At 41.8% G+C, this 1,047,683-nt stretch overlaps 9 protein-coding genes, 1 long non-coding RNA gene and 1 pseudogene across 46 annotated transcripts; 7 read left to right on the plus strand and 4 right to left on the minus strand.

Annotated features, from left to right (window-relative positions):
• Positions 1-18,029: 18,029 nt before the first annotated feature.
• Positions 18,030-22,217, minus strand: LOC118908237 (uncharacterized). Of its 2 annotated transcripts, none has more exons than XR_005023109.2 (3): positions 22,121-22,217; positions 21,139-21,406; positions 18,030-18,449 (listed from the first exon to the last, which is right to left on the minus strand). It is a non-coding gene; the product is annotated as an uncharacterized LOC118908237 (long non-coding RNA). The 2 variants fall into 2 exon arrangements; XR_008999151.1 differs by having other exon boundaries at positions 21,139-21,471.
• Positions 22,218-249,307: 227,090 nt separating this feature from the next.
• Positions 249,308-250,641, plus strand: LOC118908229 (proline-rich protein 23C-like). The gene has a single exon (XM_036877346.2). It carries the CDS (start codon positions 249,323-249,325, stop codon positions 250,268-250,270), a length of 948 nt encoding a protein of 315 aa, XP_036733241.2. The 5' UTR covers positions 249,308-249,322; the 3' UTR covers positions 250,271-250,641.
• A 27,299-nt stretch (positions 250,642-277,940) lies between these two features.
• On the plus strand, positions 277,941-280,420 carry LOC118908145 (proline-rich protein 23C-like). Of its 2 annotated transcripts, XM_057498789.1 has the most exons (3): positions 277,941-278,027; positions 278,104-278,144; positions 278,228-280,420. In XM_057498789.1, exon 3 carries the CDS (start codon positions 278,878-278,880, stop codon positions 279,655-279,657), a length of 780 nt encoding a protein of 259 aa, XP_057354772.1. In that variant the 5' UTR covers positions 277,941-278,027; positions 278,104-278,144; positions 278,228-278,877; the 3' UTR covers positions 279,658-280,420. The 2 variants fall into 2 exon arrangements, with proteins under 2 accessions (XP_057354772.1, XP_057354776.1); XM_057498793.1 differs by having other exon boundaries at positions 278,104-280,420.
• A 52,378-nt stretch (positions 280,421-332,798) lies between these two features.
• On the plus strand, positions 332,799-336,583 carry FOXL2 (forkhead box L2). Its single transcript, XM_036877357.2, has one exon. It carries the CDS (start codon positions 334,674-334,676, stop codon positions 335,805-335,807), a length of 1,134 nt encoding a protein of 377 aa, XP_036733252.1. The 5' UTR covers positions 332,799-334,673; the 3' UTR covers positions 335,808-336,583.
• Positions 336,584-377,937: 41,354 nt separating this feature from the next.
• LOC118908259 (U1 spliceosomal RNA) lies at positions 377,938-378,087 on the plus strand (annotated as a pseudogene).
• Positions 378,088-423,945: 45,858 nt separating this feature from the next.
• PIK3CB (phosphatidylinositol-4,5-bisphosphate 3-kinase catalytic subunit beta) lies at positions 423,946-689,244 on the plus strand. Of its 11 annotated transcripts, XM_057498696.1 has the most exons (25): positions 424,096-424,116; positions 474,767-474,870; positions 503,085-503,199; positions 507,400-507,586; positions 510,345-510,570; positions 521,408-521,631; positions 539,499-539,678; positions 542,011-542,181; positions 543,067-543,144; positions 579,052-579,303; positions 580,689-580,785; positions 582,132-582,262; positions 584,590-584,640; positions 610,246-610,434; positions 619,417-619,538; positions 622,295-622,438; positions 623,699-623,798; positions 635,574-635,752; positions 636,457-636,563; positions 637,634-637,712; positions 674,524-674,691; positions 675,714-675,837; positions 679,704-679,849; positions 680,969-681,101; positions 681,486-689,244. In XM_057498696.1, exons 4-25 carry the CDS (start codon positions 507,416-507,418, stop codon positions 681,621-681,623), a joined length of 3,210 nt encoding a protein of 1,069 aa, XP_057354679.1. In that variant the 5' UTR covers positions 424,096-424,116; positions 474,767-474,870; positions 503,085-503,199; positions 507,400-507,415; the 3' UTR covers positions 681,624-689,244. The 11 variants fall into 11 exon arrangements, with proteins under 11 accessions (XP_036733178.1, XP_036733176.1, XP_057354670.1 ...); XM_057498687.1 differs by lacking the exon at positions 503,085-503,199 and having other exon boundaries at positions 424,084-424,116; XM_036877278.2 differs by lacking the exons at positions 424,096-424,116; positions 503,085-503,199 and adding an exon at positions 424,285-424,318.
• Positions 689,245-700,192: 10,948 nt separating this feature from the next.
• FAIM (Fas apoptotic inhibitory molecule) lies at positions 700,193-713,406 on the minus strand. 3 transcript variants are annotated; one of them, XM_036877331.2, is made up of 5 exons: positions 713,230-713,406; positions 707,425-707,557; positions 706,848-707,076; positions 703,642-703,691; positions 700,193-700,659 (listed from the first exon to the last, which is right to left on the minus strand). In XM_036877331.2, exons 2-5 carry the CDS (start codon positions 707,533-707,535, stop codon positions 700,510-700,512), a joined length of 540 nt encoding a protein of 179 aa, XP_036733226.1. In that variant the 5' UTR covers positions 707,536-707,557; positions 713,230-713,406; the 3' UTR covers positions 700,193-700,509. The 3 variants fall into 3 exon arrangements, with proteins under 3 accessions (XP_036733226.1, XP_036733224.1, XP_036733222.1); XM_036877329.2 differs by lacking the exon at positions 713,230-713,406 and adding an exon at positions 712,720-712,869; XM_036877327.2 differs by lacking the exon at positions 713,230-713,406 and adding an exon at positions 708,922-708,980.
• On the plus strand, positions 712,433-716,813 carry LOC118908215 (uncharacterized). Its single transcript, XM_036877325.2, has 3 exons — positions 712,433-713,010; positions 713,356-713,414; positions 716,612-716,813. Exons 1-3 carry the CDS (start codon positions 712,433-712,435, stop codon positions 716,653-716,655), a joined length of 681 nt encoding a protein of 226 aa, XP_036733220.2. The 3' UTR covers positions 716,656-716,813.
• Positions 716,814-719,608: 2,795 nt separating this feature from the next.
• On the plus strand, positions 719,609-879,464 carry CEP70 (centrosomal protein 70). 7 transcript variants are annotated; one of them, XM_057498768.1, is made up of 17 exons: positions 719,609-719,815; positions 756,071-756,197; positions 757,902-757,992; positions 758,097-758,220; positions 758,539-758,719; positions 789,563-789,732; positions 794,296-794,352; positions 825,451-825,535; positions 825,623-825,711; positions 826,621-826,692; positions 834,767-834,869; positions 840,257-840,427; positions 844,808-844,954; positions 845,132-845,300; positions 845,481-845,595; positions 846,641-846,720; positions 878,829-879,464. In XM_057498768.1, exons 2-17 carry the CDS (start codon positions 756,183-756,185, stop codon positions 878,900-878,902), a joined length of 1,743 nt encoding a protein of 580 aa, XP_057354751.1. In that variant the 5' UTR covers positions 719,609-719,815; positions 756,071-756,182; the 3' UTR covers positions 878,903-879,464. The 7 variants fall into 7 exon arrangements, 6 of the variants coding, with proteins under 6 accessions (XP_057354751.1, XP_057354762.1, XP_057354758.1 ...); XR_008996551.1 differs by lacking the exon at positions 878,829-879,464 and adding an exon at positions 849,319-849,395 and having other exon boundaries at positions 719,610-719,815; positions 846,587-846,720; XM_057498775.1 differs by lacking the exon at positions 878,829-879,464 and adding an exon at positions 876,801-877,670 and having other exon boundaries at positions 719,610-719,815.
• Positions 864,351-922,399, minus strand: ESYT3 (extended synaptotagmin 3). Of its 16 annotated transcripts, none has more exons than XM_036904258.2 (23): positions 921,898-922,392; positions 899,802-899,843; positions 897,738-897,872; positions 894,565-894,641; positions 893,154-893,193; positions 892,415-892,504; positions 891,885-891,940; positions 890,346-890,466; positions 888,610-888,780; positions 887,853-887,935; positions 886,207-886,255; positions 885,886-885,975; positions 885,378-885,440; positions 885,216-885,278; positions 884,529-884,597; positions 883,888-883,974; positions 882,986-883,135; positions 880,864-881,360; positions 880,100-880,198; positions 879,471-879,602; positions 866,353-866,458; positions 865,194-865,243; positions 864,351-864,849 (listed from the first exon to the last, which is right to left on the minus strand). In XM_036904258.2, the coding sequence occupies exons 1-23, from the start codon at positions 922,213-922,215 to the stop codon at positions 864,813-864,815; spliced, it is 2,625 nt and encodes an 874-aa protein (XP_036760153.2). In that variant the 5' UTR covers positions 922,216-922,392; the 3' UTR covers positions 864,351-864,812. The 16 variants fall into 16 exon arrangements, 14 of the variants coding, with proteins under 14 accessions (XP_036760153.2, XP_057354723.1, XP_036760151.2 ...); XM_057498740.1 differs by having other exon boundaries at positions 884,529-884,561; positions 893,127-893,193; XM_036904256.2 differs by having other exon boundaries at positions 893,127-893,193.
• Positions 922,400-962,828: 40,429 nt separating this feature from the next.
• On the minus strand, positions 962,829-1,024,481 carry MRAS (muscle RAS oncogene homolog). Of its 2 annotated transcripts, XM_057498796.1 has the most exons (6): positions 1,024,327-1,024,481; positions 1,002,480-1,002,690; positions 972,274-972,427; positions 970,853-970,952; positions 966,988-967,067; positions 962,829-963,442 (listed from the first exon to the last, which is right to left on the minus strand). In XM_057498796.1, the coding sequence occupies exons 2-6, from the start codon at positions 1,002,670-1,002,672 to the stop codon at positions 963,343-963,345; spliced, it is 627 nt and encodes a 208-aa protein (XP_057354779.1). In that variant the 5' UTR covers positions 1,002,673-1,002,690; positions 1,024,327-1,024,481; the 3' UTR covers positions 962,829-963,342. The 2 variants fall into 2 exon arrangements, with proteins under 2 accessions (XP_057354779.1, XP_036760169.1); XM_036904274.2 differs by lacking the exons at positions 1,002,480-1,002,690; positions 1,024,327-1,024,481 and adding an exon at positions 972,934-973,044.
• Positions 1,024,482-1,047,683: the final 23,202 nt, after the last annotated feature.

Here is a 1,047,683-nt window from a genome sequence, read left to right on the forward strand (position 1 = left end):
AGAAATGGAGACAGGTGCTATCTTGCCTAGAGACCTTCCCACTTTCCTTTCATTAACCTCCTTTACTTGGGCTACTCTAAGTATTACTACATCATAACCAACTAACCAAGATTCCTAGTTTCAACTGTAACCTCAGGCAAATGCCCACATCTTTCAGAGCCTCAGTTCTTCACCTGAAAAATGGGTAGCAATAATACTCATCTTCAAGATTTTGAGGTTAAAGTTTGTCTTGCCAATGGATTTCAGCCCCAGGCAAGTTGACTATGGATTCAATGAGACTGAAAAATGACAGTGGAACGTTCTTGAGGTGGAAGTGTTCATATCCAACTTTATTCCCATGGTGGCAGGTCAAGCACTAGAATCCCCTCCATTCAGAGCAAGTCTGTATGTAGCAAACTGATCTCTGCCTCGGGGCCTCTCTGCCCCCACAGCATCTCAGTCTCTGTCCTCAGGGTTGCCACGACTCCAGTCTCTGCTCTCCTGCAGCCTTTCAACCCTGTAGCTGTGCAGAAGCCCAGAGCATTGGGCAGAGCTCTTTATATAGGGTCAAGAACAACGTATTGCCCACACGTGTGTAAGTGAGCAAGCCAACCAGGGCCAGGTGAGAAACCTGGCCATAGGAACCTTCATTTTCTTCACACTCCACCCCTCTAGGATTCCTGCCTCTCAGTCTATGTGCCTTCATCTTCTGCAATGGTCCCTGTGCAAGGAACGTGAAACATTGTAACCAAATTCCAAAATAACAACAGAAGCTATGGCAATATACAAATAACAAAAATTATGATAAATTATAATAACTCCCAAGCCTGAGAAGGTCATGGAGTGGTCATCCTGGCTGTATTCAAACCAGTTCTTCTTAAATGAGTTAGCCAAAAGGACCATGGGTGGGCCTTACAATACCCACCTTCTCCAGCCTCTCCAGCAGAAAGTCTTGCAGACACACAGGCCGATCTTGTTGCTTTGTCTCTGGCTTCTGCTTTGTCCTCAGTGGCTGGACCCGCTGCTCCAGTTTCAATTGTTGCCACAGCTCCAGTAAGAGTCTATTTGACTTTCCATCCAATTTCTGTCTGTCTGCTCCTGCCTTTATCAAATCAACCCACACCTGGGTCCTTGTGACCTTCACAGGGCCCTTTAAATTCTTCCTTTGAGAAGCAGACTATATTTCCTTTTGTGCTTTCATTGCCTGAGCCTGAGGATAGGAGCAGAGCATAGAGTGCTCCAGAACCTGGGGAGGGGGGCTGCACCCCTACTACTAGAGGAATCTGTGGTTGCTGGGTCTGTGTTTCCTTTTGGGCTTTTCACCAACTTTCAGCCAGGTGGGGTTTCAACCAAGGAGGAGCAGCTGCCTGCGGCACTGGCAGGGCCTCCACCCCCACCTGTTTGTCAAACCTCCGCTCCTCCATTTCTGGGGCTGAAGGCTCCACTGCACCCTTCACCTGCCCCAGGGCACCTGGCAGTCTGCACTCTTGGGCTGCTGCTTCTTCGGCTACTTCTTCTCCAGCGGCCATTTCTCAGGCTACCATGACATCCTTTACCATTTCCACAGCACCTCGTAGTGATGCCATTTTAGTCACCAACAAATTGTTTACCTCCTCAGTGCTGCCTCTTCTAGTGCTTCCTGCAGGAGGGCGCATTTCTCCCTTACAGCCTTTCTCAATATTATGAGAAGAAAACTTCCTACTGTTCCCACCACCTTACACTCTGTTTCTCTAAGGAATTCCCTGTTTTGCTGAGGGCCAACTTTACTGCCTCAGGTGTTGCCTCCACCCCTTCCCAGTCCTGGGGTGGGGCCCAGTCCTCTAGGAGGCAAGCCTCCTCAGACCACACATCCACTGGGGGACACTCAAATGTCTCCCCATCCACAGGTGCAGCCCGCTGAAGCACGCCTCCCATGAGGGCAACTGTTCTGGTCCTTGGCCAACAATGAATCCTGCCAACATCACCAACTGTCTTGCCAATGGGTTTCAGCCCCGGGCAAGTTCACAATGGATTCAGTGAGACCAAAAAATGACAATGCAACATTCTTGGGGTGAAACTGTTTATACCCGACTTTATTCCCACAGTGGCAGGTCAATCACTGCTATTCCATCCACTCAGAACAAGCCTGCATGTAGCAAGCTAATTTCTGCCTCAGGGCCTCTCTGCCCCCGCAGCTGCCTCAGTCCCTGTCCTCAGCGCTGCCGCCACTCCAGTCTCTGCTCTCCGGCAGCCTTTATATAGAGTCAATAACAACATATTGCCTACACATGTGTAATGAGCAAGCCGACCAGGGCCAGGTGAGAATCCTGGCCATAGGAACCTTCACTTTCCCCACAAAGTTCTTTTAGGAATTGACACCTGGTATTTCGTAAAGGGGGTGCAAGAAGGTCATGTGGTAGCAAGTCAGTGGCTTTCTTAAGATCTTCAGAAGGACTTAGAAACTTATATGTTTATCAGTTAAGATTCTCTTGATTGCATGCTGCAGAAATATTTCCTGACTAAAAACAGTTGGAAGTAATGGCAAGGATGTTGAGTATCTCAGAGTTAAAGGGAAAGCTGAATAGACAAGCCTCAGAAAAGGCTTGAAAGACTGAAACTCTGGAATCCCCAAAGGCAGGAACTCAAGAAAAATCTCTCCAGGGAGATGCTATCAGAATGGCTTGGTTCAACTATATGATTTCCATCAAATTCAAGTTCCTGGTGAGAGAAGCTGATCAGCCTGGTTGGGGTCCTGTTCACCCCTGGGTAATGGGGAGAGCTGGCCTTCTGACTGACAGTCCCAAGACACCCTTTCTACTTGTAGTGGTAGGATTCATTGGTCAAATCTGGGAGAGAAATCACCAGCTCTAAGGAGAAAGAATGAGTCTTATTATTTGTACAACAAAAGTATAGTGACATTTCAGTATAGCTGAAATGTCAGTGATTTTACAGGGTCTTAACTTTTCATTGTTTTCCTAAAGGGACTGGGATTTTGCCCTGGGCTTTTAGAATTCTTCAAGATGAGGATGTGGGAGTAGAAGTCAAGGAGAGGGATGGAGAGGGAAGGAAGGACCTAAGGCAGAAGAGTGACAATCAGAGCAATCCAAAACTCCTTGCAACTCTAGCAACACCCTTGCAAATTCTATATAGTCTTCAAAACTCTATCTTTGAAGCCTTCCCCAGAGACCACATCTACCTCTGTTAGGCAGGAAAATAGATATGAGCAGGGTGGAAAGAGAAAAAGGCCAGAAAGTCCACTAAAAAGACCTACAATTAATCAATTAAAGCTCAAAAAGCCAGGAGCAACTTGGTCTGGAACGTTTGAATATGCCCCAGATAAAGGAGGGTACCTCAGCACAGCCCATCTCCTTATTGTTGTGTTAATCATGCAGGCCCAGCTTATTTTTTTACCTTTACCTATATGCTGTTATTTTCCTCCTTCCGGCCCTAATTAAGTAGTTTGTAACCTACGCAGCTAATTTAGGATGCAGGCCCAGGCATAAAAGACAGTGAAAGGTAGGAAGGATTCCATCTTAAAGATTGTATTTTAATACCCAGGAAGTTAAAAATGTAAGATTCTTAACTTACTCTTTAGCAAACACAGTAACTCAGCCCACCTTGGGGGTTGGGCAGGCAGCCTGTTTGATACGCTTCCAGACCAGGACGCCAGCATCCCTGGGAGAAATCAGAGCAGGAAGTTCCTTGTGTTAATTCTAAGTATTCAAAGACCATTTAACAAGTCTGCACCCCTCGCCCTTAGTCACATTCCTAAAGAATCCTTAAAAAGGGGAACCCCCAGCTTTTCAGGGCACTCCTCTCTCTGAGGTCGCCTGTACTTTCTAAGTATGTAACCTTTTAACTTTAAACTCTTACTTTTCACCCTTTCAGGGGGCGCTCCTCTCTCTGAGGTTGCCCACATTTTCTAAGTGTGTAACCTTTTAATCTTAAACTTTCTCTCTCCAACCTTTCCGGGCGCCTCTCCTTGCTGAGGTTGCCTGCTGCACTTCTCTCTTTAAGTAACTTTAAATAAAACTTTTACTCTGCTTCACTACTGTGTCTGCCCTTCAATTCTTTGTTGCGGCGGGGACAAGGACAGAGGAAATACACAACGCTCCCCCAACGCCTCCACTTTTGTCCTCACTCAGAGTGCCCAGTTCAGAATCCAAATGCCCAACGTGGTCCTACAGACAAATTCCATGGCCAAAGCCCCTTTGTGTGCTGGAAGGGACTGGTAGCAAGGGAAAGAGTAAAGTGAGAAGGAGTAAGTGATGATAGGATGTTCCTAAGAAGGCTTCAGGGGATGGCGCCCTAAGTGAGGACACTGGCTGTTAATGGGAAGAGGTCATTGTAAAGTGTAGACAGGTTTTGAGGAAGGAAAAAGAGGGCCTTTCTGCCTCTCTGCCACTTTTCCCTAAGTAATGGAAAGCATAGTCATTGGCTGAGAAAAGGCATGGCTGTGTTGGGAGCTGCCAGAGCAAGAAGTCTGCAGTAGCTGCTGTGGGCTGTGCACTTGGCTGTGATGCTAGAACTTGAAGCAACACCAGCCCACTGAGCGGTGGGACAGCCTGCAGAAATGCAGAGGAGAAAGCAGGAGCTGGAAGCTGGGAAACTATTTCTGATAGTTCTAGAGGAAGACAGAAAACATTTGAAGATGTGCCTGGAAGACTGTGCAGGCTCTATCTTGAGCAATGGTGAAGATGTTGAAAGACGTGACAAAGCAGAGCCACCTTCCCTCTCACGTGGAGCATACTGTCTTCTCATTAGTTCTGTTGCTCTTCATGGCAAATCACTGAGGTAGACGGGGCAGGCACTGACATTCTCATCTTCTGTTACATGTAAGCTGACCCTCTGAAGTTACAGGTCTTGCCCAAGGCCATCCAGTTTCTTCAATGCAAAGTCAAAGCAAAACTCTGGGGTCCCTAACCCCCAATCTGGTGGAAAAGCTGTTTCACATGCACTTCGTGGGGTAAGGGAAAACACTGAGACTCCCAGAAATGTCTTCTGAGCCCAGAATGTGGCCCCAAAGAGAGCAAGCAGGGAGAGTGTCCTTCACTACAAGACAGTGGGGGTGAATGAGTCAGTTCCTCCAACCCTGGAGTTATCAGTTTACCTCCAATTTTCGACATGTCACCCTTTTGTCTTCTGACAGCATCCACTGAACTTTAATTCTAACCCAACTGAACACTTGAAACAGAAAATGCCTGCTGGAGGCCAAGGCTACATATGCCTGTGATGACAGGAAGACTCCTTCTCCTATAGCGCAGGGACATAAATGTCAAAGGCACATAGGCTGGCTCCTTCCTGACAGTCCAGATGCCCCTACAATGACAGAGGCTCAGAGCAATCACCCCATGTCACAGCCACTGCAGATATGATCTATAATAGCTGACACTTGGCTCCCCTGCTCCTGAGAGCTGGCTGCTGTCAGGTTTGGTATGTGGAACATTTTGTCTGAGGGACGTGCTGGCTTGGGTTGAAAGTTAATTCCCATCAGCTCAGAACTGGGTGGTCTGTCCCAAAATTACTTTTCAATTCAATCTGGACTCGGGAAGTCCTTTGGACAGAGAGCTGGTATTTTCAAAGTTTAATAAGCCTGTCAGAAATTTCTTTCATGAGAAAATATGATGCATCTGATTGCCCTGAGTTGCATGCAGTCCCAGATCGGGGCCTAAGCATTTCACTTTAGATTCAGGACTGCAGTGTTTGAAGATTCCTGGGACCTGGACTGGGAGAGGCTGGCAGGGGGATGCATTGGTTGCTGCTGATAGGAAGCCAGAACTGAAAAGGCAGAATGTATGTTCTTAGGGTGCCCTAAGTATGTGTGCCTGTGTTATGCACATGAAAATGTGTGTGTGCATATGTGTGTGTCTTTGCATGTGGGTATGTATGAGTGAACAGCCACTTTTGTGCATGTGAATGTGCATGCATGTTCACATGTATATTGGTGTGTGTCCACGTGTGCATGCATACATGTTTGTGTGGTGAGCAGAGGTGTGCATGCATGTGTGTTTTATGTAGTCTTGTTTGTGTACTGGTAGACATGCATTTGTTCACATGTGGATAACTGGCCAGGAATGGAGGCAGTTTAATGGTAAAAGTTTTGGGATCAGACTGATGTGGTTTCAAATTCTAGCTCCACAATTTATTAGCTCTATGAACCCCTGCTGCTCACCACCTTTACTTCCTCCTTACTAAGACAGGATGATAACAGCTTCCATATAGGACCGTGAGGGTTAACAGACATGAGCAGAAAGCATTCTGGTGCACAGTCAGTACCCATAAGTGGTAGACAGTAGTATTACCATTACTATCATCATCATCATCATCATCATCATCATCATCATCCTTGTCTCCTCTCATATTGTTCCCTGGCTGTGCAGCAATCCTTCTGCCTCCTTTAAAACCCATCCAGGACTGCAAACATTTCAGATGGAAGTGAACTGAGTTGAACTGGTAGTCCAGAAAAATGAGTGAGCAGAAAGATTCCTCTCACCACCTGTGATTTTAGCTATATCAGTAAATAACAATTTCCCCATCAGCAAAATGGCACCAGGAAACACCCTTGCTCAATGAGTTTTCTTTCTGTGCTGGTATGTATTGTACAGATGAAAGTAATCAAATGATTGTTGGCCACCTTCTGCATCCCCAGAACTGGGATAGGCTGTATGGAAAATGAGAAGAGAATAATATGCATGACCTCAATGATTTCCCAATGGAGTTGACTTGTTGTTTTTTTTTTAGATAAATAAGTAAACAAATAGGCTAATTCAGGTATAATTGGCACACAATAGATGGCACATATTTAAAGCATATAGCTTAAAAAGTTCTAACCTATGTACACACCATATAACCATCACCACAATCAAGGTAACAAACATGTCCATCACCCCAAAAGTATCCGTGTGCCCCTTGGTAATCCCTTTCTCCCACTCTTCCCACACAACATCCTTCACCCAGGCAACCACTGCTTCCTTTCCCTACAAATTAGTTTGTATTTTCTAGAGTTAAAAAAAAAGGCATTTTAAGTATGCATTCTTTTTTTTTTTTGTCTGGTTCCTTTTGCCAGCACAAGTATTTTAATATTGACCCACATTGTCATGTGTATTGATAGTTTCTTCTTGTTGCTGATTCCATTATATGGAATTCGTTATCCATTCACCTGTTGAGGGACTTAGGGCTGTTTCCAGTCTTTGGTAATCACAAATAAAACTCCTATGAACATCTGTGTGCAAGTTTTTGGACATACTTTTTTATGACTCTTGACAAAGTATCTAGGAATGGGATGGTTGAATCATAGGATAGTTGTATATTCAACTTTTTTTTAGAAACTTCCAAACTGTTTTCTAAAGTAATTGTATTTTACATCTCCACCAGCTGTGTATGAGAATTTTGTTTCCCCAACATACTCACCAACATTATATATGGTCAGTCTTTTTAATTTTAACCATTCTAATATTTGTGTTGTATCTCATTGTGGTTTTTAATTTGCATTCGCCCAACGACTGATGATGTTGAACATCTTTTCATGCAGTTATTTGCCGTTCATATATGTTCTTCAGTGAGTTGTCTGTTCAAATCTTTTGCCTATTCTTAAAGTTGGGTTGTTTAATTTATAACTGAATTTAAGGAATTCTTGTAAATTCTGGATGCAAGTCCTATATTGAAAATATGTTTGCAAATATTTGCTCCCAGTCTGTGACTTGTCTTTGCATTCTCTTAATATCTCTTAGAGAGTTTTTAATTTTGATGAGGTTCAATTCATATATGTGTCTTTTTCCTGTTTTCTTTTGGAAGGTTCAGTTACACATTTCACATTAGGTCTATGGTCCATTTTGAGTGAATTTTTTATTATATAGTGTGAAGTATGGATTGAAATTTATTCACTTGTAATTCTTCACTTTGCTTCTTTATTGGTAAGATGATTTCCCTCTGACTTCTTTCAATATTTTTTATCTTTTGTCTTCTGCAGTTTGAATATGACATGCCTACGTGTTTCTGAACGCTGGGTTTCGGAACACTGATCCTGCCTAGTGTTCTATGAGCTTCCTGGATCTGTGATTTGGTGTCTGGCATTAATTTGGGGAAATTCTCAGTCATTACTGAATCAAATATTTCCTGTGTTCCTCTTTTCCTTCCCCTTCTAGTATTCCCATTACATGCATGTTACACAATCTTGTGTAGGCATCCACAGTTCTTGGATGTTCTGTTTTGTTTTCAGTGTTTCTTTTCTCTTCAACTTTCAGTTCTGGAAGTTTCTATTGATATATCCTCATGCTCAGATATTCTTTCCTCAGCCATCTCCAGTCTGATAATGATCCCATAAAAAGAATTCTTATTTCTGCTGATGTCAAAATTTTTCATCCTGTCTCAAAAACGATTTCACATTCATTTTTTAAAACCTGTTTTTGCTAAATATAAAATCCAAGATTGTCAGTTTTTTCTTTCAGTATTTTGAATATGTGGGCCCAATGAATTCTTCTTTTTATTGGAATAAAGTTGATATACAGTATATTGGTTTCAGATATACAACATAATGACTCAATAATTATATACATTCCTAGATGCTTGCCACAATAAGTGTAGTTACCCCATTATCACACCAAGATATTACAATATTAAAGGTTATATACTCTATGTTGTACTTCTATTTTTATGTCTAATTTGTTTAATAATTTGCAGTTTGTACATCTTTATCCCCTTCACCTATTTCACTCATCCCCAAACCATTTTCCCTATGGTAACCAACAGTCTGTTGTCTATATTTGTGGGACTATTTCTTTTTTGTTTTATTTTTAGACTCCACATATAAGTGAGAGCTTATGGTATTTGTCTTTCTCTTCCTGGCTTATTCACTTAGCATGATACCCTCTAGGTCCATCCATGTTGTCACAAATGGTGAGATTTCCTTCTTTCTTATGGCTGAGTAGTATTTCATTGTGCATATGTACCATATCTTCTTCATTAATCTATCAATGGGCACTTGGGTGACTTCCATATCTTGGCTATTATAAATATTGCTGCAGTGAACATAATGTGGCATATATATTTTCATATTAGTGATTTTGTTTTCTTCAGGTAAATCCCCAGAAATGGAATTGCTGAGTTGTATAGTATTTCTATTTTTAGTTTTTTGAGGAACATCCATATTGTTTTCCACAGTGGCTGGACCAATTTACATTACTACCAACAGTGTAGGAAGGTTCCCTTTTCTCTACATCCTCACTAAACTTGTTATTTCTTGTCTTTTGGATAGTGGACATTCTGACTGGTGTGAAGTGATACCTCATTGTGGTTTTGATTTGCATTTCCCTAATGATTAGTGATGTTGAATATCTTTTCATGTATCTGTTGGCCATCTGGATGTCTTCTTTGGAAAAATATCTGTTTAGGTCCTCTACCCATTTTTTAACTGGATTGTTTGGTTTTTTGGTGTTAGGTTGTATGAGTTCTTTATATATTTTGGATGTTAGCCTCTCATTGGATCTCTCATTTGTAAAATATATTCTCCCATATGGTAGGTTGCCTTTTGTTTTGTTGAAGGCTTACTTCACTGTGCAGAAGGTTTTAGTTTGATATAGTCCCACTTGCTCACTTTCATTTTTGTTACCCTTCCCTGGGGAGACATATCCAAAAAGAAACTTCTTATGCTGATGTTCATGAGATTCTTGCCTATGTTTTCATATAAGAGTTTTATGTTTCATGTCTTACATTTAGGTATTTAATTCATTTATAATTTACTTTTGTGTATGATGTAAGACAGTAGTCTAGTTTCATTCTCTTACATGTAGCTGTCCAGTTTTCCCAACAGCATTTATTGAAGAGACTGTCTTTTCCTCATTGTATATTCACGGTTCCTTTGTCATATGTTAACTGACCATATATGCAGGGGTTTATTTTAGTCTCTGTACTGTTCCATTGATCTATGGGTCTGTACTTGTGCCAGGACTACATTGTTTTAATCACTGTAGTTTGTAGTATAGCTTGAAATCAGGGAGCATGATACCCCCAGGTTTGTTCTTCTTTCCCAAGATTGCTTTGACTCTTCAGAGTCTTTTATAGGTTATAAATTTTAGGATTTTTTGCTCTGCTTCATTGAAAAATGCCATTGGTGTTTTGATTGGGATTTCACCAAATATGTAAATTTCTTTGAGCAAGATGGCCGTTTTGACAGTATCAATTCTTCCTACATGAACATGGAATAGATTTCCATTGGTTTATGTCTTCTTCAATTCTTTCATCAGTGTCTTACAGTTTTTAGAGCATGGATAGCTCTTCGACCACTTTGGGTAGGTTTACTCCTAGGCATTTTATTCTTTTTGATGCAATTGTAAATGGAATTGTCTTGATTTCTCTCTCTGCTAGTTCATTGTTAGTATATAGGAATGCAGCAGATTTTATATATTAATTATTGTACCCTGCAATGTTGCTGAATCCATTTTATTACTTCTGATAGTTTTTTGGTGGAGTCTTTAGGGTTTTCTATATATAGTATTACATCATCTGCAAATCATAACAATTTTACTTCTTCCTTACCAATTTGGATGCCTTTTATTGCTTTTCCTAATCTGATTGCCATGGCTAGGACTTCAAGGATGATTTTGAATAAACGTGTTGAGAGGTGGCATCCTTGTCTTGTTCCTGATTATAGAGGAAAAGCTTTAAGCTTTTCACCAGTGAGTATGATGATGGCTGTGGGTTTGTGACATATAGCCTTTATTATGTTGAGGTATGTTCTCTCTATACTCACTTTGGTGAGAGTTCTTATCATGAATGGATTTTGTATTCTGTCAAATGCTTTTTCAGCATCTATTAAGATGATTATATGGTTCCTTTTTTTTAATGTGGTATATCACATTGATTGATTTACAAATATTGTACCATCCTTGCATCCCTGGAATAAATCGCACTTGGTCATGATGAGTGATCCTCTTGATATATATTTGAATTCAGTTTGTTAATATTTTGTTGAGGAATTTTGCATCTATATTCATCAGGGCTATTGGTCTGTAATTTTCGCTGTTGGTAGTGTCTTTGTCTGGTTTTGGTATTAAGAGTACAACTGGACTATTAGAATGAGTTTGGAAGTATTCCCTCCTCTTCTATTTTTTGGGATATTTTAAGGATTGGTATTAGCTCATCTTTAAATGTTTGGTAGAATTCGTCCATGAAGCCATCTGGTCCTGGATTTTTGTTTGTTGGAGCTTTTAGGCTACCAGATCAATTTCATTATTAGTAACTGTCTGTCGAGACTTTCTCTTTCTTCCTTGGGTCAATCCTGGAAAACTGCATGTTTCTAGGAATTTACCCATTTCTTCTTCAATTTATTGGCATATATTTTTTTATACAGTTCATTTTTAATTCTTTGAATTTCTTTGGTGTCAGTTGTAACTTTTCCTCTTTCATTTCATGTTTTTGTTTGTGTCCTTTTTTTTCTTGGTAGGTCAGGTTAAGGGTTTGTCTATTTTGCTTATCTTCTCAAAGAACTAGCTCTCGGTTTCATTGATTTTTTCTACTGTTTTCCTAGTCCCTATTTTATTTATCTCCACTCTGATCTTTATTATGTTCCTCCTTCTACTAAGTTTGATCTTGGTTCTTTTTCTAGTTCTTTTAGGTGTAGGTGTAGACTGTTTGAAATTGTTCTTGTTTCTTGAGGTAGACCTATATTGCTATACATTTCCCTTAGAACTGCTTTTGCTGCATCACACATTTTGAATCATTGTGTTTGTTTACATTTGTCTCCATGTATTGATTTCCTCTTTGATCTGTTCCTTGATCCATTATTTAGAAGCATTTTGTTTAGCCTCCAAGTGTTTGTTTTTTCCACTTTTTTTTCCTGTAATTGATTTCTAGTTTTATACCATTGTGGTCTGAGAAGATGCTTGATACAATTCAATCTTAAATTTGTTGAGACTTGCTTTGTGTCCTAATATATGATCTATTTTGGAGAATGTTCCATGTGTACTTGAGGAAAATGTTTATTATGTTGCTTTTGGGTAGAATGTTCAGTAAATATCTGTTCAGTCCACCTGGTCTAATGTGTCATTCGATGTCTGTTTCTTTATTTTCTGTCTGGATGATCTATCCATTGATGTAAGTGGGGTATTAAAGTCCCCTACTATTATTCTGTTGCTGTTAAGTCTCCCTTTAGGTCTGTTTGTATTTGGTTTATATATTAGGTATTCCTATATGGGTGTATAAATGTTTATGATTGTTATATTCTCTTTTTGAACTGATCCCTTTATCATCATGTAATGTCCTTCTTTGTCTCTTGTTACTTTGTTTTGAAGTCTATTTTGTCTGATCTAAGTATGGCAACTCTAGCTTTTTTCATCTCTATTTGCATTGTATCTTTTCCATCACTTCAGTTTCAGTCTGTATATGTCTTTATGTCTGAAGTGAGTCCCCATTAGGCAGCAAATAGATGGGCTTGTGTTTTTATCCATTCAGTCACCCTATGTCTTTTGATGGGAGCATTTAGGCCATTTACATATAAAGTAATTTTCAATATGTAGTACTTATTGCCATGTTGTTAAATGTTTCCTGTTTTTATTATTCTTCTCTGATCCTTTCTTCCTCTTCTGCTCTCTTCTCTTGTTGTTTATGACTCTCTTTAACATTATGGTTGGGTTCCCCCTCTTTCTTTTTTCTGTATCTATAATACGTTTTTGGTCTGTGGTTACCATAGGGTCTTATATGGCATCCTATGAATATAACAATCTATAATAAGCTGATGGTCACTTAAGTTCAAACACATTCTAATAGCATTACATTTCTTACTCCCCCTCCTTCCCCTTTAACATTTCTTATAAGGCTGGTTTAGAAGTGGTGAACTGTGAAGTTTATCTGTGAAGCTCTTTCTCTCTCCTTCAATTCTTAATTATAATCTTGCCAGGTAGAATATTCCTGGTTGGAGGTTTTTTTTTCCATTCAGTGCTTTGAATATGCCATGAGGACATGCCATTCCCTTCTGGCTTATAGAGTTTCTGCAGAAAATTCAGCAGATAACTTACAGGGTTTCCCTTATACATAATTCATTGCTTTTCTCTTGATGCTTTCAAGATTCTCTCTTTGTCTTTGATTTTTGACATTTTGATTGAGCTGTGTGTTGGTGTGGACCTCCTCGGGCCCATCTTGTTTGGAGCTCTCTGTGTGCTTCCTGGACCTGGTAGACTGTTTCCTTCCCCAGGTTAGAGAAGTTTTCAGCTATTCTCTTTTCAAGTAAATTTTCTATTCCTTTCTCTCTCTCTCTCTTTTCTTCTGGGACTCCTATAATGTGGATGTTAGGATGTTTGACATCATCCCAGAGCTCTCTTACCCTGTTCTCATTTGTTTTAATCCTTTCTTCCTTCTGCTGTTCAGCTAGAGTGCTTTCCATTACTCTCCCTTCCAAGTCAATGATACAATTTCTGCATCCTCTAGTCTGCTATTCATTCCCTCTGTAGTATTTTTTATTTCATCTCTTGAATTCTTTGTTTCTGATTGGTTCTTTTTTAGACTTTCTCTTTGTTGAGGTCTGCCTTGAGTTGTGCTATTGTTTTCTTAAATCCAATGTGTATCTTTATAACCATTGCTTTAAACTCTTTATCAGATAAATTAGCTAACTCTTGTTTCATTTACTTTTCCTTCTGGGTTTTTTTTCTTGTTCTGTCATTTGGAGTGTATTCTTCTGTCTCCTCATTTTGTATCACTTTCTGTGCTCGGTTCTATGAATTAGTTGAAAGGGCTCACTCTCCAAGTCTTGAAAGATTGGCCTTGTGTAGGAGAGTCCCCTATGTAGATTGCATGCACCTCATGTTTTTGGCAAGCTGGCCAAGTAAGTGTGAGATGCAGTTTTCCTGGTGCTGGGGTTCTCAGTGTGTGGTCCTGGGTTGCAGCCTTGGGGACTCTTTGGAGGGGCTCCTTGTTGGACCCCCATGGCTTCTCTGCTGGCAGGTGGAGAGTGGTGGGCCAGCAGTAGTTCAGGGGCACACTCCAGGTAACTCCCAGATTGGCAACATCTGAGCCCACTTTGCCTCCTCACCTGTATGCCTGTGCATACTCTGGCTGCTGAGGACTGCTCCGGGGGATCCACTCATGACCTGGGGTCAGGCCCGGCTCAGGCATTCCCCGCTGTGCTCTGGGAAGTTTCCTTGGTGGTACCAGCCCGCAGATTTGTGCACCCTCCTTGTGAGCCAGAGAACATTCCAGTCCTGCTGATGGGGGCTGGGTCATGGACAACAGCAGGCAACAAGGCAGGACTGCTAGATGGAGCCTGGATACTGCTCTGTTGCACTAAGACGTGTGGAAGAAGTTCAAACAATGGCACTGGCTGGCTCCTCCAATCCTGAATTGCCTCCAGTGGTTTCCTTGCCATGTGGCAGGCGTTTACTTCTGAAACTTAGGTTCTTTCACATATGGTCTAGTTGCACTGTAAACCACAAGTCTTTCTCCTGCACCTCAGGGAAGAGAGCCCACACCTGGCTCTCTCAGAGATACCCTGCTCTCTTCCATCTGGAGGTCACTGTGCTGGGGATGGCATTCCTGCTTTACTGTGTCTCTGTCTCTCCCATCATTTGGGGACTTTTTTGTATGATCATTCTGTCTCTCATTGTATAGAAGGTGTTTGCTTCAGTCTCCATTCTTCAAGATGAAATATTTTGTGTGTAGGTGTAGGTTCACCATGTGAGAGAAGGTAGATTCAAACGTGCTCTACTCTGACATCTTCCCAGAATCCTCCAGTGTATTTTTGCTTACATTTTTCTGATGGGAAACCTGCTGTACTTATTTTTGTTCCTCTACGTGTTTCTTTTTTCTCTGGCAGCTAAATGTCTCTCAATATCTTAGGTTTTGAGTAATTTGATTATGATATGCCTTGGTGTCATTTTCTTCATGTTTCTTTTGCTTTGGATTTGTTGAGCTTCTTGGATCAGTAGTTGTATAGTTTTCAATGAATGTGGAAAATTTTTTTCTATTACTTTTACAAATATTTTTCTGTCCACTCCTCCTTCCCTGCTCTCTTACAGGGACTCCAATATATATATATATATATATATATATATATATATATATATATATATATATATAAGGCTACTTGAAGTTGTCCCTCAGTTTACTGATCCTTTTTTCTTAAAAACTTATTTTTCCTATGTATGCTTCATTCTGAATAGTTCTATTGCTGTGGGTTCACATTCACTAATCTTTTTTTCTGCTGTGTCTAATCTGATGTTAATCCCAGTGTTTTTTCAGTCTTAGACACTGTAGTCTCCATCTCATCTCTATGTTTGACTTAAGCTTTTCCTATCTTTTGTCTCTATTTAACTTTACAGTAGATGGAATATGAGTATAATCACTATTAATGTCCTTTTATGCTAATTCTAACATTTGTTTCAGTTCTCAGTGACTTTAGATTGACTATTTGTATCAGTTATGTTTTCCTGCTTCTTTGTGTATCTGTTAATTTTTGTTTGGTTGCAACACTTTATGCATTTTTCTTTGTTGGGTGCTAGATATTTTGGCATTCCTATACATAGTCTTGTGCCTTGGTCTGAGATGCAGGTGGATTGGAAACATCTTTTGGGGTATTCTTTTATGATTTGTTAGCTGAGTCTGGAGCACATGCTCTATCTAGGGCTAATATATCATGTTACTCAACAAGACCTTTCCAAATACTCTCCCCATTGCCCAATAATTTATGAGGTTTTTGTTCTTAATGTGGGAACAGTCACTATTTCCAGGCCTTTGTGTGTGCTGTCCACTGTTCTCTAATCCTTTCAGATGTTCCTCCCACCCTCGGCTCAGGTATATTCTTCATACACATACTCTGATCAGTGTTCTGCTGATTACTTGAAGGGGACCCTCTGTGGATCTTCAGAGTTCTATCTGCAGCTCTCTGCTTCTTCAGAATGATTTGGTGAACTCTAGCCACCTTGGTTTCCATGAACTCTCAGCTCCATCTCCTGAACCCAGGGAATTTTCTGGGATCTGCCTGGGTTCCCATCTGCGTTGTAGCCTGAAAAAACTCTTGAAGCAGCGAGCTGTGAAAATTGTAGGACTCACCTCATTTGTTTCCTGTCTCTCGGGGATCACTGTCCTTCATTGCCTGGTGTCCACTGTTTTAAAGAACATCGTTTCATATATTTTGTCTGTTTTTTGTTTATTTCTTTCAGGTAAATCTAGTCCCTGTTCCTATCTTGGGTGGAACTAGAGGTACTCCTCAATGGAGTTTGAAGGATGTAACACCTATGTGATACCATTAGGGCATAAATCAAGATTGTAGAAAATGAACTTTCTAAATCCAGACTGTTAAAGGATATTTTTCTTTTGATTTAAAATTATAATTCGTGAAGATTCACAAAGTAATGCAAACTATGAGGCAACTGTAAGAAAGGAATGAAATTCCAGGAATTGGGATTGTCACTGAGTATCTAGGCTGGTGGGCCCTGTGGCTGGAGGATCTCCGAGAATGTGCACCAAAGGCTGTGATGTAGGCTGTGGAGGGGGGAGCTCCCACCCCGAGGCAGGGTCCTGTTACATTCTGTCCTAGTACCCCAGCCCTGTCTTCACAGCATTTATGAAGACTGTGGTTAAAAAATTGTTAGTTTACTTGTCTATTACCTATTTTGCTTTCCAGACTGTAGGCTTTATGAGGGTAGAGCCCTTCGGTGCTCTGTCTTCAATACTCACACAGTGGCACATACATAATAAGACCTCAATAAATATCCATTAAATATATGAATGAACGAACACATGAATAAGGATAAGCAGAATTAGAAGAGAAGGATCCAGGCCTCCAGGCAAGGATGAGAAGAGCCCGACCTTTTAGGAAGCCAAAGTGGCAGTGACGGCGACCTTCAGGGCAGACAGGCGGTACGAGTGACCCTCACCTCCTACGGTGACAGGAGGGGCTTCATTACATGTCTGTGGGATACATGATGTTGATGATGACGGTGACAATAATGATGTCCATTTTTACTTAAGCCATGAAGAGAGAAGGGATCTGAATGTGGTCAGAAAGCTTAACACCACTGTTTTCTTATTTTTCCCCTTGTTATAAAAAAAAAAAAGTGTTAGCTTAGCTTCTGGCATATATGGTCTGCCTTAACAAATGTTTGTAGGATTGGATTTTTAATTAGTTTTTTGTCAAAAATATCTCTATTAGTAAGAACTGCTTATACGAGTTAACAAAGTACCTACCTAAGTAGGTTCGTAACAGAGACAACACATGGTTGGTTATCATAGTGGAGGGGGTAAACAGTTAGATGAAATAGATTAAGGGGATAAGGAGGTACAAACTTCAAATTATAAAATAAATTAGTCACAGGGATGGAAGAACAGCATAGGGAATATAGCCAATAATATTGCAATATCCTTGTATGTTAACATATGGTAACTATATTTATTGTGAGCATTTAGTAATATATATAATTGTTGAATCACTATGTTGCACATCTGAAATGAATATAATATTGTATATCAACTGTATTTCAGTTAAAAAAACAAAGTACCTACCTAAGGTCTGTCAAAGATTTGCCTGAGTCTTTCATGTCCTCAGGAAGGTAGCAGAGGGGAGTTAGTGGCAAGACAAAGGGTTGGGATATTACACAAATGTGGGGTCAAATCTCAGCCATGTATCTACTGGAAAATTTAATTCAGCTTCCTAGGAAATGGAGGTGATATTGCCTGCTGTGTGGGGGTATGAGGACTGAGATGATGGTTCATAACAGACATCCAATAAATGGTAGGTGTTATTTTCATTACTTGATGGGAAATGACCACTTTGAGAGAGACTGATCTGGGGGTCTGCAAATGGGTGAGCTGGGAGCTGTCAATCTAAGGATCCTGCAGGAGCAGATGACTTGCAACCAGGTACCTGGACCAGCAAATGCTGCTCACTCAGCAAAGCAGTATTCTCTGTTGAGAATGGATAAAATGATGATGTCACTCACACATACCACCCCCCCACACACACACAAACACACACACCTGAAGAGATGAAGGGAAGTCAGTGAACACAGTCCTGAAATGTCAGGTCCAAGTCCAGAATGTCAGTGATACATGAGATCAATACAACTCTCCAATGGCATTTAAAAAATTTCCGTCCCTCCATGTCTGTCTGTCTTTGGTTGCATGGGCTCACTGGTAAAACAGTCTGATGTCTCTATAGCCCTTTTACCCTTTGGAGTACTCAATATTGGGTGTTTAACGTTTTTCATGCAAGTTGATAGAATGCTCTTGTTATCTACTGCAATGTCACCAACTCCCAAATCTCAGTTACACCGTTTATTTTGCTCATGCATCTGCAATTTGGGCAGGGTTTTGGCGGGAACAACTCCTCTCTGCTGTACCTTGCACCAGCTGGGGTGGCTCAAAGGCTGTGGGCTGGGATCAACTGAAGGCTCATTCTTCACATGTCTGCCAGTTGATGCCACGTGCTGACTGGGACTGCAGCAGATGTCAACCGAAACACCTCCACATAAGCTCTCCAGGTGGCCTGACTTTCAAGGGTGAGCATCCTGAGAGAGAGAGTCAGGTCAAAGCTGTATTACCTTTTACAACCTAGACTTGGCAATCACACAGGCATCACTTGCATCTATTTTAAAATTAGAAGCAAATTGCTAAGCCCAGCCCATACTCAAGAAGTCAATTAGCCTACCTTTTGAAGGGAGAGTGTCAAAGAATGTGTGGACATGTTTACCATCCACCACGCACAGTCCTTGTGTGGTGCTGTGTGCTGGCAGAGCCTCTAGCCTGGCTGAGTGGAGATGCCGACACAGCAGTGGGGTAGGGTGAGGACAGCATGGTTTGAGGCCCTGCGCCTGGCTGGAGGGCATCAGGGGAGGCCCTTGCTAGAGGGACTTGAGCTGAGGCAGGAGGGGATGGCACACTGGGGAGGGCTATGAGGGAAGGATGTGGCATCCAGACCCAAACAGCTGCTGGAAGGCAGGGCTGGCATTGAGCTCATGCCCACCTGACGGGAGGGCCTGCATTCTCACACCACAGCAGAGGCTGCTCCAAGACAGTGGTGATGACAACAAGAATTCCTCCCAGGGAGCCAGGGACGCAAGGGCTCTGGGGTCAGGGTGCATCTCAACTCTGTCTTAGGCCAGCAAGGTGAATCTGTATGTTACTCTCCAAGACTCACTCTCTTTTCTGAGAAACAGAGCTGATAACCCCTGCCTTTCAATGGTGCTGTGGGGCTTAGTGACAATACTCAGGAAATCATGAGCAGCCTCAGGCCAAGAGCAGATTCTCCGGGAGTGGCAGTTTACATTGTGGCCTTTTCACTGGTCTCCCGAAATGACTGATGGAGAGGAATGGGAGAGGAAGGGCAGAGATGGTCATCCAGGGTGCTAGTGAGGGGCAGGGGCAGGGCACGCAGGCGGGTGCGGGCCAAGGGCACTGGGGGATCAGCAGTCCGACTTGTCCCAGCAAGGAACCAAGCCCTTGCACAGCGGCTTACTCTCTGAGCCCTGACCCGCTGTGCCGCCAGGCACAGTTGGTGGGAGGATTAACAAGGTGATTCAGCCACTTAATGTGCAAAAGCCCTGGCCCAGGTCCTGGCCTTTAGGAGGTACTCGGGGTTCCTGTCCAGAGCCCTGCTCTGCACGTTCTCCTGAGGCGGCGCTAGGTGACGCTGTGGGACCACTGTTGGGACCCAGACGCACACATTTGGTCCTCCCAGAAGGCTCGGGCCTAGGGAAGCCCTTCCCACCTCCCTCCTCTGTTTGGCAACTCTCCAAAAAACAGTGTGTCCTCCCCCTTCAGTCAGTCTTTTGCTTCCTTCCCTACTGGCCTTGTGGACAAGAGAGAAGTTCCCCACTCTCACTTCCCCGTCACAGAGGCATGGGCTCTCCCAGCCTGCAGGGGGCGGTGTGGAGCAGACAGCAGCACCCATTCCTGGAGAGAAAGCGACCTTGCTGCAAAGACCTCATCCACCTCCTAAAAGCCAAAAGCCCAATCCAGGCAGGCAAACCCCTCTTTTCAGCTCTCCCCTCCGCTATCTGGCACTTAGGAACCCCACTTGTGCCTGCAGGTCTTTGCTATGGATTATTTAATGTGGGGTAGAGTCCAAAAATATCAGACGGGAAAGAAAGGCAAGCTCAGCCTCCTCAAACTTAGTGATTTAGACTCTCAGTGGGCACAGCAACGTCTCCGAGGCTCACCTGCAAAGTGGAGAGAGTCATCCCTGCTTTGACGGGTTGCAGTAAGGCATAAACAAGTGTGTCGTGTGGAGGTGCTTTGTCTGTTGGAAAGCTCTAGGCACCTGTGAGAAGTAACTATCACAGAAGATAACAAACTTGGACAGCCTTGGGACATGTACAAAATGGCTGGTGCAGGCAGCGAGGGCCAGGAAGGCCAGAGTTCGGTGGGAGAGATGGACCTTGAGCCAGGCCGTTGGGTTTAAGGGTGGAGGGGGCACAGATTCACAGGAGCACAGGGATTGTGGAGGGAGTGGTCCACAGGCTGGAAGGAAAGGATAGAGCCAGACGGGGGACCTGAGTGCCTGGCTGCTGAATCTGAACCAGGTACCCCAGCCTTCAGGGTAGGTCTACCAAAGAGGGGCGGCCCTTAGAAAGATCCCTCTGGCAGCAGCAAGAAGGGAAAGGTAGGAAGCCAGTCTAGAGGCTATCGTATTCAGTGTGCATTTCACCCTGCCTTTCTTTTTTAGAAGTTAAAACAGCAACTACTTTATTATTTCCCACAATTTTGTAGGTTAGGGATTCAAGTAGGACCCTTCTATTCTACATGGCATCCACGGAGCTCCCTTGTGGTATTTAGCTGGTGCCGCGCTGGGTGTGGTGGACCCAACATGACAGCTCTCACATACCGGCCCCTGGAGGGCTGGCTGGGCAGCTGGGCTGGGCTGTTCATTGCTTCACCTACACACAGCCTTGCCATCGTGGTCATCCACCCTGTTCTTAATCGTGATTCTGAAAGAGCTGCTCCTCCTCTAACTTTTCCTGACCATAGAAATGGGCTTGAGAGTGGAGGCTCACTCGTCCTTTCCATCTCAGGACAGGACTGGCCAGGCTGCAGCAGCCAGCCCTTAATTGATGATGCAGTGCGGTTTATACATGCCCCCATCTGCAGTGCCACCACAAAGAGTGTCACCTGCCACTACCCAGCTGAGGCCTGTCCCAGCTCTCAGGGAGAGAATCTGGTTATGCACCATGGCACCACCCGACCCACGCCCAGACACACCTGGGGAATGAAATGATCGGAAGGCGGGGCCATCTCTGCTCTGAAGGAAAGCCACGCAAACTGCAAGGGGCACATAGAGCTCTGACGCAATGGGCTTTATCTCCTCAGCCACACACCAGGAGAGAAGGCGCCGCAGCCGGCCCAGCCCTCCTGCAGCGTGGCGGGACCTGCTTCCTTAGCATCTTGCTCCACAACAACCATGCCACCAAACCTCAGCTTTGTCAGCCAGGAGACCTTGGCTGGCCAGCGGGCTGGGCAGTGGGCTCTTCTGCAGGGAAGCAAAGAAAGTACCAGAAGTCATTTTCCCTTTGCTGCCTGTGGTTGATCATCTTTCTGAAATACCAGAGTTCACAGTTCCCATCACTGTTGGTGGCTTTGGACAAAAGTCCCTGGAATGTTAACCCTGACCCTCAGCAACAGGCCACAGAAGGAGAAGGGCGAGGCATTGGGGGTGTTGGGTTGGCCTAAATGTGTGTGGGGACTACTACCTCTTTGGAGGAAAGTTAAACTCTCAGTTCACCTCCGTGCCCCCGGAGCCTGCCCCAGTGCCAGGGGAGGCAGAGGAGGATGGCAGGCTCTGGGATGACGGGACCTTGGGTTGATGGGTTTTAGCTTAATGTGATGTATGTTTGGAGGGCAGGAGCAGCTCGCCATGCCATGGACGGTCCTCTCCCCATGGCAGCCTGGAAGACTTTTAAGCCAGAAAACAGGCTGAGAAGCCAGTCCCCTTCTGTGTGTCCTGTCAGCCTTCAAAGTGTGTGGTGTCCAACTTGTCCATCTACAATATGGGGACAACAGTACAGGAAGGCATGTCACAGGGCTGCCATGAGGATAAATAGACGTAAAGGAATTTGGAAAAGAACCTGCACCATTTAGTGAAGGTGGGATTTTCCGCCCAGCAATACCATCTTACTACATACATACATGGAAAACCTCAGTCCCCAGAGCCAAGCAAGTCCAAGAAATGAAGCCAAATGCAAACCTGGAAGGCTGTGGCTGGAATTCTCAGCGATGAGGCCTTTGAAGTGAGGGCTCTCCCTCCCTCCAAGGGCTCCAGCAGCTCCCCCAGGCCGAGTCTGATGAAAGGAAAGACAGGCTCTGTTGTGGTTTGACACATGCCCCAGATGTCAGGTTGCAACTCCATTTGGCAATTAACTCTCAGAGGTGGCAGTTGTGCCAAGGGGAAAGGGCTTGGGCTTGGAATCAGGATGAGTGGTGCCAGTGCCAGCCATGCCATACAACTTATCTGTGCCTCCATTCCTTTGTGGCTAAGTGGGGGTGAGGCCAGGACAGACCTTCCCAGGGTTGCCAAATTTAGCAAACTGAAAATATGAGATACCCAGATCAATTTGCATTTCAGATAATCAACAAATAATCTTTTCCTAAAGTGTATCCTAGGCAATACTCAGAACATACTTAAACACTAAAAATTATTTTATCTGAAATTCAAATTTAACTAGGAGTCTTATATTCTATCTGGCAACCCTACTCCCCCAGGAGACTTTATGAGGGGTCATCTAGGTGAAAGGGCTTCAAAGCTGTAAATGCTTTGAAAGTGGGACAGGTTCTGGAGGGATGGTGGACAGTCATCATAACAGCCAAAACGGTCTTTCATTTTGAATCTCCAAATCCCCCCTCCACTCCAGTGGAATCTTTTCATCTCTAAAGGGCTTCCCTGCTCTTCCAACCCCAGCTCCCCTCTGGTTCTCACACCGCACCCCCCTTCCCCAGGGCCCTGGAGAGGCGCAGTTAGGCTTTTGCAGGCTGCTCAAGTGACTCGGCTCTGGGCCTTGCCCACCATGCTGGATTGTGGCTTTTGCCTTCACAGAACATGTGATGCCATGGGAGGCTCCCAGGTCCATTCAATAGCCCTGGCTGGACTGTGTGCTCTGCCACAGAAGCAGAGACTTAAGACAAGTTCCTTCTCATCTCTGAGCCTCAGAGTCCTCAGCTGGACAATGGGAACGATGCTAACCCCAGCTCATCTTTAAGACAGCCAAGTAAGATGATGTCCGTAAAACACCTAATACGGTGCCAGGCACAGTGGGCACTGAGTCAGTGCGCCTGTTAGCTCCCACGGCCATCTGGTCACCCCCATCCACTGTGCCTGGCTGGCCTGCTGGGAGTCACCCATGTGCTCTGAGGGGAAAGTTTTCCTTCACCATTGACTCACCCCATATATTTCTGTGCTTTCAGGATTCCAGGCTACTGGCCTTGCCTGCTTCTGCTTCCCCAATGCCCATCTCCATCTGCCCCTCCCCAAACCAAGATATCCTCTATGATGGGAAATGATGATCACTACCATTGCTCCCCAAACGCAGCACAGAAACACACTCAGCTTGCACCACCTCAGTCCCACCACCAGCCCTCCCCAGCCAAGGCCTTCCAGAAATCTAGCTACCTCAGGGAAGGAGGGCTGGTGCTGAGGTGGGGCTCTCTGCTGCCTCTCTCCTGGCACCCCATGTGGCTTTCAGGGTAAAGTGTACCAGGGAATGGGGAAGGATAGAGAACAATGAGAAGGAGGAGAACTTGGGGGTGTCTTTTGCTTTTATTCTTTAAGCCCGAGGAGCAGCTGCGGCTGAGTATCCCACCGGGAAGGACAGGGCTGAGTCAGGAGCCTCTGCCTGCCTCCCCACAAAGCCCTGGGCTCGTGCCATCCCCACTGGGCTGCAATTTCTCCTCTTGACAGAAGGAGAGCCTGACACATGCCAGGGACTATCCCCCAGAATTATTCATTCATTCATCCAACACAGTCTTCTGGTGGGATTACAGAACACAGGCACACCTGTGCTATTGTGGGGACCCAAGGCCCAAAAGAGAGGGACAGAAATGAGGCAGAAACAATGCAGGTAGATAGAGCAAAGACAACAGGGTCACTTAGGACAGTGTGGCGGGCAGGCTTCCAAGGGTGTGCAGACAAACGGGGTGTGAGAATAGAATAAAGTACACATGTGTATCGGTTGACAAAAGTTTAGGTATCACCCATCTCAAATGTTGGCAAAGATGTGGAACAGCAGGAATGTTCACACCATGCTAGTGGGAGGCTCATTTAGTACAACAACTCAAAAAGCAATGCCTGTTCCATGTGACCCTTTAGAGAAGTTCCACTCCCAGGTCCATGCCCTGGACAGAACCCATGCACGGCGCACAGGAGAGCCGCCTGAGAACTCTGCCAGCAGCAGGCTCACGGACTGCAACAGCCCCCAGGCTGTCAGGGCAGCTCAGAGCCAGTGAAGAGAGGCAGGCACAGCTCCCCGACAGAATGCCGCACAGCGAAGCAAATGCCCAGGAGGCCACTGCATGCAGGAGGTGGGACGGGCCTCACACAGACACAAAGGAGGACGCACTGTGTGATTCCATTTTTACCAAGTTTTAGAACAGGCAAAACAAAACTATGTTGCTTTAAGGGCACACAGATGGGTGTTACAACTCTAAAAATCAAAGCCAGGACCGTCACCAAGTCAGAATGTGGTTTCCTCCCCAGTACAGTTTCTCCCCTGGAGTGACTTTCCTCCCCACTCCCCAGGGGATATTTGATCCTCACAACCGTGGGGGTATGAGTGTGCTACTGGCCAGGTGTGCTCAACAACCTACAGTGTACAGGACAGCCCCGACACAGGCCCCAGGGCTTATCCTGCCCCCGGTGCCACGGTGCTGCTCTCTGGACGGCCCGTCCAAGGCACAAGGGCCAGCCCACATGGGGCCTCTCAGATCCTGGCCATGTGTAAGGGTGGTCATTTTATAGACGTCCTGTAAACTCTGCATAAATACTTTATACGCCTCACGTATAACTAGAGGGTGCGGCTGGGCGTTTGGGGGATCAGCTGCGAGGTCAGCCTTGGCCTCCCGCTGCAAGGGGAGCAATAGCTGGGACACCTCACAAGGCGTTTGAGACCTGGGCAGCCTGGCATCTGCCCTCAACACCCCTCCATGACTCTGGAACATGGAGGGGTTCCCCACGCCAAGGACAAGTGCCCTGCCCAGGGAGGTGGGTTCTCTGGGCTCTGTTCTGCTGTAGGCATGGTGGGGTCCCAAGGGGCCAGGCAGAGAGTGAGCCTGGCAGCTGCCTTCCCTCCTCTCTGCCCAGGAGGGCCTGGGAGTCCAGGAGTTCATGGCAGCATTTTGGAGTGTGCCTGGAAATAGGTCCTTTTGGCCCTTGGGCTCCAGTGGGGGCACCCCCGAGACAGGCTCTGAGCTTTACGTCCCCCAAGGAGTAAGGAAGGGCAGCAGCGAGGTGCACTGGGACCCAGCTGCAGGCCTGGGCTCAAACTTGAGCTTTCCAGTTAGAAGAAAGTTACCTGACCTTGCTGAGCCTCAGCTTCACTGTATGTAAGGAATGGAAATAGTGGTGTCTCACGGTGCCAGAGACCATGTTGGTAAGATGGCCAGCAGCACGGTCAGCGGCTCTTCGGTGGCAGCCCCCGTGGCATCAAGCAGTGCAGAAATGAGGGCTCCCACGGGCACACCAACCTGCCCTGTGTCACCGGCGGTGGGTCAGGCCTCAAGTCCTGTTTCCCTGCTAATGTCATTTGGCACTGACTCATTTGAAAACCTTTTAGCCCCTTTAGGGAACCAAGGAAAGGCATTTGGGTGCAGGCCTGGGCCGAGGCATTGGAACAGGACTGACGGCCCTGGGCCCAGCTCCATGGCATGAAAGCTCAACCTTCAGCCCCTCCACCACCTCACCTGCACCCTGATTCTCTTGCCAGGGCCGGAGCCTCTGTTTCACCAAAGTGATGGTGTGTTTCATCAGTTGGGACGCCAGCAGACAAGAGACGGCACACTGAGGAGGCTTAGCCAGTGGACTAGTCTGTGTGGATGGGTGTGGGGCCCCCCAGGGGCAGCGCAGACTGGAAGGGTGGATGACAGAAGGGTTACCAGAACCTGGGAGAGTGCTCCACACGGGGCTGCCCTGAGGGGGCTGTGACCTTCAGTTCAGGGTCATGCAGGGCCTGTGAGGGCCTGCGAGGAAGGCATCCTCCCATGGATCTCCCGCTGGGCCTGGCCTTGGCTGCATCCAGCAAGACAGTGGGCAAGGGGCTGTCCATGCAGTCCCTCTGGTCAGCCTCCTGGACACAGGACAGCTTTGAGAGGGGAGGGGTGCAGGGATGCCCAGCATGGGGTACGTGATGGGGGCTAACCTGTAAGGGGCTCCATCTGGGTGCTCTCTCTGGGGATGGGTCTCTGTCTCACATGTCAGTCTTCATGTCTGAGTGTTACCTTTAAAATCAACTTTACTGAGGTGTAACTGTCACTCGGTAGAATGCTTCTGTGTTAAGTGTACATTTTAGTGTACACACCTGTGTAACCATTGCTACAATCAACACACAGAACACGCTCATCTGGAAAGAACTCGCTGCCACCTCCCAGCCAGGATCCCTTCCGGCTTTGGCTCTCAGCCACCACTGGTCTGCTCTCTATCATTATAAATTCCATTTGTCTTTTCTAGAGCTCCATGTAGGTGGAAAAATATAGTATATACTCTTTTGTGTCTGATTTCTTTCCCTCTGCGTGATTTTGAGATTTATCCCTGCTACTGTGTATGCCGGTTGTTCAGTGAGCTCGTTGCTAAGCTAGTGTTCCACTGCACGAATATGTCACAATTTATTTATTCCTTTACTTGTTGATGTACATTTGGGTCACTTTTAGGTTTTGCTATTATGAACAAAGCTTCTGTGAACATATGTATACAAGACTTTGTACAGACATGTTTCCATTTCACTCAAGTAAATACCTGTGGGTAGGGTAGGCTCGATGGGTCATTTTGTAAGTGTTACTTACAAGAAACTGCCAAACTGTTTTCTAAAGTGGCTGTATCTTTGTGAAACCCACCAGCAAAGTAAGAGGACTCCAGTTGCTCCACATATTCATCAACACTTGGTACCATCAGTCTTTTTAACTTGATACCCTCAGCCATTCTGTGGGGTGTAGTGACACTCGGTGTGGTTTAATTTGACTTTCTGTATGCCTAATGACATTTGGCATCTCTTCATGTGCTGCTGGCCAATCAGATACCTTCTTCTGTGAAGTATCTATTCAAATCTTTTGCCCATTTTTTTTTTGAGTTGCATGTATGCTTATTGAATTAGTGTCTGCCAGTCTATAGTTTGCCTTCTTGTTTCCTAACTGTGCGCTTTGAAGGTCTGAGGTTTTTGACTTCTCATGAAAGTTCTTCCTAAACTCAACCAGGAGGCTGTGTAAGGGCAAATAACGCTCACCACTTCCCACTCCAAGGCAGAGAGATGCACAGGTCCAGGGCCTGCTGTCATCCCATGCATTCTCGCAGGACAGCCTGGCTGGAAAAACTGCCCAAGTCAGATGAGAGGAGCCCAGGAGGGCACTTTGTTTCTTCCCTCAGCTTAAAACAGACACAAGGGGCAGCATAGGGGCTCACAGCCAGGGCCCTGTTGAAGCTGCTCAATCTTCAGCCACCCTGTTCAAATCCTCCCTGGACACCAGGCCTCAGGCCACAGCGCCCCTCACAGCATCTCCTCACTGAGTCCTATGACCACCTGCACAACATCACTGTTCCCATGGGACGGATGAGAGTCAGAGGTGGGACGGTGTGTCCACCAGGAGACGGAAGGCGTCTGTTTGGCAGAGCTCACTTCAGGCAAGCACTGTTGACTGGGAACTGCAGAACTGAGAAGGCAGAAGGGAGCGCGCCAAGGCACCACGGAGGCGGTAATGGCAGGAGCACTGAAAGAACAACTCGATAAGAAGGCCAACCAATTTTGTAAAAGGGCACATGACTTCAACAGCTACTCTAAAGGCAACACAGGAACAGCAGACAGCACATGAAAACTGCATCAGTAACAACCCTTGGGGCTCAGAGAACAAAGCCAAGGCACTGGGAGGCGGCCTGTGGGGCTGGGACCCAGACCTCCAAGGGGGTGGGCGTCCCTGAGGGGACAGACAACTGGAACCAGCACACGCGCAGGGCCAGCACTGGAGCATCACGGGTGGGGACAGGGCACGTGGAGCCGCGAAGGAGTGGGTCCCTTCTCCCTCCTGTCAGGGCTCCTCTGGAGCCCCCCTTGGCCAGCCTGCCAAGGAACTCCTGGCAAGGCATACACCTGATAGGTAGAGGCCCAGAGCACCACAGAACAGTACACGAGAGCCGGTTGGGAGCCTAGAGGCAACAGCTTAATGAGCAGAAAACCAGAGTCAAGTCACTTACGCAGTGATACAGCTGGTAAGTGATGGAGTTCCGATGCAGGGGCATCTGGCTCTGAGGTCAGTGCCCAGCTGGGGGTTGAGAGGAAACACCTGGTGAGTCCCGGCCCCGGATGTCAGACCAGAGCCTGAAAAGTGTGATGTGCTGGGCACTGGGGCAGGGGCAGAACTCTGGGCAGGCAGCACCACGGAGCTCCCAGGAGGTACCAGGCACCTGCTGAGGGTTCTGAGACCCAGAGCCAGGGCTACTGGTGAAGCCAAGCTGGAGCTCAGCTGTGGGGCTGGGGCATCTGGGGGCCATGGTACGTGCTCCCAAGCTGGGCCCTCATTCCAGTCCAAGTAAGATGCAAAGGCAGCCAGAGAGACCTAATGTCCTGGCCCTGGGCTCTGCATCTGTGAGCCCTAAACAGCTGTGCCTGAGATGTCATGGCTGCCTAAGCCAGGAAACCAGAAAAGCAGAGTCCAGGGAGCTGGACAAGCATGCCTTCTCCTCAACACAGCATCCTCTGCGTCAGCCCAAGTCCTCCTGAGGCAAGGCCATCAGGGTGCCAGACGGAATGTCACCCAGATTCATCTGCAGGTTTCTTCTGAAACTAGCCTCTTTGTGCTCATGGCCATGACCCAGCCCCTACTCACTCCACCTCTGTGCACCCCATTTGCTCAGAGATTCCCAGAGAATGGAGCCACTGCAGCTCAAGGGGGCTGGGAAGAGCTATAATATGGGGACTGGGGGCTGCCCCCTTCTGGCCCTGCCAAGCCCCCAGTTATCCCTCAGCAGATCTGGCTGGGTGGGCACCGGTAGAAGCCCCCACACATACGTTTGCTCTGCCCCTCGCCTTTCAAACTCTCCTGGGCATGCAGCTGTTGGGCCAGGGTTTCCATGTGTGGAATTCCTCTGGCCAGCCTACTGCCCGGGAGTCCTGTATCCCGAGCTCTCAGGCCCTGTGACCACCACCTCCCCTTTCTGTGATAGCCACATCCAGTCTCATCTCTGAGAAGCGGTATACCCAGGGATTAGGGGCCCCAACTTTGGACTCATACAGCCATGGGTTCAAATCCTAGCTCTGCCATAGCTAGCTGGCTGAACTCTGCCTCTCTGAGCCTCACTGTGTTATTTGTCAAACAGGGAGACACTAGTCTGCCCACCCCTGAGGCCTGTTAAGACAGCACGAGGCTAGGCGTGACAGCTCCAGCACCTTGCCAGGCATATGGCTGGTGAGCAAGCACGGTAGCCTCTGTGATCAGAGTCAGCTTCCGATTGGGGGCTTCTGGTGTCTCCTTTGGTCCTCCGCCCTCCTCCCAGGCATAAGCACCACCTGTGCCTCCCAATATCCCACCCAGCCCCTGCAGGGCTGCCCCCTCCCCATCCAGCCCTGCCCATCAGGGCACCAGACTGATCCCCGGCCTGGCCCAGGTGGCTGTGAGCTGACTGTAGACAAGAGTAGTCGCTGACCATCTCGGACACTTTGGGCACAGGGCCTGTCTAACTGGCCAGCAGCTCTGGGGCAGCAGCCCCCCACCCCCTAACCCATAGCTAGCAGGGCCGCTGGCCTGGAGTCCCAGCTGACTCTCCCCACGTTCCCCCCCAGCATCCATGGGCAGTGAGATGGCTGCCTCCACTTTGATCAGGACAGGGGGGTGCTCAGCGGGCCATTTGGGACCATTTCTGTGAGGCATTTTGACAGCCTTGGCCAAGCATATGCTTTAAATCCTTGCAAAAAAGGGTCTTTTTAAGTGGAGATGAAGCCCACAGCAGCCTTCAAAGGCCTCTCTGGACAAATTAGGGTGCGTGAAGAAGACCCCTGGCTCTGTATCACCTGCTTCGCTGTGTACCACGTTCAATGCAGCTTGAGAGAGAAGACTCCTGGCATGTCCTCCAGTCCAGGTGGTGACAGCAGAGTTCAGGCTCCCCTCCACAAGGTCCGACCTCCTGAACCCTGTTTCCAGGTTGCCCGAGCCCCACCTCCCAACAGGCCCTCTGACCTGGTCCTTCTGGGCTCTCCACATAAACTGCCTTAAGCAGAACCCACATTCCTTCTAATGGCTTCAACAAGAGTTAAATAATCTATCACTGATGCACCTAGAAAAACTTAATGAGATTTCAACTCAGTACTTCTGAAAAATCAGTGATATCCAGCTACAAAGGCTTAGCAGTCGATGAAACACTCCAAACAGATTTTACCCTTTTATTCCTCCTTGGTTATTAGACCCCCATTGCAGTCGATCTGAACATCTTGTCTAGATGCAATTGCCACCCTGGGGTCACAGCTCTCTGGCTGATGGCAGGGTCAGCCCTTCTCCCTGAAGGTGCTCCGAGCCAGACTGGGCCTCCAGGAAGGCAGAGGAGGAGCCTTCCCTCAAGCTGGCCTGTCCTTCTGTGTTTAATTTTCCCATAAGTCAGCTCTGATTACGGGGGACGGCCTCATGTTTTGTGTATTCAGAGCTGAGTTCTAAGAGCACCTTCAGGGGTGGGGGGAAGCTCCCTGGCCAGCGGGTGGGGTCAGAGGGGAAGCTGCTCACCAGGTCACCCCCAGCACACAGGTCTGCTGCCTATCAGATCTCATTGGAGGAATGATCTGCCAGATGCTGAGATCATCTGACAGCCTCCTCCTAATGAGACCCAGGGCCGCGCCCAAGCTTGTGTGAGAGGCTGGACGGAAAGGAACCCCCACCATCCTAGAGAAACATCTCCAAGGAAAAAAGATGTTCTCCTTCAAGCCTGCTTTGCTGTGTGAAATGTGGACCCCAGCTCTTCCGAGAAGCAGATGCCTTCACGCTCCACTTGCCACCTGGGACAGCTGCTTCTCAGGTGCCTCCAGGTAAAGACAGGAACTTTCAACATCTATGCATGACATTTGGCTTCTGTGTCACTGGTTCACTGCTGATGGCTTCAGAGAGGTGCAAGAGAAGGTGCGCTCAGGTCTCCCCTCCAAGAATTTGCAGCCCTCCTTGGGGGGTCATGATGGATACCCACGAACAAGGAGTGTCAGTGTGCCCGGTGCAAAAGGGGGAGCTCTGTGCATGGAAGTCCATGTCTAAAAGCGTGAATCAGATTATGCATCCCCCTGCTAAAGATCATCTCCCCTGTCCCATATCCTTTGAAAAAATGTCCACTCTTCTCATCAAGACACTCTAGTCTCTGCCCAGCCAGGCTCCAACCAGGGTGGCTTTCTATTTTTCTTCAAATGCTTCCAAAGCTCCCCAAGCCTGAGTCCTTGCTGCTCTTTTGCCTGGAATTCCCCTCCCCCACCCCACATGGTCACACGGCTGCACCATCTCAACCACTGAAGTTTTAGCCCAAATGCCACCTCCTCAGACAGGCCTTATTTGTCACAATGTCCTGCTTAGCCCTGACCATGGTCTCTTTCCTGCTGACTGACTGACAATCTGCCTTGCTTCCCACGAGAATGTAGCTCCATGAGAGCAGGGACCTGGTCAGCCATGTTCTCTGCTGCAACCCAGAGCTTGAGGATGTTTGATGCCTCTAACAGAGGAGACTCATTATGGGTTTTTGAATATGTGATGGAATTGGGAAGAAGGAATCTACACAGCAGCTGCTTTGAAATGCTCCCAGAAGCCCACACCAGCAGCCAGGGTAGAACGACAATGACCTCAGCTCCACCACCTACTGGCACATGAGAATAAGCCTTAGTTCCTTTGTAAGTAAAATAATAGGATTTCTGTGCAGAAAAAGTGGAGACTGCATGGGGAGTACCAAGTACAACACACAGTAAGTGCTCCATTACTTGTGGCTTCATCCCTCCCTTTACCACTACCATTATCATCATTATCTACACTACAGTTGGGCAATGAACCACTTTTAAATCCTCTTTTTTGTCTCCTTTTAGCTTCCTGCCCTGGGTCCCTCCCCTTGCCTGGCCTCACTTGAAGCAAACACTGTTGGCTTCCTGGCCCAAAGTCATCCCAACCTCTCTTCCTGCTAATAGAACCCTGCTTGTTTAAGAATAGATGTCTTTATCTTAGGGAAGATAGGTGCAGAACTTGGTCTGGGGAGTGGGCACATGAGCCCTCTCTGGTCAAGCTTCTGGGAGAAGTTTTCCTACCAGAAAAGAGAGGCACATGAGCCAAACTTGAATACTGTCGTATGAGAATGTGATGTCTGGAGTTGTGGCAACCATACTGTGACTGTGAGGCAACATGCATGGAAACAAAAATGCTAACATGCTAAGGATAGGAACATAGCTGGAAAAAAGCCTTGGTACATTATGACATCCTTAAGCCACTGAATTACCTTTGGCACCACCTTTCTTCAGTCTTCCTTTATTTTCTAAGTCACTCTTATTAAGTTGTTACTTGCAGCCAAAAGCTAAGATAGCAAATGTGGTTTCAGGCTGTCCACAAACTGTGATCTAGTACTCCTTGCAGTGGTCTGTTCTCCAGATGTCCTCCCTATGGAACACCTGGGGCTGCTGGAGAGCCCATCCCTGCCCTCCCACAGAAGGAAGCACACTAGAGAAAACACAGGAGTTGGAATGCAAGAGTAATGGAGCACAATGAGAATTTTCCTTGAACGTGAAAGGAGGCAGGAGTGGGATATTCTGTTTCTGGGTACTTAAGATAATAAATGGTAAAATTATTTAAAATGATAAATGGTAAATTATCTGAGAGAAGATCTCACATGCCAGATACTGTGTCCTCAGCATAAATTAATGGCCAAACCTGAGATTAATCTTGTTACATGGTCAATAATTCAGTACGTTACACACTGGACTAGGCCCCAAGGTGAGGCTTTAGTTTCTGTACTGTATCTCCTCTATCAGCACAGTAGAGGGAAGCAGGGGGCCATTGAGTTTAACAAGGAAAGGAATCCCAGTGTCTTTCAGGTCAATACTTGATCTTATTCCCTCTTTCCTCTTGTACTTCCCAAACAGCTTTGAAGAGTAGGAAGAAGCTCCATGTCCTTCTGTGCTGGAGGGAGAGGCTTCAGGAAATTGAGATATAAAGCCCTGGAGCTGTTCTCTTGCCCCACTCCTGGGCATCTCTGCTGGAGCTCGGGGCTGAGAACACATGGTCTTGCCTTCAGCACGTCAGTGCCTGCTGGGCCCCACCTCAGCCCTGGTCCCGTGCTGCAGTGACCCTGCAGTGACGCTGGGGCGCAGCCATGTGCACCACCCAGCCCTGGTTGGTCTCCCCCGACCCTGGGCTCTACTCCGAAGTCACTATGCCTCCTCCCATCACCGCAGCCCCCTGGCTCTTGCGCTCCCTGCTTCCCACATCTCTAAGTGGGAGCCTAGACAACTCAAGAGTCCACTAGAGGAGCCACAGGAGACCATCCACCATCTGTGTAGCTCCCGTCGTGCCCCTGATGACCATCTTCCGGGCAGTGGCACCATGCTGGATGCAGCTCTTCATGAAGAGAGGTCAAAATTTCCCCAGTCTACCTCCATGGAAACTATAAATAAGCCCTGAAATCAGAAATACCCTCAAATTTATCTGTGTCTTCTTACACATCCTTCTTGGGTTTCAAGGGGCAGGGCTTGTGGAGAAGCTGGATGACACCTTTCCTGCCTTCCTCCTCCCAGTAGTGGAAAAGGTTTTCCTCACCAGTCACCCCCTACCTGCCCCCCGACACACACACACACTGCCCGATGCCTCCTTCCCTGCCCTAGGGATCACCATCTTCTAGGCTACCCCTGCCCTCCTCCCTGGAGCACAAACCCCATGCTGCATGCCCTGGGGCACAGCTTCGTGCACCACCAGCCCCCTCCTGGTCTCCCCTGCCTGGTCTCTACTCCAAGGTCACTATGCCTCAGTGGGTAGGTAGGATTTCAGAGAAAAAGCCAACTTACCCATTTTAGAATTTATGTTAAGAGTCATTTTTAAAATAGTATCCTGTTCATACTCACATCTGCACACTTTTCAAGGATCTGCTTAGTTGCAGCTCTTTGACTAGAATGTATTTCCAAATAAAAAGCCGTCCATAGCTCCCTCCTGCTTGAGTTTGTTCAGCAGATGACAACAGCTCTTTCCCTCCCTTCCATCCCTTCTCTCTCCGTTTCAGCCAACCCCCAGGCTGTGGTGTTTCTACCACATGGAGCACCCAGGTTTGGGTCACAGTCATGCTGCACACTGGCTGGGGCTGGCCATGCTGAGGGTATGGTCAACAAGGCTGGACTAAACAAGAAAGGCTTCCTGGAGGAGGTCGGCCTAGAACTCAGCCTGCATGGGTGGTTAAGAATCAGACTGAGGAGATTATGGGGATGGCTGGTCAATGACTTGGGCAGGATGAGCTTGGTGAGAACATGTCTTGTCCTGGAGTCTCCCTGGTGAAGCCCTACTTGACCTTCAGGACTCAGATCCAAAGTTCTTCAAAGTTTCATAAAGACTGCTGACGAGCACTCTGCTCCAACAGTGGGAAAACATGGACCCTCCTTGCTCAGAGGCACTGAGCACCTCTTTCAGCTTAGACCTGGTAGCCTCCAGGTCCACTCAACAGTTGCCCTAATGCCCTAGAGTGTCCCTTAGTCCTGAGGGAGGAAGACCTCTCTGTGGCCCTCTAACCCTGTCTCCTGGGCCTCAGACTGGTTGGCCTTGCACCCCCCAGGAGGGCTCTCAGTGCCAGTCACCGGAAGGCAGACCCATCCTTGTCCTGATTCATGTTTCCACGTTCATCAGTCTGCTGTGTGGTCTTGAAAAGCCTCCTAACCTCTCTGAGCCAGTTTCTTCATTCCTAATGTGTCCTCACAAGGGCCTGAGGAGTATATATGTCCATGCATGTAACATAATTAGCATGCAGTAAGACAACTGGACCCACTTCTGAGTCCCCCCTGGGAGCATTAATCCCAACAACATACATAAAATGCTGAGCACAGAGCGAGCACGTGGCAAGCACAGAATAAACAAAACAGCTTATTGTTATTATTATTATTCTTATCAGGCACTTAGAGGCTAGGAAATAAATAAGTGCCTCGTGGAAGGGGGTGGACACTGAACTGGCCTTGTCAAGGAGTCAGGGATTTGAAGGAAACAATGTGGGCACAAGAAATGGAGTTTATATATGCAGAGTCCTGGTTGGCAAAGAGTTTGCAGGGCATTCAGAGGACACTCCAAGCTGGAGTGAATCCTATTTAAAATCCTCTTACCCAAACTTCTTTGAAATTAGTCTAAGGGCCTCGCTATCAGTGAGCAACCTTGGATATGTTACGAGCAGCAATCAGCATGGTGAGGCAGCTCAGGCCCAGGTCCAAGGTCACAGCCCTATTGAGAGACCCAGTACTGCCCAAAACACAGTGGAATCCAGAAGAACAGCTCTCTGGAACCAACAAACCCAGCTTTGACCCCAGCGCCCCATGACTGGTCACATGACCTCAGACAAGGCAATCCACCTCCTTTACATGATGGCAAACAGCAGGTGCTCAATGATAGCTGTCAGCAACCACAACTCTGGTACCAGTCCGCCTTCCAGCTCTTCTTCCTGCCCGAGCCTTTAACCCCTCTCGGAGGATCCGGGCCCACGTGGTCACTGTCCCTGAGGTTCCTCCCCAACATGTGAATATGAACGCTCCTCTCCTCTCCGGAAGGATTCAAAGAGCCCTGGAAACTTGTTTATTAGGAAAATCTGTGGGAGTCTGTCCTGCTTGGTGGAGGTGCTGACCTCTCCCATCCTTCTCTGCATATTTCCCCCCAGCGACATCTTTTCATGTTCCCTGGCTCACTTGGGTGAGTCACAGATCTGTAAATCCCAACCACAGAAAGCTTGGCAAAGTATGTTAGGTGTTTATTGGAAGAGGAAGGAGGCAAATGATCAAAACATTGGCTGTGGCTCTAGTCTCTGAAATTTGCAAGAGCAAGTTTTAAAATCTATGTTTGAAGCATCCAAAGAGATTCATGGAACACATTTTTTTTCTTTTTAAACTACAAGGAGAATAAGATTGTATATACTCCTCAGTTATAGTCAGTTATTTGGGCAGTCTGTGTAGGGTGCCAGATATTTACATGAAAACTGAGAAATGCAATTCAGTTTTTAGTTTACCTATTGATACAGAAACTTGCTTAGATGCATCCCCACTGAAACAAACACAGACTGTAGTCCTCTGTACCCCCCGTACTGATTCATGCCTGCCTCTTTGCCTTCGCACATGCTGCTCCCACTGTCTGCAACTCCATTCCGCTCACTTAAGAGAGCATTTTTTTGTGACTCTATGCCAACCCCTGGGCTGGACACTGGGACACAGAGATGAATTAGACACAGTTTCTCACCTCAAGAATTGGTGAGGAAAAGGAGCAAATGGAGGAGGAAGCCCCAGCTGGGTCTGGAAGAACTGGTAGAGGTTCTCCAAACTGCCAAAGAAAGGAAGGCCCTTCTTATGTGAGCATGTCTACTCATCCTTGAGGAAGCTTAGGTTTCCTCTTCTGGGGAGAATCCCCCCTTGTTGAGTTGGTGACTCCTCTCTGTGTCCACACTGCACCTAGTACATTCCCTCCCTTGCCCACACCGATGGCAAAAGTTATTTCCCAGGTTATTTATCCACCCAGTGGTCTAGGCTGGGTGTCCTGGAGAGTAGACATCATTTCCTCTCTGCCTCTCTGGTGCCAGCTCTGGACCTGCTGCATGTCAGGTTCTGAAGGTGTTTGCTGTTGTGTTTAAGCTGAGCTTCACCATTATCAGCAGTTGGGAACTGAAGTGCCACAGGGCACAACAGCATCTGCACCTGAACCCCACCTGCTGAGGCCCCGCTGCTTCAAGCATCTAAGCCCTGGAGGGGTCTGGGTGGGATTAACCCCTGGATCCTAGCCCCATTCCGGCATCCGTGGTTTGGTGGTGGTCATGGGGGGGCCCTATTCAATCAAGGAAGAAAAATGCTTTGAAATGAAAACGCTTCTCTGTCTGATCTGCCTGGCTCTCTGCTCTTCTGCCTTCTTAGTATGCATGAATTCAGCCCCCATTTCAAGACTTACCCTCAGCATCTTTTCCAAGCTGATGGGGCTGCAGCACACTCCCTCCCCTGGCCCCCCTCCAGTCCTCTCCAAAGACAAATTGCTTACATCTGCCAAGGCTTTTCTGATTAATAAAGGAATATGCCTTGGGATGTCCCCAGGGCTTCAGGAGCTTTTGAGCAAAGGGGGAGGGGAGCCAGACCGCACATCCCTGTTGGCTCATTTATCAGGCCAGTCGGCCACCTCTTCTGAGTGCCCCTGGCAAGGGCGCACCCACCCCTCCCCACCCTCAGCCCCTGCCCCCCAAGGAGGAGCCAGTGTGGAGCCAGAGGCAGGCGGAGAGGAAAGGGGTCAGGTTTGGGAGCCCAGCCTAGGCACTGGTCCTTTTGGGCAACTGGCCCCAAGGCTTTTCATTTCCAGGCAGCCACTGGGATGAGCAGCCACTGGGTGATTCCCCAAAGCATGGGATGGAAGGAAGGGAGGGAGAGAGGGACTAGGAAGGGGCCGTGAGTGAAGGAGTAAGTCAGACAGCAGGGGAGCATCAAGGGCCTGAGAACAGAATGAACAAAGGAGGGGAGGCATGGTTGGATTAAAAAGTCACCAAGCGTCTGAACGGTGAAGGAATGATTCATGGCTGTCCTGACAAAACTCTATAGTACACACTCACCTCTCATTTTTTCTTCCATTCACTCATTACTTGGTATCAAAACACTAAGGTAACTTTGGAGGAATTGAGGCCTCACCACCACCCAGCTTCTCCCAGTCAATGTTTCTGAAAGACCCTGTGAGCTGGGTGAGGGCAGATGAGGCCTGGGGTGGCTGGGCGACTTAGGAGGAGACAGAGGCCCTAGGAGAACTGGGCCTGCCTCTCAGCTCAGGCTTCCTCCTGCACAGCCAGGTCCCTGGGGAGCAGCCGGGGTCTGTCACAGGCCACTGTGCCCCCAAAGCTCACCTCTGCTGGGGACTTTTCAGTGGGAGCTCCAGGGAGCCGTGTACGGTAAGGCTTCAGTTGGCCTTGGAGGCTGCTAAATTAGGCTCTGAGGATTTAGATTAGCTTAATTTAATGACACGGATGGCTGGCTGGATTGAAGTTCCTTGCTACAATTTTTTTCTTTCAACTCACTCAACAATTATTTCCCTCAAGTTGGTTGCAGATGCAGCCTGCCCAGGAATTATAATCCATTCCTTACTGAGCAGAGAGATGCTGGCCATGTCTACTCGCACACCACCCAGGGAGGGAGGGGGCCAGGGGGCGGGAGGGGGCTGCGCCTGTGCCACAAATAGGAACTTGGAAGCGAGGATAGAGTGTCGTGCTGGGCCGGGCTGGCTGTCCTGGGAGGCTGGCAGGCAAGAGACTCCATGAAGACATAGCGGGGTGGCTCCTGGATGGGTGAGGACTGCCTCTCCCCTCCCCCGCTCTCGCTTGGCCCAGAAGGAGCCTTCCCACACAGACATGCAACACACGCAGGCACGCAGTCACAGACATTCACAGACACACACAGCACACGTCATACCAAGATACGACACATGCACACAAACCACATAGTATATGCAGATGTACACCGGCACAGACGCACAAAGCCACCTACCCTAACACCCCCCATCCTAAGCCTAGTCAGAGTGGCACACAGGTAAACAGGCCAGAGCATCACCACACCTCAGGGAGGTCTGCCTGGAGGAGGGATGCCAGAGGGGAGGGATTGGGTGAAAATGGCAGAAAGGACATTCCTGGCGTAAGGAAGAGCCCAGGCCCAGACCAGGAGAAGGGCGGTCCAGGCAGTGTGGCTGGGAGCAATTGAAGGAAGTCGGGGCCTGGCCACAGCAAGTCCGCCTCAGTCCACACATACGCTGCTGGGACTCACACTACGTACAGACCCTTTCCCTTCTCAGTGGGCACCACTTGGGGAACCCCCTAATGCCGGCCAGTGGCCCTGGCCAGAGCTGCTAAACCCCCCCACCCCCACTGCTCCCAGTCCCTTCAGAGGCTGCCCCAAAGAGCAAGGGGGCACTCTGGGAGGGGTGCTCACAGCCTGGCTGGGTGCTGGGCCGTGGAGCTTCAGTCTTGATTTCGTTTGCCCTGGGCAGATGCAAGCAGCTCAGCCAGCTGTGAGCCCTGGACAAAGGTCAGTCCTCAGAGAGACCTCTCACGTGATGGGCAAGGAAAGCCGGATGACTCTCTGACAGCCATTTCCCGGGAATTTGGCCCCTAGTCCTGATCTTCCCTGGAGTGCCCCCGCCCCAAGCTCGTCCCCATTTTCCATCCCCCCTAACTCTTACTTGCCCTTCCAGACCAAAGTGAAGTGTCTCCTCTTCCAGAGAACCCTTTCTGACCCCTCACCCCGCACCACCCCAGAGGAGTTAGACATACATCCTCAGTGCTTCCCTGTATCCTGGCCTAATCAACAGAAGAATGGTTGCCTGTTTACTTAGTGATCTCCCCAGAGACCCTGAGAGCTCTTCCCCTCTGTGGGCTCAGCTTCCCCATAGGGCCAATGTATCAGCTAGCTATTGCTACATAACAAACTATCCCATATCTTAGTGACTTAAAACATAATTTATTACCTTCATTTCCAGAGGACAGGAATTTAGCAAAGCAGGGAAATCTTGCCCACAGCTTCTGGGGCCTCAGCTCAGAAGCAGAACCTCTGAAAGATGATTCACAGTGGCCGGCAGTTGATTCTGCCTGTTGCCTGGGAACTAGCTGGGACTCTCCATGTGGCCCGGGCTCTCCCTCAGCATGGTGGCCAGGTGCCAAGGGCAAGCATCCCAGGAGAGAGAGACAGAGACAGACAGATGAAAGCAATCTGTATCATTTTTATGACCTAAACCAAAAGTCATACAACATCACTTCTGTCATACTCCACTGATCAATGTAGCCACACACACCTGTCTAGATTGAAGGGGAATAAATGTAGGTCCCCACTTCTCAGTGGAAGGAGTGACAGTCATACTGTAAGAAAAACATGTTGGAGGGGGGACAGATAAAGTGTAGTTTTGGGAAATACAATCTGCCATAATCAGTTACCAGCCGGCACTTAATGAAGGGCTGGTGAGTGAGCGAGTAAATGAATGAATTGAATGAATGCTCTTGCTCTGTACTGTCCATGTCTCCTCTGTCCTCACACAATTCTTCTCAGTTAAGACCCAACCAAGTCCAACAACCCAAGTGGCAGGTCGCAACCCCTCCTCCTATTCTGGAGACAAAGGGGCCATGAACCCCCTTCCAGCTTCAGAGCTCTCAGAACTGTCCCTGGTTTTCCGTGGTGCTCCCTATGGTTTTGGGGAGCAGGAGAGCGGTGAAGGGAATGAGAGGCTGCCAGAGCAGACCAGGGGAGGCAATGGCCTTTGCTAATCCACAGACACTGTTTCAGGAGCAGCTCTGTGGAACTAAAACATTAAAAGAAAGTCTAGATTTTCTAGAGAAGGTTTTCTAGTAAGAGAAGCTTTTCAAGGTTTAAATAACTTTTCATTTACTTAATATCTTTAGGAGAGAAAGTGCTATTTGTACTAGCTGGTCACATTTTGAGCTCCATTTTTGAATAATTACTATGTGCTTTCACAGTGTTTCTTATTAATAACAATGTGCCTTGAGATCTTAAAGGGCCAGGCTCTGTGCTGAGTGCTTTATAAGCACTATTTCTTTAACAGGGAAAAAATGATTAATAAATGAGAATTCAGAGATCCCCTCCACTTGCCATATTATGATGCAATTAAGCTACTCAATGGGGAGGGAACAGAAAAACCCCTTGGTGAGTGAGGATGTCTGGAGCAGGGACAGATTATAGGGGAACTGAGGGGGAAGGGAGAGTGCCCTTGAGATCACTCTGGTAAGTCACAGATCTCCTGCCACCTTCAAGAGATGCAGTGGAGACTGAAATACTTTTTCAGCTACTATTGGCTCTTGGACTGAGGTTCCTTAAATGTGACTGCACAGAACCTCAGCCACAAGGACACAGGAACTTATAAGGGTCTCACTTGATCCTCACAGCAATTAGATGAAATAGATATTCTCATCCTTTAAATAGCTGATAAAAATAAGATGCAGAGAGTCTAAACAACATGCCTAAGGTCACAGTGCTGAGAAATGGCTGAGACAAGACTAGAACCCAAGTCTCTCTGATCTGGAGGCAGATCTCTTAGCTACTATGTCATACTACCTCTTAATCTTTGTAGCTAATTGGAAGAAAACAGGCATCTCAGCAGAAAGGGATGGCAGGTATGATTTCCCAGGTGGGAGTGGGCCGGCAAGAAATCCGAAGGTAGTTTCCACTCTCCAGACAGGGCCTGGGACTCTGCCTTTCCTTCTCAGCAGGAGCCTCTTAGATTAGTTAAAACTTTCAAAGAATATGCACCCCAAATAACCTAATTTAAAAATGAGCAAAGGACTTGAATAGACATTTTTCCAAAGACTATATAGGAATGGCCAGTGGGCACATGAAAAGGAACATCACTGGTAGTTAGGGAAACATCACTAATTGTTAGGGAAATGCAAATCAAAACCACAGTGAGCTATCACCTCACACCTGTTAGAATGGCCATCCTCAAAAAGACAAGAGATAAATGCTGGCACGGAAGTAGAGAAAAGGGAATGTGCACTGTTGGTGGAATGTAAATTGATGCCAGTCACTATGAAAAGCAGTATGCAAGTTCTTTAAAAAACTATAAATAGAACCACCATACAATCCAGCAATTCCACTTCTGGGAATTTATCCAAATGTAATGAGATCACTATGTCAAAGAGATATTTGCATCCCCATGTTTATGGCAGACTTATTTACAATAGCCAAGACATGGAAACAACCCATGTGTCCATCAGCAGATGAATGGATAATGAAACTGTGGTGTACATGTGTATACACACACACATGTACATACATACATCCAATGGAATACTATTTTACCATAAAAAAGAAGGAAATTCTGCTATTTGTGACAACATGGATGGACCTTGAGGACATTATGCTAAGTGAAATAAGTCAGAGGAAGACAAATACTGTGTGATTTTACTTATATGTCGAATCTAAAAAAGAAGAAGAAGAAAAAACAAACTCATTAAAAAAAGAGATCAGATTTGTGGTTATTAGAGGCCAATGGTGAGGGGAGAGGGAATTGGATGAAGGTGGTCAAAAGGTACAGACGTCCAGTTGTAAGAAAGAAGTACTAGGGAAATAAGGTACCTGATGACTGTAGTTAACACTGCTGTATGGTATACATGAAGGTTAAGAGTAGATCTTAAAAGGGTTCTCATTACAAGGAAAAAAACATATTTTCCTTTTACTTTTTTTTGCATCAGTATGAGAGCATGGATGTTAACTAAATTTATCATGATAATCACTTCACAATATATGTAATTCAAGTCATTATGCTGGGGGCCTTAAACTTATACCATGCTGTATGTCAATTATATCTAATAGAATTAGAACCAAGGAAAAGAACAGCAGCCTCCTCCACTCCACTCATCCAGGCCCTGGCCAGTAACAACCAAGCTCATCACTGTCTTCTCCATTGGTCACGCTGTGCCTCTGCCCAGATGTCCTTTGCTTTGTCTCATCACCATCCCAGTTCCTACCTACTTTTAAGGCCCAACCCGGGTGCCCCGGCCATGAAGCCATCTGTGAGCTCTCCAGCCCAAAGCCCATGGAAACGTGTGGTTGGCCTTGTCGCCTCTTTCTGGGCTGTGACCCTGCGTGCAGACACCTCAGCTGCTCACTTGCTCTCTTTCTCTCCTACTCCCTCCAGCAGCTGGTCTAGGCCCAAGCACGTGGTAAGTGTCCACAGAGAACTTTGGACTGAAATATGGAGATGGGAGGGGTGTAATCTGAGCCTTACTGGGAGTTTTTAGAAAGTCCAATCTAATCAAACAAATGTCATGATTCCAAATTCTGTCTCAGTTGCTCCTATGTTCTCAGCTCTTCTTTTCATTCCATTGAATCAAAGTCTGGGGAATCTGAAATGAACTGGGGTCATCTCTGGCAGATCCTGAGCTCATCACTCAGTGGTCCTGCTTTCTTCCGGCCTCAGATCCCCTCTCAACAAACCATCTCACATACACACACATACCACTTGTTCTAAGTCATGTTCCTCAGGGTCAAAAGGTACAGAAGTCCTTTGACCACCTTCATCCAATTCCCCCTCCCCTCACCATCTGCCTGTTCTCCCAGTCTCAGTAGTAATCCCCAGACTCACTAGCCTGACACACACAGCCTCCCTAGGTCTGGACCCACAGCCACCAGCCCTCCCTCTCCTCGCCTCATACCCGGCTTTGAGTCCTTAAGCAAGTGACTTAACCTTTCTGAGTCTAGGTCACCACAACTTAGAACAGGAGTGATAAGAATGCCTCATGAACAAGTAACCACTTGTTCAAGAGTTGTAGAATGAATGAATGATTAAAAATACCTACTTCATAGGGCTGTTTTGAAATACAATGAGGAAGGGGCGGAGTACACAGTGAGCACTCAGTGAATAGCAGCTACTATTATAAAATAGGTGCAAGGAACAAAACATTGCACTGAGAGTGTCTTGCCACTCATAGCCAAATTCCTTAGATTTTTTGCATAATGACATCTCTGTCTGATGTAAGCATTATTAAGAAACAGTAACAAAACACAAAACCAAAATAACCAGCACCAAGTACCTATATAACCATCCCCTGTGACCACACACATGCCGAGCATAACTTAGCAGGCCAGTCCAGCCACCATGGAGGGAGAGAAGTCCTGATGAGATTCAGCAAAGGAAACCTGAAACCACTCCTGGGGGTAAGTTAGACTCCAGCATGGAGACCAAGGCAGCAGGGTGAGCGGGCGGCCAGAGCGGGGCCCACATGCACATCTGTCCAGCTCTGGTGCTGGGGACACCACGCTGGCCCACGAGTCTGTGGTGGGGGTGGCGAGGCACCTCAGGTGTGAGCACAACAGGGGATCACAGCACCAGAGGGGGGCCGCAGGGCACTCAGGTTTCCCCCCATGGAACCTCACTGTCAATCAGCCCTACCACGTGGAGGCAGTCACTCTGCTGGCTCCCCGGGGCCTTCCTCGCATCCCGGGGCTTTCCCTGGGGCCAGCTCCTCCTCCCCGCTGCCCCACTCTTCATGCTGACAATCCCAGGCAGCAGGGCAAGGGCTGGGCTGGACAGGGTCCCAGGCTGCTCCAGCTGTTCATGCTATTGGTCTCTGTGTACACAGTGGTCTGCCTGGGGTACAAGCCATTAGGACCCTCAATTCCATACAAGATGGACATGCAGAGGGAGTTGTGGTCTGGATTTGGTGGGCCCACCAAAGTCCAGCACGCTGGACCTGCCAGGCATCCTGGACCATACAAGAGATTTCTTCCAACCCTCCAGCCATCCCTCTAGACCTCAAAACAGAGCTGAATTCACACCATTTCCAGCCTAGAGGCTCTGTTTCTTCCTACCACTCACAGGACAGCACCTTCCACAGCAACACAGATTTGCTTGGCTTTGCAGAGGGGATGAAAGGAAGCCTGACTACGTATTGACTCTTGGCCAGCTGGGTCACCCTCTCAGTGAGCCTGCTCTTTCCTCCTGGCTCAGCTATGAGGCTTGGAGGGGCTGGGCCCTCCCCAGGCAATGGGCGGAGTCAGCCTAGCAGGCTATGTGAGGAAGTAGCACGAGTCCCCAGCCCATGCACCCTGCCTACCTCCAGTGAGGTGAGCTGGAGCACCACCAGGACAGTGGGTTTTCCAGGTCAGTTCAGCACTGGGATGCCCCTGACAGTCCCTGAGCCCTCCCTTCCCCTGGGCCCTGAGGGAGCAGAGGAGGCCAGGCCTGCCCCTTCTTCTCGAATGTCCACTTCTATTTACTGTTATGGCTACCTGGTTGTTTGTTTTTTCTCAACTACAAAAGTAGAGCTGAATCTATAGAAAATTGGACAGAGAGAAAATTGCAGAGAGGGGCAATCAACATTACAGAATTTTCCCTTCCAGTCTTTTCCCCTCCATTCATCATTTTTAAAAAATAACTGACACACCAAAGTACTTATCCTTCTGTCTTCTATGCCCAAATCCTCCACCACCTTTGGCTTAACCTTTTATCAGCAGGATCTCCCTTATTTCATCAAATTCTTTTGGTGCACACCATTTTTAAGGCCGCCGAGTCTTCCTTCACTGGGCTGAGCCAAGGTTTATAGGAGCATTCCCCTCGTGAAAGCCTTGCTTGCTTTGTGGTATTGCAAAAGCAATGACATGAAAAGCTTTGCCTGCCTTTCAAAATATTTCTTTGGGAGAGATTCCTGGAAGTGGCACTGTTAGGTAAAGTGTAGAAACACTTCTTGGGTTCTTGGTCTCTGTTACCCAATGGTCCCTGGGAGGCCTGAACCAGTTTATACGTGGTAAACAGAGAATTCCATTCACTGTGCTCAGTGATAGTGACAGAGGATCCCTCAGCCACAGACCTTGCTGCTCTGAATCCAGTTATCTTGTTACCACTATCAGTTCTGGAGTTTCCAGGCATATAAGAGTCCCCCTTGTCCTCTATCCCCAAAGGCCAGCTTGCCCACAAAATTGAAAAGTTTTAACACTTTGAAAAAGAGTTCTGAGCCCAGGAAATTAGAGGAACAGGTTCCAGAATCTGTCACCAGAGAGCTAGATAGACTCAGGCCTGAGGGTCTTCACTAAGCAGGGCTTGAACTGGGTGGTCCCCAAGGACCCCCAGCCTGTGGCACAGGCTGGCAGTGTGGAGGGTAGGGGTCTGGACTTAGCTCAGACCCAGCTTTGCCACTCCAGCAGCATGATCTTGAGCAATTAACTTAACTGGCCTAATTAATGGGAATTAAGGAAATTAAATTACCTATCATGTTATCATGAGGACTGAATATAATTATATATTGAAAATTTTTTTAATGGTGCCTGGCACAAAGTAAATGCTACATAAGAGGGCTGATGCAATCACGTGTGCTTGCTGTGGACAGCAAACATCAATATGACGGAAGGGGGTCCTCCAAGGTTGATACAGTCAGGAGACAGAAAACACTCAGGCCCGCAGTGGCACGAGTTACCTGGCAGCTGCCTTCCCCCATCACCGTCTGGCCCAGGCGGCGGCCAGCACTTCTCATGTGACCAGAGGTCTGGCCGTGCAGTGGCGCACTGGCAGGGTGCTCTGAAATGGGATGCTTCCCGGGAGCGGAGTTGAAGGCCACTACACCAGGTGGTTATCAAAGCCCCAGGCTGCCACGGAGGCTTGGGAACATAATCTCCAGAAAGAGATTGTGTGAACTCACTCGCTGGGGAACAAGGACACTGCGCCGTGATAAGCTTGTGCAGCAGCCAACAGAAACGGTACCCCAGGGCTCCGGGAGGGCCTCGCTGACTCAGCCTCCAGACACCTCCTCGGGACTTCCGTGAGCCCGACGCCAGATCCAAGCTCTAGGCGGAGGAGGTGACAGGGAGGCCAGGGCAGAACCCTCTCTCTGGGCCGAGGATGAGAGAAAAGCCGTGACCAGAAACGCACCTTGCGGGAGGAGCGGGGGGCCTGGCTCAGGAGCCGCAAGGCTCTCGTGAGGAAGGGGTCACAGCTCCGCTCAATGCATGTCCTTAGCACCCCAGTGAGTGTGCCCAGCAGCGGCAGGAACCTCTGATTCCAGAACAGAATGACCCCATGGGGAAGTCTGGGTGAGAGCCTACTGGCACTTTACAGATGGCAACCAGGAACCAGAGTTGAGAGCAGTGAGAAAATGTGCCCAGTGAGTGAGCGGCCCAGCAGCATGGGAACGGAAGCCTCCTACGTCTCATTTTTCTGAGAAGGGCTCAGAGGCTTCACCAGCCTGTTCGTTATAAGGAAGTTAACCCCTAACCAGTGACTGAGGTGTTGAACAGAGTCAACTACAGAAACCTAGTGAAATGATCCTTTGTGATAGGAATTCAGTGTCTGCAGCAGACTCTGTGCCTCCTAGTGGGGAGCATCAGAAAGTAGCTGCTAGAAGGTTTTCTCCTCTCTTGAAGGCTTGAAACCCAACATTCAGGCCAACAGTCACGAAGGTGCACTTCGGTGGATCCTGTCGCCTCACCGACATCCACTCCACCCTTCCCTTTCCAAACAGAACCTAATTTTGTGCAATTGTTTCTCTCCTTCGTGCCCAGCTCCACAGAGGCACAATGATCATCCTAAGGCCATGGTTCCCAAACCACACACCACGGCACACTAAGAAGCTGCAGTGAATTCAAGGCAGCACCAAGTGATGTTTTAATTTTCTGAGAGAAACACAGTGATGTATGTCAGAATCATGAGAACTACAAACTCAAAGTCCTTCACAGTGTTAACACTAACAGCCCCATATGTTTGTAAAGCCAGGTTCTCGGTGGCTGCTATCATAAAACTCAAGTGCTGCACCAAAATCAAATGTTAGCAGAAAAAAGGATGGTGGCATCCAGTCTAACTCCAAGGTTTGAGAAGCTGTTCTGTCCCCAGCAGACCCACACATCCCATTAGTAAATAACTGCAGTTAAGCATGACATAAAAAGGGTACTTTTTCAATTTATGTGTGTCATTTTTCTCAAATGGCTACTAAGTTATTAGGCCATAAATACTTATTAAATTGTTTGTATCTAACTAATTAATAAGGAGAACTGTTAGTTATTTATTTTGGTCTAAGATACCTTGAAAAATTACTGAGGCACCAAGCTTGCCATGTCCAAGAAAGTCTGGAAACCCCTGCCCTAAGCTAATAGGAATGAGGCATCTCCCTGGCACCACCCCTGGTCCAGAGTGGGCCACTGTCCCTATCAGATTGAGGATAGGGACACACGTGCCATGGTTGGGTGAGAGTGGTACACAGACCCAGATGCCACTGGTGGCTGTCTTGTGACCTCAGGGGACCGCCTTTACATGGCACACATGCTGGGGACAGCAGAGCGGAGGGGCAGGGAGGCCCAGTCCCCAGCACCATCGCTGAGCTGCTAGATCTGTCCAGCCTGCCTCCAGCCTTACTTGCAGTGTGAAACAAGACATTTCCTTATTGACTAAAGTAGTTTGACGCAAGGATTCTGCTAGTGGCAGCCCAAAGCCTTCTAGGTTATAAACGAACTTGCTGTGATTCAGGGTTAGAAATTGTTGGGGAGCTGGAGAGGAGCCAGCAGGGGAGGAAACACGGGGCAGGGAAGCACGTGGACGCCCTGTGGCCGCGCTCTGTACAAAGCCCTCTCAGACCATGGACAGGAAAACTGACTCTCCCGCAGGTGAGTATGAGTTGGTCGGGGCAGGAGTCTTCTGGGGGGGCACTCTCCCCACCACAAGCCACCCAGGCCATCATCATGCACTTGGCACACTGCACAGAGCTACTGTTCCCATGTGTCTCCTCCACTCTTGGGTGCATCTCCAGGGTAAGAACCGAGCTCCTGAGAACCCATTGGGTCCAGCTCAATATACTGAGGCAACCCAGCCACAGGACAGTAAAGACAGGGGAGAATGGGGTGAGGGGCCAGAGGGTCTCCCAGAGAAGGGCTACCACCAATAAAAGTGAGGAGCAGACCTACCAGTGCTGTGGGCCTGGCCACTGCTGCCCCTGGACATTGGCCCCTTCCCTGGGGAGCTCAGGCTTAAAGAAGGCTATGCACACATTTCCAAATCACAGGGAAAAGAAGAGGATGGCCTGAGGCGGGACAACACCGAGCCTGCTTTAAAACTGATGATCAGGAAAGGCCTCCCTTAGGAGGTGACATCTAAGTCAAGACATGAAGGAGGAGGAAGAGGAGGAGAGGCCAGGAAGAGTGGGGAGACCGCTGCAGGAAGAGGGAAAGGCACAGCAAAGGCCCCAAGGGCACAGGCACTCCGCAGCTGGAGGAACAGAGAGAGGCCAAGCTAGAGCTCCAGATTTAGTGGCCCGGGCGCGCACGCGCACACACACATACACACACACACACACACACACACACACACACACGCACGCACACAATCTGAATTTCAGAGAACAGATACTCTAGTATAAGTATGTCCCCAACATCGCATGGGATATACTTATATCAAGAAAGTACTCGTGGCTTCTCTGAAGTCCAAATTTAATTGGGCAGTCCGTATTTTATCCAGCACCCTAGTCCTGACTGACTAGAGCAGAGTATGCAAAAGGAAAGAGGCCTGAGAGAGCACAGAGGTGGGCCCCCGGGCAGACCCTGCAGGGCCTGGCAAGCTCTGGATGCTACCCTAAGCAAATGAGGAGCCAGAGATCTGCTGTAAGCAGAACTCTGGCATCAACAGAGCCAGTAGGTCGGCGTGCCCAACTGCATGGATGCGGGACCCAGAGGAGCTGGGTTCTGGACCTGCCTCTGCCACTGGTAGCTATGTAGTCTCCAGTAAGCTATTAAATATTCTGTGCCTCCTCTATAAAATGAGTTTCCTCATCTATAAAATGGGCATGAAAATAATAAGGCCACCTCCTCTGGGTTGTTGTGTGCAAAATGCCTAGAAGGGCATCCAAATCAGTCTCCACTATCACTAGTATTGCCCTTTAAAGAGACGCCCTGGTTGCTGCATAGAACGAGGGAGGTGAGGAGGGGGCCAAGGAAGGAGGCTGCTGAGGTCCTCCTGGAGGAGACCTCAGTGAGGAGGCAGAGGCATGGCTGGAGTATGGCTGGAGGCAGGTACCAGGGAGGAGTGAAACGGGGTGTTCGCACTCCCCAGACTGCTTGTGCCTTCTCTAGGTAGGCAGAATGAAGCTGCCCTTCCCTTCTGAAGGGGCCAGGTGTGGTGGAGCTCTGGCCAGCTGAAGGATGGCCTCGGCTCTCCACTGGCCTCCACACTTCTGCCTTTTCTGCAGAGGCAGGACTCGGCTCTGATTGCTGCCATCTCTGTGGATCAAAATTGGCTCTACATGCAAATCAAGAAGGAAATCACAACAATGTGAAACAGACTTGCCTTCTATTTCTGGCACCTCAGTCACTTTAGAAAGTCCTGAAAGATTTAAATGGTTTGTCATTTTGGGAAATTTCCACCCCCTGGTCCCCCACCCCAGCTTCCCGAGTGAGGCCAACCCTCCCAAGCTCTTGCCCAAACAGTCAGACATTTCAGATGTGCATTGTTGCCAAAGAGGGAGCAGATGGGAAACCACAACTCATTGCTTACTGCTGAACCTCAGACGCGGGGTTCCTTGGGCCGGCCTGCCAGCCCAGGCCTCTCCCTGCAGGGCTCGGGGCTGGACCGCAGCTGCAGTTGTCAGACTCTGCTCTGGAATCCAACAGGGGGCACCAGAGACTGCTCAGGATGACAAACAGAGCAGCCAGGAAATGAATGAGAAGGTTCCAGTTCCAGAATCTGGTCACAGGAGCAGCAAACATGAAGGTCACTGTACATTCACAGTGAGTCTTTTACCCCACCTTCCTTGGAATAAAAAAATAGTGATACATGCTTTCAAAAAACTGAACAAACCCACCTAGAGTATACTTTCATCCCCTGAACAGAATATTGTAACAGCTTCCAAATTGTCTCCTGGCTTCCAGGCTGAGATTGATTAGCAATGTCTGCTATGGGCACAGGAAAGGAAGGAAATGCCAGTTTTTCCCATTCATGGATTCAATAGATCTTTTTGGAATACAAATGTTATTAGTGTGCATTAGTTCAAAGAGCTAAGGGGTGCCTGCTACCTGCAGAAAAAGCAAAGCTTGGGATTGAAGGCCCTTCACAATCTTTACCCCCTTCCTAGTAACCTTAATTCCCACCATTACCCACTGAGCCCTACACTTCAGGCAAACTGGCCACCTCACTCATTCCCAAAGTACCTTTACTCGGTTCTGCCTGATGGAAATGCCCTCTCTTCCCCTCTCCAAAGGCTACTGGCCCCAACACAAGGCCTGTGCCTCCATGGACCCATCCCTGATCACCTAGTCCAAGTGGCCTGCCTTCTGCTTAACTTCTTTAACATCTAAGTGTTTGTAGCTTTCATTAGCCACTACTTGTGTAAGGCCTGGAAGAATCACTTGTCTGTTGTGCCCATGAAGAAAGGGACACTGCATTGTTCTTCCTTGGGAAGGGTAGCGGAACACCTACTCTGTTCCAGGAACCATACTGGAATTTTCATCCATTCTTTCACTCAAACCTGATAACCATCTTGTGATGTGAGTATGACCGCTTCCATGTTATAAATGGGGAAATGAAGGCTCAGAGAGGTTAAGTGACTTGTCCAAGGTCAAACAACTGATAAATGCCAAGGTTACGATTCAGACTCGGATCTGAATTCAAATCCAGTCCTCTTTGGCCCTGCTCCAAAATCCCCCCAAAGGAACAACCACACGTCCACAGAGAACCCTGAGGAGGGACATGCTGAACCCCAGTGGAAGTGCCTGCTGCTTAGCAGACACTCACAAAATGTTTATGGCCTGACTGGTAAAGCCCTGTCCGGCAAGTGAAGGCAGATGGTGGAGGAGCGTATCAGGCAGCGGGATTTGCCTGGCTCCCCACCAGTCTCACCTCCCGAGTGGCTGTGGACTCCACCTGTGGAAGGTTCACACGGCCAGTAAGCCACACAGCCCATGAAATTTCTGCCTTATTTTATGCCTGCCCCTTCCCTCAACCCCCAAGCTCAGTCTCTGACCATCCTGGGTTATTCAGCCTTGCACGGTTGAGGCTGCCACATCGACTGCTTTTTTAACCACATGGAGAAGCCAAAAATGTCCATCACTTGTACCCTCGGTTTATCTTTAGAAGAAGAATGACTGAAAGGACCTCCACTGCCCAGGATGATTGTTTTGACAGATTTTTATTGTGCATAAAATTGCGTCATTGTTTTGTTTAACGTTGAAAGGAGTTAAACTGCTATGAACTTAATGCGCCACCCCCAGTAAACCATTAGGTCCCTTCTGTGTTCCTGACTTTATAAGTCTGTTTCCCTCAGAGGAACATCTGTTGTATACTTAAATGACCTTAGTTCAAAGGCACGATCAACAAAAAATTCTTAACTCCACTAGGAAGCATTCGAGGGTATCCGTTACTCTGCGCTGGTTGCTGTGTGAGGGGCTTCTCCATTAACAGCTGTGCACATCTGCCCATGTGGGCAGAGGCCCCGCTCTTTCTGCACATCATTAAAGATGTTCAGGCCTGCTTTTCGGCCTCTTTCCCACTCTGACCCATGCAAGTGAGTCTCGCCAAAGTCTCCATTTTATGGGCATCAATAGCTAGGGTTCTATTCACATATAATTTTTACCCTGCATGCGGAGGGAGTGTGATGAAAGACGAGCAAGGGGTGTTCTGCTAATCCTTGGAAAGAACATGAATGAGCATTAGGAATTTCAAGCAACTTGACAAATGTAGGAAAAACAGATTGTTCTTAGCCAAACACAGAGGAATTTAAGGAGAAAAATGAGCCTGTTACAGAGAGAGATTACAAGGAGACACCATCTTGGAGGCCATAAAAATTATATTGGAAACAGAGATGGGCAAGGCCGCAGGCTTTCTGGCTTTTGCATCGATTAGCTCATCCCTGACATTGTCCCCATTTTCCAGATGAGTCGACAGGTGCTGGGAGCTCCTGACTTGACTAAAGGAGAGCTCAGGCATCTGCCTCCGACCATCCTGCTTGTAGGTGGCTCCTGCTCAGGTTAAAGTGAATCAGGGCAGTTTGTAGAGTCGGAGACACAATGACAGCATGGACAGTTAATGGTGAGGCACTTTAAATGTCTCTTTCTCCAGCTCCGGAGCTCTGGGCTCGGCTCTCAATGGGTCTCCAGGAAGTTAGCTAGCAGTCTGTTTTCTTGGTGTTCAGTCAGATTTCCCAGGGAATGTGACTTTTCAAGACTGCCCTGACGTCAGGTCCACCAAACATCAGGGAAATGCAAAAGTAAATTTCTCCAGGAGGTTGAGGAGAGGTAAACTGACCCAGCGCAGTGAAGCTAGGCTTGCTCAGGAGGCCTCACTGTCCCCAGCCTAGGGACAGGGCAACTGGGCCTAACTCAGGTTTCAAGGTCTGTCTAGGGCCATTTCCCTCAAAGGGGTCATGCACGCACAAATTGGGTTTTCACGCACACACAAATCTATATAAGTTGTTGAGACTTTTCTGGAAGTTGGTGGATTTCTGCAAGGCTGGTTCATGGAATTGTGCCTTCTGAAAGCTGGGAAATCAATGCTAAAAATACAGGAAAGTAGGGTTTTGCCTTATTTGGAGAGAACTGGCCTGCACGTCTCCCTCTTCCTGTGTTATCTTTTAGAGAAAGTTAAAGAGCTTTATTCATGAAAATAAAGAGTATTTCTTAAAAGTATAGGTCAAATTCCATTCCTAAGAGTTTCAGAAACTGCTAGAATCTCTTTGTTCGGCCAGAATGTTGCAGCGTTTATGCTCTGGTGCTGTAGCGTGTGGACCCAGCTGGGTCCAGGGACTCTCAAGGATTTTGTTTGGTTTGGGCTATTAAAGTTTTAATTGACACGGGATGTGACCCACAGGCCTGTCCCTCTTCCATTTGCCCATTCACTCATCAGTCAAAGGTGACCAAAGCCCAGCCCACACCAGGCCCACAACAGGCTTTAAGGGTGCGGAGGAGAAGGCGTCACCTTCTGCTCTGAAGGAGCACAGACCCTGCCACATGCAGGACTAAGCAGAGCTCCCACCCTGGCCAGGGGAGAAGGGCGGGGCCACCAGAGCTGAGTTCAGAGGCACTTCAGAGGGGATGGACCACACGGCCTGAGGTGCGGGGGGATTCTGAGCCTTAGCGGGGCCCCGCTGGATGGAGAGTGTGCTGGGTGCACCCAGAGGCAGGGCCAGCTCTAGGGTGAGTGAGGCCTGAATAAATAAGCATCTGACCCTGTCTCACATGGCTCACCCCACTTCCCTCACTCTAAACCTGTTCCTGTCAGTCCATGTCTTCATTCAAAATTTTCATATTTTGTTTATCATGGAATTTTTGCATTTGAGTCTAAAACAGATTGCATTAAGACATTATCTTGATTACTGAGTTTGGGGGCACCCCTTTAATTGCACTGACTCTCCCCACCCTAGTCCCTGCTCGTTCACGAGAGGAGGCTTAGGAAGTGGGCAGACGGAGCCCAGGAGTGGCCCTACTAGCTCAGGAGGCTGCTTCTCCCGCAAGGGCAGTGTGGAGCCTCTGAAGACGGTAAAGCAGGGAAGTAATGCCATCAGATGTGTTCTTGAAGATCTCTCAGCAGCAGCAGGGTAGAGGTGGGGCCAGGAGGCAGATGGACTGGAAGCAGGAAGAGCCACAAGGAATGAATCCAAGAATCCCAGGTGAGAGTCCATAAGCACCCTAATCAAGGCTGGGGAAATGCAGTTCGACACAAGGACCTGGACAGGAACAACGTGCATTGCAGAATTTCTCCAGCAGTCCCAGCACCCAGTCTCCCCTTTGGCAAAGAGTGGGAAAGAGTTCCTGGACCCTCCGGTGGGTAGAGGAAGGCATGGGGGTTGAAGTGGGCAGAGCTGAGAGCTGCCATGCCCATCCCACAAACTGGAGCTGCCCTGCTCCCTGCAGAGTAGGGGCCACCTGCAGGTCTCTAACCCCTCCCCTCACCCAGCCTGGCCCAGCAGGGGCAACGCTCAGCTCAGCACACAGCATGCGGACACTCAGGCAGGCAGGTGGGAGGGCAGAGGAGGTCTGGTCCCCATTAGGGGCCATTTGTTTGTGGTATCAGGCCAGTGGAGCTGAGGGCTGGTTAACAGGCATGGCCGCAGGCTGCTGGGGAGGAGCTGCGGCCTTGAAATTGCCTTGATTGGCTCTAATTTCCCCTGCTCCACATAGGGCGCCCGAGGGCAACCTAATGCAGGGTGGCAGCCGTGGCAGCCCGACACAAGACATCTCTCCTAAGGAAATGCAGGGGGTTCTTCTCTCCAACTGGTTCTTAAAGATAATGCAATTTACTGTCACAGAAGTCTTGGCTGATCAAATTCCACCTCCTCCAAGAAACTTTCATGCCCTTTTCTGACTCCTGGGCTCTTGCATCAGGCGCATCTGGGTCCCTTCCTTCCCCATCTCTGCCCTCTCTCCAAGCCTTTAGCCTCTCCAAGACTCAGTTTCTTTAGCTGCAGAATTGACAGACAGGACGTCCATAGCAGACATGTGCTGACAATGATGAGGTGACATAATGATGGGACACCTTGCTCAGTATAGCATGTCCCTTCCAGGAGCAAGCATGGCCTGCACCAGGTGGCCACCAGGCTCCATGCAACACCCCACCCTCACCCTAGCAGGTCTGATACACTTCTCTGAAGCTGCCCAGGGGGTACCCGCACCTGCAGATCTCCAGAGCAGACCAGCCTCATCGTTCCCACAATCCATTCTCAAGCTACCCACTGCCCAGGGAAAGCAGAGATACAGCCCACTGGCCAGGATGACCAGGCTAGTGCTCCCGCTTCGGGGGCAGGGAATGCTGGCTTTCCAAGCATTTGTAGCTGGGAACTTGGGAGCAGGTGTCCCCCCTGCACCCCTTCCTTGCTCTCTGCCAGCTGCCTCCTGTCTCCTCTCCCTTCTCTCCCTCTTTCCCTCCCCACTGCTGACCTCCTGGGTAGCCATCAGAGCTGGCTGGGCTCCTCACTTCTCCCTCTGGCATTTCTCTGGCCGCTGCTGCTTCATCATCTGCTTTTTGTGCACCAGCCCTCACCCCCAAGCTTCTAGCTCTTTTCCTCTTCATTCAACACACTTTTAAATTGTCAAAAAAAGCATTTTTTAAAGTGTCTGCTATGAGTCAAGGGCTATGCTAGGCCCAGGGCACGGAAGGGTAGACTGAAAAGGGGGGTCTCAGGGGACACCCTCCTGCTCTCTGCCCTTTTCTGTCTTCCCCACAGGGCTTTCTTGGGCTAAGAGGGAGATTAGGGCTTCCCTGGAACCACACAGGGGGACCCGTGGAAGACCGTGCTTTCATCTCTCCCAGGCCAGTCCTGGGATGCAGAGGCCCTCCCTATCCCCTCCATCCCCCAGGGACTGTTCCTGCCTCCATAAGGTTGGGGAGTGAATGAGGAGGAGGGAACCTCCTTTCTCAGGCAACTGCACCACTGGGATAGGATGCTGAATGGCCAGAGAGGAACATGAGGAGTGAGAGGCCAGGTCACCACAGAATCAGGCCCAGAAAGCACTGCTTCCCCCACTGGCCTGGCTGGCAGCCCCCAACCATTTCAAAGGGCCTGATAAACAGCTTGACGGCCTTGTCTCCTCCACATGCGGTTGGTGCACAGGCTGGGAGAGGGTCCCTTCCAGCCAGCAGCAGCACCAGGGCTGAGGTGCTCCTCTGCTAGGTCAAGGTGCTCCGGGCTCCCTTCTGGCCCAGAACTGGCCGCCTTCTGGCAGCCAAACAGCCGTGATCCCTGCCTGTCCCTGCAAGGCACGTGTGCCCAGACAGGAACACGGCAAGGCAGTGTGTGCTCGGCCCACACGTGCACACCCAGGCACGTGCATGACCGCACACTCATCCATGGGTTTCTGTGCACACACACTTATACACGCTCACATCATTGGGAACATGCTCAGTCCAGGAATTACACAGCCAAGTAGACTGGAGAAGGAGGTGGGAGGAGCACTTGCAACTGAAAAATAAAATATAGACTAAGGAGGTTCAGAAACAGCTTTAACAGAAAAAAAAATGGAAGGAGCTAAGCCAACATCTTGGCTTTCCTGATGCTATCAGACAGGATTGAGCTAACCCAGGGGGCTCAGCCCTATTCCTCAGAGAGTTGTTCCCTCCAGGGACACACCCAGCCCTCTACTCTGGCAGGAGCCCGCATGCAGGATGTAGGGGGCATTCTGTCACAGTCAGGGCCTGGCCTTGGTCCCCACTTCCTTCTAGGGCATGTGGCCCCTGGGCACGGGTGGAGTGGACCTGGCCACAGAAGGAGACTCATGGGAATCCTGAACCCGCCCCGGGCCCAAGGTGGCTACACTCTGTGCCCTTTTAGGTATCATGGGCCTAGTCCAGGCCTCTCAGTTCACAAATGCAGAGGCTGGCCCAGAGACAGGCAGGCTCAGTCAGGGTAGCCCAGCAGCAGCTAAAATGGTGCCCCGGGCCTCCTCACTCCTTGTTCTCTCCTCCCACTCACTCGTTGTCTATCCCATAATTCAGGCCAGTTCAGCTGGGCCAGTGGCATTCAGGGCAGAGGCAGCCCCACCCAGGGCATGGCCAGGCTCTCCCTGACCCTTCCACAAGCAGGGGTTTCTCTATGCTCTCAACTGATCCCGTGCTCGGTAGCTGTTTCCAAGCCTGTCCTGAAAGGTCAGGGAGTATCGTCACCTAGTACATGGCCTCTGGGGCCAGAATGCCTGCATTCAAATCCTATTTCTGCTACTGGCCAGCAGGTAGCTTGGATGACTTAACTCTGTTTATCCTTCTCTAAAATGGGAGTGATCATCCCAGCTGGCAAAGTCCTTATAAGGATTCAATAACAATGTACGTAAGGTGACTGCAATCCCATAAAAGCCCAACAAATGTTATTACTCCCATAGTTAACCCATGGATAAAATGAATTTTGAGGCCCCCTTCACTTCTTTTAGTGTATGGAGCCTGGATCTTCCTGTTCCCCAGAGAGTAGGGGAAAAGGACTTCAAGCAGTGGTTTCAGAGGGTGGTCCCCAGACTAGCAGCATCACCAGGGAACTGGTTAGAAATGCACATTCTTAGTCCCACCCAGACCCACTGAATCAGATACTCTGGGGTGGGGCCAAGTGTAGTATTTTAACAAGCCTTCCTGGTGATTCTGATGCAAGCTCAAGTTTGCGAACCCCCTAACGAAGGTCAGCACCTGCCACTTAGGCGGTAGCTCCAACACCTGCCTTGTTAGTCTTTAATGACTGCTGCCCAGAAAGAGCCACCACCAGGTTCTAGGGTTAGGCCCTGAGTATCAGCCCCTGTCCCCACACCCTGCAGCTGTCTGATCACCCCACCTGACTCCATCCTGCCTGCACCACCCTGCTCCCCTCTCTCCCAGCCCTGCCCTTCCTCACCCACCTCCATAGCCCACAGGCTCCTACCTCCAGCCACGTGCAGCCCAACCTCTGCCCTGCACTCAGCCGGTGTCCAGCTGGGCCCAGCCCAGCCCTAGAGGGGGAGACTCAGGCACTTGACTTCAAAGCTTTGTCAGAGCGAGCCTGGTTTGCAGTGGAGGTCACAGATAAACCAAGGAACAATTTGGCCAGAAAATGTGTGTGGGTGGAGGCTGCCCAGAGCACCAGGGGAGGAAAGGGGCCTGGGGCTTGTTTCTGCAGAGGTTTTGTGGAGAAGCCCTTCGTCCACCCGAGGCGGGAGTCTGGCCCCAGCTGATTCCCTCCACCCCACCCCTGAATGAATCTGAACTGCATTTGTCCTGCCCGATCCCTTGCAGTCCCTCTCAGTAGTAACATGTGAGCAGAGCTTGGCCCAACATGTGCCCCATGAGCACCTTGGTGGAGGTAACACAGTCCAGGCGGGACCCAGGTGCTCAGTACAGGTGCTGCTGTCTATACTTCACGGAGCGCCTGTGTCGCTGCCTGCCCACTGGGCTTCAGGGGCGTCTGTGTGTGCCCTTCCCCAAGCACTCCACAGTTCCTGTGTTGTCATGACCACACCTATAACCCAGATGCCCCCTCCCACTTATGCTAGAGGGGTGCCCCTCAAGAGCACATTAGCGGGGTGGAGGCCTGTGAGCTCCATTCTACACCAGAATGGAGGGGGAGAGGGGAACAACATGCTAGGGGTAATCCCCAAACCATCACATGTGATTATGGCTGGTGGGCATCCTGGGGGCTACCTTCACTCTGGGCCTGCTGGAGCCACCATGAGAAATAGGGTTTTCCCCAGGTGTCAGTGGGGAGGGAGTTGGGGCACAGCCATGTACTGCCACCGTGGTGTACTAAGCCCACCTACATGGATTACCTTGTTTGACCCTCAGAGTCCCCTGTCAAAGCTGGGGTGCTTTCCCCCTTGCACAGAGGAAAATGAGGCTGTGTGGGGCCCAGCGTGTCATGCTTAGAAAGTGACAGTGTTAGGAATGGATGCCAGGTCTGACCCTAAGGCCTCTGTGTCCCCATGTGATGGAGCGGCAACAGAGCAGCCTCTGCAGGCAGCGTCTGTTCTGGCTCCTGGGGGCCACCTACTCTGCCTGTGTCCTCAGCCTGGGAGGACCCTCGTGCCTGCACTGTCCTTGGCGGCCACCTGGGAGCACTTCCATTTTGGTCATGCACAAAGCCCACACATGACCACCACAGCCAGGATGAGTGGTAAGGGGTCACTGCTATCATCTTCATTCCCATTCCCAGATGGAAAGTAGGTGCCAGGAGCTGCCCAGCCCAGTCTGCCCCGCTGGCAAGTGGGGAAGCTGGAACGGGAGGCTGGCTTAGACAGACGGACACCCTGGGCTCAGTCGTGCTGAGAAGTGAGAAGGGGCTGGGGTCCAGAGGTGGGAGTGAGGAGCACCTTTTGTCCTAAGGGTGTTAACCAACATTGTTTTAAATAAATTGTAAACTTCACAGTGCAGCATTCAACATAAGACACAGAGCCCAGCCAGCCCCATTCCCATCCCAGAGGTAGCCACTGACCTAAGAAAACTGTGGCTCCTTCCAGAGCTTTCTATGCACTTATGTTTACAAGCACTGCTACCCTAGGTTTTTTAAATAGAAACGTTCCATACTACAGATGTTGTTCTTTTATGACTTGCTTTTTCCACCTAACATTTCTTGGAAAGGATTCCATGTCAGTACATAAAGCTCCCACCTCATCTTTCTCGGGATTGCAGATGCTATCCAGGAATAGAAGTCCTGTGGTTGGTGTACTCAGAGGCCAGTCCCGGGCCATAGCCAGGTCCCATCCATCCACAGACTGATGGAGTGACAGGTGGTCCGGATGTCTGTCAGGGTGTCCCATAGCTCAGACAAGACCGGAGGCCCAGGCTTCCCTTGGGGCCAAATAGCGCTGCTGTCCTCCCACCGGGCCCACCCGACGCTGTCTCCAGTCTCCTCGGACCCTGGATCTGCCCTGGGTCTCTCCAGTCCAGCTCCACTGACCCATGCTGAGGTATTGGGGCCTCATGTGCTATCCTTTTTGGCATCCTGAGGGGAGGCAGCACCTTAACCCAAATGACCAGTGCCAGAGTTGAGACTCAAGGTAATCATGACAGGTGGGCAGTAGAGATCTATGGGTGCACAGAAGCCTTCCAGACTTAAGTAGCATTGCAGAGGGAACCCAAACCTGCTGCCTTTGTGCTTGTCCAGCCTGGACTTCTGCTCTGTGTGAAGCTTCCCACTCACTTCCCACTGTGTGAGGCCTAACCATGTTGGTTGGGGACCCCAAAAGCCCCTCCTCTGGCCCAGGCTCCCGGCAGGTGTGTCGGCCTCTCCAGCCATGTTCTCCTCCACAGAGGAGGGCTTATGTGCAAGGGACCCTCCAGTCCTGACAGCTACAGACACCAGGCTCACATCTTCACCTCCTCCCGCTCTTTGCTCGGGGCTCCCACACAACTTTCCTGACCCTGAAGTGCTTGGAGTCTCCTGCCCCACTGCCTTGGTCCGTGCTATTCCCTCCACTTGGAATGCCCTTCATCCAGCCTGCTGAACCTCTCCTCGTGCCCCCTCCTCTGGGCACAGGCCCAACAGCTGCCCCCAGCTCTTCCGACTCAGGCTGCCATGGTGTTTAGAGTCATCTGTGGTGGTCACCACCCACTACCCAGTGGACGTGGCACAGAGCAGGTTTCCTGTGGTTCCTCGACTGCAGGGACTCCCCCACTCGCTTACCAGCAAGCAGACCCCCTTGAATCACGGGGGGTCCTTGTATTACAGTTCAAGACTATCCTGATCACAGTGAGAAAGAGGAAGTGTAGGTACTCACTGTTGATTCCCTCTTTGACTCCAAGATATTCATACAACAAACACTTACTGAGTATATCTACTGTCACAGACATCATGCTTATCAAATGATCACTCACTTTAAGGGGCTCACAGGAAGGCAGAGAGTATGACCTGATAGAGGGAGGCTGGTGTGCATGCACACACGTGTTGAAAGGAGCTCTGAAGACACAGCAGAAATATAGGTAAGGAAGGCTTCTTGGAGGAGGTGAAACTGGAGCTGAGTACAGCAGGCTGAGTAGTTCACCGGGACAGAAAGCAATGGAGGTAAGGGACCAACTTGTGCAACATCACGGAGACGACACGGAAATGTGTAGGGGCCTCCTTGCCACAGCACTGACCTCTCTGCTATGACTCTACTGCCAGAGCACAGCCCCTGGGGACAGGACCACCTGTGACCTGCAACAGGCCTGGTCCGAGCATGTCCATCAGGCGCACTCGCTGAACTAAGCTGCGCTGAGGGGTCCTGGCTGCCTCACAGCTGCCGGCTCTTCTCAGCAGGGCACCAGGCCACATCTCCAGGCCAGGGTTCCCACAGCTGGGCTCCTTCTGGGGGCTTAGGCCTTCGGGGCAGAGGAAGGGACAGCAGTCGGAGGGAGGGGCGAGAGCAGCCCAGGGCTGATGTCTCCAGCCCTTTGGTCTATGTTCAGCTCCTCCACTAGTTTTCTGGGTGGCAGCATGTATGTCACCTGCCCTCCCTGAACTCTAGCTCCCCGAAATTTCAATAAGTCCTTTCTGATCAAAGACTCACAGATATAATTGGTACAGCCACCTGGTACCTTGAAAGACTCTTTCTGGTTCTGACATTCTATTCAGCAGCCCATACCATCTGCTTCCCTGGAAGACATTCTGCCCCTCCGGGCAAGGCGGAGCTGTGTGCAGGCTCCACATGGGAGCACCAGCCCACAGGACAGAGCTCTGTGTCCACCCTTCTCTCCCACACTGCTCAGAGTCACTGACCCGCACCTTACCCCTTCTGGACATGTCCGCCCAAGCCTGCACTTGCCCTCCTAGTCCTTCATTATGCGCCAGGTGACATCTGAGGACTTTGCCATCTCTCCTTCCTCAGAAATGACCAGTGGATGGAGCAGGGAGACCAGCTAATTGGCAAGAGGCTGAGGTGGGGAGAGGGCCCGTTGACAATCCCAGGCCAGCTGGGTCCAAGTAACCAGCCTAGTGCCCGTCCCAGACCTGCCTGCCTTGGATACTGCCCTTAAGATGCCCACAAGAGTGGGGAGAGAGGGGCCCACACACACACCTCCTGTCTTGGGTGCCAGAGGTGCTGTCAGGAAAGCCATCCAGAGTGGATGCCGCGCAATCAGCAGCAGCATCTGCCAGTGGTGTGACCTGACCCGCATTTCCTCCGAAGTGAAGAAAAGAGAAAGCAGCCCCCATCCTGACCAGCTCTAATCGCCTTCCTGCAGCCCAGGAGAGGGAAATTGCCTTGTTCTGCCAGAATCTTGCCTCCCGGAGGCTCCCAGGATCTTCCTTCATGGGGAATGGCCTCCTCTGGCAGGGCCCGTGGGCTGAGGGTGTGAGGTGCATGTTGGAGGCAGAGCGGGTGCCGGCAGCAGAGGGGGTGAGTGGAGACAGCTGTCGCCCCTCTGTTGTGGGGCCAGCGTTGAAGAGCCATTGCACAGATAATTTGGGTGACGTCCTGGTACACTGATGAGACCCATTTCCAGATGGCACTAAGGGACCACTTAGAACAATTAGCCAGGGGAGATGATTCCACCTGCTATTTTTAGAGGGTACCACATCTGGAGGTGGTATCTTTCAGCTGGAGATGTCTGCACCAAAGGCCAGGGGATTTGCATCATCTTCCGTGATTGACTCATCAAAATGTCTCCACCATGTTTTCAGGCCCTCACATGACAAATTATTCTAGAGTTTTTGGGCATGAGGCCTGGCCCTCGGGCAGCCTCCAGAAATACCTTCCAATCAGTGCTCAGCACTGTACTGGAAGGGGTGGAAAGGGCCCAGGCAGTTTTGCTTCCTGTAGCCGTGCTTTCCAGCTCTGTCCCCAGGGCATGGTGCTGAGCAGCTGGGGAGCCAGGCTTTAGGCATGGCCAGGGGTGCTTCTCTGGGTTTGTGAGTCTGTTTTCTGAGGGATGCTACTGAATCACTGTCCCAGAATCCCCAGGGAGTTGGCCACAGACAATGAGACCAAGGGAGCAGACTTTGGAGTCTCACAGATGTTAGCTCAGCACACCCACTTTCGCACTGGGTAAGCAACTCCCTGTCCTGCACCTCAGCAATCCTCCTGTAGTAGGAGAGAAGACCTACCCTTGGAGGAATAAAGCTAAACACACTACAGAGAAAAGTATAATTTATACACCCAGACCCCAGTGGACAATGTTGCGCCTCTCTTTATTTTCCAACTTAGCTTAGCTCTTGAGCCCTGTGTCCATGGCTGGCAGGCAACCATCCCAGGAGACCCAGTCTCTAGCAGGCTTTCCCAGTCAATTCCCAATCAGTCTGCATGCCTCTCCTCTCGCTCCCTTCTTTGTTGGGGAGATGGAAGCTGCAGACATTAGAGGGAAGGACCCCTGCCTCTCCCACCAGGGGCCTCTGTCCAGTGTTGGCATTTGTCCTCAATGTCCACTGTCCTCAATGTCTGCTGTCCTCTGGCCACACTGTGGCTGCTGTTGTCAAGTCTATGTGCTCCTCATCCTCTGCTCACCAGTGCACATGGTCACTCAGTGTCCTTGCTGCTCTGATGCCAGGTCTACCTGCCCTGCTCTCAGCCACTCCCTTACCACTGTGGGGTCCAGCAAATTCATAGACATTACCCTGCATGACCCCAAGAGGTTTTTGGTGTCCCCTACCCAACATATCTGCCCTTTTCCCACATCACCTTAACAATCCTCACCCTGGAAGCCTTCCCTGACTACCAGTTTACTCCAACCAAAGCCCCTTCTTTGCTGCAGCTGAGACAGCCAGCTCCCTCCAACCAGCACAGGACTCTGGGCCACCTGTGGTGTGGTCTCATGTCTCACAATGGTGGGTCCCTTTCCCTCCTGGGAAGTCTCCAAAAGCGACCACAATCCTCTCCTACAACCTGCCAAAACTAGGCCCCCAGCCAGGCCTCCCCATGCCAGGCTGTGCTCCCCTGCGGAGGAGCAGGGGTTGTTTCTATAAACTGTATATGCTCTGGTATTCTCTGACACTTATACAAAAAACACAGATAACTAGTTTCTCAATTTTTAAAAAAGTCATTCTGATTTTCCTTAAAGAAAAATAAATCAGTCTTTGATGAATAGCTATACCCCCACCACCAGGCTGGAAAGGTAGGATTGAGGAGTGGTTAAAAGTGGGTTTTTTTTTTTCCAGAGTTAGAAGGAAGTAACAGAGATCAGACAAAAATGAATGAATTACATTAAACAAGGGAAAAGATCAATGAAACTAAGAGATGGTTTTTTGAAGAAGATAAATATATATATATCTTTGGCTAAACTCACAAAGAAAAAAGAGAGAAGACATAGATAAAATCAGAAATGAAAGAGGAGTCATTATACCTGATACCACAGAGATGCAGAGGCTCATGAGACTACTGTGAACAGTCACATGCCAACAAAGTGTACAGCCTGGAAGAAATGGATACATTCTTAGAAGCATACAACCCACTTAGAGTAAATTAATAAGAAATAGAAAATCTGAACAGACTGATTACTAGTAAGGAAATTGAATCAGTAATCAAAAATCTTCCAACAAACCAAAGTCCAGGACCAGATGGTTTCACTGGTGATTTTTACCAAACATTTAAAGAACTACTACCATCTTTCTCAAACTATTTCAAAAAAGCAGAAAAGGAGGGACTATTTCCCAAACTCATCTTACAAGGCCAACATTACACTGATACCAAAACTGGACAAGGACCCAATATTCCTGAAGAACATCAATGCAAAAATCCTAAAGAAAATATTAGCAAACCAAATTCAACAATACCTTAAAAGGACCATATACCATGATCAAATGGATATAAGAATAGTCCTCATTTATATGTGGAATCTATAAAAAACCCAAACTCATAGAAAAAGAGAACAGAGGCAGTTAGTTGGCAGAGACACAGGGGAGGGATGGGGGAAATGGGTGAAAGTGGTTGAAAGGTACAAACTTCCACCTGTAAGATAAATAAGTTATGGGAATAATGTACAGCATGGTGACTATAATTAACAATAACTGTATTGTATATTTGAAAGTGAGTAAATCTTAAAAGTTCTCATCACAAGAAAAAAATTGTAATTATGTGAGATGATGGATTTAATTAAACTTATCATTTTGCTGTATACATACACATGTATAGAATCATTCTGTTGTACACCTTAATTTCATACACTGTAATATGTCAATTATATCTCAATAAAACTGGGGAAAAAGACAAGTTATACAATAATCCCACTTTTATGAAAGGAAACATATATATTAATTGCACTGAATTTAAGATGTCATTGATGATTAAATGCACAATTGCTATTTTCCATGAAAAAAACAACAAACGTTATCCCAATAAAACAATAATGTGATGTAAATTGTAGGGTACACCATAATTTCAGAGATGTTAAAATGAAATATGTATCAGGGATTAATACCCAAAATATATAAAGAACTCATTTAACTCATTAACTCAAAAAGAAATCTGATTAAAAATTGGACAGAGGTCCTGAATAGATATTTTTTTCAAATAAGACATCTAAGATGGCCAACAGACACATGAAAAGATGCTCAAGATCACTAATCATCAGGGAAATGCAAATCAAAACCACAATGACATATTACCTCATACCAGACAGAATGGCAATTATCAAAAAGACAAGAATAACCAGTGTTGGCAAGGATGTGGAGAAAAGGGAACCCTCATACACTATTGCTGGGAATGTAAATTGGTGCAGTCACTGTGGAAAACAGTATAGAGATTCCTCAAAAAACTAAAAATAGAAATACCATACAATCCAGCAATACTACTTTTGTGAATTTACCCAAAGAAAACCATTAATTCAAAAGATATATACACTCTTGTGTTTACTGCACATTATAGCCAAGATATGGAAGCAACCTAAGTGTCCACTGATGAATGAATGGATAAAGAAAATGCGGTACATATAAACAATGGAATATTACTCAGCCATAAAAATGAATGAAATCTTGCCATTTGCAACAACATAGATGGACCTAGAGGGTATTATGCTAAGTGAAATAAGGCAGACAAAGACAAATACCATACAATTTTATTTATATGTGTAATCTAAAAAATAACTGAACAAACAAAAAAAATAGAAACAGACTCATAAACAGAAAACTAGTGGTTGTTATACGGGACAGCGGTAGGGAGATGGGAGAAATAGGTGAAGGGGATTAAATGGTACAAACTTTCAATTATAAAATAAATAAGTCATGGGGATGAAAAGCACAGCATAGGGAATATAGTCAATAATATTGTAATATCTCTCTATGGTGACAGATGTTACCTACACTTACCCTGGTGAGCATTTCATAATGTAAGTAACTGTTAAATCACTATGTTGTACACCTAAAACTAATATATTGTTTATCAACTATACCTTCAAAAATATCAAGAGTAAAAAGAAATATGTATTTCTAGAACTGATAAAACAGTTTTCTCTTTGTCATACTCCTGTCATTTTAAAATAAACTCCCACCACCACCACCCCTAAAAAAGTTTGGGCTTTTAGTTCAGATCCCAACTTAGCCCCTTACCTGAACTGGGTGGGTTCTTACCCCCTTTAGCTTCAGTGTCCTCAACTCTACAAGGGAATAATAACCACACCTCCCCCCCAGGAGGGTCGGGAGGGTTAACTGCCCTCAGTCTAGCACTCTGCACAAAGTGCTCAGTAGAGGACATACATCGCTGTCACTATTATTGTTGTTGTCTTGGTCCCACTCAAAAAGAGCTGATTTGGATGGACTTATTCCCAGGAAGACGTGGCCTCTTCCACTCCCCCAGGCTGAGCCCTTGGGCCCTCTCCATCAGCAGGGCCACCCAATGGGAGTGGCACCACTTTGGTGAGAGGTTGACCCCAAACTTTAGTAAATCGAAGATTCCAGGGGCTCCTGGGAGAAGTAAGATCCACCCACATCACCAGGCTCACCACTGTGAAGCTACCATAGAGGGGAACTTGCTCTGGCAGCTCTACCACCCCACACTCATCTCTCAAATTCCCTTCCAGCCCCAAGTCTCCTTCCACACCTCCTTCTACCTCCAAATTCCCTTCCACACCCATACCTTCTACCTACCCAAGTGCCACCTACCCCCAAATCCCTCTCACCTCCAAACCTCCTTCTACCTCTTGCACAGACAAACCCACTGGCCTAAAGTAGTCCATTTTACATCCCCCAGAAATACACCTTTTTAGTATAGACAATAAAATAGCTGCAAACAAGAGAAAAGGCCATAAAAGAATCCACCGCTTACCAAGGGGTGTTTTGGGTAAGGCTCACTACAAGTGAGAACAACCAGGGCTTTTGACACTAGTGCCAGCCCGTCTGCGGGGTATGAGTCCAGGAGCACCTGCTTCCCAAGCTGCCAAGGCAGGAGCCATTCAGGGGGCTTATTTCCAGGTTGGTCAGAAGCAGCTTCCTGAGGCCTTGGGACCAGAGGCCGTGGGCCTCCAGGGTGTCAAGAGGGGGTGCCAAGCAGGTGGCACTGGGATGTGTGTCCCACCAGGCTGCTATCCATGGGAGTGCACAGCTGAGCCATCTCTGGGAGCCCAGTGTCACTCAAGCCAAGACCTGGCCCAGAACATGTGGAAAGGAGGACCTGGATTCTCATCCAAACCCAGTGGAACTGTCAAACTTGGAAAAAAGAAACCCAGAAGTGGGCAGCACAGAGCAGAGCTTCAGACATTTAGACAGCAACACTAACGTCCATACCAGCCAATCACACTTGACCTTATATCCACTCTGGCGTGTGAGTAGGGGCTTGTGAGCCCTTTTATCAGATGAAAAATCTGGAACTCAGAGTCTCAGTGATTTACCCATCACACCACAAGTAGCAGGAGAGAACACTGGAGCCCACTGGCCTTCAGGCCTGGAATTTTCCCGCTGAAAATCCAGTCAGTAAATGTGTCAAGCTGAATCACATGAGATTGACATTTTTGCCAGTCAAAAACTGTAAATATCCAGCAATTTCTTATGTTTCAGCCACTATTTAAGGTGATATACACTGGGGAAATCCCCTGACTTCCCCCCAAATCTCCTTGCCCCAATACCTGATGTTCTACTTTAGCAGTTCGCTTCTTTGGCATGTCATCTTTTATAAAGTACATGCCCCTATGAGCAGTAAACAGAATGGGAAGATGGGTCGTTCACACCCTAGTGTAAATTAGCTCATCAGGCAGTTCAGGAGGGACAGCTCTGAGAACACAACACTGAGGGAATGGAAATTGCTTGGGGAAGAGTCAAAATAGTGATATGGAAGGGAAGAAGGCAGGAGTGACCTTAAAGAGAGGGCCCCAGAAGGCTGTTGATTTTAGCTATTCCACTGTGATCCTCACATTGTGATAAAAACTTGCTGAGTGCCTTTGAAAGCCATCTAGCCTCTCTGAGTTCCTCCTCCATTGGTGGGGACCAACTATCCTGCTGACTTAGATTATACAGGACAGTGCACAGGTTGTCCTTGGGAAACCTGAATCCCAAGAGTCCTCCCTGCTTGGACCCTGTCCTTGTGAAAGTTGGGATCTTCTGCCTCAAGGGGAGACAGGAGGTAGTCCAGGCCTCTGAAGTTTACATAAGTGTCTCTCTGCTCACCCCCAGAGGCCTTCCAAACCATTAGTCATAGCTCCACTAGCTGTGCACTTACTATGTGCCAGGTCTAGCACAAAGATCCTTCCCCTGGTTTACAGATGAGGCTCTAGGGCTCAGAGAGGGGAAGCAGCCTGCCTGTGGTCACACAGCCTGAGAAGAGTCAGAGTCAATTTGAAGCCTCATATAGTGGATTCCAAAGCTCCCACCTCTACTCTTTGGCTCCTGACAAGCCAGTGGCTGTGTCTAGTGATTCTGGAGTTGAGAAGGGGGCTGGGGACACCTTCAGGCCTCTGGGTATGCCAGGCTCTGCCCCACGAGGTGAGACTCCCTGAGCACCCATAGGAGGGAGAATAGGCTTTGAATTCTCAGAGTGCTGGAGACATGAACAGTTGGGCCATGTGACAGAGGGGGAAGGGCCCTGACACACACCTTCAGGCCTACAGTTCTGGGAAGGGGCTTACTTACAAGTAATGTGTTTTGATGTTCCACAGTTTCACCAAAATTTATGTGGTTGTGAATTTCTATTTATTGTGCTTGAAACCTGTTGTGCTTCTTAAATCAGAGTTTTGGTGTATTTTTTCCCCAGTATTTCTACAATCATTTCCTTCTGGAACTCCAAGTGAATATTTGTTAGACGTTCACACCCTATCCTTCATGTCTCTTAACTGTACTTTCTTGTTGTCCATATCTTTGCCTGGACTCCATGATGGACAGTTTCTTAAGAATTATTTGATCAGTTCATTAATTTTCTCTTTAGCTATGTCTAGTCTGTTGAATTCATCCACTGAATTTTCCATTTCAATCATTATGTATTTTTTCCTTGAAGTACTTTCTGGTTCTTTTACAAATCTACATTTAAGAAACTAGTGTCCTGTGCTGTGCTCATATTTTCAAACCTTTCTTTTATTTCTTACAACACATTAGGCATAGTTCTTTTCCATGTCTGATACTTCTAATAGCTGAAGTCTTTGTAGGTCAGATGCTGCAGTCTATTGTTTCTGCTGATTCTCATTCATGGTGTATTGTTTCCTGGTATCATTTTATGATTTTAGGCTTGAAGGGAAATGTTCCCTGGAACTTTATATCTATGAGAAATCCTTGAGCCTGGGCTAAACTTGGGCTCCTGCCAAGAATAATTTGTCTGTTTCTGCCAGTCACCTGCGGGAAGTACCATCTTGGGACTATATTTTAGATTCCCTGCTTAAGGATTTCAGACTACACGGGAATTTGAAACACATATCCAAGTGAGAATCGGCTTTTGGTTGTGTTCTCAGAAGAAGTATTTTTTTTCCTTATCCACACAGGGCCAAGTTGTCCTTGCTCTCTTTTCTATAGAGCAGAGTTCATTTCTTGATTACTCTTACATTAAAGGTGTAGCTCTTCGGAACCTAGCTTTATTCAGGGTTCTTTTATTAAACTGTCCTCTGTGTAGGCCTCAGGATTTACCTATTTTCTCCCATTCCCAGTCTAGCATGGTCACCAGAATTTGACAGATCCTGGAACAAAGGTCAGCATTGTGCTCCATCCCCATTTCCACACTCTCTGTTCAATTTAGTCTCTAGGATTCCCTACTTCCTTGTCAACTAGGTAGTATATTATCATTTTTAAAGTGCTTTATCTGACACTGTGTTCACTTGGAAAGTTGTTCAGGGTATTTAAGGCATCACTGCTCCTGAAATGGAAGTCCTCTCACAGACATTTCAGACAAAATTATAAAGCACTTCTTCTCTTAAAGCTAGACTTATGCAAATTTGAGCTGCTGGTAAATGTTTTCTAAAATACCACTCCTCCTTCTTCTTTTCCTTAGTTCTCCCCCCACATCCTTAAATTACCTAATTCTCATTGTTGCTCTCTCCCTCCCCTTGATAGAAATAAAGGAATAAACTAATTCATGCTAAAGTAACAATGACTAAAAACAGCTTACCCCATCCCCCAGTATACATTACATATTATACTTGGTACGTTACATACCATACTTACTATGTTACATATCAGGAAGCTTCTTAAATTTTTCTCCCTTAAAGGTTTACATTTTGAAAGGGTCTGGGGGAGGACAGAGTTTGACCTCAGGAGTCACTCTACAATTTTAAATTCTAGGATATCTGTCAGTTAGGGACTCCCCTCCCATTGACCACAGGCCAGAGTGCATAGGGACCATTCTCTTGTGAGAGCCCTCTCTGTATTCTAGAGATCATAATATGTATATAGAAGTGATGTATAAGGTGGAACAAGGAATTAATATATTCAGTTGTGAGCTGGCCAACCACACCCACATAGTTCCTGGGAGCATCCAGACCCCTGACCTAGCAGACCCAACCTAGAGCTGTACACTCTAGATATGGCCAAACCTGCCAGCACGGTGGATGCTGAGCTCACATCAGATGGCCCTTTACATGTCCACACAGCTTACTCTCCTTCCCCAACTCTCACCAGCATTTCTCATCCTTTACCCGTGGAAGAGAGAGGGCCTTTGGGGATGTTGGGACACTGATGGATGCAGGAAGAAAAATGGATTCTAGTGTTCTTAGTACAGAGAGATTTTAACTCTAGCTTCTGAGTAATGCTTAAAGTGCATGTGTATATGTGAGATCCTGGGAAAGTGAAAAGGCCCTCCCATAGCCTCTGGCCCACACAGTGATGACAGCCTCACACACTCTCTGCCCATCCTGTGGAGTGCTGCTTTCTCTTCCATCCTTACTACCTATACCAAATGAACTCAGGGTCCTGAGCAGCTACCCTATCTGCTCCTTCCCCTGAGAGCACCAGCACTTGCAGATGCCATTTTTGTACCCTCTAACTTGCTAGCACTGGTGGGCATGCCTTGCTCCAGTGAATCCCTCCCTGTATAACCTCCAAAGGGGGCTGATACATGTAGCCACACAGGGGATGTCCCTTGAGCACTCTGGTGGACAAGAGGGCCTGTGTTGCTGGGCCCTACAGGCCTGAAACAATTGGAGAGACTGTTTTGGCAGGGTACCACATCCAGGGCACTGTATAGACAGCAGAATGAAAAACAACCCCTATCTTCCTGTGAAAAGGCCTATCTACTTGACCTGAAGCTTCAGCCTGAGGGGCAGGCTTCAGATTTACCACCCATCTAGAAGCCATGGAAGTGTTCTCAGGGAATGTAGGCTGAAGGACACCATTTCTGAGTGCTCACTTGGCCTTGATAAAGCTCACCAATACCTCCCAGAAAGGAGCTCATACACTTGTCTGAAGTCCCAAATTTTTGTGACTGTCACTAAGGGGACACTTCTAGATCACTTGGTCTGGAGGCCATCAGGGTCTATGCTGTGGTCCCACAGGACTATATATATTTGCATGCCTTGAACGCTGCTGCCTGACGGTCTAGCTTCCAATCAGTCTGAAACTAGATGCTCACTGAGATGCCTCCCTCTGGAAAATTCATAGGTCTTGGCATACTCTCAAAAACTGAGAACTACCAAGAAAAAATCAGGCTTCTTAGACAATAACAAAGGTTTGAGAGACAACAAAGTTAAACGATAGCAAATTTAAATGATAAGGTTCATAGTCTACACAAGGCCACTCCTGCAACACTGGGAGAGAGGGCCCTTTTGCCTAATAAGTAGAAACAAACACAGGCAAGAAAAGTGAGGAGACAGAGGCATATGTTCCAAACAAAAGAACAAGATAAAACCCTAGCAAAAATGTTAGTGAGACAGAGATAAGTAATTTACCTGGTAAAGAGTTCAAAGTAATAGTCATAAATATGCTCACTGAACTCAGGAGAAGAATGAATGAACATGGTAAAAATTTCAACAAAGAGGCAAAAAATGTAAGGGAGTATCAAACTGAAGTCCACAGAGCTGAACACAATAACCAAACTGAAAAATTCACTTAGAAGTGCTCAACATCAGACTAACTGAAGTAGGAGATAAAATCAGTGAGCTGAAAGACAGGGCAGGGCAACAAAAAGGGAGAAGAATTTTAAAAAGTAAAGTCAACTTAAGGAACCTCTAGGACAACATCAAGTGTACAGACATTCACATTATAGGCATCCCAGAGGGAGAAGACACAGAGAAAGGGACAGAAAACTTACTTGAAGAAATAGTGCCTGAAAACTTCCCTAACGTGGTAAAGGAAACAAACGTCCAGGTCCAGGAAGCCTAAAAAGATGAAAATAAGATGAATCCGAAGAGATCCACACCAAGACACATTGTAATTAAAATATCGAAAGTTAAGGAGGAGAGAGTCTTAAAACAACTTGTTATGCACAAAGGAACCCCCATAAGGCTATCGGCAGATTTCTCAGCAGAAATTTTGCCCCCAGAAGGGAGTGGCGTGATATATCAGAGTGCTGAAAAGGAAAAACTTCCCACCAAGAATATGCAAGATTATCATTCAGAATTGAAGGAGAGATATAGAGCTTTCCAAACAAAGAAAAGCTAAAGGAGTTCATCAACACCAAACCCTACTTATAAGAAACGTTAAAGGGACTTATTTAAGCTGAAGAGGGCACTAATGAGTAACAAGAAAAAATAAGAAATTAAAAATCTCACTGGTATAAGTGGATTAATCACTTGTAAAACAAGTATGACTCTTAAGAGGCACAAGTAGTAAAACTATGACTACAATAATTAATGAAGGGATATACAAAATAAAAAGATGTAAAATGTGACATTGAAAGATAAAATGGAGAGGTAAAAATGTAGAGTTTTAGAATGAGTTCAAACTTAACTTGCTATGAACTTAAAATAGATTATTATACATAGGCTGTTACAAGTGAGCCCCATGGTAACCACAAAGCAAAACCTGATGGTACATACACAAAAGATAATGCAAATGGAATCTAAGCATAACACTGCAGAAAGTCATTGAACCACAAGGGAAGAAACCAAGAGCAGAAGAAATGAAAAATGCAGTAAGTACATAGCTATCAGTAATTACTTATAAATACACATAGATGATACTCTCAATTAGAACAGTAAGAAAGAAGATATGGCCATCTTTAATTTACTACACAAATCTGGGCAAATAGGAAGGCTTCCAAATTTTAGAGTGTGTGCGTGCGTGTGTGTGTGTGTGTGTGTGTGTGTGTGTGTGTGTGTGTGTGTGTGTGTGTATGCACTGGGACTAAGCAGTCATTTATCCACTCATTCAGCAAGCACTTTTGAGCACCTCCACAGGGTTGTTCATGACAAGCCCCCATTCTCAAGAAGCTCCAAATAATGTAGGGGAAGGAGACATCAATAGATGACTGTGTATATTTATTTATCCATTCGTCACACATTGTTTGAGCATCTGTAAGTGCCAGGCCCGATGCTGGGGCAAAGGGTGGCCAAGCTGGACTGGACCTGTCCTTATGAAGGTCACAGTTTGTCAGAGAAGACAGACATCAAAGCAGTCTGAGCTGGGCTGAGGGCTCACAGTGGATTACGTGGGGCTGGGAGGACCTCTGGCAGGCATATGTGACACCTCTGGAAAAGAGGTGTTTGTAAACAGTAACCTGCATTAGGAGTTTGTGCAGCTGGAGGGGAGGGAAGAGGTGCACTACTGGTAGACGGAACAGCCCATGTGAAAGCTCAGTGGCAAGAAAATGTAAGGAGCTCTTGAGGGTATCAAAGATGTTCAGTGTGGTGTGTGCTTGCATGTGTGCATGAGTGTATGTGCCTGGGTGTGTACACCCATGAGTGCACCCCGAAGGAATGTGCGAGTCCCTGTCCCCATGAACATATGAGTACATGTGTGCATGCACCTATGCAGGTCTGTGTGTACCTCACCTACGCTGATGAAGTGTCCCTACTCTGCAATCCTCCAAAGGTCTGAGGAATAGTAACCCTCCCCTGCTGCCATACATGTCAAGGGCACACATAACCTACCCTTTTTGCACTCTGGCCTGGAGCATACACATGCTACTGATTTCCCACATAGCTACGTTGACATGGCCAATGACTGGCTTGCAGCACTGAAAAGAGGAGACAAGCTCTGGGCCCAACCTCAAGGTAGTCAGTCCACCTCCTCCTCAGGCTTGCTGGAGTATCCTTGGCAGCCCGCACCTTCCCTGTTGAAGCTGTATATGACACGAGCTCAGGGTGGCATAGGGGGAAAGGTGCTGCAAGAGGCCCTGCCACTGACTGGACTGCTGACTGCAGTCTGGACCAGCCCTTGCCCATCTCTGGGCTACGGACTTCTCAGCTGTAAGAAGGGGGCTTATCCTCTGAGGAACAGTCTCCCTCCTCATGTAAGGCAGGCAACCCCACACCAAAGATATGTGCATAAAAGTTCTCCAAGATCCACTCTCTAGTTTCAGGTCCACTCCCTCCTTTTAATGGTGTCAGGAGCTGCAAGAAGCAGGCAGAGGAGGCAGGGAGGTGAGCAACAAGGCTGGGCCTTCCCTGGGCTCAGTCTGTCCGAGGGTCCCAAGGAAAATCTGTCCCGGTCTCGAGTCTCCACCTCACCTGCTATCTGTTCCTCAGCAGCACACCAGACAGAGAAACAAGGGTGGGGGACAAATAAGCAGAGTAGCAGTAACAGTCTCAGGACTATATTAATCATTCCCTTTTGGCCCTCCTGTTGCCCTGGGCATTTTCCTTCTGTCAGGACTTGGTTCAACTGCACAAAGTCAACAGCAAAAGTTAACAGTGTCTTTAACAAGATAAACATTTGTCTCTTGAATGAAAGAAGTCCATAGGCAGGCAGTTTAGGCCTGGTTTGGTGACTCCATGGTCTATACCGACCCAGGCTCCCTCCAGTTCACTGCTCTGCAATTGTTGGGGCCTAGTCTGCATCTCCATGTCCTAAGATGGCCCCAGAGGGCATCCAGTAGCTCTAAGGGGGCTACTAGAGCCAGCCATCACATCTGTGGACATGGCAATTCTTTGTCATTTTTTAAAAAGTTTATTGAGGTATAATTTACCTAAAATAAAATGCACAGATTTTAAGTATAGAATTTGATGAGTTTTGACAAATTTAAACACACGTGTAACCAGGATTAAGATATAGAACATTTTCATCTCCCTAGAACATTCTCTCATGCTCGTTTATAGTCAATGCCTCCCTTTGACATTATTATAGATGTTTTCCTATTCTAGAACTCCTCATAAATAAATGTATTTACCCTTTTTTGTCTGGATTCTTTCACTCAGAATAATGCCTTTGAGACATATCCATGCTTTTGTGCATATCAGCAACTTGTTTCTCTTTATTGCTGAATAATATTCCATAGTATGGATAGGCTAATGTTTATTCACATACTGATAGACGTTCATTTATCGTCTCTCCTCTTTTAGGAGACTTTCTAGAAGTTTTATTAACATTTCCTCTTGGATTTCATTGGCCTATAAAAATAGTCATGGCTACACCTAGCTGTTAGGAAGTTGAGAAGCGTGGCTCTTTAGTTGGGTGGCAGTTAGGATTTTTTTCTAGGAGGATGGAGAGAGTGAACACAGGGAACAACTAGCAGTCTCACCTGGCAAACCAAGACCCAAAGAAGCAGTGATTTCCCTAAAGTCACCCAGCTCCTCATAACAGAGGCGGGTCAAGGTTCCAGATTTAGAGCTTTTTCAATCTTCCCTCATTTCACTGCAGACCATTTCACATCCAATGGGAATCACCATTGGCCAATATCCACAGAGTCTGGGGTACTAGGAGAGAGCACCAGGAAGGAGCCGGCTGGCATCAGGAAGGAAGGACAACACTGACACCAGGAGCATTTGACTGAGCATTCACTGAGTACCAGGCCCTTTATCCCACAAGCCAGCTAATCTGTAAAGCCATCCAATGGGCCTTCCTGTTAGCTTCATTTCTCAGACAAGAAAATCAACATTTAGAGGGGTTAAGAACCTTATCTGAACTCACCCAGCTAGCAATTGGTGACTATGGGGTTCCAGACCTTCAGTTCTGCTGAAGGCAAACCACAGAAACAGGCTTCAGAGTTTCTCAACATCCTTTCCAACAGGTAGCGGAGGTTCTATCGTGAGACTCATAAATAAACAGTTCTTTAAGAGCCCTGCCTGTTGGCCTGGGGGCTGCCACAGACTCCTTCTCTCTTAATTCACTCAGGGCTTCTTCTCGTAACCCTACTTTCCTCCATTTCATGCCTATAACATATTAACATAAACAACGGTGCTGACAGCAGCTCAGCTCTAACTGACTCATGCTGGAATCTGACTGATGATTTTCATCAGGGAAAAAGACTAAACAGGTTAAGATGATTAAATTTTCTTAAACCTACAGCTAAGCCTAATCAAAGCCATTTGTGCAGAGGTGTGTGTGTGTGTTTTCCTTTGCTGGAAGGTTGATTGGCAGTTTCAAATTGATGAGTATACCTTCTTGGGGAACAGAGTTAAAATAAAGCATTTTCCACAACTTCCAGACATTAGTATAGTCCATTTCCACATCCCTGTCTAGGCTGGAACTGTCATTTTCCCTGAGAAACATCTGATGAGAAAAATGAAATTCAGAGCATCTACATTTCATCTTTTCCATTTTTTCCCCCTTTTATAATTAGAGTTGTCTGTACTGAATGAAAAGAGAAGTGTCATAGCTTCCTAATTTCCAGGAGTTTGAGGGCTTGGGAGCCTCACGCGGCCTGCCCATATTACCTTGAGCAAAGCCTTTCCCCCGTCTGGGCCCTAGCTGTCCTGTCTGTACAATGGAAACTGGCCTCAAGGATTACCTATGTATCACTCCCAGTCAGTGGAACAGAGGCAAGTAAATGGGGTGCAGTGGGCATCAACTTCCATGTGCGTGATGTTCTTTGTCACACAGACCTCATAAGAGGACTTGCTGATTATGTCATATAACCTACCTGGATAATGAGGGGCTGAATGTGATGGAGGGCTCACACAGGTGACTAGAGAAAGGAAGAGGAAACTCCTGTCCAGTAAGACATTGCTGGCTGACTGCTTTGCCCTTTATAACAGCACATATCAAAATGCTGACCACCCAATCCTCCCATTAGGTGGTGGCATTTGTAGGTGCTTACAGACACCTGCTCACTGCACAGCCCAGCTAATGGCTACATGCACCCCACTTGCTGATCTCTTTGCCACCTTCTCAACATAACCTCTAAGTGGTCCTCCTCATAGCCTCTTACTGCTGAGGTTCCCTCTTCCCAACAGGCAGATCTTACCAAGACAGCTTAAGCCTCAGAACCTCCTATGGTGCCCACAGGACCTACAGGAAACACCGGTGTGAGGCTGCTCTCCTGCCACAGCCTCGCCCCTCCCTTCTGCCACCATGGCCACTCCAGTCAACCCTTCAAGCCCTTGGAAAGAAGCAGGTGGCAGCCTTCATGTTCACAATCATCCCCAAACTCCAAGTAATACACTCCATAATCACTCTCACTGCCCTTCTCTCTACTTCATGCAGCAGGACAGCACCTGGGTTTCTGAAGCTCAACAAATACCCTGTGAGGGGCTAGTGCCAGACTTCCCTTCTGACAGCCCAAGTCTGCAAGTACTTTTGAAGTCCTATTAATCTGTTTGGCAGGAGCACCCTCTCTCTTTCCTATGGAGCAGCCAATATGGGAAGACACAACAAATCCCTATTTTACACAGGCTGGAGATAGATGATGGGGGTGAGTAGTCACTGAACCATTTCTGCTGCCTTTTAGTAATCTGCAGAGATGTGGCTGGCATCTTGTTTTATAGTGCATTTTTTTCAGCTTTGGGGTTTCAAGCGATCTCCTAAATCATCATATTGTGTTACATAATTTTTAGGGTCTTTCCCAGTACTATCTCCTAGAAAAAGAAGAGCAAACTAAGCCCAAAGCAAGCAGAAGGAAGGAAAAAAGACGAGAGTGCAAATACATGAAACAGAATAGAAAAAACAAAGAAAAATTTTTTAAAGTCATTCTTTGAGATGTTCCACTTCACTAATTATCAGGGAAATGCAAATTAAAACCACAATGAGATATCACCTCACACCAGATAGGATGGCCAACATCAAAAAGACTTGGAACAACAAATGCTGGTGAGGATGTGGAGAAAGGGGAACCCTCCTACACTGCTGGTGAGAATGTAAGCTAGTTCAACCATTGTGGAAAGCAGTATGGAGGTTCCTCAAAAACTAAAAATAGAAATCCATTTGATTCAGGAATTCTACTCCTAGGAATTTACCCAAAGAAAACAAGATACCAGATTCAAAAAGATATATGCACTCTTATGTTTATCGCAGCACTATTTACAATAGTCAAGATATGGAAGCAACCTAAATGTCCATCAGTAGATGAATGGATACATATACACAATGGAATATTATTCAGCCATAAGAAGAAAACAAATCCTACCATTTGCAACAACATGGATGGAGCTAGAGGGTATTATGTTCAGTGAAATAAGTCAGGCAGAAAAAGACAAGTACCAAAAGATTTCACTTATTTGTGGAGTGTAACTACAAAACAAAACTGAAGGAACAAAACAGCAGCAGTCCACAGACTTCAAGAAGGGACTGGCAGTTATCAAAGAGGAGGAGTTGGTGAGGGTGGGTGGGGAGGGAGGGAGAAGGGGATTGAGGGGCATTATGATTGGCACACATGGTGTGTGTGTGAGGGTCATGGGGAAGATATGTAACACAGAGAACATAAGTAGTGACTCTGTGGCTTCTTGCTACACTGATGGACAGTGACTGTGATGGGGTGGCGGGGACTCAATAATATGGGTGAACATAGTGAACATAATGTTGCTTATGTGAAATCTTCATAAGATTGTATATCAATAATAGCTTAATAAAAAAATTAATAAAATTAAAAAAAAGTCACTCTTTGAAAAGATCAACAAAACTGATAAACTTTTAGTTATACTGGCCAAGAAAAAAGAGAAGCCTCAATAACTAAAATCAGAAATGAGAGAAGAGACATTACAAATCTTACAGAAACAAAAAGGATTGTAAGAGAATACTACAAGCAACCATGTCAACAAATTAGGTAACTTAGTTGAAATGGACAAATTCTGAGAAAGACACAAACTATCCAAACTCTCAGAACTGACTCAAGAAGGAATAGAAAATCTGAACAGACCTATAGCAAGAGAAGTAGTCATTTTAAAACTTCCCTCAAAGAAAATTCCAGTCTCAGATGACCTCACTGGTGAATTCTACCAAACACTTAAGAATAATTAACAGCAGTCTTTCACAAGTTCTTCCAAAAAAAAAAAAAAAAAGAAAAGTAGGGAATACTACTTCCCAACTCGTTATGTGAGACCAGAATTACCTTCATACCAAAACCAGAAAAGCATCACAAGAAAACTTCAGATCACTGTGTCTTATGAATATAGATACAAAACTCCTCAAAAAAATAGTAGCAAACTGAATCCAGCAACTAAGAAAAGGATTATACACCATGATCAAGTGGGATTTATCCCAGGAATTCAAGGTTGGGTTAACATCTGAATATCAATTAATGTAATAAACCATATTAATATAATTTTAAAAAAATAATCATGTCAACAGACACGGAAGTATCTAGCCAAATCCAAAGTGGAGGCAGGGGGACACAATAAAAAGGGTGCTGTGGGCAGAGGAAACAACCTAAACAAAGTCAGACAGGGAAAAGTTTTATTTGGGGGATGTACAGGGAAGAAAGAAGGTACTTTCAGAAAAGAGTTGTGGGGGGAGGGGTCAATCTATGGACAGCTTTGGATGCCAGTTTAAAGGATCCAGGGGGAACCATGAGGGTTTTGAGCAAAGCTGTGGCATAATGAAAGAGGCATTCTAGAAAACTAATCTGGACCAAATTATCCAGTGATGAATTTACATACACCAATGTAACTCCAAGGTACAGAGTTAACAATCACCAAAATTTTCTGGAGGACAAGTTCCAATCTAATTTATTCTCAGGGTAGATCTATGCTTTGCATCTGGAAGTATAATAGGTTTTGAGTCCCTCTTTAAGAAAATAAAATTACAAATCAAAGTTAGGTACTAAAATGAATATATATTTAGAATGAGTCAAGAAATCACAACAAATTACAACATGCCCATGGTTACCCCAAGGCATTCAATATAAATCACTGTGGAAAGAGACAAGAATCTTATTATTATATAAAAGCAGTTACTGTATCTGACTTGCAAACTGTATAGAAACATATGATTGTGTGAACACATTGCTTGAGCCCTGGAAGGATCCCTACAAATGAGGCTGGCAGTTTGGGCCTCTTCTGTCTCGTGGTGAATCGGCCCCCAAGTGTGCTGGAGCCAGTTTGTGTGGACTCATGAGAGCCTACCGCTAACAGCTCTTGCCTGTTTAACCTTCAGAGATGTTGAGCTGGTAGCTTGAGATCAGCCATGGTGGGAGTATTTATACTACAGAATTGCCAAATGCTACAAATCAGAGCTTGCTCCCACCCCAAGAAAGCTGTTTGTTAAGCGTTTTCCAGCACACCACCGAATGGCCAAGTGTAAATCCCGTTCCAGCCCTTGCCAAAATTCCTGTCAGTAGCCATCACAGCTGGACTCTTCAGAGGTCAGTCATTAGACTCAGTATCAAATCAGAAGAGCTCTCCATAGGGCCGTAGTCTCAGAGCCTTCCATCTGGGCACCAACCACTCTCTCCACTGTACCCCCTTCATGATCTCATTTCACCATTTCACCCACCAAAAGACCCCAAAGCAGCCCTGTCACCATGTAGGTGAGATGAGAACATTTCAGATCAGAACTGAATGTGAGCTTTTTTTCTAGGCCTCATAGGGGCAAGGAGACAGGATCACAGAGGAGGGAGACTCTCTACTGGCCTTGGAGTCCTCCAGAATAATAACCCTAAACATGAAGCTACGCCCTGAACCAGCCCAATGGCTAGCTGGCCCTATGCCTGAGATGAATTGTGTCTCCTAGATTAGGTGCCATTTCCAGCCTTCAGGACTCTCAGAGCAGTAAGGCCCTAAGTCTCCTCCCTGGAGCCCATTTCTCCTCTCATTTTCCCTAAATATGTTCACCTCCACAGTTCTAAGGAGCCCCTGATACCAACATGACAGCTAGGGGAGGAATCTGTACTCCTCTCCCTGTGTTCTCCAGAGTTCACAGGCTTTGGTCCTCTCCTTACTCTCCCTTCCTTTTCCAGAGGGAGGCTGCCTCAGGTTTTAGAGGGCTTACACAGAGCCAGCCTTCTCCACCCTCTTTCTGGACCTGTAGGCCCATTTCAGAGAAAAGCAAACTGAGACTCAGAAATCAGGTGTCACACTGAAGCCTAACTCCAATATCCATGCCTTTCTCATTCCACTGTTGCCTCTTGGGTAGGTGTGGATTCTGGCTCCCACCAGCAGGTCCCCATACAGAATGTATCTCAATCCTCCACACAGTGTCCAGAATGTACAGAATTCCTGGCTTTAGGTCTATGGATGAAGAGGTGGGAAACAGGCAGGATAAAGACAAGGAAGAGATTGGGTGCTATAGGGCAGTGTCCTGGAGTTATGTCCTGAGGACATAAGTGAAGAGTACTCAGTGGGCCATAGCTGGTTCCTGCCTATCTCTGGGGATGCTCACATCTAGGTGTGTAGAGCATCCATCAGCTAGTGTCCTGACTAGAAGGACACCTGCGCAGGCTCTACATGAGGACCCTTTGAGATTAAGTACTGGATACCAGCAGTGTTTTAGGGACTGTGTTTTGAGCCAAAACATGTAGGTCTGGATCCTGGCTCTTCTCCTAACTAGCCAGATGATCAAGGGAAGTCACCTAGCCTGGGGCTCAGTTTCCCTCCTGTAAAATGTAGTCAGTAAAAGTACCCACATTATGGATTTTTAGGAGCATTAAGGGAGATCATGCATGTTAAGTGTTTAGCCCTGGCATGTAGGAAACATACACAGATTATTACTATTATTGGTAAGATTGCACAGTAAATGACAAATGTTTGATGACTGAATAAATGGCAGTTCTTGCCCAAAGCTTTCCAGCAAGTCAGGGACGAAAGGCCAGCTCACTCAAGGATGACAGTGTGGTCTCGTGGACAGGCACATGTGATTTAGGTCATAGCACACAGGCTCAAAATCCCAAGCTCAGCCTGGGAAAATTATTTAACCTCTCTGTGCTTCAGTTTCCTCATCTGTGAAATGGGAAAATAATACTACCTGACTAATTAGACAGACAGACAGGTACTGAAGGTATAAAGGATTTTTTAGGATTAAATTACTTAATATTTGTAAAGAACTGGATACAGTGCCTGGCACATTTCAAATGCTATTCAGTGTGAGCTTTTGCCACTATCCAGGTGTCAGCCTGTGGCTGTCAGCCAAGTGGAGGATGCTGGGCCCTCCTCAGCCAAGTGGAGGGACTGAATTCCTCCCTTCAGGAGCCTTTGTCCCAGCCACGCTGCCCCATACAGAAGGTCTTCCACAGCTGCTGGACCTCTGTCATCTGTACCACCAGCCCCACTACTCACCCTGCTCAGATTTCCAATTATTTGCCCTGTTTTGAATTCAAGTGGGATATTAGCAGTGAGTCTGGCTTTATTAATGGTGGTGTCTTTAGTTATCAACTTTCTCACTCACTCCTCGCTCTCACTCCAAGAAGCTGTTTCCTTTCATTAAACCCTGTGCTAAGTGCCAAGCAGGTGATGTGAGTCTGGAAAGGCCTTTGTTCTGGGTCTTGGGCACTTTCTCATGGGCTGGAGATGGGTGAGACAGTGCGCTGTTGCCTTTGAAGTCTGACATCCATCCCCACAATCAGAGACGTGGGACAGTGTGGACAGCCAGGCCCGAGAGGCAAGAGGCCAGCTCTCTCCCCAGTCTGCCTCCCCTACACATCTATGAAGTGGTGGGGAGGTACATGGGAGTCTCTCCGCCACCACTCTCAGCACTGTGACACTTGGCATCTACTGAGGATTGGGAGGTGTCAGCCCAGCAGTCAGAAGCTTGCATTCTGCAGACTCAATGGGGTGACAAAAGCCACAGATACCCAAAAGGAAGCAAGACACAGAGAAAGCAGCCCAAACTTTATGTGCTGTTACCCAGCCTGGCTTTTAATTCTGGCCCTGCTGTGCCTTGGCAACTTACTGAAGTATACTGAGCCTCAACTGACTCATCTGTAAAATGGAGTGATGGAATCTACCTCTGGAAGATGAAATGGGGCCATCTTCAACAGCAGACCTGCAGTCAGGCTCTCACTGTGTGTCTTGCCAATGGGTTTCAGCCCTGGGCAAGTTCACTATGGATTCAATGTGACCAAAGAAACTGACAGCAAAACGTTCTTTGGGGTGAAAGGGTTTATTACCTGGCTTGTTCTCCAGTGGTAGGTTGAGCACTAGCATCTCTGCCTCTGCCCAGAGCACTGGGCCGAGCTCTCTATATAGCGCAATAATAGCTTATTGCCTACAGGTATGGAAGCGGCAGCCCAGCAACAGGCCAGTTACATCATCAGGTGGTTTAAGTTCAGTGAAGATCCTGCCTATAGAAACCCCAACTTCCCCACACTGTGCAACAAGCTTGCTACTTGAAGGACAATTCTTATTCCCATAACTTTATTATGGATGGACATGCGCACACATCACATTTCAGGAAATGAAATGATGGTGGATGTGTCTGTATTTCCAGAAATGGTCTACTTCTTATTCTGTCTTTGGCAGCTGAGTGGAAAGGGAGGCAGGCAGGCTCAGTGAACAGTAGGCACTTGGTCACAGAACCAATTGAGTTCAGCTCACTTTACAGTAAATCATCACCATAATTGCCATGCAGACCCCCTCACCTGGCTAAGGCAGACCTGCACTTGGTTCAGGGCATTAAGCCTCTTTAAGCACTATCAGAAAAGTAAGAGCCAAGGCAGGTGATTCACTGTTAAACGGGGCTACAAAAGGTTGAGTGTATAGCCCCAGCCCAGTGCCTGCCACACGGAAATACCCAGAAAATGTTATAAAGTCATTGTTGATATGACAAAGGCCTTGGATGATGAGCTCCATGGTGAATGAACGTGATTGGCTCATGCAGGTAAGTATTGGCACCCGGGTCCCTGCCTCACTGTGGGACTGGAAATCCCCATCACCTTTAGCTGGTCCCAAATCCCACAGTATTCCCAACCACTGCACTGCACCGCTCTGCTCCGTCTCCCAGCTGAGGGAGCCCCTGTGGGGGCAAGGGAGGAAGAAAGGCAGGGGACTTCTGTCACGTGCTGCTTGGGGGCCCATTTCCCAGAGGTCTGGGCCAGGGGCCTCAGTGCTCCTCACTCCACAGCCCTGGCACTGCCACCAATTTCCCCCATTCACCTTCTCACCCTTCCCTGGGGCCCTTTCTCGTCTCCCCCGTGAAGGTTCACCCGCCCTCCTGATCTCCTGCCTGCTCCTCCATCAGAGGCTCCCGGAGCCCTGTGGTTGGAGCGATTCTCCCTAGCACATGGCACCACTTCCTCCTGTAGCAACTCTGGGCCGTGGCAGTTAGCCACTGTGTCTCTTACCTTAGCTCCTCGGGGCGGTCTCTGCTCTGATTCTTCTCTGTGTCCCCAGCACCCAGATGAAGAGCCAACATAGAGCAGGCAGTCAGGAAAAATCTGCCAAACTGGCTTCAGTCACAGAATTATGTCCAGGACTTTTTTTTTTTTAATCTCTAAATTTCATTCAGTTTATAAGTACCTACTCATCACACCTATACACCAGTCCTGTGTCAGCTGTGTGAGTCAGAACTACTGGTCTGTGTTAAAGGCCAAACTCCCAACTCAAACAGGCTGAAACAAATGAAAGCGGGTAAAGTACTGGATTAAAGTGTGCGTGAATCTCCCACAACTTGGTTCCAGTGCTTGATCACGGACCTAGGGCTCTCTCTACATTCCTCAGATATGTTTCCCATGTATTGGCTTCACCATCAGCAGAACTGCCACCAGAACCTCTAGCCTTTGACTCTCCCAGTGTAGCAAAGTCAGAACACACAGCCAGCCTCTCCCCAGGTAGCTCCAGCAGCCATCCCAAGGAGGGCACTCATTGGCCTGGAGTGGGTCACGTGCCCATATCTGAACAAATCACAGTGGCCAAGAGGAGTGGGGTTCTGATTGGCCAGGTCTGGGTCACATGCCCACTATAGGTCTGGGAGAAGTCTAGTCCTCCTGGTCCAGACCTTGAAGACTGAGGCTCGTGGGTGGGTAGTTTTCCCCCCTAGGGAAACTGGGGTGCTCTTTCCAAAGAAGGGAATGGACACCGGGCAGGCAAAAGCAATTAGTACTCACCAGGGCACCTTCATTAGATAAAGCAAGAAAAGTAATAAGTCCAGATTGCAAAGGAACGTCTAAGAGCCTTCAGAACTATAGCACACCAAGCAAAATCTATCTAACTAATGAATGTCTAAACAAGAGCCAACTCTATCTCATCAAAGCCCGACTCTGTGTCACAGATTCTCAGAGCTGTTGGAGATGAAAGGAGAGCAAACGGAGCATCGGGGAACGCCTCCTGGAGGCACGTTTATCGGGGAGCATAAAGGGCTGGCGGGCCCAAGAGAAAGGTGGAGTGGGTTTCCTGGCTGCTCTGTCCAGGCATCAGGGGTACGATGCTGGCCTCAGACATCATACCAGGGCACGGAGCTGTCACAGGACGGTGCTAGGGAACTAAGGGGTGGGAGAGGAGGTGGAGGGAAGAGCCTCGCCCCTCCAGAGGACTAGGCTCCACCCACAGGACCCGAGCCTGCAAGATCAAAATCTAATTTACTCATTAGACATGTTTCTTCTGTACAAATCAAATCATGGGCTATTTTTCCACATCGTAAATATTGTTTTAAACTCTTGCTCATAGGCAATTAGATTACAAGCATCGCCTGGTGAGCTATTTGCCAGCGTGTTTGGCGGACCGCTGGCTGCTTTGCGAGTGGTTTCTTTTTGAAATGTTTCCCAATGATTTTTAAGGGTCTTTGAAATCCTTTCCCTAGTGATGCGTGAGGGCCCTTGTCTGCAGCCATTAATCTCCATAACAGCCCCAGAGAGACTCAGTCTCATCTGTGTTCATTTCCAAATGGCCTAGCCAAGCTCCACACCTCCTCCTTATTTCTCCAAGTGTCCAGTCACTCTGCACCAGTCAGCCCCCACCCACCCACTCATTGCCTCTGTCTTTGCGTTACTTGCAGACCCAGGAAAGTACATCCCCTGAGCAGGAAGAGTCCTGTGTTCCAGTGCCAAGTTCTTCATTTTGAGCAAGTTACTCCATCTGCTTTCCCTGGATCCCAGTTTGGACATCTGCACAATGGGGTTAATTCTTTACCCAGCAGAGGGATCCCCTATTCTCCTCTGCTGGACTTTCTGAGCCCTCCTGAGCTTCCACAGCTGACTAGAAAGATTTTTTGTTCTTGCTTCTCTCCCAGAATGTTGCCATCCGTTCCACATCAGCCACTAGCCTCTTTATAGTAGGTTCACAGTAGGTTCAGCCCTGAGGTTATAGCTTTCTCCTTGAGACCCGCATAACCCCAACCTGATCTGGCTGAGCACCAGGGCCACTTCCTCCAGGAAGTGTTTCATGACTGCCTAGTCATGCTCAAGGAGAAGGGTCTAGAGAGCATGACAAAACGTAAAATCTTTTCCAACAGTCATTTCTTCTTTCCTTCCACAACTATTTATGGAGCAACTCTCTGTACAAGGGAGTACCTGGCTCTGTGTCTCTCCATGCTTTGGAAGGACAAAATTACTCCCAGTGTCCTAGCCAATGGCTTTCTGGGGAAGCATTCCCAGGGCTCTTGGTTCTGGGGAAGGTGTGCCCAAGAAACTGCAGTGCACCCCATCCTGGAGGCTGCACACCAGTGGGCAGGGCTGGGAACAGAGTCCTGATCTGGGGCTCTTCAGCCCATGCACTGAGTGGAGGGACACAGACCAGGGCTTGCACAGTAATATCTGTCCCCAGGGAATGATGTCAGCCCTGACCAGAAAGGGAGGGTGTACTGGCCTATGGGGGGCCTCAGGGAGTTGTGAAGACAATAAAAGGTCTCCCCCACTTACCAATACCAGCAGTACTCAGGTCCCCAGCGACCTGGAAGGTGGGGACCAGGGAGCAGGGAGGGGGTTGAGACCCCTCTATGTGCCCAGGGTTATAACGTGGCCTCTGCAGGCAGCCTCTTCCCAGGCATCTGACTCCAGCACTCTCCTTATTCCGCCACACATTGCTTTTACTGAACAGGTTGTGACCTCCACCAAAGGGCATATTGAGCAGCCTCCTCATGAAACATTTTTTGTCACTGTTGAGGGACGTTATGCTAAGGGCACCATTTGCCACTTCACATCTCATCCTCCTGACACTGAGCAGTTCCAACAACAGAAACACTCAAGTTTTTAATATTGTGGATATTATGAATTCTATAGCTCATCAAATTTCCCTCTTTGCCTTGGTTGCTAGGAAACTCAGTTAATATTCATCTCACTCTCAGCAATTGTGTAGGACCTTGTGTTATAGGACCTTATTTTCTGTCCTTTTCTTGATTTTCCCCTTAGCCCCAATTTCCTGATGCATTTTTATTAAGTTCTTTTGGATTGAATCAATTTCTATATGAACCTCATATCTAACACTTTCCTGCTGTGTGATCTGCAGAAAGTTAAGTAACCTCTCTGAGCCTTGCATCCTGGATACTAAAGTGAGGAGAAGGATACATACCCCCATAGCTGTGGTGTAAGTGTTGAATAAAAAAATGTGGACCAAACACTTGACATAATACCTAGAGCACAGTTACCACTTCTAACCATTAGCTGTTACTACTTTTATTACGGGAACGAATAAGCAAAATTAAAGATACAGTCGTTGGTTTGGGAAGAATTCTCTTTTTATGTTCTCTTCATTTTCAAGCAAAGATCAGGAGCTAAGAGTGGTTAGAATTGAAGGTGGGGTGTAGCCCACACTAAATCACTCCACTACACAGCAGGCCTCTCCTCACCCACCTGCCGTCACTGTGTGGCCCCCATATTGTCTTTCTGAAGGAGCCTAGAGTGGCTAGAGTCAGGCTGGATACAGCCTGGGAGGAACTATGAGCCTTCCCTACAACATTTTCCACAATTTGAACCTCAGGACTTAGTTTCTGGGCAATCTGTTCAGGGAGATGATCTTGAGAAGAAATCATCTGGGAAAGGGAGACAGGTCTGCGGAGGAGAGGCGGGCATCCTAGAGCTCCTGGCTCCATTTCTTTCCATTTAGAATAAAAAGACACCAGTGCTTGAAGATATGGCTTTGAGAGCATGTAATCCAGCCACATTACTTTGCCCTTTGGAAAACTGAGTCCCACAGAGGAAAAGACATTGGACAATGTTCACACAGCAATGTAAGGGGCCTCTTTGCCTGCTCCATGACCCCAGCCAAGACCAATCTCCTGACCTCCAGACCAATCTCCAACTTCCCACCTGACACCTCCAGTTGTAGGTCTGATGGTTGCCTCAAATATAGCATATCCAAAATCAAACTTCTGATCTTTCCCCAAAGCCATGCCTGCCACTGTCTTTCTACCTACCTCTGGGTAATGTCAACTCTACTTTTCCAATTACTAAAACTGAAAATGTGGGCATCATCTTTATTTCTCTCTCCCCACATCACTACCACCACCACACCTGGTGTATCATCAAACCTATCATCCATATCTTCACCACTTGTCGTCCCCTGGCCAGGCCATCATCTTCTCCTGCCTGCATGGTCTCCTCACTGGTCCTCCCGGTTCTGTCCCAGGCCCCTAAGTCTCTGGGAGACAAAGCGGAAACATACGTAGCTCTCCAATGGCTTCAAATTTTGCACAGAGTTAAAGCAAAGTCTTCTCTGTGACCCACAGGCCCTCCAATGACTTGCTCCTCCTATCCCCTACCTCTCTGACTTCAACTTGTGCCCTTCTCCCCCTCACTAACTCCACTTTAGCTGTGTCCTTTGCACTGGCTGTTCCCTCTAACAGATGCTCTTCCCCCAACACCCACATGGCTATTTCCTCACTTCCTCTAGGTCTTTACTCAAAATTTACCTTCTCCCTCATATATATGGTCATATGATTTTCAACAAGGGTCCCAAGACCATTCAATGAGGAAAGGACAGTCTTTTCAACAAATGCTACTGAGAAAGCTGGACATCCACATGCAAAAGAATGAAGTTGGACCCTTACATAATATCATATAAAAAATTTAACTCAAAAAATAGATCAAGACCTAAGTATAAGAGATAAAAATTATAAATCTCTTAGAAGAAAACATAAGGAAAAAGCATCATATTGGATTTGGCAGTGATCTCTTGGATATGATACAAGAAGCACAGGCAACAAAAGAAAAAATAGGTAAACTGGACTTCATCAAAATTAAAAACGTTGTGTGCCAGAGGACACTATCAACAGAGTGAAAAGGCAACCCACATAATGGGGGAAAATATTTGTATCTGATAAGAGATTAATAGGCCAGAATATCTATCCCCAAAACTCAGCAACAAAAAAGCAAACACTACAACTCAAGAATTGGCAAAGGATTTGAATAGGCATTCCTGCAAAAAGATGAATAGTCAATAAGCATATGAAAAGATGCTCAATATTACAAATCATTAGGGAAATGCAAATCAAAACCACAAAATGTACTTCACACCCATTAGGATGGCTATTTTATACTCACATACACACATGTAATATATATTGTATAATATATATGTATATATTACATAAAGGGTATATGTATAAATATAGTACATATTATATGCATATATACATTATGTAATATATGCACTACATATATATATATGTTATATATATATAAACAGAAAACAAGTGGTGACAAAGATATGGAGAACCTTTGTGCATTGTTGGTGGGAATGTAAAATGTTGTAGCTGCTGTGGAAAACAGTATGGCAGTTCCTCAAAAAACATTAATTACCATATGATCCAGCAATTCCCCTTCTGGGTATATACTCAAGAATTAAAAGCAGGGACTCAAATAGATATTTATATACCCATGTTCACAGCATTATTCTCAATAACCAAAGGTGGAAACAATCCAAATGTCCATCATCAGAGGAATGGACAAAGAAAATGTGGCATATGCAAACAATGGAATATGGGGAGTTAGTATTTAAAGGGTACAGAGTTTCATTATGAGATTATAAATTTGTGGAGATGTATAGTGGTGATGGTTGCACAACAATGTAAGTGTACTGAATGCCACTGAATTATACACTTGAAAATTATTAAAAGAGTAAATTTTATGTTAGGTGTCTTTTACCTCAATAAAAACAAATTTTTAAAAAAATGACCTTCTCACTCACAGGAGGCCCCTCCCTGGCCACTCCCTCTAAAATTCCTACTCTCCCCCAAGATATTTCATCTCTCTTTGTTTTACTTTTTCTTCTTAGTGCTTATGACTACCTAATACATTATTACACTTTACTTTTTGTGTTGTTTCTGCTGCTTCCTCCCCATCAAAAAAAAAAATACTAGAACATAAGCTCAGTATGGGCACAAATATTTGCCCATTTACCAAAGCATCCCCCATAGCTAGAGGATGTTTGACACATATATAAACTTTAGTTGAATGACTGTAAGGCGCCAAGGTTATTGGAGGCCAAAAAGAAGACCCCTCTGGACATCTGTAGCAAATTCACAGTTCCTGGGAGGGGATCTGACCCTTAAAAGGGGCCAGGACCCTGGAGGCACTTCCAGGATCCATTCCACTCAGCTACTCCCTGCCACCCATGGAGGAGGCTCTAGCAGGCTATTGGTGAGCCTGCCAGAGGGCAGGGAGTTCACGGGAAAGGAACTCACCAGATCCGCAAGAAAAACCAGGAAGGGTACCCCCTCCGGCTGCAAACACTTCCCAGTCCCCCGGTGCAGGTGGCTGCAGGGGGTGTGTCCCAGCAGGGGCACCTGACAAGCCAAGCTCTGGACCAACAAGACAGCTACAAGCATTTATTGGACAGCCACTGTGTGTCCAGCTCCTTGATGAGGTTATGGGACCAACAAGAGAATTGTCCAGCTTCCAAGAGTTGTACTAGATCTCCTTTGTACATAGCCAGAGAATTCCTGCTCCTGGCCCTGTCCCACCTGTCTATACCTGTTCCCAGGTAAGTGTATTAAGGTATAAGGCCATTTACACCTTAGTGTGAAGTTAACCTAATGTTCTTTCTTTCCAAGAGATTTCACATCTAATATTTATTTTTAACTTTCTGGTGAAAAAATCTTATGGCTGAAGAAATAAATTTGAGGTCTCAGGTGTGATGTGGAGAAGAAATGTATGTGGAGAGTTCTCCCAGGCCTTGAAATGGGATCCTGGGGATCTCTGATTGCTAGTGTAGTCCTGGAGGGCCTCAGGGAAGAGGTGATTACTGTGCAGTTGAGGGGGCAGATGTACCCAAGGAGGGGGTTTCTGTCCCAGAACAAGCTGGAAGAGACAGCAGTGTTTGGGAGTTGGGGTAGGACATGCAGATTGTGAACGCAACTGGCTAAAGCCAAGATGTAAAAGGAAGAGACCATGTTTTCCTTCCAGTGACCCAGGATTCATGCCTGATTGATAGACATTCATGGAACCTCCCTGTGCCAGGCCCTAGGCTAAGTGCTGGGGCCAACACCAATCCACCAGACATCAGTGCCACCCTGGCAGAGCCCGCAACCCATGCATAGAGGCCATTACAAAAGAGGGAGGCCAGAGGGCTAAGGGAGCCCACAGAAGAAGCCCCTTGCTCAGCCTTTAAGATCAGGAATGACTTCTAGGAAGGGACAACATCCAGGCTGAGTCCTGAAGGCTCAATTACCATTCAGCAGGTACAGAAGTCAAGGAAAAGAATCCCAGCCTGGGGAATGGCATGTCCAAAGGCCTCATGACCATTTCAGGAGTGGACAGTGCTCAGTGGCTGAGCACCAGCAGGTTGTGGTAGGAAGGATGCTGAGCTTAGGGAGGTCAGCCCGGGCTAAATCCTGGGGCATCTTGGGCCTCACGTTTAGGATTTGGGCTCTCTCCTTCAATCCAGAGTTTTAGGCAGGGGTGTGCCATGGTCAGACTTTCACCTTAGAAGGTTTTTCCTACCACTGTGGAGATTGGGTGGAATGGAGTAGGAGAAGAGACTGGAGCTTCTAGAATCAGTTGGGGACTTACTGAGTAAATCTAGAGAATAAATGAAGGTGGCACCAGACCTTGGAGATTAGCCAAGGAGAAATTAGATGTGGGAGAGTGAGACTGAGGGACTGTCAAGGAGGAGGCTGAGTGAGGTGGGGGCAGCCAGGCAGGTGATGGTCCCAGTCCCTGTGATGGAGAAGAAATGCACAGATGCTTTTGAAGTGTTCAGGCAAGATGTCTGTTGGACATTCAGGTGGAAACCTGTCAAGTTCTGTTGCTCCAAGAGGAGGTCTGAGCTAGAAATATGGGTTTGGGAGTCACCCGCACACAGAGAGTAACTGCAACCAGGATCAGGAATGCAATCCCCTGGAGAAGATGCAGCAGTGAGAAGAGAGAATTGAGAAAGCACCCCAAGGAATCCTAGCACCCAAGGCTGGGCAGATGACAGGCCCCAAAGCTGGTGAAGTAGCAGCCAGGAAGGCCAGTTTTTGTACTGAAGAGGTTGAACAGCCATCTGCAAGGCTGATCATTTAGTCATTCAACAAATGTGGGTGTGAGCTTGTGACTGGAAACAATGCAGAGAAGGACTTAGAATGGTATCCCCACTTAGGGAGCTTCGTCACCTGCTGCAGCCTCCCTTGGTCAGAAACCACTGCAAACCAGCAGGAAGGGGGACCCCACTTCCTTCTGCCCGCTGTCCTTCCTCTCCAGACCATTTATCCCATGTGTGCAGGGAGACAGCATGGGTTCCAGAGTTAGATCACACAGGCCTGAATTTCACCTCAGCCGCTTACAAGCTCTGTGACCTTTGGCAATTTCCTTAACTTCTCTAAGCCCTAATGGTCTATGAAACGGGGACAACAGCTACCTCTAAGGCTTGTTTACAAGATCAAGGATTACGTGTATAAAAAAGCACCCAGTAGAGTGCCTGGCCTCATATCCATTATTCATCCTTCAAACACCCACTGAATGTCTTCTATGTTTCCGGACACTGAGCCAAGCCTGGGACTACAAAGGTGAATATTGCAAGACCCCTTCTCTCAAGGAATTAACAGTCCAGCGAAGGAAACAGCAAACAGAAAGCGGCTGTCCAGTGGGATAGCGCCCACAGCTGGAGCCTAAAGTGGAGGCAGGAGACCCTGAGCTCTACTCTGGCTCTTCTCTCACTTACTGTGTGACCATGAGCAATAACAGCCTCTCTGAGCTCCAGGTTCATCTATAAAATGGAGATAATCACACCTCCTAGGTATTGCCCACTGTGAGGAGATTCACAGGAAGGAGAAGTGGTAAAGTGCTCAAAATTCAGGACATTTATTTTCACACTTTCTGGGGACTCCAAGGAGAAGCTGAAACGGAGGTGGGAGGTAACAGGAGCAATTGGAAAGGGAGAGACCAAGCCAGCAAGAGAACAAGCCAGGGATCATTGCTCCCTGGCTCCCACGGCCAGCGTTCCCATCTCTGTCGACATGAAGGGGAGCTGCTGAAGACATCCTAAACCAAAAGGGAAAACAAGTACATTCCTGAGATTAGCTGAGGCAAACAAGGTCCAGGAGAGCCCCGTGTTCCCATGGGCCCTGCCTGGGCTGGCCCCGGGAGAAGCGCTGGGGCAGCAGCGGGAGGAAGGAGGCCGCACCTGTGAGAGGGTGCCCTCTAGCACCCATTCCGGCCCCAGAGGCCACACTCTGGGCTTCTGCTCTGTTTCCCACGGCCCAGGACTCCATGCTCAGCTGGGCTCAGCAAACAATTGCAGAGAGCTGGACTCCCTCAGCCCCCCAACACCTGTTAAGGCCTATAGGGGACCAGAGCCCGCATCAGACTTGGGGGACAGAGCAATGGTAACCAGAGAGCATGGCCTTTGAGTCCCCTGAGGAGGCCCCGTGTGTCTGGAATGCAGGGCGGGAATGACCAAGAATGGCCTCTGCTGAGATGGGCCAAGGACTTGGGGTCAGGAGGAGCCTGCTTCCCAGCAGGGGTGGCCACAGAGCAAAGCCCGAGGGCCCAGATAGTCAGCTGACCGCTTGTGGAGATAGACAGCCAAGGCCCACCGCTGACCCGCAGGTCCAGCCACCGCAGGGCTCTGAAGACCTGGCCTGCACAGTCCTAGTGATTGTCATCTCTGCCATCGCTGGGTGGAGCACCCGACCCAGGTGGCGGGAAAAGGGCCTAAGTGGGAGGTTTTGCCCTGGCTCCTCCCACCTGTGCAGACCCCATCAGGGCCCTGAATCAGTGGAAGTGTCAAAACCATGATATTTCTTCCCCATAAACAAGGTTAAAGACTCCTTCTGCTCTCATCTCAGGATGCTACATCTGAGAAGAGGGCAGGCCCTTCTCCAAGAACTCCCAGAAGGAAAGACCAGAAGGTCCCAAGGTCCCTCAGGCTGGCCCCGCTGTCCTTCTCTTCCCTTTCCCCCACCCCAGGTCCCCAGCTGCTTGTTCTCTGGAGCAGGATGGACCCCCTCAAAATGCCAAGACAGAGACAAAGGGGGCCTATCCTTGAGTGACTAGACGGGACGGGCAACAACACGCCAAGGGGCAGGCTGGGGTCCCACCGGCCGCCCTGCTGCATCCGCCAGGAACAGCCCTGTGACCGCGGGGAAGCTAGCGGGGCAGCGGGAGGTGCACCCACGCAACAATAACAGTAACAGCCCTGTAGCAGCTGAGCAAAGGGAAACGGAGGCCGCGGATCTCCACGGATGGTGGGCCACCCGCAAATGAACTATGGGAACCTATCTCTGCCTCTCTGTGCAGGCAGCCAGGCCTTAGGCTTCTGAATGCTGGGCTGCCTCTCCCATGGGGATGTCAGAATTGTGCGGTAGGAAAAATAAAGAGAGAGAAGTTAACGGAGTCAACATCAAATGAGCTTTGTTTTTAAAAGTCTACCATTATGGAGACAGTCAAGGGATAAGGAGGAGGAGAGGGAAGAAGGGGAGGGAGTGGAGGAGAAGGGAGACGAGGAGAGGAGGACAGCCCTGAGACTGGGAGTTCCGTGGGCGGGAGATTCAGGTCCACCGTGCACAGAGCCCTGGAGGGGGCAGGCCACAGGGTGGTCCCAGGCCTGCCAGACCCAGCTCCAAGTCCTGTGCCCTTGTCAGCCACGGAGAAGGTCCCTGTGACTCACTTACTGGAGTCAGTGATACAGTCAGCATAGCTGCTGCCTTTGAACAGAGGTGTCTGGGCAGTTGCCACGGGGCCTGCCAAGCAGAGGCCTTGCCACCACAAGCTTCCACGGTTCCCAGAGCCCTGGGGTCCTGCCCCTCTCAGGGGAGGGGCACGGAGAGTCAGCCCATGAAAAGTGACCTTTCTTGGTCCTCAAGTTCACAGCTGTTTGATACTTCATGATTACTGGGTTGCTGTCCTGTGCGATTTCTACCTACTTAATATTTAATAAATATATATTTAAACACTAACTTTTGAAATAGTACAGTAAATGGTCTATAGAGATAGTATCAAGATGTTACACTGAGCACATGACTCAATGTGTCTTCCTGTCCTTCCACAAATCCTTAAAAATGATCAACAGATACACACACACACACACACACACACACACACACACACACACACACAAGCGGTGGGGAACAAGAAGTGGTTCTAGTGATGACCAGAAATTAAGAAGAATTCTTGAAAGGTAGAACACAGATGGGACTGGACCAATGTCAGTAACACCAAAGACACTCAACTGGGACCAAATAAGGCTGCTCCAAACTCAAAGGTAGCTGGGACAGATAGCAGAAAAAAAGGACCATCAGAATGATTGTTTGGGGTGTGACACTGGAGCAGCCAGGCAAGTGGATCCCCTTCCCCAGCCCGTGGGCCAATCACCAGGCAAGAGAAGCATCAGCCTCCAAGCTGAAGCCAGGAGCTTAGACAAGATAAGAAGATGAGTCTTGATATTCCTGTCTACAGTGCATACCTTTTTTACACATCTCTCTTCCCCCTTACTCACCCTTATCCCTCCCTCCAAAAAGAAATTCCTAGAAGCAGGCAATGGGCATATGGTAAGCACAAACATCATCTCTAGATCAGTAGATAGGAAATCTCAAAAACAAAGAAAAGTACACACCAAAGAATCACCAATATATGAAAGAAAGGTACCAGACTGAACAAATAGTAAAACATCTAAGGAAAGAGAGGTAATAGGCAATCTGAAAGTAGCTTTAAAAGCATATTAATGTCATCAGAGGGTAAGAAAGGACTCTACATCCATGAAACAGATAAAGTACCATTAAAAAAAAACTACCATTAAAAAAAAATCAAAGGTTTTAGAAATGAAAAATAGGCTTACCAATATTTAAAAATTCAATTAAATACACTAAATCCAGAAAGGGTAAAGCTGAGGAGTAAATAAGCAGGCTAAAAGACTTTTCTAATTTCATAATTTAGGACAGAAGTATAAATGACCAGAAAGCACAAAAAGAATAATTAATAGTTAATTATTAGAGTTAATAAACCACATTGCATATTTGAAACTTGCTAAGACAATAGATCTTAAAAATTCTCATCACTAGAAAAAAATTTTGTAACTATATAAAATGACAGCTGTTACCTAGATATATTGTGGTGATCATTGCACAATGTATACAAATACCAAATCATTATATTATATACTTGAAACTAATATAATGTTATATATTAATTGTACCACAACTAAAAAACAATTTAAGAGGCATGTATAAATTCCAGTATTTAATAGGAGTTCTAGGAAAAGTGAATAGAGAGAAAAGAGGGTGGGGAAGAAAAATAGAGGAAGTACAAGACAGAGCATCCTTCTAAGGAGCAAACCAACACAGATGCAGACTCATTCTCTGGGACCTACCCCTGGAGACACTCCCAGAAGTCAAATGGAGGGTGGTAAGACTTCCAAACCAATATATAAACTCCAGGGCAACACAAGGCAGTTCTGTCATGATATTTGTGTTGATAGGAGAACAGGAGATGGCAGCTCAGAGCATAAAAGGACCAAGCACCATGGATTGCAGGAAGACAAGGGAAGGGAGAGATTTTTGTACTGCCCTCTTCTGTCCACCACACCACTCTGGGAACAACATGGCTTTTCCTTGACTTCTGTGAGGCAGAAAGACATCAGCTGGGTAATATCAAGATGGCTTTCGAGTCCCACTGGAATGTAAGAGCAGGTGAAGAAATACTGGCTGACTTCTGCATTCTCTCCTTCCCCCACTACTCTCCCCAGCCCAGTGGCCAGCTGCAGTAGAGGGAGTCAGGTCTTGATCAAGCACTATAGCCAGGGTACAGATGGATACTGTAACTCCAGATGCCCCTCACTCTGAGACACATCCACCCTATTTCCCCCTTATCCAAATACATTAGGAGGGGCAATAGAAGCCTTTCTCATCAGTTAGTATCTCCCCACCTCACCAGTGAAGGTAACTAATACCCCCAGGGATCCACAAGGACAAGTATAGAGGCATCTTAAGAGTATGACAGCTATAAGGAAAAGACAGACTGAACAAGCTCTACCAGGTGAAACAAAACCAGTGGACAAATAAAACAACTTAAAACAGGCAAATTAAATCTCCTCAAAGACATGTGGTGGATATTGGAAGAAAAAAGCAGGAACCAGATATCACAAAGGAGAGCCACCTGAAAATCCTGGGTTTGAGACACTAATTGGAATAAAGAATTCAATAGACAGATGGAATAGCAGAATGGCTACAGCTGGTGAAAGAATCTGCACATTCAATCATCAAGTTGAGGAGCTCTCCTAGATGGCATCATGAAGCGACTGGCAATATGAAAGAAAAGTTCAGAGATAAACAGGGTCAGAAGAACAAATGTCAACTCACAGAAAAAGGACCCCCAGAAATAGAAATAACAATAAACAGAGGAAGAAATATTGAAGAAATAATAGTTTTTAAATTTTGCCAAATTAGAGAAAGAAAAGACCTAAGAAGGAAAGAACCTGTAGAATGAAAACAATATAAATTTAAAAATTGTCTTCACATACAATGATAATGAAGAACATCAAAGACAAAAAGGGAAATTTTAAAGCAGCCAGAGAGAAAAAAGACAAATCACCTACAAAGAAACAAGAACCAAATTGTTATCAGTCTTCTCAACAACACTGCAAACAAGAATATAATAAGACTGTTATTTTCAAAGGGCTGAAATAAAAGAACTTGAACCCAGAATACTATATCCAGCGAAACTATCATTTAAATGCAAGGGTGAAACAAAGACATTTTCAGTCATATGAGACCTTGTTTGTCTTACCATACACAAACCCTCACAGAAAAAACTCCTGAAGGACACACTCAGAAATAGAGAAACAGATACTGGAGGGTTCTATGAGATATGGGTAGGGTTGTCAGATATGGGGAAAAAAACCTCAACAACAATACATCTTGTTAAGTGTGAATTGCAGATAAACAATGGATACTTTTAAGTATAAGTATGTCCCATGCAATGTTCAAATTTATCTGGACATCCTATATTTTATCTGACAACCCAGGTATGGGATATAAGAATAAGTAAATAAATTAATAAGGTTAATTAAGTCTAAGAAAAATTCTAACAAAACAAACAAGGATATCCATGAAACTCCAAAATTGAAATTCTAAATGAAATATATGATGGGAGGTAGAGGAAGAAAACCAGAAGGAAGTAAGAGAGGGCTAAGGAGAAAGATGTAGAAGGTATTAATAAGCATAGGTTGATAAGTTAAAGGCAACCAAATTAAGAATAAATATAGGATGCACAACTTTTGCACCAACAGAAGAAAATTAGACCTATCCAATGTAATTTAGGAAAGCAGAAAATAAAAGCAATACAAAAGGATAGTAAATAAAAAAACAGGAAATTAAAAAGCTTAAGTAAGTCCCAGCATAATAGTAATTACAGTAAGCTTGATACTCAGGTTAAATTCACTAATCAAAAGATAGACTGTCAGAATGAAACTGAAAAACCAAATAATATATTGCCCAGAGGAAAACATTTCAAAGACATAGAATGTTTGAAAATAAAGCGATTGAAGAAGAAGCTATTACAGCCAAATATGAACCAAGAAAAAATCAGAGTATCCTTTATAATATCAGCAATATGATCATGTCATTGCTTTAACCAGGTCCAACCGAGAACTAGCAGCCCCAGCATGCAGACTAAAACAAGTAAAAGAAATAAGAGGTAAAAGATAGGAAGGGAAGAAATAAAACCCTCAATCGTTTTGCATAATTTGATTATCTACATAGAAAATGTAACAAAATTGGAAAAACAGTGAAAATAGGTTTTATTAGGTTGGCAAATGATCAATTTCAAAAAATTAATATATTCTCTAGAGCAGCACAACAACCCAGTAACTATAATAGAGAACAAGATCCTGTTCAGAGTAGCTGCAGAGAGAGCAAAGAATACAGGAATTATCGTGGCAAGAAATACACAACATAAAATAGCCTGGACAAAGTAAATAGGCCAGTGGCAGTTTGGAAGGAGGTATCTACAAGAATTATCAGAATTTTAAAGCAACTCTTGCAAGTCAAGGAGGGCAGTTCAAACAAAAATGACTAACAATTTATGAAAAGATGCTTGACTTCATTAGTAATTAGAAAAAGATCAATCAAATAAAATACAAGAGAGCCATTAGAGTGGCAAAAATTATAAAACTGAATACTAACTGATGGTGATGGTGTATACAAAGGAAGAAACCCTGCTTCAACACCAGTGGGTATGTAAAGTGGTACAGACTGCTGGAGAACAATCTGGAAGCAATTACTGAAATTCAGTATGCATATTCTCTATGACCTATCACTTCCATTCCTGATACTGCTCCGGAGAAACAGGTGCCCAGATCCATAAAAAAACATATATAGAGATACTTACCATGGCATTGTTTCTCATAACAGAGAGTAGAGGCACCTAGGATTTACCACTAAAAAAATTGGTAAATAAATGTGGTAGTATGCTATGCAAATAGCAAAAGGAATAACGTTGAGACACATATAGTAACATAGATATTATTTGGAAACATTGTGTTGAGTGACAAAAAAGGAAAGGACCCGAAAGAGGTCTGCACCATATTTATGTAAATTTGAAACACACACAACAACTTCAAATATTTCAAGGACCTATCCTTCAAAAGCCCCAGGCAAGAAGAACCAACAGAATCAATAGACAAATATTGAAACTAAGAGAGTTGAGTAAGTTGTGAGTTATAATATCAAGTTACAAAACTCAGTAGCATTCTCTAAACCTGAAAGAACTAGAAAATATAACCAAAAAAAAAAAAAAAAGATGTCACACAGGATTGCAACAAAACTACCATCTAAGAATTATCTTAACAAAGAATGTCTAATACTGCTACGGAAGTATGTGAAAGTGGATAAGAAGAAACAGACATCCCACCCTCTCAGATGGGAATGTCTAATTTATAAAGATGTTGAAGCTACTTCAAATAATCTGAAGTGCTATGTATCACAATTAAAATTCCAAGCGGTTTTTTTAAAAAAGGCTTAACAAATCTATTTAGAAATATGTAGGGAATAATAAAAGACCATAAATAGTCAAACTATTTTGAGGTTGCCCAACTAGCTAAGACATAATACAAAGCCATAACAATACAACAATCTCTTGCTCGTATGAGGACAAATGGGCAATGGTGCAGGTGAAAGAGCTCAGAGACCTGCCCTTGTGTATATGATAATTTGATACAGATAAAGATGGCATCCCAAATGAATATGAGAAAGATGGCCCCTTTAGAAGACAAAATTGGGGAAAATGGCTCACTTTGGAGAAAATTTTAAACTGGATCCTATTAGGTATACTATGCATGGCGATAGAATTCAGATGGATTAAAGGCTTAAGAATAAAATGTAAAACTATAAAGTTCATAGTAGATAATAAACCTCTGTACTCTAGAGATAAGAAATATTTATTCATAAATAAAACTCCAAAATTACAAATCATGAACAATAAAAAGAGAGAGGGAATGAAAGTGTAGATTAGTGTTAAGAGAGAAAAAACTGGTAAGGTTAAAATAAACAGAGAAGTAATGCACAAACTACTGTGTGAATGGGCTGTGAATTGAGGAGAATGATAAACTCAATTCTGTACCAGAAATTCAAAGAAAAGTAAAAAGTAAAGAGATAGTAGAAGACAATTTCCTGAAGTTGAAGACCCCAAAATTAACAAGATAAACCATGTACTAAGTTAGTTCAAAATGAAATCAATGAACTCAATAATAAATAAGTGGTAAATAGTTGATACCACATAGTCTTAAGAATTCTTTTTATTTCTAGATACTTCCAGAGAGGAGAAAAATAAGTAAATATATAGAAGAATAAAAATTATGTTAACAAGGAACTCCTTATGAGCAACATTAAATGAAAGAAAATAGTGGAGAAATAACTAACATGTTGCAGGTTAAAAATAAATCAAAGATTGGAACCTAAAGTTCTATACCCAGCCAACCAATCATTGCAGGTTTGAAAGCAGACTAAAGGCACTTTCAGACCATCAAGGATTCAGAAGGCGTTCCATCTATAGCTCTCTCTCTAAATAATGGCCTGAGGATGGACTCTAGATCAGAAGAAAGATGTTACTAAGTCCAGACATGAATGGAAAAATAGCTTTGCATATTGACAATAAAAATTGACCATCAACTGCAAAACAGAAGTAGAACTAAGTTAGCTTTATCAATACAATAAAGAATGGGAAAGAGAAACACAAAAAAAAGATAATAGGAAAATACAGTAAGTGAAAACAAAGTAAGATGCCAGGAATATGATAAAATATTTCAGATATTAAAACCTGCTCTCCAAAGCAAGAAGCCACAAATTGGGTTGAAAAATAGAAAGTATCTAAAAAATGGAAAAATGATACTTTCCCAATATACCTTACCCAAAGGAGGAGAGTTTCAAGGCCAAAAAACATGCTAACTCCTTGGACATGCAAATCAAAGCAACAAGCAATATTTTGTTTTTCACCTGACAGTGCAATATTTATTTATTTGTTTGTTTGTTTTATTTTGGTATCATTAATATACAATCACATGAGCAACACTGTGGTTACTAGATTCCCCTCATTATCAATTTCCCACCACATACCCCATTACAGTCACTGTCCATCAGCGTAATAAGATGCTATAAAGTCACCACTTGTCTTCTCTGTGCTATACTGCCTTCCCCGTGCACCCCCAACATTATGTGTGCTAATTGTAATGCCCCTTATTCCCCTTATACCTCCCTTCCCACCCACACTCCCCAGTTCCTTTCCCCTTGGCAACTATTAGTTCCTTCTTGGGTTCTGTGAGTCTGCTGCTGTTTTATTCCTTCAGTTTTTGCTTTGTTCTTATACTCCACAGACAAGTGAAATCATTTGGTACTTGTCTTTCTTCACCTGGCTTATTTTACTGAGCATAATACCCTCTAGCTCCATCCATGTTGTTGCAAATGGTAGGATTTGTTTTCTTCTTATGGCTGAATAATATGCCATTGTGTATATGTACCACATCTTCTTTATCCATTCATCTGCTGATGGACACTTAGGTTGCTTCCATTTCTTGGCTATTATAAATAGTGCTACGATAAACATAGGGACGCATATGTCTTTTTGAAACTGGGATCCTGCATTCTTAGGGTAAATTCCTAGGAGTGGAATTCCTGGGTCAAATGGTATTTCTACTTTTAGTTTTTTGAGGAACCTTCATACTGCTTTCCACAATGGTTGAACTAGTTTACATTCCCACCAACAGTGTAGGAGGGTTCCCCTTTCTCTGCACCCTCACCAGCATTTGTTGTTCCTAGTCTTTTCTATGTTGGCCATCCTAACTGATGAGAAATGATATCTCATTGTGGTTTTAATTTGCATTTCCCTGATAATTAGTGATGTGGAGCATCTTTTCATGTGCCTGTTGGCCATATGAATTTCTTCTTTGGAGAAGTGTCTGCTCATATCCTCCATCCATTTTTTAATACAGTTATTTGCTTTTTGGGTGTTGAGACATGTGAGTTCTTTATATATTTTGGATGTGAACCCCTTGTTGGATATGTCATTTACAAATATATTCTCCCATACTGTAAGATGCCTTTTTGTTCTGCTGATAGTGTCCTTTGCTGTACAGAAACTTTTTGGCGTGATGTAGTCCCATTTGTTCATTGTTGTTTTTGTTTCCCTTGCCCGAGGAGATGCGTTCAGGAAAAAGTTGCTCATGTTTATATTTAAGAGATTTTTGCCTATGTTTTCTTCTAATAGTTTTATGGTTTCATGGCTTACATTCAAGTTTTTGATCCATTTTGAGTTTACTTTCATGTATGGGGTTAGACAATAATCCAGTTTCATTCTCTTGCTTGTAGCTGTCCAGTTTTGCCAACACCACTTGTTGAAGAGGTTGTCATTTCCCCCATTGTATATCCATGGCTCCTTTATTGTATATTAATTGACCATATATGCTTGGGTTTATATCTGGGCTCTGTAGTCTGTTCCACTGGTCTATGGGTCTGTTCTTGACAGGCAAATATTTTTAAGTATTGATGAGGAAATGCAAAGAGGTGTCCTCTCATATATTGCTGGAGGGCAGTTATCAATGGTACAGCCAAATGAAAGAGCCACTGGCAGAACCTAGTAAGAGTACAAACACACATATTCCACAGTTCAGAGATTCCATTTACTGGTATACACCTGAGTGTCACTAGGGAAGCAGAATGGTGCAGTCAGTCTGAAGAAAGTGCTAGCAATATTCGGTCATGTGCAGCACTTGTACTGGGATGTACTTGGCAGCACTGTTTCTAATAGAGGAAAATGGGAAACTACATAATATGTAAGTCCATCAATCCATAAGTATATAAATAAGATGTGGTGAATTATTATATGATAGAATTCTATATAGCAGCTAAGAAAAGAATAAAGATCTATATACACTAACAAATGGGATTTTTAAGAAACACATTATGAGCTTTAGGTAGAATGTGCAGGAAGCTACATGAAGTATGACACCTTGACACCTTTTATTTAGATTTAAAGCCACAAACAACTGATTGTATACTGTTTAGGAATGACAAGCATGTATGTAAAAGCACAAATAATACATGGGAACAACACCTACCAACCAAATTCATGAGGATGGGTGCTTCAGTGAAGTCTGAGGGAGACAAAGAGGTTGGTTAAGAGACCTTCAGCTCTAACTGCAATGTTTGATTTCTTAACAGAAGAGGAAGAGGAAGAAAGTGTTAATGGTTATGTGAATATGTGTGCTCTTTATATCTGGGTACTCTTCTATTTTTAAAAAATTCAAAAGAAAAATGCATGTAAGGCAAATTATTTTTAAAAAGTAACATCATTATCAGAAAACATAGAATACCTGACCAAAAGGAAAAATATATATATTTAAAGGGACAAAGAAGGATGTTTTGTATTGATAAACACCTCGAAGATAGAAATCATGAAACTTTATACTCTTAACTCAAAGTTTAAAAACACATAAAGCAAAAACAGAGGCCAAGAGGGGAAACTGACAAATCTACAATCAAAATGGAGACTTAATACATCTTGCTCAGAAACCAACAAATCAAGGAGAAAAATATAAAAACATAAGTAGGGGTATAAATGAACAACAAGCTTGCTCTAAAAGCTATAAATAGAACTTAACATTCAACAAACTAACAATACCCATTTTTCCAAAACATGCGTGAATGATTAGGAAAAATTAATCATGCTACAGAAAAAATTTTCAAAATTCCAAAAAGTAAAAACCACATCTCTCTCAGCCTTAGGGCCATCTTCTTAGAAACCTCTGCGCCATGAGAGCCAAGTGGAGGAAGAAGCAAATGCACAGGCTGAATCGAAAAAAAAGAAAAATGAGGGAGAGGTCCAAGCAAACTGATGGCTTGTGCACCGTGGGAGCCCCAGGAGCTACATACAGAAATACAGAAAGCCAGAGGCCTGTGCTGATGTGCAAATTGTAGGACAGACTGCCTACTGTCTAGAACTTGTCTCAGTGGATCTAGAACACTCATCATCACCTGACTACAGTGTCCACCTTTGAGAGACCCTCATTGCTCACACCAAAACAGTCCCTTCTGGTCCTTTTACCTAGACCTGTGATGTTCTGGACTAGTTCTGTTCTCCATTGTGGCCAAATGCAACATGTACAAGAAATATCTCTTCTGCCATCTTAGCTGAAGGAAAAAAACCACATGAATCTCATCCAATGGTTTACTAGTTACTAGAAAAGCAAAGTGAAGAAAAACAGAAAATAGAGGAGGAGAGAAAAGACGTAGGAAATGAAGTTGTACCATAATCTAATCGGGGTGCCTAGAGTCCCAAAGTGGAGGGCTGATGCTGTGCAAATTTATCCTTCCTCCTGATGAGCCCTCTCTGAGCACCTGCTTGATGCTGGGTTCTGGGAGCACAGGTATTATCACCATGACACAGTCCCTGCCCTCAACAAGTCCAGAGCCTAGAGCAGGAGAAGGAAATGCCCCACATGGTGTCCTAAAGGCAGCCCCTCCTCATTCCCTGGAACCAAGATGCTCTATTTTTGTCCCCACACAAGGGCTCCAACACAAATACCCCTGCCTCCTCAGGTCTTATCTAAAATCCAAATGCTTCTAAGAGGAAGGCAAAAAAGTTCCTAAACTCTTGATGAAAGTTAGATATTCTAAGGGAAGGGTTTCAGAGGTAGAAGGAATCTGGAGGAAGAGAAGGAAATGAAGACAGAGGGAAGATCCAGAAAGGATTGGGGAGGATGCTGACGGCCAAAATCCAAGATGCCACAGTTACCCTGGGCTGATCCTGTTTGGGGTACAAGCTTAAAATCATTCTGGAAAAAAAAGCTTCAGTGTATCTCTTCAGAGGTGATTGTTCTATTCCTGGCACACAAAAAGAAAAGAAAGGAAGAGGGGAAGGGAGGAAGAAAAGAGCAGAAACAGATCTATTGATACTCCTAATGCAAAAGAAATGAAGATCTGGATTGGGCTCCATCTCACCCACCTCCCACTACATCTCTTCCTATTAGGGAGAATTTTCTGAGAAAATGTACCTGTACTTGGCTAACAGTTTTGGTTCTGCTCTCAATTCTGTTCTAAATATCCAAATGTCTAAAATATTGTCTCATTACTTCTGGACTTCTTGGTTCAAGAATCTTAAACATCTCACTGTGTTCTAAGATTCTGAGGAAAGAGCACATGTGATGGGAAGAGCATCGCTTCATAGAAAGAACGTGGGGCAATTTCTGGACATAAAAAAGTCCCTCAATTCTGTGACATCTATTCCATATTTGAGTGTGCTAACAAACTATGAGGGCCATGGCTTCGTGCCCAGTTCCTGGCATGAATCAGACCCAGGGTAGATACTCGTAAGTGTTTGACAGAACAAATGGAGGAAGGACGGAAGCACAGATTCCAGAAGCCACAGCCTCTGACATGGCATAATGACCTGGCTGCTCTCTAGACTGACTTTGATTCCCAGGAAGTCTGTGACACTAAGACCTGTGCCCCCTCTGGCTTGAACCTGAATCAGAGACACTCACATCACTGGCAGGACCCAGGGGCCAGGCTGATCTTAGGGCAGGAGTTGTCATGGTGATAATACCTGTGCTCCCAGAACCCAGCATCAAGCAGGTGCTCAGAGAGGGCTCATCGGGAGGAAGGATAAATTTGCACAGCATCAGTCCTCCACTTTGGGACTCTAGGCACCCAGATTAGATTATGGTACAACTTCATTTCTTACTTCTTTTCTCTCCTCCTCTATCTTCTGTTTTTCTTCACTTTGCTTTTCTAGCAACTAGTGCACCCAGGGGCCAGGCTGATCATTAGGCTAGCAGGGGCAGAGTGACTCTGGGAAGATTTCCCTTGGGGACAGACCCAGGCTCTAGGTCTTTTTAAAGAATTATATTGGACATTGAGATCCTAGTAAAAAGCAATGAGGAAAACTAGAGAAGATTCTAATGGAGTTGTGGGTCTTTAAGTGTTTTTCCATGGTCATGTTTTTTTGATATGGAATCACATGCTTTGATAAGGAACAGCCCCAGGAGGCACTGGGGCAATGAACTCATCCTGTTCCCCAGGAAACTTTTATTTCCTTCTACTAAGGCAATGTTACATACGTAAAGCTAAAATATTTCTCTGCTGATGGAGCTAAATGTCCTATCATAGACAAGGGCTACCCGTATGATTTCAGAGGAGGTCAGTACATAGAGAACAGTTTAAATGTCAATAAAGTTATGGGAGAAACTGATTAAAGTCACACACACATGTGCAGTTACAGACCAAAGTTTAAAAAGAAAAAAACTCCCCTTGGAATGAAACCAAATGATTGCCTGGATCCTCAAGTGAAGTGATATTGTTCCAATTTTTCCTTTATCAGACAAAAGAAATGGGCTTTCAATGTAGCCTTTTGACATAGAGCTAATTTAAAGAAGATTTGGGAGTATGATGCAGGATCAGATGCCTTTGCAGAATTCCTTGCTGTTTTCATTTGAAATCTCTCATTTATGCTCAAATTTCCAGTTGGAAATTTAAAGACTTTTTCTTTAAGGGAAGTTGGCGCACTGAATTAGTTTAAATACAAATCTCCCAAAGGTAAAAGATCAGACATCATTATAAAAATAGAAAAGAGTCCCATTTTCTTTTCGAGATGTTTCTCCTAAAAGACATGAGGATGTTTCTGAACAGCAGATGCGTTTTGGTAAAACAAAGTTGAAAAATATGTGAAACTCTTGCCATTGGAATTACTTCCTGAACTGTGTCAAGCTATGTGGCTGCCAGGAGTAACTGACACCATTCTATTTGTGGCAATAAACTCAGTGGAGAATGCCCTAGCAACAGGAACACTCGTAAGCGCTGCCTGATGACTTGCACTGCAACTCCGGGCAAGTCCTTTACGCCTCTAGGACTCGAGGCAGTTACCCTCTAGAAATCAGGAGGCTGGTCCATAACATTTAGGGGCTCTTCAAGTATGGACATTCTCTGAATTTATGGCATATTAACATAGCAAGTAAGTTTTACGTTCAACTGTTATGGAACTTTCTTTAGCAGAAAAAATATCAAATTTCTGAGTAATTTCTCAATTCAGACATGGCTCATCCAGGGCAATTGAGCAACAACCAGTTTTCCACAAGCCGTCCAAACTACCCTGACAGTAAGTGTTTCTCTGTTTCTGTACCACCCAGCCTGAGAGAAGCCCACTTCACAGTCCTGTTTATGCTGAAGAATAAAGAGATGTTCGTCTGTGAAGAAAAGAGTCTAAGAATTGTTTTCTCATGATAGCTCAGCACACGGCATGCCTACGTTACAAAAAAATACAAAGGCAGGGAACACCTTAACCACTTTTTCAACCCAAAGGCAGGCCTGAGCACTTAACCTCCCTTGAAAGCCTGTGGGGTCCAGGACGCACCTTATTCAGGTCTGTGCACCCAGCTCCTAAATCGGGCCTGCCGAAATGCAGAGTAACTGTAATGAATAAGTGAGATAAGCCGAAATGGCCAATCTAGACACTTGTTAGCACAGGCTGTCTCAACACTTACACAGAAGAGGATCAGGGGCAGAAATTTGTTAAGAACACAGGGAGATGGCTAGGAGATTTGTCTTAGAAAGAAAGTTGCTTAACAAGGAGATTGAATTGGCTTCAACTGTAATGCATTTCTTTGTTGTTTAATTCTTTACCTACTTAGATGGTTCTTCCAGTGGTTGGGAAGGAGGTGCTGATGTGAATCAGCAAGTCCTATTCCCAAGCTCTCCTTTGATGTTCCCAGGACGAAGATGCAGTGGTTTCTCAGGACTTCCTCCCAGGCTGCCCCACCAACGGGTCCCCAGGACAGGCGGAAAGTATACTTTCTCTTCTGTCTGCACAGCTGCAGACCGTGCAGTCTGTGAAGCCATACAGGGCACCACATGAGTGTGACCGTGCATGCATGTATGTTCCTTGCAGGATGCCACTGCCCCTGCCTCCTTAGCGGGCAGGGTGGGGTAATGGACAGAACAAGGGCTTTGCAGGCCGGTAGGGCTGAGTTTTATCTGGGGCAGGAGAGGGGTTGGGAAGGGCAAGAGTTGCTAAAGGACGACATTGACAGGCCACTTAATCCCTCATCTATAAAGCAGGGAAACCCCTCCCGCCCTCACAGGCCGTACCGTACCCAGACCTCCACAAATGGCTGAAACTTGTACCATTCATTCATCTCTTTGTTATGTGGGCCTATTTTACACTGGTCTCTCCAGGCCCTCACGGCAGGCTCTGTTCTCCCCCACAAACACAAGGAACACATTTTCTTTGTCCTCCCAATACAGTCAGGCAAGTCCATGCAGGTGACCCCTGACCTTCCCCCCGAGTGGAGTCAGGGGCAATCACACTCACCCTGTACCCCCGTCAAGAGAAACCAGGGCGCCATGCACAGAAGCAGCAGAGAGTCAATGCCGGGTGGAGGAGGCTGGGGCAAATGTTAGGGCGGAACAGACAGGACCTCAAATCGGTTTTGCCACTCAGACACCAAAGGAACCTGGAGTCCTGACAAATCTGGCCTTTTCAGCCCCTGCCGATGATGACTGAAGTTGGGAGAGTCAGGTTAAATTTCCTGACCTGCTTGTCTCTGCCTGACTGGGGCCTTTTCTCATTGAAACCACAAGTCCCAGCAAGGCATCATTGGCGTGTCCGCATGGGAATGTGTGTGTGCGAGCACATGTGTGCATCCAGATGCACACATCTACCAATGGGTACCACGCACATGACAAATTTGCAGGCCAAAGCTAGTTGCAACCTGTTAACAAAAGGGGCAAAAATGCAGCAAAGATTACCTAAAACACATTTGCACTTAGTGATTATTTGAAATGGAATAAAAAAATCTGCTTCAAATATGAGAAATACTTTTGTGCAGTAAGAGCTAAAAACACCTAAATTTTCAAAAAAATAATTTCCTGATAAACTGACCAAGCAAAAATATTAAAAGCCATAAAACACAGCAATATACTGAAACGTTAGATAGATGATATGTTTAGAATAGATCCCTATCATAGACTGATATCAATCACATCATGTTTTTAATTACCTTTATTAAATACAATAGCTAACATTAAAATCAATAATCATATAATCCCTTTCTCATGCTGCACTTTCACTTTGTGAGGCACCTTCTCATCAGGCATCTGGCAAACCTCTTTCACAGGCTCCAAAATGTTAGCAGATCGAATTAATATGCATGCAAAATGGATGCAATAGCCTCATAAACATTCATATGTAAGGTCTGAACTTGGAGGCCAGAATAATGTTACTCAACTCTGAAAAACCACTGGGTTTGGATATTCACAGCCTCTTCCAGTCTCCTCACTTCTTGAGGCATCAATGTGTATTCCCAGAAAAGCCAACTAATTTTAGAGAAGATTCGTCTTTTTTTTACCTGGCTCGTGAGAGATATTAGTACACCCAGATTTTAACATCTGTGGTGAGGAAGATTAAAATCCTAATTTCTGGTGCTCTCTTGATGTTGGAAAAGTATCAGCCAGCAAGCATTATTAGCTATCTTTGACTTGACAAGAATGCAGGATTAAGTTTCTTTAAGGCAATTACACTTTTGATGACCCCTCTGCATATAAAACATGTTAGCTAATGGGGGTGCAGAGGGACAGGCTTAAGTGTTTGATCAGGAAATCCTGCGTGAGCACATTGGATGGAAATCTGATTAGTAGCCTCAGTGCCGGGCGATCAGATCCTCCGGGTCCGCACAATCAGATCTGGCAGCACTTGCCTTCTTGCTGCTTTGAAGGAGGTAAACATTTGTACAGAATCAAGACAGTGCTGGGTCCTTGATTTTTTTTTCTGGGTGCTTTTCTTTAAGTTATTGCAGACTAAAGCCCAAAAAGTACCTTTTATTTTCTTTCAACAGTATGTTTGCCGTTACCTTAATGTTGAAAATTAAAATAGAAATTGGCTTTTCCCTGAAAATGTGAGGGCAGAGGAAGCAGAAATCCAAAATGGACAGAGCCAGAAGAGACTTGAGAGAACGTCATTGTAGGAATAAAGGCAAAACTCACACTGCACAACACTCATCACACGTGAAACATTGGTGCAAGGGCTTCCTTATTTACACATGGATCCTCACAGATCCATTTCACAGCAGAAGCGAGTCACACAGCACAGTGAAATGACCCAAGGTTGCTTGGCCAGGATTTGAACCTGGGCAACTGGGGCTCCTAAACCAGGCTCTTGGCCACTCCACACCTTCTGCATTTCTGCCTCCCCACTGTTATACGTGGGAAAACTCAGTCCCAGAGAGAAGACTGGACTCTCCCAAAGTGAATCAGCTGCAACTAGAATTATGCTCTCTTTTCCAGCTCATCCAGAACTCTTCTCTTACAGCACAAAGTCTCTGCTTCTAAACTTCAACTTCCTTCAAAACCAGGACAAAACAGAGTTTGAGTGAGGTGCTTTACATCTATCATGTTGTGAGGCTTTTAAATGACCCTCAGAATGGAGGTACTTCCCATTTTAGAGATGACAGAAGCCACAGTCTTGAAGAGGTTAGAGGACCTGCTCCTGGTCACACACAGCACAAAACACAGAGGGGATTCGATTTCATGTCTGTCTCATCCCAGAGTCTATTCTCCTTTCCACTTTCTCTCCAAGAAAAAATAAAGCTGGGAAGGAAAGAAGCAAAGCAGCATTTTAGGGTCAAACAGGAGTTGAAGCAGTGAGTTTACATTGTACAAATTTAATGCATTTGATTAGCATGGGGAATAGGGTCCAGTTTTCATATTAGGTGTGTTTAGCTAAACCAACAGGTATTTTCCATGTGCCTGATTTCCATTCAGAGAGGTAAGGCCAGGCAGGCATTAGCAAGCAGATGTGGGCAGATTCAGACTTTAAAAGGTGCATTATTAAAACAAACAAACAACAACAAAAAAAATACCATCACACACACATAGGCACACATGCCTGCATGGCACACATACATATCATACAGTCTATGTTTCACTCTTATTTTTTGCATGGATTCTAAGTTCCCCAGATCCCCCTTCCAGTGTGAACCATAAAACTATGGATATACTTACAAAGGAAATGAAACAAAACAATTCTGAAATCTCTCACAAGAAAAAGTGATCAAGGTAGGCTCTGGCATCATACTGACCCTGAGTCACAGAAAAGTCAATTAATTCTGATGGCCATAATGGATCGATTATTCTGGGAGTCTGACATGACTTCAGCCCGGCAGGCTGGCTGACAGGAAGACGCACGTCAAATGCACCAGCCCTTTGAGGGAGCAACAACAGAGGGTGCAGGCACCCACCAGCACCCCAACTCACCTCGGATGGCGTGGTGGCCCTGACACGCGGGCAGACGGGCATGCATCCCTTCTTCAGCTGGAAAGCTGGATTCTGCCGTTTAAAAATATCTTGCTTCTTGTAAGTTCATAATTATGCCAGAGAAATATATTTTTTAAATATAATATACTAAAACAGCAACTTGTATTTTTTACAGAGGGAGGGGTAATACATATATTTTAATCTATGTCCAAATGAATCAAATTTGTTTTCTTCAGGTTTCAGGGTTTCACTTTCCTCTAAAATTCTGTATCTACTATAAAAATAACTCACAGTAGAGTAGACAACAAAAGGCTCTCCTAGTCCTGCCACCCAGAGAGAACCACCAAACGCATTAATAGTGCATTTTATTCCAGACATTTTCAATCTCATACATAATTATATTGGATAATCAAAATTGCTATACTACTTTTTGAAAAAGCATAGTTGACTTTTTTCTTAGTATAAAACCAATACAAGTCCTTAGAAAAAGTTCAGGATAAGTAAACAGAATTGTATACAGAAGAAAATGAAAATTCCCTAGATAGAGCCTACCCCCTCAGCAAGAAGCCCTCCCAGTGAGAATCCCTGGGCTCTGAACTGCTCCCCTCTCCAGCCCCTGGGTTTTCAGCTCCAGGACCACGCTGTCCTGTCTCTGTGTCCTGGGACAAGGGACAAGGTTACGCTAACCCTCCAAGTACCTCCACCCGCCCGAGTCCAGGCTGGAAGCCCCTCAGCCCTGAGCTGCACACCCACCCACAGTCATTCATCTTCTTGGCTACTTTATGTCAAAATATTCATACTTGGTTTTGACTTAGTAGCTAATGTCCTTTGCTGGCCACCATGCCCCCCTGCCCACAGCACCCCATTTAAAAAATTATGGTCCTAATTACAGCGGATAACTGTTGAATGAACAAACAGACGGACAGCCCGTGATCACACTCTGGAGGCCCAGACTCTCTCTTACAAAATGGTACTCTTTTTTTTTTTTTAACACCATCCAATGATGTCACCCGTTTGAGGTTTCTCTGGGACTTTATTAAAATGTTTGTGACGGAGCCAATGTAAACCATCCTAAATCCAACACAGAGCTGAAAGGACTGATTTTAGGGAATGCAAAGATATGGATCATTGGGCCTGTCGAAGCCCCATCTTGAGCCAATTATTGGTGTCATCTTGAGCCAATTTAATCAATCCAAGAGGGATTGGGGGGTAGAAGGGGCTCGGGCAGGGGTTGTGAGTGTTGGTCAAACGTGCTGGCTCAAATGTGTATGTCATGAAAGCAACGGAGCCCCAGCTTTGCGGAGTTCAGTCACTCACTGCTCTAACCTGCACTTTCATCCGGGGGTGCCCTCTCTTGCCCGGCTCCAGCCCCATCATTGGGTTTGCTTGAAGTCACTGAGTAGTGCTGGCCCACATTTGAGAGGACAAACCCCAGAAAGTCTTCAAGGCCACTTCTCACTGGGGAGATGATATCAGGGATGCAGAACCCACAGACACTATTGACACCCAAGCCATCTAGGACACCAGAGGGTACTTCCAGCTCTCACCCCCGACAGGCTAAGCCACGGAAAGGGCCAGGCGCAGAGTGGGACTCCGAGAAACAGAACCCAGCCCCCAGGAAGCCTTGAGTACTTATCTATTGTTGAGTTGTTCTGTTATTTTTTTCCTTAATTGGGCATCAGCATTACAAATCATAAACTGGATGTCTTCTTCTTAAAAACCATTGACTAGAAGGAAAAGACCCAGAGTCACCAGCACCAGAAATAGAGATCATGTCAAGAATTGATGTGACATCACTCTGTGCCCTGAACAGGTAACACAAATACAAGACACCCACAGAAAACTGTATTTTTTCTTTACAAGCCCACAGAAAATGGTCAATGTGGGTAGTAATGATTTATACTATTACCATGATTATTATTATCTATCTACGTATTTATTTATATTTCCACATGCCCCAAAAAGGACATATGGGGGTGGTGCCAGACTATGTATGACTGTTTAATAAGATGCCCCATCCTCTCGCCTAGGTTCTCCTCCCCACCAAGGTTTCAAAGGGCTGTTTCTCCTCCCTCCCTCAGGGGGTAGTCCTTCATATCTTTATGACATAAAACGAGTCTAAGCTGTCTAATGTGTATACTTCAAGTGTTTTGATGGATAACATCCATGAGTGTGCTCAATGACTTCTCCAGAACCGGCCATTCATCTTGGATATTGTGCTCTACAAGCCCAGCACGGCTTGGAATGGTTACCGTGGCAGTGAGCCTTGTCACAGTGCATCTCGGTTCGAGCTGGAGCCCGAGGGAGCGGAATGTGGGCCGATAACACAATTGTTTTCAAGCCCACGGAATTGATGAGAAAGGCCCTCGTGAGTTTCGGAATGCAGGCTTGCCGTCAGTTCACAAAGGAGGTATCCAAAATCTTTGGCCAGGAACAAAAGAATACAAGTCAGACAACTGCCGTGATGTTCCCAAATTTAATCACTTGAAAGAACCCTGCCTCCCCATCACTGAATTACTTTCAGAAAACAATGGGTGTTGAGTTCATCTCTTCCCATAATATGCAATCTGAAAGCTGTTTCGATTAAAACTGACTTTCCTTCTATTTTTACTTGTTTCCAAAGACTCTGACTGCTAAACTTGTAATTTCTGTAAACCTAACAGGCTCCTAGAACAGGAGCCTTATTACTCTGAATATGTTCAAAACAAATCCAGAGTGAATGAACTTTAATCATTGCAAAGGAATGACTGAAAGAGTTAAGAGAAGGAAATACAGCTCTCGGATGGGCTGGCTCAGTCTCCAAGTCAGGATCTCCACTTGAGAATGTGTTAGTCTGTTTAGAAACCAGGCTAATCCTACCTTTCAGTTATGGAAGGAAATGGATTTTAGATTCAAGACTCAAGGTGGGTTCTGTGAGTGCGAGGATCAAACGCTCTGGGGCTTTCAACAAGCAAATGCTACTGCCTGTTTCAAGGCGGAGGCCAGCGGGACTGCAGGGTTTATAAACAACACTCTTGCTATTTATTGGAGCTGCCCACCCGAATCCAAATCTTCCTCTCTTTAATAGCGTCCTATTTACCACAGTTTAAATAGGGTTCTGCAGCCCTGCCTAGGTCTGCAATTTATTACTTGCTTCGAGAGCTCAGCCCCAGAGTTTAAATGTCCCTAGTTGAAAGTTTATACCAGTCAGGACAGAAAATTATTCTCTCTGCCTAGGTTGAAGCACATTACTCCTTTATTGAATTAATTATGATAAGAATCATAACTTTAAACGAGGGGTGAGGTGCTGGCTTTCCGCTGGGATTGCTTGGAGCAATTTTCATCCAAGCATTTTTGTGGAGTTATTGAGTCTGGCAGGTTTGAACTTTGGAGAGGAGTAACTTTCTCCAGAACTTGAAAGGAGTTGGACATTGATCCAGGCAAAGCTGTACCAGATTCCATGTTTTGAGACGGGGAAATTTGCACTGCATGCTGAACAAATAACGGCGGGACAGGATGAAAGACAGCTCGGGAACGCCGCATGTGGCCTCGAGCTTGGCCTTTCCCTGGCAGAGCCGTCCTGGGAAGGCCAGGGACAGGCAGGGACAGAAAGTTCCCCAGCAAGTCCACCTTCCCCTGCCTCCTAAGTTTACAAGCCTAGCCTGGGCTGCGGGGTTGTGCAAGCAGCATGCTACATCCTCACACACAGAGGATGGCTTAGCATAGGGTTACTATATACACACACTTTTTAACAGTGGAAAAAGGTGTGGATAATAATTACTGTGGGACAACACCCATAACCAGGACAGACCAGCAAAGGATGCTGGCCTGGAGGTCAAATGGAGCCGGCCTGAACCCCACTTCTGCCACCTACTGGTGGTGTAAGATGAAGAGCGTCCCTCCTTTGTCTCGCCCTGCATCACTGGACTATTTAAAGGCATATATGTACAGTATATATGTAGTTACATACATATATCTTGTGTGCATACATACATTAGTACACCATATAGACTATATATAATATATAAACATTTTATAAACAGGCACACACACTCATGTTCACACACACACATATACACCTAGAACTTAGTTGGAGCTTATTTAAAGGAAGTCATGATTACTACTGTCATTGTTATGCGGAAAATGGAAATGTTAAACCAGACCAGTATCTCATATCTCTTCCAGCTAAAATCTGCCCAAGTCCTACTCAGATGACAATGTAGTGTGGGACTCTGGCTGCCAGCTGGATTGAACTCAAGGCCGGCCTCTGTGCCCCCCCACTCTCCAGGTTCAGGCGGCATGCTGCCCGTGCTTGCAGTGCTGTGACCGGGAGTTGGTCTCCCAGAGCAGCCCCACCAAGCCTAAGTCTCAGTAGTATCTCAAGAGCAGGCCTTGCCAGGGAAGGAGGAGCCTTCCATAAAATACCTTCACACTCAGCGGGTACCCAGCTCCTGTGGATAAGGTCTGGCCTGTGGCTTAGCATAGGGTGACTATATACACACACTTTTTAACAGTGGAAAAGGGCGCGGATAATAATTACTGTGGGACAACACCCATAACAGGACTGTATTGGCCCCCAGAGGGTATGGGACCTCTCTCAGTCTGAGACCCCACAGAATGTACAAGAGCATTACTTTAATATAAATGACACTAAGTCCACTCTTCAAAGCAGCCTTCCCTGTTGACCAGTGACCTCGTAAGGCCAGGTGGTCTGGCAGGCCCCTGAACAGACACACCTAGCTTCCAGTCAGGCATCAGTTACTCTGTGTTTTCAGTTTCCCTTCATTGTTCCTGTGAGTGAGTGACTCTGCAGAAGTGGCTGCTGGAGCCCAGTGTCCAAGTTGTCTCTTGGGATGTAAACAATGGGGGGCTCTCGGGGGGCCCAGGAGCCCAGGCTCATCACGCGCTTCAGTCCACAGCCTTAGGCGCCCAGCTTGCATCTGCCAGGTGCTCTTCTGCCACCACTGCTCAGGGTCTCACATTTGTTACTCGTTGGAGCCTCACTGGGGTCCTACAGGTAAGTGCTATAATTAACACCAGGGATGAGGAACTGAGGCACAGATAAGTTATTGCCCAAATCCATTCAGAATAAGCTTGGCCCAGACAGACTGCAGAAGCAGAGACTCACAATACATGGGGTGAGAAAGGGTTAAGGCTAGATTCAAAACCTGCCTTTACCAGTTCCTAGCTATGATCCTGGGCAAGTTCCCTTTCATGATTTAATTTGGCTGAGGCTGGCTCTAGAGTCAACAGGGACAATGTATGCACAGTATCCTATAAGGTAAGGGGCCCAAATCAGTGTCTTAAGGCTCTGTTTACAACAGTCCCACCTGACCGTGAATCCTCTACTGCATGCCCAGCAAACGGCTGCCCTGCAAGATGCTGTCCACCGTCCTTAACCTCAGGGCCTGGCATCAGTGGCTCAGAGCCTGGACTTAGCGCCAACCCCCTGGGAAGGCCGGCTCCTGCTTTGAAAGAGGGTCTTGCCATCCCAGGAACTCAAATCACTAGGAACTGACAGAGGCAGCCCCATTCTGGAGAGGTTGTATTTCTGCTACTTCTAAGGTACTGTACACCTCCAGGACCCACCCTAGAGTTGTGCCTGCAGTGGGTCCATAGCTCAGTCTACCAGGCAGTTGGCCAGTTAGCCAATCAAGTGGCTGGTGGGCAAACAGGCCCAGGGCTCCCATCGCTCAGCTGGCAATCCCACTGAACGTCCACCCTGAGGCCCACTGCAGGCAGGACACACACTACCAAGACAATGGCTCTTCCATGTCCTTCCTTTTCCCCCGAAGTGTGCTTTCCATCCCACACACATTCCCTCCATGGAGCCCACATGGATTGTGTATTGGAGCTCCTCTGAATGGGGCCATCTATTATTTTAATCTGTCAAAGGGAGGGGACCACAGCTAGGAGTCTGGCAGGGCCTGGGCACAGGGACAGTGAGCAGGAGCTGGGCCCAGGTGGTCTCACCAACAGTCTGCCCAGCCCTCCCCTCACTCCCTCAGAGCCAGGCCTGGGGCCCCTGGGGCCTGCCCAAGCCAGGCCTCATTATGAGGAGGGTCCCTCCTCCCTCAGGGGTGGCCAGAGTTGAGCGTGGACAAATATCAGGTTTCTCAGCTTCCTGCAGTGCGGGGCAGATGACAAGATTATTACACCTCAGAGGGGATACAGGCTGCAATATCAACAGGGTCCAGGAGGATTTTGAGAGTTGCATGAAATGTGACAGAGTAGGGAGCCTGATTGTAAACAGGGTGGCCTGCCCTGTCTTTTAGCACCCATTCTCATTCAAGAAAGAAACACACAAACTTGGTCACACTAAAATATGAATGATAAAATGTCCTTCATGCTATATAAGTTGTTCACAGAAAGCTAAATAGAAATTTTCAATACAGCTTCTCATTCACTACCCTATCCAGTATACATAAGCACACACACACACACTGACATACACAAATACACACACATGAACACACATATGCACACACACAGGCACACATGACTTCCCATTCAAGCCAAACTACTTAGTATTTCCTGCACACCCCTCTCCCCACCAGGCATTTATACTACCTATAACCCATTAAAGCATTCCCCTACTTTGCTTTCCTAATTGTCTTAAATGCATCTTTCAAAACCCAACTAGAGGTCCACCTCCTCCAGGAAGCTTTCCATAGCCTGTCTCACCAGGCTGCACTGGGAGTTGCCCCGTGGTGTGTCCTCTGTGTGTCCCTCCGCAGAGCCCTCCCCATCCTGGGCTGTCATCATCTGTTTCCCAGTCTGACTTTCCCACTAAGCTGTCAGCTCCTGGGAGCAGGACCTGAGTTTCATTCTCATTTCATCCCTAAAGCCCTAATGACCAGTGACAATCTGCATTAAGGAAGCTTCTTTCCTCCTGAATAACCAAGGGCATGTAGGGCCAGGAGCATGCAGAGGGCCTCCTGAGTGTTGACCCAGACGTACACCCAAACAGAGGCACCCACTAAGTCACACGGACTCCTCTCCTCTGACCAAAAGGCACTCACAAATTTCCTAAGAATTAATCATTTTGACCATCACTGGGAAAAAAGAAACAAACAGAATCAAAAGCTCCCAGCATGTCAGTTGGCTCCCCTGAGATACAGACCTGAAAAATGTAAAAATTAGCCAGTAAATAAATATGTCATGCCAAGCCATGACCTCTCAGACCTGCAACAGGCCCCGCCCCTCTGGGTGTGAGGGCTCCCAGCCCACCTGACAAGGTCCTCCCAGGGGCAGATGGATGGCTCCTCAGACCAGGCCGGTGATCATGTAAGGTTTTTATGAGGGCACATATTTTTAGCCTACTTTTTCTGTCACGTGAACTGAGAGCAACAGCTCTTTCCTTTGCCACTTTCAGCAACAAGGCCTGCTGGCAGCCAGAGCACACCCTGGGTGACAGGAGCTGCCCAGGACACACCAGCCACAAACCATGCATGGCCACACACCCCACACAGGCCTGGATGTCATAGGGTGAGGGGCCGAGAGCACCGGCCTTGGAGGTGCTCCGTTTGGGTTCAAAACCTGACTGCACCCACATTTACTAGCTGGGTGACCTTGAGCAAGCTATTTAACCACTCTGGGCCTCCATGTCCTCATCTGCAAAATAGGAAAAATAAAACTTCTTATCTCTTAGGAGTGGGCTGAAGAGAAAATCTAACAAGTTCTTAGCAGTGTTCAGCTATGGTAAGCACTCACGGGATGTTAGTGATCATTATCACAGACCCACACATACAGAGACCTGCCCTGTCACCTGTGGATTCCCCATAAGTGATCCTCAGTTATGGGCTAAGAAGTTCCCTTCCCAGACCCCGAGGGGCAGCCCGAGGTGGCTGAGAGTCAGCGGCACAGCTAGCACTCACAAGTATGCATTCACTGCACAAACAGCCAATAAGCATCTACAGTGTGCCAGGTCCCAGGAGCCACCGATGGGACAAGGCGCAGGCAGCCCTGCCTTGAGGAGCACATAGCCAGGGGGGGACACACAGTGGAGGACTGATGGTGACAGCAGTCTGTGGTAAGGGCCACATGAAGCATGGGAAGTAGGGAGAGTGGGGGATCATCCAGCCTCATTAATCAAGGGAGGCTTTGTAGGAAGGAAGAGCTAAGTACCGGCGGCTGAATATGAGTTACCCCATGAAGGGTGAGAAGGATGGGAGGTGGACCCAGGCTGCACTGGCTCGAATTAACAAATTAATGATGACAAACACTGCAACCAATCACTACATCTACTGAGCATTTTCTCTGTGCCAGGGCTGGTGTCAAGCATTTTAGCCACATTACCTCATTGAAGCCTCACTCTCAGCTCTGGGAAGTGGGACAATTTCTGCTTTGTGTTTTGTTCATGGCTGTATCCTCATTGCCTAGAATGGTGCCTGGAACTTAGGTGGTGCATGTAAATATTTGTAGAAAAAAATATCTGTGGGTTGGTTCTAACATGAAACCTGTTTTACAGATAAGGAAACTGAGGTGTAGAGAAATGGAGTGCCTTGCTGAAGGACGCCCCACAGCCAGTTGTGAAATGGAACTAGAGTTGGACGGAGTGCTGTCTGGTGTTGGGCCAGGACTCTACCCACTCAGCTCAGTGATGGCAAGATTGGCCCATAGGGACCCTGGCAGTCAAAACATCCACTCCCTCACATGCCTATGAAGGACCAGGTCATGGAAAATCAACCCAAGTTCCCCTCAAAGTGGACTCTAAGAGAAGGACTAGCCAGCAAGGTGCCCACTGCCCACCCCCCATCCCACCCCACCCCCATGTCTGCTGGCTCAGAAGCCTGTGTTTACATTTCTTCCTCAGTCTGGAGGCTGAAGATTGAAATTATCTCCTCTCAGCTGTGTCAGCCCGTCCTGAGCCTTGCTCCCAGCCGCAGTACCTCCCAACAAGCCCAGGGCAGCCACAGCTGGGGTTTGATAAAAGCGGCTCTGTCCCATGGATTTCTGATGGGGTGGGAGGGAAAGGACCCCCTTGCCCCACGCTGCAACAGAGCTGCCTCAGCCAGGAGCACTCCCCACCTGAAGACTGAGGCAAAGTGGAGGGGAGGGATCCCCGACCAGCTGCCAGTCCCAGCAGCCTCTGGGAGCAGCAGAGATGCCTACCACGGGAACCTGGGCAACAGAGTCTGTGGCTGGCCCCAGGCCTCCACACTGCAGCCTAGATCACCTGGTGGGCAGGGGACTTATAGGAAGATGGAGAGATGCAGGGCCCTCCTCACTTCACACTCTCTTTCTTCAAGGCCATCCTATCTCTGTGACGAAGTAAGTACTGTGCAACCCTGAGCCTCCCTTTTCTGGGCCTCAGTTACTTCATATGTAGAGTGAGGGACTAGGGTAGATGTTCTTGAGTGACATGAAGGGATTTGCCTTGTGGCAGGCTCTTCTACACTCCCTGAGGCACCCAGCGTAAGCCCGGCACTCAGCAGGGGCTCAAGGACTGTTTGTTGACTGAATGAATGATGAATGTCTATTTGTCGCCCTCCCCTGCCAATCCTCCCAGGGGCCCTGCCATGTCCTCAGGGCCCATGAAGCCCATCACACTGTGGCACCCATGACTGCAGACCATATCTTCATCTATGGAGTGATCTTCCCCATCCCTGCTCTCAGTGTGGGGTCTCCATAAAAATCATTTAGTGCTCTGTAGGAACACAATGAATGCTGGCTATTACCATTATTAAAGTGTCAGATGAGCTCATTCACACTAAAACTTTAATAGTCAACAGGAATTAATCAGTTCTCTTCTCTAGAAGGGTTCAGGAAAGGAGAGAGAACCTAGAGGTAAACTCCAAGCTGACATCCTGAGCACTTCAGCAGGCTCCAGCCTGGCTCACGGAAGCGGGAAGGAAGCAGTCAGGCATTCCAGCAGGGACTCAGGATCCCGAGGCTATAGCCCACTTCTCTGGAAGAGAGAGGAGGCAGAGCAAGGGCAGGACTCGCCAGCCAGCCAAGCTACGAGGACATGTCCCTGTGCTGGGGGGCCCATGCCTACCATGACCTGCAAGCAATGACGATAATAGTGCCAATAGTGGAAATGCAGGCAGAGACTGGAACAGAGTCAGCACAGGATACACCACACAAACACTCTGTAGCAGGAAGCCATGCTTGGCCTAGAAAGAGGCACCAAATCTGAGGAATTTGCAAAGAGCTATAAGAGGCTGAGTAATGTGTCTGTAATGTGAAACCATGACAGATACAGTAGTGAGTGCTAGGCCCTGGCATAGTCAGTGTGGAACTCCTACTCATACCTCAAAATCTTGATAAGGATTTCTGCTCCTGGTAGTGGAGCAGAATATTGTGGAGTCAATATTCTAAGAAACAAACAAATAAATTTCTGGTTTAAAAAAATAAGTACTGGATTAACTATATCAATATTTTTTAAATGTAAAGTTGAACTTGGAGTAAAATAAGAACTCCCCAAATGTCAGAGGTGAAGAGGAGATAAGCCCTCAGCCTGTAGAGCCAGTACTATACCAGGGCAGCTATTGGGCATCTGCTGATACCACGTCACTGGAATCTCAGGATTTATTGGCAAGGAGACAAAGCCTAGGACATGTGTGTGACTTGATCCCCACCCCACTCCTCTCCCATACACAGAACTTAGGGCCTTTGAACTGTACCTTCAATGAGTGGCTAACTAGGAAAAGAAATCTGCCCGTCATCAAAAGGAGAGAAGATAACTCAATCATCTTAGATCCAATATTTGATCTTAGGCTAAGATCCAAGTGGGGAGAAGGAAAATAAAAGAATAAAGACACCACTGACAGTTCATAACCATAGCCCACATTCTGCAGGTCTGGGTTCAAATCTGCACTCCCTGCTTGGTCCAGGAAACCCCAAGTCAGAAATTAAAGCAGTCTCAGGCCACCAGTGTTTTGCAACAACCTGGCAGAGATGAATGAGAATTCTCTCTGGAGGAACATACTATGAATCCAGGCCCCTTAGTTTCCCCACAGGGTCATAGTAGTCAAATAGAGCTTATAATCCAAAAGGTATAAGACACATGAGGGACAGTAAGTAGGAATTATCAGAAACAACACATAGTAAAATTAAAACCAGGAGGACTTGAGACACTGGAATGATTAGGTACGGCATATTAAATAAGTAAGTTTAAAATGTTTAACATAGGAAAACAAGGAACTGAAAACTCAAGCAAGGAACAGAGGCCAGTAAAAATGACCAACAAACAAACAAACCTCTTGGAATGGAAATTCAAGTGATTGAAATTTAAAGCCTAATGGAATTGGTTTAACAGTTGAATAGAGAATTTGTGAGCTGGAAGACAGATCTAAAGGAATGACTAACAATGCAGCACAGAGATATAAAGAGATAATAAAAGAGACACTAAGAGATGTGGAGGAAAGAATGAAAAGGTCTGAATTGTGTCTAAGTGGAGTTCTTGAAGACAATTTAGGGACAGGCAATCTTTGAAGAAATAATGGCTAAGAGTTTTCAAAACAGATAAGAAAAAAAAGCATGAATCATCAGTTTAGGAACCACAAGAAATCCAAGCAGGATAAGTAAATGAATGCACATATAGACACATTATAGTGAAATTATAGCAAAAGACATGAAAAAGATCTTTTTTAAATGTCACAGGGAAAAGAGAGACTATTTACAAAACAACAAAAGCAGACTAACAACCACAATGATGGAAGCCAGAAGGCAGTGGAACGACATCTTCCACATGCTGAGGGAAACTCACTATCTACCTAGAATTCTAGACACAGCCTAACTCTCTCTCAAGAACAAGAGCATAATACTGTTGATGGATAAATGGATAAAGAAGTCATGGTGTGTGTGTCTTCAGCCTTAAAGAAGAAGGAAATCCTGCCATTTGCAACAATGTGGACAAACCCAGAGGACATTATGCTACATGAAATAACCATATGCAGAGAGACAAATAGCGCACGGGCTCACCTTCATGTGGAATCTAAAATAATTAAACTCATAGAAACAAAGAGTAGAACTGTGTTTACCAAGACCTGGGAGGGAGGAGAAAATGGGGAGATGTTAGTCAAAGGGTACAAGATTTCATTATGCAAGGTAAGTTCTGGAGATTTAGTGTATAAGAATGTGACTACAGTTAACAATATTGTATTGTATCCTTGAAATTTGCTAAGAGGGTAGATCTTAGGTGTTGTCGTAAGTACACACACACAAATAGTAACTATGTGAGGTGACAGGTGTATTAATTAGTTTCACTGTGCTGAATATTTTATAATGTATACATAATCAAATCATCAAGTTGTACATCTTAAATATACACCATTTTTAATTGTCAATTATACCTCAATAAAGTTGTGGAGGAATAAGAATAAAAGAACAATGGCCTTTCAGACAAAGAACTGAGCTTACTAACACATGCCTTCACTAAAAGACTAAAAGAAGAAGGAAAATGGTTCCAGAAAGAAAATCTTATATCTGAAGGACTTGAGAACAAAGAAAGTAGTAAACATGCAGGCAAAGTTAAACAAGCATCAGATCTATTAAATGATAATAATGGTTGATATTGTGATAAAAATATCACTTGAAACTGAATTAGTGAAGGGTAATAATGAGTAAGGCATGGAAGATGGGAGGAGGGCAGCTACCTTTAATCATTAAAAGTACCTGTAAAAAATTTTTTTTACCTTTTTTTATTAAGGTATCTTTGATATACACTCTTATGAAGGTTTCACATGAAAAAACAATATGGTTACTACATTCACCTATATATCAAGTGTCCCCCATACCCCACTGAAGTCACTGTCCATTAGTGTGGTAAGATGCCACAGAGTCACTACTTGTCTTCTCTGTGTTACCCCGTCTTCCCCGTGACCCACACACACACCATGTGTACCAATCATAATACCCCTCAATCCCCTTCTCCCTCCCTTCCACCTGCCCTCCCCAACCCTTCCCCTTTGGTAATCACTAGTCCCTTCTTATCTGTTAAAATTTTAAGAGTAACCACTAAAATGAGAGTTAAACTTCCTAAATCAGTTGAGGAAGAAAATGGAATTTTTAAAAATATTCATCAAAGTTAAGTAAGACATGATTAGTCCCTAAACATGAGGAGCTCACAGTCTCCTCAAGGGGACTCTGAGTGCAGGGGAAAAAACAAATAAGGACATATGCTACTGACATTTTAAATGAATGATAAGGTCAAGTGAAGAGAATATGGGGAAGTGGGTTGTGAGAGTCTGGCTCAGGTGAGCACGGTTGGTGCGGTTGCTCCAGAGGGTGACTTGCCATTGACTTCCCTGGTAGCGCCCTTCACTGCCAGGCCCTGAAGGCAACCACAAATGTGCGGGTGTATGAACAGGGGGTGCACACAGGCATGCAAATGCAGCATCAAATGAATATCAAGCCCCAGAAACAACCTAAGTACTCAGCAATCAAAGAATGGCCCAAACTTCATTTAAACATAACATAGATGCTATTTCTCCACAGAAGAAAGGAAGACAAGGTAGATCTATCATATTCTAATGTCACATACCCAATACCAACTACTCACCCTAGGCACACACACACACACACATGCACACGCATGTGTCCTAGGCAGAGCTCTTCCAGGCCTCACACAGGGCCCCGGCATCTCACAGGTGCATAATAAATATGAACTGAACTGAACTGAGTGGAGGCCTGAAGGACATGAGAAACAAAGAGATTGTGAACCAAAAGGAGCTTCTAGCAGAAAGAGAGTAAGCTAGGGGGAGAAAGTCCCTGGCTGTCACTGTGAGGATGCTTTGCCCACAATCGAAGGGACAGAGGCAGAGGGGAACCCATCTGGTACATATGTGCTTACATTCCTCCGAAGCCCACACCCAAGGGGATCTGGGTGTCAGGACCAGACCCAGGCTGGCATGGGGGTGGGAAGAGAGGACTGAGAGAGGCCCAGGCAGCAAGCCCCCACCCCTGCCTCCTTTCCACGCTATCAGCTCTTATCTTTCTGTTTGGCCAGATTAATCAAGTGTGTTTTTGAAAAAGCCCCTATCTTTGGAAAGAGTTATAGGAGATGGGGGTACAGATCTCTCAGGCGGCCACCCAGCCCACAGCTCTGCCCTGAACTCCCAGAATGGGGAGGGCTGCAGTGCTTGGGCCACAGGCTTCGCTTCCTTCCAGGCTTCTCTCCCACAGGAGGCCTGCAGGGCTAGGTCACTCCCAGGAGTGTGTGTGTGTGTGTGTGTGTGTGTGTACCTGGGAGTTGACAGCTACCCAAACCCATATACAATTGTCTACCACTGTGTGCTGGGCACTTTTTTGGACACTAGAGATGAACCAGCTCCTTTCCGTATCCTAATCATGACAACCTCTCAGGCCTCCTCACTCTCCATTCTGTCCTTTCTGTGTAACACTAGTACATCCCTCCACACGACAGGCTATTTCAGTGCTGTTCTGCCTACCCAAACCCCTTTCCTCTCTCACCCATTAATGTTTAACTGTCTTTCAGATTTGTCTCAGGTGTCACTGCCTCCAGGAAGTCTTCCCTGTCACCCCTCCATGCCTGTTGGACTGGTTGTCTCTCTTTGGGATTTCCATCATGTCCTGGGCTTATTCTATTGCAAAACTTAGAGCAATACTAAAGCCAACATTTATGGAGCATCTATATTCTGGGAGTGGTACTAAGCAGTAACATGTATTAACATTTTTTATTTTCATGGTATCTCTATGAAATGGGAGAGCTTCTAGCTGCACTCTTGAGTGCCATTTTTCTCCTTTCTTACTAACTTAACTCTAATTCTGCTGGGAACAGCAATGTGCTCCAGCTTAATGATTACATTTCATTCATAATCTTGCAATTAAATTCTGACCAATGGAGTATAGGTGGAAGTTGTTAGGGGAGAATTATGGGAAAACATGGGAAAACTCTTTAAAGGGTGGCTGATGCAGCTGGAAAGCACATTGCACTTCTTTTTTTAGTCCTCTTCCAGCCTGGAATGTTAATGTGATGGCTTGAGCTGCAATAGTCATCCTGCAACCATGAGGCAATCTTGAAAAAGAAGGCCATGCTCTAAAACTGGTGAAACAGAAAACTAGGAGTCCCACTTTGGATAGGGCCAAATAAACTCCTATTGGACCAGACGTCCCAGTGCTAATAGTGAATAACTCTGAACAAAATTAAAAATGCAACTATCTAAAGGCACTGGAGAGTGAATAAAAGCAGGCAGATTCTGGAGATGAGTTGACATTTCAAAGAAAGAATCAGACACAGGCTGTTTCCCATTTCTATGGCTTTTAGCTTGAAGATAATTGAAAGTCAGCTTCAGTAGACACTGAGCAGTGAGCACCATATGGGGTGACTGAAGCTCTTATGGAAATCCCATAGTTTTTCTGGCTTTAAGAAAGGGATAAAGTTCAGGGAAACCTTAGCTCTTGGAAAGTGAAAGAGTCTTAGGAAGGAGAAAATCAAAGATGAGGAGCCCTGAATTCTATGCAGAAACTCTGTCTAACCTCTGGTGGCTGCTGACCCACACATTCCCAGAGCAGGCTCAAAGCTGCCTAACAAGGCATAAAAGAACTCAGTGGGATTTGTGTTGCTACCCTCAAGACAGTTTGCAGTTTGAGTCCAGTCAAGCTAATTACCAGCAAAAATGAGTATCCACACTCTCCATACACATACAACACAGTACAGTTCCTCCACGATATTACACTCATGATGTCCAGGATACAATAAAATATATATATATATATATATATATATATATATATATATATATATATATATATATATATGAACAGGAAAATGTGACCAAACCACGAGAGAAAAGACAATTAACGGAGACCCATATGTTGGAATTAGCAGACAAGGATTTTAAAGCAGATCTTATCATGGATGTAAAGAAAATCTGCTCATAGTGAGTGAAGATGAGAGCAGAGGTTTATGCTGCTGCCTCTGGGCTAGGTGTGCCTCAGATGGGATGCTTGTGAAGAGCTGGGATTGAGGGGACACAGAGAGAGAGAAAGAGAGGGGAACAGAGGAAAACAGAGGGGGAAGGGGAAGGAAAAGAGGAGGGGCGAGGAGAAGAGAGAGAAGAGTGGAGAGAAAAGCACAGGACAGTAAGCACATGGCTCCAATGCCTGGAGAACAATGAACCTGTGACCTGAGAGTGACCCCCTCATTAGGACGCCTCAGTCCTCATCCTGTCACCTGCAACACCCTCAAGAGTTGCTTACCCTGTGGCACTTGACCTCCAGCTCCCTCTAACACTGCTGCATCCAGGTAGGGACACTCTAGTCCTCATCCAAGGGGCAGAGAGAGCAAAAGGGAGGCAATCGCAGGCTCTCCTATGAATTAGGGGAATTACAGGATAGGACTCATTCTGTGTAACTGCAAAGTCCCTTCTCATCCCTGCTCCACTTTCTATCCATGAAGGGCACAGTCAAGCCGGAACCCCTGCAGACTTGACTCAGTTGACCCAGGAGGGCTCCATCTGCACAGCTGTGCCACCAGCCGGCATTGCCCAACTACACTTTCACCTTGAAGTACAGTGGGGCTGTGTTAGTGTTGGTCTTGGGGGCCTGAGAGAGGACTCTTAGTGTACTCCGAGAAACAAGCAAATTCAAGGTACAGTCTGCAGGTGCAACACCAAAGTCATAGCTCTTTGCCAGCTGGCAGCAGCGCACACAATAAGCATAACCACTAGCACCTAAGCCACCTTTGTAACCCTTGCCCCAGGGGCCCTCACAGCTGATTTCTGCCCCTCCTAATGGTTCAGTGGGATTCCAGGACAGATTGTCTTCTCTCCCACTTTACACTGGTGAAAACTGAGGGCTTTACAAATAAAGAGATTGGTTTCAGTTTGCATTAATGATGTACAGAATGTAGCAGATGTAGGTCTACAACCCAGGAGTCCCATGCTTCAGCCAGAGCTCTGTCCCATTCACAGAGAAGCAGGTGCCTTCCCCTACTTCACCTCATCAGCACCCCTACTGCTGTTTGTGACATACATATGCTCATCTCCACTCAGCTATGAACTCTTGGAGGGTAAGGACTGTGTCCCGTCACTGCTCTCCAGCGGCCAGCATGTGGCAGACAGATACTTGGCGGGAGGCGGGGGGAAAGGATATGACTTTACAGCTTAAATCATCTTTGAAAAGCAAAGACAGAACTGCAGTGCAGCGGATATCCACTAGTAGTCACTCTTCTCTCCCAACTGGCATGTGACCGTAGCCACCCCAGCACTGGAGACCACCAGCATAAACACAACACGTGACATCTTGAGGCAGAGGAAATTGAAACCAACTAACTCGGTTGCCCACCCTTTTTTTTTTTAAACATCCCTCTGAAAACAGGCAGGCAAAGCAATTGGCTTAGAACCTGGGGAGCTGGAATGCATTTAGGGACTCTGAGATTGTCCAGCCGGAACCTGCACACCCAGAGACCTCAACTCATTTCCCGGGCCCGACAAGCTGATTGAGCTGGGACAGGAAGAGTAACTGGCGGGTGATTGCGGACTATCCAGTGTCAGCTCATTGTTCGGGGAGGAAGCTGTCAGGACCAGACCTCCCGGGAGTGCCTGGGGCCTCTGGTTCTTATTTTTCTCTTTGTAAGTGGGAGGATGGTGGGGGTGGTGGCAGGGAACTGCCACCCTTCGCCTACCCAACCAGACACTCCCAATCAGATGCTGTCAGCCCAGAGTTCCCACATTCCCATCTCCCAGAGGCCTCAGATGAGGGGAACAGGGGCCACCTGATGCTGCTTTCCCCCCGGAGTTCCCTTAAAAACCAAAGCTGTGTGTGTTTCTTACTGAGGTAAGAACACTTAACATGAGATCTACCCTCTTAACAAAATTTCAAGTATATAATGCAGTACAGTTGACTATAGGTACAACGTTGTACAGCAGATCCCCAGAACTTACTCATCTTACTGAACTGAAACTTTATGCCCTTTGATTAGTAATTCCTCATTTCCCCTCCCCTCAGCCCCTGGCAACCACCATTCCACTCTTTGATTCTATGAATTTTATTATTTTAGATACTTCATGTAAGTGGAATCATGAAGTATTTGTATTTCTGTGACTGGCTTATTTCACTCAGCATAACGTCCTCAACATAAGGCTACATGTTGCAGAATTTCCTTCTTTTATAAGGCTGAATGATATTCCATTGTATATATATACCCTGTTTTCTTTACTTATTTACCTGTCATTGAGCATTTAAATTATTTCCACATCTTGGCTATTGTGAAAAGTGCTGCAGTGAACATGAAAGTGCTAATATCTCATCAAAACATGGTTTCAATTCTTTTGGGTAAATATTCAGAAGTGGGATTACTTACTCTATTTTTTAAATGTTGAGGAACTTCCATACTGTTTTCCATAGTGGCTGCACCATTGTGCATTTCCACCAACAGTGTGCAAGCATTCCAATTTCTCTATATCCTCACCAATACCTGTTGTCTCTTGGTCTTCTGATAATAGCCATCTTGACTAGCGTGAGTTGATACTTCACTGTGGTTTTGGTTTGCATTTCCCTGAGGATTAGTGACATTGAGCATCTTTTCATATACCTGTTGGCCATTTATATGTCTTCTTTGGTGAAATGTCTGTTCAAGTCCTTAACCCATTTTTTAATCAGGTTGTTAGTATTGCTGCTTTTGAGTTGTAGGAGTTCCTTATGTATTTTAGAGATTAACCCCTTATCAAATATATATTATGTAAATATCTTCTCCTATTCTGTAGGTTGCCTTTTCAATCTGCTGATTATTTCCTTTGCTGTGTAGAAGCTTTCTAGTTTGATGCAGCCCACTTCATTTTGTTTTTGTTACCTTGGCTTTTGGTGTCATATCCAAAAAATCACTGCCAAGATCAATTTCGTCAAGATTTTCCCCTATGTTTTCTTCTAGGAGTTTTAATTTCAGGTCTAACATTTAAGACTTAATCCATGTTGAGTTGATTTTTATGTATGCATAAGATAGGAGTCCAGTTTCATTCTTGTACATAATGGAGATCCAGTCTTCCCAACACCACTTGTTGAAGAGACTATCCCTTCCATATTGTGTATTCTTGGAACCCTTGTCAAAGATCAGTTGACCATAAATGTGTGGATTTATTTCTGAGTTCTATATTCCATTCCATTGGTCTACATGTCTGTCTATATGTCAGTACCATACTATCTTGATTACTATAGCTTTATAATATATTTTGAAAATATCTCAATATAATAAAGGCTATAAATGAAAATCCCACAGTTAACATCATACTCAACAGTGAAAAATGGAAAGTTTTCCCTCTAAGATCAGGATGAAGGCAAGAATGCCCACTCTTGTCACCTCTATTTAACATAGTACTGGCAGTCCTAGCCAGAATAATTATAAGTCAAGAAAAATAAATAAAATGTTCCAAATAGGAAAAGAGGAAGTAAAATTGTTCCTGTTTGCAGATGACATGGTTTTATAGAGAGAAAACCCTAAAAATGCCACCAAAAACTATTAGAACTAATACACAATTTAAGTAAAATTGCAGGAGACAAAATCAACACACTAAGTTTTCTACACACTGACAGAAAGTATCTGAAAAGGAAATTTGGAAAATCATTTCATTTACAATAGCACCAAAAAGAATAAAAGACTTACAGATAACTCTAACTAGGAGGTAAAAGACTTACATACTGAAAACTTGCTTTGTTTCAACAAAACACTGATGAAAGACAGTAAGACACAAATGGAAAGACACTATATATTCATAGTGTGTGAGTGAGAAAGCAAGTTGCTGAGAAATACTAGAGAATGTTCCCAAATGTGCAAACTATATATACTGTAACTATATATAGCATACCAAATTCTCCAATTTTCCAATTGCTCTCTCACTCACAAGAAGTCATGGACATTTTTCCAATTGCTCTCTCACTCACAAGAAGTCATGGACAAGAAGTCATGAAATATGCATTAACATTATTTTTTTATAGTTTGATAGTATTGCAATTTATGGGTGTATTGAAATTTATTCATTCCCCTATGACAGATATTTAGGGTTTTTCCACCTTTTCACTTTTCCAACAAACACTCTACATACTTGTTCATATATTTTACCATCCCTGAGTGAGTGGTTTTAGAAATGGAAGTCCTGAGTTGAAGGACAAAGCAGTTTTCAATTTTACAGATCTTGTCAAATTGCTGAGGGTCTCTCTGAAAAGATAGCAAGTAAATCTTTAAACATATAAACAAAACTCTTTATTTGCTTAAGTCTGTATCAGTCCCAAATGTGGCCCCTCTTTCTTCATTTTTCCCCTTTTAGAAAATGCCTTTCTTTCCCAAGAGACCTTTTGCTCAGAGACCCAACCCTCACTTTCTTATGAAAGGCTGTGTAGGTTTCAGGTATCTGAAACTGATGTGATGTATTTCCAGGCCATGGAGTCTGATTCCTGTCCTGCCTTCCTCGTCCCACTCAGCGGCTGCTCATGAGATGACGCCATCAGGAATGCTGTGAAGAGCCCTGTGGGCAGTTCACCCAAAGGACCAGCATCATCAGTTCTAATCGGAGCCGCTCACTCTCACACAGGAGGTGGAGGCACCAATTGGTACAACTTTGGGGGGCTGTGATTAGATATTATCTATTAACACTTTAGAAATACACTTCTGTGAGTCAGGAAAATTAACCTCTGTAATACTTAGGAACAATCTAACTTCTCAGTGGAGTATGGGATCATCTACTTGGAATAATGATCAGGCATGAGGACTACCCCACACATACACCCAAAAATACTGTCTTGGAGTTTTGTCATTAGAAATGCAAGTCTTGAAATTCGTCCATTATTCTTGAATTTTTACTTTTATCTCCACACTGGAACCATCATCCAAATTAAACTAAACATTTCCAGCATCCCAGAAAGTTCTCTCGTGCCCCACCTCAGTTAGTATGCCCCATCCCACTGGAACTACCTTTTATTTCTATCACCATATAGCAGTTTTTCCCATTCTTTGACTTTCATATAATTCATGCTGCATGTATTCTTGTATGTCTGGCTTCTTTGCCTCAAGATAATCTCTGTGAGATACATTCATGTTGCTGTGTGTATCGATAGTTCATTCCGTTGCATGAATCCATTCTGATTATTTGTCCGTCATCTTTGCAGATCGGTATTTAGGATTTTTTTTAGTTTTGCACTATTATGAATAAAACTGTCATGAACATTGTTATGCTTGTCTTTATCTTGGGTATATAACTTGGAATAAAATTGTTGGCCATATACATGCATATGTTTAGGTATTGCACATAATGGAAAATTGAGTTTCCAAAGTCAGTGTACCAATTCACATTCCTACCAAGCAGTATAGCATCTCCTACCAGTTGCTTCACAATCTTGCTCATGCTTGGAATTATCAAGTTGTTATTGCTTGTTTGTTTGGGTTGGTTGGTTTGCTTATTTTTAGCCATGTTAGGGGTGTATAGAGCTTTTTCATTCTGGTTTTAATTTACGTTTCCCTCATGAGTAATGATGTTGAGAATTTTTCATATGTTTATGGCCATTCGGAGATCTTTCAAGAAATATTGCTCTCAAGTCTTGCTCATTTTTTAATTGGATTTTTGTCTTTTTATTATTAATTTAAGAGTCCAGATACAATTCCTTTACTATATATGTATTGTGAATATCTTCTCCCAATCTAAAGTTTGTTTATTTGCTTTTCAAATTTCTTTCCACAAATATGTTTTGTGTGTGTGTTTATGTCCTCTTTAAGAAATCTTTTCCTATCCTAGGTCATGAAAATCTTCTCCTCTGTTTTCTTCTAGAAGCTTTATTGATTAGACTTTCACATTTAGGTCTATGCGGTATCTTAAATTAAGTTTGTATGGTGTGAGGTGAGATCAAGCAAGGGTTTTTTAAATATGTATTGTTTTAATTTTTTAATATTTTTACATATATAAAGTGTATATATATAAAATATACATACACGCACACAGATATCCATTATTTTTGGCAAACACAATCCTTTCCCCCATTAAATTGCAGTAGCACCTCTATTGTAAACCAAGGAACCACATATTTGGTCTTCCTGTCCTGTTCCATCAGTGCTACTACTACACTGTCGTAATTACTGAATCTTTATAAGTAAGTCTTGAAACCTTGAAACTACCCCAACTTTGTTCTCATTCTTGAAGATTGCCTGGCTATTCCAGGTCTTTTGCTTTGCCATATAAAGTTTAGAATCAACTTGTCAATATTCACCCAAAAAAATAGTTGGAAAATTGATTAGGGTTGAATCGAATCTACAAATCAATTTGGAAAGAACTGACATCTAAACAATACTGAATTTTCTAACCCATGAACATGAACTGTCTCTCTATTTATTTGGGTCTTCTTTCAGTCTTCCCAACACTGTTCTTTAGCTTTCAGTGTAGAGGTTTTATACACTTTATATCTTAAGTTACACTTAATGTATATACTTAATTTTTGATGCAATTACAAATAGTATCACTTTTTAAATTTCATCTTCCAATTGCTGGTTACTAGTTAGAGAAATACAAATGATTTTTATATACTTCCTTTATATCCAGTGATATTACTAAATTTACTTATTAATCATAGTAATGATTATTAATAGTTGTAGATTCTTTTGTATCTTCCATTATACAATCATTTCATCTACAAATAAAGACCTGCCTACCCCTTGTTTTCTAATCCTTATATCTTCTTTCACTGGCTAGGCCCCTCAGTGAAATGTTAAAAGAAGTGGTGATGGCAGACACCCTGTCTTGCTTCCCACCTCTGGAGAAAAGTGTCCAATATTTCACCACTAAGTGTGATGTCATAGTTTTTTAATGTTAGCTATAGTTTTTTTTCTGTGGATATTATTTATCAGATTGAGGAAATTTCTTTCTATTCCTAGTTTGCTGAGGGTTTTTAATCATGAATGATGCTGAATTTCATCAAATAGTTTCTCTACATCTATTGCGCACAAGTAGTACCACACTTCACATCACGATACTCTTTGGAAAGCCTTAAAATGAAAGATACTAGAGATTGTTATCATCACCCTTTGGAACGTCTGTATGGAAATGGAAAAACTGAATGATGGAGCTGGTGGAGAGTCAGCGAAAGTCTCTTACTGAGAGGTCTTTGCCTACCAGAGATTGCAAGGACGTGTCCTTTTTAAAGTCCAAAGTTTTCAAATATTATTATTGGTGTCAGTTGTTTGAGTCATTTTATGCTAATGTTGGTGTTACCCAGGTATTATATCCATACTTGTGTTCCTTAGTCTTCCTGCCCTTAGAGGAATGGGACTTCTGGGCTCTTCGGCGGCCTAGCTCTCCCCCATCACAGGCCTCAGAGCCAGGTGGTTGAAATGTGCCTGGAGAAGAACCAGGAAATGCCTCCCCTTCCTCTTCCTTTCCCCCAAGCAGGTCCCTGGGACTGCCAAGTGCCACCTCAGCATTCAGAATAGATTCTTCAAGCCCTGCCCACCTACTCCCCTCCCTCCCTCCCACCCAGAATAGGATATAGGATCTGGGCATCACCCACGTGGGGCAGGGCAGGAGTGCGGTGGAATGAGGGGTGCTGCTGAGTGATATGGAGGTCCAGGAAAACCCACCACACAGTGTGTTCCTCCCAGCCCAGACCCAGGAAACTGAGCACTGTCTTCCCTGCGATTATGCCATGCTTGAGAGAACTTCAGCCAACCTCATCAGCAGGGCTTAAGAATTATCTGAAAAAAAAACTAATAAACATCGTAACACCTTCAGATGCTGCAATCTGGGCAAAAATCACCACAGGACAAACCAGAGAGGGTCAGCAGAACTTGGAGGACGAGGCTGCCTGCCCAGACAGATCCTTTCTAGGTCTTGCTAGTTCAAGACTACCATGAGTGAGGAAGGTCTGGGTGTTGGCATGTAGTCACCTTGAACCATTGAGAGTTGACCCCATAGCACACTGTGGTATGTTCAGTGACTCCCAACTATGCGATCTTCATCAAGCCGTGACCTGAAGAGCTTCTCCCTCCAGACAATGACCAGGTGGATCCTACCTGGATGTTAAAGTCTGGTGTCCAAAATGAACCAAATCAGACAAGCAGCTCCTCTTGGAGTGGACAGTCTTGCTGAATGTGTTCTATATTTCCACCCTGACAGCCTTTGGCTGAGAATCCTCCTCTCTTATTATCACCATCCCTTCTCCCAGATCCCAGCTTCATGCCCACATTGGCACAAGGGTCCCAACTGGTTGCTGCCCATCCTCAGTAACTGGTCCCTACCCCTCCACCTTGTCATTGAAAAGTGATCCATCCTTCAAATGTCCTTCTCTCTGCAAATCTTTAATAATTTCGGCGGGAGCAGGCAGCAACCCACTCCTTGAATCCAGGAACCATGCCATTCTCTTCCCATGCCATACATTGTCCTGTAACCCATCTCTCTGTTTGTTCTGTCCTTTATTTTCCCAACTGGCATGAGTGCTCCTTGAGGCCAGAGACCATGTTTTACTGGTCTTGGTAGCAACTTCTGCTCCTTGAGTATTTCTGGGAACATTATGGAAAGATTTTTGGACTAAGTGCTGCTTCCTGGACCATTCTAGGCTCTTCACCATCCCTGAGATGCCCTGTGGGCCAGCACCCAGGATACCCACCAACATTGGGTAGCAAGGCCCTTTGACTATCAGCCCATCAATCAAGCAGTGGGAAGCCGTTGGTCCTACTCTGAATGAGGAACAATTTTTCCCTGAGAGCAAATTCCAAGTGTCTGTTTGGATAAGCCTTTGCCTAGGTGTGGCAACTCCAAGGAGCTGGGCCAGCAGCTTCAGGAAAACCCACAGGGGTGTGTGGCGTGGACATTGCATTTGGCACACAGCATGCTGAAGGAATCCAGCCAGCAAGACAGCCTGCCTGCCCGCCTGCCTGATCGTTGGCCGCGCTCTCCTAAGTCCAGAACATTTGCAAAGCCAGGAGCTTTGGCACAAGTCTGCTCCCATCTTTGCCGGCATGGGTTTATGGATATTAAAAATGTGCTGATGTGAATGGCCATGCAAACACGCTTGACTGGAAGTGCTGCGTGCAGGAACACTGCTCCTTTTATCGCCTCCTCCACCCCCGGTGGGAACACCCGCCCGCAGATGATGCGGGGATTAGTGGGGCGTCAGGCTGCTGCGTGCTTTCAGGCTGCCTGTCAGCTCCCATCAGCTAAGGCCAGGGCTGCAGGCGGGCTGGGACACACCTCAGTGACCCTACCCAGGGTGCATGGGCAGAGTCTGGGGCAGGAGAGTAGCTTGGGAGTAAGGGAAGACATTCCCTCGTCAGACATTTCCTCCAGTATGCAAGCCATAGCCATTGGTCTGCAGGAACATGGTGGCCAGCACCTCTAGAGTACACTCTCCCACAATGACAAATGGCAGCAGTTAATGTCCAAACCTTGCCTGCTCTGAGACAGCCAGTCTCACCCTCCCCTTCCTGTGGGGTTGCCAGATAAAATACAGTCCCATGGGAAGGGTGGAAGATGGGCTAGATAGCCCCTGACCTCCAAGAGGTCTCCACACATGTGGGAGGACATCAGATCTAGATGTAGACATTCTGAGCATGTCTGTGCAAACCGTCTGGGATGCTTGGGAGCCTGGAGGTCCCCTCTGCTGGAGATCAGGAAATGCAACATGGGAGAGGAAGTGCTGAAACTGAGCTTTGAACCACGGCTGGGCTTTAAACAAGCAGAGAGGGGAGTTGGTGTTCCACATGGCAAGAGAGTTCTGAGCAAACACAGGGAATTGGGAAAACACAACCAAGGACCAGGTGCCCTTCCCACTATGCTCACCCATTCTTGGTATCACCTGGTCCCCAGGTCACCTTGAAAAACGTCTGCCATCATCCCAGGCATCATATCCAAAGCCTACCAGATCTTCTCTTCCTGTGTGTACAGGAGGTACCTCAGAAGGGCCTAGAGCAACTTGCCAATGCTGAGAAAGGAAGCCAGTTCGGAGGAGGCACTGGCAGAGAGGGGACTGCTGGGCCTATCTCTGACCAGGGTACTCCTGTGCCAACAGTGAGAATCTGGCCCACTGTCATCATGCCTGATCTAATGCCTTCAAGGTTCACAGCGTGGTCTGGGCTCTCCAGGTGCACTGCTGAGGGCAGAAGCTGTGTCCCATCATATCTGCCCACAATCTAGCATGCTTTTTGGCTCATAGCAGACTCCAAGGACCTCATCTGGAAAACAAGGAATCATGATGTCCATCCTCATTGGGGTACTGTTAGCACCTACTGGGGCCACTGCACTACACAGCTGGGAGGCTGCCGCCACCCGGCAGACAACGGAGCCTGGAGTGCTGCGATCCTGGGCCTCTCTTTGCAGCTCACAGTGCTAAAGCTAGGGGCCAACGTTTATGGGACTCTCACCATATCATATTCTGGCTGAATTATCTCAATTGATCCTTACAGTGAGGCAGGGTACTATTTTATCCCCAGATGGGGAAACGGAGGCATGGAGCCTTAAATAACTTATTCAATGTCACACTTGTAGCAAGTGGCAGTGTGGCAGTAGGCCTCAGAGCCTGTGTTCTAACCCACTGTGCCCATCTGCCCCTGAGAAGACCCCACACTTTCCACCTTTAAGAAGTAGCTTAGAATACGAACCCTCAAAAGAGACCCTAGATGGCAGACATACAGCAGAGCAGAGCCAGGGATGGCTCTGGCAGCCTCCCAGTCTGTCTGGCCTGTCCGCCCTGCCACTCTCTTTCTCAGAGAAGAGCCTGGGGCCTAGGCAGGGACGAAGGCCCCCGTGAGTCCTGCCCAAGCTCTCTGGAGCAGGTCCAGTGCCCTTTCCCCGTCTCCCCCTGCCTGCCCCCGTGAGGGACAGAGGGGTGGTTGGTAACTACATCAGGGAGGTGCCTGCAGGGCTGATGCAACCCTGGGCGTGAACCCAGACAACTCTTTTGACCTTATGCTGATGACTGAGCACAGCCTTAGCTCCTTCTGGGGGCCCCTTGTAGGGAGCATTAACCACACCACAAAGCCCCTTTAGGGAAATCCATCACCCTCTCACCACCCAAAGGGAGGGAAGGCGGGGGCTGAGCCTCAGAGCCCAGGGGTTCATCAGACACATAGAACTTCCCCCAGGGCCTGCCCTAAACCCAGGGACCCCCATGGGCAGACAGGGGCATCAAGCCTCCTCCCCACCCAGAGGTAATCACACAACCCCTGGTCTGCAGAGAGGAGGGGATGGGATTCTTTCCATTGGGTTAAATCCGATGTGAATTAACTAGATCCTTTCTCTAGGGTTTGAAGGGGTTTGGGAAAAGGTGAAGGGCCAATGTATTTAAAGGGATGACAAGGGTTTCAAACATTTCAAGGTATAACTTGGGTTAAGTTTTAATAGAAAAATCACACTTTTAATTACCTACAAGTTAATTAACTTTAAACCACATGTGTCCAGGTATGTATGATACCTGAGGCGGGGGAGTCACGCATGTCTGTGTAGGACCCTCAGGTTGAGCAGCCAGAACTCAGAGCCAAGTTTAGTGCTGGAATCTCAGAAACAGAATCTCAGGGATCACTCAATCTGGAGTCATCACCTTGTCACCATAAGGAGTCCCTCTTATCAAGCCTCCCAATAACCTGGGAGTTCTGGTGATGACATCAGCGCCAGTCAGCACTGGTGACTCGGATGAGCTTGTCACTGGGACCTTGCAGAGTTGGCACAGTTCCAGCCAAACACCAAACTGCTTTAGACAACCTGGTTTTCCTCATTTGGGCTAAACGCTGGCTTTCTCATCATCTTTTCAAAATGCTAAGAACAGTTTCATGCCACATTCATTTCCATCCATCAACCCAAGAGCACCTTGGGCCTGGCTACCAACCTCAGGGACCAATCAGCAAGCCTGGAGCAGGTGAAGGCTGCAAGTGGCAGCCCAAAAACCCCCCCACCATGTGCCCGTGTGTCCCACAAGAGAAAACTGGTCTTGTGGCCTCCAGTCCTAGGTGAGGACAGGCACTGGCGCTTAGAGCCGGGGGCAGGTCCCTGCTTCCCCAGAGCTGTCTGGCTCAACATCACTTTAGTGCCTTTGATGCCTATGGCTGCTGAATTTCACTTGCCACCTGGCTTCCTGGCCAGGCCACTAAGACAGGCCAGGTGGTGGGTCTGCCATCTGAGCAGATGCCCGATGGCCAGAGCTGAGCCCAAGAGAACAGGATGTGGAGAACAGAAGTCAGAGACTACTCAGGGGACCTGAGTGTGGCAAGAAGCATACCTTTCATTCCAGGAGAGCCCAGGTCCAGGACAGCTCAGAAGCACGTGGTCTGTCCCCAGGGAAGGGCCACCTGCAGCTAAGGGGGCAGAGGGTAGAGACCTCATCAAATGGAGGATTCATGTGGCAAGTGCCTTCTCAGCCTTTCCTGAGGCCTATTTCACACCCGGGAAGTGGTATAAGGTCCCTGCCCCCAGCTGCTTTGCCAAGTTCCCCTTATACCTTCTTTAAGTTTTCTGAGGAGGTGTGCCATGCATATCCAAGGCCTTTGGTAGAAGCCAGAAAACCTGCAGTAAGGTCCTCAATTTGCCCTACTCTCACTGTGTGACCTTTGGAAATTTCTTTTTCACTCTCCAGGCCTACTTCCTCATGTATCAAACACAGGAGGGAATGAAGCAGGTTATTACACATATCAAAGCAGGGACATTTATTGGATGCATTCAGTGTACCCGTTTTGCGTACATTATTTCTTTTGATCTGTACAAAAACTTTCTATTAAATAGAGCTTGACATTCCAAGCCTGTGTGGAGCTCTTTACATTAATTCACTCAATCCTGACAACACTAGCACAATGCAGATCCTACTATTATGTCCATTTCATAGAGAGGAAACAGGCACTGAGCCTCTCAGCAACTTTCCAAGTCACATGGCTCATGGTTGGGGAACCTCAACACAGGGACACGACTCCAGAGCACACGGAGACACTTCTCTGCCACCTCACACAGTTTATATAAGACAGGGGAATAAGAGGAGCGCCCTCATTGGGGAGTGGCTGCCAGCAGAAGGTGAGTGGTAGAGAACTTCATGCAACATACAGGCACCCTCAGTGAGTGTGACTGCATCTGTTATTATTATTTTCTCCTTTCTCCTAAGGCTCCCCGAGGTGAGGTGGCAGACCCAGGTCTCCACCTTGACAGCAGTGCCCACCCCACCCCTCCTGCCTGCTACTCCTTACAACCACTCAGCTCCAGGTCGTCCCAGCTCAGGCCAGAAGAAAGACCCATTACCTGCCTACTCTCCTCACTCCCAGTCTTCAAGTTTCTCCGCTTCTGCTGTGGAGATTCCTCCTGGGCTCACTCCCTCTCCCCAGGGGCAAAGGCCCTGACCTCCCAGAGAGACGCAGGAATCCCCCACTCTCTGGCAGAGTGACTGATCACAGCTTAGTGTGAGATCTTTCCATGGGAGCATCAGCCCTGTGGGCAGGATACAGGGGTGGTAGAGAGGTCCTCTGGCATCCCCCAGACCAGTCCCAGCTTCTGGCCACCACCTCAAAGCCATGAATTACTGGCCTAACCCATAACCTGCTCATGGAATAGCTCAAATGCAAAAAGAGAAGATTCTGGCTCAGTTCAGAATTGGGTAGGTTGCATGAATAGAGGCAGAAAGGGCTATAAGCAGTGAGAATGTTGTCTGTCAGGCTGGCATCAGAGAAAGATGGAGCATTTGCTGACACTCACAGTAAGTGTGCCTGTGATGAAGGGACCCTGTAAAGCACACACATGTAGCAACGGAAGGAATCAAGAGCCATCTGCTCTGGGTGACTCACAGACACTACACCACGTGGTGACTGATGTGGTTACTACTGGCTTGTTTAGCATTGCTTTGAATCTTTTAACACCTCCACTGTGTTGCCAAAAATGCTTGCATTTGAAAGTGTACCAGTTTGAAAACCACAATTCCAGCTTGAGCCCTGCAAACCCACGCTGCATGATGAGGGGCTATTTTGCTCAAGGAATGAACAAACACTCATAGAGAGCAAGCCCCAAAGCAAGCGCTGAACTGGGCAGCAGGGCTACAGCACATGTGACAGGGGCTTTGCCCTCCCACAGCCCACAGTCAGGTGAGGAAGTTAGACTATTAAACTAGAGATTTTGAGAGCAACACGGGTAATCTGGGCTTTGGTTTGATCATCATCTGTCAAGTGGCAAGAATGGTCCACAGCCGTCCAACCTTACAGGACTGCTGGGTGATTCTGAGCAATTTGTGGACATGCCCTGAGACCTTAGTCAGGGATACGATGCCCTGAAGAAAAGGCAAATGGAGATGGGGGCACCCTCAGGGGATGTGTGCACCACTAGGAAGGAAGCAGACACCACTTAAAGACAACCTCCCTGTCTGTCTTTAGTGGCTCCAGGTGAGTTAAATTTCATAAGGTTATTCGTGTGTGGTGGAGACCCTAAAATAGCAATGACTTAAAAAGGGAAGTGCTTGTTTTGATCTCATGGAAATTCCTGAACCAGAATGGCCTCTCTGCTCCCCAAAGTCACTGGCACCCAAGTTCTTCTTCTCTTATCGGTCTGCCATCCCTGGAGTATTGCCCTCATTTTCTTGGTGCAAGATGGCTGTCTACTATGTCTGCATTCCAGCCAGGAGGGAGGAAGAAGTCGGAGGGAGGGTGTGCCTGTATCCTTGAAGGGTATGAGCCAGAAGTTGCTCCGGTGACCTGCCAGAGCTGGACCCCCTGGGTTCCAACAGATAGCTGTGCATATCTCTTCCCAACTTGTATTCATAGCTCAAAATCAGCCATGGTGGGAGTATTTACACCATGGAAACTGGCAAATGCCATAGTCAGGCCTTTATTTTCCCTAAGATGTGGATGTTAAACAATTATCAGCACAGCCCTCACACATCATTTCTGCTCACAATCCACTGGTGAGAACTTAGTGAAAAGATCACCTCTTAGCTGCAAGGGAAGCTAAGAAATACAGGCATGTACCAACCTACAAATCTTATGGCCATGGAATAAGCATAGACTAGATACTGGGGCAACTAGCAGCCTCTGCCCTCAGGCTTGTTGAGGGGATTATGCCCAGATGAGGTCAGGATTCCACATGTGAGGGAGCTGGTTTCAGACCCCGTCCAGGCAGGCCTCTCGGGCAGCAGTCCACATGGCTGCAGGCAGGTTCCACACACACGGCCCAACCTGGTCCATGGGAAGTACTTACGAATCCTGACCTGACACTTCCCAGACACACTCATGCCACTCTCGCCACCACAGCCACATGACCCTCTGGGCTCTCCGAGTGAGCCCTGAAGCCCTTCCCACCAGCCTGAGATGAAGGCAGGCAGCCCCCACCATCCTGCTCAGAGCTCGCCTACTCCAGCAGCTTTCTTCAAAAGCCTCCTCCCCAAAATCTCCCTTTTCCAACTCCCTTCAGAATAAAGAGTTTTTTAAGTCATGAAACCAGTTCTCCAGATTCTTTTGAAAAACATATATGTATCCTGGACGGCCTCACCACTCACTTTGGTATTGATTTCTGTTTTGTCTTGGCACCTCAACTGAAGCTGCCAATCCACCATCCTGTTCCTCTGTTGTTATTAGCAGCTCACTGAGACCCAGATACTGTGGACAATTCTAAGTACACAATCCAAGCCCTGGACCTAATGTAACATTAGATGGTAACAGTGATGACCATTTCAAGGTCAATTCCACAGAACTGACAGTTATCACAACTCCTGGGTGTCCATCTCAAAGGGTCAGCTTTCTGAGGGGCTAGGCTCTGTCCCCTCAAATCCACCCACCCGAGCAGACTGCTGCTAGGCCCAGGTAAGCAGGGCTCCTGGCCTGGACCCCCTACTTTATGTGGCACAGCCCTGGTACTTCTCAGGTTATATCTCTGCTCTAAGAGTGGGAGTCCACAGGTCCCACAGGGCATGACCACCCACACTGGACCCCCTACTAGAACATGTTCTAGGTTCCTCAGTCTTTGGAATTCCCTAAGCCTCCTTCAGGGCCTGAATAAGCTTCTTTCCCAGTTCTGCCCCCAATGGCAAAACGCGCCCCTGGTGTGGGTACCTGTAGGAATGTGAGATGACCAAAGGTAGTTTTTGCTGCAGGTGTCTACAGAGCCTGGACAGGGACTGCAGTGTCCATACGCCTATATGCAAGACTCCTTATAGAGCAGGGCCAAGCCAGAGTGGAAAGAGAACAGGCGTGGGCCATAGGTTGGGGTCAGGCTCCCCCTAAACTGCTGCATTCCCATGGAGAATTCTAAGTAGTCTGAAAATTCTAAACTTAAATCCACCTTCTGGATCATTACAAAGGGGTATTTGTCAAGGTAGAAGAAAGTGACATATTTAAAACTTGACTTTGTTAGCTTGATTTTATAACTTATAGATATAAAAACATGTAGTATGAGGACCTCCATTTGAACTTCTAAATGTTAGGAATGGCCCACCTCTGAGAGCTCCTTTCTTTTGATACCATGTTATTCAGACCAGAAAATGGTACTCATGAAGTACCTTTATCTCCAAGTAATTTAACTGATGAAGGCAAGAGCCAGCACCTGGGTTGTATTGGCACTAAAAATGTTTTCCTTTTGCATCTGCAAAAATATTTGCAAAGTATGCAGCAGGTGGTCCTTGGGGGTAAGGGAGGGCAGGCTTGCCACACCTTGAGAGAGATACTGAAGCCAGCAGGGTCATTTGGGAAAGAAGGGACAAGGCAGAATCAAGAAAGAGGGCAAAGCAGGGCCAAAGGTTCACTATTTAAATGTGTCCCTCATTGAAGTAAAGTATTCACTTTGGCATGTAATCCACTAGAACATTCTAAATGGAAACCTTAGACATAATCTAGTCCGTTCATTACAGGATTTTTTTATCAGCAAAACAAAAAATATTTATCAAAATGAAAATATAAGCGAAATGCCCATATTAAAGCAGCCAAAAGTGATAAACAGATTCCTCCAATCCTTTAAATCCTTATCAACTTTAGGAAAATACTGTACTTTTCATGGCTATCCCTGAAGTTCCTCCTCAGAGGCCTGGGCTTCCCAGAGCAGGATGGAAAAACCATTAATCTAGCCATGGTGGGTGGCAGTGGTTGGGGCCTGCCCGACATCCATTCTCCCCTCTGCAGCTAACAGCACTCCCTCTCCTCAGGCTATGCAGTTTGGACGGAGCAGGCCTCCCTAAGCCCCACTCCCCAGCTAACAGGGGGCACGCGAACCAGACCTAGCCAGTCAGCATGGTCCACCCCAGCCACAGTGACTGGTTCAGAGGTAGAAGGTAACCACAGCAGAGTCAATGAGAGCTACTCCCAAGACTTTTGCTGGAGTGACAGGGGGAGAGTATGGCTCTTTGCTGTTAGGTCTTCTGGGAGGATAGGTAGTCAGAGGGAAGCAGAGACAGAGAGAGACTGAGACTGATCACATGTTGCAGCCCCTAGATCCATCCATGCATGAAGCTGGAGCTACCCTGGATTGTCACTTATATGAGCCAGTACCTTCTCTGCCCAGCCAGTTTGGCTAGACTTTTGTCATTTGACAAGAGAGTCCTGCCTAATCCAAGCCACACACTTTGCATGTGAAGATACTAAAGCCAGAGAGGGGACAAGCACTGCCCAAGGCCACCAACATCCCAGCTGCAAGCCAACACTAGGCTCCTGCATAACTTGTTCATATTTTAACTCCTCTAGGTCATTTTTTATTTGCTGAGACTGACCATGCTTTTGTCTATGAATGAGAATTGTAGCAGGGTAGAAATAATAGAAAGAAGTTTAACCCAGCCAAAGGCCAGCCCACACTTGGAAAGACACTAACTTTCCATGGAAGTGGAGTACTTTGGTAACCTGGGAAGGTCACATTGTCCAAATCAATCTCTCCTACTTTTTCTGCTGCCTGAAATTCCACTGAAAAAGTATCTTTTCTCCTAGATTAAGCATTGCTGTCTTCTTCAGACTTTTCTTTTAAAATGCTACCCCTGCAGGAAGAAGCTGACCAACCCTTCTCCCAGACCATAGAAGGGAAGCCTGAGATCGGAAGTGTTGGGGGAGAAGAGGTGCTGTAATGGGTGCTCATAAAGCCCGGACAGAGAAGGCAAAGACACCGTGTGAAGACAGAATTTCCTTCTCTCTTCTCAACCGACAGCTGGGCAGGGTATCAGATAGTCCTAAAGAAACAATGGAGACAAAGTGAGACAGACCTAGGTTCAAATCCTATTGCAGCCAATGACTTCTGGGATACTGCCAGGCAAATTATTTGGCCTCTCTGAGCCTCAATTTCCTCACCTGTGAATTGAAAGATTCAATACCTGTTTGGTGGTGAGGATGAAAGGAGCGTGTAAAGCCCCAGTGGATGGCAAGTGTTTGAAAAATGAGTTCCCTTTGCTCAGAAGAAGAAAGCAACCATCTCCACGGTAGTGAGTCACCTCCAGAATTCTGGGCTGCTTATTATACAACAAATGAAGGGAAGGAAAGGAGCTGTGTCCCAGCCAGCCTCAGCTCTGCACCTCCCATGAATGCAGCGCTCACGGCTGGGGCTGGTGATCACCACAACTCTCACATTAGCACATTTGCACACTCATCAGGCAGCCCACCTTTCCTGCAGCCCAGCAGGCAGAAGGGTTCCCTATCACAGGCAAGGGTGCCCTGTGCCCATGAGTGCAAATAGATGGTGTACAGGGGCCCCAAGGCACAGACGGGAGGGGGTCTTGGTAATGGTGATGTGGTAGCTTAAAGGACTGGGGCTCAGAGAGCTTAAGTATCAAGACAATTGTCACCCAGCAAATAATAGCCAGGCAGGGCTAAAAAACACTTTTCTATCCTTACCCAGGACCCTTTTCCCTGGCTACCCTATCTGGGATGTCATTTTCAATACTTCAAAATAAATCATATGGAAACAACTTTTTATAGATAGGCCTGTTGGAATCAAAAGTACAGATGGGGATGGACCAAGGAAAAATAAAAATAAAGATCACAGAGAGGGCCAGTACTAGTTTCTTGCTTTCCAGGGCTCTCTCACTCCCCTGCTGTGGGAGGAAGCTACAGATATGTCTCTCATGCTCAGGTATTAAAAATCTCATCTGTGACTCTCACGTTGTCCCAGGGAATTTGCAATTGCAGAGAAGAGCAGAGGGCAGCACTTAGGCCAAATGAGGGTGCTAGGGGGCTTCCTGGGACAGTGCCCCTGGGTTAATGCCCCCCAGTTCTGCCTTGGAACTAGTGTAGGGTTGCGCACTGCTCCAACACTCTAGTCCCTAGACAGCTCTGCGACTGGGACTGGTGCCTGCGCTGGGAGTGCAGGAATTGCAGCATGTTTAAAGATATGTCACTGGAATAATGGAATGCCCCAGCTGCAGGCCAGGCTGACCTCCCAAAGTATGTGTTTGGGAGTTTACAGCTGGAGCCCAACTGCTAGAAGATAGCCAGGCCCACCGGATGCAGGCAGGCGGCAGCCCTTCCCACTCCCACCTCTGGGCCGGTGTGTGGAGCTCCCCTCAACAGGGTGGCCAGGGAGGGGACCTGACCTGGGCTGGGGGCTCAGGTGAACACAGGACCACTCCATGTGAGACAACCCAGGCCAGCCAGAGCAGCTGCAGATCTTGAGTGAGGCCAGCCAAGGTAGGACGCAGGACGTGTGGGGCCCAGCACCGTGACAGTGGGGACTACAGATGGAACAAGAAAGAACAAGACAACCAAGGGCGCTTGGTGGAGTCAAAGGCAGGCCTGCCCAGGATCACAAGTGGAAGCCCCATGTCCCTGCTCCCAGTGCCTCCTCTTCCCTACCATCTGTTTCTCCACAAGTTGAACCCTCATGACATTTTAGGCACTCTGCTTAAAAAAAAGGGGTCATTGTCCTAGGAAATGTTTGGATGGTTGGGCATTACAGGAAGGGATGTTCTGAGGAAGCAGGAGTTGGCTGTGTGGGTTTCTGGCCCAGCTGACCTCTGCACGGGCGGAGATCTGCTAACAGAGGTGACCTGAGGAGCCACGGACCTTTGTCCAGCTGTGGTGAACTGAGGTGGGCTGTGAAGGACATCACCCAATGCGCTGTTCTGTGGCTGCCCTCCCTGCCCAGCGGCCCTGGCACCAAGACCTCACAGGTCTCGTGACACCAGCACCACACAGATCCTCTCTGTCACAAAGGCTATAAGGTTCTCACTCCACACGAGGCCAGGAGGGGGCAGTCTCGGAGCTACTGGGAGCCAGCAGGGAGGGAGCTTCAGTAACAGCCCAAAGATGGTGACTGTGAGCTCCTGGGCTGGCTAATCTTCTAGCCCTGGGGTCCCTCAGGGTGTCCACCAGTCACCTAAAAGGCCAAGGCTGCAGAGGTTCCCAGGTCACGGGCAGAAGACGGGGCTCCCCTGAAGGCCCTCCCTGTCTGAGTTGCCCTGCCAAGGCTTCAGGTCCAGGCAGCACCTCAGCTACATGCCTGGAAGGGCAGGGTCCCTCAGAGCCCTCCGTGCTCCTCTCTGCCCGCCCACAGCTCTACCCGTCCCTTCTGCCACTACACACAAGCACTTAACACTGCCCACAGACCCACAGCACGCCACAAACACACTGTCACACAAGAACAAAGACGGACAGACACGCTAACACAGCCGTATGTACTCTCCCACACAATCAGAGCTCTAACACTCTCACTGTAAGACTTATTTTCACACACTCATATCAATGCACACTCATGCAAACACACACAAATGTTTGCACATTCTCACAGCACATAAAATATTCCCACCCACAATTATTCAAATGTTTGCATAGAATCTCACATATAAGCACATGCTCTCACACTTACACACGCTCACATACATAAACATTCATATTCATTCATGTACACCCACACAAACACATGCACATCCTCACATGTTAGCATTTGACCACTCAATATATCTGCTGCTGGCTTTATGAGGGTCAGAGAGAGGTCAGGAAGGGGAGGAGCCACCGGCTCCTAGGCCCCAGCTTGGTGATGTTCCCTCCTCCCATCCTTCCATGGCTGCCATCCCCAGGCCTCTCTTCCTCCCACTGTGGCAGTCAGTCTGGGTTCTTCTTTGCTATCCCATCATTTCTGCCCTTTCTCACCTTCAGCAAGCTGCTTCCCTTGCCTGAACACCCTCCCCATAGGGTCCAGTCTATCCAATCTTACCCAAGCTGGAGACCTGAGACATCCCTGTCCCTGTGCAGCACTGGCACCCACACTGACCTCCTGGGAGCCAGCTTGCTCCCTGGGAAAAGTGGTCACCTGTGCATCGGTGCCACGTGTCCCTACCTGTTTCCTGGGTATGAATCTTGGGATAGCAAAAGCCTCAAGGCCCAAGGAAGGAACTGGGCTCCATCTGTGACCCCAGAACACAGAGCGTAGAGCTGGGCCCTTAGCACAGCTCTGCCCAGGGGTGCTGCTCCACACTCATTCTGCTCTCATTTAGACCGTCCCAGTTGAAGAGCATCCACTCCGGAGTAGACATACCCAGGTTCAAATCCCAGCTCCACTTCTTAACAGTATAACTTGAACCACCTCTCCAACATCTCTTGGCCTCAGTTTCCTCATCTGAAGAAATAAGAGTAGGAACTCTTCCTTTGTAGGTCTGGAAGGGGGTGTAGATATAAAGTACACTCCATGATGACTGGCACACAGTAGGTGCTCAAGCCAATGTGGTGCCCCTTCTCCATTGCCCATCTCAGCTTAAGCCCCAGGATGGACGGGTCCAGAGAGGATCAAGGAAGTGAGGGGCACCTGGCTCCAGCCACACCCCCTCCCCAAGGCTGTGTCTGGATCTGCTTCCCTCATGTGGAGCCCCAGAGCTCCAGGACATCTTTGATTAATAAGAAGCAGAAAGATAAGCCTCATGATAATTAATAAATCATTAGCAACATTACTTTTCATCAGATAAGCCCATTAATTGTTCCCATTTCCTTGCAAAAAGCCCAGGCCCGGGGGGGCCCTTGCAGAAAATTGATTTCATGAGAAATCCAAGCTCATAAAGAAAAGCAGGTCCTTGGTGGGGTGAGCAGCCTCCACCCGCAGTGGCTCTGGGGACAGTGCGCGCCCAGCCCACACCTCTGCCTTTGGGAGAGCAGGAACCAGAACACACAAAACAACGGTCCCCTTCCCAGCCCCTTCTTCCCTCAAAAGGCAGCAAAGGGATGCCAACTTCCCATCCCCAGGACACACAGACACAGATGTTCTGCCAGCCTCTCTTGCCCCCCACTCCCACCTCCCGAGACTCTGAGAACAGCTGCACATCCTCATTTGCTGGGAGAAATGGTTTTGAGCACCTGTCATTACAGGAGCACTGAACTGGGACACACAGGAAGTGTCCGCAGAAAATGGCTGGCTGGTTAAATGAAAAAGTTTTCCTTAAAAAATAATAATAACAAAGCAAAACTATTAAGCAGAACAGGAGGCATGCTTTAATAAGGTGGGCTAAGAAATTAAAGGCAAAAAGCATCCTTGTAGGCTGGGGAACCTGGGAAGCCTCTCCGAAGAAGGCAGCGGGTTAGGAAGGACTTGGAAAGAAGATCTAGAGACAGATCTTGGAGGGCTTACAAGACACAGTTTGGGAGATTAAATTTGTCTCTTGGCTCTTTACTTGTCCCCATTCTCAGAGGGTATCATTGGGTAAACCTGGTTTATCTTCCTATAGCATGAGCCTTACCTACAGATTTGAAAGGGAGAGTTTAAATTACAGAATTCTTAAAAGTTTTGCATACCTACACAAAAATAAATTCCAGGTAGACTGATGAACTAAATATTGAAATAAATAAAACTAGGAACATACTAGAATAAAATATATGAGTGTATTTATATACACTTAGGATAAGAAAACTTCCCAAGCATGGCACAAAATTAAGATGACCTAAAGAAAAACAACAAGCAGATATCCTACATAAAAATTTTAAATTCTCTAAGTGCGAAAGACATCAAAAACAGAATTAAATACAAATATCAGATGAAGAAAAACATTTGTAAAATATACAATAAACAAAGGATTAAGATCTCCAAAATATAAAGAGTTCCCAACAAAAAGACAATCAGTAAGCAATTCACAGAAGAAAAACAAATAGCTAATAAACCAGAATTTCTGAACCTCAGTGCTATTAACATTTGGGGCCAGTAATTCTTTCTACACACTAGATGTCAATAGTATCCCCACCCCAGGTTGTAGCAATAAAAAATGTCTCCAGACATTGCCAAATGTCCGGTTGAGAGCCACTGCTAACAAACATGAAAATAAGCTCAGCCTTCTGAATGAACAGATAATTGCACATTGAAATAATAATAAAATGTCATTTTCTCTTATCAGATTGGGAAGATTTAAAAATTGATAATAACTACAGATGGTAAGGGTTTGGGAAGAATGATGTTCTCATTTTTTGTTGGTGGGAACATAAATATGTTGATATAATGATTTTAGAGGACATCCTGGCAGCATATATCAGTTTTTTTTAATCTGCAAGCCAGATCCAGCAATTACACTTTGGGCTCAACCTCACAGAACTATGCACAAAAATGCACGAGGACAGTCAAACAAAGGCTGTTCACTGAGGGCCTTTTTGTAATAGTGAAAACTTGGAAACAAGTGTAAATGAGTAAAGAAATGGTACACTGATATAGATCAGACAATAAAAAGAGTTGCCAAGACAGATAGTTGAGTAAAAAAAGCAAGTTGCAAAATAATAAGATCCTATATTTATTTTTTAAGTTAAAGTGACATACTTGCATGTGTTTGCATGTGCTGTTAAAAAGAGAGATTGAAAGAAAGATCTGGCAAAATAAATAGCAGATTATTGATAGTGGTTAATCCTAAGGAATGAGATGGGAGGCTGAGAGTAGTAAGTGTAGAAAGAGAAAATAATTTCCTTTTATTTATTTTTTTTGCTTTATAGATTTCAGTATTGTTACTAGTGAGCATGCTTTTTTTAAATCTGTTTTAAGCAAATTCTAAAATAAGGATTTGTGTTATATATGTACAAGTAAAATCAGCAAAACCCCATTCTGTTGATCTGTATCATTTTTCCCAAAAGCTAGAAAACATCAAAGTGGTATGTGCAGTGAAAGATGGAACAATTCAGTTCTTCTGGATTGAAGAAAGCCAATGCCTTCTAGTAAAGTGAACCAAGTTCACTACTGAAGCAAAAACAGATTTGGCCAATGCCTCAGCCACAGGCTTGGGTTGGGCAGGGCTTGTGTTTTCTTAGCAGTTTTCTGAACTGTTCTGAAAGAGTAGTTTGCCAACTTAGAAACCAGTTTTATTTTCACTTTGGCTACATAAAAGAAAACCCACAGACCTTCCAAATCTGTTCAGCTGCCTGCTATTGTTCCTCTTGATCACATATTCTGTTTACAAATATCACTGGGCATCTTTCCACTTCTCACCACAGTGAATTTTTCCCAAGCACAAAGAAACCAGAAGTTCTAGGGTTTTGGTTATTTTTAATTTCTATTTTTTAAATATAGTAATTTTTAAATTATGTTTTCAACTTAGAACATGGATCAGTGGTTACAAATAGGAGATGTGAAGCATACGCTTGGGACCAGTAAAAATATGAAGCTCCTAAAGCAAATTCAGAATGGCAATGAGTCACACTATCAAGACAGATGTGCTACTGACCTTGAGGCCCACCACGTGGCCAGGCGAGCTACCAGGGCCAGAGCTCCACCCCAACCACATCTAAAGAACTGTCAGTGACAACTCCTTAAAACACCAAGTAGTGAGCTGAGGCAGGTTTTATTTTAGTGGAGTCACAGATGAGCACACGAAATAACCGTATGGAAGCCATCTCTACTGCATTGACACTGAGAGAGTCAAGTATGCAATTTCAAAGAAGAAAATCACAAAATGATTTAAAAACATAAAAAATGAAGGCTTGACTAAGTACTATAATAATGAAAAACAAAAATCAAAAAAGCAAATTATAGGGTCTCTTAGAGATTTCTTCAGTCTGTTTCAGAAATGCCTCAAGAAGCTGTAGCTCCAGTACTAGGAGTGAGGCTGGTGAAGTGCTTCCCCACAGACAGGACCACATCTCTATCTGCATTGAAAAGAGGCAGCTGTTTTGGGAAAGGTGTCCTTACAGAGCTCATTGTCTTACCCCTGCACATTAGTGTGTTCAACAAGACAAACTTGCATGACAGAGGGGAGACAGCAGTCACGAAAACACAGATCCACCTAACTGTGAGTGTCTGTGAAGATGTGTCAGTTTCTGAAGTGGTTGATGGTAAAATACCAAGAGAAGATATCTTCAACAAGATGTGTAAGTCTGAAAAGATCTATAGCAACTGGAAATAAGCAGCTCTGCCCCCTGCACAGGTGGGCCAAATCTCTGATGAGCAAAATGGCAAAAAAAAAAAAAAATGTGGTCCCATCATCTACCATGAGTGTTCCTGGACCTGAGTCACAAATGAAGCGTACTTTTAAAAGATCTTCTCTTGAGTAAAAAAATAGCGGTAAGCCTTAATTAGAGCTTAGTATAGAAAACTAAGCTGTTTGCATACTTGTTTCTTTGGGCCACTTTATTATAAAGTGAAAAGTTATTTTGAAAGCTTGTTTTGCCACACAAACATGTACCGGCTTAAGAGAAAGAGGAGGCTGGTGGAGGTTTTCAAACTTGAGGTTGATGTTTTTCTTACAGGAAAATACCAACCGGACCGTGACTAAGGACAAAACACTCATTAAGGTGAATAAAGTCTTTGTTCACTGAAATGTCAGCTAGTGGCTCCCAGAGATGTTTGATTCAGAATGTTTTTAAGGTTCAATAACCTTAATCAACAACTGCAAGGTAGAGCTGCAAACTGCTTTCACTGCTATGAGCACTGCGATCAAGGTGCAGTCATGGAGGTGGATGAGAAAGTTGATCAGCGGAACTAAGCATCATTGCATCTCCTGGTTCATCTGCATGTATCAGCTCTCTGCGACTCAGCTGACATTTTCAAAACTGTAGACTTCTTGCAACAGCATCCTAGCCATTAGCCAGTGGGGTATACAGAAACTTTTTTCTTTTCTGATGGCAATAATGTAAACCTTATGCTTTAATTACAATTTTATTATAATTTATACTTTGACACAACCCCATTCATCTCTGATGCCTTCTCTCTCTCTGATATGGTGAGGTGATTCTGGATCATCTTGTGCAAGGCCAGCCCCAGACCCGGAATCAGCCATTATCCAAGAGAACATGGCTCCTCTACAGGAGATTCCTAAGGAGGTTCTATGCCTCTATGCCCTTCATTTGTGCTGGGGGCAGCCCTGGATCTTGGATGTGAAACAGACTACTGCGATGGAAATGGCATTTCCCCTAGGAACGCCATTAAAATTAGGCTGGGTTCCTGAGCTACAACCAGGAATGAAAGACCAGAAACCATGACCAATAATGAGCTGGCAAAGGCAGGACAGAACAACGATTGGCCAGTAAAGTACTGGAAACAACATTCTACTCAGTAACCCGTCAACACATGCGGAAAGCCACTAAGCAGTGGGTGGGCCCAACAGCAGCACTGTAAAAGGGGGAGCTGTCCACAATGTGGGAGGAAAAGCAGAGGACAGGGAAATTTAGGACAAAGGATAGGAAAGCCGGCTTCCCACAAAAAAGAACAAACATGGCGGCCAGTGAACAAACAAGGCCCTTGACATGAAGCAGGCCTAAACCTTCCCCCAACACCTCCCAGCTGTGTGACCTCCAGGAAGCAGCTACTCCTAGAATGCTGAGTCCTTGTTGGTAAAATGGGGATAATTGTGCCTGGAGGAAGTTACAAGGATTTGATGAGATGACTGGCATCTCAGATTTAACATGTCCAAAGTAGTCACCACACCCACTATTTTCACAATCATTTTTCATCTTCCTTAATGACCTCTTCATTCCTTCACTTGCTCAGGCCAAAAACTTTGAAATCATTAAATCCTATTTATTGGCTCTGTCTTCTAAATATTATACCCAGACTCTAAGCCCTTTCGTCCCACCTCCATCACCACCACCCTGGCCCAAGTCATAGAGCTCTTGCACCTGGGTCATTGCGATTGTCCCTCCCCGGTCTCCCTCCTTCCACCCTTGACCCCTACAGTGTGAATGCTCACAGCAACACATAAACCCCAGCAGATCACTTCTCTCCTCCCGAAGCCCCTCCAGTGTTTCTATCCCAGAGTAAAGCCCTACCCTTGATCTACAAGGTCCCACTACACCTGGCTGCGGCTATCCCTCCCACACCAGGAAGCAAACAATGTCTGCTGGCCCCAGGATCAGAGAACAAGAACACAGGTGGGTAGCCCAGCCAGGAAAGGAAGGGCTCTGAGCATCCATCTTCCCCCCCCCCTCCTACCTACATCAGAGCCTCTCCTGGAAGCCCTCCCTGACCTCTTCAGTCCTCTCAAAACCATGGTGCTATCTTCTGTCCAAGGAAACCTCTGAATTTTCTGTCATCTGGTGTTCAAACAAGCTGACAATCTCCAATCCCTCTGCAATTAGGTTCCACCTGTCCTATCCTCCAAATCTCTGCCAACATTAAAATTATATTCTCAAAGAGACAGACTCGTTTATCCTCTCCAGTTCAATTTTTTTGAGCACCTACTATATGCCAGATTGCACCTAGTGATTGCCACCTCAGTGCAGGAAATGCTTCAAAAGTGAAGAGGATAAGCTGCTTGAACATGGGAAAACTAAGGTTTCTGTGCCTTAGTTGTCTTATCTGTAAAATGGACATGCTCCCCCCAAGGAGATCACAGGCCACTACAGCCCCTAGTGAAACAAGGTGCCATAATTAATCACTGATTAACTGATTAACAGATTAACTGATTAATGGATTACTGATTAATCCATGTAAATCCATATGGATAAGGTGGTCATTCCTTCTAAGGTACTCAGGAAAATCTGTCGGTTGTTTAATTTAATTGTGCAATTATCAGTATCCAGTATTACCACAAAGTACCTGCACTTTGGGAAACCCATGGAGAGTACAGAGATGAGTTAGACTCTGTCTTACCCTCAAGAATCTGACAGTTTAGTGGGGAAGACAGAGGAACGTCAAGTCTATGTAATGTCTGTAGAAATGGGCTACACATCCATGGATGGATCAACCTCACTGGTACTCAGAGAAGGGGGTCACTGAACTCTGCTTAGAGAGGTCAAAAGGGCTTCCTCAGGGGCCAGGACGTGTGGGCTGGGCCTGGAAAAATGAACCCACTCACCTCTCACTCTCTTCGGAGAAGAGCGGACATGAAAGAGAGCAGAGTGCAATAGTGGTGGGCAGGGGCGACCACAAGAGGGGAGGCGCGGGCTGAGGGTGAGGAGGAGCAGAGTGAGGCTGCGCTCTCAGATACACCTGGACCGTGGAGGGCTTGGGGAGCGCAGGCTGAGGAATTTGTGTATCGGTTGAAGCTGTTGGGGAATCCTGGGGAGGTTTAAGTATGGGTGGTTTCCAAGGAAACGGTTGTATTGCACAGTAGTTAAGACCACAGGTATGGTAACACAGATTTGGGTTCAAATTTCGGCTCTTGCCATTTACCAGTTGTGTGAACATGAGACAATTACTCTGTGCCTTGGTTATCTCATCTGTAAAGTGGGCATAATAACAGCACTTCCCTCTGAGGATTAGCATAAGGATTAAATGAGTTCTCATTAAATGTTTAGAACTGCACCTGGGACATAGTACACACTTAATACATTTTAGTATTAACATTATTACTCTTTTAATTATCTATATTTCCTACTAGCTTGCTAATCCATAAGGTAGGAAGCTATTCATCTTGTTTATCTCATGGCCACAGTGTCTTGTAAAGGGACTGGCACATAGTGGGTGCTCATTAATGTCTGCTGGATGACTGGCCTCCCGGTGGCATGGGGCTTCGCAAGGCCCTAGAAGCCCAAAGGGAGGCAGTGGCCGGGGAGGAGGTCTCGTTAAGGCTCTCTCAGTGGTCCAGGCTCATCCACTCATCCCCCACAGACCTTCTCAGTGGCAGACACGTTCTCGCCAGGGCGTGCTACCCTGGGACACAGCCTTCATTGGGGCCTCAGAAGTCTACCCCTCAGAGCCTTCACAGACTACCCTATTGCCACCCACTCCCTTACCCCAGGATCTAAAAACATGTCATTCCTGGGAATCTTCTGCCTTCAAACAATTCTCACTCCCTTTGCAATCAGACCCCAACCCCAGCCTCCCCACCTCAGCCCAAGTGACCCTTCCACATCCAAGTCTACTCAGGTCAAATCTGTGCTTAAAATCCAGCCCTGCTTTCACTTGTCCTCAAGATAAAATCCAAACACCTAAGCCCAGCTACTTAGCAAACCCAGCATGGTCAGCCCTAGGCCCACGTTCCTAGCCTCTTCCAACTATGTCATTTCCCCCAGTCCTTCCCCACCTTAACCACCAGCCTGCAGCTCCCCCAAATGCTCCAGTCTGTACACCTCTGCCTCCAGCTCCCTTCTCCCCTGTGTGCCTGGGAAGCTCTTCACTCTGCAAAACCAGTTTCACTTATGGTCTACTCTATGGAACCTCTCCCTGACCCTGTTATCACTTGAGAAATCTGTTTTAAAGCCCCTTACAATTATCCATTTAGAGTTCTGTCTCTGCCATAGGCCTGAGAGGCCTTGGGGGCTGGAACTGTCTTTTCCTTTTTGTATCCCCGGTACCCAGCCCAGTATCTTGGACATAGCTGTCTCTCAGGAAATGTTGGCTAGATGGTTGCTCCATGGGCAAAATGAATGAATGAATGAATGGCAGGATCTCTGTACCCATGATCTTGGCATATAGTAGGGGCACAGTGAATGTTTCTTGTGGGAATGCATGAATAAGGAACCTCTCCACTGCCCTTCTACCTTTGAATTTTTTTAACACTAGCCCCTCCCAACACACACACACACACACACACACAGCTCTTCCATCCCTCTCCTCCCATTTTTTTCTAAAAGAACCACTTGATAAGTATTGATTCATTAGACTAAAAATAATACATTCAAACTTGTAAAGTTTTCAGAAGCTCTTGTCAAAAACACTGACCAAGAACTAGCAAGTGCTTCTGTGAAATGCCACCCAGGTACAGCCTGTGAGCAGATGTCTTTCTGGGGAGATGCAGGTGCCCCTGATTCTGCCCCACCCTGATTTATGTGTGGGATCCCCAGCCCAGGCTCTCTTCTTTGGCATAGAGTGGACACCTGTGATTGGGCTGTAATCCCAGGTAAGCCACCAGCACACCACCCAGCACCACCCCCCATTCTGGTCACAGGGACTTGAATAGCCAGGCGCACCTGTGGGCCAGCCAGCCGCTAATCCATGGGTGGAGCCCAGCACTACTGAGGCCTCAGCGTTTGAAGCACTGACAGGGCTGCCCTGCTGAGCCTGACCCCTCACCTCCAGGTGGGCACAGCCATTGTCCCCACAGGTCTCAACTGCTGTCCGTCTTGCTGCAGGGACCCATAAAGGTATCCATTTCAGGTCAGCTCAAAGTAAAACAAACAGAAGGGCCAAGGGGCAGGGGTCTGTGCAGAGGGCCATGCTGGGCAGGGAAGCTGTTGCTGCAAGTGCAGGTGTGATCTGTGCCGGGCAGGCCCACCAGCCAGCAGGTCTCCACCTGCCGCCAGGTTGTTCATAAACCTGTAGCTGGGGCAGATCTCAGAGGCAAGAGGCTCTAGAAACTAGGGGGCTCCATGGGGATTGGAAGATATGTCAGTATCAGAAAGCAGCACCTTCCTCTCCCTGAGCCTGTGGAGTAGAAGGAATGAGGCAGAGAGGCACATTGCTCCCTGCCACAGACGAGAAGTGGGGCCAGGCCCAGGCCAGGCAGGGGAGAGCTGGCAGAGCCTGCACAGCACCCAGAAGCTGCAGACAATGATGGACTGTCAGACCACCTGCCAGGAGCGGAGGCTGAGTCAACTGCAGTCATAATGTGTCTGGCAATTGTCAGTGTGCTCCTGACAAACAGGAGAGTATTTGTGAATGGTGGCTCCAGGGGAGTTTGTGTTATCTAGCGGAAGAGACACAGACTTCGATCTAGATTTTAATTTTGGCTCAGCTACAAACTTGCTGTGTGAACTCAGACAAGGGACTTAACCTCTCTGAGTCTCTGTTAATTCACCTGTAAAACAGGCATGTCAATGCTTGGCTTGTAGGGATGTTGCGAGGACCAACTTTGTGCAATATCCCCTGGCCCCCACCTCTAGCCTCTCACTTCTCACAATTCACCTGGCTCAGTCAACTAAATATGTGTTTCTAAATACTGAGACTTTTAAAACTCTTTTATTTTTAAATACAGCTCACATTCAGAAAATGCTTAAAGTCCCAATATATGACTTAACAAATTACTATAAAATGAATATCTATGTGCTCATCATACAAGTCACAAACTAAACATTGCCTGGGCTACAGAAGCCACAATAGCCCTCCCTCTCACCCCAACAGTATAAATACATGCAATCATATTGTACCAGGTAACGTCTAAAGATTGCCTTATATGTTTTTAATTGATTCTGGTTGTGTGTAGCTTAATTCGTCTTTATTGTTGCATAATGTTCCAGTATATGAATATACCATAATTTGTATAGTGTTAATAAGTATCCTTGTATCTATCCTACAGTACAGTGAAAGGAAAAACTCTTTTACCCTCACAAGCTCACAGAACATTTCTGGCCACACCATGTTCAGGTGTTTTTCCCACCCCAACCAATTCTCCAACACCAGCTAGTGTCATGCAATTCAATTCAATCCTGACACTATCTACTTGGAGTCAGTATCAGATCCCACAGGTAGGGCTCAGTCCTACAAGACTTCAGATTACAACTGCAAACAGTGGGTCCCCAGGTTACACACTGATAACTAACTTGGTTGTAAATCAAAAGTTCCCAAGACCCCCTTCTCCTTCTCAGGTTCAGTAACTTGCCCACAGAACTCAGGGAAACACTTTTGCTTACCAGTTTTACATACAATAAAGGATATGATAAAGGCTGCAGAAGAACAGCCAGATGAAGAGGTAGATAGGGTGGGATCTAGAAAGGTTCCATGCAGGAGCTTCTGTCCCCTGGGCATTGGAGTATGCCACCTTCCCAGCATGTGGTTATGTTCTCCAAGCCTGTAGTTATGGGATTTTTATGGAGGCTTCATCATGTAAGCATGATTTATTATTAATACAGTCTCCAGCCCCACTTCCCTTCCCAGAGGATGGGGGTGGTGGTGGAACTGAAAGTCCCAAGCCTCTAACCATGGCTTGGTCTTTCTGGTGACAAGCCTCCATCCAGGAGCCCACTGAGAGTCACCTCATCAAAATAAAAGATGCTCTTATCACCAAGAAAACCCCAAGGGATTTCAGAGCTCTGTATCAGGAACTAGGGTCAAAGACCAAATATGAGAACAAAAGATGCTCCTAGCACTTTTATCGCTTAGGAAATTACAAAGTTTAGGAGCTCTGGCCAGGAACTGGGACAAGGACCAAAACATGTATTTGTTTCACAATATCACACATTGGTATACATTTATTTGCAGTACATCTCTGCAAAAGGAATTGCTGGGTCATAGGCTGAGTATCCTGAGTCTTGCCAGGTAATTCCTCACTCTCTTCCGTAGTGACTGTACCAGTACAGCACTCCTCCAGCAAGGACGAAGGGTTCCCATTGTTCACATCCTCATCAAGCCTTGACGTTGCCAGACATTATCACTTCAGCCGTTCTGATGGCTATCTTATTGTGGTTCAAATTTCCATTTTCATTATTACTAGTGAGATTGCTTTTAATATGTTTATTAGACATTTGGATGTCATCATTTGTGAAGTGTCTGTTCAGTCCTTTGCTCGGTGTTCTATTGGGTTGCTTTAAGTTCTTACTAATTTGCAGGAGCCCTTATCAGTTTTGGACATGGACTCCGTGTCTGTTACATGTGCGTTGGGTATCTTCCTTCTCCCATTCTGTCACTTCACTTTTCCCTCTCTCTCTATGGTATCTTTTGGTGAACTGAAGTTCAGGATTTTAATGTAGAAGTCTTTTTCCTTTATGTTTAGTGATTTTTAAGAGCTATAGAAATTTTCCCTATGCCCAAAGTCATGAAAATGTTGTCCCATCTTATCTTTCCAAAGCTTCATTGTTTTGTATTTCTCATTTAGATGCATAGCACATCTGGATTTGATTTTTGTATATGATGTGAGGTAAAGGTAAGTGTCCTGCTTTTTCATATAGACACCCAATTTTCCAGCACCATTTATTGAAGAGACCTTTTGTCATGCTCTGCAGTACCACTTTTGTCATAAATAAATGTCCACATATGCATGATCTGTTTAAGGATTCTCAAATCTCCTCCATCATTATATATATATGTTTGTCTATCCTTGTGCCAGTACCACATTGTCTTAATATCCGAAGCCTTATAATAAAGTCTCAAGCGCACATTACATACATGTTTGTTTCTCCAAGATTGTCTTTCCTGCTCTTGTCCCTTTGTATTTCCAGATGTATTTTAGAGTCACCTTGTAAATGCCACAAAAATGAAAAGTTGGGACTTTCATTGGGATTGCATTGAATCAATAGATCACTTTGAGAACTGATATCATTACAATATTGAGTCTTCCAATCTATGAATATTTTATGTCTCTATTTTATACTGCTTTATTTTCTTTCAATAATATTTTATAGTTTTCTTCATAGAGGTTTCACACATGTTTTATTAGATTTACTCAGGTATTTGATATTTATGATACATTTACCTTTTTATTTTCTGTATGTTGCTGGCATATAGAATAGGACTAGTTTTTGTACACTGTCTTTGTGGCCCACTAAACTCTCTTATTAAGTCTAATATTTTATCTGTAGATTCTTTTGGATATTCTACATATACAATCCTATCCTCTTTAAATATTGAGTTTTATTTATTCCTTTCATACACTCTATTTCTTACCCTACTGTTTGCCTAGGACTTCCAGGTAATGTTGAATAGAAGTCAGGACTCTGGACATCCTTGCCTCATTCCTGATCTTTGCAGAGAGGTGGTGAAAGGCTTCCGTCTTTCACCGTTAAGTATGGTGTTGATTGTAGAGTTTGTGTAGATGCCTCGCATCAGATTGAGCTCCTTTTTACTTCCATTTTGTTGATTTTTTTTCAAATCATAAGTGGAATTTTATCAAATGTCTTTTCTGTATCTCTTGAGATGATCATATGGTTTTTCTCCTTTCTGTTAATTTGGTGAAATACATTGGTTTTTGAATTTTTAACCAACCAAACATTTTTGGAATAAAAGCAACACCATTAAGATTTCTCAATGCTTGCTATATATTACTGGATTCAGTTTGCTAGTACTATGTTTATATTTTTAAATTTATGTTCATTAGTGGAATCAACCTATAATTTTCATTTTTCATGATGTCCATGTCAGATTTTACAATCAAGGTTATGGTAGCCTCATTAAAGCAAGTTGGGAATTCCCCTCTTTTTCTATTTTCTAGAAGAGCGTGTGTAAGATTGGTGCAATTTCTTGCTTAAGTGTTTGGTAGAAGTTGCCTGTGATGTTTTCTTTGTAAAAATAAGCTTTATTTTTGGCTTCAATTTCTAAAATAGTCCTAAAATTATTAGAATTTCTATTACTTATATCCATTTTGGAAAGCTGTTTTTTTAATAAGAATTTGTCCATTCAACTTAAGCTTTCAAATATTTTATCAAAAAGTTGTTCAGGATATCCTCTCTCTTTTTATCCCTCCAGTGCCTGCGGCTCTGAAGTTGATTCATTTCTAACATTGCTTATTTTCATCTCCTTAAAAACTAGGGCATTGTTAAATTTATTAATTTTTTCAATAAACCAAATTTGGCTTTGCTGATCCCTTATTTTATGTTAGTTTCTCTTTCATCAATTTCTACTCTTACCTGTACAAGTTTTTCCTTCTATTTTCTTGGTTTTATTTTGTTTCTATTGATGATGATGTTTTCCTAATTTCTTGAGATAGAGGCTAAGTGCATTACTTCAGCCTTTATATGTTTCTAAGAATATAAATTTCTCTATAATTACATGCTTAACTGTCTTCCACAAGTTTTGAATGAAATGTTTCTATCATTCATTTCAAAATATTTTAATTTTTACTTTTTGTTTAATTTTTACATTGCAGATTTTACTTTGTGTAGTACTTAATTTCCAAATACAGTTATCCTTTTTTAATGATTTCTAAATGAATTGCAATGTGGTCAAAAAATATTCAAGCCTTTAAAATTTTTCAGACTTGCTTTAAGCTATGCTATTTTTACATATTTCTTATATGTACTTGAAAATAATGTGAATTCTGCAAATATTGGACCCAGTATTTTATGAAACACAGTTTTCAATCATAACTTCATTTTACTTCTGAGAGTTGCCATTACCTCTTGTTTATATTCATGTTCAAAGGTACTCAACCAGCTTACCCAGGTCACATAACTACTCAGTGTGAGTCAGACCCAGGTCTTTTAGTCCTAATTCATATCCTTGTTCTTTTCTCCTTATTCTACCTTTCCCAAGACTCTGTTTGTGGTAAACTTTTTTAGAGATGAAATAAGAGTTCCATAACCAAAGGATGTAGCCAACTTAATTTTGGAAATGCTACAAGAAACCAGTAAGTTTTTTCACTGTAGGACTTAAAGAGACTTTAATATCTATTGTGCTTAGTGGATCTCCAAGAGGGAGACATAGTACAGTTTTCCAAAGTTATTTGATACCGGAGCACTCTTTCTTTTATATGCCCTATTAGGACCTAACAGTGTGAGACATGCTCTATGATACTCCCTCTAGAGGCATGTATGAATATGTATATGTTTGCACATTGCATTGCTGTGCATGGCAGTAACATCCCCACTAATTTCAACTTAAACGTTCTGACAATCAGATTAACACATAATCCAATTAATCAGTTTAATACATAATCTGATGATGTTGTATATTTGTGTAATTTTAAAACATTGAGGGGACCAAAGAAAGGCAAGTGTTGCTGTAAGAGGGTAACATGGAGGATCCCTGTGATGCTGGAATTGCTGAGGTGGAAATGTAAACCAACTCAGGGGATAAACTGTATAGAACTTAATACATACACATATATGAATACGGATAAAATTGGGGAAATCTGAATAATATTGATGGACTGTATAAACATCAATATCTTGGTTGTTATACTATGCTATAGTTTTGCAAAATGTTACCAACTGGGGAAAATCAGACAAAGTATACAAAGGAACAACCCATAATATTTCTTGTAATTGCATGTAAATCTACAGCCATCTCAATAAAGTTTTGATTTAAAAAAATGGACAAGACTAAATTGTATTCTCAACTTCAAAGGGAAAACGAGGAGTTACACAAAACATTTTCAAAACTTTCCACTGAGAATGGCTAAATGTTTTGGTGTTTCAGGAGTAAGCTTCATTTCTCTAGGAAATAACCCCTTCCAAAGAATAACTTTTGCCTTAACAGTGGCAGAAACATGAAGTGCCTGTGAAATATTGCAGCTGGCACCGGCCCAAGCAGCTCCTGCCCAAGAAACAGGCTAAAGAAGGTGATGCAAACACATCCAGAGCCTGAGCTTGCTCAAGAGCGATTTCCTAAAGCTGCAGGATGAGCACGCTGTGGCATGGGATTCTGTTTATGTGCCCACTTGCCCATAGTTTTTTCAAGAGTATAGCCTAGTGGCTTAGAACACAGGCTCAGAATCAAACAAACATAGGCTTGAAGCCCAGCTCTTACATGCATGATCTTGAACAATTACTGTCCCCCGCTTTTCCATCTGCAAAGCAGGGCTGATAAAGAGTTCTTACACCACCGGACTGAGGAGAAATTGAGAACATGAATTTAAACCACTTAGCATGGTGTCTGATACACAGTGTGTGCTTATTAAAAATAGATACTTTTATTACTAGAATTTAAGATCATATTTTCTGACAATGAATACAAGTTACGATAGGAGAACATACAGAATAATATAAATGTAAAATGAAATTAAGGTAAAGAATGTTATGTTTTTCTAGTAAAATGTAACTAGTAAAATTTAGCTGGCTCAAGAAAATGTAAAAGACACTAAGAGACCAATACCTATAGAAGATACAGAAAAAATAATCAGTGATCCATCCTAAAAAAAATGCCTAGGCTAAGAGGGTGTAAATAGGCAAACTGTACCGAGTCTTCAGCAAACAGATTATCCAATCAGAGCATAGCAAAGAAAGCTTCTCAGCTCCTTTATCAAGGGTAGCTTTAAACCTTATACCGAATCTACCCATACTCACACACAAAATGGGTCAAACATTTTGAATATAGAAGCAGAAATCTTCAATAATATGTTATCAAATTAAATTTGGTGGAGTATTAAGCAAATAATTAACAATGAACTCTTAGTAAGCATGCAGCTGAGTGGGGGAAGCAGAAATGCTGACTTACCACTATCTTTCCCAGTGCCCTGGGCATCAGCTGTTTTGTTTACAGAAAAAATAGACACGGTTAGTTAATCTAACTTGTTAGTTGAACTGAGTGGTCAGTTAAGTGAAGGTCTATTAGACAGATTTATTGTGGGTGCAGGTGGTAGAGGGGAGGTATGGGTATATTTGAGAGACAGTGTTGAAAGAACCCATAGTATATAAAGCACTGTGTACCCTTTTTAACTTATATATTTTCACATAAGTTTATCTTTCATAAAGATCATTTGAAACAACTGACTGCCATTTATTCTAATGAATGTATCATTTTTTATGTAATTCCTTATTGTTAGGCCTTTAAGTTTCTCTTTTTTAATGCTAGAAATTGCAATGAACACATTCCTGCCTAATTCTCTGTCCACATTTCTGCTATCTCCGTAGGACTACTTTGAGAAGTAGAATTATTATACCAACTATTGTAACACATTTTGAATTCTTCATTCATATTAAAAATCTTGATGTATTTGGCCTGAGTGCTCACCAAAGACTTGACTTCATTTTATAATTCCACCAGAAATGCACAAGCAATGCCCCTTTTACTATGTCCTCAATAGCATCTAACTCTTCTCTTTTCTTAACCTGTCAATCCAGTTAAAACAGCATGCCATTGCTCACTTGGCTTAGTACTGTCTGATGAACAGCGATGGTAAACCTTCTTCCCCATGTTTGTCAGCCAGTTCCCGTGCTGTGCATCGGCTTAAGTGAGTAAAGACAAACTCTGAACTCTGCTGCCTTATAGAAATTGCTCTACAGGGTGATTTGTTTTTCAATACAAAGTCTCCAGCACATTTGCTGTGAGACACATAGTCTTGGGCCGGCCATGGGACCTGGCTGACCTCATGACAGAGACGTGGAAACCCGAGCACCTCTTTGCAAAACCACTTTCATAATAACCAACCCTCTGAATAAGCCAAGAGAAGGATAAAGTGAAAAGGCCATATGTGAGGTCTCTAATTGCCATAGGACTGAAACACTATTACACTTGTTTTTAATCTCCCCACTCTCCGTTCATCTTTCTCCTTTTAATTTTCCCAAATGGCCCAGCTGCTGCTGTTAAGGAGAAGGTATTTAATATGGGTGAGGATTTAGCTGTTCCTCCAGGAACAGGCTGGGCCACTGCTTTTGAAATGTCATCTTGATATGCTGCTTCCCCAGTAAGTAAGAGACTTAATAGGGTTTAGGGGATGAATCTGGAAACAAACCTCCCTAATGAAATGGCCTGGGTCCTCGCCCACTATTGTATACAGCTCTGGGGACAGCTGCCCTGCATGCAGGAGCCACTGACAGGAAAGGAGACTGGAACCAAAGGACTGTCCTCACAACCCCTTCTGTAGTCCCCACCCTGGCTCCTGCCACTAAGACCACATCAAGTTCCACAAGTCTAATCCGTTCCATTCTCTCTCCACCGCCGGCCCCACCACTCCCAAGTTCACCTGGCACCCTATACTTACACCTCTGCTAACATTTATTCCACAGTTTTGGAATTACCAGTTGATGGCCACTTTCCCTTTCTCCTACACCTGCTCCAAACTGAGTTCTGTCATTGGCTGCCCAACTGCTAGATCTGGAAGATCTATCAGGTCAAATGTTCCAACTGGGAGACTATGTTTATCACAGCCTGAACCTGCTGCGAAGCCCTTCCATGTTCTGAGCCCCACTAAAAGCTGTCAACTCTCCTTAGCCTCCATAAATGTATCAGGCTAGTATTCACAAATGTAGTGCGTATTACCTCCAGAACCCACAGAAGCTTACCAAGCACTGTGCTACTTTTTCTGGATAGGGTAGGATACAATAACTGTCTTTTGCAAGGGATATCCATCATGCCTCTTACCACTGAACCCCTAAAATCTTCACATAGAAGTCCCTGTGTCTTCATAGGCTTTATCTCCAACCAAGTGGAGCATATATGTCATACCAATGCCTCCAATATACATGCTACTTCTTGCTCACCCAGTTCAATTAACATGTTGTCATCAATCTAGTGAATCAATGTGACATTCTTCAGAATGTCCAGGAAGTCCAGATCCATTTACATTACACTTTAACATGAAGTAAGAGAAATAACATCATCCTGGGCAAGAGTATAAATGCATACAATTGTCTGTCCCATGTGAATCCAAACTGATTCTGCTCCTGCTTCATTATGGGCATGGAAAATAACACAACTGCCAGATTGATGTGTTCATGAATCACCAGCTGGATGGACACTGTGTTGATCTCCAACAAATAGAGCTCATCTGGCTCGGCAGCTGCAATGGAGCTAATTCTTGCTGTAAAAGACTATTCAAAACCAAAATTTGATGGCTGAGTGAAAAGGTTTTACTGCCAAACAGGGAACCTGATCCAGCACAAATTCTAGGTAAGCTCTTAGGATCATGGTGAGAGGAGAGAGAAATAGGGATGGTTTATCCAAGAAAACAACACAGAATTGTTTCTGTCCCATGTTAAGAAAGCCTGAGTGAAGCTGACTGACTGGGGATACCCATGTTTTTTTCTGTTGTGTAAGCACTGGGCATGCTCTGCTGTATACATGTAGTGCATGGTTCAGGATTACATCATCCAGTTGCCTCTGCAAGTATCTGTAGTCCCTGCCTCAGTATTACAGTGTCCAGCTGCATTGTGATGTGCCTGAGTCAGGGTTAGGACACCCAGACATGTCTGACCAGTATCAACAGGCTAGGTTGATAGGCTAACTGGCCATGTCAGAAGGAACTATTCATTAAGTATGAGGGTGGTCCACTGTTGTCCATCAGAATCCAACAAGGTGCTGTAGGTACCAGGCTGCTAAGTTAAATAGGGATATGACATCCTTCAGGTCTTTGAGGGTAGCATGAACCTCTGCCCCTCCAAGGATAAAGTGTTGTGGTTCCGTGCACTGTCTTGGCCAGAGAGGAGGGTAGTTTCAGCACTCTCCACTTAGCTTTTCTCATTGCAGTCATTCTTATTCCACAGGTCAAGTAACAGATGAGGGTTCTGCAAACTACCAAGCAAGTCCATTCCAACTGTACATTTGGGGCCTGGGAAATGACCATCAGGTGGATCTATGGGTCCAGTGGACCCCCTGTGAGCTAGATCTGGGCCAGGACCCATTTTTTACGTGGACCTCACATGCCCCCATTCCAGGGGAACCATGATGGCACTTTGAGTCTCTAGGTATCAATCTGACTTCAGACTCTGTAATAAGCCTAAAATTCTTTTCAGATTTTGGAAAAATCTGAGTATTCTCTCCAGTGCATAGTTACCTGAATAAATGACCATAAGCAATACTGGGAAAGGTCTATTACCAACTTGTAGGATCCTTCCTCACTGGGACCCAGCCTCCCTTTGTCGGTTTCCCATCTGTTTTTAAGGAACACAGTGGTCCCTTAACCATCTCTCTACAGATATACCCTGGAGATATTGCTGGTTCAGTTCCAGACCACCACAACAAAGTATATCTTACAACAAAGCAAGTCAAATGAATTTTTCTTTCCCAGTGCATATAAAAGTTATATGAACACTATACTGTAGTCTATTAAGTATGTAATAGCATTATGTCTTTTAAAAAGCCAATAAACATACCTTAATTAAAAAGACTTTATTGCTTAAAAAATGCTAATTATCATCTGAGCTTTCAGCAAGTCATAATTTTTTACTGGTAAGGGGTCTCTCCTCAGTGTTAAAGGCTGCTGACAGCTCAGCGTGGTAGTTTCTGAAAGTTAGGGTGGCCATAGCAATTTCGTATAAGAAGACAATGCAGTTAGCCACATCAACTGACTTCCTTTCATGAATTTCTCTGCAGCATGGGATGCTGTTTGATACCATTATACTTTCAGTAAAATTTCTTTCAAAATGGGAATCAATCCTCTCAAAACCTGCTCTTCTTTGTCAACTAAGTTTATGTAATACTCTTAAATCCTTTGTTGTCATTTCAACAATTTCACAGCATCTTCACAAGGAGTAGAATCCACCTCAAGAAACCACTTTCTTTGTTCATCCATCAGAAGCAACTCCTCACCCATTCATGTTTTATTATGAACTTGCAGTAATTCAGTCGCATCTTCAGGCTCCACTTCTCATTCTGGTTCTCTTCCTATTTCTACCACATCTGCAGTTACTTCCTCCCCTGAAGTCTTGAACTCCTCAAAGTCATCCTTGTGGGTTGGAATCAACTTCTTCCACACTCCTATTGAGATTTTGACCTCTTCCATCAATCATAAATGTTCTTAGTGGCATCTAGAATGGTGAATCCTTTCCAGAAGGTTTTCAATTTACTATGCCCAGTTCCATCTGGGGAATCACTATCTATGGCAGTTATAACACTACAAAATGTATTTGTTAAATAAGAAAATATAAACATCAAAATTACTTCTTTAGGTTGCAGAATGGATGTTGTGTGAGCAGGCATGAAAACAACATTTACCTTGTTGACCAGCTCTTGGGTGACCAGATGCATTATCAATGAGCAGTAATATTTTTAAATAAATCTTTTTTGTGAGCAGTAAGTCTCAACAGTGGGCTTAAAATAGTCAGTAAAACATGTTATAGACATATGTGCTGTCATCCTGGCTTTGTTGTTCCATTTATAAAGCACAAACAGAATTGATTTAACATAATACTTAATGGCCCTAGGAATCTCAGAGTGATAAATGAGCCCCGGCTTCAACTTCAAGGCACCACTGCATTAGCCCCTAACAAGAGAGCAAGCCTGTCCTTTGAAGCTTTGAAGCCAGGCATTGACTTCTCCTCTCTGGCTGTGAAGTCCTAGATGACATCTTCTTCCAATAGAAGGCTGTTTTATCTACAATGAAAATCTGTTGTTTGGTGCAGCCACCTTCATTAATTATCTTAACTAGATCTTCTGAATAACTTGCATCTTCTTTATCAGCACTTGCTGCTTCACATTGCACTTAGATGTTATGAAGATGGCTTCTTTCCTTAAACCTCATGAACCAACCTCTGCTACCTTCAAACTTTTCCTCTGCAGCTTCCTCACTTCTGTCATCTTCATAGAATTGAAGAGAGTTAGGCCTACTCTGGAGTAGGCTTTGGCTTAAAAGAATGTTATGGCTGGTTTGACATTCTATCCAGACCACTCAAACTTTCTGCATATCACCAATAAGGCTGTCTTGCTTTCTTATCATTTTTGGGTTCACTGAAATAGCACTTTTCATTTCTTTCAAGAACTTTTCCTTTACATACACAACTTGGCTAACTGTATTGTGCAAGGGGCCTTGCTTTCAGGCTAACTCAGCTTTTGACATGCCTTCCTCACTAAGCTTAATCATTTCTAGCTTTTGATTTAAAGTGAGAGTTGTGCAAAAACAGAAACAGACTCATAGACAGTGAGCAGTAACTGATGGTTACCACGGGGGAGGGAGGGGTTAGGGTGGATAGAACGAATAGGTGAAGGGGATAAAGAGGCACAAAATCTCAATCATTATATAAATTAGTACAGGAATGAAAGTACAGCATAGAGAATACAGTCAGTAATTCTGTAACATCACCCTATGTTGACAGATAGAAACTACAATAGTTGGGTTGGGGTCAGCATTTAATAATGTAGGTAACTGTCAAATCACTGTGTAGAATACTTGAAACCAATTTAATATTGTATATCAACTACATTTCAATTAAAAATGTGAGAGACATGCTACCTCTCACTTGAAAACTTAGAGACCATTGTAGGATTATTAATTGGCCTAATTTTAATATTATTGTGTCTCAGGGAATAGGGATGCCTGAGGAGAGATGGGGGATTGGCCAGTGGGTGGAGCAATCAGAACACACATATTTATCAATTAAGTTCACCTTAATATGGGCACATTCATGGCACCCCAAAACAATTACATTAGTAATATCAGAGATCACAGGTCACAGATCGCCATAACAAATATAATATAATGAAAAGGCTTGAACCATACTCAATGGTAAAAAGTTGAAAGCTTTTCCCCTAAGATCAGAAACAAGACAAGGATGCCCACTCTCACCACTTTTATCCAACACAGTACTGCAAGTCCTAGCCACAGCAATCAGGCAAAGAATAAAAAAGGAATAAAAGGCATCCAAATTGGTAAGGAAGAGGTAAAATTGTCACTATTTGAAGATGATATGATACCATGTATAGAAAACATAATACCACCAAAAAACTATTCAAACTAATAAATGAATTCAGTAAAGCTTCAGGATATAAAATCAATACACAAAAATCTGTTGCATTCCTACATACTAACAATGAACTAGCAGAAAAAGAAATCAAGAAAACAATTCCATTTACAATTGCATCAAAAAGAATAAAGATACTTAAGAATAAACCTAACCAAAGAAGTGAGAGACCTGTACTCTGAAAACTGTAAGATAGTGATGAAAGAAATCAATAAAGACACAAATAAATGGAAATCTACCCCATGCTCATGGATAGGAAGAATTAATATTGTCAAAACAGTCATCCTGCCCAAAGCAATTTACAGATTCAATGCAGACCTTATCAAAATGCCAATGACATTTTTCAGTGAACTAGAGCAAACAATCCTAAAATCTATAAGGAAATACAAAAGACTCCAAACAGCCAAAGCAATCTTAAGACGAACAACACTGTAGCTATCACTCTGCCTGGTGTCGAGCTATATTACAAAGCTACAGTGAGTAAAACTATATGGTATTGGCACATAGATCAGTGGAACAGAATAGTGAGCCCAGAAATAAACTCATGCATATATGGTCAATTAATATATGACAAAGGAAGCAAGACTATACAATGGAGAAAACACAGTCTTTTCAATAACTGGTAATGGGAAAACTGGACAGCTAGCTACATGTAAGAGAATGAAAACAGATCACTCACTGTTGTACACCACACACAAAAGTAAACTCTAAATGGATTAATGACCTAAATGTAAGACATGAGACCATAAAACTGTTAGAGGAAAACATGGCAGTAAACTCTTTCACACCAGTGTTAGGAATATTTTTCTAGATATGTCTCCCCAGACAAGGGAAACAAAAGCAAAAATAAACAAGTGAGACTACATCAAACTTAAAAGCTTCTTCATAGCAAAGAAAACCCTCAACAAAACAAAAAACCCTCAATAAACAAAACCCTCTCTACTGTATGGGAGAGTATATTTGCAAATGATATATCCAATAAGTGGTTAATATCCAAAATACATAAAGAGTCATACAACTCATTACCAAGAAAAACAATTAAAAAATGAGGAGAGAACCTTTTTTGGAAAAATAGACATTTTTCCAAAGACATACAGATGGCCAACAGGCACATGAAAAGATGCTCCTCCACATCAATAATCATCAGGGAAATGCAAATTAAAACCACAATGAGATATCACCTTCCACAAGTCAGAATGGCCACTATCCAAAAGACAAGAAATAACAAGTGTTGGCAAGAATGTGAAGAAAAGGAAAGCCTCCTACACTGTTGGTGGGAATGTAAATCAATCCAGCCATTGTGGAAAATAATATGGAGGTTCCTCAAAAAAACTAAAATAGAAATGCCATACAACCCAGCAATTCCACCTTTGGGGATTTACCCAAAGAAAACAAAATCATTAATACAAAAGATACATGCACAACTATGTTCATTGCCACATTATTTAAAAAGCCAACATATGGAATCAACCCAAATGTTTATCAACAGATGAATGGATAAAGATGTAGTACATATACACATTGGAATATTATTCAGCCATAAGAAAGAAGGAAAGCCTACCATTTGCAACAAGTGGATGGACCTAGACAGAATCATGCTAAGCAAAATAAATCAGATAGAGAAGAAAAATACCACATGATTTCACCTATGTGTGGAATCTAAAAAAACAGAAACAAACAAAAAAGAAATACACCCATAAAAACTGACAACAAATCATTGGTTACCAAGGGAAGGGGAGAGGGAAGGGGGCAAAGGTGAAATAGGTGAACAGATAAAGAGGTACAAACTTCAGATTACAAAATAAATTAGTCATAGGAATGGAAGGATAACACAGAGAATATAACCAATATTATTATAAATCTTGGTATGGTACAGGGGTAACTACACTTACCGTGGCAAACACTTCATGTATATAATTATCAAGTCACTATGTTGTACATCTAAAACCAATATACTATGCTAACTATGTTCCAATTAAAAAATACAATTAAAAAGAAAAAAAGATTTGAAATATTTTGAGAAAAACAAAAATGTGATACAGAGACATGAAGTGAGCAAATGCTGTTGGAAAAATGGTGCTAAGACACAGTGTGGGGGTGGTCACAGGGAAGACAGTGTAGCACAGAGAAGACAAATAGGGACTCTGTGGCATCTTACTACACTGATGGACAGTGACTGCAATGGGGCATGGGGGGAGTCTTGATAATATGGGTGACTGTAGTAACCACATTGTTTTTCTTGTGAAACCTTCATAAGGTTGTATATCAATGATACAGTGGATGTGTGATCTACCACGGCTTGCCTCCTAGAGGACTGGGCCCCACCCCAAGACTGGGAACAGGTAGAGGCAACACCTGAGGCAGTAAAGTTGGCCCTCAGCAAAATAGGGAATTCCTTAGAGAAACAGAGTGTCCGTGAGGCCATGGGAATGGTGGGGAGTTTTCTTCTCACAATACTGAGAAAGACCATAAGGGAGAAATGCGCCCTCCTGCAGGAAGCATGAGAAGAGGCAGCACGAGAACATGAGCTGTGAGGCGCCACTGAGGAGGTAAAAAATTTGTTGATGATTAAAATGGTATCACTACAAGGTGCTGCAGAAATGGTAAAGGATGCCATGGTAGCCCTATAAGAAGTGACACAAGAGTGCAGGCTGCCAGGTGCCCTGGGGCAGGTGAAGGGTACAGTGGAGCCGTCAGCCCCAGAAATGGTGGAGCAGAGGTTTGACAAACAGGTGGGGGTGGAGGCCCTGCCAGTGGCGGAGGCATCAGCCCCTCCTCGGTTGAAACCCCACCTGGTTGAAAGCTGTTGGAAAGCCCAGGTCTCTATAAATAAAGACTCAGCAGCCATGGATTCCTCCAGAAGAGGTGCAGCCCCTTCCCCAGGTTGTGGAGCACTCTATGCTCTGCTCCTATCCTCAAGCTCAAGCAATGAAAGCACGAAAGGAAATATGGTCTGTTTCTTGAAGAAAAAATTTAAAGGGCCCTATGAGGGTCACCAGGACCCAGGTGTGGGTTGATGTGATAAAGGCAGGAGCAGACAGACAGCGATTGGATGGAAAGTCAAGTAGAATCTTACTGGAGCTGTGGCAACAACTGAGACCGGAGCAGTGGTTCCAGCCACTGAGCACAAAGCAGAAGCCAGAGACAAAGCAACAAGATCGGCCTGTGTGTCTGCAAGACTTTCTGCTGGAGAGGCTGGAGAAGGGGGGTATTGTAAGGCCCACCCATGGTCCTTTTGGTTAACTCATGTGAGTAGAACTGGTTTGAATACAGCTGGGGTGACCACTTGGTTTGGTGGCAATGGATATCCTCAGGCTTGAGGGTTATAATTTGTCATAATTTGTTATTTGTATGGACTTTGGTTACAATGTTCCAGCTTCCTCTCACAGGGACCATTGCAGAAGATTGAGGTCACATAGATTGAGAGGCAGGAATCCTGGAGGGGTAGAGCGTGGATAGAGTAAAGATTCCTATGGCCAGGATTCTCACCTGGACCTGGTCGGCTAGCTCATTACACACGTGTGGGCAATACATTGTTATTGGTTCTTTATAAAGAGCTCTGCCCAATGCTCTGGGTGACACTGTGACACAGCTGAAGGGCTGCAAGGCTGCAGGAGAACAGAGACTGGAGTGGTGGCAGTGCCAAGGACAGAGAGGCCCAGAGGCAGAGACCAGGTTGCTGCATGCAAACTCGCTCTGAGTGGACAGGATTCTAGTGATCTGTGGAAATCTGTTGGTGACTGAAATGGAAATAAAATTGGGTATAAACCCTTTCACCCCATGAACATTCCACTGTCATTTCTTTGGTCTCATTGAATCCATAGTGAACTTGTCGGGGGCTGAAACCCATTGGCAAGACACCATCCCAGCAGCATACTAGCACAGCCTCCTGGGGTTCTTGCCAGGATGTTCAATCCCATATGCTCTACTAGAGTAATAAATGCTGGTCTATTGAGCTCTGTATTCTGCCTCCCTGATAGAGCACCTTGATCCAATCCCAAACCCTTTCAACTCCTTTCACTCATACAACAAATTAGCCAGATCCTGCTGCCCTCAGCAGGCCCAGCACCTCCCCGGTCAGATCTCTGGGATTTGATCCTTGCCACTTGTCTGGTTGCCAGGAAGAGAAATGGGGATATATCCCGAGAGAGTTAAGTATTATTTTATAAAGCACCTGCCTTGTTTTATCTGAGGCCTTCACATGATCTCCAAACAGGTGGTAGAGATTGTGGGGAGAAGACAACTCCCTGCTAACAACGGGCAGCAGGCCACTTCTGTCCAATAGGTTCAAGGGAATCTGAGAGTTCAAGGATCTCAATTTTATCTACCCAGATATCCCCATGCCAAGTACCATAGACTGCTGTGCAAGGTTTGCTGGAGCTGAGAATTCACGTCTACTACTCTTAAAATCAAGTCTAGTTTTTGCACTGTGTGCCCTCTGACTGCATAAGATTACTTTTTCTTTAAATAATACCAACAAGCTTCTCTTGTCTTCCCAGTTTTCCTTAAAATGGTTATTAATTACCAAGAGTCTGCCATTATCTCTTCAACAAATCAATGACACTCAGCGACAGCCACCTAATTCTATAACCCTCAGAGTTACCATTTCCTTATTTTCCTTAAGTGCTAGAGATAATACATCAGCCCACGTTGCCTCACGTCAGCATCCCAGCCCAGCTCCCCGAGGTCTGCATTTTAGGCAGTGCACCACTGCAGCACACCAGGGGACCTCTGCTCACCCCCCACCCCAGTAACGGCGTCACTGCCAGCCAGCTGGCAAGTGATCATAATTTAGAGCCTGATACCCAGGACCACTCTGGGTACCAGCTGTCATAGATTGGACTCCCCAAAAACAGACGCTGAGACAGCAAGCTGTGTGCAGAAGTTCTGGTGGGGGTGCTCCTGAGAGAGACAGGACTTCCAGGAAGTGAGGGAGGCCAGGCTACGCAGAGGGAGAAGCTGGCCTGCAGTACAATTTACAACTGAGACCTCAGCTCATCTTGCTGCCCGGGCCTTGGTGTCCCCATACCAGCCAGTCACAGACCCACGGGCTGTCCCGTGGAGTATGACCTTAGGTAGGGCAGTTTTCTGCTATAGAGGGCAGAGCCCAGAGAGGAACGCCACTGTGAAGTCACAGGCAGCGATATTCCCAGCAGCTGGGGGAGAGAGTGTCTGCCCCTGAAGAGATCTGAGCGGAGCACATGGTACCCGCACTGATGCCGCTGGGCACTGGCGGTGCCAGGGGCTGTTATCAAGGCTCCAGGGCTCATCCGGCTGAGCTTCCCTCACCCCATTCCCTAAAAGCCCACTCTGGCCCAGTCCATGCACTCCTGGCATCAGAGGCCTTAGCCCACCTACCCCAGGGTAACTGCGGGCTTGGCTCTGGGGACAGGTGGGACACGGGCGCCCACTGCTCTGGGTGGGATCACAAGCCACGGGTAGAGCAGGAATGAGGGCCAGGACTGCGAGTCTGGCTCCCTGATGCCCCACACCAAATGCCGCCGGGCAGAGGCTGCGGCTGCCGCGAGGAGATGCAGGAGAAGAGCAGCCACCAGCTGCCTACCCCAACACCACAGGGGCTCCCTCCCCTCCCGCGGCCCACAGCCCCTGTCCTTCATGCAGCGCACAGATTCTGCTATTCACCAGGCACACCCCCTGGACTAAGCGTACTACACAAACAACCTCATTCAACTCTTATAACAACCTTTGTAGAGAACCCTGAAAACAGTTTTTTCTGTTTCCATTTTAGAGATAGAGAAAACTGAGATCAGAGAAGGAAGGCAGCTCGCCTACTGCTCCCAAGGTCGTGAGCAGCAGAGCCAGCATGTAACCCTGCTCTTTTCTCCCCCCTTCCCCACTCTGGAACCCACGCGGTCGGAGGGCACGCTCCCAGGGGCCAAGGCCCCGTCCCTCCCATCTCTGCTGTGTCTTGCCTGGCTGCCTACACAGCACAGGCAGAGCTCACTAACACCCTAAAGCTGGCTTAGGAGCAGCCCAGGGGTCCTGGCCATGGTGACAACTGTCAGTCTGCCCAAGAGCAAGCTCTTTCCAGGACTCTGGGCTTTCACCCTACTCTCGTCCCTGTTCTCAAGAGAGAGAGGGTGGTAGGTCAGTGACCATGGATGTGGTGGGCTCAGCAAGGGAGACCGCTGTTCCCTGCCCCCACTACTGCTCCCCCTCCAGCACCTTCCCTCTCTGTAGCCTACCTCCAGTCCTGCTCTGCCTTTAAGGTTTGACTCAAGTGTCACCACCCCCAGAGGCCGTATCACCTGTGCCTGCAAAGCATCTGTGCTTCTGTTTCCTCCAGCACAGATAAGACCCCCGGCCCCCAAACCAGACTGAGCTCCAAGAAGGCAGAGCCACGCCAGCATGGGCCTGGGGGAGGGGCTCCAAGACATGTGCTCCATGAATGAATCGATGAATAAGCAAATGGTATGTACTCCCTTCTTTGTTCCCTATCTAGTGACTCATGCCTCCTTGCTAATGCCCAGCCAGACCACCAGCTCATGGAAAACTGAGGCTGGGCCCTTCTTCAGGTCTTCCCCAGAGCACTGGGCACATGTCCATAGTAGCACACAGAGTAAGTGCTCAGGACAGCCTTTGAATAAATACTCAGGGACACCTCCTGCCCTCAGTAGACTTGCTCAGGCACCCAGGGCAGAGCAGAGACGGCTGCTGCTTAGTGAAATGCCTCAAATTTGATCTTTTCGTCAACAGCTGCCTTTTAGCACAGGTACCCAGCTTGGCTGCCTCTCTGCAGATCAAAGCCGTACCTGATGGAAGAGGTGGTAGGGTAAGTGCAGTGTCCAGACCTGGAGAAATTCATGTGGCATTTGCTCTGACTAGAAGTGGCACTTCGGTCTGGAGATGCCAACTCCTGCCATTTGCACTGCTCCTCTTTAAATGACCCTGAGGTCTTGGATTCCGAACCTGACATATCTGTTTGCCTGTCTGTCTGTGTCTTGGCGCATCTCTAGCCCTTACACCTGTTCTCCTCCTCACCCACTTTGCTTGCCCTATAAGCACTAGGTCTCATCCATATTTGCAATGACAACATCTGTTGAGCTCTGTCCCAGAGCCTGTGGTTCTGAAGGGAGACAGTGACCGTTCATGTCTGTGTTTAACTGAGCTGAGAGCTACTCACAGCCTGGCAGACTTACTGATCCTTGCAGTTTTCACTAACCTCAGTGAGTATCCACAGGACAAAACTCCACCCTCTGGCATCTCCCTGGTTTCAGGCTGGGATTTGAAGAGAGAGTTGGCAGGCTAGTTCAAGGAGGACTGTGGGAAACATCCAAAGTTACAGCAACCCTTGACTCTACCTGTCCGGATGGTTTGTTTCACAGGGACCACACACGCACAACAACCCCTGCCCTCAGACTCCTGACCTTCACCCAATCAGCCTTTGGCATACCTCCCATGTACCCGCCTGCTCAGCCCCAGCTGAGGTGCTGCTCAGGGTGTTCACAGGTGACCACATGGCTATGACCATCATTCCCAATAGTAAGCCCTATCTCCCCAAATTGCTCCTCCCTTGACTGCCTGCCTCAGTTGACTCAAGCCCCTGAAATGGGCCAGACACTATACCAGGTGCTTTAAACCCACCACATAATTTGCCACCCAAAAGGGTTCTCTGTATTTTAACTCCATTCTACAGTAAGGAAATTGAGCCTCACAGAGGTTAAGTGACTTGCTCAAAGGCACTCAGTAGTGAAACTAGGATTCAAACCCAGGTCCCCCTGACTCCAACCCCAACTCTTTCTGGTACACTGCCTTAATCACATTAGATGTCACACATAACCAACAACTGCCACCTTCTTGTGCATGAGCCCTCCTCCATACGTTTCTCTTTACTTGCCCTCAGTTGTCCAAAGCCAGGTAACAACCTCTTCTTCACTTCTGTCAACCCAAGTCCTTTCCCACCACTTCTCCAGTTCATCTCCCATCAGTCCCCTTCTCTCCATTCCCAAGACCTCTGCCTGAGATAGTCCTACCATCTCTCCCTGGATTCCCATCCCAACTGGCCCTCTTCCTTGTCACCTCTCTTTCACCTCCCCAGAAAATCCCAAACCTTCTGCTTCCCTGTCACAGTCCTGCCCCTTCCTGAGTGAGCCTTTCTTTCTCACAGTTCTGCTAGCAGTGCTGCCTCCACTCTGCCTATTAATTTCTCAGCCTTCGATACCCGGTTCAAATGTCACCTCTGCTGAGAAGCCTTCCCAGGCCCTGTCAGGCAGGGACAGGTGCCCTCCTTTGACCCCTTAAAGTACATTTTACTTCACCCTCTCTCATGGCCTTTGTCACTCACTAGTATAATAGTTTAGTATGTCTGCCTGTGGGACCCTTGCCCAACTACTCTCTGAGCCCCTTGGAAGCAAAGACTATCTCTTCTCTGTCCTCAGCATTTTGTTCTGTATGTGTGCATACATAGGTATGTGTGTTTAACCTCAGGGGCAGAGGGCTGCATTAAATGTGCTTCTCATGGAACTTCCTCATCACTGGCCCATGAAGGCCTCTCTGCCTTTTATCTCCACTTCTACTCCACCTCCCCTCCCCATCCTGTGTGTCTTTGTATGCCCAGAGCCTTTGTATGCACAGAGCGTAAAGGATGCTCAGCAAATGTAGCTGGGTGACAAATTCATCATGCATCCTATTAACTCCCCTCCTTGCAGGCTCCATTGGCCAGCCAAAGTGGAAAAGGAGACGGTGTGGCTGCGGCAGTCTAGAAACCTCAAATCGCCAAGGAAATGAGAGTTCTTGAAAGATTAAGTCTTCACTGTTGAGGATCTGGTTATTGCAGAGAGAGATAAAAAGCAGTTTATCATTTAGAGACTGCAAGGTAAGATTTTTCAATGCAAATTCAATTCAACCCAACAAGCCCAAGGTGAAATTCTCAGCCCTTCATCCGAAAGGGCACACCCTTCTTTCTAAAGATGCCACTGGTGTCACAGATTATTTGGACTTGTCCCTTCAGACAACTGTCTGGAATGCTAGTCTGGAGTAGTTCACTGACAACCCACAAGATCACTGTCAGGATTTTGAGGCCACAACTTCCCTTGGAACAAAAACATGTTATAATTTAACACCAAGATACATGGCAGATTTAACTTAATTACTGTGCTAGGTGGCAAAAATTTTTGAATCACATTTCTTCACTCCTTGTATCCACATCTTTTGCCATATGACTTGCTTTGGCCAATGAACATTGGCAGAAATGATGCACAGGCTTGAAATGCTTGCACACTAAGGTTTATTTCTCTTTATGCCTCTGTGATCACCATAAGAAAATGCCCCAACTAGCCTGCTGGAGAATGAAAGACAAGTCAAAGAGAGCTGAGTACCCCAGATATTCCAGATAAGGCTATTCTAGACCAGTCTTCATCCAGCTGCTCCTACACATCTGAGCAAGCTCAGCCAAGATCACAGACACATGAGCAAGCCCTGCCACGATCAGCCAAACCCAGCCCAGATCAGCTGAACCCTTGCAGGGTCATGACCTAAATAATATTCATTGTTGTGGGTCCCTGAGGTTTTTGTAGCTGTTTCTTTGGCAGCATACTGTAGCAATTGATAACTGATATAATTACCCACAGACACATTTCATTCATCTGAGCTTGGATTGTCTTTGGGGTTTTCTAAAGGCCAGATCTGCCCCTAAGAACAAAGAATTGCCTTAAAGACACTGAAATGAACACATAAAGGGGGTCACTTATGAGAAACCATCCAAACGCACAGAGCCATAATAGCACCTTTGGAATAAGTGTGGAGTCCTCAGGGGAATAACTTTTTAAAAGGCAAAACACTTTTGGACATATAAATGCTGGCAAATTTACCCCTTTATCTGTGGTTCTTTCTCATATTTGCTGAGTAACTCCTAGTGTGACTGCCAGAAGCAACAATATTGTTTTCTGGACAGGAGATGGACACATTTAAAAGTCATGTGAATTCGATTCATGGACATTACCCCTCTCCATCATGGGCTACTGTTTTTCTCCTTGGAAATGCTACACACCTATGAATATCTACACAGAACTGCTGGGTGAGTGGGAACTTGTTTGAAAAATCTGTTGACAGACTCTCATGAAGTTCAAATAACCATTCTCTTTGGGATTCTGGACCCAAGTGGCAGAAACCAGGGCATATGTGTATCCTCCCTACTCTCCAGCACACAAAAAAAAGGCAAGGTCCTTGTGACCCGAAAATACAGTTTGCAAATGTTCAAAGCCTGCTTGTCATTAATTCTCCTCTGCGAATATGCAGAGCCTGCACTTTTATATACAAATGTCTAAAAGATCTCCAGACTGGGGAGAGCTGCATATCCACCGGGCTGCGGCCACACTCAGCCTGGCACCCTCGCCACCAAGCAGCTGTGTCCACAAACTGACTGGCTGAGGACCTCCTGTCACACCAGGACTGGAACCATACACTGGGAGCAGGATGTGCAGGTCCAGAGGAGCTAAGGGGCTCTTCAGAAGTATACAGGGCCCCTTGGATAGCCACGTGGCCAAGCACACAGGCCCTAGAATTGCACCTGGTCCTCTCCTGGCCATGCTGCTGGCTTGCTGTGGGGCCCTCAGGAAGTCACTGCATCATTTAATCCTCAGCTTCCCCAGTTGTAATGTGGGGACAGTGATATGTCTCTTGGAGGGCTGTGAGGGCAGTTAAATCAGAAAATGAATGTGGAGAGCTTAGCATGGTCCCAGGCACACAGTAAACACTCAATAAAAACTGTTATTAGTGAATTATGGACAACAAACTTGGGCTTGACTGGAGTAACAGCTGTTTCAAGCACCAAGCACCAATTATTAAGCTACCAATAGTGTTATAGAAACAAACCGAGGAGGAGCCACAAGGAAAGACCTGTGGCTAATGACGTGTTGATGGTGTCAATCGACAGGTCCCCCTTCTGTCTGCTCAACACCTGTCTCCTGTCTGTTTCTCAGGAGCCACCGACTAGCAAAACAGCAGAATGAACAAAAAGCACACTCATTAAGATTGTGTCTCAAGTAGGAGTAAAACTGTTTGGAATGAAGGTCTGAACCTGTCAGGACCCTGCCCAGACCTCAGACATGGGCCGGAGCACATGCCCACCTTGACTCTTCTACTTCTTTCTCGAGTGCACCACCAGTTATTAAGCACCTGTCACATGCCAGGCACTTTGCTGAATGCACCACAGGCATCATCTCATTTAATTCTCAAAAGGACATCTTAAGATATATAGTAACATCGCAGTTTTGCAGATGAAGAAACAAGGCCCAGAGCCAGAAAGTCATTTGCCCAGTGTCACACAGCGATTATGTGGCAGAGTCAGGAATTGAAACAAGGTCTGTGCTATCTCCAAAGCCCAAGTCTTACTCCTGCCTCTTGCTGCTCTGACCCCCACACTGAACCTTCTAGATAAATGTCCCCATAAGGCCAGAGAAGTGTGCACTTGGAGTAATGAACCTGAGCCCTTTCTCATCAGAACTTTAATGACGTTTCCAAAACCTCAGCAATTCAATTTCTACCTCCATCGTGTTTGCCATAGCCACATATCTCTTCCACTCACAGTATCTTTTTCATTCCTTTCATCAAATCAACTCAATCTTTCTATTAACTTTATTTTAAAAGGAAACATTTTGTACTATCATAGCCCATATTACTTGTTACAGTTAATTAAATTTTAAGTACATAATTATTAAAATGGAAAAATTCCCTGGCATCTCACTTAAGATCAGCTTGCACACTGCATGCTACATACCATATCTAGAGAAGCTCTGCTATCAACACCATTCTCTGATAAAAAAATATACACTACACACATGCATACAACTTTTTATTATGAAAATTCTTTCTTACTTTTTTTTATGGCAAATTTCAAAAACAAAAGTAGAAACGAAGTTCTGAGTACCTATCACCCAGCCTCAACAACACAGACCTTGTTTTAATTCCTGACTCTGCCACATAGGGGCTGTGTGACACTGGGCAAAAAACAAATGGCAACTCAGTGATTCTGTAACATCTTCCTGTGTTAACAGATAATAACAGCACTAGTGAGGGTGAGGATTTAATAATATGGGTAACTGTTGAACCACCATGTTGTATTTTGAAACCAATATAAGATTGTATATCGATGATACTTCAATTTTAAAAAAAGGTTTGTCCTGTTTTATCTGTACTCCAACCTTCTTCCCAACAACTGTATCATTTTAGAGCAAATTCAAGACCTCATATCATTTCATTCACATATGTGACATTCTTGATAAGAGCAAACATTTAAAGAGCATTGGCTAGATACCAGGCAGGTACAGCATGACAAACACACTCATATATCTTCAGTCACCACGATCTCAGGAGGCTCGTTGTCATACTCATCTTACAGATGGTGGAGTTGAGGCACAGAAACAAAAGCAACTTGCCCCACAGGTGGTGAGTGGCAGAGCTGGGACTTGAACTCAAGCAGTCCATACATAACCCCTGCACTGCACCACCTTTCAGGAGCACAGCCATTTCTTGGCCTTTGTGAATGCAACATGCTCTTCTCCTATTCCCCACAGAACTGGCCCAGAATGAGTTTCCTGAAGTTCATGTGCAAGCCTGTCATCTCTGCTGTCCTTTTTCATCACCCTGCCATGTCACCAATGCCATAAAGTTATCTAAGGGAAGCTGCTATCCTCTAGACACAAAGCAAGAAGGGGACACCTTGAGGCCCCCTGGAGCCTCTGCTAAGGGCAGAATGTAGGGCCAGCATGCAGGACATGAGCCTCCAGTCCTCAGGGCTGAGGAGAGAGAAGATGATGCTTTGCAGCTGAAGGATGAAATACACAAGTCAATCCTTGACGATCATTTATAACTTGACACCTCATTGCTCTTCTTTTCAGTCTTCAGTGTCTTCACACAAGGTGCTGATTTTTCCAAGGCCTTGCTTCCTGGGAATGTGGCTGCTGCTTAGATTGGCCTTGACAGCACTGAGATCAGGCAGGGAGGAATGCCTTTTTCTTGATTGAAACCCTCCACATCCATTTGCTTTTAGCAGCATGCAGGATCCTAGTTTTATGAAGGGGTGAGAGGGCTTACATGTCTCCAAAGGTTTCTAAGACACAGGATTCCTCAAGGGAGAAAGGGTGATGGTTTCAGGGTAAAGCAATCAAAAGCACATGTCTGCCCTTCTCTGTGCATACAGAGTGACTTAAAAATGAAGGGAGGAAAGTGTTAGGAAAAACAGTTTTGAGTTTCATTGAACCAACATTGGAAAAAAACAGCAAGACCCTTTCCAAATCCAAAGCAGAACCGTATCCTTCCACCTCTATGGGAAACTCTTCTGGTCTAGAAACTAGGTCTCCTGGGGTTACTAAGGGTCCCCATCCTCAGCACAGCATCCCCTACCCACTTCCTTCTGACCAGGAAGCAGAGGGTCAAGCAGACACCCCCTACCCAAAAGCCCAAAGAAGGGTGGGATGGAGACCATGCCCAGAGTGGCAATTGCCGTGTGCTGGATCTTCTCTTTTTGCTCCTCTGTGGTGCCCAACAGAACTACCTCCACAGGCAAAAACATGGGTGAGCCTTGTTTGGCCAGGTTCTATTAGGGAGCAGAAGCTAAATGGGCTCAAAGGACTTCCAGGGATGTATGTTCATTATAAGGCTATATGGAGACCTAGGTGCTCAGCCATGAGGAATAGGAATTACATTCAGGAGGCTGCTGTGGTCCAGGGCTCTGACATTCTCATGACCCACTCTTCTCTCTCTTCCTGTGGTCACCAACTGTCCTTTCAATAGTCTCTGCTATCCTGCTGTCCCAGGGCTTCTAGGAATCTCTTGTCTCCCACCTTCTTTCCATCTGCCTGCTGGCATCTATCCCTCCTCCCTAGCACAGAAGGAAAGGTTCTGACTGGCCACACTAGCCACAATACCAAACCTTGAGTCTCTATTGACCAGCATTCTGCAGTAGACCTTCCCACAGGCCACCTGCTAGCCTGTTAGAGACTGCCTTTGGCTAAACCTCAATCCCTGGTCCAATCACATGGCCAGAGAGCAAGGACACACAGTTCAGCTTTATGCAACCAATGCAGAAGAAGCTCCCTTTAGCTACTCTGTTTAGGCCAGGAACTCCCTTGTGTTGCCCCAGGCCTTGAGACAAAGGCTTGGGGTTCTGGGCACAGCATCAGAAGCTAACAACAAAGCCTGCAGCCTGAAACAGGCATGTGTGTGTGTGTGTGCGTGTGTGTGTTAGTGTCTGTGTCTGTGTATGTGTGCATGCAAAGAGCAGTGCTAAGCTTCAGTTAGGTAAGCCTGTCTGTAATGTGGTCTGGCCTGTTAAATCCCAACTCTCCTGGAGCTTCTGCTTTCCAGGAAGCTATTCCCAACAGCAATTTTTTCTGCAATGTGGTTGTTAGGAAACCTTTATTTTGAAAACAAATTTCAAAGCAAGGTTTGTATACTCAGCTTTCCCTCGTACTATAGGAGCAAAATGGTGCAGATGTTTTGCTGTGGCCCATACACTCATGTGTTATCCCCGTGGGCCATTCGAGTCACCAAATCCATCCTGTAGTCACCATGGAAAAATGCAGAGGCACGCTATGGGGGGACGCACATCAACCCATCTCAAACACTCCCCTTCAGCCGGCTCCCTGCCCCACCCTTGGATGAGCTATGACACAATGGCCTGCTCCTCAGAGAGTAATTCATTATGTAATTAAATTTTTGTCATCAAAGTCAATTTCTAAAGCAACTGCTGAGATAATACCAATTAGGAAACACTAACAGAGGAGGAGCTGGCCCTGACGTCAGGGCTCACAGCCGTAAGAGTTTACACGACTTGTCAGATGCTCGTGCCAGGGACCCTAAAATACCGGGTAAGAAACAAACAGCACATGCTCTTCAAGGTCCAGTGGACCTTTCTGGAGTGGGCTTGTTTCCACAGGCTAGACTTACAAAGGGCCAAGGTGGAGTCATGGAGAGAAATGGCCTCAGATGAGACAAAGGAGAATTCTAATCCCTGCTCCAGCTGTTACCAGCTGTGGGACTCAGCACGTCACTTAACCTCTCTGAACCTGTTTCTTCATCAGAAGGACATTGTTCATACTACTTAGTTCACAGGTAATGTAACCTGTGAGGGTTAGGGATAAGATGTGTAAAGACTGGAAAAGAGTGCTATTTTCCACATAGTAGGTGCTCTGTGTGGAAGCTTCATAGTATTACCATCTGCCTTCCTGCTCTGCTGTGAGTTTTCAGTCTGCTGGCCCTCAGTGGCATGGTCTGCCAGTGATCTCAGGAGAGGCGAAAGGCTTGAGATGTAGGACATTCCTCTCCTCAGCCAACTCTGCTATCACCAGCTGCAGAGGGAGGGCTTCCCTTACCTCTCCATGGTCCCATTCATGACAGGTTTGATTCATAAAATTCCTCCTAAGTCCCTGCTCTCTAGGTGCTCACTCTGAAGGTAGGCAACAGACACCACATGATCTGGGCAACAAGAGGCATGTGTACTGACGATTTGGGGAGCACAGAGAAGACACCAGGAACAGTGTACTAGTCTGGGAGGTAGGAGCATTAAGGAGTTCATGCTTCAGGTGTGTTTAAGAAGATGAGTCTAGCCAGAATGAGGAAAAGGGACTGCACATGTGAGACTCAGGACTCTGGTGGCCAGGGGAAAGGTGAGGAAACCAATCAAAGCAGAAGGACAGCCTGGTGGCCCACTGAGAGCTGGGCCAGGTTTATCTTCACTCTGGAACCAGAAGGGAAAATCAATTTGACAAATGGAAAAAGTCTCACGTCCAGGAGTCAAGTTACCAATGAGGCAAGTTGGATATGCTGCAGCCCTTACGTTAGCCTCCCTCCTGAGGCACTGTGAGCCCAGCCCAGGATAGGCCCAGCTACACAAGCCCATGATACAGACCATCACACTGGGTGGGAGCCGAAGATGGGCCTTGGGAAATAGGTAGGAAACAGCACAGGGTGGGCTGCATCTGAACTGACACAACCTCTCAGCCATCCACCCTCATAGAGACAGACCAGAGCTTCTCCTATCTCAGAAATGACCCAGAACTCTTCTTGCTCTCCCTCTACCTGCCACTACTATGAGCTGAGTGAGCTACCAGCCTCTCACCCAGGTGTCAGTCCTGCTCCTGCCCAGTGACAGAACTGCTGTCCAAAAAAATGGCCAGGATGGAGAGAGTTAGAGAGTCATTTAGTCCCTGTGATGCCAAGTCAACTTGGCTGGGCTACAGTACTCAGATATTTGGTCAAAGGTGTATGAATATTGCTGTGAAAACATTTATTAGGTGAGATTAACATTTAAATCAATAGACTTTGAGTAAAGCAGATTACCTTCTATAGGGTGGATGGTCCTCATCCATCAGTTGAAGATCTTAAGAAAAGGCCATACACATACCTCCCCTAAGGAAAAGGGAATTCTGCCAGCAGACTGCTTTCAGACTTGAACTGAAACACAATCTCTTCCCTACATCTCCACCCTGCCAGCCTACCCTATCCTTCTTGCCAGCCTGAACAATTACATAAGCCAATTCCTTAAAATATATGTGTATGCAAATACACACACATACGCGCACTAACACACATGCACATACACACAAAATATCCATCCCCTGTTGGCTTCTGGAGAACCCTGACTAATACAATCAATCCACCAAGGGTGATGGAGGTCCCTAGGTGGGGTACGATGTGGGGACAGTACTGCTTTTATGGATGGGCCACCACCTTTTGGAGTCCACCTTGAGCATCATTTACTAAAATGCATGTACACCTTCACACACACACACACACACACACACACACACACACACACACACACACACACACAAGATACCCCTATCCTACCTAGGTAAATCTTAAGCCCTTATTCACACCAAGACACCTGCAATAAGTCCAGACAATATACACAGTTGGAAATGGGTGCACCAAACCAGTCCTCCCTCTGACTAATTTTCAGATGGCACCTCCCTGAGGGCAGGTAGGTGGTTGATTAAGCACTCGGCCACTTAGTGAGTGTATGTTCTTGCACAGTGATTTGACCTCTCTGGTCTCAGTTTTTTCTCTTGGAAAATGGGGATAATAATAGTACCACTCCCATAGGATTATTGGGAGAGTTAAACAAGATAAAGCACTTTGCAGAGCTCCTGGCTACTCCCAATAAAGCATTCTTAATAATGAATATTATTCTCACTTACAATATGCATGCATGTTCATCACACTTAAACATGTAAGACTATAAAGTGGGGCTTGTGGTTCTTTTCATGGAGGCATCAGGAGAAGACTTCACCATTGCTTTTAAATCAACTCCTTATACCACAGAGGCTGGTAGCCATTATCTCCTTGGATTCTCTCTACATCACAGGGTACGGAGTAGCTAACCCCATATGCAGGTGGGAAAGTGAAGCAAGAGGACAGACAGCATGTGGTACACTTAATTTGGAGATGGAGCTGGACCTAGAACCTGCAGCTCCTGTGCACCTGCCCACTTTACTCCACAGAGCTCTGCTGGTTCCTATTGGTTCTGCTTGAGCAGATGAGCCTATGAAGCAGCCCAAGCAGACCCAGCTCTGAGGCAGTGACCTAGAAGCTCCATCTACCATCAGGAAATCCTTCATGTCTTGCCTGAAACCCTCTTGCTCTCTTTCAGCCTGCCTCTTTGGGTTTAACAGAAGTCACTACCCTTGGCCAAAGCCATATCTAATTTGCAGCCCTGTATTCTCCTTCAAATATACAGAAGCCCAATTTCTTTCCTTTCTGCTCTCTTAAGATTTACTTTCCAAGAGTCAATCTTACAACCTGCCCTAGCCAGACTCTACCTGGAATACTACAAAGACATGAAGAGGAGCTTTAACACAGAGTTTTCCCTTGGCAGCCTTGTCTAAAGACCTCAAGCATCAGAAAAAAGAAATTAGTGTGGTATTGGGCCCTTGTTTAAACACAGAGCTACATCAACTGGAAAGTCCAGAAAGACACTGGCACTGAGGGTCAGACTCGCCTACTAGTCCTCTCTGCCATGTGTCTGTGAGCAACTCACTTTGTCTATGTGTGCCTCAGTTTCTCCATCTATGAACTAAATGAGTGAGTTGGTTAATTTCTAAAGTCCTAAATATCTAGGATTCTCTGATATACAGCTGCAGCCTCATAGAGAACTAACCACTAACATCAAGAAAAACTATGTCATTAGTGTGGCACATGGATAAAGAAACAAGACCCAGTTTTATGCTGTCTACAAGAGACTCCTTTTAGACCCAAATACATACATGGACTAAAAGTGAAGGGATGGAAAAAAATATTTCATGCAATTAATAGGGATAAAAAAAGTGGAATTAGCAGTAATTATACCAGACAAAATAGAATTCAAAACAAAGCAATGAGAGACAGAAAGGGATATTGCATAATGATAAAGTGATCAGTCCAACAAAAGGATATGACTATTATGACTATCTGTGCACCCAACACAGGAGCACCTAAATATGTAAAACAAATACAAACAAAGAAGAAAATGGATTGCAACTCATTCATTTTAGGAGACTTTAACACACCATTTACATTAATAGATAGATCAACCAGACAGAAAATAAATAAGGAGATAGAGGCACTGAACAATACATTAGATCAGATGGACTTAACAAATATATACAGAACATTCCACCCAAAAGCAAGAGGATAAACATTTTTCTCAAGTGTACATGGAACATTATCCAGAATAGATCACATATTAGGCTACAAAAGAGCCTCAGTAAATTTAAAAAGATTGAAATTGTATCAAGCAACTTCTCAGAAGACAATGGTATGGAACTAGAAATAACTCACACACAGACAAAAAAAAAGCCTACAAACACATGGAGGCTAAACAAAATGCTTTAAGTAATCAATGGATCAATGACAAATTCAAACAAAAATCAAGCAATACATGGAGACAAGTGAAAACAAAAACACGGCAATCCAAAATTTGTGGGATGCTGCAAAAGCAGTTCTAAGAGGGAAATACAGAGCAATACAGGCCTAACTCAAGAAACAAGAACAATCCTAAATAAACAGCCTAACCTCACAATTGAAGAAACTAGAAAAAGGAAAAGAAATGAAACCCAAAGTGAGTAGAAGGGACATAATAAAGATCAGAACACAGCAGAAATAAATACTACAGAGAAAAATAAAACAACAGAAAAAATCAACAAAAACAAGAGCTGGTTCTTTGAGAAAATAAACAAAATAGAAAAACCCCTAAGCAGATTTATGAAGAGAAAAAAAAGTGAACAAATAAAATCAGAAATGAAAAATAAATAATGGGTACCACAGAAATACAAATAATTATTAGAGAATTCTATGAATGAAAAATTATATGCCAATAAATTGGACAACCTTGAATAAATGGACAAATTCATAGAAAAATACAATCTTCCAAGACTGATGTAGCAAGAAACAGAAAATCTGAGCAGACCAATTACCAAAAATGAAATTGAATTGGTAATCAAAAAAGTTCCAACAAAAAAAATCTATTAGCAGATGGCTTCACAGCTGAATTCTACCAAACATTTAAAGAAAAGCTAATACCCATCCTTCTTAAAGTATTCCAAAAAATAGAAGAGGAGGGAATAATTCCAAACTCATTCTATGAGGCCAAGATCACTCTAATACCAAATCCAGACAGACACCACAAAAAAAGAAAAATTTAGACCAATATCTCTGGTAAACATAGATGCAAAATTCCTCAACAAAATATTAGCAAACCAAATTCAAAAGTATATCAGAAGGCTCATCCATCATGATCAAGGGGGATTTATTCTAAGGATGCAAGTATAGTGCAATATTCATAAATCACACAACATCCTATACAACATTAACAAAAAGAAAGATAAAAACAGATGATCAAGGGAGGGATAAGGGGGAAAAAGGGGCATTATGATTAGCACACACAATGTAGTGGTGGGGGACATGGGAAAGGCAATGTATGCAGAGAAGACAGGTAATGATTCTATAGCATCTTGCTGCGCTGATGGACAGTGGCTGTAATGGGGTATGTGTGGGGCACTCAATGTTAGGGGGATTCTAGTGACCATAATGTTGTGCAAGTAATTGTACATTAATGATACAAAAAAACACAGATGATTGTCTGAATAGATGCTAAAAAAGATTTTGACAATATTCCACATCTGCTCATGAAAAAAACTCTCAACAAAATGGGTATAGAATCAAGATAATTTGTTACTGGCACAAGAACAGACCCATAGACCAATGGAACAGACTAGAGAGCTCAGATTAAACACAAACATATATGGTCAATTAATATACAATAAAGGAGCCATGGACACACAATGGGGAAAGGACAGCCTCTTCAACAATTGGCATTGGCAAAACTGGACAGCTACAAGCAAGAGAATGAAACTGCATTATTATCTAACCCAATACACAAAAGTAAACTCAAAATGGATCAAAGACCTGAGTGTAAGTCATGAAACCATAAAACTCTTAGAAGAAAATATAGGCAAAAATCTCTTGAATATAACCATGTGCAACTTTTCCTGAACGCATCTCCTTGGGCAAGGGAAACAAAATAAAAATGAACAACTGGGACTTCATCATGCTAAAAAGCTTCTGTACAGCAAAGGACACTATCAGCAGAACAAAAAGGCATCCTATAGTATGGGAGAATATATTTGTAAATGACATATCCAACAAGGGTTCACATCCAAAATTTATAAAGAACTCACATGCCTCAACACCCAAAAAGCAAATAACCCCATTAAAAAATGGGCAGAGAATATGAGCAGACAGTTCTACAAAGAAGAAATTCAGATGGCCAACAGACACATGAAAAGATGTTCCACATTACTAATTATCAGGAAATGCAAATTAAAACCACAGTGAGATATCACCTCACACCAGTTAGGATGGCCAGCATCAGAAAGACTAAGAACAACAAATGCTGGCAAGGATGTGGAGAAAGGGGAACCCTCCTACGATGCTGGTGGGAATGTAAACTAGTTCAACCGTTATGGAAAGCAGTATGGAGGTTCCTCAAAAACCTAAAAATACCATTTGACCCATGAATTCCACTCCTAGGAATTTACCCAAAGAATGCAACAGCCCAGTTCGAAAAAGACATATGCACCCCTATGTTTATCGCAGCACTATTTACAATAGCCAAGAAATGGAAGCAACCTAAGTGTCCATCAGTAGATGAATGGATAAAGAAGATTGGTACATATACACAATGGAATATTATTCAGCCATAAGAAGAAAACAAATCATACCATTTGCAACAAATGGATGGAGCTAGAGGATATTATGCTCAGTGAAATAAGCCAGGCGGAGAAAGACAAGTACCAAATGATTTCACTCATCTGTGGAATATAAGAACAAAGCAAAAACTGAAGGAACAAAACAGCAGTAGACTCACAAAACGCAAGAATGGACTAACAGTTTCCAAAGGGAAAGGGACTGGGGAGGGTGAGTGGGAAGGGAGGGAGAAGGGGAATAAGAGGCATTACGATTAGCACACATAACCAGGGGGGGCATGGGGAAGGCAGTATAGCACAGAGAAGACAAGTAGTGACTCTATAGCATCTTACTATGCTGATGGACAGTGACTGTAATGGGGTATGTGGTGGGGACTTGATAATGGGGGGAATCTAGTAACCACAATGTTGCTCATGTGATTGTATATTAATGATACCAAAATAAAAATAATAAATTAATTATTTTTTAAAAATGGGTATCGAGAGTACATACCTCAACATAATGGAGGCCTTCTATAACAAACCCACAGGTAACATAATACTTAATGGTGAAAAGCTGAAAGCTTTTCCTGTAAGATCAGAAACAAGACAAGGATGTCCACTCTCACCACTATTATTCAACATGGTACTGGAGATCCTAGCCACTGCTGTCAGACAAGACAAAGAGGTAAAAGGCATCCAAATTTGCAAGGAAGAAGTTAAACTGTTACTATGTGCAGACAACATGATATTATACATAAAAAAACCCTAAAGACTCCACCAAAAAACTATTAGAACTAATAACTGGATTCAGCAAAATTTCAGGATACAAAATTAATACACAGAAATCTGTTGTGTTCCTATATACTAACAATGTACTAGAAGAAAGAGAAATCAGGAAAACAGTTCCATTTACAATTGTATCAAAAAGAATTAAATACCTAGGAATAAAATTAACCAAGGAGGTGAAAGACCTATACTCTGAAAACTATAAGACACTTGTAAGAGAAATTTAAAAAGACAAAAATAAATGGAAATCTATCCCGTGCTCATAGATAGGAAGAATATTGTCAAATGGCCTCCTACCTAAAGCAATTTACAGATTCAATGCAATCCCTATCAAAATACCAACAGCATTCTTCAACGAACTAGAGAAAATAATCTTAAAATTCACATGGAACCACAAGAGACCCTAAATAGCCAAAGTAATCCTGAGAAAGAAGAACAAACATGAGTTATTAACCTCCTGACTTCAAGGTATACTACAAAGCTGCGATAATCAAAACAGTATGGTACTGGCACAAGAACAGATCCATAGATCAAGGGAACAGAATAGAGAGCCCAGATATAAACACACATATATATGGTCAACTAATGTAAGTAAAGGATCCATGAATATACAACAAAAAATGACAGCCTCTTCAACAACTGGTGTTGGCAAAACTGGACAGCTACATGTAAGAGAATGAAATGGGAGTACAGCCTAACTCCATACACAAAAGTAAACTTGACTTGGATCAAAGACCTGAATGTAAGACATGAAACCATAAAACTCTTAGAATAACACATAGGCAAAAATCTCTTGAACATAAGAATGAGTAATTTTTTCCTGGACACATCTCCTTGGACAAGGGAAACAAAAATGAACAAGTGGTACTACATCAAACCAAAAGCTTCTATAGAGCAAAGGATGCCATCACCAAAACAAAAAGGCATCCTACAATATGGTAGAATATATTCATAAATTATTTATATGATAAGGGGTTAACATCCAAAATATATAAAGAATTGACATGCCTCAACACACAAAAAACATAAAAATGGGTAGAGGACCTGAACAGACATTTCTCCAGAGAAGAATTACCGATGGCCAACAGGCACATGAAAAGATGCTCCACAGCACTAACCATCAGGGAAATGCAAATCAAAACCACAGTGAGATATCACCTCACACCAGTTAGAATGGCCACTATCCAAAAAACAAGAAATAACAAGTGTTGGTGAGAATGTGGAGAAATGGGAATGCTCCTACACTGTTGGTGGGAATGTAAACTGGTGCAGCCAGGGTACAAAGCAGTATAGAAGTTCCTAAAAATACTAAAAATTGAAATACCATATGACCCAGTAATTTCACTTTGAGGAATTTAACCAATGAAAACAAAATCCTTGATTCAAAAAGGAAAGGGCATTCTTATGCTTATCATCCCATTATTTACAATAGCCAAGATATGGAAGCAACCAAAGTGTCCATCAATAGATGAATGGATAAAGAAGATGTGATACATATACACGATGGAATATTATTCAGCCATAAAAAGAAAAGAAATCCTGCCATTTGCAACAATGTGGATGGACCTAGATGGTATTATGCTCAGTGGAATAAGCCAGGCAGAGAAGGACAAATACCATGTGATATCACTTATTTGTGGAAATATAAAAACAAAGCAAAACAAAATGAACAGAACAGCAGTAGACTCATAGACACTGAGAAGTGACTGGTAGTTACCATGAGGGGGTGGTTAGGGTGAGTGGTTGGAGAGAGTAAGGGTGATAAAGAAGCACAAAAATTCTCAATTATAAAATAAGTTGGTCACAGGGGTGGTATAACAGCATAGAGAATATAGCCAATGATTATGTAACACCTACTTATGTTGACAGATAGTAACTGCAGTAGTGGGGGTGAGGATTTAATAGTATGGGCAACTGTTGAACCACTGCGTTGCATACTTGAAACCAATATAAGATTGTGTATCAATTCTCCAATTTAAAAGAAAAAGAAAAAAATATGTCATGAATGCTCCTCTTACCCCAAGTCTCTGGGATAAATCATTGATTGGCCACAGCTGTTCCTTCCTCCTGAGCCACGCCCAGCCTAGAAGCCTCCTCCACATAGCACTCCAGTAGCTACTACTAATAATCTAGAGTTAACACACGAAATATGTTTGCATCAGAAACTTCAAGCCCCTGAAAGTTTGCCCCCAGTCTAAATTCCCCAGTACTGCCCAACCAGGCTGTGGGAACCACGAGGGCTCTGCATTCTCTGGGCATGGATTTCGGAAGCACTCACCAGCATCCCACAGACGGGTGCACCTTAAGCTGAACTGGACCTGTCCTCATCACTCTTAACTCCCTGGGGTCTGATGCCCACATCCCAGGGCCCACAGGAGCTCTGGAAGATGTCTCAGGAGCAGTTACTCCAGAGAAGCAGAAAGAACAACTCCAAAGAAAGGGCGAGCTCTGGCATTGCAAGACCCAAGCCAGGTATGCCCAAAACACACACGCACACATGCACACGCACATGCTCCCTAACCAGCTCAGGTGTTCTTGCATGCACACTCACACACGCACTCTCAGAAGGGCTCCTGGGTGGAAATGACCTGCAACAGTGCCATCTAGTGGGGGCCTGGGGCTGTCCTGCCCTCAGAGGATTCCTGGCTGAGCCCCAGAGATGGTCTTGAGGGCCAGAGCCCTGGAGGTCGTGATTGTGTCTTAGGGGGAAGGAAACGAAAGAAGTGATGATGTGATATTCTGTCTACCTTGGCACCCCTCACCACCCCACTAGATTCACACCTCTGCACAGTACTGACCCCTACCCCACCCCCATGACCCACAACCCAAATGCCCCGCTCTTGTCAAGTCTGATCCCCTGGGGCCCTGCTACAGCCCTTCTACCCCAGCACACTGTCTCCAGCTCAGACACACATTTCCAGCAAATGTCAGCAATGCTCCAGACAGATTCTGTTTCAATTATTCCCCAGTTTTGTAGTTTTCTGCCTTTCAATCTCAGTTTACTCTTCTGTATAGTGGAAGAATAACGATGCCTTCCTGACTGGGCTGCTGTGTCCACAATGATTCCAAGAGCCCAGCAGCACCCAGGAAGACCATGGTTCAGGGTGGTCGGGAAGGCCATCTGCTAGAGGCCAAGGCAGGACTCCCTCCTGTAGGGGCGGGGAACCCCTGGACAGCCCCTCCCCACCCCTGGGGACTCTGCCCCATCCCCCTTCAGGATGGGTAGAACACCATCATTTTAAATCACTAAAGATGACAGGGCTCCATGCCAGGAAGAGCACTCCTTGCCTTTTTGGAATCTGCAGAAAGATCTGTTGTAACTTAATGAACTCTGGTTCAGATGCTCCAGCCAGTGTAACCCAACAGAAATATCGCCACTGATCACATCAGGGGACTCTGCAACGAGCAGGAGCATCACTAATCCCCCCTCAGCAAAGGCAGCTCTCTCACGGGCTGGAGGCCACCACGAATGGAGGGCTTTTGTAAGGACACTGACGGAGCGAGGCCCTGGAGCCCAGGATGCTGCCAAGGCTGAGCAGGAGACAGAAGAGTGCCCCAGAGGCCCCAGCCTGGGGACGCTGCCAAGCGGGCCCCAGCTAGAACACCCAGCCCCTCAGTCTGTTGCAGGGGAAATGAAACCTGGGCCATTCTTTATGCCTGTGGGAAGGAGGAAGAAGCCTCAGATGGTGGTATGAAATGGCTGTGTGACCTGGGGGTGGGAGGGATTTCCCTTCTTTCCTCAGAGCCCCAGAGCACATGGGCTGAGGAAGGCTTGGACGTGGGGTCTGATGGAACCTGAGACCCACCACCTTGCCCTGAGACCCCACTCTCGAATGGTTTCCAAGCCCTGCCCCTCTTCCTGCCCACCCTGATCCTGCCCCTGGGCCTGCAGCTACTCTGTCAGCTGAGCCTCTGCCCCAGCCACCCAGCTTCACTCAAATCCTTCACTCTCCCGTTCCCTGCACTTCGCTAAAACGTGGAGGCCCCTTCTGTGCGTCCTCCCATTATCGCAGATGGGCAGCGGTGGTTCCGCTGAGGCCTCCTGCCTCTAGTTCCTGTCCACCTGCCTCCCCACATTCCCACCTTTCTTAGGCCCAGACACCAGCCAGGGGAGGCCAAGACCAAACCAGAAGCCCAGGTGAGAGATCATCAGACCAGCACTGACCAGGATGGGGAAAGTGGAGTGGGCAGAAGGAGCCACTGAAAGGAAGAGAATGGCATTGTCTCAGGAGGGTCCCTCAGAATGCAGAGGGGGCAGGGCGGCGGCAGGGCCTGCGAGGTGCTGGCCACTTCACCTACACGCTGTCTCTTTTAAATGGCACAAGAGGCTGTGAGGTTCTGGGATGCATTCCCCACAGGCAGAGCCCTCATGATTAGGGGACTCACCTCTCCTGAGGCCACCAAGGTGGGTGGAGGAACCTGGCCTGAGACCCATGTCTATGACCCAAGGCTGCTTCAACCATGAGGCCGGTTCTGTGGGTGTGGTCTTCTGGAGAGGTCTGGGCTGGAGGCCATGGCCATGGCAGTGAGGCACCGTCACTGACAAATTCTGGCCAGGGACTGGGCACATAGACTGGAAATCTTCCCCAGTCCCAGAGACAATCAGAGAGAAATGGACAATGATGCCCTCGTTGCTCTCTTAGGTCGGGTGGGGGGGTGCTGAGGCAGGGATTGGGTGAAGAGGGGGGGTTACGTTCAAATCTCCCATAATTTCCCCCTTGCCACTAGCTCGCACTAGACTACCTCTGACCCTGTGAGAAGGTCAGAACCCCCAGCATCACACAGCCCACTGGGAAGTGCACGCTGGAAGGAGAAAGCCCACAGAATAGTCAGGAAGTGGCACAAAAAGGAAGGATTTTGTTGTTGTTCTTTGGAAGGATTCAAGGATATCTCACAGCATCTGAGGACAGAAAGCGTAGGCAGGCCTCACAGGAACTAAACTCACATCTGCCGCATCACAGGAGCCGTGGGGGTCTATCTGTGTCTGTCTGTCTCTCTTGAGTTTTTAACCAGAATCTAGCCTCAGCTCTTAAGCTGAGCATCCTGCCAGATACTCACATGCCCACAACCTTTCTCTGTTTCTGAGTTCAAATCTCAAGAGAGAATCTGATTGGCTTAATCTACCCCATGATTTGGGTCCTCGAGTCAGGTGACCTCCCTTATCCCATGAGCTGTAGGGGGCCCCAGGGAGCCTGGAGGGGGACTGTGGTTAGGGTTGGGTCAGCTGACACAAACAGAGCAACATGAGGGTGTGATGTGAGAAGGTGGGGACAGGAGGAATATTATAGATGGAAGGATGGATGAATGAATAGATAGATGATAGAGAGAGAGATGTAAAGATGTTTCATGCAGCACTGTTTAATCATGTTAATCATAAAAAAAAGTCAGTGTTTCTCACTGGTTCACTTAAATGCCTTAATTCACTATGTATTTACTGAGCATGTGCTGCTTTCCAGATCTGAATGGAGCACTGAACAGTGAGACAAGGAAATCGAGACTCAATTCAGAAGACGTGCAATCACCGTATGGGTAGAGGACCAAGCCACAGGCAGCCTCTCAAAGGGAGGTACGAGGTGAAGGCTGGCAGTCACCTCCAGAGAAGAAAAAAATAATAACAAATAACCGACAAATCAAATAAACTAAGCCCCAGTGAGAAACCTGCAAAGCAACCAAGGTGCCATGAAGAGTAACGGGTAAGCGCTTCCCTGGCAGGGAGCAGATAACTGCATCCGAGCCCTGCAGGACAGCAGCCAAGAGCGCAGAAGGGACGGCTCCTCTCCGGACCCGGCAGGTCTGGGCTCCAGGTCTGAACCTGCCTTTTGGCCTGAGCGCCAGCAGTCCCAGCCAACAGATACGGGATCCCTGCCTCTACCTGAGCTTAATTCAAACCATTCTGTCCGGCCCTAATTTGGAGCTTTTATTGGGTTTTAGGTTACTCTATATATGGCACAATAGAAATATTTTTTTCAATCTTAAATTAGAAACATACCACAGGAGGATTTTTTGAAGCTTTTTTAACAACACTGTAGAGTGAAATGTCTTCAACTCTGCCACTGAAACCTAACCAAAGTAACCTTCCACTAGAGAAACTTTGATACCAAGAGTGGCATGTGTCCTCTGGAATGTGCTTTTCTCCCTCTTTTCCAAAAGTAGTCGGCACTGGTCCTCTAATTGGTCTGGGATGTGTGAGTGTTGAGCGTAAGAATACTCTGGGGCCTTTCCAGAAGACCAGCAGCAGAGAGGGACAGAACAAAATCACCAGTCTGGCTGGCTTTTCAAATGGGTATGTCCCTCGCCACCCTTTCCTGCTGTAAAGTGAGGCGTGGAGAGAAGGCTGTGCTGCAGGGGGATCAGGCCAGGGCTCCTAGCTTGCCTGGCGTATTTAGACACTTGAAGCAAGTTGTAAAGGGGACTGTTTTCATGACAGGAGAGGGTGCTAGAGACCAGGGCACACATAGTCAGGTGGCCCAAAAGTACTTAAGCCAGAAAATGCTTCTGGTGGTCCTGCTAGAAACAGAGCCTCCACTGAGCACTCCTCCAAGGAACACATTTCACACTCAGAGGAGGGGCTCCAGGAGCTGCTTTGCATTCTGGCTGTACCCCTGCTGGTCATCATAAGGATGGCCTCCTGAATGACCGCGGACTCAGGCGTATGGCTCGGCATATGGCAGAACCAAATCCTTTGGCATTTGGGGCCCAACTTAGAATTTTGGAATGAATGTAGTTATCTTTTGGAAGGAAATCAAGGCAATGAATAAGAGGCAGCTGATAAAACACCTGGGGGGGGAAAAGGACAATAATGAGAATATACACATATTTGTCCTATATGGGGTAATCTAATTTCCTTGAATTGTGCAAAGAAACCCTGAAATCTAAAAACCAGAGCATCAGTCTCCAAGGCTACAATTTGTCCCTGTGATCTGACCACCACCTCGAGGGCAGAACAGCTGGCCAGCTTGATGCCACTGTCACCACAGTGGGGGTAATGCAAGCACAGGGCCAGGAGGACAAATTGCCCCTCTGGAGAGCCAGGAAAGGGTGGTTCATTCCTCAGTGCACTGGGTAGGGATGGGATTGTGTTTACCATCTACTCCCATGAGCCAACTGGTTGAACAACAAATGCCAAGTAGAATGAAAACAATCTGGTACCGCCAGCCTTTGGCACCTGAGGTTGCATGGGGCACCTTGCCCTCTCTTGAGCACAACTCCAACCCACAGCTCTACCTGTGGCCCCTTTGATGCTGGGGCTTCCTGCATGTCTGCACCCAGTGCTGGCTCTGGTTCCCGCTCACCACTGTGGGCTGGTAGGGAGGAAGTGACCTTGGATGTTGAGTCGGGAGCTTGGTGGCGAATGGTGAGGGAGCTACATGGGCCACGGGCATGGCCCTTGGGCATGCGTTACAGAAAGAACTCTGAGAGGAAAATGGTCTCAGTGAGCTGGAAAAGGCAAAAAGGCTTTCCTGAGACAGGCCTGGAGTTGGGCCTTTAAGGACAGGCAGAAAAGGAAGGTATGTAAGGCAGGTGGTACAGCCCGTGCTAAGACACGGGGGGAAGGAAGACGGTGTGTCAGGGATGGCCAAGGCAGGACATGTGGCTTGCCTGGCCCAAGAGCTGGAATAAGCAGATTCATCCTCCCAAGTTTATTCCCTGGTGGGCCTCACCTTCCAGAGTTCTCTGAGGTGGCTCCTCAGATCTGAAATGCCACCTGACACAGAGAGACCAGACAGGGCTGCCTGGAAGGGAATCTAGCCTTCCCAGCTCCCACCGCCAGGCTGAAGTTTCCATGGTGACTAGGAATAGGAGAAGCCAGCTGGTCCTGTTGCCCTCTCCCCCATTTCCAGCCCCCACAATCGTGGGTAGCGGCTTCTACCATTGATAACTCTCCAAATACAGGCTCCGTCTGCCCTGCCTTGGGACACAGGGGTCAGGGCGATCTCTGGGCCTTGGGCACAGCCACCTAGATGCTGGGCAGGTTGAAAAGACTGGGGTCCGGCCCCCCACTCACCTTGGCCTTGGGAAGATCCCTCAGTAGCACTGGGAACCCAGGGAGCCACACCACACTGTCGAGAGAGGGAAAGGGGGAGGTGGGCACCTTCAGACCCCTCCCCCCAGAGTCAGGGACCGGTGCGGCCTGGCTTTCCACTGATCTCTGAAATGGAAAAGGTCACAGGCTCTTCTTATCTGAAGTGGCCTACTGTGGGGACAGCAACCATCCAGCTTCTCAGCCACTGCCAGGCCTCGAGGTTTCCCTAAGCATCACAGTCTCCCTTAATCAGCCTCAACTGACATCTCTGTTAACTTAGCTATGTCCTTCTGATGTCTCTTCCCTCCTTCCTTTTCAGCAGAAAGAGGCACTCGGGGAGGTCATCCAGATGCCACCTCACATGCTGCGTTCCCCAGTGGAGGCTGCGCAGGCCAGCAACTCCGCCTTCCCCCTCGGCCCCAGGCAGGCACTGTCAGATCCCACTGCATGGAGTGAAGGCAAAGAGAGCCAGGGCCCAGTATCAGCACAGGGCCCTAGTGACCAGCACAGGGAAGTGAAAGCTCAGACCAGCTCCTGCCCCTGACAAAATCTGTCTCAGGAGGCTACTGCCCCTTTGTGTGTATAATAAAGGATGACCCAACTCCCATGCCCCCCACAGTCCTGGTCTTTACCTGTTGTCCCTGCTCAATTCACTCTAAGAAGTATTCCATTTGAGACAATAAATCACACAGTCACCTTTGTTTTGCCACCCCCAAGGCTAGTGAGTGGTTAAGACAGGATTTGAACCCAGACCTGGCATCAAATACCAAGCTTACCCACCCAGACACAGGATCAACAAAGGCTCTAGGAGGGCAGATGGTGAATGAAGGGGGTGGTGCTCTTGTAGAGCAGCCTGTAGGCAGCACAAACAGGAAAAGGGAGGATCCTGGAATGTCTGCTGGAGGAGGCTACACGGTCACAGGTGGAATCCAGGTTCTGCCTCGCTTAGCTGTGTGTCCTTTGGCAGGTTTCTTGGCCCCTCCGCCCCCAGCTGCCTCCTCTGTAAAATGGGACCACACAGGAAGCAGAAGGATGAGTGTGCACAAAGGTGGCAGGAGGCCTGACCCTCACGACTGAGAGAGACATCTCTGCCTCAGAGACTCTGACAGTGATCCCTGGCTGAACGTTAAGATGGCTGTGAAGAAGACATGTACTTGTAAGTAATGGTCTGCTGTCTAAAATCTCCATTTTGGCTTGAACCAAGGGGTTTAACCTCTGAATGGAATCTGGTTATCTGGGACAGAAATCAAGGCCAGGCATCCAATGTCAGGCAGACAAGTGCTTAAAAAGCCCCTGGGTGGGTGGAGGACAACTCGTTCTTCCGTTGAAGCATTAGGGACATCTGCTGGGCCAGGTCACGGGCAGGCCAGCACCCAGGGTGCAGCCCAGAGGCTTGGGGAGGTCTGCTGCACCGTATCTGGGTGAGAGTCATCAGCGGCACCAGGAGCGGGGTGGGGGTGGGGGTTAACCCCTGGAGTCTTGCAGACTTGAAGAAAGGTATAAACTGTGAGGGCTTCCTGAGGCAGGGGATCGTGCAGGCAGGGCCAGGGGCGCAGGCTGGAGGCCCTGGTCTACAAGGGAGTGTCAGAAAGCCCACGAAGAGCTGAAAGCCAGGACATCTTTCCACATCTTTCCTGTCTGGCCCTGATTCCTTCTCATCTTAAAGTTCTCTCCTCTGAAAGGTCTTCCCAAACCCCACCGCTAAGTGGGATTAGAATCCCCTCAGTTTAATTAGGGTCCCCTGTTACACCATATCACAGAATCTGCAATATTTGTTCAGTCAAGGAATTTATCATAATTTCTAAATAGAAATGTGTTTGCTTATTATCTGATTATCCCCACTACCCCAAAAGCTCCATAGGGGTAGGACTGTGCCAGTTTTATCTAGCACACAAAATAAACGCTGCACAGCTCGCTGCTGAATGCATGCATAATATGACTGGAATCCCACCAGTAGAACACTGTTTAAGTCCTTTCACCTAATCAAACAACTTTTACTGAGTCTCTACTCTATGCCAGAACCAAAGCTGAGAAAAAAAGTGGGGTTTAAAAAAAAAATCTTTTGGCACTTCCGCGAACAGGAAGCTGCGCGGGGCTGTGAGCCTGCGAGCTTCGGTCTGCATCCCGCGCGCCGCCTGGGGGCCCGCCGAGCTCTGCCTGCCGTGGCCCTGGGCGCCGGGGGGCGGCTGCCGACCAGACGCCGCACACGGGCGCCGCTCTACTCTCCTTGCTTAAATTCACAAACATGAATGGGTAACAATACAAAATGGTATCGGAACAGTGGCAATCAAGAAGTTCGCATAGAAAGCTTTGGGAGCTGTTGTTTACTGTAGTCTGCCTGAAGTTGGGGCAGAACTGAACAAACAGCTTGAGTCTAGAGCTCTGGAAAGTATGAAGCTGCTAGTGAACTCCATTCTCCATCAGGAGTAGGAACCGAAATTCATGAAGCCCTTGCAGAAAATCCAGGGCTTGTCAACACATCTTGATACGCAAATGTTCGCTGATCAAGATGACACTAAGTAATCCTTCAGAACTAGATGAATGAATGAAGAGGCATATGCGAAATACATAAAATCTATTGAGGAGTGGAAATGGAAACTAGTATGAAACAACTTAATCTAGCATAGTTGCCTTAAATTAGTGGTGGATAGAAAATATTAAATGGCAGCTCTTAGCAGTACCAATGGAAAAAGAAACTGCTTGCTACAATGCTACTAGAAGAAAATGCCCCTGAACCTCCTAATGATGGCAGATGAACACAATATGCATCTTTTCCACAATACCCTATGATGTTTAGGCTAGGCTACAGTTAGAGTATTCAGAGTTGCTAAAATTATCTGTGTAAAAAGTAGGTATAAAAGTTATGTAATTCAAGGATAACATTGTTATCTTAAGCCTTATATAATATAACTTGCTTGGGAGGGCGGGTGGGGAGGGAGGGAGAAAGGGATTGTGGGTACCATGATTGGTGCACACGGGGTGTGTGGGGTCACAGGGAATACAGTGTAGCTCAGAGAAGACAAATAGGGACTCTGTGGCATCTTACTACACTGATGGACAGTGACTGCAGTAGGGTGTGGGGGGACTTGATAATAAGGGTAAATGTAATAACCACATTGTTTTTCTTATGAAACCTTCATAAGAGTGTATATCAATGATACATTAATAAAAAATAATAATAATAATATAACTTGCTTATATCCATCCCTGGATTTGGACAAAATACTTAATGATCTGACCCTTCCATTGGGAATACCTGGCCGTGGAGAAAGTTTTTGTTGTTTATTGCCAGATGAAGAACAATACTATCTCAATTTTACAATATACTGTATTTGCTGGTACCATTTTTATACAGTGAGGCAAAAGTCTCGGAGGAAAATAAGAATAGTTTAATAATAAAAAATTAAACATATTCAAAAAAAAGTCTTAAAATTCAAATACCCCTGGGAGAGTTGAACTATAGGATACTATGTTACGCACATTCTGGAGGGAGTGTGTTTGGCCAGTTGGTTTCCAGAGTGATAGCTAGTTCAGAGAAGGGCTTGGAGGAGGGCACTGACGTAAGGAAGAAAGAGAATTGTGGATCTGGGGGATGGAAGTAGACAAGCTCCGATGAGGCTCTAGGAGGAGGAGAGGATCTGGGTGCTGGGAGAGTGAGTAGGAGAGTGCCAAGAGGCTGGGCAGCACACTAAGGACAATCATGCCCAGAAGATCCACTTCATCCTGCCATCACACTGCCCAGGACAGGCCCTGTGTTATGTATTTTATACAAATCAGCACATTTAACCTTCATAGCAAACCAAGAGATAAGCAGTGTCCCATTTTACAGAGAAGGCAGCTGGGGCCAGAGGGGCCAAGTAACCTGCCAAAGGACACACAGCTCATTCAGAGACAGAACTGGATTCAAACACCAGCTTGCTGCTCCCAATCCTTCCTCAGCCAGGGCTACTTCCATGGCAGGCCCCATCCGGACTCCTCCATGTGGGGATTTTTGCATCAGTGAGCATAGGCTATGGCACAGCTCCTAAGGAAAGAGTGCTTGGCTTTAACCACAGAGAACCGGAGGGAGCCACCACCTCCCACTCTAATCTTGCCAGTCAAGGCCCCAGGCCTGGCTTCACAACCAAAGGGCCTTGAAAATAAAGAGGCAGGGCCGAAGATAGTACAGAGTTCACACACTTTCCACCAAATGTTCTTTCCAATTTGGGACAGTGGGCACCACTGACCATCAGCCATGTCAAAACCAAAGGACCTGGAGCATGGGGAAACCCTAAAGTAGAGGGCAAGGCCTGGGGCCCCCACTGGTCAGAGCAGAGAGGCAGCCACAGGAGACTCTGGGTGGCAAATAATAGCCCCTTGCCCTCCACTCCCACCACAGACCACTTGCCTACCCTCAGCCCCACCAGCCATGTGGAGGGATCTCCGGCGGGCTGGGCAGCAGCAGGATAGGGTCACTCTGTCCGGCCCCTATCTCCAGACAGGACTATTTAACAGGGAATGGGGAGAAAGGCCAGGCTGGGGCTCCCAGTGGGCTGTCAGGATCAGAGACAGCAGGCAGGATGCTCAGAGAAGAAGCTGGAGCCCAGTGAGGCCAACCCAGGAACTAGGCGATGTTTACTGCTGGGGAAACTGAGGGCAGACAGCGAGGGGCTTTGCTTTAGGCCACAGAGTGAGGGAGTGCTACTCTGGGGCTGGTTCCCAGGCCTGGATTCCTCCACATAGCTCTGAAAATTGTGTTTCTCTCTGGCTGATGATATTCTAAGCCCCCTGAGGATTGAGTATACTCTACTGAGCAGAACCAGGCTAAGGAAGGGGCTCAAGAGATCGGGGGGCTTAAGCACCCCCCGGTGTATTCCCTCACACCTGTGAGCTTGTGGTTGGACCTCCTCCCACTCCTCGTGGATGTGGCCATGGACCTGAGGCCGAGCTCCCTGAGTCCCTCAGGGAGGAGCCACCCCTCATTTCTCAGGCATTGAGAGAGAACAAGTGGGAGGCCACAGGAGATGTGGAGAAAGCCCAGGCTCTGACAGTGGGCAGAACTGCATTTAAATGCTCACTCCACACCTGCTGGCTCTTTGCTTTTAAGTCACCTCAGCTCTGTTTTCTCATCTGTAAATGGGGCCAGTAACAGTGCCTACCTCAAAGGACTGATGGGAGGCTTAAACAGCCCATATGCAACTAGCACGCAGCAAGGCTTCCTGCAGGATGTGTCTCCCCTCCTCCTCCTTATGAAGAATCTCCCCTTCCACCACCCACGCAACCCCCGGCCTTCTAGCATGCACCTCCATGGAATCTTCCTTCCATCACAATTTGACTCCAGCACATGGGATCAAGATCTAACATCTGGTAAATCTTTGTTGAACCCTTCTGTGTGTCAAGTCAGCGAGGACACTGTGGGCAGAGGGTGCTCATAACCAAGTGGTGCTCATAATCAGGTTGGGGAGACTACAGCTGCAGTAGGCACATAGTAGGCACTCAATAAACATCTGCCCAGAGAACTGATGAACAGCTATACAGTCAGTCAACAAACACTGTTATTCTCATTCCCGTTTTCACGGTGGACTGTCACACCCAGAGGATGTGACAAGGGCACAGAGACTTCAGGGACTTGCTTTAGGTCAGCACAACAGGCTGGTGCCAGAGACAGCCAGGCTACGAGCAGAGCAGATTTATTAACAGAATATAGTCCCTGAATTGGAAATCAAATTGGCTTGAATCCCATTTCAAGCTCTGGCTTTACACTTAAGGGCTGTGTGACCTTGGGCAGGATACTTAACCTCTCCAAACATCAGGGGTTTTTTTTGCAAAATAAGGTGACACTTTTCTCCCACAGTAGAAGTGAGGTTGGTAAGAGATTTTGGGGTGTAAAGTCGAGTGTGGCATGAGGCACTTAGAGGGGCTCAGCACCTGTCCACCCCAGGCCCCCTTAAAGTAGCCAGAGTGCAGTGACACAATGAAAAGGCATTAAATACCAAAGAGTGAGGCTCAGTTCTAGAATGTCTTTAGAAGAGCAGCAAGAAAATAGTAAACCACACAGAAGCTTGTTTTTAAAGACAAAGAAAATATGATTAAGTAGCCTGAGAATGCTGTAATAAAACAATGAAAATATTTTCCTTACCAGGGCATTTGTATGTCAATAGCTGATAGGAGGTAGGAGCGGCTGCCACAAGGCCACCAGGCTCTGGCAGCAGCTCCACATGAGGATCCACAAGCAGGGACTCGGCAGCAGGGTAGCAAAGCCTTTCTGGGACTCAGTTATCCAGCCTAGGAAAAGGGAGTGCTCAATTCGGCTCAGTCTGGCCATGGTTCCTTTCTTTTACTTTTTAAATAAAAATTGTATATATTTAAGGTATACAACATGATTTGATATACATATACATAGTGAAATGATTAGAGTCAGTCGAATTAACATCATTTCACAGTTATCTGTGTGTGTGTATGTATGTGTGTGGTTAGAGCACCTGAAATCTACTCCCTTAGCAAATTTCCAGTATTTAATACTGTATCATTAACTATAGTCTTCATTCTGTACATTAGATCTCTACATTTATTCATCCCATCTAACTGCAAATTTGTACCCTGTGACCAGCACCTCCCCATTTCCTCCTCCCCACAACCCCAGGCAACCACTTTTCCTCTCTGCTTCTGTGATTTTGACTTTTCTTAAATTCCACATATAAATGACATCATGCAGTATCTGTCTTTCCAGGTCGGGCTTATTTTGCTGAGCATAATGTCCTCCAATTTCATCCATCTTGCTGCAGATGGCAAGATCTCCTTTCCTTAGGTTGAGTAATATTCCATTGTATATATGCCATAATTTCTCTATCCATTCATCCACGGCTCCTTTCCATCTGCCCTCTTTTGGTAAACTGGACAGCCACAGCTATAATCACCACTTCAAGGCCAAGGGGAAGGAGTTGATATGTTAGAGTCAGGCTTAGAAAGTGTAGGGATTGCTCCTGAGGTCACACAGCTAAGAGTGGCGGCTAAGTGGTGTGGTGAGGCCGGACCAAAGCCCTGCAGGCCCCACTCTACCACACTGCCCCATCCTGGGGGGCTCTGTGTTCATTTATTCAGGTCCTGAGTGGCAGTAATGCAAACCAGATACTCTCTGGCCAATGAGAAAGCACTCTCACTACTTCCTGTCCCACTGTGTCACTTAAGGGCCGGCCCACCTGCTCCTGTGGCTCTGCACCTCTCCCCACACCCAGACACATGTGGGAATCTTCTTTCAGGCTGTCCCCACCCTTGCTCCTCTCTGCTCAAGTGACCATGACCGCTGTCCTATTCTCAGATTCCATGCCCCTCTCTGACCTTCCCTTCTCACTGCTGGCAGCCTAGTCCCCCTTTCCTCACCTGATCCTTAGGTCATGGCAAGCACCCTCCTGACCTTGCACATTCTAGCTTCCCACCCTTCCCCAATGCCCCCATGGAAATCAGCCTCTCAGGTATCCCATCTTATCCCCTCCCCTTCCATCCCCACCCCCACCCAGGCTTTGGATCCTTTTGAGCCCCTATCCCCATCTTCCTAATACAGTTCATAGCTTTTCATATGTGCCTGTTTCTGCAGCTTACACTTTCCTGGCTACACACAGAAAGTGGTCAATAGATGCACGCTGATGATACATACTTTTGCATATTTGTCTGATTTGCATCACTAGGATCCCCTTTTGTTTCCATATTTCACCCAGAGCTCTTACAGTCTGATCCCAGCAGGGGCCAGGCCCACAGTGGGTGCTCCCAGAGCACCTGCTGATCTGCCCAGGATCCAGCCACTCTTGCACCTTCCAGGCAGGACTCTCACAGGAGCCATGCCCACCCTGAGGACAGTAAGCAGTCTGGTTGAAGGGACTCAGAAAAGAGCCCTTTCTTCACCCCAGGGCCCCTCCCCACCTTTCCCCAGCCTTATGCTCTGATGTCTGAGCCCAGACAGAATAGGGCAGTCCACCTCGGGACAGAGACTTGCAGGACTTAAAATATCTCCATGTCCTCAGGATGGAAAACCTTACATAAAGAAACTGAGGGTCCAGGAGAAATGTGCTTCCGTCACCCAGAGCCCATGGTTCAAACCCATGTTCTGACCCTTTCCACTGCACCATGCCATCCATCTCCACCCAAATCTAGGGGGATGAATAAGCCCTCATTCCCAGGAGGACCACCATTTTCAGACCCTCTTCCTCTGGGTCTGAGGATGAAATGGCCAGGTCCACCCAGGTCCACCTCAGAGGGACCCTCTCATGAGAGGACTGCCTAGGCGCAGCTGCCAGGGCTGGGAAGGTCTCCCAGAAAACTTCCCATGTGCCAGGATTCCAAGCCGGGGTGGGGGTGCCGGTAGGAGGGGAGGGGATAAACATACCTGAAAAGCTGATTTCCATGGGGGCATTTGGGAGGCGTGGAAGGCTAGACTATGCAAGGTCAGGAGGGTGCCTGTGGCAGCTTAAGGATCAAGTGAGGAAAGGGGGACTAGGGTGGCAACAGTCGAGCAGAGAGGGTGCGGGAGAGGGGCAATGAGGCAGGAGAGAGCGCATCAGCTGGAAGCAGCCCATCCAGTTGCAGGACAGACACACCCCTCTTCTTCCAGCAGGTGGCGGCAAAAATTAGGAGCCCCAGGGCCACATGGTCAGGGGAAAAGGGGCAGTGTCTGAGGGAGCAGCTGGCTGGCATCTCGCAGGCTGTGATGGTGAGCCGGGGCTGGGGCAAGCCCTGCAGGCACCTCCAACCCTCATCCTCTCTCACGCTCCCCAATAGCACCGACAGGGAGGGACTGGGAGCTGCAATGAGTGCTGTGCAGGTTGGCAACTGGGGCAAGGTACAGGCAATGAAATCTTCCTGAACAATGGCTGCCACTTATAAAACCTTCCTGCAGATCAGAACTTGGCCTCTGACTGCTTACTGTCAGGTGGACGCAATCAAAAGTGGGCTTCTCCACACAGCAACCTGGGTCTTCAGGGAGCCAGCCGGAGAGCCTGCAGCCCACCCTGCAGGGAACCAATACCACTGCCTTGGTTCTCTGGCATCTGACTTCCACTGTGGGCCAGACAGTGTGCTAAGCACTGAAGGTTCAGATGTAAATGGGATACAGGCCCCACTAACCCAAAGCTCGGCTGGTGAGGGAGACAGTCAGGTGAACAGCCCTGAGTCCATGTGCTGAGGCTGTCAGTGGGTTAGAGGTGCAGATCGCTGAGCCTGCCTGCCTCCAGCTCCCTTCTGTAGGACTCTGCCAGCACAGACCCTCTGCTGCCTGGGCCACATGACACCACCAGCCCAGTCCCAGCTGATCAGGTCAGGATGGGCACTGGCCCAAGAGTGGCCAATCTATAAGCTGGTAAGTGAAAAGATGACGATGGCCATGAAGAGTCTGGCTTTAGAGAACTGGAGTTCAAAAGCAAGTGAGCTAGACTTGGAAAGGCCGTAAGGCATGGCTGGGGCCAGAGAGCTCTTGACAGCCACGCACAAGCTTAGACAGCAGAAACTGCAAAAAGTCCGGGCTTAGAAACACAGAGAGCCAGGTAGTGCTGGGATCAGGGGGCCACAATGGCCAAGGAAGGCAGCCCAGAAGGCTGTTAAAACCTCAACAAGTGTGAGTCCAGCCTTAAGGAGCTTAAGGGATCTACAGGACACAGGAACTGGGTTCAAATGTCACTCAGACCATCCAAGAAATATTTACCTGCCTGCCTCCAGGTCCCATACCAGGATGACTGACTTGGTCTGTGTCCCTTCTGACTTATGGACCCCCATGCTGTGGGTCCACAGCATAAAGGAAGACATAAAGGTTGGTCTGATGGAAACCAACATGGGAGAATCGGTGCTATGAGAGGAGAATGGTGTTAGCATATAGACAAATAGGCCAACAGAACATAATAGGAAGTCTAGAGATAGATGCACATATACATATGGTCTACTGTATACATATGGTCTACTGAGTTTTGACAAAGACGCCAAGGTAACTGGATAAAGAAAGAAAATCTTTTCAATGGAAGAGATCATAAAGCCAACAAGACACAGGGCACAGATCAGAATGTGAGTCTGTCCAGCTCCAGATCCCACAATCTGGACACTGCCAAACATGAAAGGAAACTAGAGAAGAGGAGAGAGAAAAGCATGGCAGGAGGCCGGGCTCCAAACGGGAAGGAGTACCACCTCACCCCAGGGAAGGGAGTCTCTGCACAGACACGTGAAAGTCATGCCGTAAGACGGGATCAGGACCAGCCGGGAAAGTGTGCTTGTCCAGATGCTGTTTCAGACCAACAGACCACACTACCCCCTGAGGGTAGAAGAAGAGGAGAACCGGGCCCTTTGGAGCGGGTGGGAACATAAGGGCGGAGGGGAAGGGTAGGAGAGGGGAAAGGCCGGAGGTGGAAGACGGGCTGTGAGCCGAGCTCTGTAGAATGAAATACCGTTCAGTGATCAGGTCTAGGTCCATCTCCTCGTACTCTGGGTGTGAAAAGTGGGGCCCAGAAAGGGACTTAACGGAGGCTGCACAGCCAAGTGGCACATCTAGGATTCAAACTCAACACATTTCTCTCTGCAAACGCAGAGAACTATGGTTAGTAGGAGCCTTCCTGGACAATGGGGACAGATAGCCGCTGTCTCCGCCATGACGGAGGGTGGCAATTCTAACATTCCGGCGCAAGTTCCTATCCCCTTTCCCCAGGGCCCCAGGTGAACCAGACTTCCACCTGCCACCCACCTAGAGACCCACCTCATTTTGGAGCTTGCTCCAGAGCTCAGGGCAATCCCTAGGGCTCTGTGGGCCCAGGTCATGTCCCTCAGGCTAAGGACACTACTGTCCCTTCCTCTACTCTGACCGAGCAGATTCTAACAAAGAAGGTCCGGCCTGAGGATTCAGATGGCTTAGGATCCAGCCAGCAAGTCTTTGGTCATCCCTTCAGCCTCCAACAATAGAGGGAGCCTATTGTTTTCAACGGAAGGGAACAATAGATGGTTCCCTCTTTGCTAGCCACACAAGGGAGTCCCGCCAGCCCAGAATAACTGGGAGGGTAAACTTACAGCTGGCACGGGCTGGCTGACCAAGACTCAAATGAGGCTTCCATTACCCACAGTGTCAGCCTTTTCACATCAGTCTGACCAGCACCTCCACTGCAGGCCAGGGACACCAGGGCATGGGTCGTGTCAAACAGGACAGGAAGACCTCCCTCAACACCCACCCCAGCAGGGCTCCCCCACAATCCAACCCCTAAGAAAGCCTGACCGCAACTGACCCTTCTCTTCAGTCTTCCCCACCAGCCTGGAGGCTTCCAAGGGCAGGAACCTCCTGGGATTCATCCCTGATTCCTAGCCACCAGCCCAGCTATAGGGCTTCAGTAGATGTCTGCCAAATTATAACTATATAAAAGAGTCTACATTCTGAAAACACTCCTGTTGCCAAAGTTTTGTAATTTTTTTGTGGATATTGGTAAAGTAATTTATCTGCCATTCTCCCTAGTTTCATGACACACACTTCCTAAAAAAGGGAAACACAAACCTTGCCTCAGCCAAGCTGAATGGAAAGCAGGTTGTCACGCTTTGGCCAAGCCAGGATCAGTAGCTGCAGGACCTGAAATTCCCTAAGATGGGGCAGTGGAGGGGCCTGTCCACCAGCAGTGAGAAGGAGGGAGGAATTCATGCAGCTGGGAGAGCTGGGGCGGGGTACAGGAGAGCATAGAACACAGGAAGGGAGGGAAAGCCAGAAGCAGGGGAATATGGAGCAGGAAGGGCTGCCCAGGACGTGTTGCCTGCTCTCCTCTGCCCACTCACCTCCCATCCTCTTTCCCATACCCCACGCAAATCTCCTCGTAGTTCCCAAACACACCGAGCTCTTTGTGTCTTCAGGACCTTTGTACCACTCCTACCCAAGGTACCCCCACCATGCCCTGTGCATGCACCTCACCTCGGCTACAAGATCTGTCCCCAACCACTTAATCTAAAGCATAGTTCCCTAAGTCATTTCATTCCTAACTCCCATCAAAATGTGTAACAATGCTATTTGTTCCCTTGTTGGTTAGTGGTGTCCCACAGAGGAAGTCAGCTCCCTGACAGCAGGAGCTGTGCTTTCACCACACATCCCAGCACGGACCCAGCACCCCGCACACAGCAGACACACCAGGACCAAGGATTCAGTGCTGAGGAAACAGTGGCAGAGACCCTCCTCCTACTGCCCTGCCAGCCCAGCACAGGGCCCCAGAGCTCCAGGGAAGCCAGACGGCAGGCAGACACTGCAGGCCGCAAGGCCGGCCAGCAGGGATAGGAAGCAAGGGCTAGAGGAGAAACATTCCAGGAGGGTGCAGAGAGGCGCTAGACGTCAGCTCCAGAAGGGCACCCCAACCCGGCCAAACTTTCCCTGTATTAGCAAGTCCACATTCACAACAGCGCCTCAGGGCAGGGGCATGTGAGGCGAAGATGGGAGCATTTCTAAAGTCCTCCTGCTCTCAGATGGAGCAACTAGGGGTCAAAGTGAGTAGAATCTGGGTACCAAAAGAGCCTGCTGTATAAATGGGTATAATATCTACCTCACTAGACTGTTGTGAGAATTAAATGCTGCAATATACAGAAAGCAGCTAGCACCTTATGGGCATATAGGTGCTCGTAATTCCCTCCTCCCATTCGCCACCTCCCAAGAAGAAAGACTAGGGATGTGTGCTCTGTGATCCCTCTCCCTGCCTCCTCCATGTCTACCCTGAACTGTGATATCTGGGTGGGAAAAAGCTTCAGGCTGCAGATGCTATGACAGCGTTGCTTAAATTGAATTACACTGAAATCAGAGAAGCCCTCGGCTCTCCCAGGGAGTTCAGAAGTGTTCACCCCGAGAGTAACTGCATACTGCACAGGAAAAGGCATTCGTGTTGATAAGGAGTCATTCGGATGGCCATCTAAGGCAGCTTTAGCCTTTCAAATAAACTCATTCCTTATTAGCATACACTTGGGATTTCCAGGACTGCATATTATTTCTATTACACAAAGCCCATTTTGGAGACATTTTTTCATGCTGTCGAGGTCCTGTGTAATCACCTCTCCACAATGTTACTCTCTTTCAAATATAGAAAGCCACAGACCATGAGAAAGGAAACAAGAAAGAGAGAAAACGAACAACAATCACTGATCTAACAAGGGCTAAACGCCGGGCACCAGTATGTCCGACAGATAAGTCCACATCAGTGAGAGCCTCCCAGCCATGAAACAGTATTTGGACTTTTACTGAAAGCAATAGGAAGCCACTGAAGGCCAATTTAGGATTTAAAATAGGAAGCAACTGATAAATTTCCTTTTTAGAATGCTCACTTTGGTTATAATGGAAAAGACAAATGTGGAGGTGGGGGTAGGGAAGAATAGCTAAGAAACTACTCAAGAGTCAATAATATTGTACTATAAGTATGCAGTGTAATAAATAGTATTACAACAGCAACTGTGTTATTATATATAAATGTTTCAAAGTAACACACTGTACATCTTAAATTTGGGTAATGTTATATGTCAAATTTATCCCAAAACAATTGGAAAATGTTCTAGTTAAAAATAAAGTTCTTGGATAACTGAAGTGTTTCAAATCATGTTTTCAAAATGTTTTCTAACATTTTATACATTTTTAAACATAAAGAGAAACTATTCAAATATTTAATTTGGATATGACACCAAAGAAATACAAGCAACAGAAGAACAAAACAGGGAAACTGAACTTCACCAAAATTTAAAAATTTGTGCTTCACAGGATACGAAGCACAGAAGTTCATCACATTTCACAGAATGGAAGAAAATACTTGCAAATCACATGTGTGATAAGAGACTTCCTTAAGAATATAAAAAGAACTCTTACAACTCAGCAACAAAAAGACAAATAATCCAATTAAAAACTGGGAAAAGGATTTAGATAGACAGTTCTTTAAAGAAGACACACAAATGACCAAGAAGCATATGAAAAGTACTGAACATCATTCATCATTAAGGACGTGCAAATCAAAACCACAATGAGATTCCATTTCACACCCTCAGATGGCTATAATCAAAAAGATGGGACAATAACAAGTGTTGGTGAGGATGTGGAGTAATTGAAACCCTCATGCACTGCCGGTGGGAATGTTAAATGGTGCAGCCACTTTGAAAAACAGTTTGGCAAGACCTTAAAAAGTTAAAGAAAGTTACCATATAATCTAGTAATTCTACTCCATTCCACCCAAAAGAACTGGAAACATATTTCCATACAAAAACGTACACAGAAATGTTCACAGCAGCACTATTCATAATAGTCAAAAACTGGAAACAATCCAAATATGATCAGCTGATGAATAGCAAACAAAATACTATTCAGCCATAAAAAGAATGAAATACTGCTAAGTGCTACAACATGGATGAAAGTTGAAAACACTATGCTAAGTGAAAGAAGCAAGCCATAAAAGACCACATATTCTATGATCCCACTTTTATTTATGTCCAGAATAGACAAATCCATAGAAACAGAAAGTAGATTAGAGGTTGCCAAGGGCTAGGAGAGAAGGGAGTGTGGAGGGTGCCAACAGAGATGGGTTTCTTTGGGGTGGGGTAGGAGAGGGAACACAAGGCGGGTATAAAAATGTTCTGGAATTAGATAGTGGTAATAGATGTGCTCTGCTGTAAATATGCTAAAAACCACTGAGTTGTAGACTCTAAGAAGGAGAACTTTATGGCATGTGAATTATATCTCAACAAATCTGTTATTAAAAAATAAAAAATATATACTCAATAAATAAATCTCCAGGCACTAGTCTAGGCAGTGAGGAAACAGTGAACAAAATTAACACAAATTGCTGTCTTGATGGAGCTAACTAACATTCCAGTGAAAGAACCCTAGTTAAAGATCACAAGTCTCAATCAATTAATGGCACTAGACAAGTGGATGGGTTTAAGAGAGTCTATGAAGCAACAGTCAACATGGCTAGCTGAACAATTGGAACAGGAGGGATGTCTCAGATCACCCTCTCATGGGGCCACACAATAATTCTTATTGTCACTTCCTCTGGCTTCCAGAGTCACTGTTCCCCACTTTGAAGGTACTGGAAAAAATGGGCAAAGTACTCTTTATAAACCAAAATTTCCAGGAATATCTGAAAGATGAATGAAAGAGAGGATTTGACTTGAAAGAGAAAATTACAGCCAAAACTCAAGCTCAAAAGGGCCTGGTGCATAAAAGCTGTCAGGATCCCAAGTTTACTCAAACCTCAGGGGTGGTAGATCCTAAGAGCAGGAGAGTGTTGGAAGAGAGTTCTCCATGGGTCCCCCACATTTCTGTACATCTTATAAACACAGACAATGACAGCTTTTGTTTCAAGCTACCATTTCAAGCATGTTTCTATAGAGAATAGCCTTAGAAGACAGTGTCTCCCTCCAGGAGTAGAGAGCAAGTTTGATTGCTGTCCAGTACAGCAAAAATGTCTTCCTCAGGGGCAAAGAAAAAATAATTGCTTGTGGTGTTAACCACTGGGATTTCCTAAGCACAGGATCCTTTAGCTGTGACACCAACTCACTGCACAGGCAGCATCCAGCTGAACCAGCTATGTCACCCCCATTGGCCCTGGCAGGGAAAGCAAGGGGGACTGACATGACAACAAAGCTAATGGTGTTTGGTGAGCCCTGAGTGATAAAGTCATTTGTCTCAGATCCAGAAGTCCTTGGTCTTCTGCTGGCATCCATAGGCTACATACAGCAGGCTTAACTGTGAACTTACAAGTCAGGTAAAACCTCAGACCTCCCCAGTTCTTGGCATAGAGGCATTGAGACAATTAGCTGGGTACCTGGTCAGGGAGACCACAGGAAGGGCAGCCAGATGGGTCATCTTCTCCATCATCCCTTACCTGCTAGTACCAGGCAGTGACATCTGGCCCAGGAGGGGTCAGTGAAGAAGACCAAAGAGGGTGGACAGCACAGAGGGTCTGGAGAACCCCAGTAAGAACAGGGAGCTCCTATAGCCAAAGACTAAAGAGGGACACATACCCTGAACAGCACCTCCACTCCACATAACCACAGAGTGCAGTTATAAAACTCAGCATCTTAGCCTTAGATAAGGGAAAGGATGGGAGAAGGGAATGCAAGGGACCCTCCTTTACACCTGCAGTGATTAGAAAATGCAAATGGAAAAGAAAATCTCCTATTCATAAGGGCAATAAAACTCATACATAAGAATGAATCCAAAAAGAAACTCACAAGACTTATATGGACAAAGCTTTAATCCTTTTAGGTTTTTTTAAAAACTGAGTAAGTCATTGGATGTACTGCTTTTAGACAGGAAGATCTGAGATTATAAGAATGTCAGTACCCTCAAATAAACCTATAATAACTCAATGCAATCCCACTCCAAGGAGGTTAGTAAACTGACTGGAAGAAATTCATCTGGAAGAAAGTATGCAGAATTGCCAAGAAAATTTTGAAACAGAAGACTAATGAGCAAACTTGCCCTACCAGACATCAAAAGGTTAATAATAAAAACAGTCAGTAATTAGGAAAAAAATATATCACAGACAAATGAACATATTAAGGAGTACAGAAATAAACCAACAAATATAGGGAAAATTTTATATAAAATAAGATAGCAATTCAAAATGAACAGAGAAATATTTCACTAGCCAACAATGGAGTAGAGACAATTGGCTATCCATTTGAAAAAATAAAGACAAAATATTCATGCACAGTATTCATTTAAATTTTTTTTCAGAAAATCAGAGACAAAGGTAAAAGGGGAAAGTTTTACAAAGTTATTAGAATAAAGTAATTAAATATATATCCATAAAATTAGTATTGGAAAAATCCTGTCAAATAAAGTGACATCAAAATGTAAAACTTCTGCATGACAAAAGATACCAAAATCTAAAGGAAAAGTAAAACAACAGATTTGAGAAAACATTAGCAAAAATTAATGTCCATAATAAATAAAAACTTCTACAAATCCCTGGAAGAAACACATAATAGATAACTATACACAGGAAAGAACTGGGGCAGTAAGGTAGATGGGCTTAGGACATCTTGTGCCAGAAATAAGGAAGTGCTTAAACAAAAAAAAAGATGGAGACATATAAAAAAGACATAAGGGCTAACTTAGAGAAGTTCCCACTGACCAAATCAGGAACAATTTTAACATCAAAATAAAAAGCAGAGTAATTAACTATAACCATAATGAATAAAATAAGAATGTATGTGTCCACACTGATAACATATATGATGTATATACTAACAATAGATGGATATATGGATGGACGGAGAAGGAGAGAAAGGAAACTTTCCTCACAGTACAATGCCAAGTAGAAAAAGTCACTGTTTTGCTACCATGACAGTAAAATTGTGTCAGTTAGGAAATATCAATGAATGTTCAATATAGGAGGAGGGATTTGATAAGGAATAGAACTTTATATATTCTCAAAGTATCTCTGCACAAATTACTTAATTGCAAAAGAAAAAAATGGCAATTGCACAGTAAAGAAACACATTGGTTAAAGACAACGCCTTAATCAGGCAATCAAAACTAATTTCAGTGACCTCTATGTCTGAGTGAGAATGGCAGATCCTCTCCTCTCCTCAAAAAGCAACTTTAAAGTTGGATGGAAATGACAGAGCAATCATTACACTCTAAAAATTGACAAAAGGCATTCAACAATTTGTATGTTTAAAATTTATCATTTTAAAATTGCTGAAATCTGGGCAACAACAATGGGTATGTATGGCATTCTGGTCTAGAGCTTCTCCCTTCCAGTTCATCTGACATAGAGGTTCAGCCACAATGGCATAGGCTAGAATGACCAGCAGCTTTTCTATTACAATCAAAGGGGGCTCACTAGACCTGGAGTGGTAAGTGACACCACTTCCCAACAGCATTACTCATAGAAGTGACAATCTCTGAGGGAGGCTATTCTATTAGAATGAGCCTGCAGTCATATTAGAATAAACATTTGCTTAACTTGAGTCTCCGTATGTGCACAATAGATACAAGAGATGGTCCACTTTTGCCACATACTCCTGGCCAACCCTGATGTATGCACATGCTCAGAAGAAATATGAAATAGTCCGTTGAAATTAAAACCCAAGCACTTAAAAATAGCCTGAACATTGAATGTGCTCCCCTACTCACACACAGATCCAAAAACAGAGGATGGAAGTTTCACTGACTAGAAGTGTTTGAAAATAATATGTCTAAGCAGGTATCAAAGCTGTTCAGAACTTGGGCAATACTTAGGAAGCAAAGCTTTAAAATAACAAATAAATAAAATAAAAAAGAATATTAATTTTTTAGCAAAGAGCAGACCCATCAGTAGCCACACTTCAAGGGAGAGAAATTTCACAGATGAAGCCTAGTCAAGTTACTAAACAATAAACAAACACCCAAAATAGCAATAACAAGGACCTTCTGGAGGAAGAAGTCAGAATCCAAAGTTACTTCAATATATTATCTAAAATGTTCATTTTTCAATAAAAAATTATGAAACATTCAGAGAAACATGAAAGTGTGACCTGTATTGGGGGGTTGAGGGAGTGGTTGATAGAAACTGCCTCTGTGTAACTCTAGATTTTGGGTTTAGCAGACAAATATTTCATAGCAGCAATTATAGATATGTTCAAAGAACAAAAGGAAATCATGCTTAAATAATAAACTAAAATGTGACAGCAGTTAATCAATACAAAGAGATTCTCAACAAGAGACAGGACCCAAATGGAAATCGTGGAGCTGGATAATGCAATAACTGAAATGAAAAATTCAGTACAGGGGCTCAATAGCAGAGACAAGAGAGCAGAAGAATTACTGAGTGTGAAAACAGATCAGTAGAAATTATCCTAGAATATCCTGGAAAAAAATGAATAATGATTTGACAAAACATGAAGAGCATCTCAGTGACCTGTGAGAAAATAGCAAATGTACCAAAATTCATGTAATGGAAGTCTCAAAAGAGAGGATAAAGAGAAAGGGTGGGGAGCAAAACAACCTCAAATTTGATGAAAAACAATCAATACATCCTATAAGTTTAAAGAACTCTACAGAAGTCCACACCTAGACACATCATAGCCACACTCTTGAAAACCAAACCAAAAAGAGAAAATTTTGAAAGCAGCAAGGGAAAAACTTGAGGAATAGAGTACATATACAATTAACAGTGAATTATTTCTATTAATCAATGGAGGCCAGAAGGCAGTGGAATGACATATTTAAAACATTGAATGAAAAGGTCAACCAAGAATTCTATATCCAGTAAAATCACTCTACAAAAATGGAAGTAAAACAAAGATATTCATCCATGAACTAAGACTGAGAGAATTTCCTGCTGGCAGACCTGTCTTACAAGAAATACTAATGTCCTTCAAGTAAAAGGAAATGACAATAGAAAAAAATCCAAATCCACAGGAAGAAACAAAGAGCACTGAAATTGTAAATATGCAGGTTAATATTAAAATGCTATGACAGATCGATTCAAAATGGCAGCATGAGAGGTAAGACTCCTGCCAAAATCACATATAGTAAGAAAATACAGTTAATACAACTAATCCTAAAACAGCAACAGGAAAGAAGGCTGCACCTGACTGCATACACCTGGAGTACAGAGCAGACCTCAAGAAACAGAGTAACGCAGCAAAGCCTTGATCCGGCGGGACCCAGACCCTTCCCCAACCCCAGCTCACCAGCGGGAGGAACAGAAATGGAGCGGGGAGGGGATGGAAGCCTAGGACTGCTGAACACCCAGCCCTGGAGATCTGCTTTGAAGCACAGACCTACATTGTGTGGTGCTCTGGAGATTGGTGGGGTTTGGGAGCTGGGACAGGCAGAATGCTTGAGAGACTGAGATTCTGGCCATTTGTGGAGGATGGGGATCCACATCCAGCCGCTCTGGGACAAAGGAAAGGCAGGCAGTCTGAGAGGCTCCCTAGCAGCAAGAGGGCTGCCGAAAGGGCGGGGTTTCCATGGTGCTTGCTGCGCAGGATAAGGGATAGATGGACAAGGTGGTCTGGGCGCACTCTGCCCATCAGGTTGGGAACTTTGAGGACCTTCAGGCGTGCCATCCCCCTGGCTAGCTACTCAGCTCCGAGGCCCCACACTGTGACACACAGCCTGCTGCACCTTCCTCCTGGCCTGCTGGTATCTGTTCGCAAACCAGCAGTCACTGCGCTAGTGTCAAGCCAGCCAGAGGGAGTCCCAGCCTACAACAGCTAGGGACACAAAGCACAGAGGCTTACACCTGTGTGCTCAGCCCACTGGCTCTGACACTGGAGACAGGCACTGCAGCAGGGAAGCAGGAAACAGCTCTTTCCTCCCACCAGGCACCAGTGCCACTCCCCAGCAACCCCCAACCTCACTCCAGGGACTGAGCAGCTCCAGAGACTAGAGCTTCTGGGCACTCAAGGGTGACACATACAAATATGAAACATCAAAGGAAGCTGGTTCAGACCAAAATCTCACAAACCCCAGAAAAAGGGCCAAATGAAACTCAACTCACCAATCTTCCTGAAAGTGAGTTCAAAATAAAAATCATAAACATGCTCATGGAGGTACAGAAAAGTATTCAAGAACTCAGGAATGAATTTAAGATGTATATTCAATCATTAAGAAATTTCATATCTGAAATGAAACCTACAATGGAGGGATTTAAAAGCAGATTCGATGTAGTAGAAGAGACAGTAAGTGGAATAGAAATGAGAGAAGAGGAATACAGAGAAGCTGAGGCCCAGAGAGAAAAAAGGATCTCCATCTCTAAAAATGAAATAATATTGAGAGAACTGTGACTAATCCAAATGGAACAATATTCGCATTATAGGGGTACCAGAAGAAGAAGAGAGAAAAAGGGAAAGAAAGTGTCATTGAGGAGGTAATTGCTGAAAACTTCCCCAATCTGGCCATGGAGGTGCACAGATCTCCCAACACAAGGGACCTGAGGAAGACAACATCAAGAAATATAATAATTAAAATGGCAAAGATCAAGAATAAAGACAGACTTTTAAAAGCAGCTAGAGAGAGAAAAAAGATCACATACAAAGGAAAACACATCAGGCTATCATCAGATTTCTCAACAGAAATCTTACAGGCCAGAAAGGACAGCATGATATATTTAATGCAATGAAGCAGAAGGGCCTCCAGCCAAGAATACTCTGCCCAGCAAGGTTATCATTTAAATCTGAAGGAGGAATTAAATGATTTCAGATAAGCAAAAGCTGAGAGAATTTACCTCCCACAAACCACTGTAGGGACTGCTATAGATAGAAATATTCCTAAGGCTAAGTAGCTGTCACCAGGGGAAATAAAACCACAGCAAAGTAGAACAATTAATTACTAAGCAGATGCAAAGTCAAATCAACTACCCCCAAAGTCAATCAAGGGATAGACAAAGAGTACAGAATGTGATTCATAACATACAAAGAATGGAGGATGAAGAAAAAGGAGGAAATAAAAAATAATCTTTAGGTTGTGTTTGTAATAGCATACAAAGTGAGTTAAATTAGACTGTTAGATAGTAAGGGAATTACCCTTGAACTCTGGTAACCATGAATCTAAAGCCTGCAACGGCAATAAGTACATACCTATTGATAATCACCCTAAATGTAAATGGTCTAAATACACTCATCTGTGGAGCATAAGAACAAAGCAAAAACTGAAGGAACAAAACAGCAGCAGACTCATAGAACCCAATAATGGACTAACAGTCACCAAAGGGAAAGGGACTGGGGAGGATGGGTGGGAAGGGAGGGATAAGGGTGGGGAAAAAGAAAGGGGGCATTATGATTAGCATGTATAGTGGGGGGGGCACAGGGAGGGCAGTGCAACACAGAGAAGACAAGTAGCGATTTTACAGCATCTTACTATGCTGATGGACAGTGACTGTGAAAGGGTATGTAGGGGGGTGCTTGGTGAAGGGGGGAGCCTAGTAAACATAATGTTCTTCATGTAATTGTAGATTAATGATACCAATATATATAGCAAGGGGGCACAGGGAAGGCAGTATAGCACAGAGTAGATAAGGAGTGACTCTATAGCATCTTACTATGCTGATGGACAGTGACTGTAATGGGGTATGTGGTAGGGACTTGATAATGGGGGGAATCTAGTAACCACAATGTTGCCCATGTAATTGTATATTAATGACATCAAAAATTTTTAATGGAAAAAATTAAAAATAAAATAAAATAAAATTCCATGGAAAAACTTCCAGCTTCCTAAGGAGCTTAGAAGTTGTCCCTTGTTTTTACTATCCTAGAAATAAGTAAAAATCTGAATAAACTGGAAATCAACAACTCTTCTTAGATTCATCAGAGAAGTTTAGGACACAGGACTGCTGCCCCCAGAATTGGAGGGAAATACAGACACAAAGAATCACAAGTTAGGGAAGTGAAACCACATTTTTGTGAGTTTTACCTCCAGGAGCTCTACCAGTGAAGACTGGAGAAAATTCCCCTCCCGCTTCCAGCACAGGGAGGAGAAAGTAGCCATTTTGAAATATGCTGGAGCATTCTATTCTTAACAAGGCCTGATCTCAGAAGAAACTATTTCACCTGAGCCTAACCTATTAGGATTTTATCAGAGTTTGACTAACCTGAGGAAAGAAAAATGCCCAATTCAGCCCCCTCTAGCCATCCTGTCCCACCCTCAAGGAGACTGAGAAACATGTGTGGAGTTCACAGCTCAGGAATATGGCTCGCTAAAAGAATAAGACCTGAATCGTGGGATGATAGAATGCTTCCCCTCTCCCCATACCTTACCACTGAAGGCCTATTTATTATAGTTCCTTTTACCTCATACACATCACACCTGGTTTTCAACAAAAAAAATTGTGATGTGTACTAAAAGGCAAAAGTACAGTTTGAAGAGACAAAGTAAGCATGATAACCAGACTCAGATATGATAGTGATGTTGGCATTATTACACTAGAATTTAAAACAGCTATGGCTAACACACTAAGGACTTTAATAGAAAAGGTAGACAACATGCAAGAACAAATGGGTAATGTTAAGCAGAGGGATGGGAAGTCTAAGAATCAAAAAGAAATGGTAGAGATGAAAAACACTGTAACAGACATGAAGAATGACTTTGATGTGGTCATTAATAGACTGGACATGGCTGAGGACAGATTCTTTGAGCTTAAGGATATATCAGTAGAAACTGATGAAAACAGTTTCCAAAAATGAAACAGAAAGGGATTGGGGGAAAAAAACAGAATATCCAAAAACTGTAAAATAACTGCAATATGCATAAAATATACCTAACAGGAATACCAGAAGAAAAAAAGAAAGGAATGGAATTAATATTTGATGTAACAGTGACTGAGAACTTCCCCCAAAATTAATTTAAGACCTGAAACCATACATCCAGGAAGCTCAGAGAACATCAAGCAAGATAAATGCAAAAAAGAAAAAAGAAAACAAAAAAAGAAAAACCTACTCCTAGACATACCATATTCAAATTGCAGAATGTCAAAGAGAAAGAAAAGATCTTGAAAGCAACCAGAGGAAAAAAGTTCTTATCTCTAGAGAAGTAAAAATAGGGACTACATTTGACTTCTCTGAAACCATGCAAAACAGGGAGAGAGTGAAGTGGAATATTTAGTGTTAAGAGAAAAATTATCAACCTAAAATTCTGTATGCTATGAAATTATACTTCAAAAATATAGAAATAAATAATTTCTCAGACTAACAAAAATTAAAGGAATTTGTTGCCAGGAGACCTGCCTTACGTGAAATGTTAAAAGTTCTTCAGAGAAAAGGAGAGTGATGTAGGTCAGAAACTTGGATACATATAAAGAAAATATTAATATTAGAGAAGGAATAAGTGAAAGTAAAATAGAAACTTTCAATTTTCTTATTGTTAATTTATTTAACAGATAACAGTTTGTTCAAAATAATACCAATAATGTATTCAATGATTATAGCTTAAATAAAAGTGGAATGAATGATAGTAATGATACAGAGGGCAGGAGAGAGGAATTATGAATAATTTGCTATTATAAGATATTTACGCAACCTATGAAGTATTATGATGTTATTTGAAACTGGGCCTGGAATAGTTATAAAGGTATATTGCAAACTCTAGGGTAATCATTTTAAAAGCAAGAATAAAGAAGAAATATAATTGGTATGTTATGAAAGGAGAGAAAATGTAATGGTGTAAAATACTCAATTAAAATTACAAAAGACAAAAAAAGTGGAAGAAAAAAACATGAACAATAAGAAAGGGCAATAAATAGAAAACAGTAACAAATGTGGTAGATAATGAGACCACCATACCAATAACCACTTTAAAAAACAATGGTGTAAATACAACAATTAAAAAACAGAGATTCTCAGAATTAATCAAAACACAAGACCCACTTCTATTTTGTCTACAAGAAACCCACCTTAAATATAAAGATACATATAGAGCAGAAGTAAAGAAATGGAGAAAGATATACCATACTAAAACTAATCAAAATAGAGCTGAAGTAGCTATATTAATTTCAGATAGAGCAAACTTCAGAAAGGTAAGGAAAATTATAACTGAAAAAGAAGGATATTACACAGAGTTGTGGGGAGAGAGGTATAAGAAGATATTAGTCAAAGGGTACAAAGTTTCAGTTATGCAAGATGACTGAATTCTGGAGATCTAATGTATAGCAATGTGAATGCTGTCAATGATACTGTATTGTATACTTGAAATTTGCTAAGAGGGTAGATCTCAAGTGCTCTTACCACACATACATCAAAAAAAATTATGTGACATGATAGATATGTTAATTAGCTTGATTGTGCTGATTATTTCACAAGATACAGGTTGATCAAAACATCAAGCCATACACCTTTTAAAAAACCTATTAACATATTGATTAAAAATAAAGAGGGTCAAACATAGTAGAAGGAGGGACATAATAAAGATGAGAGTAGAAATAAATGAAATAGAAGAGAGTAAAAAACTAGAAAACAATCAATAAAACCAAGAGCTGGTTCTTTGAGAAAATTTTAAAAATAGACAAAGCCCTAGCCAGACTTATCAAAGAAAAAAGAGAGAGTACACAAATACTCAAAATCAGAAACAAAAAGGATTAGTCACAACTGATACCACAGAAATACAAAGAATTATTAGAGAATTCTATGAAGGAAAAATAATATGCCAATAAACTGGACAACCTAAAGAAATGGACAAACTAGAAAAATACAACCTTCTAAGACTGATTCAGGAAGAAACAGAAAATGTGAACAGACCAATTACTGATAATGAAATTGAACTGGTAATCAAAAAACTCCCAACAGATAAAAGTACAGAACTAGATGGCTTCACAGCTGAATTGTACCAAACATTTAAAGAAAGCTAATACCCATCCTTCTTAAAGTATTCCAAAAGGTAGAAAGGTAGAAGAGGATATACTTCCAAACTTATTCTATGAGGTCAGCATCACTCTAATGCCAAAAACAGACAAGTACACTACAAAAAAAAGAATATTTTCAACCAATATCCCTGATGAACATAGATGCAAAAATCCTCAACAAAATATTAGCACACTGAGTTCAAAAATACATCAAAAGGATCATCCACCATGACCAAGTGAGATTTATTCCAGGAAATCAAGGATGGTAGAATAGTCATAAATCAATCAACATCATACACCACATTAACAAAAAGGATAAAAACCACATAATCATCTCAATAGATGCTGAAAAAGCATTTGACAAACTTCAACACCCATTCATGATAAAAACTCATAACAAAATGGGAATAGAGGGTACATATCTCAACATAATAAAAGCCATATACAACAAAACCACAGCTAACATAATACTTAATGGCTAAAAGCTGAAAACTCTCCCTGTAAGATCAGACATGAGATAAAGATGTCCACTCTTACCACTATTATGCAACATAGTACTAGAAGTCCTGGCCATGGCAATCAGACTCTAACAAAAAGAGATAAAAGGTATCCAAATTAGTAACGAAGAAGTTAAACTGTCGCTATTTGCAGATGATATATTATACATAGAAAACCCTAAACACTCCACCAAAAAACTATTCAGCAAAGTTGCGGATACAAAATTAGTACACATAAATCTGTTGCATTCCTATATACTAACAACAAACTAGCAGAAAGAGAAATCAGAAAAACAGTTCCATTTACAATTGCATCAAAAAGAATAAAATACCTAGGAATAAGCATAACCAAGGAGGTGAAAAACTTGTATTCTGAAAACTGTAAGACACCCCATGAGATAAATTTATTTCACAAATAAATGGAAATCTGTCCATTGATCATGGATAGGAAGAGTTAATATTGTCAGAATGGCCATCCTGCCCAAAGCAATTTAAAGGTTCAATGCAATCCCTCTCAAACATCAACAGCATTTTTCAAAGAACTAAAACAAATAATTCCAAAATGTATATGGAACCACAAAAGACCCAAAATAGCCAAAACAATTCTGAGAAAGAAGAACAAACCTGGGGTGACACTCCCTGACTTCAAGCTATACTACAAAGCTACAGTAATCAAAATGACATGGTACTGGCACAAGAATAGACCCATAGACCAATGGAAGAGAATTGACAGCCCAGATATAAACCCACACATATGTGATCAATTAATATACAGTAAAGTAGCTATGAATACACAGTAGGGAAAAGACAACCTGTTCAATAACTGGTGTTGGGTAAACTGGGCAGCTACATGTAAGAGAATGAAACTGGATTACAGTCTAACTCCACACACAAAAGTAAATTCAAATTGGATCAAAGATCTAAATGTAAAATATGAAACCATAAAATTCTCAGAAGAAAACATAGGCAAAAAACTCTTGAACATAACCATGAGCAATTTTACCTGGGCACATCTCCTTGGGCAAGGGAAACAAAATAAAAAGTGAACAAATGGGACTACATCAAACTAAAAAGCTTCTATACAGCAAAGGATACCATCAGTAGAACAAAAAGGCAACCTACAGTATGTGAGAATATGTTCACAAGTGGTTTACCCGATAAGGAATTAACATCCAAAATATATAAAGAACTCACACACCTCAACACCTAAATAAATAAATAAATAAACAGCTGATTAGAAAATGGGCCGAGAACCTGCACAGACATTTTTCCAGAGAAGAAATACAGATGGCCAACAGGCACATGAAAAGATGCTCCACGTCACTAATCATCACAGAAATGCAAATCAAAACCACAAAGAGATATCACCTCACACTAGTTAGAATTGCCACTATCCAAAAGACAAGAAATATCAAGTGTTGGCAAGGATGGAGAGAAAAGCAAAGTCTCCTCCACTGTGGGAATGTAAATTGGTGTAGCCACTGTGGAAAAGCAGTATGGAGGTTCCTCAAAAACCTAAAAACAGGAATACCATATGTGACCCAGTAATCCCACTTCTAAGAATTTACCTGAAGAAAACAAAGTCCCTGACTTGAAAAGGTACATGCACACCTTGTTTATCACTGCATTATTTACAAAAGCCAAGGCATGAAAGCATCCAAAGTGTAGTATCATCAATCAGCAGATGAATGGATAAAGAATATGTGGTACATATACACAATGGAATATTATTCAGCCATAAAAAATGAAATTCTGCTATTTGCAACAACATGGATGCATCTAGAGCGCATTATTCTCAGTGAAATAAGCCAAGTAGAGAAAGACAAATACCATATGATTTCACTGATTTGTGGAATATAAAAACAAAACAAAACAAAACAAATAAAACAGTCGTAGACTCACAGACACTGAGAAAAGACTAGTGGTTACCATGGGGATGGTTACCATGTGGGTGGGGAGGGTATAGGGATAAAGGACCACAAAAATTCTCCATCATGATATAAGTTCATCACAGGGATAGTAGTACAGCATGGAGAATATAGCCAATGATTCCGTAACATCTTCCTATGTTGACAATAACCACACTAGTGGGAGTGAGGATTTAATAATATGGGTAATTGTTGAACCACTGTGTTGTATACTTGTAACAAATATAAGATTATATTATTGACAACACTGCAATTTTTAAAAACTGAAAAAAATTAACAAAGAGGGTCATTTCACAATCATTCACTATCATTATATTGTATACCTAACACAAATACAATGTTACATGTCAGTTGTATCTCAATTTTTATAAAGCTAAGCCAGTTTAATTTTGAGACCAAACCAGAGATTATAAGAGAGTTGAGAAAAACTTTTTCCTCCCCTACACTGGCTTCTGTCACTTAGCATAATGTTTCCAAGGTACAGGAACTCTTTGTTCTACCTTTGCAACTTTTCTGTAAATCTAAAATTATTTCAAAATAAAAAACTGTTTATTTAAAACTAAAGTAAGTTCAGGCATGACCTTATTTTAACCTCTCTTGGTAAAGGTGTCAATTCTCCAAGAAGTCATAAGAATCTTTAATGTGTATATGCCTATCAACAGAGCATCAAAATAATTTAATGAAAACACAAATAGAACTGCAAGGAGAAATAGATAACTTCAACACCTCTCTGTCAGAAATGGACAGATGTAGCAGGCAGAGAATCACTAAGGACATAGCTGAATTCAACAGCACCATCAATCAATTGGATATAATTGGCATCCAGAGACTGCTTCACCCAAAAACAGCAGAACACACATTCTTCTCAAGCTCACTTGGAACATTCACTAAATTAGACTATGTTCTGGGCCATAAAATAACAGTAATAAATTTAAAAGAATAAGAAACATACAATGTCTGCTTTAGGACAAAGAAGGAATCAGCAACAGAAAGATAACTGGAAAATTCCAAATAGCTGGAAATTAAATAACACACTTCTAAATAACATATAGTCAAAATCAAAAATCCAAAAAAAAGTTAATGATTTTGAACTAAGTGAAAATGAAAATAAAACTTATCAAACCTTGCAGGATGCAGTGAAAGCAATAATTACGGGAAAATTTAGAGCATTTAATTTATATGTCAGAAAAGAAGAAAGACCTAAAATCAATAATCTAATTTTCCACTTGAGGAAACTAGAAAAAAAGAGGGAATTACATCCAAAGTAAGCAAAAGAGAAATAATAAAAATTAGAGCAGAAAGCAATGATATTGAAAATGGGAAATCAATAGAAAAAAACTCAAAAATCCCAAAAGATGGTTCTTTGAAAAGATAAGAAAACTGATAAGCCACCAACCAGGCTAAGAAAAAATGAGAGAGGATACTAATTAGTAATATTAAAAATGAAAGAAAGAACATCGCTACAGAGCTCATGAACATTAAAAGGATAATAAAGGACTACTATAAACAACTCTATGCTCACAAATTTGATAACCTAGATGAAATGAACCAATACCTTGAAAGACACAATCTGCCAAAATTCACACAAGAAACAGACTTTCTGAATAGGCCTGTATCTATTAAACAAATCAATCTATAATTAATAATCTAACCAAAAAGAAACTACCCATTCCAGATGGGTTCACTGATGAATTCTACCAAACATTTAAGAAAGAAATTATACCAATTCTCTACAATATCTTCCAAAAGATAGAAGCCAAAGGAATACTTCTTAACTCATCCAATTAGGCCAGAATTACCATAGTACCAATGCAGACAAAGACACTACAAGAAAACTATAGACTGATATCTCTCATGAATATAAATGCAAAAACCCTCAACAAACAAAAAATTAACAAGTAAAATCCAACAATGTATAAAAAGAATTATACACCACAACCAAATGAGGTTTATCCAGGTGTGCAAGGCTAGTTCAACATTTGAAAATCAATTAATGCAATCCACCACATCAAAGGTGAAAAAAATCACATGATCTTATCAATAAATGGAGAAAACGCATTTGGCAAAATCCAACACTCATTCGTGATTTTTTAAAAACCACAGCAACTTAGGAATAGAGGGAAACTTCCTCAACTAATGAAAAGTATCTACAAAAGCTACAGCTAACGTCATATTTGTGGGTGAGAAGCTAGAAGCTTTCCTGCTAATGTCAGGAATAAGGCAAGGCTATTACCTCTCACCACTCCAATTCAACATCATACTGGAAATCCCAGATAATGCAATCAGGCCCCAAAAAGGTGAAATCAAATGCATACAGACTGGAAAAGAAGAAATAAAAGTGTCTTTGTTCTCAGATGACATGACTGCCTATGCAGAAAATCCCAAAGAACAGACAAAAACACTCTGGAAACTGATGAGCCATTATAGCAAGGTTAGTGTGCAAAAGTCAACCACTTTCCTATATACCAGCAATTTTGAAATTTAAAACACAATACTATCCACATTAGCACCAAAAAAAAAAATACTTAGGTAAAAATCTAACAAAATGTACGCAAGCTCTATATGAGGAATACTATAAAGCTCTGATGAGGGAAATGAAAGAAAAATTAAATAAAGGAAAAATATTCCATATTCACATAGGAAAATTCAATATTGTTAGGATGTCCATTCATCCCAATTTGATCTATAGATTCAACACAATCCCAATCTAAATCCCAACAAGTTATTTTGTGAATTTAAACAAACTGATGCTAAAGTTTATGTAGAGAGGCAAAAGACCCAGAATAGCCAATACAATATTCAAAAACAAACTAAGAGGACTGACACTACATGACTTTAATACTTGTTACAAAGATATGGTAATCAAGACAGTGTGATATTGGCAAAAAGAATAGACAAACCAATTAATGGAAGAGAGTAAAGAGTCCAAAAAATAGACTTACATAAATATAATCAACTGATCTTTGCCAAAGGAACAAAAGTAAAAGATGGAGACAAAACAATCTTTCAATAAATGGTGCTGGGACAACTAAACATGCACCTGCAAAAAAAAAACTATGCTCTTCACAAAAATTGACTCAAAATAGCTTATATACCTAAACATAAAATTCAAAAACCATAAAACTCCTAAGAAGATAACATAGGAGAAAATCTAGATGACCATGTGTTTGGCAATGACATTTTAGATACAGCAGTAAAGGCATAAACCATGATAGAAATAATTGATGTTAGACTTCATTAAGATTAAAGACTTCTGTTCTGAAAAGACACTGTCAAGAGAATGAGAAGACAAATCAAAAACTAAGAGAAAGTATTTGCAAAAGACGTCTCTGATAAAGGACTATTTGTCAAAATATACAAAGAACTCTTAAAATTAAACAGTAAGAAAACAAACAACCTGATTTAAAAATGGGCAAAAGGCCTGAACAAATACCTTGTCAAAGAAAACACACATCTGGCAAATAAGCATATGAAAAGGTGCTTCCACATACATCATCAAATAAATGAAAATTAAAACAATAATGAGATATTCACTACATATCTATTAAAACGGCAAAAATCTGAAACACCAAATGCTAACAAAGAAGTGAAGTATCATTCATAATGGTGAGAAAACAAAGTGGTGCAGCTACTCTGGAAAAGTTCAGTAGTTTCCTAAAAAACTAAATATACCCTTATCATATTATCCAGCAATTGCACTCCAAAGGAGTTTAAAACATCTGAACACAAAAACCTGCCCTTAGATGTTTATAGAAGCCTTATTCATAATTGCTAAAACTTGGAAGCAAACAAAATGTCCTTCCATTGGGGAATGGAAAAATAAATCAGTACATCCAGATAGTGGAGTACTGTTCAGTACTGTTCAATACTAAAAATAAATGAGTTACCCAAAACAGCAGCAGAAGCACAGAACCTGAGAATGGACTAACAGTTACCAAAGGGAAAGGGACTGGGGAGGACGGGTGGGAAGGGAGGGATAAGGGTGGGAAAAAAGAAAGGGGGCATTATGATTAACATGTATAGTGTTGGGGGACATGGGGAGGGCTGTGCAACACAGAGAAGACAAGTAGTGATTTACAGCATCATACTATGTTGACGGACAGTGACTGTGAACGGGTATGTGGGGGGGACTTGGTGAAGGGGGGAACCTAGTAAACATAATGTCCTTCATGTAACTGTAGATTAATGATACCAAAATAAAATTAATATAAATAAATAAATAAATCGAGTTACTAAGCCATGAAAAGACCTTAAATGCATATTACTAAGTGAAAGAAGTCAGTCCAAAAAGGCTGCAGATAAACAATTCCAACTATATGACATACCAAAAAAAGGAAAATTTTGGACACAGTAAAAAGAATTGGTGATTACCAGGGATTAGCATAAGATTGGTAGGACAATGAAACTATTCTGTAAGACACCATATTGATTGGGGTGCAAGTCATTGTGCATTTGTCAAAACCCACAGAACTGTACATTATTACTAAGACTGAACCTTAATATATACTGTGAACATCAGGTAATGATATATCAGTGTAGGTTCATCAAATGCAACATATGTAACACTCTGGTGCAGGATGTTGACAGCTGGGGAAGCTACACACCTGTTGGAGTAGAGGGACTGTGCAAACTTTCCCTGCTTTCTACTCAATTTTACCATTAACCTAAAACCGCCCTAAAAAAATCTAGAGGGAGGAGCCAAGATGGTGGCATGAGTAGGGCAGTGGAAATCTCCTCCCAAAACCATATATACTTTTGAAAATATAAATACAACTATTCCTAAAAGAGAGACCAGAAGATACAGTACAACAGCTAGGCTACGTCTATATCTGAGAGAACTCAGCGCCTCATGAAGGGGGTAAGATACAAGCTGTGGCCCGACAGGACCCGAGCACGCCCCCCACCCCAGCTCCCCAGCAGGAGAAAAGGAGTCCAAGCGGGGAGGGAGTGGAAGCCCAGGACTGCTAAATACCAAGCCCTACTCATCCACACCAGGAGTGCAGGCACACAGTGCATGGTGTGCTGGATATTAGTGAAACGGAACAGTAAAACCTGTGAGCCAGTCCCCGCAGCCAGCACCCCTGGGACAAAAGAAAAGCAAGCACTTTTTGGAAAGTCTTACAGGGACAGGGACCTAACAGCTAGATGGAGGCATCCCAGCACACTCAGCCTAGCAGCTGGGAATCCCGGGGAAATTCAGCCACTCCAGCCCCCTGGGAGGCAGCACAGCTCTGAAGCCCCTCATGGCAATAAAGAGCCTCCCATCCATTCCCCCTCTGGCACGGCCACGCCATAGCAGGGGAGCAGCCTGAGAGCAGCCCTGCCCACAGCGTCTTCCCAGAGCCTCCACCTCAGCCGCCCGGACCAGACTCAGAGGCCCCACCGGCGAGCACAGAGGAAGCTGGGACAGGGCGCCAATGGTCACCATTCCCACAGGAGAGCACACCCAGCGTGCCTGCCCCTCCCCGCAGGGCTCTGGGCTGCCCCGAAGGCTGCCCCGCCCGCAGCAGCTCAGGAAATAAAACCGGAAGCTGCTCCGAGGAGGGCAAGGTGATGAGAAAGGAGGAAGGGACTTTGTTTTCCCAGCTAACACATGTGTCAACTGCCCACGACTACCTCTATAGCCATGAAAAGGCAGAAGAATCTGATTCAGTCCAGAATCATCCAGACAACCCCTGAGAGGGAGCATGGAGAGATAGATTTAACCAATTTTCCTGAAAAAGAATTCAAAATAAAGGTCACAACCATGCTGATGGACCTGCAAAGAAATATGCAAGAGCTAAAAGGATCAAGTTAGGAGGGAGAATACAGAAATAAAACAATCTCTGGAAGGACTTAAGAGCAGACTGGATGAGGTGCAAGAGGCCATTAATGGAATAGAAATCAGAGAACAGGAATACAGAGAAGCTGAGGCAGAGAGAGAAAAAAGGATCTCCAGGAATGAAAGAATATTAAGAGAACTGTGTGACCAATCCAAATGGAGCAATATTCGCTTTATAGGGGTAACAGAAAAAGAGAGAGAAAAAGGGATACAAAGTGTATTTGAAGAAATAATTCTGAAAACTTCTCCAAACTGGGGAAGGAAACAGTCTCTCAGACCATGGAAGCCCACAGAACTCCCAACACAAGGGACCCAAGGAGGACAACACCAAGACACATAATAATTAAAATGGCAAAGATCAAGGACAAGGACAGAGTATTAAAGGCAGCCAGAGAGAGAAAAAAGGTCACCTACAAAGGAAAACCCATCAGGCTATCATCAGACTTCTTAACAGAAACCCTACAGGCCAGAAGAGAATGGCATGATATATTTAATGCAATGAAACAGAAGGGTCTTGAACCAAGAATACTGTATTCAGCACTATTATCATTTAAATGTGAAGGAGGGATTAAACAATTCCCAGACAAGCAAAAGTTGAGGGAATTTGCCTCCCACAAACCACCTCGACAGGATATTTTAAAGGGACTGCTCTAGATGGGAGCACTCCTAAGGCTAAATAGATGTCACCAGAGAAAATAAAATCACAACAAAGAAAGCAGACCAACCAAATACTAACTAAAGGAAAAAATAAAATCAACGACTCACAAAAGCAGTCAAGGAAACACAAAAGAGCACAGAATAAAACACCTAACATATAAAGAATGGAGGAGGAAGAATTAGAAGGGAGAGAAATAAAGAATCATCAGACTGTGTTTATAATAGCGTAATAAGAGAGTTAAGTTAGATGGTTAGATAGTAAAGAAACTACCCTTGAACATTTGGTAACCATGAATCTAAAGCTGCAATGGCAATAAGTACATCTCTTTCAATAATCACCCTAAATGTAAATGGACTGAATGCACCAATCAAAAGACACAGAAGATTGGAATGGATAAAAAAAGCAAGACCCATCTATATGCTGCTTACAAGAGACTCACCTCAAACCCAAAGACATACACAGACTAAAAGTCAAGGGATGGAAAAAGATATTTCATGCAAACAACAGGGAGAAAAAAGCAGGTGTTGCAGTATTAGTATCAGACAAAATAGACTTCAAAACAAAGAAAGTAACAAGAGATAAAGAAGGACACTACATAATGATAAAGGGGTCAGTCCAACAAGAGGACATAACCATTATAAATATATATGCACCCAATACAGGAGCACCAACATATGTGAAACAAATACTAACAGAATTAAAGGAGGAAATAGAATGTAATGCATTTATTTTAGGAGACTTCAGCACACCACTCACTCCAAAGGACAGATCCACCAGACAGAAAATAAGTAAGGATACAGAGGCACTGAACAACACACTAGAACAGATGGACTTAACAGACATCTACAGAACTCTACACCCCAAAGAAGCAGGATACACATTCTTCTCAAGTGCATGTGGAACATTTTCCAGAATACACCACATACTAGGCCATAAAAAGAGCCTCAGTAAATTAAAAAAGATTGAAATTCTACCAACCAACTTCTCAGACCACAAAGGGATAGAACTAGAAATAAATTGTACAAAGAAAGCAAAAAAGGCTCACAAACACATGGAGGCTTAACAACATGCTCCTAAAAAAATCAATGGATCAACAACCAAATTAAAATAGAGATCAAGCAATATATGGAGACAAATGACAAAAACAACACAAAGCCCCAACTTCTGTGGGACGCAGCAAAAGCAGTTCTAAGAGGAAAGTATATAGCAATACAGGCATATTTAAAGAAGGAAGAACAATCCCAAATGAATAGTCTAAAGTCACAATTATTTTAATTGAAAAAAAAAGAACAAATGAGGCCCAAAGTCAGCAGAAGGAGGGGCATAATAAAGATCAGAGAAGAAATAAATAAAATTGAGAAGTATAAAACAATAGAAAAAAATCAATGAAACCAAGAGTTGGTTCTTTGAGAAAATAAACGAAATAGATAAACCCCTAGCCAGACTTATTAAGAGAAAAAGAGAATCAACACACATCAACAGAATCAGAAACAAGAAAGGAAAAATCATGACATAGAAATAAAAAAATTCTTTAGAGAATACTATGAAAATCTATATGCTAACAAGCTGGAAAACCTAGAAGAAATGGACAACTTCCTAGAAAAATACAACCTTCCAAGACTGACCAAGGAAGAAACAGAAAATCTAAACAGACCAATTACCAGCAATGAAATTGAAGCAGTAATCAAAAAACTACCCAAGAGCAAACCCCCCGACCAGATGGATTCACCGCAGAATTCTATCAGACACACAGAGAAGACCTAATACCCATTCTCCTTAAAGTCTTCCAAAAAATAGAAGAGGAGGGAATACTTCCAGACTCATTCTATGAAACCAGCAACACCCTAATACCAAAACCAGGCAAAGACCCCACCAAAAATGAAAACTAGAGACCAATATCCCTGATGAAGATAGATGCAAAAATACTCAACAAAATATTAGCATCTCAGGGATGCAAGGATGGTACAACATCAAATATCCATCAACATCATCCACCACATAAACCAAAAAAAGGACAAAAACCACATGATCATTTCCATAGATGCTGAAAAAGCATTCAACAAAATTCAACATCCATTCATGATAAAAACTCTCAACAAAATGGGTATAGAGGGCAAGTACCTCAACATAATAAATGCCATATATGATAAACCCACAGCCAACATCTTACTGAACAGCGAGAAGCTGAAAGCTTTTCCTCTGAGATTGGGAACAAGACAGGGATGCCCACTCTCCCCACTGTTATTCAACATAGTACTGGAGGTCCTAGCCACGGCAATTAGACAAAACAAAGAAATACAAGGAATCCAGATTGGTAAAGAAGAAGTCAAACAGTCACTATGTGCAGATGAAATGGTATTGTACATGAAAAACCCTAAAGAGCCATGTCCATGGCTCCTTTATCATATATTAATTGACCATATATGTTTGGGTTAATACCAGGAGTATTAACTAATACTCCAAAACTACTAGAAATAATATTGGAATTCAGCAAAGTTGCAGGATACAAAATTAATACACAGAAATCTGTGGCTTTACTATACACTAACAATAAACTTGCAGAAAGAGAAATCAGGAAAACAATTCCATTCACAATTGCATCAAAAAGAATAAAATGCCTAGGAATAAACCTAACCAAGTAAGTGAAAGAACTATACCCTGAAAACTACAAGACACTCTTAAGAGAAATTAAAGAGGGCACTAACAAATGGAAACTCATCCCATGCTCTTGGCTAGGAAGAATTAATATTGCCAAAATGGCCATCCTACCTAAAGCAATCTACAGATTCAATACAATCCCTATCAAAATACCAACAGCATTCTTCAAAGAACTGGAACAAATAGTTCTAACATTCATATGGAACCACCAAAGACCCTGAATAGCCAAAGCAATCCTGAGAAGAATAAAGTGGGGGGCATCTCACTCCCCAACTTCAAGCTCTACTACAAAGCCACAGTAATCAAGACAATTTGGTACTGGCACAAGAACAGAGCCACAGACCAGTGGAACAGGATAGAGACTCCAGGTATTAACCCAAACATATATGGTCAATTAATATATGATAAAGGAGCCATGGACATACAATGGGGAAATGACAGCCTCTTCAACAGCTGGTGTTGGCAAAACTGGACAGCTACATGTAAGAGAATGAAACTGGATCATTGTCTAACCCCATACACAAAAGTAAACTCGAAATGGATCAAAAACCTGAATGTAAGTCATGAAACCATAAAACTCTTAGAAAAAAACATAGGCAAAAATCTCTTGGACATAAACATGAGCGACTTCTTCATGAATGTATCTCCCTGGGCAAGGGAAACAAAAGCAAAAATGAATAAGTGAGACTATATTAAGCTGAAAACCTTCTGTACAGCAAAGGACACCACCAATAGAACAAAAAGGCATCCTACAGTATAGGAAAATATATTTATAAATGACAGATCCGATAAAGGGTTGACATCCAAAATATATAAAGAGCTCACGCACCTCAACAAACAAAAAGCAAATAATCCAATTAAAAAATGGGCAGAGGAGCTGAACAGACACTTCTCCAAAGACGAAATTCAGATGGCCAACAGGCACATGAAAAGATGCTCCACATTGCTAATCATCAGAGAAATGCAAATTAAAACCACAATGAGGTATCACCTCACACCAGTAAGGATCGCCACCATCCAAAAGACAAACAACAACAAATGTTGGCGAGGTTGTGAAGAAAGGGGAATCCTCCTACACTGCTGGTGGGAATGTAAATCAGTTCAAACATTGTGGAAAGCAGTATGGAGGTTCCTCAAAAAGCTCAAAATAGAATTACCATTTGACCCAGGAATTCCACTTCCAGGAATTTACCCTAAGAATGCAGCAGCCCAGTTTGAAAAAGACAGATGCATCCCTATGTTTATCACAGCACTATTTACAATAGCCAAGAAATGGAAGCAACCTAAGTGTCCATCAGTAGATAAATGGATAAAGAAGAAGTGGTACATATACACATTGGAGTTTATTCAGCCATAAGAAGTAAACAAATCCTACCATTTGCAACAACATGGATGGAGCTGGAGGGTATTATGCTCAGTGAAATAAGCCAGGCAGAAAAAGACAAGTACCAAATGATTTCACTCATATGTGGACTATAAGAACAAAGAAAAAACTGAAGGAACAAAACATCATCAGAAACACAGAACCCAACAATGGACTAACAGTTACCAAAGGGAAAGGGACTGGGGAAGATGGGTGGGAAGGGAAGGATAAGTGGGGGGGAGGAAAGGGGGCATTACGGTTAACATGTATAATGTGGGGGAGCACAGGGAGGGCTGTGCAACACAAAGAAGACAAGTAGGGATTCTACAGCATCTTACTATGCTGATGGACAGTGATTGTAATGGGGTTTGTTGGGGGGACTTGGTGATGGGGGAGTCTAGTAAACATAATGTTCCTCATGTATTTGTAGATTAATGATAACAAAATTTTTTTAAAAGGTTGTTCTATGCAAAAAAATAAATAAATAAAATCTACTATTTTTAAATGTTATACATATTCTCTCATTTCTCAACTTCCTTAAAAAACATAAGACTGTAGAATGCAATAATTATAGCACTATGTTATTGGATTCATAACAGACATAAATACAATGCAGTTGAGAGGGAATGGAGTTATATTGGAAAAGTTTCTATATATTATTGAAATTAAGTTCGTATAATCTTATATAGATTGTGATAAGTTAAGATACATACGGTGATCTCTAGATCCCAACCACAAAGAAAATAGCTCAAAATAACATGGTTAAAAAATCAAGAGAAATTAAGTGATATACAAGAAGCATATTTATTTAACACATTTAACACAAAAAGAGGTCAAAGAGCAACAGAGGACAAAAAAGAGGGCAATCAGAAAACAAATATCAAAATGGCAACCACAAATTCAATCTATCAATAATTATCATATATATTAATGGTCTAAACATCCCAAGCAAAAGGTAGAAATGTTAGACTGGATTAAAAAAGCAAGATCCAACTATGTGTTGTCTGTAAGAGACACACCTAACATTCAAAAAAACAAATAAAATGAAATATTAAGATATCTATCATTCAAACAGTAACCATAAGAGAGCTGGAGTGGCTATATTAATAATGGAGAAAAGTATACTTTAGGATAACTATCATCACTATAGAAAAGAGGGATAACAACAAAGCAAAACTGAAGGAACAAAACAGCAGCAGACTCACAGACTCCAAGGGACTAGAGGTTACCAATGGGAAAGGGTGTGGGGAGGGGGAGGGGAGAGGGAGGAAGAAGGGGACTAAAGGGTATTATGACCAGCACACATAATGTAGGGGGGCACAGGGAAGGCAATATAGCAAAGAGAAGACAAGTAGTGACTCTATACCATCTTACTACACTGATAGACAGTGACTGCAATGGGGTTTTGGTGGGACTTGATAATATGGGTGAATGTAGGAACCACAATGTTGCTCATGTGAAACCTTCATAAGAGTGTAGATCAATGATACCTTAATAAAAAAAAATTCCAGGCGATAACCTCACTAATGAATCTCATCAAATACTTAAAGAAGAAGTAACACCAATTCTTCACAAACTTTCATAAGATAGAGGAGGATAAAACAGGTTCCAACTCATTTCATGAAGACTGTGTTATCCTAATATAAAGCCACACATTACAAATATCTCTCTTAAACACAGATGCAAAAATCCCTAATGAAATATTTAAAACTAAATAAAACAACAAATAATAATTATTTTTATACCATGAGCAAGTGGTACTTATCTAAGGAACACAGCATGCTTTAACATCCAAAAACTAATTAATGTAACACAACATGTTAATAAGACAAAAAACAAAATATAAACTCAATAAAGAAAAAGTGTTTGAATAAGTATTAAGCATAAATAAGAAAATTCAACACTCATTCATGATATAAAGTCTCAGTAGTGTAAGACTAGAAGGCAATTTTACCAACCTGACATAGGTATAAGAAAAATCCATGGCTAACATCATACTTGCTGGTGAATGGGGGACTAGTATTTTCTGCCCTAAGATCAGAAATAAGGCTGGGGATATAATGCACAGCATGAAAAAGAAAAGAAACAAGGCAGGAATTATTCTATCACCACTTCTGTTCAACATTTTACTCCAAGTTCTAGCCAGTGCAATAAGAAAAAAAAAAAAGAAATTAAGGCATACAGACTGGGAAGTGGGAAGTAAAACTATGTTTGCTCACAAATAATATCTTATATGTAGAATATCCCAAGGACTCCACCAAAAAAGCTCCAGAGCTAATAACAAGTTTAACAGGGTTGCAGAACACAAGACCAATATAGAAAAATAAACTATATTTTTATACACCAATGATAAACAATTCCATTTATAATACCACCAAAAAGAATAAAACATTTAGGAGTAAATTTAACAAAAAAAGTGTAAGGCTCATACACTACCAACAAAAAAACTGATATAAAATAAAGAAGACATAAATAAATGGAGAGACCTTTACAATTCATAATTGAAATCATGTTCATGATTGAAAGATTCAGTATTGTCAAGATATCAATTCTTCCCAAATTGGTCTATACATTCAGTATAATCCATATGAAAATTCAGCAGGCATTTACTAGAAATTGATAAGCTAATCCTAAAATTCATATGGAAATGCAAAGGACCTAGAATTGCTGTAACAATTTCTTTTTAAAGGTGAAAGACTTATACTACTCAATTTCAAATCCTACTTAAGAGATACAGTACTCAAGGCTATGTGGTACTGGCAAAAAATAGTCATACAACAGAATTGTGAGCCCAGAGTAAGTCTTTATATTTATGGTCAATTTATTTTTGAAAAATATGCCAAGATAATTCAATGTAAAAAGGATAAGTTCTTTTAATAATTTAATATACACATTCAAAAAATAAACTTAAATTATTACTTCACACCATAGACAAAAATTAACTCAAAATGAATCACAGACCTAGACATTAAAGCTAAAACCATTAATTTCTCACATAAAAAAGGGAGAAAATTCTGATGACCTTGATTGGACAATGACTTTTTAAATACTCTTTGTATCTAAGAAAAAGCACAACATTAAAAGCAAAATCCATTTTTAAAAATGATATTTTGAAATTCATCAAAATTTAAAATGTATGCGTTTCAAAAGTTACCAATAAAAATTTTGTTTTTCAGAAACACAGGGCTGAGGATCTTATACCACTCCTGCCTAGGCCAATGTAGGCCTGGACAGGATCATGGAACTTGCCAGGGTTTCCTCCCATTCAAATGGAAAAGAATATTTTTAATACACCTAAAATTAATACATTGTTATATGTCAATTATATCTCAACAAAAGAAGGGGAAAAAACAATCCATATATTGAAAGAAAAAATATGCAAATCACATATCTGGGAAGGGACTTGTATTCAAATAAATAAAGAACACTTGCAACTCAATAGTTAAGGCAAACAAGCAAATTTTTAAATGGACACAAGATTTGAATAGATATTAACCATAAGTAACACACTTAGCTAATAAACTCATGAGAAGATGTTCAACATTATTAGTCATTAAAGAAATGCAAGTTAAAACCACCATGACATACCACAACACACCCACTAGAATGGCTATAATAAAAAAAGACAGACAATACCAAGTGTTGGTGAGAAAGCGGAGAGACTGAAACTCTCATGAATTGCTGGTGGGAATGTAAATGGTATACCCACACTGAAAAACCATTTGGTGGGTTTTTTTTAATGAAACATAAACTTGCCATTTGACCCAAAAATTCTACTCCTTGGAATCTAAAAAAGAGACATGAAAATATGTCCACACAAAGACATGTATATGAATGTTCACAGCAGAATTATTCACAATAGTCAAAAACTAGAAATAATCCAAGTGTCTAACAATGAGTGAACAGATTTTTTTAAATATGGTATATCCATGAATAGCATCCAAGATGCTATTCATAAAGTAAAACTAATGAAATACTGATATAATGTGCTACAACATGGATACAACATAGATAATAACCTCAACAGGAATAAACCCCAAAAACTGTACACTAACTGAAAGAAGCCAGATGCAAAAGACTACATATTCTATGATTCATTTACGTGAAATGTCTAGCAAAAAGGTAAATTTATAGAGATGGCAATCAGAAATTGTCTTGGTCCAGGGCTTTGACCAAGGATTAAATGCAAAGAGGTGTGAAGGAACTTCGTAAGGTGATGAAAATGTTCAAAAACTGGACTGTGGTGATGGTTGCCCAACTCCATACATCTGCTAATAACCATTAAGTTGAAAAAAATTAAAATTAACATTACCCATAAGGGACAAATGGATATGATGTGCCATGGAGGAAATATACAAGATCACTTATTAGTATTCAAGCCAAAGATGTGTAACTCTAATCTTATCTGAGGAAAGATCAAAGAATCCCAAAATGAGGAACACTCTTTGAAATATCGACTTACAATTTTCAAAAGTATTAATGGCTTGAAAAACAACTAAAGTCTAAGGAACTGTCCCAGATACAAGATAACTAAAGAGATATGACACTTCAAAGCAATATATGATCCTGACATGCATCTTATAGGCAAAATAAAATTGATATTGAGGTAGATAAATAGGAATATAAATGATACTAGTACAATTAACAAAATTAGAAAATGGACTGTGGATTAAAGTATGACATCAATGCTAAATTTTTCTGAATTTGATAACTGTACTAAAGGTAGTTAAGAAAATATTCTTAAGGAAATATATACTGAAATATGGGGTAAAGAGGTCTAATATATATACAACTTACTCGCAAATGATTTTGAGAGACAGACAGAAGAATGATAAAGCAACTGTGGTAAAAATGTTAAACACTGATAAAAGATAAATGGGAATTCTTTGAACTATTTTCACAATGTTTCTGTAAGTTTAGTAATATTTCAAAATAAAGCTTTAAAAATCCAATAAAACAGAAAGAGATTGATAATTCTTTGACATGACATTTATTTCTGAGCCACAGCCAATGTCATGCTTAATGGACAAACAGTAGCAGTGCTCCCACCAAAATCTCAAACAAGAAAAAGTTGCCACTTTACCACTAGTATTTAACATTGTACTGGAGGTACTAGCCAACAAAATTAGACAAGAAAAAGAAATTAGATGCATAAAATTTCAAAAGGAGGAAAAACAAGACCATTTGCAGACCATATAATTACAAACCTAGAAAATAACTGAAAAAAATAAGAATTCCATAAGAAAGCTGAATACAAAATAATGTACAGAAACAACTGACTTTCACATATAAGAGGGAAGTCTAAGTATTTGGTTAAAAAGAAACTTGATATTTAGCTTCAGCCTCAGACTGTCTTTAAAAGGCCAAACAGCCAAATAACTAATGTTAGTTTTAACATTCTCAAAATACTAAGCAATTAATGATTTTGTGATCACACAGGCCATCCTCATATCTAATCATTTGAATAGTTCCTGTAATACAATTTCATTCACCCTCCAATAATGTGTTCAGGAAATAAAGATAGCTCAGCGGATCAACAGAAAGTGAATGTGTTACTAATATCATTCTTCTCCAGGCAAACAAAGAAGTTGCTGTACAAGAGATATTGATAATTGAAGTTGCCTTTTCTTGTACTTATACAAAATTTTCAAACAAGACATAGAAGCCAGTACTGCATGTTTAAAAGGTCTCTTGCATAAAAGACAGAAGAGATAATGTCCTTTGCAGATAACAACAATAAATTGAAGTAAACACTGATATATTGCAAAAAATACCCACAATACTTTACCATTCCAAGAAGAAAGCAAACCTCCTATGTTATGTTTGTAAATACACAAAAAAGGGTCTAATCATATCAACCCCAGATTGGAGATCGGTGGAGAGTTAAAGGGAAACTATAGCTTCAGCTATATTAAACCATATAGTTTTCGGGGTTTTTTTTTTTTTTTGGTGGGGGAGAATCGTACTCAGATATTATTACTTTTGTGAATAAAAATAAATAGGAATTTATTAAAGCCAGTTATGCCTACTAGTGGATAACAGAATGGCCCTTATTAGAGGCAATGCCAAGAGAACTATCAGTGACCTTAGTCCCAGGACTGGGCCATGAAGCCATGAAGGATTCACAGTGCCCTAAAGCTGGATGCTGAAGAAACTGGAGTCTCACTCATCCTTATCCACCAAGCCTAGCTTCCTATATCCAGTTCCCTTTGTTCTCCCCTTAGGAACAGTCTGTGGCAAACCTGTACCTACCCAGGATCTGAAGACTGATTTGCTAATTTAACCCTACAGTGCTTCAAGCAAGTCATGGTGATTGGTTGGGCAGAACTGACTGATACTAAGGAAGTCCAATGAATGGGACTGATAATCCACCATGACAGTCTTTGGGCATCTTAGAAGAAATAAAATCAAGAAGGTTGAAAAATATCTGATCTGATGTCCAGCAAGTCATTCCTAAACCATATAGATATTATGCCATGAAACAACTTTCTAACAGATCAGGCCTCATTTAAAAATCATTATCATAATGATGATGATGGTATTTTTTACCATTCACTGAACACCTTCCACATGCCAGACACTGTTCAAGACACTGGGGGAACAGGGCTGATGCTGTCAAGTAGGGAGACAGATCATAAACATAATAAATAGTAAATAGCTACTATTTACTAAGCACTATGTACCAAGAACGTTTAACATACATTACCTCAGCTGCTCTGTACAGTAGATGGCAGTTCTCTCCATTTTACATTTAAGGGAACTGAGGATCAAAGAAGGTGAAATGACTTGCCTGTGATCACCCAGTTAGAAAGTGGCCGACCAGAAGAGGACATGGAGTGCGTCTACTCCAGGACTCAGTCTAACTGCTTCTGTCTCTAGGCAGGACTACATTCCTTTGGAAGAGGAGCTCACAGTGAGGATTCACGGGATCCAGGACAATGATGAGCTCTCAGATGACACTGCTAAGGTCAGGCAAGCAGCAGACACAAGGCAGCATAAGCTAAGGACAGGTGCCACCAGTTCAGAGCCCCACTACTGGCCAGGCCAGGAGCCCCAAGTCCCTCCCTGTGGCATGGCCAGCTTAGGACTTCTCCATCTGTCCCTTACACCATGGCACGTCCATTGTCACTCTCCTAAATGGAGCTCCCATTATTTCCCGAGCATAGAATGTTCAAGGGTTAGCAGACAGAATTCTCCAGGGCAAAAGCAAATGTTTACTTCAAGCTTTCCCCACCCGGACACCAGGAGCACCGCAGCTGCTGCCATCAGCTGGGAGCCATGTCGTATGTTCCAGCATTGTCCACATTTGCCCTGCGAGGCCCCACGCGTTCCCAGCAGGGCCTCCCCAACCAGGCCACGGAGCCCGCGCAGGTTCGCCCAGCCGATGCTCCGCCCCTGGTGGCGTCACCGCGGGAGAATTTCCTGTGGGATAACCAGAAACAACAAAAATCCAGCGGTAGGGTGGATGCCAGTCAGTTATGCAAGGAAAAACCCTGAACTCAACCCAGGAAGTTTGAGTTCCCTTCATCACTTTGTCACCAACAAGCAAGGCCCTGACTGCAAGTATAAACTGCCCGCATACCTGAATCCCTCAACTGCTAGATGAAAGCAGGTTCAATGGTCTTTAACTTTAGTGTAAAACAATTTTTTGGAGGTGTTTGCAGAGAATTCCTAGGCCCCACATTCCAAGAATTCAGATTCAGTGACTGTGGGATCTGTCAAAGAATCTGCATTTTCCACAAATTTTCAAGGAATGATGATGCCTCTAAGTCATGGACAACTAGCTTAAATATCCATCAACAGAGTCCTAATTTAAATGTAATTCCATACAAAGGAATGCTATGCAACCCTTAAATTAAGAGTATACAAAATGAGCAATGGCATGGTTAAGGCACAGGGGTGGAAGGAAATGTTTTGTTGTCCTCTGTAATCATATGAAAGTATTGCCTATTTCAAAATCACTGTTGGGTGGTTTCTCCTATTAACAATACATAATGAGTTAAATCACACCTTCCTTTTTGCAGCCACAATATACCATGCAGACGCACCTTCAAACTGGCACTCAGACAAGACACTGATGTTACATCATCTCAAGTCCAGCTTGACATGTCAGATTCAGCTTCGCTAGTTCACGGCTCCTCCAAAAACTGATTAATCCTTCTGCAAAACATTTTCATTATCTGTAAATTGGGCTAAAACCTCATATACTTCAAGGTTTTAGTTTAGATCATATTGGATAAAGCAAACTCTTACTTCAGTTGATGGTGGTATAATAATTACTATAGTACTAAACTGATATATATATATAGTAATAAAAGGATAAAATGCAGGGGTCACTTTAAACACCCTCAGTTCTAACATTCTTTCCGTTTCAAAACCACTGAAAATATCTGACACTCATTTACAACTTGGGCACAGGAGTAAGGATGATATCCTTACTCCTCACTACCTCCTTACAACTCACTCATTACTGGAACAAAAGAGGAGCGAGTCACCTCCGGAGCAGGGATGCAAGATACCAGGGGCTTACATTTCAGCTACCAATGCAGTATTCCACATGTGGGTATGAAACTTGATCAGTTTTCCAACTAAGGTCCGCAGCGTCTGAGGTCAAATGGAAAGAAACCCAGAACTTGACACCGGAAGCCAAGCCCTAGAGAAGCACGATTGTTCTGCCCCCTACAGGCCTATAAGAGTACTTCCTTACGGCGACCTACCAACCACAGGCACTGCTATTGGGCTGAACCGATACCGCGGTCTACGGGGCGGAGCCTCGCGGGGGGCGGAGCTTAACGTGACAATTTTGAGGCTTTCATTCCGCTGACGTCATTTCCAACGCCGATAGCCGTCGCGAGCGCAAACAGAACGTGGTGAGAAGCCTGAGGTTCAAACCCGTGAGGCTGGGATCTATGCCGGACGCAGCTCCGCGGAACCAGGACTCAGCGCTCCCGGAGGCACCCCCGGAACTCCAGGACTCGCCCCGCTCCCCACCCGGCCCGCCTCACCTGTCATCGAGACTGGTCACTGCCGGCAGGACCCCGCCCTCTCACGCCCTCTCCGCCTGCAGCGCCGTCGAGGTGATGATGGGCAGCTGGCCCCGCAGCCCCAGCGCCTGCGCTGCGCCCTGCTGGGGGCCGCAGCCCGCGGAACCAAGCCCTGCCAAGCGCCGCCGAACCGAGGAGCCTGAGGGCCCCGCGTCCACGACAGCGCCCAGCCTGCAAGTTCCCGCGGGGCCCCCGTTCGCGGGTGCGCTCATCTCCGTGTTGGTTCTGGCCCCGGGCAGTGCCCTGAAAGTGCGGCTGGACGATGTCGACCTGGTGCTGGAGCCCGCGCCAGCAGCGGTCCTCCAAGTGTCTCTCGAGGGTTACACCCTCGTGCTGGTCCCCGAGGCCCTCCTGGAGGGAGGGCAGGGCCCCTCGCCTGTCGGCCTGGAACCCGGCGCTTTACTGAGCACTCCCGAGAAGGATGTCGCGGTCGAGCAGGGACTCCTTTCTGGATCTGTCCCAGAGATCGCCGCCCAAGAAGAGGCCTATGAGGAGGACGCCGACCCCGAGTTCTCGCCGCCTTGGGTGGACCTTGCAGCGGGCTCAGTAGCTGGGCTCTGCCCCTTTGTTGCAACGCCGCCCAGACCCGACCTGCAGGGCTACATGCCAGAGCCCTCGCCTTGGACCCCTGTCCCTAGTGCAGAGAGACGCTCTCCTGGTCCCTACTTCAACCTGGACTTGCACCTTCTGGAGCCCTTCCCCAGCTCACCGCTCCAACCTCTACCTCCCTCTCCAAGTCCAGGTCCGCAGGTGCGCCCTCAGCGCCCGCCTGGTCCTCCGCCCAAGGCCCGGAGACGCCTGTTCCAGGACTGAACTGCCTCTCACAGATCCTCGCTACCCCACTGGCGACCATGTGAACCATGAGAGGGTCTTCTGTTAACTGCTGGGTGTACATTGCAAAACATACAGGAATCAGCGAGTACGGATGATGGACAGATACTGTTTTGACAGAGGCTGCATTGCAGAAATTTGCATCAGTGACAGACTGAAACACCTGGAAAGAAGATCACCTAGCAAGAAATGCTACCTGAAATACAGTGTACTTTCAGACATCAGATTTCTGCTTAGGTTGTTTTCTTAGGGAGGTCATCATTAAGCAGCTCCATTCCCCCTAGTTTTGCTTCCAACCTCAGCTCCAGCACTTTTCTTTAAAAATCCATTCTTTCCCCAGCATCCCACCACTGCACTCCTTTTCTCCCAGATTGGAGTAATTATTAATTTTGCTTGTTTGTTTAATGGGTTTTGGTCTTAGTGTCTGTGCTAGTTTATGACAACCTCACCATTTTGACCATTTCATTATGGTGGCTTTAGCCCCTCCTCGAGGATCTAACAAATACTTGTATATAAACAAATGATTTTGGAGTGGGAAAAAGTGATCATGTGCCCTCCTCTTTTTTAATGACTAGGTTAGTAAATGGTTTAACTATATTGCTGGGTTTGTTTTGTTTCTCCCCCCTTCAAAAAACCAACTCTTTTCCATTCTTTTCCTCTTATATATTTTTAATATAATTCTCCTGTCCTGGAAAAGTTTATAATTTTTAAGACTCTGTGTTGTTTTACTTCTAAAATCCTGAATATACTTTGTACATTGTTAGTGGTGTATAGAAATAATTTGTGCTTATGTTGATCTGCTATCCAGCAAAATTATTTAATTACTTTAACTGCTTATCTGTAGATTCTCTTGCTTGACTGATAAGGGCAAAAATATCTCCAAATAAGGAAAATATTATCTTTTTTGACAAGCCTCGTACATCTTATTTTTCCATAATCTTTTTTATTGAATATTACTTCAAGTTCATGTTAAACAGTATGGTCGATAGGGACATCCGAGTTTTATTCCTTGTGTTAATGCAAATGTTTCTAAATTTTACCATAAAGTATGTATGACTTTTTTTCTCTACACGGTTGGTAGATAATCCTTATCCAACTGAAGAGATTAGTTTTCAGTCTTTCTCGTCATGAAAAGTTTTGGATTTTTGGTTTGTTTTTGGTTGACTACAAAGACTTTCTCACATTATTCTAAATGTTGCTATTTATTTGTATGTACATAAAATAGCTACATAGAACCTTTGGCTCATTGGGGTATATACAGAAACCTGGCAAAGGAGCAAAGGAGAGCAGGCCTAGGGCTTCAGGGATTTAAAAATTGGATGTCCTTCTAAGGACTGAGAAGAGAAGGTGGAAGGGGAAAGGCGGTAACTGCAGGGTCACCTTAAGGGTTTTAAATGTTACATTTTTGTATATTATGTATCTGTATACATAAGATGACTTTTTGAAGTTTCCTTTTTATTCCTGTCTGATTTGCACTGTTAGACCTTCTAATGATGAAGTATATTTGCATTTCTGCTATTCCACATTATTTTATACAATTCTAATTCCACCCTGGGTTCTTTTTTGTTTGTTTGGTTGATTTTTTTACAAACAACCATATACACACCACTCCTAGTTTTAAAATGTCATTATTTTGCCATGTTTGCCTCATATTTTATAATGAAATAAGTTATTAGTGATAAAGCTAACTTCAAGATGCTAATTTTTTCTGTTGAACATCAATAATGATTTTTTAGATTTACCAACATATTTTGCCAGTGTCTGTTTTCACTTTCTATCCTTTTTTTCCCCTCACCTTCTTTCTTGCAGTCCATTCCTTCATTCTGTCCTCTTTTTTCTTCTTACCAAGGTAACTTCTTCAAATTTTTTCATCTGTGGCCTATGTCTGAATCCCAGTTTTGTGTGTCTGCAAATATTTTCATTTACGCCTTCAAAGTTATGTAATATTCTAGCTGGGTTTGGAATTCCAAAATAATGCCTAGACTGTCTTGCTCCTTTAAAGATATTGCTCTATTATTTTCCCTGCCATTTATTATTGCAGATGAGAAGTTTTCTGTTATTTGCATTGCTTCCCTTGTAGGGTATTAGGCTGTTTACTTTAGTATCTTTCTTGTCTTTAATGTTCTATAGTTTCAACCTGATGTATTTAGAGGTAGAAAATTTGTCTGGTGCAACTCATTAAGGTTTCTAAATCTGAAAGATTATCTCTCTCTTAATATTTCAGAAAGAATAAGTCAGTGGCTCCTGGACTATTGAACCCCTCTCCAATCTCTGGAACTTCTAATAGGGAAATGGTGCTGCTGTTTAATCAATGCCTCTACCCCCTTGTTTCTTCACATATATATATGTTGCTCTGTTGCCAGGCTTCTGTATATACCACAGTGACCCAAAGGTTCTATGTAGCTGTTTTATGTACCCACAAATAAATGGCAACATTTAGAATAATGTAAGAAAGTCTTTGTAGTCAACTAAAACCAAACCAAAAGTCTATGTGGTCAACTAAAAACAAAACAAAATATTGTTTTTCTACCCTTTATAATAACCCACTTTCTCTCTTCCAATTCACTGAATCTATTATTTTCTACTTTTCAAAATTCTGTTTATGTTCTTTATAAGACAATATTCATTTCCACTCCAATGACTGTTCAGTTGGGGGTTATACAGGCCCAGCTCACTTGATTCAAAACACCTCTGTAGGACCATCTCAATTCTAGAGCTTTCAGTGGGTTGGCTGAAGCCTGTGTTGCAACTGCATCCCAGTTCAACTTTTCCATCTGCCCAGTCACATTTTCTTTGTGCCCCCAAATTCCTGCATGCAAATCTCCATCTCAGAGTCTTCCAAACTGATTTAACACAGCTAGTGCAGGAGTCATCATAGGAAACAGCCACTAAAATGGATTTCAGAGCTGAATCATGGAGCATGAATAAATAGCCCACGGCATGCTACAGCAAAGCAGATAAGACCTTAATCAAGGGTGACCTTATTGGGATACTAGTAGAATGGGTCACACTAGTACTGGCAATATCCCAGGCATCTGAGAAATTTGGGAGACAGGTAATTATAAGAAGCAATATTTATAAGTAACATGGAATTGAATTGCTGTTGCTGGGAGAATTGATACATTTGAAAAAAAGAATGAAAAGCTGAGGGTGATTACCAATAATATCTAAACATGAGATCCAGACAGTCTCCTTGGCATTATACAAATAGCCTTTGGTCTCCTGGAGCTAAAAGGGGAGAAAAAAAATCCCAAGGATCTGGCCTAGGTTTTACTGTAGAGATAGTGTAGTACCATAAAAGATCGAATTCTCAAACTAGGCAAGTCTGTAATGGTGAGATCGCACTCTGATTGGGCCCTGAAGCATTGGATGGAGGCCAACAGGTAGATACACATGATTATCTTGAATCCCCAGATCCCTGTCAATCCTCTTGGCCCACAGAAGGAGCCCACTCCTCTCTGTAAAAAGTTGGCATTCCTCCCTTGCTTTAAGATAATGCAGGATTCTCTGCCTGACCAGACAACATGCAACAACACCAAAATCCACCTTCATCTCTTCTCTCTGCCACCTGACCAGTAACTAAAGTAAAGCACATTATAATCCACCCAGGGAGATGCAAGGCCTGTGCTTAAGGAAGGGGACTACATACGCCCTGGAAGAGCTGCAGACTCAATGTATACCAGCAGGAACCAAGTGCAGGACTGAGAACTGGATGTCAGCCTACAGATGCGAGACTTTATCAGTTTACAAGCACTCTGTCACAAGGGGATTGAATACCTGGCAAAGGCCTTGTAAGACAGGGAGGTAGGACCGGAGGAAAGGAGGCTCTTGGGAGCTTTGAGAAAAGGTTGTTCCACACAGGGTTAAGTAGAAATGCCATAACTGCCAAGGCAGTAGAATAGAGGGTCAAAAAATTTCAGAGAAGTGGGCATGGTATAGTGGATAGACTACCTAAGGCTGATGATGTGTCAGCTACTGTGAAGTGTGGGAGGGCCTGGAGGGACATTGTGTAACAAAGCAGTAAGGAATGCACCAGAGAGGCACCAGTGTCACTGAGAACCTCAGTAGACCAAGGTTGGCCAGTGACAACAGGAGATGTCATTAGAGAGGAGGACTCCTTGGTAGCCATGGGAGAGTAGGACCAAAGAGACTGAATATACTAATGCACAGTGGCCAGACCACATATGACAATAGAATTCTGACCCACAATCCAGGCAGCAAGCTGCCCAGAAACAAAACTACAACCCTGCAGTAACTGGCCCCAAATGATTAAGACTTGGTCAATAATTGCCAGCCTCCTTAATTTTCACTCCCACTTTCAACTCAAGATGAACTAGAGAACACCAAATATGCTATGCCTATGACACAAGACACACACACCAAACCAGGTACATAGGATTCCCTGCTTCTAGTTAGCTCGACTTCAGCTTCCGCGTGCCAACAACCTCCAGCCAAACTGTGAAGCCCTCCCTTTTTCTACTATAAAGCCTTCCCACTCCTTTGCCTGTCTATAAATCTGTCAAGTGCAAGTGATGGGGCTTACTCCCTTGCTCTGGCAAGCTTGGAATAAATAGCCTCTGCTTGTTTTCATTTGAGCAGCCTCTGCTTATTTTCAGGTCTCCTCAAGGTCCCAGTGAGATCTAGTCTGCTCATTGCCATAGACCTCAGCCATCGATCGGGTGCAGTACCCATGGAAACACTCTGTGCCTTGCTACTCTCACCTTATGGAGTCCATACCAATGTGGTCAATCAACACCTGCTCTGAACTCTCACATTGCATGGATCCCTTGGCTATTTATTCTCAGTTTGGTACCAGGTTTTGTTACCAGTTCCATTTATCTGGCATCCTTGGTAGAGGCAGGCATTCGTTTTCATCCCCTTTTGCTCTCTTTCATGTTTCCACTTTGTGTTGTGCTGACTGAAAGTGCTGTGTGTCACAAGAAAGAGAATCACAGGGTAGAGCACAGTAATAGCTCCTATAAGCCTGTTGTTCAAGCCAACCTCAGAGTCTGGTGAGTTTGCAGTTCTCACCAGACTGGCATCTATTTGGACAAGCTTTGCTGTGGATCATCAATAAAACTAGATGAGGTTCTCCTGTCCTGATTTTGTTTTCTCTCTGGCTTCCCCTGGCCAAGGGGAACAGACTGTTGGGTCTATATTCAGAGGTAGCCAAAGAACATGTTGGGGGCCTAAGACACAAGGTGCACAAACATCACATTTTACCCACTGTTGCCTGCAATTATGGGATCATCAAAGTGTGAGTCCTCTCCTCCTCCAGGAAAAAGATCTGCTTCTTATGTGTAATCTGATTACAGTCCTAACTCTTATGCCTATATCTCTAAATGACATAATATCACCAAGAATGATTTGGCTTGAACAGAACTGTTCATTTTAGAGATGCCTGAGAAAAGAAGGGGAATGAGATTTCTCAGGTTCAATAGGCAACATTTTTTATTGCGTATAAAGGAGGCTCCAAACAAAACTCTGAATCGAAAGTTGCTTCATTAAAAGAATATTTGGCCAAAGTCAATGAGCAATTTGACAAACTAGACTCATTTCTCTAGTAAGTCCTCTGTTCTTGTCCTCCAGTTGTCTCCATGTTTCAGATCTCCCTCTTCCCCTTATCCTGCTGATCTCTCTCCTTCTGCACTTCCCCTCCAGTTCCCCTGTCCAGGTCCTCTACCTTTTCCCAAAACAACCAAAAAATGCCGGTTGCCTCTAAAGACGCATTCCCCATTCACCAGGTATTCAGTCAACTGGAGAGTTTAAACCTTGGACCCAAGCTGAATTAAGAGTTATTAGTAAAGATTTCCCTAAATTCAGACAAGATCAGCCAATATTCATAAAGGAGTTTATATTTATTTGGGATGCATATGACCCAAAATAACCTGACTTATATCACTATACACATATTGGTCAGAACTGCAGATGCTAACTCCTGGATGGCAAAGCAGAGTGAACCAACCCAGAAAAGGACTTACATGATCTTTCTTACCACAGTCAATCTGGGGATCCAAATACAAACCTGAAAATTTGGGCAATGTCTCCTAAAAAACACACCTGAAACATTTCCAATTAAAAAATCTTTACAAATGCTACTGTTTCTATATTAACCCTGCACACCTTTGCTCAGGTTGTTCCTTGGGGTAAACATACCACCAAGGTGGTCAGTATTTCAAATGACTCATAGATTTTTCCCTATCTCTCAGCCTTTAACTATAACCCTTGAGCCATTCATTGGAAACGTTCCTTCCTGGTCTGTGATAACACACCTGCTAATTTAATAGGCAGAGACTTTATACATAAAACTGTTATATTAAAAGCATACCAGAGGGACTATTTCTTGACATTTCAGAGGACTTAACTATACATAACCAATTGTGTCTATTCTGAATATGCCTTTACATTCTCCATTATATATGGTACATATCCCAAATAAAAATCTGACTCTATGGGCTAGAAATTCCATTGACACAGGAAAAATAATGGGAGCAGAATCCATAAAATTTAGATGCATCCTATGAAACCACTACCCACATTTCCCAAATATCCCTTGAAGCTAATGAAAGAGTTAAACCTATAGCTGAAGACCTTATATACACAGTTCTTCTCACACCCTGCCCTTGTAACACTCTAATCCCTCTAGAAAATGATATCACTTTGTTTAAGACTTCAAGGTTATCAACATATTAAGTTTACCTCACTTCCCAGTAAAAATTAACCCAAATACCATCCTATCATCAATTCCACCTGAAGCTACTTGCTTTGCTGTAGTGGATCTTTGCTCTACCTTTTTTCAGTGTGCTTTTAGACCAAGACAGTCAATACTATTTTGTCTTCACCTGGAGAGGACAACAGTATACCTGACAGGACCCAGGAGTTCATTGAAGCCCCCTCTTATTTTTCTTCAGTCCTCCACCAAGACTTAAAAGATCAAAATTTCCCTTGTGATTCAAATCAAACACAATGTGTAGATTATCTCCTACTTTGTTCAGAGAACAGGAAGCCTGTAAAAGGATTCCGTTTGCTTGCCCCCAACCTTAGCAAAACAGCAACATAAAATTTCAGAACATGAGTTATAATTTTGCCAAAAGTTCACTATTTAAAGCATGATCTCAGGCAGGAGGGAAAAACATAATCTCTTGATAAAGACTATCTTCATATCCTAGACCCCTCACCAAACACAAGTGAGAGCATTTCTGGTTTTAACTGGATATTGCAGACAGTGGGTACCAAATTTTTCTGAGATTGAAGCACCTCTTTATGAATTGACTAAGCCCTCAGTAGAAGACCATACAGGGCTTTCATAACCTGAAGAAGGCTGTTCAACACCCTCTTTCTCCAGGCATCTATAACTACAAAAAGCTCATATGTATTTGTGCATAAGCAATCTAGATGAGCTCTTGAGATTTTAACATAATTTGATGAGAATCATCAAAAATCCACTTGCTCCAAAAGCTGAAAGCAACTAATATGTCCTTCAATAGGCAGATAAATAAACAAAATATGGTATATGCATCAATGGAATACTATTCAGTGATAAAAAAAAAAAAGAAAAAAGAAATGAGCTACCAAGCCATGAAAAGAAATGAAGGAACCTTAAATGCATAGCGCTAATGGAAAAAGGTAGTCTGAAAAGACTACATACTGTGTGAATCCAATGACAAAACATCCTGAAAAAGGCAAAACTGTAGACACCAAAAAGATCAGTGGTTACCAGGGATTCAAAGGGAGCAGCATAAATAGGGGAAACAGCAGGGATTGGTAGGGAGTGAAACTACTCTGTATGCACGGATGCATGATGTTATGCATTTGTCAAAACTCACAGAATTACACAACACAAATAGTGAGCCTTAATGTAAACTATGGACTTTAATTATAATGTGTCAATACTGGTTTATTAATTGTAACAAGTGTATCATAGTAATGCAAGATGTTAATAATAGAGGGAACTATGTATGGGAGAGAGGTGATATATGGGAACTCTGTGCTATCTGCTCAATTTTCTATAAACATAAAACTGTTCTAAAAATAAGCATATTAATTTTTTAAAGGGAATTAAGAAAATATCCATAAGAGAATTAACATCAGGGATAAGATTTTTTAATGACTATACAGTTAAAAACAGGTTGATATTGTTAACACATAAAGGAAAGGGGAACTTGCTTCATGTGCAAAAAATGAGGATTTTGTTAAAAGAAGGCTGTTAGAGGCAAGTTCTATTCATCACTAACATGGCTAGCTCATTGTTTATCTTCTGCCCCAACCTCTACAAATAAACAACTAAAAGCATCGCTTACTGTAACCTCACCCTTGACCCAGCTGGAAAGTGGAAGGTTTATCCCCTTTGTCTTAGGGTGATAGCTGTCATTGCAAAACTTGCTGAAGCTTCTGCTTAACTAGTTCTAGCCCCTGCCCCACTTGATTTCATGTTTCCTCTTTCCATTCAGATATTACTACTAGGAGAACACACCCTTTTCAACCAGCTGATTAATACCTTACAAGATTCTATTACTCTTACCCTCACATTGCCACTCACCACTGCAATACCCTGAATCCTGCCACTCTTCTGCCTTTAACAAAAGAAGGGGAACATCATGATTGCCTTACCTCATTTAGGGAACACTTTGTACCTCACTCAGATCTACTAGAGACTCCTATTGAGAACCCTAACCTAATATTATTTGTTGATGGATCATACCTCAAAACTGAAGCTTGAGGTTACCAAGCAGGATATATCATCACTAATCTAAACTCTCCTTTAGCATATAGTCCTCTACTTGTAAAATCAGCACAGATGGTAGAACTTATTACACTTATGACAGTTTTTCAAACAGCCAAAGACAAGAAAGCAAACATATACAGATAACAGATATGCTTTTGGAGTAGTGCATGACTTTGGGATGCTTTGGAAACAAAGGGAGTTTCTCACCTCTCCTGGTATCCCCTCAAAACTGGACAAGTTTAAGGAACTTTTAGATGTACTCCTACTCCCTAGAGATGGCTACTGGAAAGGTTGAAGCAATGTAAAAATAAATGTAACAGAAACTAAAGGAAATGCTCTAGGGGATCATTATGCCAAGTAAGCAGCCTTAACCAAAGTTATGATCCTATAAATCTCTGGTGGGATTTGAAGAGACCATTTTTTAAAATAATTTTTTATTAAGGTATTATTGATATACACTCTTATGAAGGTTTCACATGAAAAACATTGTGTTTACTACATTCACCCATATTACCAAGTCCCCACACACACCCCAATGCAGTCAGTGTCCATCAGTGTAGTAAGATGCCACAAAGTCCCTATTTGTCTTCTCTGAGCTGCACTGTTTTCCCCATGATCCCTCCCCGCACCATGTGTACTAATCATAATACCCCTTAATCCCCTTCTCCCTCCCTCCCCATCTGCCCTCCCCCACCCATCCCCTTTGGTAACCACTAGACCCTTCTTCAAGTTTGTGAGTCTGCTACTGTTTTGTTCCTTCAGTTTTGCTTCATTATTATACTCCACAAATGAGGCAAATCATTTGGTACCTGTCTTTCTCCACCTGGCTTTATTTCACTGAGCATAATACCCTCCAGCTGCATCCATGTTGTTGCAAATGGTAGGATTTGTTCTCTTCTTATGGCTGAATAATATTCCATTGTGTACATGTACCACATCCTCTTTATCCATTCATCTACTGATGGACACTTAGGTTGTTTCCATTTCTTGGCTATTGTAAATAGTGTTGCAATAAACATAGGGGTGCACATGTATTTTTGCTTTTTTTATTAAGGTATCATTGATATACACTCTTATGAAAGTTTCACAAGAAAAACAATGTGGTTATTACATTCACCCTCCTTATTATCAAGTTGCCCCCCATGCCCCATTGCAGTCACTGTCCATCAGTGTGGTAAGATGCCACAGAATCCCTATTTGTCTTCTCTGAGCTACACTACCTTCCCCATGACCCAACACACATCATAGGGGTGCACATGTCTTTTTGAATCTGAGAACTTGTCTTCTTTAGGTTAAATTCCTAGGAATAGAATTCGTGGGTCAAATGGTATTCCTATTTTTAGTTTTTTGAGGAACCTCCTTACTGCTTTCCACAATGGTTGAACTACCTTACATAACTACCAGCAGTGTAGGAGGGTTCCCCTTTCTGCACATCCTCGCCAGCATTTGTTGTTCCTAGTCTTTTTGATGCTGGCCATCCTAACTGGTGTGAGGTGATGTCTCGTTGTGGTTTTAATTTGCATTTCTCTGATAATTAGTGATGTGGATCATCTTTTCATATGCTTGCTGTCAATCTGAATTTCTTCTTTGGAGAATTGTCTGTTCATATCCTCTGCCAATTTTTTAATAGGATTATTTGCTTTTTGGGTGTTGAGGTGCATGAGTTCTTTACATATTTTGGATGTTAATCCTTTGTCGGATATGTCATTTACAAATATACTCTCCCGTACTGTAAGATACCTTTTTGTTCTGCTGATGGCATCCTTTGCTGTACAGAAGCTTTTTAGGTTGATGTATTCCCATGTGCTCATTTTTGCTTTTGTTTCCCTTGCCCGAGGAGATGCATTCAGGAAAAAGTTGCTCATGTTTATATTCAGGAGATTTTTGCCTATGTTGTCTTCTAAGAGTTTTATGGTTTCATGACTTACATTCAGGTCTTTTATCCATTTCTAGTTTACTTTTGTCTATGGGGTTAGACAATGATCCAGTTTCATTCTCTTGCATGTAGCTGTCCACTTTGGCCAACACCAGCTGTTGAAGAGGCTGTCATTTCCCCACTGCATGTCCATGGCTCCTTTATTGTATATTAATTGACCATATATGCTTGGGTTTATATCTGGGCTCTCTAGTCTGTTCCATTGGTCTATGGGTCTGTTCTTGTGCCAGTACCAAATTGTCTTGATTACTGTAGCTTTGTAGTAGAGCTTGAAGTTGGGGAGCTAGATGCCCCCCACTTTATTCTTCTCAGGATTGCTTTGCCTACTCGGGGTCTTTGGTGGTTCCATATGAATTTTAGAACTATTTGTTTCAGTTCGTTGAAGAATGCTGTTGGTATTTTGATAGGGATTGCATTGAATCTGTAGATTGCTTTGGGCAGGATGGCCATTTTGACAATATTATTTCTTCCTGTCCATGAGCACAGGATGTGTTTCCATGTATTGGTATCTTAAAGAGACCATTTATAATATCAACAATTAACCCCTCAAAAGGATGAATGAAAATAATTTGGTTGCACCTTTCACTCAAAAAAGCTTTGGAGCTCTCAAGACAGCTGCTTGGTGGCACCAGATGATTTCAAATGGAAGCTAAGTTTTTCCATGAAACTACTCTTCATAATATAGACAATTGGTTACCATCTCAAATAAACATTAATGGGAGAACCTTTAAAAAAAACAACTGATTACAGATAAGAAAAAAGATGGCAGAGTAAGAAGGCAAGACTGGAACCTCCTCCCCAAAAACACATAAAACACACAAATACAGCAAATACACCTAAACCTGAAAATGACCTGAAGGCTTCAGAACTGACCACTTACATCTGGGGAAGAAGAGAAGACCTCACAGAAAAGGGTAAAGTGGCAAAGCTGAGTTATGGCAGTATCCAAACCCTCCCCAAACCCCAGCCCATAGGTGGGAGGAAGAGGAACAGAGTAGGGAGAGAACAGGAGCCAAATATCACTAAACACCTGGCCTTGGAGTTCTGCTCCAGGAGCACAAGCCCACATTACATGGTGCTCTGGTGATTAGCTGGACAACAAAGACAGATGGAACACATGGAGAGGCTGAGATTCCAGCTGCCTGGGGAGACTAGGCATGCTCTGCCAGCCCCCCTGAGACAAAAATAAAGTGGGCAGTTTGAAAGACTTCCCAACAGCGAAGGCACCTCAGTGAGGTGAGGGTTAGATGGAGCTTGCTGGGCAGGAGAAAGGGCAGGTGCATGATACCTCCCCAGCCCACCCTCAGCCCAAAAGGCTGGGAGACCTCAGGAGCCCCACACATTCCATCCCCCTCACTGGCAATGTAGCCAAGAGGCTCCTCCCTGCAGAGCAGGGCCTATGGACATCCCACTTGGCCCTACAGTGGTGTCAGACTTTGCTGCCAGGTGGGCAGAGGAACCCTCCCAGCTTTCCTGGCCATGTTCCTGCCCAGCCAGTGAACTGCCTGTGGGAGCCAGCCCTGGGAGCTCGCTTCCCAGCAGTCACCAGTCTCACCCACCTGCATCCCCCACCATTGCTGAAGGCCAGGCAAAGGATGGCTCCACCCACAGCAACTTCAACAATGCAGCACCAAGGCTTCTCCCTGTGTGTGTGACCAGCTGACAGCCCACTTGGCATGGAAGTGGCATCAGACACTGCTGCTGGGTAGACAAAGGGAGACACTCTCAGCTTTCTCACCCCATTTTGGTCCAGTCAGGAAACTGCCTGCAGGAGCCACCCCTGGGAGCTCCTTCCTCCCTGGAGGGCACTGGATCCCAGTCAGAGGGCCTGGGCAGACACACAGCAGCCTGCACACACCATTAACCCTGTAGCACTTGCCACTGCCTCAGGCCTGGCAGAGGGTGGCCCCACCCACAGCAACTCCAACAAAGACTTCTGCATCAATCACAAAGGTACAGTGAAACAAAAAGCCTACCTGAAATCAGATCACTACAAGCCAGACAGAAAGGCACCCTGCACACTGCAGGCTAACAGCTGGGGCTTCCACATTGGAAAGTAAAGTGTCTTGAGATTCAGGGCACTAGACGGTGCCTCCATCATAAATATATTACTCCATAGGAAACATGAAAAGATGAAGAGGCAGACAAATATGTTCCAAATAAAACTACAAGACAAAACACCAGAAAGAGAGCTGAATGAAGTTGAAATCACTAGTAGTCATAAACATGCTCACTGATGTACAGAGAAATATTCAAAATCTCAGGAGGACTTAAACAGAAAGATAGAAGACCTGCAAAAGAGCCACTCAGAGCCAAAGAATACTACAGTATCTGAAATGAAACAGTCAATGGAGGGATTTAATAGCAGACTTTCACAGGTTGAAGAAGTTGTAAATGATATGGAAATTAGGGAACAAGAAAACAATGAAGCCAAAACACAGAGAAAAAAGGATCTCTAGGAAAGGAAGAATAATAGGAGAGCTGTGTGTGGCCAATTCAAATGGAACAATATTCCCATAATAGGGGTACAAGAAGGAGAAGAGGGAGACAAAGGGAATAGAAAGTCTCTTTGAGGAAATAATTGTTGAAAACTCCCCAAATCTGGGGAAGGAAATAGACACTCAGGGCACGGAAGCACAGAGAGACCCAAACAAAAGGAACCCCAGGAAGACAACACCTAGACATATAATAACTAAAATGGCAAAGATCAAGGAGAGTGTATTGAAAGCAGCCAGAGAAAGAAAAAAGATTACTTATGAAGGAAATCCCAACAGCCTATCAGCAGACTTCTCAACAGAAACCTTACAGACCAGAAAGGAGTGGCATAATATATTTAATGTAATGAAACAGAAAGACTTTCAACAAAGAATACTCTACTCAGCAAGATTATCATTTAACTTTGAAGCATGGATTAAACAATTTTCAGATAAACAAAATTTGAAGGAATTCACCACCACTAAGCCAGCCCTACAGGATATGCTAAAGGGACTGCTGAATATGGAAATGTTTCTAAGGCTAAGTAGCTGTCACCAGTGAAAATAAACCCACAGTAAAGGTGGCAGACCAATTAATTATCAAGCAAGTACAAAATCAACTACTCACAAAAGAAGTCAAGGGATACACAAAAAGTGCAGAATAAAATACCTAATACATGAAGTGTGGAGGAGGAGAGGAAGAAGGGGGAAGGGGGGAATACCTCCAGATTGTGTTTCAAATAGAGTAATGAGCAATTTAAGATAGACTGTTATGTAGTAAGGAAGCAGTCCTTGAACATCAGTGATCACAAATCTAAAGGCTGCAATAGATACACAAACAGAAAGAAAGAAAGAAAATCTAATCACAACACTAAAGGAATCCATCCAATATCCAGAGAAGAGTATAAGAGAGGAAAAATTGAAAAGAGAGGATGTATAAAAACAACCAGAAAACAATTAATGAAATGGCAATAAGTACATATCTATCAATAATCACCTTAAATGTAAATGGACTGAATGCAACAATCAAAATACATAGAATGGCACAAGGATAAAATAGCAAGACCCATCTACATGCTGCCTTCAAGAGACTCATTTCAGACACAAAGATATACACTGACTAAAAGTCAAGTGATGGAAAAAAATATTTCATGCAAATAATAAGGAGAAAAAAGCAGTAGTAGCAGTACTTTTTTCAGACAAAATATATTTCAAGACAAAGAAAGTAATAAGAGACAAAGAAGGATATTACTTCATGATAAAGGGGCCAGTCCAACAAGAGGATATAGTCATTATAAATATCTATAGACACAATATAGGAACACCTAAATATGTAAAAAAAAAATTGAAGGGGGAAATAGATTGCAACACATTCAATTTAGGAGACTTTAACACACCAATGACATCAACAGACAGATCAACCATATGGAAAATAAGTAAGGAAAGAGAAGCACTGAACAATACATTACATCAGATGGACTTAACAAATATCTACAGGGCATTCCACCAAAAGCAGCATGATCACATTCTTCTCAAGTGTACAGGCAACATTTTCCAGAATAAATCACATACAAGGCCAAAAAAGAGCCTCAATAAACTCAAAGACATTAAATTATATCAAGGAACTCCCAGAATACAATGGTATGAAAATAGAAATAAATTACAAAAAGTAAATTTAAAAAGCCTAAAACTCATGGAGGCTAAACACCATGTTTTAAATAATCGGTGGATCAATGACCAAACTAAAATAGAGATCAGACAATACATGGAAACATTTGAAACAACAACTCAACACCCAATACCTATGGGTTGCAGCAAAGGCAATTCTAAGAGGTAAGGGCATAGCTATACAGGCTTACCTCAAGAAACAAGAACAATCCCAAATAAACAGTCAAAACTCACAATTAAAGAAACTAAAAAAGAAGAATGGATGAAGCCCAAAGTCAGTAAAAGGAGGGACATAATAAAGACCAGAGCAGAAATAAATAAAACAGGAAATAATAAAACAGTAGAAAGAATCAATGAAAGCAGGAGCTGGTTCTTTGAGAAAATTAACAAAATAGATAAACCCCTAGTCAGACTTATCAAGAAAAAAAGAGAGTGTACACACATAAACAGAATCAGAAACAAAAAAGGAATAATAACAATGGACACCACAGAAATACAAAGAATTATTAGAGAATATTATGAAAAATTATACAACAATAAATTGGACAACCTAGAGGAAATGGACAACTTTCTAGAAAAATACAACCTTCTAAGACTTACCCAGGAAGAAACAGAAAATCTGAACAGAGCAATTACCAGCAATGAAAACGAATTGGTAACAAAAACCTACCTAAGAACAAAACTCCTGGTCCTTCACAGCTGAATTTTATCAAACATTTAAAGAGCTAACACCCATCCTTTCAAAGTGTTCCAAAAAGTAGAAGAGGAGGGAATACTTCCAAATTCATTCTAGGAGGCCAGCATCACTCTACTACCAAAACAAGACAAAGACACCACAAAAAAGGAAAATTACAGACCAATATCCTTGATGAAGACAGATGCAAAAATCCTCAACACAACACAAAGCAATAAAAGGCATCCAGGTTGGTAAGGAAGAAGTTAAACTGTCATTGTTTGCAGATGACATGATATTGTACATAAAAAACCCTAAAGAATCCACTCCAAAACTGCTAGAACTAATATCTGAATTCAGAAAAGTTGCAGGATACAAAATTAATACACATAAATCTGTTGCTTTCCTATATACTAACAATGAACTAGCAGAAAGAGAAATCAGGAAAACAATTCCATTCACAATTTCTTCAAAAAGAATAAAATACCTAGGAATAAACCTAACCAAGGAAGTGAAAGACCTATACCCTGAAAACTACAAGCCACTCTTAAGAGAAATTAAAGAGGGCACTAACAAATGGAAACTCATCCCATGCTCTTGGCTAGGAAGAATTAGTACTGTCAAAATGGCCATCCTGCCTAAAGCAATCTACAGATTCAATGCAATTCCTATCAAAATACCAACAGCATTCTTCAATGAACTGGAACAAATAGTTCTAACATTCATATGGAACCACCAAAGACCCTGAATAGCCAAAGCAATCCTGAGAAGGAAAAATAAAGTGGGGGGATCTCGCTTCCCAACTTCAAGCTCTACTACAAAGCCACAGTAATCAAAACAATCTGGTACTGGCACAAGAACAGAATCACAGACCAGTGGAACAGAATAGAGACTCCATATATTAACCCAAACATATATGGTCAATTAATACACGATAAAGGAGCCATGGACATACAATGGGGAAATGACAGCCTCTTCAACAGCTGGTGTTGGCAAAACTGGACAGCTACATGTAAGAGAATGAAACTGGATTATTTTCTAACTGTGTACACAAAAGTAAACTCAGAATGGATCAAAGACCTGAATGTAAGTCATGCAACCATAAAACTCTTAGAAAAAAACATAGGCAAAAATCTCTTGGACATAAACATGAGCGACTTCTTCATGAACATATCTCCCTGGGCAAGGGAAACAAAAGCAAAAATGAACAAGTGGGACTATATCAAGCTGAAAAGTTTCTGTACAGCAAAGGACACCATCAATAGAACAAAAAGGCATCCTACAGTATTTGAGAATATATTCATAAATGACAGATCCGATAAAGGGCTGACATCCAAAATATATAAAGAGCTCACACACCTCAACGAACAAAAAGCAAATGATCCAATTATAAAACGGGCAGAGGAGCTGAACAGACAATTCTCCAAAGAAGAAATTCAGATGGCCAACAGACACATGAAAAGATGCTCCACATCACTAGTCATCAGAGAAATGCAAATTAAAACCACCATGAGATATCACCTCACACCAGTAAGGATCACCACCATCCAAAAGACAAACAACAACAAATGTTGGCAAGGTTGTGGAGAAAGGGGAACCCTCCTACACTGCTGGTGGGAATGTAAATTAGTTCAACCATTGTGGAAAGCAATATGGAGGTTCCTCAAAAAGCTCAAAATACAAATACCATTTGACCCATGAATTCCACTTCTAGGAATTTACCCTAAGAATACAGCAGCCCAGTTTGAAAAAGACATGCACCCCTATGTTTATCGCAGCACTATTTACAATAGCTAAGAATTGGAAGCAACCTAAGTGTCCATCAGTAGATGAATGGATAAAGAAGATGTGGTACATATACCCAATGGAGTATTATTCAGCCATAAGAAGAAAACAAATCCTACCATTTGCAATGACATGGGTGGAGCTAGAGGGTATTATGCTCAGTGAAATAAGCCAGGTGGAGAAAGACAACTACCAAATGATTTCACTCATCTGTGGAGTATAAGAACAAAAGAAAAAACTGAAGGAACAAAACAGCAGCAGAAACACAGAACCCAAAAGTGGACTAACAGTTACCAAAGGAAAAGGGACTGGGGAGGATGGGTGGGAAGGGAGGGGGAAGGATGGGGGGGAAAGAAAGGGGGCATTATGATTAGCATGTATAATGGTGGGAGGGCACGGGGAGGGCTGTGCAACACAGAGAAGACAAGTAGTGATTCTACAGCATCTTACTACGTTGATGGACAGTGACTGTAATGGGGTTTGTGGGGGGGACTTGGTGATGAGGGTAGTCTAGTAAACATAATGTTGCTCATGTAATTGTAAATTAATGATACCAAAATAAATATATATAGAGAGAGAGAGAAGGAAATTACTTTATCACAAAAAAAAAGATCATATATGACAGTCTGACAGCTAACATCATAGTCAATGAGGAAAAAAGAAAGTTTTTCTTCTAAGATTCAGTATAAGACAAGGATGCCCACTCACACCACTTCTACTCAACATAGTACTGGAAATCCCAGCCAGAGTAATTAAACTAGAAAAAGAAATAAAAGACATCCAAATCAGAAAGGAAGAAATAAAACTATCTCTGTTGCAGATGGCATACTCATATGTGATAAACCCTAAAGACACAACAAAACTGTTAGCACTAATAAACAAATTCAGTAAAGCAGCAGGATACAAAATCAACATAAAAAATCAGTGACATTGCTATAGACAAATAAAGAACTCTCCAAAAAGGGAATTAAGAAAATAATACAACTTAATACTAGAAACAAAAATAATAAAATATCTATGGATAAACTTAGCCAAAGAAGTAAAAGACTTGTACACTGAAAATTATAAAACATTGATGAAGGAAATTAAAGAAGACAGACACTAGAAAGACATCCCATGTTTGTGGGTTGGAAGAAAATTAATATTATTAAAATGTCCATACTACCCAAAGTGATCCACAGATTCAATCCCTATCAAAACTTAATGACATTCTTTACAAAAATAGAAAATACTATCCTAAAACTCATATGAAATCACAAAAGACTCCAAATAGCCAAAGCAATCTTCAGCAAAAACAAACCCGAAGGTATCACACTTCCTGATTTCAAAATATACTGTAAATCTATAGAAATCAAAACAGTATGAGTATTGGCATAAAAACAGGTATATAGACCAATGGAACAGAATAGAGAACACAGAAATAAATCCATGCATTTACAGCCAACTGATTTTGACAAGGGTGCCAAGAATACACAATAGGGAAAGGATAGTCTCTTCAACAAAGGGTGCTGGGAAAACTGGATATCTACATGTAGAAGAATGGAATTGGACCCTTATCTCACACCATATACAAAAATAAACTCAAAATGGATCAATAGCTTAAACATAAACCTGAAACAATAAAACTACTAAGAAAACATAGGGGAAAATTTTCTTGACATTGGTCTGAGCAATGATTTTTTGGATATGACATCAAAAGCACAGACATCAGAAGCAAAAATAGTCAAGTAAGTTTTCATCAAACTAAAAAGTTTCTGCACAGCAAAGGAAACAATCAATAGAGTGTAAGGGCAACTTGCAAAATGGGAGAAAATATTTGCAAACCATATTATCTGATAAAGTGGTTAATATTCAAAATATTATGACAGTCTCAAAGCTAACATTATAGTTAATGGGGAACTTAACAATTCAATAGCAAAACAAATAGCCCAGTTAAAAATGGACAAAAGATCTTAATACACATTCCTCAAAAGAAGACATATCAAAGGCTAAAGGTATACAAAAAGGTACTCAATATCACTAATCATTGAGGAAATTTTAATAAAAACCACATGAGATATCACCTCACATCTTTTAGAATGGCAAGTTCAAAAAGTTAAAAAGAGTTGGCAATGATGTAGAGAAAAGTGAAGCCTTGTTCGCTGTTGGTGGGAATGTAAATTGGTACAGCCATTATGAAAACAGTATGGAGGTTTCTCAAAAAATTAAAAATAGAACTACCATATGACCCAGCAAACCCACTTGAGGACATGAAATCAGTATCTCAACATGATAGCTGTATTCTATTGTTCATTGCAACATTATTCACAATGGCCAAGGTATGGAAACAAGCTAAATGCCCATCGATGAATAATGGATTTTAATGTGATATACATTAATATGAATATATTGTATTAATACATATTAATGGTGTGTGTGTATATACACACACACATACACACACACACAATGGAATATAAGTGTCTTTAAAAAGAAAAATCCTGCCATTTGAGACAATATGAATGAACCTGGAGGACATTATCCTAGGTGGAATAAGTCAGACACAGAAAGGCAAATACTGCACTATCTCACTTACATGTAGAATCTGAAGAAGTGGAACTCATAGAAGCAGAGTAGAATGGTGATTGTCAGGGGTTGAAGAATGGGGAACCTGGAGAGATGTTGGTCAAAGGTTTCAGTTATGCAAGATGAGTAAGTTCTGGAGATCTAATGCATAGTATGGTTACTACAGCTTACAATACTGTATTATACATGTGAAACTTGCTAAGAGGGTGGATCTTAAGTGTTCTCACCATTTAAAAAAAGTGATTATGTGAGGTAATTGTTATGTTAGTTAACTTGATTGTGGTGATCATTTCACTCTGTACATGTATATTAAAACATCAAATTGTACACCTTCAATATATACAGCTTTTGCCAACTGTACCTGAATACATCTTTAAAAAGCAGAAACACACAGCTGACCTAAGACTTTCAGAACAAGCAGATAACCTCATATATTCCATAGCTTCTGCCAAAGGCATCAGAGCAACACTTCTTTCTTATTCTTGTTTTGTTTTGTATCTGTCTGCTTGCTTATAATCATTCTTCTTCTCATTTTCTATAGACTGCTAGTGTCATCCACCCATAATGGCTCTTTTTCTCTTTGTTTCCCTCCTTACTGTAATTGTTAGGTCAAAACATACTCATTCAAACATCACTCTTAGATTATCCCAAACAGTAGCTGCTGCCCTTAATCTCATTGATCGCTGGATATGTCATCCATCACCAGACCCCCATGTAAAAATCTCTAGGTAACTTCAGTCTCATCAAATGAGAACACAGGAAATCACAGCCAGTGGCATTTCTACTTGCACCCACATGAACAAATTACCATAAACAAATCTCTGACTTTGTTAGTATTCTTGTCTCCAGAAAAAAAAAAATTGTATAATCTATTGATCTGACCCTACATTGTTCTAAATTTGGATTCAACCATGTTGGTAGGAAATTGGGCCAAATACTTGGTAACTGGAAGAAACTAATAGAGATCCAAATATATAACCCAGGCTAATGTAAGGACTTGGTTCTGTCCTGGTGCTGTGAGCAACTCCTTTTTCTTAGGTCTCCATGTGACCCTACTGGACACCACTTCCTTTGTGACCAGAATGCCTGATCCTGTTTGTCTCAAGCTAATATACCATACACTTGAGGAACAGGATTCTGAGACTTATTTGTACACTGAGACTCTAATTCTATAAATCACCATGACTGCAAATTCTGACTCAGATATCAGCTCCAAAATAAGGCCACCTTTGATTACTCAGGCATTTGGCTTGGGAGAATTACTGACTCATAGTTTATGCACACAGTTAGAGCAGTGTTCCCATTGGTGAGAACTGTACAAACAGAAAATCCTATAAGATACTTGTCATTAACACTGGCAAAATTATTAATGATACTGTCTTCTTTCTAGATGGAATACAAATCAGTCCCAACTTATGGCACAGTAGTGATGGACAACCAAATTACTCTAGATTTTTTATTAGTGGGTCATTATGGTATTTGTTACCATTTCTAACAATTCTTGCTGTACTTGGATCAATGAAACAGGCAAGGTGGAATACGCTATATATCACCTTAAAGAAAAAGCTGCTTGGCTCTCTTAAGGTTGCTGTTTGTAGCCTTGGGATTTGTTCTCTTGGTCTGAATTGGGAAATTGGTTCAGAAGCAGCTTAAAAGGACTGTTCATTGTTCTTGTCTTTGTCACAGTGATCACGATGCTGGTCTGTTGCACTCTTTCCACAGTTTTCAATGCTTCTCACTGCTTTCTCATCAAATGATAGCCATGATGATACAAAAAGATCAGGAAGATCTTGCAAAACAACTGATGACAGAGCTGAAGAAACAATCCCTAAGCAGTGAAGAACTGAATATCTACCCTTCCCTGAATGGCTCCACCTCTTGCAAATAAGAGAATGACCAAAAAGAGGTTGGGGGTGAGAGGGCGGGGGAGTGGGCTGTGAGATTGAACATACAAACAACTGATGAACAGATCGTCTATGCCAGTAGAACCCTGACCCTTAACCTCTGCAACAACTGACCCTAAAAGCCAAACCACAGCTTTCATAGCAACTGGCCCCCCAAATGTGCAAAGTTTGGTCAATGGCTGTCAGGTGGGGGGCAGAATTTTAGCCCTCCCAAAGAAACAGAAACCCCATCTGCCACTACATATTTTCAGATTCAGTTCCTTGAGTGAACCCTGGTGTTACCTGTGCACTTAAAATTTAGACTTCCACTCCATTTCTGGACCCTGTAAAGATGTTTAATTGTTTTGAGACCTGACATCCACATTCAATCTTTTTTTCTTGTGTGTATTCACTGTCCACAGCAGAGAGAATACTTTCTCCCCATGCTTACCACCATCTTGACCAGCATTCACACACACACACACACACTTACACTGTACCACGTACCCTCCCACGTCTCACACAGAATAAAAAGTCAGCCATTAATCATCCTCAAGTCCTAGCCTAGGATGATGATTTTATTTCTGCAAATAGTGATTTCTATTTCCCCAGAGCATCACATTCTACAAATTCAAAAAAAAGGGAAGACATCCACTTTGGACTACAATGGCCAAAAAAATCCTCATGAACAAAACATGTAAAAATACTGAACACATTTTTTAAACATCCTTTAAAAGTCACCAAATACCTGGCAAATAAAGGAAATACTGAGAGATCAAGTGGTAAGTCCACAGTTTTCATGAATCAAATATGGGGATCAGAAGAAAACCTAAGTGGACACACAGGAGGGGAAATTGCATTGGAGAACCCCTGAACAGACCCCTAAATATGATTCCATCAGTAGGTGAATTAAAAATATCCAATCTTCAAAGGTAGGAAAGTCTGCCTATCCCAACCTTCTCTCTGAAAGAAGGGGGAAATGAAGGATCCTCTGAAAACTTCACAGTGAGGGCTGGAAAATATGTGTCTGACACCCAGATGATCCACTGGTTACCAGGGGCTTCTACCTCCCAGGGATGAGGGTTCTGGTTCCTTTGCCAGGCAAGCCACTTAGACCAACAGAGGTGCAATCCAAGGGTCACCTTCATATGACTGTGGTCTAGAACTCATACTGTCCTTATGAGAAACTAAGTGAGGAAGGAGAAAGGAAAAAAGGAAATGGGGAGGGAAGGAAAGGAGAGGTAAAAGACAGGAGAGACAAAAGAAAGGCAGAGAGACACTAAGAATTTAGTTAAAAGGGTTCCCTGACTGATAATGCTTCTGGAAACTTCCAAAGCAACTGAAGTCCTCTCTGAGAGAACAACCACCTATTCCAGGACTCAAAGTCCTCTCAAAAATATGGTTCCAGTGAGTATGATGTCATAATCCAAAGCAGAGACTTAGGAAACAACCCAACATAAATGAGATAAAACTGAAAGAAGAAATAACAAAATCAACACTCAAACAAACAAGGAAAAAGTGAGGCTAAAGAACAAAACCAAAAATGACATGATTGGGTTTTTTAATTGATTAAAATGAACATCCAGATCTGTAAGTATTAAAGCTGTGTAAGTATTTAAACAAAAATATAATTTATGTATTTAAACAGATTAGAAACAGCTGAAGAGTCAGAGAAGCTACTTATAATTTATCACAGAATGGCCCAGACCTAAAAATAATAAAAAGGATATGAGTTATTAGAGGAAAGGATGATCTAACATATGACTAGTGAAGTTCCAGAAGGAGAAAACAGAGAAAATTGAATGGAGAGTAGTAGTCAGAGATTCATAATGAAGGAGGATGTTCTTAGTTAATGAAAGAAAAAAATCCCTCATTTACTCAATATATATTTTTGAGTGCCCACTACACAGCTGAGAGTACTCCAAAACTGGGGATATTGAAAGAGCAGAGCAGTTAAAAATCACTGCCATTCTGAGCATATACTCTGGCTGCAAGAATAGAAGATAAATAAAGAAAATTCACAACATGCTAAGTACTGGTAAATGCTAAAGATTGAGAGCAGGTAGAAGGGTCAGAGATTTCCATTTTACATGGTATGCTTAGGGAAAGACTCTGAGATGGAACCCTTTGAGTAATGGTTTGAAAGAACTGAGGAAGCATGCAAATAAATGGGTAGAAGAGCAACTGCCAAATCTGTTTAAGTATGCCTGTCAATTCCTAGGAAGAGCATAGAGGCCAGAGAGCTTCAATAGAAAGAGCAAAGGGGAGAGTGACAGGAGGTGCAGTCTGACATAATGTGGTGGGAAGTCCAGATCACCTAGAGCCCCATAGGCCCCTGCAAAAATAATGGCTTTGAGCCTGAGTGAAACCAGAGGTATTTGAGCAGAGGGGTGACATGATCTGACTTAGGTTTAATAGAACCACTATAGCTATTGTGGGGAGACTAGCCTGAAAAGAAACAAAGATGAGATGCAAGGAGTCCACTTAAGAGGATTCTACAGCAATTCACTACATGGATGAAGGTGGCAGCAGGGTGGGAACAGGAGGGATGGTAAAAAGTGCTATGGTACAGGATATCCAGGTGGAATGGATGTGAAATGTGAAAGAAAGACTCTCAAGGATAATTCCAAGTTTTTGTCTGGAGCAACAGGAAGGAATTACCAATTACTGTGATGGGGAACATTTTGAAAGAATGTGGTTTAGGGAAACATGAGGAGCTCAAATTTAGATTTCCTATTATTAGATTGACATACATAAAATGGGTATTATTTAACTATTCTGACCTACAAGAACAAAAATTGTGTATGGTTCAACTTAATAGATAGCCAGGAGAAAATGCTGACAATGCAATTGGATATTCATGAGAAAGGTACAGAGGGAGAGTCATATTGGGAGTCACCTATATGTAGGTGGAACTTAAGGGAAGACAGTAAGGTTTGCTAGAAAAAAATATATAAGGCCAAGAATAGGATCCTGGAATAGTCCGACCTTTAGAATGCGAAGCAAACAGCTGAAGAAACTGAGAGGGAGAAGCCAGAAACAGATTGGGAGAGTGTGAGATCTTGGATGCCAAGGGGGGAGATGTTTAAAGGAGAAAGTGATAGACTGTGTCAATTGTTGACCATAACTCAAGAGGTGGACTGAGAATCAACCACTGAATTTCATAATGTGGTTCATCACTGATGACTTTACTGAGTGGGATGGCATGGATAGAACTGTGATTGGAGTGGGTTCAAGAAAGAGTGGAAGGAGGGAAATACAGTTGACTAATTCAAGAGTTTGGGTGTATAAGGAAGGAGAAAATTGATTCAAAACTGGAAGAGAAGTCAACAAGAGAGTTTTTGTTTGTTTTAAGAACAAAGAGTTTACTTCTCAATTATATATATAAATATTGATTCAGTAGAGGTAACTAAAATTTGATGATGCTGGACAGAGATGGCAAACTTGAAAGAGTGATGCTCTCGAGGAGGCAAAATGAGATGAGGTCAATTTCAAAAATGAAGGGAGTAGCCTTTGCTAGGAGAGCAGACATTTCCTGAGGTGCTAACAGGAGAGAAGGCAGAATATATAGTCCCAGTGCAGCTTGGTGAGATGTGATTATGGAAATTTTAGAAAATGTTTTCTGATTGCTTCTATTGTCTCTGAAAAAGCAGCAAGATGACCATCTTGGAGGAAAAAAATTAAGTTTGAGGTATTGGAGGTTTGCAGAGAAAGGAGAAAGCAGGCAGTGTTCATCTAGGAGAGTGAGTGAATGGAATAGAGCAACTTAGTAAGTCCACACTGGGCAGCATTAGAAGCCCACTTGAGGATGGTGATCATAAATATACAATGAGATCAGTCAATGGAGTTGAGTGTTGTTTTTTTTCTTTTCAGCCCCATTCAGCTGCATAAGTGCAGGCACAGAGTAGCAGATACACTAACCAGCAAAGCAGAGGGCAGGAAAGGGAGATGAAGACATTAACATTGCAATGATTATAATGACTGTCCATCAAATTTAAGTTTTAGATAAGAAGGGAAGTGAGAAGTGAAGGTGTCAGTTTCAGTGAAAAGGTGGTAGGATGGATGGATTTTTCCAGAGGTGTGAAGAACTGATAGAGTTTGGATATTTAAAAGACAAAGCTAGAAATTTAGGAGGTGGTGCTCTAAGACTAAAATGTTTGAAATTATTACTACAGAGGAGTTACAATTTGTAGTAATGACAGGGTCAAGAGTATGAGTCAATAAGGTAGGAGGGAAGACAAAAATGCTGAAGAGAAAGAGAACTAAAAGGCCTAGATTAGAGGGTAGGATGCGGAGGGATCCATGAGAATGTGAAATCACCACAGTTACACCAGAAGGTAGAATGGTGAGAATTATAGTGAAACAAAGGGTAAAGTCCTCAGAGACTGTGACAGAGACATCTGCTGCACCTGCATGTGATAAATGACTGGTATACAGTATATCTGAAGCCCAATTTTTAAAAAACAATATGTTGGTTATTTATAGATTGTGATACTATAATGAAGGCCATAAAGAGAGTGATGAGATAAAGAGTAAGTGCAGAAAGCCATTTCAAATAAAATAGTCAGCAAGGGCCTTTTGGAGAAGGGAAATGCTGAATTGGTTCTTGAAAAAAAAGGTACCAACACTGCATAAAGCTGGAGGAAAAGCTGAAATCCAATTTATTAAAAGTAAAAAAATAGATAGAACACAGGAACATTTCAAAGAAGACATAAGAATGGCTAATACACGTATTACAAATGATCCACCTTAACTGGCAATCAGAAATGCAAAATGAAAACACAATGAAATAGCATTTTACTAAACCAGGTTGAAAAAGACCTATGAGTCTGACAATAAGAGTAAGTACACTTATTGTGGTGAGCATTTCATAATGTATATAATTGTTGAATCACTATGTTGTACACCTGAAACTAATATAATATTGTATGTCAACTTTACTTCAACTTTTAAAATTAAAAACAATCAAAGCTTTCATTTAAAGTTCATAGAGAAAAAAAAAGTCTGGCAATAAGAAATGTTGGCAAGGATGAAATGGAAACATACTCTGTTCACAGGAGTGTAAACTGTGATAAACATTTTGGGAAAGAGCGGGAGTCGTTACCTATTTGAAAAGTGACACATAATACCAATTAAGCAATCCACTCCTAGGTGTATATACAATAAATATATAAGGAAAAAGTCCATGATTTAACACCAGATAAGTCTGCCTTTGATTCCAACATCTAACACAAACTAGGTATTTAACTTTGATAACTTACTTTACCTCTTTGAGTTTCAGTGATTTTGAAAAATGAAAAACTTTACTTTTTTCAGAGAGCAGGAGGAAACTTTTGGAGGTGATGGTCATGTTTATGACATTGATTATGGTGATGGTTTCACGAATGTATATTTATCTCCAAACTCAAGTTGTATACATTAAATAGGTACCATTTTTTAAATGTCTCTCATACTTCAATGAAGTGTTGGGGTTTTGTTTTTAAAGAAAAAGATCATTTTTTGAACACTCACTAGAATAGTGGACACATTATAAGGGGTTAATAAAATGATTTAATTATGTTGATGGTTCTAATTATTATTGCTATTACTAATAATTTTGTAATAGCCTTAACCTTCTGGGAGAAACTGCCACAAATATTTGATTCAGTTTCAAAACAGAACTTTTCCTAAAGAGAATTCAGTATTTTCCATTTACTCCTCAAACAAAAGACCAAGTGTTAAAGAAATTTCACGGAGCATTTGGATGAGTCCATTTTATAGTGGGGCGGGAGGGGTCTGTGTGTTTTTTTCTCTAGAATGCCTGAAATCACAGAAAAACAGTCCTAAAGCCAAAAAACATGAGACTATTACTCATACATCTTTTCTTTCCTAATAATGAGTTACGCAGTATATTGAGCTACTGCTCCTTGTTCACACCTGCCTTCTGGTCTCGTGACAGGATTTCTGGGCCCCCGGAGACACAGGCGTGGTGTTTGTGGGCTGGTGGCATGAGCCCTTCCGGCTGGGCATCCGTTTCTGCACCAATCGCAGGTGAGGAGGCCGGGCAGGGCAGGGGCCTTGCTGCTCAGACTGGCTTTGAGACTGAGCGTCTCTCTGGCGGTTGCAGGTCAGCCCTGTTCTACGTGGACCTCACCGGGGGGAAGTGTGGTAAGTGCTGGCACTCTCCTGTGCTCTGCCAACATGTGCCGGCCTGCCAGCCTGCGTGACGCGCACATTTCTGTCTGGGCCAGAGCGCCTCTCGGACGACTCTGCGGCGGTGTCTTCCCCCCGGCTCAGCCCAGACCAGTGTCGCATTGTCTACCTGCGGTACCCATCTCTTGTCCCTCATCATCAGTGTAGTCAGTTGTGTCTGGTGAGCTGGGGGCGGTGGGGGAGGCCGGCAGGAGGAGGGCGTGGCGGATGAGAGCTGAAGGGCCAGCCCCGTCTCCCTGTGGGCCCCAGTGGGCCCCTGTTTCTGCCCCCTACAGGCCTATAAGAGTACTTCCCTACGGCGACCTACCAACCACAGGCACTGTTGTTGGGCCGCACGATACCGCAATCTACGGGGCGGAGCCTCGCAGGGGGTGGAGCCTAAGTTGACATTTTGAGGCTCTTGTTCAGTCCGCGTCATTTGCAAAACCAATAGCCGTCGGGAGCGCGAACAGATCTTCGTCAGGAGCCTGAGATTCAAACCCGCGAGGCCGGGCTCTACGCTGGACGCAGCTCCGCGGAACCAGGACTCAGCCCTCCCGGAGGCGCCCCCCGAACTCCAGGACTCGCCCCGCTCCCCACCCGGCCCGCCTCACCTGTCATCGAGACTGGTCACTGCGGGCAGGGCCCGGCCCTCTCACGCCCTCGCCCTCCCAGGTCCCGGAGCGCCGCCCGCAGCGCCGTCGAGGTGATGATGGGCAGCCGGCTCCGCAGCCCCAGCGCCTGCGCTGCGCCCTGCTGGGGGCTGCAGCCCGCGGAACCAGGCCCTGCCAAGCGCCGCCGAACCGAAGAGCCTGAGGGCCCTGCGTCCACGACAGCGCCCAGCCTGCAAGTTCCCGCGGGGCCCCCGTTCGCGGGTGCGCTCATCTCCATGGTGGTCCTGGCCGCGGGCAGTGCCCTGAAAGTGCGGCTGGACGATGTCGACCTGGTGGTGCTGGAGCCCGCGCCAGCAGCGGTCCTCCAAGTGTCTCTCGAGGATTACACCCTCATGCTGGTCCCCGAGGCCCTCCTGGAGGGAGGGCAGGGCCCCTCGCCTGTCGGCCTGGAACCCGGCGCTTTACTGAGCACTCCCGAGAAGGATGTCGCGGTCGAGCAGGGACTCCTTTCTGGATCTGTCCCAGAGATCGCCGCCCAAGAAGAGGCCTATGAGGAGGACGCCGACCCCGAGTTCTCGCCGCCTTGGGTGGACCTTGCAGTGGGCTCAGTAGCTTGGCTCTGCCCCTTTGTTGCAACGCCGCCCAGACCCGACCTGCAGGGCTGCATGCCAGAGCCCTCGCCTTGGACCCCTGTCCCTAGTGCAGAGAGACGCTCTCCTGGCCCCTACTTCAACCTGGACTTGCACCTTCTGGAGCCCTTCCCCAGCTCACCGCTCCAACCTCTACCTCCCTCTCCGAGTCGAGGTCCGCAGGTGCGCCCCCAGCCCCCGCCTGGTCCTCCGCCCAAGACCCGGAGACGCCTGTTCCAGGACTGAACTGCCCCCACCACCACCACACACATGCCACCACCACCCCACCACCTCCCCGCCACACACACACACAGGCTTGTGGAATTGCCAACAGCCTTTACGGTGAATATCCTACAACTTGGAAATTGAGCACTTCATGTGTAAACTCCTTTTCTGTGCAGACTGGCTACAGTAGAAGATGAAGACATCTGGAAGAGAAAGTAGATTCTAGATCTCATCTTTGAAATCGAGCATCTGCCCAGAAATACCAATGTGTTTTCAGACATTGGCGCTTTTCTACAAGAAAGGTCCCTCCATTCCCCTCCATTCCTCTCTGTCCCCCTCATTTTGCGTCAGTTATTTTCACTTAAACTCTACCCTTTCTGCAGCACTATACGGCTGCCCCCATCTCCAAACCTTGAAATCACTGGATTTCTCATGTTGTGAGTTTCCTCGTATGTTTTCCTGTGAATTTATCAAGACTCTTAGCCATGGTTTTCTCCTTGGTGTTTCCAACTGCTCTTCTGGAAAACTGCAAAAAAGCCTAATAGTTACTTTACTATATATAATAGTATGATGTTTGCTCATTGCTCTTAACCTGCTGAAGTTCTCTTCCAGTCAGTTCACTTTTCATTATAAATAAATGTTGAATTTTATCAGATGTTTTCCACATGCACTGGGATATGTATTTCTTTTTTAAATGTGTTCATCTGGTAATTTCCACCGATAAACTGATGTAAAATGTTTGCTATTCCTGCAATCCCACATTACTTTGAACTTTTTAAATTCTGCCCTGAGTTTTTTCTTAGGTAAATCAAACTTTTAGAAATTAATATACTTCCATATTTACCTTACATTTTTGTAAAAGAAATAAAATACTACTGATACAGCTGAAGTCTACAAGATTATTCCATTTTTTAAAAACATCAATACTATTTGGATTTACCAATTATTCTCTACCTTTTTATTCTTACATTCCACACTCAAAGTCTAGCTGCAATTTTCTTCTTGCTGAAGAATATCCTTTAATATTTTTTTCCACTATATCCTATGTATGGTAAACTATCTTACTTCTGTAAGTCTGAACATGTTTTTGTGTGGTAAAATCTCTTAGCTTTGTACATCTGAAAATGCTTTGTTACATATTCATTCTTAATTCTAAAATGATGTTTAATTACTTTAAATATATTAGCCCATTATTCTGCCATTTTTTGAGGTCACTGCAGGTAAGAAGTCTTCTGCCAATCAAATTGTTATCCCTTTTATATTTGATTCAGCTGTTCATTTTAGCATATTTTAAATTATTTCTCTTAGCTGTCCTACAATTTTACTCTAATAATGCCTCTAGGGGTATATTATATTTTGGTTTGGCTTAATGGAATTTGATTACCTATCAATATGGGAAATTTCTCTTCTGTGAAATCCCACAAAATCTTATGCTCTATCTCTTGGAATATCCCACATCCCCATATCTGAAAATCCAATCAGATATATAAAGGCACTGCTCAATCAATCTCCCATAACTCTTGAATTTCTAATATCACATGTGTTGTATGCCTTATCAGTTCCAGCATTCTTCATTCCTTAATCCAATTAGCTAATCTTTTCAGCAACTGTGTTCAGTATTCTATTTATAGTTAGAAAAGAAAGTTTTCGTTTCAAAGATTATATTTTTTTCTTTGCAAGATTTTTACTTCCTTCTTGTTTCAAAATGTTGCCACTTAGTATCATAAACTCCTATTTTTGCTTCATGGATGGCATTTCATCCTTTATATTTTGAAATTTTTAAAATATTATTTAATCATCCCACAGTTATAATTTTTATATCTGTTTCCCAGCAAACCACAACTCAGAACACGGGTTTCTGGAACTCTTAGAACTCATGCCTCTGGAACGTCACAAGTCTAATCCCCAAGAAATCACAAGTGGCCATTCTACGCTTCAGTCTTTCTTTGATCAATCAAAAGCACAACCATGAAATAGTGATCAGTGCCTCTTCAGCCTCTGATGACTGGCAGTGGGTGGATTTTTAGCCCCCTCAAAAGAGCAGAAATCCCAGTTGCTACTATATATTTTAGTCTCAGTACCACAAATACATCAAAATATCTGCTGTCCATTCAGAGATTTGATTCTCTACTCTGTTTCTGGTCCCTGTGGGGTCTTGCCTTTCTTTTGAAAGTGGATGTCTATATTTAATATGATTTAATATTTTCTATCAATGCTCTATGCTTCCATTAGAAGGAATCCCCCTACACTACCATCTTATTCACAATTCCCACCGCAACTCAACCATCCCTTCTCCTTTCCTCCTTATATAAGACAGCATTTAATCAGTCACAAGTCACAACGTAATTATTGGATTTTTCTGAAGAGGGAAGATAGCCCCGTTTGCAAAACTGTCTTCTATTGCAAAAGCCTCGTAATCTACACTAGAAATAACTGAGGACATCCACTTCAGCAGTATGTGAACCAAATAGTCCAAAATATCCTTAAGAACAGCATTCTAGAAATTGGATTAGAATTGTTTTAATATTTTTAAAGACATACAATAGTTTGTAAAAATGTAAGAGAAATATAACAAGGCCAAAAAAGATGACATATCACAAATCCAGAGATGAAAGTGGTGTTGAAACAAGAGGGTACCTAGGAGTACCTAACATTCTTTGGTGACCAAAACCTTTGTTTTAATGGCCCATTTATGGGGGAGAGAAAATAAAATTCGGTGGTCACATAGCCCTGAAAAAAATTCCAGGCATCCAAAATGTGATGCCTCCAATAGGTAATCTAACAAGCAAAAGAAAAAGAAACTCATGATACAAAAGGAGATGGGACTTAATTATATCTGTTTCAGCCTTAGCTCCAGGTAGAATGAAACACAATCTGTTGGGGAGTCTTGGAGGCTGAGACTTTGGTTTAAGATATTCTCACAGGTTGCTACGCTGATGGACAGTGACTGTAAAGGAGTATATAGGGGGGACCTGGTATAGGGGAGAGCCTAGTAAACAAAGTATTCGTAAGTATTCGTCATGTAAGTGTAGATTAATGATTAAAAAAAAAAAAAATGCAGTTCCTATGTGGTGACCTCTAATGAGTTCTACACAATAATATAAAGGACATATAAAAGTGTAGGCAAAGGGTCTGTTTGTGTTTATACAGAGGATCAAAGCCTAATTTGGCTACCCCGAAAATGAACTAAGAAACGATATGAAAGAGAACTTCCAACATCAGCACTCTCGGGAAGACTCATGCCAGAAGATGATCATCAAAAAACCCCAACAAAGATCCACGCACTGCTACAGCTGTAGATGCACTCATCCCACCAGCTCCTGGACTTGCCATGGGAATGAAGGAGATATCTAAGCTGGCCTGTGCATACAGTAAAACAACAAATTTGACTGGATCTATACTGTTGGAACTCAACCAAGAATTAGGAGAAGTGCAAATTGTAGCGCTCCAAAATCTTACAACTACAGACTATTTACTGTTAAAAGAACATATGGGATGTGAACAGTGCCCAGGAATGGGTTGTTTTAATTTGTCTGATTTTTCTCAAACTATTCAAATTCAGTTAGATAATAACCATCATATCATTGATAAGTTTTCACAAATGCCTAGGGTGCCTAACTGGTTTTCTTGGTTTCACTGGAGATGGCTGGTAATTACAGGTATGCTTTGGTTATGTAACTATACTCCTATTATGTTAATGTGTGTGCGCAATTTAAGTAGTAGCTTAAAATATATACATGCTGAAGTTACTCTACAAGAAGATATGTCAAAGAAATAATCAATCTTCCCATGTTTTCTCCCGCCTGCTACTTCTATAGCTTTTCTTCTTCCTTCCTAATTACAACGAATTCTTAAATAGAATTCGTGCCTCATATCAAATTTACCGAGTATCATAACTCCTCCAAGTGGTAAAGATACCTCAAGACAAATGCTGGGCATAGAAGCCACAGGGCATAAATATGCAAAGAAATAAAAAGCTAACCATTTCAAACAATAAGGCTTCTCTCTCACTTACCAACTTAACATTTCCCTGTGTGGCCCCGGAAGATGACTGGTTAGCCAGAGACGGGTAAGATTCCTCAAGGGAGGAACAACCTAAGACAGGCACAGTCGCTGGGGGGTCATCAGGTGAGAAATTGGGGATCAACAGAGGTGAGGCTTAGAACCTCACCCCCCCTGTTCTGAGAGAAATCTTCTGCATATGTGGATGTTTTATTGCCCTTGTCTAGCTTGGATTAACACATAGTCTACAGGCACACACCTGATCATCTACATTTGCTCTCTTACAACACTAAACTATGTTTTCTATCTTTATGTTGTATCTACCTACCACTTCAGCATCTTATTAAAAATAATAAAGAGAGAAATGTGGTATCCACATATAAATCAAGTATAAAAATCAAATGTGTATTCATATTTGAACTGACTGTTTATAGTTCATAATGCATGAGCAAAACCAAAAGTTTCTGTGATGACTGCCCTTGTACTGTTCACCATGTAACTTATTCACTATGTAAGAATTTGTTCTCCATGTAAGAACTTGTTCGTTATGCTTCAGAAGATTGGAGACTGACGAAAATTAGGCTTGGGGTGGATTAATGATTGTGCATTGAGCATTGACTCCCCTATACAGAATTTTATTGTTGTTAACAACCATTTGATCAATAAAAATGAGAGATGCCCTAACAACAACAACCAAGAAAAAGTACACACTTCCAATTGTAAAATAAATAAGCAACCGGGATGTAATGTATAGCATAAGGAATATAGTCAAAATATGGTAACAACTTGGTATGGTGATAGCTGGTACTTAGAATTATCATGTATATAAATGTTGAATCACTGTGTTGTACACCTGAAACTAATGTAATGTAATACTGTGTGTCAACTACCCTTCAATAAAAAATAATTATCTAAAAATAAAAAAAAAAAAAAAAAAAAAAAAGATATTCTCTGGTAGATGGTGAACCTGGCGAAAGTAAAACAAATTTTCTCCAAGGAGAATACGTTTTATATCCACAACTAGTATCTTCTCTAAATTCATAATCCAAAGCCACCATAAGAGAGACTAAATGAGAGACATCCAAAACCAGAAAAAGAAGATTCAGCCCCTTGGATGATAGAGATTGATGTATTATTGAATATAAAATGTTTTTCAATAAATTTAATTTAATCGAGGACATAAAGAGGGCAACCTAAGTGTAGCTAAGAAAAAAATGTCAAAAGAAATGTCAGCTTTAAAAGGGAACTAAAGAATACTTCTAGGGATTAAATAAGCAACATGGAAGTGAGAAATACAATGAGTAAGTGAAAACAGTTTAGACAGAATTGAAAATGGAAAATACTGAAATTGAGAAATCATAAAGCTAAAGAGAGTAAAAACATAAAATATGAAAGGGAGACAAAGAGACATTGTCAGAGAAGGAGCAGCTCCACTCCGCGACTGCTGGAGAGAGAGAGAAAACACCAGAGAACAGGGAAGTAGCACTATTTACAGAGATAATCAATGAGAATTCTCCACACATAATGATAGAAAAAATCACTTATTCATTCAACAAATATGTATTAAATGCCCACTAAGAACAGTCATACCTCATTTCATTGTGCTTTGCTTTACTGCACTTCACAGATAAAGTGTTTTTTTTACAAATTGAAGGTTTGTGGCAAACCTGCATCAAGCAAGTCTATCCACAACATTTTTCCAACAGCATTTGCTCACTTTGTGTCTTTGTGTCACATTTTGGTGATTCTCACAATATTTCAAACTTTTTCATTTCTAATAATATGTGTTACAGTGATCTGTGATCAGTGATCATTGATATCACCATTGTGATTGTTTTGGGGTGCCATAAACATGCACATGGAAGACAACAAAATCAATAGATAAATGCGTGTGTTTTCACGGCTCCATTGACTAGCCATTCCCCCATCTCTCTTCAAGCTTCCCTATTTCCGGAGGCACAACAATATTGAATTAGGCCAATTAATAATGCTGCAATGACCTCTAAGTATTCAAGTGAAAGGAAGAGTTTCACACCTTTCACTTTAAAACAAAAGCTAGAAATGATTCCACTTAGTGAGGAAGGCATGTTGAAAGCCAAGATAGGCTGAAAGTAGGCCTCCTGCACCACTCAGCCAAGCTGTGAATGCAAAGGCTCTTACAGGAAATTAAAATGCTACTCCAGTGAGCAAAACAGCCTTACTGCTGATATGGAATAAGTCTTAGTGGTCTGGATAGAAGATCAAACCAGTTACAACATTCCCGTAAGCCAAAGCCTACTCCAGAGCATGGCCCTAATTTTCCTTAATTTCGTAAGTGTTGAAAGAGGTGAGGAAGCTACAGAAGAAAAGTTGGAAGCTAGCAGAGGTTGGTTCATGAGGCTTAAGGAAAGAAACTGTCTCCATAACATAAAGGTACAAGCGAAGCAACAAGTGTTGATGTAGAAGCTGCAAGTTATCAAGAAGATCTAGCTAAGAGAATTAGTGAAGGCGGTTACACTAAACAACAGATTTTCAATGTAGATGAAAGATTTCTGTTGGAAGAAGATGTCATCTAGGACTTTCATAAGTAAAGAGTAGAAGTCAGTGCCTAGCTTCAAAGCTTCGAAAGATAGGCTGACTCTTGTTAGGGGCTAATGTAGCTGGTGACTTTAAGTTGAAGCCAATGCTCATTTACCACTCTGAGAATCCTAGAGTCTTTAAGAGTTGTATCAAATCAATTCTGCTTGTTCTCTATAAATGGAACAACAAAGCCTGGATGACAACATATCTGTCTGCAACACGGTTTACTGTTTTAAGCCTGCTATTGAGACTTAATGCTCAAAAAAAAAAAAAAAAGATCCCTTTCAAAATATTACTGCTCATTGACAATGCACCTGGTCACCCAAGAGCTCTAATAGAGAGAGATGTACAATGAGATAAATGTTGTTTCCATGCTTACTCACACAATATCCATTCTGCAGCCCATGGATCAAGAAGGCATTTTAACATTCAAGTCTTCATTTTAACAAATGCATTTTGAAAGGATATAGCTGCCATATATATTGATTCCTCTGATAGATCTGGACATAGTAAATTGAAAACCTTCTGGAAAGGATTTATTATTCTAGATGCCATTAAGGAGATTTGTGATTCATGGGAAGAGGTCAAAATCTCAAATATTCACAGGAGAGTGGAAGAAGTTGATTCCAGTCCTCATTAATGACTTTCAGGGGTTCAAGACTTCAGTGGAGGAAGTAACAGCAGATGTGGTAGAAATAGCAAAAGAACTAGAAACAGAAGTGGAACCTGGAGATGTGACTGACTTGATGCAAGCTCATGGTAAAACTTGAATAGGTGAGGAGTTACTTATTATGGATGAGCAAAGAAAGTGGTTTCTTGGGATGGAATCTACTCCTCATGAAGGAAGATGCTGTGAAGATTGTTGAAATGACAACAAAGGATTTAGAATATTATATAAACTTAGTTGATAAAGCAGAAGCAGGTTTTGAGAGGATCAACCCCCATTTGAAAAAAGTTGGTAAAATGCTATCATTAGCATCACAGACTACAAAGAAATCCATCTGAAAGGAGTCAATCAATGCAGCAGTCCTCACTGTCTTAGTTTAAGAAATTGCCACATCCACCCCAATCTTCAGCAACCTGATCAGACCCTGATAAGTCAACAGCCATCAACACCAAAACAAGACCTCCACCAGCAAAAGGATTATATGACTCACTAAAAGCTCAGGTGATGTTAGCATTTTTTAACAATAAAGTATTATAAATTAAGGTATGTACATTTTTTAGACATAATGCTATTGCATACTTGATAGACTGTAGTAGAAACATAATTTTATATACACCAGGAAACCAAAAAATTCATTTGACTCACCTAATTGCAATATTTGCTTTATTGCACTGGTCTGGAATTGAAACCACTGTATCTCTGAAGTATGCTTGTACCAGGCACTTTTCCAAACTCCAGGAATACAACCATGAACAAAACAGTTGAAAATGACTGACTTCATAAGTGCTGTAACTCACATAAGAAATAATGCTGCCTTTCATTAAGGTAGCAAGATGATTGATATGAAGCAGCATGTAGTTGGATATATTTTGAAGATAAAGAAACCAGAATTTCTTGATGAAAAAAGTGAGAGAAACTCAAGGATAATTCAAAGGGTAACTTGAGAGTTTGGAGCCTGAGCACAAAAAAGATGGAACTATTATTTTCTGAGATTAGAATAGCTTGTGGGGAGCAGATACAGAAAAAAATGATATATTCAACTTTGGATATGTGTTATTTGAAGTGCCTGCTACATATCCAAGTGGAGATGTTAACTAGGAAATGAGACCTGAGTCTGGATTACATGGGAGAAGTATAGGATAGAGATACAAGTGTTCTGGAAGAACCACTAAGTGTGTTTTGAAATCACCAAAAATTATGACAGCATCAATATGGGATAGAGTGACAGAAAGCCAAGAGTAAAAAAACATTTAAGGAGTGAGGGAGAGAAGCCCTGGAGTTGGAAAGAGGGCAGAAGACTAAGCCAAGACAGATTGTAAGGCGGTTATACTCTGATGATATGAAATTCAGGAAGGACGGAAGATGGTTGGGAAGCATCAGTGAAGAGCAAGAAGAACTTACATCTCACCCCCAGCTTTAGAAAGCAAAGTACTCAGAAGAAGATGGTTTCAATTATACTTGAAATTTCAAGGAAATATCAGGGAAGTTGAAGGTTTTTGAGTTTTGTGATTGATCATGAGCTCCAAAAGGTGAAATGAACAGTTGTAGGAGGGAGTGAGAAAATACCACATACTGAGTGTTTGAAAATTTTAATCTGGTATATGAGGGATGAACAGATTCCCACCATGGACAAGAGTAAAAGGCATGATAAGATTCATGATCCTACTGCACATAGAGGTGGCAAGACTTCCAGCACTGAAGAGAGGGAAAAGAAGCATATTTTCAAGAATATACATAGTTCTGGGACATAGGATAATGTCCTCATTCAGGAAGCACAACAACTTTCAAGAGTAATCAGAGAAATATAACATAAATACAAGGCAAGATACCATTTTACAAAATCAGATTTCGGTAAGGACCTTTAGCAAGGAGAGTAGGCCACATATAGCCAACCACGGATTTTTACCTTCCTTGCCTCTGCTTCATGAGCTGTTTCTTCCACCTTCAGTCAGCTCCTTTCCTCTAGTTTCACCCCTACTCTTGACTCAAGCTCATCTCAATTTTTCTCCAATTTATCCCTTTTTTTCAATCACCTCCCCATGCATCTCTCCATTCCAGGTGTTTTTTTTTCTTCATTTTGTAATTTTGAATTGGTTTGTATGACTATTTTTAGCATGAACAATATTCATTAAGAAGAGCCTTGTGTGAAAGAGAAGCAAAGTAAATCAGTGATCAGAAGGAGAAATTGAGATACTTCAGGTCCAATGATAGCCTCAGACAACCTCTTTGGGAGCTCTGGATTTAGAATTACTAGTCAGAGTTGTCCCAAGTCAGGGTGAAATAGCCCGAAGTCCCTTATCAATCACTCATGGGTGTGAGAGACCGGGAAAGAGCCATGGCCCTGGGCAAGGAAGCTTTTTCCAGCTGAGACAGTTTCTAGAATGAATGACAGCTAAAGACTGTCTGTAAATGGCTCTCCTGGTGATTATGGGAACAACTCTCATTAAAGAAGATTCTACCATCCTGCCCAGAGCAATTTACAGATTCAGTGCAGAGTCTATCAAAATATGAACATTTTTCAATGAATTAGAGCAAATAATCCTAAAATTCATATGGAACTACAAAAGACCTCTACATAGCCAAAGCAATCTTGAGAAAGAAGAACAAAACTAGGGGTATTGACCCCTGACTTCAAGTCATACTACAAAGCTATAGTAATCAAAATAGTATGGTACTGGTACAAGAACAGACCTGTAGATCAATGGTACAGAATAAAGAATCCAGAAATAAACCCATGCATATATGGTCAATTAATATACAATAAAGGAGCCATGAATATACAATGGGGGAAGGGCAGTCTCTTCAATATATGGTGTTGGGGAAACTGGATAGCTACATGCAAGAGACTGAAACTGGATTACTGTCTAACTCCATACACAATAGTAAACTTGAAATGCATTAAAGACCTAAATAAAAGACATGAAACCACAAAACTCTTAGAATAACACATAGGCAAAAATCTCTTCAACATAGTAAGCATGAGCAATTTTTTTCTCAATTCCTCTCCCCAGGCAAGGAAAACAAAAGCAAAAATGAACAAGTAGAACTACATCAAACTAAAAATCTTCTAAAAAGTAAAGGACATCATCAACAAAACAAAAAGGCAATCGACAGTATGGGAAAATATATTAATCAATGATTTACCTGATAAGAGGTTAACATCTAAAATATATAAAGACTCATACACCTCAACACCAAAAACAGTTTAAAAAATGGGCAGAGGACCTGAACAAATTTTCTTCCAAAGAAGAAACATCGATGGCCAACAAGCATGAAACCATGCTCAGCATCACTAATCATTGGGGAAATAAAAATTAAAACCACAATGAGATATCACCTCATACCAGTTAAGTGGCCACTATCCAAAAGACAAGAAATAACAACTGTTGGCAAGGATGTGGAGAAATGGGAACTCTCCTATGCTGTTGGTAGAAATGTCAATTGGTAAAGGCACTGTGAAAAGCAGTATGGAGGTTCCTCAAAAAAATAGAAATATCATACAACTCAGTAACTCCATTTCTAGGAATTTACCCACAGAAAATAAAAATCTCTGATTTGGAAAAATATATGCACCTCTATGTTTATTGACACATTTTTTACAATAGCCAAGACATGGAAGCAACCTAAGTGTCCATCAATAGATGAATGGATAAAGGAGATGTGGTATATATACATGATGGAATATTATTCAGCAATAAAAAAGAAAGAAATTCTGTCACTTACAGCAACATGGATGGAAGGAAAACAAAAGCAAAAGTGAACAAGTAGAACTACATCAAACTAAAAATATTCTAAAAAGTAAAGGACATCATCAACAAAACAAAAAGGCAATCAACAGTATGGGAAAATATATTAATCAATGATTTACCTGATAAGGGGTTAACATCTAAAATATATAAAGACTCATACACCTCAACACCAAAAACAGTTTAAAAAATGGGCAGAGGACCTGAACAAATTTCTTCCAAAGAAGAAACAGGTGGCCAATTATTATGCTAAATGACATAAGTCAGGTGGAGAAAGACAAATACCATACGATTCACTTCCTTGTGGAATCTAAAAACAAAACAAAACAAAATGAAAGAAGAATCTAGGTGGTGTATCACAATGATCACAACTTCATGATATTGGTTAGGGTTAGTCAGAGCCAGTGTTACCCTGATAACAAAACTAGACAAAGATGCCACAAGAAAAATGATTTATAGACCAATATCCCTGATGAACACAGATGTAATATTAGCAAACCAAATTCAACAATACATTAACAGGAGCTTATAGCATGATCAAGTAGAATTTATTCAAGGGATACAAGGATGATTCAATATCCACAAATCAGGGTGACAAAACACATAAAGAAGATGAAGGGGAAAAAAACATGATCATCTCAATAGAGGCAGAAAAAGCATTTGACAAAATTCAGTATCTACTTATGATTTAAAAACCTCAATACAGTGGTGATAGAGGAACTGTATCTCAACATCATAAAGGCCATATACCTACTCTCACCACTTTTATTTAACATAGCATTGGAAGTTCCAGCCAGAACAATCAGGCAAGAAAAAGAAATAAACAGCATCCAAATTAGAAAGAAAGAAGTAAAATTGTCACATTTGCAGATGACATAATATTATATATGGAAAACTCTGAACTCCGCCAAAAACACTATTAGACCTAGTCAACAAGTTAAATAGAGTTTCAGGATACAAATACAAAAATGAGTTGTTTCTATACATTAATTAAAAAGAGAAATTAAAAAACAATCCCTTACAATTGCATCAAAAAGAATAGAATACCCAAGAATAATTTAACCAAGGAGGTGAAAGAACTGTACTCTGAAAACTGTAAGACACTGATGAAAGAAACTGAAGAAGACACAAGTAAGTGGGAAGATATTCATGCTTGTGGGCTGGAAGAATTATCATTGTTAAATGTCTATGTTACCTGAAGCAGTCAACAGATTCAATGTAACCTTTATCAAAATATTAATGGCATTTTTCACAAAACAGAACAAAAAAATCCTAAATTTGTATGGAACCACAAAAAATCCGAAATAGCCAAAGCAATGCTGAGTAAGAAGAATGAAGCTGGAGGCATCACACTCCCTGGTTTCAAACTATACTACAAAGCTATAGTAACCAAAGCAGCATGATATTGGTCTAAAAACAGGCACATACACCACTGAACAGAATAGAGATCAGAAATAAGCCCACACATATATGGCCAATTAATTTATGACAGAAGAACCAAGAATACACAATGGGAAAGGACAGTCTCTTCAATAAGTTATGTTGAGAAAACTGAACAGCTACATGCAAAAGAATGAAACTAGAGACTACCTTACATCATACACAAAAATTAACTCAAAATAGATTAAAGACTTGAACATAAGACCTGAAACCATAAAACTGCTAGGAGAAAACATAAATTGTAAGCTCCTCGACATTGATCTTGGTGATGATTTTTTTCAATTTGATAACAAAAGCAAAAATAAATAAAGGGACTACATCAAACTTTTATGCTTCTGCACAGCAAAGGAAACCATCAACAAAATGAAAATGCAACCTACTGAATGGGAGAAAATATCTGCAGACCATGTATCTAATATACAGTTAGTATCCAAATATATAAGTAACTCATACAACTCAATAACAAACAATTCAAAAATGGGCAAAAGATGTGAATAGACATTTTTCCAAAGAATACACACAGATGACCGATGGGTACATGAAAAGGTACTCAACATTGCTCATCACTAGGGAAATGCAAATCAAACCACAATGAGAATGACGTCATGCTATTAGAATGGCTATTATCAAAAAGACAGCCCTGACAGGTGAGGATGTGGAGGAAAGGGGACCCTTGTGCACCATTGGTGGGAATGTAAATGGTGCGGCCACAATAGAAAAGAGTATGGAGGTACCTCAAAAAGTTAAAAATAGAACTATCATATGACCCAGCAATTCCATTTCTGGGTATTTACCCAAGGAAACAAAAAACACTAACTCAAAGAGATAACTGCACTCCTCTGTTCATAGCAACATTATTTACAGCAGCCAAGACATGGAAACAACCAAAGTGTCCATCAGCAGAAGAATGGATAAAGAAAACGTGGTGGAATATACACAACAGAATGTCATTCAGCCAAAAAAAAGAAGGAAATCCTGCCATTTGCAATAACATGGATGGACTTTGAGGCATTATGCTCAGTGAAATAAGTCAGACAGAGAAAGGCAAATACCATATGATCTTCTTTATATGTGGAATCTAAAAACAAAACAAACAAAAATTAACTCATACATACAGAGGAGGGATTGGTGGTTGCAAGAGCCAGTGGGGAGGGGGCTAGTGGGAATTGGCAAAGGGAGTCACAAGGTACAAAATTCCAGTTAGATAATTAATAAGGCCTGGGGGTGTGGTGTGTAGCACGGTGACTATAGTTAGTGATACTGTGTTGTATATTTGAAACTTGCTAATAGAGGAGGTTTTAAAAGTCTTCATCACAAAAAAAAATTTGTAACTGTGGTGATAGAAGTTAACTAGACTTACTGTGGTGATCATTTTGCCATGTATACATATATTGAATCATTATGTTGTACACACACAAAAAAAGGAAAAGGGTAGGAAAATGAACAATAGAAAGTGTTTTTAACGTTTAATTCAACATTTTCCTTTATTCATTGCTGAAGTGGGATTTTCTGTTTGTTTCTCTCCATGTTAAATCGGAATCTAAAAATAGTTCTTTGAGAACATTAGATTGTGATTTAGTTTCTTCATTCTATTCATGAATGTATAATGTTTTAGTTTGAAGGCACTGCATCCAATTGTACTTGATGCTAAGAAAGAAAAACAGACTCTTCAAATTCGCTCTTCTGAGAAGTGATTGCTTTCTAACTGGGTTTCCCTAAGGTCAGGTGAGGGAGCAGCAAGGATGGGGGGATTGGGCAGGGACAAGAAATGAAGATACTGTGGACAGGATAACGACGCTGTACAGCAGCTGAGAGCCCGGGCTCCAGTAGCACACTGGTCAATGCTAACAAGGAAGGAAAGAAACGGTGCCCGATGGACAATCCTGTTGGGGCTTTCACTCCTGACATCACTCATATGCACTTTGTCTCCACAACTCTTTGTACCACGAACCTAAAGTACTTTGTTTTGGCAAAGAGTGTTTTCTGAGCATGATGATTACACACACACACATAAAACTGTTACAATGCAATGTTTTTATAAGGACTCAAGAAACAACTTTCAAATTCGTTTAATTTTTTAAATCTCGTTTCCAAATACGTGACAATAAAGCACACAATAAAGCTGAAAGAAATATGACTTTTAAATATGTGTTCCCTTCACCTTACTTTCTTTCATTTTTCTTTAAAGATAATTTGCTTGAAGGAGGAGGAACAATAGATTCATTTAACCTGATGAAATGTAACCAAATGGGAATAGGGATGCATAGCATGGTTTCTATCTAAAAATTGTTTTTAATGAAAAAGTACACCAAGTGGTAGTCTTTTCTATGCCCATCCCTCACCCCTAAATGATATTCATATCAGGCAAATAGTCTTAGACAAATGTGGTAAATATAAGCTTTACAAAAAGTGCATTGTTTTGGTGAGGAGTACAGGAAGTAAACTCTGTTTTGAAGGAAAGATGTGAAAAAATAAGGTGGCTTTAGAGAATTACAATTCAATAAAGGAAAAAAATAAAATAAAAGGAAGGGTGAGTTTTATGGCATATGAATTAAATTTCAATACAGCAATTATTTTAATGTAAATTGGACCATCTCACTGTCCAGCTTACAGTTAATTGTTTATCAGTGTTTTTAGAATAAAAATCAAATTCTTTACTGAAAACAAAAAGAAAGGAAGAAAAGTTGAGTTCACAGACTCAGATTCTAGTCCAAGCTGTTCTTCTAACAAATTGTCACTCAAGTTCTCTGTGCCTCAGTTTCCCCTGCTTTGATGGAACGTTATGTGGGAGTGTGCTTCTCTGGATGGGCTCATCAGCTAGGTGTGTGGGCCCAGATAAATCATCTGAGGAAGCACCTGTCCACCTGCTTCCCCTGGACCTGGTTCTAACATGATTTCTGTTCTGAGCTGGGCTCCTTTTAAATCCACTGTCAATCTGAGGCTGCCACAGGCTCTAATCCCTTCTTGGAAAATCCTAAAAACAGGCAGAACTGAATGACTGAGCAGTCCTTGTCACACTCATTAGAAGGGGCCTTTGGGCATTTCCTGGAGTTTTCTTCCTTTTCCTGTCAAATCGGTAAAGACTCCAGGAAATGACTGCACATGAACATGCTGCCCCCTGGTCCCACTCCCAACCTCCTGTCTGTGCAACTTAGGTAGGAGGGAGGAGACGCACTTTCCCTAAGGCCATGTCAGAGGCCTTACCCACCAGCCTCTCTCGCCCCTCCTCCAGGCCTCCAGACACAGCATTCCAGAAACTTTCCTGCCTTCCCTGACCACTGCCCATTACTACCTGGGCCAGGGCTGAACAGGGAATGCAATAATAGCAATTGGTAATGGGCACCTGCTATGTACCAGGCACTTCTCAAACATGATTTTATCAAACTGCCACTAGTCCTATTGTTATCCTCATTTTGCAGATGAGAAAACTGGGGTTCACAGGATGTTTAAATGGGATGCCCAAAGTCTCACAGCTCTTAACAGTGAAGCTTTACTGTCTCAGGTGAGGCCTAGAAGGATAGCAGCCCAGAGGAGCCCTCCCTGGAGGCAGTCCCATGAGGTTCCTGGAGGCATCCTCCCCAGGTTCCTCTGCCCAAAAGCAGAAAGGCACTGAGACTCCCACAGTCCGTCCTGGAGAGCAGCAGGCAACGATGAAGGGGCGGGGCAGGGAAGCACTCAGAAGAAAACTGGTACAGCCTTGATGAAAGCCTTTATGGCGGGCAGGACTGAGTGGCAGGCACACAGGCTCTGGAACAACACCAGTAACTAACTAACCATCATGCTTCCTTGAGCTGCATAGAGTGTCAATCCCTCCTGCTCACAGGGCCTCACCATTGCATCCGGCACATGGGCAGGTGTCAGACTAGCAGATCTCCAAGGGCCCTCTCAGCTGCACACTAGGAGGCTGAAGCAGGGAAACATTCATGACAGGCTAGAGGCTGAAAAACACACAGGGAAGAGCAGAAGAATTAGAAGGGGAAAGAAGAGCAACATCACCTGGAAAACTCCTACTCAGCCTGACTCCCCGAGGTGTCACCTTGTCCCAGGAAGCCTTCCCTGAGCCCACCCCGTGGCTGTTTTCCAGGCTGCCCTCTAGCACTTAGCCAGGGCCCAGAGCAAGGCCTGGCCCAGGCCCAGGGACTGCTGGTGAAGGGAGGAAGCAAATTTCTGAGGGGGAGAAGACGTGAGCATAGTAGATGGCTCCCATGGGGGGCCCGCGGGTGCGGGGAGAGCCCCAGGGAGTCTGGCTGACATGGAGTGGGAGTCAGTGATGTGTGAGTACACAGGAGAAGGAGCTGGTGAACGAAGGACCAACACTGGGCAGTGCCTCCCCAGAAGGGAGCTGGGAGAGAAGACCAGCCAGCTGATTCTGAGGGTGACACCAGGGCTGGAGCCAGAGCCCGGTTCCAGAAAGGGGGCTGTGAGGCCTGCTAAGTGTCCTGAGGCCTGAGTCAGCAGCTACGGTTTGGAAGGAGTCATGAGGAAGTAGAAAAGCCAGGGAGAACAGAGGAGTTGGTGAAGACACTCTTGCCCCCCAGCCCTGCTCATTTCTGCTCATCCTCCATCAGTCAGTCAGCTCACTAGCCTGGGACGGCCAACACTAACTTCCTTCTCCCAGTGTGAACCCCTAACCCCCGAATGGCCCCTCCCACTCCTCCCATCCCAAGTTCAGTTCAGTGCCTATTCCACATCTGACTGTTTTTCCACCAAGTCTGTTAGCTCTGAGGGCAGGGACACACCTATGAATAACCAGCCCCAGCCCTGAGCCTGGCGCACGGCAGGCACTCAGGAAATGCTTGTTAAATACAAGAATGAGTGAAAGAGAGCAGAGGTGGTGGTCTGGGAGACCTCCAGGGACAAGGTCTTCTCGGGCAGGATTAGTGGGGAGGGGCTTGCAGGTGGGCCCCCTGCCACACTGTGCATGTTTGGCCCCCAATGCACCGAGGGGAATGCACAGCTCTCTCCAAGCAGCCTGTCAGTGATTGAGGGTCGAGCTGGCAGCACTAAAGGAAGCTTGGGAGATTGTCCCAGCCAGCTTGCCCTGCTGGGGCCCGACATCATGCCGGCCGTTTTCCCGCCCTCTACTGTGGTTTGGTGATTAGGGAGCTTGCCTGTGGCACATTCTCCCTCACACAAGCCCGAATGAGCCGTGCTCTTTCTCCAGTTCGCACATGGAACCAAAACATCCTGGCCCTGGTTTTGCTTTCCCTGGTAAGTTAAGCCCTCAAGCTTCCCTGACTGAGGGTCCTTCTGAAATCCTAGAGGTTTGTTCCCAAGCGGTATATTCTATACACAGCTTGAAGTGGGATTACAGGAGAGATAAATAAAAGATTAGTTTCCGAGTTTTGGGACTAAATAAAGGATCAGATTTTGGGTGATTGGGAGATAAAAGGAATTTTTGGGTTTGTTCACGGTTAAACTGATTCAGAAGCAGTTTGGGGAGGTGGGTGGGACCAGGAGCTCGGTTTTCCCTGGGGTCTCCTTGTGGGTCTCCCTCACTGCCCTCCCTGGCCATCTGGTTTCACTTCTGAGAGGCTGAGCAAGCTGGGGGCAGCATGAGCCCAGGTGGGAGGCTGGTTAGAGGCTGACCAAGCTGGGTGCTGAATCAGCGATGGCTGGATGTAACTGGCCCTCGGCTGGAGTGTGATACCCAGGAAACACTTTGCTTTCCTGGAAGATACTGGCTCAGCAGTCTAGCTCTCCCCATCATCACTAACAACTCTGGCTCTGAATACACTTACACTTAGTTTTCATGCAGGTTTAACAGCATTATCTGTCTTGCTTGTCTCCAGAGCCCAACAGATTTGGTGCAACAATCTAGAAGAGAGACAAGAGAAGATTCTCTGAAGCAGAGACAGTTAACTGAATATCTGAATGGGGAGGGGGCCCGTAAAAAAGGAGAAAAAGAACTCAAGAAACAGTGGCCTTGGGCCATATAGTGGACTGACAATCACCGGCTGGGGTTCTGAATTCTGAGCTCAGGAGACCAGGGAAAAATTAGACTGTGCCCATTGAGCTTTATTTATAAAGTCCAGCATGGCCTCCCTGTCCCAGGTAGCTGAAGGGGCAGAAATCTCATTTCTCAAAGTATAAGAGGTTCGTTGGCTGAGAATTTAATGTCTGTAGCACAGATAATTCCCCACTGGTTTGAGATAATAAGGGGTTGGCCTGGTGGATTGATGTTAACAGGAGTGCAGTTTCTGTAGTAGTACTAAAAAAAGATTGCATCTCATTAAATCAGAATTCACTAGGCATATTTCACATGTTAACTTGTTTAATCCTCATGAGAAGCCCATGAAGTAGTCAGAACTTATTAGTTGCAGGGAAAAGATCCTGGGAGATAAAGGAAAATATAATTTTTAATTGGATTTATTTTTAATTTTTAACAAGAGCTCAAAAATCCAACTGTCTCTTAATAATTCAAGCATTCAGCATGAATGACGATGACGACCACAATGATGAGTATGACGATGAAGTAAAATAATATCCAGAAATACATTTTAATCAGTCATCCACTTGCAAGCTGCATTATCACACCCTGAAACGTAAGGATGAAGTATTTCAATGTCCATCTAATACATGGGTATTTATGAAGGTCTCTATGTTTAGCAACATGCAGAAAAGAATTCCCAAATATTTGACAGTTTTTCTCCTTCCATACAGTTGCTTCAGGACCAACTCCCTCTCTACTAACACACACACACACACACACACACACACACACACAACCTCCACCAGAGCACCCTGGCTGGGCCCCAGCCAACCCGCTCCTGGCTGCCCCTCCTCAAGGATGCTTGTGGACGGAGTTGGCAGAGCAACACACGGTCCTCACAGGATGATTGGTGGTGAGCAGTATGGGCAATCTAGACCCCCAACACTCCCATTTTACTTGAAATAAAAGGGGAAATGCCCCTAACCTGATTGCTTTCTATGTGGACTTCACAGGTCTGAGCACAGAAACCTAAGAGCACAGTCAGCTGAGGATCAGGCCTCCTGTGGAGGCAGCCAGTGAGGGGTGGTGGGAGCTGTCCTCCAGGTGATGCCCTCACAGATGCAGTGACTCTGGGAACTGTGAAGTGGGACCTCATCTCCTGGAGAACAACTCCAGCAAACTGAGGCATCCTTTTTTTTTATTTTAACTTCCACTCTGAGCCTCCCAACTCTGGAGCTCTATTTTCCATAGAGTGGGCACCAGACCAGCCACAGCAGAATTCCCAGGAAAGCTTGTTGAACCTGTAGATTCCTGGTCCCACCCCAGGCATCCTGGATCACCTACCTGTGGTAGGGTCCAAGAATCTGCTTGTGGAAAGGACTCATTGATCAGCTTTATGCCCCCCAAAACACTGAGAATCACTTCTCTAGAGATTAATTTCACTGAGTTGTAGTTCCTGCCATTTCTACAGGTTCCACATTTTACTGTGCTTCAGTTCAACAAAAATTCATGGAGAGCCTGCTTTAGACCAGTCCCTGTTCTAGACTCAGGGACAACACTGACAGAGGCCCAGGCCATGCCTTCAGGAAGCTACAGTGATTTCAGTCTCACAACAATGCTGACAGCCAGAGCATATGTTAGGACTCAAGTTTTACAATTAGAACACAGGGCTCAGAGAGTGTAAGCAACTTCCCCAAGGTCACACAGCTGCTAGGCAATGGAGCTAGAGCTAGAATCCACTCCCTTCATTTCACACCCCTGCTCTTTGCACAGCCCCTCAGAGCACTAAAGACGCAGGTGGTAGAGTCAGAGCTGGAAGGATGCTTAGCAGACAACAGTTGTAGGAATATCTAAGAGGGTTTGTCATTTCAACTCCAACCAGTTGGCAGTGACTAGTTCATGTGTGGGGGAGGGCTCTGCAGCCACAGCCAGGATCCCCGACAAAGGAACTCTATTGATGCATCATGTCTATAATAGATACAGAACCAGGGGGCAGCTGCACATGGACTACATATGGACATTGGTCCTGGATGTGGATAAATCCTCCATTTTATTGATGGGAAAACTAAGGCCCAGAGACAGCAGTTGTCCAAGTCTCAGACCTAAGACTGGGTTAGAACCAAGATCCCCCAAAATTCTATCCAAATCCTCTTTACTCTCTCCAGTGCTGCGTTTCTCAGGCAGCCAAGATAATTAAACTGAGAAATGGCTCAAACTCTCAGAAATCAAAGGCCTTGTGGTGTTAGTACAAAGGGTCCTGTGGAGCCCAGGGGAGGGAGAAGAGGCCCAGATGGCAGGAGGGCCGACTAGGGAAGTGCCCCTCCCATTTCTCCCTTCCCAAGCAGGGAAGGAAGAAACCCATATTACTGAGCCCTCACCTGTGCCAGACACTGTGCTAACTACATCGATTATCCTATTTAATCCTTGCAGTTACCCTGTGAGGAAGCTCCATTTTGCAGAGGAGGAAACAGAGTAGGAGGGGTTAGGTGACTGAGCCAAGCTCAGTGACTGAAGTAGCTGAGCCAGGACAGGCTCCAGGTCTTTGTGGCTCTGCAGCCCACTCAGGAATGCACATGCTTTAGAGTTAGAAAGACTTTGTCTGGAGTCCCAACTCCACCACACACTAGCTCTGTCACTTTTGCCAACTGCCTTAAGCTCTCCATGCCTTAATTTCTTCGTCTAGAAAATGGAGAGATTGCAGGGTTTACCTCAGAGGGTTGTTGTTAGTATTGAACGGATTAATATATGGGAGATGTAAGCTATACCAGATACATAGCAAATGCTTAATAAATGGTAGCTCTTACTGCTGCCTCTGCACTGTACTCCCTGAGCATGTCACCTGGAAATGTGCCACTCAGTGCCGGCCTGGATGCCCCAGTTGGAGAAGGTCACATTCTGAGATCATCTTGTTCATTTCACTTTTCCTACAGCTGGAATCAGGACCCCAGTAACCTATATGCAAATACTATATAACTTACAGGGGAGGTATTTGGAGAAGTTAGGGAGCCGGTTACCCACAGGCAGACTCACCTCAGAGCAACTGCCACAAGATGGCAGGCTAAGAAGGAGCCATAAATCTGCAGAGCTCTTCGAAGGCAGGCCACACCTTGGGCTTCTCAGTCTGATGGGACCACTGCCTGCTGCATTCACACCTATGACCAAGGGCCTGGTTGTGCACAAGAACCTCTTTAGAGTCCTTAGGCAATCACTGCTTTCTTGACCTCATTAGGGATTGTTAGCCCATTAAAACCGGGTGTTTGGAGTTTAAACTAACAAAATGAAGCATTGTGCTTTTATTTACTCTTCAGGTCCCAAGAACAATTGATGGATTTCTTTTTTTTTTTTAAGTTTTTTGTTTTTCTGTCAATATTTTAATTTCTTCTTCATTTTTTTTTAGTATCATTAATCTACAATTACATGAGCAACATTACAGTTATTAGACTCCCCCCATCATCAAGTCCCCACCTCATACCCCATTGCAGTCACTGTCCATCAGCATAGTAAGATGCCATAGAATCACTACTTGTCTTCTCTGTGTTATACTGCCTTCCCCGTATCCCCCCCTACATTATGACTGCTAATCGTAATACCCCTTTTTCCCCCTTATCCCTCCCTTCCCACCCATCCTCCCCAGTCCCTTTCCCTTTGGTAACTGTTAGTCCATTCTTGGGTTCTGTGAGTCTGCTGCTGTTTTGTTCCTTCAGTTTTTTTTCTTTGTTCTTATACTCCACAGATAAGTGAAATCATTTGATATATGTCTTTGTCCACCTGGCTTATTTCACTGACATAATACCCTCCAGCTCCATCCATGTTGTTGCAAATGGTAGGATTTGTTTTCTTCTTATGGCTGAATAATATTCCATTGTGTTTATGTATCACATCTTCTTTATCCATTCATCTATTGATGGACACTTAGGTTGCTTCCATTTCTTGGCTATTGTAAACAGTGCTGCAATAGACATAGGTGTGCATATGTCTTTTTCAGACTAGGCTGCTGCATTCTTAGGGTAAATTCCTAGGAGTGGAATTCCTGGGTCAAATGGTATTTCTATTTGGAGTTTTTTGAGGAACCTCCATACTGCTTTCCACAATGATTGAACTAGTTTACATTCCCACCAGCAGAGTAGGAGGGTTCCCCTTTCTCCACATCCTCACCAACATTTGTTGTTGTTTGTCTTTTGGATGGTGGCGATCCTTACTGGTGTGAGGTGATATCTCATTGTGGTTTTAATTTACATTTCTCTGATGATTAGCGATGTGGAGCATCTTTTCATGTGTCTGTTGGCCATCTGAATTTGTTCTTTGGAGAAGTGTCTGTTCAGATCCTCTGCCCATATTTTAATTGGATTATTTGCTTTTTGTTTGTTGAGGTGCATGAGCTCTTTATATATTTTGGATGTCAACCCTTTATTGGATCTGTCATTTATTAATATATTCTCCCATAGTGTAAGATGCCTTTTTGTTCTATTGATGGTGTCCTTTGCTGTACAGAAGCTTTTCAGCTTGATATAGTCCCACTTGTTCATTGGATGGATTTCTTTTAAATACCTCTGTGATGGATTAAGAGCCTCAAAGAATATACTTAAATAAAAAGGTTTAGTTAAAGAACAAATAAAATTAACTACTTACATCTCTGATACATATGCAATAAGAAAGCTGTTGGCTAAGGATACTGCAATCTGTGTTATGTCTTCTGATGACATTTAATCTTCAAAATATGCAGGTTCTAAATCCAGGCCTTGGCAGTAAAAGGCAGTAGTCTCTATTGTCTATTTTTGGAAATCAGATCCAAAGGACTGGTAGACTTAGAAGGTCTGAGACACCACCACAGGGCTCCAGTGTGTGTCAACCTCTCCTCTGACCCCCGAGCCAAGAAGAAGGGGCACCCCCACACTCATTTATCCCACACACTGGCATTTGTTGTGTTTTATATGCATTATCTCTCTGAATCCTCCTCACAAAACCTTATGTGAAAAAAACAACTACTATTGTGGTCCCCATCTTACAGGTGAGAAAACTGAGGCTCAGTGATACTAAATAACTTGCCCAAAGCTCTCAGTCAGGAAGGGCCAGGTTCAGGAGGCAGACTCAGTCTCTCTGACTCCAGCACTAAATTTCTAACAACTTCATTAATTTCACACCTCTCCTCTGCATGAGGTACATTCAGTTCCTCCTAAGCATCCACAAAGGCCTAGACAGTAAAAGGTCGGCAGTCTGCTCTCAAGGGCTTTTCCATCTACTTGGGGTAAGAGCAACAGTCAGAGTAGCCACCGTGAGGCTGAGATAGTTTTCTTGGAGAAGAATCTTAGGAGAGGAGGTTCTGAAAGAGGAGCTTGCACCAAGATCTCAGGGCCTGGGGCTTCCTCCCATGGCCTGCTTCTCTCAGAATCCCAGAGACCCACTATTTTGACTGGCATTTCACTGGAACAGGTGACGGAGCAAGGGTTGGTCTGTGTTCTGATGACAGAGCCTGCATGATGCAACCTTGACCTGACCTTGCTATCTACCCACAGATGCCCTGGTCCAGAGGTAACACAATCTGTCACCTCAGACAGGAGCCAATATCAGGAATGGGATTGGAATCTTCAGGTTTCCCCTGTGAACTGCTGTGACAGAGAGAAGCACTTTGAAAGGGCAGCTGATAAAATTGCCGTTTTGACCCTCCTTTTAGCAGAAAACCAAACATCATCAAAATAGCTTTTCTTTTTATTAGTTACGTTATTGGAGACACAGTGAGGGAATTGACTTCATAATTGATTCTCCAAATAAAAATGTCTATGGACTAAGCAAGATCTGGCGAAGGATGAATACAAGCATGTGTGTGTACATTCACCTGCCCTGTTGTGCGGCTGTGTCTCACCTCAAAGCACATGGTCTCCTCAGAACCTCTGTTCAGTCTCCGTAGACAAGACCTCTTTGCCCCAGACTTTGTGGAATGCAGAGTCATCTGAGCACATCATCCCTGATTTCAGCCTGAAAAGCAGCAAGCTGTGATGGAACAGCCATTATATCAACAACCCCCAGAATGAATTAAAAGTTCGAAATAAAGGGATTCACTCACTTATGTACCCAACAAATGTTGATTAAGGCCAATGTAAGGTGTTAGGTGCTGGGGATTCAGTAGTCATCAAAAAAGCTAGTCCCTGTCCTTACCCAGTATATAAGCTAGTAGAAGAAGCAGGCATAAATCAAATAATCACATAAGCAAGAATAAATTAGAAAAAAATAAAAAGAGAGTAAATTGCCAAAGATTATGGTAGTTTGGCTAAAGGAATGGGAATGGAGATGGAGAGGAGAGGACAGGATGGAGGGGTACCTAGGTTAGCTTGAGAGCATGGGCGATGCACACGGGCAGTGAGCAAGGGTGGGGTCAAGTATGACTCCAGGAGCCTTTCTCCGGGCTTGGGACTCTGCAGAAGGGCCACACTGGGAGGACATGGTTACGAGTTTAGTCTTGGGCATGTGAAACCCTGGGCGGCTTGAAGTCATCCAACAGAGATGTCAGATGAGTCGCTGAAGGTTTGAGGTTTCAAGAAACAGTCTGGTTTGAAAAAAGAAATTTGGGAGTCAAGTGATGATGGAAGCCCTGGGTGCAGATGAGGCTGACTGCATAAAAGAGGAATTGGGAAGAAATCGGATGCACATCTAGGTCTTCAGAAAGCTCTACCACCGAACTACCCTCTGGGTCTCCCCATAACAAGAGATTCCAGTCATTTTGCCACCACTTCAATTGTCTAATTTCCTGCTCTGCCACTTACCCTGTGGGCACCCTGAATCCAGTTACTTAACCTGTCTGAGCCTCAGTGCCGTACACTCCACACATTCCTCAGCAGCCTTTGATCTCTCCCCTCTCACTGACCCCCTACCCAAGCCCAATCCATGCCTCAAACCTCCTCCACCCCCAGCCCCCGGCCCCGCCCCTCAGTGGAAGAGAACAGAGCTCCCAAACCAGCTTTTTCCCTTCTGAAAGGTTCTCAGGCCTGCATGTTCTTTGGAATCACCAGGGAGCTTAACAGAATACCTGGCCCCACCCAGAGACACTGATGTCATTGGTCTGGGTGCCTTGTGTGGCGTGGATTTTTCAAAGCTCCCCAGGTGATGCTAACGTGCAGCCAGGGTTGAGAATCACAAATTTAGAACCAAGAAAGCTGGGATTTCCAAAACTGGCAATATCATTCCCTGGCCTTGTACACATCACCACGGCAGGAAGAGTTTCTCAAACACTGCAATTGGCAGTTTGGTTGGGCTCCTGTGTTACGACCACGACCATTTTGACTTAAAAGAAGGGCACTCCTTGCCCCAAAACTGGGGAGCTGCGGCCCTTTGGGGCTGAGAGCCCCGACTTTGGTATCCGTCCCAGCTCCTTCTCTTACAGGACGCCTTAGTTTTAGGGCTACTATAACAAAACACTGTAAATTGGGTAGGTTATAAACAACAGTCATATATTTCTCACAGTTATGAAGTCTGCGAAGCCCAAGATCAAGGACTTGGTGTCTGGTGAATGGTCACTTCCTGGTTTACAGCTTGTGCCTTTTCACTGCATCCTCACAAGGTGGAAGGGGCAAGGGAGCTTTCTGGGGCCTCTTTTATCAGGGCACTAGCGCCATTCATGATGGCTCTGCCCTCATGACCTCATCACCTTCCAAAGGCCCCACCTCCTAATGCCATCACATGGGTATTAGGGTTTCAACATATGAATTCTGAGGGGACACAAGCTTCCGATCTATTGCACAGGCCTTGGGATTTGGGCAGTCACTGAATCTCTCCAGGCTTCAGTTTCCTCCCCTGTAAGAAAAGGAGCATGGTAACCTGCAGCGTGAGATTGTTTCACAGGAGACTTACTGTCTCTCCATACCCAGTACCCACGCACAGAAAGCTCTCGGTAAATCATTACAGGTGTATTTTGGGAGGACGGGAGGCCTCTACTTCAAACTAACTGGACATTTCCTCATCTGTATCTCCAGCCTATCGTGGGCTCTCTCTCTCTTCTTCCTCCCCTTTGGGAGATAGCTCCCTGTCTCCCAAAAATGTTGAACAATGCTAGAGCCCTAGTACATGCCCATTAATAAAAATAACAATAGCTAGCAGTTATTAAGTACCACCTATGTGTCAGACTCTTTGCTAATGGTTTAGACTTGAGCACAGGGGCTCACATCAATGGTATGGGACAACCCCTCTTCATGAGTTTCTGGGAGTTTAGGCAATGGAGTTGCCCATAGTGACACAGGTTGGTGGCAGCAATACAAGCCTGTCTGACTCTAGAGAGAGTTCTCTGTCCCTTGTACTAGTGTTGCTATATGCTGTGGTTCACGACTTGCTTACGGATTCACTTGTATATTCAGATTTCTTGTAAGTCATAAAATCTTCATTTAAAAACCAGAATTGGTTTATAGTTCATAATGCATGAGCAAAACCAAAAGTTTCTGTGATGACTGCCCTTGTACTGTTCACCATGTAACTTATTCACTATGTAAGAATTTGTTCTCCATGTAAGAACTTGTTCGTTATGCTTCAGAAGATTGGAGACTGATGAAAATTAGGCTTGGGGTGGATTAATGATTGTGCATTGAGCATTGACTCCCCTATACAGAATTTTATTGTTGTTAACAACCATTTGATCAATAAAAATGAGAGATGCCCTAACAACAACAACCAAGAAAAAGTACACACTTCCAATTGTAAAATAAATAAGCAACCGGGATGTAATGTATAGCATAAGGAATATAGTCAAAATATTGTAACAACTTGGTATGGTGATAGCTGGTACTTAGAATTACCATGTATATAAATGTTGAATCACTGTGTTGTACACCTGAAACTAATGTAATGTAATACTGTGTGTCAACTACCCTTCAATAAAAAATAAAAAATAAAAAAAAAAAAAAAAACCAGAATTGGATGTTAAACAGTGCTCCACAGGGCACTAGTATCCCATGGAGTACCCTGAAATGCTGTGGGAACATGTGGACCAGCTCTGAGACCTCCTGCCCCTACTTAAACAAGAGCAACCCTACTCCCATGTATTGGAAAAATCACCAGTTTTACGGATGAGGAAACGTCCAGTCAGTTTGAAGTAGAGGCCTCCCCTCCTCCCACAATGCAAAAAACACATGAGTTTCCTGGTCCAGAGCTCACTCCACTGTACCAAGCTGCCATTTTTGCAACCACAGGGGCCCTTCCTCTGCCTGGTGGGCTGCCATTAGGAGCATGGGGGTTTGGGGCGCCCACCTCCAGCCCAAGAGGCCTCACTGCCCTGTTTGTATTCAATTCCTGGGTCATTCCTATCAACCCTGCCAGGTATGGTGTCAGAAAGTGCAGGCCTGCACTGAGTGTCGGGCTGCCCACTGGAGCCCCCTGTTTATTTTCCTTCCTCAGCACATTGGTGACTCGGTCTTTGAAAAGCTCCGGTAAAGCTGGAATAAGAGTCCACAGGAGAACGGACAGTCACCTCGCAGAGGCCTGCTGGTGATTTGGAATGTCCTTCAGAAAGCTTTTTAATAAACTTTGTTTGTATCTTCCTTGATGAGGAACACATTTGCCTGGGCCCGCGCAGGGATGTTTGGTTTTGAGGCTTCCCTTTCTTGGCCTTAGAAGTTCTTGGTGGCAGTGGCTGCCTGCAGGCCCTGGGGACTCTCCTGTGGAGGGCTGACCCACCTCCAGCTTCATCCCAGTAACTTTGTTCATGCTATACTCCCGGCCCCCGGTGTCCCTGATAAACTCCAGAGCACAAAGTGCAGGGTCAGAAAGGTTTGAAAGTTCAACAGGAAAAAAGTCCCATTACCTTTAAGAAACTTCCAGGCCCAGCCCTGGAATTTGTTTTTTTAATCAACAAGTCATGTCTCTGACTCCTGCCTCTCCCAGTCCTCTGCTTTTCCAGACGACATCAATTGAGAATGAGTTTCAGTATCTTACACACACAGCAGGTCCTGGCCAAGAGCTCCTGTTATAAAGAGGAAAACAGTTAGGAGACCGTTCCTCCTACTGCGGTTACCTCGTAATCAGGAGTAGGTAACCACTAGCTGCTTTCCCAGACCCCGTGTGCGATAAGTGCCCTGAAACAGACAGTGCTGGACTGCTGCTGGTCATAGCAATATTCTATTCGACCAAAAAGGCATGAACACCGAGTCCCAAGTCCTCTGGGGTCTGGGGTATGTGCATGTCAATCAACTGTGATCTAGGGAAAGCATGGCAGTGGCACCCTTGCTGGCCCTTTTCTTCTGTCTGGCTCTGGTATGCACAAAGCAGAAAGGGGTCCAGCTAAAACAGTGTGGTTGCCTGTAAATCCAGGTCAGGGGATGGAAAAGGGGCAGCAGAACAGAGCTCCTGCCCTGTGTATTCAGGGTCACTTCCATGTGGCCCAGTGTATCAAATGCCCACCTTGACTGACTGACTTAGCAAAATGAATAACAGTATGGAGAAGGGGCAGTGAGGAGGCCAGGTAAGAAGCACACTACCATCCCCTAAGCCTGGGGGTTAAAGGTGGTCTCTGAAGTCACACAGGCCTGGATTTAAAACCCAGCTCTGCTCCTTCCTAGTTGAATGACCTTGGGCAAGTTGCTTAGCCCCTCTTCACTTCAGTTTTTCTCATCTGTGAAGTGGGGATGACACTACTTTCCTTGAAGGGTTTTTATGGTTAGAAGTAATAAATGATGTATATGTACACAAACACATACAAAAGCATCTGGAAGACATACACTAAACTGGAGGTGGGGGAAGAGAGTGGGGAGGGGTGTGAAGGTAGGAGAGAGGGAGGGGGCTTCTATTTTCACCAGACAGATAAGGGATAACAATGTGATGGAAGAGCAAGGGGTAAGTGTGTGTGTGATTTATTTTATAATATGCTTAGCACACTGCACAGAGTAAATGCTTAATAAATACTAACTACTGTTACTCATTTTTCCTCAGAAAGTTCTGGGTACTTACAGATGTGATAGAGGGCTTGTCACCATCAAAAGCCTCTTGAACAAGTCCCTTTTGATTCTGACCAGGGACAGCGGAAGGAGTTTTGGTCAAAGGGCCCCTAATCCCTTCTTTATTTTGCTTCAGAAACACCAACAGGAGAGGAAGCTGGATATGGGGACACTCCATGGGTCACTTTCTTGTTATGAAACCCGAGAGTGAGCAGTTCCAGCCTGGCTAACAAACCTGCAGCCTCCCTTTCCGGCTTGGTTGGAACCCCTCGCTGGCTGGGCTCTCACCCCAGCCAGGAGGCCCGCAGCGCCTCCCTCCTGGTGCCATCCTGGAGGGGCAGCCCAGATATGCAGTCCGAAAACACACCAGCAGCAGCCCATTTCATAACATCATGTGTCCAAATAAATGGAGCTGTTGACTCAGGCTAATTAGATGAGGGGCCTTTCCTTAAGAGCAATCTGTGTGAGGCTAAGAAAAACAGGATTCTCAGTGGAATTAGGCTCCTAATCCCTGGCTTCCCAGCAAAGCAGTGGCCTAGGAGAGCTGGGGGGCCTCCCAGAGATGCCCTGTCAGAAGCCGGCTTTCCTGTTCTGCTGCCTGTGTCCAGGCTGGTTCATCCTGCCTGGGCAGGAGGATGGGGGCCTCAGGGCCTCAGTGAGGCCAGAGCCCAGGCTGAGGGCTTCTCTGGGGCTGCATACCTGAGCTGTAGGCAGCTGGGGTTGGTGAGGGTCCCCACAACCCGTTATCAGCACCCCAGATCAGTTAATTTGACCCCAAGAGATGGGTACCATCTCAAACCAGAGCCACCCAGGCTCACTTTTCAAGTGGAAATTGATTAAAGGCAGAGATGGGTTTACAGGGAATCACACACACACACCCCACTACCAGCATACAAAAGAAAAAGCAGAAAAATAAGAAGGAATGTGCTATAAGGCATCTGCAAAGGGGCCAGCCACCTTGCCAGGCCCATGCTATCTTGCATTCACATCTCTTACTGTGGGTTTCTGTGAGAAGGGACCTTGTTCAAGTCACCTCTGCACTTGGAGCTCTTCAGGATCCAGGGCATTCTATGAGGACCAAATCAGGAAATTTGTGTGAAGGGCTTGGCCCCTTGCCCAGCCTATGGCAAATGCTTTATCAACGGTCTACCATGGCCCATGAGGCCAGTGGGGTGTGCAGAGAGTGGGTTGGAATTGTGGCCCTGACAGAATATGGGGGATTTATCAACTGGGGAGATGAGGCAGACTTTGGAAAGGGGCCCAGGCACCTCAGCTAAGAACCAGGACAACTAGAGTTCAGACGACAGAAAGAGGTTACAGTAAAGGACGGGGCTTCCTGGAGGAGCTGAACTTCCCAATGGACCATGAAGGGACAGGATTTGGAGAGGTAGAGAGGACAGGGGATGACATCCAGGTGGGGGGAACAGCAGATGCAAAGGTGAAAAACCAGAAAAGGGCCTAGCAGTAGCAGGCAGTCTATAATGGGAACCAGCTGGAGAGGAGGTCAGCGGGTGGAACAAGCGGCTGAGCCCTGGAAGGGGCCAAACAAGGCCCTTGATGGAGGTGTGGGAGCCCGAACAGGAAGCTCTGCGTCGATCAATCCTTTTGCCTCACTGCCGTGCACAGCCAACCTGGACCTGCCTCCTCACCTTTCTTCATGCAGCTCCTGCCACCTCCAGTGCCTTCTAAGGCTTATCCTCTCATCTGCCCATGAATGTACCCAGAACTCACTTTCCCCCAGAAGACTTCTGTACAAGAAAAGCATGGGTTTGGGAGTCTGGAAGGCTGGGCTTGAGCAAGTCATTTAACTTCACTATACCTCATCTGTACACTCATACTTGCTTATCTGTGAAATGGGAAAAATATCTACCTCCATGGCTATACTGAGGATGAAAGCAGTTAGGGTATATAGAGTGCCTACTAGGTATCTGACACATAGTAGGTCCTCAGTAATATCTGTAGAATGAATGGATTCAAAGCCATGTAACCTCTGAAATTCCCCCCACTGTACACAGAGAGGCCTTCTCTCCATCCTGTGAAACACATCCCTTCTTTCCTCCCCACCCTTGCTGGTGTCGGCTCCCCATTACTTTACCCTCCCTTCTCGCAGCCTAACCATCCCCCATGGAGGCTCAGCTCAAAGCCCAGCTCAGTGTCCCCAGGCTTGATGTCACATAGCCTCCTAATAGTTTTACTCAACCTGACGTGCTACTCTCTCAGAGGGCATGTCTTGGGAACAGAGAACACCCTGCCTTCCCCTGTATCCTCCATAGTCCCCAGGATAAAACTGCAGCGGCTGCTGCTCAGATATCTTTACAGACCAGGCAGGAAAATGAGGGTTCAAGCCTGGTGGCACAATAGGGCATGGTGGGGCCTGTGGCATGTTTGAGAGCCTAACTGTACATTGATTGGTGGATCAAGTGGCATAGGGAAGAGGCCCCACAGACGCAGTAGTCCTGGATCACTTGCTCACTAGATGTCTGTAGCCAACTGGTTTCCCCTCTCTCTGGACCACAGGGATACTCTCTGTCCAGGAGGCCAACAACCCTTCCAAACAGCTCCTAAGCTATGGAGATCAAATAATTGGTATTTAAGAGAACATTTGAAAGCCTGAAACTCCATGGAGACCTGAGGGACCACGTTCAGAAGTCCTACCATTTTCCTCAAACCAGGCCCCAAATCTCAGATGATCAGGAACAGGTGTATGGTTATGGGAGCTTAACAGGCCCCTGCTGCCCTGCTGGGAGCCGCCTCCTATCTCCCTGGGATCTCTGGCAGTGCTGGCTCCACAAGGGGGTGGTAATTGGGTCCCTCTGGAAAACAGCAGAGGCAGCTTAGGGCAGCTGGAGGCAGCAGAAACCCTATCCCCTCCAGAGCCCTGACATTCTCCTCAGTTCCTTTCCTGCCTGCCAGCCTGGCCTCCAGCTTCCTGGGACCACCTGGCTTCCCCGCCTTCCCTGTTCCCATGGCTCCCTGCCACTCCCCTCCACTGCCCTAGCAGAGGCCAGTGACTGGAGCCAGGGCTGTCTTCCCTCCAAGGTCTTGCAGGCAGCTGCCAAATGGCACAGTGACCTCCTCAACCCCCAGCTCCAGCATCACTCTCACCTCCTGGGGCAGGGGCACAGAGCCCCCACCTGTGGCCCAGCCTGACCCCAGACACTGAGGCCAGCTGTCAGCAGTCACCGGGATCACAAGCTGCCCATGAGCAAGTGTGCTTACTGGCTTCACCTCAGCAATGCTACTATGATAGTTACCAGCGTTCAAGAGCCTGCTGTGCACCCAGCACTTTCCAAGTAGTCCCAGCAGCTCCAAGGCACAGTGTTATTATACTCATTTTTCAGATGGGGATACTGTAGCTCAGAGAGGTTAGGTAACTTGCCAAGATGCAGAAACAGAATTCACCCCCAGTTCTGACTACAGGCTATAAGCTTGTGCTAACAAAATTCCTCATGTGTTCACTTCACAAACATTTACCAAGCACCTACCACATGCTAATCTGTTAGAACATAGAGAATATAACAGTGCACAAGATCGATACAATACCTGCCTGCATGACACTTACAGGGTAAGAGGAGAAATAGACACTAAGGGTCAAATTGGAGAAATATATAAGCACAAAGGTGGCAAATGCTCTAGGAGAAGTGCGCCAGGAGGCTCTGCCCTGTCAGTCCTGAAGGATGAATCGATGTTAACTAGGAGGAGCCAGGGTGCTGAGGGGCAGGTGGGCATAAGGGAGTGCTTCTAAATGCAGAGAACAGCACAAGCCTGGGAAGGGTGAAGACATGAAGACAGGAACTGAGACACCAGAGTGGCTGGAGTGCAAGTAGCCCAAGTTGAGTGCTTCAAAGGAGGCTGGGGGCCCAGCAGGGCCAAACCACTCTGTGGGCCAAACTGATCCCCTTCAGACCCAATCCAGGCTGGGGCCCTTGCCTGTCCATCTCAGGTCCGGAACCCAGCAAGCCACTCTGAACAGAAACAGCTTAAACTCCGAGTCCCACCTAGTGACCTGAAGCCTATCCCCTCATAAGAAGTGAGAGCAGCAGGTCCCAAAGACTGTGGCTGAAAGCAGATTCACTCAATGCTCACAAAGTGTGAAACTGAAGCCCACGCTGTATGCAAAGTAGCAGTGTTGCTGGTTTGCCTTTTCTGCATCTATCTTCAAAACAATCCACTTCCATCACCATCAAAAGTCTGTAATAACCAAGTGTGTATTATCCAATTTTTTCATTTTTCTGTTTCAATCTTGCAAAAAAAAAAAAAAAAACATTGGCGGGAATCCCTATTACCTCTATAGAGGGCAATTTGGCAATATCTGTCAAAATTACATGTGCATGACCCTTTAATCTGGCAATTCCACTTCTAAGATTATACTCACACATACGCAAAATTAGATTTATTGTCTAAAGGACAGGAGGAAGATCACACTTCCAAATGCATAAAACAGCTCAAAAGGATACACAAGAAACTGGCAAGACTGGAAGCCTGTGAAAAGGAACTGACTGTTTAGGCAATGGGGTGGAAAAGAATTGTGTACTTTAAAATTTTTTAATCATGTGTTCATATTACCTATTCAGTAAATTAGGATTAAAATGCACAATGGAATACTACTCAGAAACAAACAGGAATGCACTATGGATACACTCAACAACATGGATGAATCTACAAAATATTATGCTGTGCGACAGAGGCCAGATACAAAAGATAACATACCATATAATTCCACTTACATGAAACTCCAGAAAGACAAATCTAATTTATGGTGACAAAAGGCAAAACTGTGGTTTTCTGGGGCTGGGGAGTCAGGCAAGGAACAGGGGATTGATTAGAAAGGGGTGATGGAAGTGTTCTATATTTTGACTCAAGTGCTCATTACATGGGTGTTTAAATGTATTAAAACTCCTCAAAGTATACACTTAAAATAGTGTACTTTATTATATACAAATTATGCCTCAGAAAACTGATTTTTTTAAAGGGAAAAATATGTGAGTGTGTGATCTAAGTCAATAAACAAAGAGTTTTAAAGCAAAAAAAAAAAAAAAAAAAAACAATATTGAGAGCCTAAAGGGAAAGGTGCTTCATAACAAGCCTGACTTCATCCAGAAGGGATGGTTAGAAGAATAATCACAATAATCATATATCTTTTGGAGTCAGTGATTTTGTTTCCTTCAGGTAGATTCCTAGAAGTGGAATTGCTGGGTCATATGGCATTTCTATTTTTAGTTTTTTGAGAAACCTCCATAATGTTTTCCATAGTGGATGCACCAGTTTATATTTCCACAAGAATGCAAAGAGTTCCCTTTTCTTCACAACATTGCCAACACTTGTTATTTCTTGTCTTGTTGAAATTAACCATCCTGACTGATGTGAAGTGAGATCTCATCACAGTTTTGATTTGCATTTCCCTGATGACTAGTAATGTGGAGCATCTTTTCATGAGTCTTTGGCCATCTGTATGTCTTCTTTGATAAAATGTCTACTCAGGTCCTCTAGCCAACAGATTATTTGTTTTTCTGGTGTTGAATTGCGTAAGTTCTTTATATATTATGGATACTAGCCCCTTATTAGATACATCATTTGCAAATATATCTCCCATACAGTAGGTGCCCTTTCCTTTGTTGATGGTTTCTTTGCTGTATGAAAACTTTTTAGTTTGATGTAGTCACACTTGTTTATTTCTGCTTTTGTTTCCCTTGCCTGGGGAGATATAGTCAGAAAAATATTCCTAATGTTGATGTTCAAGAGCATACTGCTTAAGTTTTCTTTCAGGAGTCTTATGGTTTCAGGTCTTATATTTAGGTCTTTAATCCATTTTGAGTTTATCTTTGTTTATGATATAAGACAATGATGCAGTTCATTTTCATAACAATAGCCTAGATAGGGAAGCAATTCAGTGTCCATCAATAGATGAATGGATAAAGAAGATGTGGTACAAGTATAGGGGATGGAGGCTGGGAGGATAGGTTAAATACGTGAAGGGGATAAAGAGTTACAAACTTCAAATTATAAAATAAATTAGTCACAGGAAGGGAAATACAGCATAGAAAATTTAACCAATAATATTGTAATATTTTGGCATAGTAACAGGGGATAACTATACTTACTGTGATGAACATTTAGTAATGTAGATAATTATCAAGTCACTATGTTGTACATCTGAAACTAATGTAATATTGTATATCAACTATATTCCAATAAATTTAAGAAAAGAATCACAAAAATTCCCTGGTCCAATCTGCCTGCCTGCAACCAAGGAAGCCCAGGTCATTGTAAAAAGACTTCCTCTTACCAATCCAACAAACAATCTTGAGAACAAAACCTGAAAAAAAGCAGATTCATGCGTTGGCCTCTGCTCCTGACTGCTGTATGTTTGTCAGCAGGTGATCTCTGGCCCAGCATCTCAAACCAGGACCAGTCCTTCCCCAAGTCACAGTTTCTTAGACCTGAAAGGAATCTTAGTGGTTTTCCCATGGCAAGGCCTGTCATCATTACCATAAGAGGTGGTCCAGTTATTCTCAGCAGGTTCTTCCCCCACTGCCCAGCCAAAGCCACTATCCCATCTCTCACTGCCACTTGCTGTCTCCCTCAGAGCATCAACAGCCTAAGCTGACAACCAGGACAGAGTTCTGCTGTCCCTTCGATTTTCAAAACAACTGATGCCCATCAAAATGGCAGGGGAAAAGGTGCAGGGACCCAGACTTTGCCAATAGAAGCCAGGGCGCAGCCTCAGAGACCATGAGCTCTGCCCAGAATCTGAGACCCAGGGCCAAGAAGTAGGCAGCCAAGGGCTGTCCTGGGAAACCAGCATTCCCAATCCCTTTCTCCTCTCCTTTCCCTCTCCCCCCATAAAAATATGTTTATATTATTCCCAATAAATATAAATATATATTTATACATACATATTTACTTTATAATGATATTTTGTTTATAAAACAGCAGCAAACTCACAGACTCCAAGAAGAGATTAGTGGTTACCAAAGGGAAGGGGTTGGGGTGGGTGGTTGGGGATGGAGGGAGAAAGGGATTAAGGGGCACTATAATTACCAATCACAATAAAGGTAGGTCACAGGTAGGTCACAGGGAAGGCAGTATAGCACAGAGAAGACCAGTAATGACTCTGTAGTATCTTACTACACTGACGTCAATGACTGCAATGGGGGCACTGAGGACTTAATAATAAGGGTGAATGCTGAAACCACAATGTTGTTCATGTGAAACCTTCAAAAGATTGTATATCAATGATACTTTAATAATAAAAAAAGATCATCTTTCCACCTGTTAAAAAAAATGTGTTGTTTATATCATATCACATATAATATTAAATATGTATTTGTGATATTATTTATATTATATATAGTATATAACTACATGCTGCCCGTGACCCCTGAACATTCCTCACTACTACTCTTTCTCTTCCTACTTTTCATCTACTTGTTCTAAGAAAACTGTCAATGTTCATTCTCTGCACTTCCTCATCTCCCTCAACTAACTGCAATCTGGCTGCTATTCCACTCTCCTCACCCCCATGTCATAGAAACTGTTAAAATAACAGTATTTATAAACATGTTCTAGCAGCTCCATCACCATATCCAAAAGTTGAATATAGTGTCTAACAAGTGGAGAATGGATAAAGTGTGTTACAGCAAACAATAAAATACTTCTAAGAAATAAAAATGAACCAACTACTGATATGCACACACAAAGCATAAGTTAATCTCAAGATCACTATGCTGAATAAATGAATACTCACCCAAAAGAGTATACCTAGTAAAAATTCATTTACATGGATTTCTAGAACAGGCAACACTAGTCTATTGGGGCATCAAAAGAATGGTTGCCTCTGAGTGAGTGCAGAGTTCAGCTGAGAAGGGCCAGGAGGGAACTTCCTGCAGAGATGATAATGTTCTATAGCTCAATATGGATTTGCATGAAATGCAAACTAATGCACAGGTGTGTGCATTAGTTAAAACTTATGAATGGTAGAGTTAATATTGGCTCATTTGAACCTAGAGGAAAAGAAGAACCATGAACAAATATTTAACTCTAGTTAATTATTTTCATGCTAAACTGCTGAGAGATGAATAATACTAATGTCTGCAACTTAATTTTTGAAAATATATATCAAAGCATAGGTGGATAGATGGATGAATAGAAGGATGGGTACCTGCATAAATATATAATAAATTAAATACAGCAAAATGATAATTGTAAATCTTGGTGGACAGTATATGAATCATGTTTGAAGATTTTTATAATTAAATGATGGGGGGAGGGAATCATTATCAATAACTTCCCAAATGCTATATTAAATGGAATCAGAGAAACATGGGTTCAGATCTTGACAAGGCCATTTCTTACCTGTCTGATCTGGGACAAGACATAAAATTGCCAAGTCTCAATATCATAATACATGAAAGAACATGTGTCACAGAGTTCTTCTGACAATGATATGAGAGACCATATGCCAAGGGCTTGGAAAGGTTCACTGTGACCTGAAGCTATAAAGAAGAAAAAGAGTCTTCCATTACAAACTCACAGAAATTCTAGATTTAAAAATAACCAATAAAAAGTATCAATTTTTCCCAACTTTTGGCTCTCAAGAAAGAGAAATCCCTAGATACCAGAAACAAAGGGAACTGAAAGCCAAGTTAGTAGCACATAAGCTGACACTGAAAAAACCCTAGATGGGGGCAGAGGCTTATAGACTGGAAAACATCTCCAAAGGTAAGAAGCTTCAGTTCTAACCTTCTTACAAGAGCAACAGACAGGGCTTTAGGATCACTCAAGTTGAATTAGAAGTGCCAAACTTGCATGAGTCAAGACTTTTGAAGAGCTGCACCACTAGTGAAAAGAAGGTTAAGAAAACTCCCCCACCATCCTGGAAACATAGCAGTAAAGCTTGTCTCTTCCTGGTCTCCCATAAGAAATCAAAACACCAAGCTTGCACCAGGAGATGGTTTAGAGTTGGACCTACCCCACCCACATAGTACAGGAATTCTAAATTTAAAAATTAACAAATAAACAAAAAATACATCCCAAGCTGGTGATATCTCCAGGGCACCTGGCAAAACCAAAATACCTCTCTGGTGGGTCATTCCTGCAACTCAGGCAATCTAGAATTCCTACAGGGAAAGAAATCACCAATGAAATTGGCAAACCATACAAAGAAAAAGTTACCACGAGCAAGTTTTCAGATACAACAAATGGGAGAAATGGCATTCCAAGAGCTTCTGATAACTGAACACACTGAAAGACTATAAAATAAATATATTTAAAATAATAGAAGAGAAAAAGAGAAGAAACAGAAACCATAATGAAATATTATGCATGTTTTTTTAAAGAACAATGAAAGTTCTGGAAATGAAAAAATAGAGTCACCAAAATTAAAATTTTAATGGATGGGCAAAATTGTAGGTTAGATGGAGCTGAAAAGAGAATTACTGAAATAAAAAACAACTATGAGGAAATCACCCATAAGACTGCAGAGAGATAAAGCAATGGAAAGTATGAAAGATAATTAAAGAGATGACCCAACAAATGTTTAACAGGAAAGAATAAAAAGAATGGGGAAGAGGTAATATTAAAAGATATTCTCAATACTATTAAAAGAGTTTGCAACAATGATGAAAAATATGACTCTTCATAAGGAAGAATTACGCCAATCCCCAGATTATATAAAAATAATTCCATGCCTATACATATCATATTAAAATTGCAGAACACCAAATTAAAATCTTAAAAACAACTAGAAAGAATAGATACATTACCTACAAAGGAACAACTGCGCTTACCACAGATGTCTCAACAGAAACTACAGATGCCAGAAAATAGTAGAACATTCCAAGTGTCTTCTCTTCCATGTGCTAAGGAAAAATAGCTGTTAACTTCAGTGTTCTATATCCACCTATATTAACATTTAAGAGGGAGAATGAAAAAAATGTTTAATTTCAGCAAAGACTATTCACATACTTTTGGTGTACGCACTATAAAACTATATACTTAAAGAAGAAGGAAGCTGAACTAAGAAGGAAAGAATGGGTGAGAAAAGAAAAGGCAAACATGTAGGTAATTCTAAATAAGCATTGATTGTAAAAATACACAGTAGTGACAAAGGCTTAGCACATACTAACTGCTTGGCAAATATTTAGTAGATGGTAATTCTTGATTATGTGCATCTCTATTGAGATATAATTCTGCATATGTTTTGGGCATGAACTCAGGAGCACTTCAGCTTATGATTGTCACATTCCATTTACTTCTTTATTCCAGGAATTTTTCATCATTTTGGGTCTACCAAGAGCACCCCTTCATAATTTAAGTGCATTTATTATTTTACCTTTTCAATTCTTGCCATCTACTGTTGGTGAAGGAGGACATTCCAATTTGAGTTCTGCCTACCATTTTGAAACTCCATTTAATAGATTTTACTGGACTGGAAAAAATTATTCCCACCCCTCTTCTGGCATCATCCAAGAACAATCCTCACTGCCTGCGAGACTCCGGAGTGGTTAGTCTTACATGGTGACTCAGAGCTCCAAGTATAAGTGTTTCAGGAACCAAAACAAAGCCTGGGAAGTCACACAGTGTCATTTCCACTGTACCATATTCGTCAAGATAGTCACAAGCCTTACCCAGATTCAAGGGGCGGGGACACAGACCCTACCTCTCAATGGGAGGAGTGTCACGGAATTTGGAGGCCATATTTTAAAACTATCACCTGCAACTGGAACACAGCTGAAATTTGGTGCAACTAAAAGTGGAAGGTTAAGAACAAGTAACAACAACGAGATCTATAATTTATTGAGCAATATACTATGTTTCAGGCACTTTACTTTGTATTTTATTTATCCTTGCATCAAATCTGTGAAATAGGTAAAAATAATATTCCTATCTTGTAGAGGAGGAACCTGCACTCATAGAGTTGGTACAAATGCCCGAGGTCATACAGCTAATGGGTGACCAGATTCAAATCCAGGGCAGCCATACAGAAAGACTGTGCTTTTACCCACTCTGCTGTATTAATTCTTAAAGTCACTGAGCAGTGATCACTTACTGTAGTCCTCACTCACCGAGGCTGACTGTGAGGAATTAAAGCTTGTAGCCAGCCGTCAGGAGAGGGAGGTGGCATCCCAGAGCAGGGGCTTCCTGTATAAACAGGAGGCGCATGGGAAGTGGCACTGTGGTGCTGGGACAATGAGCAGTGAGCAGGCAGGGCCTCCTGTCTCCGGTGGGCGCTCAGGACTGCCGGTGGCTGAGCAGAAACAGCTGGGGCCCTGACTCCCTGCTGCCTGGCCCAGGAGAGGAACTGCCCCTCTCATGGCTTTCCCAGGAGGAAGTTCCCCACTGATTCTCGGGAAGCCCTTCCCATCACAGGACTCGGCTGGGCCTAGACCTCCTCTTTCTTCTTCAGGCACATGTTGTCTTTAGGACTAATCTGGGATACAAGCCTCCTCTGAAGTCCCTGTGGTCTGGGGGCCTGGAGGGTGTAGGCAAGCCAGACCACACTCAGAAGCCAATCCAGGAGGCAGCCACCACTGAATGTGTGCTAAGAAAAAAAACACAGAGCAGTAAAAGAAATGAGAAAAAAAAACCTTGGGCTATGTGAAGCAAAAGGACCTGACACCACATCCCAGCTCCAGTTCTAACTAGGTGTGTAACCCTGGACAAGACAATCTTTCTGGGCCACAGTTTCCTCATTTGTAAAGTGGAGAAAATAATATCTATCTGAAAAGAGTTGCTTGAAGATTAAATGAAATAAAGCATGTAAAGTAGCCAACACCTAGTAAGAGTGGCATAAATAGTAACAATGAATATTTAAAGCACATAACAAACCCTCACCTGTGTCCCACAAGAGTCTAGTCCAACATCTGAATTTTCACCACCAGAGACACTTCATCACCACTAAAATACCAATCACTCCCCAAGGGGCAAAGCACCCCAGGCCTGGAAAGACAGGTGTGAGGGGATGTCCTGAGTAGGCCCTGACTGCTGTCTTCCCAAGGCTTCCAAACACAGCCCACTCTTGGTTACCACCCGCTTCTTTGGCTGCTCCTACTCAGTCATTTTACAGGGCCCCCAACTCTACCCATCTCTCTCCTTTAATGTTCTCCTGTCTCTCTCTGCACATCCTGCCTGGGTGACTTCATCCTGTCCCATCTAGAGGCTAACGACTCCTGATCCTGTCTCCTGAGTCCAGGTATGCATGCCCAGACATCTCCACCTGGATGCCCCTCGAGCACCTCAAACACATGTTTTGTACAGATAATCCTCTTACCCAAGAAACATGCACCTCCAGCATTCCCCGTCTAATGTCATAAGGAATAGCCAAATCCTATATGCCTTACTGACCAAGTCAGAAACCTGGGAGCTGTTCACTCCTATCCTCGTCAGGCATCAAGTCTCACAGATGTCACATCTTACATGTCTCTCAAAGTGTGTGCTTTTCTCCTCGCCCCGCCCATGCAGGCCCATCATGTCTCGCCTGGACTCTGTGCACCGCGGGCATGGCGCTCTCCACCCAACTACCACACTGCGACCAGAATCACCTTCCTAACACACAAACCCTGCATTCCACTCCCATCTGACACCTGAATTGGCCTCAGAATAAAGTTCAAGTCCCTCAGAGAAGCATCCTAGGCCCTCAGTGGCTGTGCCTTGTCAGCTGGTCCAGCCTCACTGCCCACCACTGCCACCCCTCACCCATACCAGGCTATGCTAACCCCCAGCCATTGGTGGTCCCCTAAGAGCACCACTCCTTCCGTCAGCTCTAGGCCTTTACACACATGCTGCCTCTTACTGAAATGCCTTCCCCACACCTCCCCTGGCTCTTTCTCATCCCTCAAAACTTAGCCCCAGCATCACCTCCTTCAGGAAGACCTCCCCCACACTTCCACAGTCTCAACCTTCCCCCATCACCATACTTACCATCCATAAGTGAATTTCTCTGTTTACCACTAAACTGTACTCCCCCACTGGCAAGAACAAAGCCTTCTTCTCCAGATTCCCAGGCCAGTATACAGAGGTGGTGCCCAGATATGTTCACTTGAATGCAAGAATAAATGAATGGCAAATTCTACCAACCATAGAGTGGTACCTAAAGGAAGTCCTTGGGGGCAGCGGTCTCAAGAAAACTCACATAGTAGAAGCTGCCTCCTCCCAGATGGCTCATATAAAGTTTGCAAAAAAATTTTCCCCAAAACCCCAGGAACCAAAGAAAATCTGGTGGGATCTTAAAATTATCCCCTTCCCAAACCTAAAAAAATGGAGACATGTCAAAAAGTGTTTAGTGAGCATAACCTGCCATATAGAGGCAATCTATATGGGCAAATTTCCTAACACCCGACCTCGAGAGAAAAGGTTTTGTGTGTGTGTGTGTGTGTGTGAGAACACATCCTGCACACAAATGAAGGCACACACACACATGTGTGGGCAGAATGTATGTACAATTGTGTACATCGTGTACACCCAAGCCTCCGTGATTGTGTTCTCTACTCATATACAATTCCGATAAAGGAAAGACCATCCCTTGACATATAAATAATGTCCCAGAAGCCTCTGCCCACCCCCAGAACCCCCAGGAACCCATTTCTCATAAAAAATTAGGGCCGTGCAGTCCCGCCTGTCCTTAATGAAGTGCCAGCCATCCCCAAGCAAGGAGTTCCTCCATCTGGACTTCGTCTCCAGTGTCGCCACTACCTAAGAACACCTTGGCTACTCCTTCTTTGGGCCTTAAAAGCCCGTTAAAAAGTCTCCGGAAGCGGCCACAGCGAAGCTGCAGTCTCAGGACGATCCTTTACTCTTTGCTGGGAAGGGCATCCGACGCAAGGCTCCGCAGACAGAACAGTGGGAGACTAAGGGTCTTACTGCGCGGGAAAGCCAGCGGCCGTGGGGCTAGCTGAGAGCATCAAGAGGATGGAAATGGCGAGGCACGATTTGCAGGACCCCGCAGCCCGCTGGGGCCGCTCTGGGTGCGCGCGTCTGCGCCCACGCGCCAAGCCTGGGCGGGGAGGCAAAGCGTGCTGGGTTCCGTCTCCCTGCGGGCTTCCTGCGCGGGGCACGGAAAGATAACACCCGTCGGGCCTCTGCCGCTTCCCAAGGGCCTCGGCGGGGGGGTGGCGCGGTACAAAGCGAGGGAGCGCCCCACGCTGGAATGAGCCGTGTTTCCGGCAGAGGGACTCACGGTGGGACAGCGCCCTGCCCCCTGGGCACCAGTCGGGCCTGAAACACCCGGAAGCTGTGTCTGCCTTCCTCTCCCCTAAAAAGTCTGAAGAGACTGCCCCAGGCTTTGCCTCAGAGATTTTTCTGGACCCTCTCCCATCCTGAATTCCCCTCTTCTTCATGCATTCACTACCCACGAACCTATACATGTGGATCCCTAACACTTGTCCTAGATTCCCTCCCACTCCCGTTATCTACCTCTCACAGGACTGTAATGCAATCCCAGACCGGTTCATACTCAAGTGTCAATGACTAATGCCATCTGAATGTCTAGTCTTTTCTCAGACTAAATCTTCACCTAAAAGCAGCACTAAATATGGAACCTAGACATTCATTCAACAAACATTTTCTGCCAAAAACAGATACATGAGCACTAAGAATACAAAGATGGTAAGAACACAGCCACTTCCCTCATGGAGTTCACAGCCTAGTAGAAGGAGATAGACAAATCAATAATAAATTACAGCAGAGGGTAATAATTGCTGAGATAGAAGGAAGCACAGACAAGGTGTCACAGGAACTCGAACACCCATTCCAGCCAGCTGATGTAGAGGATTAAGCCAGGCAAGACCTCTAAGAGGAGATGACTCTTGAACTGACTTGAAGGATGAACAGCAAGCAGCTGAGAAGATGCAGATAGGTGGGTTGCCTTTCCATGCCCATGTAGGGCAGACTGAAAGTCCACACGACCAAGGATGTACCTCTAGTTTGGGGAGGAAGGAGGGAAGTACAGGAACACTGAACACCCAGAACACGGACATGTCAAGTTGGCCAAATGGCCTGTAGAAGGTAGGGACATGTCCAACTCGCCTTCATAGCCCTGCTTCTGGTATGCAGGGTAAACACTTATGGAAAGTCTGTTGAATTACACCCAGTGCTTACTGATCTATTGTGGTCAAGTGTATGTTGTGTTTCTTCCTAATCAGACTGAAGAAAATTCTTCAGGGCAGAAACTAGGTCTTTACTTATGCCCACTAGAGCATTTGGCATGTACCTGGACACCTAATAGATACCCAGCTGAAAGTGCCTTTTGATGAAAGCAACGACCTGCAGCTGTCTGGTCCCCAGCACCTGCAGTGGCCTTGGTGAGCAGCTCAGCTCTACTGTGGCCTCTCCTAGGGGACCGGACCTTTACTGCCCTGCTTTCCCAGATTACCTAGCCAGGAACCCCTCCTTTCTTCCTCTTGCCTCCTATGGTACCGGTGTCTTGGGCCGAGGGAACTGTGTTCAGATTGCGTACTTGTCACCTGGAGCTTTCTGTGGCCAGAAATCATTCACTGCTCCCCTCCACACCCCCACACCCAGAATAGCCATTGCACAGAAGAGGGGTCCAACAAATAGGTGTGAAGAACTGAAGGATGTGATTGGGGTATTGGTGCCATTGTTCATTTGTTCTTTCTTTTCTTCTTTTCTCTGGGTGGGAGATACTGCCTAATATCAGGACCCACAAAATCATCCATTTCCTAAATGATCACCTGGAGTTCTGCTGTCATTGTCACTCAATATAAGGAGAATCCATCATTCGTCCTCTCTGTCCTTTGAGGACTCTACCTCAGTGTAGTCAAATGGTTGATAAGGAGAAGTTTCTCTTTATGGAAGAGTCCAGTTAATCAATAAAGAAGAAATGACAAAATAGAATATTACCATTTTGCTAATGAACCCTAACAAATAATGGCTCTAGACAGCGATCATCAATAGCTGTTAAAATACAAAGAGTAAAAACCAGAATCAGTGTCTGCTGATGGAATTATGCAGCACTGCTTGAGAAGTATCCTTGCCAAAATACCAGACCTAATCTAAACAAGCCTCTAGATCTGCTAGTGCAAGGAAATATATTAAATGTTAAATGATGCCACAGAGATGCAATCAGCAAAATCTAGGCTGTGAGGAACTCTGTAGGACAAATGGGCCACTGTTTTTAACAGATATATTACAAGAAGAGAAAAGAGAGAGAGAGGAGAGAGATCTACAGGTTAGAAGGGACTAAAGAGATATATAAGCCAAATGTAATGTGTGGATCTTGTTTGGATCCTGACTCAAACAAACCAACTGTAAAATGTTTTGGGGCTATTGAGAAAACCTGAACATTAACTGTGTATTTGATATACTAAAAAATCTCTCTCAGTTTTTAGGTATGATGAGAGCATGTTGGCTATGCTTTTTTAAGTACTTATATTTTAAGAATATAAGTTCATATTTATAAGTGAAGTAATAGATACGATGTCTGAAATTGGTTTCAGAAGAATCTCACTGGGAAAGAGTGAATTTCATTGGTAAAGAATCAGTGGCATATAGAGGAACCCAGATGAGGATCCATTGTTCTATTCTCTCTCCTATTTTATAGGTTTGAAATGTGCCAAAATAACAGGTTAAGAGAAAAAGAGATAAAAGACATAATAATAATATTAATAATAAAAATTGCTGGGGTTTTTTAGTGCTTATTCTCTGCCAAAACTCCATGCTACTTTTCACACAGAATCTTAATCTCAGGAACCTCCTAGACACTACCATTAGTGTTTTGCATATGAGGGAACTGAAGCACAGAGAGGCTAGATAACAGGCCCAAGGTCACACAGCAAGTAAGTTGCAAAGCCAGGATTTCAATCTAGATCTGCTGAAATCCCAGCCCACATTGTCTCCCACTCCACCATCCACCTCACTCACTGACACTGACTTCCCAGAGTACAGGCATCATTCTCTCTGCTTTACAGATGAAGAAGCAGGGGTCTATTCAGCATTAACTAGTAAAGTTCAAGATGTCTCTACCCGTTGATCCAGTGTCCCACCTCCTACTAAACTGGAGCACATGAGCATTAGCATATATAAGAAGGTACATAACAAGACTATTGGTAACAGTAAAGAATAGGAAACAATCCCAGTGTCCCTCAATAGGAACGTGGATAAATAAACTGCGGTGTGTTCATACAATAGAATGGTGCAACACAGTGAAAATGAACGGAGCTTGTCTTTGTGTATCAACCAGGAACTTTTCACAAACATAAGGTTGAATGAAAAAGCTAGCACGTGTCTTTCTGCAACAGCAGGATACCATTTATGTAGTTAGGAAACATTAAACAGTACTAAGTATTGCCTGGCATGGATATACATGTAGTACAAGTATAAAAACAGCTATAGGACTAGTAAGCACCAAATTTACCTCCTCAAGAGGGACAAGAAAAGAGAGGAGTCAAGGAAGGGTACAAAGGGGTCTCTAATTATATCTCTAAGATACGTTTCTTTTTTTAAAAGGTGTGTTAGTGAGGCTGCAGAGAAACAGGAATCCTTCACACATCTGGTGGAGTGTGGGCTGATTCATTCTATAAGAAGGGCAACCTGGTAACATCTATCAAAGTTACAAATGCATATACCCTTTGACCCACCTCTTCACTTCTAGAATTTCTTTTTTATGGATATATGCACACACTACAAAATTAGATGTATACAAGACTATACACAACAGTATTGTTTACAAAAGCAAAAGATTGGAAAGAACCTAATACCATGCAGCTCTAATATGGAAAATTTTCTAGGGTACAGAACACTGTGCATTAGATGTTGCCATGTGCAGAAAGTGAGAGAGGGCAGGAGAATATATATACATATGTTTGTATAGTCCTAAAATATGTCTGGAAGGATATGCATGAAACCAGGTCACTGGATTCCTGTGAGAAAGGTGATCTGGGAGAAGACTTTTCACGGCAAGCTTTCTATATTTTAAATTTTGGCATATGTGAATACATTACGTATTCAGAAAATGATAAAGTTCTACAAACTTTGATGCACAGCATGGTTCCATAATTTCCCAGGCTGATATTTGCAAGAATTAGGACAGAGGTCTGTGCTAACCACTCCACCATAGTGCCTCCCAGCCTGTAGGGAGTGTGCATCAATGACAGTACCAGGACCTCTGTGCCATCTGTGACCCAGAGGTGACCTCGTAGATTTCTGGACCTGAGTTCCCATCCCCCTCAGGAGCTGTTCCTTTCCTGTTGAGACATCCTGCCAGTCCCCATTCCTCAGAAGTGCTGTCTTCTAGCAAAAGGCTAGGGCCAAGAAGTACCTGGAACAGAACACACCAGAATCCTGGACTGTTCCCACCCAAAGCCCCAAAATCCTGACCACTATTTCCCCAACAAAAGCCTGCTTGTGCCACCACAGCAGCCTGTCAGCAATTATTCCCAATTGCAAACCCAGAGCCCAGCAAGGCCTCAATTAGTCTAAAAGGAGGCCTGAGGCCAGCTGCACAGAGAGAGGAGGCCGCATATCACCGCCACCCACAGGGGCAGCACACTCCCCTCAGTCAAGCCCAGGGGCTTGGACACCTTGGCAATGATGCCCTCAGGACACAGTCCTGAGAGGGCTGTTCACTCTCCTTCTCAGACTGACCATTCCCTGCAGGGCTGGTCCAGCACTTTGGCCAGAAGCACAGATCTCCAGACTTGGTGCTTTCTTCCTGCTTGCACCACATAAACCCTCCCCACTAACCACTTTCCCAAGCAAGGTGCAGTATCTCCAGGCAACCATCTCCTTCTAGGAGAAGGTGAATATCCCCAGATGAACCCTGAGGATGAAGGGGTGCCCCAGGACGATGCCCCGAAAGCAGCATGGTTAGGCACTTGTTGGGAGGAGGACCAAATGCCCTTCTCTTCCCTGGGAGAATGGCCTCTGAAGTCTTCTCTGCAGCATCCAGAAACAGATTTGTCCCTAATCCTATTCTTCTGAATGTTTCCTGAGAGGAAGACCATCATCTGGTTGCTGAGACCAGAGCTTGGAAAGCTTTGAGGTTTTCACCGAATTGGCCCCCATCCCCTTCTTCACAGTGAACGTGCCTGGCTGTGAGAAAGCTTGGGTGCACATGCGTGTGGACACAGATCTCAGCCTGTGTGATAGTGTATGTGGGGAGGACCAGAGGTTGTAGGAAATGGTCTCATAAATAACAGCTAGCTTTGGTCAAATGGAAGGAAGGACTTCCTGAGCTTTCAGGGACAAATAGGCACACATATGCAGAGGTGAAACTCAGGCCTCCAAAGTCAAACTGTCACTTATGGACTAGAGGCCTTCAGCAAGGTATTTCACTTCTCTAAGCCTCAGCTTCTTCATCTATAAAATGGGAATAGTACCAACTCCTTAGGTTTGTCATAAAAATGAAATGCGAGAAATGCATGTAAAGTCCATGGCTCAAAAACAAGTGCTTAATGGAGAAGAGAAGTAGTGACTCTATAGCGTCTTAGTGCACTGATAGTTAGTGACTGCGATGGGGTGGGGGTGGGGGGCTTGATAATATGAGTGAATGTTGAAACCACAATGTTGCCCATGTGAAACCTTCATAAGATTATATATCAATAATACCTTACTTAAAAATAAAAATAAAAAATAAGTGCTTAATAAAGGATAGCTCTTTTATTCCTTTATACTGATAATGATAATAACTGAAGGTACACAGCAGTCTTTAGAGAATACCACCTGGGAGGAAAAGCCCTGTCATAGCAGGTCTGTAGTTTGTTCTTCTATTTTGGAAAACTGTTTGGCAGTATCTTCTAAAGCTAAACATATGCCTACCCTCCTAGGTATTCACTCATGAGTAATGAAATGCCCATCACAAAAAGACATGCACAAAAATGTTGACAGAGCTTTATTTATGATATCTCAAAACCAGAAACAACATAAATGTCCAACAATAAGTGAAAGGATAAGCAAGTTGTGGATATTACATGGCAATAAAGAGAAATGAATATCTGATAAATGTAGCAAGATGAATTATTATCAAAAACATGTCCTGCAGAAGAAACCAGACACAAAAGAATACATATTATATACCCCACTCATGTGAAGCTCAAAGCAGGCAAAGTTAATCTATGGTGAGAGAAATCATAATACAGGTTACCTCCAAGAGTAGAAATTGAGAAGGAAAAGAAATGAGAACTTCTAAGGCAACAGAAATGTTAACATTGCATACCATGATCAGGTTGGTGGATACATAGGATATTATATGTAAAAATACATCAAGCTGTACTACACTGATGGACAGTGACTGCAATGAGGGGGACTCGATAATATCAGTGAATGTAGCAACCCTATTGTTTTTCTTGTGAAACCTTCATAGGAATGTATATCAATGATAACTTAATAAAAAAAATACATCAAGCTGTGCACTTAAGATCTATATTGTTTACCATATGTAAGTTATACAGCATACACACACACACACACACACACACACACACACACACATCTTCTTCAGAAGGCCAGTAATGCAAAACACAAAAGTCAGCCCTACTCCCTGGACTTCATCAAAGCTAGGCACCTAAAACTGCCCTCCTCCATGGAGGCTGTTCAGCTGGTGCCCATTTGTGGAGAAAAACTTGAGCTAAGAATGAGGACAAAGGGGAAGGACTCTCAGATATCCCCTCATAGACCTGCTTGGGGCTCCAGACAGCAGGCCTTCCCTTGCAAGACAGCTGCCATAGATGCAGAGGCCTATTTCTAGTAAACTTCAGTTTAAATGTTTCAGACAGAGCCTCACCATGATCAGGGAACCAGAAAAGTGTCCTGTATCCTTGCCTAAGGTTCACAGCATGGCTGGCTGTGCAGCCTTAATAAACAGAGAGCCCCAAATGGCAGATAATTTTGGATCCTGGGCTGGCCCTCTATGGCCCAGCCACTTTTTCCCACCTGCAGTATCTTTCTTGCAAATTCTAGCTTACAAGGAAAGCAGCATCTCTCAATTCTCTCTGTGTACTGGAGCCATTTCCCAATTCCAATAGAATGCATTTAACCCATCCGAGTGGGAAGCACTGAATGAGAAGCAGAGTCCAGAGTGTCTGCCCATCAAGGCTTATAGTCTCCAGGTGTGGAGAAAGGCAACAGGGCAACTTTAAACAGTAACACATCACATTTGCAAGCATGCACTGGGGCATAGTGGCTGGATACTTATTATCCAGGGCTGAACAAAGTGTCTTTGGGCCATGGAAGTCATGGCCATGGGATACCAGAGGAAGCTGGTCAGCAGTTCCTGCCACCCCAGAATTCTCTTTCTGGGCACATCTCAGAGATCTTCGGAGGGGGAGGTCCTCACTTGACCCAGGAACCAGCACCCTCTGCCTTCCTGAGTTTGGCTCAACCAGGGGAAAGGCCTCCAACTGTCTGGTAGATAGTAGGGCACACACTCCTTGAGGCAAAGAAGTACTAGGGGACTGGATGCCCCACATTAGTGATGTAAGGAGGAGATGAGAACTCTGGCCTGCTGCCTCCCAGCCCAGCCACTCATGGAGACATTCAATAAAATATTTACAACTGGAAACAGCTCTCATCTGTGAGTTCTTCCCCAGAATGGGTAGATGGGTAGGCTTCTCCTCCCCTCCCTCTCCCCCTCTTCCTCTCCTTCCTCTTTCCTACTCTCTCACTCTCTCTCCCAAGCACATACTTGGGTAAGTAACTCTGCTAATCCCAAAGAGGCAGAATAATACTGGCTGGCCTGGGGCCTGACACTGTGTGGGTGTGTGCACAAGAACCACGCAACCTCTCAGGCTGCAGCCTGTCAGTGCAGACAGAAGCCCAGCTGCAAAACTGAGACGAAGCCTGTGAGAGCGGCCTGTGTGTGTTAAAGTGCATCAAGGGTATGCTCTGCACCTGAGCTTCTCAAAGAACTCTGAGCAGCCACCTCCCCATGGGAACATCCAGGTGGCAGCCCAGTCACACTAACCACAGGCCAAGGACATCAGAATCAACAGGCTTCTGGGAGTCAGATTTGCAAAACATGGAGCCAAGAAGTCACTCTGTGTCATAAGACAGCTGGGTGTGTGAGTGTGTGAAGAGGCTTAGAGCCGTGGCATCAGATTGACAAGTTTTCCAGCAAAATGTGCAGGATCTGAATTATGCATGTAACAGGTGAATGTGAGAGAGTAGTGGGGAAATGAAGAACTGGCGGAATCCGGAGTTGACTGAGAGAGAAGTGCATGGAGGACTGTGACCTGAGTGGAGGGACCTGGAGTCCATGGGCTGGGGGGAGCCAGCGGTAGTGCTGACAGTGGTTGAGGTGCGGAGCCATGTGGGGGATGGACTAATAAACACATTCCAGCTTCCCTTGACCGCCGTGCGCGCCCGAGGCCCTACCCACAAGGAGCAGCGGGCTTGGCTGGTCTTTCCCGCGGGAAGCGGAAAGCGGGTATTTCAGGTCCCCGCCAGGAACGGGGACCAGGGTCCTGGATGAACCGAGCGGTGCCAGGGAAGCCTGCGTGCCTCAGGGCCCTCACCCAGCAGGGCCTGGCCGCCCGGATGCCGAGGCGCTGGCCCCCTCAGCGGCTGTCGCCGGATTCCCGGAGGGGAGGAGAGGCGTCTCCGTGCATCAGTTCACCGAGCGAATTGCTCGCGCCGGCGTCGGGGCCTGGCAGGCGCGGGAGCCGAGGCCGCGCTCCGTCGGCGGGTCTCTGACACCGCGTCGCGGGCAGCGCTCGGGAGGGAAGACCCGCGGGAGGCGCCGGAGGCGCCGGAGCTGCCGCCGCGGGCCCCTGGGAAACCAGGGCCGGAGAGTCTGGGAGCTGCGCCCGGCCCTACGAGGTGGGCACCGCCCCAAGGTCACCGAGCTGGGGCCCTGCGTCGCCGCAATGCCGCGGGGAAGGGCACGGCCCTGGGGCCCCAAGCTCGGTAAAGTCGGCCGTGCCGGACGGGATCCTGACCTCGCCAGGAAGCGGAGCCCCGCGCAGCCTGCCCAGGAGAGTTGAGACGTAAACCAAGGGGTACCCCACCGTTTTCTGGAGAGATCAATACCAGGAGAGACACACACACACACACACACACACACACACACACACACACACACACACACACACACACACACACACACACACACACACACACACACACACACACACACACACACACACACACACACACACACTCCTTAAAGGCTGAAAAGGGAGCTGTGTTTGGAATTCGGGGAAGTGATGACACACACAACAATGCTGTTACACCTGGCTGCTGCAGGCCAGCAGCGGAAATGCCTGCGAGGAGGAGAGAGAGACAGAGAGCCAGCCTGGGTGGTCAGAAGAAAGAAGCGAGCTCACCCCCCAGCCCTGGCCTGGGTGGAGCCAGCCCCAGCTGCTCTCCCCGCTGCCTAGGGCCTGGGGGATGATGGGCCCTGGGGTCAATCTGCAGAAATCCCAAGCCCAACTCATGCCACTCCTACCCATAGCCTGGGCATGGATGGGGGTGAGGAAGAAGTCCTGCACTCCTGCTCTGGAAGCAGTCACTGAGGTCCTGAAGAAGTGCTGATTGCTCCAGTGTTTGTTGGGAGCAGTGGGAAAAAATAACCAAGCTCCTCAGAGGTATTTTCAGTGGTGAGTGGAGGAGGGTATTTACCGAGTTGAGTTTAGAAAAGCCCTGTTCCCTTACCAATGGTGGCCAGGCCAGGCTGCCCTGCTGACCTCTCTGGAGTCATCTTCAAAATGCCGAATTCCAGAGAGCCCCGCTACCCCGTCCTCCTTTCCTTTCATCTCAGAATGCAAATCAGAGGCCTGAGTAGGAAACAGGCAGCACACACAGATGGCCTGTGGATGCTTCTCTTTCACAGGCTTCTAAGGGTTCCCCAGACCTCCTCAGAGACTGGGCAGCCCTGAGAAGGTGGTAGTGACAGGCACTGGGCCAGCCGTGCCAGACATGCCAATCACACACCTGCAAGACGTCCATTTAGCCCACCTTCCTCCACAAAGTATCCCGCCCTCTCAGCGCCTGGGAGTTTGGGACATGAGGACTCAAAACACAGGCCTTCTCTTTCACGCTTTGTGATTGCAGACTTCTGTTAAGGCTAAGTTGACTGTGAAAAGGCAGACCTGACCTTTTTGCCACCACTGATTTCCCCTGAGACAGTCTCTGTGCTTGGAGATGTAACTGGGTTCCAATTAGACTTCTGCTGAAGGTAGATGAGAAGTCACCCCTCAGCCCTGGAGAAAGATCACAGCAAATGTCTTGTCAGGAGAGAGATCTGGAGAAGTGCCCCCCTTACAGTTTGTTGTTTTTCCTCCTAGTCTGCAGTAGAACACACACACTGGCAGGGGGTGCAGGAGGAATTTTGAAAGAAAGAAAAGTAAGAGGGGCAAGGGAAGGAAAGAAGGAAAAAAGCAGAAAGAGGAAGGGAGAGAAGAGAGGAAAAGAAAGGATGCAATACCCATGAACCACGTTTACTCTGACACCTGATACACATAGACCATTACATAAGCATAAACCGTGTTTTGCCCCATAAATACAAATGTCATACCTTGTACGTGTGCATACCTGTGTTTATGTACCAGCACATGTGTACCTGGGCAGCTGGTATCTCAAGGACAGGCCGTCTCCGTAACTTCTATACGCGATACCAGAGCACGTAACATAACACAGTCCTCCAACGTCCCACGGCAACATTGACGCCTATGTCGGCTCAGGAGCAGAGTGGGGTCTACTTGGTGGCGTTAAAGCACGCATGCAACCCGTAGGTCACAACGCCGATGCATGCTGAGGAGCGGTCTGGTTTCTAGGTCCAGGGGCAGCGCAAGGAAATGCCAATGGGCTTCAGGCGGAGGCCCTGGGCGCCTCTTCCCCGAGATCCTCTCCCCAGCCCCAGCCCCGCCCAGCACTCAGAGCGCGAGTGCTAGACCAGGCCGAGGTTTCTTCACTCAATGACACGCATTTCTAGGCTGATTTTCCCAAAGCCGCCGCGCAGCTCTCTCCACCCCACCGTCGTTCAGCCCTCTCGCCGACCCGCCCCTCCCCCCAGCCCTGAGCTGGAAGTTTAGCCCCAAGACAGCCGCAGAGCGCAGAGCAAAGGACTCGTTTTCTTTCACCTGAAAGCTGCGAGGAGGCGGGCGCGCCTTTCCTCGCTAGGGCCCGGGCTCCCCGTGCACCGTCCCAGTGCGGACGGACCCCGCCGGGACCCTTGGCATCCGCCTGCCCAGTTCGCGGAGCGAGCACCGGCAGATTTCAAGGGCTTGTGAGAGCCTGAGGCCGGCTGTCCGCCGGGCCGCCAAAGCTCTCTGGGCTGGGGCAGGCCGGTCCGGGCTGTGCGGGGCGTTTACAAAAAGTGACTTGGAGATGAACTCGCCCGTGCGCGACTGGCAGCCCCGCTATAGGGGCGAAGGCGCCTGACGCAAGCGGAACTCGGCGGAGCCCATACGAATCAGAACAGAGCGAGGCTCCTGGCGCACTAGGGACTCCAGGAGGCAGCTCCGCCAGAGTCGCGGGTCGTGCCTCGGGAAACCGGAGGGTGGGGGGAGGGGGAAAGCGCAGAAAAGAAAACCCACCGAGGCGGGGACTGGCCTGGGCGGGGAGGGGCGGCGGGGCCAGAGCCCCTCTCGGTTGGGCGGACTTTCCATGGCCAGAGGCTGAGCTCCACTCCCGCCGGCCGCTCCCCAGGGGAAGGGAAAGAAGAGAGGAGAGAAACGAGAGGCCGCCTGCGAGCGAGCGAGCGCAGGCGGCATCCGCAGTCTCCTGAAGTTTGGGTCCCGGCGGTGAGCGGACTTGTGCGCCCGGACTCTGCAGCGCCAGCGCCAGGGGAAAGGAGCAGGGGCTGCCCGGCCGCGCGCGCAGGCTTTGTCATGATGGCCAGCTACCCCGAGCCCGAGGACGCCGCGGGGGCCCTGCTGGCCCCGGAGGGCGGCCGCGCAGCCAAGGAGCCAGAGGCGCCGCCGCCACCGAGCCCGGGCAAGGGCGGCGGCAGCGCGGGGACTGCTCCGGAGAAGCCCGACCCGGCCCAGAAGCCCCCATACTCGTACGTGGCGCTCATCGCCATGGCGATCCGCGAGAGCGCCGAGAAGAGGCTCACGCTGTCCGGCATCTACCAGTACATTATCGCCAAGTTCCCTTTCTACGAGAAGAACAAGAAGGGCTGGCAGAATAGCATCCGCCACAACCTCAGCCTCAACGAGTGCTTCATCAAGGTGCCGCGCGAGGGCGGCGGCGAGCGCAAGGGCAATTACTGGACCCTGGACCCAGCCTGCGAGGACATGTTCGAGAAGGGCAACTACAGGCGCCGCCGCCGCATGAAGCGGCCTTTCCGGCCGCCACCCGCACATTTCCAGCCTGGCAAGGGGCTCTTTGGGGCCGGAGGGGCCGCGGGCGGCTGCGGGGTGGCGGGCGCGGGGGCCGACGGCTACGGCTACCTGGCGCCGCCCAAGTACCTGCAGTCCGGCTTCCTCAACAACTCGTGGCCGCTGCCGCAGCCACCCTCACCCATGCCCTACGCCTCCTGCCAGATGGCGGCGGCCGCAGCGGCGGCGGCGGCGGCGGCTGCAGCCGCGGGCCCGGGTAGCCCAGGTGCGGCAGCAGTGGTCAAGGGGCTAGCGGGCCCGACTGCCTCGTACGGGCCGTATTCACGCGTGCAGAGCATGGCGCTGCCTCCCGGAGTAGTGAACTCTTACAACGGCCTGGGAGGCCCGCCGGCCGCGCCCCCGCCGCCGCCGCCGCACCCCCACTCACACCCGCACGCGCACCATCTGCACGCGGCCGCCGCACCTCCGCCAGCACCGCCGCACCACGGGGCCGCCCCACCGCCCCCGGGTCAGCTTAGTCCTGCTAGCCCGGCAACCGCCGCACCCCCGGCGCCCGCGCCCACCAACGCACCGGGTCTGCAGTTCGCCTGCGCCCGGCAGCCCGAGCTCGCCATGATGCATTGCTCTTACTGGGACCACGAAAGCAAAACCAGCGCCCTGCACTCGCGCCTGGATCTGTGAAAGTCCAACGCACGCTGGATGCGAGGTTGCAGGGACGCGCGACGCCGGCCTTGGCCTCAGCCACCGCCGCCAGCCGGACCGCGTGCCCAGTGCGGCCGCCTCCTGAGCCAGCGCCCACGGAACCTCTGCGCCTTTTCGCTCCCCTGGTTCCTCTCTCTCCTCTTTGTCTTCTCCGCTTCTCCCTCTGTGCTTGCCTCCCTGCCCTCTCTGCCCTTACGCTCCTCGGGCCTGCAGGCCACCTCTCCACGCGCTTTTTGCAGGCCTAGTCTCCTCCCGGCGTCCCAGCGTTCTGGCTGGACACCCAATGTCAAAATTCACGGTGGAGAGGAAGCGCTCAGGGCCGAGTTTCAGCCGGGCGTCGGCAGACCTCTAGGCCTCCTTTCACAGGTCGGTGCGCTCGCGCTGTGCTTTTTCTGCCCGGCTGCGGCGCAATCCTTGGTTAGAAGCGCGGATCTGGGCCAGCAAAGAGACCCGCGCCGCCCGAGAAAGGCACGAAAGTGTGTCTGCTCCGTGTACCTTCGTGGAGCTGTTGGGAAGCCGCTTGGGTAGGGCACGGGTTTGCCGGAGCTGGGAGCCAGGGCCGCCTAGTTTGGTGGCCTACGCCCGCGTTTACACTGTGTACCGCTTCGGAGAGGAGCTTTTTTTCCTCCGCTCTCCATCCTGGCGCTTTGGGCACCTCCAGGCCCAGGCAGCTGGCTAATCTTTATTTTTAAAAAAAGATCGGGAGGGCTATTTTAGATAACATTTTAAAAATAGCGTTTTTAAAGGAAAAAAAATCACTAAGAAAACCAGCGAAGTATTGTGGTCTTGGAGTTTGCTAAAGCCAAACGTGAAAATCTTCTCTTCCAAGAGGTTTGAAGTAGAATTCCTGTCCAGCCCTCAAAAAGCTATGTTCAGAGAGATAGGAGAATATGTTCAGTAAAAGATTATTTCCTCTATGAATTGTAGGATTGCCTCCCCCCTACCTACCAAAAAACAAATCAAAAACAAATATCCCCGGATCTTCCGATGCAAGCCCCGAATGCCCGGAGATCCCTGTCTGCCTGGCGGACGCTGCAGGGACGTCTCGTCCTCTCCCTGATTTTTTGTTTTTCAAACGTTTCTCCTACCTTGGGCAGGAGAAATGTGAAACCTGGCAGCAGCCGGACCAGGCGGGCTTGTGGCCCGGAGCCTGCCAGCCTGCAAACCCTAGACCTGGTTGTTCTGTAGTGTGTCGTTGGGAGGACCAAATTTCTAGAGAGAACTAGAGCACTTTTGTTGTTTTGATGTTCGTTGTTGTTTGTCCTGTCAATTCCCCGAATAAATTTTTTTTGTTCTTTCTTTTAACACAGACTTACATTATTTCCGTCGCGGCTTGGTTTGTTCAGAACCTAGTTAAAAGAGGGAGATTTTCAGCAAAATTTCATCCTTTTTCAGATAAACAAGGGTTGCGGGTAGCCGCGGTGGAGGACGTTTGTGGTTGTCGCTGCCGCTTTGTTTTCCCAAGGATTGTTTGTTTTCTGTCACATCTCATCTGTTGCGGCTGTTTAATGTCATCAGAGACTTTATCTGCCGTGGTTCGTTCAGAACATGCTCTACTGTAGGTAGGATTTGTTCTATTTTTGCTCCCATGCAAGTTTGTATTTTATTTCTTACACAATCGTACTAGGTGTATGGGCCATGTTTTCATTATATTGTACTCATACTTTAAAAGGTTTCCAGTCAAATATAACAGCTAAAAGACTTTGTTCCAAGTAGATAAAATGTTGGTTGCGGAAATTCTCTGTAAGCTGCCAACCTCTACACAAATGTAAGGAGGGGGCCGATTGCCTTATTATTTACAATAATCAGAGGTCATTTACCTTGCCATATATGTAAGAGATTTGGAAGTATCAGAGAGGACTGAACATACTGAGTGGCTGGAGAAATCTAATTTTTCTTATTTCTTTTATTTTACTGAGACTCTTCAAATAACGAATTAAGATCGGTGCTTCCACGCAGGCACAGGGGTGTTTGACCGGTTTGTACCCGGTAGCTCAGAGTCAGATTAGGGTTGGTTGGCCTTTGGTCCTCCCACCGGATGTCAAGTATCAGCCGGCTCTTGCTGCTTTGGCAGCGCAGCTTGGGCTGGACCCCGCTCACATCCGCGTTTCACTTACCGATGCCTGCCCACTCTGGGACTGAACGGCAGTGGCTGACCAGTGGGGCCGGGAGAGACTGGGCCGAGGCAGGGAAGGAGCCTGCAGGCCTCCCATCCACTTCAAACTATAGTGGTGGTCACTGACTGTGGGAATAGTCAGGGTGTGATCTCTGTTATGTGTGGTTGGGCCCAAGGGGAAGTGGCTACAGCTCAAGATGCCATCTCCTCCCTGGGGCATCCCTGGAGAGGCTGGAAGGTAACGATGATGCCCTGGGCATTTTGTGGAACATCACCCTGAGAAAGGAACTGGAGCTTGGCAAGGCCAGTGGAGCTAGGAAGAGTAGGCTGGAGAAGCTGGTCAGGCCTGGTATATGGGTGCTTCTGGCAACCTGCTGCACCTTTGTTCAGCTAAGAGGAGTTGCAGAAAAGAAAGTGGACTGCTGCGTGTTTGTCTGTGCTTTCTGTGGTGTGAACATGTATCCCATGGGCAATTGTGTAGTCTAATCCTGCTGCAAATGTGTACATATATGGCAAGTTGTGTCCTGGTAACAGGACAGGAGGTCTGTCTTTTGCCTTTGGAGAGGACATGTATTCGGGGCATTGTAATAATCATATGGCTAACCCTCAGGGGAGTACTTATAAGGACCACAGTGTGTGATACATTCATAAATCACTGGTAATGTGTGCGGTTCTGCTCTGGGCATAAATCCTGGCTTGCTGAATGATTACAGAGAATACATAAGAGCCTTTGCTCCAGCTGGTTGAGGCTCTCTGTTCCAAGGCTGGCTCTCAGCAATCCCCAACTGCTATCCCAAGAAGAGAAAGCAGAAGAGGGAAGAAGACAGAGCTTCCAGTGAGGATGGCTTCACTAGGCCATCACTGGAGGGCAGATCCCCTTTCTGTCCCCAAGAACTGAAAGGCAAGGGGTACCCAAGGCTGGGGAGAGAACAGCAGTCTCATCAGGTACGAACTGGTGAAGGATTTCTGGCCTTCGCAGGGACCGGTGGAGGTGAGAGTAGGAAATAAAATCATAACCGGCTTCCCTGTGGATGCCAACAGGAACCCATCTGTCTCTAATTCCAGCCCTAACGGGTTCTCCAAAACTCTATAGTTTGGTCATTTTGCCCTACTGCCAAAAGTTCAGGGCAACGGCTGACTTTCTTCATATCTTAACTCCTTTCTCTCTTCTTCCTCTTGCATTCTTAGGTTCTGTTAGGGAAGATAAATTAAGGAATTCCATAAATGAGGGCAAAAGTATTTAAAAGAGTTCCTGATATGTAGCAATTATGCCTTGGCATATACAGTCTAGTCTAGATGCCTAGACCATGTAGGTGTATGTATATATATTTTCCAGGATGTAAATACAATGTAAATAGAGTTGATAAAAAATATTCTGAGCGCTTGTCTGCATGTCCTGGAAAACAAGTTGCTACACATGGTATTGAATAAGTATGTGCGTGTTTGTAGGCATGTAAACATCCTCACAGTCACCACTGACAAGGTGAGCCCCCTTCCTCACATTTACACACAAATTCTTGCTCACCTCCAATGCCTGGCCAGAATAATTGAGCTCTTGAAGGGAGGGTATCCTGTTCTCAGGAGGACCCAAAGGAAATCTTTGCCTGCACAGTACATGCACCAAGAACTGTGAGATGGGGACCTAGTGGGTTCTCTGGGATGGCCCTTTACCCTACTCCAGAGGGTGTTCTAGGCCTGTTTCCCTCTTGTATGAGTAAGGAGTCCACTGCCGAGCATTCCCCAGCGGGGTGGGCATGAGGCCCAGGACCTTTTTACCTGAAGCTAGGTATCCTCTGGCCCCTGCTTGCACCTCCCACTCACAGAGGCTGGAGCTCTGGGCTGCAAGGACCCCCCCTAGCGGTGGGTGGAAATCAGGGGTACACCAATGCTTCCTGTAGCCAGATGGGCAGGAGTGTATTGGCCAGGAAACTGTGTCAGATGCAAGACAGACTGCCTGTGAATGAGCTCTTCCTTTAAGGGAGGATTGGATCACTAGGCTCCTGGCCTCTGGGATGAGGTAGGGGCTAGGAAGTGGCTCAGGAGCCCTGCAGTGTCCCTGCTCTATGGAGGTAAGCTGGTGGTGACAGTGCCTTGCTGTCTTGCTGCCTCCACAGGGAAGCTCCTGATTCTTGAAGTAGCTCTTGGGACTTGTAGGATGGGATGGGACCAAAAGTCCCCACCTGTCCTCTGTGGTGGGAACCAGAGCAAGGAGCAACCTTCATAACCCCAGTTCTGACCTAGGGAAACAAAAAAATTAAGGCATCTTAAAGCCAAGCAGTCTTATTGGCTTTCTGCTTTCTGGAGAGAAGACTCCATTCTGTTAGGAAACACTGTCTGGATGTTCAGAAGCTCAGTGGGTGAAGAGGCAGCCAGCCAGAAGAGAAGGAAGCACAGAACTGGGTCTGAGCTGCAAGCAGATTGTACCCTGGGAACTTCTGCTGTGCCTGCCGTTTGCAGCACAGGCTCCAGCTTAGTGACAGACTTGTTCTGGGATGATGTCACCCCAGGGAGGTGGCCTTGCAGGACAAGGATAGGGGCCTCTTCAGCCCAGAACTAGTTTGGAGCCTGGCCACCTCTTTTAACAATTGTGTGACTCTGGGCAAAGCACCCATTCTGAATTTCATTTATCTCATCTATAAAATAGAAGCAATTATGCATACCTCACAGGATTATTAAAATAATTAAATGTTCTAATGTCAAAGTGCCCCATTTATAGTAGATGGTCAGTATGGTTTTCCTTCCCCTATTGAAATAAGAAGGAAGAAGGGAAGGAAGGAAGGGAGGGAGGGAGGGAGGGATGGAGGGAGGAAGGGAAGGAGGGAAACCTTTTGTAGTAACCCTGCAGGGTCTTGCATCCTAACCTAGCAGCCACAGCCAGGCCTGCCTGCGTTGGCCAGGAGCACAGACCACCAAGCATCTTCCCAGGTCGGGGCTCGGCGGGCAATTGCATCCACCCCGCCCCAGCCCCTTGACCCGAGGGATGAGGCACATCCTGTTGTCGTTGAGGTGAATATTCGTGGGCACAGTGGGCCTGGCCGTTGACTCCTCCAACAGCCTTCTTGCGTCTCCTGAAGCAGCGTTCACCGATGTAAGAGGTTTTCTCTGAGAAAGGCCCAGCTGACCTTCGAAGTGACACGGACCCAGGCGCTTGCATCCACCATTCTCAGGCTCTTGGGCAGGCACCTGCCGCTCTCAGGGGTCTCTCTCTGGAACGCAGGCCTCTTCGAACCAGTTTGCCCGCTTTTTCAGAAAAGCAGTGGGTAGCCACCGGGCGGGAGGTTACTGAGGTCCGCTTGTAGGAGAGGCTTCCCTCGGTCTTCGTGGAGAAACGGGAAACCTGGGGGGCAAACGCAGGAAGCGGGTTGGGCAGAGCTGCCTCTGGCAGAGGTGCCGTCCGCGGGTGGGGACCGGGCGGTGTGCGACAAGCGACTCGGAAGACCCGACCCGGGCCGCCGAGCCTCCAGTCGGCAGACCTGTTGACTACGCTGCAAGCGCAGATCACCGGGTGCGGACTGGGCCCTTGCCCGCAGCTCTAAAAATATTCGGGGAGAATGATTGGGCCGTCTGGCCACAGAGTGCTCCCGATGGCGGGGCGTGCAGAGAAAGCGCAGCCCTGATCGTCCCCAGAGGTGAGGAATTCAGAGGCCACCGGAGCCCCGCCATGCCGGCCGGCCAGCTCCGATTCTCCAAGTTGGGAGCTCAGCCTGACCCGTTGTCCTTAGTAATAATACCATCAAACCGAATAAAACAAAAATTTCCTCTACGTACAAAGGAAAATTTCTTTTCTAGGAAGGTAAAGGAAAGGGAAAAAAAAGGGCAAAATCCCAGGAAACTTTAACTCTACGGACGAGGAGGGAAGGGGAATGTGCTTTTTGCTTTTTCTGTTTGTTTCTAGGGGGTAAAAAAGGAAATTCGACACATATTTTTAAAAATCTTCCCCCAACAACCGCTTAAAGGCTGGGAGTGTGAGCAGAGTCAGGAAACCGAGCCCCCGCCCGCAGTGACACTGCGCCTTTGTCTTCTTTCCTGAAGCCCCCAAGACTGCTGACCGCGCCGAGATAAAGGCCGGGTCAGAGCCCTGTGGAATCCCGAGGGAGGGGGCAGCGGGGCGGCCGCACTGGCCGATTCCAACAGGCGGGCCTGGCCCGAAAGAGGGCTACAAGGCCAGGAGCTGCTCTCCGCTCCCAGGCCCCCAGGCCCAACTGAGGCACCGATTCGCAAGTCTCGACTTCCCCTGAAAGTCTTCTGCCACGACATTCCTTTGACCCAGTTCCCACCAGCATTACGTTTTCCTACGGAAAGCCTCCCGGAGAGGTGAGGGGACGTGGCCCCCGGTCTGATCTCGCCTGACTTGGTTCTCAGAAGTGGAATCATGCGCCACTTTTGCTGTGCCACGCGTTCGCGGCGGCTGGGCTCGGTTGGCCAACAGGATCCGAACCCGTGCGGTGTCTATCGCAGCTGCGCCTCCTGTGCCTTCTCCCGGCCCCGGCGATTCCTCCCGCCCCCGGCTTCAGATTTTAGGCTTGACGCTCTTCTGACACCGAACAGATCTGCAGAGATGGCGGGAGAGAATCTGTGACCCTGCCCTAGCGCTCTCTGTGATTTAGAAACGCGGGTCGCGGCGGAACTCAAGCCTCTGAGGAAATGCCTTTGCGTGGCCGCAGCCTTGGGCTTCCCTGGGCCCTTTTCTCCGCAAACATACCCAATAGACGTGAGTTTGACTCTGCTCAGAAACTGCCCGAAGAAAGAGTGGGAAGACGAGCCCGGCGACCTGCGGGTGAGATAGACGGACCTCCAGCAGCCACACGGCGCGCCTCCCACGCAAGCCACACGGAGCCCTGGGGCGCGTGCTCCGCACTGCAGCCGCGTATTTTCCCAAGCCAACGGCGAACTCTCGGTTAGCCTCCCTTCAAGGTGGATTGTGAGGGTAAAGGGCCCGGGCCACCTTCCCTGAGCCTAAAGGAGGATTCGATCTCTTTTATCGTCCTTGGGGGCGCGACCTGGAGAGGCAAAGAAAAGGGGAGTGAGGCCCAGCAGCCTCGCATGCCCGGAGAGCCCTCCGCCTCTTCCTTCTCCTGCCCCTAGTCCCTATCCGCTGACTCGGGGATCTCGGTCTCCATTGAAACTGGAGCTGCCAAGGGCCGGTAGATGAGAGATACAGGAGGAGCCTGGCGGCGTCTAGTCGCTCACCGGATCCGGGCTTTCCCTACACCCTGGAGCGGCACAGGAGACTGCTTCCTCGGGTGGCATTGACCCAGTACAAGAGAAAAGGGTCGGCTAAACAGTGTGCATATGCTGCCTCCAGGCACAAACAGTCGGGTTCACGTGCAGAGTGTGAATGCATACGCCTGCACGAGGGTGTCGCATATCTGTGCTCAAGTACATGCATATACGTGTGTACATTTGTCATGCATCCAGGGAAGCAGGCATACACATTTACACACGCATGATGTGCATGTTCACACGTTTGTACACTGTTCTTCCGTCTGTCCTGTTTGCATGCTTTGCAGCCGCGGATGAAGCAAACTACTTGTAAGTAGTAATCGTGCCTCACATTTACACAAGCCTTTACAGTTTTCCATCACGATTTTCACAACTACCCCGGAAAGTGCTCTCCTTTCAAATTGTAGATGGGAACAAGCTGAGAAGTGAATGGGGGCCCCTTTGCACACAGTCTGCGCAAGAGCGAGGCCCGCCAAAGCCCCACCCGCTGTTAAATGTGAATGTGTTTGCTGAATGTGCTCCGAGGTTGGCTTGTTTAGCGCCCCAAGTGACCCCAGGCCCAACGGGTCTTGGCACTTCACCAGACTTCCCGGGAGACCCAACGTGCCGGGTGCCGGGTCCCGGGTTTCAATTCGTTGGCTGATAAAAGGCTCTTCCGGAGCTCGGTGACCCGGGTACCCCAGGGCAGGGGAGCTCGGGGCTTGCCAGAATGCCCGAAAAGAGCTCCCGAAGATACCAGGGCCTTGGCCAGACACGTTCAGCCCGGTCCAACAGCCTGACAGGCCTGCATCTCCAAGGCAGCCACGCCAGGTAAACGCGGGGTGACAGGGTCATTTTGCTCCGGCAGCAAACCCAGGAGCCAGAGTGGTGATGGAACTTGAATTCACTGAGCTCCAATCCCTAACGGCCCTGTAAGACCTGGAGCCCACCATGCCCATTTTACAGAAATGATTAGTCAGAGGCTTGGTTGTCCCAAATTCAACAGCCAGGAAGTGGCCGGGGTCGGGCTCAAATCCCCAATTAGCTGTGTCTGGATCCCTAGACCATGGTCCCTCAGCCCCAGCACGGATCATCCACGCCTGCTGTGCCACATCTCCTGCGGGTGCCTCAGAACCACCTGGTTCCTAGCATCTGACTTCCCTGGCCAGGGACGCAAAGGCTATCCTAGCTCTCACCAGCATCACTTAAATAATTCCTTCACGCAACAGAACAGAAGCAGACTCACAGAACCCAAGAATGGACTAACAGTTACCAAAGGGGAAAGGGACTGGTGAGGGTGGGGGGAAGGGAGGGATAAGGGGATTAAGGGGCATTATGATTAGCACACATAATGTAGGGGCAGGGGCACCGGGAAGGCAGTACAGCACAGAGAAGACAAATAGTGACTATAGCATCTTACTACGCTGATGGACAGTGACTGCAATGGGGTATGTGGTGGGGACTTGATAATGGGGGGAATCTAGTAACCACAATGTTGCTCATGTGATTGTATATTAATGATACCATAAAAGGAAAAAAAAAGTTCCTTCACACTTGGAATCTGTTGCTTATATATATATATATATATATATAATTCCCGGTATGTGTTGGGTTTTGCTTCTTACTTCTACTGTTGAGGTATTTGGTCACCCCCAGCCCCAAGCCCTAGCTCTCCGGAGACTGAGATTGCCCGAGGGCTGTGGGTTGACCACATCTCGCTGGATGCCCTTGGGCCTCGGTGCCCGGCTCCTGCAGACTGAGGTCGCTGGTCTCCCGCCTCCAAGGCCAACCTGACCCTACAAGAGCCTGGGCACAAGAAGGAAGCCTGCAGCACGGCGAGGTCGCCTGCGGCCACACAGCCTTGAGGCTGCCCTCTGCTGGCACCAAGCGACAACATCGTTGTCTCCCACAGCAGCCCCGAGAGGGGATCGCGCGAGGCAAGGCTACTCCATAGCTCAGAGTGAGCGACCCCACTCTAGCTGGATAGTAGGAGAGACCGCTGCACCTTCAACCACTGCCGAGACCGCTCTGTATTTCTCACTCTCTGGCCCCGGTCCCCCGCCAGCACCGGAAACTCCGGGTACTCCGACCAGAGGGCTGCTAAGAGAGCCCAAACCCTGCGCTGGCAATCCAGCTGCTCTGCGGCCTCCGCCGGGATCCCCTACCAACTGGCCCTAGCGGAGGAGAGGGGCGGGGGGCGGGGGGAGAGTGGAAAGCTCCAACCCGCAGGCGTCCGCCTGGCGGATCTCCGCCGGCCACCGGCGGACACTGGAGACCCCAGAGAGAGCCCCAGGCTGTGCTCGGGCCCCTTTCAGCACCACAGCATTGATCGGCAACCCAGGGGCCACGGCCTACGCCCAGAAAAGCCTGCCCTCCCACTCCGATTGACTTCCAATGCCCGTATATCACCTTGGCGTTTGGCAGCCTCTACTTGTTGCATAACACTTGATCTCCTCAACCAAATTCAGAGCGCCTCAAGAACCGAAAGGACCCCCAAACGCGCACTGCACAGGGCCTAGTACAGGGTCTGCCTAGTGGTGACCGAAATGGTTGGAGACCCCTCCAGACTCGTTCTTGAAATACCCCTTAAGCAGTATGCAGCAAAACGCTTCCACCTGCTGAACTCCAAGGAGGACTGAAAATTAGTAATGACACCTATACACTTCCAGTGCTATATATTTGGACTTCTCTCATTTTCACTTTTCCCCCACTTACAAAGAGTACTCAAATTGAAGAAAATTGGGGAAATCAAACACTAAGATGTGCAAAGAAAACAAAATATTAATATGCACAAAGAAAAAAATTACAGGTAACCCCACCTCTCCCCCACAGCTAACATATTGGTGACTTTCCTTTGTTCTTTTATGTGTATATTTTAATAAAAGCAAATCTAATTTCCATAATTTAAAAAATACTTTATGTGGAATTTGCAATTTGGTATCCTGCTTCTTTTATTCATTCCCCATGAATTTTTATATCTTATTCTTTGAAACATGATTTGAAATGAATGCTTAGTAATCCATCATAGGGGTGAACCATAGATTTTTTTTATATAAACAGCATAATTCTTTTTGTTTCAGGTCCAGGAAAGTCTCCTTAGCCTTACTCTCTGGGTCACTAAATATGTCATCAGTAGTTGATCAATAAATCTTGAGTCCTTTGCTAGCCCAAAAAGGAGAGCCATGATACCAGTCTCAGGGCATAAAGGATCCACTGAGAAACTTGGGATTGTCTTGAACTGGGAGAGGGCCTTTCAGATCCTGCTTACAGCTATCTCCCTTTGCTAGAGACCAGTGGATCTGGGGTGCTGGGAGAAACATCTTGAAAGAAAGCAGGGACCAGCAATGCATCTGAAAAGCTGCCCTGGGCTGCCTCTAGGACCAAAGTCCTGTATCTCCAGCTAACACACAAGATGTGCCCTGGGTTTCTGTGTTCAGTACCTGGTAATAGGAGTCAAACTTGCCTTCATTTGAATCCTAGATTTTTCCCCTTAAAAGCTGTGTGACCTCAGGAAAGCTGCTCAGCCTTTCTGAACCTCATTCTAAAAACCACAATAATGATACCACCACTTTGAGCTTTTTTAAGTATTCAAATAAATAATTACATTACATAGTCTGGTGCTTCTACAAAAAAATCCTCCATACAGGGCAGCTACTCCTGCTGCTTCTACAGCCCCTACTGCTGTTGCTCCTGGCATTAGCTTTGGTCTTGGGGATCACTGCAGTTGCCCTCTCCCTCAACTCCTGACCCCACTGCTACTGCTAAACACAAGCCTGAATCCTGGCACCAAGCCGGGCCCAGGTTCTCAGGGTTAAAGGAGTCACTTCCAGCACTTCGGTTGGGCTGCTCAGGACCTACTGACAATCAGGCCTGGGCTTGGACTGTTTATACTAGAACCGTTAAAACAGGAAAATATGCAAACCCTTCATTCACAGGGATCCGGCTATTGTTGGGTCCGAAATGATATTTTTGTTTCTAAAATAAAAGTTACATTTGTTGCTTCACTCACACACACATATACTATTTTTTTTTCTTTTTGGTTGGGTCTGCAGAGCTAAGAAGGCAAAGCAAATTGATCTGGGTCATTTGACCAGCTAAAGCGGCAGACATGGAAAGGTCCCTTTGGCCTGACTGCATGTTTACATGTATTCCTATAAACCCAAATTTCACTGTGCTCTGTTTTGTGTGTCCACAGACTAGGCTCTTTCCATTTCCTGGACAAAAATGCCTTCAAATCCATCTCCAAGACTTGAGAGAGACCCTACCTACATCTGAAAAAGAGGCTACTAAAACAGAATGAACAAAACAGCAGTAGACTTATAGATACTGAGAAGGAACTGGTGGTTACCATGGGGGAGGGGTTGGGATGGGTGGGGAGGGTGAAGGGGATAAAGGGGCATAAAAATTCTCAATCATGGTGTAAGTTGATCACAGGGATAGTAATACTATCACAGGGATAGCATGGAGAATATAGCCAATGATTTCATAACATCTTCCCATGTTGACAGATAGTAGCTGTACTGTAGGGTGAGGACTTAATAATGTGCTTACCATTGAACCACTGTTGTATACTTGAAGCTAATATAAGATTGTATATCGATGATACCTCAATTTTTAAAAAGTAAAATAAAATAAAAAAAGAAGCTAAAGGGGAATTTCATAAGTTACATTAATTCAGTCTGTGTCTGATTCCAGTAGACTCAATAGCACATTGAAATCTCATGGAGAAAGTTTTTAAAGCACAGATTTCAGGATCCTTCAACCTGTCCAGCTTCTGTCTCTCTGGAGCTGGTGCTCGGCAATGTATGTATGTGTGTTTACCACCAGTTCCTCCAGGTGATTCTGATGAAGTCCATGAACCCACATTAGGGAACCATTGCTGTTCCCAATTGAATTGAAAGCTGAGGTTTCTCCAAATGGACAAGAGAAAAAACAGATTCCAAAGATTCTTCCATTGGGACCACATGGAGTTACAAAGAACCTGGTTCAAATACTGGATGTTTGTATAAGTGTGTGTGTATGTGGGGGGAGAGGGTGAATAAATGTTTGTTTTTGTATGCTTTTGTTGTGTGGTTTTTTGTGAGTGTCAGGCCCCTTTGGTCACAAGAAACATAAATCCACTAGAGCTGGCTTAAACCAAACAGTGTGGGGGAGGGGTTATTATAAGGATTTGGAGGTAACACCTGGAGCCTCCAGCAGGGTGGCAGCCAGACTTCCCAAAGGTCTGGAACAGAGGCTGAGGTGGTGACAGAGGTAGCTTCCCTCTGCAGACCAAATTTTTTTTGCTGCTCTGACCAGGCCTCTCCTCTGCTTTGTTCAAGGGAGGGGTCCAATTATAGCTATAATTCCCTGAGTCCCTATTCCATTTTCCTAAGAGAGAGAAACTGGTGCACCTGGGTCACATCCTGTCCTGGAGTTCCACCCTGTTCCTGTCACCTGGAGTTGTTGGAAAGAGGGTAGCTGTTGGTGTAGTAGTTTCTGATGGCCTCTTTCTGTGGGGAGTAAGCTGTCATGGCACTCAGGCAAGGCTAAGCAGGCACCTCCTGTGGGACATTCCTATGGCCAGGAGCCTCACCTGACCCTAAACTACTTGATGATGTAATTGGCCTACTGCTAGACTACTGCTTTCACACCTGTAGGCAATAAGTATTATTGACTGAGTCACTATATAAAGAGCTCTGCCCAGTGCTCTGGGAAGAGGCAGGGACAGAGGTGGACTGCAGACCTGCAGACCACTGGATGCAGATGTGATTCCTGCTCAACCTACTATGGGGAGAATAAAGCTGGGTATAAACTCTTTTACCCCAAGAATGTTCCATTGTCATTCCTCAGTCTCATTGACTCCATAGTGAACTTGCCAAGGACTGAAACCCTCACACAAGATACCCCCAAAAGTGTAATTTGCACCAGTTTAGCCCTTTCAACTATGCAATCAGTAGCTCAGGGGTTCTTGATGCTAGCTCACTCCAAAAATCACCTGGGGAGTCAGAACCAAGTAGCACAGACTGCAAGTAGCCCAAGGTCCACATCTAGGGTACAGAAAGGGCATCAGAATTTTTCATAACAGCTCTGGGGATTCCAACACAGTTATGGTTGAGAATCACAGCAATAACCAAATAGGAAACTGTCTTGTCAATGGGTTTCAGCCCCAGGCAAGTTCACTATGGATTCAGTGTGACCAAAGAAATGACAGAATGTTCTTGGGGTGAAAGAGTTATCCCCAACTTTATTTCCACAGTAGCAGGTCAGTCACTAAAATCCTGTTCACTCAGAGTCTGCATGCAGCAAGCCAGTCTCTGCCTCTGGGCCCCTCTGCCCACACGGCCATCCTCTGGGCCTCTCTACCTGCACAGCTGTCCTCTGGGCACAGCCATCCCAGTCTCTGTCCTTGGCGCTGCCACCACTCCAGCCTCTGCTCTGCTCTCCTGCAGCCTTGCAGCCATGCCACCATATCGCCCAGACCACTGGGCAGAGTTCTTTATATAGAGTCAATAATGACATATTGCCCATACCTGTGTAGTCAGCTAGCTAACCAGGGCCAGGTGAGAATACTGGCCACAGGCACTTTCATTTTTAGCCACAGAACCCTACAGCCAAATCAGCCATTTCCTAAATAGTCTCAAAGTACAACCAGTTAAGTGGAAAATTATTAAAACCTAATGGTTTGCACATGGCTTGTTTTCATCTAAATTGGAGACTGACATCCTAATCCAAATTGCAAATGCCATGATTATTCACATCTGAGATTTTCTAGACCTCTTAGTGTAAATGTTCAGTTAAATTCCTAAAGAAATTTGCCTCTTCTGGAGACCCTAAGACACTAGTACACAGGCTGCTTCCCCATGGCCTTGGTTGACCCCAACCCCCTGTAGACTAGCTTCCCCTTCTTTTCCAAGGTCTCCAGCTTGCTGGGGCAGTCTCAAAGCTCCCAACACTGAATCACACTGACCTTGCTTGCTCATGCCCACCAGCCTATGCTTCAGGATTCCCACCAAGGAACCTCTGACACCAAAGACCAAGGAGGAAAGATCCCACCTTCTTAGCCAAGCTGGCTATTCTGCTCAAAACTTTGTCTTAGTCCCTGGCAGACTTGAGGAGTAGCTTTGTTTTGCTTTATTCCCCCTCCTGGTAGGCTCCCCCAAACAGCCAACCAGCAAATATTTAATAAACACTAGTTATGATGTTCCAGGCACATAGTAGAAAGAGATGTGTCTCACCAGAGGGTTTCAGCCCCCCACAAGTTCACTCTGGATTCAGTGAGACCAAGTGACAATGGGATGTTGGAGGTAAAAGGTTTATACCAAGCTTTATTCTCACAGTGGCAGGTCGAGAGCCAGAATTACATCTGCCTCTAGCAACTGCAATCTGTCCCCTTCTCTGCTTCCAGGAGCCAGGCCGAGCACCGGATAGAGCTCTTTATATAGCAACACAGACAATAATGGCTCATTGCCAACAGGCGTGTAAGCAAGCGCCTACACAGTAGGCCAATTACATCACTGCACTTGCGTGGTAGGCAAGTACATTAGGGTCAAGTGAGGATCCTGGTCTTGGGAACTTCCATTTTTCCTACAGAAGCTATCACTCCAGAGGAATCTTGTCACTGGGAAAAGTGACAGTCCTTTAGGACTGACTGGCCCTGCATGGATACAAAGGAGCATATTAAAGGGATCTTTTCCTCAGCTTCCTATTCTTTCCAGCCCAGCCCAGTGCTGGGACTCAAGCAAACTAATGATAAAGAATGGCAGGAAGAAGGGGACAGTCATGCCTGGTTGCATGCAGGAATGGGGTTGAGGGTAGGGGGTGCTGCTCTTCCCAAGCCTGCACCCCTCTGAGAGCTACTCTCTGCCCCCAGAACCAAGTAGCACAGACTGCAAGACCAAATTGCCTTCTGAAAGCTGGGAAAGGCTGTCAACACAAAGGCCAGTGACTGATGGAGGATGGATAAAACAGAGGGTGGGGCTGGGCACACAAACCAAGGCCACTTTGAGGCTACAGAAAGGGCTCAGACATGCCAAATACAGCCTAGGGTAGTAGTTTTCCAAGTGTGGAACCCAGACCATTAGCATCACCTGGGACCTTGTTAGGAATGTAAATTCTCAGCCCCACTGAATCAGCAACTCTAGGGCTGAAGAGAGCAATCCAAGCCCCCCCCCCACCAGGTGATTCTGATGCACACTCAAGTTTGAGAACCAGTGGTCTACTCTAGGGAATGCAGGGAATGAAGGCACTTGTCCCAGACATCCCACACCTAAAACACAGAGTAAATCTAATTTTTCCAGGTTCTTAGATTCCCTAAGTGGCTTCCATGGAGTCAGGTAGGAGCTCCAATGTCACTCCAGCAAGAATTACTATCACTATCCCCACCACCACCCACTCCCCACATACACACTCTTCCTGCCAGGAATCACTTCTGGCCCAGACAGGGTGACACAGAGCTCAGGGCGTCTCTGGAGGCCAGGGAGCTAGAACAGAAGCAACACCCAATAGGGCTGCCTGGAGTGCTAGAGCAGTTACTGGTGTTTCTTGCCTTGGCCAGGTGCCCACTTACCTGCACAGGCTGCTGGAATATTCCAGTGCCTGGACATTAGATTGGGATTTGGTTGGTTCGCTATTGGACAGAGGTGATCAATCAAAAAAGCTCCAAAGGGAAGTGAAGCTAGACATATTCATCAGTTGGTGGGTCCTGTGAGCAGTTACTGGATTATTTACCCACTGCAGACCTCTGTGGGACTCAGCCATCTAAATGTTAGGACAGAGAGGCCAAACTTTCTCCTAACCCCCTATTTGCCAGGTGGTTCTCACAGTGGTGTGCCTGAACCAGCAGCATAAGTATGACTCGGGGAATGTAAATTATCAGAATCTGAAATTTTTGGGGTGTGGCTCAGCAATTTGTGTTTCAACAAGCCCTCCAGGAGATTCTGAGGCTCCCTCACCCAAGTTTCCGGACCACTGGCATGGAGTTGATTTCGGTTCAACCAGGAGCCAGCCCAGCAGCTGGGAGCCCAACTGATTTAAAGGATTAGGACCCCGGCAGGCGGTTGGCCCAGAGGCTGGGGAGTGGGCGAGCAGCCGTCCAATGCACTATCCCTGCCAAGCGTCGTGGAGTCTGCAAGCCCGGGGCCTCCGGCAGTGGCCTTACAGGAAGGAATGATGGCCGTGAGACTCCGATCTGACTTATTTTGTTCCATTCCGGGAAGAATAATTTGTTTCGTATTGGAATCAAAGCGCCTCTCGCGGCGCTTCCGTTTTATCTCCGCTGCCGTGAGGCGGGGTGGCAGGAGGATGCTGGGCCGGGCCGGCGGCTGCTTCCCATTAGCTCCGGCATGGTCCCCATTACACGGCCCGCTCAGCGCAGAGCGCGTCCGCGCTAACGGGACGCAGCTGACCCGCCTCCGCGCCGTCACCGAGACCCAGGCCTGCCCGACTTTCACGGACGGCTCCAGAGAAAAGCGGGACCGGATAACTGGAGCCGGCCCTGGCCGTCCGAGGAGCTGGTCGCTGCTGGCTGTCCCGGTGCCTATACTGTGGCGCTCCTGGGGGTCAGGCATTGCCCCTCAAAGCGCGCTTATACCTGCCCTATCTCTTCGGTGGAAATAAGTGCCCAGGGCCCTCAGCTTTAGGACGTGAGCCTACCAAAAGGGGCACGGAAGGAGAAGAGCTTCACAGGGATTTCCCAGAAACGGAGAGGTAAATGTTACCACTTTACCTATTTTCCTCCTAGCTTGGTATTCATTTCACAAATAGTATAAAACATCAATGAAGAGAATTTTTTTTTAAAGCCACACCCAGCCCCCCTGCCTTAGTATCTTTTACCGAAAAGGGGATGCTGAAAGCAGAGCGCCGCCCGCTGGGGAAGGGAGTGGTCCCCGCCCTCTGGCCAAATCAAGGAGCAGTACCTTCCACCTCCTGGCTTCCCCGGATGGCACAGGGTCTGTGCTGGGACGGCACCTGCCAGGGCTTGGAGAAACAGCCAGACACCCCTACAACCAACCTCCAAAGCAAAGAATGTAACACAAAAGGTCCTAATGTTCCCATCAAACTTACGTTTTAGTTCAAACTTTTATTTCACTCATTTTTTTAATTGCATAAACAATATTTTCACAATTATGACAACTCAAAAACTAGGAAGGAAAGCCAACAATCATTCAAAGCCTGACCACCAGGAAAGCAATTATTTTTGGTTTTCCATGTTGCTATACAGTTCACAATTATTACACTGCATGCTATTCAGCCATGTGGATGTGGCCTGATTTGTGTAATGCCCCCACTTAGGAGGTTCCTAAGTGTTTTGTTATTGTACAAAGAAAACATTGTAATGGGCATCTGTGACATTTCACTATTTCTTTGCTTTATTTGTTGAGAGGTATATACTACATTTTAATAACTTTGAATATATATTATAGGCAATAGATATTTTTGCACAGAATTTGAAAATTTTAGACTACCATAAAAATTAATATCAACTATAATCCAAACTCCTCTTTTTCCCACCAAGCTTCTCTCACTTCTGAGCCCCTTTGGCATGTGTCCCTATATACCTACAACTTCTCTCTCTCTCAGCTGTCAGGTCTTGCTTTGTATTTAATGGCTGTCTGTCTTCACCATACTCCTTGATTATAATATTATTGAAGCAAAGACCATACTTTTTTGGCTGGGTAATAACCATAACAGCTAGTTCTTATTGAGTGTTACTCTGTACCAGACATAATATAACATTATCTCACTGACTTCCCACAAACTATTTTACTTACTGTTACTATATGGAGAAAGTGAGGCTGAGCAAGATTAAATAACTTGGGCAGGGCCACCCAGCTGCAAATGGCAGCCCTAGGACAGAAGCTGATTTTACACTCATGCACTTTGCCTATATGAACTTTGAGCAGAATTGCATTGATAGATAACCTATAAGATCTCTTCTGACTCAGGATTTATTAATCTACTTGTGATTAATAACCTGTTGTATTTTTGCATCAGGTACAATACTTTGGGATTTAAAACAATCATTTGAAACAGTGAGGGCTTTATTATTTTGCAAAAGAGAGGACTTAGAGATTAGTGGCTCCAGGCTACGGGTACAGTCATTTGAGCATAAGCCCAGCTACTTGTCATCTTTCACTTCTATGAACTGCAAGCAGATCCAAGCACCACATTGAGGTTTTAAATGTTCAATGGCAAAAAGAACCATTTCTTCCGAGTTCTTTCTTAAGAGTCTGGACCACTTTTCCAGAAGTCTCAGCAGACCTACCCACTCATCTCATGGGCCAAGGACTGAGTCATCTGCTCGTTCCTATTTGCTGGCAAAAAGATGAGACCACCGTGACTGCCTCAGACTAACTGGGGTCTGCCCAGGAGCCTAGAGTTTCTGCAGTATATAAGTTATCTACATTCTTGACCAAATTCAGGTTCTCTGAAAAAGGAAGAGAAGGGAAAATGGCTGAGAGGCAAGTAATACCATAATCTTAAAGGGAAATGAACCAAAAAAAATCAATGCATGTGAGCTAAAGTGAAAGCAATTTGAAAATTTCCTCCCCCATGTGGAATTTGATCCTGTAGGCAGTCCAGTCTCAGAGTCATACAATTAAGCCCATCCCCTGCACATCCCCTCATCTCTACTTCATCAACCACTCCCTCAGCCCATTGGCTCCCTCCTATATCTGGTGGCCACCAAGGACCCTCTGACCCCCACTCTCTCTGCAAATTAGCAGTCTCTGCCCCCATCAACTACTTATTCCTTCCTTCCTCAGTACCTGTGTTTGGGCAGTTCCTCTGCTTGGAATATCCTCCCTTAGTTCCATGCTCTGCAGACTACCGCAGCACTACTGACATTTTGGACTGGAGAATTTTCTGCTGTGAAGGGCTGTCCCATGTGCTGGAGGATGTTTACCAGGTCTCTCTACCTATTAGTTGCCAGTAGCCGTCTTCCTCAACTATGACAACCAAAAGTGTCTCCAGATATTACCAAATGTCTCTGGAAGGTGGGGGCCTGGGGTAAAATCACCCCTGATTGAGAACCACTGCTCTAAGACTTGAATCAGATTTATACTTGAACAAGATCCCAGGCAATTCCCATGCATATTAAATTTGAGAAGCATTGTTACAGCTCCTACCCAAACATGCATGCTCTCACCTGAACTCTCATAGCCTTTCTCTCTGTGCCTCTCATCTGACAGGTCCTCACACCTCTGTACTGACATTTAGCTGGAGCTGGAATCCCAGCTTGAGCCTCGCTTGTTCTCAGCACAGGGATGCCGAGGTGCCTGGATGTAGAACATACCTAAAGTTTTGTTCCTACCTGGCGTATATGCTCCTTTCTTCTTCTAAGAGAACCTTGTTTTCTTTAGGGGGACTACCTCACCCTCTCCTTCCAGTATGCCAAATGGAGCCATACACACCCTCACCTCCACTCCGGTGGGAGGGGATGTGTATTTCAACCCCATCTTCCACTGGATTGCTTTAGGGGCAGGCAAGTGAATTAAGCCAAGGAGACCCAATTCCAGAAATTAAATTTTGTAGACACTAAAGGCAAAGAGAAGCTCTCTTTCCACTAGGACTGATAACTATAGGGAAGACATAAGCCTGGAACTTTTGGGGTCACCCATGTGGTAAAAGTCAGACTGAGAGTGATACGAACACAAAGGAAAGTAAAACAGACCAGAGAAAAACGAAGTTCTGACTATGCTGTTAGAGCTCCTGGTTCCAGCCATACCTGAATACATGCCATTAGTTTTCAGTGATGCAAACGAATAAATTTCCTTTAAAAAGAAAAATCATAAGCAGCTTGAGTTTCCAGCATCTGCAAATAACAGACTCCTGACTAATATGTGGGGACTGTCTGAGGAGTTAGGTCATCACAGAGGTATGTCAGGGTTCTATGGAGCCACAGACTAAGGCAGAAGAGTCCTAGCCAGGATGGTCCTAAGAGCCACAGTACCACAGGCAGCACTACGTCCATGCTCAGGGTCACCAGGTACAATCCTGAGCAAGGGAGGGAGCATCTTCTCACCTCCTCCACAGTCACAGCCTGGCTGCAGGGAGACCACAGCTGAGTGGACCCCCCTCTGGGACCTAAAGGGCTGCCAATGCCCCCCAGGACAGGACAATAGCCTCACAGCCATCACAGGCCTGGGTGGCAATTTGAGCCCTGGAGTCTCTCCCCTCACGTGGCTTCACAGGCAGCCAAATTCCACCAGGGGGCAGGGCAGTCCAGGGTCGAAGATGAGAGCCAGGCTTGTGAGCTCTGGTGAAACATTCCCTGGCACCTCCGGAGGCACTCGAGGGCGGGGGAGTTTTACAGCAAGTTGAGGTCTTGCATTCCCCAGATGGACACTAAAGCCACTTAAGTCAGGGTTACAGCTGGGTACCCTTAGCACCCACAGACAGGAAAGGCTCAGTGGATCTTAGTTTCAGTAAGTTTTCCTGGGTGTGCCCTGGGGAGGTGGTAGATGCTTAGAGGGAATGCACACAGGCTGTACTCATGACCTGGACACTGGGGCTCCCAGCTCCACCGGCCTGGCACCGAAACAGCAGAGATGCAAGGCCCAAAGGGACCATGCAGCCTGGAACAGCAAACAACTTGGTAGCAATGTCTGACGACTGATGTCCCAAGGCCCCTCACATCAGGCAGGATGGGGGATTCATCAGAATCAGGATCGTTTAAGAGGACCACAGCTCACACTGTTTCTTTCACACCTGAGTTTGTAGAACAGCACTAAATCTTCCATGTGTGGTCTCTGCCCTCCTAGGGCAAGCTGCCAGGGAAGGGAAAGTCCCAGTGTGCCTGAGTATGAGGCAGGGCAGGGAAATGGGACAAAGGTGATGCCACTGTAAAATCTACTTAGCCTGAAAAAAGGCCCAGCTTATTCTTTAACTTAATCTATACCCTGTTGTTCCTCTTCTCCTAGCCCCTTAATCAATTAAGTAACTTTGTAACCAGGGCAAGAGATAGACCTCATAAGTGTAAATGAACCTATGTGGATAAAGAATGCTAAGTTCCAGATCCACACAGTCACCTAATAGCCCTATTCTTAAGACAAGACTTCCAAGAAATTATGAATCACCTGTACACATCATGCTTTATGCTGACCCCTACCCAAAAGGCCCTAAAGAACCCCAAACCCTAAACCCTGAAGCGCACCTCCTCTCTGAGGTCACCTGCACTCCCATCTGAGTGTGTACTGTCTTATATGAAATAAACTTTCTTGTTGCATAAGCCTATTGAACTTTGTCTCTGAATTCATTTTCATGATAAAGGCAAGAACTTGCCAACCTCCACCTCCAGTGGTAAATGTTTTTGTTACTTTGCCATTTCATTCAGCTTCTTAGTCTTAACCCAGTCCTTTTCTCTCTCCCTGTTTTAGTTCAGACCAGTAGGGAAGCAGAAGTTCTCAGAATATAAACTCACTCTATCCAGGGTTCTGCAGCTCCCCCAAAGTCCAGGGTGGTAGGGGCTTAGTTCCCACACCTTGCAGATTCAGGCAGACACTGGATGCCAGGTTACCCTAGCTTTAGGGGCTGGCAGGGATTTGCTCCATGCCAAGCAGTTCAATGAGCTTCCCTTTCCTCCCTCTGTTCTCTCTTGCTCTTTGCTGCCTGCAAAGCAGCTGTCATTTGCTTCTACTCTAGCTTTAATGAATTTTTTCCTGATCTACCCTCATCCAACCTGGTCAAGAATTCTTTCATGATCAGAGTCAAGAATGCTCCCTGTCTGGGTTGAGGTTTCACTTAGTGCACAGGGAGAGACCTCCCCAGATGCAGCTGCCTGACAACAGGTAGGCTTTGGAAGGGGATCCCAGCAGCAGAGACTATAGGAGCCCTGCTTTTCTGTGTCCAAGAGCCTCTGTCCCTAGAAGCCTTGGCTACAGCTGGGGTTGAGGTCTGAGGCCGAGATGGGTCAGTCATGATTCAGCCATATGACCTCTCTCCTGACCATGAATACAAGCACCCCAACCTGCAAATACTTAGGAAGCAGAAACCAAACTCCAGCAAGTAAACAAATAGCTGGGAAGGAAATCTGCTTTGCAAGTGGAAGCCCCAGAGGCTCTGAGATGGAAAGCTCCTCATAGATCACCCAGTCCAACCCCCTCAGGAAGCCAAAAACCAGAGAAGGCAGGGGACTTGCGCAAGGTGAGTAGCACAGCCAGGAGCCAAAGCCAGGCCTTCCAACTCCAGGTCTGGGGCTCTGTGCCCAGGACCTCTTTCCTGAGGGAAACCTCCAACTTTCACATGAAGAAAGGGACAAAGATTTCTGTGTAATGCTTTTATCTTTGCACGTGAACTTCACACTCTGGAATGCTATAGTAGTAGCTCATCACTTCCTCAGGATAATGCCCATTGCCCTGACCTTTATAGCTACAGTCTTCATGAGTGCCCCAAACCAGCCCCAGGCACTGTGGAATTAGATGGTAAAAACAGTAGCCAACATTTATGGGGCATGGGTCAAAGTTCTTCAGAGAAAAAGAACTTTTTTCTTTTGGCACATCAGGACATTAGGAAAACCAAATTCTATGATCAGTTCAGAAAAGGAGAGACATTTTTATTGTATTGAGAGAGAGAGGTTTTAAGGAATTGACTCATACAGTTGGGAGCTGACAAGTCCAAAGTCCTGAAATTTGCAAGACATGCCAGCAGGCTGGAAACTCCAGTGCAGTCCAGGTTGCACTCTTGAGTCCAAAGGCAGTCTAGAGGCAGAATTCCTTCCTCCCTGGGGGACCTGTGTTTTTTCTTCTAAGGCCTTCAACTATTTTGAGGCTCACTCACCTTACTGGATGGAAATATGCTTTACTCGAAGTCTACTGACTTAAATGTTAATCACATATGTTGATTTAATAACATATACAAAATAACTTCACATCAACATCTAGTGTTTGTCAAAAAAACTGGGTATCATACTCTAAGCAAGTAACACATAAAACTAACCATCACATAAGAGGCACAAACTTCCAGTTATAAAATAAACAAGTCATGGGGGTGAAAGGTACAGCATAAGGAATATAGTCAATAACAACAGAATAACTTTTTATGATGACTGATGGAAACTACAGTTACCGTGGTAAGCATTTCATAATGTATATAAGTGTCAAATCATTGTGTTATACACTTAAAACTAATATAATATTGCATGTCAACTATACTTCAATTGAAATTTTTTTAATTTTCAAAAATAAAGCAGGTTTAAAAAAAAGAAAGAAACTAACCATTACAAGCCCTTTGCACAGGCACTCAGATAATCTCAACAACAACCCTGTTAGTCAGCCGTCATCATCCCCATTTTACAGAAGACAAAACCAAAGGTTTAAGCCCACAGGAAGTTGTGGACCAGGCCTGGAATCCATCTTCACATTTTGTCCACAAATTCCCCCACCTCACCATTTCCTCTCATTCGGTTGCTAGAGCACAAAAAGATGCTTCTAGGTTACAGGTTCTCAGTCACTGGACTCACACTAGACTCATTGAAAGAACTGATTTAAAGAACAAACAAAACCAATGTTCAGACCCTTCCCCTTAGAGATCATGATTCCATTGGTCAGAGGTGGGTCCCTGAGCATCAGTAGTTAAACCTCTCCCAACAGATTCTAATGTGAGGGAGGCTGAGAACCCCTCTTCTGGAAGATGGGTGGTGAAAGGCATGTGTACCTCTCTCTTCCGGGGTACAGACTACCCAACAGGAAATACACAGCCTAAAGGAAATCAAGTAGCTATAAAATAGCCTATTGGAAAACTAGCAAATATTTTTCCTCTCAGCATGAAATTAGCGATTTTCTCTTTCATTCTGAAGTAGCTTACAGTAAGTACTTCCTTAATTACTTAATTGGAAATACAAAGGAGAGAAATTGAGTAAAGTTCATTCAGGCAATAAGCACTTGGTGAACACCGCCTGAGTGTTGGGCCCTGTGCTGGGCAGCCAGCAGCCAAATCTAAAACCGTCCTGTCTTCAGCCACCCAGCCACTGAGTGGGCAGACAGCACCACAAAACAATGTGGGTAGTGCAGTGACAGAGACCTGTCTCCAGAGTCCAGAGATGGCAACCAGCCACAGGCCAGGCAGGTAAAACACTGGGTGTGAGATAATGAAATCTGTGTTTCTAGAGACTTTGTCCCTAAGTGGATGTTCCCCCTGGGTCACTGAGGTCCCAGGGTGCCCATGGCAGCCATTCCCCTGCGAAGGAAATCAGCCAGGGCTCCCAGATGCCCACTGGGACCCATGCTGTCCTTTCCTGTTCCATCAGTCCTTGGTGAAATGAGAATGACTTGTATTTAGAGACTCTGAGTGTTAAAATATCTCTTCTTTTCTGAACTGATCATAGAATTTGGTTTTGTTAATGTCCTGATGTGCCAAAGCAATGACTGATATATTTGTGTTGTTTCCCCAATAACTGTAGGGGATGCATCATAGGTTCATGAATTCCAAAAACCTGGGAACCACCATGTTATACCAGTGCAAATCTCCGGAACCTCAGCTTCTGCCCCCAGACTTGTCACCCCTCAGTCTGCCCATGGGCTACCTGGATAAATCACATGACAAACACAGGTTGTCAGTTCTTTGAAAGTGGAAAACTGTAATTTGGAGCAAGATATCAGCAGAATTGTTGAACTAGTTATTTTGAGGCATTTATTAGGAACAAAAAAATATAACTTTGAACTACGTAACGTAGAAAATGAGGACAGCATAACTTTGCTACTACTAGAACCTACCTGGACTCCTGGGACTAAACACAGAGAACAGACGACAAGCTTTGGCTTCTGCCACCCAGACCCGGAATACAAGCTCATCATTGATGAGGCCTTTTATAAGCAACTCGGATCAACTGAGAAAGGGGCTCCACATGGTAAGAGTGACTACTAATACATATATCAAGGTAAAGCTACTACAATGAAATAAAACTGTCTTTGGGTGCACAAGGACCTGACAAAGTCAAAAAGGACAAAAAATGTAGTTAAGTTATGCAAAAAGAGAACAGTGAGAAACCTTGGGGCAGACCCTTGCCTCCCCAGTGGCTGCCCCCAGACTCCAGCAGCTCTAGAACTGCCTCCAGCCTCATTCCAGCCCTGGAGGTAGTAAGCACAGTCCTGCCAATCCCAGGAAACGGGTGAACTTGACTTTTGGCCAATAGTCCTGCCAGGACAGAGGCAAGAGAACCAGCAAACCTGCACTCCCAGGGAGCAGGGACCTGTGTTCCAGCGAACGGGAAGCCTTCCAAGAGAAACCGTAGGGTATTTTCTTTTTTTAAACAATGACTATGCACTCCTTTTATAATCACTCTCATGTTTTATCAAAACCAGTACAAAAATAACAATATAGACGGGGACAGGGGAAACGGTAGAGAGGAGGGAGGGCCACTACGAGCCCTCACACCGCCCATGAAGGCAGGAAACTTGAGTGCCAACACCAACAGGAATTACCCTGTTTTTGTCATTCCTCAGCGCTTCAGAACCTGATCCCACCTTATCGTGCATATTTTCAGTGATCCAGGCCTCCATTCACGAAGTGAAATGGACCGGGGATCCTGCGTTAGCGGCCAGACCTGGGAGGGGGCGCCCAACACCGGGATTCCGTGGTCCAAGTGGAGCATCTGGGCAGCGGGACGCTGGCTAAGACCGCCAGGTGGCGCCCTGACCCCCGGCCACACACACTACGAGGGGACCTTCGGAGCGCGCGGACCGTAGTTAGACCCCGAACACGGAAGCGCCGCCTTTGACCCCGCTAGTGCAGGTCCAGGAAGGGCACTGGCACGGCCCTCGCCTCCACCTTCTGACCTCTCAGACCCTAGCCTCCCAGCGACAGAAGGGGCGGAAGATGGGACCGGAGCTGAGCCGGGGGAAAATCAAGGTCGTCCAAACAGGAGGGACGCTCGCACTTGAAAAAGCACGTCTTGCGGATGACGCCACGGGAGAAGGCGCCAGAACCCCGACCTTCCTTCCCCTCCCCGCCGGCCTCGCCCTGCGCTCCGCCCTCCCCCAGCCCTCCTTCCTCTTCCCGCCCGGGGCAAAAGCAGAAGTGTCCGAAAGTCCGCAGGAAACCGGCCCGGGAGCCCCCGGGGTTTCCAGTGAGCCCGCAGGAGGGAGGTCCCTGGCGCAGCCCAGAGGGCCCGCCAGAGGGCGCGCTCGCCGAGGCCGAGGCCGCCGCCGCCCGAGTTGGACTTCCTTTAAAAGGAGCCAAGTGACCTTGAGCCCCTCGGCGGGGGAGCCTCTCCCGGCGCCCACCCCCGGCAGGTTCCCTGTCCCGCTGGCTGCTTCACCCTCAGTTCCTGAAACAGTGCATATAGGCGCCCTATTCACCAAATAATTGACTGGACGCCTGCTGGTGCCAGGAAATGTCCGTGGCGCTCGCAAAAACAGTGAACAACACAAAGACCCTGCCCTTGCGATGTTTATATAGAGAAAGGAAGCAGGGAAGATAGGCAATAAATAAAATAGATATAGTAAAAAGTAGTAAATAGATGTCAGAAGGCGATTTAATGTTATGGAGAAAAAGCAGAATAAGGGAGATAAGCAGTAGTAGACTGCAGGGAGACAAACAGGGTGGTCAGGAAGGCCTCTAGTCGGAGGGAGAGGCTCAGCAGATACCTAAAGGAAGGGGGTGGGGCCAGCCAAGCAGCTCTCTGAGGTAAGGGCAGAAAAAGATCCCTTCACACGTGAGTTAACTGAATGAGTTCTCACGGCTGGACATCACCGTGGGCAACAGTCCCTCTCATGCAGCCTGGATGCGCTCTCTCCACACCGGTCTGCCCGCTTCACCCATCCATCCAACCATCCCTTCAGTGAGCAGTCCTCAGGAACCTACCTGCTCCACACTGGACTTTCTGCTGAGTATATTTCATTCCCGTGCACCCTGCACCCAGGATATGGAAATGAAAAAGACATACTCCTCACAGGGAAATTGGGCCTTCATGCTCACACCGGTGAGATCAGAGCACGGCACAACTTTCTTGAAGTGTAATTTGACAGCATTTCACTTTCAAATGCGCTCACCTCTGTCCGGGACTCCAGATCAGGTATTTCAACACAGTGGTCAGGACCACTGACAGCTAAACTGACTGGGTTTTAGCTCCAATCCCATTGCTTATCAGCTCTAGGGCCCTGGAAATATTACTTACCTGTGTGCCTGTGCTTTCACATCTGTAAAATTGAGCTAATAATAATAATAACCTGTTAAAAACAAAAATTCAACTGCAACTGAATAAATCTGAAGATATCACTGGCTTTATTACGTGATTCTTGAGTGAGGCTGGCCTAGGCCCTGTGGGCTCCTGAGGCTTCTCGGAGGGGGCATCCAGGGACCTGGTGGCAGGGCTTAGGGGCAACCTGAGGAGGCAAAACTAATTCAAGTGGGAGACCAAGTTAAGAGGCAAGGCAGGAGAGCTACGAAGTGACACCAGGGTACAGACTGCCAAGGGACAATAGGTCAGCTAAGACAGAGAATAAGGTGATCTGCAGTGGGTAAGGAAGCCCTCCTGGGTTTAGGAACCAAAGGGTAGAAGCAAGAGTGGCCCATTTACTACCACTCCATGACCCACTTTTGTGCTTCCTCTGCCTGCAACTCTGGGCTTTGCAAGGTTGGAGGTTCTGGTCCCTGAGGGGCTGCACTGTTGCCAGGGGACCAGACAAGGGTCCCATTGAACTACAAGCCACAGATCCTCACCAGGATCCTGCCAATGAGAGGAGGAGCTACAATCCAGGCAAGGGTAATTGACCCTATTAGCAGAAGGAGGCAGATCCACTTCTACACATGGATAAGGGGAGCACATGTGAAACCCAGGGGATCCACCTCAATGCCCCTGGATCTCCCTTGCCCCATTGCTATGAATGGATATGTGTAGCAACCCCAGCCTGAGATGGGTATGATTACCAAGTGTCACAGCACCAGGTGAGCTATAACCCACAGAGATGATCAATGAGGGCAAAGGGAATTTAGAGTAATAGTGGAGGAGGGCAAGGACAGTACCAGTCTCAGCCAGAGATTAGCTACAGCAACAGGGGCTGTAGTTGTCCAATAACCTCCCTTTCCTGCTTGCCCTCAGGGAGGGAGAGGCCTTCAGGAACCATGAAGTAGCTCTTCCTGGACCCGTGGAAAAGCATATTGCATGTATTTTGTAGCAAGGGGGTAGACTGAAGCAGCCATGAGAATATGTCTCTCGTATCTCCATCTGCGAGAGTGTTTAACCATCATGAATTCCCACTGGCTGCTCACGATCATCAAGTGAACACAGCAGGGATACTAAGGCAGGCCTGTACCCAGGAGACGTGGGGACTCCTCTGACAGGTGGCTTTGGCTCAAGGACTTCTCACTGGCATAGCCAGGACTTCCTTAGAACTGCACTGCACTCTGAGTCTTCCTGTCTAACCTTCCTTGTTGACCTCTCCTCCACAGAGGGTAGACCTGCATCACAGCCTGACCTTCTCCCCACCTCCTCCAGCTTCCACACCATTTTCCCCTTCAGATCTTTTCCCTGTAAGTCTCTTGGGGTCTAAACCCATCTTCGCATCTACTACTTGGAAGACTTGAACTAACACAAAAGCTATTGCTATTGTGTATAAAACTTAGTTTTGAGCTTTCTGGCAATCAAAGGATAAATATTGTCTAATTGTGTGGTAGTCATTAGTGCTCTTTATCAAATACTTCCAGGTCCCCCACTTCCGGGTGCATTGGTAAGATTATTGAAGTGTAACAATAAAGCAAAACAGAAGGAACAAAACAGCAGCAAACACACGGACTCCAAGAACAGACTAGCGGTTACCAAAGGGAAGGGGTTGGAGAGGGTAGGTGGGGAGGGAGGGAGAAGGAGATTAAGGGACATTATGATTAGCACACATAATGTAAGGTGGTCTTGGGGAAGGCAGTATAGCACAGAGAAGAAAAGTAGTGACTCTATAGTATCTTACAATGCTGATGGACAGTGACTGCAATGAGGTTTGGGGGGGCAGTTTATAATATATGTGAATGTTGTAACCACAATGTTCCTTATGAAAAACCTTCATAAGATTTTATTTCAATGATACCTTAATAATAATAATAATAATAATAATAATAATAAAAGATTGCTTCCTTGAATTGAGTTTCTCTGATTTAATAACATTTAAGGGATACTTTTTATACCTCTAACCCAGCCTCTCTTGACTGATATATATTGGTTCTTTTTATCTAATTGAGTGTTTGCCAGTAGTGGTGCTTTTGACATTTTGGATCAGTTAATTCTTTGCTTTGGGAGACAGCACTTCACATTGCAGGTGGTTCAGAGGTACCGCTGGACCCTACCTACTAGATGCCAATAACACTCCCACAGTTACGACAAAAAGTGTCTCCCAATATTGCCATATATCACCTAGGAAGCAAAATCACTGCCTGGCAAGAACCACTCATTTAACTACTAGCAGCAAAAATTTTCTTCAAAAAGAGAGCAAGTCTAGGGGGCGGAGCCAAGATGGCAGCATGAGTAGAGCAGCAGAAATCTCCTCCCAAAACCACATATATTTTTGAAAATACAACAAAGACAACTCTTCCTAAAAGAGAGACCAGAAGACACAGGACAACATCCAGACCACATCCACACCTGTGAGAACCCAGCGCATCGTGAAGGGGGTAAGATAAAAGCCATGGCCAGGTGGGACCCGAGCGCCCCACACCCAAGCTCTGGGTGGGAGGAGAGGAGTCGGAGCCAGGAGGGAGAGGGAGCCCAGGACTGGTAAATAGCCAGCCCTAACCATCTGCACCAGAGCGCAGACACAGTGCATGCGTGGGGTCCTGGATAATAGGGAAACAGGACAGTAAGACCTGTGAGTGGGTCCCTGCAGCTGGCACCCCAGGGACAAAGAAAAGTGAGTGCTTTCTGGAAGTCTTAAAGGGACAGGGACACACAGACAGACGGAAGCGTCCTGGGACACTTAGTCCAGCGGCAGGGAACTCTGAGCACCCTAAACCCCTGGATAGCAGGGCAGCTCAGAGTCCCCTCACAGAGACAAACAGCCTCCCCGCCGTTCCCCCTCCAACGCGGCTCCACCATATCGGAGCAGCAGCCCGAGGCAGGCCACGCCCACAGCAACAGTGGAGATAAACTCCATAGCAGCCGGGCAGGAATCAGAAGCCCTGTCTGCGTGCAGCTGCCCAGCACAAGCCACTAGAGGTCGCTGTTCTCCCAGGAGAGGAGGGCCACAAACCAACAAGAGGGGAAGTTCTTCCAGCCGTCAAACACCCCAGCTCTGCAAACTATCTCTATCACCATGAAAAGGCAAAATTTGAGGCAGACAACGATTACAGAGACAAGGAGACACCAGAGATACACCAGAGATTAGAGATTACACAAGGATTACACCAGAGAAGGAGACAGACCTAACCAGTCTTCCTGAAAAAGAATTCAAAATAAAAATCATAAACATGCTGACAAAGATGCAGAGAAATATACAAGAGCTAAGGGACAAAGTCCGGAGAGAGATTACAGATGTCCAGAGGGAAATAACAGACATCCGGAAGGAGATTACAGAAGTGAAACAAACTCTGGAAGAATTTATAAGCAGAATGGATAAGATGCAAGAGGCCATTGGTGGAATTGAAACCAGAGAACAGGAATGCATAGAAGCTGACACAGAGAGAGACAAGAGGATCTCCAGGAATGAAAAAATATTAAGAGAACTGTGTGACCAATCCAAAAGGAACAATATCCTTATTATAGGGGTCCCAGAAGAAGAAGAGGGAGAAAAAGGGATAGAAAGTGCCTTTGAAGAAATAATTGCTGAAAACTTCCCCAAACTGGGGGAGGAAATAATTGAACAGACCACAGAGATACACAGAACTCCCAATAGAAAGGACCCAAGGAGGACAACACCAATACACATAATAATTAAAATGGCAAAGATCAAGGACAAGGACAGACTTTTAAAGGCAGCTAGAGAGAAAAAGGTCACCTATAAAGGAAAACCCATCAGGGTATCATCAGACTTCTCAACAGAAACCTTACAGGCCAGAAGAGAATGGCATGATATATTTAATGCAATGAAACAGGGCCTAGAACCAAGGATACTGTATCCAGCACGACTATCATTTAAATATGAAGGAGGGATTAAACAATTCCCAGACAAGCAAAAGTTGAGGGAATTTGCCTCCCACAAACCACCTCTACAGGGTATTCTAGAGGGACTATTCTAGACGGGAGCACTCCTAAGACTAAACAGATGTCACCAGAGAAAATAAAATCACAGCAAAGAAAGCAGACCAACCAAATACTAACTAAAGGCAAAAAATAAAATCAACTACCCACTAAAAGCAGTTAAAGGAAACACAAAAGAGCACAGAATAAAACAAACAACATATAAAGAATGGAGGAGGAGCAATAAGAAGGGAGAGAAGAAAAGAATCTCCAGACAGTGTTTAAAACAGCTCAATAAGTGAGTTAAGTTAGACAGTAAGATACTAAAGAAGCTAACCTTGAACCTTTTGTAATCACAAATCTAAAGCCTGCAATGGCAGTAAGTACTTGTCATTCAATAGTCACCCTAAATGTAAATGGACTGAATGCACCAATCAAAAGACACAGAGTAATAGAATGGATAAAAAAGCAAGACCCATCTATATGCTGCTTACAAGAAACTCACCTCAAACCCAAAGACATGTACAGACTAAAAGTCAAGGGATGGAAAAACATATTTCAGGCAAATGACAGAGAGAAGAAAGCAGGGGTTGCAGTGCTAGTATCAGATAAAATAGAATTCAAAACAAAGAAAGTAACAAGAGATAAAGAAGGACATTACATAATGATAAAGGGCTCAGTCCAACAAGAGTATATAACCATTCTAAATATATATGCACCCAACACAGGAGCACCAACATATGTGAAACAAATACTAACAGAACTAAAGGGGGAAATAGAATGCAATGCATTCATTTTAGGAGACTTCAACATGCCACTCACCCCAAAGGACAGATCCACTGGACAGAAAATAAGTAAGGACATGGAGGCACTGAACAACACACTAGAACAGATGGACCTAACAGACATCTATAGAACTCTACATCCAAAAGGAACAGGATGTACATTCTTCTCAAGTGCACATGGAATATTCTCCAGAATAGACCACATACTAGGTCACAAAAAGAGCCTCAGTAAATTCCAAATGATTGAAATTCTACCAACCAACTTTTCAGACCACAAAGGTATAAAACTAGAAATAAATTCTACAAAGAAAAAAAAAGGCTCACAAACACATGGAGGCTTAACAACATCCTCCTAAATAATCAATGGATCAACGAACAAATTAAAATAGAGATCAAGGAATATGTGGAAACAAATGACAACAACAACACAAAGCCCAAACTTCTGTGGGACGCAGTGAAAGCAGTCTTAAGAGGAAAGTATATAACAGTCCATGCACACTTAAAGAACGAAGAACAATCCCAAATGAATAGTCTAATATCACAATTATTGAAACTGGAAAAAGAAGAACAAATGAGGCCTAAAGTCAGCAGAAGGAGGGACATAATAAAGATCAGAGAAGAAATAAACAAAATTGAGAAGAATAAAACAATAGAAAAAAAATCAATGAAACCAAGAGCTGGTTCTTTGACAAAATAAACAAAATAGATAAGCCTCTAGCCAAACTTATTAAGACAAAAAGACAATCAACACACATCAACAGAATCAGAAATGAGAATGGATAAATCACTACAGACTCCACAGAAATACAAAGAATTATTAAAGACTACTATGAAAACCTATATGCTAACAAGCTGAAAAACCTAGAAGAAATGGACAACTTCCTAGAAAAATACAACCTTCCAAGACTGCCCAAGGAAGAAACACAAAAGTTAAACAAACCAATTACGAGCAAAGAAATTGAAATGGTAATCAAAAAACTACCCAAGAACAAAACCCCTGGGCCAGATGGATTTACCTCGGAATTTCATTAGACATACAGAGAAGACATAATACCCATTATCCTTAAGGTTTTCCAAAAAATAGAAGAGGAGGGAATACTCCCAAACTCATTCTACGAAGCCAACATCACCCTAATACCAAAACCAGGCAAAGACCCCACCAAAAAAGAAAATTACAGACCAATATCCCTGATGAATGTAGATGCAAAAATACTCAATAAAATATTAGCAAACCAAATTCAAAAATATATCAAAAGGACCATACACCATGACCAAGTGGGATTCATCCCATGGATGCAAGGATGGTACAACATTCGAAAATCCATCAACATCATCCACCACATCAACAAAAAGAAAGACAAAAACCACATGATCATCTCCATAGATGCTGAAAAAACATTTGACAAAATTCAACATCCATTCATGATAAAAACTCTCAGCAAAATGGCTATAGAGGGCAAGTATCTCAACGTAATAAAGGCCATATATGATAAACCCACAGCCAACATCATACTGAACAGCGAGAAGCTGAAAGCTTTTCCTCTGAGATCGGGAACAAAACAGGGATGCCCACTCTCCCCACTGTTATTTAACATAGCACTGGAGGTCCTAGCCACGGCAATTAGACAAAACAAAGAAATACAAGGAATCCAACTGGTAAAGAAGTTAAACTGTCACTACTTGCAGATGACATGATATTGTACATAAAAAACCCTAAAGACTCCACTCTAAAACTACTAGAACTAATACTGGAATCCAGCAAAGTTGCAGGATACAAAATTAACACACAGAAATCTGTGGCTTTCCTATACACTAACAATGAACTAATAGAAAGAGAAATCAGGAAAACAACTCCATTCACAATTGCATCAAAAAGAATAAAATACCTAGGAATAAACCTAACCAAAGAAGTGAAAGACCTATACTCTGAAAACTACAAGATACTCTTAAGAGAAATTCAAGGGGACACTAACAAATGGAAACTCATCCCATGCTCTTGGCTAGGAAGAATTAATATTGTCAAAATGGCCTTCTGCCCAAAGCAATATAGAGATTTGATGCAATCCCTATCAAATTACCAGCAACATTCTTCAACGAACTGGAACAAATAGTTCAAAAATTCATATGGAAACACCAAAGACCCTGAATAGCCAATGCAATCCAGAGAAAGAGGAATAAAGTGGGGGGGATCTCACTCCCCAACTTCAAGCTCTATTACAAAGCCATAGTATTCAAGACAATTTGGTACTGGCACAAGAACAGAGCCACAGACCAGTAGAACAAATTAGAGACTCCAGATATTAACCCAAATATATATGGCCAATTAATATATGATAAAGGAGCCATGGACATACAATGGGGAAATGACAGTCTCTTCAACAGATGGTGCTGGCAAAACTGGACAGCTACATATTACAGAATGAAATTGGATCACTGTCTAACCCCATACACAAAAGTAAATTCGAAATGGATCAAAGACCTGAATGTAAGTCATGAAACCATAAAACTCTTAGAAAAAAACATAGGCAAAAATCTCTTAGACATAAACATGAGTGACCTCTTCTTGAACATATCTCCCCAGGCAAGGAAAACAAAAGCAAAAATGAACAAGTGGGACTACATTAAGAAAAGCTTCTGTACAGCAAGAGACACCATCAATAGAACAAAAAGGAACCCTACAGTATGGGAGAATATATTTGTAAATGACAGATCTGATAAAGGCTTGACATCCAAAATATATAAAGAGCTCACCCACCTCAACAAACAAAAAACAAATAATCCAATTAAAAAATGGGCAGAGGAACTGAACAGACAGTTCTCCAAAAAAGAAATTCAGATGGCCAACAGACACATGAAAAGATGCTCCACATCGCTAGTTATCAGAGAAATGCAAATTAAAACCACAATGAGATATCACCTCACACCAGTAAAGATGGCTACCACCCAAAAGACAAACAACAGCAAATGTTGGCGAGGTTGTGGAGAAAGGGGAACCCTCCTACACTGCTGGTGGGAATGTAGATTAGTTCAACCATTGTGGAAAGCAGTATGGAGGTTCCTCAAAATGCTCAAAATAGACTTAACATTTGACCCAGGAATTCCACTTCTAGGAATTTACCCTAAGAATGCAGCACTCCAGTTTGAAAAAGATAGATGCACCCCTATGTTTATCGCAGCACTATTTACAATAGCCAAGAATTGGAAGCAACCTAAGTATCCATCAGTAAATGAATGGATAAAGAAGATGTGGTACATATACACAATGGAATATTATTCAGCCATAAGAAGAAAACAAATCCTACCATTTGCAACAACATGGATGGAGCTAGAGGGTATTATGCTCAGTGAAATAAGCCAAGCGGAGAAAGAGAAATAACAAATGATTTCACTCATCTGTGGAGTATAAGAACAAAGGAAAAACTGAAGGAACAAAACAGCAGCAGAATCCCAGAACCTAAGAATGGACTAACAGGTACCAAAGGGAAAGGGACTAGGGAGGATGGGTGGGAAGGGAGGGATAAGGGGGAGGAAGACGAAAGGGGGTATTATGATTAGCATGCATAATGTGGGGGGGTGGGAGAAAGGGGAGGGTTGTGCAACACAGAGAAGACAAGTAGTGATTCTACAACATTTTGCTATGCTGATGGACAGTGACTGTAATGGGGTTTGTGGGGGGGACTTGGTATAGGGGAGAGCCTAGTAAACATAATATTCTTCATGTAATTGTAGATTAATGATAACAAAAAAAAGAGAGAGAGAAAGAAAAGGGGGATTACTCCCTGATTGTATAAAACTAACTGCAAATCAACGATTAATGCATGCTTTACATATCCTTAATTTTGATCTTTTAAAGGGTGTCAGATGATCATCTATGGAAGTACATTTTTCTGATAATATTCCTTTCTTTTTAAAAAAAAAAAAAGCAGTTCCTGTGTGGTGATCTCCAATAGGTTCTTCACAATGGTATAAAGGTCATATCAAAGTGTGGGCAAAGGGTTTGTTTGTGTTTATACAGAGGATCAAAGCCTGATTTGGCTACCCAGAAAACGAACTAAGATACGATGTGAAGAAGAACTTCCAACATCAACATCCTCTGGAAGAGTCATTCCAGAAGATGAACATCAAAAAACTTCAACAAAGATCCTGGCGCTGTTGCAGTTGTAGCTGCATTCATCCCACCGGTTCCTGGACTTGCCATTGGAATGAAGAAGGAGATATCTAAGCTGGCCCGTGCATACAGTAAAACAACAAATTTGACTGGATCTATACTGTCAGAACTCAAGCAAGAATTAGGAGAAGTGCAAGTTGCAGTGCTCCAAAATCATGCAACTATAGACTATCTACTCTTAAAAGAACATATGGGATGTGAACAGTTCGCAGGAATGTGTTGTTTTAATTTGTCTGATTTTTCTCAAACTATTCAAATTCAGTTAGACAATATCCATCATATCATTGAAAAGTTTTCACAAATGCCTAGGGTACCTAACTGGTTTTCTTGGTTTCACTGGATATGGCTGGTAGTTGTAGGTCTGCTTTTGTTATGTAGCTGTATTCCTATTATGTTAATGTGCGTACACAATTTAATTAGTAGTTTGTTAAAACCTATATATGCTTATGTTACTCTACAAGAAGATATGTCAAAGAAATAATCAATCTTCCCATGTTTTCTTCCATCTGCTACTTCTATAGCTTTTCTTCTTCCTTCCTAATTACAACCCTTCAGTAGAATTCTTGCCTCATATCGAAAATTACCAAGTATCATAATTCTTCCAAGTGGTAAAGATACCTCAAGACAAATGCTGGGCATAGAAGCCAAAGGGCATAAATCTGCAAAAAGTAAAAAGCTAACCTTTTCAAAGAATATTGCTTCTCTCTCACTTACCAATTTTACATTTCCCTGTATGGCCCCAGAAGATGACTGGTTAGCCAGAGACAGGTAAGATTCCTCGAGGGAGGAACAACCTAAGACAGGCACAGTCACAGGGGGGCCATCAGGTGAGAAATTGGGGATCAACAGAGGTGAGGCTTAGAACCTCACCCCCCCCCCCGTTTTGAGAGAAATCTTCTGCATCCGTGGATGTTTTGTTGCCCTTGTCTAGCTTGGATTAATACTTAGTCTATAGGCACACACCTGATCATCTACATTTGCCCTCTTACAGCACTAAATTATGTTTTCTACCTTTATATTGCATCTACCTACCACTTCAGCATTTTATTTAAAATAATAATAATAATAATAATAAGGTCGTCATGTAAGTGTAGATTAGTGATACCAAAAACAAAGCAAAAAAAAAAAAAAAAGGCAATTCCTGTGTGGTAACCTCCAACGAGTTCTACACAAGGGTATAAAGGGCATATAAAAGTGTAGGCAAAGGGTCTGTTTGTGTTTATACAGAGGATCAAAGCCTAATTGGGCTACCCCGAAAATGAACTAAGATACGATATGAAAAAGAACTTCCAACATCTGCACTCTCTGGAAGACTCATGCCAGAAGATGATCATCAAAAAACCCCAACAAAGATCCACGCACTGCTACAGCTGTAGATGCACTCATCCCACCGGTTCCTGGACTTGCCATGGGAATGAGGAAGGAGATATCTAAGCTGGCCTCTGCATACAGTAAAACAACAAATTTGACTGGATCTATACTGTTGGAACTCAACCAAGAATTTGGAGAAGTGCAAATTGTAGCGCTCCAAACTCTTACAACTACAGACTATTTACTGTTAAAAGAACATATGGCATGTGAACAGTCCCCAGGAATGGGTTGTTTTAATTTGTCTGATTTCTCTCAGACTGTTCAAGTTCAGTTGGACAATATCCACCATATCATAGATAAGTTTTCACAAATGCCTAAGGTGCCTTAATGGTTTTCTTGGTTTCACTGGAGATGGCTGGTAATTACAGATATGCTTTGGTTATGTAACTATACTCCTATTATGTTAATGTGTGTGCACAATTTAAGTAGTAGCTTAAAACCTATATACGCTGAAGTTACTCTACGAGAAGATATGTCAAAGAAATAATCAATCTTCCCATGTTTTCTTCCGCCTGCTACTTCTATAGCTTTTCTTCTTCCTTTCTAATTACAACCCTTAAATAGAATTCATGCCTCATATCAAATTTACCGAGTATCATAACTCCTCCAAGTGGTAAAGATACCTCAAGACAAATGCTGGGCATAGAAGCCACAGGGCATAAATATGCAAAGAAGTAAAAAGCTAACCTTTTCAAACAATAAGGCTTCTCTCTCACTTACCAACTCTACATTTCCCTGTATGGCCCCGGAAGATGACTGGTTAGCCAGAGACGGGTAAGATTCCTCAAGGGAGGAACAACCTAAGACAGGCACAGTCGCAGGGGGGCCATCAGGTGAGAAATTGGGGATCAACAGAGGTGAGGCTTAGAACCTCACCCCCCCTGTTCTGAGAGAAATCTTCTGCATACGTGGATGTTTTATTGCCCTGGTCTAGCTTGGATTAACACATAGTCTACAGGCACACACCTGATCATCTACATTTGCTCTCTTACAACACTAAACTATGTTTTCTACCTTTATCTTGTATCTACCTACCACTTCAGCATTTTATTAAAAATAATAATAATAAAGAGAGAAATGTGGTATCCACATATAAATCAAGTATAAAAACCAAATGAGTATTCATATTTGAACTGACTGTTTAGAGTTCATAATGCATGAGCAAAACCAAAAGTTTCTGTGATGACTGCCCCTGTACGGTTCACCATGTAACTTATTCACTATGTAAGAATTTGTTCTCCATGTAAGAATTTGTTCGTTATGCCTCAGAAGATTGGAGACTGACGAAAATTAGGCTTGGGGTGGATTAATGATTGTGCATTGAGCATTGACTCCCCTATACAGAATTTTATTGTCGTTAACAACCATTTGATCAATAAATATGAGAGATACCCTCACAAAAAAAAAAAAAAAAAAAAAAAAAAAAAAGGACAGACTTCCAATGGTAAAATAAATAAGTAACCGGGATGTAATGTATAGCATAAGGAATATAGTCAAGATATTGTAACAGCTTGGTAGGGTGATAGCTGGAACCTAGAATTATGTATATAAATGTTTTATCACTGTGTTGTACACTTGAAACTAATGTAATGTAATACTGTGCATCAACTACCCTTCAATAAAAAATAATTATTTAAAAAAAAATAATAATAATAATAATAATAATAATAAGGGAGAAATGTGGGATTCACATATAAATCAAGTATAAAAATCAAACGAATAATCATATCTGACTTGATTGTTTATAGTTCATGATGTGTGATCAAAACTGAAAGTTTCTGTGATATGACTGCCCTTGCACTGTTCACCATGTAAGAACTTATTCACTATGTAAGAACTTGTTCACCATGTAAGAACTTGTTCGATATGCTTCAGAAGATTGGAGACTGTTGAGAATTAGGCTTGGGGTTGATTAATGATTGTGCATTGAGTCCCCTATACAGAATTTTATTGTTGTTAACAACCATTTGATCAATAAATATGAGAGATGCCCTCTCAAAAAAAAAAAAAAAGAGAGCAAGTCTAACATGGAATCAAAATACTCAATTAAAACCACAGAAGGTAGAAAAAAGAAGGAAGAAAATAAATAACAAGTGCACTAGAAAACAGTTACAAGCATGGTGGATATTAATCCAATGATCTCAATAATCACTTTAAATGTGAATTGTCTCAAAAGAATGAGAGAACAAACCACAGACTGGGAGAAAATATCTGGTATACATATTTTCTGCTGAGTTCTGCTGTAGGCCTAAAAAATAAAATTTTTAAATAGTTTAAGAACATGAATGGTCTAAATACACAATTTAAAAGACAGAGATGGTCTGGATGGGCAAAAAAAAAAAGCCCTTAGCTAACATCCTACATAATAGTGAAAAGCTGAATGCTTTTCTCCTAAAATTGGTAACGAGGCAAGGATGTCTTCTCTCACTACCCTTATTCAACACTTTAAGAATCCTAAGTACTACAATAAGACAAGAAAAGGAAGTAAAAGGTATGCAGATTGGGAAGGAGTTACAGATGACATGATTGCCTACATAGAAAGTCCCAGAACAATATGGAGCTAATAAACAAGTATATTAAAGTGGCAGTTCATACTGAGATAAATAAATGATTGAATAAATAAATAAGGGAGAAGTGGTAAATCTCCTACACAGAATTCCAAAGGATTTATGTTAAAGCCCTAAATCCTGGTACTTGTGACTGTGATCTATTTGGAAATGAGGTCTTTGCAGATGGAGTCCAGTTAAGACACAGTCATTAGGGTGGGCCCCAATCCAATATAACTGGTATTTTTATAAGAACAGGAGAAGGACGCAAATAAAGACAACAGCGGGAGAATATTTTGTGCCAGTGGAGGCATTGGAGTGATGCCCCTGCAGCAAACAAACGCCAAGGACTGCTGGCTGCACCAGAAGCCAGGAGAGCACAGACCAGATTCTCCCTAGAACCATCAGAGAGAACATGGCCCTGCAGACACCTTGGCTTCAGACTCAAGCCTCCAGAACTGTGAGAGAATAAATCTCTGTCATTTTAAGCTACCATTTGTAGTACTTTGTTACATAACCCAAGGAGACTAGTACACTTGAGGAGCGGGCACATAGCTCCCCATTTCTTAAGTGTGTATTGGGCACAGTGACTTCCTCCCAAAGAGTAGAATATGGAAAGCAGAAAAAGAGTAACTTTTCAGGAAAGAAAGCTGACTGCTCCAGCTGGTGGTTAAAGTTGGTATCAACAGTGATAAGTCGTGTTGATGGTGTGTGCCTTGACATGATGTCATGAATATGGGACTCTGTCTCTGCAGTCTTCCTCCTAAAAACCTGTAGCCCCAGTCTAGTCGTGCAGAAAACATCACAAAAATTCCAATAGAAGAGCATTGTACAAAAGGGACTAGTACTCTTTTTGAAATTGTCAACATCATCAGAACCAAGGAAAGTCAGAGAAACGCTCAAAGCCAAGAGCTGCCTGAGGAGACATGACAATGTGATGTGGTGTCCTGATGGGGTCCTGGGTCAGAAACAGCACATGAGATAAGAATTATGGAAATCTGGATAAAGCATGGACTTTAGTTAATGATTATTTATCAATATTGCTTCATTAACTGGAACATATGTATCATATTAACATATAATATTGATGATAAAGGAAACTGGGAGTGGAGTGTATGGGGACTCTCTGTACTATTGCCTCAATTTTTATATAAGTCTAAAACTGTCCTACAAAATAAAATCTATTTAGAATGTTTTAAAAGATGACAAAACACCAATGCAGCAAAGATGTCAATATTCTCCCCAAAATGCTACAAAACCCAACAGAGTTTTTTTAAAAAGAGATCAAGTTTGTTCTGGTGCTTACTCTAAGAAAATCTGCCACAGGATCTCTGCACTAGCACTGGCTGTCTCTGTGAAAGACCTTTTGTCTCCTATTGAAGTTTTGTGCTCTCCGTGGTGGGGTTATTCCTTGCATGAATGCTTCACTTGGTGACCACAGATGAAAGATCGGAACCAGCTAGACAGTCTGGCCAGGTGATCCCTCAGGGTTACGCAGGGATAGTAATAATCCTGGCTAGCACATAGCACTATGTAAGCATTTTAATTACAAAAAATATCCTTAATTCAATAAATATGAGAGATGCCCTCACAAAAAATATATATATATATACACACTTCCAATTGTAAAATAAATAAGTAACCGGGATGTAATGTATAGCATAAGGAATATAGTCAAAATATTGTAACAACTTGGTATGGTGATAGCTGGTACCTAGAATTATCATGTATATAAATGTTGAATCACTGTGTTGTACACCTGAAACTAATGTAATACTGTGTGTCAACTACCCTTCAATAAAAAATAATGATCTAAAAAAAATATATATATATATCCTTATTATTATACTTCCATGGGCAGGGGAGATACGATGATCATGAGGGTTGTTTTCCTAGAGCAAGTCTTATCCATTGCACTCTGGATGAATTTCTCCAAATGTGGGAAACTTGACCACATAATTCATGGTAGTGGGGAACTGCATTTGCAATTTTCCCCTGGCCAAAAAAAAAAACACACTCCTTATTGGGTAAAGACTATGATTTCTCCACATTACATTATGGAAACTAAGGCACAAAGAAATTTAATAACTTGTGCAAATCATATGACTATTAAATAGCCTAGGTGGTATTTGAGCCCAAGTCAGGTAGCTCCAGACTCTAAATCTAGACACTATAGCATACTGTGGAAAGCCAGATTGTCATAGAGTAGTTCATGAAGCTTTATGAAATGAAGGGAAGAGGGAAGCTGGAGGGATGTTTTATGCAAGTCAAGGCAAGGATGTAATAAACTGATAAACTATCCCAACCCCATGACTTAGTGCCTTTGTAAAGGAAGCACAGCATAGAGATTAAAAATGAGGGCTCTATAGGAGGGTAGATAGCAAAGGAGAATTAAGGTTGCTGATGGAATTAAGGCAACTATTTACCTGACCTTCAGATCGGTAGATTGTGCTGAGTTGTACAGGAGGCCCATTGGAATCACAAGGATCTTTAAAAGTAGATGAGTGAGGCAGAGGAGAGACGCAGTCAGAATCAGAGGAGATGTGACAATAGAAGCCAGATGAGAGTGCTGCTACAGAGAACTCTACCCACCATTGCTGGCTTTGAAGCTGGAAGGTGACCACAAGCCAAGGAATGCAGGCAGCTTCTACACGCTGGAAAAGGCAAGGAAACCGATTTTTCCCTAGAGACTCTGGCCTAATCCACACCTTGATTTCAGTCCAGTAACATCTGATTTGAACTTCTGACCTCCAAAGCTCTAAGATAATAAATTTATGTTGTCATAAGCCACTAGGTTTACATTGTTATAGCAACAATAGAAACTAATACACCTTCTCTATGCCTTTCCTCACTTTTAAAATGAGGAAAATAAAACTCTCATAGGGCTATTATGATGATTAAAGGAGAAAATATAGGTAGAACCTTAAAGGAGTGCCCAGGACACAGTAAGTTACTGAATAAATGCTAGAAAAATAACAATAAACAAATACAACTGAGGGAAGGCATCACACGGATGCTAAAAACATTAAGCGAACTGTTGTTCAAGAACAGGATGTTAAAATGGTGACCAAGCGTTGCCATGTAGTTTACATACTTACTGCAGAAGGGGGAAGCACCTTCACAATGGGGAAATCTGGCGACCATCACCTGAACTCAGTCTTTAAACATAACATCCCCAAAGGTGGAGCAACCTGATGCTGATGGCCCTTCTGATAGCATGTAACATAAAGTACAACGTCCCCTTTGAAATATACCTTACCAGAAATGTTAACCTGAATCTAATCAAGCTCTAGAACTGATTTTCAGTTTGCAGGAAATGCAAGGAATAAAGGCAGTTAAATAACAACATGAAGAAACCCTGAGACAAATCCTGAATGTAGGGATGTTCTCTATCTTTCCTTGTCTCTTAAAAATTCCTCATCGTGAAATAAAGCCTGTTGTGAAGGAGTGATTCTCTACTCCACACAGTCGTTTAGGAACCCAGGACTCTTCTGTCTGTGATGCTGCCATCGTCAACACAGCTCTTATGAGGAAGGGGAAGGAGCACGCAGGATCTTGCAGGACAACTTTGGGTAGGCGTCACTGAAAGTGGTGTACATCGGCTTCCACTTGCATTTCTTTTGGCCATGACTTCACCTGCCCCCTCCCTAATTGCAAGAGGGCTGAAAAATGTAACTGGAAGCTTGGGAAGGAAAGGGAAGGGGTTTGGTGAGCACCTAGCCCATCTCACCACACACATATCACCCCTTACCCCTCCAGTAGTGCCAGTCTCAGCATGGCCCCTGCCAGGCATTTCTGAGCCATGCACACCCTCAGTCCCATAGCATTCCTCCATCTCAGATGATCCCGCACTCCAATGTCCTCCTTTCTCCCTTCATCCCCCACAGCCAGTGAATCACCAATACCAATGTCTCCACACTTACGTATCTCTAAATAGCCATCACTTCTCAATGGCAATGCCAAAGCTTAGCGCAGCAGCCTCCCATCCGGCCTCCCTTCATGCAAGCCTCCTGCTCCCAGGGAGTTTATAATCTGGTATAAGGCTGCAAGTGAGCAAATAAATAAACAGACAACCTAAGATTGATGACAGGTCCTATTGAAGAACCAGAGGCTTAAAGGGTAAGGAATGACTTATTTGGGGTAGGGAGGAGGAGCTAATTTTTACAGAGCAGTCAGTGAAGATCACAGGGAGGAGGAAGCTGTGGCAGACAGCATAACCCAGAGTTCTCCAGAAAATCATTAGTCCCATTTCTGTGTGCTGTGGCAGAACCCTGTCACTCCCCCTTCCAGTGGTAGAGTCTGTGTCTCCTCCACTTGATCTTGGACAGATCTTTTGACTTGCTGAACTAATAATGAAGTAAACAGAACTGCTGCTCTCTGACTTCTGAGGCTAGGTCGTGAAAGACAGCACAGCTTCCACCCGTGAGTTTTTTGAGACGTTTTCCTAAGAACCCAGTTACATGCACAACCGGGGTCCCCAGTCTTCAGCCATGGCTTAGCTCACAGATGACTCCAGCACCAGCTTGCCAACCATGTGAGGAAATTTTCTTGGAAGCAGGTCCTTAGCTCTCAGATGATTTACTCCAGCTGATGCCACATGGAGCAAAAGTGCTTCTTTCCCTTCCAGGCCTGCCCATATGAGAGGCACACAGGCAAAACAGAGGAGTGCTGGCATGAAGCCCTGAGTTTCAGAAGGTTTTGTTATGGAGCAATAGCACTGAGCTGAGTCCTAAATGCTAAGGAGCTAGCCACGAGGAAATCTTCACAGAGCATTTTATGCATTGCCAGCAACAAAACCCATGACAGGAAAAAGCTTGGCTCACTGGAGGAACAGACAAGGCCATGTGGCTGAGGGCAGTAAGTCAGTGAGACAAGTGACTGGGGAAGAAGGCTGGAGCCGCATTATACTGAGCCTTGGCAGATTTTGAGCTTGTCCTTGAAAGATGGCTCCGGCTTCTGTCGGGAGAGTGATCTGTAACAGGACAGGCGTGGAAGCCTGGAGGCAGGTTCGCAGACCACACAGCAGACGGCAGAGATGAACACAACTGTCACTGAGTGGTGCAGAGGAGATAGATTCAGGGCAATAGGCCTTGCTGAGAGCTACAATGAGGAGTGAGAGAAAAGGAAGAACAAAGGCGAACTTCTCGGTTTTTCTCTCCGAGCTGGTTAATGACGGTGCTTCTGGCCCGGTGTGGAAGGTGGGGAAGAACAGGGCCCTGCTGGGGCAAACTTCCCTTTTACTCAGGATGTCCGGTTTCAGTGTGGTTATAGAAATAATTGAAGCTGGCTAAATAATTTTCACTAGGCAGTTGTGGGCAGGAGGCTTGTAGGTCTGGTGGAAGTGGGGATTCTGATAACACCTGGCCTTCCTGAAGAATTCCTTTCTGTGTATTTGTTTGCCTGTACAACTTTAAGAGCCTCCATGGAGTGTGGTTGTTATAATTACTATGGCAAAGATCCCAGCTGGAAGCTAAAACACACCCAACGGAGGAAATTGAACTCAACGTGGAGGGGACCCAACCAAACACTTTCCCCAAACAGTACTCCTTTAGCCAGGCTGGAGAAGAACCCCTGGGTGACCAGGACGAGGGAACCAGGTCAGTGGTGCTTCCTAAAAGAATGGCTAAAAAGACTTTGGGGAAAGAACTGTGAGCTTCTGGAAGAATTCTCAAAGCAGGCAGAATACCTAGGCTGTTGGAAGACGCTGCTGGATCTCTTACAGGGAGAGGGAGGAGGGGGCGTGAGGTGGCCCAGGGTCCGAGACCAGACCACACTTAGATGCCTTCCTTAACTTCCGTACCTTCAGCCCTAGTTCAGTCCACTCAGTTCCCTCCCTCCATAGGATGTCCTGCTCCCAAAGTGCAGAAGGAAGCTGCTTTCCTTACCTGTTCTTCAGCAAGGGTCATTCACCTGTTCGGGCTTCTTGAAGATCACCTCACAGGATCCTAGGGTGGACTGGTCAGCAGAAGGAAGCTAGCATCCAGCCATGTTCTGTATGGGCAAAGGATGGGCAACCACCACAGCAGGGCCAGGGCGCTCCGTGGCCTGGAGTGCCTTTGCTAATTTCCACTCTGAGTCCCAGTGCTACCGACTCTTCTCTCCTGCATTTTTCATATTTGCTCCAACTGTTTCTCCTCCATGGGCTCACAGTACTTGTTGCCCAAATACTACCTTTTCCCACTGTCTCCCTAAAATATGGCAAGGAGGCCTCAAGTTCAGCCATGAGCCACCAAAGAGCCAAATGAGAACCCATACCTGGGCAATGCTTCATTTATTCATTCAGTAATTATTTATTGAGCTCCTACCATGTGTGATCATTAAGGAGGCTACTGCAGTAACCCAAGTGAGGTGATGGAGACTTGGACTGGTGTGGTAGCGGTGGAGATAATGAGAATTGGTTAGATTGAGGATATAGTTTGCAATGTACAGCCAACAGGATTCCCTGATGGGTTGGACTTGAAGCATAAGAGAAGGAAAAAAGGGTGCTTCCAAGTTTGTGGCCTAAGCATTTAAAAGGGTGGTGTTGCCATTTTCTGAGATAGGAAAGACTGCAAGACCACTAAGTTGAAAGAACTAAATCAAGAGCTTGATTTTGGAACATAGTAAATTTGAGATGCTTTTTTAGACATTCCAGTGGCGAATATTTAGTTAGCAGTCTGTTGTTCCTGGGAAAGGTCCAGGCTGGAGATGAAAATTTTCAAAACCTTAGCCTGCCTTTCTCTGTTCATAAGCAAAAAAGAAACACTGAAATCAGAGAGAGCCTGCAGAATTTCAGCCAATGGATATTATAAAGGATAAGACTAAGCAAGATTCTAGAAATGGCATGGCCTAACAGAGTTGGAGACCAACCTCTCTCAGAAACTAAATGAGATAAAGTATCTAGTACATTGCAGAACTTCTAAGCTCCTCTACAGATGGGCACCATCGCTGAAAGTGTCTGCAGTGGTCCTGTGCCCCACAGAGACTGATGTGGGAACGATCTTACCCACCTAAAATAGAATGGACCAATGGCATTTCTAGCTCCCTTCCCTCCCAAGGTCAATATCACTATTAAAAACCAAATACCCTTTCCTCCTCCAATAAACTTCCTTTCTCCTCCCTTCCTTTACCTTGGCCTATCCCTTCTCCTACTTAAAAAATAAAAGTTGACAGTCACCATTAATGAAAATAAACAGACAGAGGGTAGGAGGAAAGGAGTAGGGAATAGGGTATGACCATACCTAGCAATAACGAACCTTAAATTTCTTGTTACATGTATTTTTTTAATTGAAAAAAATTATTGGTTTGTCTTAAGATTTTTGCTATCATTGTAATTATTACTGCTTTGTTGTTTTTTTCTCTCTAAATTCTTGAGTTCTACTACACACACTTTTTTTTAATAGACTTTATTTTTTAGAATAGTTTTATATTCACAGCAAAACTGAGTGGAAAGCATAGAATTCCTATTTACTCTCTGACCCCTACACACACACAGAATCTCCCACTATCAACATACACAGACTGGTACATTTATTACAATCAAGAAGAATGCACATTAGCACAGCATTATCACTTATCTCGGTTAAAGTCCATTATCAAATTATCACTTAAAGTCCATAAATTACATGAACAGGGTTCACTCTTGTTGTACATTCTATGGGTTTGGGCAAATACATAATGCTGTGCATCCATCAGAATAGCTTCACTGCCCTAAAAATCCTGTGCTCGACCTATTCATGCCTCCCTCCCAAATGACCCCTGCCAACCACTGATCTTTTTACCACCTCCATAGTTTTACAGAATTTTTTGGTATTTTTCCAGAATGTCATATACTTAGAATCATACAGTATGTATGTAGCTTTTTCAAATTGGCTTCTTTCACTTAGTAATATGCATTTAAGTTTTCTCCATATCTTTTCATGACTTCATAGCTCATTTCTTTTTAGTGCTGAATATTCCATGTATTGATGTATAATTTACATATTGTATTAATGTACCACTATTTATTTACCCATTCACCTAATGCAGTCAGTAGTTGATTGTTTATGAGTCAATCTCTGGATGTTTTTAATATAGGCTCCCTCTCTTTAATGTTCTGCAATTTCTCTAAAAAGAGCATAGGTGTAGATTTATTTTTATTTCTTCTATTTTTATTTATTTTTATTGTTGAGATTGACTCAGATTTCTGAATTAGAGAATTAATATTTTTTTATCAATTCTGGAAAATTTCCCAGGCATTTTGTCTTTTAACAATATCTTTTTTCCATTTTCTCTATTCTTTTCTCCTGGAACCTAGTTTCTATATGTCAGAACTTCTCTTTACAGCATCATGTTTCCTAACATCTTTGTTTCTCTCTTTTGCATCCTGAATAATTTCTGCAAATGTATCTTCTAGTTTGTTAATTCCCTCTTCTATTATATCTAATTTGCTTTTTGATCAGCTCATTTAGTGTTTTGTACTTTTAATTGTAAAGCACATGACATAAAATTTACCATTTTATCCATTTTTAAGGTTGCATTTCAGTAGTGTTAAGTATATTCACATTATTGCACAACTAATCTCCAGAACTTTCTCATATTGCAAAACTGACACTCTATACCAATTAAACAATAATTTCCCATTTCCCTCTCCCTTTGGAAACCACCATTCAACTATCTGTTTTCTGAATTTAACTACTTTAGATACTGCACATAAATGGAATCATACAGTATTTATCATTTTGTCATTGGCTTTTTTCACATATCATAATGTCTTCAAAGTTCATACATGTTGTAGAATGTAAGATTTCTTTCTTCTTAAACCTGACTAATATTCTATTGTGTGTATATATATATATATACCACATTTTGTTTATCCATTCATTCTTCAATGAGTACTTGGGTTACTTCCATGTTTTAGATATTGTGAATAATGTTGCTATAAATATGGCTGTGAAAATATCTTTTTGAAACCCTGCTTTCAGTTATTTTGTATATATACCCAGAAGTGGGAATGTTGGATCAAATGATAATTCTCTACTTAAATTTTGAGTAACTTCCATATTGCTTTCCACAGTGGCTGTTACAGTTTACATTCCCACCAGCGATGTACAGAACTTCTAATTTCTCCAATCCGCATCAATACTTTTTATATTCTGCATTTAGGGTTGCATGTAGTTTGTTTGGAGCAGCATAAAGCACAGTTGTCCTGGATCAACAAACATAGACTCCTCAATTTTTAAGTTCCGCATTTTTGAGGGAAGTTTCAAACCACTCCACTTGTGGTTACTTGCTCACTGACCAACCTAAGATCCTGACTCCTGAATGGGGAGTTTTATGATGTGTGAGAATATAATAACTGGAACAGTGCTTCCCACTTGTTTCCACAGCTTCTGGAGATCAGCCCCAGAACTCTGGAGAAAAGTTGGGGGAGGAAGGGACTCATAAGCATCTGAGGACCACAGCTACTTCCCACAGACCCATCAGATCTTTTAAACAGGCTTCCCTATTTCCTTCTCCTCCAAGGACAAGAATTCCTCTGCCCATCTGGAGGAGGATCCTAATCTGAGAATACATTCAGCCTTTAGAAAATAGCAACTCTCTTTGGTGGAAAGAACGCTGCACTGGGAAAACCTGAGGCTCAGAACCATGGGTTTCTGTTTGGGGCTTTGGCTCAGAGGCTGTGATGTTAAACAAACGTCTTCTAGAAATTTCCTTTGAGGGCATATAACTAACTCAACTGCTCCAGACCCAAGGCTGAGACAACAGCTCTGAGTTCTCTGAAAGCCCATTCTGGTTCAACTGTGCTTTGCTTTTTTATCATCTTTACAGAGCAGTGAAAAATCCATCTTTATGAGAAATCTTTGCATTACTATGTGGTTCTTTCCACCACAGAAAGCCAGACAAAAACATGATTATGTGTGATCCCTATTCAGGGAAGTATATAGAAATTAAATAACTTGAGGTACAATAGTGAGACTACTGGGTAGGAAGGGAGAAGTTATGCAAGCAGAAGAGTCCCTTTTTTAAAAATAAGCCCAACATTGTTGTTTTATTTTCTAATTAATGGCAATATTTAAACACAAATTAGAAATTATACAATATATATCAACTATACTTCAATTAAAAAATATCAAAAAATTATACAATAGATTCTTATAAATAAATTATTTCAATTTACATAAGAGCAAAATGGGAAAAACCCACCCTATCCTTCACCAGCCAATAATTTATCACCCATAGTTGTAAGGCAGGTATCCCAGGAAAGAGACTCCAAGACATATTTGTGTACAAGCAGTTTATTGAGAAGTACCCTCTTGTCTTGACAATGGGTTTCAGCCCCAGACAAGTTCACAATGGATTCAATGTGATGAAAGAAATCACAACAGTAGAATGTTCTAGGGGTTAAAGGGTTTATGCCCAAATTTATTCCCATAGTGGCAGGTCAATCACTGGAATCCTGTCCACTCAGAGCTAGTCTGCATGCAGCAAGCCGGTCTCTGCCTCTGGGCCTCTCTGTCCATGCAGCTGTCTCAGTCTCTATCCTCAGTGCTGCCACCACTCCAGTCTCATATCTGCTCTCCTGCAGCCTTGCAGTTGTGCCACTGTGTCACCCAGAGCACTGGGCTTAGGTGACTTTATCCACAATGAAGCTTTAACAGGTATTGCTCTTCTGTAGAGTCAATCAGAATGTATTGCCCACACATGTGTAATGAGCTAGCCAACCAGGGCCAGGTGACAATCCTGGCCACAGGAACCTTCACTTTATCTACACCTCAGAAACAACAACTACAGGGAGTGAGATTAGGCATAGACAGAAGTTAGGTTGCAAAGCCGTTGTAGTTGGAACAAAGGCTGCAGCAATCCCTTGGGGAGCTCTGAGACTAGTATGGCCCTTCAGAACTGTCCAAAATTGAGTCAAATGGGACATGCATTTGTGCTGCAAAATAACCAGTCATTGAATGCAGTCTGACCCCAGGAAGGGGCTTAAACTTGGCAAGGCAGCTAACATGCACCTGAAGGCAATGCCTTGAGAGGCACTCTGCATAAGCTGTCAGTGAGCAACATTCCTGGCAACTGGGTGAAGTGTTTTGGTCCTAAAAAGAGGCATCTGGATAACTCTCCGCAGTATCCCATACACCCTTACACTCCCATTCCACTCCAAAGGAAAAAACAGAATAAATGTGTATCCTCCAGACATAAGTGTTCTTAAATTCATATATATGTATATTAAATTCATATACATATCCAGACTAAAGTGTTTTGAAATTCATATTCATTTCATACACAGATTTATAGATATACCTTTTCTTTTCTTAAGAGATTTATAATATGTATGTGAATATGCATTGTTCTTCTGCTTTGTCCACTTGCTATGGAGATCTTTCCATTAGGGTATGAATAGCTCTTTTTTTTAAATGACTATATCATATTCCATATTGTGGATGTTCAATTTCATCAAGTGCTTTTTTGACATCTATTGCAATGATCATATGGTAATCCTCAAGGTATCTGATTCTCAAGATTGATTGGAAAATGCATGAGCACAACAAAGAACATTTTTTTAAATGATCAATAATAAGGAGGGTTGCTTTATCAGATAGCAAATCATAGTACAAGGCAATAGTAATTGCTACAATATGATGTTATTGCAGTAACAGACAAATAGTTGAATGGAATGAACAGAAAATCCCAAAGCAGACATGGTGTATATATGAATGTCTTGCCAATGGGTTTCAGCCCCAGGCAAGTTCATTATGGATTCAATGAGACCAAAAAATGACAATGGAACATTCTTGGGGTGAAAGGGTTTACACCCAACTTTATTCCCATGGTGGCAGATCAATTACTAGAATCCCATCCACTCAGATCGAGTCTCCATACAGCAAGCTGGTCTCTGCCTCTGGGCCTCTCTGCCCCCACAGCTGTCTCAGTCTCTGTCCTTGGCACTGCCACCACTCCAGCCTCCACTGTCCTGCAGCCTTGCAGCCATGCAGCAGTCACGTCTCTCTGTCACCAAGAGCACTGGGTGGAACTCTTTATATAGAGTCAATAGCAACATATTGCCCACACTTGTGTAGTGAGCTAGCTAACCAGGGCCAGGTGAGAATTCTGGCCATAAAAACCTTCACTTTATCCACAGTAAAGCTATGTTTAGTTTATGATAAAGATGATATGGATAAAACAGATACTCTGTTTTATTCTTGAGCAGAAAACAAATCAGTAAAGCCTTTTAGAAGCACAGTGTAGAGAAAATGGGAGTTCCTGTGGCCAGGGATCCTCACCTAACCCTAATCTACTTGATGATGTAACTGGTCTTCTGCTAGGCTAATGTTTCCATACCCGTTGGACATAAGCCAATATTGCCTGTGTTGCTATATAAAGAGCTCTGCCCAGTGTTTGGGGCAGAGCAGATCCTGGAGCAAAGGCAAAGGCAGAGACAGAGACAGAGACAGAGTTGGCTTGCTGCATATAGACTTGCCAGAGGTGGATGTTGTTCTAGCACTCAACCTGCCACCATAAGAATAAAACTTGATATATACCTTTTTACCCCGCAATGTTCCTTTCTCATTATTTGGTCTCACCAAATCCATAGTGAACTTGTCCAGAACTGGAAACCCCCTCTGGCCCAAGCTACAGGCAGTTTAGCAAGTTCTATCCAGAATTTGTATCTTTGGCCCATAAATTCTACTTCTTTAAATTGCTCCTAAAGAAATATACATGTTGTCTTGACAATGGGTTTCAGCCCAGGCAAGTTCACTATGGATTCAATGAGACCTAAGAATGACAATGGAACATTCTTGGGGTGAAAGGGTTTATACCCAACTTCATTTCCATGGTGGCAGGTCTATCACTAGAATCCCATCCACTAAGAACTAGTCTGCATGCAGCAAACCGGTCTCTGCCTCTGGGCCTCTCTACCCGCAAAGCCATCTCAGTCTCTGTCCTCGGCACTGCCACCACTCCAATCTCTTCTCTGCTCTCCTGCAGCCTTGCAGCCATGCCACCGTGTCACCCAGAGCACTGGGCGGAGCTCTTTATATAGAGTCAGTATCAACATATTGCCCACACATGTGTAGTGAGCTAGCCAACCAGGGCCAGGTGAGAATTCCAGTCATAGGAACCTTCACACTTTATCCACACATGTATACAAGGAACTGTATGCAATAATACTGAACACAGTATAGTTTGTAATTCCAAAAGATTTGAAATGACCTAAATATCCATTGAGAACATTCAAAATACATTCATGCTGTATAATACCAAGCAGCAATGAAAAAGAATAAAAAAGTAGACATTGAAAAGTCCTCAATACATAGTGTTAAAAGAAAAAACCCTAATCATATGTTTAAGTACATGTATCCTTACTTAAATATATGCATGCATGCTTGTATAAATGTACAATAAACTTGTATCAGCAGTTATAAACTTGGGAGGGGACTGGTATTGGCCCTTGGGTGAAATGGCACTTTCACTTTTCATGTCTTTTTCTGTGTGATTTGAAGATTTTACAACAAGCCTACTTGATTTTTGTGATTTAAAACACAATTTCAAAAAGAAAAGGTAGGATAGAACAAAAGAATATATAGAAGAACAATCAGCAGTAATCCCATCATTAAGAGAACCCCTCTGTCCACATGGTAATGTAAATCTTTCCAGCTCTTTTTCTTTGGATAAAGATTTTTCAACCAAGTTGAGATTCAGACTGAACAGTACTCAAATTCTGTTTATCCATCCTTTTTTACTAGAAGTTCTCTAGAGAATTCTAGTCTGGAATTCTCCCTCTGCCACTGAAGTCACTATCTTCATTCAAGCTCTGCCACTGGGTGAAAGTCAATGCCACTTGCTCTGGAGGGACTCTTGCCTGCTGACAGCTAGGCAGAAACTCAGATTGTAGCCCCAGGGCACAGGAATCTCCCAGAAGGAAACACTGCCACCTGGTGCTGTAAGCTTCTGACTATTTGGACCATCTGCCTGGGCAGGTGGGAAGCTAAGAGCACACCAAGGGTTGACTTGGTTTGAGGATGAAAATAGGGGGCTGAGCAGTCCCTGGGTATGGCTGGTCATGGTTGTTGAAAAGAACTACTCAAATACAATTAGTAAAAGAAGTATCCTCAGTGTGAGGCTCAGCACAGTCTCTGCCAGAATCAGGACCCCACACAGATTGAACTTTGCTCTAAGGCAGTGCTAACTAGAATGAGGGAGTTTTCTGTGTAGTGTGCCTTCTGCAATAGGATCACCTTGTACTTGAGCCTCATTCAGTGTGGAGAGTGTTTACTTGGACAACAAGAGCAAATCCACATTCTGGTTTACAAAGGACCCTTGAACTTACTGTAGACCTAGACAATGTCCAGTAGGAGCAAGCCAAGCTTAGATGTGGGTCTTAGCCAGAAAACTACTCACAGCATCCTACATCCCAGCCATACCTTCAAAGAATTGCATCAGTACAGGGTGAGCAGACCCTGCACATGCGTGAATGGGCCCCAGCATGAGGTAAGGAACCGCCAGTTAGATTAACATCTGAATTTAATCTAATTGTGAAACTGCACAGTATGAGTTAAGAATCTGTGGATAAATTTGTAATCAGAGGAAAGAAACATTTAGCAAACAAGAGTCAAGAAGGAGACAGAGAAACCAATTACAGAACAAAAAAGGTTACCAAGATTATGAAGTATTTCAAAATCTCTTTACAGTAATCATTTTGCAATATATACACATTTCAAATAATTATGTTGTACACCTTAGAGTAATACAATGTTATGTGTCAATTATGTCTCAATAAAACTAGGGAAAAATAAAAAATAAAATCCCTTTTCATAAAGTAAAATGGTCTTCTGCCCTCCCAATCTAAACCTGGAAAGGTTCTAGAACTTCCTTGAGCAAACATACATGTTGACTTATAAATGGCACTATGGTAGTACAGTTGTCTTTGGAATGGCCAAGATCTTCATGCCACCTCTTTACATCCCCAGCTTTTCTACCATAGTGAGGAGCTTCATAAATGTTGTGGTTGATGGCAAAGCTGTTGAGTTTCTGTAATCAGATCTGATTATTCTCCCTAAGGAGTGGGGAAAAGCATAATAATCCAAAATAAGTGACTCCATGAGTCTATCTGATCTTGAAGCATCTTGTGCTAATTCTATAGTAAATTATTTTGTATTCACAGTTCCTCATCGTGAATGAGTTAGTTAATCCAGGAATCTACCCTCTCACTAAGGAAGCTACAAGTGTCCCTAGATGATCTTCCAACATAAATTTCCTCTCACTATCCCTGTGGGGCATGTGACAGAAATTTCCCCAGTCAAGTGCTTTCTCCTAGGGCTTTGGCACTTGAACAGACTGAGAGGATGGGTATGACCTCTGGTCTCAGTGGACTACAAATGGTGTAAAGCTCTATAGACCAAAAGGAACTTATTGTCCATGCAGTTGACTCAAAAAGGGACACAGGGCTTCAGTTCCTCATTTAAATTATTCATTTAACAAACATTTACAGAGCATGTGGTGTGCCCAGTGTGTCCCACTATACTAGATGCTTGCACGTATTCATTCATTTAACAGATGAGGACAAATTCATAAACTTTAAGAAACTTGCTCAAGGTCACAGAACCCGTCCAAAGGAACTGGATTCAAGCACCTGTGTCCTGACTCCAACTCTAGTGCTTTATTCACTATTCCACAGTTGACTCCAAAGCTTTCCCTCATCCAGTTTTAGGGATAATTGACAGAACAAAATAAAACAAACATTATTTTTAAATAGATGAGGCTGGCACAAAAATAACTAACTAGTTCAACAAAGTGAGTATTAAAATTTATTTACAGTCCCTAAAAACTTATTGTTAGTAGGGGTGGAGCCTGAAAAGGAGGAAGACTCCTCTGGAAAGAATGGGTGGGGACACATAAACATACCAACACACACAGAACAGAGTTCTTTCTAGATTAGAAGGGATGAACCTCAGACAACCAATAACAGAAAGCTAATGGTTGAGGTGTTTGGAATGAATAAAATAAGCTCAGACTCTTGGCTGCAAGTGAAAGAAACTCAATTCTACTAGCTTAGACAAACACAGAAGAGCCTCAAACGGGCAACTACAGCTCAGACGGGCTCGCTCTCTCCCCTTCCTTCTCTTGTTCTCTCTCTATATGTCAGCTCTACCCTCTCAGACAAGTTCCTACAAGTGAATGGAAGAATAGCTGTTGGCACTTTCCAGACCACATCTCCCAAAGACCCCACCCATGAAGAACTTCACTCCTTCCCAAACTGCCAATTCAAACATCCTGGTGCAGGACTGGATGGTTAGGGAGGGGGAGAGGGAAGCAGCCAGTGGCTTTGATTATCCAGAAGAAATGGGAAGATATAAGCCTGCAATAAACACATTAAATGTTCTCCACATGGAGTTCTAATCCTAATTGACCTCTGTTCTTTCTGGCTTTAATTGCATCATTGTTTCCACAAATTCAGGAAAGATGTTGATGAAACAGGAGGTTAATGAGCTCAACTGTATTCCTCGTCTACATTAACAACATCATTATTTTCATTTATGGGTATTTTCTGCTGATTAGCTTTTATGCCTGTGAGCTCTTGATGGACTGTGACATGTGCAAATTTGGGCATGCTGATCATCTCATAACCATCCTAGATGTTTATGTAATTTTTTGCCTTCTACATTGATCCAACCTTCTATTTCTGTGGCCCATTAACAAGAATAATTCTAAAGACTTAAATATAACATTTTAGAATTGATTAAGCATTGCATATCCCACTAGATAGATTCAAACCAATGCTTGCTTGTAAAAGAATTCATTAGAGTCCTAGCTTTACATTGTTTTGCCCTCATTTAGCATAGAAAAAGGCCCAAATTCGGGTGAGGGTAGGGGCTGGACTATCTTTTTCTTTTTAACTAAGGTATCATTAATATACAATCTTATGACGGTTTCACATGAACAACATTGTGGTTACTACATTCTCCCCTATTATCAAGACCCCCCAACACATACCGCATTACAGTCACTGTCCATCAGCATAGTAAGATGCTATAGAGTGCACTGACTATCTTATCAGATATTCTGTGATCTTGGGTAGGTACAGGGTATGGAAGGCTTAATAAATGGTCCTTCAAATTTAGCCTAAGCAATTCTTCTGCAGATTCCCTGGGAGATCCTTATCCCAGGCTGGGTAAACTCAGCAGTTCTCCACACACATGTGCTCAAATTTCACAGAAAGCCATATGTCAACAGTTTACAAGGATCTTCCCTCTCTGAGCCCAAATCGCCCTACATGGCTCACAGTCCATTTGATCCTCCTATTGCACTGCCCTAGGATATGTCTTGCATTGTTAACTCAGACTATTGACTCCCACATTGTTCAATGTTTTACCCTCAGTTGCGAAACTGACCTCATTTCCTGCCAAGCTAACTTCATTTCTGTTTTTGATAGGGTTGCTAAACTGGATGGGTTCCTAGAATACTACAGACACAGTATATCTGGATTCTGCAAGGGGGATGATAATATTCTGTGGTCTTTCTGTGGTCAGGATGGCCAAAAAAAAGTGGAAGACAGGGTAGATAGGAGTTGCAATTGGCTGAACAATTTGTCCCAAAGCCCTTTGATCAGACCAAGAAAGAGAAGTTGTTTGTGGGAAGTAGGTGCAGAAAAGGTAACCTGGGAATGAGAAGAACTGATATGATCGTGAGAAGTATTCTCTATGATCTAGAGGAAGAAGCCCATGCATTCATGCAGCAAATAGTTACTGAGTGTCTGTGCAGGGCACTGTATAAAGTCTGGGGATAAAAGAGAACAAAACAGACAAGATTCCTGCTTTTCTGGAGCTTGCATTTTAGTGGTGGTGGGAAGAGAGACAATTGACACACAAGTCATCTGGAAATTTCTAAAAACTGTGTTACCATGCAAATAGCATGACTTGGGGCAGGAGAAGGGTGCTCCTTTAGTATGGTAGTCCAGTGACCTAAAGAATGAGTAGCCAGCTGTGTGAACTTCTGGGGCCATACAATCTAGGCAGAGGGAACAGCAAAAGCAATGGTTCTATAATGAGAATGTGCTTAGTATATTAAAGGTCTACAAAGAAAAGCAGTTTCTGATAGCTCAAACGAAGTGAGAAATGAAGAGCCTCCCAGATGATGTTCCCCCGGGGGTTCACATGGCCCCAGCTGTTGATTACCCTCAACCATCATGTCAACAGAAGTAGGGCCTGGGGCAGCCTAATTCTCTCCCTACCACCATCGCTGTGGACTGCAAAAAGTCCTATCTACTTACTCAAGTGTTCCATACACGTTATAGTTTCCTTTGTGTTCCATGATGTGGAAGGTGGGGAAGCATATGTGTAGGTTTTTATAGATCATGTAAAACACTTTAAATTTTAATTCCTATATAGTTTCAAGGGACAAAATAAGAACTATTGCCCATAAAAGACAAAGAAAGACATGTACTTCAAAACTAGGGGAACTTCAAAAACAAGGCAAGACATCTAATGATGGAATGGGTTGCCTAAAAAAAAAATAGCCTAGAAGGAAAAGGAAAATATACATAGTGGATAGGAAGACTCAATATTATACAGAAGTCAATTCACAATATATTCACCTATACATTTTACATAACTAGGATTAAAAAAAACATCAAGTATTTTTAACTAGATGATTTAAAAATTATATTCCAAGAATATCTGAGAAAGTTCTGAAAAAATAGGGAAACCGCCTCTTCCAGGTATTAAACATATTAAACAGAATAGTTAAAACAGTATGGTATAGGGACATGACTAGGAAATAGATCAATAAAATAAAATTAAAAGCTCAGATGTATATACATATAATACATATAATCTATACACACAAATTCAGCTTATTATGAAGATGGTATTCTAAATCAGTTGGAAAAGATGGATTACTCAATAAAAGGTGTTGGGAAAACTGGAGAGTGACCTGGAAAAAATAAAATTGGATCACTACTTCACACCTTATAGCAAAATTAATTCTGGATGGAGGAAAGGTTGAAATGTGAAAGTGAAGGTAGAAAAGTACTAAAAAAAACATGGAAGATTTTTTGTGTACATACAATCCTGCTCTAGACAACCCTTCCATGGTATGATAAAACAAACACACAAATAAATAAATAAAACAAGAAAACAAGAAGCCAATAAAAGAAAATATTAACAAATTTCAACTTTTTTCTCCAGCTTTATTGAAGTATGATTGAAAATTGAAATTGTATATACTTAAGGTCTACAACATGTTTTGATATACATATACATTGTGAAATGACCACCACAGTCAAGCAATTAACATACTCATCATCACATCTAGTTTTGTTTTTTTTTTAATCGTGGTGAGAAACTTTGAGATCTACTCTCTTAGCAAATCAATTAGCAATACATTACTATTGTCTAATACCATGTTACACATTAAGTCTCCAGAACTTTTTCATCTCATAACTGAAAATTTGTGTGCTCTGACCAACATGTCCCCATTTCCTCCACCCCCAGCCTCTAGTAACCACCATTCTACTCTCTACTACTGTGTTCCATTTCCCAAGATTCCACATAAAGTGAGATCACGCAGTACTTGTTTTCCGTGTCTGGCTTATCGCACTTAAATTTACTAAATTCAATTATTAAATTTTTTAAAAATTCCTGTGTGGGAAAAAAGTGATAGGAAAAATAACATACTGGAAAAATTTTCAACTTAAATTGAGCTCATTTAAAAAAAAAAATGTTAGAAGTCAAGATACTGACAAGAAAAGCAACAAATAAGTAAAGGACATGAACAGACCACACAGAAAAATAAACACAAATGGTCCTCATATATACGAAAAGATACTCAACTACATCATAAGAGAAGTGCATATGAAAACAGCTAGGGTAACTATTTCTGACTTACCAAATTGGGAAAAGTTAAAAAAAAAGACATTAATTTCCTGATAAAAGCATGAGGAAAAATTACACTCATAATTCAAGCAAGTAATGCAAATGATACAACCTCTATTGAGAGCAACTGACAATATCTAACCAAATAATAAATCCATCTAACCTTTCATCCAGAATTTCTGCTTTTAGATTATTTATCCTACAAATTTGTCTAAATACATGAAAAAAGATGAATAGTCAAAGTTATTCATTGCAGCTTTGTTTGTAATAACAAATGGTTGAAAACACTGAAATATTCATGAACTGATTTAATAAATTATGACATATCTGTGCAATGAAATGTTATGTATCTGTTAAAAGGAATAAAATGAATAAAACACCTCTGAGTGTTTAATATATATTATTAAGGGGAAATATGGTATATAGTATGCTAACACTTGTTTTTAAAAAAAGAATATTAATATATATGCTTGTCAAATGCATAGACTACTTTGGGAAAGATACATAGGAAAGTAGTTAATAGTGGTTCCTGTGTGGCAGGGAGACAACTTGAGGGGCTAGGGGGAGAGGATGGGGATAGAAAAGACATTCTCCTTGCTGTAAATTCTTTTATAATAATTAATTTTTGTATTGTACAAATGTTATCTAATTTAAAAAATAGATTACAATTGAAACTATGGGGTGAAAATGTTCATACATCTGTTTGTAGAAGTAAAGAAATTAGCCATTCCTAGCCACAGCAATCAGACAACACAAAGAGATAAAAGGCATCCAAATTGGTAAGGAAGAAGTTTAACTCTTTTCCCCATGCTGTTACCAGGAAATGAATGTTTTTTTTTAACTTGTCCCAGTTTGGTAGGTCAGAAATAGTTACTGTAGCTGTTTAACTTTTATGCTATTATACATAGAAAACCCTAAAGAATCCACCAAAAAACTACTATAACTAATAACTGAATTCAGCAAAGTGGAGGATACAAAATTAATATACAGAAATCTGTTGCATTCCTACATACTAACATCGAACTAGCAGAAAGAGAAATCAGGAAAACAACTCCATTTAAAATTAAGTAAAAAAGAATAAACTACCTAGGAATAAACCTAACTAAGGATGTGAAAGACCTATACTCTGAAAACTACATGACACTCAAGAGAGAAATTAAAGAAGGGACAAATGAGTGGAAATACATCCTATGTTCATGGCTGGAAGAATTAATATTGTCAAAATGACCATCCTGCACAAAGCTATTTATAGATTCATGGAAATCTCTATCAAAATACCAATAGCATTTTTCAATGAAGTAAAACAAATCATTCTAAAATTCACATGGAACCATAAAAGACCCCAAATAGCTAAAGCAATTGTGAGAAAGAAAAACAAAGCTGCGGGTATCGTACTCCCTGACTTCAAGCTCTACTACAAGCTACAGTAATCAAAACAACTTGGTATGGAAACTCATCCCACACTCTTAGCAACGAAGAATTAATATTGTCAAAATGGCCATCCAGCCTAAAGCAATCTACAGATTCAATGCAATCCCTATGAAAATACCAACAGCATTCTTCAACAAACTGGAACAACTAGTTCTAAAATTCATATGGGAACACAAAAGACCCCGAATAGCCAAAGTAATCCTGAGAAGGAAGAATAAAGCAGGGGGGATCTCGTTTCCCAACTTCAAGTTCTACTACAAAGCCACAGTAATCAAGATAATTTGGTACTGGCACAAGAACAGATCCACAGACAAGTGGAACAGAATAGAGAGTCCAGATATTAACCCAAACATATACAGTAAATTAATATATGATAAAGGAGCCATAGATATACAATGGGGAAATGACAGTCTCTTCAACAGCTGGTGTTGGCAAAACTGGACAGCTACATGTAAGAGAATGAAACTGGATCATTGTCTAATTCTGTACACAAAAGTAAATTCAAAATGGATCAAAGACCTGAGTGTAAGTCATGAAACCATAAAACTCTTATAAAAAAACATAGGGAAAAATCTCATGAGCATAAACATGAGCAACTTCTTCATGAACACATCCCCCTGGGAAAGGGAAACAAAAGCAAAGATGAACAAGTGGGACTACATCAAGCTGAAAAGCTTCTGTACAGCAAAGGACACCATCAATAGAACAAAAAGGCATCCTACAGTATGGGAGAATATATTCACAAATGACATATCTGATAAAGGATTGACATCCAAAATACATAAAGAGCTCATGCACCTCAACAAACAAAAAGCAAATAATCCAATTAAAAAATGGGCACAGGATCTGAACAGACACTTCTTCAAAGAACAAATTCAGATGGCCAACAGGCACATGAAAAGATGCTCCACATCACTAATCATCAGAGAAATGCAAATTAAAACCACAATGAGATATCACCTCACACCAGTAAGGATGGCCAACATCCAAAAGACAAACAACAAATGTTGGCGAGGTTGTGGAGAAAGGGGAACTCTCCTACACTGCTGGTGGGAATGTAAACTAGTTCAACCATTGTTGGAAGCAGTATGGAGGTTCTTCAAAAAACTCAAAATAGAAATACTATTTGACCCAGGAATTCCACTCCTAGGAATTTACTCTAAGAATGCAGCAGCCCAGTTTGAAAAAGACATATGCACCCCTATGTTTATCACAGCACTATTTACAGTAGCCAAAAAATGGAAGCAACCTAAGTGTCCATCAGTAGATGAATGGATAAAGAAGAGGTGATACATATACACAATGGAATACTCTTCAGCTGTAAGAAAGAAACAATTCTTACCATTTGCAACAACATGGATGGAGCTGGAGAATATTATGCTCAGTGAAATAAGCCAGACAGAGACAGAGAAAGACAAGTATCAAATGATCTCACTCATCTGTGGAGTATAAGAACAAAGAAAAAACTGAAGGAACAAAACAGCAGCAGAATCACAGAACCCAAGAATGGACTAACAGTTACCAAAGGGAAAGGGACTGGGGAGGATGGTTTGGAAGGGAGGGATAAGGGGAAAAGAAGGAGCATTATGATTAGCAGACATAATGTGGGGGGTGCATGGGAAGGGCTGTACAACACAGAGAAGGCAAGTAGTGATTCTATAGCATCTTATGAACAGTGACTGTAATGTGGGGGGGACTTGATGATGGGGGGAGTCTAGTAAACATAATGTTGTTCATGTAATTGTAGATTAATATACCAAAATTTTAAAAAATTAAAAAAAAACAACAGCAACTTGGTACTGGCACAAGAGACCCATATATTAATGGAACAGAATAAAGAGCCCAGATACAAACCCATGCACCCATGGTCAATTAATATATAATAAAGGAGCCATAGATATACAATGGGAAATGACAGCCTCTTCAACAACTGGTGTTGGCAAAACTGGACAGCTACATGTAACAGAATGAAACTGGATTATTGTCTAACTCCATACACAAAAGTAAACTCAAAATGTATCAAAGATCTGAATGTGAGTCATGAAATCATAAAACTCTTAGAAGAAAACATAGACAAAAATCTCTTGAATATAAACATGAGCAACTTTTTCCTGAACACATCTCCTCAGGCAAGGAAAGAAAATAAAAAATGAACAAGTGCGGCTATACCAAACTAAAAACCTTCTCTACAGCAAAGTACACCAGCAGAACAAAAAGGCATCCTAAAATACAGGAGAATATATTCATAAACAGCTCATCTGATAAGGGTTTAACATCCAAAATAAGCATTTAACATCTAAAACTTATAAGCCTCAACACCCAAAAAATGAAGAACCCAATAAAAAAGGGTTGGAGGACCTGAACAGTTCTCCAAAGAAGAAATATAAATGGCCGAAGATGCTCCACATGCTTAATCATCAGGGGAATGCAAATCAAAACCACAGTGAGGTACCACCATAAACCCATTAGAAGGACCACCATTCCAAAGACAAGAAATAACAAATGCTGGCAAGGATGCAGAGAAAGGGGAAGCCTCCTACACTGTTGGTGGAACAGAAAATTGGTGCAACCACTGTGGAAAGCAGTATGGAGTTGCCCCAAAGAACTAAAAATAGAAATGCCATTTGACCCAGTAATTCCACTTCTAGGAATTTACCCAAAGAAAACAAAATCCCTGATTTGAAAAGATGTATGCACCCCTATGTTTATCACTGCACTGTTTGCAATAGCCAAGATATGGAAGCAACCTAAATGTCCATCAATAGATGACTGGATAAAGAAGATGTGGTACATATACAGAATGGAATATCATTCAGCCATAAAAAGAAAAGAAATCTTACCATTTGCAACAACATGGATGGATCAAGAGGGTATTATGCTCAGTAGAATAAGCCAGGCAGAAAAGACAAATACCATATGATTTCACTTACTTATGGAGTATAAAAACAAAGCAAAACAGAGGAAACAAAATAAAATTAGAGTCATAGACACTGAGAAGTGACTAGTAGTTACCAAGGTGGTAGGAGGGGAAGGGGGACTGTTGAACCATTGTGATGTACATTTGATCAAGTTTAAAAAGGAAGGAAGGAGGGAGGAAGAAGGAAGGGACAAAGGGAGAAAGGAAATAGCCATTTTCACCATCCTCTAACAGTCCTTACCAGATGATGGGGAGATGGGAGATTTGAAGTGAGGTTTGACTTTTTACTTTTATACTCTGCCATATTGTTTCTATGTGTACATTAGCATATATTGCTTTTCTAATTAAAAACAATTAATAGTGTTTTTCTTCACTACAGAAGTGTGGTTACAAAGCTGAAAAGCCTATTTGCAGAGTACTTAATAGGGGCAGTTCCACCTTGGGAGGGTATATTAGACCTGAGGGCAGCCTTGAAAATAAAACATTCCTTTGTTCTATGATCTATCATTGTAAATAGACTGGCCTTATTACTCCAACTGTATTATAAGCTCCTTAAGGACAGGGAGTCTGAATTTTGCTTTTTAAAAAAGTACCACTCATCCTTTAGTATAAAGGTACATAAAATTGCCAAGTAAAGGCTGTCACTTGGATGCATGGACATCTGTTTTATCACAGCTGACACAGTACAGAGTCCGGACCCAGACTGTAAGGTCACATATTGTTGTTCTAACCTCTTCTATGACAAAGAGAAATGTAATACAATTTTCCTGGTAAAGGAGGCTCAGTCAGCACATTTTGCTTTTGCTTTGGTAAAAAAAAAGAGTTTATTTGTTCAAAGTCAGTGGACCAAGGAAGGGTTGGCCAGCACATTGCCACGATCTCAATTTACACAACAGCAACAAGGCTATGGGGCTAGAGCATGGGACCTTTCCCTGGACAGCCACTTGGGTCTCTGATTAATTATCATCAATCCCTCTGGCATATATCTTGTACTTAATAAATGTATACTGAATGAATGGGCTAACTAATGTATAAACACATATCCAAATGAATAGATGGATAAATTATTGGATAAATGCGTAAGTAAATGTATTAATGAAAGAATGAAACACTTTCTCATGGGGAAGAGAGACATACTATAGGTCATGGACTGCTGACCCTGCCCATACTGACTGATCTAGAAAGTAGAAATAGACACAAAGAGCCCAAGACTCTGTTAGGCACTGTTAAGACAGAAAGTGGCCTACCTCCTAGTCAGTGCCCAGAGTGTGCCCAGCCAAGCAGAGCACATAGCACAGGGTCAGAACAACTCATGCCCACTGGGTGCTTGCTTGCCAAAGAACATGTTATCCCTTTCAAAGGTCAAGACAGGTGGCTAGTCAAAGGCATACTTACCTAACACCCCTGATTAAAAATACTTGGTTTCCTCTGCATTTGGACCTCTGTGATTCCAAATATTTTACTGCCAATTTTTTTTTTTTACATTAGTGGTCTGCTACCTATAGCCTGTGAACCACATCTGCCTTACTGCCTGTTCCTTTTTTTTTTTTTGGTATCATTAATATACAGTCACATGAGCAACACTGTGGTTACTAGATTCCCCCTATTATCAAGTCCACACCACATACCCCATTAGAGTCACTGTCCATCAGCATAGTAAGATGCTATACAGTCCCTACTTGTCTTCTCTGTGCTATACTGCCTTCCTTGTACACCCCCTACATTATGTGTGCTAATCATAATGTCATTTTTCCCCTTCTCCCTCCCTTCCCACCCACCCTCCCCAGTCAATTTCCCTTAAGACAACAGTTAGTCCATTCTTGGGTTCTGTGAATCTCTGCTGCTGTTTTGTTCCTTCAGTTTTTGCTTTGTTATTATGCTCCACAGATAAGTGAAATTATTTGCTACCTATCTTCTCCACCTGGCTTATTTAACTGAGCATAATACCCTCTAGCTCCATCCATGTTATTGCAAATGGTAGGATATGTTTTCTTCTTATGGCTGAATAACATCCATTCTGTATATGTACCACATTTTCTTTATCCATTCATCTACTGATGGACACTTAGGTTGCTTCCATATCTTGGCTATTGTAAATAGTGCTGCAATAAACATAGGGGTACATATGTCTTTTTCAAACTGGGCTGCTGCATTCTTAGGGTAAATTCCTAGGAGTGGAATTCCTGGGTCAAACAGTATTTCTATTTTTAGTTTTTAGAGGAACCTCCATATTGCTTTCCACAATGGTTGAACTAATGTACATTACCACCAGCAGTGTAGGAGAGTTCCCCTTTCTCTGCATCCTCACCAGCATTTGTTGTTCCTATTTTTTTCTATGTTGGCTATCCTTACTGGTGTGAGGTGATACCTCATAATGCTTTCAATTTGTATTTCCCTAATAATTAGCAATGTGGAGCATCTTTTCAGCCTCTTGGCAAATCTGAATTTCTTCTTTGGAGGACTGCCTGTTCATATGCTCCACCCATCTTTTAATAGGATTATTTGCTTTTTGGGTGTTGAGGCTTGTGAGTTCTTTATATATTTTGGATGTTAACCCCTTGTCAGATATGTCATTTGTGAATATATTCTCCCATGCTGTAGGATGCCCTTTGTTCTGCTGATAGTGTCCTTTGCTATACAGAAGCTTTTTAGCATGATGTAGTCCCATTTTTTCATTTTTTATTTTGTTTCCCTTGACCAAGGAGATGTATTCAGGAAAAAGTTACTCATGTTTATACTCAAGAGATTTTTGCCCATGTTTTCTTCTAGGAGTTTTATGGTTTCATGTCTTACATTCAGGTATTTGATCCATTTTGAGTTTACTTTTGTGTATGGGGTGAAACGATAACCAATTTCATTCTCTTGCACATAGCTGTCCAGTTTTGCCAACACCAGCTGTTGAAGAGGCTGTCATTCCCCATTGTATACCCATGGCTCCTTTATCATACATTAATTGACCATATATGTGTGGGTTTATATCTGGGCTCTCTATTCTATTCCATTGGTCTGTGGGTCTGTTCTTGTGCCAGTACCAAATTGTCTTGATTACTGTGGTTTTGTAATAGAGCTTGAAGTAGGGGAGCGTAATCACCCCTGCTTTATTCTTCCTTCTCAGGATTTCTTTGGCTATTCTGGGTTTTTGGTGGTTCTGTATGAATTTTAGAACTATTTGCTCTAGTTCATTGAAGAATGCTGTTGTTATTTTGATAGATTTTGCATTGAATCTGTAGATTGCTTTAGGCAGGATAGCCATTTTGACAATATTAATTCTTCCTATCCAGGAGCACAGGATGTGTTTCCATTTAGTGGTATCTTTAATTACTCTCATGAGTGTCTTGTAGTTTTCAGAGTATAGGTCTTTCACTTCCTTGGTTAGGTTTATTCTTAGATATTTTATTCTTTTTGATGCAATTGTGAATGGAATTGTTTACGTGATTTCTCTGTCTGCTAGTACACTGTTAGTATATAGGAGTGCAACAGATTTCTGTGTATTAATTCTGTATCCTGCAACTTTGCTGAATTCAGATATTAGATCTAGTAGTTTGGGAGTGGATTCTTTAGGGTTTTTTTTATATACAATATCATGTCATCTGCAAACAGGGCCAGTTTAACATCTTCCTTACCAATTTGATTGTCTTTAATTTCTTTGTGCTATCTGATTGCCATGGCTATGACCTCCAGAACTATGCTGAATAACAGTGGAGAGAGTGGGCGTCCTTGTCTTCCTCGCGATCTTAAAGAAAAGGTTTTCAGATTCTTGCTGTTAGGTATGATGTTGGCTGTGGGTTTGTCATATATGGCCTTTAGTATGTTTAGGTACTTGCCTTCAATACCCATTTTGTTGAAAGTTTTTATCATGAATGGATGTTGAATTTTGTTGAATGCTTTTTCAGCATCTGTGGAGATGATCCTGTGGTGTTTGTCCTTCTTTTTGTTGATGTGGTGGATGTTGTTGGATTTTCTAATATTGTACAATCCTTGCATCCCTGGAATAAATCTTACTTGATCATAATGTGTGATCTTTTTGATGTATTTTTGAATTCAGTTTGCTAATATTCTATTGAATATTTTTGCCTCTATGTTCATCAGGGATATTAGTCTGCAATTTTTTTTTTTATGGTGTCTTTGCCTGGTTTTGGTATTAGAGTGATGCTGGCCTCATAGAATGAGTTTGGGAGTATTCCCTCCTCTTCTACTTTTTGGGAAACTTTAAGGAGGACAGCTATTATGTCTTCACTAAATGTTTAATAAAATTCAGCAGTGAAATTATATTGTCTAGGAGTTTTGTTTTTAGGTAGTTTTCTGATTACCAATTCAATTTCCTTGTTGGTAATTAGTCTATTCAGATTTTCTGTTTCTTTCTGGGTCAGCCTTGAAATGTTTATTTTTCTAGAAAGTTGTCCATTTTTCCAGGTTATCCAGTTTTCTAGCATATAGTTTTCCATAGTATTCTCATAATTCTTTGTATTTCTGTGGTGTCCATAGTGATTTTTCCTTTCTCATTTCTGATTCTGTTTATGTGTGTAGACACTCTTTTTTTCTTGAGCAGTCTAGCTAGGGGTTTGTCCATTTCCTTCATTTTCCCAAAGAACGTGCTCCTGTTTTCATTGATTCTTTCTATTATTTTATTCTTCTCAATTTTATTTATTTATGCTCTAATATTTACTATGTCCCTCCTTCTACTGCTTTTGGGCCTCATTTGTTCTTCTTTTTCTAATTTTGTTAATTCTGAGTGTAGACTGTTCATATGGGATTGTTATTCTTTCCTGAGGTAGTCTCCTATTGCAATATTCTTCCCTCTTAGCACGGCCTTCACTACATCCCACAGATTCTGCAGTGTTGAATTATTGTTGTCATTTGTCTTCATATATTGCTTGATCTCTGTTTTAATTTGGTCATTGATCCATTGATTATTTAGGAGCATGTTATTGAGCCTCCATGTGTTTGAGGGATTTTTCATTTTCTTTGTGTAATTTATTTCTAGTTTCATACCTTTGTGACCTGAGAAACTGGCTGATACAACTTCAATCATTTTGAATTTACTGAGGCTCTTTTTGTGCCCTAGTATATGATCTATTCTGGAAAATCTTCCATGCACACTTGAGAAGAATGTGTATCTTGTTGCTTTTGGATGTAGTGTTCTGTAGATGTTTGTTAGGTCCATCTGTGCTAATGTGTTGTTCAATGCCTCTTTCTCCTTACTTATTTTCTGTCTGGTTGATCTACCCTTTGGTGTGAGTGTTGTGTTGAAGTCTCCTAAAATAAATGCATTGCATTCTACTTCCCCCTTTAATTCTGTTAGTATTTGTTTCACATATGTAGGTGATCCTGTGTTGGGTGCATAGATATTTATAATAGTTATTTCCTCTGTTGGACTGACCCCTTTATCATTATGTAATGTTCTTCTTTGTCACTTGTGACTTTATTTATTTTAAAGTCTATTTTGTCTGATACAAGTACTTCAGCTCCTGCTTTTTTCTCCCTATTAGTTGCATGAAATATCTTTTTCCATCCCTTTACTTTCAGTCTGTATATGTCTTTGGATTTGAAGTGAGTCTCTTATAGGCAGCATATAGGTGGGTCTTGTTTTTTTATCCATTCAGTGACTATGTCTTTTGATTGGTAAATCAGACCATTTACATTTAGGGTGTTTACCAATAGGTACATACTTATTGCCATTGCAGGCTTTAGATTTGTGGTTACCAAAGGTTCAAGGGTAATTCCCTTACTATCTAACAGTCTAATTAACTCAGTATGCTATTACAAACACAACCTAAAGGTTCTTTTTTTTCCCTCCTTTTTCTTCCTCCTCCATTCTTTATATATTATGTGTTATATTCTGTACTCTTTGTCTATCTCTTGGTTGACTTTGGGGGTAGTTGACTTAATTTTGCATCTGCTTAGTAATTAATTGTTTTACTTTGCTGTGGTTTTATTTTCCCTGGTGACATCTATTTAGCCTTAGGAATACTTCCTTCTATAGCAGTCCCTCCAAAATGCACTGTAGAGGTGGTTTGTGGGAGGTAAATTCTCTCAGCTTTTGCTTATCTGAAAATTGTTTAATCCTTCCTTCAAATTCAAATGATTACCTTGCCGGGTAGAGTATTCTTGGTTCGAGGCCCTTCTGTTTCATTGCATTAAATATATCATGCCACTCTCTTCTGGCCTGTAAGGTTCCTGTTGAGAAGTCTGATGATAGCCTGATGGGTTTTCCTTTGTATGTGATCTTTTTTCTCTCTCTAGCTGCTTTTAAAAGTCTGTCCTTATCTTTGATCTTTGCCATTTTAATTATTATATGTCTTTGTGTTGTCTTCCTTGGGTCCCTTATATTGGGAGATCTGTGCACCTCAATGGCCTGACAGACTATCTCATTCCCTAGATTGGGGAAATTTTCAGCAATTACCTTCTCAAAGACCCTTTCTATTCCTTTTTCTCTCTCTTCTTCCTTTGGTACTTTTATAATGCAAATATTGTTCCATTTGGATTGGTCACAAAGTTCTCTCAATACTCTTTCATTCCTAGAGATCCTTTTTTCTCTCTGTGCCTCAGCTTTTTTGTATTATTCTCTGATTTCTATTCCATTTACCATCTCTTCTATTACATCTTATCTGCTTTTAAATCCCTCCATTGTATGTTTCATTTCAGATATGGAATTTCTTAATGATTGAATATCCATCCTAAATTCATCCTTTAGTTCTTGAATATTTTTCTGTACCTGCATGAGCATGTTTATGATTTTTATTTTGAACTCTCAGGATGATTGGTGAGTTCAGTTGCATTTGGCTCTTTTTCTTGTGTTTGCAAGTTTTTTGTTTGAACCAGTTTCCTTTTATGTTTCATATTTGTATGTGGCACTGTCTATTGCCCAGAAACTAGTCTCTGGACCTGCTCAGCCCCTGGAGTGATGTCAGGGTCTCAGGGGAACAGTGCTGGTGCCTGGGGGGAGGAAAGAGTTGTTTCCTGCTTCCTGGCTGCAGTGCCTTTCTCCACTTTCAGAACTAGTATGCCAAGCACACAGGTGTAAGCCTCTGTGCTTTGCATCTGTAGCTGCCGTAGGTGGGCCCTCCCTCTGATGGGCCTGACACTAGGACAGTTTGCAAGCTGGTGCCCGCAAGCCAGGAAGGCGGCGCAGCAGGCTGCCTATCACAGTGGGGGGCCTCAGAGCAGAGCAGCCAGTCAGGTGGTTGGAGCGTTTGAAGCTCCTGAAAGTTCCCAACCTACTGGGCAGAGCGTGCCCAAACAACTTTGTCCATCTCTCCCTTCTCCCCCGCAGCAAGCTCCGTGCAAACCCCACCCCTTCAGCAGCTCCTTCACTGCTAGGAAGCGTCTCTGACCTCCTGTCTTTCCTTTGTCCTAGAGCGGCCACATGTGGATCCCTGTCCTCCACAAACTGCTGGAATCTCAGTTTCTCCAAATATTCTGCTTGTCTTAGCTTTCCAACCCCACTAATCTCCAGAGCCCATGCAATGTAGGTTTGTGCTCCCATAGCATCTCCAGGGCCAGGTGTTCTGCAGTCCTAGGCTTTCGCAGTCTCCCTGCTCCATTTCTCTTCCTCCCACCTGTGAGCTGGGGTCAGGGAAGGGCTTGGATCCCTCTGGATCAAGGCTTTGGCACGTTACCCTGTTTCGTGAGGTCTGCTCTGTTCTCCAGGTGTATGCAGTCTGGTGCAGCCTTCTTTGCTGTTGCTCTTTTAGGCTTAGTTGTATTATCTATATTTTCATAACATATGTGGTTTGGGGGAGTTCTCTGTCTCACCTCTCACGCCGCCATCTTGAATCCAGTCGGCTTTACTCCCAATTGTTTTTCCCCACCAGGGAACATGTATATGTCAAAGTGTGATCTACTCAGATTTTTTTTTGCCACTTAACCTTTCTCTCCCTTCCCCTCTCTCTCTCTCTCACACACACACTAGAGCAACAGAAAATAGCAATTACAGCTCAAAAGCTAAAGTCCAAAAGCTTGAAGTGGTCAAGACTGAAGATTATACAAAATGCTGTCTTGACAAAAGGATATCTAGGCTCACCTATTAAACTGACAAAGCTTTCTTTTTTAATGAGAATGCTCAGTGTTACTATGGTGAAAGCTAAGCTAGCAAATTCCTGCTGGTGGCGGTATAAACCAGTAAAGCCGTTGGGAGACGAACTGAGCAATACATTTTTGAAAGCTTTAATATTCCTACCCTGTATCCCAATGATCTCACTTCTTACAACAAGGGTGTGATGCAAAAGAAATGATCTTTTATTCTTAGAACATAAACCAAAAACATTTTTTTTTAAACAGACCTTAAATAACCACTTAACCTTTCCCTCCTTAACCCTGGCCAGCCTCTAATCTTTCTTCCCTGCTTTCTTTCCATAGTGCATATTATAGATTCATGTGTTTATCTGCATTTCCCTAGAATCTAAGCAAACAGTGTTCCTAATGACCCAGAGTGGTTCCTTACACACAGTAGGTACTCAATAAATATCTGTTTTATTAATTATTTATAATACCGAAAATTAAAACAAGAAGCAAAAAATGGAGCACTAATGTATTGTTAAGGGGGAGAGGAAGCAAAATGCAAAGCATTATGTAGGTGTAGTAGATTGTTACAATAATGGCCCCAATGAACTACACCTGCCTGTATCTGGACTTTCTTGAGGTCCCCTCTCACAAGATTCTGGGTTGGGTATATTACTTGCTTTGAACAATGGGACAGCAGCAAAGATGATTCAGGCAGTAGCTTGAAAACTGCACAGTGGGTCTTAACCTCTCTCTCTTGCTACTTTGGAACCCAGCTGCCCAGGTAGCATGCTGGAAATATACCAACCAGCCCAGAGTCAGCACTGGAAATGTGAATGAGGCCATATTATACCATCCAGCCTCAGTTGAGCCACCAGGAGACTTCAGCAGCATGAATGACCCTAGTTGATTATAGCAGAAGAAATGTCCAATTGAGTCCTGACCAAATTGATGGCTCACAGAATTGTGGGCAAGTAAAAGGGTTGTAGTTTTAAACACCGAATTTTGGAGTTATTTTGTATACTTTCCACTTTGTTAAAATAAGTGTGCATATGCAGAAGAAAAATAGAATTCTGTTTGTGCAGGAAAGAATGCACAGCAATCCTTTCATTCTGTTTCACTATTGTGTCTCTGCCTTCAGTTCTTTGTTGATGCCAGAACAAGGACGGAGGAGAACGAACTCAAGCTGCAACAATTTCACTCACGTGTGGAATATAATCCTGTAATAAAAAAACTCTGGTGAAGAAATTTCTTGACTAGGCAGGACATGATATGGCCCCACCTACCAGCAAAGAACAACATATTCTAGAGAAAAAGTTATTTAAACAAGAACAAAAATAAGCATACAATGAGTACAGTGATTCTGTTTAGAGTAATAAAAAAAAGTTTTGGAAATAGGGGTGATGATGAAGCAACCAAAGTGTCCATCGATAGATGAATAGACAAAGAGGAAGTGGTACATATACACAATTAAATATTATTCAGCCATTAAAAAAATATCCTGACATTTGCAACAACATCGATGGATGGACCTAGAGTGTATTATGCTCAGTGGAATAAGCCAGGTAGAGAAAGACAAATACCGTATGATTCTGTTAGGTATAAAGATAGACATGAGCAGCCTGGGAATGAGAAGATAAGGTTCAAGGAAAAAATTGCCCAGGTGGGGGTCCCACGTGAGAACAACAAAGGCTTTGCAACGTGATCATTTCTTGCCTATCGGGACCAGGCCAAATTGGTCCCAGGCCAAATCGGTCCCAACGCGGGTGCAACCAAACAAAACTAAGACCTGCCCAAACCACACCTCCTCATAATCTCATTAAAATAAAATTGCGGTTTTGCTCCTTTTGGGAAAAGACGTGCACCAAGAGGAATAGGTATATAATCACAGCTGTCAATCAAATGACCTCACCCTGTCAATCGAAAGAAGTGCCTCCCAGCGAGGTAGTGACAAATAGACCCTCCCCTCCAAGTTCTGGGGACCTTTTTCTACTTTGACTTTGGCCCTGGCCTGCTCCTCCTTAGAGTATGTTCAAATAAAACTTTCACTCTGCTTCACTATTTTGTCTCTGCCTTCAGTTCTTTGTTGATGCCGGGACAAGGACAGAGGAGAAGGAATTCAACTTGTAACAATTTCACTTACATGTGGAATATAAAAACAATATGAACAAAATAGCAGTAGACTCATAGACACTGAAAAGTGACTGGTGGTTACCATGGGGGGAGGGTTAGAGGGATAAAGGGGCAGAAAAGTTCTCAATCATAATATAAGTTGGTCACGGGGATGGTATTACAGCATGGGGAATATGGCCAATGATTCTGTAACATCTTCCTATGCTGACAGATAATAACTGGCACTAGTGGGAGTGAGGATTTAATAATATGGGTAACTGTTGAACCATTGTGCTGTATACTTGAAACCAATGTAAGATTGTATACGAATGATGCTAACAAAAAAAAATAGTGGTGATGGTGGTACAATATTGTGAGTGTAATTAAAGTCATTGAATTGTATATTTAAAATGGCTAAAATGTCAAATTTTATGACATATATGTCTTATCACAATTAAAAACACAAAACTATATAATCAAAGTCACCTACCACAAACATCCTCCCAAAGATGGAAATCTTTAACAAGCTGTGTTGGTGAAAAATTCATTAAGATCACCTTGAAATAAAGACAGAGTTTTATTTGTGCTCAACTAAGGACTTAAGCCCAGAAACATGAACTCCCACGGGCAGGAAAATGTTTCAAAAAGCGCAAGTCAGACAATGATTTTTATATCCTGGGGAGACAGACAAAAAAGACAGAATCCCAAAGGGGGACACCATTAACATAAACTATGCAATGCTAAAAAAAGGGTTGATGTCTTTATACAACTCGGCCCCAAAAGGTGTTAAGGGGTAAGGCAAACATTCTTGCTTATCTTATCTTGTATCCTTGAGTAGGAATCCGAAGGACAAAGGAGAACAGATCTGGTGATACATACTTTGATTAGCTTTTCACTTGGGTTTAATTAACAGATGGTATTATAGAGTTAGAAAGTTTAAGGTTTCAAGGGTGGCCACTCTGAGACTGCCAGAGTTAATGAAACTTTCAATACGTAGGCCTTAGAAATCTTTTTGGTGGTCTGCTCATCTTTATTTCACACTGCCTAAATGTCTGCTTAGCCACCATGAACTAACAGCCTTTATACTGGGCCAATACCTGCTCTGGGTCATTTTCTCTGTTTCCGTGCAGACTTAGGCTGAGTGATGCAACCCGATTCTGCCATCCTTTCAACAACTGCCAGGAGCGTCAGGATGGGGTGGTACAGGCTTACCTTCCTCAAAGGCACCAGCCGCCAGCTGGCCAGATCCCCACACAGTTTCTGCTTCTCCAGGAGGCACCAAGGCACACCCTCAACCAAGAATATATTTTAGTTTCAAAGCACCTTTTCCTGCCTCCAGCAGCAAGATGTACCATTCCCAACTATAATCTGGCATTTGCCCCTTTGCCTTCTGCTCTAAACCAACCTGGGCTTTAGACAACCCTATGAAATTGAACAAAGGGTGGCATATCTACCAGAAACCTCCCAACAGAGGAAGGCAGGGGAATTTAATACAGTAACTCTCAATCTCCACTTGAATGAGCCCTTCCAGGAGGGTCGGGAGGATCAGGCAGAATTCCCACTTTAGAAAGGTCACTAACTCTCCCACAGGGAGAGTGTTTGCTTGTCCCTTCCAAGTGGCTCTTTTATCCTAAACTTGGATCTGCTGGGATTGACTCATCCCTCCCTTGCGGCACCGATACTATTAGGCCTGGCTGGTAGCTTTCTCCTCTTCTCCTGACTCCACCCCAGCCAGCTCCCCGCAGCCTACCCCAGGTTTCCCCAGTGCCCGTCCAATTCAGCACTGGGTTTTCACCTTTTTACTTCCCCACACAAGCGAATATTTGTTACTAATTTTCCCACTCACCCTCCTTTCTAGGAGCTACTTTCCCTCCACTGCTGGGTCTGGTAATTACCCCTTCTAATTCAATTATGTAACCTTTTTTTCCCCACTTCCTCTTTCCTTCCATTGTTATGCAGAGTGAGGGAGGCTGCTGAAAGTGCAAGGAGAATTGGATTCAATAGCAGGATATCTCCGCAGCTCTCTTCCTGGTTCTGCCTCTGCCCTTGAGGTCTTGCTTCCAACAAGCCCCACACCCGCTCCAGACTGTCCTCCCGACTGCAAAGCCAGGAGCAAGCCTGCAGTCAGTAAGGGTGATGGCTCTGTAGGGGAGGAAAAAGTTCCCCTTGACGCTTTTAGGGTCCTTGGCCGGGTCTGAAAATTAAACTGACAAAGACCCGAGTAACAGGAAAGAAGCATAAACATTTAATTACATTTTTTACATGTATTTGAGAGGCTTTATAAGAGAAGAGCTGGAGACGTGACCAGAGCAGGCAGCTTTTATACCTTCTAGACAATACATTTGTGAAGAATTGACAATACGAGGGGGTTTGGGCTAGGGGTGGTAAATGGGGAAGAAGTAACTAGGAAGATGAGGGTTAGTGTAACAAGGCCTGTCTACACAAGGTTCTCAGACCCATTCCCAGTTCCTGGTGACAGGAATGTCCCACTTCCTGGTACAGGGAGGGTAACTTTCAGATGGGGGTTTCATGACCTGTTTCAAGGAAGAAGAAGGGGAGGTCAGAGTGACCCTCCTGCTTCTGTCACTTTTCAAAATTCCTTTAGCTTAAGACACTTAATATGTCAAGCTGACATATTTAGTGATAACATGTCCTGAAGCCCATCAGCACCTCCTTACCATTTATTCAGGTGAACGGATTCTGACATTGCAACATAACAAATAACCAACTCAGGAGATTATATACAGAAAGAAAATAGTAGTGTTGGGAAGAAAAGATTTGATTCAGATAAATCGATGCTGAGAACATTTATATAAAAATCTCCATCCTGGGACTGTTTTCTCAAATGAGGACTCTTATCCTTCTTGGGGGACAGACACTCTGAAAATGTGATATAGAATCTCATCCCCAGGAAAAGGCATATAAACAGAAACCAAACAGTAGGGGCTGGCTCGCTCCTTGAATCCTGGAGGCGTGGGCACGCCTGGTGAGTGGTCTAAGTGTGGTAAGGAATCCAGAGCAGCAATCAGGGCTTTCCTTCTTTGTAAATCACATCAAGAGCTCAGCGTAGTTGGAGAAAGCATTCATTTGTTCATTCATTCAACAAGTAACTCTTTGAGAAACTTCCAAGTGTCAGGCCCCACGCTGGGCCACATTGTGAGGCAGAAAGAGGTGAATCGGACACAGTGCCTGCTCCGGGGATGCTCACGGGCTGGCGGGGGAGACCTACAGAGCACACACAATGGGTGCACAGTGACGGAGGAGGCAGCCGGGGGCGGAGGGAGCCTGCAGGGGAGGGGGCAGCCCTGGTTCCCACAGTTTCCACTTCCCACAGCACTCAGTTCCTATACCTTTGACTACAAAGCAAAGTGATTTAAAAAAAGCCCAAGTATTCCCTGAGGGGCTAGCTGAGCAGTCTGGGCCAGGGCTTTCACCCCTACCCCCAGCGCGGCCTCATCCAGCCTTCACACCTCCATTGAGATGGAGCCGGGTTCCCTGTCTCACCCCACACGCTCCGAGGGTGCTGCCAAGCCTTCACAGCCACACCCCCACCACCTACCCAATGGAGTGGGGTGCTTTTAAATAGTGACCCATCCCCCTTGCACCTGCCCTTTCTTTGCTTAAACTCTATTCATTTTACTAGTTGAGTTGCAGGGAAACAAGGAGTAACAAAAATTACTGATTTTAAGTGTAGAGGAATGCAGGAAACACCCTAGAGCGAGAGCCACCCAGTTTCCATACCCTAAGGGGGATGAAACTCGTGGGGACGAAACTTGTGACAAGACGTTAAGGGATGCTCGTGCAAAGGTCAGGCAAGCGGCGGTCCCCGTTTCAACTTTATTGGTTAAAGCATGGGGTGTGTTTTAACTTCATTGGTTGTGGTGATGTATGGGCGTTGGTGTAATGGCTGTGGAAATCCTATATAATCTATACCTAAAGTTGCTTGGGGGTCGACAGCTCGGACTTGACCTGCGTGTCAGGGGAGGTGCTGTCGGCCCCAGCTAGCTGGCTGAATAAAGACTTTGCTTGGATTTACATCTCCGTGCCTGCGTGGCTTGTTCTCTGGAGAAGCCCCAGAGTCCCGAACCCTAACATAAGGAAGTTACGGATTTGCAAAAAACCTGGGGAGTCCTGGTGTGAACTGGTCTTTATTCAGACCACCAAAGGCTAGGCTGGGCTGGGCTGAGCCTAATGGGGCTTCCTCTCATCCCTTCCCTGAATTTCCTTTCTTAGGGAAAAGTCCCTAGGTCCATGTTTGGGGGTTGGCAATCCTGCCTGTCTGGGTTGGAGGCCAAACTGCCTCACAGCTGCTTCCCTAACACATCTTTGGCCACTGGCCCTGAGCACCGTTTAAAGGCTCTAGCTGTCCCTCTTCCCTTCCTGGGTTCAGCTCTGGCTCCCAAGGGAGAAAGTCCCTTTCCCCTTGGGTCTTTGAAGAGTCTTCCCCTGGGCTTAGGGTCCTCTTGGCCTGACCAGCTTTCACCACTCCCAGAGTTTTCTCTGACTTAGGTACCTGCAAGTCCTACTGTAATGGGCATTTACTTTGTGGACTATTTGATTCTATTTTAGAAAATGAGTAAGCTTATAGTTTGCAAAATAAAGGCAAAACTTTCATAAATGTCATTATTATAAGATGTGGGTGTTAAACATAGAGAGGATAGGAGGACAAAGAGGATATATAATATTTTTGAGGTACTAAGTATACATGAGACTCTGGAACTCTAAATATTCATAAACCCTAAATATATATGAGACACTAAATGTTCATGCATGAAGTCTTAATGGAGAAGATGGTAACCATCCTGGCCTCCTTCTCTGACCAGAATATATAAATCAAACCTACAGCTGCTCAACTAGCTAATTGGTGAGCTACATTGGTGGCCATGTGCACAGGTCTGTGCATTCCTTTGATGATAGTATATGTCATGCTACAGGGAAAATTCCATGTGGGCATGCCTTTGCTCAGATCTCAGCTCTGATCCTTGTAACTGCACCATGAGCGGGGAGGACTAATGTAGCCAAGAGACAGAGCATAGAAACATTGTGTCCCCCCAGGATTCATGGCCGTCACGCTTCCACCCCATTGCATCCTAACCTAAATATGTCAGTCTACCCAAAACCTTTTCTCTTGCTTCTCCCTTGATGTTTTCCCTGGCTTTAATAAAGCATGTGATCTGAGCATAGTTTGAAAGCCTTTCTGTCTTGTGAAAGCCTTTGAGACAGGCTGCCATTCTATCACCATATAACACCTACTCTCACACCCTTTGTTTTTCCAAATCCTATTGGGCTGCTATGGCAATGAAACTTGTAAGTCTGGGGAGAGGAAATTCCAGGGCACATACCTCTAAAAACAGAAATCAGTCAAAGGGAGAAATAAAGTTTAAAATCCATTTATTGTTTACAAAAGTGCAGTCTGGCCCATCTCTCTCTTTTGCTCAAGCCGCAGCAAAACCGGTGCTCCCCCTCACCTCAGGTACAGTTAAGCCCACCTTGCCCAGGTAATTACCTATTGATATGGAGAGGAACTTCTCTCCACCCCTGAGGAATGATGCAATATACTAAAGCCGTACTTCTTTCTACCACTGAACGCCTGTTGATATGCAGATGTACCAAAGCCAGGCGAGATATTCTGGAAATGTTACAATTTTAGCCCCAAACTCCATGAGGACTCCCATCCTGCATACATTTTGCCCCCATCTTTTTTTCCTTCCCTTCACCCACCACCCTCCCAATACCAGTCCTTCCCCTGAGCCTCCTGAAAGCTAGGTTACCAAAGCTAATAACACAAGTCCTGTCTTACAAAGGCAAGACTCAGGCCTCCCAGGTCTAGAAGAAATACAAAGGTCATTCTCTGAAAGCTAGTGAGCTCTTTGCTATTCCTGAGGTTTTTTTGTTTCTTGTTTTCTTTTCTGAATGTTAGAAGCTTCTGTGCTGTGAACTCCTTATAGGTAGAGACTATTCTCTGCTTTCCTAGTCCCCACCACAGGGTCCAAGACATGCTAGCTGCTCTGTGGCTGTTGAACTCAGTATGAATTAATTTATCCATTTTATTCATTCATCTTGACAGGTCAGCTCCTTACATCTAGTCCATGACCAAACCCTAGCCACTCTACCAAAATTGTTCTGAAATTTGCTTCTCTTTATTGCTTTTGCCACTACCACATCCTGGTATAAGTCATTCTACCTATGTATTTTTTTAGTTAGGAATGTATCATAGCTTCCCTGCTCTCTTTATAAACTGCCCTCACCTTTCTCCACACAGCGGTATAGTGACCTGAGAGAGAGAAGAGACAGGCAGAGAGAGAGAGAGACAGGCAGAGAGAGAGAGAGAGAAAGAGACAGAGGAAGGAAGGATGAATCTCATAAATCTGAAACCCTTAAAACCTGGCATATTCCAGGCAAATTTCCCATTCAGGGAAGAAATACATCTGTGACTCCATAAGTATTTTTCTGTTCTTTCAAAAAAAGAAATTAATTGGCTTTCTACCCTTCCTTTCACAATTGTAGTCAATTGCAAATAACAGAAAACCAACTAAAACCAGTAGTAGGGAAGAGTGAAGTTACTAACTCAAATAATTGTGAGTGTTGCTGATCTGCTGACTTTAGGCCTATGAACCCAGTTTCAAAAGATATTCTTTCTTCCTCTCTTGCTCCTGCTCTTAACTCTTGACTCTGGGTTTTGGCTTCATTTTCTAATCTGCTTTCTTCACAAAATGGAAGAGAGTTCTAGCTTTATTTAATCTTACCTCTATAGCTCCTAAGAGATCTTTATGTTACCAATTATAAAGATGACTTTGATTAGTCCAGTTGAGGTCCCTTGCTCCTCACTGAAGCTCAGTCTTCCACCGTCTGCACTCACCCCCATGCTTGTGGGGTAGGAGCAGAGCTCCCACATAAGCAGCCTCACCACACCCATGTGGATTAGGGATTGGGGCTTCCAAAGAAAAAGTGGGGACACAAAAAACAGGCACTTTTTTGCAGAGTAGGAGTGGGGAGGGATTTTACATGTGCCAGACTCCATCTGGCCTCTGTTCATTGGTGGTGGCTGCTCCTTGCTCTTCTTGCAATGCTCTCTTCACCCCTTTGCTTCTCAAATCCTTTATGGCTAACTCCTACCTGGACTTTGGGTCTCAGTTTAAATGTCATTTATACTGAGAGATGTCTGTCCTGACCCCACACATTGTTACATTTACCTGACCAATATTCTTATAGCAATTTTGTAATTTAAAAATAGTTCTTAATTTAATCTAACATAAATAGAAAGTCCATTTCTGTCAATAAGGTGGTAAGCTCCACCAGAGCAAGGATCCCCACAGCTTTAGACTTCAATTTTGGTCATCCTTGCACTCCTTGCTTCTAGTTCCCTTGTGCATGGTAGGTATTCACTTCCTAATTTATTCAGAAAAAAAAAAAGGTGATAGGTGCTAAGGACACAGGAAGAGAAGATATGTGTCCCAGCACTCAAGGAGTAGCAACTTAACACATATGCATTGGGCTAGTAGTGTTTTTCAAATTGAAAGACTCAATAGGGGGTGAAATTAACTTGGTGGATTGCAACTAAAACATGAAACAGAATAGAATAGAAATAGAAATGGACTAGACAACATCAGAGTGCTTCACACATAATAAGGGTATTGTCCCATCACATTTTTATTTCAGTGTAACTATTCCAAATACACACACACTACTCTACGAACTGGGTTACAAGTGTAACATGCATTTCTTACTGGGAGTTGGTCAAAAACTTCCAGAAACCCTGTATTAAGCTGCCTGGACTGAAGTATGATAAGATATCATCCTTCCAGTTGGAGCAACCCAGAGCTCCAGATATTAAGTCATGTAATCACTGGGAAATAACACCTGGGAAGCTCATCCAAAAAACTAGAGTGGAAATGGAGACACAATTTCAGGATGCTGTTGCAGGGTGAACTCTGGATATCTGTGCTTTCGTTGGCTTGTGTTACATCCTCAAGCCCTTTTAATCATATGTACAGTCAGGTGTGTTTTCGCTATTTCTTTTTTCCCAAATAATAGATGACTTAATGGTTTTCAAAGTTGAATACAAAATTAATTTTTTTTTTTTTGGCCACTATGTATGGCGGGGCCATAAATTGTGTATTCTCAGGCAACAACAAATTATCTAAAATCCTGGAGGAATGGACCTCAGGGAGGTTAGAGGACAGGAATTAATATAGTATGGAAGGAGCAGGGGCTACTACTCTGAAGGGATGGAGTTTAAATCCCTGTTTCAGCATTTGCTGGTTATGTGGATTCAGTGGAAGGGACCTAATACACATTTGAAGAAAACTGACTCAGAGCAAGGCCTGTGTCAATTGTGGGAGGTATAACAATAAATAGTGTAGCCATACCCTGTCCCCAAGGAGTTTACAATTTGGTAGTGTTAGGCAGGAAAATAGATATGAGCAGGGTGGAAAGAGATAAGGCCAGTAAGCCCACTAGAAGGGACTCAAAGAGTTAACCAGTTAAAAACAAAAAGCTGGAAGGCCAGGAGCAACTTGGCCTAGAAGTTTGAATACTCTCCAGATAAGGAAAAGTATCTCAGCATAGCCTATGTCTTCACTGTGTCAATTAGAACATACCATTGTAAGATTTACTTTACCTGCTAAAAGGCCCAGCTTATTCAGAAAGAATTCTATCTTAAAAGCTAAGATTGCATTTTAATCAAACACACAGTGGCTCAGCCCATATTGGAGGCAAGGCAGACAGTCTTGATTGATAGGCTTCCAGACAGAGCTGATATCCTGGAAAGGAACCAAAGCAGTATATTTCCTGTGTTGAATTAAAAAAAAGAAACTTAATGTCTTACCAAAGATGAACATTCTGGAACAATTTGGCCATCTGCACCTGGCTCTTTGTCGCTTTTCTGAAAATCCTCAACTGCCTATAAAACCCCAGACCCTAAACCTTTCAGCGCGCTCCCTCTCTGAGGCTGCCCGCACTTTCTAAGCGCGTAGACTTTCTTTCAACAAAACTTGAACCTTTCAAGGTGCCTCTCCTCCCTGAGGTTGCCTGCACTTTTGCTCTAAGTAACTTTAAATAAAACTTTTACTCTGCTTCACTATTGTGTTTCTGCCCTTCAATTCTTTGTTGCGATGGCAACAAGAACCAAGGAAAATACACAACACTTCCTCAAAACAGCAGGAGACAAAAGTACATAAATAAATAGCCAAAATATAATCCCTAGGGGCTAATGTAGCTTATCTAGGATAAATTCATTCATGTTTCTCAGTCATTCATTACTTCCAAAAATATGCTTTGAGGATAATCTAGGTGGCGGACTCTGTGCTAGGGATGCAAAGACAAATAAGACATCATCCTTGCCTTGAAGGAGTTCGGTCCAGTAGGGTTTTTAGTCTCAGGATATGCACAAAATTCCAATATTCCAAGAGTTAGACCCATTTATTAAGAAGCCAGGCAGATCTGGGTTTCAATTTAAGGTACATCACTTCCCAGCTGTTGTTGAATCTTTCTGATCCTCAGTTTCCTCATCTGGAAAATGTATATAATAATAGACCTACTTCATATGGCTATTAGGAAGATTAAATGAATGAATTCAGATACTTAGCCATCAGCTAATAGATAGTAGGGAAGCAATGATATTTTCTATTCAACTTTATAAAATTAAAAAAAACACTCTTCTTCACTGTTTAAGACTTCATATAGAAAATCAGATGCAGTTTTGAAAAACTAGGTGTCGAAATTCATGAATGAATGTTAATGACGATGAGATGTAGATATGGCTGTAGATGATAGAATTTCTTTCTGTTTAAATTCTGAATTATCTTAGTTTTTTTCCTTTAGGCTATGTGTTTCCTCTATGGAGTATCTCAAATTTGGGTCTATATCAGTAGGATAGGCTAGGCTTGCTGCAATTACAGATAACTTCCAAATCGCAGTGGTTTAACATGGCAAAGGTTTCTTTCTAGTTTATGCATAGTCTACTCCAGCTCCTTCCATCTCTCCAGGTTAGCCATCCTTCACATGCTGGCAGAGAGATCCAGAGTACTGGTCCTTTCTTATGGTACCTTTCCATCAGCATGTGGGAAAGAAAGGATCTGGAGAAAAACACACTCTACCTCTTAAATGCTTCCGCTGAGAGGTAACAGATGCCACTTCTGCTCATATTTACTGGCTAAAGCAAGTCTCATGTCTTCACCCAACTTTAAGGATTTCATCTAACTTCCAGATAGTAGGAGGGAATAATCCTCCTAAGTGTGCTGGAGGAGAAGAGAACTGGGAATATTATTTAGGGGTGGTAATACCTACCCTGAGTTTCATACCATGCTTTCTGCACACCAGATGGTCTTCTTTGGTTTTCACACAGCCACGTTCTGTTCTGCCACAGGACCTTTGGCTTGGTTGAATGGGGCAACTTTGCTTCCAGTTGCCTGGTCTAACTTCAGACTTCCTTTGGGAAACTTTTGCTTTCGCCTCTCAGTCAGTTCCCCCATTATTCTTTAGTTTCACAGCGTTATTAAATTTACAGCACTTAGCTGTAATTTGCAGTTAATCATGTGATGACTTCATTAATGACTGTTTCTTCCCTCTGCAGCATTTGCTGTAGGAATCATGTTGTTTTGTTCAGTTCTGTATCTCCGCCACTTACCCCAATGCTTGGGACTGTTGCAGAGTGAATGAAGAGGTGAATATTATCAAGATTCTGAGGATATATATTTTTAAGCCTCCAAAGAGTCTGTGTATTACTGATTTGAGGACTTGGGGAACACTGTCTTATATGAGTTCTCTTGGTAGCAATTAAGGAGAGAACTTGACAAATACTTGCTAACATCATTCTGAAAGTTTAGTATGGATGGAATATCTCTGAACCCTATTAATGTGTAAATCTTGGTCTTGTAAGAGGAACAACATTTATTCACCCCTTGACCAGCCAGGGGAATTGAAGACTAAGGAAGTCATTTCACACTTCACTCTGGTCCCCACCCATTCTGATTGAGCAATCCAGGTTTTTGTTTTTGAGACTCATCCTGTGCGTGCAAGCTTCCCCCTTCATTTGCATAGGTATTTCAAGACTGCTCTAAACCTGTGAGCTTGGCTAGATTATAGTATCAAAAGTTTTTCAGTAAAAAGCCAAATTGCTTTATCTACACTTTGAAATAAAAACTTGATTAAGAAGCAACAGAGGTGGAAGAAAGTCAGCCTTTCAGTCTCATGTTTTCTTAAAGAAAAAGGCTGTGATGGAGCCCATTTTTTAGCTAAAGGAATTTTCTTTGAAGTTACGGCTTTGTTGTGCAAATCTAAGGCCTTGTGAGCTGCCCAAGGAGCTGAAGACAGGCTCTACAATAAAGATTCAGTAACGGATGGCTCAGGAGAATCTGGAAATGGGCCAGTGACCTGACAGACTGAGATATTTCTGCTTCTCACTTTTAACTAATGGGCCAGAAAATTCTTGATTCAAAGCTGTTTGAGATAGCAGATTATTTTACATGCTAATTTAATTACATGACGTTATCTTCCTTATTTGTAAGAGCAGGTTAAATTGGAGCCTGGGGTGGTTTGTCCACAACAACAAAGAGGGCAGAGCCTTTGTTGACAAAGAGCTCACATTCCACCAGGCAGCCACACCCAGGCCCCTTGGAAGCCGGGGCTCCAATCTCTGATCTTGCTCCCTCTGCATACAAGCCCTCACTGGTTTCAAAAGTGCCTGGTTTATTATTTCTCCACATTCAATTTATATTCTTTGGCAAATGACACTCATTCCTGAGTTGCAAGTTACTGGGATTGAAGGCTAATTTTACTTAAAATACAATGTGATCACCCTTCTCAATCTGCAAGGCTAGTCCCTGAGCCTACTTCCTGTCCTTCTAGGGCCCTCATTGCCACACACGCACTCCACCTCTAGGCTCCGCCCCTTCCTCTCATGCTTTCTGTCTCTTCTCACTAAATTACGGCCCTTTTATATACTGTCTTTATATATATATATATATACACTAGGTAATATGTGAGCATGGTAAAAATCTCAAAAATCATAAGAGAATGTACTTTTGGGTCCATGGTTATGTATGTGTATTTTAAATTTTAATATATATTCCCAGATTATTCCTAAAAACTTTGTGGCAATTTATACTCCCTTCATAGATACACCAAGTGCTTGTTTCCCCATGTATCATTGTTCTTGTTAACTGACCTAATGAGTGAAAAATGGATTTTGGTTTTTGTTTTCCCAGTCCATTAATAAAGTAAGTCATATTTTTAATGGACTATTTGGCTTTTCTCTTCCATTAATTCCTGCTTGTATACTTTGCCAGTATTTTTAAAACATTGAACTATTTGGCTTTAAAAAAAGTCTGTTTATAGAACCTATTTTATGTTAGAGATACAATGTGTTTGCCATATGTTTTGTGCAGTTCTAATCCGTCTTTTTTTTAAACTTGTCATTGTGATGTCATGCAAAACTTCCAAATATTTAGACACGTTTTTATTTTTTAATAACTGGCTTCCTGCCTTGCTTAAAATTTCCCCTTCACCTAAGTTATATTTATCTATTCTTTAAAAATTTTCCTGTGAGTTGTTGTCTTGTGTATTTTTTGTTATCTTTTAATTCTTCTGGAACTTATTTTTGAATATGGTAGGTTTTACCTTTATAATGAATATTCATTTAAACCATGACCATTTAACAAATTGTTTTTTCATGGACTTGTCTCCTCTGCCTTGGATTAAGTTTTACTCCTAGATTCCAGACTACTCAACCATTTGCCTGAGCTATTATGGCAGCAATAACTTGCAGTGAATTTATAAAATCCACTTTACAGTAAGTTAAATTTTTGGTTTTCATTAAATGAAATTCAAGTGTTTCACTGAGAAAGAGGGCCATGAAATTTCCTAATTTGAGTTTATGGTTTATAAAGATAAAAGGAGGTACAGTATGCTAAGAGTTGAGTAAATCTTACCTGTTATCACAAAAATGAACACACACAGTTAAAGAATTCTGGGGTTGGAAGGCTGGACTTCTGCTTTTATGACCATAAAGAGTGCAGGGAGAAGGTCAGCTGTGAGGCAGCTGATACAGGCTCCACGCCGTCAGAACTGAAGCGACAGAGAGGAAGGCTGAAAAGCAAAGCGCTGCGCCCAGGAACCAAGAAGTCTGTTTAAAGTCGCACAGAGAAACTGGTGAGTGGGACTAGGAAGAGAAGGCCAGTAAGGAAACCTAGGAAAAGAGAGCCCTCTCGGGAGCGGGATACGATTCCCGGGGCAGAACTTCTGGGGGCCTGCTGGCTGGAGCTTCCAGATGCCGCAGTCCTCTGGGAGCCGCAGAAAAGAGAGAACCCGTTCCGTAGCATCGCTGTCCCGCAGGCAACCGGAGAGAACTGGGCGGCGGTGCAACCTCTCTCCCCGCCCCGCCCGTTTCGGGGGTCCGGCGGCGACCGCGGCGGGGACGGGGATTGGCCCGTAAGGAGCGGGGGCGGGGCAAGGGCTGCCGGGAGGTTGGCCGGGGGGAGTGGGGAAGGGCGGTGGCGTGCGCGCGCGCGCGCGGGCACGGCAGCGGTGGCGCGCGCGCGTGCTCCGTCGGTGGGTGAGGCGGCGGCGGAGCGGGCCATGGCAGTGGTCGGAGGGCTGGTGTAGCGCCCTGCAGGGCAGGCGGGAGGTGATTGAGGGAGGCAGGGATGGGGGCGCCCCTGGAAGGTCGCGGCGCCCTGGGCTGTTGACCACACACACGGAGCCGGGAGGTGGCGGCCGCGGAGTCCCGGGCAGGTGAGTGCGGCGGTGCGGGACCCGGATGCGGCGCGGCTGAGGGGCGGTGTGGTGGCTGCGGCCCGCTGAGGTTCCCTCGCGCGGGTCGGCGGTGCGCTCTTGCTCGCCACAGTCTGCGGCGCCGGCAACTTCGGGACCTACTCGGTGCTTCCTGCCGCCGTGGAGAACACCCGCTCGACTGAGGCCCTCCCGGGACTCCAAGGTGAGTGGCGCTGCCCGGCCTCCGGGCGGCCGAGGCGTGCCGCCGGTTGCGTCGGGCAGCCGTTGCATTTGGTCGTGTTTCTATGGGGCACCTCCGTGGAGAGGCAGTGTCCTTGCCCCTGCGTCTCTGGGGACACCCCCGGAGCCTCCCCACCCTCAGGTACCTTTTTCTACCGATATGCATTTTAGGGGCGGGGTTGGTCGTGTTTTCAAATCGTAGCACCGCCACTGACCAGCCGTGAGGCCTTGGGCCACAAGACTGATTTGTTAATGGGAGTAATAATACACACTTCATAGGGGTTGTTTAGAGGATCGGACGGGATGATGGGCATGACCGCGAGTGCTGGGTGAATGGTAGACTGGTAAGAGCAACCTTGCTGCCGCATCTTGTGTTAGCTGTTGCTAATTCCTGGCTGCGGGTGTACGTTTGGGGGCACATTTATTTCCGAGCTGCACAGTGTTGTAATAAACCTCCACTGGAGTTGCTTACTGTTGGAGCCTGTTATCTTAACAGTGGCCAAAACAGAATTCTACAGTCATCCGAGAATACTGTAATCTTTTTCTTGCTAAGGCTGACTTGTAAAATAATCTGACTCAGGTACTGAGTGGGAATTGCTGCTGAAATAACCGAGCGAATTTAGGATTCGTTTGGGGTGGAAGATGGTGGGACTTGAAGTGTTTTTCTGTTTAAATAATCTTAATGTGACATGTAAACTCTGTCGCTTGTTACAGAGTATAAAAACACGGAGAATATGGTAACAGACTTATTTTTCTGCATTGCTACACCCGAAGGGAGTGACAAGTGCTTTTGTAAACATTATTGTGGGGAGTATTACTGTCTGGTGAAGTCATCATAATTAAATTATATGAGTACGTATTTTGAAGCAAAGAATGAGTGTTTGGAAATATGATTCCTCATAAAATCATCTCCAACGAGTCACAGTTCTCAGCAGTTCATTAATCATTGGGGATTTTTATGATTTGCTGTAAGATTTTTATGGTAAAAGCAGAACTGTTTTTAAGTCATGATAATGTAGCATAGGAGAGAATGGTTAGGATAGAGATCGTAACCTAGTTTCAGAAGGCAAGAGTGGGACAAAGTAAGAATCTTAAGCTTTAGAAACTGAAATTGTATTTACAAAGCAAAATTACTAAAAACAATAAACTTTGTTTTACACCCCATAATTTACACTTTGATGAGGGTCTTCCACCTTATGGGCGTTTTTTAGAAGTGGAGAAAATTGAGTTGGGTTTTGATTTATTGCATTTTGCATCTCATGCCTATAGTTCCTGCTTTTCTAAAAGACTCAACCATAGACTTTTGATTCAACTTGCTTTGTGATTGTGAACAAAGTGTGTAGAAAAAAATTGAAAGTGAACCTTGTAATCTAAATTATGTTCTTCCTTGTAGTTTAATTATGTTCTTCCTCAATTATGACCTTCCCTGTTGTCTAACTTTAGACTGATGAACCTAACAGTAGGAGCAGCACTAATAGTCACTGTGAAAAGGCGAGGAAGAGGCCAGAAGTTACATCTTGATTCTAGTCCTGGATCTAAGTCCCAAACAGCCGGGCCTTTGGGGAGTGTCACCCAGTCTTTCTGTGCCTCATTTTTTTAATTTATGGAATTTGAGTATGTGTGTGGGTTGGGAAGGTGGTGTTGGACTAGAGAATCATATAAAGGAACCTTCCTCAGGATACTGAACTTTTAGTTTTCCTCCTCCTTACTCTTCTTTTGCACCTTTCCCCCTCTCTTCCTGAATTCAAAACATCCTAATGCCTCAGGGCTTCCAAGCCTGTCCCTCTACTTTTTTTCTACCTGTACTCTGCTTGGGTGATCTCATCATATCCTCTGGTTTAAGTACTATCAATGTGCTCTTGATGCTCAGATTCTTATCTCCAGTACTGAACTTAAGATTTTTCTACCTGCTTGCACGATATCTTCATTTAATTTGTCTGTAGGCATCTTAAACTTAACATGTTCAGAGTGGAGCTCTTGATTACCATTCTTCAACCTATTCCTTTCCAACAGTCTCTACTTCATAAGAGGTGCCACTCTGTCCCCTGCTCTCACCCTGCTTCAGTGAAAAATCTAGTGATCATCCTTAAGACATCCCTTTGCCTCATTGCTCCCCACCCACCATCAATCCTCAGCAAACCCTGTCACTTTTACCTCCAAAATGTATAAACTTTACTTTGTTTTTATTGCCTGCACCCCAGTTCTTCCTGGGTAGTGGCTTCCTTACTGGTGTCTCCTTGCCTCTGGTCTTGCTCTTCCATTTCAAACAGTAAAGAGTTAATCTTTACCTTCCTGTTTCAGTGGCTTCTCATTACACTAAGAAGTAAATTCAGACCCTTTACTTGCATTATCAGCTAATAATCTTGCTTATTTTCTTGATCGTTTGTTTATGGTCTTTTTCCTCCAACATACTATGCTTTCTCTGACTACAGGGACTTTATCTTCCCTGCCATATTCACAGTAACCAGAACAATGTATGGAACATTTACCTAATGTTCAGTGAATGAATATGTAAATGAAATAAGTTAGAAAATCTTCTGATTCCAAATATAACCTGTACTGAACCTACTTTACCCTTTTTTTGGTCCCAGATTTGTGCAAATGAGGAAGTAATCAGAGGGGCTATAGTTATTCTGTTAAGCATCATTATTCCCTCAGTCTTCATTAAGGTGCTCTACCTCCTGAAAAGGCTAGGTATTTAAACATTAAGCTATTGATAACAAAAGCAAATGTGAATTTGTTCACTGTGTACTGACAATTAGTATGTTTGTGAACGAGGAACCAAAGAAGCCTTCCAGCCTTGTTTTATTTTGAGCATTGAATGTTTGTCTTGACAGGAGGGGATTGGTTGTAGAATGTGGTAGCTTGATCCATACATAGGAAATCCTGTAGAGTAGCAGTTGGAATTTTTATGGAGAGCAGGTGTTTTATTTCAGTTACACTTAAAAAAGAGAGAGAGAGATCCCTCCCACCCATCCTGCTACATGTGTGGTACCCTCTTGAGTCATTTGGTTTGCTTTGTGTGTGTTGTATGCTTGTGTATGTATCCTCTGAACTATTTGATTTGTTGGAGTTATCATATCTTGGGGATAAATCCCTATCATTTGGTTTCTCTTAACTGCCTGTTTCTGAGCTTTGTCATACTATAGAAAGAGGCAAATAATTTAGAATTTTTCCCTCTGTCTAAGACTGAGTCTGTAGCCCTGAAGACTACCTAGCAGGTATGTGAACAAATAAGGGTATGGAAAAATCAGAAGTATACTATTACATTATCAAAGTAGAGATAGAGGAAAAAAATACTTTGGAGGAGAAACTCTTAGACTAGAAGAATAACACTGACTGAACATTTAGTTGAAGAAAAGAAGAAAGGAAGACTGGGAGACTCACTGATTTTCAGGCTTGCGTGGGACAACTTCCTCCTTACTCTGCTTACCTCTCACCCTCTCACCAAATTTGACACTTGGATTTTTCCCCTCTACTCTCTCTCCATTTCCTGATTTGTATGGTCTGTTTTTCTAAGCATGGCATTTCAGTAGTCCAGTGTCTGGTAGAACACCTTGTGTGACAGGAAACTGTTCTTTCTTGAAAAGGCCATTCTATTTTCTCATAATCAGGGCCTGGATTTTCCAGGTATTGGGTCCAGCTTTACCTTTTAGAGTGGTGACATACTGGTGCACTTCTTTTTAAGTTATTGTTCTCCCATATATTCTGTGGTAGCCTTTATGTTATTTCTAGGTTAAATAATTGAGTCACACAAGTTTCTAGTTGAGAGAGGGAAAATAAAAGGGATTAGATGTGTAGTTTGGGTGTATATAGTCTGTTAGTTAAGAGTTGCTCTGTTAATGTGGATTGAGTGTCTCTAATTTAGACTTCTTTTTCTGAGTCAATAGGCTTATTTATTTTCTTACATGACTAGAGACTTTAATAAGACATTTCCAAAAGGGGAGTGATTAAACAATTTTATGTACAGTATATTTTTTCATGAGTTTTAATACATGCATAGATTTAAAAAATTTTTTATTAAGGTATTATTGATATACACTCTTATGAAGGTTTCACATGAAAAAACAATGTGGTTACTACATTTACCCATATTATCAAGTCACCACCCCATACCCCAATGCAGTCACTGTCCATCAGTATAATAAGAATGCATAGATTCTTGAAACTACTACCAACACTAACAAAACAAGTACACCGCCCCACTTAAATCACTCTAATTACTCCTTTTGTAGTCAACTCCCCACTTTGACCTAACGGCTTTTTAAAGAAAAAATTACTTATGGATCGAGTGTATCAGAACTGGAATGAATGGGTAATTGATCAACCTAATTGTTGTTTTCCTTTTAGAAGTATGAGAGAATCCCAGTCATAATAATGGGTTTATGTGCAATAAATCAGTTAACCTTGTAGATGAAGGAATGTTTATAAAGGCTTTAAATTCTTAAAAAATTATGTATAACTTTTGGAACCTGCCAAGTGATGCAGATTCCATAATCTCAGGTTAAAACAGGGACCATTTTAAAAAAGAAATTTTGGGGTCAAGTCTATGACAAAAATCATAATGGATGGCAACACATATCCTCTAATCTCTTTTTGGTTAACCCAGAATTCCCATTTACTGCTATGTCAGGGTAAATCCGAGATTAATTTTGCCAGGGACTATGAAGTTTCAGCTTGTCTCTCTCTAGCTTTGTCACTTTCTGCTAGCCTGTCACTAACTGCAGCACTTACAGTTGTTTTAGTTATTCAACTTTCCTAGGGATTGAGGGGAGGATATACTATGTGTATAGCTAAAGTATATTGAAAATGTAGCTTTCCATTATCTTATTAAGTTGGTTCCAGCCTAAAGCAGTTAGTAATCTAGAAATTCTGCCATTTCTTCAGAAAATTCACAACTCCTTCCCCCGAGTCCTGACTCCTGGACTTATCTTTCCCCTACTTCTTCACCAAGGATGTAATACTGTGTGGTATTGCTGGAGCCAGGTCTGCTCCTCAGAATCCCCCCCTCACCTCCCTGTGCAAACCTAAGAGGGATTGCCTCATCCCTAACCTTGTCGCTTATTGTCCTCTGGTGCTCCCCTGGTGTTCTGGCCACACAGGAGACCACCAAGGCAAAGGCTCGTTTGCCTTCAAGGGAAATGTGATCCTGATTATCCATGCCTTCAGGAGGAGAGGATTATGCAGATTTAAAGAAATCCATCGGTAATCCAGAAGCTTTATTTAAACTGCAGTTTAACCACATTACTGACCGTAGTTTTTCCTTGCCTTTCTGGTAACTAATTTATTATATTTACTAATTTATTACCCATTTCCTACCATTTAGAAGTATTGGCAGTTGTGTAGTAGAGAAAGGATGGGGTTGAAGGAGTTAATCAACAAGCACCCCCATAATTTGATGTTGACCGGGTGGTTTAACCATAGTGCTTACTGGACCTTGAAGATCTGAATTCCTTGAATTCCTTACCTGCTGAGCCACTAGAATAAATTTGAGGTGACTTGTCAACAAGAGGTCAAACTCCATTTTGAGACTTTTGCACTTTATGTCTTAAGTGATTGAGCTTTCGTGACTTAAGTAATGCGTATTTCAGATTGTCAGACTTACAAGTTTAATACACTTTGTAGTTTTAATGTTATTTAGTAATACAACCTGTTGACATTTCGTAGAAAGTAAACTGAGGCTCTGCTTTTTGAATGGATGCTTAATGTTTGTAGCCAGGCCACTAACTACCACTTCTGACAAGTTAACATGTAGTTACACAGTAATTAATTTCTACTAAGTACTTGCAATATGGTCATTTAAGATAGTTTATTCTTGAAATACTGATTTACTGTATCTTTTTATTTAGATAACATTAAAATCAGTGTTTCCTCTAGCCTTATAAATTATTAGAAATTGCTGCTGTTATGTTATCTGAACAAAAATGATAATTTGTTTCCTAAAACTTATCTCTGCAGTTGTATATTTTCCAAATTTAGGTTCCATATTTATCAGCTATATAGCTGTTATTCCCTTTAAGATTCATTATAGTTATTTTTTTGAAGGGGGGGTACTGGGGCAAAGCAGCTGCAGTTCTGTTAACATGCTTTTTTTTGCACTGTGAACCTAAGGAAACAGCGATAGGTGGTTGTTGGTTTTGGACAACGTTGTGATCAATTGAAATTATTTTATTTCTGTTCTTTGGATGACTGGATATTCACGTTTTCATTAGAAACAATTCATTGTCTTAACTCTTCATATATCTCACCTACTATTCCATTATTGTTATTTTTCTTAACAAGTTGTGGGGTATTAAGTCATTTGTCTGCTGTGTGTGTGTGTGTCTGTGTATATGCATTAGAGAGTCATCCATGTATACCATCCCAAACAGCAATAATTATTTTACCTTTAACTTATGAAGAATTCACTGTCTTCTCCTTCAGCCCCAGATGACTATTTTAATCAGTGATTTCCTTAATTCTGTGTATTATTACTTGTTTCCTTTTATGTTCTTTTGTCATTTAGAGCTGTGGCTGTCAGTATAGTGTATTAGAAAACTTCCTCTGTGTGGCTCACTAGATGGAATTAGACTGTAACAGTAGTTAACATTTATTGGATGCTTACTTATGCATCAGGTTATTCTAAGTGCTTTACATGTATTTCATTTTATCTTCATATCAAACTTGTAATGCAGGTACTAATGATATCCTCCGCATTTAAGAGACAGGAAGCTGAAGCTTTGGAAAGTTAACATGCCAAGTGGCACCCAGCCTTTAAGTGGGGAAGTTTCAAACTTGGGTCTGACTCTAGAATTTAGGCTTTTAATTGATTGCCTCATACAGTTCTTTATTTTTTAGATCTTTCAGAGGAAGATTGAAAGGGACCATAGCAGTGTAAAGTTTTTTAGTATAGTAAAAAACTTTATTTTACAGACTACACATTTTACCTGTGTATTCAGAAACAGGAAGCAATTTTCTAGTCATATAACCATTAACTTTCTGTCACAATTTTTTTTATTAAGGTACCATTGATAAACAATCTTATGAAGGTTTCACATGAGCAACATTGTGGTTACTACATTCACCCATATTATCAAGTTCCCCCAACACCCCATTGCAGTTATTTTCCATCAGCATAGTAAGATGCCAAAGAATCACTACTTGTCTTCTCTGTGCTACACTGTGTTCCTGATGATTCCTCCCCACACCATGTGTACTAATCATAATACCTCTCAATCCCCTTCCCCCTTCTTCCCACCCCCTTTCCCTTTGGTAACCACTAGTCCCTTCTTGGAGTCTGAATCTGCTGCTGTTTTGTTCCTTCAGTTTTGCTTCATTGTTATATTCCACAAATGAGTGAAATCATTTGGTACTTGTCTTTCTCCACCTGGCTTATTTCACTGAGCATAATATCCTCTAGCTCCATCCATGTTGTTGCAAATGGTAAGATTCGTTTTCTTCTTATGGCTGAATAATATTCCATATGGACCATTATGGACCATCTCTTCTTTGGTATATGGACCACCTCTTCTTTGTCCATTCATTTATGGATGGACACTTAGGTTGCTTCCGTTTCTTGGCTATTGTAAAATAGTGCTGTGATAAACATAGGGGTGCATATGTCTTTTTCAAACGGGGCTCCCACATTCTTAGGGGAAATTCCTAGGAATGGAATTCCTGGGTCAAATGGTATTTCTTTTTTTAGTTTTTTGAGGGACCTCCATATTGCTTTTTACAGTGTAGAAGGCTTCCCCTTTCTGCACATCCTCACCAGCATTTGTTGTTCTTTGTCTTTTGGATGTTGGCCATCCCAGCTGGTGTGAGGTGATACCTCATTGTGGTTTAATTTGTGTTTCCCTGATGATTAGTGATGTGGAGCTTTTCATGTGCCTGTTGGCCATCTGAATTTTTCTTTGGAGAAGTGTCTGTTCAGATACTCTGCCCATTTTTTAATCAGGTTATTTTCTTTTTGGTTGTTGAGGCATGTGAGTCCTTTATATATTTTAGGTGTTAACCCATTATTGGATATGGCGTTTATGAATATATTCTCCCATACTATAGGGTGCCTTTTTGTTTTACTGATGGTGTCCTTTGCCGTACAGAAGCTTTTCAGTTTGAAGTAGTCTCATTTGTTCATTTTTGCTTCTATTTACCTTGCCCAAGAAGATGTGTCCAGGAAAAAATTGCTCATGTTTATATTCAAGATATATATATATATTTTTGCCTATGTTTTCTTCTGAGTGTTTTATGGTTTCATGACTTACATTCAGGTCTTTGATCAATTTTGAGTCTACTTTTGTTTATGGAGTTAGACAATAATCCAGTTTCATTCTGTAACATGTAGCTGTCCAGTTTTGCCAACACCAGTTGTTGAAGAGGCTGTCATTTCCCCATTATGGCTCCCTTATCGTATGTTAATTGTCCATATGTGTGTGAGTTTATACTTGGGCTCTCTATTCTATTCTGTTGATCACTGGGTTTCTTTTTGTGCCAGTACCAAATTGTCTCGATTACTGTAGCTTTGTCATAGAGCTTGAAATGGGGAGCGTAATCTCCACAGCTTTATTCTTCCTTCTCAGAATTGCTTTGGCTATTCAGGGTCTTTTGTCATTCCATATGAATTTAAACTACTTGTTCTAGTTCGTTGAAGAATGCTGTTGGTGTTTTGACAGGGATTTCATTGAATCTGTAGATTGCTTTAGGCAGGGTGGCCATTTTGACAATATTAATTCTTCCTGTCCATGAGCATGGGATGTACTTTCATTTATTGGTGTCTTCTCTAATTTCTCTCATGAGTGTCTTGTAGTTTTAAGAATATGGGTCTTCCACCTCCTTGGTTAGGTTTATTCCTAGGTATTTTATTCTTCTTCATGCAATTGTAAATGGAATTGTTTCCCTGATCTCTCTTTCTGTTAGTTCATCACTAGTGTATAGGAGTGCAATATATTTCTTTGTATTAATTTTGTATCCTGTAACGTTGCTGAATTCAGATATTAGATCTAGTAGTTTTGGAGTGGATTCTTTAGGTAGTTTTTTCTGTGCAATATCATGTCATCTGCAAACAGTGACAATTTAACTTCTTTACCAATTGGGATGACTTTTATTTCTCTGTGTTGTCTGAATGCTGTGGCTAGGACCTCCAGAACTATGATGGATAAAAGTGGGGAGAGTGGGCATCCTTGTCTTGTTCCTGATCTTAAAGGGAAGGCTTTCAGCTTCTCGCTGTTAAGTATAATGTTGGCTGTGGGTTTGTCATATATGACCATTATTATGTTGAGGTACTTGCCCTCTGTACCCATTTTGTTGAGAGTCTTTATTATGAATGGATGTTGAGTTTTGTTGAATGCTTTTTCGGCATCTATGGAGATGATCATGTGATTTTTTTCATTCTTTTTGTTGATATAGTGGATGATGTTGATGGATTTTCGAATATTGTACCATCCTTACATCCCTGGGATGAATCCTACTTGATCATGATGAATGATCCTCTTGATGTATATTTGAATTCGGTTTGCTAATATTTTGTTGAGTGTTTTTGCATCTATGTTCATCAGGGATATTGGTCTGTATATATATTTTTTTGGGTGTCTTAGCCTCGTTTTGGCAATAGACTGATGCTAGCTTCATAGAATGAGTTTGGAAGTATTCCCTCCCCGTCTGTATTTTGGAAAACTTTAAGGTGAGTGGGTATTATGTCTTCTCTAAATGTCTGAGAAAATTCAGGGGTAAATCCATTTGGTTTGGGGTTTTGTTCTTGGGTAGTTTTTTGATCATCGATTCAGTTTCATTGCTGGCAATTGGTCTATTCAGGTTTTCTGTTTCTTTGTGGGTCAGTCTTGGAAGGTTGTATTTCTCTAGAAAGTTGTCCATTTTTTCTTGGTTATCCAGTTTGTTAGCATGTAGATTTTCATAGTATTCTCTAATAATTCTTTGTTTTTCTGTTGTGTCCATAGTGATCTTTCCTTTCTCATTTCTGATTCTGTATATATGTGTAGATTCTCTTTTTTTTTCTTTAATAATCTGGCTAGGGGTTTATCTATTTTGTTTATTTTCTCAAAGAACCAGCTCTTGGTTTCATTAATTTTTTCTATTTTATTCTTCTCAATTTTATTTATTTCTTCTCTGATCTTTATTATATGTCTGTCCATCTACTAACTTTGGACCTCATTTGTTCTTCTTTTTCCAGTTTCAATAATTGTGAATTTACTGTTCATTTGGGATTGATATTCCTTCTTTAAATAGGCCTGGATTGCTATCTACTTTACTCTTAGAACTGCCTTTGTGTGTCCCACGGAAGTTGGGGTGTTGTGCTGTTGTTTTTATTTGTCTCCGTATATTGCTTGATTTCTGTTTTTATTTGGTCATTGATCCATTGATTATTTAGGACCCTGTTGTTAAGCTTCCATGTGTTTGTGAGCCTTTTTGTTTTCTTTGTACAATTTATTTCATACCTTTGTGATCTGAGAACTTGGTTGGTAGAATTTCAATCTTTTAAAATTTACTGAGGTTCTTTTTGTGGCCTAGTATGTGGTCTCTTCTGGAAAATGTCCCGTGTGCTCTTGAAAAGAATGTGTATCCTGCTGCTTTTGGGTGTAGCATTCTGTAGATGTCTGTTAGATACATCTGTTCTAATGTGTTCAATACCTCTGTGTCCTTACTTATTTTCTGTCTGGTTGATCTGTCCTGTGTAGTGAGTGGTGTGTTGAAGTCTCCTAGAATGAATGCATTGCATTCTTTTTCCCCCTTTAATTCTGTTAGTATTGTTTCACATATGTAGGTGCTCGTGTGTTGGGTTCATAGATATTTACAATGGTTATATGCTCTTGTTGGATTGACCCCTTCATCATTATGTAATGTCTGTTTTTGTCTCTTGTGACTTTGTTTTGAAATCTGTGTTGTCTGATACAAATACTGCAACACCTGCTTTTCTCTCCCTATTAGTTGCATGAAGTATCTTTTTCCATCCCTTCACTTTTATCTGTGTTTGTCTTTGGGTTTGATGTGAGTCTCTTGTAGGCAGCATATAGTTAGGTCTTGTTTTTTAATCCAGTTAGTGACTCTATGTCTTTTGATTGGTGAATTCAGACTATTTACATTTAGGGTGATTATTGATAGGTATGTTACATTTTGCCATTGCAGGCTTTAGATACGTGGTTACCAAAGGTTCAAGGGTAACTTCCTTTCTAAGAGTCTAACTTAACTCACTTAGTATGCTATTACAAACACAATGTAAATGTTCTTTTTTTTTCCCCTCCTTTTTCTTCCTCCTTCATTCTTTATATATTAGGTGGCATATTCTGTACTCTTTGTCCATTTTTATTACCTCTGGTGACAGCTATTTAACCTTAGGAGCACTTCTGTCTGCAGTCCCTCCAAAATATACTGTAGAGATGGTTGTGGGAGCTAAATTCTCTCAGCTTTTGCTCATCTGAAAATTGTTTTATCCCTCCTTCAAATTTAAATGATAATCTTGGCCAGATAAAGTATTCTTGGTTCCAGGCCCTTCTGCTTCATTGCGTTAAATACATCATGCCACTCCCTTGTAGCCTGTAAGGTTTTTGCTGAGAAGTCTCATGATAGTTTGATGGGCTCTCCTTTATATGTGATCTTATTTCTCTCTCTGGCTGCTTTTAATAGTCTGTCCTTATCCTTGATCTTTGCCATTTTAATTACTATATGTCTTGGTGTTGTCCTCCTTGGGTCCTTTGTGTTGGGAGATCTGTTTACCTCCATGATCTGAGACACTATTTCCTTCCCCAAATTGGGGAAGTTTTCAGCAATACTTCCCCAAAGACACTTTCTTTCTGTTCCTCTCTCTTCTAATTCTAGTAGCCCTATAATTTGAATATTGTTCCTTTTGGATTGGTCACACAGTTCTCAGTATTCTTTCTGAGAGATCCTTTTTTCTCTCTGCCTCAGCTTTTTTGTATTCCTGTTTCTATTATCTATTTCATTATTGTTCCCTCCACTGTATCTAATCTTCTTTTAATACTCTCCATTGTGTTCTTCAACGATTGGATCTCCGTCCTAAATTGGTTCCTGAGTTCTTGAATATTTTTCTGTACCTCCATGAGCATGTTAATGATTTTTATTTTCAAATACTTTCATGAAGATTCATGAGTTCGATTTCATTTGAATCTTTCTCTGGTGTATTCATAATTTTGCTTTGAACCAGATCCCTTTGACATTTCATAATTTGTCTGTGGTGCCCTCTAATGCGCAGAAGCTCTACTCTCTGGAGCTGCTCAGACCCTGGAGCAATGTCAGGGGTTGCAGGGGTGCAGTGTTGGTTCTTTTGGGGAGGAAAGAGCTGTTTCCTGCTTCCTGGCTGCTATGTCTGTCTCCACTGCCAGAACCAGTGAGCCAAACACACAGGTGTAAGCCTCTATGCATTGTGTTTGTAGCTGCTGTAGGTGGGGCTTCCCTCTGGCTGGCCTGATGCCATGTCAGGGGTTGTCGGTTTGTGAGCCTGAGCCAGGTGCAGGCTAGCCTGGAGGAAGACACAGCAAGCTGTGTATCATGGTGCTGGCCTTGGAGCTGTGTAGCCAGCCAGGGGGATGGCGCATCTGAAGATTGTGTAACCTCCCAACCTGCTGGGCAGTGTACACCTGGACAATTTTGTTTACTTGTCCTTTCACCTGAGCAGTCAACTCTGTGCAGTCCTTGCCCTTTAGCAGCCCTCTTGCTGTTAGGTATTCTCTCAGACTGCCCACCTATCTTTTGTCCCAGAACAGCCCGATATGGATCCCTGTTTTCCACAGGTGGCTGGAGTCTCAGTCTCTCCAGGTATTCTGCCTGTCCTAGCTTTCCAGTCCTTCTAATCACAAGAGCACCATGTAATGTAGGTTTGTGCTGACAGAGTAGGTCTCTAGAGCTTGGTGTTCAGCAGTCCCAGGCCTCCACTTCCTCCTGCCTGTGAGCTGGGGTGGGGGAATGCCTTGGGTCCTGCCGGGCCACAGCTTTGGAACGTTACCCTGTTCCGTGAGGTTTATTCTTTTCTCCAGGTGGATGCAGTCTGGTGCAGCCCTCTTTCCAATTGCTTTTTTAGGATTTGTTGTATTAATTGTATTTTTGTATCATGTGCAGTTTTAGTAGGAAGCATCTGTCTCACCTCTCATGCTGCCATCTTTAATCCTCCATAAGTGTATTTTTAAAAAACACAATTGGAATCATATTACCCACATTTCTAGCACCAGTTCTTATTCCTTAATATAAAAACATATTGAAGGCATTAAGTATTCTTAACATTTTTAACATCTATATAGTATTCCATCAGGTGGACATAACCCAATTAGTCTTATGTTGGATACTTTTCTTATTTAATTCTGTTATTATGAGTAACCTTATAGTGATCATCTTTGAACTGAACTTTTATATACAACTGTTATTTCTTTTTTATTTTATTTTATTTTATTTTTTTTATTATTGAAGGGTAGTTGACAACAGTATTGCATTACATTAGTTTCAGGTGTACAACACAGTGATTCAACATTTATATACATGATAATTCTAGGTACCAGGTATCACCATACCAGGTTGTTACAATATTTTGACTATATTCCTTATGCTATACATTACATCCTGGTTACTTATTTATTTTACAATTGGAAGTGTGTTTATATATATATATATATATGTATATATATATTTTGTGAGGGCTTCTCTCATATTTATTGATCAAATAGTTGTTAACCACAATAAATTTCTGTATAGGGGGGTCAATACTCAATGCACAATCATTAATCCACCCCAAGCCTAATTTTCGTCAGTCTCCAATCTTCTGATGCATAATGAACAAATTCTTACATGGAGCACAAATTCTTACATAGTGAATAAGTTACATGGTGAACAGTGCAAGGGCAGTCATCACAGAAGCTTTCGGTTTTGTTCATGCATTATGAACTATACACAGTCAGTTCAAATATGAATACTCATTTGATTTTTAAACTTGATTTATATGTGGATACCACATTTCTCTATTATTATTTTTAATAAAATACTGAAGTAGGTAGATACGAGATAAAGGTAGAAAACATAGTTTAGTGTTGTAAGAGAGCAAATGTAGATGATCAGGTGTGTGCCTGTAGACTATGTGTTAATCCGAGCTAGACAGGGGCAATAAACATCCATGTATGCAGAAGATTTCTCTCAGAACATGAGGGGGGAGGTTCTAAGCCTCACCTCTGCTGCTCCCCATTTTCTCACCACATGGCCCCCTGCGACTGTGCCTGTCTTAGGTTGTTCCTCCCTTGAGGAATCTTACCCGTCTCTGGCTAACCAGTCATCTTCCGGGGCCATACAGGGAAATGTGAAGTTGGTAAGTGAGAGAGAAGCCTTATTGTTTGAAAAGGTTAGCTTTTTACTTCTTTGCATATTTATGCCCTGTGGCTTCTATGCCCAGCATTTGTCTTGAGGTGTCTTTACCACTTGGAAGAATTATGATACTCGGTAAATTCAACATGTGGCACGAGTTCTATTTAAAGGTTGTGATTAGGTAGGAAGAAGAAAAGCTATAGAAGTAGCAGGCAGAGGAAAACCTGGGAAGATTGATTATTTCTTTGACATATCTTCTTGTAGAGTAACTTCAGCATGGATAGGTTTTAAACTACTAATTAAATTGTGCACACACATTAACATAATAGGAGTATAGTTACATAACCAAAGCATATCTGTAATTACCAGCCATCTCCAGTGAAACCAAGAAAACCAGTTAGGCACCTTAGGCATTTGTGAAAACTTATCTATGACATGGTGGATATTGTCCGACTGAACTTAAACAGTCTGAGAGATTTCAGATAAACTAGAACAACCCATTCCTGGGGACTGTTCATATCCCATATGTTCTTTTAACGATAAATAGTCTGTGGTTGTAAGATTTTGGAGTGCTACAATTTGCACTTCTCCTAATTCTTGGTTGAGTTCCAACAGTGTAGATCCAGTCCAATTTTTGTTTTACTGTATGCACAGGCCAGCTTAGATATCTCCTTCATCATTCCCATGGCAAGTCCAGGAACTGGTGGGATGAGTGCATCTACACCTGTGGCAGTGCGTGGATCTTTGTTGGAGTTTTTTTTTTTTTTTTGCTGATCATCTTCTGTCATGAGTCTTCCCGAGAGTGCTGATGTTGGAAGTTCTTTTTCATATCGTATCTTAGTTCATTTTCGGGGTAGCCAAATTAGGCTTTGATCCTCTGTATAAACACAAACAGACCCTTTGCCTACACTTTTATATGTCCTTTGTATCATTGTGTAGAACTCATTAGAGGTCACCACATAGGAACTGCATTTTTTCTTTTTTAATCATTAATCTACACTTACATGACGAATACTTTGTTTACTAGGCTCTCCCCTATACCAGGTCCCCCCTATATACTCCTTTACAGTCACTGTCCATCAGCGTAGCAAACTGTTGTAGAATCACTACTTGTCTTCTCTGTGTTGTACAGCCCTCCCCTTTCTCCCACCCCGCTATGGATGCTAATCTTAATACCCCTCTTTTTCTGCCCCCCCTTATCCCTCCCTACCCACCCATCCTCCCCAGTCCCTTTCCCTTTGGTACCTGTTAGTCCATTCTTGAGTTCTGTGATTCTGTTGCTGTTTTGTTCCTTCAGTTTTTCCTATGTTCTTATATTCCACAGATGAGTGAAATCATTTGGTATTTCTCTTTCTCTGCTTGGCTTGTTTCACTGAGCATAATACCCTCCAGCTCCATCCATGTTGCTGCAAATGGTTGGATTTGCCCTTTTCTTATGGCTGAGTAGTATTCCATTGTGTATATGTACCACATCTTCTTTATCCATTCATCTATCGATGGACATTTAGGTTGCTTCCAATTCTTGGCTATTGTAAATAGTGCTGCGATAAACATAGGGGTACACTGGTCTTTCTCATACTTGATTGCTGCATTCTTAGGGTAAATTCCTAAGAGTGCAATTCCTGGGTCAAATGGTATGTCTGTTTTGAGCATTTTGATGTACCTCCATACTGCTTTCCACAATGGTTGAACAAGTTTACATTCCCACCAGCAGTGTAGGAGGGTTCCCCTTTCTCCACAGCCTCGCCAACATTTGTTGTTGTTTGTCTTTTGGATGGCAGCCATCCTTACTGGTGTGAGGTGATACCTCATTGTAGTTTTAATTTGCATTTCTCTGATAATTAGCGATGTGGAGCATCTTTTCATGTGTCTGTTGGCCATCTGTATTTCTTTTTTGGAGAACCGTCTGTTCAGTTCCTTTGCCCATTTTTTAATTGGGTTATTTGTTTTTTGTTTGTTGAGGTGTGTGAGCTCTTTATATATTCTAGACGTCAAGCCTTTATCGGATGTGTCATTTTCAAATATATTCTCCCATACTGTAGGGTTCCTTTTTGTTCTATTGATGGTGTCTTTTGCTGTACAGAAGCTTTTCAGCTTAATATAGTCCCACTTGTTCATTTTTGCTGTTGTTTTCCTTGCCCGGGGAGATATGTTCAAGAAGAGGTCATTCATGTTTATGTCTAAGAGGTTTGTGCCTATGTTTTCTTCCAAGAGTTTAATGGTTTCGTGACTTACATTCAGGTCTTTGATCCATTTTGAGTTTACTTTTGTATATGGGGTTAGACAATGGTACAGTTTCATTCTCCTACATGTAGCTGTCCAGTTTTGCCAGCACCATCTGTTGAAGAGACTGTCATTTCGCCATTGTATGTCCATGGCTCCTTTATCAAATATTAATTGGCCATATATGTCTGGGTTAATGTCTGGATTGTCTAGTCTGTTCCATTGGTCTGTGGCTCTGTTCTTGTGCCAGTACCAAATTGTCTTGATTACTATGGCTTTATAATAGAGCTTGAAGTTGGGGAGTGAGATCCCCCCTACTTTATTCTTCTTTCTCAGGATTGCTTTGGCTATTCGGGGTCTTTGGTGGTTCCATATGAATTTTTGAATTATTTGTTCCAGTTCATTGAAGAATGTTGCTGGTAGTTTCATAGGGATTGCATCAAATCTGTATATTGCTTTGGGCAGGATGGCCATTTTGACGATATTAATTCTTCCTAGCCATGAGCATGGGATGCGTTTCCATCTGTTAGTGTCCCCTTTAATTTCTTTTAAGAGTGACTTGTAGTTTTCAGAATATAAGTCTTTCACTTCTTTGGTTAGGTTTATTCCTAGGTATTTTATTTTTTTTGATGCAATTGTGAATGGAGTTGTTTTCCTGATTTCTCTTTCTGTTGGTTCATTGTTGGTATATAGGAAAGCCACAGATTTCTGTGTGTTGATTTTGTATCCTGCAACTTTGCTGTATTCCGATATCAGTTCTAGTAGTTCTGGGGTGGAGTCTTTAGGGTTTTTTATGTACAGTATCATGTCATCTGCAAATAGTGACAGTTTGACTTCTTCTTTGCCAATCTGGATTCCTTGTATTTTTTTGTTTTGTCTGATTGCCGTGGCTAGGACCTCTAGTACAATGTTAAATAACAGTGGGGAGAGTGGGCATCCCTGTCTAGTTCCCGATCTCAGCGGAAATGCTTTCAGCTTCTCGCTATTCAATATAATGTTGGCTGTGGGTTTATCATAGATGGCCTTTATTATGTTGAGGTACTTGCCCTCTATTCCCATTTTGCTGAGAGTTTTTTTTTTTTTTTTTTTAATTATTATTTTTTATTGAAGGGTAGTTGACACACAGTATTACATTACATGAGTTTCAAGTGTACAACACAGTGGTAGAACATTTATATACATAATTCTAGGTTCCAGCTATCACCCTACCAGGTTGTTACAATATCTTGACTATATTCCTTATGCTATACCTTACATCCCGGTTACTAATTTATTTTACCATTGGAAGTCTGTCCTTTTTTTTTTTTTTTTTTTTTTTGTTTTGTGAGGGCATCTCTCATATTTATTGATCAAATGGTTGTTAACGACAATAAAATTCTGTGTAGGGGAGTCAATGCTCAATGCACATTCATTAATCCACCCCAAGCCTAATTTTCGTCAGTCTCCAATCTTCTGAGGCATAACAAACAAGTTTTTACATGTAGAACAAATTCTTACATAATGAATAAGTTACATAGTGAACAGTACAAGGGCAGTCATCACAGAAACTTTCGGTTTTGCTCATGCATTATGAACTATAAACAGTCAGTTCAAATATGAATACTCATTTGGTTTTTATACTTGATTTATATGTGGATACCACATTTCTCTCTTTATTATTACTATTTTTAATAAAATGCTGAAGTGGTAGGTAGATACAAGATAAAGGTAGAAAACATAGTTTAGTGTTGTAAGAGAGCACATGTAGATGATCAGGTGTGTGCCTGTAGACTATGTGTTAATCCAAGCTAGACCAGGGCAATAAAACATCCACGTATGCAGAAGATTTCTCTCAGAACAGGGGGGGTGAGGTTCTAAGCCTCACCTCTGTTGATCCCCAATTTCTCACCTGATGGCCCCCCTGCGACTGTGCCTGTCTTAGGTTGTTCCTCCCTTGAGGAATCTTACCCGTCTCTGGCTAACCAGTCATCTTCCGGGGCCATACAGGGAAATGTGAAGTTGGTAAGTGAGAGAGAAGCCTTATTGTTTGAAAAACTTAGCTTTTTACTTCTTTGCATATTTATGCCCTGTGGCTTCTATGCCCAGCATTTGTCTTGAGGTATCTTTACCACTTGGAAGAATTATGATACTCGGTAAATTTGATATGAGGCACGAATTCTATTTAAGGGTTGTAATTAGGAAGGAAGAAGAAAAGCTATAGAAGTAGCAGGCGGAAGAAAACATGGGAAGATTGATTATTTTTTTGATATATCTTCTTGTAGAGTAACTTCAGCATGTATAGGTTTTAAGCTACTACTTAAATTGTGCACACACATTAACATAATAGGAGTATAGTTACATAACCAAAGCATATCTGTAATTACCAGCCATCTCCAGTGAAACCAAGAAAACCAGTTAGGCACCTTAGGCATTTGTGAAAACTTATCTATGATATGGTGGATATTGTCCAACTGAACTTGAACAGTCTGAGAGAAATCAGACAAATTAAAACAACCCATTCCTGGGGACTGTTCACATGCCATATGTTCTTTTAACAGTAAATAGTCTGTAGTTGTAAGACTTTGGAGCGCTACAATTTGCACTTCTCCAAATTCTTGGTTGAGTTCCAACAGTATAGATCCAGTCCAATTTTGTTGTTTTACTGTATGCACAGGCCAGCTTAGATATCTCCTTCCTCATTCCCATGGCAAGTCCAGGAACTGGTGGGATGAGTGCATCTACAGCTGTAGCAGTGCGTGGATCTTTGTTGGGGTTTTTTGATGATCATCTTCTGGCATGAGTCTTCCAGAGAGTGCAGATGTTGGAAGTTCTTTTTCATATCGTATCTTAGTTCATTTTCGGGGTAGCCCAATTAGGCTTTGATCCTCTGTATAAACACAAACAGACCCTTTGCCTACACTTTTATATGCCCTTTATACCCTTGTGTAGAACTCGTTGGAGGTTACCACACAGGAACTGCCCTTTTTTTTTTGCTATCACTAATCTACACTTACATGACGAATATTATGTTTACTAGGCTCTCCCCTATACCAGGTCTCCCCTATAAACCCCTTTACAGTCACTGTCCATCAGCATAGCAAAATGTTGTAGAATCACTACTTGCCTTCTCTGTGTTGTACAGCCCTCCCTTTTCTCCTACCCCCCCATGCATGTTAATCTTAATACCCCCCTACTTCTCCCCCCCTTATCCCTCCCTACCCACCCATCCTCCCCAGTCCCTTTCCCTTTGGTACCTGTTAGTCCATTCTTGAGTTCTGTGATTCTGCTGCTGTTTTGTTCCTTCAGTTTTTCCTTTGTTCTTATATTCCACAGATAAGTGAAATCATTTGGTATTTCTCTTTCTCCGCTTGGCTTGTTTCACTGAGCATAATACCCTCCAGCTCCATCCATGTTGCTGCAAATGGTTGGATTTGCCCTTTTCTTATGGCTGAGTAGTATTCCATTGTGTATATGTACCACATCTTCTTTATCCATTCATCTATTGATGGGCATTTAGGTTGCTTCCAATTCTTGGCTATTGTAAATAGTGCTGCAATAAACATAGGGGTGCATCTGTCTTTCTCAAACTTGATTGCTGCATTCTTAGGGTAAATTCCTAGGAGTGGAATTCCTGGGTCAAATGGTAAGTCTGTTTTGAGCATTTTGATGTACCTCCATACTGCTTTCCACAATGGTTGAACAAGTTTACATTCCCACCAGCAGTGTAGGAGGGTTCCCCTTTCTCCACAGCCTCGCCAACATTTGTTGTTGTTTGTCTTTTGGATGGCAGCCATCCTTACTGGTGTGAGGTGATACCTCATTGTAGTTTTAATTTGCATTTCTCTGATAATTAGCGATGTGGAGCATCTTTTCATGTGTCTGTTGGCCATCTGTATTTCTTTTTTGGAGAACTGTCTGTTCAGTTCCTCTGCCCATTTTTTAATTGGGTTATTTGTTTTTTGTTTGTTGAGGCGTGAGAGCTCCTTATATATTCTGGACGTCAAGCCTTTATCGGATGTGTCATTTTCAAATATATTCTCCCATACTGTAGGGATCCTTCTTGTTCTATTGATGGTGTCTTTTGCTGTACAGAAGCTTTTCAGCTTAATATAGTCCCACTTACTCATTTTTGCTGTTGTTTTCCTTGCCCGGGGAGATATGTTCAAGAAGAGGTCACTCATGTTTATGTCTAAGAGGTTTTCGCCTATGTTTTCTTCCAAGAGTTTAATGGTTTCATGGCTTCCATTCAGGTCTTTGATCCATTTTGAGTTTACTTTTGTATATGGGGTTAGACAATGGTCCAGTTTCATTCTCCTACATGTAGCTGTCCAGTTTTGCCAGCACCACCTGTTGAAGAGACTGTCATTTCGCCATTGTATGTCCATGGCTCCTTTATCAAATATTAATTGACCATATATGTCTGGGTTAATGTCTGGATTCTCTAGTCTGTTCCATTGGTCTGTGGCTCTGCTCTTGTGCCAGTACCAAATTGTCTTGATTACTATGGCTTTATAATAGAGCTTGAAGTTGGGGAGTGAGATCCCCCCTACTTTATTCTTCTTTCTCAGGATTGCTTTGGCTATTCGGGGTCTTTGGTGGTTCCATATGAATTTTTGAATTATTTGTTCCAGTTCATTGAAGAATGTTGCTGGTAGTTTCATAGGGATTGCATCAAATCTGTATATTGCTTTGGGCAGGATGGCCATTTTGACGATATTAATTCTTCCTAGCCATGAGCATGGGATGAGTTTCCATCTGTTAGTGTCCCCTTTAATTTCTCTTAAGAGTGACTTGTAGTTTTCAGAGTATAAGTCTTTCACTTCTTTGGTTAGGTTTATTCCTAGGTATTTTATTTTTTTTGATGCAATTGTGAATGGAGTTGTTTTCCTGATTTCTCTCTCTGTTGGTTCATTGTTAGTATATAGGAAAGCCACAGATTTCTGTGTGTTGATTTTGTATCCTGCAACTTTGCTGTATTCCGATATCAGTTCTAGTAGTTTTGGGGTGGAGTCTTTAGGGTTTTTTATGTACAGTATCATGTCATCTGCAAATAGTGACAGTTTAACTTCTTCTTTACCAATCTGGATTCCTTGTATTTCTTTATTTTGTCTGATTGCCGTGGCTAGGACCTCCAGTACTATGTTAAATAACAGTGGAGAGAGTGGGCATCCCTGTCTAGTTCCCGATCTCAGAGGAAATGCTTTCAGCTTCTCGCTTTTCAATATAATGTTGGCTGTGGGTTTATCATAGATGGCCTTTATTATGTTGAGGTACTTGCCCTCTATTCCCATTTTGCTGAGAGTTTTTAACATGAATGGATGTTGAACTTTGTCAAATGCTTTTTCAGCATCTATGGAGATGATCATGTGGTTTTTGTCTTTCTTTTTGTTGATGTGGTGGATGATGTTGATGGACTTTCGAATGTTGTACCATCCTTGCATCCCTGGAATGAATCCCACTTGGTCATGGTGTATGATCCTTTTGATGTATTTTTGAATTCGTTTTGCTAATATTTTATTGAGTATTTTTGCATCTACGTTCATCAGGGATATTGGTCTGTAGTTTTCTTTTTTGGTGGGGTCTTTGCCTGGTTTTGGTATTAGGGTGATGTTAGCTTCATAGAATGAGTTTGGGAGTATCCCCTCCTCTTCTATTTCTTGGAAACCTTTAAGGAGAATGGGTATTATGTCTTCTCTGTATGTCTGATAAAATTCCGAGGTAAATCCATCTGGCCCGGGGGTTTTGTTCTTTGGTAGTTTTTTGATTACCGCTTCAATTTCGTTGCTGGTAATTGGTCTGTTTAGAATTTCTGTTTCTTTTTGGGTCAGTCTTGGAAGTTTGTATTTTTCTAGGAAGTTGTCCATTTCTCCTAGGTTTCCCAGCTTGTTAGCATATAGGTTTTCATAGTAGTCTCTAATAATTCTTTGTATTTCTGCGGGGTCCGTCGTGATTTTTCCTTTCTCATTTTTGATACTGTTGATTTGTGTTGACTCTCTTTTCCTCTTAATAAGTCTGGCTAGAGGCTTATCTATTTTGTTTATTTTCTCGAAGAACCAGCTCTTGGTTTTATTGATTTTTGCTATTGTTTTGTTCTTCTCAATTTTATTTATTTCTTCTCTGATCTTTATTATGTCCCTCCTTCTGCTGACCTTAGGCCTCATTTGTTCTTCTTTTTCCAATTTCGATAGTTGTGACATTAGACCGTTCATTTGGGATTGCTCTTCCTTTTTTAAATATGCTTGGATAACTGTTATTTCTTAGGGAAGACATATTAAGACTTGGAGTTATTGGTTTAGTGTTTGAATATTTTATTCCCTTTTAAATTATGTAAATTTACAGGGGCTGGAATTACGTAAGGAAAGGGAAACTAATGTATGTTGTGCTAGGAATGATAGCTAATTCTAACTTATACATACAATGTAATATACATAGCTTTTTGGTTGATCTGCTTAGAAGTATTTTAAGACAATCATTCCTTCATCAAGTTCTGTACTTAGTAGACTGGGTCAGATTTCCTTACGCATCTCAGCCACTAGGTATATGTGAAAAAATTATGTTCTTTTTTCTTTTTCTATATAAGCATTTTGTCTGTTTTTGATTTTTTATTATATATTTAGTAAGCATGTATTGTCTGCTATCTTGTGTATACTGCTGTTTCCTTTTTTTGTTAATTTTTTTGGGCAGCATCTTATTGATACATTATTCACTTGTCATGCAGTTCATCTATTTAAAGTGTACAATTAAATGTGTTTTAATATATTCAAAGTTGTGCAGCAATATGAAAATCCATTTTAGAAAAATTTTATTGCCTCATCAAGCCATATGGGGAGACACATGACAACAATGATTCAACACCACAAAGTCCGTGGGACACAGCGAAGGTTTTGCTAAGAGGGAAGTATATTGCAATACACTTTTAACTCAGGGAAGAACAACAAACCCATGTGAACACTCTAAACTCACAATTAATGAAACTAGAAAAAGAAGAACAAATGAGGCCCAAAGTCAGGAGGAGGGACATAATAAAGATTGAAGCAGAAGTAAATCAAGTCAAGAGGAATAAAACAATAGAAAGAATCAAAGAAGGAACTGATTCTATGAAAAAAATAAACAAAATATTGAAACCACTAGCCAGGCTTATCAAGGAAAAAAGAGTCTACATACATAAGCACAATCAGAAATGAGAAAGGAAAACTCATGATGGACACCACAGAAATACAAAGAATTACCAGATAGAATACTATTAAAGAGTATATGCTAACAAACTGGATAACCTAGAAGAAATGGACAACTTTCTAAGAAAATACAACCTTCTAAGGCTGACCCAGGAAGAAACAGAAAATCTGAATAGACTAATTATCAGCAAGGAAATTGAATTGGTAATCAAAAAAACTATGTAAGAACAAAACCCTTGGAACAGATGGTTTCACTGCTGAATTTTATCAGACATTTAGTGAAGACCTAATACCCATCCTCCTAAATGTTTTCCAAAAAGTAGAAGAGGAGGGAATATTCCCAAACTCATTCCACGAGGCCCACATCCCTCTAATACCAAAATCAGGCAATGACACCACAAAAAAAAGAAAACTGCAGACCAATATCCCTGATGAACATAGATGCAAAAATACTGAACAAAATATTAGCAAACCAAATTCAAAAATACATCTAGAGGATCATACACCATGATCAAGTGGAATTCATCCCACGGACGCAAGGATGGTACAACATTAGAAAATCCATCAACATCATCCACTACGTCAACAAAAAGAAGGACAGAAACCACATAAACATCTCCATAGATGCTGAAAAAGCATTTGACAAATTTCAACATCCTTTCATGATAAAAACTCTCAACAAAATGGGTATAGACCCACAGCCAACATTATACTTAACAGCGAGAAGCTGAAAGCCTTCCCTTTAAGATCAGGAACAAGACAAGGATGCCCACTCTCCCCACTTTTATCCATCATAGTTCTGGAGGTCCTAGCCACAGCAGTCAGACAACACAATGAAGTAAAATGTATCCAGATTGGGAAGGAAGAAGTTAAACTGCCCCTGTTTATAGATGACATGATATTGTACATAAAGCACCCTAAAGAATCCACTCCAAAAGTACTAGATTTAATGTCTGAGTTCAGCAAAGTTGCAGGATACAAAATTAATACAATCTGTTGCATTCCTATAAACTAACTGTGAGCTAGCAGAAAGTGAAATCAGGAAAACAATTCCATCCACAATTGCATCAAAAAGAATAAAATATTGACGGTGCGTCACCTTCCCGACCCGAGCGCGGGCGCGGCCGCCGGGAGCTGTTGTAAGAAGGATAAAAGGTCACATCTTGAGGATCACGGGAAGATGGCAGCATCACATCTCAGAAAGACCCTCCTCCATAAATTCATGTGGCAAAGGTGTTTTCTAAAATATATGTGTGAAGTGGATTAAACATGATCTCTTTCTTTCTAAGGTTTATTTTTTCTTTGCTTTTACAGCCTGTACATGAGCAGTTTTTCTTTATAAAGATACTAGTTTTTAAGAAATAAATCTCAACACATGAATCTTTTCATATGAAACAGAGCTCTTTTATTTTTAAGTAAATTGGGGACAGGATGAGGAACAAAGAGAAGCAAAAATGTATTTTTATTTGCTTGTTTTATGGGTGGTTTACAATAGGCTCTGCTTATTTCCTTTTAGAAGAAATACTAAAGGAGCTTGAATGCCCCATGTTAAAGGAATATGCTTGAATAAATAGTGAGTTTGGCATTTGGCTGCCATCTCTTATACCAGCTTCTCACAGGCTGAAGTTCAGGGAAAGGAGGACCTCAAGGATGTGCAAATGACAAGGTTTTGCTGCCAGGAATTTCAACTTCATGAAAGGACACATTCCCCAGTATTATCTATAGATGAATTTTTGTTGTGTTTGCAGTTTTAACTGGGGAGTAGGAAGACTTGCACAGATAGAACCCTTTAAACCTTAAAAATCAAAACGTCTTAGCAAGCGTATTAGTTGATTGAATTCTGCTTCAGTTAAGATAAACTAATGTAGAAGGAATTGTTAAAGTACTATCACAGAACATTGTAAGCTTCAAAATCAATTTCATTGGGATCAAGAGTATTAAATATGTTATTGCAAGAAAAAAAAAGAGAATAGAATATCTAGGAATAAATGCAACCAAGGAAGTGAAAGACCTATACTCTGAAAACTACAAGACACTCATGAGAGAAATTAAAGAAGATACCAGTAAATGGAAACACATCCCGTGCTCATGGATACTGAGAATTAATGTTGTCAAAATGGCCATTCCACCTATAGCAATCTACAGATTCAATGCAATCCCTATGAAAATATCAACAGCTTTCTTCAAGGAACTAGAGCAAATCGTTCTAAAATTCATATGGAACCAGAAAAGACCCCAAATAGCCAAAGCAATCATAAGAAGGAAAAAAAAGTGGGGAAGATTATGCTTCCTGACTTCAAGCTCCACTACAAAGCCACAGTAATCAAGACAATTTGGTACTGGCACAAGAACGGACCTATATACCAATGTAACAGACTGGAGAGCCTATATGTAAATCCAAGCATAATTTGTCAATTAGTATATGATTAAGGAGCCATGGATATACAATAGGGAAATGACAGCCTCTTCAAGAACTGGTGTTGGCAAAACTGGACAGCGACATGCAAGAGAATGGATTATTGCCTAAGCCTGTACACAAAAGTAAACTCAAAATCGATCAAATACCTGAATGTAAGTCATGAAACCATAAAATTCTTAGAAGGTAACATAGGCAAAAATCTCTTCAATATAAACATGCGCAACTTTTTCTTAAATGCTTCTCCTCATGGAAGGGGAACAGAAGCAAAAATGAACAAATGGCCCTACATCATTGTAAAAAGCTTCTGTACAGCAAAGAACACTACCAGCAGAACAAAAATGCATCCTACAGTATGGGAGAATATATTTGTAAATGACATATCCGACAAGGGGTTAACATCCAGAATATATAAACAACTCACATGCCTCAACATCCAAAAAGCAAATAACCCTATTAAAAAATGGTGGGGGATATGAACAGACAATTCTCCAAATAAGGAATTCAGATGAAAAATGGTGGGGGATATGAACAGACAATTCTCCAAATAAGAAATTCAGATGGCTAACAGGCAACATGAAAAGATGCTCTACATAGCTAAGTAGCAGGGAAATACAAATTAAAACCACAATGAGATGTCACCTCACACCAGTTAGGATGGCCAACATTTAAAAGACTAGGAACAACAAATGCCGGCGAGGATGCAGAGAAAGGGGAACCCTCCTACACTGCTGTTGGGAATGTATACTAGTTCAGGCATTGTGGAGAGCAGTATGGAGGTTCCTCAAAAAACTAAAAGTAGAAGTACCATTTTACCCATGAATTCCACTCCTATAAATTTTCCCTAAGAATGCAGGAGCCCTAGTTTCAAAAAGACATATGCAACCCTGTGTTTATCACAGCACTATTTATAATAGCCAAGAAATGGAAGGAGCCTAAGTGTCCATCAGTAGATGATTGGATAAAGAAGATGTGGTACATATGCACAATGGAATATTATTCAGCCATAAGAAGAAAACAAATCCTACCATTTGCAACATCATGGATGGAGCTAGAGGGTATTATGCTCAGTGAAATAAGCCAAGTGGAGAAAGACAATTACCAAATGATTTCATTCATCTGTGGATCATAGCAAAGCAGAAACTGAAGACACATAACAGCAGCAGACTCACAGAACCCAGGAATGGACTAACTGTTGCCAAAGGGAAAGGGACTTGGGGTGGTGTTGTGTAGGAAGGGAGGGACAAGGGGAATAAGGGGCATTACTATTAGCACACATAATGTAGGGTCGAGCATGGGGAAGATAGTATAGCACAGAGAAGACAAGTAGTGACTCTATAGCATCTTACTATTGCTGATGGACAGTGAGTGTAATGGTGTATGTGGTGGGGACTGGATAATGAGGGGAATCTAGTAACCACAATGTTGCTCATGTAATTGTACATTAGTGAAAGGAAAATAAAAAAAAATAATTGCCTCAAAATAAACCTTTTAGGTGTCTTCGTCCAATCCCATCCCTGCTGTCATCCCAAAGCAATGATTAATCTACTCTAAGTCTCTAAAGATTGGCCTATTCTGGACATTCCATATAGAGTGAATCACATAATATGCAGTCTTGTTACTGGCTTCTTAGCATAACGTTTTCAAAGTTCATCTATGGTATAGCATGTGTCAGTCGTTTTTATTGCAAATTGTTTCCTTTCTCAGTTCAATTAATAAATGTATTTTGCTAAGTATTAGGGCAGTTAATAAGGAGAGTGTCCATGCTGTAGGTTTACCTTCTGAATATCCCCTAGTTGTTAACATTTTGCTGTGTATTTATTAATCTCTAAGTGTATTGGCATAGAGAGGTAATAGATGTAAATCTCAAAGCAATCAGCTTAGCTGTTAAGGTATCATTGTCAAGAATTTATTTTTATTTTCAAAAAATTTTTCATTATGGTATTATTGATACACTAATAAAGGTTCACATGAAAAAACAATGTGGTTACTACATTTACCCGTATTATCAAGTCCCCACCTATACCCCAATGCAGTCACTGTCCATCAGTGTAGTAAGATACCCAGGAATGGACTAACTGTTGCCAAAGGGAAAGGGACTTGGGGTGGTGTTGTGTAGGAAGGGAGGGACAAGGGGAATAAGGGGCATTACTATTAGCACACATAATGTAGGGTCGAGCATCCTCCCCAGTCCCTTTCCCTTTGGTAACTGTTAGTCCATTCTTGGGTTCTGTGATTCTGCTGCTGTTTTGTTCCTTCAGTTTTTCTTTGTTCTTATACACCACATATGAGTGAAATCATTTGGTACTTTTCTCTCTCCGCCTGGCTTATTTCACTGAGCATAATACCCTCTACCTCCATCCATGTTGTTGCAAATGGTAGGATTTGTTTCCTTCTTATGGCTGAATAGTATTCCATTGTGTATATGTACCACATCTTCTTTATCCATTCATCTACTGATGGACACATAGGTTGCTTCCATTTCTTGGCTATTGTAAATAGTGCTGTGATAAACATAGGGGTGCATCTGTCGTTTTCAGACTGGGCTGCTGCATTCTTAGGGTAAATTCCTAGAAGTGGAATTCCTGGGTCAAATGGTATGTCTCTTTTGAGCATTTTGAGGGATCTCCATACTGCTTCCTACAATGGTTAAACTAATTTACATTCCCACCAGCAGTGTAGGATGCCCATTGTTTTTTGTTTCTGTTTTTTCCACTTAATGTGTCTTGGAGATATTTCCAATTTCTTTTTAAAAGCTTTTTTTAAAAAAAAATAGCTACAGGGCATTCCGTTACATGGGTATACCTTAATGTAGCAATCCAGTTGCCTATTGATGGCTTTGAGGTTTATAATTTTTTTACTATTATAAGCAGTCCTATAATGAATGAAATGATTAGATTTTACTTTGAAACATGTGATTCATATATCCAAAGTATGAGTTATAACCATTGAAAGAAACAAGGCAAGTTGACATACTGCAATGAATGGCTCAAATTCAGAATAGTGGTTAACACATCTCTCTGTATGCATATAATTTATCTATTTGAGTGCACCACCACAAAAAGCTGTAGGAGCTGTGGAATGCTTGTACATACTATAAAGTTTAAATGCACAAACGTTTCTTATGAAGAGTAAGCCTCTCTTCCTTTGTCTAGGGATCCCCTGCAATGTCCCAGTTTCTTGTGTTTTGCTAATGGTGTTTTTCAGTGTTAAGCTATGTGCAGCATCACCACTGGCCAGTTGACTTGTTTTCCTGGTGACCCCAGAATTCTCTCATCTTCTATTTCTCTAATGTGAGCTTATTTTTCTGCTGGCCATTCCATTTTTTACTTCCTGGTGGTCTCTTTTTCAAGCCTAACTTACTCTAGAGTAATTCTGAATAAATAAATAGATAGGCTCTAGGTTCTTGGAGTTCAGAGCCTCCTCTCTTCAGTCCTAGCCTTGACCAGATAAGGTGTCAGCTGAGTCATTGGTATCCTTGCTTCTGAGCATGTTTGTTTATCATGTGGCTGAATGAATATAACAGAGATGGTCCTCTGTAATGTTTCTTTTCAAGTCTGAAAAACCATGAATGATTTTATAAACAAACCACTGATGTGTTTACTATTGTGTTAACATACTTTTCTCTTAATCTGTGTAAAAACTGTTGCTTTGCTTATCTAATTAAGGAAGACCATCTCTTAACACCTATTTTAAGGGGAAGACCACCTCTTTTAAGGGGAATTGTCCTTTTAAAATTAGAAGTGGATTTCCTATTACTGATTAATTAGTACTTAGTTTTCTAAAGGCTGCTCACAGTATACTTAGGAGAAAAATTGCAGAAATTAAGAGTTCTTAGGGAAATTGTGTGTCTTGCGTTTAATGAGCAGACTTTAGCTTATTTTGTAGAGGTGTTCTTAATGGTTGGTGAGAATATCAAGTAAGAGTAATAAGCGTTGTTATGTCCATTTAGTTTTAAGGTAATGGAGGCTTCTTGAATGGGCAACATAAAAAATACAATTGAGAATATAGTGAAATTTTAGTTAACATAATGTGTAAGTTTCTCTTCTCTTCACAAGAAAGGACTTTTTAAATTAACATATCACTGATCACTGATATATAATCTTATGAAGGCTTCACATGAGCAGCATTTTTTTTCAACATTCACCCATATCAAGTCCTCACCCCACATACATCTCTGTATGCATATAATTTATCAATCCCCATTGCAGTCCCATGGCAATCACTATCCATCAGGGTGTAAAATGCTATAGGGTCATTACCTGTCAAAAGAAGCCTGTTTTTAAAACCATGGCATTATCATTTTGTGAACCTTGTTCTAAGGTATGGCAAAGTGAATGTCTTCAGTGTCATACTTACAAAGTTGTGGTGCCAATGAAAAATACGTTGTGATTGTAACTACTGAAAGCTTAAGTGATACGCTTTTGTAAAACATAGTAGGAGCTGGGAAATTCTTTTAATGACTATTATTTTCTAAAATAGTTACATGGTGTTTTCTCTGTAAGATGTCAAGTAATCTGTCAGGTTACTCCTTTTATTTCCTTGCCTAGAAAATGTGGTAACAGTATTACCCTGTTTACTGTAAGAAATCTAACAGTAAATGAATGTTTTGCCAATATGATGTGGAATACTAGTGAGCTGACTTGGGTCCATATTCAGACCTTTGGAATGTCAGATTTGTTCTGCCAAGGGATTGGGGCTTTTCTGGTCAACAGAACTACAGAGACTTCTTGTAAATTGTGGCAGAGAGCCTCTGCTTTAGAGCTTCATTTTCCTATTGAGATTAGAGAACTAGAAAAGGCCATCAGCTCTAGGGGTGTGCAGGCTGCAGTGGCTCCCCTAGAGTCACAGGTTCCTTTAACTCTACATTGAATGTCCCTTCATTCCTGAAAATTGTTCCAATTGTTTTTCACCTTGTCTTGGTTTGTGTGACATCCCACCCTAACCCTATTCCAAGCCTTACTGCAAAAGAATTTCTTTTTCCTTGGTGCAGGTGCTTTTCAGATACCCAACTAATGAACAAACGTAGACATATGGTTGAGCGTAAAGGTACTGGGCTACCAATAAGTGGGAGAGACGAATATGTGTCCTGTCTTTATTAATGCTATGATACTGATACTTAGTTTGATTGGGAGGGTGATGGTCACAGAAATGTAAGGAAGCATTGATTTGTAAAGCAATGTAAATGAAGACTGGAAAATACATGTTTTCATATCCTAATTTGATAAAATTTCAAGAAATTCATAACCTGAGACTAGTAGTGTTTGATTCTTAGTCATCAGTTGCTTGCAGTCTCCCTACCTTGACACCAACACTATTTCCTCCCTTTTTCCCATTTTTAAAAACAGTGGTTTTGTCCAGTTGCAGAGGTGGATCTTTTCATTTAGTCAGAAAACCAGAGTAGTGGGTGTTTGTTTACAGTCTATGATGCTTTTTAGATTCTTCCTTGTTCCCTCAGGGCTGAAAAGGTTTAATCTGTGTAGTGATGCCAGGTTGGAGTATATCCTTTATTTTACTTCTGGCATTGCTCACCTTATTACTCAACCATAAAAAAGAATGAAACTGTAGGCTGGGATTCAAGATGGCAGCATGAGAGGTGAGACGGAGAACTCTTCCCAAAACCACAAATAGTATGAAAATATAGGTAGTTAATATAACTAACCCTGAAACAGCAACAAGATAGAAGGCTGAACCAGACAGCATACAGACCTCACGAACAGAGCAGACCTCACAAAATAGGGTAATGTATGAAAGCCTTGATCCGGTGGGACCCAAACCCTTTCCTCACCCCAGTTCACCAGTGGGAGGAAGAGAAACAGAGTGGGGAGGGGATGGAAACTTAGGACTCCTGAACACCTAGCCCTGGAGATCTGCTTTGTGAGCAGAAACCTATATTGTGTGGTGCTCTGGATGTTGGGGAGCTTGGAAAGGCGGAGTGCTTGAGATTGAGATTCTGGCCGTTTGTGAAGGAGGGGATCCATATCCGACCACTCTGTGTCAGAGGAAAGGCAGGCAGTCTGAGAGGCTTTCTAGCAGCGAGAGCGCTGCTAAAGGGGCAGGGTTTGCACTGAGCTTGCTACACGGGAGAAGGGAGAGCTGGACAAGGTTATCTGGGTGTGCTTGCCCAGCTGGTTGGGAATTTAGAGGTGCTTCAGGTGCTCCATCCCCCTGGCTGCCTACTTAACTCTGAGGCCCCCCACTGTGATATGCAGCATGCTGCGCCTTCCTCCTAGCCTGCTGGCACCAGTTCACAAACTGGGAGTCACTGTGCTGGCGTCAGGCCAGCCAGACGGAGGCCGTGCCTACAACAGCTAGAGATGCAAAGCACAGAGGCTTACACTTGTGTGCTTGGCCCACTGGCTCTGACACGGGAGACAGGCACTGCAGACAGGAATCAGGAAACAGATCTTTCCTCCCACCAGGCACCATCTCCGCCCGCCTACGACCCCCAAACTCACTCCGGGGTCTGAGCAGTTCCAGAGACTGCAGCGTCTAGGCACTAGTGGACATCACACAAAAATATGAAACAACAAAAGAACATGGTTCAGACCAAAATCTCACAGACTGCAGAAAAAGGGCCAAATGAAACTGAACTGACCAATCTTCCTGAAAGAGAGTTCAAAATAAAAATTATAAACATGCTTATGGAGGTACAGAAAAATATTCACGAACTCAGGAATGAAATTAAGTCGCAGATTCAATTGTTAAGAAATTCCACATCTGAAGTGAAACATACAATGGAGGGATTTAAAAGCAGATTAGATGTAGTAGAAGAGACGGTAAATGGAATAGAAATTAGAGAAGAGGAATAGAAAGAAGCTGAGGCACAGAGAAATAAAAGAATCTCTAAGATTGAAAGAATACTGAGAGAACTGTGTGACGAATCCAAACGGAACAATATTCTTATTATAGGAGTACCAGGAAAAGAAGAGAGAGAAAAAGGGATAGAAAGCGTCATTGAGGAGGTAATTGCTGAAAGATCTTCCAACACAAGGGAGCCAAGGAAGACAACATCAAGAAATATAATAATTAAAATGGCAAAGATCAAGGATAAGGACAGACTTTTAAAAGCAGCCAGAGAGAGAAAATATCACATACAAAGGAAAACCCATCAGGCTATCATCAGACTTCTCAGCAGAAACCTTACAGGCCAGAAGGGAGTGGCATGATATATTTAATGCAATGAAACAGAAGGGCCTTGAACCAAGAATACTCTGCCCAGAAAGTTTATCATTTAAATTTGAAGGAGGGATGAAGCGATTTTCACATAAGCAAAGCTGAGAGAATTTACCTCCCAAAAACCACTGGAGGGACTTCTATAGATGGAAGTATTCCTAAGGATAAATAGATGTCACTGAAGGGATAGAAAAAGAGTACAGAATATGATTCATAATATACAAAGAATAGAGGAGGAAGAAAAAGGAGGGGAAAAAAAAGAACCTTTAGGTTGTGTTTGTTATAGCATACGAAGTGAGTTAAATTAGACTGTTAGATAGGAAGGGAATTACCCTCAAACCTTTGGAAACCATGAATCTACAGCCTGCAATGGCAATAAGTACATACCTATTGATAATCACCCTAAATGTAAATGGTCTGATTGCACCAATCAAAAGATATACAGTTACTGAATGGATAAAAACCCAAGACCCAATTATATGCTGACTGCAGGAGACTCACTTCAAACCCAAAGACACAAACAGACTGAAAGTAAAGGGATGGAAAAAGATATTCATGTAACTAATAGTGAGAAAAAAGCAGGAGTTGCAGTACTTGTATCAAACAAAGTAGACTTCAAAACACAGAAAGAAACAGGAGAGAAAGAAGGATGTTACATAATGATAAAAGGGTCAGTCCAACAAGAGGATATAACTATTACAAATATCTATGCACCCAACACAGGATCACCTACATATGTGAAACCAATACTAACAGAATTAAAAGGTGAAATAGAATGCAATGCATTCATTTTAGGAGACTTCAACATACCACTCACTCCAAAGGACAGATCAACCAGACAGAAAATAAGTAAGGAAACAGAGGCACTGAACAACACATTAGAAAAGATGAACCTAATGGACATCTACAGAACACTGCATCCAAAAGCAACAGGATACACAGTCTTCACAAGTGCACATGGAACAATTTTCAGAAAAGATCATATACTAGGCCACTCAAAGAGCCTCAGTAAATTCAAAAAGATTGAAATTGTACCAACTAGCTTGTCAGATCACAAAGGTATGAAACTAGAAATAAATTACACACAAAAAATGAAAAAGCCCACAAACACATGGAGGCTTAATAACATGCTCCTAAATAATCAATGGGTCAATGACCAAATAAAAACAGTTATCAAGCAATATATGGAGACAAAAGACAACGATAATTCAACAAAACAATCTGTGGGATGAAGAGAAGGCCATGCTAAGAGGGAAATATATTGCAATACAGGCCTACCTCAGGAAAGAAGAACAATCCCAAATGAACAGTCTAAACTCACAATTAATGAAACTAGGAAAGGAAGAACGAATTAGTCCCAAAGTCAGTAGAAGGAGGGACATAATAAAGATTAAAGCAGAAATAAATAAAATTGAGAAGAACAAAACAATAAAATCAATGAAAGCAAGAGCTGGTAAGCTGGTACTTCGAGAATATAAACAAAATAGATAAACCCCTAGCCAACTTACCAAGAAAAAAAGAGAATCTAAACACATAAACAGAATCAGATATGAAAAAGGAAAAGTCACGACAGACACCACATAAATAAAAAGATTTATGAGAGAATACCATGAAAAATTATATGCTAATAAACTGGATAACCTAGAAGAAATGGACCACTTTCTAGAAAAATATAACCTTCCAAAGCTGACCTTAGAAGAAACAGAAGCTCAGAATAAACCAATTACCAGCAAAGAAATTGAATTGGTAATCAAAAAACTACCTAAGAACAAAAGAGGTGAACCAGATGGTTTCACTGCTGAATTTTTTTTTTTACAATTGTTTTTTATTTTTCTGTTTCTCAAGTGTTAACTTGCTGCTCTACAGATTACAGATGTTGACCAATATTACAGCAATCATCTCTACTTTCATAAGTTTTCATTTCTTTAAAATATTTGCTATTTCACATAACATAATTTACATTATCTTTAACTAATTAAAAACTTTTAAAATTCATTTTATTATCATTAATCTACAATTACATGAAGAACATTATGGTTACTAGACTCCCCCCTTCACCAAATCCCCCCCACAAACCCCATTACAGCCACTGTCCATCAGCGTAGTAAGATGTTGTAGACTCACTACTTGTCTTCTCTGTGTTGCGCATCCCTATGACCCCCCCCCCACATTATACATGCTAATCGTAAGGCCCCCTTTCTTTTTCCCTGCCCTTATCCCTCCCTTCCCACCCCTCCTGCCCAGTCCCTTTCCCTTTGGTAACCATTAGTCCATTCTTGGGTTCTGTGATTTTGCTGCTGTTTTGTTCCTTCAGTTTTTCTTTGTTCTTATACTCCACATATGAGTGAAATCATTTGGTACTTGTCTTTCTCCGCCTGGCTTATTTCACTGAGCGTAATACCCTCTAGCTCCGTCCATGTTGTTGCAAATGGTAGGACCTGTTTTTTCCTTATTCCATTGTGTGTATGTACCATATCTTCATGTGGAGTTGAACCCTCATTCAGTGGTGGTTGGATTGTAAAATAGTGCAACCACTTCGGAAAAAGAAGCTGTGCAGTTCCTCTCAAAGTTAAGCACAGAGTTATGTGTCCCAGCAATTCTGCTTTTTAGTATATGCCTAAGAGATTTGAAAGAGAATTGCATATACAAAAAATCTGTATGTAAATATTCAAAGCAGCAGCATTCATAGCAGCCAAAAAGTGAAAACAACCCAAGTGTCCATCAACTGATGAATGAATAAACAAAATGCAGCTTAGACATACGATGGAATTGCATTCACCTTTTAAAAGGAATGCAATTCAGTGTGGATGAACCCTGAAAATAATATGCTAAAATGAAAGAGGTCATTCACAAAATACATGTATGGTTCCATTTATATAAAATGTCCAGAACAGGCAATTCCATGGGGAATTATTTGAAATAATTTTAGACTTACAGAAAAGTTTAAAAAGTAATAAAGTTTTATGGATTTAGAGCTTTCTTTCCCTATATTTCTAGTGGATGAAACAAACATGTAAATAACAAATGAGAATTCTAAGTACTACTAAGTATTATGAAGGTGATAAAGTGGTAGAGAACGACCAAGATTACTATCTTAAGTGTGGTGGTATACAGAAAACCTCTTAGAAGAGGTAACTTTTAAGTTGAGACATGAATGCCCGAAGATGGCAGATGATCTGGGACAGAACGTTCTAGCTGAAAGAACAGCAACTTAAAGACACTAAGTTAGGAACAAAGTGTGTGAACAGAAAACATAATCTTGTGTGGGTGAGTAGTGAATGAGCAAGAGAGTGGAAGACGAGGTCAGAGGTAGACAGATAGCAGATCATGTAGGGTCTTTGGAGGTCATAGTTGCAACTCAGGTAGTGTTACAGTGGAATGCTTTTAAAAGGTTTTAAGCAAGAAACTGGAGTGATCTGATTTATAATTTACACATTCTGAATCTATACAGTTCCTTGGAGTGATCTGATTTTTAATTATACATTCTGATTGCTTCTTCAGGCACCGATGAATTGTAGAGAGGCTAGAGTGGAGGCAAAAAGACTGATTTGGAGGATATTGGAGCACAGTAGCCAAGAGATACTGATGATGGCTTAGACTAAGGCTGTATTACAAACAGTGGGAGTATTGGGTGAGTTTGGTATGCTTTGGAGGTAGTTAGATTTTTGTTTGCTTTTGTCTGAGATGGTGTTTCAGGGGGAGCACACCAGTAGTTTACAGTGTAGCATTGTGAAATATTGGGAACAATCTAAATACGTGTAAACAGTGGTACATTCACACAATGGAGTATAGTTAAAAAGATGTAGAAAAGCATGAGGAATCTAAAATTCATATGGAACGACAAAAGACCTCAAACAACCAAAGCAAACCTGAGAAGGAAGAATAAAGCAGGGGGAATTACGCTCCCTGACTTCAAGCTCTACTAAAAAGCCACAGTAACCAAGACAATTTGGTACTGGCACAAGAACAGACCCATAGACCAGTGGAATAGACTAGAGAGCCCAGATATAAACCCAAACATATATCCTCAATTAATATATGATAAAGGAGCCATGGACATACAATGGGGAAATGACAGCCTCTGCAATAGCTGCTTTTGAAAAAACTGGACAGCTACATGTAAGAGAATGAAACTGGATTATTGTCTAACCCCATACAGAAAAGTAAACTCAAAATGGATCAAAAACCTGAATGTAAGTCATGAAACCATAAAACTCTTAGAAAAAAATATAGGCAAAAATCTCTTGAACATAAATATGAGTGACTTCTTTGTGAACATACCTCCCTGGGCAAGGGAAACAAAAGCAAAAATGAACAAGTGGGACTATATCAAACTGAAAAGCTTCTGTACAGCAAAGGATACCATCAGGAGAACAAAAGGACATCCTACAGTATAGGAGAATATATTCATAAATGACATATCTGATAAGGGGTTGACATCCAAATTACATAAAGAGCTCATACACCTCAACAAAGAAAAAGCAAACAATCCAATTAAAAATAGGCAGAGGAGCTGAACAGACACTTCTCCAACAAAGAAATTCAGATGGCCAACAGACACATGAAAAGATGCTCCACATCTCTAATCATCAGAGAAATGCAAATTAAAACCACAATGAGATATCACCTCACACCAGTAAGGATTGCCACCATCCAAAAGACAAACAACAACAAATGTTGGCGAGGATGTGGAGAAAGGGGAACCCTCCTACACTGCTGGTGGGAATGTAAACTAGTTCAATCATTGTGGAAAGCAGTATGGAGGTTCCTCAAAAAACTCCAAATAGAAATACCATTTGACCCAGGAATTCCACTCCTAGGAATTTACCCTAAGGATGCAGCAGCCCAGTCTGAAATAGACAGATGCACCCCTATGTTTATTGCAGCACTATTTACAATAGCCAAGAAATGGAAGCAACCTAAGTGTCCATCAGTAGATGAATGGATAAAGAAGAAGTGGTACATATACACAATGCAGTTTATTCAGCTATAAGAAGTAAACAAATCCTATCATTTGCTACAACATTTGAATGGTGCTAGAGGATATTATGCTCAGTGAAATAAGCCAGGCAGAGAAAGACAAATATCAAGTGATTTCACTCATCTGTGGAGTATAAGAACAAAGCAAAAACTGAAGGAACAAAACGGCAGCAGACTCAGAGAACCCAAGAATGGACTAAGAGTTACCAAAGGGAAAGGGACTGGGGAGGATGGGTGGGAAGGGAGGGATAAGGGGGAAAACGGGGCATTACGATTGGCCAACATAATGTAGCACGGTGGTGGGGACATGGGAAAGGCAGTATACACAGAGAAGACAAGTAATGATTCTGTAGCATCTTACTACGCTGATGGACAGTGTCTCTAATGGGTTATGTTGGGGGGACCTAATAATAGGGGGTGTCTAGTAATCATAATTTTTAAGTAATTGTACATTAATAATATCAAAATAAAAAGATAAAAGTAAAAAAAATGAAGATCTCTATGAACTTAGACAATGTAATTTCTATGGCATAAGGTTAATGAAAAAAGAGCAAAAGAATAATTACAATATGCTACCTTTATAAGTAAGAAAGTGTGTGTGTATATGCATATACACACATATATATACATATATATATATAGTGAGAGAGAGGAAGAGAGAGAGGGATGAGAGGGATATTGGTATGTATTTGCATATTTGTTCAAAACAAACAGCTGAAGGAAAATCTGAAACCAGTGAGATTGGTTTCCTAAACGATTTGCGTGGGAACAGTGTGGAAATATGAAGGGGATGGTAATGGAGTAATATGGATTGAGAGAGGGATGCTTTTCTTAGATAACTTTTAGAACCATAGTGATGTTTCACACAGTCAAACATAAGTAAAGAAAATTTATCAGGATAGAAGAAAAAACCCTAAGTGAAATAAAGAATGAACCTTACTGGATTTGGGAAATCCCACATAGAAATGAACCGAAATGGGTTCCTAATGAATAACAGCCACATTGAAAACGAGAATAAAAAATGAAACCAATTATATAGAATTTTGAGTATAAACTCCACCTTAAAAAAATAGTCTGTAAACAAATACTAAACTGTATAGTTAATTGAAATTGTCCATTTCTCCAAGGTTATGCTGTTTGTTAGCGTGTAATTTTTCATAGTATTTTCTAATAGAATTGTTTTTCGTACTGGTTTGAGTTAGGAATTCCTAAACTACTCTTGTGTGATTTTTTTTTAGGATTGAGCAAGTTTGTCAATATATTGGAGACAGCGAGGGGTTTATCACAGTGATAAAGAGAGTTATAAATATGGCTTGATTGAACATTGTGGTGTTGGATTAGCATCTGAGGTAGCAGTATGAATTCTTGGTCTTCCTGGTAAGCAGACACAGAAGTATAGATGTGTATATGCATGTGTCAGTATACATGCATGTATTTCCTATTTCTGTCTACTGTAGAAAGCTACAAATTCCTAGATTTGGAGGACATGTTCACAATTAACTAGGATGCATTTAAAAGACATTCTTAAAGTTTGTTTTCTCCTTTGCTACTAGTTTTTACCAGTATTCTATAAAATTTGAAAATGTATCCTGATTTGTAAACACCTGCTATACAGCTCTTGGGTATATGTGAATATTTGTTTATTCTGCTCTCTGCTTCCTCTTCCTCTGGCCACTTGGGACAGCGAACATGGGAAAGCCTGTATAAGTTAGTATTTGAGACACTATATGGAAAAATGCCTGACCTCTATAATCCTGACTACCTTCTTAGAAAATGTTAAATATCCTTACTTATTGTTATCAATATCTCTGATTTCTTCAAAACAAAAAATGAACAAAAGGTTGAAAGGTTAGCACTGTTGAGTACAGTGTAATGATTTGATACATGTATATATTGCAAAATACCATAATAAGGTTAAACACATAATTCACGGAATTTTTTGTTGTGATAATGTTTTGGTGTATAGTGTGTATTTTTTCACAGCTTTGTCAATAAACTACCTTGGCAAACATGAATTTTTTTCAAATTGATATATGGAAATGGTGTCTCAGTGTAGTATAATTGGCATTTTTCTCACAAGTGAGGTTAAGAATCTTCATATATTTAAAAAAATTTTTTTATTAAGGTATTATCGATATATACTCTCACAAAAGTTTCACATGAAAAAACAACATGGTTACTACATTTATCCATATTATCAAGTCCCCAACCATACCCCAATGCAGTCACTGTCCATCAGCGTAGCAAGATGCCACAGATTCACTATTTGCATTTTCTCTGCCTTAAGTAGGTTTTTGATTACCAGTTCAGTTTCGTTGCTGGTAATTGGTCTGTTCAGATTTCTGTTTCTTTCTGGGTAAGCATTGGAAGATTGTATTTTTCTAGAAAGTTGCCCATTTCTCCTAGGTTATCCAGTTTGTTAACGTGTAATTTTTCATAGTATTCTGTAATAATTCTCTGTATTTCTGTGGTGTCCATAGTGATTTTTCCTTTCTCATTTCTGATTCTGTTTATGTGTGTAGACTCTCTTCTTGATAAGTCTGGCTAGGGGTTTATCTATTTTGTTTATTTTCTTGAAGAACCAGCTTTTGCTTTCATTGATTCTTTCTATTGTTTTATTCTTGATTTTATTTATTTCTGCTCTAATCTTTATTATGTCCCTCCTTCTACTAACTTTGGGCCTCATTTATTCTTCTTTTTCTAGTTTTGTTAATTGTGAGTTTAGACTGCTCCTGGAATTGTTCTTCTTTCCTGAGGTAGGCCTGTATTGCAATAATATACTTTCCTCTTAGCACGGCTTTCACTGCGTCCCACAGGTTTTGTGGTGTTGAATTATTGTTGTCATTTGTCTCCATAAATTGGTTGATCTCTGTTTTTATTTGGTCATTGATCCATTGGTTGTTTAGGAGCACCTTGTAAATCTTCCATGTCTTTGTGGGATTTTTCATTTTCTTTGCATAATTTATTTCTAGTTTGGTCTGAGAAACTGGTTGGTACAATTTCAGTCTCTTTGAATTTACTGAGGCTCTTTTTGTGGCCTAATGTATGATCTATTCTTGAAAATGTACCATGTGCACTTGAGAAGACTGTGTACTCTGCTGCTTTTGGGTGTAGAGTTCTGTAGATGTCTATTAGGTCCATCAGTTCTAATGTGTTGTTCAATGCCTCTGTCTCCTTACTTATTTTCTGTCTGGTTGATCTGTCCTTCAGAGTGAGTGGAGTGTTGAAGTCTCCTAGAATGAATGCATTGCATTGTATTTCCCCTTTTAATTCTGTTAGTATTTGTTTCACATATGTAGGTGATCCTGTGTTGGGCGCATAGATATTTATAACGGTTATATCTTCTTTTTGGATTGACCCTTTTATCATTATGTAATGTCCTTTTTTGTCTCTTGTGACTTTCTTTGTATTAAAGTCTATTTTGTCTGATACAAGTACTGTAACTCCTGCTTTTTTCTCGCTATTAATTGCATGAAGTATCTTTTTCCATCCCTTCACTTTTAGTCTGTGTATCTCTTTGGGTTTAAAGTGAGTCGATTGTGGGCAGCATATCATATAGATGGATCTTGTTTTTTTTATCCATTCAGTGAATCTGTGTCTTTTGATTGGGGCATTTAGTCCATTTACATTTAGGGTGATTATCGATAGGTATGTATTTATTGCCATTGCAGGCTTTAGATTCAGGGTTACCAAATGTTCAAGGTTAACTTCCTTTCTATTTAAGAGTCTAACTTAACGCACGTAGTATGCTATTACAAACACAGTCTAAAGGTTCTTTTTGTTTCCCCCTCCTTTTTTTCCTCCTTCTTTATATATTAGGTATCATATTCTGTACTCTTTGTCTATCCCTTGATTGACTTCGGGGAAAGTTGATTTAATTTTGCATTTGCTTAGTAATTAACTGTCCTACTTTCTTTACTGTGCTTTTATTTCCCCTACTAACAGCTGTTAAAACTTAGGAACACTTCCATCTATAGCAGTCCCTCCAAAATACACTGTGGAGATGGTTTGTGTGAGCTAAATTCTCTCAGCTTTTCCTTATCTGGAAATTGTTTAATCCCTCCTTCAAAAAAACTTTTTATTTTTTGGTATCATTAATCTACAATTACATGAAGGACATTATGTTTACTAGGCTCCCCCTTTCACCAAGTCCCCCCCACATAACCCTTTCACAGTCACTGTCCATCTGCATAGTAAGATGCTGGAAAATCACTACTTGTCTTCTCTGTGTTGCACAGTCCTCCCCATGGCCCCCCCCCACACTATACATGCTAATCGTAATGCCCCCTTGCTTTTCCCCCACCCTTATCCCTCCCTTCCCACCCATCCTTCCCAGTCCCTTTCCCTTTTGGTAACTGTTAGTCCATTCTTGGGTTCTGTAATTCTGCTGTTTTGTTCCTTCAGTTTTCCTTTGTTCTTATACTCCACATATGAGTGAAATCATTTGGTACTTCTCTCTCTCCGCCTGGCTTATTTCACTGAGCGTAATAAAACTCTTTAGCTCCATCCATGTTGTTGCAAATGGTAGGATCTGTTTTTTTCTTATGGCTGAGTAATATTCCATTGTGTATATGTACCACATCTTCTTTATCCATTCATCTACTGATGGACATTTAGGTTGCTTCCATATCTTGGCTATTGTAAATAGTGCAGCGATAAACATAGGGGTGCATCTGTCTTTCTCAAACTGGAGTGCTGCATTCTTAGAGTAAATTCCTAGAAGTGGAATTCCTGGGTCAAATGGTGTTTCTATTTTGAGCATTTTGAGGAACCTCCATACTGCTTTCCACAATGGTTGAAGTAATTTACATTCCCACCAGCAGTGTAGGAGGGTTCCCCTTTATCCACAACCTCGCCACTGTTTGTGGTTGTTTGTCTTTTCAATGATGGCGATCCTTACTGGTGTGAGGTGATCTCTCATTGTGGTTTTAATTTGCATTTCTCTGGTGACAAGCGATGTGGAGCATCTTTTTGTGTGTCTGTTGGCCATCTGAATTTCTTCTTTGGAGAACTGTCTGTTCAGCTCCTCTGCCCATTTTTTGTTTGGATTATTTGCTTTTTGTTTGTTGAGGTGCATGAGCTCTTTATATATTTTGGATGTCAACCCTTTATCAGATCTGTCATTTACGAATATATTCTCCCTTACTGTAGGGTACCTTTTTGTTCTATTGATGGTGTCCTTTGCTGTACAGAAGCTTTTCAGGTTGATATAGTCCCACTTTTTTAGTTTTGCTTTTTGTTTCTCTTGCCCGGGGAGATATGTTCATGAAGAAGTTGCTTATGTTTATGCCCAAGAGATTTTTGCCTATGTTTTTTACTAAGAGTTTTATGGTTTCATGACTTACATTCAGGTCTTTGATCCATTTCGAATTTACTTTTGTGTATGGGGTTAGACAGTGATCCCGTTTCATTCTCTTACATGTAGCTGTCCAGTTCTGCCAGCACCATCTGTTGAAGAGACTGTCATTTCCCCATTGTATGTCCATGGCTCCTTTATCATATATTAATTGACCGTATATGTTTGGGTTAATGTCTGGAGTCTCTAATCTGTTCCACTGGTCTGTGGTTCTGTTCTTGTGCCAGTACCAAATTGTCTTGATTGCGATGGCTTTGTAGTAGAGCTTGAAGTTGGGGAGTGAGATTCCCGCACTTTATTCCTCTTTCTCAGGATTGCTTTGGCTGTTCGGGGTCTTTGGTGTTTCCATATGAATTTTTGAACTATTTGTTCCAGTTCGTTGAAGAATGTTGCTGGTAATTTGATAGGGATTGCATCAAATCTGTATATTGCTTTGGGCAGGATGGCCATTTTGACAATAGTAATTCTTCCTAGGCAAGAGCATGGGATGAGTTTCCATTTGTTAGTGTCCTCTTTAACTTCTCTTAAGAGTGTCTTATAGTTTTCAGGGTATAGGTCTTTCACTTCTTTGGTTAGGTTTATTCCTAGGTATTTTATTCTTTTTGATGCAATTGTGAATGGAATTGTTTTCCTGATTTCCTCTTTCTATTGGCTCATTGTTAGTGTATAGGAAAGCCACAGATTTCTGTGTGTTAATTTTGTATCCTGCAACTTTGCTGTATTCTGATATCAGTTCTAGTAGTTTTGGAGTGGAGTCTTTAGGGTTTTTTATGTACAATATCATGTCATCTGCAAATAGTGACAACTTGACTTCTTTACCAATCTGGATGCCTTGTATTTCTTTGTTTTGTCTGATTGCCGTGGCTAGGACCTCCAGTACTATGTTAAATAACAGTGGGGAGAGTGGGCATCCCTGTCTTGTTCCCGATCTCAGAGGAAAAGCTTTCAGCTTCTCATTGTTCAGTATGATGTTGGCTGTGGGTTTATCATATACGGCCTTTATTATGTTGAGATACTTGCCCTCTATAGCCATTTTGCTGAGAGTTTTTATCATGAATGGATGTTGAATTTTGTCTAATGCTTTTTCAGCATCTATGGAGATGATCATGTGGTTTTTGTCTTTCTTTTTGTTGATGTGGTGGATGATGTTGATGGATTTTCTAATATTGTACCATCCTTGCATCCCTGGGATGAATCCCACTTGGTCGTGGTGTATGATCCTTTTGATGTATTTTTGAATTTGGTTTGCTAATATTTTATTGAGCATTTTTGCATCTACGTTCATCAGGGATATTGGTGTGTAGTTTTCTTTTTTGGTGGGGTCTTTGCCTGGTTTTGGTATTAGGGTGATGTTGGTTTCATAGAATGAGTTTGGGAGTATTACCTCCTCTTCTATTTTTTGGAAAACGTTAAGGAGAATGGGTATTATGTCTTCTCTGTGTGTCTGATAAAATTCCAAGGTAAATCCGTCCGGCCCGGCTGTTTTATTCTTGGGTAGTTTTTTGATTACCATTTCAATTTCTTTGCTCGTAATTGGTTTGCTTAGATTTTGTGTTTCTTCCTTGGTCAGTCTTGGAAGGTTGTATTTTTCTAGGAAATTGTCCATTTCTTCTAGGTTTTCCAGCTTGTTAGCATATAGGTTTTCATAGTAGTCTCTAATAATTCTTTGTATTTCTGTTGGGTCCGTCGTGATGTTTCCTTTCTCATTTCTGATTCTATTGATGTGTGTTGATTCTCTTTTTCTCTAAATAAGTTTGGCTAGAGGCTTATCTGTTTTGCTTATTTTCTCAAAGAACCATCTCTTGGCTTCATTGATTTTTTTCTATTGTTTTATTCTTCTCAATTTTGTTTATTTCTTCTCTGATCTGTATTATGTCCCTCCTTCTGCTGACTTTAGGCCTCATTTGTTCTTCTTTTTCCAATTTTGATAACTGTGACATTAGACTATTCATTTGGGTTTGTTCTTCCTTCTTTAAATATGCCTGGATTGCTATATACTTTCCTCTTGATACTGCTTTCGCTGCGTCCCACAGAAGTTGGGGCTTTGTGTTGTTGTTGTCTTTTATTTCCATATATTGCTGGATCTCCATTTTAATTTGGTCATTGATCCACTGACTATTTAGAAGTGTGTTGTTAAGCCTCCATGTGTTTGTGAGCCTTTTTGCTTTCTTGGTACAATTTATTTCTAGTTTTATACCTTTGTGGTCTAAAAAGTTGGTTGGTAGGATTTCAATCTTTTTGAATTTACTGAGGCTCTTTTTGTGGCCTAGTATGTGGTCTATTCTGGAGAATGTTCCATGTGTACTTGAGAAGAATGTGTGTCCTGTTACTTTTGGATGTAGGGTTCTATAGATGTCTGTTAGGTCCATCTGTTCTATTGTGTTGTTCAGTGCCTCTGTGTCCTTACTTATTTTCTGTCCGGTGGATCTCTCCTTTGGAGTGAGGGTCGTGTTGAAGTCTCCTAAAATGAATGCATTGCATTCTGTTTCCTTCTTTAGTTCTGTTAGTATTTTTTCATATATATTGGTACTCCTGTATTGAGCGCATATATGTTTATAATGGTTATATCCTTTTGTTTGACTGAGCCCTTTATCATTATGGAATGTCCATCTTTATCTCTTGTTACTTTCTTTGTTTTGAAGTCTGTTTTGTCTGATACTAGTACTGCAATACCTGCTTTTTTCCTCCCTGTCGTTTGCATGAAGTATCTTTTTCCATTCCTTGAATTTTAGTCTCTGCATGTCTTTCGGTTTGAGGTGAGTCTCTTGTAAGGAGCATATAGATGGGTCTTACTTTTTCATCCATTCTGTTACTCTGTGTCTTTTGATTGGTGCATTCAGTCCATTTACATTTAGGGTGATTATTGAAAGCTATTTACTTATTGCCATTACAGGCTTTAGATTCATGGTTACCAAAGGTTCAAGGTTATCTTTTTTAATACCTTCCTGTCTAACTTAACTTGCTTATTGAGCTATTATAAACACAGTCTGATGATTCTTTATTTCTCTCCCTTCTTATTCCTCCTCCTCCATTCTTTATATGTTGGGTGTTTTATTCTTTGCTCTGTTATGTTTCCTTTGACTGCTTTTATGGGTAGTTGATTTTATTTTTTGCGTTTTTTGGTATTTGGTTGGTCTGCTTTCTTTCATGTGATTTTATTTTCTCTGTTGACATCCATTTAGCCTTAGGAGTGCTCCCATCTAGAGTAGTCCCTCTAACATAACCTGTAGAGGTGGTTTGCGGCAGGCTAATTTCCCTCAACTTTTGCTTGTGTGGGATTTATTTAATCCCTCCTTCATATTTAAATGATAATCATGCTGGATATAGTATTCTTGTTTGAAGGCCCTTCTGTTTCATTGCGTTAAATATGTCATGCCATTCTCTTCTGGCCTGTAAGGTTTCTGTTGAGAAGTCTGATGATAGCCTGATGGGTTTTCCTGTGTAGGTGATCTTTTTCCTTTCTCTAGCTGCCTTTAAAACTCTGTCCTTGTCCTTGATCTTTGCCATTTTAATTATTGTGTGTGTTGGTGTTTTCGTCCTTGGGTCCATTCTGTTGGGAGTTCTGTGGACTTCTTGGTCTGATTATTTACTCCCCCAGTTTAGTAAGTTTTCAGCAATTATTTCTTCAAATGCACTTTCTATCCCTTTCTCTCTCTCTTCTTCTTCTTCTGGTACCCTTGTAATGCGGATATTGTTCATTTTGGATTGGTCACACCGTTCTCTTAATATTATTTCATTCCTGGAGATCGTTTTATCTCTCTCTATGTGATCCTGTTCTCTGGTTTCTATTCCGTCAATAGACTCTTGCATCTCATCCATTCTGCTCAGAAATCCTTCCAGAGATTGTTTCATTTCTGTAATCTCCTTCCGGGCTTCATCCCTTACCTCTTGAATATTTCTCTGCAGCTTCATCAGCATGGTTATGACCTTTATTTTGAATTCTTTCTCAGGGAGATTGTTTAGGTCTGTCTCCCCAGATTCCTTCTCAGGGGAGGTTGTCTGAGTTAATCTTGTCTGTATCAAATTCTTTTGCCTTTTCATGGTGACAGAGGTAGTTGTGGGGAGCTGGCGCGTTTATCAGCTGGCAGAATGTCCCTTCTTGCTGGTTTGTGGCCTTCCTCTCCTGTGAGAATGGGGACCCCTAGCAGCTTTTGCTGGGCAACTGCGCGCAGCCTAGGTCTTATTCTTTCCCTGCCGCTGTGGAGTTAAGCTCCACTGTTGGTGTGGGTGTTGCCAGCCTCAGGCTGCTGCTCCACTGTGGCGGTGTGGCGTCGGAGGGGAAATGAGTGGGAGGCTGTTTATCTCTGTGAGGTGCTTCTGAGCTGCGCTGCTGCCCAGGGTGTTAGAGTGCACGGAGTTCCCCGGAATTCCCAGATGCTGGGGTAAGTGTCCCAGGACGATTCCATCCAGCTGTGGGGGCCCTGTCCCTTTAAGACTTTCAAAGGGCACTCACTTTTCTTTGTCTCAGTGGCGCCAGCTGTAGGGACCCGCTCGCAGATTTTACTGTTCCATTTCCCTAATATCCAGCATACCACGCACAGTGTGTCTGTGCTCCTGGTGAGGATGACTAGGACTGGGTATTTAGCTGGCCTGGGCTCCCTCTCCCTCCCCGCTCCAACTCCTTTCCTCCTGTAAGGGAGCTGGGGTGGGGGGTGTTGCTCTGGTCCCGCTGGGCCACAGCTTGTATCTTACCCCCTTAGTGGGGTGCTGAGTTCTCATAGATGTAGATGTACTTATAGATGTTGTACTGTATCTTCTGGTCTCTCTTTTTGGAATAGTTGTATTTGTTGTATTTTTAAAAATATATATTGTTTTGGGAGGAGCTTTCCGCTGCCCTAATCACACTACCATCTTGGCTCCTCAAGTTACCAATATTTTTGACTGTATGAAAATGAATATTCTTTTTTTTTGGGGGGGGGGGGAGAAACCTGTTTATTGCCTACAAACAGTCCACTTCTGCTTGCCTGTGTTTCTCGTGACCCAGCTGTAAAAAGGAGGCCTGACCAAACCCACCTCTCCTTCTCACCACTTCTTATGAACATCTGTTGATAAGTAGAGGCACTAAGGCCAGGCTAGAGATTCTGGAAATACTGTGATTTCACCCACAGAGAGGGGTCTTAAAAATCATCCAGTCCTGGGATGGGCAAACTTTTCTTGTGAACGGCCAGGAGGTCAATACTCTCAGCTCTGTGGGACAGACAGTCTCTGTTGTGATGCCTTTAAGTCTGTTGTAGCTTGAGAGACTCCGTAGACAATATGTAAACAAATGAATGTGGCTGTGTGCCAATAAAACTTCACAAACGCAGAGAATGGGCCAGATTTGGCCCATGGGCCATAAAACTTTCCTACTCTTGACCTATTCCAACAGAAAATGAATATTCTTAAGCTATCATAAAGAAAATAGATAACCCAAATTTGGAAAAAATTATTGCGAGGTTGGAAAAAATAATTGTATTATATATATATACATATATATATATATATATATGTATATATATAAAATAGAGAAGTGGTGTCCTGAACAGGGCTTCCTTCATGGATTTATAACCTGTGCAGTCATACAGGGCCCTACACTTAATTTAAATGCTTAGCCTTAGCTGTCTTGAATTTCTTAATTTTTGAATAAGTGGCACTGCCTTTTGATTTTGTACTGTGCATTGCAAATTATTGTTGCTGGTCTTGGTCCTGAATATATAAAACCTACTAATTAATGAGAAAAAAATCCAATAAAATGCCGAAATCTGTGAACAAAAGAATATAGGAAGGAGCACAGATAATCAAGAATGCAAAAAGGTCTTCATTTTCATAGATCTTCAATGTAATAAAACAAATACAAACTGAAATCACAGGGAGATAACATTTTATTGCTATAAATTAAGATACCTGACTTTCCCACGTATTGGAAAGGATGTGTCATCAATTCATATACTGGTGGCGAATCTGTAAATTGATGCAATTGGAAGACAATTTGACATTTTTGGTAAAGTTGGCAGTTTACATGTACTATGACTTCCAAATCCACTTCTAGATTTAAAGCGTACCCTAAAGAAATTCTTGTTTCAGTGCATACTGGTGTCGTATAATAGTATAGCTAAAAGCAAAAAAAAGGAACTGTAAGCCATCCAAAAGTCTATCAATAGAATAGATGAATACATTGTGCCATATTTATATGATGAGATGGTACAAGCCATAAAAATATAATGGTAAAGTTAAAAAAAAAAGATGTGAGTGAAAAAAGTTTAAGTCCTGAAGTTTTAGAGTATACAAATTCATCAAGCTGAAAATGGGGGTCACAAACCTCAAATAAAATACTTTTTTGGGATATGTACATATGTGACAAAGTCATTTTTTAATAGTAATGGGATAGGAAGTGTTCAGGGTAAAGGTTGGGATGAGAGGAGCACATAGCTGGGTGTAATGTTTTTGCTGTTCTGTGGGATAGTGATATATAGTGTTTACCTTATGCTCACATACATCTTTACATATGTTTTGTGTGTGTTAAATGCTACATTTAAAGAAGAAATAACTCATAGTTAGCACCTTATGATTAGATAGAGGACTGGATTGAGAAGTAGAAAGGAAGTTAGCATATTATAGAAAAGAGGTTTCAAGAAGAGGTGATCTAAGAGAGAACTTAGTTGTAAAGACATCCACTTAAGTTCTTCCAGCTCTGTTTGTAATTTTCATATTGTCATTTGTGTTCTTATATTTTTCCCATATTTAAAAATAAGAGTTATAAGTAATTAAATGTCATTTATGTACTATATTTTAGTTATTTTCTGAAATTTAGCTTATTTAGATGTTAATACCTTTTATCTATACCCTTCTTTGTAGTGTATCTTCTAATCTGAAAAAGTCTCCCATGAAAACTTCGGTTTTAAAAATAAATAATGCCATCTGTTTTCCTAAAAGACTGAAATGGGGGCTATCATTTCAAGGTAAGTGTCCAATTTTGTATCTTTAATTATTTAGATTATTTTCCAAGAAGTTTAAACCAACAGAAAATGTGAATATTGGTTAGATTCTAAATCTTTTAGTTAATTTGTGTGGGTATGGGGGAAAAGGAAATCCTAGGTTTTTGTTTAAAGGTAGTAATACATTAAGGATTATTTACCATTGTGTCAACAGAGCATCATAAAGGAGAAAGGGGAGGGATCAGTAGTGTTGAAAGCCTTTTATTTTTAAAAGGTTAAGTGAAAACTGAACAAGTTTGTTTGGATTTGGGAGTTTGGAGGTTATGCTGGTCACAATAGAGGCCTTTCAGGACAAAGTCTGTGGCTAAAGATAAGCTTGCAATAGAGCAAAGAGTGTAGAGGCCTTAATAAAGTGAGTCTTTCAGCTATTAATTAATTTATTAAACCATTATACTTTGTATGTACTTAAGGATGTAGCATTTATTTCTCTAAGCACTGGAGTTACACTTAGCATGATCATATATCCTGATTTAAGCTTTTTGTCTATCAGTTAATGCCCAACTATTTTTTCCCTCCAGTTTTATTGAGATATAATTGACATGTGACTTGTGTAATTGCCCAGCTGCTTTTAATGCCCTCTTTTACACTCAGGTCTGGTAGTCTGGATAATAAAGTACATGGTCTGTCCTAGTTATACTGATAACAAGGACAGACAGACATTCCTTGCTTGGGGTTATCTTGCCTGCTAGACCAGGCTTATAGTCTAGCAGACAAATGAGGAGGTGCTTAACAAGTAGTCATGGAAGTAATTGTGATATGTGTCGCAGAAGTGAAAGTTGGAGTGAAAGTTGGTTCCTCTGGCAGGGTACATTTGTCTGGGAATGCAGAAGAAAGAAGTCATATACATGAATTCAAGATTTTGAGTTCCAGTAGCTGGAAGTATGATGATACTATGAACAGAAATAAGGAAATCATGAGGAAAGGGGATGAGAGGGTGGAACTCTAACATGGTGAGTTCTGTTAAAAGCATTTTGATTTTTGAGGTATAGGAAGAATTTTCAGAATATCTCCTTATTTGTGGGAATTTGGGACTGAAAATAAAAAGGACATTTTATGGCCAGAAAATACAGATTTTGGAATAATTCACATAGAGTTTAAGCTGTGGAAGTAGGTAACATTTCCAGTGTTCTAGCAGAGAACAAAAGAGAGCCAAAGGTAAAGCACAGAACTGTAGGAAATGGCTGTGGAGCAGAATGGCTGCTCTTAAAAAGAATCACTAAAGGAAATGTTAAAAGTGTATGAAGGAGACCGGAATCATGTGGTGTCTTTCTTTGAAGCACAGTAAAGAATTTTAAGGAGGGGCTCTTGAGACAGACAAGATGCTGTAGAAAGATTAAGGATTTTAATACCCTAGAAGGAGTCATTGAATTTAATTATTAAAAGGTTAGTGATAACTGAGAGAACAGATTATGTAGACCAGGATGAATTGTAGGAGGTCAAGTAAATGGTTTTACAAGGTACACAGCATAAAGAATAAAAGAATGTTTTTCAAGAAGTTTATACAGGAAATGACACAGTGATTGTTTCAAGGTAAGACAGTGATCATTTTGAGGAGTTAGCCACAAAGAAGAAGAAATTTTAGCTTTAGCAACTGGTATATTTTATGTAAAAGGGAATGATCTATTAGAGTAGTTTACATATATAGAGTAGTTTAGAGTGATGAATTAACCTAACTGAGGAGGTAAAAAAATTTTGATATCGAGGACCTGAGCAGAGGGGCTTAACTCTTCCAAAAGAGTATTGGCCTTTCTGCTTAGCAACCAGAGGAGTGGAAGAGAAGGTGAATCAATGCTTACTTAGGCAAAGAGGAAGAAAATCATAGAATTCTTTATCCTACTTTTTTAATAAGTAAGGGATTAGGTTATCTGCTAGGCATATAGTTAATCAGTGACGGGGTGGGATCCTCCTGGGAGAAGAAAACATTTAGGGAAAACATTGTAGAATAATTACCAAACATCCTCAAATATTTATTGAACACCTGCTTTGTGCCAGGCATTTTTACAGACAAGATCTGTTCTCATAGAGCCAGTCATTGAAATGAACAAGAAAAATACTAAATTGGAATGTGAAAAAATAGGGCAGTTGATAGAGTGACTGAATGAAAACTTGTGAAGAGGTAACATTAAGGTAGTGTGTGAAAGACAAGAATTTAGTCATTTTAAAATCAAGCTACTGTGAAAAACCCTGGAAATTAGCTTGAGGAATGTAAAGAAGTCCAGTGCTCTGGAGTAGAGTGATTGAGGACCATAGTGTAATGCCATGAAGTTGAAGAAGTCAGTTTGGCCAGGCTGTGTTGGTCCCTATGGTCATGATAAGGGGTTTAGTCTCAAAGACATTTTAAAAGGAAGGTTTTAAGCTGTAAAATGTTAATATACAGTATATCTTTTGAAAGGTTCCTCTGGCTGCTTTATTGAAGATGGAATATAGGCATATAGGAGAACTAGTAAGGTTAGTTACGAGGCTCTTGGAATTGACCAGGCTGGACATGATGGTGGAAAAGTGTAATAGTGATTACCAGGATAGAATAGAAAGTATTGTCAAGCAATGGTAAAGGCTTACTTTACGATAAGTTAGCATGATATGGCAGGCAGTGTGAATTTAGCTAGCATAACCTTTTATGTATCACATGTATCATAATGACCTTTTTAAAGGTCAATTAATATTCCATTGTATGTATATACCATGTTTTGTTTATCCATCCACTTATCTACTGATGGACATTTGGATTTCTTCCACCTTTTGCTTATTGTTAATAATACTACTGTAAACATGGTTGTACAGATATCTGTTTGAGTCGTTGCTTTTAATTATTTTGGGTATATACCCAGAAGTGGAATTGCTGTATCATAACGGTAATTACACATTTAAATTTGTGAGGAACTGCCATACTCTTTTCCACTGCAGATGTACTATTTTACATTCCCACTAGTAATATACAAGGGTTACAATTTCTCTACATCTTTGCCTGGATTTTGTTTATAGTATACCTTTGGATTTGAGCAGTAGAATGTTTTAAGTATATTATTTCTTTAAAAGAATGTTTATCATAGATAACATTTTTTCTATGTACTTTTAAAAGTGACACAAATTGTCATGCTTTGCTTTAAGGTCAGAACTCATAAAGGAAGTTGTCCTCCAGTTAAATTTTAGTGAGAGATACTAACAGGAATTAGAATTCTAGGGCCTTAGGAAGAATGCATTGCCAAAAACTTATGGTTACTGACTGTGTCTATGTAACTTGGCTGTGATGTCTCATGTACTAAGTACCTTCATTTGACTCAGGAGAAAGCGATGCATTTTGATTACTAGGCAGGAATAAATAAGACCTTCTAGAATTGGACAAGATGATCAAATATGAGCTGAAATGATTTTTTTCTTCCCCAAGGAGTACACTTGTTTAACCTCGGAGACTAGAATTTCATCTGGTTGTTGATTTACACATTGTAACAGTTGGAAAAAGACATTCTCTATTCAGATGGATAATAAACCAATGACATTATTAAGGGGGAAAATGTTAATGGGGTTACAACCCCTGGCAGTGATGTTTTTGAAAACGTGGCAACTCATTTGCAATTGTCATTAGATTTGGAAACTTTGAAGTAGATCATATTCATTGTCTCAGTATTGTTATGCTTTTCCTTGACAAATGATGTTTTAATTTGAAAAAGTTTATTTTCGAAGCTTCTTACCATGTTATATGAACACTGAATAAGCTGATTGGTGTAAAATTGCTGTCCAGTTTTTACTAGTTCCTCTTATTCCAGTTCTTTGTTTTTGCCTCAGGGTTCTTTTTCTTTAATATGCATTGGTTGTTTACACAGAGGAAAAAAATGTTCCTTAAGATTATTTTGTTCAGTGCCTGCTGTTTCTGGTCCTTTGGTAATATGCTTTTGCTTTTACTCAGAAAAAAACTGGTCACATTGTCATATAGTCTGCCATAGACAGTAAGGATATTGTGAAAGAAATTCTGGCTCTCTGTGTAGCATGACCTTTCAAAACTGTTTTCTTTGCTGCAGGCATCTCACTTCGCCTTTTGACTGTCATATGACAGAGGAAGTAGTATATAAAGGGCAATAGAAATGACTGCCTTGTTATTCTCAATTCAGTTTTTCAGTATAAGAACATGCTAAATAGTTACATTCATTATTAAGTATCATTGTTTTGTTTATGTGGAGGATTAGTTTTATGTGTAATACACAGTACGTTTTAAATGTAATTTTATAAAATTTATAGTAAGTTAAGGGGAAAAATGTTGATGGGATTACAACTCCTGCAGTGAAGTTTTTGAAAGTTTGCACCTTATTTGCAATTGTCATTAGTAATAATAAAAAAATAATAAAAATCATGTTAATTTTGAAAAAGGATCTAAATTTTTTAAAGTTGTAAAAATTATTAATAAATAAAGATTGTTATATACAGTGCTTGACTACAAATCCACCAATCTTGTGGGCAGAGATTTTAAAGCAACTTTGAAGCCATCTTTCTGCTGTTCATTAGCAGCTAAGAGAGGCTTCCTTCAACTGTGAAGGGGTCTGGGGAACATGAGTAAGCACCATCCTCACTTTAATCTTACTTCCACTAGTAGTTAGCTCTATACTGTATGTATTATTCATTCATCTTTCAACGTATAGTTACTGAGGTCCTGTATCAGGCACTGTGTGAAGCGCCAACGATGAAAGAGCCCGTCCTGGTCTTTCAGAAACTCACTGTTCAGATATTAGTAGGGGTGGCAGGAATAAAGTTTAGCAGGAATACAGCTCCTTGCTCTAGCTGCTAATGCACTTACCTCCTAGAACCTAGAGGTAGAGGCAAAGGGTTAAGGAGAGGCAGTAGGGGAATGAGATGGGCAAGAATCTTAGGTTGGAACAGTGCTGGAAGAGAAGCAACTGCCGGTGACAGGTAAAATCTGGAGCTTGGGTTTGATTTTCACTAACACTGAAGTCATAGGCAGAGCAAAGTGGGGAATGGTTTCACATCAAATGGATTCTTCATGCCAGGTGCTGCCTAGGAGCCTTACATATGTTATCACTGTTAATCCATTAGAAAGTGTGGAATTTAACATACATACATACATACATGCAGAGGAGCATATGAAAATGTAAATTTGTGATTTGAAGAATAATAAAAAACACCTTTGTGTAACAGCCAGGCCTTTTGCTGTCATACTTCCCTCTCTCTCCCAAAGCTGTATTTTGCTGAATTTTATTTTCTTGCTTTTCTTTTTAACTTTACCATCCATGTTTAAACTGTAGATAACTGTATTTATACTTAAGTAATAGATTTATACTTAAGTAAATGGAATCATATGGTATATATTTGTTGACTTGTTTCTCGTTTATAGTGTTCATTTATTGTGATGTGTGTAGCTTCTTTTTATTAATTATCCATACTGTAAAATACTCAGTACTATTTATTGGTCCATTCTGTTAATATACATTAGGCTGTGTCTAGCTTATGGATATTATGAAAAGTTCCACAGTGAACTTTTGTGTACATGTTGCATCCTTGGATAAGAGTTTTCTAGGAAATATACCTAGAGTGGAATTTTGATGCCAGACTTTTCAGAAGAGGTTGATTCAGATTATTCTCCACCAGCAGTCATCAGTGAAATGTTATCTCATTGTGATTTTTATTTACATTTCCTTGGTGACTAATGAAGTTGAACTCTCCTGTCCTCCCTCACCCCCATATGTTAATGCTTCTTCACTCCTGCGAAATTTGCTTAATTATTTTGTCAATTTTTCTGTTGTGTTTGTATTCTTTACCTATTCGTTTTCTCACTATAAGTTATAAAAATTGTTTAATTGATCAATTTTATTCACCTGTTTAACATTCTTTGTTGAGTCTCTTGTTTTTTTATATTAAGAGCAACACTTTACTATGGTCTACCAGAATCTGGATCTAGCCAGCCTGTCTAGTACCATTCTGTCTCTGTTTTCTGCCTCTCTGTGTTCCTAATGGTTGTCTTTGCATTCCTCAAATACTTAAGGTTTCTTATGTCTTTGCATATATGTTCTTTCACCCAAATTACTCTGTTCTTCAAGTATGTGTTAAAATACCTTCTTAACTTTGAAACCACCTGTGGCTCTATGTGCCTCAAATTCACATACTTTGTGCCTCTACACAAAGCAGTCTACAGATTTTTTGCAGTCCCTATCAACATTCCAGTGGCATTTTTCACTTCACAGAACTAGAAAAAACAAAACTAATGTTTGTATGGAACCATGGAAGACCCCAAATAGCCACAGTAATCTTGAGAAATAAGAAAGCCGGAGGCATCACATGTTCTAATTTCTAACTATATTACAAAGTTATAGTAAGCAAAACATGGTATTGGCATAAAAACAGACACACAGATTAATGGAACAGAATAGGGAGCCCAGAAATAAACCTACACATATACAGTCAATTAATTTATGTTGAAGGAGTCAAGAATATACAATGGGGAAAGGACAGTCTCTTCAATAAATGGTATTGGAAAAACAGGATAGCTACATGCAAAAGAATGAAACTGGATGTTTATCTTCTGCTATACACAAAGTTAACTCAAAATGGGTTAAAGATTGAAGATTAAAGATTGATAAGAACCAAAACCACGAACTCCTAGAAGAAACATAGCTGGTAAGCTCTCTGAAATCAGTCTTGGTGGTGATTTATTTGGATTTGACACCAAAAGCAAAGTAACAAAAGCAAAAATAAATAAATGGGACTATATCAAACTAAGAAGTTTCTGTGCAGCAAAGGAAACTATCAACAGACTGAAAAGGCAACCTATTGAATGGGAGAAAATACCTGCAAATCTTATATCTGATTTGTATATTTTGGTCAATATCCAAAATATACAAAAAGCCCAAACAACTTAATAGTAAAAAAAAAAAACATTAAAAAAATGGGCCAAGATCTGAATAGACATTCAAAAAGAAGACATACAGATGGCCAACAGGTACATGGACAATAGATGCTTGGAAAGGTGCTCAACACCACTAATCAACAGGGAAATGCAAATCAAAATCAGAGAGAGAGAGAGTGGCTGCTCTGAAAAAGCTATGAAAATAACAAGTGTTGGCGAAGATGTGGAGAAACGGGAACTCTTGTATACTGTTGGTGGGAAGGTAAATTGGTGCATCCACTATGGAAATAGTACGGAGGTTCCTCAGAAAATTAAAAATAGAACTACCATATGATCCAGCAGTTCCACTTGTGGATGTTTATCTGAAGGAAGCAAAAACACTAACTTGAAAAGGTATCTGCACCCCATGTTCATTGAAGCATTGTTTACAGCAGCCAAGATAGGGAAATAATGAGTGTACATCAATGAATAATTGGATAAAATAATTGTGATACAGTATATACAATGGAGTACTATTCATTATTCAGCTATAAAAAAGCAAAATTGTTCTTCAAGGGAAAGCTCTCAAACAAATACTTGCATATATGAAACTTAAACCAGTGTGCAAAGGAGTAATCCTGAATTGGCTTGGGAAAAATGACAGTTTTTTAGGATGCTCTTTTAATTTTTAAGTATTACGGCTTAGTTTCAGAATGACAGCAGACATAATTAAAAAGGTTCAGAGCCTGGAATAGTGCTTTTTCTTCAGCTATAAAGCTATTTAAAATTCTTCTTGTGTTGCTGTTTGCCATCCAGATGGCTTTCTGGCACTGTCTCAGTTCCTAGATGGGCTGTTGGTTAGTTACAAACCAGCATCACCACATGTGTACAATTTGGCTCATGGCACACCCCCACAGCACTTATATTTGGGTGCCCTCTGCTATATAGTCATTTGTGATTGTCATCATGTCACTTGTTGTAAACAAGAACTAGAATTGATTGGATACCATATATGGGATGAAGATTTGTTGACATTAAAAAAAACACCCAACTTGATCTGTTGGATTCCTTGTCACTGCACTGAGAAACAAAAGCAGTTGTTCAGACAGTGAAATTTTTGTCTAAAATATGTATGTGCATGATAAGTGCAAAGGTTATCCAATAAGACATATGGTTTGCCTCACTCCTGTACTTTTACTTAAAATGATTAAAATTAAGAAGGGCTAACCACAGGAGTCAGTGTGGTGAGAGGTTAGGGAGAAGGAGGTTGCGATCTCGAAAGGAAAACCCTAGGAGTCTGAGATGCTGGCAGTGTCTGTTTCTTGACCTGCATGGCTTTGCTTTACAATAAATGTTTTCTTTACAATAATTAATTGGGTGCTTTTTTGTGTATACATTATTATTATTATTATTTGAATGTACAATATTTTATTATGAATATACTCATTTTTTTAAAATAACAAGTTTTCTCATTGCTATTTTTAGTTCTGTACATGAGGATAGTAACGTTATGTCAGCCAAGTTTGCTATGAATATTAATCACCTTATAGTAAATCTTTCAGTATATACAACAAATCATTAAATCTCATTATTTATTTATTTAATTTATTTATTAAGGTATTATTGATATACAGTCTTGTTAAGGTTTCACATGAAAAAACAATGTGGTTATTACATTAACTTTTGTTATCGTGTCCCCACCATACCCCATTGCAGTCACTGCTCATCAGAGTAGTAAGATGCCGCAGAGTCACTATTTGCCTTCTCTGTGCTACACTGTCTTCACCATGACCCCCCCACACCATGTGTGCCAGTCATAATACTCCTGAATTCCCTCCCCTTTGGTAACTACTAGTCCCTTCTTGGAGTCTGTGAGTCTGTTGCTCTTCAGTTCCTTCAGTTTTGCTTCCTTGTTATACTCCACAAATGAGTGAAATCATTTGGTATTTGTCTTTCTCTGCCTGGTTTATTTCAATGAGCATAATATCCTCCAGCTCCATCCATGTTGTTGCAAATTGCAGAATTTGTTTCTTATGGCTGAATAATATTCCACTGTGTATATTAACCACATCTTTAGGTTACTTCCATATCTAAGCTATTGTAAATAGTGTTGCAGTAAACATAGGGGTGCATATGTCTTTTTGAATCTGAGAAATTATATTCTTTGGGTAAATTTCTAGGAATGGAATTCCCGGGTCAAATGGTATTTCTATTTTTAGTTTTTTGAGGAACCTCCATATTGCTTTCCACAATGGTTGAATTAGCTTACATTCCCACCAGCAGTGTAGGCGGGTTCCCCTTTCTCCACATCCTCGCCAGCCTTTGTTGTTCTTAGTCTTTTCAATACTGGCCATACTAACTGGTGTGAGATGTATCTCACTGTGGTTTTTATTTATATTTCCCCGATAGTTAGTGATGTGGAGCATCTTTTCATGTGCCTGTTGGCCATCTGAATTTCTTCTTTGGAGAAGTGTCTGTTGATATCCTCTGCCCATTCTTTTATCGGGTTATTTGCTTTTTGGGTGTTGAGGTGTAGGAGTTCTTTATATATTTTAGATGTTAACCCCTTGTCGGATATGTCATTTACAAATATATTCTCCCATACTGTAGAATGCCTTTTTGTTCTGTTGATGGTGTCCTTTGCTGTACAGAAGCTTTTAAGGTTGATGCAGTCCCATATGTTCATTTATGCTTTTGTTTCTCTTACTCGAGAAGATGCATTCAGAGAAAAATAGCTCATGTTTATATTCAGGAGATTTTTGCCTATGTTGTCTTCTAAGAGTTTTATGATTTCATGATTTACATTCAGGTCTTTGATCCATTTTGAATTTACTTTTGTGTATGGGGTTAGACAATAAACCAGTTTGATTCTCTTGCACGTAGCTGTCCAGTTTTGCCAACAGCAGCTATTGAAGAGGCTGTCATTTCCCCATTGTATGTCCATGGCTCCTATATCATATATTAATTGACCATATATGGTTGGGTTTATAGCCGGGCTCTCTAGTCTGTTCCATTGGTCTATGGGTCTGTTCTTGTGCCAGTACCAAATTGTTTTGATTACTGTGACTTTGTAGTACAGCTTGAAGTTGGGGAGCATAATCGCCCCCGCTTTATTCTATCTTCTCAGGATTGCTTTGGCTATTCAGAGTCTTTTGTGGTTCCATATGAAATTTTAGAATTATTTTCTTAGTTTGTTGTAGAATGCTGTTGGTATTTTGATAGGGATTGCATTGAATCTGTAGATTGCTCTAGGCAGGATGGCCATTTTGACAATATTAATTCTTCCTATCCATGAACGTGGGATGTGTTTCCATTCATTGGTATCTTCTTTCATTTCTCTCATTAGTGTCTTGTAGTTTTCAGTGTATAGGTCTTTCACTTCCTTGGTTAGGTTTTCTCCTAAGTATTTTATTCTTTTGATGCCATTATGAATGGAATTGTTTTACTGATTTCTTTTTCTATTCATCACTAGTGTATAGGAGTGCAATAGATTTCTGTGTATTAATTTTGTATCCTGTAACGTTGCTGAATTCAGATATTAGATCTAGTAGTTTTGGAGTGGATTCTTTAGGGTTTTTTATGTACTATATCATGTCATCTGTAAATAGTGACAGTTTAACTTCTTTAACGATCTGGATAGCTTTTATTTCTTTGTGTTGTCTGATAGCCGAGGCAAGGACCTCCAGAACTATGTTGAATAAAAGTGAAGACAATGGGTATCCTTGTCTTGTTCCCAATCCTAAAGGAAAAGCTTTCAGCTTCTCGCTGTTAAGTATGATGTTGGCTGTGGGTTTGTCATATATGGCCTTTATTATGTTGAGGTACTTGCTCTCTATACCCATTTTGTTGAGAGTTTTTATCATGAATGGATGTTGAATTTTGTCAAATGGTTTTTCTGCATCTATGGAGATGATCATGTGTTTTTGTCCTTTTTGTTGGTGTGGTGGAGATATTGATGGATTTTCTAATATTGTACCATCCTTGCATCCCTTGAATATATCCTACTTGATCATGATGGATGATCTTTTTAATGTATTTTTGAATTCGGTTTGCTAATATTTTGTTGAGTATTTTTGCATCTATGTTCATTAGGGATATTTTTCTGTTCTTTTATTTTTTTGTGGTGTGTTTGCCTGGTTTTGGTATTAGGGTGATGCTGGCCTCATGGAATATGTTTGGAAGTATTCCTTCCTCTTCTACTTTTTGGAAAACGTTAAGGAGGATGGGTATTAGATCTTCAGTAAATGTCTGATAAAATTCATCGGTGAAGTCATCTGGTCCATGTGGTTTGTTCTTTCGTAGTTTTTTTATTACCAGTTCTATTTCCTTACTGGTAATTGGCCTGCTCAGATTTTCTATTTCTTCCTGCATCAGCCTTGGAAGGGTGTATTTTTCTAGAAAGTTGTCCATTTCTTCTAGGTTATCCAGTTTGTTAAAATATCATTTTTCATGGTATTCTCTCATAATTCTTTGTATTTCTGTGATGTCCATAGTAATTTTTCCTTTCTCATATCTGATTCTGTTTATGTGTGTAGACTCTCTTTTTTTCTTGATAAGTCTGGCTAGGGGTTTATCTATTTTGTTTATTTTCTTGAAGAACCAGCACTTGCTTTCATTGATTCTTTCTATTGTTTTATTCTTCTCGATTTTATTTATTTCTACTCTAATCTTTATTATGTCCATCCTTTACTGTCTTTGGGCATCATTTATTCTTCTTTTTCTAGCTTCATTAATTGTGAATTTAGACTGTTCATATGGGATTGTTCTTCTTTCCTGAGGTAGGTCTGTATTGCAGTATACTTCCCTCTTAACACGGCCTTTGCTGTGTCCCACAGATTTTGTGGTATTGAATTATTGTTGCCATTTGACTCCATATATTGCTTGATCTCTGTTTTTATTTGGTCATTGATCCATTTGTTATTTAGGAGCATGTTGTTAAGCCTCCATGTGTTTGTAGCCTTTTTTGTTTTCTTTGTGCAATTTATTTCTAGTTTCATACCCTTGTGGTCTGAGAACCTGGTTGGTCCAATTTCAGTCTTTGTGATTTTTCTGAGGCTCTTTTTGTGGCCTAGTATATGATCTATTCTTGAAAATCTTCCATGTGCACTTGAGAAGAATGTGTATTCCGCTGCTTTTGGGTGTAGAGTTCTGTAGATGTCTGTTAGGTCCATGTATTCTAATGTGTTGTTCAATGCCTCTGTTTCCTTACTAGTTTTCTGTCTGATTGATCTGTCCTTTGGAGTTAGTGGAGTGTTGAAGTCTTGTAGAATGAATGCCTTGCATTCTAGTTCCCCTTTTAATTCTGTTAGTATTTGTTTCACATATATAGAGGTACTCCTGTGTTGGGCGCATAGATATTTATGATGGTTATATGCTCTTGTTGGATTGACCCCTTTATTATTTAGTAATGTCCATCTGTGTCTCTTGTGACTTTCTTTGTTTTAAAGTCTATTTTGTCTGATACAAGTACAGCAACATCTGCTTTTTTCTCCCTATTGGTTGCATGAAATATCTTTGTCCATCCGTTCCCTTTTAGTCTATGTATGTTTTTGGGTTTGAAGTGAGTCTCTTGTAGTAGGCAGCATATAGTTGGGTCTTGATTTTTTTATCCATTCAGTGACTCTGTGTCTTTTGATTGGGGCTTTCAGTCCATTTACATTTAGGGTGATTATCGATAGGTATGTACTTTTTTGCCATTCCAGGCTTTAGATTCGTGGTTACCAAAAGTTCAAGGTAACTTCCTAACTAAGAGTCTTAACTTTATGCTATTACAAACACAGTCTAAAGGTTCTTTTTGTTTCCCCCTCCTTTTTTTCCTCCTTCATTCTTTATATATTAGGTATCATATTCATTGTCCCTTCTTATTACTCATTGTCCCTTCTTATTACCTCTGGTGACAGCTATTTAACCTTAGGAACACTTCCATCTATAACAGTCCTAAAAAAAATACACTGTTTAGGTGGTTTGTTTGAGCTAAATTCTCTCAGCTTTTGCTTATCTGGAAATTGTTTAATTGTTTCTTCAAATTTAAATGATAATCTTGCTAGATAAAGTATTCTTGGTTCGAGGTCCTTTAGCTTCATTGCATTCAATATATCATGCCATTCCCTTCTGGCCTGTAAGGTTTCTGATGAGAAGTCTGATGATAGCCTGATGGGTTTTCCTTTGTATGTGATCTCATTTCTCTGTCTGGCTGCTTTTAATCGTTTGTCTTTATCCTTGATTTTTGCCGTTTTAATTATTATATGTCTTGGTGTTGTCCTCCTTGGGTCCCTTGTGTTGGGATATCTGTGCACCTCCATGACCTGAGAGACTATCTCAGTCCCCATATTGGGGAAGTTTTCAGCAATTACTTCCTCAAAGACACTTTCTATCCCTTTTTTGCTGTCTTCTTCTTCTGGTACCCCTATAATATGAATATTGTTATGTTTGGAGTGGTCACAGAGTTCTCTCAGTATTCTTTCATTCCTAGAGATCCTTTTTTCTCTCTGTGCCTCAGCTTCTTTGTATTCTTCTTCTCTAGTTTCTGTTTGATTTATTCGCTCCCCCTCCATATCTAATCTGCTTTTAATCTCCTCCATTGTGCTCTTCAATGATTGGAACTCTGTCCTAAATTCGTTCCTGAGTTCTTGAATATTCTTCTGTACCTTCATGAGCATGTTCATGATTTTTATTTTGAAACCTCTTTCAAGAGGATTTATTAAATCCAGTCTCATTTGGTCCTTTCTCTGGTGCTTATTTTTTGCTTTGAACCAGATTCTTTCGTATGTGGCGCCCTGTAGTGCCCAGAAGCCCTACTTTCTGGAACTGGTTAGCCCCTGGGGTGATGTTGGGGGTTGGAGGGGAATGGTGCAAGTGCCTTATGGGAGGAAAGAGCTGTTTCCTGCTTCCTGGCTGCTATGCCTGTTTCCACTGCCAGAACTAGTGGGCCGAATGGACAGATGTAAGCCTCTATGCTTTGTGTTGGTAGTTGCTGTATGCGGGGCTTCCTCTGTCTGACCTGATGTGAGGGCAGGAGCTGCCAGTTCACGAGCCAGGTGCAGGCTAGCCAGGAGGAAGACACAGCAGGCTGGGTTATCCCGGTGGGGAGCCTTGGAGCTTCATAGCCAGCCAGGGATGGATTGCCTGAAGATCCTGAAAGTTCACAACCTGCTGGGCAGAGTGCACCTGGACAGTTTTGTCTATCTGTCCTTTCTCCTGAGCAGTAAGCTCTGTGTAATCCTTGCCCCTTTAGCATCCCTCTTGCTGTTAGAAAGTCTCTCAGACTGCCCGCCCAGATCAGCCGGATATGAATTCCTGTTTTCCACCAGCAGCTGGAATCACTGTCTCTGCAGGTATTCCACCTGTCTTAGCTTTCCAACCACACTAAATCACCAGAGCACCATGCAGTGTAGGTTCATGCTCCCAGAGCAGATCTCCAGGGCTAGGTGGACAGTAGTCCCAGGACTCCACTACCTCCCCACTCTACTTCTCTTTCTCCAGCCGATGGGCTGGGGTGGTTGAAGGGCTTGGGTCCCGCTGGGTCACAGCTTTGGTGCATTCCCCTATTCTGTGAGGTCTGCTCTTTTCTCCAAGTGTATGCAATCTGGTGCAGCCTTCTTTCCTGTTGGTCTTTCAGGATTAGTTGTAGTAATTATATTTTCGTATTATATGTGGTTTTAGGAGGAGGTCTCTGTCTCACTTCTCATGCTGCCATCTTTTATCCCTTCCATATTATTTTCAACAGTAAAAATGTTAAAAATAGAAAGTACTTGCTTATTATGTAGGAGAATTATCTCAGCTGTGTCTTCAAATGCTGGAGAAGGCCATCATATTTTGTACCATATATTTATTGGTGATAAGCCTGTCCTATTTTATCTATTTAGGAAAATAATCACTTTTACCTTAAAAGATATTTATGGCTAATCAGTGATTGAAATAGGCTGAATAATTAGTTCCCATGCCTAAAATACTATTCATTTAGAATGAAAAATTAGATATTTGAATCAAGACCATTTAAATAATTTTCAGTGCAGCACTTTAAAGCTGTTAGCAGTCTATTTTGGAATAAGGGGTGGTATGACATATATTTTTTAATTATGTTTCTAGGAAGGTTATTAACATTCTTGGCAATCTGCTGAATTAAGATTTTTTTATCAGCCCATTTTTTCTGAAGATATAATGTCAATAATGTCCCCTCTCCCCATTTGAGTATCATCCTTATGGATTATATATCTAAATTTGTATTTATACTTTTACCTGAGAATAGTTTTTAAAAAGTTGTTGGGACTGTGGGAGTTATTTGAAAATGCCTTTAAGTAAACATTGCTAATTTATATGTCTTGTTTCAGAACCTTATTATTTGTTCAGTGATTATCAGTGGAAGAAGGAAGAAAAAGGGTAAAAGGTGTGACTTGTAGAGCACCCTATAGTTCAGTGTTCTCTGTGCATTTGAGATTCATTGGATATCAAAACCTTTCTAAACCTGGAAAGCATAAAGTACTGCTGAGATAGTGCTGCTGTAGGTGATCTTCAAGATTTAATCTGGAATGAAAATCATCTAGAAATCTCCATGTAGAAAATGTGAATTGCAATTCTCATACCATGGAGAGACCCTGGGCCCGTGGAATTAGCCTTGACTGTAACTGATTTTGGAGAGTTCTAAATCCTCACCACATAAAAATTCTCAACAGAAAAAGAGCTTAGCAACTGGAAATAGATAATAGTGACACTCCACCATGGAGAATGGATAACAATGTTTATTTTATTTAATTTAAATTTTAAAAAGGCTTGTATTTGAATACTGAATACATTCGTTAAGAATGGAATTTTTAAAAAGGAAATAATGGCAACAATACAATTAAAATGGAAAAAATATAATTTCTAATAATTTCCAATATAACACAAATGACAGATTTCTTAGCCTTCTGTGAAGTCCACTTAGGGCATTCCATTATTTGATAAGGTGTAGTTTAAACTTAATGAGTATTGGAATTGGAATGTATTTGGCTATCTTTTTACTTCAAAACAGAATTTTACTCAGGGCTATCTTTTAGAGATGTAAGCGCTCTTTTTAATCACAGTAAGACTTATTCTCACAGCAAATGTTTCCTAGGATACAAGTGTTCCATTTATTCTGATAATATACTTTAATGTATTTAAAGTTAAAAACTTTAAACAAGCAACAAGTCAGAAAATTACAATTCAGAATTTTAGTATTTTCATGGTATCATTCATTCACTGTGAAATGTGAAAAGACTGTTAATGTTTAAGTGAAAAAATATCATGTATAAACAACATCAGTTTGACCAAACACATAGAGAAATAAATATTCAAGAAAGTTTGATTTTGTAAGTAATAAAAAATGCAAATTAAGCATCACAAGAATATTTTTGCCTTTGGATAATTGACTAAGATTAAAGTTCTGTTAATGGATACTATGTACAGCCATTAATGTGGTGGGAATACAAGCTGGTAAAACCTTCCCAGGAAGTTTAGCAATATGTATAAAGAACCTTAAGGACATTTATACCAGTGACTCTAAACCCTCTTAGGCCTTAGGCTCAACCCTTCCTGGTTTTTAAAATTTGTTTATTAAAATGTCATTGATACATAATTTTGTGATTGTTTCAGATATACAACACAGTGGTTCAACTTTCACCCATATTATCAAGTCCTCACTCCCTCTAGTGCAGTCACTATCTGTCACATAGTAATATGCCCAAACCCCTTTTTTGTACTATATTTGCCAATACTTGTTATATTATATTGCAATGAAGTTTATAAGTTGTATAATCTATGTGCAAATGTAATTATAAAAATTAAATGCTTTATAACATTACAAAAGGTCATTTTTTATAAATGATGTACATTTTAATATGTGATACTCCGATAAACCAGTCAGATGCTTATATGTATACTTAGATCACTGTGAAATCATTGATTAGAAGTACAGACTGACACATGGATGTTGTGTTGGCGACTTAAATTTCATGATTAGTACATATTACTGCCACTTATGCTTCTGTATCCTGACTTACAAAATAGACTAAATGAAAAATCCTTACTCTAGCTTTTCATTCATAAATAGAACAAAAAGTCATTAAGCGTTTCTCTCTTAGGAACCATGATACACACTTCAGAGGTTTTAGCCTTAATAAAGCAAAATTTCTACTAATACACACATGTGGTAGGACTTGCTCTGTTATATTGTATGCCATTGATATATTCAATTCTGTAATTTGATAAAAGAATTTTGCAACAGCTCATTCTACTTTCTATCTGAGTATTGTCACTTTATTATGGACTTGGAACCTCTTTAGTAGTTGTGTACATTGTATTTGTTTTGCTACAAGGAGTATAACTGAATTTTGCCCTTCCAATTTTGGTTTCTTTGAACTGTTCTTGAGCTATTGATCCTAAAGTGAATGATGGAACATAGTAAAAACAAATTTTAATACAGACAAATGCTATAACAAAAATGAAGTGAAAATATATTTACTAAGACTAAGACTGAAAGCGTCACATTAAGTGTTACCCAATGCAGAACTATTTTATGGGACTTTTGTAGAAATTACAATTAATTTTGGGAAATGCACATGAGGAAACCACCTAGTAGGTCTTTGGAGACCACCTTTTGATGAAGCATTGTTCTAACTCCTTTCATACTAAGTAATCAGGGCTGATGATTTTATGCTGAGAATAGGAGCTATAGCTATTCCTTTTTTTTAAAATTAAGATATCATTGATATACAATCTTACAAAGATTTCACAAGAAAAACAATGTGGTTATTACATTCACCCTTATTATTGAGTCCCCCCCCAGTACCCCATTGCAGTCATTGTTCATCAGTGTAGTAAGATGCCACAGAGCCCTCTTTGTCGTCTCTCAGCTACACTGTCTTCCCTGTGACCCCACACATAACATATATACCAGTCATGGATACCCCACAATCCCTTTCTCCATCCCTCCCGATCTGCCCTCCCTTTGGTAACCACTAGTCCTTTTTTGGAGTCTGTGAGTCTGCTGCTATTTTGTTCCTTCAGTTTTGCTTCACTGTTATACTCCACATATGGAGTATTTGGTATTTGTCTTTCACTGCCTGATTATTTCACTGAACATTACCCTCTAGCTCCATCCATGTTGTTGCAAACAGTAGGATTTGTTTGTTTCTTATGGCTGAATAGTATTCCATTAAGTATATATACCACATCTTTATTCATGCATCTGCTGATGGACACTTAGGTTGCTTCCGTATCTCGACTATTGTAAATAGTGCTGTGATAAACATAGGGGTGCCTATGTCTTTTTGACTCTGAGAAGTTGTTTTCTTTGGGTCTGTTCCTAGGAGTGTAGCTGTTTCTTTAGTTGCAAAGAAACAGGTTTTATAAATTACTATTGGTCAAAAATTACTGAGTGCTTTTTATATGTGAAGTGCTGTGCAAGATACTTTTCTGTATTTGCTATTTTATTTAATTCTTAGACTAACGGCATGGTGAATATTACTGTTGTTCACAAATCAGGAACTGAAGGTCAGAGAGGAAGTTATCCAAGGTTGTACAGTTGAAGTTCTACTACAAAATGTAGGCGAAACCTTATTATGAAAAGGAACTCTTAGTATTTCAATAATAAAATCTGTGGATCTGGTCAAATATTAATGAATCTTGTAATACTAGATTAAAGAGAACGGTAGAATGAAAGTGAAATACTTGGTGACTATTTTGTAAAATTAGACCTTATTTAACCATTCAGAGTTAGAAAAAGTAACATTTATATACTGGATAATTTTATCTGAGATGACTGCTTTACTGAATTTGCAGTTTATATTTTGGAGCTTGTATTTTTAGGTCCAAATACAGTAATCTGTTTTTTTTGGAGAGGGAATGTTAGTAACAATGTACATTTTATTGAAATTACACACTTTTAATTTTAGGTACATTTTTTTCTTCAGAATGTTTTCTGTGATGATTACCAGCTATTTGTGAAATATATTGACGGCTTGTTGGGAAATGTTTTAAAAGAGACGAATTCCTTGAGCAAGACTGGAATCAGTTTTTTCTGTGGTTGTGTTAGCCACACAAGTCATTTTTCTATATTAAGTATGTATTGTGATTTTTAAAAATTGCCCTGCATTAGTGGACATGTAAATAAATCTGGCCTATCATAAATAAACTTGTTTCGTAGAAGCATACTAAGCATTTACAAATGTATTCTGTTTGTAGTTAGATGAAGTATTAAGAATGTAAATTTGTGGTTAAATACTAATGAATGTAGACATATTAAGAAGACATACTAAAAAAAAATAGAACAGATAGCTTAGCTCTAACCTGACTCCTTCCTTCTTTGGACTATACAAAGTGTCCTGAATGATAGAACTTTTTTAGTTTATTAAGGTATCATTGATATACAATCTTATAAAGGTTTCACATGAACAACCTTGTGGTTATTACTTTCACCTATTTTGTCAAGTTCCCCCACCACCCCATTGCAGTCACTGTCCATCAGCATAGTAAGATGCTATAGAGTCACTACTTGTCTTCTCTGTGCTATACTGTCTTTCCCATGTCCCCGCTACATTATGTGTGCTAATCATAATGCCCATTAATCCCCTTCTCTCTCCCTCCCCACCTCACCAAATCCCCGAACCCCATCCCTGTGGAAAAAGTTAGTCCCTTCTTGGAGTCTGTATGTCTGCCATTTTGTTTCTTCAGGTTTGCTTGATTGTAATACTCCACAAGTGAGTGAAACCATTTGGTACTTATTTTCTCCACCTGGCTTATTTAAATGAGTGTAATACCCTCCAGCTCCATCCATGTTGTTGCAAATGGTAGGATTTATTTCCTTCTTAGGGCTGAATAATATTCCATTGTGTATATGTGCCACCTCTTCTTGATCCATTCATCTACTGATGGACACTAAGCTAGCTTCCATATCTTGGCTATTGTAAATAGTGCTGTGATAAACATAGGGGTGCCTATGTCTTTATGAATCTGGGCTCTTGTTTTCCTTCGGTGAATTCCTGGGTGTGGAATTCCTGGGTCAAATGACTTTTCTATTTGCTTTTTACAGTGGTTGAACTAATTTACATTCCCATCAGTAGTATAGGAGGGTTTCCCTTTCTCAACATCCTTGCTAACATTTGTTGTTCCTTGTCTTTTAGATGTTGGCCATTCTGGTGTGAGGTGATATCTCATTGTGATTTAAATTTGCATTTTCCTTATAATTAGGGATGTGGAGCCTCTTTTCATGTACCTGTTGGCCATGTGAATTTCTTCTTTGTGGAACTGTCTGTTCAGATCCTCTGCCCATTTTTAAATTGGATTATTTGCTTTTTGTTTGTTGAGGTGCGTGAGCTCTTTATATATTTTGGATGTCAATCCCTTATCAGATATGTCATTTATGAATGTGTTCTCCCATACTGTAGGGTGTCTTTTTTGTTCTACTGATGGTGTCCTCTGCTGTACAGAAGGTTTTTAGTTTGATATAGTCTTAGTTGTTTATTTTTGCTTTTGTTCCCTTGCCCGGGGAGATATGTTCATGAAGAAGTTGCTCATGTTTATGTCCAAGATATTTTTGCCTGTGTTTCTTTCTAAGAGTTTTATGGTTTCATGACTTTCATTCAGGTCTTTGATACATTTTGAATTTACTTTTGTGTATGGGGTTAGACAGTGATCCAATTTCATTCTGTTACATGTAGCTGTCCAGTTTTGCCAACAGCAGCTATTGAAGAGGCTGTCATTTCCCCACTGTATATCCATAGCCCCTTTATCATATATTAATTGACCATATATGTTTGGTTTAATATCTGGTCTCTCTATTCTGTGCCACTGGTCTGTGGGCCTGTTCTTGTGCCAGTACCAAGTTCTCTTGATTACTGTGGCTTTGTAGTAGAGCTTGAAGTTGAGAAGCCAGATGCCCCCTGCTTTATTCTTCCTTCTCAGGATTGCTTGGCTGTTTGGGGTGTTTTGTGGTTCCAAATGAATTTTAGAACTATTTGTACAGTTTGTTGAAGAATGGTGTTGGTAATTTGATAGGGATTGCATTGAATCTGTAGATTGCTTTAGGCAGGAAGGTCATTTTGACAATATTAATACTTCCTAGCCAAGAGCATGGGATGAGTTTCCATTTTTTAATTTCCTCTTTAATTTCTCTTAAGAGTATCTTGTAGTTTTCAGGGTATAGGTCTTTCACTTCCTTGGTTAGGTTTATTCCTAGGTAATTTACTCTTTTTTGATGCAATTGTGAATGGAATTGTTTTTCTGATTTCTCTTTCTGGTAGTTCATCGTTAGTGTATAGGAAAGCAACAGATTTCTGTATATTTATTTTGTATCCTGCAACTTTTCTGAATTCAGATATTAGTCCTAGTAGTTTTGGAGTGGATTCTTTAGGGTTTGTTATGTACAATATCATGTAATCTGCAAACAGTGACAGTTTGACTTCTTCCTTACCAATCTGGATGCCTTTTATTTCTTTGTGTTGTCTGATTGTTGTGGCTAGGATCTCCAGTACTATGTTGAATAAATGCAGGGAGAGTGGGCATCCTCGTTTTGTTTCTGATGTTAGGGTAAAAGCTTTCAGCTTCTCGCTGTTCAGTGTAATGTTGGCTGTTGGTTTGTCATATGTGGCCTTTATTATGTTGAGGTACTTGCCCTCTATATCCATTTTGTTGAGAGTTTTTATCATGAATAGATGTTGAATTTTGTTGAATGCTTTTTCAGCATCTATGGAGATGATCATGTGCTTTCTGTCCTTCTTTTTGTTGATGTGGTGGATGATGTTGATGGATTTTTGAATGTTGTTCCATCCTTGCATCCCTGGGATGAATCCCACTTGATCATGGTGTATGATTTTCTTGATGTATCTTTGAGTTCTGTTTGCTAATATTTTGTTCAGTGTTTTTGCATCTATGTTCATCAGGAATATTGGTCTGTAATTTTCTTTTTTTGTGGTGCCTTTGCCTGGTTTTGGTGTTAGGGTGATGATGCTAGCTTCATAGAATGAGTTTGGAAGTATTCCCTCCTCTTCTATTTTTTGGAAAATTTTAAGGAGAATGGATATTATGTCTTCTCTAAATGTCTGATAAAATTCAGCAGTGAATCTGTCAGGGCCAGAATTTTGTTCTTGGGTAGTTTTTTGATTACCAATTCAATTTCATTGCTGGTAATTGGTATGTTCAATTTTCTATTTTTTTCCTTTGTCAGTCTTTGAAGGTTGTATTTTTCTAGAAAGTTGTCTATTTCTTCTAGGTTATCCAGTTTGTTAGCATATAGATTTTCATAGTATTCTCTAATAAGTCTTCGTGTTTCTGTTGTGATTTTTCCTATCTCATTTCTGATTCTGTTTATGTGTGTAGATTCTCTTTTTCTCTTAATGAGTCTGGCTAGGGGTTTATCTATTTTCTTTATTTTCTCAACCAGCTGTTGGTTTCATTGATTTTTTTCTATTGTTTTATTCTTCTCAATTTTATTTATTTCTTCTCTGATATTTATTTAATGTCCCTCCTTCTGCTGTCTTTGGGCCTCATTTGTTTTTCTTTTTCCATTTTCAATAATTGTGATTTTAGACTATTCATTTGGGATTGTTCTTCCTTCTTCAAATAGGCCTGTATTGCTATATACTTTCCTATTAGAACTGCCTTCGCTGCATCCCACAGATTTTGCAGTGTTGAGTTGTTGTTTTCATTTGTCTCCATTTATTGCTTGATTTCTATTTTTTAATTGGTCATTGATCCATTGGTTATTTAGGAGCATGTTGTTAAGCCTCCATGTGTTCGTGGGCTTGTTTTCTTTGCATAATTTATTTCTAGTTTCATACCCTTGTGGTCTGAGAAGCTTGTTGGTACAATTTCAATTCTTCTGAATTTACTGAGGTTATTTTTGTGTCCTAGAATGTGATCTATTCTAAAAAATGTTCCATGTTCCCTTGAGAATGTGTATCCTGGCACTTTGAGGTGGAGTGTTCTCTAGATGTCTTAGGTCCATCTGTTCTAATGTGTTGTTTAAGACCTCTGTCTCTTTACTTATTTTCTGTCTGGTTGATCTGTCCTTTGGAGTGAATGGTGTGTTGAAGTCTCCTAAAATGTATGCATTGCATTCTATTTCCCCCTTTATTCTCTTAGTATTTGTTTCACATTTGCAGGTGCTCCTATGTTGGTTGCATAGATATTTGTATTGGTTATATCCTCTTGTTGGACCCCTCTATCATTATGTAGTGTCCGTGTCTCTTGTTACTTTGTTGTGAAGTCTATTTAGGGTGATACATGTACTGCAACTGCTGCTTTTTTCTCCCTGTTATTTGCATCAAGTATCTTTTTCAATCCCTTCTCTTTTAGTCTGTGTGTATGTCTTTGGGTTTGAAGTGAGTCTCTTGTAGGCAGCTTATAATGGGTCTTGTTTTTTATCCATTCTGTAGCTGTATGTAGTTTGATTGGTGCATTCAGTCCATTTACATTTAGGGTGATTATTGATAGATATGTACTTACTGCCATTACATGCTTTAGATTCATTCTTGCCAGAGGTCCAAGGGCAGTTTCTTTATTGTGTAACAGTGTAACTTAACTTTCTTTTTATGCTCTTTCAAACCGAATATAAAGGTACTTTTGTGTTTTCCTCCTCCAGTCTTTATGTATTAGGTGTCATTATGTACTGTTTATCCCTTGACTGACTTCTTGGGTACTTGATTTAATTTTGCATGTGATTAGCAATTATTTTGTCTACTTCCTTTAATGTGTTTTTTTTCCCCTCTGGTGCCTTATATTTAGTCATAGGAGCACTTCCATCTATAGCAGTCTCTTGAAAATACACTATAGAGATGGTTTGTGAGAGGTAAATTCTCTCAACTTTTGCTTATCTGGAAATTGTTTAATCCCTGCTTGAAATTTAAATGATAATCTTTCCAAGTAGAGTATTCTTTGATCAAGGCACTTCTGTTTTATTGGAATAACTATATCATGCCAACGCCCTCTCTCTTGTAATGTTTCTGTTGAGAAGTCTAATGATAGCCTGAGGGGTTTTCCTTTGTATGTGATGTTTTTTCTCTGTCTGGCTGCTTTCAGTACTCTGTCCTTGTCCTTGATCTTTGCTATTTTAATTATATATATGTTGGTGTTGTCTTCCTTGGGTCCCTTGTGTTGAGAAATGTGTGCACTTCCATGACCTGAGAGACTATTTCCTCCTCCAGATTGGGGAAATTTTCAGCAATTATGTCCTCAAAGAGAGTTTCTATCCCCTTTACTCTCTCTTCTTCTTCTGGTTCCCCTATAATGCAAATATTAATTCTGTTTTGATTGGTCACCCTGTTTTCTTAATATTATTTCATTCCTAGAGATCCTTTTTTCTCTCTGTGCCTCAGCTTCTTTGTATTCCTGTTCTCTAATTTCTATTCCATTTACTGTCTCTCTTGCCTCATCTAATGTGCTGTTATATGCCTCCATTGTATGTTTCATTTCAGATACTGTATTTTTCAAAGTTTTATCTCTTTCTTAAAATTCTGACTGAATTCTTGAATATTTTTCTGTAGCCCTGTGAGCATGTTTATGATATTTATTTTGAAATCTTAATCAGGAAGATTGTTGATTTCAGTTTCACTTATCCCCCTTTCTGGTGTTTGAGGGATTTTCATTTGTGCCACATTCTTTTGCCTTTTCATATTACTAATGATTCCTATGGAATAATAACTTTGTATAGGTCACGCCCTCTGGTGCCCACAAGCTGTACTCTCTGGACCTGTACAGCCCCTGGAGTGATGGCGGAGTTCACAGGCACGTGGTTGCATTGCCTGCTGGAAGGAAAGAGCTCTTTCCTGCTTCCCGGCTGCTGTGCCTGCCTGCACTGCCAGGGCCAGTGGTTCTGGGGCTCAGGGTGGAGCCTCTATGCTATGCCCTTGTAGGTGCTGTAGGTGGGGCTGCCTTCTGTCTGGCTTTGGGTGATGGCAGGGATAGCAGGTTTGTAGACCTGTGTCAGCTGGGAGGAACAAGCAGCAGGTTGCGTATTGCAGTGGGGCCCTCTTGGTGCTGCGCTGCTAGCTAGTGTAATGGAGTGTGTGAAGCTGCTGAAAGTTCTCAACCTGCTGCTGGGCTGAGTATGCTGGGACCATGTTGTCCACTTGTCCTTTCTCTTGAGCAGCAAGCTCTGTTTAATCCTTGCCCATTTAGTAGCCCTCTTGCTGTTGAACTGTCTTTCATAGTGCCCGCCTTTCTTTTGTCCTAGAGTGCCTGGTTGTGGGTCCCTGTTCTCCACAAGCAGCTGGTATCTCAGTCTCTCTTGAGTATTCTGATTGTCTTTGCTTTTGAACCCCAGTAGTTGCCAGAGCACCATGTATTGTGGGTTCTTGCTACCGGAGCAGATCTCCAGGATTGGGTATTTAGTAGTCCTAGGCTTCTACCCTTTCCCTGCTCCATTTCTTTTCCTCCTGGCTGTTACCTGGGTTGGAGGGAGGACTTGGGTTCCACTGGATCATGGCTTTGCTGTTTTTCTCTTTTTCCGTGAGATCTCTTTTCCCCAGATGGAAACCGTCTGTTGTATTCTTCTTTCTGGGCACTCTTTCAGAATTAGTTTGTATTTGTTGTATTTTCGTGTTATATATGTGCTTTTGGGAGGACATTTATGCCTCACTTCTCATGCCTCTATCTTGGCATACAATTTTTCATAGTATTGTTTAATAATTCTTTGTATTTCTGTGGGTGTCTATTGTGATGTTTTCATTATTTCTTCATTTCTGATTTTGTTTATGTGTGTACACTCTCTTTTTTGAAAAGTCTGGCTAGAGATTTATTTTATTTTCTCAAAGAACCAGCTACTGTTTCATTGATTTTTTTTTCCCTATTGTTTTATTCTTTATTTCATTTATTTCTGGTGCTGCCTTTATTATGTCCCTACTTGTAATAACTTTGGGCTTCAGTTGTTCTTCTCTTTCTAGTTTCATTAATTATGACTGTAGACTGTTTATTTGGGATTGTTCTTGCTTTTTGAAGTAGTTCTGTATTGTTATGTACTTCCCTTGTAGAACTGCTTTTGTGCATCCCAGAGGTTTTTTGCTGTTGTGTTTTGGTTTCATTTGTCTCTGTGGATTGCCTGATTTGTGTTTTAATTTGGGGATTGTTCCATTTATTATTTAGAAGGATGTTGTTTAGCTTCCATTTGTTTGTAGGCTTTTTTGTTTTCTTTTGTGATTAGTTTCATCCTATTTTGTTCTGAGAAGCTGCCTAATAACATTTAAGTCTTTTTTTGAATTTTTTGAGGTTCTTTTTGTTGCCTAGTATGTGACCTATTCTGGAAAACATTCTATGTACACTTGAGAAGAATGTGTATCCTGCTGCTTTTGGGTGGAATGTTCTGTAGATATTTGTTAGGTCCATTTGTTGTATGTTTTTCAGCGTCTCTGTCTTCTTCTTTTGTGTCTGGTGGATCTACCCACATTTATTGATGTGAGTGGTGTTTTAAAGTCTCCTAAGATGAGTGCGTTGCATTCTATTATCCCCTTTAATTCTGTTATTATTCGTTTTATATATTTAGGTACTCCTATATTGGGTGCATAGATATTTATAATAGTTATATCCCCTTGCTGGACTGACCCCTTTATCTTTATGTTACGTCCTTTTCTCTTGTCACTTTTTGTGTTTTGAAATCAATTTTGTCTGATGTAAGTATTGCTAGTCTTGCTTTTTTCTTCTAATGTTTGCTTGAAATATGTTTTTCCATCCCTTCACTTTTAGTCTGTGTATGTCTTTGGGTCTGAAATGAGTTTCTTGTAGGTACATATGGATGGGTCTTGTTTTATCCCTTCTGCCACTCTATGTCTTTTGAGTGGTGCATTCAGTCCATTTACCTTTTAGTTGATTATTGAAGGATACATACTTATTGCCATTTTATTGTTTTCTGTTTGTATAGCTCCTCTCCGTTCCTTTTTTCTTCTCTTGTTTGATGGATTTCTTCAGTGTTGTAATTGGATTTCTCTTTCCTTTTTCCTTTCTTTCTTTTGCATGTATTTACTATAGGCTTTAGTGTTGTGGTTACCAAAGGTTCAAGGATAGCTTCCTTAGTATATAACAGTCAGTTTAAAATTTCTGATTACTCTTATTTCAAACACAATCTAAATGTACTTTTTTCCCATCTTTTTTCATCCACAATATATGTACTAGATGTTGTATTATTCACTTTTTGTGTATCCCTTGGCTGATATTCTGTATAGCTGATTTTCCTTCTTTTGTTTTGTTTAAATTTTGTACTTGCTTAGTAATTAATTGGTCTACTACCTTTAGTATGGGTTTATTTTCACTGGTGCAAGCTATTTAGCCTTAGGAACCTTGTCATCTACAGTAATCTATTTAACATATCTTGTAAGCCTGGATTGGTAGTATTGAATTCCTTCGACTTTTGTGTATCTGGAGATTGTTTAATCACTGCTTCAAATTTAAATAATTTTGCCAGGTAGAGGATTCTTGTTTGGAGGTCCTTCTGTTTCATTACATTAAATATATAATAACACTGCCTTTTGGCCTGTGATGTTTCTGTTGAGAAGTCAGCTGATAGCCTGATGGGATTTCCTTTACAAATAATCTTTTTCCTCTCTCTGGCTGCTTTCAACATACCCTCCTTATCCTTGATGTTTGCCATTTTAATTATTAAATCTCTTGGTGTTGTCTTCCCAGGGTTCCTTTTGTTAGCAGCCCTCTGTGCTTCCATTACCTGAGGGTCCATTTCATTGCTCAGTTGGGGAAGTTTTCAAGAATTATTTCCTCAAAGAGCTTTTCTGTTCCTTTGGCAGACTGTTTATTTCTTGGAGTAGGTACTGAAAGACTACAATGAAGTCTATATAGATTTTTCCTGACAGATATGACTTAAATTACATTTTTAATTAGCCAGTACTGTAATTCTTCTACTAGTGACTTCCATAGAATTTTGTTCATTTAGCCAAAAGAAGTATTTATTGAGAGCTTAGTGTGTGTCAGAAGCTACAGATAAAGGGCTGGAAATAATAGGATGTTGAGGAATTACTGGTAAGCAACAAGCTTCAAGATATTGAGCTCTTGCTTTGACCTGGGTATGCCCTGGTGGTTGAGTGCAAAGAGGAGTATTAGGGAAGGATTCCAAGACTCTAGAAGAGTAACAATTTTGCAGGAGATGTGTAGGTGAGGCCCTCCTAGGGGTGGTGGAATGATATGTTTAAGGTAAGAGGCAGGAGGGAGTATAGGGATATGCTGGCAGGTGTCAGTGGTTCATCATGGCTCTTGTAAGCTTAGCATATGTGAGAGTGTTAACAGTAGATCTGGAGAGTAAGGATGGTAGGGGCCCATGAATTCGTGCTTATATTTCATTTAGTTATAATTGCTTCATCAGGTCTTAAATCTGCTGTCATGTTTTTTCCTTTAGTACCCCAGAAGTTTAGAATTTTGTATATGGGGAGGTGATGCTGTAATCAGTCTCTTTGAGAAGATTTCTACTCTTTGAGAAGGGTCCAGGAAACCTCACCATTTCCAGTTGTCTGGTAAGAGTGAGATCTCAGTTTTTGTTTTTGTTGTTTTGGTTTCATGCTGCCTTTTTACTGTTGTTATTCATTAGGTAATATAATTTTAGTTCCGGGAGTCTTGCCAAAACTTATGCTGAAGAAATGGGCGTGTACAGGTTTATCATGATTGTAATTCTGTGGCAGATTGCTAATACTTCTCAATTTTAAATGCTATCTTTTGTTTTCCTTCTCTTAACATTTTTGACAACATCTGATTCACATGTAGTACTTGCTCTGATGTGTTTAGAAGCTGGCTTTCCCCTCTGTCTTTGCATGTGTTATTTGAATATAAGTAAAACAACATTCTTAACAATTTGATGTAGCATGTTTCCATTCAGGAAATACTTCTTGAATGCCTAATAGTTGGAAGATTGAGAAGCTTCATCACCGAAGACAGTCTACAAAAGTTGTTTTGAAGTGATTTGCTGAAAGCAATCCCAGGACCAGTGACTATTAATGATGTCTGTAGTAACTTCGTGTGGTTTTGTTCATGTCTATGAAAGTTTATCAGTTGAGGGTTCCTAAGTATAGTGACTTCTCCATACATTGTGGTGAGAGATAGTACTTTAAAAAGCTTGGTGCAAGCTGTCAAATTGCTTACAGTCGACATAATTATTGTTTATTATGGCGTTAAATGTCTCAGATTTTTTTCTGTAGTTTTTACATAGAGTGTGGCGTAGAGCTTTAATAGCTCATCCTTTGGAGCTAGACCCAGGTTCAAATCCCAGGACTGCCACTTGTTAGCCATGAGATCTCAACCTCTCTAAGCCTCAAGTACTTCCTCAAAGAGTAGTAATATTATGACAGGGTGGTAGTAAGGAATAACATGTAGTAATGAATGTAAGGAACTTAATAGAATACTGACATGTAGTAAGTACTCACCTTTAGCTATTATTAATTCTATTATTCTATGATTAAAAAAATTCTAAGAATAGGAATAATGTTTTGTCTTGAATTCATTAAACAGTTGCTTAATAGGTACGATGTTAATCATTTTGGGGTAACAAATGTAATTGAAAATACATAACTCACAGATGAAAAGAACTTAATGATTTTTAAATAAAAATCCAGTCATCCATTCGTCAGTCAATTTTTGTCACTGTGCTCTAAGGTAGTTACTGTTTTCAGCATTTCACAGATAAGGGAACTTACACAGGGAGAAGATAAATGATTTGCCCAATATCTCTCAGCTAATAAGGGATGGATCCCAGTCTTACAGCCAAGCTATTAGGCTCTGAGACCAGCAATCTTTAATCACTGCAGTGTTCTGCCTACAGAAACAAGGCTGGCATATCCAAAAGGTTCAGGAGCTGTAGTGTCAGTGTGATGGATCCAGATTATAATAGATTTAAGAGTTAGGGGGAGGTGTCAGTAAAGTCTAGACTGTTTAGGGAAGGAGGATAGCTGTCATATACTAGAACCTACAATGTGTCAGGCTCTCACACATTAGCTGCTTCAATCTTCACAGTGATCTCAAGAGGTACATTTTATTATTATTCCCCTTTTAAGTTAATGAACTCTCAGGAAATTAACTGAATTACAGAAATTCACACAGCTGGTAAATGGTGTAAATGGGATTTAACAAAACCTTTTTATTATGGAAAATTGCAAACATGCATAAAAGCAGATGAGTAATACAGTGTACTTATCACCCAGCTTTAGCAAGTACCAACATTTTGCTTCTCTTTCTTCCATTTAAACAAAGATACTTGTTTATTCATTTAAGAAAAGTATTTCTCTTTTAAAAACAGCTTTATTGAAGTATAATTGAGATAAACTGCACATACTTAAAATATACAATTTGATACATTTTGACATGTACGGACCCTTGAAACCATCACCACAGTCAACATAAGGAGAACATATCTGTTACTCCCAAGAGTATCCTTGTGTCCCTCTCCAATCACTCTTCCATCTCTGTCCTTGCTCCCTTCCTCACACCAGGTAACCACTGATCTGTCACTGTAGACTAGTTTACATTTTCTAGAATTTTATACAAATGGAACCATACAGTATGTACTCTTTTTCTTAGGCTGTTTTCCCTCAGCACAACTATCTTGAGATTCATCTGTATTGCTGGGTGTGTCAGTAGTGCTTTTTTTTTTTTTTCCCTTTGCAGTATTCCATTATATGAATATACCACAATTTAAAAAAAATCCATTCACCTATTGATGGACATTTGAATTGTTTCCAAAATTTGGCTAGTGTAAAAATGGTTTGGTACAGTTGTGTACAAGGTTTGTGTGCATACATGCCTCCATTTCTTTTTGATATATAGTAGTAAGGAGTGAGATAACTGGATATGGTAGTATACATGTTAAACTGCCAAACTGTTTCCCAAAGTTAGTTGTACTATTTAAGGTTCCCATTAACAGTGTATGAGAGTTTACTTCCTCTGCATCCTTGGCAATATGTGGTATAATTGATCTTTTTAATTTTAGCCCTTGTAGTAGGAGACAGGACTGGTATCTCATTGTGGTTTTAAATTGTATTGACTAATGATATTGGGCCCTTTGCTCTCCATATATATATATTTTTATTTTGATATCATTAATGTACAATTACTTGAACAACATTATGGTTAGTAGACTCCCCCAATTATCAAGTCCCCCCCACATACACCATTACAGTCACTGTCCATCAGCATAGTAAGATGCTATAGAATCATTACTTGTCTTCTCTGTATATACTGCCTTTCCCGTGGCACCCCACCCCCACGTTATGTGTACTAATCATAGTGCCCCATTTTGCCCCTTATCCCTCCCTTCCCACCCATCCTCCTCAGTCCCTTTCCCCTTGGTAACTGTTAGTCCATTCTTGGGTTCTGTGAGTCTGCTGCTGCTTTGTTCCTTCAGTTTTTGCTTTGTTCTTATACTCCACAGGTAAGTGAAATAAATCATTTGATACTTGTCTTTCTCTGCCTGGCTTATTTCACTGAACATAATACCCTCTAGCTCCATCCATGTTGTTGCAAATGGTAGGATTTGTTTTCTTCTTATGGCTGAATAATATTCCCTTGTGTATATGTACCACTTCTTCTTTATCCATTCATCTGCTAATGGACACGTAGGTTGCCGCCATTTCTTGGCTGTTGTAAATGGTGCTGCGATAAACATAGGGGTGCATATGTCTCTTTCAAACTGGGCTGCTGCATTCTTAGGGTAAATTCCTAGGAGTGGAATTCCTGGGTTAATTGGTATTTCTATTTTGAGTTTTTTGAGAAACCTCCATACTGCTTTCCACAATGATTGAACTAGTTTACATTCCCACCAGCAGTGTAGGAGGGTTCCCCTTTCTCCGCATCCTCGCCAGCATTTGTTGTTGTTTGTCTTTTGGGTGTTGGGCATCCTAACTGGTGTGAGGTGATATCTCATTGTGGTTTTAATTTACATTTCTCTGATGATTAGAGATGTGGAGCATCTGTTCATGTGCCTGTTGGCCATCTCAATTTCTTCTTTGGAGAAGTGTCTGTTCGCTCCTCCACCCATTTTTTAATTGGATTATTTGCTTTCTGTTTGTTGAGGTGCATGCTCTCCATATATTTTTGATGAAGTGTCTGTTCAAATCTTTTGCCAGTTATTAAAAATGGAGTATTTTTCTTATTATTTTATGTTGAATTCTTTATGCATTCTGGATACAAGTCCTTATATGATATTCAAACATTTTCTCCCTGTCTGTTGTCTGTCAGTGTCTTCCTAAGAGCAGTTTTCAGTTTTAATGATGTTCAGTTTATCAATTTTTATTTTATTAATTGTGTTTATTGCATTACATCTAAGAAGTCTTTGCCTAATCCAAGATTGCAAGATTTTCTCCAGTATTTTCTTCTAGAGTTTTATAGTTTGGGGGTTTACATGTAAGTCTGTGACTCATTTTGAATTTTCATTTTTGGTGTGAGATACTGATTGAGTTTAATTTTTTTTAGTAGATAGTTGTCCAGTTATTTCAGCACCACACACACACACACACACACACACAATTTTTCCAATGATAACCAAAGTATTTTTTAAATAATTTACTTCTGCTGGCTTACGCTTGCTTAATTCAATTGTCTGTTGGTTACAAGATTGGGTATAGTGAAATCCAAGGACTAATTAAGGATTGGTAGGCTTTATCATATTTTAGTATAAAATTTGAGTAATTAATTACCTATCTCACTAAGTTTTACTTACTGATTTCTAGGGCCCCATGGTTATAAATGTGCTTCAGTTTCATAATGCCTCCTGCTATGGCAGACATCCTTGACATCTGGGCAGTGGATTCACAGATAGCATCTGATGGCTCCATACCTGTGGATTTCCTTTTGCCCACTGGGATTTATATCCAGCTGGAGGTACCTCGGGAAGCTACCATTTCTTATATTAAACAGGTAGGTTAATAGGTAGAATTCAAGTAAGGTTACTTACTACCTCACTTAGGGAAAATGTTCTATTATAGAAAATGTTATTAATGTAAATCATATTGTAAATTTGAGAGAAGTTTAACCTTTAGGTTAAATATTTTAGATAGCAATCAAATTAATGTTTATATTTTAAATATTTTAATGTTTTGATATATGTATTATCTTGTGGACATATCAAGCATACTCATTTCCATTTAAATTTTTTAATCTGCATGTGATACCTGAATTAAGAAAAATTGGCTCATGTTGGCTGCTTTGAAATGTTTTGCTCAGGTTATTAAAAGGCATTTGACATTGTCAAAGTTTTATTTGAGTAAAAAATCTTTGTAATTACTATCTTTGAGTCTGTCACACTTTTTTTTTCCATGTGATTTTGGTTTGTTATTCTCCCTTTTCCTTCCCTTTCTCTCCCCCTTCCCCACTCCCCATCTCTACTACTTTTAATGGTCATCTCTAGGGAAAGATAAAAATTTTCTATTGTTCACTAGATTTTTTTTCCTCATAGTAGCGAATGGTATGTACTTATTTGGAAGTAAATTCTTTTGCATATTAAGGCTGTTTGTTTTGTGGGATTCTTTTTTTAAGTCAGTTGGTGATTGCCATTGATTTGTGAAGAATGCAACATTTAAAGTGAAGTTATTTTTCTAAACTTTGTCTTTAATATTTTTCTTATAGCTGAACCCAGTAAAGACATCAGTGGTTACAATGTTTTTAGGAAGTATTTATGACAAACCTTTTTAAAGTTCTTGACTTTGGATACCTTCATAACTCTTTTCCAACCTTCTTTGATCAGGGAGATAGGAGAATTTGAAAACTGCATGATCTCTGAAGTAAAAAAAGAGAATTGTCTAGGCATTCCACAGATGCAGAGAATACATGTTTTTATAGTCACCAGTAACTGGTATGGGCCACTGTGGCTATACCTGAAGCTTAATTAACCATTCATATCCTCCTCCTCCTCTTAAAAAAAAGTTGTTGTTAAATACGCGAAATATAAAATACACCGTTAGAGTCATTTTTAGGTGCACAATTCCAGGTATTAAATACATTCACAGTGTTGTCCAGACAGCAGACTATCATTTCCATTACTTTTCATTATCCCCAATACATACTCTGTACTCATTAAATAATAAACTTCTCCCAGTCCCTGGTAATCTCTCTTCTAGATTCTGTCTCTGTAAATGTCTATTATAGCTACCTCATGTAAGTGGAATCATACAGTAGTTCTCCTTTTCTGTTTGGCTTATTTCACTTAGCACAATATTTTCAGAGTTCATCATGTTGTAACATGTATCCAAATTTCATTATTTACTTTTTGAGATTGAATAATATTTGGACATACCACATTTTGTTTTATTTGCTCATCTTTTGATCAACACTTTGGTTGTATCTGTCTTTTGGCTGTTGTGAATAATGCTGCTATGAACATGGGTGTACAAATACCTGGTTGAATTGCTACATTCCATTTTTGGGGTATATACCTGGAAGTGGGATTGTTGGATCATGTTATAACTCTATTCTAATTTTTTAAGGAGCTGCCAAACCATTTTCTGCAATGGCTGCACCATTTTATATATCTACCAGCAATGCACAAAGGTTCTAGTTTCTTCCTATCATGGCTAACACTTGTTATTTTCCTGTTTTTTGGGAAAATGACCAATCTTATGGCTGTGAAGCAGTATCTCATTGTAGTTTTTATTTGTATTTCCCTAATGACTAACGATGTCAAGCATCTTTTCATGTTTTTATTGGCCATTTGTAGAATTGTTTATTGACCATTTCCCATTTTTGAATTTTTTTGTTGGTATTGTTGAGTTATAGGAGTTCTTTTTATATTTTGGATGTTTATCTCTTATCAAATACATAATTTACGAATATTTTCTCTCATTATGTGGGTTGCCTTTTCACTCTTATGATAGTGTCCTTTGATATACAAAACTTTTAATTTTGAAGAAATCCAACTTTGCCCGTTTTTCTTCTGTTGTATGGCACTGCATTTTCCTGTATATAACTTAATCTAAAGGTTAGTCATGATTTTTACCTCTGGTCTGTTATCATTACCTCCTGGCTTTTGTACTGGCTGCAGTTAGAATTTATAATCCCACTTTGCATTTGTATGGTGACCTTCTTTTCTTTGATCTCATCCAGAAGAAGGTGGAGGGGGGGTGATGATGATAATGATGATGACAGATTGACTCTCATTATCTTGACACAGCAATGTTAGTTAATGAAATACTTCTGGCAAATAGAAAAGAATGCAGAACAAAAATAAGGGGTGTTGATACATACTTTACATTTTCTATTTTTTTCTGATTAGAAGTTAATTCATTTCTCAAGAAGGTTAAATAGGGAAGTTTTTATTGAGTCTCACTCTTCATAGATGTTCACTTTAATTTTGTTTTATATAGATGCATTTTTGTTGCTGTTACATTACTTACAAAAGGGTTAATACCATACATATTCTTTTGCAATTGCTATTTAAAAAGAAAAAACTTTAATAGATCTTGGATAGCTTTCCTTGTTGTAACCATGTGTTTGTATTTTATTTTCACAGTCCTGTAATAGTCTATACTTGATTTAACTGATCCCTTACTGCTAAACATTGGCTTGTCCTCAGTTTTAGAGTTTTACAAACACTGCTGTAGTAAGCATCCTTGTAGATATATCTTTGTACCCTTGATTAGATGTTTCCATTCCAGAAAATGTCTCGTATTTTTCCCTGCAGATGTTATGGAAGGAAGTTCACAATTACCCAATGTTTAACCTCCTTATGGAAATTGACTCCTATATGTTTGCATGTGTGAATCAAACTGCTGTATATGAGGAGCTTGAAGATGAAACAAGGAGGCTCTGTGATGTCAGACCTTTTCTTCCAGTTCTCAAATTAGTGACAAGAAGTTGTGACCCAGGGGAAAAATTAGACTCAAAAATTGGAGTCCTTATAGGAAAAGGTAATTTAAAAAATCTTAGTGTTAATTCTTAATGTGTTTATTGCTGTATGTAGAAACATGTAGTAAGGATGACCTAAGGTACTGCTTTAAAAAATGTGGTCCATGGACCAGTGCTGGTCTGTAAATAGTTATCAGTCTGAGATAAGGTAAGTATAGGAATTGAGAGTAAATGTTTAGAAGTTCCTCTAGCAATGTGATACTGCAGAATACCTGAGGGCTTATGTTTTGCATATCTTTTTTTCTTTCCAGTGATTTACTTTACAAAAGTATTGTTTTTTGGCAGTTTGAGAAGAAAAAAGTTGAACCTTTGCCTCGGATAGTTTGAGAACTCCTTTTCTAAGAGATATTTCTTTAGTTTCTTTTGAACTGCCCCTATAGTGTGCACATAATTTATACAGAACTCTCTATATGAACCAAGACTTTAAGCTGATTGATATGTTGCTATAAGTAACCCATATTATTGACAAATTTTACTCTATAATTCAAGTTATCTTTAAGTAGAAATTATTTTTGCAGTGAGATACTGCCTCTACATTGTTTTTTCCAAATTAATGCCAGGGAGAATTGTGAATAACAAGAGAACCATGGAGGAATCTATTTTGCTGAGTAATCTTAGGTGTCTCAGGGCTAATGGTTTATCAATATACCACCTTAGACAAGACATTAACTTGAATTAGGTCTTACAAGGGGTTACTGAGGAGGAGACTTTTCAAAAACCAAAAAATGCATGGGAGGATGTTGGATCTGGATTGGCTACCTATATTGATCAAATTCATTATTAAAGGATAATATACTAGCATTCCCTTTAAGATAGTGTTCTTTTTACTTGACCAATAGTAGTAATTCAAACTAGCTGATGATTACATTGTGGGACTGAGCTCTTTGTCCTGACTACTTAGAACCCTTGTTGATTTACTAAATGACACCCTGGTATTTAAAAATGTTTATTTACTTCAGAGGATATTTAGTTTGCTTTTGGCAATAATTTTTTACCCATTAAATAGGTTTATAATTATATACTACCATACAGTTTTTTCTTCTGTATCAGTGTCCTTAGTAGAAAACATTTCTATTGTATTTTTAAGAGCTTCAGAGATTTTTTAAAAATAGATTTTTAATTCTCTTAGAAATTTTTCCTTTGTTTGAATTGAAGAATATATATATGGAAAAATAGAAAGAATAAACAATCACCATAGTTTTATCCAGGACAAAAATACCCCATTAATATTTTGATACAGTTCTTTTGAAGAGGGTGTGCATGTGTGTCTGAAAATATATAGCTTTTGCGTATTTTTATGCTGGTGCTAGGAAGCTGACAGAAACCATGCTGACTGTTAGGGCTGCTAAAGTATTTAATAATTCAAAAGGATAGCACCGCAGAGAAAGCTTTTGTTAGGATATAGGTATCTTTTTCAGATTTACCATTTTTTCAAAACTTAGATCCCTGAACTCTCTTTCTGGTCTTGATCTCCAGAACATAGATTCATTAGCCACTGTTTTGTTTTTTTTGGGGGTGTTAATTTTTAAAAATTAATTAATTAATTTTGCGGTCATTAATCTACAATTACATGAAGAATATTATGTTTACTAGGGTCCCCCCCTTCACCAAATCCCCCCCACAAACCCCATTACAGTACTGTCCATCAGCATAGTAAGATGCTGTAGAATCACTACTTGTCTTCTCTGTGTTGCACAGCCCTCCCCATGCTCCCCCCCATTATACATGCTAATCGTAATGTCCCCTTTCTTTTTCCCCACCCTTATCCCTCCTTTCCCTCCCTTTCTCCCCAGTCCCTTTCACTTTGGTAGCTGTTAGTCCATTCTTGAGTTCTGTGATTCTGCTGCTGTTTTGTTCTTTCAGTCTTTCTTTGTTCCTATAGTCTGGGATTGAGGTCAGTCTCTTGTGAGCAGCATAGAGATGGGTCTTGCTTTTTTATCCATTCTGTTATTCTGTGTGTTTTGATTGGTGCATTCAGTCCATTTACATTTAGGGTGATTATTGAAAGATATGTACTTATTGCCACTGCAGGCTTTAGATTCGTGGTTGCCAAAGGTTCAAGGTTAGCTTCTTTAGTATCTTACTGTCTAACTTAACTCACTTATTGAGCTATTTTAGACACTGTCTGGTCATTCTTTATTTTTCTCCCTTCTTATTCCTCCTCCTCCATTCTTTATATGTTGGTTGTTTTATTCTGTGCTCTTTTGTGCTTCCTTTAACTGCTTTTGTGGGTAGTTGATTTTATTTTTTGCCTTTAGTTAGTATTTGGTTGGTCTGCTTTCTTTGCTGTGATTTTATTTTCTCTGGTGACATCTGTTTAGTTTTAGAAGTGCTCCCATCTAGAGCAGTCCCTCTAAAATACCCTGTAGAGGTGGTTTGTGGGAGGCAAATTCCCTCAACTTTTGTTTGTCTGGGAATTGTTTAATCCCTCTTTCATATTTAAACGATAGTCGTGCTGGATACAGTACTCTTGGTTCAAGGCGCTTCTCTTTCATTGCATTAAATATATCGTGCCATTCTCTTCTGGCCTGTAAGGTTTCTGTTGAGAAGTCTGATGATAGCCTGTTGGGTTTTCCTTTGTAGGTGACCTTTTTCCTCTGTCTAGCTGCCTTTAAAACTCTGTCCTTGTTCTTGATCTTTGCCATTTTAATTATTATGTGTCTTGGTGTTGTCCTCCTTGGGTCCTTTCTTTTGGGAGTTCTGTACACTTCCGTGGTCTGATCAATTATTTCCTCCCCCAGTTTGAGGAAGTTTTCAGCAATTATATCTTCAAATACTCTTTCTATTCCTTTTTCTCTCTCTTCTTCTTCTGGTACCCCTATAATGCAGATATTGTTCCTTTTGGATTGGTCACACAGTTCTCTTAATATTGTTTCATTCCTGAAGATCCTTTTATCTCTCTCTCTGCATCAGCTTCTATGTGTTCCTGTTCTTTAGTTTCTATTCCATCAATGGCCTCTTGCATCTTATCCATTCTGCTTATAAATCCTTCCAGAGTTTTTTTCACTTCTGTAATCTCATTCCGGACGTCTGTAATCTCCCTCCGGACTTCATCCCTTAGCTCTTGCATATTTCTCTGCATCTCCATCAGCGTGGTTATGAGCTTTATTTTTAATTCGTTTTCAGGAAGACTGGTTAGGTCTGTCTCCTTCTCAGGGTTTGCCTCTGTGATCTTGGTCTGTATCAATTTCTTCTGCCTTTTCATGGTGATTGATATATTTGTGGGGAGCTGTCACGTGTGTTGGGTAAGAGAAAGTCCCTTCTTGCCAGTTTATGGCCTTCCTCTCCTGGGAGACCAGCGGCCTCTAGTGGCTTGTGCTGGGCAGCTGCATGCAGACAGGGCTTCTGATCTTGCCGGGCTGCTATGGAGTTTATTTAGTTCTGCTGTTGCTGTGGGCGTGGCCTGCCTCAGGCTGCTGCTCCAATATGGCAGAGCCACGTCAGAGGGGGAACTGGCGGGAGGCTGTTTATTGCAGTGAGGGGCCTCCAAGCTGTGCTGCGGGGGTTCAGGCACCCAGAGCTCCCTGAGGTTCGCAGCTGCTGGGCTAAGTGTCCCAGGGCGCTTCCGTCCAGCTGTGGGGTCTCTGTCCCTTTAAGACTTTCAAAAAGCACTCGCTTTTCTTTGTCCCGGTTGCGCCAGCTGTGGAGACCCGCTCACACGTCTTACTGTCCTGTTTCCCTAGTTTCCAGCACCCCACGCATGCACTGTGTCTGCGCTCTGGTGTGGATGGCTAGGGCTGGGTGATTAGCAGTCCTGGGCTCCCTCTCCCTTCCCACTCCGACTCCTCTGCTCCCGCCCGAAGCTGGGGTGTGGGGTGCTTGGGTCCCGCCGGGCCGGGGCTTGTATCTTACCCCCTTCACAAGGCACTGGGTTCTCGCAGGTGTGGATGTGGTCTGGATGTTGTCCTATGTCTTCTGGTCTCTCTTTTAGGATTAGTTGTATTTGTTGTATTTTCAAAAATGTATTTGGTTTTGGGAGATTTCCGCTGCTCTACTCACGCCACCATCTTGGTTCTCTCCCCTTGCCACTGTTATCTTTACCTAAGTTTGCCAGATTTAGCAAATAAAAAAAAGGGAGATCCAAGTATTGTATGGGATATACTTATCCTAAAAATCATTGATTATTTATCTAAAATTTAAATAGAAACTGGGCATGCTGTTTTATTTGGTAATGCTAACGTTACTCTACCATAGCAGAAGGACCAAACATATATGTTAGAATTGAATTTCTCTCTCTGTAAACAATGCACCATATTTCATTCAGTGTCATAAAGCTTGTTGTACAAAATTCTTATTCATGCAGTGTGCCCTGTAGTTTGAATGATCAGGATATAAGGAGTATTTTATTACATTAAATTAAGCAGTTTATGAGCTTTTTAGTATTTATAAATTGTACTTCAGATCTTCAGCATGTCTGGAAAAGCTGGTGTTTTGATCATATACACAAATTCAAATATTAGTATTCTGTCAGGAAGTTTAGTAAGTCGTTTAATATTTTAGGATGAATTTTCACTTTCAATACCTAACAGATCAATTTTTACAGTTGCTAATTTGTATGTAATGACTATAACTGGTGCTTGGTGAGGTCATGCCTCCTGGGAAAACAATAAACAATTATTTCAATTTAACGTCAGGAACAAATTTGCTGCCTCCTCCTCCCCAAAGAAAACAATAGAACCTTTACAAGACATAACTGCCTTGCTGGTTCTAAAAATATCTTTTCCTGAAAGATAATGTGCTAATCACTTTTTTCCATGTTTATTTTAAATAATTATTCACAGAGCTGCTGGTTGGGTTCTGACTAATCTGTAGTGAAGGTACTTGTCATCTCTGCATTAATTTCTACAAACACCCTGTAATTAGTAAATCTGGATCAGATAATTTTGTCAGCAACCTGAAAAAGTATTTGATAACTCCTTGTTTTCTGACCTATGTAAAGCTGTGGTGTGTCTTAAAGTGAAGGAAATACATAATTTAGTGTGAAGAAAATCTTCACCCAGTACTTTTTTAATATCAGAAAATTAATATTTGTAAGTAAATAGTGGTCTTACCTTAAAATTAAAGACTTGCTATCAAATTTTCTTACTAGAAGATATACAGGAAACTAGGCTTAAAATTAAATTATTTAGCCTAACTTCTTATTTTTGGCAAAGTTTCTGTTTTTAAGAGCTGTTGTAGTGGTACCTAAATTCAGACTTCATCATTTTCTTAAAAAGCAGATTCTCAGAAGATTGGGATTCAGTAAATCTTGGATGAATTAAAGAACTCTCTACTTTCCAATTGATTCTAACAGTTACATTAACAGAGTCCCTTATTTATATTTTTAAAAATTACCTAAAGAGTAGCAATTGCAGTTCAGTAGTATCTGTTGAATGTTTATACTTGGAGTATTTATAACAGCAAACTTGGTGATGTGGTTTTTGTCTACTTGGAGATAGTAAACACACATTGTAATACAATGTTTAAACTGCTGTAAATCAAGGAGCGTCACTTGACTCACTTGGGTGAATCAAGGATGGCCATTTAGAGGAACCACAGCTACACTGAGCTTTCAGTGCGGATTAGGAGTTGAGCAGGTAAAAGGAATTGAAAATAACATGTGAAGGATGGGATAAAAGGAATAAAAGATTGATTATGGTTTGTTTATGGTAGTAGCAAGGGCAAGCAAAAAGACTAGAAAGGGAACCAGCTTCAGAGCATGCAGAGCAATCCAGGCCTTATAAAAAGTATGGGCTTATTCCTAAAAACAGTTGGGAAGCTATTGAAGGGATTTAAATAGGGGAGTAACATGATCTGATTGGCATTTTAGAAAGACTATTTAAATGGAAGAATGGAGAATGATTGAAGGGATTAAGACAGAATAGAGAAATTAGTGAACATCTCAAGTGGCAATCCAAGTGAGGGATGATGATTGCCAAGATTAAGTTAATGGCTACAGGAACTAGCAGTAGAGTTGAGAGACATTTACAAAGTGGATTAGATGTGACTTTCAGTGCATAAGATAGTTTGATTTTGTTAGATGTATATATAATTAGGTATGTATTTTCCTTTCCTTACCTGTAATATCTATTAGCTGTGACTAGAAAGAGTTTGAACAGTGCTGGGGAAGAAACTGTAAAGATGCTTTAGCTAGTCTTAAATTATAGTTCATTCATACATATTTCAAGTAATGTATTTTTAGTCCAGATCTAAAATTTCAAAAACATCCTACTGTACCCTCAAGATTACTTTTGCTACATTATGCAACTTAAATATTTAAATTTTTCTGTATTTAACGGCACAAATTAATTGTAATTTTTGAAGTAATAACTAATTGTTTTAATATATAAAAGGACAGTACAGATGAATCCTCTGTCTAGATAACCCTTTCTGAGATGCATATATTCGGATAATGTAGATTTAAATGATACAGTATTGATTGGCTTTGTGGAATAAAAACAGCTTGCATCACTGTGGTCTCCTCTCCAACACTATGAAATGCTATTAATATTGTCATCTCAAGTATCTTTCTAAAACAAAAAATCACACATATTCTATAGTCTTCCTTTCTAATTTGCTTAAAAGGAGTCCTGGCAGACCCGTCTGTTCCTGCTTTTTAAATTTAATATACTTGAGGCTTTTAATATAACATGGATTTTTTTTTAATGTTTCTTTAGACTTTTTTTCTGGTATCATTAATCTACAATTACATGAGCGACATTATGGTTACTAGACTCCCACCATCAAGTACCCACCACATACTCCATTACAGTCACTGTCCATCAGCATAGTTAGACTTTATTTTTTAACATCAAATTAATCATTTTTTTACTAAGGTGTCATTGATATACAGTCTTATGAAGGTTTCACAAGAAAAACAATGTGGTTATTACATTCACCCTTATTATCGAGTCTCCCCCATACCCCATTGCAGCCACTGTCCATCAGTGTAGTAAGATGCCACAGAGTCTCTATTTGTCTTCTCTGAGCTACACTGTCTTCCCTGTGACCCCACACGCACCATGTGTACCAATCATGATACCCCACAATCCCCTTCTCCCTCCCTTCCCACTCGCTTTTCCCCACTCCTCCACTTCGGTAACCACTAGTCCATTCTTGGAATTTGTACGTCTGCCGCTGTTTTATTCCTTCAGTTTTGCTTCATTGTTAATACATAATGAAGGAAAATATTAGGTATTTGTCTTTCTCTGTCTGACTTATTTCACTGAGCATAATACCCTCCAGCTCCATCCATGTTGTTGCAAATGGTAGGATTTGTTTCTTATGGCTGAATAGTATTCCATTGTATATATGTAGCACATCTTCTTTATCCATGCATCTACTGATGGATACAGGTTGCTTCCATATCTCGGCTATTGTAAAAAATGCTGATATAAACATGGGGTCCATGTGTCTTTTTGAATCTGAGAAGTTGTATTCTTTGGGTAAATTCCAAGGAGTGGGATTACCGGGTCAAATGGTATTTCTATTTATCGTTTTTTGAGGAACCTCCATACTGCTTTCCACAATGTATGAACTAGTTTACATTCCCACCAGCAGTGTAGGAGGGTTCCCCTTTCTCTGCATCCTTGCCAGCGTTTGTTGTTTCTTGTCTTTTGGATCTTGGCCGTCCTAACTGGTGTGAGGTGATATCTCATTGTGGTTTTAATTTGCATTTCCCTAATAATTAGTGATGTGGAGCTTCTTTTCATGTGCCTGTTGGCCATCTGAATTTCTTCTCTGGAGAAGTGTTCATATCCTCCACCCATTTTTTAATTGGGTTATCTGCTTTTTGGTGTTGAGGCGTGAGTTCTTTATATATTTTGGATGTTAACCTCTTGTCAGATGTCATTTACAAATATATTCTCCCATACTGTAGGATACATTTTTGTTCTGCTGATGGTGTCCTTTGCTGTACAGAGGCTTTTTAGCATGATGTAGTCACATTTGTTCACTTTTTGCTTTTGTTTCCCTTGCCTGAGGAGATGTGTTCAGGAAAATGTTGCTCATGTTATATTCAAGAGATTTTTGCCTGTGTTTTCTTCTAAGAGTTTTATGGTTTCATGACTTTCATTCAGGTCTTTGTTCCATTTTGAGTTTACTAAGGTGTATGGGGTTAGACAGTAATCCAGTTTCATTCTCTTGCATGTAGCTGTCCAGTTTTACCAACACCAGTTGTTGAAGAAGCTGTCATTTCCCCGCTGTTTATCCATGGCTCTTTTACTGTATGTTAATTGACCATATTTACTTGGATTTATACCTGGGCTCTCTAATCTGTTCCATTGGTCTGTGGGTCTGTTCTTGTGCCAGTATCAAATTATCTTGATTACTGTAGCTTTGTAGTAGAGCTTGAAGTAGGGGAGCGTAATCCCCCCTGCCTTATTCTTCCTTCTCAGGATTGCTTTTGCTATTCGAGGTCTTTTGTGGTTCTATATGAATTTTAGAACTATTCGCTCTAGTACGTTGAATAATGCTGTTGGTATTTTGATAGGGATTGCATTGAATCTGTGGATTGCTCTGGGCAGGATGGCCATTTTGACAATATTAATTCTTCCTATCCACGAGCATGGGATGTGTTTCTATTTATTGATGTCTTCTTTAATTTCTCTAATGAGTGTCTTGTAGTTTTAAGAGTATAGGCCTCTCACTTCCTTGGTTAGGTTTATTCCTAGGTATTTTATTCTTTTGATGCAGTCATGAATGGAATTGTTTTCCTGATTTCTCTTCTTGCTAGTTCATCGTTGTGTATAGGAATGCAACAGATTTCTGTGTATTAATTTTATATCCTCCACTTTTGCTGAATTTTAGACATTAGATCTAGTAGTTTTGGAGTAGATTCTTTAGGGTCTTTTTGTAAAATGTCATGTCATCTGCAAACAGTGACAGTTTAACATCTTCTTTTCCAATCTGGATACATTTCGTTTTTTTGTGTTGTCTGATTGTCGTGTCTAGGACCTCCAGAACTATGTTTATGTTCAATAAAAGTGGTGAGAGTGGACTTCCTTGTCTTGTTCCTGATCTTAAAGGAAAAGCTTTCAGCTTCTCACTGTTAAGTATGATGTTGGCTGTGGTTTTGTCATATATGGCCTTTGTTATGTTGAGGTACTTGCTCTCTGTTCCCATTTTGTTGAGAGTTTTTATCATGAATGGATGTTGAATTTTGTTGAATTCTTTTTAAGCTTCTATGGAGATGATCATATGCTTTTTGTTCTTTTTGTTTATGTGCTGGATGATGTTGATAGATTTTTGAATGTTGATTTTTGAATGTTTGCATCCCTGGAATAAATTCTACTTGATGATGATGGATGATCTTTTTGATGTAATTTTGTATTCGGTTGCTAATATTTTGTCGAGTATTTTTGCATCTATGTTCATCAGGGATATTGGTCTGTAATTTTGTTTTTTTTTTGTGGTGTCTTTGCCTGGTTTTGGTATCAGTAGACTGTTTTTTTAATTGAAGTATCTTTAATACACAATCTTATGATGGTTTCAAATACAAAACACAGTGGTTCAAGAGTCACCCATATTATTAAGTACTCACCCCCTCCATTGCAATCAGTCTATCAACATATTAAGAACTTGGACCTATTTTTTTCATTTTATCATTTATACTACTTTATAATGGAATGTAGATGTATCTTAAAATTTTAAAACTAGTTTTAATGATGAAGTATAAGTTGTTTCCATTTTTAATTATTATAAATAAAACTATAGTGAACACTCTTGTACTGGTGTCATACTTTTTGCACAGTTAAAAGTTCCTCAGCTTTGTGGAAATACAGACCACCCAGATGAGAATAGATTTTTTTTACTCAGAACTTGCTTATGGTTACTGAACTGTCTGTTTGCCATTGACTTAAAGGCCAGCAGGGGAGTGAAGAAATTAAATAGTAAAAAAAAATGAGAAGCATCAGGGGTGCCTGATTGGAATTTGTTGGCAGGCGAATCATAGACACAGACTCACTGGAAGCTGGATATCTAAGTGATTAGTTTTGGGAACATAATTGATTTTCTCATGTTGGTCCTGAATTTGTCAGGTTGAAACTCCTGTTGGTGAAATTTAAAGATCAAAAGTTGTATATGTATATGTTTATGTCATTTCTAATAAATATTACATAAAAACTCCTATTTCTCTCCATCTTTTGTAGCACAGGGTATTGTCAAGCTTTAAATATTTGCCAACCTGATAGGTAAAAATTGAACACACATAAAAATTTATACATGTTCATTAAGATTTCTAGAATTATTTACTAGAATAATCATAACTTTATGAACAGGTTATCATATGTAGTTGTCTTCATGGTACTACTGGTTATGTACTTAAGTACAACAGTGAATAATTTTATGTTCAAAATTTTTGGCCAATATACGATAACCGTTGTTTAAAAATCATGGTAAACTGAAAATTTAATCTATTAAAATGGAAATTTACTGAGTTTTAAGTTAGTAATCACTTGAGTTTTAGGACTGTATTTGGACAGTTATCAGATTTTTAGCCTTTCTCAGACATTTTAAATGTGATTTACTTGGTTTGCAAAGAAAAATTGTGGATCTTTAATATGTGGTTTTAAAATGTGTACTGTGAGGTTTGGTGATCATCTTTGTAAAACTGCTAAGGAAGTGCATTTATTTAAGAGATTTCAAGTTTGTATTACTTAGAGATCTAATTGTATGTTTGTCTTGTATACATGCAATTTGTTATTTTATCTTCATATTTTTATGATCTTTCATGATATTTTCCTGCCCAGTTTTGTTTGCTTTTTAAAAACCAAACATCCAAACTAATTTTTATTGAATGTATTTTGTATTCTCTATTGTTATTATTAACTACTAAAATGATAACTTTAAAAATATGTTTAGGTCTGCATGAATTTGATGCCTTGAAGGATCCTGAGGTGAATGAATTTCGAATAAAAATGCGCAAATTCAGTGAAGAAAAGATTCAGTCTCTTGTGGGATTGTCTTGGATGGATTGGCTAAAGCAGACATATCCTCCAGAACATGACCCGTCAGTTCTTGAAAACTTAGAAGACAAACTTTATGGAGGAAAACTCATTGTGGCTGTTCATTTTGAAAATCGTCAGGTAATATATTATTTTAAGAAATCATTGTAATAAACATGTTATTTTTATGTGAATGCATCACCAATTGTAGAGGATGCTGCTGCTCACTGAGTAAAAACACTATTACAAAGAGTACTTTTAGGTTTAAGATGTAAATAAATACAGAATTATGTATAACAATCAAAAGTGACACATCCTTTGCATATGTGATTTTTTGATGCAGTGGTTTATTAGTCTAGATTGTAGTCTGTTGGCTGTAGATTGTGGCCTAAACTTTTGGCTGAGAGTAGTTTAGAGATCATGTAATCAGACTGTATGTATAATAATAAATCTTTTCACCATCCCTTATATTCTGTGTCTCTGACCAAATATATCCAGGGCTAGGCGTAGTTCTCTGCCTACTTTTTTTCCTTTCCTTTCCTTTTTTAAAAAAAGTTTTTTATTATTGATATACACTCTTATGAACGTTGCACATGAAAAAAACAATGTGGTTACTACATTTACCCATATTATCAAGTTCCCACCCATACCCCAATGCAGTCACTGTCCATCAGTGTAGTAAGATACCACAGATTCACTATTTGCCTTCTCTGTGTTACACTGTTTTCCCCATAATCCCCCATACCATGTGTACTAAACATAATACCCCTCTAAACCCCTTCTCCCTCCCCACCCGCTGTCCCCCACCCCACCCCTTTGATAACCATTAGTCCCTTCTTGGAGTCTCTTGAGTCTGCTGCTGTTTTGATCCTTCAGTTTTGCTTTGTTGTTATACTCCACAAATGTGGGAAATCATTTGGCACTTGTCTTTCTCTGCCTGGCTTATTTCACTGAGCATAATATCCTCCAGCTCCATCCATGTTGTTGCAAATGGTAGGATTTGTTTCTTTCTTATGGCTGAATACTATTCCATTCTGTATATGTACGACATCTTTATCCATTCATATACTGATGGCTTCCATATCTTGGCTATTGTAAATAGTGCTGCGATAAACATAGGGGTGTGTATGTCTTTTTGAATCTATAAGTTGTATTCTTTGGGTAAATTCCAAGGAGTGGGCTTCCCAGATCAAATGGTATTTCTAATTATAGTTTTTTGAGAAACTTCCATATTGCTTTTCACATGGTTGAACTAGCTTACATTCCCACCAGCAGTGTAGAAGGGTTCCCCTTTCTCCGCATCCTCGCCAGCATTTGTTGTTCTTAGTCTTTTCGATGCTGGCCATCCTAACTGGTGTGAGGTGATACCTCATTGTAGTTTTAATTTGCATTTCCCTGATGATTAGTGATGTGGAGCATCTTTTCATGTGTCTGTTAGCTATTTGAATTTCTTATTTGGGGAATTGTCTGTTCATATCCTCCGCCCATTTTTTAATCAGGTTATTTGCTTTTTGGGTTTTGAGATGTATTAGTTCTTTATATATTTTGGATGTTAACCCCTTTTCAGATATGTCATTTACAAATATATTCTCCCTTACTGTAGGATGCCTGTTTGTTCTGTTGATGGTGTCTTTTGCCATACAGAAACTTTTTAGTTTGATGTAGTCCCTTGTGTTCATTTTTGCTTTTGTTTCCCTTGCTCGAGGAGATGCATTCAGGAAGAAGTTGCTCACGCTTACATTCAGGAGATATTTGCCTTTGTTGCTTTCTAAGATTTTTATGGTTTCATGACTTATATTCAGGTCTTTGATCCATTTCGAGTTTACTTTTGTGTATGGGATTAAACAGTAATTAGGTTTCATTCCTTTGTATGTAGCTGTCCAGTTTTGCCAACACTATTTTTTGAAGAGGCTGTCATTTCCCCATTGTATGTTCATGGCTCCTTTATCATATATTAATTGACCATATATGGTTAGGTTTATATCAGAGCTCTCTAGTTTGTTCCATTGGTCTATGGGTATGTTTTTGTGCTAGTACCAAATTGTCTTGATTACTGTGGCTTTGTAGTAGAGCTTGAAGTAGGGGAGTATAATTCCCCGTGCTTTATTCTTCCTTCTCAAGATTGCTTTGGCTATTCGAGGTCTTTTGTGGTTCCATATGAATTTTAGAACTATTTGCTCTAGTTCATTGCAGAATGCTGTTAGTATTTTCATAGGAATTGCATTGCATCTGTATATTGCTTTAGGCAGGATGGCCATTTTGACAATATTAATTCTTCTTATCCATTAGCACGGGATGTGTTTCTATTTATTGGTATCTTTTTAAATTTCTCTCATGAGTGTCTTGTAGTTTTCAGGGTATAGGTCTTTCACTTCCTTTGTTAGGTTTATTCCTAGGTATTTTATTCTTTTTGATGCAATTGTGAGTGAAATTGTATTCCTGATTTCTCTTTCTGCTAGTTCATCGTTAGTGTATAGGAATGCCACAGGTTTCTGCGTATTAATTTTGTATCCTGCAACTTTGCTGAATTAATATATTAGATCTTGTAGTTTTGGAATGGATTCTTTAAGGTTTTTTATGTACAATATCGTGTCATCTGCAAACAGGGACAGTTTAGCTTCTTCCTTGCGAATCTGGATGGCATTTATTTCTTTGTGTTGTCTGATTGCCGTGCCTAGGACCTCCTGTAGTATGTTGAATTGAAGTGGGGAGAGTGGGCATCCTTTTGTTCACGATCTTAAAGGAAAAGCTTTCAGCTTCTCACTGTTAAGTATAATGTTGGGTGTGGGTTCATCATACATGGCCTTCATTATGTTGAGGTACTTGTTGGGTGTGGGTTCATCATATATGGCCTTTATTCTGTTGAGGTACTTGCTTGCTATACCCATTTCGTTGAGAGTTTTTATCATGAATGGATGTGGAATTTTGTCGAATGCTTTTTTCAGCCTCTATGGAGATGATCATGTGGTTTCTGTCCTTCTTTTTGTTGATGTGGTGGAAGATGTTGATGGATTCTGAATGTTGTAGCATCCTTGCATCCCTGGAATAAATCCTGCTGTATCATTATGGGTGAAATTTTTGATGTATTTTTGAATTCAGTTTGCTAATACTTCGTTGGGTATTTTTGCATCTATGCTCATCAGGGATACTGGTCTGTAATTTTCTTTTTTTGTGATATCTTTCCCTGGTTTTGGTATTAGAGTGAATCTGGCCGCATAGAATAAGTTTGGAAGTATTCCCTATTCTACTCCCTGGAAAACTTTAAGGAGGTTGGGTAGTAGGTCTTCACTAAATGTTTGATAAAATTCAACAGTGAAGCCATTTTGGCCAGGTACTTTGTTCTTAGGTAGTTTTTTGATTACCAATTCAATTTCCTTGCTGGTAATTGGTTTGTTCAGATTTTCTGTTTCTTTCTGGGTCAGCGTTAGGAGGTTTTATTTTTCTAGAAAGTTGTCCATTTTCTCTCTAGGTTATCCATGTTGTTGGCATGTAAGTTTTCATAGTATTCTTTAATAATTCTCTGTATTTCTGTGGTGTCTGTATTGATTTTTCTTTCTCTTTTCTGATTCTGTTTATGTCTGTAGACTGTCTTTTTTTCTTGATAAGTCTGCCTAGGGGTTTATCTTTTTTCTTTATTTTCTCGAAGAACCTGCTCTTGCTTTCATTGATTCTTTCTATTGTCTTATTCTTCTCGATTTTATTTCTGCTCTAATCTTTATTATGTCCCTCCTTCTACTGACTTTGGGCCTCATTTGTTCTTCTTTATCTAGTTTTGTTCATTGTGAGTTTAGTGTGTTCATATGGGATTGTTGTTTCTTGAGGTAGTCCTATATTGCAATATACTTTCCTCTTAGCCTGGCCTTTGCTGTGTCCCACAGATTTTGTGGTGATGAATCATTGTCATTTGACTCCATATATTGCTTGATCTCTGTTTTTATTTGGTCATTGATCCATTAATTATTTAGGAGCATGTTATTGAGCCTCCATGTGTTTGTGGGCCTTTTTGCTTTCTTTGTACTATTTAGTTCTAGTTTTATACCTTTGTGATCTGAAAAGTTGGTTGGTAGAATTTCAATGTTTTTGAATTTACTGAGGCTCTTTTTGTGGCCTAGTATGTGGTCTCTTCTGGAGAATGTTCCATGTGCAGTTGAGAAGAATGCGTATTCTGCTGATCTTGGGTGTAGAGTTCTGTAGATTTCTGTCAGGTCCATCTGTTCTAATGTGGTGTTCAGTGTCTCTGTCTCCTTACTTATTTTCTTTCTGGTTGATCTGTTCTTCAGAGTGAGTGGAGTGTTGAAGTCTCCTAGAATGAATGCATTGTATTCTATTTCTCCTTTTAATTTTCTTAGTATTTGTTTCACATATGTAGGTGTCCCTGTGTTGGGCGCATAGACATTCATAATGGTTATAACTTTTTGTTGGATTGACCCCTTAATCATTATGTAATGTCCTTCTTTGTCTCTTGTGACTTTCTTTGTTTTAAAGTGTATTTTGTCTGATACAAGTAGTACAATTCCTGCTGTTTTCTCCCTGTTACTTGCATGAAATATCTTTTTCCATCCCTCCACTCTTAGTGTGTATATGTCTTTGGTTTGAAGTGAGTCTCTTGTAGGCAGCATATAGAGAGATCTTGTTTTTTTATCCATTCAGTGACTCTGTGTCTTTTGATTGGTTCATTCAGTCCAATTACATTTAATGTGATTATCAATAGGTATGTGTTTATTGCCATTGCAGGCTTTAGATTTGTTGTTACCAAAGGTTCAAGGTTACCTTCCTTACTATCTAAGAGTCTAACTTAACTCACTTAGTATGCTACTACAAACAAAATCTAAAGGTTTTTTTTTTCTCCTCCTTTTTCTTCCTCCTCTATTCGTTCTGTATTAGGTATCATATTTTGTCTCTTTGTCTATCCCTTGATTGACTTTGGGTATAGTTGATTTAATTTGGCAGTTGCTTAGTGATTAACTGTTCTACTTTCTTTACTGTGGTTTTATTACCTCTGGTGACAGCTATTAAACCTTAGGAACACTTCCATTTATAGCAGTCCCTCCAAAATACACTGTAGAGATGGTTTGTAGGAGGTAAATTCTGTCAGCTTTTGTTTGTCTGGAAATTGTTTAATGTCTCCTTCAGATTTTAATCATAATCTTGCCAGATAAAGTATTCTTGGTTCGAGGCCCTCTGCTTCATTGCAGTAAATATGTCATGCCACTCTCTTCTGGCCTGTAAGGTTTCTGTTGAGAAGTCTGATGATAGCCTGATGGGCTTTCCTTTATATGTGATATTAATTCTTTGTCTGGCTTCTTTTAATAGTCTGTCCTTATCCCTGATGTTTGTCATTTTAATTGCTATATGTCTTGGTGTTGTTTTTGTTGGGTCCCTTGTGTTGGGAGATCTGTGCACCTCCATGGCCTGAGAGACTATCTCCTTACCCAGATCAGGAAGTTTTCAGCAATTTCCTCCTCAAAGGCACTTTTTATCCCTTCTTCTTTCTCTTCTTCTTCTGGTACCCCTATTATGCAAATATTGTTCCATTTGGATTGGTCACACAGTTCTCTCAATTGTCTTTCATTCTTGGAGATTAATTTTTCTCTCTGTGCCTCATCTTGTTTGTATTCCTCTTCTCTAATTTCTATTTTATATATCATCTCCTTCACCAAATCTAATCTGCTTTTAATACCCTCCATTGTGGTCTTCAACAATTGGATCACTGACCAGAATTCATTCCTTAGTTCTTGAATATCTTTCCATACCTCCATGGCCATGTTAATCATTTTTATTTTGTACTCCCTTTCAGGAAGAGTCATCCGGTCAATGTCATTTAATTCTTTCTCAGGAGTTGTAGTAATAATTTTACTCTGAACCAGGTTCCTTTGGCATTTCATATTTATATCTGGGGCTGCTCAACCCCAGAAGCAATGTCGGGTGTAGCAGGGGATTAGTATTGGTGCCTGGGGGGAGGAAAGTGCTGTTTCCTGCTTCCCAGCTGCTATACCTGCTCCCCCTGCCTCCGGATATGGATCCGTTCTTTCTACAAGTGGCTGGAATCTTACACTCTCCAGGTATTCTACCTGTCTTAGCTTTCCAACACCCTACTCATGAAATTATCATGAAAGCTCTATGAAATGTAGGTTTGTGCTCCCAGAGGAGATCTCCGGAATTAGGTATTCTGCATTCCCTGGCCTCCACTCCCTCCCGGCTCCATTTCTCTTCCTCCCGCCGGTGAGCTGCAGTGGGGGAAGTTCTTGGGTCCCGCCAGGCCACGGCTTCGGTATGTTACCCAGTTACATAAGGTTTATTCTTTTCTCCAAGTGTATTGCAGTTTGGCAAAGCCCTCGTTCTTGTTGCTCTTTCAGGATTTGTCATCTTAATTATATTTTCTTATTATATGTGCCTTTAGGAGGAAGCCTTTCTCTGTCTGACTCTCATGCCGCCATCATTAATCCCCCTCTCTGCCTCCTTAAGCAGCACATTTTCACTCTGGGCAAGCACATATTGAAATTTTGAATTAAAAATATTTAGAAAATTCAAACTAGTTCAATTTGATTTCTGCCTGTTTGGTAATACTTTCCTTTCTTGGGTAAGTATCCACTCAATCTTCCCTTCATTCTACATGCCTAATAGTCATATAGTTCAAATGTAACCAAAACAGTTCTCTTTGGTTTCCTTTCCTTCTGGTATTATTCTAAAAGTTCTTTGACTCTTGGATTATATAGTCAAGTGAGATTACTAAATTATTAAAGAATTTTGGGAAGTAACATAGAGTTTATAGCTTTTTATTTAGGAAAATAAGATCACTTTAAAAAATTCAAAACAATTGTTTATTACCAACACCATTTCATAAGTGGATAAACATTTTACAACCAAAAAAAAGGAATGATACGATCTCAAAATAAAGGACTGTTGGTAACCTACTCCATCATACATGCATTTTCTCTTGTGCTTCTCCCACTTCTATAATTTTCTCATTTGGCCATTTTCACTATCACTGCTGATGACCAACACTGGGAAGCAGCATGTGGGAACACTAAAAATGAAATGAAATGTAAGAAAGTTTTCATGTAGATTAAAAAATGACTTTCCAGGATTGGTAAGGGGACAGACAACATTTTCTTGGAAAAACAAGTGAAATTTTATATGACCTTATAGTTAATATCAACCAGCTGTAAAACATGCCTCTTAAAAGCAACATAAATGTGATCTTAGAACTGTTGTGTCTCAATTTTACAGAACAGTAGTCCCAGCCATAGATCACAGATGAATTATTTTTAATTCCAAGAACCATAGTTTTAAAGGATACCAGTAAATCTGAGCAGCTATTTTAAACTTGTTTTTTACTATAGCCAGCATATATGGAATGGTTATATCAATAAAAGGATGGGCAAATATAATTTTCAATAGTCTCCTCTGTTTTGGGTAATTGAAGTGGTAGTGGAGGAGGTAAAAGGGGGTAGAGAAAATTGGGGGAAATTGAAGAGAATACGTCAGAGGCATGGGTAGAAATTTCAGAAACAGTGAAGCAGCATAGAGTAAAATTGTCAAGAATAAGTATTTCCTCATCTGTGTATCACTATTGGAATAACTGCAGTTGAAATCATAATACAAATAGTCACTAATGAACTGTGTATTCTTCCATGTTGAACTGGAGTATCTGTCTTCATTCATATGTGTAGTGCTTGTTGGATAGTCTCTATAGCTATTTGTGAGCTTTGAGCAATACAATACAAACTTGATTGCCCAGGAAAATTACAAGTCTCATGAAAGATGCAGTGTTTTGTGAAGTATTTGATAGTGATGTTGGAAAACTGCTTGAAATACAGGAGAAACTAATCAAGTTGAGTTCTGCCCCAGTCACTCCCATTAAAAGTTTATGCAAAAAAAATTAACAAGGTGGTGACACACCAGTGGTTCTTCAGAAGGCACAAATTTTAATTATCAAGGGATTAAGATAGGTCTTTGAAGCCCTTGATACTGTATACAGTTCCCTCATATAAATGTACATTTATTGTCATCTTGATTGCATCTCCCTCATAACTGGTGAGGATGAATCTCTTTTCACATATTTAAGAAAGATTTGGAGGGTGGAGAGAAAGATGGTAGAGTTGGAAGGCAAGGCAGAAACCTCCTCCCAAAAAGAAAAGAAAGTACAACATGTACAGTTAAGCCTGAAAGCAACCTGGGACTGTAGAGTAGACCACACCTATACATGGGGAAGAAGAGAAGACCACGTAGAAAAGGGTAAAGTTGCAAAGCCTCTATCAAGCAGAACCTAAACCCTCCCCCTACTCCAGCCCACAGGCTAGAGAAAGGGGAATGGAGTGGGGAGGCAATTGGAGCTCAGGCACCTGCGCACCTGGCCCTGGAGATCTATTCCCAGAGCATGAGTCCACTTTACATTGGTTTCTGGTGATTAGTGGGGTTTGACACCAGGGACAGGTGAACACTGGGAGGCTGAAACTCCAGCCACTTTTGGAGGTTAGGTATGCTCCACTCGTCCTGAGACCCAACGCAGAGGTGGCAGTTTGAAAGACTTGTCAGCAGTGGGAGGGGTACTAGAGGGCAAGTGTTGGACGGAGTTCTCTCTGCAGGAGAAAAGTTAGGTGGACATATCAGTCCAGCCTTCCCTTGGCCCAACATGTTGGAAACTCTTGGGAGCCCCAGATGCTCCATCCCCCTTGCTGGCAACTCAACTGTGAGTCCCCTCTCTGTGTGCACTGCAGGTGAGCCAGCCTACTCAGCCGAGCGGAAACATCAGACTTTACTGGCAGAGGGAAGAGTCTCCCAGCTTTCTTGGCTCAATTTCAGCCCAGCCAGGGAGGTGCCTGAAGGAGCCAGCCCTGAAAGCCTCTTCCTTCCTGTGGGTGTCCAAGCCCGCTGCTGTACGTCATGTCCTGCCTCAGTGCAGCACAATGGCCCCTCCCACCCATTAACCCTGCAGCTCTGCCATCGCTGCAGGGTAGGCAAAGGGCTGCCCTCTTCACAGTATCCGAGCAGAGGCCTCTGCTTGAATCACAAAGGTGGCTGAAGCAAACTTCCTGGCGCTGCAGCCTACTAGCAGCAGACAGATAGAAAGGCAGTCCTTCCCACTACACACCAACAACAATGGTCCTCTCCTGCCAAGCAGAACCCAGGCACTGGAGAATAAAGTCTTGAGCTTCTGGGCACCATAGGATGATGCCTTCTTCATGAAGCTATCACTTGGGTGGCCAGGAAGCATATCAGATCCATCTAATACAAAGGAAGAAACACAGAAACCCTGACAAAATGAGGAGGCAGAAGAGTATGTTCCAAACAAATTAAAGGAAAAGACACCAGAAAGAGGGCCGAGTGAACAGAGATCACCTGTTGTCTTGATAAAAGGTTTCAAAGTGAAAGTCATAAACACTGTCAATGACTTACAGAAAAATATTCAGGATCTCAGGGAGGACTTCAACAAAGAAGAGCTGAAAAAGATCCACTAGGAGCTGAAGAATACAGTAACTGAAATGAAACATACAATGGAGGCATTTAAGAGTAGATTACTGCAAGTAGAGGGGACAGTCAGCAAAATGAAAATTAGAGGAACACAATAAAGCTGAGGAACAGAACAAATGATCTTTAGGAATGAAAGAATGGCAAGGGAGCTGTGTGACCAATCCAGATAAAGCAATACTTGCATAATAGGAGTACCAGAAGGAGAAGAGAGAGACAAAGGGATAGAACATCTCTTTGAGGAAATGACCATTGAAAACATCCCCAATCTTGGAAAGGAAATAGACACTGAAGTCATGGAGGTTCAGAGTCCCCTAAAAAAATGAACCCCCAGGAAGACAACACCAAGGCATAATAATTGGAATGGCAAAGATCAAGGATAAGGAGAGAGTACTGAAAGCAGGCAGAGAGAGAAAAAAGATTACTTATAGAGGAAACACCATCAGGCTATCAGCAGACTTCTCAACAGAAACTTTCCAGGCTAGAAGTGAACAGCATGAAATATTTATTGTACTGAAATGAAAGGACCTCCAGTCAGGAAACCTCTACCTGGCAAAATTATTATTTAAGTTTGAAGCAGGGATTAAACAATTTCTATATACACAAAAGTTGAAGGAATTCACCACCATTAAACCAGTCCTACAGGATATGTTAAAGGGACAGTTATCGATGGGAATGTTCCTAACGCTAAATAACTTTCACCAGAGAAAACAAACTCACACTAAAGGTGGTAGACCAATTAATTACCAAGCAACTATGAAGTTAAGCAAAATCAAATATATACAATATCAGTCAAGGGATACACATAAAAAGTGCAAATTATGCATCTAATTAACTGTGGAGGAGAAGGAGGAAAAAAATATCATTAGGTTGTGTTGGAAATATAGTAAGCAGCAACTTAATATAAACTGTTACATAGAAAGGAAACTATCCTCGAACCTTTGGTAACCACAAAACTAAAGCCTACAATAGACACACACAAAAATTTTAAAAAGAAATCTAATCACAACAGTAAAAACCATCAAATAACAGAGAATAGGAGAGGAAGAAAGGAACAGACAGGAGCTATAAAAACAACTGGAAAACAATAAAATGGCAATAAGTACATATCAACCAATAATTACCTTAAATGTAAATGGACTGAATGCACCACTCAAAAGATGTAGAGTGGCAGAATGGATAAAGAAACAAGGCTTCCTAAAACAGACTCATTTCGGACACAAAGACAAACACAGACTGAAGTGAAGGGATGGAAGAAGATAAACAAGTAATAGGGAGGAAAAAGCAGGTGTGGCAGTACTTGTATCAGACAAAATAGATTTCAAAACAAAGTAAGAAGGACAAAGGAAGGCCATTACTTAGTGATAAAGGAGTCAATCCAGGAAGAGGATATAACCACTATGAATATCTAAGTACCCAACATAGGAGCACCTAAATACATAAAACAACTACAGAATTAAAGGGGGAAATAGATTATTTTGTTTGATTATGAGAGGATTCAGGTATTGCTAAAAAATGTTTAATATAACTCTAGAACTTACGATGAAGATTTAATAATTTCTATCCCAACTGTATTTTTGCTTTTCATTAGATAAAATTTATTTCTTTTTATATGTTTGTTAAATTGGACAGTATTGTTAATTTGTGGTTCAGTTGGTATAAAGTATAGATCTCTTCTTACTAGTGATAATATATAATTATTTTCTGAGTATGGACTACATTAGAACAACAACATGAGTAACTTTAAAAAATTTATTTTATTTTTTTCCATTTTGGCATAATTAACCTACAATTACATGAGGAACATTATGTTTACTAGACTCCCCTCATCACCAAGTACCCCCCACAAACCCCTGTCCATAAGCATAGTAAGATGCTGTAGAATCACTGTCTTCTCTGTGTTGCACAGCCCTCCCTGTGCCCCCCCCACATTATACATGCTATAATGCCGCCTTTCTCCCCCCCACCCCCACCCCCACTCTTATCCCTCCCTTCCCACCCATCCTCCCCATTCCCTTTCCCTTTGCTAACTGTTAGTCCATTCTTGGGTTCGGTGTTTCTGCTGTTGTTTTGTTCCTTCAGTTTTTTCTTTGTTCGTATACTCCACATATGAGTGAAATCGTTTGATACTTGTCTCTCTCTGCCTGACTTATTTCACTGACCATAATACCCTCTAGCTCCATCCATGTTGTTGCAAATGGTAGGACTTGTTTTCTTCTTATGGCTGAATAATATTCCATTGTGTATATGTACCACATCTTCTTTATCCATTCATCTACTGATGGACACTTAGGTTGCTTCCATTTCTTGGCTATTGTAAATAGTGGTGTGATAAACATAGGGGTGCATATGTCTTTTTCAAACTGGGCTGCTGCATTCTTAGGGTAAATTCCTAGGAGTGAAATTCCTGGGTCAAATGGTATTTCTATTTTGTGCTTTTTGAGGAACCTCCATACTGCTTCCCACAATGGTTGAACTAGTTTACATTCCCACCAGCAGTGTAGGAAGGTTCCCATTTCTCCACAACCTCACCAACATTTGTTGTTGTCTGTCTTTTGGATGGTGGCAATCCATACTCGTGTGAGGTGATACCTCATTGTGGTTTTAATTTGCATTTCTCTGATGACTAGCGATGTGGAGCATCTTTTATTGTGTCTCTTGGCCATCTGAATTTCGTCTTTGGAGAACTATCTGTTCAGGCTCCTCTGCCCATTTTTTAATTGAAGTTTTTGCTTTTTGTTTGTTGAGGTGTGCAAGCTCTTTATATATTTTGGATCTCAACCCTTTATCGGATCTGTCATTTATGAATATATTCTCCCATACTGTAGGATGTCTTTTTTGTTCTATTGATGGTATCCTTTGCTGTACAGAAGCTTTGATATAGTCCCACTTGTTCATTTTTGCTTTTGTTTCCCTTGCCCGGGGAGATATGTTCATGAACAAGTCGCTCATGTTTATGTCCAAGAGATTTTTGCCAATGTTTTTTTCCAACAGTTTTTTGCTTTCATGACTTACATTCAGGTCTTTGATCCATTTCAAATTTACTTTTGTGTATGGGGTTAGACAGTGATCCAGTTTCATTCTCTCACATGTAGCTGTCTAGTTTTGCCAGCACCATCTGTTGAAGAGGCTGTCATTTCCCCATTGTATGTCCATGGCTCCTTTATCATATATTAATTGACTGTATATGTTTGGATTAATATCTGGACTCTATTCTGTTCCACTGGTCTGTGGCTCTGTTCTTTGACAGTACCAAACTGTCTTGATTACCGTGGCTTTGTAGTAGAGCTTGAAGTTGGGAAGCGAGATGCCCCCTGCTTTATTCCTCCTTCTCAGGATTGCTTTGGCTATTCTGGATCTTTGGTTTTTCCATATGAATTTTAGAACTATTTGTTCCAGTTTGTTGAAGAATGCTGTTGGTACTTTGATAGGGATTGCATTGAATCTGTAGATTACTTTGGGCAGGATGGCCTTTTGACGATATTAATTCTTCCTAGCCAGGAACATGGGATGAGTTTCCATTTGGTAGTGTCCTCTTTAATTTCTCTTAAGAGTGGCTTGTAGTTTTCAGGGTATAGGTCTTTCACTTCCTTGGTTAGGTTTATTACTAGATATTTTATTCTTTTTGATGCAATTGTGAATGGAATTGTTTTCCTGATTTCTCTTTCTGTTAGTTCCTCATTAGTATATAGGAGAGCAACAAATTTCTGTGTATTAATTTTGAATCCCGCAACTTTTCTGAATTCAGATATTAGTTCTAGTAGTTTTGGAATGGAGTCTTTAGGGTTTTTTATGTACAATATCATGTCATCTGCAAATAGTGATAGTTTGACTTCTTCTTTACCAATCTGGATGCCTTGTATTTCTTTGTTTTGTCTAATTGCCGTGGCTAGGACCTCTAGTAGTATATTGAATAATAGTGGGGAGAGTGGACATCCCTGTCTTGTTCCAGATCTTAGAGGAAAAGCTTTTAGGTTCTCGCTGTTAAGTATGATGTTGGCTGTGGGTTTGTCATATATGGCCTTTATTATGTTGAGGTACTTGCCTTCTATACCCATTTTGTTGAGAGTTTTTTTCATGAATGGGTTTTGATTTTTGTCGAATGCTTTTTCAGCATCTATGGAAATGATGATATGGTTTCTGTTCTTCTTTTTGTTGATGTGATGGATGATGTTGATGGATTTCCTGACTTTGTACTGTCCTTGCATCCCTGAGATGAATCCCATTTGATCATGGTGTATGATCTTAATGTGTTTTTGAATTCAGTTTACTAATATTTTGTTGAGTATTTTTGCATGTATATTCATCAGGGATATTGGTCTGTAATTTTCTTTTTCAGTGGTGTCTTTGCCTGGTTTTGGTATTAGAGTGATGCTGGCTTCATAGGATGAGTTTGGAAGTATTCCCTCCTCTTCTACTTTTTGGAAAACTCTAAGGAGAATGGGTATTATGTCTTCTGTATATGTCTGATAAAATTTCACGGTGAATCCATCTGGCCCAGGGGTTTTGTTCTTTGATTACTGATTCAATTTCTTTGCTGGTAATTGGTTTGTTTAGATTTTCTGTTTCTTTCTTGGTCAGTCTTGGGAGGTTGTATTTTTCTAGAAAGTTACCTGTTTCTTCTAGGTTTTGCATCTTGTTAGCATATAGATTTTTGTAGTATTCTCTTATAATTTTTTTTTTTCTGTGGGTCCTTCATGATTTTTCCTTTCGCATTTCTGATTTTGTTGATGTGTGTAGATTTCCTTTTTCTCTAACAAGTCTGACTAGGGGCTTATCTATTTTGTTTATTTTTTCAAAGAACCAGCTTTTGGTTACATTGATTTTTTTTTGTATTATTTTATCATTCTCAGTTTTATTTATTTCTTCTTTGATCTTTATTATGTCCCTCATTCTACTCTCTTTGGGAGTCATTTGTTCTTCTTTTTCCAGTTTCAATAATTGTGACTTTAAACTATTCATTTGGGAATGTTCTTCCTTCGTTAGATAGGCCTGGATTGCTATATACTTGCCTCTTTGAACTGCCTTCACTGTGTCCCACAGAAGTTGGGGCTTTATGCTGTCATTGTCAGTTGTCTCCATATATTGCTTGATCTCTGTTTTAATTTGGTCATTGATCCATTGATTATTTAGAAGCATGTTGTGAAGCCTCTAAGTGTTTGTGAGCCCTTTTGTTTTCTTTGTACAATTTATTTCTAGTTTTATGCCTCTGTGGTTTCAGAACTTGGTTGGTACAATTTAAGTCTTTTTAAATTTACTGAGGCTCATTTTGTGGACTAGTATGTGGTCTATTCTGGAGAATGTTCTTTGTGCACTTTAGAAAAATGTGTATCCTGCTGCTTTTGTGTGTAGAGTTCTGTAGATGTCTGTTAAGTCCATCTGTTCTAGTGTTTTCTTCAATGCCTCTGTGTCCTTACTTATTTTCTGTCTGGTGGATCTGTCCTTTGGAGTCAGTGGTGTGTTGAAGTCTCCTAGAACGAATGCATTGCAGTCTATTTCCCCCTTTAATTCTGTTCGTATTTGTTTCACATATGTTGGTGCACCTGTATTGGGTGCATATATATTTATAATCCTTGTATCCTCTTGTTGGGCTGACCCCCTTGTCATTATGTAATGTCCTTCTTTATCTCTTGGTACTTTCTTTGTTTTGAAGTCTATTTTGTCTGATACTAGTACTGCAACACCTGCCTTTTTCTCCCTATTGTTTGCATGAAATATTTTTCCATCCCTTTACTTTTAGTCTGTGTCTGTCTTCGGATTTGAGGTGAGTTTCTTGTAAGTAGTATATAGATGGGTCTTGCTTTTTTTATCCATTCTGTTACTCTGTGTCTTTTGATTGGAGCATTCAGTGCATTTACTTTTAGTGTAATTATTGAAAGACATGTACATACTGCCATTGCATGCTTTAGATTTGTCGTTACCAAAGGTTCAAGGTTAGCTTCTTTACTATCTGTCTAACTTAACATGCTTATTAAGCTATTGTAAGCATAGTATGATGATTTTTTGTTTCTCTCCCTTCTTATTCCTCCTCCTCTGCTATTTATATGTTAGGTGTTTTATTCTGTGTTATTTTCTGTTTCCTTTGACTGCTTTTGTGAGTAGTTGATTTTATTTTTTGCCTTTAGTTCGTGTTTGTTGGTGTGCTTTCTTTGCTGTGCTTTTATTTTCTCTGTTGACATCCATTTAGCCTTAGGAGTGCTTCCGTCTAAAGCAGTCCTTCTACAATTCCCTGTAGAGGTGTTTTGTGGGATGCAAATTCCCTCAGCTTTTGCTTGTCTGGGAATTGTTTAATCTCTCCTTCATATTTTAATGATAGTCATGCTGGATACAGTATTCTTGGTTTAAGGCTGTTCTGTTTCTTTAAATTAAATATATCATGCCATTCTCTTCTGGCCTGTAAGGTTTCTGTTGAGAAGTCTGATGATAGCTTAATGCTTTTTCTTTTATAGCTGGCCTTTTATCTCTCTCTGGCTGCCTTTAATACTCTGTCCTTCTCCTTGATGTTTGCCATTTTAATTATTATATGTGTTGGTGTTGTCCTCTTTTGGTCCCTTGTTTTGAGAATTCTGTGGGCTTCCATGGTCTGTGAGACTTATTTCTTCCCCCAGGTTGGGGAAGTTTTCAGCAAATATTTCTTCAAATACACTTTCTATCCCTTTTTCCCTCTCTTCTTCTTCTGGTACCCCTATAATGCGGATATTTTTCCGTTTGATTTGTTCGCACAGTTCTCTTAATATTCTTTCATTCCTGGACATCCTTTATCTCTCTCTGCCTCAGCTTCTCTGTATTCCTGTTCTCTGATTTCTATTCCATTAACGGCCTCTTACACCTCATCCAGTCTCCTCTTAAGTCCTTCCAGAGATTTTTTTATTTCTGTATTTTCCGTCCCAACGTTATCCTTTAACTCTTGCATATTTCTCTGCAGATCCCTCAGCATGGTTATGACCTTTCTTTTGAATACTTTTTCGGGGAGTTTGGTTAAGTCTATCTCCTCAGGCTGTCTCTTGGGGGTTGTCTGGATAATTCTGGCCTGGACCAAATTCTTTTGCCTTTTCATGGTGATAGTGGTAATTGTAGGCAGGTAGCGTGTGTGTCAGCTGGGAGAAGAAAGTCCTTTCCTGCTTGTTGGTCGCCTTGCCCTTCTCTGCTGCCTGTATCGGTTACCCACACTCCTGGAACAGCCTCCAGGGTAATCCCCTAAGCTGCTGTGTGCAGGGTCTCCATCAGGCTAGTGCAGAGCCCTGCAGGCAGTGGCAGGTGTGCCAGTTGTGCTCTCCTTTGAGAGCAGTGCCCCTGCTGGGCAGCTTTGCTCTGGTAGCGTCCTTTGGGTCTGACCCGGGCGGCTTTGCGCCGGGAGGAGATTGTGGCTGGTTACTGGGGGCGCAGCTGCACCTGGGCCACTCCGCCGCTGCCACCTCTGGCTCACCCCGGCCGCTTGCCTGCCGCTGCTGCAGCCTTTGGCTCATCTGTGTCATTCTGGGCCGCTCTGGCACCACCATCGTGTGCGGGCCTCTCCAGAGCTCCTTTGATGTTGCTGCTGCTGCTGCATGTGGCCGCTCTGTTGCTACTGGGCCAGTGTGTGGGAGTTTGTGCCAGTCGTGGGAACAACTGGCAGGGTGTTTATCTCCGTGAGGGGCTTCAGAGTTGTGCTGCCGCCCAGGGGGTTAGGTTGCCTAGAGTTCCTCGGGATTCACTGCTGCTGGGCTGAGTGTACCTGGACGATTGCATACAGCTGTGAGGTCCCTGTCCTTTTAAGACTTTCAAAAAGCACTGACTTTTCTTTTGTCCCAGGGGGGCCGGTTGTGGGAACCTGCTCCCAGGTTTTTCTTTTCCTTTTCTCCAATATCCAGCACACTGTGCTCCATGTGTCTGCACTCCCAGTGCGGATTACTAAAGCTGGTTGTTTAACAGTCCTGGGCTTTCAGTCCCTCTCTGCTCCAAATCCTTTCCTCCAAATCTTTTTTTCAGTGTTGGTGGTGGGGGTGCTCGCGTCCCATCGTGCCGGGGCTTGTATCTTACCCCCTTCGCGTGGTGCTGAGTTCTCGCAGATGTAGATGTAGCCTGGCTGTTTTACTGTGTTCAATGGTCTCTCTTTTAGGGGAAGGAATAGTTGTATTTGTTGTATTTTCAAAAATATGTGTGTTTTTGGGAGGAGATTTCCACTGAACAACTCACTCTGCCATCTTGGCTCCTTCCCATGAGTAACTTTTTGAAAAGATACCGGGAAATGTGTGTAGTAAACTGTTGATAAGCGTAAGTAAGACATTTGTAAACTAGTTAAATCTGTATAAATCTGACCTATGGGAGCTGTGGTACTCTCTAAAGTGACTTGCAAATTAGTAGAATGTGAACAAATTTGATATGGCCACATTATATTTAGAAAACAGAAAAATTGACTGAAATATCAAGTGTAAATGATGTACATTTGTGGATATTATGTATGGCTGTATATAATGAAGTAATAAGTACAAATATAAAAGCTGATTTTTTGAAGTAAAAATATAAAATTCCTTTTTTTTCCCTACCCCCTTTTTTAGGATGTGTTTAGCTTTCACATATCTCCTAACATGAATCCTATCAAAATAAATGAATTGGCAATCCAAAGATGTTTGACTTTTCATGGGAAAGAAGATGAAGTTAGCCCCTATGACTATGTGTTGCAAGTCAGTGGGAGAGTAGAGTATGTGTTTGGTGATCACCCACTAATCCAGTTCCAGGTAATGTGTATTAACTATAAATTGACCAGAGCAACATGTACATATATTTAATAATTTAAATTTTTGATTGAAAAAACATGGTGGCATAGTAACATTTGAAACCTACAAAAAATTATACAGAATTAAATGATAAATACCTTTAATTTTACCTACCTGTGAGGTAACCATTGTTAACATATTGGCATGTTTCCATCATTTTACTTGCAGTTATAGTTATTTTAGCATAATGATTATATATGTTCATGTATATATCTATTTATGTGTTTTCATTTTGCTCTTGGTTAAGTGTTATAATTTTCTATAGTATTATGAATTCTTAATAAAATTTGTTACAGCTGCCCACTATTTCACCATGTAAGCAATGGTTTAGACACGAAATTTTCTGGGGGAAGTAAAAAAATATTTTGATTAAATAGTTACTAATTGTATAAAAATTTATTTGTGATTATCAGTTAACTAGGGAAAGTAATAGTATAAATTTTCATTTTGAATTAGAAAATATCTAATTTTCAGTGTATGTGTATAATCTCTGATACCCCCCTTTTTTTTATTTCTGCCGTACATAATAGGAATTTTGTAAGCATTAGGCCTAACCATCCTCAAAACCATCCTTTATCTTTGAGATGTTTATTTCCAGTTAATCATGAATTCTTTGAGTTTGTGCTTTATGGAAGGCACTGAAGTGCCTCAGATCATATCTGGAGTAAAGGGGTTTAAATAAGATATGTGAAATGTAAACACCCTTCCCCTTCCATAAGGTATGCTATTTAATGAACAGGATCCCGGCTTTAACTTTCAAGGATGCTAGGCTAAGTGACAAGTTACAAGTAAATACTAAAAGGATTTTAGAAGAATATGTGTTTACTGTTATTTTTATTTTTGTTGTTTTAAGCAAGAGGTATATATAGTCATGCCACATATTAAGTGATGTCTGTTTGAAAATAAGGAGCTGTGATTTATTAGCAGGTAACATAGGACTTCACACCTCTCTTTTCACATTTTTAGCCCCTTAATTTTTATAGTTTAGTAGGTAGGAAGTCGAGCAGCACTTACAGCTTATGTGCATAGCTTTGGGAGCTGTAATATTCTGACAGTAAGTGCTGGAACTCTAGCCCATGAGAGGAAGAAGACAAACAGAGTTTGGTGTTAGCATAGAAATACTGACTTTATTCCCTTTGTGCTCTGCCATCCTTTAAGTAGCCCCCTGCCTTTTCACACTTTTTTTTTAACCTTAATAAGTGGAGGGTATAGTGTTTTGTCAGAACTAGAATTTGTTATTATAAAGAAAAATAAAGGTGTGTGCATTTTTGTACAAGGTCACGAGATAAAATATAATGTAGGCAAAGGAATGTGAAGGAAATGGAATGATACATCTCTTAATAGTGAAAAGTTTTTGAATAAATGTATTTGTAGTAAATATGTCCCTTCTACAAATTTGTTTTCAAAAAATTTTTAGTGGCTCTGAATTGAATATATTGCATTGAATTTGTATCTGTATAGGAAGTTCTTCTGAGGAATACACTGGATTTCTGTTCAGTTTGTTAGGACTCTTTGCTTATGTGAATAACTACCACTTTTATTACATGCCTCTGTAGACTCATCCTGGTCTCATGGAAGTAAAACAGAGCATCAAACTGGGATGGCCAGTAGGTTTTTTGTTGGGGAGACAGTAATGATTGCCTGCAGCTGTGTACTGGAAAGGAACCAGGTCTACCTCGAATACCTATTGAAAGTGAAGTTGGCTAGCTCAGGACTAACAGAAATGACCACATGTGTACTCTACTTGTTCACTTTTCCTGACTGACTCGTCAAAACTAGCACGTGATATCACAGTCTGTGACAATCATGTCCTATCCCTAGAAAGGTACACTGATTGGTCAAATTGTCAAGTATTAGGTGCAGAGAAGAGAAGACAACGTAGATTTATGCATATATTTCTTCAAGGTTTAGCAAACAACAAAAAATTTGGGTAGATTTAAATCCAGGTCTTAAATATACTAGGTGTATAACTTACCCTTCTGCTTTTCAGCTCTTTAATCTTATATTAAGGGAGAAAATCTTTCTTACAGAGTTGTTATAAAGATTAGCTGTAATGTTGTAAGACGTGTCTAGTTCAGTTATTAGGCACTTAGGTGTTCAATTAATGATAGCTATTTTATATTACAATTTTAATTTCTCATATTGTTGACATCAAGTTCTTGTTCAAGGTAAATTTTCACCATGTATTTGATACAGTATTGTTCATCTTAATTTTATTCTTCTATTTATTCCTTATTCTTGATTTAAGTATTTACTTGAAAATCTTTACCTTGTTCTTTTCTTGCTGCTGTAGTATATCCGGAACTGTTTAATGAATAGGTCCTTGCCCCATTTTATACTTGTGGAATGTTGCAAGATCAAGAAGATGTATGAACAGGAAATGATTGCCATAGAGGCTGCCATAAATCGAAATTCATCTAACCTTCCTCTTCCTTTACCACCAAAGAAAATGAGAATTATTTCTGTAAGTTTCATGTGTGAACCTTTGGTAACCCCAAAAGGCATGTGATTTTGTTAGGTTGCATGCTTAAGCCTCACACATATTTTCTGTGTTCACTTCTGCTTCTCTGAAAACCAGTGCATATTTGCCAAATGATCCATTACCATTTATTAAAAACTATCTTTCCAGCTACTATTCATTTTCTTACTCCACCTACATATAAATATATATATGCCACTTGTGTTTTTGGTGTTCTTCTGGTGCCAAAAGAAAATACCATTAAATTAGAGATGTTAAAATTAGAGCTAAACATAGTAAGTACTTCAACGAGCAATTTGAGACATTCTAGTAGAAAAGCTAGATGTGCAGAAATAGTAGATTTATTAGTATATTTCATTTTTTTCAACTTAGCTATATAATGTTATTGGCATAATTTGCCTGTCTTTTCATTGAATACTTTGAGATTTTAAATGTATCAAAGGCACCATTTTTTATATAATGTAATTTTTTTTTTATAAACCAATTCTCCAGTGTGTATTCATTGGAACAGTTAGCAATTTTTAAATAGTTATTCAGTCTTAAGAAATTGTATGTTTAATCACTTCTTGATGATTAAGGTATCTGTATATTTAAGTGGTCAGTTGTTAGTTCATCCAATGCTTTTAATACTATTTTTTTGTTGTTTAATTTAGCAAATCTCTTAGCAGTACTGAAATGCTGCCTGTGTTTTGTCATGAGACTACATGCTAGTGGTTGTAATGCCTGATTGAATGTACGTAATTTTCAGTTGTTAGTTCAGAGGTCTATTTTCATTATTTTGCTTGGACATGAGAACTGATTAGATGATTTAATTGCAAGCATAGATATTAATTTCTTTCATTAAAATACTCTATTTCATTTTGTTTACAGCATATTTGGGAAAATAACAACCCTTTCCAAATTGTCTTAGTTAAGGGGAATAAACTTAACACAGAAGAAACTGTAAAAGTAAGTACTTGTTAGGATTTGAATTTGTCATCTGCTCCATTGTTTGAATAACTTCTGATAGGTTCAAAGTATGTCACATTGGAGATAAAGTTATAGAATATGGCAGTTTAAGAGAATTAAGAACTTTTGTTTTAAAATATGCTTTCAATAGTTCAGATGTACTGGAGAGATTCACATTTTTGCAGTATATATTATGTAAAAGAAATTGCTTTAGATCAGAAAATCAGCAAGTCAAATTTAAACCAGAATTATAGGTCACATGTTTCTATGCTAGCTTACTTCTTTCTCAGCCTTACTTAGAGCTGTACACAGCCTCCTCTCCCAGGCTTTTTTTATCCTTTTAAATTTGCTGAACACAGAGAAAATGTAATAATATTTCCTGGAAGAAATTCAGATGACTACATTATAGACCACAAGTTACTAACACATGGGGATTTATTGTACAACCCCATACAATTTAGTAAAGACCTAGCAAGGCATTTTGTCTCTAATTGTAAAGCATGCATTTTCCCCTGTTTTGCTTGGAAGGAAATTAAGTGAATAACTTTGTGATCCAAGAAGGAGATTCAGTTAGTTTGAGATGTTTGCTGGCATGGGGATGTATACTCAGGATCACCTTGCTTCTAAATACACTTTAAAGATTCTTTGGTTATCTGTCATTAAAACAGGGGCTTTTTTCTTCTCATGTTTTCAGCTAGATTTTAATTTTTAATGAGTGTGCTTATGGCCAATTAGTTTTTGATTTCTATTTTAGTGGTAATCCTACTTTTCTTGTTAATTTAAATTTTCTTTATTAATAGTTTTCAAATTGCAGAAATATAATATGATTGTTGCAACAGTTAAAAAAGTCCAAACCCGATTATAAAAAGTTACTTATCTCTCCTCCTATCTCTTTACTATTGTGTTAGGATTCAAGGTCAACAAGCCTTGGGACTGATCTGTGTGTTCATACAAATATATGCCATATAGTTTTGAGACTGAAGATGTTTTGGTTGTGTTTATTTTGTTGATAGGTTGGTTTGGTAAACAAAAAGGGAGATGATATACTATATTTTAGTCTACAACTTGATTTATTCACTATTTATAATGCATCTTGGGCAGTCTTCTGGATTAGTATAAATTCAGGAGAATTCGTTGTGTATCATGTCCCTAAAGGCAGAAATCACATATAGGCAAATCTACTCTCAAGAGACAGGGAATAATATATACATACAGTTTTGTCCAGTGTGTAATTTACATTGTAAAAATGGGAATTCTTACTTGTTCTTGCCATCTGTAGGATAGTGTATATGTCTTCCGTAGATAATGTATCAGTTTAATTCTTTCGTAGTTATTATTTCTCTATAGCCTTTTATTATTAACCAGTTTCTTCCTGGAGAAGACTTAAAGAAGCTTTCACTACATGCTTTAGTTTCCTAGAGAATTATGCTTTATTTCTTTGTCAGTAACATTTTATTTCCATAGGTTTTACCACTTTCCAGTAGTTGTTTCAAACTGGATTGACTTCTGTTGTGTATGGCCAAATGTTCTTATGAGTAATAGAATTAATGACATGTACTGTTTAAAGTATTTCCCCTTCCACTCCATCTAGATCTCTACTCCTGTCTCCTTCCAGTGGGTTTATATAGTTGAATTTAAGTAAGTTAATGCAATTATGACATCACTTTCTTGTGGATGCACTTCATCCTTTGTTCTTTTTTTCTGTGGTGGGGTGCTTTTTTTTTTTTAATTTAAGTATCATAGATACACAATCTTATACTGGTTTCAAATATACAACAGTGATTCAACAGTTGCCCATATTATTAAATCCTTACCCCCCTAGTGCAGTTACTGTCAACATAGAAAGATACACAGAATCAGTGACTGTATTCTCCATGCTGTACTGCTATCCCCATGACCAACTTATTATTTTGAATTTAATTTAATTTTTTATTGATACACAACTTTGTATTAGTTTCAGGTATATAACACAGTGGTTCAACAGTTAACCTGTATTATTAAATCCTCACCCCCACTAGTATAGCTACTATCTGTCAACATGGGAGGATATTGCAGAATCACTGACTATATTCTCCATGCTATACTACTATCCCCATGACAAGCTTACATTATGACTTGAGAATTTTTATGCCCCTTTGTGCCCCTTACCCTCTCTTCCCACATACCCAAACCCCTCCCCCATAGTAACCACCAGTCGCTTCTCAGTGTCTATGAGTCTACTGCTGTTTCTGTTCTGTTTTGCTTTGTATTTATATTCCACAAATAAGTGAAATCATATGGTATTTGTCTTTCTCTGCCTGGCTTATTTCACTGAACATAATACCCTTTAGATTCATCATGTTCTTACCAATGGCAGGATTTCTTTTTTATGCCTGAATAATATTTCATTGTATATATGTACCACATGTTCTTTATCCATTCATCTATTGATGGACACTTTGGTTGCTTCCACATCATGGCTATTGTAAATAGTGCAGTGATAGAAATAGGGGTGCGTGTATCTTTTCAAATCAGGAATTTTGTTTTCTTCGGATAAATTCCTAGGAGTGGAATTACTAGGTTGAATGGTATTTCTATTTTTAGTTTTTTGAGCAACCTCCATATTGCTTTCCACAGTGGTTGTACCAATTTACATTCCCACCAAGAGTGTAGGAGAGTTTCCTTTCCTCCATATCCTTACCAACACTTGTTATCTCATGTCTTTTGGCTAGTGGCCATTCTAACTGGTGGGAGGTGATATCTCATTGTGGTTTTGATTTGCATTTCCCTGATGACTTAGCCATGTGGAGCATTTTTTTGTGTGCTTGTTGGCGATTTATAATTTTTATTTGGAGAAATGTCTGTTTAGGTCCTCCATCCATTTTTAAATTGGTTATTTGTTTTTTTGGTGTTTAGGCATATGAGCTCATTTTATATTTTAGATGTTAACCCCTTATCAGATAAATTATTTATGAATATATTCTGCCATACTGTAAGTTGCCTTTTTGTTCTGCTGATGGTATCCTTTGCTGTACAGAAGCTTTTTAGTTTGATGTAGTCCCACTTGTTCAATTTTTTGTTTCCCTTGCTTGAGGAGATGTGTCCAGGAAAAAATTGCTCATACAAGAGATTTTTGCCCATGTATTCTTCTAAGAGTTTTATGGTTTTATGTCATACATTCAGGTCTTTGATCCAGTTCTAGTTTACTTTAGTGTATGGAGGTAGACAGGAATACAGTGTCATTCTCTTACATGTTGCTGTCCAGTTTTGCCAAACCGATTGTTGAAGAGGCTGTTTTTCCTCCATTGTATATTTATCATATATTAACTGGCCATATGTAGGTTTATATCTGGACTCTCTATTCTGTACCATTGATCTATGGATCTCTTTTTATATCAGTATCAAGTGGTTTCGATTACTGTGGCTTTGTAATAGAGCTTGAAGTTAGGGAGTATAATCCCCGAGCTTTGTTCTTCCTTCTCAGGATTACTGTGGCTATTCGGGGTCCTTTGTGGTTCCATGTGAATTTTAGAATTATTTGTTCTAGATTATTGAAAAATGCTGTTGGTATTTTGATAAGGTTTGCACTGAATCTGTAAACAGCTTTGGGCATGATGGTTATTTTGACAATATTAATTCTTCCATCCATTAGTGTGGGATGTATTTCCATTTATTGGTGTCTTCTTTAATTTCTCTCATGAATATCACGTAGTTTTTAGAGTAAAGGTCTTTCACCTCCTTGTTTAGGTTTATTCCTAGGTATTTCATTCTTTTTGATGCAATTGTAAATGGAGTTGTTTTCTAGATTTCTCTTTCTGCTAGTTTAATGTTCGTGTATAGGAATGCAACAGATTTCTGCGTAATAATTTTGTATTCTTCAGCTTTGCTGAATCTGGTTATTAGTTCTAGTAGTTTTTTGGGAGTCTTAGGGTTTTCTGTGTATGATATTATGTCATCTGCAAATGATGGCAGTTTTACTTCTTCCTTACCAATTTGGAAAAAATCTCTTTTTGTCTTGTCTGATAACTGTGGCTAAGACCTCCAGTACTATGTTAAATAAGAGTGGTGACTGGGCATCCTTGTTTTTATCCTGATCTTAGAGGAAGAGCTTTTCACTTTTTGCCATTAAGTATGATGTTAGCTGTGGCTTTGTCATATATGGCCTTTATTATGTTGAGATGTGTACCCTCTGTACCCATTTTGTTGAGAGTTTTTATCGTGAGTGGATGTTGAATTTTCTCAAATGCTTTTTCGGCACCTACTGAGATGATTGTGTAATTTTTATATTTCTTCTTGTTAATTTCTTGTATTACATTGATTAATTTATGAATATTACACCATCCTTGCATTGGTTGAATAAATGTCACTTGGTCATAATGCGTGATTTTGATGTATTTTTGAATTCGGTTTGCTAATATTTTGTTGAGGATTTTTCCATGCATATTCATCAGGTATATTGGTCTATAATTTTCTTCTTTGTACTTGCTTGCTTTTGGTACTAGAGTGTTGCTGGCTTCATTGAATGAGTTTGGAAGTATTCCCTCCTCTTTTATGTTTGGAATACTTTAAGAGGGATGGCTAATAGCTCTTCTTTAAATTTTTAGTAGAATTCAGCTGTAAAGCTCTGTTCCTGAGGTTTTTTTTTGTTGAGAGTTCTTCGATTACCAGTTTAATTTCATTGCTGGTAATTGATGTACTCTGATTTTTGTTTCTTCCTGGGTCAGTCTTGGAAGGTTGTATTTTTCTAGGAATTTGTCCATTCCTTCTAGGTTGTCAAATTTACCAGCATACAATTTTTTTATACCACTGTCTAATAATTCTTTGTACTTTTGTGGTATCTTTTATGAGTTCTTTTTCAGTTCTAATTTTACTTATTTGTATACTCCCTTTTTTCCTTGATTATCTGGGTTGGGGGTTATTTGGTTTTATTTTTAAATGTTCTTGAAGAACCAGCTCTTGATCTCAGTGATTTTTCTCTACTGTTTTATTCTTTTCTATTTTATTTATTTCTTCTCTAATCTTTACTCTGTTCCTCCTTCTACTAACTTTGGGTTTCATTTGTTATTCTTTTTCTAGTTTCTTTAATTGTGATTTTAGACTGTTTATTTGGGATTCTTGTTTCTTGAGGTAGGCATGTATTGCTGTGTACTTTCCTCTTAGATCTGCTTTTGTGGCATCTCACAAATTTTGTACTGTTGAGTTTTTTTTTTCTTATTTGTCTCCATATACTGCTTGATTTCTGTTTTAATTTGTTCATTGATCCATTAATTATTTATAAGCATGTTGTTTAGCCTCCATGTGTTTATAGGCTTTTTTGTTTTCATTGTGTATTTTATTTCTGGTTTCATACCATTGTGTACTGAGAAGCTGCTTGATATAACTTGAGTCTTTTTTAATTTATTGAGGTTCTTTTTGTGGCCTAGTGTATATGATCTATTTTGGAGAATGTTTCATGTACACTTGTACTTTATCATTTTAGATTGCTACATATTTTATGAGCTCCACTAAAATGGTGAAGAGAAATTTGGAAAAAAGGGTAGGGGAACAGCTTAATTTCTTTCTTTCCTTACTATTCTGGCTTTAGGACTTTCAGTATAATTTTGAATAGAAGTGATGACATTAGACTTACTAATCAGGATTCACCAAAGAAGCAGAACCAATAGGATGTGAATGTGTGTCTGTGTCTAGACACATATGCACAAACACACAGACTCATTTAAAGAACTGGCCCACATAATTATGGAGTTGTTTAAGTTGTATGCTCTGTAGGATTAATCGACAAACTAGAGATCCAGGAGATCTGATGGTTTATTTCTAGTCTTAATCTTATGGTGTGAAAACCAGGAGAACCTATTACATAGTTCTTTGGAAAGCTGGTAGGCTCCAGGTCCAGGAAGAGCTGATGTTTTTCAGTTTGAGTTCAAAGGCAGGAGAAAAGCTGATTTAAATGTACCTTAAATTCACTTAATTTAAGTGAATTATCCAGGAAAGAAGAATTCTTTCACTCTAGGGAGGATCAGCATTTTTGTTCTAATCATTTCTTCAACTGATTGGCCTAAGGCTGTCCATATTATTAGGAAGGGCAGTATGGTTTAGTCAGTTTACTATTTAAATGTTAATATTATCAAAAAACACCCTCATTGAAACACCCAGAATACCCGGATGCCCCCAGGCCCAGTCAAGTGAATATATGAAATGAATCACAGTAGACTCGTTATTTTTTCTTAATCTTAAAAGAGAAGCATTCACTCTTTCAACTGTGTATGATGTTAGCTGTAGGTTTTTCACAGATGCCTCCTATTCACGGAATTCCCTTCTCTTTCTACTTTGCTGAAAGTTTTTATCTTGAAAGGGATAGAAAAATGTTGCACTTTGTCTGATGTTTTTAATGTATTTATCAAGGTGATCATATTTTTAAATATTCTGTTAATTTTATTGATTAAAAAAGTTGAAGCCAACCTTGCATATTTTAAGTAGCCCCACTCAGTGCAGATGTAGTAGTATTTATATATATATATAGCTGGATTTCATATATTAATGGTTTGTTAGGGATTTTTATGTCTGTGCTCATGGGTAATATTGGGCTACATTTTTTTTTATGTATAGTACCTTCCTCTAATTTTGGTGTCTGGATAATATTGGCATTATAAGTAGAGCTGAGAAACCTTCCTCTCTGCAATTTTCTGAAGGAGTATATGTAGGATTGATATTATTTCTTATTTAAGTGTTTGGTAGGATTTACACCAAACCATCTGAGCCTGGAGTTTTCTCTGTGGGAAGGTTTTAAATTAGAAGTTTAATTTCTTTAATGGTTATATAATCAGACTTTCTGTTTCTTGTGTGCTAGTTTTGATAATTTTTGTCTTTTGAAGAATTTGTTTTATGTTGTTAAAAATATATCATCTTTAAGTTTATAATAGCCACTTAAATTAGTTTTTTATTGCTGTGTGTCAACAAAGTAGCACAAATATAACAGCTTAAAACTACCTTTTGTTAACTCTTACTTCTGTAAGAAGTCTGGGCATGCTGTCACTGCGTTTTCTGCCTATGATTTTACAAGGTTGAAGTCCAGGTGTTAGGTGGGCTGCATTCCTTCTTGCAGGCTCTGGGGAAGAATCTACTTCCAAGATGATACAAGTTGTTGGCCAAATTCAGTTCCTTGAATTTCTCATTTCCTTGCTGCCTGTTGACTGGGAATTGTTCTGAGTTATCAGAGGCATCTTTCAGGTCTGGGCTATGTGGTTTAACTCTAGAAATGGAGAATTTCTGAAACACAATTCCTTCTCATGCTTTAAATCTTTTGCCATGAAGAGCTTGGTTCCTTTTAAGGGCCCACCAATGAGTCAGGACCATGAAACACCATCTCCTTTTCTTAAAGTCAGCTCTGGTATATAGTATAACCCAGTCATGGCAGTGAAATCCTTTACATTCACAGTCCCAGAAATGTTATAGGCCACTCGATTCTCTGGAGTCTGTAATGAAAATCCTGGATATTCTGTGAAGATCTGTTACTTTGGTGAGGTAGCCCTTGAATGTCTTTCAACCCTGTGAGAGTGCTTAGAAAGCTATAGCATATAGCTTCCTGGTATGTTTTCTCCCAGCCTCATGATATTTCACTTTTCAGATTTGCATGTAAATATTCAGCAGAAGTCTGACTGAGTGCTGCCCAAAATCTAGAAGATGGCACTAGTGCAGACAGGTCTCAAGAAGCCCTCTGGTTATAACTCTAGTGGGAAAAGGAACTTCTAACTCTTAAAATAGGGATCTTCCTATTTTTTCCCTCTTTTTTGTTTCCTGTTCTTCTCTCTGTTCCCATTTGCCCTAATCTCTCAGAAGTCCTGTGGCAGCAGCTGCAGCAGCAATGGGGAAAGGTCTGAAATGCAAGGAGTTGAACCTTCCTCACTGATTAGAGGAGTGGTAGTCCCAAGAGAATGGGGCAAATCCTCACTGAGTACTCTCCTCTCCCTTGTGTCCTTCTGCTATTTGGCATAGTTATAGGAGGTGCTGGTAAATAAAGCCTCAGCTTTCTTGGCTGGGTGATTAAAAAAGGGGGACCTTAAGGCAAAATAAAAAATACTTGGATGATTGCAGAGTGAGAAGTGTTCAGGAAAGCAACAGCTTAAGGTTGTTTATGCTTATAGGTTTATTCCTGAGCTGTACATATATGGATTTGAGTCTTAACTGCCTACATACTTTGAGAACTGTACTGAGGCATAAATCACCACCAGAACAGACTGGTTGCTGTATGGTAGACACACAAGACAGATCCAAATAGTTCTGTAAAGGATTTGAAAAATGAACTAGTATTACAAACTACAGCTCACAGAAGGCTTGTTGGAACTTGTAGCCTAAAACTAACAATTGTCTCATAAAACAAATATGTTAATGTTGTCTGCAGGATGTAAACAAAAGGCAGAGTCTTACAATGTAATGGTAAAAATGTCTAGGGTACAATTCAAAATTAAATGGCATATCCAAAACCAGGAAAATCATAAGTTGTGTGGACAGTGACAATCAACAGATGTCAATGCTGAGATGACATAAATGTTGGCATTATCTCAGAAAGATGTTAGAGCAGTTATTATGAAATTGCTCATAAAAAATTCAATATCCATTCATGATAAAAACTCAAAAAATGGGTATAGAGGGCAAATACCTTAACATAATAAAGGCCATATATGACGAACCCACAGCCAACATCATACTTAACAGTGAGAAGCTGAAAGCTTTTCCTTTAAGATCAGGAACAAGACAAGGATGCCCACTCTCCCCACTTATATTCAACATAGTACTGGAGGTCCTAGCCACGGTAGTCAGACAACACAAATAAATAAAAGGCATCCAGATTGGCAAGGAAGAAGTTAAACTGTCCCTGTGTGCAGATGACATGATATAGTACGTAAAAAACCCTAAAGAATCCACTCCAAAACCACTAGATGTAATATGTGATTTCAGCAAAAGTTGGAGGATGCAAAATTAATACACAGAAATCTATTGCATTCCTGTACACTAATGATGAACTAGAAGAAAGAGAAATCAGGAAAACAATTCCATTTACAATTGCATCAAAAAGAAAAAAATGCCTAGAAATAAACCTAACAAAGTAAGTGAAAGACCTATACTCTGAAAACTACAAGACACTCATGAGAGAAATTAAAGAAGATATCAATGAATGGAAACACATCCCATGCTCATGGGTAGGAAGAATTAATATTGTCAAAATGGCCATCCTACCTAAAGCAATCTACAGGTTCAATGCAGTGCCTATCAAAATACCAACAACATTCTTCAACAGACTGTAACAAATAGTTCTAAAATTCATATGGAACCACAAAAGACCCTGAATAGCCAAAGCAATCTTAAGAAGGAAGAATAAAGCTGGGAAGATTAGGCTCCCCAACTTCAAGCTCTACTACAAAGCCACAGTAATCAAGACAATTTGGTGCTGGCACAAGAACAGAGCCACAGACCAGTGGAACAGAATAGAGAGCCTAGATATTAACCCAAGCATCTATGGTCAATTAATAATGTGATAAAGGAGCCATGAATATACAATGGGGAAATGACAGCCTCTTCAACAACTGGTGTTGGCAAAACTGGTCAGCTACATGCAGGAGAATGAAACTGGATTACTGTCTAACCCCATACACAAAAGTAAACTCAAAATGGATGAAGGACCTGAATGTAAGTCATGAAACCATAAAACTCTTAGAAGGAATCATAGGCAAAAATCTCTTGAATATAAACATGAACAACTTTTTCCTGAACGGATCTCCTTGGGAAAGGGAAACAAAATAAAAAATGAACAAATGGGACTACATCATGCTAAAAATCTTATGCAAAGGACACTATCAGCAGAACAAAAAAGGCATCCTACAGTATGGGAGAATATATTTGTAAGTGACATATCTGACAAGGGGTAACATCCAAAATATATGAAGAACTCACGTGCCTCAACACCCAAAAGCAAATAACCCGATTAAAAAATGGGTGGAGGACATGAACAGACACTTTTCCAAAAAAGAAATTCAGATGGCCAACAGGCACATGAAAAGATGCTCTACATTGCAAAGTATCAGGGAAATGCAAATTAAAACCACAATGAGATGTCACCTCACACCAGTTAGGATGGCCAACATCCAAAAGACAAGGAACAACTAATGCTGGCGAGGATGTGGAGAAAGGGGAACCCTCCTACACTGCTGGTGGGAATGTAAACTAGTTCAACCATTGTGGAAAGCAGTATGGAGGTTCCTCAAAAAGCACAAAATAGAAATACCATTTGACCCAGGAATTCCCTTCCTAGGAATTTACCTTAAGAATACAGGATCCCAGTTTCAAAAAGTCATATGCACCCCTATGTTTATCGCAGCACTATTTACAATAGTCAATAAATGGAGGCAACCTAAGTGTCCATCAGTAGATGAATGGATAAAGAAGATGTGGTACATATACACAATGGAATATTATTCAGCCATAAGAAGAAAACAAATCCTACCATTTGCAACAACATGGATGGAGCTGGAGGGTATTATGCTCAGTGAAATAAGCCAGGCGGAGAAAGACAAGTCCCAAATGATTTCACTCATCCATGGAGTGTAAGAACAAAGAAAAAACTGAAGGAACAAAACAGCAGCATACTCACAAAACCCAAGAATGGACTAACAGTTACCAAAGGGAAAGGGACTGGGGAGGGTGGGTGGGAAGGGAGTTGAAGAGGAATAAGGGGCATTATGATTAGCACACATCTTCTGGGGAGGGCACATGGAAGGTAGTATAGCACAGAGAAGACAAGTAGTGACTCTGTAGCATCTTGCTACACTGATGGACAGTGACTGTAAGGCAGTATGTGGTGGGGACTTGATAATGGGGGGAATCTAGTAACCAAAGTGTTGCTCATGTGATTGTATATTAATGATACCAATAAAAAAAGGAAAGGAAAAAAATGCTTATACAATTTAGGGCAAACAATTGAAAAGAATGGAAAAACAGAAATTTTCAGCTAAGAAACAGAAGACAGAAGGAGGAACCATGTGGAAAATTTAGAACTAAAAAGTATACTTAAGTGAAATTTAAAAATTCACTGATGAGACTTAATAATAGAATGGTAATGAGGAAGGAAAGAGTCAGTGAACTTGAATACTGATCAATAAAAATATTCTTATTGAGCAACAGAGAGATAAATTAGGAGAAAAAAACTCTACAAATCTCTTATCTGTGCAAAAATATTAGAGGGTCTAACATTTGTATAGTGGAATCCCAAAAGGAAACAGAACGTTTGCTGTTGAGAACAACTATTTAGGAAGTTATCACTGGGAGTTTTCCATAGTTGCTGGAAAGACTGTGGGATTAATGAGGTTAATACATAAATCAAGTAATACAGAAATCAACTGTACAAATACGCATGACTTGATTGTTTTCCCTACAACTCTTGATGCATGATCAAAAAGAGAATGATTAGAGCCAAAACTGTTCCTACAGCTCGTGACCGCCCTCACATGGTTTTGGTACCCTTGAGGAGCGTCAGACTCTAGGGCTAGACTCAGGGTCAGATAATGATTGTGTGTTGATCGTGTGTTGAACCCCCTACTCAGAATTCTTTAGATGTTTAAGTTCATTTGCTCAATAAATATGAGGAGGGCCTTTTCTACATTGCTCTTGTGCTGTGACACCTTGAGTCCCCTTGCTGGCCTTTCAGATCTTCAGCATTCCATCGCATTCCCTGCAAATCTGTGGGTCAGAGGCAGGGGGGAGCCAACAAGTGGCGCCCAAACCGGGACCTCAGAGCGGGAAACCTGAAGGTCCGTTGATCCGGTAAGACTCCCGGTAACATGTACATAGGGACAGGATTGAGACATCAGGGACACTATAATGGGCCAAGATAAACTAAAGGAGATAAACTGGAGGATTCCTTAAAATTACTCTGTTCTGTCTTGAAAAAACATCAGGAGTGAAAATTTCTAAAAGAGATTTTGCGCAACTTCATAAATAAATTAAAAATCATTGTTACTGGTTGCCCCCACAAGGAACCCTCAGACAAACTGATTGGACTTACATATTAAGAGATTTCAAAAAGGCTCACAGACAGGGAAACATTATCCCTTAGCTGTTTGGGTGGATCAGTGACCCCTCAATAAAGAAAAACTGGCAGCTTTACACATGTTAGTTCAAGAACAGCTTCAGTTGAATAGATTAGAATTCTCCATGAGCCCGTGGAATTCCCCTGTATTTGGTATAAAGAAGTCAGGAAAATGGAGACTCTTACATGACTTAAGAAGACAAATTAATGCAACCCTTAAACCTATGGCACCTTTACAACAAGGCCTCCCTTCTCTAGCTGTGAATCTGGAAGACTGGGACATGGCTATCATAGGTCTTAAAGATTGTTTTTTTAGAATTCCTTTAGCTGTGGCAGATAGGGAAAAGTTTGCTTTTACAGTACCCTCCTTACATTTACAAGCTCCTTCAGAAAGATTCCAATGGAAAGCACTTCCTCAAGGAATGTTAAATAGCCCTACAATTTGTCAAAATTATGTGCACAGGGCTCTCTCTTTTTTTTTTTTTTTTGTGGTCCATATGAAAGGTCTTTATTTTCTTTTGAACAATATTAAAACAAATTATTATACCGTTCAGTAACATAACAAGCTTATAATAGAGTTAATCTTTTAAAAGTCAGTTCTGGCACAATCACAGTAAAGTGGTATAGACAATTAGTTACCTATCTTGCCACCTTATAAAATTGCCTGCTCATTTCACATTGTCCTCTTGATGTTCTTCAGTGAATTATTCCATTTTATAAAAATTTCAAAGCCTCATCATAAAATGTACCTACAATGACAATTTATTTTAGTTCAATTTACAGTCAATCATGTCAGGAATGAATTATATTTAAAAGACATTTTTAAATGTCATCCTTTCTTCCTATGCTAAACTAATCATTCCTTTACAGTGTCATAAAAAAGTGTTTTAAGTACCCAAATGCAAATGAAGTAGAACTTTCTGCTGTAAATCTCTTTATAGGAATAAAGTTTGAGTAAGCCAAAGAGAAAAAGAAAAGATAAAAGAAAATATGCAATTCAACATGGCAGCTATCACCTGGGTAATAGTGACGGCGGACTTAATCATGACCCCTGAACTCTTGTGCTTCAGACTATGTTTGCTCTCACGTCCTAACATCTCCACTTGGATTACCTGCAGGAATCTCAACTCAACCCACAGCAACCAAACTCATTATCACCACCATCCTGCCCCCAAGTCTCCACTCCCAAACTCCAATGAATACCACAACATTTTACTTCCTCATTCTTAGTTTCAAAGGCACAGTACTTCACTTACAAGCTTATGCCAGAAATTCTGACTCATCACCTTTCTTCACCTTGCCTATTCAATTTGTCACTAAATCCCATGAATGCTTTTTCATTCTCATCACTAGTATCTACCTCCTGCTTTAGTCAGGATTTCCATGAGTTACCATGTAGATGAGCCACATGACCCCCTGGTCAAAAATTATTTTACACTGTGTCCCAGGATACAGATATATTTATGTGTATGTGTGTCCTATTTTATTTAATTTTTCAGAAAGAATAGGCATGACAAAATAAACTGATTTCACAATCTACCCAGGGGTTACAACCTGCAGTTTAAAAAACCCTAGTGTAGAATGATGGCACTTTACTTCCCCTTGTCCATAACAGTGGCTCTTTACATAACAATTCAGGTGTGTATATCAGAACCTGTCAGGACAGAGTTTGTAAGTGGAAAAAAGAAAATATCCCTCTCCCCTCACTGGAGATTCTGATATCTCCTATATATTCTACTCAGCTATCAAAACAATAATGAATATTTAGTAAGTATCTATTAAGCTGTATACATAAAACATACAGCAGTGGCCAAATAAGCATGATTTACTTATTTGGCTTTTATATTTACATGTACTCAGAGTCCTCACAGGCTCTTAACACTTCAAACATTTTCACACCGTCATGCCTTTGCACAAAATTTTCCCCTTGCTTGAAATGCCCTCCATACTCCCTTTCAGCAGGTGAATGTCTACCGTTAGCAATCTATACAAAAATCTATTCTTTACAAAAGACAATTCAGTTAATGGGGTACTGAGCCCAGTTTCTGTGCCTCTCCAGTTACTGTTTCCTTGTGAAAGTGGTCCCAGCAACAGCTCCTTCCATTCCTGTCAGCTTATCCCATAATCCTTGGGCACAGTACCTACACCTCATTTTTCTCTGATCTGTTAGGGCTCAGAGGTGCTGAAAGTCAGGTTCAAAGTTTGTTGGTGACCACAGAGAAAGAGCAGTGTGAGCAGTGGGGCCTGCAGGTCCTACAACCACACGGCCTTCTGATTAGGAGAGTTTCCATCCTAGAAAGCTCAGGGGTTCTTCCTCATCCCCCTCCTACCTGGAAATACCATACGTGGTAGGTACTGTTATGATCCCCACTTTCAGGATAAGGGATCTGGGGCACAGAAAGATTGAATCATTTCTGCAAGGTGTATAACCAATAAGTGGCAGAACCTATAATCTGAAAATATCACTGGAGGTGAAAATGTGCTATATTTGTCTCCACTATTGTATGAAGGGGCAAAAACTAAGAATCCAGCTTGTACTTATCCACTCAATCCTCCAATTTCTCCTGTCTTCTAGCAGAGTGGTCTCTAAACTCTTTTTGTTCATGTTCCCAATCAGCACTCTAAAATATATGTGTATGTGTGCATGTTTTATAGATACAGGCTACTGTATCAATGTACCATGTACCTTATAAAGCAAGCATACAATGCCAGAAATTCAGAGTATGACTTTTTTTTTTTTTAACATTTGATGATAGGCCAAAAAAAAATTTTTTTTTTTTTGAGAGGGCATATCTTATATTTATTGATCAAATGGTTGTTAACAACAATAAAATTCTGTATAGGGAACTCAATGCACAATCATTAATCAACCCCAAGAAGGGCTTTCTCTTTTTTAAAAAAATTATTTATTAATGTATTACTGATGTACACTCTTATGCAGGTTTCACATGAAAAACAATGTGGTTACTACATTAACCCATGTTATCAAGTCCCCACCCATACCCCAATGCAGTGTCCATCAGTGTAGTAAGATGTACAGGGCTCTCTTGACCCTCCTGTCATAAGCCAGGAGCTCTGTCTGTCCTTTCACTTTATCTAAATAAAAGCCTCCCCTTAGCTCTCCTACCTTGACTGTTTGCTAAGTTCATTCTTCCACTCTGTGAACAAGAATCCCAGCATCATTTTTGGAGGCCCCGCTGGGATAACTTCAAAGGTGAGTATCGGCATACAAGCCTGCCTTTTCTTTCACTGTCCTTATAGCAGGAAGTCGTCTATGGCACATAACATCGGGCACTCATCAGCCACTTAAATGAGACTAGCTCAGCTGCCATTCTCAAAGTCTCAACCAACAGGTTCCCCTGCGTCTCCCTCAGAGGATCCCCCGTCTCCCTTGGGAGCTGGGAAAGCCACCTGAGTGGAGGCCAGGATTCCCTTTTAGAGGCATCTCATTGGATGCGAGGGACTGAGGAAGGCCGTGGGCAACTGTGAGAGTCTAGGCTGAGGCTACACTTCAGTGGCTTCTCAAAGGGCCATGTGTCTGGAATCAGACCCCGACAGCCCAACTGGGTAACCGTGAGCAGCGTCTCTCTTTCTCTGTCTCTGACTTCCAGCCTGCTTCTTCAGGCCGCCCTGGCCTCTGTGAGTGAGGCAGGGGGCGTTCCTAACTCTCTTCTAACTTCAGCAGTTTCACAGACCTGATGCCCACCACTGCAAGGTAGGAGATCCATGCTTTGCTCTTATTCCTGACTAAATGCTGTACTCCTTATCTTATAAAATGTGTCTGAGCACCCATTAGCGACTTAAAAAAGACGATTAGTGTTGGTTACCAGTCTTAAGTCTCTGATTAGAAAGGCTTGGCCCCTGAGAGAAGTATACAATATAAGGTTATGCAGCTAAATTTACTTTAGTGCAAGGAAAGAAAATAGTAAGAAGTCCCGTGAACTACTACAGTATGGAACTAGTTTTCTGGATTATTTTGGTGGAAATCTATTCACTTTTTGGGTTCATCATTATCCTCAAAAACTGGGAGCTTTTTAAACTAGACTCCCTGAAATGGAAGAAATTTATGTTTTGCAATACATCCTGGCTTTAAATAACTGGTGCTAGAATTGTACTTGCATTTCATTTCCAGCCCCCTAGACACACACAGTCCCTATCAGTACAGAGCCTTCATCGGCCCCGTTCATCTGGGGCCGTCTAAACCTTAACCCAGTTATATAAACTGCTCACCCTTAGAATGTATTCTTGAAAACTGAGACACTTTTAATCAAATAAGCTAAAAAGAAAGAAGGCAAGTGAATATTAGTAACTCAAAACTTTGTATCAGTTTATCTGTGTATATGTTCTTTTATGAAAAGTGTTAATCAGTCTTTTTACATTTTTCTTCTGTTTGCTACTTCTATAACTTTTCTTCTCCCTTCCTGAATACAATCCTTTTTCTAGAGTTTGTGTCTCATACATAGGACTATAGTGCATCAAAGCCTTTCCAGCTAATGAGGATACCTCAAGACAAGTGCTGGGCATAGTAGCCACAAAGCATAAATTTTCAAAAAGGCAGAAAGCTAACCTTTTCAAAGAATACTACCTTTCTCTCACTTACCAACTTTACATCCTGTATAGCCCCAGAAGATGGCTGGTTAGCCAGAGACGAGTAAGATTCCTCAAGGGAGGAACAACCTAAGACAGGCACAGTCGCAGAGGGGCCATCAGGTGAGAAATTGGGGGTCAACAGAGGTAAGGCTTAGAACCTCATCCCCCCAGTTTTGAGAGAAAGCTTCTGCACCCATGGCTGTTTTGTTGCCCCTGCCCAGCTCAGATCAAAACTCAGTCTATAGGCATAGACCTGATCACCTGCAGTTACCTTCTACTTGCACTAAATCTACTTTCTATCTTTATTTTACATCACATAAATTTAAGGAGTAGACTTTTATACTACAGAATGTGGAGAAGTAAGTTATGTTAATAAGCCTTCTGTTAGAAACTACTTGCTATATTCTTTATTATATCTATCTACTACTTAAAAGAAAAGGGGGAAATATGGGATTAATGGGGTTAATATGTAAATCAAGTAATACAGAAATCAACTGACAAATACATATGACTTGATTGTTTTTCCTACAACTCTTGATGCGTGATCAAAAACAGAATGATTAGAGCCAAAATAGTTCCTACAACTCGTGACCGCCCTCACATGGTTTCGGTATCCTTGAGGAGCATCACGCCCTAGGGCTGGACTCAAGGTCAGATAATGATTGTGTGTTGACCATGTGTTGAACCCCCTACTCAGAATTCTTTAGATGTTTAAATTCATTTTCTCAATAAATATGAGGAGTGCCTTTTCTGCATTACTCTTGTGCTGTAACACCTTGAGTCCCCTGTCTGGCCTTTAATATCTTCAGCATTCCGTCGTGTTCCCTCCAAATATGTGGGTCAGAGGCCGGGGGGGAACAGACAAAAGACATAACTATATATCTTTTAAAAGGTGGCTAAGTCACCTCAAAATAAAGAGTTTTATTTGAGCTGAACTGATGATTCAAGTCTGGCATACACAAGTTCTGCAGGTAGGAGTGTTCTGAGGGGCTATAGTCATACAAAGTTTTATGTCCTCGATGAGGCAGGCAAGAAATACAGAACGATACTAGGTCACATTTCAATTTATGTAAAGTATACAATGCCAAAGAAGGGGTCTGGATTGATGTACATCCTGGTGCCAAAGAGAATTAAGGGAAAGATAAATATTCTTACTTATTTTTCGATGGTGACCAGGAAATTCCTGGCTGACTATATTTCTTGGGGAGGTTTAAACTGGAATTAGATTAGGTAGTAAGCCCTGGTTTGGTGACTTGGCCTAGCAGAAGTGACCCCATGTTGGGCTTGTGTTTTTTATCTTTTGTTTTATAAATATGTAACAGTTTCAAGGAGCTCAATGAACTATAAACAGGATAAACCCGGAGAATTACAAGCCCAAGTACATATTACTAATTTATTAATCCATAATCATAACATCTCATACCCTAGTTATAAGGGTCTCAGTCCTTCTAACTCTAAAATATATATATAACCTGAGGAAAAAAGGAATTACCTTAATCTTTTAATCTTTTTTCAGTGCCTGGAACACTAAATAAATATTTGTGCAATGAATTAATACATTTTAATAAAACTATTGCCAACATCTTTATGCCTTAGTTAAAGGTAACATACGATTCCTTCCATAAGCCAGAGCAAATCTGCCTCTTTACAAATTGATATACTTCATGAAACCGTGGGAATTTCAGCCTATTCATGCTACTGATCTTTGTGTGTGTTTAGTATTGAAAGGCAAAATGTACTGATTTTTGCTGTATTGTTGAACAAGAAGGAAATAAAGTGTTAATGTTGTGAAAAGTTTCATATCTTGCCCAACGCTGAACATTATTGGTTGAGTTTAGGTATTCTGGCTATGTGTTGGCTTGGAACATTCTTGTTGTAGCACAATGACAAGTCCTTTGCATGATAAAGACTGCCTTCTCTTGCTCTCCAAGTGTACTGGGCTTGTGAAAAAATGTCACTTTGGAAGTTCACTGAAGTTGGACATGTATTAATACATGACTGTAATAAGCATTATATTGCCTTAAAATTCTTCACTTTTTAGAGCCCAAAGATGAAGCAGACCAAGCTTCAGGAAGTGAATCAATTTTGACAAAATTTCAAGTGAAACAAGTTCAGAGAATGGATTTTATTCCTGATTTAAAACAAAAATTCCTTTTTTATGTCTGTAACCATGGAAGATTCTAAGACCAGGAAATATGGTTTTTCTCTATTTATTTTAAATATAGATGACTTTTTACAGCCTAGCTTTAAACCATGTATCGATTTTAACCATTTTAGTGAATTACTGAATTTCTTAAGCAGATATAATGACTTAGTCTTAAATAAATCACACTTCGACTAATAGATAGTAAATGGTATTTCAGTAAATTTCTTCAGAATGTACAAGGCCTCTTTTTTGTATTGTTACCAAGCCCAAGTTACACTCACTCTTTATTGTTATTTTTCAGATCACACTCTTTGCTATTGCTGCTTACAGCTAGTATAGGACATTTGTAGTTCATAATATTTGAGGCTTTTTTTTTCTTTCTTTCAAGGTAGGAGAGCAAGTGAGAGGCTTTTCTTTAGAGATAAAGTGAGAGGACAGAGCTCCTGGCTCAGGCCAGGAGGGGACAAGAGAGCCCCCTACTTGAGGCTTTTTTAGCCTTATAGCCAGCTGATTCATAATTTTACTTCATTCCTTATATGTGAATTTTTCCAGAAGTTAGTTGATGGCATTATAATTAGCATTTTTCAAAAATATTAACTAATATTTATTGAATTCTTATTATGGAGTAGATTCTTATTTTTTATTTCTCAAAAATTGTCAAAAGCCAAGAGATGCTAACTAACATTTTTAAGCTTAGGAGTTTATTGTGAGCAGTTTGTCTTACTACAAAAACACTGAGAAATACTCATTTTTAAACTTGTATTTTTCTGAATAAATTATATTTACATTATGTGTACAAAATGTGATAAATTCATAAGCCTCTAAGGTAACTAAGAGTAAGAATTGAATACTGTTTTATCTTGAAATTCCTACCTTCTATCCTGATGCAAAATGTGTTTCATGTATATTTTATTTTATTTATGATTTACTTTAATTTCACAAATGATTTGAGGTAGTGCTGTCTCTCATACATACACACAGGCTCTGTCTCACATTGCATACACACAAAATACAAATTTTTGACTTAATAAAAAATAGTAAAGGATATTTAACAGCCAAAAATTTCAGGAGCAAGTTTGGCAGTAGGTATGTATATAAAACCCTGCATAACTGCTTGATGTGGACTACAGAATTTGCTCTCTGCTTTCAATATAAATAACATTCAAAGTGAAGAAAACTTCCATTATAATATTCAGGATCTCTTAAGATTAGTTACTCTCGTATTTGTAGCTTATCCTAATAAATAAATTGAAGGATTATGCAGCAGTTCCTTAGTAGGAAAAAGAGAGTGCATGATAAAATGGGCACCAGCACCCCTGCTAGCATCATTACAGTAGGTAAAATAATGTATCTCATATCCATCTCTTAAATATCTTTCACTTGGTAGACTTATAGTCAGTGCAATTCAGAAAAAATCATTCAGTGAGAGACCAAAGTAATTCGGCCCAAGTGCTATGCTCATTTATGTGAATGGTTTATCTTTAATGATGGACTTTGCAAATAAAATTCATTTTTTCCTAAGAAATTAAATATTTCTGTGTGCTTTTCAGGAAACTCTGTATGCATGTTTTGCTCTAAACTGGGTTTTGGGTAAATACTAAGTGGCAGAGACTTTGTTGAAATCATTTAAGGTTGTGTGCGTGTGTGTGTGTGGATGGATGGACAAAGCATGGAATGGAGGCTTTAATGAGGCTAAGGAAGTTTTCCTGTGGAAGTGTTGGAGTGAGCTGGATGGGAAGGTGGTTGGAGAGTGAGATTTAGGAATTAGTGATTTGGAGGTGCTAGGCTGTGGTGAAGTCAAATTCAGGGTGTGATGAGATTGTGTGGTTGAGGGGAGTAGAGGAAGTACTATGGAGATTTTGAGGTCAGGGAACTCAGGTCAGATGGTTTGTTTGCTTTAGGCACTAGGGCCTTGCCTCAGTACCTCTTAGTGTTTTTCTGTCGTATTTGATAGACAGATCTGGGGAAAAAATTACTGATACCTTCTTTATAAGAAAATTGAGAGAACAGTAACACCTTTGCTTATGATTTTCAAGCCTTTGTCTCTAGCCCAGGTATCTCTTCAGTTCCAGACTTATGTTTTCATATGCTACATATACATTTCTAAAGCCAACTTTTATGTCCCCAACTAATTTCTTCCCCATTTGACACCCTTGTATTTGGTAAAGAAGCTAGAGTTGCCCCTTTCCCCTACCTACTGGTAGTATCTATAATCAGTTGATCATATACTGCTGATCCTACCTCATTAATATCCTTTATATTCATTTCTTCCTCTTTGTCTTTCTGACCCTTTCGTAGTTCACCCTTTTCTCTTTCCCTGAATTGCATCAGCCTCCCCAGAGCCCAGCATGCCTTTATTTTCATACCTTATCTTATACGCAGCCATTTCTCCCTGCCTGAAGACAAAGTGCTCTCTCAACTGTTTAAGTTACATTCCTCCTCAGTAGTCTTAAGTGGCATTGACTTTGCTACTAATCAGTCCACCTGCTGTGACCCTCATGTACCTCTACCTGTACGACACTGTTTCCCTTTCTTAAGGCCTGGTGGGGGATTTTTGTCTTTGCACAGGTAGTAGATACTTTCTTTCCTTCTCTGATGGTTGAACTCCTTTTAAGATGATGTTTGGTACAACAGTGGTGGTACTACTGTTCCTAACCTACTGATGAATTTAGGCTTCCATTCATTGTGTGCTCTTTTTAACTGATGTTTGGTTTTCCTGAGGCATATCAGGAAGAAAAAGAAAACGTAGAAATCAGAGTTTTGTGTTCTTCCTTCCTGCCTTCCATCTAATTTACTAAAGATTAAGTGCCATTTATTTGAGCATTCCATGATGGGGCTATTTCTTAATTGCTTAGGAAAAAATAATTGTTTTATGGTTCTTATAGGCAACGAAAGTTTTTGTTACAGAATAAAGTAATTATGAAAATGAGAACTTGTGTGTCAGTATGCTTTCTTTTATTCCTATTCTGTCTTGGCTGTTAAAAATACTAGTATTGTCAGTTTCTCGTAGTTTGGATACTTTGAGTATACCATAGAAGTAAATAAAAAAAATTTCTTAAAAGTGCTGTTTTATAAATACTTCTTTGCTATTATCCTAATCATACTCCATATAAACTAAAAATGAAAGTCCCCAGACTTTTTGCCTAATTTCAGGGAACACAGGAAAATACCATTCAAAGTAGTATAGAGACATAGACTTAAAGGTTCCTTAAGGTCATGGCTACTCAATCTTGAAACTGTTTAAAAGGGAGTGCAACCTGAATGGTTGTTTTTGAAAAGTAAGACCCCAAAAATCATTTCAATTTTCATTCATGCTATCATTAAATTTAATGAGTTTTGGATTGATTGTGCATTTTTAGTCTTAAGTCTGTGTTTAGGATCTTTTAAGTTTAGATTATCAAGCTATTTTATGTGATACTTCCAGAATACTTTAAAATATTTTAAAGATAACATCATCAAATATAATCCAAGATCACTTATGAGAATGACAAATCACCACTGTTCATCCTGGAATAAACTACCTTTATTCACACTCTTTTCTGCACACTGTCAAAATGTGAGTTTGCTTTTAATGACTATACATAGTATTTTGTTAAGATTACATCAGAAATCATTTTCCCCTTGTATACAGTTTAGGCTTCATCATGATGGATTGAAAACAAGACATGAAGTGTCTGAGTAGATGCTTATACCATTCTCGGTTATGTTCTAAGGAAGATTTTTGAGTTTGATACGGGTGAGAATTGCATAGGTTTGTATGCTCGGAGGAGGGTAAGGAGGAGGGGGAGAATTTTTCCAGTGCAGAGGAGCAAAACAGCAAAGTCTAACGATGTACTTAGGAAGTTTGAGCAAGATAGAACCAAGAGCCTTAAGTGGAAGGAACATCTCTTTTCTTTTGAAGTTCGAAGGTGTTGAGAAAAAAATTCCTGGTTGCCTTAGAGTTCACTGCAAGTATTTTTAGTAATCCTTGTAACCTCTATTGCTTTGATCTTTACTGTGTTAAAATAATCCATCTGTATTTGTAGGAAATGATTTTCTTTTTTTACCTTAGAATTTTTTAAAGGAAAATTTCAAACATAGAAGTAGAGAGAATATAGTATAATCAACTTCCTTGAATCCATCACCCAGCTTCAGTACTCTGATAACTTTTTAGTAATTTTTCTTCTTCAACTAGCTTTTCAGTGCTTTTTAAAATATTTAACCCTTTAATCCATCTGTATTTATTTTGCAGTAGTTAGGTAAATACTATTTATTAGAGTAAGCCACTCTTTCTGTTAACATTACAAAGTGTGTAGTCTACTAACCTATAGTTTTTTCTTTTTTCTTCTTTTGATATCATTAATATAAAATCACATGGGCAACATTGTGGTTACTAGATTCCCCCCGTTATTAAGTCCCCACCACATACTCCATTACAGTCACTGTCCATCAGCGTAGTAAGATGCTATAGAGTCACTACTTGTCTTCTCTGTGCTATACTGCCTTCCCCGTGCCCCCCCCAATAACCTATAGTTTTACTTATGTAAGTATAACATTTTAATTATTTTAATAGGTTATTAAATATAATTGTGTTCATTTATTCAGTAAATATTTGCTAAGTGCTACCGTGTACTGTCACATTTGACAAATTTATATAAAAGAATTTTGACCTTAAAGAAGTATTTCATGGACTCAGTCTGTTTTAATACTGTTTTTTTTTTTTTTTTTTTTTTTAGATAATTATTTTTTATTGAAGGGTAGTTGACACACAATATTACATTACCTTAGTTTCAGGTGTACAACACAGTGATTCAACATTTATATACATGATAATTCTAGGTACCAGCTTTCACCATACCAAGTTGTTACAATATTTTGACTATATTCCTTATGCTATACATTACATCCCGGTTACTTATTTATTTTACAATTGGAAGTCTGTACTTTTTTTTGGTTGTTGTTGTTAGGGCATCTCTCATATTTATTGATCAAATGGTTGTTAACAACAATAAAATTCTGTATAGGGGAGTCAATGCTCAATGCACAATCATTAATCCACCCCAAGCCTAATTTTCGTCAGTCTCCAATCTTCTGAAGCATAACGAACAAGTTCTTACATGGAGAACAAATTCTTACATAGTGAATAAGTTACATGGTGAACAGTACAAGGGCAGTCATCACAGAAACTTTTGGTTTTGCTCATGCATTATGAACTATAAACAGTCAGTTCAAATATGAATACACATTTGATTTTTATACTTGATTTATATGTGGATACCACATTTCTCTCTTTATTATTTTTAATAAAATGCTGAAGTGGTAGGTAGATAGAACATAAAGGTAGAAAACATAGTTTAGTGTTGTAAGAGAGCAAATGTAGATGATCAGGTGTGTGCCTGTAGACTATGTGTTAATCCAAGCTAGACAAGGGCAATAAAACATCCACATATGCAGAAGATTTCTCTCAGAACAGGGAGGGTGAGGTTCTAAGCCTCACCTCTGTTGATCCCCAATTTCTCACCTGATGACCCCCCTGCGACTGTGCCTGTCTTAGGTTGTTCCTCCCTTGAGGAATCTTACCCGTCTCTGGCTAACCAGTCATCTTCCGGGGCCATACAGGGAAATGTTAAGTTGGTAAGTGAGAGAGAAGCCTTATTGTTTGAAATGGTTAGCTTTTTATTTCTTTGCATATTTATGCCCTGTGGCTTCTATGCCCAGCATTTGTCTTGAGGTATCTTTACCACTTGGAGGAGTTATGATACTCGGTAAATTTGATATGAGGCACGAATTCTATTTAAGAATTCGTTGTAATTAGGAAGGAAGAAGAAAAGCTATAGAAGTAGCAGGCGGGAGAAAACATGGGAAGATTGATTATTTCTTTGACATAACTTCTTGTAGAGTAACTTCAGCATGTATAGATTTTAAGCTACTACTTAAATTGCGCACACACATTAACATAATAGGAGTATAGTTACATAACCAAAGCATACCTGTAATTACCAGCCATCTCCAGTGAAACCAAGAAAACCAGTTAGGCACCCTAGGCATTTGTGAAAACTTATCAATGATATGATGGTTATTATCTAACTGAATTTGAATAGTTTGAGAAAAATCAGACAAATTAAAACAACGCATTCCTGGGCACTGTTCACATCCCATATGTTCTTTTAACAGTAAATAGTCTGTAGTTGTAAGATTTTGGAGCGCTACAATTTGCACTTCTCCTAATTCTTGGTTGAGTTCCAACAGTATAGATCCAGTCAAATTTGTTGTTTTACTGTATGCACAGGCCAGCTTAGATATCTCCTTCATTCCCATGGCAAGTCCAGGAGCTGGTGGGATGAGTGCATCTACAGCTGTAGCAGTGCGTGGATATTTGTTGGGGTTTTTTGATGATCATCTTCTGGCATGAGACTTCCCGAGAGTGCTGATGTTGGAAGTTCTCTTTCATATCGTATCTTAGTTCATTTTCGGGGTAGCCAAATTAGGCTTTGATCCTCTGTATAAACACAAACAGACCCTTTGCCTACACTTTTATATGTCCTTTATATCATTGTGTAGAACTCATTAGAGGTCACCACATAGGAACTGCATTTTTTTTTTTTAATCATTAATCTACACTTACATGACGAATACTTTGTTTACTAGGCTCTCCCCTATACCAGGTCCCCCCTATATACTCCTTTACAGTCACTGTCCATCAGCGTAGCAACCTGTTGTAGAATCACTACTTGTCTTCTCTGTGTTGTACAGCCCTCCCCTTTTTCCCACCCCGCTATGGATGCTAATCTTAATACCCCCCTACTTCTCCCCTCTTATCCCTCCCTACCCACCCATCCTCCCCAGTCCCTTTCCCTTTGGTACCTGTTAGTCCATTCTTGAGTTCTGTGATTCTGCTGCTGTTTTGTTCCTTCAGTTTTTCCTTTGTTCTTATATTCCACAGATGAGTGAAATCATTTCGTATTTCTCTTTCTCTGCTTGGCTTGTTTCACTGAGCAAAATACCCTCCAGCTCCATCCATGTTGCTGCAAATGGTTGGATTTGCCCTTTTCTTATGGCTGAGTAGTATTCCATTGTGTATATGTACCACATCTTCTTTATCCATTCATCTATCGATGGACATTTAGGTTGCTTCCAATTCTTGGCTATTGTAAATAGTGCTGCGATAAACATAGGCTTGCATTGGTCTTTCTCAAACTTGATTGCTGCATTCTTAGGGTAAATTCCTAGGAGTGCAATTCCTGGGTCAAATGGTAAGTCTGTTTTGAGCATTTTGATGTACCTCCATACTGCTTTCCACAATGGTTGAACAAGTTTACATTCCCACCAGCAGTGTAGGAGGGTTCCCCTTTCTCCACAGCCTCGCCAACATTTGTTGTTGTTTGTCTTTTGGATGGCAGCCATCGTTCCTGGTGTGAGGTGATACCTCATTGTAGTTTTAATTTGCATTTCTCTGATAATTAGCGATGTGGAGCATCTTTTCATGTGTCTGTTGGCCATCTGTATTTCTTTTTTGGAGAACCGTCTGTTCAGTTCCTTTGCCCATTTTTTAATTGGGTTATTTGTTTTTTGTTTGTTGAGGCGTGTGAGCTCTTTATATATTCTGGACGTCAAGCCTTTATCGGATGTGTCATTTTCAAAGATATTCTCCCATACTGTAGGGTTCCTTTTTGTTCTATTGATGGTGTCTTTTGCTGTACAGAAGCTTTTCAGCTTAATATAGTCCCACTTGTTCATTTTTGCTGTTGTTTTCCTTGCCCGGGGAGATACGTTCAAGAAGAGGTCACTCATGTTTATGTCTAAGAGGTTTGTGCCTATGTTTTCTTCCGAGAGTTTAATGGTTTCATGACTTACATTCAGGTCTTTGATCCATTTTGAGTTTACTTTTGTATATGGGGTTAGACAATGGTCCAGTTTCATTCTCCTACATGTAGCTGTCCAGTTTTGCCAGCCCCACCTGTTGAAGAGACTGTCATTTCGCCATTGTATGTCCATGGCTCCTTTATCAAAATATTAATAGACCATATATGTCTGAGTTAATGTCTGGATTGTCTAGTCGGTTCCATTGGTCTGTGGCTCTGTTCTTGTGCCAGTACCAAATTGTCTTGATTACTATGGCTTTATAATAGAGCTTGAAGTTGGGGAGTGAGATCCCCCCTACTTTATTCTTCTTTCTCAGGATTGCTTTGGCTATTCGGGGTCTTTGGTGGTTCCATATGAATTTTTGAATTATTTGTTCCAGTTCATTGAAGAATGTTGCTGGTAGTTTCATAGGGATTGCATCAAATCTGTATATTGCTTTGGGCAGGATGGCCATTTTGACGATATTAATTCTTCCTAGCCATGAGCATGGGATGCGTTTCCATCTGTTAGTGTCCCCTTTAATTTCTTTTAAGAGTGACTTGTAGTTTTCAGAGTATAAGTCTTTCACTTCTTTGGTTAGGTTTATTCCTAGGTATTTTATTTTTTTTGATGCAATTGTGAATGGAGTTGTTTTCCTGATTTCTCTTTCTGTTGGTTCATTGTTGGTATATAGGAAAGCCACAGATTTCTGTGTGTTGATTTTGTATCCTGCAACTTTGCTGTATTCCGATATCAGTTCTAGTAGTTCTGGGGTGGAGTCTTTAGGGTTTTTAATGTACAGTATCATGTCATCTGCAAATAGTGACAGTTTGACTTCTTCTTTGCCAATCTGGATTCCTTGTATTTTTTTGTTTTGTCTGATTGCCGTGGCTAGGACCTCTATTACAATGTTAAATAACAGTGGGGAGAGTGGGCATCCCTGTCTAGTTCCCGATCTCAGCGGAAATGCTTTCAGCTTCTCGCTATTCAATATAATGTTGGCTGTGGGTTTTTCATAGATGGCCTTTATTATGTTGAGGTACTTGCCCTCTATTCCCATTTTGCTGAGAATTTTTATCATGAATGGATGTTGAACTTTGTCAAATGCTTTTTCAGCATCTATGGAGATGATCATGTGGTTTTTGTCTTTCTTTTTGTTGATGTGGTGGATGATATTGATGGACTTTCGAATGTTGTGCCATCCTTGCATCCCTGGGATGAATCCCACTTGGTCATGGTGTACGATGGTTTTGATGTATTTTTGAATTCGGTTTGCTAAAATTTTGTTGAGTATTTTTGCGTCTACGTTCATCAGGGATATTGGTCTGTAGTTTTCTTTTTTGGTGGTGTCTTTGCCTGGTTTTGGTATTAGGGTGATGTTAGCTTCATAGAATGAGTTTGGGAGTATCCCCTCCTCTTCTATTTCTTGGAAAACTTTAAGGAGAATGGGTATTATGTCTTCCCTGTATGTCTGATAAAATTCCGAGGTAAATCCATCTGGCCCGGGGGTTTTGTTCTTTGGTAGTTTTTTGATTACCGCTTCAATTTCGTTGCTGGTAATTGGTCTGTTTAGATTTTCTGTTTCTTTTTGGGTCAGTCTTGGAAGGTTGTATTTTTCTAGGAAGTTGTCCATTTCTCCTAGGTTTCCCAGCTTGTTAGCATATAGGTTTTCATAGTAGTCTCTAATAATTCTTTGTATTTCTGCGGGATCTGTTGTGATTTTTCCTTTCTCATTTCTGATACTGTTGATTTGTGTTGACTCTCTTTTCCTCTTAATAAGTCTGGCTAGAGGCTTATCTATTTTGTTTATTTTCTCGAAGAACCAGCTCTTGGTTTCATTGATTTTTGCTATTGTTTTATTCTTCTCAATTTTATTTATTTCTTCTCTGATCTTTATTATGTCCCTCCTTCTGCTGACCTTAGGCCTCATTTGTTCTTCTTTTTCCAATTTTGATAGTTGTGACAATAGACCGTTCATTTGGGATTGCTCTTCCTTTTTTAAATATGCTTGGAGTGCTATATACTTTCCTCTTAAGACTGCTTTTGCTGCGTCCCACAGAAGTTGGGGCTTAGTGTTGTTGTTGTCATTTGTTTCCATATATTGCTGGATCTCCATTTTGATTTGGTCATTGATCCATTGATTATTTAGGAGTGTGTTGTTTAGCCTCCATGTGTTTGTGAGCCTTTTTGCTTTCTTTGAACAGTTTATTTCTAGTTTAATGCCTTTGTGGTCTGAAAAGTTGGTTGGTAGGATTTCAATCTTTTTGAATTTACTGAGGCTCTTTTTGTGGACTATTATGTGGTCTATTCTGGAGAATGTTCCATGTGCACTTGAGAAGAACGTGTATCCTGTTGCTTTTGGATGTAGAGTTCTGTAGATGTCTATTAGGTCCATCTGTTCTAGTGTGTTGTTCAGTGCCTCTGTGTCCTTACTTATTTTCTGTCTGGTGGATCTGTCCTTTGGAGTGAGTGGTGTGTTGAAGTCTCCTAGAATGAATGCATTGCATTCTATTTCCTCCTTTAGTTCTGTTAATATTTGTTTCAGGTATGTTGGTGCTCCTGTATTGGGTGCATATATATTTATAATGGTTATATCCTCTTGATGGACTGAGCCCTTTATCATTATGTAATGTCCTTTTTTGTCTTTTGTTACTTTCTTTATTTTGAAGTCTGTTTTGTCTGATACCAGAATTGCAACACCTGCTTTCTTCTCTCTGTTGTTTGTTTGAAATATCTTTTTCCATCCCTTGACTTTAAGTCTGTGCGCGTCTTTGGGTTTGAGGTGAGTCTCTTGTAAGCAGCATATGGATGGATCTTGCTTTTTTATCCATTCTATTACTCTGTGTCTTTTGATTGGTGCATTCAGTCCATTTACATTTAGGGTGATTATTGAAAGGTATGAATTTATTGCCATTGCAGGCTTTAAGTTTGTGGTTACCAAAGGTTTAGGGTTAGCTTCTTTACTGTCTTACTGTCTAACTTAACTCGCTTGTTGAGCTATTATAAACACAATCTGATGATTCTTTATTTCTCTCCCTTCTTATTCCTCCTCCTCCCTTCTTCATATGTTGGGTGTTTTGTTGTGTGCTCTTTTTAGGAGTGCTCCCATCTAGAGCAGTCCCTGTAGGATGCCCTGTAGAGGTGGTTTGTGGGAGGCAAATTCCCTCAACTTTTGCTTGTCTGGGAATTGTTTAATCCCTCCTTCATATTTAAATGATATTCGTGCTGGATACAGTAGTCTTGGTTCGAGGCCCTTCTGTTTCATTGCATTAAGTATATCATGCCATTCTCTTCTGGCCTGTAGGGTTTCTGTTGAGAAGTCTGATGATAGCCTGATGGGTTTTCCTTTGTAGGTAACCTTTTTTTTCTCTCTGGCTGCTTGTAATACTTTGTCCTTGTCTTTGATCTTTGCCATTTTAATTATTATGTGTCTTGGTGTTGCCCTCCTTGGATCCCTTGTCATGGGAGTTCTGTGTACCTCTGTGGTCTGAGAGGCCATTTCTTCCCCTAGTTTGGGGAAATTTTCAGCAATTATTTCTTCAAAGACATTTTCTATCCCCTTTTCTCTCTCTACTTCTTCTGGAATGCCTATGATTCTTATATTATTCCTTTTATATTGATCACTCAGCTCTCTTAAAATTCTTTCATTCCTGGAGATCCTTTTATCTCGCTCTGCATCAGCTTCTCTGCGTTCCTGTTCTCTGTTTTCTAGTCCATTAATGGTCTCTTGCATCTCGTCCATTCTGTTTTGAAGTCCTTCCAGAGCTTGTTTTATTTCTGAATTCTCCTTCCTTAGTTCTTGCATATTTCTCTGCAAGTCCATCAGCATGGTTATGACTTTTGTTTTGAATTCTTTTTCAGGTAGACTGGCTAAATCTATCTCCCCAGATTCCTTCTCAGGGGAAGATGTAGCAGATGCTGAAGCTGTCTGGGTTAGTCTTGTCTGGATCATATTTTTTTGCCTTTTCATGTTGACAGGTGCTATTGACTGTCAGCTGGGAGGGCCAAACTTTTCACTTGCTACTGGCCTTTCTTTACTGGGGCAACTGCGACCCCTAGTGGCTTGTGTTGGGTAATTGCGTGTAGAGTGGGTCTTTGTGTCTTGCCTGGCCGGAAGGGATAAATTTCCCTTTCTGTGGGCGGAATTTGTCTCAGGCTGCTTCTCTGCTTTCGCAGCGCCCGGTGGGGTGATGAATGGGGGGGCTGCTTGACTGTTTGCCTCCGTGAGGGGTCTCAGAGCTGTTGCCCAGGGGGTTAGTGCACCCGGTTTTCCCTGTAATTTCCAGCTGCTGTACTGTGACCTGGGTTGTTTCCGTCAAGCTGTTAAGTCCCTGTCCCTTTAAGACTTTCAAAAAGCCCCCGCTTTTCTTTGTCACAGGGGCATCAGCTTCAGCACCCGCTCAGAGGTCTTACTCCCTGTTCCCCCAGTATCCAGGGCCCCCTGGGCATGTACTGTGTCTGCGCTCTGGCCCGGATGGCTGGGGCTGGGTGTTCGACAGTCCTGGGCTCTGTCTCCCTCCCGCTCTGCCTATTGTTCTCCCGCCGGGAGCTGGGGGGAGGGGCGCTCGGGTCCCGCCCGGCCGGGGCTTGTATCTTACCCCTTTCACCAGTCGCTGGGTTCTCGCTGGTGTAGCTGCAGTCTGGCCACTGTCCTGCGTCTTCTGGTCTCTCTTTTAGGGCTAGTTGTGTTTGTTGTATTTTCAAAAGTATATATGTTTTTGGGAGGAGATTCCCACTGTCCTACTCACGCCGCCATGTTGGCTCCGCCTCCTAATACTGTTTTTAGTCCTACTTTTGCCACTCACTTTTAAATTACAGATAATTAGATCATGTCTAAAAAATTAAAAAACTACATAAACAAATAAATATAATTTTCTGGGACATTTTACATTACTCTGTAACTGAGTCTTTAGGAAAATAAGAAAGACAGTGATACATAGGGTACTCATAAATACAGATAGAATATCTTTAGTTGCTGCTTATAATGACCTGTTCATAAATCACTTAGAAGTAGAGTGAAACTCTAAAGATGTCTTTTTTTTTAATTGAAGTATGGTTGATAAACAATCTTGTATTGCTTTCAAGTATACTACACTGTGGTTCAGCAGTTACCCATGTTATAAAATCTTCACCCCCACTAGTGCAATTACTGTATGTCAACATAGGAAGATGTTCCAGAATCATTTGCTATATTCTCCATACTGTACTACCATCCCCATGACCAACTTACATTGTGATTGAGAATTTTTACACCTGTTATCCCCATGATCCATCCCGTGCAGCCACTTCAACCTTTCCCCATGGTCCACCAGTCACTTCTCAGTGTCTGTGAGTTCTGCTATTCTGTTCATTTTGTTTTGTTTATTATATTCCACAAATAAGTTAAATCATACAGTATTTGTCTTTCTCCACTTGGCTTATTTCACTTAGCATAATACCGTCTAGGTCCATCCATGTTGTCACAAATTGCATGGAGACATCTTATTTATCACTTTCTTCCCAGTTCCACAGAAGAGTGAGATAAGGCCCCAAGTAAATAAAGTCAGTGGCAGTAAGCATACTTCTTCACTTATGGTCTTGGTTTCTTTAATCCCATTTATATCATTGAGACCCCTGACATTAATTTTTAATGAAGGTATAATTGATATACATCTTACGAAGGTTTCACATGAGCAACATTGTGATTTCAACGTTTATCCATATTATCAAATCCTTACCACCCTCATTGCAGTCACTGCCCATCAGCATAATAAGATACTGTAAAATCACTACTTCTCAGTGCTATACTGCCTTCCCCATGACCCCACTGCATTATATGTGGTAATCATAATCCCCCTTAATCCCCTTCTTCCTCCCTCCCCACCCACTTAGGTTTGGTAATGACTAGTCCTTTCTTAGAGTCTGTGGGTCTGCTGCTGTTTTGTTCCTTCCGTTTTGCTTTAATGTTATACCCCACAAATGAGTGAAATCATTTGGTACTCGTCTATCACCACCTGGTTTATTTCACTGAGCATAATACCTTCTAGCTCCATCCATGTTGTTGCAAATAGTAGGATTTGTTTTCTTATGGCTGGGTAGTGTGCCATTGTGTATATGTAACACATCTTTATCCATTCATCTACTGATAGACATATAGGTTGCTTTCATATCTTGGCTGTTGCAAGTAGTGCTTAGATAAACATAGGGGTGCATACATCTCTTTTTTTTTTTAAATTAAGGTATCATTGATATACCGTCTTATGCTCAGGGTTCACATGAGCAACATTGTGGTTACCACAGTCCCTGTATCATCAAGTCCCTGCCACATAACCCATTACAGTCACTGTCCATCAGCGTAGTAAGATGCTAAAGAGTCACTGCTTCTCTTCTCTGTGCTATACTTCCTTCCCCATTTCCCCCCAAAACCCCGACATTATGTGTGCTAATCATAATGCCCCCTTTTTCCCCATATCCCTCCCTTTCCACCATCCTCTCCAGTCCCTTTCCCTTTGGTAACTCTTAGTCCATTCTTGGGTTCTGTGAGTCTGCTGCTGTTTTGTTCCTTCAGTTTTTGCTTTGTTCTTATACTTCATAATGAGTGAAATCATTTGGTACTTGTCTTTCTCTGCCTGGCTTATTTCAGTGAGCATAATACCCTTCCATGTTGTTGCAAATGGTGGGATTGGTTTTCTTCTTATGGCTGAATAATATTCATAGGGCGATCCTTACTGGTGTGAGGTGATATCACATTGTGGTTTTAATTTGCATTTCTCTGATGATTAGTGATGAGAATCTTTTCATGTGTCTGTTGACCATCTAAATTTCTTCCTTGGCAAGTGTTCAGCTCCTCTGCCCACTTTTTAATTGGATTATTTGCTTTTTCTTTGTTGAGGTTCATGGGCTCTTTATATATTTTGAATGTTAACACCTTATTGGATATGTCATTTATGAATATATTCCCCCATATTGTAGGATGCCTTTTTGTTCTATTGATGGTGTCCTTTGCTGTACAGAAGCTTTTCAGCTTGATATAGTCCCACTTGTTCATTTTTGCTTTGGTTTTCCTTGCCTGGGGAGATATGTTCATGAAGAAGTTGCTCATGTTTATGTCCAAGAGATTTTTGCCTATGTTTTTTTCTAAGAGTTTATGGTTTCATAACTCACATTCTGGTCTTCAATCCATTTCAAGTTTACTTTTGTGTATGGGGTTAGACAATGATCCAGTTTCATTCTCTTACATGTAGCTGTCCAGTTTTGCCAACACCAGCTGTTGAAGAGGCTGTCATTTCCCCATTGTATATCCATTGGCTCCTTTATCGTATATTAATTGACCTTATATGTTTGGGTTAATATCTGGACTCTCTATTGTATTCCATTGGTCTGTGGTTCTTTTCTTGTGCCAGTACCAAATTGTCTTGATTACTGTGGCTTTGTAGTACAGCTTAAAGTTGGGAAATGAGATACCTCCAGCTTTATTCTTCCTTGTTAGGATTGCTTTGGCTCTTTGGGGTCTTTTGTGGTTCCATATGAATTTTAGAACTGTTTGTTCCAGTTTGATGAAGAATGCTGTTGGCATTTTGATAGGGATTGCATTGAATCTGCTTATTGCTTTAGTCAGGATGTCCATTTTGATAATATTAATTCTTCTCACCCAAGAGCATGGGATGAATTTCCGTTTGTTAGTGTCCTCTTTAATTTCTCATAAGAGTGTCTTGTAGTTCTCGGTATAGGTCTTTTACTTCCTTGGTTAGGTTTATTCCTAGGTATTTTATTCTTTTTGATGCAATTATGAATGGAATTGTTTTCCTGATTTCTCTTTCTGCTAGTTCATTGTTACTGTATAGGAATGCAACAGATTTCTGTGTATTAATTTTGTATCCTGTAACTTTGCTGAATTCAGATATTAGTTCTAGTAGTTTTAGAGTGGATTCTTTACGGTTTTTCATGTACAACATCCTGTCATCTTCAAATAATGACAGTTTGACTTCTTCCTTACCAATCAGGATGCCTTTTATTTCTTTGTTTTGTCTGATTGCCGTGGCTAGGACCTCCAGTAGTATTGTGAATAAAAGTGGGGAGACTGGGTATTCTTGTCTTGTTTCTGATCTTAGAGGAAAAGCTTTCTGCTGCTTGCTGTTAAGTATGATGTTGGCTGTGGGTTTGTCATATATGGCCTTTATTATGTTGATGAACTTGCCCTCTATACCCATTTTGTTGATAGTTTTTATCATGAATGGGTGTTAATTTTGTCGAATGCTTTTTCAGCATTTATGGAGATGATCATGTGGTTTTTGTCCTTTTTGTTGATGTGGTGTTTGATGTTGATGGATTTTTCTAATGTTGTACCATCCTTGCATCCCTAAGATGAATTCCCACTTGATAATTGTGTATGTTCCTCGATGTATTTTTGAATTCGGTTTGTAAATATTTTGTTGAATATTTTTACATCTATGTTCTTCAGGGATATTGGTCTGTAATTTTCTTTTTTTGTGGTGTTTTTGCCTGGTTTTGGTATTAGAGTGATGCTGCCTTCATAGAATGAGTTCGGAAGTATTTCCTCCTCTTCTATTGTTTGGAAAACTTTAAGGAGAATGGGTATTATGTCTCCTCCAAATGTCTGATAAAATTCAGCGATGAATCCATCTGTACCGGGTGTTTTGGTCTTGGGTATTTTTTTTTTTTTTTTTAAGGTGTGATTGATACACACTCTCAGGAAGGTTTCACATGAAAAAACGATGTGGTTACTACATTTACCCATATTATCAAGTCCCCACCCATACCCTAATGCAGTCATTGTCCATCAGTGCAGCAAGATGCCAGAGATCCACCATGTCCCTTGTCTGTGATACGCTGTTCTCCCCTTGAACCCCCACACCGTGTGTACTAAACATAATAATGGGTAGTTTTTTTATTACCGATTCAATTTAGTTGCTGGTGATTGGTCTGTTTAGATTTTCTGTTTGGTCCTTGGTCAGTCTTAGAAGGTTGTCTTTTTCTAGAAAGTTGTCCGTTTCTTCTAGGTTATCCAGTTTGTTAGCATATAGTTTTTCATCTTTGGTAGTTTTTTTATTGCCAGTTTAATTTCATAGCCATGGAATTTTTTAACTGGCCTACTTCCTAAGGAAATAATATGTTAAAATAATAGTTTAGTAAATCATATATTGGTTATTTACAGTCTCTGGGTTCTGTGAACAAATTGATTTTCCTAGAGTTGGTGTGCTGCTTGTCCCATTATGTTTCTTTACTTTCCAAAATATAGGTGTTACAGTGGAGCAATATTCACGATGCTGTATTTTTTGTCTCCCTCTTACAGGTTCATGTCAGGGCTGGCCTTTTTCATGGTACCGAACTCCTATGTAAAACCATTGTAAGCTCAGAGATATCAGGGAAAAGTGATCACATTTGGAATGAACTACTGGAATTTGATATTAGTACCTGTGACCTTCCACGAATGACTCGATTATGTTTTGCTGTGTATGCAGTTTTGGATAAAGTGAAAACAAAGAAATCAACTAAAACTATTAATCCCTCTAAATATCAGACCATCAGGAAGTCTGGAAAAGTGGTAATTACGTACTAACTTTGAACACATTTTTATAATGGAATAATTCAATGGAATAATAGTATTAGAATAATTTTAGAACTCTGAAATAATTGAGTAATACAAGTGAAATTACATTGTATGACTTTGGTCCCTATGATCTGATTTTGAAAAGACAGTAAGTCTCCATTTTTATGTCCTATTCATTTCTCTTTTGGTATAAGTTTATTTTAGGAAATATTTTAGGTGTTGTATTATAAATGTAATACTGTATCGAAGATCTGTATAAAAAATTATAAAGAAATTTAAAAAATTACAGGATTACAGTCCCTTAACATTCACCATGTGTCTTGTAGAATTCAGAATTTTGTACATTTTAGGAAGATAATCGATTGTACTTCTTTCAACACAAACTTGTGGAGTCTGGGGCACAAATCTGTAATCAAACACATAATCAGTATCTAGCAGTGAAATATGTAAATATCCACTAAATGAGACAGATGAAAGCTTTCAGTTAACTTCATGACATTTGTGACCATTTTTTACTGTCAAAAATATGTTTTGAACAAATGTTTAGTTTTTGAGTTTCTTGGATTTTAAATTTTGTATAAAGGATGGCACATCTGTTCTCGTATTCTCATCTTTCACTTCATATTTTCAGTCAAGTCTTTTCCCTTATGAAATTTTTTTGGAAGGATGGGGACGTTAATTTTATGTGTGCCTGTGCTTTTAAAAAAATAGGTTATATGAATGAGTATCCTTTTATTCTTAACATGAGAAAGTAAGCATTTCTTCTGGTTACTATCATATAGTTTATTTAAAAATAAATTTTCTTGTCTAAAATGTCACTGGATAATTACTTAGTATTTTTTTATCCACTGGTAAATACAGAATTTTACCGACAGCATTTGATTATTCGATCAAGTTTTTTCAGACACTGTAACCAAGTTAATTGTCTACATAAAACTGTTTTCACTGGTTGGTGCTTCCTTTTTGAAATATAAATTAATTCTGTAATACCTAAAGAAACTACGTTCTCCTATATTAAGATTTATAATGACTGAAAAGTCTTACCATATACGTGACATTATGTCACACATTTTCTTGAATCATTAAAGATTTCTCAACATTTGCAGTGCTGCACAGTAAATGTTCCATTTTTTGTATACACTATTTTATTGTATAAAATAGCATATAATTAAATGGCTTTTAGAGTCTTCTTAAGCCAGTATAGAAATTTTGGACATTTTTCCGTGTACATTTTGTTTTTACTTTAGATGATTTCTTGGAAAATCATTTAAAACTCCAGAAAGTTCTAGAAGTAGCATTATTGAAACAAGGGGCATGTACAAGTTCACATGTTAAAGTTCATTGTTAGTATATTTATGCAATGGTGTCCTTTTCCACAGCATTATCCCGTAGCATGGGTAAATACCATGGTTTTTGACTTTAAAGGTCAGCTGAGATCTGGAGATACAATATTGCACAGCTGGTCTTCATTTCCTGGTAAGATTTACATTCTAATCCTGCTTGTTGAAGAGTAACTTTTGGCATGTGGACTAGTTAGTGTTCTTAATGAGTCACTATTCCTTCAGTTCAGTAAAGAAACCAGCATTTTGTATTCAAAAACATATTTCCACAGACTATTTTAATGTTTTCATTACTTTGATGAATGTATTCTCCCTTTAAATGTTTTGTTTTTATAGGTTTTTGAGAAATTCTTAAGAAATAGTGTCATCTTTATAACAACTTTTGTTGCTCCTAGTTGTACTACATTTCTATGCTAATAGAAGGAACATCACTAATGTAGAAAGGGATAGTAAAAACACTCACTCTGTAATTGGCTTTAGCCTGAAAATTGAGCTAAGAGGAAAACTTTTCATGTGCCTGTATTTCTCAAATACTACTCAGAGTACCCTTATGAGGTAGATGGTTTTATCTGCATTTTACAGATAAAAAAAGTGATGCTCAGAGATTAGTAAATTGATGTGCATACTAATTAGACATTAGGCCTGGACAGAATGTACATTTTTATTTCCTTAGGAAGTCCAGAGAGTAACTGTGCTAAAAATCAGTATAAGAACAGAGAAATTAGTTTGGAAAGGCAAAACTTAAGGTTGTATTGCTAGCTCTGTTCTTGAGTTTAATGTCTCTTTAACAGTTGTTTATCTGTAAAATGAAGAAGTTATATTATTAGAACTCCAGGGATTTATGACAGCCTTGAAATCTAAGACTTCTATACATAGTTTTATGAATGGTTCATGCCTAGGATGTGGGCGGAAAAGGAGTGTCTTGAAGAATGAAGTAGCTGGTGAGGTTGAAGGACTACCACTTGAACGGAGTGGTACAGAAATTACCCATGAAGGTGTTTAACTGTATCAGCAGTTATGTGATTATAGAACATACAATTAACAATATTGGTTTTTTGAAAGGAATGTCACTGATGACTAGTAAAATACCATGGTACTATGATGTCCATGGAAATCAGATTACATGTGATTAAGAAATCCATATATAATGATGAAATAATAAAAATTCCTATGGACCATCCAAGATGGAGGGAGAGCAGTACCATTTAAGTTTTTTTCCAAGATTGGGAGTATCAACAAATTTGAAAAGAGTGGTGAGGGTAGCTATAAACTTTTTCATTTTTAATATGTATATAAACTCAACATCCAAATTCTGTGCTAAATATTAACAGCAATTTAGAGTCTTACTGATACAATTGTCTGCTAAACTTCCTGTGGTGAAAGTTATTAAAGTAATTTTCATGATTGAAATCCATTAAGGCTTTGTTGTCAGTTTCAAAAACATTTTCTTAAGAATCAAAACTATTTGCATGCATGTTTTAGATGAACTTGAAGAAATGTTGAATCCAATGGGAACTGTTCAAACAAATCCATATACTGAAAATGCAACAGCTTTGCATATCAAATTCCCAGATAATAAAAAGCAACCTTATTATTACCCTCCCTTCGATAAGGTAAGCTAGTTATTTTAAGGGCCCCTATTGATGAAGTAATTGAATTAAGAGTTTTTGGCTCTCTATGTTTACAGTTTAAGCTCTGTATGTCTGTTTCTCTTTCAAAATGTCACATACATTGACAGCATGGTTCAGTTGAGGGAGGCAACTCTATTTAGTCCTGCCTTTATCACCCACCAAGTGAGACGTGACATCTCTGGAATTCAGGTTACTCATTTATAAAGGAAGGAAATCATAATTGTTCTCTGAGGTCCTTTTCAATATAAAAGGGCATAAATGCATTCACATATAACTCTTACCATGTGAAATGTACAGTGGAACATCCCCAACATGAGCAGAGATTAAGGACATAATCACTGCTGTGTTAGAATTGATATTCAAAGAACAGAAGTCCTATTAGTAGGACTTACTAAGGTACTATTACTTTTGCAGAATCCATGGCAAGGACTTCCATTTCTTCGCCCATTTACAAGCTGCATGTCCTATGGATAAAGAGGGTATCTAGTGGGTCTAAAAACAGGGCTCTGACCATTCATATGCTAAAAGAACTAAGCTGTTATATGTTTCATCTTCATATTTGTTATCTTTGTTTTGGGTGTGATTGATCCTGATTTTTTGAGGAAATCTTTGAGCAAATTCTCAGATATTTTCCTTAATCCATTTGAGAACACGGTGCCTTTAAAATCTGATTTTAATACTAAATATTTAAATTAATCCATTTACAAACTTAATTGTATGTATTGTTCAGCTCTCCCAGACTGTATAGAGTAGATTTGAAATAGTATGTAAATTTAATTTATATAACTTAATATTTCCCTTTTCGAGTTTCATCTAAGAAGTAACTTTCATTTCAAATTATTTTAAAATGTTTTTCTGATAGTAATGTACAACCAAATTAAATTTTGTGATTATTACAGTAGAAATCCCAAGATTTCTATCAATAACCATATACCTTAGTGTACATTGAGTAGAAAAAGGTAAGTTCTGACTCACCCATTACATTTATGCCAATTGTGCCCTGGCTTTGTTCCTCAGAATAGAATTTATCCATAAGCCATAGCTTCTTGTGATACATATAGTAGTCTGAGGTATGCCCATTTTGGATTAATATGTTAGGTGTTTAGTCATCAGTTATAGTTTCTTTTGAATCAAATTGAGATGCTTTATGATGAATTTTTACAAATATAACATCTGTGCAAACTTAAGTATTTTAAATGTAATATTTCAAGAGCAGTCCAGCTTCTTTAAAATGTTTTATTTGGGCAGTGCTTAAATCATGTACAACTGGTCACTAAACTTTCCCTTTGCCTTTCTAATCCCATGGGGAGTGTTTATTTTTTTAAATAATTGGAGTATAGTTCACATAATATTATATTGGTTTCAGGTATACAACATAGTGATTTGACATTTATATACAATACAAAATGCTCACCATGATAAGTATATTACCATTTGTTGCCATACAAAGTTAATAAAATATTGACTATATTCCCTATATTGTACTTTTCATCCCTGTGACCTTTATAATTGAAAGATTTTAGTCTTTAAATATCTATAAATAGGTTTATATTTACTGATTTTCCTTTAGTTTTACAACTTCCATATCTCATTTAAAAAACAACATAAAAAGTGAAAATTTTTTGCTGTGATCAGCTTTTCTTACAAAGTCAATTTTATGGTTATTGTTTAATTTCATAAGTATAATACTTTAACAAACGTATGAAATAGGTTGGGAATTATCAGTATGTTTTATACATGGGGATGCAGTAAAATTATTCACTTAGGATTATGTAACTCAGGACCAGTTATGGATCTTCAGATTGTTTACCAACTGATCTTCCCATTGGACCTGAGGGTCCCTATCTTTTTAAGAATCAGGGCCCCTTTTGTACTTAATGTGTTAAAAAATACTTGTAGGCTCACGCAACATTAGTTTTACTTTTGGTATCTGTTAAGAAAAAAAGATAAAAACAAGTGACAAAACTTGTTCTATATTTAGTAACTCTGACATACCTTTCCATTTTCTTAACCAGAAAACATTTAGCTATATTTAAATTTTTTTCACATACATATTTAAGATACATATTTTATCTACAGATAATCCTAGGAGTTACAGTCCCTTATAGTGATGCCATTGTTTCCTGGTTGTCAAGAGTTTGAAGATTGTGCATCACTGCATAATACCATTTCACATCTGAAATTTATGTTTGCATTCTAAAACCAGACCATGTGTAGTTCCTTGTAGTCTAAGTCCAAGTGTAGTCATTTACATTTAATATTTTATAAATGCAAGAGACACAATTTAATTAAAAATTTCTCTTAAACAGATTATTGAAAAAGCAGCTGAGATTGCAAGCAGTGATAGTGCTAATGTATCTGTAAGTATCAAGGTTTTAAAATGGCCTTTAAAAAGTTGTGCTCATTACTAGTTTCATCATCTCATTTGTGCTAATGAACTTACAGAAGACCAAGAACAGTAATTGAGTGTACATGATTATATACATATTGTTTTGTTAAATGGCAGTTACTTGCATGTGGTCTGTTCAGTGGTAAGCACTTCTCTGATACAAGCTCAGGTTCGGCAGCTTGTCTGTCAAGGATGCTATGACATCTCGTAGATGAGCAACACTGTTTTTGTGCATATTATTCAGTTGAAATGGTAGGCTGTGCATTTCTTTTTTTCCCTTTTTTTCTTTTTTTTTTTTAAATTTCTTTTTCCTTTTATTTATTTTGGTATCATTAATCTACAATTACATGAACAACATTATGATTACTAGGCTCCCCCCCTGCACCAAGTCCCCCCCCACATACCCCTTCACGGTCACTGTCCGTCAGCGCAGTAAGATGCTGTAAAATCACTACTTGTCTTCTCTGTGTTGCACAGCCCACCCCTTGCCTTCCCCCCCACTATACATGCTAATCGTAGTGCCCCCTTTCTTTTTCCCCGCCCTTGTCCCTCCCTTCCCACCGATCCTCCCCAGTCCCTTTCCCTTTGATAACTATTAGTCCATTCTTGGGTTCTGTGATTCTGCTGCTATTTTGTTCCTTCAGTATTCCTTTGTTCTTATACTCCACATATGAGTGAAATCATTTGATACTTGTCTTTCTCCACCTGGCTTATTTCACTGAGCATAATACCCTCTAGCTCCATCCAAGTTGTTGCAAATGGTAAGATCTGTTTTTTTCCTATGGCAGAGTAATATTCCATTGTGTATATGTACCACATCTTCTTTATCCATTCATCTACTGATGGACATTTAGGTTGCTTCCATATCTTGGCTATTGTAAATAGTGCAGCGATAAACATAGGGGTGCATCTGTCTTTTTCAAGCACTGGAGTGCTGCATTCTTAGGGTAAATTCCTAGGAGTGGAATTCCTGGGTCAAATGGTAAGTCTATTTTGAGCATTTTGAGGAACCTCCATACTGCTTTCCACAATGGTTGAAGTAATTTACATTCCCACCAGCAGTGTAGGAATGTTCCCCTTTCTCCACAACCTCGCCAACATTTGTTGTTGTTTGTCTTTTCGATGATGGCGTTCCTTACTGGTGTGAGGTGATGTCTCATTTTGGTTTTAATTTGGGTTTCTCTGATGACAAGCGATGTGCAGCATCTTTTCATGTGTCTGTTGGCCATCTGAATTTCTTCTTTAGAGAACTGTCTATTCAGCTCCTCTGCCCATTTTTTAATTGGATTATTTGCTTTTTGCTTGTTCAGGTGTATGAGCCCTTTATATATTTTGGATGTCAACCCTTTATCGGATCTGTCATTTATGAATATATTCTCCCATACTGTAGGATACCTTTTTGTTCTATTGATGGTGTCCTTTGCTGTACAGAAGCTTTTCAGCTTGATGTAGTCCCACTTGTTCATTTTTGCTTTTGTTTCCCTTGCCCAGGGAGATATGTTCATGAAGAAGTCACTCATGTTTATGTCCATGAGATTTTGCCTATGTTTTTTTCTAAGATTTTTATGGTTTCATGATTTACATTCAGGTCTTTGATCCATTTCAAATTTACTTTTGTGTATAGGGTTAGACAGTGATCCAGTTTCATTCTCTTACATGTAGCTGTCCAGTTTTGCCAGCACCATCTGTTGAACAGACTGTCATTTCCCCATTGTATGTCCATGGCTCCTTTATCATATATTAATTGGCCATATATGTTTGGGTTAATGTTTGGAGTCTATTCTGTTCCACTGGTCTGTGGGTCTGTTCTTGTGCCAGTACCAAATTGTCTTGATTACTGTGGCTTTGTAGTAGAGCTTGAAGTTGGGGAGTGAGATCCCCCCCACTTTATTCTTACTTCTCAGGATTGCTTTGGCTATTCGGGGTCTTTGGTTGTTCCATATGAATTTTTGAACTATTTGTTCCAGTTCATTGAAGAATGCTGTTGGTTATTTGATAGGGATTGCTTCAAATCTGTATATTGCTTTGGGCAGGATGGCCATTTTGACGATATTAATTCTTCCTAGCCAGGAGCATGGGATGAGTTTCCATTTGTTAGTGTCCTCTTTAACTTCTCTTAAGAGTGTCTTGTAGTTTTCAGGGTATTGCTCTTTCACTTCCTTGGTAAGGTTTTTTCCTAGGTATTTTATTCTTTTTGATGCTATTGTGAATGCAATTGTTTTCCTGATTTTTATTTCTATTAGTTCATTGTTAGTGTATAGGAAAACCACAGACTTCTGTGTGTTAATTTTGTATTGTGCAACTTTGCTGAATTCCAATATTAGTTCTAGTAGTTTTGAAGTGGAGTCTTTAGGGTTTTTTATGTACAATATCATGTCATCTGCAGATAGTGACAGCTTGACTTCTTCTTTACCAATCTGGATTCCTTGTATTTCTTTGTTTTGTCTAATTGCCGTGGCTAGGACCTCCAGTACTATGTTGAATAACAGTGGGGAGAGTGGGCATCCCTGTCTTGTTCCCGATCTCAGAGGAAAAATTTTCAGCCTCTCCCTGTTCAGTATAATGTTGGCTGTGGGTTTATCATGTATGGCCTTTATTATGTTGAGGTACTTGCCCTCTATGCCCATTAATGGATGTTGAATTTTGTCGAATGCTTCCTCAGCATCTATGGAGATGATCATGTGGTTTTTGTCCTTTTTGTTGATGTGGTGGATGATTGATGTTGATGGATTTTCGAATGTTGTACCATCCTTGCATCCCTTGGATGAATCCCACTTTGTCATGGTTTATGATCCTTTTGATGTATTTTTGAATTTGGTTTTGCTAATATTTTGTTGAGTATTTTTGCATCTACGTTCATCAGGGATATTGGTCTGTAGTTTTCTTTTTTGGTGGGGTCTTTGCCTGGTTTTGGTATTAGGGTGATGTTGGCTTCATAGAATGAGTTTGGAAGTATTTCCTCCTCTTATATTTTGTGGAAAACTTTAAGGAGAATGGGTATTATGTCTTCTCTGTATGTCTGATAAAATTCCGAGGTAAATCCATCTGGCCTGGGGGTTTTGTTCTTGGGTAGTTTTTTTGATTACCATTTCAATTTTGTTGCTGGTATTTGGTCTGTTTAGATTTTCTCTTTCTTTCTGGGTCAGTCTCAGAAGGTTGTATTTTTCTAGGAAGGTGCCCATTTCTCCCAGGTTTTCCAGCTTGTTAGCATATAGGTTTTCATAGTATTCTCTAATAATTCTTTGTATTTTTGTGGGGTCCGTCGTGATTTTTCCTTTCTCGTTTCTGATTCTGTTGATGTGTGTTGACTCTCTTTTTCTCTTAATAAGTCTGGCTAGAGGCTTATCTATTTTGTTTATTTTCTCGAAGAACCAGCTCTTGGTTTCATTGATTTTTTTTCTATTGTTTTATTCTTCTCAATTTTATTTATTTCTTCTCTGATCTTTATTATGTCCCTCCGTCTCATAACCTTAGGCCTCATTTGTTCTTCTTTTTGCAATTTTGATAATTGTGACATTAGACTATTCATTTGGGTTTGTTCTTCTTTAAACATGCCTGGATTGCTATATACTTTCCTCTTCAGACTGCTTTTGCTGCGTCCCACAGAAGTTGGGGCTTCGTGTTGTTGTTATTTGTTTCCATGTATTGCTGGATCTCCATTTTAGTTTGGTCACTGATCCATTGATTATTTAGGAGCATGTTGTTAAGCCTCCATGTGTTTGTGAGCCTTTTTGCTTTCTTCATACAATTTATTTCTAGTTTTATACCTTTGAGGACTGAAAAGTTGGTTGGTAGGATTTCAATCTTTTTGAATTTACTGAGGCTCTTTTTGTGGACTAGTATGTGGTCTATTCTGGAGAATGTTCCATGTGCACTTGAGAAGAATGTATATCCTGTTGCTTTTGGATGTAGAGTTCTATAGATGTCTATTAGGTCCATCTGTTGTAGTGTGTTGTTCAGTGACTTGGTGTCCTTTCTTATTTTCTGTGCGGTGGATGTGTCCTTTGGAGTGAGTGGTGTGTTAAAGTCTCCCATAATGAATGCATTGCATTCTATTTCCTCCTTTATTTCTTTTAGTATTTGTTTCACATATATTGGTGCTCCTGTATTGGGTGCATATATGTTTATAATGGTTATATCCTCTTGTTGGACTGAGCCCTTTATCATTATATAATGTCCTTTTTTATCTCTTGTTCCTTTCTTTGTTTTGAAGTCTATTTTGTCTGATATCAGTATTGCAACACCTGCTTTTCTCTCCCTGTTGTTTGCATGAGATATCTTTTTCCATCCCTTGAGTTTTAGTCTGTGTATGTCTTTAGACTTGAGGTGAGTCTCTTGTAAGCAGCATATAGATGGGTCTTGCTTTTTTATCCATTCTATTACTCTGTGTCTTTTAATTGGTGCATTCAGTCCATTTACATTTAGGTTGATTATTGATAGATATGTACTTATTGCCATTGCATGCTTTAGATTTGTGGTTACCAAAGGTTCAAGGCTAGCTTCTTTACTACCTGACTGTCTAACTTAACGCGCTTATTGAAGTTTTTTTTTTAGATAATTATTTTTTATTGAAGGGTAGTTGACACACAGTATTACATTAGTTTCAGGTGTACAACACAGTGATTCAACATTTATATACATGATAATTCTAGCTACCAGGTATCACCATACAAAGTTGTTACAATATTTTGACTATATTCCTTATGTTATATATTACATCCTGGTTACTTATTTATTTTACAATTGGAAGTGTGTACTTTTTTTTTTTTTTTCAGAGGGCATCTCTCATATTTATTCATCAAATGGTTGTTAACAACAATAAGATTCTGTATAGGGGAGTTAATGCTCAATGCACAATCATTAATCCACCCCAAGCCTAATTTTCATCAGTCTCCAATCTTCTGAAGCATAACGAACAAGTTCTTACATGGAGAAGAAATTCTTACATATTGAATAAGTTACATGGTGAACAGTACAAGGGAAGTCATCACAGAAACTTTCGGTTTTGATCATGCATTATGAACTATAAACAATCAGGTCAAATATGAATATTCGTTTGATTTTTATACTTGATTTATATGTGGATACCACATTTCTCTCTTTATTATTATTATTTTTAATAAAATGCTGAAGTGGTAGGTAGATGCAAGATAAAGGTAGAAAACATAGTTTAGTGTTGTAAGAGAGCAAATGTAGATGATCAGGTGTGTGTCTGTAGACTAAGTGTTAATCCAAGCTAGACAAGGGCAATAAAACATCCACGGATGCAGAAGATTTCTCTCAAAACAGGGGGGGAGAGGTTCTAAGCCTCACCTCTGTTGATCCCCAATTTCTCACCTGTTGGGCCCTCTGCGACTGTGCCTGTCTTAGGTTGTTCCTCCCTTGAGGAATCTTACCCATCTCTGGCTAACCAGTCATCTTCCGGGGCCATACAGGGTGATGTAAAGTTGGTAAGCGAGAGAGAAGACATATTGTTTGAAAAGGTTAGCTTTTTACTTCTATGCATATTTATGCCCTGTGGCTTTTATGCCGAGCATTTGTCTTGAGGTATCTTTAGCACTTGGAGTAATTATGATACTCGGTAAATTCAATATGAGGCATGAATTCTATTTAAGGGTTGTAATTAGGAAGGAAGAAGAAAAGCTATAGAGGTAGCAGATGGAAGAAAACTTGGGGAGATTGATTATTTCTTTGACATATCTTCTTGTAGAGTAATTTAAGCATTTATAGGTTTTAAACTACTGATTAAATTGCACACACACATTAACATAACAGGAATACAGTTACATAATGAAACCAGATCTATAATTAACAGCTATCTCCGGTGAGGCCAAGAAAACCAGTTAGGCATCCTAGGCATTTGTGAAAATTTGTCTATGATATGATGGGTATTGTCCAACTGTAGTTGAACAGTCTGAGAGAAATCAGACAAATTAAACCAGCCCATTCCTCGGAATTGATCACATCCCATATGTTCTTTTAACAGTAGATAGTCTGTAGTCCCAAGATTTTGGAGTGCTGCAACTTGCACTTCTCTTAATTCTCGGTTGTGTTCCGACGGTGTAGATCCAGTCAAATTTGTTGTTTACTGTATGCAAAAGCCAGTTTAGATATCTCCTTCTTCATTCCAATGGCAAGTCCAGGAACCGATGGGATGAATGCAGCTACAACTGCAGCATCGCCTGGATCTTTGTTGAGGTTTTTTGATGATCATCTTCTGGTATGAATCTTCCAGAGAGTGCTGATGTTGGAAGTTCTTTTTCATATAGTATCTTAGTTCATTTTCTGGGTAGCCAAATTAGGCTTTGATCCTCTGTATAAATACAAAGAGACCCTTTGCCCACACTTTGATCTGCCCTTTATGCCATTGTGTAGAACTCACTGGACTTCACCACACAGGAACTGCTTTTTTTTTTAAGAGAAAAGTATATTATCAGAAAAGTGTACCTCCATAGCCGATCATCTGACACCCTTTAAGTGATCAAAGTTAAGGATATTTAAAGCATGCATTAATCATTGATTTACAGTTAGTTTTATCCTATCATGGAGTAATCCCCCCCCCCTTTTTTTTTTTGTTATCTTTAATCTACACTTACATGAAGAATATTATCTTTACTAGGCTCTCCCCTATACCAGGTCCCTGCTATAAACTCCTTTACAGTCACTGTCCATCAGCATAGCTAAATGCTGTATAATCTCTACTTGTCTTCTCTGTGTTGTACAGCCCTCCCCTTTCTCCCACCCCCACTATGCATGCTGATCTTAATACTCCCCTTGTTCCTCCCCCCACTTATCCCTCCCTACCCACTCATCCTCCCCAGTCCCTTTCCCATTGGTACCTGTTAGTCCATTCTTGAGTTCTGTGATTCTGCTGCTGTCTTGTTACTTCAGTTTTTTCTTTGTTCTTATACTCCACAGATGAGTGAAATCATTTGGTATTTCTCTTTCTCTGCTTGGCTTATTTCACTTAGCATAATACCCTTCAGCTCCATCCATGTTGTTGCAAATGGTAGGATTTGCCCTTTTCTTATGGCTGAGTAGTATTCCATTGTGTATATGTACTACATCTTCTTTATCCATTCATCTATCGATGGACATTTAGGTTGCTTCCAATTCTTGGCTATTGTAAATAGTGCTGCGATAAACATAGGGGTGCACTGATCTTTCTCATACTTGATTGCTGCATTCTTAGGGTAAATTCCTAGGAGTGCAATTCCTGGGTCAAATGGTAAGTCTGTTTTGAGCATTTTGATGTACCTCCATACTGCTTTCCACAATGGTTGGACTAATTTACATTCACCCCAGCAGTATAGGAGGTTTTCCCTTTCTCCACATCCTCACCAACATTCGTTGTTGTTTGTCTTTTGGATGTTGGCAATCCTAACTGGTGTGAGGTGATATCTCATTGTGGTTTTAATTTGCATTTCTCTGATGATTAAAGATGTGGAGCATCTTTTCATGTGCCTGTTGGCCATCTGAATTTCTTCTTTGGAGAAGTGTCTGTTCAGCTCGTCTTCCCATTTTTTAATTGGCTTATTTGCTTTTTGTTTGTTGAGACATGAACTCTTTATATAATTTGGATGTCAACCCCTTATTGGATATATCATTTATGAATACATTCTCCCATACTGTAGCATGTCTTTCTGTTCTACTGATTGTGTCCTTTGCTGTACAGAAGCTTTTTAATTTGATATAGCCCCACTTGTTCATTTTTGCTTTTTTTTCCCTTGCCTGGGGAGATATGTTCATGTAGAAGGTGCTCATGTTTATGTTCAAGAGATTTTTGCCTGTGTGTTTTTCTGATAGTTTTATGGTTTCATGACTTACTTTCTGGTCTTTGATCCATTTTGTGTTTACTTTTGTGGATGGAGTTAGACAGTAATCCAGCTTCATTCTCTTACATGTAGCTGTCCAGTTTTGCCAATACCAGCCTTTGAAGAGGATGTCATTTCCCCACTGTATATCCATGGCTCCTTTATCGTATATTAATTGACCATATATGTTTGGGTTAATATCTGGAGTCTCTATCCTGTTATACTTGTGTTTGGTTCTGTTCTTGTGCCCGTACCAAATTGTCTTGATTACTGTGGCTTTGTAGTAGAATTTGAAGTCAGGGAACATAATTACCCCCGCATTGTTCTTCCATCTCAGGATTGCTTTGATGATTCAGGGTCTTTTGTGGTTCCATATGAATTTTAGGGCTATTTGTTCCAGTGCATTGAAGAATGCGGTTGGTATTTTGATCGGGATTGCAGTGATTCTGTAGATTGCTTTAGGCCGGATGGCCATTTTGACAGTGTTAATTCTTCCTATCCATGAGCACGGGATGTGTTTCCATTTAATGGTATCTTCTTTAATTTCTCTCATGAGTGTCTTCCAGTTTTCAGAGTATAGGTCTTTCACTCCCTTGGTTAGGTTTATTCCTAGGTATTTTATGCTTTTTGTTGCAATTGTGAACGGAATTGTTTTCCTGATTTCTCTTCCTGCTAGTTCATCGTTAGTGTATAGGAATGCAACAGATTTCCTGTATATTAATTTTGTTTCCTGCAACTTTGCTGTATTCAGATATTAGATCTAGTAGTTTTGTAGTGGATTCTTTTGGGTTTGTTATGTACAATATCATGTCATCTGCAAACAGGGACTGTTTGACTTCTTTGTTACCAGTCGGGATGCCTTTTATTTCTTTGTGTTGTCTGATTGCTGTGGTTGGAACCTGCAGAACTATGCTGAATAAAAGTTGGTCGAGTGAGCATCCTTGTGTTGTTCCCGATCTTAAAGGAAAAGCTTTCAGCTTCTTGCTGTTAATTCTAATGTTGGCTGTGGGTTTGTCATATATGGCCTTTAGTATGTTGAGATACTTGCCGTCTATACCCATTTTTTTGAGAGTTTTTATCATGAATGTATCTTGCATTTTGTCAAATGCTTTTTCAGTATCTATGGAGAAGATCATGTGATTTTTGTCCTTTTTGTTGATGTGGTGGATGATGTTGATGGATTTTCGAATGTTGTACTATCCTTGCATCCCTGGGGTGAATCCCACCTGATCGTGATGGATGATCCTTTTGATGTATTTTTGAATTTAGTTGCCTTATATTTTGTCGAGTATTTTTGCGTCTATGCTCATCAGGGATATTGGTCTGTAATTTTCTTTTTTGGTGGTGTCTTTTCCTATTTTTCGTGTTAGAATGATTCTGGCCTCGTAGAATGTGTTTGGGAGTATTCCCTCCTCTTCTAGTTTTTAGAAAACTTTAAGAAGAATGGGTATTAGGTCTTTACTATGTGTTTGATAAAATTCAGCAGTGAAATAATCTGGCCCAAGTATTTTGTTCTTCTCTCATTTTTTGATTACCAATTGAATTTCCTTGCTGGTAATTGGTCTGTTCAGATTTTCTGTTTCTCCTTGGGTCAGCCTTGGAAGGCTGTATTTTTCTAGAAAGTTGTCCATTTCTTCTAGGTTATCACCATCTATACTTTTTAATTTGATTCTCTCTACTAAAAGATTGCTGAGTTCAAATATGATACTTCATTTTCATGTCATCTATTTAAAGCTTTAGGTGTTTTCAGTAAAGCAGTTCTACATAGAATGGTAATTATATTGAGAACAGGAGGCAAAATGTTAATAGTATGTGTTTTTCTCTGTTGCACAGAACCAAAGCACTGTTAATGTTGGCTAGGTTGAAAAATGTCCAGCCTAGGCTGTCTTCTGCTTTTCCATGTGAAGTCTTAAAAGTTTCCATAACCATGCAGCACAAATAATCTACTGGAAATGCTTTACAAGTAGCTCTGTTTACTAAAGCAAAAGAAGTTTATTACAAGTATATACTTATCAGTTGTCCGGGAATTACTGAAACATAATTAGAGCTTAAGAGATAACCATTATATGCCGGTATCTTCATTCTAATGCCTCTTTTTAGTTTTCCTTTATTCGTCTTAATACTGTTCCGTGAAATCAGAAACATAAGTTAATTTGATTATTTCTATCATGATGTACTTTACCTAAACCAAAGGGTTCCTTTTGCCCAGGTTTGATGTACCTCTTTTTTTTTTTAGTATTTAGTTTTTATAACAGTATCATTAATATACAGTCTTAATGTTGGTTTCAAATATATATCACAGTGGTTCAGCAGTCCCCCTGATCAGCTTATATTGTGATTGCAAATTATTGTGCCCTTATACCCCTGCCCCCTCCTCTCAATAACTACAATTCACTTCTTAGTGTCTGTAAGTATAATGCTGTTTTCATTTGTTTTTATGTTTGAGAAATAAGTGAAATCATCCAGGATTTGCCTTTCTTTGCTTGTAATGTACCTTTTTCTAAAAATTGGACACATAATACAATTAATAAATTGTGAAACAAAAAATGAAAGTTTTTTTCTATAATCCCCACCTGCTTTCTATCTCAGAGATAACTGTGTAAACAGTTTAGCTTGTAGCTACCAATCCTAGTGCTGCATATGCATTTGCATATCTTTATGCATAAATACTTATTTCCTTTTTTAAGAATAAATGAGATCTTTATTTTCTCTTTCATTTAATGCATTTTGTGGATCTTAATGTGTCTGTATGAAGAGTCTCACTTCTCTCTTTTTAAAGCCTTCTTAATATTCCATGTCATTAATTATTAGTCATTAGTTATTAAACATATGTATCCCTACTGATTCATGTTTTGTTTATTTGCAGTTATTCTCCACTAAAAGTGCTGAAATGAATATTTTGTACGTATTTCTTTATACACGTACATACTTCTATATGCATTTTACAGGATGAATTCTTAGAAATGAAATTATTAGATCAAAGACAATCCCATTGTAATAAGAATTCTACCAAATTGCAAACCCTAAAAGGCTTAAAATTTACAAACCCCTCACACTGTGGAAGAGTTCCTATCTTTTCACATTTCTGCCAACGCTTTTAATATGTCAGTCCAGTGGACAAAAAATTGGTGTCACATTATTTTAACTTGAATTCATTATTAATAGTCAGGTTGGGTTTTGTTTCTTTTTTTCTTTTTAAAATGTCAGTAATCTTTTAAAAGATAGCTGATTATTTTTCATGGCTCTAATGTCACCGTAGTTGTATTTGAGGAATTAAATAATCTTGGTTTTTTAAAATGGTCTTGCTTCTTTTGGCATCTTTTCTTTTTTCACACTGGTTTTTCTCAAATGTTTGGTGATTCTTTAGCTCTTATGTATACTTTGACTTCCTGGTGGTCTGCCTATTCACTGTAACCTGTTGTCAATAACTGTAAGTTAGGGTAGACTATGCTGATAGTGGGGTCTCTTCTGTGTGAAGATTTCCATACCTTTGGAATCAGGTGTCTCCCTAGGGTCGGTCCAACCTTCAGTGTGAGGCCAGTGTCATTGCTGTTGGTAGCTTAGTATTGAGGAAAGGGCATGCTTAACCAAAGCTGCTGCCCACCAGCAGATCTCTTGATAAATCTCCCTGATGATTCCCTCTGGCCTTGTGATATTTCTGTTATCTTTTGATTCTGAGCTGGAGGTCCCCCAGAACTGTTTTGTCACTACTGCAAGGGTCCTAGCAGATATGATTCCTAGTCCCATCTGCTTTCTTTCATTAAAGGATTCATATGTTAGGCACTCTTGCTTGTTTCCCAGAGCTGTTATTGATTGATGTTACCAAAAAGATGATATCTTCTGGATACTTCATGGTCTTTTGAATGAGGGGAATGAAAAGAACTGTGTTCTCATTCCACTGTTTTAATCCACTGTTCATATTTGTGCCAAGACCAGGTTACCTCCCTTAATAAGATCTGTTGTACATTGGTCTGTTGAATTTTGTGTGTGTGTGCATTTATAGGTATATACATGTTGTATATATATATATATGTATATGTATAATATATATACACAGTTTTTCAAGAGAATTTACCTTCACTTTACTAAGAGACTTAACCTGTTCTTGGAATTAAAATTTTTTTTTATTGTCATAGAATACATAATAAAATCTACCATCTCAATAATTTTTAAATGTACAGTTAAGAAATGTTGAGGATATTCATAATATGCTTAACATATTAAGTGCAACCAGTTTCCAGAACTTTGCATCTTGTAAGACAGAAACTCTATATCCATTTAATTCCTCATTTCCCATCCTGTCATCCCTTGACATCCATTACTTTACTTTCCATCTATACGAATCTTGACGATTCCAGGTTCTGCATATAAATTGAATCATGCAGTATTTTATCTTTTTGTGACTGGCTTATTTCATTTAGCATAATGTTTTTGAGGTTCATCCATCTTGTAGCAGGTGTTAAAATTTTCTTCCCTTTAAGGCTGAATAATATATTGCATATATGTACCACATGCAGTGGAATATTATATATCCATTCATTTGTCAATGGTCTGAACATGGGTGTACAAATATCTTTTCTAGACCCTGGTTTCAATTCTCTTGGGTAGAGTACTTCTTCTCCAGTGGTTATGAACTTGAGGCTATTTCATCCTCTATGGGGCATTTGGCATTGTGTAGACATTTTCTTACCAAGATCCTGTAATCTAAAACATCTATTTCATAAATGAAGTTTGTCTTATTTTATTACTGAAAAAACTCAGGTACAGAATCTTACTGGCTGGCTTTGGATAATGCAGATAATGACTCAGCTTTTAGTTCAGAGGTTGGGGGATCTTCCTATAATGTTTTCTTAGTGGAATGATTTGGAATGTTTACAGCCTTCGATTTCAGGGAGAGAAATATTAACCATTAAGAAAAAAATTTCAAACATACGGAAAAGTTGTGAGAAGAGTACAAAGGGTTCCCATATAGTTCAGCTTCCCCAGCTGTTAACATTTTACATTCGTTCTATCAATCTATGTGTGTGTGTGCATATTTTGTGAATCATTTGAGATTAAGTGGCATACACCATGCCCTTTTGCCCTTTAATTCAGTGTATTTCCTAAAAACTAGAACATTCTCATACTTAACCAGAATCTATTCATAAAATCAGGAAAATAATATTTGATAGAGTTCCATTTTCTAATGTACATATTCCATTCAAATTTAGCCAATTATCTCAATAATGTCCTTTATTGGGCTAGGATCCAGCCGAGGATTACTTGTATTTGATTGTCATGTCATTTTAGTTTCCCTCATTCTAAAACAGTTTCCTCAGTCTTTCCTTATCTTTAATGATGGTGACATTTTAAAAAATACAGACCAGTTATTTTGTAGAATGTCTCTCAATTTGGATTTGCCTTATAATTTTGTGTTGTGCTGATTTCAGCTCTGCATTTTTAGCGTGGATACATTTAAGTAGTGGAGGTGTACTGCATTTTAGCTGGAGGCAAACAATGACAATTTATTCCATTACTATTGATATTAATTGTTATCACTCAATCATGAGAATGTCTACTAGATTTTTCTGCTATGAAGTTAACAATTATTTTGTGGGCATATTTTGAGATAGAGTACACATCTTGTTTCACATCAAAATTTCACCTGTTTTATTATTTATTAATACATTTTGCCTGAATCAGTATTACTACAGTAGTTTGCCAAGTGCTGATTTTCAAATTTATTTTTCTTTTTGGATTTGTTAGTAGCATCATGGGGTAGAGGTTTTTCTTATACCCCATTTACTTGCTCTTTTTTTTTAACTGATAGTAAGTGGTATGGATTTGTGATTCTTATTTATTAATGACTTCGTTACTGTCATTTATTTTGATGCTCAAAATGACCAGATTTGGCCAGTGACAGCCCATTCAAGCTGTCTCCCAATATCTTTTTGATATTTCTCTATCATTCTTTGAATATTTTGTTCTTTCTGGTACAACAAAGTGTTCCCAGCTCATCTAGTGTTTACTCTAACTTTGGAGTCAGTCATTTCTCCAGGGTTGCCTGATTCCTTTTACTTGTGAAAAGTATTTAGAATACAAGATCTGAGCATTGGTGTGCTCACTGCTGTTTGTGTGCAAGTGCATCTAGGACTTTCATGAAACAAGAGCTAGATAATACAGATGTATATATGTTTTTATATTAATTTGGCCTAATATAAGGATAGAGATGTATTTCTTTATATACCTATTAAAAACTATGTGTTCTTATTAGTGCCTCTGATTTGGATATACCACCACAGAATTTTTTTCTCTAGTTTTGCCTTTCTATGTTCTGTTTTAGTTTGGTTAATAATCACTATTATAACATAATGTGTTTATGAATTTTGAAAAACCTGAACATAAAAATAGCATATGAGTGTTAATTTTTATTACGTTTCACCATTATTTTAGTTCAAGCATTTGAACATGTATGTAAGTTCACCAGTTGTGCTGTGCAGTATAATTTTTCATTACTGATTACTGTGGGTTTTATAAAATAATTTAAGATTCTGTATTTTGTTCGATTTCCTGCCACATTTCTGGTACTTATTTTTACCTTGGCATTTTATTCAGCGCTCTGCTTTTCATGAAAGCTCAGTAAACAAATGGAAGACCTTAGTTTACTCCTGGGTCTTCATAATTTACTTAAAGTAGGTCTGTGGATTCTAATTTTGATCCATGAAATTACAGTAGGTTTGTAGCTTTTTGCAGTATTTAACTTAGTCTTTTTTTCTAACGTGAACAATTTATACTTTTTGTTGTTTGCAATAATAGGTTTCACTTTAAGATGTGAGTATAAGTTTCAGTTTTAAATCCTCATGACATCTTATGATCACTTTTTAGAGAAACCTAGGCAAGCCTGTAAAATAGAGCATACCCTTTTTATTTTTTAGGTTGAGGATCTTAATATAAAACCACTTTAATAATACATAGAATCTGTGTGTGTCTGTGTTTGTGTGTGTTCAAATAAGACTTTTTTTTTCTCAGAGCATTTTAGGTTCACAACAAAATCAGGAGGAAGGTAATAGAGATTTTCCACAAATCAGTTGCTCCTACAAATGCATAGCCTCCCCCATTATCAACATCATTCTCTGGAATGGTGCATATGTTACCAAGAGCAAACCTACATTGACACATCATAATCACCAGAGTCCATTGTTTACCTTAGGTTTCACTCTTGGTGGTATGCATGAATACCGTGGGTTTGGACAAATGTATAATGCATACACCCATCATCATAATATCATACAGTATTTCACTGCCCTGCAAGTCCTTTGTACTCTGCCTATTAATTCTCCCACCCTAGCCCCTCCCTGTCTCTAGCAACCACTGATCTTTTTTTTTTTTTTTTTTTTTTTTTTTTTTTTTTTTTTAATAATTATTTTTTATTGAAGGGTAGTTGACACACAGTATTACATTACATGAGTTTCAAGTGTACAACACAGTGGTAGAACATTTATATACATAATTCTAGGTTCCGGCTATCACCCTACCAGGCTGTTACAATATCTTGACTATATTCCTTATGCTATACATTACATCCCGGTTACTAATTTATTTTACCATTGGAAGTCTGTCCTTTTTTTTTTTTTTTTTTTTTGTGAGGGCATCTCTCATATTTATTGATCAAATGGTTGTTAACGACAATAAAATTCTGTATAGGGGAGTCAATGCTCAATGCACAATCATTATTCCACCCCAAGCCTAATTTTTGTCAGTCTCCAATCTTCTGAGGCATAACAAACAAGTTTTTACATGTAGAACAAATTCTTACATAATGAATAAGTTACATAGTGAACAGTACAAGGGCAGTCATCACAGAAACTTTCGGTTTTGCTCATGCATTATGAACTATAAACAGTCAGTTCAAATATGAATACTCATTTGGTTTTTATACTTGATTTATATGTGGATCCCACATTTCTCTCTTTATTATTATTATTTTTAATAAAATGCTGAAGTGGTAGGTAGATACAAGATAAAGGTAGAAAACATAGTTTAGTGTTGTAAGAGAGCACATGTAGATGATCAGGTGTGTGCCTGTAGACTATGTGTTAATCCAAGCTAGACAAGGGCAATAAAACATCCACGTATGCAGAAGATTTCTCTCAGAATAGGGGGGGTGAGGTTCTAAGCCTCACCTCTGTTGATCCCCAATTTCTCACCTGATGGCCCCCCTGCGACTGTGCCTGTCTTAGGTTGTTCCTCCCTTGAGGAATCTTACCCGTCTCTGGCTAACCAGTCATCTTCCGGGGCCATACAGGGAAATGTGAAGTTGGTAAGTGAGAGAGAAGCCTTATTGTTTGAAAAAGTTAGCTTTTTACTTCTTTGCATATTTATGCCCTGTGGCTTCTATGCCCAGCATTTGTCTTGAGGTATCTTTACCACTTGGAAGAATTATGATACTCGGTAAATTTGATATGAGGCACGAATTCTATTTAAGGGTTGTAATTAGGAAGGAAGAAGAAAAGCTATAGAAGTAGCAGGCGGAAGAAAACATGGGAAGATTGATTATTTCTTTGATATATCTTCTTGTAGAGTAACTTCAGCATGTATAGGTTTTAAGCTACTACTTAAATTGCACACACACATTAACATAATAGGAGTATAGTTACATAACCAAAGCATATCTGTAATTACCAGCCATCTGCAGTGAAACCAAGAAAACCAGTTAGGCACCTTAGGCATTTGTGAAAACTTATCTATGATATGGTGGATATTGTCCAAATGAACTTGAACAGTCTGAGAGAAATCAGACAAATTAAAACAACCCATTCCTGGGGACTGTTCACATGCCATATGTTCTTTTAACAATAAATAGTTTGTAGTTGTAAGACTTTGGAGCGCTACAATTTGCACTTCTCCAAATTCTTGGTTGAGTTCCAACAGTATAGATCCAGTCCAATTTTGTTGTTTTCCTGTATGCACAGGCCAGCTTAGATATCTCCTTCCTCATTCCTATGGCAGGTCCAGGAACTGGTGGGATGAGTGCATCTACAGCTGTAGCAGTGCGTGGATCTTTGTTGGGGTTTTTTGATGATCATCTTCTGGCATGAGTCTTCCAGAGGGTACAGATGTTGGAAGTTCTTTTTCATATCGTATCTTAGTTCATTTTCGGGGTAGCCCAATTAGGCTTTGATCCTCTGTATAAACACAAACAGACCCTTTGCCTACACTTTTATATGCCCTTTATACCCTTGTGTAGAACTCGTTGGAGGTTACCACACAGGAACTGCCCTTTTTTTTTTTTTTTTTTTTGCTATCACTAATCTACACTTACATGACGAATATTATGTTTACTAGGCTCTCCCCTATACCAGGTCTCCCCTATAAACCCCTTTACAGTCACTGTCCATCAGCATAGCAAAATGTTGTAGAATCACTACTTGCCTTCTCTGTGTTGTACAGCCCTCCCTTTTCTCCTACCCCCCCATGCATGTTAATCTTAATACCCCCCTACTTCTCCCCCCCTTATCCCTCCCTACCCACCCATCCTCCCCAGTCCCTTTCCCTTTGGTACCTGTTAGTCCATTCTTGAGTTCTGTGATTCTGCTGCTGTTTTGTTCCTTCAGTTTTTCCTTTGTTCTTATATTCCACAGATAAGTGAAATCATTTGGTATTTCTCTTTCTCCGCTTGGCTTGTTTCACTGAGCATAATACCCTCCAGCTCCATCCATGTTGCTGCAAATGATTGGATTTGCCCTTTTCTTATAGCTGAGTAGTATTCCATTGTGTATATGTACCACATCTTCTTTATCCATTCATCTATTGATGGACATTTAGGTTGCTTCCAATTCTTGGCTATTGTAAATAGTGCTGCAATAAACATAGGGGTGCATCTGTCTTTCTCAAACTTGATTGCTGCATTCTTAGGGTAAATTCCTAGGAGTGGAATTCCTGGGTCAAATGGTAAGTCTGTTTTGAGCATTTTGATGTACCTCCATACTGCTTTCCACAATGGTTGAACTAACTTACATTCCCACCAGCAGTGTAGGAGGGTTCCCCTTTCTCCACAGCCTCGCCAACATTTGTTGTTGTTTGTCTTTTGAATGGCAGCCATCCTTACTGGTGTGAGGTGATACCTCATTGTAGTTTTAATTTGCATTTCTCTGATAATTAGCGATGTGGAGCATCTTTTCATGTGTCTGTTGGCCATCTGTATTTCTTTTTTGGAGAACTGTCTGTTCAGTTCCTCTGCCCATTTTTTAATTGGGTTATTTGTTTTTTGTTTGCTGAGGCGTGAGAGCTCCTTATATATTCTGGACGTCAAGCCTTTATCGGATGTGTCATTTTCAAATATATTCTCCCATACTGTAGGGATCCTTCTTGTTCTATTGATGGTGTCTTTTGCTGTACAGAAGCTTTTCAGCTTAATATAGTCCCACTTACTCATTTTTGCTGTTGTTTTCCTTGCCCGGGGAGATATGTTCAAGAAGAGGTCACTCATGTTTATGTCTAAGAGGTTTTCGCCTATGTTTTCTTCCAGGAGTTTAATGGTTTCATGGCTTACATTCAGGTCTTTGATCCATTTTGAGTTTACTTTTGTATATGGGGTTAGACAATGGTCCAGTTTCATTCTCCTACATGTAGCTGTCCAGTTTTGCCAGCACCACCTGTTGAAGAGACTGTCATTTCGCCATTGTATGTCCATGGCTCCTTTATCAAATATTAATTGACCATATATGTCTGGGTTAATGTCTGGATTCTCTAGTCTGTTCCATTGGTCTGTGGCTCTGCTCTTGTGCCAGTACCAAATTGTCTTGATTACTATGGCTTTATAGTAGAGCTTGAAGTTGGGGAGTGAGATCCCCCCTACTTTATTCTTCTTTCTCAGGATTGCTTTGGCTATTCGGGGTCTTTGGTGTTTCCATATGAATTTTTGAATTATTTGTTCCAGTTCATTGAAGAATGTTGCTGGTAGTTTCATAGGGATTGCATCAAATCTGTATATTGCTTTGGGCAGGATGGCCATTTTAACGATATTAATTCTTCCTAGCCACGAGCATGGGATGAGTTTCCATCTGTTAGTGTCCCCGTTAATTTCTCTTAAGAGTGACTTGTAGTTTTCAGAGTATAAGTCTTTCACTTCTTTGGTTAGGTTTATTCCTAGGTATTTTATTTTTTTTGATGCAATTGTGAATGGAGTTGTTTTCCTGATTTCTCTCTCTGTTGGTTCATTGTTAGTATATAGGAAAGCCACAGATTTCTGTGTGTTGATTTTGTATCCTGCAACTTTGCTGTATTCCGATATCAGTTCTAGTAGTTTTGGGGTGGAGTCTTTAGGGTTTTTTATGTACAGTATCATGTCATCTGCAAATAGTGACAGTTTAACTTCTTCTTTACCAATCTGGATTCCTTGTATTTCTTTATTTTGTCTGATTGCCGTGGCTAGGACCTCCAGTACTATGTTAAATAACAGTGGGGAGAGTGGGCATCCCTGTCTAGTTCCCGATCTCAGAGGAAATGCTTTCAGCTTCTCGCTGTTCAATATAATGTTGGCTGTGGGTTTATCATAGATGGCCTTTATTATGTTGAGGTACTTGCCCTCTATTCCCATTTTGCTGAGAGTTTTTAACATGAATGGATGTTGAACTTTGTCAAATGCTTTTTCAGCATCTATGGAGATGATCATGTGGTTTTTGTCTTTCTTTTTGTTGATGTGGTGGATGATGTTGATGGACTTTCGAATGTTGTACCATCCTTGCATCCCTGGAATGAATCCCACTTGGTCATGGTGTATGATTCTTTTGATGTATTTTTGAATTCGGTTTGCTAATATTTTGTTGAGTATTTTTGCATCTACGTTCATCAGGGATATTGGTCTGTAGTTTTCTTTTTTGGTGGGGTCTTTGCCTGGTTTTGGTATTAGGGTGATGTTAGCTTCATAGAATGAGTTTGGGAGTATCCCCTCCTCCTCTATTTTTTGGAAGACTTTAAGGAGAATGGGTATTATGTCTTCCCTGTATGTCTGATAAAATTCCGAGGTAAATCCATCTGGCCCGGGGGTTTTGTTCTTTGGTAGTTTTTTGATTACCTCTTCAATTTCGTTGCTGGTAATTGGTCTGTTTAGATTTTCTGTTTCTTCCTGGGTCAATCTTGGAAGGTTATATTTTTCTAGGAAGTTGTCCATTTCTCCTAGGTTTCCCAGCTTGTTAGCATATAGGTTTTCATAGTATTCTCCAATAATTCTTTGCATTTCTGTGGGGTCCGTCGTGATTTTTCCTTTCTCGTTTCTGATACTGTTGATTTGTGTTGACTCTCTTTTCTTCTTAATAAGTCTGGCTAGAGGCTTATCTATTTTGTTTATTTTCTCGAAGAACCAGCTCTTGGTTTCATTGATTTTTGCTATTGTTTTATTCTTCTCAATTTTATTTATTTCTTCTCTGATCTTTATTATGTCCCTCCTTCTGCTGACCTTAGGCCTCATCTGTTCTTCTTTTTCCAATTTCGATAATTGTGACATTAGACCATTCATTTGGGATTGCTCTTCCTTTTTTAAATATGCTTGGATTGCTATATACTTTCCTCTTAAGACTGCTTTTGCTGTGTCCCACAGAAGTTGGGGCTTAGTGTTGTTGTTGTCATTTGTTTCCATATATTGCTGGATCTCCATTTTGATTTGGTCATTGATCCATTGATTATTTAGGAGCGTGTTGTTAAGCCTCCATGTGTTCATGAGCCTCTTTGCTTTCTTTGTACAGTTTATTTCTAGTTTTATGCCTTTGTGGTCTGAAAAGTTGGTTGGTAGGATTTCAATCTTTTGGAATTTTCTGAGGCTCTTTTTGTGGCCTAGTATGTGGTCTATTCTGGAGAATGTTCCATGTGCACTTGAGAAGAATGTATATCCCGCTGCTTTTGTATGTAGAGTTCTATAGATGTCTATTAGGTCCATCTGCTCTACTGTGTTGTTCAGTGCTTCCGTGTCCTTACTTATTTTCTGCCCAGTGGATCTATCCTTTGGGGTGAGTGGTGTGTTGAAGTCTCCTAGAATGAATGCATTGCAGTCTATATCCCCCTTTAGTTCTGTTAGTATTTGTTTCACATATGCTGGTGCTCCTGTGTTGGGTGCATATATATTTAGAATGGTTATATCCTCTTGTTGGACTGAGCCCTTTATCATTATGTAGTGTCCTTCTTTATCTCTTGTTACTTTCTTTGTTTTGAAGTCTATTTTGTCTGATATTAGTACTGCAACCCCTGCTTTCTTCTCACTGTTGTTTGCTTGAAATATGTTTTTCCATCCCTTGACTTTTAGTCTGTACATGTCTTTGGGTTTGAGGTGAGTTTCTTGTAAGCAGCATATAGATGGGTCTTGCTTTTTTATCCATTCTGTTACTCTGTGTCTTTTGATTGGTGCATTCAACCCATTAACATTTAGGGTGACTATTGAAAGATATGTACTTATTGCCATTGCAGGCTTTAAATTCGTGGTTACCAAAGGTTCAAGGTTAGCCTCTTTAGTATCTTACTGCCTAACTTAGCTCGCTTATTGAGCTGTTATATACACTGTCTGGAGATTCTTTTCTTCTCTCCCTTCTTGTTCCTCCTCCTCGATTCTTCATATGTTGGGTGTTTTGTGCTGTGCTCTTTCTAGGAGTGCTCCCATCTAGAGCAGTCCCTGTAAGATGTTCTGTAGAGGTGGTTTGTGGGAAGCAAATTCCCTCAGCTTTTGTTTGTCTGGGAATTGTTTAATCCCACCGTCATATTTGAATGATAGTCGTGCTGGATACAGTATCCTTGGTTCAAGGCCCTTCTGTTTCATTGTATTAAATATATCATGCCATTCTCTTCTGGCCTGTAGGGTTTCTGTTGAGAAGTCTGATGTTAGCCTGATGGGTTTCCCTTTATAGGTGACCTTTTTCTCTCTAGCTGCCTTTAACACTCTTTCCTTGTCCTTGATCTTTGCCATTTTAATTATTATGTGTCTTGGTGTTGCCCTTCTTGGATCCTTTCTGTTGGGGGTTCTGTGTATTTCCGTGGTCTGTTTGATTACTTCCTCCCCCAGTGTGGGGAAGTTTTCAGCAATTATTTCTTCTAAGATACTTTCCATCTCTTTGCCTCTCTCTTCTTCTTCTGGGACCCCTATAATACGGATATTGCTCCTTTTAGATTGGTCACACAGTTCTCTTAATATTGTTTCATTCCTGGAGATCCTTTTGTCTCTCTCTATGTCAGCTTCCATGCGTTCCTGTTCTCTGATTTCAATTCCATCAATGGCCTCTTGCATTCTATCCATTCTGCTTATAAACCCTTCCAGAGTTTGTTTCATTTCTGCGATCTCCTTTCTGGCATCTGTGATCTCTTTCCGGACTTCATCCCATTTTTCTTGCGTATTTCTCTGGATCTCTGTCAGCATGTTTATGATTCTTATTTTGAATTCTTTGTCAGGAAGACTGGTTAGGTCTGTCTCCTTCTCTGGTGTTGTCTCTGTGATCTTTGTCTGCCTGTAGCTTTGCCTTTTCATGGTGATAGGAATAGTCTGCAGAACTGGGACGAGTGACGGCTGGAAGGACTTCCTTTCTTGTTGGTTTGTGGCCCTCCTCTCCTGGGAGAACAGCGGCCTCTAGTGGCTTGTGCTGCGCAGCTGCGCGCAGACAGGGTTTCTGCTTCCTGCCCGGCTGCTATGGAGTTTATCTCCGCTGTTGCTGTGGGCGTGGCCTGGCTCGGGCAGCTACTCCAAAATGGTGGAGTCGCGTTGGAGCAGGAGCTGCTGGGAGGCTATTTATCTCCGTAAGGGGCCTCCCTGCTCCCTGCAGCCCAGGGGTTAGGGTGCCCAGAGGTCCCGGATTCCCTACCTCTGGATTAAGTGGCCCGCCCTGCCCCTTTAAGACTTCCAAAAAGCACCCGCCAAAACAAAACAACGACCACAAAAAAAAACAAGAAAAAAAATTTTTTTAATTAAAAAAAAAAGGTGGTCGTTCGTTTTTCTTTATTCTCCGGTGCCAGCCTCAGGCCTCTGCTCACCGGTCTTTCTGCCCTGTTTCCCTAATATTGGGGTCCCTGTCCCTTTAAGACTTCCAAACAGCGCTCGCCAAAACAAAGCAGCAAAAAAGCAAAAAAAAAAAATGGTCGCGCGCTTTTCTTATGTCCTCTGTCGCCCAGCCTCCAGTGCCTGCTCACTGTTCTTGCTGCCCTGTTTTCCCAGTATCGAGGGCCCTGCACTCTGGCCCGGATGGCTGGGGCTGGGTGTTCGGCAGCCCTGGGCTCCGTCTCCCTCCCGCTCCGCCTGCTCTTCTCCCGCCGGGAGCTGGGGGGAGGGGCGCTCGGCTCCCGCGGGGCCGGGGCTTGTATCTTACCCCCTTCGCGAGGCGCTGGGTTCTCTCAGGTGTGGATGTGGTCTGGATATTGTCCTGTGTCCTCTGGTCTTTATTCTAGGAAGGGTTGTCTTTGTTATATTTTCATAGATCTATGTTGTTTTGGGAGGAGATTTCCGCTGCTCTACTCACGCCGCCATCTTCCGCCCCCTTCTCCCAACCACTGATCTTTTTAAATGTCTCCATAGTTTTGCCTTTTCCAGATGTCATATAGTTGTAATCATACAGTATGGAGCCTTTTCATATAGGCTTCTTTGACTTAGTAATACACATTTAATGTTTCCCCCCTTTTTATGGAAGCATGATGGTTGTTTTTCTTTTATTGCTAAATAATATTCCACTGTCTGTGTGTATTATAGTTTATCCACTTATCTTCTGAAGGACATCTTGGTTGCTTCCAAGTTCTGGCAATGTTGAATAAAGGTACTATAAACATTAGTGTACAGGTTTTTGTATGGGTATTAGTTAAAAACCTTGCTAAATACCAATGATCGTGATTACTGGATTGTATGGCAAGAGTATGTTTAGTTTTGTAAGAAACTGCCAAACTGTTTTCTTAAGTGGTACAACCACTTAAGAAAGTGTAGTATTTTTAATTTCTACTAGGAATGAGTAAGAGTTTCTCCACAGCATTTGATGTCTGTGTTCTGGACTTCAACCATTCTAATAGGTATGTAGTTGTATCTCATTTTTGTTTCAATCTCCATTTCTCTGATGACATACGATGTTAAGCATCTTTTCATGTGCTTATTTGCTATCTGTATATCTTACTTGGTGAGGTGTCTGTTCATGTCTTTGGTCCATATTTTAGTTTAATAGTTTATTTTCTTATTGTTTTAAGAGTGTGTATGTTTTGGAAAATAAAAAGTCCATTATCAGTATGTCTTTTTGCAATATTTTTCTCCCAGTCTATGGATTATCTTCATTCTCTTGACAGTGTCTTTTACAGAGATGATAATTTTAAATTTAATGAAGTCCAGCTTATGAATTATTTTATTGATGAACTGTGCATTTGGCATAATATGTAAAATGTCATCATCAAACCCAAGGTCATGTAGATTTTCAATAGTAGTGTAATAGGAATTTTATAGTTAATGTTTCACATTTTTATGTATTGGGTGGTGTCCGTCTTTCAACTTTGTTCCTTTTTATTCAATATTGTTATTATGGGTATTGCCTGTCCATATTAGCTCTAGAATCAGATGATACCATACCCTACTAGGATTTTGATTGTTTTTTTATTGAATTTGTTGATTAAGTTCTAGAAAGCTGACATTTTGACAACACTGAGTCTTTCTATCCATGAATATAGAATATCTCTCCATTTATTTGGTTCTAATTTGATTTCTTTCCTCAGATTCGGTAGTTTTTCTCATATAGATCTTGGACATATTTTGTTAGTTTTACGCTTAAGGTTTATATTTTTGGGTGCTAATGTAAATGGTATCGCTTCTAACTTCAAATTCTACTTATTTATTTGTTGAATATATAGGAAAGCAGTTTACTTTTAATAATTGAATACTTCTGTAAATTGACCTTGTATCCTACAACTTGCTTTAATTGCTTATCAGTTCTAATACTGTTTTTTGTTGGTTCTTTCAGGTTTTCTGCATAAACAATCCTATTTCCTCATTTTTACAGATGAATATACTATTTTGAATAATACTACTTTAGAAAATTAGTAATATGACTTTATATAGACATTGGTAAAATGTTCATATGAAATCCCAGTTATAATAATGTTAGGTATGAAATAATATAATAATGAATTTCCTTATAGAATCTTGTCAGATGACTCTCTAGAAGTATGGGAAATGAATGTCTTTCTTTTAATGTTAGTCTAGATCCAGTTGTTAGTCTAACAGTTCAGAGTCTAGATCCAAAAAATAGTACATACCATGTTTTAATAGTTCATATAAGGAGTAGAAAGGAATATGGGATGACTTTTTTTCATGTTCATTTTAGCTAAGATTATATCTTAATTTAAATGGTTTTATTTCTCTGAGTCAAGAAACCTATTACTTTTTAAATTTCATATGTTTTGTTCATCTTTGTTGTGTTTTTGTTATTTATAGAAACTGAAAATTAAAGAAGGAAAGACAAATTCAGTTCAGATAATACATTACTTCTTTTTAATCCAAATTGTAATTCTGCCACCTAGTGATCACAATGGATTTTTAAAACAGTATTGTTTTTCCTTTTTTAGAACTCTTAGAATTCTTTCCTTCATTTTTAACTTACAGATTTATGATAAGAACTTTAAAAAGGATATTCTTAATATTTTTAAGGGAATATAGCTTTAACATTTCATCTTCTAAAGTTCATGAACTGCTTATAAATTCATTGTATATAAATTTCCTAAGGGTTTGCCAGTGATGTTTGTTTTGCATAATTCAGTGTTGTAATGAGTAACTTCATTTTTGTTAGAGTCGAGGTGGAAAAAAGTTTCTTGCTGTTCTGAAAGAAATCTTGGACAGGGATCCCTTGTCTCAACTGTGTGAAAATGAAATGGATCTTATTTGGACTTTGCGACAAGACTGCAGAGAGAATTTCCCACAGTCACTGCCAAAATTATTGCTGTCAATCAAGTGGAATAAACTTGAGGATGTTGCTCAGGTAATAAAAGATTATTTCTGTTAACTCCTTTTGGGAATATGTCTCACTTTGTTGATTTCATGTAAATTGTTCTTTCTGACATAGGTGTTTTTCCATAGGTTGGCTAATTTTCTGTGGGAGAAATTTTAAGATCATAAACTCTTAAATGTACTCTAAAGTTTTAAGAATTAAAAATTCTAGATTCTGAATAGGCTTTCTCTATCTTTCATTAAAGACAGTTGAAATGTTCATCGTGGTGTAATCATCCATAATTACTACTAGCATGTTGTAGGTCCTGGATCACTTCTAAGAGTTTCATCAGTGAACTCCACAAAGTTTTGATCTTAAGACTCTGCAATGAGTAATCTAAATTGAATATGTATTGTTTGAAAATTACCTCTGTAGAAGTTAGTATTTTAGAACTGAACCATTCAGATCAATTTTAACATTATTTCATTTAGATTGTGTTGATGAATATTCGCCTTTATGGCAAACAGAAAAGTAAAAATTTTGCAGCAAAAAAGCTAACCAAATTTTACCTTCTTGACTTAAATTTGAAGACCCTGTCAAAAAGCATGGACGTTCATTAAATTCAGTTGGTTTTCATTGTTCTTTAGAAAGATCCTTGAAATGGTTTTTAATGACAATGAATACATTTGTCATATTAAAATAACCAGATATATTCATCTTACTCAAATTTAATGATCTTTTTACAAGTTTTCAGTTAAAAAAAGTCTTAGATCTAGAACTTAAAAATTTAATCAAAAAATACATTTATTTTTAATCATGAATATGTTTACGTTTGATTTTATTGTTTTCCTTTTGAAATTAATGTTAGAAAAGGATTTCTTTGAGTTTGTTTCTTTTTTTGAATCATGTCATCTAATTATGACATATGAATCAATTTTTTGAATCATGTCATATAATTATGTTATGTTCTCCATTTAAACTTTACACATTTAGACCACATGAACATAACTTGCTGTGAAAAGGAACTGTATTTGTCATTTAGATAGGTTTTAATTGTTTTGACATAGTTATCTTCTAACCACTTATTTATCTAAATTCAAGTTTTGTTTTCTATGAATTTCCAAAATGGTATGGAATGTAAAATATAAGCATTTTTTATTTGGCACATATGCCTAATTCTCAAAATGCATCATATTATTTTGTATAGAATTAGAATGGAAAAATTTTCATGATATATTCTTAAAAAGATCTGAGAGAGGTTTCTTATGTCAACTGTAAGAAAATGGAATGAGTCAGTTTACACTTAGTATTTCTTTATTTGAACCCTGGGGACAGAAACTTTCATAATCGATAATTTAGTATACCTGTCTCATTTCCATGGGGGAATCTATAGCGTAGTTTTCAGATGTAACTTAATGTCCTCCATTTTGGCAGAAGAAAGCTAATAGTGTAATGAATACTCAGGAAGAAACACTTAAATGTATGTAAGCAAGTGAAGGAAAGCATGAATTTCACAATATTAATCTAGTATTGCAGAAAAAAAATGTTACCAATAAAAAATAATGTTTGGCTGCTCCCCCTACCCTGTGCCATTGCCTGTTACAGTGAATTGATACAAAAGAAAGTAAACTGTGTTTTCAGTAAATTGAATACCTTTCAGAAGTTTGGTGCAAAGTTTATTCTCTGGTTCTAGAGGCATATTATGTGGGTGAAAATTCTGTAGAAACATAGCCTCCCATTAATCCACAGGAAAGCGTTCTATTGGCATATTGCAAAAGGGGTTCCATAGTCTTTGTGGGCAGGTACTTAGCACTCCTTTCACTGTTTATATGACTGAGTCAGATTTCCCTTTCCTATAGCTTTCCCCAAACTAAAGGGGTGAATTTTGATAATTTATTTAACTTTATATAATTGATTTTTTAATAATTGTAAATAATCTTACCAAAGATACTTAATTATTTTCTAATAGTAGGCCTATTTTTAACCCATTAACATAGTCAAACCTCTATTATTACAGAACAGTATCTGTCCTTTAGAGTAATGTTTTTTGTGGAGCAGTGTGTGTATTTCAAGTGTTAATGGGAATGCTGGGAGTTTTTGTTTGTTTACTGTTGTTTCAGACCCTCAGTAAATGGTCCCCCCTAACTCTATCTATAATGAGAACTGGTCTGTTATGGCCTTGGGCAAAGTGAGGAGAGGGCCCATTTTTTGATAGAAAGTTGGGTGAGGTAGGTGTTTTATGTTTTTAAGCCAGTATTTGTAAAATATTTTTAGTTATTATACTCCTTAAGAGCTTTTTTAGATGTTTCTCCTTGTAATAGCCACATCTTCATGAGATTTTGATACCATAGTTTCCATATGTCTGTTTTGTACTATGTATTTGTACTATGTTTTTATATATGTATTTTATATGTAAGAAGGAACTATAAAATTTAGTCTTTTTATTCAATGTAAGTTTGAGAATAAACAAAAGTTAAAATTAAAACATTTTACTGTATTTGTTGAATAATTTATGTAATGTAAATTATGTCTACTTTAGCAGTTTATATTAATGTATACTAATAGTAACATCAATTTTTTTAAAATTCATGTGTTTTTGGCAAATGTAAAATAATTAAAAATTAAGTTAATTTCTTTAAAAGTATCTTTAATGAACTTAACCTATAAATTTGCTTGATATGAGAAAGTACCTTTTAAGTTAGCTGCTGAATATTCATTCCGATATTATTGACTTTTTTGGGGATACTTGATGTAATCAACAAGGGGTTGACTTTTTAGATTTAAAAATAACAAATTAGAAACTATTTAAAATTTTTTTCATTAATTAATTTTGTTGTCATTAATCTACAATTACATGAAGAATATTATGTTTACTAGGGTCCCCCCTTCACCAAATTCCCCCCACAAACCCCATTACAGTCACTGTCCATCTGCGTAGTAAGATGCTGTAGAATCACTACTTGTCTTCTCTGTGTTGTACAGCCCTCCCCATGCTCCCCCCGCCCATCATACATGCTAATCATAATGTCCCCTTTCTTTTTCCCCACCCTTATCCCTCCTTTCCCTCCCTTTCTCCCCAGTCCCTTTCACTTTGGTAACTGTTAGTCCATTCTTAGGTTCTATGATTCTGCTGCTGTTTTGTTCCTTCAGTCTTTCTTTGTTCCTATAGTCTTTGGGTTTGAGGTCAGTCTCTTGTGAGCAGCATAGAGATGGGTCTTGCTTTTTTATCCATTCTATTATTCTGTGTGTTTTGATTGGTGCATTCAGTCCATTTACATTTAGGGTGATTATTGAAAGATATGTACTTATTGCCACTGCAGGCTTTAGATTCGTGGTTGCCAAAGGTTCAAGGTTAGCTTCTTTAGTATCTTACTGTCTAACTTAACTCATTTATTGAGCTATTTTAAACACTGTCTGGTCATTCTTTATTTTACTCCCTTCTTATTCCTCCTCCTCCATTCTTTATATGTTGGTTGTTTTATTCTGTGCTCTTTTGTGCTTCCTTTAACTGCTTTTGTGGGTAGTTGATTTTATTTTTTGCCTTTAGTTAGTATTTGGTTGGTCTGCTTTCTTTGCTGTGATTTTATTTTCTCTGGTGACATTTATTTAGTCTTAGGAGTGCTCCCATCTAGAGCAGTCCCTCTAAAATACCCTCCTGTAGAGGTGGTTTGTGGGAGGCAAATTCCCTCAACTTTTGTTTGTCTGGGAATTGTTTAATCCCTCCTTCATATTTAAATGATAGTCGTGCTGGATACAGTATCCTTGGTTCAAGGCCCTTCTGTTTCATTGCATTAAATATATCGTGCCATTCTCTTCTGGCCTTTAAGGTTTCTGTTGAGAAGTCTGATGATAGCCTGATGGGTTTTCCTTCGTAGGTGACCTTTTTCCTCTGTCTAGCTGCCTTTAATACTCTGTCCTTGTCCTTGATCTTTGCCATTTTAATTATTACGTGTCTTGGTGTTGTCCTCCTTGGGCCCTTTCTTTTGGGAGTTCTGTACACTTCCATGGTCTGATCAATTATTTCCTCCCCCAGTTTGAGGAAGTTTTCAGCAATTATATCTTCAAATACTCTTTCTATTCCTTTTTCTCTCTCTTCTTCTTCTGGTACCCCTATAATGCAGATATTGTTCCTTTTGGATTGGTCACACAGTTCTCTTAATATTGTTTCATTCCTGAAGATCCTTTTATCTCTCTCTGCATCAGCTTCTATGTGTTCCTGTTCTTTAGTTTCTATTCCATCAATGGCCTCTTGCATCTTATCCATTCTGTTTATAAATCCTTCCAGAGATTGTTTCATTTCTGTAATGTCCTTCTGGACATCATCCCTTACCTCTTGCATATTTCTCTGCAGCTCCATCCACATGGTTATGAGCTTTATTTTTAATTCTTTTTCAGGAAGACTGGTTAGGTCTATCTCCTCAGGGTTTGCCTCTGTGATCTTGGACTGTATCAATTTCTTCTGCCTTTTCATGGCGATAGATATATTTGTGGGGAGCTGGCGCGTGTGTTGGTTAAGAGAAAGTCCCTTCTTGCCAGTTTGTGGCCTTCCTCTCCTGGGAGACCAGCGGCCTCTAGTGGCTTGTGCTGGGCAACTGCATGCAGACAGGGCTTCTGATCTTGCTCGGCTGCTATGGAGTTTAGCTCTGCAGTTGCTGTGGGCGTGGCCTGCCTCAGGCTGCTTTTCCAATATGGCGGAGCTGCATAGGAGGGGGAACAGGTGGGAGGCTGTTTATCACAGTGAGGGGCCTCCGAGCTGTGCTGTGGGGGTTCGGGCGGCCAGAGTTCCCTGGGATTTCCAGCTGCTAGGCTAAGTGTCCTGGGGCATTTCTGTCCAGCTGTGGGGTCCCTGTCCCTTTAAGACTTTAAAAAAAGCACTCGCTTTTCTTTGTCCCAGGTGCGCCGGCTTCAGGGACCCACTCACAGGTCTTACTGTCCTGTTCCCCTATTTTCCAGCACCCCACGCACGCACTGTGTGCGCTCTGGTGGGGATGGCTAGGGCTGGGTGTTCAGCAGTCCTGGGCTCCCTCTTCCTCCCGGCTCCGACTCCTTTTCTCCCGCCAGGAGCTGGGGTGAGGGGCGCTCAGGTCCTGCCGGGCCACGGCTTGTATCTTACCCCCTTCACAAGGTGCTGGGTTCTCGCTAGTGTGGATGTAGTCTGGCTGTTGTCCTGTGTCTTCTGCTAGAAACTATTTAATTTAATTCTCAAAATCTAAATCTCACAAAAGCTCAAATGACAAGGTAGCCAGCAGGTACTCACAGGCCACCTCTGAAAACATGACTCTGAGATCGAGTAGTCAATTGAGAGACAGTCTTCTAGTCTTTACTGTTTGCCATATTGTTGTAGCTCTGATCTTGCATACATTTTGTGTATCTTCCTTTACTCAGTGTCAGTGTTCCTAATGTGAATACTCAACAAACCCAATGAGATACATCAAATATTAAGCAATAAAATTTTTTCAGAAAGGGTTGAACTCCAGAGTGCCACAAGTCATAATTATTGAAAGTTTTTTTGTTTTCCTTTAGAACCACTTATCTTTCCACTTGCCACCTCTGATAAGAATGTGTAGTGTAAACATAAGAAAACTGCCAGGAGGGGATTAACACTGATGAGTGACTGTGCTGTGATGGCAGGTAGAGCCCAAATCTCTAGAAAGGACTTTTACCTCTGAAACTAGTGTTTCCAAAGATGTGGCCATTTGTCCCTGAATCCAACCTCCATCTGCAGTCTAGTTTGTCTTCCCTGAAGGGATTCTTTTATATCCTATGTCTGGATCATTTCTAGGTGGCATCTGTAAATAGACTGGCTGTGTTTATCTTGTTTATCAAAAATAAACTAGGTACTGTTTATTTATTTGTTTATTTATTTTGTTATCATTAATCTACAATTACATGAAGAACATTATGGTTACTAGACTCCCCCCTTCACCAAATCCCCCCCCACAAACCCCATTACAGTCACTGTCCATCAGCATAGTAAGATGCTGTAGACTCACTACTTGTCTTCTCTGTGTTGCACATCCCTCCCTATCCCCCCCCACATTATACATGCTAATTGTAAAGCCCCCTTTCTTTTTCTCTGCCCTTATCGCTCCCTTCCCACCCCTCCTGCCCAGTCCTTTTCCCTTTGGTGACCGTTACTCCATTCTTGGGTTCTGTGATTCTGCTGCTGTTTTGTTCCTTCAGTTTTTCTTTGTTATACTCCACATATGAGTGAAATCATTTGGTACTTGTCTTTCTCCGCCTGGCTTATTTCACTGAGCATAATACCCTCTAGCTCAATCCATGTTGTTGCAAATGGTAGGATTTGTTTTCTTCTTATGGCTGAATAATATTCCATTGTGTATATGTACCACATCTTCTTTATCCATTCATCTATTGATGGACACTTAGGTTGCTTCCATTTCTTAGCTATTGTAAATAGTGCTGCGATAAACATAGGGGTGCATCTGTCTTTTTCAAGCACTGGAGTGCTGCATTCTTAGGGTAAATTCCTAGAAGTGGAATTCCTGGGTCAAATGGTGTTTCTATTTTGAGCTTTTTGAGGACCCTCCATACTGCTTTCCACAATGCTTGAACTAATTTGCATTCCCACCAGCAGTGTAGGAGGGTTCCCCTTTCTCCACAACCTGGCCAACATTTGTTGTTGTTTGTCTTTTGGATGGTGCTCTGCCCATTTTTTAATTGGATTATTTGCTTTTTGTTTGTTGAGGTGCACGAGCTCTTTATATATTTTGGATATATTATATATATATCTTTTTGTTCTATTGATGGTGTCCTTTTCTGTACAGAAGCTTTTCAGCCTGATATAGTCCCACTTGTTCATTTTTGCTTTTGTTTCCCTTGCCTGGGGAGATATGTTCATGAAGAAGTCCCTCATGTTCATATCCAAGAGATTTTTGCCTATGTTTTTTTCTAAGAGTTTTATGATTTCATGGCTTACATTCAGGTCTTTGATCCATTTCAAATTTACTTTTGTGTATGGGGTTAGACAGTGATCCTGTTTCATTCTCTTAAATGTAGCTGTCCAGTTTTGCCAACACCATCTGTTGAAGAGACTGTCATTTCCCTATTGTATGTCCATGGCTCCTTTATCAAATATTAATTGACCATATATGTTTGGGTTAATGTCTGGAGTCTCTATTCTGTTTCACTGGTCTGTGGGTCTGTTCTTGTGCCAGTACCAAATTGTCTTGATGACTGTGGCTTTGTAGTAGAGCTTGAAGTTGGGGAGTGACATTCCCCCCCACACTTTATTCTTCCTTCTCAGGATTGCTTTGGCTATTTGGGGTCTTTGGTATTTCCATATGAATTTTTGAACTATTTGTTCCAGTTCATTGAAGAGTGTTGTTGGTAATTTGATAGGGATTGCATCAAATCTGTATATAGGATGGCCATTTTGACGATATTAATTCTTCCTAGCTAAGAGCATGGGATGAGTTTCCATTTGTTAGTGTCCCCTTTAATTTCTCTTAAGAGTGTCTTGTAGTTTTCAGGGTATAGGTCTTTCACTTCCTTGGTTAGGTTTATTCCTAGGTATTTTATTCTTTTTGATGCTATTGTGAATGGAATTGTTTTCCTGATTTCTCTTGCTATTAGTTTGTTGTTAGTGTATAGGATAGCCACAGATTTCTGTGTATTAATTTTGTATCCTGCAATTTTGCTGTATTCCAGTATCAGTTCTGGTAGTTTTGAAGTGGAGTCTTTAGGGTTTTTTATGTACAATATCATGTCATCTGCAGATAGTGACAGTTTAACTCCTTCTTTACCGATTTCGATTTCTTGTATTTCTCTGTTTTGTCTAATTGCCGTGGCTAGGACCTCCAGTACTATGTTGAATAACAGTGGGGAGAGTGGGCATCCCTGTTTTGTTCCCGATCTCAGAGGAAAAGCTTTCAGCTTCTCGCTGTTCAGTATGATGTTGGCTGTGGGCTTATCATATATGGTCTTTATTATGTTGAGGTATTTCCCCTGTATACCCATTTTGCTGAGTTTTTATCATGAATGGATGTTGAATTTTGTCAGATGCTTTTTCAGCATCTACAGAGATGATCATGTGGTGTTTGTCTTTTTATTTATGTGGTGGATGATGTTGATGGATTTTCGAATGTTTTACCATACTTCATGCATCCTTGGGATGAATCCCAGTTGGTCATGGTGTATGATCCTTCTGATATATTTTTGAATTCGCTTTGCTGATATTTTGTTGAGTATTTTTGCATCTACGTTCATCAGGAATATTGGTCTGTAATTTTCTTTTTTGGTGGGGTCTTTGCCTGGTTTTGGTATTAGGGTAATGTTGGCTTCATAGAATGAGTTTGGGAGTATTCCCTCCTCTTCGATTTTTTGGAAAACTTTGAGAAATGGTTATTATGTCTTCTCTGTATGTCTGATAAAATTCTGTGGTAAATCCATCTGGCCCAGGGGTTTTGTTCTTGGGTAGTGTTTTGATTACCACTTCAATTTCTTTGCTGGTAATTGGTTTGTTTAGATTTTGTGTTTCTTCCTTGGTCAGTCTTGGAAGGTTGTATTTTTCTAACAAGTCCATTTCTTCTAGGTTTTCCGGTTACTGTTTATTTTTTATAGGTTATTTATTATGATTTAATGGGTTTAAACATGTTATGGTCAATAAAAAGTTCTGTTACGTGATAGTCTTAAAATATTAACAGCTAAAAATAAACTCCCTCAAGTTATAATAACTATTGAGTTATTAATTAACTTTTTATATGTAAATTGCTTGTCATTGGCTTGAGCCTTGCAGCTTATATTTGCACTTTGAATTTTACCTTTAAGTATAATTCTCTTTTAAAAATTATTTAATGATTAATGATTGTAGAATCCATCTGTTCATTGTATCATTCTATTTTAGGTAAGTACTTAATAGTTCATATTAATAGTGATGGATTTTTTAGGTCTCAGAAGTAGTTTCAAGTATGCTTCTCCCTTCTTTTGACCCATTTCTGCTCCTGTGAACCAAAGGAAAATAGATTACTGTTCTCCCCTATAATTTCTGAACCAGTTTTGATTTTTAAACAGCTTCAGGCACTACTTCAGATTTGGCCTAAACTGCCACCCCGGGAGGCCCTGGAGCTTTTGGATTTCAACTATCCAGATCAGTACGTGCGAGAATATGCTGTGAGCTGCCTGCGACAGATGAGGTATCTCCAGCCTTTTGCTGTCTTTGGGCATGAAATAACTTGGGGATGGGTAGAGAAGTTGTTATTTGTTTAAATATCTCATAAGAAAGGAAAAGGATGAGAATTTTTCAGAGTTGAAAGCATTGTTCCCGTCCTCTGTCTCATACATATCATTCTTTCATAGTGACTCTAAAATAAAAACCAAAACATTGGGTCAGGAGATCTCTCAGATGACCCTCAGATTCTGTGATCCACTAGGAGGACTCACGGGACTCAGCATATAGTCATGCTCTTGGCCCTGATTTATTGTAGCAAAAGAATACAGAGGAAAATTGGCAAAGGAATAAGATTCATTGAGTGAAGTTTGGAGGAAGTTAGGAAGAAGCTTCTAAGGGTTCTTGCCCAGTGAGGGGACTTAATTCCCCCAGCAGCAAGTTGTGGCAACATGTCTGAAACATTGTCTACTAGGGAGTTTGTTGGACATTTGGTGGCCAGGGTTTTTCTTGGGGGCTAGTCACATAAACATCTTGTGCCTAGCTTATACCAATATTCTAGACTTCTAAAAGAAAAACGGGTAGTGAGCGTAAACCATACTGTTTGTAAAAACAGTTTATGTGTGGTGAGCCATTCTTACCTGTTATGGTGGTGGGAACCCTCCTTAACATTCCTGGATGCCAGCTAAGAGCCAGCTTTGTAAGCAGGCTTTTTCAAAGGGTAGCAGTCAGCCCTGCTACTGTGTTAACTCTTTTCTGTCTACTACCCAAAATTAAGAAATGTTAATATTTTTTGTCATTTTTAAGCAAATAACATTATATGTAAAAGTGAAGTTCCCAGTTCCCAGTTTCCTTACCCAGTCCTGACTTTTTTCATTTTCCAGAGGGAGCTGTTACCATGAATTTGGTGTGTATCCTTCTATACCACATTTTTATGTCTATAAAAACACACAGATACAGACTAATATTGTACATTTAAAAATTATGCAGCTGTATCTTGTCATATATATTGCTTTGCCTCTTGGTATTTTTTTATTTTTTATGAAGGTATGATTGATATACACTCTTACGAAGGTTTCACATGAAAAAACAATGTGGTTACAACATTTACCCATATTATAAAGTCCCTACCCATACCCCAATGCAGTCACTGTCCATCAGTGCAGCAAGTTGCCAGAGATACACTATGTGCCTTTTCTGTGCTACACGGTTCTCCCCGTGATCCCCCACACCATGGCATCTTGCTATTTTTTAAATTCAATATTTGGTTTCTGAGGTCAGTTTCTCCCATTACATATTAATGTTATTATATTCCTTTCACTGCTGTGTTAATATCCTGTCATATGAATGTATCTTATTTACTTCATTTTCCCATTGAGAAATATTTTACATTTTCTTCAGATTTCCTTACTATAAATGCAGTGAACACGCTTGTACAGTAAACTTTGGGGAGTATACATATGAGAATCTGATAATTTATTTGAAGAAATGACATTGAAGTACCTCAAACTTTTCAAGTGTCTCCATTTCTAGCCTCAAAAGTGAGGTTTTATACACTATAATTATGTGAAAAATAAAAAGTTCTCAGAAGACTATGTATACCTCTTTTTTAAATAGTATATGTTTTAAACCATATGATATCCAAAAGAAACTACACAAACTCTTCAATAGTGGTTATTTTGGGGGAGTGAAATTAGGAGTGTAAGGAAAGAGGATTCCTCCTCCTATTTCTGTACTACCTTTCTTTTACACAATTTGTAGGTTTTATAATGGGCATGGATTTCACAATAAACTTAAGATTGTTGTATAGGTCGTTTTAAAAAATGCAACTCCCAGTTGCTCATTAGTCTCCCTAAGTTTGCATTGGAGACCTGAGCAGGAAGAACTACCTAACTCCCCTTGGGTTGAGCCAAGTGTTTTTCTTAAATGTATTGATCCTCAGGAGGAGATTGTTCCATATAGGTAATTCTGATATGTTTTCCTATGTTAAAATTTCTGGTTATGAGAGTTTTTTCTTCATATATAGTATCCTGGGCTTCAGTCCAAGATCTACTTGAGATTACTTTCTAAACCATTTGTTGTCTGAGAATATCGTCAGTAAGTACGACTTGGGATTCATATCTTACCTGACTACTGGAATTGTCTCTGATTGGAGTATGTACACATGTGAATGGTTTGGAGATGAACACAAAATAGAAAACCACTAACCTTAAGTAATCCAGCTCGTGTAATTACAGTATTACATTATATTAATTCAGAGTACCAGTTTCCATTTACATATACACTCATTTCTTTATCCTTTAGAGTATTTGAAGTTAGTATTTTAATTGTTCATTGATTATCTAGAAGGAATTAATCCTAATGATAGGAAAGGAAAACAAATTGCTGAAGTACTAATGGAATTTTTATTTTAAAAACTAATCAGTTGCCTGACTATATATCATATTCAACATAATGGGAAATCAGTATTAAAATACCTAATTTTACTGTAACTCTGGGCTGATTGTAAATAAAATCATCAGTCATATCAACCTAATTAATTTAATGAAAGTGCCCCATAATATCTGTTCTTTACTCCTTTCAACTCCCCCTCCTACCCATATGAAATCTTCAGCTTTCCTTGTGTTACTGTTATGGTAGAACAGTGAACGGAAGCATGTAACAAGCCTGATCCAAAAAGGACCATTGTGTTGCAGTAAGTTAGTATTTGGTAGTTTGATAGGAAGGGATCTTTTTCTGGCACAAGTTGTTGAGTGGCTTACTCTTGTCTTTTCTTTCTTGCAGTGATGAAGAACTCTCTCAGTATCTTTTACAACTGGTGCAAGTTTTAAAATACGAGCCTTTTCTTGATTGTGCCCTCTCTAGATTCCTGTTAGAAAGAGCACTTGCTAATCGGAGGATAGGGCAGTTTCTGTTTTGGCACCTTAGGTAAGTTTTATATTTCAGTTTGAGTCCACCTTGTGCTTTTGTAAATATAAATTAGTATAATACAGGACACTTAGCAAAAACAATCAGCTGCTTTCATTGTTTCGGAGCCATCTATAACATTTGTATTCTCTTACTGTCTTCTATTTCTTGACACACAAAATCTCAATTTTCATGATTTGGCAAAGTAATTTAGATGTGTTTCTCCTTGCTGCCTTGATGTGAAAATACTTCAGATTTCTTAGAATAAAGAATTAATTATAAAATCTTGAAGTGTGATATTTAAAGAATTGAAAGTTGACCATCCCACTAATAATTATGCACAAAATGGTGTGTTCCTCAACTGAAACTAATAATTAACATATTGCTATTTTCTAGTAATGTGTACTTAATTGTGTTAATATATTTGGATTAAAAACAGATATAATTATTCCTTCCAAAAGGTTATAGACAGTAATATTGGTACTACTGGGAAAGGTTTTTAAGTTTTCCTATAACAACAGCAACTTTTTTTTTTTTAGTTTTCTTATTAACTAGGACATTTTCAGAAATACATGAAACATTTCACTGATTTTATATAAGAGTAAAATCAAGAAAAGAGAACTAAAATTATTTTGTTGCCTAGGAAAATTGTTGATTCCTCATTTCTGATACTATACTCAGACATTTTTGTTTTTATCAGAGTATTGAAACTAATGATTACCAGAAAAAACATTTCCTTCTCTTTAGCCAAGCTTAAGGAAAATAAGCTCTAATATTTTTATTTAATTTTAGGGATTATATTTCTGAATCTTGATTTCCTTTTTATTCAGAATTTTTCCTTTCTTAGTTTTAACTTGTCTTTTCTCATACAGTTAAATCTTATTTTTAAACCCCTTAGGGCATAACAAAATAAGGTATTCTATATAAAAATTTTTTTAAAATGTGTACAGCATTCCTTAAGTGAAAAAAAAATTGAGTCAGATATCTGTGTTTCACTTAATTGTCTCTCAGTTTGTAATATTACCATTTTACTTCCAAAGCAAAGGAGGTGACATGTGAAAATTGTTCAGATTTCTTAGAATAAAGAATTATAAAATCTTCTTGAAGTGTGATGTTTAAAGAATTGAAAGTTGACCGTCCCACTAATAATTATGCACAAAATGGTGTGTTCCTCATTGACATCATAAGTTAATTTTGTAATAGAAGAAAGAAGTATATTTTTATTTGGTGTTCTGAAGTGTTTGATAAATAAACTATCTTCATATTACTAACTTTCTGCAGGTCAGAAGTACACATTCCTGCTATCTCAGTACAGTTTGGTGTCATACTTGAAGCATACTGCCGGGGAAGTGTAGGGCACATGAAAGTGCTTTCCAAGCAGGTATTAGCTTGTTTTAATCTTCATGTTCAATTTGTGATGTGGTATTTGATAAATTTTATTATATGCAATTTCTCTCATCACTTGGTTTCATAGCGATTTCAGTAACTGAACCTGATTAATATATTGTTTACTAAAATCTTTAAATCAAGAAATGAAGTTTCAAAAACTCAGGAGAATGCTAATTGAATGCTCCTTGAAAAATGAGTCAGGATTCCTCATAGTAGAGTACCTACACTAATACTGTGCCTTAGATTTTAGTAGAAAATACCTATTTAGACATGCTTAACATTGGGTTTCATGGTGATGGTGACAAAGGTCATAAAATCTTCATACCTTGTTTTTTCATATTCCTGAATTACTCTTTCCAGTTAGTATAGTATTTATGATTCATATGCTCTGTTATTTGTTTTAGACTCAGATATTTTGACACCTAAGTCCACAGTCATTATAGCTTAAAGAATTCAGAATCCTCAAGCTGCTTTTTCAAACAATATGTACATGCTTGTAATTGCAATATTCATCTGTTGTCCCACTTCTTCCCAGGCCCTCATTTTCTAGTCACTGCATATGATGAGATATTATGATATTAATAGGTCAGATATTAAATGCTTAATATATGCCAGCAACCATGCAAGTGTTTTAAATATGTTTTTTTACTCTACTAATAATGTGCCACAGTAGTTACCAATGCTTCTGGATTTAACAAGGGGAAAAACTGAGGCTCTAAGAGATTAAGTAACTTGCCTACAAATCCACAGCTACTAACTAATAGGAATAAGTTTCAGATTTAGGTCTGTCCACCTATAAAACTAGAGTTCTTTTTACTCTACTGGGAGTTTTCAAACCTTTTATCAACAACTCTCTTTTTAAAATCGAAACTTCAATATAGATCCAATATATAAAATAGACAGCAGTGTTGTTTTTATCAGTATAAATGTATTTTTGAAGCTACAGCAAAACATAAGCTGTTAAACAGAACTATTAAGCTGTTCTATTAAACATGGGACTTCAAAATTACAGGTTATTGTAGCTTCGGCATCCAATTATTCATATATATATATATATATATATATATATATATATATATATATATATATATATTTGGAGATTATCCTGATTTATACAGTTAAGTAGTTGAAAAACCAATGGCTTTTTAATAGCTTGCTTGCAAATGAGAAGCCTAACCATGGCCCATGCTTGATTTGTTGGCAGGTTCTTAGACCTCTGAAGGGTGAAATGAAAGCATTTCTGCCATCAAAATAAAGCAACTCTGTACTCTAGCTTCATGCTGGAGTCCATCATTGGCAAATAGCAATAATATGCTCTTGTTCTCTAGCAGTAATTTTTCCTGATTTGAGTAGTATCTAACCTAACACAAAGGATTTTCTTAATGGCTTAATAAACATTTACTCATAGCCTACTATATGCTAGGTTTGTGATAGATGTTGTGATTTGAAGTCAAATTAGTTATGTAGCTGTCATCAAAGAGTTTATATTATTCCATAAAGTAGGTATATAAAGCAGTGCTTAAGTATTATGATAGAAGTGTTATAATGGTAGTATAAGGAAGCACAAAAGAGAGACACATAACATGCTTTAGAGCAATAGGGAAGAGTTCACAGTGGAGGTGACACTTGTGGTGGATTTTGATAGTGTAGTTGTTGTTAGCTAGATGAAGAGTTAGTGTCCTGCAGAGAAGGAGGTCCAGTAAGATGTATGTGTGTGTATATTAGAGGGAGAACAAGCTCTCTCATTCTCTTATGTAAAGGGAGAGGTAAGATTGATACTTATTAATCAATAACAATAGGTTCATGTGATTATGGGGACTGAGAAGTCCCAAGATCTACAGTCAAACAATCTGGAAACCCAGGAGAGAAAATGGTGTAGTTCCAGTTGGAATGCAAAGGCCTGAGAACCTGGGGAGCCAATATTATGTAAGCTTAGTGCAAAGGCAGACAAGCTTGACACCTAAGAAAAAGGCCTGTTGTTATAGTTCAAGTCTCAAGGCAGGAAAAGACTGATGTCCCAGCCCAGGGCAGTCAAGCAGGAAGAGTTCATTCTTCCTGTCAGGAAGGCCTGCCTTTTTATTTTATTCAGGACTTCTCATGTTTAGATGAGGCCCACCCACAGTTAGGAGGGCAATCTGCTTTACTCAGTATACAGATTGAATGTTAACCTTGTGTAAAAACATCCTCACAGACACACCTGGAGTAATGTTGGACCAAATATTTGGGTACCCATTGGACCAGTAAAGTTGATGCATAAAATTAACCGTCACAGGTTAAATTGGTATCCCTATGCACCACCTTAAACTATACTTAATCTCCAAATGAAGACACCAGCAAGGTCAAAATTCTGCCTAACATGGTACCACTTCCTTAAGTACAGTAAAAAATGTTCTAATTTCTTTCTTATAAGAGGAATGTCTTTGAGTGGTGTTTATTCTTCTCTTTTATATTCTACAAATCACTTACTGTGATGTAAAATTAACAACATTTAAGTATTATGATATAAAGTCAGTACATCTTAAATTAAATGATAACGGAATAAGAATGGGAGGAAAACAAAGGCATTTATTATACAAAAGCATACCTTGGAGGTATGGTGGGTTGCGTTCCAGAGCACTTTAGTAAAGCTAGTATGGCAGTAAAACAAGTCAAATGAGTTTTTTGGCATCCTAGTGCATATAAAGTTATGTTTATACTGTGCTGAAGTCTCTTTTAAGTGTGCAGTAGCATTATGTCTAAAAAAATGCACACATCTTAATTTAAAAATACTTTATTGCTAACAGAAGGAACAAAATAGTAGTAGACTCATAGATTACGAGAAGGGACTAGTGGTTGCCAAAGAGCACGAGTTGGGGAGGGTGGCAGGGGAGAGGGAGGGGGATAAGGGGCACAATAAATTGCAATCACAATATAGGGTGGTCATGGGGATGGTAGTACAGCACAGAGAATACAGCTAATGATTCTGTAACATCTTACTGTGTTGATGGAGAGTGACTGCACTGGAGGGGGTGATGACTTGATAATATGGGTAAATATTGAGCCACTGTGTTGTATATTTGAAACCAACATAAGATTGTATGTCAAAGATACTTCAATTTAAAAAGAGTACTTCATTGCTAAAAAATGCTAATCATCATCTGAACTCTCAGTAGTAGTCATTGATCACAGATCACCATAACAAGAATAATAATAAAATGTTATTTATTGCAAGAATATTAAAGTATTGCAAGAATTACTAAAATGGGACACACAGACGCAAAGTGAGAAATACTTCAGAAAAATGGTGCTGATAGACTTGCTTAACACAGGGTTGCCACAAGCATTCACTTTGTAAAAATTGCAGTACCTCAGCCATATATGGCAAAACCACAGTCAACATCATACTTAATAACGAAAAGCTAAAAGCTTTTCCTCTAAGATTGGTAACAAGACAAGGATGCCCACTCTCACCACTTTCATTCAACATAGTACTGGAGGTCCTAACTCCAGCAGTGAGACAATACAAAGAGATAGAAGGCATTCAAATCTGTAAGGAAGAAGTTACTATTTGCAGATGACATATTATACATAGAAAATCCTAAAGAATCCACCAAAAAAGCTAGTAGAACTAATAAACTGAATTCAGCAAAGTTGTAGGATACATAATTAATACACAGAAATCTGTCTCATTCCTATATATTAACAATGAACTAGCAGAAAGAGAAATCAGGAAAACAATTCCATTCACAATTGCATCAAAAAGAACAAAATACCTAGGATAAGCCTAACCAAGGAGGTGAAAGACCTATACTCTGAAAACTACAAGAGACTCACAAGAGAAACTAAAGAAGACACCAACAAATGGAAATCTGTCCCAGGCTCATGGATAGGAAGAATTAATATTGTCAAAATGGCCATCCTTCCCAAAGGAGATTGATCAGATTCAGTGCAATCCCTATCAAAATTCCAACAGCATTCTCCAATGAACTAGAACAAATGGCTCTAAAATTCATATGGAACCAAAAAGACCCCAAATAGCCAAAGCAATTCTGAGAAAGAACAACAAAGCTGGGGGGATTATACTCCCTGACTTCAAGCTCCACTACAAAGCCACAGTAATCAAAACAATTTGGTACTGGCACAAGAACAGACCCATAGACCAATGGGACAGAATAGAGAGCCCAGATATAAACCCATGCATATATGGTCAATTAATATATGGTAAACGAACCATCAATATATACAGTGGGGAAAAGATAGCCTCTGAACAACTGGTGTTGGCAAAACTGGATAGCTACATTTAACAGAAAGAAACTGGATTATTATCTAACTCCATACCCAAAACTAAACTGGAAATGGATCAAAGACCTGAACGTAAGTCATGAAACCATAAAACTCTTAGAAGAAAGCATAGGCAAAATTCTTTGGAATATGAACATGAGCAGTTTTTTCCTGGACACATCACCTCGGGCAAAGGAAACAAAATAAAAAATGAATAAGTGGGACTACATCAAACTAAAATACTTCTTTATAGCAAAGCACACCATCAGCAGAACAAAAGCATCTGCAGTATGGGAGAAAATATTCATAAACAACTCATCTGATAAAGGGTTAACATCCAAAATGTATAAAGAACTCATACACTTCAACACCCAAAACACAAATAACATGATCAAAAAATGGGTGGAGGACCTGAAGAGACACTTCTCGAAAGAAGAAATACAAATGGCCAAGAGGCACATGAGAAGATGCTCCACATGGCTAATCACCAGGAAAATGCAAATTAAAACCACAATGAGACATCACCTCACACCAGTTAGAATGGCCACTATCCAAAAGACAAGAAATAACAAATGCTAGCTAGGGTGTGGAGAGATAGGAACCCTCCTACACTGTTGGTGGGACTGCAAATTGGTGCAGTGGCTGTGGAAAGCAGTATGGAGTTCTTAAAAAACTAAAAATAGAAATACCATTTGACCCAATAATTCCACTCCTAGGAATTTTCCCTAAGAAAACAAAATCCCTGATTTGAGAAGACATATGCACCCCTATGTTTATCGCTGCACTGTTTGCAGTAGCCAAGATATGGAAGCAACTTAAGTGTCTATTAGTAGACCAATGGATAAAGAAGAGGTGGTACATACACATAGTGGTATATTATTCAGCCATAAAAAGAAAAATCCTGCCATTTGCAACAACATGGATAGATCCAGATGGTTATTATGCTCAGTAAAATAAGCCAGGCAGAGAGAGACAAATACCATATGATTTCACCTATTTGTGGGATATGAAAATAAAGCAAAACAGAAGGAACAAAACAGCATTATACTCATAGACGCTGAGAAGTGACTAGTGGTTACTAAGGGGGAGAGGAGTGGATGGGGTGGGAGGAGAGGGACTGTTGAACCACTGTGATGTACATTTGATATATATCTGCAAAGCACAATAAAGCAAAGCCCAACAAAATGAGTTACCTGCATATATCTACATTTTCATCTATATCTGTATAGATATAGCATATACTCACAACACACCAACAACATATTCCTAAGAAAATAAGGAGGAGTTGCTCATGATAGTCATCATTTTATAACTGGTCACATGGTCATAGCTGGTATTTATCAGTACTTCTTCTAACCCGTTCTGTATTCCCTTTGCCTTAGCAAGCACCTCAGTTCGCTGTGGTTCTTTACCTCCTGTGTTAACCCAAATTTTCATTCTTGAAGGATCTGGGCTATTAGTAGTCCTACCTGGATTGGCTTGTAATTTTACATTGCTCTTTATCACAGGACATGGTAATTCTAATAGATTATATTCAAGATAAACTCTTATCTCTGCTTTGAAGTAGTAAGCCAATATTCCTTTGGTAGTGAGAGTTAGCCATTCTAGCCAGTGCCATAATATCCTTCTTTGCCTGTTGATCCAAAGGCACATGGAGCCCAAAGTGGCTGGGCAGGAGTCTTAACATCAGTTCAATGTAATTGTTGTGTTCTTTGTGGAGTCATTCTTCCCTCTGTTAACTAAGACCTCTATGCCAGCAGAATGCAAGTTTGCAGGAACAGGAAGCAAAAATTTTGATAGTGGGTTCCTAGGTGTAGTAGTGTGTGATACCACTTCTATTTCCATACCTTGATTCCCAGACCTGTGAATCCTAGCTATGGGGAAAATGGCATGATATATTGGACAGTGATTCATAACATACACAGCCTTCTGGAGAACTATATCTCAGCCCTGTAAGGTATTGTCACCTAGCTAGCACTGTAACTCATTCTTCAAATGGCCATTCTACTGTTCTGTCAAGCCAGCTACTTCAGTATGGTGAAAGCATGATAAGACTAGTGAACTCCATTAGTTAGAGCCCGTTGCCATACTTCATTTCCTTTGAAATTAATTCCTTTGTCAAAAACAGTGCTATATGGAATATCATGACTGTGGATAAGGTGTTCTTTAAATCCATGGATGGTAGTTTTGGAAGAAACATTGTGTGCAGGGAAGGCAAATCTGTATCCAGAGTAAGCATCTATTCCAGCAAGAACAAAACACTAACGCTTCTATAATGGGAGCAGTCCATTGTAATCAACCTGTCACCAGGTAGCTGGCTGACTACTCCAGGGGATGATATCATATTGGGGACCCAGTGTTGGTTACTGCTACTGGCACATGGGCACTCATTTGGTGGCCACAGCTAGGTGGGCTTTGGTGAGTAGAGATCCCTGTTGCTGAGCCCATATATAGCCTCCATCCCTGCCACTTCATGAGCCCCATTGGGTGGTGATAGAGGTGGTCTCTTCCCCAAATTTCCTTGTCACTTTATTTTCCAATCATGTTCCTCTTAAGTCCCTGATCATCAACCAAACTTTGGTCACAGCTCTTGTACTGGTATATAATCATACTTAGGGTCATTTCTTCTTCCAAGCAGAGTGAGCAACCAGGTAGGTGTACTTCCCAGAGTTCTGCCCACTGGAAGGATTTCCCTTCGCTCACCACTCTCCTTCAGGAATGTTCCAAAAAGGTGCTGTAGTACCACAATTGTCCACTTTTTATGATGCTTACCTATTTTGTAGAATCATCTGTAAATAATGCTTGTGTTCTCTTCCTATGTCATCTGATTGTAGGAAACTCTCCATAAGGCCATAGGTGCAATCTGGAAGAGAGCGAGGACAGTATAGCAAGAATGGGAAACCATGGGCATTTGGGTCACATCATACAACTCATTTTGCCTTCAGGGCCTTCTTGGGTCCAGTCTTGTATGTACCACTATTCATTTGATGATGGAGCGCCACTCTGCTCACTGTTTTACAGCCTGATGGGTCAGATCACACCCAGTTCATGACAGTGGTGCAGTTTGAGAGGTTACCTGGTGGCCAGTTGTTAAATATTCCATCTCTCAAAAGAGATTTTTGTTAGTTTCTCAAAAGGTGAATAGTTATCTGGAAGGGGTGGCAGGCATTTTTTGTTGGGTATTTTTTTTCAGAAACCTGAGGACCTATGCTATGATGCTACTTATAGGGGCCTGCCACAGGCTACAAACAGCATCTCTATTTGCCTCGGACAGTTCAAGCCCCGTTGGGTCTGCTGGATCGTACAACCCAAGGGGGCAAAGCAGCTTGCCTGGTAGTCTGAACCTGTGGCAGAACATTCTCTTGTCCTGGACCCCATTCAAACACTTAACAGCTTTTTGGATCACACAGTAAAGAGGAATACATACCCACCTGAGGAATATGTTGCCTTTATAATCCAAGGAGGCCTCATAGGTGTTGTGCTTCATTTTTGCTTGTAGCAGGGGCAGAGCAACAAATTATTCTTCACCTTAGAAAGGACATCTTAGCATGCCCTACCCCACTTCAGCCCTTGAAGTTTCACTGAGATAGACTCTAGATTTTTGATGGATTCATTTCCTACCTGCTGACATAAAAATTTTTTTAAGTCTAGAGTAGTTGATAGTTCTTACTGGTTTCAGTCAGCATAATGTTATCAGTGTAATGGACCAGAGTGTTATCTTGCAGAAGGGAAAGGCTTCTAGATCCCTATAGATTAAATTATGACATAGGGACAGAGTGTTGATATATTCCCTGAGGTAGAACAGTGAAAGTATGTCATTGGCTATGCCAACTTAAGCAAACTGCTTTTGGTGGTCTTTACAGGAATGGAGAAAAAAAGCATTTTTCAAATCAGTAGTTGCATACCAGCTACCTCATCTGGTACACTACCTGGTTAATAGGATAATCTTCTGTAATTCTCCAATACCCATCTGTCTGTCGCATAGGCTGAATAGGCAAGATGAATGAGGATGTAATGGGAATCACCACCCCTGTGTTTTTCAAGTTGATGAGGGCACTAAACAGTATAGTCACTTCAGGAATGCAATCCCATTTTGGTGTATTTTTTTAAATTAAAGTATCATTGATATGAAATCTTACGAAGTTTTCAAATGAACAACATTGTCATTTCAGCATTCACCCATATTATCAAGTCCTCACTGCTCCCCCACCACCTTCCATTGCAATCACCATCTGTCAGTCTAGTAAGATGCTATGGACTCATTGGTGTATTGTTTTCTTACGTAGAGGCAGGTGTAATAATGTCCCCTTGGCCTTTCTCACCAGAGTAGCCTTCCACAGATAGGGAACCAGAATAGGGAGTTGCTGAGTATATCTATTCCAATTACTCATTCCAGAACTGGAGAGGTAACCACAGGACAGGTTTGGTACCCACTGGGCCCACTATGAACTGATCTGAGCTAAAACTCCATTGTAAACTTTACGTCCCTAAGTCCCCAGCTCTGTCTGGTGTACCTAAAGTGGTATTTTGGGTCTCCTCAAATTAGTGTCAGCTCAGAGCCAGTGTTCAGAAAGCCTCTGAAAGTTGTGCTCTTTCCTTTTCCCCAATGTGTAGTTACCATAGGAAAAGGCCATAGGTACCTTTGTGTAAGCCAGGGAGAAATCAGTTTCAGTCTGGTATAGAATTCAGGTGTCATTTGGCACTGATGAAAGTACTACAGGGATTTTCACTTTAAGTATGTCTAGGTCAGTGGGTGCATGTTAGAGAAATGTGTCCTGAGGGTTTACTTCTGGGGTGTTTATTATTGTCATGGTGTGAACATCAGACCATAAGCTGTATATGACTAGTGAGTATTACCAAGGTAGTTTCATCTAGTAGGTACAATCTAAAAGTAGTATATTCAGTCCACTTAGTTAAAATTTTCTTCAGCATTAAAAATTGTCTCCCAGGCTTTATTTTTTTTGGTACATAGTTTTTTCCTCATGGCAAAGGTCCCCCTCTTGGGACCTTTGTTTTTTAAAGACTGACTCTCCAAGCTGGGCAGAATCTCTAAAAATCAATAAGCCCTTTCCCTGGCCTCAGACAGGCCTTCCTCACACATGGCATCTTACTTTTTTTTTTTTTTTTTAATTTTTTTATTTTGGTGTCATTAATCTACAATTACATGAAGAACATTATGTTTACTAGGCTCCCCCCTTCACCAAGTCCCCCCCCCATAACCCCTTTACAGTCACTGTCCATCAGCATAGTAAGATGCTGTAAAATCACTACTTGTCTTCTCTGTGTTGCACAGCCCTCCCTGTGCCCCCCACCACCACACTATACTTGCTAATCATAACCTGTCTCATTCTTAGGCCGTGTGTTAACTTGCTCTTAACCTTCTGATCATTCCTTTACCTCTCTGGTGCCCCACCTTATTTGGCTATCAGATCGCTATAGTAATTTCAGTTCTATTACATTTTTTAACTTCATTGCCAGAGTAACTCCCATTGTTTTCCATAGATGATTCTTGTATATTTTTCAATGCTTGTTAAAATAACTGTATCTGACCCTCTTTCCTTTTGGAAAGCCATTAACTAAGGTAATAGTAGCTAATACTTATTCACCACTTACTATGAGCTATTTATTCTTCAAAACAATATGGGATAGATACTGTTAGTACCCTTAATTTTATAATCCTTTTAAGTATATCCTATCAGTGTCTTTTGTGTTCATGGCTACCAGCCTAGTCCAACCCATTATCTTCTCATCTGGATGTCTTCATTAACCTGCTAAACTGTGCCCTTTGTTTCTATTCTTGGCTTTGCCCTCTACACTCCATTCTCTCTACCCAGCAGATAAAGTAATTTTTTTTTTAATGTAGATGTGTTATGTCATTTCTCTTTTGAAAATCCCTGCAGTGATTTTCATTGCATGGAGAATAAAATCCAAGCTCTATCGAAGTCTGTAAGGCTAGATGAGGCCCCTATGTCTTTGACCTCACTTGTATAATCACACCACACTGAACATTTTCTTGGTTCTCTGGAAAACTCAGCTTGACTTTTATAAGAGCAAACATGTGACATATGTATGATCACCTTATTCTTTTTTTCTCTACTAGTGAGCAGCAAGGGGAAGACTGTACCCTTTACATGGCAGTTCTTACTATTACTGTAAGCCTCTAAAAAAGACAAGGTGTTGAAACACTCAATAGTATTTGTCTTATGGCCATGTGGGCATTTAGGACCCTGTTCCAGGAATTGGGTATCAGTGATGGGGCCTGAAAATTTGCAACTGTACAAATACGAAAGCAATTCACATTTGAAATAACTCCAAAAAGTTCCTGTTTGCATAGCCTAGTTTTCAGCTGATTCCCTTTTCACCAGTTTTCACCAGTTTGTACAGCTCCTGAAATTGTTGACAAGTGGAGTGTCTGTGGTTTTCATAAATGGCCAACTTACTTGGCAAACTTCAACCATCTCTGTTTTATCACCAAGCTACATAGAACTTTCCCAGTTTCTTGTGAGCAAGCCTTTAGTCTGTAGAAACTGCATGCCTGAATTCATATCCTTACAGCGTTTTAGTGGTATAGAAGATGTAAAATAAATCATTTGTTCATGGAAATTTAAGCCATGGTTTTCGTGTTTCAGTGGACAATACTTTCTATGCTTGTTATATACTGTTTATATGTTGATGTATTCTGTTTTTATCATTTTATTTTCAGTTTTAATGACATGAAGATAAATACTCTTTTTTATGATTTATGGTTGGCCAGGACTGTGTCTTTTGAAATATTACATGATATGACAGGGAAAGACACTTAGTTGTTAAACAATAAAATTGTCTTTTAAACATAGTGGTTTGATTCTCACTATTGATGGTTCACCTTGTACTACTTACCTTTTTTTTTATTTGCGTAAGTTCTGAAAGAGTTACCTCATTATAAAATGTAATTTAGACTTGGACAGCAAATATTGCTGTCCTTGTTCATATTTGTTTTATTATACATTTCAGCTGTAGTATTCATGGAAAGTGAATATGCTGAGAAGATGTCATATAAGAGTGCAACAAGTAGATACTAAGGTTCAGTGTGAGGGGACCCCAGGGTTATTTGTACATAGATTTTCTTGTTACACTATGGAGTTGGCCAGTTGGAGTGAGCAGTTCAGATAAATTGTGATGCAAATTCTATTATTTGTTGAGCTGCAGAGTTCTGAATAGATTAAGTTTCAGACTTTTTACCTACAGACTGTGTCCCTTCAGTTTTCTCTATAAGATTTCATTAAGAAAAGGCATAAAGGACATTGGAAAAAATGTATTTAACAAGTGATAAAAATAAGTTTTTTTATTCTCTTTTATCTTTGTCACAAGCCAAACACAGTTTTTACTGTAGCTGGTTGTCATGTATTTGTGGGTCAGGGTGAGGATGGGAGTGGTTATTGATGAATATGTTCACTTAATATTATAATACTTTGTATTAGTTTTGACAATAAATGAATTTTCATGATGGGGAAACTTACTTTTTCAGGTTGAAGCACTTAATAAGTTAAAAACTTTAAATAGTTTAATCAAACTGAATGCAATGAAGCTAAACAGAGCCAAAGGGAAAGAAGCCATGCACACTTGTTTAAAACAGAATGCTTACCGGGAAGCACTCTCTGATCTACAGTCACCTCTGAACCCATGTGTCATCCTCTCAGAACTCTAGTAAGTTGACTGTCTGTGCTGTACTCAGTGAATCTCCCTGAAAACAGCAATGTAGGAAGGATTTCTGGATGACTTCCTTGGGGGAGAGTAGGGCCAGCTGTTAGCCCTAGGAAGTGGAATATAAGTAAAGAAGGAAAATCTTAAAGTCTTCAAAGGTTATTCTTGTGTTCTGTAGGATGTATGCCTATTATCTAAATTTACCTGTGGTGTTACTGAAGGTATTACAGGTTAATCTTTTAATTGTATATAATGAAATTTGTGTTCAATATTATTCTATATAGGAAAATTTCTCTATTTCTGTTTTCTAAAAGTTGAAAATCCTATGTAAACAAAATGTTAGTAACCATCACAGGTTATTTACTAATTAACTTTCCTATTTGGAAATGAGATCTTGAATGAATTTGGAAAACTGTCACTTTTTCATTCCCTACAAAAATAATAATGGATGTTTAGTATATTGGTATTCAAAATTGATCCCTCTTTAAGAAATGAGCTCCTAATATTCCTAATTTCAATCCAGCCCATCTGGCATTACTGCATGCCAATTAAGGCTATCACCTGATTATTTTTCTACTAAGAGAAAATAGTCTGGTACTGACTTCTGCAGATCTAAAAAGAATAGGTAAGGGGTTTTTCCAAGCCTTATCTTCCCTTGCCGTATCTTTACTTTAAAGTGGGCTAATTTTCCCCTTGTTTGATTTCAGTGTTGAAAAGTGTAAATACATGGATTCCAAAATGAAACCTTTGTGGCTTGTGTACAACAACAAGTTTGGTGAGGATTCAGTTGGAGTGATTTTCAAAAATGGTGATGGTATGTATGTTTTTACAGTGCCAGTTTCCTTAGCATTCTTAATTTCTTTTCAGTTTGCTTTATTTGAAAGGTGATGTGTAAATATGTAATATGGTAGCCAAAAGGTAGTCATCAATGGTAATTATGTTGAATGTGGCATGTCATTAAGTCCCTTTTTTGTCCTCTTAGGAAAAGTATATCGTTCTCATAAACCTTCCTCTTTTTCTTACAAAATGTGTCTACTTGTTTGTCAAAAAGTTTGTGAAAAAAAGCAAGAGAATATTTTCAGTTATATATACATCATTCCATGTCAGTAATAACAATTTTGATACTGCTGCCATAATTTTGTATTTTAATTAAAATATGTTACTGACTTGTACTTTAATAAAGCAAATGCCTCTGAAGTAATCACACCAACCAGAAGGCAGTCATTGTTGGCACCACTTGTTAGTTACGTGATTACAGGGAAGTCACAAGATATTCATGGAGTTTAAAGATCTTAATGTCCATGAGGATTACAGCATCTATATGTTGAGTTTATTAAAGGAGTTAAACATAATATATGCTTACAACTGTTTTAAAAAGAAATTATAGTTTTTTGGAAGACATGCAACCCCATTTGACCATATGAATATCATTACGTGGAAGTAAGCAGTTTCACAGCCTACTGTTACCTGAAAATTGAACCCGTCGTGCAATTTCTTAGGTGTTCCTTAAGAACTTCCTGTGCATCCCTTAAAGCAAACAAGAAGGAAAAAACTTAGCAGTGTGAGTTGTGTCAATGCTGTAATACAGCATTACTGTGTTATAACAGTATTATAGCCCTTATACAGTCAAGGCAGCTTACACAAGGTAAACAATAAAAAAATACTTTGAAGTTAACTTCTGAAATAGTGTTACAGGGACATGCTAACCAACAAACATAATATTTAGCACAATGAAATTTGTTCAACTTCAAATTTTTAGGAAAAAAATTAACACAGCATTTGTCAATGGTTTTAGTTAATTCTGGCTGTGTTAGCTAATCTCAAAGTTACTAGCTATAAAATGGAAAGAACTTATAATAAAGCAGGGCATTTTTTTCTTCTTAGATTTACGGCAGGATATGTTGACACTCCAAATGCTGCGCTTGATGGATTTACTCTGGAAAGAAGCTGGTCTGGATCTTCGGTGAGATTTCTAGTGAATTTATTTTTGTTCCATATTATGTTACTCCCACAGCAAAATTTTAAAGGCTTCTTATTAATTCTTTCCCTCCTGTTATTATTAATAGTCATTAAAATATTTATATAGCACTTTACAATTCATAGTGTAATCTCAAATACATTATCTTAGTGAAACCTCAGCAGGTGTAGAACTCATATGTGATGGAGAGTCCACAAAGAAAGAGTAAGTTTGATCTTCCAGTAAATCCTGGACACAAAGCAAGCAAGCATCATATTCTAACCTGTGGTTTTGAAGGTGCTCTCAGAGAGAATGCAGTAGTGGTTGTGGGAGTGGCAAGGCCATGGAAGGGCCTGCCCCTTTTCCTACATAGCCTAGTAACATTGATTCCTCTACCTTCCCAAAAGCCAGTTGTATAGGTGGGTTCAGGGTTTTTAGCTTGCCACTGCTGTTACGTCTAGAGAGTGAACATGGCAGGTTTCATGGCAAAAGACAAAGGAAACACTGAATTTTAAAATACTAACAATTGTCAGATCTTCTAAGATGAAGTGCAGTTGATGATATAATGGCAAACAATGTTGATATATTTATCTACATAAAAATATAAGATTTGAATGTCAACCAACCAAATTAAAAGTCGACTCACACATTCATAATGAACAGGACAGGGGGATAATAATCCTAACTAGTTAAAGAGCTCATAGAAATAAATATTTGGGGAAGAAATGTATATAGGCTATTTGTGCAAGATAAAAATAATGATTACATGAACACTGTCAGTTCTAAAGTAGAAGTACAAATTATAAAAACAATCGGATATCATCAATTTCCTAGCACAGGTTTTAAAATCAAAGTATAGTTATATATCATATTGCTTCTAGGTGTACAACATAGTGATTAGACGATTATATACATTACATGCACCACAGTAAATGTAGTTACCATCTGTCACCATACCAAAATTAGAGTATTATTGACTATATTATTCCCTGTACTGTAATTTTCATCCTCATGACTATGGAAGTTTGTATTGCTTAAACTCCTTCACCTATTTTGCCTCTCCTCTCACTTCTTCCCCTCTAGCAACCAACAGTTTGTTCTCTGTATTTATGATTCTTTGTTTTTATATGTTTGTTTCCTTATTCATTTGTTTTGATTTTTAGGTTCCACATAGAGTGAGTCATATTGTATTTGTCTTTCTTTGTCTCACTTCACTTAGCATAATACCCTTTAAGTCCATTTATATTGTCATGAATGGCAAGATTTCCTTTTTATGGCTGAGTATATTCGTGTGTGTCTGTGTGTGTGCTTACACATGACACTTTATCCATTCATTTGTTGATAGACACCTGGGTTGCTTGCCTATCTTGAGTATCGTAAGTAATGCTGCAGTACACTTAGGGGTACTTTTCAAATTACTGTTTTCATTTTCATTTTCATTTTCTTCAGGTAAATACTCAGAAGTGGAATTTCCAGGTTGTATGGTCTTTCCATTTTTAATTTTTTGAGGAACCTCCATATTGTTTTCCACACTAGCTGCACCAATTTACATTCCCACCAACAGTGCAGGAGGGTTCCCTTTACTCCATGTCCTCGCCAATACTTGCTATTCTTGTCTTTTTGATATTAGCTATTGTGACTGGTATGAGGTGATAACTCATTGTGATTTTGATTTACATTTCCCTGATGATTAGTGATACATAAGCATCTTTTCCTGTGACCATTGGCCATCTGTATGTCTTCGCAGAAATGTCTCTTCAGGTCATCACATTTTCTAATTGGAATATTTGTGGTTTTTTGGTTTCGAGTTGTATGAGTTCTTTATATATTTTGGATATTAATCCTTCATAATTTACAGATATCTTCTCTCATCCAGTAGGTTGCCTTTTCATTTTGATGATGGTTTCCTTCACTGACCAGAAGCTTTTTAGTTTGATGTAGTTCCACTTGTTTATTTTTGCTTTTGTTTCCCTTGCCTGAGGGAATAGGTCCAGAAAAATACTGTTCAAGCTAGTGTCCAAAAGATTACTGTCTATGTTTTTTTAGGAGCTTTGTGGTTTTGGGTCTTATATTTAGGCCTTGAATCCATTAAAAAAATATGTTTGTGTATGGTCTAAGATTGTGGCCAGTATCATTCTCTTGCATGTAGTTGTCCAGTTTTCCCAGTCACCATTTACTGGTGAGACTGTGTTTCCCCCATCATATATTCTAGCCTCCTTTGTTACAGATTATTGACCATATAAATGTGAGTTCATTTCTGGACTCTCTTTTCTCTTCCATTAATCTGTGTTTTTATTTTTCAGGCTAGTACCAGACTGTTTTGATTACTATAACTTTGTATAGTTTGAAATCATGGAGTATGATTCCCCCAGCTTTCTTCTTTCCTAATGTGCTTCACCTATTTGGGGTGTTTTGTGGTTCCATACAAATTTTAGGATTATTTGTTCTGTGAAAAGTGCCACTGGTATTTTGATAGGGATTGCATTGAATTTGTAGATTGCTTTATTGTAGACATTTTAACAATACTAAGTTTTTCAGTTCTTGAGTATGGTACATCTTTCCATTCATTTGTGTTTTCTTCCGTTTCTTTCATCTATGTCAATAGTTTTCAGAGTAGAAGACTTTCACTTCCTTGGTCAAATTTATTCCATGGTATTTTATTCTTTTTGATGGAGTTATAAATGGGATAGTTTCTAGAAGAGAACTAACTTCTCTACTAGTTCATTTTTACTATATAGAAATGCAGCAGATTTCTGTATATTGATTTTGTATACTGTAATTTTACTGAATTTGTTTTCTAGTTCTGTTTTTTGCTGGAGCCTTTAGGGTTTTCTATATTTAATATCACATCTGTAAATAATGATGGTTTTACTTCTTTCTTATCAATTTGTATGCTATTTATTTCCTTTTCTTGTTTAATTGCTGTGGCTAGGGCCTCAAGTACTATGTTGAATAAAAGTGGTGAGTGTGGAATTCCTTGTCTTACTACTGATCTTAGAGGAAAAACTTTCAGTTTTTCACTATTGAGTATGATATTAACATGGGTTTATCTTATATGGCCTTTATTATATTGAGGTATGTTCCTTCTATACCCACTTTGTTGAGAGTTTTTATCATGAATGGATTTTGAGTTTTTTGCAATGCTTCTTCTGAATCTACTGAGATTACTGTACAATTTTTATTTGTCCTTTCATTGATGCAGGTGTTGATTTGCAGGTGTTGAGACATCCTTGAATCCCTGAAATAAATTCCAATTAATCCTGGTGTATGAGCCTTCTAATATATTGTTGAATTAGGTTTACTGATATTTTGTTGAGGAATTTTGCATCTATATTCACCAGGGTTATTGGTCTATATATATGTTTTTGTAGTGTCTGTTGGTTTTAATATCAGGGTGATGCTACCTTGTAGGATGAATTTGGAAGCATTTTGTCCTCTTCTAGTTTGAGAAGGATAGTATTAACTCTTCTTTAAATGCTTGGTAGAATTTAACTGTGAAGCTATCTGGACCCTGGAATTCTGTTTGTCTCGTCCAGTAGTTTTTAACTTACTCGTTCAATTTTGTTATATTAAGTCTGTTCAAGGATTTTCTTTCTTCCTGATTCAGTCTTGGAAGATTGTTTCTAGGAATTTATCCATTTGTTTTAGGTTGTCTAATTGTTGGCATATACTTTTTCATATTAATTTTCCTTTCTATTTCAGGGTGTCAGTTTCAACTTACATTTAATTTCTGATTTATTTGGGTCCTTTCTCTTTTTTTCTTGATGAATCTATCTTTTCACAGAATCAGTTCTTAGTTTCATTGATTTTTGATTTTTTTTTTTTTTTTTTTGTATTGTCTTTTTAGGTCCCAGTTCACTTATTTCCACTCTAAGTATTTCCTTCCTTTTGGTAACTTTGGGCTTTGTCCTTCTTCTCTAGTTCCTTCAGGTGTAAGGTTATATTGTGTTTTTGAGATTGTTTTTGTTTCTTTAGTTTGGCCTGTATTACTATAAACTTCCTTCTTAGTTCTGGTTTTATTTGTCTCCGGGTGTTTTATTTCCTCTTGACCATTGATTGTTTTGTATAGCATGTTGTTTAGTCTCCATATTTTTGTGGTTTTTTTTCAGTTTCTTAACCTTTGTGGTTGGAAAATATGCTTAATATGATTTACAGTCTTCTTAAAAATTGAGACTTTTGTGGGCTAACGTGATCTATCCTGGGGAATGTTCCAGGTGCACTTTAAAAGCGCATACTCTGCTTTTTTTTGGGGGGTGGAATGTTCTCTATATTTAGTCCATCTGGTCTAACGTGTCATTCCACTGTTTGCTTATTGGTTTTCTGTCTAGGTGATCTATCCACTGATGTAAATGTGGTGTTAGAGTCTCCTACTATTATTGTATTGCTGTCAGTTTCTCCCTTTATGTCTATTAATATTTGCTTTCTATATTTAGGTGATCCTCTGTTGGATACATAAATATTTACAATTGCATATATCCTCTTGTTAGATTGATCGCTTAATCATTATGTAATGTCCTTTGACTCTTGTTATAGTTTTTGTTTTGCATGGTGTTTTTGTATGATACAAGCATTCCTACCCCATCATTTTCTTGTATTCCATTTGCATAGAATATCTTTTTCAGTCCCTTCACTTTCAGACTGTATGTGTCTTTTGGTGCAGTGAGTCTCTTTTAGGCAGCATTTTGATGGCTCTTGTTTTTTATCCATTCTGTTAAGTTATGTCTTGGTTGGAGCATTTGTTCTGTTTACATTTAAAGTAATTATTAAGGGTATGTATTTATTGCCATTTTGTCAGTTGTTTTCTGATTTTCTTCTTCTCTGTTCCTTTCTTATTCTCTTGTTCTCTTCCCTTATGATTTGATGGCTCTCTTTAGTGTTATGCTTGTTTTCCTTCCTCTTCATTTTTTTATCAGAGGTTTCTGATTACTGGTTACCACGAAGTTCATATATAATACCATATATATATAGTAGAATATTGATGGTTGTTGAAGTTTGAACACATTCTAAAAGCACTACATTTTTATTCCTCCCTCTACTTTTCAGGTATATTATATCATTTTACATCATTTTATTTTTTGTAAATTTAAGTTGACGTTACTGCTTTTATTTTCTAACCTTCATAATAGCTTTTTAAGTGATTAATCTACTACCCTTACTGTATATGTGCTTTTGCCAGTTAATTTTTTTCCTTTCATAATTTTCTTTCTTCAAGTTTTGGCCTTTTGTTTTCCACTTAAAGAAGTTCCTTTTACATTTCTTGTAAAGCCAGTTAGTTAATGATGGTTTAACTTCTTTAGCTTTTGTGCTTTTGGAAAACTGAACGATACCTTTGCCAGGTAGAGTATTCTTGTAGGTTTTTTACTTTCAGCCCTCTTAATATGTCATATCACCCCCTTCTGGCGTGCAAAGTTTTTCTGCTAAAAAGTTAGATGATAGCCTATGCGATTTCCCTTACATATAACTTTTGCTTTTCTCTTGCTGCTTTTAAGGTCCTTTATCTTTAATTTTTGCCATTTTATTTATATTGATGTGGACTTTCTTGGGTTCATCTTATTTTGAACTCTTTGGTCCTTCATGGATCAAATGTGTGTTTCCTTTCTCAGGTTAGGGAAGTTTTCATCTGTTATTTCTTCACATTAGCTTTCTGCTCATTTCTCTCTTCTTCTTTTGAGACCTCTATGATTTCAGTGTTGTTATACATATTGTTGTCATAGCGGTCCCTTTTTGTCTTCTCATGTGTTTAAATAGTTTTTTTTCCTTTTTGCTCTTTAGCTTGGTTGCTTTCCACTGCCTGGTCTTCCAGATCATTGATCTGTTCTCCTGCATGCTGTAATCTATTGCTGATTCCCTTTTGTGTATTTTTCATTTTAGTTATTGTATTCTTCAGCTTTGGCTAATTTTTGTCTGTTTTCTCTCTCCTTGTTGACATTCCTACCGAGTTGACCCATTTGCCTCTCAAGTCCAATGCTATGTTTATGACCATTATTTTGAACTCCTTATCAGGTAGGTAGATTGCTAATCTCCATTTCATTTAGCTCTTTTTCTGAGGTTTTGAAACCTATTTCTCTGTTTTCTTCTTTTGTCTGAATCTCTGTGTTTGTTTCTGTGTATTAGGTAGGTCAGCTATGTCTTCTGGTCTGGAAAGTATTGGCCTTTCGTAGAAGACATCCTGTGGTGCCCAGTAGCCAGTTCTCCCCCGGTCTCTTCTCTGGGCTGTATGTGCCCTCCTATTGCTGCTTTTGTTGCAGTGGGCAGGGAGTGCCTCAGGCATGGCTGGCTGAAAGGCCTGACTGACTATAGCTGCTTGGGGTGGACTGGTGGTTAGGGTCTGCCCTCAGCTTGCTGTTTGCAGTGACCTGCTACAACTGCCGTGGGTACCTTGGTAGGGCTGAGAGTTCCCTGCTGTACTTGATGTGGGCTGATAGGTGGATGGGGCTATCTGGAGAAGTTGCTTTGAAGGGTTGTCAGTCCACTTGAGACTGCTTACAAGTATGGCGGTGTAGGGGTTGCTTTGGAGAGGCTCCTGTCTGGGTGGGTCCCCAGAGAAATACCAGGTATGGTAAGGCATACTAGCCTTTTAGATGGAGAGTGTCAAAAATGGCTCCAGCAAGCATCTGGTCAGCCAGGCTGAAGGAGGACAAGAAAAATCGTGCCTGCCAATGCTTATGTTCCTGGAGAAAACTCTACAGATCCCTATCTAACAGCATACATCCTAAAATTAGCTAAGACCTTTCCAGCATATATCCTAAAATTAGCCAAGAAATCTCCTCGTATAACTCAGACCCTTTCCAAACTTCTGCTTCTGTGCTGTGTCTCAGATTGTGTGATATAATGCAGTGGCTCTTAAGAATAGTCTCAGTTAACTGTAGTTCTTCTGGCTTTCCCAGAGTTAAACCTTGCTAATGTTTAAAGCCAGACTTTATGGAGGCTCATTTTCCTGGTGCAAGCCACCATGACTGGGGGTACTAGGTGTAGGGCTTGATCCCCTTTCTCCTCTTGTCTATACCTGTGATAACCCTCCTCCTGCTTGTATGTCTCAATATGTTTGTATTGGGGATTTTGTCTGTAAAATCTCTGCATCTCTGATCCTCCTGCCCTCCTTGGTGTGGCCTTCTCTTTATCTTTGCCTGTTAAGGATCTGTTTTGTCCGTCTTCAGGTTGTTTTAAGAGTGAGTAGCATTACATGTAGTTGCCTTGATGTGTCCATGGGAGGTGAGCTCAGAATCTTCCTACTCTTGCCATTTTTCTCTTCTCTTCCCTAGCAAAGATTTTGTTAAATGATAATGATAGTCTATTACAGACACCGTTGATGCAGAAAATTACAAGTATTTTCATATACCATTATAAATTAATATAAATCTGTCCTTACCAAATTTACTTGTACTGTATTCAGTATTTTCAAAATGTACTTTAAAATTAGAAATGTGGACTGAGATTTATGACACAGATGTTCATCTTTGCTTTATTTACAAGAAAAATAATTGAACTACTCTTTTGAACATTTGCTCAGTAGTAGAATAATAATTTTAAAAATTACTAGCTTTCCCATATAACCAAAATCTCAGGTATTTTAAAATAGTGTTTACAGAGGATGGCTACAGTTTAGAGAAAGTGCTTATCTTAAGTTTTGAATGATATAACTGAGATTCAGAAGTATTTTTATACAATTATTTCAATTATACTAAAAAGTCACTGAAAAATGACACACTAAAATGTTAGTGGAAACTGTAAAGTGGTAATAGACATTATTTCTGAGTATTGATTAAAGGCTCTTCCGCCCACCCCTTGTACCCACCATGTCATGTAACTTTTCTCTAGTTGATTCCAGAGGGCAGGTTCCCAGGTGGTGATGGTGGTAGTGGTGGTGTTTTCTGTGCCCCTTCCCACATACTTGGCCTCTTTTGCATCCCTTCCATCTGGCTGTTTCTTAGTTGCAATAAATAGTAATTATTCATTACTATTGTAATAGAATGATTAATAATTATTACTATTATTTATAATAATTATTAATAATACAAATTGGTATTAATAATAAACTTTATAGTATTATTAGTAATTATTGAATAGAATTACAGTTATTACTATGGTAATAAATCAATAATAGTAAGTAAAAAGTTTCCCTGAGCTCTGTGAGTTATTCTAGGAAATTATCAAACCTGAGGACCAGGTTCTGTGAACCCCTGATTTATAGCTGGTTGGTCAGATGCATGTACCCCCTTTTTTTTGTTTAATTAAGGAGAAAAAGAACATTAAGCATGTTTCATGATATAATATGGGTCCATACAGTTTCATACTTTTTTTTCTATGCTAGGTAATAATGATTAATGTCATGTTTTACCTAGTTCTTTGTATTTTATTTTTTTAAATTGTGGACTACCTGAAACATGAGAGTATAAAAGATAATTTACAACAATTTTTATCTTCTTACATCCAGATCTAATAAATGCATTTTGCAATTAAATGACAAATGTTAACATGTTTCTGTATTTCTTTTTTAAAAGAAGGAATTAAATATGCAGATAAAGTGATCCTATTAATTTATAGGAATTTCATCCTATTTGTCTTTGTTGCATCTCAGAATTAACCACTATTCTGAAGCTGAAATGTATATATATATAAAGAGCTCTGGCCATTTTTTAATCAGATTATGTGCTTTTTGTTTGTTGAGATAAGTGAGCTCTTTATATATTTTGGATATCAACCCTTTATCAGATCTTTCATTTATGAATATATTCTCCCATACTGTAGGATGCCTTTTTGTTCTATTGATGGTGTCCTCTGGTGTACAGAAGCTTTTCTGCTTCATACACTCCCACTTGTTCATTTTTGCTTTTCTTTCCCTTGTCTGGGGACATATTTTCATGAAGAAGTTTATCATGTTTATGTCTAAGATATTTTTGCCTATGTTTTTTTCTAAGAGTTTTATGGTTTCATGACTTACATTCAGGTCTTTGATTCACTTTGAATTTACTTTTGTGTATGGGGTTAGACAATGATCCAGTTTCATTCTCTTAGATGTAGCTGTCCAGTATTGCCAACACCAGCTGTTGAAGAGGCTGTCATTTCCCCATTGTATGTCCATGGCTCCTTTATCATATTTAATTGACCATATATGTTTGGGTTAATGTCTGGAGTCTCTATGCTGTTCCACTGGTCTGTGGGCCTGTTCTTGTGCCAGTACCAAATTGTCTTGATTACTGTGGCTTTGTAGTAGAGCTTGAAGTTGGGGAGCAAGATCCCCCCCCCCCACACACACACACTTTATTCTTCCTTCTCAGGATTGCTTTGGCTATGCAGGGTCTTTGGTGTTTCCATATGAATTTTTGAACTATTTGTTCCAGTTTGTTGAAGAATGCTGTTGGTAATTTGATAGGAATTGCATTTAATCTGTATATTGCTTTGGGCAGGATGGCCATTTTGACAATATTAATTCTTCTTAGCCAAGAGCATGGAATGAGTTTCTATTTGTTAGTGACCTCTTTAATTTCTCTTAAGAGTGTTTTGTAGTTTTCAGGGTATAGGTCTTTCGCTTCTTTGGTTAGGTTTATTCCTAGGTATTTTATTCTTTTTGATGCTATTGTGAATGGAATTGTTTTCCTGATTTCTCTTTCTCTTAGTTCATTGTTAGTGTATAGAAAAGCAACAGATTTCTGTGTATTAATTTTGTATCCTGCAACTTTGCTGAATTCTGATATTGGTTCTGATCGTTTTGGAGTGGAGTCTTTAGGTTTTTTTATGTACAATATCATGTCATCTGCAAATAGTGACAGCTTGACTTCTTTACCAATCTGGATTCCTTGTATTTCTTTGTTTTGTCTAATTGCCATGGCTAGGACCTCCAGTACTATGTTGAATAACATTGGGGAGAGTGGGCATTCCTGTCTTGTTCCCGATCTTAGAGGAAAAGCTTTCAGCTTCTCGCTGTTAAGTATGATGTTCGCTGTGGGTTTATCATTTATGGCCTTTATTATGTTGAGATACTTGCCTTCTGTACCCATTTTGTTGAGAGTTTTTATTATGAATGGATGTTGAATTTTGTCTAATGCTTTTTCAGCATCTGTGGAGGTGATCGTGTGGTTTTTGTCCTTTTTGTTTATGTGGTGGATGATGTTGATGGATTATCGAATGTACCATCCTTGCATCCTGAGATGAGTCCCACTTGGTCATTGTGTATGATCCTCTTAATGTATTTTTGAATTTGGTTTGCTAATATTTTGTTGAGTATTTTTGCGTCTATGTTCATCAGGGAAATTGGTCTCTAATTTTCTTTTTTGGTGGGGTCTTTGCCTGCTTTTGGTATTAGGGTGATGCTAGCTTCATAGGATGAGTTTGGGTGTATTCCTTCCTATTCTATTTTTTGGAAAACTTTAAGGAGACTGGGTATTATGTCTTTTCTGTATGTGTGTGATAAAATTCCGCTGTAAATCCATATGGCCCAGGGGTTTTGCTCTTGGGTAGTTTTTTTTATTACCACTTCAGTTTCTTTGCTGGTAGTTGATCTGTTTAGATTTTCTGTTCTTCCTTGGTCAGTCTTGGAAGGTTGTGTTTTTCTAGGAAGTTGTCCATTTCTTCTAGGTTTTCCAGTTTTTTTGCATATGGGTTTTCGTAGTATTCTCCAATAATTTTTTGTATTTTTGTTCAGTCTGTCGTGATTTTTCCTTTCTTGTTTCTGATTCTGTTGATGTGTGTAGATTCTCTTTTTCTCTTAAGAAGTCTGGCTAGGGGCTTATCTATTTTGTTTATTTTCTCAAAGAACCAGCTCTTGGTTTCATTGATTTTTTTTTTTTTTGTATTGTTTTATTCTTCTCAATTTTATTAATTTCTTCTCTGATCTTTATTTTGTCCCTCCTTCTGCTAACTTTAGGCCTCATTTATTCTTCTTTTTTCCAATTTCAAGAATTGTCACTTTAGACTATTCATTTGAGATTGTTCTTTCTTCTTTAAATATGCCTGGATTGCTATATACTTTCCTCTTAGAACTGCTTTTGCTGAGTCCCATAGAAGTTGGGGATTTGTGTTGTTGTCATTTGTCTCCATATATTGCTTGATCTCTATTTTTTTTTTTTTTTAGATAATTATTTTTTATTGAAGGGTAGTTGAAAAACAGTATTACATTAGTTTCAGGTGTACAACACAGTGATTCAACATTTATGTACATGATAATTCTAGGTACCAGCTATCACCATACCAAGTTGTTACAATATTTTGACTATATTCCTTATGCTATACATTACATCCCGGTTACTTATTTATTTTACAATTGGAAGTGTGTATATATATATATATTTTTTGTGTGTGTGTGAGGGTATCCCTCATATTTATTGATCAAATGGTTGTTGACAACAATAAAATTCTGTATATGGGGGTCAATGCTCAATGCACAATCATTAATCCACCCCAAGCCTAATTTTCGTCAGTCTCCAATCTTCTGAAGCATAACGAACAAGTTCTTACATGGAGAACAAATTCTTACATAGTGAATAAGTTACATGGTGAACAGTACAAGGGCAGTCATCACAGAAGCTTTCGGTTTTGCTTATGCATTATGAACTACAAACAGTCAGTTCAAATATGAATACTCATTTGATTTTTATACTTGATTTATATGTGGATACCACATTTCTCTCTTTATTATTATTATTTTTAATAAAATGCTGAAGTGGTAGGTAGATACAAGATAAAAGTAGAAAACATAGTTTAGTGTTGTAAGAGAGCAAATGTAGATGATCAGGTGTGTGCCTGTAGACTATGTGTTAATCCAAGCTAGACAAGGGCCATAAAACATCCACATATGCAGAAGATTTCTCTCAGAATAGGGGGGGAGGTTCTAAGCCTCACCTCTGTTGATCCCCAATTTCTCACCTGATGACTCCCCTGCGACTGTGCCTGTCTTAGGTTGTTCCTCCCTTGAGGAATCTTACCCATCTCTGGCTAACCAGTCATCTTCCGGGGCCATACAGGGAAATGTAAAGTTGGTAAGTGAGAGAGAAGCCTTATTGTTTGAAAAGGTTAGCTTTTTACTTCTTTGCATATTAATGCCCTGTGGCTTCTACGCCCAGCATTTGTCTTGAGGTGTCTTTACCAGTTGGAAGAATTATGATACTCGGTAAATTCAATATGAGGCACGAATTCTATTTAAGGGTTGTAGTTAGGAAGGAAGAAGAAAAGCTATAGAGGTAGCAGGCGGAAGAAAACATGGGAAGATTGATTATTTCTTTGACATATCTTCTTGTAGAGTAACTTCAGCATGTATAGGTTTTAAACTACTAATTAAATTGTATACACACATTAACATAATAGGAGTACAGTTACATAACCAAAGCAGACCTATAATTACCAGCCATCTCCAGTGAAATCAAGAAAACCAGTTAGGCACCTTAGGCATTTGTGAAAACTTACCTATGATATGGTGGACATTGTCCAACTGAACTTGAACAGTCTGAGAGAAATCAGACAAATTAAAACAACCCATTCCTGGGGACTGTTCACATCCCATATGTTCTTTTAACAGTACATAGTCTGTAGTTGTAAGATTTTGGAGCGCTACAATTTGCACTTCTCCTAATTCTTGGTTGAGTTCCAACAGTATAGATCCAGTCAAATTTGTTGTTTTACTGTATGCACAGGCCAGCTTAGATATCTCCTTCCTCATTCCCATGGCTAGTCCAGGAACTGGTGGGATGAGTGCATCTACAGCTGTAGCAGTGCGTGGATCTTTGTTGGGGTTTTTTTGATGATCATCTTCTGGCATGAGTCTTCCAGAGAGTGCTGATGTTGGAAGTTCTCTTTCATATTGTATCTTAGTTGATTTTCGGGGTAGCCAAATTAGGCTTTGATCCTCTGTATATACACAAACAGGCCCTTTGCCTACACTTTTATATGCCCTTTATACCCTTGTGTAGAACTCATTGGAGGTCACCACACAGGAACTGCTTTTTTTTTTTTTTATCATTAATCTACACTTACATGACAAATATTTTGTTTACTAAGCTCTCCCCTATACCAAGTTCCCCCTTAAACCCCTTTACAGTGACTGTCCATCCGTATAGCAAAATGTTGTAGAATCACTACTTGTCAGCTTGATCTCTATTTTAATTTGGTCATTGATCCATTGATTTTTTTAGGAGCATGTTGTTAAGCCTCCATGTGTTTGTGAGCCTTTTTGCTTTCTTTGTACAATTTATTTCTAGTTTTATCCCTTTTTGGTCCGAGAAGTTGGTTGGTAGAATTTCAATCTTTTTGAATTTACTGAGGCTCTTTTTGTGGCCTAGTATGTGGTTTATTCTGAAAAATGTTCCACGTGCACTTGAGAAGAATGTGTATCCTGCTTCTTTGGGGTATAGAGTTCTGTAGATGTCTGTTAAGTCCATCTGTTCTAGTGTGTTGTTCAGTGCCTCTGTGTCCTTACTTATTTCTGTCTGGTGGATCTGTCCTTTGGAGTGAGTGGTGTGCTGATGTCTCTTAAAACTAATGCATTGCATTCTATTTCCTCCTTTAATTCTTTTAGTATTTGTTTCACATATGTTGGTGCTCCTGTATTGGGTGCATATATATTTATAATGGTTATATATACTTGTTGGACTGACCCCTTTATCGTTATGTAGTGTCCTTCTTTATCTGTTAATTTCTTTGTTTTGAAGTCTATTATGCCTGATACTAGTACTGCAACACCTGCTTTTTTCTCCTTATTATTTGCATGAAATATCTTTTTCCATCCCTTGACTTTTAGTCTGTGCATGTCTTTGGGTTTGAGGTGAGTCTCTTGTAAGCAGCATATAGATGGGTCTTGCTTTTTTATCCATTCTGTTACTCTGTGTCTTTTGATTGGTGCATTCAGTCCATTTACATTTAGCGTGATTATTGAAAGATATGTACTTATTGCCATTGCAGGTGTTTGATTTGTGGTTACCAAAGGTTCAAGGGTAGCTTCTTTACTATCTAGACGTCTAACTTAACCCTCTTATTAAGCTATTATAAACACAATCTGATGATTCTTTTTTTCTCTCCCTTTTTATTCCTCCTCCATTCTTTATATGATAATTGTTTTATTCTGTACTCTTTTGTGTTTCCTTTGACTGCTTTTGTGAGTAGTTGATTTTATTTTTTGCCTTTAGTTAATATTTGGTTTCTCTGCTTTCTTCGCTGTGATCTTATTTTCTCTGTTGACATCTATTTAGCGTTAGCAGTGCTTCCATCTTGAGCAGTCCCATTAAAATATCCTGTAGAGGTGGTTTGTGGGAGGCAAATTCCGCAAACTTTTGTTTGTGTGGGAATTTTTTAATGCCTCCTTCATATTTAAATGATATTCATGCTGGATACTGTATTCTTGGTTTAAGGCCCTTCTGTTTCATTGTGTTTAATATATCATGCCATTCTCTTCTGGCCTGTAAGTTTTCTGTTGAGAAGTCTGATGATAGCTTGATGGGTTTTCCTTTGTAGGTGACCTTTTTTCTCTGTCTGGCTGCCTTTAATACTCTATCCTTGTCTTTGATCTTTGCCATTTTAATTATTATATGTCTCGGAGTTGTCCTCCATGGGTCCCTTGTTTTGGGAGTTCTTTGGGCCTCCATGGTCTGAGAGACTATTTCCTCCCCCAATTTAGGGAAGTTTTCAGCAATTATTTCTTCAAAGACACTTTCTATCCCTTTTTCTCTCTTCTTCTTCTGTTACTCCTATAATGCGAATATTGTTCCTTTTGGATTGGTCACACTGTTCTCTTAATATTCTTTCATTCCTGGCGATCCTTTTATCTCTCTCTTCCTCAGCTACTCTGTATTCCTGTTCTTTGATTTCTATTCCATTAATTCCCTACTGCACCTCATCCAGTCTGTTCTTAGGTCGTTCCAGAGGTTGTTTTATTTCCATATTCTCCGTCTCTACTTGCTCCTTTAGCTCTTGCATATTTCTCTGCAGGTCCATCAGCATAGTTATGACCTTTATTTTGAATTCTTTTTCAGGCAGATTGGTTAAATCTATCTCCTCAGGCCCTCTCTCAGGGGTTGTCTTGGTAATTCTGGACTGGACCAGATTCTTCTGCCTTTTCTTGGCAATAGAGGTAGCTGTATGCAGGTAGCAAGTGTGTCAGCTGGGAGAACAAAGTCCTTTTCTGTTTGCTGGTCGCCTTGCCCTTTTCCACTGCCTGTGTCAGTTACCTGCACTCCTGGAGCAGCCTCCAGGTTGATCCCCTATTCTGCTGTGGGTGTGATTGCCGTCAGGGTAACCCAGAGCCCTGCGGGGAGTGGCAGGCGCACCGGGTGTGCTGTCCTTCGAAAGAGGCGCTCTTAGGTGCCTTGTTTTGGTTTCTTCTCCCAGAACCGTGCAGCTGCGTGCTGGCAGCAGCATTTGGGTCTGTCCCCGCGGCTGCGTGCCGGGAGGAGATTCTGGGTGGCTGCTCGGGGTGCGTCTGCTCCCGGGCCACTCCACCGCTGTCACAGGCATGCTTGGCCACTGCCAACACCAGTGCGCGCTCTCATTCCCGGGCCACTCCGCTGACGCCGCTCTTAGGCTACTGGGCTGCTGTGTCCAGGGCCACACCAGCCAGGGAAACAACTGGAAGGCTACTTACTGCCGTGAGGGGCTTCAGAGCTGCGCTGCCGCCCTGGGGGTTAGGGCGCCTGACGTTCCCCCAGATTCCCAGCTGCTGTACTGAGTGTGCTGGGATGCTTCCGTCCAGCTGTGAGGTCCCTGTCCCATTAAGACCTTCAATAAGCACTCACTTTTCTTTTGTCCCAGGTGAGCCAGTTGCGGGAACCCGCTTCCAGATTTTGCTTTTCCGTTTCTCTCATATCCAGCACACCTTGCACTGTCTGTCTGTGCTCCCGGTGTGGATGACTAGGGCTGGTTACTTAGCAGTCCTGGGCTTTCACTCCCTCCCTGCTTTGACTCCTTTCCTCCCGCCAGGGAGCTGGGGTTGGGGGAGGGCTTGGGTCTCCCCAGGCCGCGGCTTGTGTCTTACCCCCTTTGTGAGGTGCTGAGTTCTTGCAGATGTAGATGTAGCCTGGCTGTTGTACTGTATCCACTGGTCTCTCTTTTAGGAATAGTTGTATTTGTTGTATTTTCAAAAATATATATCGTTTTGGGAGGAGATTTCTGCTGCCCTACTCATGCTGCCATCTTGGCTCCTCCCCTTCCCTGTAATCTTATCTTAAAGATACTCTCTTTTATTTTATATTGCAAATTTTAAATTTGGTGTACTTTTCCATTCTGTTTCTACAAAGGGTGGGTCCTCGTGTTGATTTTTTGTTGTTTAGGTTTTACTTACTACTGTTTATCCTCAATGGTTATTTGACTCTAAGAGATATTTTTTCTCATTTTGAGTCAATTATGAGGTTGAGAATTGTTTAGTTCATCAGTGTTTTCAAATTTATTGCTATACATTTTTTAATGACATTCTCTTATAATTTTATAACTTCTATGTTTAATTGTTTTCTCCTTTTTCATGGGTAAAATGGAATACACTGTTTTCTTCTTTTTAGTCATTTAGAAGTTTGCTTTTTAGTATTTTAGAAGAATAAGCTTCTGATTTTGTTGATTTTTTTTTTTGTATTTTATCATTGATTACCTCTTCATGGTTTCCTTCCTTTTACTTATGTTTATTCTGTTCTGAATTTTTGAAATGAACACTTAGAACATTAATATGTAATCTTTTTTCATACATAAAATTAAAACTGTAAGTTTCCTCTTCCTACTGCCTTAGCTGCAACCCACAAGTTTTACAATATACTTATTTAAATTCTCTTTAATAATACACTAAATTATATAAAATTCCATTCTAAATGTTTCATAATTTCCATTTTTATTTCTTCAACTCTTGGACTAGTTTAAATTATTTTAAACATCCAAACACATTGTATTTATTTTTGTCTCTGATTTCTAATTTTATTTCATATTGTCAGATTATGTGGTCTGTATCACATCAGTGTTATATTTCTTACAAACTTTCTTATGCCTTAAATAAACGTTCAGTTTCTCTAAAAATATCGCTTGTGATTGAAAATATTCCAGATGCTGTAATTATTGGCTGCAAGGTTATATTTCCTTTATCAGTCTTGTTGATTGTGTCTACATCTATACTCTCAGTAAATTTTTACCTCTTTGTCACTTCAGAGGTATGTTGAAATTTCCCATTGTATTGACGTTTGTCTATTTCTGCCTATAGTAAAAACCTTTTTCTCATTGGGTTTTAATTTGCATTTTCTTCATGATTAATGACTTTGGTCAGCTTTTCGTGTTTGTTGGTCATTTATGTATTTTCTTTGGAGAAATATCTGTGTAAGTTTTTGCTCATTTTTGAATTGGGTTGTCTTTTAATTTTTGAATTATATGAGTTATTTGTATATTTTGGATATTAAATTCATTATTTTCAAATATTTTCTCCCATTCTGTGGCTTTTCTCTTCACCTTCTCTATAATGTCCTTTGATGCACAAATTTTTTAATTTTGATGATGTCCAGTTTATCTTTTTTTTGTTTGTATATTTTGTGCCAGGTCTAAGAAAACATTGCCTAATCCAGTGTCATCAGAATTTACACCTCTGTTTTCTTCCAAGAATTTTTAGTTTCAGCCCTTATATTGGAGGTCATCAGTACAATTTTGGTTAAATAATTTTATATGTTGTGTGATAGGAGTCCAGTTTTATTCTTTTGTATTTGAATATCTGGATCATCTTTGAAAAGATTATTTCTTCATTGAATTGCCTTGGCATTCTTGGGGAACATCAAATGACTATAAATGTGAGGGGGTTGTCCTGGATTCTAAGTTCTATTTTATTGATCTATATATTTGCTTTTTGCACATTCCTATTTACTGTAGCATTGTAGCAAGTTTTGAAATGAGGAGTCCCCCATCTTTTATTCTCCCATCTTTTATTTGTCTGGGAATGTCTTAATTTCTCCTTTGTTTTTGAAGAACAGTTTTACTGGATATTGAACTCTTGTTTGACAGTCTTCTAGTACTTTGAATATGTCATCCTTCTGTCCTCCCATGTTTTCTATTGAAGATCCCCAATAAGTGATATTGTACCTCCTCTTGCTGCTTTAAAGATTCTCTTTTTTTTCCATCTTGACAATTTGATTATAATGTTTGATTAAACTCCTCCTTGGAGTTTATCCAACTTTAAATTCATTGAGCTTCTTAGGTGTGTATGTTAATGTTTTTCATCAAATTTCAGAAGTTTTCAGCTATACTTAAAAAATATACTCTTCTGCCCTATTCTCATCTCCTTCTGAGACTACCAGTGTGCTTGTTGGTATGCTTGATGGTATTCCACAGTTCCCTGAGGCTCTGTTCATTTTATTTCATTCTTTTCCTTTTGTGCCTGTGATTGGATACTTGTCCTGTCTTCCCATTGTTTTGCCGATTCTTATGATTTCTCAGATCTGCTTGTTTTTCTAGTGAATGTTGTATTTTAGTGTTAAACTTTTTAACTCCACAATTTCCATTTGGTTCATTTTAGTAATTTGCTTTTGATAGTCTGTTTGGTGATTGATCATTCTCAACTTTCCTTTAGTTTTTGGACTTGGTTCCTTTTAAATATTTAAACATACTTAAAATAGGCGTTTTAAAATTTTTGCCTCACATTCAACATTTGAGTTTCCTCAGGGACACTTTTTATAGAGTGCTTTTTTTCTTATGTATAGGCCATATTTTCTTGTTTCTTTGTGTCTCATACTTTTTTGTTTTTGAAACTGAACACTTTAATTTGACAACTCTGAAGGTTTCATTCTCCCCCTTCCTCAGGATTTTTTGCTGTTGTTCTTTGTTGTTTATTTAGTGACTTTTCTGAACTAATTATGTAAAGTTTACATTGTTTGTCATGTGCAGTCACTAATTTCTCTTCTTGTTCCACTAAGGACTGAGGTAGATTTCTTTAAGTGCCTGTAATCTGTAGGTTTTCCAGTCTATAGCAAGAGGCTATGTGCATGTTGCAACATGCCTTCAGCTGTCATCCAGGTAGTTCAGAGCTTTGCTTTAAACCTAACTTGTGTAAAGCCTCCAAGTTAGGCAGAGGTGAGAACTAGGGCCTTCTAAGTTCTTGTAAGTTCTCTTCTGTGCATGTGCCCAGCGCTAGGCATGCCTATGGCCCTCCCTCCTTATTCATGAACATGGCCTTGTAGATTCCTAGAAATATGATGGAGATTTTCACTGTTTCCTGTGGATAACACATTACCTGGCTTTTCCTTTTAAGCTTTTTGGTTAGTCTTTTGTTTGCTCCGACTATTATTTACCTATTATAAATTTTAAACTATTATTTAAACAACTGCTGTTTAACAATTGTTTTGATTATTTTTTAGAAACATCCCCAGGTAATGGGCAGTTCACACTAGGTGAGGTCTGAGGTCAAGGAGACACAGAATTGAAAGTGGGATCTTCCTGCAAACCACTAGAGTTCAAAGAGTGATAATTCTGCAGAAATGGGGCTTTGAAAGAGCTCTGTCCCCATTTTTGTCCCCTCTAGTGGCTGACAGGTTCCTGTATTCACAGTGATTGTGAGCTGTTCATTGTCAAGTCGGCTGCAGAACCAGGAAGTGGGGGAGGGAGAGAGGATTGGAATAGGTCATCTGTTTCTTCCGTAAACATTCCCAGATTTCTGCAACTGTTTCTTGTATTTATATGTTACTGAAATAGTTGACTTTGACTATGTTTTTTGCCAGTGGTGTTGTTGCTTTAATGGAAAAGTGGAATGTTAGAGGTTTCTAACTCATTTTTGTTGACATTACCTGGTTAAGGGATTTTTAAAGTCTAAATTGATTGCTTTCCTTAGAAACCTTGAAGACCTATTCCATGGTATTCTGATTTGTTTTGTTTTGTTTTAACTCTGCTCTCAGTGTAAAAAAACCTGTCATTTTTTTACCCCACTGTGGAAAATAGTTTCTCTTTGTGAAAGGAAAGGAGTGACACACAGCAGCAATTCACCGGAGAATTCCGCTTTATTAGGGAAAGGTGCTGGGTTATATAGGAAGGGGCATGGGGTGATTGTGGTGTTACTTCTACGGGGCTGGTGGCTATTGGCTAGGTGCTGGGATTGGGAGGGGGGCGAGGGGTGATTGGGCTTCAGGTGGCACCGGCGGGAACTGAGGACCCGGAAGAGAAGCAGGAGGTTCGCCATCTTATGGGTGGGGGCCCTTCATTCCTCCCTTTCTCCTCTATGGGGTTGTGGACGTTGCTTTCTCTCTGACTGCTTCCTGCTGAATGGGGGTGGAGAAGGGAGTGAGGGCTTGAGGACTGGGAGGAAAGGGTTGATAGGACTCCCCACAGTAAGGACGAGTAGATGTGGACTTCTTCAGGTTGGAAATCAATGAAGGTTCCCTGTAACCATAAGTCGAGGACTTGTTGATTCCAATGGTGCCAAGAGGATACGGGTGCCAAAAGCCAGGCGTCTGCGGCCATTGTTTCCAGGAACAGTTTCCAGCAGAGAGAGGGGTCTATCTCAGCGTATGGTGAGGAGGTTACATGAGGGTGAGGGATCTTCTGTGGCTAAAAGCTGGTAGTTCCTGAGTAATAGCTGGTTGAAAGTTTGATTAGAGATTTTACCGACTTGGGATTTGATAAACTTTACTATACAAGGTAAGAAGAGACAGCCAAGAAGAATGATTATTATAGGGCCTGCAATGGGCCACAGCCAGGTGAGGAAGGGGTTTGTTAGTATTGAAGAGAATGGGTTGGAATTGGAAGCAGAGTGGAGGCTGGAGGCAAGGTCGGTGAGTTTGGTAATGTCAGTTTCTACAATGCCGGATTCATTGATGTAATAGCAGCACTCCTCTCGAAGGAAGACGCAGGTGCCGCCCTTCTCAGCTGTAAGCAGATCTGACGCCCGCCGGTTTTGAAGGGTGACCTTAGCTAGCGAAGTGACCTGTCTTTGGAGAGGCCAGGGAATCGGCAGTGGATATCAGGGCTCCCTCAAGTTTGGCGTTGAGATCTTTAATTGCCCATAGAGAGTGACCCAAGGCTCCTCCCGAAAACCCTGCCCCAATGGCTGAGGTGGTCAAAGAGATACCGACCATGATGGGAAGGAAAGCAGCCCTTTTTGTGTGTGAGGGCAAGGGAGGTTGGAGCTCAAGAAATTCTGCCATGCTGTAAAGTGAAAGCTGTGGGATTAGGGTGACAAGAATGCAGGGTATATTGGAGTTGGGAGGCAGTGAGTTAAAAAGACTGCCATTGCACCAAAAGAAGTGACCTGGTTGCGTAAAAGTCTTAGAGCCGGAGGTAGGGATGTAGATAGAGAGACAGTGAAGTGCGCTGGAGGGGGGAGGGGTTGGGCCTACACAGTAGTGAATGGTGAGATTATCTGCGTATTCTGCATGATGGGTGCCCTCATGTTTAAAGGAGGACCCATCAGTAAACCAGATGAGACCGGAGTATGAGAGGGCTCCTTCGGAGATCGTGGAGTGGCACGGAAGGAAGTTGTGAAGGGCTTCCAGGCAATCATGCGAGGGAGTATGAGGAGAGTAGGGTAGAGGAAGAAGAGTGGCCGGATTCAGGGGCGGGCAGGGGAGGAAAGAAATGTCTGGATTTTGAAGGAAAGAGGACAGTAAGGTCAGGAGTCTGGAGGGAGGGAGAGTCTGTAAACTTTTGTAGGTTAAGAGATCCTTTAGGTGATGTGGGGACAGAATGGTAAGGGGCGCCCCGAATGTCAGTTTATGAGCTTCCTTCTGTAAGAGCTGTCCCATGGCTAATGCCCGTAGGCAGGGGGCCCATCCCCGAACTGTGGGGTCTAATTGCTTGGAAAGATAAGCTACTGGGGCAAAGGATGGGCTATAATATTGGCCTAGGACTCCTAGAGCTTGACTGGACCGCTCATGAATGTATCATGAGAAGGGCTTCGACAAATCAGGAAGATGGAGAGCTGGGGCTTCTACAAGGGCTTGACGGAGCTTAATGAAGGAGTGTCGGGGTGAGGAGGATAATGGTTCTTCAGGGGTCCCCTTGCTGAGGTCGTATAGGGGTCTTGCCAACAAGGAGAAGTTAGGGATCCATGCTCTAATACCCAGCCAGGCCTAGAAAGGAAAGGATTTCTGTCTTGGTTTTGGGAACGGGCAGGTCAGAGAGGAGGCGTTTTCTGTCCAAGGTAATGGGCTCTCTTTGTTGAGATAGAAGGAATCTGAGGTAAGTGACAGAAGGGGAAGAGATTTGAGCCTTGACGGGGGATACCCGGTAACCTGTGGAAGCTAGGAGGTTAAGTAGGGAGGCAGTGTCAAGTTGAGACTGTTCCCACGAGGGACTGCAGAGTAGAAGATCGTCCACCTATAGTAATAAGGAGGACTCGGAGTGATCATGATGAAACTGTTTGAGGTCCTGAGCTAGGACCTGTCCAAAAATATGGGGACTATCTAAGAAGCCTTGTGTCAAAATTGTCCAAGTGAGTTGTTCAGAATGTCTTGTATATGGGTCCGTCCAGGTAAAGGCGAAAAAATCTTGGGAGGAGGGGTCCAGAGGGATAGAAAAAAATGCGTCCTTGAGATCTAGGACTGAGAAGTGGGAGACCGAGGCAGGGATCTGCGATAAAAGGGTGTATGGATTTGGGACTAAGGGATGGATAGGGACGATGGCCATGTTAATGAGGCGAAGGTCTTGGACAAGGCGGAAAGATCCGTTGGTTTTTTTAACAGCTAATATGGGGGTATTAAACGGGGAGTGAGTGGGTCTGAGGTACTTTTTGTTTAAAAGATCTTGAATGATGGGTTGGAGGCCTATGAGGGCCGAAGTGGTTAGGGGGTATTGGGCCTGACAGATATACTGAAAGGGGTCATGTAATTTGATAGAGGCAGGAGGACATAGAGCCACGGAGGGGCTTGTAATGTCCCAAACTTTGGGATTTACAGGGTGTATGAGGGCGGAACTGGAACTTTCATTGGGTAGAGGGGGGTCATCAGCTATGAGGGCCATTAGAAAGGGAGTACTGGGGGCTGTGGGAGTGGATATAGTTATGGAAACATGGAGGAGAGAAAGGATGTCCCGTCCTAGTAAGGGGATGGGACACTGGGGCATAACCAGGAAGGAGTGGGAGAAAGGTATGGGATTGTCTTGGATTGTGCAAAAAAGGGTGGGGGGGTGTTTAATGGGAAAATCTGTTTACCTCCTACCCCGACTATAGGAGTAATGGCAGGTGTGGTAGGGCCCTGGTATTCCCACAAGACTGAGAAGGTGGCTCCTGTGTCTAGGAGGAAGGAGATGGGGCGACTGTCTACTATTAAAGTAACCCTGGGCTCCTGTTTGGTGATGGAAATGGTCAGGCGAGAAGCCCCCGGGCCCCGTCAATCTTCTTCTGCCAGCCCCACTACGGAGGGCTTAGGATGGGGGTTGTTTGTCCAGTCTCCCCTTCGGGTGGCTGGGCAATCAGACCCCCAGTGGCCCTGTTTGTGGCATCTGGGGCATGGGGTGGTAGGAGTTCTGGGGGAGGGGCACGCCCTTGACCAATGTCCTTCTTGTCCGCACTTGAAACAAGCTCCTGGGGGGGGCTTGTTTGTAGAGGGGTGCCCAGGTTGTGGTTTTATCAGCTGGGCCAACATTTGGAAATTGGCCTGATCAGCCTTTTGTTTACGGCGTTCTTTCTCCTCCTCCTGGTTATGGAAGACTTTAAAGGCCACTGTTAGGATCTCAGTCTGTGGGGTAGCGTGGCCCTGTTCTAACTTTTTGAGTTTAGCTTTAATGTCGGGGTAGCTTTGAGCCAGGAAGTATGTCATAAGGACATGTCTCCCGTCAGGCGTTTCTGGGTCCAGGCTGGTAACTGTAACAGGGCTTTAGTGAGTCTGTCTAAGAACTCGGAGGGAGCTTTTGAAAATTGACTGCTTTACGAGCTGCCTTTTTCAGTCCTGTTATTAAGCAGGAGGCAAAAATATCTCGAGAGCGGAGACCCACAGCAGTGTTATAATCCCAGTGTGGGTCTTGTTCGGGGACAGCGGTGGGGTCAGGGTGATAGGTGGGGTCAGTCCTGTAGGTTTTGGTGGCGTGCGTTTCGGCGAAGTCCCAAACTCGTCTGCGCTCTTCAGGAAGGAGGGTATTGGCCAGGAGCATGAAAATGTCATGATGTGTGAGGCTGTATGACTGGAGGGTCCATTGAAACTCCTTGATATATGTCGTGGGATCAGTGGAAAAGAAACCTAGGCGTTTCTCCAGTTGGGCTAAATCTCCTAAGGAGAGAGGGACGTGAACGCGCACGATGCCTTCGGATCCTGCTACTTCTTGAAGGGGGCAATAATTTTGGGAGGCCCTCGGGACCGAGTCTGAGGAGGACTGAAGGGTTCAGGCTCAGTGTGTGGGGGAGAAACAGGTGATGGGGGCAAAGACAGAGGAGGCTTCTGGAAATTAGTTGGAGGGGTGCTGAAAGGCTCAGGCTTGAACTGCAAGGGGGGTGAGGTGGGGGAGGAGATGGTGGGGGAGGAAGGGGGAGGGGCTGTTGTAGGAGAGGAGGGGGAGGCGGCGGCAGCGGTGGAAGAGGGCGGAGGGGTTGTAGGAGGGGGAAGGGAGTGAAAGGCTTTTGCGGGGGAGACGGCTTGCAGGCTAGGAGAACTTGGGGGGAGGCGGGGGGAGGAGGCGGAAAGCTTCGGTATAGGGAATCTCCTTCCATTTTTTCAGGCACTGGCAGTAGTTAAAGAGATCGCGAGTGATGTTAGGATCAAGAGCTCCCCCTGCGGGCCATTGGTTGTTATAGTCTAGGGGGTATGTCAGCCAATCTTGGGAGCAGTATTTGCGGAGAAGTTTTGGTTTTATATCAGGCGTCAGGGAGAGGGTGACTAGATACTTGAGCAGGCATTCAAGAGGTGAGCTTCCAGGGAGGGATGAGGAGGCTCCCATGGCTAAAGGGCAGAGAAGGAGACAAACAGGGGAAGACGAACGGAGATCCTTGGACTGGGAGCAGACGGCAAGGAGACAAAGGGCGTCCCCGATGATCCTTGGTGGTCTGCGGAAACTCGTATACGAGTCGGTTTCTTAGGAAGTGTGGGTCGTCACCCAGACTCCTCTAAGAAGGCAGATGCCGGAGTCCGAGGAACCTAGTACTAGGAGTTTTCGGCGGAAGGAACGGTAGGAGGAGGGGGGGGAAGGGAGCGTTCTCATCCGCAAAGGAGTCACCTTGTTTATGGCTGTTGGAGGAGGGGCCTGGGGGTCCGCCACAGCCGTGAAGGCCTGAGGCGGGGAGAGTTCCCCCCTTGTCCCCAAGCGTCAGGGCCTTGCCGGACGATCACGGTCAATGGCGCTGCGATAGCTCGGGGAAGAGCGGCCCACTCTGGGGGAAAACTTACCCAAAGGCCAGAGAGGAGTGGTGAGTGTGATGAGCCAGCGCTGGAAAAAGAGGACGAGGGCAAGCTGCTGCTGGTGTCGGGGGAAGACGGGGCCCAGTTGGGGTGTCCCGTCTCCCGGGTTTCGGCACCAATGAAAGGAAAGGAGCGACACACAGCAGCAATTCACCAGAGAATTCCGCTTTATTAGGGAAAGGTGCTGGGTTATATAGGAAGGGGCATGGGGTGATTGTGTTGTTACTTCTTCGGGGCTGGTGGCTATTGGCTAGGTGCTGGGATTGGGAGGGGGGCGAGGGGTGATTGGGCTTCAGGTGGCGCCAGCGGGAACCAAGGACCCCGAAGAGAAGCAGGAGGTTCGCCATCTTATGGGTGGGGGCCCTTCACTTTGCCTTTGGTTTCTGCACTTTTTCTGTAGTTTATGTATAGATTTCTTTTTATTTACATTTCCTTTTCCATTCTCACTGTAGCTTTTCAAATAAAATCACATCTTTTAGTTTCTAGAAAATGTGTCATTTTCTTCATGGTGCAGTTCTCCCACTCTCACAGTCTTGTTCTGCAAATTTAACAGTTTTATGTTGGACTTACCTGTTCTATCTTGCAAGTCCTACTTCCATACCACCTTTTAATTTTATGCCACTATTTGTTGTAGTTTTTCTTTATTCTGTCTTCCTAATTATCTCTTCAAACATTTTCTAATCTCTTGTGTATTCAATATAATGTGTTCATTTCAGTGAGTGTTCTCACATCAGAGTTGTTTTTTATTTTGTTTTTGTATGCTCGTTTTTTGTTTTTTTTTTTAGATAATTACTTTTTATTGAAGTGTAGTTGATGCACAGTATTACATTACATTAGTTTCAAGTGTACAACACAGTGATAAAACATTTATATACATAATTCTAGGTTCCAGCTATCACCCTACCAAGCTGTTACAATATCTTGGCTATATTCCTTATGCTATACATCACATCCCGGTTACTTACTTATTTTACCATTGGAAGTCTGTCCTTTTTTTTTTTTTTTTTTTTTTTTTTTTTTGAGGGAATCTCTCATATTTATTGATCAAATGGTTGTTAACGACAATGAAATTCTGTGTAGGAGAGTCAATGCTCAATGCACAATCATTAATCCACCCCAAGCCTAATTTTTCGTCAGTCTCCAATCTTCTGAGGCATAACAAAGAAGTTCTAACATGGAGAACAAATTCTTACATAATGAATAAGTTACATAGTGAACAGTACAAGGGGAGTCATCACAGAAACTTTCGGTTTTGCTCATGCATTATGAACTATAAACAGTCAGTTCAAATATGAATACTCATTTGGTTTTTATACTTGATTTATATGTGGATAACACATTTCTCTCTTTATTATTATTATTTTTAATAAAATGCTGAAGTGGTAGGTAGATACAAGATAAAGGTAGAAAACATAGTTTAGTGTTGTAAGAGAGCAAATGTAGATGATCAGGTGTGTGCCTGTAGACTATGTGTTAATCCAAGCTAGACAAGGGCAATAAAACATCCACGTATGCAGAAGATTTCTCTCAGAACGGGGGGGTGAGGTTCTAAGCCTCACCTCTGTTGATCCCCAATTTCTCACCTGATGACCCCCCTGCGACTGTGCCTGTCTTAGGTTGTTCCTCCCTTGAGGAATCTTACCCGTCTCTGGCTAACCAGTCATCTTCCGGGGCCATACAGGGAAATGTAAAGTTGGTAAGTAAGAGAGAAGCCTTATTGTTTGAAATGGTTAGCTTTTTATTTCTTTGCATATTTATGCCCTGTGGCTTCTATGCCCAGCATTTGTCTTGAGGTATCTTTACCACTTGGAAGAATTATGATACTCGGTAAATTCGATATGAGGCACGAATTCTATTGAAGGGTTGTAATTAGGAAGGAAGAAGAAAAGCTATAGAAGTAGCAGGCGGAAGAAAACATGGGAAGATTGATTATTTCTTTGACAAATCTTCTTGTAGAGTAACTTCAGCATATATAGGTTTTAAGCTACTACTTAAATTGCGCACACACATTAACATAATAGGAGTATAGTTACATAACCAAAGCATATCTGTAATTACCAGCCATCTGCAGTGAAACCAAGAAAACCAGTTAGGCACCTTAGGCATTTGTGAAAACTTATCTATGATATGGTGGATATTGTCCAACTGAACTTGAACAGTCTGAGAGAAATCAGACAAATTAAAACAACCCATTCCTGGGGACTGTTCACATGCCATATGTTCTTTTAACAGTAAATAGTCTGTAGTTGTAAGAGTTTGGAGCGCTACAATTTGCACTTCTCCAAATTCTTGGTTGAGTTCCAACAGTATAGATCCAGTCCAATTTGTTGTTTTACTGTATGCACAGGCCAGCTTAGATATCTCCTTCTTCATTCCCATGGCAAGTCCAGAAACTGGTGTGATGAGTGCATCTACAGCTGTAGCAGTGCGTGGATCTTTGTTGGGGTTTTTTGATGATCATCTTCTGGCATGAGTCTTCCAGAGAGTGCAGATGTTGGAAGTTCTTTTTCATATCGTATCTTAGTTCATTTTCGGGGTAGCCCAATTAGGCTTTGATCCTCTATATAAACACAAACAGACCCTTTGCCTACACTTTTATATGCCCTTTATACCCTTGTGTAGAACTCGTTGGAGGTTACCACACAGGAACTACCCTTTTTTTTTTTTTTTTTTTGCTTTGTTTTTGGAATCACTAATCTACACTTACATGACGAATATTATGTTTACTAGGCTCTCCCGTATACCAGGTCCCCCCTATAAACCCCTTTACAGTCACTGTCCATCAGCATAGCAAAATGTTGTAGAATCACTACTTGCCTTCTCTGTATTGTACAGCCCTCCCTTTTCTCCTACCCCCCCATGCATGTTAATCTTAATACCCCCCTACTTCTCCCCCCCTTATCCCTCCCTACCCACCCATCCTCCCCAGTCCCTTTCCCTTTGGTACCTGTTAGTCCATTGTTGAGTTCTGTGATTCTGGTGCTGTTTTGTTCCTTCAGTTTTTCGTTTGTTCTTATATTCCACAGATAAGTGAAATCATTTGGTATTTCTCTTTCTCCGCTTGGCTTGTTTCAATGAGCATAATACCCTCCAGCTCCATCCATGTTGCTGCAAATGATTGGATTTTCCCTTTTCTTATGGCTGAGTAGTATTCCATTGTGTATATGTACCACATCTTCTTTATCCATTCATCTATTGATGGACATTTAGGTTGCTTCCAATTCTTGGCTATTGTAAATAGTGCTGCAATAAACATAGGGGTGCATCTGTCTTTCTCAAACTTGATTGCTGCGTTCTTAGGGTAAATTCCTAGGAGTGGAATTCCTGGGTGAAATGGTAAGTCTGTTTTGAGCATTTTGATGTACCTCCATACTGCTTTCCACAAGGGTTGAACTAACTTACATTCCCACCAGCAGTGTAGGAGGGTTCCCCTTTCTCCACAGCCTCGCCAACATTTGTTGTTGTTTGTCTTTTGGATGGCAGCCATCCTTACTGTTGTGATGTGATACCTCATTGTAGTTTTAATTTGCATCTCTCTGATAATTAGCGATGTGGAGCATCTTTTCATGTCTCTGTTGGCCATTTGTATTTCTTTTTTGGAGAACTGTCTGTTCAGTTCCTCTGCCCATTTTTTAATTGGGTTATTTGTTTTTTGTTTGTTGAGGCGTGTAAGCTCCTTATATATTCTGGACGTCAAGCCTTTATCGGATGTGTCATTTTCAAATATATTCTCCCATACTGTAGGGATCCTTCTTGTACTATTGATGGTGTCTTTTGCTGTACAGAAGCTTTTCAGCTTAATATAGTCCCACTTACTCATATTTGCTGTTGTTTTCCTTGCCCGGGGAGATATGTTCAAGAAGAGGTCACTCATGTTTATGTCTAAGAGGTTTTCGCCTATGTTTTCTTCCAAGAGTTTAATGGTTTCATGGCTCACATTCAGGTCTTTGATCCATTTTGAGTTTACTTTTGTATATGGGGGTAGACAATGGTCCAGTTTCATTCTCCTACATGTAGCTGTCCAGTTTTGCCAGCACCACCTGTTGAAGAGACTGTCATTTCGCCATTGTATGTCCATGGCTCCTTTATCAAATATTAATTGACCATATATGTCTGGGTTAATGTCTGGATTCTCTAGTCTGTTCCATTGGTCTGTGGCTCTGTTCTTGTGCCAGTACCAAATTGTCTTGATTACTATGGCTTTATAGTAGAGCTTGAAGTTGGGGAGTGAGATCCCCCCTACTTTATTCTTCTTTCTCAGGATTGCTTTGGCTATTCGGGGTCTTTGGTGTTTCCATATGAATTTTTGAATTATTTGTTCCAGTTCATTGAAGAATGTTGCTGGTAGTTTCATAGGGATTGCATCAAATCTGTATATTGCTTTGGGCAGGATGGCCATTTTAACGATATTAATTCTTCCTAGCCACGAGAATGGGATGAGTTTCCATCTGTTAGTGTCCCCTTTAATTTCTCTTAAGAGTAACTTGTAGTTTTCAGAGTATAAGTCTTTCACTTCTTTGGTTAGGTTTATTCCTAGGTATTTTATTTTTTTGGATGCAATTGTGAATGGAGTTGTTTTCCTGATTTCTCTTTCTGTTGGTTCATTGTTAGTATATAGGAAAGCCACAGATTTCTGTGTGTTGATTTTGTATCCTGCAACTTTGCTGTATTCCGATATCAGTTCTAGTAGTTTTGGGGTGGGGTCTTTAGGGTTTTTAATGTACAGTATCATGTCATCTGCAAATAGTGACAGTTAAACTTCTTCTTTACCAATCTGGATTCCTTGTATTTCTTTATTTTGTCTGATTGCCGTGGCTAGGACCTCCAGTACTATGTTAAATAACAGTGGAGAGAGTGGGCATCCCTGTCTAGTTCCCGATCTCAGCGGAAATGCTTTCAGCTTCTCGCTGTTCATTATAATGTTGGCTGTGGGTTTATCATAGATGGCCTTTATTATGTTGAGGTACTTGCCCTCTATTCCCATTTTGCTGAGAGTTTTTAACATGAATGGATGTTGAACTTTGTCAAATGCTTTTTCAGCATCTATGGAGATGATCATGTGGTTTTTGTCTTTCTTTTTGTTGATGTGGTGGATGATGTTGATGGACTTTCGAATGTTGTACCATCCTTGCATCCCTGGGATGAATCCCACTTGGTCATGGTGTATGATCCTTTTGATGTATTTTTGAATTCGGTTTGCTAATATTTTATTGAGTATTTTTGCATCTACGTTCATCAGGGATATTGGTCTGTAGTTTTCTTTTTTGGTGGGGTCTTTGCCTGGTTTTGGTATTAGGGTGATGTTAGCTTCATAGAATGAGTTTGGGAGTATCCCCTCCTCCTCTATTTTTTGGAAAACTTTAAGGAGAATGGGTATTATGTCTTCCCTGTATGTCTGATAAAATTCCGAGGTAAATCCATCTGGCCCGGGGGTTTTGTTCTTTGGTAGTTTTTGGATTACCGCTTCAATTTCGTTGCTGGTAATTGGTCTGTTTAGATTTTCTGTTTCTTCCTGGGTCAATCTTGGAAGGTTATATTTTTCTAGGAAGTTGTCCATTTCTCCTAGGTTTCCCAGCTTGTTAGCATATAGGTTTTCATAGTATTCTCCAATAATTCTTTGCATTTCCGTGGGGTCCGTCGTGATTTCTCCTTTCTCGTTTCTGATACTGTTGATTTGTGTTGACTCTCTTTTCTTCTTAATAAGTCTGGCTAGAGGCTTATCTATTTTGTTTATTTTCTCGAAGAACCAGCTCTTGGTTTCATTGATTTTTGCTATTGTTTTATTCTTCTCAATTTTATTTATTTCTTCTCTGATCTTTATTATGTCCCTCCTTCTGCTGACCTTAGGCCCCATCTGTTCTTCTTTTTCCAATTTCGATAATTGTGACATTAGACCATTCATTTGGGATTGCTCTTCCTTTTTAAAATATGCTTGGATTGCTATATACTTTCCTCTTAAGACTGCTTTTGCTGTGTCCCACAGAAGTTGGGGCTTAGTGTTGTTGTTGTCATTTGTTTCCATATATTGCTGGATCTCCATTTTGATTTGGTCATTGATCCATTGATTATTTAGGAGCGTGTTGTTAAGCCTCCATGTGTTTGTGAGCCTCTTTGCTTTCTTTGTACAGTTTATTTCTAGTTTTATGCCTTTGTGGTCTAAGTTGGTTGGTAGGATTTCAATCTTTTGGAATTTTCCGAGGCTCTTTTTGTGGCCTAGTATGTGGTCTATTTTGGAGAATGTTCCATGTGCACTTGAGAAGAATGTATATCCCGCTGCTTTTGGATGTAGAGTTCTATAGATGTCTATTAGGTCCATCTGCTCTACTGTGTTGTTCAGTGCTTCCGTGTCCTTACTTATTTTCTGCCCAGTGGATCTATCCTTTGGGGTGAGTGGTGTGTTGAAGTCTCCTAGAATGAATGCATAGCAGTCTATATCCCCCTTTAGTTCTGTTAGTATTTGTTTCACATATGCTGGTGCTCCTGTGTTGGGTGCATATATATTTAGAATGGTTATATCCTCTTGTTTGACTGAGCCCTTTATCATTATGTAGTGTCCTTCTTTATCTCTTGTTACTTTCTTTGTTTTGAAGTCTATTTTGTCTGATATTAGTACTGCAACCCCTGCTTTCTTCTCACTGTTGTTTGCTTGAAATATGTTTTTCCATCCCTTGACTTTTAGTCTGTACATGTCTTTGGGTTTGAGGTGAGTTTCTTGTAAGCAGCATATAGATGTGTCTTGCTTTTTTATCCATTCTGTTACTCTGTGTCTTTTGATTGGTGCATTCAATCCATTAACATTTAGGGTGACTATTGAAAGATATGTACTTATTGACATTGCAGGCTTTAAATTCGTGGTTACCAAAGGTTCAAGGTTAGCCTCTTTAGTATCTTACTGCCTAACTTAGCTCGCTTATTGAGCTGTTATATACACTATCTGGAGATTCTTTTCTTCTCTCCCTTCTTGTTCCTCCTCCTCGATTCTTCATATGTTGGGTGTTTTGTGCTGTGCTCTTTCTAGGAGTGCTCCCATCTAGAGCAGTCCCTGTAAGATGTTCTGTAGAGGTGGTTTGTGGGAAGCAAATTCCCTCAGCTTTTGTTTGTCTGGGAATTGTTTAATCCCACCGTCATATTTGAATGATAGTCGTGCTGGATACAGTATCCTTGGTTCAAGGCCCTTCTGTTTCATTGTATTAAATATATCATGCCATTCTCTTCTGGCCTGTAGGGTTTCTGTTGAGAAATCTGACGTTAGCCTGATGGGTTTCCCTTTATAGGTGACCTTTTTCTCTCTAGCTGCCTTTAACACTCTTTCCTTGTCCTTGATCTTTGCCATTTTAATTATTATGTGTCTTGGTGTTGCCCTTCTTGGATCCTTTCTGTTGGGGGTTCTGTGTATTTCCGTGGTCTGTTCGATTACTTCCTCCCCCAGTGTGGGGAAGTTTTCAGCAATTATTTCTTCTAAGATACTTTCCATCTCTTTTCCTCTCTCTTCTTCTTCTGGGACCCCTATAATATGGATATTGTTCCTTTTGGATTGGTCACACAGTTCTCTTAATATTGTTTCATTCCTGGAGATCCTTTTGTCTCTCTCTATGTCAGCTTCTATGCGTTCCTGTTCTCTGATTTCAGTTCCATCAATGGCCTCTTGCATTCTATCCATTCTGCTTATAAACCCTTCCAGAGTTTGTTTCATTTCTGCGATCTCCTTCCTGGCATCTGTGATCTCTTTCCGGACTTCATCCCATTTTTCTTGCGTATTTCTCTGCATCTCTGTCAGCATGTTTATGATTCTTATTTTGAATTCTTTGTCAGGAAGACTGGTTAGGTCTGTCTCCTTCTCTGGTGTTGTCTCTGTGATCTTTGTCTGCCTGTAGCTTTGCCTTTTCATGATGATAGGAATAGACTGCAGAACTGGGACGAGTGACGGCTGGAAAGACTTCTTGTTGGTTTGTGGCCCTCCTCTCCTGGGAGAACAGCGACCTCTAGTGGCTTGTGCTGCGCAGCTGCACGCAGACAGGGCTTCTGCTTCCTGCCCGGCTGCTATGGAGTTAATCTCCGCCCTTGCTGTGGGCGTGGCCTGGCTCGGGCAGCTACTCCAAAGTGGTGGAGTCGCGTTGGAGCAGGAGCTGCTGGGAGGCTATTTATCTCCGCAAGGGGCCTCCCTGCTCCCTGCAGCCCAGGGGTTAGGGTGCCCAGAGATCCCGGATTCCGTAACTCTGGATTAAGTGACCCGCCCTGCCCCTTTAAGACTTCCAAAAAGCACCCGCCAAAACAAAACAACACCCACCAAAAAAAAAGAAAAAAAAATTTTTTTAATTAAAAAAAAAAAAAAAGTTTTTAATTAAAAAAAAGGTGGTCGTTCGTTTTTCTTTATTCTCCGGTGCCAGCCTCAGGCCTCTGCTCACCGGTCTTTCTGCCCTGTTTCCCTAGTATTGGGGTCCCTATCCCTTTAAGACTTCCAAAAAGCGCTCGCCAAAACAAAACAGCAAAAAAGCAAAAAAAAATGGTCGCGCGCTTTTCTTATGTCCTCTGTGGCCCAGCCTCCAGTGCCTGCTCACTGTTCTTGCTGCCCTGTTTTCCTAGTATCGAGCGCCCTGCACTCTGGCCCGGATGGCTGGGGCTGGGTGCTCGGCAGTCCTGGGCTCCGTCTCCCTCCCGCTCTGCCTGCTCTTCTCCCGCCGGGAGCTGGGGGGAGGGGCGCTCGGCTCCCGCGGGGCTGGGGCTTGTATCTTACCCCCTTCGCGAGGCGCTGAGTTCTCTCAGGTGCGGATGTGGTCTGGATATTGTCCTGTGTCCTCTGGTCTTTATTCTAGGAAGGGTTGTCTTTGTTATATTTTCATAGATATATGTTGTTTTGGGAGGAGATTTCCACTGCTCTACTCACGCCGCCATCTTCCGCCCCTCTCCTGTTGGCATGGCTTTTATAAGAAGTGTAGAAGTTAAGTGCAAAGAGGTTCCATGTAAGATTTCAGCACTCAAGAGTTTGTACCCAGCTTGACTTCTTGTCAGACTGTCCCTGACAAGGATGTTTTTTCCTTCCCATTTTGAGTGTTCCATCCTTAAGACACTGGACACTTTCATCAGTGTCTGCTTTTAAACAGGAAGTCACTGGATTTTTGTCCAATTTAGCTGCAAGTGGGATGGGAAGAGATACATGAAAGTGAGCCAAAGTGCACTTTTACTGGGTTGTGTTTACTTCATTTGTGTTGTGTCATGATAAGGATGGGAGTGTTGGGAAAAACTTTCATGCTCCATTAGCTTCCTTATTGAGGGGAACATTTTTAAAAGGAAAAGTAAATTAATAATGTAGATGGAAAGCAGTGTATTGGTGTATCAGGCTGCCAACATGTAGTTTGGCAGTTCTCCCAACTTTATTTTGCTAGAACTAAGAAAGTGTTTTAAGAGGCATAAAATAATTGAATTTTTGGTTGGAAGGAAATTCAGAAACTATTTAATAAAACTGCCCCCCCTTTTATCTGGTTTTTATACATACTAACACTCCTATGTCCCCCAACACACACACTCACTCACTCTCTCTTTCTCTTTCATAAAGTCCTTTACGGTTTTTCTCAGTACATTTAGGAGAAAGAAGTCCTTACATGACCTTGAGGGCCCCCTGCATAGTCTTTCAAACACTGTTTCTTCTCCTAATCTTGCTTTTGTGCTTCCCCTTCTCCTTCCTTCTCACAAATCTTTCTTGACTCTTGACATGTGCTCATGGCACTTCTCATTCATACAAAGATATCATGCACGTTGTGCATTTGTGCTTTGTCTGTTCTCTGAAAGCAGGGATTACTTGTTTTGCTCATATCTATAGCAGCAGCAGATAACGCGGTTCTTGGCTTTTAGGTGCACCTCTTATTTATTGAATCCATGCATTCTATCCATTGCATTTTCTAGAGTCACCTGACTTTTATTTGTACTTTCCAAGCTAACTCATTCCATTTTGCAGTTGCTCTAATGGTAATACAGTTTTTAGAAAATGTTTATAACGAGCATGAGAAAAGTGTATAAAAAACTGATGTAAGTCCACTAAGGAAGATGTTTAAAACCCTAATAGGCAAAGGATGTGAATAACTAATTGACAAAATAAATTCTTCTTAAGTGGTTAAAAAAAGACCTGAGAAAATATTTTTATTTTCATTAGGTATCATGTAAATGAAGATCAAAGCAAAATGCTCTCTCGCCATTTAGCAAAAAATTATTTTGCACAAGAAGCAGCTTGAGAGGCCTATTTTATAGGCAGTGACTGGTGACTGTGTTAGGTTAAAAAGATGGGTTTAGAGCCACACAGACCTAGTTTTAAGTCTTGGATCTTCTTCTTAATTGAATGTGTATGACTTTTTGAAAATTACTTGTGTTTCTCATTTGTAAGATTGGAACTTCCAGGGACTTTGTTATTAAATTTGTTTATTCATTCAAAAATATTTATTGAGTACCTGCTTTGTGCTAGGTACAATCTCAGGCACTTGGATATAGCAGTGAACAAAACATCCCTGCCTAATGGAACATACATCCTAATGGTGGAGACAGACAATAAACAAATAAAATATTTAGGGTATTGGATAGTGTTGAATAGCATTCCTATGGAGGAAAATAAAACAGGGAAGAGACAGAAAGTGTTGTGTTGTAGAGTGTTGTGATTTTAAATAGGGTGATTCAGGAATTTCTTACTGAGATGGTGAGGAAGTAAGCCATGTAGATGTCTTGGGGAGGAACATTTCATGCAGAGAAAATAACACAAATAAAGGAATGAAGGAGTATTGTGCTTGATGTGTATAAGGGACAGAAAGTAAGTCAGGATAGTATGAACAAAGTAAGCAAGGGGAGGAATCGAGAAGGTGGCGAGCAGGGAGCTAGATTGAAGGGCTTGTGAGCTAAGGCAAGTATATTGGCTTTCACTCTCAGGTGGGAAGTCAGTACAGAAATTATGATCAGGGTACTGATATAATATATTTTAAATGGATTATGTTGCTGTTATGTTTAGAACAGACTGATGTGGAAGCAGGGAGACTAATTAAGAAACTTGAATAATAAACTGAGGTTGAAGGTGATTGGACTAGGGTAGTAGCAGAAGGAAGGGTGGAGGAAGAGAGTACTTAGACTTTATACATTTTCAGGATTGGTAAATGGATGAAATGAGAGAAAGAGTAAGATGACCTTGAGGTTGTAGTCTTGAACAACTGAAAGGGTGGAGTTGCCACTAAGGTGATGTGTAAAGTGCTTATTTGACCTATGTGGCACTTACTAGGTACTCCATAAAGAGTCCTTCCCTTACTCACAATTTAGAGTAAAATTGAAAGACTTTTTATCTGATGTACTTATGTCCATCTACATAAGCAAAAATAATATTTCACTGGAATAACTAGATAAGAAAAACATACATTTAGCTGGCACATTAGAGATTAGTAAATTACTCTTAAACAGAAGGCATTTGATAATTCAATAATGGCAAAGGTATCAATAGTAATATAACTTCTTAAAAATCAAAGAAAAAACTTAACTGTTAATGTTTTACTTTACAGATAACACACCCATGTGACTGTATGCCATTTTTATCATTTCAGGATGCTGCCTTATGGCTGTTTAGCAACAGGAGATCGCTCTGGCCTCATTGAAGTTGTGAGCACCTCTGAAACAATTGCTGACATTCAGCTGAACAGTAGCAATGTGGCTGCTGCAGCAGCCTTCAACAAAGATGCCCTTCTGAACTGGCTTAAAGAATATAATTCTGGGTTAGTTTATTATTTCATTCATCATCCTTGTGAACAAACAGCCAAACAAATAACTATTCTAATTTGAATCATCAGTGCCCTAGAGGAAATATTAGTATTATTTTATTGCTTCATTTCAGGTTAGACTAAAATGACAAATGGGCCTTCCTAAAGGCTGATAGGTGGTTAGCATTGAATTCTACTTTATCTGGATCAAATTTCAGAGCCCCCTAGTCGTTACAATCCAAGAATTCACTTACTTTTAAAATAGTATATAAGTTTTTAAGTGCATCAACTTCTATAATTATGTGAATATATGAACTTAAGTTTTAAATTGATTTTTACAATAGAAGTAAATGTGTTTGTAGAAAATCTCTCCAAACTAAAAAGCACAGTGCCGGGAATTGTATTATTTATGTTTATTGTGCTGGAAAATACATAGGCAATTACAGAATTTCACAGTGAGGGGAAAACATCTCAAATATTTTTGGCTAAAGACTTCAAAGTTAGACTTAAGTTTTATCATTGACAAAAATCTAAGAACTCATATGTGATAATCAGCTTCCTAACTTTGATCATAGAGCCTTGTCTCTAAAGGGTGTTTTACTTTTGATTAAAACATTGATTTAAATGGTTGGAACTGCAATACTTAACTCTTAAATAGGGATTCTACTCTTAGGTCAGAACCGACAAGGATATTCCAAAGCCTAGCATCATCTAGCAATGATAGTTTCCTTTCATTACTATGCAAATGAACCTACTCCCATCCCTACTGAAACATGACCCCTAGGACACAGCAATCTGAATGACTGACTTCCAGTTAATATGTCTCTGAGCCAGTCTGCTGATTCCTTTCTGCCCTGCTCCCTCAGTGGTCATCCTCACTGTCTTGGCTGAGCCAACATCTTCTACTCAGATGGTTTTGGCAGCTCTGTGGTGCACTTTTCCTTGGGATTAAAAAGTAAACAAGTGTAGATTGGATCTCATCTCTTACGTTTTAGAGGCCGAAAACCTTTGTTGCTTTTGTTTTTCCTCTTGTTCAGGGAAGACCTGGACCGAGCCATTGAGGAGTTTACCCTGTCCTGTGCTGGCTACTGTGTAGCTTCTTATGTCCTTGGGATTGGTGACAGACATAGTGACAACATCATGGTAAAAAAAACTGGCCAGGTGAGCTGCTCCCGAGAGTCTCCCAAAGGCCTCAATGTTGCTATTACATCTGTACATACAACATAAGTTTCTTGTGAAACTTGGCCAGATTCTTCTTATTCTTGGAGTCATGTCTTTGTCTTTTATTTCCTACCCCCTCATTTCACATAGCTGCTTCATATATGCATTGGTTTGTTGCTTAAAGTTAGGCAATAAGCATTTATTTAAATGTTTAAAAGGTTATTGTGGTTACTTAAAAGTGACTTTTCAGCATAAGAAATTGTATTTGGTGGACAGTGACTGTAATGGAGTGGGGACTTGATAATGGGGTGAATCTAGTAACCACAGTGTTGTTCGTGTAATTGTATATTAATGATACCAAAAGAAAATGTTTCAATGAGAAAAAAAAAATTATATTTGGGACACATGTGTCCTGAGCTAGAAGCAGCAGATGATGTTCAGGATGTATTTTAAAGAGGATAACGAACCAGCTCTTAAAAAGTTGAGATGAACCCCACTTGGAACCCCACTTGAGCCATTTTCTCTTTTAGTACATCATTTCTAATCATATATCAGAGTAGGAAGAAATGAAGCATGAGTAATACTGATTTGTGGTAACTAAGGAACTAGACTAGGTTATTTATGAAAAAGCTCTTTGTTTTCAATCAAAAATTTTCTTTTTTCAGAGTGACTTTTGTTTATAAACCTTTCGGATTAATTTAAGCAAACACATATGAGATATTTAGGATAATTTTTCAGTTAGGCACACTTAGAATTCCCTGCCACTGGAGGCATTCCAGAATGAAAATCCCTGGGTCCACTATGTGAACCCTGGCTGTAAATGGAACTCAGAGTTTTACACTTCCTGGGAGACCTGGGTGGTTCTGGCTTGAGCTTTGGAAGTTGAACTTTGTGTTCACACTTAAAAGGCTTGCCTTGGACTTGTGGTTAATCAGCTTGAAAATACAGATTTTTCTCCATTCTTTCCTGACACCCTTCTAATACTAATAATGATATTAAGGAATAATAAATATGTAAATCCAACAAGTCAAAGATAACAGGAAAAGAGGCCACCCTGGGTGAAGGACATCAATAAATTGGGGATGAGGGAAAGCAAATGGAAATAGTTGAGAAAATGGAAGTCTGCTTACTTGTAGAGGGACATGTCATTCTGAAAAAAGCCTAGAGTCAGAGGCACTAGGATTACTGAAGGTGGGGATGTAGGAAGAGGCCAAATATAAGAATTGGTTGGCAGATTATATATGGAGAAATTAGGTGCTCAAGTCTCCTTCCTAACTTCAAGAAGGAGGTAGATTTATTCTCTGAAGAAACCGATTCTTCTGACTCAAGGACACCAGGTTCCACAGAAGCTAAGAGAAAGGCACCATTTTAAACATGGGGAGGAATTGGAAGTTGGCATCCTAAATGGTATGATTCCCAGCCACTTCTGCTTGCTTTGCTCTAAGAACCTAGCAACCAGTGTATCTCCCACTTTCAGCAAGAGACTAGGTGATTTTTTCTCAAGAGAATCTTGTTCCAATGAAAAGACTGACAGATTCTGACAGTTTAGGTCTCTGACCAGTCACTCTTAAAGAAAGCCCATTGGATCAACGATCCTACCATGTACATAGATAGGTTATTCAGCTTCTTAGTGAATTTCTCTTAAATGTAGTCAACCACAGATTGGCAGACATTCATGGAAATCCTCACCATGAAAGAGAGAATAAAACAAGCAAAATGGGGAAAAAAGAACTCCAGGCAAACAGAGTCTAACAGCAGTAAACAGAGGAGGGTCAAAAAATAAAAATAAAAACAAAAAAAGACACTGCATTTATGTAGTAATAAGATACTGTTTTTTAAAAATTAGAAAATAGAATTCATGGAAATAGAAAAGAAGAACAAATAAAAAGTTAAAATAAAAATAGTCTGAACTAAAGATCAGCTAATATTTATTGAACTTTTAACTCACGGAAGGCACAGTTCTAAGTTAACTATGTTAACTTCTTCAAATCCTCACGACAGCCTTACAGAGTAAGAGGTAATATTCCCATATATAGGTGAGAAAATTGAGGCAACAGAGAGAGGACATCTTAGGATTTAAATCCTAGTACTTTGGCTTAGATTCTGGTTTTGAGCTACCATGCTATATATTGCCCCTTAATATTCCAAAAACAACCAAAATATTTGACAATTAGAAGAAAGAATATCCAGAAGTCATAGAAAATCAATTCAGGGAGGTCCACCATCGAGCTTAAAGGGAGTTCTAGAAAGAAGTGGCAGAGAAGGGAAAGGGAAGTAACTCTTCGAGCAAATAATATAAAAGTGTTTCCTGAAGCTGATGTTAATGAATATGCAGTCAAAAGAGTACAAAAGTTCCCTTATTGTGGGTGAATAGACCCCCACTAAGGCCCTTCACCACGTATTTCAGTGCATCAGGCATAAAGAGGTCTTATACTCCCCAGAGACACAGCAGGACACATAACCAAGGTTCCAGAGTCATAAAGAACTTGGCTTCTCAGTAGCAACATTAGTAACTATAAGACAATTGAACTTAGCTTTCATAATTTTGAGAGAAAAGTTCTAACCCAGAAATCTGTAACCAAACTATCAATCAGTTATAAAGGTGGAATGAAGGTGTTTTCAGACATACAGGGTCTCAAAGCTGTATCTCCTCTATCTTTTTTCAGGAAATAGTCAGAAAAAGGCATCTACCAAAACAAGGGTTTAAACCAGTAGTTCTCACCTGGGGTGGTTTTACCCTCGGGACATTGTCAATACCTGAAGACATTTCTAGTTGTTGTAAGAGAGGAGGAAGGTGTTCTGCTGGCATCTAGTGGGTGGAAGCTAGAGATACTGCTAAACATGTTACTGTACACAGGACAGAATTTCATAACAGTTACTGGGCCCAAAATGTCAGTAGTGTCAGTATTGAGAGGCCCTGGTCTAAATCAAAAGAGTGTGATATGGGAGTCAGAAAGCAGGGACTCCAGATGGAAGAAGAAGAATGAAGGCAGAGCCCAGAGAACGATGGTTCTGTGGCAGGCCTTGAGAACAGTCAGCCCGGACAGGAACTAATAGATTACCTGACCATGTGGAAAACTGTTTTGAAATGTGTTAAAGACTTTTAAGAAGATTTAGGGAAGAATCAATAGCATCATTGAACAATTACAAAAAAAATTTTGTCAAGGAAAGAGACTATAGAGTGTGTTAATACAAACACTGAAAAGTGATGTAACCAGAAATTGTGGTGCAATTTGTGTTGCATTACAAAGCACAAGAATACTAAAATTTTAACTAACATAATAAGAATAGTAATCCAAATTAAGGAAGTAAAAAATAAGCTTTTGGGGAATTTGCTTGTCAGATCCATGTTTTGGTTCAATTTGGTTCAAATAAACATGCTATTTAGGAAAATGGAGGCTGATACCAGAAAAACACAGTAAAGAGTAAGGAGAAGTTACCTCTGAATAGTAGCACTCAGGATAGAAAGGGAGCTGGTGAGGCAAGGATGTTCTCTTATTTTGTTATGTTTCTGTATATGGAACTGTTCACATTGGAATAGTTCCATATATAGAACTATTTGACTTCTTAAAATTAAGTTTTAAAATTAATAATATGTGTTTAATTTTTTTAGTATTATTTGGATGTATTTGTCTTTTGAAAGACTCATCTTTTCCACCACATATTTATAGTTAAACATAAGAGTTATTATTGAGTATAAAAGAACTATGGATGTTAGAAACATTTATTCAAATGGCCTACTAGCCTGTCCAAAGAAGGAAGGGCTCAGATGTAGTGCTAGGGGGTCTAGGACCGCTGAGATCTTGCCTTTCTATTTGGAATCTAACCAGAAAAACAAGGGAAGTTAAATCTCACTTGTTTTTCAGCTCTTCCACATTGACTTTGGACACATTCTTGGAAATTTCAAGTCTAAATTTGGCATTAAAAGGGAGCGAGTGCCTTTTATTCTTACCTATGATTTCATTCATGTGATTCAACAAGGAAAAACAGGGAACACAGAAAAGTTTGGCCGGTGAGTATTGCCCTTGTAAACACATCTAACATCAAGGTTAAATACTTCTAATGTTTTCTCATCTGAGCACCTGGACTAGCATTTCTTAGCTGAAAGGTATTTGGATCTGGAAGATACTCCAGTCTGCTAACAGGAAACTTTTGGGGAATTTGCTTGTCAAATCCATGTTTTGGTTCAGAGAGAGAAACAGAATGCTAGAAATTTGAAATAAGTTACTGTGTTTTCATTCCAGTAGTATACTACCTTTTACCTGTCTTAGAAAATTCTCTGAAACTGTTAAGAGATTTGATAGTGAGAGGCTGAAATGGATAGGCATTTTGCTGTCGTTCTATGTGGAAACTAGTAAGGGAGCCAAGCTTCAGGGACAGGTCTTATAATCTCTGATCTGTTCCTCGCTACTTGTATGTTTCCATTACTTCTCTTCTTGTCTTTGGTTCTTCATCTTAAAATAGGGACAAAGATAATTAAATTTCAGGGCTCTTAAGATAATTAGAGATATGCTGTATGATGTGACCAACTCATGCTCTATGCTTACCAGCTGATTGCTATTGTCATTTCTAGTTCTGCCTGGGATCCTGCAGAGTATACCTCTGGGTCTGTTTTTCTCTTTGGCAGTATTAGGAAGACAGAATTGGTTGGTCCTCTTGAATGACCACTTGAAAAGGAGAGATTGGGAAGGCAAGATGACAGGGAGGTACAATGTAAAAGCATTGACATTAAAGAGATTAGTTTCTGGAATCAGACCACAAATCTAGAATTACATTCAGAAATCCTCATGGATAATGATTGCCACTTGTTTTATGATTAGTTTTTGTGTTTCACAGAATTTAATAAGAACCTAGAGTGTTATATTGCCTTTTATCTTAGAGTTTAAAATTAGTTTTATTTTTGAAAAAGATACTATGTTTTAGAGAGCTTTATCTATTTTATGTAAATTTTAGTCCTGGGATAGTTTTCAAAGAAGAAAAAAATCACAAATGAACCTTTAGTTCAGTAGAAACTTTCCAGCTCTTGTGGGATTTTCTGCAAAGTGTAGATATGTCTCTTTTGTTTTCCTTAATGAAATTTGCTACCTCTCCTCTCACATCACATTCTTATGATTTGCTGCATCAACTCAAGGTTCCGCCAGTGTTGTGAGGATGCGTATCTGATTTTACGACGGCACGGGAATCTGTTCATCACTCTCTTTGCACTGATGTTGACTGCAGGACTTCCTGAGCTCACATCAGTCAAGGATATACAGTATCTTAAGGTACAAATTCCTTTGCTTTTTTATTGGACTTTGTGGGTGTGGAGCTCAGCTATACCTGCCTGTTTCATTCAAATGTTCAAAAGGAATGGAACAAAGTCATTTCCTGTGAGGTGGATCTCACCCAGGAGTGGTAGGGGCAAGCAGCTGAGTAGTTGCCTTGTAATCATAAATTAATTTCATCTTGAAAAATGCTTCAGCAGTGGTCATATTATTAATGACCTACCCTGGTATTAATTCTCCTGCAAATGGCCTTTAAATAAGAACATAAGGTACACTGCTTGACCGTAGTTAGGGAGGTGGGGCTGAGCCAGCCTCTTGCAGACTTTGACATTTGCACATTGCCATGGAGGATGTATAAATCAGGTTTTTTCCCTTCGTTTTTAGGATTCTCTTGCCTTAGGGAAAAGTGAAGAAGAAGCACTAAAGCAATTTAAGCAAAAATTTGATGAGGCACTCAGGGAAAGCTGGACTACTAAAGTGAACTGGATGGCCCACACAGTTCGGAAAGACTACAGATCCTAGCGACCAGCCTTTGCTCCTGTATCTGTTGGTTTCATTTTAGTTTTCATTTTGCACTTGCACTAAATTGAACACAACCCTGCCACAGATGTTATAAAGGGAATGAAATCTGGAAGTAAGAGTTAAATTAAGAACAAGGTACCCTGCAGAAGCTAATCTGAGCAATCACTGATGGCCACTCTCTGCTTTTTGATGCTTCCAAGATTCTTCATGAAAACTGTCAACATTAAGGATAATCATTTCCTGCTGACTTTGCACGCCACGGAATGCTACTAGGGATTGTTTTTGTTTTGTTTTTTTTAAAGTATTTGGTACTTTTCTGGAAAGGTGTAAATACTTCTTTTTCATATTGTGACCAAGTGTTATCATCACCCAGCCAACTTATCCACACCTGGGGACTGGTAGCTGTTCTTTCCAAATGAGGCTTAAAAGAGAGATATCTTTTTTCCCTTTTTAAATTGTGTAAACTACAAATTATAATATAATTTGAAATTATGAATTTTTTCCCCAAAAGTAATCTTTTAAACCTATGGAAATATTAATTTTTTGTTGATATTTATCTATTGTCATAAGATCTTCCCAACCAGACTTGCTGAAAATCTACTGTTGAGGAAAATATGTATTGATGCTGCACATATATTTATAAAATTTCTAGTGGGAATTCTATATAAAAAGATGTTTCTTTGGTTTTCTTCAGCCTATGTTTTAAAGTTCTACAGAAAGCAGAACTTTTTCCTAAGTTTTTGATCCAGTTCTTCCAGCTGCTTCTGGAATGAGGCACACACAGTTTTTACATGCTATCTATGAAAGATTTCACTTCATAGAGCATAATACTTGAGCAAATGTATCCAAGGCAGAAAGCAAATGAAAAGGAAACTATATATGGGATAAACTCCAGAACTAAAATTCAGGATTTTAGTAAAATGTCAGCTGTTCTTACTGTATTTATTGAAACTTGTAAAAATGTGATTTTTCAAGGATACTAGCTCAAATTGAAATGGTTTCATGCCACATGGAATTCTTTAATTTATTTGTTGAGGTACCATATATTTAGGGTGCTAGGTGGCAAATAATGTTACATGTGCAATAGGAACCACTGGTTTGAATGTGTAAGTGGGTGCTCTTCTGTGTACTGGCAGCATCAGCACAACTACTGCATATTCCCCAAAGACTGTTGGGAGCTCTCAGTCCTCAGTGACATTGGAAAGAGAGTTGAGTATTTGCTCTGAGACTGAGTTTTCTATAGGAATTTTATTAAACATCGTTTAATTTTGTTGTCCTCCTTAATGTTCTCAGTCAAATAAATGGGTGAGTTGGTGTCAGCTGCTCTTGGGATGTGTGGGCCTCTTCTTTACGGGCAGCACAGGCCCTTGGACCATGGCACTGGGACTCTTAAGAAATGGCCAATAGACAGACAAACCTCAGAGGAAGGCGGAGGCTCACAGTCCCTTTCCTGACTCCTCCTTGATTGGTATACCGCAGGCAGTGGGTGAGGCCTCTTGGACTTTGGTGGGAGCCTGAAGTGAAAGGGTGCCCTTGTAAGTTTAAGTACGTTTGGGAGGACCCTCAGGTCTAGGAGAATGCCCCTTCAGTTACTAGGTATTCAAGGCCGGACTGTGACCACCTTGAAGCTCTCTTCCATAGGGCAGATACTCAGAGCAAGTCACAGTTCCTTGGAAATAACTTAGCTGAAGATGGAAGCTGACCTCTGAACTGACCATCCCCAGAGCTGGTCTAGACTCAGAGTTCCAGGAATAGGACTGTAGAAGGACAGGTTTGTTCAGGTATATTTGTCCAGCAGCATCCCACCATTACATGCACCAGGTCACAGGTCAGGGGTTTGGAAAGTGGTGAACATTGCCAGGCAGAAGTGGGCTCACTGTTTCTGGAGGGGTGTCCTCAGCCTATAGGGGGCCTTTGTAAATATGTTAAAACAGTGAATACGAATGTCTTCAAGAGTAAGAAAGGGAAATAAACCTCTTCAGATGGTGCTGGATCTCAGTACAAGATGGCTTTTGACACCACCATCCTCACCCCTCCCCGTACCATCAGCCCCCTGAAGGTAGGGCACTGGCACAAAAGCCCTCCGAAGTTGCTGAGCACTCCTGGATGCTTGATGGGTTGCACATCTATGATTCCCAGGGGCTCTGCCTGAGGCAGAGAGGAGGAGATGGAAGGCAGAGGTTAGTCAACCTCCAGGGTGGGCTGTGGGAACAGCTGCTTCTGTGGGGTCTGGCTACCCAGTCAGTGCCTTAGCTGTTAAGTGCTTTGTCAGTAATGAATCTTACCTCAAAACACTTGGCTCCCTGTCTTTTGGTCCTTTCCCAAGTTTCCCAAAAACAAGTTGTAGAAACCCTTTCCATTTCCATACTTGAGGACAGCAGCTGTGTCTACCTGGATTTTGGAAGACAAAGGATGATTTTTCTTGAATAAGTAATTCCTGAGTATCCACCTTATGTCTAAAGGCAGACCCTGGGCTGCAGAGGCCAGTATTTTTTGCAATCCAGCTCTGCCTCTGTGACCCTTTGAAAGTATTTATTTCTCAGGATCTGAGCTTCCTAGTTTGTAAAATGGGACTCAATAACTGCCCCACTCACTTCAGTGGGGTGGGGAGAGGTGGGTTCATACTGAATGGGAACATATGCATAACCCCAACACAGAGGCAAATATTTCTTTGCTCCCCTCCTGAAAGCCCCTGAAGAGAAGAATCTCAGAAGGAAAGCCCCTTCCAGAGCTATTCCCTGTCTCTTGTCTGGGGAGGCCTCTCTGCATTCTTCTTTCTTCTTGTCTAGCCCATAGCATCTAACTCAGCACAAGACCTCAGGCAGGCAGCCTGCAATGCAGGGGTCACTTATCCATAGAGGGTGAAAGATGGGTCTGTGGGGTGGAGAGCAGAGAGGTACTGTGCCATGTGACCCTTACAACTGGGGATGAGCAGCTCTTAGAAAGGAGGGGCAGAGGCTAGGATTCTTGGAGAAGAGGGCCTCTGAGCTGAGTCTTTACTCAGGTGAGACACAAGCTAGGTGAAAGGGTATTGGGAAGAGCAGATGGCAGTTACAGTCCTGGAGCTGAGAAAAGGCAGGATCCATGGACATTAACAGGCTCAATTGTTTCTTCCCACCTGCCTCCTCCCCTTCCTCCACTCCACACTACATCTAAACACCAGTCAGGTCATCCTGGAGCCTCTTCCTCTTTCAGTATCTGTGGCACTTTTACCCCCTTTTCCAGTGGTGGAGAAGTTGTCTGATATCACCTTCTGTGTTATTATTCCTATAAAATGAACTGTTAGATATTTGGAACTCCTGGTCGCTTTTCACTTTTAACAAAATCCAGGTTCAACACAGAAAAAAATCTGTCCTTTCAGACCTTCCCTACCTTCCTACTACCTTTTTTTATTGTGAAAAACAGCACATACTGAAAATTGCATTAAACAATAACATACAAATAGCAGCATATTATAAAGCAAACAGGTAACCACCACACAAGAGGGAACATAGCCAAGCCAACACCTCAGAAGCCCTACAAGTTTCCTTTCCTGGGCAGGACTCCCTCTCTGCCAAGGTAATCACTCTTAGGGCATCGTCAATTTCCTTACTTTAGTTATACCAGCCTACTTCCTGGGTCAGGCTTCTTTCACTCATCACTGCATTTTTAAGTTTCAAGTTTCAGCATGTAGTTGCAAGTTTATCTAGTTACTTATCATCACTGTATAGTATTCCTTGTTTTGGATATCCTGTAGTTTACATGTCCTTTTCTACTGTTGAGACCCATAGATGGTTTCTAGCTTAAGGCTATTACAAATAATGCTGCTATGATAATTATAATTTATCTCCTGGTTCACATGTGTACATATATCTTTGGATGTATATACTTGAGATTCAAGTTGATGGAGTCATGGATTATGCATATCTTTATTTTGAGTAAATAATGCTAAAATAAGTGATTGTACCAATTTACTCTTCATCCAATACTTAATTCTTGTTGCTCTACATTCTCACCAATACCCAGTTAACCAGCAGTTAACAAATTTTCACTATACTGGTGTGAAGTAATTTGCATTTCCTTAATTAGTAATGAGATTAAATTGCTTCTTCATATTTGTTTTTCTCCTTTGTGAAATTTCTGCATAAGCCTTTTGTCCATTCATTTGGTTAGCTTTCATTTTGGTTTTTTGGTTGGTTGGTTTTTTTGTGTTGAGGAAGGGTTCTTCTACTTGCTTTTGGTTGTTTTTTTTTTATGTGAAACTTTTGTGTACATGCCTTCTGTCAGTCATATGTGTTGAAAATATCTTTTCCATTCAGCATATGTCTTTCTCATTCTCTTAGTGGTTTCTTCTAATAACACAAGATCTTAATTTTATTGTCAGGTTTATCATTATTTTCCTTTATGGTTAATATCCCTTGTGTAGTATTTAAGAAATCTTTCCCTACTCCAAGGACATGAAGATACTCTCCTACTTTCTCCTCTAAAAGCTTTTTTTTTAATAACCTATTCCACTTAGATCTGTAATCTATCTGGAGTTGCTTTTTCTATATAAAGTGAAGTTTTTTTTCCCGAAGTTGTCCACCAAGTGGTGCTTATATGAGCACCAAGTTGTCCCAGTGTCTTTTATTAGAAAGATAACCCTTTCCCCAACTGTTCTGTAGATCCACCTTTGTCACAAAAATCCTCACCTGACCCTAAACTACTTGAATAAAGCTAGGCTAATGCTTACACACTGTAGGCAATGAGCTATTACTGACTGAGCCACTTTATCTAAAGCGCTCTGCCCAGTGCTCAGGCTGGAGGCAGAGACTGAGGTGGATTACAGACCTGCAGACTGCTGGATGCAGACATGATTTTAGTGCTGGACCTACCACTGGGAGAATAAAGCCAGGTATAAACCCTTTTACCCCAAGAGTGTTCCCTTGTCATTTCTTGGTCTCACTGAGTCCATAACTTGCCTGGGGCTGAAACCCTCAGGCAAGACAGATAGGTAGATTTGGTCTTCCCCACTTTACAGATGAGAAAACTGAGTCAGGTTAAGTAGTTTGGCCACAGTCACAAAGAAGGGTAGGGGTCAGTATTCAAACTCAGGGACTCTGTCTTAAGTGTCCATGCTCTTTACTCAGAATTATCAATGATGCCTCAATATATATTTCAGAATCTGCTTGTTGAGAACTGCAAAAAGGAACCTGTGAACATTTTGAATGGAATTGCATTAAATTATAGATTATATTGAGGCAGATTGGCACATGAGTATCCTTTATTTAAATCTTCTTTATACACACAATGATTTATAGGTTTTCTATGGATAGTTCTGTATATCTTTTGTTAGATTCTTGGTAAATTATTTTAATCTAAATCTGTAGCAGAGATTTCAGTTTGTTTTCCCCTAACTGGAAGTATTTGCATTATCTGAGAACTGATTAGAAATGCAAATTATTGAGCCCCACTCCAGACCTGCTGAATCTGAAACTCTGGAGATGGAATCCAGCAACCTGTGTTTTAATATGGTTTTAAGTGAAGTTTCAGAGCAATCAACAAATAAATTGATGTCTGTATTTAGCAAATACACTAAGCACTAATCCTAACAATGTGTTTATAGAAATAATTTTGATTTTGCATGTATTGTCTACTAATAATTATAGCTTTGTTTCTTCCTTTCCATTCCCTTCAAGATTTTATTTCTTTTACTTGCCCTTTTGCACTGGTTAGGAATTCCAATGAAAGGTTAAATATTCAACCTTTTGCTGATCTGGAAGGCAAAGTTTTCAATTCATGTGTGGTATTTGCTCTGTATCTAGATCTTTACCAAATTCAGAAAGCATTCTACAATTCCCAAGGACTTTTTTTTTAATCACAAAAGATACTGGATTTTTTCAAAATTTAAAGCATTTTACTAAGATCATATGGTTGTTTTCATTTGGTGTGAGATACATTGATTAATGTTCAAATATTAAACCAAGTTTACATTCTTGGAATGAGACCAACTTGATGTGTTTTCTTTCTTATGTATTGCTGGATTTGATTTGTTAATATTTTACTTTGGATTTTTACGTCTATCTACATCAGTGTAATTGGCTCATGAATTTCTTTTCATGTCTGTTTCAGGTTTTGTTACTAAGATGTTTCTGACCTTAAGACACAAGTAAGATGGGCATTATTTCTTAAAATTTTGGTAGAATTTTGCAAGTGACTTTATGTCTGATGTTTTCTTTGAGGTATGGATATAATTTCTTTAATAACTGGAGGAATACTCAGATTTTTATATCTTACCATGTCTGTTTTAAAGAATTATAATTTTCTAGGAATGTGTCAGTAGGGAAAATGGAAGTTCCTATGGCCAGGATCCTTACCTGACCCTAAACTACTTGATGATGTAATTGGCCTCCTGCTAAGCTAATTCTCCCACACCCATTGGCAGTGAGCTATTACTGATGGAGTCACTATGTAAAGATCTCCTCCCAGTGCTCTTCCCAGAGACAGAGACGGATTGTGGACTTGCCAGAGGCACCTGCCACTGTGAGAATAAGGCTTGGTATAAATCCTTTTACCCCCAGTGTTCTGTTGTTAGGTCTCACTGAATCCAGAGTGAACTTGTTGGGAGGGGTGAAGGGGCAATCCCCCTCAGGAGAGACTGTGTCCATCTGTATTTTTAAATTTATTTTTATAAAGTAATTCATGTGTTAAGAGTTTATTAATGTTGCAGGATTGATAGTGGTATCCTCTTTTCATTCTTGATATTGTTTACTGCCTTGTCTATATTCTTAATTAGTCTCACTAGCAGTTTTTTTTATTGTAATTGTCCTTACAAAAAATCAACTTTTGACTTGTTTTATCTTCCGCTGTATGTTTGTTTTCTACTCTCCTTCTATCCTTAGTATTTCCTTCCTTCTGCCTTCTTTGGATTTGTTTTATTGTTATCCTTCTTCCCACCCACCAAATTTATATGGTGGTTACTAACCTGATCATTTTTAGCCTTTATAATAAAGTCTTTATCTGCATCCCATAAATTTTGATTTGAAGTCTTTTTATCACCATTCAGGACAAAATATTTTCTAATTTCCATTTTGGCCCCTTTGTGACCTGCTGGTTATTTAGAAATATATTAGTTTCCAAATCCACTTGGATTTTCTCATTACCATTTGCTGTTGATTTCTAGATTACTTGCTTGAGACATACATAGAATAATCTGTATGATTTCAGTTCTTCCAAATTGATGGGACTTGTTTTTATGACTCACAGTATAGTCAAGTATTATAAATGTTCAGTGTACACATGAAAAAAATCCATATTCTGTAGTTATTAGATTAAGTGTTCTGCCTATGTTCATTAGATCAATTCTGCTAATTGTGTTGTTTAAATTTATATGTCTTTACTGAGGTTTTTCCCTAGTATTTATGAGAGATACATTAAAATATTCCACTATGATTTGGGATTTGCCTATTCTATATATGTCAATTTTTTTATGGAGTTTGAGGCAATATTAGGTATGTACAAATTTAGAGTTGATTTATATCCCCAGTAGATTGAGTCATTTAAAAAATTATTTTAAAGTGTTCTTTGTGTTTCTGATAATGCTTTTTGCCTTAATATTTGCTTTAACTGATATTAATATAATTATACCAGCTTTCATTTGGTTCATGTTTGTATGGTGTGTGTTTTTCTTTCAACATTTTGGAATCCTTATAAGTGTTTGTCTTGTAAATAACATGTAGTTGGTTTGGGGTTTTATTTGTTGTTTTAATCCATTCTGATGCTCTTTACCTGTTAATTGAAATATTTCATTAATTTACATTTAGTATAATTGCCAATATATTTGGGGTTAAGCGAACCATCTCACTATGCAGTTTTTTTTCCCCTAGCTTCTTTTGTGTTCCTTTTCCATTTTTTATCCAGTTGAAAATTCTAAAATAATTTTTCCTATTGATTTGGAAATTATATACTTTTGCCATTATTTTATTGATTACACTAGATTACAAATTGCATGCTAAACTTACTCAGGTCTAATGTTAACTGGTACTTTTATTATCTTCCCAGACAATGCAAGAGCCTTAGAACTCTTTAAATCTATTTACGTCTCTTCCAACCTATATGCTATTGTTGTTGGATTTTAATTATATATCAGTGTTAAATCCCACAAGAAAGTATTGTTTTATAGAGCCATTGTTCATTTATATATACATACATTTTCATCATTGTTGCTTTTCATCTTTTTCCTGCATGTATCACCTGAGGGGGGCTGCCCCTGAGCAAGTTCATTCTGGATTCAATGAGACCAAATAACAATAACAGAACATCAGGGATAAAAGGTTTTATACCAAGCTTTACTCTCACGGTGGTGGGTTGAGTGCTGGAATTACAGCTGCCTCTGGGGCATTCTCAATCCATCTCTGTCTGCCTCTGTGCAGAGCACCAGGAGGAGCTCTTTATATAGTAATTGACAATACTGGCTCATTGCCATGGGTGTTGCAAGTAATAGCCTAGCAGCAGGCCAATTACATCATGAAGACATTTAGGGTCAGGTGAGGATCCTGGCCACAGGAACTTCTATTTTCCCCACACTGGATTTTCAAGTTTTCATCTGGGATCATTTTTTTCTTAGACTAAGGAACACTCTTTCATATTTCTTTTAATTCTACTCTCCATTAAGTCCCTCAACTTTTTGATGATAAATGGGTAGTTTTGCTGGTTATAGAAATTTAGGTTGGTAGTTACTTATTTCAACACTTTTGAAGGGATTTTTTCCATTGTCTTTCTTTTGTTATTTCTCTTGAAAAGTTAACATTATTTTAGTGTGTGCTTTTTCTACTAGCTGCTTTTAAAGATTTTCTGTTTTCCTTTGGTTTTTAGCAGTCTTGCTATGATATGCCTAGGGGTGGTTTTCTTTGTGTTTTTCCTGTGTGGTGTCTGCAGAGTTTCTTTAATCTGTAGTCTGCTACCTTCCATAATTTGGAAAATTTGCTTCACATCTGCATAATACTCTCCTTCTAGAACTCCATTTACATATATTTGATCTTTAGCTATGTAGTCTATATTCATTACTCTATAATCTCTTTTATTTTTCTTCTATTTTCTTCTCTTTCATTATCCAGTTTATCATTTCTCTGATTTTGAGTTACTAATTTCATTATTGTATTTTTCAATTCTACAGTTTGAATTTGGCTTTTTAAAAATTCTTCTGTGTCTTATTTTCCTGCTCCCTCTGAAATATTCAGAGTTGTCTTTTATTATGTGAAACATTTTAGCATCGTTAAGCATTATATCTAATGAACTCTTAATCTGCAGCCTCTGTGGATCTGTTTCTATTATTTGTTATTTCAGCTGATGCCCGTTTATGTGGTCCTGTCTCATTTGCTTGCATATTTACTTACGTGGGATACTTATATTCAAGGTAACTCTAATTTCAAGAACAGATCAGCTCTTTATTTATTTTTATTTTTCAAGTTATCCTCCTATGGAGTCCTAATCTAAAATGCGTGAGTTTTGTTAGAGTCCCCCCAAACTGGCATTCCAGTACCCCAAGTTTTGTTTCTCTAGCCTTGTAAGGCTGTCAAAAGTGCTGTTTAGACTCTTGGCCTCCTGTTGTGGAATCAGTAAACATTTCCAGGGTTAAATGGTTTCAAGTACTGGACTAACCACTCTGGGTTTCTCTTTTCTCCTACACCTTAAGTAATTAAGTGTGGGAGGTTTCAAAATGTTTGACAGCAAAGGTAGTAAGAAATTCTTAACTGCCTTTTTAGTTTTCTGGTTGTCTTGCCAATGGGTTTCAGCCCCAGGCAAGTTTGCTATGGATTCACTGTGACCAAAGAAATTGACAGCAAAATGTTCTTTGGGAGGAAAGGGTTATACCCAACTTTATTTCCAAGTGGCAGGTCAGTCACTAGAATCCCATTCACTCAGGGCAAGTCTGTATGCAACAAGCCAGTCTCTGCTTCTGGGCCCCTCTGTCTGCACAGCTGTCCTCTGGGCTTCTCTGCACAGCCGTCCCACACAGCCGTCCTCTGGGTCTCTGTCCTCGGCGCTGCCACCACTCCGGCCTCTGCTCTGCTTTCCTGCAGCCTTGCAGCCCTGCCACCATGTCGTGCCCAGAGCACTGGGCAGAGCTCTTTTTATAGTCAACAGTCATGTATTGCCCACAAGTGTGCAGTGAGCTAGTCACCCATGGCCAGGTGAGAATCCTGGCCACAGGAACTCTCATTTTATCCACACTGGTGTCTTCAGAAGAAAAGATATTTTATATTTTGACCCATTTCTTCAAGTTAACAAGAGTTGTCAGCATTACCTTTTCCACTTTTTCCCTCCCCTACTAACTTTTCATCCACTTTAATATGGCTACTGCATCATTTTATATGGACTGATTTTGTTAATTCTGTCACCAACATCCTCAGTTTTGTCATTTCTAATGGATATTTTTCAGTTAACATGTTTCCCATCTTTTCAGCAGTAATTTGATGGGTGACTACTCCTCTTCGTAATACTTTTTACATCTTAGGATTTTCTACCATCTGAAAACACTTTGGTCTATTTCATTAATACTTCCTCCTCCATTCAATCTCTTTATTTTGTACATTTCTTATAAAAATGTGTTACATAAGTGCATAAATGTGATAATAAATGCTTAGTTTTTAAAAGTGAAATCTTTTTTTTGTTGAAGTTTGATTGCCCCCATCCCATCATCAACCTCATTCCCCATCTCCACTAGGTAATTCATGTTACTTGTTTGTATTGTGTCCATACTTGTATAACTTTATCCATAAAATAAAACAGACATACATACATACATACATACATACATTATGTAGGGTGTCATTGTTTTCTGTTTTACAAATTGGGACTATATTAGACCAATTTTTCTGCAACTTTTCTTTTACTCAAAAACACCATGTGGAAATCTCTCCAGTTCATTCTTCTGAATGGCTAAATTTTAGTTCATAATAATTTAGTTTACGATAATTTATTCAATTATTTCTCTCTAGATGGACATTCAAAATTTCTAATTTATTTTTTTCCAATATGAACAATGCTGCGATAAATGTTGTGGATGAAGTGAAGGTTGCTGTGGCCATAATCCTCCCCTGAACCTAAACTACTTGATGATGTACCTGACCTGCTGCTAGGCTACAGCTTCCACAACCTAGGCAATGAGCTATTATTGACTGAGTCACTATATAAAGAGCTCTGCCCAGTGCTCTGGGCAGTGCTCTGGGCAGAGGCAGAGATGAAAGAGGATTACTGAAGACTGTTGAATGCAGATGTAATGCCAATGCTTGACCTATTGCCAGGAGAACAAGCCAGGTAATGAACCCTTTAACCCCAAGAACATTCCATTGTCATATTTTTCATATCATTGAATCCATAGAGAACTTGCCTGGAGCTGAAATCCATTGGCAAGACAGACATCATTGTATATATATGTCCTTATATACTGATACTGATGGCTTTGTTTTTACAGGGTAGATCCCCAAGGAAGGGATCTGTGGTGTGTGTGGGTGTGTGTAGTGATGTAAAAAACTTTTCTGTGAGTATACTTTAAAATCTTTATTGAAATTTATAATTCATACAGAACTGAACATACATTTTTTTGGAAAACTTTAAGGAAGTTATCCCTGAACCTTTGGTAACCACGCATCTAAAGCCTGCAATGGCAATAAGTACATACCTATCGATAATTACACTAAATGTAAATGGTCTGAATGCACCAATCAAAAGACACAGAGTCACATGGATAAAAAAACAAGATCCGTTTATATGCTGCCTACAAAAAACTCACATCAAACCCAAAGACATACATAGACTAAAAGTGAAAGGATGGAAAAAGATATTTCATGCAACTAACAGGGAGAAAATAGCAGGAGTTGCAGTACTTGTATAAGACAAAAAAAAACTTCAAAGAAAGTCACAAGAGACAAAGAAGGACAATACATATAAGGGGTCAATCCAACGAGAGGATATAACCATTATAAATAAATATGCACCCAACACAGGAGAACGTACATATGTGAAACAAATACTAACAGAATTAAAAGGGGAAATAGAATGCAATGCATTCATTCTAGGAGACTTCAACATTCCAGTCACTCCAAAGGATAGATCAACGAGACAGAAAATAAGTAAGGAGACAGAGGCATTGAACAACACATTAGAACAGATGGACCAACAGATATCTACAGAACTTTCCACACAAAAGCAGCAGGATACACATTCTTCTCAAGTGCACATGGAACATTTTCAAGAATAGATCATATACTGAGCCACAAAAAGAGCCTCAGTAAATTCAAAAAGATTGAAATTCTACCAACCAACTTCTCAGATCACAAAGGTATAAAACTAGAAATAAACTGTACAAAGAAAACAAAAAGGTTCACAAACACATGGAGGCTTAACAACATGCTCCTTAAATAATCAATGGATCAATGACCAAATTAAAACAGAGATCAAACAATATATGGAAACAAATGAAAACAGCACAACACCCCAACTTCTGTGGGATGCAGCAAAAGCAGTTCTAAGAGGAAAGTATATAGCAATGCAGGCCTATTTAAAGAAGGAAGAACAATCCCAAATGAATAGTCTAAAGTCATAATTATTGAAACTGGAAAAAGAACAAATGAAGCCCAAAGTCAGCAGAAGGAGGGACATGATAAAGATCAGAGAAGAAATAAATAAAATTGTGAAGAATAAAACAATGTAAAAAATTAATGAAACCAAGAGTTGGTTCTTTGAGAAAATAAAATAGATAAGCCCCTAGCCAGACTTCTTAAGAGAAAAAGAGAATCTACACACATCATCAGAATCAGAAATGAGAAAGGAAAAATCACGAAGGACACCACAAAAATACAAAGAATTACTAGAGAATACTATGAAAATCTATATGCTAACAAACTGGGTAACCTAGAAGAAATGGACAACTTTCTAGAAAAATACAACCTTCCAAGGCTGACCAAGGAAGAAACAGAAAATCTAAACAGACCAATTACCAGCAACGAAATTGAATCAGTAATCAAAAAGCTACTCAAGAACAAAAGCCCTGGACCAGATGGATTCACTGGTGAATTTGATCAAACATTTAGAGAAGACATAATACCCATTCTCCTTAACGTTGTCCAAAAAATAGAAGAGGAGGGAATACTTCCAAACTCATTCTATGAAGCCAGCATCACTCTAATACCAAAACCAGGCAAAGACCCCACCGAAAAAGAAAATTACAGACCAATATCCCTGATGAACATAGATGCAAAATTACTCAACAAACTATTATCAAACCAAATTAACCAATACATCAAAAAGATCATCCATCATGATGAAGTAGGATTTATACGAGGGATGCAAGGATGGTACAATATTAGAAAATCCGTCAACATCATCCACCACATCAACAGAAAGGACAAAAACCACATGATCATATCCATAGATGCTGAAAAAGCACTTGACAAAATTCAACATCCACTCCTAAGAATGCAGTAGCCAAGTTTGAAAAAGACAGATGCACCCCTATGTTTATCGCAGCACTATTTACAATAGCCAAGAAATGGAAGCAACCTAAGTGTCCATCAGTAGATGAATGGATAAAGAAGATGTGGTACATATACACAATGGAATAGTCTTCAGCTGTAAGAAAGAAACAATTCCTACCATTTGCAACAACATGGATGGAGCTAGAGGATATTATGCTCAGTGAAATAAGCCAGGTGGAGAAAGACAAGTACCAAAGGCAAATGATTTCCCTCATTGTGGAGCGTAACAACGAAGCAAAACTGAAGGAACAATACAGCAACAGACTCAGAGTCCAGGAAGGGACTGGCTGTTACCAAAGGGTAGTGGTGGGGGAAGGCGGGTGAGAAGGAGCAGGAGAAGGGGATTGAGGTGTATTATGATTGGTACTGATGATGTGGGGGGATCATGGGGAAGGCATAGCACAGAGAAGGCAAATAGTGACTGTGGCATCTTACTACAGTGATGGGCAGTGACTGCAATGGGGCATGGGGGGGACACGATGATGTGTGTGAAAGTAGTAACCACATTGTTTTTTCATGTGAAACCTTCATAAGAGTGCATATCAATAATGCCTTATTCAAAAAAATGAAAAAAAGTCTTTAAGAGCTCTTTTATAAATGTTGACCCTTGTCATCTACATTACAAATACTTCCTTAAGTCTATTGTTTGTACATTAGTTTTGTTTATGGTATCTTTTACTATACAACTTTTAAATTTCTCGATAGTCAAATATGTCTGTCTTTTGTTTCATAGCTTCAGGATTTTCGTAGTGAAGATCCCCCTTGTCCTTAGCCAGGGTCAAGAGCTGTAGCTCTTCAGGGTTTAATCTTAGGCTCCTTCTTCTTTTTCTCTTTAAGTTCCTGTTGCTTTACATCTCCTCTATATGCTGATGATGCTCACATGTGTATCTCCAGTCTAGACCTCTCTCTGAGCTGCAGTAATATGAATTTCACTGCCTATCACCTGTGAAGGGCATGGTAAGTCCTGGGGATACAGCAGCCTGTGGTCCCTGCCCTCAGAGCTTCCCTGGAGGGATTAGATACTGTGAAACTGAAGGGATAACTGGAAGGCTTTTTGGCCTACTGCACACTCTGTACTGCTGCAGTCAATGGACTGGTTCTGGATATGTGAAGAACTACAAATCTATTAGAAAATATCAAAAATCTCAATAGAAAAATAGGCAAAAGAAGTGAAAAGGTAATCCTTGGAAAAGGAAATATCTGGCCAAAAAAACATGTAAGACACTCTACTAGCAATCAGAGAAAATCAAATTAAAATGAGATACCAACTGCTAAAATACATTGGATTGGCAAAACTTTAAAATCCCAGCTATACCAAATGTTGAGGATTTGAGGAAAAGAACTCTACTGCAGGTCAAACTGTATAATGGTACAGCCACTTTGAGAGAAAGTTGGCAAATATCTAACACTGAAGATGCACCTCCCCTTCAATCTAGCAACCTCATTTCTGCATTTACCTAGTGGAGTGCTTCTTTCATGTACAAACATATCCCCATGGGGTCTTCCTAAAACACATTCTGGCCTGAGATTCTTAATTTCTAACAAGCTCCCAAGTGATTTCATTGCTGCTGGTCCAGGGACATATATTAAATAGGCCCACAAGAAGCTCTTGAGTATATATCCTCAAGGGTCAAACACAAAGCTGTTAGGGTACCGATATTATTAATGATCATCTGAATACTGAGGCAAGTGATGGCTACATTCGGATGGTTGAAGGCGAGAGTTTAAAGGAACTGGAGTTACCTAGGAATTTACCCAAAGAATGTAAGTTCTAAGATTCAAAGAGACATATGTACCCCTATGTTTATTGTAGCACTATTTACAATAGCCAAGATATGGAAGCAACCGAAGTGTCCATCAATAGATGAATGGATAAAGAAGTGGTATATATATACAACAGAATACTCTTCAGCCATAAGAGAGAAACAAATCCTACCATTTGCAGCAACATGGATGGAGCTGGAGGGTATTATGTTCAGTGGAATAAGCCAGGCAGAGAAAGACAAGTACCAAATGATTTCCCTCATTTGTGGAGTGTAACAACAAAGGAAGCTGAAGGAACAAAACAACAGCAGACTCACAGGCTCCAAGAAGGGACTAGTGGTTACTTAAAGGGGAGGGGTGGGAGAGGGTGGATGGGGAGGGAGGGAGAAGGGGATTGAGGGTTATTATGTTTAGTATGCATGGTGTTGGGGGGATCATGTGGAAGACAGTGTAGCACAGAGAAGACAAATAGGGACTCTGTGGCATCTTAATACCCTGATGGACAGTGACTACAATGGGGTATGGGAGGACTCCATAATATGGGTGAATGTAGTAACCACATTGTTTTTCATGTGAAACCTTCATAGGAGTGTATAGCAAAAATAAAATAAATAATAAATAAATAAATAAAAACAAAACAGACTTCACACCTATTACAATGGCCATTATAAAAAAACAAGAACAGAAAATAACAAGTGTTCGCCAGGATGTGGAGAAATTGGAACCCTGGTGCATTGCTAGGGGGAATGTAAAACAGTGTAGCCTCTGTTGAAAAATGGTTTGGCGGTTCTTTGAAAAATTAAAAACAATGCCCTCTGATGTAGCAATTCCACTGCTCGGTATATACCCAAAAAGAGTGAAAGCAGGGACTCAAACAGATATTTGTATATCCATGTTCACAGCAGCTTTATTCACATTCACAACAGCCAAAAGGTAGAAGAAACTCAAGTGTCTAGATGAACAGATAAGTGAAATGTGATACATACAAAGTGGAATATTATTCAGCCTTAAAAAGGAAGGAAATTCTGATACATGTTACTACATGGATGGACCTTAAAGACATTATGCCAAGTGAAATAAGGCAGTCACAAAGGGACAAGTATTATATGATTCCACTTGTGTGATTATTAGTCAAACTTACAGAGACACAAAGAATGGTGGGTGCCAAGGGTTGGGGGGAGAGAGAATGGGAGTTATTATTTAATGGGTATGGAGTCTCAGTTTGAGATGATAATAACAGATCTGGAGATTAATGGTGGTGATAGTTGCACAATGATGTGAATGTACTTAATGTGACAGAACTGTGCTCTTAAAAATGGTTGAAATGGTAAATTTTACATTGTGTATATTTTATTACAATTTTAAAAAACCGTGATTAAAAAATTAAATAAATAAATAAAGGACCTGGAGTTAACACATACCCACCTACATACATCTCAAAAACAACACTCAAGGGAAAAAAGCAAGTTGCAGGAAGGATATATAGAATGTAATAGCATTTAAAAATTAAAATAATACTATATATTGTTTAGGGCTATCTACCTGTATAGTATCAACTTGCATGGGAATGATCAACATGTGATTCATGATGGTGGTTATCTGGCATGGGAGGAGAATGGGTATAGGGTGAGTGCATGGCAGTTCAGCTGTACTGTAATGCTTTAGTTATTAAACTGGGTGATGGGCACTACTTATTATTCTATTATTTTCTATTATTTTCCTTTTTTTTGTACATGTGAAGTATCTCATTCAACAAACTAAATAGCCTCATTTTTTAAGATGGGGAAACTGAGGCTCAAGGTCTTAACCTGTGCTGAACTCCAAACCCAGGCTATACCCCTTCCAAAATACTACAATGCTTTGAATTAATAAAACAAAACACGGGCCCACCAAGTCAAAGGCAAAAACTACATTCCCGAGGTTTGGTCGTCCATGAAGACTAAATCACTGTGCAAGTGTTTGCTGAGTAGCTGATACACACTGAAAAAGCACAGGTTTTGGCCTGTAATCACTAGAGTTCAAAACAAAGTGCCTAGAAATAATTGCTTTGCTTTTGGACATGGCACCTTTTTTTGTACAAGAAAAAATAGGGCCAGTAAAAGAAGCCCTTTATTCAAGAGAAATGAAAACAAACCACAACACCCAAATACTTTAAAGCAAACCCACTAAATGTGAGTTTATTAAGAGTCCCTTTTCCAGTGGCATTGAAACAAAGTTGGGGGGTGGAGTGGGGGAAGCAGGAGCATAATTTTTGTATAGGTAGTAAGCTGACCTGCGAGTTGTGAAGACTTCAAAAAAAAATAAATGTTAGAAGAAGCAAGTAGTCAAAGGCTCATATTAATATGCTCACTTTGCCACCAAGCGTGTTGCCTGCCTGAGCCACCTGCCCCTCACCTTCCTCTCTCCCGTCTTAGAGTCTCGTTGTGCCTCTGTTCTGCCCCAAATCTCTTAGAAATACGTTAGTGGCAGGGAGACAGTAGTAAAGGACATGTTTTTAGTGTCAGAAAATCTGGATGTAAATCCTGCCTATGGCATTAGAGCAACCCACTAACTGAGAGGCCGTCACCGGCCACAGCTGTAGGACAGAACTTGGTATGATGACGGAAATGCTTGGTCCCTGCACTGCCCAATATGGTTGCCACCAGCCTCATGCTTACTGAGTATTTGAAATGGGGCTAGCGTGATAGACTAATTGAATTTTTATAGCATTTAATTTTAATTAATTTAACTTGAATAGCCACATGACTAATGGCTACCACATTGGATACAGCAGATCTAGAAAATGGAGAATTCCACCTCTCGTGTTGGACTGCTCTAGTAATGGCCATGAAATACCCCAATAAAAGACTCTATTATTAAACTACTATAATAGGCTCCTGCAGGAGAGTACTGACACAATCCCAAGCATTTAGTCTGCTGACCTGGGGTCTCTCTTGAGTCTGCCCGCTCAATCACGGAAGTGCTAACTCAGGGGCTACCTCCAGACGTGGGTATGGAACTCTTTTGAGTTTTTAAATACTGCCCAAGGATGCAACTGACACCATATGGTGTAAAGAAGTTTGCTTCTCCCTTATTTTTGTTTTTGTTTTTCCTCACCATAGTGAGTGAACAAAACAACTACATTTTCAGAAACCCGTTAAATTCATACATGGCATTACTTGATATTTCCTTTACATTAAATTTCCAGATAGAAAATTTTATTTTCTAGTTAAATTAATCATATCATTATGTACCAACAGCTTTAAATCAAGGAGACAGTCTATCTGCACAGGTTAAAAATATATGAAGACATTCATTCAGAAGCACAGATCAAGCAGCACCATGTTTATTTTATAGTGTTTATTAGAGTAGAAGCTCCTCTTGTAAAACACTGGTGATTTTGATCCATATCTTATTTTCCACTTGGCTTTAAAATATTTTGCATTATTCACAAAATAAATTGCAATTGTTATGATTGTACATAATTCTTTTCTTTCCTGATGCTTCATACACTAGTTTCAAGTAAGTAAGAAATGAAAACATGGCAGACTAAATGTACTGAAAGTACATACTGAACATATTTGATTACCACAGTACTTTAAAAGTCCTGACCTTACTTCTTAAGATGAAAATTCATTAACATGAAGTCATTCAAGAATCTCCGGGATCTCTCTATTATCCACAATGAGAGTATGAATGATCCCTTCTTTCCGCTTGCCGCTGCTGACAGCCTTTATGTAACAGTCATGGCTCCCAATACTGAAGTGAGTTTCAGTCCCGTCGTCTACAAACTCACCCTAGGCCAACAAACGGAGGAGGAATTAGTGTTCCAGAAACATTTATCTTTGTCTACAACAATGTAAAATACCATTTAAAAAGGATAGTATAAGGAAGTACATACTAGTTAGATGTTAAGCTTTGCAAAATTAGAGTTAGACGTTTGTATTTAGATGCTGTTACATTTCTGCCATGAATTGAAAGTTTCTTATTTGTACGCCCTACAGGTTTTAAGAATCCTAAATTTCAGAGAAAAAACAAATGTACACTGCATGGCTATGTGTCAGTAACATATACTATGTAGACAATATGAACTGTTTTCAAAAGTAAAAATGATAAACATGATAGCAAACATTTACTAGTGACTTATTCTATACCCAGAACAGTTCACATGCATTATTTCATTGTGCCCTCATAATAACCCTGACAGAAATACTATGATTATCCTCATTTTACAGATGAGGAAATTGAAGCACAGAGTGGTTACATAGGTTGATGAAAGCCCCAGTCAGTAAGGGATGGAGTGTTCCTAACCACTCGGAAAATCTGATTCCTCAGAGGGTAAGGTGGCTTACAATAAAATACACAGATAACATAAAACCAAACACTACTAACTCTAGACCTGCTCTGGCTAATATGGTAGCCACCAGCCATATGTGGCAACTGGACACTTGAAATTGTGGACAGTTTGAAATGAGATATGCTGTTTAAGTGTAAAATATACATGGGATTTGGAAGACTAAGTATGAAACAAAGAATGTAAAATAACTCAGTAAAAACTTCTCTATCACATGTTAATCAATACAAAAATGATATTTTTGATGTATTGATTTAAATATATTAGTAAAATGAACTTCAGCTTAAAACTTTTTACATGTGGCTACTCGAAAAGTTACATATGAAGCTCATACCTGTGGCTAATATTCTATTTCTTTGAATAGTACTGACCTAGAGTAAAAAGGGCCCAAGTAGTACAGAGAAGAAGGGAGGAACAGGAGGCTTAAAGGATAAAAGTGAATTGTGCTAATAAGCAGAGAAACCACAATCAGACTTAAAAGTTGGCAGCCAGCACAGACAGAGCAAGTTCCCGCAGCTAACATTATCTGTGCAAAGAAAGCACCTGGTGCCTTGGGGACAGAAGGTCCTCCTAGCTCTGAGAATGTGGCCAATGGCTCTTCCTGGGAGGTGCACTAACCACCGCCAGCACTGGGAGTACAGTTTGACAGATACATGACAATCTTGGTCATGATGCTTTGAGATGAGAAGAAAAAGGAAAGAATAAGCTAATTCACAGGCAGCAAGAGCAGGTGTGCACAGTCCTGGGGAAGGCTGCCCAGGTACAGAACTGCCAAAATTGTCCTGCAGACTAGGTTGTAGTTATAATGAGGAGGCAACTGGGTCCTAAAGAGCTATTGTCCGAACACTGCGGTTTCCTATCAATTACTGAAGGACAAAGACATTTCAACTTCTTACTTATTTACAACTACATTGTTAATACCATGAAACAACATTCTCTTTACATTTGTACTGGAGAATTTCTTGAGGGTGGGAGGGAATGTGATTCAAAACTGCTCATTCTCCATCTAGAGAATTTCAGGGTGGAAAGAAAGAACAGGAAGGGCCATCAAGGGTGATACTGGGCCATCCATGTAACAGAAGCTGTTCCAAAAGGGGCCATAAAACACTGAAGACCTCTCCAGGCCTCTCCACATAAAAGAAGTTTCTAGCAGTAGATCTAACCCAAAGTGGGCTCAAGTTCTGAGGATCAATTTGGGATAAGCCCTGGTTAAATTTCCCATCAAGAATTAATACCAGGATCAGACAACACAAAAGCATTCATCTTTTGTGACTTGAGTTCTGGCTTGCACATTTCCTCAGGAGCAGACAGCCCGTAAGACCCAGCAAGCTCTAGGGAGTCTGCTAAACAAATGCATCCCAGACCTCCTTGCCTCCAAGCACCTCCCCTCACTTTCCTATACCTGTAACAGGTGAAGGAGAGGATGGCAGCAACTACTGAGTGCAACTAGCACGTGAGGACAGTGTCTCAGTATCTCTAGCCCTCGTGTTCATGTCTACAGCCAGCATGGAAGGTGGATACCAGGGAGAGCAATCCCTGCTTGACAGGAGACCCCATAACACGTGGGAGTTTCCATCCAGTGATTTTAGCTCCCAGTGCCACACTACCTGCCTCCATGATAGTTTCCCTGGCTTCTACACTCCCCCTGTGCTGGGCACACCATTATTATTTCATTCCCACTTGAAATTCACTCCTATATTCGACCCCATCCACAACCATAACAATACAAGTAGCTGACAGCAAAAGCTGGGCACGCCGGGGTTCAGACAGGGACTCCCCCGGGCTTGGCCCCACGGGAGGGAGTTTCCTGGTTCTGTTCGTCTACAGACTCCACTAGTCTTCCACTAGGGTTTCTGTCAGGGCCCTTTCCTTTCTGCCTCTGTGTCATCTGACATTGTGTGCATCACTTTGCTTTTCAAAAACTTCACTTTTAGAAATGCCCCATCTGCTTTGAGTGATGGTGTAAAGCCTTCCTATTCAAAGTGTGACCTGCGGACCGGCAGCTTCGGCACCACTGGGGAAGCGTTAGAATTTGCGTTTTAATAATATCCCCAGTGATTTCTATGCAGGCAAGTTTGAGAAGCAATGGTATGTAGAATCATTTAAACACTGGTAAGCACAGGAGGATGCCAACCTTAGGGGGAGCAATTTCTTAATGTGGGAATTCTTTTTAGGATAGAGCCCAGTCCAGGAGAGGAAGGTAGAGTGTGACACTGGTGCCAGTTCACAACATGAGTTGTTTCCAAACTCTCACTGCCCCAGGCACTGTCTCAGAATCTGGAATCAGGAGTACATCATCTCCTTTTTGTTTTTAGCCAAGTGGACCTTGGTTAATTACCAAATCTCCATACTTAGGAAATACAGCAACATTGCAATCAATGGTAACTTGTTCATGGGTGCTAAGAGGAATCTGAAGTCAACTTACTGCCGTCTCCTTTTTATTGCCATTGCACCATATGTCCATAGTGTCTTTTTCTGTAAAAGTAACACATTAAAAAAATGTATAATCTATGATTTAAAGATGAAGTTAAATCTTCATTATTTTATGAAAAGTTTGATACACAGCATTTCTAAAACTCCATTAACTTTTCATGGCTTTGAAATTCTCCTAAACTTGAAGAGAAACTATTTATTCTTTGTTTTCTTTCATTTTGATTTTGTGAGCAATCTTTTAAGAGGAAATCATGGTCCTAATAATCCAAATTGATGAAGCCATGTTAAACAAAATAAATACTGAAGCACAGTCTGTAAAGCAGGTTATATACAGATAAGTATGAGGAGGGACCTTCCCACCCACACAAATTATCTTTTACTATTTATGACTGATTCTCTCTGCCTTTCACACTGACCCAACTGGAAGACAGCACAGAGACTGCAAGAAAGGCCACCATAAGGTTCATCAGGATGGACAATAAGTCAGGCTTAGAAAGTTAGCTTTAAATTTTTTACTGGACAACACAACAACCTCTACTCACTTCTATAATAGTTTTGCTTTGGGGAAAAGTTATTGGAAATGGGTGGAAGCAAGATTTCTCAATGTGTCTTTTTATATCATTCTGATTTCTGAATAATATATCACAATTCAAAAATATGTTAATAAAAGAACATTATCTATCTGATAAAGCACCAAATCAATTATAGCGTAGATGCACTGAATCTGAGGCGGCACTGGGGCGTGTATTCTGGGGGCCTCTCCTCCTGCCCGCCTGCAGAGTCCCTCGGCCACATGGTCAACAGCCAGGCGCCTGCTGAGGGGCCCCAGGCAGGTGCGGTCTGTCAGCGCTCTCACAGGTGCGAGGCTTCAAAACCGAGAATTTCCTCCCCACATGGAGTGTCACTGTACTAGTACTTTCCTCCTGCCATCTATATTTCCCGCCCAATGTCCGGTGGTGTGGCAACTACCAGACCTAACAAGGCTGACCAGTGCCAACCAAGTCCCCTGTGTGCCTCCCATCTTTTAGGTGTGAAAAGGAGGTACCTGATCTTTGAGGTCAGAGAGATATTTTATCTTTATTTTTTATTAAGGTATTGATATACAATCTTATGCTCAGGTTTCACATGAGCAACATTGTGGTTACTAGATTCCCCTATTATCAAGTCCCCACCACATACCCCATTGCAGTCACCGTCCATCAGCATAGTCAGATGCTATAGAGTCACTCCTTGTCCTCTCTGTGCTATACTGCCTTCCCCGTGCCCCCTCCCCCTACGTTATGTGTGCTGACCATAATGCCCCTTATTCCCCTTCTCCCTCCCTCCCCACCCACCCTCTCCCACCCCTTCCCCTTTGGTATCCATTAGTCCCTTCCTGGAGCCTGTGAGTCTACTGCTGTTTTATTCCTTCAGTTTTGCCTCATTGTTATACTCCACAGATGAGTGAAATCATTTGGTACTTGTCTTTCTCTGCCTAGCTTATTTCACTGAGCATAATACCCTCTAGCTCTATCCGTGTTGTTGCAAATGGTAGGATTTGTTTTCTTCTTATGGCTGAATAATACTCCATTGTGTATATGTACCACATCTTCTTTATCCATTCAGATATTTTATCTTTAAAAAAGTCAGTCTTTCTTCCTTCCTCCCTCCCCTTCCCTCCCTCCCCTTCCCTCCCTTCCTTCCTTTCTCTCTTTCTTTCCTTCCTTCTTCCCTCCCTCCTTTTCTCTCTCTCTCTGTCTATGCATGAATGTAGTTTCCTTACTCTATCCCCTGACAACCTAAAAATAATGACGAGCATCCTTAACATATGCCCAGATTATGCTCTTGAAATACCATTTCCTTCTAATAGAAACCAAGGCTTCTTAGAGAAATAGGTGATTCCAGGTCTGGGAAGAAAATGTGCCATACCAGACAGCAAGGAAGCTATCAAAGTGTACCAAGGAGGGGTCAAAAGGAATCAGGCGCCAATCTAAAGAGCACACTATTGGCCAAAAATGGGACAATTTGAGCATCAATGAGGTTAATAATTGCAGTGTACTGAAACACATCAAATTGTTTAAATCCATGGACCAATAACGATAAAAACAAACAAACCTTAAGTGATCACCCTAGGAGAGACTAAGGAGCCGATTCAGTATTTGGATGTAGGCACTAGGTGTTAATGGTTGATAACATCAAAAAAATTAACAAACATCATTTGTCGCTTGATATAACAAACTATAAAGTAGTCTTGCCAGAAAAAGAAAAATTCAAACCTAAATTAAATTTGACCAATTCTTCAAAGTCAACTAGCAATTTACAGACAACAGTAAAGACAGAGGAACATCACAGGAAAGGAATCAACAAAATCCAGACCATAGGAACTCTTCAAGACAAAATGACCCAGTTTTTTCAATAAATAAGCTACAGGAGTTTGGTTTCTCTTTTTCAGCTACATCCATTTATGACTTGATAAACATTTTTCATTCTTACGAAGTTTTTTTTTAAGTCATCTGCTAGCATTTGACTATAGACTCTTTAAAGGCACGGACAAGGTCTCTTCACCCAGGTCGCCTCAGTGCCTGCTACACTACCTCGCATTTAGTAGGTACTTGATATTATATAAATAAATGAATCAATGAATTAATGTGATGATCCAAACATGCTAGCTTAGGGATATAAGAGCAGGAAGTACAAGGAGTAAGCAGAAGAGAAAAAAAGGTGGTGGCTGGTAAATGTTTGTCTTGCAAGTGTTTAGGCCCCGTGGGATGTGAGAACCCAGGTGGCAGCCTGCAGCAACAGAGTTTGGCGTGAAGATCAACAGCTTCTTACTTTTCTAAGATTCTGATCTGCTGCAGTCCTAAACCCACAACCACCCACAGACAAATCCCCTTCTTACTGATGAATCTCAAATGTCCAACTGCTTTTAAGACATGCTTTTAAAGAGAGATCTCAGATAATAACAAATGTCTACATTAGTGTTTCTTTTTTTTTAACCCGAGTGTATTATCTCCAAGTCCGTCACTGTAAAATCTGGCTCTCATACACTTTATATATAAATAAGTTGATTAAATGAATACTTCGTTCACACAGGACACATTAGAAACACACCTGCACTCTCCAATTCAAAGTTCTCATAAAAAGTCTGGACAGTAGGAGGAACTATTCAACAGTCATCATAAAAAGCCAGTAAATTCTGCAGAAACAATACTCACTTACCCAACACAACTCTAAAATCCTCACCATCCAAGTGTAATACCCAAGTGTTGGTGGTTTTTGATCTGTTCTCCATATACTTCTTGAGACTTTTTCCATTAATTTCCAGAGTATATTCATAAGCAAAACCACTGATGGCATCTATATTTATGGTTGCTTTTGTCTTTGCAGCTCCAATGCAGAAGGTTTCTTTGCCCACTAATTTGAACATCCAATCTTTTCTTATCTCTTCCTAAGTAATAATATATAAAAGTTGAAAACACACAAATGGAAGAAAATTAAATATTTAATTTCAGAAGCAAATAAGGTGAGCAAATGGCAATGCTCTTGAGGGTGTGAATGTATTAATTCATGATGCAAAGGTGTTAGAATACAAAGGCATTTTAAGTTTAAATTTAAGATGACATAGTCTATGAATTCTGTAACTATTATTACTTTTATACAGCAAAATGATACAGTCCAAAATACAACTTGTCACTGTAAGAGACGAACCTTGAAATTCACACATGAAGAATCTACATTAACAAAAATCAAGCTTTTCTGTATGCCACATTTTACAAAATAACCTATTTTTTCCTACCTTCCCATCTACGTATACCACTCGTTTGCCTGACGTCGTCCCATGTTCAAATTCAATCTTATGGACTCCATCACTTAAAGCAACATCCCAAACGGCTACAAGATCTGTCATCTTTTCCAGGCTACAAGGAGGGCTAAGGGAATAAAATAAAGTAATTACAACAGGCCAAAAACAGTAATAGAATAATCAATTAATCCTTCCAGGATGAAAGTATCAGACTTTTGGGTCCCTAAAATTGCAAAGTATTAAAATGATATTACCTAAGAAATCCTACTCACGCAGTACATGAAGCTCTCTTCTCCTTCTTATGCAATGTTCCTTTAAGATGACAGTACTATTTATGGATATATAGTCAGGTAATTCCAAACAAAGTCACCTTAATATTAATAGGATTAAGAATCTGTCAGTTTATCCATGATAACATGCTAATATAGGCTACAGAATAATGCTTGGAAAGGTTCATAAAAAGTCTCTACTTCTCCTTCCCCCCATTTAAAAGGCCAGTGTTTGGTTTGGCTTTATCTTTTTCAGATCCAACCACTCCAAAACAAGAACTCCCCAGGCCTTTCACACTTAAACCAATGACCAGGGATTCATTTTAACAAACAAGGTTTTAATTAATTATGCTAAGAGAAAAAGAGAAGACATGGAAGAAAAGTCTTATAACAGATAAAAATGTTATAGAAAACAGTAATTCTTGCCACTACTATAGGAAATCTTATTTAAAAAAAACAAAGTATTTTGGTTTTTTTAGAAGTTTCTGGCACAATTTAAACACATTCTTTGACATTAATTTTTAATATAAAATATGTCCTATGTGAATGACATATATCATGCTATATAATAATATGTAACTAGTACTTTGACATTGATAAAGATTTTTAGCTTTGAGAGGAAAAACATTCATTAAAGCAATAAAGATCATAACTAACAGTTATTAAGTGCTTACCGTATGCCAGTCACTGTTCTAAGAGCTTTATGTATATTCACCCACAGAATCCTTGCCATGAGATGGGTACTATTATGACCCCCATCTTACTGATGAGGGAACTGAGGCTCAGAGAGGCTAAGGGCTTGTCTAAGATCACAATGATAGTAAGTAGCAGATGGGATTTAAACCTAAGACTCTGGCTGCAGAGCCTGTTCCCTTAACTACATCCTATTCTTCATTTCTCTAATCTCCTTTGTATGCTCTAAATCAGAGATGGTAAATGGATTTTGTATCATTTTGAAGTGACTGCAAACAACTTTGTGCTGAGAAGGTTCTGGAGACCTTACAACCAGGTCCTATGGGAAAGGATGCCACATTAGTGGTGGCCACCTCCATGTCAGGGGTATACCACCCTTGCTCTCAATTACAGAAAAGCAAAACCATGCACTCTGCAATTTAAAAAAATGTGTCCTTAAAAAAGTAGCCTGGATAAATAGTTTTTCTGAATGATCATAACAACCTGGAAAGTTTCAAAAGCTAGTCTTATTGCAATGCAAGACATTTACCTTTCGTCATCTTCAAAGATAGGACTGTCCCCTCCAGATGCCATGGTTGGCAAAACAGTCTTTAATCCCATTAGCAGCCAGGAAAGAAAAAAGCAGAATTGCAGCAAAGAAAGATTGAGAGCAAAGAAGATGACATCTGCAAAGGGTTTTTTTTCTAACTTTGCAACCCATTTCTTAAACAGCTTTTTAAGAAACAACTTTTACATACAATAGAATTGCAATCTCTAATTTTTAGGGAAAGAAGTTGTACAAATTGGCCAATTATATTTTTCCTTGTTATGGGTTTATAATTTCTTAAAACTATAGATAAGCTCTTGTTGATTTCAAGTATTGTACCATTTAAAGCAGCAGGAGACATAGAGGTCCTCTGGGGCCCATGCTTCGCTTCTCAAATCAAGCTATGAGAAGCCTCAAGGGTATGAGGCAGTCAGTCAGGGAATACATAAAACTCCAGGATAAACAGAATGTATCTTCTGGAAGCATCAAGGTTACAGGGTGGTAACAAATTTAAAATGCAATCTTTATATTAAATTTTAGAAAGCTATACTATGGTGGAATATATAATTTCAAAAAAACTTTTTAAAGATAACTTTAAAGAAATGTTGAGTTTGAAGGAAGCAGCCAGAGATAACCTAGTTTGCCTTCAGAGTACAAACTTAATTTACCTATTTATTCAAGCTCACTTAATTCACTAGTGCCAATAATGAATCCAGGAAGTTGTGTGGTTTGCTCAGGTCACTAGCAGGGCCCAGGCCAAAACTAGAGCCCAGTACTCCTGTGCAATTAACTAGTACTTGGGCTGTCATACTAATTAAATTTTACTAAAATCAGAAGCACACATATACTCACATGCATAGGAAACCCTCCACATTGAAGATTTGGGATCATCAGCTGTACCCATGCCACACCTACTGAAAAACAGGTAACTGTTTTTTTTGGTCCCAAGATCTACTCTAGTCTTTTCCCTATAGATGCCTGAGGGTGCTCTCTCCTAGTCAAAAATGGGAGATTGCCAACCTTCCTTGACTGAAAACAGCCACAAACTGGTTTTAAGAAGATGTTAAAGAAGAGATTAGTACCAATAAAAAGTTCAAAAAGCTAAGAATTTTAGAATGAAAAAGAGGTAAAGATTCAAAACATTTTGTACCTAAAATAAATCCTTTTTTTTTATTACACACTTGTGGAGTTTTCCAGTCTTAAGAAGCCCTAGAATATCTCCTAGGAAAGTGGAGGGCATCCTACTACAAAGCAAAGAGAGAATACATGGCAACAGAATAAGCCAAACAGCATGGTGCAAACTTGGCTAAAGCATTCTTTACAAATCAAAGTGAAGCTAGAGATCTCACTCAAAGACTCTATAAAAGTTCAGTATTCAGCCTTCAAACTTGATAGAATTGCCCAGTTTTCCATTATAAGGAACTTCAAATATTATCACACTAAAGTAAGACATGATACCATCTTAATTAGCATGACTTTTCATACAGAAGTACAAAAGACAAAGCGACAAATTAGAAGGGAGGTTAGAATCAAGGTCACATTTATTTTTTAAAGATTTTCTCTAAACTATCACCTTCATCCATACATTCAACATTTATTTATGGAGTATCTGTTTAAGGCTTTGAAAACATTTGGAGATAGTAGTGATGGTTGCACAACAGCATGAATGTACCTAATGCTACTGAATTGTACACTTAAAAATGGCAAAAATGGCAAATTTTTATGTCATATCTTTTTTACCATGACTTAAAAAAATTAATACTGCAATATTAAAAAACTGAATTGTATACTTCAGTGGGTGAATTGTATGTTATACGAATTATACCTCAACAAAGTTGCTAATAAAAAAAGATCTAGGTGCCAAGTCAGCAGTGTTTCTTGAAATGTGATTATACCTAGAACCAAGAGAAGGTCATGGCTGTCCAATTTCTACCTTACTCATTTGAATGATGAGAAATAACTGTCACAGACAGATCTGTCCCTTACAGCTTGGACTTAATAAACACATGTTATATGCTAAATTCATCCACCATGCTAATAGTTATCAGCCACTTATGTGCCAAGCACTGAGTGGGGCACTGATCTAAGTCTGAGGGACTCAGGAGAGACAGAAAGGTAATTACGACACAACCATGGGAGTGTCCCAGCAAAAGGGAAGCAGTAAAGGACAGAAAGGTCCCACAGAGAAAGGCTCCAAGCCTTGCAAAATGGGTGGGAAGGCCACAGAAGGCGTTGGTTTAAAATCCAGTCATTTTTAATCTCTTATACACATATTTAATTTTCAGGATCATGTGACCAAACTGGAAAATGATCAGTACAAAGAAAAATTCCCTCTATTTTAAGCACAAAGCTTTTAAAATGAAAAGGATGGGAAATAGCAGCAGACTCAGACTCAGAAGGAAAACTGCGGTTACCAAAGGGGAGGGGTATGGAAGGGTGGTTGGGGAGGAAGGGAAAAGGGGATTGAGGGGTATTATGTTTAGTACACATGGTGTGGGGGGTCACGGGGAAAACAGTGTAGCACAGAAAAGGCAAATAGTGAATCTGTGGCATCTTACTACACTGATGGACAGTGACTGCATTGGGGTATGGGTGGGGACTTGATAATATGGGTAAAAGTAGTAACCACATTGTTTTTTCATGTGAAACCTTCGTAAGAGTGTATATCAATAATATTTTAATAAAAGATTTTTTAAAAAAGGATGGGAAAACAGATTCCATTTACTTTCACTGAAGCCTATGTCAATCACTTGAAACTTTTTACATTTCAAAGACATTTGTTTTCCAAGAAAACTTTTTGAATATCTAGTAATGTACCCATGAGCTTAGTCTTTTAAAACCCTTTCCCTAGCAACCCAACACCCACGTTTCAAAATATTACTTAAACATTAAATGTCTCCACTGTTCATCCAACCCCAGCTTGAATTTTACCCTTGTTTAGGTTTAACCGTACTGGAGATTGCAGTGGTTTGTCCAAGCTAAACCTCAGTCCATGTTAAAAATTACTAAGCTACTCATAGTTCCCTTTTCAACAAAAGTTCTAGGCAAGGCCCGCCCCAAGGCAGGTCACTCAACATTACCAGGTGTTGCCGCTGTGCACCCGGTCCCTGGTGAAGCACTGGGACCTTGAGCAAAGTCAACCAGATCAGTACGCTCTAGAATCAGGTATTCCCAAATGCTACCGGAGGTACAAAAACGAGAATAACTTTTCTGAGGAGTATTTTGAAATGTACACCACAAGCTTTGTGAGGGATTCACTTGAAACAAATCATGCCCCCCAAATTAGACCGAACGGTGCTCAACGAATTGCTTTTGTAATAACGAAAAACTGAGCACCACCTGTATGTTCCCCACTCCGAGAAGGGAATCTCTTATACCGCGGCGGTCACCCCGGCACCCGGGACGCAGCCTCGTGCGGCCAACACAAAGGGCGCAGAGCACGAACGCCACGGGCAGCGGCGAGACGCCAAGTTACAGCACTTTATGATCCAGCTTCTGCAAAACTAGTCTGCTCATGCTTACAGGGCACAAGGAATGGAAGGAAAGGCACCTTAATGTTAACCCGGTTGTCTCCGGGGATCAAGGGTTCGGCCCAAGAGCTTCCTTCCTTGTGCTTTTCTGTTCTACTTTGTCGACAGTGAAAAGCATTAATTTAATAATCGGGGAGGAGGCGCAAGGCCGGGGCTGCAGGTCGCGGGGCCTGGCAGGGCAGGGGCGCCTGGGAGCCTGCCCCGCCCCCGCCGCTGCCCGCAGCCCTGCTGCAGACAGCTGGCAGGGCCGCCCACTGGGCCGCGGTCTCACCTGGCCGCGGGAGGCCCTGGGCCACGCGGGGTGGGCTCCGACTCGGCCGCTGGGAGGGGGGCCTGGCTCCGGTCCCCGAGAACCCGGCGCGGCCTCCGCGGAGGCCGAAAGCTCACCAGCGCAACGCCTCCCCGTTGTTCTCAGGCCGCCTCGCAACTCCCCGCCTCCCCGCCTCCCCGCCTCCCGCCGCCCCGCACGGCGCCTCCGCGGACGGCTTCGCGCTCTCGGCAGGCCCGGGCCCCTCCCTCAACCCGCCCTGGAAATGTCACAAACGTCGTCCTGCCAGCCAAGGTTGGTAAGAAGCAGCCGGTAGCGGGCGCTGGGCTGCATCCTGGGGAGGCCTGGTGGGCGAAAGCAGACCCCCCTGTGCCTGCTCTGCCGTGGGGCAGGTAGATCTGATGGTGGCGTTCCCCCATGGAAACCTCTTAGTTCTGGTTACTTATTCAGTTTAAAGCCCCAAACCCCTTAAGGTGGGCATGAGGCGCCATGTCTGCCTTAGCCCCTGCTTACCTGGCTTCATTTAGCTCAAACGAAGCAAGCGTCGCAAATGCTGTTCCAGCTGCTGGACACTCCTCCCCCTCTGCCTTTGGTTAACCTGTTCTGTTGAGTCTTTTTTTTCAAATATCATTTCCTAAGGACAGCTATTCTGCCCCTAAAACTTGGAGCACCTGGAATTCTCCGTGGTCGCTTTCAGGGTATGTGCAATTATTTATGTAATTTTCGATTACTGTGTAACTTAATAGTAGACTGAGATCCATGAAGTGAGGGACCACGGCTGCCTGGCTCTTGCCCTCCTGTCTCCTGTGTCTGCACAGCGCGGGCCCATAGGAGGTTCTGATAAGTATTTGTTGCGTGAATAAATCAAGAACAGGCCTGGGTCATGTTTTAAGTGGCCTCTTTCTGTTTAAGGAGGAGCCAGTGTCACCTGCAGAAAGTTCAGAAGGTTGTCGAGTGGGACATCTGAGAACAGGGAGTGGGCCCAGTAACAAAATAGAGTCATGTAAAGGGATTCCTGGCAGATCTGGGGGCACAGGAGCATTCATTGTCTAATGTTTGACTGAAGTTTGAAGTTAATGTAAAGAGGGTTTGTTTCACCTTTGGGATTGGTACAGTGGTTGTGGTTTCTAGATGCTGAGCAAGTATGTAAGAGAAACAGTAGGGTACAGTTTAGTGATTAGGTTAACCAGTCTACAAAGTGATGATGACTGAGTTGTTAAGCAAATTATATTGCAGTGATTCTGCTTAGTGCATGCTGATTTCTTGTTCTTGTTCGCTGCTCTGTATGGAAAGCTCCTGGAAGACAAAGACTTCTCATATTTGCACTTTCTTCTGCACCAGTATATTGAACAGAGAGTTTTCAATAAATGATTGTTGAACAAATGAATTAGGAGGAAAAGGTAAAAGGTCCCAGCATAGAAATTCCCAGAGATGAGACAAGGCTAGCTGAAGATGCCTCCCTAATTCCTTTTTCCTAGCTCCTTAATTCTTCCAAGTAGCAAACCTGAATTGTTGGGCTGAGATGAGGAAATCTGGTTGGGGAGCAATTCAAAGATAATTGTTTAATAAGGGTCATATTTCTTGTAAAACTTTAGGAATCTGGATATCTTTTACAAGACAATAAGGTGTTATTTATTGAATGCTTGCTATTTGCTTTATGTATCATTGCCTATAGTTCTCACAACAGCCCAGTGATTATATTTATACCCATTTCATAGAGAGACCCAAAGCCTTTCAGAAGTTGCAGGGTAGCATGTGGAGCCGGCCTGTGGGATTTGTTCTTGTTCATAGGGCCTGTTATTAGAGAAGCATTTATTATACTTGAAGAAAAATCTGGGCTCTGTCTTAGAGGCCTGGGGAGCTCCTCTGCCCAGGCCTGGGGAGGGCATTCATGGGGTGCACCCAAGTTAGTACCCAGAACAGCTGGGATTCCTCAGCTGGCTTGTTCTGTGCCACTATTTTCTCTTTGGGGACAATTTATAGGACACCTGGAACTAAGGAACGTACTACTTGGGCTACATTTCCCACCTGCTCTCTCTGGGCCTAGGACACTGGAAGTAGGAACCATCACTTGCTACCAGACAGGATCGTTATGAAAAGAAATAAAGTCCAAATGAAACACAGTGAAAAGTATTGAACTGGAGTACAAAACATATTCATTCATGCTGACGCTGCTTTTGACTTTATTCTCACTCTCAGATTACTTCCTTGTTTCCCAGGAATTCCCCAGATGCTGTTCTGACTTCTTTAATTGCCTCTCACCAATTTTCCTATAGACATTAGTGGTTTATTTTAAGAGGGCAGCTAAAAATGCATTCACAATAGTCCATGTTTTCATTGGACCTCCTTTTGAAAAGGGAATTGTTCATGGATTGATTTTTCCAAACTTACTTTTAAACAGCACAAACACAGATCAAAATAAAAGGAAAGAGTTACACAATCTGATACCTACAAGATTTAAGATTTTCTATGTGCCCTTCTGTTACTGCTTCAGAGTGAGTTCTGGCTTTGAGTTCAAGGAAGAGGCACCAGTGTGTTAGAAACGAGTGCAGGGTGCAGCATTCCGGCCAGAGGATTATGTGTTGGAACCAGAGCCAGTGAGCACAGCCTCCTGCTGCTGGCCAGACTGCTGCTGCTTGGGCCCCTCTCCCTTGGCCCACAAAGGCTAAGGCTCTGTCCATGCAAATACAGAAAGTGTAGAAGCAGTGAAACCACATGATTCTGTAGAACTTCAAACCAGAAAAGCATGACAGTTTCAGGAGGAAAATAGGCTTTGGCCTGGTCATCTGGAGAGTGGCATTTGTAGATAGAACCTTAATCAGAGCAAAGAGCTGAGGGAATGCGGTATAGACACATGTTCCAATGCTTAAGATATTTTAAATTTGTATCTTGATTATTTTGAGAAATTTTAAAAGTATAGAGAATAATGCTCATTCTTGCCCTCCAGACTTGACTGACCATCATTAAATTCCAGCTCCATAAAAATTTCGATAGAAGAAAACATTTCAGATAAAGCCCTCTTTGACATTCAGCCCCAACACCATTACTTTCTTTTCCCCAAAAGCCAATGTTCTCTTAAATGTGGTGTTTCCTTCCGAGTCCACTTTCTATAGTTACATAAAAATTATATACATGAGTACCTCATGCTTGTTAGAGTAGCTGTTACCAATAAGACAGGTAATAATAAGTGTTGGTGAGGATGTGAAGAAAAGGGAAGCCTTGTGCACCGTTGGTTGGAATGGGAATTAACTGGTGCAGCCACTATGGAAAAAAGAACAGAGGTTCCTCAAAAAATTAAAAATATACCTACCATATGATGGAGCAATACCACTTCCCAGTATTTATCTGATGAAAAGGAAAACACTAACTCAAAAAGATATATGTAACGCCAGCATTATTTATAATAGCCAAGTTACAGAAGTGACTTACTGTTCACTGATGAATGAATGGATAAAGAACTTATGATATACACAGGTATACTTTTGAGTCATAAAAACATGAAATCTTGCCATTTGCAACAACGTGGATGGACTTCTAAGTTATTATGCTAATTGAAATAAGACAGAGGGAAACGTACCATGTGATCTCTCATTTGGGTAGACTCTAAAAACAACAGCCCCAAAACCAAAACCAAGCTCATAGATACAGAGAACAGATTGGTGGTTGCTGGGGGTGGGGTTGGGGGTGGGGGTGGGAGAATTGGGTGAAAGGGCTATAAATTTATTTCAAAAAAGATTAACGAAGAGAGATATTTTGAACTACCTCACTTCAAACTATGTATTGCTGATTTATTATTATTACTGATGTATTTTTCTTCTCTCTACCATTTTACCTTTTGCTTTCTATTTGTCTCACCTTTGTTCTTTGTTCTCTTTTCTTATCTTCTCAAAAGTAGACTGTGTTTTGGGGAAAGCAGCACAGCATGGAGAAGACAAGTAATGACTCTATAGCATCTTACTACGCTGATAGACAGTGGCTGCCATGGGTGGAGGACTTGATAATATGGGTGAATGTTGAAACCACAATGTTGTTCATGTGAAAACTTCCCAAGATTGTATATCAATGATACTTGAATAATAAAAAAGTAGACAACTTTTGTTTTCTTATTCCTCTTTTTCTTTCTACTGGTTTGGAAGTATTGATTCTATTCCTATTCTTAGAGTGGCTCCCCTTAGAACTTTACATCGCACACATAACAAAACCTCACAGCCCGCTCTCCAAACAATACAGGGCCCTTGAAACACTAATTCCAACGGTCGCCCTCTGCCACCATGCAGTCGGGTTTCATTTTAGTCTGTCCTTTTCCTAGCCCACAAATTTGCCTTCATGACAATAACATTCAGTGTTTTTTAGATTTATGTACATGTGTATCGTTTTCTTTTCTCAACAGCCTTTGCATTTCAGACTTGTCTTTTTGATAATTTTCTTTACATACTTGGAATTTCTTTTAATATAGGCCTGCTGGTAGTGATTTTAAAGTTTTTTAATTTTGAGAAAATTGTATCTGGGAGCTAGGGAGAGCCACTCACCTGGAACCAATTTAACACACCTCTGGGGTCCTGTTCAATGCAGGAACCCCAGGCTTAGGCTCTCCAACTTGCTCTTGGCTCTGGCAGCACTCCTGTTGTACTGAGCAAACGTTTACATATAGGTAACAGCCCTCTCTAACATCTCTAACAAGGGTTTTTGTGTCTTGAGGGCTGAAAATGAATGTCGGCCAACCATTGCTAGCATGAATAGCCAGGCATGGAAAGGGCCCTTGTTGTGGGTGGTGGTGGTGGTGAGGACATGTTTTCATGGAACAGACACAGATATCAAACTCACAGTGGCCTCAGTTACCTGAAAGAAGACAGTATGGGCCTGAAAGTATTGTACCCTAAGAGCTGCGACCCTGAGACCTCCTTGTGAGAGATACGATGGCCGAATGCGTTTAGTGGGAGATTCTTGTTGGCCATTGTGGAATCTGTGGCTCCATGGACCTGCATCATTTCATCAGTTGGAAAAATACACGTCAACAGCGACGCCATGTGGCTATAAGATGCAAAGATAATGGTGGGCAGGTGAGACGCCAGGACCTTCCGCTTCAGTGTGTGGAAGTTGGGTCTTTCCCCTTAGAATTTTTGGATCACTTAACCTCCCAAGAGTTTTTGAAAAGGGTGGATGAGGACCCCAGTTGTAGATTCTGAATTTATTAAACTGAAAGAGGATGCGGTTGATTTCCTTTTGTGGAAGAAAAAGCAGTGATCATATTTGTACACTGAGGAGCCATTTTTTTTTTTTTTTTACATGGTGAACAAGTTCTTACATAGTGAATAAATTCTTACATGGTGAACAGTGCAAGGGCAGTCATATCACAGAAACTTTCGGTTTTGATCACGCATCATGAACTATAAACAGGTCAAATATGATTATTCGTTTGATTTTTATACTTGATTTATATGTGAATCCCACATTTCTCCCTTATTATTATTATTTTTAATAAAATGCTGAAGTGGTAGGTAGATGCAAGATAAAGGTAAAAAACATAATTTAGTGCTGTCAGAGGGCAAATGTAGATGATCAGGTGTGTGCCTATACACTAAGTATTAATCCAAGCTAGACAAGGGCAACAAAACATCCACGGATGCAGAAGATTTCTCTCGAAACAGGGGGTGTGAGGTTCTAAGCCTCACCTCTGTTGATCCCCAATTTCCACTGAGGAGCCATTTTTACCTATATTATCAGGACACAAGAAAATTAGGCTTGAAGACACCCAAACAAAAAAACCTGTCCGTTTTATTATACCACTTTTGGGAACTCGTCTGTTGTTCCCCATCACCTCCTGGATAAAGTCCCAGCTCCTTAGCATACCTCCTAAGGCCTTCTCTGCCCCTCCAATGATGGCAACACACTCAGTTTCCTCAGGAAGCCTTCAGTACGTTCCATTATATTTGTACATGCTTTGGGAGTTTGGTTTTTGGGGAGGGCAGATATGAGCTGTACCAAAGGAGCCCAGGTTTAATTACCAAATATATATTTATATATATAAGGTTTCCTGAGCACTTGTGAAGGACGCAATATAATGTGCTTTGAGATTTTCTTACTTTGCACATGAAGTTTTCTCTAAATCTCTTTCCTCCCTGTATTGCTGGTGAACTCTTGGTATTTAGAATCATTCTTAAGTATTCCTCTAGGTTTGCAGTTCTCGAGCTTGGCTACACACTGGAATCACCCAGGGAGCTTTACAGACTATTGATACCTGGGTCCCACCCTGGAGATTCTTAGTCAATTGGTCGGGGTCCTGAACATCAAGAGTTCTCAAGAATCTCCAGGTCATTCTAAACGTGCAACCAGGTTTGAGACCCTCTGGTCTAGGAAGACTTAGGTAATCCTTCTCTTTCCCTTTTACACCCAACACACCCTTCTTTGATCTTGCCTACCACACTGTTTCTTAATTTCAGAGTGTATACGCACCTCCCTAATTAGACTTTGAGCATTTCCGGTCAGCCACATCTGCAGTTCTGGAGCCCGACGTCGGGTCTGACACTTTGTAGCGATTTGGAAAATACGGACTGGAAAGGTAAATGTCACCAACACACACATACTGGGGTCCTCCAAATGTAGGATTCTGCAGCTCTCAGCCGGGTCTGGGACACTGAGAACAAGCTAGCTGGTCCCGCATCAAGACCTCGCAGTCACGGTCTGCGGTGGCGACATGGCCCCGGCCTCACGTTCCCTGACAGCTTCAAACATGTTTCTGAAGTCTTCCCGGCAAACGAGACTCCAGTTCGGTGATAGAGCGCCTGCCAGGGCGGAGCATGCAGAAAGCTCACGGGAAATGCGCAGGCGCAGACGGCAAGCACGGCGTACTGAGTAGTTTTTAGTAGAGCCCCGCCCCCAACGGCGGAGCCAATCAGGCTCCGGGCCAACCCAGTCTCTCAGTGCGACCCGAAAATATAGCTCCGGCGGTCAGAGGCGGAGCCGGGGCACGTCTCTCAACGCGCTCCGGCTCGATTGGTAGGCCTCCCGCGGCGGGATACCCGTCGCGCTCCTGGGGCCCGCGGCGGCTGAGCCGGGTGGGACCGGGCGCAGTGCTGGTGGGAGGCCGCGACTGAGGACGGTGAGTGACCCTGGTGTTTCACACAGGCGTCGGCTGGAGCCCCTCCGACGCACGCCCGGAATTGGCCTCAGTTGGTCCCTGCTAGTGGCCAAACTGACTCTCTTTGGGGCCTCCAGAGAGGAGCAGTTTGGGGCTAGTTCACGCCAGTTAAAAATCCCAGTATAAGATTGGGGGACCTGACAAACTTGGTTCGAGTCCGGGCTCCCCTTTGTGATCTTTGGCTTCTCATTTAACGTCTCAGCGCCTCAATGTCTTTGTTTGTAGAAGACAGCTGGTAACTTGCGTTCCGTCGTGATTGAGAAGGTTAAATGAGACAGTAAGTGTAAGGCCGAGAATGCTACCTGGCGCAGATTGGATTCTGAGGAGACTCCATCCATAGGAGTCGGCCAGGGCTGACCCGTTCCACTCTTCAGTGCCAAGTGCCGATAGGGTTGTTGGGCTAGTGAAGACTTGGAGCAAAGGGGCGGGGAAGAGAGGGGTAAGTGAAAAGTTAGGTGGGTATTCCTATCTCCGGTTTATTAGACTTATTCCAGATTCGGGGGTTCTCTCACTTTGTGCAGAATCTAATTTAATTATGTTAAAATCAGTGAGCTGGAAATGTCAGAAGGCTGGGAGACTTTTAACATAGAGACCAGACAGAGTTTCTACTAACCACAGTAATATTAAACATGATTGTAGACATTACCCATATTGACTTCAATTCTCCGCGTAATTAAAAAAAATTTTTTTTTAGCTTTGTGTATTGCCTGCTAAACCCGGGCCTCCCCCATCATACCTTGGGGAAGAGGTGGCTCACTAAGGTTTGTCTGCAGCTTGTGCTTGAAAGGAGGGAGGCGTTCTGGCCCTTTTCTAACCTCTCCTGGGGCGGAATGATTTGGTCTAATTGATAACCAATTCTAATTGCCTTTTCCTTATTTGTGGTAGATTCAGTTCTTCGTAGGAAAGTTAAACAGCATGTTGCCATATTTTTGGAATAGAGCTTTTGCATTTAGTGGACAATAGAGACTGTGGAAGCATTGTATGTTCCATTTATGGTAGTAATGTGAAATACCTGCTTGTGAGAAAACCGATTACAGATTTTGCTGTGACTCATTTGAGAAAGAACAGTTACTGGCCATATTATTTCCAGCTTTTCTCCAAATAAGTGGTGAAAAATAATTACATTTCAATGTATGTTGCATGTTACAGGGGCTTCAGACCTATAAAGGATAAATTATCAAAGAACTGTTGGAACCCTGGACAGTGCCAGAAGATGTAACTGTGTTTTGCGTCTCTGCACTTTGTTTTCTATGCCATGTACAATCCAGCTCCTACCCTGCAACCTCTATTCCCACAGTCTTACTTTAGGTTTGTTATGGCACTGATTACAACTATATCTTCTCTCCCTTGGCCTGGGGAAGCATTTGGTCCCTTACTGTGACTCAAAGTTTAAGACCTGTGTCTAGTCTCAGCGGAAGTGGGGTAAACGCAGTGTAAACTGTTGGCACAATAATTTCACATCAAGGACCTCTGAAAAGGAGGGCTTGGGCACAGGTGGAATCGAGGTGTTAGTTTTTCTTCCTGCCTTTGCCTTTCGTGTTGAGTGGTATTTGAGAGTGCTTCATTTTAGTATCCTTGCAAAATGAGAATATTCTACCTTTGAAGCCAAAAGTCATAATTGGAGATAGATGATGGTTGATTTGGACTCTCAGCCAAGTCAATAAAGGCATGGTGGAGAACGATGGAGTCCACTGGCAGTTACTTACTTTACTTGTTCTAGCTCGAGTTCAGTGGTTACCAGTAACGCAGATGCCTGCTCTGGAATGACACAAAATCATTCATACTTAGGAGGTTGAACATTTTAAGATTTTGATATGTTTTATCTTTTTGAAACCTAGATGAAGGTCCAGTTTCAGATGTAAGGCTCACTGGGTGGTCATTTCATTTAGATCATCTTGAATGACCAGGTGTAAAGTGCCAGAGGAATGTGCTATGACTGAGGTATGTTTAATGTGACAAGTGCCTCTCTCTAGATGTTGAGAGGCCATGAAAAGGGCCTATTATTTATTGAATACTGTAATTAGCACATTATGTATATTTTCTTTCAATTTCCTGATAATCCTTTCAGGAGGTATTTTAAACTCACTTAAGGAAACTGAAGCCCAGAGAGGTTAAGTAACTAAGGTAACAAATAGCTGGTCATCAACTCTAATCACCATCACTGTCCTGCTGTGTGCCCAGCACTGTTCTGTTTCCTTTTTTAAAATTGAAATATAGTTGATATACAATCTTATATTAGTTTCAAGTGTGCAACACACTGGTTCAACAGTTACCCATATTATTAAATCCTCCCCCCGACTAGTACAGCTCCTATCTGTCAACATAGGAAGATGTTACAGAATCATTGGCTATGTTCTCCATGCTATGACTTTATCCCCCACACTTTCCCCAGTCACCCACCCCAACCCCTCCCCCATCGGAAACAGCAGTCCCTTATCAGCATCTATGAGTCTACTGCTGTTTTGTTCATGCTGTTTTGCTTTTTTTTTTTATTTGGGTATCGTTAATGTACAATTACATGAGCAACATGGTTACTAGACTCCCCCCATCATCAAGTCCCCACCACATACCCCAGTACAGTCACTGTCCATCACGTGGTAAGATGCTATAGAATCACTAGTTGTCTTCTCTCTGTTATACTGCCTTCCCCGTACCCCTCCACTACATTGTGTATACTAATTGTAATGTCCCTTTTTCCCCCTTGTCCCTCCCTTCCCACCCATCCTCCCCAGCCCCTTTCCCTTTGGTAACTGTTAGTCCATTCTTGGGTTCTGTGAGTCTGCTGCTGTTTTGTTCCTTCAGTTTTTTCTTTGTCCTTATACTCCACAGATGAGTGAAATTATTTGATAATGGTCTTCCTCCGCCTGGCTTATTTCACTGAGCTTAATACTCTCTAGATCCATCCACGTTGTTGCAAATAATGGCAGTATTTCTTTCTTTTTTATGGCTGAATAATATTCCATTGTGCATATTTACCACATCTTCTTTACCCATTCATCTATTGATGGACACTTTCGTTGCTTCCGTATCTTGGCTGTTGTAAATCATGCAGCAATAAACATAGGGTGCATATATCTTTTTGAATCGGATTTTGTTGTCTTTGGATAAATTCCTAGAAGTAGAATTACTGGGTCAAATGGTATTTCTATTTTTAGTTTTTTGAGGAACTTCCATATTGCTTTCCACCGTGGCTGCACCAACTGACATTCCCACCAACAGCGTAGGAGGATTCCCTTTTTTCCACATTCTCACCAACACTTGTTATTTCTTGTCTTTTGGATAGTGGCCATTCTGACTGCTGTGAGGTAGTATATCATGTGTTTTTGATTTGTTTTTCCCTGATGATTTCTGATGTGGAGCATCTTTTCCTTTGCCTATTGGCCATCTGTATTTCTTCTGTACATGACTGGTAGGTCCATCTGTTCTAATGTGCTGTTCAGTGCCTCTGTCTCCTTACTTATTTTCTGTCTGTTTGATCTGTCCTTTGGAGTGAGTGGTGGTTTGAAGTCTCCTAAAATGAATGTATTACATTCTATTTCCCCCTTTAATTCTGTTAGTATTTGTTTCTCATATGTAGGTGCTCCTGTGTTGGGTGCATAGATACTTATAATAGTTATATCCTCTTGTTGAACTGACCCCTTTATCATTATGTAATGTCCTTCTTTGTCTCTTGTGACTTTCTTTGTTTTGAAGTCTGTTTTGTCTGGTACAAGTACTGCAGCTCCTGCTTTTTTCTCCCTATTAGTTGCATGAAATATCTTTTTCCATACCTTCACTTTTAGTCTGTGTATATCTTTGGGTTTGAAGTGACTCTCTTGTAGGCAGCATATAGATGGGTCTTTTATTTAATCCATTCAGTGACTCTGTGTCTTTTGATTCGTGTGTTCAGACCATTTACATTTAGGGTGATTATTCATAGGTATGTACTTACTGCCATTACAGGCTTTAGATTTGTGGTTACCAAATGTTCAAGAGCTGAAGTAGGTGTAGACCTGGGGTTCTCAAGTCATCCCATGTAGGGGTCTCCCTGGTGGGATGGCTGGAGCTGAAGTGGACATAGGCTAGGTAGTCCTGGGGTGCTCTGCACAGGGGATGCCTTGGCAGGAAGGCAGGAGTCAAAGTGCACATCCTTATTATCTAAGATTCTAATTTAACTCACTTAGTATGCTATTACAAACACAATCTAAAGGTTTTTTTTTTCACTTCTTTTTTCTTCCTCCTCCATTCTTTATCTATTAGGTATTATATTTCTGTACTCTTTGTCTATCCCTTGACTACCTTTGGGGGTAGTTGATTTGATTGTGCATCTGCTTAGTAATTAATTGTTCTACTTTCTTTACTATAGTTTTATTTCCTCTGAAGACAGCTATTTAGCCTTAGCCACACTTCCATCTATAGCAGTCCCTCCAAAATACACTGTAGAGATGGTTTGTGGGAGGTAAATTCTCTCAAGTCCAGTTAGCATCTTTATAACCATTACTTTGAACTCTTTGTCAGGTAGGTTGCTTAACTATTGTCAGGTAGATTGTTTTGTTTAGTTCTTTTTCTGAAGTTTTTTTCTTGCATTTGGGGTATTCTCCTCTGTCCTTATTTTGTTTGACCAGTGATGAGGGAGCAGCCTTGTGTAGGACTGTCCCCTGTGTAGATTGTGTGTGCCCAGGCGCAGTCTAGTTGGAAGGTATGGTCTGGGGGTCCCTGAGCACTGAATATCAGGGATGCCTTTGTAGGATGGCTAGAGCTGAAGTAGGTGTGGACCTGGGGTTTTCAAGTCATCCCTTGTAGGGGTCTCCCTGGTGGGATGGCTGGAGCTGATGTGGGCATAGGCTAGGTAGTCCTGGGGTGCTCTGCACAGGGGATGCCTTGGCAGGAAGGCAGGAGTCGAAGTGCACATGGGTGGAGGGGTGCTGACAGGGTGCTTGATGTAGGGGACACCCTGATGGGACTGCTGGAGCCCAAGTGGGTGTGGCCTGGGGGTTCCCAGGGGGCTCTGTGTACTCCCTCACTTTGAAGGACAGTTTTGCCAAATAAGGGATCCTTGAATCCCAGTTTCTTTCAGTGCTTTGACTATATCATACAATTACCATCTGGCCTCCAAAGTTTCTGATTAGAAATCTGTTCGTCTTCTTGTTGAGGATCTCTTTTACAGAATGTGTCACTTTTTGCTTGCTGCTTTCAATATTCTCTTTGTCTTTCAGAAGTTTGATTGTATGTGTCTTGCGGTAGGTCTCTTTGAATTTATCTTACCTGGATTTCATTACAATTCTTTTTTTTTTTTTTTTTTTTTTTTTTTTTTTTTTTTTTTTTTTTTTAATAATTATTTTTTATTGAAGGGTAGTTGACACACAGTATTACATTACATGAGTTTCAAGTGTACAACACAGTGGTAGAACATTTATATACATAATTCTAGGTTCCAGCTATCACCCTACCAGGCTGTTACAATATCTTGACTATATTCCTTATGCTATACCTTACATCCCGGTTACTAATTTATTTTACCATTGGAAGTCTGTCCTTTTTTTTTTTTTTTTTTGTGAGGGCATCTCTCATATTTATTGATCAAATGGTTGTTAACGACAATAAAATTCTGTATAGGGGAGTCAATGCTCAATGCACAATCATTATTCCACCCCAAGCCTAATTTTTGTCAGTCTCCAATCTTCTGAGGCATAACAAACAAGTTTTTACATGTAGAACAAATTCTTACATAATGAATAAGTTACATAGTGAACAGTACAAGGGCAGTCATCACAGAAACTTTCGGTTTTGCTCATGCATTATGAACTCTAAACAGTCAGTTCAAATATGAATACTCATTTGGTTTTTATACTTGATTTATATGTGGATACCACATTTCTCTCTTTATTATTATTATTTTTAATAAAATGCTGAAGTGGTAGGTAGATACAAGATAAAGGTAGAAAACATAGTTTAGTGTTGTAAGAGAGCACATGTAGATGATCAGGTGTGTGCCTGTAGACTATGTGTTAATCCAAGCTAGACCAGGGCAATAAAACATCCACGTATGCAGAAGATTTCTCTCAGAACGGGGGGGTGAGGTTCTAAGCCTCACCTCTGTTGATCCCCAATTTCTCACCTGATGGCCCCCCTGCGACTGTGCCTGTCTTAGGTTGTTCCTCCCTTGAGGAATCTTACCCGTCTCTGGCTAACCAGTCATCTTCCGGGGCCATACAGGGAAATGTGAAGTTGGTAAGTGAGAGAGAAGCCTTATTGTTTGAAAAAGTTAGCTTTTTACTTCTTTGCATATTTATGCCCTGTGGCTTCTATGCCCAGCATTTGTCTTGAGGTATCTTTACCACTTGGAAGAATTATGATACTCGGTAAATTTGATATGAGGCACGAATTCTATTTAAGGGTTGTAATTAGGAAGGAAGAAGAAAAGCTATAGAAGTAGCAGGCGGAAGAAAACTTGGGAAGATTGATTATTTCTTTGATATATCTTCTTGTAGAGTAACTTCAGCATGTATAGGTTTTAAGCTACTACTTAAATTGCACACACACATTAACATAATAGGAGTATAGTTACATAACCAAAGCATATCTGTAATTACCAGCCATCTGCAGTGAAACCAAGAAAACCAGTTAGGCACCTTAGGCATTTGTGAAAACTTATCTATGATATGGTGGATATTGTCCAAATGAACTTGAACAGTCTGAGAGAAATCAGACAAATTAAAACAACCCATTCCTGGGGACTGTTCACATGCCATATGTTCTTTTAACAATAAATAGTTTGTAGTTGTAAGACTTTGGAGCGCTACAATTTGCACTTCTCCAAATTCTTGGTTGAGTTCCAACAGTATAGATCCAGTCCAATTTTGTTGTTTTACTATATGCACAGGCCAGCTTAGATATCTCCTTCCTCATTCCCATGGCAGGTCCAGGAACTGGTGGGATGAGTGCATCTACAGCTGTAGCAGTGCGTGGATCTTTGTTGGGGTTTTTTGATGATCATCTTCTGGCATGAGTCTTCCAGAGGGTGCAGATGTTGGAAGTTCTTTTTCATATCGTATCTTAGTTCATTTTCGGGGTAGCCCAATTAGGCTTTGATCCTCTGTATAAACACAAACAGACCCTTTGCCTACACTTTTATATGCCCTTTATACCCTTGTGTAGAACTCGTTGGAGGTTACCACACAGGAACTGCCCTTTTTTTTTTTTTTTTTTTTTGCTATCACTAATCTACACTTACATGACGAATATTATGTTTACTAGGCTCTCCCCTATACCAGGTCTCCCCTATAAACCCCTTTACAGTCACTGTCCATCAGCATAGCTAAATGTTGTAGAATCACTACTTGCCTTCTCTGTGTTGTACAGCCCTCCCTTTTCTCCTACCCCCCCATGCATGTTAATCTTAATACCCCCCTACTTCTCCCCCCCTTATCCCTCCCTACCCACCCATCCTCCCCAGTCCCTTTCCCTTTGGTACCTGTTAGTCCATTCTTGAGTTCTGTGATTCTGCTGCTGTTTTGTTCCTTCAGTTTTTCCTTTGTTCTTATATTCCACAGATAAGTGAAATCATTTGGTATTTCTCTTTCTCCGCTTGGCTTGTTTCACTGAGCATAATACCCTCCAGCTCCATCCATGTTGCTGCAAATGATTGGATTTGCCCTTTTCTTATAGCTGAGTAGTATTCCATTGTGTATATGTACCACATCTTCTTTATCCATTCATCTATTGATGGACATTTAGGTTGCTTCCAATTCTTGGCTATTGTAAATAGTGCTGCAATAAACATAGGGGTGCATCTGTCTTTTTCAAACTTGATTGCTGCATTCTTAGGGTAAATTCCTAGGAGTGGAATTCCTGGGTCAAATGGTAAGTCTGTTTTGAGCATTTTGATGTACCTCCATACTGCTTTCCACAATGGTTGAACTAACTTACATTCCCACCAGCAGTGTAGGAGGGTTCCCCTTTCTCCACAGCCTCGCCAACATTTGTTGTTGTTTGTCTTTTGGATGGCAGCCATCCTTACTGGTGTGAGGTGATACCTCATTGTAGTTTTAATTTGCATTTCTCTGATAATTAGCGATGTGGAGCATCTTTTCATGTGTCTGTTGGCCATCTGTATTTCTTTTTTGGAGAACTGTCTGTTCAGTTCCTCTGCCCATTTTTTAATTGGGTTATTTGTTTTTTGTTTGTTGAGGCGTGAGAGCTCCTTATATATTCTGGACGTCAAGCCTTTATCGGATGTGTCATTTTCAAATATATTCTCCCATACTGTAGGGATCCTTCTTGTTCTATTGATGGTGTCTTTTGCTGTACAGAAGCTTTTCAGCTTAATATAGTCCCACTTACTCATTTTTGCTGTTGTTTTCCTTGCCCGGGGAGATATGTTCAAGAAGAGGTCACTCATGTTTATGTCTAAGAGGTTTTCGCCTATGTTTTCTTCCAAGAGTTTAATGGTTTCATGGCTTACATTCAGGTCTTTGATCCATTTTGAGTTTACTTTTGTATATGGGGTTAGACAATGGTCCAGTTTCATTCTCCTACATGTAGCTGTCCAGTTTTGCCAGCACCACCTGTTGAAGAGACTGTCATTTCGCCATTGTATGTCCATGGCTCCTTTATCAAATATTAATTGACCATATATGTCTGGGTTAATGTCTGGATTCTCTAGTCTGTTCCATTGGTCTGTGGCTCTGTTCTTGTGCCAGTACCAAATTGTCTTGATTATTATGGCTTTATAGTAGAGCTTGAAATTGGGGAGTGAGATCCCCCCTACTTTATTCTTCTTTCTCAGGATTGCTTTGGCTATTCGGGGTCTTTGGTGTTTCCATATGAATTTTTGAATTATTTGTTCCAGTTCATTGAAGAATGTTGCTGGTAGTTTCATAGGGATTGCATCAAATCTGTATATTGCTTTGGGCAGGATGGCCATTTTAACGATATTAATTCTTCCTAGCCACGAGCATGGGATGAGTTTCCATCTGTTAGTGTCCCCTTTAATTTCTCTTAAGAGTGACTTGTAGTTTTCAGAGTATAAGTCTTTCACTTCTTTGGTTAGGTTTATTCCTAGGTATTTTATTTTTTTGGATGCAATTGTGAATGGAGTTGTTTTCCTGATTTCTCTTTCTGTTGGTTCATTGTTAGTATATAGGAAAGCCACAGATTTCTGTGTGTTGATTTTGTATCCTGCAACTTTGCTGTATTCCGATATCAGTTCTAGTAGTTTTGGGGTGGAGTCTTTAGGGTTTTTTATGTACAGTATCATGTCATCTGCAAATAGTGACAGTTTAACTTCTTCTTTACCAATCTGGATTCCTTGTATTTCTTTATTTTGTCTGATTGCCGTGGCTAGGACCTCCAGTACTATGTTAAATAACAGTGGAGAGAGTGGGCATCCCTGTCTAGTTCCCGATCTCAGAGGAAATGCTTTCAGCTTCTCGCTGTTCAATATAATGTTGGCTGTGGGTTTATCATAGATGGCCTTTATTATGTTGAGGTACTTGCCCTCTATTCCCATTTTGCTGAGAGTTTTTAACATGAATGGATGTTGAACTTTGTCAAATGCTTTTTCAGCATCTATGGAGATGATCATGTGGTTTTTGTCTTTCTTTTTGTTGATGTGGTGGATGATGTTGATGGACTTTCGAATGTTGTACCATCCTTGCATCCCTGGGATGAATCCCACTTGGTCATGGTGTATGATCCTTTTGATGTATTTTTGAATTCGGTTTGCTAATATTTTGTTGAGTATTTTTGCATCTACGTTCATCAGGGATATTGGTCTGTAGTTTTCTTTTTTGGTGGGGTCTTTGCCTGGTTTTGGTATTAGGGTGATGTTAGCTTCATAGAATGAGTTTGGGAGTATCCCCTCCTCCTCTATTTTTTGGAAAACTTTAAGGAGAATGGGTATTATGTCTTCCCTGTATGTCTGATAAAATTCCGAGGTAAATCCATCTGGCCCGGGGGTTTTGTTCTTTGGTAGTTTTTTGATTACCTCTTCAATTTCGTTGCTGGTAATTGGTCTGTTTAGATTTTCTGTTTCTTCCTGGGTCAATCTTGGAAGGTTATATTTTTCTAGGAAGTTGTCCATTTCTCCTAGGTTTCCCAGCTTGTTAGCATATAGGTTTTCATAGTATTCTCCAATAATTCTTTGCATTTCCGTGGGGTCCGTCGTGATTTTTCCTTTCTCGTTTCTGATACTGTTGATTTGTGTTGACTCTCTTTTCTTCTTAATAAGTCTGGCTAGAGGCTTATCTATTTTGTTTATTTTCTCGAAGAACCAGCTCTTGGTTTCATTGATTTTTGCTATTGTTTTATTCTTCTCAATTTTATTTATTTCTTCTCTGATCTTTATTATGTCCCTCCTTCTGCTGACCTTAGGCCTCATCTGTTCTTCTTTTTCCAATTTCGATAATTGTGACATTAGACCATTCATTTGGGATTGCTCTTCCTTTTTTAAATATGCTTGGATTGCTATATACTTTCCTCTTAAGACTGCTTTTGCTGTGTCCCACAGAAGTTGGGGCTTAGTGTTGTTGTTGTCATTTGTTTCCATATATTGCTGGATCTCCATTTTGATTTGGTCATTGATCCATTGATTATTTAGGAGCGTGTTGTTAAGCCTCCATGTGTTCGTGAGCCTCTTTGCTTTCTTTGTACAGTTTATTTCTAGTTTTATGCCTTTGTGGTCTGAAAAGTTGGTTGGTAGGATTTCAATCTTTTGGAATTTTCTGAGGCTCTTTTTGTGGCCTAGTATGTGGTCTATTCTGGAGAATGTTCCATGTGCACTTGAGAAGAATGTATATCCCGCTGCTTTTGGATGTAGAGTTCTATAGATGTCTATTAGGTCCATCTGCTCTACTGTGTTGTTCAGTGCTTCCGTGTCCTTACTTATTTTCTGCCCAGTGGATCTATCCTTTGGGGTGAGTGGTGTGTTGAAGTCTCCTAGAATGAATGCATTGCAGTCTATATCCCCCTTTAGTTCTGTTAGTATTTGTTTCACATATGCTGGTGCTCCTGTGTTGGGTGCATATATATTTAGAATGGTTATATCCTCTTGTTTGACTGAGCCCTTTATCATTATGTAGTGTCCTTCTTTATCTCTTGTTACTTTCTTTGTTTTGAAGTCTATTTTGTCTGATATTAGTACTGCAACCCCTGCTTTCTTCTCACTGTTGTTTGCTTGAAATATGTTTTTCCATCCCTTGACTTTTAGTCTGTACATGTCTTTGGGTTTGAGGTGAGTTTCTTGTAAGCAGCATATAGATGGGTCTTGCTTTTTTATCCATTCTGTTACTCTGTGTCTTTTGATTGGTGCATTCAACCCATTAACATTTAGGGTGACTATTGAAAGATATGTACTTATTGCCATTGCAGGCTTTAAATTCGTGGTTACCAAAGGTTCAAGGTTAGCCTCTTTAGTATCTTACTGCCTAACTTAGCTCGCTTATTGAGCTGTTATATACACTGTCTGGAGATTCTTTTCTTCTCTCCCTTCTTGTTCCTCCTCCTCGATTCTTCATATGTTGGGTGTTTTGTGCTGTGCTCTTTCTAGGAGTGCTCCCATCTAGAGCAGTCCCTGTAAGATGTTCTGTAGAGGTGGTTTGTGGAAAGCAAATTCCCTCAGCTTTTGTTTGTCTGGGAATTGTTTAATCCCACCGTCATATTTGAATGATAGTCGTGCTGGATACAGTATCCTTGGTTCAAGGCCCTTCTGTTTCATTGTATTAAATATATCATGCCATTCTCTTCTGGCCTGTAGGGTTTCTGTTGAGAAATCTGACGTTAGCCTGATGGGTTTCCCTTTATAGGTGACCTTTTTCTCTCTAGCTGCCTTTAACACTCTTTCCTTGTCCTTGATCTTTGCCATTTTAATTATTATGTGTCTTGGTGTTGCCCTTCTTGGATCCTTTCTGTTGGGGGTTCTGTGTATTTCCGTGGTCTGTTTGATTACTTCCTCCCCCAGTGTGGGGAAGTTTTCAGCAATTATTTCTTCTAAGATACTTTCCATCTCTTTGCCTCTCTCTTCTTCTTCTGGGACCCCTATAATACGGATATTGCTCCTTTTAGATTGGTCACACAGTTCTCTTAATATTGTTTCATTCCTGGAGATCCTTTTGTCTCTCTCTATGTCAGCTTCTATGCGTTCCTGTTCTCTGATTTCAATTCCATCAATGGCCTCTTGCATTCTATCCATTCTGCTTATAAACCCTTCCAGAGTTTGTTTCATTTCTGCGATCTCCTTTCTGGCATCTGTGATCTCTTTCCGGACTTCATCCCATTTTTCTTGCGTGTTTCTCTGCATCTCTGTCAGCATGTTTATGATTCTTATTTTGAATTCTTTGTCAGGAAGACTGGTTAGGTCTGTCTCCTTCTCTGGTGTTGTCTCTGTGATCTTTGTCTGCCTGTAGCTTTGCCTTTTCATGGTGATAGGAATAGTCTGCAGAACTGGGACGAGTGACGGCTGGAAGGACTTCCTTTCTTGTTGGTTTGTGGCCCTCCTCTCCTGGGAGAACAGCGGCCTCTAGTGGCTTGTGCTGCGCAGCTGCGCGCAGACAGGGTTTCTGCTTCCTGCCCGGCTGCTATGGAGTTAATCTCCGCTGTTGCTGTGGGCGTGGCCTGGCTCGGGCAGCTACTCCAAAATGGTGGAGTCGCGTTGGAGCAGGAGCTGCTGGGAGGCTATTTATCTCCGTAAGGGGCCTCCCTGCTCCCTGCAGCCCAGGGGTTAGGGTGCCCAGAGATCCCGGATTCCCTACCTCTGGATTAAGTGGCCCGCCCTGCCCCTTTAAGACTTCCAAAAAGCACCCGCCAAAACAAAACAACGACCACAAAAAAAAACAAGAAAAAAAAAATTTTTTTAATAAAAAAAAAAAAAAAAAAATTTTTAATTAAAAAAAAAAAGGTGGTCGTTCGTTTTTCTTTATTCTCCGGTGCCAGCCTCAGGCCTCTGCTCACCGGTCTTTCTGCCCTGTTTCCCTAATATTGGGGTCCCTGTCCCTTTAAGACTTCCAAAAAGCGCTCGCCAAAACAAAGCAGCAAAAAAGCAAAAAAAAAAATGGTCGCGCGCTTTTCTTATGTCCTCTGTCGCCCAGCCTCCAGTGCCTGCTCACTGTTCTTGCTGCCCTTTTTTCCCAGTATCGAGGGCCCTGCACTCTGTCCCGGATGGCGGGGGCTGGGTGTTCGGCAGTCCTGGGCTCCGTCTCCCTCCCGCTCTGCCTGCTCTTCTCCCGCCGGGAGCTGGGGGGAGGGGCGCTCGGCTCCCGCGGGGCCGGGGCTTGTATCTTACCCCCTTCGCGAGGCGCTGGGTTCTCTCAGGTCCGGATGTGGTCTGGATATTGTCCTGTGTCCTCTGGTCTTTATTCTAGGAAGGGTTGTCTTTGTTATATTTTCATAGATATATGTTGTTTTGGGAGGAGATTTCCGCTGCTCTACTCACGCCGCCATCTTCCGCCTCACCCCTACAATTCTTGACTGTATCATTCTTGTTTTTAAACAATTTTGGAAATTTTTCAGCTATTACTTATTTAAATAGTCTCTTCCCCACCATCTTTTCTTTTTCTCTCTTTCTCCTGAAATTTATCTGTTGGCCTGCTTGATGGTGTTTCCCAGGTCCTGTAGGCGCTGTTCACTTTTCTCCATAGAGTTAATTTTCATTTTCCTCGCTTCAAATTTACTGATTATTTCTTTTGCCTGCACAAATCTGCTTTTGAATACCTCTAGTGACTTTTTCATTCCATTTATTGTCCTTTTCAGTTTCAGAATTTCTTTTTGATTTCTCTTTAGGTTTTCAATCTCGATTGATATTTCCATCTTGTTCATATATGTTTTCTTGATTTTCTCCACATCTTCCTTTAGTTCTTTAAAACAACCACTTTAAAGAAGTTCAAAGTCTTTGTCTAATAGATCTGCCATCCAGTCTTTGTTTTTTTTCCAAGGAAAGTTTCTGTTGATTTTTTTTCCTTTGAATTGGCCATGCTTTTCAGATTTGTTTGTGTGTGTGTGTGTGTGTGTGTGTGTGTGTGTGCATGCGCATGCATGCATGTGCACACACTGTTTTTATTTTTAAAAGATTATTAATATTTTCCTTTTTTTAAAATTAAGTATATACAGTAAGTGTACAGCTCAATGCATTTTGACATGTGTATGTGCTCATGTAAGCATCAACTAGATCAAGATATCAACTATTCTAATTTTTCCCCAGTGCTTTTCTGGTTTCCCCATGTTTAACTGATTCTTTGTATGCTTTGTTATTTTTTTAAAACTGGACATCTGAGTCTAATAATTTGAAACTCTGGAAATCACTTTCTCCTTTTCACCAGGTTTTCCTGGCTTTTGTTTTTGTTTGTTTATTTTCAATTGTTCTAGGCTGTTACTGTGCCAGGGATCAGCCTAAAGTGTGAATTTAAGGTCCTCTTAGGTCTTTTTCAGCCTGCTTCTTTACCTGGAAGTGTACAATGACTTTCTCATTCCCTATATGTGCATTTGCTTTTAAATGTAGTTGCTTTTATATAGTGTCCAAAAATACAGCAGTTTGTTTTCTGAGATTTCCTGGCTTTGTTTCCCATCCCACTTTGGTGTCAACCTTCCTTTCCTCCCTTTTGTCTTTGTCTTATTCAATTTTGATTCCATTCTTGAAGTTCCTTCTCATTGTGGGCCCTGTAATGGATCTCTTGCATGGGTAGTTTTGAGTGTTCATAGGGCTTCAGTATCTTTAGGCCTCCTTTGATAAAGGGCAAAATTCCTTCCAGTTTCACTGCTGTTTTCATGTTAGTGCAATGGTGAATATTATAGAACAGCAATGATTTGGGAATATTCCTGTCCTCATAACTGTTAAATACTGCCTGTTGCTTTTTTTTTTTGTCTTTCTGCACAGATTTTGATACTCTCCAATTCTTGTGGCTGTTTGTGATTTGTCCACATTTACTTGTATTTCGGTGTCTGTGAGAATTCCTTATCACTGTTTTGATAAGAATTTTGTTTTTTGTCTTATATTTTTATGTAGGGATAAAAATTAAAATATTATTATATTTTTATGAAGGGATTCAGACGTTAAAAACTCTGCTGTCACCATGCCATCAATCCTTTATTCTGTTACTTTTGCCATTCTGTATGCTTTATTTTATATCGCTTTTTAGTATTTTAGATTTTTTTTCCCTTCAGCAACATATAGTTCAATTTTTAAAAAATATCCACTTGTTAATCTTTCTTTTTTTAGCTGGAATATTTACCCATTTACACTTAATATAATTATTGATTGAGTTTAAATTTGTACTACCATATACCTTATCGTTGTTTTCACTGCTCCCCGTTTATTTTTCTTTTCTATTGGATTCGTTTTTATTCATCATCATGGTTTCTTTTTCTCCTTTACTAGTTAGGAAATTACATACTGTGTTCTGTTCCTTAGTGGTTATCATGAAAAGTGGCATCCTTAACTTAAAAAAGCCTGATGTTAATGGAATCCTTTGTTCTTTTCCTGGATTATTAAAAAAATTAAAACACTGTTGTTCCATTTACCCAACTCCCAGCTAATTCCCATTTTTATTATTGTGTATTTTAATACTAATATATTATTACATTAAAGATATGTTTTTTTAACTTCACAACATTTTATTCTTTTTTAAAGCAAATTTAAAAAAAAATTTTGTTATCATTAATCTACAATTACATGAAGAACATTATGTTTACTAGGCTCTCCCCTACCCCAAGTCCCCACCACAAACCCCATTACAGTCACTGTCCATCAGCATAGTAAGATGTTGTACAATCACTACTTGTCTTCTCTGTGTTGCACAGCCCTCCCCTTTCCCCCACCCCCCACATTATACATGCTAACCATAAAACCCCCTTTCTTCTTCCCCACCCTTATCCCTCACTACCCTCCCATTCTCCCCAGTCTCTTTCCCTTTGGTAACTGTTAGTCCATTCTTGGGTTCTGTGATTCTGCTGCTGTTTTGTTCCTTCAGTTTTTCCTTTGTTCTTATACTCCACAGATGAGTGAAATCATTTGATATTTGTCTTTCTCTGCTTGGCTTATTTCACTGAGCATAGTACCCTCTAGCTACATCCATGTTGTTGCAAATTGTAGGATTTGTTTTCTTCTTATGGCTGAATAATATTCCATTGTGTATATGTACCACATCGTCTTTATCCATTCATCTACTGATGGACACTTAGGTTGCTTCCATTTATTGGCTATTGTAAATAGTGCTGCGATAAACATAGGGGTGCATCTGTCTTTTTTTAACTGGAATGCTGCATTCTTAGGGTAAATTCCTAGAAGTGGTATCCTTGGGTCAAATGGTAAGTCTATTTTGAGAATTTTGAGGACCCTCCATACTGCTTTCCACAATGGTTGAACTAATTTACATTCCCACCAGCAGTATAGGAGGGTTCCCCTTTCTCCACAACCTCGCCAACATTTGTTGTTGTTTGTCTTTTGGGTGGTAGCCATCCTTACTGGTGTGAGGTGATATCTCATTTTGGCTTTAATTTACATTTCTCTGATGAATAGCGATGTGGAGCATCTTTTTTTTTTTTTTTTGTAGATAATTATTTTTTATTGAAGGGTAGTTGACACACAGTATTACATTAGTTTCAGGTGTACAACACAGTGATTCAACATTTATATACATGATAATTCTAGGTACCAGCTATCACCATACCAAGTTGATACAATATTTTGACTATATTCCTTTTGCTATACATTACATCCCGGTTACTTATTTATTTTACAATTGGAAGTGTGTACTTTTTTTTGTGAGGGCATCTCTCATATTTATTGATCAAATGGTTGTTAACAACAATAAAATTCTGTTTAGGGGAGTCAGTGCTCAATGCAGAATCATTAATCCACCCCAAGCCTAGTTTTCGTCAGTCTCCAATCTTCTGAAGCATAACGAACAAGTTCTTATATGGAGAACAAATTCTTACATAGTGAATAAGTTACATGGTGAACAGTACAAGGGCAGTCATCACAGAAACTTTCGGTTTTGATCACGCATTATGAACTATAAACAGTCAGTTCAAATATGAATACTCATTTGATTTTTTTTTTTTTTTTAATTTTTTTTTTTTTTTTTAGATAATTATTTTTTATTGAAGGGTAGTTGACACACAGTATTACATTACATTAGTTTCAGGTGTACAACACAGTGATTCAACATTTATATACATGATAATTCTAAGTACCAGCTATCACCATACCAAGTTGTTACAATATTTTGACTATATTCCTTATGCTATACATTACATCCCGGTTGCTTATTTATTTTACAATTGGAAGTGTGTACTTTTTCTTGGTTGTTGTTGTTAGGGCATCTCTCATATTTATTGATCAAATGGTTGTTAACAACAATAAAATTCTGTATAGGGGAGTCAATGCTCAATGCACAATCATTAATCCACCCCAAGCCTAATTTTCGTCAGTCTCCAATCTTCTGAAGCATAACGAACAAGTTCTTACATGGAGAACAAATTCTTACATAGTGAATAAGTTACATGGTGAACAGTACAAGGGCAGTCATCACAGAAACTTTTGGTTTTGCTCATGCATTATGAACTATAAACAGTCAGTTCAAATATGAATACACATTTGATTTTTATACTTGATTTATATGTGGATACCACATTTCTCTCTTTATTATTTTTAATAAGATGCTGAAGTGGTAGGTAGATACAACATAAAGGTAGAAAACATAGTTTAGTGTTGTAAGAGAGCAAATGTAGATGATCAGGTGTGTGCCTGTAGACTATGTGTTAATCCAAGCTAGACAAGGGCAATAAAACATCCACATATGCAGAAGATTTCTCTCAGAACAGGGTGGGTGAGGTTCTAAGCCTCACCTCTGTTGATCCCCAATTTCTCACCTGATGACCCCCCTGCGACTGTGCCTGTCTTAGGTTGTTCCTCCCTTGAGGAATCTTACCCGTCTCTGGCTAACCAGTCATCTTCCGGGGCCATACAGGGAAATGTTAAGTTGGTAAGTGAGAGAGAAGCCTTATTGTTTGAAATGGTTAGCTTTTTACTTCTTTGCATATTTATGCCCTGTGGCTTCTATGCCCAGCATTTGTCTTGAGGTATCTTTACCACTTGGAGGAGTTATGATACTCGGTAAATTTGATATGAGGCACGAATTCTATTTAAGGGTTGTAATTAGGAAGGAAGAAGAAAAGCTATAGAAGTAGCAGGCGGGAGAAAACATGGGAAGATTGATTATTTCTTTGACATATCTTCTTGTAGAGTAACTTCAGCATGTATATATTATAAGCTACTACTTAAATTGCGCACACACATTAACATAATAGGAGTATAGTTACATAACCAAAGCATACCTGTAATTACCAGCCATCTCCAGTGAAACCAAGAAAACCAGTTAGGCACCCTAGGCATTTGTGAAAACTTATCAATGATATGATGGTTATTATCTAACTGAATTTGAATAGTTTGAGAAAAATCAGACAAATTAAAACAACCCATTCCTGGGCACTGTTCACATCCCATATGTTCTTTTAACAGTAAATAGTCTGTAGTTGTAAGATTTTGGAGCGCTACAATTTGCACTTCTCCTAATTCTTGGTTGAGTTCCAACAGTATAGATCCAGTCAAATTTGTTGTTTTACTGTATGCACAGGCCAGCTTAGATATCTCCTTCATTCCCATGGCAAGTCCAGGAGCTGGTGGGATGAGTGCATCTACAGCTGTAGCAGTGCGTGGAACTTTGTTGGGGTTTTTTGATGATCATCTTCTGGCATGAGACTTCCCGAGAGTGCTGATGTTGGAAGTTCTCTTTCATATCGTTTCTTAGTTCATTTTTGGGGTAGCCAAATTAGGCTTTGATCCTCTGTATAAACACAAACAGACCCTTTGCCTACACATTTATATGTCCTTTATATCATTGTGTAGAACTCATTAGAGGTCACCACATAGGAACTGCATTTTTTTTTTTTAATCATTAATCTACACTTACATGACGAATACTTACGAATACTTTGTTTACTAGGCTCTCCCCTATACCAGGTCCCCCCTATATACTCCTTTACAGTCACTGTCCATCAGCGTAGCAACCTGTTGTAGAATCACTACTTGTCTTCTCTGTGTTGTACAGCCCTCCCCTTTCTCCCACCCCGCTATGGATGCTAATCTTAATACCCCCCTACTTCTCCCCCCCTTATCCCTCCCTACCCACCCATCCTCCCCAGTCCCTTTCCCTTTGGTACCTGTTAGTCCATTCTTGAGTTCTGTGATTCTGCTGCTGTTTTGTTCCTTCAGTTTTTCCTTTGTTCTTATATTCCACAGATGAGTGAAATCATTTGGTATTTCTCTTTCTCTGCTTGGCTTGTTTCACTGAGCAAAATACCCTCCAGCTCCATCCATGTTGCTGCAAATGGTTGGGTTTGCCCTTTTCTTATGGCTGAGTAGTATTCCATTGTGTATATGTACCACATCTTCTTTATCCATTCATCTATCGATGGACATTTAGGTTGCTTCCAATTCTTGGCTATTGTAAATAGTGCTGCGATAAACATAGGGGTGCACTGATCTTTCTCATACTTGATTGCTGCATTCTTAGGGTAAATTCCTAGGAGTGCAATTCCTGGGTCAAATGGTAAGTCTGTTTTGAGCATTTTGATGTACCTCCATACTGCTTTCCACAATGGTTGAACAAGTTTACATTCCCACCAGCAGTGTAGGAGGGTTCCCCTTTCTCCACAGCCTCACCAACATTTGTTGTTGTTTGTCTTTTGGATGGCAGCCATCCTTACTGGTGTGAGGTGATACCTCATTGTAGTTTTAATTTGCATTTCTCTGATAATTAGCGATGTGGAGCATCTTTTCATGTGTCTGTTGGCCATCTGTATTTCTTTTTTGGAGAACTGTCTGTTCAGTTCCTTTGCCCATTTTTTAATTGGGTTATTTGTTTTTTGTTTGTTGAGGCGTGTGAGCTCTTTATATATTCTGGACGTCAAGCCTTTATCGGATGTGTCATTTTCAAAGATATTCTCCCATACTGTAGGGTTTCTTTTTGTTCTATTGATGGTGTCTTTTGCTGTACAGAAGCTTTTCAGCTTAATATAGTCCCACTTGTTCATTTTTGCTGTTGTTTTCCTTGCCCGGGGAGATATGTTCAAGAAGAGGTCACTCATGTTTATGTCTAAGAGGTTTGTGCCTATGTTTTCTTCCAAGAGTTTAATGGTTTCATGACTTACATTCAGGTCTTTGATCCATTTTGAGTTTACTTTTGTATATGGGGTTAGACGATGGTCCAGTTTCATTCTCCTACATGTAGCTGTCCAGTTTTGCCAGCACCATCTGTTGAAGAGACTGTCATTGCGCCATTGTATGTCCATGGCTCCTTTATCAAATATTAATTGACCATATATGTCTGAGTTAATGTCTTGATTGTCTAGTCTGTTCCATTGGTCTGTGGCTCTGTTCTTGTGCCAGTACCAAATTGTCTTGATTACTATGGCTTTATAATAGAGCTTGAAGTTGGGGAGTGAGATCCCCCCTACTTTATTCTTCTTTCTCAGGATTGCTTTGGCTATTCGGGGTCTTTGGTGGTTCCATATGAATTTTTGAATTATTTGATCCAGTTCATTGAAGAATGTTGCTGGTAGTTTCATAGGGATTGCATCAAATCTGTATATTGCTTTGGGCAGGATGGCCATTTTGACGATATTAATTCTTCCTAGCCATGAGCATGGGATGCGTTTCCATCTGTTAGTGTCCCCTTTAATTTCTTTTAAGAGTGACTTGTAGTTTTCAGAATATAAGTCTTTCACTTCTTTGGTTAGGTTTATTCCTAGGTATTTTATTTTTTTTGATGCAATTGTGAATGGAGTTGTTTTCCTGATTTCTCTTTCTGTTGGTTCATTGTTGGTATATAGGAAAGCCACAGATTTCTGTGTGTTGATTTTGTATCCTGCAACTTTGCTGTATTCCGATATCAGTTCTAGTAGTTCTGGGGTGGAGTCTTTAGGGTTTTTTATGTACAGTATCATGTCATCTGCAAATAGTGACAGTTTGACTTCTTCTTTGCCAATCTGGATTCCTTGTATTTTTTTGTTTTGTCTGATTGCCGTGGCTAGGACCTCTAGTACAATGTTAAATAACAGTGGGGAGAGTGGGCATCCCTGTCTAGTTCCCGATCTCAGCGGAAATGCTTTCAGCTTCTCGCTATTCAATATAATGTTGGCTGTGGGTTTTTCATAGATGGCCTTTATTATGTTGAGGTACTTGCCCTCTATTCCCATTTTGCTGAGAGTTTTTATCGTGAATGGATGTTGAACTTTGTCAAATGCTTTTTCAGCATCTATGGAGATGATCATGTGGTTTTTGTCTTTCTTTTTGTTGATGTGGTGGATGATATTGATGGACTTTCGAATGTTGTGCCATCCTTGCATCCCTGGGATGAATCCCACTTGGTCATGGTGTACGATGGTTTTGATGTATTTTTGAATTCGGTTTGCTAAAATTTTGTTGAGTATTTTTGCGTCTACATTCATCAGGGATATTGGTCTATAGTTTTCTTTTTTGGTGGTGTCTTTGCCTGGTTTTGGTATTAGGGTGATGTTAGCTTCATAGAATGAGTTTGGGAGTATCCCCTCCTCTTCTATTTCTTGGAAAACTTTAAGGAGAATGGGTATTATGTCTTCCCTGTATGTCTGATAAAATTCCGAGGTAAATCCATCTGGCCCGGGGGTTTTGTTCTTTGGTAGTTTTTTGATTACCGCTTCAATTTCGTTGCTGGTAATTGGTCTGTTTAGATTTTCTGTTTCTTTTTGGGTCAGTCTTGGAAGGTTGTATTTTTCTAGGAAGTTGTCCATTTCTCCTAGGTTTCCCAGCTTGTTAGCATATAGGTTTTCATAGTATTCTCTAATAATTCTTTGTATTTCTGCGGGATCTGTTGTGATTTTTCCTTTCTCATTTCTGATACTGTTGATTTGTGTTGACTCTCTTTTCCTCTTAATAAGTCTGGCTAGAGGCTTATCTATTTTGTTTATTTTCTCGAAGAACCAGCTCTTGGTTTCATTGATTTTTGCTATTGTTTTATTCTTCTCAATTTTATTTATTTCTTCTCTGATCTTTATTATGTCCCTCCTTCTGCTGACCTTAGGCCTCATTTGTTCTTCTTTTTCCAATTTTGATAGTTGTGACATTAGACCGTTCATTTGGGATTGCTCTTCCTTTTTTAAATATGCTTGGAGTGCTATATACTTTCCTCTTAAGACTGCTTTTGCTGCGTCCCACAGAAGTTGGGGCTTAGTGTTGTTGTTGTCATTTGTTTCCATATATTGCTGGATCTCCATTTTGATTTGGTCATTGATCCATTGATTATTTAGGAGCGTGTTGTTTAGCCTCCATGTGTTTGTGAGCCTTTTTGCTTTCTTTGAACAGTTTATTTCTAGTTTAATGCCTTTGTGGTCTGAAAAGTTGGTTGGTAGGATTTCAATCTTTTTGAATTTACTGAGGCTCTTTTTGTGTCCTAGTATGTGGTCTATTCTGGAGAATGTTCCATGTGCACTTGAGAAGAACGTGTATCCTGTTGCTTTTGGATGTAGAGTTCTATAGATGTCTATTAGGTCCATCTGTTCTAGTGTGTTGTTCAGTGCCTCTGTGTCCTTACTTATTTTCTGTCTGGTGGATCTGTCCTTTGGAGTGAGTGGTGTGTTGAAGTCTCCTAGAATGAATGCGTTGCATTCTATTTCCTCCTTTAGTTCTGTTAATATTTGTTTCAGGTATGTTGGTGCTCCTGTATTGGGTGCATATATATTTATAATGGTTATATCCTCTTGATGGACTGAGCCCTTTATCATTATGTAATGTCCTTCTTTGTCTTTTGTTACTTTCTTTATTTTGAAGTCTGTTTTGTCTGATACCAGAATTGCAACACCTGCTTTCTTCTCTCTGTTGTTTGCTTGAAATATCTTTTTCCATCCCTTGACTTTAAGTCTGTGCGCGTCTTTGGGTTTGAGGTGAGTCTCTTGTAAGCAGCATATGGATGGATCTTGCTTTTTTATCCATTCTATTACTCTGTGTCTTTTGATTGGTGCATTCAGTCCATTTACATTTAGGGTGATTATTGAAAGGTATGTACTTATTGCCATTGCAGGGTTTAAGTTTGTGGTTACCAAAGGTTTAGGGTTAGCTTCTTTACTGTCTTACTGTCTAACTTAACTCGCTTGTTGAGCTATTATAAACACAATCTGATGATTCTTTATTTCTCTCCCTTCTTATTCCTCCTCCTCCCTTCTTCATATGTTGGGTGTTTTGTTGTGTGCTCTTTTTAGGAGTGCTCCCATCTAGAGCAGTCCCTGTAGGATGCCCTGTAGAGGTGGTTTGTGGGAGGCAAATTCCCTCAACTTTTGCTTGTCTGGGAATTGTTTAATCCCTCCTTCATATTTAAATGATATTCGTGCTGGATACAGTAGTCTTGGTTCGAGGCCCTTCTGTTTCATTGCATTAAGTATATCATGCCATTCTCTTCTGGCCTGTAGGGTTTCTGTTGAGAAGTCTGATGATAGCCTGATGGGTTTTCCTTTGTAGGTAACCTTTTTTTTCTCTCTGGCTGCTTGTAATACTTTGTCCTTGTCTTTGATCTTTGCCATTTTAATTATTATGTGTCTTGGTGTTGCCCTCCTTGGATCCCTTGTCATGGGAGTTCTGTGTACCTCTGTGGTCTGAGAGGCCATTTCTTCCCCTAGTTTGGGGAAATTTTCAGCAATTATTTCTTCAAAGACATTTTCTATCCCCTTTTCTCTCTCTACTTCTTCTGGAATGCCTATGATTCTTATATTATTTCTTTTATATTGATCACTCAGCTCTCTTAAAATTCTTTCATTCCTGGAGATCCTTTTATCTCTCTCTGCATCAGCTTCTCTGCGTTTCTGTTCTCTGTTTTCTAGTCCATTAATGGTCTCTTGCATCTCGTCCATTCTGTTTTGAAGTCCTTCCAGAGCTTGTTTTATTTCTGAATTCTCCTTCCTTAGTTCTTGCATATTTCTCTGCAAGTCCATCAGCATGGTTATGACTTTTGTTTTGAATTCTTTTTCAGGTAGACTGGCTAAATCTATCTCCCCAGATTCCTTCTCAGGGGAAGATGTAGCAGATGCCGAAGCTGTCTGGGTTAGTCTTGTCTGAATCATATTTTTTTGCCTTTTCATGTTGACAGGTGCTATTGACTGTCAGCTGGGAGGGCCAAAATTTTCACTTACTACTGGCCTTTCTTTACTGGGGCAACTGCGACCCCTAGTGGCTTGTGTTGGGTAATTGCGTGTAGAGTGGGTCTTTGTGTCTTGCCTGGCCAGGAGGGAGAAATTTCCCTTTCTGTGGGCGGAATTTGTCTCAGGCTGCTTCTCTGCTTTCGCAGCGCCCGGTGGGGTGATGGATGGGGGGGCTGCTTGACTGTTTGCCTCCGTGAGGGGTCTCAGAGCTGTTGCCCAGGGGGTTAGTGCACCCGGTTTTCCCTGTAATTTCCAGCTGCTGTACTGTGACCTGGGTTGTTTCCGTCAAGCTTTTAAGTCCCTGTCCCTTTAAGACTTTCAAACAGCCCCCGCTTTTCTTTGTCACAGGGGCATCAGCTTCAGCACCCGCTCAGAGGTCTTACCCCCTGTTCTCCCAGTATCCAGGGCCCCCTGGGCATATACTGTGTCTGCGCTCTGGCCCGGATGGCTGGGACTGGGTGTTCGGCAGTCCTGGGCTCCGTCTCCCTCCCGCTCTGCCTATTGTTCTCCCGCCGGGAGCTGGGGGGAGGGGCGCTCGGGTCCCGCAGGGCCGGGGCTTGTATCTTACCCCTTTCACCAGTCGCTGTTGTCTCGCTGGTGTAGCTGCAGTCTGGCCACTGTCCTGCGTCTTCTGGTCTCTCTTTTAGGGCTAGTTGTGTTTGTTGTATTTTCAAAAGTATATATGTTTTTGGGAGGAGATTCCCACTGTCCTACTCACGCCGCCATGTTGGCTCCGCCCCCTCTCATTTGATTTTTATACTTTATTTATATGTGGATACCACATTTCTCTCTTTATTATTATTATTTTTAATAAAATGCTGAAGTGGTAGGTAGATATAAGATAAAGGTAGAAAACACAGTTTAGTGTTGTAAAAGAGCAAATGTAGATGATCAGGTGTGTGCCTGTAGACTATGTGTTAATCCAAGCTAGACCAGGGCAATAAAACATCCATGTATGGAGAAGATTTCTCTCAGAACAGTGGGGGTGAGGTTCTAAGCCTCACCTCTGTTGATCCCCAATTTCTCACCTGATGGGCCCCCTGTGACTGTGCCTGTCTTAGGTTGCTCCTCCCTTGAGGAATCTTACCCGTCTCTGGCTAACCAGTCATCTTCTGGGGCCATACAGGGAAATGTAAAGTTGGTAAGTGAGAGAGAAGCCTTATTGTTTTAAAAGGTTAGCTTTTTACTTCTTTGTATATTAATGCCCTGTGGCTTCTATGCCCAGCATTTGTCTTGAGGTATCTTTACCACTTGGAAGAATTATGATACTCGGTAAATTTTATATGAGGCACGAATTCTATTTAAGGGTTGTAATTAGGAAGGAAGAAGAAAAGCTATAGAAGTAGTAGGCAGAAGAAAACATGGGAAGATTGATTATTTCTTTGACATACTTCTTGTAGAGTAACTTCAGCATGTATAGGTTTTAAACTACTAATTAAATTGCGCACACACATTAGCATAATAGGAGTATAGTTACATAACCAACGCATACCTGTAATTACCATCCATCTCCAGTGAAACCAAGAAAACCAGTTAGGCACCTTAGGCATTTGTGAAAACTTATCTATGATATGGTGGAAATTGTCCAACTGAACTTGAACAGTCTGAGAGAAATCAGACAAATTAAAACAACCCATTCCTGGGGACTGATCACATCCCATATGTTCTTTTAACAGTACATAGTCTGTAGTTGTAAGATTTTGGAGTGCTACAATTTGCACTTCTCCTAATTCTTGGTTGAGTTCCAACAGTATAGATCCAGTCAAATTTGTTGTTTTACTGTATGCACAGGCCAGCTTAGATATCTCCTTCTGCATTCCCATGGCTAGTCCAGGAACTGGTGGGATGAGTGCATCTACACCTGTAGCAGTGCGTGGATCTTTGTTGGGGTTTTTTGATGATCATCTTCTGGCATGAGTCTTCCAGAGAGTGCTGATGTTGGAAGTTCTTTTTCATATCGTATCTTAGTTGATTTTCGGGGTAGCCAAATTAGGCTTTGATCCTCTGTATAAACACAAACAGGCCCTTTGCCTACACTTTTATATGCCCTTTATACCCTTGTGTAGAACTCATTGGAGGTCACCACACAGGAACTGCATTTTTTTTTGGTATCACTAATCTACACTTACATGACGAATATTATGTTTACTAGACTCTCCCCTATACCAGGTCCCCCCTCTAAACCCCTTTACAGTCACTGTCCATCAGCATAGCAAAATGTTGTAGAATCACTACTTGCCTTCTCTGTGTTGTACAGCCCTCCCCTTTCTCCCACCCCCCCATGCATGCTAATCTTAATACCCCCCGTCTTCTCCCCCTGCCCCTTATCCCTCCCTACCCACCCATCCTCCCCAGTCCCTTTCCCTTTGGTACCTGTTAGTCCATTCTTGAGTTTTGTATTTCTGCTGCTGTTTTGTTCCTTCAGTTTTTCCTTTGTAGTTATATTCCACAGATGAGTGATATCATTTGGTATTTCTCTTTTTCTGCTTGGCTTGTTTCACTGAGCATAATACCCTCCAGCTCCATCCATGTTGCTGCAAATGGTAGGATTTGCCCTTGTCTTATGGCTGAGTAGTATTCCATTGTGTATATGTACCACATCTTCTTTATCCATTCATCTATCGATGGACATTTAGGTTGCTTCCAATTCTTGGCTATTGTAAATAGTGCTGCGATAAACATAGGGGTGCATTGGTCTTTCTCAAACTTGATTCCTGCATTCTTAGGGTAAATTCCTAGGAGTGCAATTCCTGGGTCAAATGGTAAGTCTGTTTTGAGCATTTTGATGTACCTCCATACTGCTTTCCACAATGGATGAACTAATTTACATTCCCACCAGCAGTGTAGGAGGGTTCCCCTTTCTCCACAGCCTCGCCAACATTTGTTGTTGTTTGTCTTTTGGATGGCAGCCATCGTTACTGGTGTGAGGTGATACCTCATTGTAGTTTTAATTCGCATTTCTCTGATAATTAGCGATGTGGAGCATCTTTTCATGTGTCTGTTGGCCATCTGTATTTCTTTTTTGGAGAACTGAGTGTTCAGTTCCTCTCCCCATTTTTTAATTGGGTTATTTGTTTTTTGTTTGTTGAGGTGTGTTAGCTCTTTATATATTCTGGACGTCAAGCCTTTATCAGATCTGTCATTTACAAATATATTCTCCCATACTGTTGGATACCTTTTTGTTCTATTGATGGTGTCCTTTGCTGTACAGAAGCTTTTCAGCTTGATATAGTCCCACTTATTCATTTTTGCTTTTGTTTTCCTTGCTTGTGGAGATACGTTCATGAAGAAGTCGCTAATGTTTATGTCCAAGAGATTTTTGCGTATGTTTTTTTCTGAGAGATTTATGGTTTCATGACTTACATTCAGGTCTTTGATCCATTTTGAATTTACTTTTGTGTATGGGGTTAGACAGTGACCCAGTTTCATTCTCTTACATGTAGCTGTCCAGTTTTGCCAGCACCATCTGTTGAAGACACTGTCATTTACCCATTGTATGTCCATGGCTCCTTTATCGAATATTAATCGACTATATATGTTTTGGTTATTGTCTGGAGTCTCTAATATGTTCCACTGGTCTGTGGCTCTGTTCTTGTGCCAGTACCAAGTTGTCTTGATTACTATGGCTTTGTAGTAGAGCTTGAGGTTGGGAAGTGAGATCCCCCCCACTTTATTCTTCTTTCTCAGGATTGCTTTGGCTATTCGGGGTCTTTGGTGTTTCCATATGAATTTTTGAACTATTTGTTCCAGTTCATTGAAGAATGTTGTTGGTAATTTGATAGGGATTGCACCAAATCTTTATATTGCTTTGGGCAGGATGGTCATTTTGACAATATTAATTCTTCCTAGCCAAGAGCATGGGATGAGTTTCCATTTGTTAGTGTCCTTTTTAATTTCTCTTAGGAGTGTCTTATAGTTTTCAGAGCATAGGTCTTTCACTTCTTTGGTTAGGTTTATTCCTAGGTATTTTATTCTTTTTGATGCATTTGTGAATGGAATTGTTTTCCTGATTTCTCTTTCTATTGGTTCATTGTTAGTGTATAGGAAAGTCACAGATTTCTGTGTGTTTGTTTTGTATCCTGCAACTTTGCTGTATTCCGATATCAGTTCCATTAGTTTTGGAGTGGAGTCTTTAGAGTTTTTTATGTACAATATCATGTCATGTGCAAAGAGTGACAGTTTAACTTCTTTACCAATCTGGATTCCTTATATTTCTTTGTTTTGTCTAATTGCCGTGGCTAGGACCTCCAGTACTATGTTGAATAACAATGGGGAGAGTGGGCATCCCTGTCTTGTTCCCGATCCCAGAGGAAAAGCTTTCAGCCTCTCGCTGTTCAATATAATGTTGGCTGTGGGTTTATCATATATGGCCTTTATCATGTTGAGGTACTTGCCCTCTATACCCATTTTGCTGAGAGTTTTTATCATGAATGGATGTTGAATTTTGTCAAATGCTTTTTCAGCATCTATGGAGATGATCATGTGGTTTTTGTCTTTCATTTTGTTTATGTGGTGGATGATGTTGATGGATTTTCGAATGTTGTACCATCCTTGCATCCCTGGGATGAATCCCACTTGGTCGTGGTGTATGATCCTTTTGATATATTTTAGAATTTGGTTTGCTAATATTTTGTTGAGTATTTTTGCATCTACATTCGTCAGGGATATTGGTCTGTAATTTTCTTTTTTGGTGGGGTCTTTTCCTGATTTTGGTATTAGGGTGACGTTGGCTTTATAGAATGAGTTTGGGAGTATTCCCTCCTCTTCTATTTTTTGGAAAACTTTAAGGAGAATGGGTATTATGTCTTCTCTGTATGTCTGATAAAATTCCAAGGTAAATCCATCTGGCCCCGGGGGTTTTGTTCTTGGGTAGTTTTTTGATTACCGCTTCAATTTCTTTGCTGGTAATTGGTTTGTTTAGCTTTTGTGTTTCTCCCTTGGTCAGTCTTGGAAGGTTGTCTTTTTCTAGGAAGTTGTCCATTTCTTCTAGGTTTTCCAGCTTCTTGGCATATAGGTTTTCATAGTAGTCTCTAATAATTCTTTGTATTTCTGTTGGGTCTCTCATGGTGTTTCCTTTCTCATTTCTGATTCTGTTGATGTGTGCTGATTCTCTTTTTCTCTTAATAAGTCTGACTAGAGGCTTATATATTTTGTTTAATTTCTCAGAGAACCAGCTCTTGGTTTCATTGATTTTTTTCTATTGTTTTATTCTTCTCAATTTTGTTTATTTCTTCTCTGATCTTTATTATGTCCCTCCTTCTCTTGACTTTAGGCCTCATTTGTTTTTCTTTTTCCAATTTTGATAATTGTGGCATTAGACTATTCATTTGGATTTGTTCTTCCTTCTTTAAATATGCCTGGATCGCTATATAGTTTCCTCTTAAGACTGCTTTCACTGCGTTCCACAGAAGTTCAGGCTTTGTGTTGTTGTTGTCATTTATTTCCATATATTGCTGGATCTCCATTTTAATTTGGTCGTTGATCCATTGACTGTTTAGAAGCATGTTGTTAAGCCTCCATGTGTTTGTGAGCCTTTTTGCCTTCTTTGTACAATTTATTTCTAGTTTTATACCTTTGTGGTCTAAAAAGTTGGTTGGTAGGATTTCAATCTTTTTGAATTTACTGAGGCTCTTTTTGTGGCCTAGTATGTGGTCTATTCTGGAGAATGTTCCATGTGCACTTGAGAAGAATGTGTATCCTGTTGCTTTTGGGTGTAGAGTTCTATAGATGTCTATTAGGTCCGTCTGTTCTAGTGTGTTGTTCAGTGCCTCTGTGTCCTTACTTATTTTCTGTCTGGTGGATCTGTCCTTTGGAGTGAGTGGTGTGTTGAAGTCTCCTAGAATGAATGCATTGCATTCTATTTCCTCCTTTAGTTCTGTTAGTATTTGTTTTACATATGCTAGTGCTCCTATGTTGGGTACATATATATTTATAATGGTTATATCCTCTTGTTGAACTGAGCCCTTCATCATTATGTAATGTACTTCTTGATCTCTTGTTACTTTCTTTGCTTTGAAGTGTGTTTTGTGTGATACTAGTACTGCAACACCTGCTTTTTTCTCCCTATCGTTTGCATGAAGTATCTTTTTCCATCCCTTGACTTTTAGTCTGTGCATGTCTTTGGGTTTGAGGCGAGTCTCTTGTAAGTAGCATATAGATGGGTCTTGTTTTTTTATTCATTCAGTGACTCTATGTCTTTTGATTGGTGCATTCAGTCCATTTACATTTAGGGTGATTATCGATAGGTATCTAGTTATTGCCATTTCAGGCTTTACATTCGTGGTTACCAAACGTTACAGGTTACTTTCCTTACTATCTAAGAGTCTAACTTAACTCACTTAGTATGCTGTTGCAAACACAATGTAAAGGTTCTTTTCTGTTTCTCCTACTTTTTTCCTCTTTCATCCTTTATATATTAGGTATCAAATTCTGTACTTTTTGTCTATCCCTTGATTGACTTTGGTGATAGTCAATTTAATTTTGCATTTGCCTCTCAATCAGCTGCTCCACCCTCCCTACCATGGTTTTACTACCTCTGGTGACAGCTGTCCAACCCTAGGAACACTTCCATATAGCTGTCCCTCCAAAATAGACTGCAGAGATGGTTTGTGGGAGGTAAACTCTCTCAGCTTTTGCTTATCTGGAAATTGTTTAATCCCTTCTTCAAATTTAAATGATAATCTTTGCTGGATAAAGTAATCTTGGTTCCAGGCCCTTCTGCTTCATGGCATTAAATACATCATGCCACTCCCTTCTGGCCTGTAAGGTTTATGCTGAGAAGTCTGATGTTAGCCTGATGGGCTTTCATTTGTATGTGATCTTATTTCTGCCTCTGGCTGCTTTTAACAGTCTGTACTTATCCTTGGTCTTTCCCATTTTAATTATTATGTGTCTTGGTGTTGTCTTCCTTGGGTCCCTTGTGTTGGGAGTTCTGTGAATCTCCATGGCCTGAGAGACTATCTCCTTCCCCAGATGGGGGAAGTAAGATCTTATTTTTTATATATATAGTCAGTGTGTGTGTCCACCCACCCATTTCTCTGCCCTTTATTCCTTCTACATCTCTGCCTTGCTATCAGACAATCTTCTTCATGAAGCATGTCCTTTAGAATTTTTTATAAAACAGATCTGTCAGATTTTTGTTTGATTGTTTGAAGTATCTTACTTTTGCCTTTATTATTAATGGATATTTTCACTGGGTTTAGAATTTTAGATTGGAAATTATTTTCTTTTAACACATTGAAGATATTAGTTCCTTATTAGTTTCCATTGTTATTGCTAAGAAGTTAGCTGACATTCCAACTATCACTCTTTTTAAGATAATCTTTTTTTCTGTAATTGCTTTTAAGATTTTCTTTATGTGTTTGTTTTTCTGTACTTCAATATATATCTAGGTGTGATTTTTCTTTTTTTCTCTATCTTATCCTGTTTGCAATATGTTGGTTTTGTAGAATCTGTGGTTTTATGTCTTTCATTGGCCCTCAAGATTTCATAGCCATTGTGTCTTAAAATGCAGCTTCTCCATTCTTTCCTGTTTTTTTGTTGCCCAAAAAAAGTAAGTTAAGAAACTTATTTTATGCATGTATCCCCTCCACTTGAAGTAGAATGTCTTCTGTATTTTCTTGAAAATAGCATAGAGAATAATCTCTTCTAACTTCCCTTTTCTAGTGCAGTTGATTTTCTCTTTTGCTCTTTTAATCTACTGGAAGGCCTTTTATTTGAGATTGCAATTTCAGTTATTGTAATTTTTTGTTATAAATTTTTGACTTACTATTTTACATTATTTTCTGTCTCCAGTTTCAAGCTTTTATTTTTATTTCTTTGAACAGTTGTGAGCATAGTTATTTTATGATCCGTGATTAATAATTACAGTATTTGAAGTCTTTATTTGTTGGTTGGTTTCTTCTGACTGTTGTTTCTGTTCTTATTTATTGTTTCCTGTATGCCTTGGTTTTCTTTTTTTTTGCTGGATATTGTATTTGAAACACCTTTTTTATGGTAATAATTTGAGAACTTTTTCCAGAGAAGATTTCATTTGTTTTTGCTAGGCACGTGGAAGCAATATTAATTTGGGACTTTCTTGAGGTACTGGAATGAACCAGATGTTGGGAAGTTCATGGGAGAGGTGGTTTACTTCTGGTTCACTGTCATCATGAGAGCTGTAGTCCTTCCAGGTGACAGCTTTAAATGGGGAATGGCTTTGATTTTTAGCACTCATTTTCACAGCTTTTTCTTTGGGTTTGACAAATAAATTCAGGAAAAAGTGGGTTTTCATTTTGATTTTTCAGTGTGATAATTCTTAATTATCTTACTAGTTCCTTAATATCTTCAAGAAAAAAAATTTAAATATTCAGCTTTCTTCATTGTCTGTAGTGGCAGGGTTGTCTATTCTACCATTACCGAAAAGTAGACTACTGATCTTTATGGAATTTAGTCTAATCTAGATATATTTATAAAAAATGACTTGTGTCAAAAATTATCTGAGTGATTTTTAGGAGAAGTCTAAGATAATATATGATTGTATGATTAGCTAAGATTCATTAAAGTACTTTTGATGTACTTTCTGATCTATTCAACCCATGAGGTGTAGATATACTATGTTCTCTCTTTTACAAATGAAGAAATCAATGCTTAGAAATGTTAACAAGTTTGTCCATGTGGCACAGTTTAATAAATGGTTAAGCTGGTATCCAGTTCACTTAGACCACCTGACTCTGTCTATACTTTACTCTTTTTTTTTTAGGAGAGCAAGTGAGAGGCTTTTATTTATAGAAAGTGAGAGGACAGAGCTCCTGGCTCACACCAGGAAGGGACAAGAGAGCCCCAGGGTGGTGTGTTGTGTAAGGGTTTTATAGGCGGTTGAGAGACAAAGGGCTAGAGATGCTAAGTGGTCCCAAAACGTTTATCTTTAAAGAGACATTAAGTTTCTTGTTAGTCTTCCGGGTTATTTACAATAAATTTACTGCTTTGATTTCTTCCCAAGAGAGCAGCTTCCTGGTCTGGGAGCATATCAATCAAGACTGCCTGCTTTGCTCCCAAGGTGGGCTGAGTTATTGTCTGTTTGTTAAAGAGTATGTTAAGAAACTTACTTTTTAACTAATTGGGTTTTAAAATGCAGTCTTATCTTCAAGATGGAATTCTTCCTGTTTTTACTACATTGTTTTGGGCTTGTTTATTAAGTTGCCCAGGTTGCAAATCACTTGACTAGGGCTGGAGGAAGAAGAGCAGCACCTGGGTAAATTCAGAAAAATAAGTTGGGCCCCCCAGCAGGCCAAAGCAAATCTCACAATGGATTGTCTTGCTTTGTTTTTTTTTTTCCGGAGACCCTCACCCTACTCTGTCTAAGCCCACAGTCCCTGTCTCATTCCCCCCTGTCCAGATGGGTACCCTAGCTGGTGCTAGGGAAAGGGGCGATGACCGCTCTGGCTGCTTCATGCTGAGAGGGGGCACAGTAACGGGTGCAGCTAGGTCTCCATCACTGGTCAGTCGAGAGGCCCTCAGAAGATGGGCACTTCTATCTTGGGTTCCATTTCTATCACCATTTGCAGTTTTATGGTTTCAAAAGGGTTTAGAAACTCAGCTCCATATCATAGTAGTCCATGGGACTTCTGGGCCTGACATAGTTGGACTTGCTTTTGGAGGTCCATAAAGATTTTCAAGCCATGTGTAGGTATACACTCTGTAACACACTTACTATATTGTATACTTCTCTCAGGGGCCAAGCCTCTCCAATCAGAGAATTTGTATTGAGGCCAGGCTTGTATGCAGAAGATAAGGCACTTCGTTTTCAGGGTTAGGGGATCAAATTGCTCCTAATTCTTCAGAATGCATGATAGAAGTGTGTCTGGCTTTAAATTTGAAGAGGAAGTTCTCATTTCCTAAGATATCCCAGACAAGCCCCCAGAAATGATGCCGGGGTTCTTGTTTGCAGAGTCGAAGAATTTACTTCACAAACACTCAAGGTAGGGAGAGCAAAGAGAGGCTTTTATTTAGAGATAAAGTGAGAGGACAGAGCTCTTGGCTTATGCCAGGAGGGGACAAGAGAGTCCCCTATACTTTATTTTTTATGGTACTATAAAAGCATTAACAAGAGGACCTGATCTAGTCATAGGATCAGGGGTCATTTCCCTGAAGAAGGAAAGTTGAGTCAAGACCTAAAATCAAGTATGACTTAACTAAGCAAAGAAGTTAAGATTGCCCAGGCCTTGAGCCTGGAGTGAGATGACATCTTGAAGATTTGAAGGAGGTCTAGTGTAGCTGTTAGGGAGATTGTCAGAATGTGTGGCTCCACTTTCTTTGGGAGATTCTCATATTGATACATATCACACTTATATATGGTCTACACGGTATTTTCTTCCCACTTAAAACTCTGGGTGACTCCAGATGGTGATGCAGTAGGAAGAACACAGAATCACCCCTGAATTATTCTTGTCAAAAAATAGTGAACCTGAATTTAATAAAGCCTCTAGATGTAACTAGTTACAAGAAATAGAGGTGATGAAGAAATATGTTGAATGATAAGAATACAGTAAGACAAATCTGAAATGTGGGTGTTTCAGCAAGACAAATGGCCTATTTTTTCAACAAATAAATGACATGTTAAAAAGTAATGGGGCAGTGGGACTGTTATGGATTAAAAGAAACTTAAGAGTGCTATATGGGGACCTTGTTTGGAAAAAAATTAAAATAAGACATTGTAAAGATACTTTGAGGGGAAATTGAACATGGACTAGATACTAAGTGGTAATAAGGAATTATTACTGATTTTGGGTGAATTGTATTGAAGTTATGTTTTAGAGTTTGTGTTTATTAGAAGTGTATACTAAAATATAAGTGGATGAGGAAGGAATGATCAAGAAATGGAAGAATGTTGGTTATCATTGAAGTTGTATTCATGGATTTATTATGCTCCCTCTACTTTTGTGTATTGAAAATTTTTCTTAAAAAAAGTTAAAAAACTAGCTTGAAGGTGGTGACAGCTGTAGTTGGCTGATATTTTTGAAAAGGATCTTTACTTAAATATGGGACGGATGAACATAGTGGGTGATTGAATTGTTGAAAAAGATGAAAGTTTAAAGGGGAGAGAGTATTCTGATGTCAAGCTGTAAAAACGGTAGAACTTGAGAATTTGTACATGTTATTAGATTTAGGTGAAAATAAATTATTGGTGGCTAGTAAATTGTTCAGGTGGGTTTCACTATCTAAAGCAGATCTAGAAGGGCAGAAGGGTATTTTGGAAGAAATACTGAATTGACACAAGGAGGCCTACTTTGAATCATCCTGGGAAAATCGTTTCATTTCTTTGGGTCTCAGATTTTTGTAGTATCAGATATATTGGTACAACTCTTCCTACATTCTTTACTGTCAGCTATGGGTGACATCAAATATGAATAAATTTTGAATTTATTTTCGAGGTCCTCTCAATTTCTAAAGTTCCATGATGCTATTGAATGTGATTGTGCCTCTTGGAAAGGAGGAATTATACCTATAAATCAAAGAAGCAAAGGAAGCTTTTTCCTATGAAGGGCAAAGTCTTAGATAAGCAAGTGATGCTAGAATAGACTGAATATAAACTTTTGTATGTGCCAGTGAAACACAATCTTTTGTTGCTAGCTTCTGATCTTCTTAAAAATAAAGACCACCCAAGAAAGTGGCATTTCATTCACCCTTGGAATTAATTCAGTGAATTGTTAGACTGGCCTATAACTTTTGGTCAGGCACAATTTTAGGTTTTTGGGGAAGTAGCTTCCAAAAGATAACAGTTTATTTAATAGCATCACATGTTTTTCATGTTATCTAATTAAAACAGTTTTCTTTGTGTGTGGTCTTACTTGTAAAACCCCATGTTTTATTTCTATGGGAGAACATGATAAGATAGGGTTTATTCTAATCATTCTTAAGATCAGCTTTCTAAGAAGTCATAAAAGTTTTGTCATGGGAATGACTTAAATTGGCCAGTACTAGGTTCTTTTAAATATAATTTCCTTTAACACCTATTGCACTTTTTCTTTTTTAATTTAGGCAACTCAAAAATTTTAAATTGCCAATCTCTGCTTCTTTTGATTCTGCAAAAGAAACTATATCTCCAACAGTTTCTGAAGCCCAGGAGTCCAGTAAATCATCAAACAGACTCATGAATGAAAAACAGGTAAGCCTGAAATGTTTGAAGCCAGTGTTTCTCAAAGTATGTGTCAAAGAATATTATATCTACAAATGTGAATGATCTTACTTTAAAAGGATTCTTCAGTAAAATAATTTTGAGAAATGCCTAGGGTAAAGACTATTAAGTGATTTCATTTTTCTAAGACTTCACAGTATGACTAGTCTCCAAAAGGAGGCTTTAGTGTATGGTATTTCCTACCTATGTAAGACTAGTCTGATGAACATATCATTAGACTAGTGTTCTGCAGTACATACTTTGGAAAATGCCATTCTTAGCTATTTTCAGAATTTGCAAACAGTTACATTATTCTTTCTCTTAAAAAGAGGTATCAGAACAATATGTATGATTTGATCATCCAAAATGTGTGATGTTATTATTTGCAACAAGTTTTGTTTTTTATGAGTCACAGTACACATAAACTGAGATACCCACACAGAGATTTTGCCTCCTAAAACAGATACCAATAGTAATTTTAGTTCTGTGTCATTGATCTTTGTGACCAGAAGACCTAAAGCATAAATAAGGGAAAAGGTTGTAGAAAGGATACAGAAGGGGAAGAAAGTCAGCAACCAAAAGGAAAGATTTATTTGGCTCTGAGTCACAGTGCTGTCAGAGTCATCAGGATAATTTGTTCCTTATTTGTCTTGGTATTGTCTATAATATATGAGGGACATTTGGAAATAAAGAGTCACACTTGTATTCAGTTTTGTCTATTATGAATTATTAATCTTTAAGCTATTGTAGTATTTACATACTATACCACTAATAAAAGTGAATTTATGTATAAATTATATATTTTTGCAAGCCTTTAAACATTGAAAGTTCACTCAGATTGCTTTTTCACAAATATACTTTAATACCCTAAAAAGCGAGCAAGTAAAGCACTTCACACAGTGACCATTCTATGCCCATTAAAAGCCAGCATTAAGATATTAATACCATGGATTTAAATGTGTCATTTTTTACCCAATCATCTGTCTTTCTATTCTTATGTGTATTTTATGTTCTTAATTCTTTTTTTCCCATTGTTATATTTTTATTCACTTAATTTAGAGAGTTAGAGTTCCCATCTCAGGTTTCTGGTGTAAATATGTATTTAGAATGAGGGATACAAAACTTGAGAGTGTCTTTCAGAGTGATTCTACTAGAATCAGTTACCTGCATGTACAGACTTTTTTTTGTTAGACTTTCTCAGTTGAACAGGGAACTATCTAAATAATTGGCTCTAGGCAGATTTTTTTTATTACCCTAGTCTTTGTTAAAGTGACACTTGTCTGTGAGTGACTAACCTTTTCTTTACTCTTCAATTAGCATAACCTAATTTGCAGCTGTTTCTTTTGAGTGGGGCCTAGTCTGGTTCAGTTAAGTAAAAAACCTGAAGTCTGTTTGGTTCACTGAAATCACAAGGTGTTTTTTTTTTTGTTGGCCTATGAATGAGTATTCTGGAATTATATAATATAATTATTTGTGCTTATTTACATCCTTTTTATTCTGCCAATTTTGTTAGAAACAAATTTGTTTTAATTTTAATCATTATATGTGCATAAAAAATTCATATTCAACTTTCAGAAGAAAAGCTGTTATTCTGAAAAATACAAAAAAAAATCTATAAAGGAAATTATGTATGAGAGGATATTTCTTTACTTTGTATCTTAAAGTTGATCCATTTCTCTCTCCTTTTGACTGTAGCGGGAGGAAGCAGAATGGGAAAGCATAAATGTGCAGTTGATGACGCATGGCCTAAGACCTTTATCTCTAGTCAAAAGAACAGATCTTAAAGGTAATCAGATCCTATTCTTGTTCCCTTAAAAAAAATTTTATCTTAAATTTTTTTTGGCCTTACCTTTATTTTTACTATTGGTATTATATTTCAAAAAAATGTAGATCTCATCATTTTTGACAAACAGTCATCACAGAGAATGAGACAGAATTTGAAAACATTGATGGAAGGAATAGCACGTCAACAGAACATGATCCAGGAGCTCATAGAAACTAATCAGCAGCTTAAGTAAGAAAACGGAAAAAAAATCTCTTGAATTGTTTGTATACAAGTGGTATGCATTCTGGAAATAATGGCCTTGAAAAGAATCTTGAAATTTAATTTTCTATTTTGATTAAATATTAAATTTACAAAATATTTTTAATAAGTAAATCTTTTGGTAATACTTAGGTATATATCCTATATTTCTTTTATTGGTTTGTGTTGTAAGATAGAAATTTTGATAATGCAAAGAAATTTTAGAATTCATTATGTTGTTACATGTGTATGTTTGTTGATGTGATTTATTTTTATTACTAAGCATAGGAATTGTGTGTCTATTATTAGAAATGAAGTTCAGCTACAACAAAGCCAAGCAGCAGATCAGGAACAACGAGCTAATGACTTGGAACAAATTATGGAGAGTGTGAAATCCAAAATTGGTGAATTGGAAGATGAATCCCTAAATAGGGCTTGCCAACAACTGAATAAAATAAAAGATCTTCACAAAGAACATAAAGCTTTACAGGTACTGGGTTATGTATTTTCTTACATGGTAGTATAAAAACAGCCCATTAGGTCATAGGTGACTTCATGCTGCTTAGCTTACTTGACCTATACCTGTCTCCTTGAAATTCTTCACTTGCTTTCCAGAAGTCCTCTCTTCTGGTTTTCCTCTAATCCCACTTTTTTTTTTTTTTACTGTGGAAGCATTTATTTATTTATTTTGTTTTTGGTTTTATTTTTTAAAAATTATTCTTATTTTTTTATTGTCAAATCACATCACAGTGGTTCAACAGTCCCCTGCCCCCTCCCTGCCACCCCCATCCACTCCCCTCCCTCTTGGTAACCACTGGTCACTTCTCAGTGTCTATGAGTCTAATGCTGTTTGTTCCTTCTGTTTTGCTTTGTTTTTATATTCCACAAATAAGTGAAGTCATATGGTGTTTATCTTTCTCCACCAGGCTTATTTCATTGAGCATAATACCCTCTAGATCCATCCATGTTGTTGCAAATGACAGGATTTCTTTTCTTTTTATGGCTGAATAATATTCCATTATGTGTATGTACCACATCTTTATCCATTCATTTGTTGATGGACACTTAGGTTTCTTTCATATCTTGGGTATTGCAAACAGCATGATGATAAACATGGGGTGCATATATCTTTTTGAATCAGGGGTTTTGTTTTCTTTGGGCAAATTCCTAGTAGTGGAATTACTGCATGAAATGGTATTTCTATTCTTGGTTTTTTGAAGAACCTCCATACTGCTTTCCACAGCAGTTGCATGAATTTGCAGTCCCACCAACAGTGTAGATGGGTTCCTATTTCTCTGCATCCTTGCCAGCATTTGTTGTTTCTTGTCTTTTGGATAGTGGCCATCCTAACTGGTATGAGGTGATACCTCTTTGTGGTTTTAATTTGCATTTCCCTGATGATTAGAGATGTGGAGCATCTTTTCATGTGCCTGTTGAGCATTTGTATTTCTTCTTTGGAGAACTGTCTGTTTATTCAGGTCCTCCACCCATTTTTTTATCTTGTTTTTTGGGTGTTAAAGTGTATGAGTCTTTATGTATTTTGGATGTTAACACCTTATTAGATGAGTCATTTATGAATATGTTCTCCCATACTTAGGATGCCTTTTTGTTCTGCTAATGGTGTCCTTTGCTGTACAGATGCTTTTTAGCTTGATGTAGTCCCACTTGTACATTTTTAGCTTGATGTAGTCCCACTTGTTCATTTTGTTTCCCTTGCCCGAGGAGATGTGTTCAGGAAAAAGTTGCTCATGTTTCTTTCAAGAGATTTTTGCCTATTTTTTCTTCTAAGAGTTTTATGGTTTCATGACTTACATTCAGGTCTTTGATCCATTTCAAGTTTACCTTTGTGTATGGAGTTAGACAATAATCCAGTTTCATTTTTTTACATGTAGTTGTCCAGTTTTCCCAGCATGTTGAAGAGGCTGTAATTTCCCCATTGTATATTCATGGCTCCTTCATTCTATATTAATTGACCATAGATGTGTAGGTTTATATCTGGGCTCTCTATTCCGTTCTGTTGATCTATGGGTTTGTTCTTGGTGCCAGTATCAAATTGTTTTGATTACTATAGCTTTGTAGTAGAGCTTGAAATCATGGAGTGTAATCCCCCCAGCCTTGTTCTTCTTTCTCAGGATTGCTTTTGACTATTCAGTATCTTTTTTGGTTCCATATGAATTTTAGAACTATGGTCTATTTCTTTGAAGAATGTTCTTTGTATTTTGATAGGGGTTGCATTGAATCTATAAATTGCTTTGGGCAGAATGGCAATTTTGACAATATCAATTCTTCCTATCCATGAGCATGGCATAGAGATTTCCATCTTTTGATGTCTTCTTTAATTTCTCTCATGAGTTTCTTGTAGTTTTCAGGGTACAGTTCTTTCACCTCCTTGGTTAGGTTTATTCCTAGGTATTTAATTATTTTTGATGCAATTGTAATTGGAGTTGTTTTCTGGATTTCTCTTTCTGTTTGTTAGTATATAGGAATGCAACAGATTTATGTGTATTAATTTTGTGTCCTGCAAGTTTGCTGAATTCACTGCTGGTCATTCTTCAACTGCTTTTCTGGTTCTTCTCATCTCCCTAACATCCTAGTGTTGGGAATTCCCTAGTACTCAATCCTTAGACCTTTCTATTTCCTATATACCTTGACTCCCTTGGTGATGTTCAGTCTAATTCATAGAACCTAACTTAAATCTATAGCCCAGACCTCTTCCTTTAATTCCAGATACATCCTGTAGCCTACTTGATATCTCTACTAGATGTCTAATAAGCATGTCAAACTTTACATGTTTAAAACTGAATTTATGAACTTCCTCCCTACACTTCTTTCTTTTAGTTATTACTTCAGTCCAGATCACCTTCATTTTTCTCCTGTTTCTCTCTTGTTCTCCCTGCTTCCACCCTTGCCTTTTTTCAGTGTGCTTTCAGCACACTAGCTCAAAACCTTCCAGTGGCTTTCCTTTTTCTTTAGAGGAAAATCCAAAAGTATTACTCTGGCTTAGAAGGCCCTACATGATCCGACTCCCTGTTACTTTCTGACTTCATCTACCGTACCCCTTGCTAATTCTGTTCTAGCTACACTGACATTCTTGTTTTTCCTCAATGTTCTCAGGAACATTGTACATTTGTTCTTTCTTTTTCCTTTACCATGCATGCTTTTTCCAAGATAGCTATATGACTTGTTCCCTTTCTCCTTACTCAGATGTCACCATCTCTGAGGGATTCCTTTCTTGACTACCTTACAGTTGGCAGTCCCATTTAGCACACTTCATATTGCCTTCCCTGATTTATGTTTTTGTTTTTTTGAGAGGGCATCTCTTATATTTATTGATCAAATGGTTGTTAACAACAATAAAATTCTGTATAGGGGATTCAATGCACAGTCATTAATCAACCCCAAGCCTAATTCTCAACAGTCTCCAATCTTCTGAAGCATAACGAACAAGTTCTTACATGGTGAACAAATTCTTACATAGTGGATAAGTTCTTACATGGTGAACAGTGCAAGGGCAGTCATCACAGAAACTTTCGGTTTTGATCACGCATTATGGACTATAAACAATCAGGTCAAATATGAATATTCGTTTGATTTTTATACCTGATTTATATGTGAATCCCACATTTCTCCCTTATTATTATTATTATTATTTTTAATAAAATGCTGAAGTGGTAGGTAGATGCAAGATAAAGGTAGAAAACATAGTTTAGTGCTGTAAGAGGGAAAATGTAGATGATCAGGTGGGTGCCTATAGACTAAGTATTAACCCAAGCTAGACAAGGGCAACAAAACATCCACAGATGCAGAAGATTTCTCTCAAAACAGAGGGGGTGAGGTTCTAAGCCTCACCTCTGTTGATCCCCAATTTCTCACCTGATGGCCCCCCTGCGACTGTGCCTGTCTTAGGTTGTTCCTCCTTTGAGGAATCTTACCCGTCTCTGGCTAACCAGTCATCTTCCGGGGCCATTCAGGGAATGTAAAGTTGGTAAGTGAGAGAGAAGCAATATTGTTTGAAAAGGCTAGCTTTTTACTTCTTTGCAGATTTATGCCCTGTGGCTTTTTTTTTTTTTTTTTTTTTTTTGTAGATAATTATTTTTTATTGAAGGGTAGTTGACACACAGTATTACATCACATTAGTTTCAGGTGTACAACACAGTGATTCAACATTTATATACATGATAATTCTAGGTACCAGCTATCACCATACCAAGTTGTTACAATATTTTGACTATATTCCTTATGCTATACATTACATCCCGGTTACTTATTTATTTTACAATTGGAAGTGTGTTTATATATATACATATATATATATATATATATATATATATATATATATATATACTTTGTGAGGGCATCCCTCATATTTATTGATCAAATAGTTGTTAACCACAATAAATTTCTGTATAGGGGGGTCAATACTCAATGCACAATCATTAATCCACCCCAAGCCTAATTTTCATCAGTCTCCAATCTTCTGATGCATAACGAACAAATTCTTACATGGAGTACAAATTCTTACATAGTGAATAAGTTACATGGTGAACAGTGCAAGGGCAGTCATCACAGAAGCTTTCAGTTTTGTTCATGCATTATGAACTATACACAGTCAGTTCAAATATGAATATTCATTTGATTTTTAAACTTGATTTATATGAGGATACCACATTTCTCTATTATTACTATTTTTAATAAAATGCTGAAGTGGTAGGTAGATACAAGATAAAGGTAGAAAACATAGTTTAGTGTTGTAAGAGAGCAAATGTAGATGATCAGGTGTGTGCCTGTAGACTATGTGTTAATCCGAGCTAGACGAGGGCAATAAAACATCCATGTATGCAGAAGATTTCTCTCAGAACATGAGGGGGGAGGTTCTAAGCCTCACCTCTGCTGCTCCCCATTTTCTCACCAGATGGCCCCCTGCGACTGTGCCTGTCTTAGGTTGTTCCTCCCTTGAGGAATCTTACCCGTCTCTGGCTAACCAGTCATCTTCCGGGGCCATACAGGGAAATGTGAAGTTGGTAAGTGAGAGAGAAGCAATATTGTTTGAAAAGGCTAGCTTTTTACTTCTTTGCAGATTTATGCCCTGTGGCTTTTATGTCCAGTATTTGTTTTGAGGTATCTTTACTACTTGGAAGAATTATGATACTCGGTAAATTCGATTTGAGACACGAATTCTATTTAAGGGTTGTAATTAGGAAGGAAGAAGAAAAGCTATAGAAGTAGCAGACGGAAGAAAACATGGGGAGATTGATTATTTCTTTGACATATCTTCTTGTAGAGTAACTTAAGCATGTATAGGTTTTAAACTACTAATTAAATTGCGCACACACACCAATATAATAGGAACACAGTCACATAACCAAAGCAGACCCACAACTACCAGCCACCTCCAGTGAAACCAAGAAAACCAGCTAGGCACCCTAGGCATTTGTGAAAACTTATCTATGATATGATGGGTATTGTCAAACTGAATTTGAATAGTTTGAGAAAAATCAGACAAACTAAAACAACACATTCCCAGGAACCGCTCACATCCCACATATTGCCCTAACAGTAGATAGTCTGTAGTCGCAAGATTTTGGAGCGCCGCAACCCGCACCTCTCCCAATTCTCAGGTGAGTCCCAACAGTATAGATCCAGTCAAATTTGTTGTTCTACTGCATGCACAGGCCAGCCCAGCCATCTCCTTCCTCACTCCAATGGCAATTCCAGGAACCGGCAGGATGAACGCATCCACAACTGCAACAGTGCCAGGATCTTTGTTGAAGTTTGTTGATGATCATCCTCTGGAACGACTCTTCCAGAGTATGTTGATGTTGGAATCTCTTCCTCACATCGTATCTTAGTTCGTTTTCTGGGTAGCCAAATCAGGCTTTGATCCTCTGTATAAACACAAAGAGACCCTTCGCCCACACACCGATACGCCCTTTATACCATTGTGAAGAACCCGCTGGAGGTCACCACACAGGAACTGCTTTTTTTTTTTTTTTTAAGAGAAAGGAATATTATCAGAAAAATGTACCTCCACAGCCAATCATCTGGCACCCTCTAAATGATCAAAATTAAGGATATCCAAAGCATGCATTAATCGTTGATTTACAGTTAGTTTTATCCTATCACGGAGTAATCCCCCTTTTCTTTCTTTTTTTTTTCTGTTATCATTAATCTACAATTACATGAAGAATATTATGTTTACTACGCTCTCCCCTATACCAGGTCCCCCCCACAAACCTCTTTACAGTCACTGTCCATCAGAATAGCAAAATGTTGTAGAATCACTACTTGTCTTCTCTGTGTTGTACAGCCCTCCCCTTTCTCCCATCCCCCCATTATGCATGCTAATCATAATACCCCCTTTCTTCTCCCCCCTCTTATCCCTCCCTACCCACCCATCCTCCCCAGTCCCTTTCCCTTTGGTACCTGTTAGTCCATTCTTGGGTTCTGTGATTCTGCTGCTATTTTGTTCCTTCAGTTTTTCCTTTGTTCTTATACTCCACAGATGAGTGAAATTATTTGGTATTTCTCTTTCTCCGCTTGGCTTATTTCACTGAGCATAATACCCTCTAGCTCCATCCATGTTGTTGCAAATTGTAGGATTTGTTTTCTTCTTATGGCTGAGTAATATTCCATTGTGTATATGTACCACAGCTTCTTTATCCATTCATCTACTGATGGACACTTAGGTTGCTTCCTATTCTTGGCTATTGTAAATAGTGCTGCGATAAACATAGGGGTGCATCTATCTTTTCCAAACTTGAGTGCTGCGTTCTTAGGGTAAATTCCTAGAAGTGGAATTCCTGGGTCAAATGGTAAGTTTATTTTGAGCATTTTGAGGAACCTCCATACTGCTTTCCACAATGGTTGAACTAATTTACTTTCCCACCAGCAGTGTAGGAGGGTTCCCCTTTTCCACAACCTTGCCAACATTTGTTGTTGTTTGTCTTTTGGATGGCAGCCATCGTTACTGGTGTGAGGTGATACCTCATTGTAGTTTTAATTTGCATTTCTCTGATAATTAGTGATGTGGAGCATCTTTTCATGTGTCTGTTGGCCTTCTGTATTTCTTTTTTGGAGAACTGTCTGTTCAGTTACTTTGCCCATTTTTTAATTGGATTATTTGTTTTTTGTTTGTTGAGGCGGGCGAGCTCTTTATATATTTTGGACGTCAAGCCTTTATCAGATCTTTCATTTACAAATATATTCTCCCATACTGTAGGGTACCTTTTTGTTCTATTGATGGTGTCTTTTGCTGTACAGAAGCTTTTCAGCTTAATATAGTCCCACTTGTTCATTTTTGCTGTTGTTTACCTTGCCCAGGGAGATATGTTCAAGAAGAGGTCACTCATGTTTATGTCTAAGAGGTTTTTGCCTATGTTTTTTTCTAAGAGTTTTATGGTTTCATGACTTACATTCAGGTCTTTGATCCATTTTGAATTTACTTTTGTGTATGGGGTTACACAATGGTCCAGTTTCATTCTCCTACATGTAGCTGTCCAGTTTTGCCAGCACCATCTGTTGAAGAGACTGTCATTTCGCCATTGTATGTCCATGGCTCCTTTGTCAAATATTAATTGACCATATATGGGTTAATGTCTGGAGTCTCTAATCTGTTCCACTGGTCTGTGGCTCTGTTCTTGTGCCAGTACCAAATTGTCTTGATTACTATGGCTTTGTAGTAGGGCTTGAAGTTGGGGAGTGAGATCCCCCCTACTTTATTCTTGTTTCTCAGGATTGCTTTGGCTATTCGGGGTCTTTGGTGTTTCCATATGAATTTTTGAATTCTTTGTTCCACTTCGTTGAAGAATGTGGCTGGTAATTTGATAGGGATTGCATCAAATCTGTGTATTGCTTTGGGCAGGATGGCCATTTTGACGATATTAATTCTTCCTAGCCAAGAGCATGGGATTAGTTTCCATTTGTTAGTGTCCCCTTTAATTTCTCTTAAGAGTGACTTGTAGTTTTCAGGGTATATGTCTTTCACTTCTTTGGTTAGGTTTATTCCTAGGTATTTTATTCTTTTTGATGCAATTGTGAATGGAATTGTTTTCCTGATTTCTCTTTCTGTTGGTTCATTGTTAGTGTATAGGAAAGCCACAGATTTCTGTGTGTTAATTTTGTATCCTGCAGCTTTGCTGTACTCCGATATCAGTTCTAGTAGTTTTGGAGTGGAGTCTTTAGGGTTTTTTATGTACAGTATCATGTCATCTGCAAATAGTGACAGTTTAACTTCTTCTTTACCAATCTGGATTCCTTGTATTTCTTTGTTTTGTCTGATTGCCATGGCTAGGAGCTCCAGTACTATGTTAAATAACAGTGGGGAGAGTGGGCATCCCTGTCTTGTTCCTGATCTCAGAGGAAAAGCTTTCAGGTTCTCGGTGTTCAGTATAATGTTGGCTGTGGGTTTATCATATATGGCCTTTATTATGTTGAGGTACTTGCCCTCTGTACCCATTTTGCTGAGAGTTTTTATCATGAATGGATGTTGAATTTTGTTGAATGCTTTTTCAGCATCTATGGAGATGATCATGTGGTTTTTGTCTTTCATTTTGTTGATGTGGTGGATGATGTTGATGGATTTTCAAATGTTGTACCATCCTTGCATCCCTGGGATGAACCCACTTGGTCATGGTGTATGATCCTTTTGATATATTTTAGAATTTGGTTTGCTAATATTTTATTGAGTATTTTTGCATCTACATTCATCAGGGATATTGGTCTGTAATTTTCTTTTTTGGTGAGGTCTTTGCCTGGTTTTGGTATTAGGGTGATGTTGGCTTCATAGAACGAGTTTGCGAGTATTCCCTCCTCTTCAATTTTTTGGAAAACTTTAAGGAGAATGGGTATTATGTCTTCTCTGTGTGTCTGATAAAATTTCGAGGTAAATCAGTCCGGCCCGGGGATTTTGTTCTTGGGTAGATTTTTGATTACCGTTTCAATTTCTCTGCTCGTAATTGGTTTGTTTAACTTTTGTGTTTCTCCCTTGGTCAGTCTTGGAAGGTTGTCTTTTTCTAGGAAGTTGTCCATTTCTTCTAGGTTTTCCAGCTTCTTGGCATATAGGTTTTCATAGTAGTCTTTAATAATTCTTTGTATTTCTGTGGAGTCTGTCGTGATTTTTCCGTTCTCATTTCTGATTCTGTTGATTTGTGTTGATTCTCTTTTCTTCTTAATAAGTCTGGCTAGAGGCTTATCTATTTTGTTTATTTTCTCGAAGAACCAGCTCTTGGTTTCATTGATTTTTGCTATTGTTTTATTCTTCTCAATTTTGTTTATTTCTTCTCTGATCTTTATTATGTCCCTCCTTCTGCTGACTTTAGGCCTCATTTGTTCTTTTTCCAGTTTCGATAATTGTGATGCTAGACTATTCATTTGCGATTGTTCTTCCTTCTTCAAGTGTGCCTGGATCACTGTATAGTTTCCTCTTAAGACTCTTTCACTGCGTCCCACAGAAGTTGGGGCTTTGTGTTGTTGTTGTCATTTGTTTCTATATATTCCTTCATCTCTATTTTAATTTGTTCGTTGATCCATTGATTATTTAGGAGCATGTTGTTAAGCCTCTATGTGTTTGGGAGCCTTTTTGTTTTCTTTGTAGAATGTATTTCTAGTTTTATACCTTTGTGGTCTGAAAAGTTGGTTGGTAGAATTTCAATATTTTGGAATTTACTGATGCTCTTTTGTGGCCTAGTATGTGGTCTATTCTAGAGAATATTCCATGTGTACTTGAGAAGAATGTATATCCTGTTGCTTTTGGATGTAGAGTTCTATAGATGTCTTTTAGGTCCATCTGTTGTACTGTGTTGTTCAGTGCCTCCATGTCCTTACTTATTTTCTGCACGGTGGATCTATCTTTTGGGGTGAGTGGCGTGTTGAAGTCTCCTAAAATGAATGCATTGCAGTCTATTTCCCCCTTTAGTTCTGTTAGTATTTGTTTCACATATGCTGGTGCTCCTGTGTTGGGTGCATATATATTTAGAATGGTTATATCCTCTTGTTGGACTGAGCCCTTTATCATTATGTAGTGTCCTTCTTTATCTTTTGTTACTTTCTTTGTTTTGAAGTCTATTTTGTCTGATATTAGTACTGCAACCCCTGTTTTCTTCTCTCTGTTGTTTGCCTGAAATATATTTTTCTATCCCTTGACTTTTACTCTGTGCATGTCTTTGGGTTTGAGGTGAGTTTCTTGTAAACAACATATAGATGGGTCTTTCTTTTTTATCCATTCTATTACTCTGTCTTTTTATTGGTGCATTGAGTCCATTTACATTTAGGGTGACTATTGAAAGATATGTACTTATTGCCATTGCAGGCTTTAAATTCGTGGTTACCAAAGGTTCAAGGTTAGCCTCTTTAGAATCTTACTGCCTAACTTAGCTCTCTTATTGAGCTGTTATATACAGTGTCTGGAGATTCTTTTCTTCTCTCCCTTCTTATTCCTCCTCCTCCTTTCTTCATATGTTGGGTGTTTTGTTCTGTGCTCTTTTAAGGAGTGCTCCCATCTATTGCAATCCCTGTAAGATGTCCTGTAGAAGTGGTTTGTGGGAGGGAAATTCCCTAAACTTTTGCTTGTCTGGGAATTGTTTAATCCCTCCATCATATTTAAATGATAATCATGCTGGATACAGTATCCTTGGTTCAAGGCCCTTCTGTTTCATTGCATTAAATATATCATGCCATTCTCTTCTGGCCTGTAAGGTTTCTGTCGAGAAGTCTGATGATAGCCTGATGGGTTTTCCTTTATAGGTGACCTTTTTCTCTCTAGCTGCCTTTAAAACTCTTTCCTTGTCCTTGATCTTTGCCATTTTAAGTATTATGTGTCTTGGTGTTGTCCTCCTTGGGTCGTTTCTGTTGGGGGTTCTGTGTATTTCCGTGGTCTGTTCGATTATTTCCTCCCCCATTTTGGGGAAGTTTTCAGCAATTATTTCTTCAAAGACACTTTCTATCCCTTTTTCTCTCTCTTCTTCTTCTGAGACCCCTACAATACAGATATTGTTCCTTTTGGATTGGTCACACAGTTCTTTTAATATTGTTTCATTTCTGGAGATCCTTTTATCTCTCTCTATGTCAGGTTCTATGTGTTCCTGTTCTCTGGTTTCTATTCCATCAATGGCCTCTTGCTTCTCATGCATTCTGCTTATAAATTCTTCCAGAGTTTGTTTCACTTCTGTAATCTCCTTCCTGGCATCTGTGATCTCCCTCCGGACTTCATCCCATTTCTCTTGCATATTTCTCTGCATCTCCGTCAGCATGTTTATGATTATTCTGAATTCTTTTTCAGGAAGACTGGTTAGGTCTGTGTCCTTCTCTGGTGTTGTCTCTGTGATCTTGGTTTGCCTGTAATTTTGCCTTTTCATGGTGATAGAAATAGTTTGCAGAGCTGGGACGAGTGACGGCTGGAAGAACTTCCCTTCTTGTTGTTTGTGGCCCTCCTCTCCTGGGAGAACAGCGACCTCTAGTGGCTTGTACTGGGCATTTGCGAGCAGACAGGGCTTCTGCTTCCTGCCCGGCTGCTATGGAGTTTATCTCCACTGTTGCTGTGGGTGTGGCCTGCCTCGGGCCTCTGCTCCAAAATGGTGGAGCCGGGTTGGAGGGGGAGCGGTTGGGAGGCTATTTATCTCCGTGAGGGGCCTCCCTGCTCCCTGCAGCCCAGGGGTTAGGGTGCCCAGAGATCCCCAGATTCCCTTCCTCTGGACTAAGTGTCCCAGGACGCTTCCGTCCGGTTTTGGGGTCCCTGTCCCTTTAAGACTTCCAGAAAGCACTCGCTGAAAAAAAAAAAAAAAGCCACTCGTTTTTCTTTGTCCCTGTACGCTGGCCTCAGGGACCCACTCACAGGTCTTGCTGTCCTGTTTCCCTAGTTTCCAGCACCCCATCCATGCACTGTGTCTGCGCTCTGGTGCGGATGGCTGGGGCTGGGTGTTCAGCAGTCCTGGGCTCCCTCTCCCTCCCGGCTCCAACTCCTCTCTTCCCGCAGGGAGCTGGGGGGAGGGGTGCTAGGGTCCCGCCGAGCGGAGCTTGTATCTTACCCCCTTCGCGAGGTGCTGGGTTCTCGCAGGTGTGGATGTGGTCTGGTTGTTGTCCTGTGTCCTCTGGTCTCTATTCTAGGAAGAGTTGTCTTTGTTATATTTTCATAAATATATGTGGTTTTGGGAGGAGATTTCCGCTGCTCTACTCACACCGCCATCTTGGCTCCCCTTGTATTGTGATTGATTCTGATTTATGTTTTATCTGTAGCTCCTACTACCATCTAACATGCTAATATAGTATATATTTTATTTGTTCATATATTACCCTGTGTTAGAATGCAAGCTCAATGAGAGTAAATATTGTTGTCTGTTTTGTTTAGGTCTAGAAGTGTGCCTGTTTTATTGTTATTAGTAGATGCTTAACTAATACTTGAATTATTGAGTTAAATTTATGTAACTTTTACATGGAATATGCTTTGTGATTACAGGTTGTTTCTTTTTCTTTTTTCTTTTTATGGAAGTATTTTTCTTCCTTTTGTATAAATAGCAGTATTATGACATTGAATACTTAATTTCCTAATCTTAAGAAGCCCTTATTTTAAACTTGGGTGTTTATTGTGATTAAAAAAGAAATCTTCTGAACTTGGGTGTTTATTTTGATTAAAAAAGAAATCTTCTGAACTTGGGTATTTATTGTGATTAAAAAGGAAATCTTCTGTAGTGATAACCAATAAACATGAGAGATTACAGATCTTTACAAACATTATATAATTATAAACATTAAGTTCTTATTTTTAAGTAGTTTTGTTGGCATGACACTATATATACCTATTACACATAGGGGCTCAGGCTTCCTAAACGGGACCAGTATTTATCAGGCAGAGTCTGTCCTCAGTTTATGCTGGCAACATTGGAAGGATCAGGTGAGTTAATATAAATTCCAGGGGGTCAGAGAGAATCAGCCAGAGAAACTAAAAGGTATGAGTATGGAGTGAGATATTCTGTCCTCAGGCTGCCAGCTTGTAGTGGGCAGTTCTGGACCTGCTTGTGTTGATCATAGCTGCAGAGAAAGCACTATCATTCTTTGATGGTCAAATCTGTTCCTTTTATTCATCAGTCAATAAAATTCTCTGCTATTAGAAATTTTAGGTTGGATTTCTTAGGTTTTTTTCCTCATCAATGATACATTTTAAAATCTCTCTAATGGGAGGTGAGAGATTTCTGAAATACTTCTATATGCATTTGATTTTGACCTTGTTCTCAGAGGGCATGTGGAAACCTGAAGCTCTTTAACTCATCAACTTCTCAATGTGAGACAGCACCATCAGGAGCTGTAAGATGTTAGTCCTTGGTTGACAGAGGGAGTTGAGGGCAGGGGAGACCAGTGTTCTATTTTTAGGAAGATACCTATTTATCTTTCCAAAGAGGTTTATATGTAAATAATCACAAAGTTAAATGATTAGAACATAGGACTTTTGAGTTCACCAGGATTTTAGGCACTTCAAAAAACATATACTTTAGGGTTCATTGGTAAGAGGTGACCTCAATCTCCATTCACTTAGGTTTTTCCATCAAGTAGTTCTTTATACTTACAGTGCTATTAACTTTTTGTTTGAGAGAATTGTTATATAGCTTATAAATTGGTACAGAGTAGGTATCATGTTCTAATCTGCCATGAAGGGGGGACAGACATAATTAAGACTGGGGTATGGACAACTGGTGTTGGGGAAGGCTATTTATGATAATTTGATCAATTGAAATTAGTTGTATGTTGATTTGTTTTTATGTCTCTAAATTGTAATTTTTATAGAGTGTACTTATATAACAGAAGTTGGCCAACCCAGGGAATTGCTGTCTCTCAGTGTTGCTTTATTGTCCCATTCCGGTACAGACTAGTCATGTGTTCTGTTTCATACTAGTCAGTCTGCTTTCTTGGGGAAGATGGAAATGCACCTGGAGAATGATTTAACTAAGTCATATATTTTTTTGTGTACAGTTGTCTGCAATTTCAGACAACTAAAATTGGTTTGGTGCTGCGTGTTTTGCAGTTGGGAGAAAGGATTTTGTGTGTGTGTGGCAGTGAGGTCAAGGAAATCAACAGATGCTTGACCACAGTATATTGAAAGAATACTGGGGGAAAGCAAAAACCAAGACATTATATCTGCAGGTTCTATATTCTGCAGTGCAGTTTCCCTTTTTCTGTATTTAGACCAGTGTGTTGTCTTCTTTGGATATAGTTTTATAAACTTTTGAGTACTTTAAGGTTTTAAACAGATAACCCTTTTTAGTTTGAAGTCAATTTGATCTGTATCAGGATGTAGTCTCCCTCTTTGCAAAAATGATAGTGACCTTCATTGGGAATATATGGATCAGGAAACTGATTTTTACTTTTCTGGTAGTGGTTACCTCAAAGATTAAAATATGCACTCTTGACTTCTCAAAATCTAATGTTACTTAGTAACTTTTACCCTGACAGTGCAACAGTCATAAAACAAATTTACCAGTCCCCAACTTATATTATTGTTGTTGTATATTTCAATTCCATATTTATTTTCTCTATATGTATTTATTACTGAAAACTTAAGTACAAAATATTTCCTTCATGCTATTATTTGAATTTTTAAAAGGCAAGAAAAAACCTAGTTATGTACTCTCTGCTCTAATTATTATATATTATGTGAATCTACTATAAAGCCACTAAATTCTTTTATACACTTACAAGTCCTTTAGCTTCAGTTTTTTTACTTTATGTTGGATTCATCAAATTGATTTTAGCTTTCTTAAATAAACACCAAACCATGAAAGTGAGTATTTCCTGGGGCTAAATGAAAAAATAGACCTAAAGTATATTAAAGTCAGCAAGACAGTCAGAATACATGACTGCCTTACAAGTAAATGCTATCAAGGTAGGGAGGGAAGAGAGGTAGAGGAAAGAAAAAGACAATTCATATGACATGGGCTATTAAAATCAATGATATCCAGTCTTCTTTCACTCAAACATTAAGTATTTCAAGATTTGTCTATGTTGCCAGATGTTTCAGTAGTTTATTCTTGTTTATTGCTGAAAAGTATTCCATTGTAGGGATATAGTATAGTTTTTTCATTCACCTGTTGATGGACATGAGTTGTTTCTAGTTACTGGCTATTAAAAATAAAGCTTTAATTAACATTTGTGTTCAAGTCTTTCTGTGCACATGCTTTCATTTGTCTTTGGTAGATATGTAAGATGAGAATTGCTGATTTGTATGTTAAGTGTATGTTTGACTTTTTAAGAAACTGTCTGAATTGCTTTCATTCTCTCAGTGTCTTCCTAGGATCATGAGTTTTTAATTTTGATGAAGTTTAATCTGTCAATTTTTTAATAGGCCATGTTTGGTTTCTATCTAAAAAAGCTTTGCCTAGGCCAAGTGTACAATATCCAGTTGTTCCACCACTATTTCTTAAGAAGAGTATCCTTTCTCTACCAAATTGCCTTTACCTTTGGTGAAAAGCAATTTATATATGTGGGTCTGTTCTATTCCACTGATATATGTATCTGTTTTTATGCCACAACCACACTGCCTTTTGACTACTGTTAATCTTGAAATTAGGCACTGTTTTTTTTGTGTTTTTTCTGTAGATAATTATTTTTTATTGAAGGGTAGTTGACACACAGTATTACATTAGTTTCAGGTGTACAACACAGTGATTCAACATTTATATACATGATAATTCTAGGTACCAGCAATCACCATACCAAGTTGTTACAATATTTTGACGATATTCCTTATGCTATACATTACATCCCGGTTACTTATTTATTTTACAATTGGAAGTGTGTATTTTTTTTGTGTGTGTGAGGGCATCTCTCATATTTATTGATCAAATGGTTGTTAACAACAATAAAATTCTGTATAGGGGAGTCAGTGCTCAATGCACAATCATCAATCCACCTAAAGCCTAATTTTCGTCAGTCTCCAATCTTCTGAAGCATAACGAACAAGTTTTTACGTGGAGAACAAATTCTTACATAGTGAATAAGTTACATGTTGAACAGTACAAGGGCAGTCATCACAGAAACTTTCGGTTTTGATCACGCATTATGAACTATAAACAGTTCAAATATGAATACTCATTTGATTTTTATACTTGATTTATACGTGGATACCACATTTCTCTCTTTATTATTATTATTTTTAATAAAATGCTGAAGTGGTAGGTAGATACAAGATAAAGGTAGAAAACACAGTTTAGTGTTGTAAGAGAGCAAATGTAGATGATCAGGTGTGTGCCTGTAGACTATGTGTTAATCCAAGCTAGACCAGGGCAATAAAACATCCACGTATGCAGAAGATTTCTCTCAGAACAGGGGGGGTGAGGTTCTAAGCCTCACCTCTGTTGATCCCCAATTTCTCACCTGATGGCCCCCCTGCGACTGTGCCTGTCTTAGGTTGTTCCTCCCTTGAGGAATCTTACCCGTCTCTGGCTAACCAGTCATCTTCCGGGGCCATACAGGGAAATGTAAGGTTGGTAAGTGAGAGAGAAGCCTTATTGTTTGAAAAGGTTAGCTTTTTACTTCTTTGCATATTTATGCCCTGTGGCTTCTATGCCCAGCATTTGTCTTGAGGTATTTTTACCACTTGGAAGAATTATGATACTCAGTAAATATGATATGAGGCATGAATTCTATTTAAGGGTTGTAATTAGGAAGGAAGAAGAAAAGCTATAGAAGTAGCAGGCAGAAGAAAACATGGGAAGATTGATTATTTCTTTGACATATCTTCTTGTAGAGTAACTTCAGCATGTATAGGTTTTAAACTACTAATTAAATTGTGCACACACATTAACATAATAAGAGTATAGTTACATAACCAAAGCATACCTGTAATTACCATCCATCTCCAGTGAAACCAAGAAAACCAGTTAGGCACCTTAGGCATTTGTGAAAACTTATCTATGATATGGTGGATATTGTCCAACTGAACTTGAACAGTCTGAGAGAAATCAGACAAATTAAAACAACCCATTCCTGGGGACTGTTCACATCCCATATGTTCTTTTAACACTAGATAGTCTGTAGTTGTAAGATTTTGGAGCGCTACAATTTGCACTTCTCCAAATTCTTGGTTGAGTTCCAACAGTATAGATCCAGTCAAATTTGTTGTTTTACTGTATGCACAGGCCAGCTTAGATATCTCCTTCCTCATTCCCATGGCAAGTCCAGGAACTGGTGGGATGAGTGCATCTACACCTGTAGCAGTGCGTAGATCTTTGTTGGAGTTTTTTGATGATCATCTTCTGGCATGAGTCTTACAGAGAGTGCTGATGTTGGAAGTTCTTTTTCATATCGTATCTTAGTTGATTTTCGGGGTAGCCAAATTAGGCTTTGATCCTCTGTATAAACACAAACAGGCCCTTTGCCTACACTTTTATATGCCCTTTATACCCTTGTGTAGAACTCATTGGAGGTCACCACACAGGAACTGCATTTTTTTTTGGTATCACTAATCTACACTTACATGACGAATATTATGTTTACTAGACTCTCCCCTATACCAGGTCCCCCCTATAAACCCCTTTCTGGGTAGCCAAATCAGGCTTTGATCCTCTGTATAAACACAAAGAGACCCTTCGCCAACACACCGATACGCCCTTTATACCATTGTGAAGAACCCACTGGAGGTCACCACACAGGAACTGCTTTTTTTTTTTTTTTTTTAAGAGAAAGGAATATTATCAGAAAAATGTACCTCCACAGCCAATCATCTGGCACCCTCTAAATGATCAAAATTAAGGATATCCAAAGCATGCATTAATCGTTGATTTACAGTTAGTTTTATCCTATCACGGAGTAATCCCCCTTTTCTTTCTTTTTTTTTTCTGTTATCATTAATCTACAATTACATGAAGAATATTATGTTTACTACGCTCTCCCCTATACCAGGTCTCCCCTATAAACCCCTTTACAGTCACTGTCCATCAGCATAGCAAAATGTTGTAGAATCACTACTTGTCTTCTCTGTGTTGTACAGCCCTCCCCTTTCTCCCACCCCCCCATGCATGCTAATCTTAATACCCTCGTCTTCTCCCCCCCTTATCCCTCCCTACCCACCCATCCTCCCCAGTCCCTTTCCCTTTGGTACCTGTTAGTCCATTGTTGAGTTCTGTGATTCTGGTGCTGTTTTGTTCCTTCAGTTTTTCCTTTGTTCTTATATTCCACAGATAAGTGAAATCATTTGGTATTTCTCTTTCTCCGCTTGGCTTGTTTCACTGAGCATAATACCCTCCAGCTCCATCCATGTTGCTGCAAATGATTGGATTTGCCCTTTTCTTATGGCTGAGTAGTATTCCATTGTGTATATGTACCACATCTTCTTTATCCATTCATCTATCGATGGACATTTAGGTTGCTTCCAATTCTTGGCTATTGTAAATAGTGCTGCGAGAAACATAGGCTTGCATTGGTCTTTCTCAAACTTGATTGCTGCATTCTTAGGGTAAATTCCTAGGAGTGCAATTCCTGGGTCAAATGGTAAGTCTGTTTTGAGCATTTTGATGTACCTCCATACTACTTTCCACAAGGGTTGAACTAATTTACATTCCCACCAGCAGTGTAGGAGGGTTCCCCTTTCTCCACAGCCTCGCCAACATTTGTTGTTGTTTGTCTTTTGGATGGCAGCCATCATTACTGGTGTGAGGTGATACCTCATTGTAGTTTTAATTTGCATTTCTCTGATAATTAGCGATGTGGAGCATCTTTTCATGTGTCTGTTGGCCATCTGTATTTCTTTTTTGGAGAACTGTCTTTTCAGTTCCTCTGCCCATTTTTTAATTGGGTTATTTGTTTTTTGTTTGTTGAGGCGTGTGAGTTCTTTATATATTCTGGACATCAAGCCTTTATCGGATGTGTCATTTTCAAATATATTCTCCCATACTGTATGGTTCCTTTTTGTTCTGTTGATGGTGTCTTTTGCTGTACAGAAGCTTTTCAACTTAATATAGTCCCACTTGTTCATTTTTGCTGTTGTTTTCCTTGCCCTGGGAGATATGTTCAAGAAGAGGTCACTCATGTTTATGTCTAAGAGGTTTTTGCCTATGTTTTTTTCCAAGACTTTAATGGTTTCATGACTTACATTCAGGTCTTTGATCCATTTTGAGTTTACTTTTGTATATGGGGTTAGACAATGGTCCAGTTTCATTCTCCTACATGTAGCTGTCCAGTTTTGCCAGCTCCATCTGTTGAAGACACTGTCATTTTGCCATTGTATGTCTATGACTCCTTTATCAAATATTAATTGACCATATATGTCTGGGTTAATGTCTGGATTCTCTAGTCTGTTCCATTGGTCTGTGGCTCTGTTCTTGTGCCAGTACCAAATTGTCTTGATTAGTATGGCTTTATAGTAGAGCTTGAAGTTGGGGAGTGAGATCCTCCCTACTTTATTCTTGTTTCTCAGGATTGCTTTGGCTATTCGGGGTCTTTGGTGTTTCCATATGAATTTTTAGGCACTGTTTTTTTTTTAATCCAAATTATATTTTTATATTTTGTTATCATTAATATACAATTACATGAACAACCTTGTGGTTACTAGATTCCCCCCATTATCAAGTCCCCATCACATACCCCATACAGTCACTGTCCATCAGCGTGGTAAGATGCTATAGAGTCACTACTTGTCTTCTCTATGCTGTACTTAGGCACTTTTATTTTTGCTCTTTTTCAGTATTGTTTTGGCTATTTAGAAAATTTTCTAATTTGCTTATTGATTTCTACAAAAAAAGCCTGCTGGAATTTAATTGAATATACAGATCCCGTTGAGGAGAGTTGGCATCTTAACGATACTGAATGTATGAAACATAACATATCTCTCCATTTGTTTAGGTCTTATTTAATTTCTCTCAGCAATGCTTTTTTAAAATTTGGAGTCCACTGGTCTTTCACATGTTTTATCACATTTATCTCTACGTATTAATAGTTTTTGATGGTATTGTAAATGTATTTTCTGTTTGTTTCTCAGTGTTCACTGCTAGTATTATAGAGATAAATTGATCTTTCTCCTTTCTTTTTTTTTAAATTAAATTAAATTTTTTAATTTTGTTATCATTAATATAAAATCACATGAGCAACATTGTGGTTACCAAATTTCCCCCATTATCAAGTCCCCAGTTTCCTCCTTTCTTATTTTGGTAAATCATATGTAGCATACAATTTACCATTTTCACCATTTTTAAGTGCACAGTTCAGTTGCACTAAATATATCCACGTTGTGCAACCATCCTCACCATCCATCTGCAGAACTTTTTTCATCTTCCCAAACTGGAACTCCAGAGTCATTAAACAATAATTCCCCATTCCTCACTGCAGTTCCTGACAACCATCATTCTACTTCTTTTTTTTTTTTTTTATATATAATTATTTTTTATTGAAGGGTAGTTGACGCACAGTATTACATTACATTAGTTTCAAGTGTACAACACAGTGGTAGAACATTTATATACATAATTCTAGGTTCCAGCTATCACCCTACCAAGCTGTTACAATATCTTGACTATATTCCTTATGCTATACATTACATCCCGGTTACTTATTTATTTTACCATTGGAAGTCTGTCTTTTTTTTTTTTTTTTTTGTGAGGGCATCTCTCATATTTATTGATCAAATGGTTGTTAACGACAATAAAATTCTGTATAGGGGAGTCAGTGCTCAATGCACAATCATTAATCCACCCCAAGCCTAATTTTCGTCAGTCTCCAATCTTCTGAGGCATAACAAACAAGTTCTTACATGTAGAACAAATTCTTACATAATGAATAAGTAACATAGTGAACAGTACAAGGGCAGTCATCACAGAAACTTTCGGTTTTGCTCATGCATTATGAACTCTAAACAGTCAGTTCAAATATGAATACTCATTTGGTTTTTATACTTGATTTATATGTGGATACCACATTTCTCTCTTTATTATTATTATTTTTAATAAAATGCTGAAGTGGTAGGTAGATACAAGATAAAGGTAGAAAACATAGTTTAGTGTTGTAAGAGAGCAAATGTAGGTGATCAGGTGTGTGCCTGTAGACTATGTGTTAATCCAAGCTAGACCAGGGCAATAAAACATCCACATATGCAGAAGATTTCTCTCAGAACAGGGGGGGTGAGGTTCTAAGCCTCACCTCTGTTGATCCCCAATTTCTCACCTGATGGCCCCCCTGCGACTGTGCCTGTCTTAGGTTGTTCCTCCCTTGAGGAATCTTACCCGTCTCTGGCTAACCAGTCATCTTCCGGGGCCATACAGGGAAATGTGAAGTTGGTAAGTGAGAGGGAAGCCTTATTGTTTGAAAAGGTTAGCTTTTTACTTCTTTGCATATTTATGCCCTGTGGCTTCTATGCCCAGCATTTGTCTTGAGGTATCTTTACCACTTGGAGGAGTTATGATACTCGGTAAATTTGATATGAGGCACGAATTCTATTTAAGGGTTGTAATTAGGAAGGAAGAAGAAAAGCTATAGAAGTAGCAGGCGGAAGAAAGAATGGGAAGATTGATTATTTCTTTGACAAATCTTCTTGTAGAGTAACTTCAGCATATATAGGTTTTAAGCTACTACTTAAATTGCGCACATACATTAACATAATAGGAGTATAGTTACATAACCAAAGCATATCTGTAATTACCAGCCATCTCCAGTGAAACCAAGAAAACCATTAAGGCACCTTAGGCATTTGTGAAAACTTATCTATGATATGGTGGATATTGTCCAACTGAACTTGAACAGTCTGAGAGAAATCAGACAGATTAAAACAACCCATTCCTGGGGACTGTTCACATGCCATATGTTCTTTTAACAGTAAATAGTCAGTAGTTGTAAGAGTTTGGAGCGCTACAATTTGCACTTCTCCAAATTCTTGGTTGAGTTCCAACAGTATAGATCCAGTCCAATTTGTTGTTTTACTGTATGCACAGGCCAGCTTAGATATCTCCTTCCTCATTCCCATGGCAAGTCCAGGAACTGGTGGGATGAGCGCATCTACGGCTGTAGCAGTGCGTGGATCTTTGTTGGGGTTTTTTGATGATCATCTTCTGGCATGAGTCTTCCAGAGAGTGCAGATGTTGGAAGTTCTTTTTCATATCGTATCTTAGTTCATTTTCGGGGTAGCCCAATTAGGCTTTGATCCTCTGTACAAACACAAACAGACCCTTTGCCTACACTTTTATATGCCCTTTATACCCTTGTGTAGAACTCGTTGGAGGTTACCACACAGGAACTGCCCTTTTTTTTTTTTTTTTGCTTTGTTTTTGGTATCACTAATCTACACTTACATGACGAATATTATGTTTACTAGGCTCTCCCCTATACCAGGTCTCCCCTATAAACCCCTTTACAGTCACTGTCCATCAGCATAGCAAAATGTTGTAGAATCACTACTTGCCTTCTCTGTGTTGTACAGCCCTCCCTTTTCTCCTACCCCCCCATGCATGTTAATCTTAATACCCCCCTACTTCTCCCCCCCTTATCCCTCCCTACCCACCCATCCTCCCCAGTCCCTTTCCCTTTGGTACCTGTTAGTCCATTGTTGAGTTCTGTGATTCTGGTGCTGTTTTGTTCCTTCAGTTTTTCCTTTGTTCTTATATTCCACAGATAAGTGAAATCATTTGGTATTTCTCTTTCTCCGCTTGGCTTGTTTCACTGAGCATAATACCCTCCAGCTCCATCCATGTTGCTGCAAATGATTGGATTTGCCCTTTTCTTATGGCTGAGTAGTATTCCATTGTGTATATGTACCACATCTTCTTTATCCATTCATCTATCGATGGACATTTAGGTTGCTTCCAATTCTTGGCTATTGTAAATAGTGCTGCGATAAACATAGGCTTGCATTGGTCTTTCTCAAACTTGATTGCTGCATTCTTAGGGTAAATTCCTAGGAGTGCAATTCCTGGGTCAAATGGTAAGTCTGTTTTGAGCATTTTGATGTACCTCCATACTACTTTCCACAAGGGTTGAACTAATTTACATTCCCACCAGCAGTGTAGGAGGGTTCCCCTTTCTCCACAGCCTCGCCAACATTTGTTGTTGTTTGTCTTTTGGATGGCAGCCATCGTTACTGGTGTGAGGTGATACCTCATTGTAGTTTTAATTTGCATTTCTCTGATAATTAGCGATGTGGAGCATCTTTTCATGTGTCTGTTGGCCATCTGTATTTCTTTTTTGGAGAACTGTCTTTTCAGTTCCTCTGCCCATTTTTTAATTGGGTTATTTGTTTTTTGTTTGTTGAGGCGTGTGAGTTCTTTATATATTCTGGACATCAAGCCTTTATCGGATCTGTCATTTTCAAATATATTCTCCCATACTGTATGGTTCCTTTTTGTTCTGTTGACGGTGTCTTTTGCTGTACAGAAGCTTTTCAACTTAATATAGTCCCACTTGTTCATTTTTGCTGTTGTTTTCCTTGCCCTGGGAGATATGTTCAAGAAGAGGTCACTCATGTTTATGTCTAAGAGGTTTTTGCCTATGTTTTTTTCCAAGACTTTAATGGTTTCATGACTTACATTCAGGTCTTTGATCCATTTTGAGTTTACTTTTGTATATGGGGTTAGACAATGGTCCAGTTTCATTCTCCTACATGTAGCTGTCCAGTTTTGCCAGCTCCATCTGTTGAAGACACTGTCATTTTGCCATTGTATGTCTATGGCTCCTTTATCAAATATTAATTGACCATATATGTCTGGGTTAATGTCTGGATTCTCTAGTCTGTTCCATTGGTCTGTGGCTCTGTTCTTGTGCCAGTACCAAATTGTCTTGATTAGTATGGCTTTATAGTAGAGCTTGAAGTTGGGGAGTGAGATCCTCCCTACTTTATTCTTGTTTCTCAGGATTGCTTTGGCTATTCGGGGTCTTTGGTGTTTCCATATGAATTTTTAGGCACTGTTTTTTTTTTAATCCAAATTATATTTTTATATTTTGTTATCATTAATATACAATTACATGAACAACCTTGTGGTTACTAGATTCCCCCCATTATCAAGTCCCCATCACATACCCCATACAGTCACTGTCCATCAGCGTGGTAAGATGCTATAGAGTCACTACTTGTCTTCTCTATGCTGTACTTAGGCACTTTTATTTTTGCTCTTTTTCAGTATTGTTTTGGCTATTTAGAAAATTTTCTAATTTGCTTATTGATTTCTACAAAAAAAGCCTGCTGGAATTTAATTGAATATACAGATCCCGTTGAGGAGAGTTGGCATCTTAACGATACTGAATGTATGAAACATAACATATCTCTCCATTTGTTTAGGTCTTATTTAATTTCTCTCAGCAATGCTTTTTTAAAATTTGGAGTCCACTGGTCTTTCACATGTTTTATCACATTTATCTCTACGTATTAATAGTTTTTGATGGTATTGTAAATGTATTTTCTGTTTGTTTCTCAGTGTTCACTGCTAGTATTATAGAGATAAATTGATCTTTCTCCTTTCTTTTTTTTTAAATTAAATTAAATTTTTTAATTTTGTTATCATTAATATAAAATCACATGAGCAACATTGTGGTTACCAAATTTCCCCCATTATCAAGTCCCCAGTTTCCTCCTTTCTTATTTTGGTAAATCATATGTAGCATACAATTTACCATTTTCACCATTTTTAAGTGCACAGTTCAGTTGCACTAAATATATCCACGTTGTGCAACCATCCTCACCATCCATCTGCAGAACTTTTTTCATCTTCCCAAACTGGAACTCCAGAGTCATTAAACAATAATTCCCCATTCCTCACTGCAGTTCCTGACAACCATCATTCTACTTCTTGTCTCTATTAATTTAATAACTTTAGGTACCTCATTTAAGTGGAGTCATGCAGTGATTTTACTTTTCTGACTGCCTTATTTAATTTAGCATAATGTTTTCAAGATTCATCTGTGTTGTAGCATGTGTCAGAATTTCCTTTCTTTTTATGTCCAGATAATGTTCTATTGTATGTATATACTACAGTTTGTTTATCCATTCATCAATCAACACACACTTGGGTTGTTTTCATCTTTTGTCTGTTTGTGAATAATGCTCCTATGAATGTGGATATTTGAATATCAAGTTCATGTCTGTGCTGTAAGTTCTTTAATATATATACCCAGAAATGGAATTGTTGGGTCATATGATGTTTAATGTTTAATTTTTTGAAGAACTGCCATACTGTTCTTCAGAGTGGCTGCACGATTTTACATTTCCATCAGCAATATACAAGGGTTCCAATTTTTCCACATCTTCACCCATAATTTGGTGTGTTTCCAGTTTACTTTATTGGTAGTGTCCTTTGATGTACAAAAGTTTTAAATTTTGATGAAGTCTAGTTTATCTGTTTTTTCTTGTTGTTTATGCTTTTGGTGTCATACCTAAGAAAAGATTGCCAAATCCAATGTCATGAAGCTTTTGTCTTATGTTTTCTTCTAACAGTTTCACAGTTTTACTTCTTAGATTTTGATGTTTGATCCATTTTAAGTTGATGTTTATGTGGTGTTAAGGTAAGGGACCAACTCCATTCTTTTGCATGTGGACATCTACTTTTCCCAACATTAAGCAAAGCCTGTTCTTTACCCCATTGAATTGTCTGAGAGAAATCAGACAATTTCTTGGCACTCTTGAAGGTAATTTGATCTCTTATGTCCAGGATTATTTCTTGGCTCTCTAGTTTACACCACTAGACTATATGTATGTCTTCATGCCAGTACCATGGTTTTGATTACTATAACTTTGTGTTAAGTTTCTAAATCAGTAAATATGAGAGTTTTAACTTTGTTTCTTTTCAAGATTGTTTCAAGATTGCTCTGCAAGGTCCCTTGAGATTCCATCTGGACTTTAGGATGACCTTGTAGAATGAGTTTGGGAGTATTCCCTCCTCTTCTACTTTTTGGAAAACTTTAAGGAGGATGGGTATTAGGTCTTCACTAAATGTTTGATAAAACTCAGCAGTGAAACCATCTGGGACAGGCATTTTGTTCTTAGGTAGTTTTTTGATTACCAATTCAATTTCCTTGCTGGTAATTGGTCTATTTGTTTTTCTCTTTCTTCCTGAGTCAGCCTTGGAAGGTTGTATTTTTCCAGAAAGCTGTCCATTTCTTCTCGGTTATCCAGTTTGTTACCATATCACTTTTCATAGTATTCTCTCATAATTCTTTGTATTTCTGTGGTGTCCATAGTGATTTCTGCTTTCTCATTTCTGATTCTATTTATGTGTGTAGACTCTCTCTTTTTTTTTTTTTTTGGTAAGTCTAGCTAGGGGTTTATCTATTTTCTTTATTTTCTCGAAGAACTGGCTCCTGCTTTCATTGATTCTTTCTATCGTTTTATTCTTCTAGATTTTATTTATTTATGGTCTGATCTTTATTATGTCCCTCCTACCGACTTTGGGCCTCATTTGTTCGTCTTTTTCTAGTTTCATGAATTGTGAGTTTAGACTGCTCATATAGGATTGTTCTTCTTTCCTGAAGTAAGCCTATATTGCAGTATACATCCCTCTTCACACAGCCTTTGCTGCATCCCACAGATTTTGTGGTGTTGAATCATTGTTGTCATTTCTCTCCATGTAGTGCTTGATCTCTGTTTTTATTTGGTCATCGATCCACTGATTATTTAGGAGCATGTTATTAAGCCTCCATGTGTTTGTTGGCTTTTTTTGTTTTCTTTGTGTAATTTATTTCTAGTTTCATACCTTCGTGGTCTGAGATGCTGCCTGACACAGTTTCAATCCTTCTGAATTTACTGAGCCTCTTTTTGTGGCCTAGTATGCGATCTATTCTGGAAAATGTTCCACGTGCACTTGAGAAGAATGTGTATCCTGCTGCATTAGGGTGGAGTGTTCTGTAGATGACTGTTAGGTCCATCTGTTCTAATGTGCTGTTCAGTGCCTCTGTCTCCTTACTTATTTTCTGTCTGTTTGATCTGTCCTTTGGAGTGAGTGGTGTGTTGAAGTCTCCTAAAATGAATGCATTGCATTCTATTTCCCCTTTTAATTCTGTTAGTATTTCTTTCTCATATGTAGGTTCTCCTGTGTTGGGTGCATAGATACTTATAATAGTTATATCCTCTTGTTGGACTGACCCCTTTTTCATTACATAATGTCCTTCTTTGTCTCTTGTGACTTTCTTTGTTTTGAAGTCTGTTTTGTCTGATACAAGTACTGCAACTCCTGCTTTTTTCTCCCTATTAGTTGCATGAAATATCTTTTCCATTCCTTTACATTCAGTCTGTGTATGTCTTTGGGTTTGAAGTGAGTCTCTTGTAGGCAGCATATAGGTGGGTCTTGTGTTTTAATCCATTCAGTGACTCTGTGTCTTTTGATTGGTGCATTCAGACCATTTACATTTAGGGTGATTATCGATAAGTGTGTACTTATTGCCATTGCAAGCTTTAGATTCCTGGTTACCAAAGGTTCAAGGGTAATTCCCTTACTATCTAACAGTCTAATTTAACTCACTTAACACACTTAGTATGCTGTTAAAAACACAACCTATAGGTTCTTTTTTTTCCCCTCCTTTTTCTTCCTCCTTCATTCTTTATTTATTAGGTATTGTATTCTGTACTCTTTATCTATCCCTTGATTGACTTTGGAGGTAGTTGATTTGATTTTGCATCTGCTTAGTAATTAATTGTTCTACTTTCTTTACTGTGGTTTTACTTCCCCTGGTGACAGCTATTTAGCCTTAGGAACACTTCCATCTATAGCAGTCCCTCCAAAATGCACTGTAGAGGTGTTTTGTGGGAGGTATATTCTCTCAGCTTTTGCTTATCTGAAAATTGTTTAATCCCTCCTTCAAAGTTAAATGATAATCTTACTGGGTAGAGTATACTTGGTTTGAGGCCCTTCTGTTTCATTGCATTAAATATATCATGCCACTCCCTTCTGGCCTGTAAAGTTTCTGTTGAGAAGTCTGATGATAGCCTGGTGGGTTTTCCTTTGTATGTGATCATTTTTCTCTCTCTGGCTGCTTTTAAAAGTCTGTCCTTATCCTTGATCTTTGCCATTTTAATTATTATATGTCTTGGTGTTGTCTTCCTTGGGTCCCTTGTGTTGGGAGATCTGTGAACCTCCATGGCCTGAGAGACGATTTCCTTCCCCAGATTGGGGAAGTTTTCAGCAGTTACCTCCTCAAAGACACTTTCTATCCCCTTTTCTCTCTCTTCTTTTTCTGGTAGCCCTATACTGCGAATATTGTTCTGTTTGGATTGGTCACACAGTTCTCTCAATATTCTTTCATTCCAAGGATCCTTTTTTCTCTCTGTGCCTCAGCTTTTCTGTATTACTGTTCTCTAATTTCTATTCCATTCACTGTCTCTTCTACTACATCTAATCTGGTTTTAAATCCCTCCATTATATGTTTCATTTCAGATATGGAATCTAATGATTGAATATCTGTCCTAAATTCATCCCTGAGTTCTTGAGTATTTTTCTTTTCCTCCATAAGCATGTTTATGATTTTTATTTTGAACTCTCTTTCAGGATGATTGATGAGTTCAGTCTCACTTGGGCCTTTTTCTGGGGTTTGTGAGAATTTGGTCTGAACCAGGTTCCTTTGACATTTCATATTTGTATGTGGCACCCTCTAGTGCCCAGAAGCTCTAGTATCTGGAGCTGCTCAGCCCCTGGAGTGATGTTGAGGGTCACAGGGGAGCGGCGCCGGTGCCTGGGGGGAGGAAAGAGCTGTTTCCTGCTTCCTGGCTGCAGGGTCTGTCTCCACGGTCAGCACCAGTGGGCCAAGCACACAGGTGTAAGCCTCTGTGCTTTACATCTGTAGCTGCCGTAGGCAGGGCCTCCCTCTGGCTGGCCTGATGCCAGGGCTGGGACTACCAGTTTGTGAGCCAGGGCCGAAAGGCCAGGAGGAAGGTGCAGCAGGCTGCGTATCACAGTGGGGGGCCTTGGAGCTGAGTAGCCAGCCAGGGGGGTGGAGTGCCTGAAGGTCCTGAAAGTTCCCAACCTGCTGGGCAGAATGTACCTAGCCAACCTTGTCCATCTATGCCTTCTCCCGCACAGCAAGAGCTGTGCAAACCCTACCCCTTCAGCAGCCCTCTCGCTGCTAGGAAGCCTCTCAGACCACCCACCTTTCCTTTGTTGTAGATCAGCCGAATGTGGATCCCTGTCCTCCACAAAGGGCTGGAATCTCAGTCTCTCCAAGTATTCTGCCTGTCTTAGTTTTCCAACCCCACTAATCTCCAAACCACCATGCTATGTAGGTTTGTGCTCCCAATGCAGATCTCCAGAGCTGGGTGTTCAGCAGTCCTAGACTTCCACCCCCTCCCTGCTCCATTTCTCTTCCTCCCGCTGGTGAGCTGGGGTGGGAAGGGCTTGAGTTCCTCCGGATCAATACTGAGGTACGTTACCCTGTTTCTTGAGGTCTGCTGTGTTCTCCAGGTATATGCAGTTTGGTGTAGCCTTCTTTCCTGTTGCTCTTTTAGGATTAGTTGTATTAACTATATTTTCATGTAATATGTGGTTTGGGAGGAGTTCTCTGTCTCACCTCTCATGCCGCCATCTTGAATTGGTCCTGTCATTGGGATTTTGATAGGAATTTCATTGAGTCTGTAGATTGTTTTGGATAGTACTGACATCTTAATAATATTAAGTTTTCCAGTCTATGAACATAGGATGTCTTTCCATTTATTTGTATCTTCCTCAATTTCCATCAACCTTTAGTAATTTTCATGTAAATCTTTTGCCTTCTTGGTTTATCCTAGCTATTTAATTATTTTTTATTCTTTTATAAATGGCATTTTTTTCTTGATTTCCTTTTTGGATTGTTCATTCTTAGTATAATAGAAATACAGTTGGTTTTTGCATGTTTACTTTGTGTCCTGCTACTTGGCTGAATTATTTATTCTAAAACTTTTTTTGTGTGGACTCTAGGTTTTTCTGTACATAAGGTCATGTAATCTGCAAACCAAGATAATTTTTCTCCTTTGTCAATTTGGATAATTATTTTAATGAATTCTCTTGCTTAGTTGCTTTGGCTAGAACTTCTACTATGTGGAATAGAAGGGGTGAATGTGGACATCTTTGCCTTATTCCTGATCCTAGAGAAAAACCCTTCAGTCTTTCATCATTGAGTCTGATGAGTGCTATGGGGTTTTCATATATGGCTTTTGAGGTAGTTTCCTTCTATTCCTAGTTTGTTGAGTGTTTTCATCATGAAAATGTGTTGAATTTTGTCAGATGCTTTTTATGCATCAATTGAGATGATCAAACAGTTTTTATCCCTTCATTCTGTTAATGTAGTATATTACATTGAAATTTTCATATGTTGAACCATTCTTGTATTTCAGGAATAAATCCTACTTGGTCATTATGTATAGTACTTTGAATATGCTGCTGAATTTGGTTTACTAGTATTTTGTTGATGATTTTTTGCATTGGTGTTTATAAGGGATTTTGGTTTGTTGTGTGATTTCATTGTCAGGTTTGGCCTGATTATGATATCAATGTGAGGTTTGGCCTCACAGAATGACTGTGAGAGATGCAGTTGATTCTTACATATTGCTTTTATACCTGTAAACTTGCAAAAATTCCAGGTACAGCCACTGGTTACAGAGGGATGGGATGGTACCAGAAGTTGAGTCCCTTTTTCCCCTTCAGGGTACCTAAGTCTCAGTGACTTGACTCAATGGACAGGTGAACATGTACTTAGACATGGCATCTTCTACTGAAAGTGGTATATCTTAGTAATGTGCGGGCCAGATGGGACAGGGTTTCTCACTCAGCTGTATAAAAAGTGTATTAATAATAATGATGATGGCATTGTTGATAATAAGCTTTCAAAGGACACTGAGGGATGAAATCTAGGGAATAAAGGAAAACTAAGCTAGTGATAATTTCATTGAAGATAAGAGAATGTCCAAGGTCTATATTCTTTTGTATAAATCTTGGGCTATATATTATTTCTTAATAACTCACAAAGGGACTTCCTCTGAGTTTGTAGTTTCCCACATTGCGTGAATGCTTAAGTCAATTAAACTATCTAAAATGCTGAATTATCATTGATAACTTAAGAATCTTAATTTTAATTCCTACTTGTTTTTTTAAAGATCCTTAATACTGATTATTTTCTTCCTGATTAAACCTATACATAAAATTTTATCAGTTTTATGGAGATTCTCAAGTTCCTTATTATGAAACCCTGAATGCATGAAATTATATGCTGTATTTCTCCCATTTTACACCTATTTATTTGTTAATATTTTTTGTGTTTATGACATATGATGTTTTAATGTCTTGGTTAAAAACAGTTCTTGAAGTTCATGAATGTAGCAGCTTGATAAAAACTGTGAAGATGGCTTTGTGTACAATATTGTTAGGACAGCATGTCCTAGATGTACATATCATAACTATGTATTTTGAAAAATTTCTTACAGGCAAAATGTCAGCATTATAAGAAAAAAGAAATGGAACAACAAGAGACTATTGCGTCTTTGCAAAAGGATATCTATAGATTAACAAAGGAGGAGGAAGAACGCATTGTCACTCAAAACAGAGTGTTTGCTTATCTCTGCAAAAGAGTTCCTCATACCATCTCGGATAAACAGTAATGTTTGCTAGATTTTATCTGGGGAGTGGTTGTATCTCTTATAAACTGGAGGAGTCTTCCTCCCCCTTTTCTCTGCTTTTTTTCCCCACCTCGCATCATTAACTTGTTGATAAAACTGGTCAGTTGTCCTGGAGAAGTACATGCAAGATTTGTCTGTTTGCTTCCTTATTATGTCCTTAAATTTATTCTTCTATCCTTATATTTCCTCTAAACTGGAAGTTAGTGCTAAATTTAGATGCACGTGTTTTTGACAAAATACTTCTTAAGTGGTAATGTGTGCTTCTAATTGTAATATATCAGGAGGCACATAATGCCTAGTTGACTTACTCTCTTAGGGATGTTAAGATTGTTCAGGAGTTTAAATAGTAAAAATGTCATCCTTTCACTATAAAATTCCCCATCACCCTTTTATCTAATTGTTTCACTCACTGATGATCTTGCAAAGTGATGATTTTTCAATTCTGCTAGTTTTTTTTTGCTGGCAATCATCCATAAATAAGAACCTTTCCTATTGACTAGGAGCTGTTTGGTTGCCTATGTAGTTTGTTACTGGTAAGGTTGGATCAATGTCAGTTCTTTAATTTTAACTCCCACTTTTTAGAATAGTAAGAAGTTGATGTTCCAGTGATCTCCAATGATAAGCAATAAGATTTTTTGTTTGTGACTATCTCTATTTTTCAGATGTTGTTAATAATCCATTGGGTTTTAATGATCATTGGGTTTTACTTGTCTTTGGCTAGTGGGAACTTTTTCATGTTAGTATTATATCCTTCAACTTAACTCCATTAATCTTTGTTAGATTTTTTGCTGTTGGACAGAGGGTACATACTGTACGTTTTTTTTTTTTACCTTAGGGCTCTTTTGATGAATAGAATCAGATATTTCTTAAAATTAACACTAAACATTTTTAATTAAGTAAATTAAAATTAAAATTAATTAATTAGACATTTCCCAAAAGAGCTCTGGCTTCTCTTAGTCAGGAATGTTTTTTTGAAACCACTGTTTGGGTGTTGGGGTTGCTTATCATTCTTATGTTGTCATTGATTTTAGGAGTTTTTAGTGGAGTATACTAGGATCTATATATATTTCTGGGAAAAAAATAAAATCCTTATTAATATCGTTCTAGCTGAAGTTAACATTGCAGGATTTTTATTTAAACATTTGTAACTCTTTTATACTGGAAATCCTTGCTTCTAAGAACAATATCATACTTATTCATTTGCTTTATTCTATAATATATACAAATAGTTTCAAAATAATAATACCAGAATTATTACTATCAGTAAGCCTACTGAATGAAATTTAAATTTCTTTGCAGTTATCTTTAATGTTAATATATACCACTAGGATACAGTTAAAATACAGTGTTCTGAAATATCTTGAAACATTTCTTTTCTCTGTATGTGTCACCAAATTAATATACAGTTAGGTTCATTCATTTCCATTTGTTTTCAATTTTTAGGGATCGCTTTTTTATTTTACTTTTGAATATGCAGGACATTCAGATGATTCCAAACTCAAAAACTATACTTATATTCAGAGAAGTTTTGTTTTCACCTGTCCCCTTAACCCTCTTCCTTACCTCTTCCATGGGTAATTTTAAATGTTTAGTTTTATAATACTAAATAAATAAATAATACTAAATTGTCCATAAAAAAGATACATATAATACTAAAATAAAGTAAATAAAAATTTGTTTTTAGCAAGTACAAACAAAATAGATATTATAGTCACATTTCCTCTTTTTGTATGAAAGGTAGGACCTTGTTTGTTTTAATAGTACAAACTACATTTTAACTAGTCTTATGTATTTACATAATAGGTTTGAGGAGTTTTACTAAGTAAGTATTTATTTTACTATAAAAATGAATGAGGTCACGTAAGTTAAAACTGTAGATTGTTTTGATAATTGAGAGATAACACACATAGGGAGTCTTCATCCTTTTGTAGGAAGAACAAGAAAAAAAATAAAAGTAGTTAAAATAACATAAAACAAAGATAGGTCTGAACAAATTAAAAAAGAGAGAAGCAAAGAAAAATAGGGATAAAGAAAAAAAGAAGAGACATAATTACAATGGGAGAGAGAGGGTAGTAAGAGAGATGGAAGGAAAATGAAAACACACAAAAAACAACCAATTTGAGTGAGTGCAAGGGCAAGAGAGAGGAACATTGAGAGAACTAAGTCCCAGATGAACTCAAGCTAATTCAGGTGTGAACTTGTCTGATGGCCTAGAAATTCTTCACTCTCGTTGATTTTTAGTAAATCAAATTTTCAGTTTGAGACATAGAACAAAAATTGTGAATTAACCTTGTTAGAAAGTGGTGAGTTGTAGCCAATACAGTATTGTCAAAAGTTGCAGAGGCATTGGGTTAAGATAATATAGAACATTCACAGATGAGTAAAGCCATGTTTTCTGCATTCATGGACCTGATAGTCTAGTGTGGTAGATAGACAGATACTCAGATAAGTAAACTATAAGACAGATGGTGGTATGTGCTGTAATGGTAGGGCAAATAGGATACTAAGTGTACATGACAGGAGAGATTAGTTTCCACTGATGGAGATGGAAATGATCAGAAAGGCTGCATGAAGGAGGTACCTTGTAAACTAGATTATTAGGAACTATAGAATTTACTAGGCAGAGGTGGGGGAAAGGGTATTTTAGTTAGAGAAGTATGGTGGTAGGAAGACAATATATTTGGGAATAGCAAGTGGTTCAAGTAGTCCAAGAGGTTTGGAGCATTGGGTGCACAAGATGATGGTGTTTTAGGAGGCAATAGAAAGGGAAAGGTGTGCTGGAATTTTGAGGGACTTAAACTTCATGCTGAAGGTTTGGATTCTAGTTTTTGTGTAGCAGGATCAAAAAATCCCAGGATTTCTGAGTGAAGAAATTAAATCCAGGGACAGAAAAACAAGTTAGTAATCAGTTGTAATAGTCTAGGTGGGAGATAACGAAGGCCTATATTAGGACCAAAGGAAAGGAGAGATGTTACAGATTTCAAGCTAGGTTTGGGGAATAGGAAGGAAAGACGATGGATTTGTTATGGACGTGTGCTTAGGCACCTTATATCAGCTATGTGGAGATACTAGGCCTGCAGTTAGAAGGGCCAAACTACAGAGAACTTCCAAATTTCAGATAAAGGAAGGAGGCAGAAGAGTTATGTTTGGGTGTCAGGATAACCAAGGAGCAAGAGTGTTTCAGGAAGGAGAAGGTGGTGAGAGCTGCATGCTGCCTCATCAGTCTCTGTTTGCCTTCCCACTGTCTAACTTGCTGAGAATTCCCAATCTGATACACACTAAGTCTTTATCTAATAAAGTCTAAGACTTTATTGAAGGTAGTAGATAACAGTCACTCAGAATGAATGAAGTTTGCTATGAAGGAAAAGATGGAAATGGAATAGTAGCATAAAGGGGAAGTAAGAGGTAAGGAGGCTTGTGAAGGATATAAAGGAAATTAAACTGTATTTGTAGGATAATAAGAAAGCTGGTATGTGTTGGGATGGGGAAAGATCGAAGAGAAAGAATACTCCAGAAAGTTATGTTAAAAGCACAATTAGTTGAATTTTCTCTGAAGAATGAGATTAGTTTCCCAAGATGGGTAAATAGTATAAATTCTTGCTTTAAAGAGAATAACCAGTGAAAATATTTGTTTAATTTTTGTTTGAGGGTTTTTAAAAAATTACAAAAGTAATAACATACTTACTTACACAAATTCAAACTCTAAAAGTGTGTAAAGTAAAATATTATATGTCTGCTTAACCCTCCTAGTTCTTACATTCTAGATAAAACCACTTTTAACAGTTTGGTTTGTTTCCTTCCAGTGTTTCACAACAGAAGTACTGTTGGCATTTTGGGTGGGACAGTTCTTCATTGTGTAGAGCTGTCATGCTCATTGATGAACTTCTAGCATCCCTCCCTACCTAGTCAGTGTGACAAGCAACATTGTCTCCTAGGTTCTGGTATTATACCCCAGTTAAGAACCTGTAGAGTTCTTTTTCGATACATACACAAACTCACAACTCTTTCTTTTTTAAAATAGAGTAATACGGTATATTAGGCAATGCAACATTCGTTTTTCCCCATATAAATTCTTATTAGAACATGCAAATTAACATTATTTCTTTTAATGCTTCATTATTTTCTGTAGTATGGATGTGTTGTTATTTATTTAACTCTTCCCTTGTTGAAGACCATTTAGATTTGGATTTTTTACTCTTACAAAAAAATGGTAAAATGAACAACTTTATTCATCTTGAGTAACAACCGTGGGCAAATATTTCTGTGGGAGCAGTTGCTAGAAAGGTTGGGGGTGGTGACAAGGAAAATATGTATTCAGTATATTGAGATATGTATGTGGCTATTTTTAAATCAATGCTTTGAAGTTAATATAAAATGTATGACTTACTATATTACTTGCATCTAGCAAAAATCACTTAAATTTTTAATGAACTTGCTAGAGAACCTGTATATGTTTAACTGTAACATGAAATAATGTAGAGAGAATAATAAATGCTCCAATACCACATTTTGAAAATAATTCAGTTTATCTTGTTTTCTAGGTTGCTTTGCCTAATTGATTACTATGAATCTAAAATTAGAAGATTTCATAAACAAAGGTAGGACTATTCCCTTATTATAATTTTTTAAATTATTACCTAGTCATGAATCACACCAAAAGTTTTTTAGGCTTTTGAAAAAATTTTTAAATATGCATTTGTATTTTTTATAAAGAATACAGATTTTGAACACTTTTATTGTTTATATTAAAATGTATTGTGCATTTATATTAAAACATATCTATTTAATAATCACCAAAGCATTGGTCAGAGAGGAAGTAGTATTTACCTTTTCTTTTGTTGACATATGATAATTTGTTTTACTGATGTCATCTAGCTACTGGATAGTTACTGAGTATATCCACAAAATGAGCAGGACTAGAATAGCTGCCTACCAGAATATAACCTAATTAGTATGCAGATTTATACAATTAAAAATAAAGACATAGTGAAAAATTAAACATATATAGTAAAAACACACCTGTCACCTCTGATTAAAAAAATAAGGGTAAAGATTAAAATACGGTCTTTGACTAACCTAAAATAGTTGAAGGCTATCTAAGGCCAAATAATCTAAAGTACTTTTTTTTTTTTTTATTGAAGGGTAGTTGACACACAGTATTATATTAGTTTCAGGTGTACAACACAGTGATTCAACATTTATATACATGATAATTCTGGCTACCAGCTATCACCATACAAAGTTGTTACAATATTTTGACTATATTCCTTATGCTATACATTATGTCCCGGTTACTTATTTATTTTACAATTGGAAGTCTGTACTTTTTTTGTTTTTGTTTGTTTGTTTGTTTTTTGAGAGGGCATCTCTCATATTTATTGATCAAATGGTTGTTAACAATAATAAAATTCTGTATAGGGGAGTCAATGCTCAATGCACAATCATTAAACCACCCCAAGCCTAATTTTCATCAGTCTCCAATCTTCTGAAGCATAACGAACAAGTTCTTACATGGAGAACAAATTCTTACATATTGAATAAGTTACATGGTGAACAGTACAAGGGCAGTCATCACAGAAACTTTCGGTTTTGATCATGCATTATGAACTATAAACAATCAGTTCAAATATGAATATTCGTTTGATTTTTATACTTGATTTATATGTGGATACCACATTTCTCTCTTTATTATTATTATTTTTAATAAAATGCTGAAGTGGTAGGTAGATACAAGATAAAGGTAGAAAACATAGTTTAGTGTTGTAAGAGAGCAAATGTAGATGATCAGGTGTGTGCCTGTAGACTAAGTGTTAATCCAAGCTAGACAAGGGCAATAAAACATCCACGTATGCAGAAGATTTCTCTCAGAACGGGGGGGTGAGGTTCTAAGCCTCACCTCTGTTGATCCCCAATTTCTCACCTGATGGCCCCCTGTGACTGTGCCTGTCTTAGGTTGTTCCTCCCTTGAGGAATCTTACCCGTCTCTGGCTAACCAGTCATCTTCCGGGGCCATACAGGGAAATGTAAGGTTAGTAAGTGAGAGAGAAGCCTTATTGTTTGAAAAGGTTAGCTTTTTACTTCTTTGCATATTTATGCCCTGTGACTTCTATGCCCAGCATTTGTCTTGATGTATCTTTACCACTTGGAAGAATTATGATACCAAGTAAATTCGATATGAGGCACGAATTCTGTTTAAGGGTTGTAATTAGGAAGGAAGAAGAAAAGCTATAGAAGTAGCAGGCAGAAGAAAACATGGGAAGATTGATTATTTCTTTGACATATCTTCTTGTAGAGTAACTTCAGCATGGATAGGTTTTAAACTACTACTTAAATTGCGCACACACATTAACATAATAGGAGTACAGTTACATAACCAAAGCATACCTATAATTACCATCCATCTCCAGTGAAACCAAGAAAACCAGTTAGGCACCTTAGGCATTTGTGAAAACTTATCTATGATATGGTGGATATTGTCCAACTGAACTTGAACAGTCTGAGAGAAATCAGACAAATTAAAACAACCCATTCCAGGAGACTGTTCACATCCCATATGTTCTTTTAACAGTAAATAGTCTGTAGTTGTAAGATTTTGGAGCGCTACAATTTGCACTTCTCCTAATTCTTGGTTGAGTTTCAACAGTATAGATCCAGTCAAATTTGTTGTTTTACTGTATGCACAGGCCAGCTTAGATATCTCCTTCCTCATTCCCATGGCAAGTCCAGGAACCGGTGGGATGAGTGCATCTACAGCTGTAGCAGTGCGTGGATATTTGTTGGGGTTTTTTGATGATCATCTTCTGGTATGAGTCTTCCAGAAAGTGCAGATGTTGGAAGTTCTTTTTCATATCGTATCTTAGTTGATTTTTGGGGTAGCCAAATTAGGCTTTGATCCTCTGTATAAACACAAACAGACCGTTTGCCTACACTTTTATATGCCCTTTATACCATTGTGTAGAACTCATTGGAGGTCACCACACAGTAACTGCTTTTTTTTTTTTTTTTTTTTTTTTAAGAGAAAGGATTATTATCAGAAAAATGTACCTCCATAGCCGATCATCTGACACCCTTTAAGTGGTCAAAATTAAGGATATTTAAAGCATGCATTAATCGTTGATTTACAGTTAGTTTTATCCTATCAAGGAGTAATCACCCTTTTATTTATTTAATTATTTATTTTTATCATTAATCTACACTTACATGGTGAATATTATGTTTACTAGGCTCTCCCCTATACCAGGTCCCCCCTAAAAACCCCTTTACAGTCACTGTCTATCAGCATAGCAAAATGTTGTAGAATCACTACTTGTCTTCTCTGTGTTGTACAGCCCTCCCCTTTCTCCCACCACCCCCATGCATGCTAATCTTAATAACCCCCTTCTTCTGCCCCTACCCTTATCCCTCCTTACCCACCCATCCTCCGCACTCCCTTTCCCTTTGGTACCTGTTAGTCCATTCTTGGGTTCTGTGATTCTGCTGCTGTTTTGTCCCTTCAGTTTTTCCTTTGTTCTTATACGCCACAGATGAGTGAAATCATTTGGTATTTCTCTTTTTCTGCTTGGCTTATTTCACTGAGCATAATACCCTCCAGCTCCATCCATGTTGCTGCAAATGGTAGGATTTGCCCTTTTCTTATGGCTGAGTAGTATTCCATTGTGTATATGTACCACATCTTCTTTATCCATTCATCTATCGATGGACATTTAGGTTGCTTCCAATTCTTGGCTATTGTAAATAGTGCTGCGAGAAACATAGGCTTGCATTGGTCTTTCTCAAACTTGATTGCTGCATTCTTAGGGTAAATTCCTAGGAGTGCAATTCCTGGGTCAAATGGTAAGTCTGTTTTGAGCATTTTGATGTACCTCCATACTACTTTCCACAAGGGTTGAACTAATTTACATTCCCACCAGTAGTGTAGGAGGGTTCCCCTTTCTCCACAGCCTCGCCAACATTTGTTGTTGTTTGTCTTTTGGATGGCAGCCATCGTTACTGGTGTGAGGTGATACCTCATTGTAGTTTTAATTTGCATTTCTCTGATAATTAGCGATGTGGAGCATCTTTTCATGTGTCTGTTGGCCATCTGTATTTCTTTTTTGGAGAACTGACTGTTCAGTTCCTCTGCCCATTTTTTAATTGGGTTATTTGTTTTTTGTTTGTTGAGGCGTGTGAGCTCTTTATATATTCTGGACATCAAGCCTTTATCGGATCTGTCATTTTCAAATATATTCTCCCATACTGTAGGGTTCCTTTTTGTTCTATTGATGGTGTCTTTTGCTGTACAGAAGCTTTTCAGCTTAATATAGTCCCACTTGTTCATTTTTGCTGTTGTTTACCTTGCCCAGGGAGATATGTTCAAGAAGAGGTCACTCATGTTTATGTCTAAGAGGTTTTTGCCTATGTTTTCTTCCAAGACTTTAATGGTTTCATGACTTACATTCAGGTCTTTGATCCATTTTGAGTTTACTTTTGTGTATGGGGTTAGACAATGGTCCAGTTTCATTCTCCTACATGTAGCTGTCCAGTTTTGCCAGCACCTTCTGTTGAAGAGACTGTCATTTCACCATTGTATGTCCATGGCTCCTTTGTCAAATATTAATTGACCATATATGTTTGGGTTAATGTCTGGATTCTCTAGTCTGCTCCATTGGTCTGTGGCTCTGTTCTTGTGCCAGTACCAAGTTGTCTTGTTTAGTATGGCTTTATAGTAGAGCTTGAAGTTGGGGAGTGTGATTCCCCCTACTTTATTCTTGTTTCTCAGGATTGCTTTGGCTATTCGGGGTCTTTGGTGTTTCCATATGAATTTTTGAATTATTTTTTCCAGTTCGTTGAAGAATGTTGCTGGTAGTTTCATAGGGATTGCATCAAATCCATATATTGCTTTGGGCAGGATGGTCATTTTGACAATATTAATTCTTCCTAGCCAAGAGCATGGGATTAGTTTCCATTTGTTAGTGTCCCCTTTAATTTCTCTTAAGAGTGACTTGTAGTTTTCAGGGTATATGTCTTTCACTTCTTTGGTTAGGTTTATTCCTAGGTATTTTATTCTTTTTGATGCAATTGTGAATGGAATTGTTTTCCTGATTTCTCTTTCTGTTGGTTCATTGTTAGTGTATAGGAAAGCCACAGATTTCTGTGTGTTAATTTTGTATCCTGCAGCTTTGCTGTACTCCGATATCAGTTCTAGTAGTTTTGGAGTGGAGTCTTTAGGGTTTTTTATGTACAGTATCATGTCATCTGCAAATAGTGACAGTTTAACTTCTTCTTTACCAATCTGGATTCCTTGTATTTCTTTGTTTTGTCTGATTGCCATGGCTAGGAGCTCCAGTACTATGTTAAATAACAGTGGGGAGAGTGGGCATCCCTGTCTTGTTCCTGATCTCAGAGGAAAAGCTTTCAGGTTCTCGGTGTTCAGTATAATGTTGGCTGTGGGTTTATCATATATGGCCTTTATTATGTTGAGGTACTTGCCCTCTGTACCCATTTTGCTGAGAGTTTTTATCATGAATGGATGTTGAATTTTGTTGAATGCTTTTTCAGCATCTATGGAGATGATCATGTGGTTTTTGTCTTTCATTTTGTTTATGTGGTGGATGATGTTGATGGATTTTCAAATGTTGTACCATCCTTGCATCCCTGGGATGAACCCACTTGGTCATGGTGTATGATCCTTTTGATGAATTTTTGAATTCGGTTTGCTAATATTTTGTTGAGTATTTTTGCATCTACGTTCATCAGGGATATTGGTCTGTAGTTTTCTTTTTTGGTGGGCTCTTTGCCTGGTTTTGGTATTAGGGTGATGTTATCTTCATAGAATGAGTTTGGGAGTATCCCCTCCTCTTCTATTTTTTGGAAAACTTTAAGGAGAATGGGTATTATGTCTTCCCTGTATGTCTGATAAAATTCCGAGGTAAATCCATCTGGCCCGGGGGTTTTGTTCTTTGGTAGTTTTTTGATTACCGCTTCAATTTCGTTGCTGGTAATTGGTCTGTTTAGATTTTCTGTTTCTTTCTGGGTCAGTGTTGGAAGGTTGTATTTTTCTAGGAATTTGTCCATTTCTCCTAGGTTTCCCAGCTTGTTAGCATATAGGTTTTCATAGTACTCTCTAATAATTCTTTGTATTTCTTTGGTGTCCATCGTGATTTTTCGTTTCTTGTTTCTGATACTATTGATTTGTGTTGACTCTCTTTTCCTCTTGATAAGTCTGGCTAGAGGCTTATCTATTTTGTTTATTTTATCGAAGAACCAGCTCTTCGTTTCATTGATTTTTTCTGTTGTTTTATTCTTCTTTATTTTATTTATTTCTTCTCTTATCTTCATTATGTCCCTCCTTCTGCTGACCTTAGGCCTCATTTTTTCTTCTTTTTCCAATTTTGATAATCGTGACTTTAGACCATTCATTTGGGATTGTTCTTCCTTTTTTAAATATGCCTGGATTGCTATATACTTTCCTCTTAAGACTGCTTTTGCTGTGTCCCACAGTAGTTGGGGCTTAGTGTTGTTGTTGTCATTTGTTTCCATATATTGCTGGATCTCCATTTTGATTTGGTCATTGATCCATTGATTATTTAGGAATGTGTTGTTAAGCCTCCATGTGTTCGTGAGCCTTTTTGCTCTCTTTGTACAGTTTATTTCTAGTTTTATGCCTTTGTGGTCTGAAAAGTTGGTTGGTAGGATTTCAATCTTTTGGAATTTTCTGAGGCTCTTTTTGTGGCCTAGTATGTGGTCTATTCTGGAGAATGTTCCATGTGCACTTGAGAAGAATGTGTATCCTGTTGCTTTTGGATGTAGAGTTCTGTAGATGTCTATTAGGTCCATCTGTTCTAGTGTGTTGTTCAGTGCCTCTGTGTCCTTACTCATTTTCTGTCTGGTGGATCTGTCCTTTGGAGTGAGTGGTGTGTTGAAGTCTCCTAGAATGAACGCATTGCATTCTATTTCCTCCTTTATTTCTGTTAGTATTTGTTTCAGGTATGTTGGTGCTCCTGTATTGGGTGCATATATATTTATAATGGTTATATCCTCTTGTTGGACTGAGCTCTTTATCATTATGTAATGTCCTTCTTTATCTTTTGTTACTTTCTTTATTTGGAAATCTGTTTTGTCTGATAGCAGAATTGCAACACCTGCTTTCTTCTCTCTGTTGTTTGCATGAAATATCTTTTTCCGTCCCTGGACTTTAAGTCTGTGCATGTCTTTGGGTTTGAGGTGAGTGTCTTGTAAGCAGCATATGGATGGATCTTGCTTTTTTATCCATTCTATTACTCTGTGTCTTTTGATTGGTGCATTCAGTCCATTTTCATTTAGGGTGATTATTGAAAGGTATGTACTTATTGCCATTGCAGGGTTTAAGTTTGTGGTTACCAAAGGTTCAGGGTTAGCTTCTTTACTATCTTACCGTCTTACTTAACTCGCTTGTTGAGCTATTATAAACACGGTCTGATGATTCTTTATTTCTCTCCCTTCTTATTCCTCCTCCTCCCTTCTTCATATGTTGGGTGTTTTGTTGTGTGCTCTTTTTAGGAGTGCTCCCATCTAGAGCAGTCCCTGTAGGATGCCCTGTAGAGGTGGTTTGTGGGAGGCAAATTCCCTCAACTTTTGCTTGTCTGGGAGTTGTTTAATCCCTCCTTCATATTTAAATGATATTCGTGCTGTATACAGTAGTCTTGGTTCAAGGCCCTTCTGTTTCATTGCATTAAGTATATCATGCCATTCTCTTCTGGCCTGTAGGGTTTCTGTTGAGAAGTCTGATGATAGCCTGATGGGTTTTCCTTTGTAGGTAACCTTTTTTTTTTCCTCTCTGGCTGCCTTTAATACTTTGTCCTTGTCTTTGATCTTTGCCATTTTAATTATTATGTGTCTTGGTGTTGCCCTCCTTGGATCCCTTGTCATGGGAATTCTGTGTATCTCTGTGGTCTGAGAGGCCATTTCTTCCCCTAGTTTGGGGAAGTTTTTGGCAATTATTTCTTCAAAGACACTTTCTATCCCTTTTTCTCTCTCTTCTTCTTCTGGTACCCCTATAATGCAGATATTGTTCCGTTTCGATTGGTCACTCAGCTCTCTTAGAATTATTTCATTCCTGGAGATTCTTTTATCTCTCTCTGCATCAGCTTCTCTGCGTTCCTGTTCTCTGTTTTCTAGTCCATTAATGGTCTCTTGCATCTCGTCCATTCTGTTTTGAAGTCCTTCCAGAGCTTGTTTTATTTCTGTATTCTCTTTCCTTAGTTCTTGCATATTTCTCTGCAAGTCCATCAGCATGGTTATGACTTTTGTTTTGAATTCTTTTTCAGGAAGACTGGTTAAATCTATTTCCACAGGTTCCTTCTCAGGGGAAGATGTAGCAGATGCCGAAGCTGTCTGGGTTAGTCTTGTCTGGATCATATTTTTTTGCCTTTTCATGTTGACAGGTGCTATTGACTGTCAGCTGGGAGGGCCAAACTTTTCACTTGCTACTGGCCTTTCTTTACTGGGACAACTGCGACCCCTAGTGGCTTGTGTTGGGTAAGTGGATGTAGACTGGATCTTTGTGTCTTGCCTGGACGGAAGGGAGGAAGTTCCCTTTCTGAGGGCGTGGTCTGCCTTAGGCTGCTTCTCTGCTTTTGCAGCGCCCGGTGGGGTAATGGATGGGGGGGCTGTTTGGCTGTTTACCTCCGAGAGGGGTCTCAGAGCTGTTGCCCAGGGGGTTAGTGCGCCCGGTTTTCCCTGTAATTTCCAGCCACTGGGCTGTGACCTGTGTTGTTTCCGTCCAGCTGTTAAGTCCCTGTCCCTTTAAGACTTTCAAAAAGCACTCGCTTTTCTTTGTCACAGGGACATCAGCTTCGGAACCCACTCAGAGGTCTTGCTGCCCTGTTTCCCTAGTTTCCAGCCCTCCACGCATGCCCTATGTCTGCGCTCTGGTGAGGGTGGTTGGAGCTGGGTGTTTAGCAGTCCTGGGCTCCCTCTCCCTCCCACCGGGAGCTGGGGGGAGGTGTGGTCGGGTCCCACCGGGCCGGGGCTTGTATCTTACCCCTTTCACCAGGCGCTGGGCTCTCACACGTGTGGATGTAGTCTGGCTGTTGTCCTGTGTCTTCTGGTCTCTCTTTTAGGATTAGTTGTATTTGTTGTATTTTCAAAAATATATATGTTTTTGGGAGGAGATTCCCACTGTCCTACTCCTGCCGCCATGTTGGCTCCGCCCCCTCTAAAGTACTTTTAATATAAGGTCATTAAAACAGTAGCTATTCGGTTTCATTGTTTGTAGATGGAACGGTTCAACAAAGAAATATTTGGGCACCTACCTTTGCCATCTTCTGTTTTAGGAACTGAGGACACCATAACAATAAAGCGCACAAATTCTCTATTTTTATCAAGTGTACATTATAGTATTCTCATCCCTAGAATAATGGCTTTCCAGAAACTCAGCAAGACCAATGGCAGAGCTGGTTGCTGATTCCTTCTGGCACCTTGGGGAATCTTAAAAAAGAAAGCAGGGTGGAGGGAGGAAGGGAAATCAAAAGAACAACTAATGATAGAGCAACTCCTTGCTTCACTCTATCCAGAGAGCAGCATTATATCACGTAACTTCAGAGACCTGATTTCTATGTGAAACTCTTAGATAGAGGCATAGTGTTAGAATCTGCAATGATAGGACAGTTTTGGATGTGGTCCTAGGAATTTACAATCTGGTAGGGGAGGTCAAATGTAAACATGTTAATACTTAAGAAAGATGAATACAAGACTTAAGAAAACCCACTAATATATATAATGTCACAGTAGAGTAATTACTAAAAAATTGTACATATAGTATATAATAAAAGGAATTTAGAACAGGAACAAAGTTCTGGATGGAGAGACCAGGGAAGCCTTTGAAAGTAGATGGGTATTGTGTTTGAGCTTGAGGGTAGCCATTTAAGACTGCTTGGATGCTTTGAGCAAAAGTGCATAGATATAAAAGTGTAGACTTTTTTATTGCTCTGTAATTAGCCAGTTTGGAGTTCAAGGCATTTTTTGGTATATCCACAGATAGAGTAACCATTGGAGAGCAGTTGTTTACAAGCTGGACCAAGAGTAAACTGTAAATGAACTAGAAGACATCATTTGCCTTGGAAAGAAAGAAGGCACTTTTTTCTTTAATACAGAAAAACTGGATGATGGGGTTATAGGGTCCTCAAAAGAAATAGACCCAATAGGATGTATATTTATATATGGAGAGATTTATTTTAAGGGAATCATGCCACTGTGAGGCTGTTAAGTCTGAAAACTGTGAGGCAGGTCTGCAGGCTAGAGACCACAAGAAGGATCCATGTTGTAGTGGTGAGGCTGGAGGCAGTCTGAAGGCAGAATACCTCCCTTGGGGGATCCCAGTTGTTGCTCTTAAAGCCTTTACCTATTTGCCTGAGGCTCACCCACATTTTGAAGGGAAATTTGCTTTATGCATGATCTGTTGATTTAAATGTTAATCATGTCTAAAAAGTACCTCACAGCAGTATCTAGACTAGTGTTTGACCAAACAACTGGGCATCATAGTCTAGCCAAGTTGACGCTAAAATGAGCAATCACAATAAGAGTAAAGAGAAGGAAAATTAATACGGCTTGAGTGGTTGCAAATTCTTTTGCTCATAGACTAATGTAAATAATGAAAATGAGTGAAGTGGTTTAGGTGAGGACTATGGCAAATTGGAGCGCTGTGTACTATGTTATGGGGGCAGTTACTACACACTCCAGGCAGTTGATGCCATGCAGGAATGTGAGCCCAGGGTGGCTAGTCTCCTGGTTTATTGAGAGACGCTAGAAGATTAGATTTTTTTTTTTTATTAAGGTATCATTGATATACAATCTTATGAAGGTTTCACATCAGCAACATGTGGTTTCAACATTCACCCACATAATCAAGTCCCCCACCGCATTGCAGTCACTGTCCATCAGTGTAGTAAGATGCTATAGAGTCATTACTTGTCTTCTCAGTGCTGTACTGCCTTCCCCGTGATCTACCTATATTGTGTGTGCTAATTATAAAGCCCCTTAATCCCCTTCTCCCTCTCTTTCCACCCACCCTCCCCAACCCCTTCCCTTTGGGGACTGCTAGTCCTAGAAGGTTAGATTTATAAATGAAATTGGAAGATTTTTAGCATTCACAGTGAAATAAATGATTTTAAAAATGTTATATGGTCCAAACTGAATACCATTTGCAACCTTTAGGCTATGTCTTCAGTAAACTCCAATCTAGATTCAGGGCTTGGCAAACTTTTTCTGTAAAGGCTGACAGTATATATTGTAGGCACTTTATGCTGTATAGTCTCTTGCAACTATTCAGCTGTGTTGTAGCATGAAACCAGCCATAGACAATATATAAATGAATTGACAGTCTGTGCTCTATAAAACTTAACTACAAAACCCCACAGCCTGCTAGATGTAGCCCACAGACAGCAGTTTGCTGACTGCTGATGTAGATAATGAAGAGAGAGTTTGGGATTTTTAGTGAAAGTAGAGAAGATTTAGCATCATTGAAATCTTTCATGTGTAGTATGGTGTGAGAAGTTGCTTCTGAAGTTGTGCAAACTGGGGATCTCTGACTAAAAATGATGAAGGAATTAAAGCTTTTGGTGAGGTGGTGGTGGTGAATTTTGTTGTCATGAATTTGTCTTAAAAATCGGGTGGAGGAATGAGAAGCTTGGGTGAAAGGAATTACTGTTTCATTTAATCCTGTCATTATGAGTCTAGCTGAAGTGAAATACTTTGGCCTATACAAATTTTGCTTAGGTCAGGTATTTGGATTGAATGTCTCATTAAGGGAGGTGGAGATAGGGAGATAGGAGTTGCATCATAAACAGTGTTCTTTACTGATGGTAAAAATTAAAAGTTGTTTATACTTTGCAGTGATGAAGAATCTGTCTTAAGGAGAGGACTTTGCAGGGTTCATTGATTGAACAGAATTTATAAACTAGGGTAGTCTCTCCTTTCTAAGAGTGAGTAGGAGAAGGAGGGTATGCACCTACAGAGCTTGGGGAACAAGACCAAAGGAAGACAACACATGGGACATGGAGCTCTTGCAGAGGTAGAAACCTTCTGCTTAACATTCACTTTTTAAGGGCAGCGATGTCCAAAGTGTTTCTCATCATGAAAGGCAAAAAGTGATATTTGTGTACCACACTGGGGTAATCGGATGAAGCTACAGCTGAAAGCAACTGACTATCCCAAAGTCCTGCCCAGCTGCCCTGAGGGCTGACGGGAATGAGTATTGTGGTACATCTGTAACGCTTTTGCACAGCACACCTGTGGCACACCAGCTGGGGCTCTACTTCAGGGCACAGGATTGGGAAGGCCTCCAGAGGGACTTGCGAGGGGGAGTCTCTGAATACTGTGCACTGGTATTCCTGTCTTTCTCCACCTGTGAGGAAACAGGGAAAGCAAGGAAGCAGCAATCAAAGCAGTGGAAAGGTGAGTATGAGAGTCAGCCAACTGGAAGTCTTACAAAACTGCAACATGCTACATCTCCAAAAATGAAGAAAAGTAAACTTAAAAAAGGCTCTCAACTGTTACTTTACCTGCTTTTCTTGACATAGTGTAATTCATCAATGATTACATGGAATATATTGCTAATTATTTCTATTAGTATTTCCCTAGCTTGGTAGATAGGATTAAAAAGTCAAGGAAATTAACAGGAGTAAAATCTATGAGGCTCAGATTAAGTTTCTTCTGAGATATCAAGAGACATTTGAAAAGTTATACCAGGAAAGATAGTTCTATAATGAATTGGTATTTAAATGAAGCCCCCTTGTCTAATACCACTCTTCTATTTAAATAGAAATTTTTGAAATGGTCTTAGGAAATGGAAGCATGTAGCTTTGAGGTTCACTTCTGATCTCTTGGACATGATTGAATTTGGATTAGGGAAGAAAATAAGACACAGGATTTCTCTAATTTTATTCTTTCCCTCCATCCCTAAAGAGCACCACCTTCAACACTGGGCTCCTTCTGGGCTTCTGGAGGTCATTGGAGAAAGGGTTGGGGAATTTAGCTCTGGGGTTCCCATGTCCAACTGAGAACTTGGGCATACTGAGAATTGTTTTTTTTTTTACCTCAGGAATAAGATAAAATCTGTCAATGTTAAATAAAGGACTAAAGGGGAGAAAAAGTGAGAATTCTTTACTGAAACCCATTTCCCTTTAGGTCGGCATACATTTAAAATTGTCTTCCTAATCTACACTCCTATGTTAGGTTTCTCTCGAGCACTAAGGTAGCCATAATGGCAGTATTTCAGAGTATTTATAGGAAATTACATGAGTTCATAGGTTTTGAAGCCAGAGAGAATTTTATTTGAATCCCACCATTACTATTTATTATTTGAGTGTCTTTGAGTAAGTTATCTAACTCATCTGGGCACTCCTTCCTTACCTGTTCAATGTGAAATAGTTTGTGTAAAACATCTCTCTTAGTACTTGTATAGTAGCTACTCAGTCATCCTTATCATTACCATCTGTCATAAAATGGTCATTTGTTTGTCCAGCATGCGTTTTTTCTTGTTCTTGTTGTTATCATTAATCTACAATTACATGAAGAACATTATGTTTACTACAGACCCCCTTCACCAAGTCCCCCCACAAACCCCATTACAGTAACTGTCCATCAGCGTAGTAAGATGTTTTAGAATCAATACTTGTCTTCTCTGTGTTGCAAAGCCCTCCCCGTGCCCCCCCACATTATACATGCTAATCGTAATACCCCCTTTCTTTTTCCCTGCCCTTATCCCTCCCTTCCCTCCCATTCTCCCCAGTCCCTTTCCCTTTGGTAACTGTTAGTCCATTCTTGGGTTCTGTGATTCTGCTGCTGTTTTGTTCCTTCAGTTTTTCTTTGTTCTTATACTCCACATATAGGTGAAATCATTTGGTATTTCTCTTTCTCCGCCTGGCTTATTTCACTGAGCATAATACCCTCTAGCTCCATCCATGTTGTTGCAAACAGTAGGATTTGTTTTCTTCTTATGGCTGAATAATATTCCATTGTGTATATGTACCACATCTTCTTTATCCATTCATCTACTAATAGACACTTAGGTTGCTTCCATTTCTTGGCTATTGTAAATAATGCTGCACTAAACATAGGGGTGCATCTGTCTTTTTCAAACTGGGCTGCTGCATTCTTAGGGTAAATTCCTAAAAGTGGAATTCGTGGGTCAAACGGTATTTCTATTTTGTGCTTTTTGAGGAACCTTCATACTGCGTTCCATAATTGTTGAACTAATTTGCATTCCCACCAGCAGTGTAGGAGGGTTCCCCCTTCTCCACAACCTCACCAACATTTGTTTTTCTTTGTCTTTTAGATGGTATCCATCCTTACTGGTGTGAGGTGATATCTCATTGTGGTTTTAATTTGCATTTCTCTGATAACTAGCGATGTGGAGCATCTTTTCATGTGTCTGTTGGCCGTCTGAATTTCTTCTTTGGAGAACTGTGTGTTCAGCTCCTCTGCCCATTTTTTAATTGGATTATTTGCTTTTTGTTTGTTGAGGTGCATGAGCTCTTTATATATTTTGGATGTCAAACCTTTATCAGATTTATCATTTATGAATATATTCTCCCATACTGTAGGGTACCTTTTTGTTCTATTGATGGTGTCCTTTGCTGTACAGAAGCTTTTCAGCTTGATATAGTCCCACTTGTTTATTTTTGCTTTTGTTTCCCTTGCCCAGGGAGATATGTTCATGAAGAAGTCGCTCATGTTTATGTCCAAGAGATTTTTGCCTATGTTTTTTTCTAAGAGTTTTATGGTTTCATGACTTACATTCAGGTCTTTGACCCCATTTCGAATTTACTTTTGTGTATGGGGTTGGACAGTGATCCAGTTTCATTCTCTTACATGTAGCTGTCCAGTTTTGCCAGCACCATCTGTTGAAGAGACTGTCATTTCCCCATTGTATGTCCATGGCTCCTTTATCATATATTAATTGACCATATATGTTTGGGTTAATGTCTGGAGTCTCTATTCTGTTCCACTGGTCTGTGGGTCTGTTCTTGTGCCAGTACCAATTGTCTTGATTACTGTGGCTTTGGAGTAGAGTTGAAGTTGGGGAGCAAGACCCCTCCCACTTTATTCTTCCTTCTCGGGATTGCTTTGGCTATTTGGGGTCTTTTGTTGTTTCCATATGAATTTTTGAACTATTTGTTCCAGTTCGTTGAAGAATGCTGTTGGTAATTTGATAGGGATTGAATCAAATCTGTATGTTGCTTTGGGCAGGATGGCCATTTTGACAATATTAATTCTTCCTAGCCAAGAGCATGGGATGAATTTCCATTTGTTAGTGACCTCTTTAATTTCTCTTAAGAATGTCTTACAGTTTTCAGGGCATAGGTCTTTCACTTCCTTGGTTAGGTTTATTCCTGGGTATTTTATTCTTTTTGAAAAGTTGGTTGGTAGAATTTCAATCTTTTTGAATTTACTAAGGCTGTTTTTGTGGCCTAGTATGTGGTCTATTCTGGAGAACGTTCCATGTGCACTTGAGAAGAATGTGTATCCTGTTGCTTTTGGGTGTAGAGTTCTATAGATGTCTATTAGGTCCATCTGTTCTATTGTGTTGTTCAGTGTCTCTGTGTCCTTACTTATTTTCTGTCTGGTGGATCTGTCCTTTGGAGTGAATGGTGTGTTGAAGTCTCCTAAAATGAATGCATTGCATTCTTTTTGATGCAATTGTGAATGGAATTGTTTTCCTGATTTCTCTTTCTTTTGGTTCACTGTTAGTGTATAGGAAAGCCACAGATTTCTGTGTGTTAATTTTGTATCCTGCAACTTTGCTGTATTCCGATATCAGTTCTAGTAGTTTTGGAGTGGAGTCTTTGGGGTTTTTTATGTACAATACCATGTCATCTGCAAATAGTGACAGTTTGACTTCTTCTTTACCAATCTGTATTCCTTGTATTTCTTTGTTTTGTCTAATTGCCGTGGCTAGGACCTCCAGTACTATGTTAAATAACAGTGAGGAGAGTAGGCATTCCTGTCTTGTTCCCGATCTCAGAGGAAAAGCTTACAGCTTCTCGCTGTTCACTATGATGTTGGCTGTGGGCTTATCATATATGGCCTTTATTATGTTGGGGTACTTGCTCTGTGTACCCATTTTGTTGAGAGTTTTTATCATGAATGGATGTTGAATTTTGTTGAATGCTCTTTCAGCATCTATGGAGATGATCATGTGGTTTTAGTCCTTCTTATTGTTTATGTGGTGGATGATGTTGATGGATTTTTGAATGTTGTACCATCCTTGCATTGCTGGGATGAATCCCACTTGGTCATGGTGTATGATCCTTTTGATATATTTTTGAATTCAGTTTGCAACTATTTTGTTGAGTATTTTTGCATCTATGTTCATCAGGGATATTGGTCTGTAATTTTTCTTTTTTGGTTGGGTCCTTGCTTGGTTTTGGAATTAGGGTGACGTTGGCTTCATAGAATGAGTTTGGGAGTATTCCCTCCTCTTCTATTTTTTGGAAAACTTAAAGGAGAATGGGTATTATGTCTTCTCTGTATGTCTAATAAAATTCCGAGGTAAATCCATCTGGCCCGGGGGTTTTGTTCTTGGGTAGTTTTTTGAAAACTGCTTTAATTTCTTTGCTCGTAATTGGTTTGTTTAAATTTTGTGTTTCTTCCTTAGTCAGTGTTGGAAGGTTGTATTTTTCTAGGAAGATGTCTATTTCTTCTAGGGTTTCCAGCTTCTTAGCATATAGGTTTTCATAGTAGTCTCTAATAATTCTTTGTATTTCTGTGGGGTCCATCGTGATTTTTCCTTTCTCATTTCTGATTCTGTTGATGTGTGTTGACTCTCTTTTTCTCTTAATAAGTCTGGCTAGAGGCTTCTCTATTTTCTTTATTTTCTCAAAGAACCAGCTCTTGGTTTCATTGATTTTTTTCTATTGTTTTATTCTTCTCAATTTCATTTATTTCTTCTCTGATCTTTATTATGTCCCTCCTTCTGCTGACTTTAGGCCTCATTTGTTCTTTTTTTTCCAATTTTGATAATTGTGACTTTAGACTATTCATTTGGGATTGTTCTTCCTTCTTTAAGTATGTCTGGATTGCTATATACTTTCCTCTTAAGACTGCTTTTGCTGCGTCCCACAGAAGTTGGGGCTTTATATTGTTGTTGTCATTTGTTTCCATATATTGCTTGATCTCATTTTAATTTGGTCATTGATCCATTGATTATTTAGGAGCATGTCGTTAAGCCTCCATGTGTTTGTGGGCCTTTTTGCTTTCTTTGTACAGTTTAGTTCTAGTTTTATGTGTCTGTGGTCTGAGAAGTTGATTGGTAGAATTTCAGTCTTTTTGAATTTACTGAGGCTCTTTTTGTGGCCTAGTATGTGGTCTATTCTGGAGAATGTTCCATGTGCACTTGAGAAGAATGTGTATCCTGTTGCTTTTTGGATGTAGAGTTCTATAGTTGTCTATTAGGTCCGTCTGTTCTAATGCATTGTTCAGTGCCTCTGTGTCCTTACTTATTTTCTGTCTGGTGGATCTATCCTTTGGAGTGAGTGATGTGTTGAAGTCTCCTAAAATAAATGCATTGCATTCTATTTTCTCCTTTAGTTCTGTTAGTATTTGTTACACATATGCTGGTGCTCCTGTACTGGGTGCATATATATTTATAATGGTTATATCCTCTTGTTGACTGAGCCCTTTATCATTATGTAATGTCCTTCTTTATCTCTTGTTACTTTCTTTGTTTTGAAGTCTGTTTTGTCTCATACTAGTACTGCAACACCTGCTTTTTTCTCCCTGTTGTTTGCATGAAATATCTTTTTCCATCCCTTGACTTTTAGTCTGAGCATGTCTTTGGGTTTGAGGTGAGTCTCTTGTAAGCAGCATAGAGATGGGTCTTGCTTTTTCATCCATTGTGATACTCTGTGTCTCTTGGTTGGTGCATTCAGTCCATTTACATTTAGGGTGATTATTGAAAGATATGTACTTATTGCCATTGCAGGCTTTAGATTCGTGGTTACCAAAGGTTCAAGGTTAGTTTCTTTAGTGTCTTATTGTCTAACTTAACTCACTTATTGAGCTATTATAAACAGTGGTGATTCTTTATTTCTCTCCCTTCTTATTCCTCCTCCTTCATTCTTCATATGTTGGATGTTTTGTTCTGTGCTCTTTTGTGTTTCCTTTGACTGCTTTTGTGAGTAGTTGATTTTATTCTTTGTCTTTAGTTAGTATTTGGTTAGTCTGCTTTCTTTGCTCTGATTTTGTTTTCTCTGGTGACATCTATTTAGCCTTAGGAGTGCTCCTATCTAGAGCAGGCCCTCTGAAATACCCTGTAGAGGTGGTTTGTGGGAGGCAGATTCCCTCAACTTTTGCTTTTCTGGGAGTTGTTTAATCCCTCCTTCATATTTAAATGATAATCGTGCTGGATACAGTATCCTTGGTTCAAGGCCCTTCTGTTTCATTGCATTAAATATGTCATGCCATTCTCTTCTGGCCTGTAGGGTTTCTGTTGAGAAGCCTGATGTTAGCCTGATGGGTTTTCCTTTGCAGGTGACCTTTTTCCTCTCTCTAGCTGCCTTTAATACTGTGTCCTTGTCCTTGATCTTTGCTATTTTAATTATTATGTGTCTTGGTGTTGTCCTCTTTGGGTCCCTTCTGTTGGGAGTTCTGTGTGCTTCCGTGGTCTGAGCAACTATTTCCTCCCCCAGTTTGGGGAAGTTTTCAGCAATTATTTCTTCAAATACACTATCTATCCCTTTTTCTCTCTCTTCTTCTTCTGGTACCCCTATAATGCAGATATTGTTCCTTTAGGATTGGTCACACAGTTCTCTTAATATTGTTCCATTTCTGGAGATCCTTTTATCTCTCTCTGCGTCAGCTTCTCTGCGTTCCAGTTCTCTGATTTCTATTCCATTAACAGCGTCTTGCACCTCATCCAGTCTGCTCTAATGTCCTTCCAGAGATTGTTTCATTTCTATAATCTCCTTCTGGATGTCATCCCTTAGCTCTTGCATATTTTTCTGAAGATCCATCAGCATGTTTATGACCTTTATTTTGATTTCTTTTTCAGGGAGATTGGTTAGTTCTATCTCCTTCTCAGGAGTTGGCTCTGTGATTTTGGTCTGGATCAAATTCTTCTGCCTTTTCATGGTGATAGAGGTAGTTGTGGGGAGCTGGTGCGTGTGTCGGCTGGGAGAACATCCCTTCTTGCTAGTTGTGGCCTTCCTCTCCTGGGAAAATAGTGACCCCTAGCGGCTTGTGCTGGGCAGCTGCGTGCAGATGGGATCTCATTCTTTCCCGGCCACTGTGGAAGAAACCCTGCACGGTTGCTGTGGGTGTGGCTGCTGCCTCTATGGCTGAGTCATGCCGGAGGGGGAACGGGTGGGAGGCTGTTTATCCCCGTGAGGGGCTCCGAGCTGCGCTGCCGCCCAGGGGTTTGGGGAGCCCGGAGTTCCCCGGGATTCCCAGCTACTGGGCTAATTGTGCCAGGGCACTTCTGTCCAGCTGTGAGGCCCTTATCCCTTTAAGATTTTCAAAGGGCACTCGCTTTTCTTTTGTCTCAGGGGCACCGGCTGCGGGGACCCACTTGCAGGTCTTACTGTCCTGTTTCCCTAGTATCCAGTACACCATGCAGTGTGTGTCTGGGCTCAGGTGCGGATGGCTGGGGCTGGGTATTTAGCAGTCCTGGGTTCTCTCTCCCTCCCTACTCCGACTCCTCTCCTCCTGCCGGGTGCTGGGTGAGGGGCACTCGGTTCCCCCCGGGCTACGGCTTGTATCTTACCCTCTTTGTGAGGCACTGGGTTCTCACAGGTGTAGACGTATTCCGGGTGTTGTTCTGTGTCTTCTCAGACACTTGTTGTATTTTCAAAAATATATATGGTTTTGGGAGGAGATTTCCGCTGCTCTACTCACGCCGCCGTCTTGGCTCTGCCCCTGTCTAGCATGTGTTCTAGAGGACTGAGGGATGTGTTGGTACGGCACTCTCCAGTACAAATGTAATGCAACCCACATGGTAATTTTGTGTTTTCATGTAGCCAACTTAGAAAGTAAAAAGAAACCAATGAAATAACTTTTAATATATTTTAACATCTAAAATATTGTCATTTTAACGTGTAATCAATAAGAACATTGTTAATGAGATTTCACATTCTTTTTTTCCACACTGTCATTGAAATGTGTCTGTTTTAACTTATAGCACATCTCAATTCAGACACAAAATTTTCATCATAAATATTTTATCTGTATTAGTTTTCAAGAATTTTAGTTGAAAAATAGATTTACATACCCAAATTGTTCAAAACATACCTAAACATTTTCTAGCAACTAAACCCAAGTACAGAAATTTTTTCCCTTAATATTTGTGTCCACATTTACAAAACTGGCTCATCTTTTTTAGAATAATTGATTTGACTTTGAATCAAAGACATACCTGTTTCAAAACTGTATCTAGCTTAAATTTAAATTCACTAACTCACATTTAATTCAGAAGGTTATTGCAAAATTGAAAAGCAACTCTAAATCTGTCAGTAGCAACAAAAAGTTCTTCAGTGTTTTCTTGTAGTTTTAGCCAATTTACATGTGCTGCTGATTCTTAAAAATCTTTGTTTTGATTCTTTTTAGAAAAATGTGTAAAATCAGTAGTACTGATTTGTGTTATGAAAAATTTCCATTTCAATATAAATTCTCTTACCTATCAGCTAGTCACAAATATGCTTTTCCTTTGGAGCTTCAAATTTAGCTTACTATATAGGAGGGATGTTGGTGAGAAGAGATAAATCACACTACCATTTTTTGTCTTTGATTATTGAACATTTGGCAAGCATTCCTTTTGTTTCAAGAAAGTACTGAATTCAGGTTAACCATATAGTATCTTTGTAACTCTAACAATGATTTAACCAATAAGCATTGGGAAAAAAACATAAGACCATTAAATCCATTGTCTTCTACTTGTTTCAATAGTTCCACAAACTAACATAGCGTTTGCACACGTGCTCAATAGTTTTAACAGCTATATCCATGACACTTTACATAATCTGCTGCAGAAAACTGAGTACAAATATTTCCAATATGTATTGTATAGTATAACAAAACAGTAAGAGGAACATTAATTAGCCTTTTTTAAAAAATTGCAATAAATCTGTTTTTTGACCTAACAAAGCTGGAGCACCTCCTTCATTGTGATAAAAAATGATTTTTTCATATCGAGCTGAAATTCATCTTAGGTACATAAAATACAAAAACACACCACAGAATTGATATTTTAGGCCTCAAGTTGACACTCTTTCTTTCTTTTTTTTTTTTTATAATAATTATTTTTTATTGAAGGGTAGTTGACACACAGTATTACATTACATGAGTTTCAAGTGTACAACACAGTGGTAGAATATTTATATACATAATTCTAGGTTCCAGCTATCACCCTACCAGGCTGTTAGAATATCTTGACTATATTCCTTATGCTATACATTACATCCCGGTTACTAATTTATTTTACCATTGGAAGTCTGTCCTTTTTTTTTTTTTTTTTTTTTGTGAGGGCATCTCTCATATTTATTGATCAAATGGTTGTTAACGACAATAAAATTCTGTATAGGGGAGTCAATGCTCAATGCACAATCATTATTCCACCCCAAGCCTAATTTTTGTCAGTCTCCAATCTTCTGAGGCATAACAAACAAGTTTTTACATGTAGAACAAATTCTTACATAATGAATAAGTTACATAGTGAACAGTACAAGGGCAGTCATCACAGAAACTTTCGGTTTTGCTCATGCGTTATGACCTATAAACAGTCAGTTCAAATATGAATACTCATTTGGTTTTTACACATGATTTATACGTGGATACCACATTTCTCTCTTTATTATTATTATTTTTAATAAAATGCTGAAGTGGTAGGTAGATACAAGATAAAGGTAGAAAACATAGTTTAGTGTTGTAAGAGAGCACATGTAGATGATCAGGTGTGTGCCTGTAGACTATGTGTTAATCCAAGCTAGACCAGGGCAATAAAACATCCACGTATGCAGAAGATTTCTCTCAGAACGGGGGGGTGAGGTTCTAAGCCTCACCTCTATTGATCCCCAATTTCTCACCTGATGGCCCCCCTGCGACTGTGCCTGTCTTAGGTTGTTCCTCCCTTGAGGAATCTTACCCGTCTCTGGCTAACCAGTCATCTTCCGGGGCCATACAGGGAAATGTGAAGTTGGTAAGTGAGAGAGAAGCCTTATTGTTTGAAAAAGTTAGCTTTTTACTTCTTTGCATATTTATGCCCTGTGGCTTCTATGCCCAGCATTTGTCTTGAGGTATCTTTACCACTTGGAGGAGTTATGATACCAAGTAAATTCGATATGAGGCACGAATTCTATTTAAGGGTTGTAATTAGGAAGGAAGAAGAAAAGCTATAGAAGTAGCAGGCAGAAGAAAACATGGGAAGATTGATTATTTCTTTGACATATCTTCTTGTAGAGTAACTTCAGCATGTATAGGTTTTAAACTACTAATTAAATTGTGCACACACATTAACATAATAAGAGTATAGTTACATAACCAAAGCATACCTGTAATTACCATCCATCTCCAGTGAAACCAAGAAAACCAGTTAGGCACCTTAGGCATTTGTGAAAACTTATCTATGATATGGTGTATATTGTCCAACTGAACTTGAACAGTCTGAGAGAAATCAGACAAATTAAAACAACCCATTCCTGGGGACTGTTCACATGCCATATGTTCTTTTAACAGTAAATAGTTTGTAGTTGTAAGACTTTGGAGCGCTACAATTTGCACTTCTCCAAATTCTTGGTTGAGTTCCAACAGTATAGATCCAGTCCAATTTTGTTGTTTTACTGTATGCACAGGCCAGCTTAGATATCTCCTTCCTCATTCCCATGGCAAGTCCAGGAACTGGTGGGATGAGTGCATCTACAGCTGTAGCAGTGCGTGGATCTTTGTTGGGGTTTTTTGATGATCATCTTCTGGCATGAGTCTTCCAGAGAGTGCAGATGTTGGAAGTTCTTTTTCATATCGTATCTTAGTTCATTTTCGGGGTAGCCCAATTAGACTTTGATCCTCTGTATAAACACAAACAGACCCTTTGCCTACACTTTTATATGCCCTTTATACCCTTGTGTAGAACTCGTTGGAGGTTACCACACAGGAACTGCCCTTTTTTTTTTTTTTTTTTTTTTTTGCTATCACTAATCTACACTGACATGACGAATATTATGTTTACTAGGCTCTCCCCTATACCAGGTCTCCCCTATAAACCCCTTTACAGTCACTGTCCATCAGCATAGCAAAATGTTGTAGAATCACTACTTGCCTTCTCTGTGTTGTACAGCCCTCCCTTTTCTCCTACCCCCCCATGCATGTTAATCTTAATACCCCCCTACTTCTCCCCACCCTTATCCCTCCCTACCCACCCATCCTCCCCAGTCCCTTTCCCTTTGGTACCTGTTAGTCCATTCTTGAGTTCTGTGATTCTGGTGCTGTTTTGTTCCTTCAGTTTTTCCTTTGTTCTTATATTCCACAGATAAGTGAAATCATTTGGTATTTCTCTTTCTCCGCTTGGCTTGTTTCACTGAGCATAATACCCTCCAGCTCCATCCATGTTGCTGCAAATGGTTGGGTTTGCCCTTTTCTTATGGCTGAGTAGTATTCCATTGTGTATATGTACCACATCTTCTTTATCCATTCATCTATCGATGGACATTTAGGTTGCTTCCAATTCTTGGCTATTGTAAATAGTGCGGCAATAAACATAGGGGTGCATCTGTCTTTCTCAAACTTGATTGCTGCGTTCTTAGGGTAAATTCCTAGGAGTGGAATTCCTGGGTCAAATGGTAAGTCTGTTTTGAGCATTTTGATGTACCTCCATACTGCTTTCCACAATGGTTGAACTAACTTACATTCCCACCAGCAGTGTAGGAGGGTTCCCCTTTCTCCACAGCCTCGCCAACATTTGCTGTTGTTTGTCTTTTGGATGGCACCCATCCTTACTGGTGTGAGGTGATACCTCATTGTAGTTTTAATTTGCATTTCTCTGATAATTAGCGATGTGGAGCATCTTTTCATGTGTCTATTGGCCATCTGTATTTCTTTTTTGGAGAACTGTCTGTTCAGTTCCTCTGCCCATTTTTTAATTGGGTTATTTGTTTTTTGTTTGTTGAGGCGTGAGAGCTCCTTATATATTCTAGACGTCAAGCCTTTATCGGATGTGTCATTTTCAAATATATTCTCCCATACTGTAGGGATCCTTCTTGTTCTATTGATGGTGTCTTTTGCTGTACAGAAGCTTTTCAGCTTAATATAGTCCCACTTACTCATTTTTGCTGTTGTTTTCCTTGCCCGGGGAGATATGTTCAAGAAGAGGTCACTCATGTTTATGTCTAAGAGGTTTGTGCCTATGTTTTCTTCCAAGAGTTTAATGGTTTCATGGCTTACATTCAGGTCTTTGATCCATTTTGAGTTTACTTTTGTATATGGGGTTAGACAATGGTCCAGTTTCATTCTCCTACATGTAGCTGTCCAGTTTTGCCAGCACCACCTGTTGAAGAGACTGTCATTTCGCCATTGTATGTCCATGGCTCCTTTATCAAATATTAATTGACCATATATGTCTGGGTTAATGTCTGGATTCTCTAGTCTGTTCCATTGGTCTGTGGCTCTGCTCTTGTGCCAGTACCAAATTGTCTTGATTACTATGGCTTTATAGTACAGCTTGAAGTTGGGGAGTGAGATCCCCCGTACTTTATTCTTCTTTCTCAGGATTGCTTTGGCTATTCGGGGTCTTTTGTGTTTCCATATGAATTTTTGAATTATTTGTTCCAGTTCATTGAAGAATGTTGCTGGTAGTTTCATAGGGATTGCATCAAATCTGTATATTGCTTTGGGCAGGATGGCCATTTTGACGATATTAATTCTTCCTAGCCACGAGCATGGGATGAGTTTCCATCTGTTAGTGTCCCCTTTAATTTCTCTTAAGAGTGACTTGTAGTTTTCAGAGTATAAGTCTTTCACTTCTTTGGTTAGGTTTATTCCTAGGTATTTTATTTTTCTTGATGCAATTGTGAATGGAGTTGTTTTCCTGATTTCTCTTTCTGTTGATTCATTGTTAGTATACAGGAAAGCCACAGATTTCTGTGTGTTGATTTTGTATCCTGCAACTTTGCTGTATTCCGATATCAGTTCTAGTAGTTTTGGGGTGGAGTCTTTAGGGTTTTTTATGTACAGTATCATGTCATCTGCAAATAGTGACAGTTTAACTTCTTCTTTACCAATCTGGATTCCTTGTATTTCTTTATTTTGTCTGATTGCCGTGGCTAGGACCTCCAGTACTATGTTAAATAACAGTGGAGAGAGTGGGCATCCCTGTCTAGTTCCCGATCTCAGAGGAAATGCTTTCAGCTTCTCGCTGTTCAATATAATGTTGGCTGTGGGTTTATCATAGATGGCCTTTATTATGTTGAGGTACTTGCCCTCTATTCCCATTTTGCTGAGAGTTTTTAACATGAATGGATGTTGAACTTTGTCAAATGCTTTTTCAGCATCTATGGAGATGATCATGTGGTTTTTGTCTTTCTTTTTGTAGATGTGGTGGATGATGTTGATGGACTTTCGAATGTTGTACCATCCTTGCATCCCTGGAATGAATCCCACTTGGTCATGGTGTATGATCCTTTTGATGTATTTTTGAATTCGGTTTGCTAATATTTTGTTGAGTATTTTTGCATCTACGTTCATCAGGGATATTGGTCTGTAGTTTTCTTTTTTGGTGGGCTCTTTGCCTGGTTTTGGTATTAGGGTGATGTTAGCTTCATAGAATGAGTTTGGGAGTATCCCCTCCTCCTCTATTTTTTGGAAAACTTTAAGAAGAATGGGTATATTGTCTTCCCTGTATGTCTGATAAAATTCCGAGGTAAATCCATCTGGCCCGGGGGTTTTGTTCTTTGGTAGTTTTTTGATTACCTCTTCAATTTCGTTGCTGGTAATTGGTCTGTTTAGATTTTCTGTTTCTTCCTGGGTCAATCTTGGAAGGTTATATTTTTCTAGGAAGTTGTCCATTTCTCCTAGGTTTCCCAGCTTGTTAGCATATAGGTTTTCATAGTATTCTCCAATAATTCTTTGCATTTCCGTGGGGTCCGTCGTGATTTTTCCTTTCTCGTTTCTGATACTGTTGATTTGTGTTGACTCTCTTTTCTTCTTAATAAGTCTGGCTAGAGGCTTATCTATTTTGTTTATTTTCTCGAAGAACCAGCTCTTGGTTTCACTGATTTTTGCTATTGTTTTATTCTTCTCAATTTTATTTATTTCTTCTCTGATCTTTATTATGTCCCTCCTTCTGCTGACCTTAGGCCTCATCTGTTCTTCTTTTTCCAATTTCGATAATTGTGACATTAGACCATTCATTTGGGATTGCTCTTCCTTTTTTAAATATGCTTGGATTGCTATATACTTTCCTCTTAAGACTGCTTTTGCTGTGTCCCACAGTAGTTGGGGCTTAGTGTTGTTGTTGTCATTTGTTTCCATATATTGCTGGATCTCCATTTTGATTTGGTCATTGATCCATTGATTATTTAGGAGCGTGTTGTTAAGCCTCCATGTGTTTGTGAGCCTCTTTGCTTTCTTTGTACAGTTTATTTCTAGTTTTATGCCTTTGTGGTCTGAAAAGTTGGTTGGTAGGATTTCAATCTTTTGGAATTTTCTGAGGCTCTTTTTGTGGCCTAGTATGTGGTCTATTCTGGAGAATGTTCCATGTGCACTTGAGAAGAATGTATATCCCGCTGCTTTTGGATGTAGAGTTCTATAGATGTCTATTAGGTCCATCTGCTCTACTGTGTTGTTCAGTGCTTCCGTGTCCTTACTTATTTTCTGCCCAGTGGATCTATCCTTTGGGGTGAGTGGTGTGTTGAAGTCTCCTAGAATGAATGCATTGCAGTCTATATCCCCCTTTAGTTCTGTTAGTATTTGTTTCACATATGCTGGTGCTCCTGTGTTGGGTGCATATATATTTAGAATGGTTATATCCTCTTGTTTGACTGAGCCCTTTATCATTATGTAGTGTCCTTCTTTATCTCTTGTTACTTTCTTTGTTTTGAAGTCTATTTTGTCTGATATTAGTACTGCAACCCCTGCTTTCTTCTCACTGTTGTTTGCTTGAAATATGTTTTTCCATCCCTTGACTTTTAGTCTGTACATGTCTTTGGGTTTGAGGTGAGTTTCTTGTAAGCAGCATATAGATGGGTCTTGCTTTTTTATCCATTCTGTTACTCTGTGTCTTTTGATTGGTGCATTCAACCCATTAACATTTAGGGTGACTATTGAAAGATATGTACTTATTGCCATTGCAGGCTTTAAATTCGTGGTTACCAAAGGTTCAAGGTTAGCCTCTTTAGTATCTTACTGCCTAACTTAGCTCGCTTATTGAGCTGTTATATACACTGTCTGGAGATTCTTTTCTTCTCTCCCTTCTTGTTCCTCGTCCTCGATTCTTCATATGTTGGGTGTTTTGTGCTGTGCTCCTTCTAGGAGTGCTCCCATCTAGAGCAGTCCCTGTAAGATGTTCTGTAGAGGTGGTTTGTGGAAAGCAAATTCCCTCAGCTTTTGTTTGTCTGGGAATTGTTTAATCCCACCGTCATATTTGAATGATAGTCGTGCTGGATACAGTATCCTTGGTTCAAGGCCCTTCTGTTTCATTGTATTAAATATATCATGCCATTCTCTTCTGGCCTGTAGGGTTTCTGTTGAGAAATCTGATGTTAGCCTAATGGGTTTCCCTTTATACGTGACCTTTTTCTCTCTAGCTGCCTTTAACACTCTTTCCTTGTCCTTGATCTTTGCCATTTTAATTATTATGTGTCTTGGTGTTGCCCTTCTTGGATCCTTTCTGTTGGGGGTTCTGTGTATTTCCGTGGTCTGTTTGATTACTTCCTCCCCCAGTGTGGGGAAGTTTTCAGCAATTATTTCTTCTAAGATACTTTCCATCTCTTTGCCTCTCTCTTATTCTTCTGGGACCCCTATAAATCGGATATTGTTCCTTTTAGATTGGTCACACAGTTCTCTTAATATTGTTTCATTCCTGGAGATCCTTTTGTCTCTCTCTATGTCAGCTTCTATGCGTTCCTGTTCTCTGGTTTCAATTCCATCAATGGCCTCTTGCATTCTATCCATTCTGCTTATAAACCCTTCCAGAGTTTGTTTCATTTCTGCGATCTCCTTCCTGGCATCTGTGATCTCTTTCCGGACTTCATCCCATTTTTCTTGCGTATTTCTCTGCATCTCTGTCAGCATGTTTATGATTCTTATTTTGAATTCTTTTTCAGGAAGACTGGTTAGGTCTGTCTCCTTCTCTGGTGTTGTCTCTGTGATCTTTGTCTGCCTGTAGCTTTGCCTTTTCATGGTGATAGGAATAGTCTGCAGAACTGGGACAAGTGACGGCTGGAAGGACTTCCTTTCTTGTTGGTTTGTGGCCCTCCTCTCCTGGGAGAACAGCGGCCTCTAGTGGCTTGTGCTGCGCAGCTGCGTGCAGACAGGGTTTCTGCTTCCTGCCCGGCTGCTATGGAGTTAATCTCCGCTGTTGCTGTGGGCGTGGCCTGGCTCGGGCAGCTACTCCAAAATGGTGGAGTCGCGTTGGAGCAGGAGCTGCTGGGAGGCTATTTATCTCCGCAAGGGGCCTCCCTGCTCCCTGCAGCCCAGGGGTTAGGGTGCCCAGAGATCCCGGATTCCCTACCTCTGGATTAAGTGACCCGCCCTGCCCCTTTAAGACTTCCAAAAAGCACCCGCCAAAACAAAACAACGACCACAAAAAAAAAAGAAAAAAAATTTTTTTAATTAAAAAAAAAAAAATTTTTTAATTAAAAAAAAAAAGGTGGTCGTTCGTTTTTCTTTATTCTCCGGTGCTAGCCTCAGGCTTCTGCTCACCGGTCTTTCTGCCCTGTTTCCCTAGTATTGGGGTCCCTGTCCCTTTAAGACTTCCAAAAAGCGCTCGCCAAAACAAAGCAGCAAAAAAGCAAAAAAAAAAAAAATGGTCGCGCGCTTTTCTTATGTCCTCTGTCGCCCAGCCTCCAGTGCCTGCTCACTGTTCTTGCTGCCCTGTTTTCCCAGTATCGAGGGCCCTGCACTCTGGCCCGGATGGCTGGGGCTGGGTGTTCGGCAGCCCTGGGCTCCGTCTCCCTCCCGCTCTGCCTGCTCTTCTCCCGCCGGGAGCTGGGGGGAGGGGCGCTCGGCTCCCGCAGGGCCGGGGCTTGTATCTTACCCCCTTCGCGAGGCGCTGGGTTCTCTCAGGTGTGGATGTGGTCTGGATATTGTCCTGTGTCCTCTGGTCTTTATTCTAGGAAGGGTTGTCTTTGTTATATTTTCATAGATATATGTTGTTTTGGGAGGAGATTTCCGCTGCTCTACTCACGCTGCCATCTTCCGCCCCTCCAACACTCTTTCTTAGTGAATTGGGAAGTCCTTTGAGACAAAACATTCCCAACATATTAATTGGACTCATGACTCATCTAAAAATAAAAAAAGTACTAACAATTGTTCAAATTTTAAATCAGTTGATCTTTGATATTAATTATAAGAAAGGTCTTGTATTCACCTCTTGAGAAACCCCATCCCCATTTAGCAATTACTCTCTGGCCCCTCCCTGCCCTATGTTGCTACCGCATGCAACCCAACCTTTAGGCAACTACTAATCTATTTTCTGTCTTTGTTGATTTGCATATTCTGGACATGTCATAAAAATGGAATCATACAATATATGATCACTAGTGACTAGCTTCCTTTGCATAATGTTTTAAGGTTCACATAGCATGTGTCATATTATAGCATAATTCCTTTTTATGTCTGAATAATAGTCTAGTGTATGGATATACCAAATTTTGTTTTATCCTTTTCTCAGTTGATGAACATTTGGGTTGTTTTTACTTTTTGGCTCTTAACAAATAATGCTTCTATGTACGTTTGTTTACAAGTTTTTATGTAGACATATGTTTTCACTTCTCTTGGATACTAGGTGTAGAGTTGATGGGTCATACAGTAACACTAAATTTTAACACTTTGAAGAACTACCAATCTGCTTTTAAAAGTGTGCATTTTACATTTCTACCAGCAATGTATGAAGGTTCCAATTTTTCCACATGCTCACCAATACTTTCTATTGGCTTTTTAGTTTTAGCCACTCTAATGGGTATAAAGTGGTATCTTGTAGTTTTGATGTGTTTCCCTAAGTTCAGCACCTTTTCAAATGCTTATTAGCCATTTGTATACCATTTTTGGAGAAATGCCTCTTACGTCTTTTGCCCATTTTTTAATGATTTAAAAAATCTTTTTACTGTTCAGTTCTAAGAGTTCTTTATGTATTCTAGATATAATTTCTTTACCAGATTTGCAAATATTTTCTCCCATTCTGTGAATTTTTTTCTTTTTCTTGATGGTGTCCTTGGAAGTGAAAGAATTTTTTAATTTTCTGAAGACCAGTTAAATTGTTTTTTCTTTTGTTGATTGTGAACCAACAGCTTTTTCATTTTGTTCTGCAGCAAATTACAATTAACATTCATTAGGCAGTTTGTGACAGATACCTTCTTTCAGTCTTTTTTCTTTACTGCTCCAGTAAAGTAAAGAAATTATTATTATCTCAGATGTTATCTCCACTGGGTTCTGTAAAAATCTGTCCATAATTATTTTTTAAAGTAGAAAATGTTTCATTCTTATAATTAAAATAACAAATATTCAATTTAATTAAAAGTTATGAGAGGTATCACCATAAACATGGTACCAGAGTAAACACATTACAGTGTTACATTGGTGTACAGGAAGAGAGGTCATTCTAGCTCAGTCAATCTGCTGACACTGACTAGACTAGTGATGTGTTTTTATATAGTACTACAAACCACACGTGCTCTTAGCGCACGCTCGGCCTCTCTAATAATATGTTAATGTGATGCTGTCAAGTGGAATGTAGTCTTAATAAAGTTGTGTTTAACAGAACATTTTATATTGCTTAATTTTTTAAATTTTAATTAAAATTGAAATTAAAAGTTCTTCAGTTGCCATAGCCATACTTCGAGTGCTCATTAGCCACATACATGTAGCTATTGTTTGCTGTATTAGACAGTTCAGTGTTAGTGTATCAGGATTGTTAAAAATAATGATACTGATTTGCTAGTTCTTTGAAGTTCTCAGAGTGCTGTAATATATTTCATTTACTTTTAACAGCAATCCTGTGAAGTAGATACTATGTCTGACAGATGAGAAAACAAATGCTGAGAGACCTACTCAAATCACACGACTGGTGGTGTTAGTGGTGGTGTCAAGACTTGATCGGGAGTGTTAAACCTGTTGCCTTGTCCACTTATATCGTGAATTTTTCATATAGGTTCTTTGGTGATCTAAAAGTACTAGAAGGGAAAAAAAAACAATATGCTTTGTTTGCTTACTCATTCAACAGGCGTTTTTTCACTCCCTCTGATGCCCCATATTCTTCTAGGCCATGCGTTAGAGTGATGAACAAGGCCAAGAAAGTTATGGTCTTAATGGATCTTACCTTCTAATTAAAGTGATAGTGAACAGATATAGGTACTATAATAGTAGGTAGTAGTGTGCTCTAACACCATTCTCTATGAGAACAAGTAGGAAATTGGGCTTAAATTTTAATTCATGTATAGGTTTTCAAACCCTTATTGGATTGACTTAATTTTTCTTAGCTAGCCTTTTTCTTTGAAGGTAGAGTTTTTCATAGGAAGTATACTATATGTATCTCTTCATAGGCAATGTAGAGAAGATGAAAGTCAGGCAGAAGAAGACGACTACAGGAGTTTGGATACATCACCAAATTATAAAAGCCTGCTAATGGTATGGGGACTACATGACTAATTAATACTTCTTTATAAATAATAATCTTCTTGAAAAGTTAACTATATTTTTATGGAATGTGTGCAGTCATTACAGAATCAACTCAAGGAATCGAAATCCAAGATTGATGCACTTTTAAGTGAAAAACTGAATCTTCAAAAAGATTTGGAAGCCAGGTGAGAGAAACTTAAGTTATTTTCATTTGACCTTTGGAAAGTAAACACATCCTGAAATTTGGAATGTTGAATGAGTTGTTGTAGCCCCTTTACTCTGAAACTAATCTTGGGAACCTCATACTCTTTTGCTCATTTTAGTCGGTTGTCTCTCATGGAGTGGAAGGAACAAGAACGCATAGGTAGGCAAGGGGAGTGAGAAACCAGGAGTCCATATTGAAGAAGATAAAACGGGTAGAGACTCAGAGTAGGCTCGGTCCTAGACCAGCAGATTTCCCATTCCCTAATTTGTTTAGAGTGTCATACTATTTCTTCTTCTCCCTGTGTTGGGAGTGAAGAAGAAAGCTGCAAAGTTCAAATGGCACACAATAGAGAGATATATTTATATACGGCATACTATCACAAAAGGATGACACCCTGCGTGTTGACAGTGAGTAGTAAGGAATGAGCATTATAGAGACTTTTTTTATCCAAGGAATATTTGTTGAATGCCTATCATAAGTTAGACACTGTTCTAAGCTCTGGTGTAATGTAATGACCAAAATAAATACCTCGTTCTCAGAAAACTTACACTTTAATGGAGAGGGGACTGATACCTACAGTAGAAACCATTTTTATACAATTTTAAAACCTGGATACACCACTATTTGTTTTACTATATTCTTGTCTGTACATTTGAAATATTTCATTATAAAAAGAGGTAATAGATTAACAATTAAAAATGGATAAAAAGTTTTGTACAGAAGAGAAATCCAGTAGCCAGTAAACAACTCACTAGCAGCCATGAAATTTTTTAAGAATTTTAATAAGCATATTTTTGACAGGTAACAAGACATAATCTATTGTTTTATTAAGTATCTTCATAGTTTATTCAATAAATTGAATATATTCAACATGATTTATTTTCTACAGGCCCACACAGCATGAATTAAGACTTTATAAACAAGTGAAGAAACTGGAGAACGCCCTTAAGAAAAGCACCAAGTAATTATATTTTACCAAAGTTACAAATTTATTAGGATTTTGCATTTTGTTATTTTTATGACCTGTCAGCTTACTTCATGTTTGTCTCATAGTGAACTTGACTTACAATTACCAGGCTGATGGGGAGAAATGACTTTAAAAAGAGACATTAAACTGATTCTATAGTTTAAAAACAGTCTGTACTGTGTTGGATTTGGCTATAAATCTTTCAAAAGAACAAGAAAAAGGTAGATGCCTGATGTAATAAAGGGCAAAAATCTTAACTAGACAGTTGTCTTGGAAGTAATGGAGTAATTGCAAGAGAATCATTGAAATTAGAGATAACAAGCCCCAGTTTTGGTTGGTAGTAGTCATGACCTGGATAACATACAGCCTCGTCACAATTTAAAAGCACCAGAATGAAAGCAGTGAGCCATTCATATCCATCTTTGAAAAGCATGTCCTAAGAAGAGTTTTCAAAAAAGCAGTTGAAGACTGGTCTTCAACTAGTGGTGGTACTTTCTTAAGATTATGTATACTCTTTGATTCAAGGGAATGGGACTTGAGGAAGTAGTATGGGGAGCATCGGGATGAAATATTTTGAAAACTCTGAGTTAATATATGCATCAGATATATTAATTGTATTAGCACATGTTAAATCAGTTTTCAGTGACAGCTGTTTCCTTCTTCCTATGGCAACACATGCTACAATGAAAGGCAAGAATTCTGGACATCCAGGAATTACATATTCAGTTAAATTAGGATGGTAGGGAAGGAAAATAAGAAGGAAAAGTGGGAAGTTTGGAAAGGTGGCATTCATTCATTTAATTAATATTTTTTCCCTTCCTGCTATCGCTTGACATTTTCAGTACCTATTGGGTACCTAAAATTTTTTCCCTTCCTATTATCACTTGACATTTTGGGTACTTCCTGCTATTTGCTTTGTATTCTGCATACTGGAATTGTGGTACACCAAATAGGAAAGGTCCTGGACCTCATGGAGATTACATGACGGGAGAAGTATAATGAAAAATAAGACAATTTTGATATAGTTGTAAGTACTAAGTGTAAACTAAGTGTGACATTTGCTGCTGTGTTAGTTTGGACAAGACGTGGTGGTGACATGGTCAGAGGTGGCAGTGGATGAGGTGGTGAGAAGTGTTTGCAGTATTGAAGGCAGAACTGATAGTATGTGGTGGTGAGCTGGATATCGGCAACTGAAAGGGAAAGTCAAGACTCCTACGTTTTAGGCTAAATAGTTGTGTATTAACTGAGATGGGAAAATTGATCAAGAAACAACTGGGAAAAGGAGGTTGTAGGGAGGTAAAAAGTCAGAGGGAAAGGTATAAGGGAGAAAAAACTTTTCCTCAGCCCTTTAGGGTCCCTGCTTGGGCCTGCAGACTAAACTGGCAGAGACAGATGAACATGAGAAAAGCATATATGTTTATTTAATGTAAGTTTTACATAATGTGGGCACCTTCATAAGGAAATGAAGGCTTGAAGAAACAGTTAAGCTTGAGTGTTTTTCTACTAGGTTTAATGAAGAGTGGAAAGTTGTGGAGAAATGTGATAGAACAAAAGGGTATGAGCTAAGGGTAGTAAACTGGAGGAAACTTGAATTCTTGGTGTCCCTCTGTCTTCAGAGACAAAGATGCTTCTTTCCTCCAGGTGCAGGGAGGGCACATGTCACATGAAGGTCAGCCTTTTGATCTGCCTCAGGAGATAGGGGAGAGGTCAGAGAGTCCTTCCTCTACCTGCCATTTCTTAATTCCTTGAGCTCAAAACATTTCCTATGTCAAAGTAGCGTATTTTGGAGTAGCATATCCTGATCCCCTTCAAAGGCATCTTACTGACTTCAGGGCAAGTATATCAGTGAAGATACACACATACATGCATGGTCTTATATAAACACAGAGATAATATAGTCAGTCCTTGTTATTCACAGATTCCGTATTTCAATTTGCCTACCTGACAAAATTTATTTTTAATCCCCAAATCAATACTTGGGGCACTTCTAGTTATTTGTGGACATGCTAAACACACTCATTAAGCAAGTTGATGCTTCACCCTCTTGTTTAGCTCTTACTGTAAACAAGCATCCTTTTTGTTGTCATAGTGCCACTTTTTTTTTAATGCTTTTTATTTGTGATTTTTCTAAGACAGCCCCCAAGCATAGTGCTGAAGTGCTGTCTAGTACTCACAGGGCTGTGCCTTACAGAGAAAATACATGTGTTAAATAAACTTTGTTTAGGCACGAGCTACAGTGCTGTTAGCCATGAGTTCATTGTTAATGAATCAACAATATTAAATAAGTTGTCATTAAATATCAGCACACATAAAACAAGGTTATGTGTTGATCAGTAGAGGAAAATGTGACCAGAGGTACGCAGGAAACTGGAACAATGGTTCAGTCTTTGCTAATTCATTGTTTATAGTGACTTTATAGAATGTAACTACTGCAAATAACAAGAATTGGCTGAATTTATGTTTTTGGTGTTTAGGCTCTGGTCTTTGGATTGACTTTTCACTATTAAACTGTAAATTATGATTCAGAACCAATCCATGCTGTATTTTTCTGCTGAATTTTGAAGAAATTATTTGTTTTTAGAAATTTAAGTTTGGAATTTAAAAAAAACCTTTTTTTAAAAAAAATGGAACTTTTATAGTGTTTAGATGTAGAAACAGATAATTAAGAATGTTAAGTAACTTGCCCACATCACACAAATGGTATGTGGAAGAACTTGAAAAGAAATGAGACCTGTACCCAATCATTCTGACTCCAAAGTTCACCCTCTTAACCACCACACTAATAATTAGAACCAAACAAAATATCTAGTACTTTTTTTCAAGGTAAAAATTTTCAAATGTTCCTTTGTTGCAGTGGCAGAGGAAGATTATTTTTTCAAAGACCTACTTATATTGAGGAAATAATTAAATATAAAATCTGTCATCCCAGTGAGTCCTCTCCACATAAAAAAAAAGAGTTTTATTACTGAATTAAACATTCAGCCAGACTATGATGTCCGTTATAGGCAAACTGCTATAAAGATTGCAAAGACAGAAAGAAATCTCACTTTTTTATATAGCCAGGCAGAGACAACATGTTACATACATGTGAATTGTTTTTCTCCAAAGGAAAAATAAAATGTCTTATATCTTTATGTCAGGCAGTTAAGTTACAACCTACAGCCAGGGGCCCAGGCTGAACTCCAGCAAAGACAGGGAGACCAGGCACCTCCTTGATGTCCATGTTGCACAGAGATGATTCCAGGATCTACTAGTTGCATTGTTCACATGTGGTTTTTCCTAGGTAGGAGGAGTTAGAATAGCGGTAGTAGTCTAGCCTTCAGGAAGGGGAGAAGCTTTGCTAGTACCTAAGCAACTTCCCTGTCAGCTTTAGTTTAAGAAAATTTAAGATGAAAAACTGCACCCAGGGTTCCCTCCCTGACCTCCCCCCCACAAGCATTAGGTAGACTCTCAGGTTAGAAGCAGTTTGCTCTTCCTCCCTCCCCTGTGTTAACCTAGCTGGTTTGGGCAGGAGCTCCACTTCCATCTTTATGGTCTTGGCATTCTCAAGACATTTCTGCTTTGTTGTCTGTGCATTTTTAATATGCCCCAAGTCACCCTCTAGGCATACTTAAGCTAACTTACCTCCCGAGAAATCAATGATTGTTAGTTCTATAGTTACAAAGCTGCATTAGTATGACATAGGTTACTAACGCTACTTTTCTCCTGAGCTGTTATTTTTACATGTGTTTTTCAGAATACAAAGCTTTTCTTGAGTACACTTGGTCCTTGGACAACATGGGTTTGAACTGTGCAGGTCTACTTATACACATATTTTTCAATAAATTCACTGGAAAATTTTTTGGAGATTTGCAACAATTTGAAAAAACTTGTAGATAAACCTTGTAGGAATATAAAAAAAAACTAAGAAAAAGTTAGGTTTGTCATAAATGCATAAAATATATGTAGATAAGAGTCTATTTTGTCATTTACTACCATAAAATATACAGAAATCTATTATGAAAAGTTGAAATTTATCAAAAGTTATACAACACAAATCATACAGGGTGCCCTTCACAGTGAAGAGAAATGTAAACAAATGTACAGATGCAGTATTAAATCACTGCATAAAATTAATTGTACATGCTGTGCCCCTGTAATCATTTTATAGCCATCTGTTGCTCCTGCTGAGCTCAGGTGTTTTGAGTATCTACTTAAAAAGCTGTGTGATGTTAATCATCTCTTCATGAGCAGGGTGCCAGATTCTCTGTGCAGTAAATTGCATATTGTGGTAAAACATGATCTCTGTGTATCTTGCATATTTTTCATCGTGTTTAGTGCAATACCATAAACCTTGAATAACACCATGGGACCCATATGATGTGCTGCTAGTGATGCTGGGAGCACTCCCTAGAAGCAGAGAAAAGTCATGACGTTAGAAGAAAAAATTGAATTGCTTGATGTGTACTGTAGATTGAGCTCTGCAGCTGCAGTTGCCTGCCATTTCAATATAAATCAATCCAGCATAAGGACCATTATAAAAAGGAAAAGAAATTTCATGAAGTCATTGCTACAGCTATGATAGCAGGCATGAAAGCCTTGCACTTTTGGCGAAATACCTTTTTATCTTGAATTGATATACAGCTTTTATGTGCTGCATGCACATAAGAAAGGCACACCTACAGACTCTAATACAATTCAAGAAAAAGCGAAGTCAGTAAGTGACAGGCTAAAGCAAAAGAAGGTGAAGGATATAAAGCTGGAGAATTGAATGCCAGCAAAGGATGGTTTGAAAGTTTTAGAAAGAGGTTTGGCTTTAAAAATGTTAACAGGAGAACCATCTTCTGCCAATCAAGAGGCAGCAGGCAAGTTCCCAGATGGTATTAAGAAAATCTTTGAGGAGAAACGGTATCTCCTTCAACAGGTTTTTAATGCAGACAAAAGCGCCTTATTCTGGAAAAAAAAGTATGCCACTGAGGACATTTATTAGTAAGGAATCTAAGTGAGCACCAAGATTTAAGGCAGGAAGAGATAGGCTAACTCTACATTTTTGTGCAAATGCAGTTGGACTTATGATCAGGACTGCCCTTATCAAGAAAGCATCTAACCTAAAAAAAAAAAAAAAAAGAAAGCAGCTAACCTGCAAGCCTTAAAGGGAAAAGATAAACACCAGCTGCCAGTCTTTCGGTTATTGAAGAAGAAGACCTGGACAATGAGAACCCTTTTTCTGGATTGGTTCTGTTGTTACTTGTACCTGAAGTCAGGAAGTACCTTGCCAGTAAGGGACTGCCTTTTAAAGTTCTTTTAAATTGGACAATGCCTCTGGCCATCCAGAACCCCATGAGTTTAACACCGAAGGTGTTGAAGTGGTCTACTTTCCCCCCAAAACAACGTCTCTAATTCAGCCTCTAGATCAGAGGGTGTAAGGACCTTTAAGGCTCATTACACATGGTGCTCTATGGAAAGGATTGTAAACGCTGTGAAAGAGAAACCTGAGAGAACATGAAAGTCTGGAAGGATTACGCCACTGAAGATGTCATTGTTGTTATAGAAAAAGCTGTGAAAGCCATCAAGCCAAAACAAATTTTCTGCTGGAGAAAACTGTCCAGATGTTGTACATGACTTCACGGGCTTTATGACAGAGCCAATTAAGGAAATCATGAAAGAAATTGTAGATATGGCAAAAAAAAAGGAGTGAAGGGTTTTAAGATACGGTTCTTGGAGAAATTCAAGAGCTTATAGACATCACACCAGAGGATTAACAGATGATTTGAGACGAGTGCTTCCAAACCAATGCCAGATGAAGAGGAAGAAGATGACGTAGAGGAAGCAGTGCCAGGAGACAAACTGATACTAGACCGTCTGGCTGAAGGGTTCCTGTTATTCAAGACTACTTTTCACTTCTTTTACAACATGGGTCCTTCTGTGATATGGACACTGAAACTAAAGCAAGTGGTGGAAGAAGGATTCGTGCCATATAGAAATACTTTGAGAGAAATGAAAAAGTAAAAAGAAATTACGATGCGTTTCTGTGAAGTTACCCCGAGTGTGCCTGCCTCTCCTGCCTCCCCTCCCACCTCTTCCACCTCGTGCACGTCTGCCACCCCTGAGAATGCAGGAGCGGCCCAGCCTCCTCCTCTGCGGCCTACTCAGTGTGGAGACAACGAAGATGAAGCCCTTTGTGGAGAAGACATTTATAATGATCCACTTCCTCTCAAGGAATAATAAATCACCATCGTGCAGTATAGTTAATAAACTTATCTGTTGTATATGCATGTGAGTCTCTTAGTGTGAAAATCTAATAACTGTATCATAAGAGCTGTATGAGGTTTTTCTGTTATCATCACCTATGTATTCATCGTGTAGAACATCATATGCCAAACTTGTATAGAAGTTGGTAGCCTACCCTTACATAGGCAGAAGGTGAGTGATATTTAATATAAAATCAATAAGGTGTTCTCTTGCTCTTTTATAATTTTGCTTTCAAAGAATTACATTATCATTCATTATGCCTGCCTCTCTTTCTTTACTGAAGAAACTTTATCAGCCTGCCATTACAGGTAGTTGTTTTTTTTAAGTAACAATGTTTCTAATACTGTATGATGAAATGACTGTAATACATTCATTAGTATATAGGCTAAGCTATTGTAAAGCAATTGTATTGATTAGGCTACCATAAAAGTTATATTACTACTGCTTCTTTATCAATGCATGAATTGTTATAACTGTAAATAAATGTGAATTTCTTTTCACATTATCTTTTCATTTTCAATGTTGTATCAGTAATATGGATAACATCTACAGTGTTTTGTATCATATAAGAATATGTAGATACTGACAGATGACTCATCTTGTGAACAGATGATGTAAACTTACAGTATAGATATACAGTACCATAAATGTATTTTCTCTTCCTTAAAGTTTTCTTAATAACCGTTCTCTTTTTTCTAGCTTACTTTATTGTAAGAATATAGCATATCATTCATATACAAAATGTGTCTTACTCATGTTTATGTTATTGGTAAGGCTTCTGGCCAACACTTGGTTATTAGTAATTAAGTTTTTGGGGAATCAAAAGTTACACATGGATTTTTGACTGCCTGGGGTTGGTGCCCTAGCCCTCCACATTGTTCAGGGGTCAACTGTATTATGCTATTGCAGATATTTACTGTGAGACTGGGTGAACCAAAAGTCAATTTCCTATGAGTCCCTAGCTTTTACTAATTCTTATGTAAATGTAGAAAAACAATGAGATTAAATTAATTTATTCATGTAAATTGCCTAAAAGAGTTCCTGCATAGAGAGGGTTTTCAGTAAGTACTAATTATCAGCATCACCAGGTTCCTATTATATGTTAGTTATCTCATTATTAAATGGGATCATATCTTTATTCACCTAGTTAATTGAATTATATGTCATTCCCCAGAGGGACTGTAACTAGTACATGCAATTATATGTTTAGGTTACTGTACTGACAGCTAAAATGTTTAATATCCATAATGTAATATTTATTAATCAAATTTGAAAGAAGTTAAACATTTTCACCTAAGTGAAAGGTTAACTAACATTTAAATTAAAATATATCAGTTTACTTGTATTCCACTAGAGAGCATATTGGCATTCTGTGTTCCTTTTGCATTCTAGATAATATGTTCTTGGCACTGCCTCAGGCAACACTGTTAAGTATGTGAATATGGAAATAGGAAAGCAAGTGGAAAATGGATTATGAGGTCTTTGTGTCTAGAGGAAGGAGATTGACTCTACCTAGAGTTAATTCCTATTTTATTTTTTGCAAGTGTTGCAAGGTGGTTAGAACTTTTTCTTCTGTCTGATCCCTTCTGTTTTCAGGGATTGCTTCTAAATTTTTGGTCTGTTGTAAGGACTTTGTTACTTTCCAGTGACTGTGGTTTGCAATTAAAAAAATTTTTTATATATACACAGATGCATGTATACACATGTACACACACATGTATATATTTGAAATGACATAAAGGTGTTGGGAGGGTAGCTGGATCATTGGCTCAGTTTGTCATCTTAATCCAGTGTCTATAAAAACATTTTGTATTATCTTTATGTTTTTCCCCTTTAGATTACAAGATCTCAGTCCAAAACAGGCTGAGGATACAGAGAAAAAAGATGAGCCCAGAAAAGATAACCAGCGGCAGGCCTTTACTGACCAGAGATACTTTCAGGTATTAAACAGCTGGCAAAGAGACGTGTGTGTAGCAGACCTTGGTTTTGGTCGCAGTGATAAACCACCATTCTGTGAGGAATGCTCATGTTCTGTATTTGTGTCTGGCCTGTCCTGTCTGCCCTGACACACCCACGTGCCTAAAACATTTTAGGTACCTTGGCTTAGAATTTGTCTTACCCTTAAAAGAGACTTTGCCTAGTTCCAAGCAAGGTAGTATAAAACTGGTAAGATTTTAAAAAGGTTTATCACCCTTTTTCCTACTCTTCCCCCAAAGACATCTCCTTTTAATTTTGTTCTTGTTGCTGTTGTTGGTATTCTTACTGTTATTATTATATAAGTAAATCCATTTTCCTAAGGTCATTGTCTGGTTTTGTTTTTTATTTAGCTATTTAGTTCATCTGAAATTTATTTTTTTATGTAGTGTGATGTAGAGATCTAACCTTGCTGGTTTTACAGACCATTTATTGGAAAAATGAGCAGTTAAGCCTGGTAGTTTCCTGATTGAACTGTGCCTGCACTCATATTTTATTGGGTCCACACCAGGTGTTTTAAACTTTGAATTAATTACAAATAGTTTTTAAATTAAAAGATTCTAATTAAGTCCTTATTTCTAGCTTCTCTTAAAAAGCAAGAGAACCTGGCAACAAATTCCTGCATAGTCATTATCAGAGTAGAACTATGCCTTTCCCTGTCACATCCAGGTGTCTGCTCATCAGTTAGCCGCAGTTCCCACCCATCCTAACTTCATCCACTGACGCTCTTACCTGGCTTCTGTAGGCGGTTGAGTTTGCAATTTCTGCTAGACCATTTTCTACTTTATTGAAATGAAACCTTTATTGTATACCATATTGTCTTATTTGCATAGGTTTGTTTCTAGGCTTTCTAGTCTGTTCTATTTCTATACTATTTTCATGTTCTTTTAATTTCTGTAGTTTTATAGTAGGTGTTGATGTCTTTTTATTAAGGTATCATCAATATACAATCTTATAAAGGTTTCACACAAGCAACATTGTGGTTGTTACATTCACCCATATTATCAAGTCCCCTCCACACCCCATTGCAGTCACTGTCCATCAGTGTAGTAAAATGCTATAGAGTCACTACTTGTCTTATCTGTGCTCTACAGCCTTCCCTGTGACCCCCTTACATTATGTGTGATGATCATAATGCCCCTTAATCCCCTTCTCCCTCCCTCCCCACCCCTACCACCCCCTTCCCTTTGGTAACCACTAGTCCCTTCTTGGGTTCTGTGAGTGTGCTGTTGTTATGTTTCTTCAGTTTTGCTTTGTTGTTATACTCCACAAATGATGGAAATAATTTGGTGCTTGTCTTTCTCCACCTGGCTTATTTCACTGAGCATAATACCCTCTGGCTCCATCCATGTTGTTGCAAATGGTAGGATTTGTTTTCTTCTTATGGCTGAATAATATTCCATTGTGCATATGTACCACATCTTCTTTATCCATTCATCTACTGATAGACACGTTGCTTCCATATCTTGGTTATTGTAAATAGTGCTGTGATAAACATACAAATGCATATGTCTTTTTGAATTTCAGATCTTGTTTTCTTCAGGTAAATTCCTGGGAGTGGAATTCCTGGGTCAAATGGTATTTCTATTTAGTTTTTTGAGGAACCTCCATTTTGCTTTCCACAACGGTTGATTCCACAGATCAGTGGAATGGCCTTTTATAGACTTAGATATAGTGCCAGCTAGATGGCAGTACCTTGCAGAGCAGGATTAGGTTTTCCAGAAGGCTATATATATTCTGAATCAGCATCCAATATATGATTCTGTTTCTCCCATAGCCAGGATTTATGACTTCAGGAATCAAAGGGTAGAAATGGCTCCTTTCTGAGACCTTATGCTTTATAAGCTTAGAGGTCTTAGTGACAGGGAGGAATGCCTCTATCAAGAGACACAGCAATTACCTTGAACTGGAATTTAAGACTGGTTTGCTTCCTTATGCTCTGGATCAACAGGCAAAGAAGGGTGTTATGTGCTGGCTAGAGTTATCGATCTTGACTACCAAGGGGAAATTGGCTTACTGCTCTGCAATGGAGGAAAGGAAGAGTATGTCTGGGATACAGGAGACCCCTTGGGCATTCTGTAGTTTTATAGTAGGTGTTGATGTCTTTTTATTAAGGTATTATAGTTTTATATATATATATATATATATATATATATATATATATATATATATAAGGTGTTACAGTACCTTGTGATAAAGGTCTCAGAAAACTCCCAACATTCTAGTCCAAACAGAACTACTAATGGCCTTCACAAAGGAAGGCTTGGGTCACTCAGCAAGTAAAGAACCAGGACCAGCTAAGGTGCTTACTGAAGGCAAAGGTAATAGAGAATGGATTTTTGGAAGAAAATAGTGGTAAATACCAGCCAAGACTGTGTGATGAGTTGCAGAAATGAGGATTGTATTTGTCATGTGTATATCCTCATTTTATTACAGCTAGGTTTGTGCATATATATATATATGTATGGCATATATCTTTGTTTTATTCCTGCTCTTAGTCTCTTATTGCATAATAGAAGACATGTTGACTTTATATCATAGTGTTTTAAGTATTGTTAACTTTATATCATAGTATTTAAGTCATGGGATATCAAGGAGAAGAGTAAACACCACTCCAAGACTTTACCTCCTCTTCTGGAGAAGAGGTTAGTGCATTTTCACTGGTACACAGGATAGTTTTATAGTGTTACGTAATACATGATCTTGTTACTCTCGTTATTTGGAGATTAAGAATGGTTTAAGGAGATGTGTATGGGTGCCAAGTTGACAAGGGGTGGACTTGTGATGCTTAATTTTATATGTCAACTTAACTAGGCCACAGGGTGTCTGGATTTTTGGTCAAATATTGTTCTGGGTGTTTCTGAATTAAATTAACATTTGAATCGATAGACTGGGTAAAGCAGATGGCCCTCCTTAATGTGAGTGGGCCTTACTCTCAATCAGTTGAATCCCTGAAGCGAACAGAAAGGCTGAGAAAGAGGGAGCAGTGCCTGCCTGACTGCCTCTGAACTAGGACATCACTTTTTTCCCTGCCTCTGAACTTGAGCTGAAACATTGGTGGTTTCTGGGGCTTGAGTCTGCTGGCATTTGAACTGGATTTATTGGCTGTCTTGGGTGTTTATATTGCCAACTGAGGATCTTGGGACTTGTCAGCCTGTATAATTGCCTGAGGCAATTCCTCATAACAAATACACATACACACACGTATATGCACGCACACACATCCTTGTTAGTTGTTTCTCTGAAGAACCCTAATACAGTGTTAATTATTTATATTCTTTTAATTTCCTCTGTTTCAAAACTTTTATGAAAAATTGGAAAAAGTCATTCACATCTCAATCAACACTTCAATCTTTCATTCATTCAAAGCTTCTAACTTATGCCTGCTTTTCTTCATGTCTGACCTCTACTTCTTCAAACAAGCAGTGTGGCTAGGGGATGGGATCTGTTTCTTTCTTTCTCCCTCCCCCATATATGGTTTCTTCATGCTTGGCAGGGAGGGTGGATGTTGGGTGAGACTAGGTAGAAGGGTAGTATCTTTCTTGACTGGTGCTGGTGGTGTACTCTAGCAGTGGTGCCCGTTGTGTGGCTGAGGCCAAATACTGTCTGCTTTTCTCTTGCATGGAATGCTTGTTTGTGCAAGTATGGAGTTATTTCCTCCCCACCAACTAGGAACTTTGGCACTGTGCCATTCATTCTGTAGGCAGTGTATTCCAGCTGAATCCCTCTTCTCCTCCTTGTCAAGTGATACTCCCCTGGGGTCCTTCAGCTATAGGTAACTTTTTTTAATTTCATGAAAGCAAAGCTTGATTCTCTTCCAAAGTGTCCACTTGGCTACAGAGTGCATTATCAGATTACAGTGTAAAAGGGCAGCTTCTCTTGCTGCTTCCTTTCTTTTTTCTACTCCATTTTTATCTTTATATATGTATCAGTTCATGTTTTTACTATGTAACAAACCCTCCTAAGACATAGTGACTTAAAATAATCCTTTAATATTGATCTTGACTGGGTTCCTTTATGCATGTACTATCCAAGTCAGCTAGATGGCTCTGCTTCTGGGAGTTGGGTGGATATTGGCTAGGGTTTGTGGGAATGACTGGGCCATGTACCTTTCATCATTTACCACCTAGCCTGGGTTTGTCCACTTGGTAGCCTTCAGAGAGAGAAAGTAGAAATAAGGCTCCTTGATCAAGTCTTGGGCTCTGAGCTGGCCACCCCATTACTTCCTTTTCTGTGGACCAATGCAAGGCCCAGGACCAGTCCAGATTCAAGGAGTAGAAAATAGACTCCACTTCTTGATGAACCTTCAGTGTCACCTTACAAAGGGAAGAGAATATAAGGAAAAGAAATATTGCAATAATTTTTGCAAACAATCTGCTACAAGGTATGGATAAATACTGCTAGACATATATGTAGTCCCCTTGGTTCACCCTCTCCACCGTGGAATGGGATCAGCCTGCTGCCCTCCTGACCTTTGGGGTGACGCTGGGGAGAAGGGGAACGGAAGGTTCCTGCTCTGATTAATAATTTAAATGGAGGGATTGTTTTTTCCATTAAACTGGTATTCAAAGTGAAGTTCAAATATAACAGTGAAATACTGAAATGTACTGTCCTACACTGAACAACAGCAGCAGCGAAACTGCCTGCACAGCAGCGTCGGATCAGGCCTCAGGGACCTGCAGCCTTCTGGAGCTGCCTCCTAGGAGAAAAGAGAAACAGCACAGCATTTTTCACTCACTAGTTCTATACATTCCTTTAAAAGGCACTTGTCTTGGTGAATCCTGTCCAGTGAATTGCTGACATTTTCTTGGGCTGGTCACTATCCAGGATCAGTTTGATTACCTCTTAGTGAGACTTGCGTGCTGTTTCCAGGATTTCTTTTTAGAATGCTGTTGGGCTTACTATTCATTGTACTTACTTTGAACTTCAGTTTTAGCTATGAAACAACAAGAAATGCCCCTATTAATTATCAAATTTAGTTTAAATATGAGGAGATAGAAATGGGAAAATGAGGTACTTTAGCTAAGGATGTCTTGGTGATTGTTCATCTCTGTGTGGATTGCTCTTTCCTGTTGAGGTCATTCATAACCATTTTCAAATCTAAATAATTTACAAATGCACTTAGCTTTTTTGCAAGTCTGTCATTCTCATTAGAACTTACATGTTTATCACATTGATGAAATTGTTGTACTTCCAAAGCATTAGATGTGTCAGCCTTATTAAAGATCTTCTTACTGCCTAAAATTAACTCTGAAAATGATGTTACACTGTTGTATAGAGTGCTCCTTTAACACATATCACTTTGACAGGACTATGATAAACATTTCAACTAAAACACCATCTTTTTTTAAAGGTGCTGAGTAGCATTAATTCAGTTATTCACAATCCAAGAGTTCCAGTAATAATTTATAAACAGAGCAAAGGAAGCATTCAACATTTTAATAAGGATCTTGTTCAAGATTGTGGATTTGAGCATCTTGTTCCTATAATAGAAATGTGGGCAGATCAACTGACTTCCCTAAAGGTAAGGGGTTGAATATTCTTTACATGCTTTGAAAATATATTGGAGTCTGTGGGCATTACAAATAGGACTAGCCTTAATTTTTTTGTTTCTTTGAACTGTTAAGCTGAAAAGGCTTAGCTTATCTAAAACTTGAATTTTGCTGCTTACATATTTGTTTGGAGTACTATCTAGTTGATCTTGTCATTACTATAAGCTTTGCCTCTTGTAGAGTTCTCCCAACACGACATATTTTTAGGTCCATTGCCTTGTTGAAAATCTATAGTGGATGCATTTTGCCCTTCTAAGGCCCTTCCTTCCCTGTTCTACCTTCACCTCCCTCTTTTTGGTGTCCCCACACTGCAGATTTTCCCAGCCCTTACTCCTTCCTCTGCAGATGTAATGTCATCCTTCATTCCATTTTAATTGGGCATGTATTTTCCTTTGTTCATATTTTAAATTACTCTCCTTCTTTCAAAACTGAACTTGTTCCCGTCTGTGTATTCTCTAGAGCACATATCAGTCTGACAGCAGCCAGTGCTACTGTGACCCATCCTGCCCATCCCTGGAAGAGGAAAGCTTCTCTTAGGAAGTTACTGTGTATTCTTTATTACATAACATCCAAGTTTTTTCAGTTTTTCTTGAGTCAGTCACTGAAAGGTGAATTGCTAAAGTCAGTAGTATTTAATGTCTGTTACCTTTAAACTTGAGATTTTTCAGTAGCTGATACATATTTCACTGCCTCTGTTCATGAAGGTGGACAGTGTGACTCAGTAACAAAATTTGTCGACAGCAGCCTTATTGCATGAAGTGTAAGTGATGCAGGAGATGTGTAAGAACGTGTCAGCTCCCTGTTGGTCTTTTTTTGTTCTCTAATGTGTCCTAAGAAACTTCCCAAATACATAATGAGTGCTCAATATTTGTCAAAAGAATGAAGCACACACATTCCAAGACAACAAAATGGAGAAGAGGATATGAATAAAAAAAGTTTTTTTAATGAAAACATACTTGTAACTGATGAAAGAATCTTCACATTCAGCCTGATTTCTCCTTTCCTTTTTATATAAGGCTCAGAGCTATGAAAAAAAAAATTTTTTTACTGAGTGACAGTGTTGGATTAATATACCTATTTTAAAGGCCTGTGTTTCTCCAGTTCATATCTCAGGAGAGGGTGAAATAATCAGTGGTTAATTATGTAAATCATGGCATTTTTCCAATCATTGCTTGCCATGGGGCTTTCCCAACAGGAGGAAATAGTGCGAACTCCACTTTTCTCCTTCTCAGGAGAGATGGGCTAGAACATGCCCCAGCCTTCCCAAGAGAAGGGAAAAGACTAGACAAGAAAAGGAGGCAAAGGGCAGAATCAAATAAATGGATAGTTATTGATTATTTACTATGTTCGTGGCATTGTGGGAGATATCAGAAAAGGTGAACACAAGATTCAGACTAATTGGAGAGACAAAACATATGAAAAATATGAAGTAAAATTTAACCATTCAAGATATTGTTAGAAGAAAATGAATGCCATAAAAATAGCCCACGATGACAGTGCCAAGTGAGTAACACAGCTGACTTGTACTCCTGACCCTAGAAAAGCTGTACAGTGGTGGTGCCCTCATGGTACTGTACAGTTTTCCTGCTAGGAGGAGACAAGGAGAGTTAACTTTATAATTAGAATATTCTGAGGACCCCCAAGAGGAATTTAGTGGCTTTGCCATTTAGACAGTGTTCCAGGTACTTACCTTACACTGCAAAATCTGGATTCAAATTGAGAAACACATGAGCTACTTTGAGGCCTCCTCATATGAAAGGTTTTCTGTACTGTAGCAGCCTCCAAGTTTGGGACAGCTGTCTTCTCAGATCAGTTTTTTTCTGAGGTTAGATTTTGCTTTAAAGGAGGATGGGAAAAGCATGGAGTGCTACCTGCCTACTTCTTCCTGTCTTTCCCACACACCTCGCCAGGAAAGGTGAGCTACAGACACTGTTGCTTTCCAAGCCCTGTACGCTGTTGTATGCCTCAGCTTCCCCACTCTCTCCTGCTCCAGAGGCCAGCCATACAGAGTCAGATAAGACCTGGTTGTACTTCTTTGTACATCCTACAACTGAGGAGAGATGAACTTAGGAGGCCTTCCTTCAGATTTTTCTGGATTTGTTTGACTGACTGTGCTAGTTATCCTGTCATTGACAAGTAGAGCAGAACACCTTTTTTCTTACCCTTGTAATACTTTATTCTCAAGCAAAATGTATATTTGGTGTGCTTTTGACTGTAGACCATTTCTTTATAATTGCACCTTGTTGATAGAGCATCGGTTAATGAAGGTACCATTCATTATGCAGCAACTTCTGACTTTTTTTTCTTCTTTCAAATTCTGGTGGCACTTATTCTTTAAAACATTGATTTGACACTGAATATCTATCCTTGAATTGCTAAGATAGGTAATTGCCTTCTTCCAGAGTGAAAGGTGAGAAATATCAATGTGTGAGGTCTGGGCATTAATTGGAGATGGGTTAATAAGTGGAGGACAAAAATAAGAAGTTGGAAAAATAACCTCCTGTACTTCTTTGTGTATTTTAGAGTTGCACTAATACATGCAGCTTTTGATCACCTGAGATGTGGCTAGTGCTATAAAATACACATCAGATCTAGAAGACTTAGCATGGAAAAATTAAAAATACTGATTATGTATTGAAATGTTATTCTGGGTATATTGGGTTAAACTATGTTATTAAAGTTAATGTCACCTGCTTTTTTTAAAATTAAGTTTCACTGATATATAATATTATGAAGGTTTTTACAATATTCCCCTATATTATCAAGTCCCCTTCCACACCCCATTGCAGTCACTGTCCATCAGCATAGTAAAGATGCTATAGAGTCATTACTTGTCTTCTCCAGGCTATACTGTCTTCTCCGTGACCCCCCTACATTATGTGCGCTAATCATAATGCCCCTTAATCCCCTTCTCCCTCCCTCCCCATCCCCTTCCCTTTTGTAACCACTAGTCCACTCTTGGGTTCTGTGAGTCTGCTGCTGTTTTGTTCCTTAAGTTTTGCTTTGCTGTTGTATTCCACAATTGAGTGAAATCATTTTCACCTGTTTCTTTTTATTTTAAATGTGGCTAGTAGACAATCTAAAAAAATTTTTTTAATTGAAATATCAATATACAATCTTATATTGGTTTCAAGTATACAATACAGTGGCCCTACAGTTAGCCATATTATTAAATCCTCACCTCCACTAGTGCAGTCACTATCTGTCAACATAGGAAGATGTTACAGAATCATTGACTATATTCTTCATGCTGTACTACTATGCCCATGACCAGCTTACATTATGATTGAGAATTTTTGTGCCCCTTTGTCCACTTCACTCTCCCCACCCACCAACCTCAACCCGTCCCCCATGACAACCACCAGTCACTTCTCAGTGACTGTGAGTCTGCTGCTGTGGACAATCTAAAATTACTGCAACTTAAATTTCTTTTAGACAGCATTGTTCTAAAGGGCCAACCACTGTGCCATGCACATAGTAGATGCTCAGTAAATATTTGTTTATCAATTGGCCAGTCTTAGAGTTCTAAATATCCAGTAGCCTTGACCCTTGTACACAGTTTAAAATAGGTAAGGCCAGCATATCTGGGCCAAGAACACTAAGTAAGCTGTTAAGATTAAGTAGAATTAATTTAGGCATCCTTTCAAATTAAATACCTGCCTGGAGATGCATGCTATAACATGGATGAATCTTGAATACATAATCCTAAATGAAAGAAGCCAGTCCCAAAGGCCACATATTATATGATTCCATTCTATGAGAAATGCCCAGAATAGGCAAATCCACTGAAACAGAACATAGATTAGTAGTTACCAGGGGCTGGGAACAGGGGAGAATAGAGAATTACTACGAGGTGGTATGGGTGTTTTTTTGGTGGGTGATGAAAATGTTCTAAAATTGGATAATGGTGATGGTTGCAATTTCCTGTTAAAGATGTTAAAACTACTGAATTGTACCCTCTAAAACTACTTAAAGAGGGTAAATTTTATGGTATATGAATTACATCTCAATGGGCCTGTTGTAAAAAAATTCAAGGCTAAAATGTAAAGGATAAATTTATTTTTTATCCATCAGAAATTCAAAATAATTACTTAAATAACATACACTAATAATAAATAACATATAATTACTTAAAACATCCAGATTCATGATAATCAATAATGTTTTTTGTAAGGTGTATATTTACATGGAGAAAACTAATTTAACAGACTTTTTCTAAACTGATAATAAAATTTGAAAAAATATCGATGTGGTTAACATATATTAAATCAGTGTAGATAATTATATTTTATTAACATCATGGAAACTACGTTTAAAATCTATAATACCATTTTGTTTCTTTTGTTATGAAGGATTTATATAAGTCCTTGAAAATACTATCTGCAGAACTGGTGCCTTGGCATAATTTAAGGAAACAGGATGAAAATGAAGGTATCAAAGTTGAGGATCTGTTATTTATAGTAGACACCATGTTAGAAGAAGTTGAAAATAAGGAAAAGGTAATATTTAATACGTAAATGTTCACATTTTTAACATAATCTTTTCTTAAAAACTGATGATGAAATGGATATTGATATTTGTTCTGCTAGGACTCTATTTCTCTTTTTAAAGTTTTTATTAAATGTTTGGGATTATTTTAAGATACAATCTTTCTTTCTCTCCCTCTCTTTTGCCAGGATAGCAATATGCCAAACTTTCGAACTCTGCAGGCTATTGTTTCTCATTTCCAAAAATTATTTGATGTGCCTTCTTTAAATGGAGTGTATCCCCGAATGAATGAAGTTTACACTAGGCTTGGAGAAGTGAACAATGCTGTGAGAAACCTCCAAGAACTTTTAGGATTAGGTGATAATCCTTTGTCATTTTTGGCCCCCACTTAAGAATTATTCCTAGTAAATTAACAAAAAGTAGGTAAAAAACTTTTTAAGTAAAAGAATTGAGAATAACTGAAGGAAAAAGCACGTGGTTTAATGGTTTTGAAAATTGTCATTTAAAATATCCTATCCTTTGATTTCTCTTTTATAGATAGATCATCCTCATTGTGTGTGCTGGTGAGCACAGTTGCAAAATTGTGTAGGCTGATTAATGAGGATATGAATGCACAGGTTATGCAGGTATTGGGACCTGAAGACCTCCAAAGGTATTTATTTTAAAAGTTTGCAGAGTATCATCCAGAATTCTTGGCATGGTCAAATTCTGAAGTTATTTGCCTTTCCTGTTTGGAATAGCTTCTTTTAAGTAACTTGACATTCTGAAATAATCTCTTACCTTAGGGATGGAGAGAAGGCTAAGTGTTTTCAAGATAAAAATAGATTGTAGGGCTTATAAAGTTCATGTAAGGTGAGTCAGGACTCCAGCATTATTGCTATGGACTGTTCCCAGGGGAAATTGCATAGATGTGAGCAACTTCATGTGGGTTCAGAATATATAAACAAGTCTTCTTTTTAGTACTCTAAAATAGACCACTGAATAATCACTGATGGTATAGTTATTATTTAATTAGAATACAAATGTTAAGGATTGTTTGAAAAGCTAGGCATCTCTAACATAAAACCTGATGTTTTTTAAATTACTGAAACATTATAGCTCTTCCTAAAACAACCCTTCCTCCTCTCCCCCTCAATTTTATATATACTACAACATAGAGGAAGGGGAATACATACATATACCACCTATTCACTTATACCAAATATACCACATATACCATTTGTGTTCTGCAAGTTCTCCAAGAAGAACCCTTACCCTAATCTGACACTTCAGTGTTTCATTCTTGATGATTTAAAAAGGAACATATATCTCACTATTGGTCTTTTTCTCCTTCCCACAGGTTTATTGATTCCTGGAACTTAACGTTTAATCGAATACTGCATATAAAAGCCAATTATTTTTAGAAAATGTTATAAAAGCACGGTCTCTTAAGAATCCTCTAGCTAAATGAAAACTTTCCCATGTTAGGCATGTTATGTAAATTTAACTTCGGAACAGATGTTTACAGTGATACTAAGTTTTTTTTAGAAAAGTAATATTAGATGAATAAAGAGCTCAAAAAGCAAGGATTGCAGTAAATGATTATTAAATTTATATTTAAATTAGGAAATTTTTCAATTTTGAAAATGTTCTATTTTCAATAGATGAAAGAACCTTAAGTTGGAAATTCAGTATAAACTCTGCATTTTTTTTTAAAGCATTATCAAGAAATTGGAAGAACATGAAGAATTTTTCCCAGCATTTCAGGCATTCACTAGTGATCTACTTGAAATCTTAGGTAAGATTTCTGTTGGTGGTGGTTTAATTTCACATCTTAAGATGTCAGTGGGTTTGAGGGAAAAGTGTTACTTAGTTTCTGGATTAGTTTTACCTGGAGTGGTTGGTGGAAAATAGCTAGAAACCGCTAATAGTTCTGGAAACACACTCCTAACTTGCAGTTAGACTTGGTTGGGATTAGTCTATGGAACAAAGAAACACAAATCCTTTAAGGAGTTAGGGGCTGCCTTTGCTTTAAGGTCTTAAGTGAGACATGGCATTACTTTATCTTGGCTCAAGTTTACCTGGCTCTGTCATTACCTAATGAGAAATCGTGGTAGAATTTATGATCTGGAAAGGTGTTTTTACTCCGCCCCCCTCTTTTTTTTAAAGATAGTACCTACCTACTTGTATTTTTCTAAATATACAAATTAAATTTCCTTCTCAGGTGATAAGAAGTAAAATAAACATCTGTAGAAAGGAAGAGATAAATTTATAAATCTGTAGAAGGGAGATACATGTATACTCTGTCAGATTGAGAGCTTCATTATTACTAACATCTCTTACAGGGAAAAAATGTAATTTGATTAGGAGTCTTAGTCAAAAAAGGACCCAAGTCCAAATTTATTTTGTGTGTGATTATATATGGCTATAAAAATAATTTATCTTACTATCACATTTTATAAAGTGATTTATTCACTAATGAATTCTTTTTTTATATATATACCTCATTTGAAAAAAACTTTTTAAAAGACTGGCTCTTTGATATAAAAAGTTAAATTAGAAGAGGAAATGAGGTTTAATAGAATATAAAGAAATGACTAAATTAAAATTTGGTAAGAAGATGAATAAATGAAACATTTGACTAGAATGTATAACCTAGTGAATATAAAGGAACTTTTGTGGCCTGTTTTATGTAGACTGGAAACCAGAGAGATAGTGAGCGTGCGTGCTTGGGACCTGCTCATATGTTGTAAAGATCATAGCAAGGGTAAATGTAATCTGAAAGTTAAACTTAAGATAAAACAAGAAATTGCAGAAATGTGTTCCTTGAATCCCAAAGAGAATACATAGAATAGAATAATAAGTTTCATGGAATAATATGGTTCTACTTGTTCTGGAGTAGCAGTTAAACAGTGAGGTTCTTGTCATTAAAAAAACACTTTAATAGGTATACTAGTACCACTTACTTCAGAATCCTTCTATAGAAACTTCCTCTCAGATATTACAGTACTCAGCCTGGTTCATGTGGGACCATTTGCTTCAGGAAGCCAAGACTCCCTGCTGAGGAGCTCAGTATTTTTGTCACAGTTGAAATTCTGGAGTTAAATGTTATACTTAACATTGGGAAAGTTAAATCTGTTTGGCAAACATTTTTATTATTAATAAGATATCATGTCAAGCATCTAAAACTACAGAGTGGTGTACTGTATACCAGATACAGAGAAGGACTTTATTTTTTTCATATAGGAGGTGTGATTAGCTGTGAAAATTCTCATCTCAGCTAAGATCCTTCTCTGTGAGGTTGATTTGTTAAGCAGATTTCTTAGTTAGTGAGAAGACAGGTGTGATTTCAGAATGGGTATCAGGAAATAACTTGATCTTATACCTTACCATGATATAAGGTGTGAACCAAATTCTCTGTTGTAGATTTACTTACATTTTTCCTTTCCTATTTCTTGATGTTTTGTAAGTAGATCCAGACAAGTATTCTGACTGCAGTTAGGAGCTTAAATAGCTTAGACATGTGTTTAGGCTAAAGCAAGAACAACCAAACTTTAGCTAAACATGGAGGGGAGAGAGGTAGAATCCAAAGAAGCATGTTTTATGTAAAAGGAATGAATAGAATACTCTAGAAAAAAGTGGTGAGAATCAAGGCAGCCTGCCACTGGGGCTTACCTTTCAAGCAGGGCTGGAGTCTAGATAACAGGAGGAAGGACCTTGCTTCTTCGTGGCCAGGAGCTTTCAGACAGTGAACTCCAACTTAGGCTGGTTGGAAGAGGGTGCTCTTAGGAAGAGAGGTCAGACTTAGGAAGAACCTGACCGAAAAACACCTGAGCTGGCTTATTTGGTAAAACTCTGTAATAAATTGCATCTGAGATTTGTACTTTGAGAAACCTCACACCCTTTATTAGGTAGATAAGTTTCATCCTAAAAGGTAGACCTAAGAGTGATCCTACTAGGGAAAGCTTTCCAGGAGAATTGAGGATAAGACTGTGTTCCAAGAGAAGAAATCCCTAAGTCCTGAGATGGGGACCCAGGAGAGAAAGAACATCTACGTGGGATTTCACCATGTAATTATACAGATTTAAAGAAGCAGTAACATATCATAAATGTGGCCAGTAGGGTCTGTTAATAAGAGCACACACTGCTAATGAGATTAATATTAGAATCAAAGATTGCTTGTGGGTATGTGGTAGCTTTTACAAATAGATGCCTGTAAAGCATCTGCATCTGCATCAGTGATACATTGTGACCACTATTGGGGAAAGTTTTCCCGTGTGTGAAAGCACTAGTGTTGTTGCTTTTGTGTTAGAGCTTCCATTGCATAGAGATTCTCAATTCATCTGAGTTTATCGTAAGATAAAGCTCTTCTATTATTCTTGTTTTTCTATTACAGAGATTGATGACTTGGATGCTATTGTACCTGCAGTAAAGAAATTAAAAATACTATCATACTGATAGCAAATCAAATCATTTTACTGTGTAAATTGCATTCTTAATATTCTAAGAATTTCATAGGATTGATCTTAATTTGAGACAAGGGTTATAAATGTATTTATACAGGATTCAGCCCCTTCTTAGTATTGGGTCCTTCTCCATGCATAAAATTTTTATAAGGTTCTTATATAGAAGAGTTGCAAGTTCAAGTGGAAAGTTAACTTTAGATCCTTTCATCATTTCTTAATCAATTCTTGAGTGCTTAAAGTTTTAAGATTGTTTTAAAGTATAGTGTATGAGTGAAAGAGAAACTCAAGGAGAAATATGCAAGTAATAGAAAGGCTGTGTTTGATTATCGTGTTTAGTGACCTCTCTGGTTTTGGGAGCAAGGAATACCAATGGCTTTCTTACGTCCAGCCTTAGCAGGAAGCTGTTGCTTTCCTGGCAAGGCAGTGGCACATGCAATTACAGTATCCCTCATGGCACTTGCCCCTTCAAAGCAGGAAGAAACAAAAAATGTTTTATCATTGTGTTAGGGTAGGAAATGAATTATGAGGTGAGAGAGATGATAGAAGTCTCTCATTAAAAGTGTCTTTTTTTTTTCTTTTGAAATCTTGATGTAATGTACTTTTAGAAGGGCATGAGCTCGTAAATAAAATTTTTGTAAAGAATTTCCAAATGTAAGTGTCCTTAGTGACTTATTTGTATTACTCACAAATAATGAGCTATATTCTCTTACAAGGCTGAGCCTTCTTTGGACAATTGGTTCACCTTTGCTGTATTTTTATTTTTTTACATGAGAGTATTTTTCTTGCTGCCTTCTACTTCCTCTCTATTCTCAATATTCAGCCTGATTTTCTTAAGGTACCAGTATGTTGCCTCATGTCTGAGTAAAAGCCACTTTGGATTACCACTGCTCCCCCATATCTCCCCTTTTATAAGTAGCAGGCATAGGAAGATTTTTCATTTATTTTTGTTTGTTATCATATAGAATTTCCAGGAAGCGGCATGGTGGGATGGAGAGCAAGCATCCAGATCCTTGGAATTGGGACCTTAGGGAGGAGATAATACTGCACGTTCTTTCTAGATTTAAAATGCTTTGTTTTGTTGGCCTGAAATTCATTTCTAAACACTAGGCCGCAATCTGTGAAAGAACAATTTGTGTCTTTGAGGGCTGTGTGGAAAAAGTATTTGGATATTCAATAATGTAAATACCCTGAGTTGATTAGATTACTCCAAAAAATTGTTAGAGACAGTTTGGAAATCTAACGATATTTGAAAGGAAGAGAAAATAATATTAATCTGAATTTTATCAGCTAGTTTAAGAGCCTTTTGTAACTCTTAGTATAAAACAGGTTTTCAAACTTCCTTAGAGGCCTAGAAGTTTTTTGGAGGGCGACTGAGAGGGGAAGTGCCACTTGTTTGAAGAACTAAAGGCCCTCTCTATATCAGATCTACTTTTATCTAGTTTTAATTATTTAAAATATAAGTAAAAATTATTGTTTAGCTCTTGGCGGCTTTTTTTGCATTTTATTGATGTATAATTTACATATAGTAGATAATACATAATTAAAGTACATAATTTGATAAATTCTGATATACATACACACCTGAGAAACCATCACCACAATCAAAATAATAAATATACCATGATTCCTAAAGTCTTTGCCTTTGGTAATTAATCCCTTCCCACCCACTCCCACCCCCAGGCAACAACTGATCTCCTTTCTGTCCCTATACACTACTTTGCATTTTATGGGATTTTATATAAATGGAGTCATGCAATGTTGTCCTATTTTTTGTCTGACTTCTTTCACTCACCAAAGTTATTTTGAGATTTTTCATGTTGTTGCATTTATTAACAGTTCAGTCCTTTTTATTGCTATGTAGTATTCCATTGTGTGAATATACTGCAATTTGTTTATGCATTTACCTACTGATGGAAATTCAAGTTATTTCCGGTTTTTGTCTAAAAATAAAACTGCTGTGAACATTCATGTTCAGGTCTTTGTTTGGACATATACCTGATATGTAGTGTCTTAAAAGCTGTGGTTTTATGTATTATGTCTACTTTTAGTTTTATTTTGATTTGGATCTTGGTTGGTACAAAGTGGAAGGGTAAATTTGGGTTTTGTTACTCCATCCTGATTTAAAGTGTAAGTTTAGAAATATTAAGCCTGAGAATATGTAGCATTTCTTAGGTTGCCTTTTTATCATTTTTTTTCAAATTTTTTTGCATTGTAGTCAGAGAACTTGGTCTTTTTGGTACTGAGTCTTTGGAATTTGTTGACTTTCTTTATGACTTTCTATGAGAAGAATTTTACATGTGTTCTACATGTGCTTCAAAAAAAAAGTCTAATTGTTCACTAGGTAATATATACGCTATTATGTTGTTTAAATCTTCATTTCTATCCATTTTTTTGTCTACTTGATTTGTTTATGGGAGATACTGAAATTTCTCTGTGAGTTTGTCAGATTTTGTTTTATATATTTTGAGCCTATTTATACATACTTATAAATGCATAGTTGATAATATTTTCTTGATTAGTATCTCTTTTTATTCCTACTCATGCTTCACCTTGAATGCAGTTTTGTCCATTGTTAATTAACAGTTGCTGGATATTTCTTTTCCTTTTTCATTCATTTCACTATTTTATTGTAAAATATAACATGTTAAAATGGTATAAACCATAGATGTTGAGTATAATGAATGATTGATTACAAAGTGAACCCCATGCAACAATAAGAAACAGAACCTCACCAGTGCTCCAAAAGGCCTTCTCCACCCAGCATAAGTCCCCTCCCCACAAGAGGTAACCATTAGCCTGACTTGTTAATCACTTGTTTTTTAATAGTTCTACTACCTTTTTGTGTATGCCTAATGACAGTTGAATTTTGCCTATTTTTGAACTTTATAAAAATGTTAATTATGTTTTATATATATATATTCTTTTTTACGTTTCTTCTTTTATTCACCATTATGTTTATACCCTTCATTCATGCTGTTGTGTGTAGGTCCGGGTCACTTGTTTTCATTACTGTCTAGTTAGTATTCCTCCATGGATATTCTGCAGTACATTGGTCTGTTCTTCTGGAGGGTTTGACATTTGGGTTGTTTGTTATTCTTGGCTATTGTGAACTGCTGGTATGAACATTCTTGTATATGCATCCTCACTTACTACTGTACAGTTTTCTTGAATCAATATTCAAGAGGTAAAATTGCTGGGTCCCAGCAGAAAACACTTTTGTATACAACAGAAGGTGTGTACTGTACAATTAGAAGTAGTACCATTTCTATAGATAATGATGTGAATGGCACCTCTGGGGTTGTACAGTGTGGTGACTTTGATGAGGAATGTGTATCTTCAGGTTTAGAAGAAAATGCCAAACTATTTTCCAAAGTGGTTGTACCAATTTATATTTTTACCATCAGTGTTTAGAGTTCCCTCTTTTCCACATCCTGACCAATTCTTGGTAAGGTTTTTTATTTTTCGCCATTGTAGTATATAATAAAGCTGTTTTGTGTTTTTAAAGATGTTAATTTCCTTGATTACTAATTAAATTAAGCATGTTTTCCTTTTTTGGCTATTTGTATTTCTTTTTTGAAGTACTTATATTTGTATTCATTGTTTCTATTGGACTGTCTTTTCTTATTGATTTGTAAGTTACTTGTGTATTCTCATCATGAGCCATTTGACAGTTATGTGTGCTGCAAATGTCGTCTATTCTGTGTCTTCTTTCTGTTTTACTATAGCTTCTCTTTATGAACCGGAGAACCTAATTTTAAAGTAGAGATCTTTGGTCTTTTCCTTTATAGTTAGTGCTCTTTGTGTCTTATGATATCTTTCTCTAGTCACAAGTTTTAAAATTATTCTCCTATGTTATCTTACAACCATATAGTTTTGCCTTTCACATTTAGTCTAATACAGCTGGAGTTTGATTTTTTTGAATGTGGTATGAGTAAAGGACCATTTTGTATTTTCCCTCATGGATATCCAATTTTCTCAGCACCGTTTATTGAAAAATCTGTCCTTTCCCCTCTGTTTACAGTGCTACCTCCATCATAAATTGAATTACCTATTTGTGAATAGGTCTGTTATTAGGCTTCTCTTCTGTTCTTTTGGTCCACTTGTCTCTCCCTCTGCTAGTACCAAATTGTCTTCCTTCTTGTAACTTTAAAATAAACCTTGGTATTCAGTTGAAGGCTTCCCACCCTTTATATTCCTATTGACACTGAATATGCTTGTTAGGTACACACTAACCACCTATTGGGATTTTTATTGGGTTTTCATTAAATATAGGATCAGTGGGGGAGATTGGCATCTGCAATGTTGGGTCTTCCAGCCCCAAACTTGTCATAGCTTTCCATTTGGTTAGGCTTACTTTAACATTTCTTGATAAAATTTTATAATCTTACCATATGGATTGTTGTTAGATGTATTCATAGTGTTTGATCTTTTATAGATGTATGTTATCTTTTTGAAGTTTCATTTTCTGTTGTGGAAACAGAGAACTTCAATTGATTTTTAATGTTTATTTTGTATTCATCAGTTTAGCTAAAAACTTTGATTAATTCTAGCAATTTATCTTTAGATTATTTTGCATTTTATGCTCATTATCATATCATCTGCATGTAACAACAGTGTTGATCAGATATACTCAGTTTTTCTTGCCTTACTACAAAGGCTGCAAAATAGAGCTGAGTAGAAGTGGTCATAGGAAGCAGCCCTTTATTGTTCCAATTTCGAAAGGAAATCTTTCACTGTATTTAAAAGATACCATATTTTGAATATATCTTTAAAAAATACATCTGACCATTTTTTTTTTGTATTTTCTAGTTATATTTTACTGTATTTTTTGGGTGGCGGTGGGGGTGGGGGTGGGGGTTGATTTTTCTTTATTTCCTTTTCTCTGCTACTGATTTGGCAGTTTTATGTTTCAGCTCTGTTGATTTTCTATTGTTAACCAATATAAAAGAATACCTTAATATTTTTTAACATACACTTAGGATCTAGTCAGGAGACAAAAATCATATTGCACAGGTAGCCAAATAAGAAAAATTTAAAACAAGAATTGCTGACTAGTAAAAAGGTAACTGCTTAAAGGGGATAAAAGAGGATTCTAAGGGGTGCAGGTAGCAACTTCGGAAAGCAGATACTACCTCCAGGGATAAAGAGCAGGAAAGGAATTTAGGAATTTAGATGAGTGCTTTCCACCAAGCTGAGATTTAAACTTTTGAGTAGAGGTTTGGCCGCCATAGGAACAGGCAACCCACTTGGGCAAAGAAACTTGCAGAGGGTGCTGGCTGGTGCTGAAACGTGAAGGCTTATGGTGGCAGAGACCAAGTGTGTGAGCCAGGGGTTAACTGTGAGGGGTGCTTAGGTGATTGAGAATAGCCCCCACAGGACAACATAGCTAGCTGCCACAGAAAATCGTGCATCAGAAGAAAAGTTCCTTCTCGCTCTGGCCTTGTAGTGTCCAGCGCCCTCTATTGGCAAAGCCTAACATCACGCCTGCTTCCCCCACAAGATGCCGAGTCTGTGGTGCTGTGGTGTCTCCAGTATCAAAGCAGGGCAAGGGGGGGTTGATTTGGAGCTGAGAGGTAGTAAACTAGTAACTGACACATACTTATTTTATAATTTATTTAAAAATATAAAACTGTCTTTAGTGTCCTAAATAAGGACTTGAACACTTTAACTTTCCTCTGAACCAGTTTCATGTCCCTTCCTAAATGTCAGTAGTAGTACGTTAATATCACTGTATTTTTGAACCCAATTCCTGCAGAAATTTTGGTTGCTTGTTTATATTTTTTGCACAATCAAGACTTTTAAGTTTTACTAACATATTTTATGTATTTCTTTGTTCATTGTTTCCCGTGTGCCACTTCTGCCTTAATGTTACATTTTCCTTCTTACTGAAATACATCTAGTGGCCTTTTTGCAGTTTGGCATTCCCATGTGTTTAATATATTTTTTAATTGTTTTTGTTCTATAATAATCTTTGCCTGTGAGCTTCCCTTTAATGGCCCCTAGTGGACAGTTTTGTGATTGCTTCTTTCAGGGCTTCCTATGGTTCCAGGTTCTAAATCAATTTCCACATCAGTTCCATGGTTTGGGGGTTTCCACACCAAGCCAATTGTGTGTAACTTCAGAACTTGTGCTCCTGTACGGCACCTTAGCTGATTGTTGCCACCCTTGGTTGGCAACCACAGTGTTTTCTGATGACACGAAGCTTTTCAGGCTCCTTGTCCTTCACATAGTAGCCTTGCCTCCTGTCTGGTGTAGGCAAAAATTCTGGTCCCCTTCAGCGTTTAAACTCCAACACCCATATACTGCTGTTGAGTTCCTCTTTGGGCCATCACTATAACTTTTACCTGTCTAACTTCTTAATCAACCACGTTTAAAATAAATTCATGCTTTAAGTAGGTTTTCTATATGTTTGGAAGGGAAAAAGACAGGTTTTCAATTATTTTGTCGGCTTTAATGATCAGTTGTTTTAGGGTTGCTAATATTCAGGATGGGTCATATGATGCATTCCCTTATTCGTCTCTGGTACTTTACCATTTTTAAGGTGAACATCATGATGCCATTGTAAGGTAGACAGGACAGGCATCAGTTGCTCCATTTTGTTAGGAGAATTTGTTATTCAAAATAGAAATCTCAGCAGCAACTAATTTTATTATGCATCTGCCATGTACTTAGCATACTCTTGGATGATGGGAGTGAAAATTCAAGTAGTTTACAGTTCAATTGAAGAGTAAACAGAAACATTAAATACCAAACACAATACAAGTAGTAGATTAGCATGTGACCTTAGTAGATACCTAATTAACCTTTTTAAAAAAATTAAATATAGGGAGGGGCGGAAGATGGCGGCGTGAGTAGAGCAGCGGAAATCTCCTCCCAAAACCACATATATCTATGAAAATATAACAAAGACAACCCTTCCTAGAATAAAGACCAGAGGACACAGGACAATATCCAGACCACATCCGCACCTGAGAGAACCCAGCGCCTCGCGAAGGGGGTAAGATACAAGCCCCAGCCCCGCGGGAGCCGAGCGCCCCTCCCCCCAGCTCTCGGCGGGAGAAGAGCAGGCAGAGCGGGAGGGAGACGGAGCCCAGGGCTGCCGAACACCCAGCCCCCGCCATCCGGGCCAGAGTGCAGGGCGCTCGATACTAGGAAAACAGGGCAGCAAGAACAGTGAGCAGGCACTGGAGGCTGGGCGACAGAGGACATAAGAAAAGCGCGCGACCATTTTTTTTTTTTTTTTTGCTTTTTTGCTGTTTTGTTTTGGCGAGCACTTTTTGGAAGTCTTAAAGGGATAGGGACCCCAATACTAGAGAAACAGGGCAGAAAGACCAGTGAGCAGAGGCCTGAGGCTGGCAACGGAGAATAAAGAAAAACGAACGACCACCTTTTTTTTTGTTTTTAATTAAAAACCATTTTTTTTTTTTTTAATTTAAAAATTTTTTCTTTTTTTTTTTTTTTGGTGGTTGTTGTTTTGTTTTGGCGGGTGCTTTTTGGAAGTCTTAAAGGGGCAGGGTGGGTCACTTAATCCAGAGGTAGGGAATCCGGGATCTCTGGGCACCCTAACCCCTGGGCTGCAGGGAGCAGGGAGGCCCCTTACGGAGATAAATAGCCTCCCAGCAGCTCCTGCTCCAACGCGACTCCACCACTTTGGAGTAGCTGCCCGAGCCAGGCCACGCCCACAGCAACAGCGGAGATTAACTCCATAGCAGCCGGGCAGGAAGCAGAAACCCTGTCTGCGCGCAGCTGCGCAGCACAAGCCACTAGAGGTCGCTGTTCTCCCAGGAGAGGAGGGCCACAAACCAACAAAAAAGGAAGTCCTTCCAGCCGTCACTTGTCCCAGTTCTGCAGACTATTCCTATCACCATGAAAAGGCAAAGCTACAGGCAGACAAAGATCACAGAGACAACACCAGAGAAGGAGACAGACCTAACCAGTCTTCCTGACAAAGAATTCAAAATAAGAATCATAAACATGCTGAAAGAGATGCAGAGAAATACGCAAGAGAAATGGGATGAAGTCCGGAGGGAGATCACAGATGCCAGAAAGGAGATCGCAGAAATGAAACAAACTCTGGAAGGGTTTATAAGCAGAATGGATAGAATGCAAGAGGCCATTGATGGAATTGAAACCAGAGAACAGGAACGCATAGAAGCTGACATAGAGAGAGACAAAAGGATCTCCAGGAATGAAACAATATTAAGAGAACTGTGTGACCAATCCAAAAGGAACAATATCCGTATTATAGGGGTCCCAGAAGAAGAAGAGAGAGGAAAAGAGATGGAAAGTATTTTAGAAGAAATAATTGCTGAAAACTTCCCCACACTGGGGGAGGAAGTAATCGAACAGACCACGGAAATACACAGAACCCCCAACAGAAAGGATCCAAGAAGGACAACACCAAGACACATAATAATTAAAATGGCAAAGATCAAGGACAAGGAAAGAGTGTTAAAGGCAGCTAGAGAGAAAAAGGTCACCTATAAAGGGAAACCCATCAGGCTAACGTCAGATTTCTCAACAGAAACCCTACAGGCCAGAAGAGAATGGCATGATATATTTAATACAATGAAACAGAAGGGCCTTGAACCAAGGATACTGTATCCAGCACGACTATCATTCAAATATGACGGTGGGATTAAACAATTCCCAGACAAACAAAAGCTGAGGGAATTTGCTTTCCACAAACCACCTCTACAGAACATCTTACAGGGATTGCTCTAGATGGGAGCACTCCTAGAAAGAGCACAGCACAAAACACCCAACATATGAAGAATCGAGGAGGAGGAACAAGAAGGGAGAGAAGAAAAGAATCTCCAGACAGTGTATATAACAGCTCAATAAGCGAGCTAAGTTAGGCAGTAAGATACTGAAGAGGCTAACCTTGAACCTTTGGTAACCACGAATATAAAGCCTGCAATGGCAATAAGTACATATCTTTCAATAGTCACCCTAAATGTTAATGGGTTGAACGCACCAATCAAAAGACACAGAGTAACAGAATGGATAAAAAAGCAAGACCCATCTATATGCTGCTTACAACAAACTCACCTCAAACACAAAGACATGTACAGACTAAAAGTCAAGGGATGGAAAAACATATTTCAAGCAAACAACAGTGAGAAGAAAGCAGGGGTTGCAGTACTAATATCAGACAAAATAGACTTCAAAACAAAGAAAGTAACAAGAGATAGAGAAGGACACTACATAATGATAAAGGGCTCAGTCAAACAAGAGGATATAACCATTCTAAATATATATGCACCCAACACAGGAGCACCAGCATATGTGAAACAAATACTAACAGAACTAAAGGGGGATATAGACTGCAATGCATTCATTCTAGGAGACTTCAACACACCACTCACCCCAAAGGATAGATCCACTGGGCAGAAAATAAGTAAGGACACGGAAGCACTGAACAACACAGTAGAGCAGATGGACCTAATAGACATCTATAGAACTCTACATACAAAAGCAGCGGGATATACATTCTTCTCAAGTGCACATGTAACATTCTCCAGAATAGACCACATACTAGGCCACAAAAAGAGCCTCAGAAAATTCCAAAAGATTGAAATCCTACCAACCAACTTTTCAGACCAGAAAGGCATAAAACTAGAAATAAACTGTACAAAGAAAGCAAAGAGGCTCACAAACACATGGAGGCTTAACAACACGCTCCTAAATAATCAATGGATCAATGACCAAATCAAAATGGAGATCCAGCAATATACGGAAACAAATGACAACAACAACACTAAGCCCCAACTTCTGTGGGACGCAGCAAAAGCAGTCTTAAGAGGAAAGTATATAGCAATCCAAGCATATTTAAAAAAGGAAGAGCAATCCCAAATGAATGGTCTAATGTCACAATTATCGAAATTGGAAAAAGAAGAACAGATGAGGCCTAAGGTCAGCAGAAGGAGGGACATAATAAAGACCAGAGAAGAAATAAATAAAATTGAGAAGAATAAAACAATAGCAAAAATCAATGAAACCAAGAGCTGGTTCTTCGAGAAAATAAACAAAATAGATAAGCCTCTAGCCAGACTTATTAAGAAGAAAAGAGAGTCAACACAAATCAACAGTATCAGAAATGAGAAAGGAAAAATCACGACGGACCCCACGGAAATGCAAAGAATTATTGGAGAATACTATGAAAACCTATATGCTAACAAGCTGGGAAACCTAGGAGAAATGGACAACTTCCTAGAAAAATACAACCTTCCAAGATTGACCCAGGAAGAAACAGAAAATCTAAACAGACCAATTACCAGCAACGAAATTGAAGAGGTAATCAAAAAACTACCAAAGAACAAAACCCCCGGGCCAGATGGATTTACCTCGGAATTTTATCAGACATACAGGGAAGACAATATACCCATTCTTCTTAAAGTTTTCCAAAAAATAGAGGAGGAGGGGATACTCCCAAACTCATTCTATGAAGCTAACATCACCCTAATACCAAAACCAGGCAAAGAGCCCACCAAAAAAGAAAACTACAGACCAATATCCCTGATGAACGTAGATGCAAAAATACTCAACAAAATATTAGCAAACCGAATTCAAAAATACATCAAAAGGATCATACACCATGACCAAGTGGGATTCATCCCAGGGATGCAAGGATGGTACAACATTCGAAAGTCCATCAACAACATCCACCACATCAACAAAAAGAAAGACAAAAACCACATGATCATCTCCATAGATGCTGAAAAAGCATTTGACAAAGTTCAACATCCATTCATGTTAAAAACTCTCAGCAAAATGGGAATAGAGGGCAAGTACCTCAACATAATAAAGGCCATCTATGATAAACCCACAGCCAACATTATATTGAACAGTGAGAAGCTGAAAGCATTTCCTCTGAGATCGGGAACTAGACAGGGATGCCCACTCTCTCCACTGTTATTTAACATAGTACTGGAGGTCCTAGCCACGGCAATCAGACAAAATAAAGAAATACAAGGAATCCAGATTGGTAAAGAAGAAGTTAAACTGTCACTGTTTGCAGATGACATGATACTGTACATAAAAAACCCTAAAGACTCCACCCCAAAACTACTAGAACTGATATCGGAATACAGCAAAGTTGCAGGATACAAAATCAACACACAGAAATCTGTGGCTTTCCTATATACTAACAATGAACCAGCAGAAAGAGAAATCAGGAAAACAACTCCATTCACAATTGCATCAAAAAAAATAAAATACCTAGGAATAAACCTAACCAAAGAAGTGAAAGACTTATTCTCTGAAAACTACAAGTCACTCTTAAGAGAAATTAAAGGGGACACTAACAGATGGAAACTCATCCCATGCTCGTGGCTAGGAAGAATTAATATCGTCAAAATGGCCATCCTGCCCAAAGCAATATACAGATTTGATGCAATCCCTATGAAACTACCAGCAACATTCTTCAATGAACTGGAACAAATAATTCAAAAATTCATATGGAAACACCAAAGACCTCGAATAGCCAAAGCAATCCTGAGAAAGAAGAATAAAGTAGGGGGGATCTCACTACCCAACTTCAAGCTCTATTATAAAGCCATAGTAATCAAGACAATTTGGTACTGGCACAAGAGCAGAACCACAGACCAATGGAACAGACTAGAGAATCCAGACATTAACCCAGACATATATGGTCAATTAATATTTGATAAAGGAGCCATGGACATACAATGGCGAAATGACAGTCTCTTCAACAGGTGGTGCTGGCAAAACTGGACAGCTACATGTAGGAGAATGAAACTGGACCATTGTCTAACCCCATATACAAAAGTAAACTCAAAATGGATCAAAGACCTGAATGTAAGCCATGAAACCATTAAACTCTTGGAAGAAAACATAGGCACAAACCTCTTAGACATAAACATGAGTGACCTCTTCATGAACATATCTCCCCGGGCAAGGGAAACAACAGCAAAAATGAGTAAGTGGGACTATATTAAGCTGAAAAGCTTCTGTACAGCAAAAGACACCATCAATAGAACAAAAAGGAACCATACAGTATGGGAGAATATATTTGAAAATGACACATCCGATAAAGGCTTGACATCCAGAATATATAAAGAGCTCACACGCCTCAACAAACGAAAAACAAATAACCCAATTAAAAAATGGGCAGAGGAACTGAACAGACAGTTCTCCAAAAAAGAAATACAGATGGCCAACAGACACATGAAAAGATGCTCCACATCGCTAATTATCAGAGAAATGCAAATTAAAACTACAATGAGGTATCACCACACAGCAGTAAGGATGGCTGCCATCCAAAAGACAAACAACAACAAATGTTGGCGAGGCTGTGGAGAAAGGGGAACCCTCCTACACTGCTGGTGGGAATGTAAGTTAGTTCAACCATTGTGGAAAGCAGTATGGAGGTACATCAAAATGCTCAAAACAGACTTACCATTTGACCCAGGAATTCCACTCCTAGGAATTTACCCTAAGAACGCAGCAATCAAGTTTGAGAAAGACAGATGCACCCCTATGTTTATTGCAGCACTATTTACAATAGCCAAGAATTGGAAGCAACCTAAATGTCCATCGATAGATGAATGGATAAAGAAGATGTGGTACATATACACAATGGAATACTACTCAGCCATAAGAAAAGGGCAAATCCAATCATTTGCAGCAACATGGATGGAGCTGGAGGGTATTATGCTCAGTGAAACAAGCCAAGTGGAGAAAGAGAAATACCAAATGATTTCACTTATCTGTGGAATATAAGAACAAAGGAAAAACTGAAGGAACAAAACAGCACCAGAATCACAGAACTCAAGAATGGACTAACAGGTACCAAAGGGAAAGGGACTGGGGAGGATGGGTGGGTAGGGAGGGATAAGGGGGGGGAGAAGTAGGGGGGTATTAAGATTAACATGCATGGGGGGGTAGGAGAAAAGGGAGGGCTGTACAACACAGAGAAGGCAAGTAGTGATTCTACAACATTTTGCTATGCTGATGGACAGTGACTGTAAAGGGGTTTATAGGGGAGACCTGGTATAGGGGAGAGCCTAGTAAACATAATATTCGTCATGTAAGTGTAGATTAGTGATACCAAAAAAAAAGGGCAGTTCCTATGTGGTAACCTCCAATGAGTTCTACACAAGGGTATAAAGGGCATATATAAGTGTAGGCAAAGGGTCTGTTTGTGTCTATACAGAAGATCAAAGCCTAATTTGGCTACCCCGAAAATCAACTAAGATACGATATGAAAAAGAACTTCCAACATCAGCATTCTCTGGAAGACTCATGCCAGAAGATGATCATCAAAAAACCCCAACAAAAATCCATGCACTGCTACAGGGGTAGATGCACTCATCCCACCAGTTCCTGGACTTGCCATGGGAATGAGGAAGGAGATATCTAAGCTGGCCTGTGCATACAGTAAAACAACAAATTGGACTGGATCTATACTGTTGGAACTCAACCAAGAATTTGGAGAAGTGCAAATTGTAGCGCTCCAAAATCTTACAACTACAGACTATTTACTGTTAAAAGAACATAAGGGATGTGAACATGCCCCAGGAATGGGTTGTTTTAATTTGTCTGATTTCTCTCAGACTGTTCAAGTTCAGTTGGACAATATCCACCATATCATAGATAAGTTTTCACAAATGCCTAAGGTGCCTAACTGGTTTTCTTGGGTTTCACTGGAGATGGCTGGTAACTACAGATATGCTTTGGTTATGTAACTATACTCCTATTATGTTAATGTGTGTGCGCAATTTAAGTAGTAGTTTAAAACCTATCCATGCTGAAGTTACTCTACAAGAAGATATGTCAAAGAAATAATCAATCTTCCCATGTTTTCTTCTGCCTGCTACTTCTATAGCTTTTCTTCTTCCTTCCTAATTACAACCCTTAAACAGAATTCGTGCCTCATATCGAATTTACTTGGTATCATAATTCTTCCAAGTGGTAAAGATACGTCAAGACAAATGCTGGGCATAGAAGTCACAGGGCATAAATATGCAAAGAAGTAAAAAGCTAACCTTTTCAAACAATAAGGCTTCTCTCTCACTTACTAACCTTACATTTCCCTGTATGGCCCCGGAAGATGACTGGTTAGCCAGAGACGGGTAAGATTCCTCAAGGGAGGAACAACCTAAGACAGGCACAGTCGCAGGGGGGTCATCAGGTGAGAAATTGGGGATCAACAGAGGTGAGGCTTAGAACCTCACCCCCCCCGTTCTGAGAGAAATCTTCTGCATACGTGGATGTTTTATTGCCCTTGTCTAGCTTGGATTAACACATAGTCTACAGGCACACACTTGATCATCTACATTTGCTCTCTTACAACACTAAACTCTGTTTTCTACCTTTACTTGTATCTACCTACCACTTCAGCATTTTATTAAAAATAAGAATAATAAAGAGAGAAATGTGGTATCCACATATAAATCAAGTATAAAAATCAAATGAGTATTCATATTTGAACTGTTTATAGTTCATAATGCATGAGCAAAACCGAAGGTTTCTGTGATGGCTGCCCTTGTACTGTTCACCATGTAAGAACTTATTCACTATGTAAGAATTTGTTCTCCATGTAAGAACTTGTTTGTTATGCCTCAGAAGATTGGAGACTGATGAAAATTAGGCTTGGGGTGGATTGTGCATTGAGCATTGACTCCCCTATACAGAATTTTATTGTTGTTAACAACCATTTGATCAATAAATATGAGAGATGCCCTCACACACACACAAAAAATACACACTTCCAATTGTAAAATAAATAAGTAACCGGGATGTAATTAATATAGTCAAGATATTGTAACAGCTTGGTATGGTGATATCTGGTACCTAGAATTGTCATGTATATAAATGTTGAATCACTATGTTGTACACCTGAAACTAATGTAATGTAATACTGTGTGTCAACTACCCTTCAATAAAAAAATAATTATCTACAAAAAAAAAAAAATGAGAGACCCACCTCAAAAAAAAAAAAAATTAAATATGACAAGGTAGAGAATCATTAAAATGAAAAATGCACAGTATTGATAGTATATGCTGTAGTTGGATGTGGAGAGGCCATCTCAGTGTTGACTGGCTTAATGGAGGAGCTGGGTTTGAGACAGGCCTTTAAGGGTGAGTAGGATTTGAGCACACATTCAGGCACGTCTTAAGTCAGATGGTCTGTAATTACCTGCCAAAGTTAAAAATCACCACTGAGGTTCTGTTAATTTATTAGGCATGAATACCCCATTTATTTTTGGATTTGAACAATTATCCAACCAAGAGAAAGTAGTTTTGTTTTTACATGTTTACCTCTTTCTAATATTATCCAGTCACAGTTAAATTTCACACAAAAAATGTATGTATTTATCTTCAAATGGCTATTATGATTTAAATTACAGAATATACATATGTACACATTTTAATATACAGGTGATAATAGTGCTCATCTTCAATTTCTGGGCTGTCCATCTGGAGTCAGCTCATACCTGTAAGACAGTTGGGTTTGGACTTGTGTTAGTAGTGAATGTGTGTTGTGCCAGCATCAGGACAAGTGGCCTAGGCCAGCTGCCAGGAGTCTGTGGGACAAGGGGAACCCACCTCTCTAAGATGGCTCATCAGGATTAAGGCTAGAACCTACAGAGGTGCTTTAGATGTGACCTCCAGGCAGTAAAGCCTTAAGTAAAGATGATAATCTGTCTCCCTCCTTGATAACCAAAGGAGCTGAAATGTACTGAAAAGGGAAGAACAACTTTGGAGAGAGAATATGGAGACACTGGGACAGTGTCTTGAGTGGCAGATTAACATGATAAAAAATAAAGGAGTCACTTACCATTGTGAGAAACCCTTAATCAGATCTTCTTTTGATAAGTCAATCAGTACCTAAACAATCACAAACAATCAGTTTGTTTCCAAGCAGCTGCATTAAATGGAAACTTATTGGAACAGAATTGATCATAAAAAGGTCTTCTTTGGGTTTTGGGGTTTTGAGCAGGGACATTTTTCCTTTGGCTTGCAGCATGGAACCTCCCCAGAAGGACAGGAAAGACACTGAAATCAGTGTTTTCTGAATCACTCTTTGGAGTTAAATTGCAATAATTTAGTTATGAATGTTATAGAGAGAGAACAGCTTACCTTTCTCATTAACTGATGCATAATTTTAAGACAACATAGTTTTCTCAACTGTAAAAATTATATCACCTACTTCATAGAAGTAGGCTTTTAAAAAGTGAGTATAAGAAGGTGTTTATTAAAATACATCAACTACAAAGTATTGTACAAATGTCATTCTTTTTTGTCTCTCCTTGTCATACTCCTGAGGATTATATTTTCTCTACTTCTGCTTTAAGTAAAATCCCATCACGACAAAAATCTTGACATGATGAGATCCAGGCTTCAGACTTACTGTATTTATCAAAACAATACTTAATACCATAGTAGATGTTAAGGTATTTGTACCATAGTAGATGTTAAGGTATTTGTACAATGATGAATTTGGATAGATTTTCGAGTTTGTTAAAATAGGGTTTATCCTGTTAACTTATACATCTATGTTCTTTAGTTTTAAGAATATTAAAAAAAGACATACGCACAAAACAAAAATGACGTCCTTGAACTCAGTTCTGGTAACAGACAGATGATCCTGTAAGAATTTCTGCAAGACATGGTGTGTGTGGGGTCATGGGGAAGACAGTGGAACTCAGAGAAGACAAATAGTGACTCTGGCATCTTACTACACTGATGGGCAGTGACTGCAATGGGGTATGGGGGGGACTTGATAATAAGGGTCAATGTAATAACCACATTGTTTTTCTTGTGAAACCTTCATAAGAGTGTATATCAATGATACCTTAAAAAAACATTTTTTGACAAATAAAAATTGTATATATTTGAAGTGTAAAAAAAAAATTTCTGCAAGGGTTTGTTCCACCAGTGAACTCTAGTTAAAGTACCAGGAGGGACAGAGTACTGAGAGTCCCTCTTGTACTTACTTTTCCTAGCTCCTTTCTTCTGTGTGAGCCAAGTGGCCTATTGTTTTTCACTGCAACATCTAGTGACCTCTTCTTTACTTCTTCCATGGGAGCAAAAAATTCAAATCTTTAAGAAGCAAAAAGTCAGGAAATGAGATTTATATATTTAAATCGTTTTTATTGAAAATCTACAGTGTTTTATCCATTTTCCTACTTTTAAAACAGAATATAAACTATTGAAAGAAGCATCTAGAACAGTATTGGTTCATAGCAGACAGATTTCAGTGCTTCACTATTACAGAGAATTGCTTGTCCCATGTTATTCACCAACCCTGGAAGTGTCAAGAGGCTGTTTGCCTGAGAAATGCCTCAGACTACATGCTTCAGAGTTTGCTAGCTACCTTCTTTGACTCTACCCTGGCTGTCACTCTTTCAGCTGCCCCTTCTCACTGCGAACAGTGCCTGCCCGTAGGAACACCTCAACCCCTTTCTAGTTGTTTCTTCTGACCAGGTAAGGGCTAGGATACTGAATAGTTAGGTTTGTTAGAGTTGCGTGGAAAATGGTGGCTTCTTCCCTCTTATGCCTGTGAAGTAAGGCAGAGGAATCTTAGTATACGAGCTTTGACATGTACACATAAGAGGCGTTCTAGGTTCTTCTAGGTTGTTTTTTTTTAATCTGTTTTTATCGAGGTGTAAGTGGCAAAACATTATTAGTTTCAGGTACACACATAATGATTTGATATTTATATATTTTGCAAAATGATGAACACAGTAAGTCCAGTTAATCACCATACAGTCACAAAATTTGTTTGTAATGAGAATTTTCAAGATCCACCCTCCTAACTTTCAAATATGTAATACTGTATTAGCTAGTCACCATTCTGTACATTATATTCCCATGATTTTTTCATTTTACAAGTGGAAATTTGTACCTTTTGACCCCCTTCATCCACTTCACACACACACCCCCCACCGATACCCATGCATCAGGCAACCACCAATCTGTTCTGTAAATCCACGAGCTTGGTATTGTTTCTTGTTTGGTTGGTTTAGATTTCACATATAAGTGAGATCATATGGTAATTATCTTTTTCTGTCTTATTTATTTCACTTAGCATAATAACCTCACAATCCATCCATTTTGTTGCAAATGGCAAGATTTCTTTCCTTTTTATAGCCAAATAATACTGTTTTGGTGTGTGTATGTATGTATGTGTATGGCCAAATGCTACTCTAGTGTGTGTGTGTGTGTGTGTGTGTGTGTGTATGTATATGCAATATTTTCTTTATTCATTCATCCAGCAGTGGACATTTAGGTTGTTTCCATGTCTTGGCTATTTTAAGTAATGCTGCAGAGAATATGGGTGTGGGATGTGTAATATCTTTTCAAATTAGTGTTTTCATTTTCTTCAGATAAATACCCAGAAATGGAATTGCTGTATCATGTTATTTCTATTTTTAGTTTTTTGAGGAACCTCCTTGTAGTTTTCCATAGTGGCTGTACCAGTGTACATTTCCACCAACAGATAGGGTTCCTTTTTCTCCATATCTTCCCCAATACTATTTCTTTTTGATACTAGCTATTGTAACAGGTGTTAAATGATACCTTGTTGTGGTTTTGATTTGCATTTCCTTGATGACTAGTGATGTTGAGCACCTTTTGTTGTACCTGTTGGCCACCTTTATGATGTCTTTGGAAACTATTCAGATCCTCTGCCTATTTTTTAATCTTTTTTTGTTTTTGCTATTGAGTTGTATGAGTTTGTTACATATTTTGGCATTAACCCCTTATCCAGATACCTGATTTGCAAATATTTGCAGCCATTCATTAGGTTGCCTTTTTGATTTGTTGATGGTTTCCTGTGCTGTGCCGAAGTTTTTTAGTTTGATGGAGTCCTACTTGTTTGTGTTTGTTTTTGCTTTTGGTGTCAAATCCAAAAATCATTGCCAAGACCAATGTCAAGGAACTTACTGCTCATGTTTTCTTTTAGGATTTCTATGGTTTCATATCTGATGATCAAGTCTTTAATCCACTTTGAGTTAATTTTTGTGTGTGGTGTAAGATGTGGTTCAGTTTCATCCTTTTGCATGTGGCTGTCCATTTTTTCCAACATTATTTACCAAAGAGGCTCCTTTCCCCATTATGTAAATTGTCATAAATTAATTGACCATTGTTGTAAATAAATTGACCATATACATATATGTGTGGGTTTATTTCTGGGCTCTTCTGTTCCATTGATCTTTGTGTCTATTTTTTATGTCAATATTGGATTTCTATAGCTTTGTAATAAAGTTTGAAATCAGGAAGTGTGATGCCTCCACTTTGATCTTCTTTCTCAAGGTTGCCTTGGATTTTTCATGGTTCTATACAAATTATACGATTATTTCTTCTACTTCTGTGAAAAGTGCCATTAGAATTTTGATAGGGATTGCACTGAGTCTGTAGATTGCTTTGGGTAACAACAATATTAATTCTTCCAATACATAAGCATGGTATATCTCCCCATTTATTATCTGTGTCTTCTTGAGTTTCTTTCATTAATGTCTTATAGCTTCAAATATACAGATCTTTCACCACCTTGGTTAAATTTATACCTGGGTATTTTTTTCTCTTTGGTACAGTTGTAAATGGGATTGCCCTCTTTCCTTTTTTTTTTTAACTTTTTAAAAATTGATGTATCATTGATATACAATCTCATATTGGTTTTAAATATTACAATACAGTGGTTCAGCAGTTACCCATATTATTAGATCCTTACCCCCATTAGTGTGGTTATATTCAGTCAGCATAGAAAGATATTACAGAATCATTGACTGTATTTTCTATGCTGTATTACTGTCCCCATGACAACTTATGATTGAGAATTTCTGTGCCTCATTATCCCCCTCACCTACCCATCCCAACTCTCCCTGATGGTAACCACCAGTGACTTCTCGGTGTCTATCATAATCTACTGCTGTTGTGTTCATTCTGTTTTGCCTTGTTTTTATATTCCACAAATAAGTGAAATCATATGGCATATGTCTTTCTTCACCTGGCTTATTTCACTGAGCATAATGCCCTCTAGATCCATCCATGTTGTCACAAATGGCAGGATTTTTTTAGTGGCCATTCATCTATTGATGGGCACTTAGGTTGCTTCTGTATCTTGACTATTGAAAATAATGTGATGAAAACATAGGGGTGCATATATCGAATCAGGAATTTTGATTTCTTCAGGTAAATTCCTAGAAATGGAATTACTGGGTGGAATAGTATTTCTATTTCTACTTTCTTGAGGAACCTCCATACTGCTTTCTACAGTAGTTATACCAATTTATATTTAAACTGTCAGTGTATCACCAACAATGTATGAGGGTTTCCATTTCTCCACATCCTCACCAGCACTTGTTATTTCTTGTCTTTTTGGATGGTGGCCATGCTGACTGGTGTGAGAGGATATCTCCTTGTGGTTTTGATTTGCATTTCCCTGGTGATTAGCCTGTTGGCCATTTGTATTTCTTCTTTGGAGAAATGTCTGTTTGCATCCTCCACCTGTTTTTTAATGACATTATTTGGGTTTTTTTTGGTGTTGACATGTATGAGCTCTTTGTACATTTTGTATGTTAAACCCTTATCAGATGAGTCAGTTATAAATATATTCTCCCATACTGTAGGTAGCCTTTTGTTCTGCTGATGGTGTCCTTTGCTGTATAGAAGCTTTTTAGTTTGATGTAGTCTCTCTTATTCAGTTTTTATTTTGTTTCTCTTGCCTGAGGAGATGTGTCCAGGAAAAAACTGCTCATACTTATGTTCAAGAGATTTTTGCTTATGTTTTCTCTGAGAGTTTTATGGTTTCACATCTTACATTTAGGTCTTTGATCCATTTCAAGTTTACTTTTGTGTTTGCAGTTAGACAGCAATCCAGTTTCATTCTCCTGCATGTAGCTCTCCAGTTTTCCCAACACCAGTTATTGAAGAGGCTATCTTTTCTCCATTGTATATTCACAGCTCCTTTCCCAAATATTAACTGAGCATGTATACATGGGTTTATATCTGGGTTATCAATTCTGTTCCCTTGATTTATGTGTCTGTTCTGTGCCAGTACCATACTGTTTTAATTACTATAGCTTTGTAGAATAGCTTGAAGTCAGGAAGCATAATATCCCCAGCTTTGTTCTTCTTTATTATGATTTCTTTTGCTATTTGGGGTCTTCTGTGGTTCCATATGAATTTTAGAATTTATTCTAGCTTGTTGAAAAATGCTGTTGATATTTTAATAGGGATTGCACTGAATCTGCAAATTGCTTTAGGCAGGATGGCCATTTTGACAATATTAATTCTTCCTATCCATGAGCATGGGATAGTTTTCATTTACTTGTGTCTTTCATTTTTCTCATGAGTGTCTTAGAATTTTCAGAGTACAGGCCTTTCACCTCCTTGGTTAGGTTTATTCCTAGGTATTTTTTTCTTTTTGATGCAATTATAAATGGAACTGTTTTCCTGATTTTTCTTTCTGCTAGTTTGTTGTTAATACGTAGAATGCAACAGATTTCTGTGTATTAATTTTGCATCCTGCAATCATGTCATCTGCAAATAGTGACAGTTTAACTTCTTCCTTACCGATTTGGATGCCTTTTATCTCTTTGTCTTGTTTGATTGCTGTGGGTAGGACCTCTAGTACTTTGTTGAATAAAAGTGGTGAGAGTGGACATCCTTGTCTTGTTCCCAGTCTTAGAGGAGAAGCTTTCAGCTTTTCACCATTAAGTGTGATATTATCTGTGGGTTTGTCAGATATGGCATTTATTATGTTGAGGTGGTACCCTCTGATACCCACTTTGCTCAGAGTTTTTATCATGAATGGATGTTGAATTTTGTCAAGTGCTTTTTCAACATCTATTGAGATCATGTGGTTTTATCTTTCTTTTTGTTAATATGGTGTATGATATTAATTTACAAAAACTGTACCATCCTTGCATCCCTGGAATAAATCTCACTGGGTCATGATGGATGATCCTTTTGGTTTATTTTTTAATTCAATTTGCTAATATTTTATTGAGGATTTTTGCATCTGTGTTCACCAGGGTTATTGGTCTATAATATTTTTGTGGTGTCTTTGTCTAGTTTTGGCATTAGAGTGATGCTGGTCTCACAGAATGAGTTTGGAAGTATTCCCTCCTCTTCTACTTTTTGGAATACTTTAAGAAGGATGAGGGTATTAGCTCTTCCTTAAATGTCTGTTAGGATTTAGCTGTGAAGCCATCTAGTGCTGGGATTTTGTTTGTTGGGAACTTTTTGATTACCAATTGAATTTCATTGCTGGTAATTGATCTGTTCAGATTTTCTGCTTTCCTGGGTTCTCTTAGAAAATCATATTTTTCTAGGAATTTGTCCATTTCTCCTAGGTTGTCCAACTCATTGGCATATAATTTTTCATAGAATTCTTTAAAAATTATTTGTATTTCTGTGGTATTCATTGTTACTATTCCTTTTTCATTTCTGATTTTATTTGTGTGCTGTCTTTTTCTTGGTAAGTCTGGCTAGGGGGTTATTTATTTTATTTATTTTCTCGAAGAACCAGCTCTTGGTTTCATTGATTTTTTTTCTATTGTTTTATTCTTTTCTATTTTATTTATTTCTGCTCTGATCTTACTATGTCCCTCCTTCTCACTTTGGGTTTCATTTGTTCTTCTTTTACTGGTGACTTAATTTTCAGTTTAGACTGTTTATTTGGGATTGTTCTTGTTTCTGAGGTAGGCCTGTATTGCTATGTACTTCCCTCTTAGAATGACTTTTGCAGCGTCCAACAAATTTTGGACTGTTGTATTCTTGTTTTCATTTCTCTCCATGTTTTGATTGATTTGTTTTAATTTGGTCACTGATCCATTGATTAGAAGCATGTTGTTTTAGCCTCCATATGTTTGTAGGCTTTTTTGTTTTGTGTAATTTCTAGTTTCATACCATTGTGGTCTGAGAAGTTGCCTGATACAGTTTCAATCTTTTTTAATTTATTGAGGCTCTTTTTGTGACCTAGTATGTGATCTGTTCTGGAGAACATTCCATGTACACTTGAGAAAAATGTGTATCCTGTTGCTTTTGGGTGGAATGTTCTGTAGTACCTGCTAAGTCTAAATGATCTAATGTATTGTTCAGAGTCTCTGTTCCCTTGTCTTGTTGATCTGTTGATGTAAGTGGTATGTTAAAGTCTCCTAAAATGAATGAGTTGCATTCTCTTTCCCCCTTTCATTCTGTTAATATTTGTTTTACATGTTTAGGTGCTCCTGTGTTGGTTGATATCTATAATGGTCATAACCTCTTCTTGGACTGACCCTTTTATCATTATCTAATGTCCTTGTCCCTTGTTACTTTGTTTTGGAATCTGTTTTGTCTAAGTATTGCTACTCCTGCTTTTTTCTCCCTAATATTTACATGAAATATTTTTTTCCATCCCTTCACTTTTAGTCTGTGTATGGCTTTGGATCTGAAATGAGTCTCTTGTCAGCAGCATATAGATGGGTCTTGTTTCTTTATCCATTATGTCACTCTGTGTCTTTTGATTAGTGCATTCAGTCCATTTACATTTAAAGTAATTATTGATAGGTATGTACTTATTGCCATTTTATTGTTCTCTGGTTGTTTTTATGACTCCTCTCTGTTCCTTTCTTCCTCTCTTATGGTCTTGTTATTTGATGGTTTTCTTTAGTGTTGATTGGATTTCTGTTTTTTTAATTTTTGTGTCTATTATAGGCTTTAGGTTTACGCTTACCATAAAGTTCAAGGATAGCCTCCTGACTGTATAAACAATCTGTATTAAGTTGTTGATTGCTCTTTTTCAAACACAATCTAAAATTACTTTGTTTTCTTCTTATACTTCCTCCTCCACCAAATGTATTAGATGTCATAATGTGCACTTTTTGTGTATCCCTTGACGGATTTTGTGTATAGTTGGCTTTATCACTTTGGTTTTAATTTTGTGCTTGCTTATTAAGTAATTGGTCTACTACCTTTACTGTGGGTTTATTTTCACTAGTGAAATTTATTTAGCCTTAGGAGCATTTTCATCTACAGCAGTCCCTTTAACATATCGTATAATGCTGGTTTAGTGGTTATAAATTCTTTGAGCCTTCATTTATCTGGAAAATGTTTAATCTGTCCTTTAAATTTGAATGATGATCTTGTTGGGTAGAGGACTGTAGGTTGAAGGTAGTTCTGTGTCCATACATTAAATATTTCATGACACTCCCTTCTAGCCTGTAAAGTTTCTGCTGAGAAGTCTGCTGATAGCCTAATGGGATTTCCCTTATAAGTAATCTTTTTTTTTCTGGCTGCTTTCAGTACTCTCTCATTATTCTTAATCTCTCACTTTAATTATTATATGTCTTGGTATTGTCTTCCTGTGGTTTCTTTTGTTAGGGGCTCTCTGCACTTCCATGACCTGAGTGTCTATTTCCATCCCTACGTTAGGGAAGTTTTCAACAATTATTTCTTCAGACTTTCTATCCCTTTGTCTCTCTTCTTCTTCTTGTGGTACCTCTATCATGCAAATATTGTTTCATTTGAATTGGTCACAGAGCTGTCTTATCATTCTTTCATTCCTAGAAATTTTTTTTGGTTTTTCTGGTTTGTTGTGTTCTTGTTCTAATTTCCATTTAATTGATTGACCCCTCTACTTGCAGCAGTCTATTATTCCCTCCATTGTATATTTCATTTCAGTTACTCTTTGTTGAAGGTCCTCCCTGAGATCATCAATACTTTTCTGCATATCCGTGAGCATATTTATGACATTTACTTTGAAATCTTTATCAAGAAGAAATTGGTCATCTCTGTTCATTTAGCACTATTTCTGGTGTTTTATCCTGTAGTTTTGTTTGAAACATATTCCTCTGCCTCCTCATTTTGTCAGGGTTTCTCTGTTTCTTCCTTTTATTAGATGGATGTGCTATGCTTCTTGGTTTAGAGAGTAATGGCTTTATGAAGGTGGCATCTGTGGTACCCAGAAGCTCAAGACTCTTTACTATCCTGGTTTTCCTTTGCTCTGGAGCCTCCAGTTGCTGTCTGTGGGCAATGGGAAAGGCCACCGTTTCTTTCTCTCTGCTTGCAGTGGTTTATCAGTCTGCTGTGACAGGCAGTGTACCTCAGCTGACACTCTCTCTAATCAGAGCAGTGGCTTCTGCTGGAATCATTGTGGGTGGGGTGGTTGTGCAGCAGGAGGGTTTGCAAGCATGTGGAGGTGGAAAGTTGTGCTGCAACAAGTCACATGGGCACCCTCCTGCCATTGGCAAGGTGTGCAGCACCAGGTTTGGCTGCCCATGGGGAGGAAGGAGTGCTTGGAGGTGACTTCTGTAGGTGCCCAACTGGGCTGAGACTGGCCGGAGAAAGCTGGGAAAGCCTCCCTCTGCCTGCCAGGCAGCAAAGTCTGATGCTGCTGGGCCAAGTGGGCTCATGTGCCAGAGGTGCATAGGGAAGTGCCTTGGGCTGAGCCACCAGCAAGGGGGATGGAGCATCTGGGGCTCCTGAGGATGCCCAACCTGTTGGGCCAAAGGAGGGCTGAGGAGGTATCATCCTCCTGCCCTTCCTCCTATGGAGAGAGCTTCATCCAGCCCTTGCCTGTTTGATACCCTTCCTGCTGCTCACAAATCTTATAAGCTGTGTTGGTTCTCAGCAGGACCAACGTGGTGTGTTTGTCCTCCACAGGTAGCTGGAGTCTCAGCCTCCCAGAGTGTTCCAACTGTCCTTGATGCCCAGCCCCACTAATCATCAAAACCCAATGCAATGTGGACTTTTATTCCCTGGGCAGATCTCCAGGGCCGGGTGTGTGGAGTTCCTGAGTGCCAATCCCCTTTGTCCCCTCCCTACTCTACTCCTCTTCCTCTCACCTGTGGGCTGGGATGGGGGACATGGGAAGAGTTTCCGTCCTGCTCAGTCATCACTCTGCCACTTTCCAGTTTTCTGTGTGTCGTCTTTTCTCACCAGGTGTAGGTCGTCTGTTCTGCAGTCTTCAGGTTGTTTTCAGGGTTAGTTGTATTTGTTGTAGTTGCTTCCTTGGTTTGTGTGTGGGAGGAGGTTTCCACCTTGCCTTCCTGCTCTACCATTTTTCCTCCCCATTTTGTTCTTTCCATTTCTGTTAGGTCATTTTTAGTGTATATAAACACAGATTTTTGCATATTGATTTTGTATCTTGCAACTTTACTGAATTTGCTGATTAGTTCTGACAGTTTTTTGATGGCATCTTTAGGGTTTTCTGTATATAATACCATGTTATCTTCAAATACTGATAGTTATACTTCCTTTTTTAACTGAATGACTTTTCTTTTTCTTGCCTAATTGGTTTGGCAAGGACTTCCAGTACAGTGTTGGGATAAAAAGTGAGAAAGTGGGCATCCTTGTCATGTTTCTGGCCTTAGAGGAAAAGATTTCAGCTTTTCACTGTTCAGTATGTTAGGTGTGGGTTTATCATATGTGGCTTTTATTATGTTGAGGTATGTTTCCTCATACCCACTTAATTGATAGTTTCTATCATAAATGAATGTTGAATTTTGTCAAATGCTTTTTCTATATTTAGTGAGATGATCATGATTTTTATCCTTTGTTTTGTTAACATGGTGTGTGTTTCACACTAATGGGCTTTCAGATGTTGAACCATCTGTGCATCCCTGGAGTAAATCCCACTTGATTTTGGCATATGATCCTTTTAATGTTACTGAATTTGGTTTGCTAATATTTTGTTTAGGAGTTTTGCTTGTATGTTCATCAGGGATATTGGCCTGTGATTTTGTTGTTGTTGTTGTGTCCTTTTCTTGGTATCAGGGTAAAACTGGCCTCATTAAATGTGTTTGGAAGTGTTCCCTCCTTTTCTATTTTTTGGAAGAGTTTGAAAAGGATAGGTATTAACAAACACATTTAAATGTTTGGTAGAATTTACCTATGAAGCCATCTGGTCCTGGATTTTGTTTGTTGGGAGTTTTTTGATTCCTGATTTAATTTTGTTACAAGTAACTGCTCTATTCAGATTTTCTGTTTTTTCCGGATTCAGCCTTGAAAGATTATATGTTCCTAGAAATTTATCCATTTCTTCTATGTTACCCAATTTGTTAGAATTTAAGTTTTCATAGCAGTCTCTCAAATCCTTTGTATTTCTGTGGTACCAATGGTAATAGCTGTTATTTCATTTCTGATTTTGTGTCCTCTTTTTATCTAGCTAAAGGCTTGTCAATTTTATCTTTCCAAAGAATCAGCTTGTACCTTTATTGATCTTTCCTGTTTTGTCTACTTCATTTATTTCTGCTCTGATTTTGTTATTCCTTCTAGTACTTTGGCTTTCTTTGTTCTTTAATTCCTTGAGGTGTAAAGTTGGGTTGTTTATTTGATATTTCTTGTTCATTGATATAGGAATCCATAACTATGCACTTTCTGCTTAGAACTGTTTTTGCTGCATCCCAAACTTTTGGTAAACTTTATAAATTTTCTGTTTTTCTTCTTGATTTCCTAGGCTTATATCCTATGGTTGGAGAAGATGCTTGATAGGATTTCAATCTTCTTAAATTTATTTTGACTTGTTCTGTGGCCTACATGTAATTTACCCTGGAGAATGTTTCATGTGCACTTGTGAAGAATGTATATCCTTTTGCTTTTTATTGGGATGTTCTGTATAGAATAAGTCCCTTGCTCTAATGTGTCATTCAAAGCCACTGTTTCCTGATTGATTTTATGTATGATCTATCCATTGATGTAAGTAGGGTATTAAAGTCCCCTACAGTTATGGTATTATTTTCTATTATTTCTTCCTTTAAGTCTGTTAATATTTACTTTATATATTTAGCTACTCCTATGTTGGGTGCATAAGTATTTATAAATGTTATATACTCTTGTTGGATTGATTCCTTTATCATTATGTAATGTCCTTGTTTCTTATTTGTTTTAAAGTCCATTTTGTCTAAAGCTATCCCAGCTTTCTTTTGGTTTCTATTTGCAGGGACTATCTTTTTCCATCCCTTCACTTTCAATCTGTATGAAGTCTCTTATATAGATGAATGCGTCTTTTTTTTTCTTTTCATGCAGCCACTCTATGCCTTTTGATTGGAAATTCTAGTCTATTTACATTTAAAGTCATTATTGATAGGTATGTTCTTATTGCCATTTAGTTAATCGTTTTCTAGCTACTTTGTAGTTCCTCTCTGTTCTTTCTTCTTTTGTGTAGTATGCTTAGATTTCTTTATCTTTTGCGTACCCGCTATGGGTTTTTGCTTTGTGGTTACCATTAAGGTAGGCTTAAAAGTTGTTATATGTAAGCTTAAGTTGAGAATTTAAGTTTTAACACATTCCGAAGTTCCACATTTTTATTCCCCAACTCAAGTTTTCTTTTTTAATTTCACTTTTATATCTTTTCATCTGGTGTATCCCGTAACTAATTACTGTAGTTATTATTTTTATTTCTTTTGTCTTTTAACTTCCATACTAGCTTTATAAGTGATTAACCAGTATATTTATAAATGATTAAACAGCATAACTACTTAGAAATTGTCCTGTATTCTTTCTCTCTAAGTGAAGCCTCTCTAGCAGTAAAAGGATTTGAAACTGGTCAAATATGTTTTCTCTGAATCTGGTTTAAGAGCAACAGTATAAACATACCTTGAACCTATAGGCCTAAAATTTCTTTCAAAGCTCCAAATTTTTACGCCTGTCTTCCCTTCTGCAACAAAGCATAGGTGGCAGATGAAACAGATAGCTTACATTGGCTTGTCTACTCATGTCCTTGGGGTATGACTGATAGACACTCTAATCACATTTCTTGTTTTTAATGGGTCTTTGGTAGCAAGTGTTATCACAAATACTCTTGGTTTTGATTTGACCTCAAGGTACTGAAGTCAGAATCTCATCACTGCTTCCTTCTGCTTCAGGATCCTAAGAAAAGACATCTCTAACTAGCCTAGGAAGATACGATACCTAATAATTTTGATTTCCTCTTATCTTGGTCAGTAACTACTTATTTTAAAAGAGGTATACTGAGTCATCTTTAGCTATGTCTAAGAACTAATATGTTCCTTCAAGATCTCCACTTGGGGGTCATCAATATTAAGAAAGGGTGTGGAGGAGAGAGAATTTGTTCCCTCAGTATTTATTGAACACTTTGCCAGGTACCTCCTATATTCTAGAGCCACACAAGTAAGAGGTTTTGCCCTCAAAAAGAGCTCTGGCACAGTTATTAAAGGATGCCAAAAATATTATATGGGGACACAGGAAGGAGATGTTTGACTTTTATGACAAACCTAATCTGTTAGTAATTCTTTCTCTCAAAATTATAACAGAAAGATATGCCTGGATTATCTGAAGGGCAAACTTGGCAAACTCAGAGGCCTCCTGTGAATGTATAACCCACATCAAGACACATTATAATTAAAATATCAAAAGTTAAAGATAAGAGAATCTTAAAATCAACAACAAAAAGAGCTTGTTATGTATAAGGAACCCCTTTAGGACTATGAGCAGAAACTTTGAATATACATTGCCACTCCCTTAGGACTGCAAGGTGCTGAAAGAAGACGACTTCCAACCAAGAATACTCTACCTGGTAAAGTTCTCACTCAGTACTGAGGAAGAGAGAAAATTTTCCAGGCAAGCCAAAGGAGTTCATCATCACTAAACTGGCCTTAAAAGGGGCACTAATGAGCAAGAAAAACACACATGGGAGTATTAATCTCACTGATAAAAGTAAATATATAGTAAACATATTATCTGCCCCCTATGCTTTGTTGCATAAGGAAAGACTGGAGCTTTGGAGGAAATTTTAGATCCTTAGATTCAACATATGTTTATTTTTAATTGTTGCTTTTAAAGCAGATTCAAAGAATACATGTTTGACCAGATCCAAATCCTTTTATTGCCAGAGGTTACATTTAAAGAGAAAGAGTATAGGACATTTCATAAGCAGGAACACTTTAGCCACCCCCAGGGGAAAGAAACGTGGGTAGCTCTTTAGCTAAACTGCTCTGGCAGTCCTTTTCTCTTACTAAGGTATAGAAGCTTCATGAAGGCAAAGACCACATTGTCCTGTTCAACTCTAGCCCTTCCCAGCATCTAGCAGGCTACCAGGCACACAACAGGTACTCAGCAAATACTCAAATGCATGAGGCACTCTAGGCAGGCCAACGGGCCCACTTACGTCTCATCAAATAGGGGCTCCAGGGTCTTCCGTTTCACTGAGGTCTTCTTACGACATGCCCACTTCCTGTCTGGCAGCAGGTAGACACGGACATAGGGATCAGCTCCACTGCTGGTACAGGGCATCAGGTTTCTGATTTGGTTTAAAAAATATTAAAGAAAAAAGGCCCCTCGTTTTAAAACTCATTCAGAGAAAACTGTACTAGCCATTCAGTTATAGATGGCCTTGAGGATAAAATGCCCTGTAGTCTGGTAACTAAAAAAGCAAAAGTCTCCAGAATTTGGAGGACAAAACATCAGATGCATGGTTTTAAGAATGGGTTTTTCAAAGTCTGGAGCAGAGCATATATGCAAAGGGAGTTGGAGCTTCCCACTTGAGAAAGTGCACTGGCTCTCAGCCAGTCCAGTTCTGCAGAGGTTGTCTAAGCAGTCCTTGGCTTTGAAGCCTGTCAGCACCACTGAGAACCTTGGTGCTCACAGCGTGCAGGCCTTCCAACCTCCCTCCTTCCCTATGTGTGACTTATCTACCTTAGGGTTGCCCACCTCTGCCGTTGTTCCAAGTGCCCCCACTCTGATTTCTGTCCACCTGAGGCTCCCCAAGGACCTGTCCTGGCCCCAGCTTCCCTTTACCTGCAGCCGTTGATGAGCACACTGAGGCAGCGCCGCAGACACACATAGCGCACAGTGAGCTGAATCTCGCCCAGCCCCTGCTGCCTGAGCTCCCCGCCTCTGTAAAGAAAGGGCCTGTCACTTCTCTTACGTGCTAAGTGTTGGCCTCACCCCACATGCCCAAGCCAGAAGCATGCCCTGCTTTAGGAACCTAGAGCCATGTGCGTTAATAATTCTCAGTAAGGTTCCTTTCAGTCAGAAGTCAGTTCCATCCAGCATGTATGTATAATTATCCTACCTCATGGAAGGAAGACTTGAACCCTGGAGTGGGTCTGCCTTTATTCCATGATTTCCTGTGGGACCTTGGGTGAGTTTTCGACCTTTATGATAGTGAATTCTGCCTTGTAGGGTTATCATGAAGATCAAATTGAAACAACATCCAAAGCCCACAGTGACCACTTAATAAATGGCAGCCGTGGATCACAGACTTCCACATTCTGAGCTTTCCATCCATCCCAGTATCCTTTAGAACTCAGGAAACACTTCTGCTGTAATGAACATACCAACCAGAATATAGCCTCTGTTTTACGGTTGGCATGTAGTTAAAGCCACACCACCTGTGTGGTGTGTGCCTGCTCTTCCTGCCATGCAGTGCTGCCTCTCATGAAGCCATTACGTGAGAGCCAGACCATGCACAGAAAAGTAAGCTCACATCTACTTTTCCATCCAGGAAGGTATTTTTCATGCAGGTGATTTTAGAAAAGATTAAACAGAGAGGTGCATACTCATTGTTGAGGCTGGTATCTGTCAGGTCAAAGCAGGAGGAGGCCAGAGAGTTGAGTGAGGACATGCTGGGAGCCAGCCTCTTGGGTGGCCATGCGAATGGGGACGCAGGGCATTTCACAGGTCTGGGTGACTTGATGGGCCCTGGAGAGTGAAGGCCTGGGACAGTCAGGAAGACGGTGGATGAACTCCTCTTCTCCACCACAGGCTCACAGAACCCTTTGGCACTGTCCTTGCCTTTGGGCTCTGGGCCTGCCTCCTGGGGTATTGGTTTAGTGGCAACAGTGGTGGCATTGGTGGCTGTCGTGGCACTCCTGGAGGCGTCCTTGGTATCAGAAGCAGGGGGTAGAGGGCCTGGCAAATCAGCAGGGCCCTCTCCCTGGTGTGGGGCCTTGGAGCCCTGGTTGATGTCCACCTTCTTAATGAACAAAGGACCTTTCTTTAGGGCTTCAGATCCTGTGTATGGGCTCCCCATCTCTCGTTCTTCTACACGCAGGAACTGCAAGCAAATGACAGGGTTGTTTGTGGGCTGGGCCTACCACTTCTCTTTCTCCTCCTCTGCACTCAGCTTTTGAGAAATGGCTCCTTCCTGACTGCTGAAACCAATGACTTTTTTTCCTTCCAGACCCTATCTTCCTTAACCACTCTCTGCCCCAGACCCCTCTGACCAATGCTTCTTCGTCTTTTCCCTTACTCCTGCCCAAATAGTGGGTCTTCATGAAGACTCAGTCCTGTCCCTCTTCTCTCCCTATACTCGCAGTGGCGGTTGGAGACCCGGCCCCCTCACAGGATGCACTCTTAGTGCCGAGGACTCTCAGGTCTATGCCTCCAGTCCTAACGTCACCTTATGCACCACTGCCTTCCCTGAAATATGTTTCCTAGCCACACACACCCCTATGCTCCTAGCACCAAAGTTTCAAACCTCAGCCACTGTGTTTCTCCTGCCCCTTTCCCCTCAGTCATTAATTAGCAAGACTCTTCCTAAGGACTTCCATTTCTAGCAATATGGTAGCCAAAATATTCTGAAAAGCCTCATTAGGAATGCCCAATAAAATGAAAGTCTTTTAAATGCATAACCAACTCCACAAGAAAGTAAGAAAAACCCTAGGGTTAAAAAAGAGAAAACTGAAAAATAAAGGTTAAGGTTTTTTAGGGTCATTTATCAGCCTTGGGTCAGTGTGAGGCTGGGAGTTGAAGTGAGACCCATGAAGGTGGGATCTCTTTGGTGAACAAGTAGTTCTGGGATAAACATTTCACCCACCAGCCAAGAAAGGTGACAAGGAATGTGTCTGCCTCAGCCTGTACTCTGGCTGGGGAGAACTTGTGTTTCCTGAGAACATGGTACCTTATGAATTTTGAGTTAGTATTTATACTTCCTCTGTGCTCTTGAAACCCCAAATTAAAAAATTAGCATAAAAATGGACCCAGGTTTGTAATGCCTCTGAAGGGCCTGGTTGTAGCAAAAGCAGAACCTTGTTGGAAGTGAATAACCGTGATCCAGGTCACAAAGGAACACTGAGTGTATGTTTGCAAACCCAGGTCACCAGATGCAGAAATGAGTCGCCATGAAGAAGCATCAGAAGACACAACAAAATCAAAGTTAACTCCCAAGATCTTTAGATAATAGAATTAACAGACACACAATATGAGTGTTTTCAAATGATTAAAGATGGAATAGAAACATGATAATAAAAAAGTGAAAAAAGACAAGGTAAATTTGGAAAAGACAAAATTAGAAATGAAAAATAGCTCCTGAAATAAAAATTTGGGAATAGGTAAAACAGCAGATTAGGCACAGCCTAAGAAATAATTCGTAGTCTGGAAGACAGGTCTGTGAAAATTAACATGCAGTACAAATAGGCAAAAAATACGAAGGTGAGGTCAGGTCAAGACATGGAGGGGATAATGAGGTCCAGCAGAGAGGGAGTTCTAGGAGGAGGGAATAAAGAACCAGAGAGGCAATATTTGAAGAGAGAATGGCTGACAGTACTCCAAAATTGATGAAAAATATGAATCCATCTCCCAGTTTCTTCCCAGCACACAGCAGGCGGTCCGTGTTGGGGCAGTCCATCTTGCTCCACAGCCAGAGCTGTACCCGCTACCCTGGGGCAAAGGGGAAGTTACCCGGAGCACCAGCCTCATGGAGATGAGGCTGTCCAGGCCTGAGTGGTCCAGCCGAAAGCGCTGCTCCAGGGTGAGGTCTGTGCAGCGGAGCATCTGGCACAGGGGCAACTCCAGGACTCCCAGTGCACACTCCTGGTCATCATCCAGCACCTGGGCACAAGACCAGTCGTAAAACAAGAGGCTAACTAAGCCCCACACGCAGCACCACCGCTCTCTGGGCCCCAGCCGAGTCTGAGTTCAGTTCAGCAGGTGTACACTGTGCTTCTATTGGCCTCTGGTCCTTTTCTGAAAGCTTGGTAATGGGACCAGGCCTGCTTCCTATCTTCAGGGGAAAAGAGTGCCTCAGGGTAGAGGCAATTATGATCCATATGAGTCAAGTCCCCCAAATACCGAGGGCCTTGGGGGCTGGTGAGCTGTGCCACTCATCCAGACAGCACATCCAGCCAGAGCTGAGGCTCCCAAAGGTCCCAGTTCTACCACTTCATTGGTCATGAGATCTTGGACAAGTCATTGTTAGAACCTTTGTTTGCTCATGTATAAAATAAAGACAAGATCTCTCCCCCACAGATTTTAATTTTGTGAAGATTAAATTTTTTTTTTAAAGAAGTACATCACCCTAATGTCCTGGGTAGATTCTAACACCGGTCACTTCTGAGTGCTGTCTAACAGCCAGAAAGGCTCTTTTTCAGGAGAGCCGAGGGACTTGAAGGTTTGGCCTTCCACAACCTCTCACCCAGTGACCATAGGTGATGGCCTCAAGAAGATGTGGGGTGCCAGTACCCTCTGGGACATGGGGCTGACCTCCCTGCCAGGAGAACCTGCTCAAGGTGCCCGGCCAAGCCCCACCCCTCCCGGCTCAGATGCCTCCCATCTCTGTTCTCAGGGCACGATTGCCAGCAAACCTCCAGATGTAGCTGTTCAGCCGCCACATCCTGCACAAAGAAGGAGAACACCTGGCTCCACACGGGGTCCTTGCTGTGGGGACAGGTCTGAGGGCAGAAGAAGGGTCAGGTTGTGCAGAGAGGCTACCAGCACCCTCTGGTCTCACTCCAGCCACCCAGTAGCACAGGGAGCCTCCTCTGTCTGCCCAGGTGTCAGACGCGCACACACACTATAGCTTATGGGGGCCCCAGGGCGGGCATCCAGACTCAAGGGCAAGGAGAGCTTTGCCAGGAAGTCCCACAGGGGCTGGAGGTCATGCTAGTCTCCAAGCTCTCTTCCAGGAGGGAGGGGGCGCAGGGTTGCTGCTGCTGGAAGGGCCGGAGGACACAGGCCTGGAGCCACGCCCACACTTAGCCCTAGGTCTGCTTTCTATCCAGCATGTGCCCTTGGGCAAGTCTCTGACCTCTGACCCTCAGATTCTTGAGCTGTTAAACTATTCTGTGAGGTTGTTCTGAACACTAATATAAAATGCCTGGACTGTGTCCTGGCACCTACGAGGCATTCGGTTCTCTTTTTCAGTTCTCTAATTTTCTTTTGCTTCTCTCCTTGAGAAGGACTGGGGCCCCCATTTCTTTGTCCCATAGCTACACACCAAGCTCACCTTGCTCATGTGTGTCTTCTTGCCTACGGACACCTTGACATAGGAAGAAGGATCTCTGCTGACTTTATTCTGTGAGGGGGCAAAAATCCACCACAATGAAGGTGGTAGCATCAGTGTCAGCTTGAGAGACCAGCCCCAGGCCCCAGGAGCATATGGGACCAGGAGCCAGCCAGTCAGTTCCCTCTGAGAGAGGCTACCCTGGTGGTCCCAGGGGCCCTGGCTGCCATCACTGTGCAAGCCCCAGGACGGGGCTGAGCCCAGGAGGAGCTCCCACGTTAACACAGGAGGCCAGAGCTGGGCCTGGCTGGGCACAAGCTCTTGTCCCTTGGAGCGGTGGGGACAGACAGGGTGGAGTCAAGTTCTCGCCCCTCCCGTAGCTGTGTGACCCAGGCACTCAACCTTCTGGGTCCTCTTTTGTAAAATGGCAGTGAAAATGGACACCCAGTCATCATGGGACTCGGGTATACTGAATATGTGGGGGAGGGGCGATGAGTTACCAAGCCCAGTGCCCAGAACATAGTGGTCTTGAAGAAAGGCAACCCTTGCCATCCCCAGGCTGTGTGCACACTGACGGCTTCCCAGAAGGCAGGAGGCTGTGCTTACTCTGGGGAAAAGGAGCTGTGACTTGCTTTCACTCGAGTTTTCACACACACACACACACACACACACACACACACACACACACACCTTGGTAAATCTGGAGAGCTTTTTGGCTCGATATTCGCCATTCAGGTAGTCAAAAGCGTTTCTCTGCAGCACAAGAATAAGGTGAGTGAGCAACAGGTGGCCATGTGAGAGAGCTAGCAAAAGGCAGGGTGCGTGTGACCCTCTGGCCATGCCCCCACTCACCGGCAGGTTGCAGGCACTCTCTAAGAAGACCACAAGGATGGCAGTGGAAGAGCCGCTCTGGTCCTACAAGCAGACATAGTCTCTCACTAGGGGTCCCAGCAGCAGGAGACAGACAGGTTTTGGAGACGCCTCCTCATGGCAGGAGGAAGCCAGCCAGCCCCTGAACTCCAGACTAGACATAAGATCCCTTACAACCTAGCATTCGGAGGCTGAGGATAAACTGCAGAATATCTGATTCAAGTCAGACACAGGTGGACTGCCCCCATGAGCTAGGCTGACAAGGCTTGCAAGGGTCCCGTCATCCCTGAAGACGGCGGAGATGCTCAAAGGCTGTCTGCTGAGACAAATCAGGAGCTGCCTCGGGAGGAGATGAGGGCTGAGGGGCATGTTCTCCGGGAGGACTGCAAGTTCCCCCTCCCTCCCCCCACATGCACAGCCTGCCCATGGGCCAGGCCTGCCACAAGTTCTCCCCTGCTTTCTGCTGGGAGGCCCGGACAGCCCCCCTCACCTCGGCCAGAGCGTCCGGGTCAGTGATTAGTGAAAGCCACTCCAGGCGCAGGTGCAGCCGCCCACTGGTTGTGTCATTCAGGACAAACCACTGCAGGGGGAGAAAGGCTCAGGGAGAGGGCAGGGCCAGTGACCCCTTCAGGCCGCTCAGTTCTGGGACCTGGTGGGGCCCTAATAGGGGCTTCAGGGAAAAGGTGAACCAGCCTAGGCAGTGGGCCCTGGGCTTGAGGGACAGGCAGAGGTGGTTATACGACAGAAGTGCTACACTTTGGGATGGAAACAGTGATGTCCACCGGGAGGGGGTTGCAGGCACCCACTCTACCTCATCCACTGCTCTGTTCGTCATGACATCCCCGAGGCAGATCTGCAGGCTGGAATGCACAGGGAGTGGGGATCAGCTCTGCAACGAGGAGGTGGGAGGCAGAGGCCCACCCTGGAATCTACTTTCAGTTATTTGAGTGGGGCCCTCAAGGCAGAGGATCTTATTCACCCCAAGGAACTAGTGGGAGACCACTCTGAGCTCAAGCAAAGGAAGGGCTGTCTACCCATCAGGGCCGTGGGCATGCTGCCGTGTGCGGCAGGAGATCCCCGAGGGGAACAGGTGGCAAGGTGGGCTGGGCCGTGGCTCTGGACTCTGCAGTGATGTGCTGTTGGCATCTGGAGTGGGGTGCTTCCTCACTGTACAAAGCTGCCCAGGCACTGCAGGAACTGAGCTTCCCTGTCCTGTGCTCTCTAAAGGCCAGTGATACCACCGCCCACAGCCATTGTGACAACCCTGAATGCCCCCCCATTTCCAAAACTGCCCCAGGTGCTCTCCAAGTATGATTGGCATGTGTGTGAGAGGAGGTAACACCCACATTCAGTGTGCCTCCCACCTACCCTGACCCCATCCCAAATGGAAGATCCTGACAGCCAGGGGAACATTAATTCTGTGTAACTGTTAGAAATGTGCCTGAGCTCTAAATAGGCTTGAAATCAGTTACATAAAACACGAATCACAAACACTTCTGAACTGCAATTTTACAAAACTTGCAACTTTTGTCATTCAGATGAAAAATAAAAATGATAAGCAACATCTGGTAGTGAGCTGTTTCTTAGGCCATCAGATTATACCCCTCCCACTTCGTTTTGTTTCTGCTTTGTAAAATTACATGTTCATGAAAACAAGCTAAACAATATAGGAATATAAAGATTTTGGTAAAACTCTTTTCCACTTCCTAACCCCAGCCTCTGAGATGAGCAGTGTGAATATTCTGCCTCCAGGCTTTTCTCTGCAGTCATACAAACATACGTAGCAAGAGTCCTCCCTGGAAAGATGAATCAAACTGCACAGGTCACTCCGAACTGCTTCCCCCCACTTACAAATACGTAATGGACACCCTCCAGGTCCTACACACAGATCCACTAGTTTGTAGAAGCTGTAGGATATTCTGTAGTTTGGCAACGGCAAATATATTCAAACATTCAGTGTCCTCTGAGGCTGGATATTCATGTTATTTTCAGCTTTTTCGTTTTGCCACCACAGATGGTTGTGCAATAAATATTTCAGGAGTAATGCTTTTATTTTACACCTGGAAGAGGGAGTGCTGGGCCAAAAGATGGGCAAGTTTGAAGGTTTGATAGCCAGCCCAGCCCAGCCATTTCAGTCCTCCCACAGCCCTGAGTTTCTGTGTTCTGCCCCAAAGCGAGTGGCCAGGGCTCCTTGGCACTGGGAACCTGGCCACCCATGCCCCCTGCTCCAAATGGGAACTCTGGGTACATTATCAGGAGTGCAGAAAGCAGAGCCCATGGGACAAACCTTGGGATCCTCCCTGTACCCCAGGGCTCGGCTCAGGGCTGGGCACTCAGGAGACATTTAGTGGTGAGAATGTGGAACGATGCCTGACACAGTCACCATGTCAGAGTGACCTGTGAGGTCACTGAGTGATGGAAGCAAGGGCCTCAGCCCCAGCTGGGCCCTCCCCTCACCTGCCCAGGAAGTCGTCCTTGTCAGGGTCCTCGTCATACAGGTCCACCTCCAGGTCCTGCCCAGGTACTTCATACACTATGAACTGGAAGGAAAGAAGTGACAGCCTGCAGGCCACAACAGCCAACGAAGCAGACCTCAGGCATGACCCAAGCGGGGCCCAGATTCCAGCCTTGCCACCTGCCAGCTTGGAGGCCTGGGCAGGTTCTGGCCTCAGTGCTTGGAGAACTCCAGCTGGAAGGGAGTGACGCCCTCCCCAGCAGGGTGGGGAGGACAGGGCAAGCCCATGGCAGGTGGGGCTCAGGGGCAGTGGTTGCTGTGTGTTCTGCCTGGGGCTGGCAGCTTCCAGGGCATTTCACATGAAGATTGTGGCTGAACTTAAAGAATGTCAGGCTCCTGGTGCCCAGCTCTGGCAGGAGACACCAAGAGGACTGGGGCAGAACTTCCTCTGAGGTTCTCTTTTCTACTCTGATTTGAGACTCTGACAGAGCTGACTCTGCTGGGTCAGGGAGGTAAGAATTTGGGGAGAAGCTGTCCTGCTACAGGGCCACCGCAGCCCACCTCTAGAAACCTTGTGGGTAAGGGAAGTAGGGATTACTCAGAGCAGCATGCCTGTCCTCCAGGTCCACTCCTGTGGCCCACGGGTATGGTATGTGAGACCCACAAGGGCAAGGCCTTTCCTTCTCGGGGCCCAGCACAACCCAGAATGGACCCTGGAGGGCATCAAGAGCAGCCAAGAGTGGCCCAGGAGACCCTCACCTCAAACACCTCATTCCAGGTGGGGTTCAGGTTCTTGGAGATGGTCCTGCTCCGGAAATTCTGCAGGCCAATGCTCACCTTGGCATAGGGGTCTGACTTGCCCTGGATCCCCAGAAAGCTGTCCTTCTGGGCCAACTTCTCCGCCTCCAGCAAGTGGACTCTGATGACTCCCTGGAAAACGCCCCAGCCCAGTGCTCACAGCTGCTTCCTGAGCTGTGCCAGCCCGCAAGTCCCACAGCATCAGAGCTGAAACCATCAAACGTGCCCCAGCCCGATCTCACCCTCTCATAGTCTGGACAGGGAGACAAACCAGAGTCGGCAGGCTCCTGGCCGAGACCACACAGCACGTGACGGCAGGGCCCGGGGCTCCATCTGTGGCAGTGTGGCGCCCACCCACATTCCTGGCCTTCCAGACCTTCCCTGCCTCTCAAGGGCAGTCAGTTCCTGCTGTGCCAGCAACCAGGCCACCTGAGGTGCTCTCCTCCTACATTCCCCTTCTCTGTACCCTGCATTTACTTTCTGACCCAGCAATCCCACTTCTAGCCCTAAAGGCATATTGGCAAAAATATAAAGTATTCCTCATACCATATGAAGTCAGACAGGCTAGGTGGGGAAAACTGTGGCGTCCTGCCATCCCTCAAAGAAAGGGGGACTCTGACTATAATCAGAGCTGTACACACAACCACATGTATGCACCTGCTCATATTAGAAGACAAATAATGGAAAACAGTGGAAGGATAAACCACTATTTGTAGGGGGAAGGTGGAGATTATGCCAGACTCCTTAAAATAAAATTTGTTTTTTAACACTGGACTTTGGAAGTATGCAAATATTTTATGTGATTGTAAAAAGAAGGTAAAAATTAAATCCTAAAAATATTAAATGGAATGGAATCAATGCAAATATCCATGGCCAGTTCTCACAAACACACAAAGAAGAACTATTCCAAATGAGTTTAAATGGTCACAACTAGACAGAACATCTTGAGTGGCATTTATCCTAAGGACAGAGTGTTTTCAGTGGTTATGATGTAAGTAACAGTGTTGTATCTTTATTCTAAGGCTGCCAGTCATGTAGTGGTATGACATGGGAAGGCTGAGATGACATAGGTTCTACCTCCCCGGCTGGCCCAGGCCACACCCTTCATAGCCTGAGTAGGCCGATGCCTCACGGGCGCTGATGGGGAAATGGGCATTTTCCCCTGTGCTGAGGCCCTGACTTCCAGCCCTGAAGGCCTCTGGGCCACAGCCAGGCCACCTTCTGTGGGGAGGCCACGTAGCTGTGCTCGGGGGCCTCCTGAGCTGCACCCAGGATGGAGCATGCAGCGGAGCTGAGCCCCCGGGAGAGCCCACATCTGGGAGCATTCTCCTTCCAGCAGACTGCGAGGGTTCTTCCCACTGAGTGATGGGGTCAGGGGGGCCTCATGTCCCTGAAGGGAGGATGGGAGGCTCCTAGACCTTCTGGGGGTGGCGGTGGCTGCCAACAATCCCCAACCCAGCCTGCACAGTGGGACCAGGATCCGGCAAGGAATGCCATCTGGGCCTTGCCCCTCCCCAGGTGGGTGACTTTGGGGCAGTCATTCAGCCTTCCCAAGACTCAGTCTTTGCCCTATAAAATGGGGGCACCAGGCCCTCCCAGGGAGGAAATAAGGGTTGCCATCTGAGAATGCGTCCTGTTCTCTAGCCTGCCTGTCCCCCAACACCAGGCCCAGCCTCTGTGGTCACTGTGGTACTCACACAGGGCAGAGGGAAGCGCAGGCTGGTCACGTCCAGCCCCTTCTTCACCGGCACAGTCACACGGTTGGGCAGCACCAGGTAGGTGGCGATGAGGTCCTCAAGCAGGCTGTCTGATGCATTGCTGGGGACAGCGGGCATGACCGGCTGTGGAGGGGTGGCCCTACCTCCCCCAGGCTGCATGCCCCTGGAGCAGAGTTTGGTGGGCTGGGCCTTGCCCAGGAGAGCACAGCCCTGACCCTGGCCTGCCTGGCTGGGGGCATATATTCTGACAGCCACTGACCAGGTCCTGCTTTGCTCTTCTCTGAGGCACCGCAGCCTGGTAGCTAAGAGTGATAGCCTGGAGCTTGTGTTAGAATCTTGGCTCCTCCACCCATGGGCTGTGTGACCTTGGGTAAGCTGCCATCCTCTCTGGACCTCAGTTTCCTCATCTCTAAAATAAGGATAATGATGCCTACCTACCTCCTAGGGCTATTATGAAGATGAGCCCGTATGTGTAAAGTGCTGCAAACAGAGCCTAGGGCACAGTAAATACTGGGCAAGGGTTTTCCCTTGTAGTCCTTCCACTCCCTGATATCTGTCCCATCAAAATTCTCTGTTTACTGCCCGACTCCATCTCCCGAGAGAGGGACAGGAACATAGCCTAGGACAACTGCCACACAGCAGGTGCTGAGTACTTTTTGAATGAAAAAAATGCATGACTGGATTCTCTGCATCCGGGGGACCAAGATCAGCGGGAATGTCCTCAGTACGTGAGCGAGTGGTTCTCCCTGCGGGCAGGTGTGGCTGCCCAAGCCTGGGAAGCCAGCCAGGGCTTGTCCTGGCTGCACCAGCTGTCCCTCCCTCCGGCCTCTGAGCACAGTCCCCTCCCCGGCCCCAGGAAGGTGGGATTTCCCAGGCCAGCTCCTCCTCAGCGGCCTCTGCTGTGACGGCCGCCCTCTCCCATGCCTGTGTGTGACAGAGGTCGGGGAAGGCCATGTGGGCTTCTCACCCCACACCTGGGTCAGGAGGGGGTGGCATGCAGATGAAAGGAAGACACTCAGGTGCCCACACCCTCTGGGCCCTGCGCACACACGTGTTCTCCCAGGGACCTGTCATCGAGGAACCAGGCTCCCCTGTTACTGAGGAAGAGCCAAGAGAGGTGAAATAACTTCTCCACAGTCACACAGGTGCTAAGTGACAAGAGTCAGGAGCCTGGTCTGGCTGGGTCTGGCTCCCGAGCCTGTGCTGTCCCAGTAGCCCTCATGGCCTCCAATGGGACATATCATCCTACAAGAGCACCCTGCCCCTGCTCACACACCACGTGCGTGTACACAAGTGTGCCGGGCGCAGTGCCTGCTCACAGAGGCCAGCCAGCACTGTTAGCTTTTCACTCCCTCTCCAAACACACCAACACTACCTCTGCAGGGGGCAGGGCTTGGTGCCTACCCCAGTCCTCTCGCAGAGAGCCGGGAGGGAGGGCAAGCCTCTGGGCAGCTCCGGTCACTGACTGCACAGCCCTGCGGGCCCCTTGCTTACCATCCGCCACTCCTGAGCACCTACCTGATGCCTGGTGCGTCCAGCAGGTTGGTCAGGCCTGTCCAGTTGATCTGCAGGTGCTGCAGGGGCAGAGGGAGGCTGTTAGGCTGCAAGGAGCCAGAAGCGCAGGGCTGAGAACCCGCTGCCAGGCACATGCATGGAGAACCCAGCCTGCTGGGGGAGTCCTCTGCAGGGGTGTCAGGCAGTGAGGGCCCCTCCCAGGCCTGCGGCTTCCCTGCCGGGGGGCCACAGGAATAAGCCACCACACACGGCCACAGGCTGACCTCACTTCAGAGCATCTGAGGTACAGACCCCTCCGCACTCAGACCACCGGTGTGGCCTGTGAGCCACTTCCGAGCTGTTCCCTGCTCTCGGGGAGAGCAGCGTCGAGCTCCTCAGGCTGCCTTCGATTCTGTGAGACAAGGGGTGTGCAGTGGCCAGGTCCAGGTGGCTTAGGCAGTGTCTGTTCTTGGGTCGAGCCCAGTGCCTGGGGCCCGGGAGATGAGTGCTTACCACAGGGAGTGGCCGGCCTGCCTCTTGCCCCTGGGACTCACCGGCTTTTGAAGGAAGAACATGGTCACGGCTCCCACGAAGGGCTTGTCCACCAGGAGGGGCTCCAGGATGATCCGAAGTGTGCCCTGTAGCTGGAATGGCACAGAGGGTCCCTGTGAGGGACCTCAGCCTCCCTTCTCGCCCCTGCTGGGTTCAGCTGAGCCACTGCTGTCTCATTAGGGCCCATGCCTCTCCCAAATGTAAGAGCAACCTGCTGTCACAGCAGGGTCCACACTTGGGGTGCAGAAACCTGCACACACCGCCACCCTTTTGCTGGCTACCCAGAGGCCGTGAGCTGTTCCTATTGCCCTCTGCTGGTGAGCTGGCCAGAGGGTGCACACAGCCAGGCTCACATTTCAGACTGGCTCAGCCTGCAGGGACCCAGGAGCACTTTCTGGTTCTAACTCAGCGCCTCTCCTCCTGCCACAAGATATTTCCACCTCCTCAATCCACTCGGTTCCCAAGCACTGGCACCACATCAGTCTGTAAACAGAACCACGCCCTTCCCCGGGCAGCCCAAGTCTCTCAGGCAGAGCAGTGGGTTGGTGAAGCCCAGCCCCCACATTCTGGCTTTGTGACCTTGGGCCTGGAGCCCCACTGTGTGCGGCATCATTACCCCTTTTGGCAACCTGCTTCTGCATAAGCCTGCTCCCTCCTGCCCTGTCCCTGACCCCAGGGGCAGGAAGCAAGGGCAGAACCACTGGCCCCACCCACCTGGATCCCGTTCACACCAGCCTGCACCTTCTGCAGCTCCACGCTGATCTCACAGTCCCCGATGTAGCTGAAGTGGGCAGGGGGAGAGAAGGTGGGGAGGAGGGGCAGGTCAGCCACACAGGGAGGTCAGAAACCCACCCGGAGCTGCCTGACCCTGATACGACCTTCCTACAACCCTCAGCCTTTCTCCACTCTGTGCACACACTGACCCCGACCCCCTGCACCCGATGTCCCATCCCCCCCACTCTGCCCACGACGGCAGTGACTGGGCACCACCGTGCCCCATGATACCCCCAGATGTGAAGGGCTCTTGGTGAACACTGCTCACCCCTCTGCCACCGCTGGGCCCCTGCCCTGTCTCTGCCTGGGTCTCTTCCCTGGGGACATCTAGCCCTGCACCCAGGTGGTTGCTGGGGCAGTGGAGGTGGGCACAGGTAATGACGTCTCAGGAGACTGAGTCCAGCTGGAGGCTCTTGCCAAGTGGTGGGCACAGGGAGCCCACAATGGGTATCCTTGAGGGCAAAGATCAGGAGACCCTGCTGAAGGCCTGAAGGGGAAGACTAAGGGGAGGGGGAGGGTGGGGCACAGGCAGAGGAGCCTGATATCACAGCAACCCTGGAAAGGCGGGAAGGGTGACCTGGGCCCTCCAGGGCCTGCCTGAGCCGACTAGGAAACTGGGTCAGCTGACCTTGATGTGCCCCAACTATTCATATGATCTTGTGGCAGAGCCTTGGGGCAAGGAGTGCCCAGTATCCATCACACCTGAGACCAGCCCCCAAAGGAGGATGGGTGTTCCCGAGCTGACTCGTTTTCTCAGGGTGCTCTCAGTGCCAGCCTCTAGACCAAAGGCAGGAAATATGAGGCACTGGAAAGGAATGGCAGCATTCTGGAACCTGGGAGTTGAACCTTGGTCCCTTAAAGTACAATTCAAATCTCACCACCTCCAGGAAGACTTCCTGGATTCAATCTCCCTTCTCTCCTACTCTAGCCTATTATGAACCTCACTCCAAAGGGATGTCCATGCCCAACCCACTGAACTAGTATTCCTGTGTCTTTGCATCCTCTAGGTCCTGAGCAGCCACAGAGCCAGCTCTCCTGCCAGCCTCTCCTAGCTTGTGCTTGGAGCTCCCTGGGCTCCCTCTTGCTCCCTCCTCCCAGGAGCAGCTGATCTGGCCCTCCAGGTGACCTGGCCCTGGCCTCCAAGAAAGCTCTGCTGCCTGGGCCTTGGTGCCGAGCATGCTGGCTGCTGGTGTGATGGGAGAAGCCAGGTCCAGGCTGAGGGGTCAGAGAGTGACATCCATTCTCCTGACACTCCTCTCCGCCCCACAGGGGCAGGGGGTTTGTGTGCTGTGAGTGTATGTGCTACCCCCCTTCACACTGGCTGCTCCCACAGTGTTCCCCTGCACACTGCGCCTGGCCCCCAGGCGGGAGGACTCACCATATCTGCAGGTCCAGCACCACCCGTCTCCGGTTGTGCTTGTCAGTGTGTGCCTTGACACCGTTGACCCTGGGGCACTGCAAGAGATGCCAGAGGGCTGGTCAGCAGGGGTCTTGCAGTGGGGCACAACTACCAGCCCCCCACCCAGCACTGGGCTTTGTCCTCAATGACCTGACCCCTACACTCCCGGGCTGAGACACAAGCACCGAACTCCACTACGCAGCCCATCTGTCCTGGGCACCCTGACACTTCCCTTCCAGGAATGTGCACCCTTCGTTCTCTCTCCTACCACAGATATTTACTGAATACCTACTCTGTGCCAGGCAAGATGGGTGGGCCTGCCCTCGGGCTCATAGCTCGGCAGAGGGGACAATGGAGGGGGCATGAGTGCAACCTATGGGGACATAAGGAACACTTCCCAATCCAGTGCGGGGTCGGTGGGTGTTAATGAAGGCTTCCTGGAGGAGAAGGCATTTAAAGGGTTCTGGTAGATGGGGAGTTGGCTCCCTAACAGCAGGGGAGAGGGCAGGGTCCCTGGCCGATTGGATCTGACCCTTGTCCCCAGCTTGTGGGCCTGAGGGCTGAGCTCTGAGGTACTTTTTCTTCCCCCCCTCTGCCCAGACTCTTCTCCTTGTGTCGGATGGCACTGAAGTGGGATCTGGTTATTATTTATCCAGAATAAAAATATAAACTTCAATTGAGTTTGCGTTAGTGATATGCATGCTCAAGTGGTTAAGGGTGATATGCATTTAAAAAAAGATGCCAAAAAGGCTAGATGCATGGATATGTACAAAAGCAAATACAGCAAAAGGTTAACAATGGTGCATTCCAGATGGTTCACTGCATAATTCTCTCAATTTTTGTGTGTGTGCAAAATTTTTCCTAATAAAATGTTAGAGAAAGTAATTCAATCAACCATACTAGAAGACAGATCCTATTATCTTTCTACTCTCTCCACAGAAAGTGATACTTACAAATGCCTTGTCACATGAAAATGTTATCGAAGAGTGGGGAGTCAAAATTGCAGGGAAAATAAACATTATAGGGACATGTCAAGTGGTTAATTAAAATTATTTTATAGTTTTCCAGAGTTGGTGATATGTGTGATCTATCAGCTTTTAAAATGTATAGCTTGCTGTGATTTGTTTTCTCATTCTTTCTCATCTTTAATATTCATTTTTGTCCTAATTTTACATTTTAAGTTTTAGATTCTTTTTCTTTAAAAGGGACCCCAGAATTACAGAAGCTGCAGACTGCACAGCGCCTGGCTCTGCTTTGGCTTCCAGGGCCACTAGACTCAGAAAAGCCAGGGGCTGCCTGGGGTGTGGGGCACTGCCACTGACTCCCCTGCAGCCTGCTCCTGGGCACTGAGGACAGAGCTGGGTCCTGGGGAAGGCTGCTGCCTGGAAGCCCACAGCACAGAGAGGGGGTGACCACCAATAGCAGCTGCTGTGTGCCAGGCGGGGCAGCCCTGGCCCAGGGCTGTTAGGTGAGGGCACAGGGCTGGACATTGGCCCCCACTGGCCCCCAGTGTCCTACTCAGAGCACTGCTCACACAGCCGAGCAGAGTGGCCCTGAGGCCAGGCCTTTTAGTCACACTTCACAACCACCCTTAGAAGTGGGTCCTTTCTTTTTACAGATGAGGACACTGGAGCTCCAAGAGGTTAAGTCACTGGCTCAAGGTCATCGTGGCAAGAGCAGACCTGGGCATGGGCACAGGAATTAGGAGCTGGACACTCATGGGATGTGAAGGAAAGTGAGTGCACTGAGTCCTGGCCGAGCCCAGGAAGGTCACTGAGAAGTCCTCATGATCCCCCCACCAATGGAGAGGGGAGGAAGGAATGGGGATGGGGGATCCAAGGTGGGGCTGGGTGGGAAACGCCAGAATTTAAAGGGCTTTGAAGGCCAGGAGCAGGAGTCAGGTATTTCTGCAGGGCTGGAGCATCTGGTCAGCCTGCTGGGCCCCCTGGGTTCTCCTGACATAGTAAAAATCATCCCTTAGGATTAGCCACCTCTAGGCCTGATTCTACTGCTGTCAAGGGATGACTTTCTAGCAGCAGCACATCCCACAGGCATTATTACCGGGCAAGCGGCCCGGCTGAGCAGGGTCTGCTTCAGACACAGCAGTCTGTGCTCTCAGGCTAATGAAATCCTCAAATGCCAGCTCAGCCATCATGCTATCCGGGAAGTCTTCCCTGACTACTCCCCCACTCCTGAATTCATGCATTCCTCCATTATAGCGCATACACCGCCATGTTGTCATCCACAGTTTATGGGTCTGCCTCCGCAACAGGACAGTGACCTTCCTGAAGGCAGGGGCACAGCCACACCCTCCTGTCCACGGTGCCTCCCACACAGCCGTGCTCACTAAGTCATAGGTGAATGAACCAGGGAATGAACAAATGGACCAGCAGACACTGGGACAAGCTAGTCCTGGCAGAGGCAGAGGGACACAAACCAGTTTTCAGGGCTGAGGCATGCCTGGTCCACCCCCAGCTCAGAGCCAGGCACATGCCCCAGGGTGAGCAGACAGCTCTCTGCAGGCTGGCCCGCATCCTGACACCTGCTTGTTCCAGGACAGACCAGAAGCCAGTGCCTCTGACTTCCGTCTTCACAATGGTCCTCTGCCAGGGGATGCATTTGCATTTTCAGATGATCAAGATAAGACTTACATCAATGGGGACCTTGGGGGCAGGTGGAGTGGATCAAGAGGGTGGAATAGGAAACTCAGTCTAGAGTATGGACATGATGTCAGATAGGTTACACACAAGGTTCCTTTATCATAGGTCACTTATTCTCCTCGCAGAACTAGTGTGGCTTTGCACATTGATTGGCCTGATTGCCAGAATCCAGTTAGCGGAGAGTTACATGCTGCTCTGAGGCACTATCTCATACCATGAGAGTGTGTTCTTCCCATCTGAGGGTAGGGAGTGTGACTTGCACATCTTTGGCTCCAGCTGGCTTATACTGCAGAGCATGTTTTCAAAATTTTGCTTAAGAAAAGTGGAATTATTTCCCACCTCTCTTTGCTCTCTCTGAGCCAGGCTTCCTTAGGACCTGCTGAGAGGGTGGTGGCAGGACTCTGGATGAGGGGTCTGCCCTGAGGCCTAGAGGCTGGGAGGTGCAGGTGGGGGCTGGGGACGGAGGCAACACTGCACAGCAAGTCCACCAACCTTCTGACCAAAGTAGAGCTTGGTGAAGGCAAAGGTCCTCAGGTGGGCACTCTTCTCCCGGATCTTAGGCTCAAGTTTCTCCCGGACCTTGTTTTCCATGATCATGCTCAGGTAGGGCCATGTCTGGGAGATGATCTGTAGGGACAAGAAGAGACCCTGAGTAGTGAGATCTGTGCCCCCGCCCCAGACCCACAGCTGCCCAGGACCACCTGGCCTCTCCAGCGCAGTGCCATCTGCCTGCCTCCCCACCCTCGTGCCCATCGACCCACACACCTGTCCGCCAGACACTGGACAACTGTAGCAGTGGTTGCCACTCTTGGACCCGTCTCACGGAGACTTGGTGCCATTTTGCAGAGCACCATGGAATAGTCATTCACTAGCTTAATATTATGATAGCCCTTCAGTTCTGCACTAAAACATAAGCTATCTGACGTGACATTGTCATGTAAACAGGAAGTGGGTGCCAGTAGTTTAAGAAAAAACATAACAGAAGAGAAACTTAAATAGTTTCCTGTGGACTTAATTTTTTCTAGCAATCAGAAAAGGCTGCCTTCAGCTGATTTCTGCAGCAGAATGACTCTTGGCGCTGGTCTGACACCCAAGCGTGGGACCTGGGGAGGAGGGTGGCAGGAGATGGTGATCAGAGAGAGGCGTGGAGGGAGGAGCGGCTAGCTGATAGGGTCTGTCTGGGCCAGAGGTTTCTCCCTCTTCCCTCTCGCAGACTTGGGTCTTGGTGTAAAGATGCACCTCACTCTTCCCCAACACATGATTGGAGGAACCAGGAGGAGTGAGGTTTCAGGGCTTTGTTGCCCCTGTTTCTCTCAGGGGCCTCTCTAGGGGCTGGTCCTGTCTTGCGGGTTTATCATCTGCCAAGTGCCTCTGAAATACAAAGCTCAGTGGGACACACTTCGTTCCCTGGTGTGTGGTTCATCTGCACAGCTGCTTTGCCATCTGTGCCCTGAGCTGAGGGCTGAAGCCTCAACCCCATGGTCATATGTCCAGGCCCTTGTGTGGGCCTCCGTGTGTCAGCGCCGAGACGATGGGCATGGGGGGGTGCCAGGAACCAGCTGATGCGTGCACAAGAACTGAACTTCGGGGGCATGGCACAGGTTTGTCCCAGAGGTCCTGGGCCCTGTGCTGACCCACAGAAATCAGTCACTCCTCTTAAAGTAGCAACCTACATCCTCCAAGTTTCACCCAGAGGTTGGGGACATTTTTTGACACCCTGGCAATGACATGTCTGGTAACATGAGAAGAGCAAACTCAGATCAGAAACCATCAGAAAGTCCTTTCATATGCCTTAACCTAAGTCATTCCTACTATGGGCTAAGCCTCTATCCAGAACAGTCTTAAGTCAGGAGACCTGAGGAGGCATGGAGGAGTCTTCACAGGTGGGGGCCGGACTCTGTTTCCTCACTTGTAAGAGAGGGCCAGACCTGGGGTCACAGAGCCCAGTCTCTCCCTGGGGCATCTGGCACCACGGCCCATAGGGAGTTCCCCTGCGTGACCTACAGGCGGACATACGATGACGACAGCGTGCCCTAGCGCACAACGTGCCAGGCATTGTGGTGCATTAATTACCTCATGAATCCTCACATGATCACACGAGGCCGGGACCATAATTATTCCCATTGCCAGAAGAGGGAACCAGCTCTGAGAGTTATGCAACCGTCAGGAGGCTGTACAGCCAGTAGTGGCAGATCTGAGCTGGGAACCAGGAGAAATCCAGCAGTTGTCAGATAACTGCCTGCGCCTCCCCAGAAAGCACTGCGCTTTGCCTGGTGGGCCACTGACGGGCTGCATTTTCCTCTACACTAATCTATATTTTCTTAACTTTTCTGCTGGGGCCATGCATTAATTTTGCCATTAAAGACATTTATTTTAAAAGAAAAGAAGAAACTCATTGGTGATGAGAAGAACCCTGAGGACGGGAAGGGCGAGAGGCAGGCAGGCCACCACTCCAGAGGCCACGGGGTATCTCTGTCTGCCCCTCATGGGCCCTTGCTGCCAGGGCAGCCTTCGTCCACGCGCCGCACCGCCGCCTTCCAGCCGCCCCTGCCTTACCTTGTTGGCCCACTCGACCCGCTCCACGTCCGGAAAGTGGATCTAAGGAACAGAAGCCCCGAGGGGGAGTCAGACCCCGCCCAGCCCTCCTGGGAACCAGGCAGGCGGCCAGGCAACGCCGCCTGTAGGATTCCGTTCCCGCCCGGGAGCGCTCCCGGCTCTTCCTCCGGCCCGCGCTGAGCCCCCACTCCGCGCCGGCCCCGGAGACTCAGCCGGCCGCCCCCTCCCCACCCACCGGCGCGCACCCTTCGCCGGCGGGCCACGCTCGGCCCTGACGCGCGTGGCTCCGAAGCGCCGCACACGGTGGTTCTGGGGAGACCGACCCCCATCCTCCTCCTCTCCACCTCATCCCCCCAGCACCCCGCACCCCAGCGGGCAGGTGGGAGGGCGGGGCTGGCGCCCACTCCTTTGCTTGTGCAAATAGGCCCCGCCCACCCAGGAACGGGCACAGCTCCCAGCTTGGTAACACTCAGAGCTTGCAAATTCCGTTCCTGTTAAAGACACAAGTAATCATAGCTTCTGTATACAAATTAGAAATTGCAGCTAAGTAAAAGGAAACATTTTATGAGAGGACGTCCAGTAATAACCGCGGCTAACAGGTTGATGCATTGCTCTCCAGTTTCTTCCAGAAACAAGTGTGTGTAGTAGAGAGAAATTGCGGTCCTAAGTGCTTTTTGTAGCCTTCTTTCACTTAATGTATTATGATCGTTCTGATTACCAGTATGGAAGGCCAGAAGGGCATCGTGTTGTTTTCATGGGCACCTGGGGTGCAGAGGCACCCCTCCTCAGCTCCCACCCATGCCTCACCCCACCCCAGCAAGGAGGCCCCTGAGGCCAGGTCCTGGAGTCACGCAGCAGAGCTCCTCCAGGTCACAGCTCCAGGCCACTGGGCCTGCTGGGTGAGTCCTCCCACAGCCCCTGGCTGGGGGCTGGAGAGGGGGGGCAAGATAAAGTGGCACTCTTGTTAGCTAACCTTTGTATGACCTGATGCTAGGCGTGCTGAACCCTCTCCTCCCAAGAGTCACAGCCTCTGAGTATGTCTACTGGACTTCTCATCCTCCTCCCCAAGGTTTTCTGGGAGAGACAGAGGGGAGAGGATATGCCAGGTGTCTGGCACAAAGCATGTATCAGTAAAATGTCAGTGCTGGCCATCACTGTAGCCATGCCCAGGTCACCTGAGCATGAGGCCAACCTGGGATCAGATTCGTGGTGGGCCTAGAACCTCCTAAGGTCAATAAGGGCCTGCCCTTCCAGCTGGGGGCTCAGAAGGCTCACTGCCCGAAGCCTGAGGACGGGCTTGCACACCAGTGCACACCCATCAAGAACCAGGCCCTGGCTAGTTTTGGATGCCCTGAAGGTCCAAACACAGGCCTTGGTCTAGATCACATGCCCAGGAGGAGTGCCATTCCCAAAGGAGGGGACAGAGCAATTTAATTTTCTTAGGAGCAGTTTTCAGTGGCTTTGAGAGGTCAGAGGAGCCCAGGGCTTCTGAGCCTCATGGGACGTATTGCCAGCCAGTTTCCCCGGAAGCTCTGCTGGGCTGATGCAGCTTGTTCCCTATCAATGCCTGTTCCTGCCGTATGAATGTCTTAGTAAGTGTTTTTGGAGTGACTGACTGACTATATGAATGAATGCAAGGTTCTTGCCCTCAACGAGCTCCCTCAAAGGCTAGGGAAGGAAGCAGGTGATTAACGGACCACTCCAGCACAGGCAGGGGAAGGGCGACCCCCACAATGGACAGTTTGGTTACAGTTGGGCCCTCATGTGCCTCTGCTCCTCTTCTGCCCACGTCTGCTGGTGGGCCTCTTGCTCTCCTCCTTCCATCCCAACCACTGTGCTTCCCATCCTGCCAAGGTGTGCACACACTAGATGCACACCCCTCAGCAGCCCAGTTCATCCTGCATCCCTGGGAGCTGAGAAGTTCTGATCTGCCGGACCCTGGACAGATTCCTGAGCTGCCTCACACCTTCTGAATCAGAGTGAATGAGGTGGGGCCTTCCAGTTTAATGGGCTCCTGACATGACTCTGGAGTCCAGGCAGGGCTGGTTGTGCAGCATCAGTGACCAGTCCACCCCCTGGCATTAGACTGCCCCCAACTCACCCTACCAGTGAGGACAGCACTGGAATGCCTGGGCTGATTCAGTTCTCATGGTCTGCCCTAGCCACCACGCCTGTGTTGGAGGCTCCTCACCAAGAGATTCCTCCAGAGAGTGAGTCTGAACCCTCTGAGGACAGCAGCAATTCAAACCAAGAAAACAGATTAATCAAAGCACCCTATTCTGCCTCAGGCACCCTGGGCCTCCTGCGAACCAAACCTCAGCACCTGTCACAACTCCCCAATACAAGGGCCAGGAGCCTGCTGACTTTGGGACCTCAGCCCCATGACTGCCCCTGACAAGCCCTGGACCAGGGAATGAAACCAGAGACACGTCACTTCCAGAGCAGCTACTCAAACCCAGTCCTTCCTCAGTTTGATGAAAATTAGTCTCTTCTTCCATTGTAATCAGTATTTTTTGGATCTTTCCCAAATGCACAAAATTATTGTTTTTAATCTATTGCCTTTGTATTTTAGCTTTCGCATTTTAGGTCTTCAGTCTGTCTGGCATGTTTTATAGCAGTGAGATAGGCATATAATTTCCTTTCTCTCCACACTCCCATTAAGACCATTTTCTAGTATCACATTCACAGTCCATCTTCCTCCTACCTCGTGAAGCGTCTTCCCTCACCTATCATGCTCTCACGTGTACTTTGGTGTGTTTCTGGACTTGGCATTGAATGCGTGGTCTGGTTGCCTATTCCTGTGTTGAGTAGCACACTGTTTCTGTCACTGGGGCTTAGCAAAAGGACACTGGGGCTTAGCAAAAGGACCCCTTTTTTCTTTTTCAAACTCATCAAGATGACAGTAGGTATTTATACTTCCGTATGAATTTCAGAATCATCCTGTCAATCTTCAAAAAAAAGAGATGCTCCTGAGATTTTGATTGTTATATTTTTGAATTTATACATTAATCTGTGGGAGAACTGATATCTTTACAATATTAATTTTTGCTTCCAAGAATATTTCCCTTTATTTATTCCCATTTGGTTGTATTTACCTTTAGGAACTTTTAAGTCTTTATGATAAAAGTCCTGCGCATCTTTTGTTAGGTCACTTTGTGGGTTTTGCAGTTACTAGAAATGGTATTTCATTTTCGGACAACTCTGATAAAATTTGTTATTAGTTCTAATTGTTCATTAATTCCCATAGGTTATTTATATGCATTCATAATCTCCAAATAGTAGCAGTTTTGTCTTTTTGCTCCCCATCCTTATCCTTGTTTTCTTGCTTGCCTACAGTGGCCAGGACCTCCTGTACTATGCTGGCAGTGGTGGTAACACGTGCCTCTAGCGTGTTCCTGTCCTCAAACAGAAGTTTCTCCTCTAGGCATGATGTTTCTGCAGATTTTTGGAAGACAGCTTTTATCAAATTAAGGAAGTTCTTTTTCAATTCCTAAACTTCCAAGAGCTTTCATTAAATGGATATTGAACTCTATTCAGTACATTCTCCAATCCACTGAGATAATCATGTTCTTTCTTTCCCATTAATGTGGTCGACTTCAGTGACGTTTCTAAAACAGAACCACGTCTAGTACCTGGGATAAAGTCCACTTTAAGTAATAAATGTAATTAGCTTGATATTTCATTTAGGTTTTATATACTCATGATTCAAAGTGATATACCTACAGTTTTTTCTTTGTGCAGTTCATATCTGGTTTTGGTATGTCTTAACAATAAATCGTACAAGTGGGACACCTTTCCTTATCCCATTTTCTGAAGCAACTTGTAAGTACAGGAATTATCTGATCAGTGAAGTTTCTTATATCTTACCTATAAAGCCATCTTATCCTGAGGCTTTTTGGGTGGTAAATTACCTTTCCTTCCTTGGTGTTTAATGATGTACTCAAGGTCTATTGACCTCTTACTGTGGTAATTTTGTTTTTCTAGAAATGTATCTAGTTCACCTGGGTTTTCAAATGTATTGATTTATAGTTGTTTATAATATTTTGTTATTCATCTGCTATATCTGTAGTTATTTTTGCCCTTTTCATTCCATATTTTGTTCTTCATCTTTTTCCCCCACAATCAAACCTGACAAAGGTTTGCCTATTGTATTAATCTTTTCAGAGAACTTTAGCTGTTAATAATTTTCTTCCCTTTTTACCTTTACTTTGAAAATTTTGTTCATCGTCATTCTTATATTATTTCCTTCCTTATTTCTTTGATCTATATCTGCTGCTTTTATATTCCTAGAGTCAAACTCTGAGTTGAATTGTTTTCAACTTTTCTTATTTTACAATAAATAAATTCAAAGTTATAAATTCCCCTACAGTTTTTGACAGCATTTTCATTATTCAGCCATTTTTTGGTAATCTCCACTATGACTGCCTATTAGACAGTGGTGTTTTAAATAGTAATATTTTAAAATATGTAGACACAAGATTTCTATAGCTATGGTTGTTTCCTAATTTCATTTCTTTATAGTCTGAACAGTCTGTGGGATGGCAATTCATTGGAATATACTGATAATTCCTTTGTGGCCTGGCATGTGATTAATTTCTGCGACTGTTCCATGTATGATCAAGTTATTAATCATGTCCTTTGAATGTTCTGTATTCTTGTTTATTCTGCCTATTTGATTTGCCATTTTCAGAAAGGAATGTATTAAAATTTACAAGCCCAACTGTTGACTTGTATGCTTCTCTATGCAGTTCTGTCAGTTGTTAGTTTATATTTCAAGTTTATATTTTACAGTACATATGTGTCCATGATTACTAAATTACTTTGTTAATTATTGCTCCTTTGATGAGCATTTAACATCCTTATCTTTATAATTGAGTTACCTTCTATTCTGTCAAATATGAAAATTGCTACTTCAGCTCTCTTTTGTTTCAGAGTTGCCCAGCTACATCTTTTTCTATTCAATTTTCAACCTTTTTGAATTCATGATATCTCATATCATTTAAAACTCACTTTAATCCCTTATTAGCCCCATTTTATGGATAAAGAAACTAAGGCTCAGAGTTTACTTACAATCACCAGCTGTGAGATGCCAGAGCTGAGCCCCAGATCCAGGTCTGTCTTATCACAAAGTCTACTTTTCTACCCTACTCGCTCCTCTTAAGAAAACCTTACATACCACTTTGCTTACTTCTTCTACAGAAAGTCCAATTTAGCAGAGAATTCCCAAATGGGACGTCAGTCTTCAATGGGAGACCATGCTTTATAGCTAACAAAGGGCATTCCACAGACATCTTCATTTGATCCTTACGCTCTATAAGGTGGATAGCAAAGCTACAATTATCTCCATTTTATAGATGAGGAGAGGCTTAGAGACTCGTTAGAACTTGCCAACATCACCCAGATAAAAAAAAAACCCAGTTCTCACCTACTTGTGATTTGAGCCCAGCCATCAAATCTTTTTCTAAGCTGTTTTCTCCTCCCCCTCTCCACCTGAAATGCCAGCATTTGAAGTACATTTTTTAAATGTTTTTCTGACTACTCCTTGTGCATTTAAAATTTCACCTCTGCAAGCCTCAGTTTTCTCATCCACAAGATGGGTATAACACAGCCAGCCTCACAGAGTTCCTGAGAAGAGCACACGAGACAATGTGTGTGAGATACCCAGTGGCTCTCCCAGCCCAGAGTCAATGCCCCAGAAGTGGGGGCTGCTCTTGGCAGTTGTACAGACCTTGGGGTGCAGACCCTCTGATGCCTTTGCCCTCAGGACCTGCCAAGAACAGGTCACCGAGGCGACATGTCTGATTCTGACAGATGCAGAGTCTCTACTGGGTCTCCTGGTGCCTGGATCTCTGCACTTGGGGAGACTGCTGCGAAGCGGGAATAGAAAATGAGGAAAGGATAACACAGCCGAAGCGGTTGAGGCCAAAGGGGGAAGACCGTTGTTGAGTGTTGTCTCCCTTGCCCCTGGTGACTGAGAGGTGGGGGATCTGCGCCCCTGCAAGGTGCCCCTGTGAAACTGCCCCAAGGGGACGGCCCACAGTGAGGCACGGAGGAGGGACTCCATCAGTGTCTCCCCTTACTAAGTAAACAGTGAGAAGGCAGAAAAGGAAGACAGGCGGCTCACTCTCCGACTGAGTTCTAAGGCCACTGAGCTTTTGTTCCAATTCCCCAGAAGGCTGGGAGCCTCTGGGAGTCTCTGGACCAGCGAGGGGCAGAGACTGACATCACCCGGCAATGCCTAGCACCAGACTCAGGCAGTTCTCGCACTGCCTGCACAAACCACCACCCGGAGAGCTCGTTAAAACGTGGAGTCTTGGGCAGGGCCCTCAGAGACTTTATTTCAGGAGGCCTGGGGTGGGACCTGGAAATCTGCACTCCCCGCCCGCCCCTGGTCACTCTGATCATGGGAGCAGAGGGCAGGGGGGAATGGGCGCACGGGCTCAGCTCGGCAGCCTGGACAACCCGCTCGGGCCCGTTAGAAGGTGGCTCCTCTGCCCCCCGGCTTCCTGACTGGGGCTCCCAGGTCACAGCCTGCGCTGCCAGTTGTCACTCTAGAAAGAACACTGCTTTGTCAATCAAATTCTTATCAGCAGCCTATGGACCTCAATTTTTACAAAGGGAGTATCTTCTGCGCCACAAACAGCAAGACGAGGTAAGAGCCAGTAGGTGAATAATGCAGTGTCCTGCTTCCGCCTGGCTCTGGGCCCTGCCCTCGCCCCTAAGAGGTGCCCCCTCCCCGCCGCCCCCAACCCTGTGGCTGCTCTCTGTAACCAGGCGGCAAGGGGGCTGGGGCTGGCCCCTTCCAGAGGCCTCAGATTTCTCGTGACCAGGGGAAGTGAGGTTGTTCCTGCCTGTGCCGCTCAGAGCTGCGATTAAGAGATAACGGATCTGACTCTATACTAAGTGGAGACAAATCCAGAACCCTAGTAAGGTTCATCCCCACAGAAACAGGAACACTGCCCTGACTGACCTATTACTGGTGTGAGCATTTCCCCAAAGCAGGCCTGGGAAATCCCAAAGTTGCCAGGGCTCTTGATCAAGTCACCAGGATCCCAAAGGTCTGCTTCTCCCGTTCTATCCCTCGGGGAAGCTTAAATAGGTGGGCCTCAGCCTAACTGCGCTTGCACCCAGCTGTTATTGGTGTACCTGGGCCGAAGTCTGCCAGGCAAAGTGGGCTAATATTTTAATGACAGCGTTTCCAGACACTGTCACAGGAATGGGGGTAATGAGAGCTTACAGAAGAGAGACAGATTGTATAGAAAACTCAGGTCTAAGCTAGAATTCCAGGCTAGCAGAGGCCACCCAAATGGCCCACATCAGGGCTTCCTCTATAGTTTATTTCTTAAACACTTTTAGGAAAAATGATCCCATAGCAGTGAGGAAATGAGCCAAAGCAACAGTGTATCCCTGCAGGGCCGGGGCCCAGCGGCCCACAGATGGGCAGGGCCTGGGTGGGGGCTTTGGCCACCAGACTCTCTTGGGGGGCAGCAGACCACAGGGCTCCACTCGCAGGGCCTGCCTGTCACTAGGTGAACGCTGCCCACTCCCCCGAACAGGATGAGTGCTCCTCCCGCGGGGCAGCCATGTGCAAACACACGAGAGAGAGACGCAGACACACACAGACTTACATGGAGACACATGTACACATTCAAGAACACATGTACACACACCCAGAACTACACAGACACCATTGTAGAATCACATGTACACACAAAGACACACACCCTCTTCGCTAGGGAAAGAAAAAAAGCCCTGTGGCTCCTCTGTGCTCCAAACGGCATTCTTACACACACACCTGCCGAGCGGGACATGTGCTGCCAAGGTCCTCCCCACACTCACAGCCAGCCTCCCGGGTGTCCTTCAGGGAAGGCCTTCCAGGGAGGCCCCCCGGGCTCAGTCGCCTGCTCTGTGGGGGCCTGGTTAGTGGTTCCTCCTCTGCCAGCAAACGGCCCCTTACTTCACTCACTTTTCTCCTGAAGAAGCACAGCCTTTTGTTCCTTCTCTCTGTTCTTGGAAGACAAACATTTAACCATGAAAACTAATTTTAAATCTGCCCACTCTTCTGTTTAAAATTACCCTGCTAAAAGTGCTTTAAGGAAAACAATTGCTTTGCCAATTGGAAATTCTGTCTAGCACTGTTCCAGAACCCACAGGCTTCTTAACACCACACCCAGCCTGCTGACTGGCCTCAGCCGGACTCAGCAGACAGACAGCTGAGCAGGTAAAATTCCAAAGGCAGTCATCAATACCAGGACACTGGGGCCAGAAGCCTGTCACCCTCTGCTGAGAAATAAGGGTTCTGAGCAGAAGGACTGCCCCACGCTGTCCATGGTCATTTCTTCGGAGAGTTCAATGACCCAGTAATGATCAGAGATTAAAAAATATTATCCTCTTGCTTACCAAACTAGTAAAATGCCAAAACAGACAACACTCAGAGCTGATCTGACCACAGTGATGAGGAAACGAGAATCTTCGAAGTGTTTGTAGGCTCTGACATTTCAGTGTAACATGCAGGACTCCACGGGAAGGCACTTGAGACACATGGCCTAGCAGTCACTCAAGTGTTCATGGAGCCGAGAGCCTGCTAGCTCAGGGCAAGCAGCTGGAGGCTGAGGAACACACAGGAACACCAAACACACCGTGCCTTCAGAGAGCACTGGGTCTGGAGGAGAAGCCAGACATAAAAACAGGCGGGTGCAAAGCGGCATGGGAAATGGACTGATAGACACATGAGGGTACAGAAAGGGTCTGTGGACGGGGGTCTCAGAATGGATGCGTTAGCTTGGACTTGAAGGAAGAATCAAGGGAGCCAGACTCGCAGGTTGGGGAGAAATTCCAGACAGAAACAGGAAATACCACTTACTCAGCTTGCTGGGTGAAGAGGGCAAACTTGGAAATGGCTAAAATAGCATTAGAGAAATAGTTAAGCAAGTTTTGTGCTATATTCAGGTTAAGGATACTGTAATCCTTAAACATGTTTTTGACGAATGTTTCTATACAATATTAAGAACATTAAAAATAAGAGGAAAAGGAAAAAAAAAGGGTACAAGTTTTTAAAAGCCATTTCTTGCACCTTCTCTACAAAGGAAGTGAACCCAAACAGAAAGATGTGTCTCTGGGTGGAGGGGTGGTAAGTGCTTATGCTGAGTTTTACTGTGAGGCCATTTCCAAATCTTCTACAATGCGAATACTTTTATTTCTATAACCAGAAAACCAGACTTTTAACCAGTTTACAACCTGTTGCTTAAAAAAAGGAACACAACTTGAGCAAAGGAATGGAGTGGGGGATTCTGAGGCCCCGAAACATCCTGTGTCCCAGATAAGCTCCTGGGCTTTTCACTCAGCGTTTGGAGGGCGCCCTGCACGGGGGGTGGGGCCCATAAGCGGCCCCCTGCACTGTATGGGGGGCGGGCCTGCAGGAGCCCAGCCCTGACTCCCAGCTAGCCTGAGGGAGTCAGGTCTCAAACCCCTGGCTTCACAGAGAGGGTGTGTAAAGAGAATGAGGCTTTGTCCCTTTAATGATTCCCACTAGGGCAGAACACCTTACCTCCCTCCCAACTATTTACAGTAAAGGAGGAGGAGGAAAAGGAAATCACTTTCCACAGGCGCATGTGAACATTTTTGGGCTATAAGCTCTAGGTTTCCCGAGATCTACAAACCTCTGGAGCTCTCCCAGGGGAGGTAACTCTGAATGGAGGTGGCAGGGTCAGGAAGGAGGAAGGGAAGGCTGGGCCCCAGTCCCCGGCTCCTCCTCTGAGTTGGGTTGTGGCCTTGGGGGGCAGCGCACACCTCCCAGCAGCGCCTGAGTCACTGCGGACAGTCCCACTGAAGTGCCTCTGCCCATTGTCAAGGCTCTGGTCCAGGAGGCCACTGGAAGCTGGTGATCAGCTCTCCACACCTTCTTGCCCACTGGAGAGGGGGCTGTGACAGGAGCAGGACAGGAGCTATGACACCTTGGCCTTGATCCTCACCTACCATGCGATCTCCCACCTACTAAGGTTCTCGGGCACTTGGCTTGGAGAAAAGGCTGCTGTGGACACACCTTCCTGGAAAACTTCAGCCCCTTGTGGACTGAGCAGCGGGCAGTCTCCTGTGGGTTGGGGTAGCAGGGACTGCAGCCCCAGAGTCTGCTCGCCCCAGAGCAAGATGAGGGGCTCGAGTGACCACACCTGTGAGAAATGCTGGGCCCAGGGCCCCCACCCCCTCCCACAGCCAGCAACACCAGGGCACCCCTTCCTGGGTGTGGGTAAAATTGTAATATTTCCAGAATATGTCACCCGGCTTTAGTACATCTGCATATCAACAGGCGCTCAAGGGTGGAGAGAAGTATGGCTTTAGGGCATTTGCATCATTTCTCAGTGGTGGAGAGAAGTTCATCTCTGTATCAATGGGTAATTACCTGGGCAACTGAGGGAGTGTCTGAACCTGAGAGGTTAAGGGGAGGGGGCTGGCTAGCTGGCTTGCTTCTGCCAGAGCAGGGGAGAGAGAGAGAGACGGCCCTGGACTGCAGTTTGTAAGCAATAAACGGGTTTTGAATTTTATTTCCCCCTTTGACTGATTTCGGTTTTTAGAGGTATTTTGCCCTGTGATTTCCTTTCCCTGGACTTACACTGGGTCACCTCCGACCTGGTCAGACCCCCAACCCCCGCCAGGCTTTCTCAGAGCCTTGCATTGCCACCTCGTGTGACTGATCACACTGTATCAGAAAAGACTGTTACTGGGGGTCTGAATCCATCTGGCCTGGGGCTTCCCTGAGGGCAGGAACCATAGATCACTGCTGTTGGGGTCCAGCATGCAGCCCTGTGCCTGACACGCTGCACCCCTCTGGGGTGCCTGCTGGTTGGGTACAGGCAATGGCAGAAATGCCTGAGATCCCCGTGCAGGGCCTGGTGACAGCAATGCTCATATTCTGTCCCTCTTATGGCCTGATACTGGCCCAGGACATGGTAAGTCCACAAAGCATCCCTGAGACATGGGGCTGAGGCCCAAGGGACATACCTAAAACCTCCCGGGCCTCCGTCTTCCTGAGGACTCCAAGCTGCATGAATGACCTCAGAGGCTGCAGGGACCTCACAAGAAGCCCCTTAACACCAAGCAGTATCCAACCAGTCCTGACGTGTCAGACCAGGTTCCACAGTGCTGGCTACAAGAACTGAGCTCCGTGATCTAATGTGAGAGTGGCGCCTAGCTCGGAGCTGTCACCGCGTGTACCTCCCCTCACTGACAAGAGTCAGCACCGGACAGACCCTGAGAGCTTGGGTCCTGGAAGACCGCTGCTCCACGCACAGAAGGAGCATCAGACTCAGCCCTGGGAAGGCGAGGCCACAGCCCTGGTGGTCAGCAGAGGGGCCGTCCCTGGGACACCGCTGTGAGCCTTGCAATGCTCGCTGCCATGGGAGGTCCGCCTTTCCCAGCACTCCCCTCGGCCGGCACCCCAGGGCGCACCCAGTTAAGTGATGGGTAGGCAGGAGAGTTGAGAACAGGGTCCTGTGGGCATGCGGCACTGGAGAAAAGCCACCTTGGAACTGATTGATGATGGCAGACTCCCACAGCTAGAAGGACTTGAGAGCATCTCCCAAAACCGCATCATTTTCAGAGGGGATTCAGGGACCCAGAGAAGACAGGGGACCTTCTCAAGGTCCCCCAGTGAGTGAGGTTACACCCCAAGTCCAGACCTGCCACCACAGCATTCAGCCCCTGTCCCCATCCCAGCAGACACACAAGGGTTCATTTCCCTAACAAAGCCGCCGATGCCTGATTGCTGTCAGCTGGCGGAGAGCAAGCCCAGCTAGACCCAAGGCCACAGACACAAAATGCCAGGTTTTCTGACAGTTCTTTCCCCTCTCCACCCAGTCGCAGGCCCTCATCCCCAAACGCATCCCATCTGACCTGGAGCCAGGAGAGACCCTCACTAAACTTCCCTCCTCACACCAGCACAGTCATGGCAGGGGCAAAACAAACATCTGATAAACCAATCACCCAACTGAGCTCTGGTCAAGGGCCCCGTGAATCACCAGGAAGTGCATGGAGCAGCGAAGGGCCTATCTGAGCAGACTGCTGCTGCACAGCCAGCAGAGCCTCACCAGGGGCCCGTGCCATGGGAGGTGGTGGGGCAGAGAAGCAGCAAGGGTTACCCTGCGGGGCTTGAGGAGCCCAGAGCACTGAGGAATGGCTCTGCAGAAGGAAGCGGTTCCTGGAGCGGCATGGCTGGAATATGTGAACCCACAGTGGCAGGCCTGGGCAGGGCCCGGGGAACAGGACGGCACCTCACTGCCAGCTTTGCACAGTCCGCCTGCCTGCACCACTCTCTGTGGTCATCCCACTCCAGAGAGAGGAATCTGCTGCTCAGTCACTTGGTAATGAGCTTCATGTTAGGAAAAGGCAGAGTGAGGCAGCCCAGGAAACTCAGAATTCAACAGCAGCCCCCGCAGAGCGCCCTCCTGTGCCTGGCTCTGTACAGTGGCTTTTCAGACACCCACCCAGGCACAGGTGTGCACAGTGAGCTTCCACAGCAGCTGGTGGGGCTGGGCTTTCACCAGCTCTGCAGCATCCAGGACTTCACGCTTGTCAGTGCACTGTCCACGCTCCCCAGCCCAGGCAAGGGGGCCTAATTGGAGAGGCTCTTAATTCCTTGAAAAATAAACCTAAAACCTGTGTGCAAGGAACATTCACCTGCGAACCGCAAGTGGCAGCCACTCCTCCGTTCAGAGGCTGGGCAGCCAGGTGCCTCTGCCTTGTCTCTCCACATGGCCAGGCCACATTACAGGTCAAAGGGATTCACAGGTTCTTCACTTGTGAACCTCTTTACAGAATGAAGGATCCTTTCTTCCAGTAACATCTTCCAAGGAAGGGAAGCTAAGACTGAGCAGGGCTGTCTGAAGTTTGGCCAGAAACAACCTCTTTTTACAGGTGGGGACACTGAGGCCAGCGAGGGGAACCAACTTCCAAGATCACCTGGAGGCAGCAGCTTGGAGTGATGTGTTGAGGGGTCTAGCGGGCCAGGAAAGACTGCTCCACTGAGGACTAATGGCCACCACGGCCTGGCAAGGGAGCATGGTGGCATCTCTGCTCCAGTTCAGCCAGCCTTGCCCTCCACCCCCTCACAGGGGCCTGGTGCAAATAGCACAAGGTGTGCTTGACAACAGCTTGATAAGCAGGAGGTGGGCTGGAGACCCACACACACACACCCCACCCTCACTGGGCGCTGCCATGCCAGGGACGCTTCCTGGCGGTGCAAGCAGGCCTGAGTGCGGGAGCCACGTATGGGGCCCTTGAAACCCTCAACTTTTCTTCAGCCCCCAACGCTGTTAATTTGTAAAAATATTTTTTGATACCCAAAGGAGGTCATAAGCCACCAACCGCACTTCCATGCAAGGAAATGGGAAGAAGGCATACTGAGAGGTCCGCATGAGGATCAAGGCACCCGTGCTCCAAATACGGGCAAGGATCACACTGCTCCCACCACACCCAGAGCCGTGTCTCTCTGCACCTTCATAGACAACATGTGCTCCTTGGAAGACAGAGGACAGGAGAAGAATATTCAACTAAGTAGGTTCCAGGTTTTCCACATCATCCCCAGGTTAGGTGGGTCAAAAAGCCCACATTTACATAGATTTGCAGGCTCTTCACAGTTGTTAATACAGATAACCAACCTCCCAGACCCACTTCTCCTGCTGGATTCACAGCCCCAATAATGGGTGCCCAGCTCCCCAAATCAGAAAGCAGCCCGGAAGGCCCCTAGCACCCCCTCGCACCAGTCCAGAGCCACCACTCATCTGCAGTCCCATTCTCACACACCTCGCCCCCCCATCCTGGTCCCCTCTACCAACAGCTTGGCTTAAATCACTTTCTCAGCCAGTCTCTCTTCCCCAGCTTCACTCCTCCCTTCGTGCTGCTTTTCACAGGGCCTTTCCAAAACCTTCCAGAGACTCCTTACAGCCTCCAGAATCAGGCCCAGCCTCTGTCAAGCCGCCTCACTTTGGCCCATGTCCATCAGCCCCTACCACACATGAGAGCCAGGCCAAAGCACAAAGCGCCCCTCATATGGAGCCATACCGGGCCTCCATGCTGTGTGCCTCTGCTCGGAATGTCCTTTGCAGCACCTCTGCCTCAAACCAAAAGGTTACCTGGGCCCTGGCCCTCCAAACTGGCCGGCCAAGCCAGCCAGGAGAGTCTGGAGAATGCAGGCTGAGGCCAGGCCCTTCCCAGGACTCTGCCAAGGAAGCAGGTGCTGTAATGGTCTGGGGACAGCGTGATATGGAAACCAGGCAGGGTGCCCTTCACTCTAGGCCTTCAAACCATGACTGGGCTCCGTTCAGACTCCTGTCTCTGGCTTCCCTGAGACCTCTATAGTGATTAGCTCTGCTGCATCTGCCTCTTGCCCAGACTGCCCTCTTCGTAGGAGAGACACCATCACCTCCTCTGTGTGTCCCTACAGCAAGTTGAGGCAGGCCTGGGGTATGGTTTCCATGGTGAAAACCCAGGAGGTATTTTTTTGCACTGTCTTCGCCATCAGGCTGAGCTCCCTGTTAGAGGCTTCGTTCATGTTGCTCCTGGGGTCTCCCTTCCCCCAGGGGAAGCTAGAATAGTTTGTGTGCATGGGGGCAGGGGGTGGGGAGGTTTGGGGGTGTCAGTGTCCCTAGAGGATCAGATTCTTGCCCCAATTTAAGAAACACTGCCTTTGCACCCAGCTACGTGTCTAGGGGCCTCCCTAATCCAGGAAGGGACAGACAGGGAGGGCTGTCACTTGGTAAGATCTCATCGGCCCACTCTCATACACAAGGCCACCACGGGAGCTACAACAGAGGTCTGAGAAGTGTCTGGGCTCCCTCAGCAGAGAGGAAGTGGGGAGGCCCAAGGTGGTAGCATAGGAAGACTGAACTCACCTCCTCCATGGATGCACCAAACCTACACCTATATACAGAGCAAAGCTTCCAGGGAAAGAACTGAGGTCTAATTCAACAGCTTCTGCACAACAAAAGATGGGGTGAACACACAGAGAACAGCAGGAGAGACAGAGACAACACAGGAGCTCCAACCCTATGGTTGGAACTGCTATAGGGACAATGTCACTGAGGACCCCCCGTGCAGACCTGGCTGCCCTGGGGCACAGAAAAACACATGGGGCAGAGAACAATTGGAATATAAGTGAAGGAAGCCATTTACTAACACTAGTATCTGCCAAACTGTGGGGGAACTGCTAGAACTCTCTCCAGAGTCAGAGGTGCTGGTGAGACCCACCGTTCTTGTTCTCCCTCCACTGTGATAGCGTGGATGAGAGCAGGGTCCGGGCACTCTAGATGGCCTGTAGGGCCACCACAGCAAGTCCCAGGCCCTTAGCCCACACCAGCAACAACTATCCCTACAAGGTGGTGTCCCTGCCTATACCCGCCCCAGCTCCAGCCATCCCACCAAGGTGTGGCACATACTGGGACAACTCAGGCCTGTGCCCACTACAGCTCCAGCAGACTCACCAAGATGGCCCAGGGGCAAAGCACCCTCGGACACCCTGCCCCTGGCTCCTGTCCTCTTCAGCTTCAGCTGTCCGTCCAGGGCAGCCCTAGACCCACTGGCCCACACATGCTTCAGTCCCAGCCATCCCGCCAGGTGGCCCCAGTGCGGAGTGCTACGGGCCCCTCAGCCTGGGCCTGCGACAGCTCCAGCCAGCCAGCCAAAGCCACCAGGCCCACATGGTCCACACCGAGGACCTTCCCACCAAAGTCCACTCCTTCAAGACTGGGAGAGGTAGCAGATTTGCCTAATTAATAGAAACAAACACAAAAAGGCAAACAAAATGAGAAGACAGAGGTATATACCCAAACAAGTCAAAACTTTAGAAAAGGGACTAAAGAAATGGAGATAAGCAACCTCCTGATAAAGAATTCAAAGTAATGGTCATAAAAATGTTCACTGACTGGAGAGAAGAGTGAATGAACTCAGTGAGAACTTCAACAAAGAGACAGAAAATATAAAAAGACCCAATAAAACTGAAGATACAATTATTGAAATGAAACATACACTAGAGAGAATCAATAATAGATCAGAGGGTGCAGAGGAATGGACCAGTAATCTGGAAGACAGGGTAATGGAAAGCACCCAACTAAACAGCAAAAAGTTTTTTTAATTAAAAAAAATTAGGATAGATTAAGCGACTTCTGTGACAACACCAAGCACACTAACATTCACATTATAGAGGTCCCAGAATGAGAAGAGATAGAAAAGGGGACAATTATTTGAAGAAATAAAGGCTTAAAACTTCCCTAACCCAGGGAAGGAAACAGACATTTGGGTCCAGGGAGCACAGAGAGCCTCAAAAATGATGAGCTTGTGTAGGTGCACAACAAGACACATAATTAAAATGGCGAAAATTAAAGATAACGAGAGAATCTTAAAATCAGCAAGAGAAAAGCAGTTACACACACAGGAAACCCCATTAGGCTATCAGCTAATTTTTCAGCAGAAATTTTGCAGGTCAGAAGGGAGTGACATGATGAATGCAAAGTGCTGAAAGGAAAAAAACAACCTACAACCAAGAATACTCTACCAGCAAGTTTACCATTCAGAATTGGTGGGGCAGAGTTTCTCGGACAAAAGCATTTATAAGAGGAAAGTTTACAGTGATACAGGCCTGTCTCAAGAAATGAGCACAATCTCAAAAACACAATCTAACCTTACATGTAAAAGGAACTGGAAAAAGAAAGGCAGAGCCCAAAGTTAGTTAGGAAGGAAATAATAAAGATTAGAGTGGAAATAAATGAAATAGAGACAAAAAAAAGGAAATGATCAGTGAAACTAAGAGCTGGTTCCTTGAAAAGATAAACAAGAAAAGTTGAGTGAAAACCCAAAATAAAATAAAATCAGAAATGAAAGAGAAGTCACAACTGACACCACAAAAATACAAAGGATTATAAAAGACTACTATGAATAAGTATACACCAACAAATTGGACAATCTAGAAGAAATGGATAAATTCCTAGAAACATACAATCTCACAAGACTGAATCAGGAATAAAAGAAAATCTGAACAGACTGATTATTGGTAACACAACTGAATCAACAATCAGAAACTTCCAACAGGAGTCCAGGATCAGATCCTCAAACTTTTCCAAAAAATAGTAAAGGAAAGAATTCTTCCAAATTCATGTTATGAGGACAGCATGATGGTGATACCAAAACCAGACAAAGATGCTACAAAAAAGAAAATTACAGACAAACATGCCTGATGAAAATAGATGTAAATATTGTCAACAAAATGTTAGCAAATTGAACTCAACAATACATGAAAAGGATATTTTCACCATGATTAGGTAGAATTTATTCCAGGGATACAAGAATGGTTCAATATCCACAAATCACTGTGATACACCACATTAACAAAATGAAGAATAAAAATTATATGATCTCCATAGTTGCAAAAAAAAGTATTTGACAAAATTCAACATTTATGGTAGAAACTTTCAACAAAGTGGGTTTAAAGGGACTATACCACAACATAATAAAGACTATATAAGACCAACCCACAGCTAACATCATATTCAGTGGCAAAAAGCTGAAAGCTTTTCCTCTAAGATCAGCAACAAGACAAGGATGTCCACTCTCACCACTCTTATTCAACATAGTACTGGAGGTCTTATGCACAGCAATCAGACAACACAAAGAGTTAAAGGGTATCCAAATTGGGAAGGAAGGAGTTAAACTATCACTATTTTCAGATGACATGATACTGTATATAGAAAACCTTAAAGACTCCACCAAAAAACAATTAGCATGAATTCAATTAATGAATTCAGTAAAGTTGCAGGATACAAAGTCAATATACAGAAATCTGTTGGGTTTCTATCTACTACTAAAAACTTGCAGAAAGAGAAATTAAGAAAACAATCCTATTTACAGTTGTACCAAAAATGATTAAATACCTAGGAAAATTTAACCAAGGAGGTAAAATATCTGTATTCTGAAAACTATAAGACACTGATGAAAGAAACTGAAGGTGAAACAAATATATGGAAAGATAAACCATGCTCAAAGATTGGAAGAATTAATATTGTTAAAATGTCCATACTACCCAAAACAATCTACAGGTTCAATGCAATAACTATCAAAATATCAATGGTATTTTTCAAAGAACTAGAAGAGACAGCCCTAAAATTTTTATGGAACCACAAAATAACCCAAACAGCCAAAGTGATCTTGAGAAAGAACAAAGCTAGAGGTATTGTGCTCCCTGACTTCAAATTATACTGCAAAGCTATAGTAATCTGAACATTATAGTACTTCAGGTAAATTCCCAGAAGTATAATTACTGGGTCATATGGTATTTCTATTTTTAGTTTTTTAAGAAACCTCCATACTGCTTTTCAAAATATTATGTGCACTCTTATGTTTATTGCAGAATTATTTACAATAGCCCAAATGTGGAAGCAACCTAAATGTCTATTGATAGATGAATGGATAAAGAAGATGTAGTACACACACACACACACACACACACACAAGTAATATTACTCAGCCATCAAAAAGGATATCTTGCCACTTGCAAAAATGAGGATATTATGGTAAGTGAAATGAGACAGGCAGAAAAAAATCAAATACCATATAATTTCACTTATATGTGGAATCTAAAAAAACAACCAAACAAAACATAAATAGACTCATAAACACAGAGAATGGACTGGTGGTAGCCATAGGGAAGGAGTCTAGGGGGCTTAGTAGAACAGATAAAGCAGAAAAAAATAAGTGATGTTTGGTATCTTGATATGGGTGATGGTTATATGAGTGTATACACATATCAAAATTCATCAAGCCATTCACTAAGATTTGTTGTTTTATTACATAATTTATATACCTCAATTTTAAAAAGCCATTACAGCACTGGCACAAAAACAGACACATAGATCAATGGATCAGAATAGAAAGCCTAGGTGTAAACTCAAGCTTTTATGGTCAGTTAATCTATGATAAAGGAGGCAAGAATATACAGTGGGGAAAGACAATCTCTTCAATAAGTGGTGGTGGGGAAATGGACAGCTACATGCAAAAGATGATACTGGACCAATGTCTCACATCAGACACAAAAATAAACTCTTAATGGATTATTTACCTGAAGAAAACAAAAACACTAATTCAAAAAGATGTATGCTCCCCTGTTTATGAAGCATTATTTACAATAGCCAAGATAATAAAGCAACTTAAGTGTCTACTGATAGATTGTCCATGGATAAATAAGGTGTGGTAATATGCAAAATGGATTAAACACTTAAATATAAGACCTGAAACCACAAAACTCCTAAAATAAAACATGGGCAGTAATCTGTTGGACAGCCTGACTATATTTTTGTGGATCTGCCTCCTCAGGCAAGGGAAACACAAGCAAAAATAAACAATTGGTACTAAATCAAACTAAAAAGCTTCCGTGCAACAAAGGAAACTATCAGCACAATGAAAACCTACTGAATAGGAGCAGATATTTGCAAATGATATGTCTGATTAGGGATTAATAGTCAAAGTATATAAAGAACTCATACAATTCAATACAAAAACAAAACAAAACAAATAATCTGATTAAAAAATGGACAGAAGACCTGAACAGGCATTTTCCCAAAGAAGACATACAGATGGCTGACAGACACATGAAAAGACACTCAACATCACTTATCATCAGAGAAATGAAAATCAAAGCCACGTGAGAACTACATTATGCTAGTCAGAATGGCTAGTATCAAAAAGACAAGAAATAAATGTTGGCAAAGATGTGGAGAAAAATGGAACCCTCCTGCACTGTTGGTAGGAATGTAAATTGGTACAGCCACTATGGAAAACGTATGGAGTTTCCTCAAAAAATGAAAAATAGAAATACCATAGAACACAGTAATTCCACTTGTAGGTATTTACCTTAAGAAAACAAAAATACTAATTCAAAAAGATGTACACTCCCCTATGTTTATGAAGCATTATTTACAAAAGCCAAGATAATAAAGCAACTTAAGTGTCTACTGATAGATTGTCCATGGATAAATAAGATGTGGTAATATGTAACAATGGAATTATTACTCAGCCATAAAAAAGGACGAAATCTTTCTGTGACAATATGGGTGGACCTGAGGATATTATGCTGAGTAAAATAAGACCGACACAAATACCATATGATTTCACTTATATGTGGAATCTAAAAACAAAACAAATGAACGAACAAAACAGAAATAGACTCATAAACATAGAGCACAAACTGGTGGTTGCCAGAGGGGAGTACAGGGATGGGTGGAGTAGGTGAAAGGAATTAAGAAGTACAAACTTCCAATTATAAAATAATGAAATCATGGGGATGAAAAGTACAGCATAGGAATACAATCAATATTGTAATAACTTTGTATGGTGACAGATGGTAACTACACTTATTGCAGTAAGCATTTCATAATGCCAAATTGTTATGTTGTACACCTGAAACTCATATGATATTTTACGAGTTATACTTCAATTTAAACAGAAACAAAAAATCCACTGAACAAGGAGTGTGGACAAGGCCAGGCCTAGGACCACACCTTTCAGGATCACAAGCCACCAAAAAACAACCAGGATGACCAAGGTCAGGCCCCAACACTGTCCCATGGCTGTTACCCTAGGAAAGTGGTCATTGTGCTTTTTTATTGTACCCTTAGCCCTCCTCATCCCCAATATATGTAAACTTATTTACAAAGCTTTTCTGTTAATTCATACATTAAACGTCAGTGTTACGAGCAGAACTGTATTTCCCGAATTCATAGGCTGAAGTCCTAATCCCCAGTAATTCAGAATATGGCTGTTTTTGGAAACAGGCCTTTAAAGGGGTGATTAAGTAAAATGAGGTCATTAGGATGGGTCCTAATCTAATCTGACTGATGACCTCATCAGAGAAGAAATGTGGACATGCACATGAACAGAGGGAAGACAATGTGAAGATACAGTGGAGAGGCCCAGAAATCAACCATGCTGACACCTTTATCTTGATAACTTTCTGTTGTTTAATCCATCCAGTCTGTGGTACTTTGTTACTGCAACCCTAGCAAGTAAGGCTTTTCTCCCTCTTTCTCTCTTTTTTGGAAAGATAAATGTAAGTAGGCCTTCCTAACATTTTCTTCTCTACCCCACTCTAAGGCAAGTATCATGGGCAGGTGTGAGGAACTTATAGCCTGGCTGGATTTTAGAATAGAGGCCTCACACCAGAGGAAACAAGGGGTCTGGTGGTCTCTGGATATCTCTCCCCTTTAGAGCCTGAGTCTATCTAGAACAATCAGAGAAGCACCCAGATGGGTAGGTTTGCCACAGACCAAGCCTCTTGCCCTGTGTCCCAGACTCACCTGATCATAAGATTCACCAAGTGCCTCAGTCCCACCTGGGAACTGTGAGGTGGGACCTAGAACTTGCTTTTGTTAAGTGGGGCAGGTGATTCTCAGGACCAGAAACTTAAGAAAAGCCATAGTCCAGGCCATTCCACACCAGGAAATGGGTCTGCAGCTGTAGAATGTGAGCGAGTGTGTGTTACCCGGTCATGTGTTAGCATCCCTCGCAGCAGAGGGAGGGAGAGGACCTAGTGGCCCCGCCTCTCAGCCCCATCCCCGCACTAGCATCTCCAGCCTGGCCCGCTCCTCTGCCCGGACCTCTGCTGAAGGCAACCAACCTGTCTGCAGCTTCAGTCATTTTGGTATTTGCCCATTAGTTTTGCGCCCTGTGTTCTTTCTTTGAATCAACAGGCGGGTGGAAATAATGCCCTCCGCTTCCCTCCCAAGGAACTTTGCAGAGTCCCAGATGCCCTTGTTTTTTTCCTGGGTGTGGCCTGCCGGAGACTTTTCTCTCAGGCTCTGGGCCCTTAAGTGAAACCCAGGTTCTCCACTCCCTGCTCAGCGGAACCAGAGGTGGGGCTGAGGCCGAGAGGCGCCGCGGCGAGGGGCACGGCCACCGCCTCCAGGGTCTGTGCGCGGGGCGCAGTGGGGCACCCGGTGTGCTTGTCGCGGGGACTGCCGCCCGCCCTCGGGTCTGCGCGCCCCAGCTGACTTCAGGCTCCTTCCGAACCCCCGGGGCATCCGCTCCACCTCCAACCCCCGCCCGGCTGCGCCCAGCTCACCCAGGCCGGCAGGTGCTGGCCCCGCAGCTCGCGGCTGATAAACTGGCGTTCGTTGTCTAGGAATTCGAAGGCGGCCTCCAGGCGGCCGAGCTTCCCGCGGCGGTTCCTGCGCCACCACAACCACAGTAGGGCACCGAGCAGCAGCCAGGTTATGCTGAGCCCCAAGTAGCCGGCTAGGTAGACTGGCGCCAGGTAGAACAGCACGCGCGCCACGAAGGTATAGAACTCGGGCAGCAGCTGGCTGGACAGGCGCGGCTTTGGTCTGGGTGCGCGCTGGTTTCCCTGGGCACCAGGGGCGCACGGCTCCCCTGCCTGCATCTCGTCGCCGCCGTCTTGCCCTTTCCAAGAGGCTTCAGCTGAGCTCGGATCCACGCGCTTTAATGCCGGGGCACATCAGCCCTCCAAGCCCAAGGACCTTGCCGCCGCGCCGCACCTGCCCTGGCGGAAGGAGCCCGCGCTCCGCGCTCGGCGTTTTCGCAGCGCACAGTGGCGCAAGGCTGCGACGCTCTGCGCGGTGACTGCGCTCCTCTCCCAGCCCGGGTAGTCGCTCCTGGTGTCTCCGCCCCCAGGGGCGGGCCCAGGCGGGAGGGGCGGGGTCAGGCCGAGGGCCGGCGCTGGCCGGGTTCTGAAGCGGAGCGGGCTCCTCGCACCCCAGCGTGCGGCGCTGGCGTCAGCGGAAGGCGCAGTCGCAACGCCCGGGTAGAGTTCGGAATGGACAGCGTACTGCCGTAGGCGGTTTGTGACTCACCGAGGTATGTGACAAATGGCTTGTCATGGATAAACATCATATAAAACCTGTTTCCCACACCCAGTCTCCAGTATGCAGTCTAGTAGGCTCTTAGCTGGGCCACCGTCTGCCTCGTCGCGGCCTCCACAGCCCGGGGTGGGCCTGACCCTGTGTCTGAGCCTCCAGCCTGGCCCTTGGAGCCCTGCTTTCTCCTCTGGCATCTTTAAAGGTTAGACCTATCCCCCAGCCCAACATGGCCGAGGTCAGGGTCCCCCTTGTGCCCCTCAGCAGTGCCCCACACTTCCCGCCCTCTGTGCAGAGTGTTAGTTTGGCTCAATCCCCTGGGTCACCAGTTTCCAGGGGCCTGGCCACTCCTGCTAGTCTGTGGGGCGCCCAGCACAGCAAGTGATGGGTGAATGCAAGGGAAATGAAGAGCAATCCCTGAGGGTTTGAGGGTCAGTTGTGAAGCCCAGGTTTCTCTCTCATCCTTTCTGAATGATCAGAACAAGTGGAGTCACAATTTTCAAATTCAGACGGTAAATTCATCTTGTGGATGGCATATATTTAAGGTGGCTCACATGAGTGGGTGCGTAAATTGCTGGAATGATTTCAGAGTTGATAAATGTACTGGAATGAATCTAAATGATTCCATACTCTTTCAGTAATTTTATTGAAAGCCTGGACCTGATGGACAGCAATCTGAAGATAACTCTATTTTCCTTCCCTCTGTCCCTTCAGGTATCTCCCTCTTTGGCTTTCTTTCCTGGATAAACCTACTTTGTGTAAAAAGTGTTATTTAACAATAGGCATGATTCTGGTGGTCAGAAGAGCTAGACACTGTTCTCAGCCTTCCAGGACTCAGCCAAAATGGAAGATGAAAGCCTCCCAGCTTAACATTCTATTACGTTATTTCCCAGTGTAGCCTGAGAATCTATGTAGTAAATGCAGCTCACTTGAGTTCCTTTCCGGGGAGTTCCTTTTTGGATGTACACAACCCTATCAAAGGCACTGAGAAGTCCTGCAGATACAGGACTGTTAAATTTTATTTAACCCACTGTTTCCCAAATTATTCGACCACAAAATTCCTTTCCTCAAAATACTTCTCTATTGGTTGATCCAACTCAGCTTAAGCTGAAGAAATGAAAATGTGTGATGGGTATATAGGGAAATGTCCTGGAACCTGAGCAGAAATGTGGCTGGCTCTCAGGACAGAGGGGACAGGAATTTGTTGACTCAACTCTGCATCTCTCTTGCTGTCCCTGCTGACCTGCCTCCTCTACCTCTGGCTGATGTGGAGAACACACACCTTCCCCACAGCTTCCGGGGTTGCAGAACTTCCCCAGAGAATGATTGGTCCTTATCCTGTCCCAATTCCAAATGCCTGCAGAGGGGACCCAATTGTATCCATCACTTCCTCCCCTCTTCATACACACCAGGTCCACGCCACATCCCCTTCTTGGGTTAGGATGTTTGGGGAGGGTGTGGAAGGTAGGATGTTTGCGGGAGGAGTACCAGAGAAAGGAAGATTGTTGGTTTGTGAGCTGGACGGACACCCACGGAGATGTTCAGCGTGAGGCCTGGAACATCCACAGAGCATTGCCAGCCGCCGCTGCACTGCCTCCTCTGCTCCTTGAACACACCAAGGTCATTATGCCTCAGGCTTGTGTACTTGCTGTTCCTTCTACCTGGCATGTTCCCCTCCTAAGTTTTCCCCCAAGTACATTAGGTTAGTGGGATTACAATTGATTAGCTTTTCTAAACTTTGTTTATAATCTCATTAAATTGCTTCCATAAATTAAATATATGAGAGCATTGAGAATGTGGCATCTGAAACTTCATGCCCCGCCTTAGGTTGAATCTGTGCCGAGGACATTGGAGCCATTGATTCCCTTGGATACTCTAGTTACTACAGCCAGCAAAAGACATTTTATGCACCATTTGATAATGGCAAACCTGGGGAGAATGCCTTCCAGAGACTTTGTCTGAACTCATGGGAGAGTTCATCATATTATACTATTTTTTTCAGAGAATGGCAGCTCATTTGTTCAATACATTTATTAGCTACTATTGTGGTTTGAATTGTATTCCCCACTACCACCTGCCCACCCAAAATATGTTGAAGTCCTAGCCTCTGTTACCTGTGAATCATATTTGGAAATAGGGTCTTGCTAGATGTAGTAAGTTAAGATGAGATCATACTGGATTAGGGTGGATCCCAAACCTTATGACTGGTTCTTATAGAAGGAGAGATTTGGAGACAGACACAGAGGAGATATACAAAGGGAAGAGCCATGTGGAGACAGAAGTAGAAACTGGAGAGTGATGCAGCTACAAGCCAAGGACTGCCACAGATTGCTGGCGACCACCAGAGCCAGGAAGAGACAAGGAAGGGTTCTTCCTAAGCACCTTTGGAGAAAGCTTGGTCCTGCCAACTCCCTGACTTCAGGCTGCTATTCTCCAGGGCAGTGAAGGAATAACCTGTTGTTTTAAGCCACTCAATTTGTGGTATTTTGTTATGGAAGCTCTTGGAAACTAATACGGCCACCTATTAATTTCCAGACACTTCTTTAGGCCCAGGAGATTCAGGGTGAATAGAATAGACAGGATCCCTGTTCTCATGGAGCTGATGTTAGAGTGAGGAGAGACGATAGCAACCAAATAGAGAACAAAAAACAGCATGTTAAGAGAAGTGCTATGAAGACAGTGCAGTAGGTAGTATGAGAAAGAATGACTGGTGTCGGGTGAGGGCTGTGTTCCCCGGGGTGATTCGGAAAGGGCTGAGAAGGTGACATTTGTGTTGAGACCTAAATAAAAAAGAAGACTAAAAGCAAATATACAATTTCATCTTTTAAAATAACATCTCGTACGCACACCACTCTCTTTGTAATAGAAAGATAAATAGTCCCCACTGTGGAGATGTCATTGGTTTTCCTCTGCATTTCCATATGGGGCTGGAGTAATTTTCTTTGTGAATGCCCATCAGACTGGGAATTCCTTGAGGGCAGCAGCCATATCAGATACATCGCATGTCCTCAGTGTCCAGCACAGCATGACATACAGGAAGGCGGCAAGAGCACCGCTTCAGAGCATGGGCTTTCTAATTGGTTTGCCTGAGTTGAAATCTAGACTTTAGAACTTACTGACTTTGGGAAAGGTCCTTAACTTCCCTTCATTTCACTTTCCACATCTGTAAATGGAGATGGTAGTAATACTTAAATCATGTGGTGGTTGTGAGGGTTAAGTGGAACACACTGTGTGTAAAGCTGCATATCCAGATGGGGAAGTTGCCAAGGAAGATTGTAGTTTTGTTTGTATTTTTGACTTTTTACAGCAAGAATGTATTTGTGTATTATCTGTATAATTTTTTAAATGTTGTGATAAAATACACATAACATGATATTTACTATCGTAGCTGAAAGGAAGGAGCAACACACAGCAGCAATTCACCGGAGAATTCCACTTTATTAGGGAAAGGTGCTGGGTTATATAGGAAGGGGCATGAGCTGATTGGGGTGTCACTTCTACGGGGCTGGTGGCTATTGGCTAGGTGCTGGGATTGGGAGTGGGGCGAGGGGTGATTGGGCTTCAGGTGGCGCCGGTGGGAACCGAGGACCCGGAAGAGAAGCAGGAAGTTCGCCATCTTATGGGTGGGGGTCCTTCAGTAGCCATTCTAAGTGCACAGTTAAGTGGCACTAAGTTCATTCGCATTGTTGGACGGTCATCACACCGTTCATCTCCAGAGCTCTGACTGTCCTGCCTCGTGCCTTCTTTCAGTATCTTCCCATCTAACCCCTCTGCTCCACCTTAACTGACTCCAATGTCCAATCCTGCAACTCTTGACACTCACAAATTAATAACTTCATTTACCAAAAGTAAATGAAACCAAAAGTCTTTCTTTCTTTTTTCCCTGTGGTAAAACATACATAACATAAAGTTACCATTTTAACCATTTTTAAGTGTACAGTCAGTGACATTAAGTACATTCACTCTATTGAGCAACCACCACACCATCCATTTCCAGACTTTTTTCATCATCCCAAGCTAAAACTCTGCACCCCTTAAACAATAACTCCTCTCCCACTGCTGCACAGTGAGAAAGGGGTGCTCCTCTCTGTCCTCACTGCTCTGGTGGCAAACGAGCAGGCGGTCCTGCTGCACCTCTCCGTGTTGACGGCGGTCCTGCTTCCAGCCTCTCAGCTCCAACTCACCAATTCTGTATTTCACATGAGATTGCTTTAATAATTATAGGGCCTTAAGATTTTCATTGTTTTCTTAATCAGCTGTTTTCAAAGTGAATTGTGAGGTGGTTTTAAAGTAAATTTTCAATTTGTCCTAAATTTTTCATATATTGGCATAGAGGTATTTATAATCCTTTTGTTCTTTTAATTGTCTGTAGAATCTGTAGTGATATTCCTTTTAAATTCTTGTTATAGTACTTTATGTTTTCTCCTTTCATCTCCTTTATCAGTCTTAATAGGAATTTATCAATTTTACTAATCTTTTCAAATAGCCAACTTTTGACTTCAATTATTTTCTCTATTGTATGTCTACTTATTTCAGTGATTCTGCTTCTATATTACTTTTCTTTTACTTTCTTTGAGTTTACTTTGCTGGGTTTTTTTCTTTTAGCTTCTTGAGATAGAAATTAATATAATCAATTTTCAACCTCTTTTTTTTCTGTTCCTGTATTTTTTTATTTTTATTTTTATTTTTATTTTTTATTTTGGTATGGTTAATATACAATCACTTGAACAACACTATGGTCACTAGACTCCCCCCATTATCAAGTCCCCCCCACATACCCCAATAGAGTCACTGTCCATCAGCATAGTAAGATGCTATAGAATCACTACTTGTCTTCTCCATATTTCCTGCCTTTCCCGTGTTCCCCCCGCTACATTATGTGTGCTAATCGTAATGTGCCGTTTTCCCCCTTATCCTTCCCTTCCCTCCCACCCTCCCCAGTCCCTTTCCCTTTGGTAACTGTTAGTCCACTCTTGGGTTCTGTGAGTCTGCTGCTGTTTCGTTCCTTCAGTTTTTTCTTTGTTCTTATACTCCACAGATGAGTGAAATCATTTGATACTTGTCTTTCTCCACCTGGCTTATTTCACTGAGCATAATACCCTCTAGTTCCATCCATGTTTTTGCAAACGGTAGGATTTGTTTTCTTCTTATGGCTGAATAATATTCCATTGTGCATATGTACCACATCTTCTTTATCCATTCATCTACTGATGGACACTTAGGTTGCTTCCATTTCTTGGCTATTGTAAATAGTGCTGTGATAAACGTAGGGGTGCATCTGTCTTTTTCAGACTGGGCTGCTGCATTTTTAGGGTAAATTCCTAGGAGTGGAATTCCTGGGTCAAATGTGTACTGCTTTCCACAATGGTTGAACTAGTTTACATTCCCACCAACAGTGTAGGAGGGTTCCCCTTTCTCCACATCCTCACCAACATTTGTTGTTGTTTGTCTTTTGGATGTTGGCCATCCTTACTGGTGTGAGGTGATATCTCATTGTGGTTTTAATTTGCATTTCTCTGATGATTAGCGATGTGGAACATCTTTTCATGTGCCTGTTGGCCATCTGAATTTCTTCTTTGGAGAAGTGTCTTTAGGCAGGATGGTCATTTTGACAATATTAATTCTTCCTAGCCAAGAGCATGGGATGAATTTACATTTGTTAGTGTCCTCTTTAATTTCTCTTCAGAATGTCTTGTAGTTTTCAGGGTATAGGTCTTTCACTTCCTTGGTTAGGTTTATTCCTAGGTATTTTATTCTTTTTGATACAATTGTGAATGGAATTGTTTTCCTGAATTCTCTTTCTGCTAGTTCATTGTTAGTGTATAGGAATGCAACAGATTTCTGTGTATTAATTTTATATCCTGCAACTTTGCTGAATTCAGATATTAGTTCTAGTAGTTTTGGAGTGGATTCTTTAGGATTTTTTATGTATAATATCATGTCATCTGCAAATGGTGACTGATTTCTCTTTTTGCTAGTTCATTTTTAGTGTATAGGAATGCAAAAGATTTCTGTGTATTAGTTTTGTGTCATGCAACTTTACTGAATCTAATAGGTTTTTGGTGGAGTCTTTAGGTTTTCTCTATATAGTATCATGTCATCTGCAAATAGTGATGGTTTAAATTCTTCCTTACCAATTTGGATGTCTTTTTTCTCTTTATCTTATCTGACTGCCTTGGCCAGGACTTTCAATACTATGTTGAAAAAAGTGAGAATGGACATCCTTGTCTTATTCCTGATCTTAGAGAAAAAGCTTTCAGCTTTCCACACTGAGTATGATATTAGCTGTGGGTTTGTCACATATGGCCTTTATTATGTTTTGGGCACATACCCTTTATACCCATTTTGCTCAGAGTTTTTATCATGAACCGATGTTGAATTTTGTCAAATGCTTTTTTGGCATCCGTTGAGATGATCATGTGGTTTTTAACCTCATGTTTGTTAATGTGGTGTATGATATTGATTGATTTATGAATATTGTACCATAATTGCTTCCCTGAAAGAAATCCCACTTGGTCATGATGGATGATTCTTTTTATGTATTTTTTTTTGTTTTGTTTTACACAGTTATTTTTTTTTATTTAAAATTCCTAGAGCATATTTGTCAGGGTTTTGGCAGAAATTGGTGAGATGCTCCAATTGGCAAGTTTAAGGAGATTTTTTTTTTTTGAGCATTTTTTAAATTATTTTAAATAATTATTTTTTATTGAAGGGTAGTTGACGCACAGTATTACATTACATTAGTTTCAAGTGTACAACACAGTGGTAGAACATTTATATACATAATTCGAGGTTCCAGCTATCACCCTACCAAGCTGTTACAATATCTTGACTATATTCCTTATGCTATACATTACATCCCGGTTACTTATTTATTTTACCATTGGAAGTCTGTCCTTTTTTTTTTTTTTTTTTGTGAGGGCATCTCTCATATTTATTGATCAAATGGTTGTTAACGACAATAAAATTCTGTATAGGGGAGTCAATGCTCAATGCACAATCATTAATCCACCCCAAGCCTAATTTTCGTCAGTCTCCAATCTTCTGAGGCATAACAAACAAGTTCTTACATGGAGAACAAATTCTTACATAATGAATAAGTTACATAGTGAACAGTACAAGGGCAGTCATCACAGAAACTTTCAGTTTTGCTCATGCATTATGAACTCTAAACAGTCAGTTCAAATATGAATACTCATTTGGTTTTTATACTTGATTTATGTGTGGATACCACATTTCTCTCTTTATTATTATTATTTTTAATAAAATGCTGAAGTGGTAGGTAGATACAAGATAAAGGTAGAAAACACAGTTTAGTGTTGTAAGAGAGCACATGTAGATGATCAGGCGTGTGCCTGTAGACTATGTGTTAATCCAAGCTAGACCAGGGCAATAAAACATCCACGTATGCAGAAGATTTCTCTCAGAACAGGGGGGGTGAGGTTCTAAGCCTCACCTCTGTTGATCCCCAATTTCTCACCTGATGGCCCCCCTGCGACTGTGCCTGTCTTAGGTTGTTCCTCCCTTGAGGAATCTTACCCGTCTCTGGCTAACCAGTCATCTTCCGGGGCCATACAGGGAAATGTGAAGTTGGTAAGTGAGAGAGAAGCCTTATTGTTTGAAAAGGTTAGCTTTTTACTTCTTTGCATATTTATGCCCAGTGGCTTCTATGCCCAGCATTTGTCTTGAGGTATCTTTACCACTTGGAAGAATTATGATACTCGGTAAATTTGATACGAGGCACGAATTCTATTTAAGGGTTGTAATTAGGAAGGAAGAAGAAAAGCTATAGAAGTAGCAGGCGGAAGAAAACATGGGAAGATTGATTATTTCTTTGGCATATCTTCTTGTAGAGTACTTCAGCATGAATAGGTTTTAAGCTACTACTTAAATTGCGCACACACATTAACATAATAGGAGTATAGTTACATAACCAAAGCATACCTGTAATTACCAGCCATCTCCAGTGAAACCAAGTAAACCAGTTAGGCACCTTAGGCATTTGTGAAAACTTATCTATGACATGGTGGATATTGTCCAACTGAACTTGAACAGTCTGAGAGAAATCAGACAAATTAAAACAACCCATTCCTGGGGACTGTTCACATGCCATATGTTCTTTTAACAGTAAATAGTCTGTAGTTGTAAGACTTTGGAGCGCTACAATTTGCACTTCTCCAAATTCTTGGTTGAGTTCCAACAGTATAGATCCAGTCAAATTTGTTGTTTTACTGTATGCACAGGCCAGCTTAGATATCTCCTTCCTCATTCCCATGGCAAGTCCAGGAGCTGGTGGGATGAGTGCATCTACAGCTGTAGCAGTGCGTGGATCTTTGTTGGGGTTTTTTGATGATCATCTTCTGGCATGAGTCTTCCAGAGAGTGCTGATGTTGGAAGTTCTTTTTCATATCGTATCTTAGTTCATTTTAGGGGTAGCCCAATTAGGCTTTGATCCTCTGTATAAACACAAACAGACCCTTTGCCTACACTTTTATATGCCCTTTATACTCTTGTGTAGAACTCGTTGGAGGTTACCACACAGGAACTGCCCCCTTTTTTTTTTTCTTTGTTTTTGGTATCACTAATCTACACTTACATGACGAATATTATGCTTACTAGGCTCTCCCCTATACCAGGTCTCCCCTATAAACCCCTTTACAGTCATTGTCCATCAGCATAGCAAAATGTTGTAGAATCACTACTTACCTTCTCTGTGTTGTACAGCCCTCCCTTTTCTCCTACCCTCCGATGCATGTTAATCTTAATACCCCCCTACTTCTCCCCCCCTTATCCCTCCCTACCCACCCATCCTCCCCAGTCCCTTTCCCTTTGGTACCTGTTAGTCCATTCTTGAGTTCTGTGATTCTGCTGCTGTTTTGTTCCTTCAGTTTTTCCTTTGTTCTTATATTCCACAGATGAGTGAAATCATTTGGTATTTCTCTTTCTCCGCTTGGCTTGTTTCACTGAGCATAATAACCTCCAGCTCCATCCATGTTACTGCAAATGATTGGATTTGCCCTTTTCTTATGGCTGAGTAGTATTCCATTGTGTATATGTACCACATCTTCTTTATCCATTCATCTATTGATGGACATTTAGGTTGCTTCCAATTCTTGGCTATTGTAAATAGTGCTGCAATAAACATAGGGGTGCATCTGTCTTTCTCAAACTTGATTGCTGCGTTCTTAGGGTAAATTCCTGGGAGCGCAATTCCTGGGTCAAATGGTAAGTCTGTTTTGAGCATTTTGATGTACCTCCATACTGCTTTCCACAATGGTTGAACTAACTTACATTCCCACCAGCAGTGTAGGAGGGTTCCCCTTTCTCCACAGCCTCGCCAACATTTGTTGTTGTTTGTCTTTTGGATGGCAGCCATCCTTACTGGTGTGAGGTGATACCTCATTGTAGTTTTAATTTGCATTTCTCTGATAATTAGCGATGTGGAGCATCTTTTCATGTGTCTGTTGGCCATCTGTATTTCTTTTTTGGAGAACTGTCTGTTCAGTTCCTCTGCCCATTTTTTAATTGGGTTATTTGTTTTTTGTTTGTTGAGGCGTGTGAGCTCCTTATATATTCTGGACGTCATGCCTTTATCGGATGTGTCATTTTCAAATATATTCTCCCATACTGTAGGGATCCTTCTTGTTCTATTGATGGTGTCTTTTGCTGTACAGAAGCTTTTCAGCTTAATATAGTCCCACTTACTCATTTTTGCTGTTGTTTTCCTTGCCCGGGGAGATATGTTCAAGAAGAGGTGACTCATGTTTATGTCTAAGAGGTTTTTGCCTATGTTTTCTTCCAAGAGTTTAATGGTTTCATGGCTTACATTCAGGTCTTTGATCCATTTTGAGTTTACTTTTGTATATGGGGTTAGACAATGGTCCAGTTTCATTCTCCTACATGTAGCTGTCCAGTTTTGCCAGCACCACCTGTGGAAGAGACTGTCATTTCGCCATTGTATGTCCATGGCTCCTTTATCAAATATTAATTGACCATATATGTCTGGGTTAATGTCTGGATTCTCTAGTCTGTTCCATTGGTCTGTGGCTCTGCTCTTGTGCCAGTACCAAATTGTCTTGATTACTATGGCTTTATAGTAGAGCTTGAAGTTGGGGAGTGAGATCCCCCCTACTTTATTCTTCTTTCTCAGGATTGCTTTGGCTATTCGGGGTCTTTTGTGTTTCCATATGAATTTTTGAATTATTTGTTCCAGTTCATTGAAGAATGTTGCTGGTAGTTTCATAGGGATTGCATCAAATCTGTATATTGCTTTGGGCAGGATGGCCATTTTGACGATATTAATTCTTCCTAGCCATGAGCATGGGATGAGTTTCCATCTGTTAGTGTCCCCTTTAATTTCTCTTAAGAGTGACTTGTAGTTTTCAGAGTATAAGTCTTTCACTTCTTTGGTTAGGTTTATTCCTAGGTATTTTATTTTTTTTGATGCAATTGTGAATGGAGTTGTTTTCCTGATTTCTCTTTCTGTTGGTTCATTGTTAGTATACAGGAAAGCCACAGATTTCTGTGTGTTGATTTTGTATCCTGCAACTTTGCTGTATTCCGATATCAGTTCTAGTAGTTTTGGGGTGGAGTCTTTAGGGTTTTTTATGTACAGTATCATGTCATCTGCAAATAGTGACAGTTTAACTTCTTCTTTACCAATCTGGATTCCTTGTATTTCTTTATTTTGTCTGATTGCCGTGGCTAGGACCTCCAGTACTATGTTAAATAACAGTGGAGAGAGTGGGCATACCTGTCTAGTTCCCGATCTCAGAGGAAATGCTTTCAGCTTCTCGCTGTTCAATATAATGTTGGCTGTGGGTTTATCATAGATGGCCTTTATTATGTTGAGGTACTTGCCCTCTATTCCCATTTTGCTGAGAGTTTTTAACATGAATGGATGTTGAACTTTGTCAAATGCTTTTTCAGCATCTATGGAGATGATCATGTGGTTTTTGTCTTTCTTTTTGTTGATGTGGTGGATGATGTTGATGGACTTTCGAATGTTGTACCATCCTTGCATCCCTGGGATGAATCCCACTTGGTCATGGTGTACGATCCTTTTGATGTATTTTTGAATTCGGTTTGCTAATATTTTGTTGAGTATTTTTGCATCTACGTTCATCAGGGATATTGGTCTGTAGTTTTCTTTTTTGGTGGGGTCTTTGCCTGGTTTTGGTATTAGGGTGATGTTAGCTTCATAGAATGAGTTTGGGAGTATCCCCTCCTCCTCTGTTTTTTGGAAAACTCTAAGGAGAATGGGTATTATGTCTTCCCTGTATGTCTGATAAAATTCCGAGGTAAATCCATCTGGCCCGGGAGTTTTGTTCTTTGGTAGTTTTTTGATTACCGCTTCAATTTCGTTGCTGGTAATTGGTCTGTTTAGATTTTCTGTTTCTTCCTGGGTCAATCTTGGAAGGTTATATTTTTCTAGGAAGTTGTCCATTTCTCCTAGGTTTCCCAGCTTGTTAGCATATAGGTTTTCATAGTATTCTCCAATAATTCTTTGCATTTCTGTGGGGTCCGTCGTGATTTTTCCTTTCTCGTTTCTGATACTGTTGATATGTGTTGACTCTCTTTTCTTCTTAATAAGTCTGGCTAGAGGCTTATCTATTTTGTTTATTTTCTCAAAGAACCAGCTCTTGGTTTCATTGATTTTTGCTATTGTTTTATTCTTCTCAATTTTATTTATTTCTTCTCTGATCTTTATTATGTCCCTCCTTCTGCTGACCTTAGGCCTCATCTGTTCTTCTTTTTCCAATTTCGATAATTGTGACATTAGACCATTCATTTGGGATTGCTCTTCCTTTTTTAAATATGCTTGGATTGCTATATACTTTCCTCTTAAGACTGCTTTTGCTGTGTCCCACAGAAGTTGGGGCTTAGTGTTGTTGTTGTCATTTGTTTCCATATATTGCTGGATCTCCATTTTGATTTGGTCATTGATCCATTGATTATTTAGGAGCGTGTTGTTAAGCCTCCATGTGTTTGTGAGCCTCTTTGCTTTCTTTGTACAGTTTATTTCTAGTTTTATGCCTTTCTGGTCTGAAAAGTTGGTTGGTAGGATTTCAATCTTTTGGAATTTTCTGAGGCTCTTTTTGTGGCCTAGTATGTGGTCTATTCTGGAGAATGTTCCATGTGCACTTGAGAAGAATGTATATCCCGCTGCTTTTGTATGTAGAGTTCTATAGATGTCTATTAGGTCCATCTGCTCTACTGTGTTGTTCAGTGCTTCCGTGTCCTTACTTATTTTCTGCCCAGTGGATCTATCCTTTGGGGTGAGTGGTGTGTTGAAGTCTCCTAGAATGAATGCATTGCAGTCTATATCCCCCTTTAGTTCTGTTAGTATTTGTTTCACATATGCTGGTGCTCCTGTGTTGGGTGCATATATATTTAGAATGGTTATATCCTCTTGTTTGACTGAGCCCTTTATCATTATGTAGTGTCCTTCTTTATCTCTTGTTACTTTCTTTGTTTTGAAGTCTATTTTGTCTGATATTAGTACTGCAACCCCTGCTTTCTTCTCACTGTTGTTTGCTTGACATATGTTTTTCCATCCCTTGACTTTTTGTCTGTACATGTCTTTGGGTTTGAGGTGAGTTTCTTGTAAGCAGCATATAGATGGGTCTTGCTTTTTTATCCATTCTGTTACTCTGTGTCTTTTGATTGGTGCATTCAACCCATTAACATTTAGGGTGACTATTGAAAGATATGTACTTATTGCCATTGCAGGCTTTAAATTCGTGGTTACCAAAGGTTCAAGGTTAGCCTCTTTAGTATCTTACTGCCTAACTTAGCTCGCTTATTGAGCTGTTATATACACTGTCTGGAGATTCTTTTCTTCTCTCCCTTCTTGTTCCTCCTCCTCGTTTCTTCATATGTTGGGTGTTTTGTGCTGTGCTGTTTCTAGGAGTGCTCCCATCTAGAGCAGTCCCTGTAAGATGTTCTGTAGTGGTGGTTTGTGGAAAGCAAATTCCCTCAGCTTTTGTTTGTCTGGGAATTGTTTAATCCCACCGTCATATTTGAATGATAGTCGTGCTGGATACAGTATCCTTGGTTCAAGGCCCTTCTGTTTCATTGTATTAAATATATCATGCCATTCTCTTCTGGCCTGTAGGGTTTCTGTTGAGAAATCTGACGTTAGCCTGATGGGTTTCCCTTTATAGGTGACCTTTTTCTCTCTAGCTGCCTTTAACACTCTTTCCTTGTCCTTGATCTTTGCCATTTTAATTATTATGTGTCTTGGTGTTGTCCTTCTTGGATCCTTTCTGTTGGGGGTTCTGTGTATTTCCGTGGTCTGTTCGATTACTTCCTCCCCCAGTGTGGGGAAGTTTTCAGCAATTATTTCTTCTAAGATACTTTCCATCTCTTTTCCTCTCTCTTCTTCTTCTGGGACCCCTATAATACAGATATTGTTCCTTTTGGATTGGTCACACAGTTCTCTTAATATTGTTTCATTCCTGGAGATCCTTTTGTCTCTCTCTATGTCAGCTTCTATGCATTCCTGTTCTCTGATTTCAATTCCATCAATGGCCTCTTGCATTCTATCCATTCTGCTTATAAACCCTTCCAGAGTTTGTTTCATTTCTGCGATCTCCTTTCTGGCATCTGTGATCTCCTTCCGGACTTCATCCCATTTCTCTTGCGTATTTCTCTGCATCTCTGTCAGCATGTTTATGATTCTTATTTTGAATTCTTTGTCAGGAAGACTGGTTAGGTCTGTCTCCTTCTCTGGTGTTGTCTCTGTGATCTTTGTCTGCCTGTAGCTTTGCCTTTTCATGGTGATAGGAATAGTCTGCAGAACTGGGACGAGTGACGGCTGGAAGGACTTCCTTTCTTGTTGGTTTGTGGCCCTCCTCTCCTGGGAGAACAGCGACCTCTAGTGGCTTGTGCTGCGCAGCTGCGCACAGACAGGGTTTCTGCTTCCTGCCCGGCTGCTACGGAGTTAATCTCCGCTGTTGCTGTGGGCGTGGCCTGGCTCGGGCAGCTACTCCAAAGTGGTGGAGTCGCGTTGGAGCAGGAGCTGCTGGGAGGCTATTTATCTCCGTAAGGGGCCTGCCTGCTCCCTGCAGCCCAGGGGTTAGGGTGCCCAGAGATCCCGGATTCCCTACCTCTGGATTAAGTGACCCGCCTTGCCCCTTTAAGACTTCCAAAAAGCACCCGCCAAAACAAAACAACGACCACCAAAAAAAAAATAAAAAAAAAAATTAAAAAAAAAAAAAAAAAGGGGTGGTCGTTCGTTTTTCTTTATTCTCCGGTGCCAGCCTCAGGCCTCTGCTCACCGGTCTTTCTGCCCTGTTTCCCTAGTATTGGGGTCCCTATCCCTTTAAGACTTCCAAAAAGCGCTCGCCAAAACAAAACAGCAAAAAAGCAAAAAAAAAAAAAAATGGTCGCGCGCTTTTCTTATGTCCTCTGTCGCCCAGCCTACAGTGCCTGCTCACTGTTCTTGCTGCCCTGTTTTCCTAGTATCAAGCGCCCTGCACTCTGGCCCGGATGGCTGGGGCTGGGTGTTCGGCAGTCCTGGGCTCCGTCTCCCTCCCGCTCTGCCTGCTCTTCTCCCGCTGGGAGCTGGGGGGAGGGGCGCTCGGCTCCCGCGGGGCCGGGGCTTGTATCTTACCCCCTTCACGAGTTGCTGGGTTCTCTCAGGTGCGGATGTGGTCTGGATATTGTCCTGTGTCCTCTGGTCTTTATTCTAGGAAGGGTTGTCTTTGTTATATTTTCATAGATATATGTTGTTTTGGGAGGAGATTTCCGCTGCTCTACTCACGCCGCCATCTTCCGCCCCTCCCCTCTTTTTATGTATTTTTGAATTTGGCTTGCTAGTATTTTGTTGAGGACTTTTTCATCAGTGTTCATCAGGGATATTGGGATAATTTTCTTTTTTTGTACTGTGTTTGTCTGGTTTTGGTATTAGAGTGATGCCATGATAAGACTCATAAAACTGAGTTTGGAAGTATTTCCTCCTCTTTTACTTTTTGGGCTTTAAGAAGAATGGGTATTAGTTCTTCTTGAAATGTTTGGTAGAATTCAGCTATGAAGCCATCTGGTCCTGAATTTTGTTTGGTGGGAGTTTTTGATTACCAATTCAATTTCGTTACTGATAATTGGCCTGTTCAGATTTTCTGTTTCTTCATTTGTCTTGGAAGGTTGTACTTTTCTAGGAATTTGTCCATATATATTGTAGGTTATCCAATTTATTTGCATATAATTTTTCATAGATTTCCATAATAATTTGAATTTCTATGGTATCCATTATGACTATTCCTTTTCATTTCTCATTTGTTTGTGTCCCTTCTCTTTTTTTCTTGATAAGTCTGGTTTGTCTATTTTGTTTATCTTCTCAAAGAACTAGCTCTTAGTTTCATTAATTTTTTTCTATTGTTTTATTCATCTCTATTTTATTTATTTATGGGACTGTTCTTGTGATCCTTATTATGTTCTCTGATCCTTATTATGTCCCTCCTTCTACTCCCTTTGTGTTTTATTTATTCTTCTTTTCCTAGCTTCTTTAGTTGTGAGTTTAGATAATTTATTTGAGGTTGTTCTTGTTTCTTGAGGTAGGCCTGTATTGCTGTGTACTTCCCTCTTAAAACAGCTTTTGCAGCAACCAACAAATGTTGCACTATTGTATTTTTTTTTAAGCTTTTCATATTTTTTTTTGAGAGGGCATCTCTTATATTTATTGATCAAATGGTTGTTAACAGTTAACAACAATAAAATTCTGTACAGGGGACTCAATGCACAATCATTAACCCACCCCAAGCCTAATTCTCATCAGTCTCTGATCTTCTGAAGCACAACAAACAAGTTCTTACATGGTGAACAAATTCTTACATAGTGAATAAGTTCTTACATGGTGAACAGTACAAGGGCAGTCATCACAGAAACTTTTGGTTTTGATCACGCATTATGAACTATAAACAATCAGGTCAAATATGAATATTTGATTTTTATACTTGATTTATATGTGAATCCCACATTTCTCCCTTATTATTATTATTATTTTTTTTAATAAAATGCTGAAGTGGTAGGTAGATGCAAGATAAAGGTAGAAAACATAGTTGAGTGCTGTAAGAAAGCAAATGTAGATGATCAGGTGTGTGACTGTAGACTATGTGTTAATCCAAGCTAGACAAGGGCAATAAAACATCCACGTATGCAGAAGATTTCTCTCAGAACAGGGGGGGTGAGGTTCAAAGCCTCACCTCTGTTGATCCCCAATTTCTCACCTGATGGCCCCCTGCGACTGTGCCTGTATTAGGTTGTTCCTCCCTTGAGGAATCTTACCCGTCTCTGGCTAACCAGTCATCTTCCAGGGCCATACAGGGAAATGTAAAGTTGGTAAGTGAGAGAGAAGCCTTATTGTTTTAAAAGGTTAGCTTTTTACTTCTTTGCAGATTTATGCCCTGTGGCTTCTATGCCCAGCATTTGTCTTGAGGTATCTTTACCACTTGGAAGAATTATGATACTCAGTAAATTCGATATGAGGCATGAATTCTATTTAAGGGTTGTAATTAGGAAGGAAGAAGAAAAGCTATAAAAGTAGCAGACGGAAGAAAACATGGGAAGATTGGTTATTTCTTTGACATATCTTCTTGAAGAGTAACTTCAGCATGTATAGGTTTTAAACTACTAATTAAATTGCGCACACACATTAACATAATAGGAATACGATTACATAACCAAAGCAGACCTACAATTACCAGCCATCTCCAGTGAAACCAAGAAAACCAGTTAGGCACCCTAGGCATTTGTGAAAACTTATCTATGATATGATGGATATTGTCTAACTGAATCAGACAATTTAAAACAACACATTCCTGGGAACTGTTCACATTTCATATGTTCTTTTAACAGTAGATAGTCTGTAGTCTCAAGATTTTGGAGCGCTGCAACTTGCACTTCTCCTAATTCTTGGTTGAGTTCCAACCATATAGATCCAGTCAAATTTGTTATTTTACTGTATGCACAAGCCAGCTTAGATATTTCCTTCATTCCAATGGCAATTCCAGGAACCAGTGGGATGAATGCAGCTACAATTGCAACAGCGCCAGGATCTTTGTTGACGTTGCACTATTGTATTTTTGTTTTCATTTGTCTCCATGTATTGCTTGATTTGTTTTAATTTGGTCATTGATTCATTGTTGTTTAGAACATGTTGTTTAGCCTCCATGTGTTTGTAGGCTTTTTTGTTTTCTACTTTATCATTATAGTCTGAGAAGCTGCTTGATACAGTTTCAATCTTTTTTAATTTATTGAGGCTCTTTTTGTGCCTTAGTATGTGATCTATTCTGGAGAAGGTTCCATGTGCACTTGAAAAAAATGTGTATCCTGCTGCTCTTGGTGGGATGTTCTGTAGATGTCTGTTAAATCCATCTAATCTAATGTATTGTTCAGTGCCTCTGTTTCCTTATTTATTTTTTGTCTGGTTGATCTGTCTATTGATGTAAATGGTGTGTTAAATTCTCCTAAAATATATGTGTTAAACAATCTATTTCCCCCCTTAATTCTGTTAGTATTTCTTTATATATTTAGGTGTGTACCTATGTTGGGTGTGTAGATATTTATAATAGTCATATCCTCTTGTTGGACTGACCCCTTTATCATTATGTAATGTCCTTCTTTTTCTTTTGTTATTTTCTTTGTTTTGAAATCTATTTTGTCTTATATAAGTACTGCTATTTCTGCTTTTTTCTCCCTATTGTTTGCATGAGATATCTTTTTCCATTCCTTCACTTTTAGTCTGTGTATGTCTTTGGGTCTGAAATGAGTCTCTTGTAAGGAGGATATAGATGGGTCTTGCTTCTTTATCTATTCTGCCACTCTATGTCTTTTGTTTGGTACATTAAATCCATTCACATTTAAGGTAGTTATTGATAGGTATGTACTTATTGCCATTTTATTACTTGTTTTCTGTTTGTTTTAATAGCTCCCCTCTGTTTCTTTCTTCCTCTCTTATACTCTTTGTATTTGAAGTTTTTCTTTAGTGTTGTGGTTGGATTTGTCTTTTTCAGTTTTTTGTGTATATATTATAGGCTTCAGGTTTGTGTTTACCAAAGGTTAAAGGATAGCTTCCTGACTATATAACAGTCTATATTAAGTTGATGATTGCTCTATTTCAATTTTTTTTCTTCTTCCTCCTGCACACTTTGTGTATTAAATGTCATAATCTGCACTTTTTTGTGTATCCCTTGATTGATTTGGGGTATAGATGTTTTGCTACTTTTAATTTCTAACTTCCTTGGTAATTAATTGGTCTACTACCTTTATTGTGGGTTTGATTTCACTGCTGAAAACTATTTAGCCTTAGTAACATTTCCATCTATAGCAGTCCCTTTAGCACATCCTATAATGCTGGTTTAGTGGTTATAAATTCTTTGAGCCTTCATTTATCTGTAAATTGTTTAATCTCTGCTTCAAATTTAAATGATAATCTCCTTGGATAGAAGAATCTTGGTTGAAGGTCCTTCTGCTTCAGTACATTAAATATTTCATGCCACTCCCTTCTGCCCTATAAAGTTTCTGCTAAGAAGTCTGCTGATAGCCTGATGGGGTTTCTCATAAGTAATCTTTTTTCTCTCTCTGGCTGCTTTCAACACTCTCTCCTTATCCTTAAGTTTTGCCATTTTAATTATTATATGTCTTGGTGTTGTCTTCCTGGGGTTCCTTTTGTTAGGGCTCTCTGTGCTCCGTGACCTGAGTGTCTGTTTCCTCCCCCAGATTGGGGAAGTCTTCAACAATTATTTCCTTAAAGAGACTTTCTAATCCATGAAATTGGGGATTAAATACAAGCTGTCTAGGTTTTGAGGGGTCAGGAGATTGCAGCATACCTTTTGTAAGTAAGTTTAACAAGCTTTAAATATAAAACCTCTGCTTTGGGGCTTTGACTCAGGTACAGGAATCAATCAGTAGAGATGAATAAGGAAGGTATCAAGTTATGGGTGACATAAAGTGTATTAATGTTATTTAAAACATAATCAGAGAAAACAAAGCACTCTGAGATGGTTGGAGTTCACACAGTCAAATCTGGCCATCAGAATTAGAACACCTGACAGGCAATAGCCATATGGGTAATGATTCCCTTTCTAAAAAGCCAGAAGTGCCAGGTAATTATTTGATAAAACAATGCTGTCGATTATTTTATAAAATTGTGTAGAGATTTAAATTTTAAAAAAAGAGAGACTTTCTATCTCTTTGTCTTTCTCTTTTCCTGCTGGTATCCCTATTATGCAAATATTGTTTCATCTGGATTGGTCACACAGCTCCATTATAGTTCTTTCATTCCTAGAAATCCTTTTTTCCGCCTGTTCCTCAGCTTCATTGTGTTACTATTCTGTAATTTCCATCTCATTGATTGTCTCTTCTACTTGCAGCAATCTGTTATTCATTTCCTTCATTGTGTGTTTCATTTCAGTTAGTGTATTCTTCATTTCTTGTATCTCTTTGTTGAAGTCCTCCCTGAGATATTTAGCACATATCTGCAGATCAGTGAGCATATTTATGACTTTTACTTTGAAGTCTTTATCAAGATTGGTGATCCCCATTTAGTCCTCTTTCTGGTGTCTTATCCTATAGTTTTGTTTGGAACATACTCTTCTGCCTCCTCATTTTGTCAGGGTTTCTGTGTTTCTTCCTTTGAGTTGGGTGATCTGCTATGCTTCCTAATCTAGAAGTATGTCCGTGTGGTGAGCTGTTGGGTGGGAGGGCATGCGGATGCACAGCAGTGGCAGTGGGACATGAGCGTGGCGGTGAATTATGTGCTGGGAGGGTGCAAGGGCTCACTCAGACAGTGAGTTGCGCAGTGGAAGGGCGTGCAGGCGCGCAATGTGTAAGGGGTGAGGGAGGGAAGTGGGGAAGGGGCAGGGGGGATGTGGGGGGAATGGGGAGGGGGAGGGAGGGGAGGGGAGGGGGGAAGTAGATGGAGGGGAAGGGAGGGGGAGGGGGAGGAGGGAAGGTAGGGGAGGGGGAGGGGGAAAGTAGACGGAGGGGGAGGAGGGGGAGGGGAGAGGCGTGGGGGGTGGCAAGCAGGCTAGCGGCAATCGTGAGTCACGTGGTGAGAGGCTGCCGCAGAGCTGGAGGCCGTGGTGCGCAGCTGCTGCAGCGGCAAGTCCAGTGGGCGCCCCTAGCCGCAGCAAGGCACTCGGGACCTGGCTTGGCCGCCTGAGGGAAGCTGCTCTCGGAGCTTGCTCCTGCAGGAGCCTCCCATTTGTGCTGAAACAGGGCCGTGAAAGCTGGTAGAGTCTCCCTTTCTCCATCAGGCAGCAAAGTCCATGCTGCTGGACTGAGTGGACTGGGGCTGCTTCTGAGGTGCACAGGAAGGTGCCTCAGGGCTGAGCTGCCAGCAGGGGGGATGGAGCATCTGGGGCTCCTGAGAGTGCTCAACCTGTTGGGCCAACGGGGTGCTGGGAGGTGTCCTTCACCTGCCCATTCTCCTGAGGAGAGTGCTCTGTTCAACCCTCACCCCTCTGGCTCCCCTCCCACTGCTGGCAAGTCTCTCAGACGGCTGCCTCTGAGTCTCAGTGGGATCAGCAGAGCATGTCTGTCCTCCACAAGCAGCTGATGTCTCAGTCTCCCAGGGTGTTACAACTGCACCTGGTGTCCAGTCCCGTTAATCAGCAGAGACCAGTGCAATGTGGACTCATGTTCCCAGAGCAGGGCTGCAGGGCTCCAGGGCTCCCGGGTGCCTGTCCCCTCTGGTCTCTGTTCCTCTTCCTCCAGCCTGTGGGCAGAGTGGGGGAAGTTGCTTAGGCCACACTCCATCTGGCTCTGCCCCTTTACCCTTTTCTGTGTGGTCTTCTCTCCTTCTCCTGGTGTAGGTGGGCTGTTCTCCAGTCTTCAGTGTGTTTTCAGGTTTGGTTGTATTTGCTGTAGTTGCCTCCTTGGTGTGTTTGTGGGAGGAGGTTTTCATCTTGCCTTCCTGCTCTGCAATCTTTGACAACACACTGCTAAATAATCAAAGAAAAACTCACAAGGGAAATTGGAAAATATTCAAATCTAATGATGAAAATAAAACACATGAAATTTTGTGAGATGGAGTTAAAAGCATTGCTAAGAAGAAAATTTGTAGCTTTACACGTTTATATTAGAAAGAAGATCAATCTAAAACCCATGGCCTGTGTCTCTGCCTCCAGAAATTAGAAAAAGAAGTGCAAGTTAAACCCAAAGTAAGTAGAAGGAAGGAAATCATATAGACAAGTTCAGCGGTTAGTGAAATAGAACACAGACAAGCAATAGTGAAAAATGAAACCAAAAGTTGGTTCTTTTAATATATCAGTAAAGTTGATAAGCTTTTAGCTAAACAGACCATGGGAAAAAAGAAAGAAGACAAAATCAGGGATAAAAGAGGGGATATCACTATAGTCTCTATAGGTAGTAAAAGGATAATAAGAGTGTATTGTGAACAACTTCAATAAATTGAACAACCTATATGAAATGGACCAATTCCTTCAAAGACAAAAACTGCCAAAACTGGCCTAAGAATATACAGAAAATTTGAATAGCCCTATATTAATTTCAAAAATTGAATTTCTAATTTCAAGCTTCCCACAAAGGAAACTGCAGGACAGAGGCTTCACTCATGGAGTCTATGAAACATTTAAAAAAGAAAATACCAATCCTAAACAAACTGTATTTTTAAAATAGGGAAGTATAGAACACTTCTCAATTCATTTACAAGGCCAGTATTACCTTAACACCAAAATCAGATGAAGAAAGTACAGGAAAAGAGAGCTGTAGATCAATATTTCTAATGAACATAGACGCAAATTTATGGAAAATTATATTTGTTCATGTATGTATGTGTCTTTAAACTTCTATCTGTAAATGTGTATTGAAAGATACCTGGAATGATGTTTACCTATTATTAATGATAATTGTTTCTGGCTGGTGGTAAAAAAAAAATCATTATTATACTTTTCTGAGTTGTTTGAAGTCTTAACAAACATGTATTATGTAGCAGAAATTATTTTTCACAAATCAGTGAGCAAATATGCCAACTTATTAATTCTAAGTGATAGGAATATGAGTGATTTTTGTTTTTCTAAGGGCTTCTCTGAATTTTTTAAATAAAAATAGACATTAGCTGGTTTGGGGTACATAATCTTTAAAATTACAGGTGATTTCTTTATATTCCTATTTTATCAAGTGTTTCCTATTGGGAATAAAACTGAATTTTATAAGATATCTTCCCAGCGTCCACAGATATGACCACATGATTTTTAAATCACCCTACACTGAGCCATACGTCTGTTCCTGGTAGAGGCCATTTATTGTATGGGTGCCTGCTCAGTAAGGTTCCCGCAGAAAGCAAACTTTTCCCACTGCATTCAAGCCCGTCTAGGTGCATTCTTCCTCACTCTGTATGAAATCTTGGGCAGCTTTCATAGCTTTTCCAAACATTTTAAGTCTAAGAACTGTTTTCCTTTAATAAGTTAAAAAACCCAATTCAATCCAATATTTAAACTCCAGTCTTTTGTCTAATTGAAATTTCTCCTCTCCCTTGGCTCTGCCTCAGACTAGGAAATCTGTGGTGGGGACAGGGAGTCAGCGCTTTCCTAAGTGCTGTTCTGGGAGCTGTGTTTGTCAGCGTTCTTCAGAGAAACAGAACCGTATCTGCATCTATATGATAAGGAAAAATTCTGACATGTCATAAATTGACATAAGGGCCAGAGAATGAGGGAGAGAGACAAGGGATGGTAATCAGTCAATAGCCACAGGTCTTAGCCAACCAGACACTCCACATTCCTGGAGTTTCAACCCTCATCTAGAAGGTGGCCTAGACCACCCCATACCCCTTGTGAGTGACCAGAGTCTGAGCATCATCAACAGCCAAACTGCGAGCCTTCTCCATGGACTAATCAGTCACCAATCCCAGGACTTTCTCCACTTCACATCAGCTTACTTCCCTATCTAAAGCCAATGTGAATTTAAAGAACTTTCTTTCCTTGAGACTCCTTGTAAATGTGCCCAGTTTCTTGAGTCTGGCGGACAAGTTGTTACTCTTAACTGGCCTTGCTGCGGCTGAAGCAGAAACTTCATGTCTGAGGACTCAGTCCTTTATCTGGCTGCATCTGTAAGGCTCAGTAAGCCATTTTATTTCATAGATTTGTGATTTGTCATATTTAGATAGATACATCTGTACATCTGTATCTAAATAAATTTTTTATAAGGCATTGGTTCACATGATTATGGAGGCTGAGAAGTCCCACCATCTGGGTCTGCAAGCTGGGGACCCAGGAGGACCAGTGGTAAAATTCAGTATGAGTCCAAAGGCCTGAGAACCAGGCGAATGAATGGGGTAATTCCGGTTCCCAGTCCGAGGTCAGAAGACTGATACTTTGTTCAAGCAGTTGGGTAAAGAGTAGATTCTCCCTTTCTCTGCCTTTTTGTTTTATTCAGGCCTTCAGGGGATTGGATGATGTCTCCCTATACTGGGGAGGGCATCTGCTTTACTCAGTCCAGACCCAAGTGATGATCTCATCTGGAAACACCCTCACAGACACCCCAGCATCATGTTTAACCAAGTATCTGGGCACATGCATGGCCCAGTTAAGTTAACAAACAACATCAGTCATCACAGAGGCCTTTTGGGAGGGAGCGGAGAGGAGCAGCAGGAAGGTCCTGCTACACTGTCCCCTGCTGTTGGTGCCCTTGGGGTGTGTTGCACTTAGTTGGGGGGGGGCTCGCCCCCCACCCTGGCACTGTGGCTCCATCTCCTGCAGAGTCTTTGACCCAGGCACAGCCGCCTAGAGTGGCAGAGTCAGCTTCTCCCCTCAGCTCCCGCTGTCTCACCTGGTGTGGGGGGTATCTACTTAAATACCACTCCCTACCATGGGCTCCACCTCTGGCCCATGGGAAATACATACTCGCTGTTGCTGAAGCTACAGGCTGGAAATGCAGGCAGGCCTCACCCATCACCTGCCACCAGACCAGAGCAGCTCCAGCCGGCCTCTCGTGGTGAGTCTGTTGATCCTGTGTCCCCCAGGTTTCAGGTGCCCCTCCTCTACCTGAGGGAGAAGGCTAGGTTGTGGGCATGCTCACTGACAGCACCTTCTAAACACCTCTTCACTCCTACTCCCCAGCCTCCCAAGGAAACCTCATGGTCTGGAGGATTGTAAAGGTGGGGAGGGGCAAGTGTCTCCCTTAAGGCAGGTGTTTGACAATTCTGCTCTTGTTCTTGACCTGTTGGGCTTCTGCCAAAGCTCAGATATCAGAAAGTGCTGCTTTTAACGCCCCTCACACTGGAATCAATCCTCCTGATCACCGCATAGTCGGCTTTTTATACACTACAGATTAGTATATTTTGAATGCTTGCGTCTATTTTTATATGTGAAATTTCTTATTTATGTTTTCTATTTGCTTTATCAGACTGGTACTAAGATATTTCTAGGTTTATGAAATGATTTAGTGGCTTTTCTCTATAGTTGTGTATAGTTTGAATAACAAATGAAGTTTATTTGGGGACGTTAAATAAAACTTAGCTGTGAAACAATCTTGGCCTGTGTCTTGCCAATGGGTTTCAGCCCTGGGCAAGTTCACTATGGATTCAATGAAACCAAAGAAATGACAGTGGAATGTTCTTGGGGTGAAAGGATTTATACCCAACTTTATTTCCAGGTGGCAGGTCATTCACTAAAATCCCACTCACTCAGAGCGAGTCTGCATGCAGCAAGCTGGTCTCCGCCTCTGGGCCTCTCTGCCCGCACAGCCATCCCAGTCTCTGTCCTCAGCGCTGCCACCACTCCAGCCTCTGCTCTCCCACAGCCTTGCAGCCGTGCCACCGTGTCACCCAGAGCACTGGGCGGAGCTCTTTATATAGAGTCAATAACAACGTATTGCCCACACGTGTGTGGTGAGCTAGCCAACCAGGGCCAGGTGAGAATCCTGGCCACAGGAACCTTCACTTTATCCACAGCCTGGCACTCTATAAAGTAATACCTCTTTAACAACTTTTCCAAGGTTTTCTATTGTTCTGAACTGTTCGAGTTTTCCACCTCTTCCTGGGTCATACTTGGCAATATAAACTTTTCAGAAAACCATCCCTTTCTTTCTAGGCTTTCAAATGTTTTGCTCTAGAGCACATAATGTTCTTGTGTGAGTGTCCTGGGGCTTCTGGAACAAAGTGCCACAAACTCGATGGCACACAACAACAGAAACTTATTTTCTCATAGTTCTGGGGCTATAAAACCTAAATTGAGGTGTTGACAGGATTGGTTCCTCCAGGAGGCTGAGGGGAAAAGCGTCCTTTGCCTCTCTCTGAGCTTCTGGTGGCTGCCAGCAATCCTCGGCAGCAGTGTAGATGCTTCGCTCCAATCTCTGCCTCTGTCTTCACATCTTCTTCCTCTCTGTGTGTCTCTGATCTCCTCTCCTTTGTCTTATCAGGACACCAGACATGCATTTAGGGAACTAATTCCAGGATCATCCCATCACTTAGCTAATTTCACCTTCAACTTAATTACATCGGCAAAGACCTGGATTCCAAATAAAGTCATGTTTGCAGGTCCTGGAGGTTAACACTTGGGCACATCTATTTGGGGCCACTATTCAACCCACTACACTTCCAGTCACAGACTCATGAAAATCAGGTTGAGGGTTTCTGAGAAACATACAAGTTTACTTGTAATTAGAAAAAAAGTTTTATTTTCTGGCCATTTCCAGCATCATTAACAGAGCCTTGTTTACATGATGCCCCCAGCAACTTTTTTGTTGTTGTTATCATTAATCTACAATTGCATGAAGAATATTATGTTTACTAGGGGCCCCCTTCACCTAGGCCCCCCCACAAACCCCATTACAGTCACTGTCCATCAGCATAGTAAGATGTTGTAGAATCACTACTTGTCTTCTCTGTGTTGCACAGCCCTCCCCATGCCTGCTCCACATTATACATGCTAATCGTAATACCCCCTTTCTTTTTCCCCGCCCTTATCCCTCCCTTCCCTCCCATTCTCCCCAGTCCCTTTCCCTTTGGCAACCGTTAGTCCATTCTTGGGTTCTGTGATTCTGCTGCTGTTTTGTTCCTTCAGTTTTTCTTTATTATACTCCACATATGAGTGAAATCATTTGGTACTTGTCTTTCTCTGCCTGGCTTATTTCACTGAGCATAATACCCTCAAGCTCCATCCATGTTGTTGCAAATGGTAGGATTTGTTTTCTTCTTATGGCCCAGCAACTTTTTTACAGCAAATAATTCTATTTTTTCTCTCTATGTGCATGTTGGGGGGGACTTGGAAGGCAATGCTGAGTTCTATGAAACTCCTTTCTTGGAGGTGACTGGGAAGGAAAGGATGAATTAGTCACACTTTCTGCCAAAAGTTTGTGTATTTGAATTGTGAGCTTCTAAAGAATGGGTCTGAAACTCTCCTTCCTCTAGGCCCCATGCTGCTCCCATCCCAGGCCTGGCAGTTCCCCAGCATACAGGGCAGGGGTGGGGGTGCACACGGGCCTGCATCGCCTCCCCCTTCAACTGCAACGGGGCCACTTCAGGGACTTGGTGCCCCCTCCCCTTGCTGCAGAGGAGAAATAGTATAGCTGTTGGCAGCAAGATGGAGCATGAAATCTGATCATCTGTGATGTCGGTTGTCACAAGTCCAGGTTCTATTTGCTAAGCAACTGTAATGAACCGTTATACATTTCCATCAAGATAAAAACTAAAACCACAGTAGCTGCGAAGGCTATCTATCATGTGGGAAAATACCTATCCCAGCTATGCTGGGTGGCACACCACACAACCTTCCAACCGCTCCAGTGACAAAACAGTCCTACCCCCGGAAATGATGAGGTAGAGCCACCGGGGCTCTAGAGAGAGGGTCCTGGAGGTGTCTGCGGAGGGGCTCTGCAGCCACAGGAGGGAGGGGAGCAGGATGCAGCCTCAGACTTCCCAGTGCAGGAGACTCTCTGGAGGGCTTGGCAGTGCACAGGTGCTGCCCCCACCCTGGAGTTTCTGACTCCATAGGTCTGGGGTGGGGAGAGTTTGCATTGCTCACAAGTTCCCAGGTGATGTGTTCCAGTTGTCCTGGGACCGCACCTCAGAACCACTGGCCCAGTGTGGGGCTTTGGAATCTGCCCTGTTGATAAGCTCCTCTGTGATCTGGCAGGCGGTCCTCCCAAGCCACTGTGTAAGGTACTGGTCGCAGAGTGAATAGGCCAGAGGCCAGAGGTCAGAAACTGGGGGTCTCCCAAGGTGGTGTTAGGCCATAAATGGGAGTGGAGCCCAGTGAGAATTGAGCCTTTCTGAAACTCCTTCTTGGGGGCCCTGCATTTCCTTGTTATCTACCAGAAAGCTTGAAGGATGGAGCAATCAATCTCTGGCAGACACCTGAGGTCAGCTAGGAGAGGTTCGGATTTGGCTCTCCACATCAAGTGTCCAGAAGGAGCCAGCCTGGCCTCTGGTGGGGAAGGTTAGACCCAGAAGGGTCCATCAAACATTTCCTGTGAAGGTTTTCAGGCCTGGCCCTATGTGATCCATTTGGCAAATAAATATGTAAGACGAACTTGCTCCACTCCAGACCCTGGGTCCCAGGATGTACATTAATCTGGGTCCAAGCAGCAGCCCAAGAGGGAGGAAGTCCCTGAGGCAGGGGTGAGAGCAGCGGCAGGTGGCAGAGGGCTCTGCCCTTTGATATCCCAGGAGTCAGAGGGCTTCCCCACGCAGGCACTGAGTGGGACGGCGCGGGGAGCGCAAAGGGACCGTCCGCTGTGCGATGGCGCCACCTGGTGGACGAGATGGACACTGGGCCGGCTTCCTGGGCCTCAGGGCCGAACCTCAAAGGGGGGTAAGTGCCAAGTGCTCCGATGGCAGCAGTAATGCTGGAAATGCTGAGAACGGCAGCTGCGAAGGATTGAGGACCTTCTGTGTCTTCTGTGTGCGAGTCAGACACCATTCTAAGTTCTCTGAACGCACCGGCTCACTTAATCCGCTCAACAACCACTCGTATGAGCTCCGTTTTTCAGAGGAGGGACTCAGGGGCGCATAGCGTTGGAATAACCTGCCAAGGCGCGTGGCGAGGAGGCCCCTCTGCCCCCAGGTCGGGTTTGGCACCGATGACACACTTGAGTCCTGCTCTGCTGCTCAGGCCTGTAAGACCTCAAGAGACTCGTTCAACATCGCTGCAGCCCGGGTTCCTGGCTGAGGAGTTGCATGTCTTCCGCGGAGCGTCTGAGTGAGAAGTGGGCCAGAGCCGCCAGCAGTGCCTCGGCTGCTGTGAAGGCCAGGCCCCCGCTCTGTGCTCCCCGCGCCCCCCAGGCACGTCAGCAGCGCCCCGGCGCCCTGCAGCCCCGAGCCCAGCCCAGGCAAGGCCAGCTCTTGGGAAGGCGCCTTTCAGCTCTTTGCCTGGCAGGAAGAGGCATCTTTGCCAATACATCCCATCTGCTTCCCTGACCTTCGATACCATGCCCCCCAGAGAAAGTGTGGGTCTCCCTTGAAGAACTTCCTTGCAGAGGTGAGAAGTAAAAAGGGAGAGAGATGAACACTGAACTTCAGTGGAGGAAATCTGGCTTATTGGATCGGGAAACCAGCAGTGGCCAGAAGGCCTGGCTGGATGACACCCCCAACCTCCCGCCCCTGAGGACAGAGTGCCCCTCACCCCCTCACCACCATCCAGGGCAGGACAAGGAGCCTGTCCTTCCTCTGGCTCCCACCTGTCAAGCTGTCTTGCTGGGGGCAGCGGGTGACCTTGGCTGAGCACTTCCAGGGCTGTGGGAGGAGCGTAGTTAGAGAAGACAGGGGTCCCGCCGGCCTCACAGGCCAAAGTGCAGGGAGGGCTTGTGGAGGACTGAGGCTCTGAGGCCTGAATGGGGCGGGAAAGCAGGCAGCAGCCAGGCTGCGCTCGGAGCGCCCCATCCTTAGGGAACCCTGACTCTGCTGGGGCAGGGTCCTGGGTGAGAGGTGCGCAGGGAGTTCGCAGCAGCCTCACCCTGAGCTGGTGGCTCTGTAAAGGGGATTCCCCCTGGAACTCTGTGGTCACACAGAGACTACATTCCAGCCACAGGGCTTTTTTGATGAGGCTAGGATGTAGTTGTTGAATAAATTGTGCTGGGACAACTGGCTTAACACAAACCAAAAATTGACTTCACACCTAATTCCAGAATAAATTTCCAGTGATTCAAGTTTAAATTGATAATAGGTAACAACGACAGAACACCTACTATGTGCAGTTAATGTCTTTAGAGCATTCCATGAATTAGCTCATTTAATCTGCATTATAATCATAGGAGGTATGAACGGTTCCATTTTACTATTTAATGTATAGAAAGTCATCTGAAAAAAAGGTATAAATATAAGAGTATTAGAAGAAAATTATATTTGGATGAGAAAGGACCCTGTTAACCTTATACCAAAAAGACAAAATCATAGAGGAGGACATGATAGCTTTGAGCATTTAAGATGAAAAATGGCTATAGTGCAAAACTAAATCATAAATACAACTAAAAGAGGAATTACACACTATGGAAAAATTTTGCAGTAAGTATAAAATGCAAAAAATTTCTTGCTAAATATTGTTCACTTAGATCACCTTCAATTTTTTGTCTTACGGGTGCATAGACCATCTTTGTTTATTATTCTTTGCATCTTTGGTTTCTTTAGGAGAGGGTCCCAGGAGTGGAATGTTTAGGATAGAGGGTTTTAAGCCTCTTGGTGCTAGATGACAAACTGCTTCCCATGAAGGTTGAGTCTGTTTTAACTGACAAGGGGGGCTGAATAAGAAGAGCTCACAGTAGTAGCCCTTGGGCCAGGAGAAGAGTGAGTGGAGGGTGGAGGTTGCCTTTCAGGTGTAGAGCATCAGGGCAGGGTGGGGGAGTGGGGAAGCAGACAGGAGAGACGGGAGGCCAGGAGCTGAGGCGAGGGCACAGCCTTCCAGGCTAGCCTTCCAAGGAGGTGGCAGTGGGTTGAGGCCTAGCCTCCTTGCTGATGCCCTGCACAGGGCCTGCCCACAGGGGAAGCAGAGGAGATCCTCAAGACAGGTGGGCCTAGACTGGCATCCTGGCACCCCACCTACTGGGGTGTGTGTTTGGGCAATCAGCTGGCTTCTCTAAGCCTTAAGTGAGGTGATCCATGCAGAGCCCAATGATGGGTGCTTGCCCAATGTTCAATAAATGGTGGCCATAGTTACTTAGTAAGCACTCCAGAAGCGTTTACCAGTTTGATTCTGGGATGTTGGCTAACTTTTCAATAGAGATTCTGTATGCCAGCCATGATTCTGAAAGTACATATTTAACTCAAGCCTAACAATAGCCAGTAGCCCTGAGAAGTATAATTATCATGATCAACCCAGTTGGACAAATGAGGAAATTGAGACAGAGAGGTTGGGCAACTTCTCTAAGGTTCTCAGCCAGCAGGCCAGCAGGGCTGACCTGGGCAGCCATGTTCCTACCACAGCCACACAGCCCCTGTGCACCAGTGATACTGGAAATCTCAGCCATGCCGACCACACACAGGGTACAGACATCTGGATTCATTGGCGGGGGAGGGTGGGGCGGAGTTGTTATGTTCCAAAAAAGCCAGTGGTCGTGCCCTGCATCAAAGGCTCCTCCAGGTGGCTTTCAAGGGAGTAGGGCCAAGGTGGGGACCCGGGGGGCCCCTGGCTGCAGGGTGCTCTCCTGGGCTGGAAGTCAGAGGCCCCCAGACAGCACTGAGGCCTCAGGGTCTTGCTCACTCTGCTAAGTGTGGGGATGGCTTGGCTCACAAAGAGGCTGGGCAAAGGCAGCAGGAGGGATGGGGCTGAGGCCTGGTCCCTGGGAGGAGGCCTGGAGCAAGAGCTCTGGAAAATGACCGTGATCTTGGTTCACAAGGCTACTGCTGAGTCACCCGGGGGAAGCAGATCTGCATTCAGCTCATTTGGAAGAGGTGGATATGTGGGAGGAGCATCGAAAGATTTTCCCCAAACAGGTTGAAATTAAAAGAGTAGGGTAGCTAGCTGGGCCCAGCTGATCTTCAGTGTGTGTGTGTGTGTGTGTGTGTGTGTGTGACAGGGTGCGGGGTGGGGGTGTTAAACTGATCTGGGCCCTGCAGCCAGCCAGAACTGGGTCAGGCTCAGTCACTGCTAGCTGTCCCTGGACTTCAGTTTCCTTTTCTGCACAATAAACATCATATCGCCTACCTCACCGAATGCCTGTGCTTAAATGAGGTAATATGTATAAGTAGTGTAGTGCCTGGCTTACAGGAAGCATTCAACAAAATGTTTGCTGGTAACCAGTACTTGTTCATTTACACTGTGGTGATCCCTCTGCTGAATAAATTACGTGGATTAGCTAATTCAGGGTCTCAAAATGCGGTGACCAGCAACATCACATCCCACCAAGTTGTGGGAAATGTGAATCCTCAAGCCCCGGCCCAAACCTGCTGAATCAGAAAGTCCTATTTTAGCCACCTTCCCAGGTGATTATGATAGTTGTTAATGTCTGAGAACTACCACCTAATTCATAGTTATTAGTAATATTGTTACAAAACAAGGTACATTTTTTATTCTTACTAGTAGGGTGACCAACTATCCTGGTTTTAGAGCTTAAAGTCATGCATCTCAGGAAGCTCCTCAGGCCTGAGCAAACTGGAACCTTTGGTCACCTATTAACCATATTTCACCCTGGAAAGGGATTATGGGATTGTGGAAAAAAAAAAAAAAAGCCAAGCAGGTGAGGGTGAGGGAATCCGAGGGATGGGTGTTTAGCTGACTGGGGGGCTGATGACATGGGCCTGGTGGAGGGTCTGGCATGGTGTGGGGTGAAGGCCCAGTAAGAGGTCTGCCAGCAGAGGGACCGTCCCCAGGGCCCCCCAGTCCTCAGCAAAGTTCAAGAATGGTTACTGAGAGTGGGCTTTCTCTGTGGAAACTGAGGCAGGGGCTGAACCTCAGAGCAGGGAGGCTGTGGAACAGATGCACGAATGGAAGTCACTGAGAACTGGACCCTTGGGAACTATCTGAAGCCTGCTGCTGGCCCATAGACCATGGGCTGGGGCAGGTGGGGAGGGTAGCAGAGCCTATCTGACTGAGGTTTTAAGAATGGAGGCCCCTGTGAATATCTGTAATAATTATTAATTCATTTGAGAAACATGCATTAACTTAGTATCCCCATGTCCGCTCCTGGACCTGAGGGTAGAGAAATGGAAAGGGTGCAGACTTGCAGATTGTGACAGAGTGAGTGAACAAGTCACACCAGGCCCAGGGCACCTGCTGTAGTGAAGAGAAGACTCCCTATGCTCTCAAGGGTTTGTTTATGAAGGGCTGGGAAGTGGGGGACCTTTAGCAACTTCACATATCAGCAGCTCTTTCTTTCTTAACCAATTATTACACAAAAGCCACAGGACTCAGGGACCAGAATAAAGTGGAGCCCAGCTAGTGGTCCCAGGCCTAGCTGTAGAGCCAAATCAACTGGGGAGCTTTAAAACAGCTGGACCCCAGCCCAGACCAATTGTGCCACATTCTCTGTGGGTGTGGCCTGGGTGGTGAGATTTCCACCACTGCCCCCCACCACCCCCGAGCTCTCAGAGTGGTCCTAACACCAATAAGCAGCCATTTGTGAACCACAGGTCTAGATGGTTCCTAATTCGAGATGAAGGCATTGAACTTGAAGGGCCTTTCCCCTTGCCCCTGCCCCTGGCTCCCAGCCGGGCTCCCCAGAGGCAGGTTGCCAAGGGGTCCGGGGCTGTCCCAGCATCGCGGGTTTCCTTTCCCGCTCTGCCAACTCCACACCAGGGTGTTGGGGCCCGAGCAGCAGGGAGTCCCATCCGTGGCAGGGGGAGGTAGGTAAGTCACGTGTGGTCACACTTAGTCACGTGGGGCACCGGGAGAGGGGCGCGCCCCTCAGGATGCTGGGGTCAAGCTCAGGGATGTGTCAGCCAAGGGAAGTACTTGGTCCAAGTTTGGAAACCCAGATGAATCTTTGCTCCTTTTGTTTCCTCTTCCTGCCCTCAGTGGCCCTGAAACTACCAGAAGGGCCTGAAGGCAGAAAAGGAGGTCCAAGGAGCCAGTTCATTTTCCCTCTGGGTAACACCGAGAACCTGCTGAAATATGGTCAGTCTCCCTGGAAGAATGCATGTATACAAACAGTTCTGCATATGACTTGGGGGGTAGTCAGCCACCCCACCTGTCATCACCCCAGGGAGGCAAGGCCAGTAACCACTGTGCCCGGACCCCTGGGTTTCAGACTTTGAGGGAACCTTTGTTAATCAGATGCAGGAAGGAGCAAAAGATGTGGGCAACTTTGCCCAGAGCACCAGCTGCTGTCTTGCAGTTAAGAACAAGCTGCCATTCACCTTCTTGTGGTAGGGATCTTTATTTTCCCTACATGTATTAATTCCGTGGTTCTTAGACTTTAGAGGGAATCAGAATCTCCTTCAGGGTTTGTGAAAACACACACTGCTGGGCCTCACCTCAGAATTTGTGAGATGGGCCAGATAATTTGCATTTCTAACATTCCCAGGTAAGGCTGAAGCTCCTGGTCTGGGACCCCACTTTGAGAACCACTCACCCAGTCATTTTTACCTCCGTTTGTTAGTTCAGGCACTGGTTTCCAGGACAGACTAGGAAGCTGGGTCTGAGTCAGTCAATGTGTCGTTACCATGTCACTGTCACTGCCAGGATATACATTATACTGCAACATCTGTTGGTTCTTGGCTCAGTAAGCACTGGGCTTTGTTTAAATTTTCACATCAGCATGGTAATGAGTTCTCTGACAGGTGTTAGAGCTCTGCAAAGTGAACGTCCTGGGGCAGGAGGGCACCTCCAGCTTACGTAGAGATGCCCTGCAGAGTGCCTGGGGAGCACAGAGCCTGTAGCATTCTCAGGTCAGGGTGTTAGCTCTTTACACTGGACTCAGACGCCCACATGTGAAGAAGAATGCAGTGTCTGAGAAGTAAACTGGATCCCGGTTGCCTTTGTGTAAAAACCTCCTGTAATTAAGGAACCATGTGCTGACTGTGGAGACGCTCTGAACCCACCACCTCTCCAGCAGCTGCCGCTGTTCCAGGCAGCGGGGTGGACTGATTGCCTCATTGAAAGCCAGTGAGGTTTCTTCTGCTTGGATGTGGCTGAACTGGGTCCCCAGGCACGGTGGGTCCAAGGCTGGATTGTATCCTGTTGTTGAACTGATGTCCTAGGACGTGATGCTCAAACCTCACGGAAACATGAATCGCCGGGATCTTGTTGAATATGCAGAATTTGACTGAATAGATCGGGACCAGCGTGAGTGGATGAGCTTCCAAGCTCCCGGGTGGTGGTGATGCAGGTGTCTGTGACCCTTGGGACTCCTGCCCACCACCTCTTCAGAAATGTGTGGAGTTGGGGGCACTTATTTTAAATCATCTTGGTGTGGATCCCAGGAACCTGGGCATGCTAGAGAAAGTGAAACTGATCTTCAGAAGTAAGGGAATTAGTGGGCCCAGTACGTGACTGAGCTTTTCCTCTAGTCAGTGAACACCGTTCTCACCTACTGGGTGCAAGGTTTATGAGATACTCTTTTGCTCTCCCTGGTTGAGGGGTTCCTCTTAATGCACAGTTGATAGCCACTCACTATCCCCATGAGGCTCTGAGCCCCTATGACCTGGTGACTGGGTTTAATGTCCTCTGTTGTTCTGGTGTGTTTGGCTCAGAGTGGGGGTATTTGCTGCTGAATGAATGAACATATCTAACTTCCCTTCTCTTGTGGATCATGAATATCAGCCCAGTACCAGGTGCTCAGTGGCACAGTCCACTCTGACACGTTTTAAAAATGAGAAGGGAAAGCCACTGGGGTGGAGAGGTTTGAGCACAGTGGAGACATAATTTAGCTTCCATTTTACAAAAACCCCTCTGGTGGTCACGTGGGGAATGAAGTGCAGGAGGCCAAGGGGGAAAGGCATGAATGGTGGCAACTCAGGATGTCAGCATGTCAGCAGTGGAGGTGATGAGAAATGGGGAGATTATGTTGCAGGTACCATCAGCAGGATTTGTTGACAGATTGGATCTGAGGTGAGAGAGAGAGAGAGAGGAATTAAGGGTGACTCCAAGGCTTTTGTCCTGAACAGCTGGAAGCATAGAGCTGCCATCAGCTGAACTGGGGAGGCTGTGGTGAGGCAGGCATGGGAGGATGAAGAGCAGGACTTCAGTCTGGGACACACTAACTTTGAGACACTCTACCTGAGACATCCAAGTGGAGATGTGAAGTAGGCAGTTGGGTGTATGGTGTTTTGGAGAGTTTCAAGCTGGAGATACACCTTTGGGAGCATAAAAGTACATAGAAGGTGTTTAATTCTCAACACTGGTGAGATCACCAAGAGAGTGGGCTTACGTTGAGAAGGGGACCAAGGACTGCGCCCTGGGTGCTCCAGAGTTGACAGGTTAGGTCCAAGAGGAGGAACCCGCAAAGGAGACCCAGGAGTGGCCACAAGGAACGAGAAACACCGACAGACGGCAGCATCCTAGGGCCGGCGGAAGGAAGTTTAACAGGGAAGAGGGAATGATCAACTGTGTCAATGCGTTAAGATCATCAACTATGAGGAGCCGGAGATCCAACCATGAACACAGCGAGATGGAAGCTGCCATTGACAGTGAGAAGGGTGGTGGTGGTGAAGTGGTGTGGGAGCGCCTATTCAGAGCAGTTTACAGAGAAGGGAATGAGAAACTAATGACACTGAGTCTAAATTATTCTTCAAGATGGTTTCCTGCAAAAGGCAGCAGAGAAGCAAGTGGTATCTGGCAGAGTAGGTGGATCAAAGGAAGGTTTTGCTTTTGTTTAAGATGGGAAAGATCCAGCAGAGAGAAAATGGATGATGCAGAAGGAAGAGGGGTGTGGTGCTGGAGTAATGTCCTGGATGTATTCTGGTGCCCAAGAGGAGAGACTGGCTTTAATCAGGAGCATGGGCAGTTCACAGAGCAGCCAGAAGGCAGTGTGTGGGTGCAGATGCTGGTGGGTGGGTAGAGGTGGTGGAAGGAGGCCGTGGAAATTTTGTTCAGCTGTTTTCAATTTTCTCAGTGAAGAAGGAAGCGTCAGTGGAGAGGGAGGGGAATTTGACACACACACACAGGAGGAGGACTTGTGAAGGTGGAACAGGAAGCGCTTTGAAGATGCTGGCCTTGAAGCCTGCCGCGGTGTGGCCACAGGCCATGGGAGGCCCAGCCAAGAAGCTGGAGAGGCGGGGGGGTGGGTTCTCGGCTACAACCTCCAGAGGGGGCACAGTGCTGCTGACCCCTTCTCCTCTGCCCAGTGACACTGAGTCTGGACTTCTGGCCTCTAGAATGGTGAGAGAATGAACTTCTGTTTTAAGCCACTCAATGTGTGGTAATTTGTTAACACAGCCACAGGAAACTAATACAGAACTAAAGGAGAATGGGCACCAGGAGACACTTTGCCTTGGCCACCATCATATACCCAGTGCTCAGCCCAATGCCTGGCAGGTGGCAGGGCCCACAAATCTGTGTGGGATGAAGGGGCAGGCAGCCAGGCCTGCACTGACCACCACTCACCCCTCCCCACTCCTCCACAGTCCGGCTCTCTGCTCCCAGAATGCCCTCTACCTCCAGGTTTACATGCTTCAACTATCATCGCCCCAAGAGAGGGATACCTTTTGGTCTCTATTCCCTGGAAAAAGGACTCAGAGAGGCTTGGTACCCACCAGGTTCAATCAACAGAGAAATGCAATCACATTGTACAAAGGACTAATCTTGAGGTTGGGGCAGTTTCCATGAAAAGCAACAAAGGACAATCTAATAGGTGTTCTTTACAAAGAGCACCATTTCTGGGATCCTCACCACAAGCTCCCACACTTAGTTTAGTCCTCAGTCTAGTTGGGAGGTGCACACTTACTTCCCATTCACAGGCAGTTAGCGGAGGAGTAGGGCAGGTAACTTGCTCAAAGGCACATAAAGGTCAGTGATGGAGCTTGAATCCAGGGCTGCCGAGCATCAGTAGGTTCTGTCTCTGAATCCTGCCTGCCCTCACCGTCTGGCTCCATGCAGGAGGAGACAGCCCTCACAGCCACTGGTGCTGTCCTTACTTTAGCTTTGCTCTATGAGATGTGGGTGTTCTGGGTAGACAGAGACAACTTACAATGTTCTCAGCAAAACTTTAGTAGGAGTGTTGGAGTAAGAGGAAATAAGTCAGACAAGTACTCCTTTTCTTTTATTAATGAGTTGAGATACACAAAGACTTAATAGAAAGTTACACGAAAGGCTCACGCATTACCGAGACCTTCAGGATCACTGTCGTTTCATGACAATGGCCTCCTGTTAATACTGGGCAGCAGATGCTGGGCGGTCACGGTGCTCAGTAATTCAAGTATCTTTCATTCTAAGTAAACCTGACACGGAGTTTCTAATCCAATGGGCTGCTAAAGTAGGGAACCTGGGGCTCCAGATTTACCATAACAAATCTAAGGGGTCTTTGGGTGAGAGCTGCCACGTGTTCGTGGGTCATGCCTCCTGGCAAAGTGAGACAGGCCACACTAGGCTACCAGGCACACTTCACAGCCAAGTGCCACAAGGTCCTAAGAGAAACTGTCCAAGTGTCCCCTGTGTGGCAAAGGGCACAGGAAGCAGTGGCCTTAGCCCGAGACTGTGAGGGTAGGGAGGATGGGGAGAAAGGGAGCTCCCTTTTTTTTAAAGGAAGGTGCCAGAATTTTAGACAGAAATCTGAGAGCAAACAGTGGCAACGGCATGAGGTGAGGGAGTTTCAGGAATGGTGTGCTCCAGGGGATGAGAAGGGGGCACATTTCAGGAGGTCTGGAAAACCACTGGGAACACCAGGATGTCATTAAAGACACAAGTCCCATTGGGCTCCTGATTTTCCAGCCTGACCCTGCCAGGTGACCACGGAGAAGATGTACTGAGGGTACACTCCACTCTGACACGTCTGGAAGCTGCCCTGCCACAAGGGCCCGCAGTTCCCTAAAACACCAAGACTGTCTCTGCAAACTGATTACCCATCTCACCTATGGGGAAAATGAGATCATGGGAGATGCAGGCTGACCATTGGCTCAACAGCAGAGGCTGCGCAAGGCCATCCCTTAACCAGGTTCTGCCTCGGGCATTGTGGAGCTCAGCCAAAGGCTGAGTCCAGGATGGATGCCCTGGAAGATGGGGCCAGGGGTGGGGCAGAGGCACTGCTCCTGCTGGGTGGAGGGACCAGAAGCAGTTGAAACCCCTTTATCTGGTTATCTCATTAAGGGCTTTGTTCTAAGTTAACTGATTTGCTTCCATCAAGACTCCCTGCCCAGGGCTGTCTGTTGTGAATTACAGGCTGTGCAGAGGGCAAGGGGCAGGCTGTGCTGGCGGCGCTCCATGCCTGGCAGTTTCCCAGCAGCAGACCCCGTCCTGTGTGCAGAGCCTTGCGCACTCCACCACTCCCTGGATGCAGAGCATCTCCTTTCTTTCTTCTCCTGCCTGTCTTGCCTTTTCCTCATCTCCGACATGCAGCTTCATTCAAACTGTGCACAAGCTGCTGTGGATGTGGCTCAGTAGAGCATCAGGGTTGGAAAGAGTTTTGTCTTGTTAGTGTTTGAAATGGCCATTTGCATTATAGGATCTTGGAATCCCTGAAGTGCCTAATCTGAAATGTTCTTTGTTATCCTTCCTTTTACGGTCAGAAGAAAGGGCCATTTAAACACATAAAGAAGTTTGATTTTCCATCTAACAGAAGTTCCAACTGTTTCATTCTCAGCAGAATCGCTCTTTGGTTGGGCCCCTTGGTGCCGGTGATCCTCCTGAGTTGGGAACTCAGCATACTTCCAAACCTCAAGAAGAATCCAGGTGTCTTGATGTCCAGTTGGGTGATCACTTTCCCAGGGGTTTCTTTCTCCAAACAGTGGCCCTCCTACCTGCTAGGGATGCTTGTTTGCCTAGTGACCTGATTTATAACATATGGAAAACAAGGCCACTAGCCATGCCACCTCACCTTCTGACCTCCTCTCCAGTGTGCGCTGCCGTCCACCCCACCCTGGCTGGAAAAATCCAGTCGTTGCTCACCTGAGAGGGAGGTGGACATCGTTAAGGGGTTGGGAGGCTATTTCCTTGTAGAAACAGGTGTATGGGAGCCATGTCATCGCCCAACCTTCCTATCTCTTCCAATTATATATTACAATTAAGATCCAAGAGGTTAAGAAAAGAGCCAGAACTGCCCTTGTACTGTTCACCATGTAAGAACTTAATCACTATGTAAGAATTTGTTCTCCATGTAAGAACTTGTTTGTTATGCCTCAGAAGATTGGAGACTGACGAAAATTAGGCTTGGGGTGGATTAATGATTGTGCATTGAGCATTGACTCCCCTATACAGAATTTTATTGTTGTTAACAACCATTTGATCAATAAATATGAGAGATGCCCTCACAAAAAAAAAAAAAAAAAAAAAGTATACACTTCCAATGGTAAAATAATAAGTAACCGGGATGTAATGAATATAGTCAAGATATTGTAACAGCTTGGTATGGTGATAGCTGGTACCTAGAATTGTCATGTATATAAATGTTGAATCACTATGTTGTACACCTGAAACTAATGTAATGTAATACTGTGTGTCAACTACCCTTCAATAAAAAAATAATTATCTACAAAAAAAAAAAGAAAAGAGCCAGAAAAGCAACTTAATACTAAGTTTGCAAATGCTTAAAGGAGTTTGCTCAATTACTGGGCCTAAGAAGTAGAAGTCAGTTGACTCAAAGGGAAAATGGCTTCAGGTCTTAGTGCTTTAGTAACAACAGTATTCATCATTTTTGGCTAAGATTTAGCACTAGTTAGAGTTTCCTGAGTGGTGTCCACATGAGCTTACTTGGATGTGCAGAAACATACACATGTCAGTGAGTTTGTGTCCGAGGCACCAGGCTGCACAGGCGGTATGAGAAAGCCCTCTCACATGGCGGGGAGAGCACAGAACCAAACCCAGACCATGCAGAAAATAAATGATATGCAAAGCCAATCAGCCTACTTAAGTTACACATTTCCAGGATGATGAAAACTCCTTTTAAAACTGACATGCTCCTGCCAGCCTCTCCCCTCAGCAAAACAAAACTGTGTTTCCTAATGTCCACAGCCTCAACCATGGTCAAGCTTCTGTGTAAACACAACTTTCTTCTCTGCAGGTCCCAGGCCATCAACAGAGTCTGTCTCTCTGAGGCCCTGCTAACCTGGGTTCCCCCAGTCACTCACTTCCACATTGAGTTGAATTTTGGCACTGCTGGGAAGACTCAGTTAAAAACCAACAATAATACTCCAGACATATTATCAGAGAACCTGCTGAAGACTTGAAACTTCACCAGGCAGTGGGCACAGACCCCTTTAATAAAATATTGATCACTAAAATAATTTAAAAATCTACAAAAGACACCCAAGCTCAGACACTGTGGACTGGGGTGGCCGGGGGGCGCGGTGGAGGACTGGATCATGGCTTGTTGTGTACTCTGTACGTGGATAAGCACTTCCACATCAAACTAACACGATGTAGTTCGGAGAAACAACACAGCCACCGAGGAGGGGAGGAATGGGCGGAATCAACACGCGGGGCTTGGATGCCGCTTCTGTTTAGCGGCGTTTCTGGCCTCCTGCGGGACCTGGGAAAGCCTGTGCCCTTTCAGCAGAGCCAGATGCCCTCTCCCCCGGCCTCCCTTTCTCCCTCCCCGAGCCATGTCCTCAGGCCAAGGGCCGTGGTTAGAAGCGGCTCTCAGCGCGGTGAGGCAGAGGAGGGATCCCGAGGGCCGGCCGGCTCACGGTCGCGGTGCCCAGGGCCTCAGGCCTCTCACAGTATCACACACTGCAGTTTGTGGGCACCAGCAGCCCTGTCCCCCCGCCATTTGGTTTTCTTCTTCTTCTTCTGGCTTTTTTCTGGTATCTGTTGCCTGAAGGGCAGAAGAACAAAGTTAGGGTGAGCTCTGCTCCTCCCTGCCCCTCCTCCCTCCTCAGGGCCTACGGCCCCAACAGCCTGTGCCCGGTGGGGGTGCGTGGCGGGCGGGCTTGCTGCCCTCCACCCCGGGGGGCACCTGTCTGCTTGGCATCTCTGAGGCGAGGGAGGTGGGAAGGGGGAGTGCTCAGGGCCCAACCTGCCAGCCTGCCGGCAAGAACTCCTGACTTCAGCCCATGGCTACATTTATTTACATCGTGACCCACCTTATGTATCACATAGTGTTGGCCTTTGTTTTGATCTTTTAAATAAGATAAAAGATGAACAGAGTACAAAAGCTTTTTACATGTTTTCTGTTTTCTCCATGTCTAAAACTTTCCCTTGGAACTCCAGGTCTGTAACCAATACATCACATCTCCTGGTGAGGTGGCATATCCTACCTGGAGGCAAAATGCCTGGGAAAAAACCAGTTCAAGAGTACAGAACTGCCGCAAATACTAACAGACCATTGGCTACTGTGGGAGAAGGGCAGGAATGGGTGAAACAAGTGAAGGGGATAAAGAGGTGCAGACTCAATTACAAACTTATAAAATAAATTAGTCATAGGAATGGAAGTACTACACAGAGAATACGACAATACAATAATATTGCAATATCTTGGTATGGTAATGGGGGGTAACTACACTTACCACAGTGAGCATTTAGTGATGTATAAAACTATGCCATACATCTGAAACCAATATAGTATTGTATAGCAACTATATTCCAATACAAAAAAAGAGCGCAGAATTGCCGGTTAAAGCCTAAGGTGTTCGTCATGTAAGTGTAGGTTAATGATAAAAAAAAAAAGCAGTTCCTGTGTGGTGACCTCCAGTGAGTTCTACACAATGATATAAAGGGCATATAAAAGTGTAGGCAAAGGGTCTGTTTGTGTTTATACAGAGGATCAAAGCCTAATTGGGCTACCCCGAAAATGAACTAAGATACGATATGAAAAAGAACTTCCAACATCTGCACTCTCGGGAAGACTCATGCCAGAAGACGATCATCAAAAAACCCCAACAAAGATCCACGCACTGCGACAGCTGTAGATGCACTCATCCCACCAGTTCCTGGACTTGCCATGGGAATGAGGAAGGAGATATCTAAGCTGACCTGTGCATACAGTAAAACAACAAATTTGACTGGATCTATACTGTTGGAACTCAACCAAGAATTAGGAGAAGTGCAAATTGTAGCGCTCCAAAATCTTACAACCACAGACTATTTACTGTTAAAAGAACATATGGGATGTGAACAGTCCCCAGGAATGGGTTGTTCTAATTTATCTGAATTCTCTCAGACTGTTCAAGTTCAGTTTGACAATATCCACCATATCATAGATAAGTTTTCACAAATGCCTAAGGTGCCTAACTGGTTTTCTTGGTTTCACTGGAGATGGCTGGTAATTACAGGTATACTTTGGTTATGTAACTATACTCCTATTATGTTAATGTGTGTGCACAATTTACTTAGTAGTGTAAAACCTATACATGCTGAAGTTACTCTACAAGAAGATATGTCAAAGAAATAATCAATCTTCCCATGTTTTCTTCCGCCTGCTACTTCTATAGCTTTTCTTCTTCCTTCCTAATTACAACCCTTAAATAGAGTTCGTGCCTCATATCAAATTTACCGAGTATCATAATTCTTCCAAGTGGTAAAGATACCTCAAGACAAATGCTGGGCATAGAAGCCACAAGGCATAAATATGCAAAGAAGTAAAAAGCTAACCTTTTCAAACAATAAGGCTTCTCTCTCACTTACCAACTTAACATTTCCCTGTATGGCCCTGGAAGATGACTGGTTAGCCAGAGACGGGTAAGATTCCTCAAGGGAGGAACAACCTAAGACAGGCACAGTCGCAGGGGGGCCATCAGGTGAGAAATTGGGGATCAACAGAGGTGAGGCTTAGAACCTCACCCCCCCTGTTCTGAGAGAAATCTTCTCCATACATGGATGTTTTATTGCCCTTGTCTAGCTTGGATTAACACATAGTCTACAGGCACACACCTGATCATCTACATTTGCTCTCTTACAACACTAAACTGTGTTTTCTACCTTTATCTTGTATCTACCTACCACTTCAGCATTTTATTAAAAATAATAATAATAAAGAGAGAAATGTGGTATCCACATATAAATCAAGTATAAAAATCAAATGAGTATTCATATTTGAACTGTTTATAGTTCATAATGCATGAGCAAAACCGAAAGCTTCTGTGATGACTGCCCCTGTAATGTTCACCATGTAACTTATTCACTATGTAAGAATTTGTTCTCCATGTAAGAACTTGTTCGTTATGCTTCAGAAGATTGGAGACTGATGAAAATTAGGCTTGGGGTGGATTAATGATTGTGCATTGAGGATTGACCCCCCTATACAGAATTTTATTGTTTTAACAACCATTTGATCAATAAATATGAGAGATGCCCTCACACACACACACACAAAATATATATATATATACACACTTCCAATTGTAAAATAAATAAGTAACCGGGATGTAATGTATAGCATAAGGAATATAGTCAAAATATTGTAACAACTTGGTATGGTGATAGCTGGTACCTAGAATTATCATGTATATAAATGTTGAATCACTGTGTTGTACACCTGAAACTAATGTAATACTGTGTGTCAACTACCCTTCAATAAAAAATAATTATCTAAAAAAAAAAAAAAAAGCCTAAGGTGAAGGCTGCGTTATCACAGCTCCCACTGGGGAGTAATGAGATGAGACTGTGGAGTGAGAGAGAGAGAGAGAGAGAGTGTGTGTGCATGTGTGTGTGTGTGTGTCGGGGGGCTGAGAGGTAGCAGGCCAGGAGGTGGGCTGCTAGAGCCCCGTGTGGGACTTCTAACCAACCACAGCCCTGGAGCTCACCAGCACGAGGTAAGAGATTCGACACCTGGGGTTGAGAACCAGCGGTTAGGCCGCTGGGTGGGCTGAGGACTTAGGAAATGGGAGGGTGGGCGACAGGGAGACCAGCTCCAGGTGATTAAGGTTTGGGCCCTGACCATGTGAAGGTTCTAGAGACTCTGGATTAGGATCTCTGACAATGCTTGGAAACTGTCAGTGGGTGGGGTCCAGAAAGGAGACATACATGCTATGGCTGACAAATATGAGCCTGGGAATCAGAATGGGTGCTGTTCAGGTGAGATGTCAAGGGCACTCTGCCCAGGGTGGAGGTGCTTTTCATGGTGCTGCCAGCTGTGGGGTTGGGAGAAAGACCACCTAGGCTGGGACCAGGAGAGGCCAGGAGGAGGCTAAGTTGGCACCTCAGGTGGGAAGCCACTTCCCTGTGGCTTGTGCAGCCGATGCCCACAGGTAGGGCAGAGGCAGGTGGGAAGTTTGGGGGAAGAGATGGATGGAGTTACAAGAAGTCCAAAAACAGGCTCAGGAGTACCAGCCTCGGCCTGGGAACAGGGAGCTGTGTTCACCTGGCCCTGCCAGTGCCCCTCTTGCTGCACAGGCTCTGTTTGCAGGGAGGGGCCGCACTCACCTGATGACCCTAACCAGGTCGTGGAAGGCTTTGTCGACATTGAGAGGCGGGTCCTTGGCACTGGTTTCTATGTACGGAATCTGCAAGGCATGGCTCAACTTGGTAAAAGTGGCACTGAGATCCACAAAGTCCTGTTTTTCTTTGTGTTCCACAAAGCCCTAAAAATGTGAATTCTCCAAGGGCCCAAGGAACCGTGTACCCTTACAGCTCCAGCAGCCTACGTGCCCCTTGGTGGCTTCTAGCTCTTTAAGTTTGGAGAGCCTTATGGACAGCTTCTCTGAGCCCCCCTTGTTCTCGAGTCACAGAGATATTTAATAAACCCCTAAAAATAGAATAAAAGGATCTTTTTTTTATAGTTGAAGACCAACTATTTATCAAACTAAATATGCTCTCATACTATTCAGTTTTCTTTCTGAGGTGTATTTCTCCACCGTGGGGGCGCTTCTGCCCCTCTCCCTGGGCCCTCTAGAGGGGACTCAGGTGGGAAAGGCTGCAGCAGTGCTGGGTCATGAGCAGGACTCTGCCCCCTGGAGACCCCTGGCTGGTCTGTACCTTCCCAGACAGCCTGCCAGCCCCACTCTTGTTTGATCTGCATCCCCAGTCTGGAAGCTCATTGTTTACAAAAGGCTCGTGTCTGCATGTTTCAGGCTGAGGAATCATCACCCAGATGAAAGGCAGCGGCACACTGGGAGATGTGGGCCAGGTGACCCCATAGGATGGTTATGAGGGTTGTGTCCACATCCAGCCTTGGTCCGGCACAGGGAGACCAGAGGCTCCATGAAGCTGGGAGAGTCCCGAGCATTCATATTCTCCTACAGTGGGGACCCCACAAAAGCAGGAAGGACTCCCCCCACCTCCCTACAAGTGGAAGGAGTGTGGGGTTCACACAACATGCACAGGCTTCCCTAGATGAGATGGAGGTAAGCCACTTGCAATTAAACTGAGGAACTTTGGTAATCATCATAACCCTTGTCTGATTACAAAATTAAGGCATTTCATTATAACACATTTGAAAAAAGAAAAGCACAGCGAAGAAAATAAAAATGATCAACACTTTAAATGCACGGGTTGGTGGTAGTAGGGGAACAGGGTAAGTTGTTATTTCAGAAGAGTACGCTGTGAACGACTGATTGCCCAGAACACATTGTAATTATATCTTTCCGTCAACTGTCACCATGGGAGACTGGACGTTCACACACTGCTGTGGCTTCTACCAGAGCTCTTGCAGCTGACCCAGATGCAAAGGGCAGAGCACAAAGGGCATGGCTCAGACCTCTGACATACTCATTCAGCACATGTTTGAGCTTCTGACAACACTGAAAGGAAACTGCCCTCCATTGTAGGCTATCCCACTGTAGGCTATTGGAATGAGTTGACTGTGAGCTGTTTGGCCTCCCAGGTCTCCCTGACCACACTTAATCCTCAAGTCAGCCCTCTGAGGTAGGCAAGTAACTCTTTTTGCAACTGGGAGACTGAGCTCAGAGTGGTGACATACCTGCCCACGGCCACATGGCGACCAGCAGAGAATCGAGGTTTCAGCCAGGTGCATGTTCCACAGCCCACCTGGCCTCCCACGACAGGTGGGGGTGCCGAGGTCAGCTTCAGAGCCTCTCCCCGGCATGCTAGCTGCCCCTCAAACACCCTGTGAGGTCAGGACAAGGCTCTTCCCGGAGGAATGTGCACACCCAGAGGGAAGCGGGAAGCAGGGAGGCCCCTGCAGCTGGGGCGCACTGACCTGCAGCCCCTTCATGTCCTAGAATCCCGCCAGCTCAGGGAGCCCTGGCTTCCAGAGGCCTCACGCCACTGCTGTCTACCATCTCATGTCACCACCTTGAGGTACAGGAGCTGCAGTGTCCCCCAGGGCCTCAGATATCCTCTGCCTTCCTTCTGGGGGTCCTGCCTCTACCACTGAAGAGATGCTGATGTGCATTATCTGGGTTCTTGGAACTGAAGGATTTCAGCAGCAACGAGACAAGCTAAGGGAAACCCTGTAACGAACAGTAGTCAGTCCAGCCATCCGACTCCACCAAAGGGCTAGGAAGTGCCATCTTCCTGCATCGGGTGGCACAGCCTGCCTGGGGCAGCTAAAGAGGAATTTGCTTTGTGAGCTCTAAAACTAGGATGTTGTCTATAGCAGCTCGCGGAGTCATCTGGTCAAATGACACATGAAGTGGTAGCATGTGCTGTGGGAGAAATGACATGCCTGAGGGACTGGAGACTGGGTGCTAGCGGGGGCGCAGGGGGACTGCCCACCAGCTGGGAGGCCCTGGGAGATACTTAGCCTCTGGTGCCTCATTCCCCATATGTGCAGAAGGGGCCACTGCGGCCTGCACAGCACCCCTGCCCAGGGCTCCTTGGAACGGACACCCAGGAAGGGGTTGTGAGCAACCCTCTCAGGGCATCATACAGCTGGTTGTGAAATGCAGATGACTCTGCAGGCCTGATGCCCAGGATGTGAGCCCCGGAGGTCCCTGCGCTCTCCAGGAGGCCTGCATCTAATGCTAAGCCCAGCTGTCGGTGCCCACCCCTCATCCAGAGCCTTCTGAGCAGCACCTACCCTGGTGGGTCACTCCCTCCTCCTCCAGGCCTCTTTTTTATTTGGCTTCCGTGACACCCCACTCAGGTCCTCATACATCCTGCTCAGTCCCTTCTGGGGCTTCCTCATCTCCCCCCATTACAGTATTGAAGGGTCCCCAGCCTCAGTCCCACAACCCCTTCCCTTGGCTCTCATGGCTTTAAACTCTGTGCTGCCAGTTCCCACTCTTCTCCCTCCACACTGGAATACCTCACTGCCGTCTCCACTTCTCCACTTGTATCTACTCAGCTACGCAGACTAAACAGATCCAGAGTCAGGCTCCTGCCCGCCCCTCCCTCCTGATCCACCCTGTCCCTGTGCCTCTAGTCCTCTGAGCTCTCAAGTGCTCAGGCCCAGAACTGTGGAACCATCCTGGTTCTTTACTTTCTCACCCTACATCCAGTAGATGAACAAATCCTTTTGGCACTCACCCGCTTCCCAGGTGCCACACGGGTCCACACCGACGTGTGTCTGGGTCAGGGCAGCAGCCCCGAGCTCGTCTCCCTGCTCATGGCCTGAGCCCAGCAGACCGCCCCGCAGAGGGGGCTTCTACAGACCTGACCCGTGAGGCTACGGCTCGGGCGGACCGGTGCCGGGGAGGGGTGGGAGGAAGCCCCGTGGCCCCAACCAGCACCATTTAGAGGGCAGAGGGGCATCACAGTGAACTGAAAAAAAAAACAAACCCAAACCCCAAGATATCTGCTGCCATTCACTTGTGTAGACGTCCCCCCAGCACTCGGGCCCTATCACTGTGCGGCCAGGGCCAGCCTCAGCTTGACCACTTGTAAGATGGGGATAATTACCTCTACCTCAACATTCGGTTGTGAGGACTAAATGCTCCCCCCGTGCGATCCTGGCACAGAGCAGGGCATGAGGAGCAGCAGCTGCTGGGGTGTCCGGAGCATAATCAGGTGGCTGGCTCAGAGATGGGCGGGAGCCCGTGCTGCACTTCCCAGAGGCAAGTCTGCTGCATGGTGGCCAGGAGATGGTCGGAACCATGGCTGCCAGCCACTGAGGGCACCTGCTCCCCACAGCAGAAGGCGACTGGCAAGAGGGTGCTCTGCTCTGCTGCCTTGTTTCAGAGACTGTCCCCATTTCATCTGCCCGTGAGGCCTCTGTGGGAGCCAGCCCACCACCTCAGGGGCCCGAGTTCTGTGACATAGATGGGACTGCTGGGGTGATGGGACATCAACTGTTATATGTCCCCTGAGTCCCGACACACACACACACACACACACACACACACACACACACACACACACACACACACACACACACACACAGACCTACATTGTGTTTGGTCGCCATTTCTTTTCCTTGATCCCTGGTGATTTTCCTCAAATGCATCAAATCAACTTTGTTGGCCACGAGGATCATCGGGAATGACTCTCTGAGGAATAAAGGAAGGGCAGCTCTGAGGTTTTGCCATCTGCCCCCCACCCCAACCCCAGCAAAGGCAGGGCAGCCACCCCAGGCAGGACACAGCCCAGGGGCCTCCCACTTGGCTTGGGACTGACTGAAGCACCCCCTCCCTCCACGCCTCCAGGCAGGGGAAAGGGGCCTGGGGCCTGCTGGCTGTCTTGGTTTGATGCCTGGGGCTTGCTGCAAGGAGAGCAAGGGGCCGTCCGGGATGCCTGGCTCAGCCCTGGCAGTGAGGGCGCCACGGGGTTGCTGCATCAGGCTGGGTTCTCGGCCCTGCTTCCTCCCATCTCTCTGCTGCCTGCCAACCTCGCAGAGCTGCTGCGGCCGCCAGCAGTGGCTTGTGAAGAGCACCAGAGCCAGGGGCTGGCACACAGCTGGCACTCGGTGAATGGCAGCTGCCACATCAGGGCGGCTCCCAGGAGAGGAAGGTGGGATCATGAGGCACGTCTGCCTTAAAGATTCCTGCCAACATACATGGCCAAACTGCTGTCCAAACGTGGACAAAATGGCAGTCTTGCAGCATCTTTGGCATCATTGGGCATTTTCATGTAAAAAAACTATAATTTGGTGAAAACAGTACTTTATATTTTCCCTAGGATTAGCAAAAAGATTGACTATATTCCTGCATCTGAGTCATTTATGCTTTCTCTTTTGAGATTCCTATATTCAGGGGCTTAACTCACACTTATCTCTTGGAGAACTGTGTGTGCGTGTGTGTGTAGCCCTTTACCTGGTAAAGCTGTTAAGTCATTAACACTTTACCTTTGGAATAACTGGATTTTTCCCAATTCACTGAGATTTGTTCAAAGCTTGCGGTCTTCCCATTAGTTTCTCCTTTTACTTTCTTTACATTGCTTAGGACCCAATTAATTGAAAAGACCAAGTGGGCTTAATATTACTTCATGTAATGCTAAGGAAAAAATGAGCCTTTAATGAAAGGGGCTTATAAATCTCATAGTCAAATGTGCTTTAACCAATTACAATGTATAGTAGACTGAAAATTCACTCTTTCTTTGAATTTAATAAAATTTGGGCAAATTGGAGCTGAAAAACAGATGTTTCCTCTGGTTCCTGACTCATCAGTAGGTACAGTTTAGGAGGATGGCCGAGGACTGACTCCCTGAGGCTTGGAGGCAGTTTGGCCCCACTGACACAACTAGCGTAGGAGTCGGAGGGACCGAGGTCTGAACGCAGCTCTGCCCTTCTGCTACACAGCTTCCCCTGAAAATCTGAGAGACAGACAGAGGCTGATGAGCCCGGAGCCAGGAGGTCTGGCCAGCGGCCCTCACCTGTCCTTGACGCGCAGGATGAGCTGGTGGAAGCGGTCCACGTGCTCGAAGCTCGCCTTGTCTGTGACCGAGAAGACGATGAGGAAGCCATCCCCGGTGCGCATGTACTGCTCCCGCATGGCGCTGAACTCCTCCTGGCCGGCTGTGTCCAGAACTGGGGTGGGGTGGGAATTCAGGGGCTGTCACCACCCACCCTGGAGGCCCTGCGGTCTGCAAACCCACCTGCTGCTGCCCCTGCAAGAGGCCGCATGAGCTCCCTAGGCAACGCTGAGAGGGACCCAGCAGGGCCACAGCCACCTCCAAGTGTGAGGCTCTCCCAGGCTCATGGGGACCCACTGGTTCCAATCCACAGTGCTGCCTAGGCCTTACTTAGCCCATGTCTCCAGAAAGCCTCATGAGTCACCGAGCAACTATGATACAAAATCCCTCTGGAGTTCCCACAGCTAGGCCTGGATCCCAGCTGCAGCCCTTACAGGTTCTTGGAGAAGTTGCTGACTCTCTCAGCCTCGGTTTCCTCCTCTGTGAAATAGAAACCATGCCTCTACCTTGCAGCCCTTAGGGAGAAGAGCCCCAGGACCTGCCTGGGGGAGCCTGGAGGAGGCTATCCCAGGTCAGGAAAGGTCCTCAGTCCCTGTGCAGAAAGGAGCCAGGGTCACTTGCCTCCTAGGATGGGGCCATTTTCAGAGTGACGGGAAGGGGAGCTGGGGTCGGAAGCAAAGCGGGGGTAAGGAGGCTAGGGGCCATCGTGGCAGAGGCTCTGCCCCAGCCCCTCTCTCCTGTCTCACTACCTGCACCCCACGGGGTCCAGAAGCCCACTCCCCTTCAGCTTCCTTCCTGCTGAGATCAGATGCTCACCCCCTGCCTGTTTCAGAGAGGTCAGAGCCACAGCTAGGAGGTCTCCCTTTAGACGCACAAGCCTGACCCCTTCAGGCCCTGCTGAAGCCCTATGGGGGTCATAATGTCTGACCCCTTCAACATCCTGCAAGCCCCCACTCACCGTCTACCTCTCCCCATTTTCTCGGCTCACTCTACTCTCTGAGCAGTCCCAACTTTCCCTCTCCCTGGAGCGGGTGGAGCGGACAGTCACAGATTCTGAGCCTGATTCTGGATGAAGTCTGGCTCCTCATTCCTAGAGGGCGACCCTGGTCAATCTCACTTCTCTGTGCCTCCATTTCCCAAAATGGGGATCCTCGGGGTTGTTTTGAATTAACACACTAGGGCCCTTAGAGGGTACCTGGCACAAAGGAGCCCTGTGGGAGCACCTGCTGCGAGCCTGTTATCCTCCCCTGGGGTGCTCTCTCCCACCTCCGGGCCTGGGCGCCTCTCCCCGTCTTGGTGAGCTGATTCTGGCTCGCTGTCCTGCTGCCTGAGCCCCCGTGACCTCTCCCACCCCTGTGTGCACCTTTCACGGCACTCAGTTCTCCTTGTCCATTTCACAGGTGCCAGTTGAACAGTCAGCTTCCAGGGGCAGGGACCTGGTCTGTGTTTACTTACAGCCTGGCACAAACAGTACTCAATAGCAGCTGAATGAATAAATGAATGTGAAGTCTACACATTTTTGAGAGCCTACTATGTGCCAGGCAGTGTCCTAGGCACTGCGGATGCAGGGTGAATGAGGCAAAAATCCTTGTTCTGATGAACTTATAATCTAGTCAGGAGACAGATGCACACATGAATGGGTAAGATAATTTCAGGTGGGGATGACTACATATTATGAAGAACAATATAGCCAGCTGGAGGTAACCAGCAGGAGTTGGGGTCGTTCTGGACAGGGAAGGAGGAGATGTTTGAGTCGTGACTGAACGAGGCAAGGAGGAAGCCATGGGGCCTCGGGGAGGAGCGTTCCGGGCAGAGGGAGCACGACAAGTGGGGGTGCACCAGGGCGAGGCTTCCTTCATTCTAAGCAAGACGGGGGCCACTGCAGAGTTTGGGCAACAGAGTGGCATGACCTGGAGGACAACGGAAAAATGTACCCTGGTAGCTGGGAAAACCCAGACCAGGAGTGGAAGCAAGGGCTCCAGTTAGGAGGTCATGCAGAACCCCAGGCAGGCCGCGAGGGAGGGCCAAGCCCAGGCTGGGTGGGGGCAGAAGCTTTGAGAGGTAACTGGATTCAGGCCACTTTCTAAGACAGGGGCATCAGGAGCACAGCTTTTTGGGGAAAGCTGTGGGGTGTGGGGGATGAGAGAGTAAGGCGGTGAGGACAACAGCCTTTAGGGCCTGAGCCAAATGAATAGTGGTGTCATACGCTGTGGTGAGGAAGACTGGGTGGAAAACAGGGTTTAGGGGGCTCAGGTTTTGACTCTGTTACCTATGTGGGACTTCAAATAGGCATTTAGAGTCAGGAACTGGGAAGTGAGCCATGAGATACATATGTGGGAGCTGCCAGTGTGGACAGCAGGGAAGCTATAGCACGAGGTGTCCAGGACACCCAGGAAACCACATCCCCTTGGCAGACACCTGGAGACAGTGCTCGAGAAAGCGACCTTGTCCCCACAGCCATTATCCCCACGCATCTCCTGAGTACACGCAAGGACCTGAGATGTGCTCCTCACGGCAGAGCACTTCAAGGCTACTGCTTATTTCTGTGGGCCTTGGTCTCCTCATGTGTGAAACGAGGGCCAGGGTCCCAGGACCCTCATGACCTTTGAGCTCTGACACCCTAGAATTATTCGATCTGGATATGAAGTTAAGGGGCTGAGAAAACAGGATCTACAGCTGAGGACCCGTGGGGAAACTGAGGCAGTTTCCTCGATATTTACCAGGGATGGGGTATGAAGACTGCCCCTTCACTCAGAGGAAATGGAGTCTTTTTTCCTAAATAAACCCAACTTCGAACAGCAAGCAACAAAACAGAAGAAAATGGCATGGATTTGGCTGAAGAGGGGATGGGAAGGCCTGAGTTAAACAGCTGAACACATTCAGGTAATATTGTAATTAATATAGCCATAGATCTTGAGCATGTATATTGCCCAAAACCAAAACTAGAGACCTAGGATATTTTAAAATTTATCATTCAGAATTTTTAAAAAATTCAACAGAGAGGCAAAAATGAAAATGGACCCTCCATGAAGGAAAAATACTCAGACATTACAAAAAAACTTCAGACATTGGTGGTCTCAACAGATGATATTCTCCATGCTTTCTAAAAGAATTCTTGGATGATACAGTACAACAAAGTGAAAAATAGGTCCATGAAGGAAAAAGATGAGTAGTATAATAAATAATGTTAAGCAAAGGAAACTGCAAAACTAAGAGTTACATTCAAATAAATATTGTTACACAACTTGAAGAAAAGCAATGATCTAGATCTATGATCCATATGTGAAGATCCATATGTTCTAGAACTAGAATCTATGATCCATATGTGAAGAGAGGCTCTGGGGAAAAGTAAGTTACTGCTAAAGTTCTTGCCTCATTTGGGAAGAGGTTGGATATTGATTGCACCCAGATGTTGATAAAAAATATAAGTATAGACACACGTATGCATATGGAATAACCACTAGAAATAAAAATCAAAATTCCTAGTCATCAGAGGAGAAAAAAACCAGAACAAAGTAAATGGGACCAATCCAACAAAAATACATTATACAAAAGTAAGAAAGTTAAAAAGGTAGACATGGAATAAGATGGCAGAAATAAATCTATGATTAATGACAGTAAATGCAAATGGGCTAAATTCACCTTCGAAAAGCAGATACTCAATACAACACCCACTTGTCTGCTACTACAAAAGACACATATAGAACAAAATGGCACAGAGAGAATGAAGAGTGGAAGGATGAAAGTGGATATGTTAGCCGCCTGCATCCACAAAACAGATGGCAAGGCCACCACATTAAACCAGACAAGCAAGGGCACTTACAGTGGAGAAAATACAAGAATCATAAGCACATAAAAATGTTGTCTAAAAATATGCAGGTATAAAAGCTGAATTTTAAAAACAGCAGGAATTAACAAATCCCATAATCAGGGTGGGAGAAATGAGCAGGCCTCTCTCCTAGAGACAGAACAAGTAGCCCCCAAATATAATGATGTCATTAAATAATACAATTTAAAAACTTAATCTGAGAGATGGAGAGAACCAACTTTATATTCAAATAGTAAATAAATAGGCTCAACTGCACATGAAATAGGCACAAAAACTGGCCATATAGTAAGACATAAATAAAAATTTCAACAAATTCCTGAAAGTAGAAGTCATGTGGGCCATGTTTTGCCTAAGTGAAGTAAGATCAGAAATTAACAGCAACACAAGTAAGTATAAAAGAAACTATCCACTTGAAAATGTAAAAAGCTACATGATAAAAACTCTCAACAAAATGGGTGTAGAGAGCAAGTACCTCAACATAATAAAGATCATATATGACAAACCCACAGCCAACATCATATTTAACAGTGAAAAGCTGAAAGCTTTTGCTTTACGATTGGGAACAAGACAAGGATGCCCATTCTCCCCACTTTTATTCAGCATAATACTGGAGGTCCTAGCCACGGCAATCAGACAACACAAAGAAATAAAAGGCATCCAGACTGGGAAGGAATAAGTTAAACTGTCACTGTTTGCAGATGACATGATAATGTACATAAAAAAACCTTAAAGAATCCACCGCAAATCTACTAGGACTAATAACTGAATTCAGCAAAGTTGCAGGATACAAAATTAATACACAGAAATCTGTTGCATTCCTATATACTAATGATGAACTAGCAGAAAGAGAAATCAGGAAAATAATTCCATTTACAATTGCATCTAAAAGAATAAATACCTAGGAATAAACCCAACCAAGGAAGTGAAAGACCTATACCCTGAAAACTATGAGACACTCATGAGAGAAATTAAAGAAGACACCAATTAATGGAAATACATCCCATGCTCATGGATAGGAAGAATTAATATTGTCAAAATGCCAATCCTGCCTAAAGCAATCTACAGATTCAATGCAATCCCTATCAAAATACCAATAGCACTCTTCAATGAACTGGAACAAATAGTTCAAAAATTCATATGGAACCAAAAAAAGACCCCAAATAGCCAAAGCAATTCTGAGAAAGAAGAATTAAGCTCCCCAACTTCAAGCTCTACTACAAAGCCACAGTAATCAAGACAATTTGGTACTGGCACAAGAACAGACCCATAGACCAATGGAACTGACTAGAAAGCCCAGATATAAACCCGGCATATATGGTCAATTAATATATTATAAAGGAGCCATGGACATACAACAGGGAAATGACAGCCTCTTCAACACCTGGTGTTGGCAAAACTGGACAGCAACATGCAAGAGAATGAAACTGGATTATTGTCTATCCCCATACACAAAGGTAAACTCAAAATGGATCAAAGACCTGAATATAAGTCATTAAATCATAAAACTCTTAGAAGAAAAAATAGGCAAAACTCTCCTGAATATAAGTATGAGCAACTTTTTCCTGAACACATCTCCTCGGGCAAGGCAAACAAAAGCAAAAATGAACAAATGGGACTATATCAAGCTAAAAAGCTTCTATACAGCAAAGGACACCATCAGTAGAACAAAAAAGCATCCTACAGTATGGGAGAATATATTTGTAAATGACATATCTGAGAAGGGGTTAACATCCAAAATATATAAAGAACTCAAACGCTTCAACACCCAAAAAGCAAATAACCCAATTAAAGAATAGGCAGAGGATATGAACATACACTTCTCCAAAGAAGAAATTCACTTCGCCAACAGGCACATGAAAAGATGCTCCACATTGCTAATTACCAGGGAAATGCAAATTAAAACCACAGTGAGATATCACTTCACACCAGTTAGGATGGCCAACATCCAAAAGACAAGGAACAACAAATACTGGAGAGGATGTGGAGAAAGGGGTACCCTCCTACACTGCTGGTGGAAATGTAAATTAGTTTAACCATTGCGGAAAGCAATATGGAGGTTCCTCAAAAAACAAAAAATAGAAATACAATTTGACCCAGTAATTCCACTCCTAGGAATTTGCCCAAAGAAAACAAGATCTCAGATTCAAAAAGACATATGCACCCCTATGTTTATCGCAGCACTATTTACAATTGCCAAGAAATGGCAGCAACCTAAGTGTCAATCCATAGATGAGTGGATAAAGAAGATGTGGTTCATATATACAATGGAATATTATTCAGCCATAAGAAGAAAATAAATCCTACCATTTGCAACAACACAGATGGATCTGGAGGGTATTATGCTCAGTAAAATAAGCCAGGCGGAGAAAGACAAGTTCCCTCATTTGTGGAGTACAACGGAGCAAAACCGAAGGAACAAAACAGCAGCATACTCACAGACACCAAGAAAGGACTAGTGGTTACCAAAGGGGAGGGGAGGGGGAGGTTGTGAAGGGAGGGAGGGAGAAGGGGATTGAGGGGTATTATGATTGGCACACAAGGTGTTGGGGTGTCACAGCAAAGACGCGTAGCACAGAGAAGACAAGTAGTGACTCTATGGCATCTTACTACGCTGATGGACAGTGACTGTAATGGGGTGTGGGAGGGACTTGATAATATGGGTGACTGTAGTAACTACAATGTTTTTCATGTGAAACCATTATAAGAGTATATCTCAATGATTCCTTAATAAAAAAATATACAAAGCTATACCACTCTACAACTCTCTAGTTATAGAGAAAATCAAAGCAGAAATTATAATTTAGAAGTGAATGACAATGAACAATAAGAAAACCTCTGGTTTGAGGCCAGTGTAGTACTCAGAGGAAAATTATAGCTTCAAACGCACTTCAGAAAACAAGAAAGACAGAACGTTAAGCATTTAAACTGAGGGGCTAGAAAAGGAAAACTAAAATAAAACCAAAGAAAGAAGAAATCATAATGAAAGTATAATTTAAGAAAATGGGAGGAAGGAAAAACTAATTGATATAAAAAAATCAAAAGTTGATTCTTTGAAAGGACCAATTAAAAAAAAAAGCCTTTAGCAATTCTTATCAGAGGAAAAAGACCAATAGCATTTGGAATGAAAAAAGGCCTATGACTATGGATCTAGAGACATATTTAATTATGAAAGAAAACTACATACAGTTTTATAGCAATACATTTTTAATTCTCAATGAAATGGATGATTTAAGAAAATATAAATGAACAAAACTAGTTCAAGAAAGCATGTAAAAATAGGCCAAATATCAATGAAATGAAAGAGACAAAATCTACCTAAAAAATGGCAGAAAGCTACGCTTGTTATTTGCAATTTGCTCCAGAGCACAGAAAATTTAGAACTTCCCAGCTCAGTGTAAGAGCCTAGAATAATCCTAATAACAAGCTAGATAGGGTAGCATGTGGGTGTGTGGTAACTATCAGGCCCACCCCCCACCTTTGGGGGATAGAAGCAGCCTGCATGTGAGAGGTGCATTCAGTTATCACCTTGCCGTTTATTTTCTGAGCATCCAGTCAGTGCCAACCACTCTGCTTGGTACTTTGTGTTGCTAAAGAATATGAGCATCCTCTCCATACTGCTAATCATCAGGGAAATGCGAAATAAAACCACAGTGAGATATCACTTCACACCAGTTAGGATGGCCACTATCCAAAAGACAATAAATAAATGCTGGTGAGGATGAGGAGAAATGGGAACCCTACTACACTGCTGGTGGGAATGTCAATTGGTGCAGCCACTATGGAAAGCAGTATGGAGGTTCCTCAAAAAACGAAAAATAGAAATACCATTTGACCCAGTAATTCCACTTCTAGGAGTTTACCCGAAGAAAACAAAATCCCTGATTTGAAAAGACAGATGCATCCCTATGTTTATTGCCGCAGTACTTGCAATAGCCAAATATGGAAGCAACCTGAGTGTTCATCAATAGATGAATGGATAAAGATATGGTACATATACACAATGGAATGTTATTCAGCCATGAAGAAAATAAATCCATTTACGACCGCATGGATGGAGCTAGAGAGCATCATGCTCAGTGAAATAAGCCAGGTGCAGAAAGACAAACACCATATGATTTCACTTATGTGGAATATAAAAACAAAGCAAAACAGGGGGCTCTCTTGTCCCCTCCTGGCCTGAGCCAGGAGCTCTGTCCTCTTGTTTTCTCTCTAAATAAAAGCCTCTCCCTGGCTCTCCTACCTTGAGTGTTTGCGAAGTTCATTCTTCGGCTCCGTAAACAAGAACCCCTGCATCATCTTTGGGGGCTCGTCCAGGATAACTTCGGAGGTGAGTATCGGCATCCAAGCCTGCCTTTTCTATCACTATCCTTATAGAAGGGAGCCATCTATGGCACACAGCATCGGGTGCTTGTCAGCGACTTACATGGGACTAGCCCGGCTGCTGTTCTCAAAGTCTCGACCAACAGGTTCCCCTGTGTCTCCCTCAGTGGATCCCCCATCTCCCTTGGGAGCCGGGAATGTCACCTGAGTGGAGGCCAGGATTCCCTTTCAGAGGCATCTCCTTGGATGCGAGGGACTGAGGAAGGCCGTGGGCACCTGCGAGAGTCTAGGCTGAGGCCACACTTCAGCGGCTTCTCAAGGGCCGTGTGTCTGGAATCAGACCCCGACAGCCCGACTGGGTGTCCATGAGGAGTGACTCTCTCTGTCTCTCTGGCTTCCAGCCTGCTTCTTCAGGCCGCCCTGGCCTCTGAGGCAGGGGTGCTCTTTACTTTCTTTTCATGCTCTTTGTGTGCCTCTAACTTGATTAATTTCACAGAACCTAATGTTCACCACCACAAGGTAGATCTACGCTTTGCTATTATTATTGACTAAATGCTGTACTTTTTATCTTATAAAAATGTGTCTGGGCACCCATTAGCCACTTAAAAGACAATTAGCGTCGGCTACCAGTCTTGCCTTGGAGGAAACACCACTTCCTGGTGCCCACTGCTCCTTGATCCCTGGCCTCTGGACGGGAATGTCAGGGAGTGGCTGAGTCTGTTTCCTACTTTCCTCTCCTAATCTGCGGACTCCGAGGGCAGACCGGACTGGTAGACAGTGGTCCTTGGATCTCGGCTCCAGCCTATTGACCCGATAGTGCTGAGTGAACCTCCAGCTAGGCTGCTGCCTATGTGAGAGTCACAGATGACCCCGACCTCTTTGTCTCACAGGTCAGATTTCTTACAGTGGGTGACTAGTAGGAAAATTCGCAAGCAGTGGCAGAAACTGGTGTTTGAGAGTATAGAACCACCACCTCCCCTTCATGACTGTCCATGGCAGCCTGTCTGAATTTTATCATTGGCCTTAGGAAAAGTTCCCCTGCTCCTCATTTGAAGCAGTCCTCTTGGGACTGTGCCACTTTCTCCTGTGTAGTGTAAATGAAGTTTGTACTGAGACATTTATCTTCTTGCAATACAGCCTGACTTAATCTTTCAAAGGAAAAGAATGCTTAAAGAGAGGCTTGGCTTTGTCATGTTTAGTGAAGATTTTGTAAATAACTTAGCATGGTTGTTAAGAACGAGTGAACTTAAGTGTAGTAACTGAACTTCTTGGTTGAAGGATGTTAAGAACATCCCACACCCTGCAAACTTCCCAAGCCTCTGGATGGATGGACTAGGAGTGCTTTTCATTGGTGTGATCACCTAGCCTCCATTTTTATACCATTTCTTGGTTTAGAAGATGTAATTTGGCATATCAAATCTTAACCAATTTTACTCAAAAGGCCTTAATACTAATGTTAAACTAATGTGCTAAGAAGTTATACAAAATAGAATGGCACTAGACATCTTAACAGCATCACAGGGTGGAACCTGTGCTATAATTACAGTTGAGTGCTGTGTATACATTCCAAATTATTCACAAAACGTCTCTGATTCACTCCAGGACCTCCAAAGGCAAGTCCAAGCTATGTCAGGCCCAGAAGTCCCATGAACTACTATGATATGGAGCTGGTTTTCTAAATCCTTTTAAGCATGAAACTGCAAATGGTGATGGGAATAGAACCCAAGATAGAAGTGCCCATCTTCTGAGGCCCTCTCGACTGACCAGTGATGGAGACCTAGCTGCACCCTTTACTGCGCCCCCTCTCAGCATGAAGCAGCCAGAGCGGTCATCGCCCCCTTTCCCTAGCAGCAGCTAGGGTCTCCATCTGTAGAGGGGGGGAATGAGACAGGGACTGTGGCTTAGACAGAGCAGGGTGAGGGCCTCCGGAGAAAAACAAAGCAAGACAATCCATTGTGAGATTTGCTGTATCCTGCTGGGGGCCCAGCTTGTTTTTCTGACTCTACCCAGGTGCTATTTTTCTTCCTCCAGCCCTAAACAAATGATTTGCAACCTGGACAATGTAGCAAGCAAGCCCAAAACAACATAGTAAGAACAGGAAGGATTCCATCTTGAAAATTAGATTGCATTTTTAAACCCAATTAGTTAAAAGCAAAAACTGAAGGAACAAAACAGCAGCAGACTCACAGAATCCAAGAATGGACTAACGATTACCAAAGGGAAAGGGACTGGGGACGGTGGGTGGGAAGGGAGGGATAAGGGGGAGAAAGGGGTATTATAATTAGCAGACATAATGTAGGGGGGTGATACCGGGAAGGCAGTATAACACAGAGGAAGACAAGCAGTGACTCTATAGCATCTTACTATGCTGATGGACAGTGGCTCTAATAGGGTATGTGGTGGGGACTTGATAATGGGGGGAATCTAGTAACCACAATGTTGCTCATGTGATTGTATATTAATCATACCCAAAGAAAAAAATATATATCAAAAAAAAATCCCCAAAACCCCAATTAGTTCAAAAGTAAGTTTCTTAACAAACAGACAATAACTCAGCCCACCTTGGGAGCAAAGCAGGCCTCCTTAAGTGATATGCTCCCAGACCAGGAAGCTGCTATCCTGGGAGGAAATTAGAGCAGTGAAATTCTTGTAAATAACCAGGAAGACTAATAAGAAACTTAGTGTTTCTTCAAAGGTAAACATTCTGGGACCACTTAGCAGGTGTACATCCCTAGCCCTTTGTCTCTCAAAGGCCTATAAAACCTCTACACAACACACCACCCTGGGGCTCTCTTGTCCCCTCCTGGCCTAAGCAAGGAGCAAGGAGCTCTGTCCTCTCACTTATCTCTAAATAAAAGCCTCTGCCTTGCTCTTCTGAAAAAAAAAAAAAAAAAAAAAGCAAAGCAAAACAGAAGGAACAAAATAGCAGTAGACTCAAACACTGAGAAAGGACTAGTGGTTACCAAGGAGGAGGAGTTGGAGCAGGGGGAAGGGGAGGGTGAAGGGAATAAAGGGGCACAATAATTTGCAATCACAATATAAGTTGGTCACAGGGATGGTAGTACAGCATGGAGAATACAGTCAGTGATTCTGTAACATCTTACAATATTGAGACAGTAACCGCACTAGAGGGGGTGAGGATTTAATAATATGGAAACTGTTGAACCACTGTGTTGTGTATTTGAAACCAATATAAGATTATATATCAAATACACTAATAAAAAAAGAATATGAGTACCTTGCTATCAAGGTACTTAAAGGCTAGTTGGGCTGATACTTAAAGAAAAATAATACTGGACAGAAAATGATACACAGGACAATATAGAACAGAAAGTGATACATACTATCAAGAGATCTAGAAAAGTGGGGTCCCTTGGCTGAGAAGGATAATGGAAGGTTTTAGCAAAGAGGGGCATTTCTCCTGCCCTTGAAGGAAGAATAGAATTTGACATTAGAAATATAGGACCTGAAGAAAGGCCTTCCAGGCAGAGAAATAGCATGAGCAAGGGCCTGGAGGCTAGAAAGAGGGCAGTGAGAAGGCTGGTGTGCTAGGGTGGAAGGTCCGTGATGGTGAACAGGCGACGAGAGGGCACAGGGAGACCAGAGGTGGGGGAACTTGGATCCTAAACTAAAATGCTTGAACTTGGTGGGCACTGGGGCTGTTAAAAGTTCACAGAAGGAAGAGATGCACCGAGGGTGAGCTTGGCAGCCAAAAAGGGAGTGGCCTGGAGGAGGTGGACCTGTGAAGAGATGGAGGAGGCGCCTGAGCTGAGAGGACCAGGGCCTAAGCAAAGGCAGGCGTGTGGAGAAGAAGATGAAAGGATGGGGAGACGCTGAGGACGCTGAGGACGCTGAAGACGCAGAGCAAAGGGAGCCGTGCCAAGTGGAGAGAGTTCAGGGCCCCTTGGTAATTGCAAACTTGGGCCGCAAGAGGGCAGCAGCAACCGAGCAGGGCAGGGGCTCGGAATGCTCGGTTGCAGGGACCCTGTCAGCAGTTCTGCCTCCAGGACTTCCTGGTGGAGGAAGAAGATAACACACAGTTAGGTTTTTAAGAAACTGATTCTGCCTGCATTCTGCATGCCTGATGCTATGAAGGTAGGAGGGCTCCTAGGACAGAAAGTGTTAGTCAGTGTGGGGAAAGAGGTGTTCTGCCTCTGTGTGTGTACTTCTTGGATTGTGTGGACTTCAGAAGCCACATGCTGGTGTGGCCTGGGGCCCAGGCGGGTGGGCAGCCATTGTGGCGGGGCAGCAGCCTGGGTCCCCGCTGAGCTTTCCTCACCAATCTCCCTTCCCCTCCACTTCCTCCTTCAGGGCTTCCAGAGGGAAGGCAACCCTGGCTTGGGGTCTGGGGGCTCTGACATTGGCCTGTAGCCCAGGGTACAGTCTGAGCTCTTTGGCTAGAAGTAGACCCACCCATGTGTCTACTGGCAGCAAGCCCTGTGCTGGGGCTTTACACACAGGTCCTCTGTCCTCTTCACTGATTTGGAAAGAGGGTACTACTATTTCCCTCGTATAGATGAGGAAACTGAGGCCCAGGGTGTTACAGGGATCTGCTCAAGGCACACACTGGGAAGGAGGACACTTGCTTCTCAGGGGCCCGCTGCCCCAGCCCCTCCAGTCTTTTTTCCTTCAACCAGAGGGTGTGGTCTGACCACCCAGAACCAGCCGGTTGTGTCTCCATTCCCAGCCTTTGCCCACACCACGGCCTCTGGCTGGAACACCCTCTCTAGCGGCTATCCCAGCGGCCCTGCAGCACGCTGCCATCTGCCTCCTCCTGAGGGCCCCAGGCCCTGACCTCTGTGAACCCTTCCTAGTGCAGGTCATCAGTTCCTCCAGGTCTGGCTCAGCTCCGCACCATGGGGTGGTGGAGCCCTAGAGGGCTGTTCACAGCAGCATTATTCATAATGGCCCCAAAGTGGATGACCCAAATGGCCATGGACTGGTGAATGGATAAGCAAAGTGTGGTATGTCCACGTACTAGAATATTATCACACAGAAAGAGGAATGAAATTCTGGCATATGCTGCAATATGATGAACCTTGAAAACCCTCTGCTGCGTGAAAGAAGCCAGTTGCAAAGGGTCATGTATCATATGATTCCATTTATAAGAAATGTCCAGACAGGCAACTTAGTAAAGACAGAAAGTAGATCAGTGGTTTCAGGGCCTGCGGGGCAGGGAGAATGGAGAGTGATGGCTAGTGGGTATGAGTTTTGTGGGGGGTGGTGATGAAAATGTTGAGGATTAAGTGGTGATTCCAGTGATTATTGATTTGTGACTCAATCAGCAATTTGTGATGGCACACCTTTGCATACATCCTAAAAACCATAAATTGTATACTTTATTTTAACAGGGCAGGTTTTGCACGTGAATTATATCTCAATTTTTTAAAATTATATGTGGAAAAAAGCCCATCTCCCTTTCTCTGAAACAGGGAATGCTCTGCCTGCCCTCTGCTTGCCCTCTCACTGCCACAGATGACCCGGCCCTACTCCGTTCCAGGCTGTCCTCTCCAGCTGGGCCCTGCCCCTGCCCCCGAGGCAAGGACATCACTGCTCTTGTCCCCTTCCCCTACTGCATCATCCATTGCTCTGTTGGTTCACTCCCATCTGTCTGTAAGTGTGCTATCTACGTTTATATATATATATATATATATATATATATATATATATATATATATATACACAATTACTCTTATCTTAAACATGTAAAATAAAAACCCCACCCTTTGACCTCACATCTCCTTCCAGCTACTGTCCATTTCTCGATTCCTCTTCACAGCCACACTCTTTGACTCATCTATTCTCACTGCCTGCTCTTCCCCTCCTACACTCTCCCTTGAACCCACTATAATCAGACTTTCATTCCCAATCACTGCACCAGGACTGACCTCGTCAGGTCACCAGTGACCTCCATGTCACTAAATTGAACAGGCACATGCATCTCGGTCCTCATCCCACTGGGCCCCTCACCAGCATTTGGGGCAGCTGATGGCTCCTTCCGTTTTGAAGAGCCTTCCTCAATTGGCCTTGAGATGTCACCCTCTCTTCAGCGCTTCCATCGCAGTGACTGGTGCTGCTCTGTCCCCTCAGCGCCCCACCCTCTAAGCATTGGTGGGTCCCCATGCTTAGTCCTGGGAGCCCTTCTCTAGCCGTATTCACTCCCTTGGTGATCTCCCATCCACGGCTTGCACAGCGACTCCCAAATGTCCATCTCCAGCCTACACATCTCCCCTTACTCCAGACTCAGACATTCAGCTGCCCGTTTGGCTTCTATTTGGATCTGTGAAAGGTGTCTCAGATTTAACAATGTCCAAAATTAGACTTGATTTTCCCCCCAAACTGGCTTTTCACCAGTCTTCCTAATCTTGATGAATAACGCTATTCTACCAGCTGTACAGGCCAACGAGTTTTCCCTCTCCACCCAATCCCATCCCATATCCTCCATCAACAAATCCTGTCGTTTCCTTCAAAATACATCCAGAACCTACCTTCTTCTCACTGCCTCCTTCACTATGAGGAACCTCTTAACTGGTCTCCCTGACTCAGCCCTGGTTCTCCTATGTTCTATTCTCTGCACCTTTTAAAACTTCAGTCACACCATGTCTCAGAACCCTGTTCAAAACCTTCCAATGGCTTCTTCTTCCCCTACAAAGTCATATGAGATCAGTGCCCCGCCAGCTCTATGACCTCTCCTTTTAGCCTCTCCCTCACTTGCTTTGCATGCTGGCTACTCTCCAAACAGGCCAAGCACCCCTGCCTCAGGGCCTTTGCGCTTGATACTCTGATTGTAATTCTCTTCCCCAGGTCTAGGCACAGCTTTCTCCTTCAGGTCTCTGCTCTAACATCACCTTAGGAGGAAGGCCTTTCCCGACCAGTCCACCTAAGACAGCAGTCCCCTCACCACCTGTTTCCTTTACATCGCCTTATTCTCTGTCACAGCATTCATCACCACCCAACACATTACATATCTGTTCATGCTCTGCCTTCCCCATTCTAACATAAGCTCCCTGAGGGCAGGAACTTGACTGCCAACTGCTGCTTCCTCAGAACTAAAAGAGAGCCAGGCACACAGCAGGTACCCAGAAGTATTTACTGAATGAATTAGTGAGCTTGCCCACATACATAGGAGTCAGGGGCCAATTCACACATCACTGGTAGCTCCAAGTCAGCGGTTCAAGCCTTACTCCTGGACCTCCCCAGATGCACACGTGTTGGTGGCCCCTCATCTGTATGTGTGATAGATCTTAGTCTTTCCACCCTCATAAGCAGTACTACAAATCATGTTAAGTCACAGCCACACAGCACCTACTGAGATTTACTATATATCAAGCCCCTCACAAGGTATCTTATTCCCTCATTCACCCAATAAACAATAACTTAGCACCTAGTAGGTGCCAGCTCCAGGCAAGCAACAGAGATACAATGGTGGGCAAAGGACACCATCTCTCTCCCTAAGGAGCTTACAATTTGTACCATTTTAGTTATTCTTTGCAACAACTGTGAGCAACAGACCCCACCGGTGAGGGTACACAGTCTTGTTCCAGAGGTTCTCTGTGCCCAAAGGAAAGAAAAACCTGCAGTCACTCAGACATGGGGCACAGCGACAACAGGCTGACAGCAGCTACTCCAGGGCCTGGAGCTGGTGGAACCACCCAACACACAGGCAGTCGGGTGAGACCTCAAACTTGTCAGCCGGGCTGGTACACTCAGCCCAAACTGGTTGCATCTAACAGAGACTAACATGAAGTTCAGAAATCAGGGTAAAATTCCCAGTTAATGGCAGGAGTAGAGGACCCAACTGTCAGCAATGTGAGTAAGGGGAAAAGCACCTGGGGCTTGGACTCTGGAGGAGGAGGGCTGCACACACTGTCACCACTCAGCCTCTCGGAGCTCACTGACGGGTGGGGGCCCCTCACCTCCCAAGCTGGCCGGTGGGGCAAGGTGGAGCACAGAGTGGGGCTAAGACCGCCTGCTTTGGGGTCAGAGGGAATGGAGCTCTGATCAGCTGTGTGACCTTGGGCGTGTTACTTTCCTTCTCTGAGTCTTAGTTCCCTCACCTGCAGAGACCTGACCCATCAGAGGTCAGGTGCTGGAGAGGACGTGAGGGTGTCTAGGAGGAGGACCCCCGGGGCTAGAGCAGTAGCGATTTTCCAATGGTGCGGAAGTATTTCACCATTTCATCAACCGGTACAGCAGCACGGTGCAAACTGGCTGAGGAGCTGCTATGTCCACCTGAAAAGTGGAGACACTCATCTCATTTTACCTGAATTGTTACAAGGATAAAATAAAATAATCCCTGTAAAGCCCTGAGCACAAGGAAATCTGGTTGGCAGTGCCTGCTGACGTTGCTGTGTGCACAGAAGGAGCAACAGTGGAAGAGCTTTTGGGAAGCAGATCTGGCCACTGTCAGGAGGGGCTTTTGACCAGCAAGCACTGCCCCTAGCGCCTGGAGATGAGTGAGCTCCATGGTATCGGAGGCATTCAAGCAGTGACAGCTGAAGGAACCAGGATATAGGGTCAGGCAGAGGCCTGAAGACTAGATTTCATCATCTCAGGCCAGCAGCCATATTCCCTCATCAAGAAAAAGAGAAATTCCTCCCACATCCCTGCTGGTATGACAAGGGAGGGTGGGAGGATGGACTGGCAGCTCTGCCTGAACTCCACCGTTAGCTGGGGGGCCACGGTGACGGGCCTGCTCTGAAGCTGGCCCACCAAGTAAAGCCCCCAGTGCAAAACAAAACTCAGTAACGTTCCCTGCCCCTCCAATGTCCTCTGCCCTCCGTCTTTGTGGATCCAAGAGCGAGCGGGGGGTGGGGGGTGGGGAGCCAGGTCCAGGCCCCTCAGAGAAGATAGCAGCACTTGTGTCAGGCTCGGGCAGAAGCCGGGGTAGAAACAGCCCAGCTTCTGAGGTGCAGGAGAGCCAGGGCTTCGCTCTTTGCAAAGACCAAGCCCTTACTGAGGACACAGGGGGCAGAGTGGCCACAGGACTGGCCCAAGAGCCTCAGTGGGAAGGATGTCAGAAGACTCAGGGCCCACTGCTTTCTCTTGATGGAAGAAAGATGCAAGGTTCTGGAGGCTGGCGGGGCAGAGGTGGGGCTGGGAGCCATATGGGCCCAGAAAACCTGTCTGTGAGTGGACAGATGTGTTCAACATCCTACTCTGCAGGCCTGGGGCTTGGGCCAAAGGAGGAGGCAGCATGATGGGGTCACCAGGAGACGTGCGTGGCAGAGGCAAGAGGCGTTAGCCTGGCTCTGCCTCTATAGCTGGGTCTGACCATAGGCAAGTTACATCTCCATCTGCATGGCAGCTTCCTCAGGTGTAGAGTAAATAAAAGGCTGACACCACAGAGCTCAGGAGCCTCCTGGCCCCAGTCTACCAGAAAAGATAGGCAAACAAGAACTTCAAGACCAAACAGGAGAGAGAAAGCAGGCACTGAAACAGCTCTCTGTACCCCTAATCACAGCAGCATTATTCCCAGCAGCCAGAAGGTAGAAACCCAAATGTTCTCTGCCAGATGAATGGATCAGCAAAATGTGGTATATCCATACCATGGAATATTATTCAGTCTTAAAAAGGAATGGAATTCTGACACACATTATAATAACATGATGGACCTTGAAGACACTGTGTTAAATGAGAAAACACCAGACATGAAAGGACAAATACTGTATGATTCCACTTACATGAGGTATAAATAGTCAAAATCATAGAGACAGAAAGTAGAATGGTGTTTACCAGGGGCTGGAGGTGGAAGAATGAGAATCATTGTTTAAGGGTTACAGAGTTCAAGTTGGAAGAGGTGAAAAAATTCAGGAGATGGATGGTGATGGTTGCAGAACAATGTGAATGCACTCAATGCCACAGAACTGTACAGTTAAAAATGGTTAAGACAGAAAGTTTTATATTTTACCACAATAAGCAAAACAAAAACAAACACAGAACCCCAGAACTCTAAGCTCTTCCTGATTGCTAAAGCTGGAGACGTGGGATGCAGAGCATCACACAGCCAAAAGTCAGGGCAGGGTGCAGTCCAGAGGCAGGGAACAGAAGAGAAGCCAGAGAGCTGGGGGATGGAGGCACCGATGCAACCCCACAGCAGAGAAGTGGGCCAGGATGGAGAGGAGGAGAGGTTCCTAGAGCTGGGCCCTTAACAATGGGAGGTGAGCCAAGGGTCCCAGCCTTGTGGGCAAAAACTCAGAGCAGGCTTGCTCCAAAGCCTGGGCTCCCACAGTTACTGGAGTGCCTGGCTGCTGGCTCCTCGCGTTAGCTCTGGCCTGTCTCTTAGATTCTAGGAGGACCAGGGCAATGAGATCCCTTGAAAGAAGACAAGCAACAGGTTTTTAGTAAGCAGGCAGCCTGGGAGAATCCTCAGTGTGGAAATCCCAGAAGCTTCCTGAGCAGGCTTATGAATCTCTGACCTGAGATTTGGATCAGAACTGTGAGCCCCTGGCCTTCTGAAGGGCGGGGGCACCGAGCAAGAAGGGCCAGCGAGTGTGTCTGTTGATCCTGCTGATCCAGGCCACACCACCTTCTCCCGGGATTTCAACCCCATTCCCAGAGGCACAGGAGAGGATTTTCCCACCTGACCAGGCTGACAGACACAGAGACAAAGGAGAGTTCAAGTCATTGCCAGCTGTGTGAATCTCTCTGAGCTTTTGCTGTATGGAGATAACAGACACTACCACAATTGTGTTTGTAAGGATTGAAAGGGAGCCTATGCAAAATGCTCAGCAGGAGCCTTCCACACAGGCATTGTCCAATAAATATCATTATTGTCATAATTCTCCTCCTCCTCTTTATTATCATCATTATTAAGCTGCCACGTTCTTCCTCTTTCTGAATTTTGGAGAGAAACTCCAGAGCTCAGAGCACTTGGAAGGCATCCCAGGATTAGCACCTCCCCTGGAATGGTGTTGCCCCCAGGGAGGCAGATGGCAAGCCTGGATGCGGGGAAAGTCCCATCCAACCCAGGGACGAGCCCACAAGACGTCAGCTCCAGAAGGGGTTGGACTTAAGCTCTAGCCTGAACACAACCAGCCTTTGACTAAAGTTCTGAAGACATGGGGCATCTTTTTAAATGCCAGACTAATTGCTACTTAACTAATGTTTTAAGCCTTCCTTTTCTTCATATAAAACCTAAATGAGTGGGGAAATGGGCTAATCCGGGAATCTAGAATCTACTCCTGGGGCAGGCCTGGGTGGGCAGTCCTGAATCAGGCCTGATTCTGGGGGCAGGATTAAAAGTGTGGCACCTGAGCGGAGCCCAGGAGCTTCTGAACACAGCTTTGCAAATGCATGCTTACAAAGTGATGCCATGGCCACACTTCCTGTCCTCCCTGCCACTGCTGTTAGAAATGTTATCACAAAATCTTCCCAAAAAACCACCCTTGAGGAAAACATTTTTTCCTCATAAGCTAATCTAATACCCAAAGTTACTTTTAAAAAGGTTAGAGACATTAATATGGCTATAGAGAGAAATAATATTTATTGAGCTCCAACTATGTACCAGGTATGGTGTTATTCTCTTACGTGCATAATGCAACATTTTATACAACATTGGAAATAGCCTAGAATGATGTGCAAAAACAGTCCTTTAGGAAACCCTAAAGACAATATATCCTGCCAATATACTTCCAATATATGTTTGTATACTGAAGTTCTTTTAAGTCCTGCAGTAAAGAAACTGTTTCTATTTCGTTAACTCAGTATATTTTAAAGTGTGGTATATATTTGAATGGGCAATGCATGAGATGATTTTTAAAAATGCATAAGTTTTTAATTTTAATGGTTATACATGTTTATGTTAATGTGAGTTAGCAAATAATACAGCTAGCACATCAAACCTGCGATGGCACATATATTGTTTAGGGATTATATATTCATTTATTCCATAAACACTTATTGAGGACCTACTATGGGCCAAGCAATATTCTTGATGACAAGTCACCCTTTTAAAGTGTACAATTCAGTGTTTTTTAGTTTATACACAAAACTGTATTTTTTTAAAGTGATCATTTGGTTCTGGTTCTGGCCAAGATGGAGTAACAGGGACCAGATTTGCCTTCCCTCTCGCCAACTGAAACATCCAAAAAACATAAAATATATGAAACTGGTTTTCAAGACACTGGACATAAGGCAATAAAGGACAATGCTCCCTGAGCGATGGGACATGAGAGGTGAGGACACTGACGACGCCCAGCTTACTGCCTTGAGAGAGCTTCCAGGCCACCGTGCAGGGAGGGGAAGCCCAGGGACTAAGAGCATCACTTTACAACAATAAAAGACCAGTCCATCAAGACGATGTACCAGTTATAAACATTTATGTACTTACGTGGGGAAGTTGGGGTTCCTACGGCCAGGATCCTCACTGAACTTAAACCACCTAGTGATGTAACTGGCCTGTTGCTGGGCTGCCGCTTCCACACCCTTAAGCAATTAGCTATTATTGCACTATACAGAGAGCTCGGCCCAGTGCTCTGGGTGGAGGCAGAGACGCTAGTGCTCGACCTGGGTAGAACAAGCTGGGTAATAAACCCTTTCACCCCAAAGAACATTTGCTGTCATTTTCTTCGGTCGCATTGAATCCATAGTGAACTTGCCTGGGGCTGAAACCCATTGGCAAGACAACTTACGAACAGGGTGTCAAAATACATGCAGCAAGAACTGATGGAACCGAAAGGAAAAAAAACAGGCAAATCCACAAGTATGCCCTGAAATTCAACACCCCCCTCTCAATAATTGACAAAACAAGCAGGCAGAAAATCAATAAGGATATAGAAGACTTAGAAGGAGCCAAGATGGCGGTGTGAGTAGAGCAGCGGAAATCTCCTTCAAAAACCATATATATTTTTGAAAATACAACAAATACAACTATCCCTAAAAGTGAGACCAGAAGATACAGGACAACATCCAGGCTACATCTACACCTGGGAGAAACCAGTGCCTCACAAAGGGGGTAAGATACAAGCCCCGGCCCGGCGGGACCCAAGCGCCCCTCTCCCCAGCTCCCGGCAGGAGGAGAGGAGTCGGAGCGGGGACGGAGAGGGAGCCCAGGACTGCTAAATACCCAGCCCTAGCCATCCACCCTGGGAGCACAGACTCAGGGTGTGGGGTGCTGGATACTAGGGAAGCGGGACAGAAGACCTGCGAGTGGGTTCCTGCAGCCGGTGCCCCTGGGACAAAGAAAAGCGAGTGCTTTTTGAAAGTCTTAAAGGGACAGGGACCCCACAGTTGGACGGAAGCATCCTGGGACAATTAGCCAGCAGCTGGGAATCCCAGGGAACTCCAGGCGCCCTAACCCCCTGGGCGGCAGCACAGCTCGGAGGCCCCTCATGGCAATAAACAGCCTCCTGCCCATTTCCCCTCCGACCCCACTCCGCCATAGTGGAGCAGGAGCCTGAGGCTGGCCATGCCCACAGCAGCAGGGCAGAGCTTCTTTTACAGCAGCCTGGCAAGAATTAGAAACCCCGTCTGCGTGCAGCTGCCCAGCACAAGCCGCTAGGGGTCACCGTTCTCCCAGGAGAGGAAGGCCACAAACCAGAAAGAAGGGACTTTCTCCCAGCAGACGCGCCAGCTTCCCACAACTACCTCTATTGCCATGAAAAGGCAGAAGAATTTGATACAGACCAGACTAACCCAGACATCCTCCCTTGAGAAGGAACCTGGGGAGATAGACCTAACCAATCTCCCTGAAAAAGAATTCAAAATAAAGGTCATAACCATTCTGATGGATTTTCAGAGAAATATGCAAGAGCTAAGGGATGAAGTCTGGAGGGAGATTACAGAAATAAACCAATCTCTGGAAGGACATTAGAGCAGACTGGATGAGGTGCAAGAGGCCGTTAATGGAATAGAAATCAGAGAACAGGAACGCAGAGAAGCTGAGGCAGAGAGAGATAAAAGGATCTCCAGAAATAGAACAATATTAAGAGAACTGTGTGACCAATCCTAAAGGAACAATATCTGCATTATAGGGGTACCAGAAGAAAAAGAGAGAGAAAAAGGGATAGAAAGTGTCTTTGAAGAAATAATTGCTGAAAACTTCTCCAAACTGGGGGAGGAAATAGTCGTTCAGACCACGGAAGCACACAGAACCCCCAACAGAAGGGACACAAGGAGGACAACACCAAGACACATAATAATTAAAATGGCAAAGATCAAGGACAAGGACAGTTTTAAAGGCAGCTAGAGAGAGAAAAAATGTCACCTATAAAGGAAAACCCATCAGGCTATCATCAGACTTCTCAACAGAAACCTTACAGGCCAGAAGAGAATGGCATGATATATTTAATGCAATGAAACAGAAGGGCCTTGAACCAAGGATACTGTATCCAGCACGATTATCATTTAAATATGAAGGAGGGATTAAACAATTCCCAGACAAGCAAAAGTTGAGGGAATTTGCCTCCCACAAACCACCTCTACAGGGTGTTTTAGAGGGACTGCCCCAGGTGGGAGCACTCCTAAGGCTAAATAGGTGTCACCAGAGAAAATAAAATCACAGAAAAGAAAGCAGACCAAGCAAATACTAACTAAACACAAAAAATAAAATCAACTACCCACAAAGGCAGTTAAAGGAAACACAAAAGGGCACAGAATAAAACACCCAACATATAAAGAATGGAGGAGGAGGAATAAGAAGGGAGAGAAATAAAGAATCACCAGACAGTGTCTATAATAGCTCAATAAGCGAGCTAAGTTAGGCAGTAAGATACTAAGGAAGCTAACCTTGAACCTTTGGTCCCCACGAATCTAAAGCCTGCAATGGCAATAAGTACATATCTTTCAATAATCACCCTAGATGTAAATGGACTGAAGGCACCAATCAAAAGACACAGAGTCACAGAATGGATAAAAAAGCAAGATCCATCTATATGCTGCTTACAAGAGACTCATCTCAAACCCAAAGACATGCACAGACTAAAAGTCAAGAGATGCAAAAAGATATTCCATGCAAACAACAGGGAGAACAAAGCAGGTGTTTCAGTACTAGTATCAGACAAAATAGACTTCAAAACAAAGAAAGTAACAAGAGATAAAGAAGGACATTACATAATGATAAAGGGCTCAGTCAACAAGAGGATATAACCATTATAAATATATATGAACCCAACACAGGAGCACCAGCATATGTGAAACAAATACTAACAGAACTAAAGGAGGAAATAGAACACAATGCATTCATTTTAGGAGACTTCCAACACACCACTCACTCGAAAGGATAGATCCACCAGACAGAAAATAAGTAAGAATACAGAGGCACTGAACAATACACTAGAACAGATGGACCTAATAGACATCTACAGAACTCTACATCCAAAAGGAATAGGACACACATTCTTCTCAAGTGCACATGGAACATTCTCCAGAATAGACCACATACTAAGCCACAAAAAGAGCCTCAGTAAATTCAAAAAGATTGAAATTCTACCAACCACCTTTTCAGACCACAAAGGAATAAAACTAGAACTAAATTGTACAAAGAAAGCAAAAAGGCCCACAAACACATGGAGGCTTAACAACATGCTCCTAAATAATCAATGGATCAATGACCAAATTAAAATAGACATCAAGCAATATATGGAAACAAATGACAACAACACAAAGCCCCAACTTCTGTGGACGCAGCAAAAGCAGTCTTAAGAGGAAAGTATATACCAATCCAGGCATATTTAAAGAAGGAAGAACAATCCCAAATGAATAGTCTAAAGTCACAATTATCGAAATTGGAAAAAGAAGAACAAATGAGGCCTAAAGTCAGCAGAAGGAGGGACATAACAAAGATCAGAGAAGAAATAAATAAAATTGAGAAGAATAAAAGAATAGAAAAAAATCAATGAAAACAAGAGCTGGTTCTTTGAGAAAATAAACCAAATAGATAAGCCTCTACCCAGACTTATTAAGAGAAAAAGAGAATTAACACACATCAACAGAATCAGAAATGAGAAAGGAAAAATCACGATGGACCCCATAGAAATACAAAGAATTATTAGAGAATACTATGAAAACCTATATGATAACAAGCTGGAAAACCGAGAAGAAATGGACAACTTCTTAGAAAAATATAACCTTCCAAGACTGACCAAGGAAGAAACACAATATCTACACAAAACAATTACCAGCAAAGAAACTGAAGCAGTAATAAAAAAACTACCCAGGAACAAAACCCCCGGGCCAGATGGACTTACCTCGGAATTTCATCAGACATACAGAGAAGACATAATACCCCTTCTCCTTAAAGTTTTCCAAACAATAGAAGAGGAGGGAATACTCCCAAACTCATTCTATGAAACTAACATCACCCTAATACCAAAATCAGGAAAAGATCCCACCAAAAAAGAAAATTACAGACCAATATCCCTGATGAACGTTCATGCAAAAATACTCAGCAAAATATTAGCAAACCAAATTCAAAAATACATCAAAAGGATCATACACTATGACCAAGTGGGATTCATCCCAGGGATGCAAGGATGGTACAACATTTGAAAATCCATCAACATCATCCACCACATCAACAAAAAGAAAGACAAAAACCACATGATCATCTCCATAGATGCTGAAAAAGCATTTGACAAAATTCAACATCCATTCATGATAAAAACTCTCAGCAAAATGGGTATAGAGGGCAAGTACCTCAACATAATAAAGGCCATATATGATAAACCCACAGCCAACATCATACTGAACAATGAGAAGCTGAAAGCTTTTCCTCTGAGATCAGGAACAAGACAGGGATGCCCACTCTCCCCACTGTTATTCAACATAGTACTGGAGGTCCTGGCCACGACAATCAGACAAAATAAAGAAATACAAGGCATCCAGATTGGTAAGGAAGAAGTCAAACTGTCACTATTTGCAGATGACATGATATTGTACATAAAAAACCCTAAAGAGTCCACTCCAAAACCACTAGAACTGATATCGGAATAAGGCAAAGTTGCAGGATACAAAATTAACACACAGAAATCTGTGGCTTTCCTATACACTAACAATGAACTAATAGAAAGAGAAATCAGGAAAACAATTCCATTCACAATAGCATGAAAAAGAATAAAATACCTAGGAATAAACCTAACCAAGGAAGTGAAAGACCTATACCCTGAAAACTACAAGACACTCTTAAGAGAAAGTAAAGAGGACACTAGCAAATGGAAACTTATCCCATGCTCACGGCTAGGAAGAATTAATATAGTCAAAATGGCCACCCTGCCCAAAGCAATATACAGATTTGATTCAATCCCTATCAAATTACCAACAACATTCTTCAATGAACTGGAACAAATAGTTCAAAAATTCATATGGAAATACCAAAGACCCCAAATAGCCAAAGCAATCCTGAGAAGGAAGAATAAAGTGGGGGGGATCTCGCTCCCCAACTTCAAGCTCTACTACAAAGCAACAGTAATCAAGACAATTTGGTACTGGCACAAGAACAGAGCCACAGACAAGTGGAACAGAATAGAGACTCCAGACATTAACCCAAACATATATGGTCAATTAATATATGATAAAGGAGCCATGGACATACAATGGGGAAATGACAGTCTCTTCAACAGATGGTGCTGGCAAAACTGGACAGCTACATATTAGAGAATGAAATTGGATCACTGTCTAACCCCATACACAAAAGTAAATTCGAAATGGATCAAAGACATGAATGTAAGTCATGAAACCATAAAACTCCTAGAAAAAAACATAGGTAAAAATCTCTTGAACATAAACATGAGCGACTTCTTCATGAACATATCTCTCCGGGCAAGGGAAACAAAAGCAAAAACGAACAAGTAGGACTATATCAAGCTGAAAAGCTTCTGTACAGCAAAGGACACCATCAATAGAACAAAAAGGTATCCTACAGTATGGGAGAATATATTCATAAATGACAGATCCGATAAAGGGTTGACATCCAAAATATATAAAGAGCTCATGCACCTCAACAAACAAAAAGCAAATAATCCAATTAAAAAATGGGCAGAGGAGCTGAACAGACAGTTAAGAAGAAATTCAGATGGTCAACAGACACATGAAAAGATGCTCCACATCGCTTGTCATCAGAGAAATGCAAATTTAAACCACAAATGAGATATCATCTCACACCAGTAAGGATCGCCATCATCCAAAAGACAAACAACAACAAATGTTGGCGAAGTTGTGGAGAAAGGGGAACCCTCCTACACTGCTGGTGGGAATGTAAATTAGTTCAACCATCGTGGAAAGCAGTATGGAGGTTCCTCAAAAAGCTCAAAATAGACATACCATTTGACCCAGGATCCACTTCCAGGAATTTACCCTAAGAATGCAGCAGCCCAGTTTGAAAAAGACAGATGCACCCCTATGTTTATCACAGCACTATTTGTAATAGCCAAGAAATGGAAGCAACCTAAGTGTCCATCAGTAGATGAATGGATAAAGAAGAGGTGGTACATATACACAATGACATATTATTCAGCCATAAGAAGAAAACAAATCCTACCATTTGCAACAACATGGATGGAACTAGAGGGTATTATGCTCAGTGAAATAAGCCAGGCAGAGAAAGACAAGTATCAAATGATTTCACTCATCTGTGGAGTATAAGAACAAAGAAAAACTGAAGGAACAAAACAGCAGCAGAATCACAGAACCCAAGAATGGACTAACAGTTACCAAAGGGAAAGGGACTGGGGAAGATGGGTGGGAAGGGAGGGATAAGTGGGGGAGAAAGAAAGGGGGCATTACAATTAGCATGTATAATGTAGGGGGCGGCATGGGGAGGGCTGTGCAACACAGTGAAGACAAGTAGTGATTCTATAGCATCTTACTACGCTGATGAACAGTGACTGTAATGGGGTGTGTGGGGGGGACTTGGTGAAGGGGGGAGCCTGGTAAACATGATGTTCTTCATGTAATTGTAGATTAATGATAACAATAAAAAAAAAGAAGACTTAGACAAGACTATCAACCAACTTGATCTAATTGACATTCAGAGAACACTCCATTCAACAACAGCAGAACACCTATTCTTTCCTGTGCTCATGGAATAGTTACCGAGTAATGACCACATCCTGGGTCATTAAAACAAGCCTCGGTAAGTTTTAAAGAATTCAAATAATATACTGTATATACTCTGACACAATGAAATTAAAACAGAAATCAATGACAGACAGATCTCTGGAAAATCCCTAAATACTTGTGAACAAAGTAATAGTCTTCTAAATAAACTGTGGGTCAAAGAAGATATCAAAAGGGGAATTAGAAAGTATTTTGAACTGAATGAAAATGAAAAACAACTGATTGAAATTTATGGGATACAGCAAAATGAGTAGTGAGGGGAATTTACAGCACCAGATGAGTATCTTAGAAAAGAAGAAATGCTCAAATCAGTGATGCCAGCTTCCATTTAAAGAAGTTAGAGAAGAAGGAGCAAATTAAATCCAAAGTAGGCAGACAAAGGAAATAACAGAGAGTGGAAATCAGTGGAACCAAATTGGAAAAATCAATGGACTCAAAAGCTGGTTCTTTGTGAAAATCAATGATATTGATAAATCTCTAGCCAGCTTGATTAGGAAAGAAAGAGAAGACACAAATTACCAATATCAGAAAGGAAAGAGGAAACAGCATTACAGATATTAAAAGGATAATAAAGTATTATCAACAACATTATGCCAATAAATTTGTTAACTCTGATCACCAGATTTGAGAAAGACACAAATAACCACATCTCACTGTAAAACAAATAAATGACCTCAACGGCCCTGTATCTATCAAAGAAATTGAATCTGTAGTCAAAAACCTTTCACAAAGAAAACTCCTAGCTCAGATATCCTCATAGGTGAATACTAGTAAACATTTAAGGAATAAATAATACGAATTTTGTTCAAACTTTTGCAGAAAATTGAAGAAGAGAGCATACTTCTCAATTCATTCTAAAAAGCCAGCATTACTCAGACATTACAAGAAAACAATGGACCAATGTCTCTTAAGAACATAGATCTCAAAATTCTAAACAAAATTTAAGTCAAAGGCAACACTATATAAAAGGACAGTACATCATGACCAAGTGGGGTTTATCCCAGGGATGCATGTTAGTTTAGTATTAAAAAAGTAATCAACATAATTTAACATATTAACAGACATGATTATCTCACCAGACACTTGACAAAATCCAACATCTACTCCTGATAAAAACTCTCAGCAAACTAGGAATAGAAAGGAACACCCTCATCTTGATAAAAGAGAATCTATAAAAAAAAAAACCCTACAGCTAACATCATACTTAATGCTGAAGGACTGAAAGCTTTCTCCTTAAAGCACAAGACAAGTATGTCTTCAGTCAGTGAAATAAGGCAAGAAAAAGAAACAGAAGCCATTCAGACTGCAAAGAAGTTAAACTATATTCACAGACAGGATCATCTCTGCAGAAAATCCAACGGAATCTACAAAAAAGCCACGAGAACTAGTAAGCATGTTTAGCAAGACTCATGTTACAAGATTAACATAAGATTAATATAATAAAATTCTATTGTATGCTATATTCTAGCAACAAATTTTTGAAAACTGAAATAAAAAAAACCAGTATCATTTAATACAGATGTAGGTATAAATCTGACAAAATATGGTAAAGATCTATCTAAACTATAAAACAATTGATGAGAAAATTAAAGAAAAGTTAAATAAATAGAGAAATTGTGTTCATGGGTTGGAAGTCTCAACATTGTGAGGATGCCAGTCCTCCTCAAATTGATCTATAGATTCCACACAATCTCAACCAAAGTCTAGAATTTTAGAATTTAACTGATGCTATAATTCATATGGAAATGCAAATGCCCTAGAATAGCCAAGACAACTTTGCAAAAGGACAAAGTTGGGGAGTTAATACTACCTGATTTCAGGACTTATTATATAAAGTGACAGTTATCAAGACAGTGTGGTCTTGGTATTAAGACAGGCAGATCAAATATTATATAGAAAACCAATTTTCATCAAAGGTAAAAAGGCAACTCAGTGGAGACAGGACAATCATTTCAGTGAATAGTGCTGGAACAACTGCATAACCATATACCTAAAAAACGAACCTTGTTCCATGACTCACTCCACATACAAAGATTAACTCAGGGTAAATCAGATACCTAAATGTAAAACCTCAAACCATTAAACTTCTAAAAGAAAACACAGGAGAAAATCTCTATGAAGGTTAGGCAAAGATTTCTTAGACACAATACCAAAAGCACAAGGCATAGAAGAGCAGACCGATAAACCGGACTTCATTAAAATATAAAAACTCTAATGTTTGAAAGACATTGTCAAGAGAATGGAACACAAGACACAGAACAGGAGAAAATATTTGCAAATCACATATCTGATAGAGGACTCATGTCCCGGTGGTTTTCAAAGTTCCCCTCCTGCACAGACACCCTATGACTAATGGCTCTTTGTTTAAGACAGAGATGCAGACATGAGGTGATGATCGGTAAGAAGCTAGAGCGGTGGTTCTGTATCAGCAGCATCACCTGAACGGCCTGTTAAAACATGGGCGGCCGGGCCCCACCTCAGGATTTCTCAGTCAGTAGGACCTGAGGGTTTTCATTTCTGATAAGCTCCCTGGAGGTGCTGGCCACAGTGTGAGAACTGCTAATCTGGACCAGTTTAGATTAAACTGGACATACAGTGTCAGATGCAATATTTTCCCCCCAAGGGACAATTACCAAATAAATTATGCTTATTAAGAAATCATTTCTTTTCCCCTTTTTTATTAGAGATATCTGTAAATGCTAATCAGAGCTTCTGATCACCAAGAAAAAACAAACATGACATCACCGAGTTGGCATGATTCTAGCCCTGCCTCTTTATTGAATACACATTCTGGTTTCCACAAAGCTGTTCAGAATTCACCCTGGAAAACATACATGGCCTTGTACCAACCATCTCATTATAGCAACGTGAAAACAACCATCACGCCCCACAGAAGCCAGTCAACTTTCCCTGAACCTCCACATCTAAGGCCCACCCCACTACGGGGCTGCTGCCTAGGTCTCACCGTCCAAGATGGCCCACTGATTGTCGATCTCTGTATGTTTCAGGTAGGAGTCTTCAATGGTGGGGTCGTAGTCAGGCACAAAGATCTTCTGGAAAAACTGGATGGTGAGGGCACTCTTGCCCACACCCCCATCTCCCACCACCACCAGCTTGTACGTGGGGAGGTTGTCACTGGGGACGGCACTGGTTGCCATGTTGCTGGTAGGTCAGACCTGGGGAGGCAAGACATGTGGAATGAGGCAGGGGGCTTTGCTCTTTCTGACTTAGAAATAATAGGACTTAGGAAAAATATTCAGGGGTTTTCCTCACTTCTTAAGAGAGCAGCAAATACACCCAATTACAGAAAGTTTTGAAAATGCAGAAATGCAAAAGAAAAGTGTCACCCCCGGTCCCACCACCCAGAGACAATCACTGTTAAAATGACTTATTCAGTCATTTATTAAATCCAACTCTGTGTCTGACCTGGTCTTGGGACCAGTCATGCTACTAGTAGATGCCACATGGTCTTTAACAAGTGGAGTCGAAAGCCACATCAAAGCGGATTTTCTACTGCTAAACTCCACCCATTCCTGTGCAGGTAAACACGTGGGCGTGCGTGTGAGCAGGGACAGCACAGAGGTTCACTTCCATGTCAATTCATGGTCTTGGACTATTGTGCTGAGGACACTCTGAGGCTGTCCGAGCTTACAGGAAGAGGGCCCCAACAGCTCAGCACAGCTGGGCTCCGGGCCTCTGAGGCCCCTGCCAGCTCAGAGGTCTGTGATGCGGTCTCATGTCCCCCATCTCCTTGTCCTGTATCACGCAGAAAGCCATGCTAGAACCTGAGAGCATTTGGTCAACTCTTGTTCTGGTCTGGGAGGAGGACAATAGCTGTTTTGTTTTGATGCCGCTGCATCCAGCTAAGGCAGTGGTCCTCAACCAGACGCAATTTTGCGCCCAGGGATATTGGCAATGTCTGGAGATATTTTTGGTTGTCAAAAATTTGGGTGCTGCTGCATCTGGTCAGCAGAGCCAGGGACACTGCCCCAAGCCCTGTAGTGCACAGGACGACCACTCACAAAAAAGAAGTGTCCGTCCTAAGATGCCAACAGTGCCAAGGCTGGGAAACGCAGGACTAAAGAGCCTAGGCAGGAGCTGGAAATGTGGCCCCAGGATCCTAAAGAATGATCCAAGCCTTAGTAGGTAAGGACTGACTGTGAGGAGGCGATAGCAGGGAAGTGAAGCATGACCTTTGGAAGCAGTGTTACAAGGTGACAAGGAAGAGAGGCAGGCAGGGAGCCCAGAAGAGGCACTCAAAAACAGGACGGAAACCAGGATCTGTCATAATGAGGGAAGCCCACAGTTCCCAGGAGGAGGTGACAGCACCAAATGTTAGACACTAGTTGGGGGCAGTGGACAGAGTTACCTAAAGAAGGATTTGAGGGTTGACGCCAGGGACCTCAGCTGTTAACTGCAGACCTGCCAGGGAGAAGGAGCACCACCACCTGACAGAGCATTCCTGGTAGCATGACCTCAGGCCGGGGGAGCAAATGCTTGATCCTTTATCAGTGGGTTAGAAAAGAATTAAAGAGTGTGTGCCCGTTGTGGGGGAAAGGCATGGTATATTTGTGATAGGGAAACTTAAGGGCCTGGAAAAGAGTGGTAGGCAGCATGCCCAGGAGAACAACAGACTGGGTGTCCTATGCGCATCACTGCTGCTTGGTAAGGCCACTGACCACTCCGATCCATCGTTTCCTTACCTCTCAGATTAAAGGCTGGACTTTTGCAGCTATTTTTAGCTCTAAAAGAATCTTCGATTCTAGATTTCAACAGAGAGGGTATTAGACACAAATTCAAGTTATATGGTGACACTGATTTGTATGGGGCTACAGGCAAGAGTCATTGCATAATCTTTTGCAGTTACTGAAGCTTGATGTTGACATTTAGGATTTCCCTGCAGTGTGTGGGGAAGTAGGCACTTTAATACACGGTGGGTGAGGGTATAAAGCTGCTCACACTGGACTGAGAATACACTTGTACAAATATATCAAAGTTTAAAATGGACATACCCTCTCTTGAAGAAAATTTACTCTTGAAGAAAATAAACTCTCACACGTGAGAATTTACTTTAAGGAGATAATCAGACAAGTATACAAAGATGTTAAGAACAGGGGAGAAATATAAATAAATGTTGGGGGGGAAACATTAGAGAAAAAGTTTATCCATGACCTCGTATTTATCCATACAATGCAGCACCATGCAGACATTAAAAAGGATGACAGTCACTAGAAGTGGTTTATCTTACACATGCAAAAACCAAACAGGCTGCAAAACACTGGCACAAAGTTATCCATCTATGGATCAGCATGCCCAAATGTGCTTCTAGGTATAGAGAGGATGGCACGTAGCTGTCTCTGAAATAGACTTGGGGGCAGTTTCTCAATTTTTCCATTTTCTACAACAAGCATGTATTATATTTGCATATTAGAAAAGCTTAACAATATTAAAATGTTTTCACCTAATAAAATATTCAGGCTACCTGAAAACATGTGACTCCCTGTCCTTTGATTGGGGATTTAAGTTCCTCTGGTGCCAGACAGAAGGACCAGGAGCCAGCTGCAGTCCAGGCATCTGCCCCCTGACACTCCCTAGATGGGGAGAAAGTTGGGGGGGAACTGGGGCTCAATGAACTGAACTCTCCTCCAGGACACAGATGGCATCCAAAGGGGCCAGAGGGCATCAGAGGGACACAGAAATAGGGAGAGGCAGGTAAGGGCCAGCTCCCTCTCTCCTTGGCCTCTGTGGTCAGGGGAGCAGGGCATCGGCTCTTCAGTTTCCCCCCTTAACCGCTGTGGTGGCCTGGAGTGGATGGTGACATGGAGCCAGGGTGAACACGTTTGCCTATGAAAGGGCTCTTTTTTAAGCTCCCTCCCATTCTCTGCTAGCAGAGACATGAATAAAACAATACCAAGTGGGTTCAAAAGTATCACGAAGGAAAATTGTTTCTCTTGATTTTCTTCTCAAAATAAAACAAGATAAGAAATACACTAGAAAATATCATAGAGGACATGAACTAAGCCTTTGAGTTCAGGGCTCAGACCACTCACAGCAGAATCACCTGGGGACTTGCTAAAAATTGCCCTCTGCTTGCCAAGCAAGGCAGCTGGCAGGAAACGGTCAGAAGAGGGCCCCTTCCTGCATTCAGGGGTTGAGCTCCCGTGAGACCACGAGGTGCCAGCTTGGGGTTCTTTCCAACTCAGACTCAGTGGAAAAGGGTTAGAATGCATGATTAACACAAAGATTGGACTAGTCTCTGGTGGTAAAAAACCCTGTGCGGTCCACAGCCGATGGGTCATGTCCAGGCTCCTTCACTGGACATTTGAGGCTGTCACAGTGGCCATGGCTGACCTCTCCAGTGGCACCGTGCCACAGCCTTCCACACTCCATGCTCCCTGCAGACCACCTGTGTTCTCCCAGTGAGCCCTGTAGTCACACTGAGTTCTCTGCAACCGCTAGTGCACCTGAGAGAGTATGCACCCCTTTAGGGGTCAAGCCCGGGTCTAGGAATCACCTCCTTTGGGAGGCACTGTCTTCTACCCTGTGCCCTGCCGTTCCTGGTCACAGCTCACCATCATGCTGGAAACCTTCTGCACTTACTGTGCACAAAAGGTGAGGACTGCATCTTGTCCCTCTCTGTGTCACCAAAGCCTGGCAGAGCACCAGCACGGGGCAGATGCTAGCTGAGGAACCAGAGGCTCAACCCTGGCATTTCTGAACAGCCATCAGGCAACTTACTAGCCTCAGCATGGGCCCTCACCGTGCAGGGGGTGAAGGGACAGCCTCCCGGTCAGCGGTTGGGAAGGTCTCCCTCCCTCTACCAAGCTGGGCCAATCACACAGAAATGCCCTTCTGGAAGCAAGTGTGAGCCCAGGAAGGAAAGGAGGTGTTGGAAGGGTGGGAAAAGGGTCCAGAAACCTCCTAACTCATAAAGCCTCTCCACTGGATCTTCTGACGGGCATGCTTTTCCAGTTTCCAGCCTCCCGGCAATATTATCCCTGACTAAATGATGTTTTTGTAAACCGGGAGGGCAGTCAAAATGCCAAGGGGTGTGCATCACACTCCTACAAAACAGGCTGGTCTCATGGGGTGGAGAGAAAGGGTTTTTTTTTTTAAGTCACCACAGGATAAAAAGTTGGTTGGTGGTTAAGGAGCAAATGCCCATCCTCTCTAGCTTATTCAACTAGAAGATCGTTCTAGAATGTTGGTTCTTGAAGGTCATGGATGGCCCCTTCGAGTTGGTACAGGGTGGACCTGGGGTTCTCTTAAAAGTTTCCCCACCAATTTTCTGTGCTCGGTATTCTTCTACTGACCGGCTGAGTGTCCCTGGGCAAGTCACTCTTCACAGCCCATTTCCCATTGGTAAGATGGCGTTGGTTAGAGAGTCATACTTTGCAGGGTCACTCGAAGCATGAAATTAAAACGTATGCAGGGTGCTCAGCTTAGAGAAGGTGCTCCAATGTCTGTTCTCCCGCCTTGTTTGCTTTGTTCTCAGAGGAGGAGATGTCGGAGACCCTGTTCCTCTGGGAGTCCCAGCCTCCTCCTCCTCCTCCCCATTAGAAGTCCCACTGCCATCTCAGCTCCACTGCAGCCAGATTAAACTGGGCTGTGTGGGAACGGCACCCATCATTTAGAATATTGTCTCCACGGGAAATGGCTCTGAGGTTCCAGGCAGCCCCCTCCACTCAGAAATCAACCTTTGGAACAGCAGCCCCCGGGCAGCGGAGGTGGCACGGAGCACTGGGTCCCATGGCAGCCACCACTCCCAGTGCCCCTCCCAGGCCACCCCCAGCCCAAAGCCTCCCTCAGAGTGGAAATTTCTAAAAGGCAATGTGGTTGCCTCAACAACTTGAATAACCGAAAACCTCTGGCATCTTTAGGCAGATAAATAAGCTTTTCAGCTGTTGTCTTTCACTCCCTCTCTTCCCAGGATTAGCCCCATCTTTCATGGTTTGAGCTTATTTCCTGAATGGCAGATTTGCCTCCTCAAGCAGCTCAGAAGCTGCCCAAGGACAGGAGCCACATCTCCTCATTCCCGGGCCTCTCACAGGGCCAGGCAGGCCTCAGTACAGAGGCTCAGGGTCTGTTCATTGACTATCAATGAGTACTGCCCCAGGGCTGTCTTCTGCCCACCTACCTGCCCCAGGACCAAGAAGCAGGGGGTGACACCTGTCCTGGCAGGGCCAGCTCAGGATCCCAGGAGGTGGGGGGCTGGGTGGACTTATGACCCCAATATAACTTTTTCACCCAGCAATTTTCAAAGTGTGCTTGAGGAGTCCAAGATGTCTGGGAACAGTCTTGTTCAAAGCCCCCCTTGGTTTTCAGAGGGGGAAGCCTCGTTGGGGGGTGTGTGTCAGTAAATAACCTCCAACTCTGCAGCTGGGCAGCATGAATTCAACTCATGTCTCCGATATGCACAGCCTGCGTGACCTGGAGCAAGCTTCTGAACTTCCAGGAGCCTCTGTTTCCCCACTAATAACAGGAGAACAGAACACTCACTGATGTGTAAAGCCCAGCAAGGGCATATCTGCACTGACACGCAAAGTGATTCGGGCCCTGGTGTCCCTCCAAACCTGGCAGACCCAGTGACTTGGACCACTTGCCGGCCTCAGCCAAAGACCTAAGAGCAGCTGCCCTGCAAAGCGCTGCAGGGGGTCCAATACAGTAACAGACACACTTGCCTAGGACAGCAGTGGACCCCAGCAGCCCCCCAAAATGGCAGTGCCCAGTGGTTATTACCCCTCACCAAATCTGCCCCCTTCTCCCCAGGTTCCCAGTTTCTAAGGCTTCCACAGAGCTTGTTTCCCAAAAGAATAGCCCAAAACACTGCCCATTTTTCTAAGTGGGCACTTGTGAAAGAAATGGCTTTGGCTGCGTTGTCATGTCCCCTGGCCTCTCTACCCCCAGCCAGCACCACTTCCAGAACAGTGGCATACAGTTCCGGCCAAAACAAATGGTGCCCAGGAGAGGTCACACAGCAGTAACAGCCCCCACCATTTAGTGGCCATCGCCAGGGGACTGGTGGGACACTGAAGGCCGTGCTTGGAGCCACCACGCCGCACTGCCTGGGGTTCTTGCGGCAATTCGTCCTGCAGCATCACAGAGCTTTGCTCTGACTGTCACTGTGACTCACTGGCCCATCAGGCATCTTCACCCCTGGCCCTGACTATAGGACCACAGATTCATGGAGTTGGGGCAGTGGCCAATCCAGCCTCTCCCATAGATGCTGCCAAATTTATGGAAGGTTTAGTTTTCACTGCTTTTTGCTTTTCTATTTCTATACTAATTATTTTAAAGATTCCCCTCAACCCCATCATTTGAACTTAAGTTGTCTGGTAAATAAGGCTGGGTCTGGGGGACACATCCACTATTAATGGAGCTCTTGGGAGAGTGCATGGACTCTTGCATTGAGTTGAATCAGCTCTGGGAAGCTAATCTCATAGGGTGTCTGGGTGTGCCCAGCTTAGAGGGGGATGAGGATACACTGGGGGGAGTGACCCAACCCACGTGGAGGAAATGGCTCTGCATTCCAGCAGCTGCCCTTCCCTTCTGCACAATTACCAGAAATGGGCAGTTTCCCTAGGGCTGCTGATTTGCAGGCTGTGCATAAATGGTGTGCAGTCCTGCCAGGGGTCTGGGCCACTTGGCATCTCCTAAGGCTTCACTCTCCCCTCCCCAAGGCTTTGCTCCAGCCCTCCGTCTCACGTCTTTGTTGCTCTAAGCCCAGCACTTAACTGCACTACTCAACCCCTCCCAGAAGCCACCAGTGTCTTCAGCTCACTCCATTATGAAGACTTAACCACCCACTCAACCCGGTGTGTTAGTTCATGCTGTGAAGGACCTTATCACCAGGTCCAAATGGTGAGTGTGTGAAATGGGTGCTGCCCCTCCCTTGTCCAGAGCCATTGCAGACTCCATCATCAATCATGGTCCTCCCCGCTGCCCAGTCTTAGAACCCTTCACAACCAGCACCGCTGGCAGCCAAGGCCAGTGACCGTCCAGGAGGAAACACATTTGCCGTCCCAGATCTGACCCTCTGCTCTCCTGGTTCCCTCCAAAACAGCCCCACCTTGCCCTCCTACTCCATGCGAGGGGCTCAGGACAGTTAAGCGGAGCCTCTTGGCTATCTCTGGAGAACTCTACTGCCCGGGTCTTCTGTTACTACTTCAGCCCCTGCTTTTCTACCCAATCAAACCCAAACTCTTTTGCCAGGACTTGGACAGAAAGAATTAGGCAGGAGTCCAGAGAGCTAGGAAAAGTCCAAGGCTTGAAGTGAGCCAGGTAAGGGACGCAATGCCCTTGACCTTACTCATGGCTCCCAAGTACCCTGTGCTTCCTTTTATCACGGCTGTCAACACCTGGGTCTTTACCGCTAGCATGAAGGTGCCTCCCGACAGGGCCTGGGCTGTCGCCATCGATGACCGTAGCTCTCCGTCACCAAACCCAGCCCCTCTCTGGGTACCTACTGGTTTGATGGATGTATCTTTGGAAAGAAAAACCTAAGAGGACGCACAACATGAGAAATGTTCAGTTCTACCTGAGTCCAGAGGACAGCCCAGAAGGAGGGAACTGGACAAGCACTGATATCGGCCACACTTCCCCCATATACGCAAACACTCAGATCCCCGAAGACGTGCTCTGAGAGCATCTACAGTGTGCCTGGTCCTGGAAGCAGAGGACACAAAAGCCACAGCTCCTGGCCATGGCGCTCACAGCGTGTATATGCGGGGGTGGGGGGCAGATAGACAGGGGTTACAGTATACAGGCTAAGTGGGAGCAAAGGGGGAGCGGGGGCATCTCACCCAGCCTGAGGGCACTGCAGAAGGCTTCCTGGTAGAGGCAATGCCAACATGGAGTCTTGGAGGCCAAGTAGGTATTAGCTAAGGAGAACTACAGGGACAACAAGAAGCTGCAAAGGTGTTAAGCATGTAGTGCTGCAGGCAACATGACATGGCTGGAGTGCAGAATGTATAATGTGTGTGGTAGGGGTGGAGGAGGTAGGGGGAGGGGGGAGAAGGCTAATGTTGGCTCTCTGACAAGTAGGCAGGGGTCTTTATCTTTGCATCCCTAGCACTAGGCACAGTGCCCGGACCATAGTAGTACTGAATGACGAAGGAACAAGCGCCGGGTTGCAAGGTGAGGCAGGGGAGAGCACAAGAACCCACAAGAAAGTCACGCAGGTGGGGCCAGCAAGGCCACAGAGGCCTGGAGGCAGGGCAGTGTGGGCTGGCATTTAGTTTCCATTTTACCAGGGAGGAGACAGCGAGAGATGTTAGGCATTTGCCCAAGGGTGCAGCCTGGTAAAGGGTGAAGCTGGGATTTGGTACCCAGACCTGGCAACTAAAAGCTAAAATTATGCTATTTCAGGACACCTGGTGGGTCTGAGGCTCTCAGAACCGAGGGGTCAACAAGCACCCCAGGGTCTCAGGGTCCACACAGGTCTTTAGATCAGTGTGTCCACTGGCATCCCCGGGTCACAGGGGTGCTGCCATCTGACCACGTGGCCCTCACAGCCCCTCACCCTGTCTGCCCCCACCATACCCCAGTGTCCCACCACAGAGGAAAGGTGGGAATGAACTCCATCTAGAGGTAGGGGGCAGGGCTAAGCCTGGCTCAGTTTCCTTGAGTGGCAGGCAGAGAAAGAGAGGAGAAAGTGGCTTGATGTTTAAATTCGTATTCTCAGTCCTGAGGGCCTATTAATAATTTCCTAGTGCTGGGGCAGTCTCACTGGCAGCTCAGGAGAACCTCTCAGCCTCAGACAGGCATCTGCAATGCCCTTGGGAACTTCATGCTGGTAGTGTCACCCCACTGGGGAGGGCTGGCTTCTGACATTCTGGGGTTCCCCAGAGTGAGGGCCCTCAGGCCCTCCAGAGCCTGGCAGACAGCTGCCCCACCTCCTCGCTGTTCTGATTCTTCGGCCTCTTGCAGCTTCTGCTTGGGCTGCACAGGCTCAAATCCTTCCCCTCGACACACCAGACCCAGCCAGCGCCACTCCCCTGCAGCAGCCCTCCTGCTGGCACTCTCCTCCTCTTCATCCCCAGCAGTTCAAACATCCCTCTACCTCAAGTCTGAGGCCCAGGCTGAGCAGCCCTGCCGCCTGTGGCACGGCTGCCTCAGCGGCTCGGCTCTGCCCTCTGCATGGCCCTGCTCCACTGGCGTGGCCTCCCTCCACTCCAGCACTAACACCCCTCAAACAACCCCTGAGCACATTGCTCCCCCAGGAAAAACGGCCCTTGGGCGCCTGAAGCTCTCTCCCCCTGCTGACCATGGCACTCCAAGCCCTCCTTAGCTGCCCAAGGCCCCTCATGCGGCCTCTGCTCCCTCTGAGCACAGTGCCCAATTTGTCAGGCTCCAGCCCCTGGCAGGGCACCAGTCGGCCCACGAATGCTCTCTGCCCACACTGCCTTTTCACCTTTCCTCTGCCCGTGAACACATTCTGTCTATAAGGAACAGCCTCCTGAAGTGATCCCTTCCTCCCTGGGCCGCTCCTCCACCGCCCCAGGCCTCCTTCCACTGAGCCCCCTTGCTTGTGTCTACAGAGCGCCAGCCAGGTGGCAGAAGGTGGCCAGACTGCTCTGCAGCCATTATGCCATTTCACCCCTCACAGACACCTCACCGAGAAGGCACTGTTTAGGCCCTGTTAGTGGTAAGGGACCCCGAGGTCACAGAGGTTCTGTGGCTTGTCTGAGCCATGCATTTCCATCTGCAAGTCTCACTGCAAAGCTCCTAGCTCAGCCGTGTGGCTATCCTGCCTCTTCTCAGGAATGTGCCCTCTTCTTCCCACTTCAAACCTAGGAGCTGGGAGTTGTTTCACCATCAGATTTCCCTTGCTAGGGTGGGGCAGGGGGCAGAGGGCAGGACCTCATCTTCTTCCTCTCAGGGTCCACCTGGAGCCTTGGCCCAGCTTTCTGCATAGAGATGCCCTGGGTGGCTGCAGCCTGCATTTCCAAAACGCAGGGCTGATGTCGGGAGCCAGCTGGGACTCGGGCTTGGGCGGAGGTGCAGGTGCTATGCTTTTGGGCCACATGGGTCCCAGGGAAGTGGGGTGGCGGCCTTCATAAGAGAGATTCTATAGCCCCCAGGACCCAGCTCCCTGACCACCCCTGCCTTCTGGGCTGGGATGCCGTACCCCACCCCCAGAGCCTCCAGATAGCAGCAAGGCAAATAAATCTCTTACCATCTTTCTCCCGAGTGGAGAGTGGGAGGGTGGAGCTAACCAGAACACAGCTTCCCAGTTTGTCCCTCAGGGAAATCCCAGCCCAGAGCTGCACAGCTCATGGAATCTGTGGCCTCCCCCTAGCTCAGGAGGTAAGTGGCCCTGAGAAGGGCAGGGGCAGTGACAGACAGCAAAGGAGGGCCTGTATGCCAGGGACAGGCACCCCCCTGCATCAGCAGTCCCCTGTCTATGAGACGGATGCTTCTCAGCAGGGCCTACTGTGGCTTAACTCCAGTCCTCCAAGTCCTGGCTGACCCACCATCTCACCTGCTTTCCTCTGCAGTAGCAGAAAGAGGGACTCGGGAAATGAGCGGACATCCCAAACTCACACACTGGCAGAGGCCAGGTTGTTAAATGAGAGAAGGGGGCCGGCACAGGCAGTGGGGCATGGGGACCTGTGGTACCTAGGAGGCCACTGTTACCCTCCATGACTGACTGCTGCAGCATGAACATATCTGCGACATGGTTGCCAGACAGTCTCAATTTTTAAAGAGAAGCCAGAAATCTGAATTTTTATGTGAAACTGATTTTTTAATGTTGGCTACCATTTAAAAAGCTTTACACATTGTATAAGCCAAATAAACCCCCCCCCTGGGAGGCCCCAGCCCACCAAGGCACCTGCTGCCTCCCAGTGCCTCCAGCTCACACACCGACTGTGCCAGCCCAAGCAGACAGCTCCCGGGCAGACAAGCTCATCACGGCGCGTCGGCCTGCCCTGGCTTTGGCTGCAAAGAGGTGCGAGCCTAACGGAGGTGGAAATGCACTGAGGAGGAGCCGCTGCAGGGGTCACTCAGCCAAGAGGTGCCAGACCCCAGGGAGGTGCAGGGCAGAAAGGCAGATTCAAAAGTGCCTGTTGCTTTGACTGGTTTCCATCATTTATATCCATCAATGAAAAATGTGAAAATTGTTATGTTTAACCAAAAATGAGAAAAACAGGGCCGAGGCTCTTTCCTGAGGTGGGGAGAAGCCATCCAATCTCCATTTTAAATGAGTAACCAGACTGTACAGAGCTGGACTGGAGTGAAATAAAAGGGAAACATCCTGAAAACGAGGTGGGCATGGCAATGAGCCGCCAGGAGGTGTGGGATTTTCCTCAGCAAAGGCCAGGGGAGCAGGGTGAAGTGGGCCCAAGGGCCGGAGGCCTGGCTTTGTTGTGGGGGACAGGATGGCTTCTCAGGGACCCTTCCATACTAGGGTTTTAAGCCCACTCCGCAGGAAAGGCAGGAGGCCACCTCTCACATCTCTCTCCAGGCTCTGAACAGCTGCCTTTCTCCACCCCCTTAGGCAGCCTGGCCAGGCCAGGCAGCTCTGCCCTGGGCCGGTGAGAGGGGCAACGGGCAGAGCTGGCAGACCCTCCATATGCAAGGAGCGCCAGGAGCAGCACCCATCCCCTATCCAGAAGCCACTACTGGCCTACTTGGGGTACCAGGGACGGTGGAGGGGGCAGCCTCCCACCTGTCTTTTTTCTACATACAGCACTTTTATAAAAAGTCAAGACTTGAAGTGTTTGCCCTTTGCTAGGCATGTGACCTTAGGCACACTGCCCAATCCTTTTGTGCCTCAGTTCCTCACCTTTTACAAATAGTGTCTACCTCCCAGGATTGTTTTGAGGACAGGAAGAGCTAAAATATGCAAGAGCTTAGAACGGCGCCTGGCACACAAAGTGCTATTATTATTGTTGTTGTTACAATCCTCCTCAGTATGTTGTGGGAACTCTCACCAACGCACCCCTCCAGAAGAAGGGTGCCCGGGGCCACACAGAGCTGACCCACAACCTCAGGGTGGGAGGGGGAAGCAGGTGCCCCCACCGAACCACCTCCTTCAGCCTGGGAGGCTCTCAGGACAGCCTCCGCTGCAGGGAGACCCCAGCCACTCAGTGGGACTGAAATGCTACTGCTTCTACTGCTTGGCCATCCAGGGTGCAACAAGGAAGCCCATTTTATTCCTGATGACTGGAGGAAGGATCAGAATCCACAGTCTGTGCTGGCTTGTTTCGGGTGTGTAGGGAAAGGGAGAAGCTGTGGAGCTACATCTCACCATAGAGCATATCTGATGGGATCAATTCCAGGTAAGCAGGAGGCAGAGCAGGTATCAGGAGCATGGAAATGAGTCTGACAGGCCCTGTTTTGAATCCTGGTTGTGTCACTTTCTAGCTGTGTGTCCTTGGAAAAATTATAAGCCTCTCTGTGCAAAATTATTGCTGGTGGACAGTAGTAGCAACCAGCTGTTGGCAGATCAGGCTGAGTCCCATGGCCAGAGTTCATAACTACAATGCCTGTGAATGATTCAGTCCTGACCAGTGCTAAGCCCTTTACACACGCTTCCCTGACCACTCAGCCCTCTCACCCCCTCCCGCGGACGGGGGAGATTAGTGGTAAACTTCCAAACACCCAGCTGTCTGTCTGGACAGCACTTTGCATGCTGGTACTCAATTTAACTGAGTAATAAACTAATTGATCACATTAATTAATCATTGCTGGTACCTGATTATGATGTAACGTGTCTTCCCCCTAGACTGTCAGCTCCATGAGAACAGGGCCCGTCCTCTGTCTTTCCTCCAGTGTGTTGCTGGTGCCCAGCACAGGCCTGCCACAAAGAAGGTGCTCAACACATGCATACTGATCACTATCAGCTCTGATCCTCACAGCTGCTCTGTTCTAGCTGTTCTAACGGGAAGGAAAAATACTAACACTTGGGTTTGCTCTGGTCAGTAGGAAAGAAGACCTAATGGAAGAATTTGATCCATCTGGCACTCATGACGGTACTAATCCTTCAGCTTCCGCGGGTTCTTCAGGTAGGTAGGTAAACGCGTATGGTCACAGAACTCCTGCTAAGACAAACTCTCTCATGGCTCTTTTCCGACAATGTAGAAGGGCAGGCCCACAGCCACTCCAGGGGAGATGCCATCACCGCTTGGCCATCAACAGAAATGGAAATTTGGAGTACTCAGAAGTTCTGGGGAAAGTGTCCAGGAAAATTGGTCTCTGGAAAATGGCACTAAACTAGGCTGGAGGAGACAGTCAGGGAGAAATTCCCTAAGGGTGTGAGGAGGCCAGGGGAGGAGGCTGATACTCAGTCTGACTTCTACCCTATTCTGAGTGAGGGTAACCCCCTCGCCTAACAGCCCTTGGCGAAAGGCTGTTACATACAACAGCCCCGCCAGGCGGGCTCAGGGAAGGAGGAAGCCAAGTCTACAGTACGTGTGGGCGGCCAAGTGAGGCGGCCGACCCAGGAGGCCAGGGAGCCAGCGCGCAGGGCCCCCACCCCCAAATCCCCAGAAGCACTGCAGATGGGGAGGGTTTTCATCCATGCGTGGTAATTTTTAAAGAAGAATAAATGATACACTCAAGAGAACTTCTACACGGAGAAAATCCTTTGAGAAGAATAAAGAAATACTGGTAGGTTACCTCCCCATTTCCACATACGTGGGATGAGGGTCTGAACCAGTGTAACTGGACTGGAGAAGAAGTGGGCTGGGGTGGCAGGTGGGGGGACATCTGCATTACAGCAGCACTGCTCCTTAGGGGCAAGGCAAAGGAGGCTCACTGCGGTGGGGGACTCACCCAAGGCCACACAGACCACAGGCAGCGGGGCAGAGACTGGGGCAGGGGGGCCTCTGGCCATGCAGCACATGCCCTTTCTCATCTTCTTCGGGTCTTCCGAGGAAGGGAGGGGGGACTGAGATTCCTCAAGTCCCTCTGGCTGCCAATTCCGCAGCCCTGCTGGTGGCTGCGGGCTGCTGCCAAACACCCTGCCTGGGGCCTCCCCCTTCCACACAGAGAGGCCCTCCCAGACCTCCACCCATCTTTCCCATTCACCCACACCAACCCTGAAAAGAAAGAAAGTCCCTGGTAAATGCCTTATTAGAATGGTTGTTTTGTTGAAGTGCCGAGTGACCTGCTCCCGCTCCCCCTTTCCATCCCTCCAGCCATCCAAAAGTAAAACAAAGACTCTGTTTCTTTATTTTGATTTCCTCCCTAAAAACTCAAACATGCAGGAAACACCCACCCAGTCCCGGACAAGTGGACTCAGGCCACTGTCCACTGCGGGCTGGCGGGTTCAGAGGTCAGGGAGGAGATGTGGACGGGAAGGTTCTGGTGCCAGCTGACCCCAGCTCCCGGGGAGCACCACGGGGCACCTGGGGCCTGGTGTCCTTGGTAGAAGAAGGGTTTGGGTGTGAGGAGCATGAGAGCAACGAGGCCCTCCCAGCTCTGCAGTCCAAGGAATCTTAAACTGAGGAATGTGGGTGTGGAGAGATGGCTGGGAAGACATCTCTCACAGGAGTTATTTTTTAATATGTGCCCTAAAGACTTTGGGACAGTGGCCCCACCCTTTCCCATCATCTCTGGTTACAATAAAGCTGGCATTGAAGACGAACTTGATAGAGGCTATTTGGGCTGCTGAGCTGACTTGGGAGAGAGTGGTACGGCCGAGAAAGATGCGTTTGCCTGTCTCCTCCCTGGGACCTCCATTTTCCAGCAGAATTAAAATATAAATGGGTGAATGGGTGGGTTACCCAAAAGGGGAATGTTCAAGATGGTGTGTTGAAACTGTAAAGGATAAAAAGAAAAAAACAAAGCTAAACTGATTAAAAATAATTATGCTTTTGAAATGAATATATAATGCATTGGGGAGGCAAGAACCTGTCCCTAGACCCCTTAAAAATCGTCTGTTCTTATGGGCTCGGTGGACTTGTGCAATCCACCGCAACTTCAGCAACCTCCACATGGTTCCACATGCCCACAAACACTTTTACTTTTAATGTGAGTACGCGGTATACTAGGGGCAGCCTAACACACAGGATATATAGCAGATTCTTTTTAAACTTTTTTTTTTTTTAAGTTTCAAATGAAAAGGTTTTTGTGGGAAGGGGCACTTCAGGGGAGGCATCGCTTCTGTTTCGTTGACCTGTCCATTCCTAAGCCAGAGCTAAAGCACCTCAATCACTCTCGTGTTGTAGTGTACTCTAATACCTGATGGTACTAGTCCCTTCCCCTTACTCAGTAAAGGGCCTGTAAGCAAGGGAGTAAAATGCTCGAATTTGATTTTGAGATATTTCATTTTGCTCAACTTTAGAATGGATTTAGAGGGGGCAAAATTAGAGACAGAGAAACAGAATGCGAATGCAGTAATCTAAGGGAGGAATATGAAGGCTAGAGCCAAAGTAGAGATGGTTAGAAATTAAGGAGTTTAAGAAGAAATAACCAAAATCATTAGTATTTGAAAAAGAAGAAAAAGTGGGCCTGTAAACTTAACATGTATGTGTATTTCTGTATAATCAAATAGGAATTGGTTATATACAGTATGCTTAACTTGCTTGGTTCAGTCTCTGATCGCTTCTGCTGCAGGAAGGACCCTGATAAAAAGCAGGTCCTTCAGATGTGTGCCGGCTCCCAGCCCTTGCTGGCTTTCTCAGCATCTCCATCAGAGAGAGGGATCAGGACACAGACAGCGTTGTTCTTCATCGGCAAGTCAGGGCCAGAAAACGTTTCAACTCATTCTCACCACTTAATAAAGAGGACTTGGGACCACCTCAGGACCCTGTATTCTATCATGAAATGAGTTCAGACCTTTGCCCCCTGGTCACAGCTCCTGCAAATCGAATCTGCCTGGGTGTGGAAGGCTTTTCCAGAAGTTTTCAAATCTTTTCTGCACAGTTTCTAACGGCATTCCTCTGCTAACTGTTCTAACTCAAGCCCAAGCTGCATGTAAGCAGGATCACATCAGGCTCCAGGCTCAAGAGTCCATGGGGGGTGGGGGAGGGAAGAGGCCTCAGACGGCTGGGTGAGAAGCTGTCTCCTGGCATCATGACAAGCCTGCCCAGTCTCATCTGGAGAGCTGCCTCTCCCTCCTCACTCTGTGGCGACAGGGGAGCCCGGAGCAGGCATCCGGGATGCTTTCTTTCTGTGTAAGCTGGAAAGGCGAAGGTAGGGATTAGAAAAGAAGTCTTCCTTCCTTTAAAGAAGTTCTAGACTTTAGAATATAATATGTATTTTGCTAAAGATTGTTTAAGAGCAGCTGCTTAACAAATCACTGTCAACTTAACATAAAAAGAAAATTACATTTTTCCTCAACTAATTATAAAAAGAAAATCATGTTCTTTCTCTTTCAATGGTATAGATGCCATGTAAATTACGTTTGGGCAGCTGGGTCTAAATTAGGCTCTGCAGCCTGGCCTGGACCCACAAAGGTCAGGACAGGTGTTCTGAGGGGTGGAAGAGCTTTTTTGAAAAGGATTAAATCCCAAAACCACCCTCATCCTTTGCTCCAGTCTGGTCATAAGCAGCAAAAGGATCCCTCAGTCACCTCCATGGAGACCAGGTGGCCCTTTCACGGAAGTAGCTGGGGACACGAGGCGACAAGAGCCAGCAATGGAGACTCAGGAGCAAGGCTCCCAAAGGCCACCAGAGGCTGAGGACTGGCTCCAACCAGCCAGGCTGGTGCCAGGAAAAGAACTGAGGGCAGACAAAATGGTCGCATCTGTTCATTTAGGGTAATGAGTACCTGGCATTTATTATATCACCCTTTACATTTTCATTTTATTATTATTTTTTAATTACAAAGTATATCAAATGCACAAATGATGTAGGGTTTTACAGCTAACTAAATGATTAACGAGAGTTGGGGAAAATCACTGCCCCCTAGACTCTGCTTCTCTTTGCCAACCAGCCACTTATGCCACCTCCTAATGTCATTCTACATGGGCTGCTCTGTCCCCTCTCCTCATGAGGCCCCTCCTCCACTGTGGCATTGATTATGCATGGTCAGATTCCTGTGGGATGTGTCCCCCGGGCACCAGGAGTGAAGGGACATGTTGTTTTTGGTCATCCAATTCTGGAAGCAGCACAGTATAATAGGAGTATGTGCTTTGGGACCAGGTGGACCTTGGTCAGGCTCCTTCCAGGCTCTGTTTCTCTTGGGCTGTAACTGTTGATGGCCTACACGGCCTCTCTGAGCCTCAGTTTCCCCATCTTTAAAAGACTAACAGCAAAATTGTTGTGACGCCTAGAGATGGTGTAGACAGAGGATCCTGCCTGGGGCCAGCCCAAGTTTTTGTTGAAGGAAGCAAGGAAGGAGGATGGGATGGGTGGGCAGGGCAGACATACAGAGAGGCTGTCTTTAAATCATGCCTTTGGAGGAGCAATTGAAGGAAGGAGAGCTGCTTGTGCTGGAGGAAAGCATGACTGTCAAAGATTCTCGTGGGACAGATCCCGTGGGACAGGCTACAGGGAAAGTATGTAGGGTGTGAGAATCCTCAAACAGCATGGACTGACTTGGGGCAGCAAGCTCCCTAACTCTAGAAGGGGCCAACAGAAGCCAAAGACCCACTCCTCACGGGCTGCACAGGAGGGACTCCGCTGCTGAAAGTTCCCCAGCCTTTACTCAAAGCCCATGTGGGCCCTATTTGTCTATTACTGCACTATTACTGACTTAATCTTTACCATAAAATCACCATACATTTTAACATAAATTCTTTCTTTAGCCTTAATCTGAGCAAAATATTCACTAAAAAAAAACAAAACAAGTTTGATACAATGACTGTATTTTTTAGTAATAAGCAAGTATATAACTATTAAAATGAAGGATGCTGTTATGTGTCCTACCTAAAATCACCTCCCTCACCACTATGAGAAATGTGCTCTACTGGGTCTGAATCTAGACTATTCTCAGCGGCCCCTTCTGGGTCTGCCATTCTGTTATCTGGAGGTTGCTTGAATATTAATAATGCTCTTAATTCTTAGGGCCTTTCTGGTCTCCCAGGCATGTTCTCATCTGTGTACTTGATCTAATCCCCGTGACAACCCTGAGGGCTGGGCAAAGAAGTCAAGAATGGATGGAGCCTGCAGGGTCCACTGCAGCGGGCGGCCCACCCGAGGCCTGCAGACAGTCACCGAGGAGCAGACCGAGCGCAGAGCTCCCAGCGCTCCCTCCCACACGCCTTCATCCCACCCCGACACACTGCGCAGCCAAACCCAAATCTCCTTAGCAATATAACCCAGATGTAAATCACGATGCTTTATCCATGTAAGTGGCCAGATGCTGGTGTCTGTAGAGGAAAATCCACCCTGAGACCAAGAATGTCACCTCAGTAACCAGTGATGACTCACATTGTCATTTGGCCATCTGGCCATCAGCAGGCTCCACCTAGCAAAGCCACCAAGAACACTAAAGGACAACGATATGGACATTAAAAAGCTAAATACACATTGCTCTTTCATGACCCCTGTGAGAGGGACAGCTACAGAGAGCAGCCTTGGATCATGCCGACTGGCCACAGGCCCCAGGGGCTCAGCAGTAGGGGCCAGGCCAGGAAGGGCCAGCAGGCGGAGTCTCTAGGATAAGTGGCACCAGCCTCATCACATGCCGCAGGAATGCAATTCAGAAGCCTGCAGATGGGCACCAAGGACTGCAGGCCGGCGCCAAGGAGCGCATCGTGGCTGTCACCCCAGCTTCAACAACGCGGCTGGGCTGTCCGAGGCTCGAGGCGGCAGCACCTTCCTCTTGGCAGAGCTCGGCAAGACAGAGCCACCAGCTGACTGCACAGACTCCTCACAGGTGAAGAACAGACAATCGCCCACTCCATTTCCACTGTGGACACCCCTCTCTCCCACAGCAGCATGCTGGCCTCAGGAAACAGTAGTGACGCAACGTGACTTAGACCAGGGAATCTAACCTGACACCCAGGGACCATTTTCAGGGACCTACAAATCCCCTGAACTAAATGCCCCACTTTGTACATCCAAGCATCTTTTCTCTGAGCTTCTGATGGGCATATTAAAGAGGCTGGACCCAAGAAGGCAAAAACCACTGCTCTGGATGCCAGACCCTCAGCCTTCTTGGCTGCCTGTCCCATGCAAGCTGTTGCCTCAAGTGGCACTAATATCCCATCGCTGGGTACACAGACCTCACGAGAGTCAAGAGCATCTCTGGCAGATTGAAACTTTGCTTTATCTGCTATTACCTGGGTTTGTTTCTTGCCGACAGAAGCACCCCCACTGATCCACGACCACCGGGCCCTGAGGCAGCACCCAAGACTTTGAGGGATGGCAAGGCCTCAAGGCCCACCTGCAAAATTCCTCTCAAAGTGCGAATTCTCTGCTTACCCTCTAGACAACAAGATACCTGCCAGATGCCCCAGGGCCCAGGGAACTCAGCCAGCTCCTTCCTTTTTCCCATACCCAGACAAAGGTAAGCGTACCTTATAACTAGTCAGATGCCTGCCGTGGGCCTGGCAGGTACGCGGCCTCTGGAACTCAACACACACTCTCTGGACACTTGAGAATATTCCAACACTGCACAAGAAGGTGTTTCCACTTTGTTCACATGAGTATGGTTTGTACAAACGACACAGGGCTCATGAGCAGGTATGTTTTAAATCGCTTGCAGAAAGGCATACTCTGGGGGCATTTTATTGGTAGAATAATGATTACACCAGATGTGAAATATAAATGGAGGCCCCATTTCCCTGAGAAACCACTGGTCCAGCAGGCTGTTCAACATGCAACTCTTGACTGATGTTAAGACCGGTTGCCCCAGGAGCTAGTTTGGTTCATCAGAGCCCAGCAGTCAGCCTGGTTCCATGTGATCGCTTGAGCTCAGGAACCAACCCCAGGGATAACAGACGTGTCCCTTTATAAGCAGCTCAAATGAACTGCAAGTGTGAAATACCTGTGGTTAGAGCTAATAAAATTGAAGTGATACCTGTCACAGAAATGTCTTACACAGGTGAAAACATGAAAACACGAGTAGTGGAAAATACAAACTGCCTTACGCAGGAGCAAATCTGGCAACCCTGGAATAACACTGCTCACCAGCGTTCAGCAGAAGGCCTTGACCCCCTTTCCATAAGGAAAGGTGGAGGTCTCAGGGGCATGGGGAAGCAGGGATGGTTTCTCCTAGAGCACCTGGCTTACGCCTTACCGATCCCCACACCAAGAGGCTGGCAGACCCTGCAGCCTTGAAAACCCCAGACCATCAAAGCCCAGTGCTGCCTGATGGGGCAGAGGAAGGACAAACTAAACCATAAACCACAGACAGGGAAGCTTAACTGGCTGCTAGGAGTGAGAACAGACCCAAGGTTGAAAACCATGACCCAAATGTTTTCAGCCCAGGTCAGCAGCGACATGCAATTTACAGGAAATCAGGATATTTACAAAATGCTAGCCAGCTCAAGTTTTCTTCTCTGGAAAGAGAAGCAGGAGAAACTCTTAAGAACTGTCTTGGTGGAAGTTCTTTGTCCACTGCAAAGCTGCTGACACGTGTTAGTTACGAATACCAACAGCTCACCGCCCAGTGCTTCAACCAATGGAATAAACAGTGCAAAAGCATAATTCAGGCTGCGCCAGTCCACAGTCTTCAAGCCCAGGGCAGCCAGACCCTCTCAAGAGGGGCCTGAACAGTGGCATGGTCTAAAGCATCGACTCTAGATATGCTCGGGCGAGTTACTGACTCTCCCAGTTTCCCATCTGCACATGGGGCTAATAATAAAACCTTTCTGGAGGAGTCTTGTCAGAAGATGAGCAAGCACATCCACGTCAAGTGCCTAGTCTCTTTGATCCCGTTGGCGGCTGTCACTACAGTGGAGCTTCGGAGATTTTATGTCAGATCTCTTTATTATGCCTGCTGCCAGGGAGGTCACTCTTTTGAGGCCACAGTTCTGAGCCTTGTCAATCACCCTCTCTGGTCAGGTCCAGGACAGGTTGTGGATCTGGGAGGGACAAGAACCATCTAGCGCAAGGAGGTTCTGTAGCGCAGGGGCCCATGGGAAGCGGAGGGGCAATCCCAGACCCCTATGACCACAGCCCCGAAAAAGTGGCCCTTGTCCACATCTCCACACTCGGCTTTGTACCCGGCCAGCACAGACTTCAGTTCTAGCCAGAGCCAACTGGGTGTCTGTCCAGCCCATGCTCCTGCCAGACATCACCTCTTCTAGGCCTTCCCTGACCTTCCACACTCTGCTCCTAGGGCCCCAGCGCTCCCCTCTACCCACCATGCTGGGCTGTCGCTCAGTTTGCGCCCCTACCTTCCCCGAGAGGCACTGACTGGCACTGTGCCCCACACGGTCAGCGCCCCAGTCAGGTCCGGTCAATGAATGAGCCGGGCTCTAGATGGGACCAGAGCCCCAAGCCTCAGACGCAGTGAAGGTTTGTTTACGAAGCAGGCTGCTCTTTATTATTCGGATGAATTTGACAACTACTCAGGCAGATCCCGGCCCTAGTTAACGCCATTTTACAAGGGCAGATACCACCCCCTCCCGCCCCTCCCCGCCCCCGCACTCCCGCGACCACTTCCCCACGGGTCCTCGCCCGCGCAGACAGGCAACCCAAGGGCGGTGACCGTGAACGGGGCTGCCGGGGAGGTGGGCGCGCACTCCCCACGGGGGGCTCTATCGCGGCCGGTTTCCCGCTCGCACACCATCACGCGGGAGCCTGCGGCGGGGGCAAAAGGCCACCCACAGCCAGTTCCAGAGCGCTCTCAGCGCGTGCGGAGCGCGGCCGCGCCCGGGGGCGGCCACACCTCCCGCCCCGGAACAAAGCACCCGCCCGGGCCCGGGGCGGCGCGGCCTGGACCTCCCGCAGGCCGCTCTGCCACTCACCGCGCGGCGACCCCGACTCGGCTCTGGTCCTCAGACCGCCTCCTCCATTCTGGCGCCGGGGAATAGGCAGCGCCGCGGCAGCCCGACTGACGGCTCCCGGCCCGCCGGCCCGCTCTGGCCCGTCCCCGCCCCGGCGCCTACTTAAAGAGACCGCGCAGCTCGCGCGAGCCCCGATTGCCCGGCGCGCCGCGCATTCCTTATATTGCAACAGCGCCTGCTAAAAATAGCGCGCCGCGGGGGTGCAGGGGGAGTCGGCGGGCGCCGCAACCCCGCCGCCCCGCGTGCACTTGGGCCCTGAGCGCCCGGTGCCCTGGACCCGCAGGGCGCTCGCGTCCCGCCGAGGACCAGGCCCCTTGCCGCCTCCTCCCCCGCGGGCTCGCGCACAGACGTGGGTTCGACCGCTCACGCCGCAGAGTGGCTTGAAGGTGGACGCCAAATGGGAATTCGCACGGGCCTCTTTAAGAGCTTCTTTAAGAGCCAGTGGCCAGGCCTCCTTGGGAGCCTTAGGAGGCCTTCCCAGCCCTGAGCGATCCCCGGCCACCCCCTTAACCGCGTTCCCTTTGAATCCCGGGAGGTTTCTCCCTAGGGCCTGCCGCCCGCGTTGCTTCCCCGGGCCCTCTTGGTGCACCCTTCCTGGGCCCAAGGTTCGTTCAGATACATGGGACGGGGACAGGCGACACCCGAGCTCTATTTCATTGTTTCAGTTCCTCTAATTACTCTCCACAGGCGTCATTTTTTCCTTAGTTTTAAAATTGAGATATAATTCTCATGCCATAAAATTCCACCCTTTAAAGCATACAATTTAGTGGGTTTTAGTATTTTCACAAAGTTGTGCAACCACCACCATTATCTAATTCCAGAACCCCCTTTTAACAACCTCCCCCCCAAAAAAACGCATTCCGCATTCCCTTTTCCCCCAGCCTCTGAAAGCCACTAATCTGTCTCCAAGATTTGCCTATTCAGGACATTTCATATAAATGGAATCATGCGACGTGTGGTCTTTTGTGACCAGCTTCTTTCACTTAGCAGGATGTTGTCAAGGTTTATCTATGTTGCAGTGCTTCATTCCTTTTCGTGCCTGAATAATATTCCAGTGTATGTATTGATCACATTTTGTTTATACATTCATCAGCTGATGGCCAGTTAGGTTGTTTGTACTTTTGGGCTGTTAGGAATAAAGCTGCTATGAACATTTGTGTACAAGTCTTTGCATGAACAGATGCTTTCATTTCTGTTGGGTATATACCTAGGAGCAGAATTGTGGGTCATATGCTATGTTTAACATTTTGAGGACCTACCCCCAAACTGTTTTCCAAAGCAATTGCACTGTTTCACATTCTCACCAACAATGTCAGAGAGTTGCAATATCTCCACATCCTTCCCAACACTTGTCATTGTTTGTCTTTTCAAGTATAGCCATTCTTGTGGTGGTGAAGTGGTATCCCTTAGCTTTTATCAGTGTCATTTTTGAGGTTGTTCCTTTTGTGGGTGGACTTCGGTGATGACTTGGAACCAGTTTTCCACATTCAGGGAACCCATTCCCTTATTATTTTGACAACCCTCCACCCCAAGTCCTAAAGGGACCTTACTGCCCTGAGTCCTTCATGCCATGCTGGGGCTCCCAATTTCACACAGGTTTTGACTGGCATCCTAGGTATCCATACGATGCCAGGTACCACTGGTGAGAGCTGTTGTGCCCCATGTGTCCCCACTCCTACCTGCTGCTCTCAAGGCACTGTGGACCCCAAAAGTACTCTGTTAGGGTCTGGGGGTTGCCATTGAGGTCTTGGGGCAACACAAAGAGCAAAGAAGGAGTCGGGAGTCGTCATGGAGGGTGCTCAAAAGCAGCTACTTTATTCTGCATAAAGCTGTACTTTTTACACTGCTATAGTGCTGATTCATGGTTATATAAGTACTGAAGACACAAATGCGTGTGGTCTTCATGGCCAGGTATCCGGCCTTCAAGGCCCTTATCTAGCTCCTTACTCATGGGTACAACACGCTGTGTTTTCAAGGTTTCTCAAGGCCAGACATATCTGGGGTGAAGCAATGGACAGCTGTCCTTATAGAACAGTAGGGACCGTGGCCGAGGGTGGGGGGGAGCTTCCCTACATCCCCATGGCAAGGAAGGAGTGGGTTGGGTGCCAGCAGGAGCACCTCACCATGATAGGGAGTGCAAGCACTGGCTGAGGAGGGGGCTGGAGGGACAGACGCTCATCTTGACCAGCCGTGTCTCTAGTCCTGCAGCCTGCCTCTTGCTCCCCGCCTCCATTTCTCACAGGCCTTGGGGAGGCAGGCCTGGGTCTGTGTGTCATGTTGTCTGTCAGCCCCTCATAGGCTCTCCTTTTGTCAGGAGACACCCTTTCCTGGGTCCTGACTGACATCGTGGCCAGACTGCTGCCCTCAGCTGAGTCAAAGATTTGCTTAAGCAAGAGTCAAGGATTTGTCTTTATACCACTTTCAAACACAAATCTTTAATAACCTGCCTCCTCCAAAATGGAACTTAAACAGCTCTTAATTGCACACAGGTACCTGGGATTCTTGGATGGTGAGGTAAATCCTGCAGGTGCTACTGGGGTCTTACAGCAGGACGCTGCCTCCTCTGCTCTTATAGTCCTGAAATAAAGCATGGCTCAGTTGCTGGCAAATAGGGACTTTAGAGACCGGGGTCAGTAAGCAGAGAAGTGAGGCCTGGGTTTGATGATTTAGTCATTCAGTAAACACTGCCAGAGTCTCTACGATGTGCCAGGCTCTGTGGCAGAGACCCACCTCCCAGCAAACTCAGAGTGCCTGCTAAGGGGTAAGTGGTGTGGCAGAGAGAGGACCAGGGACTGTGGGAGCCCAGAGGAAGGGCAGCTAACTTAGTGAGGGGGTAGGGTGGGGGCAAGTGTCCAGGGCAGGCTCTCTGTGAGAGGGGATGACTGAGCCAGGGCTTGAAGGACAAATGCAAATCAGGTAGGCCAAGAAGGAAGAAAGAAATGTTTATACGCTGAGATACAACTGAACTGAAGTCTATCCCAAAACTCCAAGCAGATCCACATGGCTGAACAGGTATGTTTGGGGCATGGTAGGTGGCCAGAGTCCTAGCCAAAAACCCAGACAGAGTTCAGGCACAAGTTTTAGGCTCTGAGGGCCAACGCCAGCCACAGGGCCATAAGCCAGCTCCTGCGAGAAGGGAATGATCAGAGCCGCTGGGCTGATCTAGAGCGGGGCTCTCCTGCTCAGCTACAGGAGCAAATGCGCCTCATCCATTACCATGTGTCCTGTGCTTGCCTCTCTGCCCCAAGGCTCACTGAGTGACATGCCTCAAAACAGATCCAAGCTGGGGCCCAGGGGTCCGGTGGACAAACCTGGGGGCCCCCGGCACTTCAGGGCCAGGAGCCAGCCAGGTCATTGTGGCACAACCTTCTTCTAGAACTCCCTGCCCATTAGGGTCCCTGAGAATACAAGTAACTCTGAGCTCCTGAGCACTCATCGTGCACCACACATGGGCAGAGTGATGAGTCTGTGCAGGTCTTACCCACCCCTTTTGAGACATAGGACCAGTTCCACCTAGCCAGTAGACTGAAGTCCAGTTCCACCTAGCCAGTAGACTGAAGGTCGTCTTTCTACCTTAAAGCCTACATTCTTTCCCCTAGGTCTGGTGACCTCAACAAGCAGGTCACTCATGTGTCTGGTGTTGGGAAAACAAGAAGCTGAAGAGGACACTAGCATTCATTTCTGTCTGTCTCTTCAGGCCTGTGGCTGGAATTAGATCTTTGCTGACCCCGAAGCACCAACATACCTTGGCAGAAGAGCCTCACTCAACCCCCATGCCTGTTCACCTCTCAGCAGACCTTCTGTGCCAAGTCCAAGGCCTTTCTTCCCTTGGGCTGCCCATGATATGACGCTAAGAACTACACAGTCTTTTCTCAGGGTTTTCACAGCCTGTACCAATCCAGGTGCAGCCATCCTTATCTTTAGCTCTCCCCGTGACCCTCTCCACATGCCCCCACCCCTGGCCCCACTGTGCTAGGCATCAGCAGGTTTTCTTCTCTAATGGGTATGGCTCCTCGTGCTGTGGCACATTCTTTACATGGGCTCCTCTCACTCTCTAGGGCCAGAAGAGCAGCTTTCAATAACCCACTTCCTACTCATGGCCAAACTTTTCCAAAAAGGTTTCCATAACCAACTAATATGTTTGTTTTTGATCATTTGCTTTTCTCCCCCATCAACTCTGCCTCTGTTCAAGCTCAAGTCCATTGACTTTTAAACATTTTGGGTGGCAACGCATCAGAAAAATAGCTTTTACATGACATGCCAGAACACACACATACACAACTGAAACAGAAGTTCAATGAAACAATACTTACCTTTACTATGTGCAATGTACTCTGATCTATTCTTTTTTTTTCTATTAAGGTATGATTGATGTACACTCTTATGAAGGTTTCCCATGAAAAAACAATGTGGTTACTACATTTACCCACATTATCAAGTCCCCCCCATACCCCAGTGCAGTCACTGTCCATCAGTGTAGTAAGATGCCACAGAATCACTATGCACCTTCTCTGTGCTGCACTGTTCTCCCCGTGATCCTCATCTATTCTATTCTATTCTGGTTCATCAAAAAATATTAACAGGACCTACTAAATTGATTTCCTGCCCCACTAATGGGTTGTGGCCCACAGTCTGAAAAACACGGAACCATATTTTGATACCCTGAGTGTCAACAGTATCAAGTGTCAAGAAATCTGCCAGGACAGAAAAGTCAACTCTAAGATTTTGAAACACATGTTAGAGACAAAAATTTGAAAAGAAAAGAGGTTTGAATTTCAGAAGCATAGATTTCCTCTTCTAGGCAGGAAGTAGTAGGTGGTGGCAGGCCGGTGTTCCTACTGCAATAAAATGAGGTGAGACTTCCCAGCTGCTCCCTCTCCTCTTCCCCAGGACATTTGCCAGCTTGGGGCATTGGCTAATGATCAAGCTTTTCCCAGGAGAAAAGCCTCTAACAGAGGAAAGAGAAACCAGCAAACCTTTTAGTGGCCATATGGTACCAGAATGACAACTTGGAAGATAGGGGGCCTTAAAAACAAAAACAATTTTCTCCACATGACATCTGCTGAGTTCTAGGCCTGAGAATGCATCTAAAACCAGAGTGAGGTCCCCACAGTCCCAGAGTGCTTAGAAAAACAAAAGCTCCCCTAGAATAAGGGGCCTGCCTCAAACACATGGCCAGCTCCGGCCTCATGATATTTGCCAGATTTTGAATCTCCATGGGGACACTGTCTGGACTGGTGGATTAGGAACCTCTGCAGGGGGAGAGCTGAATCTCTACCTGTAAGGCAGTCAAAATCCCAGTCAAAATTCACCTGTGAGGAAGAAGGATAAACAGAGAATAGACAAAGTCTTGGGAAAACTGAAATCCAGCCCCAACCCAGCTCAGTCCTTCACAGGATTGAGATGATGGATCATCCCTTACATTTGCTTAACAGAGGAAAGAGGGAACAATTTGTGTCAGACTACATTATCTGAAGTTGCCATGACTCCTAGACAATGTCTGTGTATAGTAAAAGAATAACTGGTCAGGTGAAGAGACATTAAAATATGACTGACAAGCAAGAGAAGAAAATAGACCATAGAAGCAGACACACAGAGCATTCAGATGTTGGAGTTAGTAGAGAGGACTTTAAAATAACTGCCTGTGGAACTCTCATACATTGCTGATGGAGGTGTAAAATGGTATACCCATGTATCAGCCAGAGTTCACCCAGGATACAGAAATCACATAGCAATTTGGACAAGCAAATTTTAATATGAAGAGTTATTAAGTATAAGCAGGGTCTACCTACTAAGGGGAAAAAAGAACTCCAAGGAATATAGTTGCAGCAGATAAAGGCAGCAGCCTCTAGGGCTGAGGCAGAGCAGCCAAGAAAGGAGCAAAGCTGTGTGAGGTCCCAGCCGTCTCCTTCTACCCCCAGGCTGGGATCCATACCTCGCTGGAGACAGTGCAGCCATGATGCACTGGATGATGAAGAAGTTCGCTGGAATTTCATGCAGATGGAATTCACTGGAGAGCATTCCTCTTGGGTACTGAGGGAAGCCATCCATGGAAAGCTGCCACACCATGGAAGTTGCTGGGAAAATCCCCACAGGAATGATGCATTGGGAAGTTGGCCTCTGGAGTATCTGAGGAAGCTGCCCATGGAGATATGCAGTGTGTGTGTGGCTGCCACGTGGGCAGGAACCATGTGCTGCAGGAACCTGTCCAGTGAGCACATCAGAACAAGGAAGAGAAGCCTTTCTAGTGGCTGTGGTGCCCTCTACTGACAAAGTTTAACATTGTGCTAGATGGTAAAGGAGAAATGTTTGTAGGGTCCATCTTTGCTTTCAACAGGGTAGGTAATTAAGGGCGGATTTGGAGCTGAGAGGCAATAAATTAATAATTGACACAATTGGTTTTGAAAAATTGTTTGGTGGAATCTACTAAAGCTAAACATACATCTGTCTTCTGACACAACATTCTACTTCCAGGCATATTCCTAAGAGAAAGTAGTAAATCTGCTCACTAAAAGGCTTACGTAAGAATATTTATAGCATCATTAGCCATAATAGCCAAAAACTGGAGAGAGAGAAATCTAATGTTTATTAACTGGAGAATGAATAAATAAGTTGGGGTTCATTCATGCAGTGAAATACAATACTGCAATATGTAAGAATAAAGTACTGATAACAGAAGCAGTATGAATGAAATTCACAGAATTATAGTAAGTGAAAGGAGCCAGATGCAAAAGGCAACATATATGAAGTTCAGTAAAAAGTAAAACCAATTGCTGGTGATGGAACTCAGATTAGTAGTTATCTCTTTGGGGAAGGGAACAATAATTGGGTGGAAAAGAAGTGCTGGAAATTTTATGTATCTTGATCTGGGCAGTGCTCACATGGATACACACAAATGTGAAAATTCATCAAGCTAAACAGTAATGATTAGCACACTTTACACATTTCACTGTGTTATACTTTAAAAATTCAAAATATGCCCACTTAGATGAATATGTTGAATAAAATGGAGGAAAAGGTAGGTAAAATAGATGAAAGGAGAGAAAATGTCACCAGAAAGGTGAAATCTACAAAAAAAAATGTATTCTGGAACTTAAAAAGTATAATGACTGAAGTGAAGAGCTCATTGGATAAGTTTAATAGCAGATTGTACACAGCTGAGCACAGGATTCCTGAACTTGAAGACAAATCAGAAGATTACTGAATTGAAACTAAAGCACAGAAAAGAAAGATCAAGAGAGAAAGAGATAGGTGGGACATGTGCAAATGTCTAACATTTCTATCACTGGAGTCCCAGAGGAAGAGAAGGGAGTGAAGGGGACAGAAGCAATATTCAGAGAGATAATTGCAGAAAATGTTCCCAAACTGGTGAAAGACATAAATCCATAGAATCAAAGAGCTTGGTGAATTCCTAAAAAGGTAAGCACAAAGAAAACTGCATGCAGGCACATCATAGTTAAAGTGCTGAAAATAGAGTAAAAAATAATTTTTTAAGCATCAGATATCTTTCTTCACTGAAGGAAAACCCTTTGATGAATATTTGCTGGAGCTGAGAAAAAACTGAGCTTGTGTGAGAGCCACCATTCACTGTCACAGGGACAAGGAGGCCCGGCTTCTGGCAGGAGGCATTTCAGTAACGTTCCACCACTCAGAACCTGAGACCAGCTCTCTTCTCGATAGTTACCCAAGCCCCGTTCGTGCAGCAGTAGGAAAATGATCGCTGTTGGTAGCAACATGTCCTCATGAGGCTCAGTGTTTGCAATATGGTAATATCAAGTTAGAGAAATAAAAATTGCCTGGATTTTGAATCTGAAATGTAGGGTCTGCTCATTTCAATGTAGCCCTACTGAAATCCAATAGCATCAACCCTGTTGACAGACCAGATGGTTAGAAAAAATTTAAACTCTGATGGTTAGAATTTTAAAACATTGTTTTTTTACATTACAATAAATATGGGTTTTGTATGTAGTATTCCAAAATGCACACAAATCTTTGATATAAATATTAGCAAAGTTTAGAGGAACCAGAGCTCCATTTAGCATTAAGCCCTCAGATGTCTGGGGAGGTCATTCAGGAAGCTTCAGGGAACTACTAGAGGGGCAGTCTTTGGTAATGAGGTCTTTGTGGCTTGACTGAGATCCAGATCTGCTTCAAAAGTTTCTTTCATTGGCCTATTAGATGGGCAAGGAGCCCTGTTCTAACGGGATGTTAGACAGGAAATAGGCCTGGCTTTCTAATCTCCCAGAGGAGCCTAATAATCAAGAACAAAGCTCATTACCTCTCAGGAGGTGTCAGGCATTGTGAAGGTCTGAGATTTTACCCTACTTGCAAGCTAACAAGTTATCCTTCCATAGTTTGATGGATACTGGCAGAAAACATGAAATTCAAGGGGCAGAGATGAAGGGTAGGTTCTTACTCATAGAAATAGTAGCAACCAGGGTATTCATATTTTTGCACAGGTTTCCTGAACCTCAGTTTCCAGAGAACAATGCAAAGAGAGCCAGGAAAACTCACATGCGATGGGTGGTGTTACAGGAGAAGAACCCTGAGATCCAGGAAGCCAAAGCTTTTCCACTGGAGAGTAAATATGCTTGCTATCAAGGGGACATGATCTCTATCTTCCAATGCTTTAAGCAAACCTGCCCTTTGTTTTAGGGCATCTCTTATCATTCAAGGCTGCTCACTGTATAAAAATTCCTGAAAAGATACTTGGGAATAAAGGCAGTTAGTGCATCTGCTTGCAAAATGTGCAGCACCAAGCGAGACCCCTGGAGAAATGCTGCTAATGGAGGAACCTGTTATCACACCACTCTATGTCATGCAGAACATCTCTGTGCTGTCTCCTTTCCTCTCAATAACCCTGAGTGGTGGGCAGCACAGGACTCAGTCCACTCATTATGGGAATCTGAGACTGAGCCTGCCCTACAGGAACTCACAGTACAGATCAGCAGTTTGTACAGATGGTAACTGCTACAGTGTAAAGAAAAGACAACACATTCTGATGCAGGTTAGTGGGCTCGGAGACAGACTGCTGTCATTTTGTGGCTCACTGGCTTGCTTTCAAAGTCAGTCTCACAATCAACATACCAGAACTACTAATAGGTAAGTTTAGCAAGGTATCAAAAGCCAAAGTCAATATAAAAGAAATTAGTGTGTTTCTATGTACTAGCTGCACATAACTGGAAAGGAAGTAAAACATAAAAGCAACTTCATTAATAACAGCATTAATAAACACAAAATATAAACGACTTTCAGCAATTATAAAACTTGCTGAAATGAGAGTAAGTAAATGGAAAGATATGACATATTCATGGATTGGAAGACTCAATAAGATGTCAATACTCCCCAAGTTAATCTTTAGATTCAGGGCAATTCTAATCAAATTCCCAACAGCACTTCGTGAGAAATACTAACAGGTATTTAAAAATGTATATGAAGATCAAAAGACTTAGGATAGCCAAAGCAATTTTGAAATAGATAAACAGAATTAGAGGACCTGATTTTTAAGGCTTATTAGATGTTACAGTCAGCACAGGCTGCTATAACAAAATACCATAAACTGGGTGGCTTATCAACAACAGAAAGTTATTTCCCACTGTTTTGGAGTCTCAAAATCAGAGATCATGGTGCCAGCATAGTCAGGTTCAGGTGAAAGTCCTCTTCCAGATTTCAGATGGCTGACTTCTTGTGTTCTCACATGGCAGAAAGAGTTAATTAGCTCTCTGGCCTTTTCTTCATTATTTATTTATTTATTTATTTTCTTTTTACCTTTTGATTCCCCTTACCCATTTCTCCCAATCTTCACCCCACTGCCTTTGGCAACCACCAATCTGTTCTCTGTATCTATAAGCTTGTTTGTTTGTTTGTTTGTTTGTTTTGTCTTAGATTTCACATGTAAGTGAGAACATTTAGTATTTATCTTTGTCTTATTTCACTTAGAAAAATGCCCTCAAGATTCAACCATGTTGTCACAAATGGTAAGATTTAATTTTTTATGGCTGAGTAATATTTCATTGTATATATATATACCACATCTTTATCTATTTGTCTATCAACAGATACTTTGGTTGCCTCTATAAACTGGCTATTGTAAATAAAATAATGCTGCAATAAATATGAGAGTGAATATATCTTTTCAAGTTAGTGTTTTTGTTTTCTTCAGATAAATATACAGAAGTGGAATTGTTGGATCCTATGGTAGTTCTATTTTTATTTTTTTGAGGAAACTTCATACTATTTTCTATAGTGACTACACCAATTTGCATTCCTATTGATAGTGCACAACGGTTCCCTTTTTTCCATATTCTTGTCAACACTTATTATTTTTTGTCCTTTTGATTAGCCATTCTAACAGGTTGAGATGATTTCTGATTCTGGTTTTGATTTGAATTTCCCTGATGATTAATAATGTTGAGCATCTTTTCATGTACCTGTTGACCATTTGTATGTATTTTTTGGACATATGTCTTTTCAGATCATCTGCCCATTTTTTAATTGGATTGTTTGTTTGTTTGAGTTGTATGAATTCTTTATATATTTTAGATGTTAGCCCCTTATCAGTTACATGATTTGCAAATGTTTTTTCCAATTCAGTAGGTTGCCTTTTCATTTTGTTGATGCTTTCCTTTGCTGTGTAGAAGCTTTGTACTTTGATGTAATCCCACTTACTTATTTTTGCTTTTGGTGTCAGATACAAAAAAATCTTCATCAAGATCTATGTCAAGTAACTTAGTGCTTATGGTTTCTTCTAGGAGTTCTATAGTTTCAGGTGTTATATTCAAGTCTTTAATCCAGTTTGAGTTAGTTTTTGTGAGTGATATAAGGTAGCGGCCAAGTTTCATTCTTTGCAAGTGCCTGTCCAGTTTTCCCAACACCATTTACTGAAGAGACCGTTCTTTCCCCATTGTATATTCTTGGTTCCTTTGTCATAGATTAATTGATCATATATGTGTGGGTTTATTGTTTGGCTCTCTATTCTGTCCCACTGATCAATGTATCTGTTTTTATGACAATACCAAACTTTTTAAATTACTATAGCTTTGTAATATAGTGTGAAATTGGGAAGTGTGATGCCCCCAGCTTTACTCTTTCTCAAGGTTGCTATGGCTGTTCAGGGTCTTTTTTTGTGGTTCCGTACAAGTATTAGGATGGCACTAATCCCATTCATAAGGGCTTCACTCCCATGACCTAATCACCTCCCAAAGACTTCACCTCCACATACCATCCCTTTAAGATTAGGGTTTCAACATATGAATTTTGAGGGGACACAAACGTTCAGTCCATAACAGTATACAACTATAGTAACCAAGACAGTGAAGAACTGGCATGAGGATAGACAAACAGATCAGTGAAATAGACCAGCAAGTTCAGAAAACTCACACTTAAAACCAATTGATGTTTGACAAAGGTGCCAAGGCAATCCAATGGAGTAAAGGAAAGTCTTTTCAACAAATGGTGTTTACACAACCAGAAATCCATATAGGAAGAAAATGAACCTTGACCCCTTTCTCACATGTCACACAGAAATTAATTTGAAATAAGCTATGGAATACCCGTAATGTGGAATATATAGCAATAAAAGAACAAAATACTGGTACATGCAACATCTTTAGTTGATTCTCCAGGGAGCTATCCTGAGTGAAGAAAATCTAGTCCTAGAAGGTTTCATACTGTATGATATGCCTTATGTATTATTTTTTAAATGACAAAATTTTAGAAATGGAGGACAGAATAGTGGTTGCTAGAGGTTAGAGACTGAAGGTCAGAGAGATACAGGAGGGAGGCAGGTGTAGCTGTCAGGGCAACATGGGATCCCCGGGTTCAAGATCTTGACTGTGGTCATGGAAACATGAACATACACAAGTTATAGGATTTTATAGAGCCTAATACACACACACACACACACACACTCACAGATGAATGGGTACAACGAAAACTGGGGACATCTGACTAAGGTGGGTGGATTGTGCTGATGTCAGTGTCCTGGTTTTAATATTATACTATAGTTTTGTAAAATGTTACCATTGGGGGAAATTGAGAAAAGTGTACAGAGGTTTTCCCTGTTTTATTCTTACAACTGTATGAATCTATATTGATTTCAAGAAAAAGTTGAATTAGAAGATGAATTTGAGATAGATCATAGGCCTAAATGGAAATTTTAAATATTCCTTTTTGTTATACATATTTTTATATTTCCTAGTATTATAACTTTATAACTCCTAGAAGAAAATAATGTCTTCATAACCTAGGGGTAGGTAGATTCCTTAGGAAAATATTTCATAGGGCAAAGAATATTATTAACACAGAATTTTAAAAATTGATCAATTAAATTTCATGAAATTAAAAAAATTTCTGGTTGTTAAAGCCATGCTGGTAACATCAAGTTGGCAGATCAAGGCAGAGTCCGGAGGATTCCACATCTGATGCCTCACCACTGGGGCCCAGAAATAACACTCATCACGTCCACCCCCACTGAGGAAAACTCATCATATGGCTCCATCTAGCGGCAAGGGATGGGGTGGTATTGTGATTCTTGACTGGGAAGCAGCCTCCCAGCTATGATCCTACAAATGAAAAGAGGGCAGATACTTCAATAACACCAACGCTGACAATGGCTTTATTGTCAAGAAACTTTAGATGACATCTTTCACCACAATGTTACTGGAAGGCAGGCATTATACTCCCCATTTTAGAGATGGGGAAACTGAGCCTGAGGAAGCTGAAGTAACCTACCCATGCTCACACAGGTAGCAGGTGGTAGGTCCAGCGCCCAACCCAGTCTGTGAGACGTTAAAGCTCCCGGTTCCGTTACTCTCGCTGCCTTTGTCAGAGCAAGTCACAGTTCAGGACATGTTGTTACTTACGGAAAAAGAAAACATGGTATCTGGAGGCAGAGAGATCATCAGACAGGAACAACTGGATGTTACCTGGGGAAATAACCTGCTTTGGTTTGTGATTTGCTTATAAAGCAAGTAAGTTCACTCTTGTTTTACACTATATCACAGTTCTGAAGGGTTTTATTTATTTATTTTTATTTTTGGGGTATCATTAATATACACTTACATGAATAACACTGTGGTTACTAGATTCCCCCCATTATCAAGTCCCCACCACATAACCCATTACAGTCACTGTCCACCAGCATAGTAAGATGCTATAAAGTCACTCCTTGTCTTTGTGCTATACTGCCTTCCCCGTGTCCCCCACTACATTATGTGTGCTAATCATAATGACCCTTATACCCCTTCTCCCTCCTTTCCCACACACCCTCCGCAGTCCCTTTCCCTTTGGTAACTGTTAGTCCATTCTTGGGTTCTGTGAGTCTGCTGTTGTTTTGTTCCTTCGGTTTTTTCTTTGTTCTTATACTCCACAAATGAGTGAAATCATTTGATACTTGTCTTTCTCCACCTGGCTTATTTCACTGAGCATAAAACTCTCTAGCTCCATCCATGTTGTTGCAAATGGTAGGATTTGTTTTCTTCTTATGGCTGAATAATATTCCATTGTGTATATGTGCCACCTCTTCTTTATCCATTCATCTACTGATGGACACTTAGGTTGCTTCCATATCTTGGCTATTGTAAATAGTGCTACGATAAACATAGGGGTGCATATGTCTTTTTCAAACTGGGCTGCTGCATTCTTAGGGTAAATTCCTAGGAGTGGAATTCCTGGGTCAAATGGTATTTCTATTTTTAGTTTTTTGAGGAACCTCCATACTGCCTTCCACAAAGGTTGAACTCATTTACATTCCCACCAGCAGTGTAGGAGGATTCCCCTTTCTCCACATCCTTGCCAACATTGTTTGTCTTTTGGATGTTGGCCAATCTAACTGGTGTGAGGTGATATCTTATTGTGGTTTTAATATGCATTTCTCTGATGATTAGCAATGATTCTCAGATATCTGCATATTAATTTAATTTTCATTTCTCTGATGATTAGCATCTTTTCATGTGCCTCTTGGCCATGTGAATTTCTTCTTTGAAGAAGTGTCTGTTCAGCACCTCTACCCATTTTTTAATTGGGTTATTTGCTTTTTGTTTGTTGAGGTGCATGAGCTCTTTCTTTATTTTGGATGTCAACCTCTTATTGGATATGTCATTTATGAATACATTCTCCCAATGCTGTATGATGACTTTTTGTTCTACTGATGGTGTCCTTTGCTGTACAGAAGCTTTTCAGTTTGATATAGTCCCATTTGTTCATTTTTGCTTTTGTTTCCCTTGCCTGGGGAGATATTTTCATGAGGAAGTTGCTCATGTTTATATTCAAGGGAGTTTTGCCTATTTTTTCTTCCAAGAGTTTTATGGTCTCATGACTTACATTCAGGTCTTTGATCCATTTCAAGTTTACTTTTGTGTATGGAGTTAGACAGTAATCCAGTGTCATTCTCTTACATGTAGCTGTCCAGTTTTGACAACACCAGCTTTTGAAGAGGCTGTCATTTCCCCATTGTATATCCATGGCTCCTTTATCGTATATTAATTGACCATATATGCTTGGGTTAATATCTGAACTCTATTCTGTTCCACTGGTCTATGGGTCTGTTCTTGTGCCAGTACCAAATTGTCTTGATTCTGTGGCTTTGTAGTAGAGCTTGAAGTTTGGGAAGCAAGATCCTCCCTGCTTTATTCTTCCTTCTCAGGACTGCTTTGACTATTCTGAGTCTTTTGTGGTTCCATATGAATTTTAGAACTATTTGTTCCAGTTTGTTGATAAATGCTCTTGGTATTTTGATAGGGATTGCACTGAATCTGTAGATTGCTTTAGGCAGGATGGCCATTTTGACAATATTAATTCTTCCTACCCAAGAACATGGGATGAATTTCCATTTGTTAGTATCCTCTTTAATTTCTCTCATGAGTGTCTTGTAGTTTTCAGGGTATAGGTCTTTCACTTCCTTGGTTAGGTTTATTCCTAGGTATTTTATTCTTTTTGATGCAAATGTGGATGGAATTGTTTTCCTGGTTTCTCTTTCTGCTAGTTCATAGTTAGTGTATACGAATGCAACAGATTTGTGTGTATTAATTTTGTATCCTGCAACTTTGCTGAAGTCAGATATTGAATCTAGTAGTTTTGGAGTGGATTCTTCAGGGTTTTTTATATACAATATCATGTCATCTGCAAACAGGGACGGTTTGACTTCTTCCTTACCAATCTGGATGCATTTTATTTCTTTGTGTTGTCTGATTGCCATGGCTAGGACCTCCACTACTATGTTGAATAAAAGCAGGGAGAGTGGGCATCCCTGTTTTCTTCCTGATCTTAGAGGAAAAGCTTTCAGCTTCTCACTGTTAAGTATGTTACCTGTGGGTTTGTTATATATGGCCTTTATTATGTTGAGGTACTTGCCCTCTATACCCATTTTGTTGAGAGTTTTTATCATGATTGGATATTGAAAGATCATGTGGTTTTTGCCCTTCTTTCTGTTGATGTGGTGGATGATGTTGATGGATTTTCGAATGTTGTACCATCCTTTCATCCCTGGGATGAATCTCACTTGGTCATGGTGTATGATCCTCTTAATGTATTTTTGAATTTGGTTTGCTAATATTTTGTTGAGTATTTTTGCATCTATGTTTATCAGGGATATTGGTCTGTAGTTTTCTTTTTTGGTGGGGTCTTTGCCTGGTTTTGGTATTAGTGATGCTGACTTCATAGAATGAGTTTGGACGTATCCCTTCCTCTTCTATTTTTTGGAAAACTTTAAGGAGAATGGGTATTAGGTCTTCTCTAAATGTGTGATAAAATTCAGCAGTGAATCCATCTGGTCCAGGGGTCCAGGGGTTTTGTTCTTGGGTAGTTTTTTGATTACCAATTCAATTTCATTGCTGGTAATTGGTCTGTTAAGATTTTCTGTTTCTTCCTGGGTCAGTCTTGGTAGGTTGTATTTTTCTAGGAAGTTGTCCATTTCTTCTAAGTCATACAGCTTGTTACTATATAGATTTTTATAGTATTCTCTCATAATTCTTTGTATTTCTGTGGTGTCCATCGTGATTTTTCCTTTCTCATTTCTGATTCTGTTTATGTGTGTAGATTCTCCTTTTCTCTTAATAAGTCTGGCTAGGGGGTTATCTATTTTGCATATTTTCTCAAAGAACCAGTTCTTAGTTTCATTATTTTTTTTATTGTTTTATTCTTCTCAATTTTATTTATTTCTTCTCTGATCTTTATAATGTCCCTCCTTCTGCTGACTTTGGGTCTCATTTGTTCTTCTTTTTCCAGTTTTAATAATTGTGAGTTTAGACTATTCATTTGGGGTTGTTCTTCCTTCTTTAAATAGACCTGGATTGCTATATACTTCCCTCTTAGAATTGTCTCCTCTGTGTCCCACAGAATTTGGGACATTGTGCTGTTTTCATTTGTCTCCATATATTGCTTGATCTCTGTTTTAACTTGGTCATTGATCCATTGATTATTCAAGAGCATGTTGTTAAGCCTCCATGTGTTTTTGAGCCTTTTTGTTTTCTTTGTACAATTTATTTCTAGTTTTAAATACTCTTGTGATCTGAGAAGTTGGTTGGTACAATTTCAATCTTTTTTAGTCTACTGAGGCTCTTTTTGTGGCCTAGTATGTGGTCTATTCTGGAAAATGTTCTGTGTGCACTTGAAAAGAATGTGCATCCTGATGCTTTTGGGTGGAGAGTTCTGCAGAGGTCCATTAGGTCCATCTGTTCTAATGTGTTGTTCAATGCCTCTGCCTCATTACTTATTTTCTGTCTGGTTGATCTGTCCTTTGGAGTGAGTGGTGTGTTAAAGTCTCCTAGAATAAATGCATTACATTCTATTTTCCCTTTTAATTCTGTTAGTATTTGTTTCACATATGTAGGTGATCCTGTATTTGGCACATAAGTATTTATAATGGTTATATCCTTTTGTTGAACTGACCCCTTTATCATTATTAATGTCCTTCTTTGTTTCTTGTGACTTTCTTTGTTTTGAAATCTATTTTGTCTCATACAAGTACTGCAACACCTGCTTTTTTCTCCCCTTTGGTTGCATGAAATACCTTTCTCCATCCCTTCATTTTAGTCTGTGTATGTCTTTGGGTTTGAAGTGAGTCTCTTGTAGGCAGCATATAGTTGGGTCTTGTTTTTTATCCATTCAGTGACTCTATGTCTTTTGATTGGTGCATTCAGACCATTTACATTTAGGTTGATTATCTATAGGTATGTACTTATTGCCATTGTAGGCTTTAGATTCGTGGTCACCAAAGGTTCAAGGGTAACTTCCTTACTATCTGAGAGTCTAACTTAACTCACTTTGTATGCTATTACAAACACAATCTAAAGGTTCTTTTTTTCCCTCGTTTTCTTCCTCCTCCATTCTTTATATATTAGGTATCATATTCTGTACTCTTTGTCTATTCCTTTTTATTTCCTCTGGTGACAGCTATTTAACCTTAGGAACACTTCCATCTATAGCAGTCCTTCCAAAATACAATGTAGAGATGATTTGTGGGAGCTAAATTCTCTCAGCTTCTGCTTATCTGGAAATTGTTTAATCCCCCCTTCAAATATAAGTGATAATCTTGCCAGATAAAGTATTCTTGGTTGGCGTCCCATCTGCTTGATTGCATTAAATACATCATGCCACTCCCTTCAGGCCTGTAAGGTTTCTGCTGTGAAGTCTGATGATAGCCTGATGGGTTTTCCTTTGTATGTGATCTTATTTCTCTCTTTGGCAGCTTTTAATAGTCTGTCTTTATCCTTGGTCTTTGCCATTTTAGTTGTTATATGTCTTGGTGTTATCCTCCTTGGGTCCCTTGTGTTGGGAGATCTGTGCACCTCCATGGCCTGAGAGACTATCTTCTTCCACATATTGGGGAAGTTTTCAGCAGTTACTTCCTCAAAGACACTTTCTATCTCTTTTTCTCTATCTTCTTCTTCTGGTACCCCTATAATGTGAATAGTGTTTTATTTGGATCAGTCACACAGTTCTCTCAATATTCTTTCATTCTTAGAGATCCTTTTTTTCTCTCTGTGCCTCAGCTTCTTTGTATTCCTCTTCCCTAATTTCTATTTCATTTATCGTCTCCTCCACCGTATCTAATCTGCTTTTAATACCCTCCATTGTGTTCTTCAATGATTGGGTCCCCATCCTAAATTCATTCCTGAGTTCTTGAATATTTTTCTGTACCTCCATGAGCATGTTAATCATTTTTATTTTGAAATCTCTTAAGATTCATGAGGTCGATTTCATTTGAATCTTTCTCAGGTGTCTTCATAATTTTGCTTTGAACCAGATTCCTTTGATGTTTCACAGTTTGTCTGTGGCACCCTCTAGTGCCCAGAAACTCTACTTTCTGGAACTGTTCAGCCCCTTGAGCAATGTCAGGGGTCGCAGGGGAGTGGTGTTGGTGCTTGGTGGGAGGAAAGAGCTGTTTCCTGCTTCCCGGCTGCTATACCTGTCTCCACTGCCAGAACTAGTGGGTGAAACACACAGGTGTAAGCCTCTATGCTTTGTGTTTGTAGCTGCCATAGGCAGGGCTTCTGGCTGGCTGGCCTGATGCCAGGGCAGGGGTTGCCAGTTTGTGAGCCAGGTGGGGCTTGCTTGAAGAAAGATGCAGTAGGCTGCATATCATGGAGGGGGTCCTTCAAGCTGCATAGCCAGCCAAGGATCTGGAATGCCTGAAGATCGAGAAAGTTCCCAACCTGCTGGGCAGAGTACACCTGGACAATTTTGTCTGCCTGTCCTTTCTCCTGAGCAGTAAGCTCTGTGCATTCCTTGACCCTTTAGCAGTCCTCTCGCTTTTAGGAAGTCTCTCAAACTGCCTACCCAGATCAGCCAGATATCAATCCCTGTTTTCCACAAGCAGCTGGAATCTCCATCTCTCCATGTATTCTGCCAGTCTTAACTTTCCAACCCCACTAATCACTGGAGCACCATGCAATGTAGGTTTGTGCTCCCAGAGCAGATCTCCAGGGCTAGGTGTTCAGCACTCCCAGGCCTTCACTCCCTCCCTGCTCTGTTTCTCTTCCTCCTGCCGGTGAACTGGGGTGGGGGAAGGGCTTGGGCCCTGCCAGGTCACAGCTTTGGTATGTTACCCTGTTCCGTGAGGTTTGCTCTTTTCTCCAGATGTATGCAGTCTGGTGCAACTTTCTTTCCTGTTGCTCTTTCAGGATTAGTTGTATTAATTGTATTTTCATATTATATGTGGTTTTAGGAGGAGGTCTCTGTCTCACATCTAACACCGCCATCCTTAATTCTGAAGTGTTTTAATAAAGAAAATGCTCCTGGTGTCCAATTTAGATCACAGAATTATTTCCACCACCTTGTGGCAACGAATATGACTTTCAGGGCAAAGAATGTTTTGTTTTTGTTTTCTTGTTTTTTCTTCAATCTTTCAGATGCTGAAACACAGCAGTAACTCAAGGTTATAAGTTTTTGCATTAAAAAATGCAAAACTTAAATGAAAAATGCCTTAGGGAAGATCTAATTAAAACAGATCTTTGAAATAGACATCTGACTTTTGGGCAAAGCAATCAAATCACTGGCCCATATCATAAAATATTTAAAAGGTGGACATTTCATTATGTCAAGATGTAAAATGCTGGGATAATCCATCTGGGAAAAAGTGGAAGAGGTTTCACATGTCTAAACTGTACACTTTTGAAAGTAAAAAGGGTTGCTCTTAATAATTGCACAAGACAATATGTGTAAAGTCAGCGCATAAAGACATATGGTTCCCCTAGTCATGTTTCTGTGGTTTAGCCTGGTAAAGATATGACTACATTTTAGAGTAGAGAAATCTAGTATGGTAGATTTGGTGAAAAATCTAACCTTTTCAAAAAGAACAAAAAGTCTCTGTCTTTCAGTGTGTTTGCAGGGAGCGATTAGTATCAAATTTGAATTTAATTTTGGGGATGAAGTTAAGGGAGATTTCAAACCATTCAAGAGCTTGAGTAACCACCATCCTGTGGCAATAAACATCACTTGCATTTGGTAAATCAAGTGTGCAAGGCTCTGTCTTACAGACACATAGCATGCATGTGCCACCATTCAGTTATTCATTCACCTATCTCAGTTGCTTCTGATTTTGGTGATTATAAATACAGCTGCTATAAACATTCACATGCAGGTTTTTATGTATGCTTAAGTTTTCATATCAGTTGGGTAAATATGTAGGAGCATGATTGCTGGATCATATGGTAAGACTATGTTTAGCTTTGTAAGAAACTGCCAAACTGTCTTCCAAAGTGGTTGTACCATTTTGTATTCCCACTGGCAATATGTGAGAGTGCCTGTTGTGCTGTATCTTCATCAGCATTTAATTGTCAGTTTTGGGAATTTTAGCCATTCTAATAGGTATGTAGAAGCATCTCATTATTGTTTTAATTTGTAATTCCTTACTGACAAATGAAGTTGGGCATTTTTTTCACTTACTTACTTTTCATCTGTAGATTTTCTTTGGTGAGATATCTGTTCAGATCTTTTGTACAATTTTTAATAGGGCTGTTTGTTTTCTTATTGTTGAGTTTTATATATTTTGGATAAAAGCCCTTTATCAGATACATGTTTTGCAAATATTTTGTCCCAGGCTGTGGCTCATCTTTTCATTCTCCTAACAGTCTCATGCAGAGCACAGTTTTTGATTTTAATAAAGTCCAACTTATAGATTTTTTTCTTTCATGGATCATGCTTTTGGTGATGAGTCTGAAAAATCATTGCCAAGTCCAAGATCACCTAGATTTTCTCCTATGTTTTCTTCTAGAAGTTTTATAGTTTTGCATTTTACATCTATGTCTATGATAGATTTTGAGTTAATTTTTGTGAAAGGTTTAAGGTCTTTGTCCAAATTCATTTTTTTCAAACAGATATCCAATTATTCCAGTACCCATTTTTTTTAGAAAGACCATCTTTTTTTCCATTGACTTTTCTTTCCCCTTTGTCAAAGATAAGTTGGCTACATTTGTATAGGTCTATTTCTGGACTCAGTATTTGTTACATTGATCTATTCTTTCACTAATACCATGCTCTCTTGCACCATAGCTTTATAGTAAGTATTTAAGTCTTGTAGTGTTAGTTCTCCAACTTTGTTGTTCTTCCTCAGTACTGCATTGGCTATTCTGGGTCTCTTACCTTTTCATATAAACTCTAGAATCAGTTTGTTGATGTCCACAAATATCTGGATGGGATTTTGCTTAGAATTGTGTTTAATCTACAGGTCATATCGGGAAGAATAGGCAATACTGATCTTCCTATCCACAAACATGGAATATCTCTCTACTCATTCAAATCTTTTCTATTTCTTTCTATCTCTCTACTCATTCAAATCTTTTCTATTTCTATTTCTAGTTGAATTCCATGACGGTTTGGAGAACATATTCTGTATGATTTCTATTCTTTTAAATTTGTCAAGGTATCTTTTATGATCTGGTATGTGGCCTATCTTGGTGACTTACATGTGAACTTGAGTAGAATCTGCACTCTGCTGTTGGATAAGTATAGTATAAATTTCAATTAAATCAAGTTGTTTGATGTTTTGTTCAGTTCAACTATATTCTTGCTCATTATTTGCCTGCTGAATCTATTTACTACTAAAAAATAGCATTCAAGAATATACAATGGGGAAAAGACAGTCTTCTCAATAAACAGTGTTGGGAAAACTGGACAGCTACATGCAAGAGAAGGAAATGGGATTACCTGCTAACACCATACACAAAAGTAAACTTTAATTGGATTAAAGACCTGAATATAAGACATGAAACTGTAAAATTCTTAGAAGAAAACATAGGCAAAAATTTTTGAACATAAGCATGAGTAACTTTTTTCTGGATATGTCTCCCTGGGCGAGGGAAACAAAAGCAAAAATAAACAAGTGGGACTATATCAAACTAAAAAGCTTCTTATGGCAAAAGAAACCATCAACAAAACAAAAAGACAACCTACAGTATGGGAAAACATATTAGTAAATGATATATCCAATAAGGGACTAACATCCAAAATATATAAAGAACTCATGTGACTCAACACCAAAAACCAAATAACTCAATTAAAAAATGGGTAGAGGACCTGAATAGACATTTTTCCAAAGAAAATGTACAGATGCCAACAGGCACATGAGAAGATGCTCCACATCACTAATCATCAGGGAAACGCAAATCAAAACCACAATGATATATCACCTCTCACCAGGCAGAATGACCATTATTCAGAAGACAAGAAATAGCAAGTGTTGGTGAGGATGTGGAGAAAAAGGAAACCTCCTACACTGTTGGTGGGAATGTAAATTGGTGCAAACACTGTGGAAAGCTATATGGAGGTTCCTCAAAATACTAAAAATAGAAATACCACATGACCCAGTAATTCCACTTCTAGGAATTTACCCAAAGAAACAAAATCTCTGATTCAAAAAGATATGTGCACCCTTAAGTTTATTGTCACATTATTTACAATAGCCAATATATGGAAGCAACCCAAGTGTCCATCAATAGATGAATAGATAAAGAAGATGTGGTACATATACATAATGGAATTTTATTCAGCCATAAAAAAGAAAGAAATCCTGCCATTTGTGACAATATTGATGGACCTAGAGGGTATTATGCTAAGTGAAATAAACCAGGCAGAGAAAGATAAATACTGTATGATTTTACATATTTGTGGAATATAAAAACAAAGCAAAACAAAATGAATAAAACAGCAGTTAGACTCAAGAAGTCAATGGTGGCTATGGTGGGAGAGGGGTTGGGGTGGATGGGTGATACAGGTGAATGGGATAAAGAGGCACAAAATCTCAATTATAATATAAATTAGTTGTGGGAATGAAAGTACAGCATAGAGAATATCATCAATAATTCTGTAATATCTATGTTGACAGGAACTACACTAGTTAGGTTGAACATTTAATAATGTAGAAGTTTATTTTTTTAAAGTGGTATTGAGTTCTTTAATTATAGTAGTGGGTTTTCTATTTTTCCTTGCAGTTCTAGAAGTTTTTGCCTCATATATTTTGATGCTGTGTTGTTAGACGTATATACATTAAGTATTGTTTTGTCTTTCTAGGGGACTTAACCCCTTTAACATTATGTAATGCCCTCTCTTTATCTCTGATAAATTTCCTTGTTCTGAAGTCTGCTTTGCCTGAAATTTAGATATGCCCTTTCTTTTGATTAGTGTTAGCATGGCATAGTTTTCTCCACCCTTTTACTTTTAACTTGTGTCTTTATAGGTAAATTTCTTGAATTCCTTGTGATAACACACAGTAGGGCCTTGTTTACCCACTGACAACCTCTGTACTTTAATTGATGTAGACTAATTCACACCACACCATGTTTGTAACTGTTTTCTATTTGTTCCACTTGACTTTCATACCT

The sequence above is a fragment of the Manis pentadactyla genome, chromosome 1, assembly GCF_030020395.1.
Source record: "Manis pentadactyla isolate mManPen7 chromosome 1, mManPen7.hap1, whole genome shotgun sequence".
NCBI lineage: Eukaryota > Metazoa > Chordata > Mammalia > Pholidota > Manidae > Manis > Manis pentadactyla.

Bases quoted from the DNA above. Each gene is read 5' to 3' on its own strand.
- LOC118908229 (XM_036877346.2), top strand. From the start codon at position 249,323: ATGCCGGACGCAGCTCCGCGGAACCAGGACTCAGCGCTCCCGGAGGCA.
- LOC118908145 (XM_057498793.1), top strand. From the start codon at position 278,878: ATGATGGGCAGCCGGCTCCGCAGCCCCAGCGCCTGCGCTGCGCCCTGC.
- FOXL2 (XM_036877357.2), top strand. From the start codon at position 334,674: ATGATGGCCAGCTACCCCGAGCCCGAGGACGCCGCGGGGGCCCTGCTG.
- PIK3CB (XM_036877281.2), top strand. From the start codon at position 507,416: ATGTGCTTCAGTTTCATAATGCCTCCTGCTATGGCAGACATCCTTGAC. The intron at 635,753-636,456 runs GTAAGTTGACTG...GTTTGATTTCAG, and splicing joins GTCATCCTCTCAGAACTCTA to TGTTGAAAAGTGTAAATACA. The intron at 679,850-680,968 runs GTGAGTATTGCC...CATCAACTCAAG, and splicing joins AACACAGAAAAGTTTGGCCG to GTTCCGCCAGTGTTGTGAGG.
- FAIM (XM_036877327.2), bottom strand. From the start codon at position 708,965: ATGGCATCTGGAGGGGACAGTCCTATCTTTGAAGATGACGAAAG. The intron at 707,077-707,424 runs GTAGGAAAAAAT...ATTATTACTTAG, and splicing joins TGGTATACGTAGATGGGAAG to GAAGAGATAAGAAAAGATTG. The intron at 700,660-703,641 runs GTAAGTTGACTT...TTGTTGGCCTAG, and splicing joins GCAATAAAAAGGAGACGGCA to GGTGAGTTTGTAGACGACGG.
- LOC118908215 (XM_036877325.2), top strand. From the start codon at position 712,433: ATGCTTACAGGGCACAAGGAATGGAAGGAAAGGCACCTTAATGTTAAC. The intron at 713,011-713,355 runs GTTGGTAAGAAG...TCATTTCCTAAG, and splicing joins ACGTCGTCCTGCCAGCCAAG to GACAGCTATTCTGCCCCTAA. The intron at 713,415-716,611 runs GTATGTGCAATT...TCTCAAAAGTAG, and splicing joins TCTCCGTGGTCGCTTTCAGG to ACTGTGTTTTGGGGAAAGCA.
- CEP70 (XM_057498768.1), top strand. The intron at 826,693-834,766 runs GTAATTATATTT...TTTCCCCTTTAG, and splicing joins GCCCTTAAGAAAAGCACCAA to ATTACAAGATCTCAGTCCAA. The intron at 840,428-844,807 runs GTAAGGGGTTGA...TTTGTTATGAAG, and splicing joins ATCAACTGACTTCCCTAAAG to GATTTATATAAGTCCTTGAA.
- ESYT3 (XM_036904256.2), bottom strand. From the start codon at position 922,215: ATGCAGGCAGGGGAGCCGTGCGCCCCTGGTGCCCAGGGAAACCAGCGC. The intron at 888,781-890,345 runs GTGAGTACCACA...GGCGTTTTCCAG, and splicing joins TGCGCTTCCCTCTGCCCTGT to GGAGTCATCAGAGTCCACTT. The intron at 864,850-865,193 runs GTAAGTGACTCC...ACTGTCTTACAG, and splicing joins ATTAAGGGTTTCTCACAATG to GTATGAGCTGACTCCAGATG.
- MRAS (XM_057498796.1), bottom strand. From the start codon at position 1,002,672: ATGGCAACCAGTGCCGTCCCCAGTGACAACCTCCCCACGTACAAGCTG. The intron at 970,953-972,273 runs GTGAGGGCCGCT...TTTATTCCTCAG, and splicing joins ATCCTGCGCGTCAAGGACAG to AGAGTCATTCCCGATGATCC. The intron at 963,443-966,987 runs GTGAGTGCGGCC...TCTGCCCTTCAG, and splicing joins GACCTGGTTAGGGTCATCAG to GCAACAGATACCAGAAAAAA.